Raw genomic sequence first — 937,500 nt, 5'->3', positions numbered from 1 at the left:
AGGGGAAAGCATCCTTTCTTATCCTTTCATGCAAGTATTAGTCTTACTGTAAAATGTATCAATTTAATGGTATCCTGGACTGAAAAACGTGGTTCCACCACAAATCCGCGAAGCCCTTATCCGTGGAGACATAAGACTAATTCACGTCGTTCGAAGCGCTAAGAAAAAACGCGACCCTACCGCGATGACATAATCGCGGAGGGCAAATCCGCGCATTCCCAAGCACTCAGTACCCTAAACCTAACCCTAAACCTAATCCTAACCCTTAACCTAACCCTTAACCTAACCCTAACCCTTAACCTAACCCTAAACCTAACCCTAAACCTAACCCTAAACCTAACCCTAAACCTAACCCTAAACCTAACCCTTAACCTAACCCTAAACCTAATCCTAACCCTTAACCTAATCCTAAACCTAACCCTAACCCTTAAACTAACCCTAACCCTAACCCTAAACCTAACGCTAACCCTTAACCTAACCCTAAACCTAACCCTAAACCTAACCCTTACCTTAAGTTGAATCGGCTTGCTTTCAAAGCGCTATTTAAAACGCCCTTCTTTCTCTGCGCTGGCTGTTGTCGCCCTGTTGATGACGTCAGCGACACGGTTTAATCGGGCGCAGCTTAGTCGGGCGCGGTTTTGACGGGTCACGATTGAAGAGTTTAGTTTAGTTTAGTTTTAGTTTTATTGCAAATTTATATGCCGCCCTTTTCCCTGAGGGGACTCAGGGCGGCTTACAACAGTAAAGGGAAGGGAGTGCAAGACAAGACTTAAAAAGAAAAGAATCGTGATTAAAAGGAAATTGATCATAAAAACACAACATTCACTCAACATTCGGGCGGGGTGAGAGTAATCCTATCCCCAGGCCTGACGGGATAGCCAGTTCTTGAGGGCTGTGCGGAAGGCCTGGACTGTGGTGAGGGTGCGGATCTCCACGGGGAGGTTGTTCCATAATGTCGGAGCTGCAACTGAGAAGGCTCTCCTCCGCGTAGTCGCCAGTCGGCACTGACTGGCGGATGGAATTCGGAGGAGGCCTACTCTGTGCGATCTGATGGGACGCAGGGAGGTAATTGGCAGGAGGCGGTCTCTCAAATAGTCAGATCCACTACCATGGAGCGCTTTATAGGTGGTAAGTAAGACCTTGAAGTGCACCCGACGATCAACAGGTAGCCAGCGCAGCTCACGGAGGATTGGTGTTATATGGGCGAACCGTGGTGCGCCCATGATCACTCGCGCGGCCGCGTTCTGGACTAGCTGAAGTCGCCGGATGCTCTTCAAGGGCAGCCCCATGTAGAGCACATTGCAGTATTCCAGCCTAGAGATCACAAGGGCTCGAGTGACTGTTGTGAGAGCCTCCCGGTTCAGGTAGGGCCGCAACTGGCGCACCAGGCGAACCTGGGCAAATGCCCCCCTGGTCACAGCCGACAAATGGTGGTCAAAACTCAGCTGTGGGTCCAGGAGGACTCCCAAGTTGCGGACCCTATCTGAGGGGGGCAAAATTTGCCCCCCCAGCCTGATTGATGGAACGTTAACCAAATTTTTGGGAGGAAAACACAACAGCCACTCGGTCTTTTCCGGGTTGAGTACCAGTTTGTTAGCTCTCATCCAGTCTTTAACAGCCTCAAGGCCCCGGTTCATCACGTCCACCGCTTCATTGAGTTGGCACGGGGCGGACAGATACAACTGCGTATCGTCCGCATATTGATGGTACTTAATCCCGTGCCTCCGAATGATCTCGCCCAGCGGTTTCATGTATATGTTAAATAGCAGGGGGGACAGAACCGAACCCTGCGGCACCCCATAAGTTAGGGGCCTCGGGGACGATCTCTCCCTCCCCACCAACACCGACTGCGACCTGTCCGAGAGGTAGGAGGAGAACCACTGTAAAACAGTGCCGCCCACCCCCACCTCCCGCAGTCGTCGCAGAAGGATACCATGGTCGATGGTATCGAAAGCCGCTGAGAGGTCAAGGAGAACCAGGATGGACGCATAGCCTCCATCTCTGGCTCTCCAGAGATCATCGGTCAATGCGACCAAAGCGGTTTCAGTGCTGTAACCGGGCCTGAAGCCAGACTGGAAGGGGTCAAGGTAGTTAGCTTCCTCCAAGGTACGCTGAAGCTGTAAGGCCACCAAAGAGATGGTGGGGTAGCAATTAAGGGCTCTGGAAAAAGTGGATTACCTTGACACTTGCCATTCAGGATGTAGATACAGGTATGGGACAGAAATCATACTGATTCTTTCCAACTATGAAAGGATCTTGACAGCACTTGGTTTACTCAAGCAAGAGATGTACAACTTGGTACGATCAGTATGTTCATGATACCACACATCTTGCCAGCGGAAGGAATTCAGAAAATACAGAATTCAAAAACTAAGGACGTAATAAGTAGGAATTCAGATGGGTATGGTTCTGTTTATTGTGGTACTACAATTGTTGCTTGTGAATAGATTATGGTTTAATTTACATTATACATTTATATTTGCTACTTATTATAGGCTTTGCTTTATTTATAAGCCTCTTGAATTCACTTAACTGAAGTAGCATAAAAGTACTTACAATACTAAATAAACAACTAAATAAATATTATAGAACAAACAAATAGTCATATTTTTGATGTTTTACTTCTGGGCATGTTGCATACCTCAAAGGAAACAAAGGGACTGATATTTGTATGTTTTATGTATGTATAAGTATATTCATCATGGGACAATATTTATGTTTGTGAAGACGCTGCAAGGCCTTCTAATATATTTGTCAAAGAGATGTTTGAACATAATAAATTCCCATTGTAATATTGTAATTATTTTATCATAATTCTCTATTTTATCCCTGCTTCATTTGTAACTAACATAATAATTACGTATCTAAAAAGTTATTTAATTATTCAGCATCCCAGACACGGGAATACAACCAGAGAGGATAATATTCCTCAAAGCAAGGTCTATTGCAGAAAAAGTCCATCTTCTAATCCCATCAGCTGATACTCTTTGGTTGATGGGATCTGCCTTCCCTTCTCACCCTTATGAGTGGTATGTTTTTTCCTCAATATTGGGTCCTTTACTAGAAGTTTGGGAGTTTGAGGGTTGAAGGTTCTATACAAAATCTTGGCAATTCCTAGCACAGAATTCTTCTGGATGGAGAGTTCTGATGTCCCTGGTATTTTGGGGGTTCCACCACAAAACCGCGTTCGACTAAACCGCGCTCGACTAAACCACATAGCTGACGTCATCAACAGGACAACAACAGCGCGGAGACAGAAGCACGCTATAAACGCTAAACCTAAAATTAACACCTAAACCTAAACCTAACCCCCCTAAACCTAATCCTAAACCTAACCCTAAACCTAACCCTAAACCTAACCCTTAACCTAACCCTAAACCTAACCCTTAACCTAACCCTAAACCTAATCCTAACCCTTAACCTAACCCTAAACCTAAACCTAACCCTAACCCTTAACCTAACCCTAAACCTAACCCTAACCAACCCTTAACCTAACCCTAAACCTAACCCTAACCCTTAACCTAACCCTAAAGCTAACCCTAAACCTAACCCTAAACCTAACCCTTACCTTAAGTTGAATTGGCTAGCTTTCAAAGCGCTATTTAAAGTGCCCTTTTTTCTCCACGCTCGCTGTTGTCGCCCTGTTGATGACGTCAGCGACGCGGTTTAATCGGGCTTAGTCGAGCGCGGTTTTGTCGTGCCACGATTTTTGGAGGTATTCTCCCAGTTTAGGATCAGAGGCCCGAATGTTCCTATGACCAATCCAGACCATTCTGGCATTTACTTTTCACATCCTCTCTAGTCCCTCCTTCAGGCCCTGGTACTTTTCCAATTTCTTCCTGCAGTGGTAGGTTCCTCCTGGTTCAGACTGGTTCAGCCGAACCAGTAGTGATATGGCAGCCTGGGTCTCTGGATCTGGTAGCAACCCAGGCCTGCCACATCCATGAACCGGTTCTCCAGGTGGCACCATAGGTGCCAATAGCTTGTTTTTTGCTTCTGGGCATGCAGAGAGCAATTTTTATTGCATTGTGCATGCATGCGTAGCACAGCCATGAATGAACCAGCAATAGTGACTGCCAGAACCATGACCCGTCAAAACCGCGGAGGACAAAATCTCGCTCGACGAAAGCGCGCATGTGACGTCATCACAGCGCGACGAAAAAAATTAAAAATTGAAATAAAATTAAAATTAAAGCAATCTGATTCACATAAAGGTAAGGGTTAGGTTTAGGGTTAGGGTTAGGGTTAGGTTAAGGGTTAGGGTTAGGTTTAGAGCGTTAGCGTTAGGTTTAGCGTTAGGTTAAGGGTTAGCGTTAGGTTTAGCGTTACATTAACGGTTAGGTTTAGGCTTAGATTTAGGGTTAGGTTTGGGGGGGGTTAGGGTAAGGTTTTAGCTTTATTTTTACATTTTTCAATCACAGCGCGATGTTTTCATCGTACTGTGATGACGTCAAATGCGCGCTTTCGTCGAGCACGATTTTGTCCTCCATGATTTTGTGGTGGAACCGCCAGAACCCACCCGTCTTCCTGATGTTGTTGGCAATGCTACATATATCACTGCTGTCTTCGGGTACTTGTCTACTACCGTGATGTCTGGTTGATTCCAACAAAAGGTCAAAAGTGGAATAAATTATGGGAATGGAAACTTCAGGCTTCTTCTTTGGTCTGTTTTTTTTTAAAGTCTTAAATTGTTTGATACATGGTCTATGATTCTTCATAAATTAGCATGTGGAAAAGAGGAAAGCTCCACTTTAGGTTAAAATGGTTGCGGCGAAATGAGCACATATTTGCCCTTTATAAAAGAATTCTGCTCTCTATTAAAAGCAAGTGCTGTTTCAGGTGAAATTGCTATTATTGTTGTACCTTTCTCCCATCTGAACGTGCATAATATATTAGACAGCCTGCTTTATCTAAAAAGTCTGGTTTCATCTGCCTCTTGGTTTTGCAAGGGATAGATTTGAGAGCTGGCTGTTTTTCTCTGCTCATTTAGATAGATAGATAGATAGATAGATAGATAGATAGATAGATAGATAGATAGATAGATAGATAGATAGATAGATAGATAGATAGATAGAAAGATAAATAGATAGATAGATAGATAGATTTATTTATAGGCCGCCCTTTTCCCTGAGGGGACTCAGGGCGGCTTACAACGTATAGGGAAGGGAGTACACACAATGACATATAAAAACAATACGTAATTAAAAATAGAAGCAACATTCATTCACCATTCGGGAGGGGACGGATTATAATCTTTAACCCCAGGCCTGACGGGATAGCCAGATCCTAAGGGCTGTGCGGAAGGTCTGGAGGGTGGTGAGGGTACAAATCTCCACGGGGAGATCGTTCCAAAGGGTCAGAGCTACTACTGAAAAGGCTCTCCTCCGCGTAGTTGCCAGTCGACACTGACTGGCGGATGGAACTCGGAGGAGGCCTAATCTGTGTGATCTAATAGGTCGTAAGGAGGTAATTGGCAGGAGGCGGTCTCTCAAGTATCCAGATCCACTACCATGGAGGGCTTTATGGGTGGTAAGTATTTAAAAACTAATTCTCACAAATATTTTATTTTAATAAAATAAACTTTCAATCCACGACATGTTCAACTCCGTATGATTGGGTGGGGTGGGGTTGCACACAGTGGCTGGGCTAATGGTCATATATCAATCATCCTGTTTCATTTCTCTTGTGTAATCTGTAATCTTATTTATTTTTAAGAATGATCATTCTGGCTGCGTTTCGCTGGCATAGGAATGCAAGAGGCAATATTAAAGGAAGTTCTACTTTTCTTATGCCACATCTCCTGCTGTGCTCTTTATTTCTGCCAGACACTCTTTTCTCTTAGTACTTTCTAGAAATAACATAAACGTAGAAGATTTATCTTCACTACAGCTGTTATCAAGGAATCGCCAATTGGGATTTTCTAGTCAAATATGATACGTTATTATTGACAGTATCTGACACTTAATGCCCTAATCAAGACTGAAGTTCAGCAGAACTGAATCTAGCTTGCAAGGTTTTCTAAACAATGAGGTTCATATAACTGCAATGAGATGGAGGTATTTAATATTTCTGAAATACTCAAGTGAACAACTAATGGAATCATCATCGTCAAAAATAGCAAATTATACTTTCCTGGAATTTAGGTTGGCTGTCATTTGTGAATTTTAAAAGCAGACTTTGGAAAGGAACTGGAAAGGGGCCCATCATGGTATTGGACCTGGGTACTTGAGAGACCGCCTGCTGCCAATCACCTCCAATAGACCAATTAGATCCCACAGATTAGGCCTCCTCCGAATTCCATCCGCCGGCCAATGCCGACTGGCGACCACCCGGAGGAGATCCTTCTCTGTGGCTGCTCCGACCCTCTGGAACGAGCTCCCCGTGGAGATTCGAACCCTCGCCACCCTCCAGGCCTTCCGCAAAGCCCTTAAAACCTGGCTGTTCCGACAGGCCTGGGGCTAAAGAGCTTTTGCCCCCCCCCCTCGAATGGTATGGTTGTTGTGTGCTTTTAAATTGTGTATTGTTTTGTTCGTCTTTTTTATCCCCATCTGTATCCCCTTCCCTGACTTGGATTGTGAGCCGCCCTAAGGGAAAGGGCAGCATATAAGTGCAATAAATTCAATTCAATTTTTTAGACCACTGAAACAAAACCTCTAGAGTATGTTCTGAAAATTATTAGCCATTGTTATTTTCTCTTTATTGATTTGGCCTGAATAGATACTTTTATTTGCCACTTTCAATTACTTTTTCCTCAGCATTTTTCTCTGAAATGAATGTTAAGTATTTTGGTCAGCTATCTCAATGCAATCTCTTGCAATCTCTTGTAGCTTCGTTGTGGTGTGTCTTTCTTCTAATGTGGTTTGGTGGCCTGGGTGACTAGAACCAACGGTGACCCAGGCCTGCCATGCCCCCGAACCGGTTCTCCGGGCGGTGCTGAAGGTGCCACCATCTTGATTTTTGCTTCCGAGAGTGGGCGGCATACAAGTTTTAATAATAAATAAATAAATAAATCACATTTTCCATGTTTTAGTATATGCATACAACATGATCTGAGTTGGGTAAAGGAAGTAGAGCTGTATTACACCTTATTACAGGTCATCCTCAACTTACAACCAGTTGCTTAGCATATGAAAATGAAAATGAAATGAAATGAAAATGAAATATTCAAAGTCATGACTGACATTCCCACCCCCACAAAGGTACTGACGATCTGATTCCAACAGTTGCATCAACCACCCTCCCCAGCCCTCCAAGCACAGGATCACCTTCTGGGTGCTTGATAACCTGTTCACCTTTATGGCGATAATTCTGGGTTCAGGAATAGTTGTAGCCCAAGGTCTAACAGGAGAATAAGATTTAAACTCTCATCAGATTCTCCAATTGACTTAAATTTTAAAACAACGTCTGAGGGTAAAATTGATATCCCACTCACCCCCCGCAAATTGTCCTGCTTGTTTTGCACTGCAGTCATTCTGGTTCACCTAGTGAAGCTGTTAGGACATGGGATTGTTCTTTAACTGGCTTGTTTCAGAGCCTTATACTATTTGGGGGTAAGAGCAATAGCAATAGCAATAGCAGTTAGACTTATATACCGCTTCATAAGGCTTTCAGCCCTCTCTAAGCGGTTTACAGAGTCAGCATATCGCCCCCAACAACAATCCGGGTCCTCATTTTACCCACCTCGGAAGGATGGAAGGCTGAGTCAACCTTGAGCCGGTGAGATTTGAACAGCCGAACTGCAGAACTGCAGTCAGCTGAAGTAGCCTGCAGTGCTGCATTTAACCACTGCGCCACCTCGGCTCAAGAGCAGTGGTGGGATTCAGCTTGCACCAGTTGGGGCGAGCTGCTTGTTAAATCACCCAGGCTGGTTGTTGTGGGAGGCATGGCTTGTTAAATTATCCCCCTGCTATCAAAGTGGATCCTATGCGCTGTGCTGAGCTGCAATGGAGAAATGGGCAATAGAGCAGCCGGCACAAGAGGAGGAGGAGGAGGAGGAGGAGGAGGAGGAGGAGGAGGAGGAGGAGGAGGAGGAGGAGGAGGAGGAGGAAGAGGAGGGAGAAGAGGGAATGCGGCCTTCTCCTTCACTTGTGCCGGCCACTCCATTGCCCATTGCACCACAGTGCCCAGGATCCACTTTGATAGCAGGGACATAATTTAACAAGCCATGCCTCCCACAACAACCAATCTTATCGTGGGAGAAACAGTTGTTAAATTCTTTGAATCCCACCATTGGGTGAGAGGCAGTGTCTGGCGTAAGATTACCCAACAGGCTTTCATGATGAAAGGGGGACTACAAACCTGAGTCTCTATGCACCTAGTTCAGCAGTTTTAACCATTATGCCATACTGACTGCCTGAAAGTAAACTAGTAAAAATGAAATAGACAAATACAATCACAGTAGTGAGAAATTCCCATTATAAGATAGTTCAGTTCTTGGGTGTTTTTATATTCTTGTAGGCCGCCTTGAGTTGCCATGTGCGAATAGGCGGCAATATAAACCTCCTAAATAAATAAATTTTAAAATATAATTTTTATGCCCTACGCACAAGTACACCCACACACATACATATATGTTCTGTCCCCCCCTCCTTCGCTCGTTCAAAGACGACAGGCAGAGAGGCTTAAAAGGAAATAACTTTATCAGCCTCGGCTCACGCTGGCTGCGAGTCCAAAAGTAAACATAAATAAAGTCTCTGGCAAGAAGATAACAGAATGCAGACAAAGATCTCTTACGGCAGAACCAGGTGTTCAGAAAGAAAGCAAATCACTTCTCCAAGTGTCTCTTTGAATCAGGGTTACAGAAAGCAAGCCACTTATCCAAGTGCCTCTCACAAACAAACCACGACCGATGAACAATGAACGTTGACTTCTGCAACCAGGGCGTGGCACCATCCATCCTTTTATCTCCAGAACCCCACTAACGAGCCCCAGCTGCATCGTTAATCTGGCATCCCGACTCAACTCACAGCAAACTTCTGCTGAGTCACAACACATATACATATACATATATACAAGTGTTAACTATGGATGTGATGTAATATTATATAGGTGCTTAGCCATGTAGCCAACAACCCTGCTTCAGGAATTTAAAAACAAATTGAAAACTTGAGTACAAGTTTCAAGGCTGTACCAATTTCTGTGCATCTGTATCTATTTCTCTGATATGATCATTGGTTTCAGAGCTTAGTGCTTATATGAATCAGGTTTGTTTTCTTAAGTTGTGAAGTGGTACTTAGAGCATGAGTTTTAAAAGCAACAAGGCAATGGCAGAAATGAGATACAACTTATGTAGGACTTATATAGGACTGTAATGAAAAGAATATCCATGAATAATACATTACTGAAAGCATTATTCAGTTTTGCATCAGACTCAGTTGAATTATTATCATTATTATTATACAATTGTATCACAGCAGCCAGTTGTTTCGCCGGATTTGGCATTGGTTACTAGTCGGGCCCCACCCAGGGGCCTAGGACGTCGTAACGTATTTTCGTAATATGCGTGCAGATCCAAGCAGTGCGGCTTTTTGCATTTGACTGATGGTGATTTTGTCAATTTTTAACTGTTTTAAATGTAATTCCAGTACTTTTGGAATAGCACCTAGTGTGCCAATTACCACTGGAATTACCACTGCTGGTTTGTGCCGTAGTCGTTGAATTTCGATTTTTAAGTCCTGGTATCTTGCGATTTTTTCATGTTCCTTCTCGGCGACCCTGCTATCACCTGGTATTGCGATGTCTATGATTGTGACCTTATTTTTCTCAACCAGTGTGATGTCTGGTGTATTATGCGCCAGTATTTTGTCCATTTGTATGCGAAAATCCCACAAAATCTTGACCATCTGATTTTCGGTGACTTTTTCAGGCTGATGTTCCCACCAGTTTGTTGCTGTTTTAATATTATAATTTTTGCACAAATTCCAATGGATCATTTGTGCTACTGAATTGTGCCACAATTTACAATCAGTCTGCGCGATTTTTTTTACAGCAGTTGAGTATGTGATCAACAGTTTCATCAGCTCCTTTGCAAAGTCTGCATTTGGCATCATCAGAGGATTTTTCGATTTTGGCCTTAATGGCATTTGTGCGGATAGCTTGTTCTTGCGCAGCCAGGATTAGTGACTCTGTTTCTTTCTTTAATGTACCTGTTGTTAACCATAACCAAGTTTGTTCACTGTCCACTTTATCTTTTATTTTTTCCAGAAATTGGCCATGCAGTGTTTTGTTCTGCCAACTCTCCAGTCTTGATTTTATCACATCTTTTCTGTATTCTTGTTTCGTCTGTTGGGCCTTCAGTAGATTTTTGTTCTTTACTTCGATTAATAGATGTTCTTGACTTTCTTTTAAATAATCAGCCAGATCATTATTATCATTATTATCACTATTATCATTACTATCATTACTATCATTATCCTCAAGGAAAACAATAGTTAACTCCAAAGTTAGGTTTAATAGTAAGAATAGAACCCTTATAACAGTTTGATCTGCCTTCTCTCTAGCTAGTTTTTAAAAGAATGAAAAACTTTCATAGTTCTTTCACAATGTTGAATCCGTCATCCATAATTACTAGTGACAGAGTTGTGTATTTAAGCACAACTATCTTATATCCAATGCACTAGGGAGCAATTCAACCTCTCTCAGATCACTATAGTATCTTTGACAATATAACAGTTGGGAGAGAGAATGAATGATGGCCTTTTTTATTATAACATCTGCCCTGGTTTGTCCCATTATCAGTAATCTGAAGCCTAATTTTATTTAGTTAGAAAGTATATGAATTATTCCTGCCTTGAGCAGCTTATAACCTTCGACCAGATAGATGGGGTGTCACCTCTCTTTATAAGTCAGACTCCTCTTAGTGTCAGCCTTCCAAGTAACGCATCCATAGAAAGCAGGTAGATTCCTCAAAGAACAAATTTATTGGATACATCATATTGGCACAACTGGTGAAAACCAACTCTGAAAGTTCCCACGGTTTTCACCGAATTAAAAGAGAAAGTTTTCCCCCTTTCCATCAGTCACATGTTGCAATTGAGGTGCTGGTCAGTTGCTTGCTCCTCCTCTCCCAGCCACCTGTTGGAATGACCTTGGTTTCCACAGGAAAACCTTTTGTTTTGACTGCAAAATCCCAGATAACTATTTTCCTCCCCCTCCCATCTAGTAGCAACCTTGAAGCCTCAAAGATGGCCCCAACCAGGTTTGCTTCCGGACTGACTTAATAACAGGCTCTGTTGTATCCGTGTAAGTAAGTTTCAGGATACTTTCACATTCTGTGTTGGATAATGGAGCTGAATACTTTCTCTGTGGAGATATGGTCTCGACATATACTGCTGAAAAAGGGATCCTTGCTTGTCTTATTGTTAGCTGCCAGCAAGCTAGTCCTCAGTACAGATCCCTGTTTGGGGGTTAGGTTTTTAGCCTCCAGCTCCATATCAGCATTAAAAAAGAAGTTTCAGGTGTTTTTTCCTCCCCAATATCCAATTGCACATTTTCTTCAAAAGATGCTTATGTTTCACTGTCTCTGTCAAGCATGGCATATTTATTGGAAGTTTAGGAACGTGGTTCACATGATATATCAATATGCTGCATGTACTCTTCTATCACAGCTTGTTAAAGCTCTTTAATGTCCTTCCGTGGCTCAGAGCTCTACCTGTGGAGTTTCTTTGAAATCCTATTGCTTTAACTCTTGCTTTTATTGGTCCTGACTCTGTTGTCCTTTTTCATGCTGTTATGTTTCCCATCTTCAGTCACAATCCCCTATTAGGTGGATATGACTATTCTCTTAGTAGCCAGTGGAAAATAAGAGATGCAAGGAGAATATTGTAGTGGATGGTCATTGGTCACTAGATGGTCATTCAATGAGTCTGGAGGGACCCCCTCTCCCCATTAATTCTAAAATACAATACAATACAATAGCAGAGTTGGAAGGGACCTTGGAGGTCTTCAAGACTAAACCCCTGCCTAGGCAGGAAATAATACCATTTCAGACAAATGCCTATCCAACATCTTCTTAAAAACTTCAAGTGTTGCAGCATTCACAACTTCTGGAAGAAAGCTGTTCCACTGATTAATTGTTCTAACTGTCAGGAAATTTCTCCTCAATTCTAAGTTGCTTCTCTCCTTGATTAGTTTCCACCCATTGCTTCTTGTCCTACCCTCAGGTGCTTTGGAAAATAGCTTGACTCCCTCTTCTTTGTAGCAACCCCTGAGATATTGGAACACTGCTATCATGTCTCCCCTAGTCCTTCTTTTCATTAAACTAGACATACCCAGTTCCTGCAACTGTTCTTCATATGTTTTAGTCTCCAGTCCCCTAATCATCTTTGTTGCTCTTCTCTGCACTCTTTCCAGAGTCTCCACATCTTTTCTACATTGTGGCGACCAAAACTGAATGCAGTATTCCAAGTGTGGCCTTACCAAGGCATTATAAAGTGGTATTAACACTTCACGTGATCTTGAGTCTATCCCTCTGTTTATGTAGCCTAGAACTGTGTTGGCTTTTTTGGCAGCTGCTGCACACTGCTGGCTCATATTTAAATGGTTGTCCACTAGGATTCCAAGATCCCTCTCACAGTTACTACTATTGAGCAAGGTACCACCTATACCGTACCTGTGCATTTTGTTTTTCTTGCCTAAATGTAGAACCTTACTTTTTTCATCATTGAATTTCATTTTGTTAGATAGGGCCCAATGTTCAAGTTTGTCAAGATCCTTCTGTATCTTTAGACTATCTTCTGGAGTGTTGGCTCTTCCTGCCAGCTTGGTGTCATCTGCAAATTTGATGAGTTCTCCATTTATCCCCTCATCCAAATCATTGATGAAGATGTTGAAAAGTACTGGGCTTGAATTCAGAGGCAACTTGCATCAAACATTGATGGATCTTTCTTTAAAAAGTTTTTTTTTTAAAAAGTTTTTTATTAGAAAAACATTAAAAACATTGGACATAGTGTGACATTTCTGGCATAAACGTTTCCATATAGTGTTTGGATCTTACAACAATTACATTTTATATCCATAGGTATATGTAGTCAGTCAGATTACCTGTCCATTGAGCCTTTCTTTTATATAATTACTAAACATGCAAATACATATCCAATTCCTACATATTACACATTCTTAATACCATATTTTCCAATTCTTAACCTGTCTGTGTTTTTCTTTCCTGGCCTCTTCCCCTCATTTCTAACCATCGGTACCATTTGCCCCAGATTTCGTGATATTCCGTCTCACCCTTATCTTTGAGCTCTAGACTCAGTCTGTCCATTTCTGCGCACATCAGTATCTTATTTATTATTTCTTGTTCCAAGAAGTCTCTTTATTTCTCCATTTTTGTGCAAAAAACCAGTCTTGCCACTGTTAAAATATACAGCATTAAATATAGTCCACCTTTCCCATATTTTTTTTTCTTTTGTAATCACTAATAAAAATAATTCTGGCCTCAACTCCACGTTGATGGATCTTTTGCCATGCAAGGACAATCATGAATTTAATGGGGTTTTTTAAGCAATTTTTAAAAAATCAAACCTATTCAAGCAGCCCCTTAACATCTGGCATCAAGTGACTTAACTATTCAAAAAAGATTTTAAAAAAAAAACTATTCAAAGAAGAGATAAACTTTCAAAGAAGATACAAAGGGGAAAAAAGGTGAATATCAGAATAGCAATAGCAGTTAGACATATACCGCTTCATACGGCTTTCAGCCCTCTCTAAGCAGTTTACAGAGTCAGCATATCGCCCCCACAGTCTGGGTCCTCATTTCACCCACCTCGGAAGGATGGAAGGCTGAGTCAACCTTCAGCCGGTGAGATTAGAACCGCTGAACTGCAGATAAGTGTCAGCTGAAGTGGCCTACAGTACTGCACCCTAACCACTGCGCCACCTTGGCTCTATAAGTCAATATGAAGTTGACTTTATTCTTGTTTAGCGATAAGTCTTGATGAGTGGGGATAGATGAGTTTGTCATCTGGATTTTAATGCTGATTTATAGCTTCTTTTTTTCATTTTTTTCTGCTAGTAGCTTTATGATATTTGTTATTGCTTGGTTTTTATTTCTCTTGATTATCACTTTAGTTAACTTCCAGGAAGCATGCAGCATACAAATTTAACAAACTATATATATTTTTTCTTTTACATTTTAGAAACTCTGAATGGACTACACTTGGGATAGGAGCAGATTTGTGTTCCATAAAATAATTCAGATGTTACTTTTGTTTAAAAAAATGTTTTTGCTCTTAAAAAGCTTTTTAATGTGTTTATAACATAATGTTATTTATGTAGAAAAGATCCAACGATTTCTTTGCTCACTCTGCTTGGATTTTCTGCACTATTCTGACATACTATTCCTGGATATTTACTACAGGTTGGAACACTTGTTCAATTAAGTACCTATAAATTTGCAATCCATAGTTTTGTTTTCTTTTTAAAAGGATATTCTTCTTCTTTTTCTTTTAAATAATTGACAGTTTCTAGCTTTGCAAAAAAAAAAAATAGATACATTTGTAAGGCACTTCTCATTCCTGCCAAAGATACTGAAAGAATAACTACATAATTCACATACAGAAAAATTGAAAATAGCTTTCCCACAAGAGTAAGTAAGGGGATGAACAGCCAGGCGAGAGAGATTTATCACCAGTCAATTGGTATAAAAGTTAAACAGCAGAAAAACCTGTCAAATTCCAAAGGACAGCAGGAGGGCAATGGGATCTGCACACCAGGTGGAACAGAGGTGAAAAGCCACTGTAAGTTACACGGTGTGAGTAAGAGATATTTTCTCTTCTGATTACAACCAGAACTGGGGAATAAAAAAAATCCGAGAACAAGTAATAGTCTGGTTTAGAATGCAGGCGTACCTTTCTTAAGATTTAATTCAGCAACGTTGATATGCATCAGAGAGGAGATTTAGCAATATTCCCCCCCACCCCATTTGATGTATTCATCATCAAAATGTAGATCTTAATATCTAATCTATGTAATTATGCAAGAACTACAGGACTATTTTCAAAAGTATATTTATTTATATATCACTATTTATATAATATATAAATACTGTAGGTACGTGTTATTTAAGGAGCCGAGGTGGCGCAGTGGTTAAATGCAGCATTGCAGGCTACTTCAGCTGACTGCTAGTTCTGCAGTTTGGTGGTTCAAATCTCACCGGCTCAAGGTTGACTCAGCCTTCCATCCTTCCGAGGTGGGTAAAATGAGGACCCGGATTGTTGTTGGGGGCAATATGCTGACTCTGTAAACCGCTTAGAGAGGGCTGAAAGCCCTATGAAACGGTATATAAGTCTAACTGCTATTGCTATTGCTATTATTATATAACAGTGACGGCTATCTTTTTATCGTTGCGTATGGAAAGCGATGCAATGCATGTGGCACACCCCTCTGCCCCCTCACCTCTGTGCATGTGCATGTGATCGCCCTTGTACTTCCTTTTGGTCTAGTAAGCCTCCCTGCAGGCTCTTGGGACCACACCCCCCATGCCCCGTTTTGGGCCTAGTAGGCCTCCCTGCAGCTTCCTGGAACAAAAGACAGGCCACGGGGGGGGGGGGAGCACAACACTCCTCATGCCCCCAGGCCCCACACACATGCACACGTGACCTTACGCCCCCTGCACATGCACACGCTCCCCCCACCACCCGCACATGCACACGTGCCCCAAAAATTAGCTGGGCAATGGGAGGCCCACGTCCATGTGTGGTGGAGCTGAGCTGGGGTGATAGCTCGTGTGCCCGCAGAGAGGACTCTGCGTGCCACCTGTAGCACGCATGCCATAGGTTATGTAACAGTGATATACATATATGTATAATATAAACATTTAACACAAATATTAAGCTCTGAAGGAGTATTACGTAGATCTTAAGCTACATTATTTATTTATTTATTTATTTATTTATTTATTTATTTATTTATTTATTTATTTATTTATTTATTTATTTATTTATTTATTTATTTATTAGACTTATATACCGCTTCATAGAGCTGTCAGCCCTCTCTAAGCGGTTTGCAGATTTTTAGCAAATTGAGTCAGCAAATTGCCCCCACAGTCTGGGTCCTCATTTCACCCACCTTGGAAGCGTGGAAGGCTGAGTCAACCTTGAGCCGGTGAGATTTGAACCGCTGAACTGCAGATAACAGTCAGCTGAAGTAGCCTGCAGTACTGCACCCTAACCACTGCGCCACCTCGGCTCCTGCATTAAGGAAGTGCCATGGAAGTTTCTTAGCTGCAGCCACATTTCAACCACCAGAAAGGTTATCTGAAACACCAGAGCCCTTCTGAAAAATGTGGGATAGGAGACAGAGAAAGGCAGCCCTTTATTAAGCTACTAAGGATTTCAGCATAGAGCTTCAGTAATAAGCAGCATTATGAACAAATACTTACAAGTTATGTTTTTAGATTATATATTTTCTGTCCTACCATGTTTTGGGGATATCAGACTTCAGCCCGTTGTACTCTGGACAACATCTCTAGTTATGAAGCAAAGCAAACTCAAAGCAAACTGATTCCCAGCAGTTCCCAAAGTCTAGTCATTGCGTATATATAAACAGTAATTAAGAAGTCATATTGTTTATTTAATTCACATATGCCAGAAGTCATGCAATCATTGATAAAGGAGCCATATTATTTTGGAAAATAAGACGATATTCTAGATACAACACATTAGTTTAAAAAAAAACACTGACATTATCTGTTCCCACATTTGCCAAGTTTTAAGTAAAGATATTTGATTTGATTTGATTATATTTATATGCCGCCCTTTTCCCCCGAAGGGGACTCAGGGCAGCTCACAATTCAAATCAGGGAAGGGGGGTACAAACAGAAAATAAAAAGACGAAAAATAACAATACATAATTTAAAAACACACAACAGTCATACCATTCGAGACGGGGGCAACAGCTCTTTAGCCCCAGGCCTGTCGGAACAGCCAGGTTTTAAGGGCTTTGCGGAAGGCCTGGAGGGTGGTGAGGGTTCGAATCTCCACGGGGATATGCATTGTTCAGGTTTTTTTGTAATATTTAGTTCAAGAAACTGATCTAAGAAATATCTGCAAACTAAGTTACAAAGTTGCCTGTCTTTTGTTGGTCTAAGATAAAGTACAGATTTCTCCCATGGTAAGAAAGTGTACTACTTTTATTCCTCTTGTAAGAAAGGGTGTGCAAAAAATGTGTGGCATGTATGTTCAACTAAAGATCTAGTTTAATGCTTCATGGGAAATGTCGTTTGTTTCAGTGTGATTTATTCATGAATAAATAGGTTTTGAATAAAAGCTCAGAGCCCACAAAATAAGTTTAATTCAGCGTCACTGGACACATCGGCTGTTCAAATTAAAGCTTTCAGCATTACATGTGCCATTAATTACTAAATGGATTGTTAATAAGGGAAAGACAGATGGGTTTGTTTAAGCCACATGTGGGTTTTTATCAATAAGCCATTGATAAAATTTATGAAAATCAATTTGGGAATAATCATGATCTCTATTTAGAAAGTGAAAGTAAAAAAAAAATCTTACTACATCTGTCTGTAACAGATCACTTACTATGCTTTGCCTAGTATAAAAAGCTAGAGTTGCATTTTAAAACAGCAGCTATGCACCCATTAATATTACATCACACTAACAGAAAATTCTTGATATATTAATTAAACAGGGCTTATTTTCACTAGGTGTAATAACTGCATAGCATTGAAGGTTGGTTCCACCACAAAACCGCGGTAGACAAAAGCGCGCTTGACGAAAGCGCGTACGTGACGTCATCACAGCGCGACGAAAGCATCGCGCTGTGAGCGGTAAATGTAAAATTAAAGCGAAAACCTTACCCTAACCCCCCCAAACCTAACCCTAACCCTAACCCTAACCCTAACCCTAACCCTTAACCTAACCCTAAACCTAACCCTAAACCTAACCCTTAACCTAACGCTAAACCTAACGCTAACCCTTAACCTAACACTAAACGTAACCCTAACGCTTAACGTAACCCTAAACCTAACCCTAACCCTTAACCTAACCCTAATCCTAACCCTAAACCTAACCCTTACCTTTATGTGAATCGGCTTGCTTTAATTTTATTTTTATTTCAATTTTTAATTTTTTGCGTCGCGCTGTGATGATGTCATGTACGCGCTTTCGTCGAGCGCGCTTTTGTCGACCACGGGTTTGACGGGTCACGTTGAAGGTTGACGTTCTAATTTTAACGTCAGAAGATAGTAAAATATTAAATAATGAGTCATGCTTTCAAACGGTGGACTGGGCTGTCATTTATATTGAGTAAGTTGCCTAGTGCAGCAGTCACCAAACTGGTAGTCCGTGAACTACTGGTGGTCCACAAGAAAATTTTGGTGGTCTGCAGAAAAAAATTATTTGCATTTTTTATATTGCACTAAATCAGGGTGTCAGGTGCTGCTTCATTTAATAATCAGGAAAGAAACCACTCAACTCCATTTGTTTGAAATTAAATGTACTTTTACTAATTACGAACGAATAGTAGCAAAGCTAAGCTGAGTCTGGTTAATTGGGCATGAAATCAATGAATATCATGTATAGGTCAATCCCCTCCCCTTGGCACCCCAGTCCATAGTCCAATTATAATTCACCCAACTGTCAGGTGGGAGATATCTTCAAAAAACATCATCAGGCTGGAATGCTGGACAGTTGGCCTTGGCGGGAAACTCCCTTCCTCCACATGCGCAATGAGATGGTCAGGACAGCTTTTAGAATATTCCTCCAGCACATAATGATTCCCCTCCCAAATACCATGCCCCCCCTCCCCGTTTCAATGGCAGCCGATGCAGTAGCAAGGCAGAGGATGACACAGGGGTCCTCAAACTATGGCCTCTGGGCCGGATATGTGCAATGAATGCTTGTGTTGCTGCAGAGAGTCTCCCCCTTCATGGCCTTTCTGTGCAGGTTGGAAGGGTAGAGAAATTCCAACTTGGGGTCTGCTTCAGCCTCCTGGTCTTTGGGTGAAGGCTGGAGGGAAGTGCCACTGGTGGCAAAGAGCTGGATGGGCCTTGTTCCAGTGGGACTGCATCATGGCCTGAAACTGGCTGACCATCTTAGCCAGTCTCCAGGCACCAGTACCTGGTCTTGCACTCCCACAGGTCTTCCCTCTGCTTGGAAAGCCTATGCTCAGAGTCCTCAGTCAGGTGCTTCTGCTGAGCCTCCTTCTCAGTCACATACAATTTGAACTGTCAGTTATTTTGCCAACTCTTCCTCATGGTGGCTGCTTAGCTCCAACAACTGCTTCCTGTTGGGGCCCTAAGGAGCTCAGGAGGGCAAGCGAGGAGTGGCTAGGAGGTGAGGGGTGAGTAGAGGCTGGCGTGGTGCCCCTCGATGTGAGTGACATCAAGTTGGCCAGTCACATGGACACCTAGCCACTCTCACCAAGCTGGTCATTAGGCATATTAGTGGTCCACGGGATTTAAAATTATGAATTTAGCGGTCCTTGAGGTCCGAAATGTTGGTGACCTACTGGATACCTTTAAAATGAGTTAAGTGTAGGAGTGGACTATTGAACAAGCTCCATTCTTGCTTGTAGAAGCACTAAACTCTTCCATGATCAGTTTGGGCTTCTCCAATGATTGCAATCTTCTAATGAGGTCATCTAGAATTGTAGAAAAGGTCCATGAGGAGCTGTCCCCTTCTCTAAACATTAAAGGCATTTGAGTGTTTTGTTTTTGTTTTAAATTTTTTAAAAGTCCATCTGGTTATCTCTTACTCTTAAGAAAGCATTATAAACTCCCTATTCTCTTTTTTAAAAAACCTTCTATTTCTTCTTTTTTTTAAAATTAAATTTTTTTAATTTTTAATTTGAAACAGGTACAACATCTTTCTTTACATGCTATAAAAAGTGTATTAGTCAGTCACAAATAAACTTTAAACTCCTCCACAGTCAACGAACATAACTCAAGCATTTTAACTCAGATATTCATACATATCACCATCATCATATATCCATTTTCATTTGACTGTAATTACTATTTAAAGATATTAATAATAATAATATTCTTAAACAATACATACCCACACAAACCTTCTATTTCAAAGTATGTATTTCTTTGTTATTCTTGCTTCCTTTTTCTCTGAACGGGTCACGGTTATGAAACAAACAAACAAACAAACAAACTTTATTGATTGGTTATTGTTCTTATTGATGTTTTGGGCTGCTTTGAAGTCCCATTAATAGAGATTAGGAAATGTTCTAATAAGAATTTAAAAAATACAACTTAAAGCATTTGTGTGTTTATGTTTCATTGCTTTTTATTGTTATAAAGATTGTTTGAAATTTATTTTCTTTCCTTTCTTTCTTTCCTTTCTTTCTTTCTTCTTTCTTTCTTCTTTTGGTTTCTGGAGAAAGATTTAAAAAATTACGTACTTACTGATAGGTTTTAATTTTTATGTTCTGATTTCCAGTTATCTTTTTACTCCTTATTTGTCTTTCACTGTCATTCACCACTGTCAAATCACAAACAGAGAGATAAATAAACAGATAGAGAAACTAGAACTAAGGATGTTCATGCATTCTGCAATGTGGATTTTTTCCCTTGCTAAGTTTTCCAAGGATATTGTTCTCAGTGAGAATGTTATAATTTTTAATGAGGCCAAAAAGGCTGACAGCTCAATCTAAACCAAGTAGATAAGTTATTTTAGAAATATGTCTCTTTTGATTGTATTCCAATTATTTCCATATAAGCATGGGTTGGACTGCGGACCAAGGCTCCATATTTGGTTGATACTAGATACTAGTAACAGATGCACCCAGCTCAACTTAAATTCCCATTTGTGCTCAGCAAACTAAGCTATTCTCTTGAATAATGGGAAAATGCCTGAGTTTTCTGACCCCTATTCTAAAATTTAGATCTCATCAAGATTCCAATAACCCGTCTCCTTTGTGTCCACAGACCAGTTTCTCCTGACATCAGACTTACATTCCTGCTTGACACAACAATTTTAATGTACATGAAAAGCTCTAACTGACCTTTATCAAATTTCAGCATATGCCTCCATTCTCATGCAGTAGAAAACTTCTCAAATTGCATGGAAATGGCAGATAGTTCATATATTCAAAATTCATAGGCACCGTGCAATAGTTAAAGCAGAAACGTCCTTCATTGGGAGATGGTTATGAAATATGGATTATTGTTATTTAGAAAAGAGATTTATTTTAATTCACCTTTAAGCACACACGCGTTGAAACACACACACACACACACACACAATACGATAATAAAATCTTAAACAGTCATCCATCACATTGACTTCTTTACATATATAGATTTTATTTATTTAACGATTTCATTTCATGTACAGATAGTCCTTGACTTGGGACGTGGTGGCTCAGTAGCAATAGCAATAGCAGTTAGACTTATATACCGCTTCATAGGGCTTTCAGCCCTCTCTAAGCGGTTCACAGAGTCAGCATATTGCCCCCACAGTCTGGGTCCTCATTTCACCCACCTCGGAAGGATGGAAGGCTGAGTCAACCTTGAGCCGGTGAGATTTGAACCGCTGAACTGCAGATAACAGTCAGCTGAAGTGGCCTGCAGTACTGAACCCTAACCACTGCGCCACTTCGGCTTTTGGTTGTCCCTCAGTGGCTAAGACACTGAGCTTGTCGATCAGAAATGTCAGCAGTTTAGCAGTTCGAATCCCTAGCGCCACATAATGGAGTGAGCTCCCGTTACTTGTCCCAGCTTCTGCTAATCTAGCCGTTCAAAAGCACATAAAAATGCCAGTAGAAAAATAGGAACCACTTTTGGTGGGAAGGTAACAGCTTTCTGTGCTCCTTTGGTATTTAGTCATGCCAGCCACATGACCACGGAGACGTCTTCGGACAGCGCTGGCTCTTTGGCTTTGAAATGAGCACTGCTTCCTAGAGTTTGCAACGACTAGCACATATGCGCGAGGCAGAGGTGGGTTCCTACCAGTTCGCACCTATTCGGTAGAACCGGTTCATCAAATCTACTGAACCGGTTAGAAGAGGTTCCACCAGTAGACCCGGAAAGCAGGCCACACCTACGGAAGAGGTTCCAAATTTTTTTGAAACCCACCACTGGTCCTTGGAAATGATTATTCTACACTATCATGCTCCTATGTATAAAACTCAGGGCCTCTGTGAAAGGTAAGGATGACTGCTGCGTTTGTGGCGCAATCAGAACATTGCGTGTGTTGAAGTTGTTTTAACGCAAACCAAAGATGCCTTTTAAAAAACAACTTTACATCCTATTCTTATGCATGCCAGTACTGTGTGTGAGGTAATTTAAGGTGGTTCTGACAAATGTCGTCGGTATCTTCATATCTGGTCACATGGGTGGCAAGCCACTCCCACAAAGGAGGCCACACCCACAGAGTAGGTTCGAACAATTTTTGAAACTCACCACTGGCGCGAGGGGAACTTTTACCTTTAGTCCAAAACTTACAACAGTTCATGTAGCGTCCTTTCGAAGTTACAGTGGCACTATGTAAAGTGACTTATGACCATTTTTCACACTTACGACCATTGCAGCATCCCCATGGTCACGTGAACAACATTCAGATGCTTGGCAACTGGTTCATATTTATATGGTTGCAGTGTCATTGCGGGGTCATTGCGACCTCTGACGAACATAGTCAACAGGAAAGCCAGATTAACTTAACAACCATGTTACTAACTTAACAACTGCAGTGATTCACTTAACAACGGTGGCAAGAAAGGTCATAAAATGGGGCATAAAGACTCACTTAGCAAATGTTTCACTAAGCAACATAGATTTGGGGTTCAATTGTGGTCATAGCTTGAGGACTACTTGTATTCACTTAACAAAGTAGAAGCCAGGAGATAAAATAAAGAAAATAAAGAATAATAGAGATGTTTCGATATGCATTTTAGAGAAACAGTCAGGGGCATGTCTTTGTAAATTAATACATTTTGACTAGAAAACTACCTCAAGATGAGAAGCTCGTTGTCTTTTAATGGGACAGATCATTCTAGGTATGTAATCATTCTGTTTCTTTCTTTCTAAGACTATTTTTCTTTCAAATTTATACCATTTTCTTCTTTTATGCAAAATTGCAGGGGGCCACACTCTAAAAAGACTTCATTATTTTTATGCAAATACCGTACTGATCCATTCCCAATGATACACAAAAGGAAACCGTTTGTAAATAATGTTTTTTTTTTAAGAAATCTACCAGGTTAAGTCTTAACTTTTGTTATATTACAGATGCAGAGTAGAACAGTGTCTCATTTATATTATTAAAAGCAGTCTATAAGGGACAGGACAGCATTTATATAAAGCTGACCAGAAATCACAAAAACATATTCCCATATTAATTAGAATTAGAATAACAGGTGTGGTCAACTTGCAATTTGCAACTTGCAATTTCCGTCCTTCTCTTTCTTTTTCTTTTTTTAATATGTAAATGTAAATGTGTTTTTATTTTCCATTTTCATTTTCGTACAGTCACATATATACTGTGCAGAACCGGGGCCATATAACATTAAACAATAAACACAGCCATTCCTCTTGTCAATAATACCCCCAAAAATAGAAACCCAATGTACCTCTTCAACCCTCCATACACCCTTTCTTTCGCCCCCCCTCCAACTTTCCATCTTCCCTCCATCATTCCCCTCTACCCTACTTCCCCTCCCCCTCTACCACACCTCTCTCCCAATACACTCCCTCCCTTCCTTCTCACCCTCCCTCCAATCCTCTCTCCCACCCTCTCTACCCCTCTTTCTTCTATCCCTCTACTCCTCCCTTCGGTGTATTTCTACTATCTATTAATATATTCAGCTTGTCCTATTTTTACACTGGAATTAAAGAGCAACAGTATACAAGTGCCATCACGTTACTTTAAAATCTAACGCATACTATATATCCCCCCTTCCCCCTGCCCCCTAAGACCCCCCCTCCCTTCCCCCCCGACTTCCCAGAGCCCGTACATGGTGTAGATTTTTAACAAACACAGTCTAAAATATATTAAGACAAAGGAAATTTTAAAAAAAGAAAGTCAATAACATCTCTGCGTTGAACTCAGCTTCTTCCTGTTGCACAAACTTTGAGCAGTTTAGATTATTCCTAATCTTAAGCATAGGCTATCTGGAATTTCTTAGTCCCGTATTTGTTTTGTGTATAGTCAATCCATTTTTTCCAGTTTCGTTTATATCTCTCATTTGAGTGGTCTTTAAGATATGCCGATATTTTAGCCATCTCGGCTAAGTTTGTAACTTTCAATGTCCATTCTTGGATTGTAGGCAAGTCTTCCTTCTTCCAGTATTGCGCCACCAACAGTCTTGCTGCCGTTATTAAGTGCAGAACCTTCTCTTTCTTATTCAGCCACATATTGTGTCTATTTCTTAGATAGAATGGCAAAAAGCCAAGCAATGGCATTTTATTACTGAAACATTGGATACATTTTTCATGACACTATTTTCGTTTTAAGTTACGTCAATTCAAAAAACTGAACCTCTGAAGCAAGCTCTGGTAACTTTTTCCTATGAGGCATATCAGTGCATGATGTACTAATTAATTAATTAAAGGATTATATATCATTTAATTGACTTTGTAAAATTGAAAAAGTGTTACATCAACTCTCATGCAAGAAGACATGGATCGTGCAAGTTTTGGCAAACTTTATTTTGTTTATTAAATTATTCAATTTTGGAAGTCCGTTTAGTAGCCTTGTGGGGTTCCACCACAAATCCGCGAAGCCCTTATCCGCGGAGACATAAGCACGAAGACTAATTCGCGCCGTTCGAAGCGCTAAGGAAAAACGTGACCCTACCGCGATGACATAATCGCAGAGGGCAAATCTGCGCATTCCCAAGCACTCAGTACCCTAAACCTAACCCTAAACCTAACCCTAAACCTAACCCTAACCCTAACCCTAACCCTAAACCTAACCCTAAACCTAACCCTAAACCTAACCCTAACCCTAACCCTAACCCTAAACCTAACCCTAAACCTAACCCTAAACCTAACCCTAACCTAACCCTAAAACAAACCCCTAAACCTAATCCTAATGCTTACCTTAATTGAAATCGGCTTTTTGCCGCGGCGCCGTTTTAAAGCGCCCTTCTGTTGCCACGCTGTTGTCGCAGCGGTGATGACGCGCGGTGATGACGTCATGGCTTTAGCGACGCGCTTATATCTCCGCGGATAAGGGCTTTGCGGTTTTGTCGTGCCACGGCATTGTGGACATCATGTTACTAAGAGTTGATGTAATACTAAGAGAGCTTTAATGATGAATTCTATATTTAAGGGTTAAGGAAGAGACATTAAAAGATAGGGATTGACTATCTTTATGAAAAGTTGATTGTAGCAAGGAAGTTGAATAGGCAATTATTTTGCTTCGATTCAGAAAAGAAACTATGCTGGACAATCCTTGAATAGGGTATCTCTGAAAAAGGAACTCAGTATCCTGGGGACTTAAAGATTAATTTTTCATCTTTACCTTTGCTGCTGAATTTTTAACAGAGTGGTTGTGCCTTTTCCTGCATAGTTCTCTACTTCTCCTGAGAGTCTGTCCCTTCTTCTCATCTACTTGCTATAAAATGGCAGAGTTAAACAGCAGTAGAGAATTTTAAGGTGACAATCTACAAAATCAAGACGGACAATCTGTTTGGGCGCTCAACTTTGTGTAATGAACACTGTTTGAAGAGATACAGCCAGAATTGGTTCCCAATCCTTCTATGGAAGCCAAATCTCACCCGAGTAAGATAGGAAATAGCAATAGCAATAGCAGTTAGACTTATATACTGCTTCATAGGGCTTTCAGCCCTCTCTAAGCGGTTTACAGAGTCAGCATATCGCCCCCACAGTCTGGGTCCTCATTTCACCCACCTCGGAAGGATGGAAGGCTGAGTCAACCTTGAGCCGGTGAGATTTGAACCGCCGAACTGCAGATAGCAGTCAGCTGAAGTGGCCTGCAGTGCTGCACTCTAAACACTGCGCCAAAATAGTTGATGGGTGAATTTCTTTCTGAGAATGTCAACAGGCTGCAGTTGAGATGACCCGTCAACATGCTTGGACTTTCAAAAAAGGCATCATTGAAGGATCTTGAATAAATGTAGTAATTTATCAGATGCAAGCAAATAGAACCTGTCATGAATAGATAAAGTCAGTAACATTGTTGTCTACCACCTATGTTACAAGACTCTTGCCAAACTGCTTTCCCCTCTTCTGGGATTGACTAGATAAGGTTTCGTGGATGTTGGGGAAAGTTAGGCTTATGTTGCTTGTGGCTGCACAATGACTTCAAGCTGGACCCTCACTTGACTCCTCCTTCCAGCCTAGCTGGCAGTTACGCAACACAACTATTGACTAAGGCAGTGTTTCTCAACCTTGGCAACTTGAAGATGTCCGGACTTCAACTCCCAGAATTCCCCAGCCAGCAAATGCTTGAAGTTGAAGTCCGGACATCTTCAAGTTGCCAAGGTTGAGAAACACTGGACCAAGGGAACGTGTCCTTTTATGCATGAGTAATGATTAAAAAGCAGAAAGGTGAGGAATAAATAGTCAATGGTGGGAAAGAGAATATCCTCGAGAATCATTTTGGGACAGTGGTCTTAAACATTCAAAAATACCTTGCCTAATGAATAAACAGGGATGGGTATTATTTGCCAGTCTGCGGATAATACCCAACTATTCAGAGTAGTAAAATTCAAAAGTGAATGTGAAGCACAGAACAATTTAATTAAATGGCCTGATTGGTCAACCAAATGGAAAATGCATTTCAATTAAACTAAACATAAACTGCTGTAATTGAGACATTCCATTTCACATATGCGCTGATGGAATCTAAGCTGTTCTGTATCTAACCAGGGGAAAAGATCTTGGTGTCATAGTACATGGCTCGATGCAGATGTGATCTTGGTGTGGCACCAGCTGTGGAAAAGGCCTGCTGCCAATCACCTCCACTAGACCGATTAGATCCCACAGATTAGGCCTCCTCCGAATTCCATCCGCTGGCCAGTGCCGTCTGGCGACTACCCGGAGGAGAGCCTTCTCTGTGGCTGCTCCGACCCTCTGGAACGAGCTCCCCGTGGAGATTCGAACCCTCACCACCCTCCAGGCCTTCCGCAAAGCCCTTAAAACCTGGCTGTTCCAACAGGCCTGGGGCTAAAGAGCTGTTGCCCCCGTCTCGAATGGTATGACTGTTGTGTGTTTTTAAATTATGTATTGTTATGTTTCATCTTTTTATTTTCTGTCTGCACCCCCCTTCCCTGATTTGAATTGTAAGTCGCCCTGAGTCCCCTTCGGGGGAAAAGGGAGGCATATAAATATAATCAAATCAAATCAATCACACTAAGAATCATTTGAAAAGGAGCTGAAAATAAACTTTCTACTGTAATGTCTTTATGCAAACCAGTGGCATGTTCTCATTTGGAACACTACTATGTTGCACGGCTTTAGAAGTGGCAGGAAAGATTGACAGCACAAATATCAATGCTGCTTGTTTTGTGAATTGGTTACTATCAGCTTGACGTCAATTCTGACTTTTTACAGCAGAATCAGGGGAGCGCAAAGGTGAGGGGGAAATCTGAATCAGAGGTGGGTTCCTACCTATTCGGACTGGTTCAGCTGAATGGGTAGTAACTCAGGCAGATACATGACTGTACCAGTTCTATCCTGGGCGCCGCCATCTTCATTTTCTGCTCTGCACATGCGCAGAACAATCTACATTGAATAAAATGTAACTTTTTTTCCTTGTTTAATGATGTACGAATGTGCAGACCTTTTTAAGTGCAAATGCGCACATGTTTGGAGTGTGTGTCAGGAGCGTGTGCAAGTGAAGCGAGTCCATGCAAAAAGTTTTGGGCACCGAACAGGTAGTAATGCCAGCAGGAACCCACCCCTGATCTGAATGGCTACTGAGAAAACAAAATAATGCTTCTAATCCACATTGCCTGAACCTTGTGTTATTATGGCTAGCTGATGAATTTAAGATTAGGGTACTTAAAGCCCAACTAGCATCAGTCATGCAGTAGATGGGTTCTTCATGTAGATGTTAGCAATAGCAGTTAGCAATAGCAGTTAGACTTATATACCGCTTCATAGGGCTTTCAGCCCTCTCTAAGCGGTTTACAGAGTCAGCATATTGCCCCCAACAACAACCCGGGTCCTCATTTTACCCTCCTCGGAAGGATGGAAGGCTGAGTCAACCCTGAGCCGGTGAGATTTGAACAGCCGAACTGCAGAACTGCAGTCAGCTGAAGTAGCCTGCGGTACTCCATTTAACCACTGCGCCACCTTGGCTCTTGTTCTGAGCTAGGCTTCACCAAAAAGCACAAAACAGATTCCTTGTCCCGACAAAACCCCTTTTATTAATTGAATGTGAATTCCTCTCATTCACATTCAGCAAAGGCCTGGCAAACAGTTTTTCAAAGGTGAATTTATGACCACAGACCTTATCTAGCTTGGAGACCTGCCATATAAATATTTTTCAAAGACAGTACTGTGCAAGGAAAGACTTGGCACAAAGTCGCTGAGATTCACAGACAGATCTTCACACTCTTGAAATGAATGAACAAACGAATTGTTTCCTGCAAAAGCCCACATGCCTTTCGCTCCTCTTTTATTTCCTATGGGAGGGGCCATTCACCGTCCACCTTTGGCTTTACTCCCAAGTCAATCCTGATTACTTAGCTGTTCTTTTCTTCTGGCAGCTCTGCGCATGCCTACACTGGGAACAGACTCCAGCTGTTCCTCTGCCTCACTGGTGTCTAGCTCTGAAGGCAGCTAAGAACTGCCAGATGGCCTTGGCCCCATCTCTGAGCCTTCCCCAGCCTCCAGGACTGGCCCATGTTCCTCCCCAACCTCCTCACTGTTCGACTCTGCTGCCAGCTCCGTTGGCGGGCCACAACAGTAGATATTGTGAATGATTTTATCTGCTTAGTGTCATGACAGTCATTTTTAATGTCGTTTCTTCTTTAATGTTTCATGCTGTACCACCCAGGGTTGTTGGCTATGAAATGGGCAGCAAATAAAATTTATAAATATATAAAAATATAGAAGATTCCAAAACTAGAATCTCCTCCTTTAGCTTTTGTTGGAGATATTGTAGTTTTTAAAACTACTGTACGTTAAGCTGAGTTAGACTTCAACCTTCAGTTTTTCCTATCTCAAGATGACAGACAACATTTGGGCAGGGCAATCAATGAGAGCTCAGAGGCTACACTTTGTCTAGGAATTATAGGTTGGTTGGACACAAGGCATAGAAAGAAGATTGTGCAAATTGCTGATTCGTGTAGATTCCCTGTATGATTTATGACGTTGATTTTCCAAGACTGTGTCACATAACTCTAAGGCACTTTTTCCAAGAGTCAAAGTCGCTAATCTGAAGGGTTACTTGGGCTGTCTGTTTGAGGACTGAGGAACTGCCCTTGCTGCACTTATCACATTTTAGAGCTCTGGTGTTGCAGCCTTTTAACCATTGTTTTGTCTTCTGCTTGTCATTGTGATGCTGAGACTTTGGAGGTGTGAACAGTGGCTGGATAGACTGGAGCAATGGTGGGGTTCAAATTTTTTTACTACTGGTTCTGCGGGCGTGGCTTTGTAGGCGTGGCAGGGGAAGGATACTGCAAAATCCACTTACTGCAAAATCCACATTCCCTTCCCCACCCCACTAACTTGCTTTCCAGCTCCATTCTCCTGTTCAAGGCCCTGTTGGGAGGCAGTGGGGACAGGGCCAACCTATTTGCCGGTTCTCCAAACTACTCAAAATTTCTGCTACTGGTTCTCCAGAACCTGTCAGAACTGGCTGAATACCACCAAGTGTTGTATCTTATGATTCTTGATGAATGTATTTGTTGAATAGCCTCGTAAGTCCTCACACTTACGAATAACAGCTCGGCAGCAGCCAGGCACATCTTAGCCAATCAGACGCGCCTGCCGGTTGCCGGGCTGTCATACGCGAGGCGATTGGTTAAACAGTTTGACAGCCAAGTATAAAAGGCTGCACAACTCCGGAGACTCTCCGATCTACTTGCAGTTACTGTTGCTATACGTTCTTGTTACAATAAATGGTTACTGTTACCTCAGACGCCTCCGTTTCTTCATACTGCCGATCTAACAGTATTTTTTTCCTTTTATGCACACTGAGAGCATTTGCACCAATGACAAATTCCTTCTGTGTCCAATCACATTTGGCCAATAAATTATTCTATTCTATTCTAAAATGTATTGAGGTGCTTGGTTTATTTCCATGTATGACTAGCATGGCTAGCATGTGCTATCTTGAATTGAGGGGCTGAGGTATGGTACCTGGCTGCTGTTGGCAGGATGGCTACAGGCCAAACTATATTAGTGGTGACGGGCAGAGAAGAACGTTGGAGGTCCTATCTGCCAAGGAATTACATCTGGTGGGTCCCAGGAGGCCGCTCTTTTCTTGGCTGTGCCTCCCACCATGTGGAATCTTCTCTTCTTGGAGTTCAGTTTAGGTCCATCCCTCTCAACATTCCACAAGTTCCTCAAGATCTGACAGTGCCTTTGGCTTTGCGATAGCTTCCTTACTTCATGGTATTGGATCTGGGTACTTGAGAGACCGCCTGCTGCCAATTACCTCCCACAGACCCATTAGATCTCACAGGGTTGGCCTCCTCCGGGTGCCATCTACCAGCCAATGCCACCTGGCTATTACCCGGGGGAGGGCCTTCTCTGTGGCAGCTCCGGCCCTCTGGAATGAACTCCCCGCAGAGATTCAGACCCTCACCTCTCTCCAGGCGTTCCGAAAAGCCGTCAAAACCTGGCTTTGTCAGCAGGCCTGGGGGTGATGAGTTCCCTCCCCTCTCGACATGTATGGTTGTGCGAGTGTTGCCTACTTTTATTATTTGTATTTTGTCTTTTATGTTCCCCCTTTTTTCCCCCCTTGAATTGTTCGCCGCCCTGAGTCCTCCCGGAGAAGGGCAGCATACAAATAATAAAATACCAATACCAATACCAATACTCTTCCTTAATATAATCCTTTCCTCTTTTGTGTGCCTTTTTATGGTTATTTTTAATTGTGACTGTTTTGATGCATTTATGGTTTTTAAAAATCAAGTGGTGCACTTCACCCTGTCACTTTCTTGTAAGATGGGTGGCTATAAAACATGATAAATAAATACAATAAATAAATATGCATTGTATCTGTTTAGGAGTCGATACATCCAGAAGTTATACTGAGGGTCATCTGCAATAAAGTAAGGGATGGGCATGGATGAAATGATAAATGTCAGAAAAAAGTAAGAAGGCATTAAATACCATGGAACTAATATAGGAGGACATCAGAGTAACTTTCGCTGGGTGAAATGTTAGGTCAGTTAATAGAGGAATGAAAACTAAAAACTACGGAACACTTTTCTTTGCAACTTGCAAAGATTGAGGAGTGCTACATAGAAAATCATTCAAATGAATTCCATTAAATGTTTCCTGTGTGTTTATTTCAGAGGTGGGTTGCTTCCAGTTTAGGCCAGTTCAGCCAAACCAGTAGTGGTATTTTGGCCTGGGTCACAGAACAGGCAGCAACCCAAGCTGGCCACGTCTCCAAACCAGTTGTCTGGTAACCACAGCCATTGCCGGCATGTTGTTTAGTAGTGCGCACGTAGTTCACTGTAAATTGTTCTGCGCATGCGCGAAGAACAATTTACATTGAACTGTGCATGCATGCGCAGCGAACCAGTAGTAAAACTGGGAGCAACCCATCTCTGGTTGGTTTGTTGGTTTGTTTGTTTGTGTGTTTGTACTCTCTATTTGATATCTATTGTGTAGTGGGCTTTAGTAGGCAAGAACAGACCAGTATAGCTACAACAGCATTTATTGATTCAAACTGGAACTGAGGAACAGCAGGCAGTTGCCTATAATTTATACTCTGGGCCCACAGGGCTTTAACCAATCATGATCCTTGAAAAAGCCCGCCCAAATATGAATGTTCAAAGTTTCCCTCCAAAACAGTTGGAGTGAACAGTTAGGGTCATTTAAAGGTTAGTTTCACTTTAGCAGGGCTTAACACCACTATATAGATTCAATACATAACAATATCCATAGTGATATTTATATAGAAAAGTGTTGTGACTCAGCAGACGTCTTCTGTGAGTCTTTTCGGGATGCAAGATTAATTATGCAGCTGGGGCTCGTTAGGGGCATATTCTGGGGATAAAAGGACGGATGGTGCCACATCCTGGTTGCAGGAGTCAACGTTCCTTGGTTTGTGCAACATTGATTCATCATCAGTCGTGGTTTATGTAAGATACACTTGGAAAAGTGCTTTGTTTTCTGTGACCCTGATTCAAGAAGATACACTTGGAGAAGTGCTTTGATTTCTGTAACCCTGATTCGTAGAGACTTTGGAAGAAGTGCTTTGCTTTCGTTTTGTTCAACTTGTGTTGCCGTAAGAGAGATTTGTTTTGTATTCTGTTATCTGGTCAGAGACTGTATTTATGTTATTTTGGGGCTCGAAGCCAGTCTGAGACGAGAACTGATAAAGAAGGTTCCTTTTAAGTTTGTCTGCCTGCCGTTTGTTAACGAGCGGAGAAGGGGGGACAGAACAGAAAAGCATGCCTACTTCAGGAAACCTTCTCTGCAATCTCACTATGTTCTCTCATTACTTCTTTATATCATATTATTATATATGAAAGCCATTGTCTTCTGGGCTGTTTTCTCTTACACTATTTCAAAACTGTAATCAGTGGCAAAGAAAAAAAGGGAACAGGAGGTTCATTAATGAAGGATTCAGTCAAGATCATGTAAGGTATACTAATACCACTTTATAAAGTCTTAGTTAGACCACACCTAGAACAATACATCCAGTTTTGGTCACCACACTACAAAAAAGATGTTGAGACTCTAGAAATAGTACAGAGAAGAGCAAGAAAGATGATTAGGGACCTGGAGGCTAACACATACTATGAATGGTTGCAGGAACTGGCCATGGCTAGTCTAGTGAAGAGAAGGACCAGGGGAAACATGATAGTGTTTTAATATTTGAGGGATTGTCACAGAGAGGAAGGAGTCAAGCTATTTTCCAAAGCATCTGAAGGCCAGACAGGGAATAATGGATGGAAACTGATCAAGGAGACATTCAACCTAGAGCCAAAGTGGCGCAGTGGTTAAATGCAGCACTGTAGGCTACTTCAGTTGACTGCAGTTCTGCAGTTCGGCTGTTCAAATCTCACCGGCTCAGGGTTGACTCAGCCTTCCATCCTTCCGAGGTGGGTAAAATGAGGACCCAGATTGTTGTTGGGGGCAATATGCTGACTCTGTAAACCGCTTAGAGAGGGCTGAAAGCCCTATGAAGCGGTATATAAGTCTAACTGAAAAAAAAAAAAAGAAATAAGGAGAAATCTTCTGACAACAACGTTGTTGTTCTTCTGAGAACAACGGAGCAGCTTGTCTTCAGAAGTCACCAGAAGCTTTGAAGAAGAGACTGGACTGCCATCTGTCAGAAATGGCATAGGGTCTCCTGCTTGAGCAGGGGGTTGGACTAGATGACCTACAAAGTCCCTTGCAACTCTGTTATTCCATTCTATTTTAATAGTGGCAGTTGGGCTGAAGAGCGGTTCCTTTTCCCCTTGGCTCAGCTCAGCCTCAACCTCTGTGCTTCAAGTCCATTACTGGCTAATTGAATATCACTTGGCTAAGAGACTAAAGTTAGATTCAAGAGTGCTGTCTTACAACGATAATATTAAGAGTTTGGTTTTTGACAGGAAATGGCAGAGAACAGACCTGAGGAGACAGATCACTAACTATTGAATCAACCCCTGGGCTCTTCTTTAATGGTAGTTTGATCTCAGCAAATTAAGTAAAGCTAATAACTTTCCTAATACCTTGAACAGCTTTACCTGCAGAATTGAATTTATTACAACTCTGCTTAAAAAACAGAGGCAAGTGGCTCCTCTCCCCCTCAAAAAATAAAACCCCTCTGGATTTTTAACAGCATTACCAAGCAAAAGCTCTTTAATGGCCTCTCTAGTAATTCTGGCAAAATATAATGGGCTCAGATATAGACATTTGCTTGAGGGGGTCAGTAAAGTTTACTTCCATAGGGAGCTAAACATTTTTTAAAAACCCTCAACAATCTTATTCTTTTCCGACTGGAATCTGAGCAGGAGAACTTTTATCTTATTTAAAGTTTACTGCTTTAAATAAATCTATTGGAGGAGGGAGAAGGAGCAGACATCTTAATGATGAGATTTTGCCTGAATATTTCCATTGCTTAGTTAGTTTAATTTGCTTTGAAGAATTATCCTCATGAAATGTAAGGATTGTTTTGAAAATTAAGAAAGCTTTTCTTGTATTTGGGGACATCAACAAGGCTTATAACTAAACCAGTATGATGAGTAAATCAGGATTCTCCTCAGTCTTTACTTTCCATGTATAGAGTAGAGTGGAATGGAATGGAATAGAATTCTTTATTGGCCAAGTGGATTGGATTGGATTGGATTTATTACATTGATATGCCGCTCTTTTCCCCAAAGGGGACTCAGGGCGGCTCACAATTCAGTCAGGGAAGGGGGTACAGACAGGGGATGAAAAGACTAACATAACAATACACAGTTAAAACACACAACAACCATACAAATTCGAGGAGGGGGGGGAAAGCTCTTTAGCCCTAGGCCTGTTGGAACAGCCAGGTTTTAAGGGCTTTGCTGAAGGCCTGGAGGGTGGTTAGGGTTCAAATCTCCACGGGGAGCTTGTTCCAGAGGGTCGGAGCAGCCACAGAGAAGGCTCTCCTCCAGGTAGTCGCCAGTCGGCATTGGCCGGTGGATGGAATTCGGAGGAGGCCTAATCTGTGGGATCTGATGGGTCTATTGGAGGTAATTGGCAGCAGGCGGTCTCTCAAGTACCCAGGTCCAATACCATGAAGGGCTTTATAAGTGACGACTAGCGCCTTGAAGCATATCCGAAGACCAATAGGCAGCCAGTGCAGCTCGCGGAGGATAGGTGTTACGTGGGTGAACCGAGGTGCACCCACGATCGCTCACATGGCTGCATTCTGGACAAGCTGAAGTCTCCGAATGCTCTTCAAGGGCTGCCCCATGTAGAGCACGTTGCAGTAGTCCAGTCTAGAGGTCACAAGGGCACGAGTGACTGTTGTGAGGGCCTCCCGGTTCAGGTAGGGACAAGTGTGATTGGACACACAAGGAATTTGTCTTTGGTGCATATGCTCTCATATATATAAAAAGACAAGATACATTCATCAAGAATTATAAGGTACAACACTTAATGATAGTCATAGGGTACAAATAAGTAATCAGGAAACAATCAATATCAATATAAATCATAAGGATACAAGCAACAAAGTTACAGTCCTGCAGTCATAAGTGGGAGGAGATGGGTGAAGGGAACGATGAGAAGACTAATAGTATTAGTAATGCAGCCTTAGTGAATAGTTTGACAGTGTTGAGGGAATATTTTGAGACAGCTGGAATTTATATTCTTGGGCCCTCCTCTGATCAAAATCGCCAAAACAGTTATCCCATAATTTCCCACCACTTTCAGTTTGAAAAGCTGTCAAAACACACTGTAAGCCTTTTCTACTTCTTGTGTTGTTTTCTACTCTTCTAAATACGGTATGTTTTAAAAATAAAAAGAATCTAAACCTAACCATTTTGGTCAAATCTCTAAAATATAAAGTTATAAAATATTTCTAATTCGAAACGTTCTAAACTCCAAATGTACCAAAGTGTTCCCATTTGCTGTTTCTCAGGAAAGGCACTCAGGTTCAAGGTCGATATGTTTAGGATTTAGGATTTTATTAATATTTATAGGCCACCCTTTTCCCTGAGGGGACTCAGGGCGGCTTACATAAAATAGGGAGGGGGGGGTACAAAACAATAAACATAAAACAATACATAAAAGTAAAATAGTACACAACATTCATTCATCATTCGGGTGGGGACAGATTGTGATCTTTATCCCCAGGCCTGACGGGATAGCCAGGTGTTAAGGGCTGTGCGGAAGGTCTGGACGGTGGTGAGGGTACGAATCTCCACGGGGAGATCGTTCCAAAGGGTCGGAGCTACTACTGAAAAGGCTCTCCTCCGTGTAGTTGCCAGTCGACACTGACTGGCAGATGGAACTCGGAGGAGGCCTAATCTATGCGATCTAATTGGTCGCAAGGAGGTAATTGGCAGGAGGCGGTCTCTCAAGTTTCCAAGTTCAGAACTATCCTGAAAAATCTTCCAACAAAGTTGGTTATTCAACATATTATGCATAATGTACTAGTTTGAAGTATATTACAATCTCTTATGGTCTCCAAATATTTCTTTTTTCTTTAAAAAAAAATGAACTGGTTGGAGCTTATGACACACATGGGAAAGAAAGAGACTCTTCTCCCCAAAGTGGCAATATAACTCTTAAAGATTTTAGCATCCTCTTACCAGATCAGGGAACTCCAGGGTCAAAAGGTTTCCAAATGTTCAGTCACTAGGAGCTGTGGGAATCAGGCTGTCCTGCTCCATTTTTCTCCTTTTTAATGGGATTAGCAAATTCCTTTGAACTAGATGAAAGATGGCAGATGGACAAAGTATCTTGGAGATGTCACCTACCCTACGAAATTAGTATTCACACAGCTTCTGCTAGCTGATCAAAGGTTTAATTTCCATTATGACCTACAGTATAGTTAAGCCTCAAGGGTATTTCCGACTTCATATGCCTTGAAGACAAAATTAAAAACACTGGAGATTTGGTGGCCTGATTTGTACTTGACTACAGACAGCTGCTTTACATTTTCCCTGCTCAACTTCAATAGAAATATAGGTCTTTAAATAGTTTCAACTGGAAATACCGGCATTGTCGAATATTATTTATGCATCTTTACTTTAAATAATTCTCATTAACATAATAACCTGTTTTCCCCAACTAAAAACTCAAATTCAATAAAAATTTATTCTATTCTCTAAAAATGTGTGAAGGGGGCATGATGGCTCAGTGGTTAAAGATGCTAAGCTTGTCAGTTGGAAAGGTTTGAGACCCAAGCGCTATGCAACAGGTGAGCTCCGGTTACTTGCTCCAGCTGCAAGCTGAAAGAGTTCCACCACAAAACCGCGGTCGACTAAAGTGCGCTCGACGAAACTGCGTACCTGACGTCATCACAGCGCGACGAAAAAAGCACGCTGTGAGCGCTAAAGCTAAAATTAACACCTAAACCTAACCCCCCGAAACCTAACCCTAAACCTAACCCTAAACCTAACCCTAAACCTAACCCTAAACCTAACCCTAAACCTAACCCTAAACCTAACGCTTAACCTAACCCTAAACCTAACCCTAACCCTTAACCTAACCCTAACCCTAACCCTAACCCTAAACCTAACCCTAACCCTAAACCTAACCCTAAACCTAACCCTAAACCTAACGCTAACCCTTAACCTAACCCTAACCCTAACCCTAACCCTAACCCTAACCCTAAACCTAAACCTAACCCTTACCTTAACGTGAATTGGCTTGCTTTCAAAGTGCTTTTTAAAGCGCCCTTTTTTCTCCACGGTCGCTGTTGTCGCGCTGCTGATGACATCAGCGACGCGCTTTAATCGGGCGCGCTTTAGTGGACCGCGGTTTTGTTGTGCCACGGTTTAAAAGCAGATAAGGAGAGCAGATAAACAGGTACTGTTTTGGTGAGAAGGTAACATTGTTCCATGTGCCTCGGCTTGTAGCCATGCTGGCCACATGACCACAGAAGCATCTTTGGACAACGCTGGCTTCCTCGGCTAGAAAATGGCGATGAGCATTGTCCCCTAGAGTCAGACATGACTGTACAAAAGAACCTTTACCGTTCTCTTTTAAAAAATGTCTCTTCAGTTCTGTTTTAGTTCAGAGGGAATAGCAGCAATCTAGTGCTATTGTCCATAAGCAAAAGACTAACTTTGACTACATTGCTTGTGATTAAACAGGCAGGATTGTGTGCATATATATTTCATCCAGTTTTCCTTGGAAAAAATACTATATCAGCAGTGGTGGAACAACAATAAAACTACACTTGAACCAAACATTAAACATGATACCATATGAAAATGTGAGTCATTTCAAATTTTGCTGTGTTCGTAGGCACAAAGTTTATATGTATGCATACATGATTTTTGGGTATATTATTTCAGGCTGGCATGATGCCCTATCAGTCAGATTATTGGCTAAAGGAATAAATAGCAATAGCAATAGCAGTTAGACTTATATACCGCTTCATAGGGCTTTCAGCCCTCTCTAAGCGGTTTACAGAGAGTCAGCATACTGCCCCCAACAACAATCCGGGTCCTCATTTTACCCACCTCGGAAGGATGGAAGGCTGAGTCAACCCTGAGCCAGTGAGATTTGAACCGCTGAACTGCTGATCTAGCAGTAGCCTGCAGTGCTGCATTTAACCACTGCGCCACCTCGGCTCATAAAGAAATAAGGAAGAAAGATTACTCAATTATTTATTTTTTTATATTTTTATTTATTTATTTGTCTTGTATGCCGCCCACTCCCGAAGGACTCCGGGCGGCTCACAATAGACAAGGGAAGGGGGAAAACTAGACAAGACAACACTTTAAAAACAAAAACCGCAACATTCACAATTTCCGTGGGGCTGGATGTTTCACAGGCCCCCCAGCCTGCTGGAGCAGCCAGGACTTGGTGGCTTTGCGGAAGGCCGGGAGGGTAGTAAGGGTCCGGATCTCGACAGGGAGATCATTGCAGAGGGATATTAGATTGAGAGATAGGCAAGATTAGTTTAAGTCTTGAGTCAGGGATAGTTTTGGTTTTTTTAAATGAAGCAGACTATGTTTAGACTTGATTGCAAACTTTTCTGGTGGAAAATAGTTGAGAAGTCCAATACTACAGATTAGGACGAAGATAATTAGATGGCGCTCAGATGGTGCTCAGTTCCAGTTTGGTGATACAGCCCAAAAATAAGCGATAGAGAAACGGATAAGTAAAATTTGTCTTTCCAAACGATGTCATAGAACTAATAGGATTTGCAAGCAATCACAAGACTAAGTTGCAGCTACAACTCTTCAGGGATAAAAGTGAAATTACAAGGTTTGTTTGCAAATTTAGGATAATTATATTGGATTATAACACTTCAGTCAGCAGGCCATGGTAGTCTTCTTAAATATTGTAGTAAGAGAGTGATAATAATTGCCTTTTAACCACACTGGTATTGACATGTTGCCATATTCTTTTAATAAAATAGTGAACTGTTAAACCCGAATTATTAATATCTCTTCCTTCAATTTATTCCTTTCAAAAGGGCTTTCAGCCATTTATAAAACTCTTCTAATTAATATCCTTAGTTTTTTTGAGCACAAAAAAACTGTCCCAAGGAACTGAGAATTGCATTTACATTAAGTTGATGGTACATATTCCTACTGTATTTTTTTTAATTTAATTTTAAAAAAACTTTTTGATAGTATTCTGATACATAATATTGGGGGAAAGACAGACAAGCATACAATTCTATAAAGATGGAAGGTTCAGAAGAGCAGCAGTTCTATATTATTTATATATTTATAAATAAAGGATGTAAACAAGGAACTGATTAGGAGAGATGTTATATTCCAAAAATGTGGTCCTTTCATACATAATACAAGACGTACTGCTGTTAAATAGCATCTGCAGTATTAAAGATTAGATGTGTCTTTTCAAACTTACACTTTGTGTTTCCATAATCTTATCAGAATTAATGGAATCTCACATTCCAGCAGTAGAGGTGGTGTTATTAGAGAGATATAGAGAATTAAGATTTGAATTCTGTATGTCTTTAGCTGGGGCTAAATCACATTGAGATCCATGGGCATGACGTAAAAAATTAATTTTATTAAAAGGAGAAAAGGGCACTGGACATTTCCAAAGATTATATTCCTTTCACTCACTAGGTAACACTAGACAGTGTGTGACTCTTTTTGTCTACGCATCATTTGCAAGAAATAATCCAAGACAGTTCAGGACATCAATCTAAATGCATTTAATGTTTGGGTTTTGAGAACTTAAGGATAAGGCTGTGATGGTGAACCTATGGCACGCATGGCAGAGGTGGCATGCGAAGCTCTCTGGGTAGGCATGTGCACCATCACCAGCTGCTCTTCTGGTTTCAGGTGCACACATGGGCACCGGACAGCTGGTCTTCATGGATGCCAGAGCACTGGAAAATGGCCTGAAAATGGCCAAAAAAATCAGGTTGTTTTCTGGCCATTTTTGGCCCCCAAAATGGCCCGAAAATGGCCCAAAAACAGACATGTATGCGCCAGCCGGCTGGTTTTCAGGTTTACAGCACTCTGGTGCGTGCGCATGCACATGTGTTTTGGTTTGGGCACTTGGTGCCGAAAAGGTTCGCCATCACTGGGATACAGTGATGTGCGGTCAGCTTTAGGGCTGGTGAGGCACTTTTTAGACTTGTGGACTTCAACTCCCAGAATTCCACAGCCAGGCATGCTCAGTTCCGATTTAAAGCGACAGCATTTTTCCCCCTTGCAAAATAAGTTTTCCCATTCTTTTTCTTCTCCCTCCCCCTCCTTCCTCCCTCCCCCCTCTCTCAAACAGACACACGCACACAGAGAACTTGGATCCCTCTCTCATTCACTTACTCTCAAACAAACACAAACACAGAAGTTAGATTGGATATATTTTCCAAAGGCTTGAAAGCAGCTCCTCTGCCATAACCCCCCCTTCCCCTGCTGCCTTCCGATCAAACTTTTTGAATTCCTCCCCCCTCCCCACACATTTTCCAGCTGTTTCAGAGACGATTTCAACTCTGCTTCTGCCTGCCCTGCCCTCCCCTCATGAAAGGCCAGAGCTCTGTCAGACTGAGCTAGTTGCTCCCAGAGAACTCTAAAAAGCCTCTAAAAATGCCCTCTACAGGAGGCGAGAGAATACGCGCCTCATTTGCATAAGGAATTTTTTGCTTGTTAACCCTTGCTTAACTCTTGAAAGGCGAAAACTTCCTTATGCAAAAGAGGCCCCTAGTTCTCTGGCCTCCTCCTATGGTTAACACCAAGCACTGTTCCAAGTCACTGTGAATCTGGCAGCAACTACCTTGGCTTTAATTATTTTTAAAAAATTCTTTAAAATTCTTTCCTTTTCCTCATGACTGGTGAGGCCACGCCTCCCTTGCCTCTAGTGACTGCACGTCCCTGCTGGGATAGGGGGTAGGGAGGACAGCCGTTTCATTTCTTTTTATCTCTGCATGTCAGATACAGGCTGATAAAAATTACTAATGCCTTTGCTCTAAAATCTCTGTCTTTGGTCTAATACTAGGATGTAGCTTACATGACCAAAAACGTGCAAGCTTTTCCAAATGTTTGGACTTTTCCATTTCTTCCCCACCCCCAATCGACTGTATTTTGGTCTTGTAATTCCTGTCAGCCTTTTATGACATTTTGGTTGGTACTAATAAAAGAATTGCTCAGCTCTGGCTTTTAGAAATTGATTAGACCATTCATCTGTCAACTTAAATATTGAGCTGGATTTAACTATGCTGCTTTGTAATCCTACAGTATTGGAGCTGCAAATCTCTAGACAACGGTTAGATGGGAACAAAGAGATAACAAAAAAAAATTAATTTATTTGCTGCTTTCTAGTGATTGCTAGGATTCTTGCAGCCCATGTATGATAAGTTCTTGCAAGGCTTATACCTTTCATATTGTGCCATATACTAGATTGGACTTGTGTGCAAACCCACCCCCACCCCACATGTTTATGAGAATAAACTTTAGGAACTGAAGGAAAAGTTAGAAGCAGTAGAAGATTGGTGAGCTCAAAATTGACCCTCATGAAAACTTGACACCAGGTTTCAAGCAAGCTCAAGCCATTTGGTCCTGATTTGAATAGAGATACATATACCATAGCAATAGCAATAGCAGTTAGACTTATATACCGCTTCATAGGGCTTTCAGCCCTCTCTAAGCGGTTTACAGAGTCAGCATATTGCCCCCACAGTCTGGGTCCTCATTTCACCCACCTCGGAAGGATGGAAGGCTGAGTCAACCTTGAGCCAGTGAGATTTGAACTGCTGAACTGCAGCTAACAGTCAGCTGAAGTGGCCTGCAGTACTGCACCCTAACCACTGCGCCACCTCGGCTCTTATCATATGGTTTAAAAACCATATCAGGGTTTTTAAAACTCTTTTTTCCCCTTATAAGTTACTCAAAGATAGATAGGTAGGAAGTTGAGGAAAGTACTTTGCAGAGGGAGAAAACAGGAGGAGTTAACATTCCATTTCCTTCGATAGAAAAGGCATGGTGAGAACAGTTTCCTATATTAATGATGGGACATTCGTTTCTATAATACAGTTAGTTTCTAAGTATACTTTCCAGGTTAAGAGAAAATGCAAGCTCCTTTGGTAGCACTTATCGTCATCTCGTTCTCTTCAAGATTTTGGCTTGCTTGTTTTAGGATTAAGAAAAAAGAAAGGTGGGAAGGGAAGGTGAAGTGGAGATTAGGGTAAGATTAGAATAGAATAGAATAGAATAGAATAGAATAGAATAGAATTTTATTATTTGTATGCCTCCCTTCTCCGGGAGGACTCAGGGCGGCGAACAATTCAAAAGGGGAAAAAGGGGAACATAGAACGAAATACAGATAATTAAAACAAGCAAGAGTCGCACAGCCATACATGTCGAGAGGGGAGGGAACTCATCAACCCCAGGCCTGCTGGCAAAGCCAGGTTTTGACTGCTTTTCGGAAGGCCTGGAGAGAGGTGAGGGTCCGAATCCCTGCGGGGAGTTCGTTCCAGAGGGCCGGAGCTGCCACAGCGAAGGCCCTCCCCTGGGTAGTAGCCAGATGGCATTGGCTAGTAGATGGAACCCGGAGGAGGCCAACCCTGTGTGATCTAATGGGTCTGTGGGAGGTAATTGGCAGCAGGCGGTCTCTCAAGTTTAGGGTTGCAATCTATTGGATTGGACTTTATGGAAGGTTATTTTAAAATACAACACCCCCCCTCCCCTTAAGGTTTATCTACCATTTTCAGGAATGTTATTCAGGATCATATATTACTAGACATATTTTCCACACTGGTACAGGACTGTGTGCCAATTCAAAGTAGCTTTAAACGAGTGTGATGCTACCAACTGCTAACACTCTCATAACCAGATGACAAAAATTTGGCCAAGAACTTGATGGCAGTCATGAGATGGATGTGAATCAAAGTCTCTGCTGTTATCATGCAGCCAAGACAGCTGTAATCAACTGTGTGGAAGTGGACCACTCACATATTTCTGGCTCACTTATAGTATACTAGCTCATAACCAGACGTTGCCCGGGTATTTATTTATAGAGGGAAAATGTCCGGACATAATTTGTAATGATTGATTTTCCCTCTTACCAGAGGAAGCCCCCTTGTGGAGTACTGAGAAGCCGTTACCATGGCAACTCAACTGCACTGTACAATAGAAGCCATTTTAAGGCACAACAGACTGTATCTTAACAGAACACACACCCCGAGGGGTATTAGGGGTGTCTTACCCCCACAGTGTTTTTTTTTCCAGAGAGTAAGTCATCTGTGTACCATGTTTGGTTGAAATTGCTCAAGGCATTCCAGAGTTATGCTGGAAAACACACACACACACACGCACACACACACAAACAGAGAGAGAGAGGGAGAGAGAGAGAGAGAGAGATTTGAAACTACAATAACAGTAGTCTCCCCCCATCTCTCTCTGTCTCCTTTTTGAAATGATGGATCTCTGTAAATTTTGCAGGTGGTCCATTTCATTATTTAGAAGAAAACCACCAGGCTATCTGGTTCCTGGGCTTCTGGGTCTTTTAAAGATAAAGACAGCTTGATGTCTTTTTTTTTTTACTTCCCCTCAGAGAAACCACATTCTTTTTGTTGCATGTAACAAATTGACACTTCATAAAATAAGCACAACCCTGACATGATTGAGACTCCCTGGTCTTAACTTCCACGAGGTACGCCATCCTAGCTTTCATATCTGGGCCTGTCAAAATGAGAGCTGATTTATGTTGAAAAGGTGCCAGTGGTTTCAGTCATAAAGAAGACAAAGTCAAAGGTTATCAGAAAGAGAGACAACCAATTCACTAGTATTATTCTTCAATCTGCTAAGGATAACTACAGCGAGTATGTCAGAAATCGGAATCTTGCAGAGGGCCAGGTTCTAAAGATGTAGTGCAAAAGAACGTCCTTGTTCTTTTGGCCATTCCTATATGAGCTGTTATGTCTTCAATATTTTAAGCTGTCTGATTTTGACATCTTTATTTTTGTTCTGACTTGCATGCAATCATAGGGGACTACTTTTATGTAAACATGGCTAGGAGTAAGATTAATCATATTTTTATATCCTTCTGTGCTATTTTTCCAAAAGATTCCCAATGGGGCTTACAAACAAAGTTTTTAGAAGGGGAAATTCTTTTCTGTTAGAAAGGAAAAATAAAAACAGAGAAGGTGCTCTTAAAATCTTATTCCGATGCTGCTTTTTAACTCCTATATTTGTTACTTATTTGATATCTGGCATGGAAGAAACTACTGGAATCAGGAATGGCTTTTTTTTTTTGTCCATTCCTTTCGCTAATTAAATCCACAATAGGTTTTTCAGTTAATACTGAATAAGTCATATGTTTCTACCACTGCAACAATGCGTGAATTTGATTTGCAAAGCCAGTAATTAATTCATAGATGCATAAACCACACATTTTTGGTACCAGGGCCTTAGTTAATCTGCAATATGACTAAAGTAAGAATTAGGTAAACACACCTGCCTCGTTAAAAAAAATATAATGACGATAAAAATTAGAGAGCCACACTAAAGCGTAATATAGGCGATTAAACTGCATTAATAGAACAAGCTTCAGCTAATCTTATCTCTCTTGGGAAGGAGTTTCAATAATTAGGGTGCTGCTGTGACACAAGGCTTCACTGAGTACTCACCAAAGTAGCCTCTTTAGCTGACTGGGCCAATTATTAAACATACTAATTTAGAATATTCTATACATGGCAGAGCTGCATTGGAAGACCCACTGAAAGGAACAGATTTGGTACAGGAACACGATGTTCTTGCTGGATTGTCCTTCTTGCAGTGAGACAGTAAAATTTGCACCACAGAACAGTGGCCTTAAATACCGAGGAGGAGAAATGGTTAAATATGTTATTTAAGAAACAGGAAGAGATCAATTAAATATTTGGGCCATTAGAATTTGCATGAATGCTAAACAGAACGCTTTCCCAAGGTTCTTGTTCATATTAAAATTCAGCAGAGCCAATTGATTTGTGGTTTTCCTGCTCAGTTTAGCAATCCTCACATGTTACACAAACACACAAGCAAAAACAGACACACTGACACACACACACATGGGGGGGGGAGAGAGTGTTTTGATATGATTACTGTTGCTAAGGAAACCTTTCATCCATACAAAGCTAGAAAAGAAAGAGAAAACTATTTTATTTGTAATATCCAAAGCGATGTTGAGAAACATATTTGAGGAGAACATTAAACATCATTGGCAGAACATTCATTTTTAATTTGTATCATATACAGTCTTGAGCCCCTGCTATTTTGACTAGGGCCACTTTGGTGCCAATTACAACATTTCAAAAAGGCAGTTTTCTTCCTGCATGGGATATTATCATCAGAAATAATTCTGACTATTGTGGCTTATTTTATGGACCTGGAATAAAGCAAACCATTGTTAAAGCGACTTGGGAATCTGGCTGCAGAGATACATCACATGCATATGACTTTACAAATGCATTATTAGTTGGTGCAGTCTTATTATAAAGCTGTTATTATATACCTCTTGGGAGAATTTGAAATTTGAAACTGTTCTTAGGGGCAGCTTATGCACCAATTCAACTGACATAAAAGTCTCCACAGCTTTTCTGTGGCTTGCATAAAAATTGTCTTGTATGGGAATCTCTGTTGCTCTTAAAATAAATATAGCCATGCATGTTCAATGTATTACTTAATTAACATATCGTTTAATTCAGCCCTAATTTGCAAGGAGAAAGAAAACCAAGGAAAAGAAATACAGTATTACAAGTGGTAAAGCCAAATTTTCATCCTGAAGGTTTTCTGCTGTAAAATACATATTCTAAGATGCTTTTAGAAATTTCTATTACTAGAAATTATTACATGGATTAAAAAAAAGATGTCAGCCTGGGCCACATGCTTGTGGTGGTGGTGAGAAATTTCTATTACTAGAAATTATTACATGGATTAAAAAAAAAGATGTCAGCCTGGGCCACATGCTTGAAGCTCCACCTTGTGTCACCAAAGAGTGGAGCTTCAATTGCAGAGCTTTGGCTGCTATCTTGAATTCTTCTCATCTCTTCTATGACCATCCCTGTTCTTTACCGTTGGGGATGCTCATATCTCGTAATTTCTTCTGCAGAATGGGCAGAGCCAATAACAGGTCTGTAGATTTACAAGCCACGTCGGTTCCACCACAAAACCGCGGACGACAAAATCGCGGTCGGCAAAAGCGCGTATGTGACGTCATCACAGCGCGACGAAAAAGATCGAAAAATGTAAAAATAAAGCGAAAACCTTACCCTAACCCCCCCAAACCTAACACTAAACCTAACCCTAAACCTAACCCTTAAGCTAACCCTAAACCTAACCCTAAACGTAACCCTTAACATAACGAAAAACCTAACGCTAACACTTAACCTAACGCTAAACGTAACGATAACGCTCTAAAGCTAACCCTAACCCTTAACCTAACCCTAACCCTAACCCTAAACCTAACCCTTACCTTTATGTGAATCGGCTTGCTGTAATTTAATTTTTGTTAATTTTTATTTCAATTTTTCAATCTTTTTCGTCGTGCTGTGATGACGTCAAATGCGCGAATTTGTCGATCGCGCTTTTGTGGTCCGCGGTTTTGACGGGTCATGAGCCACGTCCTGGAAAGCATTCTTAAAAATGAGCGGCTGGATTTATAAGTCTGCCTAACTCAAACAAGGTGATTCTGAGCAGTTTACAACGCCAACAAAGCAAGCAATAGCCCTCCCATAACTAGCAATATCCCCGTAGCATTACGACATAGCACTAGCAATAGCACTTAGACTTATATACCGCTTTGCAGTGATTTACATCCCTCTCTAAGCATTTTACAGGCAAGCTGTATTTCTCCCAACAACCTGAGTCCTCATTTTCCCCAGCTCGGAAGGATGGAAGGCTGATGGAATTTGAACTGCCAGATTGCATACCTCCCAACGTCCAATAAGAACTCACAGGTTAGGCCTCCTCCGGGTGCCGTCGGCCGGACAATGCCGATTGGCGACCACTCAGGGGAGAGCCTTTTCTGTAGCTGCTCTGGCTCTGTGGAACGAGCTACCTACAGAGATCCGGACCCTTCCCATGCTTGCGGCCTTCCAAAAAGCCACCAAGACTTGGCTGTTCCGGCAGGCCTGGGGTTGCTGATTCAAATCAGGTTCAACCCCCAATTAAACCGGATGTATGTTGTGTTTTTAATACTGTTTGTATTGTTTGTATTCTCCCCCTGTATGTTATTTTATTTCATTCGTATTTGTAAGCCGCCCTGAGTCCCCCGGGATTGAGCGGCATATAAACCCATTAAATTGTGAATTGCGAAATTGCAGGAAGCCGGCAATCAGCAAAAGTAGCTGCAGTACCGCACTCTGACCACTATGCCGCTGAGGCCCTTAATGTACAATATATAAATATAAAAATGGCAACCAAGCATCACAACAAAAGAACAAAAAGGGGATTCCACCCAACTGGCCCCTAATACTTGGGTGGAAAGTCAGGACCTGTCAGGTTTCATAAAGGACAAGGAGAGACAACACCTGTCATATATTGGTGAAAGGATCATCCCAGAAAATAGGGACCACAGAAAAGGCCTGTTTCCTAGGCCCAATAAAATGCCATGTTTTAAAAGAAGCAACCCAAACATACTTGTCGTATGGAAGTGTCTGGAGTGGGCAGATGTTCCTGAAGAAGGCTTCCTCAAATAACCATTCCTGTGCCACGTAGGGCTTTTAAGGTGATAACCGCTTTCCTGAATCTCATCCAGAAGCCTATTGGTAGTAAAGTTCACAGAATAGCAGCATTATGTGAGCATAACAAGAGGCACCCACAACTATTCTTGTTGCTGCATTCTGGACCAACAGAACCTGCCAGATGACCTGCTAGGGCAGCCCTGTGTAGCAAATGTTTCAGTCAGGGGTGGTATTCAGCAGGTTCTGACCAGTTCTGCAGAACCGGTAGTGGAAATTTTGACTAGTTTGGAGAACCGGTAAATACCACCTCTGACTGGCCCCGTCCCCATCTATTCTCTGCCTCTCGAGTCCCAGCTGATCAGGAGGAAATGGGGATTTTGCAATAAACTTCCTCTGGAATGGGGAGGGAATGGAGATTTTACAATATCCTTCCCCTGCCATGCCCACCAAGCCATGTCTACAGAACTGGTAGTAAAATTTTTTAATCCCACCACTGGTTTCAATAATCTAATTGGAGGGTAATTAAGGTGCGTGACCCGTCAAAACCATGCTCGACTAAGCCGCTCCCAATTAAACCGCGTCGCTGATGTCATCAACAGGGTGACAACAGCCAGCGCGGAGAAAGAAGGGCGCTTTAAATAGCGCTTTGACAGCAAGCCGATTCAACTTAAGGTAAGGGTTAGGTTTAGGGTTAGCTTTAGGGTTAGGTTAAGGGTTAGGTTTAGGTTTAGGGTTAGATTAAGGGTTAGGGTTAGGGTTAGGGTTAGGTTAAGGGTTAGGTTTAGGGTTAGGTTAAGGGTTAGGTTTAGGGTTAGGGTTAGGATTAGGATTAGGTTTAGGGGGGTTATGTTTAGGTTTAGGGGTTAATTTTAGGTTTAGGATTTACAGCATGCTTCTGTCTCCGCGCTGTTGTCGCCCTGTTGATGACGTCGGCGACGTGGTTTAGTCGGACGCGGTTTAGTCGAGCGCGGTTTTGTGGTGGAACCATTAAGGTGTGAGTGACCATGGTCCAGGAATGGACACAACTGTACACAAGACACAGTTGTGCAAAAGCACCAACATACTACAGCTGCCACTTGCTCATATCAAGTTTGAACAGAGAAAATTTCCTCCAGGGATTGGTCCAAATTCAATTTATGCTAATTATAATGTACTTTGTCACACTATAAATGTTGGTATGCAGGTTTAAATACCAAGTGCCCAAAAAAATCACATTGTGGATTATTGTTATGAGCATACCAACAGGCAATTCTCAGAAAAGGCTGGGTTTCTTTTTTGTAAAATTGCTGCAAGAATCACAAAAAACCAGAGCCTGACATGCACTCAACGAAGTGACAGCTCCAATCAAATTTGGAGGAAAAACTTTTTAAATTCTAAAAATGCTCAAAAAACATTTGGAATTGAAAACTTGTTGGGCATAACAGAGAAAACCAGTGACAAGTTCTTATAAATTCAAGATAGAGAAAGTGATCTATAGTTGTGTGCATGCACACCTGTGCAGAAGACACCTACAGTATGTACATTGCAAAGAACTACCATCCAATTTATTTTGTGCTTTGTTGTAATTTTAAATGGCTTGACCAGAGGTGGGTTCCTACCAGTTCACACCTATTCGGTAGAACCGGTTCGTCAAATCTACCGAACTGGTTAGAAGAGGTTCCACCAGTGGACCCAGAAAGCAGGCCACACCTACAGAAGAGGTTCCGAAATGTTTTGAAACCCACCACTGGTCCTTGGATATGATTATTCTACACTATCATGCTCATATTTATAAAACTCAGTGCCTCTGTGAAAGGCAAGGATGACTACTGCGTTTGTGGTGCAATCAAAACATTGCGTGTGTTGAAGTTGTTTTAACGCAAACCAAAGATGCCTTTTAAAAAACAAGTTTACATCATATTCTTATGCATGCCAGTGCTGTGTGTGAGGTAATTTAAGGTGGTTCTGACAAGTATCGTCGGCATCTTCATATCCGGTCACGTGGGCAGTAAGCCACTCCCATCCGGTCACATGGGCGGCAAGCCACTCCCACAAAGGAGGCCACACCCACAGAGTAGGTTCGAACAATTTTTGAAACCCACCACTGGGCTTGACGTTATCGTTATGTTTTCATTATTCTATTATTTACCTTTTCTTTTTAAGAGAAAGGAAGTTTTAAAAAGAATTATTATTCATGACAATTACTGTATTTAATTGAGATGTTCATTTGATTCATTAATCATCTGTGATAAAGCACAGGATTTCCTGAGTTTATTTTAGAACAAACATAGATATAATTGTGCTGATTATATGTCAGAGTATCCTTTAAGTCATATTTATACCTTTCAGGAACCTCAGTCTGTCTACATGAAGCACTATAATATGCACTTTGGAGTTGAAAATGATATGTTCTTTGGCGTAGTTCAGGCTTATATATTATTAATTGCTCTCTGTTTTGTTTTGTTTTAAAAAAAACTCTCAGTGGGGACCATTGAATTCTAAGGATTTGGGATTTCCCACCCCCATCTCACCATCCAAATTAAGACAAGAGAAGGAACGGTGTATTAGCAGTGCTAATACTTTTTATGCTGTCCCTGAAAGTGCTTGGGAAAAAAATCAAGTTTATTATTTTCACAGATGTTTTTTGCCGTGACCCGACAAAAGCGCGAACGTCATAAGCGCGCCGACAAAACCGCGGCGCTAAAACCGCGATGTCAAAAGTGTGTCGACAACAGCGCGCCGACAGAAGCGCGATTTAAGTTAAGGTAAGGTTTAGGGTAAGGTTTAGGGTTATGTTTAGGGTTAGGTTTAGGGTTATGTTTAGGGTTATGTTTAGGTTTAGGTTTAGGGTTAGGGTTAGAGTTAGGGTTAGGGTTAGGGTTAGGGTTAGGTTTAGGGTTAGGTTTTGGGTTAGGTTACAGCGCGCTTCTGTCGGCGCGCTGTTGTCGGTGCGCTTCAGGGCTCATTCGTCGTTCATTCGTCGTGCGGTTTTGTCGGCGCGGTTTTGTCACCGCGGTTTAGTGAGGCGCGCTTTTGTCGTTCGCGCATTTGTGGTGGAACCGGTTTTTGCTGCTCCTTTGAAAATAGCTTTTTTTATATAAGGAATAATTGTCTAGTTCAAAAGAGTAAGAGTTAAAAAGTAGTGTCTGGTAAGAAAAGCTGAAATCCTTGATCCTAACATTTTAAAATAAATACATAGACCAAATATTTTCGTTACTTCAACTTTTCTCGTGAACCCTTAACAACTTTATTTTATTTCTCGCTGGTATATAGAACTTCCCTATGGATTAACAGCATGAAAAAGAAATACATTTAGCCCAGAGAAAATATATATGGCTGATTTATATGGATGCACTGAATTTGTTTTTAACTAGTTGGCTCTAGATTATGCATTTTTATGAATTCAACTTCTTTTTGAGATTGCCTTTGGATCGAAACATTTAAATTTGGTAGAACTCATGCAGAGATACCATTATGGATTAACATTCTGTGCTTGTTTCTTTCACTCCAGGGATCTTGTGTTTCAAAATATCTCACAGGTGACATTCACCCGTTTCTAAAAATAATAATAAAACCATAAAAAAGTTCAGCTGACTCAGAGAATAGTCATATGGTTAAGCCTTTTGTTTTTCCTAACGTCCACAGAAAGGTCAAACTATTGTCTAACCTCATACATAAGTATATTGTGTCTGACCTAGTAGTAAGAAAAATTAAAAGTGAAGAGGAGAAGGATTAACAAGATCTAACATCTGTGTCTAACTTCCCCCTGTTTTTTCTATTAGGGAAACAGAGAAATATTTTATCTTAGGACATTTAATTGTATGCAGGCTTTTAACCTTCCACTTAGTCTGAATCTATTACCTTTTCCCACAGCCGTTAACAGTGGAAAGGAGTGTAACTTCTAAGTTTGACTTTGTGGTACTTGAAAGGCCAAGCCACGAGAAAATAATTATGAATGTTGTACCGCTGCTCAAAATAAAAACATAGCTAAAAATGAGAAACTATACTCTTTTGATTTAGAACATGGTTATGCAAACTTTTGGCTTGCCTGGGCCACATTGAGTGAAGAGGATTTGTCTTGGGCTGCATATAGATATATATGCTATACAGTAGGGGTGGGTTGCTATCAGCATTACTGCCAGTGTGGTACACAAAAAGTTTTGCACGCTCCGCGCATATGCACATTTGCAACTAATTCGCATGCGCACAACATTAGAAAGGGGAAAAAAATTACATTTTTCCAATGAAGATTGTTCTGCGCCTGCTCAGAACCAAAAAAACAAAATGGCGTTGCCGCCGATAGAACCGGTTCGGGGGCGTTAATACCTACTTGGTCCGAACTGGTAGGAACCCACCTCTTATATACAGTAGCTAATGTCCAGAGACACATTTAACTTTTGGGCAGTGGATTGGGCATGCCTGATCCAGAACATTTTGATTTCAATCAATGCAAAGGATCAGTCCAATTCTCACAGCTAAGAATTTAAAAACAAATTAGGTTCAAGCTGAGGATTAACTAATAGTCGGTCTATGTATGTACGGTATGTATGCATATACAGTTGGATTTGTGTGTATTCACTGAACTCTTATATATGAGAATATATGTTCATTGAAACTGTTCTGATCCAGCCTTTGTAAGGAGTGATCAGACATTTACTTGTGAGTAAAACAACCCCTTTTTTTATAACATGGATAAACAAGAAATCAAACATAATTAGTCCCAACAAACCTCGGTTTAGCCAGGAAATCCAAATTGCTTGCTGTATACTAGAAACAAACAGCTGTCTGCAACAACCGGCCACTCCTAAACCCCTCCTATTTAGTCCCAGCCAGGGAGGGACTGGCTATCATCTGCGTCTGCCTCTCCCTGAGAGCCGGCTTATTGTTTTCCTTTGCTCTCCTCTCCCTTCCTCTCTGCGCAAATGCATTCTGGGCATGTGTTGGAGAGTTGCTACAGAATGTCCCTATCTTGCTGCCTGATGGAGAATCTCCCTAGTTGGCAAGACACGTGGCATGGAGGACTTCTGGTCATCCTTCCCAGTGGAGTGGAGCATGTAGATTCCTGCCTGAGCTTCATAACACCTATCCATGACGGTTCCACCACAAAACCGCGGTCGTCTAAAGCGCGCTCGACGAAACCGCGTATCTGACGTCATCACAGCGCGACGAAAAAAGCACGCTGTGAGCGGTAAAGGTAAAATTAACGCGTAAAACTAAACCTAACCCCCCCAAACCTAACTCTAAACCTAACCCTAAACCTAACCCTTAACGTAACCCTAAATCTAACGTTAATCCTTAACCTAACCCTAACCCTAACGCTTAACGTAACCCTAACCCTTAACCTAACCCTAACCCTAACCCTTACCTTTACGTGAATCGGCTTGCTTTAAAAGCGCTTTTTAAAGCGCCCTTTTTTCTCCGCGATCCTTGTCGTCGCGCTGCTGATGACGTCAGCAATGCACTTTAATCGGGCGCGCTTTAGTGGACCGCGGTTTTGTCATGCCACGATCCATGACATCTGCCCATACTCCCTAGCATTCCCTGCTCATGTTCCTAACAACCACCCTTTGCACCCAATCCCAGCCTGTCATAAATCAGCCACTGATTCTGCCTTCTCCAAATGCTAAAGGAAATGGAGTCTGGCTTCCCAGTGTGCACTTGTTTTGAGAGTGCGGGCTGATGGGGAAATGGGTTGGGTTAGTTTCAAACAATATACTTGGTATTTGTCCCTCTGGCCACTAGAGGGGACTAGAGAGCAACAACAGTATATAAAAGTTATATGCTGGGGCATGACATCCCCACTCTGTCAAAGGAGTTGCTGCTGGAGTATGACATTTATTCCCAAGAACATTTGTTCTTGCCATAAAGTTGGTCCTAGATCTGAATCGGCAGGCTTGAAGCACATGTCAATTCCAAGGATGTCAAGGATCATTGCCTTGCTTAGTTCTCTCAGCATCTGCTGCTACTTATTTCCTGGTCTTAGGTGGTGCAATGCCTTCTTGGATATTTCCTCAGTTGGTGACAACCTGTCACTAAGTGTACTTCTTCACTGACAGTGATATCAACTTTTTTCACATGTGCAGATGCCCCCCCCCCCTGAAGCAGCATATTCTGCTGCAGAGATGCTCAAGGCAACGCTTGAAAGACTCTGAATATGAACTAGTAATGGTCAAGGCACATTGGTGGTAGATAAAGAGTCAACAGACTCAAGGTGAAGGTGAGCTGGACTTTGATGTCTTGTGGATGCAAAGGGACTAGAGGCTGATAATGCACTTAACTCTCCTCTTGGGCTCAGCCTGGTCATCTCCTACATAAAGTCCAGATTCAAAATGTATAGCTAGATTAAGTCAAGGCACATTTTGCAGAAGACAAGTTTACTATCCTAATATTTAAAAACGTATGTACCAGTAGTGAAATTCAAATTATTTTACTACCAGTTCTATGGGTTTCTCTTGGTGGACGTGGCAGGGGAAGAATACTGCAAAATCTCCATTCCCACCTAACTCCAGGGGAAGGATACTGCAAAATCCCGATTCCCTCCTGTTGTGACTCCGCAGAAGTTTGCTGTGAGTTGAGTCGGGATGCAGGAATAACAATGCAGCTGGGGCTCGTTAGTGTGGTCTTCTAGAGATAAAAGGACTGATGGTGCCACCCTGGTTGCAGAAGTCAACATTCATTCATTCGTTCGTGGTTCGTCGTTCATCGTTTGTGGTTTGTTTGTGAGAGGCACTTGGATAAGTGATTTGCTTTCTGTAACCCTGATTCAAAGAGACACTTGGAGAAGTGATTTGCTTTCTTTCTGTAAACCTGGTGTTGCTGTAATTAGCTCTTTGTTTTTGCATTCTGCTGCGTAATCTTTTTGCCAAAGACTTTATTTATGTTTATTTTGGGCTTGCAGTCAGAGTGAGCCAGGTCTGATAAAGTTATTTCCTTTTAAGTCTGTCTGACTGTCGTCTGTTAATGAGCGAAGAAGGGGGGTCAGAACACCTTCCCACTCCTGGGAGAAGGATATTGCAAAATCTCCATTTCCACCACTCTGGCGCCAGCCAGAGGTAACATTTGCCGGTTCTCTGAACTACTCAAAATTTCTGCTACCAGTTATCTAGAACCTGTCAGAACCTGCTGAATTTCACCTTTGCTATGTATATTTTACATTTCAAATGTTTTGCAATGAATTTCGCTCTCCAACTAGAATGGAAAAACAGTAACCATCTTTTGAAGACCTCAGAGGAAAGGAATATATGAGGTATTGTGAGAGGAGCCAACAATACATGCGTGAAATAAAACCTCAAATGAATCAGTCTTTCAAAAGGATGGCAGAGTAAGAAGATTTGCATGAAAAAGCTGCCAAATTCTGTTCCTGACATCTTTCTTCCCAGAAAATTCTCTGGCAGATTCTTTTGATAGTCATTTGAAGCCTGACCCTCTGGGACTGCAATTTCAGAAGTCCCAGCCAGAATTACCAAGGCATCTGAAGGCACCAATCTAAGGAAGGCTGGAAAAGAGAATTCTGAGCAAGTTATAGCACGGGAAAAGCTGCTTTACACACATCAGATGAATTTACTCCTTAAGTAACTTAATTGCAGCAGGAATAAGCTGTGCATTCCACAAGTTTGAACAGCTGAAGCAAATCTGTGTGCATTATGAAATGCATAACCCAGGGTGGGTTTACAGGTGAATTCAAGGTGGATGCCCCACCCCTTGTTAAATGAGTCTATGTGTTGGGTTGATTTGTCAAAAGCTGTCTTGTTTATTTATATTGTATGGTTTTTTTAAAAAAAAAAAGATTGATTTTTTTAAATACTTTGGATTTGGACAATGACTAAGTCTAAATAAATAAATAGACTTAAATTTTTAATTTTTATCTTATATCTTTTAGGCTATTGTTGCATATTAACTTTTACCAAACTTTTCAAAAATAAAGCTTTTCAGACACTTGCTGAATATTTTCTTAAATTCATTCAAAGATAATGTCTTTATTCCATATTTCTCTTATCCTTTGTAATCCAGTGTCAGAAAAAAGCTGTTTAAATATTCCTTCTGAAATGTTTGTACCTCGGAGGCTACAGTTTTACAATGTTTATTTCTGTGTATTCAACAGCCACTTTTTTTCTCCAGTAAATATGCACATTAACATAACCTGAATCAAAATTTAGATGTAGCAAATTGAGATGCAACAAATTCATTTTCCAATAATGTGTGTTGCTAGCAGAACTTGATTTTGAAGTACACAAATGTTTCTGAAATTTAATATATTTTCAAAGCATCACGCAGTACAATAAGTTTAATCAGTGCTTAGGAAAAACTCCTTCAATTCTTTCTTCATTGTTTCTTTTTTTAAAAAAAAATAGTTTTTATTAAACATTTTGACCTTTAAAAGCAGGAAAAAAACAACAATAAATACACAAAATACAAGACAAACTTAACAATATAAAATAGTTTTACAGTGTTCTGTATCAGCTTATATATTTAGCTTTATAGTTCTATATTCTACCTTGCCTTCCTATTGGTATTAACATATGTAATAGTGTAATAACAGTTGTACTCACAATTGTAATAATATTAATTGTTCATATCACCATTATATTTACATTATAGCAGGGGTGGGTTTCAGGCGGTTCGCGGCGGTCCCCGCGAACCGGTTGGTCGGCGAACCCGGAAGTAAGTAACTTCCGGGAACGCCGAAGGATCCACCCGCCCCCCCCCGCGTTTCTTACCCGGTTTTGACGAGTTCTGCGCTTCCACGCATGCGCAAAACGCATACAGTGCCTGCGCGATCCTCCAGGAGCAGCTGGAGCATCGCACAGGTGCTAGTACGCATGCGTGCACTGCGCGCGTGCACGAGGAAGCCGCCGGCCCCGTTCCAACCGAACCGGTTGGAACGGGGCGAGAAACCCACCCTTGCATTATAGTCATAGTAATGACTATAGCTTGATAGTAATTAGTAACTTTGGTTAATTTTTATTCAATACTCGTTTAGAAAGAATTAAAAAAAGACCTATTTTCTTTTTGGCTTCTGTTTTCTAGCCACTTATAAATTCTGGACAAAATGACCATGGAGTTAAAAGAAAGCAAAGAATCGGATTATTATAAAATATGGAATAGAATTTATAAGTCACTAACTCAGAGTTTCATTGCTTAGTAAATGTTATTACTTTTATGCAATAGTTGAATGGACTCTGATTATGTTTCTATAGTCTCGTAAAATATTCTTGAAGCCATGATTGATCTCTGGTTGAAAATGCAAGAAAGAATGTTCTTAAAACCTGCAGTCCTAATATATTTTGTGACACTTCTTAAATCAAGCACCAGTAAATGTAGGTTGGATTTCACAGGCTTATTAAGAAGTTAGTAGTGGAATGTCTGGTTTTAGGTTAACCAATATTTTTCGGGCCATGAAATAACTGCGTAAATCTGATGATCACCAAAAATCTCATGAGGATATAAGTATTGAAAATTGAACTGGAATTCCAGTTCAATTTTCAATACTTATATCCTCATGAGTGTGCTTACAGGTTTTTGTTTTTTGAAAAGTGAGGTATGAAAATAAATTTAGGGGTTTACAAACCTTCCCTTTTGTATTCAATGCAATCAACAACAAATTTTCCCTTCCTTGTACAGTATATTTAAAAAAAAACTGCTACAATGATGGACAGAAACTTTACTGGCCAATAAAACCACATTCAGTACATAAAAAAGCTAATGTAACCTATAACGTCAACGATTACTGGCAACCATTGTGGATGAAGCTTATAAATAATGTAACAAGCTTTTTGCCACTTTTGGAGGGATAGATTTCTCCTGATTATTTAACAAATAACGCAGATAAAAATTGTGGAAATTTAGTTAAAAATCGGGCTAATCAGCTAATGGCAAATGTCACTGTAAAACCAACACTACAAAGAATTTGGTTCCCACAGCACTTGGTCCCAGGAACAATGTCATGTGTTACAAGCGGTTTTCCTATATTTCCTTTCCAAACCAGCTACGGGGAAGAAGCATTTAATCGAACTAAAGATAAAAGTTTCCCGAATTTGGGGACTGTGACATGATATAAATAAGAGGCTGCGATATAAGAGCTAAATTTGGATTGTTTAACAAATGTGTTGTGAGTGAAAGCAGCCATTTCTGCTTGGCCTTTTTATGTCTTAAGATCCTTTGCTTTAATATTGATCTAGCTTTATCTAGCCTTAAAGTTGAGATGGCATCACTTGAAGATCCATACAGGAACTTTGTTTCTTTTGGATAGCTGTTCCCCAAGTTGATTTGTTGTATGCCAATATTTTATGAGTTGGTCCACTAAGACTATGATGTTGTTTTATTCAGTAAGTAAAGATGTTTATCCAGAGATTGCAATAGCAATAGCAATAGCAGTAGACTTATATACCGCTTCATAGGCCTTTCAGGCCTCTCTAAGCGGTTTACAGAGAGTCAGCATATTGCCCCCAACAATCTGGGTCCTCATTTTACCCACCTCGGAAGGATGGAAGGCTGAGTCAACCCTGAGCCGGTGAGATTTGAACCGCTGACCTGCTGATCTAGCAGTAGCCTGCAGTGCTGCTTTTAACCACTGCGCCACCTTGGCTCTTGGATTGGATTCAAGTTTACTGACTCCTGCTTCCTGTGAGTTATTGCAGTTGGAACATAGGAAGTAACCTGAAAGATGCTTCTTAGAAATTTTGTTTGAATTCTTTCTAAGTTAAACAGACTGTTATTGTTGTAGCCCACCAGTGACCAGCAGAGCTGGCAACAGTTATTGACAGTGAGGACGTTCGGGAGGAAGATGGGCCAGTCCTGGAGTCTTGGGAAGGCTCTGATGAGGGCTCTGTGTCAGAGGCAGAGAGGGGGCCAGAGCCGTATGCCAGTTATTAGCTGCCTTCAGAATCAGACATCAGTGAGTCAGATGAACAGCTGGAGCCTGTTCCCAGTACATGCACGCACAGAGTTGCCAGATGAAGGGAGCAGCTAAAGAACAAGGCCACAGGTGGACGATGAATGGCCTCTCCCAGAGGAAATAAAAGGGGAGGGGAGTTTGCAGGAGACAATTGATTAACTTAATTGGTTCATGACTCTCTGAGTCTCCTTGCCAAGTTTTGCAGATATCGGCTTGGCAGCTCTCCAAGCCAGATAAGGTCTGTGACTGTAAATCCTCCCTTGAAAGACTTTACTGTGTGAATGAGCAAAATTCACTTTAAATTAATAAAAGGGGTTTTTGTCGGGACATGGAGTTTGCTTCATGCTCTTGGGAAGCCTCGGTCAAAACAGTTATATGATCCTAAATGACCCTCCCCGCTTCCCCTATATATAACAGTACATTCTTTGCAAAGAATTTAATTGCAGACAGAAAAACTATCTTCCTCACCTAAAAAATAATAAATTTAAAATGAATAGCTGATGCAGATATCTGTGCATTGTGGGATACAGAACCCAAGTGGGTATTTTGCTTCCTGAAGCTTGAAAAACTATCTCTGATTAACTAAAGAACGTGGACTGCTTGCCTAAATCCCAGCTTCTTTGTTTTTAATATTAGGAAAAAAAAGTGAGAATCTTGGTCTTGAAATAGTTTATTATCGATTCCTCCTCAATACAATAATGCATGGCTGATCTTAAGGTAATTTTAAGACCAAAGAAAGTTAATGATATAATTACTAAGTCATCAGCATACAGTAGTAAATTGATATGTATATGGGCTAATTTGGGAAGATGAAAACTAAAATTACTTACCGTATATACTCGAGTATAGGCCGACCCGAATATAAGCCGAGGCACCTAATTTTACCACAAAAACCTGGAAAAGTTATTGACTCGAGTATAAGCCTAGGGTGGGAAATGCAGCAGCTACCGGTAAATTTCAAAAATAAAAATAGATACCAATAATGTTTTTGAATATTTATTTCAAAGAAAAACAGTAAACTAGCGGTGTATTCAATGAAATACTTCACTCACCTCATGATGCTGATGTCCCGCTGTGATGATGATGTCCCGCCTCCTATGACACACGGCACAGTGATTCCTATCATTGGATCACTGTACCAGAGGAGGTGGGACATCGCTATGTGGCTGCTTGCCATAACAAGGAGGAGGTGGGACATCGTTGCAGAGCGGCAGGAGGGGGAGGAAGGGGAATCATAAGACAGCCCTGCATTACATTAGAACGTGAGGAGGGGGGATGGTGCGGTGCGTGCTGCGTGGCAAACTGACACAGAGGGAGGGGAAACTCACAGGGGCGCTGGGCCATTCACAAGCCTCACCCAGCGGCATGGCCCCGCCCCTTTTTCTACTCCATTTCGGGCAAATTTTTCACTGACTCGAGTATAAGCCGAGTCGGCTTTTTTCAGCCCAAAAAGTGGGCTGAAAAACTAGGCTTATACTTGAGTATATACAGTAAGTGAAGAAACAATGAGTCTATGTAATAATTAAATAAAGCAGAAGCCAATACATATCCCTCTGTAACTCCCCTCCTTACTGGAATTTCCTTAGTGACATGTCCTTGGTAGCTGCACCTGACCTTCAGTCTTGTGTTCTCATGAATTTTAATGAGCAACAGAAGCTGACATTTGTCTATTGTGATGTATTTCAATTTACACCACAGTTTAGATCTAAATACTGTATTGAAAGCTGACATAAAGTCAATAAATGCTGCATAAAGGGGTTTGTCCAGATTTGTGGGTATATTTTTCTACTAGATGTTGCGGTACATCGCATGGTCTAACATTGATCAGCCTGTTCTAAACCCACCCTGTTCATTCATAAGAATGTTTTCAGGCTCAAGCCAGTCAAATAATTTATCCTCAGATCAGGGATTCTCAACCATGCCCACTTTAAGATATGTGCAGCATGCTGGCTGAGAAATTCTGGGAGTTGAAATCCACGCATCTTAAAGTGGGCAAGGTTGAGTAACCCAGCGGTAGATGTTTAGCATACATTTTGCTAATCTAATTCCACTAATTGAGTGGATGTTAGCTTCAACATCACTTTCGCTCTACTTATATGCAATTTTCGGTAAAGGTTCCTCTCGCACATATGTGCTACTCGTTCCCAATTGTAAAGGGTGGAGCTCATCTCCATTTCAAAGCCCAACAGCCAATACTACCTGAAAATGTCTCAGTGGTCATGTGGCTGGGATGACTAAATGCTAAAGGCACATGGAACACTGCTACCTTCCCACCAAAGGTGGTTCCTATTTTTCTACTTGCATTTTTACATGCTTTCAAACTGCTAGGTTGCAGAAACTGGGATAAGTAATGGGAGCTCACTCTGTTATGCGGTGCTAGGGATTCGAACCGCCGAACTACCAACCTTTCTGATCGATAAGCTAAGCGTCTTAGTCACTGTGCCATTGCATCCCTATATATAGTTATTACAATAGCCAAAACCCAATAGTCTGATATCACAATCAAACATCTATTGCTGTGAAAAGTGGAGCTAACATAGAGTTCACTATTCTAAATTATTATTTTTTATTACTTCACCAGTCTGTGCTGGGAGCTTTACCCAATTTGGACTTTTTAATTATAATTTCTGAACATGAGACAAGACCCTATGCAGAAGAGAAGTCACACACAGCTCCAAATCTGCCTGTGAGTTCTCCTCTGAAGAATATAGGGCATTATAATAAAATTTAAAAGAACAAGTAGGATAATGAAAAAAAAACTTAAAGAGAATAATCAGAACAAAACCTTTGGAATATATATATATATATATGCACGTGGTTATATATGTAATATAGAGGAGAAATATAAATTTTTTAAATGCCCAGTGTTCAAAATTTCCAACTTTAAAGAGATTTGTACCTATGAAAGTAATCTACTAAAGAAAAAATATACAGCTTAAAAATAACCAGTGAATAGAAATGATAGATTCATTAAATCTGAATTCATTTCTTAGATTTTATGTATTTCATGTTACCTTCCAGAAATACAATTCTAATGACCAGCTGGTTAATTAAATATTTTTTAAAAATAATTAGGGATCTTCTGTACTTTAATTATGACAATACCTATAGAGTCTTATATAACAATATGTATTGTTACATAAAGAAGAGACTTATTATATGAGACTGGGACTGGACAGTCACTTGTCTAAAATGATATAGGATTTCCTGCTTGAGTAGTGGGCTGGACTAGAAGATCTCCAAGGTCCCTTCCAGGTCTATTTCTGATTGAAATAACTGTAGATTTTGAAAAGGCATTCAAAATAAGAAACTGAATTTGAGGGTTTTTTTTATTGTAGCAAGCTAGCTATGGTGCACTCTGTCCATGGTGCTGAAAATGTATTTATTTAATCCTTAAACTCAGAACGATCTTCTATAATTTCCTGCTTTTTGGAGTGCAACATTCAATATCACTAATAACTAACAATAACCAATTGTTATGGCTTCATTTTGAAAATGGTCTTGATTTCTGCGTTCTCTTTCTTCGTTTCCCATACACAAACACTTAAATGTACCTACTTACATGTGTATTTTTTTAACTATTAAGAACTCTGAAAGAGCATTCACTTTAACCCATTTCAATGTTCTTCCACATTTATTTATTTATTTACTGTATTTTTGGGATTTAAGATGCACTCCCCCCCCCCCATAAGAGGTTCTTATACTTTGGAGCATCTTATACTCCCAAAATATGGTATTTGTTTGTTTGTTTATGTATTATTAAGCTTATATGCTACCATATAAGTTTAACAGTCAATGATTATTAGCAGACAGAGTGTACTGTGTCACCATTAGAAGCTATCCCTGTTCAAGTAGCTTGAAGAAATTTGAGTTCACATTTAAATGTGACCTTATATGGACAATTGAGAAGGACAGAATATCTTCTTGATGAATTGAGGAAAAACTAAAATAAAAGAGGTGAGTTTATTCTTATTAGATAAGATGGATAATGTAGTAAGGTATTGAACAGCAAAAATGAGATATAGGTTTTTTTTTCTTAATATAGGGTGTTACAAGCAATAGGGACAGTTTTGATTTCGTAGTTGCAAAGTCTATAAAATTTTTTTTTCTTTATTGGTATTTATAAGCTGGTTTCTAAGCTAAGCAAATACAAAACTCATATTTAACTGGTAACTGCTCCAAATAAGGTTAAGTCAGCAGCCAAACCATGATATGGTTTGTTTTATAGACAAGTGATGTAATAATTATAAACAACTTAAATATTGTTTTAGGTGCATTTGTCAAGGATAGTGAATCACTGCTCCTGATCATTTTTGATCGCTGTATTTTTGCCTCTGCGAGTAGCTATTTGTTCTACAATGTTATAATTTGTACAAACATCAAGGTCTTAAGTTCATTGTTTATAACAATTAAGTAATAATTGTTATAAACCTGGGTACTTGAGAGACCGCCTGCTGCCAATTACCTCCAATAGACTGATTAGATCGCACAGAGCAGGCCTCCTCTGAATTCCATCCGCCGGCCAATGCCGACTGGTGACTACCCGGAGGAGAGCCTTCTCTGTGGCTGCTCCGACCCTCTGGAACGAGCTCCCCGTAGAGATTTGAACCCTCACCACCCTCCAGGCCTTCCGCAAAGCCCTTAAAACCTGGCTGTTCCGACAGGCCTGGGGCTAAAGAGCTGTTGCCCCCCGCCTCGAATGGTATGACTGCTGTGTGTTTTTTAAATTAAGTATTGTTATGTTTTGTCTTTTTATTTCTTGTCTGTACCCCCCTCCCCTGATTTGAATTGTGAGCCGCCCTGAGTCCCCTTGGGGAAAAGGGCGGCATATAAATGTAATAAAATCAAATCAAATCAATCAAATATAAAATTCATACAAATATGACCAAAATCTAATCCAGTCATTTTGATGTGATCCTAACTAACGACTCAGATGCTTTAAGAATATAAGCAACTGTTACCAGCCTTCCCGGAAATAAGACCCTGTTTTATATTTTTTTGGCACCCAAAAAAGACACCAGGCCTTATTTTCAGGGGGATGTCGTCCACTGACTCATCTCACTTGTGTGCATTGCTTATATTGGGTGCATGTGTAAAAATCAAGGTAGGACTTACTTTCAGGGTAGGTCATATTTTGGGGGGGAGAAGTACATTCATCCCCTTATGATGCATATGTTTTGGAATCAACTACAAAGCAGTGCACAGTCTTAGTTACTAGTCAAATTGGTGCATACTTTTATTTGATTCCAAAAATATGCTTTGGTTTACTTTATTAATTAAATTTGTTATGGTTTACTTATAGGGCATTGCAATGGATCAATATCTAGCCATGTTCCATAATATAAAATGCCTAAATAATTTTAAATTTATACAAAATTTGTTTTTAATATCGGTGCGTAAAACAGCAATCCTTATTATATTATTAAAGTTCACACATGACTTCAATTTGGCTACATGTTATTCAGGCTTTGTTTCTCATGAAACAAAGATTGCCTTTAATAATAGATAAAATATCATTTGTTTAATAGCTGGTTTTATAGTTACAGCATTAGAGAACTTGCATCTTTGTCTCTATGATACAAAAAAGACTTTTGATTTATTCTGCTTGCTAAAAAGAATCCTTTACTATTGGAATCCAAATATTGTTATTATATTTTTATCCTACTTTTCTTATAAATAACTCTATCATCCTGCACCTTATTTTCAAGAATTGTGTGAATTGGGTTGGGTTGTCCCAGGGTCACCCAGTTGACCACCCAGTTCTTAGAATGAAACCGAGAACTCACAGTTTTTTTGGGCCACCATCAGAGGTGGGTTCCTACTGATTTGGGCCGGTACAGCCAAGTAGGTAGTAACTCAGCCAGCCATGTCCCCGAACCAGTTCCATCTTGCTTTTTGCTTCTGCACATGTGCAAAAGCATTTTTTTACCTACTGTGCATGTGCGTGAACCACATCCCTGAGCGAACTGGCAATAGAAGAAGCTGGAACCCACCCATGAAAGAATGTGAAAGAATGCACTATTGCAATTGAAACTTAAATAATATGGATTCTCATAAGTTTAGTAATATATTATTATTATTATTTTACTAAATTTATTTCTTTGTAAAATTTATTTGCTGTTTTTCTCTCTGTAGAGCTTACTCTAGGCATCTTACAACAATGAAAATGAAGAGATGAAAAGAAGTGTAAAGACAACATTAACAAAATAATGGAACAATAGAATAAACAATGAAAAAGAAAACTGAGAATAAAAGAATAAAAGATGGGTGGGTAGGGAAGCAGAGAACTGCAAACAGGTGGACTTGCCTAATTTATCTTTGTTTTCAAAATCCCTTTGCAATGCAATACCCAGTAAATGGATTGCAAATGGACTGTAATACAAGGCACTTTAAACAAAGAATTATTATTTTCAACAAAACACAGTTGAATGTTTTCATATGTACATGATCACAGAAGATCAGCTAAACAAAAAATAATCAGTATAAAGTGATACATACAGACTAGAATGCGAATAACATGAACAAACAAAAATCAGCAAAAGAACTCAATAGAGTTCTTTTTATTTTAAAAAAAAACCCATAATCTTTAGATTCAGAAGGTGCTTAATGTCAGGCTTCTTGGAAGCAGTGTAAAACCAAAAGTGCTTTTTTCCAAACAAGATCTTCAGAGTCCCTTTTAGCAAGATCAATTGAGATGAAAGGGATAGAGTTACAAGAATTTTAGCAATTTAGTATCACGATATCCTCTTCTAAATTGTGCTTGATACATTCCAAGTTTCTCCCACAGAAGTCTTTCTGTGATCTGACAACAAAATAGATTTCTCCACAGATAGCACGAAGTTTTCAGTTGCCTGCTTATATAACCTTTATTAGTCTGGCTCTTAGAGATTACACTTAGTAATCTTTAGAAATGTACTTTTACGTGATTTTTTTTTTAAAAGAAGGAGGTTGATAAAGTAGATTGAGCTTTTCCCACCAAAAAGAAGTATCAAAACATAAAGAACTGTTGGGAAATTGTGCTACTAATCAGAATTATTTGTTCCAGATGAACCTGCACTATAGTAATGGCTCATACAGTGTATGAGTTGTCTCAATTCAGCACATCATATCAATGACTTTTAAGTTAAAATAAGGAGCGTGGTGGCTTATGAAGTTTGGACACTGGACTGACAATCGGCAGGCAGGTGTTCGAGATCCAGTTGCTGCCATGGGATGGGGTGAGCTCCCATCGCATGCAATCCTGCCAACCCACCAATTCGAAATGGGTGACCACAAGTAGCAATATTTATTTATTTATTATTAAAATTTATATGCTGCCCAATCCCGAAGGACTCCGGGCAGCTTACAAAACAGGAAAGAGAAAGAAAAAAATAAGAAAAGAGAAAAGAGACAGTTAAAATCACAAAACATGCATGCATGCATTCTAACTGGGGCTGGACCTCAACAATGACGTCAACAGCCCCAGGCCTGCTGGAATAGCCAGGTTTTTACCGCTTTCCTGAAGGCCATGAGAGTGGGTATGGTCCGGATCTCTTGGGGTAGCTGATTCCAGAGGGTCGGAGCAGCCACAGAGAAGGCTCTCCTCCGGGGGCCTGCCAGCCGACACTGTGTGGCTGACGGCATCTGAAGGAGGCCCAATCTGTGGGATCTTACTGGCCGCTGGGAGGTATGTAGCAGTAGGCGGTCTCTAAGGTATGCTGGCCCTAAGCCATGTAGGGCTTTAAAGGTAATAACCAATACCATGAATTGCGTCCGGAGACCAATTGGTAGCCAAAAATAGCACTTAGACTTAGACTTATATACCGCTTCACAGTGCTTTACAGCCCTCTCTAAGCAGTTTACAGAGTCAGCATATTGCCCCCAACAATTTGGGACCTCATTTTACCAACCTCAGAAGGATGGAAGGCTGAGTCAACCTTGAGCCAGTCAAGATCGAACTCCTGTACTGAGCAGTTAGTTAGCCCTGCAGTACTGCCTTCTAACCACTGCGCCACCACAGGTAAGTAGATAGATGGGTAATGTTAGGAATGTAATTCTAACGGTTGGGTTGGCAATATATAAATCATATAACAATGCTATACCTGTTTCTTTAAATCATACTGTAAAATGTGATTGGTTGCTGTTTTCCTCAATCGGCCATAAGAGGGAGCCAGAATGACTGTTAGCTCTCTGTTCGTTAGATGCTGGGCTGATCTGATCTGAGTGTTTTGGAAGCTGGCTGTTAGAAAGTGCCGTGAGCTATTGTAAGTTTTGCAACTGCTAGCATACTTTGAGTTCTGAACTGATTATATGATACTGGATTATGTTATTTGGATTATCCCTTAACTGAAAGACATTGATGACTGACTGTCTTATCTGTGTATGACTTGGACTGTTTGATGGACTCTGATACCTCTATTTCCACGAAAGTAAAAGCCTAATTAAACTGCAGTGTCCCTGTATGCTGGTTTGTGTGTTCTCCAACACAACTCTCACAACGCTTCTCTGAACGTAGTCGCTCTCCCAACGGGAAGCTTACCTAACAGGTATCACTTCCGTGGACAACTTGATGGGAACATGAAAGGTGTTTCCAACAGGATGTCTCTCAGACAACAGTGATTGCACCATTCAATCTTTTCAACCTGGAAGCACTTCAGTGTTCCCAACACAACTGTAACAGCAGTAGTTAAAATAACACTTAATAAGAGTTTGGAACATGGCGCTTAACAATATATTTTAATATAGAAATACTATAAAGATCTAATGTCTATATAAGATAATCTGATTTATAATTCCAGTCATATCATTTATCCAGTGACGTATGGTGAGGTGGCACAGTGGTTAGAGTGCTGTACTGCAGCCACTTCAGCTGACTGTTATCTGCAGTTCGGCTGTTCAAATCTCACCGGCTCAGGGTTGATTCAGCCTTCCATCCTTCCGAGGTGGGTAAAATGAGGACCCAGACTGTGGGGGGCAATAGGCTGACTCTATAAACCGCTTAGAGAGGGCTGAAAGCCCTATGAAGCGGTATATAAGTCTAACTGCTATTGCTATTGCTATTATGGCTGGTGAGGCACTGACACAGTGGTGGATTTCAAAATTTTTTAGACTTGTGGACTTCAACTCCCAGAATTCCACAGCGAGGCATGCTTAGGTCTGATTTAAAGCGACAGCATTTATTTTTTTCCTTTGCAAAATAAGTTTCCTTCTTTCTTTTTCTTCTCCCTTCCCCTTCTTCCTCCCTCTCTCTCTCCCTCCCCCTTCTCTCAAACACACACACACACACACAAGTTGTATTGGACTATCTCTCCTACCCCTTCCCTCTCTCACTCAAACAAACTCTCTCAAACAAACACACACACACACACAAACACACACACAGATAGTTGGATTGGAGGGAGACCACAGGAGGAGGCAGAAAGCCAGTCAAAGAGCCATACTGGAGCACACACACTTTCCCCCAGCCCCGGAAGGATCCAGCCCAGCTTCACTGATTACAGGTTTGAAAAGGCAACGTGGCTCTGCCTGCAATGAAAGTACACTTGGGAAGAGAGAGCACAAGCGAGCCAGAGTCCTTCCTTCCAGCCTTTGCCCAAAGCCTCGCACCAGAAGGATGAAATTTGAATTCCTCCCCCTCCCTCCGATCCACATGTAACTTTTCCAGCTGTTTCAGAGAAGATTTCAACTCTGCTCTTGCCTCGTGTTTTCTGAAGAAGCCCCGCCCAAATGAGCACCCTCTACTATGAGGCAGGAGAGCTGTGTGCCTCACCTACATCAGGAATTTTTAGGCTTTTAACCCTTGCTTAACTCTGCTCGAGTGATCATAAAATGCCTAGTCAGACTAGATGAGGCATGCAGTTCTCCTGCCTCATAGTAGAGGGCGCATTTTAGAGGCCTTTTTAAACAGTTAAGCAGAGTCATCCACGGTGAGGCAGCAACTAGCTCAGCCTGACCTCAGCTCTCAACTTTTTCCTTTTACATTTTTTTTTCTTTTCATGATGACAGGGGTGAGGCTGTGCCTCCCCTGCCTGCACCATCACTGAATTTATCTCAGTTCATAATACTTATAAAGTGTCAGGTAACACAAATTATTAAATATTAATAAAGTTTTAAATAGAAGGGTTACGGCAAATCTGATGTATAGATCAGTCCTTGAATTACTTTAGTTAGATACAATCCTGATAAAAATATGAAAGTTGTCTAGTGAATTAGTCATTAGTAGAATGTTTACTTCAAATGAGAGAGATTTAATATAATAATATTGTCTAATAAAATAGGAGAACATTATTTTAAAAAGAAATTGTAATGATAAAATAGTTTGTATCTTGGAATGATTCTTGGCAGAGAAGGAAATTCATACTTGCATAAACCAACCCCAAGAATTTCAAAATTCCCTGAAATGCATGATAATCCTGGAAATAGAAAAATGGCATTTCAAAAATATTTCCTGGCATTTGCTAGCTCTACAAAATGTGGACTATCAAATTAATCTTGAAAGAGAATGTGGGTATAGTTAAAAAGTAAGAGAATTCTGCTACAAGGGAACAGAAGAAATTGGAGAAAAAAAGAGTGTGTAATAAAAAATGATGTACATTTTGTTATATTTTTAAATTATTTAGTTGAAATTGATTGCCACATATTGTAGAAAGCTACACTTTCACACCATGTAGAAATGTTGTGAATATGAATATTTTCTGTCAATATTTTAACTGCTAATTGGTTTTTTAATAAAAGTACTACTAATAGTTCATTTTTAATCTTTCATTTAGGTTGCTTCTAGCTCCTTACAAAGCTCTTTCTGAACCAAAATATGATATATAAAACAAATACATACAAAATTTCAAGCTTTGTATGTGAATGTGTCTGCATTTGTATAGCATCTGACATTTATCAGCTGAAAAAGGGATGATGACTCAGAATGTTTAGCTGCCCAGGGAATCAAACAGCTTAGAATTCATTTTTGTGAAGAAGGGAATATTGTCAATTTGGCTAAGATTATAACCTCACTTGGAGGTTGGTTGAGGACTAGTAAGAAATCTAACAGAGAAGGAGGCAAACCAAAGCATGCTAAAGGAGAGGTTCACTATGGGAAATGTTCACAGAGCACCATAATTTAGTCTACAGGGATTTCCAATGTCAATACCATTTAAATAATGTCCTTCTGTCTGTTTTTGCACAGATCTTTTTTCTTATTATGGTTCCATTCTATTCTGTTTTGTTCTGTCCTGCTTCTCTTACATGAGATTATCTTGTCTTTAAATCAGCAGTCTCCAAGCTTTCTGGCTTAGAGTGGTGGAGGCAGTGTTGTTGGTGAGGGTGGTTTTCATGTATGCATGCTGTTTTAACAAATGCACTTTTGCACATTCATGCACTTCTGCAGCTCAGTTCTGAATGGGCTGTGGCTCAGCACTAGGATGTGGCCTGGGAGTTGGGGACCCCAGCTGTAATTGACTTTAACAATGACACTACTATCCGTATCTCCGGATACGCTTCAAGGTGCTACTTGCCACCTATAAAGCCCTCCATGGTAGTGGATCTGGGTACTTGAGAGACCGCCTACTGCCGATTACCTCCACGCGACCTATCAGATCTCACCGATTAGGCCTCCTCCGAGTCCCATCTGCCGGCCAGTGCCGACTGGCGACCACGCGGAGGAGAGCCTTCTCGGTGGTAGCTCCGACCCAATGGAACGATCTCCCCGTGGAGATTCGTACCTTCACCACCCTCCAGACCTTCCGCATAGCACTTAAAACCTGGCTATCCCGTCAGGCCTGGGACTAAGATTGTAACCCGCCCGAATGGTATGAATGTTGTGTTCTTAAAATTGTATTGTTCTATATGTCTAAAGTTTGTTTCTCCCCCTTCCCTTTTTAAGTTGTAAGCCTCCCTGAGTCCCCCCAGGGAAAAGGGCGGCATATAAATTTAATAAAATACTAAATACTAAATACTACTGATTGTCCATAGACACTGTAGCAAAGTGCTTCTTTTTATTTATCCAATAAAGGTACCACTCATCTCACTCTCAGATTTATTTACCATCATTTAAATTCTGGAAGTTTAACCTTTTCAGGAACATATGGAGAGAGGGAGAGGGAGGTGGCTGTCATGTTAATTTTGCAATTCAACAAAATAAACCATCATTTCTTTTGAAGAGAGAATATTATTTTTAATCTAACAAGATGCATTTTGAAAACAAAAGATATGAGTTAAACTTTTGTTTTTAAATATAGCTTTGTCAACAAAGTGATTTAGGTTACTATTAGCCAGCTAAAGTATAATTTATTCATCCATTGATGAAGTGCCATTGAGTTGACATCAAGACTTATTGGAATTGGAATATTTCCCCCCTAATGATTCTAACCTGGTCCTTCAGGTTTCCCAACAATATACCCATTACAACCTTGCTGCTGGTTTTTCTATTTCCTTCCACTTTTCCCAACGTTGCAGCGTTCCCCAGAAGGGGAATTCCCATAAGGTTTCTGAAATGGGATAAATCGAGCTTGGCCATTAAAGCTTCAATGAGAATTCTGGAATGATTTATTTGACGAACCATTTTATCGTTTTCTTATCCAATCTTCTCCAACAACAAAGATCAAAAACATCAGTGCTATCCCGCTTCATTATGGTTCAACTTTTGCTTTCCTAGAGTGTAGCAGAGAATAGAAAGGCTTGCACTATTCTGAACTTTGTAGTTGCAGATATATCATGGCATCTGTTCATCTTTTCCAAGGCCTTCATGGATGCTCTGTGAAGTGCTATTCTGCAGTATATTTCTTGCCTGCTTGTTGCTTAACTGTTGGCAGTTGATCCTAAAAATCAGCTACCCACCATTTTTTATTCCTTCATTGTCAATTCTAAGGCTGGTTGATGTACATGTTGCCACTGGGTTGATCTACTTTATATTTAATTTTAGTCCTTTTTTCTCATTATATGCCTTGCCGAGGTGACGCAGTGGTTAAATGCAGCACTGCAGGCTACTTCAGCTGACTGTAGTTCAGCGGTTCAAATCTCACTGGCTCAGGGTTGACTCAGCCTTCCATCCTTCCGAGGTGGGTAAAATGAGGACCCGGATTGTTGTTGGGGACAATATGCTGACTCTGTAAACCGCTTAGAGAGGGCTGAAAGCCCTATGAAGCGGTATATAAGTCTAACTGCTATTGCTATTGCTATTTTAGTATTGAATCTTGCAGATCTTACTGGTCCTCAACATCTACTACGAAATAATTACAATAGTATTTAAGCAGTGGTGATAATTGATGTATTCAATCTATTTTCCTCTACTAACTGAACAAATCTTCCCCATAACATCTACAGTATATGTTACAAAAAACCAACTAAGACCCATTCTTTTCATGTAAATCAGAGAGCAGATACAAAGCAATTGCAGTATTGCTTTGTATCATTTAAAGATAATGCAGAAACTTACTACCAAATAGGCCAAATAGAGAATTCTCATTAGTACATAGTATTTGATACAAAGTAAAGAATATTCTCATTACCTTGACAGTGGCTTATGATATAGTTACTGTATTAAGGAGAAAATTGTGAATAATTCAACAAAGAGCAAGCGATTTATTTGCAAGCCATTTTTAAAAAAAATCCCCATTTTATAGAGCTTCTCCCCTAGGAAAATTTGCTTAATTTAATTGGCGTATGCGGCATTTGGCAAAAGAGAATATAGTCAGGCAGCTCAGAAATGTACAGAAGAAAATAGAAGAAATTGTAGCTCAGTGGTGAAGCATTTCATAAATATTCTTTCATATACAGTGAATCTGTAGATTAGATTCACGATCATAGAATGTATTTAACATGATTTTACTGGCATGTAGACACCTGGTTAAAAAAACTCTTACATAAAGGAAAAAATGAAGGTATATTTAAAATAAGATTGTTTCTTTTGTCAGACAGGGAGGGATTATGTATAAACCCACAGAGATAAGTGATTCTATCCTCAAGTAAGTGAAACTAGACTAAAGCCAAGAATTTGATTTCAATTTATTACTTGGGCAGCTTAATGCATACGTTTTCATGCAATGGGGATGCAAACTCTTTTCATGGAGGGAAATCCACACAATGCTTTTTCTTCACAATTACAGGTACATAAAAGCTACAAACACTGAATTTCTATCTACTGTGCACTTGTAAATGGGGGAAGGCAGGCTGCCAGGGGGAAAAAAGAATACTCATATGGGACATTAATCCTAAGGTAGTCTTGCAAGTGAATGACTGAAGGAATATACAATGCATTTTCTGAGCTTATTTGAAACAGTACTGAAGTTTAACTAAAAGACTTAGATATAATTTGGGGGCTTTTTGAAAGGAACAATTTGGTTAATGTCTTTTGGTAAGTTGGAAGCAGAGACTTTAGTTTTCAGTGCAAAGGGAAACCCACCTAAAAACAGGAGGGGGCATATTTTTTTTGCATTTGGCAACACACATTTCCATTTACAGAAATATATATAAATGAATAAATACTGCAACTGCAAGCAAAAGAAAATCAATATAAATTCTCTATCAAAGCGATTTTCAAAATTTGCAATTTAGCAAATCCTTTAAATAATAAACAAATGTATATAACTCCTCTCCATGAATACTGAATTCATTGGATGGGCAAGAATAAATATAACTTTTGGTATTATGCAATTTGCATTAGACGATCTCACCTGAGGCTTAATCTTACTAACATTAGCTGTATACTTATCACCTTTAGATGTTTTTTTGTTACCACTGAAAAAAACTTTTTTTTTTAATTTTTGAAAATACAAAATTTAAAATTAAGGATACAAATATTCAATTGCACTAATAGGAAACTTCCAATCTTATACCATGTGTCCCAAATCTGATAGTATTCCATTTCTCCTCTTTCTTTTATTTCCATTGTTAGCCTATCCATCTCCGCACATTCTTACATATGGTATAATTGGTTAGAAAATAGAAGTAAAGATCCAGAATGTTAAAGTAAATTAAGAGGTAATATATATATATATATATATATATATATATATATATATATATATATATATATATATATATATATATATATATATATATATATATATATATATATATATGTATATAGTGATGCAATTATAATAATAGCATACTGTATAAAATAGATATATTCATAAAGGAAAATGAAAAATAATGTAAATAATGTCTATGTACATATCAGATAAACCAATACCGGAGCGTTGTAAAGAATGCAAATGCGAAGAAGGAGGATCCACATTGCGATGTCACAACGTGCGGTCTCAATACTCCGAGACCGCCATTGACACTTTTGCCGCTGGACGGTCCATTGAGACCTAAACCATCCCATAGAGATGGTGATCAGGAAGACAAAGCCTTCGGGCAATCTAGTAAAAGAAATTTGGATATAAATTGCAAATTGTGACTTGGGAAAAAGACCTATAAAATTTTATTAACAAATTTTTATTTAGATCTTGTTATAAGGGTTTTTTTGGGGTGGTGGGGTATGACGAGAGGAGATGGGACATAAATAGTGAATGATTTTTAGCCAATTATAATAATAACAAGGAAATGCTAATGGTCATTGTTTAACAATATATACATGCTATGGTATTGGCAAAAGTAACTTGGATATAACAGTGAGTTGGGGGAAAAAAGGGGGAAGGTTTAGAAACTTTATTAATTGGTTTTTATTTAAAAGATGTTATAATGTTATTGGAAGATTTTTTGAAATAGCTAATGAATGCCATTATGTGGTTGTGTCTTTAAGTATGAATGACTTGAGGTAAAAGCATGTTCAAATAATTGTAGTCAAATGAGAATTGTGGTACATTAATAGTAAGATATACAAAGATTTTTGATTTAAAGTGTATAATCTAATATGAACTATAAGTAATAAGTTCCCCATTTCTTTCAATAATTGCTGAAAGCTCTCACTAAAAAGTTGCTTATGACTCCCTCATGAGGTCATATCAGAATCTTTTTCTGCCAGATCATTTTTATTTCACCTGTGTTTTTAAATTTTAGATGGAACCTTGAGCTATAAAATTCAGTGGAACTTGCTATAGAAGGTTAATTTAATTATAAGATAAAGGCTACAAGAATTGGGCAATTGCTGCAGATGGTTACATGGCCACCTTTTGTAATTATGTGTAAATTGATTGCATGTATGAAGGCATTTATTGGGTGGGGAAACATGGTTCCATAGATACAGAAATATATATGTATGTGTGTATAAAACCTTAACAAATTTAAGAACAAAAATGTCGTATGATGTATATTCAGTACTTTCACTTTTTGTAAAAGTGTATCTTAACACACACAAAAAACATTTCTTAAAAAGAATAAACTTAAGCACGTGTTAATTTGCCACCTATTTAATTGCTTCTTTTAGTAGCTTTAATACTTTTGTATTTTGGAACTACATTTTAAACATCTCTTACACCATTTTGTTGCAAATGATCCTAAGGCATCTTGTGGAAGAAAATTACTAATTAGACCCATAGAAACCAAGTCGTTGTCTTTTCAGTAACAATAAATGCCTATTTTAGCCTTAGAATCAAATTTAGAGCTTTACTACACTGGAACCTTCAAATTGCTAGACTTTCATATATAATCTGGGTAGAAATGAAATTGGCTTAATAGAGCCCTTTCCAGATTTTATAATTTGCCTCTGCTTTGGCCACAAGAACAGTTTAGGGTTTGATGCAAAGCAGATTTCCCTTCACCCCATCTTTTGCCCTTGGTATCGGTTAAAAAGAAAGTTTTTAATGAGGTATCACGGCTATTTAACCCCTGAGAACTTGTCAAAGATGTACAAGGGAATATCAAATAAGGACTGAAAATTTAATCAATGTGAAGGTAGGTAACTATTATCATCTTTGGTGGGCATGTAAGAACTGCCAAGAAGTATTGGGTTCAGATACATTTTTTTAAATTCAAAAATGGATGTTAAATTAATACTAGAAGTTGTTTTCAAGTATCATGGATAAGCAGATTGAAAGAAAACATGGGGTTTTGTTTCTCTATATGGCAAAGGTGCCAACTAATTTCCATAACTGAAGAGTGAATTGTTAAATTAACAAACTGGCAAGGATGACAAAATTGACTAGTTTGATGGAAGAATAAAAGCTTCATTTCTACTTGAAGTCCACATTTGGACTTCTTGCCAGAGAAAGATAAAAATGAAGTTTTGATTTTAGATTTTGATGACTAGATTTGCTATGATTAAAAGGGCAGCCTTTATTATTTTTCTCAGGTTAAATGAAATCAGGCAAACATTGTTCCTTTCATCAATGAAATAATAACAAAACAAAACAAAACGGTACTCCCACTGTTTCGCTGTCTACCCAGTTCAGTTACAAAATACAACTTTTCCATTGGAAACTTAAAAAAAAAAACCTCTAAGGAAAGCAATGATCAGAGGAGAAGAGGCCACCCTGCCACCCACCCAATAACAAATTGGGATGGAAATGTTTTCCTACCATCAAAGTGAAGTACAGCAGTTAAACTGAGCTGCACAGAGGCATCAGTAGCTAATAATAGAAAAGGGAAAACGGAGATTGCCTTCTTGGTGGGCTAAAAATGGGTAGAAGGTGATTTCATGGCTTTCGGATCAGTGGCCTGTACCTGTGCTTGTCAATCTGGTGATGCAAATCTTTGGTTGAAGGTTTAATGGGCAACTTGACATGGAGATACCCAGTTGTACTAATCCAGTGACTGTTGAAATTTCGGTTCCACCACAAAACCGCGGTAGACAAAAGCGCGCTCGACGAAAGCGCGTACGTGACATCATCACAGCGCGACGAAAACATCGCGCTGTGATCGATAAATGTAAAAATAAAGCGAAAACCTTACCCTAACCCCCCCAAACCTAACCCCAAACCTAACCCTAAACCTAACCCTTAACCTAACCCTAAATCTAACCCTTAACCTAACCCTAAATCTAACCCTTAACCTAACGCTAACCCTTAACCTAACACTAAATGTAACCCTAACGCTCTAAACCTAACCCTAACCCTTAACCTAACCCTAACCCTAAACCTAACCCTTACCTTTATGTGAATCGGCTTGCTTTAATTTTATTGTTATTTCAATTTTTAATTTTTTTCGTCGCGCTGTGATGATGTCAAATGCGCGCTTTTGTCGAGCGCGCTTTTGTGGACCGCGGTTTTGACGGGTCACGGAAATTTCAGGTCTTGGATTTGTTCCAGAAACTGGCGAGGTGTCTTTTTTTTTTTAGATCTGATTTTTGCTATGTTGCTATGTACAATTTTTTTTTCTTCTTAACTTCCTATTTTATCATTTTTAGGGTATTGAGGGAGACACAAAGTTCTGGTTCTTGCACTTCTGGCAGCCTCAACCATTGTTATTGGATGAGTTCTTTGATGTTGTCTCTGCTTCGTGTTCTTTGGTCTTCTCTCTTTTTTTTTTTTGTATGCCTTGCGTGGTGTAGAATCCCCAAGACATTCTCTCCAGGTGAGCAAACCACTTAACTTGCTGTCTTTGTATGTAATTTAAGATTGGTTCTATTCCAGTTCTTTTCTCTTATGATCTCATTTTTTTTTAAATTTTATTTTATGCCTTCTGGTCACTCTGGCAGCTTTCCTCAAACATCTCATTTCTGCAGTGATTAACTTTCACTTATGCTTTATTGCAAGTGCCCATATTTGGCACTTGTAACACAGGACGGGAATGAGTATGCTTTGTACGAGATGCTTCTTTGTGCTCATCAGTACTGCCTTGTGTTGTATGGGTGGGACTAGCTTTTCAGAGTCCAACCCCATGCCCATGTTGTGAGAGGTGGTAACAAGACAAAGTAAGGGATTGCTAAGATTGGGCGAGGTATGGTGTGGTCTTATGCCACAGGACTGCTATGGTATGAAGAGCATCGTGGGTCACCTGGAAACAGTCTTGCTAAAGAGGATCTGGTGAAGTTGTGACAGGCCCACCAAGCTGGCAATGAATAATATATTGCTACAGAAATTTCAAGGAGATACTATGTACAACTACACACCATAAAAACCATGTACATTTGCATATAGATGATAGATAGAAACACAGACAGATGATAGATGATAGATAGATAGATAGATAGATAGATAGATAGATAGATAGATAGATAGATAGATAGATAGCAATAGCAATAGCAATAGCAATAGCAGTTAGACTTATATACCGCTCCATAGGGCTTTCAGCCCTCTCTAAGCGGTTTACAGAGTCAGCATATTGCCCCCAATAACAATCTGGGTCCTCATTTTACCCATCGTGGGTCACCTGGAAACGGTCTTGCTAAAGAGGATCTGGTAAAGTTGTGACAGTCCCACCAAGCTGGCAATGAATAATATATTGCTACAGAAATTTCAATATATATATCAGTAGACTTATATACCGCTCCATAGGGCTTTCAGCCCTCTCTAAGCGGTTTACAGAGTCAGCATATTGCCCCCAACAACAATCCGGGTCCTCATTTTACCCACCTCGGAAGGATGGAAGGCTGAGTCAACCCTGAGCCGGTGAGATTTGAACCGCTGAACTGCTGATCTAGCAGTCAGCTGAAGTAGCCTGCAGTGCTGCATTTAACCACCGCGCCACCTCGGCATAGTATCTCAAGGAGATACTATGTACAACTACACGCCATAAAAACCATGTACATTTACATATAGATGATAGATAGAAAGACAGACAGATGATAGATAGATAGATAGATAGATAGATAGATAGATAGATAGATAGCAATAGCAATAGCAGTTAGACTTATATACCGCTTCATAGGGCTTTCAGCCCTCTCTAAGCGGTTTACAGAGTCAGCATATTGCCCCCAACAATCTGAGTCCTCATTTCACCCACCTCGGAAGGATGGAAGGCTGAGTCAACTCTGAAATATACAGACAGACAGATAGACAGACAGAATATAGAACACAAATAATATGGGGTAGAGGAAGAATAAGTAAATTTGGTAGCCATTATATAATTTCCAGGGTTACTTTCCAGTTGTTTAATGAACTACTTTCATCTGCTAGTTCTTATTTTGATCATTTGACAAACCATCTTTTGATGTGTTCTTGGAAATAAATTGTAATTGAAATGCAATCAAAGAATACCATCAAAAGCAATAGATTACCGTAGGTGAAACTCCAACTCTAATTTGAGAAGCTTTTTTCACAGTATTGTTAAAAAATATGCTGAATGGAAACAGGTCAACAAGTGACATGGAGCTGTCAGAGATACTGGGAACCCGCTGATAGAAATAAACAAACAAACAAGAGTGAATCAGGAGCATCAAAAGAATAGGAGACCTTGAGAGAAAATAAATCTAATCAACAGAGATGGTGAAGGGTTTCCCCCCTTCCCTTTCTCTCTTTCTCTCTTACTCTCAGAGGGGAAACACAGTGATCAATCACACTGACATGTGTGAAAGCTGACTTTAAGTGACTCAAATAATATATTTAAGGAGAACTAATATTTGTAAGCATTTGTACTGGGCAGGAATATTAATAGCATGCTTTCAAAACTGGGCTTTACGCTTGGCCTACATTCAGCAACTCTATCTTGAACAATGCTAATTTTTGATTAAGTTTGTAAGTAAAGGTAAAGGTAATATTTCTCCCTGTCCAGTTATGGTGCAGTACTCACCTCCATTTCTGAGCCAGCGTTGTCCAAGACATGTCCATGGTCATATATGACTACACATAGAAATAGAAATAGCACTTAGACTTATATACTGCTTCAGTGCTTTTACAGCCCTCTCTAAGCAGTTTACAGAGTCAGCATATTGCTCCCAACAATTTGGGTCTTCATTTCACCCACCTTGGAAGGATGGAAGGCTTGAGTCTGGTGAGATTCGATCTGCCAAATTGCAGACAGCTGGCAGTCAGCAGAAGAATCCTGCAATGCTGCATTCTAACCACTAAAGTATCCTGCAGTATTGCATTCTAACCAGTGAAGTATCGTGCAGTGCTGCATTCTAACCACTGCACTACTGCAGCTCTTACCTCCGCAGAAGGTAAATGCTGTTACTGTCAGGCCTGCAATTATATCCCTTTTAGAATTTTTGGCCTGCCACACTTTCTCTTATTTCATTATGCTGTTTCATTAGTATAGTTGATGGGAGGGGGGAATAGAAAGGAGTAGGATTGTGGAATGTGTTGTTGTCATTCTTTTCTAGAAGACCAAGGTCATCTTTTGTCTCCGCACTTTTACACCTGACCGGAAGCAGCTGGGTGGAGATGACAGCATGGAAGAAGAAGATTGGACCATGTGATGGATTTGTGGGTGTGGGGACAAGATCATTAACTTTTAACTGGGTGGAATCCTAGGAAGCTCTTTAGAATTGGGATTACACAGATGTGCTAAGATGCCTTATTTATTAAATTGGAACTTTAAGGATCGTTTTGCCTTGGACTCTGATTTAATTCTACATGATACTTGGAACGCTGACAGTTACCTTCTCACTGAAGTGGTACCTATTTATCTACTACCATTTGCATGCTATTGAAGGCTTGTGGTGGGTGCACCTCGGTTCACCCACATAACACCTATCCTCCGCGAGCTGCGCTGGCTACCTGTCGATCTCCGGGTGCGCTTCAAGGTGCTACTAGTCACCCATAAAGCCCTGCATGGTAGTGGATCTGCGTACTTGAGAGACCGCCTTCTGCCAATTACCTCCCTGTGACCAATTAGATCTCATAGATTGGGCCTCCTCCGAATTCCATCGGCCAGCCAGTGCCGGCTGGCAACTACAAGGAGGAGGGCCTTTTCAGTAGTAGCTCCGACCCTTTGGAACGAGGTCCCCGTGGAGATTCGTACTCTCACCACCGTCCAGGCCTTCAGCACAGCCCTTAAGATCTGGCTAGCCCGTCAGGCCTGGGGACAAAGATAGCCGCCCCTCCCGAATGATGAATGAATGTTGCTTATTATTTTTACTTATATGTGTCTACGTCATTGTTTGTATTCCCCTTCCTGATTTTATGTGAGCCGCCCTGAGTCCCCTCAGGGAAAAGGACGGCCTATAAATGTTAATAAACTATAAACTATAAACTATAACTGCTATTGAACTGTTAGAAGGGCAGGATTAATCCACACAATTTTCACCACAAGTCTATTTGTAATAGTGCCTTAATAGAAAGTTCCAATTGTTATATATATATATATATATATATATATATATATATATATATATATATATATATATATATATATATATATATATATATATATATATATATATATATATATATATATTATTATTATTATTAAGCACGACATTCATTGCCAGTATAGCTTACAATGTTGAATAAAATTGTGATTATATGATCAGGCTTAAAAGAAAAGACATCAGTTGCGGCATAGCATGTTATGTGAATTAGGCCCATGGATGTATTTTTTAAAGGCCATGTATTATTTTATAGGAGTTAATTCTTGTCACAGCTGGATAATGCCAGAGAAAAAAAGAGAGAATTTGCTAGGAAGATTAGAGCCCGAGGGAAAAAAATACTACAGTAGGCATGGCAGAAAGGCAAATGAATTTAGACTGAAATTCACCTTTCTTGCTAAATCATGTGTTTTGATTTTAGATTTAGATTTGATTTAGATTGTTTATTTGTATGCCGCCCTTTTCCCTGGGGGGACTCAGGGCGGCTCACAATCAAAAGGAAGGGGGGGGGGACAGACTTTTACATATAAAACAGTACATGATTAAAAACGCAACATTCATACCATTCGGGCGGGTCACAGTCTTTAGCCCCAGGCCTGACGGGATAGCCAGATTCTAAGGGCTGTGCGGAAGGTCTGGAGGGTGGTGAGGGTACGAAGCTCCACGGGGAGATCGTTCCATTGGGTCGGGGCTACCACCGAGAAGGCTCTCCTCCGCATGGTGGCCAGTCGGCATTGGCCAGCGGATGGAATTCGGAGGAGGCCTAAACGATGAGATCTAATGGGTCGTGTGGAGGTGATCGGCAGTAGGCGGTCTCTCAAGTGTGTGTTTGCTAGTGTATGTGTTTGTGTGTGTGTGTACTTTAAAGTCTGTCTTGATTCCTGGAAACTCTTTAGGCAAGTCTCTGTAGTTTCCTTGGCAAGATTTCAGAAATAGTTTGCTGTTGCCCTCTTCCCAGGACTGAGAGAAAGTGATTGGCCCAAGGTAACCCAACCTGTTTGGTGCCTATGGCAGAACTAGAGCTTCTGGTCTCCCAGTTTCTGATGCTTTAGTAATATTTGGGGGGTTGTTTTTAATTGGAAAAATGACACACAGAAGGAACTCTCTTGACAGAATATGCTAAATCGTGCTGAGATTTGTCTCAATTTCTTCAAAAATCTTGAAACCGTAAGCCTGATCACGGGAAAATCAGTAAATGAATGTTCTGGGTTCAGCTTTGCTGCATGGGTCATTTGTACCTCAATGAATAGAATAGAATAATTTATTGGCCAAGTGTGATTGAACACACAAGGAATTTGTCTTTGGTGCCTATGCTCTCAGTGTACATAAAAAGACAAGATTCCGAGGTGGCGCAGTGGTTAGGGTGCAGTACTGCAGGCCACTTCAGCTGACTGCTATCTGCAGTTCAGCGGTTCTAATCTCACCGGCTCAAGATTGACTCAGCCTTCCATCCTTCCGAGGTGGGTGAAATGAGGACCCAGACTGTGGGGGCCGATATGCGGACTCTGTAAACCGCTTAGAGAGGGCTGAAAGCCCTATGAAGCGGTATATAAGTCTAACTGCTATTGCTATACATAATGGCTGAATGTCAAGGCCAGTTGACTAAAGAGCAAAGTCAAGGAAGCAAGATTCACATGGACTTAAATGAGTTTTAATGCCACAAATTAGGGATTAGCGTGCCAAATTCTGGGAACTGAGATTAAGAACCCTCAAGCCTTCTCTTACTATTGAGTTCATTAAGGTGGGGGTCTCTCTGATATTTTTCAATTTCTTTTTTTTCCAGGCTGGTTACATGACGGGTCAAAAAATATTTTTCTACGAAGAGCTAGTAATGTTGTTGTTTGTTTGAGTAATGAACTCTTGTAGCTGCTAATGCTTATGCCTAGGGAAAACTCCTCCTCCTCTTCTTATTCTTCTGCTGCCATATCTGTCATATCCGATTCTGATTATTTGGATGGGTGAGCGAATACTTTTGGCAATATAGTGTATGTAAGATGGGAACCTTTACCTTTACCTGGAGAGCCATCCCTGGAATAACTTGATCACATGCAATGAAGGGCCATGAAGGGCTTTATAGGTGACAACCAGCGCATTGAATTGTACCCAGAAGCCCACCTGAAGCGCAGCTCATGGAGCAGTAGAAAAAGATGTGTGAATTGTGATGCCTAGTTTTTGTGACCTGACCAAAAGTGCTTTGTGACTGGCCATGTCTATCTATAGTAAATAGGAAATTGTTCCATGGAAGCTATTGATCTCAAAGGCTCTGTAAATTCTCCAATCCCCAAAGATTAGTTCTTCATGGGTTGAATGCATTTTTGACCCATGGAAGTCCTCTTTCAACTTCTCCAAAATAACAGTTAGTACTAGCAATAGCCCTTAACTTACAGAACACTTCACGGTGCTTTTACAGCCCTCTTTAAAAGAATATTGCCCCCAACGCTCCTTTGTCATCATCTTACCAACCTTGGAAGAATGGAAGGCTGAATCAACCTTGATTCGGTCTGCATCTATGAAGCAGGCACAGATAAATCCAAAGACCACAGAAAGGTTGGAGGAAGGTGTAGAAAGTTACCACCCACCTCCTGCCTAGAAAAATGAAATATTTTAGGAAATATTTGCAGAATATTTCCCTCTAAAAGGGAGGAAGAAACTCATCCTTCCCACCTTTGTCAATGAGCCACCAAGGCATGAGCCAGTCTATTCTACATAACTAAGATCTTCCCCCCTTCAGCTTCAGGGTGTTGGGGTTAAGGCATGGGCCTCAGGACATGATAATATTAGCCCTTTACCCATCTCACCACATGGCACCTGGGAAGATTACATCATCACCTAGCAAGTCAAGCAAGCCTGAGAAACTACAGAGTTGCCCCTGCATGGCCCCGTGGGAGTCTGACAACCAATCAGAATACAAGGTCAAGATCAAAGGCCAGAGGGGGCATAAACCGGGGACTTTCAGCATCTCTACCCATTTTTTGCTTCTGCAGCATCTTTGAGCCGAGGTGGCGCAGTGGTTAAATGCAGCACTGCAGGCTACTTCAGCTGACTGCAGTTCTGCAGTTCGGCGGTTCAAATCTCACCGGCTCAGGGTTGACTCAGCCTTCCATCCTTCCGAGGTGGGTAAAATGAGGACCCGGATTGTTGTTGGGGGCAATATGCTGACTCTGTAAACTGCTTAGAGAGGGCTGAAAGCCCTATGAAGCGGTATATAAGTCTAACTGCTATTGCTATTGAGGCATGTGATCCCCCTTTTTTCCCCCAGGATCTCAAACCACGTGGTCCTGTTAAACCATCAAACCATCTTTCCAAACAGCCTCCATGTTTCCAGTGTCTTTTTCCCCCACTTGGAACCGAACCCATTTCCAACAATGGAAATCCAGGAGTCGAATGTGCTCAAGATTAAAAAAAATAAAATAAAATCCTTTGATCTCGAAGAGGCCCGACAGTACAGCTTCCAACATATTGATTTATCCTAAGGATAATTCTAGGCCGATTTGCATATTATGGCATTTCCAAAGTGGAAAATCAGATTCAACTCCTGGGCATGACAAAAAAAGTCCTTCTTTATCTCAATGACGTCTCTCAAAGCATGGAGTGAACCCCAGGAGCCAATCAGAATTTTGCTACGGTCGGATTTCGGATTTTTTTTACCCTGCAGCTAAAAATCTCGCCCTGCCTTGATCTTTTTTGGTATTTTGAGGTATCAAATTTTCACTGTTTTGCCCTTCGTAGTTTTTGGGCTCACGATAAAGGGGGGGAGAAAGGACGAAGACATCACAATTGCTATTCCTCGTGAAGGACAGTATTTCAATCGGGCGCCTGTGCGTTTCTCTCAAACCAAGGAGCGGGCGCCCCCTATCGGGCAAGCCGAACCGCCGCTGTTCGCGTCAACTTACTCCGTGAACTTGGCCTTGAGCCCGTTCGATTCTCTCCGCGGCCTTAGGAAGGCAGGAATCCTTCGGCAAAAAAAAAAAGCTCCGCCAGCCTTTCCGTTGGCCGGGATAAAAACACAAACTACCTATATAAAGGAGCGAAGCCGAAAGTCTCAATGCCTGGATGGTCTCGAAAGGACGCTGCCCGCTTCCTCCACCAAAGGCTGCGAGCGTGAGAACGGACAAGAGCATCCTTGCCGAAGCTGGGCGCATCCTTCCGCGCTCCCCTCACAGGCGGGGGAAGAAGAGGGGCATTACTTTTCTACGCCGGTCCGGTCCACGGGGATGTGGGATGTAGGAGAAGGAGGAGCGGCGTCCCGAGGCTGAAAGGTTGACTCCGGGGCTTCAGGGAAAGCCGCGGGGAGACGTCCGTTTGGTTCCCCCTCGGCAAAGCGCCAAGGAGCCGGAGGAGAGAGAGAGAGGGAACGGCCAAGGAGCCGGAGGAGGAGAAGGAGGAGCGGCGTCCCGAGGCTGAAAGGTTGACTGAGGGAAAGCCGCGGGGAGACGTCCGTTTGGTCCCCCTCGAAGGAGGAGAGAGAGAGAGAGAACGGCGCGTCCGATGGAGCTCTCCGCAGCCGCCCCGGCACCTCGCCGCGCTTCTCTCTCCCAGCCCCGGCCGCCCCTCACGCGCGCTGCGCAGCCTGAATCATGAGGCGTCCCTTGTCTTTTGCCGGGCTGCGCCAGAGAGAGAAAGCCAGGCGGGCGAGAGGGGGAAACCTCCGGCTCCCTTGACCGAAAAAGCCTGCTCCTACTACGGCTACTACCTGCTGCCTCTCGTCGCGCTCTGCCAAACCGCCTGGGCGGTTATTCTAGCCGGCTGCGGCGCCTTCTCCCGCTTCCCCACAAACCCCCGCCCCTATTTCCCCATGCTGAGGGGCTCCCTCGCTCTCCCGCTCTCGCTTCGTAGCAGGCGCTGGGGTGGCTGAAGCTGACTGCAGTTCTGCAGTTCGGCTGTTCGAATCTCACCGGCTCAGGGTTGCCTCAGCCTTCCATCCTTCCGAGGTCGGTAAAATGAGGACCCAGACTGTGGGGGCGATATGCTGACTCTGTAAACAGCTTAGAGAGGGCTGAAAGCCCCGTGAAGCGGTAGATAAGTCGAACTGCGATTGCTTATCGCTATTGAAGCTGGGAGTTGATCCGACCGGGTCGAAGCCTCTTCGCCTTCCCGCGCCCAGACGCTCCGGGAGGCAGCCTCGCGGACGGGTGTATGTCGCGACAGGCGGGCTCGCCGCCTCGGAGTCCCTTCAAAAAAGCCTCAAAGTTTTGATTTATTTTTTACCTCAGCTTCTTCCCTTCGGCGGGGACTCTCCTCCTCTTCCTCCTCCTCCCCTTCCCACACAGACCCACGTTTCTGAGGCAGTCAATCCCGGACTTGGCGTCGGAGAGGGCGGACTCGTCGGTGGCCGAAGCGGCGCCACTTTTTTATTTTTCCCCCCTCGCTCCCCTTTTCCCTCTCCTCGGACTCTCGGGGAGGCTTTTGCTCGAAGCCGGGAAGCTACGAACCGAAGCGGGGGTGTGTGAAGATGAAGGGCGCCGGAGACGGCGTTTAGGTTCTCCTGGGAGCCGAAGCCGCCTGTGGAACGGAGGGAACCAGCAACCCGCTGCTTTGGGGCGACGGTTCTGAGGAGGCGGCTAAATTTGGAGAGGTAAGTCCACTTCGTCCCCCCCATCCGCACTCCTCCTTCCTCCTCCTCCGCCGTTTCTCTTTCGGATGGAGGGGCGAATGGCTCGCTAAGCTTTGGGCCGCTTCCTCTTTCGCTTCGTGCCTGGAATTTGGTGTTTTTCTAGCGTTTTGGGGTGAGGGGCGCCGCCTAAAAGTTGGTAGGGATGAGATTCGCCCGGGTCCCACTTCGGCTTTCTTGTTCTTTTGCTGGCATTGCCAAGGGCCACAATGCAAAATCGAGGAGGATTTTCTTTTTTTTTTTGTTGTTGCTCCCCAAGCGACTGAGGCGCCTGGCTGAGAAATGCGCCTGGCTGAGAAATGCACCTGAAGGTCATCTAGTCCAACCCCTGCCAAAGCCGAGCCCAGCCTACCAAGGCAGATTCTTTGATGTTGCCAAATGGTTCTGTAATAACCCTGGGTTTTGGGGGGAGAAGAGGTTGGAGTCACTTAAGAGAAAGTAAGGATCCCCCCCCACCCCGTTCCCCCCTTTCCCTGGTCTTTCGTGAGCCGCCCGGAGTCCTCCGGGAGTGGGCGGCATACAAGACAAATAAATAGATAGATAGATAGATAGATAGATAGATAGGATAGGATAGGATAGGATAGGATAGGATAGGATAGGATAGGATAAGATAGGATAAGATAAGATAAGATAAGATAAGATAAGATAGACAGAGACAGACAGACAGACAGACAGACAGACAGAGATAGATAGACAGACAGACAGACAGACAGATATAGATAGATAGATAGATAGACAGACATAGATAGATAGATAGATAGATAGATAGATAGATAGATAGATAGATAGATAGATAGATAGATAGATAGATAGATAGATAGATAGATAGATGATAGATAGATAGATGGATGAAAGGAAGGGTGCTGTTGGCAACCAGAATCCTGGCAAATCCTTTTGTTTTCTTCCAGCTGTTACTTTGCCCTGACAAAACTTTCTGTCCCCTTTTTCCGCCTTTGTAGGGATGGCTGTTCTGTAGTAAAATGACAGTTTTGCCTTTTTAAGTGCTGTCTGCTTTGATGACATGTTTCCCATCTCCAAGATATGTTTCCCCATCTCCCAGGCCGCTATTGAACATCTAATGCAGGCAGCGTAGACACATCGCCATGAGATAAAAGGATGGAATCATTTCCTTACTTTGCTCTCAAAGAGACTTACTTGTTTAGTGTTAATCCTATCTGTGGGTGGTTTTTGTTTTTTTGTTTTAAAAAAAGGAACAGGATGGTGATAGGAGATTTTGGAGAAAGCGAAGGGGTTGCAGGAAAGTACCCCACATTGCTACGAAAACAAATCACAGAGAGAGTATTACGCTGTATAAGTCAAATTCTGCTTCTGGAACAAAGGTGCTGTACGCCATGGCCTAATAGCAGAGAGAATATTAATATCTGCATAAGATAATTAGCCAGAGAAATGAACCGGCTAATGTTCTGTTCTTCTAGTACTTGAAGCAGTAGAGAGGCTGCTGTTACATTTTACTTCTGAAATTATATGTGGATGTAGGGTTAACGCTCACTGTATTTGCCCGTTGCCCCACAGGTGGCATTTCTTCTCAAATATCTGGGCACTATGAAAAAATAAGAGGGACTAGTTGATTTTGGCTCTACTCTTGTTTTAACTATGGGAGAGCGAGCAAGAAGTGGAAGCTTCTCAGGCAAAAAGCATTTATTATTCTGGAATGACAATACTACCAGCACATAACCTTATTTTTCTTGTTCTTGGGACCCCCTCACAGATGCTGTGACAGTTTCTGGGATTCGTCCGTGTTTTTCTTGTATTTTGGGTCTTTGAATTGTGAGCTTTTGGCTTTTGAGTTGATGAAGCTTATGGACAAAATACATAATTGGGGTTCTTCTCGGAGCAGCCTAAGTACATCATTAAAATATGGATGAGAAAAGCAGGGTTCTAGTTGATTCAAACCGTAGTAAAATAATAGGCAATTTTGCTCTGAAATAGGAAGTTGCTTCTCAAATAATTTAGAAGTTTTAATGACAGCTCTATGTTACCTGAACCAAAAGATTTTATACCTGAACATGTAGTTCAGGACATGTTTAATCAAAAATAAGCCCCAAGGATTTTAATGAGACTCATGTCCAAGTAGTCATTGTATCCTGTTTTGTTTGTTTTTTAATAGTGTGAATTTTTTTAACATTTGCATTCTATATCTTAGAACAGCCAGTCTATTGATGTTTATTTAGAAGGGAAATAAACAAAAATTGACACTTAAAAACCATTTAGTGTCATAAGAAGTAAATGGAGAACTTACTTTTATAGAAGCCCCATACTATTTTTTTCTTTTCCTAAAGGACCACCCCTCCCACATCTATTATAAATTATTAATTTTACTTTTGTATGGAAATGTGGAATATGGGAAAACAATTACAGTAAATCTGATGGAATGAATGGAACTTACATTTTATAAATACAAATATGAATTCATAGTATTATGCTCCAGTTCTATTAATTGGGTAATATGTTTATGATCAGGCAACTAGTCTAAAAACTTATTTCGCTTATATGTACTTAGAAGTATATTTGAGGTCAATAATACTTAGGTCATGTAAGAGAGTATGGCAGCTTTATTTGCATCCTATTTTATAGTTAACAAAAAGTAATGGTAAATAACTAGCCTATTGCTAATTAATCAATAACAACATACTAATTAGCTATAGTAACAGAAGTAGTAATATTCAGTAATATGGTAGTGAGAAGGCTAACTGATAACATCTAGTAATGGACTTATCCAAGTCTATAAATTACAACATTTTTATTTGGCATTGGTAATAGTCAGATATGTGTTGAATGTCATTAATACTGAATTTAGGTCTTAATACTATTTTACTTGACATTAAATGCACTTAATAGAGATTTGGAGGAAAACATGGCGCACACTGTGAAAAATCTAGAATAGAATGGAGCAAAAGAAAACATATATTGGGAAAATATTGTTTAAAAGATTGTAGTACATGTGGAAAATAAACATATCATTTTGGTTTGTATTGGAAATTCCACTTAAGCCACCCCCTTGAAAGTATGTGATTGATACATTAATTCAATTAAACACATAGATTCACAAGTGCTTAAAATGTCAACATGGCCTGATAGCTAAATTTCTTGTAACTATGATATCTTATATATCGTATAGTCTATTTCTTGTTTTCTTTCCAAAAAATAGTTCCTCTCTCAGTAAACTTTTCTCTACTTATTTTTAAAGTTTCAAAAGCTCATCTTTGTAAGTACAAATATTTGAAGGGAGGAACTTTTGAAAAGTAAAAGTTAATATTGTTATTTGTACAACTTTAGCACAGGTAGCCCTCGATTTTCAACAATTCATTTGAAGTTACAACTGCACTAAAAAAAGTGACTTATGACCATTTTTCATAATTATGACTGTTGCAGCATCCTCATGGTCATGTGATTGACATTCAGATACTTGACAGCTGGTTCATATTTATGATGGTTGCAATATCCTGGGGTCATGTGATCCCCTTTTGCGACCTTCTGACAAGCGAAGTCAACGGGGAAGCCAGATTCATTTAACTACGGTGTTACCAATTTAACAACTGCACTGATTCACTGAACAAATGTGGCAAGAAAAGTCGTAAAATGGGGTAAAACTCGCTTAACAAATCTCACACTTAGCAACATAAATCTTGGGCTCAATTGTGGTCGTAAGTTGAGGACTGCCTGCATTCAATTCATGCATTGGAAATGGCTGCTGAAAGAACTACATATTATTTCTCTTTCTATATATCAAAGTCATCTGGAGTTACGGAAATGGCAAATGCATCATTTGAAGCACTATCACATGTTAAGGAGCATATATATATAGCAATGCTATTCGGATTAACTTGGTACATCATTGCTCAGAACTATTGATAGTTGTGATGGGCTGTTGTGCAGATTCCCAAGAGGGAGGGAATACATACCAGAGGAGCGGTTTATAGAGTTGGGATGGTTTCTCTCCAATAGTTCCCAGAGTATATGTTTTTGGTGTAAGTAACCTGCTTTAGTTTGGCAAGATTGACGCCAGGCTCCAAAAACCAAGAAGGACACATTGATACTCTTCTAAGCACTTCCCTTTATTGTTTCTCACCCATAAAACGAAATCTTGCCAGAGTAAAGCAAACTGCTTACACCCAACATATACTCTGGGAACTGCTCAGGAGGAGCTGTCTTAACTCTCTTTCTCCCACACTGTCTTTTGCTCACTCACTCCTTGGAATCCAGACAATATTCCATCACAAAAGTATATTGTTGGACTATCTTCCAGTTGAAGCTACTATTTCAGAATGGACTTCAGTTCTACTTTTTGTCGTGTCTACAGCAGTTTTTCTGCAAGGAGGAAAAATACTCAGAGATTAAAGACAGTACTAGAGGATGACTAATGCCACCAGAGTCTATGCTCTTTATTCATTAACTCAATGCTAAGGTGTGTCTATTCCATAATTAATGTGTCATTACCTATATATGTGAGTTTGTGTGGTCTTCAAGGACTTTAGTGGTCTACTGAGATAGGGAGCTTGTGACTGCAGTAATTTTAGGATACAGCTTCTAATATCCTACAGCACTGGCCACACTGACTGGTTATTGGAAATTGCAGTTTAAATATTCTGCAGGACTACAGCTCCTCATAACTACTTTGAAGTTCACTCTCCTTCAGCATTTTAAACAGAAGTATATGATTACTAATATTGACTTAAGTGTTTAAGAAATTGTTTTAGGGTAATCTATTTTGAAGTGGCTTTTCCTCTTATAATAGTTTTCTGAGAGTCCCATAGGAAAGAACAATAAGCTAAATATAATGGGTTTCAAGCTCTGTCTATTTTGCAGGTTCTTAATAAGAATAAAATATTAGCAGGAATTGGAACATTCTGTATTTTTGGCACCTCGTTATAAGTATAATCTTTATTGTCATTGTACTTAAATACAATGAAGTTGGTTATTTAATAAACCTAAATCTGTTCCCAAGGTGTAAATTTATTTGCCCCTCTGTTGAGTAAGGAGTAAGGAGTTACCCATGTACAGATCCTCTGATAATTTTTTTTTGGGGGGGGGGGGAATAACATATTGTATATTTCTCAGTACATGCGTGTTTGCTAAAAGCGTGACCCGTCAAAAGCGCGTTCCACAAAAGCGCAGTCGACGAAATCGCGTATGTGACGTCATCACAATGCGACGAAAAAGATCGAAAAATTGAAATAAAAATTAAATTACAGCAAGCCGATTCACATAAAGGTAAGGGTTAGGTTAAGGGTTAGGGTTAGGGTTAGGTTAAGGGTTAGGGTTAGGGTTAGAGCGTTAGCGTTACGTTTAGCGTTAGGTTAAGGGTTAGCGTTAGGTTTTTCGTTACGTTAAGGGTTAGGTTTAGGGTTAGGTTTAGGGTTAGGTTAAGGGTTAGGTTTAGGGTTAGGTTTAGGGTTAGGTTTGGGGGGGTTAGGGGAAGGTTTTAGCTTTATTTTTACATTTTTTGATCTTTTTTGATCTTTTTCGTCGCGCTGTGATGACGTCACATACGCGCTTTCGTCAACCGCGATTTTGTCGTCCGTGGTTTTGTGGTAGAACCGCTAAAAGACTTGAGAAGTGTGGTGCTTGCTTTCATTTTCACAAAGTATGAAAAAAGAAGAAACAATTGATATAATTCCTACTGTATTATACATTCTTCTTATAGCAACACACAGAGGGTATTACTTCTCAACATAGATGATGACTCAATGAATTGGTGATAAAGATCCACAAATAACATCTGGCAAATAGTTAAAAAATATCTTATAAAATCGAACCTGAAAAATAAGGAAGACTGGAGGAAAAAGTTTACTAATATCTTTGCTCACAAGAGGGTCTTAACTTCTTCCAACAGCCAAAAACCGTAAGAGCAAAACAATCCAGCAAGATCTATAAGAGATAAATTAAAGTCTATGGATCTCCAAGGTCTCTTATTACATCTTTAGCTAGTTTCGAATTATTTTGCCTAAGGCCTGAGGTGATCCAGTGGTTCATTATCAAAATAACTGCATACTGAACACATAAGTCTATATGCTGTTATTCTTCCGTAGTAACTTCTATTGATTTTGTAGATACTTCTAAGTTCTATTTATGTGAAATGTTCCATGTAAAGTACTTATTTACCCAGAGTTAAGGTAATATTTGGCTTGCTTACTCTTTAAAAGTGTGTTATATAAAAGCTTGTGACAAAATAAATAAAAAAATCCAAGCAGGTGATCGAGAGTTAATTAAAAAGATTTATGAAAGGTATACATAGCTTGCTGTTTCATGTATGACATAATATTATAAATCTATTGGGGTGGGAGCTGTTTTGCCAAAGACTGCAACCAAAGTTTGAGCAAATTTTTTTCCTCAATTTCAGTTTTAGCTAAATAAGAAGAGAAAAACTTCCTTATTGTTACTTTATAGAAATACAGTTGGAGATGCAATGTTTCTTAAGCTCAGTATGCTAATTTCTGGATTTCAGATGAAGACTTCCTTCTACAAAGATTTTTAGGTGGTAACAAAGTATATACAGATTGCAAGAAGAAGGATAATCTTTTTGTTTTTGTTAAAAGTTCTCAAAGGTGTTTATTTTTTTTCTTCAAAAGCAACCGAACTCTTTTTTACTTGAGAAAGTCCGAGGTGGGTGAAATGAGGACCCAGACTGTGGGGGCGATATGCTGACTCTGTAAACCGCTTAGAGAGGGCTGAAAGCCCTATGAAGTGGTATATAAGTCTAACTGCTATTGCTATTGCTATTGCTAAATATAAATGTTGTGGTGAACATGGAAATGCCAGCTATCTGCTATTTTATCTTGTCTAGTATGGTAGTCCTGCTGCTAGTTCCTAACTCCTATTTTGCCTGCTAAGAGGACAAAAAAAAACTGATGTAGAAAGCCATTTTTGTGTGTATATATAACTATGATTTTTTTGAGCAGAACTGCCAATTAATAGGAGAGGTAATGGGATTGTGAGTGGAAGAATGCGGACTCTTCTTACATTATAAATTTAATATTCATAGTCTTGTCAGAGGTATGACAAATAGAAAGACTTTACCTGAATAGTTTGTATAGATTTTGGTGTAGTTTTAGTCCCAGTTGTTTTTTGGCCAGTAATATTGGAGCAGGTATGTATTTGATAAAATAAGAAAATACTTTGGAGGCCTGTTGAAGAAGAAAAAAAAAATCAGCTTTCTTAGTATTTATTAATCATTACGTTTCTTTGGTATTGAAGAAGGCTATGAAAAGTCATTAATAAAATATTAACAAAAATATTAATAATTTTGCATATAGGTATCTTCAATTAGAGCCGAGGTGGCGCAGTGGCTAAATGCAGCACTGCAGGCTACTTCAGCTGACTGCAGTTCTGCAGTTCGGCTGTTCAAATCTCACCAGCTCAGGGTTGACTCAGCCTTCCATCCTTCCGAGGTGGGTGAAATGAGGACCCGGATTGTTGTTGGGGGAAATATGCTGACTCTGTAAACCACTTAGAGAGGGCTGAAAGCCCTATGAAGCGGTATATAAGTCTAACTGCTATTGCTATTGCTATTGCTAATTAGAAATGTGTGTCTAGGGATAGAATATTTTTAAGTCTTTCTGAAAGTGTTAAAAATTTCCTCGGGACACTGTTACAGTGCATTGCATACCAAAACAACTAGATACAGAGACAGTCCCCCTCACCTCCAATACATCACTCTGTTGAACACCTAATCCCCATATATCTAAATATATTTATCCACACAGTATATCTGTATTAATATTATCCTTTTTATTTTCTCTACCATTTTCTCTTATTGGTATCATTATTAGTATTATTATTACTTTGTTGTTTCGCATGTATACTAAGAGCTTATGCATTGGAGACAAAACTTTTGTTTGTCCAATCACATTTGGCCAATAAAGAATTCTGTTCTGTTCTCTTATGTTCTGCTCTGTTCTGTTCTGTTCTGCTCTGCTCTGCTAAGATCTGTTCCATTCTTTTTTGTTCCCTTTCATTACTACAGCTTTTAGCCAACTATGCTGGGGGAAACTGTAGTACTAAATCGTAATGTAGAATAAAATAATACTAGGTCATGATGCAAAGTAAAACTTCTAATGCGGCTTCTATATATTGCTGCAGCGGGATCCTGAGAAATAGGAGAAATAAAATTATTTCTGTTTCTAAATAACGTTAAAAACTCTTTTGCGTATCCTACGTGAGTACAAGACTCATCTCATTAAAAATGTCTACACACAGTGTCCTACTTATATAACAGGTTACTTTCCAAGATGCTGCAAGTCTGTCTTGTGCCACAGGTTCCACCACAAAACCGCGGTAGACTAAAGCGCGTGTGACTAAAGCGTGGTGACAAAACCGCACCGTCAAAACCGCGCGACAACAGAGCGCCGACAACAGCGCGCCGACAGAAGCGCGCTGTAACATAACCCTAAAAATAACCCTAAACCTAACCCTAAACCTAACGCTAAACCTACCTTAAACCTACCCTAAACCTAACCCTAAACCTAACCCTAAACCTAACCCTAAACCTTACCTTAAGTTAAATCGCGCTTCTGTCGGCGCGCTGTTGTGGGTGGGCTTTTGACATCGTGGTTTTAGCGCCGTGGTGTTGTCGGCGCGCTTTAGTCTACCGCGGTTATGTTGTGCCACGTGTGCCACAAGCCTAAAAAACATGGACAATGCAGTTCTTGCTTTGCATGGGTTATGGCATCGTGGCTAATCTGATGAAGGTGGCATCGGGTTGTCCTCTCAAGTTGAAATGACATGTTTTCAGTGGCGTTTGCGTGGTGGTAGGAAGGAGTATGGCGAGGAGGTTGGAAGAGGGTTGGATGCATATGGGGGGACTGGAAGCTGGCCCTTTCCTGCTTTCTCCCAACTTTCTTTCCTGCTTTCTCTCCTTGCTGGCCAGGGTTTGATTGTAGCAAGCTAGCTATGGTGCACTCTGTCCATGGTGCTGAAAATGTATTTATTTAATCCTTAAACTCAGAACGATCTTCTATAATTTCCTGTTTTTTGGAGTGCAACATTCAATATCGCTAATAACTAACAATGACCAATTGTTATGGCTTCGTTTTGAAAATGGTCTTGATTTCTGCCTTCTCTTTCTTCGTTTCCCATACACAAACACTTAAATGTACCTACTTACATGTGTATTTTTTTTAACTATTAAGAACTCTGAAAGAGCATTCACTTTAACCCATTTCAATGTCCTTCCACATTTATTTATTTATTTATTTAATGTATTTTTGGAATTTAAGATGCACCCCCCCCCATAAGAGGTTCTTATACTTCGGAGCATCTTATACTCCAAAAATATGGTATTTGTTTGTTTGTTTATGTATTACCATGATGTTGCAATGTTGCAATGAAAACTGCCGCACCTGTCTGAAACTCCAGCCTATTGGGTCCTTGGGATCGGGAGAGGATGAGAGTAGATTAGATTCCAGTGTATCTTCTTTCCCCACCTTTCCTAACTTCTGGGGGTGGATAAAAGTTGTTGTGTATTGGCAAAAATTCACACATCAACAATTCATTAGTAGAGTAGTATTTGTACTTGGCGTTCTGTAATAATTCCCATTTATGACACATAATAGGTTCCAGCTTAAAATGGATTCTTGGAACTAGCTGATTGAGCATGAAAACATTTGGCACGCACATGCACACCGGCAGCTGACTTAAATACCAGCATTTGTTCTGTCTGATGTACAGAATAATTCATTAACTTTTTACTGCCAGAAACAAAAACATATTCTCCTTTTTTTTTTGGTGAAGATAATAAGGTAAAATCAATTATTTCACCAAAATGTGGACTTGCAAGTGTACTCCAGGTTTTAGAGTCCCTGTAGAAGAGAATGTATGTAGCTCAGGGCTGAACTGTTGAGTGTTTGGTGTTCCTTGAGCTTGGTTGTTTCCTTGCAGACATCTCATTACCCAACGAAGTGACATAATCAGTTTGAGAAAATATGCGACTTGCTTCTTCTTAATATATAGTAAGCTTGCTCTGATAGTTTTGGTGGGGGTGTGGTTTCCTCCTTGGACGTTTCTTGATTAAGCTGTTGTTTTCTATTTGATTGTTTGTTTGTGATCCCTACTTACCTGTCTGCTGGAGAGGATGTGTCCTTTTTGTCCTTTTTGCTTTTTTATTGTTTCATTTGAATGGTGTGTAAGTGTGCTTTATTTCTCTGTGTCTTTCGATGGCTCATTTGTCTGAATGCCAAGCTTCCAGGAATTCCTTAGCGCTTTTAGATTTTAGCTTGGTCTCAGATACTTACCGAATTGAAACTGGGTTGAATCTGTCCGTGTGTGGCGAGATTAAGGAATTTTCATTGAGTATTCTGACTACTAATTGCTATTCATGAATGTTCTTTGCTAGTCTTCTGCCTGTGTGTGCTACATAGTGGATGTTACAGTACTTATACTATATATTGCAGATAAATCCAGAAGTAGTTAGCATTTTCCTTACATATTTTTTAAATCTTTATTTTACATATACATTTAAATTGCTGATAACTTCTGTATGACTGTGACTTTTCTTGCCACAGTTGTTAAGTGAATCACTGCAGTTAAGTTAGTAACATAGTTGTTAAGCGAATCTGGCTTTCCCGTTGACCTTGCTTGTCATAAAGTTGCAAAAGGGGATCACCTGACCCAGGGACAGTGAAACCATCATAAATATGAGTTAGTTGCCAAGCATCTAAATTTTGGTCATATGACTGTGGGGATGCTGCATAAGTGTAAAAAACTTTTTCATGAGGTTTTCATGAAGTTTTAATTTTGAATGGTCACAAATGAACCTTTGAAATCTAGGATTTTCAGTAGTGTATCCAGATTATGAAATCTACTTTTATTAATATGTTATAGAGGAACAATATTGAAAAGGATAATTTAAACTACCGAGTCAATATATTGCCTTAAATTATGAATTCAAATTTGAAAATACCCAATAATTGGATATCTAATTTCCACTTCTTATTAGACCTGAAGGGAGTCCCCATCAAGTGAAGGGGAGTTTAACCATTTCTCTGGGTAATTGGTTTCACTGTTGAGCTATTTGGGTTCTGTATTGATCTTTTATCTGTTGGAATCAGTTTTCCTGTAACTTAAATCCATATAATACAGAGAGAGGTATTAAGAAAGTGCTTTGGTTTTCATCTGTATGATGTATTTTCAGGTATCTGGAAATATTACCACTTGTTGTCTGTTTTCTCTCTCCAAGGCTAAATACTTCTTATTCTTTCAATCTTTTTTCATTGGCCTGATCATAAACCATTTTCACACAAACCTCTGTAGAATGAGGTGAATTCTTACAGCCAATGATTTGGAAACTATAGTTGATACAGTTTATAATTCAGTTTGCCTTGCATCTATGTATGTATGCCTTGCATGTATTCCTGTACATACAATGTACTAGGACATACAAGTAGTACAAATGTACTACCATAGTACATTTGATTGTTGTTCACTAAATGAGGTTTGCATTAATTTTATTTTGTTACCCTATTCATAGTGCTTTGAATTTTATTTATTTCTTTTAAAGAATTATCAAAGGCATCTTGTTATTGAAAACCATTTTTTTCCAACATTGTCATTCACCTACTCATCAGTAACTGGCTCAGTAGTTAAGACGCTGGGCTTGTCATCTGGAAAGTTGGCAGTTTCAAGAGCTGAGCTGCACGCAACGAGGTGAGCTCCCATCCTTGCTAGAGCTTCTGCCAAACTAGCAGCTGAAAAGAATGCAAATGCAAGTAGATAAATAGGTACCCCTTCAATGGGAAGGTAACAGCACTCCATGACATCATGGTGGGCACATGGCTGCAGAAATGTCTTCAGACAGTGCTGGCTCAATAGGTTTGAATTGGAGATGAGCACTACCCCCCTATAATTGGCAATGACTAGCAGAATAAAATCTGCAGGGACTCCTTTACTTTTACTTTTATTCATCAGGACATTCATAAAAGCACTGGAGATTGCAGAGTCTAGGACTAAAACATATGGCATTCTGCTTCAATAAACCTCCCACCAGGAACAGTTCATGACTGTTCCTTGAATATGAACTTTGAGCTAGCTGCGCATCAACTTGATTGCCATGAACTCCAATCTATTTGTATTAACTTTCAGTTTTGAAAAGCAAGGTGTACTTGAAAGAAGTCTACTAATTAAACCACAAGTATATAAATAATATTGAACATGTCAGACTCAAGTTTATTCACAATGCTTCCATTAATGTACGTTAATACAATATCAAACCTATATTACGATAAGTATGATCTCGCCGACAAGACAAAATTTAATGCTACGTTATCATCATGAACACAGAGAAGGAAAATCATAGTATAAAGTAAACGTTTTTAAGACAATTACTATATTTTTACAAAAAGACACCAAGGGAGTTTCACAGAATGTATTCAAAGGATAAATTTCAGAGAATGTTTTGAAAATTATAGGCTTATTCCATTTGTTTAACATATATTCACAAAATCTCCATTGAAGAACCCATTCATGACTGCTGTCTCTACCTTCCCAGAGATTGAGCGTATCAGGTAAGCCAACACCCATTTCACAGCAGAATGTATTCACTGAAAAGGAAGCAAAAAAAAAATGGTGAACTCTACCATTCATGATGAGATGTTAAAAGTAATTTGCAAAACGTCTACATATGGTGTCATCCTGACATTTCTATGTGTCAGCTTTGATTTTATGCATAACACAATGGCCACTGGTTCTTTTACATAAATGAACAACTGTATGGTATTGAATATAATAATGTTAGATTATAATTATAACCATATAGTGTAGTAATATAAAATGAAACTGGAATTAATAAAAGTCATGTAGTTCTTGATCAATTCTAATTTTCATCCTACTTTTACTTCATGCCATTTACAGTACTATTGAAGTTTACTGCGCTAATGCATAGTTGTATGGCCTATTGCAACTAACATTCTGTCTTCCATTTTATATGAAATTGGAATTAACTATGTATACCCTCTAAGTATAAACATTTAGGTTTAGGTTTAGGTTTAGGTTTAGGTTTAATTTATTTGTATGCCGCCCTTTTCCCTGAAGGGACTCAGGGCGGCTCACAACTCAAAAAGGGAGGGGAAATACAAACAGAGTTACAAAATCATAGAAACCATACATAGTTAAAAGCACAACAATCATACCATTCGAAGTGGGGCAGCGAGTCTTTAGCCCCAGGCCTGTCGGAACAGCCAGGTTTTAAGGGCTATGCGGATCTATCCTCCGGGTAGTCGCCAGTCGACACTGGCCGGCTGATGGAATTCAGAGGAGGCCTAGTCTGTGGGATCTAATTGGTCTAGTGGAGGTGATTGGCAGTAGGCGGTCTCTCAAGTACCCAGGTCCAATACCATGAAGGGCTTTGTAGGTGACAACTAGCACCTTGAAGCGTACCCGGAGATCAACAGGCAGCCAGTGCAGCTCGCAGAGGATAGGTGTTACGTGGGTGAACCGAGGCGCACCCACGATCGCTCGCGCGGCTGCATTCTGGACAAGCTGAAGTCGCCGAATACTCTTCAAGGGCTGCCCCATGTAGAGCACATTGCAGTAATCCAGTCTGGAGGTCACAAGGGCATGAGTGACTGTTGTGAGAGCCTCCCGGTTCAGGTAGGGATGCAACTGGTGCACCAGGTGAACCTGGGCAAATGCTCCCCTGGTCACAGCTGACAAATGGTGACATTTGATGAATGTCTTTTTTAAAAATTGAAGTAAGTTGTGGATGGTTCCACTCATCCCCTTAAAAAGTTGTGAATACTGAAGATACATACTTGAGCAATGGCTAATTTAAATCAGAGCGTATGATGTAATGTAGTAAGGATTGGGAGGGTGTGCATGTGGGAGGGTGTGCATTTCAGAGAAGGAAGAGGAAACTCAGTCCAGATAATATGATTGAAAGAGGTGAACTCCCTAATAGTTCACAGAATATATTGTAGGTACAGATCAGTGGTGGGTTTCAAAATTTTTTCGAACCTACTCTGTGGGTGTGGCCTCCTTTGTGGGAGTGGCTTGCCGGCCATGTGACCTGGTGGGAGTGGCTTGCCGGCCATGTGTTTTCTTTCTTTCTTTCTTTCTTTCTTTCTTTCTTTCTTTCTTTCTTTCTTTCTTTCTCTCTTTCCTTCCTTTTGTCTCTCTGTCCCTTTTTCCATTTTTTCTTTCATCTCTCACTTTTTCTTTCTTTTTTATTTTTTTTTAATTTCTTCCTTTCTTTCTCTTTCTGTGTGTGTGTGTGTGTGTGTTGGGTTTCAAAAAATTTTGGAACCTCTTCTGTAGGTGTGGCCTGCTTTCTGGTGGAACCTCTTCTAACCGGTTCGGTAGATTTGACGAACCGGTTCTACCGAACTGGTGCGAACTGGTAGGAACCCACCTCTGGTACAGATTATAGAGTGCTAAATCTGGCAAGATTCTGCCTACTGGTGTGAAACCATAAAGATTTGAACCTACCAGTGCATATTATTTTTTACAAACATACTAATAGAAAACGTTGTTGGTTCTATATGTTATGTTTAAATGTGTGGATTTTCTACCAATTGTATATTCTCTAGATAATTATCCTGTGGAATATGCTGCATGAATGGAAAGAGCATGCTATATAGTCTTTCTGAAGATGATCAATAGATTCTTGATAGTGTTAGGATAGCAAACAGTCTATATGTGGTCTTTATACACACAATTATTATATACACCAAAATTTAAAATCACAGCTACCAATATTTTAGCTGGTGTTGGCCTTCATACTCATTGAGCTTGAGTCTTATTAAGAACCTAGGAAGCTTAGTTTAAGCATAGCATATGTGTGGATCCAAGAAGTATGGTCTTATTATATAATTGACAGAAATTTTTGTCAAAGCATGGATTTTATAAGTGCCATCTAGGATCTTTGAGTTTGGCACCCGTTTTACTGATAACTACTGAGAACACCAGTGTTTCCACAGTCCAATCGCATTAGACAACCCAGAAAGATACTTTGATCATTAGCGATTAAAAATATCTGGAATTAAAATGGTTCAAAAGAATTTGTATTGTTCTACTTGTCTCATGCAGTTTTTAGGATAGGTTATGCATTAAAATGTTCAAAGCAGTGTCCATTTTAAGCTATATTTGAAAGCCTGATTGTTCTTACATTTACTGTCATTCAAAAATAACTGAAGGAATAAACAACTTTAGCCAAAAATTGAATCTATTAGGCTGACCTATTATTACAAAGACTATTCCAGGTCAAAAGAGAACTTTTGTAGAGCTCTGCCTATTTTAAAGAGGGACAGTGTCCCATCAAGAAGGATGGATTTTCTAATCTATGGGATCAGTCCTGTACTAGCTGATCACCGACAAAGGAAAAGGAATAAAGAAGTTGTAATTCTGATTTCTCTGCTCTATTGACACTGAAACTTTGAAGGTTTAAAACAAAACCAAGATAATAGGAAAACTCACCAAAGTTACATTCCTGTAATTTCCCCAAACATTGAAGTTATACTTGGACTTTCAATCAACATTATCCAGAAAAAATGGTAAGTTATTAACATTTTGATTTCTTTTCTCCAATATATTGTGAAAGCAAACAGTAAAACATTAGCCCCTATATCTAATGGGGAACCTATAGCACATGTGCCACTAGTGGCACACAGATCTGCGGGCATGTGAGCCATCACCCCAGCTCGGCTTCAACGTCCATGTGTGCTGCCTCCCACTAGCCAACTAGTTTTCGGATCTCTGTTGCACCTATGTGGGGACTGGGACACCTGTGGGAGACACATGGACATACATGGGGTGGGTTGCATGTGGGTGGTCAGACATGCATGCACAGGGTTACATGTGCATGTACAGGGGGCAGGGGGCATGTGGGATGCTCACATGTGCATGCATGGGTGGTCATATGTGCATGTGTGGGGGCAGTGGGAGCCCAAAGAGTTATATGCATGCGCAGGGGTAGAGCGATGTGGGGGGTTGCGCACCCATGCTTGGAGGATAGGGCGCTCATGGTGGGTTAAACTTGCATTGCATTATGTTGGCATGCAACAACAACAAGGTTAGCCATCACTGGACTAGCCTATTTGGGGTGAATACAGTGAAGATGGAGAAATAGGCATGTTTGTTACTTTGAGATTTGATTTGAGTTGTCTTGAGATTTTTTTTACCACTTGTATTTAAGATTCAGTTGTTTCAACTTCATAGTAGACAACTATCCCCCTGAGAAAAAAGTGGTAATATCTGCCACTTGGATATTAACAGTGGACATCTATACAAAAGATGGGTACTCCCCCACAAACATTCATGTAGATCCAATTACGAACCTTTATCAGATAAAGTTAATTGTTTTTTTTTTAATTATTCTACCCATTTAGGGGTTTGTGTGGCTATAAATTTTAAGATTAATATAGAGAGAGATCTGATCAGGATAATTGAGTTATATAGAACAAATTTAGATGAACAGAGTATTTAATTAAGCATGTGCCACTCTGCATGCATAGGGCTTGATAAAATCTGGAATATATTCATAATTGGATTAGACAGGGAATCCTGTGTTGTTTCAGACTGACTGAACAGTTTTAGGATCAACATTCAACAATGACATTTCTCAGAACAAGAAGTTTTCCGGAACAGGATAGAATATTGAAGTATGGACAGAACATCCATAAAATCCAAAGTACAGTCCTCTCTTATTAGAGGAGCTAATAACAAATAAAACTTAATTCTCTGTGCATGAGTATTGATTTAGGCTTTCTTACGGTTTCATTATACTGTCCTTCACTTCTTGTTTAAATGGCGTATTTGCTGCTAATGCACAAAATGCAATAAAAAAAAGGATAAAACAAAAATCTAATGGGTTATCCACTCAAGTGCTATTCTGCAAGGCCGTGTTTTCCCTTTTGTACCGCTTCTCAGTGAGCATGGATCAATATAAAACAAAACCTTTTAATATCAGCAGGGGAAAAAAATGCTGGTTTTAAATCTTCAATTTAATTTAAACTTCCCATTGATCCTGTGTTATACATTACCATCTGAACAATAGTGCAAATTCAATTAATGCACCATTAGAACTATATGTGGGGCACACTAATATCTAATATGCATTAAGCTGTGTATATTCTGTGTATGCTTATTTGTAATCCAGAGGTTCTAAAACTTCGTAGATTCCTGGCAGTTTTGTGACTCAGTAACTTTTTTGTGGTGTTCTGGAGTTCCAAAACCAAGCATACAATTTTGGAACCAAAGACTTTACAGAAATGGCAAACTTACAATATTTTAAATTTTTGAGGGAAACATAGCGCTGATAGATTAGTAGTTCACATAGTATGTGTTATGACCTAGGCTTCCCAAGAACATGGAACAAACTCCTGGTCCTGACCAAAAAAACATTTATTAATTTATTGTGAATTCTACTCATTCACATCCAGCCAAGTCTTTCAAGGGGGAATTTACAGTCACAGACCTTATCTGGCGTAGAGAGCTGCCTGGCCAATATCTGCAAAACTTGGCATGGAGTCTTGGAGAGTCCAATTAAGCAAACTAATTGTCTCCTGCAAACTCCACTCCCCTTTCACTTCTCTTTTATTTCCTCTGGGAGGGGCCATTCATCGTCCACCTGTGGCCTTACTTCAAAGTTGACCCCTGTTCTTTAGCTTTCCTCTTCATCTGGCAGCTCTGTGCATGCGCACACTGGGAATGGGCTCCAGCTGTTCATCTACCTCACTGATGTCTGACTCCGAAGGCAGATGATAACTGTCAGACGGCCCTGACCCCATCTCTGTCTCTGATGTCATCAGAGCCTTCTCCAGACTCCAGGACTGGCCCATAGCAATAGCAATAGCAGTTAGACTTATATACCACTTCATAGGGCTTTCAGCCCTCTCTAAGCGGTTTACAGAGTCAGCATATCGCCCCCACAGTCTGGGTCCTCATTTCACCCACATCGGAAGGATGGAAGGCTGAGTCAACCTTGAGCCGGTGAGATTTGAACCGCCGAACTGCAGCTAACAGTCGGCTGAAGTGGCCTGCAGTACTGCACTCTAACCACTGCCCATGTTCCTCCCCAACCTCCTCACTGTCCGAATCTGCTCTGCTGGCTGCTGGTGGACCACAACAGTATGTGACAAACATCGGTGTGCATAACAGATTCACACAATACTCGGATCAACCAGAAGTAAGATTTATTGAAAGCATTTGCAAAGGCTGGTAGAACTTCAGCTTAGCACAACAACAGAAGTCCACACCCAGTTACAGATCTAAGCATATATTTTATACAATTGTATTACCCGCCACTTGTCCCTCCTTTCCAGGCCCAGTTGATAGGTCCAGGCCAGTCACATGCTAACAGTCTACCTATAATCTGCTATTCTGCCTAAATTTTAAAATTAGTTAGGCCTATGTGGCTAAGCACGCAGCCCTTCCATTTCTCATTGCTTTGTTATTCCCTTATCTTGCTTTTCTACGGAACCCAAAATCTGGTTCATATCTCAAGCAGGAAGCTGTGTATGTCCTGGGTTCACACATCAGGCAAACAAGACTGTGCCTTGGATGGTTCCACCACAAAACCGCGGTAGACAAAAGCGCGCTCGACGAAAGCGCGTACGTGACGTCATCACAGCGCGACGAAAACATCGCGCTGTGATCGATAAATGTAAAAATAAAGCGAAAACCTTACCCTAACCCCCCCAAACCTAACCCTAATCCTAACCCTAAAGCTAACCCTTCACCTAACCCTAAATCTAACCCTAAACCTAACCCTTAACCTAACGCTAAACCTAACGCTAACCCTTAACGCTAAACGTAACCCTAACGCTCTAAACCTAACCCTAACCCTTAACCTAACCCTTACCTTTATGTGAATCGGCTTGCTTTAATTTTATTTTTATTTCAATTTTTACTTTTTTTCATCGCGCTGTGATGACGTCAAATGCGCGCTTTCGTCGAGCGCGCTTTTGTGGACCGCGGTTTTGACGGGTCACGCCTTGGATACGTAATAGTGTGGCTATACTTTTAAAGTTCTAACTCTAGATAATTTGGACAAAGAATATGACATAGAAGCTAAATGCGAGTTTACCTTATGGAAAATTACAACTTATTATATTATATTCCACATTTACTTATTACCTCGTTCGGTCAAGCTTTTATTGACTCCTTATGTTGTCTTTATTCTGATAATAATAACTTTAAAACATCCCCTACATGGAGAATCACTGTTTTCCTTGGAAGTGTAAAACTCTGTTGTGCCTCTGTGAGTCATTTCATAATCTATAAAATTGTTGCCTATACAATATTCCCATATTTCTCATAAGCAGGAACCGTGCTGATTCACTAGGTGAAATATGGCAATAATAAGATCCACTGCTATGCTCAGTTTTTTATTCTCTTTGTTTTTCAAGTGGTGTGTCTTTCTATGAGACAGACCAGAAAGAAATAGAGTCCATGGAAGGCTCTTTACTCTTTCAGCTAGGCCCAGCCCCACCCTCATAAAAAGTAATACGTGTAGAATGAATGAGCTGGAAGGGACGTTGGAGGTCTTCTAATCCAGCCCCCTGCTCAAGCAGGAGAACCAGGGGTGGGTTTCAGGCGGTTCGCGGTGGTCCCCGCGAACCGGTTGGTCGGTGAACCCGGAAGTAAGTAACTTCCGGGAACGCCGAAGGGTCCACCCGCCCGCCCGCGTTTCTTACCCGGTTTTGACGAGTTCTGCGCTTCCACGCATGCGCAGGACGCATACAGCGCCTGCGCGATCCTCCAGGAGCAGCTGGAGCATCACACAGGCGCTAGTACGCATGCGTGCACTGCGCATGTGCACGAGGACGCCGCCGGCCCCATTCCAACCGAACCGGTTGGAACGGGGCGAGAAACCCACCCCTGAGGAGAATCTATACTATTTCAGATAAATGACTGCTTAGTTTCTTTTTAAAAACTTCCAGTGATGGAGCACCCACGCTTTCTGGAGGCAAGCAGTTCCACTGGTTAATTGTCCTCACAGTTAGCAAGTTTCTCCTTAATTCCAAGTTGCTTCTCTGTTTGATTAGTTTCCAACCATTGTTTCTTGTCCTGCCTTCCGGTGCTTTGGAGAATAATTTGACACACACCCCTCTTCTTTGTGGCAGCCCCTCAAGTACTGGAGTCCTGCTATCATGTCACCCCTAATTCTTCTTTTCCTTAGACTAGCCAAACCCAAATCCTGCAGCCGCTCTTCATACGTTTTTGTCTCCAGGTGTTTGATCATCTCAGTTGCTCTTCTCTGAACTTTTTCCAGAGTCTCTACATCTTTTTGTAGTATGGTGATCAAAATTGGTTGCAGTATTTCGGTACTTGAGGGGCTGCCACAAAGGATTTTATAAAGTGGTAGTAACATTTTACTTGATCTTAATTCTTTGTCTAAATTGATTAATTCTTTGTCTAAATTTTTATTTACAAGTGGGCATCATTTAATTACGAAGGTGATAGTTAATTACAAACTCCGCGAGCTGCACTGGCTGCCTATTGGTCTTCGGATACGCTTCAAGGCGCTAGTCGTCACTTATAAAGCCCTTCATGGTATTGGACCTGGGTACTTGAGAGACCGCCTGCTGCCAATTACCTCCAATAGATCGATCAGATCCCACAGATTAGGCCTCCTCCAAATTCCATCCACTGGCCAATGCCGATTGGCGACCACCCGGAGGAGGGCCTTCTCTGTGGCTGCTCCGGCCCTTTGGAATGAGCTCCCCATGGAGATTCGAACCCTCACCACCCTCCAGCCTTCCGCAAAGCCCTTAAAACCTGGCTGTTCCGACAGGCCTGGGGCTAAGAGCTTTTGCCCCCTCTTGAATGGTATGACTGTTGTGTGCTTTTAAATTGTGGTACTGTTTTGTTTCGTGCTTTTTTTATTTCTTTCCCTTATTTGTACCCCCCCCCCCCTTTGACTTGGATTGTGAGCCGCCCTGAGTCCCCTCCGGGGAAAAGGGCGGCATAGAAATATAATAAATCAAATCAATCAATCAAGTGATAGTTATGACCAGACCTTGTACTTGAACCTGCCAGAGAAGCCGTGCAGTCACATGATCACAATTTGTGACCTTCCATGCCAGCATCCCACAAGGAAAATCGATGGGGAAGCCAGCAGGAAGTCAGACATTTCAGTTATTTGAAGTCTTTGCTTAAAGCATAGAAAGCATTAAGGTATTATTAAGTTACTAAACCAAAGCAAAACAAAAAAACAAAACCATCCCACATAGTCCTTGCTTAATGATGGCAACCAGGATGGCCAGAACTACTGTTTTTAAGAGGTGCAGTCAGTGGCTTATGGCCGTATTGTTTAAGGAATAAGTTTCTTGTTTCTTGTCTCTGATACATGAGGAGTTTTGTACCTCTTATATCTGTATGCAATACTTTTAAAGAGTATTTTCCGTATTGTGCATGGTCTCTGGAAAACAACATATTTGGCTTAAGGATTTGTATAATGCAGTGCTTAAAAAAGCCTCTTTTTTTTTGCTTTGGTCAATGTTTTAAGTAACTTAATGCTTTATGTGCAATGCCTTCTATGATTATTTTTTTAATGCTTTTAGCATTATATTTTTTAAATAAGTAATTCCTTTTCGATTATTGAGATAGAAAGAAACTGGCATTCTCTAAGAGGAATTGTCAGATCAGGAAATACCAAATAGTGACAAAGAAATTAAGCACGTTTTACAGAAGTCAAATACCTTATTAGATCTGGGCTGCTAATCAATAAGGAGTTTTAAAAAATGGCATGACATACTGTTCTCTTTGAAGAAATATTCTACCTTGAAAATAAATTACTCTCACAGAGTGGAAATTAATTTTATACTGAGTGTTCAAGGTACACAACATAGAATTTGCCTTTTTAAAGTGACTCATTAATGCAATGCTGCTTGCTGGGGGGATTGGCCCTCAGAGAACATTTGCAGCTGAACATAGATTATAGTAGTTGCCAGTATAATTGATCTGCACTCAACTCACATTTGATAAGTGTTTGCTTCTGAAGTGTTAAATCAGGTAACTAGAGACTTTGGTGGGGTTAAAAAAATATTTTATAGAATAGGAGTATCAGCAAATACTGCTAACTAAATTTCACTAGCCTGCTGTTCTTATGATGAATTAGGTCTCCTATCCAGCAGCTTAAATATTCGCACTTTTAGATATATTAATGACTTTATCGTACATCTCCTTTCTGCCTTCCTTCGACTATAGGAATATTATGAGCTAATAATGTTCAGGAAGTCACTGAAAAAATGTATGAATGTAAGAAAGTCGCCGTTCAAAGTTACAAGGACACTGAAAAAAGGGACTTATGACCGTTTTTCACATTTACGACCTTTGCAGCATCTCCATGATCATGTGATCAAAATTCAGATGCTTGGCAACTCTCACATTTATGACTGTGTCCCGGAGTCATGTGATCCCCTTTTGTGACCTTCTGACAAGCAAAGTCAACAGGGGAGCCAGATTCACTTAACAACCATGTAACTAACTTATCAACTGCAGTGATTCACTTAACAACTGTGGCAGGGAAGGTTGTAAAATGGAGCAAAACTCACTTAACAAATGTCTCACTTTGGGCTCAGTTGTGGATATAAATCGAAGACTATATTGTTGATTCAGGAAAAATAAAGTGAATATATTTGAATCACAATTGTTTTGTTTTTTTTCAAGTAAGAAATTGAAGGTTGCTTGCTGAATACAACATATTGGAAGTAAAGTATGCATGAAAATAATGGATTACCTTGCTTGTAGAATCATCTGTTAATTGCAATACCAATGTGAGAAATCATGTGGTTTTTTTTTGTAATAAAAGTAAGTAGTTCTCTCCAGTCACCTTTCTTCTTTTTTGACTAATGGGACAGAAAAAAAATGCCCTTTTCAGTGTAGATTTAATTGTAGCTATATGATGGTCAACTCACAAAACTGGTTTAGGTTACCGGCAGAAATGACTGAATACATTGTTGTTTCCATGATAACTGAAGTGGTTTTTTTTTAAAATTAATATATTGTAAATGCTGATGGAGAGAAAAAAAAATAACTATTAAGTATAAATAACAGTTGTAATCTTAAAATCTCCTGGAATTTTTAAGTTTATCAGGTTTTTGTGAATTCATGCTGTTTCATGAAATGCCCTTGACTAAAGTCTGGAGAAGGATATATGGTGAACCTCTTCAAAGAGTGCAAAAAGGTCGCACAGAAATGGTGTGCATGCATGCGTGTGCTCATTGGGGCCATGCTCTGGAAAAGCCGAACTTCCAGGTTCTACCATGCATGTGTGCCCAGCGATTAGCTGGCTGGCACACATGCACAGGCCGATGTTCAGCACTGCCACTCATGCAGAGGGATCATGCTCCGGAGAAGCCGAACTTCTGGGTTCTGGCGCATATCCACACCTGACAATCAGCTGGCCAGTGCGCATGCATATACCAGTTTTCGGCACCACCCCACACATGAAGGACAGCTGATGCAATGTGCGCCAGAAACCCAGAAGACAAACAGGCAAGGTCGCCCGTGCCGGGCAACATGGCTTCGCATGCTACATTGGGTTTGTGTGCCATAGGTTCACCATCACGTTGTTAGTTCCTCCTTGTGCATTATAGCAAGGTTGACTCACCTTTCTTAGTTAGGAAGTTAGGAAAGCAAAATGTGAAATTTATTCAATGCATTCTCACAACCTTGAAACAATTGCCTCTGGCGAGGAATGCAGAGGATAAGAATACGGAGAAGAAATTTATTTAAGAATACCTGGTTTAGTCAAATTCAGCCTAAAGACTGAAGGTTCCCTAGTCCACTCCATTTGAAACTGAAAATATTTGCAGAGAAAATGACTGAAATAATTATATTAGATCAACCAAATAAGTGTCTCTGGATAAATATCATAGATAATACAGGATAATGCCATACTGCATGTAAAGTAAGTCAGAAGTAAGTCTTGCTGAATTCAAAGGAAGCAGTTCCTAGGAAACTTACATATACAGTTTCAACTCAAAGATATTAATTGACCTGTTGCATCATTACTTTGTTAATGAAGGGCATACAAATGAGATATTTCAGATAAATCTCTTATTTCTAAAGATCCATGGTATGATACCTTGTCTGACTAAAATTTGAATTTCTGTGAAAATTTAATAGCTTTTAATAGTTTAAAATTTTTAATTAATGGAGCAGAGATTACAAGAAAGTTTTCAGCGTTGTATTAATGACATGTATAAATATTTCTGAAATTAAAATGATTTATAGCATGGATTGTTGTCTTCAAAAGAATGGCCTGTATCTTTTAAATGACACAGGCCACTCTTCTGGAGACAACAAAAACCATATTTTGGGCAGAGTGGTTTGAAAGAGGGATTAAAGAGGCCATCTATGTCAAATAGCCCTCTCCAATGGTGAAATTCAAGTTTTTTTTTACTACCAATTCTGTGGGCGTGGCTTGGTGAGCGTTTGTAGGGGGAAAGATACTGCAAAATCTCCATTCCCACCACACTCTGGGGCCAGCCAGAGGTGGCATTTGTTGGTTCTCTGAACTACTCACAATTTTCCGCTACCGGTTCTCCAGAACCTGTCAGAACCTGCTGGATTTTACCCCTGGCCCTCTCTCAACAGTGGGAGAGGAATATGACATCATCTATGGGACATGACCTGGATGACTGAGAATCTCCATAGACATTTACAGAGACAGTTATAAAAACATATTCTTTGAATATGACTGGACAATGGGGAGATAACGGTGGAGTGAAATGGAGAAGGGAAAATTAACAAAGGAATCCTCACATGCAATAGCAGTTAGACTTATATACCGCTTCATAGGGCTTTCAGCCATCTCTAAGCGGTTTAGAGAGTCAGCATATTGCCCCCAACAACAATCCGGGTCCTCATTTTACTCACCTCGGAAGGATGGAAGGCTGAGTCAACCTTGAGCCGGTGAGATTTGAACAGCCGAACTGCAGAACTGCAGTCAGCTGAAGTAGCCTGCAGTGCTGCATTTAACCACTGTGCCACCTCTGCTCTTATGCAAATATGCAAATATTTAGATCCAGCTTTGCTTCTGTAACCACTTGGCTAGTTGTAAAAGTAACCTTTTCACCACAAATGGAGTTGAAGGTGTTTATTTCCTAGAAAACCAGGCTGGGCCACATATGACAATCCCCATAGCCATGTGATCAAAATTCAGGTGCTTAGCAACTGACTCATATTTATGATAGTTGCAGGGCACCAGGATCATATTATCCCCCTTTAAAGAGGCGCAGTGGTTAGAGTAGAGTACTGCAGGCTGATCACCTGCTGTCAGCAGTTTGGCAGATCAAATCTCACCAGGCTCAAGGTTGACTCAGCCTTCCATCCTTCCGAGGTTGGTAAGACGAGGACCCAGATTGTTGGGGGCAATATGGTGACTCTGTAAACCTCTTAGAGAGGGCTTTAAAAGCACTGTGAAGCAGTATATAAGTCTAAGTGCTATTGCTATTTTGTGACCTTCTGACAAACAAAGTCAATGGGGAAGCCAGGTTAACTTAATAATTGGGTTACTAACTTAAAAACTGCAATGATTCACTTAATTGTGGAAAGAAAAGTCATAATATGGGGTAAAACTCATTTAATAATAACAATAGCAAAAGCTCTTAGACTTATATACTACTTTACAGTGCTTTACAACCCTTTCTAAGCAGTTTACAGAGTCAGCCTAGCCTCCAACAATCTGGGTCCTCATTTTACCCATCTTGGAAAGATGGAAGGCTGAAACAACCTTGAGCCTGGTGAGATTTGAACTGCCAAATTATAGGCAGCCGGCAGTCAGTAGAAGTAGTCTACTGGTTGTGGTTGTGCCCCCATGGCTCTAAATGTCTCACTTAACAACATAAATTTTGGGCTCAATTGTGGTCATAAGTTGAGGACTTACCTGTATTCTCTATTACTTTTATAGCAGCATTTTCATATCAACACTTCTCCATTTTCCCAATTTTAGCAATCATTCTCCCATGTTACATAAATTAATTTACTTGCTGTAAATTTTTGCTTTCTTTCTACCTGTTTGTCTCATTTTCTATGTCATAAACAATGAGCTTGGCCTTTCATACTAACTTTCAGGCCATATTATGTTGTTGAAATCACTCAACATTTGCTTGAAAAAACTGTCTACATTCAAAAGTACATAAAGATTCAACTGACACACTTCTAAGCTTCCATCCACATCCCTTATGATTTCCAGATAATCATTTTCTCTCAGACCAATTTACCACAAGAACATTGTCATGGAAAGAAAAACTTTTGGAATGTGTGCTTTATATGCCAGCTTGACTCCTATAGGAAAAGACAGGATGTAAATCTAACAACTAAATAAAAGAAATAACTTTATACATTTATCTCTAAATCCGTGAAACCATCAGAGAGGCATCCCTCATCCTTCAATAGTGCTGAACCATATATTAAGCATTTAATTTATTTCCATTCATGCTTCACTTCCATTCTGATCACATTCAGCAAGTAGTCGTCAATTCCATATGCTCTAAATCAGCAAATGTACATTTTCTTTTTACATTTATGCATTTCTCAGTGGCCTACTAAAGAGCAAGAATCTGGTTTTTACATCCCCCACATGGCATGAAAACATACTGCTTAGTTTTTGTTCATTGTTACATCATGTAATTTTTCAAACGGAATCCTATCAAATATTTTTCCAGTTATACTTAAACTAAAATGCTCATGGTTTTTGCTAGAGATTTAAATTCACGAAAAACAAATTCTATTGTTGAGCAGGACATCATTGTGTTATGCTGAAATCCTAGTTAATACTTAAATAGGAATACATTACACGTGTACACAAATACGCATTTCCTCACAGAAAAACAAATGTTCAGAATATGATTATTTTAGATGCAGAATTCATTGTGGCGCCGTGGTTAAATGCAGCACTGCAGGCTACTGCTAGATCAGCAGGTCAGCGGTTCAAATCTCACCGGCTCAGGGTTGACTCAGCCTTCCATCCTTCCGAGGTGGGTAAAATGAGGACCCAGATTGTTGGGGGCAATATGCTGACTCTCTGTAAACCGCTTAGAGAGGCCTGAAAGGCCTATGAAGCGGTATATAAGTCTACTGCTATTGCTATTGCTATTGCTATTGTACTTGAAATAGAAGCTACTGTTTATTAAGAAATACCTGAAAATTGAATAAAGATAAAGGTTCCCCTCGCACATATGTGGTAGACATTCCCAACTCTAGGGGGCAGTGTTTATCTCCGTTTCAAAGCCAAAGAGCCAGCGCTGTCTCCTTGGTCATGTGGCCAGCAAGACGAAATGTCGAAGGCACACAGAATGCTGTTACCTTCCCACCAAGGATGGTACCTATTTTTCTACTTGCATTTTTACGTGCTTTTAAACTGCTAGGTTGGCAGAAGTAACAGGAGCTCACTCGGTTATGCGGTGCTAGGGATTCAAACTGCCGAACTGCCGACCTTTCTGATCTCCACTGGTAGATAGGATCACCATTGTCTATAAGGAGGTTTATCCCTCTCCAAGGGTTGACCCTTTAATTCAAATTCAGCATGCTAGAAAGCTTCTCTTTGCTTTCAACCAGTTCTGTAACTTACAGAGTTCATTATTTTTCAGTATGATCAGATAAAATAGAAAACATTCTAATTAGCCTATTTCTTCTCAGAGTTTAGAGTAGACATTTGTGTATTATTCAGAGATAGTATGTAAAAACTGGCTTAATTACTGCCAAACTCAAACAAGGCACATCAAGAGAGAGTGATGGCAAATCTCCACAATGTTGTTTATAATAATTTTCATTTTCATTTTCATACACTCACATGTATGCACCATACAGTATTAAACAATAATTGCATCAATTCCTCTTGTCGACAATGCCCCAGAAAATAAAAGCCCAATATACCTCTTCCATTCTCCATACATCTCTTTCTTCCACCACCCTCCAACTTTCTATCTTCCCTCCATCATCCCCCTCTACCCTACTTCCCCTCCCCCTCTACCACTCCTCTCTCCAGATCCGCTCCCCCCTTCCTTTTCACCTTCCCCCCCACCCTCTCTCCCATCCCTCTCTACCCATCTTTCTTCTTTCCTACTCCTCCTCCCCTCGGTGGATTTCCACTATATGTTAATGTATTTGGCTTATCTTATTTTTAAAGAAAAATTAGAGAAAGACAGTATACATGTGAAGTCACATTTGCATTGAGATCTAACACTTCGTGTCTAGCCTAATGTATATCCCTCCCTCCCTCCACCCAACCCCCCGACCCCCCTCCTCCCCCCCGACTTCCCAGAACCCGTACACGGTATGGATTTTTAACAAACACAGTCTAAGATCTATTGAGAAAAAAGAAATAAAGAAATTAATAACATCTCTACATTGATAAAATATACTTATAATAATTGAGCATCTCTTAATATTATTCCCTTAATTAATTTCATTCTCTTGGTTTTAATTTTGAACTATATATTTGCTTTTCTTTAAAGAGCTTAATAATTTCTTGGTTATGGTTTTTTTTTTCATTATTCTTTGCTTGCATTTCTTTTTCTTTGCCGTTTTCTGTTAGAAATTCCCTACCTCTGATTCTCTTCCTCTGTTAACTAACTCAAGGTATTATTAGCAAGAAATAATCAGCAGATAAATCTTATAGGTGTTATAATTTCCTGCCATCCCCCAAAAGGGCATTGAATATTAGCTCTCTTTTCTACTATAGCAAAAAAATAAATAAATTATAGGGTTATCTTTCTTCAAAAACAGAGCCAATCACAGATTCAACTACTAAGGGAATAAATGGGAGAAAAAGTGACTGGGAAAAAAATGGCAAAAACGGCAAAAATTATATGGCTGAAATACCCTGAACAAAAAAGTCTACATTTTACTACATACCTTCTTTTCTAAATTATTCCTTTGGAAATTCCTCTAATCCTGATATAATGTGTTTCTTAAAACTCTGGTTTTAGCAATTTAGTTCTTAAAACTCTAAAATTTGGTAATCATATACAAATGATCATTACTGTTGATTGGAGATTACGTTAGAAATAAGGAGGAATCTCAAAGGTCAAAGAAAGTGTTTGTGTTTTGCTTTAAAAAAAAAGTTACATTTAGCAGACTAAATCTTATCTTCCCACAGTTTTATTTCTTATTTTCCTATATTGATGAATAAAAATCTAATAAGATTCTAAAATGTGATGGAAAGATTCTTTAGTAAAATGAATTCTAGTTTGTTTACTTTTGAGACCTGGTTTTCCTATAAATTTTTTTCTCTTTGCTGGTTACAATCCATGGTTTCTGGACAAGTAATGCGTGTCAGCATGTTGTCAACTAGCAACAGCGAAATGAATTTCTGTAGACTTTTTTATGTATCACCTTCAAGTGTGATATTAAAGAGTAGAAATTAAAATCTCATTCCATCATTGTTACCTTTTGGCTTTTATTTATGAAATAATCCTCCAAGATCTTGTCCGACTGTGGTTATTCTATTAATCCAGATTCCATAACATTTGGCATTGATCCAGAAGTTCTTTGTTTTTGTTGTAGTGGTTGTGGAATAGAATGTTGCTGATAAGCACAAATATTAGGAATTTGATAGCACTTTTCAGGCTAACAAAACATAAAATAAGGGTATATTTTACTGTGCATAAGCATATTAGCAATATTAGATGAATTTTCAAAGGCTGACTAGATTATTTTTTTAACTATGGCTTCAACATTGTGAATCATTTCATCCAGTGACTACTTCATGTGAAAAAATATGGCAATGGTTCACACATTCATGGAAATTCAATATGCACTGGGAGATACCACATTACTCAATATGAATGATTTCTCCCAAGCTTGAATATGTTATTGGGGTTTTTTGGGGGGGGAATATATTTTTATTATTTTTACACTTAAAACAATGCAGTTGAAGTGACCATACATTCACATTATATACAACTAGTTTCAACCATTAACTATTAGCCTACTTAATACGTTGTCTATCCTTCTGTCCAATCACAATATATACAGTTTGTCCCAGTCTTGTCACCTTTTCTTAATACCAATCATAAAATCTGTTCCAGACTTCAAAATATTCTGATTCCCCTTTATTAAGTTCAAGAGTGAGCCTATCTGCTTCCGCACAGGCCAACACTTTTATGATTATATCTAGCTCTGATGGTGTATTTTCTTTTTTCCAATATTGTGCATAAGTTATGCGCGCTGCAGTTAGTGCATGTATAATTAGGTAAAGTGTATCTTTCTTAAACCCTTCCGGTATTATACCTAAGAGAAAAATGTCTGGTTTAAACAGAATTTGGCCTCCCACCGTTTGTTCTAACCATGATTGAATCATTTTCCAATATTTTTTTGCCTCATTGCATGTCCACCACATATGATAAAAAGTGCCTGGTGTTTTTTTACACTTCCAACAATTTGAGGCCAGTTTTTTAAACATTTTGGAGAGCGGTGCTGGGGGGAGATGCTATCTGTAGAACATCTTATAAAGATTTTCTTTATACGCCGTAGCCGTTGTTAGTTTCTGATTAAGTATCCAAAGTTTTTCCTGAGGCAGGAGGGGGTGCACAGGTAAACCCACCAGTAGCTGGCCAGGTTAGGTGGTCTTAATAGAATGGACCTTATAAATTTATATTAGCTTGACATTTCACTTTAGTGCACTTGACTTGACTTCTAACTTCTGACTTTCTGACTTCCTGACTTCTTGACTTCTGACTTCCTCATAAGTCTTACAAATATTATGGGAACATGTCGCAAGCTTCTGCACAAGGATGGCACATGGAAGTAATGTGGGTGTAGAGTAACTCAAATAGCCAAATGACAGCATAATGCGGGCATTATCTCAGCACTTTTTCTGTCTTGTTTTTATGACTATCAGGATTCACTTCTGTATTGTAACTTTGACTTCTCTATTGTATTTTTCCAAAATGTATTTCCCTGTCCTCAGCAGGGTGCTTGGACATCCAAAATGTATACGCCTATTGTAACGCCTACTGATTTACGAAGTTTGATTAAAAGGTATGAAATCACTGCCCAGGGTGTAGCCCGGCAGTTCAGTTTTGGTGTGCAACACTCTGAACTCTTGATGCGTCAAATAAAGCTGTTTCTCTTGCACCTTCGTGGTCTCGAGTCCTGGTCTTTCGTAAGTAGATTGCTAAACCAAACCTCAATCTGCTGCTACATTTCTGACGAGCCAGCCAGGAGTTGAGGGGTCTTGGGACCCTCTGGAGCGTCCACCCCGGTGTCGGATCTCATCCTGTCAGGGGGATCATTTTTGTATTTTCAGAGAAGCTGATAAATTACAAAATCGCTTATATTTGTTATGATGGGGAAGGAATTTATTTTTTTCTTTACTATGCTTTTTCATTTTCCATTTTATTTTTCCCTTTTATTTTGGTTTTTCAAAACTTTGTATTGATTCTTATATTTCAATAGTAATAGTAATGTTCAGTAAAATTCCTGTTTAATTACTGTACTAGCGATTATAGCATAGAGCTGGGCACAATAGGTTTAGTGAAATGTATTCTGTATAGTTGGTGCATTCGGTTTGAAGAATATATTCTTCATGCACTGTGAGCTTAAATATTTCTAGAATAATATAGTGTGCCATTAGCTAAAAAAATGCCTAATATGAAATGTGCTTTTATTTAACTGGCTTCTTTATGAATTGTATGACATTTATGAAATGTAGGATAGGAAATTTATACCGGATACAATGTTTGCTTTCAGTGCTATATATTTATTTTAATGTACTTCATTCAAAACTATTTAATATATTGTCATGTATAAGCTGCTACATTGTATTGTTTATGGACTATATGAATATTGCCTAATAGTTTGATTTGCCATGGTGGCACAGTGGTTAGAATGTAGTATTGTAGGCTACTTCTGCTGACTGCTAGTTGCTATCAATTCGATTCTCACCAGCTCAGGGTTGACTCAGCTTTCCATCCTTCTGAGGTCAGTAAAAGAAGGACATAGATTGTTGGAGGTGAAATGCTGATACTGTAAAACTGCTTAGAGATGGCTGTAAACCACTGTGAAGTCTAAGTGCTATTGCTATTTGAAACTACATGTATTTGAACATGAATGGGAATTGCTTCTGACTTTGCAAAGAAATGTGGTGTCAGCAGTTTAATAATAGAGCTATTTTTATCCCATATTAAGTCATTAATAATGAGGAGCAAAGGAGTCCTCACATTTGAATAATTAACTTTGAATGAAATTGTGTAATTAACTTTTACAATAACATTGTTGGACTTGGAGTATTAATCAGTTGATAGAATGAATCCCTCAATTAAAATTATATAATTGTCACCCATTAGTTTAACTACTAAAATTACTGGAAGAGTAGTGTTATTACACATTACTGTATTCTTTTTATACAATCTTATTCTTGTAATCTCTTTGTCAGGGTAGTGTAATTGTGTAACTGCTACATAACTAACAGTAGATGAATGCAAATTAAATTTATATAATTACACTGTTTATTCAATTAATAGTTTAAAGGTTACATGGTTATCATACATTTGAAATTATAATCCTCTGTAAGCAAATTTTATTTATATTATTAAGTCCTAAGTTAATTTTCTGACAAATTAGACGTTTCAAGATTAATTTAAAATATTATTCCACTTTCTTGTAAGCTGAAAATTGCAAAGATGAATAGAAGTTTGTTACCTTCAGTATGTAATGGTTAACTTAGTTAATGTGGGATTAATTCATTTTTCCCAATGTGTTTAATTTAAATCTAAAAGTTGGTATTGTTTCAAAGTTCAGTAGCATGCATTCTATTATATTTTTATGCTTGCTGAAAATAAGGTTCAATTTCAATGACATTTTTACTGCTTACTAGAATGATATTGTGACATTTTTAATATTCTGAGAATTGAGTCTAAGTCCAACATGAAATTATCTATCAACCTTATGCACAAAAGGTCTCTATGGGAACTTCTAGTATAAGATAAAATCAGAAACAACAATCAATTGTTCAAAACCAATAGAATAACTACTGGTTACCTTTGGCAAGGAAAATATTTTACAAACAGTATAAACTATATAAATAGCAGATCAAACATAATTGAAGAGACATAAAATATAAAATGTTTTGTGTTTTGTATTTAAAATGCTTTGTATGTCATCAAAGAGGCAATTGCATGGTGTTCTACGGAAATCTCATAATCAAAGATCACCTCTCGTTCTTCACTACATATCTTATCTGAGCACATGAATTAAGTTGAGTCAGTTTATTCTAAATAGCAATAGCAGTTAGACTTATATACCACTTCATAGGGCTTTCAGCCCACTCTAAGCGGTTTACAGAGTCAGCATATCACCCCCACAGTCTGGGTCCTCATTTCACCCACCTCGGAAGGATGGAAGGCTGAGTCAACCTTCAGCCGGTGAGATTAGAACCTGCTGAACTGCAGATAACAGTCACCTGAAGTGGCCTGCAGTACTGCACCCTAACCACTGTGCCACTTCGGCTCTCTAAATCTGAGCAAACCAACTGAGTTATATTCACAAGGGGCGTAAAAATGTGAGCTAATCCTGCAATGTTATCCATTGTCCAATGATAAAGCCAAATCAGATATGATCATATTCCTAATTACATTATAGTGGTTTCACGACATTCTGTTTCACCCACGAGCTGGTTGTGCACTATAGAATAGTATTTGTAAGTACTATGAACAGGTGCACCTTAGTATTTAAGCTACTGGTTGCTGATATTCTAAACCAAGGGTGTCAAACTCAAGGCCCAGGGGCCAAATCTGGCCCATGAGGTGCTTAGATCACATAGCAGGGCCATCCTGGAAACAGCGAAGGACTGGCCTATGGTACCTCTGCCAACAGAAATTGAGCTCGGGAGCCTGTTTTCACTGAAGAGTGCTCAGGCCACCACAGGCGCCCGACATGAGTGATGTCAAGCTGGCCATGCCCACCCAAGTCTCCCAAAGTCAAACAAACCCTGATCCTGCCCTCAATGAAATTAAGTTTAACACCCCTGTTCTAAACAATAGAACAGGGGCCGAGGTGGCCCAGTGGTTAGGGTGCAGTACTGCAGGCCCACTTTAGCTGACTGTGATCTGCAGTTCAGCGGTTCAAATCTCACCGGCTCAAGGTTGACTCAGCCTTCCATCCTTCTGAGGTGGGTGAAATGAGGACCCGGACTGTGGGGGCAAGTTGCTAACTCAATTTGCTAAAAAATTTGTAAACCGCTTAGAGAGGGCTGAAAGCCCTATGAAGCGGTATATAAGTCTAATAAATAAATAAATAAATAAATAAAATATAAGTAGGGCTTCTCTTTCTGCTATTAGAAAAATTATGCATTTTGAAAAGAAATTAATGTATGAGCCAGAAAATAATTTGCCACTTTTTTAAAAAGATGAAACAATGAATTAATGAGTTGGTTTCTGAAGCAAATTTTTCATTTACTTTGAATTTTGTATTTACTTCTGAAAGGATGAAACCTCTCTCAGTATTTTCGGTGGTCAGAAATCCATTAGTAATTTATTTCTTATTATGTATTGGTGAAAATTATGAGATAAGCAGTTGTATACCAATTCTTAGACTAATTAGCAAATTGTTAAAGAAAAACATAATTAAGGAAGCAAACGAAGAGAGAAAAATTATGCATGTTTTACAGAATGGGAAATCATGATTTAAGAGTAATTTAAAGCTGTCACCACTTGTGAAATAGGTTTCTTATTTTATATAACTTAATTTTGGCAATTAGGAAAAAAATTACATTTGGCTACTTTAGCAGTAAATCAATGTTTTATATGTTTATTCCACTCATTTAAATACATATATAATCCTCCTTCGAAGAAAATAAAGTTAAACCATAATCTTCCATTGGGATAATGCAGCCCCTTCGATCTCTTTTTCAGTTCTACACATATTATAGTCGTAAACTTCAGGGAAAGCAAGTTTGGTGAATTAAAGGCACCAGGCTAGAAACCAGGGACTGTAAGTTCTAGTTCTGCCTTAGGCAAGAAACAATCAGAATAACTTGGGGACAATCACTCTCAAGCAACCAAAAGGCAGTGGAAAAACACTTCTGAACATTTCATTAAGAAAACTACAAGGGTTTGTTGGGCCAATTGTCAGGCCTCAAGACTGACTTGAAGGGAAGGGGGTGAAAAGTGGCTTTGAGGAACAGGGGAACTTTAAGGAAATCTGTTTTTGCATCCTGAATGGTCATGAACAGATGTCCAACTGTTCTTGATAGTTGTCTGAAATATGTGGCAACTGTTGTGCGGATTTGAAGAGAATGCTTTATTAGAAGGGTTGTTTGTGTTGAATCACAGGGATTCATTTGTGTATTAGAAAACGTTTCTAAACTGTTTTTCCACTGTTTAAGATTATTGTCCGCAGCTATTAAAGCATATTAGAATTCAATGATCAGTGACTAGGGTTAAATAGAGAGCCGAGGTGGCGCAGTGGTTAGAGTGCAGTACTGCAGGCCACTTCAGCTGACTGTTATCTGCAGTTCAGCGGTTCTAATCTCACCGGCTCAAGGTTGACTCAGCCTTCCATCCTTCCGAGGTGGGTGAAATGAGGACCCAGACTGTGGGGGCAATATGCTGACTCTGTAAACCGCTTAGAGAGGGCTGAAGGCCCTATGAAGCGGTATATAAGTCTAACTGCTATTGCTATTAAATAATCCAGTCAACTTGGATAAATGGAGTAGCACATTCTTGAATTTTATATGCAACTTGGATAAATGCAGTAGTACATACTTGAATTTTATATGCCAGTTGCTAATTTTTCAATTAGAAATGATTTTTTTAAAAAATCTCCCGCTTTCAGTTTTGACGTACCTCAAACAAAAAAATACATTTTAAAATCTGTAATATGTCTTTTTTGGCTCGTTTTTGCTAATGGTATCACATAACGAATCAGTTACAAGATGATTTGCCACTGATGTATAATGAAGCCTCTTTTAACTGAGGACTACTGACAAATGAAGTAATTTTGATAGTTTCTGGAACCTACTTCATCTTAATTGGGGTAGAATAGAATCTTTACTGCGGTAAATGACCAGCCCCCAAAAACACTTGGATACATAAAAATGATGTTGATTAGGTAGTTAGGTAAACAGATTTGCCAGATGTACATCTTACATATTACATGGCAGAATTTGACACACTTAAGCAAATAAAGTCAATTTGATAGTAAAAGGTGTAAATAGAACTGATGAAAGTGACCTGGATATTTAATTAGATGGAATTAGCAGCTCTTGGTGACTGTTGGCATAAAATGGGCAAGGTGATTTCTATGGCACTTTCATCATAGAATCTGGATTTAAATGGAATACCTTTTTATCTTCTCTGTAAAACTGGCAATGGGAAGTGTGTTGAATTGTGCTAAGATTTGTGTAGGATATGAACAGGCCCCAGGGAAGACTCAAGCATGCCATAAGTTCGCACCCACAAGAAATCTAAGTCCATCCCCTTTGAATTGCATTGACTTGTCCTCGCCAATTTGCTTTGACTGTTAGTAGTTCAGATTCTTGTTTAGAGATAGCATGGAATACATTTGTACTCATTTGAACATTCCTGGATCCTGATTTCTTAGGCTGGACAGTTTGGATCCTCCTAGTTTCACAGAAATTGTGATTTGATTTAAATATCCAGCAGGTCTGTAGGGAGTACAAGTGTTGCTTAAACATATATCTTTAGGGAGGGACATTGAATCTGTGGGAATATCAGTATCTTCGATATGCTGCTTGACTTCCTCTATTGGACATTCTTATCCCAGCATATGTACTTGAATTAAGGAAAAAGTTCCATTTTAAAAAAAAATCACTATGGCCAAGGAGGATCATCTTGATTTGTTTTCTTCATATATAATTAACTTTTTTTAGGTTGGGACAAGGCTTAAGAAAGGAGTTCTATTCCCAATGATCATATCTTGAACCTGCTTTATTTCTGCAATGCCAATGAACACAGCTATACGGCAACATGCTAAGTATAATTTCTATATCATGGTTGAGTGTCTTTGGGTTCTTTCCTAAAATCATGACTGAAAATGTGGATTTTAAGAATGTGCTTTGCCTTGTATACTGTTGCTCTTTAATTCCAGTGTTAAAATAGGACAAGCTGAATATATTAATAGATAGTAGAAATACACCGAAGGGAGGAGTAGAGGGATAGAAGAAAGAGGGGTAGAGAGGGTGGGAGAGAGGATTGGAGGGAGGGTGAGAAGGAAGGGAGGGAGTGTATCAGGAGAGAGGAGTGGTAGAGGGGGAGGGGAAGTAGGGTAGAGGGGAATGATGGAGGGAAGAGGGAAAGTTGGAGGGGGGCGAAAGAAAGGGTGTATGGAGGGTCGAAGAGGTACATTGGGTTTCTATTTTGGGGGGTATTATTGACAAGAGGAATGGCTGTGTTTATTGTTTAATGTTACATGGGCCCGGTTCTGCACAGTATATATGTGACTGTACGAAAATGAAAATGGAAAATAAAAACACATTTACAACAAGAATGTGCTTTGCAAAGCAATGAACCTAATCCTAAATATTTCACAGAAAATAGATCTTTTGATACTTGGGGAGATTGTATTTTTCTACATCTTCCTCTAAACAATAGATGCAACAAGATAATTTCTGAGAATTTCAACAAATTCGGAGAAAATGTTGAGGGATCATAGAAATATAGATGTTTTAGTAATAATATGTGATCTAGCTTTTTTATGCCCAGTTAGTTTATGCTTAAAAACATCACTAGAAGAACTTCACTTGATTTTTAAGGTTTAGCAGCCCAATGATATTTATTCAGAGCAATGTTACATGTGGAGAAATAGAAGCTCTTAACTGATTCACAGGCTTGAAAGTACACCTTAAAACTTTTGGCCAATAGTATTATTTTTCACAGTGGGGATTATTCCTTACTTTACAGTCATTTAGTATTCCAGATGAGGTTCCATAAACTAAGATGGAAATTTCGTAACTCAGATACTGATTGCCAAAAAAGGAGATTTGAGTTTGGCAGCATCAATATATATAACACAGCTTTGCTAGCTGTGTTAAGACATTTGTGGCAGGAATTCCCTTCTTTCCACCTTCTTGGAAGGCAGATTCCTTCAGAGTTTGTGCCCATGCCAGAGAAGGAGGTGGTATGCATTCCTTCTACTCCCTTTTTAGTCAGTATATCTTTTTAGTTGTAACCTCCCTCAGTGATGTTTAGAAATCATCAACAAAATGCACTTAATGTGGCAAAATTTCACCCTAGGACCTACCTGTCAAATTTAGGAAATGATAGTTATTGCAATATTGTATTGTATTGTATTGTATTGTATTTGGTTTATTTGTATGCCGCCCTTCTCCAGGAGGGACTCAGGGCGGCAAACAACTCAGGGGGGAAAGGGAACATAAACACAATACACATAATTAAAGCACAAAAAAATCACACAGCCATACCAGTCGAGAGGGGAGGGGAACTCATCAACCCCAGGCCTGCCGGCACAGCCAGGTTTTGACGGCTTTCCGGAAGGCCTGGAGAGAGGTGAGGGTCCGGATCTCCACGGGGAGTTCATTCCAAAGGGCTGGAGCTGCTACAGAGAAGGCCCTCCCCCGGGTAGTAGCCAGGTGGCATTGGCTGGTGGACGGAACCCGGAGGAGGCCGACCCTGTGAGATCTGACGGGTCTTTGGGAGGTAATTGGCAGCAGGCGGTCTCTCAAGTACCCAGGTAATTATTATATAATATCAATATAATTATGATACACATTACGATCAAAAATAGTGTGCATTTTGATCAGTTACCATACAAGTAAATTTGATTTGATCTGAAAAACGCTGTAGGATGATGTCTTGGCTTGTATGTATGTACAGTATATTCCATTCAGATAACATAAGCCAATTACTCATCCTAGTATAACTCTCTTAGATGAGTCAGGGATCATCTCTGAGCATGGCCTACGTAAATCGATATCTGCAGGGCAGTGGTCATCTGTCATCATTGATCATGTTTAGGTGAAGGACAACCAACTATAGAGCTATTAATCTGAAATGTGAGGTTATGGACCAGACTTGATCTCTCACAGGGCAAGGCAGGAGAATTCGGCTGGTAGAATCGTGTCTCATGGAACATTAATTATTCAACATCTTTATGACGTTACAAATGCAAAGATACCTCAAAATAATCTACAAAATATAAAACACAATGGCAAGCTTTTTTTAGCAATAGCAATAGCAATAGCAGTTAGACTTATATACCGCTTCATAGGGCTTTCAGCCCTCTCTAAGCGGTTTACAGAGTCAGCATATTGCCCCCAACAACAATCCGGGTCCTCATTTTACCCACCTCGGAAGGATGGAAGGCTGAGTCAACCCTGAGCCGGTGAGATTTTAGCCATAACGTAGTTTGTATAGGAATTAAAGCTAGAAATAGGCACTCTGAACCATGATTTTTTTTGTTTTTGAATACACATTTATTTAATCCATAGACAAACCATTTCCCATCTTTAATTTAAAAAAAGTTAGTGACAACCTCAAACTCGAAATACAAATGAAGAAGAGAGAGAGAGAGACAGAGACAGAGAGAAATAGAGAAAAATATACCTTATAATTTATACTTACCAATAATTGCTGGCTTACTAATGAATTCATTGCTATAATATGAAGAGTATATAGACATTATTATATGGTACCAGCTTTCTGGGCCATGCCAAATACTTAGGGGGTCAAATGAAAACAATACATCTAGAAACTCTCCCAAACTACAAATCTGTTGTTTGTTTGTTTTTGCCTTAGTGCAATCTCAATTAGAATATGTAAACTTAATTCCCCAAAAGCCAATGGGATATACTGGTGGAGGTGCTGGACTAAAAGCAGAGAGACTCAGTTTCCTATCTTCTCTTGGGCACAGAAGTCGAGAAAGTGATCTTATGGCAACCACTTCTCCTTGGCATCTGGCAGGGGTGGGTTTCAGGCGGTTCGCGGCGGTCCCCGCGAACCGGTTGGTCGGCGAACCCGGAAGTAAGTAACTTCCAGGAACGCCGAAGGATCCACCCGCCCGCCCGCGTTTCTTACCCGGTTTTGATGAGTTCTGCGCTTCCACACATGCGCAGAACGCATACAGCGCCTGCGCGATCCTCCAGGAGCAGCTGGAGCATCACACAGGCACTAGTACGCATGGGTGCACTGCGCGCGTGCACGAGGACGCCACCAGCCCCGTTCCAACCGAACCGGTTGGAACGGGGCGAGAAACCCACCCCTGGCATCTGGGTATATTACAAGTCATACAGAAGAATAAGAACAAAATCTCTCCCCACATCATACAGCTTCACTCTAGAACCTGAAGATGCTTTTTCAAGAGGCAACTGGATTTTCTGGTTTTTCTTTGAAGATGTTTCCGTTCTCATCCAATGAACTTTTTCAGCTATGACTGGATGGTGGGGAATGGGAGGATTTCCACTCCTTGTGTCAGGGTTCCAAATAACATACAAAATTAAATCAGATTCCAAGGCAAAGTATTGCCCAATTTATTAAGAGAGTCATGTTGGCACATCTGGGAAAACCCGGATCTGGAAGCTTCCTGGTTTTCCCCACCCAGTTGAAAATTCAAGAACTTGCCCCCATACCCACAAGTCCATTACATAGCAGATCTCCCACTGCCATGCTGGCAGTTCCACCCATCCAGTTCCGGTCAAGTGCAGTGGTACGAAGACAAAGGATGACCTTGGCAATCTAAAAGGAATTTTATTTTGGCTACATAGCATCCTACTCCTTACTATCCCCCTCCCATTTCCCCACTATAGAAACAGCATAGTAGATAGAAGTGTGGCAGGCCAAAGATCCCAAAAGGAACCTGGCTGCAGGCCCTTACACCTTTCAGACAGCTGGTCATTTGCATTTGAGTTGTTAAGGCCACCTGGAGGTTTATATGTGTCATCAGGGTCACTTGAGTAGTGCAAAGTCACCTGAGTAGTGACCCTGTCTACACAGACAAACCTCCAGGTGGCCTTAGTGACTTGCTAAAAGAATGCAAATGACCAACTATCTGCAAGGAGTATCGATTCCCCACATCCAGTCAGAGCTGAAGAAGCTTCTTGGATAAGAAGCAAAATATCTTCAAAGAAAAAACAAGAAAGTCCAGTTGCCTCCTGAAAAAACACCTCTGGGATAACCATGACCTGGATGACTGGGTTCCACCACAAATCCGCGAAGCCCTTCTGCGCGGAGACATAAGCGCGAAGACTAAATCGCGCCGTTCTAAGCGCTAGGGAAAAACGCGACCCTACCGCGATGACATAATCGCGGAGGGCAAAATCGCGCATTCCCAAGCACTCAGTACCCTAAACCTAACCCTAAACCTAACCCTAAACTTAACCCTAACCCTAAACCTAACGCTAAACCTAACGCTAAACCTAACTCTAACCCTAAACCTAACCCTAAACCTAACCCTAAACCTAACCCTAAACCTAACCCTAAAACAAACCCCTAAACCTAACCCTAACACTTACCTTAATTGAAGTCGGCTTTCTGCCGCGGCGCCGTTTTAAAGTGCCCTTCTGTTGCCGCGCTGTTGTCGCGGCGGTGATGATGCATGGTGATGACATCGCGGCTTTAGCGCCGCAATTTTATCGCTGCGCTTTTGACCAGCGCGGTTTTGTCGTGCCACGGGATGACTGAGAATCTCCATAGGCACTTCACTCTAGAATCAGACAAGTGCAGTATAAAACAAGTGGACTCTATAGATATGGATAAAGACAGAGCAACAACAATTATATTTTTATGAGCCTGTTGCGGTAAGTAGGAATAGATTCACTACAACATAATATCCCCGAGAGAGAACCACTGAAATATAATGCATACTCCAAGACTGGATTTTTTTTTCATGCTTCCTTATGTGAACCCATTAATTGGGGTTATTATGACTAATTCTATCCCAGCACCTGCTCTAAACCTAGTTTGAAATGGATTAAGAAAATTGGGGGGGGGGGGAAGGGAGGTGGGGTCTTAGGGGGGAGGGGGGATATATAGTATGTGTTAGACTCTAAAGTAACATGATTGCACTTGTATACTGTGGCTCTTTAATTTTAGTGTAAAAATAGGACAAGCTGAATATATTGATAAACAGTAGAAATACACCGAAGGGAGGAGTAGAGGGAAAGAAGAAAGAGGGGTAGAGAGGGTGGGAGAGAGGATTGGAGGGAGGAGGAGAAGGAAGGGAGGGAATGTATTGGGAGAGAGGAGTGATAGAGGGGGAGGGGAAGTAGGAAGTAGAGGGGAATGTTGGAAGGAAGAACGAAAGTTGGAGGGGGGCGAAAGAGGATGTATGGTGGGTCAAGGTGGTATATTGGGTTTGTATCTTGGGGGGTATTGTTGACAAGAGGGAGGGCTGTGTTTATTGTTCAATGTTATATGCCCTGGTTATGCACAGTATACATGTGATTGTACGGAATGAAATGGAAATAAAACATATTTACATTTAAAAAGAAAAAAGAAAATTGGTTTTTCCAGGAACTTCTGTAGCTGTACAGACTTCACCCTCTTAACCACATTGTCCACCAAAAAATTATGCACTACTTAACTACCCTATGACTCCTTGAATGTTTCTTTTAGAAAAGGTAATTCAGTCTGAGGTAACCAAGGAATTGGTTAAATTTGAGCATGAGCTTTTCTACATCAATCCTGGATGTAGCCATTATCATCTATGAGGAGTATATGTCGTCAATACAAAAATAATTACAGTGGCAAACAAACTTCAATAATGTCAATATTTACCTATCTAAACATAAACAGAATGACCCAATCGTCAGGCAAAAAAGCAGTAGGAGCAGGAGTAGCTTCTAATTTACTACCAGCTTCCACATCATTTTTACTTGACCAGCGTATCAATAGCAATAGCAGTTAGACTTATATACCGCTTCATAGGAATACTGCAATGGGCTCTACATGGGGTTGCCCCTGAAGTGCATCCGGCGACTACAGCTAGTCCAGAATGCGGCCGCGCGAGTGATAGTGGGCGCACCTCGGTTCGCCCACGTTACACCTGTCCTCCGCGAGCTGCACTGGCTACCTGTTGGTCTCCGGGTACGCTTCAGGATACTAATGACCACCTTTAAAGCACTCCATGGTAGTGGATCTGGGTACTTGAGAGACCGCCTTCTGCCGATTACCTCCCTAAATCGACCAATTAGATCGCACAGACTAGGCCTCCTCCGAATTCCATCAGCCAGTCAATGCCGACTGGCGACCACACGGAGGAGAGCCTTCTCTGCTGCTGCCCCGGCCCTATGGAACGAGCTCCCCATGGAGATCCGCACCCTCACCACGATCCAGACCTTCCGCGCAGCCCTCAAGATCTGGCTCTCCCAGCAGGCCTGGGAATAGGTTTCCAATCACCCGCCCGAGTGTTTGATTGCTGAATGAAAGTTGTGTTTTATTATTTTTCTTTTGTTCACCAATTGTTTTGTTTTGACCTTGCACCTCCCCTCCCCTGTGGTTGTAAGCCGCCCTGAGTCCCCTCAGGGAAAAGGGCGGCATATAAATCCCAATAAACCTATTAAACCTATTAAACCTAAACCATAGGGCTTTCAGCCCTCTCTAAGCGGTTTACAGAGTCAGCATATCGCCCCCACAGTCTGGGTCCTCATTTCACCCACCTCGGAAGGATGGAAGGCTGAGTCAACCCTGAGCCGGTGAGATTTGAACAGCCAAACTGCAGATAACAGTCAGCTGAAGTGGCTGCAGTACAGCACTCTAACCACTGCGCCACCTCGGCTCTGTATACTCCCTCCATAGGGGCCCTGCAATTCCAACAACTTTGCAAATATATATGAACTTTGTGGAAGTTTCACTTCCACAGGCGTAACAGGATCTGGATATTTTTTTATACATTCTTTAAGTTAATGGAATTTAGGTATCTTGATTCAAAAAATGTTAAAGTATAATGCACTGTTTGGGTTAACTTGAGGAAACAAACAAACAGATAAACACAATGAGAGTTTTGGTACTATGTAGGTACGATTAGATGATAGTTGGCGAAATCCCTTGGTTTGAGGAAGGTGATGTACATGAAGATTTTGTCTAGACAGTTAAGCAAAAGAAGGTGACATTGGAAGCCAAAGCCATTATCTGTACAGTCTCGTTACGTCCAATTGGTTTAACAATTTTTCTGTTTGACTGCCAACAATGTTTACATTCATTGTCCAGGCATTTTGCTCTCTGCTTGAGAATAGGTACTTGTTGATAGACCTGACTTCATGTTACCTAATTGTGCCGGCAATAGCAAGAAAGGTTAAATGGACCCCAATCAGATGCTTAAATATCATTGGCAAAATAAAGCAGAGTGATCTTTCTCTTGCTAACCTACTGCTTGGAGTAAGTTCAAGAAGCATAACCTTGATCTTAAAACTCAAGTTTGAAATTCTCCGATAATTATGTTGACCTTCAGCCAAAAATCGCAAAATCTATGATAGTTGGCTAATTCTTCCTCTGGGCAACCATAGCTTCTAGCTAAGAGCTTTAAGACTTAATTTTTAGGCAAGATGGCACTTCCTTCTCCTGAAACTCAAAGTTGTCATTAAAATCAGTTAATTGATCAAAGACACAATCAGTTGGCTAAATTGATTCTGATTTTCTCTGAGTAATAACAAACATCACTTTTTCTTCATTATGATTTCCAATAATAGCATTAAATAGAGGATTGTAATGTCTTTTTATGACATTATAATAATATTATTATTGAAACTATGTAATCGGGCAATGCAGGAGAAATCCAGTTCATTTAGGTTCAATCCATTGTCTCAGTGGTGGTCGGTGTTTGAAACACATAAGGGAATATCAGTCCCACCATTCCATAGGTGGAAGGCGTAGACATTTTGGTGAGGTACTGACATTTAGTACTGTAAGGAGCCCCAGACCGCTCCTGAGTAAAGGAGTGAAATATTTGCCAATTTGAACTGAGGTAATGGAATGTGAGGCAACTGGCAGTTGGAACAGAGTTCTTTTCAGGTGGGGAGGGGGAGTAGAATGTATATTGCCTTAGCATAAGAGTGTGTTAATATAAGGCAATTGGCAGTTGGAACAGAGTTTTTTCAGGTGAGGAGAGTGAGTAGAACTCCTTAGCATCAGAGCGTGTTAATTACTGTATAAGACATACTAATGATTTGATGGTCATTTCAGATCCTTTCTTAGCGAGCACCTAGAAGCAAAGAAGAACATATATGCCAAGTTTCAAGTTTGTAGGCTTTACGATTCTGGAGATTTTGTGATGAGTGAGTGATATTTGGCATATATATATATATATATATATATATATATATATATATATATATATATATATGTATGTATGTATGTATGTATGTATGTATGTATGTATGTATGTATGTATGTATGTATAGATAGATAGATAGATAGATAGATAGATAGATAGATAGATAGATGTGAGCTAGTAAATAAAATGTTATGCTGTACAGATTTGCATTATTAAATAGTCATAAAGAGTACCCAACAACTTTAGTCTCATCAATTAAAATGTTATATGTCCACATAGCAGCCAAATAGGTGCATTTGACAAGCTGATAGATATGGAAAGGAAAGGAAATGCATTTGCATTTAGTAAATAATATCAGTTGAACTTATTTCTTTTTCTTTTCTTATGCAATTAATCCCTACTACTGCAAACAGCTATGAGTAAATAACAACCATTTCTGCTTCTATCTGCAAACTACTAGCTCATAGTAAGGAGATAACCTCATATAGGGAATTCTTGCTATATAGTCCCTTTATTTGAATGTGTAATAGAAATGTCATTTTTTAAAAATACTTAAGTTGTTAATTGTGTAAGAAGTGAATTAGATCTTCATTGGTTGTAGAAACTTCATCTAGATTTGACAGCTGAGAATTCCAAGGGTAGAGGGTTAGTCAGCCTTGAAGCAGTCTTCCTACATACAATATAGAACTGAAGATAGATGAATATGCCAACTGGATTTTTACTTTTCCAATATTTAGTATATTTTATTTGATTTCTACATCAATATGTAATTTCATAGAATGCATGGAAAATTTGTATGCATTTTTAAGCATTACTATATGCATAGAGTTCCCTCTCCCCAATTTTTATCCTTATTATAATCCAACCAAAATGACCTTCTATGCTTTCATACCTATAGTTTGAACTTGGGGCTGCCCTATACATCAGTACCCTAAATGATTGCATTGGATAATTATCTCATATATATTTATACATGGTTTGTTTAATGTTTCTTGCAGAGTTATTGGGAATAGCTTCCCAGGTTCAGGAGATGATGAGATTGAGACTGAGGGAGGGGGGTCAAATGTATCATCAGTAATGAGTCTCTTCATACCCACACAAGAGATCTAAAGCCACCCCACCATGAATTCCTGTGACTGATCTAACGCCAATTTTCTTGTACCGTTAGTAGTTCAGATTCTTGTAGAGAGCTTAAGCTTGTAATACATCTTTATACACCTTTGAACTACCTGAATTTCCCTGGTACTTGACAACAAAGTTGTCAATAGTATGATTGATACATAGACAGACAGACAAAACATTTTTGTAAGCAGTTTTCCATTTAAGCCTGATTTTTTATTACTGATTTTTCTCTTAATCTGAAAGCCATTATCCCCATTTGCTGGTAGAATATATAAACTTACTTCACATTAAGTCTGGTCATGATCTATTTGGCTTTGTATACAGTTACCCTGTTAGGAACTATGAATGCTTCTTGATGAATGTTTCCATTTCAGTTAGAAATAATTTTAGCTTTAATAGTAGAATGTATATTTCCAGAAGGTATTCCTTATCTTCAGATGTTATTAATTGACTAGGCATAATAACATGGGTTTTTTAAAAAAATACTTTCTATTATTTTAGATAGGAAAAGGTAGGAACAATCTATTATTTCATTTCAAATAATAGCCTTTTTTCTGTTTTTTTCTTGCTTTTGTCTAGTCTCTATTGTTTTGGAATATGTAAACATGGTCACCATTGTTTTGGAACTCAAGATATTGGGAATAAAATTTTTGAAGTAATTCTAATTTGGAAATCTCAGTGTTACTTTTAAATTTTAGCCTTTAAAGGAATTTGATTAGGTTCTGGGAATTTAGTATAGGTTTGGCCTAACTTTTTGCAGGTGTTGGCTTTAATTATTTTGGCCACAATGTACATGAACACAAGATTGAATGAAAAGAATAACAGAAAACAGTTTCACTAAGAAACACAATTAACAGTGCCAAGGAACATAGAAAACAGTGGAAAACAAAGAAGCAGTGTGTTTGATGAGCTAACTGGGCTTATTGCAGTTGTGAATCACAACAGCTACACGTGAAGACGCAAATCCTACTTTGGAGATGGTGCAGGAAATCTTAATACTTTTAGTAATCATGAAACTGATATTTAAGGGAATATGAATTTCTGGTACTGTTACCAGTTGTAAGAGATTATCAGTTTGAGCCAAAGGGAAGAGTCAAGCACATCATGAGTCTCAGGTCCTTTTGCAACCACAAGACATCTACGTCTAGACCATCTTGAATTCCTTTGATTCCTATCTACCGCCATAGTATAGATTCTTGTAGCGCGGGTTAGCATGCAGTAAGCCTGTATTCATTTGAACTGCCTTGCTTCCCGATTTCTTGTTCCTGACAGCTTTATTGTAATTGAATTGAATTTATTGAATTTCTATGCCGCCCTATTCCCAGAGGGATTCAGGGCGGCTCACAAATCAAGTCGGGGGGGGGGGGGGATACAAACAAAAAAAAAAGACACGAACAAAACAATACCACAATTTAAAAACAGTCAACAGCCACACCATTCGAGCAGGGACAAGAACTCATCAGCCCCAGGCCTGTCGGAACAGCCAGGTTTTAAGGGCTTTGCGGAAAGCCTGGAGGGTGGTGAGGGTCCAAATCTCCACGGGGAGCTCGTTCCAGAGGGCCGGAGCAGCCACAGAGAAGGCCCTCCTCCGTGTGGTAGCCAGTCGGCATTGGCCAGTGGATGGAATTCGGAGGAGGCCTAATCTGTGGGATCTAATCGGTCTGTTGGAGGTAATTGGCAGCAGGCGGTCTCTGAAGTAATGACAAAAGAAGAAGAAAGAAGCAAAGATTAGTAATGAGGTAAAAGATACCTAACCTTTGATGTTTATAATGATTTGATAGCATGGGAATATCTCGAAATGTAGTTGTATTGTTTGTTACAAGTTATGGATGTTGTATTTTCTTTTTACCAATAAAATCTTTAAAAAATTTAAAAAAAAAAAGAAAAAAAAGAAACAGTGTTTCTGCAAAATTAAGATGCAGAAAGAACTTAAAAACTTGACCCAAAAATCCCCACAAAGTCAGCACTCAACAAATTCAATAATACTGCTAAAAAAAACCATGTACAAGATGAAAAAAATTAGACAGAACTGAGTATTATATAAGCTCATGTTAGAAGGCAGATTTCTCATTATTATAGAGCATCACGTGATGTTTTGCAATGTTTCTCCCATTCATGGTGCTAGGTTGGGTGTGGCCTGCACATGATACACGTGGCCCTGCAGGCCGCCAGTTTGACACCCCTGCGATACAGTATATTAAATTTGCACACGTATAAATTATGGAAATTATGTGACCAAACTACATCTATAAGGACATCTGGCCCTTGCTAAACTAACTTTAAACAATTTAAATCATTCCTGATCTTAAGCATAGGCTATCTGGAATTTCTTAGTCCCGTATTTATTTTGTATATAATCAATCCATTTTTTCCAGTCTCGTTTACATCTCTCATTTGAGTGGTCTTTAAGATATGCAGATATTTTAGCCATCTCGACTAAATTTGTGATTTTCAATGTCCATTCTTGGATTGTAGGCTAAGCTCAATGTAAAGATGTTATTAATTTTGTAATCTTTTATTCTCAATATATCTTAGACTGTGTTTGTTAAAAATCTATACCGTGTACGGGTTCTGGGAAGCCGGTGGGGGGTAGGTTGTGGGAGGTCGGGGGGGAGGGATATATATCAGGTTAGATGAGATATGTTAGATCTCAATGTAATTTGACACCACATGTATACTGTTATTGTTTACTATTACTATTTTTTCTTTAAAAATAGGATAGGCTAAGTATATTGACATGTAGCGGAAATACACCAAGGAGAGGAGGAGTGGGAAAGAAGAAGGATGGGTAGAGAAGGATATGAGAGAGGGTAAGGGGGGAAGATGAGAAGGATAAGGAGGAGTGGGATGTAGAGAGAGGAGTAGTAGAAAGGAAGGGGAAGTAGAGTAGGAAAGGATGATGGAGGGAAGATAGAAAGTTGGAGGGTGGTAGAAGAAAGAGGTGTATGGAGAGCAGAAGAGCTATAATGGGTTCCTATTTTGGGGGGCATTGTTGACAAGAGGAACTGATGTAACTATTAATTAATACTATATGATATGGGTTATGTATAGTATACATGTGAGTGAGTGTTATGAAAAAGGAAATAAAAATATTTTAAACTTGAAACTTGAAGGACATCTGGCCACTGATAAGTGCCAACATGAAGAGTTCCTCACTTTATAATGATGTATGAAGTTGAAATATAGAACTTAAAAGCAGTAACCAAATAAAATATGGAATTGTCCAAGGGAAAAAGAAGCATAAGAATAGAATGAACTTGTTCTGACCTAATCTTCCCCAGCAGTGCGAAGCCGAGTCCTCATTCCAATAAAGTCGAGCCGAGGTGGCACAGTGGTTAAATGCAGCACTGCAGGCTACTTCAGCTGACTGCAGTTCTGCAGTTCGGCTGTTCAAATCTCACCGGCTCAAGGTTGACTCAGCCTTCCATCCTTCCAAGTGGGTAAAATGAGGACCCGGATTGTTGTTGGGGGCAATATGCTGACTCTGTAAACCGCTTAGAGAGGGCTGAAAGCCCTATGAAGCGGTATATAAGTCTAACTGCTATTGCTATTGCTAAACACCTTTTATTTAATTTACAGTGAATTCCTCTCCAGCAAAGTCCCGGCCCACAGTCTTTCAAGATAGTTCACAGTTACCGACCTTTCATCAGGCCTGGAGAGTGGCCAGACTGATATCTTCCAGACGCCGCAATACTTGGCAAGAATGCAGGAATGAACTAATTGTCTCCTGCAAACACACCTTCTCGTTCACTCCGCTTTTATTCCCTCTGGGAGGGGCTATTCACCATCCACCTGTGGCCTTACTCCTGAGTTGACCTTTTGTCATGCCTTAGCTGTTCTCTTTGTCTGGCAATTCTGCAAGTGCACACACTAGAAATAGGCTCCAGCTGTTCTTCTGTCCCACTGATATCCGACTCCGAAGGCAGCTGATAAGTGTCGGACAGCCCTGGCCCCATCTCTGCCTCCGATGCTGAGCCCTCATCACAGCCTTCCCCAGACTCCAGGACTGGCCCATGTTCCTCCCCAACCTCCTCACTGTCGGAATCTGCTGCCAGCTCCATTGGCTGCTGGCGGGTTACAACAGAACCTAAGTGCCATAATGCGTCACTTGAACTCATAGGTTAACCTGCTATTTTACACGCTTCCAATATTTTTATGAATGGCGGTGATATTGACTGCAACCCAAGAAATGACAGGATGGAGGAAGACATTAAGATATTTATGAAAAATTACTAGAGGTGTTAGCAGGTAAATAATAAACAGCACTGCCAATCGTATGACAGGATGCAAAATAGAAAACTGTGAGATTCTGTGATCGCAGGAAGATTTTGATTGCACAAAAAGAGTAATACACTGTCATTAGTGAGATGGGTGGTATTTAAATTTGATCCATCAATCAAGCAATAACGTACAAGAAACAGACTTTAGTGAATAATATTCTTTATTTTCAATGCTTGTTTCAAACAAGATAAATTTGGACTCTATTCCTGAACGTCCTTAGATGAACAAATTTGAAACAGACTATATTATAATATAGAAACTGGAGAAACGCAATCCAATTAGACAGAACACGTATGTGGGAGGTTTCCTATTATGGTACAGAGCATAGATCACGAAACTGAATGTTTTTACTTTTACATGCTATTTATACCTGCCCACCAAACTTGTTACATTGATATGTACACAATGTTGATTTATTATACAAGATATACAATTCTGATGTGCTGAAACTAAGATATACAACTAATCTATCTGGGCCTAAGAATATGTTGACAAGTGACAATGTTATAGCTAGAGATGAAAGGTAATAATACTTAAACTTACAAAATTTTCTTTTTTCCCTGCTTACCTTTTCTAGCAATAAGACAGTATTGCCATTTTTTCTTTTCTTTTTCTTCATCTTTAAGGACTCAGAATCCTATTCCTTTAACACTGTGCTTCATGCACTTTTACTTTATACCTAGCCTATATTATCCTCTACTTTTCAGCCCTTATACTTCAGTAGGTGCTGCTAAAGTTTGAAGAAGACTGGTAATTGCTCCCTTTTACAGAGTCACTTCTCTGTCTTTCGGTTCTTATCATAGGTGGGAGAAAACAATTATTTGTGGCTTTGTGTAATGGGTCTTCATCTTTGAAGGCTTATGAGGCTGTAAGGCTCTGGTACTTCTTTCTCTGCTTTTGAGCTTTTGAGTAGTAGCTTTTGAGTTTCTTTGCTTACTACACCAATTGAGGTAGTCTTGTCTTCTGCATAGATACCTGTTTTAGCTCTCCATCACACTGTCCTTTGTCACTTACACCCTGTTCCTTTAGCATTCCTCTTTCAGCTACCTAAAGTAAAGTTATAGTCCTTTGCTCTTTTAAACACCAGGGAACATGATCCACAAATAAGGAATACAATCTATAAGGAAGTAAAAAAAAATCAAGCCAGCAGCTATTAATTATGTGGAATATATTGAGAAAATTAATTCATTAAGCCTTTAAAGCTAACTCATCTTTTGACTATTTTTTTAGTTTCAATCATTGTGGTCTTAATTTATTAATTAAAATGATTAATGTTACAGTTTCTGTAATGTTAAGATAGTAATTACCATAAGTAAATAAAACATAATGTCCCAGTATTGAAACCAAAATGAGCATGATTCTGGTTTCTATAGATACATTATGCAAAAACTGAGTTTCACTTTGCAAGATTTTGCAGTTCATCATTTTCTCTCCAATACTGAAATAAATATGCATTCTCACTGTTAAGGACTTCATGGTTTTTGCAACTGGCTTGCTCCTTAGTTTAATCCACTTTTATCTCATTACAATACTGAATGGATACACATGTAGAATATGTTTTGTATAATGTGAATTATGCACAGAAAGCATAGCACATCATGTAGCTTATCTATAATGCTTCCCTTAGATTTCCCTGAAACTCCTAATACAAATAGGGGTTAGGTTACCCAGCCCTGATTGGAATAATAGACTTACTGCTGCACATTTTCTGTTACTAATAGATCCATGCCCGAAATCAAAGTTCAAGAGATTGAGCATTGTGTAACAGAAAGGACTCTGATATGGTTCCTTTCTCCATCCGACTTTAATTCAGAAGGATTATTAAGTTCAGTAGCATATTTATAATGGAGAAAAATACATTTGATGGTTCATTGTGTTAGTGTTAAATGGGATAAGGAGGAATGCCATATGTAGAAAATCAATTTTATGATTTGTTTTTAAATGGCAGTTTGAATCAACACTTTTGTTCCATTTCTTTTGTAAGCAATGAAAACTTGTTTTCAGAAAAAAAGTTCAAGAGGAAAAATAAATGTAAAATTGATAATTTGACAAGATTTTAACATGTCAAAACTCTCTTATCTGCACAAAAGATATTAGATAATTTGAAATAGAAAGTACAGGCAGAATATTTAAAATTACAGAGGTATTTCGCTGACATAAAATATACACATATAAATATGTTAACATTTCAGATATGATTTTTTTTACACACAAGGTAAATAATATTTTCATGTGGCTATCAGAAGAAAGGACTGTAATAGAAGGAGTGCTAGTCTTTTTATTGTCCTTGTGATAAAAATAGACAAAAAAATTCTATCGTACTAACTTTCCTAAAATTATGATCTGCAGATCCTTTCAAAATAAGGCTAAGGATGCTACTTCAGTAATGAGAAAAGATTGACTCTTGTGGACAGTATAAATTCTCTTTACTCTTGTTGAATATGACATATTTTAATTCTTCACTCCATAACATGCTCTCCTACACTTTAACAATTTAGATTATACAGCGAAATTCCAAGCAATATAGATCAATGTCTTAGCATATGATTTTTTTTTAGAAAAACGGAAGGTAGACATAATTATATTAAAAGCTATTATGCTGTTTGATGTAGGTATTTTGCAAATGTGCAAAACCAAAGTGTTGGTTTTGGAAGATCCTTTTAATGGGCAGATTTAAAGAATTTGGTGCATTAGCGGGTTTCAGGATTAATAAACAGAAGATGAAAATGTTAACAAAAATATGAAAATGGAAGATCAAACGGAATGAATGAATAAAATGGGTTTTTTAAAATTAAGAATGTAAAATTAAGAATATCTGGCTATTTCTCTGACAGATATAAATTGTACGTTACTTCAAAATAACTAAGTTAAGACATGCAATGAAGCTAAAAAAGAGCATGTTAAGATGAGAAACTACAGCTGTCATTGCTGGGGAGAATTTATGTGATAAAAATGAATGTTTTGCCTAGAAGGATGTCTTTGTTTCAGACAATACTTCTTCTGAGAACTGATGTATCATTTAAACAGTGGCAAAAGGATATGCCCATGTTTGTATGGCAAAGGAAAGAGCCACAAATTAAATATGAAGTGTTACAAGTTGCAAAACGAAGAGGAAGGGTTGGGTTTACTTGATTTGAAATTGTATTTTGCAACCTGCTGTTCGGCTTTGCTGAAAGAGTGGGTGTAGCTGAGAATAAGAAGGCTTCTGGAGTTAAAAGGACACATCTGAGATTTTGGTAGCATGGATATTCATGGTACAAAAAGTCAAGGTTAATATGGATTTTAAAAATAATTATGTTAGGTATGTCATACGGAGTGAGCTCCCATTACTTGTCCCTGCTAAAGACTGCTAGGTTACTGCCAGCCTAGCAGTTTGAACGCATGTAAAAATGCAAGTAGAAAAATAGCAACCGTCTTTGGTGTGAAGATAACAACGTTCCGTGCACCTTTGGTGTTTAGTCATCCTGGCCACATGACCACGGAGACATCTTCGGACAATGCTGGCTCTTCGGCTTTGAAATGGAGATGAGCGCTGCCCCCTACAGTCGGGAACGACTAGCACGTATGTGTGAGGGAAACTTTACCTTTATAGAATATGGGATAGATACAAACCCAGATTAAGCCCACAATTGACTTTATGATTTTCAACACAAGAAGCATTTTTAGAACAGAAATGAAAGTCAAACATTTGAGATACTAGAATACTAGAAAAAGAAGTTTTGAAAAAGGCATTTTTAAAGTGAGCTAATTTTTTTTTTTTTTTTTTGCTATCATGTATAGATGGAATGATGGGAAACATGTGGTTGAAAGGATTAAAATTTAAACTATGATGCCATGAGACAAATTGTGTAGACTTTATAAAGGCACTTCAGATTTATCCTGGAAATGGGAAGTAACATTTTACAATGTTTGGTAGACATGGAAAAAAGGCTATAAAATTCTGGATTGAAATAAATGCACTGATTCAGAGGATTTGAAAGATTAATGTGTCATTGAGATGAGGGAATTTCTTTGTGTGAATTAATGGGAAACAGTTGGAATAAAGTCAGGGAACTTTCTTTTTGTACATGGTCATTATGAATATTAAGAATGCAAAGGTTGAAAGATTCAGCACTACACTACTAGTAGTAGTATAGCCTTTATTGTCATTGTACATCATGTATACAGTGAAATTGGTTACACTAAAAGGAGGAATGGTTGGTGAAGATGATGGAACTTGCTGAAATGGCTAAATTGACTTCCCTGATTAGAGAAAAGATAATGCCTACATTTATTACTGACTGGAAACCTCTTATGGACTTTTTGCATAAATCAGGGGGGAAATGCACTTATGATTTATAGTTTTGATGATTATACAGTTAGAGAGTTCAAAAAAGAAGAGACTTATGGTGTAATCATAGAATAAGAGATATCTGTAACTGCTGTAAAGAAGATTGGAAGCTACCTTTTTGTACTTTTTTTCTTCCTTTTCTATTTTTTTTTACTTTTCCACCCGTTTCTTGACTTTTTAGATTTTTGTTGGTTTCTTTCTTTTTTCTCATTTTGTGTAAGATTGTACAGTATTCTTTTTATCTTCCCTTTAAAAAAATATTTAATGAATGAGTTCCTGTGTGTGTGTGTGTGTGTGTGTGTGTGTTTGTGTAGGTTTCATTCCTCCTTTTTAAAAAGAAACTTGTTTCAAGTGGGCATTTATTGGAAAGGTAATCATTCTGTCGATTATAACAATAGAATAAACATTACAATGACAGCATTTGAAGTTATTGGATATAAGGTGGGCATCAAATACATTTTTATAAATAAATAAATAAATAAATTTGGAGACCACAGCCTTAGGATATAATATTGAAAATAAAGAATGGTAAGTAATGTATAACACGGTTATATCAAATCATGCATCTTGAGGAAATTATGCATTTCTCTTTCGCTCACATATTACAATATTCCCTGAAGTACTAAAGTACAATGTAATTTAGGGCCAATAAATAAAATATTTATTTATTTTTAAGATTTATAACTCAAGAGTATGTCTCTAGGCAGCCTACAGCATAAATGCACAATCAAAAAGAAGAAAAAACTAAGTAAACTATACAACAATAAGGAGGCAGTATATAAATACAGATGCTAAAGTGGCAACTGAGAACATCACAAGACAGGCACAGTGGACTCACATTGAACTGGTACATAACCCCTGGAAAAAAAAATCAGGTCTTAATTACTTTCATAAAGGTGAGAAGAGTTGGAACTTGTTGTTGTTTATCGGAATTCTGTAACCCTTAGCACCAGTCGCCAACACCATGCAATCACCTCAGCTATTTGAGAGGTGTACTCAGATGTCTCATAACAACCTGAGAGAGTCCTTAACACAGGGATGTCAAACTCAAGGCCCAGGGGCCAGATCTGGCCTACAGGGTGCTTAGATCTGGCCCGCGGGGCTGCCCTGGAAACAGCAAAGGACCGGCCTGTGGTACCTCTGCCAGCAAAAATGGAATTAGCAATAGCAGTTAGACTTATATACCACTTCATAGGGATTTCAGCCCTCTCTAAGCGGTTTACAGAGTCAGCATATCGCCCCCAACAACAATCCGGGTCCTCATTTTACCCACCTCGGAAGGATGGAAGGCTGAGTCAACCCTGAGCCGGTGAGATTTGAACCGCCGAACTGCAGAAGTGCAGTCAGCTGAAGTAGCCTGCAGTGCTGCACTCTAACCACTGCACCACCTCGGGAGTTCGGGAGCCCATTTTCGCTGGCAGAGCATTCGGCCACCACAGGCACCACCAACGCAAGTGATGTTGAACTAGCCACACCCACCCTGGCCACGCCCACCCTGGACCACCAAGGTCATCACAATCCTGATGCAGCCCTCAATGAAATCAAGTTTGACACCCCTGGCTTAACAACTGCTTAACAACAAATGACCACTTCATCATTCAATAATTGATATAACAGTTCCAAAAGTTGAGGACTATCTGTAAACATTCAATATGAACTTCAGCACTACATCAACATCTTTAAACCTTATTTCTCTTTTAAACCATATTAATATAAAGTGACAATTAGCTCAAAATGGACCTAGTGGAATAGGAGCTCAAAACTTACTTAACAAAATTCCTTTAAATATAAAGAATAATTAATGTAAAATGACTGACATCCAAACTTTCTTAAATAGCTAGTGAGATGTCTAATGTACATGAAATGTTGAATTAATCTCAGCTTGAGACCATAAGAAATTTACTTAATCAAATTCATGACTGTGTATTTAATTTGTATTGTTTTGTGTTGGTTATCAGTTTTCATATTATGTCACCTACATTTTTTGAGTAGATGGTATATAAATACTGACGAGTAATAAATCCTTAACATTCTTTAAAACATAAAGCAATCAATTTGCTGCATATTCCAGCTCTTGTAAATTACCAGTAATTGGTAATTTATGCTTGGTTTTATAGGCTGAAACTATAACGAGATGGAGGAAGCTTAATCCCTGCAATATTATTCTGAATTTTAACTTTTTCAGGTCAATAATAAGACAAAACAGATATGTAGTCTTATTTGTTTTGGCCTCTGGTCTTTGACTGTAATAAACTTGGTTTGATTTGATTTGATGTAGTAGTCCAACAAAAATATCTGCTTTTTCTCACAATATAATTGTAAACAATCAAATTACCACAGTCCCAAAATTCAGGAGAGCCTAATTTAATATTCTCCATACAGCTGTTTTGAAAAGGAAATATAATAAAACAGCCTTTGATGTTAGGGGTTAACTTTAGTTTTTTTGTTTTATTTAATATATTTTTATTGGTCAATGATTGAAATAAAGTTTGTGTGTGTGTGTGTGTGAATCAGTCATTTTTATAAAGAACAAAGTTAAGGATTTTGTTTTCTTCAGAATTGCTGTGGCATAGGATAGCATAGGATGAAAATAAAATGGAAGTTTATTGATTGATAATATCTTTATTGATATCCATCCTGTCCAGTTTCAACTAGACAGCTTTGTCCAAAACAAATGTTTGAAGAATTTGAAACAGAAGTAGCAAAAATGGGGAAACAATAGCCTCAACATATTCTAGCAAAAAAAATACAGTGGGGCAGTAACTGAAGCAATGCAGAAAATCTCCAAATAAATAAAATTAAAAGTTAACATTCTGTTTAAAAAGAAACCAAGCTCTTGTGTTGCTCATTGGCATGATAATTGCTCTGGAAATCATGCATCACTTTTTAAAAAAAAACTAAAAGAATCTATGAAGCATGTTTTTATAAGTATTGCATGCTGTGTGAAATATTTTATAAAATTAGCAGGCTGCAGAATCTAGATCACTTTTTAATAGCAAGCCTGAGTCAAATTTATAGATCTGAGTCAGCTTTCTTTCCACCCCTTCCTTCCACGGATCCAAGTGAAAGAATGAGAGACAAACCAGAGGACAGAATATAAGATGTGATGGGCAGGATTTTTGGAGCTGATATAAATTCAGCTCAAGGATGAATTGACTTTCCTTCACTGAACCATCTCTTTGAAGCTTCACACAGTTCTCTACATATATTATGCCTGCATAGAACTTAAAGTATCTTTATTGGCTACCTAGTCCAAGTACCTGTTTAATATTAGAACCCTCGCTTGAAATATTTCTGCAAAGGATTGACAAAGACGCCTCTGTGATAATAGTGACTTTATTAGCACTATAAGAAAAAAATGGCTATTCTTAAGTATGGGATAGAAGAAATGGAATCGATAAAACTACATATCTAGGACAAAAACCAGGCTTGTGAATGAACAACTGTAAGAATATTAAGCTGTTGTCATAAAACCTTTTTGGCAGTAATTGAAAGTGATTCTTTCCCCAAGAAAATGTTCACAGAGTTCTTTAGCAAAATTTACTAAGAAGAATGTTTTAAAAATCCCACCAACTGAACTGTTAGTATGATTGTAGAATTTTGTTTGATTTGCATGATTATTTGTTTCCTTCTAACAGATCTGGTAAGGAGGCAGATTTCTTCATGAATAAAGGTTTCCTTTCAAAATATTTATCAGTCCAGAAATGTGGTGAAATGAGTTTTCAGCAGGGAGGGGGAGCATTCCAGAGGAGCAAGCCTCAGTGAAGTTTAGATAGTTTGAGAGGGATGATGTCAGAACAGCTCCTCCCTAGGAATCATCAAGGTATATTTTTAATGGTCCAAATAGTTTGCTTAGTTTAGCAAGATTTTTGTCTGTGGACTAGGAACAATGCAGGTAGCCCTTGATTTATGGAATTTTGTTAAGTGAGTTTTATTATCTTTCTCGCCACACTTGTTTAGTCAATCTCTGCAATTGTTACCTTAGTAAAAAATATATTACTGCATAGTAGTAGCTGCAGTAGTAGTAGTAACAACTACCATACTACATAATTGTTAAGTGAATCTGGTTTCCCCATTGACTCTGCTTGTTAGAAAGTTGCAAAAGATGATTAGCAATAGCAATAGCAGTTAGACTTATATACCGCTTCATAGGGCTTTCAGCCCTCTCTAAGCGGTTTACAGAGTCAGCATATTGTCCCCAACAATCCGGGTCCTCATTTTACCCACCTCGGAAGGATGGAAGGATGAGTCAACCCTGAGCCAGTGAGATTTGAACAGCCAAACTGCCGAACTAGCAATCAGTTGAAGTAGCCTGCAGTACTGCACTCTAACCACTGCGCCACCTTGGCTCTGATTTACATAATCCAGGGACACTACAATGGTCATAAATATGAGTCAATTGCCAAGTGTCCGAATTTTCATGGGGATGCTGCAATGGTCATAAGTATGAAAAACTGTTATCAGTCACTTTTTTCAATGCTGTTGTAACTCCGAGTGGTCACTAGATGAACTGTTATAAATTGAGGGTTACCTGTAAAGGAAAATGCTTGGAAGAACCTCAGCATGTTTTTCTTGGTTTTTGGACCCTGATAGGAAAACAGCCATTACAATCCCATTCAATTAAAGAATGGTTAAATGTGATCGATATTGAAAGACACAATACTGATCTATTATTAGGAATGGAATTTTGGTACTTCCTCATCTTACCTCCTCTTTGGAGTGTCTGAGACTCTGAGTCATATGGTTAGCAATAAAATGAGTTATGGTTGCTTGTTTATGAGCACATCTCCAATGTCCTGTGATATTTGTTGCCTGCACAAGAATGATCAATTATTTGGGCTGCAGTACACGTTTGTTTTTATTTTTCCTTCCAGATGACTAGTATTACAAAAATGTATACGAGACTTGGTTTAAACTTGAGTTTAGGAAATACATGTCTAGGAAAAGTATGTATGAGACAAACAGCAAAAATCTGTTGTTCATAATACTAGATGATTTATAAAAAGAACAAAAAAAGGAAAATCGGTAAAAAAAACCTTTCCAGTGTTTTGTAATCTACTATTCCACCATTGTGGAAATATATCTGAAATGTTTTTTTTTTAAATAAAAAAGAGGTAAAGATGTTCTTGAGTAGAAAACTTTGCAGTTTTGTAAACAGAGCACTATGGAAGTCGTGCCTGTGCTATGTCCTTGGGATGCTTAAGATTTATTATTTAAATTGAAAGGGACCTTATGCCCACTTACTGACCATATTGTTTATAAATATGAACAATATATAAAAGAACCTATGTGACAAACAACAATAAGTTAAAAGAAAATTGGTTATTGGGTACCTTCCAGCCATCCCCGGGGCTGCTGTTGCAGGTGGTGCTGTCAGCCAGCAGAACGAAGCCCGGGCACTGCCAGTTGCGGACATCCTGCGGAGTCGGGGACCGGCTGCCGTTCCCCAATGCCTGAGCTCGGTAGTCCTTCGCGCCTCGCGGGAAGAGCCTGCAGCGGCGCTGGAACCGAGCCACAAGTTGAGAGCCGAAGAGGCTGCCTATCAGGCCGGCCATCCTGTCTCCGGGTGGGAAGCAAAAGCCAGGCACGGCGGGATACTCCATAGACATAGCAGCGGGGCGGCCAAAAGCTGCTTTCTTTCTTTTTGCCTCACCAGCCATAAATCTCACCGCACGGCACTGATATATATTATTTAAATATTTTTATGTTGAAATGAAAAGAAAAAAAATATCACATACACATGAGCACACACACAAACACACACAAATCCCAACACCAGAAAACTTTGCATTTGTTTTCTGGATGGCTTGTGAAGTGTGAGGACAATTATTGCAAGTTGCAGATAAGTTTGCTTCTTGTCTTTCTAATCAATCATTCAATTAATTAATCATTGCTTCAGTTTTGATTGTTGCAACATAATAGTCTGAGCTGAAAGTGATGAAAGCTGAGAGTGAAGAAATATCAAAACATATATCCAGTTTTTGTGCTGTAGTCAAAGTTTTTTTTTAAAAAAAACCCCAACAATTCCTCCATAAATGAAATTTATGATGATATTCCATAGGCTCTCTGTTTCTGGGTTATAATGATGAGCCAATTTTTGTCCTCTCTCCCATTGTTAAAAGTGCACTGATGAGTATTCACTGGAGACTTACATTTCACAAATAATAGCAGCACAAACTTATCTCATAGTTAATTCCCATCATAAAATAACATGTCAGTAGAGCCATCTGTTGGAAATTTACAACACTGGAGAAATTGTTTTCCATTGGTATTTCTATTGGTATTATAAGTAAAAGCCCAATTTCTATAGTTCTGTATAGAAATGAAAAACCATATATGAAAATTAATCTCCACTGAATAACTGAGTAAAAGCCCCTGAACAATATCAAATATGTTTTTCTGTGAAGCATAATTCTCAGTATATTAATTGCATTAGAATAGAACAGAATAGAATTCTTTGATCAAGTGGGATTGGACACAGAAGGAATTTGTTTTCGGTTGCATAAGCTCTCAGTGTTCATAAAAGATATAAGTGATAAAACATGATCCATAGTCATCTGTTGTGACTCAGCACACGTCTCCTGTGAGTCTTTTCGGGATGCAAGTTTAACAATGCAGCTGGGGCTCGTTAGTGGGTCTTCTGGTGATAAAAGGACGGATGGTGCCACGCCCTGGTTGCAGGAGTCAACGTTCATTCATTCATTCAGCATTGATCGGTCCTGGTTGGTTTGTGAGAGACACTTGGAGAAGTGCTTTGCTTTCTTTTTGGACACCTGGATTTGCCGTAAGAGTTTTGTTTTGCATTCTGTTATCTCTTGTCAGAGACTTTGTTTATGTTTATTTTTGGGCTCGCAGCCAGTCTGAGCCGAGAACTGATAAAGTTCTTCCCTTTTACGTTTGTCTGCCTGTCGTCTGTTAACGAGCGGAGAAGGGGGGACAGAACAGTCATCATAAATACATTCATCCAGTAATAGGATTCACTTACCTTTGCTACCGGTTCACAAATGTGAGCAGGGTAAAAGGCAAAGTCAATGAGAGAAGCTGGATTCATTTATCAAATTCATTATTCATTTATCATTTATCCAGATAAATGATTATCAAATCATTTATCAAACACTGGATTCATGTAGTAAATAACTGCAGTGATATGCTTAACAACTGGGGCAAAAAAATGGTCCCCTATTACAGTTCATAAGTCAAGGACTATGGTACCTATATATTTCAATAGGTAAGCATTGTACTATAATAGTTCAATTGCAGTATAATATTTCAATAGATAAGCATTGCAGTATAAAATCGAGAAGCATAATTTTTGGACAATCACAATCATCGCCCCCATTTCTCTAAGGAGAAATAAATGTTTTAATATTGTCTAATATGTAGGAAAGGAAAGGAAAAACAGAACAGCATGAGACGCATTCTTGCTTGTCAATATGGTTTGTAGAAGTAACTGAATGTATATAGATTTTTGTGAATATTTCTTTGCAAAGATCACATGGAGTTAAATGTTCTCCTTTTTCTGCCTTACATCAAAAGTGAACCATAGATAGGCTACATTTTTGCATTAATAAAAACAAGGCAAAATCTATTATATTCTTGCCTAGGTACCATGACCAAGACACTCTCAAGGAGCGTTCAGTCAAAAGGAATTTGTTGGACAGGGAAAATCTGCATAACAACTGTGGTTACTCAACCATGCTCTTTGTTCATTAACACACCATCTATACTGATACCTTCTTTATTAAAGACTATTACAGTACTTCAGCCTTGTTTTTATCTAAAGTGGCTCTCCAGTCCTTCCTTAGCTAAATTGAGATTAGCTATCATGTATGTCTCTACTTCATTGCTTTGATGCGTACTTCATTGTTTGTAGATGTGGAGTTTAATTCTGTTTACTATGTTTGCTTTTATTGTAATTAACATGCTTCTATAAACTGTGGTTCATAGATAGTTGATTGTATATGTTTATGGAAAATCACATTTGTCAAGTAAAGAATGGAGAGGACATTTATGGTTATATAGCAAGGGTGGGTTTCAAAAATTGTTCGAACCTACTCTGTGGGTGTGGCCTCCTTTGTGGGAGTGGCTTCCCACCCATGTGACCGGATGGGAGTGGCTTGCTGCCCATGTGACCGGATATGAAGATGCCGACGACACTTGTCAGAACCACCTTAAATTACCTCACACACAGCACTGGCATGCATAAGAATAGGATGTAAACTTGTTTTTTAAAAGGTATCTTTGGTTTGCGTTAAAACAACTTCAACACACGCAATGTTCTGATTGCACCACAAACGCAGTAGTCATCCTTACCTTTCACAGAGGCACTGAGTTTTATAAATATGAGCATGATAGTGTAGAATAATCCTATCCAAGGACCAGTGGTGCGTTTCAAAAAAATTTGGAACCTCTTCTGTAGGTGTTGCCTGCTTTCCGGGTCCACTGGTGGAACCTCTTCTAAGCGGTTTGGTAGATTTGACGAACCGGTTCTACCAAATAGGTGCGAGCTGGCAGGAACCCACCTCTGTTATATAGCAATGACATTCTTTTTTGCTTGAGATCAGACTGCAATTTTGACTAGGACAAATAGTAATTTCTCTTGACCTGGACTTGATGTAGTCTCCTTATCACAAGACCCATCACAAGACCCTCATATTTTGACATATCTACACCTGAAGCTCTTATAAACAGGAAAACACGGATACCCCTAAACTCCACTGAAGATGTTACCTAGCAATGAAACATTTAGAAACCAACCCATAAGCCCAGAGAACAAACCTTTACCCTACACCTGAACTACAGATATTTGCCACTATTTCAAAGTAATTTCTCTTCCCCAGGTTTGATATTGAAAAAAAAGGAATAAAACGAAGGGGAAATAATTGTTAAAAATTGTGATGGCTAAAATTAAAGTTATCAATTCAACTCTGCTTAAAATATTTCGGTTCCACTGAATGTTTTGTGAAATGATAATTTGGATTTTTTTTACTGATTTATCCTTTGAATACTAAATCTGCTATATTAATAACATTTTGTTATGCTTTTTGCTTTGTATTTGGTTCTATTCATTGATTTTTAATATTACAAATGTAATATTTTTGAATACATTTTTAAATAGAGCAGTGGATAATTTTTTAAGGAATATAAATGGGTTATGTGCCATCAAGTTGTTATCAAGTCCTAAGCAACCACACAGAGCGATTTTATCCATGATGTTTTAGCAATAGCAGTTAGACTTATATACCGCTTTATAGGGCTTTCAGCCCTCTCTAAACCGTTTACAGAGTCAGCATATCGCCCCCACAGTCTGGGTCCTCATTTCACCCACCTCGGAAGGATGGAAGGCTGAGTCAACCTTGAGCCGGTGAGATTTGAACAGCCGAACTGTAGAACTGCAGTCAGCTGAAGTAGCCTGCAGTGCTGCATTTAACCACTGCGCCACCTCGGCTCTCTATTTATTCCTGACCTTTTCTTTCAAGTCCCCCCATAGTGCACTTATCACCAAAATAACTGTCCATCCACCTTGCTTTTGGATGTCCTCTTCTCTCCCCCCCCCCAGTTTTCCAAATATTAGAGCTTATTCAGACAACTGGATGTTCACATAAATATATTTGAAGTAGGGTAATTTGAGCCTGATCATTTGTGCCTCAACTCGCTTGATGGTCCATCAGTTTGTTTTCTTGGCTGATAATTTTTTAACATAATAAATAGGTTGCTATTGAAGAGCAATGCTTGAGTGCAAAGAGAGGGAAGGAAGGAAGAAACATAGAATATAAAAATTGAGCTGGGATCTTGGAGGTCTTCTAGACCAGCCCCCTGCTCGAGCAGAAGACCCTATACCACACAGACAAATGATTGTCTAGGCTAGTGATGGCGAACCTTTTTGGCACTGAATGCCCATACTGGAACATGCATGTGCGCACATGCACTGAAGCATCGGAAACCCGAAGACCAGCTGTCCGGTGCATGTGCGCGAGCTGGGCACCAGGTCTTTGGCTTTCTGGTGTGCACATGTGTGCCGACCAGCTGGTCTTCACATACACCGGAACATGCACACACTGGCCAGCTGGTCTTCGGGTTTCCGAAGCACAGGAAGACCTGCTGGTCGGAGCGTGTGCATGTGCCAGAAACCATAAGAGCAGCTGGCGATGGCGCGCATGTCCACAGAGAGGGCTCTGGATGCCACCGGTTCGCCATCATGGGTCTAGACTCTTTTTTGACAAGAGCCAGGACACTTGCCTTTTCTCTAGCAGCCCCTGCCATATGCAGCATGGTAATAAAAAATTAAAAGAAAAGAAGTGGACATGTTGTAATTAGAGTGTGCTGAGAAAGCTACTCTAATGATAGCATTCATAGCTCCATATGGTAAAACAAAATGAAATTTTTATGGGAAGTGAACATAATCTAGTTTTAGCAATAGCAATAGCAGTTAGACTTAGAAGAATGCTGCGAGAAGGGGCAATGAAAAATGAGAAGACATTCTAAGACAGTATTTAATGGAATTAAGGTTCAAAATTGTTCAAAGTAAATGGAAATAATACAAATTGGTCAAGATTTATAAAATGAAAAGAAGAAATCTAAAGTTGGTTTATTTGATCTAGGTTAAAATAGGTGTCTTCGTAACTCTGGTCACCCTAAATTGACTTTTCCTAATCAGAACTAAAAGAATGAGGCTTCAAAGATGTGTTAGCAATAGCAATAGCAGTTAGACTTATATACCGCTTCATAGGGCTTTCAGCCCTCTCTAAGCGGTTTACAGAGTCAGCATATTGCCCCCAACAATCCGGGTCCTCATTTTATCCACCTCGGAAGGATGGAAGGCTGAGTCAACCTTGAGCCGGTGAGATTTGAACCGCTGAACTGCAGAACTGCAGTCAGCTGAAGTAGCCTGCAGTGCTGCACTCTAACCACTGCGCCACCTCGGCTCTCTCTCGGTTTTAATATTGATTTAAATTTTTTATCTGAGTAAAAGGTGGTAGTTAATTCTGTAACCAATATCCACACTAGATATTATAGAATATCAAGTACTTAAATGAGAGTAATATTTGGTTATTTTATTTCTGCCTACACTGAACCTTTTCATCTTTCAGTTTTTGAACAATAATCCATGCTATTTTACAGAGTCATTTTCAAGATAACTAAATGAAGATTTTTTTTTAAAAAAAAATCATTTTTCAAATACCTGCTTATGAATTAATATACAGTGTGTAGAATGTCTTGAGTTAATGTAAGCCTCATGATAATGGTGAAGGTAGATAAAGAAGAGGGGAAAAATAGTATTGTGCAAGTACAGAATTGTTCCTATTTGTCTTCCTTTTAAAACAGAGGAAAACATAATCTTATAAGCCAAAAAGCTATTAAAAGTAAAAACATAGGAAAAGAGCTGTTATGACTGGATATTTCAGATTGTTATACTTGCGGATTGTGTGATAAATTCTGACTTAATTTCCCTTGGTCAGATTAGAATGTTATCTGTCAACTTTTTAACTGGAAGCACTTCTCTTATTGACTAATGATTAAAGATGCACATTGTGATTATCCGTGTCCTTAGGCTTTTCATCTTGGAACTGAGTAAACTTGGAACTGACTTAGCTTCCAAACTAACAAAGCCAAGTGGTTGTTAAGTGAGTCGTGTCCAACTTTACGACCTTTTTCTGTCATGGTTGTTAAGGAAATTACTGAAGTTGGTAAGTAGTGATGGTTAAAGTAAATCTGGTTTCCCCCATTGACTTGGCTTGTAGGAGCGGCTGGGAAGGTCACAAATGATAATCTATGATCTTGGAAGATAGAGCTGTTGTAAATACATTCTAGTTACCAATTGCCTAAATTTTGACATCATTTGGTTTTTATATATATATATCAGGGGTGGGTTTCAACCGGTTCGCGGTGGTCCCTGCGAACCGGTTGGTCGCCGAACCCGGAAGTAAGTAACTTCCGGGAACGGCGAAGGGCGCGCCCGCCTGCCCGCGGTCCTTACCCGTTTTTGACGAGTTCTGCACTTCCACGCATGCGCAGGACGCATACAGCGCCTGCGCGCTCGTCCAGGAGCAGCTGGAGCATTGCGCAGATGCTAGTACGCATGCGTGCACCGCGCACGTGCACGAGGACGCCGCCGGCCCCGTTCCAAATGGACCGGTTGGAACGGGGCGAGAAACCCACGCCTGATATATACATACATACATACATACATACATACATACATACATACATTATTTTTAATTTTCAAAACAGACACAACACAAAGAATCCTCCTTCTTTACATACTGTAGAAAGTGTATCAGTTGGTTACAAAAGACTTTCGTGCATCTCTTCCACAATCATCAACCATAATTCATATTAACTCAAGTATTTTAACTCAGATATATTTATACATATTACCGTCATCATACCTCCATTTTCAATTGACTATAATTGTTTAAACGTCCTTCATCATAAAATATATCAAGATTTAAAACATAACCACATACTGGCATTTCATTTGCTATTTCTAATATCCTCCAATAACACTGACTCCTTATGGCCTATTCCAGATAAACATCCATAATATTTAGTAACAAAAATTTCTAATCATCCTTTCGAAATCACTGTTTACAATTTACAACTACTTTCCTTATGTTGTACCAGGGGTGGGTTCCTGCAATTCTCACCTCTTCTATAGAAGAGGTTCCAGAAATCTACAGTGCTGTTTAGAACCGGTTCCAGCTCCTTCCCCCCGCCCGCCCGCATGTCATCAAGATGAAGAGTGAGAGGAGGAATTCTGGGAGTTGAAGTCCACAAGTCTTAAAGCTGTCAAGTTTGAACACTTATCAGTTATCAATTATTTATTTAACTATATCTATTGTCACTAAATTTCACTAAGTTTAACTAGTTTTAGATTATACACTTTCATCTATCAACCGGTATCTTTCCAGTAGCAAAACAATCTCATGACTTCTGCCATTTGTGGTATCAGTCCTCTAATCATTAAGTCTTTCATGTAGTTTTGATGCCCTTCTTCCGTTTCCTTAATCAGCTTATCTTTAATTGTAATTAACAAAATTTCTCTCTGCCAATTACCTCCCATAGACCAATTAGATCCCACAGACTAGGCCTCCTCTGAATCCCATCTGCCGGCCAGTGTCGGCTGGCAACTCCCTGGGGGAGAGCCTTCTCTGTGGCTGCTCCAGCCCTCTGGAACGATCTCCCTGTTGAGATCTGGACCCTCACCACCCTTCCGGCTTTCCACAAAGCCATTAAGACTTTGCTGTTCCGGCAGGCCTGGGGCTGCTGAATCTCTCAGCCCCACTCGAGGGTATGACTGTTGTTGTTTTTTAAAAAATGTGTTTGTCTTTTTATCTTCATTTTGTACCCCCTCCCCTCTTCGATTGCTAGCCGCCCTGAGTCTCTCGGGGATATGGCGGCATACAAATTGAATAAATACAATCCAACCCAGTCTCTTTAAATCCATAAATTCTTTTATTTCTTCTTCTTCTTGTAGATTGTAGGAAAGGGCCAAAACCGCTTACAATATAACAAAATGCTATCAAAGTGCATGTGAGGGAGTAGCTAATGGTAGAAAATTCAAAGGAGTTTAAGAAATTTTCCTTCAGCAATACATTTGTTTCTAAGATTGCAATTACAGATGGAGGACCAGAAGCTGAAACTGACAGCTTGAAAAGTGTGCTGCCCAAATCTTGTTTACCTCTGAGGAAGAATGAAATATAGCAGTGACTCCTGAAATTTGTGATCATATTAAAACATATACTGTTCTCCAGACTTGCTAGATAAAAATAGATGCATCCTGCTTCCTTCGTTTTTGGTTAGTGTGCTTATATTGGATCTAGAGTTCCGGTGTGTCACCTTTTTGAGTCATCTCAAACGGAAGAAGAAAGATTTATGTGACATTTGTCTCTACTGGCTGTTTGCAGCTATTTTCTTTTTAATTTGATTGGGTGTTTCTTTTAAAAATCTCCTTTTCTCTCTTAAAGGAGAATCAGCAATTTTACTGTCATTACTAAGCCGTGGTGGCACAGTGGTTAGAGTACTGGCTACAGTACTCTGTAGAGTACTGCAGGCTACTTCTGCTAATCACAGGCTGACAGCAGTTTGGCAGATCGAATCTCACTGGCCTCAAGATTGACTTAGCCTTCCATCCTCCCGAGGTGGGTAAAATGAGGACCCAGATTGTTGGGGGCAATAGGCTGACTCTGCAACCCACTTAGAGAAGGCCCTGCTCTATCCTACTGTAAATGGAAACTAAGTAGGTATTCTATCCATGTTTATGTACCCTGCTTAAAAGTGGCTCTTTGAGGTAGACGTACAAGAGATCTTAGTCTTAAATTACCCCAAATTTCTTTTTCAAAAGAATTTATCCCTGCAATTAAATTTAATAGTAGCCACCCAACATGTCAGTCTCACATCTCCCTTGTTGAAACATATGCCAAGATCATCAGATAAGCTTTATCTTGCTTTTCTCTTATCAAACCGTAAATCAGAAATAACATAGTTACATTTTGTCTGGCAGATATTAAAGCATGCAACAGATTACTATAGAATTAGATCTCATGTAAATAGAACGAATGTTATTTCCAGGCTGAGTTGTAGCCTTTAGAATATTATGCGGAGCTGAGTTATATATAAAGTCTTTAGAATTTTACATGCAGCTATTGTGGCATATATTTGTACCGCAATGTATTTATTTACCTTCTAAGACTAAGTCATTAATGTGATACTTTTATTTTTCTAATCACCAATCAAATAAACTTGTGATAATGAAGATGATTGAACACTTATACAATCAGATTATAAATGTCTATTTAAAAACAACAACAATTGATCTAATGAGCAGCAACTAAACATTCCAGTGTTTTATTTGTTGCATGGAAATCCTGTTTTTTCTTTTTGTGTAAATCCAAGACAGCAAATATGGGGATTTCCCCTAATTTTATTCATACAACAATTCTATGAAGTAGGTTGGCTTGAGAATGTTTGGTCCAAAGTCATCAACTGAGTTCTGTGGTAGTTTTTTACTTGGTTTTCCCTGAGTTCCTGGTCCAAATTCCATATCTTAATTATTGCATCTACCTTGATTCTGTACACATGATCCTCAGTCCTAATTTTCCATCTAAATTTAGAATGTCTTTTTCCATTCTAATCAGAATGTAGTACTGATAATAAATTGTATCTGGCTTAATGACCTGCTGCAAAGCTGAATTCAGAGTAGGTAGAAATAAGTAGATAAAGAACTGAGTACTAAATCTGAATGTGTTAGGGAGCCATGCAAAAGGGTAGCATTTTGTAAAAAAAAAATCTAGAAAAATCTCCAGAATATGAGCTAGCAGGTGAATCATCCCTTAACTGAGAAGGCAGAAACAAATTTAGTGATGGCCTTTTTAAAATTCAGATTATTTTGAAAGGCAGAGACTTCTCAATATCAATTATATTTGTCTGAAGAGGGAAGAGAAATCCACTGTTTCTGGTATTCGATTGTTCGCCCTGGTGGAAATATCTGAATAGAAATTTTCTGTCTAATTCTTCTATAAAGAAAATCATGATAGTAAGTAGTCCCCATTCTAATATATTTTAAGTGAGGGAACTGTTTTGGGAGGAATCAGTTTCATTTTTGTTTAATTAATGTCACTCAGTAGACTTGCTCATTGCTTTAAATTGCCACTTTCCTAGCTAATTCTTTGACCTATCTTTCTTAGCCTGTTTGGTCATCCTCTCCCTCCCTTTCTTCCATGTTTGAAATTAAATGTGTCACCAGGACAAAGATTTTAAGAAATATTTGGTGGAAGACCATTTTTATATGAAAATTGCATGTCTTTTCTCTGCCATTAAATTAGAGTAGGGGGTCAAAGTATAACTAACTTTAATTAGTAAAGTTGATAAGAAATATAGAAGTGAAGCAGATGCCTGAAATTGCACTTAGGGTCAAGTTTTGTTCAAATGAAAGTATGAAAAATATTTTTAGGCAAACCACCATCTGTTCATTCATGGTTTATTGGAAAAGAATGACTGTGGAATATGAAAAGTACAAAAAAAAATAAAACAGCTATTCACAGTGTTTCAAATTAAATTGTTAATGCATGTACCACTTTTATGCATCTTTTCATTAATACTTAAAAGGAACTATGAAACAGAGGGAGGAATTCAATAAACTATTTGGCTGCCTTTCCATAATAATGATTGGATATATGGAGAGACGGGTGTATGCAATTCCGGTATAAGAGCTCCACTGATTTTACTGCAGCTGCTATGCTCTCTGCGTAGTATACTATTAGTACCAACTAATTATCATTGTAACTTGCAGGGAAAATCTGGGCTTATTAATTACGGTATATAAATATAAAACTTAGATAGCTATTAAGTAATAACTGTGTGAAATACTAAACCAGAATGCAGAACCTATGTCTGTTTTGAAGAGAAATACCCACAGATAAAATATCCAGTAAAGGTTACATACATACCAGTGGTGGGTTGTAGGCGGTACACCCCGGTATGGGCGTACCAATGCCGGCCGGGAGCATCAGGTGCTCTGGAGGGCCCATCCACCCACCCACCCTCCTTACCTGTATTTGAGCTCTTCGGTGCTTCCACGCATGTGCATGGAACGTATGGTGCCTGTGCGATGCTCCTCCAAGCAGCTGAAGTGTCACGGAGGTGTCACAAGAGGTAAGGATGCATGCATGCCTGTATGCGCGTGTGCTGCGTGCATTCATGTGGACGCTGGGCCCTGTTGCACCGTACCAGTTGCACCGGGATCTGGAATCCACCAGTGATATATATATATACATACATACATACATACATACATACATACATACATACATACTTACATACATATACACATACATACACACAGAGACATACATACATACATACATACATACATACATACATACATACATATCAGTGGTGAGATTCAATTTTTTTTCTACCGATTCTGTGGGCATGGTTTGTGGGCATGGTGTGGCTTTGTGGGTGTGGCAGGGGAAGGGCACTGAAAAATCCCCATTCCCTCCCCGCTCCTGGGAGGCAGCGGGGGCAAGGCCAGCCTATTTTCTGCTTCTCCAAACCACTCAAAATTTCCTCTATTGATTCTCCAGAACCTGTCAGAACTAAACCACCTCCCTCCCTCCCTCCTGCCTCTCTCTCTCACACACACAATTGTGCGTGTAAAACCTTTCTTCATACTTTGGAGGAATTAGTTGATGCTGTGAGATGGATTTGATTATTCAGTGATTATTTGTTTTTGCTTATTTGTTTTTTGATTCTTCTGCCACTGTTGTTTTGTTGTAGTTATGCTCAGTTATGTGAACTGTCTAAAAAGTAAATATTTTGATTACAGATATTTAGTTCTGTTTCTACTGAGGTTTTTTTTTGGGGGGGGGGTCCCTTCATCTTTCTTGAGAGATTTGATAAAGAAGAGAAATATCAGATACATGCATTGGCTATAGAATTGCAATTTCATATACGAACACTGATTTGAGTTGTATGGACTTTTGATTTTATAACACTAAAAATTGGTTTGGTGGTAAAACATGCAATTTCAGCAATTTCTGGAATACTATTTCAGGCCCAGTTTAGTAAAATTACTAAAGGAACCGTAATTGATTTAATGATTCATTCATGATTTCATTGCGGTATGAATTTAACAAGACTCCATTTCCATAGGGCATACCGAGATGATCAGCCCTCACGTTACTTCCATCTCCTTGCTTTTCAGAAGTAAACAAACAATAAATTTAGCTGGAAGCTGGAAGAGAACTAGCCAGTGGTCTCAGGGACCCTAGGGTTTCAGATAGAGTGAGAATTGAATGATAGGTGTCATAATATCTGGCATTTATCATGATGTTTATCCAAAGGATAGATAGCTTACACAATTTTATCCTCCTCTAGAAGCTTCATTTCTGTTACAAACCCTGTGACATTTCAGAATGGATAGGTTTAAGTTTCTAGAGGAAAATATATTCTATAGATCGGTTAGGTTAGGCCTCTACGGATTCTTATTTCTTTCCCTTCTGAAGTTCAGTTTCTGATTTGGCAGGTGGGTGAATGAATAAACACAATATGTAAAGTGTAATACATAACTGTATTTGTAATAATGGAGCAATGTACTATAAGTTAGGTTTAAAATTCAAAGTTACTCTTGAGGACAGTGATGGCTAATGTTTTTCTGCTCGGGTCCCAAAGGGGCACATGCATGCGCGATAGTGCATGTGTGTCCACACCCATAATGCAATGCCCTGGCCCCATACATGTGCACACAGTCCCCCCATACTCCCCTCGCCCCGCACGTCCACGCAGACCTCACTGAAGCTCTGGAGCCTGGGGAGAGTGAAAAGCAGACCCAATAGGCCTAACGGAAGTTCAGAAATGAATTTCTGGTAGGCCCATTGGAATATGTTTCATCCTTCCCAGGCTCCGGAATAGCAATAGCAATAGCAGTTAGACTTATATACCGCTTCATAGGGCTTTCAGCCCTCTCTAAGCGGTTTACAGAGTCAGCATATCGCCCCCACAGTCTGGGTCCTCATTTCACCCACCTCGGAAGGATGGAAGGCTGAGTCAACCTTGAGCCGGTGAGATTTGAACCGCTGAACTGCAGATAGCAGTCAGCTGAAGTGGCCTGCAGTACTGCACTCTAACCACTGCGCCACCCGGAAGATTTCCTGAAGCCTGGGGAGGGCGAAAATGGCATCCCCCTGCCCTCCAGAAGGCTGAAAATCAGTGTGCACTGGAGCCGCCTTGCATGCCCTCAGATATGTTTCTGTGTGCAACCGTACCATAGGTTTGCTATCACGGCTTTAGGAGTAACACAAAATTTAAGGACAAGTGTTGTCATCTGTCTAATTCTTTCAGGACGTTTGGTGACTCCAGACTGTTATAATGCCTAAATGTATTTTTTTTAAAGAGTTTAATTAATTAATTAAAAAGAAGCGGGTGCATTGGCTTGATGAGTAATGCGTGCATACCTCATCAGAGGGAATATAGATGAGGATCACCACAAAGACAAGACAGCAGAATCATGGAAATTGTGATATCCTTTATGCTAATTTTAAGTTTTATGTTGAAACTTAGACTATTCATAAATTACTGCATTTTATTAAGATTCACTTTTTTTAGATTTATTACATGAAAATGTAATCTTGTAGTCCATTCAGCTTAGTTATTCTTTTTATCAATTCTTTTTATATTACTGGTCAGATTTATTCATTGCTGAGTGTCTCAACACCTCTTTTTTTTATATCAGGATGAAATAAATAAAATAGCCTAGTTTCTGAGAATCTTGGGTAGGAGGTCTGTTTCTGTAGCATAGTATTAATAACTACATTTTTTTTTGTTTCCCCCCCCCTGTGTGACCTACATTTGGATAAATGTTATTTAATATTAGGAAAAAAATAACTACATTTGATGGGAGTTTCAATTCTGGAATTCAGATTCCTGAAGTCAGGAATTCTGAAAGTCAGATTCCTTAGAAGACATAATTCAACAAATTCAGAACCTATCGAGCAAGTTACGGTAAATAGGATTAAGATTTAAGCAAAAATTAGTTATATATATATAGTCAGATATTAAATTCTAAATACAAAATGTGTAGAGACTATAATAAATAAGCAATTGCATAATGATCCTCTCTAGCAGACAGACCATATAATGCATTTTTTTTAAAAGGAAAAAAATTCAAATAATAATTATTGTGGATATTTGAGCATAAAACTTTACAAATACAGTTACTCAACTCTTAATTGTTAAATGTTGCTAATATTAAACATATATAACTAAGTAATTTGAATAAATGAAGCAAAACATATTGCTAAAAATGTTTCATTAACCTATGAGTGTGCAATAAAATATTTTAAAAATTAATGAATGTACTTGAGATATATGAATTTAAAGTTAAGGAAGTTGGGACAGGGACTAGACAATTTTAAGCCTGTAGCTGTGAAAGTGAAAGTCAAATTTAAATTCATAATATTCATATTTATTTTACTATGAGATTTTCTGAAGTCAAATGGAGTGCTGGAGTAAACAGAATATCATGTTTATTGTTGCAGAACAAAACTTTTAAGCTACAGACTCACATGATTGAGGTTTATTTTCTAATGTTTGATTGAACCAATTGATTTCTATTGAGTATGTTCACTCAGCTTACGCATCCTCTTTCTTCCCTCTCTCTCTCTCTCTCCATTCTCTGTTCACTGTTCAAAGTTAAGGATCTTAAGAGGTCTCACAAACCAAGAAAGACGTGTCAAGTTAATTCTGACTAGTTTCTCTATTTTTGTTCGTCTACGGACAGAATCATGCCCGACTAAAGTAACAAACTGCATAACTATAGATATACCATGTAAACTGTTAGGAAGTGTCTGGCCCTTTCTGCCTTCTAGAAATTCCATTCCTCTGGGAAAGAGTCCCCTTTTCCCAGGACTTCAGACATTTTCTCACTTCAAACATGTTTAAAGTGCAGTGGTTAAATGCAGCACTGCAGGCTACTTCAGCTGACTGCAGTTCTGCAGTTCAGCTGTTCAAATCTCACTGGCTCAGGGTTGACTCAGCCTTCCATCCTTCCGACGTGGGTAAAATGAGGACCTGGATTGTTGGGGGCGATATGCTGACGCTTAGAGAGGGCTGAAAGCCCTATGAAGCGATATATAAGTCTAACTGCTATCGCTATTGCTATCTATGCAATAGGTAAGGAATTGTTCCCAAAGACAGCTTTCCTGTACAACTTATTACAATTCTGAACTCCATCATAGATAACAATTATTTATATTTATTTCATTAGATATATGCCTCCTAAGTCTATAATTTATAGAAAATGAGAGGGCAAAGTTGGGAGCTGTAATGTCCTGTGGATAATTTCCTTAAATGGTTCTTTATAATTACAACAGTTCAGCTTCTTTTGAAGCATACAGCATTGAGTTTCTCATTAGCTATTTTTAGTTATTTCTGTTTCAAAGTCTTCAATCATGCTATACTGCCAAATTTTGCAGGCTAATTTTAATTATCTTATTGCCCAGTAGCTTTTATGGAGAGCAATCCATGCACATATTTTCAAATGGAGATGGAAGCATAGACTTAATTACATTCCATAAAAAAGAATTTTATTTTTGTGTTTTATATTTATATTGCAATAAACAATATTATAAATCTTTCCATTCCAATTTTCCTTCTAACCTGAACTGACATAAAGCTTTCAAGAATAAATTCATTTGCTATTTCACAATTTCCTGTGAGACCACTGTCTTTGATCCCATTTGAAATATAGATGTTTTGTATTACATGGCTGTGCTAAGGGCATTCTGTATTACAATGTGTTTGTAAATGAACTTGAACTAAAATAACTAAGAATCCATTTTTTTCCATCTAGTAAATATACACCTTTTTATTGAATGATATATACTAAAATAATTTTTCTCTGGCTCCAAACATTTTAAGCTTCAATTTTTTCAAAGACTTTTGGATCATACAATGCTTCAGCCTTTTGAAATACTAAAAATGTCCATCAATCGTCACAGCAATGGGATATATGGTTATGAAGGAAAATCTTAAGAAAGAGAAAAAAAAGAATTGAAAGATTTAAATGGAACAGGGCCAGAAGGTGATACTTCCACTTAAATTCATTTAAAAAGTAATTATAACGTACTGTAGATTTATAGGGTCACCCAACACAGACAGTGTTGGCAGTGTACTGATTAAAAACAAAACCTCAGTACGTTGAATTGATTAAAACAATAAAATATTTACATAGCTAGGGAGAACAAACATAATACAAGTATAGCAAACATGGTCCAGGCAGGTATATGCTTTAGTAGAATCCAGAATAAATCCAGATCCTGAAAAGCTCTTTTAATTGATAGTAGAATTAAGGTTGTTGGAATTTGAAGATTATTGGAATCTACTCAGTGTGATCTTATAAGAAAGGGAGAAAGGTAGTCCTTTAGTTAGTCAGGCCCTACACTACACCATAGTGACAGATTTTATTATTGTAGTGACAGATTTTATTTTCCTGGGCTCCAAGATCACCACAGATGGGGACTGCAGCCAAGAAATTAAAAGACACTTGCTCCTGGGGACGAAAGCTATGGCGAATCTAGACAGCATATTAAAAAGCAGAGACATCACCCTGCCAACAAAAGTGCGTATAGTCAAGGCTATGGTTTTCCCAGAAGCAATGTATGGCTGTGAAAGTTGGACCATAAGAAAGCGCCAAAAAATTGAGACCTTCGAACTATGGTGCTGGAGAAGACTCCTGTGAGTCTCTTAGCCTGCAAGGCGATCAAACCGGTCAGTCCTAGGAGAGACCAACCCTGACTGCTCTTTAGAAGGTCAGATCCTGAAGGTGAACTCAAATACTTTGGCCACCTAATGAGAAGGAAGGACTCACTTTGAGAAGAACCTAATGCTGGGAAAGATTGAGGGCAAAATAAGAAAGGGATGACAGAGAATGAGGTGGCTGGATGCAGTCACTGAATCAATCGACTCTGGAGGTTGGTAGAGGACAGGAAGGCCTGGAGGAACATTGTCCATGGGGTCACGATGGGTCAGACATGACTTCTCATGTCTGATGTCTAACAACATGGTTTATCTTCCCTTTTGGAGCCTATATTTCTTTGCTATTCCTATCTTCTTGACAGAGAAATTACAATCCATTATTTTCTTTTCCAAATTGGTGTGCTTCACCTAATAAATTCTTCTGACACATTTTTTTTCTTGTTAATTAAAAGATACATTTTTGAATTTTTGTTTTTTCAAATGCTGCCACTTTATTTTTCACATAGGGTTGATCTTACTCTTCTTTTAATATTTACTCTGATTTTAATAACTTTAATACTTATTTACCTCAATAAATTAGAGAAGGTAAAGGAGGTGGGAAATGAATGCTGCTAGCCAAGTGGCAAACTTTTATGCTGATTAAGTTGAATCAAATCAATGTCTTTGAAGAGATTAACCAGAGTATTTTGAATCTGGTGAAAAAGTTTGTCAATTTCTATCAGATTCTTTAGTACCTGAGAATAACAGGTGCCAAACCCTTATATTTTTTTCAATTTCATAAGCAATTATAGGAAGGTAATAATTTGAAGGATAAATAACAAACAGATGATTTTTAAAATAAGATATATATTTGAACATTAGTGCAGGTTTTTTATTTTTGGTATTTTGTAAGCAGATTTGAAACTTTGAGATGTATTAGAGACAATTCAACTGATGAAAACAAGAAAGTCCCCAGTTGGATAGTGTATAAATCGTGTATAGATTTGTTGGCCCTAATATTATTAGAAGTCATAATAAAGCATTTAAAGTATGCTTGTCTTTTTATCATGCTTACATAACATTGATTTTAAAAGAAGGTAAATTGTACCTAAATGGTAGAACCTAATTATTATTTAATGCATATGCTAAGATATTAATTGCTTTGCTGGCTAGTTATTGCAGAGAATATTAATGTACATAATTAATCAATTTCAATCCATATTTATTAAAAATAGATAAACATCAGATAAAACATTAATTATTTTGGACATAATTCAAGATGGAGTGTACTCTGCTGTATAAATTTCCTGGATGCTGAAAAAGAGTTGATAAGGTTCAGATAAATTTTCTAAAGTAAGCTATATTAGACATGGATTCTCAACTCCTTTAATTAATGGATTTCAATCTGTTAATTGCAATTTTGGACAATTAATTCATTGGCAACAAACTGGTGGTTCAACAATTTGCTCAATATTTAGATTATAAAATTGATAAAAATCTAGTTTCAGTCTAATGTCATGCACATCTGATATATTAATAGATATAAGAACTTGGGATTTGTAATTTATGGATTACACATAGGCATTGATGACTGTATATAGAAAAAATAAAAAATATGGAAATTAATATGTTAATTGCTATAAATAATACTGAGATGAATTTTAATAGGTGAATTAAACTTCCCTTAAGAAGCTGGGATAAGATTAATGTTATTGATGTCAAGCACAAAAGATTAGGATTGCAGGTGAAAGTCCTATTAAACTGATTTATTTGTTATTCATGCCTGTGAGTAGGAAACTTCTCAACTAATGGTTGGATAAGAGTCAATGGAATTGAAAGGAGATTGGACTTTAGTCAATGGAATTGAATGGCGATTGAACTTAGTTGGCTTGTAGCTGTGTAGGGATTTTAGGCTTATCCTTCTTTTATACTGCTTCTAGTTTTGATCACTACAATACAAAAAAGATGTTGAAGATCAACAAAGATGATTAAGGGGCTGGAGGCTAAAATACGACGAACGGTTGCAAGAGGTGAGTATGTCAACTCTAATGAAGAGAAGGGTTGACAGCAGTTTTCCAATATTTGAGGGCCTATCACAGAGAAGAGAGAGGTCAACCTATTCCCCAAGGCACCTGAGAGGAGGACAAGATGTAACAGATGGAAACTTATCAGACAGAAATCCAATCTAGAACCAAGGAGCAATTTCGTGACAATGAGAACAATTAAATCTGCCCCCAGATTCTGCCCTTCCTTCTCGTACACCTAGCCCAGGAATGCTACAGAACAATCCAGTCAAAGTGCAGTTCTTTACTTGCTTACATCATATGGAAAGAATTTTGTCAGATTAAACCTATACCATTCTAATCCTAAAACTGGGAGGTTCTAGGGCCATGATGGCGAACCTATGGCCCACCTCTCTGCGGGCACGCGCACTGTCACCAGCTGCTCTTCCTGATCTTCGCGTGTGCCGGAGCCCCAGGTTTCTGGCGCTCCAGCACGTGCAAAGGCCAGCTGACCAGTGCGCATGCGAGTGCTGGAAACCCGAAGACCAGCTGGCCAGCACGTGTATTAGCAGCTGATCTTGCAGCTTTCAAGACTGGCACGCGCACCCACTGTCAGCCTCTGCTTTGCTGCTTGTTTTCGGCTGCCATTGAAATGGGGAGGGAGGGCATGGTATTTGGGGAGGGTATCACTCTGTGCAGGAGGACTGTTAATTGGGGGTTGTTCTCACCATCTCGTTGCGCATGTGGAAGGAGGGGAGTTTCCCGCCAAGGCCAACTGTCCAGCATTCCAACCTGATGATGATTTTTGAAGATGTCTCCCACCTGACAGTTGGGTGACCTATGATTGGACTATGGACTGGGGTACCGAGGGGAGGGGGATGAACCATGCATTGATATCTAATGCTTTCGTGGGTTTTTATTCAGATTCAGCTTTGCTTTGCTTTGCTTTGCTTTGCTTTGCTTTGCTTTGCTTTGCTTTGCTTTGCTTTGCTTTGCTTTGCTTTGCTTTGCTTTGCTTTGCTTTGCTTTGCTTTGCTTTGCTTTGCTTTGCTTTGCTTCTCATCGTTTATAATCAGTAAAAGTACACTTAATTCTGAAACATGGAGTTTAGTGGTTTCTTTCTTGGTTATTAAATGAAGGGGCAGTGACACCCACATTCCAGTTTGGGCACTCGGTGCCAAAAAGGTTCATCATCACTGTTCTAGGGAATGACTATTTTATCTCTCTTCCTCTGTGATCCAGCTCTGGATTGTGTTGTCTCTTGTCTCAACCCATCCTTGGAGGATGCTCCCTGCTTCCTGGGAAGCTGACTCTTTACTATAGTCCATCACACCACCTCCCGCTTCATATACACAATCCATAACAATCAAAATAAATAATACCACCTATTAATATTTTAAAAAGCATTCCAAGGTTAATGGCAGATAAATATTTTATCCAGATAGATGAACTGTTGAGGGAATATATTTATGAAAAGATAAGCCACCAAAAGTTTCATTGGCTAAATTGAAAGTATATTTTGATGAAAGAGGTTTTAATTTACTAACTTTCAAAAACATCATTAAACATTTATTCTGTCATCTATATTTATGGGGAACGAGAATTTAACTGAATATCAACCTTTATGGGCTTTCTTAGAGTCTATTATTATTTCTCCTAAGTGTGAACAATTATTTGTATCAGCAGCTTCCTGGTCTGGGAACAGTTAGATATATTTAGGTCCTATTGGGATATAGATTTTATTTTGATGTTGAATATTTAACTTCATGTAAAAATTCGATTTTAAGAATATGGCAAGATCAGTGGTGGGATTCAGCCAGTTCACACCTATTTGGGAGAACCGGTTGTTAACTTTCTAAGCAGTTCGGAGAATTGGTTGTTGGAAGAAATCTCATTTTGTTTTTTCCACTTTACAGGGCTAATCCTGTAAGGAAAGCAGGAAGGAAACATTCTGGTGTTGTATCTAGCTTAAGTTTTATTGCCCTGCTTACAGAAACTGCCTCTCCGCTTAACCCTTATTACATTGTAGCAACTAAGGAGAAGCGCCAATCGACCTGAGTGATGTTGAGTTGGCCACGCCCACATGGTCACATGACCACCGAGCCCCGTGTACCCAGCTGGTCATAGTAACTTTGTACTCTAATGATTATATTAAAGAATGTCATCAATGAAAGCATGTTTTGATAGATCCAGATAGCACAGCTGAGACAAAAGCCATTCAGAGGCATAGGAAGCAAAATTTCTTACTTTGAGGCAAACCTTGAGTTTATGCTATGGTCCTTGACCCATCCTTCCAGGTCAATAGAACAGAGGTTCTTATGAGCTGCTCTTCTTCTAACAGCTAATAAAACAGAAAGAATTCAGTACATGGATATTTTCTGTAAATTAACATGTACCTAAAATCGTTATAAAATTCTGCAAGTGGCACTGCTTCTTTATATGCATGAATGCATAAAAAGCACTGACATGGTAAATTATAGATTTCCAGGTTCTTTTTCTTTTTAACTTCTTAGATTTATTTTGGTGTCTTAAGAGTACGTTGTCTTACACACTTATATAGTTTGAGCATCTTTGCATTTATTCATTTTTTTTTTCATTTTGGGTCTATAATGATCAAATTAAATTAAGGAGCCGAGGTGGCGCAGTGGTTAAATGCAGCACTGCAGGCTACTTCAGCTGACTGCTAGTTCGGCAGTTCGGCTATTCAAATCTCACCGGCTCAGGGTTGACTCAGCCTTCCATCCTTCCGAGGTGGGTAAAATGAGGACCCGGATTGTTGTTGGGGGCGATATGCTGACTCTGTAAACCGCTTAGAAAGGGCTGAAAGCCCTATGAAGCGGTATATAAGTCTAACTGCTATTGTTATTGCTAAATCAGAGATGAGAGCGATCTCTACTTTTATATTGCTGTTATATGCATGCCACAAATGACTTTGTGACTATATATGTTTGTGTGTCTGCATGTAAATTTGTGTTCCTGTCTGCATGAAGAAATATATAGACAAGGAGGATTACAACTGATTCTGAAGGTTCATGCTATTTAAGGCTTTATAAGTTAAAACCTGCACTTTGCATTGGATTTGGAAATTTACTAGGAACCATGTTAAATAAAGGTAAAGGTTCCACTCGCACATAGGTGCTAGTCATTCCTGATTCTAGGGGGTGGTGCTCATCTCCATTTCAAAGCCAAAGAGCCAGCGATGTCCGAAGACATCTCCGTGGTCATGTGGCCGGCATGTCTAAACGCTGAAGGCTCATGGAACACTGTTACCTTCCCACTAAAGGTGGTTCCTATTTTTCTACAACTAGAAAAAGTACCGACAAGTACTCAGTCCGTTACGTGGCATTAGGGATTTGAACTGCTGAACTGCCGGCCTTTCTGATTGACAAGCTCAGCAATTGAGCCACTGTGTCCCTTCCTCATGTTAAATACTGAAGTATTATACTCTTGGGCTTCCATATGTTACACCAACTGTAGTTCCAAAGAAGCCTTCAAAGGTGAACAGTGCATTGCAGTAATCCAAATGCAAGGTGATGAGAACAAAGGCATTGCTATATGGATTTATTGGTTCAAAAAAGGTGGACCAATAGCCCACCTGGACTGCATATTTACTTACTGCTTGGATATGATCTTTGAGTCCAAGAAGATTTCCCCAAGCTATTGACCTGCTCCTTTATGGATGCAGGCCCGAAATCAAGCATTAATATTAGCAGTAGAGCTAGAGTCTTCAAATTATTATAAGTTAATGAATATTGTTCCTACACTGCAGCTACCCCATTTCAGAAATTCCTCGAACAATCTGCTTTTTCACTTTATTTAAAATTCTGCAAGCATTAGTTGCATACATTTATTTTCCTGCATTGAAAGGAAATAATATATGTTTTGTAAGTATTAAATATTAACAACTAGGAAATGTGTACCGTGAATCAGGTAATTATGGGTTTGGATAGCATCACAGTTAAAAAACCCTCTTTGCTATTTTTATAGAAAAGATCCAGATTATACTATAGCTTTGTTCTGGCTGTGGATCTAATGTATTCAAAACATAACCTTCAATTATTTAGTAATAATTTGCTAAAATTATTCCAATGTATGCTGTATTTTCTAGGAAGTATGCAGGGTGTTGTCTAATATTTAAAACATACTTTTTCCTTGAAAATTAGTAGCAGAAGAGAAGAGCAGGCCAAGAACACAGTAATTCCAAAAGTATTATAGTTACAAAAACTTTCCAGACAAGAAACTTGTCCTTTCTTTGATCTTCAAAAACGATAGGTGTATTCAGATATTAAACTTAAGTAGCATTTTGAGAATTAAATAAAAGTTACTATAGTTATTTAAAAAACTTTGTAAAAATGAAGTCGGTTTTATATACCATGATTTGTAATTGTGAAGGAGAATTAAAATTAGTAATTATCCCCTTGGTTATCTAGATGTTACATAATGAATTCTTAATATTAATTTAATACTTAGTATAATTGATTTAATGGAGCAGATTGCCATATGGATATGATTTCACAATTTTATTCTGACCTTTGTATTTTTTTTCTTTCACCTTTTTTGACAAGAGCTAATATATAATAGAGATCTTAGAAACATCTGTTAGTGCAGGTTATTAATAAAAGCAATTTTAATTACTTTTTTCCAGACCACCTAAACAACAACCATATGAATGGTCAAAGTACATATTTTTGGGATTTTAGACCCATTTGTTGTTGCTTTTTTTCTGGTATATGCATTAAAATGACCGTAGATCAGGAATTATTTCCACTAAATCTGTAAACATAAATTAATGACAAAATTTGGAGAGTTGGTCCATCAGGGATATAGCAATAGCAATAGCAATAACAGTTAGACTTATATACCGCTTCATAGGGCTTTCAGCCCTCTCTAAGCGGTTTACAGAGTCAGCATATTGCCCCCAACAACAATCCGGGTCCTCATTTTACCCACCTCGGAAGGATGGAAGGCTGAGTCAACCCTGAGCTGGTGAGATTTGAACAGCCGAACTGCTGAACTAGCAATCAGCTGAAGTAGCCTGCAGTACTGCACTCTAACCACTGCGCCACCTCGGCTCTGTTCAAATGACCGTAGATCAGAAATTATTTCCACTAAATCTGTAAACATCTGATATCCATAATGTTATTGAATGAATAAACTGTCAATATTTTTCTGGTGGAGAAACTGATAATGAAACAGTAGTATCTTCAGAGGCAAAGAGTGCAAATAGCAATAGCAATAGCAGTAGACTTATATACCGCTTCATAGGCCTTTCAGGCCTCTCTAAGCGGTTTACAGAGAGTCAGCATATTGCCCCCAACAATCTGGGTCCTCATTTTACCCACCTTGGAAGGATGGAAGGCTGAGTCAACCCTGAGCCAGTGAGATTTGAACCGCTGACCTGCTGATCTAGCAGTAGCCTGCAGTGCTGCATTTAACCACTGCGCCACCTTGGCTCGTTTTGGCCTGGAGTGACAAAAGTAGGATTATGACACAACTCCTACCTTTTTGGTACACGTGGCCCTAAGAGAGTATGATGCGACATTGCAGTTTTACTTTAGTTATTCTAATAATGACTAAAGTCATACCGTGTTTTCCCAAAAATAAGACAGGGTCTTATTTTCTTTTTATCCCCAAAATAAGTGCTTGGCCTTATTTTGGGGGAGGTCTTATTATTTTTGAGGTGCAGGGGCTGGTGAGTGTGGTCACCTCATGGCTGCTGCTGTGTCGCAATATTTTCAGGGAGGGCTTATTTTGGCACATGCTCTCAAAAACCCAATTGGGCTTACTATTTGGAAAGGCCTTATTTTCAGGGAAACAGGGTACTGTTGTGGCCCAGCAGGAGCCGTTGGAGCTGCAAACGGACTCCGAGAGTGAGGGACCCTATGAGTTGGTTCTGGAAGATGTGGAGGACCCTGGACAGGGTTCAGGCTCCGAGCAGGGACCAGAGAGTTGGCCACCAGGAGGCGCCTGAGGCATGGAGCAGTGGTGAAAGCCAAAGGGACTGTGTCCCTGACGTCAGGATCCTGGAGCAGTGGTGAAGACGTCAGGCCCTTGAAGCAGTGTTGAGGTGCAGAGGGAATTGGTCCCGGACGCCCGGCAGAGGCAGGCGGATAAGCGCCGGCAGCAATTACGGAGACAAAGGAGATAATTGGACCCAGGTGGTTGTGATTAGGCTCCTCCCAAGAGAGTATATAAGAAGAGACTTTGGGAGGAGGCTGTTTGAAGGATTCAACTATTATACTAAAGCTGGAGAAGCTCTGGTGTGTATTTCTTATCAGTGGAAGTCTGGGTTGCAGCCAAAGTCTTGTTGGTGTGTTAATTTACTGTGAATAAATTGTCTAGCAGTAATCTTGTGTTGGCGTGACTCACCGTACGGAGGGAGGGTCAGAACAGGGTACTAACAGAAAGATTCTGCAGATGCTGCTGTAAAAAATGTAAGCCATATAGCTAGATCCCTCCTATCATTTCCATATGAAAAAAGAATGGAAAATTGTTTGCTTTAATGAATACAATTGTAGCAGTGCAGTTAGTTTTGATTGTAAGGTACCCTGAGGCACTTGGATGAGATGACCAATTATAGAAAAGTGATGAATAAATAAATAAATTAATTAAAAATCAATGGCTTATTGGAGAGGAGGAACCAATGCCGCAATGAGATGATGTGCGATCTCAATGCTCTGAGATCACCAGTGATACTTTTGCCTCTGGGTGGTCCAAATAGACCTAAACCGTCCCACCGAGATGGTGAATGGGAAGAATACATCCTGCTGATCTCAGGGACATCGCAAACTCCCTGATCGATCCAGGAGAAGTTCTTCTAGCTGGCAACAAAAGCACAGCCCTTAGGCTGATGAAGTTGGGGCGGCTCCAAAACGGAAGGATACGGAAAGAGAAAGTGTTTTCAGCTGGTGAGGAATTATTACCGTTTTAAAAGAGACTGCCTATAAAAAATGTAAAGTTAATTTAAATTTGAGAACAGAAGAAATATGCAGCGGAATTAAGCTTTGAATGGTTTTGGACAGTATGTTATCTTACTTTTTAAATGCTATTTTCAGAGATGGAATTTATGCAAGCCTTTTAAAATGAATGGATTAAGTTTTCTTCTATCTTTTTTATTATTGTTGCAACCTGTGGACTAAAATTCTCCTTCTTCATTACTGCGTGTGTTTTCCCCTTTTTCTTCTCTATTTCATTCAAGAATTTGACTTTTTTAAAACTTGGAATAAAAAAGATACAAAAGACAACAAAGAAAATTGTAACAACAGAGGGAAAGACGACATTGCTACTTGGAGGCTGGAGGTTTGTGTATTGGAAACAAAACACTTTTACTTTCCTCACTGATTATTCTGGTTGGCATTTCAAGATCTCACAGTTTTGTCTATAGAGAGTGATAAGAAGAAAAGCATACAGATGTTCCTTTGAAATATATCTTTAACCAGAGAAAAGTGAAAATAAGACCTTATTGTGAATTTATGCTTAATCTTGTAAAAACCTTCCAAGTCAGAACAGCAGTTTTTGTCAGCTGGAGATAATGGCACAATCTCAACAGCAGAAAGAAACTTTAAGTTTGCAAAAGATATTGTTGGAAATTCAAAAATTATCAAACACATTTGACGGGATGGAGAAGAAGTTGGAAATCTAGAGCACCTAACAGTAAAATATGATGAAGAAGTTGGAGATGTTTATCAAGTGGAAAAAGTGGAGGTTAGAGTCCTAAAAACCAAGGAGAGAAATGACTACAAAGAAATTAAATCCGCTGATATCTATGGTGATTGGTTTGTGTCTGGAAATGGAAAGAGTGGAACATGGAAAGAGGAATTAAATGGAGGGGAACTCTACCCCAGATGGCAACATACAGAAGAAGAAAAAAACAAAAGAATTTATGGATTTAAAGAGATAAATTTTATTAACAACATCATTGAAAACACCACTGACAATTAAAGATAAACTGATTAAGGAAACAGAAGAAGGGCATCAAAATTACGTGAGAGACTTAATAAGCAATGAGTTGCAAAGAGGAGTCCATACAAATTTGATTAAGGAGATGATTACCTGTGGACTGATACCACAAATGGCAGAAGACATGAGATTGTTTTGCTACTGGAAAGATACAGGTTGATAGATGAAAGGGTACAATCTAAAACTAGTTAAACTTAGTGAAATTTAGTGACAATAGATATAGTTAAATAAATAATTGATAATGATAATAATGTAGACATATTTAATGCTATGATAAGTAATAATTGGATATGAATATTGAATCGTATCTATGAAAGGAAGATTAGAATTTTTTTGGTTATATATAAAGGTTAATAAAAAAAGAACTAAGTTAAATTCATTAAGTTTTGATTATTAGGGGGGGGAATGTTATGATAAAGGATACAGTCAAACAAAGGAGGGATAATGATAGCAACGTATATATATGCATGGGTACAACATAAGGAAATTGGATGTAAATTGTAAACAGCGATTTGGAAAGGAGGATTAGAAATTTTTGTCACTAAATATTATAGATGTTTAGCCAGAATAGGCCATAAGGATTCAGTGTTATTGGAGGAAATTAGAAATAGCAAATGAAATGCCAGTATGTGGTTATGTTTTAAATTTTGATATATTTTATGATGAAGGACGTTTAAACAATTATAGTCAAATGAAAATGGAGGTATGATGATGGTAATATGTATAAATATATCTGAGTTAAAATACTTGAGTTAATATGAATTATGGTCGATGACTGTGGAAGAGATGCAAAAAAGTCTTTTGTAACCAACTAATACACTTTCTACAGTATGTAAAGAAGGCGGATTCTTTGTGATGTGTTTGTTTTGAATATATATATATATATATATATATATATATATATATATATATATATATATATATATATATATATGTGTGTGTGTGTGTGTGTGTGTGTGTGTGTGTGTGTGTGTGTATGTATATGTGTATATATATATATATATATATATATATATATATATATATATATATATATATATATCTATCAATGGCTTGTTCTTACATTCTTCTACTTCTTTCTAATAAAACTACAGAAAAGTATTGTCAAATTTAATTAATTAATTAATGTTACTCTAGGCAGCATGTAACTATAAAATAAATCCTAATAGTATAACAATAACAACAAAATGCTAGTAATAAGAACAAACTTATAGTCAAGTGTTCTGACCCCCCCCCCTCCGTCTGGTGATTAACGTTGACACAGACTTACTGTTAGCCATGCTTTATTCACAGCAATTACTCACAGGCAAAACATTGGCAGCAACCCAGACTCTCACAGACAAGAGATACAATACACACAAGAGCTTCTCCAGCTTGTAATGAACGGTTGGGTCCTGCAAAAGGTCTCCTCCCAAAGTCTCTTCTTATATACTCTCTTGGGAGGAGCCAAGCCACAACCACCTGGGCTTGATTATCTCTTATGAGTATGTCTCCGTAACTGCTGCCTCCGTTTCTCCATCCTTCTTTGCCTGGCGTCAGGGACAAACTCCCTTTGATCTTCTCCACTGCTCCATGCCTCAGGCACCTCCTGGTGGCCAACCAGGCTCTCTCGTCCCTGCTCTGAGTCTGAACCCTGCCCAGGGTCTTCTACATCTTCCATAGCTGACTCATAGGGTCCCTCGCTATCGGAGTCCATCGGCAGCTCCTGCTGGGCCAGAACAATTAAGGTACTGAAAAATACACTGAACTGAAATGTACATTTCCTATCATATAGAGTAATGACAGAATAACAGTAGTGGAGTTGGAAGTCTTCTAGTACAACCCCCTCCTCAAGCAGGAAACCCTATACCATTTCAGACAAATGGCTGCCCAATCTCTTCTTAAAAATCTCCATTGTTGGAGCATCCACATCTTCTGAAGGCAAGTCATTCCACTGATTAATTGTTCTAACTGTCAGGAAATTTCTCCTTCATTCTAAGTTGCTTCTCTCCTCAGTTTCCATCCATTGCTTCTTGTTCTACCTTCAGGTGCCTTGGAGAATAGCTTGACCCCCTGTTCCTTGTGACAGCCCCTCAAATATTGCAATGCTGTTATCTTATATTATCTTATAGGAATAACAAATATAATACATTTCCTTAATTGAAGAATCCATGTATGTACATGTGAGTGTGCCCATGCTCGTGTGACTGTATGTGTATGTAAGAAAGATAACAGCGCTACCATTTGACTTCCTTTATTGCAACCTGTTGAAAAACATACATATATTTCACCTCTGCTATAAAGAAGGAAGCAATTTTACAGTGGTAGAGACTAACTTGATTCTGCATCTAATAACGGCAGCAAGACTGTTGGTGGTGCAATACTGGAAGAAGGAAGACTTGCCTACAACTCAAGAATGGACATTGAAAGTTACAAACTTAGCCGAGATGGCTAAAATATCAGCATATCTTAAAGATCACTCAAATGAGAGATATAAACAAGACTGGAAAAAATGGATTGACTATATACAAAATAAATACGGGACCAAGAAATTCCAGTTAGCCTATGCTTAAGATCAGAAATGATTTAAATTGTTTAAAGTTAGTTCAGCAAGAAGAAGCTAAGGTCAATGTAGAATGTCATTAATTTCTTTATTTCTTTTTTTCTCAATAGATTTTAGACTGTGTTTGTTAGAAATCCATACCGTGTACGGGTTCTGGGAAGTCGGGGGGGGGGAAGGAGGAGGGGGGCTGGGGGGGAGGGTGGAGGGAGGGAGGGGTATATATTAGGCTAGACAAGAATTTGGTGGTAAACTAGAATTATTTTGACATACAAAAAATTGTACTTCGATGTCTTACTGATTGAGGAATGATGAAATGTTTGTCTTAAAAGAAATAAAACTTTTGAACTCGGAAAAAAAAAGAAGGAAGCAATTAACACAATATAATATGGTAGCTGTCTTGATTTCAAGGTATTTCATATGTTTCAGCATTTCATTTTAGGTAGAATTATTGTTACTGCTACTTATTTGTACTTGGTAAGATTCTATGCTATCTATGCAACGGACAGAAAGTACTGCCAAAGCAATAAAATTATTCTTTTCCCATATGGCTTGCATTCTTAAGACACAATCTGTTACAGTAGAGTACCAGGCATCTGTGGCTTTGAATAGTAATTACTGGTGCATCGGCTCCAGATATTAACAGCTCCTTCCTAGGCATGATTCCTCAACAGTGCATCCTTTTAAGTTGAGAGGCACATACTGTCACATATTGGGGGTGTAGGATTGTAGTCTGAGTAATTGTCTCTTATATCTAAGCAGTGTCTTTTTGTCAAATAGCAATTGGGATTGTTGTAAGGGGGGGATTGATAAGATTTACAGAAAAAAATATAGGGATGTCCTTGTTTTCACAAAAAAAATTAACAATGAATAAATTAGAAGAGAAGATAAGATTTGGAAGGGACCTTGGAGGTCTTCTAGTCCAACCCACTGCTTAAGCAGGAAACCCCACAGCATTTCAGACAAATGGATATCCAACATCATCTTAAAAACTTCCAGTGTTGGAGCATTCACAACTTCTGGAGGCAAGCTGTTCCACTGATTAATTGTTCTAACTGTCAGGAGATTTCTCCTTAGTTCTAAGTTGCTTCTCTCCTTGATTAGTTTCCACCTATTGCTTCTTGTTCTACACTCAGGTGCCTTGGAGAATAGCTTGACTCCCTCTTCTTTGTGGCAGCCCCTAAGATATTGGAACACTGCTATCATGTCATCCCTAGTCCTTTTTTTCATTAAACTAGACATACCCAAATCCAGCAACCGTTCTTTTAAAAAAAATTAACAATAAAACCAGTAATTTAAAGGACATAGTCACTTATAATTTATAAATTTTATATGGCCCCCCTTTTTTAAAGGTTGTTCCTTAAATTGTCTTATAATTAGGAATCAAATGCCTCCATTCAATTTGTGAAGAAATAAAACCTCAATTGCTCAGTTTTTAAATTATCACTTGGGCTATTTAATTCAACAAAGATATTTTCAGTACTTGTACTGTATGTATGAGGCTGATCATTAATTAATTTAATGTTTCTTGTTATGATTTGCAAAATGTACCTGTCCTAATGTAAAAAGATGGCTTCCAGGTCTGACGGTACTTTGCAAAATTGTATATTTACAAAATTATAATGATAAAGCCGTGGGTTGGCCAGGATGAGATGTTTTGGTCTCAGCAATATGACCTTGACATTCTCCTGGAGATTTGTGTTGCCCCCCACAAATTTACAACATTTAAGAAATTACAATCAATCCTTGATTAACTAAGCTATTGGGGACTGGAATTGCCATTGGAAAGCAATGCAGTTGTAAAACATGCCATCATATGACCATACCACTTAGTGATAACAATTCTAGGACTCCCAATTGTCATCATTAGCTTAATCACCACTGGTCTTTAAGTGAGAATGTCACCTGGTCATCATTTGTAACCTCCTGCCAGCATTTCTATTGAAGGTTGCAAATGGTAATTACATGCCTGTAGAACACTTTGAGGATATAATTGCAAACTGGTTGCCCAGCGTACAGATTGCAATCCCATAACATTAATTCAGCACAATGGCAATGGTTGTTGAAATTATGGTCATTAAGAAAGGACCAATCATACTAAAAACACGGTTCCACCACAAAACCGCGGTAGACTAAAGCGCGGTGACAAAACCGCACCGTCAAAACCGCGCGACAACAGCGCGCTGACAACAGCGCACTGACAGAAGTGCGCTGTAACATAACCCTAAAAATAACCCTAAACCTAACCCTAAACCTAACGCTAAACCTACCCTAAACGTAACCCTAAACCTAACCCTAAACCTTACCTTAAGTTAAATCGCGATTCTGTCGGCGCGCTGTTGTCGGCGCGCTGTTGTCGGCGCGCTTTTGACATCGCGGTTTTAGTGCCGCGGCGTTGTCGGCGCACTTTTGACGTTCGTGGTTATGTCGTGCCACGAAAAACACTTTAGTCCAGTGGGCTGGATGATGATCAGCTCAGAATAAGGCCACAGCGGCTTGACTAATCTTCCCGTTTTGTGCCCTTCCCATCTGTGGTACGGAGGCAAGCCTACCTGACTGGATCCTGGGTGGACTATTCTACCAATCCATGTCCTTTTCCTTTGCTTTCCAAATGGTATAAAGGTTGCTCTGGTGCTACAATAGTCAAAGCAATGGGGAATAGAATATTCTTTTGCTTCTATATTCCTCTGAAGGTCTAAGGAAGAAATGACAGTTGAGATCCATACAAACACAGCAGCAACAGATTTTTTTTCTTTGCAATTTAAAGTTGTTAAAACAAAATAAGGGAAGGTAAAGGTAAAGGTTCCCCTCGCACATACGTGCTAGTCGTTCCCGACTCTAGGGGGCGATGCTAATCTCTGTTTCAAAGCCGAAGAGACAGCCCTGTCTGAAAATATCTCTGTGATCATGTGGCTGGCAAGACTAGACACCGAAGGCACACAGAACGCTGTTACCTTCCCACCAAAGGTGGTCCCTATTTTTCTACTCGCATTTTTTACATGCTTTCAAACTGCTAGGTTGGCAGAAGCTGGGACAAGTAACGGGAGCTCACTCTGTTACACGGCGCTGGGGATTCGAGCCACCAAACTGCCAACCTTTCTGACTGACAAACTCAGCATCTTAATCACTGAGATTTAATAGCAATAGCAATAGCAGTTAGACTTATATACCGCTTCATAGGGCTTTCAGCCCTCTCTAAGTGGTTTACAGAGTCAGCATATCGCCCCCACAGTCTGGGTCCTCATTTTACCCACCTTGGAAGGATGGAAGGCTGAGTCAACCCTGAGCCGGTGAGATTTGAACAGCCGAACTGCAGATAACAGTCAGCTGAAGTGGCTGCAGTACAGCACTCTAACCACTGCGCCACCTCGGCTCTTAAAATAAGGGAAAGGAAGCTTTCAAATATTGTGGCCATGGGGTAGAAAGCAAAGAAGGCAAACTTCATCTAGTTAGGGGCAAAAACGGAAAGGGCAGACAGATACAAAGATAGGATTGTTCACTGACTTAATAAACCATTATAGGACCGAATTATAAGACATTATAAAAAAAATAAATCACAACACCTTCTGATCTGGAATGAACATAGAGACTTGGCAGCTCAGGATGCCATGCCAAATGTTGCAGTGGAGGGCAGGTGCCAGTTGTTGTAGCCAATTGGAGCTGCTGATAGAATGGAACGAAGCATTGGGGATTATCTGCTCTGAGGGATTTAAGATTGCTTGGGTTGGAAAGGAGTTTTGAATCAAAGCTGGAAAACCTGAGCGTGAGGCACATTTTCAGTGATATGGGTGAGGGATGAGGATGAAATTAACCGTTCCTGCATTTAGAAGTGGCGGACGGTCTGTACTGGCAAAAGGCCAAGCAAAAAATAGGTTAGGCTTGAAAGACTTCTGTTTACTCACTCATTCATTTGATCATTCTTTCTTCCTCCCTGCTAGCTGGGCTTGAAAAAGGTCTGTTAACAATTGAGTATTCATATCCACAACATGCACCTCGCTATCTTCCAAAAGGTTTGCATTTGCAGGAAGAGGAGAGAAAACCTGCAACAAGTTATTTCTCTCTCTAAAGAGACGGGGGGGGGGGGGAGAGAATGCAGTGGCTCAGTGGCTGAGACACTGAGCTTGTCAATCAGAAGGTTAGCAATAGCAATAGCAATAGCAGTTAGACTTATATACCTCTTCATAGGGCTTTCAGCCCTCTCTAAGCTTTTTACAGAGTCAGCACATTGCCCCCAACAACAATCTGGGTCCTCATTTTACCCACCTCGGAAGGATGGAAGGCTGAGTCAACCCTGAGCCGGTGAGATTTGAACAGCCGAACTGCAGAACTGCAGTCAGCTGAAGTAGCCTGCAGTGCTGCATTTAACCACTGTGCCACCTCGGCTCCTTTTGGCAGCTCAGCAGTTCGAATCCCTAGCGCTGGGTAAGGGAGTGAGCTCCTGTTACTTGTCCCAGCTTCTGCCAACCTAAGCAGTTCGAAAGCACGTAAAAAATGAGAGTAGAAAAATAGGAACCACTTTTTGGTGAGACGGTAACAGCGCTCCATGCGCCTTCGGCATTTAGTCATGCCGGCCACATGATCACAGAGACGTCTTCAGACAGCGCTGGCTCTTTGGCTTTGAAACAGAGATGAGCACCGCCCCTAGAGCCGGAAATGATTAGCATGTATGTGTGTGGAAACCTTTACCTATCTTCTAAAAGGTTTGGGTTTGCAGGAGAAAATACTGGTGAAAGAGGAAACCTCCAACAAGTTCTTTTATCTAGATAGGTAGGTAGGTAGGTAGGTAGGTAGGTAGGTAGGTAGGTAGGTAGGTAGATAGATAGGCAGGCAGGCAGGCAGGCAGGCAGGCAGGCAGGCAGGCAGGCAGGCAGGCAGGCAGGCAGGCAGGCAGATAGATAGATGATAGATAGACAGACAGACAGACAGACAGACAGATATAGATAGGTAGGTAGGTAGGTAGGTAGGTAGGTAGGTAGGTAGGTAGGTAGGTAGGTAGATAGATAGATAGATAGATAGATAGATAGATAGATAGATAGATAGATAGATAGATAGATAGACAGACAGATATAGGTAGGTAGGTAGGTAGGTAGGTAGGTAGGTAGGTAGGTAGGTAGGTAGGTAGGTAGATAGATAGATAGATAGATAGATAGATAGATAGATAGATAGATAGATAGATAGATAGATAGATAGATAGATAGATAGATAAAAGTGGCTCTGCATGCTGATATTCTATCCTCTGTTTATTTTCAGATGGGCTTCCCTTGTAAACAGCTTGCTGTATGCACAAGCACACATTCAATTTTTGCTTGCTGCATAGCCATTTGTAAGGGCTTATTACTGCATTGTGATTGATAGCAGGCTTTTTGAGAACCTGCCTGCCAAAGAGAAGAGGTTTTCTTTCATCAGATGTCAAGGGAAGAAATCAGCGGAAGGAGACTAGGGAGTTTTTCTGGACTGGTCAATTTTGGAACAAGATTCAAGATTTTCCGGGAATGCCAAGTAGTTCAAACAAAATATAATGAGGCACGGGTTATGATATGACAGATAGGTATGTTTTCATCAGAGACTTTAGAAATTCAAATATATATCTACTTAAATAGAGAAATAAAAGTACCCACGTTTTCATTAAGCATTTAAAGAAGCAAAATAACTAAATTTCACAGTCAACTTTACAATCAACTGCAATCCAGAGAGAAACTTCTCAATTTCTGGTGCTACAGTAAATCTGCTCAGCGATATAAATTTTTCCATCCATCAAAGGCCTCTTATTTACTCATCATCTCTCTTTATAGTAATGCTGCTAGAATTTTTGAAGAAGGACCGGGATTATTCTGATAAACTTGTCCTGTACAATCAAGAGCATACTAAATATTTCAGATATTCAAATAGGAATGTTTCCTTTTGTTTCCATGCTCTGGCCTTCTAAAAACTGGATTTTTTAAAAAAAAAAATATGTCTCAAAATGCCTACTTTGATTTTAGAAAGATGAGTCACGGTGGAAGGGAGAAATGTTTAAGCACTATGGTTTAGTCACAACACCTGCTGTTTTTATCTGTGTATTGTGGTGTTACATGCATGTACAACAGGGACGGATCTTTGACTGGAATGGCATGACGCTGCTTTCATCAGTTTGATGGAAATATCACATCCTATGATGTGATAAGCGCTGAGGTGGTGCAGTGGTTAAATGCAGCACTGCAGGCTACTTCAGCTGACTGCTGTTCTGCAGTTCGGCTGTTCAAATCTTACCGGCTCAGGGTTGACTCAGCCTTCCATCCTTCCGAGATGGGTAAATTGAGGACCTGGATTGTTGGGGGGCGATATGCTGACTCTGTAAATCGCTTAGAGAGGGCTGAAAGCCCTATGAAGCGGTATATAAGTCTAACTGCTACTGCTATTTTTCTGTAATCAAGGATGTTCTAATGCAGGGGTGTCAAACTCTATTTCATTGAAGACCGCATCAGAGTTGTGTTTGACCTCGGGGGGGGGGGAGAGGTTGGGGGGGGACATAGCTGATCCTTCGCTGTTTCGATGGTGGCCCCGCAGGCCAGATCTAAGCATCCCATGAGTCAAATCCGAGTTTAACACCCTGTTCTAATACGTCTTCTGGTATCTCTGCGCTTCTGTGAATTAATTTACTGCATATCAGTGGAGTCAGGACTTAGGTGATCGTATCAGTGGAATTGTTTGGCTAATTGTTTATCCTGGGTTTATTTTTTCCAATGAATATTTTACTTTTTTTTTTTCAGAATAGCTTTGCATAATATCTGAGAATAAGTTATATCCGTCTCTCAGGAATTGTGCACTGTGGAGAACTTATAAACTTCCTAAATTGCTGGTTTCCACTTGGAATTCTTCTGCATGTTGGTTTGTATACAGCTGTGTTCAGTAGCCAGCTGCTGGTTAGACAGTTTTCAGCTCACACACAGTAATAATTATTACTCGAGAAGAAAGTTCAGATGTAAATAGCCTAAACAGATTCTTTCTTTAAAAGAAATATTCAAAGTACCATGAACAAGACAACAAAGCAAACATTTTCAAGAATTCTAGAATGAGTTTTCTTTTGTTTATTTCATTTCATTTGTATGCCGCCCTTTTCCCCAAGGGGACTCAGGGCGGCTCACAACTCAAACAAGGGAAGGGGGATACAGACAATTTGACAACAACACAAAACAATACATAATTTAAAAGCGCAACAATCATACCATTCAAGATAGGGGCAACGATTCTTTAGCCCCAGGCCTGTCGGAACAGCCATGTTTTAAGGGCTATGCGGAAGGCCTGGAGGGTGGTGAGGGTTCGAATCTCCACGGGGAGTTCATTCCAGAGGGTCGGAGCAGCCACAGAGAAGGCTCTCCTCCGGGTAGTCGCCAGTCGACACTGGCCGGCGGATGGAATTCGGAGGAGGCCTAATCTGTGGGATCTAATCGGTCTGGTGGAGGTAATTGGCAGCAGGCGGTCTCTCAAGTACCCAGGTCCAATACCATGAAGGGCTTTATAAGTGACGACTAGCGCCTTGAAGCATATCCGGAGACCAATAGGCAGCCAGTGCAGCTCGCGGAGGATAGGTGTTACGTGGGTGAACCGAGGTGCACCCACGATCGCTCGCGCGGCTGCATTCTGGACAAGCTGAACTCGCCGAATACTATTCAAGGGCTGCCCCATGTAGAGCACGTTGCAGTAGTCCAGTCTGGAGGTCACAAGGGCACGAGTGACTGTTGTGAGAGCCTCCCGGTTCAGGTAGGGACGCAACTGGTGAACCAGGCGAATACCAGGCGAAAAATATGCCTAGATAATAATAGTAATAAAAACATAAATTGTTAAATTGGACATAGGCATCATTTCTTGTGCTCCCGCTTCCTTTGTTAATACTCTTTCATTTAATTGTGGTACTGTTCCAGCCATAATGTGTTCAAAACAAACCCTTTGAAAAGATAATAAATCATTGATGGTTCTCCATTAATTAATATATGGCGGGATATATTTGCCATATGGGACACATACTTTTAGGTGTTACTCTCTGAATGAATACCAGCTGAAGATGTGATTGTTGGGAAGCCATTGTGTCTTTATTTCACAAAAGTTAATTGTGCCTAAGAGAAAATGGTTAACAGGAAGGCCACCATTTTCTATCAAGTGTCAAGGATGCATAATAATTTGTTGATCATCATAAAATTATTTTACCTTTTCAATTAACTATATAAGATTCTTTTATAACTAGTGCTTTGTAGTTTATTCTGAGAGAACTTGTGAATGTTTTTGTATCTATAGAACCTCAACCAAGAACATGTAATTTAAACCAGAAATATAAGCTTAAAATTAGTCCTTTATTTCATGTGCTCCTTGACCCTGTTGTTTTCCCCTCATTGTACATGTTGTGTAATTGAATTGTATTAGTTTTATTTTTAAAAGATTATTAGTTGTGCAGCAGGAATCATACTATATTAAATAAATTTCATTAAATCTTTGTACTACACTATTAACAAACCAGCAAAATGAGCTTTATAATATCAGGGACTAATGAAATACACAACTGATTTAATTGTATGTCATCAATCAGACTATCAGAAAAACAACACAACCATCGTTTTGTTTTTTTAGAAAATCAGTCCATTTAAGTGAGGAAATTAATGATATGATTTTAAAAGATTTTTGCTGTAATGTTTCCATTGGATTTTTCACATTATGGTTTCTCTGAGGACTGCCCTTAACTTTGACATTTAATAAAGAGGGATACAACAGGAGGGTTTTTTAAAAAAAACTGAAATATATATACACACACACACACACACACACACACATACATACACACACACACATACACACACACACATTTATATATACATATACATACACACACACAAACATACCCAAGTATTTTTGTATTTGTATATGCATATATAAAATAAACATTAGCTTTTTGGTTTTTGTCTCATGATTACCTCCAATAGACCAATTAGATCCCACAGATTGGGCCTCCTCCGAATTCCATCCGCCAGCCAATGCTGGCTGGCGACTACCCGGAGGAGAGCCTTCTCTGTGGCTGCTCCGACCCTCTGGAACGAGCTCCCCGTGGAGATTCGAACCCTCACCACCCTCCAGGCCTTCCGCAAAGCCCTTAAAACCTGGCTGTTCTGACAGGCCTGGGGCTAAAGAGCTTTTGCCCCCCCCACCTCGAATGGTATGGTTGTTGTGTGTTTTTAAATTATGTATTGTTATGTTTTGTCTTTTTATCCCTTATCTGTATCCCCTTCCCTGACTTGGATTGTGAGCCGCCATGAGTCGCCTTCGGGGAAAAGGGCGGCATATAAGTGCAATAAATTCAATTCATTTCAATTCAATTGGAAGAAACAAACCAATGATGTGTTCCCTTTTTGCTCTCACCTGCTCATTATTTCATTAAGCCATTCTACAGTATCGAAAATGAACTGGACAGGAATTGAAACTGTCTCTTCCTCCCATCATTGTGTTTATTGTTTATAAACATGATGCAGCAAACATACTCTCTTTTATTTTCACTGTATGCTAAGCATAGGTCAGAGACTAGCAATTTTAGCCCTTAGCTAAAATTAAAATTAATGTGTCCTTGAGAAACAATTATTCTCTTGAAAAGCAGACTTCCAGGTTAAATAAAATTAAATATGCCAATACATAATTCACTTACTCTCCAAAATAAATAGGGAGAGTAACTCTTGCATCTTCTTATCACTGCTGGATTTTATTTAATTTCCTTCTTTAGATTCTTTCCTTCTTTAGGGTGTTTTTTTTTTTAGTACAGTCAGTGAAATTGCTTGCCTTCAGAAGTTGTACAGTAGGTGCTCAATCACTGGAGGTTTTTAAGAAGATACTAGACAACCATTTGTCTGAAATGGTATAGGGGGTCTCCTGCTTGTTATTCTTCATTTTTCTTTTAGTTTCTACCCCACTCTAGGTTGACAAGTTGGGAAATCTGGTAGTATGGTATCGACTTCAGTGGTGGGATTCAAAAATTTTACTACCGGTTCTGTGGGCATGGCTTTGTGGACGTGGTAGAGGAAGGATACTACAAAATTTCATTCCCGCTCTCAAAATTTCTGCTACCGGTTCTCCAGAACCTGTCAGAACTGGCTGAATATCACCTCTGATCTACTTCTGTGCTGTGATGCCGAACTGAATTGTAACAACTAAATAGCAAACAGCATGAAATAAAATCACTAGGAAACTCTCTGGGTTTATACAAATACAGTTGTTTATAATTTAATTTCTCAGTATAGTAGGACAACAAGATATTTTTCTTCCTTTAATATATAATCATAATATGGTGATGGGTATGATTTCAGATAATATTATGCATGATGAAATGATTGGTTTTTCAATTAAGGCAGAGAAACAATCCTCTTGGCCTGTTGGAAACAATCCATGTTCCAGTCCTACGAGTAGGTAAAGAAGCTAAAATTAATAAATAACGGTTGCCATTCTGTACTGAGTGACTGATAAAGCCAGTCACTTTCCATGTACAGTGTTATCAAATCCTGAAGGGTACCAAGCTGAACTGAACTGAATTGAATGTTTTATTTGGCCAAGTGTGATTTGATACACAAAGAATTTGTCTCTGGTAGAAAAGCACTCAGGGTACCTGCAAAGATACATATAACATGAACTATTTATTGCTTTTCCAATTTCTCATTCAATTGATAATCTGTGTGTAGATTTGTAGAGTGATTCAATATGACAGAATGTCTCACCTATATTCACATATATGCAAAAATCCCAACATACTGAAGAGCAAGACCGAAACAAATCCTGTATTGTAATAGAAATTGGATTTAATTTAATTCATACAGGGGATTTAATTATGAACCCTACGCATTCCTAGATGAATTGAGAATTAGCTCTAATGGCTTTAATGAAGAACAATCCTTTTTATTAGAGATCATATATTGCCCCGAAAGATAGGAAAGGTGTATTAAGATAATGCTGCTACCTTTAAAATACAGTAAAATGTACGCTAATGAACATCTTATGAACTGGAAACTTGTCAGTGAACTATTCTAGGGGACTGCCATAGCCTTTTTATCCTTATCCAATTATGCTGTTAATGCTGCAACTTTTAATGGTAATTAAATTTATAAGTAAAGGCACTAATTGTGAGGAATAATTGCAGTTCTTAAGCCATGGCTGGTAAATCAGCAACGATAAAAATAGACAGTCTAGATACCAGATTATATAAACCTTGGACACAATTGTGGCTGTTCTCTCTCCACCCCCTCTCTTCCTCTCCCTCCCTCCCCCCTCTCTCTTTCCCTCCCTCCCTCCCTCTCCTCCCCCTAGTCCTCTCATGCACATATACGTTATGTATAAGTAAGAAAAGATACCTTGATGTAATCGATAACATTTGAAACATGATATCAGATTCCCAGCAAGAATTCAGAATTCTTGATTCTAGACTGAACGTTTCTGTTTCTTGCTGTGGCTTTCTAGGTGAACTCAAGAAATTCCTTCAGTTTAAGAAATATACTGTACTACAAGAATGACTTAAAGAGCCAAAGTACATGCAAAATGTAGTTTGGTCCTCTAGTAACAGTGTTGAAGAAAAATCAGAAAACAAAAGAATAATTATTGTAATTAGTGGCTTGATAGTGAAGCGCGAGTAAAGCTCTTCTATGACAAAACATGTTCCATATTTTCCAAAAGAAAGTAGACCGCGATTTCTATTCATTTAATATATCTGAAAATTTTGTATGAATGACCACTAGCGACAGCACATTTACCAAAATAGGAACTAGTCAATCTTATGTGGAATACTACACATATACTGCAGGTTTTCTGCTAAGTTTTCTGACATTGATTATCTTTTCCCCCTCAATTGTGTCCAATTCTCAGGGACAGCCTCAACAGGTCCCTGTAGAGTTCTTGGTTTTCAAAAGTGATTTATTTTTGCCCGCTTCAGGTAGCTGAGAGAAAGTGACTGGTCCAAGGTCATCCAACTGGTTGTGTGCCCAAGGTGGGACTAGAACCCAGAGTTTCCCCATTTTTAGCCTGATGCCTTAACTAAACTGGCTCTAGGTTAAACATCTATAGAAATTCTCAGTCATCCAGATCATAATTGTCTCAAAGGTATTCTTTCCCCAAAAGACAGCTGGACTGGTTTTTCTTTGAGGAGAAAGAAGAAGAAAACTGGTTCTAGTTTAGTGTAAATCCATTGACATATTTCTCTGTTATTGTTGCCGAGATGGCGCAGTGGTTAGGGTGCAGCACTGCAGGCCACTTCAGCTGACTGTTATCTGCAGTTCAGCGGTTCTAATCTCATTGGCTCAAGGTTGACTCAGCCTTCCATCCTTCCGAGGTGGGTGAAATGAGGACCCAGACTGTGGGGGCAATATATGCTGACTCTGTAAACCGCTTAGAGAGGGCTGAAAGCCCTATGAAGTGGTATATAAGTCTAACTGCTATTGCTATTGCTATTGTTTTATTTAATGGAAGTATTGAATTGCCTTCTGTTTTCACATTAGGAGTGAAATACCTTTGCTGAAGACATCTTAGTTTTAATACAGCCAGTTAACTAATTATAACCGGGGACTAGGGAAATTGTAGAGAACTAGTTTAGCGTAGCATAATGATTAAGGCATCAGTTCAAAACACGGAGGCTGTAAATTCTAATCCTGCGTTGGACTAGAGGATCTGGATGATCTTTAGCCAGTCACTTTCTCTCAGCCCTAGGATGGAAGCAATGGCAAACCATTTCTGAAAAATTTTCCCTAGAAGAATCTAGCGTCTTGTTCAGATGTTAGTCAATGGTAATGTGAAAGCACTGAAAAATTAGGAATATTTCTTTAGATTCACAAATACTCTTTTGTCAAAAGTTTTCAGATTGTTTTAAAAGAATTTTACAAGATGTTATCACTTTTTTCATGCTAATTTACACATAAGCCCTGAAAACATGGGAAATTGGAGGTGTTTTGTTTTATCCATGTGGAATGACATCCAATCTATTGTGCAAGTTCTCTGATTTTACCCTTTGCTTTTAATTAGGAAGTAAAATGTATTTTTATTTTTTTTCCTTAATAGACCTCTTAACTGCCTGAATTTTTTTCAGACATCCTTTTAATAGCAATAGCAATAATACTTAGACTTATATACTGCTTCATAGTGCTTTACAGCTCTCTCTAACTGGTTTACAGAGTCAGCATCTTGCCCCCAAACAATCTGGGTCCTCATTTTACCAATCTTGGAAGGATGGAAGGTGGAGTCAACCTTGAGCAGGTTAGGATCGAACTGCTAGCAGTCAGCAGAATTAGTCCACAATACTGCATTTTAACCACTGTAACCATTCTAGCCATTTTGTATAATTTTTATAAATTGCTTATGCAAAAAATGATGCTTTGTTTCCTATACATAAAAAGTATTGGTGGCTGTGATAGCATCAGTATGTAAATTAATCCTATAATAGTATTACAGTAAGAATTGAATTGATATGATCTCTTTCATTGCAGTAAAGCTCCTGCATAAGATAGTTTTTTGAGATTCCTATGGCTTTCTTTCAGATAATATAGCTTATTCTCATCTTATCTGGTTACTCATACCAGATACGGTAACGCTCCTTTGTTTTTGTGATGGCAGAATTGCAATCTAGGTAGCATTATTCCTATTTAGTGGCCATAGCATTCTGCCTCTTAATCTCTGAATTCCATGTAGATATTCAATCAGGAGATTTTATACCATTTTGGGCAAATGACTCCAAATCTCTTCTTAAAAATCTCCAGTGAGGAGCACCCGTATTATTATTTTGCTTACAAACTTCATATTAATTCAGCTTTGGTAATGCACTGGATCAGGGGTATCAAACTCAATTTCATTGAGGCCACATCAGGATTGTGTTTGACCTGGGGGGCAGGGGGCGTGGCCAGCCCAATGTCTTTGCGTTGAGGGCAACTGTGGAGGCCTGAGCGCTCTGCCAGTGAAAACAGTCCCAAGCTCTATTTTCGGCTACAACAGCCTCCTCCAACCCTCTGCCAGTGAAAATGGAACTTGGGCAGTCCTGCTGAGCTCCAATTTTGCTGGCAGAGGCACTGTGGGCCAGGATCTAAGCATCCCGCGAGCTGGATCCAGCCCCCGAACCTTGAGTTTGACACCCTTCACTGGATACATTTCTTTCTATAGAAGCTTTGATTTTGTTTGTGTGTCACAAAATTGTGATGGCTTGAGAGACATGTAAGCATTCATTTTGAATCATGATTATTTGATGAAATATATATATATTTTCTACCTGTGTTTATTCATGTTGGTCTGGTGAATATTACATGTTTAAGATTACCTTCATTATACATGTCTTTCTCTCCGTGTTTTTTGTGAAAATGGAATATGCATTGTTAATATCCTTTTTCATGTTTTTGCTCTGCTTGCTATGGGAATACATAATTAAGTCTGATAAATGTACATTCAGGAAAGATGGATGAGGTAATGCGAAAAGGATATAAGATTGCCAAAATTCTGTAAAGAATTTATCATCATTATTTTTATCTAACAGTATAGCTGTTGTATGTCACCCTCTGATTCCATGTATAAATTGTACTACATACATAAAAAGAGACATACCATACTCAAAAAGAGCCAGTTGCTGTACTCACTAACAATTAATTAGATAGTACAGACGTATAACACAACAATCGTGGAAAAATCCTTGCTGAAAATATTTTTCTTCTATGTTTCTATTGAAGATTGTTCACACTTTTTAATTAATTAGATTTATAATCCTATTCTTTCCCACTTACATGCATTGACATTACATTTCATACCAGGCTACTGTATTGTATTCTTTACAGCTTCAGTATATTCAAAACTGCGGCTACTAGAAAGCACTTGAGCACTAAGTATTTGGAAGCTTAGTAAAATCTATGATGACTTTGGAGGTAACATCTATCCCTTTGAAATGTACTTGAGGCATCCCCCATATTGATAGGGGTGCAATTTATTTTTGGTAGACCTAATACTTTCTTTTTGGCCTGTTGCACAGGGAGTACTCAGTTTGTGAATAATTAAGACACTCTATAACAAAAAGAATTTCACACATATAGTTATTATTCCATTATGATATTTTTTTTCGCATTCTTGTAAAGGTACATGAAAAGCAAAGACAGCCTTGAATTTAATTGGGTGACTGCATTCTACATGTGAATGTGTCTTGAAGACCACCTGAGTGGATTATTATAACATCCTCTATGGGTAGCAGGCATTGGATACAATGCAGAAGCTATAGCTGATCGAGAATTCAATAGCAAGGCTAGTGGTGAGTCAGCTCTGCCATTGCAAGTTAACATTTCTGGGCCCAATTCAACCTGTAAAATTATATACAGTGTAGGATTAGGATATTTCTGCATGTCATTGAATCTGCATATTTAGCAAGACTATTTCAAGAAGTGGTTGAGAATTTCTACTTCCATCAATGAATGTGGGACAAGGCCCACGTAAAACTCCCTATTTTAGTTGTCTCCATAATAGTAATAGTATAGCCTTGATTGTCATTGTACATCATGTATACAACGAAATAGCCCCCTCATTGAAAGATTTGCATGTTGGAGGGAGGGGTGTTTTGAATCCATACATTATTTTGCATTTTTACTTGAGGTCTTTTGATTGAATCAGGCTAAAATAATGCAAATGAATGAATGATACGGTTTTTTTCAGTTGGGTTCAGAATTGAAACTTCTTTCCTACTTTCCAATCAAACATATCACCCTAGAATTTTCTAGTGATATCCCATCCAGCTACTAGGCAGACTTAATTAGCTTAGTTACCAAGATATAGACAACCTACATTTCATTGTTTTATGCATATTATATTTGTAATTCAACTGAGGATTAACACCCAATTAATAATAAAATTCAGATTAAAAAGTCAGTAAGATCTGTGGTCCTAGGTCAATATGTAGAAGCACCATGGCTTTGAATTTGCTCAGAAATCAAATCACTCCAGCCTTTTGACCCAAGATTTGGGTGATATGGGTATTTGTGATCTCATAGAGTCAAGCTTAATGTGGATTTTAAAAATCTTTGTGTTAGACGTTTTTTGTTGAGAATATAGAATAGATGCAAATCCATGTTGTGCTCAAAACGCCTTTTCTGGTTCTTAACACAAGAAACATTTTATAGATGGAAAATAATAGGTTACTTTATTTTGAGATACTAGAATTTTGTCAACAGGGATGTAAAATAGAATCAAGAATTTTGTCAACAGGGATGTAAAATAGAATCAAGAGAAGAACTGATGGCAGAGGGATGTAGTTCTCAGTAGGTTTTATTTATAATTACTAAAAAGATTTAAATTGGCACAAGAATTTATTGTTTTGAATGCTAAGACTGAGTTTGAAATGGAATTATGCCCAAGTGATGAACATGTAATTGCTAAAATGTATAAACATCTATTGAGTTTCGAAACAAAAGAACAAGTGGAATAATGGTTGATAGAAATTTTGATAATAATATACAGATAGAACAATGGGAAACTATGTGGTTGAAAGGGCTAAAATGAACATTTATGTAATAAACGTACAGAGAAATTTTACAAAATGATTTTTACCAATGCAGGGAAATTGTCTATAATGTATAAAGACATTTCAAACACATGCTAGAAATGTGAACAAGAAGGGAGATTTTATCATGCTTGGTAGACATGTTTTAAAAAGCTTAAAAATTAGATTTCAATACACACACTGATTCAGAGGATTTTAAGGCTTAATACACAATTTGAGACCAAAGGTCTTTTGTATGAGACTGGTGGACAAACAATTGGAAAATAAGTTATGGAATTTTGTTATTCTATATGATAACTGAGGGAGATTGTTGCGTGTACAAAGATGGAAAGATTCAGCACAAGCTACAATGGAAGCATGGTTGGTAAAATTGATGGGCCTTGCTGAGTTTTTAAATTATTTGATTAGAGAAGTTATGAGAGGCACTCAATCTCATCAAGATAAATGTCTCATTGTCCTGTGGATTAACAAGATTTTTTTTTATGAATTGCTTTTGTGTTATTATTATTTTTTTTTGTAATGGTGTATTATTGATGCATATCTTGAGTTGCTGGTTGATAATGACCAGCCCCTGTTCTAAGACCTTATAAAGTGTGGGGTCCTTGGTGCTCTTTGAATTTGGCTTTCTTACAGACGTTTCATTACCAAACTAGGTAGCACCATCTGTGCTAGTAGGGAGTGGTGTTTGCTCTCATTTTATCTACCAGTGGCTTGACCTGTCAGTGTTGGTTGGAGTGATCTTGGTGTTTCCTAATTTGATCAGTTGATGGCTGATTTCTCTGAGTGCCAATTTTCTTGATGGTGAAGAGGAAGAGAATGTTCCAGCACAGAGATACAAATATTTTCTTCTATTGATACTTTATAAACCACAATTTGATACTGTTCTACATGTCCTTAAGCTTAAAGCTTGAACTAACATGGGAATGAAAGCATAGGAAAGCATTTATAGAAAGCAGAATTAGATTGAATGGATAGTTTGAAGAAAAAAAAATAGACAGGCATTTGTCTGGGATCCAGTAAGTTCTTCTAACGTGGGCAGGGGATGGACTAGAAGACCTCCAAGGTTCCTTCCCAACTGTATGATTTTATTATTACAAGAACCACACCTTTCAAGTATTTGCTACCATTGTAGAAAATCTATTTGCAAGTGCTCATTATTGGGCCAGCCAAGTAGATCATGTGGTGGTGATTTGACATGATTAAAACATAATTCTCTGGAAATTGGGGATAATTATATCTAGTGTCTGCTAGGATTTAAATCCTAGATCTGAATAAGGTCAGTGTTCCTCAATGCATAATCCCACGTGTAATTATGTTCTCTTCAAGGCTATGAATTGCATATTACTGCATTGTAATTAAACGCAGCAACCAACTGGTGAAAAATAGAAACATACTTATTCCTTTAATTGGAGGTACGGAATAATATATTGCATTCACACACTCTGTAAATGATACCCTAATGTTCTACGTGCTAGAACCCTTCACATGATTCTGACTAGCCATGGGCAATGGGTCACTGAGCTAATATTATATACATAAGAACTATTTCTATCACATTAGGTCAATGCATTTATCTAGCAAATTTATCTAGCAAATTCAAAAACCATAGTATAAAAGGTATAAAATCCTTGTTTGCAAATACTTTCCCCAAGCAAGGTGGTAACTAAAACAAGGCTAGTAGAAGGCTAGTGTTCAATCACTATTTAGTCACATTCACAAAGTTTTCAGGCATTAACTTTGGATTTTTAAAGCTAAAATTCTTGTTGCATTTAGAATTTTTTCAAATATTTCTGAGATAAATTTTTTTGTAAGTCACCCAGTGTCACCGAGAGTGTGTGAATGGCCATATAAATTTTCTTTCTTTCTTTCTTTCTTTCTTTCTTTCTTTCTTTCTTTCTTTCTTTCTTTCTTTCTTTCTTTCATAAATAAATAAATAAATAAATAAATAAATAAATAAGGAAGTTTCTATTTTTGAAATGTAAAAACAATGTTTCTCTTCAGAACAGTCGCAGGTGGCGCAGTGGTTAGAGTGCAGTTCTGCAGGCCACTTCAGCTGACTGCTATCTGCAGTTCGGCAGTTCAAATCCCACCAGGCTCAAGGTTGACTCAGCCTTCCATCCTTCCAAGGTGGGTAAAATGAGGACCCAAATTGTTGGGGGCAATAGGCTGACTCTGTAAACCACTTAGAGAGGGCTGTAAAAGAACTGTGAATCGGTATATAAGTCTACATTCTATAGCTAATTTGGACTTTTGCAGAAGGACAAACTGCTTAAACGTGGATCCAATGCAGGGGTGGGTTCTGGCAGTCAGTACTGCCCGTTCTCTCATGAATGCACCCTGCATGTGTGCATTTGATGTTCACTGTGCGTGCATGCGCAGTACAATAAAAATTGCTCTGCACATGTGCAGAAGCAAAAAGAAAGATGGTGGTGCCTATGGCGCCACCTGGAGAACCGGTTCGTGCCATGGCAGGCCTGGGTCATTGTCGGTTCCAGAGACCCAGGCCACCAAACCACTACCAGTTCGGCTGAACCGGTCCAAACTGGTAGGAACCCACCACTTATCCAATGTCTATGACAGATTGAAGAGACCAACAAGGAGATCAGTTCTTTGATAATTCCTCTCTGAATGAGGAGAGAACTTGAGATCACCCACAAGTGCTCCATACTGTGTCTATGAGAATTTATAGCTATAGAGATGGGGAGTTCTTGTCTTGCTTTAGGCAAAAAGCCAGCTGGGTGATCTTGGACCAGTCAATCCCACTAACTCTCAGCTCTTAGGCAATGGCAAGCTACTTCTGAAGAACCTTTCCAAGGAATCTGTGGGGACTTCTCCAAATAGTCATCAGGAGTCAGCACTGACTCAAAGACAGTAAAAAAAAAAAAGTACTTGGTATGTATTCTTCAAAAACTTTGCAAAGAATCCAAGGCTGCAGTATTATTCAGAGGCCTTATATGAGCTCCACAAAGCAGCTATTTTTGAGCTTCAGCTATAAATTATCCAACTGTCACTAATAACCAGTCCAGAATTTTTGAGCAATTTCCTCCCCTGTGCATTCTTCTCTGTTCCTTTGCTATCAGAGAGGGAAAAACTTGATATTTTTAGCAAGAGGTTTGTGGCCTTCGGTAAATTCAGAATTGGTAATCACATTCATAATCAGTGCCACATTTTGGACAATGTGTGCAGTGCCACGGATGTTCAAAACACACAATAATGTTCTTGAATATCAATTTATCCAATGCTAATTCATATATTTTTTTCTTGTTGACTCTGTAAAGTTTTTACATTCCCAACATGTCAGCATCCTGGCTGATGCTTTTTCAGATGAACCCAGGATATTTCTTACTTGATAAGCTTCATATTATTCTGTTTACAGTAGAACTTTCTTAAAAGATTTTTTTAACTTGGGAAATATTTTTTTTAAAAAAAACATTTTATTTTGTTTCTGTGCAAGAAATACATAAAAAGTCAGAAACACAGTTACAGGGAATAATTGACCTGTGGCTTTTTCCTCTTCAGTCTGCTATGAGATGATAGAAAATATAGAATGCTATAAATGAAGGAAAATGTAGCAGAAGCTGAAGATCTTCATCTTGCAGCTTTTGTAATGGCGAACGTCAAGATAGCCTTCTCTTTGTAAGCCATCAAACATGTTTTAATCTACCTGTTCCTGAAAAGGAGAATGAATGAAAACACAGGAGAATCCTTAATGGTTGTATAATATATTATTTCATCAGCCTTCCACAAATGCCAAGATTGAAAACCCCGGCAAAAACTGTTTCAGCCATTATTCTTGCCACTCCATCACACCATCCTAGTGTATTCCCCCCCCCCAAAACAGCTTGAGGGAAACTGTATCAAATTTTATATAAATGTGCTACATCTTTCTGACTCTCCTGACTCCTGATATAGTCTGCTGTGGAGAGGCCATATTTTGATTTAAGTATCTTCCAAATTTTACTGCATCTGTCCAGTTCTGTTCGGAATCATATAAATCGAGGGCATGCCTTGACTGAAATAAAACTAATTAGTATGTGTTTATTTATAAAACATGAATAATCTGATCTTTTGGTCCTATGTATGCGACACCAGGCGTTTATCACAACAAAAGTGATTTGGCTAAGAAATCATCAGTTTATTTGTGTTCTACTTTTCCCTGGTAAATCATTTCCAAAAAAGCTGAGCACAACGCCAGGATAGATACAATAAAATATGAACATTCATGACAAGATAATTTAAAAAAAAAAAAACTTCAATAGTCACAAAAATAGAGATGTTCAGCTTCTATTTTGGAGAGGATCAATCCATTTCATATTTTCCAAAGTCATTTGTGAATGAGAACATAGATTTCTAATGTATATGAACTTTTAGAAATATTTGTCATTATACTGCGTTTTGCTTTTTTTTTTAAAAAAAGGGAATATATTGAATATATTATATTGAAATGATTGCAAATTAATTTCAACCAAGAACTCATGAGATATATTCAAGACTGGCACCCGAATGGCAGCCTTGGGAATGATTAATATTTCATGTGTGGTTTTTCAATAAAAGGGCCAATAAGTAGTTGCTTTAAGAATTAATGGAACCATAGATTCTTAAACACTTTCCCAAATTTTCCTTGATTGCTGTAATCATCCCCCATAGCTACATATTCATACATGCTGAGGTCAATCATGTTCCATTAAAGGAACTTGGTTAATGAAAACAGATCCATAACAAAAAAAGAGGGGCGGGAACCATAAGAAACCCAGCAATATAGGATCAGCACTTAAGCTGTATAAGTGCTTCCCCCCCCCAGAAATCATTTAGCAAAGGTATCATATCTAATTATTAATCCTTATATACATCTCTCCGAATTCAGTGGAAAAAGACTCCACTTGATATTTGTGTGAGGTAAAATGGAAGATAATACAATACAATAGCAGAGGTCCCTAACATTTCCATAACATTTCCTTGAGTGAGATAAAATGTCCTTTGCTCCCTAATTATCATAGTGCATATACAATAATACAATAGCAGAGTTGGAAGGGACCTTGGAGGTCTTCTAGTCCAACCCCCTGCCCAGGCAGGAACCCCTATACCGTTCCAGACAAATGGCTATCCAACATCTTCTTAAAGACTTCCAGTGTTGGGGCATTCACAACTTCTGGAGGCAACTTCTGTTCCACTGATTAATTGTTCTAACTGTCAGGAAATTTCTCCTCAGTTCTATGTTGCTTCTCTCCTTGATTAGTTTCCACCCATTGCTTCTTGTCCTGCCCTCAGGTGCTTTGGAAAATAGTTTGACTCCCTCTTCTGTGTGGCAGCTCCTGAGATATTAGAACACTGCTATCATGTCTCCCTGAGTCCTTCTTTTCATTAAACTAGACATACCCAGTTCCTGCAATCGTTCTTCAAATGTTTTAGTATCCAGTCCCCTAATCATCCTTGTTGCTCTTCTCTGCACTCTTTCTAGAGTCTCCACATCTTTTCTACATTGTGGCAACCAAAACTGAATGCAGTATTCCAAGTGTGGCCTTATCAAGGCCTTATAAAGTGGTATTAACACTTCACGTGATCTTGATTATATCCCTCTGTTTATGTAGCCCAAAACTGTGTTGGCTTTTTTGGCAGCTGCTGCACACTGCTGGCTCATATTTAAATGGTTGTCCAATAGGATTCCAAGATCCCTCTCACAGTTACTACTATTGAGCAAGGTACCACCTATACTGTACCTATGCATTTCGTTTTTCTTGCCTAAATGTAGAACCTTACTCTTTTCACTATTGAATTTCATTTTATTAGATAGTGCCCAATGTTCAAGTTTGTCAAGAGCCTTCTATATCTTAAGCCTGTCTTCTGGAGTGTTGGCTATTCCTGCCAGCTCTGTGTCATCTGCAAATTTGATGAGTTCCCCATTTATTCCCTCATCCAAATCATTGAAGATGATGTTGAAGAGTACTGGGCCTGATATTGTAGTGCATTCACAAACTGAGACCATCCCCCCTATTCTTCCTGTTCTCCTCTTCTTTCCCCAGCATCAGAATTTTCTCCAGAGAGTTAGATCTTTGACTATGTGGCCAAAGTAGAATAATTTGAACCTGATCATTTCTGCCTTGAGTGAGAACACTGGGTTGATTTGCTGGATTATCCATCTGTTTGTTTTCTTTGCTGCCCTTAATATTCTCAGGAGTTATCTCCCATACTATTTATTTATTTATTTTATTTTATTTATTTATTAGACTTATATATTGCTTCATAGGGCTTTCAGCCCTCTCTAAGCGGTTTACAGATTTTTAGCAAATTGAGTCAGCAAATTGTCCCCACAGTCTGGGTCCTCATTTCACCCACCTCGGAAGGATGGAAGGCTGAGTCAACCTTGAGCCGATGAGATTTGAACCGCTGAACTGCAGATAACAGTCAGCTGAAGTGGCCTGCAGTACTGCACCCTAACCACTGCGCCACCTCGGCTCAAATCAGTCAATACTCCTCCTACCCTGTTTTTTTTTTAAGTCCAAGTTGAATACATTTCCACATTTCAGTGGAATAAAACATTAACCGATAGAGTGTTATTTTCTAGCATGCTAGAACTCTCAATTTCCCAAATTAAATGTAGTGATCAGTCTGGACCATAAAGTGTAGCAATATTACTGTAGGCATTTTTTTCCTAATTAACCAGTCAAGAAAATGTCTTTGTTAACTGAAGATGTTACAAAGCGATACGAAACATTTTTCAAACAATGCAACATGAAATAATGCAGTACAGAGAGTCTAAATTAAAATAGGCAACACAATGTAACTACAGTTGGCTGTTTAACAAGTATGCAGACAAATGTTCATTTATATAGTCGCGGAATTGACTGCACACATTACCAAACTATAAGCGTGCTAATGGTTTAGAATCAGTCTTCCGTTTCCTATTCATTTTGGTATCTTCATATTTGGAATTTCGTGAAGCTAATGTACAACAGAAACCATACCTCTTCATTAAATTATAAAATGGACAGATAATTCTGAGGTTGACAAAGTGAACTATTTATCTTTGGATTTAATAAGAAACTAATGCAGAAAAAAATATTCAGCGTTAAAAAAAGACAAATTAATGCATACACTATGGAATCATAGACAGGAAATTAAAAGATTCCTTGTAGAGAGATACGATATCCCTGTTACCTGTCCTTATATTTTTATGAAGAAAAGATACATGAATGATGAAAGAAACTGATGTAAAATGTAATTATCTCAGGCCAAACTATGTATATAGTCAATTCGTGGCTGAATAAAGGCTCTAAACCAAATTATAATTTTAATAAAAGATACAGTTTTCCTTTCAAATTCCTCTTCAAACAATATGAATGTATCATTTCCTTATATCGCCCTCTAATGGTACTTTACTGTATTTTTGTTTACTTTTGGGTCAGCAGGTGGCAGCATCTTAAAAGAAAAAGTAAAGTACAATTAGTTTTTATTATTTTATTTTATTTACGTGTATCCCACCTTGATTATTTTTACCAATAATTCAAGGTGACGAACATATCCAACACAACTTTTTCCTCCTATTTTCCCCGCAAGAACCCTGTGAGGTGGGCTGGGCTCAGAGAGAGAGAGTTTTCTGGACAAGAAAACTTAAATTGTTTAGTTGATAATAATTTAAGGGAATGCATACATGTACACACATACACACTTCCCTAATAACTGTAATTAATCTTGTTCTTAGTATTGCCATATCCTTTCCAAGTGTTTATTATGTTGTGTTTTGACAACATTGGCATTTTGTGGGAAGGCTGCTTAAAAGTGAGTCTTAAGAACCAAAGACATCCATGGCAAATGTATAACATTTAACCTCACAGTTTTATTATAGCTAGTGTGAGTATCTTAGAACATAATCTGGGGAAGGATAAGGGAAAGAGATATTGGAGTTAGGAAACGAGAATAAAGAGACTGCAACAATTAATATATATTAAAGATATATCAAAATATTTAATGTACAGTATATTTCTAAAAAATGAGATGGCATTTTGCAAAAGATAACCCTGCAAGCTTAATGAATATAAAAGAAATGAAGCACCCATTTTAACTTTTAATTTATTTTTAAATATACACATCTATCTGTATTGCTACTGTACCATGAGCAAGCACACACACACATTTTTCTCCTCTTTTTTTTTATTATTATTTTTTATTTTGTTACTTAAACAACACATGCCCACACCAGTGGGAAAAGAAAAAATCAAAAAGTCAAAAACACAGAGAAGACAAAAAGAACAAAAAACAAGGCAGGGGAAAAAAAGGGAAAACAAAAGAAGAAAAAGGAAAAAAAACACAGGTATATATTATAAAAAAGTATATCAGCTGGTTACAACATGTTTTGGTGCATCTCTTCCATTAATTCATATTAATTCAAATATCTTAACTCAAATGTTTACCATATTGACATCATTATACCTCCACTTTTAGTTGACTACAGTTATTTAAACATCCTTCATCCTTAACTACGCCAAAGATTTAATCCATAACCACATGCTAGCATTTCATTTACTTGTTTGTAAAATCCTCTATTAACATCAAATCCTCATATCCTGCTTTAGCTGAACATCCATAATATTTAGTACCCAAAATTCCATCTTCCATGCATATAGTTTATTATCATTCTCCCTTCTTTATGTAATTATTCTCCTCTTGTTGAGTTCACATATATTGTTCTGAACCTTGGATGCTTTTCTGTGAAGAGTAAATTCCAGCATATGTTCTGGAGTGCAAGTTATATTCAGATTGGTATTTCTGATTTCTAAATGAAAGTAGTTTGGGATTATTTTCACCGATGGATTAATAAATGAACAAGTGTAATGTTTTTGAGTCATTGCTTAGTTGGGCTCTCTATCTAATTTTATGGCTTGGGTACAGAATAGATCATATTTTAGTTCAGGGGTCCCCAACTCCAGTTCCGTGGGTTGTGTGGGCCATGGCATGGCAGCAACTGGGTTGCACAAACAAGCAAAGTCCCATCCACACTACTTTGGATCATATCTATGCAGAAAGCTGACTGTGATCTGCAGTTCAGCGGTTCAAATCTCACTGGCTCAAGGTCGACTCAACCTTCCATCCTTCCCTCAGGTGGGTGAAATGAGGACCCGGACTGTGGGGGCAAGTTGCAAGTTGCTGACTCAATTTGCTAAAAAAAATTGTAAACCGCTTAGAGAGGGCTGAAAGCCCTATGAAGCGGAATGTAAGTCTAATAAATAAATAAACAAACAAACAAACAAATAAATAAATAATTGCAAATTCAAAAGAGCTCAGAAAAATTTAAGTACCAAAGTCTGTACCTGTGGGAAGATTTTCAAACCTTGTCTTTGTATACTGAATCATGACATTCTTCACAATATAAAGAAAAAGCAGAAGATTGGAAGAATGAAGTGCATAGTTACCAGTCTCCAGAAATGAAAAAAAAAAAAATTTCATGGTGAACCTCCACTCATACATTTGCAACTGGCTGCTGTTCTCTCTATCCAAGATTTATTACATCTCATTGAGTGCCTCATTCTGTTGAAGGACATTTCTGGCAATAAAGTATTGATGTGTTGCTCCTACCAGGATATGTCAGAGAGCTGTCAGGTTGATAACTTTTTGAACTGTCCTATATATATATATATATATATATATATATATATATATATATATATATATATATATATATATATATATATATATATATATATATATATATATATATATATATATATATATATATATATATATATATATATATATATATATATATATATATATATATATATATATATATATATATATATATATATATATATATATATATATATATATATATATATATATATATATTTAAAAAAAACCTTTTTGACTATTAAAAGCAAAAAAAGATATGTCCAAGGGGGTAGCGGGGGAATCAATCCTTCTAACATGATATTACGGAATCCAGATTTTATAGTGATAGAGAGAGAGGGAGAAAGAGAGAAATTTCAGAAAGGGTGAAATTAGAACACCTAAATAACTGTACTCTTCAGTTTTCAACTTTGGTTATTAAGGTGTATTGCTGCCATTACCATAAGTGCCTTTTATGTTTTCTGTTCTCATAAATTACTGTCAATTAATTAGGAGTGTACAAAAGAAGAAAGAAAAAAAAATATTTCCCAACCATTTGAAAGAACATGAATAGAAAGCTGTGAGTGCACCCTATCAAAACCACCCCCTATTTCCGTGCCGGTGAACCTATGGCACGCGGAGCCCTCTCGGCAGGCACGCCAAGCATTGCCCCAGCCCAGTTTCATCGTGAATGTGTGCGCGCCTCCTGCCAGCCAGCGGGATTTTGGGTCTCTGCTGTGCATGCGTGGGGAGTGGGGCAGATGTGGGGGACGATGCACTCCACACCCCCTTCTAGAGCAGAGAGATTGGAGGTGAAGGGATTATAAGAGAGTAAGCAAGTTGCTGTGTCCGCTTACTTTCTTGTAAACCCCTTCCTCTCCATTGAATGTAAATATAGACATTAATTCCCTTCTTGCTAATTATCCCAGGGTTGTTGTGATCATTCCAGAGGTGGGTTCCTATCAGTTCGCACCTATTCGGTAGAACCGGTTCGTCAAATCTACCGAACCGGTTAGAAGAGGTTCCACCAGTGGACCCGGAAAGCAGGCCACACCTACAGAAGAGGTTCCAAAAATTTTTGAAACCCACCACTGGTCCTTGGATATGATTATTCTACACTATCATGCTCATATTTATAAAACTCAGTGCCTCTGTGAAAGGCAAGGATGACTACTGCGTTTGTGGTGCAATCAGAACATTGTGTGTGTTGAAGTTGTTTTAACGCAAACCAAAGATGCCTTTTAAAAAACAAGTTTACATCATATTCCTATGCATGCCAGTGCTGTGTGCGAGGTCATTTAAGGTGGTTCTGACAAGTGTCGTCGGCATCTTCATATCCGGTCAGATGGGCGGCAAGCCACTCCCATCCGGTCACATGGGTGGCAAGCCACTCCCACAAAGGAGGCCACACCCACAGAGTAGGTTCGAACAATTTTTGAAACCCACCACTGGATCATTCCAAAGGGTGAGGTAGTGGGGGGAAATAAAAACACAGTTGTGGTCATGTGATTTCCCACTTAGTGACTGCACTAAATTGGTGGTGCCAGTTGTGTTCACCAAAGGAAGACTTCTACTCTTTCTCAAGTTCCTTTAATTTCAAGCGATATTCTTTTTTATTTTTGAATCTGGGAATGTATATGCAAGAGGGAGAGAGAGAGGGAGAGAAAGAGAGAGAGAGACAGAGAGAGAAATGGAGAGAGAGAATTTTAATGAAGTAAATGTTTTAGATTTTCAGTAGTGAACAGTATTTGCTGAGTGTGTCTCTTTCCCCATATTATTCACATTGTGATTGCCTGACTTGAAACAGAGATAAGTTTATGTAAAAACAATCTATTTCTACATTTAGTGTTTCTAGTACTTGTCTCAGCATGGTGTGTTATTATTAATGACTGGCGATACAATGAGGCATCCGAAGTGAGCAAGAACAGAGGTTTAAGGAAAAAATGAGCTTGCTTAAAGAGCAGAGCTTCCTGCACAATTGGACAAACAAAATTAAGATGAACGATAGTCTCTCTTGGCCTTAGAAATACTATTTTCAAACACAAATCATATTAGAATTCTTTCCAGTTTCCCAGCACGGTTTTTAAAAACAAACAGTTGCTTTAGAATGTTTCAGTGACAATGCTTAATGGGCTGAACACAAAATATATTAATAGAGTGTACCTTGAAATTGATTTCTTGATTGAGATGTATTCAGCATGCAAAGGCTAGAGAGTATTTATTTAAATGTGTTTTATTTTAGCAAAAGAATCCTGTAACTTGTTCCACATAGGTGCAAATAAGACAAACTTTAGCACAACAGAATATATTTATGTTTATATTTATATTTTGCTGATAGGAGAGCTTTAAACGAGATAATATTTTATTGATTATAATACAGACTGCTAATGTTTCATGGTAGCTGACAATCAAAACATGAACCTAGAATTAATTCTGAAATTTTCAATGTATTGATTGCAAAAGCATTCAGTCAGTAGCCTTTAAAGCTAATTTAGAGAAGCGTAAGGAACTTAATGAAAAATCAGGAGTCAGACAAAAATACATATAGGTGTGCCGAAAGTTATGACCACAGGAAGTTAAAAAAAAAAGTATTCCATCTTCTTCCTCAACACCTTACACAGATTTCTAGTATAGCAGTGCCATCTAGTGGTCTTCCTGGTTAATGAATATTTTACCATATCCGTTGCATATTCTAAAAAAATAAAAATAAACAAACCCCGACTGAACAATTAAAACTATAAACAATATGTAGAAGTGCATATAACTTTTAGATGTTAACGACTTCATGAAATAAAAAAAAAATGGAACCACTATAAAGCACTGTTTCCTGTTCTCAAACTACCAAAAGTTTAAATGGTAGATGATACTAAAAGTTGCTGAAAGATTGAAGAGAACCAACAGAGCAATGCGTGCTGATCCCCAGATGTACTTGATTATTTAGCCAAAAAAGCCCCATAGCTTGTCCCGAAATCAATTTGAAATTACTATTTTTCAGTCTTTCACCATTCAGAGAGCCGAGGTGGCGCAGTGGTTAGGGTGCAGCACTGCAGGCCACTTCAGCTGACTGTTATCTGCAGTTCGGCTGTTCAAATCTCACCGGCTCAGGGTTGACTCAGCCTTCCATCCTTCCGAGGTGGGTGAAATGAGGACCCAGACTGCGGGGGGCGATATGCTGACTCTGTAAACCGCTTAGAGAGGGCTGAAAGCCCTATGAAGCGATATATAAGTCTAACTGCTATTGCTATTGCCATTCAACCCTCAATCCTCTTACCCAATCATGGAAGTTTAGGTACCAGTCATGGAAGTTTAGGAATACTTGACGGCTCCAAAGCAGAGTTTCTCTTAAAGGGCTTCTTTAAAGAATGTACAGGTTGCTCAGTAATGAAAAGACACTGATGTCAGTTGGAAGGCTGATAGTTTGAGTTCTAGACCCAACTGCAGCACAAAGGGTTGAGTTCCCATTACTTGCTCCTACCATTGTACCAGTTCAAAAGCATGCAAATCAGTGGTCAAAAAAATCAAATTTTTTTATTACCAGTTCTGTGGGGCGTGGCTTGGGAGGCGTGGTGTGGTTTGGTCGGCATGGCGGGCGTGGCAGGGGAAGGATACTGTAAAGTCTCCATTCCCTCCCCACTCCAGGGGAAGGTTACTGCAAAAATCCCCATTTCCTCCTGATCAGCTGGGACTCGGGAGGAAGAGAATAGATGGGGGCGGGGTCTGTCAGAGGTAGTATTTACTGGTTCTCTGAACTACTCAAAATTTCTGCTACCGGCTCTCCAGAACTGGTCAGAACCTGCTGAATACCACCTGTCAGCCTCTGTTTTGCTGCTTGCTTGTCGGCTGCCATTGAAACGGGGAGGGAGGGCATGGTAATTGGGTGGGGGAAATAATCTGTACAGGAGGACTGTTATTTGGGAGTTGTTCTCACCATTCCTTTGCGCATGTGAAAGGAGGGGAGTTTCCCGCCAAGGCCAATTGTCCGGCATTCCAACCTGATGATGATTTTTGAAGATGTCTCCAACCTGACAGCTGGGGTGATATATGATTGGACTATGGACTGGGGTACCAAGGGGAGGGGAATGAATCATGCATTGATATCTAATGCTTTCACGCTCTTTTGCTCAGATCCAGCTTTGCTTAGCTTCTCATCGCTTATAATCAGTAAAAGTACACTTAATTCTGAAAACTGGAGTCGCGTGGTTTCTTTCTTGATTATTAAGCGAAGGAGCCGTGACACCACCTCTGATGCAAATGTGAGTAGATAAATAGGTACCCCGTGTGGTAATAGCGTTCCTCAACATACAATCAAGCTGGCCACATGATCATTTGAAATGTCTTTGAGCAACACTGGCTCCCTTGCTAAGAACTGGATATGAACACTACCCCTAAAGTCAGAGTTAGTTTACTTTTAAAAAAAGACTATATCCTTCTCAACCTTATAGAATCCTGGTATCCAATGTCGGACCTAATTAATATTTGGCTAGATTGCCATTCTAGTGAACAGGACTGGGAAATAATTATTTTTAAAAGCAATGGTAACTTCTATATTATTGTGACTTCCGGTGAGGACTCGGAGAGCTGAATTTCTGCAGTGGGGCAAAAATTGGTGACCAGAATCAAAATTTTGGCCACATTCAATCTTTCCAAATAAAAAGAAAGATTGTGAAATTTTGCTCACACAGTCCAGACAATTGCTCTGTGCAAGTACACTGAAGTCTTTCGTGTTGGCTCGTGACGGGAATAACTGGGAGTCAAGGGAGAACGACCAAGTTCACATCAACGTAGCTTATATGGCTGAGCCTCATTTCTTAATCACTTTTGGAATTGCTTTTTCATTACTTTTTAACTATTAAAAACCTTCGGATAAAATGGGATTTTGAAGGTTGGATGGATACTAGAGGGGACCAGAATAAACTAAATTATAATTAAAGGAGAAGGACACTTAAATTCAATTACAAACATAGGATGGAGCAAAATATTTTAACATAGGATTAATTCAAGGACATTTGGAGACTATGGGCTAAGAGGTTAATTTTAAGATTATCTGCTATCATAGATAAATTGGATTTAAAAGAGGTTTATAGACGTTTTACTGGATAAGATTGAGACTGAAGCTGACTTGAATGTGGATTTTAAAATGACAAGTGATAAGACTGATATGGAAAAAGATGTTACATTAAATATACGAATGAAACCTCCTGTTTTAATAATTAAAAGGGGTATGCAAATAACAAACCAGAAGAATGTCTTGGGTATTTTTCTTACTTTGGATTTGTAAAAGAGACTTGCAAAATTTTGAGGGATTTTCTGAGAAGTGATGAAGAGAAAATGGAAAGAAATGCTGGGCCATTATTTAAAGTGTTTAAAGATCCAGATTGTTAAATCAAAGGAAAGGAATGTAAAGTTGGTTTATTTGGCTGAGGTTAAAATATATATTTTGTGGGGTCATTTATATTTCTTCCGATGTCTAGGCATTCAGTGACTCATTTGGCTTTGGGTCGCTGAATTCCCAGTCATAAGAAGACATATAAATGATCCCACACAAAAAAATGCCAAGCTTTGAATGACCACATCAGCAATGGGCAATCCTGAATAGGATTCGCACCTCACATGGTGTCTGCCGAGACTCTCTGTATAAATATGCCATAGTATTCTTCCTTCGATGTGATTGTGGGTGTCACGTCAAATTGTAGATCACATTGTGACAGGCTGTAAGCTGAGGGTATATACTAGTCCAGTATCTGTTATTTTGATGCTGTTCTTCAATGGTTAGATGGCTTAGACATCAGGGATGGGATTCAGCCGGTTCGGGTGAACTGGATGCTAATTTTACATCTGGTTCACTGAACCGGAAGTTACAAGGACTGGCTGCCCCCTCCCACCCTGCCCCCCTCCCAGGGGTCAGAAAACAAAATATTTTAACACTTATATTTTATTGGGTTCTACAAATCTAGATGAGACATTATTTTTTTTAATTTTTAGTCCATGATATGCCACACACTAAATAAATAAAATAAGTACATTTTGTTTTCTGATAATTTTTACTGGACTTTTGCTAATAACTAGGACTGAATGACAAGAATTTAAGAATTTCTTTACAGATAAGAGATATGAAGAGATCTATTTTGCTGTATTCTTGGTGAAGGTAGTAAGTTATTGAAGTTGTTTGTACTTGTGGTGAACGAGAAATTCATTTCTTTATATATTTGATTTCTTTCTCTATAATATATTCTTATTTCTTCTTTTCTATTTTTCTTTATATTTTCTTTTCTGTACTTTCTATCCCTTTGTGTGTATATATATTTCTTTCTTTCTATCTATCTATCTATCTATCTATCTATCTATCTATCTATCTATCTATCTATCTATCTTATCTATCTCTTATCTATCTATCTTATCTATCTATCTTATCTATCTATCTATCTATCTATCTATCTATCTATCTATCTATCTATCTATCTATCTATCTATCTATCTATCTAGTATTCTTTTATTCTAGCAGCCTTAATCTATCTTTGTAACTGCAAACAATATTTGTTTCCTAAAGAACCTTGTATTATTTTGAATATAACAATGGTTGTTAAGTTCAACGTGAGCCAATTTTACCTTTAAGGCATTTTTAATATCCTCCTCGTTACAATAGAAAAGCAAAGCTGTAAAGGGGTCAAGTGAACACAATCAAATAGCATGTACACATCTTTTCAGTATTAGAAATTGAAAACGTTTCTCCCCAACATATTTTATTTTGTGTGAGCGCTGTAATTTAGTCTGCAAAAGGTAGAACTTCTGCAAAGCAAACTGGAAAAACCAACAATTATCCCAGAATCGTTCAGAACTGTAGCTGGGGTTGGAAGATGATTCCTTGTCCAATAAGTCTTAACTGAGTTCATAAAAATATCCAGAGCTTTATGGCTTTTAAAAAAATGTGCAAAATATTAAACCTTGTGTTTTCTGCACCTGAGGCATATTTATACTCCCCTTGACCTGTATTTTATGAACCACAGGCTGTACTGTTTCTAGGAGGAGAATTTTCAAAGACAATTTTAAAACACGAAAGTTCTGTTGGTAGCTATGGCGAGTATTTCAGATTCTCTAGACTGGTTTCCTTTATTAAAACAGTTTAAAACTTCTTTTCATCCTGATGGCTTCGCTAACAATACATAGGTAATATAGGAATGTCCGAGATAGGAAAAAAATATTACGTTATCATGAAAACAGAGAGGAAAGGAATGCAGTAGATGAAGCAAAAGAAAGTTATAATAGCTGGATATATTTTTTTTTAAGTTGACCCTGAACAATACTTTTATGTAGAAAGTACAAATAATGTTCCTTGAGTTGCTTTAAGAAAGTAACAGAAGGAATGGAAACTGGAGATTGTTGGGAGATAACTAGGTCACAGTTCTAGTTTCAAAATACAAGGGTGCCACCACCATAGTGGGATTCAAAATTTTTTTACTACCAGTTCTGTGGGTGTGGCTTGGTGGGCATGACTTGGTGGGCGCGGTAGGGGAAAGATACTGTAAAATCTCCATTCCCTTCCCACTTCAGGGAAATGCCTATTCCCTCCCGATCAGCTGGGACTCGGGTGGCAGAGAATAGATGGGGAGGGGCCAGTCAGAAGTAGTATTTACCGGTTCTCCGAACTACTCAAAATTTCTGCTACCGGTTCTCCAGAACTGGTCAGAACCTGCTGAATACCACCTCTGCACCACCACCATCAATTTAGGGGTAGTACCAAATCTTGACATTAAGTGGTGGACAATTTGGTCCAAGGAGCTTTGATGACAAATAATGTACTGATGTACTTAGAAAACAGCCATTTAAAAAATAAAATGTCCCAGGCAAATTTCTGTAGGGAGAAATGTTCCTGTAATGTTTCAGACCTCAAAGTTAAGTATTGGAATCTTGAACTGGCTTTTGAAATGAATAAGCAGCTTCTTTAGTCTTGGTAAAGTGATTGTGGTCGAATATACTGGTTACTTTTTTAGCCATTGTATAGGTAGTCCTTAACTTACAACCATTCATTTATATGAAGAACGGTTGCACAACTGAGTATGTCTATTTTAATGAAAAGAAGGGCTAGGGAGACATGATAGCAGTGTTCCAATTTCTCAGGGGTTGCCACAAAGAAGAGGGAGTCAAGCTATTTTCCAAGGCACCTGAGAGTAGAACAAGAAGCAATGGGTGGAAATTAATCAAGGAGAGAAGCAACTTAGAAATAAGGAGAAATTTCCTGACAGAACAATTAATCAATGGAACAACTTGCCTTCAGAAGTTGTGGGTGCTCCCTCATTGGAGGCTTTTAAGAAGAGACTGGACAGCCACTTGTCTGGAATGGCATAGAGAGGGTCTCCAGCTTGAGCAAACTAGAAGACCTCCAAGGTCCCTTTCCAAGTCTTTGATTCTGTTATTCTATTAAATGTTTCTAATATTATATTTGTACACCTCACAGAGTCCCTCTACACATAAGGCTGTGAGTTTTAAAAACGCCTGAGTGAATTCAGGAAGAGGGAAGAGGCAGAGGGGCTGGAAGTGTGTGTGCTGTGCACAGGCTATGGGTTTTAAAAATGTCTTGTGTGTGCATAGGCTGTGAGTTTTAAAAATGTCTGAGTGAATCCAGGAAGAGGGAAGAGGTAGAGGGGCTGGGAATGTGTGTGCTGTGCACAGGCTGTGAGTTTTAAAAATGTCTGAGTGAATCCAGGAAGAGGGAAGAGGCAGAGGGGCTGGAAGTGTGTGTGCTGTGCACAGGCTATGGGTTTTAAAAATGTCTTGTGTGTGCATAGGCTGTGAGTTTTAAAAATGTCTGAGTGAATCCGAGAAGAGGGAAGAGGTAGAGGGGCTGGGAATGTGTGTGCTGTGCGCAAGCTGTGAGTTTTAAAAATGTCTGAGTGAATCCAGGAAGAGGGAAGAGGCAGAGGGGTTGGAAGTGTGTGTGTAAGGTGGTCAGTAATGTTGAAATCTGGCAAGGACAGCCATATTTCCTCTGTAAGTAGCTGTTTTATTGTTTTGTGTACTTATTTTATTGTTATTTAAGTAGTAAGTGCACAAAATAATAAATTTCCTTTTTTATATCTTCTTTTTGTAGGTCATTCTTTGGGGCAAAGAATTCAGTAATATCGACTTGGTCACTCCCACTCAGTCACCTGACTGCCAAACTACTCCCACCTGATCACATGATCACCAAGCCACTCCCACCTGTCACATGATCACCAAGCCACTCACAAACCTACAGAATAGGTTCTAAAAATTTTTGAAACCCACCACTGGCTAGCATGTATTTATGACAGATGCAGTGTTTCAGGGTCATGTGATCACCTTTTGGGACCTTCAGACAAGCAAAGTCCATGGGGAAGCCAGATTCACTTAACAACCATGTTACTAGAGCCGAGGTGGCGCAGTGGTTAGAGTGCAGTACTGCAGCCACTTCAGCTGACTGTTAGCTGCAGTTCGGTGGTTCAAATCTCACCGGCTCAGGGTTGACTCAGCCTTCCATCCTTCCGAGGTGGGTAAAATGGGGACCCAGACTGTGGGGGCGATATGCTAACTCTGTAAACCGCTTAGAGAGGGCTGAAAGCCCTATGAAGCGGTATATAAGTCTAACTGCTATTGCTATTGCTATTACTATTACTAACTGAACAACTGCAATGATTTACTCAATAGCTGTGGCAAGAAAGTTTGTAAAATGGGGCAAAGCTCACTTAACAACTGCCTTGTTTAGCAATGGAAATTTTGTGGCCCTAAGTTGCTGACTATCTATATTTAGCATCTGCTGAAACATCTGCATCACATCACCCAGTGATAGGCAACTTCCTTGTCCTGAAGCTCCATGGAATGCTGGTTATTGTGTTGGGATCACCACCTGTGTAGTGATATATATATCACATATATCTGGATTTATGCTTACAAAGCCTCTTTCCCCCAGGAATTTTGAGCTGCATTTAGATTGCTGCAGAATATCTCTTCCTAACAAATTCAGTATAGCTCAGATTGCTGGGAAGGGTATATTAAAGTCATCTTTGGTGCCCTTTCTCCCAGAATAATGTTTCCATTTGCCAATTCCTTTTGATTTAACGCTGCTGAAGCCATCGGCACCCCCACTGTCATTTTCTAAAAGACTGACCTGTTTCTGCTTTGAAGGTTTTTTTTTGCAGTCTTGGAAATTGGTAACATTAATGACTTTAAAAGCATTTTAGTCAGAAAGAAACGTAATGCTGTCTCCCATGGAAATCAGAAATCAGATAATAGTAATCGGACTAACCCAGGTAAAAAGTGTAATTATGGATAAACTATCCCTCCCAAAAAATCCTAATTATCAAAGGTAGTTGGGGTTCATTCTAATGTTGGATCAAGATATACTTGCAAAACCCCTTATCTGTTCTTTCAGGTGCAATTCCATACAAATCAGTATATACTTGAATTAGCCACAGGAATTTGTTTTGTTGGGATTCATCTTCAGTTATCGGCCCTCATTTTAAGTCGAAACAGCATCAAATAGCTGTAGACAGTTTGACACGATCATACTCTGTAAAAGACAATTGGACTAGAATCATTTTGTTCCATTTCAATTCATTAATTGCATTCCTTTTCATCTTGTTTGTGCTCTGAATAATTTTTAAGTTGAAGAGTCATAAAAAATGAAATATCCTATACACTCTTCATCAGTACTCAAATTGCTTGTGTTATAATTAGCAAATTTATCCAGATGTCCCCATTAAAATGGAAAATGTGTTTACTTGCAGAGAAGTTAATGCATAAATCCCATGTCACAGCTTCCTCCCCCCCCCCCTCTTTCATTTGTTAAAGGCATGGCTGAGTTTGATGTTAAGAATTGATTTAATTTCACATATAATTTTATTCCACTATGCTTTGCGTTATGGAAAGTGGTTTGCGGAGTATTTGTGTGGGTTTCAGAATGTAGGATTTCTAATGTATCAAATTAGTTCAGTTTCTTTTCCTGAATTCTGTAAACATGACCTTCATAGAAATTTGAAAGAATAAAGATTTTCTTGAGTCAAGTTCAACACTGACAAAATAGTTTGCCATAGCCTTGTTCTGGATTTTTTTTAGATGTCCTATGGTTTTTTTTAAGTGTTTTTTTTTTCAGATTTTCAAAAAAAAAAAATATTTCCAAACGTGCCTATTAAAGGAGGAGCAAAATAGGAAAATACATAGCATACACATTGAGAACTTCACTCTGTTGTTGTTTTTTTAAATAGGACACAGATGAATCTGTTTCCTTATTATAAAGTAAGCCTAATGAAGGAAGTCCCTTTGACCTCCTTTAATCTCCTTCAGAATAGCAAAGTACGTAGTATACACATTGAAAGCATTGCCTAAGTTGTAAAATATAAAAGTCCTTTTATGTTGTGATGTAGCAGCAAAATTAATATCTGCCCTTTACTTACGTCAAAATAGGAGCCAACACCACGAGTTTCCAAGAGAAGACAGGTTTTATTTGAACACATTCAAGAGCCCAGTCTGATTGGCATCAGACTGAACTGTCTTAGGTGTCCCTTGGCAGAGATTTTATACTTTTCTAATTGATCATTAGAAATCAGACAGATGTCACACAAGGCGTATACATTTTTAAGGTCATAAACTTCTTACTTAGGTCAGTAAAGGACATTTCGGGAAAGTTACAAATATTCTGGGAAAGTTACAAATACATGATTCTCATAAGATCCCCAAAACATAATAGGGAAGTGAATCTTGGTTACTCATGAAGCTGATGGGAAGATTGCTAAAGTATTGCTAGCATATTGGGTCACTATTGCTAAAATATCGCTGATTACAAGTTAAAATCCTACTGAGTCCTAAGTTGACATTTAGACTGTCATGAGGTCGCATGCGTCTATGATTAACATTTGTGGTTTACTGCCCACCCAGGTTTCCTGTTTGCCAGAAGCGTACATTCTAAGTTCCCCTATTTTGGAGAGCAAGGAGAAAATAAGGAACTGTCTTTTGTAAGGCAAAGGGTACTGTAATTTCTTTCTGACATTAAGCATTTTAGAATTAGAATATTTAGCCTGTTAGAAATACCTAACCTGATTAGGTATTGGGGGGGTTCACGTGTGTACCCCGTGCTGCATCAGTGAGCCAAGGTGGCACAATGATTAGAGGGCAGTACTGTAGGCTACTTCTGCTGCCTGCAATTTGGCAGCTCAAATCTCACCAGGCTCAAGGTTGACTCAGCCTTCCATCATCCCAAGTTCGGTAACATGAGGACCCAGATTGTTGGGGGGCAATATGCCTGTCAGAGTTTGTTGTAGAAATCAAATCCAGAAAGTACACACAGATAACTGATTCAGTAGGATTCATTAACTTCTTTATATACCGTATATTCTGCCGTATAAGGCGACTGGGTGTATAAGATGACCCCCCTACTTTTAGGTGCCCGCGAACTGGTTGAAGGTCTCTGCGCTGCCGGGCTTTCGTAGTTTGAGCTCAGTGCCTTCCTCCTCCAGACCTCCAGCCAGACCTTACTAAGCCATCCCAGTGCTCATCCATCCACGTACCCAGGTGAGGAGCGCCGAAATTATTGATTGAAAGGCCGGCATCTGTGCTGGTGGTATACCCGGCATATAAAATGACCCCTGATGGAAAATACAGTACATAATAACACATGACTAAGTGTACAATACCAATAGTGGATTCTCCAACATAGTAGTAGTTACGGGCGAAACACAGGCAGAGGAGAGATTGGTTTCAGTTCAGAGTTCAGGGCTTCATACAGACAAGACCAGACTAGTTTTGTTTTAGAGCTGAACACAGAACTAAGCCATATCCAGATTCCTTGCTTAAGTTTCTGTTTCCAAACGGCTCTCATTGGCTGACTTAGTTGCTATGCCTATTCATTGGCTGACCTTGTTACCATGTCACTGCCAGTTCATGAATATTCAGACAACGCTGATGTGGGAAGTTATCATCCAGCCCTCTCCCAGAAAAATGAAATATCCTAGGAAATATTGAAAAGGCAGAATGTTTCTCTGGATGTGAAAAGAAAGAAACATGTTTCAAAAGACAGAATAGTTGCCTGTAGCTTTCTGCCCATCCCCAGCTAATGGGCCATTAAGATGGCCAGGCTAGCCCACTTTACATAATAAAGACTTCTCCTCACTGCAGCTGTAGGGGGAAGGGATATTACTCAACTGACCACAAGGCAGTTGAGCAGACTGGATTATTGTAACACGCTCTACATGGGGCTGCCCTTGAAGAGTGTTCAAAGACTTCAGTTAGTCCAGAATGCAGCCGCGCGAGCGATTGTGGGTGCACCTAGGTACACCCACGTCACACCTATCCTCCATGAGCTGCACTGGCTACCCATTAGTCTCCGAATCCGCTTCAAGGTGCTGGTTGCTACCTATAAAGCCCTACATGGCATCGGACCTGGGTACCTGAGAGACCGCCTCCTGCCGATTACCTCCCTCAGACCGATAAGATCTCACAGGTTAGGTCTCCTCCAGATTCCATCTGCCAGCCAATGTCGGCTGGCGACCCCCCGGGGGAGAGCCTTCTCTGTTGCAGCTCCGGCCCTCTGGAATGACCTCCCCGTGGAGATCCGGACCCTTACTACCCTCCTGGCCTTCCGCAAAGCCACCAAGTCCTGGCTGCTCCAGCAGGCCGGGGGGCTTGTGAAACACCCAGCCCCATGGAAATTGTGAATGTTGCGCCTTTTTTTAAAGTGTTGTCTTGTCTATTTATCCCCTTTCCCTTGTCTGTTGTGAGCCGCCCGGAGTCCTCCGGGAGTGGGCGGTATACAAGACAAATAAAATGAAAATGAAATAAATGAAATGAAGGCAACTGAGAACTCATCACAGCCTAGAGAGTAGCCCCCTGCATGGCACCATGGGAGTCTGACAACCAGTCAGAATACATTTCTTACACAGGAACAGGAAACAGAGAGGTGGGACTGAACAGGGTATAAAAGCCTAGCAAGCCCCTTCCTCAGCCCTTCTCTCTTCTTCTTCACCAACATTGAACCATGTGACCACCTTTTCTGTACAGGGCTCAAGCCATGTGGCCCTGTCCAACAATAAACCATCTTTCCAAGCAGCCTCCATGTCTCCAGTGTCTTCTTCCCCACTTGGAGCTGAACCCAGAAGGACATTTCTTTCAACACTGACTCTGTAAGCCACTTAGAGAGGGCTGTAAAGCACTGTGAAGCGGTATACAAGTCTAAGGGCTACTGCTATTTTGCACGTGATTCTTCTTTCTCTGTATCTGCTTTCGGTTGGGGTTATCAGAAAGGACAGGCTCTCGCCCTCCCCGTGTTCTTGCCTGAAAGTATTCAATGACAATATTGCCTGATGTAATTATCAAATATTGATACTCAACTTTAGCAGACTCCACAGATTTATTTCTAGCCTCCGTACCTTTTAAATCCTGAGATGTATAGCCTTTAGAATATCATTTGGATGATACATATTGAACTTTGCCAGGTTTGTACTGATTAATCTATCAAGTTTAGTCAGACCGTTTAATTAAATCCATAAATTAAGCTAGCGGCAAGTCTACTCGGGTAAAAATGCATTTATGCTTGGCTCTAAAGGTAGCTTTCACAATTTTTAAGGAGTCTGTATAAGGAGTGGCATTAGTAGACAATATTTAACTCAATATTGATTAGTAGATTTATAGATAATGTATTCATGTCTAGTTATGTAAGATCTTGCTGATTTTTTTTGAAAGGGGGAAGAAAGAAAATAATACCATGAGTCCATCCTTAGCTACAGTTGGACCATGAATATGATTCTACTTGTTTTGTTTGTCCCTTTAATAATCATCTTTCTTATTGAATAGCAATAGCAATAGCAGTTAGACTTATATACCGCTTCATAGGGCTTTCAGCCCTCTCTAAGCAGTTTACGGAGTCAGCATATTGCCCCCAACAACAATCTGGGTCCTCATTTTACCCACCTCGGAAGATGAGTCAACCCTGAGCCGGTGAGATTTGAACAGCCGAACTGCAGAACTGCAGTCCGGCTGAAGTAGCCTGCAGTGCTGCATTTAACCACTGCGCCACCTTGGCTCCTAATAAATCTGAGTGCTCAGCCTAGATTAGGCAAGAAAAAAAACAAATCCACAGGGATAGAATAGGTGGTAACTTCAAGAGGGATCTTGGAATCCTATTGGACAAGCACTTAAATATGACTCACTGCCAAAAAGGCAACATAGTCCTGAGCTGCATTAACAGAGGGATAGAAACAAGATCACATGAAGTGTGAATAACCACTTTATAATGCCTTGGTAATACTGCATCCGATTTTGCTCACTATAATATAAAAAAAGATGTTGAGACTCTAGAAAGTCTGTAGACAAGAACAACAAGGATTATTAGGGGACTGGAAGCTAAAACACACGAAGAACGCTTGCAGGAATTACGTATGCCTAGTTTAATGAAAAGATATTTAGGGCTGACATGATAGCAGTGTTCCAATATCTAAGGCAGGAGTATCAAACTTGCGGCCCATGGGCCAGATGCATCGTGCTCTGGCCACACCAACCCCTGGTTTAACGAAGGTGAAAAAAGTTGTGATACATCATGTGACAATAACGTGTCATCCCAGGTTTGACACCCCTGATCTAAGGGGCTGCCACAAAGAAGAGGAGGATGGACTTATTCTTCAAAGCACCAGAAGGCAGCAAGAAGAAGCAATGGAAGGAACTAATCAAGGAGGAAACCAGGATAAATTTCCTGACAGTTAGAACAATTAATCAATGGAACAGCTGGCCTTGGAGCACCCAAGTTGTGGGTGCTCCAACAAGAGGGTTTTAAGAAGAGATTGGACAACCATTTCCTGCTTGAGCAGGGGGTTGGACTAGAAGACCTCCAAGGTCCTTTCCAACTTTGTTATTCTGATTTATTGACTGTCCTATAAACTGGTATTACACCACATTGGACGCTCTATTCTAGTCAGTATCATATGCGGTTAAAGTTTTCTGATAGGTTTGACTACATATCAGTATTTACGGTATATTCAGATTGTATGTTTTTATATTGATTTAAGATATAATTTATTACGATATATAATTTATTACAATGAATTACAATTTATTACTATATTAGCAAGGAAAACAGAAATCACAAAGGCTTTTGTAGTTATCAATTTATACAATTCGAGCCGGGGTGGCGCAGTGGTTAGGGTACAGTACTGCAGGCCACTTCAGCTGACTGTTATTTGCAGTTCAGCAGTTCTAATCTCACCGGCTCAAGGTTGACTCAGCCTTCCATCCTTCCGAGGTGGGTGAAATGAGGACCCAGACTGTGGGGGCGATATGCTGACTCTGTAAACCGCTTAGAGAGGGCTGAAAGCCCTATGAAGCGGTATACAAGTCTAACTGCTACTGCTATTGCTAATTAAGAGATTCTTAAACAAATTCCACAATATCTCTTTTAAATTGAGGTTTTCAATAATTAATACCTTCTGTTTGCAAGTTTTTTTTTGCTCCAACAATGCTCTTGTTCCTCAGTGATTCCACAGATGAAGCCTTCCAACTCTAAAAGTAGATTGGATACCCAGATTGCTCTGAAACACAAAAGGAAAGAAAAAGAAAAGAAAATCCTGGGTGTTTTTTTCTTTTTGAGTGAGAAACATGATCTTATTTGGTATTACTTGGCATAGATTTTCAGCAATTAAGCACTTGGAACAGGATTAATTGGAACTGACCGAGGGACACAAGAAAGCATTGATTAGAGGTCACAAACTGTTTACTTTAAATATCTTACAAATAGGAGACAAGCAAAAAATATTTGTTTACAGAATACGAGAGTATCAGAACTGTCACAACTCTAGGTTGCTAACCCCTCTCTCCGCTTCCCACCTCTTTAAAATGTGAAAGTGGGAAAGGTTTGTGAACCTAATAATTTCCTGGAAGATTATTATTATCTCCTTAACCAAGGTTAGGAGCTTGCTTGCTAGGTTGAATAATATTTGATACATAAGGCTTTTGATTATTTCATTTATCTGGAATTATCCTAAACAAGAAAATAGGATTTGCTTGAGAAACTCTTTAGGGCAGGTTGAGATTTTTGAGTCAGTTAGTATTGCTTCCTCATTTACTGAAAATTTACATTAATCAGAATTGTTCCTTTTTTGGTTTAAGGGGGCAAGTATTATTTGTTAGTAATAATATTAGTATTCGTTGCAATTACAGACCTGCCTCTTTGTTAAATATATCTATCCATATCTATATCTGTCTGTCTATATCTGTCTTTCTATCTATAAATTGTTCTGTCCTAGGCTTCCCAAGATCATGAAGCAGACTCCTTGTCCCAATAAAACCTCTTTTATTTAGGTTAAAGGGAATGCCTCTCCAGCAAAGTCCCAGCAAAGAGTCTTTCAAGAGATTTCACAACTACAGACCTTTATCAGGCTTGGAAAGCTGCCAGGCCGATATCTTCCAAATGCCACGCTGTAGCAGACAATACTTGGCAAGAAGTCACTCTAATGAATTGAACTAATTGTCTCCTGCAAACTCCACTCCCCTTTCGCTCCTCTTTATTTCCTATGGGCGTTCCCTATGGGGATTACCTATTCACCATCCACCTGTACCTTTACTCCCGAGTCGAGCCTTCTTCCTTAGCTGTTCCCTTCTCCTGGCAGCTTTGAATTGAATTGAATTGAATTTTATTATTTGTATGCCGCCCTTCTCCGGGAGGGGAATATTGAAAAGGGGAAAAGGGGAACATAGAACAGAATACAAGTAATTAAAATAACCAAGAATCACACAACCATACAAGTTGAGAAGGGAGGGGAACTCATCAACCCCAGGCCTGTCGGCAAAGCCAGGTTTTGACGGCTTTCCGGAAGGCCTGGAGAGAGGTGAGGGTCCGAATCTCCGCGGGGAGTTCATTCCAAAGGGCCGGAGCTGCTACAGAGAAGGCCCTCCCCCGGGTAGTAGCCAGGTGGCATTGGCTGGTAGACGGAACCCGGAGGAGGCCAACCCTGTGTGATCTAACAGGTCTATGGGAGGTAATTGGCAGCAGGCGGTCTCTCAAGTACCCAGATCCAATACCATGAAGGGCTTTATAAGTTACGACTAGCACTTTGAAGCGTATCCGGAGACTAATCGGTAACCTGTGCAGCTCGCGGAGGATAGCACATGCACCCACCAGGAACAGGCTCCAGCTGTTCTTCTGCCCCACTGATATCTGATTCCAAAGGCAGCTGGTAACTGTCAGATGACCCTGGCCCCATCCCTGTCTCCGATGCAGAGTTCTCATCAGAGCCTTTCCCAGCCTCCAGGTCTGGCCCCTGTTTCTCCCCAACGTCCTCACTGTCTGAGTCTGTCCCCATCTCTGATGGCTGCTGGCAGGCCACAACATAAATGTGGACATCTACCTTGGCTTGTCTGTACTTCCAACTATATTTGTACTGTATCAAGCGTTGGATAATACTACATGTTGAACTGAGGCAATGGCGTTAGCTCGAAACAAACAGAATCCAGCTACTTTTATTGTCAGTGGTCATTATCTGGTAAAAGTTGGGTCATGATACATCCGAAAGACAATCTCTTTCTCCTTTTATTTTTATTTTGACTTTAAAACATCTTGCTGTACTGTTAATCATTCTGAAAACATTAGACAGGATCTACTACGGGAGGCAGACTGTAAATTCTGCTATGTTTTATAGTTATGTCAGAGACTTCCACTCCAGCATCATTTTAATACATGAATTAGTACCTTGCCTCAATTTTTTTTTATATAAAGAGGGAAAATAGGAGTACATGCCATTGGACTTCATAGTAATTTTTACATATAGAGATTGATGTTTTTGGTTGTGTCCAGACTCCTATTAAAACTCTTATTATTAGGTTTCCTAAGACATTTTCTCAATTGGAAAATATGATTCCACCTCCCCCAACACCCAGTTTTGACACGGGTAAAATATATAGATGGAAGAGGAAACATTCATTTGGGTATTTTGGATAAAACTAAATGTGATGGAGCTGAATTTATTTGGAGTTTATTTTAAGTGATGTTCTTGCTTCTGTTCTACCTTAATGTATTAAGCAAATTATATTCCATATTTTCAATTTTATGTTTCAATTGAAGTTATTGATTGGTATAAGAAAACTTAAGAACTCTTTGAGCTCGGTTTGAAAGTTATTGTATGATCCCAGTAAAGCTTGGTATTTGGTTCCTTATTTGTTTGGATCAGCTTCAGTTCTGTCCTTCTTCCTTCCTTCCTTCCTTTTCTCCATCCCCTCTGTATAAATATACATACTTCATACATAGATGGCTGAACGCACAGTTGACCCTTTTATCATGAAAAACTTACTTTATGGATATAGGTAGTCCTTGACTTACAACTGCCGATTACCTCCCACAGACCCATTCGATCCCACAGATTAGGCCTCCTCCATATTCCATCTGCCGGCCAATGTCGGTTGGCGACTACTCGGAGGAGGGCCTTCTCTGTGGCTGCTCTGGCCCTTTGGAACGAGCTCTCCATGGAGATTCTGACCCTCTCCACCTTTCAGGCCTTCCGGATGGCCGTGAAGACCTGGCTGTCCCAGCAAGCCTGGGGTTGAGTCCCCCCCCCCTACTCAAATTTGCTGTGTCTGTTGTGCTTTTAAATTGTTCGTATTGTCTGATTGTTTTTGTCTTACTTTTGTAATTTCCCCTCCCTTGGCTTTTGTTCATCCGCCCTGAGTCCCTTTGGGGAATAGGGCGGCCTACAAATTGAATAAACTCCAAACTCCAACTCCAAACAACCATTCATTTCGTAATCATTCAAAGTTACAAGAGCTACTGAAGAAAATTGACATGACCAGTTTTCACCCCTGTGACTGTTGCAGCATCCTCACATCCTTGTGATCAAAATTCTGGCACTTGGCAACTGGCGTTTTTTTTATTCTGGGGTCATGTGATCACCATTTGTGACTTTCCCAGCCAGCTTCTGACAAGCAAAGTGAAGGGAGATTGACTTCAAAGCAGATTTGCTTTAATTTGACCATTTGGTTTTTGGGTTGTTTGGTACTGATTCCATTGTTGCCCCGATTTGAATTCTATTGAGATTCCTCTGGCGACTTCAGAGAAATGAAATAAGCTTCAAAGTCAGTTATTTATGTTTATAAGAAACTAGCTGTTAACCCGGTATTTGTTTATCCCAATCCTGTATTAGACATTCACAAATGTCCGGACCAAATGTAATTTCTAATGTTGGATATTCCCCCTTACCAGAGGGAGCTCCCTTGTGGAGTTACTGTGAAGCCGTTACCATGGCAACTCCAATGTGCTGTACAGGAGAAGCCATTTTAAGGCAGTACAGCAGAAGCCATTTTAAGGTACAACAGACTGTATCTTAACAGAACAGATACCCCAAGTGGTGTTAAGGGTATCTTACGCCCATATTATTTATTTCTAAGTCATCTGTGTACCAAGTTTGGTTGAAATTGTGTGAGGTGTTCCAGAGTTATGCTGGCACACAGACAGACAGACAGACAGACAGACATATATATTGATACAAAGGTACGTAATTAACTATTAGAGTTCCCTTCCCCTCTCGAATTGTGTGGCTGTTGGTTGTTTTAAATTCCTTGTACTTTTTGTTGTAGTTCTTGTGTTTCCCTTCCCCTCCTTTGGGTTTGTGCGCTGCCCTGAGTCCCACCGGGAATAGGGCGGCATATAAATAAAATGAACCTTGAACCTTCAATAATTAATGGAAGTTTGCTATCAAGCCCTTAGCAGGCACTTACAACCCAAAAGCAAGATTCTCAAGTGGAGAAGACGAGAGAAGAAAGATTGGCATATCACAAGAGTGCTAATTGTGTCAATCTCAATTTTGATCTCGATGTAGGCCTTGGCTTACAATCACACTTGAGAACAGAATTTCCATTGCAAAATGATGCGATCATAAAGTGCTTTTCTTAGTGGTGACAACTAAGGCACTCCAAGTTGCCGTCATTAAGTGAAAGTCTCAAGCATCAGGCTGGCTTCCTACATCAAGTGCTACTGAACAGAGGTGGTATTCAGCCGGTTCAGACCTGTTCACTCAAACCAGTAATAGAAATCACGGATGGGCCCCGCCCTGGCTTTATGCCATTCTAGTTAGGCACATTTTCAAGCCAAAGCACATGCACCAAAGGCCAAGCTCATGCATGCACATGGCATGTGCAAGCGAAGCAAGCGCTCATATTTGCGAAATGGTAGAGAAAGTAAGTGAATACCACCCCTGCTACTGAGTGAAGAAAGGCCACGAGGAAGACAGTGAGAGGGAGGGTGCTCGAGGACAAATTTCTCCATTCCGGGATTAAAAATCCTCTGTGGCTGAAAATCCATCTTGGATTTTGGCCCAGACCTTTTTCATCTAGGTCCCTGAGACAAAAGGCTGTCCACTCAGCAAGGGTTGCAAGTTGCAACTTTCCCTGCCAGCTTTCCCACTGACCTTTTAGTGAAGCCGGCATGAAAGCTCGCAAATGGTGATCACATGGCACTTTACAACCAGTCATAAGCGCGGTTCACCGACAAAACCGCGAATCCCTTATCCGTGCTGACATAAGTAATAGCAATAGCAATAGCAGTTAGACTTATATACCGCTTCATAGGGCTTTCAGCCCTCTCTAAGTGGTTTACAGAATCAGCATATTGCCCCCAACAACAATCCGGGTCCTCATTTTATGCACCTCGGAAGAATAGAAGGCTGAGTCAACCTTGAGCCTGGTGAGATTTGAACCGCCGAACTGCAGATAACAGTCAGCTGAAGTAGCCTGCAGTACTGCACTCTACCCATGCGCCACCTCGGCTCAAGTGTGGAGGGCAAATCCGTGCCTTCCGAAGCGCTAAGGAAAAAGGCGACCCTAGTGTGATAACATAACCGCGGAGGGCAAATCCGCGCCTTCCGAAGCACTCAGCACCCTAACCCTAAACCTAACCCTAACCCTAAACCTAACCCTAAACCTAACCCTAAACCTAACCCAAAACCTAACCCCTAAATGAGCCAAGGTGGCGCAGTGGTTAAATGCAGCACTGCAGGCTACTGCTAGATCAGCAGGTCAGCGGTTCAAATCTCACCGGCTCAGGGTTGACTCAGCCTTCCATCCTTCCGAGGTGGGTAAAATGAGGACCCAGATTGTTGGGGGCAATATGCTGACTCTCTGTAAACCACTTAGAGAGGCCTGAAAGGCCTACGAAGCGGTATATAAGTCTACTGCTATTGCTATTGCTATAAACCTAATCCTAACCCTTACCTTAATTTAAATCGGCTTTCTGCCGCCACACTGTTTTAAAGCGCCCTTCTGTTGCTGCGCTGTTGTTGCCGCGGTGATGACATTGTGGTGATGACGTCGCGGCTTTAGCGATGCGGTTTTGTCGCCGCTATTTTGACGAGCGCGGTTTTGTTGGGCCACGCACAAGTGCAAACAAGAAAGTTTAAATAAAACACAGAAGTTGAGTAGTGAGCAGTTGATGAACTCCAGATATAGGTAGATGTTATTGGTTAACTAACAAGGCTGGAAAAGGGAAAGGGAGAATCAAAGAGTTGAAATTAGCAGCAATAGCAATAGCAGTTAGACTTATATACTGCTTCATAGGGCTTTCAGCCCTCTCTAAGCGGTTTACAAAGTCAGCATATCGCCCCCACAGTCTGGGTCCTCATTTCACCCACCTCGGAAGGATGGAAGGCTGAGTCAACCTTGAGCCGGTGAGATTAGAACCGCTGAACTGCAGATAACAGTCAGCTGAAGTGGCCTGCAGTACTGCACCCTAACCACTGCGCCCCCTCGGCTCTTGAAATTGGCCCAGAATATAAGCAAAATAAGATCTGGGTATGAAACTTTGCCTTAAAAATATTAGACGTGAAACCTGTGAGACCTTAGCTGTTTGGCTATGGATTGGCCTCCCCAAATTGAAAAGGAAAATAAAGCTTTCAAACATATCAAAACAGAAATACCCCAAAGGTTACTGAAAATGAATATATGCCAGATGTGTAAGAACAATAAGCTATGAATAACAGGCTTATATGAACAAGAATGAAGGCACAATAATTGATAGCACTGAGGGGGGGGAAGAAAAATGGAACCCAGAGTAGATAGAAGCTTTGCAGTTAAGGAACAAAACAGAAAACGAGGTCACAGAGCTGTGTCAAATTATCCGGAAACGGGATTGCATGAAGAATGTGTGGGTAGTGCTCTGGCCAAAGGAAACAAATGAATCTAATCATGATATTCACAAGCAAGCTGATCATAATTGAGGGTTTTGGCAAAGGCCAAAAGGTTTCAAAATGGACATGGAAAAGTACAGATAGTCCTCATTCAGTAAGGGCCTCCGTCAAGTGGTTGTTTGCAGTTATAATAGTTATGAAAAAGTAAATGTGTGACCAATGCCTGCAAGTACATCTTTCTCTGCATCTCATGTTTGCCGTGACAGTAAGTGCACCTTGTCCTGGGTATGACCTAGGGATGAAATGCTACTGGTACAGACTGGTTTACCCGAACCTGTATTAAAAATTGCTACCAGTTCGCCCAAACCGATAGTAAAAAAAAATGCTACCGGTTCAGGCAAACCGGTATTCCTGACCATCAGCTGTGATGCACAATTTATGTTAGTTAGAATCAACGGATTTCCTGCTTTCTAGCTAATTTAAATTGCGCGTCACAGCTGATCGTCAGAAATCGAAAGTCCTGTGCATGAACGCGCGGGCACATCGCCCAAACCGGTAGCGAAGGTAAGTTGATTTCACCCCTGGTATGACCTGTTTTTTATTTCCGCTTTTTGCAGAGCAGTGTCTAAACAAGCAACCTCGCCTTGACTAACTTTTCAACACACTGTAGTGCAACATGTCCCTAAAAAGTGCTGACTGCAAGTTAACAAGCTTAGCTTGATGATCTTAATTAGATGCTTATAACCTTCTAGCCAGTTCTCATTGCTGCCTGATACTAACAAGAGCCGAGGTGGCGCAGTGGTTAAATGCAGCACTGCAGGCTACTTCAGCTGACATAGCATGAATTGTCGTACTCTCCTCATCAGAGGTGGGTTCCTACCAGTTCGCACCTATTTGGTAGAACCGATTCATCAAATGTACCGAACCAGTTAGAAGAGGTTCCACCAGTGGACCCGGAAAGCAGGCCACACCTACAGAAGAGGTTCCAAAATTTTTTGAAACCCACCACTGGTCCTTGGATATGATTATTCTACACTGTCATGCTCAGATTTATAAAACTCAGTGCCTCTGTGAAAGGTAAGGATGACTACTGTGTTTGTGGTGCAATCAGAACATTGCGTGTGTTGAAGTTGTTTTAACGCAAACCAAAGATGCCTTTAAAAAAACAACTTTACATCCTATTCTTATGCATGCCAGTGCTGTGTGTGAGGTAATTTAAGGTGGTTCTGACAAGTGTCGTCGGCATCTTCATATCCGGTCACATGGGCGGCAAGCCACTCCCATCCGGTCACATGGGCAGCAAGCCACTCCCACAAATGAGGCCACACCCACAGAGTACATTCGAACAATTTTTGAAACCCACCACTGCTCCTCATACTAAATAGCTCACACCTGGCATACCAGCTTTAGTAGAATATGATTGAAGAGTCAGTCTCATCTACACTGATGAGTCCATTCGCATAAAGGGAAAGGCTTGAGGGGTGGGAAGCCCTCTCTGGCAGCATGTATAAACTTTATGCATAAGGAACGAAAGGATCCTACTTTCTTCTGCATGGAGGGAGGCCTGGGGTCAGCGCAGCTCCTGCAACATTACAGTTGGGATGAAACAGTTGCTACTCTTCTTTGGGGTTGTTATCAGATATGCAGCATGAGCCATGACCATACAGAATTTAACTATTCCTATACCTGTCTGTCTTTTGATCCAAACCCTTAGACCATTTCTGACAAATGGTTGTCCAATATCTGCTTAAAAACCTCCAGTGATGGAGCATCCACAACTTCTGGAGGCAGGCCATTCCTCAGATTATTTTTTCTAACTTGGGAAATTTCTCCTTAGTTTTAGGTTGGCCAACCTAGTTTCATCCATTGTTTCTTGTTCATCAGGTGATTTGGAGAATAGATCGACCCTCTCTATTGAAGCACTGCTCTCATGCCATCCTTAGTCCTTCGTTAGTCCTTGAATTGAATTTTATTATTTGTATGCCGCCCTTCTCCGGGAAGGACTCAGGGCGGCGAACAATTCAAAAAGGGAAAAGGGGGAACATAAAACAGAATACAGATAATTAAAATAAGCAAGAATCACGCAATCACACAAGTCCAGAGGGGAGGGAACTCATCAACCCCAGGCCTGCCGGCAAAGCCAGGTTTTGACGGCTTTTCGGAAGGCCTGGAGAGAGGTGAGGCCGAATCCCTGCGGGGAGTTCATTCCAGAGGGCCGGAGCTGCCACAGAGAAGGCCCTCCCCCGGGTAGTAGCCAGGTGGCATTGGCTAGTAGACGGAACCCGGAGGAGGCCAACCCTGTGTGATCTAATGGGTCTTTGGGAGGTAATTGGCAGCAGGCGGTCTCTCAAGTACCCAGATCCAATACCATGAAGGACTTTATAAGTTACGACTAGCACTTTGAAGCATATCCGGAGACTGATTGGTAGCCAGTGCAGCTCGCGGAGGATAGGTGTAACGTGGGTGTACCGAGGTGCACCCACAATCTCTTGCACGGCTGCATTCTGGATGAGTTGGAGACTCCGAATACTCTTCAAGGGCTGCCCATGTAGAGCGCATTGCAGCAGTCTTCACAGGCTTTAGCCTCCAGTCCCCCTAATCATCTTTGCTGCTGTTTTCTGCACTCTTTCTAGAGTCTCAATATCAATTTGTATAAGTCTCTCTTGATTCATGCTTGACTCCTGGTAACTATACGGGCACAGCTTTCTTGGCATAGCTTTCAAAGTAATGTCTAATACTACAGAAAATAAAACAGTATATGGCTATAGTCCAATTTTTAGGTAGTAATAGATAAAGATGTTCAAACAACCAATGACAGGAATATCAGCTTCTGACACGAAACGGAGCATTAGGGACAATGTGTTACAATATGACTCTACATCCTGATTAGCAATGTCGAACTCTTTGCTCAAACGGAACACCCCCCCGTTTCTGCTATTAGTGACAGCAGTCAGAAGTCACAGTATGTAGCCAAAGAGAAAGCGGTCCTAAATTTATGACTCTTATTATATTGAGATATCATGCTGCTTATAATGCATGAGCGAGACCGCTCTAAAAGATGTATTTTGACAGGACTGGCTGATCCATCTGTTTCTCCAAATGCAAAATGTACTGTTTGAGAGGAGTCAGCCCATTGCCATAATAACAGCCACTCGTACATGTAAAGAATTTAGTTTCTCAGGGAACGTCTGACTCCAAGAAGAGTTCAAGCTATCGGTCAGAGGTGAGGGTATCTGCCAGCCAACTGGAAAAACCAACAGCTTGAAACAATATGAGACAATATTAGGACATGGCTGATATTTCTGTTGCAGATATCCAGCTTTTCAATGCATGAATATATTGGAGGCACAGCAGTGAACTTGGAAAAGAGTCCTCAGAATTGAAATTGAACTCATTATAGTGAAATAAATGATTTGTGTGGCCCCTGGTGGGCTACAAAAAGAAATTTTTAATCATAGCTGAATTGGGCTCCTTTTGTGAAACAGAATTTTGAAGAATTTTCAGATGCAGATTTTTGGGATATTAACTATTAACACTCAGCGTGTTCTTTGTGCTTGCCAATAGTATATGGAACAATGCCAAAGATGTTTGTTTAGTCACCATATAAGAGGATTTTTGATAAAGAACACAATCCAAGTACTTGATTTAGGTTAGCAATTACCTGAAATAGACACTATTTAAGAATTTATAAAACCATAACCAGAAAATAATGCACAGTGTTCCATGTGCTTTTGGCATTTAGTCATGCCGGCCACATGACCATGGAGATGTCTTCGGACAGCGCTGGCTCTTCGGCTTTGAAACAGAGATGAGCACCATCCCCTAGAGTTGGAAACAACTAGCACATATGTGTGAGGGGAACCTTTGCCTTTGCTTTTAACCAGAAAGTATATAAACTCAAATAAGAACCCCTCCCCTACTATATATTGAAGGTGATACTTGACTGTACTGTGAGTTGTAAAAGAATAATTATTCCAAAGTAATACTGAGCTAAAAATTGATGTACATAATTCACTTATACATTTTGAGTTTTGCTTTGCTTTGCTTTGCTTTTACATGTCTGTGAAATATCTGTCTATCCACCTTTCTATCTGAAAAAGCTGGAGACCATAAGCATAATTTGTGGATAAAAATACTACCATATATCTACAAAAAAAAAGTAAAGAACATATTTAATAGCTTCAGCTTGTCTATCACTAAAAATGGACATGTCTTCAGTAAATCATCCTGATAGTTTAAGAGGGAATAAAAGAAGATAACTTTTCTGGTGAAAGTTTCTTCAGTAAGGCTCATTTTCCTGAAATGTGATATTTATAAACTAGCATTACAATCCCCAATGCTGTTGGAAACAGGAAAAGTCTTAATTTGAAGCAAAGGGTGGACAACTGTATTATGGCCTCTGTCTCTGCCTCCAATTTCAAACTTTTAAGTAACGAGGCGAGAGACGTCGTTGTAACAGTAGTGGTTTCTAACAGTTTATTCGCAACAGGTCTAGCTAACAGAGAGGATTCAGAACGCGGACAGCTCCTGACCAACTGACAGCTCTTTATATACTCGAGCTGTCAGTTGGCCAGCCAATAGGTGACCGGCGCATCTCCCTCCAGCTGGCGGGTGCGCCGCAGCCAATCAGGTACCGGCTGCTCCAGCCCCGCCCGTCGGCTGGTACGGGAGGACGCAACACAAACCACCATTTGAGATACAGTGAGGTGTCTGGAATGTTAAAAATTTAGAATGAGCAATCTCCAGAGGGATAAAATCAGAGAAAGAACCCATCTAAGCTCCATAAATGTAAGTAAAAGCCTTCTCCGCCTTTTCACTTAGATCAAGTGCATCAATATGGAGCTTAAAGCATCGCTTTCTTTAAGAAAGGGTTTTCAACTTTTTTTTTTTTAGTATCAAGTCTATAATTTAGCTCTGGGATATCCTGATGATCTAGTTCAACTAGATAAAGCAATTTGCTGTAGCATATGCATGCCCACTTTGGGATCTTTTAGCAATGGTCAATAGTGCATCTCGGTAAATGAAAGGTACATGCAAACAGAATCTCTTTCAGTAAAAGGAAGTTTTATTGACATACGTATAATGTACACAGAACCAAAAGGTCAAGGAATTCCTTTAGGGAATAGTAAAAATACAATAAACTTCAATGATTGTAGCTGAGGACGTTAGTAAATTAATTCAAAATATAACATAATGAATACATTTGAATGAAGCCAAAAGTGAATACTAACTAGGCAAAGAAAAATAAATTATTTTTGAATTGACATTTGGCTATGTGTTTTTCTACGAATGATGTTTTAATATGATTTGAGAAATTAGATTAATAGTCTTGATGTCTAGGCCTTGACTAAGCCGTGCCCGATTAAACCGCATCACTGACATCATCAACAGGGCGACAACAGCCAGCGCGGAGAAAGAAGGGCGCTTTAAATAGCGCTTTGAAAGCAAGCCGATTCAACTTAAGGTAAGGGTTAGGTTTAGGGTTAGGTTTAGGGTTAGGTTAAGGGTTAGGGTTAGGGTTAGGGTTAGGGTTAGGGTTAGGGTTAGGTTTAGGGTTAGGTTAAGGGTTGGGGTTAGGTTTAGGGTTAGGTTAAGGATTAGGGTTAGCTTTAGGGTTAGGTTTAGGGTTAGGTTAAGGGTTAGGTTTAGGTTTAGGTTTAGGGTTAGGTTAAAGGTTAGGGTTAGGTTTAGGGTTAGGTTAAGGGTTAGGATTAGGTTTAGGGTTAGGTTAAGGGTTAGGTTAAGGGTTAGGTTTAGGGTTAGGTTTAGGATTACGTTTAGGGGGGTTAGGTTTAGGTTTAGGGGTTAATTTTAGGTTTAGGGTTTACAGCGTGCTTCTGTCTCCGCGCTGTTGTCGCCCTGTTGATGATGTCAGAGATGCGGTTTAGTCGGGCGCGGTTTAGTTGAGCACGGTTTTGTGGTGGAACCGTTCTGGTGTGCAGTGTTCTATAGTGTCATTTTGAGGATAGGAGTTGAAACAGTTTATGTCCAGGATGTGAGGGGTCTGTAAATATTTTCACGGCCTTCTTTTTGACTCATGAATTATACAGGTTCTCAATGGTAGGCAGGTTGGTAGAGATTGTTTTTTCTGCAGTTCTGATTATCCTCTGAAGTCTGTGTCTGCCTTGCTGGGTCGCAGAACCAAACCAGACAGTTATAGAGGTGCAGATAACAGACTCAATAATTCCTCTGTAGAACTGTATCAGCAGCTCCTAAGATGGTTTTTACTCCTCTCCAGCTCCCTGGGAGCTTGTTGTAGTTCCCCGGGATAAATTAACAACACTTTAAGTATGGACTGAGAGATGTGGTGGCTCAGACATTGGGCTTGACAGATGGAAAGCCGACAGCCGATGTTCAAGACCCAAACCCTATGTGACAGGTTAAGCTCCCGTCCCTGTGCCAGCTCTTGCCAGCCTAGCAGTTTGAAACTTTACAAATGCAAGTAGATAAATAGGTACCATTCTGGTGGTAAGGTAGCAGCGTTTCATGAGGTCATGCTGGCCATGTGACCATGGAAATGTCTTTGGACAGCAATGACTTGGTGGCCTTGAAATGGAGGTGAACACTGCACACTCTAGGCAGCAATGACTAGCAGAGTAAAAACTTCAGGGATTCCTTTACTTTAGTACTGTTAGACAATAGCAGTGAGTCAATTTGATGCAATTTGAAGATATTATTCTCCTTGCTTTTTATCTGAAGATAAAAGGCTACAAACCAAGACTCTGAGTTCTAATCTCAGACTCAATACAAAGCCAGTTGGGTGGGAAGTCAGCTATCTCAGAGAGGAAGACAAGAATGACAAGCCATTATTGAAAATAAATCTTTTTTTTTTTTTAAAAAAATGACTTGTCCAGAGAGTCTTCAGAAATCAAAACTGACTTGAAATCATAAAATTAATAGGGAAAGATAGACAATGCCAATTTTCAGAAGGCGGTACTTTACAGCAGCATCTCAAAAGTTTCCAGATGGATGCCAGTTTACTGAGTGGATGTCTCAGCTGAGTGAAGAAGTATTTTCAAACTGTGGATCTGATCTTGCATAAATGCTGACCCAGTTAAAATAGCTTGAATCCTTGGTTCTCCAATGAGAAAAAAAATCCATCTATATTATCTTCATTTTAGCAGGATTTAATCTGCATTTATTTACTCAAGGTCTAAGCAAATCTTATTTTCCCTTAGCTATCTAAAACAAATCTTATTTTCTGTTTAAAGTAGCCCCATGTAAAGTGAAGTAGTCAAAACTTTCCAAGCTTTATGTGAGACTTTTTATGCCTCCCAGAAGAATACAATGGTAAAACTATAGGCATACTTTTACCAAACAATTATCTGAATATACCCATGAAGTTACTGGATCTGAACTCAACTTGAAGAAGACATTACTTTTTTTTTTTAATTAAGGCAAGAACAGCTTAGACTCCAATTTAGTTATATCTCTGACCACTTCACACAGATGACAAAGACAAGTAAGAGATGGTTTTGTGAAAACACTGAAGATTTTTCCCAACTCCCTAGATTATATGTTCTATGACTTTTATAACATGATTAAAAAGCAAGGAGAATAGTATGCTTTGGATTGCAACCCACTCTTGATACTAATCATGCAAATGAATATAGAACAATTACATGAACATTCTGCAGATTTTCCAAGTCACAGCGTTAATTTGAAAAGTTTGTTAAAGAAAATACTATAAGCATAATATTTATTCGTAATTATTGTCTTAAAAAATGATGATCATATTATTGTATTCCATGTGTGCTGACATTTTAAAGCCTTGGGAACTTGCATCATTGTCAGTCTTTTGCATTCTTTTATCTTCAATTTTACCAAATGAAAATATAAAAATCTGCATAAGTATGATTATAAGCTTGATTGCTGTTCTTTTTCAAACTGTGAGCCGAGGTGGCACAGTAGTTAAATTCAGCACTGCAGGCTACTTCAGCTGTCTGCAGTTTTGCAGTTCGGCTGTTCAAATCTCACCGGCTCAGGGTTGACTCAGCTTTCCATCCTTCCGAGGTGGGTAAAATGAGGACCCGGATTGTTGTTGGGGGCAATATGCTGACTCTGTAAACCGCTTAGAGAGGGTTGAAAGCCCTATGAAGCGGTATATAAGTCTAACTGCTATTGCTATTGCTATTCATGCTTATATCCAAATGTCTGCAGCCAGCTCTTGAAAATTTGATTCTTAATATGTTCACAAGTTGAGAACTACGGTAGTTGTGCCGCTATAATATATAGTGTTTATAATACTAATAGTTGTTAATTAATGCACTCTATTACAATTTGTATTACAACAAAATATGAAATTAATATTTTTGCAGTACCTTCTTTTTTACCTTTAACCATTACAATCAGTAACGTTATTATTTATTTATTTAATAAATCAAATATGCCCACCACTAATTCTACTGAAATAGATTTAGAATATAAAACTTGCATGTGAAGTAGTATATGGAGGGCTCCTGAAAACAAAGGAGATTTTTCTCCACTTTCAAACAATGCCCTGTGGTTATAGCAACTAGAACAATTGGTAGATAGGCACAGTCTCATCATGCAGTTATATTCCCAGTGTGTTTTCACTATTGAAAATGTTGTAGCCCATTAGCCCAAATAAATATTATGTTAGGCCAAAGAAGTATTTTAATATGGGGAAAGACAGACAGACAATGACAGATAGATGATAGATAGATAGATGATATATATATATTTGTTATATTTGTGCTGATAAATAAATAAAGGGAGACTAGTATAGATCTATTTCAAGCTATTTAGCTCTCATCAGCTAGCCATACCCTTACTGGGAATCGAGCCTGTGCTGTATTGCCTCTAAGGCAGATGTGTTAACCATTGAGCCACAGAGCTTGACTCCTTATCAGCCAGCCAGGGTGAAAAGTATCTATTTAGATTTTACAACCCCCGGTATGCCCAAATATGGGAGGAAGATCACTACTTCCATTCTCTGTCCTTCGGCTCGTCACAAGAGACCATCCAGACAGAACCCAATATTTTTTTTATACTGTTGCCTTTTTGTTACATTTGTTATATTTGTGCTGATAAATAAATAAAGGGAGACTAGTATAGATCTATTTCAAGCTATTTAGCTCTCATCAGCTAGCCATACCCTTACTGGGAACCGAGCCTGTGCTGTATTGCCTCTAAGGTAGATGTGTTAACCACTGAGCTACAGAGCTCGACTCCTTATCAGCCAGCCAGGGTGAAAGGTATCTATTTAGATTTTACAACCCCCGGTATGCCCAAATATGGGAGGAAGATCACTTCACAAAAAATGATATATATATATATATATATATATATATATATATAGATAGATAGATAGATAGATAGATAGATAGATAGATAGATAGATAGATAGATAGAGATAGAGATAGAGATAGAGATAGAGATAGAGATAGAGATAGAGATAGAGATAGAGATAGAGATAGAGATAGAGATAGAGATAGAGATAGAGATAGAGATAGAGATAGAGATAGAGATAGAGATAGAGATAGAGATAGAGATAGAGATAGAGATAGAGATAGAGATATAGATATAGATGGATGGACGGATAGATTCTATTCACAATACAATTTGCATTTGTAGGATCTACTTATCCATCATTTTGCAAGTTGCAGGGTTCACTGATCTTTTTGCTTTGTGGAGAGCAATGTGAGAGGGGAAATAGCTCATATCTAACTCCATTATAGCAATGCCCTGAAATCTATCTTGGATCACTAATTTTTTTATTATTGATACTATTTGCATTGCTATTATTTTCAACTGAAATTTATTTCAAATAGCCACATATCCACTTCAAGAAATCACCTGCAGATGAGCAGCATGTTCTCCTTACAATGATACTGAGATGATTTTTTTTTAAATAAATTGTACCAGGGAAACATTCAATAACTGTGGCAAAATTCAGCAGGGAATTCAACAGGATTTGATTCATAGCGATTAGTAGCTAATGGATATGATTCCAATTCAAATTGTCAACCAGGAGCTCTAGCCATTTCATTTATTTAAAAACATATAAACAAAGCTTTATAAAATGGCAAATGTGTAGTTTTTGTTAAATTTAATTAGTTGTGATTTATTTCTACTTGAACAACTCTAATTGTGTTGTTACAGCAATTTTAAATCAATAAAACATCACTTCTGTTTATGTTGTTGATATGATTCTACTTACATTGAAACAGATTTATACCAATTTATAACTGTAACCCTGTTCATTTAATTTTCTTAGAAATTAGGTAACTAGTATGTAGTACAGCGTACAGTGGACCTCAAGTCACGAATGACTCAGATCACGAACAATTTGTGTGTCGTCCAAAAAATCTGCTAAATATTTCATTCAGGTCATGAACACATTCTCGGGTGCCGATCAAACACAGCTGTGGCGATTTTCCATTCCGCATCATTTTTTTTTTGTGTGTGAACACATGCGCAGTCAGTCTTTCTTCTGGTCACAACCAAATTGGGTGCTGACTGAAGTCCTGGAATGGATTACGGTCGGCACCCGAAGTGTCCACTGTATGTATTTATGGGGAATTCGGCTGTATTACTATGCTTTTCTGAAATTCTTGTGATGCATTTTTGAAATGTATCTAAAAATGTCATTTCTGCAGCACGTTTGTCTCTTTGCCTGAAGCTTATAACCAAAAAGTAAAGTCACTTAGATTCAGGGTAGACAGGTTTATTGCAATGAGCAAGGACGATGTTACAAAATCATGGAAATTATATCTATCTATTTTGGTCAATTTATCAGCAAGTATTTTTAAGGCTTAAAGTCCACATTGCCTTTGATCTTGTTTCTATTGCATTTATCTTTTATTTATTTATTTGCTATACAGTTATAGATCCAAAAGGACGATAAAGAAAAGGAATGAAAGGCTAACGTAAATCATGTTAAAAGCAATTGACAATGGGCTAAAAGCTAAAAGACAAAAAAAAAATGATAGGAAGATATGTATATATCTACAGTATATAGATTTGTCAGGTATTTTATGTGATATAATGAGAAAGGAGTTCTCAGTCAGAGTGAATTAGCTTAAATTGAGGGAACTGTAGCTGCATTTTGATTCAATACAAAGCATGCTAAATTGTTTATTTGATACCACAAAAATGTCCCTTTGCTGTTTTTTCTACACACTGTGCAAACAGTTTTATACCAAGGCCAAATAATTACATCACTGCCAGTAGTGGGATTCAAATTTTTTTTACTACTGGTTCTGTGGGGTGGCTTGGTATATGTGGGATGGCTTAGTGGGCGTGGATTGGTGGTCGTGGCAGGGGAAGGATACTGTAAAATCTCCATTCCTACCCAATTCCAGGGAAAGGATACTGTAAAATCTCCATTCCTGCCCGATTAGCTGGGACTCGGGAGGTAGAGAATAGATTGGGGCGGGACCAGTCAGAGGTGGTATTTACCAATTCTCCGAACGACTCAAAATCTTTGCTACCGGTTCTTCGGAACTAGTCAGAACCTGCTGAATACCACCTCTGATCACCTCCCCTGTCTGCTCCCACTTACTTGAAAAATACAGGAGCCCTTTCCTTTCCTTGCTCCCCAAGGACAGAAGAAGAAAGATCAGGAGAAGGGACTCCCATATCACCATTATTGTGGAGGAAAGCAACAAAGCAGAATCCAAGAGGAAGACTGAGACAAATATAACCTCTCTCCCTATGACTGGTACATGATGCTGTAGGAGAGAAAGATTTCCACATAAGAGCATCATCATCATCAGAAGAGCTGAAGTCCAATTCTTTGGCATTCAAAGTCAGAGTTCATCAAACTCTGAAGTCGGAAGCAGAATTGTGAGAGATAGGAGATTAGAAATGGTACTGTCAAAAAGCTATAAACAGCAGTCTTCCAGGAATTTTCTGCATTAGGATAGTCTTTCCAGTGAATAAAATATCCCAATCTGTCCATTTGTCATCTGGGATATAAAATAAATTCTTCCTCCCCTATCCCAGAGCAGGTAGTGAGGAGTTACAAATTCAAATTCAATTCAAAGCTTTGATTGTCATTGTACATCATGTATACAACGAAATTGGTTTAGCTTCTACTGGTTAAGCTGGTTTAGCCTCTACTGATTTAGCCTCTACAGAAAAGACTTTCAGGAGAACAATGAAATAATGTCGGACAGGGGTGTCAAACTCAGTTTCTTTGAGGGCCGCATAGCAATAGCAGTTAGACTTATATACCGCTTCATACGGCTTTCAGCCCTCTCTAAGCGGTTTACAGAGTCAGCATATTGCCCCCACAGTCTGGGTCCTCTTTTCACCAACCTCGGAAGGATGGAAGGCTGAGTCAACCTTGAGCCAGTGAGATTTGAACCGCTGAACTGCAGATAGCAGTCAGCTGAAGTGGCCTGCAGTACTGCACACTAACCACTGCGCCACCTCGGCTCCGAGTTGTGTTTGACTTTGGGGGGGTCAGGATCGCCCTTGCATGATGTCACTTGTGTTGGAGGGTGCCTGTAGTGGCCTGAATGCTCTGGCAGTGAAAACATGTTCCTGAGTTCTGTTTACGGCTGCAACAGCCACCTGCATCCTTCTGCCAGCGAAAATGGCTCTTGGGAAGAAGCACCGTGGGCTGGTCCTTCGCTATTTCCAGGGCAGCCCCACGGGCCAGCTCTAAGTACCCCATGGTCAGATCTGGCCCTCTGGCCTTGAGTTTGACACCCCTGATGTAAGGGTTTTCTAGAAATCCTGCCTCTGTAAACAAAAGGGCTTTGGACTAATTTCAGTTGCACCGATAGATCTAGAATCCAATTCCTTGAAAACATGTGAGGAAGGGGAAAGCGAAGAGCCGAGGTGGCGCAGTGGTTAAATGCAGCACTGCAGGCTACTTCAGCTGACGGCAGTTCTGCAGTTCGGCTGTTCAAATCTCACCGGCTCAAGGTTGACTCAGCCTTCCATCCTTCCGAGGTGGGTGAAATGAGGACCCGGATTGTTGTTGGGGGCGATATGCTGACTCTGTAAACCGCTTAGAGAGGGCTGAAAGCCCTGTGAAGCAGTATATAAGTCTAACTGCTATTGCTATTGCTATTTGACATAATCTCCCTTGCAATAGAAAGAATGATCCAGTACGTTTGAGCATTCTTATGAGCACATTTGGCAAGATCCAGCAGTTTCTTGAGGAGGATTTGTGTTGCTTGTAGATCTTGTGAGAAGTTCGTTTTCTGAAGAATATAAAGGGTCATAGGACTTAAGCCATAAGTAGCCTGGAATGGGGACTTGCCAATAGAATTCATGGACTTGTTATATGCAAGTTCAGCTGAAGGTCACAAGTGAGGCCAGTTGTCCCTTTGTAGTTGACTTAGAGGCTCATGTACTGCTCTGGAGTTGCAATGGTTCATTTTGTTTCACCAGCCTCCTGAGAAGGATGGGCAGAGATAAATGAATCTGATCCTCAAGAACAAAGCTTTTCAGGAACATTATATAAATTAAATGTCACAATCCATAATAATAATATTACTCATCCCTCTGTATCGGAAGACATGTTCAATGAACAGTTTTGCAGTTTCTGGTGCCGAGCAAAGGTCAGTAATAAAATCCAAAGAGACAGTTTCCCCAGCCCTGCAGGAGAAAGGAGGGGAGGAGAAGTAACACTCTGACTAGCTTAACTGTTAAAAGACTTGGCACGAAGACAAAAAGAAACATATGCTTTGGCATCTGCTCTTATGCAAGGCCATTCAAATCCTAAAATAAAAGCAAAAGTAAGCTCTTGAATATGTCAAAGTGCCCAGCAGTCTAATTGTCATGATGACTCTTTCAAATTTCCTTGACAAGAAGTGAAACAACATATATTTATCCTAGAATACTTCTCCCTCAGCCCAAGAAAAGTAAGAGAAAGAAAAATTTAAGAAACTTCTTGGAAAACCATTCATCTAAAGCTGAACGTGTGGATGTTGTTGTAAGGGCTTAGGATGATCCTTCTCTGTTTCAAAATCTTTGAAAGCGATGTTGTGGGTGTGAAACCATTTTTCTGGTTTCAAGATAGTGGGTGGAGAATCATAGGGAATACAACTAACAGGCTAACTAGCAGCATTTGGTTATGTGAAAGTTTAAAAACCCCAAAATGTGCTTACTTCAATTTGACATTGAATAAATAGGCATGCCGTCTGTACATGTTCTAAGTCCATGATGGCAAAACTATGCCACGTGTGCCAGAGGTGGCATGCAGAGCCCTCTCTGTGGGCACATGTACCGTCGCCAGCTGCTCTTCTGGTTTCCAGCGTGCACATGCACGCCAGTCACCAGAGCCCTGTAAAACAGCCTGAAAACGGCCAGGAAAATGGCCTGAAAACTGCCAGAAAAACGGCTTGAAATCACCTGCTGGAATACATGTGCCAGGCAGCTGGTCTTTGGGATTATGGTGCTCCACCATGTGCAAAGACCAGCTGGTTGGTGCACATATGAGTGCCATAAACCCAAAGACCAGCTGTGGCTGGCACACCACAGCTTCAGCCATTCTGGCGCACACACATGCGCATGTGTTCTGATTTGGGCACTCGTGGTGGAAAAGGTTCGCCATCATTGTTCTAAGTTCTTCTAATGAAGTCCCTGTTTGAGTGAGATTTGCTGAATCTTCCAGTAGTTTCCTCTAGTGTTGGAATGCATCTTTTATGGGCAATGGGTCTTTGTTGAGAATATCACAGCTACATTCACCTTGTTCAAGAATTTTGGAATTAAAGGCACAAAGCATCAGTTATGAGTTGGACAATGAAAGAACGGATGGCATCAGAATGATACAACAGCGTTGGGTTTGGGGGCAAATTATGTTGACTTTTGTATTTCCAAATTCATGTAGGATTTATCTGACTTTCCAGTGTTTCACTAAGGGAGAAAAGTAGGATGCAAATTGTCTGAGTTACTTTGGAGTGTGTTTAGCACTTTTCTTTGTGCCGTTTCATCCCTCTGCATAGACATTGTTTAACTGTTTAATAAATTTATATGCCGCCCAATCCCGGAGGACTCCGGGCGGCTTACAGAAATACATTTCAAAAGTAAAAATTAAAATAGAGAGAATAAAAACAGATTAAAAGATCACTACATATACTCAATCTAGGCGGGGCTGGACCTCGTACATGAGGTCAACAGCCCCAGGCCTGCCGGAATAGCCAGGTTTTAGTAGCCTTTCGGAAGGCCGTGAGAGTGGGAAGGGTCCGGATCTCTGGGGGTAGATTGTTCCATAGGGTTGGAGTGGCTACAGAGAAGGCCCTCCCCCAGGGGGGGTCGCCAGATGACATTGACTGGTCGACGGTACCCAGAGAAGGCCCACCCTGTGTGATCTTATCGGCCGTTGGGAGGTATGCGACAGAAGACGGTCTCACAGATATCCGGGTCCTAGGCCATGTAGGGCTTTAAAGGTAATAACCAGCACCTTGAAATGCGTTCGGAGACCGATAGGAAGCCAGTGCAGCTCGTGGAGGATAGGTGTGACATGGGTGTATCTTGGTACACCCAATATCGCTTGCGTGGCTGCATTCTGGACCAATTGTAGTCTCCAAACACTCTTCAGGGGCAGCCCCATGTAGAGCGCATTGTATACTGCACCTCCCTTTTTGGTCTTTTGCAGAGGTGGTATTCAGCCGGTTCGGACAGGTTCACACAAACCATTAGTGGAAATTGCGGGTGGGCGGATGCCCCCCCCCACTCTATGCCATCCTATTTAGGCACGTTTTCAAGCCACATGCATGTGTGCAAGCTGCACGCATGCTCACATTTGCGAACAGGTAGGAAAAGTAAGTGAATACCACCCATGGTTTTTTGGCCATTGCTTCCCATTTGGGGTTTCTCCATAACCTCATCTGTTGCCAACTCATTCCCCATTCAGTCTTGAGTTTGGGGTAAAGCATATTCTTCTGTCTTGGTTTTCATTTCTTCTCCCAGGAAAACCACCAGGCATTTTTTTCGTTTCTGAGGCCAGGAATTGACATCTGCCTTCTCCATTCGCCCAAGCACATAGACAATCGTGTCAATCTCCAACCACCAACTTCCCAAACAGTTTCTCCACAGGCACTTTCTGCCTCAGTTGTTGATCTCAATTTCTCTAAAAATTGTGCTCTTTAACATTGAAGATCTTAGGGCTAACTGCACTGTGTGATTGTGTTGTGCACTTCAGGTGCCTTTAACATGAAAAACCACCAAGGAGGTATTTAAAGACAGTTATTTGCTCTACATTGTGCTTTTCTATTTTCCAGGATTGCTTATTTGGCCCTCTTGGGAAAACTTAGATTTAAGTACTTATTGGTTTTGTCTACAATACCAAAACATTACCGCTATTGCTCTTTTTAGTCCGATAAAGGCTTGTGATATTATGATGACATTAGCAGTATGGTGTTATATACAGAGGCGGGTTGCAAATCCCGGCGCTATCTGTTCGTTCATGTGTGTGTGTGTGTGAAAATTCTGTGCCTGCACAGAAGCATCCAGGCAGGCGGGTGGAGCTTCACGACACTGCCCCCTACTGGTTTGCCCGATCTGAGCCCAACCAGGAACAAGCCCACCTCTGGCTATACGGGAATTTTACAACCTGCTAATTTCAAAGTAAAAATCTGGGTTATAAAGACTGTTCACTATAACATTGATATACAAGTTGAAGACAGATAAAGCAAGAATATTGTGATAATTGCACCAAGCTGTCTGAAGATGCAACAATTTTAACGCTTCCCTTCAAGAAGAGACATTTCACTTGCATCAAACACATCACAGTTTTTTAATGCTTTCGCCATTTAGAAGAGAATTAAATTATTAGTTGATATTTTAACCAATATCCAGTAATAAAGATTTTATTAAAATACTTCCATCTTTGATAACATAGGATGAAATATTAGCAGCCATTTAGATCTCCGGTATTGTTGCCCTGATTAGTGATATTTTATGGGAATGTCTAGGGAATGTTCTCTATGTGTATGACTGTAAATAGTAACCCTGATGCATTTACCCCTGTTGTTTTTCCTTTACTATTCTTGAAGCTAGATTTCTCTCTTACTTCAGTTTATGAAAGTTTTGTAAATGACAAAGTATCATTTATAATCGCTTTCAGGTAAATATGAGTTATCCTTTTTTTTTTTTTGCTCTTTTCAAGGAAAAATACTAACAGTAGATAGAATACAAAGAACCAAACAATGCAGTATTATGAACTACTGTACTCTTATCTATAATTGTCTAAATATTTATCCTTCTCCAATTAATTGTTGAGGCATGCGGTGGCTCAGTGGCTAAGAAAGATCGGCAGTTCGGTGGTTCAAATCCCTAGTACTGCGTAACGGAGTGAGCTCCCGTTACTTGTCACAGCTTCTGCCAACCTAGCAGTTCAAAAGCATGTAAAAATGCAAATAGAAAAATAGGAACCACCTTTAGTGGGAAGGTAACAGAGCTCCATGCACCTTTGGCGTTTAGTCATGCTGGCCACATGACCACGGAGTCATCTTCAGACAGCGCTGGCTCTTTGGCTTTGAAATGGAGGTAACCATTTCAACCATTTACAAACTTTGTGGGGTCCCAAAAATAATAAAAGGGTACATAGGCCCTAACCCTGAGTTGGTACTACAGATATGCAAAACAGCTCAAGTAGTCTCAAACCTGAGACTACTATTTAGAATTACTTATTCTTGCAACAAAATATATTTCAAGACTACATTTCAAAATTAATTTATTTTAATTCTTTATTTGGATCTTTACTTTAAAGTCCAGAAAAATATTATATTTTAGTTATTTTTTAAAGATCCATGCATACCATGGATCTGTGTTTTATTGATGTTGAGCTTAAGAAAAAGTAATGTAGTATATCATTGTTTGAGTAATGCACATAGAAAACATTGCTCTTATCTTTTGCTTATGAGCTTGAAATGGGTTTGAAGAGCTTGGAAAAAACAGTAACAAGAGTTATTAGTGCCGGGTTTTATGCCGTTGTAATACATAAACAAAACCTAATGTAGTTAAGCGGAAATAGCTCTTTCTATTTCTATGCAGCGAATTCAGTCACCGTATACAATATTTGGAAACTTTAGAAAATGAAAGGGTGTCACACAAGGTTTCCATTATTTTGCACGGATGGAACATTTGACACATTTTTTTAATTTTATTGCGACAGAACTTACAGGCTGTTCGGTGTTTTATTCTGTTGGAATATGGGGTTGATGCTGCAACTGTGAACTGTTCTCCGAGCATTTTAGAGAACCGAATTGGCAGGAAATCAGAACAGAAGCAACATCAGTGCAGAAATGTTGTCTCTTTCCTCTCATATCTCTGTCTCCAAACTTGCCTATTAGTGCCTGACAGCCTACTTATTTGCTTCTCGTCCCTTTCTGCGTTGCATTGCAGGCCACAAGCTGCTATCCTTCAGCTCAGCTACAATAGGCCATTGGAATTATTAAAAAAAAAAACACTCTAAGTGCACTGCTTCTAATTTTGACAACCCATCACAAGCATATTTCTTGTTCAAATTCTTGGTGACAAGCCAGCTTTGGAGATGGCTTGTGCTAGGGTTAACAATAGAAGCCGTGGTGCAATGTTGTTTAGTTTAGACATATGCTGCCTCTTAAAAAATAAATAAACCACTGTTTAGCATTTAGTGGTCTTCACTCTGAAAATAAAAGGGTGGTGGTGGTGAATCAGAATAAAGATGAAGCCAGTATGAAAACACAGTTATGTATCCAGGTGTTTCACTGTTTTCCTTTATGTTATATTACAATTATACTTTGATGGCAACTTCTGAAGGGGTTCTGGCTGTACCAAACTTTGAAGGGCTATGTTCAGATGTCACATAAAACATATGAAGAATGTTTACAGCAACTGGTTCTAACTAGTCAAATGAAAAGAAGGACTGGGGTGGAATAACGGTCTTCCATTAGCTAAGGGGCTGCCACAAAGAAGAGGCAGTCAACCTGTTCCTCAAAACAGCTGAAGGCAAGGAACAATGGATGGAAACTTACGAGGGAGACATCCAACCTAGAAATAAGGTGATATTTTCTGACAGTGAGAACAATTAATCAGTGGAAAGGCTTGCTTTCCCACTGATTAGTGATGGAGCACCAACAAGTTGTTGGTGCTCTATCACTGGAGGTTTTTAATAAGAGATTGGATAGCTATCTGTCTGAAATGGTATAAGGTCTCCTGCTTGAGCGGGGTTTGGGCTAGAAAGACCTCCAAGATCCTGATGGGCTGGCTGCTAAAACAAGGTCATGGCACACACTAAATCAGGAAGGCTGTAATTTGGGTGTGTGGGTCTGTCTGTCTCACAAGAACAAAGAATGCTTATCAACAGGAAATATGCATGTGTAAAATTTGTTGCAATTATAGGTTGTTAAAAAGTTGATAAAAATAACAAGGATTAGACAACTTGCAGACCTCAGCTAAAAGTTAGCAATGGAGATGATCTTCAGCGAATGAAATGTCTATTAGATAACTCCTGGAGCATTCGTTAGCCAAGGCTTAGGAATGGGACAGTTATAGACCAATAGAACAAATTGTAGAATTATTGCTAAAATGTTGATTAGAGGATATTTCTTACTATTTCACCTTATCCCACCTTCTCCTTTAGTGAAAATGTATAAAGCTTTCTTAATCCTTTGTTCTTGGTTCTTGGCCTTTTGACCAGGAACCCTTTTCCTTAGAGTACGCCAATAAAAAGCAATCAGAAAACCTGCACCTTGTGTTTGGCGTCTGTTGAGGACTCATAAAGTCCTCGAAGTTGCGACCGGAAGGCCAGCAACAGACCAGGCTGCGCCCTGATTGGCTGGGGCGCAGCATAGCCTGTTGCTAGCCGCCCGAGCCATCCTGATTGGTCGGGGCGCAGCGTCAGCAGTTGCCAGACGCTTGCTGAGCGCCCATTGGCCCGTCTGTTCTTCTTGCCTGTATAAATACAATGTTAACCGAAGGATACATTTGAATCGCTGTCAAACTAGCTACAATAAACCTGTTCTGTTCGAAGTCCTGGCTCTCGCATCTTCTCTACCCTCGATCCTCTAAACTGGCGATGAGGATGGGATCACCACCCGATCCCCCATCATTGGCTTCAGCACCAGGCTCAGACCCGAATTGGGGACAACAGTCCTTTTCAACTCTTCTTTCCTATCCTACTCTATTCTACCCTACCCTTCACTTCTTAGTCTAATTAATAGCTGTGTTTTCCAGCTGTATCTGGTGATATTGTAGACTGATTCTGTGTTCTTTTCCCTTTCCCCCCCCCACATACTTTGAGGAAGGTACTTTGGACCTTATATCTACCTTCCTTTGTGCTAATTTTAATTGATTATATATATATATATATATATATATATATATATATATATATATATATATATATATATATATATATATATATATATATATATATATATATATATATATATATATATATATATATATATATATATATATATATATATATATATATATATATATATATATATATATATATATATACACTTAAAGTCACAACCCCTGGTATGCCCAAGTGTGGGAGGAAGGTCACACTTCCACTCTCTGTCATTAGGCTCGTCACAAGAGTCCATCCAGACAGAAACCCAATATTGGTGAAGTTCCATCTGTGCATGCATGGAATCTAGGTAGTCATGAGCCAAGGTGGCGCAGTGGTTAAATGCAGCACTGCAGGCTACTGCTAGATCAGCAGGTCAGCGGTTCAAATCTCACCGGCTCAGGGTTGACTCAGCCTTCCATCCTTCCGAGGTGGGTAAAATGAGGACCCAGATTGTTGGGGGCAATATGCTGACTCTCTGTAAACCGCTTAGAGAGGCCTGAAAGGCCTATGAAGCGGTATATAAGTCTACTGCTATTGCTATTGCTATTGCTAGTGTGTCAAACCACACATACCCATGACGTGTGATTCTCACCTCCTCAGAACCGATGCCTGATACCCAAAAGGTTGGGGGGCACTGCCTTAAAGTGCTATATTTGATCCATCTCACTCATAAGGAGAAGTGAAAGGGGATAAGGTTTTCCACATTTAAGGCCCAGTTGGGGCCTTAGATAGTGGTTCCCCTATGCTGGAGATCTTTATGGCCACAATGCAATTGCAAGAAATGACTTTGTATACTGACTTTGTAGGAAAACCATTAATTTTTAAGTAGTATTTCCTTGGTTGAGATCTTTCCCACTAATTTAATCTTTAATATTTAAAGATAAATATTTAAAGTAAATGAAATAAATGTTTTCATTATTTTGCCAATAACTAAAACAAGTTCACACATGCAGACAAAACTTGTCAAATTTAAAAGATTGATTAACATTTTTTTAACTTTTTGTATTTTTCTGTGTATATATTTTAAGTTGACAAATAAATTATTTTTATTGCACTTGAATATGTGCTAGGAAAGTCAATGCCTGATGGATAATGAATACTTCGCTCTTAAGTTATTTTGTACTATAAATGCATAAATGATAGAAATAAACCCAAATAACTACATAGATGAAACGGTTTTGATAATTAAAGGTAATATATTTTAAAATAGAAAAAAATTAAGTCTCTAGAAGGCGATTATAAACTTGATTTTATAAACCACTTAGAAATCCTAGCAGATAATAGTTTAAACTATGATTCAGCTATTTTGGGACATGAGATTAAGCATTACAGAAATATTTACATTTGGAATTTTGAAAACATGTAAAGTAATGTGTTTTTTTTTTAAAAAAATCTGGTTTTAGGGAAGTAATTGTATTCACAAATAATTGCAAAGACTGGATATGGAATTCCTATTTAAGGAAGAAAAACTGGTGAGATTCCTTCAAACTATCACCGAATTTAGCTTCTTTCTTTACTTCTGGGCAGGGACCATGTTAAACTAAACAACGAGAGACCCAGTTTGATCTAGTGGTTAAATTCCCAGGCTAGAAAGTGGGAGCCAGTGAGTTCTAGTCTCACCCCTGCTATGAAAGCTAGCTGGTGAATTTGAACCAATCATGCTAGCTCAGCCCAACTCTCCACATAGGTTGTTGTTATGAGGAAAACAGGAGTAGGAAGATGTGTTAGATATGTTAATCATCTTGAATTATTTGTAAAAATAACAGAGAGAAAAATAAATAAACAAACAAATTTAGAATTAAGAAATAACTCTGAAATGTGTTTCTGAAATCTGCATGAAGGACATAGATAACTGAGAGTTGCTTACTCACCCTTAAAGGATTATATAAATAAATTTATAAAATTTATAGTAAAATAGATCATGGCATTCTGAATCTTGTAGCTTTTTAAAAAGCGGAATTGAAAATCTGCTTCGTTCAGGATCCACCATATCCAATTATAGGATGCTAAAAACAAGTCTATAATTGCCTAACTCCACAGGAATCAAAGCAGACTACTTTAGCTGCCAAAACATCTTATGGAGGTATTTATGAAAGTGAGATTCGAACAGCTTGACACAATGGTCAGTTATGGTAGATTCCATTCTGTACCCTATAATGAATGTCTCTGCATTTGTGGAGCGGCAGAGGTAGAAGACCTGGCTTACATCCTATTTGATTGTTGTCTGTATAAGAGGGTGAGAGACGGGTACCTTGGTCTATATACTAAACGAATGACCCATTGGGATCTCCATATCAAAACAACTTAACGTATTTTTCAGACTATAAGACGCACCAAAGTATAAGACGCAACATGATTTCGAAGAGGTAAATTTTTAAAACAAGTTTTTGCACTCTGCATGCCTCCCAAACCCTCTGCACGCCTTATTTTTCGGGGGGGGGGGAAGGGGGGCATGCAAAGCTTTGGGAGCCTTGTAGTGTGCTCATGGAGACTGGGGGGGGGGCAAAAACGAGCCATATTTTGCAAAAAAAAAAGAGCATGCAGAGGCTTTGCGAGGCTTGTAGAGTGCTCGGGGGAGGGGGCGCAAAAATAAGCAAAAACAGCTTGTTTTTTCTCATTTTTGCCTCCCTATCCCCCAGGAGCACTTTGCAGGCCTCCCAAACCCTCTGCATGTCCATTTTTGCAAAAAAGCAGGGTTATTATGGCAGGCCAAAAATGCTGTATTCAGTGTATAAGACCCACCCAGATTTTCGCCCTCTTTTTTGTGGGAAAAAGGTGTGTCTTATACTCCGAAAAATGCAGTACTTTATGTGTACCCATAGTATGAAAATCACATTTAACACAGCATAGTATTTGAGCAAAATGGTTTGGTTGAGATTGGCATATGTGGGACTGATTGGGATAGATTGTAGACATCAAAATATAATTTTATCATATTTTATTTATCTATATACTAGCTGATAACCCGGCGTTGCCCGGGTATTTATTTATAGGAAGAAAATGTTCCGACCAAACGTAAATTCTAATGTTGGATTTTCCCCCTTACCAGAGAGAGCCCCTTGTGGAGTATTATGAAACTGTTACTATGACAACTCCACTACGCTGTACAGTAGAATCCAGTACAGCAGTACAGCACAACAGGCTGTATCTTAACAGAACACATACCCCAAGGGGTGTTAGGGGTGTCTTACCACCAAAGTATTTTTCTCCAGAGGATAATAAGTCATCTGTTTACCAAGTTTGGTTGAAATTGCTCAAGGCGTTTGAGAGTTATGCTGGAACACACACACGCATGCACACATACACACACACACACACACACACACACACACACACTTTTATATAGAGAGATTAAATTATTGTACTTTATTCCAATTTCATTTTAAACTGTATTTTATTCCAATTTCATTTTAAACTGTATTTTATTCCACTTTCATTTTAAATTCTATTTTATCCAGTTCCACTTTAAATTGTTTTTATCAGATTTTAGTAATAATTTGTGTCTGGAACTGCACTCTGATATGGCCCAAGGGCTAATCAATAATCAATAACCCTAACCCTTAACCCTCATCAATAAAGTAAACATAACTTAACCTTTAGAAAACAGGGATACTGCTATCCCTAAGAGAAGCACTTATGATATGTACTAAGTCTTCATTAATAATTTATTTGGTAGACAGTGTAAACATTCGGGGCAAAGATTGAGAAAACAAATGGTAGAGCATCTGTTCTAAATAGCTGATCATCATGATTGGTACCAAAGTTAAAACTGACCTAATCGAGCATATAAGAAAAATTAATGAACTCCTCATTTATTGATTCTGTATCAGCGGTGGCATATAAACTAGCCTGAATGTGAGAGATTTATTAACTTTTTAAAAAAAAGAATGAGAAACTTCACAACAAGCCATGGATGTTTCTGTGATTGAGCTCAGGGAAGAAGTGGCACAACCACTTCACAATCTGAAAAAAAAAAACACTTGTTGAATGTTGATCCCTCTTCTAAACTCCAGCTGAGAACTTTAGCTATTATAGTTTATCTTTAAGACTATGATTAGGGGATTATGTTTTAAATTAGGATGAGCACTTAGAAGCAATTGGTATCAAATAACCCCAGATCCCAAACAAAACATCAACAGAATGAAATTCAATGGTGAAAAAGGTAAAGTTCTACAGTTAGGCAAGAAAAACAAAATGTATACATGGTACCTTGCTCAATATTAGTAACTGTGAGAGGGATCTTGGAGTCCTAGTGGACAACCATTTAAATAAGAGCCAAGGTGGCGCAGTGGTTAAATGCAGCACTGCAGGCTACTGCTAGATCAGCAGGTCAGCGGTTCAAATCTCACCGGCTCAGGGTTGACTCAGCCTTCCATCCTTCCGAGGTGGGTAAAATGAGGACCCAGATTGTTGGGGGCAATATGCTGACTCTCTGTAAAACCGCTTAGAGAGGCCTGAAAGGCCTATGAAGCGGTATATAAGTCTACTGCTATTGCTATTGCTATATGAGCCAGCAGTGTTCAGCAGCTGCCAAAAAAGCCAACACAGTTCTAGGCTGCGTAAACAGAGGGATAGAATCAAGATCATGTAAAGTGTTAATACCACTTTATATATTTATAAATAAATTTATAATGCCTTGGTAAGGCCATACTTGGAACATTGCATTCAGTTTTCATCACCATGATGTAAAAATATGTGGAGATTCTAGAAAGAGTGCAAAGAAGATTAACAAAGATGATTAGAGGACTGGAGACTAAAACATATGAGGAACGGTTGCAGGAACTGGATATGTCTAGTTTAATGAAAAGAAGGACTAGGGGAGACATGATAGTAGTGTCCCAATATCTCAGGGGCTGCCACAAGTCAAGCTATTCTCCAAGGCAGCTGAGGGCAGGACAAGAAGTAATGGGGTGGAAACTAATCAAGGAGAGAAGCAATTTATAACTAAGGAGAAATTTCCTGACATTTAGAACAATTAATCAGTGGAACAACTTGCCTCCAGAAGTTGTGAATGCTCCAACACTGGAAGTCTTTAAGAAGATGTTGGATAACCATTTGTCTGAAGTGGTATAGAGTTTCCTGCCTAAGCAGGGGGTTGGACTAGAAGACCTCCAAAGTCCCTTCCAACTTTGTTGTTATATTCCAGAATAACTGAAGACAACACCAGTTGTTCTCTTGTAATTCGAAAGTGTCCAGAATTGGCACTAGAATTCAGTTTAGCCACATTTCAACGTTAAATATATATATGAACCTTCTATGACTAGGCTGAAATGAGGTGTGCCTTTCCATAAGGTATTTTGTAGCCAAAACAAGAGGAAGAATCTTTTTCGTGTTTTGACTCCGTGTCTAAACTGAGTCACATTGATTCCATTGGATTTCAATCATTCAAAGCAGGAATATTTCTGGAACAAATTCAGCAAATGTTGAATAAATTACTGCAAATATTCGTACCTTGCCTATGTTTTTTCTGTCAAACATGCAAAGTAATTTAATTTAGTTCCAGATCAAAAAAATGTTTAATACGTTAGAACTGTTCAACTGACATTAAAAGAGTTGACATTTTCTTTCAGACATCATTTGTCATCTCGTATTAATCACTTGACTAAAGAGAAGTCATAAATGAAGTCTTTAACCACTTGATAAGTGCTGGTGGTGGGAGTTTCTACGCTGTACAATTAAACTTAACAAGGCAAGCCAATCTGTGATTAATTGAATATATATTTCTTTCATTTTTAAAAGAAAAAAAATCCAGCCTGAAGTGTATTCTTATTAATTAACAGGGGGACCTACTTTGAGATGTGTCTCATCTCCTAATAAAATATGATGCCAATTAGTGAGAAAATAGTAGCAAAAAATAACTAAATTTATTTTGGATTTAATAAATTTCATAGAAGCTCTTTCTTCAATACCATTTGAGTTAAAACAATCATAAGCTCACAATCTCTTTTACTGTTAAGAGGCTTTGTTATATTATTTTTACAATATTTTTAGCTTTGTTTTTTATTAAAATATTAGAAAGTCCCTTCAGCAATTAATTTAAAATCAAAGACTAAGTTTAGATCAATTGTTTTAAAGCACAAAAATGTTATATAAAATGTTACTTTACTTCATGTTTTAAAAATGTGTTCAAAGAATCTTTCTGGCTTTATCTAAAAAATTGCTGCTGTCACATTTAATTATATTTATCATAATTATGAAATATTACCAGAATTGTGATAAGGCTGTCCCAAAATCAAAGCTAATGTTTCCAAAGCTTGATGAGTCACTGAGGCAAGCTGTCTTTTTTATGGGAGTATATTTTTTATTATACATAGATTTAGATATAGTAGATATAGAAATACATTAGATATACATTTACATATAGATACACATTACATACACATACTGTACATATATAGTAGATTTATATGTTAAATAGGTAACATATAGTAGACAGTGATGTGCGATGAGGGTTACCGTTGGTGAGGCAAGAGCGCAGCAGCGGCGAGAAGCAACATCCCCGCCGCTGTGTCCGACAGGCATCTCATGTTTATGGCGGACATAAACGCGAGACGCCTGTCGGACACAGCGGCAGGGGTATTGCTTCTCACCACTGCTGTGCTCTGCCACCTTGCCCCCCCACCTCCTCCTCCGAACAATCCTGCTGCCCCAGCCTGCAGCCAGCCCAGCACCGAGCGGGGAGGATGAGGAGGAGGAGAAGAGCGGTGAGTCCTTGTGCTGGCTCCATCCAAGCTGCTTCTCGCCGCTGCCGCGCTCTGCCGTCTTGCTCCCCCGCCTCCTCCGACGAACAATCCTTTGCTTTCTTCAGCTCGGACGGTGCCGGGACACCCAAGCTGCTGTCAGCAGCGGTGGGGGCCATCTGAGCGGCCATGATCCCCCCTCCCCAGCCAGCCAGCCAGCCCACCCACCCCCCGCCCGACCTGCTCCCCACCTGGCAGGCTGGCCAGCACAAGGATTCACCGCTCTCCTCCTCCTCCTCCCCGCTCGGTGCTGGGCTGGCTGCAGGCCGGGACAGCGGGAATGCTGGTGGGGCACTTTGCATCGCGGGAGCTGCCAAGACCCGGGTCTGCAGCAAAGGCGCCAAGCCACCCAGTAGAAAATGCCGGGCAGAGAAGAAATTGCTGCTGAAGAAACGGCAGCTGGTGGCCCAGAGCAACCTCTCCAGAATCACCCTCAATGGAAACTGCTAGATTGCGCAGTCGCTCAAGTGCCCTTGCACAGGCATGATTTGCTGCTCCCAGATCAGGAGGCGGGATGCCTCCTTTGTATGCCTCCTTTGCATACAATTTTTTTTGCTTTTTAACCCTTTCTTAACTTTTAAAAGGCGAAAAATTCATTATGCAAAGGAGGCCCCGAGTTCTCTGGCCTCCTCCCATAGTTAACACTGAGCAGACACCAAGCCACTGTGACTTGGAATCTGGTAGCAACTACCCTGGCTTTAATTATTTAAAAAAAATTCTTTAAAATTCTTTCCTTTCTCTCAGGAAACTGGTGAGGCCCCGCCTCCCCTGCCTCTAGTGACTACACGTCCCTGATAGTAGATTATACCTGTGTTTTCCCAAAAATAAGAGAGGGTGTTATTTTCTTTTGATCCCCAAAATAAGCACTTGGCCCGATTGGGCTTATTATCCAGGCAGGTCTTATTTTCAGGGAAACAATATTTTACTTTAATACTCTGTGCATTGTAATAGAGCAAAACATGCATCTGTCTTCAAATGTGCCTTTAATATTTCCTAAAGATATATCAGTGTGATTCTGGTTCAGCATAGCTTACATTTCAAAATATTTTATAGTAATCTTGGAAAGAGAACATAATGCACTAGCTATAAACCAGATTTGATCCTTGCATATCATTATATGACAAATCTTGAATCTTTTGTTTCATGTTTTATTTTTCCTTTTCGTCCTCCTCTGATTCAATGCCTCCCTCCCTCCCTATGTTTATTTCTGGCTGATATTTCCCTCTGTTTGCCTTAGTTACACAGCAGTGTAACTAGTGATAGTAGCAGCTCTGAGATTATCCTGTTGTTCATAAGGAATCCATAGAGTATGACATGGCTTAGCAAGATGTGGACAGAACTCTTACAAATTTTGTCTTCAGTCTATCTCTTTCAGAGTCCACTACTGACAGTCAGTCAATCAAACAGTCAAGTTCTCTCTTATTAATGATCAGAAGGCCCACTACAGTGACACGATTCAGAAATAGGATTGACCTGGATTGCTGCTTCTTTACACTACGTAACAAAAAGCATTTGACTCCTCAACTTCAGGAGAACCAGAACTGAAATGATTGAACATTGACTTGATTATGATTTGAATCAGTGAAAGATTCAAAAGTGATTTACATATTGATTCACTGTTGCTTCAGATAACTAAAAAATAGCAATAGCAGTTAGACTTATATACCGCTTCATAGGGCTTTCAGCCCTCTCTAAGCGGTTTACAGAGTCAGCATATCACCCCCAACAGTCTGGGTCCTCATTTCACCCACCTCGGAAGGATGGAAGGCTGAGTCAACCTTGAGCCGGTGAGATTTGAACCGCTGAACTGCAGATAGCAGTCAGCTGAAGTGGCCTGCAGTACTGCACCTTAACCACTGCGCCACCTCGGCTGTTTGAAGTCACATGGAATAGAAAGTTACGTCCGTGTGAGGTAGATGAATTTTGTATTATTGAAAGATAAAGCTCAGGATCTCTATAATATACCTAACTCATTCCAAAATGCATAAGCCAGTGTTCTCAAAATTGTTGCCATTCAGATGTGTTACATTACAACTCCTTAAGTTTCAAACATCATGGTGATTGGCATCGGTTTGAGACAGGTAAAAATATGATAGGTGGATTGCAAGATAATAGAATAGATAAAAATAAATTGTAAATAAACTTGCAGTGCATCTACAGTTTTTAAAAATCTAAAGTATTTCATCCAAATTTGCCATTTTTAAAATGAAGATATATTCTTCATATATTCCTTGCGGAAAGCATGCCTTAAAATAAAAATCATGTAGGTAGTCTTACATGGTATGAGCAAAAGATATGAACAAAAGAATTGTACCTAATTAAATTTTACATAAATGGTACATTTTCAATTTAGAAGTAACACAATAATAGTAATTAATGAAGATTATATCTCTTCCTAACAGGATACATTTATTTCACTTATATAATCTTACATAATTTTACCCAGCAAAAAATCTAAATGTAAAATTTAAATAATAATGTAAAACCTTTCTTATTTAGGTCATCCTTTTTGAAGAAGTATATTTGCTACTTGTTTGCTATATTTAAAGCCTCTTGATGGAAATTAAATGGAGACACTTCTTATTACATGGCAAAGTTAAAAAATTCAATCCATTGTTATACGATTTCTAGACTTAGTGTAGAATAATGTATCCTTTCCAAACTTCTTTCCAATTTGAATTTTTCATGGTACCGTACCTGAGGATAGTATAGATTTCCACAATCTCTGTAAATCATGATGACATCAACTGAAAGCAGTAAATACTGATTGTGTATTTAGAGCCGAGGTGGCGCAGTGGTTAGGGTGCAGTACTGCAGGCCACTTCAGCTGACTGTTATCTGCAGTTCAGCGGTTCTAATCTCACCGGCTCAAGGTTGACTCAGCCTTCCATCCTTCCGAGGTGGGTAAAATGAGGACCCAGACTGTGGGGGCAATATGCTGACTCTGTAAACCGCTTAGAGAGGGCTGAAAGCCCTATGAAGCGGTATATAAGTCTAACTGCTATTGCTATTGCTATTGTTGTTGTGATGTTATAATTCAGCTCATTCTTTTCTGAATATCATGTATCCTATTTTATTTAAATAACTAAGAAAAATGATTGATTAATGTCCCAAAGATACAGGCAGTGGTCTCACTTCTAGTGTTCAAAAGCCATATATTTGCGGGATACCTGGTTTGGCTTGATTTTTTTTTATAATCCAGGCAAGTCCTTGATTTATGACCACAATTGAGTACAAAACTTCTATTGCTAAGCTAGACAGTTGTTAAGTGAGTTTTGCCCTATTTTATGCTTTTTCTTGCCACAGTTTTTAAATGGGTCACTGCAGTTGTTAAGTTAGTAACATGGTTGATAATTGAATGTGGCTTTCCCATTGACTTTGCTTGTCAGAAGATCACCATATTGACCCCAGGACACTGCAATTGACATAAATATGAACCAGTTGCCAAGCATCTGAATTTTGATCACATGATCGTGGGAATGCTGCAACAGTTGTAAGGGTGAAAAACAGTCAAAAGTCACTTTTTTTTTCCATAGTGTTGTGACTTTGGTCACTAAACAAACGGTTGTTAAGCCAAGGATTATCTCTTGTCTGAGGTTAGATTTTTTAAAATGATTTTAATGTTTTAGATTTATATTTGTAAGCCATGCAGAACTCTTGAACGAGAGGGAAACTATATTAAGTTTAAATAATAGTAATAATAATTATAACTGTCCAAAGGTCCTTGAGGAGGACTCAGTTGGTGGATAAAATGCTTAATTCAGTCTGAACATCTGGCTGACTGTGCAACAAGCCGACAAAAAAGTTAGCCATCACTGTCCTTATATACTGTATATTCAGCACTTCTGAGCAAATACAGAAATTATACGAGCTAGTTACTGTCTACCTTTGATATGCTGATTTTAACATATACTGTATGCTCTACATTGCCTATACACGTAGTGGGAGCTTTGAAATGTTTCATATCCCTGCAGACCAGACTTCCACAGGCAACTTGTAAAGACATCTGATGAATCTAAATATATAGCTCAGAGATAATTTAGATATAATTAGGAAGTGGCTGGAGATTCTTCTTGCTATAAATCAGGCTATTCCATGTAGAAATCAGAAGCCTCAGACAATCATTGCAGTGCAGGCAGCTGTATTGCCACACATTTTTGTTTGAAGAATTCAACATTTTCCAAGTCTGAGATAAAAATACTACTGATTGTTCTTTCTGTGGATTATTTTATTAGTGCTATTGAGTACTTTTAACACAGTCAGAAGAATGAAACAAAATTAGAATGAAATGTATTTTTAGTATTTTCCTAAGAGAATTATATAGAAGCTATATTACTATGAGTGATCATTTGTTACTTTAGGAAAAAAAAAACCTACATTGCAAAATAACTCACAGGGCTGTAGCTTTGGGGAAAATAGGATAATGAAGCAGGGCTGGGCTACTGTGGGTTCGCCCGGGTTCAGGAGAAGCCGTAGCTAATGTTATGGCTAGTTTGGAGAATCTCCAAATCCCATCACTGAGGTGGCACAGTGGTTAGGGTGCAGTACTGCAGGCCACTTCAGCTGACTGTTATCTGCAGTTCAGCGGTTCTAATCTCACCGGCTCAAGGTTGACTCAGCCTTCCATCCTTCCGAGGTGGGTGAAATGAGGACCCAGACTGTGGGGGACGATATGCTGACTCTGTAAACCGCTTAGAGAGGGCTGAAAGCCCTATGAAGCGGTATATAAGTCTAACTGCTATTGCTACTGCTATCCCTGACTGGCCCCGCCCCTCCCACCCTCCCAGGAGTCTCCACGTGGCCTGTTTTGGATGTGAGGTAAGTGCAGAGCCCACGTGGAAGCTTGGGGAGGGGGGGGAAATGGGCATCCCGGAAGGCCTCCGGAGCCCGAGGGATGCAGCTTTTTACCTCCCAGATGCTCAATGAAAGCCTCCGGAACCTTGGGAAGGTGAATACACACACACGGCCATGGTGCAGCAGGCCAACTAGGCCACGTCCAACATGGCCACACCCACCCAGCAATCGGACAATAGCAATAGCAGTTAGACTTATATACCGCTTCATAGGGCTTTCAGCCCTCTCTAAGCAGTTTACAGAGTCAGCATATATTGCCCCCACAGTCTGGGTCCTCATTTCACCCACCTCGGAAGGATGGAAGGCTGAGTCAACCCTGAGCCGGTGAGATTTGAACAGCCGAACTGCCGAACTAGCAGTCAGCTGAAGTAGCCTGCAGTACAGCACTCTAACCACTGCGCCACCTCGGCAGAGAATCTTTTGCTGAAAATTTTGAAGGTTGGAATGAAGGTGTGACGGATATGTTCACTGCCTTGAGTTATTTGTAAAAACAATAAAGGTGGGATACAAATAAAGAAATAAATAAAATAAACTTTAAAGGCTCTTAACACTATTCAGTGACTTCCTGAACTAGGAGAAGAGAGAGAAAGATGCTATGTTTCCACCTACTAAATATTTGTTGTCTGAAGATAATTAAAGTTGCCTTAATTTATTATTGCAAACAAAAACCAAGTACAAAAGTAAGTTGCAACTCTTGTGAAATTGTGACTTCATAAATGATTCTATTTCAAGCACTGGCCTTTCACATTTTTAATAATATTGCTTCTGCTTTTTCCCCCCATTAAATCTGATATAAAATAGGCTGGTAACTGCACTGCATTTGTTACCTCGAGTTGGCATGGTTTTTTATCACAGGGAAGCGCTTCGGATTTTTGTCAATATTTTTAAAAACGGCAAAAGAGAGCTTAGTAGTAGCTTCTCTTTTTCCTGTCATGAATATATAGAAGGGTATTGGATTTTCTAAAGAGGCCAGCTGGGCTCTGGAGACCACATGAATGAGAATCCACCTACATATATTTTCATATTCTGGACATGATTTTTCAAAGATATTCAAAATATTTTAGATAGCGACTTGCATCTAATATAGCATCTTCTTTATTTGTTTTTATGTTCAATGTTTATAGCTGCCCACGCAGTGACTCTGGGTGAACCACAACAATTAACAATCCACGACAATTAAAGCAATGCCAAAACAATAATAAAAAAACTGATTTAAACGTACAAACATACAAGCCATCAATAGATACCTGTTCTGTCCCCCCTTCACGGCTCTTAACGCACAGCAAGACAGGCAAACTTAAAAGGATTTTTTCTTTATCAGTTCACAGCCAGCTCCACTGTTGTCTCCGGTGATGTAGATATTTCTTTTGAAATTTTGGAAATTAAATATGGTTTCTGTCAGCATCACTCCATTACATAATTAGGAAAGAAAGACTAAGAGACTCCATGGGAAGGAAATCCAAAGTACTTTTACTAATTATAAATGGTAAGCAAGCAGTTGCGAAGCAAAGTCTACTTAATTAGGCGCGAAAGCAATTGATATATAGAATAGCCCATTCCCCACCCCTTAGGATCATAGCTCCAGTCCAATCATAAGTCCTTCAAGTGTCAGGTGTGAGATAACTTCAAAAGGCATCACGAAGATGGAATGTTGAGGCCGTTATTCTACGCGGGAAGGTCTCACGCATGCGCCATCCGAGCATCTCGAACATCCTAGAAGACTCCTCCAGCACATCAATTAACCCCTCCCAAATACCAGCCCTCCCTCCCCGTTTCATGGCAGCTGAAGCAACAGCAAGGCAGAAGCTGACAGTTTCATTATTTTTTGAGTTGTGGGCTGGAGTAGGTTACTGCTACTGTGAGAAAGGTTGCGTAGAATAAAACTTTTTTTTCTAATCCTTCTTCAATCAAGTTGATCTGGGCAACCTAAATTGAGGCATGTACTAATGATCACAAAACACATATAATCTTGTGAGGTTTTTTTCCCCCCAAGGTCATCTGTAAATGGCTCAGTATACAATCTATAATAATAGGTATGTTTCAAGGTACTTAAGAATGTAATTGTCATAGGTAGACCAAATGTGAAAAATGTTTCCTGGCTTCATAAAACAAAATCTGACACTAAAATTGCTATCTATACAAAATCAGGCATGCTAGAAGAGCAGAAACGAAATCAATCCATGCCTCCCCCCTCTCCAAAGTTCCAGAATTATAACTTTTTGGAAATGACTGTATCTGTGCCCTATTCTAGTAGAAGTCCAGGATCACCAAATGTCAAAGAAAATTGCTTCTTCTCCCCCATGATAATGATAATATTACAAGTCATGTCATGCCTTCCCAACTTGCCTCATGGGGTGATGCTGAATTTCAAGAGAGTAATGCTGACCAGTAGTATTGTTTGTTCACATTACATATTGCAACACTGTGCAGCCTAAACTATTGATCTGACACAGTGGTGAAATTCAATTTCTTTTACTGCCGGTTCTGTGGACGTGGCTTGGTGGGCGTGGCAAGGGAAGGATATTGCAAAATCCCCCATTCCCTCCCCATTCCTGAGGGAAGGATATTGCAAAATCTCCATTCCCACACCGCTCTGGGGCCAGCCAGAGGTGGCATTTTGCTACGGTCTCCATAACCTGTCAGAATCTGGTGAATTTCACCCCTGATCTGACAACTATCAAACTCCTCAACAAATTGGTGCAAAGCTTTGTAAGACGGTATATTAAAATAGCAATAGTTAGACTTATATACCGCTTCATAGGGCTTTCAGCCCTCTCTAAGCGGTTTACAGAGTCAGCCTATTGCCCCCAACAACAATCTGGGTCCTCATTTTACCCACCTCGGAAGGATGGAAGGCTGAGTCAACCTTGAGCCTAGTGGGATTTGAACAGCCGAACTGCTGAACTGCAGTCAGCTGAAGTAGCCTGCAGTGCTGCATTTAACCACTGTGCTACCTCGGCTCCTAAAATATATGCAAATGAGAGTGACAAGTCATTTCAATGTCTCTATATATTACCATGTTTCCCCGAAAATAAGGCAGGGTCTTATTTTCTTTTGCACTTGGCCTTATTTTTGGAGAGGTCTTATTATTTTTGAGGTGCAGAAGGTGGCGAGCGTGGTCCCCTCATGGCTGCTGCTGTGTTGCAATATTTTCGGGGAGGGCTTGTTTTAGTGCATGTGCTCAAAAGCCCGATTGAGCTTATTATCCAGGGCGGTCTTATTTTCAGGGAAACAGGATATATCCTGGAAATCTTTGCAATGACTAGGGATTACAAAAACATTATCACTCAGGGCTAGTATGTTGAGAGGTTTCAGAACTTGAGGACAATAAAAGTAATGATTTGAATTTGGCTATTTGGAATACATTCCAGGCATTTTTGTTTTGGTGTCATTTTTGGTACCATCCATGTGTTAGTCTTCCTGGATAAAATTAATTTTATACTTGGGAATATGTTTCAGTGTCTCCAGCCATAATAATTGTTCCGAATACGTGGCAGTATTTGTAAGATGAAAGCTATAAATGTGTAGTTTAACATGCTGGTCTGGGGAAACACAATGCACTAAATATTGATAGGCAGTTTATCTTCCTTCTTCTTTTGTTCTGCTTTAATACACTTCTGATGAGACTGGAGAAGGCCTGCCAAGCAACCTTCCTTCTCAGTTTTCATAAAAGACATACCTATAAGAAGAAGGTCCTATAAATAGCATCAGCCTTTGTCATAGAAAAGGGACTAGCCACGTTCTTGCACACCAGAGATGAGACTTCTTTGTCTTCTGTTTGTGGCACATAATTAAATTTGTGCCTTCGTTCACATGAAGCTCAATTCTAAAGCTGCCCAATGAAATAACTGACACAATATGCAGTCAAGCACATTAAATTAGTCAGACAACGAAGAGAGGGAATGAACAACTGTTTAACTGTTTATTAAATTTATAGGCCGCCCAATCCCAGAGGACTCCGGGCGGCTTACAGAAACAGAAAATTAAGAGAAGTTAAAAACAGATAAAACACGACAAATTTAAAAAGACACAACATGCACCCAATCTAAGCGGGGCTGGACCTCAATCCAGAGGTCAACGGCTGGAATAGCCAGGTCTTAATAGCTTTTCGGAAAGCCATGAGCATGGGTGGGGTCCGGATCTCTGGGGGTAGCTCATTCCATAGGGCCGGAGCAGCAACAGAGAAGGCCCTACTCCGAGGCATTGCCAGCTGGCATTGTCCAGCTGATGGCACCCGGAGAAGGCCCATCCTGTGTGATTTTATTGGTCTTAGGGAGGTGTGCGGCAGAAGACGGATATCGAAGATATCCGGGTCCTAAGCCATGTAGGGCTTTAAAAGTGATAACCAGCACCTTGAATCATGCTCAGAGACCAATGGGAAGCCAGTGCAGCTCGTGGAGGATAGGTGTAATGTGGCTGTACCTAGCTACACCCAGTATCGCTCACGCGGCTGCCTTCTGGACTAATTGTAGTCTCCGAACACTTTTCAGGAGCAGCCCCATGTAGAGTGCCAACAAGCCAACTACTTACGCCTCCATACCATCTCTTTGGGTGACAACTAACTATTTCTCTCTTGACCTCCTCTCTCTCAGTCCATTTCACCCTTCCTATTTGTTTTCTCTGTGGAAATTAGATTTCTTAAATGCCCCTTTGAGCTGTCTTAGGTCAAAAGAAAGCAACCTCATTATAGTCTTAGCATCTACATTAGATCTGTCATATTTCATAAATACAACGAAGGATCCAAAAGGCAACAGCAAATAATCTGTGTAAAAATGGGTTTTTAAAAAAATATTTTTTTTAAAAAAATACTCCACAGTGTTGGGTAATATTCACTGTTATATTCTCATTGCTGCTAGGCAGGATTTGGCCACATTATGGATGACAATGACTCCTCTCAGCTGATTAGCACAGCAAGGCAGATTGCTGCGCCTCAGCTGTGTTACTCCCAAGAAGTAACGTGGAAGGTAAGTTTTAGTAAAATTGTGCACGCATGTGCAGTGCGCATCCGGCGTGGTCACATGCAACACACAATCACCAAACTGGTTGTTAAACCGGCAGGATCCCACTACTGACACTATGATCTGCTTGGCAAAAACAGAGACTCCAATCCAATGTCTATGTGGTAATTTTTTTATAAATAGTTTAATTCAGTCATCACTGATAACAGATATCTGTAGTATATCATAAAGTAGTACAGGTGGCTTCCAAGCTAAAAGGGAGATGCCTCATGAACAAAGCAATAATTTTTATAGGGACTTATGCTCTATATTAATTATGTTCCTCACTGAATCGTACATGGCCAAATAAAGTTCAGTTCAGTTCACTTCAATTCAAAGATAGAGTAGGAAACTACTAGTAACTCATCAACCACACTTAAGAAACCGCACCTGCAGTTAGAAAATCAACCATCATTAGGATTTATATTCCCATGGATTGTCTACTATACTTATCCTATGGTAAGATGGACTGCCAATGAATGAATGAATGAATGAATGAATGAATGAATGAATGAATGAATGAATGAATGAATGAATGAACGAACGAAAACTTTCTTCTTTCAATGTTGTTTGAATTGAATTGTGTGAAAAAGTGATAGGAAAAAGAAGACTAGTGGAATCCTTGGTTCTTTCTTAACTTGGTTGTTTTCTTGCAGAAGTTTCATTACTCAATTAGATGGATAATGAAGCATCTGCAAGAAAACAGCCAAGCTCAGAGTCCACCATGAATCCCACAGTTTAATCCTGACCTACAACCATTCTCTTCTGTTAAAGAAAGAATAAATAGACTCATTCATATAACTGCTTCTTTCTCCACGCAGCTTTTATTGTTGCTTTTTTTGGGGGGGGAGAGGAAAAGAGCGTTTTTATGCATTTGCAATGTACATTTCTCTAGATTGAATTTAGGGACAAAGTTGGTATGCCTCTTTAGCTTCTCTTGTCTACTGTTTTATCCCACTCTCTACTTGAATTCCTTCAGAAGAACAGTAAAAACTTTCCATTCTGGAGACCATTTACAGAGGAAGCAACTTGTTTTGCATAATAACATATCGAATGCTGTTTGTATGTTTATATAATGAATTGTTTTAATAGCCTAAAATCTTGTTAGGCAACTTGCAATCTTTGTAATAAATAAGTATGTAATAAGCAAGCAAGCCACATTCTATAATTTCCTTTTAAAATACAACTTAAGGTGGGAAGAGTAGATAGATAGATGATAGATAGATAGATAGATAGATAGATAGATAGATAGATAGATAGATAGATAGATAGATAGATAGATAGATGGATGAGAGATGAGAGAGAGGGGGAGGGAGGGAGGGAGAGAGAGAGAGAGAGAGAAGAGAGAGAGAGAGAGAGAGAGAGAGGGAGGGAGGGAGGGAGGGAGGGAGAGAGAGAGAGATTTATATCAATATAAAGCAATCTTAAACATGTTCCATGATCGAGTTTCTTGATCTGGGCTGCAAGAATCCAAATATACATGAAATGATATAATCTCTTTTTTGTTACTAGAGATGAATGGATTTTTTTGCATTCCAGATCTGATACATACCAGGCCTGTTTGATATACATTAAGTGCAATAAATTAATCTGTAAGCCAATATATCACTCTCAACAGTATGCAAAATGGAGTGTCTCCATTCTTACTTTTCCTTCAGAGAAAAAATTCCTGATGGAGATATGGAAAGGCAATCAAAAACCACCTTGAAGCTTCAGAGCTGCAGACGGTGTGAACTTTCCTGCCCATTCCTGCACAAATAGGCTGTAGGCTTTTCATAGTTATGGATAGAAATCATGCAAAATTCACACACTTACATACAGAGAAATACACACATTTTGCAATGGTGTTAAAAACAAAGGAACTCTAAACCCAAAGAAATATGTTAAGAGCAAATTGTCCTGCTCTTCCTCTTTTGTGAACATCAATTAAAAATACCTCATCTACTTAAAAATAACCTTACTTCTCACTTTCAGTGCATTGCTGAATATTTCAAGAATAGTCTCAAAAATAAAGCTGCTGTGTCAGATTCTTCTTTGCAAATCTAATACTTGCATCTGTATTACTGTCCCAAACATTAACTTGCAAATAAGTAATAAATTAAATACATTTCATTTCAATATATCTATTAAGCCAATCTAGAAGTCTTATACAACTAGCTGGTATCTGTGACAGAAATACCATCTCAAATAAAGTTCTCTGAGCAAATATAGAATAAGTACTAATCAATTGGGTTAAGACAATGGCTCTCACATACGTATCTGGCTGGACATGATATTTTAGTTTTCATTTCATTTAATTTCATTTATTGAATTTCTAGGCCGCCCAATCCCGAAAGACTCTGGGTGGCTTACAGAAATGAAAAATATTTAAAAATAATTAAAACATTAAAACACAACAAAGTTAAGAAGAAGCACAACATACTCCCAATCAAAGGGGGGCCCTGGACCTCAATCAAGAGGTCAACAGCCCTAGGCCTGCCGGAAAAGCCAGGTTTTAATAGCTTTGCGGAAGGCCATGAGAGTGGGTACGGCCCGGATCTCTGGGGGCAGCTCATTCCTTTGTGCTGGAGCGGCAACAGAGAAGGCCCTACTCCTAGGCGTCGCCAGCCGGCATTGTCCCGCTGACGGCACCCGGAGAAGGCCCATCCTTTCAAATTCATGGCATGATATAAAAATGTACTTTGGGTTCAATCATCCAAAAGCTTCCAATTGTTCATGACCCAGTGGTCATAATTTTGCCTAATGGTAGGTGGGAATGAATTTAAGGGATGAGAGGAAGAGATGCTTCAGATAAAAAACACCTCCACAGCTTATTGTATGAAAGAAGAAACTTTAAAGGATCTACTTTAATGTATTGTTAAGAGTGATGCACAGAGTTTTATAGTTTCAGACTTGCAAGCTTTGGTTAATGTATACCCTTACAATAAAGTATAATTAATTCTTTCGGTCCTTTTTTTTGTTTTCTGGTTGACGTGAAAGGGCTGAAAGTATTATTTGAGTAATAGTTTCAAGCTCTTGTAAGGTCATGTTTATGCTGTTGGTGTTTTCCTTTGACATTATAAGTAGAAATTTTGCATGACTGGAAAAAGTACAGTAACCATCAGGCTGGCTTTCGGTTTTTCTCCATATTGTGTTAAATTGAACATTGTGCTTAGAAGAAAAAGGGAGAAAGTGTAGGAAAGAGGGCCTGCCTAAAAACACCCAAGAAAAAGAGAGAGATTATTGATTTCCAACTTTTTCAATTTTTTATTTGTTCAAGAATCCTGAGTATGCAGTGAAACAAAGACCTTTGAAAAGATGGAATTGATCAGATGTTTCTTTATTACTCAATACACTACATTCCTAGCTTGACAATTGGCTTCATTAAATGGTTAAGAAAGTTCTCATTAAAACCTTCCTCTCATGTAATTCTGCATAGCTATCCTTTATGTGACCAGGTGGTTTGTTATATTCTGTATTGCTATCACTCCAGGGGTGGGTTTCAACCGGTTCGCGGCGGTCCCCGCGAACCGGTTGGTCGGCGAACCCGGAAGTAAATAACTTCCGGGAACGGCAAAGGGCCCACCTGCCGGCCCGCGTTCCTTACCCGGTTTTGACAAGTTCTGCGCTTCCACACATGCGCAGGACGCATACAGCGCCTGCACGATCCTCCAGGAGCAGCTGGAGCATCGCACAGACGCTAGTACGCATGCGTGCGCTGCACACGTGCACGAGGACGCCGCCGGCCCTGTTCCAACCGAACCGGTTGGAACGGGGCGAGAAACCCACCCCTGTATCACTCTGACTTTTCTAGAACTTGGTTAAAATGTGAAGATCCACACATACATTCTTTCTAGCCTGTTTTTCATTGAAAAACTCTTAGACACAAGGATGTCCAGGGAAATTTAAAATTACTTACTTCCATTAAGATTCCTGTGGTTTCACAACCAGGAGAATGGTTCTATGTTCCACACTGGGAAAATGTAGTCACTGTATATGTGCTGTCACAGAAAAATTTAAATTTCTCTTTACAGTTTTCACAGTATTAAAGATGTATGTTCAAAATTTTATACTATGACCTTCTGTTTATAGATTTGATCTACTGCTTTTATTCAGTTTGACATATGCCTCAAGGGCTCTTTGTGGTAGATGTGTGTATTGAAACAATCAGGTTGAAATGCCTGACAAGATGTTGAAATGTTGTCAAGTTCTAAGCTCAAGTTATTTCAAGTCTTTTAGGGAAACACAAACTATCTGCCCTTGTGTTGTTATTGTTCTGGTTTTTTTCCCCCTTCTACTTACTCTTGATAAGAGGACCAACAAAATCAACTTCATGCACCTTTCTTTCGGTGAACTCAGGTGATTGTTCATCCTGATTTAATATGGTTTAATCAATTGGGTGTTTTTCAATTCATTTGCATTAAAATGATTTATTTGGATGTTTAATGAAGACATTCTGTGTTTGAAGCAAACTATTCAGAGTGTAATTAGTTGTATATTAAACTGATCTGTTGACTTGATTATATTATAACAAAACAATGAAAATAAACAGGCATTGTTAATTTATTTTTAAAAGTATTAATTTGAATTCTTTCTTTAAAAAGAATTGCATTTGAGTCAGTGTTGACTAGTGGATTACTCTCTGCAATCACCCAGCTGGCTTCATTAATTAAGGCAAGACTAGCTTTGTGGGCTGTCATGATCTTTAAAGTTAAACTTACTTCCACCCATTGATGTGCTACTATACTGTTCTTAGACTATTATCAAAATACTTCAAAGGAGAGCAAGGTAATGACAAAACAGTTCCTTATCATTGCCTGGGAAAATGCATGGAAATGTCAATTGGCTCCCCAAAGATCAACTTGAAGAATATAGCTTAACTAGTCACAATCATTTATAATTAGTCTTTTCGGCAATATTTATTTTGTATGATAATATACACTTCATTATTTTGTGCAAACATAGTTCATCTAGCAACCAACATTTCCTAGCATTCTAATTATTGTCTATTAAAAATTGCCCCCAGATGGTAATTCAATTCAATTCAATTTATTAAGTTTGTATGCCGCCCTATTCCCGAGAGACTCAGGGTGACTAACAATAAAAAGGGAGGGGATACAAAAAAATAAAATAAAACACAACCATTTAAAATTCTACAACAGCCATAACCTCGAATGGGGCTGGATAGTTCAGCAGCCCCAGGCCTGCCGGAACAGCCAGGTCTTAACTGCTTTGCGGAAGGCCAGAAGGGTAGTGAGGGTCCGGATCTCCACGGGGAGATCGTTCCATAGGGCCGGAGCAGCCACTGAGAAGGCCCTTCCCCGAGGAGTCGCCAGCCGACATTGGCCAGCAGATGGAATTTGGAGGAGGCCTAGTCTGTGGGATCTAATAGGTCTTTGGGAGGTGACTGGCAGGAGGCAGTCTCTCAAGTACCCAGGTCCGATACCATGTAGGGCTTTAAAAGTAACGACTAGCAGCTTGAAGTGCGTCCGGAGACCAATGGGCAGCCAGTGCAGCTCGCGGAGGATAGGTGTAACGTGGGTGTACCGAGGTGCACCCACAATCGCTTGCACAGCTGTGTTCTGGACAAGCTGAAGTCTTTGAACACTCTTCAAGAGACTGCCTGGAAAAATATTTTGTAAATTATTTCTCCTGTCCTAACAATCATTTCAGGAAGATATTTGACACTGTATTTAAACAGAAGAACACTTGCTTCATCACCTCTTGCTTGTTTATAATCATTTGCATTGGTTGAGGCTAAGTTGATTGAGGCATGAGGCTAAATATTCAAAATGTAAAAGTTGACCATTCCAGTTATTGTAATAATGAAAACCATTAAAACATTGCTTTGGAATAATCACATACTCAACATAATAGCTATTTGATGGAGCTGTAAACAGTGAAAACCCTATATTTATCAAGTGCTATCAAGCAAGGTAACTACATCCAAGTAGCTCCATGGAATTCAAGGAACTTTTTCAATAAATATGATAATTACATTTTTACAAGTGCTAATCCAATAAACTGAGAACGAGTCTTACCTAATTAATTCCAGAATCCTTTTATTCAGCTAAATTACCAATCTTTTAAAAAAAAACAAAACTTTGCATATTTCAGAAAAAAAAGTAAAGTTTTCTTAATGCAAAGCAGAGAATAAATTGTCTATTAGAATTCTAAAGCATATTTACTGTGAAATATGAAGAAAGCTTTTATTATTATGTGTAGAAATAAGGTTGAGAGTTTTAATACCTTATAGTAAATGTCACTTTTGGATAGGAAACATTTTTTTTTCTGTCTAAAAATATCACTTTAGTGCTCCTTTAGTGCTACATCATTATCATGAAGTCAAGAAACAATTTTTAACAAAAGGCTACATAAGGTGGTTTGTAAGTGTCTAATTTGTTCTACAGCAAGTAGCAATCAATAGTGAGATACCAAGTGTATTTCTGGAATCACTTTAAAGTAACTGTAGATATATTGAAAATTAATGACTGGAAGGTATAGTTTGTTACTAGAGATGTGCAATATATGCTTTGAAAATGGTTTGAAATAAATTATTTTGGCCTTGCACAAGTGCAATTGGTCTTTCATATTTATTAAAGCATTTACTTTAAGAGCCAAGGTGGTGCAGTGGTTAAATGCAGCACTGCAGGCTACTGCTAGATCAGCAGTTCAGCGGTTCAAATCTCACCGGCTCAGGGTTGACTCAGCCTTCCATCCTTCCGAGGTGGGTAAAATGAGGACCCAGATTGTTGGGGGCAATATGCTGACTCTCTGTAAACCGCTTAGAGAGGGCTGAAAGCCCTATGAAGCGGTATATAAGTCTACTGCTATTGCTATTGCTATTACTGAAGTTTATCTGAAGCTGAAAAAAAACACCTCATGCTGCTCACCAAAGGAATCAATTTAGTAAAGATAGTCACAGCTTTATTAAACTGGCTTCAACTTTTTTTCCAAGATTACATAGAAATTTGGAAAAAAAAACATGTTATAATGAATGGCATCTTCAAAGTTGATTGAAGTGAGACAGGCTTTTTGGCCACAAGAGAACTATATCAGGCCTGCAAGATCCATCTTTTCTTTTGGATCTTTGGCCTGCCACACTTTCTATTATTCTACTATGCATTTTCTATTGTGGGAAAATGGGAGGGGGGATTGTATGGCGTTAAATGCTCTGTAGCCAAAACAAAATTCCTTCTAGAAAGCCAAAGCCATCCTTTGTCTCTGCACCTCTGCACCTGGTGGTCCCACATGGTGGGGACTGGGTGGGTGGAACTGCCAGCGTGGCAGTGGGAGATTAGACCATGTGATGGACTTGTGGGTGTGAGGGCAAGAGCCGAGGTGGCGCAGTGGTTAAATGCAGCACTGCAGGCTACTTCAGCTGACTGCAGTTCTGCAGTTCGGCTGTTCAAATCTCACCGGCTCAGGTTGACTCAGCCTTCCATCCTTCCGAGGTGGGTAAAATGAGGACCCGGATTGTTGTTGGGGGCAATATGCTGACTCTGTAAACCGCTTAGAGAGGGCTGAAAGCCCTATGAAGCGGTATATAAGTCTAATTGCTATTACTATTGAACTTTCAACTAGGTGGAGAAAACCAGGAAAATTACAGATTCAGGTTTTCCCAGATTTTGCCAGCATGGCTCTCTTAATAAATTGCAACTTTGAGCAATACTGTGCCTTGGATTCTGATTTACTTTTGGATGCTATTTGGAATGCTATTTGGAATGCTGACATTATGACTCTGATTGGAAGGACAAGAGTGGAGAAGTGTCAAAGATTTGCAGCGCAGTCCTACCACTTTGTGGTTTCTGCCAGTTCCTTTATAGCTCTCCACTCCTGAAGCTATTTAAAGATTGATCACTTGGTAGAATTTCAACATGGCCACAGCGGTTTTTATTTTGCAACAACTCAAAGGGCTGAGATAAAGCTTTTGGTGATAGAGGTAACATGCAAGGCTCTGCAGGGGTAAATGTGAGACACTCAATGGGAGCAAGCCAATTTGGTGGATCTGGAATGATCTCTGAAGTAGGGAAAATCAGAAGGAGTTAGGGAAGTCACCAAAAGAAGCAAATCCTAACTAGGTTGATTGCGGAATAGTAATAGCAATAGCACTGAGACTTATATACTCTTCAAAGTGCTTTACAGCCATCTCTAAGCAGTTTATAGAGTCAGCATATTGCCCCCAACAATCTGGGTCCATTTTACCAATCTTGGAAGAATGGAAGGCTGAGTCAACCTTGAGCCTAGTGAGATTCAAAGTGCCAAATTGCAGGCAGCTGGCAGTCAGCAGAAGTGGCCTGCAGTACTGCATTCTAACCACTCACTTCTGCGCCACCACAGCTAACCACTGTGTCATGGCAGCACTTAGAATGGGACAACTTGCCACAGCCAAGTCTCCACTGCCATCCCCCTGCTGCCATCTTGCTTCATCCAACTCACTATAGGACAACTCGCTATGGGACAATTCCACATGGGATAACTCAATGGGTTAAATATTATCTACCAAAATATTATCTAGAAGAAACAGTGGTGGATAACATCACTTTAAGTTATCCCACGTGGATTGTCCCGTGCTGAGTTCTCCCACATGGTAGTGGCTATGGCAAATTGACCACAGTGGGATGGCACTGGCAATACCAAATAGCATTAGCACTTAGACTTATATACTGCTTCACAGTGCTTTACAGAAAGAGCCGAGGTGGCGCAGTGGTTAGGGTGCAGTACTGCAGGCCACTTCAGCTGACTGTTCAGAGGTTCAAATCTCACCGGCTCAAGGTTGACTCAGCCTTCCATCCTTCCGAGGTGGGTGAAATGAGGACCCAGACTGTGGGGGTGATATGCTGACTCTGTAAACCGCTTAGAGAGGGCTGAAAGCCCTATGAAGCGGTATATAAGTCTAACTGCTATTGCTATTGCTACAGCCCTCTCTAAGCAGTTTGAGCCAGCATATTGCCCCCAACAATCTGGGGCCTCATTTTACCAACCTCGGAAAGATGGAAGACTGAGTCAAACTTGATCCAGTGAGAATCGAACTGCCGAATTGCTGGTTGCTGGCAGTCAGCAGAAGCAGCCTTGCAGTGCTGCATTCTAACCACTGTATAGATCATGTGGTGAGCAAGTCCGGCCACAGCTGGTTGGCTGTGGCTACTGATCCTTAACCCAGTTGAATGGGACGAAAAACCCCAAGAAGAAAAAAAGAAGGAGAAGATATACTGTATAATATCAATGGTCTTTTAATACAATATAGTCATACAATTATTTAAATATTGAAAGATATTTCAACCATGTTAAAATAGTTATACTTTTATTTTCAGGTTTTATCTGCAGTTTTGTGATAATGGAACACAAATTACAGAAAGTCGTCTCGTTGTGAAGGTCAACCAGCATCATGCCTCCTAAACCCTGGTAAGGGGGGAAAAACTTTTTTCATATTGGTTTATAATAAAATTATTTTACGGTATCTTATTTATTAAATTATTTGCCACCCATCTTGTGGTTCAGGGGTCTCTCCTTTCAATGAAAAACTGAGAGAAGTCCTGGAATAAAACTCCCATGAACGATCGAATTTAAAAAAAGAAAAACATTCTTTTTTTTTGTAAGTTTTATGGGGACATTACCTAGTCAGCTTAGTTTAATCTAATAAAGAAGTCTAAGATGGATGAGAGATCTCCAGGACTTTAAAATAGAAGGGAAATATATATTTTTTAAAAGAATCACTAACATTCCTGGAAAAAATCCGAGATTTTAACTAGATTCATATTTGACTCAGAGGAGTCTTCCTTTGCAGACATACCAATAAATATATGCTAACAGCAAGCTATTTATTGAGGGTCAAATGGAATGAAAAAGAAACTGCATTAATCCACAGATAAATTAATTTCTTGATTACTACATTAATTAATTAAGTTAAAAGCAGACCTGGGAGGCTATTTGTGCAATGAAACTTTCATATAGGTGAATAGAAGCTATTTTTTGTTTTATTTCCTTAATATGCCCATCATATAAAACATCTCAGCAATTGATATCGGTACCAAATTGGTAATGACACATCTGAAGGGAACATATTAAAATATTTTGTGTTCAATTACCCACCAGCTCATGCTTCTTTGGATATTATATTCTGATAAATAATATCAAATCATATCCTGCTTCAGAAGTCAGTGGGTCAGGTACTTTAAAGAACTCCATACAGTTGGTTCCTAATCTGTTATTTATATAATCCACTATATTTTAAAATATTAATCATTTGTATTTATTTTAAAGAAATCTGTATAAGAGCATACCACAAGAAAGACAGCAATTAAATTGTGATGTGCTGTCAATGTTTAAAACAGAACAAATACTGTAATACATACATTACATACAAACATACATACATAAATATATACATAAATGCATGCATACATACATACATTACATACAAACATACATACCAAGAGAGAGAAGTGTAGAATTATTCCCCAGTATTACTATAAGTAGAAACCTTTGATTGTTCTACTTTCAATTAACAACATTTTGGCTGTAAGGATTATAGTGATGATTGTAATTCTTAATATAAACCTACCTACTTAATATATGTTGGTATATGCATAATTTTGTATTTATTTATTTGTAAGTTTGCAATGAAATTTCATTGCAAACTTACAGAGCCAAGGTGGCACAGTGGTTAAATGCAGCACTGCAGGCTACTGCTAGATCAGCAGGTCAGCGGTTCAAATCTCACTGGCTCAGGGTTGACTCAGCCTTCCATCCTTCCGAGGTGGGTAAAATGAGGACCCAGATTGTTGGGGGCGATATGCTGACTCTCTGTAAACCGCTTAGAGAGGCCTGAAAGGCCTATGAAGCGGTATATAAGTCTACTGCTATTGCTATTGCTATTGCTATTTTAACATATGCCAATCAATGTACATACAAAGTGACAAAGTTGTTCTAAGCCTGCTTTCAAAGAGCAAAAAGATGACAAGATTAGAAGAGACATGTGATGTATAACACAACAAATGGGCATGTTTTTAAGGGTAGCATTTTAATATTAATCATAATTAGTATTGTCCTGTATTGCTTGAGCAGAGTCCGCAGGATTGTGTGGGGTGCTACACATCCCCTTCACGGCCTATTTTCCTTTTTTACTTTCTATGTTGGTTCTCATTTGTTTCTAGATTAGCAATCCTAATCTATATAAAATAACATGAGCCTATTAGAAACAAATCTGGTCTTTGGTTGTTGCATTTGTAGCATGCTGGGAAGATGTGACAAATATGATTGATATGTTATTACTGCTAGAAAGTGAATGTATCATGAGAATGATTATGATTTATACCCTTGTCCAGGCTAATTCTTTGTTGCTTAAAACACTATATGCAGTGAACAATTTGAAAATCAGAAGCCAATATCTATGACTTCATATATATATATATATATATATATATATATATATATATATATATATATATATATATATATATATATATATATATATATATATATATATATATATATATATATATATATATATATATATATATATATTTATATATTTATATATATTTATATATATATATTTATATTTATATGTGTGTGTGTGTGTGTGTGTGTGTGTGTGTGTGTGTGTGTGTTGGAATATGAATCATCTACCTATATATTTCTTTCTGTAAATCCAATTTAAGATAAAAATAAAGAGAAATGATGTCAATCTTCCAATGCAACGGAAAGTTCAGTAAAGTAATGCAAAATTCGGAATGATATCTCTCAACAGAATACTGGAATGAATATAGGAATGTAGAAAGGAGAGGTACATGTCTCCCAAGACCCATTTATCCAAATTTTGAAGGTGCCAAACCTGTTAGCTTTTTGCAAGCATTGAAGACCAGGCTGTTCCCCGCCAGATATTTGGTTAGGAAGTAGAGGAGAGAGTGGGGTTAGCAGTTTATTGCACTGGGGATTCTATTTGGAGATTTTTTTTTAATCTTGCAAGATGTCCAGAGACAATTATATGAGACAGGTGGCGATCTATTGTCTGTCTATTTATCATCTGCCTGTCTGTCTAGTGTTCTGTTGAATTTTCAGCATCTTAATGTCAGGGAGAATGCTTTGAATGTTAGCAACTGAATGTAAACTCAAATCTTAGAAAGTTAAGATTTTGTTGCATCTTGGTTTAAAACATGTGAAGCAGATTAAGTGATTCTGCCCTACAGAGAAGTAAAGAAATTCCACTTCTGACAAACTGATTATGCTTAAATCTGAATCCACTTCTATGCGGTATTCTAAAAAACTATATCAAAACAATAGTCACATGGTTCGTTTGTGACAAATATGGAATTATCACCAAAGCTAGGGGGGAAAATCCTTTTAAAGTGAAAAAGAACTTACAAAGGGTGAAAGAAAGCTACATATAATAATAAATCGAATATTATTTCTCAACAAGAAGTTTTCAGTTGCTTTTCCCTCAGAGCAGATTTCCATGGTAATCCAAAACAGGGACATAAACAGAAACAGAAGTGCCTTATTCTTTTTTTTTTCTGATGCTTCTGTCTTCTAGATCAGGGGTGTCAAACTCAAGGCCTGGGGGACCAGATCTGGCCTACGTGGTACTTATAACTGGCCCATAGGGCCACCATGGAAACAGCAAAGGACTGGCCTCTGTGCGTCTGACAGAAAAAAATGGAGCTCAGTAGCCCATTTTTGCTGGTAGCGCACTTGGGCCACCATAGGCACCCCTAACATGAGTGATATCAACCTGGCCATACCCACCCCAGCTCCCAAGTTCAAATACGACCCTGATGCGGCCCTCAATGAAATTGAGTTTGACACCCCTGTTCTGGATGAAACATTTGTTTTAGGAGTTATTTGTTGGAATAAACTTTCGCCAGATCTGCTTTCTGTTGTGTGCTTGTAACTCACCTGCCCACACTGGTTGTTAGCTTCTGTCACTGGTTCACATTTTAGGGTTTGTCAATAGACATTATTAATGTGAAATCACTCATATGCCAGATACCCACTGCTATGGGATATAGTTAATTCATTTACAAACCAATTTTTAATGTCACGCTTGTGTAGCAAATTGTTTAAAATGGCACACTGGACACAAGAGAGAAAGAGACTGAAACTTGCTTTAGCTAATCTGTAATGCAAAGTTTAGGTCTACCTGAGTATATATTCAGATCAGTAAGGATTCATCGTCCTAGGGAAAGAAACAGAAGAATGAGTAAAGAGAATGAATATTAAAGATGTAGGTTAAATAGATCCTACTCATTTTAGACATACCAAGAATCAAACATTTTAATTTGTTGCAGCATTCAATTGGCCTGAATGTCTATTTCCACCATAAATATATTCCTCCTTCTATTATTCTGTTTTAACAGATTCACATTCTAATGAATTATACATGAGTATGACTTTTTTTGTTCATATGTTTTAAAGTTACCTTGTTTCTAATTCCAATTGCTACACTGGTTGTATTTTGCTGTATTAAAAGCTTATGTGAAAGCTTATATGAAAAATAATCATATTATGCTTGCTCATTTCAAAATTCCTTCAATTTTGTTATGCTGTCACGTAAATATTAATGAAAGTTAGTCACCATGGAAATGAGATATTTGAGGAAAGATGCCAGACTGACCAGAAGGGATAAAATCAAAAATGAGTTCATAAGAAAAAAGAATTGGAATAGAATCAATCTTAAACTACATACAAAGATGGCAAGTTAAGTGGTTTGCTCACTTGCAGAAAAAATGTTTTATTAAACGGAATTATATACCATACAAGACAAATACAAAAAAAAAGAAAAGAATAAGACCAAAGAACACAAGACATACCTAGAAGAAGGTGAAGATACAACATCAAAGACACACCACAACAGCATCAAATAATAATGAGTAAGGACAGAAGTACCAGAAACAGGGCTCTGTATCTCCCTTGACACCGAGGGGATAAAAGTGAAGTGGAAGTTAAGAAGAAAAAAGAAGACCACAGAAATATGTTTCAGAAAGTAGTTCCTTACATTTATTCAGAGAGTGAAAAAATTTCCTTTCCTTACAACTCTTACCTGTGGAAAACACCTTTGACATTTTAGACTTGCAAAAGTAGCTGTTCAAAATTCTAAAATGATATATTTCTATGGGATGATGTCTTCTGTCCAATGTACAGTGACAATCCCATATATTCAAAATCATTGTCTTGGTTCAGTTTTTCAAGGAGACAACATAATATCTTGACAAATTTCAAGTAGAAAGCTGAACAAGTTACTTCAGATTTATCATGTCAGTTACACCATTGATAACGTTGTATCATGTTACATATGGCATTCACTTGAAAAATACACACACAGCTGCAGGCAGACCTCCTCCTGACCTTCAAAAAATCTTTTTAAATATCATAAAATCCTAAATAAAGAACACAATTGTAGTTAGACCTTCCTAGTTGGGAGTAAATAATGGGCTATTGTCTATCAGATGCCATTTTTATCATCAGCTAGCCTAAATTCATTAAAAAAAATATTAATGTAACAATGCTGACAATATACCTAGATAGCCAAGGCCCAGGAACTATTTGCTTTGTTTTAACAATTGTGATTGTTTCATCCATTTTCCATTACTTGTTTAAAGAAGCCAGTTTTGATTTTCTTATTTCTTCAATATAAATTTTTGCTAATTGACACTTTCACAGATGTAGTATTCAAACTATAGTTCTTCATCTAATAATATACAGCACAAGCTGTATATTAATTCATAGTAGAGTACAAAAATAAAACTAATGGGAAGAATCTGGAACAAATTCTTACTATATGAATGGTAAAGGTTCCCCTTCCACATATGTGCTAGTTGTCCCCAACTCTAGGGAGTGGTGCTCATCTCCTTTTCAAAGCTGAAGAGTTAGTGCCGTCTGAAGACATCTCCGTGGTCATGTGTCCAGCATGACTAAATGCCGAAGGCACATGGAACACTGTTACCTTTCCACCGTTCCTATTTTTCTACTTGCATTTTTACATGCTTTCGAACTGCTCGGTTGGCAGAAGCAGGGACAAGTAACGGGAACTCACTCTGTTACGCAGCACTGGGGATTTGAACCGTCAAACTGCTGAACTTTCTGATTGACAAGCTCATCATCTTAGTCACTGAGCCACTGGGTCCCAAATAAAACTAACGGGAAAAATCTGGAACAAATCATTACTATATGGAAATTAGCCAATAATATGTCATTTTCTTTAAACAATTTTCCTCTTCTTTCTTTCAGTTCTGTATTGCTGCAGACTTTTTCTTATCTTTGTTTGTTTGTTTGTTTGTTTGTTTGTTTATTTATTTGTACGATTTATAGGCTGCCCAATCCCGGAGGACTCCGGGCGGCTTACAACGAAGGAAAAAAAAAGAAATAATAAAAGATAAAAATAAAAACAGGTTAAAGTCAACACACATACATTCGTTATGATCGGGGCTGGACCTCAACAATGAGGTCAACAGCCCCAGGCCCGCCGGAATAGCCAGGTTTTAACAGCTTTTCTGAAGGCCATGAGAGTGGGTAAGGTCCGGATTTCTGGGGGTAGCTCATTCCAAAGGGTTGGAGCAGCCACAGAGAAGGCTCTCCTCCGGGGAGGCGCCAGCCGACATTGTCTGGCTGACGGCATCTGAAGGAGGCCCACCCTGTGGGATCTCACCGGCCGTTGGGAGGAATGTGGCAGTAGGCGGTCTCGCAGGTATGCTGGCCCTAAGTCATGTAGGGCTTTAAAGGTAATAACCAACACCTTGAATTGCGTCTGGATACCAATAGGTAGCCAGTGCAGCTCGCGGAGGATAGGTGTAATGTGGGTGTACCTAGGTACACCCAATATCGCTCGCGCAGCTGCATTCTGGATTAGTTGCAGTCTCCGAACACTTTTCAAGGGTAGCTCCATGTGGAGCGCCTTGCAGTAATCCAGCCTTGAGGTGACTAGGGCGTGAGTGACCGTTTGGAGTGCTGAAGATCTAAAGATTTCTTTGGGGTGAGCTTGGATTTCTCTGTAATCCCTTCCCCCCAACACATAGAGCCGAGGTGGCGCAGTGGTTAGGGTGCAGTACTGCAGGCCACTTCAGCTGACTGTTATCTGCAGTTCAGTGGTTCTAATCTCACCGGCTCAAGGTTGACTCAGCCTTCCATCCTTCTGAGGTGGGTGAAACGAGGACCCGGATTGTTGGGGGCGATATTCTGACTCTGTAAACCGCTTAGAGAGTGCTGAAAGCCCTATGAAGCGGTATATAAGTCTAACTGCTATTGCTATTGCTATATTATTATTTTTTTAAACTGCATAATAATTTCTACGATAGATAGATAGATGGACGGACGGACGGACGGACGGACAGACAGACATACATACATACATAAAATACCATAGTGGAAAAACTGATTTATAATTGAACTTTAAGTGACCCAAAGCAATTCAGAAAGGTTTGCTTTGACTGAATAGAGGTTAAGTTTGGTCAGTGAAGTAAATAATCAAAATAGCAGCTTTACTGAAAAATAAGCTTCACAAGTTTTATTCAGCATTAGGGGAAGCATATATAAGAAGTACCTCATTTATGTTTCCAGATAAATCCTTCCTCAACCTTTGAAAAAATATATATATTTGGAATCATAGAGAAACGATTGGAAATGAAATGATGTTGCCATAGGTAGAAGGAAGTACATGGTACAATAAAAAAATAAATAAAATAAATAAATGTGCCATCCTTCATTTCCTCACAAAACCTACTTATATTTTCCATCTCAAATATGAAACCTTCTTGTTTTTGCTAATGTTGTGCAGAAGTCTCACAACGATGTTTGGATATTTCAGATGATAAAATTCCCCAGATGCCACTGTTTGCTTTTATCTGTCATGTGGAAAAGAGCCATTATTGTCCTGCACACTTTCTTTTCTTTTTCTTATCCTTTACTCTTATCCTTTACTGATACAGTATCTATATTCCTATTTTATAGTCCATCCACTCTCTAGATAACTAAACAGATTTGGAGAAATTACTTGCAATTACAGAAGTTCAATACTATCTTATTTCAATGTTTCTTAAATTTAGAAGATCAAATTTGTAAAGAAAAAGTTAAATAGTGTCTTAAACTTGATCAGAATTCCATCCACAAGTTTGTGTGTGTGAAAATGAAATCTGATACACTCTCTTTTCTTGGTTAATTGATTTTAAATTGTTGCAGTCCTGTCAGTCTTAGTAGTAAAGATTCTGTTGGAACATTCCCCTGAAATTTAGGTTCCACCACAAATCCGCGGTAGACTAAAGCGCGCTCGTCGAAAGCGCGTACGTGACGTCATCACAGCGCGACGAAAACGGCACGCTGTGAGCGGTAAACTTAAAATTAACACGTAAATCTAAACCTAACCCCCCCAAACCTAACCCTAACCCTAACCCTAAGCCTAACCCTTAACCTAACCCTAAACCTAACCCTAAACCTAACGCTAAACCTAACGCTAACCCTTAACCTAACCCTAAACCTAACCCTAACGGTTAATGTAACCCTAAACCTAACCCTAACCCTTAACCTAACCCTAAACCTAATCCTAACCCTAAACCTAACCCTTACCTTTATGTGAATCGGCTTGCTTTAATTTTATTTTAATTTTAATTTAATTTATTTTTAATTTTATTTGTCACACTGCTGATGACGTCACGTACGCGCTTTGATCGGGCGCGCTTTAGTGGACCGCGGTTTTGACGGGTCACGGAAATTTACTCATTTGATTTATTCATTAGATTTATGTTCTTTCTTTAATAGCATTTACTGCTAGGAAAATATGTTCGGGATTTCAAAATAGATATTTTATTGCTTATTTTACTCATTATTTATTTATTTGAATTTCACTTCTACATTACCTTTCTATTCAAGTGAATAGTCACTATTTTTCAGCTCTAATAGTCTTTATTGTTTATTCACATTCCACAATTTTCTTCTATTTCTAAACTTTTTAAATGTTAATCTCTGAGAAGAAAATAAAGTATTTACTCATAAGCTGCTTCATGTCAAAAAAGATGCAGATAGAACTATCAGTTTCAGGAGAGACATTATTTTGACCTTTAGGATTATGTTTACTTCAAAAATGTGTCATTCATCCGTCTTTCACTCATGCCAGAAACTTTCATCTAATATTTTATCAAAACTTAGTCAACTCACAATAATATGGGTTTTTATTCAGTCTTTTTCTCCAGTTTTAGAATTTTTGCATATCTTTAATCTTGGCAGTTTTATTTAATGCACAATTTTTACCTGAAACAAAATATCAAATGTTCAGAACCTAGAGTGATCTGTGGTTTAAATTTGGAAAATGTGCTTCATCTTCTACAATAAAAAATGTCCATTGCATAATTTTAATATATCATACCTTGATCTTTTTATTAAATAAAGGAAAGCATGAGTATTAAAGGAAATATAGGTCCTACATTTCATATTCTGGGGTGGGAGGTGAGGTGAATAACAATGGCACATGCCTGTTTCCTCCCCTTCAAAATGATCTCAAATGATTGTTTTTTCTGGTTATTTTAGGTAAGTAATGAGGCAATTATGAATTTCAGTGTTCTGGAACTGTGATGTTACAAATACTTATCAATTGGTGACAAGCAAGCCGAGGTGGCACAGTGGTTAAATGCAGCACTGCAGGCTACTATAGCTGACTGCAGTTCTGCAGTTCGGCTGTTCAAATCTCACCGGCTCAGGGTTGACTCAGCCTTCCATCCTTCCGAGGTGGGTAAAATGAGGACCTGGATTGTTGTTGGGGGCAATATGCTGACTCTGTAAACCGCTTAGAGAGGGCTGAAAGCCCTATGAAGCAGTATATAAGTCTAACTGCTATTGCTATTGCTAATATCTTGTCAGGCCTGTTGTCATCATGGTTGAACAGATAAAAGCAAAACGGTGGAATTTACTGCCGTAATTTTATAATTATTTGGTTTCTATACTTTGACATATTCTGGAATGAAACCTCTCTGATTCTGTTATTCCAAAGCTGAGGATCTTTTTTTTTCTGGGAATGCTCAAAAGTGTAAGTAATTTCAAGGGAGGAGTTGCATGATGAAAGTTTTCTAAGAATTGCTTGGGTCCAAGTGAACTGGAATTTATCCAATAAAGAGATGGGATAGACTCAACTGGAAAATAATGACATCTGAGCCGATAATTGATTCTTATCCGGTTTACTCTCTAGCCTCAGCATGACGTTACATACACATTTTGGAGTTTAAGAACTTTTCTGAACTTTTCTGATAAACTTACTCTGCATTATTTCCATCAGCCTATAATTTCACAAAGAGTGCCACTGAAATCCATACATCAATTGTACTTAGAATTTGACTGTCAATAGTTTTAGTACTGCAACCCCCCCCATTTGTATGAAATAGTGTTTAAACAACTGATGACCTTTTTTGACCCCCAAGCAACTACAGAATTAATGTGTGTATTCCATGACCCTGAAAACCACACCTATATATTTAAAATTCTTGATATGCTCAGTCTCACAGCTTTCTATTGTCCATTGAATCATGTTTTTGTCAGAGTCTTCTACTTTGGTTTTCTGGCAGTGTTTTACACAAAGGGATTATTCTTGTACAAATTTGAAGCCAATTGCAGTTTTTAAAATGATGGCTGCCTCATCCGCACACAGCAAAATATGAAATATTCATGGCTGATATTCTCGGAAGGTCTGGTTCTGAAATTTCCTTTATCAGTGAATTTGTGTTTAAGTTGAACAAGGAAAGAGCTAGGAAACATCCTTTTTCCCCCTAACTCCTCTATGAAACTGTGAATCAGTATCAAATCCCCTAAGTTTTTCTCCCCAGAAGAGATAACAGAATAGAATCAAGAGATAACAGAATAGAATCAAACGTTGATAAGAAATTGCAAAAGCAAGTAAAGAAAAGCTCCAGGTCTTCCACTACATTTCTCATGAGTGTTTTCTGTCATTCAAAGAAATTTGAAGTGTCAGGAACTTGTCAGACTACAATAGTATCTTGTGTCCCTATAAACTTTGTTTCCTAGGAGTACAGAAATAATGGTACCCTATTTATTTTATACAAATTTAGGCTTTCTTTTGTTGTAAGTTAGTTTAAATTTATATTACATTTGTAGTCTAAAAGGAAAGGAGGAGGAGGAGGCTTAAACATCAACTAACACACATGGTTTAAACAAAATTAAATTGGAGAATAATGTTTGGGATATATCTGAGTGATTTGTGCTTTTTCCAGCCTTGAATACTCAGTAAACTTCATAACTGGCTATGTTTAATCTTGGGTGTCCAAATGAACCAGAAAAGACAATTTAGTCAATTGCCATGCATGGAGCATAAGATTCCACAGTAGTACATTATCTTCATATGGACAAGAAAATGTTTTATACCCTATGGTGAAATTAAGTTTAGAATGTGCTAACCTTAATGTTGTTAAAACTTTTGAGTCAATGTCAGCTTCATTACAGATCCTAAAAAAAGGTCAGGTTGTTCTAACCTTTGATACTAGGTAACATTAATTCCCACGGAATAATTTGATGATCATCCTTGCCATGGAGAAAGCAAGAATTTCAATGAAACTTTAAATAGTAGTATAAAAATATTAGAAACTTGGAAAGTTTACGTGCTTCATTGTTTTGGTTTGGTTTCTTCCTGCTGCCTGCAAAATTATGCAATGTGTTATTTTTCAAGTTAACTGCAGTTATTCTTTTTGCTGTAATTGTTTGCCAAAGCATTGTGCATTGTATGATGAAACTCTATAGTAGCCGGCAGGTATATTCATGTGTCTGTTTAGTAATGAAAGACTTTTAGTTAATTTTTAAAAAGTTGCTAAATTGCCCAGGCATAAACCATGTCTTCAGAAGTTTCCTTCTTCCCTTGCTTTCTATTTGAAAGAGTTTGTATCCAATTATGTCTTGGTGTGCATATGTTTATAGGGCCTGGCAAAACCTGATATGTACCTGTTCTGCCCCGTGATTCTAATGAATATGCAGACTTGGCTGTCTGCCATGACTAATGACGGAGATAAAGCCACCCCTTGGCTAGGAGCCTAGAACACTATCTTCAAGAAACCAAGATTAGACTTACGGAATGCTTTCTCAACGGCTAATAAAATGGACTGTTGTTTCCTGCAAAGATTCCCCTCCCGTCGCTTCACCTATAAGCTCTTTGGGAGGGGCCACAACAGTAGCCACCTATCTCTATTTCCTTCTATGATTTCCTTCTTCTCCACAGCTGCTCCCTTCTCTTCTCAGCTCTACACACACGCATATCAGGAACAACCTCCCTCTGTTCTTCCACACTGCTCCCTGACTCAGATGCCACCTGGTGGCCCACAGGCCTCTCTAGTCCCTGCTCTGACTCCAAAGACTCTCCAGAGCCTTCTTCATCCTCCAGAGCAGTCCCATAATGGTCAGTGCTGTCAGAGTCCACCAACAGCTCAGCCAGCCACTGCTGGGCTACAACACGATCCCTCACTGCAGGGCCCTTCCCCCGGGTCTGACGCTCAGGGTGTAGCTTAGCTGGGAATTGTTCATGAAAGACCTGCACCAAAGCAGGTGCGTGCATGGAGGTTGCATCCTCCCAGGTAACATCCTCCATCTCTCGGCCTTTCCATTCCACCAGGTATTGGAACAGTCCTTTCAGCCATCGAGAATCTTGCATCCTGGCAACTTCGTACTCAGCACGGGGTTCTGGTTGGGGGTGATCAGGTTGGTGAAGAGGACAAGCCAGCTATTCAGGAACAAGAAGAGATCGATGAAAGACCGGATGGACTTGCATCAAACGTGGTAAAGTCAGGCGATAGGCGACTGGATTGATGACTGCTTCAACAGGAAACAGGCCAAGGTAACAGTGGTCTAACTTCTTGACTGGTCGGTTTGACAGAAGGTGCCACACTGGTCGGTTTGACAGAAGGTGCCACACTCGATCACCCACAGTCAACACCGTTGTCACGCGCCAAGACCTCTCCATGACTCTCTTGTCCTCCTTGGCTTTATCCAGATATTGCCGCAACAATTGATGGACTGCCTGTAGTTCCAACAGGAAGTCCTTAGCTGCGGGGACCGGTGAGAAGAAAGAACCAAGGATGATACCCCACATTGGCCAAGAAGGGCATCGTCTGCATGGATGTGTACTGTGAGTTATTGAACGCAAACTCTGCTACTGCCAGGTAGTCTGCCCAGTCTTTTTACTGCTGGTTCACAAAACAGCTCAGGTACTGCTCCAAAATCCTGATCACTTTCTCCGTCCCTCCGTTGGTTTTGGGATGGTGCGCTTAGGACAAGCAGATCTTGACATCCAAGGCTGTCATCAGCCCTTCCAAAAACTGGGCTGTGAATTGCATTCCTCTGTCTCATACAACTCTGTCAGGTAGGCCGTGCAGCCTGAAAACATGTTGGATAAACATGTGGGCGGTGGCTAAAGCTGTCAGTAATCTCCAACATGGGATAAAATGTGCCATCTTCATCAGCATGTCCACCACCATGAACACCGTGGTAAATCCAGAAGATGGAAGCACGTCCATCAGGAAGTCCATAGAAATGGCCCCCCAGGGTCTCTCCGGGGTCAGCAATGGCTGGAGCAGCCCTGGAGGGGATCCCATCACTGACTTGGCCTGCCAACACCGTACACAAGGCATGATGTAAGATTGTACATCATGTCGCAATCGGGGCCACCAGAAGGTACGGGAGACCAGGTTCAAGGTCTTGAAGAGGCCAAAGTGCCCCGCCACAGGATTATCATGGCACTGGGATAGAATAAGTCCCCGAAGGGGTCCTGCTGGCATATAGGGTCTGTCTCGGTACCGCAAGAGTTCATTGGTGAATGTCTATGGGGAGGCAGGCCCCATCTCTGCCTTCCGTTGTTCCACCCAATCGTCATGCCGCTGCGCTTCCTGTATCTGAGGCCATAAGTCCACAGGCTCGTGAATTGTGGAGATGGACTCTACAGGCAAAACTGTCCGGGGTGGAATCGTATCTTTGATACATGAATACTCGGGTTTCCTTGATAGGGCATCCGCCCTTTGGTTGTGCGCACTGGAAATGTACGCCATGCGGAAATTGAACCGTGCAAAGAAAAGGGACCACCGGATCTGACGCTGGTTCAATTTCCGTACGGTCTTCAGAAATTCCAAATTCCTATGGTCCATCCGGACTTCAATCTGATGCCTGTCCCCCACTAGATAATGCCTCCAGACCTCAAACACCACCTTAATGGCTAGTAACTCCTTCTCCCAAATGGTATACTTGCACTCGGAAGAATTGAGTTTCCGCGAGTAATAAGCGCAATGGAAGAGGGTAATCATTGGTAATCACTGTCAGAGTCCACCAACAACTCAGCCGGCCACTGCTGGGCCACAACAGTACCCATGGTTCTTAGATCAAAATAGCAATAGCAATAGCAGTTCGACTTATATACCGCTTCATAGGGCTTTCAGCCCTCTCTAAGTGGTTTACAGGGTCAGCATATTGCCCCCAACAACAATCCGGGTCCTCATTTTACCCACCTCGGAAGGATGGAAGGCTGAGTCAACCCTGAGCCGGTGAGATTTGAACAGCCGAACTGCAGAACTGCAGTCAGCTGAAGTAGCCTGCAGTGCTGCATTTAACCACTGCGCCACCTCGGCTCTTCAAAAAAATGAATCCCTGAGCATCTTGCAAGCCAAACAATTGTAATTTATATGTTGTTGCTAGCTGAGTTACTGAATCATAATCTTGAAAATAGCCTATGAATTTTTTTAAAAAAAAGGTTGTTATAGAAATGTTAACCTAAAAATGATAATTCTTTTGACTCTTATAAAACGAATCTAAATCTTTCCAAAAGTGTATTATATACAGTAGGTGAAGCCTATTTGGTAGATTTGAAATTATCTGACATATTGTTGTCTTAACATAATATTCCATTTATATGGTACCTGTTAATTTTAATATAAGTAATCATGCTTTAACTGTTTCTGAACAAGTGATAGCTTTGGAACTGCTCTGTAAGAAATCAATCTAGCCAGGTTATTCAAGCCAGATTCACTTAATGGACATGTGATTCACTTAATATCTGCAGTGATTCACTTTAACAACCATGGCAAAGAGTCATTAAATCAGCCATGACTCATTTAACAAATGCCTTGTTAAGCAATAGAAATTCTGATCCTAATTATAGTCCTAAATCAAGGACTACCTGTACAATGGAAGCTCATGCAATGCAGACTCTAAAACAGGAAACAGTTCTACTGTATTATCGATGCCATCATGAAAATATGAAATCATTAATGTAATTTAACATAGATTACGAATCCCAAAACAATAGCTAGGTTTGGCTTTTTAAGAAAATGATTATACGTTTTACAATGACCTGTTGAATTTGAATACTTGTTTGTTTTCTTGATTTCGTGTTTAGATTCTGGTTGAGCTATTGAACAATTTCAGCTGTGATGTTTCTTAACATCTATGTATTTTGGAGAGAATGTTTGCTTTATTATGATCTACCTATTTACTATTCTTATTGAATGTATAGTACCCTATGATTCTACTGGATTTTATTGGTTAAAGTACTTCACAGGTTAAAGAGGGTGAAAAAATAATAAATATTCCAAACATTAGATTTGCCAATTGTCTGATTTTTTTGAATAACTTTTCAAGGCTCTTATTAACCATAATTTACTTTTTGAAATGTAAAATCTGTACACTTGTACAGTACCTGATCAACAGCTTTGTGAATTTTATTTTAAAATCTTTAATTTTCTCCATAGAAATTATGATTCAATAAATAGCATATGATGCTCTTATGCATATACTCATGGCTATATGAGCTTATAACTCGTATTGGTACATGCATGTACAGCATGCAAACAGTTTCCATCTGCATAAATATTTTAAAATAACACTGACTTCATCTGCTTTTGATCTTTCAAATAATAAGCTCAGGGTATTTGGCTATAAATGGAAAAGCTATCTCCTAATTACACGTTATTGCTAACATCTTATCCTAAATCTTGATAATCTACATTGTTAACATTGTTAAGTAATAATCCCATCAATGAACATGGGAGACTAATTGCATCCAGTTGGTGGTAATAATGTCTATACTTAAGTATAAATACTCAGATATGAGAAACTCATTAGCATTGATTAAACAGTGCTGATGAAAATAATTGCTCAAAGCTCCCAAGGCAGCATTGTTGTTTTCAAATAGTGTTTAACATGAAAGACCTAACTTTAAAAAAAACCCTAATAAAAGGAGATTACATTTTGAGAGGAAGTCAAGAGCAAATTGTCTCATTCTGTTACCCATGAATATAGCTTCTAAAAGGTGACTGGTTTGCTATTGGTGATTAGATTGGTCCATTGGACAAATGCTGGTGGATAATCAAGGATCCAAACTGTTGCAGCAGATTGAGGTTTGTAATCTACTTACGAAAGACCAGGACTTGAGACCACGAAGGTGAGAGAAACAGGTTTATTTGATGCATCGAGTTCAGCGTGTTCACACACCAAAATCTGAACTGCCTGGGCTCTGCCCAGGATGCTACTTTTATGCCGAGTTCCACACTGTGCATTCTCAAGGCGTTTCCATACACGAGACAAGCATGACATTTCGAAAAGGAGAAGTTCATTTGGAATGTTACAGCGAAGTTCATAGGAGAAATACAAAAAAGAGAAGTTCCTATAATGTCTTAAGCTGTCAGCAGTTTTTACCTCTGTTCTATCTCTTACCCACGCCTGGCTTCCTGTGCCCCTCCTTTACAAGGTCTTGCCACACTGTTCAGCCCTATTTTTAATACTTATGAGGAAGTTGGAGAGAAAGTTCACTCCAGCTAAAAGTCAACTTTGGAACTCCAGAGCACTAGAATGAAAAGCCAAGCTAATATGAATTTATAAGGTCCATTCTATTAAGACCACCTAACCTGGCCAGCCACTGGTGGGTTTACCTGTGCACCCCCTCCTGCATCAAAACGAACAGAAATAAAGCCAATTGAATTGTTCAACCAATATTCAGACATCATGTAAAAAATATCACCATCATTTCTGTGGCAACACTGTGGCTTGGGATTTTAATTTGACTCTTGGCATTAAAAAAAAATTCCACAGACATTTTAACGAATACCAACCAGATACATAGGTATCAATTCAATATTTATGAATCTCATGGACCTTGCAAAGAGGTTACCACTGGCAATTATCATTCAGATTCATTCATTCTGTTTCCCAATCGCATCATGGCAGCACATTGACATTGGCAACAAAAATACCTGTAAGTTATACACTGTAGATATGACATCAGAGATGAGGGTAACCTTCGCACTGAAACTACATTCTGATACAGTCATGACCAGGTAGGCCTGTGCACAGCTTCGTGTTTTGTATCAGCTATATCTGTTCTTTTTATTTATTTTTTATTAGTTTATAATATACAACACAAAAATACAAAGTAAAATAGTAAGAAATAGTAAGGAAAAGGGGAAGGGGAAAGTGTAGGAAAAGGGGTGGGAAGAAAGAAAAAGCATTGATTTCCAACTCCCTTTGGCGCAGTACAATAAGATAATAACATCAAACCTCAACTTTGGACTTTTTACATAATAGTGTAAACTAGCCATTTCTATCACAATAAACCCATTTAATTGGTAAAACCCAAAATCATTTTTTCCACCTCAAGCACAAAGTCCAGATGTGGTTTCCATATAGGAAAAAAAAGTAATTGTGGTTTTTTTTTTCTTTAATCAAAGCAAGTCAGTTTAGCCATCTCTGCTAACTCCCATCAACTTTTGCAGCCATTCTGAGAATTAAAGTGCCTTTCCATTTTTGTGCATAAAATAATAATGCTGCCATCAATATATATAACACCAAAGTTCCAATTTTTCCCCAAGTTTTTTTCCCCATTAAACCCTATTCTTGATGGGGGAGTTCTATTCATAGCTATTAATGCCTTAGTAATATAATTGCTATCACCTTACACAGACCATCTATCTGGTGGTCCTTCTCTGCCATGGTGCCCACTATATGGGACATTCTCCACTGCTACTTATTTTTCAGAAGTTCTTGAAGATGTGGCTTTGTTATTAATTCTGGAGATGTCTGTCTGTCTGTCTGTCTGTCTGTCTGTCTTTATGCCTTGGTGTTTGGAGAAAATATATAGTAGATTATCTTTTCTCTGTGAAACATTAGGAAATCATTAAAAATGAAGTGTCTTTTTACAGTCTTCAAATAGTAACTATCTGATTCCCATTAGCAATTCATGATCCTATTGAAAATACTGAAAAACAGAAGGCAATGCACAACAAAAACATTCTCAGAGGATATCCTGGTTTAGCACCACAGACTCCAAAGCACAGGATCTATTATATGGTGCTCAAAATATTTTGGGTGATGATTAGCTTCTTAGAGTGAAGAAGCTAAGATCAATGTCACTGTTTTAAGGAAATTCAGTCCATTGTGAAAGAAAGCATAGTGTCAAATATTGGGACACATTGCAAATGTAATACTGTATGAGTCTTTCTAAGTATTTTGAGCATGTGCGCGCACACACACACACACACTTCAGTGTAGGGTAGTAAAATTAAACTTACTGTATATTATTATCATCATCTTTCAATTTCTACGGAACATCATTAATACTTGACATCTATGCCTGTTGGAATCAGAGTTAAACCTAATACTTGAAAGTGAAAATTAGATTACTTGCATGGATGTAATGAGTTCCAGAATATAAGTCAGTGGGGAAATCCTTCCTGATGTGGTATTTCAAATATTAGCATTGACTGCACCATGAATGTTGTATGTCTAAATGCTATCATTATTGAAATATAATCTTTATTTGAAGTTTCATATTATGCTGTGAAATGTTTTACAAGTTATTGAAAAAAATACTTCAGTTTCTCACTCAAAATTGTTTTTAGGCTGGACAAATGCAACATGTAAAAAAAAACCCAATACTATCTTGTTACTCTCCTTTTTCACTATCTTCTCTTTGATTGAATTCTTTATCTTTTATCATTCTAGGAATGATGCCTTCAGTGGAATAATAAGTATTTGGGATTTTTCAACTAAAATAGGCCAAAGTATTCTTCGCATCCTTACTAAATCATCTCTTTATCTTGACAACAAAGAAAAATAAGAATGAACTAAAGGTAATTCTGATTGTCATTGTTTTCTGTCTTTGTGGATTACAATTGTTGACAAACTGTTTGAACAAATGAAACATGATGTATGATAAGTTATAATTTTGATTCTCTTTAGCTTGGTCATACAACCCCCCAGAAGCTTTACTTTTTTTTTTTAAAAAAAAGGTTTTGTTTTAAAAGACTTTAAATAACCTGCTACCTGTTTAAAAAGATGAAGAGTACTTAATTGGAATTTATTTAATATACCTTTTATTTAGTATATTTATATATGTAATAATATGTAAAATATGATTATAAATATATAATATTGAGAATTCACAAGTGGCATTTAAACAAAATTATAACTGTCACATTAAAATTAATAGGATAGAAGTTTAATAAATACCAATTGTCATACTGATTTCAATCTGTCTTCTTACCAACTTACTTCATTCTTACCAAATTACTTCATTACAATTGAATAATGACTATTTTGAATCACAGTATAGGTAGTCCTCAAATTATGATTGTAATGGACATTACTCATTAAGTTGCAACTTGTAATGGTCACAAATTGGGTCATCACCTGACCAGTTCTATATATGACTTTTGGGTGGCAGTCAAATGTTGTGATTGTGAAGCAAACCCATAATTTGCAGTGTGTCATTTTTCCCCACAAAAGTAAATGCTGTTTTTTGGCAAAGGCATTGCAAAAATTATGTAACGCAGAATGCTGCCAATAGAGACCTAGTTACTGAGCACTAAAAGCTCTTTTGGGGATCATTGGAGTTTCAAATCTAGATTGTAAGTACCCTCAGTTAAGTCCAGGGTAACTTTGAAAGTTGCCAAGCAACTGGTCCTAAGCTGAGGAGCATCTGTATTAAATAAAACAGTGTAGCTATTATAAGAATCATGTCTCAGACAATTGAATCGGTTCGTCTTTTGTTTTTCCCTTACTATTGCTGGTGACTGAAGCATTGAGAAGAATCTTGTCAAGTGTGATCACCATGTAAACATTACAAATGAAAATACGTAACTCACATAAAGCTTCCTATTTTTCAGTTCTTTAGACTATCTATCTAGTCTCCCTAGACTATCTCTTCTAATTCCACTTGTTTTTCATCTGAAAAACACGTAACTCGTTGAAGCAGGTATGCATAAGGCAAATAAGCAACATGATAATAGCTACACCGGAGGCTTAAAATATTTTTCTCCACTTCTGAACCACACTTTTCATTTTACAGTTCTTAACATACCAAAATTGCTTTGAGTTTTCCCAACATATTATGCAGTAGAATAGAATAGAATAACAGAGTTGGAAGGGACCTTGGAGGTCTTCTAGTTCACCTCTTGCCTAGACAGGAAACCCTATACCACTTCAGATACATGGTTATCCAATCACTTCTTAAAAACTTCCAGTGTTGGAGCACCCATAACTTCTGAAGGCAAGTTGTTCTACTGATTCATTGTTCTGTCAGGAAATTTCTCCTTAGTTCTAAGTTACTTCCCTCCTTGATTAGTTTCCACCCATTGCTTCTTGTCCTGCCATTAGGTACTTTGGAGAATGTCTCTTCTTCCTTGACCCCTTCATTTCTGTGTCAGCCCCTCAAATATTGGAACACTCTATCATGTCAAACCTAGTCCTTCTTTTCATTAAACTAGGCATACCCAGTTCCTGTAACCGTTCCTCATATGTTTTAGCCTCCAGTCCCCTAATCATCTTTGTTGCTCTTCTCTGCACTCTTTCTAAAGTCTCAACATCTTTTTTATATCGTGGTGACCAAAACTGGATGCAGTATTCCAACTGTGGCCTTACCAAAGCATTATAAAGTGGTATTAACACTTCACATGATCTTGATTCTATCCCTCTGTTTATGCAGCCTAGCACTGTGTTGGGATATTGGCAGCTGGTGCACACTGCTGGCTCATATTTAAATGGCTGTCCACAGCAAGGCACCACATATACGGTACCTGTACATTTTGTTTTTTCTTGCCTAAATGTAGAACCTTACTCTTTTCACCACTGAATTTCATTTTGTTATATAGCGCCAAATGTTCAAGTTTGTCAAGAGCCTTCTTTATCTTAAGCCTAACTTCTGGAGTGTTGGCTATTTTCCAGCTTGGTGTCATCTGTAAATTTGATGAGTTCCCCATTTATCCCCTCATCGAAATCATTGATGAAGATGTTGAAGAGTACCGGGCCCAAAACAGAGCCTTGGGGTACTCCACTGCATACTCCCCTCCATGTAGATGCAGTTCCATTGAGGACTACATGTTGAGTGCGGTTGGTCAGCCAGTTACAAATCCATCTGGTGGTGATGCTGTCTAACCCACATTTTTTTTTACTTTATCTAGTAGTAGGTTATGGTCTACTTTATCAAATGCTTACTGAAATCCAAGTAAATTATATCAACTGCATTTCTCTGATCCACTAATTTTGTCAAAGAATGCAATAAGATTAGTCTGGCATGATCTGTTTTTGACAAACTCATGTTGTCTTTTGGTTATTACTTTGTTTACTTCTAGGTGTTCACTGATTCGTTGCTTGATTATCTTTTCCAGAATCTTCCCTGGTATTGACGTCAGGATGATAGGTCTGTAGTTTCCTGGATCTATTTCCCCCCCCCTTTTTTTAAAGATGGGAACCACATCAGCTCTTTTCCAGTCCTCAGTCCTCTGGTAGTTCCCCAGTGTTCCAGGATCTCTGAAAGATATAGTTCAGGGGTTCTGAGATCTCGTCTGCCAGTTCCTTCAGAACCCTGGGGTGTAATCCATCCGGTCCTGGTGATTTGAACTCGTCTATGGTAGACAGGTGCTGACTTACTATTTTCTTTCCCATCTGTTTTTTTGTGGTGCTGTTTTTGATAGGTTGGACTGTTTTTTTCCCCTTTTTCTAAAGATAGATGCAAAAAAATGAGTTAAATAGTTCTGCTTTTTCCCTGTTTGTTAATCACCTTTTTGCCACTTTCTCCCAGCAATGGACCAATTGTTTCCTTGACTTTTTTCTTGTTTTTAACATGTTGCAAGAAGCTTTTTTTGTTATTTTTTACTTTTGTGGCAAGCCTTTCTTCATTGTGAGCCTTAGCTTTCCTCACTTCATCTTTACAGGCTTGGGCTATTTGCTGATATTCTACCATAGCTATGTGCCCCTCTTTCCACTTTTTATATTTGTCCTTTTTGTCTTTCAATTTCAGTAGATCCATAGTTAACTGTCACATGCTCAATAGATAAAGCTTTTCTACAAAATTTCCCTTGTCTGAATAAAAGACCTTACTGGTACTTTCCAGCTTGGTGTCATCTGTAAATTTGATGAGTTCCCCATTTATCCCCTCATCGAAATCATTGATGAAAATGTTGAAGAGTACTGGGCCTAAAACAGAACCTTGGGGTACTCCATTGCATACTTCCTTCCGGAGCCAAGGTGGCGCAGTGGTTAAATGCAGCACTGCAGGCTACTGCTAGATCAGCAGGTCAGCGGTTCAAATCTCACCGGCTCAGGGTTGACTCAGCCTTCCATCCTTCCAAGGTGGGTAAAATGAGGACCCAGATTGTTGGGGGCAATATGCTGACTCTCTGTAAACCGCTTAGAGAGGCCTGAAAGGCCTATGAAGCGGTATATAAGTCTACTGCTATTGCTATTACTTTGAAATGACCAATTTTCCTTTCAATTTCTCTAGTAATGCTATTGTCCAGATTAGACATGCTTAAAAATCTCTGTTATTTTATCTAAAGAGAAGTCCTTTGTTTCATTTATTTTCATGAAAATCAAAGAGACAATGGTTATATATGGTCAGATGGATAAGGTTAATCAAACCCATCTCCCAGAGGGAGATCAAAAGTTCATAATAAAATAAATGAAATGATATAATCAATTCAGAATGAATTCTATTGACAATGAAGCCAATATAATAAATTGTCCTTGACGCTTGTAGTGTGGTTGATTTGCAGATTGTATGTCTTACAAGTCACATCTATCTTGACAAGCATCGTGTCAAAGAGATTTTTGTTAAACATTATGTATTTAGTAGTCTATTTTAAACAGCAAGAATCATGGCATTCCATATTTTTTATTGTTCTCATATATTACTGTAATAATATTTCTTTCTTGATCACAAAATCTGTCAGTGACAAAACATGTATTATAAATTTGACAAATGCTTTATATTTACACAGATACCTTAAAGCAATATCTAATCATGTGAAAACCCCAAATATGTCATATTTATCAAATATTTGGTTTAGGAAATTGATTATATCGATTTTCTTCAAAGCAATGATTTATGTTTTATTAATCTAACGACTCAGTGTTTTCCTAGCTTTAATACACTTGCTATTTAAAGAGAAATTGCTTTTTAAACCCTACAATTGGTCGTGTCCACTGAGTCCAATGCAAATACATACATACATACATACATACATACATACATATATACATACATACAAACACACACACACACAAAAACATATATATATATATATATATATATATATATATATATATATATATATATATATATATATATATATATATATATATATATATATATATATATAATATCTAGATCTATATCTATCTATATCTATCTATATCTATATATCTATATATTTCTCTCTGTCTGTCTGTCTGTCTGTCTGTCTGTCTCTCTCTCTCTCTCTCTCTCTCTCTCTCTCTCTCTCTATCTATCTATATATATAAAAGATTTTTTTTTACAACCCCCGGTATGCCCAAATATGGGAGGAAGATCACTACTTCCATTCTCTGTCCTTCGGCTCGTCACAAGAGACCATCCAGGCAGAAACCCAATATTTTTACTGTTGCCTTTTTGTTACATTTTGTTGTATTTGTGCTGATAAATAAATAAAGGGAGACTAGTATCGATCTATTTCAAGCTATTCAGCTCTCATCAGCTAGCCATACCCTTACTGGGATTTGAACCTGGGCTATATTACATACTAGGCAGGCATCTTAGCCATTAGGCCACAGGCTCTTATCCGTTATCAGTGAAGCCAGGGTGAAAGGTATCTATTAGATTTTATATATATATCTATTATTTTATTATTTTATATATATATAGCTTCACCCTAGGAGCCTTCCAGGCAGGAAACCATTTTTGTGTTGCATTTGTGCTGATAAATAAATAAAGGGAGACTAGTATAGATCTATTTCAAGCTATTTAGCTCTCATCAGCTAGCCATCAGCTAGAATTTGAACCTGGGCTGTTTTTATATGTTAGGCAGTTGTATTAGCCACTAAGCCACAAGCTCTCCTCCCTTAGCAATAGCAATAGCAGTTAGACTTATATACCGCTTCATAGGGCTTTCAGCCCTCTCTAAGCGGTTTACAGAGTCAGCATATCGCCCCCAACAACAATCCGGGTCCTCATTTTACTCACCTCGGAAGGATGGAAGGCTGAGTCAACCCTGAGCCGGTGAGATTTGAACAGCCGAACTGCAGAACTGCAGTCAGCTGAAGAAGCCTGCAGTGCTGCATTTAACCACTGCGCCACCTCCTTATCAGCTGAGGCAAAGAAATATGTAAGTGTTATGTCAAAGCACTTGGTATGCCCAAATATGGGAGGGAACATACTGCTCCTAGGGTGGAGCTGATGGCATGTAATTGCATATAATCAAGGAAGAGGTAGTTCAAGGTTCATACAATAGCAATAATAGCAATAGCAGTAGACTTATATACCGCTTCATAGGCCTTTCAGGCCTCTCTAAGCGGTTTACAGAGTCAGCATATTGCCCCCAACAACAATCTGGGTCCTCATTTTACCCACCTCGGAAGGATGGAAGGCTGAGTCAACCCTGAGCCGGTGAGATTTGAACCGCTGAACTGCTGATCTAGCAGTCAGCCTGCAGTGCTGCATTTAACCACTGCGCCACCTTGGCTCTTATACATGCTATAATTCTTTACTATCTTTCTCATGCAAACATTTGCCCTAGAGGATAACAACAATTTTTATAGTGCTTCTTCTGTAAAGATTCAACTAATGCAAGTGAATTATCTCCTCATTTCTGCAAAGTAGGACGAACAACACTAATGTGATTTTGGACAGCAAATTCATTTTCAGAACACTAAATTCTTATCGTTGAGAAATACCTTCTGAGCAAACCTGAGGCAAATATGAAAAGATGCAAGCTGCATTTCTGGTTTTAACTTTGACAGAGATTTTTTTTTGTTTTTTTTGTAATCTATACACATTTTAAGAAAATTGACATGGACATTTCATAAAATAATTTGGTGGTTCTTTTTGGCATGTGGTAAGGATTATACCTCTGCTTTGGAAATTACTTTTCTTGGAATCCCAGATCCATTTTCTAAACTAAAAATAACTACTATTGGAATATTATTAATCTTCTCTTTATAGCATGCAAAGATTTCTGACTTCTTTGAGTTAGTTTTCTACCTTTGCCATAGATCTTAAAAAGTCCACTGGAGAAATAAAACTTTTCTTTAGAATTTTTAATGCAGATGCCTTTTCTCATTTTTAAGGGAACATCTTTTTAAATTTTTAATACAATTTATGTATTCGTTGTTTCTGTGTCTTCACGTCATCTATGATATTCTGTGCTTGTACTTGAAAGCAGAAATAACCTGCTAGGGATCTCAAACATGACTGACATATAGATAATTTGTTTTGAATGTTCATTAAACATAATATTACTGAAAAATCAAAGGAATATTTAGAGCTGTGATGGACACATTTGCAGCGTTCTGGAATCTTGTCAATTGACCCAAATCAAAAAATCAAATACTTTTTGATGTTACTATATGTTCAAACATGAGGATCAGGACTGGGTATGTCAACAGTTCTATTTCTATGAAAAACATGATTCTTTTATTAAGATTGATGAATTTAAAGTGTGAAAGGAACACAAATAACCTGAATGCTCTCACCACTTCAAATAATTTGGTTCTGCAGGACTATTGATTGATTGATTGATTTCATTTATATGCCGCCCTTTTCCCTGAAGGGGACTCAGGGCAGCTCACAATTCAATCAGGGAAGGGGGTACAGACAGGGGGATAAGAAAGACAAGACATAACAATACAAAAATTTAAAAACACACAACAACCATACCATTCGAGAAGGGGGGCAAAAAAACTCTTTAGCCCCAGGCCTGTCGGAACAGCCAGGTTTTAAGGGCTTTGCGGAAGGCCTGGAGGGTGGTGAGGGTTCGAATCTCCACGGGGAGTTCGTTCCAGAGGGTCGGAGCAGCCACAGAGAAGGCTCTCCTCCGGGTGGTCGCCAGTCGACACTGGCCGGCGGATGGAATTCGGAGGAGGCCTAATCTGTGGGATCTAATCGGTCTATTGGAGGTAATTGGCAGCAGGCGGTCTCTCAAGTACCCAGGTCCAATACCATGAAGGGCTTTATAAGTGACGACTAGCGCCTTGAAGCGTATCTGGAGACCAATAGGCAGCCAGTGCAGCTCGCGGAGGATAGGTGTTACGTGGGTGAACCGAGGTGCACCCACAATCGCTCGCGCGGCTGCATTCTGGACAAGCTGAAGTCTCCGAATGCTCTTCAAGGGCTGCCCCATGTAGAGCACATTGCAGTAGTAAGTCATACATTTAAAAAAACATTAAAATACATACATACATAAATACAGCATGCATGTCTGAAGCACTTTAAATAAGCTGTTGCTTTTATCAACTATAGATCCTGGTAGCCAAGAAAGGAACTGCTTGGGTGTGGGGTTGGACTAAATGATCTTTAATGTCCCTTTTAACTCTTAATCTTTTAAGCCATATGAAGAGAACTGTCCTGGCTGGAAATGGTGGCCTATCCTTGAATTAGATAAATTTTAACTAATTTTAATAATGATTTTTTGCCGAGAATAAAATGAGTGGAAACATAATTGGAATCTTACTTGAAGCTTTTTAAAAAGAATATATAAAACATAATATAATTTTGATTAAGTATGTTTTTTTTCCCCTTTCAATACATTTAGGAAAGTCAATGTGAAACCTTGCCTGGCCCTTTGCAGTAGGGCTTATGGTGATCATGTGCATTGAACAGTTATGTACAAAAAGCAAATTTGCCTGACTCTGCCCAACATTACATGAAAATGTTTGATTACCGTTTCTTCACCAGCCTGTGGGGGGGGGGAAAATCCACAGAGGGAATTTCCAGATGTGTAGAAATAATGATACTATAGTATCTTACACAAATTGTCCTAAGCATAGTAGATATTTATTATCAGAGGAATTACACAACTCAAAATATATGATTACTACAAAAATAAAGTTTAGGCAGAGATTTATAATGGTGATCTTAGCAATTGATCAAGTTTCCCAGCTAACAGGATGATAACATATAGGAGTGTGCGAGGGGAACGAGGAAAGAGCACCCAAATGTTTTGTCCCAAATTGTTACTCAAGGTATTTATTACCATACACCTTATACAGAATGGATGGCTCCTAAAAGTGTAAAGCTATCTAAAAATAGACCAATTCTCGTAAATCGAGAATTGACAGGCTGGAAGTAAATCTCCTTAGCTGCCCTTGAACATCGAGAGTGACTCATAACGTGGTATCTAAAATTGATAAATGAAGTTTAATACACAATGTGTTTACAGAAATAATTATATACCTTTCTTAAAAGAATGAATTAGAATTTGCTTTGTTTTAAAACAAAACAAATTCTAATTCATTTGGAGAATATCTATAGACAACATCCTTGGCAAATATAGGTCCTTGACTTACTGACTTACTTTATTTATTTATTTATTTATTTATTTGTTTGTTTGTTTGTTTGTTTGTTTATTTACCTACCCACCATCTTCCATAGGGTAAATCTGGGCGGCCTACAGTTACTTCTACACTGAAACATAAACAGCTAAAAACAAACATTAAAACCAAAGACACATAAGGAGGGGAAGAGCAGAGTGGGGTGGGAAGGGGGAACATCCATTACATTGTTCCCCCACTGGAGCCCCAAAGGCAAATGGCAAAGCCACATCTTAAAGTCCTTATGAAAAGATAGGAGGATTGAAGCCAACCTCACATTAGGGGACAAGATGTTCCATAGGGCAGAAGCAACAGCTGAGAAGGCCCTCCACCTGAACCCTGCTGTTCTGACCTAGGCTCCCCCAGAAGCATGAAGCTGAGTCCTCGTCCTGATGAACCCCTTTTATTTAGTTTACAGTGAATTCCTCTCCAACAAAGTCTTTCCTCTCCCACAGTCTTTCAAGATAGTTCACAATTACAGACCTTTATCAGGCTTGGAGAGTGGCCAGGCTGATATCTTTCAGACATCACAATACTTGGCTAGAATGCAGGAATGAACTAATTGTCTCCTGCAAACACCCCTCCCCTTTTGCTCCTCTGTTATTTCCTCTGGGAGGGACCATTCAACGTTTGCCTGTGGCCTTACTCCCAATTCGACCCTTGTTCCTTAGTTGTTCCCTTCGCCTGGCAACTCTGCGCATGCACACACTGGGAACAGCCTCCAGCTGTTCGTCTGCCTCATTGATGTCTGACTCCGAAGGCAACTGATAAATTATCAGACGGCCTTGGCCCCATCTCTGCCTCCAACACAGAGCATACATCAGAGCATCCTCAGACTCCAGGACTAGCCCCTGTTCCTCCCCAACCTCCTCACTGTCCGAATCTGCTGCCAGCTCTGCTGGCCTCTAGCGGGCCACAACACCTGCCAGCCAGAATAATCAAGTTGATGGGACCTGCAGCCTGCTTCCTCTGCCAGCATGCTTCAAGGTGCTAGTCGTCACTTATAAAGCCCTTCATGGTATTGGACCTGGGTACTTGAGAGACCGCCTGCTGCCAATTACCTCCCAAAGACCCATTAGATCACACAGATTAGGCCTCCTCCGGGTTCCGTCTACTAGCCAATGTCATCTGGCCACTACCTGGGGGAGGGCCTTCTCTGTGGCGGCTCCGGCCCTTTGGAACGAGCTTCCCGCAGATATTCGGACCCTCACCTCTCTCCAGGCTTTCCAAAAAGCCGTTAAAACCTGGCTGTGTCGGCAGGCCTGGGTTCGATGAGTTCCCTTCCCCTCTCGAATCGTGTGGCTGTTGGTTGTTTTAAATGCCCTGTACTTTTTGTTGTAGTTTTTGTGTTTCCCTTCCCTTCCTTGGGTTTGTGCGCCGCCCTGAGTCCCGCTGGGAATAGGGCGGCATATAAATAAAATGAACCTGAACCTGAACCTGAACTTGAATGAGTGGCATGGACTAATCCAGTAGGGTAACATTATCCCTCAGGTAACCTGGACTCATGCCATGAAGGACTTTAAAAGACCTTGAATTACACCCAGAAGCAGACTGGTAATCAGTGAAGCTCGCAGAGCAATGGTGTTACAGGGGCCATTCTGATTAGGATTGAATGACTGAACGTCAGAGATTGATTACAACAGTTAGTTTGGTGACCATTTGAAGTTACAATGGCTCTGAAAAAAATTACTTATGACCATTTTTCACACATGACCATTGCAGCATTCACAAGGTCACATGATCAAAATTTGGATGCTTGGCAACTGACTCATATTTATGATGATTGCAGTGTCTTGAAGGTCATGTTTTGTTGACCTTCTGAAAAGCAAAGTCAATGGGTAAGTCATATTCATTTAACAACCATGTTACTAACTTAACAGCTGCAGTGATTCACTTAACAACTGTGGCAAGAAAGGTCATACAATGGGGCAAAACTCATTTAACAAATGTCTCATTTTACAGTTGAAATTTCGGGCTCGGTTGTGGGCATTAGTCTAACAGAAAACTAAATAATTCCCACAATTATAATTCTTTTCTTAACTTGGGCTATAATAGAAACTAACCAATATTACCATTACAGGATAGGAATTGCCAAATGGAGCAGCACAATTATGCTACTATACATTTACTTTGGCTCACATACAGGAATGTGTCACATTAACATGGCCATTAGAAAGAATACTTTCCAATTCATGTAGCTTCATCATTATCTTTATAAATGACAACATCTAACATACAGTAAATGTGTCAAGATAGAACTTAAATTCTGAGATAAATCCTAGTATCGCTGTAAAAATAAGTCATAACATTTACTTTGAATTCTGATATTTATATACATAAATACATATAAATTTATATGCATATAAATCTGCATATCTATCTATACCTATATTGTGAGCCGTGGCAGCTCAGTAGTTAAAATGCAACATTGCAAGCTAATTCTGCCCATTGCCAGGAGTTCGATCTTGACCGGCTCAAAGTTGTCTCAGACTTCCATCCTTCTGAGTTTGGTAAAATGGGGACCCAGATTCTTGGGGGCAATATACTGACTTTGTAAACTGTCCGGAGAGGGCTGTAAAGCATTGTAAAGCAATATATACCTGTAGGTCTAAGTACTGTATCTCTTCTCTATATCTATCTACATCTATATGTTGTGATACATGCACACGAACACACATATAGTGTGTGTGAGAGAGAGAGAGGGAGGGAGGGAGGGAGGGAGAGAGAGAGAGAGAGAGAGAGAGAGAGAGAGAGAGAGAGAGAGAGAGAGAGAGAGAGAGAGAGAACGCTTTGGGCAGAGAAGAAAAATATATTGGTATGTTATTCCATCATTTCTTTTTGTAGCACCCCAGAATAATAGCATTTTTTTTTTCATTACGGGACATGAAGTTGCATTCCAGGTCTAATTTCAACCTACCATGTAATTGTTTTACTGAGGTTATTTTAGAGTTCAGTTACTATTATAGTCATTTAGTTATTAATTAGCATTATAATAGAGCAGAATAGAATTAATACTGAAATAAAGGTTTTAAAGTGTTGCTACATTGAATAACTGCAAAATTTAATGGACTATTCAAAATAATGAGAAACAGCAGTAATGCAAATGATTTGAAAAATGGAAAAAAAAGTTAGGTTTAAATTAATTTTAAAAAAGCCTTGATAGTACTTTTTGTCCCCCCCTTTTTTTTTTGAAGAGACTGTAATGATATGTAGGAATGACCTTGGGAGACAGAAGAAAGATTGTGAAAAAGTTACCTCAGTCCACAGAAGGAAGGAAGGGGGTTTCAGAAGAGGCCCTCCCTAATTATCCAGAAAATAAAAGGAAGGGTAGGGAGGAATACAGAGGTGGGTTCCTACCGGTTTGGAACAGTTCGGCTGAATAGGTAGTAACTTGGCGGCCTGGATCACTGGAACCAGTAGCGACCCAGGCCAGCCATGCCCTAAACTGCTTCTTGTCTGGATTATTATGAAGGACTCAAAAAATGTATCACAAAATTCACAGACTGGGCTCGGATATTGTGTTAAACCAGGGCTGTCGAACTCCTGGCCCATAGGCTGAATGCGTCACATGCTGGCCACAGCCACGCCCAGTTTAGAGAAGGGGGAGAAAGTCCCTATACATCATGTGATGCTGCCGTGATGCCGCAAATTTGACGCCCCTGTGTTAAACTGCTGTTGGTTAATGACGGTTCATTGATTTCTTGGTCAAGAGTTGGGTTCAGACAATATGCTAATTGATAAGATTAAAAAACAAGTTCACATAGCATGTCATGCTGTAGGCTGTATGCCTTGGTGGGTATGTTAAAATTATCAATAATTTATTTATTTTTCGAATCCTTGATACGGTGTGTGATCAAACCATAAAAATAATCTGAAATGTTTAGTTTTATCAGAAAAATAGAAATATTTCAAGTGTGATTTTATATTTCCTTGCAATGCAATTTATCTGCAAAGTATGGCAGAATAACATTTTTTTTCCTATTTAGAACAAAGATATATTAAACATATCAAATTTATTTGAAAGATGCCTGCAGGAACCTATTGTAAATGTTATGTTGATTTTTATTTGGAGGGAGTTTCTGATTCTCTTCTACTTAAGTAAGTGATAAGTATTGCATCCATAAAAAGAGAATTAGTGGCTATATTGACTTACACATCAGAATCTGAGAATTCAGCAGAATCTAGTAAGCCAAGAATATTAACAGTGCCTTTGATTCCATCAATACATTTTAAAATCCAAGGTTTAGACAAAGGTTGTAAAAGACAAAGTGAAAAACTAGGCAGGTTGTCTGCCCTTTATGTCCTATTTAGCACCTGAAACTACAATCGGTGTTGAAAAAAATAAATTTGTGAATGATCCTTCAATATGTGATCCTTGCAGAATTCTCCCAATCACATGATTAAGATTTGGGTGCTTCCCAACTAGTAGGCATTTATGACTATCATTTTATCCCATGACTATGTGATCCAATGGTGGGATTCAAAAAAAAATACTACTGGTTCTGTGGGTGTGACTTGGTGGGTGTGGCTTGATGGGCATGGTAGGGAAAGGATACTAGTCGTCACTTATAAAGCCCTTCATGGTATTGGACCTGGGTACTTGAGAGACCGCCTGCTGCCAATTACCTCCACTAGACCGATTAGATCGCACAGACTAGGCCTCCTCCGAATTCCATCCGCCGGCCAGTGTCGACTGGCGACTACCCGGAGGAGAGCCTTCTCTGTGGCTGCTCCAACCCTCTGGAACGATCTCCCCGTGGAGATTCGCACCCTCACCACCCTCCAGGCCTTCCGCATAGCCCTTAAAACCTGGCTGTTCCGACAGGCCTGGGGCTAAAGAATCGTTGCCCCTATCTCGAATGGTATGATTGTTGCGTTTTTAAATTATGTATTGTTTTGTGTTGTTGTCAAATTGTCTGTACCCCCCTTCCCTTGTTTGAGTTGTGAGCCGCCCTGAGTCCCCTTTGGGGAAAAGGGCGGCATACAAATGAAATAAAACTCTAAACTCTAAACTATACTGTAAAATCCCCATTTCCTCCCCACTCCAGGGAAAGGATACTGTAAAATTCCCATTTCCTCCTGATCAGCTGGGACTCAGGAGGCAGAGAATAGATGGAGGCAGGGCCAGTCAGAGGTGGTATTTACCAGTTCTCCGAACTACTCAAAATGTCTGCTACCGGTTCTCCAGAACTGGTCAGAACCTGCTGAATACTAGCTCTGATGTAACCGCCATTTGTGCAGTTTCCCAGCTTCTAACAAGTAGAGTCCCTCGAGACGCCAGGAGTAAAACTGCAAGTTGTGTTGCTTAAGTTGCATGGAAGTGATTTCATTGTGGTCATGTGATGCTTCCAATGGAGTACCACAAGACTCTGTTTTAGGCCCAGTACTCTTCAATATCTTCATCAATGATTTGGATGAGGGGATAAATGGGGAACTCATCAAATTTGCAGATGACACCAAGCTGGAAAATGGTTCCACCACAAAACCGCGTTCGACTAAACCGCGTTCGACTAAACCGCGTAGGTGACGTCATCAACCCTAACCCTAACACTGTAAACGCTAAACCTAAAATTAACCCCTAAACATAAACCTAACCCCCCTAAACCTAATCCTAAACCTAACCCTTAACCTAACGCTAAACCTAACCCTAACCCTAACCCTTAACCTAACCCTAAACCTAATCCTAACCCTTAAACTACCCTAACCCTAACCCTAACCCTTAACCTAACCCTAACCCTAAAGCTAACCCTAAATCTAACCCTTACCTTAAGTTGAATCGGCTTGCTTTCAAAGCGCTATTTAAAGCGCCCTTCTTTCTCTGCGCTGGCTGTTGTCGCCCTGTTGATGATGTCAGCGACGCGGTTTAATTGGGCGCGGCTTAGTCGAGCGCGGTTTTGACAGGTCGTGCTGGAAAATAGCCAACACTCCAGAAGTTAGGCTTAAGATACAGAAGGCTCTTGACAAACTTGAACATTGGGTGCTATCTAACAAAATGAAATTCAATGGTGAAAAGGGTAAGGTTCTACATTTAGGCAAGAAAAACAAAATGCACAGGTACGGTATAGGTAGTACCTTGCTCAATAGTAGCAAATGTGAGAGGGATATTGGAATCCTAGTGGACACCATTTAAATATGAGCCAGCAGTGTGCAGCAGCTGCCAAAAAAGCCAACACAGTTCTAGGCCACATAAACAGAGGGATACTATCAAGATCATGTGAAGTGTTAATACCACTTTATAATGCCTTGGTCAAGCCACACTTGGAATACTGCATTCAATTTTGGTCACCACGATATAAAAAATATGTTGAGACTTTAGAAAGAGTGCAGAGAAGAGCAACAAAGATGATTAGGGGAGTGGAGGCTAAAACATATGAAGAACAGTTGCAGGAACTGGGTATATCTAGTTTAATGAAAAAAGGACTAGGGGAGACATGATAGCAGTGTTCCAATATCTCAGGGGTTGCCACAGAGAAGAGGGAGTCAAACTATTCTCCAAAGCATCTGAGTGTAGAACAAAAGCTATGAGTGGAAACTAATCAAGGAGAGAAGCAACTTAGAACTGAGGAGAAATTTCCTGACAGTTAGAACAATTAATCAGTGGAACAACTTGCCTCCAGAAGTGATTGCTTCAACACTGGAAGTCTTTAAAAAGATGTTGGATAACCAATTGTCTGAAGTGGTGTAGGGTTTCCTGCCTAGGCAGGGAGTTGGACTAGAAGACCTCCAAGGTCCCTTCCAACTCTGGGGTTCTGTTCTGTTCTATTCTTAATGACTGTGTCATTTAGCAACTCGATTACTTACATAGACACTTCCATGTGTTATTTACGCTGTTTAAAATACCTAAAGAAGTCTATATTATCTCATTCATTCAACTTTGAAATGCTATCAGGATTGATCTGGGCCACTCTGAGACATAACAGATCCCACCAGCTTTTACCCAGGTAGAAGGAAATTGAAAGGCATAAATTGACAACAAATGTGTTTGTTTTCCCTTTCCTGCTTTGAAGGGAACCAGCCATGCTCAGTGTGCTAAACTTCTGAGATTGGGGTGAGAAATTACTTGATCCTGATGAAAATCTCCTGCTCTTAAAAGTTTTAAAAGTGTTGTTTAAAGTCAAATGTGAAAATGCTGATTTCCTAGCAAGAATATTTAACATGCTTCAAATAAAACTTACCGCTAGAAAACTAAAAAAAAAAAAATTAAGGCGACGTCAGTTGTTTTTAAAATGAAAAATGAAAGGAATTGTAATGCTGTTGTACAAATTTACAGTTTATCCACACCCCAAATTTACTGTTTGATATCATAAAACTAGATATGGCAGCATACAAAATCAATACATGCCTAAATTTGAAACAGAATATGTTATGGAGAAAATGCTGAAGAGAGGAACTAAAGTGAAAAGAAGTCTCATAAACATATATATTTTTTTACAAGAAAAAGGCTCCAGCCTTTGCATATTTTTAGATTAGGATAAAAACAACTGGGAAGGGTCATGATCAAAACACATAAAATCAGGCATGATGTTAGGGAAAAAAAGTTTTTTCTAGGCTTCGATATATGAGGATTAGGAATTGTCCAATGATGCTTATGTGAAAGGAATAGAACATACAACAAGAAAGTAAAGATCCAGCTATCCCGGGGGAGTGGGGGAAGAAACAGAAGGCACTTACAACATACAATGTAAGAACTGCAGCAACCACTATGTAGGACAAACAAGCGGAAGACTGGCAGAATGCATCCTTGAACACCAACATGACTTCGTCAGAAGTCATGACGAATATTCTGTAATTTCACAGCTTGTAGACAGATTTAATCATAGTTTTAGGGGGACGCGATGGCTCAGTGGCTAAACCGCTGAGCTTGTCAATCAGAAAAGTCGGCAGTTCCGCGGTTCGAATCCCTAGTGCTGTGTAATGGAGTGAGCTCCCGTTATTTGTCCTACCTAGGAGTTCAAAAGCACACAGAAATGCAAGTAGAAAAATAGGGGCCACTTTGGTGGGAAGGTAACAACGTTACATGGGCCTTCTGCATTGAGTCATGCCAGCCACATGACCACAGAGACGTCTTCGGAGAGCGCTGGGTCTTCGGCTTTTGAAACGGAGATGAGCACCGCCCCCTAGAGTCGGGAATGACTAGTACATATATGCGAGGGGAAGCGAGGGGAACCTTTACCTTTAACCATATGCCAGGTTATTTCTAGAAGACTGGCACTCTGACAGAACAGCCATGGATAGACACATAGACATTAAGATTCAGATTTAGTTTATTTGTATGCCGCCCTTCTCCGGGAGGGACTCAGGGCGGCGAACAACTCAAAGGGGGAAAGGGGGACATAGAACACAATTACATGTGATTAAAATAAACAAGAATCATACAGCCACACAGGTCGAGAAGGGAGGGGAACTCATCAACCCCAGGCCTGCCGGCACAGCCAGGTTTTGACAGCTTTCCGGAAGGCCTGGAGAGAGGTGAGGGTCCGAATCTCCACGGGGAGTACGTTCCAAAGGGCCGGAGCTGCCACAGAGAAGGCCCTCCCCCGGGTGGTAGCCAGGTGGCATTGGCTGGTGGACGGAACCCGGAGGAGGCCGACCCTGTGTGATCTAACGGGTCTTTGAGAGGTAACATAGACATTAACAACATCTATAGACTATGCAAAAAAATAATAATCAACCAGCCCCAAAGAAAAAAAGAGTCCAGCACATCTCCAACAGTAATCGGCACTCAGATCAGCATAAATTAACCCTCAAGGTCAACTTCAGACCAACAATCAAGTAAGCAATACCCCAATCAAGAAACTGCCAAAGAGCCACCAGTAAACAGCCCAACCAAAGAATCTCCAAGACTGCCTCCACCCACCCAGACAAACAAGACACCAGAATATAAACTGACAGCAAACAGCACTCCTTACTAGCACTGATGATAGCCCGTAGCCATTAGACATATACTGCTTCACAGTGCTTACTGTAACGCGCTCTACATGGGGCTGCCCTTGAAGAGTGTTCGAAGACTTCAGTTAGTCCAGAATGCAGCCGCGCGAGCGATTGTGGGTGCACCCAGGTACACCCACATCACACCTATCCTCCGCGAGCTGCACTGGCTACCCATTAGTCTCCGGACCCGCTTCAAGGTGCTGGTCGTTACCTATAAAGCTCTACATGGCATCAGACCGGGGTACCTGAGAGACCACCTCCTGCCGATTACCTCCCATAGACCGATTAGATCTCACAGGTTAGGTCTCCTCCGGATTCCATCTGCCAGCCAATGCCGGCTGGCGACTCCCCGGGGGGGAGCCTTCTCTGTTGCACCTCCAGCCCTCTGGAATGACCTCCCCGTGGAGATCCGGACCCTTTCTACCCTCCCGGCCTTCCGCAAAGCCACTAAGTCCTGGCTGCTCCAGCAGGCCAGGGGGGCTGTGAAACATCCAGCCCCACGGAAATTGTGAATGTTGCGTCTTTTTTAAAATGTTGTCTTCATCTATTTATCCCCCCTTCCCTTGTCTGTTGTGAGCCGCCTGGAGTCCTTCGGGAGTGGGTGGCATACAAGACAAATAAAATGAAATGAAATGAAATTTACAGCCCTCTCTAAGCGGTTTACAGAGTCAGCCAATTGCCCCCAACAATCTGGGTCCTCATTTTACCGACCTTGGAGGGATGGAAAGGTTGAGCCAACCTTCAGTCTGGTGAGATTCAATTTGCCAAATTGCAGGCATCTAGCAGTCAACACAAATAGCCTGCAGAAATGCACCCTGTGCCACTGATGCTCTCAACACTGATGCTACCTAGTTAGAGTAATTAAATGTCTGCAAGAAAACAAGCAAGCTCAGAGAGCACCAAGGACCCCTCATTTCAACCCCAAGCTACAAATATTCTCCTTTACTGAAAAAAAAAAAGTTCTTCTCAACTCAGTTGTTGTTAATTGGCTTTTGGAATTCATTGCATAAGGGGTGAATAAATTGGATGGCTTTAAAGTGGGTTTCAGTAAATTCAGAGGGCAAGTCTATTAGGACCTGTAGCATTATTTATAAAGACTTAATTGCTGGGTTGAAGACAGAATATCAGTTGATGTTGTCATGTCTCCATTTCTGGCTGGCAAGGTATCTAGTTGGCCATGTTGTGAAACAAAATATTGGATGCGATGAGCTTTGGTTTCTTTCAGCAGTCTCCTTAAATCTTTTAGGAATATTTCTTAAGTTATCAGGGTACGCCTCTGTTAAAAACAGTAGTAGCAGCAATCAGTCACCCTTGTGTTGCAAAGTAGTTAATTTTCTGTTCTTTATATTTGATTGCAAAGAGTATTGCTTCTTTGAAACAGTTGGTCATTTTTTTAAAAATAGCAACAATTGAAATAAACTATCAATTTAACAAGCTGGAGTCTTACTATTTTAATCTAGTAAAATAAAGGAATGTAATTTTATTTCAACACTAGAGAATAAACTTCAGGGATGTCTTGAAAAAAATATAATTCATAATTGAATTGAATTGAATTTGAATTTTGAATTGAATTGTCCCCAAATAAATTTTCTTAAAAACCACAGCAAATGTATAATTTCTTATTGTTGAAATCAGATATACTTGAGCTAACTATGGCCAGACAGAGGAAGTTGCACATTGTTCAACAAATCCCATGATTATACCAAGTTCTAAATCATGTCCCTCAATAATACTCTCATTAAGTTTGGCAAATCTATATACGTTCCCACAGTTAGAAATTGTAATTCATAAGAATTATAATATATTTCTGTTTTTAGAGAATATGGTCAAACTGAAAAACTGAGATGTCAAGAACATGTTAAAAAAAAGTTTTGATCATGATCACGTGAGATATCTGATAGCAAAGTAGTAATAATTTGTCAAAAAATAAAATATGCAAATAAACAATCAGTTGTTCTATGTAAGCAATTTTCATTTTAACTAGATCTTAAATACTTCTTAGGAAAACATCAATAGGCAGATACTAATGGTAAGATACTATAGCAATAGCAATAGCAGTTAGACTTATATACCGCTTCATAGGGCTTTCAGCCCTCTCTAAGCGGTTTACAGAGTCAGCATATTGCCCCCAACAATCTGGGTCCTCATTTTACTCACCTCGGAAGGATGGAAGGCTGAGTCAACCTTGAGCCGGTGAGATTTGAACCGCTGAACTGCAGATAACAGTCAGCTGAAGTGGCCTGCAGTACTGCACCCTAACCACTGCGCCACCTCGGCTCTTCTACTTGCTTAATCTACTTGCCAGCTGTCATGATTAATTCAATATTTTAGCCTGCCTGCCTGCCTGCCTACCTACCTACCTATCTACCTATCTATCTATCTCTACCACAGATCTTAATGTTTGCGTAGATATATCTTGCGAGATATATTATTTGAAGTGGGAACATTTGCATTAAATGTCATAATTAAATCTTGATGTTTGACCAACAATATATTGATAGACAATGCAATCACCGTAGGCCTAGTATTATGTAAGCTTTTAAAGATCTTCCAAATATTTGCATTCTTGACAAGATGCAGTTTCTTGGTTTTCTTCAAGGGCATATTTATATGATGGGTGTTCAGTATTCTACCGCAGAGGTTGTATTGTGGCAAGATCACTCATATCCAAGAAAGGTTGTAATACACACCAGACAATTACAATCAACTGAATCTGGAGGAAGTTCATGTACAGCAGAAATATAGCTCTACTATGGGAGACATAATTCCTAGACTCATGACCTTTTAGTCTATAGTATCTCCATTTTATGAGGAATCACTTTCAGTTGATTAGCTCTCATCCATTCTACTTCATCAAACACTGGCCCAACACGTACACCATCATTGTCAGATTCCATAGGTCAAGGTTTACCTATACATCTTCAACCCTTAACTTCACATCCTAACTAGAACCTAGGCTCTTTTGGGTAATGTAGTCTCTTCCAGACTACACATAGGGATAAAGAGACAATGAGGGAAATAAGTCTCTTATGCCTCCTCGATCAGTACTCCTGTCTTCCACATTACCATATTCTTCTGTTCCTTAATTCCAACACCATTTTTTTCCAAGCTAGTAAGGATTATCCCTTGATGTCAAGAGACATTGGAAAATATAAATTTTCGTGAAGCCAAGCTCAAATGACTTCAAGTAATTGAATGTTTTAAAATCAAATCTTGCCAGACAGCAAAATGAAAAAATAAAATTATTCTACCCCTGGTTCTTTCGAGAAGATTTTTTTCCAAACTTCACAGGTTTTTCAACCAAAGCTGTGGCGGTATCCTATCTATAGCAATAGCAGTTAGACTTATATACCGCTTCATAGGGCTTTCAGCCCTCTCTAAGCGGTTTACAGAGTCAGCATATTGCCCCCAACAACAATCCGGGTCCTCATTTTACCCACCTCGGAAGGATGGAAGGCTGAGTCAACCCTGAGCCGGTGAGATTTGAACAGCCGAACTGCAGAACTGCAGTCAGCTGAAGTAGCCTGCAGTGCTGCATTTAACCACTGCGCCACCTCGGCTCTATATCTAAGTACTAATCAGGTTTGATATTGCTTATCTTCTGGGTATGGAAAACTTAACTTCAGACAGATGCTGACAACTTCTAAGAGACCAGTCATTAAACCATCCCATCAACCTCACTGTATTTGAGGTTGATACTTAAGATGGATAAAAATGGAATCAGTGGGTGATAGGCAAAAACAAATGCATTTTATTCACATAAGAAATAAAACAAGAAATAGAAACTAAAGCTATTTAATATAACATCATATTAAATATATTGAAAATATATGTGTGAGAATGACTTTTGGTTTCCTGCATGTAAGCTTCCAATTAAGAAAAGTGAAAATATAGCTAACTTCAAGACTCTTTGATATTTTACTTTTTTTTCTTGCTATTTCAGTTACTTTTGACTGTAAAACGTACTTTTTAAAGTTACTTTTGACTTTTGCCTAGCACAGGCATGGAAAATAAGCTTCTTTTATTTTGAAAAATTCTACATTCTCTCTATATGGAGAGAGGTGAGGAAAGAAAAAGAAAAAAAAACTTCTCTCCTTGCTACAAAAAAAAAGTCCTATCATGATTATCAATGTGCTTTAGATTTCCTTGTGATTGTTACTTGAAACATGGCTTGTGTCCTTTATATAAATAACCATTATTTTTTGTAGCTTGAGAACTTATATTTCAAGGTTATCACTTCCAATTCTGGAAAAAATCTCCGTGCTGAAATAGGCATGACTTTAGGGAAGATCATTTTTCCATACATTTTCTGTTAGATTCCATCCAAGATTCTGAAACTAATATTTTATTATTACTTCTATCACTAGTACTGATGTTATTGAAAACCTGAAAGGACCAACATCTTGCTCCTAAGATATAATGAACAGCTACTAAAACACATGGCAAGTAGCTTTATGATTCTTAAGTAATAATAATAATTTATTAATTTAATAATACTTTAAAAACCTGAACCATGTTATGTTTGACATTTGGAGAATAAAATCATTCGTGAGAATTGTCGCAAATGTTAATTTAACAGCATTATCACTCTACTTGTTTTTCGGAAACTTTTGCTTCAATGTTCTGTAAATAATATCATATTATAATTTTATCCAAGTTACTTTACCAAAGTAAGTTAGTTACGGTATATAGGTTATGTTTATAAATAATTGTACGTTACTTTAGACAAATCTGAAATTTTCCTATTTGGATTGATTTAATTTAATTTATCTGGTGTGTTTTTTTAAATCAGTGCAGAGTAAATAAATTAAACAAAGTCTAATTAAGATATATATTATGTTTATAGTTGGATTTTATCTATAGCTTGATTTTGCTGAATGGATTCAGTATCTCTATTATTTTAAATTTTGTGATTATTTTGATTTTATTTAGTATTTTACCAGTTCCGGCATGTTTTGCATAATAGGAAACGCACACTTTGCAAACTGCAATTCATTCATTCATTCATTCATTTATTCACTCAGTTATATTTTTAGAAAGAGAAGGGTTTAGGTGAAGGACAAGTTGAAAATGTTCAGTGTATATTTGTTTCAAACTCTGAAAGTGATACAAATATATTCAAAAGACAATATGCATTTAAAGAAGTCAGAATATAGTATTATAATATATTTTGATTTCTAGAATTGAATTAAATTTATGAAATCTACTTTTAATACCTTCTTCTCCCCTACACTCATCTTTGTCTTTTGCATGGATACTCTAAAGACTTGGAGGTCTAAGTCTTAACAATGTAGGATGGATTGATACCTGTTGTGACTCAACAGAAGTTTGCTGTGAGTTGAGTCGGGATGCAGGAATAACAATGCAGCTGGGGCTCGTTAGTGTGGTCTTCTGGAGATATAAGGACTGATGGTGCCACGCCCTGGTTGCAGAAGTCAACGTTCATTGTGGTTCGTGACTTGTCGTTCATCGGTCGTGGTTTGTTTGTGAGAGGCACTTGGATAAGTGATTTGCTTTCTGTAACCTTGATTCAAAGAGACACTTGAAGAAGTGATTTGCTTTCTTTCTGTAAAACCTTTTTGTCAGAGACTTTATTTATGTTTATTTTTGGGCTCGCAGCGAGCCTGAGCTGAGACTGATAAAGTTCTTTCCTTTTAAGTCTGTCTGACTGTTGTCTGTTAACAAGTGAAGAAGGGGGTCAGAACAGATACCTATGTATAGTAAGCTGATAGGGTGGTGGTTAGCTGGATTGGTGTCATCCCTCTTCTATGGCCAGTAATAGCAATAGCAATAGACTTATATACCGCTTCATAGGGCTTTCAGCCCTCTCTAAGCGGTTTACAGAGAGTCAGCATATTGCCCCCAACAATCTGGGTCCTCATTTTACCCACCTCGGAAGGATGGAAGGCTGAGTCAACCCTGAGCCGGTGGGATTTGAACCGCTGAACTGCTGATCTAGCAGTAGCCTGCAGTGCTGCATTTAACCACTGCGCCACCTTGGCTCTTAAGTCCATCTCTATTCTGCAATATGCTAATGATGTTGTAATCATGTTTTTTCAAGTACAGCTGTAATTCAGCATTCATGCATTAGCACCCCACTGCCAATCTGCAATGCTAGAAATCAATCATTTGATAACCACAGTGGTTGTAATCAACTTGTGGTGTGCTAAATATTCCCATGTCTGAAAAAGTCAAGTTTTTCAGATCTATTGGCATCTTCTTGGAAGAAACAAATAATGAATGTCCAGGCTTATGTATTGTGAACTCATTCACCAGTCTTCATCTTTCAAACCTTCAAGGTAGATCAGGTTAGGAAACCAAAGTTATGAATGTTAATACTTTTATTATAAGGTGACTGTGACAGAATCTTGAAAGTTTGAATAGATTTCCTCCCTCTCTTCTTTTAACTTTGTGAGAACTAAGGAGGATCATATCGGAATTTTTTTTCCCCCAAAATACATTTCTGCCTGAATTCAGATTTCTTTTATCTATCCATTGCCCTCACAGTTATTCTTTCTGCCCCTTACAGCTTGGATGAAGCCTGCAAAGCAAAAAAAAAAAAAAAGTGTGTGTGTGTGTGTGTGTGTGTGTGTGTGTATAAAGAGCCGAGGTGGCGCATTGGTTAGAGTGCAGTACTGCAGCCACTTCAGCTAACTGTTAGCTGCAGTTCAGCGGTTCAAATCTCACCGGCTCAGGGTTGACTCATCATGGCCAACTCATCATGGCCAACTCATCATGACCAACTCACCATGGGACAATTCACCATGGGACAAAAGTTATGCAATGTCAAAGAAATTGTGAAACAGAATCATTAAAGAAAGGATGCAAAAGAAGGGACAAAATGAAATGTGAATGACATTTTTAAAAAAATAAAATAAATTATTTTAAATAAATAAAATTGTTGAATTGGCCTGTGTCCAATTTTCCCATGGCAAATTGGCTGTGGCAAATTGTTGTGTGGTGAGTTGTTCCATTCTGTTGCCAGACCCAGACAGATTGGCATGACCTGGCCAATTAATCATGAGCCGAGGTGGTGCAGTGGTTAGGGTGCAGTACTGCAGCCACTTCAGCTGACTGCTAGCTGCAGTTTGGCGGTTCAAATCTCACCGGCTCAGGGTTGACTCAGCCTTCCATCCTTCCGAGGTGGGTAAAATGAGGACCCGGATTGTTGTTGGGGGCAATATGCTGACTCTGTAAACCGCTTAGAGAGGGCTGAAAGCCCTATGAAGCGGTATATAAGTCTAACTGATATATATATGTATGTATGTATGTATGTATGTATGTATGTATGTATGTATAGATAGATAGATAGATAGATAGATAGATAGATGATAGATAGATAGATAGATAGATAGATAGATAGATAGATAGATAGATAGAGATAGATAGATAGATTATAGATATAGATATAGATATAGATATAGATATAGATATAGATATAGATATAGATATAGATATAGATATAGATATAGATATAGATATAGATATAGATATAGATAGATATATAGATATATAGATATATAGATGATATATTGATATAGAGATATATAGATATAGATATAGATATATAGATATAGATAGATAGATATAGATATAGATATAGATATAGATATAGATAGATAGATAGATAGATAGATAGATAGATAGAGATAGATAGATAGAGATAGATAGATAGATAGATAGATAGATATAGATATAGATATAGATATAGATATAGATATAGATATAGATATAGATATAGATAGATAGATAGATAGATAGATAGATAGATAGATAGATAGATAGATAGATGATAGATAGATAGATAGATAGATATAGATATAGATATAGATATAGATATAGATATAGATATAGATATAGATATAGATATAGATAGATAGATAGATAGATAGATAGATGATAGATGATAGATAGATATAGATATAGATATAGATATAGATATAGATATAGATATAGATATAGATATAGATAGATAGATAGATAGATATAGATATAGATATAGATATAGATATAGATATAGATATAGATATAGATATAGATATAGATATAGATATAGATATAGATATAGATATAGATAGATAGATATAAAGATAGAGATAGAGATAGAGATAGAGATAGAGATAGATAGATAGATAGAGATAGATAGATAGATAGATAGATAGATAGATAGATAGATAGATAGATAGATAGAGATAGATAGATAGATAGATAGATAGATATAGATATAGATATAGATATAGATATAGATATAGATATAGATATAGATATAGATATAGATATAGATATAGATATAGATATAGATAGATAGATAGATAGATGATAGATAGATAGATAGATAGATAGATACATACATACACACACACATACATACATATACATACACATACATACATACATATATATATGGGGTGTGTGTGTGTGTGTGTGTGTGTGTGTGTGTATAAAGAGCCGAGGTGGCACAGTGGTTAGAGTGCAATACACACCTACATACATACACACTGTACATAGGTAGTCCTTGACTTACAACAGTTCATTTAATTATAGTCCAAAGTTAAAATGGCAACATACGACCATTTGTCATACTTACAATCATCACAGCATCCCCAGGTCCATGTGATCAAATGTTAGATGCTTGGCAACTGATTAATATTTATGATGGTCATGTGATCCCGGTTTGTGACTTTCTGACAAGCAAAATCAATGTGGAAGTCAGATTCATTTAAGAACTATGTTGCTAAATTAACAAGTACAGCGTTAACAGTTAATAACAAGAAAAGTCATAAAATGGGGCAAAACTCACTTAACAAGTGTCTTGATTAGCAACAGAAATTCTGGGCTCAATTGTGATTATTTGAGGACTACCTGTAGTTAGGGACTTTATTAAAACATTTAAATAAGAGAATAGAAATTAACACGAATTAATATAAAGAAAAGAAGAAAAAGAAGAAGAGAAATCAGGTCAACAGCAAAAGGGTACAACAGCAACAAAAATGTTGGAAGAAGAGAAAAGGTAGAACAAAAAAGCAACTTTTGATATTTTTCACTGCAGTTATAAGTACATTTTAACTTGTCTCACTAGAGTTATACCATATTGCTCTCACGTCTCTAATTTTGACAATCTAATCATCAAAATGATAAATCAGAAGATTATTTTTTCTTCATTTTTATGCAAATAGTCCACGAGAGGTTTCAGTCATCAATAAATATAGATAATGTATTTTTCTAATTAAAGAAGCCAATTTATTTCAAGCTACTCTGTCATCTTCAACCAATTTCTCCATAGTGAATATTGTTGAATCTTTCCATCTGTTGCTGCACTTAATATATATATTGAAATATATTTTCATGGCTTTTTTCCTAGCTGTTTATCCATTAATCCTAAAAGGAAAACTTCCGACATCAATTGAAAATTGATCTTTAAAATCCTGTGTATCAAATAAATTTTGATCTTGACTTACAAAGAAACAGCACCGATACTTCTAAGCTTTATTAAAAAGAACTTTATCCTTGTATCGTTTATTAATCCCATCTCACATTGGCAGGTTCTCCACTCACTTGTATCAACACTGAAGCACAGGCTCCTTAGATGCTCTTATCAATTTTGGAGATGGGAATTAATCTCAACTGTAACTACAAACTATTCAAACCACTTTCGCATGCAATTCTATACTACCCATTAAATGTCTAAGATTCAATAGTCTCCATAAATGTAGAACTTTTGCACCATTACTATGCCAATTAAAAGTTTGGGAACCTGATCATTTTTCTAGGTACGATATATGATGTGTATCGAACGTGTGTGTGTGTGTGTGTGTGTGTGTGTGTGTGTGTGTGTGTGTGTGTATGTATGTATGTGTGTATGTATGTATGTATGTATACAACCCCCGGTATGCCCAAATATGGGAGGAAGATCACTACTTCCACTCTCTGTCATTCGGCTCGTCACAAGAGACCATCCAGGCAGAAACCCAATATTTTTACTGTTGCCTTTTTGTTACAATTTGTTGTATTTGTGCTGATAAATAAATATACACACGCACACACGCACACACACACACACACACATATGTATATGTATGTATGTATGTATGTATGTGTATATATATATATGTGTGTGTGTGTGTGTGTGTGTGTGTGTGTGTGTTATATTTGTGCTGATAAATAAATAAAGGGAGACTAGTATAGATCTATTTCAAGCTATTTAACTCTCATCAGCTATCCATACTCTTGCTGGGAATCGAACCTGTGCTCTATTGCCTCTTAGGCAGATGTGTTATCCACTGAGCTACAGAGCTTGACTCCTAATCAGCCAGGCCAGGGTGAAAGGTATATATTTAAAGTCACACATATATATATATATTATTCTAAGCTGTGTAATGTATTTTTAAAACTTCTGTAGGTTGATCTACAAGTATATATTTTAATGAGCTAAACTAAACTTCCTAGGATGAAAATTACCCATATTAAGGGTCAGAATCTAAAAATTACTCACATTAGAATTAGAAGGTTTTTTTTGTACACTGGAGCTTAATACTTCTCACCAAATTTAAAAAAAAAACAAAAAACAAACCTTTCCTGCTTGGAAGGGCCTCTCCATCTTCAGGAATAGATTTTAAAGATATGAAAGGAGTTAAAAAGGGAATGACAATTACTCCCTTCTATTTTCACTAATACAGAAGTTCCATTAGTGAAAACAGAGCACTGAATTCCAACCAGAAACTAGATTGATACTGTTGTGTGTACACACACATTTTATTTAAATTTAAATTTCTATTTTATCAAAGTATCCATGACTTTGTAATGCAGTTTTCTTCTTGTTACTGGCAATATGAAATTGGGAGATGTAATATGTGCCCAGCAAAGCAGGCACAAATTCACAATTGATTTGCTAAAATATTACTTCAACCAATACACCAGTAACTATAGATATCCATTTGCAAAACATTCTTCATGGTGATCAGTCTGTACGCAAAAAATATATATAAAATCTTAACATTATTTTTCAGTACTTCAAAAGTAAAGTGTTTCGATTGTACCAAATTTGAGTGCAATCCAAAGATTATAACTCTGCACAAATATCAATGGATCACATTGGCTCCTTTGTCTTTACATTATTTTTTAATTTGTTGGAGCAATTTTGTTATATCCATCACTTTTGTATTTGTATTTGAGGTGGCGCAGTGGTTAAATGCAGCACTGCAGGCTACTTCAGCTGACCTCAGTTCTGCAGTTGGGCTGTTCAAATCTCACTGGCTCAGGGTTGACTCAGCCTTCCGAGGTGGGTAAAATGAGGACCCGGATTGTTGTTGGGGGCAATATGCTGACTCTGTAAACCGCTTAGAGAGGGCTGAAAGCCCTATAAAGCGGTATATAAGTCTAACTGCTATTGCTATTGCTATTGCTATCTATAATTACAAAAAAAAATAATGTTCATTTTTCCTTCTTGATGGTGTCAAACTATAAATATTTCCAATTCCTCATATTTCTTTTTTTTTTAATATTGGTCATGCATTTGGTTCATTTCTACAATTTTGAGAATGTTGAGAAAAAGTGTAAAGAAGAGCAATTAAAATGATTAAAGACCTGGAGACAAAAACTTATTAAGAACAGTTGCAAGAATTGGGTGTGGCTAGTCTAGAGAAAAGAAGGACTAGGGTGTCATGCTAGCAGTATTACAATATTTGAGGGGCTGCCACAAAGAAGAGGGGGGTCAACTTATTTTGAAAAGCACCAGAAGGCAAGACATGAAAACATGGATGGAAACTAATAAAGGAGAGAAGCAAACTGGAATGAAGAAGAAACTTCTTAACACTGTTAAGTAACCAGTGGAAAAGCTTTCTGTCAGAAGTTATAAGGTGCTTCATCACTGGAGATTTTTAAGAAAAGACTGGACAACCACTTATGTGAATTATGAAAAGGATATCTTGCTTGAGCAGGGAGTTGCACTACAAGATCTCCACTTCCAGTTCTAGTCTGTATCAACTTGGGAAGCATTCCTGACCTGCTCTCGAGTTGCCATAGGCAAGGGGATTGGGAATCGAGCAACGCATGAACTTGCACTTCAATCAAAACAAAGCACATTCTAGTCGGCCACGTCAAGGTCATACCCATGCAGACCCACAGTGACCAGAGGGAGGGACTTCTACAACCACAAAATTGCTTTATTAGAGAATGTGACTGATGACATACCTTGGAGGGAGGGGCAAACAGGGTCAGAGCCAGGGTGCAAATTAAGTGAGGTCAGAATTGGCTTCACTTGGTCCATGCCGACATGAAGGGCCTAATAAATAACTGGATTTCTCTTGAAGCTTGGCTTGAGGCTCATGATTTAATTAGGGCATCAGTTGGAACCCTGACATTCTGATTGAGATGGCACTTCCTTTCAGAGCTGAGGTGGCACAGTGGTTAGAGTGCAGTACTGCAGCCGACTGTTAGCTGCAGTTCAGCGGTTCTAATCTCACCGGCTCAAGGTTGACTCAGCCTTCCATCCTTCTGAGGTGGGTGAAATGAGGACCCAGACTGTGGGGGCGATATGCTGACTCTGTAAACCGCTTAGAGAGGGCTGAAAGCCCTATGAAGCGGTATATAAGTCTAACTGCTATTGCTATTGATCATTACTAGAACAACAGATTTGGTAGTGAGATTTTTCTTTTCCACCACTGATTAAAAATTAAAATGGGAGAAATTTTGGAATGTTGTTATTTTAACATTGTGATTATGGTTTATATATTTATTTTTATAATATTTATTTTACTATGGATTATTATTTTTGCATATTTATAATTGTTATATCTGTTGCAATATCCAATTTTTGTGCATCATCCAGAGTTGCCTTTGGTGAGATGGACAACTATAAAATTTGATTAGATAAATAAATAACGTTAGAATTTGAACTGCTAAGAATCCTGTTCTTAGCCCACTAGCTATGCAACTCAGTGATGTTTAATAACCTGACAATAATTGGATTTATATTAGCAATTAGAAGTCAGAACTTTGTAATATAATGCACAAGGAAGATAGACAAAGATAGACAAAGACGCTTTTAATTTGACTGAAAGGGAGTTGAGCTGAAGTTACACAAGAAACTTGACAAACCAGTCATAAACACTTTGGCCTATTTAAATAACTAAATGAGAGACAGAAAAGCCATCAAGATAAATGTCATAAGCACTGAATATTTGCTGTCTTCAAATATAATATTATAATTCCATGTCATCAACTAGCCTGAAAAGTTGAATCAGACTAGAATTCTACCAAAGTGGTTTTGTGGTTATTGCTATGGGTCAAAACAATATAGATATTTAGCATATATAAGTATTTGTTTATATAGAGATGGAGGAGGATATGGATCAGTGGTGGGTTTAATTTTTTTTTTTTATTACTGGTTCTGTGGGCATGGCATGGCTTGGCAGGGGTAGCTTGGTGGGTGTGTTAGGGGAAGGATACTGTAAAATCTCCATTCCCTCCCCACTCTAGGGGAAGGTTACTGCAAAATCCCCATTTCCACCCAATCAGCTGGGACTCAGGATGCAGAGAATAGATGGGGTTGGGACCATTCAGAGGTGGTTTTTACCGGTTCTCCAAAATACTCAATATTTCCACTACCGGTTCTCTAGAACTGGTCAGAACCTGCAGAATACCACCTCTGATATGGATCCTCCTTTGCAAATTTGCAATCTGAATTTTAATATAAAGAAACATCATTGGAGAAATATAAATGTATAAATTGAACCTATAAGCACATTTTTTTATTTTATGAGATTTATAGGAAAGTGAAAACCCTGGGGGGGAGGGGGGGCTGAAGGTTCTAAATTTACTCTTATCATGTACATCTACATTAATCTTGCATTAGTCTCTAGATACTTAATTGACAAATGTTTTCTTAGAATATGCAAGCTCTGTGAAAGAATGCCTCAAGCTTCATAATTACTTGTTTTATTAAAGCATCCAAGATAAGAGCATAATATATCTGCTAAGAAATGTTTTACAGCTAATTATGCCCTTAAGAAGTGACATAGAGGTTTGCTGTAGTACACTGCAAGCAGTGGATTGTAATAAGCAGATGCATTATTATTTTTTTAATTTGTACATAAAGATGTAAGCAAAAGACCCAAAAGAAGTAAATTTGTGGTTTCAAGGCAGCCACAAATAAATGCTGTGTAGGACTCTGAGGAAATAGAATTTACATTCAACAATATCACAAAACCCAGTTCCATTACATGGTTTCATTTCTTCCCGAGATATAAACAACAGTGCATTTTAAAGTTATAATTTAACATGAAAATTTATATAGATTTGTGTAGGAGGAAAGAGGCATGCCAAAGAAAATGCCTGTGCTTTCTCAGTCTCCAAATTTCTTTTCAGAGCCCTGTTATTGCCTTATTTGGGATGCCAGGCCTTTAAAAAGAATCTGGTTGAAAGGTGTAGCAAATACACTGTAGAGAATAATGGAAAATGTAGAGTGTTGAAGGAGATGCAGAAGAGGAACTGCGGTGATGGAGGAGGAAGAAGAAGATAGAAGTTAGTTTAGTTTAGTTTAGTTTTATTTATATGCCGCCCTATTCCCTGAAAGGGACTCAGGGCGGCGAACAACTTAAACGGGAAGGGGAAACATACAAGGACAAAATAAACATATTAAAATGACCAACAAAAAGTAGAGAAAAAGTAGAAGAGAGAGAGAGGGAGAGAGGGAGAAAGAGAAAATAACTTGTTAAAACCCTCTAGGAAACCGAAAGCCATTGGCTCTGGAGAAGGATGGGCCAGATTGCCCCATAGTAGCCATTCCATTGATAAATAGTTAAATAACCTAGAATTGAATCCTACGTAAGATCCTTCTCATTGAGAAAAAAAACATAGCTCCATTCATCATTCCAGTTCTTGGAAAGTATCCATGGAATGGCCCCCTTTTCTTTCATCATTCTTCAGCCAACAGCAAAGAATAAGACACTTCTTATTCTTTGATTCTTTGAAGTGAATCTTTGATTCAAAGTGGGGTCAGACTGCCATATTACACGTATACTCCCCACACAAAAACACCAACACCAATGTTGGCTGGCGGCTCCCCAGGGGAGGGCCTTCTCTGTAGCCACTCCGACCCTATGGAATGAACTACCCCCAGAGATCCGGACCCTACCCACTCTCATGTCCTTCCAAAAGGCTGTCAAAACCTGGCTATTCCGGCAGGCCTGGGGCTGTTGACCACATTACCGAGGAGCAGCCTCGATCAGATTGAGTGCACGATGTGGTTTTTAATCTGTTTTTCTCTGCTTTTTTAATTCTTTAATTCTCTTTTTAAAAATGTATTTTCTGTAAGCCGCCCGGAGTCCTTCGGGATTGGGCGGCCTATAAATTTATTAAATACTAAATACTAACTGAAGAACATTCATACACATCGGTACTTTTCTACCTCAATATACATCCATTTCATAAAAAGACAAGCTCCCCCCCTGGAAAAAGCCAGTCAATTTTTTTATCCAGCTTTATAAGGGGGAGGAAGAATCTGAATCTGAACAGTTTTCATCCCCAAAGATAACAGGCATATGGAAACAAAAAGGCAGGATGCTAAAGAAAATAGAAAAGGCTTTTGAAGCTGGTTATAGAATCATTTCCACCAGTCTTAGGAAACAGATAGAAAATAAGCCAAATTGATTAGAACCTCCTGTAGCTGATTAACTGAAATATGTAGACATATATGTATTTATGGTATGTATTCTCCATACTTTTCCTCCTAAACTACTGCAATTCCTAGAGTAACAGAAATCCCTTCTGCAATAGTCATTATGGCAAAAGGGGGGAAAAGTTTCTGAACCTAAATGCTGTAGAATGATATTTGTTGATTATATACACATATTTATATCCTACCACAACATAAATTATTGGATAACTTTCCATTGAATAATAATGGCTTGACAACATCATTTTGCATCCAGGTATTTTTTCCCCCCAACAGGTACATCCAAAGTTTAAGGTAATGACAGAGACTCTATTCATATGTATGTTTAAAGAAGGGAAAAAGAATAATGAGTCATCTGAATTCAACTGTGTCGTGTCACTTACATAAGCTGAGAAAATCAAATTGTGCATGGTTTTTATATATATATATATACCTTTAGGAGGGACTGAGAACTAACTTGAAGGAATAAGTTTAAAGCAGCTGTCTGTGTTTTTATTGCATTGAGAGTAATAGGGAGAGACATTTAGTCTCCACTATAGTGATCCAATGCAGACAAAATCTCATCTCAATTTTGCCTGCCTTTCTTAGGAAGGGAACTGCTGGCAAGAGGCATTCTCAACAACACTAAATTCAGGTGAAATCATTGAGGCTTGACTTGCATTCAAAGTGCTGGAAGACACTTGGTTATTTTACTTGTTTAGAGAGCACTGGGTGAAAATATTTTGCCCCATAGTTGTATTTGTGCTGATAAATAAATAAAGGGAGACTAGTATAGATCTATTTCAAGCTATTTAGCTCTCATCAGCTAGCCATACCTTTACTGGGATTTGAACCTGGGCTATATTACATGCTAGGCAGACATCTTAGCCATTAGTCCACAGGCTCTTATCCGTTATCATCCAGGCCAGGGTGAAAGGTATCTATTAGATTTTTACAACCCCCGGTATGCCCAAATATGGGAGGAAGATCACTACTTCCATTCTATATACATATACATATACATATACATACACATACACATACACATACACATACACATACACATACACATACACATATATATATATATTTTGTCAAGAGGACCAACCATATTAAAGCTATTTTACTGTTAAATATATTTAAAGAAAGGTTTTTGCTCCCGTTAGCATCACTGCTTATACCTTAAGTAGACTATTTAAAAAAATGTTATTGCAATTTTACAGATAATACTCCAAAGACAAGAAACATATAATAAGTGTTAAAATTAAGGGGGAAAAGTAAAATAATAAAAAAGAAGAATCACTACCGGTCTCAACAACTGTGAGATATGTGTTATTTTGGTTTCCAAAATAGTTATCTAACATTTTTGTGAGTAAGATAGATATTTCAGGGAGATGTGATCCTATTCTGTAAATAGAAGCCCAGAATGTAACTTAAGAAAAGCATGCAAAGGGATCTAGAAATGTATATGCACCAGTATATGATGCTGTATATGATGGTTAAGATGCTGGCCTAGAAACCAGGAGACTGTGAGTTCTAGTCCTGGTTTATCAATAAAAACCAGATGGATGACTTTGGACCAGAAGTGGTATTCAGCAGGTTCTGATCAGTTCTGGAGAATTGATAGTGGAACTTTTGAGTAGTTTGGAGAACTGGTAAATACCACCTCTGATTGGCCATGCTACCATCCATTCTCTGCCTCCTGAGTCACAGCTGATCGGAATGGAATGGGGATTTTGCAGTATCCTTCCCCTGGCGTGGGGTAAGAATGGAAATTTTATAGTATCCTTCCCCTGCCATGCCCACCAAGCCACACCACGCCCACCAAGCTATGGCCACAGAACTGGTAGTAAAAAATTTTTGAATCCCACCACTGCTTCGGACCCATCATTTTCTCTCACCTAACTCACCTCAGAGGCTCGTTCTTGTTGGGGAAATAGGGAGAAAGGAGTAGTATTTATGTTCTCTACCTTGAGCTATTTATAAAGCACTAAAGGTGGGAGAAAAATAAACTAAATAAAAGTACTGATGCTATTTTAAACACACTACATTTATTTGCCATTTAATGGAAAGTCTCGTTCAGAATCCATTACGCAATACTCCACTCATTATAAGCTCTGCAACTATTTTTAACTTCATATAGTTTTCGGACATTCTTGGGAATAGCTTGACTTCAAATTGACAATCCAAATACTTACAATCAGCCAAACATAAGCTTTGATTTTCCGGCATGCACAATATACCCATTGGTTACAACTCCACAGTAGGAGATTCTTGTATTTGGCCTACTAAGTATGCATATTATGCTGATGTCTTTGGAAAGGGAGAAGCACATATCCCACTTCTAACCCATCTGTGACAATTACAAATCTCATCCCTGAAGCTCAAGTTAAAAGTATTGAAGTTGGTGAGATGGGAATCTCTGATTCTCATTCAATTTTTTTTTGGTAAAATAAAGGAACAGATGGCAGAACCTTTAAAGCCAAACAACAACAATAACCCAGCTATATCAGTGACTAGAAAAATAGGAAGAGGAAGAAGAATGTTGTTTTTTTAAAATGTGGAAATTATTTCAAGTAAGAGGGTGGAATTCTTCTGTACATGAGTGAGCCGAGGTGGCGCAGTGGTTAGAGTGCAGTAGGTTTAGGTTTCAGGTTTCATTTTATTTATATGCCGCCCTATTCCCTGCGGGACTCAGGGCGGCGCACAAACCCAAGGAGGGAAAGGGAGTACTGCAGGCCACTTCAGCTGACTGCTATCTGCAGTTCAGCGGTTCAAATCTCACCGGCTCAAGGTTGACTCAGCCTTCCATCCTTCCGAGGTGGGTAAAATGAGGACCCAGACTGTGGGGGCGATATGCTGACTCTGTAAACCGCTTAGAGAGGGCTGAAAGCCCTATGAAGCGGTATATAAGTCTAACTGCTATTGCTATTGCTACATGAAAAAAGTCTCTGCTTCATAATTTTCTGAGGTAAATATGAAGCAATATCTATGATATGAATATTTTTCAAAAAAAAATAATCTCAAAAATTTTACTTGTATTATGTATATTTAATCAGAATTTGTGATACATCATTTCTAAGAAGTGGCATCTTTATCCCTTTTTCTCAGTCTAAGTTGACGCTATAGGATAAACTGGAAATGTTATAGATCAACATCATGAAACAAAATAATGCAGAACTTCTGTGTCCTGTGATTTTCAGTCAATGCTGAAATTTACAGATTGAATGAATCAGTAGTTTACTATGACGATGTCTGATTATTTTCCATGTTAAAGGTTAGATATTATTTGCCAACAATTGCAAGATGTCCAACCTCTGTTGAGACCTGCAATATTTTCCTCACTAGGAACATGCAAATTATTACAACCTTCAAAGTGTTCTTTACAAGGAGTCTCCAACCTTGGCAACTTTAAGACTTGTGGACTTCAACTCCCAGAATTCCTCAGCCAACTAGCTGAGGAATTCTGGGAATTGAAGTCCGCAAGTCTTAAAGTTGCCAAGGTTGGAGACCCTGTTCTTTACCATGACTTTTGCTATTTAGAATAATCCATACCATGCAATTAGCTATCTTGATCCCTTATTGTCAAGGCCAACACTGGCACAATTAGGAAGGAGGACAAAAGACACTGTCATTAGATCCTCAAAAATCCTCCCATCCACAGGAGCTTTCATGAATAGGAATGGGATCAAGCTGGACATTTGGTAAGAGACACAAACTTTGAGACTGAATTAATTCCATCAAAAATGACAACACTAGTAAATCCTAGAGCCGTCTTGCTTTATTTCACCAAACCTGTTATTGTATTTTTAAACCAAATGGTACAAAGTGTGCACCTTAATAGAGATAAGTTGTATGTAGAGTAATAGCATTTTATTTCTTGTGACAGAATATTCCCCCAGGTGCTATTACAACGCCATTATTCATTACCGCAGAGTTAGGAAATGGAACTTCTTACTTTTATTTTTTTCTTGGTTTGCTTATTATGGAGTGTGGATTACATGAGATTTATGTCTCAAAAGCAGGGAAATGCAATGAAATGTGATCGTAATCAATGAATGAAAGGAGGCAGAACCAATATCTGGTATGAAAAGAAAGAACTAAAATGGGAGGGTTAGCTGGGGAATGCAGTTTTGATTAGGAAAAAAAAGATAAAGCACTGCATGCAAGGTAATTATTGTGAATAAATTAAATAGCTCCCTTTTTTTTTCAGAAGGTATCAGCCCATTTTATAATTAACAAGTGTTTACCAATCTACAACTAAGGAGAAATTTCCTGTGAGTGAGAATGATTAATCGGTGGAACTCGTTGCCTTCAGAAGTTGTGGGTGCTCCAGCATCGGAGGTTTTGGGCAGTCATTGGTCTGAAATGGTATAGTGTCCTCTGCTTGAGCAGAAGGTTGAACTAGAAGACCTCCCAAGGTCCCTTCTGACTCTATTATTCTGTTGTTCTGCTTTATGTCCCCAACATTTTTTAATTCAAATACCTAGTTACTTAATTGTGCAATAGATTCCACCCTCCAAAGTAGAGAGTTCACTTAGTAAATAAGGTGTCAGGCCTGCATTTACCGTATATACTCAAGTATAAGCCGAGTTTTTCAGCCCACTTTTTGGGCTGAAAAAAGCCGCCTCGGCTTATACTCGAGTCAGTGAAAAATTTGCCCGAAATGGAGGAGAAAAAGGGGCGGGGCCATGCCGCTGGGTGACGCTCGTGAATGGCCCGGCGCCCCTGTGAGTTTCCCCTCCCTCTGTGTCAGTTTGCCACGCAGCGCGCACCGCACCATTCCCCCCTCCTCACGTTCTAATGTAATGCAGGGCTGTCTTACGATTCCTCTTCCTCCCCCTCCTGCCGCTCTGCAACGATGTCCCACCTCCTCCTTGTTATGGCAAGCAGCCACATAGCGATGTCCCACCTCCTCTGGTACAGTGATCCAATGATAGGAATCACTGTGCCGTGTGTCATAGGAGACGGGACATCGCTCCCGCGGCTGCACGGGACATCATTACCGGTACCTGCTGCATTTCCCACCCTAGGCTTATACTCGAGTCAATAACTTTTCCAGTTTTTTGTGGTAAAATTAGGTGCCTCGGCTTATATTCGGGTCGGCCTATACTCGAGTATACATGGTATATTCCTTTTAGAATGTTGGCCTGCCACACTTTCTCTTATTTCATTATGCTGTTTCTTTAAGTATAGTCAATGGGAGGGGGGAATAGACAGGAGTGAGATGTTGGAATGTATTGTTTTCATTCTTGCTAGAAGTCAAAGTCATCCTTTGTCTCCGCACTTTCACACCTGACCGGAAGAAGCTGGGCATGGACGCCAGCGTGGAAGAAGAAGATTGGACCATGTGATGGATTGTGGGGGTGGGGACAAGATCATGAACTTTTAACCGGGTGGGATTCTGATGTAACTTCCAGTATTGGGATTAACACAGATGTGCCTAAGATGTCTGTCTTATTAAATTGGAACAAAAAAAGGATCGTTTTGCCTTGGACTCTGATTTAATTCTGCATGATACTTGGAACGCTGACATAAGGCTTACTATATAGATTCTATATTTCACAGCCACATTTTGTGGAATAATCATAGATCAACATCATATGAAACAAAATAATTCAGAATTACTTTCCCCTGTTATTTTATACCAATGACCACTTTTACTTAGATGAAATAGTTAGAATAATACAATAGAATAACAATAAGCAGCATAGCTATTATGAAGAATAAGATTTTTTTTTCCAAACAAACCTCTTAATAGTGAGTGGGTTTCACACAGCATGTTTACCCAGGATTTTTTTCTTTTAACATGCACACCACTTCCTATCTTCATATATTAGGATCATATCACTTACGAATTAGAAGAATATTCATTCACAAGGTTAGTTGAATGAAGATGATTCTGGTATAATTCCAATGGTAACCTTCTAAGAAAAGAGGGAGGGGACAGCCAAGATTAAAGCTCTCATTTAGGGAAAGAGAACGAGTTAAAACCAGCAATCTTATGATTTTAGTCCTATTATCAAATTGTCCAAGTTGTTTTGCAGATACTTTCTTTGCAATGCTATATGCTATCAAGATAGCGCTATTGATTTTGTGTAACAGAGAGTGAACTACTGATACCATTAAATACTCTGAGGCTTTGCGAATTTACATCAAGAGAGGATAGCATCAGATTAGAAATCTGTTTTGATCATTTTCCTTTAAAATGAAGATAATGGAAAAGCAAGTCTTATTGCCCATTCCTGGAGTTAAATTGCAGTATCTGATTTAAGGAAAGGGGGAGACAGCACACAGTAGATGCTATTAGTCTGTTCTTGACAAACACCAAGTAGTAGTATTAATGAGAATAAAAAAATAATAATAGCAAGAACAGTGTATTATTTCAAGTCAGCATTTCCCCAGATATGCTTGCTTAAAATGAATATTCTCACTAACTTTCTGATGAACATCACCCTGTAAAAGCTGTCAGAGAGTAGTGGTTACATATCATTTAAAAAAACAACAACTGGTTATGCTGGTTCTCTATCGGCATGATCAAAATAAAAACAAAAATATAACAGCTAGGGCCCTTCCTCCTGATGTTGTTGTTATAGATGAGGAAATGTAATCCCCATTCTAGATTATGCTTTGTGGCTCTTATATTATTTCTTCTGGCTACAGCAATCCAGATTGTTTTTTTAGTATATTCACTTTCCAAGTGTTATATGGTTTCATTGAAGAAACCTAAACACGTGTCTCTGCCTACAGATATAATGAGTTTGTTCTCTATCTCAGAAACCATGGGAAATAATAAAATGATGTGATCTGATCTGAACACAGAATAAACTTTCTTATAATAGATTAACAGAGTTGGGAGGGTATGTTGGGGGTCTTCTGGTCTAAACTCCTGTTCAAGCAGCAAACCCAATACCTTTTCAGACAAATGGTTGTCCAATCTCTTCTTAAAAATCTCCAGTGTTGGAGCACCCACATTTTCTGGAGGCAGTACCAAAAATGCTTTTTCCAAAAGGTAACTGGACTTCCTTTGTTTTTCCTTGCACTTCTCATCCAAGAAGCTGCTTCTCATCCAAGAAGAGTCTTCAAGGAAAAACAAAGGAAGTCCAGTTGCCTTTTGAAAAAGTTTCTTTTGGATAACCATGACCTGGATGACTGAGAATCTCCATAGACATCTGAAGGCAGTTGTTCCATTAATTGTTCTATTGATACTTTGAACTTTTTTATTAATTTTAATCAATTAACTAATTTTGAATAATTGTATTTTGGTTATTAGTTATTTCCATCAACATAATCATTGCAGTGAAATCAAACTGACCCAAACACACAAATTCTGATGTGGTGGAGAAATCTTAGAACACTTAGTTGTATCAAAATTCTTAGAAGTAATATCTTTATTAGGGCATTTGAGTAAATATAATATCTATTTTTGTTTTTTAATTATTTTTGGGGAGAAGAAAATAATAACGAAGTAAATAATGACTGGACTTTAATTATTTATTCATTTTTATTTTTAATTAAACTTGTATGCCACCCATCTCATTGTTGAGTGACTGTAAGTGACATAAAAATATGACCAGAATTAGTGAGACAACTAAATACTTTGGGTCTTCCCAGATTCTGAGTACTGTTGGGATACACTGGGGCAAGAGTATATCATCTTCTTAAGCTTCAGTGTTTCTTGTGATATCCAGACCTCTTTTCTGCAGCTCCCAAAATCTTCTGTTGCTGTACGTGATGAATAAAAGTAGCATGGAATGTATTTAAGTGTAATGTAAGCCATAGAATGGCTTTGTCTCCAAAAGAGAGAGCTGGCTGCAGGAATTCTTCCCAGCTTTTTAATCATGGTACCATTCTGATCAGGAATCAAAATGGGAAGAGGGAGCCTGGAATGGAGAAATAAGCAATGTTGCAAGCCGTCTAGCTGCCTTTCCCATAGGACTGCATCGAGGTGTTTTTTTCTCACAGTGCCTGGCTTGATTCAGTCCATTTTTCATTTTAGTCTTCATTTGCCAGTCCACATCACCACCAGCAGTAAGAAATTTGATCCAGTTCTATTCAGTATTCAAATAGCTGGACTGATGTACAGTTTAAGTCCTATTTCATAATTCCTTTTCAACATTTCATTGAGTTGTGAAAAATAATAATAAAAAAAAGTATAACTCCTATCCAGGGGTGGGTTTCTCGCCCCGTTCCAACCGGTTCAGTTGGAACGGGGCCGGCGGCGTCCTCGTGCACACGCGCGGTGCACGCATGCGTACTAGTGTCTGCGCGATGCTCCAGCTGCTCCTGGACGATCGCGTAGGCGCTGTATGCGTCCTGCCCATGCGTGGAAGCGCAGAACTCGTCAAAACCGGGTAAGGACCACGGGCGGGTGGGCGCACCCTTTGCCATTCCCAGAAGTTACTTACTTCCGGGTTTGGCGACCAACCGGTTCGCAGGGACCGCCGCGAACCGGTTGAAACCCACCCTGCTCCTATCCACCAAATATTAAAAAGAATAAAAAATGCACATTTTCCTACATACCTAATACAAATTTGCCTATTTTGAAGAATTGCTTGATCCACTTTCCAAAGTGTTATGTCTATTGAGTTGCCCCTCCTTGCATTTAGGGTCTTTCAAAGTTGTTGAGAAGAAACTAGCAGATGCTTACTTAATCTCATGGGCTTTTCTCTAGTTTTCATCTTTGGCAAACTGCTGTACTGTAATCATTATGCCTTTTCCACATCTTTGGCCCAAAGCCTGCAGAACCTATCTGAAATTTCCCATGGATATTATTCACAATATGAGCTATTTTTAGTGCCAATTTCATTTCTGCCAGATATAGAAATTGGGGAAAAAAAACCGTCACTTAAAAACTAAGCACTGATTTTAATGCATTACATATTAAAAATTTCAAATATTCTGGTGAAAAGCCAAAATCTCTGCATTGACTTTTTAAATTTACATGGGGTATTTGTTACAAAATATGCTAAATAACCTGCAAGTTATATTCCTTTCTGATTGTAACAAGTTACATCATTTTAGCCTTTTCTGGTTTTTTTTCCCTAATAAAAGGGAAGAACTCAAATTTTCTGATTCATATCCAGGATAAGTAAACTTAAAAAAAAAAAAAAGGCAGACAGACCCATGGATGAATATTTTTGAAGCCTCAAGTACATTCCCAAAGTGGATTAAGTAATATCTACCTTAGCTCTTGGTAAAGGAACACAAATGATAAATTAGGCTTCAGCAAAAATGATGACAGAACAACAAGGACAACTTTAAAATATCCATTCTGGATGATGTAACATTTTTACATACATAAACTCATTGGCGGATAAGCCAGTCTCAAAATTTCAACCAAATAGCAATAGCAATAGCAGTTAGATTTATATACCGCTTCATACGGGCTTTCAGCCCTCTCTAAGCGGTTTACAGAGTCAGCATATTGCCCCCAACAACAATCCGGGTCTTCATTTTACCCACCTCGGAAGGATGGAAGGCTGAGTCAACTCTGAGCTGGTGAGATTTGAACAGCCAAACTGCAGAACTGCAATCAGCTGAAGTAGCCTGCAGTGCTGCATTTAACCACTGCACTTTTTGATATCATGAAACATGCATTACATGCAAATAAGTCAATTTTCAAGTTTTTAACTGCTGCAACAGATAGGAAACTGCAGACTGCTCCATTTAGGAAACTGCAGAATTTTAAGATCATGACAGGTTTTTAAAAATCTGTCCTGTGGTCACCAGACAAGCTGAACATAATTTTTGAGTATATTTTAAAACCACAAGTTATGTACAGATCCTTTTCTTTGGAAATAATTGTCATCTAGTAGATAAATGCTCCCCTCTTGGGAAGTTTCCAAACTCATTCCTGCATGTTGGACAGAGTAGCCTATGCCATCCTGAGCAATAATGGGAAAATGTGATATTGTAGAGTCTTCTTAATTTGAAAGAAGAGAGTCAGAGAATGCCACTAGGTTGATTCTCCTTGATATCAGGGTTCCAAGTGATACCCCCAACGAAATAAGACTCCAAGGCTACAGGTTCCTCAAAGTTCCATTTTATTAGAGATGTCATATTGGCACATCTGGGAAAACCCGAATCTGAAAGTTTCCAGGTTTTCCCCACCCAAAAGAAAATCCAAGCACCTAACCAGCACCCACAAGTCCATCACATGGTTCAATCAAAACACAGTCCAAACTGGAGATGCCTCCCAGTCCGTGGCACGACAAAACGTTAAGACAGCATATTTAATGCCCTCACTTATCTATCTTGGCTATCCTTTTTTTTTTAAATTTTTATGGTTAATGTATACGCCTCCCTCCCTCCACCCTCCCCCCAACCCCCCTCCTCCTTCCCCCCCCCCGACTTCCCAGAACCCGTACACGGTATGGATTTTTAACAAACACAGTCTAAAATCTATTGAGAAAAAAGAAATAAAGAAATTAATGACATCTCTACATTGATCTTAGCTTCTTCTTGCTGAGCTAACTTTAAACAATTTAAATCATTTCTGATCTTAAGCATAGGCTAACTGGAATTTCTTGGCCCCGTATTTATTTTGTATATAGTCAATCCATTTTTTCCAGTCTCATTTATATCTCTCATTTGAGTGATCTTTAAGATATGCCGATATTTTAGCCATCTTGGCTAAGTTTGTAACTTTCAATGTCCATTCTTGAGTTGTAGGCAAGTCTTCCTTCTTCCAGTATTGCGCCACCAACAGTCTTGCTGCCGTTATTAGGTGCAGAATCAAGTTAGTCTCTACCACTGTAAAGTCAGTACATATACCTAGTAAGAATAGCTGAGGGGTAAACTTTATCCTTCTTTTAAAGATATTTTGCATAATCCACCATATTTTTATCCAGAATGCCTTAACCTTTTGGCAGGTTCATATGAAAATATGTAGCATCGAGAGAGCCACATCTCCAACATTTAGGCTGTAAATTCGGATACATAGAAGCCAGCTTTTACATCATACAGCCTTTACTTCTACAAACACAAATGTCCAAAAGGCCCTTTTGTTAACTTTTGAAATATAGTCCCTGATATCTTATTTGTGCAGTATTTATGGAAATACTTTCAAAGAATTTCAAAGGTAATGTGTCATGTAGCAAGTAAGGCTCCTTTCTGGAAAAGCTAAATTCAAGGATTTTGCAGCAGGCTAGAAAGAGGAGATTAAGAACCAGTAGAGGGGTTTAAAATTAATCTCTATAATTGATATTGACTTCTATTACTAAAAAAAGCTGCATATCCTTAAAAGAAACCTTAATGAAGAATTGCATATAACTACATAATTGGCACTTTTAAAAAAGTAAGAAAAGTACAATCATATCTACTTTCCATAGAAACTTACAATGTACATCATAATGAGTGTAGCACAGAGAACAAATACAAAGGGTGTTTATTTAGCTGTTCTTAAGCTTTATTTTAAATTTGAGTATTTCTAATTTCTAAAGAAAATTAAATTATATACCATGAAGCACTGATTAAAAATCATAAAAAATGTCTCTTATTTAGAATTGAATTTTGCATTCCTAAGATGACAACAGAACATTTAAATGGGATAAGGAGAGAAATAAAATAAAAATAAATAAATATAGTATCCCATTGGGAATCCTACAATTAGTACAGCTCTACATATAAACAATACATGTTTCCTTTTGCATTTCCACTCAAAATTAATGACTTAAGAGATCTTGCTTCTTCTTTGTTCAGTTTTGTCTTTAAATGTTGCATTAGTTATAGAGTTAATTGTTACTCAGTGTGTACAATTACTCAAAAGGAAACAAATCTGCAGTTTTGGAATTCGAAAACAATTTCTTCCTTTTTTTGCTGAATAGTAAAAGTAAGATGGGCATCTTTGTGGTCAAAGTCTTTTCTGTGAAATGCTGCCCAATTCTATGCCTAATAATTAAACAGAGAAACTCCTAGATTTATACAGATTTAAATTCAGAATAGGGGAATCTAGAATCATATTGTATATATGTGGGAGTGGTCGTGGTTCTGTAGCTTAGAATGGCAAGTTTCAATCCTACATAATTCCCTTCCCCACTTCTTCATATAATCAATCAGAATATTTCATTCATTTGTAATACTCTGCATAAGCTATTAATTTTGCTGTTGAAGGATATCCATAAAGTAAGAAAAAACCCTGAGAGTGTTAGGGAGATGACAGAGTCTAGGAGATCACTCGTTCACAGAAGCAGACAATTTTATGTTCATGCTTAGATCTGACAAAATATTTTTTTCCTCATTCCACGTGGTAGTGGTTTTTTATTTACACTAAGAAGAGGTTTTATAATCATTAGAGGAAAAGATTGAACTGTGAGTAGCTTTAGAAGCCACTCTATATAAAATGCCAGAACCTGCTTTGGAGTTATGAGGAACTAGTCCTATAAGGATGATGTTTGCTAAATTTGAATCGTTTGCTTCAATAAGTATTCAAAACTCATAAATAAGGCCACAGCGGGAGACAGTTTATTAATTTCTGTTGAAACATTTTGATCTGTTGACATTGGAAGTGAAGTAAGGTAAGTAATTTGATTTTGAGGGTGCCCAACTTCCAAAAGACTCTAGGCAACTTACAATATTTAAATCACATAATTTAAGAAACATGATCGCTCAGACAGAACTTCATCAATAATATTTTTAAAAGAGCTGAAAAGAGCTCCACAAACACTGTAATCTCAAGCTTGGGAACAGAATCTTTGATGAATTATGTTTACTCAACTGAAGAATCTGTGTACCTTTACATTTTACATTTTTCCAAAATGTAAATTGTGATATTTTTCTCCTTTACACAATTCTATGAGATCCAAGTCAACAGCATATAGTTTCTTTCCCTTTCTACTGACTTGTTCAGTTGTTCCAACAATTTCTTACATTTTCTACATATAATATTAAAATTAAAATATAGAACTGTTCAATTTTCATTTCTGATTAAATAATGTTTGTATGCCATATAAGTAGATTTAAAAGTTGAAATATAAGCTCTATTCTTAAAGCACTGTAGAAGATAAACTAGTTCTTTAATATATTTGAGAAGCACTTGTCTAATCTTTGCAAAGGTCATTTCACTTTCTGTTAATCTAATTAGTCCTTTTCATAATTTCTTACAGAATGTCTCTAAAGGCAATGGAACAACAACATTTTCTGGGAAGTGGAGTAATCCTAAACAGTTCAGGTACATTTGTTTTCTTATCAGATAAGCGAAAGCAAAAATCAAATCTGTGTTGGCCCTCCAAACGTTATTATGCTAATAAAAATTAAAAGACAAAGGCAAAATAACAACCACTGCCTAAAATCATGTGTGTGTGTGTGTGTGTGTGTGTGTGTGAGAGAGATTTACGATTTACAGAAAATAAATCTGCTTGAACCTAAATCAGGATAAAAATATTTCAGTGAGACTTGCTTCAAGGGTATGTATGATAGCATATGAACAATAAGTTCAGCAAGTAAATTCTACATGCATAAATATATGTTCAAATGTTTTATGGTTATATAGATATATAATCATCTGATATCAAATCTTGACATCTATTTTTCCCTATGAAATTATTTCACTAACACATGACAAAAAAAAGAGGTGTATGTTGAATGTGACAATGAGTTTGTTCATCATACATTATTAAACAAGCATTTAAATAGTCTGAAGTATTTGTATCAATATATTATGTGATTAGTTTAAGAAGTTTTATATGAGTAAGAATATTATTGTTAAGTCCACGTTTGCTCCCTGACAGAATTAGTAACCTGCGATGCTTTTATTGATCAATCCTTTTCTTTCTTGGAGTTATGAAGAAGTTTTGTCAGTAGTAAAATCAGTACGGATTGTGATTATTATTACTTAACAAGGAAAGAGAGAGAAATATTGGTTATAGTAAACTTGATTTCAGGCTAATCTTCACTTCACATCAAATTTATCCCAGTTTGTTTGATGTACAGTTCTTTACCAGATGTTTTGTAACCTGAAGAAAAATAAGATTGCTTGTTACATATCAAAAACCAGTATCCATAGCATGGGGATAGATATTTTTGAGGTCATAATGGAGCTTATATTGTGTTATGCACAACATCTGCCCAACGACTTTAACATCAATTTCCAATGAAAAGCCACATGGTTTGCTGAATACCCAATTATAGGAAGACGTATAAATGACCCTTTAAAAAGTGACAATCCTGAATGGGACTCACACCTCACATGATTCTGCTGGTATAAATGGGGCGTAGTATCCTTCCCAAAGTGTGACTGTGGAATCCCACATCAAACTGTAGATCACATTGTAACTGGATGTAAATTGAGGGCACATACCAGTCTAGTATCTGATTTTTTAAAAATATAAATGATGCCCCACTTTAATCATTAGATAACCTAGAATTTGAACATAGATCTTTTTAACATTTACATTTTATTGGGTTCTACTAATCTAGATTATTTTTACATATATCTCCAGCCTACAAAGGCTTCTAGATGTTCGCTAAGAAAGTAAAAGGAAACATGAGTAGCTAAAAGAGGAGATACGAGATATCGTAAGAACCAAAGCATACAAAAATATTCTCAGCCTTTCCAAGAGGAAAAGCTCCAAGTGGTTTTCTGAACAATCATGTTAGTGAAAGCAAGAGGGAAGATGAAAGCCTTGAGCAATAAACAGTATACATAGTGAATGAAAGCAACTGCCAACATCAAGAAAATGACTCAACAATAATAGGAGAAAAAAATGACAAGAAAAGAGGAATAAGATATATATTTTAACGCCATCAGAGAAATCAAAACATTTTACAGTTATAGTAAGAAAACTCAAAACTAATCATGGGAAATTGCTTTAATTTTTCACATAAACAATGTTATGCTTTCTGAACTTAAAAAGGAAAGAAATCTGGAGAGACAAATGCCAAATGAATATGCAGGTTTTAGAAAAGGAAGCTATGGGATCAGATAGCAAATAGCAAATAGCAAACATAAGGGAAGATAATGGAAAGAGCCAAAGGCAAGATTTATCTTGGTTTTATTTACTATACTTGATTGCGTAGATTATGCACCATTGTGGAATATATTAAGATGAATGGATATGCCAGAACATTTAAATTCTTCTTTTACAGAAACAAAAAGCTACTGTGGGAATTGAGTTTGGAGAAATAGAAATAAAGTTTTCCAGGATGTGTGCTATAAAATTTTATATATCAAATGCAATACACACACACATATACATATATACATATATATACATATATATACATATATATACACATATATACACATATATACACACATATATACACACATATATACACACATATACATATACATACACACACACACACACACACACACACACACACACACACACACACACACACACACACACACACATATATATATATATATATATATATATATATATATATATATATATATATATAATTTGTGCTGATAAATAAATAAAGGGAGACTAGTATAGATCTATTTCAAGCTATTTAGCTCTCATCAGTTAGCCATACCCTTACTTTGAACCTGTGCTGTATTACATATTAGGTAGTTGTGTTAGCCACTAAGCCACAGGTTCTCCTCCTTTATCAGCTGAGTTAGGGAAGTAGATATGTATTTTGTGTCACAACCCCTGGTATGCCCAAATATAGAAATTAGAAATACTCAAAGCTAAAATATGGCTTTGTTTCACATTCAACTGTTTCACATTTAATATGTGATTGTAGCAAAATCACACAAACTGATTATGAAGCTAGACATGACCGAATTGCTAAATTAATCCACTGGTCATTATGTAAAAAATATGATTTACCTGTATCCAGAAAGTCATGGGAACATAAAGTGGGAAAAGTTATTATAGCAATAGCAATAGCAGTTAGACTTATATACCGCTTCATAGGGCTTTCAGCCCTCTCTAAGCGGTTTACAGAGTCAGCATATCGCCCCCAACAACAATCCGGGTCCTCATTTCACCCACCTCGGAGGGATGGAAGGCTGAGTCAACCTTGAGCCGGTGAGATTAGAACCGCCGAACTGCAGATAACAGTCAGCTGAAGTGGCCTGCAGTACTGCACCCTAACCACTGCACCACCTCGGCTTGAAAATGAGAAGGTGAAGATCTTGTGGGACTTTCGAATACAAATGGATCGTTATTTGGAGCACAACACGCCAGATATCACGGTTGTAGAGGGCTGAAGTGTACAGTTTATTGATACTGGTATTCCTGGAGATGCCAGAGTCAAAGAAAAAGAACTAGAAAAAATAATGAAATGTCGTGATCTGGCCATCGAACCTACACAGCTATGGATGAGTGATACCCATTGTCATTGGGGTATCACTCATGACACAGCATGTAACATTGATACCCATTGTCATTGGGGCACTTGGCACCATGTCCAAGAATTTTACAAGATACATCAACAAATTGCAGCTTCCTGCAATAACACCAGCGGAACTGCAAAAAACTGTGCTACTCGGAACATCTTATATTTTAAGAAGGTACTTGGTTGGTACCTAGGATGCTGGCAGCAAACCATATCAACCATTAGCACCAGTCACTGGTATTTGTAATGCATTTTTGAATGTTCAGTTGGCTGAGTTTCATGTTTAATAAATAAAGTTGATGATGATGATGATGATGATGATGATGATGATTAAGGAAGTAAAGAAAGAAGGCCTTTTGAAGAGAACTAAGTTAAAAACTGAATATACGAAAGAAGTAATTGAGAAGCGAGCTGAAAATTGGAAAAGCAAAACTATGTATGGCCAAGTATTGAAGGCAAGGCTGACCAAAAACTAACTTGGAACTAGTTAAGATCAGGAATACTGAAAAAAAGAAACAGAAGGCTTTATTTTGGCAGCTCAAGAACAAGCCTTAGCCACAAACTGCATGAAGGCAAAAATTCAACATGTTACCACCAACAGCAAATATTGCCTCTGTAATGAGAAAGACGAGACAGTCGGCCACTTGATCAGCGGGTGCAGCAAAATTTCACAAACTGACTACCTACAACGCCATGACCGTGTTGCTAAGATTATTCACTGGAAATTGTGGCAAAAGTTGGAGTACAGCAAAAACCACTGGGGCCATCAGGTTGAGAAGGTTTTAGAGAATGAGAAAGGCAAGATCTTGTTGGACTTCAGAATCCAGACTTACAGGCACTTGGCCCAAACACACCTGACATAACAATAGTTGAAAAGAAAAAAAGTATGGTTCATTGACATTGCAATACCTGGTGATGCACGAATTGAAGATAAACAGCAAGAAAAAAATCACAAAATACCAGGACTTGCAAATTGAAGTTGAGTGATTTTGGAAAAAGAAATCATGTGTTGTCCCAATTGTAATTGGAGCACTTGGAGCAATACCTAAAGGGCTACCTAGCTATTTGGAAATTCTAAATTTACCTGACTTGAACATTCTGACTCTACAAAAAACCACCCTATTTAGAACAACTTATATCCTCCGACCTTACCTTAACAGTTCCTAGGACCTTGGTTAGGACTCAAGCTGTTGAGCTACCAACCAGCCTCAAAAGTTGTGACTCTCACCAAAGATTAACCACATAATAAAAATAATAATAATAACAGCAGAGGGCTATTGCAAATCCATCAAACTATAGAAGAACAAAAATGAAGTTTGAATGATTATGTGAACCAAAGCACAAAATGTTTGCTGCAGGCTGTAAAAACAGAGAACATTATAAAAACAAGAGAAACAAAGGCAGAATATAAGGAAAAACAGTTGGATGACAGATTAAATGGATGGAAAACCAAAGCTTTGCAATGAAAAACATTGAAGGAAATTGTGATGACAACTTGACATGGACATGGCTTAAGATGGGAACTATTAAGAAAGAAACAGAAGGTTTAATACTGGCTGCTTAAGAACAAGCACTGTAAACTAATGCCATGAAAGCAAAGATACAAAAATCCATTTACAATCCAAACTGCCGAATTTGCGATGACAAAGTTGAAACTGTTTCACACTTCATAAGTGAGTGCAGCAAAATCACGCAAACTGATTATAAAGCTAGATATGATCAAGTTGCTAAATTAGTCCACTGGTCATTATGTAAAAAATACAACATACAACATTGTGGGACTTTCAAATACAGACAGATCGTCATTTGGAACACAATACACCAGATATCACGGTTGTCGAGGGCCGAAGCATACAGTTTATTGATATCCCTGTACCAAGAGATGCCAGAGTTGAAGAAAAAGAATTGGAAAAAAATTTATGAAATACCGCCACCTGGCCATCAAAACTACGTGGTTATGGATGAAACTTGTAACAGGGATACCCATTGTCATTGGGGCACTTAGTACCATGTCCAAAAATTTTATAAGATACATCAACAAATTGCAGCTTCCTGCAATAACACCAGCAGAACTGCAAAAAAATGTGCTATTTGGAAACATCATACATCTTAAGAAGATACCTGGTTGATATCTAGGATGCTGGCAGCAACCCGTGTCAACCATTAGCACCCGTCAATGGTATTTGTGATGCATTTTTGAATGTTCAGTTAACTGAGTTTCATGTTTGGTGAATAAAGTATATTATAATAATAGTAATAAAAGCCTTGTGCAGCCAATGTCTTCAGATGCAACCAACACTCTTTACAATTTCCTAAAAGATTAAGAAAGTTGGAGCTTTTAACTGGTGAATCTCAAGGAAAAGGCTCTTCCTCTGTACAAAGTCTGCCCTGGTGCACTTCTTAGGTCCCGTAGATAGCAACTTTTAAGGGAAAGGAGTTGTAGCCAGAACATAGCAATCAGTTTGAAAGTATTTTGCTCATGCACTGGAAATGTCACCACGCTAAGGTAATAAAATATTATGTGCAATCTACAAGTTTTTCCCCGTGACCCGTCAAAACCGCGGTCGACAAAAGCGCGCTCGACGAAAGCGCATACGTGACGTCATCACAGCGCGATGAAAAAAATTAAAAATTGAAATAAAAATAAAATTAAAGCAAGCCAATTCACATAAAGGTAAGGGTTAGGGTTAGGTTTAGGGTTAGGGTTAGGTTAAGGGTTAGGTTTAGGTTTAGGGTTACGTTAAGCGTTAGGGTTACGTTTAGCGTTAGGTTAAGGGTTAGCATTAGGTTTAGCGTTAGGTTAAGGGTTAGGTTTAGGGTTAGGTTTAGGGTTAGGTTTAGGGTTAGGTTTGGGGGGGGTTAGGGTAAGGTTTTCGCTTTAATTTTAAATTTACCGCTCACAGCGCAATGTTTTCGTCGCGCTGTGATGACGTCACGTACGCGCTTTCGTCGAGCGCGGTTTTGTCTACCGCGGTTTTGTGGTGGAACCGTTTTTCCCATATTGACTGTGAGGAAGAGAGTGTCCACTAGCGCAATGATAGGCAGCAAAATAGCATAAAGTTTGAGGGTTACGTTGTGTAGCGCACACAGCTGTCTTTTTCAACAGAAGGTAATACCTAGAAAGCAACTATTTTCCTTCAATGTCTTCCTTCTGAGGCAGCTGGTATAGCTTTTACATCATCTATAAGTGATCACACAAGTTGGCTTGTTATGTTTCTTGCAGAATAATTTTTGACAAATGCATAGATTCTGTTAACGGCACATGATTTTCCTTCCCCATTTTTCTTAACAGAAAAAAATATATGTGAAACATCAGTCAGCTCGGCAGTTCAATGCGTAAAACATAATCTTTTTGATAGCGGTATCTAACTAGTTTGGCTCAATTCATGCAGACTATTTTTGTTTTGTTTTCACTCTTCCTCGGATTCTTCATGAGATTACTTATGATTAGTGAGAGATTAGATTATGCTGGGCCATGGCACTGGATCTGCACATCCTCTGCATGCCATCAATGTGTTATGCCACTGTGTCTGTTCTACACTGTATTGTATTTGCGTCTGTTAGTGATCCCACCGTCACATGGCTAGTTAGCAGTCATGAGAAATTATCACCAGAATCACCTGCCTACTTTGTGTGACACTTCCTTTCAAGTAAAAGTAGAAATATGCCTTGTGATCTCTGCAGAAGATCTGTCTCTTTGTTTTCATATATTTATACTTGTCTCCTTGCATTGGCAACAAATGCATTTGGAATATGATTTTTCCATTTGCTGCTTATGGCTGCAAAACCAGGACTCTGAAAAAGGTAGATAGGAGAAAAGTGGAGACTTTTGAGCTGTGGTGCTGCAAAACTTTGGGACTGCAAAAATAAACAAAGTCCTAGACCTGTGGTGGTGAACCTATGGCATACAGAGCCCTCTCTGTGGGCATGCACGCCGTCACCAACTGCTCTTCTGGGTTCTGTCACGTGCATGTGTGCCGGATAGCGGTCCAGCGCACATATGCACCGTCTAGCTACTCTCTTCCGGGGTCTGATGCTCTGGTGCACATACACTCCAGTTTTGGCACTGTGCCGAAAAGGTTAACCATCACTGTCCTACACCGAACTTCACCAAAAATATCACTTGTATCTAAGATTGCCAAACAGAGGCTGTCAGCCAAGGTGGCGCAGTGGGTAGAGTGCAGCTCTGCAGGCCACTTCAGCTGACTGTTATCTGCAGTTCAGCGGTTCTAATCTCACCGGCTCAAGGTTGACTCAGCCTTCCATCCTTCCGAGGTGGGTGAAATGAGGACCCAGACCGTGGGGGCGATACGCTGACTCTGTAAACCGCTTAGAGAGGGCTGAAAGCCCTATGAAGCGGTATATAAGTCTGACTGCTATTGCTATACTTTGGTTATGTCATGTGGCTGACTCACTTGAAAAGTCAATCATGCTGGGAGTGTTCAGCAGAAAAAGGAGAAGGGGCCACTCTAGTATGCTCTGGCTGGGCACTATAAAAATGACACTGAGATGACCATGGAGGATTTGAAGGAGACAGTGTGAGACAAACAGGCATGGAGAATGCTGATTCATTCAGTTGCTGAGAGTTGGATATGACCGATGACTGACTGATGATGATTATGATGGCATTTGGAAGCACGTCTCACTTTAAATTACAACTCAGTTTATTTGCTGAAAGGCAGCAACATAAGTACATTAGGATCTCAAATAGGTTCAATGTTAAGATGACTCACTCATCAACATCGGCAACAGAGTGGTCAACACCTGGAATGCACTACCTGACTCTGTGGTTTCTTCCCCAAATCCCCATAACTTTAACCTTAGACTGTCTACTGTTTTTTTTTTTTTTTGTTTTTTTTGCGAATTGAAAAAGGTTTTTATTTTCAATTTTTCCATTTTCATACACTCACATATATACTGTACGTAGCCGGAGCCATACAACATTAAACAGTTGATTGCGCATGTGTGAGGAAGATGGCTGCTTGAGCTTTTCGCTCGGGTGTGAAGAACAAACAACCTAGCTGATAACCCGAGTTTTGTTGTAATTTGATGCCGGAGGAGTTAAGCCTGGAAAGAAGAACTTGAGAGGAGCAGGGAACGGTGATTATTAACGAGAAGCCTTCCCTGACAGCCCCAGACAGAGCAACTGTTTGGAGCAGCAGTGTGTGGCAGTGAGAGATTACGATCGGCTCTCCCCCCACGGAGGCACGGAGACAATACAGGCAGCTTGCAACCAAAAGAACTGCTGCGCTTTTTGTGCTTCGTTCTGAACCTGGGGAGGTGCTGGGGAAGAAGCATACGAACGGTTGGGGAAGAAGCATATGAACGGCTCCCCCCTCTCTTCCCCTCCACAGAGACTGCGAATGGACTTTCCCCCCCCCCACGGAGGCAATACGGGCGACTTGCAGATTAACCAGGTTTGAAAAATACGGAAGGCACCTGGAGTTCCTGAGCTGACTGAGGAGGGGTTGCCTCACTGAGAGACTGCTTTGCTGAAGGGCTGAGAGGGGAACATTGAGAGCACAGAGAGGAAGATGCTGGCTTTATTGGCACTTTAACAAGCACTTTACCATCATTTACTAAGCATTAAGCACTATAACATCACTTAAGTCAGAGTTGGAAGGCTTAAACTTAATGCTCATCTGCGAGACTAAGATGGCTGTTAGACTTTTTCATCCTGAATTCAGGTGCCCCCATAGCCCTTCCAGACGCCCTCCTCCCTCCCTCCTCCCCTCTCTGCAACTCAGCCCTTGTATTAACTTTATCATCATCTTCTTCAGAACCCTGTTTGGGTGGATTTCTCCCTTGGTGGACCTGAAGAGTTTTTTCTACTGCCTGTTATCGACAGTGGGGAGCCTCAGTTTATCTCCCCCATTGGCCATTTGGCCCTTTTCCAGCTGGGCCTCTAAACATCTGGGCGTAGGAGGACTCCCGGTTTCACATTACTCTCTTAGACATTTGGGACTTTTTTTCAGCTTTACTAGAGAGGGGAAACGTTATCCTCCCCCTCTGTATACCATCTAGTACGGATTTTGCGAACCTGCGCAACCTTTCTAATTTTATTTTAAATAGGTATGTTGAGTGCATGGGATTGCATGGGATGATATGAATGATCTCACTTTTATTACTATTACTGTTGTAACTTTGTGTTTTAATTATTTCGTGAGGATTGTTTGAGTGAGAGTTTGGGTATGACTGATTCGGAGGACCTGCCGGGGTATGCGGGGGTCATGGGGGTGGTTGGGGGGACCACAACCACGGGTGAGGGTCGGAGCATTGCGGTCATGACAGGGAGAGGCAGATATGGCGGGGACTTTAGGGCAGGCCATCATCGGGGAAGGAGGGCTCGCTGTGTCATAGAGATCCCTCCTTCCGGCCCTAGGAGTCCCACTCCAAGGTCAGATGGCGCGGGTGTTCAGGACCCTGGTCTCAGGCTGCTGTCGCTAAATGCCAGGTCTGTTGTTCATAAGGCCCCCCTCATCCGGGACTTGATAACTGATGAGGGCGCAGACCTGGCATGTATTACTGAAACATGGCTGGGCCCTGAGGGAGGAGTCCCCCTCGTCGAGATGTGCCCAGCCGGATTTCAGGTGCTACACCAGCCGAGAGCCCAGGGAAGGGGTGGCGGTGTGGCTATTGTAGTCCGGGAGTCTTTAGTACCTCGTAGGATCCCTGCTCCGGAGCTTGTCGGGTGTGAGTCCCTGCTAGTGAAGTTGGACCTCAAGGGTCAAGTGGGTTTGCTGCTTACGTACCTGCCTCCCAACTACGTTGCAGCAGCCCTCCCCTCGCTCCTCGAGTCAGTAGCCGAGCTAGCGGTTGAGTTCCCTAGACTTATAGTTCTGGGGGACTTTAACTTGCCTTCGCTCGGTGAACACTCTGATGGAGCGCAGGAGTTCATGGCTTCCATGACAGCCATGGGCTTGACTCAAGTAATTCGAGGCCCAACTCACTCAGCGGGTCACACGCTTGACCTCGTATTCCTCTCGGAGCAGTGGAGTTACGATCTTGGTCTGAGGGGTAATGAGATCATACCCCTGTCGTGGTCAGACCATTACCTACTGAGGCTAGACTTCCGGAGGCCAAACCCCCACCGTAGGGAGGAGGAACCGACCAGCTGGTTCCGCCCCAAGCGACTGATGGATCCTGTTAGGTTCCAGACGGAGCTTGGGGTTATTCCTGATACCCTCGCCCACAGTTCGGCGGAGACCCTCGTCGCTGCCTGGCACTCGGCAGCTTCGGAGTCTCTAGACCGGATTGCGCCGCTACGGCCCCTCCGGGTCAGCGGCCCCCGGAGGCCTCCTTGGTTTACTGAGGAGCTCCGGGAGGTAAAGCGCCGGAGGAGACGCCTAGAGCACTCGTGGAGGTCCGATAGGTCCGAGTCGAAACGGGCACTTTTGACAGCATGCACCAAGGAGTATATTCGGACCTTAAGAACAACAAAAAGAACATACATTGCCTCCTTGGTAGCGTCCGCCGAGTCCCGCCCAGCCGCCCTGTTTAGGATAACCCGCTCCCTCCTAAATAGGAGGGAGACGGGGGACTCCTTACAGGGTAAGGCTGAGGAGTATGTCCAGTTCTTGGCGGACAAAGTTGCCCGGTTTCGAGCGGACCTGGACTCCACCCCAGTAGATCCAGCCGAGACACAAGGAGAAAACTTGGCAAACCATCTCTGGGTTGAGTTTCAGGAAGTTGCCTCTGGGGATGTGGACAAGGCTATGCGAGCTGTGAGTACCTCCACCTGCATACTGGACCCGTGTCCCTCCTGGCTGGTTGCCAACAGCAGTGAGGTGACACGAGGCTGGATCCAGGCGGTTGTTACCGCTTCTCTTCGGGAGGGGTACTTTCCCACCGCGCTTAAGACAGCGGTGGTAAGACCCCTCCTGAAGAAGCCGTCTCTGGATCCAGCTGTTCTTAATAACTATCGTCCAGTCTCCAACCTCCCCTTTGTAGGGAAGGTTGTTGAGAAGGTGGTGGCTCTCCAGCTTCAGCGTACCTTGGAGGAAGCTAACTATCTTGACCCCTTCCAGTCTGGCTTCAGACCCGGTTACAGCACAGAAACCGCTTTGGTCGCATTGACTGATGATCTCTGGAGAGCTAGGGATGGAGGCCATGCTTCCATCCTAGTTCTCCTGGACCTCTCAGCGGCTTTCGATACCATCGACCATGGTATCCTTCTGCGACGACTGCGGGAGATAGGGGTGGGCGGCACTGTCTTGCAGTGGTTCTCCTCCTATCTCTCGGACAGGTCGCAGTCGGTGTTAGTGGGGGGGCAGAGATCGTCCCTGAGGCCCCTAACTTATGGGGTGCCGCAGGGGTCGGTCCTATCCCCCCTACTATTTAACATTTACATGAAACCGCTGGGCGAGATCATCCGAAGGCACGGGATAAAATATCACCAATATGCGGACGATACACAGTTGTATCTGTCCGCCCCGTGCCAACTCAATGAAGCGGTGGACGTGATGAACCGGGGACTGGAAGCCGTTAAAGACTGGATGAGAGCAAACAAGCTGATACTCAACCCAGACAAGACCGAGTGGCTGTTGTGTTTCCCTCCCAAAAATTTGACCACCATACCATCACTCAGGCTGGGGGGACAAAATTTAAACCCCTCAGAAAGGGCCCGCAACTTGGGAGTCCTCCTGGATTCACAGCTAACTTTTGACCACCATCTCTCAGCTGTGACCAGGGGGGCATTTGCCCAGGTTCGCCTGGTGCGCCAGTTGCGGCCCTACCTGAATCGGGAGGCCCTCACAACAGTCACTCGAGCCCTTGTGATCTCTAGGCTGGAATACTGTAATGTGCTCTACATGGGGCTGCCCTTGAAGAGCATCCGAAGACTACAGCTAGTCCAGAATGCGGCCGCGCGAGTGATCGTGGGCGCACCACGGTTCGCCCACATAACACCGATCCTCCGTGAGCTGCACTGGCTACCTGTTGGTCTCCGGGTGCACTTCAAGGTCCTACTCACCACCTATAAAGCGCTCCATGGTAGTGGATCTGGCTATTTGAGAGACCGCCTTCTGCCAATTACCTCCCTGCGTCCCATCAGATCGCATAGAGTTGGCCTCCTCCGTATTCCATCCGCCAGTCAGTGCCGACTGGCGACTACTCGGAGGAGAGCCTTCTCTGTTGCGGCTCCGACACTATGGAACAATCTCCCCGTGGAGATTCGTACCCTCAGCACCGTCCAGGCCTTCCGCACAGCCCTCAAGAACTGGCTAACCCGTCAGGCCTGGGGATAATCTTATTTCGCCCCTCCCGAATGCTGAGTGAATGTTGAGTTTTATTGTCTAATTTACTTTGTGCACATTTCTTTTTTCGTATTGTCCTACACTCCCCTTCCTTTTTGATTGTAAGCCGCCCTGAGTCCCCTCAGGGAAAAGGGCGGCCTATAAATAAATAAAACAAAAACAAACAAAAACAAACAAAACAAACAACAATAATTGCAGCAATTCCTCTTGTCAACAATACCCCAAAAGATAGAAACCCAATATACCTCTTCCACTCTCCATACACCTCTTTCTTTCACCCCCCTCCAACTTTCTATCTTCCCTCCATCTTCCCCCTCTACCCTACTTCCCCTCCCCCTCTACCACTCCTCTCTCCCGATCCACTCCCTCCCTTCTTTCTCACCCTCCCTCCCATCCTCCCTCCCGCCCTCTCTACCCATCTTTCTTCTATCCCACTCCTCCTCCCCTTGGTGTATTTCCACTATATGTCAATGTACTTAACTTATCCTATTTTTACAGAGAAATTAAAGAAAAAACAGTATACATGTGAAGTCGCATTACATTGAAATCTAACACATCAAGACTGTCTACTGTTGACCTCACCCCATTCCTAAGAGGTCGGAAAGGGGCGTGCATAAGCGCACCAGCGTGCTTACCGTCCCTGTCCTACTCTCCCCACTTATTTGTATCCATTTCCTGTATTCATAATCGTGTTTATACTTATATCTTTTATCTTATACATGCTTGACAAACAAACAAACAAACAAATAATCATTTCTTTAAGACAGGGGTCCCCAATCCTCAGGCCGCAGCTCACTATCAGTCTGTGGCCTATTCGCAACCAGCCAGCAGGCCAGCACACATTTCATGGTTGCAGTTGAGCTACGTGTGTGTGCCTGTGCCCGCCGTCCCAATGCCCACACAAGTCAAGTTCACACATGCATTGGGCCCGCCACTCATGAGTTCTAGTTCTCTTCTTTCCCCTCTGAGCCAGGTCACCAAGGCGCAAATGTTGGGGACCTCTGCTTTAAGAGATACACAAGGACTAAGTGAGCATAGATCTGAAATTCAGACCTTAGCTTTACAATACAGGGAACATATGAACAGCACCAGTTTTGCTGAATGTTGTGCTCAATATACTGTATGTCGCTACATTGATATAAAGATGTAGTGGTTAGAGGATGAGAGCCAAAGTTAAAACCTATTTGAATGAGAAATTAGACTTGTTTGTAACAGAGTGCACTCCTATTATCCAGACCAGTGGTGGGTTTCAAAAATTGTTCGAACCTATTCTGTGGGTGTGGCCTCCTTTGTGGGAGTGGCTTGCTGCCCATGTGACCTGATGGGAGTGGCTTGCCGCCCATGTGACCGGATATGAAGATGCTGATGACACTTGTCAGAACCACCTTAAATTACCTCACACACAGCACTGGCATGCATAAGAATAGGATGTAAACTTGTTTTTTAAAAGGCATCTTTGGTTTGCGTTAAAACAACTTCAACACACGCAATGTTCTGATTGTACCATAAACGCAGTAGTCATCCTTACCTTTCACAGAGGCACTGAGTTTTATAAATATGAGCAAGATAGTGTAGAATAATCATATCCAAGGACCAGTGGTGGGTTTCAAAAACTTTTGGAACCTCTTCTGTAGGTGTGGCCTGCTTTCCGGGTCCACTGGTGGAACCTCTTCTAACCGGTTCGGTAGATTTGACGAACCGGTTCTACCGAATAGGTGCGAACTGGTAGGAACCCACCTCTGATCCAGACAAACAAACAGGTTTAAACATAGTTTCTCTCCTTGGGCTGTGAGACTTTTAAATACAACCACAATCACTCCATGCACACGTTAGGTTTTTTTTTCCTTTTTTCATTTCTGTTATAATTTTGCACCAGTGAGGTTAAAACCAATTTCGTTGTATTTAAGTACAATGACAATAAAGATGATACTTATACTTATTAATACTGCATTATGTCTGTTGTGACTGCATTGGGTTCTTGCATACTATTTTCTTTTATTCGCTGCCCTCTAGAGGTAGAAATAATCAAAATTTCCAACAGCAATTTCTGCACTTGCTTTTAATATTACCTCAACAGTATGCATGTTTTCAAAATATGGACAAGAATAATAACCTGAAAGGTTTTTTTTTAAAAAAAGATTTCATCAATGAAAGCTTTTCAACTAAGATAAATCCTATTATTGTCAATATCTGACTGCACTCGAGTATTTTTGTCTGCCATAACAGACATTTCATTAAAAAAATATTGTTCTTGCTGAATAAATCCATTGTCCACCAGGCTGAAAAGTTATAAAAAGGTTGAAAATATCAGCCACATTCCCCACCCTCATCTGCAAATCAAAATTACAAATGCCAATCACAGTGGTTGAATCCAGTTGCCGAATGTAAGAAGAAAGATGACAGATTTCTAATGTTAGATTTTTAGAGCAGCTGAGCAAGAAGTATTAAGTATTTCTTTCCTCCAAACCTTTTCTTTTTTATAAATCCACTCCAGCTCATTCATCTTAAGTCTGCCAGATAACCACTGCTGTGGCTATTACACTATGATTCTCTCCTGCCCTTTCCTTTGACCTAAGACGTAGAAGCTACTGGTATCAAAGGTTATTCCTTCAGTGCTGTGTGAGCATTTTCCCTGCAGTTTTTTTGCAAGCTTTTTGTAAAGCGCTGTTTCTCCATTTCTTGACCGGACAAATAGCTGCAAAAACCTTTTCGATGGCTTATTCCCTGGGAATAAGCAGCCTCATCTTCAAATCACAAGATTTTGATGGATTCCATGAGATTCTATGCAGTATGGAACAGGTGTCACTCATGAGTTGAGGTAATTTGTTCATTTTCTTCTCTGTGGCTGCTCTGACCCTCTGGAACGAGCTCCCCGTGGAGATTCGAACCCTCACCACCCTCCAGGCCTTCCGCAAAGCCCTTAAAACCTGGCTATTCCGACAGGCCTGGGGCTAAAGAGCTTCTGCCCCCCTTCTCGAATGGTATGGTTGTTGTGTGTTTTTAAATTGTGTACTGTTTTGTTCGTCTTTTTTATCCCTTATCTGTATCCCCTTCCCTGACTGAATTGTGAGCCGCCCTGAGTCCCCTTCGGGGAAAAGGGCGGCATATAAATGAAATCAATCAATCAATCAATCAATTTTGAAACAAAAGAATACCATTTGCCTTTTTCTTTTTTAAAAAATATATGAAATAATGTGATTTGCCCTGTTCATATTTTCCTACCAAATGTAAACTACAATACTGCTACTTGAAAAAGTATACGTATTATCGGCAGAATTCATATCAGCATGTTTTATAAGAAAAAGCTTGAATTGCCTCTTGGTGAAGTCGAATGACACATTTTTTTTACCATTCATTCATTCATTTATTATATTTATATGCCGCCCTTTTCCCCCGAAGGGGACTCAGGGCGACTAACAAATCAAATCAGGGAAGGGCGGGGGGTACAGACAAAAAATAAAAAATAAGAACGATACATAACAATACATGATTTAAAAACACACAACAGTCATACCATTCAAGACGGGGGCAACAGCTCTTTAGCCCCAGGCCTGTCGGAACAGCCAGGTTTTAACGGCTTTGCGGAAGGCCTGGAGGGTGGTGAGGGTTCGAATCTCCATGGGGAGTTCGTTCCAAAGGGTCGGAGAAGCCACAGAGAAGGCTCTCCTCCGGGTAGTCACCAGTCGACACTGGGCGGCTGATGGAATTCGGAGGAGGCCTAATCTGTGGGATCTAATCGGTCTAGTGGAGGTGATTAGCAGCAGGCCAATCAACTGCAAGCAACCTAAAAAAAATCAATATGATTCTTTTCCCAATCAAAACAACAAAAACTAGATCAGTTTTTTTTAACATAATATTCTTCTTTTTTTCTGGTGTGGTTACAGATATGTTATCTTCATTATATCAGGTTGTGCACATATCATGGAACCACAGGGGAGTTTCCAATGCCAAATGTACAATATTCCATCTCCAGGCCCTACAAATATTATTTTTCTTGCAGGCCAGTTCAGTAACCTTTGTAAAAGCTTTCCCTTGGCTCAGGAACCCCAGAAAGGGAATATTATTACGGTATATGCCACCTTCCACCATCTTTTTTCTAATTTTGGAACCCCAGCTCTGCTATTGCCACTATATTATGGGAGAGATACATTATGCTTAAAACAAGTACCTATTTTTCAAATACAAAAACCGATTGCCATTCCCTGTCTCAACAATTTATTTTTTATTATAAATAGGGATAAAGAATAGGACAATCAGACATGATTGAAAAGAGTCAAAAATCATTGCAAACTTCTTCTGAATAGCTTAAAATAGCAGGTTTTCAGATTTCAAAATGTGTATGCAAAGGTGAATCCTTTCCGTTTCTTTTCTTATCTATCCTGGTTAACACAAGCATAAATCTCAAAACACTTGGTGGGTGTGGCCAACTGGATGGGCATGGCCAGCTTGATGCTACTCACTGGGTGTGGGCCGACTGGATGGGTGTGGCCAGCTTGATGCCACTCCCCAAACTGCTGGCATTTTTCCTCTTTGTAGTGGGTAGATTGAGCCGGAACAACTCGGGCCAGCCCCTTACATTTTCCAGGACAGCCCTGCAGGCTGGATCTGATCACATGCAGGCCGGATCCAGCTCACGGGCCTTCTATGTGACACACCTGTTCTAAAAGGTTAGCCCTCTTTTTGCAAATCTGTCAAGCTATCAAGATACCCAAGAGTGGCACTTCTGAAGCTGACTTTCTGAAGTTGTATTTGGTCTGTGAGTATTTAGAAAATGGTTGTAATGTATTGGGCTTTTACTTGTTCAGTGATACCACTATTATTGGTATATAAGAGCCGAGGTGGCAGAGTGGTTAGAGTGCAGTACTGCAGGCCACTTCAGCTGACTGTTATCTGCAGTTCAGCGGTTCAAATCTCACCGGCTCAAGGTTGACTCAGCCTTCCATTCTTCCGAGGTGGGTGAAATGAGGACCCAGACTGTGTGGGTGATATGCTGACTCTGTAAACCGCTTAGAGAGGGCTGAAAGCCCTATGAAGCGGTATATAAGTCTAACTGCTATTGCTATATCTATAGTTTGAATTTTTTTCAACTTTTTAAAATTTGTATCAGCTTCTTTAACTTTAAGGAGACATATGGGGCATATTACATTAAATAATCTAGGAAGGGTTAATAAAACAGGATGACAGGAAATTCATAGCACTGACCAGCCAGATAGGCAGGCAGGTAAGCTATAAAGAGGAATAATAAACAAAACCTGCCAATTGTAATTCTGCAAAGATATATTTCCTTGGTGACCTTGTTCTCTTTTGTAAAGATCATGCAGTCCAAAGGCTGCATAATCTTATTTTCCTGCTATCACAATTTTGACAGTGTTTATTTCTTCACCATGGCAGTTATGAAACAGACAGAAGGATTTCACAGAGTTCTTTGCGCCTAATGGTAATCTGGGCAAGCCAATATATGATATGTCATATGCTTTTATTGCTGACATCTGCATGCTTCCCTAGGATATGTCAAAAACTTTGGGTCAAGAAGTATCTTTTAAAAGCAGCTGAATTCATTAAACATCGCAGTGTGTTTTTTATCACTTGAGCAAGTCTGACTCAAATAAGTTATGTGACTTTTGGGATACTGATGAGAAATATTTATTTCTTTAAAAAAAATCAAGGAATTCTAATGAAAGCTTAGATGGTTCAAACTTAGCGACCTACATTTCCTATTGGAATAAATAATCCTCATAACCAGAGCCTCTTGAAGAGCCACAGGAGCACAGAGGTTAGAATGCAATAAGGGAGGCCAATTTTGCCAACTGCCAGCAGTTTGATTCTCACCAGGCTCAAGGTGGAGCCTTCCATCATTCCGAGACCAGTAAAATAAGGATCCAGATTATTGGGGCCAGTATGCTAACTCTCTAAACTGTTTAGAGAGGGCTGTAAAGCCCTGTGAAGAGATATAGAAGTCTAAGTGCTATTGCTATTGAAATCAATAAAATTAAATAACTGTAAATCAGGACCATGAAAGATTAATGGTCATGGCGATGGTAACAGTGGGTTGTGATATCTATTGTCCTTTCTCTCTCTGCAGCTGTCCATTGGAAACATCTTCTGTAGCTTAAGCTTTGACTGCATTCATTCTTATCTGTGATTGAACCTTACAACGCACCACATGCAATATATTATATTACCCATTAATAACATGGCCGAAACATTTTGGGGACACAGAATAACTTCATAGAATTATGTTTAGCTTGCAAGAAATTTAGGCCAAAGAGGAGATTCCTAAGAACCCAATGTCAACGCTAAGGCTGCCATCCAGGGGGAACCTGTCCATCACCATACCTGCTCAGCCATGCTTATATGCCACTAACGCTGCCACGTTGATGTTGCCTCTCTGATGTCGGTTGATCCTGTAGCTGCATGTGGCTCTTCTACTCGGGTGCAACTGCCTACTCTGATGTAACTCTTTAGCTCAGATGCGGCTAACCAGGAAAAAGGCTATGATGACACTGAGTGGGGGTGCAGCTGGGTGCAGTTGTGGGTGGAGTTGGAGTTGTGGATGGGGTAATGTTTTATATATATAGATAGATAGATAGATAGATAGATAGATAGATAGATAGATAGATAGATAGATAGATAGATAGATAGATAGATAGATAGATAGATAGATAGATAGATATGATATAGATATAGATAGATAGATATAGATATAGATATATATATATAGATATATAGATATATAGATATATAGATATATAGATATATAGATATATAGATATATAGATATATAGATATATAGATATATAGATATATAGATATATAGATATATATTTAAAGTCACAACCCCTGGTATGCCCAAATATAGCTGATTCAGGTTTTCTCCCGCGTAAAATTGGAGATGTCTTGGCAACGTTTCGACGAAGTCTCATTCGTCATCTTCAGGCTCGGTGCTTCCAGGAGCAATGTGAGATCTCGGCTGTTTCTTCCTTTTAACCTTCAAAGTTATTGAAGGTCTGAAGTACGAAAAGTGTGGTTTGGAAATCTCCAGTTGGTTCCTAAAACTTGTCAATGCTGATAGTGATAATAGTGACCAGAAACTAAATATTGTGGTGTAGTTTGGGGATTGATTTTTTCCCCCACATTCTGCTTAAAGATGATTTCTTCAGGATGAGGAAAACTTTCACGGCTGAAAGTCTGCCACAAAGGGTAGGAGACTTAGATGAAGGATAGGGCCTCTCCCTGAAGACACGTATCTTTATGTCATCTGCCCCACTAAGAAGATGGAAAAGTAGAAATCTAGCTTGTGAGGTTGATTTGATTCCTCAAACTTGCTTTAATCCTCTTCTGGGTAGAGAGAGGGAAATAACTGCATGAACACCTCAGCAGTTTCATTTATTAGTGCATAATCAAAATATGATAATAAAACTCAGTAGCATTCTGAAATGTATCCCCAAGAAGATTACATTTTATTTTTTATGAAATGCTTGATTTTTCTAATGGCAGTATTTTATATTTAAACTTATTGTGATGGCAACTGAATAATAAACTATTGTTAATTTATTAATGTAAGAAAAAAAAATATTATTTATAACCGATGCTTTGTGTACTTTCAGCCAGTTGCTAAGATTTAGCGACTGTAACTAAAAACCTTACATTCACTTATAGAATAAAAACTCTGTACATCCTTGGATATTCTATTGGCTCTCCTTGCTGACAACAGCACTAAAATATTAAAAAAGCCAAGGGATTCTGCATTCATTTCAAAGTTAAATTTATAATTCAGGCTTGTATAGAGATGTATTTTTATATGACTTACAGCATTTTTAAATGACAAAATTATTCAACTCACTGAACTAAATTTCTTCTTCCTTTCAAATGCCTATTAAAATAAATCATATAGCTTAACTAAAGATAAAGCACAAAGGAATATTTTTTTCTAATATACAGCTGTGTAAGATGTTTTAAGGAATTTGAAAAGATATAAAAATAAAAAAAAAACATAAGAAAAATAATACTGTACTTCTCAATGTTTTGATCAGTGCTTCTATGATGAAAGGTATTGTCATTAATGCTGTTATTATCATTTCTTTATCTTTGATAGTATATCTTAATGGAGAACTATATATACTTTTATTTATAAAAGTTACACATTTTTTTATTACCATTCTAAGTGCTGGTCATTTGTAATAGAAGACATTTCTGTCAATATCCAAATCAATTTGTTTATTTAGGTCATTGATGATAATTAAAATGAGACATTTCATTTCCCCCGGTGTATGAATCGAGATCATCTTACACCTATTGCTACATTAGAACATATTGTAACGTTAGAACCTGTTTTTATTTTATTGACTAAAAAGTTACGTCCAACTAATTGAAAAAACCCATAAATTTAAATGTTCTTAGTCTTTTTATGAGCATGGTTTGTTTGCTTAACCAATGAAAATAAATTAATAGCATGATGCATAAACAATTTGAGTCATTAAGCATAATACTCAGTGAATAGTGAACAGTTATTGTCACACTCTCTTTAAATAATAATGCACATATTTTGCCATAATAAAGATGTCATTTGGCATCCAGTGCCAATGCCTTGTTTTGAAAATAAATGGCAGTAGGCTGGCCTAGAATTTTGAGAACAATAACAATATTTATTGTTAGGCTTATTCATTAATAAATAAATAATGGGTTGGTATTTGTCACAGAATCGGTGTATTTTAAACCAACTTATTTCACTGCCAGGCTGTTAGCTGGCACGCTAATTTTGCCTATGCAACTTTTCTTGAAGATCACGAACCATATCATGCACAGCCAACAAAAGATTTTTTTGAGGGGGGGGGAGGTTACTGGTGTCTGATGATTCTCTGTGAAGTTTGTTTGCCCTCAGTGGGATTTTTGAATCTGAAGTTCAAAATGTGGCATTCAGCACATTTAGTAAACTTGTTTATCTTTGCCCTGCTTGATTGTAGATTTCCTGAGACAATAATTTTCTGAACATCCATTGCTTGTTAGATATGATTGTTTTGAGTACTGAAATAATATTCAAGGTTCAAGGTTTATTACACTTGTATGCCGCCCTATTCCCGTAGGAAATTAAAGTTGCTAGGATTCAGACAGATCTGGACTCTAATTGCACGGTACCAGCCGAGGTACCGTGGGAAGGTCTTGAGCGAATTTTATGGAGCGAGTTTCAACTTGTCTCTCCTGAGGAAGTGGACAAAGCCATGGGAGCGGTGAGTGCCTCCACCTGTATACTGGACCTGTGCCCCTCCTGGCTGGTCTCGACCAGCAGGGAGGTGACATGTGGCTGGATCCAGACGATAGTTAACACCTCTCTCCGGGACCTCCTAAAGGATGCGGTGGTGAGACCCCTCCTGAAGAAACCTTCTCTGGATCCAGCCATCTTGAGTAACTATCGTCCAGTCTCCAACCTCCCCTTTGTTGGGAAGATTGTTGAGAAAGTGGTGGCCTTTCAACTCCGACGGTCCTTGGATGAAACCGATTATCTGGATCCCTTTCAGTCCGGTTTCAGGCCTGGTTACAGCACGGAAACTGCTTTGGTCGTGCTGATTGATGATCTCTGGCGAGCCAGGGATAGGGGTCACTCCTCTATCCTTGTGCTTCTTGACCTCTCAGCGGCCTTCAATACCATCGACCATGGTATCCTTCTGCGACGGTTGCGGGAGGTGGGAGTGGGAGGTACCATTCTTCGGTGGTTCTCCTCCTACCTCTCAGACAGATCGCAGTCGGTGTTGGTCAGAGGGCAGAGATCGACCCCTAGGCCCCTCAATTAGGGTTCGGTCCTGTCCCCCCTCCTATTCAACATCTACATGAAGCCGCTGGGTGAGATCATACGCCGGCATGGGATTAAATATCATAAATATGCGGACGATACACAGTTGTATCTGTCCGCCCATGCCAACTCAGTGAAGCGGTAGAAGTGATGTCCCAGTGCCTGGAGGCTGTCAGGGTCTGGATGGGAGTGAACAAGCTGGCGCTCAATCCCGACAAGACCGAGTGGCTATTGATGCTCCCTCCCAAAGATGGTCCGGCTATTCCATCTCTCAGCCTGGGGAGTGAAATTATACGCCCCTCAGAGAGGGCCCACAATTTTGGAGTCCTCCTGGATCCGCAGCTGACTTTAGAACGTCATCTGTCGGCTGTGACCAAAGGGGACCTTTGCCCAGGTTCACCTGGTGCACCAATTGCAGCCCTACCTGGACCGGGAGGCCATTCGGATAGTCACTCATGCCCTCGTCACCTCAAGACTGGACTACTGTAACACGCTCTACATGGGGCTGCCCTTGAAGAGTGTTCAAAGACTTCAGCTTGTCCAGAACGCAGCCGCGCGAGCGATTGTGGGTGCACCTCGGTACACCCACGTTACGCCTATCCTCCGCGAGCTGCACTGGCTGCCCATTGGTCTCCGGACACACTTCAAAGTGCTAGTTGTTACTTTTAAAGCCCTACATGGTATTAGACCTGGGTACTTAAGAGACCGCCTTCTGCCAGTCACCTCCCAAAGACCTATTAGATCCCACAGATTAGGCCTCCTCCGAATTTCATCTGCCGGCCAATGTCGGCTGGCGACTCCTTGGGGGAGGGCCTTCTCTGTGGCTGCTCCGGCCCTCTGAAACGATCTCCCCATGGAGATCCGGACCCTGATTCCCCTTCCGGCCTTCCTCAAAGCAGTAAAAACCTGGCTGTTCCGGCAGGCCTGGGGCTGTTGAACTATCCAGCCCCATTCAAGGTTACGGCTGTTGTAGAATTTTAAATTGTTTTTTTATTTTATTTTTTTGTATTCCCTCCCTTTTTATTGTTAGCCGCCCTGGGTCTCTCGGGAACAGGGCGGCATACAAACTTAATAAAATCAAATAAATCAAAATAAAAAATCAAATCTCTACTATTTATTGTGTTTTGATAAAAAGACAATAAATGTATATGCCCATTAATGTATTTTGATAACTCATGAAGACATCTGGAACATTTATTACATATTTTTCTTTTGTTATATATTTCTAAATATTTTTTTCTGACACTTTAGGTCTCCCTTGTCAAATATTTGGCTTTAAGCACATTATGCTATTGGCTGCATTTTCCAGTGAAATAATAAGATTTTTCCATCATGCCACTTTTGACCTGGAAATAGTGAACAGAAACATCACAGTGTGGAAATTTCTTCAAAGCTTGAAAGTTGGTAAAAATGGTTAAGAAAACTGTTCCATCCACAGACACATTGTGTAGAACCTTTTTTAAAAAAAAAAAAAAAAAACTCTGGAAGTGTTATTAAAATCCTAAGTCTTCATAACTCACTATCTTTGCTGCAGAAGAACAATACAGCTAACAGTCTGGCAATATATGTTCAACGATGTTATAAGACTTCATTTTATTGCAATATAGCTTAAAATATATAATAAATATCATATTTAAAGCTTAAAAATCACATTACACAAAAGCGGGCAGCAATGACATTTGAAACTACTCAACCAATGAAAATTGAGGCCATAAAATAAAACATCAGACGAAATAGAAATGTTTTGCCACAGTAGTTTGCAAGCTTGTTAATTGGGAACCTTGCTACAGCGAATGAGACAAAATCTTTTTCAGCATTGATTGTACGTTTGCCTAACAATATTCTAATATGTAATTGATTTTGTATCATTCACTCTATGATAAAATGAAAATAAAACACTTGTCTTGACAATAAAGATATGAGAAACTTTTAGCTAAACCATGCAAGGACTATGAGAATTGTTGTAGTGCTAGGCAAGATTTTAGAGAGATTTTTGGTGTGTGTGTACTCTTCTTTTCTTCTTCTTCTTCTTCTTCTTCTTCTTCTTCTTCTTCTTCTTCTTCTTCTTCTTCTTCTTCTTTTCCTACTTCCGCTTCTCCTTCCTCTTTTTCTATCTCTTCTCCTTCCTCTTCTCCTTCTTCTCCATCCTCTTCTTTTCTTTCTGTTTCCACTAAATAACTCTAATCTTTTATTCTTACACTTCAGACATTAAGGTTTAGGTATCTCAAGAGTATGGAAATATGTTATCCAAAAGTTAATCATTATTAATTTTACATTTGTTAACATAACAAATGTTTACAAGCTAAAATTCAACACCAGGAAAAAGCAAAAGATAAACCAAATAGAGGGAGAACATCATTCTCTTCTCTCCCCCTACACACACAAAGTACAATTGACCCACCATATTGCTTTTTTGAAAAGCCACGAAGACATGGTTTGCAGTGAGGACAACAGAGGAACTGGAGCCAATTAATTGGTTGATTTGATAGAATTACAGCTGCAATAGATATGGGGGGGGTACATGTTGTGTGTGATGAATTTTTAATATAGTTAGCTGCCTGGAGTCACCTTTGTGAGTTGGCCAGCTATATAAATTTGTTTAATAAATAAAATTAAAAAAAAACTTGTTGCCTTAATTTGCAACTCACTGTGGCAGAACAGAAATAACACAAAAAATATTTCTGAGGTCTGCAGCTTTTCCCCTTATTGTAGTACACAACATTCGGTGAAAGTACAGCAACTACTTAATTTGTTTCTCTGTGTGCATACTGAATTTTAACAATATGCACAGATATTTCTTTAAAATATCTTAAAGTATCTTCATGAGTTCATGAAATTATCTCATTTGAATATTAGGAATCCTGATGGCGTAATTTGCAAATTTTTACTAATTATCCAAATGTTGATGTAACATAATCATATTTGATTATGTTGTTAGAATGATAGGTAAATTCCTCCTGCCATATAATCTCAATATTTATGGCATTGGGATAAATATTGAGATAAATCTGTTTTCCTGTATTTCCTACATTCCTAAACTCTTGTAGGGTTTCAGCCTTCTATTTAGAAAAGCATAGTACTGAGATCAAAGTCCTATCATAGTGCAGATGAATACATTATCACAAATACAAATCAATACTATTATGTGAGTGTTATTTTACTATGAGAACATTATCAACTATGACTAGTTCTCATGCTCATCTCCTTTTCAAAGCCATCAAAGTCATTTCCACGGTCACATGGCCAGCACAATATCATGGAACACTGTGACCCTCAAATCAAAGTGTTACCTATTTATCTACTCACATTTACATGCTTTCAAACTGCTAGATGGACAGAAGTTGGGGTGAAGATGGGAGGTCACCCCATAACGTGGTGCTTGGGTCTCAAACCTGGGCTGCCAACTTTCCAGCCAACAAACCCAGTATCTTAACTGTTAAGCCATCACACTGCCCTACAATGAGGAGCCGAGGTGGCGCAGTGGTTAGGGTGCAGTACTGCAGGCCACTTTAGCTGACTGTGATCTGCAGTTCAGCTGTTCAAATCTCACCGGCTCAAGGTCGACTCAGCCTTCCATCCTTCCGAGGTGGGTAAAATGAGGACCCGGACTGTGGGGGCAAGTTGCTGACTCAGTTTGCTAAAAAAATTGTAAACCGCTTAGAGAGGGCTGAAAGCCCTATGAAGCGGTATATAAGTCTAATAAATAAATAAATAAATAAATAAATAAATAAATAAATAAACAAATAAACAAATAAATAAATAAATAAATAAATAAATGAGAACTAGAACATCAAACTATAGAACATCAAACAGCGGCAACAACTATGGTTCTGAAACTCTGGTTGTCTAATTAAATAGCAGTTGTGGAACAGGAACAACTAAATGACAGCTAATCATTTGGCACATGAATGGCACTGTTACATTAGAAAACATATTTTAAAATTTGTGTGGAATATCTCAGTTCCTGCACATGTAGAAACAAGATTAAAAAAAAAAATTCAAAACAACTTAGTTGAAATGACTTTAATTATTTTGACCTTTAACAATTCTCAAACTGTTTAAAGCTTTGTCTTTAGAGCTGTGTTCAGTTGTTTTTAATTTAAAGCTCTGTGACTTTGTAATTCAAAAGAACTCTGGTTTTTTTTTAAAAAACAAAACAAAACCAGAAGTGTATTAACTCCATTGCATAAATTTTTACCTTTACTGAGTTTTAGTACCAAATAATTTATCCTAATAAAATATTGTAGCAGCATGAAATTTGTGAAGCAATGGGAGAAAAAAAATAGATGTTAATATTGAAAACCGAGCTGCTTTGCTAAATAAACAAACATGAATAAAATAGAAATTGCAGGATTTTTTTCTTTCTAAAATAGTCAGTTACTGCTGCCATTACTACTGTTGTGGACATAGGGTTTAGATTAAGCCCTGATGGCAGGCAGATGGATTGATTGCAATGTGCAATGGATTTCCGCTACTGCCTGCATTCTGAGTTATAATGAGATTTCCTTAGCCCGGCCTTTCAGCAACAATAATAGCTAAAGCCATTCAGCAGTATCCCTTCTGATTTGCACATTTCTTCAGTTTCTTAATGCAGATAGGGTTTCTTTATTCCTATGCTGTTCTTCAGGTTGTTCCGGGGTAACATCCTGCAAGACAAATTTTGCTGGTTTTAAAAAAAATACTAGTTCTTTAATAATTATAATATTAATGATTTATATTTGCTTGTTGAAAGTTATATCAGCCATGCCAATAAACAAGGCGGGGGGGACCACCACTCATCCCAAACTCAAGACTCGATGTGAAAAGATTGGTTTAAAAATTCCAGGCATCCTGCAATGGTTTCAGAATTGGGCAGTTTTTCCTCTCCCCAGTGGTAGGATTCAAAACTTTTTACTACTGGTTCTGTGGGTGTGGCTTGGTGGACATGGTTTGGTGGGCGTGGCAGGGGAAGGATACTGCAAAATCCCCATTTCCTCCCAATCAGCTGGGGCTAAGGAGGCAGAGAATTGAATTGAATTTGAATTGAATTTATTATATTTCTATGCCGCCCTTTTCCCCGAAGGGGACTCAGAATAGATGGGGACAGGACAAGTCAGAGGTGGTATTTACCGGTTCTTTAAACTACTCAAAATTTCCACTACCGATTCTCCAGAACTGGTCAGAACTTGCTGAATACCACTTCTGACTCTTCCTGTTTGCCAGATAAAATTATCAGATGAAAGACCTCAAGTCAAGTTTGACCCACGTAGACCCAGTGGCGGATCAAGGCTCACTGGTGTCCTAAGCACTGACAAATCTGGTGCCGCTCTCCTTTGTACATACTGTACAAATCCTCATTGGGTTTTTTTTCTTTCTTTCTCAACTTTGTGGTGCCCCCTTGGGCCTGAAGCCCTAAGCATGTGCTTAGTCTGCTTAATGGTTAATACACCACTGAGTACACCAACCATTGAGAGCTGTATTAACAAGAAATAAGATTGTCTTCGCTTTGGATTTTGAACAGTGGAAAACAGCTTTAAAGTGTTACAAATATATGCATGAATAATAATAATAATAGCACTTAGACTTATATACCATCCCATAGTGCTTTACAGCATACTGTGGGTGGTTTACAATGTTGGCATATTGACCCCAACAGTCTGGGTCCTCATTTTACAAACCTTGGAAGGATGGAAGTCCGAGTCAACCTTGACTTGGTCAGGATTGAACTTCAGGCTGTGAGCAGAGTTTGCCTGCAATCTAACCACTGCGCCATCAAGGCTCTTTTAATAACTGGTATCTAAAATTCTGCAACATAATTTGAATTTCATTTGTACAAAAGAGGCATCCTGATGTGAGGTCTTGGCTTCTGCTTTTCTCCCAAAGGTGGAGTAAACCTAAAAGGAGCTTGGTCTCTCGTGTAGCAAGGTAAAAACAGCTCTCCTATATCAGTCCAAATGTGTGCTAATGTGTGCTAAATTGGTTTGGTTTGGTTTTGGTTTTATTGGGATTTATATGCCGCCCTTTTCCCTGAGGGGACTCAGGGCGGCTTACAACCACAGGGGAGGGGAAGTGCAAGGTAAAAAACAAAACACTTTGTGAACAAAAGAAAAATAATAAAACGCAACTTTCATTCAGCAATCAAACACTCGGGCGGGGTAATTGGAAGCCTATCCCCAGGCCTGCTGGGAGAGCCAGATCTTGAGGGCTGCGCGGAAGGTCTGGATCGTGGTGAGGGTGCAGATCTCCATGGGGAGCTCGTTCCATAGGGTTGGGGCAGCAACAGAAAAGGCTCTCCTCCGTGTGGTCGCCAGTCGACATTGACTGGCAGATGGGATTCGGAGGAGGCCCAGTCTGTGCGATCTAATTGGTCGATTTAGGGAGGTAATCGGCAGAAGGCGGTCTCTCAAGTACCCAGATCCACTACCATGGAGTGCTTTAAAGATGGTCATCAGTATCCTGAAGCGCACCCGGAGACCAACAGGTAGCCAGTGCAGCTCGCGGAGGACAGGTGTAACGTGGGCGAACCGAGGTGCGCCCACAATCACTCGCGCGGCTGCATTTTGGACTAGCTGTAGTCGCCGGATGCACTTCAGGGGCAACCCCATGTAGAGCCCATTGCAGTATTCCAGTCTAGAGATCACAAGGGCTCGAGTGACTGTTGTGAGAGCCCCCCGATCTAGGTAGGGCCGCAACTGGCGGACCAGGCGAACCTGGGCAAATGCCCCCCTGGTCACAGCTGACAACTGGTGGTCAAAAGACAGCTGTGGATCCAGGAGGACTCCTAAGTTGCGGACCCTATCTGAGGGGTATAAAATTTGACCCCCCAGCCTAAGCGTTGGTGTATTAGCCAAATTATTGGGGGGGAAACACAACAGCCACTCGGTCTTATCCGGGTTGAGCACCAGTTTGTTAGCACTCATCCAGTTCTTAACGGCCTCCAGACCCTGGTTCATCACGTCCACCGCTTCATTGAGTTGGCACGGGGCGGACAGATACAATTGCGTATCGTCCGCATATTGATGGTATTTTATCCCGTGCCTCCGAATGATCTCGCCCAGCGGTTTCATGTATATGTTAAATAGTAGGGGGGATAGGACCGAACCCTGAGGTACTCCACATGTTAGGGGCCTCAGGGACGATCTCTGCCCCCCGACTAACACCGACTGCGACCTGTCCGAGAGGTAGGAGGAGAACCACCGCAGGACAGTGCCTCCCACTCCCACCTCCCGCAGTCGTCGCAGAAGGATACCATGGTCGATGGTATCGAAAGCCGCTGAGAGGTCAAGGAGAACCAGGATGGACGCATAGCCTCCATCTCTGGCCCTCCAGAGATCATCGGTCAATGCGACCAAAGCGGTTTCTGTGCTGTAACCAGGTCTGAAGCCGGACTGGAAGGGGTCAAGATAGCTAGCTTCCTCCAAGGCCCGTCGAAGCTGAAAGGCCACCACCTTCTCAACAACCTTCCCGATAAAGGGAAGGTTGGAGACAGGACGAAAGTTGTTTAAGATGGCTGGATCTAACGATGGTTTCTTTAGGAGGGGTCTCACCACCGCCGTTTTGAGTACGGCGGGGAAGTGCCCCTCCCGAAGGGAGGCGGTGACAACCGCCTGGATCCAGCCATGTGTCACCTCCCTGCTGTTAGCCACCAGCCAGGAGGGACACGGGTCCAGAATACAAGTGGAGGCACTTACAGCTCGGATGGCCTTGTCCACATCCCCAGAGGCAACTTCCTGGAACTCAACCCAGAACTGATGTGGCAAATGATCCTCCTGTGTCTCAGCTGGAACTACTGCGGTGGAGTCCAAGTCCGATCGAAACCGAGCTACTTTGTCCGCCAAGAATTGAGCATAATCCTCAGCCCAACCCTGCAAGGGGTCTCCCGCATCCCTCCTATTAAGGAGGGAGCGGGTTATCCTGAACAGGGCGGCTGGGCGTGACTCGGCGGACGCAACCAAGGAAGAAATATATGATCTTTTTGCAGTTCTTAATGCTCGGACATAGTCCCTGGTGCAGGTAGTTAAGAGTGCTCGGTTTGCCTCGGACCTATCGGACCTCCACTGGTGCTCTAGGCATCTCCTCCGGCGTTTCTTCTCCCGGAGTTCCTCGGTAAACCAGGGAGCTCTCCGGGATCCACTGACCCGGAGGGGCCGTAGTGGCGCAATCCGGTCGAGAGACTCCGACGCCGCCGAGTACCAGGCGGCAGCCAGAGTCTCCGCCGAACTGTGGGCGAGGGTATCAGGAATAACCCCAAGCTCCGTCTGGAACCTCAAAGGGTCCATAAGTCGCCTGGGGCGGAACCACCTGGTAGGTTCCTCCTCCTTACGGTGGGGGTTTGGCCTCCGGAAGTCAAGCCTCAGTAGGCAATGGTCTGACCACGACAGGGGTATGATCTCATTACCCCTCAGACCAAGATCACACATCCACTGCTCCGAGAGAAATACGAGGTCGAGCATGTGACCCGCTGCATGGGTTGGGCCCCGAATTACTTGGGTCAAGCCCATGGCTGTCATGGAAGCCATGAACTCCTGCGCCCCATCAGAGCGTTCACCGAGCGATGGCAAGTTGAAGTCCCCCAGAACTATAAGCCTGGGGAACTCAACTGCCAGCTCGGCTACTGACTCGAGGAGCGAGGGGAGGGATGCTGCAACGTAGTTGGGAGGCAGGTACGTTAGCAGCAAACCCACTTGACCCTTGAGGTCCAACTTTATCAGCAGGGACTCACACCCGACAAGCTCCGGAGCAGGGACCCTACGAGGTAACAGAGACTCCCGGATTACAATAGCCACACCGCCACCCCTTCCCTGGGCTCTCGGCTGATGAAGCACCTGAAATCCCTCTGGGCACATCTCTACAAGGGGGACTCCTCCTTCTGTGCCCAGCCAGGTCTCAGTAATACATGTTATAGTAAATATACTATAAAAACTCATTGTCATGAATTTTAACTTGGTGAAGTAGTGCATCACAGGACAATAACTTTCATAGACGAAGTACTTGAAATGGGCTAACTTCAGTGGTGGGGTTTAGCCAGTTCGCACCACTTCGGGAGAACCAATTGTTAAGTTTCTGAGCAGTTTGGTGGACTGGCTGTTGGAAGAAATCATTAGGGCAGAGAACCGGTTGTTAAATTATTTGACTCTCCCCATTGGCTAACTTATAGATGTGTCAAAAATCTAGGACAATTGATTTTTGACCATTGACCAAGACTTTGGCTGCTTTGGTGCTACTGATTGTTGATGGGCTGCTGATGCGGTAACATTATGTTCTTTTTCAAGGTTCCATCACTGTTTCCAAGCCAATTTCACAATCTCTTGCTCTCTCGCCAACCTAGCAGCAGCCTTTTACCTGCCTGCTCAGAAGGGAGGGGAAATAGGGAGGGAGGGAGGAAGATTTATAATGCTCTCTGCCAGATTCTGACAAGGGAACTCAATGGAGAAGTTGACAAAAAGTTGGAAGGCACTCCTAATCCCACTGCTTTTTTTTTTTTTTTTGCCCACTTGTGGCCATTCTGTTTCTCTGTTTAGGTAAAGAAATATTTCTGAAATGATGAAACCAATTAGGTCATGGGTCGCCTAGTAAAACCTTATATCCCAAATTCCAAATTTAGAATTCTATATACATGGATTTTAAAAGTAGGACATAAGCACAACAGTACTTTTGTGGCCCAGAGATTTATCGATAGACATATTATGCAGGTAATACCAAGCAGTCACAAGCATATTTATAGTTTAATTCTCCATGAAATTAACTTCTAAAACTTTTCAAGTGATAACCAGAAGTACATATAGAAAACAGAATTGTGCAGAAAAAAAGATCGGCCAAAATTTTGCAACCCCTCATTTCCCTTCTACTCCCTCAAAACTACAAATACCCTATCTGTTGAAATCACATTACTGAAAACTCTGTAAAATCTAAAATGGATACATGCATTTCGGTTGCTGTACATTTTCAGAAAGAAATATTATTCAGGAATATTGTTTTCAGGCTAAACAATTTGGAATTTGAGATAAACATACCTTTGCAGGTAAAAGGTAAAGGTTCCCTTCACACATATGTGCTAGTCGTTCCTGACTCTCGGGGGCGCTGCTCATCTCCGTTTCAAAGCCAAAGAACCAGCACTGTCCGAAGACGTCTCCATGGTCATGTGGCCAGCATGATTAAATGCCGAAGGTGCACAGAATGCTGTTACCTTCCCACCAGGGGTGGGTTTCAACCGGTTCGCGGCGGTCCCTGCAAACCAGTTGGTCGGCGAACCCAGAAGTAAGTAACTTCCGGAAACGGCGAAGGGTCCACCCGCCCGCCCGCGCTGCTTACCCAGTTTTGACGAGTTCTGCGCTTCCACGCATGCGCAGGATGCATACAGCGCCTGCGCGATCTTCCAGGACCAGCTGGAGCATCGCACAGATGCTAGTACGCATGTGTGCACCGCGCGCGCGCACGAGGACGCCGCCGGCCCCGTTTCAACCGAACCGGTTGGAACGGGGCGAGAAACCCACCCCTGCTTCCCACCAAAGGTGGTCCCTATTTTTGTACTTGCATTTTTACATGCTTTCGAACGGCTAGGTTGGCAGAAGCTGGGACAAGTAACGGGAGCTCACTCCATTACGCAGCATTAGGGATTCGAACCGTGGAATTACCGACCTTTCTGATCGACAAGCTCAGCGTCTTAGCCACTAAGCCACTGCATCCCTTACCTTGGCAGGAAGGAAGCTCTATTATTCTCTTTCACCTAAGAGATTTAGCATAAGGTAGAGTTAGCCTCCACCAACTGCTTCTTCTGAGAAGCTTTAGGGAGCTTATGCCTTTTGATCAAATTATGTGTTGTTAAATGCGTGTAAGCTGCTGTACTCCTTTGCAACCGATGAAGCAGAAAAAGCCAATGAAAAATCTCTGACAAAGGGATGATTGGACGCAGGACACTTGGAAGGAGCTGCCTCTTGATGATCAGTGGGATATCAATTTGTCTTTGGGCTAAAACACCTGCTACTAATTGCCAGCAAGAGCTCAGTGGCCACTGCACTGTTTAGCCCACTCAGCTCTCTGCCTCCGTCCCTTTTCAGTAACTGCTGAGAGCAGGAGAGATAATTGCTATTGCTTTAGTGTCAGTAAATCAACGTGCAGACCTAATAGCTACAGATAGAGGGCACAAAAATTCCTGCTTCCAGTGTGCAGCTAGTTATTAGTAATGACTAAAGGAGTTCGAGCACACAGCACAACGTGGAGACTAGGGATTTTGGGGGCTTTCTGATCTAATATGAAAAGGTATTTGTTCTTTATTTTTTACTTTTTTTGAAGGGGGGAAGGTTTTGATTGTGCTGAGTGTGAACCTTGGATCTGCTTTGGATCTGCTCTGCATCTTGTATACTTAATGCAAAAAGTGAAGTCTTGTTCTTTTGTGTGGGATGTACACTTTAACCAGGCATAAGCAGGAAAAACTTGATACCTTGCCTTGGCTAAGCATGAAAGTTTCATCTGGTTCCGTAAGTTATTTTTATTCACCTTAAGTGGAAGATGTTGGGAAACTTACCTGAAAAGTTGCGATTCTTTTAGAGCAAGTGGTTTGTTTACTATGCAAACCATCTGCTTTGAATTTATAGCTGGAAGTCGCAATAGTGAAGTGGTACTAATCATTTATTTGAAAGATTGCTAAATGTCTCCTTTTAGAAATAGTTTTCTTCTGCGTTTCAGCTTTGTTGCCTTCCCTGCTTTTTTTTACTTAGTGGTGATTTGCTTTTTAAAACGTCTGTGTTATTCAGTATATATTTAGTATGTTGTGATGTTAAGATACTTTAATTATAAATTTAACTGGTCTACCCTATTTTTTTGTTTTTGTCAGAAGCAAAGCGTTGACAAGGCTGTTATTCAGAAAGAAGGTTATATTTTATTTGGTGTGTAATGAGGCACCATTTCATCCATATATTAAGTTAATTGGAAAGCTGTGCAGCACAAACATCAGTTTTTTTAATCTGCTGCAGTAATAAGCACTTTAATACAAAGTAGGCAAAGTAATAAACTCAGGGTATTTTATTGTGGGATGTCAAAATGAATTTTCCTACGCATGTGTGCGAAATTTGCTTTTCAAACAGGTTAAATACACCTGTGGCATTGAACTTTGTGGGCTAAATTCATGCATATTAACACATGTCTGTGGATGGATTCCCCCCCCCTTATTTGTAAATCCTTATTAACAATTGTGCCATTGATTAAAAACAACGTTTATACATTTGCATCCCTTCTTTCTAGATTCTCACAGAGTGTCTTGTTAAATAAATGTGGCAAGTTGATGACAGGAGAATACTTAATTTTCATAGAAGTGTATATTTGAAGAGCGCTGACACTATCTTGATTCTCCCCAGAAAAGATGAGTCTATTTTCATATGCATGTACCTATATTTTCTTTCAGTTGTTTGGGTTTCACTGTTCCTTTCCCGTTTTACTTAAAATAATTGTCCTATGGCTGCCAAAGTGTTATGTGATGCTTCTGTCCTCTATCGGTGTTACTCAAGTTTCAACAACATAATACACCTGATCTGGTACAGCAGCTCTATGAAATGAGAGGGCAGTTAATAAGAGTCAGTTCTGCTTTATAAAGAGGTATTGCCCTTCCCAACGATCTAATGATGTGTTTCAGTCTGAATTTTAGCTTCAATCACATTGTCTCACAGGTTACCCTTGTGTGGTAAGTATGTACAGGCTGTAGCAAACTCTGAAATTTCTTGTCTGCTTTATAGTAATCTACTGGTCTTAAATCACTGATTGGAATAATTGCATTGTCATCTTAGCTCGGATATAATAGCTTTGCCAACAGAGCAGTCACCTGTAAAAGTAGCAGTGCTAAAAGTTTTTAATATACTTGGGGAAAGTATTTTTTTTTTTTAGTATAGGGGCTTATTTATTTGCTGACATGTCTATCTGGTTTCTTTGTTTTGAAATTAGTTGTGCTGAATTAAATTATCAAGATAAAGCAATAGTTTGTGAGCTGCACAAATGAGATTTCCTAGGAGCCGAGGTGGCGCAGTGGTTAGAGTACAGCACTGCAGGCTACTTCAGCTGACTGCTAGTTCTGCAGTTCGGCTGTTCAAATCTCACCAGCTCAGGGTTGACTCAACCTTCCATCCTTCCGAGGTGGGTGAAATGAGGATCCGGATTGTTGTTGGGGGCAATATGCTGACTCTGTAAACCGCTTAGAGGGGGCTGAAAGCCCTATGAAGTATATAAGTCTAACTGCTATTGCTATTGCTATTGCATAGGATTAGTTGATTTTAACAGTTTGTAAACCAGAGGTGCGTGGCACATAATGCAAACACCAGTTCACCCAGCACCGGAAATGTGAGCACATGTGCATGCATGCGACTTCAAAAACATTGCAATATATGGCCAAAATAGCGCCTGGGAAGGGGTGAGCGGGGTCCCACCGCCAGTCGGAACTGCCGATTTGCCCGAACCGGTGTGAATCAGCAGCAGCCCACCACTGTGTATAACACAGACTACCTCATGCATAAAAGTTAGAGATAACTTTTTAAAAGGTTCTTTAATTAAGAGTCCTGATAATGGATGCATCCTGATAGTGGCTCTCCTAACCCTCTCCCTCTGTCTCCTATCCAGCTGCGTGTTGTCTTCGCCCCCTCCTTGAATGTGTTCCTTCTTACCTGAGAAACTGCCACTTCATTATAATGCATCATAATATAGCAATAGCAATAAGCCCTTAGACTTATAAGTACAGGCCTTTACAGCCCTCTCTTAAGAGATTTTACAGAGTCAGCCTATTGCCCCCAACAATCTGGGTTCTCATTTTACCCACCTCGGAAGGATGGAAGGCTGAGTCAACCTTGAGCCTGGTGAGATTCGAACTGCCAAATTGCAGGTAGCCGGCAGTAAAGCAGAAAGAGCCTACAGTACTGCAGTCCAATCACTGCACCACCACAGCTCTAAATAATATGATTATTTTAGCAATACTATTGATGCAATTGGCCATTTTTCTGGGTAATTTTTCATCCTCCCGTTGTAGCTTTCAAACCCAGTATTTCACCCTGGCCTCTCATTCAAGAAATAATCAAGTCTGGCTGTCTTTAGCTTTGGGAGACCTTCCCATGTTTGCTAAGTTTGTCTCCTACTGGTGAAGGGCAAATAAAACTAGTTTTGTGAATATACTTACATATAGTCACAGATATATGGACATTGTATTAGACCAGAACAGTAAAGATGCTAGTTTGTTGCAGTTTTTTTAAAAATATCAAATACATCCATATTTTAGGAAGCTATACTTTTATTTTATTTTTTTTAATATTTTTTATTTCCCATATATACATTCACAATTATATGATCTCATAACTGTTATTAATAATATGTATTTGTAACAATTTTTCTCCCCTACAGTTGACAATATACTTGAAATTGCTTTCTTACCATCCCATAAACCCATCTTATCTTACAACAATCCTACTTCTTCTTCCTTCCTTCCCTCCTTCCTTCCCTCCTTTCTTCTCTCCTTCTCTCCTTCCTTCCCTCCTACCTTCCCTCCCTCCTTTCCCCTTCCCTCCCTCCTTTCTTCTCTCCTTCTCTCCTTCCCTCCTTCCTTCCCTCCTTCCTTCCCTCCTTTCTTCTCTCCTTCTCTCCTTCATTCCCTCCTTCCTTCCCTCCTTCCTTCCCCCTTTCCTTCTCTCCTTCATTCCCTCCTTCCTTCCCTCCTTCCTTCTCTCCTTCTCTCCTTCCTTCCCTCCTTGCTTCCCTCCCTCCTTGGAAGCTATACTTTTAATTAATATATTGGTCCAGCACTTTTAGTATCACCATTTTTAGCAACTTCAAACTATGTTATGCTTAATTTGGTCATTAAGTTCAGTTTCACTCCTCTCTATTGTGAGTTTTTTCTTGGGGGAAAACGTGGTTTGCCATTGCCTTGTTCTGGCATTTTTCAACTTCTTAATCTAGTTTACAAGCCTAGTATTCCCTTTTCATTTAGGTACAAACTATAACTAATAATCACTAAACCTGTTTACATTTTAATCTCAGACAAGATTGGCCAGGTGTTATTATTTATACTGAGACTTAGCATTTTTCAGCAGTTCCTGCTTGCCTTGGTACAAGGACCAGCCACCTTCATTTTGATAGACACATAAATGGGTGACATCATTTGTAGCTTATCTCCTGCCTGCTGGGAAGGCAACCCACTTTTTTTTTTTTGCTTCATAAGAACATTGTGTCAGGGTTCTGACAGATGCCCTAATTAAATCATGAGCCTCGAGCCAAGCTTCAAAAGAAATCCAGTTATTATGTACCCAAGTGAAGCCAACTCTGACCCCACATAATTTATGCCCCAATCATGACCCTGTTTTCCCCCAGAGTGTGTCATAAATCACATTAGTCAATGGAGTGGTTTCACGCGTTGTAGAGCTCACTCCTCTCCTGCTGGTATGGGTAGCCCTGGGAGACTGCCTTGAAAGAGATAAGGCTGGAATGTACTTCTGTGTTTGGCTGCTATGCTGCTCTGGCAGTTTCTCTTTCCCCTTACCTATTTCAACTCGAGAGCAGGACAGGGATACTTTGCAAGTTACACATTGTTTTTTATTTTTTCAATTTCCCCTGCCTTCTGCAGGATGTCCTGTCCACTTTACAGATAGTCCTTGACATAGGATCTCAATTAAGCCCAACATTTCTGTTGCTAAGTGCGACAGTTGTTAAGTGAATTTTGCCCTATTTTATGACTTTTCTTGGCACAGTTGTTGAGTGAATCATTACAGTGGTTGCTAGTAACATGGTTGTTAGGTGAATCTGGCTTCCCTATTGACTTTGCTTCTCAGAACATTGCAAACGGTGATCACCTGACCCTGGGACACAGCAACATTCATAAATATGAGTCAGTTGCCAAGCATCTGAGTTTTGATCATGTGACCATGAGGATTCTGCAGCAGGCCTAAGTGTGGTCATAAGTCACTTTTTTCAATGCTGTTGTAACTTTGAATGATCGCTAAATGAACTGTTGTAAGTTGAGGACTTACCTCTATTTCACATTTCACAAATGACTTAGTTCTAATCCATTGTGATAATATCTGGCAGTTATGTCTGTCTCCATGTCCACTCTCTGCTTTCTACAGTCATTCCATACTATGTGGACTGCCTGCATTGAAAAGCTTATTTCTTCGTTTTGCAACGCAGTAGGAGAAGAGTAAAATTCTTACCTTATGTTGCCTTATCTCTTCTTTCCTCTGTGAAACTGACAAGAGTTCAGCCAAGTTTTCCCTTCTAGCCTAAGAAACAGGAAGAACTTTTCCAGTGCTTTTCCAGCCTAAAAAACGATATATCTACCAAAAGGAAAGCAACTTGGTACACAGATGACTTACTCTCTGGAGAAAAATACTGTGGGGGTAAGACACCCCTAACACTTCTCAGGGTGTCTTAAGATGAAGCCTGTTGTGCCTTTAAATTATTTCTACTGTACTGCCGTAAAATGACTTCTACTGTACAGCACAGTGGATTTGTCCTGGTAATGGCTTCACGGTACTCCACAAGGGTGCTCCCTCTGGTAAGGGGGAAATCCAACTTTAGAAATTACGTTTGGTCCGGACATTTTCCCCCTATAAATAAATACCTGGGCAATGCCAGGTTATCAGCTAGTGGTTAATAAAAAACAAGATGGCAGCCACAATGGTGTGGTTGAAGTTGTACCTGCTTGTTATATGTGCTGTATATGACTTTCAGCATAGAAACTTAGTTAGCAATAGCAATTAGACTTATATACCGCTTCATAGGGCTTTCAGCCCTCTTTAAGCGGTTTACAGAGTCAGCATATCGCCCCCACAATCTGGCTCCTCATTTTACCCACCTCAGAAGGATGGAAAGCTGAGTCAACCCTGAGCCGCTGATAGCAGTCAGCTGAAGTGGCCTGCAGTATTGCACTCTACCCACTGCGCCACCTCAGCTCTCGAGGTCTAGTTGATTTGCTTACCTGCTCATATCCAAAGTATAAAATCGATACTAGGTTTTATAGCAAGAAAAGATGAAGAAAACAATAGGCTATATTCATAATAAGTCATCACCCCTACATTTAACCCCGGTCTAATGTACATAGTATGTTGCCTTCAAAATGACCTTCGATATAAAGAGTGCAGTCTTGCACAAGTTTGTTCCTTCAAAAAATAAGTTTCTCCTAGGTCCTCTAGCACATGGCTCAGAGACTTCTTTTTTCTGGTTGCCAGACTGAAGAGTCAGTTATCATCATGGCTAAAATGAAAAATGCTTACAAAAGAAAATAAGCTGTTTATTTCCAGGAGTTTTATGAGAACATCTGAAAGCTGCAGTGCGGAAAAAGCACTTAATCCCACCAAAGAGGCATTATAAATTGCAGAATTAGCTTCTCCTTATTCTCAAATTGTAGACACTAATTTTTAGTTCTCTGACCAGAGCCACTAACAAAGTCCATCATGTAGCTTACAATCGTTTATCAAAATTACATTGAAAATATTAGTTGCATTTAAATGCCTTCATATTGGCTACCTATTAATAATAATACAAATTCAAGCCTAGTTTAGAAATGTTCCCCTTTCAATAAATGCACATTAAAGGATCATTCTCTATAGTAGTATTTATTGCTTCAAGTAAATTGAAATATTTAATCATTTCATTATTCTACTTATATAGCCCTCTTTTCAAACAGCAGCCTTCTGCTAACAGCAATTAAAATAACCAAACCGTATTACAACTTTTCAAATTCAATTACATACTTCCCATGAGTAAAAGTGCTTTTTTATTGTTTTATCCTTGTGGATATGCAAAATTTATTTCTTTTTATCACATGCCTTTACTCAGATAGGGTCTTGCTTGTCTGAGCTATTTACCCATGGTGGCAATACATCATAAAGAAATGATATGAACATTACATTTGTGTCTGTGTAGTGCACTGTGTGTTCTGGCTTGTTTAAATCACAGAAAAATGTTGCTCAAAAGTCAGAATATGTTATGTTATGTCTGGCAATGAAAATTAATTTCACTAAGCAAAAGGAGAGGGAGAGGGAGGAAGGAAGGAGAAAAAGTGTGTGTGTATGTGTGTGTGTGTGTATGCTTTTGAGTGCATGCGCTAAAATAAGCCCTCCCCCCAAAATAAGCCATCCCCGAAAATATTGCAACAGAGTAGCAACCATGAGGTGATCACGCTCGTCGGCTCTCGAACCTCAAAAATAATAAGACCAAGCACTTATTTCAGGGGTCAAAAGAAAATAAGACCCTGTCTTGTTTTCATGAAAACACAGTGTGTGTCTGCCCTTATTTATTCATACTTTATACTTTATATTTTTTTATTTTCTTATATTTATAATAAGTATCTATCCTTATTTCAGCCAGTTTTTCAAAAAAATGGCATGCATAGCCTTTAGGAAGCTTATAGAGGGCTCCTGGGGGCTGGGGGGGGGGATTGGGCAAAAGTGGCTCGTTTTTTTGCTCATTTCTGCCCTCCCCAGCACTCAGGAGCACTCTGAAAGCCTCCTAAAGGCTATGCACAGCCATTTTGGTGAAGGGGGAAGGATTTCTGGAGGGAAAAAAATGCTGTATTCAGTGTATAAGATGCACCCAGATTTTCAGCCTCTTTTTTGAGGGAAAAAGGTGTGTCTTGTACTCCAAAAAATACGGTATGCATATCGTTTTTATTCAACATTTTTTAAACATTAAAATCACAACTACACTTTTACAGCTTTCCGTTATTGGTATTCTTTTTTCTAATTTCGGGCTTTCCATTCTACAACCTATTGTCTTATACATATTCTTCCTTGTTTCATAGTTACTCATTTTTACAATTCATACATACACACACACACACACACACACACACACACATACATATATACATACAGTTAAAAGGAAGAAACAGCCGAGATCTCACATTGCTCCTGGAAGCACGAAGCCTGAAGATGACGAATGAGACTTTGTTGAAACGTCGCCAAGGCACCTCCAATTTTACGCGGGAGAAAACCCGAATAACCAAAGACCTACATACTAACACCCGCGAAAACCTCAGAAAACACATACATACTTACATACATACATACATACATACATACATACATACATACATACACAATATTTACATCTCTATCACTTTCTAGATATATACCATCTCCTTTTATTATATTTTCTATGTGTTCATTATGCATTGGTTTTACACCTCTTTTCAAGTCAATTATACCATCTATTCCATGTCTTATAGTACTCTGTTTCCTCTCTATCTCTTAGTTCCATCATTAATTTGTCCATTTCCATGCATTCTAACACCTTTTGTTTAATAATCTAATGCATTTTGAGTGTTCAATATGAAAAATAGATATATTAGATGACAGGATGGGGCAGATCAGTGGCTCCCAACCTTTCTTTGGCCATGCCCCACCTAAGCATCTCTAAAATCCTGATGCCCCACCACCGTGACATATAATTCTTACTTTGTTCAAAAAGGGAACTCTGCTCACGTGGAGGAAGCCTAAAGGGCTATTAATTTGGTTAAAGCAAGGTTCAAATTGCCCCCTTTAAAAATTAAGTGTGCCCCACGTTGGGAACCACTGGGTTAGCTTAATGTTAAAGGCTCATTGAGAACTGACAATGCCACTTGACTTTGCAACTTAGTGATTTCCTAGATGTGTTCATCCATTTAAATCTCTTGGCAACAATACAGAAGTGGTTTTCCTACTTGCCTTCTGCCACGGTGACTTCTGAATTTTCTCTACGGCTTTTACAACTCTGGAATGCCCTGACAGTTTCCCATCCAAATACCAGCCAAGGCAGACCTTCCTTAACTTCTAAGCTCAAATAATATCAGGCAAGTTATGCTATCTAGGGTTACTTTAATTCTGAGAGGAAAAAGTATTATCCAATAACATTTTTTCCATGTTCTGGTAGAAAAGCTGCAGATTTCAACACTTGTGGAATTATTTACCAAGACTGATCTAATTCTTATACAGCACACTGTCAAAAAGATCAAGTTCTCTAATAACAGGCAGTAGTGAGTTGACAATATTTCCTCAGGCTTGCCTTTGCTTTCTATGTTAAACTTTTATTACAAATATCAGATCGTTTCACTTTCTCTAACCACAATTATATGGTTTTCCCCAGCCGAAAAGAAATGGAAATTTGATGTTTCTTTTTACCCAAAGAGTGTGCAAAAGTTAAAACCTGTCTCCTTTCAGTACATACAGCTTTTCATATAGGTCCATGATAACATGGGGGGGAGGGCACTCACATTGCATTTTTGGGCCTTGCGCAGTGCCTCCGTGTACACAGGTGACATGCAGAGCCCTCTCTGTGGGCATGCCACCCATTACACGAGCCCAGTTCCATTGTGCATGTGTGCATGCTTCCCACCGGCCAGCTGGTCTTCGGGTCTCTGCCATGCATTTGTGGGTGGTGGGACGCCAGAGGTGGGTTCCTACCAGTTCGCACCTATTCGGTAGAACCGGTTCGTCAAATCTACCGAACCGGTTAGAAGAGGTTCCACCAGTGGACCCGGAAAGCAGGCCACACCTACAGAAGAGGTTCCAAGGTGTTTTGAAACCCACCACTGGTCCTTGGATATGATTATTCTCCACTATCATGCTCATATTTATAAAACTCAGTGCCTCTGTGAAAGGTAAGGATGACTACTGCGTTTGTGGTGCAATCAGAACATTGTGTGTGTTGAAGTTGTTTTAACGCAAACCAAAGATGCCTTTTAAAAAACAAGTTTGCATCCTATTCTTATGCATGCCAGTGCTGTGTGTGAGGTAATTTAAGGTGGTTCTGACAAGTGTCGTCGGCATCCTCATATCCGGTCACATGGGTGGCAAGCCACTCCCATCCGGTCACATGGGTGGCAAGCCACTCCCACAAAGGAGGCCACACCCACAGAGTAGGTTCCAACAATTTTTGAAACCCACCACTGTGGGACGCATACACGGGGCAGGATGCATGCATGGGGGAGGCATTGCATTTTTGGGCCTTGCGCAGACCGCCCCGTGCCCTGTTTTGGCTTCCAGATTGGCTCAGGAAGCCTTCCAGGCCCAAAACAGTGCACGGGAGTGCCGTGCAAGCCCCCCCCCCCGCTCCCCATTTCGGCCTGGAAAGTTTCCTGCACCAACCTGGAAACCAAAAATTGACAAGGGGGGTGCATGTGTGAGAGGTGGAGAATTGTTGGGGGTCATGCATGGGGGGGTTGCACATGTAAGCGCAGAGGGTGGGGCATGGGGGGTGTCACGTGCATATTGCATTATGTGTGTGCATGCATGCTTTCAGCATAGCAATAGCAATAGCAGTTAGACTTATATACCGCTTCATAGGGCTTTCAGTCCTCTCTAAGCGGTTTACAGAGTAAGCATATTGCCCCCAACAACAATCCGGGTCCTCATTTTACCCACCTCGGAAGGATGGAAGGCTGAGTCAACCCTGAGCCGGTGAGATTAGAACCGCTGAACTGCAGATAACAGTCAGCTGAAGTGGCCTGCAGTACTGCACCCTAACCACTGCGCCACCTCGGCTCTTCTAAGGGCCAACTGCCACCAAGCACTATACAACATTTACATGAGTCAACAATGCTTTTCTATGCTGGTCTTGCCAGGATATCTGGGAATTCAGTTTTCAGTGCTTTAAATATGGAGTCGAAGCTGATCACTTGAACCAAACCAATATCTACTGTTGGGTTAAAACTTAAATTCCATCAGACTGCAGAAAGTTTAAGTAAATGAGTGTTAGGCTGATCAAACCAATATCTACTGCTGGGTTAAAACTTAAATTCCATCAGACTGCGGCAAGTTTAAGTAAATGAGTGTTAGGCTGATACTTCCTAGTGTATGACCTCTATCAGACAAAAAGTTGCACCCTTATTCTTTAATTTACTTTTGCTGATCAGGAGAATTTTAGTCTGCAAGAAGAGTACCTGGGTCATGCTTCCAAATAAGTCATAATGCCCAGATTCCCAACTTTTATTGAAAGAAAGAAGCAACAGTAGCAAAAACCTCAGGTTCCCTTGACCTGACTTGGTCTCAGCAGTAAATCACAGATCTCTAGAAAGTCCATGACTCAGCGTGAGTCCTTGCTTGACATGGCAAAAGACTCCACAGTTCAACTAATCCTCATTGCAGATGCAGCTATATAAAAATGAATGTTCACCTAGTAACAAAAGAGAAATATTTATATATTTTCAGGAATATAAATGTGAAGGGTTTTTTTTTTTTTTTTTTGTTCTTCTGAATTAAGAAAGTGTACTTGGTATGATACCTGTGGCTCCAAAACTGTGGTTGTTTTGCCCTATGAGTGAATAAGGAATTCTATGTGTTTTCCCCCCAAAATTAAGACATTATGTGAGTGGGGAAACCTTAATTTTGCACAGAACATTATGTGCACACTAGAACCCTAGAAAAATCTGGATGATGGCCAAAGGGTTATTTTGAGCACAGAAGGCAGTGCTAATTATAAGGGGAAAAAAATATCTGTGCCTAAATATCCAAAGTTAACTGTGCAAAAGTTACATTCTGGGTCAAACTTCAGATGGAGAACTGTTTGCCTCTCACGTTACAAAAAACCACCACAATGCAAATCAAATGGATAGTAAAATCATTAGATCAAAACAGGCTAAAGTTGTTAGAATTAAATTATGTTAATTTAAAGCCCATCGAAACCATGATGCATTTGTAACACTTAAGAGCAGAGGGAAATCAACATGTAAAACTAGATTTAATTCAAAGGCAGTAGCTTTCTCAATGTAATTCTATTAGATAATGAGTCTTTTAAAACTAATGATTCACACTTCATTTGATTTTAAGATTAAGGTTTAGGTTTCAATATATTTGATAGATTAAGAATTTCTATCAAATGCCATGCTGGGTGACACTGGACCTGACACACTCATAATTAGAGAAGGCAATAGGAAACACTTCTGAAAATGTTCCTACGAAACCTCTATAAAATTTCCAGTGTTGCTGCTGGGAGCCAAGACCGGCCATAATAAAATAAATTTGAGGTAGACCTCAAATTACCACCATAATGAAGCTTGTCCAATAAGGTTGTAACTTGTCATGGTCACATGCGGATATGATGTTCAGAATCAATCTTTATTAGGGTCACAGATCAGCACAAAAATTAAACTTCAAAATAAATACGTTCTCTAAAAGTTATTGGAAAATAACTAAGCAAAGCAGTAATACGAATAAGGATCTGAAGTTCTTTAGGTGTTTCTTCCTTATCAGCAGCCCAAAATTTTGCTACTGCACGAGTTGGTGGCTGGATCTGAGTCATGAAGGAGATGGTTTCTCTTGGAAATCATCTGATCTCTCTAGAAATCTCTCTAATAGAGGGACAATGTGCATTTATCAAATGTCCCTGTAGAACTTGCAGCAAAAGAAGACCTGTGAGATATCTTCAGCTTCCCCATTGCCGCATATACACATTCATTCAGCTATTGGGTTTTATCATACCTCAGGAATGCTGAGAGGCGGAAGTGGTATTCAGCAGGTTCTGACCAGTTCTGGAGAACCGGTAGCGAAAATTTTGAGTAAATACCACCTCTGACTGGCTCCCCATCGATTTTCTGCCTCCTGATTCCAGCTGATCGGGAGGGATGGGGAGTTTGCAATAAAAAAGTGGGGTGAGAATGGAGATTTTATAATATCCTTTCCCCACCATGCCCACCAAGCCATAGCCATAAAACCATGCCACGCCCGCAGAACCAGTAGTAAAAATATTTGAATCCCACTACTGCTGAGGGGAGGACATTAAGTTTGGCTCTAAAAAAATGCTATTCTACTCTTAGGTACTAATCTTTCAGACACCTTACTGGTTCCCAAACACTCCATTCAATTTGATTTCTGTTGAGGAGAGATGCCCAATGCTGATACGATTTTATAACTTTTTTTGTGGCCATCATTAAGGAAACCAGTGTAGTCATTAAGCAAATGCCATGGGCGTTAAACAAACCAAATGGTTTAGTATGGGCACAGTTTTTGCCAAAAACTGGAAGTAAAACCATTGTAAAACCATCATGTGCCTGTGGGACACTGCAAACCTCAAGACTGGACTACTGCAATGCGCTCTACATGGTGCAGCCCTTGAAGAGCATTCGGAGACTTCAGCTTGTCCAGAACGCAGCCGCGCGAGTGATTGTGGGTGCACCTCAGTACACCCATGTTACACCTATCCTCTGCGAGCTGCACTGGCTGCCTATTGGTCTCCGGATTCGCTTCAAGGTGCTAGTCGTCACTTATAAAGCCCTTCATGGTATTGGATCTGGGTACTTGAGAGACCGCCTACTGCCAATTACCTCCCAAAGACCCATCAGATCCCACAGATTAGGCCTCCTCTGGATTCCATCTACTGGCCAATGTCAATTGGTGACCACCCGGAGGAGGGCCTTCTCTGTGGCAGCTCCGGCCCTTTGGAACAAACTCCCCACGGAGATCCGGACCCTCACCTCCCTTCAGGCTTTCCGTAAAGCCCTTAAAACCTGGCTATTCCAGCAGGCCTGGGGTTGATGAGTTCCCTTCCCCGCTCGAATTGTGTGACTGTTGATTGTTTTTAAATTTTTCTCTGTATCCTGTTTGTTATTTTTGCCTTGTCTGTATTACCCCCCTCCCCTGGGTTTGTTAGCCACCCTGAGTCCCTCCGGGAATAGGGCGGCATATAAATGTAATAAACCTATAACCTAACCTTTCTTGCTGGCAAGTAGTATTTCCTTGCAGATATTCTAATACACTGTTGTTGTTACTTTGTCACAACATTGCTTGTAGTCTTCTATGTGCTTTTCTTGCAGCAACCAACCAGGTGGTCCACTGTTTCTTCAGCTTCTTTGTAGAGGCAGCACTTAACCATCTGTTGCTATTATCTCAATTCTGGCTTTTTACACATTTGCTCTTAAGGCTTATTTGTGTAAGGTCTTGTGCAGTTAGAATTGGCCCCTCTGTCTCTCTACAAGAAAGGAGTTGTTTTATTTAGACTTATTATATGTATGGGTAATCTACAATTAGAAGCCACTTTTTAAGACCGTGGAAATTTAATAAGTCAAATCATAATCAAGATGTTAAGAATTATTAAGGTAGCATCTAAGAATATAGGCAGTTGCCAATTAGACTGATATTTTGTAAAAAAATTAGGGTGTTCAGATCTCTATATATTGATAATCCTATAGGTATTGCTTTGAGGGTTCCAGTCAAAATTTGTATAAGAACATTTTTTGCCCATAAATGTTCAATTTCAATTTGTGAGTCCAGTATTTTGTAATGTTTTTACAATTGTTTTTCCTCAATGCTAAGTATCTCCTAAAATAACAACATCAGTGATCAACAGCAATTTTTTTTAAAAAATAACTGGTTCAATTCCCAAGTCAAGATTGAACCGCTTTTGAAACATTGAGGTCTTATTGCTATTCAACTTGCCAAAGAATTGGGGTGGGGTGGGGGAGGAAAGGGCCGAAAAAAAGAGCCGAGGTGGCGCAGTGGTTAGGGTGCAGTACTGCAGGCCACTTCAGCTGACTGCTATCTGCAGTTCAGCGGTTCTAATCTCACCGGGTCAAGGTTGACTCAGCCTTCCATCCTTCCGAGGTGGGTGGAATGAGGACCCAGACTGTGGGGAGCGATATGCTGACTCTGTAAACCGCTTAGAGAGGGCTGAAAGCCCTATGAAGTGGTATATAAGTCTAACTGCTATTGCTATTGCTAAAGGGAGAAGGAATGCATGTACACAGAGATGTGTGAGGGCAAGAATCGACCAAGGCCACTGCAGGGTGTCCGACACAAAAGTGAACAGTTCTCAAAACAAAAGGATGATTCATAATTGGACAATGTGACCAATCAAGAGTGGGAAGGAAAGAAGGAAATTGTTTAACTATACATGCATTGTGTGGGAAAAACCAGAGTGGTTTTTGATTCTTCAGTACTGAAATGGTGTCTCCAATAAAGTTTTGCTTTTGGGAGTTCAAAGTTCCTGAGAGTACCTACTTTTATTAGGTTCGTAAGTCAAACGCTTGACATTTCTGTTTGGATCTTAAAGTTCCATAACATTTTAAATCTTAAAGTCTCATTTTCCAAAATCTTCTCAACTTGATGGCACAGATGTCAAACTAACCATATCATGTTGTCACACATCACGTTGCTGTCATGCAATGTTTTGTGATGTTTTCCCCATTCGCAGAGGAATGGGATGGGTGTGGCCTGTGCACGACACATCCAGCCCTCAGGCTGCCAGTTTGACACCCATGATCTAGTGGTTCTTACATTTATGTTTAAACCTCTGGGAAAGTTTGCAATAAACTTTCTGCATGGCCCCAACTCGATCATGACACTGTTTGTAATCAAGCTTGTGAAATTTTGCTGCAATCCCTAACCAAACGGTCAATTATTCCATCTTACTACGAAGGAGATATTGGCTATTATTTGCTACATGTTGAATTTCTACCTTTATGCAATTAATTGATAAAGCTTTTTCTTGAGCTGGTAAAATAAACCTTTCAGTTTCTTTAACAGTCGTGATCTTACCCAACCCCAATGTTTGTTTTTTTTAAATTGGCTTTTCCTTCTGTATCCTTCAAGTATTGACCATGCATTGGCTTTTTCTTCCAGTTAACAAAATCAGTTTTCAACTGTTTTGTTTCTATATTCAGCCTTCACTTTTGTTGTTTTCAAGAGCTTCCCTTGATTGCCTGCCTTCAGCAAAGGCTCTTAGCTACTCTTAATGTTGTCATATAGGCCATGTTTTTCTTCCTCCATACTTTGTTTCACATGTTATCCTAGAATAAAAACACTATCCTTTGTGCAGTCTTTATTTTTGCACATTATAATGAATTACTATGTCAAGCTCATCAGCTAAGGTTAGAGTGGATAATGTTAGTCTCAGGTGAAGGAAACATACTTCATTTATCAATTAGCTTTTCATTTTGACTAGCATAAGAATGATCTTTTGCTGTGAGATGTAAAGGTTGTATTAGTTAAAAGTTTCTTCCATTCCCATAGTCAGTGGGGGAAAAAAAACCTTGAGCAATGTGAACAAAATTAACAACAGTTTTTTTTTTCTGTAAATGAAAGCAGCCATGATGAGAATCATCTAAGAACAAGTCCAACTTATGAAAGCTTTCCTCTTGTTTTCTTAAAAAAAATGAGTTAGAGTGACACTTTTCTGTAATTCTGGATTAATGAAGCCATATGGAGGTTCAATTTAGTGGTTTAGCAGCATAGTGCCGCGATGGCGAACGTATGGCATATTTGCTGGCACGGCGGCCCTTGTCAGCCCTCTGCTCCAATGTGCATGCGTGCGGGCCCGCTGATTTTCTGCCTTCCGGAGGGCTTGGGGAAGCTGTTTTCGCCCTCCCCAGACTTCAGGAAAGCATCTGGAGCCTAGAGAGCCTAATTAAAATCTATCCTGTGGATAGAAATCTATTATTCTATGCCCAAAATTTGGAATAGCAGAACAGATCTCTGTGTGACACCATTTCAGGTTCTTGAAGAGTTATCTTCAGTGTCCAGTTCTTAAATCTTATTCTTATGTTCTTTCAAGATTCATCTCTTGTTGTTATGTTCTTTCAAGATTCACCCACCACCCAGATACTCTTGACAGAGTCATGGGTTGGCAATTTCTTGGATTTTCCCCCACACCTGTTGTGACTCAGCAGTTCTGCTGTGAGTTTTTTCAGGATCAAGATTCATTATGCAGCTGGGGCTTGTGGGAGGCAGGTTTGGAGATAAAAGGACAGATGCTGCCACGCCCCAGTCGCTGGAGTCAACGTCGTTCCTTCGTGGGTTTCTTGGTTCGTACAACATTGCTTGTTACACTTGGATAAGTGCTTTCTGTTTCTTGTAACCCTGATTCAAGGCTACACTGGAGAAGTGCATTGCTTAATGTAAGATTCACTTGGATAAGTGCTCTGTATGTCTGTAACCCTGATTCATAGAGACTTTTGGAAGAAGTGTTTTGCTTTCATTTTCTTCAAATTGAGTTGCCGTAAGAAAGATTTGTTTTCATTACATTATCTGGTCAAAGACTTGTATTTATGTTATTTTTTGGGGGGGCCTCGAAGCCTGTTTGAACTGTGAACTGATAAAGAAAAGTTCCTTTTAAGTTGCCTGCCTGCGTTTGTTAACGAGCCGTGAAGGGGGGGACAGAACACACATCTATATATATATATATATATATTTTAAAAGAGATAGTAACTCTGTTTGAGTTGTATAGCTCTAAACTTATTCCCCGGGATTCAGCCAGACAATCACCAAAGGTTTTTTTTAATACCTTATGATAACATTATTAGAATTTTGAACACATTCAAAGTAAATAGTTATTCCCTAGACATGTTTCTGTAGCCTCCATTTTCATTTGTGCCCTTTCTTCCACTTATTACTAATTGTTTTTTTGGAACACATATCCTTTTGTTGACAAAACTGAGGCAAAACTGGAAAATTGAGTGCCCCTGTTTTTCTTTCTTAAATATCAATATATATTTTTTCTATGAGCAGCTGATAACTTCATTCTTTCCACTTTTTTGAACATATCTTGAAAGACATTTGTGTTATTCTTATAACAAAAGAATGCAGTACCCTGTACAGTATTATCAAGTTCATCCCCCTTGGATATCTGAACTGGTAAGGATATTTTAACCAAACATTTTCTTTTAAATAATTTTTATTTTATTTATTAATTAAATGTAGATGCCACCTCATTGTTGAACAAAATTATCTTCCTATATTCCAATTATAGAAGTCAAGCAACTAAGCTGGCTTCTACTATTCCTTTTAAACCATATTTGCCTTCTTGTTCTAAGATTTCAGATCCATCATGCTTGTAAGCAGCAGTGTAGAGATAAGGAAGTCTGTGAGCTTCATGACTCAATATTCTACTTTTTCTAAAATATATATAATAATTTTTGAATAGATATTTTCCAGTAATTAAGTAAGGTTTTTGAAAGCAACGTTTCCATTTCCTTTTTCAGTGCAGAGATATTTATCTGAGATTTTTGTCTTCAGCCCCTGTAGGTTTTAATTTAAAGCCCTTTGATCATACTTACCAAGCTATGACCAAACACATTTTTCAAGTAATTCTGAAATGCAAGCAATTTCACATTTCACACCAGGACTTCAACATCTAGATAATTTGGACCATGGTCTCAGAAATCAAATCTCTCCCATCAATGCTATTTTTGTAGCCAATATTCACTCATAACATGCTTTTCTTACTTTCCAGTTTTATTTCCACGACTGCAAGAATGGATACGAATTTCTTGAATTCACTCCCTAGATCTTGAAGGATATGGTCACACATTTATAGTCATTTGTCTCTACATGAATAATCTGGAAGAGTTAGTATTGAGTGATCTAACAGAACAGTCTGAGGTCAATCACATCACTGATTCTTGTTTCTAGTAGACAATATATTTCATATCCCATTGGGTCCATTTATTATGTATTTATTTTGGTTTTTCATAGCAGTGAGCCCCCAGCTGCCAAGACTTTTCCTTTTATGTGGAATGCAGCTGTGCTCCTTCTGCAGTTTAGGCAATCACCATTCAGTTTCCCCTTGTGCAGTTTGTCTTTCACTTCCAGATATATATATATATTTGTTTGAAAAAGCCTGTTTTTCAGTTGAAACGGTTGAAAACGGCGTGAGCAAAGTATAATTTTTGCCTCTGCTCATCCTTTCTTCCAGTTACTCATTTGTTTGTCTTCCTTATGGAAAGTGACTCCCATTGTCCATTTCTGCAGCATCTTCTATCTTTCATAAAATAAATCATAAAATAAAGAGCTGAGGTGGCGCAGTGGCTAAATGCAGCACTGCAGGCTACTTCAGCTGACTGCAGTTCGGCTGTTCAAATCTCACCGGCTCAGGGTTGACTCAGCCTTCCATCCTTCCGAGGTGGGTAAAATGAGGACCCGGATTGTTGTTGGGGGCAATATGCTGACTCTGTAAACCGCTTAGAGAGGGCTGAAAGCCCCATGAAGCGGTATATAAGTCTAACTGCTATTGCTAAATCTTCATTTTCATCTTCAGCTGAAGCCAGATCTCAAATGCATCTAATCCTCTGACTTTTTCTTCAGTCATTGCTGTGATGTTGCACTTTCTTCAAATATATATTCTCTATTGTTTTTTTTGTTGTTGTTGTTGTTTTGTTTTTAGGAAGGATCACAAACATGCAAGAGGGATTATGGGTTTTACTCTGTTGTTATGATTCTTCTCCTAAAGAGAAGTCCTGGTAGAATAGAGGAGGGTTAAAGCCTGAAAATATAGCTCACATCAGGACTGTAAAAATTTTAAGAATGGCTTTAGCCTTCATTACCTTCCTTCTCCACTTTGCATTATCTTCCTTCTTTGCTATTTCTTGTTTACTTTCCTCAACATGATTACACTGGCATCAACGGTTTACCAAGAAGGAGAAGATATGTATCTACATGTCAAAATGTAGAATTGTAATGTTTGGGGACATTACAAGAAATGATAAAAAATCATTTACCTGCCATTCCTTGGAATATAGACCTGGTTCAGCCTCTGCTTTGCTACTGCTTCAGCTGCTATTGAAACGGGGAGGGGGAGGTGGGCATGGTATTTTGGAAGGGAACCATTATGTGCTGGAGGAAGATTCTAGACGCTGGCCTGACCATCTCATTGCGCATGTGGAGGAAGGGAGTTTCCCGCCAAGGTTAACTGTCCAGCATTCCACCCTGATGATGTTTTTTGAAGATATCTCCCACCTGACAATTGGGTGAATTATAATTGGACTATGGACTGGGGTGCCAAGGGGAGGGGATTGAATTATACATGATATTATTCGCTTTCGCGCCTAATTAACCAGATTCAGCTTAGCTTTGCTACTATTCGTTTGTAATTAGTAAAAGTACACTTAATTTCAAACAAATGCAGTTGAGTGGTTTCTTTCCTGATTATTAAATGAAGCAGCACCTGACACCTGGTGAACTATCAGAGGGACAGAAAATCCATCTGCTATATAGTTCTTAGCAGCTCCCAAAGAATAGAACAGGTGGACCAGTTGAAACCAGGCCTTCTATCAATCAGTGATACAGTCATTAAGTGAATTGTGTGCAATTTTGTACCATTTTTCCACAGTCATTAAGGAAATCACTGTAGTTTTTTAACTAAATCTTCCCCCACACACACACACAATTTTCCTTATTGGAAATCAGCCAGGAAGTAGGCAAATAGCAGCAGTTAGACTTATATACCGCTTCATAGGGCTTTCAGCCCTCTCTAAGCGGTTTACAGAGTCAGCATATTGCCCCCAACAACAATCGGGGTTCTCATTTTACCCACCTCGGAAGGATGGAAGGCTGAGTCAACCCTGAGCCAGTGAGATTTGAACAGCCGAACTGCAGAACTGCAGTCAGCTGAAGTAGCCTGCAGTGCTGCATTTAACCACTGTGCCACCTCGGCTCCTCCTATAGTGATGACGTGACTCAAGGATGCTGTAATCATCATGAATACCTGTTACTATTACTAAACAGTCAAATTGTAATCATGTGACTGCTGTGACAGTTGTAAGTATGCTATTGTAACTTTGAAAGGTTGCTAAAAATGGCTGTAAGTTGAGGATTATCTGAAGGTGTTTCAACAGGATTGTGATTCCCATAAGCTTTCATTCTTGCCAGTGCAGTTTGTCCTCACCACAATAACTTATTACCTTAGTAGAAAACATATTGTAGCACATTATTCTTTCCAGTGGTGGGTTTCAAATTTTTTTCGAACCTACTCTGTGGGTGTGGCCTCCTTTGTGGGAGTGGCTTGCCAGCCATGTGACCTGGTAGGAGTGGCTTGCCGGCCATGTGTTCTCTCTCTCTCTCTCTCTCTCTCTCTCTCTCTCTCTCTCTCTCTCCTTCCTTTTGTCTCTCTGTCCCTTTTTCCTTTTTTTCTTTCATCTCTCTCACTTTTTCTTTCCTTTTTTCTTTCTTTCTTCCTTCTTTTCTCTTTTTCTTTCTCTGTGTGTGTGTGTGTGTGTGTGTGTGTGTCAGTGGTGGGTTTCAAAAAATTTTGGAACCTCTTCTGTAGGTGTGGCCTGCTTTCCGGGTCCACTGGTGGAACCTCTTCTAACCGGTTCGGTAGATTTGATGAACCGGTTCTACCGAACTGGTGCGAACTGGTAGGAACCCACCTCTGATTCTTTCCCACTTGACCACAAAGTTTTAGACACTGGGCTGCAAAATAACTGGGGGGGGGCATGCCTTTCTTTCTCTATACTAATTCAGCACTACTACAACAATTAATTTTATAGTAACAGCTGAAACCTCTTGTATCTTTGTAGTTACAGTAGCCACATCACAAAAGTTTAGCCATATAAAAGATTTAAATCTGGATAAAACGCAAAAAAGTTGTATGAAGAGTTACCAGGTTTTTTTTTTCAGGTCACTTAGAAACTATAGTGTGTAAAGTGAATTAGTTGTATGAAATATGAGTTTATGTTTAGAGGAATAAATAAGAGTACTTATTTCCTCTAAGAATACTTTACATGTTCTGTATTCAGCGAACATAAATAAATCCTTTTTTTTTTCAGTTTTGTTGCCTTTATATTAAGAGCTGGTCAGTCATTTTTTATTTCAATTGTAGATCATTATAAAATACATAAAATCACAACGATTCCAGGAATAAGAATATAAAGTATAGAATGGCATAATAATAACATCATTATGATGATTACTAACACAGAATGGCAAAACATACACCAAGAAATAACTATAAAAATGTGTTATGGTTGATATTGAAATTGAAATTGTAAAGAGTAAAATATGGTGATGCAGTGTAAACATTAAAATGAAGTGCCATAAAATGAATGAAATGAAACAAAAATAGATTTAATATAGTTGGCATATCAACGAATCTATATAATACTGAGACCTCATACATTTCATATTTAAAGGAACTTAACAGGTACCATAAGTAATCTATTTGAAATTACAGTAATTAGAATTTAAAGTATAAATAACAGACTAACACCAGTGTTTTAGGGGTTATTTATACAAAACTGTAAAACTTTCTCAATCTGGGATAGTCTAATGTATAATTTAAAGTTTCTGGAAATCTAGAACCACTGAAAGTCAAATTACTATTCACATGGAAAACTTACCTGGGTAGAAGAAACTTTTCGCTTATTCTTCATTCATGTTAGTGAATGCTTGAATAAGTAAAAATGTTCGGAACGTTGGTTGAATATCAAATAGTAGCATAAAGGTAATAAACTATCATACAAGTATTTGCTCTCTTCCCTTTAATTTCCAGCATAATTAAAATAATGTTTTGACATCCTTGTTCCTGGTGACTTACTAGAAATCTTATTAGTGTACTTTCCAGTGTAGTGATTGAAATTACATACACACAAACACACACATTCAACATATTCTCCAGTTTATCATTCAGACTCTGGTATATCTCTAGCTTTTCATATTCCCTCTTTCTGATGTTTCTGTCACAGGAGGCCACTACACCTATTACCGTTGCTGTCTTTTGATCCTTCTCTACTATCACAATGTCTGATTATAGCAATAGCAATAGCAGTTAGACTTATATACCGCTTCATAGGGCTTTCAGCACTCTCTAAGCAGTTTACAGAGTCAGCATCTTGCCCCCAACAATCCGGGTCCTCATTTTACCCACCTCGGAAGGATGGAAGGCTGAGTCAACCCTGAACCAGTGAGATTTGAACCGCCCAACTGCAGCTAGCAGTCAGCTGAAGTGGCTGCAGTATTGCACTCTAACCACTGTGCCACCTCGGCTCATGATTACCGTAATTGTCCAGGTCATGCCAATCTGTCTGGGTCTGGCAGCAGAATGGGACAACTCACCGCAGCCAACTCACCGCGACCAACTCACCATGGCCAACTCACCACACAACAATTTGCCACAGCCAATTTGCCATGGGAAAATTGTACACAGGCCAATTCAACAATTTTATTTATTTAAAATATTTTTTAAAAAAATTGTCATTCACATTTCATTTTGTCCCTTCTTTTGCATCCTTTCTTTAATGATTCTGTTTCACAATTTCTTTGACATTGCATAACTTTTGTCCCATGGTGAATTGTCCCATGGTGAGTTGGCCATGATGAGTTGGCCATGATGAGTTGGCTATGGTGAGTTGGCTATGGTGAGTTGGCCATGATGAGTTGGCCATGATGAGTTGGCCATGATGAGTTGGCTATGGTGAGTTGGCCATGATGAGTTGGTCATGATGAGTTGGCCATGATGAGTTGGCCATGGTAAGTTGGCCATGATGAGTTGGCCATGATGAGTTGGCTATGGTGAGTTGGCCATGGTGGCAAGTTGTCCTAGATTCATCTGGCAGTCCCACAGGATCTTAGCTCTCTTATTTTCCACAGATGTGCAGATGTTCCTGTACATAGTCTACTACTTTGTTGTTCCATACAGTCTATGCTCTTCCTGCTTGCATCTTACGCCATGCTATTATGTTGGATTGCCTGCAATTTTTCTGTGTAACCTACATCTCAGCCTCTGTTTAATGTGGTACACCCCTACTTCTGTGTATCTAGCATCTTCTGCTTCTAGTGTATTCAGTCCTATCCCAGGTCATATATTTGCAATCTCACGACCAGGGAAGCAAGGCCATAAAATCTTAGTGCCAAATTGTTTTATCAAAATGCAGCTTTTGCATAGGCTTGAGCCTTGAAGTATCTCTGTCACACGAAACAGGTTTCAAATTACTTGTCACAGTTGAATGTGTTTTGTTAAGTTGCTATGTTTATTTATTTTTTCCCATTTTACTGTTGTGACTCACCAAAATAGTCCGACAGTGAAATGGATGGCAAACAGTAAAGCTTAAATTCTGCTTATCTACCTACCAGTGGGATTGTTGTCTCAGCATTCTCAAAATAACCATTTGTTGTCTGGCAACTGGTCATTGCCTGACACTTGGCAAAGTGTTGGGCAATGGTATCCTTAATCCTTAAACACTCTTCTGTAGTTCCAGCATCCAATTTATCTTTGATTTGCCTTGATCTTAGCCTCTAATATTATTTTGCAGGGGAGATATGTAGCCTGTCCATGAAGCATATTCAATGGCTGTACCATAGACCAGTTCATTGCTTTGCATTTTGGTGGGAGTAGGGGTTGTGGTGAGGAGTCTTGGCAACTCCCAGCATACTTAGCCAATGATATTTTTTCCTTGGAGCTTTGGTATTTGATCCTGAGGGTTGACTTTAGCTCATGTATCCATGATTTTATGCCCCAGGTCAGCTGCTGTGGTGGCAGTGAAGTTCCAGTTTCAGGTGTTGACCACACATCTGGTTCATCAGGATCTTCTTGAGTATGGGATGTAATGTATAGTTGGTACATCTCAAATTGCGAGAGCAAATTCCTCTCCATTATGTAGGTCTTCTGTCCATTCATAGTTCCCTCATATGATTCATATCTCATTACCGTATATACTCGAGTATAGGCCGACCCGAATATAAGACGAGGCACCTAATTTTACCACAAAAAACTGGAAAATTTATTGACTCGAGTATAAGCCTAGGGTGGGAAATGCAGCAGCTACCGGTAATGATGTCCCATGCAGCCGCGGGAGCGATGTCCCGCCTCCTATGACACACGGCACAGTGATTCCTATCATTGGATCACTGTACCAGAGGAGGTGGGACATCGCTATGTGGCTGCATGCCATAACAAGGAGGAGGTGGGACATCGTTGCAGAGCGGCAGGAGGGGGAGGAAGGGGAATCGTAAGACAGCCCTGCATTACATTAGAACGTGAGGAGGGGGGATGGTGCGGTGCGCACTGCGCGGCAAACTGACACAGAGGGAGGGGAAACTCACAGGGGCGCCGGGCCATTCACGAGCGTCACCCAGCGGCATGGCTCCGCCCCTTTTTCTCCTCCATTTCGGGCAAATTTTTCACTGACTCGAGTATAAGCCGAGGCGGCTTTTTTCAGCCCAAAAAGTGGGCTGAAAAACTCGGCCTATACTTGAGTATATACGGTAAGTCTACTGATCTAGTAGCATTCCATCAGTTCCATCTTCTCTTGTCTTTTGCATCTATCCTTTCTTCTAATAGCCAACTACTAGATTATCAGATCATCCTGATTCTCAAACATATGGTATGGATTGGTATGTTAATCTGAGCAACGTCTGGGCCACAATGACTTTATATAGATTCTTTCTTAGTTCATGCCACCGTCATATCTGAGGTAGGCAGATGAAGTGGTAGAGAATCTTTGGCCAGGGATCTTTGCTGGTATTGAATACCAGTATTCCATGTCAAAGGGGCGGCACTCCAACCACTACACCAGGGGTGGGTTTCTCGCCACGTTCCAACCGGTTCGGTTGGAACGGGGCCGGAGGCGTCCTCATGCATGTGTACTAGCGTCTGCGCGATGCTCCAGCTGCTCCTGGACGATCGTGCAGGCGCTGTATGCATCCTGCGCATGCGTGGAAGCGCAGAACTCGTCAAAACCGGGTAAGGACTGCGGGCGGGTGGGCGTGCCCTTCGCCGTTCCCGGAAGTTACTTACTTCCGGGTTCGGCGACCAACTGGTTCGCAGGGACCGCCGCGAACCGGTTGAAACCCACCCCTGCACTACACCATACAGCTGCTTCTAACTCTCTCTCTCTGTCTCTCTCTGTCTCTCTCTGTCTCTCTCTGTCTCTCTTTCTGTCTGTCTCTGTCTCTGTCTCTCTCTGTCTCTCTCTGTCTCTCTGTCTCTGTCTCTGTCTCTGTCTCTGTCTCTGTCTCTGTCTCTGTCTCTCTCTCTCTCTCTCTCTCTCTCTCTCTCTCTGGGTAGATTTGTTGGTTGCTAAATTTATGTAACAATATTTGCTTAGAATAAGTAGCTAGCCATTGTGAAGTATTTTGCATTGCAGACTAATCATTATTTTTTTTTTAAAAAAATCAAATTTGTTAGCAGATAATTCAAATATAAATGTATGCAAAGACATTGCAAGTCAGACGTCATTTTAATACATTTTTTTAACCTTTCACTTTTTTCTATCCAAAATTTGAAATGCTTTTCTAAGTACTTTACCTGATTCTAGTCCAATTATACCAAGAATGTATCTATTCTTCATAATTAGCCTTTACAGTTGAACTGATGTGCTCTGTTTCCACTGAAATACAAAACCCCTGTGAAATCTTGTTTTGCTGATAGTTGAAGCCAGAGGGCTTACCGTGATAGAAAGTTTGAAACCCACAAACTATTTCAGGTTAGCTTTGAAAAGCTAATTTATGTTGAGTTTGTGGCATTCCAAAGATCATATATTTATTAATGCCAAGCACTTGCTGCTGAAATTCCCATGGGGAGGGTGTTCTTTGATCTTAGAATTCTTATGTTTATTTTACTTGTGGAGATTTTCTTAAAATAATTGACTGGGCAAAGTTGATTCTATTTTTGACTGTATATATACTTAATACTTTTAAATGTTAATAACAGTTTATAATAGTAGTTTGAAACAATCATACAAAAATTAGATGAAGTGCAACTATTTTCTTATTAATCTAACAGTGAGAAACCAAATATAATGCAACGATCACGTGAATACAGAATAGCAGACTTGGAAGGGATTTTGGAGGTCTTCTAGTCGAATCCCCTGCCAAAGCAGGAGATCCTATACCGTTCTGGACAAATGGCTGTCCAATCTTTTCTTGAAAACCTTCAGTGTTGGAGCCCACAGCATCTGGAGGCAAGCCGTTCCAGCAATTAATTGATCAAAGTAATTAATCAAACAAACACAGTATCATCCCAACAAGACATTAGAGGATATTAGTGTCACTATCACTGGACACATAAGAGGCAACCACTACAGAGTCACAGTTCACCATCTATCAGCCAAGTAAATTATATGCCCCCAACAGGGCATCTGTCAGCTTCTGCTTTGCTATCGCTTCAGCTGCCATGAAACGGGGAGGGAGGGCATGGTATTTGGGAGGGGTTACTCATTGTGCTGGTGGAAGGTTCTGGAGTTCGCCGACTGATCGGACTGCGCATGCGTGGGTGTTTCCCGCCAGGTCTAACGGCACTGACATTCCATCTTCGTGATGCCTTTTGAAGTTATCTTGCACCTGACATTTGGAAGACTTATGATTGGGCTGGGACTGTGATGCCAAGGGGTGGGGAATGGGCTATTCTATATATCAACTGCTTTCGCGCCTAATTAATCAGACTTCGCTATGCATTGCCTTTAACCATTTTTAATTAGTAAAAGTACATTTGATTTCTACACATGGAGTCTCATGGTCTTTCTTTCCTAATTAACTAATGGAGAGGAGCTGACAGCATCAGTCTTGTTGGGAGTAACATGAATTGGGCAGAATGCTGGGCAACAACACTAGGAGGAGAAGGAGAAGGAGAGGAGGAGGAGGAGGAGGAGGAGGAGGAGGAGGAGGAGGAGGAGGAGGAGGAGGAGGAGGATGTTAGCAAAACAGTACTAATGATTAATTAGCACCCAAGGTATGACCACAATTGAGGCCAACATTTCGGTTGCTAAGTGAGATAGTTAAGTGAATTTTGCTCTGTTTTACGACCTTTCTTGCCACAGTTGTTAAGTGCTTCACTGCAGTTAATAACACAATTCTTAAGTGAATCTGGCTTCCCCATGGACTTTGCTTGTCAGAAGGGCGCAAAAGGTGATCACAGGACCCCAGGACACTGCAACCGACATAAAATAGGAGTCAATAGCCAAGCATCTGAATTTCGATCACATGACCATGGGGATGCTGTAATAGTCATAAGTATGAAAAACGGTCAGAAGTAATTTTTTTCAATTCTGTTGAAAGTTTGAAAGTTCACTAAATGAACTATTGTAAGTCGAGGACTATCTGAATTTCCCTCTCTCCTGGACAATTGTATCAAGACTCCCTTAGTGTAAATAAGACAGCAGGATATATAGTTGTAGTTATCATATGGAGCAGTTTAATATTATAAAAATAGCTAAGGATTGTCTGAGATGGCAGCAATTGCATAATTAAAATGAAGAACTTTACTTTGTAAAGGTCTAAATTCCTGGTCATGTGTTTAAGTTTAATCAAGGCTTCATCTGGGCTTAAGGAGTAACATAGCCAGAGATTAATAGTAATAGCAATAGCAATAGCAGTTAGACTTATATACCGCTTCATAGGGCTTTCAGCCCTCTCTAAGCTGTTTACAGAGTCAGCATATTGCCCCCAACGACAATCCGGGTCCTCATTTTACCCACCTCGGAAGGATGGAAGGCTGAGTCAACTCTGAGCCGGTGAGATTTGAACAGCTGAACTGCAGAACTGCAGTCAGCTGAAGTAGCCTGCAATGCTGCATTTAACCACTGCGCCACCTCGGACGCAATATGTCAGGTTGTGGGTGAGGCAAACTTATCTAACAGAGTAAGATGAACCAGGAATGCTCCCTGGGAAAATTATTTCAATCAAAATCTCAGCAGTGCCAAGGAGTAAGCCCTAAAGGAGATGCATTCCAGCTTTAACTAAGCAAAAACATTTGAGATAGAATGAGTAGCACGGAGTATAATGCTTAGAAATGTAAATAAAGTTGCTTGCAAACTAGAGGCCATTCTTACCGACCCCATAACAAGGCACCATATAAAACAAGCTCAAAACAATTGCTTCGTATCATTTAATTGCTACAGGAAGGTAGTTCCTCCTTTGGTGACTTATGTACTTAAGGACTAAAGATTGCAAGCTTGAGAGACTCTTTTAGAAAGCTCGTCCAATTAATTATCAGCAGGTAGAGGATTGGAAATGGATGTCTAGATGCTTAAAGCCCTAAACCTGGTCAAATATTCTTATTTTGAATGTTCTATCTAATCAGGGATGTTTTAAACTTGTACTGTGACTACAGGTATGCTTATAACTATGGAGTTAAAACAACTTGCTCACAAAACAGAAAGTTATGTCTCTAACTTTCAGAAGCAAAGTAAACTAAATAAATATGAGCAGTGGTGGGATCCTCCTGGTTTAACAACCTTTTCGGTGATTGTGTGATTTGCTGCGCGCGTGCATGCAGTTTAAAGAAATCTTCACTTCCAGGTATCTTCAGAGGAGCAACACAGCTGATTCCGCGCGGCAATCCGCTCTGCTGGGCGTATCAGCTGAGAAGAAAGATAAAGGTAGGAAAATAGTGCAGGTGGGTGGGTGGTAGCTCCAATGATCAGCTGGAAGCGAACTGGTTCATTCCCAGCTGATCATCGGAGCTACCAGTTCACCTGAACAGGTTCGAACCGGTAGAATCCCACCCCTGAATATGAGTGTATATGTCAATTTTTTCCCTATTCATTCCGATTCAGTGATTATTTCAGACAAATATATATTCAGACAGATATATATTTGATCAAAGATTAGATGGATGGATGGATGGATGGATGGATGGATGGATAGATAGATAGATAGATAGATAGATAGATAGATAGATAGATAGATAGATAGATAGATAGATAGAGATAGATAGATATAGATATAGATATAGATATAGATATAGATATAGATATAGATATAGATATAGATATAGATATAGATTTTACAACCCCCGGTATGCCCAAATATGGGAGGAAGATCACTACTTCCATTCTCTGTCCTTCGGCTCATCACAAGAGACCATCCAGGCAGAAACCCATTTTTTTTTTTTTTTACTGTTGCCTTTTTGTTACGTTTGTTATATTTGTGCTGATAAATAAATACTAGTCTCCCTTTATTATACTAGTGTTAACCATTAAGCCACAGAGTTCGACTCCTTATCAGCTAAGCCAGGATGATAGGTATCTGTTTAGAGTTACAACCCCCGGTATGCCCAAATATGGGAGGAAGTTCAGTACTTCCATTCTCTGTCCATCGACTCGTCACAAGAGACCATCCAGACAGAAACCCAATATTTTTACTGTTGCCTTTTTGTTACATTTGTTGTATTTGTGCTGATATATATATATATGTATATGTATATGTGTATGTGTATGTGTATGTTTATGTTTATGTGTATGTGTATGTATACGTATACGTATATGTATGTATGTATGTATGTATGTATTTAGTGTCACAACCCCTGGTATGCCCAAATATCCCTTTATTTATTTATCAGCACAAATACAACACACACACACACACACACACACACACACACACACACACACACACACACACACACACACACACACACACACACACATATATATATATATATATATATATATATATATATATATATATATATATATATATATATATATATATTTGTGTGCATTCTTTTCATCACTTGTGTTTTTGAGCATATTTGTCAGAAGTATTGCAGAATGGACAAAAAGTATTGCAGAATGAACATTCTGGGTCGGTCACGGGAATGAAAGATTTGTTCTTCCAAGCTTTTGGACTCGTGCTGGAGCCCATCATCCGGGAACTTCTCCCTCGTGAATGAAGGCAAATAGTTTTGTCCCCGGATAACGTTGCAGGATCTAATCTGGGCCAATCACCAGGATCAGAGCTTTAGTCTTCTGAGGTTTTGGACTAGTTCTGGAGCCCATCCTGGGGGAACCTCTCTCTACCAGAATATGTGTTTTGTGTAGTATTATATGGTGATTGTGTATGGCTTTTTATTTGTTGGTTGGAGTGTTGATGGCTGGCTATTAAATAGTTGGCTGTAGTTTTCTTGTTCTGAATAGCTAAGTACCTGTAAGCTGGTGGTAAATCAGCACTCCTGTTGACTGACAAAGTGCCTTTTCCCCAGGCTTCAGTCATTTCTGCTTCCAACTAGGAGATGCTATCTTTTTACCTGCTCGATCAATTATCTCATTAGCAGCTTAATTGAATGTATCTTCTTGTTCATTGCAATGTGAGGCTACCAATGAGTTCTTGTCTGACCACTGGCTTTTATTCTTGCAATATGTTGGTTGCAGGGGTGGGTTCGGTTGGAACGGGGCCGGCGGTGTCCTCGTGCACGCGCGCAGTTCACGCATGCGTCTTAGCGCCTGCGCGATGCTCCAGCTGCTCGCGGAGACTCGTGCAGGCGCTGTATGTGCCATGCGCCTGCGTGGAAGCGTAGATGCCTTCAAAGACCGGTAAGGAGCGCGGGCAGCCGGGTGGGCCCTTCGCCGTTCCCGGAAGTTACTTACTTCTGGGTTCGCCGACCAACCGGTTCGCGGGGACCGCCGCGAACCGGTTGAAGCCCACCCCTGGTTGGTTGGCTTCCAGCACGAATCCAAAATATTTGAAAGCTTAAGCTCTGGTCCTGGTAACTGACCCAGATTATATCCTGGGATTTCTCTCTCTTCAGAAAGCACCAATAGAACAGCATTGGGCTGTTCTATTGGTGTTTCAACTCCATAATAGACGAAGTAAGTTAGCAATAATATGTGGTCTGAGAAAATTCATTGCTTTTGAGCCCCTGAAACTAAAGATGGAATTGAATAAGTGGATAATGTTACCATTTAATTTACTTTGTGATGTTGAATCTGAACATGAATTAAAATGGAGGCAATATAGAGTAACTTTCTGATAATTTTAATAGAGCAATTGTTTTGTACAAATATCATCACTTCTCTTTCCTGACATTCCTTTGCCATTTCACCACAATAAATGGGAATGCAACAACGTTTTTCCCCCCTACCTGGAAAATGTATGTCCATGTCAGGGAATTTATTAATGTCCTCATTCTGTGCAAAACCTTCATAAACATTTGCATCTCCTAGTTGGAAACAGTATTTTGGGATTTATGAAGGACAAACAAATAGAACAATCCAAACCTCTTTGTGGAAATAATATTCTTGTAGTATTTTTTTAAAAAAAATGTATTTATGCAGTGGCTCAGTGGCTAAGATGCTGAGCTTGTCGATTAGAGAGGCCGGCAGTTCGAATCCCTAGCGCTGGGTAACCGAGTGAGCTCCTGTTACTTGTCTCAGCTTTTGCCAACCTAGCAGTTCGAAAGCACGTAAAAATGCAAGTAGAAAAATAGGGACCATCTTTGGTGGGAAGGTAACAGTGTTCCGTGTGCCTTCGGCGTTGAGTCATGCCAGTCACATGATCCTGGAGAGATCTTCGGACAGCGCTGGCTCTTCGGCTTTGAAACAGAGATGAGCACTGCCCCCCAGAGTCAGGAACAACTAGCACATATGTGCAAGGGGAACCTTTACCTTTATTTATATAGAGAGTAGTTATATCTGCATATCAATGTTAAGAATGTTTGCTTGTCCCATCTCAGTTGAGTAATTGACCGAAGCTTATTATTAGTATTGTAACTTTTAAATGTTCCAGAATGCTGGCCAGTCTGAAATGTAATTTTTTTTTTTTACTTCATCCTTTTCTGGCCTATAGCTAGGACTAACATGACCACCTATTGATTTTCTTCCATTTCAAAATAGCATTGTGCAACTAAGTGGATATGGATCTTCCATCCTTCTTGTTGCTTCCTACTGGTTCTAAAATTGTGAATTTCCTTCCTTTGTTACTTCACAATCAGAATGAAAACCCAAGCATACACCATTATATATATTTGGTACTACTAATGGAATATTATTAGAAATGACATGCTTAAGACCCTAAAGAACTATAATCCTTATGTGAGCATGAATGTTCTTTCAACCATTAAAAATGTTGGCTTTCTTTCAGCGTTGGAGTTTGACTGGGTCCCGACTGAATGGGATTGTAGCTTTCAAGTTTGAATTAAATAGGAACACTGAATTGTGTTACAGAAGCTCTCTCTCCTGTTTAACTGCGCAGCTCAACCGCTTTAAGGATAGGACCACTAACAAGATTTATTAGTAAGACAGGCTAGAATATAGCCTTTAGACAGCTGGCATAATTTTCTTCTAGAGGATCAAATTAATACATATTAATACATAGTTTAGGGGAAGAATTCTATGTCCGGTAGATGCAGCTACAACCTTGGAAGAGTTCTGATTAACAATTTAATGTTCTACCTGTAAGTATTAGATTTTTGCAATGTGTCCTACAAGGGATTACCTTTGAAGACAATTTAGAAATCACAGTTGGCACAAAATGTAGCTGGGTAATCATAATCATGATCTTACACCTACTTTGCATCTCCTGCACTGGTTACCAGTAAATTTCTCAATACAGTTTGGAGCCTTGGTTTTGATTTATGAAGCCCTATATGTTTATTTCAATTTGGACGCCACCCAATGGGCAGGTCACAAAGAGTATATGCACAGCCGTAGAAACCCAAAACAAGATGACATCCAAGCACAAATAGCAAACAGCCAATGAGCCTCATCTGTCTGACTCCAGGGCAAGGAACCACAATGGCTACGTTCTCCAACCATGTTGAACCATTTGAGAAATTAGTCAAATGCAATCCATTTATGTGAGATGAGAAAGGTATAGTTTTCACTTATGGCACCTATTCTTTTGACCAGCTTTCTTTTAGATGTTCCATTCACTCACGTCTGATTCTCAAGGAGTCCCCTGCAGATTTCTTGGTAAAGTTTTTCAGAAATGGTTTACTGTTGCCTCCTTCCTAAGAATGAGCCCAGAACTGATGGTCTCCTAGTTTTTAGCCTTATGCCTTAATGATTGCACCAAAGTGGCTATGTTTCCAGAAGTTAGTGAAGCTTAAATTCTTATGGATGACCTTTTAGCATATGATGTTTCTCATGGCTATTCATTTTTTTATTATGTTTTTTTTATTGCTTGCTGTTGACTTTATGACTTTGAATTTCTTTTTCTTTCTTTCTTTTTTAGTTTTAAACGTTATAAGGATTGTAGATGAAATTAATTTCCATGTCTATTTTTCTTATTACTGTTTTTTTTTACTGCAATTGTTTTTACCCTGTAATAGTATAGCAAAATATACTATGAATCTGGTTTTATTTTATTGTTCTCAGGAGTTGAAGTTATTGTACAGCATCCAAATTTAATAATAAGTAGGATACAATTTCACAGTGTTAGCTTCCAACAAGCCCATTTCAAACCATATTTTATTCAACTGACTTTTTCTAATGTAATGGTATGCAACTAGCATTTATGGCTAAGGCAAAATAGGAAAAAAAAATGTTCCCAAACTTTTCCTAGTTGTACTGACATCTGAATAGAGCCTATTTATCCACGATTTTTTTACTTTGTCCTTTATTTTCTAAATGAAATCTTTATTTTAACAAGGATAGATAACCGATTTGCATGGTTCCACCACAAAAGCGCGGATGACCAAATTGCGCTCGACAAAAGCGCGTATGTGACGTCATCACAGCGCGACGAAAAAATCAAAAAATGTAAAAATAAAGCGAAAACCTTACCCTAACCCCCCCAAACCTAACCCTAAACCTAACCCTAAACCTAAACCTTAACCTAACCCTAAACCTAACCCTTAAGTAACGCTAAACCTAACGCTAACCCTTAACCTAACGCTAAACGTAACGCTAACGCTCTAAAGCTAACCCTAACCCTTAACCTAACCCTAACCCTAACCCTAACCCTTACCTTTATGTGAATCGGCTTGCTGTAATTTAATTTTTATTAATTTTTATTTCAATTTTTCGATCTTTTTCGTCGCGCTGTGATGACGTCACATACGCGATTTTGTCGATCGCGCTATTGTGGTCCGCGCTTTTGACGGGTCACGATTTGCATAACATCTAATCCCTTGTTAAAAATGTGCTTCTTTTTTCTGAAATGACTTCCCCTTGCAACATGTATCAACCAGAGGTGGATTGCTAATTTATTTACTACCGGTTCGGGCGTGCTCCCGCGTGTGCTTGCGCATACACAGAAGTGTCTGGGTGGGTGGGTGGGCGGAAGCTCCCGCTGCTGCTACTACTGGTTCGGCCAATCCAGGCCGAACTAGCAGCAACCCACTTCTGGTATCAAACCCATTCTCTCCCAAAACTATTCACTATGTTTTAGAAGCAGATTTTTATTGCTAACTGTGGTCTAACCTTGTCATAATGAATCAGATTATTAGCATTCTAGATAGATGCTATTTATGCTTCTAAATAGCTTTGTTCACCCTTATGCTGATTTTCCGAATAAATCCAATTGGATTATGGGGCAATATACCTCCTGAGCTAATATAAACTGTTTCACGTCATGCTGAAGAGTGAACAGTTTATAGGGTTACAGTTGCATGAAAAGTATTGATGCGTTGTTTTTATTAGGCGGTGGTGCCAACTGGACAGGAGGGAAATGACTTGCTGCATGTGGTAATACTTACTAATTCAGTATGAATGGAATGGAATGGAATGGAATAGAATAGAATAGAATAGAATAGATCTTCTATTGGCCAATTGTGATTGGACATACAAGAAATTTGCCTCATTTTTCACTTAAGTTCTCTGTGTATGCACAAAGTGATAATCATAATATACCAGTAGGAGAACGTAATAGGAAAGATGAGAAGGATATTAGTAATACAGCCCTACTACATGGGTAAATATTTTATGGACTAAGACAGTGTTGTGGGTGTTCAGCAGATGGCATTGGGGGGTGGGGGAAACTCTCTTTGTGTCTAGTTGTTTTGGCATGCCATGCCCTATAGTGGCACCCTGAAAGGAGGAGTTGAAACAGTTTATGTCCAGGATTTAAAAGGTCTGTAGATATTTTCTTAGCCCTCTTTCTGGCTCATGGACCATACAGGTCCTCCATGAAGGCAGACTGATTGCAATTGTTTTGTTGTTGTTGTTGTTATTCTGCAGTCCTAACTATCCATTGAAGTTGTGCCTGCCCTGTTTGTTTGCTGTACCAAACCAGAGAGTTGTAGAAGTACAAATGACAGTACAACAATATTCTATTGTTGAGATTGCTGAAAAGTAAAAAATTGGCAGCAGTAATTAATTAGTGCATATACATTAAGAATAGAGAGTAATGGACTTTACTAATTTTTCTTTTATGTCTTTCTTTATGCACAGAAGAAAAGTTCAGAGAAATGCATAAAGGGATTATATGAGCAATGGAAGTATTATTTTTCCTCCTTTCTTTAAATCACATTTTTTTTAAAAAAAGAAATAGCTTATTCACTTAAAAGAAATAGGTAGTTTAGAGACTAGAAGAGCAACATTTACTTATTCTATGCATAACACTGAACGGATACCTCTTTGTTGAGCCAAAAGTAATCACAACCTGTGCCTTTCACACATGTTCTGCCAGTACCAGATGGCATCTTAAACAGCAGCAGTAAATATATTTTCCATTTCACTAGTTGCACAAACAAGGCAAAGAACTTTTTTCTCAATGGTCTTAACAAAAGAAAGACAAACAAGTTTACAACTCCCACCTTCAACAGTGAGAATGGATTACTGAATTGGTTCCCAAGAGAGGTAATAGCAAAACAAACTTATAGCCTACGGCAGGGGTGTCAAACTTGCGGCCCGTGGACAGGATGCGCCACATGCTAGCTCCACCCCCACCCGGTTTAGCGAAGGCAGGAAAAGTTCCGATATGTCATGTGATGCCGCCATGATGACGCGGGTTTTACACCCCTGGGCTACAGAATCTGCCATTTATGTGTGTACTACTTAGGCACAGAAAGAGAGAGACTTTGCATCACATTTGAATGTAATCTTAATTTTAAAGCAAGGTGGAATAATTCAGGGTAGATTTTTTTTTACTTGCCTCAGACTAGATTAAAATATGTACACGAAACTCTAGCCCTGATTTACCTTTCTGCAACTCCTTCAAACATAAATAGTGGAACTGAATAATAAAACAGTGCTCTACATGGGGCAGCCCTTGAAGAGCATTCGGAGACTCCAGCTTGTCCAGAAAGCAGCCGCGCGAGCGATCGTGGGTGCACCTTGGTTCACCCACGTAACACCTATCCTCCGCGAGCTGCACTGGCTGCCTATTGGTCTTCGGATACGCTTCAAGGCGCTAGTTGTCACTTATAAAGCCCTTCATGGTATTGGACCTGGGTACTTGAGAGACCGCCTGCTGCCAATCACCTCCACTAGACCGATTAGATCCCACAGATTAGGCCTCCTCCGAATTCCATCCGCCGGCCAGTGTCAACTGGCGACTACCCGGAGGAGAGCCTTCTCTGTGGCTGCTCCGACCCTCTGGAATGAACTCCCCGTGGAGATTCGAACCCTCACCACCCTCCAGGCCTTCCGCAAAGCCCTCAAAACCTGGCTGTTCCGACAGGCCTGGGGCTAAAGAACTGTTGCCCCCGTCTCGAATGGTATGACTGTTGTGTGTTTTAAATTATGCATTGTTATGTGTCGTTTCTTTAATTTTTTGTCTGTATCCCCCTTCCCTGGTTTGAGTTGTGAGCCGCCCTGAGTCCCCTTTGGGGGAAAAGGGCGGCATATAAATATAATAAACAAACAAACAAACAAAGAAAACTTTGTTTTGCATTAAGCACAATAATGGAACACGACAAAGTAGGAAGATTATCTGCAGTGATTGACAGGCTTGTCCTCAATTGAAGAATCAGGCCAATATCATTCACCGCAAAGAAAGTAGCTCAGAAAATAGCAACTTGGGAGAGAGAGAGAGAGAATCTTAATTTTACAATTCATTCCATTCATATTATTAACATACCTTACATCTTTCAGGAATTGTGATTGTGATTTGTGAGCTGTTTTAGCTAATGGGTTGGTTTAAAGGCTGTTTTCATTTATAGCGGAACAACAGCAACAAGCTAATCTTTTCGCCTAGGCCTGGCATATGTGTGCTATTTTGGAAGCTGTGGTTTCATCCCTCAAAGTGGGTCAGGTAGCCTGCCCTCTGCATCACTCTGTAATCCCCTCATCAAGGAGGATTTAAAATAAGTAATTCTGATTTCTTTGTGGTCGTGTTTTCACAAGTCAGCAGATTTGGTCACAAAATAAATCAAGTGAAATACTGTGTACGAGGAGCATGTCATTGGATGAGAAGTGCCTGTGTTTGACAGTATCTTAGGCATTGCGGAATCTTCTGGTAGACTGTTGCATTTACCCTCAACACCCTCCCCCCTCCCAAATGAGTGACTTGCTGACATTAATATCCTCTGCCATGAAAATTGGGGTGCCATCGCTGCCTTTCTTTTATCGTGTAGTTCCAGCTTTGCAGGAGCATTGGAAGATTTAGCAGTTAGCAATAGCAGTTAGACTTATATACCGCTTCATAGGGCTTTCAGCCCTCTCTAAGCAGTTTACAGAGTCAGCATATCGCCCCCACAGTCTGGGTCCTCATTTCACCCACCTCGGAAGGATGGAAGGCTGAGTCAACATTGAGCCAGTGAGATTAGAACCGCTGAACTGCAGATAACAGTCAGCTGAAGTGGCCTGCAGTACTGCACCCTAACCACTGCGCCACCTCGGCTCTTAGAGATTTGATCTCAGGGTTCTCACCATGGCTAGATTTCTATTAATATCTCATCTGTGTCGGCATGACATGGCTGATTGGAAAGCTAATTTAGTGGAAATATACATTAGGTTGTTTTAAGAATAATCCTCTTCAGAACCAGGGCTGTTTGGGTTTAGAAGTTCAAATTCTAAACCCAAACCGAGAGCCGAGGTGGCGCAGTGGTTAGGGTGCAGTACTGCAGGCCACTTCAGCTGACTGTTATCTGCAGTTCAGCGGTTCTAATCTCACCGGCTCAAGGTTGACTCAGCCTTCCATCCTTCCGAGGTGGGTGAAATGAGGACCCAGACTGTGGGGGCGATATGCTGACTCTGTAAACCGCTTAGAGAGGGCTGAAAGCCCTATGAAGTGGTATATAAGTCTAACTGCTATTGCTATTGCTAAATAAAACCCCACTTTTTCTTCACGAGAGTTAGAAGTGGCATGCAAATGGGCCCTCTCAAAATGCTAGACATGACACGTATCATTAAACCAGGCAAACATAAAATCTATTGTAGCTATTCCCTCTTGAGGGTAAGCAATGGAATATACTTGAGGGTGTGTATGTGTATCCGAGTATACGTTTCAGATGCTTCAGTTTGCACTGTCAGGTTGCAATAGTCTGACTTAAGGGATTTTTCCACAATGCATCCTTAAAATACTTTAGTCCCTTTCATAAATATTCTGGATTTATGAATTTATTTTAAATCCCTTTCTAGATTTAGTCCCTTCCTCTGACTTGGCCCCGGTAGTGTCCTGAAGTACTTTCTGGATCATGATATTAGTTGATAATTAGTTCAGATTCTATAATATTGCTAGTAGTAGAAGGTAAAGATTTTAGATTCATAGCTGCATTTTATAATTTAAGGGCTACACACATACAAAAAAATACAGTACATTCTCACACATGCACCATCTGAATTTGACCAAGTGAATGCTCTATTCTGTTAAATGGAGCATCAAATGGATACAATTCAGCATTTATTCTTGAAGAGCACAGTATTCAGTATGATGCATTAATGGAAGTCTTTATAGATTATTTCCTGTGTGATGGAGATACAGATAAGTCCTTATCTGAATCGCATTTAAACTTCACAATTAAAGGTCCTTCAATTCCATGGAACACTATCTTGGCACAGCCTAGTAAAATTGATAACATGATCTTTGTAAGGACTGCTTTGTAGCAAATATTTATGATTATAAAACATTACAATCAAGATCCTGAATTCTTCAAATAACTATTCTCACAATCTTATTTTTTGGGGGGCAGGTCAAGCTTTAAGCAAAAGGAAATTGTATGTATTCTCAAATATATGAAGATAAGAATTTAATACGATGCTTATAAAAGCGAAAAAAGACAATATAAAATATTATGCATATAAGTGTTACATAATTGGCCTCACTAATATTCTCTTTAAAAAGTGGACATATTAAGTGTCATTTTTTCTAAAAAATTCAGGACATGAATATCATACCAGCTTTCTCTTGTTGAATATCATGCCAGTTTTGGAATTTGTAATAAAAAGTCACCTACCCAATGAAACAAGCAAACTAGGAATAGCATTTATAGCTGCTACACAGTTCAGAATAAAATGAATTTGTAAAGTTATATTTCTAACTCATTCAGATTCTTGATAGATAAGATTCTTGATGGTTAAAAACAAATGAATAAATATTTTAAACTTTTAAAGTTGTTGATGTTTAAAGTAGAAATGATTTAATCCATTTTATCAGTACTCCAGATTTATTAATAGTAACAGAGAAGCAAATTTATCGCTTTTAGTATTTTTCATAAATCAGTGCTTTTTACCATGTAATTAAACATTGCACCTGATTTCTTCTGAACATTAACATGAAATAAGAATTTTGTTTCAAAAATAGACAATTATATTGAATCAAAAATATGTTTTGCTCACTGTAAAAGTTTGTGTTTGCAAGTCCTGTTTTATGTCCATCTGAATAAAAAAAATACTTATACTTTTCTGCTATTTTTTAAAATAATCAAGTAATATTTAAATTCCTTAAAAAGATTTTCAGATTTTCTATGTGGGTATTTACAAAGGTGGTTGGTTTACAAAGAATAAAATGGCTTGGATAAAGACTCTGTGAGAATGGATTGAAAAATAAATTGATCAAGGTTTGAAATGAAATTATAGTCCTGAATTTAGAAGTAGTATGATCAGTAAATAGATTCTGAGTTCAGTTAGAGATAAAAAAATAAATAAGCAAAGAATGAACTGCTTTTGACTGCCACTCTAAATTAATAGCTTCAAATCCTATATTTTGTAATCACTGGAGATGTCTGACATAAATTTATATGGGAGAAAATAGATATCTCTTATTCCCTGCTCATTCTTTTCAACATAAATTACCTTGTTTTCTTCTCTGGCTCTGCTAAGAATCCATGTTGGTTTATTTGTGGCTTATATTTAGAAACTTCATTATATACTAAAAGAACTTTCCACATTCCAGCCTTACTCTTATGGATAACCAGCCAGCAGCGAAGCTAATTCAATAAATAAATCTGCAGCTTTAATTTTTCCCCCTTTTTTGGCCAATAGGATGATGATAAAAGTAGGACCTAAAGTGAAATTTGGATATTAAGAGTGAACATATAGGGTCAGGCTGGATAGCCTATCGGGGGCCCTTTCATCTTGTTATTATAAAGTAAAAGGAGTTTGAAGCTTGTGGAAGAATAGGAAGTGTGAATGCCAAAACCGCAGAGTTCAGCTAAAGTTCTCACAAAACCGCAGAGTTCAGCTAAAGTTCTCACAAAGCCACATAGTCATTATGAGACTAGAGTTCCATGCTCAAATACCTGTGGCCCAGACAAAAGGGCCACAGGTATTTGAGCATGGAACTCTAGTCTCATAATGACTATGTGGCTTTGTGAGAACTTTAGCTGAAGTAGCTAGACAAGACAGTAACCAATCAGAAATGGGTTAAGTATTTCCGTATTGTGCTGCTTTTGACAAAGTATAAGAATGCATGTTTCCTTCAGAACACTGTTCAGATTTTCAAATGGCTATCTTGGCTAAATTATTCTGAACCTTTGGCTGCCAAATAAAACTACTACTCCTTGATCCTGAAACGTCCAAATCCCGTTATTTTCTGCAACAGTGGTGTAATTTTCTTTCCAGACTGTGTTTATGATACATTTGATGTGTTTCCTTGCTTCTTTACCTGTCTTGAGCTGGTTAAAAAAACCAATAACAACAACCTCATTCCCTCATTGTTTTACCATTTTAATGAATCCTTTGCTTGGGGTACAGAGACAAAGTGACAGAACCCTTGTCAATTTTAACTTGTGGTCGAAGAAAGATCTATTTAATGATCTTGTAGAAAGAAAGCTCAGTTTTTCAGTATTCAGTTGGCGGAGCTGTTAAAATCAGTAGACATAAAGGGCAGTGATCAGAGGTAAAAGGTTCCTGCCACAGGGTATGGTTGGAGGGTTGTTACTATGAAATGAAGCATGGCAGGTGAACATGACAGCACCAGTAAAGCCGGCAGGTATCAGAAAAGATTAGTTTTGGCACATAACTCGGAAAAAATAGGCACAACTTCCCTCCCCAGAGGATGCAGACGAGTGGGTAAGGAATGGATTATTGACCCCACAATTGAATGCAAAATGTCTGTTGCTAAGTGAGACACTTGTTGAGTGAGTTTGGCCCCATTTACAACCTTTCTTGCCACAGTTGTTAAGTGAATCACTGCACTTGAGTTTCGAGTTTTGAGTTTATTGACATTTGTATGCCGCCCACCCCCTTGGGACTCTGGGTGGCTCACAACAAGACAAAAAACATATATAAAAATTAAAATAAGAATACAATTATTAAATTTCACATCATGCATACTGTTAGCGTGGGGCTGGATACTAATCAACAGCCCCAGGCCTGCCGGAACAGCCAGGTCTTGGTAGCTTTATGGAAGGCCAGAAGAGTAGTAAGGATCTGGATCTCTATGGGAAGATCGTTCCATACGGCCGGTGCAGCTACAGAGAAGGCCCTCCCCCGGGGAGCCGCCAACCGACATTGACCGGCCGACAGCACCCAGAGGAGGCCCAATCTGTGTGATCTTATTGGTCTTTGGGAGGTAAATGGCAGGAGGCGGTCTCTCAGGTAGTCAGGTCCTAAACCATGTAGGGCTTTAAAAGTAACAACTAGCACCTTGAAGAATGTCCGGAGACCAATGGGGAGCCAGTGCAGCTCGCGGAGGATAGGTGTAACGTGAGTGTATCTAGGTACATCCAGTATCACTCACGCGGCTGCATTCTGGACCAACTGCAGTCTTCGAACACTCTTCAAAGGGCAGCCCTGAAGATAACTTAGTAACCTGGTTGTTAAGTGAATCAGACTTCCCCATTGACTTTGCTTGCAAAAGGGATCACTTGACTTTGGGACACAGCAACGGTCATAAGTATGAACCAGTTGCCAAGCATCTGAATTTGATCACATGAGCCTGAGCATGCTGCAAAGGTTGTAACTATGAAAAATTGTCATAAGTTACTTTTTTCAGTGCCGCTGTAACTTTGAATGGTCACTAAATGAACTGTTGTAAGTCAAGGAATACCTTAACTTTGAGAAACAGTCAGTGGCCCATTTTAGTGGTGTGGCAACTTGGTCATGTAGATCATACTACTGGAATTCAGAGTAAAAATGAATAGAAGGGAGCCGCGGTGGTGCAGTGGTTAGAATGCAGTACTGCAGGCTATTTCTGCTGACTGCTGGCTGCCTGCAATTTGGCAGATCAAATCTCACCAGGCTCAGGGTTGACTCAGCCTTCCTTCCTTCCGAGGTGGGTAAAATGAGGACCCAGATTGTTGGGAGCAAGAGGCTGACTCTGTAAACTGCTTAGAGACAGGGTTGTAAAGCGGTATTTAAGTCTAAGAGCTATTGCTATTGAATATAATCCCTGAAGGATTATATAATCCTCTATTTGGTTTATTAATTAGCATAAACCACAGATAAAAAGTTGGGTCAGTCTCTGATACTAAAAAGAAAAAGAAAAACAAAAAATATCCCCAAACCAGGACTCTGGTAGCAGTTTCTCTAATGAATGCATTTTATTAAAATGCATAAATTTATAGGTTGTATCCTTCTGATTTGTTTCTCAGGATAGAGAAGCTATTACAAGTAAGGAGAAAAAAATGGTAGGAAGTAATGCAAATTGCGTTCAGAAACATCAAGCATGTACCATATTCGTATTAGAGGGCAGAAAAGTCTAGCACATTATATTAAAGAAAATGTATCACTCAGCTAAAATTCTCTGGGGAGAAAGGTGTAAAAAAACTTTTTAACAATGCTAATGATCAGCATTAGCAGTAACATAAATTCTGAATATAAGAAACACAGTGACATATTGCTGTTGAACTTTTGCTATTGTTTGAGTTTCAGAAAGGACTTACTGTATTGATTTACCAAGCATTTGTTTTTTTTAAGTGTTACTATTTTAGTTTGTGTTTTAATTTTTATGCCTTTAATAGTTTATTGATCTTTTCACTTTGACCAAACCATTAGATTTTTTTTAACAGAGATACATTTAAACAACTGAATAAAAACCACAAAGTTGGGAAACTGCACATTAGAAATATACAGAATTAACCAAAAGGGAAATCTTTTTTAAGTATTTGAGAGATAATACTGGATACCTCTGATCTGGCCCTTCTCCAATTAAAAGTCTCCCTTGAAACGCAGAGAGGCACCACACTGCCTCTCTGCACACAGCAAAGTGGAATTTCTGTGCTCAATGGACCAAACATGAAAATAAGTAAGCTGGGAATTGCTTCGCTCTCTGATAAGGAGAGAAGAGCCTCAACACGTTACTATGAAGATAACTATCCACATCACTGTCCTTAAAATCAAAATGACGGTGATGTTATGGTCACTTTCAGGAAGGGTGAAGGTCGACGAAAATGGGTGTGAGTCAAACCATGAATTACCAATAGCTTCTTTTTGAGTCCGTCCCCCGCTTTAACTAACTACAACTTCCTTCCTCAGAAAACAATAAAAGAAGCAGAAGAAAGCTAGGAAGAAATAAAAAAAAACATACAGAAGTTGTATTTACAGATATACTACAGTGCAGGGGTGGGTTTCTCACCCCGTTCCAACCGGTTCGGTTGGAACAGGGCCGGCGGTGTCCTCGTGTACACGCGCAGTGCACGCATGCGTACTAGTGCCTGTGCAATGCTCTAGCTGCTCCTGGAGGATCGCGCAGGCGCTGTATGCGTTCTGCACATGCGTGGAAGAGCAGAACTCGTCAAAAACGGGTAAGAAACGCGGGCGGGCGGGTGGATCCTTCGGTGTTCCCGGAAGTTACTTACTTCCGGGTTCGCCGACCAACCGGTTCGCGGGGACCGCCGCGAACCGCCTGAAACCCACCCCTGCTACAGTGGTGGGCTGCTACGTGGCCACACAGGTTTGGGTGAACCCTTAGCTTTGATTGCTGGCTGGGCCCGCCTACCCATCCTTGTGCTAAGCTATTCATTTATAACAAACTTTCTGGCTCTTTTCCTCCGCTCTCGCTGCCCAGATGAGTTTCATGCCATCCCTGCTTTACTCACTGGAGCTGCTTGAGTTGATTACCTGCTTCTTTGTTTCACTCCCAAAGGGTGTGTGTGTGTGCGAGTGAAGCTAGCAGAGCGTGCGTGCATGCACGCTCTCACAACCAGCAAACCACATATGAACCTAAGTGAAGCCCACCTCTGGCTATACATGCATGCATGCATAGGCCATGATTCACTACAGTCATTCACACCATGTTAAACTGTTCTAGAAACAACTAAATAATCCGATCCATGTATTTGTTGTTTGAGATGCTGAATCTTTGGTTATAAGTCCATTTTCTTTGTTCAGAGGCCAACTCACATGGGCAAATGGATAGAGAATATAAACATTTGAAAATACTAAATATCAACATTGAGCTAATGCATGTTAGTGCTTCTTAACAATATATTTAATTAAAAGGTTAATTTCAGTGCATCTCCAACAACATAAATGCAACAAGACATTTCTGCTGAAAAGGTTGAAATCTAAACATGTATTGTTTATGTTTCTTTTAAGGTGTCACTTTTATTGGCTTTAAGTAAACAAGTGAAAAGGGGAAAAAGAAGAAAAACATAATACACATTGTTAAATGATTTTCAAAACTTAAAACCAAAACAAAACAAAATAAAAAAAGATTAATAAGAAGCCATTATAAAAGGAACATTCTTAAGAATGTAGCAGTTTGATTCTCACTGGCTCAAGGTTGACTCCGCCATTCATCCTTCTGAGGTCGGAAAATGAGGACCCCAAAATATTTCAGAGTACACAGAGGTGTAAAGGTGCCACATGATTCCTGGAAAACATCATGGGTCCTTAGAAGAGCTATGTAATTTGTGACCCTATGGATCCCAAAGCATTTTTTTTAAATTTTGGATTCCTCTGATTCAAAAGAACCTTCTGAATCTGACTCAGCAGATAATCAACAGGAAGAGATTGGGAGAAATCAGGTGACAAGGCTGAAATATATGCTGAAACTTGGAATCAAATAGTGCGGTTATCCTATTGTTCCTCACAGAAGCATTAATCATCTCTAAGTTTTCAACATTATCTCAATAATTTCACTAATACATGAGAAGATATTATCTATTCAGTCCATGCTTAGAAGCTGACAACCTATTAAGTTTTCATAATGATGGCTGGATTATTTTATTGCATTACTAAATCGGAATGGATGCAGGTGACTATTTAAAAAATAAACAAAAAAATGATCATAGTGAATTTCAAATGTTCCAGCAATTGTGTTCTAGATAACCTAGGAAGGATTTTCACTGCATAAAAGTTCAAATAAATTGTGGTGACAATTATACAATTGTCTGTCATCACTCTAGAATTAGAAAGAGTATCCTCAATCATGCTTGGTCATTTTTCTTAAGAATATTTGTATTCTTAATTGGCAATTACTTCACAGTCCTCAAAAGAATAGAAAAAAATATGAAATTGAAATAACTTTTCAGTTGAAATAATTGGGGATGAACAACCTCTTCACAGAAAGCAGAAAAAAAGTTTTGACAAAGTAGATTTTAACTTAAGGTGTTAAAACCTTAATGTCGACATCAAAAAAGTGCTTTATGTTTTCCAAGCTCTATCATTTTTTAAAAAAATGTAACCCTTAGTGCTGAATTTGAAACTTATCACTCAAAATGGACTAGCAAAAGAAATTGGTATCAGAACACTTCTTAATAACAAGTACTTTTATATGTGTGGGAGATGTTGAAAATGCTGATTGTTAATTAAATCATAGAGACCATTAATTTTAATTTCTCTATTAATGCAGTACAGTTTTTTTATATTTTGCTTTTACATTTTTGACCGGTCTTTTACTTTTTTGTCTTTTTGCTTTAAAAATGTAGAATAAATTAAATCTCTTACGGGAAATGATTATCTGTAGCAAAAGAATTCATATCAGCCAAAGACAGTGATGTTCTGATATTAGTTATGCTATTTCTGGTAGAGGGGTGATAGGAAGAGAAAGAAAAAAGTAAGGTATATATGTTTGCCACTCCTATAAAGAATTATAGTATAGTTGTTGACATTTTTCAATCTGACATAAAGTATAGAAAACCTAGTCCATACCTATATGAATGCCATAATCCTACAGAAAATAAAATAATGATAATAAATTTTCTAGTATAGCAATAGCAATAGTTAGACTTATATACCGCTTCATAGGGATTTCAGCCCTCTCTAAGCGGTTTACAGAGTCAGCATATTGCCCCCAACAACAATCTGAGTCCTCATTTCACCCACCTCGGAAGGATGGAAGGCTGATTCAACCTTGAGCCTGGTGGGTTTTGAAGAGCCGAACTGCTGAACTGCAGTCAGCTGAAGTAGCCTGCAGTGCTGCATTTAACCACTGCGCCACCTTGGCTCTTGAGAGTATGAGAGGTCCGTGGTAGTGTCTGGGTTTTGTTGATTTCTTGAAGACATTTCATTACTCAAATTAATGTCACATACCTTTTCACACGCATAGACCCAGAATTAGTCAAATAATCTATGACAATATTGCTCTGCTCCATAGTATACCCAATTTAACCAAATACATGAAACATCCAGGTTCATGGGTCTTATCAACCTCTGCCTAACCATAATAGTAGAGGTCATAATGCAATATATGGAAGTGATAGCACTTCAACAAATACCACCCAAAGTGTGGATCAGATGTGTAGATTGATAGCTTCACCATAATAAAAAAATGATCAATTAGGAAACAATCACAAAAACATCAACAACACCTTCAAAGGAATGCAATTCACCAGGGAAGAAGAAAACAACAATTCACTACCCCTCTTGAATGTCCTGATCAGCAGAAACTACAATGGCAAACTAGAAACACAAGTGTACTGAAAAATCACCCACACCAATCAAGTACTCCACTATCAAAGTAATAACCCAACCTCTCACAAAAGTAGCTGTGAAAGAACTATGTTTAGATGAGCACAAACACACAGCAGCAGAAGAATAGATCATCCATGTAGCATCTTCCAACAAAGTGAATATCTATGCAACTTCATAAAAAGGTACCTACTTAACCCAATATAGCACAACCAACAGATGCCATAAAAAGGATGACACCAGGGGTGGGTTCCAACCGGTTCGGTTGGAACGGGGCCGGCGTCGTTGTCGTGCACGCGCGCAGTTCACACATGCGTCTTAACGCCTGTGCGATGCTGCTCGTGGAGACTCGCGCAGGCCCTGTATGTGCCATCCAGCTGCTCGCGGAGAATCGCGCAGGCACTGTATGTGACATGCGCCTGCGTGGAAGCGCAGAAGACTTCAAAGACCGGTAAGGAGCGCGGGCGGGCAGGTGGGCCCTTCGCCGTTCCCGGAAGTTACTTACTTCCGGGTTCGCCGACCAACCGGTTTGTGGGGACCACCACAAACCGGTTGAAACCCACCCCTGACACCAACATACATCAAAAACATCTCAGAAACCACCAACAGACTATTAAAATCACATGGAATCAACATAGCACATAAACCAACTAAAGTCTTCCAAAACATCCTAAGTAAAGCAAAAAGTTCAGCAACCCCAGAAGAAGAAGGGGAAAAAACCCCATGTCATTTGAAACATACATTGTAAAGATTGCAACAGTCATTACGTAGAACAGTAGTGGCGAACCTATGGCACACGTGCCAGAGGTAGCATGCAGAGCCCTCTCTGTTGGCACGCATGCCGTCGCCCCAGCTCTGTTTTGGGTCTCTGCTGCTGATGCGCGTGGCACCTCCTGCCGGCCAACTGGTCTTCGGGTCTCTGCCTCAGATGCAGTTTGGGCAGGGTGCATGCACATGTGTGGGGTGCGTGCGTACATGTACCAATGTCTTGGAGTTTGGGCATGTGTGCACTTTGGGTGTGTATGCACTTTGAGAACTTGGTGCCTAGAACAAACAGGCAGATTAGCAGAACACATCCCTGAATAGCAATAGCAATAGCAGGTAGACTTATATACCGCTTCATAGGGCTTTCAGACCTCTCTAAGCGGTTTACAGAGTCAGCATATCGCCCCCACAGTCTGGGTCCTCATTTCACCCACCTCGGAAGGATGGAAGGCTGAGTCAACCTTGAGCCGGTGAGATTAGAACCGCTGAACTGCAGATAACAGTCAGCTGAAGTGGCCTGCAGTACTGCACCCTAACCACTGCACCACCTCGGCTCTTTTTAGATAACAACTACCAGTCAGATATTCTCCGAAAAGGTGTTCATATGTGATCTTAACATATGGCATATTCATAACCTACAAATTCTGAATAAAAATACCTTCTAGGATATTACCAACTATATTTTATTTATAAAATCAGAAAATTGTTTTAAGAATGAAAGTAGAATGTTTCACAGAGAAAAGAGAAATAACTAGGTGACAGATGAAATTTCTACACATTAGACTGTTTTCCTTACATTTCTGCTCCATCTCACTGATATTATCCCTCTCTTCTCATCATAGCACTTCAAAACAAAATCTATCCCATAACACTACACACATTAGTGAAGGGGGGAAAGGGGAAAAATCCTATGCATTGTTTTGATGAGTTCCTTTTCTAGCACTAATCTTGTGATGGCTCTTATATTAAGAAATAATGGATCTACTGCATCATCTGACAAATGTTTGCATAAAGTCTACTTTTCCTTTGGAGGTATCTATGCTTAAGAAAGTATTTTGGAAAGCTGTTCTGACCCCCCTCGTCCTACATCAAAGCACGCCGAGACAAAGATACTTCCAGGATTTATTGATATACAGGGCGGGGCATAACCTTTTCCTAGGGGGTCACAGCAAGATCGACAGCAGTTTACAACTTCCGCGACACCTCATTTTAAAGCCCATAAAAAACTGAATTGAATGAGCTATTAAATGTTAAATTTGCTTTAAGAATGGCTGGAAAATTCGATTCGGAAGAACAAAGGATCATTGACAGAATAAAATGCGACTCAGCAATTGTTAAAGGAAAACAATGTCGAATTTTGGGGCAATGACGTCTGGCCGGGAAATTCGCCAGATCTCAATCCGGCAGAGAACATTGGGGCCATAATTAAGGATGAAGTGGAAGCTCTGATGATTCAGGAGCAAGGTCAAAATCGATATTCGGTTGAAACTTTGAGAATGAATTTGGAAACTGTGTTGAAAAATCTGGAAAATCGAACGGAACTGTTTGAAGATTTGTTGTGTTCTTATCCACCTCGTTTGAATGCTGTTCGAAGGGCTAATGGTGGTCATACTGACTATTAAATCATGTCAATAAACTTAGTTTTTGATGGGCTTTCGAATGGTGTATGAATTATTTGTGTTGTTATTACAAGTGTTGCTGTGACCCCCTAGGAAAAGGTTATGCCCCGCCCTGTACAGACAGGCCCTTGGCAGCAATCCAGCACAGTCCAGGCCTTGGCAGCAATCCAGCACAGACATGGCGGTGGCAGCAATCCAGCACAGACTAACCTTGGCAGCAATCCAGCCTGCCAAGCTAGCCACGAAACGTTCTCCAGCTCTAGTGAATACGTTGACTCCTGCAAAGGTCATGTGCACAATCAATCATTCCTTTTATAGTCTTGAGAGGAGGCTAATCACCACCGGCTGAGTGCAATTACCTCCTGTAACCGCATAACTGTTCCTTATGCCTATTAGCTCTCTGGTGTGGTGCATCCAAGATCAACTCCCTTGTCTCCTGCCCACTGCTCCAATGCATGACATCAGGACCACACTCCCTTGTCTCCTCCCCACTGGTCCAAGGCTCAGGTGCCTCCTGGTGGCCAACCAGCCTCTCTGCGCCCTGCTCGGAGTCGGAACCCTGTCCAGGGTCCTCCACATCCTCCAGAGCCGACTCAGAGGGCCCCTCGCTGTCGTAGTCTGGTGGCAACTCCAACGGCTCCTGCTGGGCCAGAACAGAAAGCAATCTTACAGAGGTATCTGCCCACTAAAAAAAACATCTGAAATGCAAAGATATATACTTACTGTAGATCTTAGAACTATTTTGCTCACACTTTCAGAAAAGGTCATATAATATTATTGTGGAATTTTCCACAATACTAATCACCTTTTGAGAGGTTGAGATTGCAGTGGTCCAAACAAAATAAGTAATCTATTCTGCCCTTGAAATGGTGTTGGGGAATGATGCCAACATTTCACCCTTATTTACTCAATGGAATTGGTAATCTTACAGCTGAGAAAGGTTTCCAAACCTTGGAGTAGGAAATCAGAAAAAGTTTTATTGCAAAATGTAGTTTTTTTTTTGCCACACTTAGAAATCCAAAAACTTTCAGTTCTGACTGAAGCTTCTTGGATGAGAAGTGAAACATCTTCAAAGTCCACTTGTCTCTTGAAAAAGCACTTTTGGAACAATCTTGACCTGGATGACTGGGAATTTCCATAGACCTTATGAATGAGGATGTTGTTGTGTCTCCTCTGGCGCAGTGGTTAAATGCAGCACTGCAGGCTACTGCTAGATCAGCAGGTCAGCGGTTCAAATCTCACCGGCTCAGGGTTGACTCAGCCTTCCATCCTTCCGAGGTGGGTAAAATGAGGACCCAGATTGTTGGGGGCAATATGCTGACTCTCTGTAAACCGCTTAGAGAGGCCTGAAAGGCCTATGAAGCGGTATATAAGTCTACTGCTATCCTCACTTTGCTTCAAAAGACCTGGAACAGTTTCTTGCTCTTTCTTCATTATAGACTCACCTAACCCTCTGAATTAGCCCAAGATCATATTTTCCTATGTATAGATCCCTAATCTGGTGTTCCTCAGAAATAGAGCCGAGGTGGCGCAGGGGTTAGGGTGCAGTACTGCAGGCCACTTCAGCTGACTGTTATCTGCAGTTCAGCGGTTCTAATCTCACCGGCTCAAGGTTGACTCAGCCTTCCATCCTTCCGAGGTGGGTGAAATGAGGACCCAGACTGTGGGGGTGATATGCTGACTCTGTAAACCACTTAGAGAGGGCTGAAAGCCCTATGAAGCGGTATATAAGTCTAACTGCTATTGCTATTGCTATTCTTCACAACTCCCAGAATTTCTAATATTTATGTATTGTGGATCTTCAATGTACGACAAGGCACTGAGTTGGAAAGGCTTCCTAATCACATAAAGTGTATGCCACAATAAACTATATACAACAAATTAAGAATGTTGGTATATTTATTCTTTGTTTTGGGTTTTTTTTGCCAGAAAAAAATTACTTTGTTATCCCCAATCAATTAAGGAAAGAAGGTGGCAGCTATTTCTGTATTTGTTATATACATTGTTACCCTTCTAGTGTAATAATTTTGCAGCTGTTGAAAATAGTTTTTTTTGCCTCAAAAAGAGAACAAATGAATATTAACAATTCAGTTCTATCTATTTGAAGATTGAGATGTGTTTGCTCAGACGCAGATTGCACAGAATTCAGTGAGACTTACTCATAAACAAGATTCAAATTCAAGTAACTTTACTGTGGCCATTAACCAGCAGAATTGCTCATAGACAAAAAAGGACAAGATTGCAGCCTAAATAACCGAGTTATTTTTTTTTTTTTAAAAAAATCTCTTTTAATGTTACTTAATATTGGGTGAATGTGGCAGCTGTCTCATTTTAAAACCATTTCTGAATGTTTATTGATTGCTTAAAACGTACATCCTGGAGATGCTGCCATGCAAAATAGAATATAATTCCAGAATCATTCATCTTGCTGCTAACATCATTAAAACAAATGTTGTTTGTTCAAATTCATAATGAATATAATATTTTCAGTTTCATCTGGATCAGGGTAAAAACTACCAAATTCAGATTGTTTCATAATTATGATTAATCAGGACATTATGTTACTGCTTGAAGATAATTCACAGTGTTACTAAGTTAGCTTTATTGATCAATTTACACTCACTTTTAAGAGGCAAAGGAAATAGTTCCTTGTCTGTGCAAATGGCATTGTCAGGGTGGCTTAATCTGGATTGGAAGCTAAACCGGGCCATATGTCATGAGGAATTGCATGGGAGACCATCAGAAAACACCAGGAGAATATATATATATATATATATATATATATATATATATATATATATGTATGTATGTGTGTGTGTGTGTGTGTGTGTGTGTGTGTGTGTGTGTGTGTGTGTGTGTGTGTGTGTGTGTGTGTGTGTGTGTGTGTGTGTGTGTGTTCTATACTAGTCTCCCTTTATTTATTTATCAGCACAAATACAACAAATGTAACAAAAAGGCAACAGTAAAAATATTGGGTTTCTGTCTGGATGGTCTCTTGTGACGAGCCGAAAGACAGAGAATGGAAGTAGTGATGTTCCTCCCATATTTGGGCATACCGGGGGTTGTAAATCTAAATAGATACCTTTCACCCTGGCTTGGCTGATAAGGAGTTGAGCTCTGTGGTTGAGTGGTTAACATATCTGCCTAAGATGCAATACAGCACAGGTTCGATTCCCAGTAAGGGTATGGCTAGCTGATGAGAGCTAAATAGCTTGAAATAGATCTATAATAGTCTCCCTTTACCCCCAGAGTCAGGAATGACTAGCACATATGTGCGAGGGGAACCTTTACCTTTTAATTATGACTTGAATAGGATTGTATTTGTTTGTCTGTTTGTTTGTATCCCACCTTTATTATTTTTATAAATGAGTCAGGCAGCAATTGTATCCAACATACTTTCTGCCTATTGGTCTCCGAACGCACTTCAAGGTGCTGGTCATCACCTTTAAAGCCCTACATGGCCTAGGACCTGGATATCTGAGAGACCGCCTCCTGCCACATACCTCCCAACGGCCGATAAGATCTCACAGGCTGGGCCTCCTCCGGGTGCCGTCGACCGAACAATGCTGGCTGGCAGCCCCTCGGGGGAGGGCCTTCTCTGTAGCTGCTCCAGCCCTGTGGAACGATCTACCCATAGAGATCCGGACCCTTCCCACTCTCTCGGCCTTCCGAAAAGCTACTAAAACCTGGCTATTCCGGCAGGCCTGGGGCTGTTGACTTCATGAACGAGGTCCAGCCCCACCTAGACGGAATGTATGGTGTGTTGTTTTTAAATTTGTTTTTCTTTTCTATTTTTAACCTTTTATCCTTTATCTTGTTTTTGTAAGCCGCCCAGAGTCCTATGGGATTGGGCGGCATATAAATTTATTAAATTACTAATTATTAATTACTTCATCTTCCTGTTTTTCCCACAAAAGCCCTGTTAGGTCAGTTGGGCTGAGAGAGATGACTGGCCCAAAGCTGCCTTTCGCGGCTGAGGCAAGATGAGAATTCACGGTTTCCTGCATTTTAGCCTGGAGCCTTAACCACCAGACCAAACTGACTGCTATTCTTATCTGGGAGTAGCTAGTGCCATTTAAATCACCATAAACTGACTATTGGACAAAAATGTTATGTGTTAGCATTGATCTTCGAAGCCCATAGTCCCTAATGCTCAATTGATCAGCCTGCCTGATTTCTAGATCAAAACAGGGCCTTTCAATGTTGCTTCCCTACTAAAAAACCTTATTACCTGTTTTGTTGATTTATGAATGATGCTATACTTGGAAAAATGGCAAAGATGCATATTGTTTGTCAACCTTTCAATTGCTAATTTATAGTCAAGATATTTGACTCTATGTATGTATTTACAGCCAAGGTGGCGCAGTGGTTAGGGTGCAGTACTGCAGCCACTTCAGCTGACTGCTAGTTCTGCAGCTCGGCGGTTCAAATCTCACCGGCTCAGGGTTGACTCAGCCTTCCATCCTTCCGAGGTGGGTGAAATGAGGACCCAGATTATGGGGGCAATATGCCGACTCTGTAAACCGCTTAGAGAGGGCTGAAAGCCCTATGAAGCGGTATATAAGTCTAACTGCTATTGCTATTGCTATTATGTATATATCATGTTTTAGATTCTGTATATTTTGAGTACTTTTGTTAGCAGAAAAGCAGAGTATACATTTCATAACAATTACAAGTGGAAAAGTTGTATCTACTTTTTATTTTGTTAACTTCATCCATCTATGTTTTATCAGAAAAAAACATCTGATTTAAAAAATTAATATTAGTGAAAGATGATTTGTGAACTAGGAAGAAATTGGTACAATTTGGATTAAATTAAAATTCACACTTGTAGCTATACTTTCTTTCAAAGCTCAACCTTTTCTAGAGTTAACCATTAATAAATTATTATCAGGCAGTTCTGTGTTGCTCTACTATCTAAAATGTAAATTTACCTGCTATATCCAATTTTCCATATTTTGAATCTGTGAACAACTGCACATAAATAATAACTTTGCATGCAGATCTGCAAAAAGGTTTTGTGTTTAACTTGGTACCATGTAGAGGTCATGTCATCTTCTATTTACATAGGAATTCATTGAAGCATATGGTTTTACAGGAATGCCTATATTTTTTTCTGGTATTTCATCTGAAGATGTCAACTTGTCACAGTGCTATAGAAGAATGTTCTATGAGGATACCACCTTCTCTGAATAGTATTTCTTATTCATTTTTTCTCAATTTTCCACTTTCTTCTCTTGCAAAAAATATATCCTGCAGAATTGCAGGGAAGAGCAACAAAGATGGTTAGTGGGCTGGAGGCTGAAGCATAAGCAGGAATTGGGTATGTCTAGTCCAGGGGAGGAGTGAAATTTCTAGAAAAAAATGTCTAGTCTAGGGGTGACATGATAGCAATGTCACAATATTTGAGGGGCTGACACACAAAAAAGAGGGCTAACCTATTTTCCAAAGCAGCTGAAAGAACGACGGGAAATAATCAGGGCCGGTTCTGACAGGTTCTGGAGAACCAGTAGCAGAAATTTTGAGGAGTTCGGAGAACTGGCAAATACCACCTCTGGCTGCCCCCAAGTGGGGTGGGAATGGGGATTTTGCAGTATCCTTCCCCTGGAGTGGGGAGGGAATGAAGATTTTGCAGTATCCTTCCCCTATCATGCCCACCAAGCCATGCCCATAGAACTGGTAGTAAAAAAAATGAATTTCACTACTGAATATAATAGATGGATATTAATCAAGGAAAAAAACCATCTAAAACACAGGAAAAATTTCCTGACAGAACAATTAATCAGTAGAATGGCTTGTCTCTAGAACTTGTTGTAGCCCCAACACTAAAGTGACCCAATTTTTTGCACGGCCGCACACGTGGCAAGAAAACACCGCACAGCAGTTTGCAGTAATTTCTACTGTCATAGGCTCTGGAAGCTGGGGAGGTCCTTTGCACGCGGCTAAACTGGCCACCCGCAAAGGATCTCCCCAGACTTGTTTTGATGAGCGCGGGGAGACTGATGGTAGTTTGTGCCACCCGCGCCCGCTCAAACTATCGTCAGTCGCTCCGTGTTCAGCAAAGCAAGCCCGGGGAGGTCCTTTGTGGGCGGCCAGTCCTAGGCGCTTGCACCTGGCGCTGCAGCTGAAGTGAACCCCCAAAGCCCCCGCCGCCGCTAGAATAACTGCTGCTGCCTCCTCCTCCAACAGAACCACCACATTTGCTACCCGACGCTGCGACTGAGGTGAAGCCGCCAAGCTCCCGCCGGCGCCCCCACTTGTGGCAGCGGCGCCTCCCCCTCCACTCTGAGCACCTGATCTGGGCACCGTATTACCCCTGCCTCCTCCTCCTCCGCCGTGCTTTTGATGAGCCATGAGGCCGTGGGAGCCAGTAGGAAGGCGGCGGAGGGGGCAGGAGCAGGAAAAAAAAGGCCCCATGGCTTATCAATAGCACGGCGGAGGAAAAGGCGGCGGTGGCAGGGGTAACGCAGTGCCCAGCTCAGTTGCTCCGAGCGGCGGAGGGGGAGGCGGCGCCGCTGCTGCCAATGGGTCTGGGTGCCAGCAGGAGCTTTGGTGACTTCACCTCAGCCACAGCGCCGGGCGGCAAAATTTTTAATCAAGAACACACCGCCCCCCCCCCTTCCCGGTCAATGGTGTCCCGCTTTACCAATTTTAAAATCTGGTCACTTTACCCAACACTAATGGTTTCTAAGAAAAGATTGGACAGGAATTTGTATGAAATATTATAGGATCTCCTGCTTGAGTAAGGGGTTAGAATAGAAGATCTCCAAGGTCTCTTCTAAGTCTGTTATTCTGTTATTCCAAATTGATGGAATTACATCTTCAATCTGTTTCTGTCTCTGCCTCTCTGTTACACACACACACACACATATATGGGGAGGGAGAGATTTAGAAAGAGATTAGTGTTCTTGGGATTCTTGTAGGTAATATACAATATTCCACCTACAATTAAATGGCAAATACTAGGAAGTGGGGAGTTGGTATGATGACCTCTTGGGTATTTTCAGTCACTGAATGAGGAGTGGAGTTTGGAAGCTAATTTGTAGAAAGTTAATTCCACAAATTTTCAACAACTCTGACCAATGTTCATAAATTTGTCTACAATTCATTGAACTTAGATCAACTTACAGTAGTTGTCAACAGTGAAAGTCTTTCAAACCACACATCTTATAGGAAACATCTGGTGTGCTGAGCAATTGTGTAACTGTTTGCAATGTAAGCTATTGGTTTTAAAATATCCTAGAAAAAATGCTGTTATATATGCAAAGTATTAAAAGGTGTTAACTTATTTATCACAAGGGCACTTACAGATTTAAGAAGAAAGACTGTTAAGGACTCTACAGTTCTGAGATTGAATTAATTATGGAACAGAGCAAATAGACCAAGAATTTAGAATTATCCAACTAAACTAAAGTCAATTATCTTAAACATTACAAAACTCTAGTTTAATAGAACATGGAGCAGAAAGACACTTTTGGGATTAAAAAAAAAAGCTTCAGGGCTTTTTAGCAGTGGTTGATTGTTGTGGAGCAAGCTAAAGTTGTATTAAATTGTTTCCTCAAATGTTTATAATCATGTATTGTTATACAAGTATAAGTGAAACATTTTAGTCAGTAAAAATTAACAAGTCGTTTGAGAATTGTCTGTGTGTGTGTATATATATATATACGTACATACACACACACATACTGTATATGTATAATATATACAGTTTTGTAATACATACAGTTTTTTACATGCATACACACACACACACACACACACACACACACACACACACACACGTTGTCCCCAAAACTGGTCTCTTGCTTGGTGTCGAAGCTGATAATTCACCGGACACAAGGTGTGATACAGAATGATACTTTTATTTTGGTACCAAGATATAAGGACCCTGGTTTGAAAAGCCAACCACGGGCCAAGATTAGGATCTTACAGCAATTTTTATAGTCAAGAGATGGTTGCATTCAACCCTTTGTCCTTCCCCTAATAATACATGCATAACAGATAATATTGATTGGTTATTTGGATTCCGCTTGTAAAGCTTAAGCTTAAACCCTTACGCTTGTTATGTTAAATAGCTAAATGTCACGTCCCCTATTTTTCACCCCAGGTCATGGATATCTTGCAATGTCTGCCAGCTATGTGGTTTTTGGAGTTTTTTCTTCTAAGCGAGCTATTCTTGTTCCTAATATCCTTGCTAGTGGTTTTAAGGTGCTAATTTCTGTCTTGCTGTTAATACACAAACCTACTCCTTCCTACTGCAGAGCAGAATAAAAGAACAAATAGTTTTTTTTTTCTGAGGCAGTCCCCCCCCCCCCGTGACCCCCTCTCCTTCCTCAGTGAGAGAGACAGGAAAGGAGCAAAGCTGTTAATTTGCCAAGGCAAAGAAATGAAGACAAAATAAAATGTTTTATCAGAATTCATATTCCTCACTCTCACGTCCATTCCATCCACACCTGGGACCTAACAACAAATATGACCCTTCCTCCCTATCCCCAGTGCCTCATCTGTACATACTAATGACCCGATCCCTTGTGGGGTGGAGTAAGGACAACTGAATGGAACTGAGTATTTACTGGCCGGACACCCTTCCTGTCGCCAATGCAGAGTTTTGTTCAGCAGATATATTCTTATTGTGACCAGAGAGAGGTCACAGCCTCCTGATTGTGAGGCGAGAGCTCCACCTCTAGGCCATCACACTACTTTGAATGGGACATATACATGTATGTGTGATGTTATTGTGCCATTAGCCGAGGTGGCGCAGTGGTTAAATGCAGCACTGCAGGCTACTTCAGCTGACTGCAGTTCAGCAGTTCGGCTGTTCAAATCCCACCAGGCTCAAGGTTGACTCAGCCTTCCATCCTTCCGAGGTGGATAAAATGAGGACCCAGATTGTTGTTGGGGGCAATATGCTGACTCTGTAAACCGCTTAGAGAGGGCTGAAAGCCCTATGAAGCGGTATATAAGCCCAACTATTGCTATTGCTATTGCTATGTAAAATATGCTGGGCGCTGTTAGACATTTCACTTTTCATTTATTTTAGCCCAGCAGCAAGTTAGGTACTGAAACACTAATGATATTAAAATGTATCATGAAACAACCCCACAGCTTGTGGAAGAAGAATTCTTTCTCTGCTGCTTTTATACTTTTTAATAAAGAAAAAATAATATTTTACTCTTAAGTTAAAACTGAAAATTAAGGCTCTAATTAGGCCCACTTTCATTGGTTTTTTCCATGAAATATCCAGTGCTAGTAATGTAACAGATGTTAAATTTTAATGTTTTTTTTCTTTGAAAATTAAAATAGCAAGGTTATACAAAGAGATAGCATAAAAGCAATTGACCAGAAATTGAAAAGTCATGGTAAAAACCTTTAGAGCAACTAAGGATTTATTATCAAAGTCTGTAGCCATGGCATTATCTTTCATTGGCTTTATAGCTTTCTAGTTATGCACTGTGAGACTTAATGTGCAGGTGCCATTCTGTTTAAAATACCATCACAATCACCCCCAATTTACATGCATCTATAAATGACGTAGGGACATGATGACTTTAGTGGCTAAGACACTGAGCTTGTCAATCAGAAGGTTGGCAGTTCAGCGGTTCGAATCCCTATAAGGGAGTGAGCTCCCGTTACTTGTCCCAGCTTCTGCCAACCTAGCAGTTCGAAAGCACGTTAAAAATGCAAGTAGAAAAATAGGGACCACCTTGATGGGAAGGTAACAACACTCTGCGCACCTTCGGCGTTGAGTCATGCTGGTCACAGGACCATGGAGACGTCTTCAGATAGCGCTGGCTCTTCGGCTTCCAAATTGAGATGAGCGTAGCCCCCTAGAGTCTGGAATGACTAGCACATATGTGCAAGGGGAACCTTTAACTTTTATAAGTGCCATGCCAAGATACAGAAGAAGAAGAAGAGAAGAATGGCATAATTTTAAGTGTTACAGACTACTGGCGATAAGAGTTTTTTATAAGGGAGGGAAAACACCCAACAATCATGAAGATTTTGTAACACCTATAACACCTTAAAAAAAACACCTTTCATAGGGCATAAGTTCTTTTAGAAGATAAAAAATATGGATTGTCTTTAAGTTGCTTTCTAAACACCATCAGTATTCTCTCTCTTTTTTTCCCCTGTTTACTGTGACACAGTATCTGAACATTGCAGCATATTCATAATGATCCCTTAATGTAAAATGTTTACTGTGAAAATATGCAAATCAGCAATCAATGGAAGAATTTTCCATTGTAGTGTATCTACGGTAAAACCAATTCTTGATTCAAGGAGGTTTAAAGATGCTTCCATACATTGGGAAATCTTGGCTGGATATATTGGCCATCAGTTGTGTGAATGAAATGTGCTATACCAGGCAGAGAGATCCATTATAGTTTTATTTTTTTAATTTTTTTTAAAGCCATACAGCTCACTGCTGCTGTGAAAATTATTTTGCTGCAAAACAGCAAAAACGAAGTTGTCTGCAGGAAAAAATCTCTGCGCTATAACAGTGCGACTACTTCCATCTACCAAAATTATTTATCTGGGAATTTCTGACCACATTAAAGATATTTCAGAATAAGAGCCATCTTAGTCTTGGATAGCAAAAAAACGGAATACATTTTATAGCATCTTTCTCCGAGTAGCAATTTTTATTCTAAGTAGTTCATTTAATACCCCTTCTTCAGTGTAGCAATTCAGTGCAACTGATGAAGTGAACTGTGGCTCACAAAGGCTTATGCCATTTAGTAAAACTTGTTAGAAGTGGAGCCACCAGACACCTGATTTTTTATTTTTATTTTTTGGCTATATTAAAGCTTCTTTATAAACATCCTGTGTTAACTGGGTCACTGTCTACCTGCTCTGAATGGGCTTTAAATTTATTTTCTCTGCCTCTTCTTTCTCTCTTTGTTTCTCTGTCTTGGTTGGTGCCACTCACATATTTCAGGGACAAATAAGCTGCATTCTTATGTATTTCCTCAGCCAATAGTAAATTGGAATTGGAATTGGAATTGATTTTATTTGTAGGCCGCCCTTTTCCCTGAGGGGACTCAGGGCGGCTCACAGAAACCAGGGAGAGGGGAATACAATACAATACAGTACTAAGACGACAACACATAATAAAATAATACGCAACATGCATACAACATTCGGGCGGGGTAATGGTCCTTATCCCCAGGCCTGACGGGCGAGCCAGTTCTTCAAGGCTGTGCGGAAGGCCTGGACGGTGGTGAGGGTACGGATCTCTACGGGGAGTTCGTTCCAAAGGGTCGGGGCCGCTACTGAGAAGGCCCTCCTCCTTGTGGTTGCCAGCCGACATTGGCTGGCCGATGGGATGCGGAGGAGGCCCAACCTATGAGATCTTATAGGCCGTAGGGAGGTAATTGGCAGAAGGCGGTCTCTCAAGTATCCAGATCCACTGCCATGTAGGGCTTTATGGGTGGTCAATAGCACCTAGTAAAGGTGCTATTGACCAATAGCAATAGTAAAGTCTGTGTCCTTCTCTGAGTTGCCAGGATAAGAACATGTTTCTTTTAAATAAAAGTTGATGTAGTAGAACCAGTGGTGAGTTTCAAAAATTGTTTGAACCTACTCTGTGGGTGTGGCCTCCTTTGTGGGAGTGGCTTGCCACCCATGTGACCGGATGGGAGTGGCTTGCCGCCCATGTGACCGGATATGAAGATGCCGACGACACTTGTCAGAACCACCTTAAATTACCTCACACACAGCACTGGCAAGCATAAGAATAGGATGTAAACTTGTTTTTTAAAAGGCATCTTTGGTTTGCGTTAAAACAACTTCAACACACGCAATGTTCTGATTGCCCCACAAACGCAGTAGTCATCCTTACCTTTCACAGAGGCACTGAGTTTTATAAATAGGAGCATGATGGTGTATAATAGTGAATAGTGAATAATCATATCCAAGGACCAGTGGTGGGTTTCAAAATTTTTTGGAACCTCTTCTGTAGGTGTGGCCTGCTTTCCGGGTCCACTGGTGGAACCTCTTCTAACCGGTCCGGTAGATTTGACGAACCGGTTCTACCGAATAGGTGCGAACTGATAGGAACCCATCTCTGAGTAGAACTCTATGTTGACATTGGGCAAAATCCAAACGATATTTCTAATATTAAGGTGATATTACATCTGGAAGGAGCTTGTTTCCCTCCATATCAGCTCAGAATTTTTCTGGAAAATGGAAAAAACCCTAAAACAGGGATGGGTAACCTTTTTGTTATTGGGCGCCACAAATGCAAACGCATGCGCGCGATAATGCATGTGTGTGCTGGCACCTGTACGTGCATGCATGCACAACCCCCATGCCCCCCATGCACGCCGCACTGCCCACCTCCAAACTGAGCTTGGTATTTCCTCTGTGGGGCTGGGGGAGGCCATTTTTGCCATTTCCAGGGTCCAGGAAAGCATCCGAAGCCTGGGGAGGGTGAAAAACAGGCCCAATGAGCCTACCAGATGTTTGGGAAGCGCAAAAACGCCTTTCTCTGCCCCTCTGAAAAGCCAAAAATCAGGCCCTCCAGGGGAGGGCCTTCTCTGTAGCTGCTCTGGCCCTATGGAACGATCTTCCCGTGGAGATCCGGACCCTTACTACCCTTCCGGCCTTCCGCAAAGCAACCAAGACCTGGCTGTTCCGGCAGGCCTGGGGCTGTTGAATTTGTCCAGCCCCATCCTAAGTTGTGAATGTTGTGATCTTTTAATGTTGTTTTTTTAATTTTTGTATCCCCCTTCCCTTTTTATGTGTAAGCCGCCCTGAGTCTCTTGAGAGTGGGCGGCATACAAACCCAATAAATGATGATTGAATGATGAGCTGCCCAACACGCACATGTGCACTGGAGCTGACAGCTTGTGTGCCAGCAGATATGGCCCCAGTATACCACCTGTGACATGTGTGCCATAGGTTCACCATCAGAGCCCTATAGGATGCCAAGAAAACTATCCGGAAGGCAAATTTATGCATCTTGAGACCCTCTGACATTAATATTTTTTTGTAGAAGGCTTTCATGGATTTCCTTCTGGTATATTTTGAGTTATTTAAACAACCATGTGAGCCTAGCAGGTGGTGGAATAAGTAAATTAGCACATTAGCTTCCTCAGAAGTAGATGTGGATCTAATTTAACACGTGAAACTGAAGGATGCACTTTTGCATCCACAGGCTGCATTCCATAAATATTGGAAGTTAGCCACATTGAACATAAGAGAAATTTATTTCTGAGTAAGCATGTTTATGATTCGGGATGTTAACCTGCTACGGAATTCGCCTATCTCAGCTTTTAAAAAGACTGCAGGGATATTAGGCAGAAGGTGAACAATTATTCAGAGAAACTTCAAAAAGCAAAGTAAGTCTTGCTGGCCAAAAAGGAGAGAAATATAATCTCTCTCTCTCTCTCTCTGTGTGTGTGTGTGTGTGTGTGTCTGTCTGTCTGTCTGTCTGTCTGTCTGTCTGTCGATCTAGATCTAGATCTATATCTATATCATCTATATCTATATCTATATCTATATCATCTATATCTATATATCTATATCTATATCTATATCATCTATATCTATCTATCTATCTATCTATCTATCTATCTATCTATCTATCTATCTATCTATCTATCTATCTATATATATATATATATATATATATATATATATAAAAATTTCTAGCTGAAGTGAAGATTCAGCTAGCTGTAGCTTTCAGCTACATATCTGGATGTAATTTAAGATTCAATTAAAAGAAGTTTCGAGTTTCAAGTTTCGAGTTTCATTTTATTTATATGCCGCCCTATTCCCTGCGGGACTCAGGGCGGCTCACAAACCCAAGGAGGGGAAGGGAAAAACACAAAAACTACAAAAATACAGGGCATTTAAAAACAACCAACAGCCACACGATTCGAGAGGGGAAGGGAACTCATCGACCCCAGGCCTGCCGACACAGCCAGGTTTTAACGGCTTTTCGGAAGGCCTGGAGAGAGGTGAGGGTCCGAATCTCTGCGGGGAGTTCGTTCCAAAGGGCCGGAGCCGCGGCTGCATTCTGGACGAGCTGAAGTCTCCGAATGCTCTTCAAGGGCTGCCCCATGTAGAGCGCATTGCAGTAGTCCAGTCTTGAGGTCACGAGGGCATGAGAGAAGCAATGACAGTCCCTGTGTCAGAGGTGCTATTCAGCCAGTTCTGACAGGTTCTGGAGAACCAGTACGGACTGCATCTCCAGGACTGTTCTTTCAACTCAATTTTGATCTGCCTAAATCAGAGCGTCCAGGAAAAACTGCTAATGGCAAGCTAGCAAAACCAAGGAAGCAAGAACAACATGGTTTTCAGGAAGGTATCTAATCTTTTTTTAAAAAAAAATAAGAGCAATTTCTCACCCTCAGCTACAGTGAGTAATGAAAATGAAAACACTTAGAATATTTCTAAGCTGATTTTCTATTATGCTTCTTCTGAGACAAACATTCAAGTATCCTATTCGTTCCAGTCATACATAGCAATAGCAGTTAGACTTGTATACCGCTTCATAGGGCTTTCAGCCCTCTCTAAGCAGTTTATAGAGTCAGCATATTGCCCCCAACAACAATCCGGGTCCTCATTTTACCCACCTCGGAAGGATGGAAGGCTGAGTCAACCTTGAGCCGGTGAGATTTGAACAGCCGAACTGCAGTCAGCTGAAGTAGCCTGCAGTGCTGCATTTAACCCCTGTGCCACCTCGGCTCTAGTAGACCAGACTAAGAAACCAATGACATGTAGGGCAGGAACTACTTTGTTAGTGTTTGCAGCAATCCAACCAGCACACAAGTAAATAATTCAGCAGGATTCATTTATATGAGAAGCTTCTTTATATACAATGCCATGCAGCAGAAGCCAGAACAAGAACTCAGAATCCAGAAGTACAGAAGAATATTCACAGAAGCAATATAATACAGAGGCAATATTGCAACGCAAAGCAACACTTATATCTAAATCAGTCAAGCTAAGCCACACCCAGGCTCTGAGCTGCCAAACTGTTCCCATTGGCTGAACTGTTATCATGTCTATTCCAATTCATGAACCCTTATATACTGACACACTTCAATGGTAACAGCTATAGAAACCGAACCCTGTACATCTGAATGTCTTTCCCTCTCTTTTTCTTCAAGGAGCTAGGAAGGAACTCAGCTAAGACATTCACACAACTTAGGTTCTTGGCTCAGGACCTAGTAGCAGTTCTTTCTCCTGTCCTTCAAGGTGATCCTCTCTTCAGTCTAAAGTTCCTCATCTTCTACAATCTCTTACAGCTAATAGTTGTTTGCTATTATTAGTAAAAGAACAAACTCATTTTCTGTTGCTGCATTGGTTCCTGAAATTCAATCATCTCTCCAACTTTTAGGATTTAATAATTATTAAAAATGAAGCTATTAAAGCAGGTCTTTGAATGATAAATGCTCCCATTTCCTTATTTATTGTATTATTTGCAGGTAATGATTTTAATTGCTTTTCTGGATTGTTTATTCAGAATGCATAATAGTATAGTGAATATTAAGATTTCTATATTTACTTATTCAATTTTTATGACTTACTGAATGGGTTTACAACCATTAGAATTATATTTGTCATCTATTGCTAATATTTGAACTGCAGCTGAAAGGAGGGAGGGGGAGGGAAGGGAAGAAGAAAGGAAGGAAGGAAGGAAGGAAGGAAGGAAGGAAGGAAGGAAGGAAGGAAGGGAAAATACTTTGAAGCTGTTTTTTTCCTATACACAGGAATGATACATTCTAATTTCCAACTTAGTACCAGGACAAATGAAAAATTAGCCAAAGAAGAGGTGTAAAATTACCATACAAATATGTTTAATGAGTTATCTTTTGTAAATATTTGCAAAAGTTCTCAAGTGATTCACACACTATTTGAGGGGGGGGGCTTGTGGGGGCATTGTTTTCCTACTCTTTAGAACTTTCTGAATTATCCAGTGTAGTGGATTTCTTTTGTATGTTATATACAAAAATGCAAACAACAAATACTATTCTATAGCATATCTTAATTTAATAAACCCACAAAATGGATATTTTTTTGACAACCTTGTCTGGATCTTATCAATGAATGGCATATAATTTGCTTATGTCCTGTCATATCTGTTAGTAAAGGATATCATATGTGGGTATTTTTTGCTCTTTGCTTCCCTAAAATAAATCAAGCCTAGAATGAAGTTAGTACAATGCCCACAGGAAATTAATATGACCCCTGATCTTCTTTATGCACTTCTTTTTATCATATAAATATATATAATATGATTACTCTATGCATATCTTTGCTTTGTTTCCATTGAATGCATTGCTTAGTGACAATCAAATGTTTCTATAAAGGTTTTTGTTATTTCTTGATAAAATCTTCATACAGTCATATCCCTGAAAACCATGTATTTCATTACTACTGATCTCATTAATTTAGAACTAAACTTCATTCCCATCACTGAAGATTTGTGTTTCTTTTTAACTGTAATTCCTAATATATAGAACTTTCGTTCACAAAAATGCCACAAGGCATTTTTACTGGCAGTAGATAAACAAGCACATAATCCACTAAAAATATTTTTTAAAGATTTGTTAAATAATATTCAAAGGCTTCTCACCTTTTATTTCTAAAAGATTATTTTAAGCAAATGTAGATACATTCTGTATTCTTGCATAAAAGATGGGCTAAATGGTAGATAGGCAATAGACGTGGGGTGCAGAGGACAAATTAAGAATATATGTATGTGGGAAGCAGTCTCAAAACGTCTTGAAAAATTAAATGAAATGAAGGATGCTATGGAGACAAGGAGAATCAGAAATTAGAAGGAAAACAAGATGTAACCCTGTGAGACCTTTGGGGTCTTGTGGCAGATTAATATGTGTTTGGTGCTTTTGCAGTCTGCCAATTTCCTATTTTCCAACTCTAATTAAAAGCATCCTGAAAAAAGACAGGAAATGCAGTGGATCGAATGGTCACCAAGGGACTGAATGGGAGAATTATTATACTTGTGTTATATAGTTTACACTTGTCTAAAATCAATTTTGTCATCCTTCATTCTTTACATAATAATTAGAATAGAATAGAATACAATACAATACAATAGAATACAATAGAATACAATAGAATACAATATAATTCTTTATTGGCCCAAGTGTGATTGAACACACAAGGAATTTGTCTTTGGTGCATATGCTCTCAGTGCAGTGGTGGGTTTCAAAAATTGTTTGAACCTACTCTGTGGGTGTGGCCTCCTTTCAGGGAGTGGCTTGCCACCCATGTAACCGGATGGGAGTGGCTTGACGCACATGTGACCAGATATGAAGATTCCGATGACACTTGTCAGAACCACCTTAAATGACCTCACACACAGCACTGGCATGCATAAGAATAGGATGTAAACTTGTTTTTTAAAAGGCATCTTTGGTTTGCGTTAAAACAACTTCAACACACGCAATGTTCTGATTGCACCACAAACGCAGTCGTCATCCTTACCTTTCACAGAGGCACTGAGTTTAATAAATATGTAGAAATAGTGTAGAATAATCATATCCAAGGACCAGTGGTGGGTTTCAAAAAATTGTGGAACCTCTTCTGTAGGTGTGGCCTGCTTTCCGGGTCCACTGGTGGAACCTCTTCTAAACGGTTCGGTAGATTTGATGAACCGGTTCTACCGAATAGGTGCGAACAGGTAGGAACCCACCTCTGTCTCAGTGTACATAAAAAGACAAGATACATTTGTCAAGAATCATAAGATACAACACTTAATGATAGTCATAGGGTACAAATAAGCAACCAGAAAACAATATTAACATAAATACAAGCAACAAGTTACAGTCATGCAGTCATAAGTGGGAGGAGATGGGTGATAGGTACGATGAGAAGACTAATAGTCATAGTAATGCAGCATTAGTGAATAGTTTGACAGTGTTGAGGGAATTATTTGTTTAGCAGAGTGATGGCGTTCAGGTAAAAACTGTCCTTGTGTCTAGTTGTCCTGGTGTGCAGTGCTCTATAATGTCGATTTGAGGGTAGGGGTTGAAACAGTTTTTGTCCAGGATGTGAGGGGTCTGTAAATATTTTCACGGCCCTCTTTTTGACTCGTGCAGTATACAGGTCCTCAATGGAAGGCAGGTTGGTAGAGATTGTTTTTTTCTGCAGTTTTGATTATCCTCAGAAGTCTGTGTCTGTCTTGTTGGGTTGCAGAACCCAACCAGACAGCTGTAGAGGTGCAGATGACAGACTCAATGATTCCTCTGTAGAACTGTATCAGCATCTCCTTGGGCAGTTTGAGCTTCTTGAGTTGGCGTAGAAAGAACATTCTTTGTTATGCTTTTTCTGATGACGTTTTTGATGTTAGGTGTCCATTTTAGGTCTTGAGGTATAATAGATAGAAATTTGAAGGTTGGAATAAGAGTTGGAAGGAAACTTTGAGGTCTTCTACTCCAATCCCCTGTTCATGTAGGAAACCCTTTACCATTTCAGACAAATCTACTTTATCCATTTACGTTGTTCTTTGTGCTACATCCATGTTTTAAAATAATTCTACCTGCACTTCAAATATATCAATATTTATTTCCTAAATGTTCCCAAATATTTAGTTAATTTAGTTAATTGATATTTAGTTAATTGAAACAACTGGTGCTGGATTCCCCCCCCCCCCCACCGGTCTACCAGGGAAGAAAAAGGGTTGAAATATCAGGGGTATTCAGTCATGCTCTCTCATCAACTCCCAAGACAGCTCTGATAGAAAAGAGGGAAAAAAAGACTTCTGGGAGAGAAAGGGTAGCAGTGATTGAAATGATTTTAGTCTGAAAGTAGAATAGTTTTGATGTTAGCAATTGTTAAACAATAAGAAAGAAAATAGAAAGAAACAGTAAGGAACAATAGAAAGAAAATAGACTCAAAAAAGAAGCTGGGCTCACAAAACTAAGATATAGTCCCACAATTATGGAACAACAGAAAAAAATATATTAAATTACATGGTTAATCCTGTACTGTTCTACTGTATTGCTATAAAAACTACACTGTGATTATTGTAATATAACCCTTGATTCCTTCCCTTTATTATTTAGTTTTCTTGTTTATGTTGCTTTATCTGGGAATGTTTAATGTTAGAAAAACTTAGGTAAGTATTTGTGATAAAGTAACTATGATTTTAAAATTGGGCAATGCTATTTTAAGATGGAGATGGGAATATTGTAACCATCAAAATGTTGCCTAGGTTCCATCATTTCTATGTGGCATAGCCAGGTTATTAATTTACATGTAGTCCTTAACTAATGACCACATTAACCCCAAAATTTCTGTTGCTAAGTGAGGCATTTGTTAAGTGAATTTTAATCCACCTTTCTTGCAAGAGTTGTTAAGTGAATCACTGCATGTGTTAGATTAGTAACATGGTTGTTAAGTGAATCTGGCTTCCCCATTGATTTTGCTTGTGAGAAGGTTGCAAAAAGTGATCACATGACCCCAGGACACTGCAACCATCCTAAATATGTACCAGTTACCAAACTCCTGAATTTTGATCACATGACCACGGGGATGCCATAGCTGTTGCAAGTGTGAAAAAATGGTCATAAGTCACTTCTTTGGTGATCATGTCACTTTGAACAGTCACTAAATGAACTGTTTTAAATCGAGGAGTACCTGTATATCCAAAAGCAGCTTGTAACAACAGTCTGCTTGAGTGGGACTAATGTATTATGCATTGCAATTTTGATACTGTACGCTTTCAGGGTTCAAAATTTGCCGCATGCATTAGCTCAATAATTTCCCAAGTCTAATTTTCACAACGCTGTTGATATATCTGAAATTGCAGTGGTCAAATCAGTGCCCTCCTGTATCATTTTAGTAACACAAATGGAAACCCTCTCAGTCAATATGGTTGAGGGGCTAATGGTAAAAGCTGGCATTGTGATTGTGTCCTCTAATGGACAACGAGAGGACAAGTTCAAACCACTCATTTTTTCCATAAGTAGACACACTAAAAAACGGGGTGGGGGGGGGAGAACTGAATGGTTTTGGCTTGTTAAAAGCATTACAAGAAATGAAGGGACAAGTTACAAAGGAGGGAATATCTTTCCCCAAAATGTGGATAATTGGGGAGTTTTCCATCGCAGAGTTTTAACCTATGGGTAATTCAGAACAAGGATAATTTAAGGCTATGTTAATGGATTGAGGTTTTTTTAAATGCTGTTTTTTCCCCCCATAGCCTTGTTTTCTCAAACTGCAAAAACAGGTCATTTTGGAATCATTTCCTGGATGAAAAAGTGCTCTTGTTAATTTAGGCACAGTTTTATTATTAATAATAATAATATATTAATCATAAACCCTCTCTTTTTTTCTAGCTTTCTCTTGATTGAAGCGTGACATAAAATGCTACAGCAGCCTGGCTTTTCAAAATGGTTAGCGATAAGCATTGCAGTTTCCGTTGCCTTCATAGATTGCTTGGCCCAGAATGATGATGGTAAGTGTTTGCTTGTATTTTTTTTCCCCTGTTACTACATAGTTTTATATAAAGTCCCAAGAGGGAAAACAAAAGAAAGAAAGAAAGAAAGAAAGAAAGAAAGAAAGAAAGAAAGAAAGAAAGAAAGAAAGAAAGAAAGAAATGATTGGAACAAGCATAATAAATACATTGCAAGTTTCTTTTCCATATCCTAAGAGGATTTCAATTTATGTTTGCTATGCAAATTGCTCTGTGAGAACATTCTAAACCTCCAATGGCCATAGACCCAATAAAAAGAATATTGGTTCTTTACCACAGTGGTCCCTAACCTTTCCGGTTTTGTGGACTGGTGTGTGTGTGGGTAGGAGGAAATGGTTCCGTGCAAACATTTGCACGGGAAGCGGGCACTTGCACAAGAGCATGAAACTCCATTTGTGTGAGTGGCGGGCGCGCCCGCCACTCAGACAAATGGAGTTTCATGCATGCGCACGAGTGCCCCCTGCTTGTGCAAATTGAGGAGTGCAAGTGTGTGTATCTGCTGCTTGTGTGGTCCAGTTCTGAATGGGCCGTGTCCTGGGGGTTGAGTACCCCTGCTTCACAGTGCATAAGTCCATAGCTTTTATCTGGAATGTAATAGGGATAATCTGTTATTGTCTGTTTCTTTGTCTTTATTTTTGCCACTGTTGACAGAATTGTCAATTAAGATTCCATGTGATGGCATTTGGTGAACATCGGGAGGCATTGATTTTCTGTACAATTGGGATTTATTTACAAGCCAATACAATTGTTCTAAAATATCTAAAAAGAGTTAGAGGAAATAGTACAGCATACTGCTCAAACCTTACATGCTACTTAGCTGTGGTCAAGGAAATAAAATCAGATTGATCCCGTAATAACCAGATTAAACAAGTAAGGATTTCCAAGATATTTACTAAAAATAGAGATGATAATTCCCGTTGAGCACCTGTGTAGAGGGGGGCAATTCAGAATAACATGTTCCAACATTTTAACTATTCCTCCACTGCATGGACACAGTCTCTGTGCAAAGGGAATCTTTTGGTATCTCCTTGTAACCCCTTTTGGAAGGACTGAATCTAGCTAAACAAGGTAAAGCCCTTTTGAATTTAGGTATTTTTAGGCAGCTATGATATCTAGGTGGTTGTTGAAGATGTGCAGAATGGTTGAAGAAGGTGTTTCTCGGTAGAGTGGAAAAATCCGATTGCAACTCCAAGTCAGTGGTTCTGCTGTTTGGAATGACCTAGTTCACATTCCTGCCCATCACACCATAAAGTTGCATTTAAGCATATACTGCCTGACCCCAGGAAGACTGAAAGCTGTTGATAATAATTAAAAGGAATCAAGTTGGCTGGAAAAAGGGGAAATGGGAAAAGATTAAAATATGGAAGTTTTGATTTTAAGTAGCCCCGCTGTGTAACAAAGAAACATGTTCCAGATGCTTGGAAAAAAAATGTTTTCTCAAAAACTTGGATTGAAATCTTTCCAAAGGAAGCAATAATCTTTGAACACATACCCCCACCTTGTCATCACCCAAGTATTATTTCGAATATTCCTATTGCTAAGAATAATGATTTTCCAAATGGCAGTCAGCTTCTTCAAAACCACACAGCATGAAACAATACATGTTGCCTTGATTGTCTAACCTCTATGAAATGTGAACAGAATGAATTTGGTCTAGAACAGTGGTTCCCAAACTTGGCAACTTTAAGACTTGTGGACTTCAACTCCCAGAATTAAAGTTGGCAACTTTAAGACTTGTGGACTTCAACTCCCAGAATTAAACTTGGCAACTTTAAGACTTGTGGACTTCAACTCCCAGAATTAAAGTTGGCAACTTTAAGACTTGTGGACTTCAACTCCCAGAATTAAAGTTGGCAACTTTAAGACTTGTGGACTTCAACTCCCAGAATTAAAGTTGGCAACTTTAAGACTTGTGGACTTCAACTCCCAGAATTAAAGTTGGCAACTTTAAGACTTGTGGACTTCAACTCCCAGAATTAAACTTGGCAACTTTAAGACTTGTGGACTTCAACTCCCAGAATTAAACTTGGCAACTTTAAGACTTGTGGACTTCAACTCCCAGAATTAAAGTTGGCAACTTTAAGACTTGTGGACTGCAACTCCCAGAATTAAAGTTGACAACTTTAAGACTTGTGGACTTCAACTCCCAGAATTCTCCAGCCAGCTCTGGGAACTTTAATTCTGGGAGTTGAAGTCCACAAGTCTTAAAGTTGCCAACTTTAATTCTGGGAGTTGAAGTCCACAAGTCTTAAAGTTGCCAAGTTTAATTCTGGGAGTTGAAGTCCACAAGTCTTAAAGTTGCCAAGTTTGGGAACCACTGGTCTAGAATGATCTCTTGCTAGAACTCTTATATGCAGGGATTGCACTGCACTCTTAATAATTGACAATAGACAGCAGCATCCATTTTTGAATCGGCATATCATAAGACGTGGCCCCCGCACTGTTTCTCTCCCATCTGTCATAAGATTTCAAGGCCCAGGCATTTTTATTTTCTCATCTTCCAGATACCTGAAGCAAAATGCATCAGGTTGGCTTACTGGCTTACGCCACCAGGTATAAACATGTCGTCTAGAGGGCCATGATTTGTTCAGTGTGGGGAGCGAATGTCATAGCCTTCCTAAATCAATGGTTCTCTGGTACTTATCTGTAAGGTAAGGGGAAACTCTAGCCAATCTGTATTCATAAGAAACTTTGCTTCCTTAGATTACTTCCTTTTCTTCAGATTGATAGCTGCATTTACCAGTGTTTTACCTGCTCATCAATTGATGGAAGTAAAAGTCTGTCTTGAAATGGGGTATTCAGGTGTTCGTGTCTCAAGTGCTTGTACAGCACTTCAGGGCTAATGTCCACTCTAATTGTGCATAGCCACTACCATGCTTCAATGTTGATTTTATAGTGACATTAATGGTAGCAAGAGGTATTTGATTTTTTTTAATGCAAGTGAAAGTAATTCTCCTTACTGACGGAATTTTCTCTCAGGGGACAGGAAGAAATATATATATATATATTGGTCCTGACTTCTGCAGAAAGAGTGAACTCTTTCCCTCCCATACACAGTGATATTTCACAGTAATATCCAACAACATTTTGGTGGGTTTTTGTATGGTTCTCACTTTAGTACCCATTGAAGAATGTGGAATATTGAGATTGAAGGAAATATTTATAGAGGCGTTTTTCAGTGTCACTGGGGAACTAGATTAATTTGAAATGTATAAATTCTCTTTTTTAAATATATCTATATCTATATCTATATCTATATCTATATCTATATCTATATCTATATCTATATCTATCTATATCTATATCTATATCTATATCTATATCTATATCTATATCTATATCTATATCTATATCTATATCTATATCTATATCTATCTATATGTATCTGTATCTGTATCTGTATCTATATCTATATCTATATCTATATCTATCTATATGTATCTGTATCTGTATCTGTATCTGTATCTATATCTATATCTATCTATCTATCTTTCTTTCTTTCTTTCTTTCTTTCTTTCTTTCTTTCTTTCTTTCTTTCTTTCTTTCTTTCTTTCTTTCTTCACATTCAGGAACTCACATTTACTGTTCCGGTAGTTCAAAACTGATCAAAAAAGAAAATTTGCTATAAAGAAACTTGATTATAACCAATTGTTTTGCTTTTTCATCTACTTGACTGATATGTTTCCTTCTGGTTTTTTTTTAAAATCAGAAACGGATCTCCATGCAGTGAAATATAATTCTTTTTACTAATAATATATGCTGGAAGATTACTTCTTCGTTTGTAATTTTTTGCATGGAAAGTATAGAAGATTTGAAATAATTCTGTGTATTTTGTTTCCTTTTTTTTAACTTGGAGCAGATATTTTTATTTATTTATTTATTTATTTATTTATCTATTTATTTATTTATTTATATCCTGCTTTTGTTGTTTTTGTAAAAAAACTCAAGGCAGCAAATATGCATCATATTTTTCCTTTCTCCTATTTTCCTCACAACAACCCTGTGATGAAAGAGAATAACTGGCCCAAAGTTACCCAGTTGCCTTTCTTCCCTCAGGCAGACTAGAACTCACAATCTTCTGACTTCTACTTTAGGCCCTTAAGCACTAGACCAAACTTGCTCGCTCTTTCATATATCTTAATAAATCATTCAGTTTTAATTATCTTCTAATATTTTACGGCTTTCCTTTTGTGGCTTGCTGTATTTACCATTACAATTTCATGTTATTGACAGTTATTTTAATCGAAACAACTCTTGATAGAAGCTTGCAAGCTTTAGGAATTATGGTTGCAGACTGTGATTATTATAGCATAGTTCAGAAACCTAAAATTGCAGTAGTAATGTTCCCACTTATTTTTTCTTTCAAGGACCGTAACAATCATTTTCGACAAGAAAAAAATTAGTATCTGAATTCTTTCTCAATTTACAATAGCCAGTGCATTCACAAATCAATAAACTGACTGGCCAAATATATTTTAATGTGGTGTGTTAAAACAACATAGATGTTGATGTTAAGATCTTTCTCCTAAAACGTATTGTAGAGAATAGTTTCAGGAGGGAAAAAAGAATCTAAAATAAGTAAAGAGATTTTAAAATTATAAGAAAATAAAGAAAATACATCCTTAATTTTGGGGTTTGTTACACATATCTGAGGAAATAAGGCTAAGCTGATTAATGAAGAATGTATTACATTCTTAGTTGCCAAATCAAATCATAAGTCAACCCTGGCTATTTAGACAATTTAACAATCGAAAATGGCTTATAGTTATAGTTGAAAGAAATCACAGCTACAATTCTAATTATAAATTCAGAAAGGGTGAATCACAGTTTCATCAAATCTGCTATGACTATATACTATAGCAGTGTTTCTCAACCTTGGCAACTTGAAGATGTCTGGACTTCAACTCCTAGAATTCCCCAGCCAGCGGCTGGGGAATTCTGGGAGTTGAAGTCCAGACATCTTCAAGTTGCCAAGGTTGAGAAACACTGTGGTGAACCTATGGCACACGTGCCAGAGATGGCACGCAGAGCCCTCTCTGTGGGCATGCGCACTATCGCCAGCAGCTCTTCTGGTTTCCGATGCGCACATGTGCACCGGCCAGCTGGCCTTCACGAGTTCCAGAATGCTGGGAAATGGCCTGAACATGGTCTGATAATGGCAAAAAAAAACCAGCCCAAAATGGCCAAAACACAGGCATGCACATGCGGGCCAGTTATTCTTTGGGTTTCCGGCACTCTGGCGCATGCACACGGACATATGCCCCTGAGTTCTGGTTTGTGCACTCAATGCCGTAAAGGTTCACCATCATGTACTATAGAATAACAAGGTGTACTAATGTTGTGCTCTCCAAATATTTTGAATGTTGTGAAATGCATGCTATTGGAATAAAATAAAATAGTATTTTATCCAATATCCGATAATATGTGTAACACTTCAAGTTTGCAAGTTTGTTTGCAAGTTTAATAACATTTATATGCCGCCCAATCCCGTAGGACTCCGGGTGGCTTACAGTACAGAAATAAGTCAAAAATAAAATACAGGAAAAGAAAAGATAGATTTAAAAACAGCACACCGTACACTCCGTTCTAAATGGGGCTGGACCGTATTTTGGGGTCAAAACAGCCCCAGGCCTGCCGGAACAGCCAGGTTTTAGTGGCTTTCCGGAAGGCCGAGAAAGTGGGAAGGGTCCGGATCAGTGGTGGGTTGCAAAAAATTTTCGAACCTACTCTGTGGGTGTGGCCTCCTTTGTGGGAGTGGCTTGCTGGCCATGTGACTTGGTGGGAGTGGCTTGCCGGCCATGTGTTCTCTCTCTCTCTCCTTCCTTCCTTCCTTCCTTTTGCCTCCTTTTCCCTTTTTTCCTTTCATCTCTCTCTCAGTTTTTCTTTCTCTTTCTTTCTTACTTTCTTTCTCTTTCTCTCTCTGTGTGAGTCTGTGTGTGTGTGTGTGTGTGTGTGTGTCAGTGGTGGGTTTCAAAAAAAATTGGAACCTCTTCTGTAGGTGTGGCCTGCTTTCCGGGTCCACTGGTGGAACCTCTTCTCACCGGTTTGGTAGATTTGACGAACCGGTTCTACCGAACTGGTGCGAACTGGTAGGAACCCACCTCTGGTCCGGATCTCTGCAGGTAGATCATTCCACAGGGCCGGGGCAGCTACAGAGAAAGACCTCCCCCAAGTAGTCGCCAACCGGCATTGCCCGGTCGACGATACCCGAAGGAGGCCCAGCCTGTGAGATCTTAAGATTAAACCCTGCAATTGGAATCTCCAGAATTTCTGAGACTTCAGGAGTTGGTATTCCTCTTTGGAATTCACAGTTGGGAGGAAATACTTGAATTCTTTTTCTGTTCTTTTGTACTAGCCTAAAATGGGAAAAGAGTGAGAGTTGACTGGGGAATTATGGGACGTGAAGTCCACACATTTTAAAAGTTGTTAAGGTTGAGAAACACTGTTCTACACAATGGTTGTCCTAAGTTTTAGTTCACATTACTTCTGTGTCATGAATTTTATTAAGAACAGACTGGATTCTTAATGTGGGACATTCTGTGCATCTTGGATTTTTAAACTGTTCTCTTTTCCTTTCCTTGGAATCCAATGGAATTTTGCTGACCCTGATTAAACTGAAAGGAGCTTTTGTCCATTTGCTTTTAAAAAAGGGCTGATATGAGACCAACAAATCTCTCATTCCATTTAATGAGGTTGTTTGTAAAGTTTATTTGTGGCACCAGAATTAATACATACCCTACCTTACGTTGGCAAAAGTACAATCTGGGGAGTTCTTTCTGATTTAATTTAGCAATTTATTTACCATCCTCTTTTCCCTTGCTGCAACAATTCATACTCACGCAATTTAGCTGGGCCAGTTTACTTTATTTCCTGTTTCTCAGACAATTAGTTTGCAAATAATCCTAAACTGTTGCAACGGAGGCCCCACTTGTTTTTGTGTTGGATTTTGCAAGCCAAATCTTCTGTAATTCTTTCTTTCTCAGAGCTTCTCAAATTAAAGTTTTGCAGGTGATTAGTTTTAAACAAAGTTCTGCCTGTCTCTCCTTTCCAGTAGACAACCTGAAATGTCCTGATTTTGAAGTAGAAAATTTAAGAACAGAGCAAATAAGTTGTTTTCTGCTTTTCATTGATATTTGATTTTGATTTTTGATTTTATATAGCATTTATAGGCCGCCCTTTTCCCTGAGGGGACTCAGGTCCTCTCATTATCTTGGGCATTTTCATAGAACCTCCACTTTTTAAATTGTGGATAATTTATCACCGAGATCTCAAACAGTTTTCTAAATATATTTGGCTTGATCTGGGTCTTGTGGATGCAAATGAATAGAATCTTTAATTAGCAGATAATTCTGGTTCTGCTATGATTTAAGCAGCATTTCTCAAACTCGGCCACTTTAAAGTTTAAAGTTTAAGTTTAAAGTTTAATAACATTTATATATGCCGCCCAATCCCGTAGGACTAAATTGTGTGGCCATCAACTTGCAGAATTCCCTAGCTTCCAGCATACTGTTGGGAATTCTGGGACTTGAGGTCCACACACATTTTAAAGTTGTTGAAGCTGAGAAATAACTGATTTTGAGAATTCAATTTCCTTTGTCTTCCCTGGTTCTTAGCTCTTACATCAGTTCTTAAACCAAAAGTTCTGAAGCATTTTGATCTTGAAAGAACAAAGAGAAAACTGTAATCTTTCCAACATTCCTGTGTCAACAGGAAACTTTTCTGTTTCCATTTTGAATATGCTGTCTGTCAAGTCCTATGAATCGTGTGTGTGTGTGTGTGTGTGTGTGTGTGTGTGTGTGTGTGTGTATGTGTATGTCAGTGGTGGGCTTCAAAAATTGTTCGAACCTACTCTGTGGGTGTGGCCTCCTTTGTGGGAGTGGCTTGCCGCCCATGTGACCGGATATGAAGATGCCGACGATACTTGTCAGAACCAACTTAAATTACCTCACACACAGCACTGGCATTCATAAGAATATGATGTAAACTTGTTTTTTAAAAGGCGTCTTTGGTTTGCGTTAAAACAACTTCAACACACGCAATGTTCTGATTGCACCACAAACGCAGTAGTCATCCTTACCTTTCACAGAGGCACTGAGTTTTATAAATATGAGCATGATAGTGTAGAATAATCATATCCAAGGACCAGTGGTGGGTTTCAAAAAAGTTTGGAGCCTCTTCTGTAGGTGTGGCCTGCTTTCCGGGTCCACTGGTGGAACCTCTTCTAACCGGTTCAGTAGATTTGACGAACCGGTTTTACCGAATAGGTGCGAACTGGTAGGAACCCAACTCTGGTGTATGTGTATGTATATGTATATGTATATAGAGCCGAGGTGGTGCAGTGGTTAAATGCAGCACTGCAGGCTACTTCAGCTGACTGCAGTTCTGCAGTTCGGCTGTTCAAATCTCACCGCCTCAAGGTTGACTCAGCCTTCCATCCTTCCGAGGTGGGTAAAATGAGGACCCAGATTGTTGGGGGCAATATGTTGACTCTATAAACCGCTTAGAGAGGGCTGAAAGCCCTCTGAAGCTGTATATAAGTCTAGCTGCTATTGCTATAGGATACTGGGAACTAGATCAAGACTTGATGAAGCAACCCTTTATAATTTTAACAGCTTTTAAATTGTGTATTGTTCTGTTCGTCTTTTTTATCCCTTATCTGTACCCCCTTCCCTGACTTGGATTGTGAGCCGCCCTGAGTCCCCTTCTGGGAAAAGGGCGGCATATAAATGCAATAAATTCAATTCAATTCAATTCAATAACACATAGAGTATAATATGGGAAGTAAAGCTTCTGCTTTTCAATACAATTTGTTGGTCAGAAAAGGTGCTACCAGACTCCTGATCTTTGCTAGCGTACACCAACACAATTTACAATGCAGATAGGCAAAAAAAAACCTGAGCTCCTGTCCAACAACATTAGAGGTGACTCCAAAGAGCAAAAACTCTTGTGAAAACAAAGCAAGTAGGAAGCACCCATAGCACTGGTTCATTCCGGCTCCCGTTGCAGCTGGTATGCTGCAACAGGACCTGGCAACCACCATGTGCACGTGCACAGCACACGCATGTGTATACCCACCTCCCACGATGCTCCAGCTACTCATCAGAACATCACACAGGTGCTGTACGCCCCGTGCCTGGGCGCAAATGCCCCGGCCAGCTAAAATAGAGGTAAGGAGAGCAGGCGGGCGGGTGGGCCTTCCAGAGCACCGTACCAGAACGGTACCTGATGCTCCCAGAAGGCACCGGTATGCCCGTTTTGGGGCGTACCAGTTGTATCCCACCACTGACCCACAGGCAAAGTGAATCTTGGATAATCCAGCCACTTGCGTGATTTACTAGAACCACCTTCCACCCCACCCACACTTTTCCCACTGTTTGCCTGCCTTCTGACTATGTAGAAATCATGGCAAGAAAACAGACATATCATTCTGCAGATTGCCATAGGAGGGCAAATGAAAGAAACCAAATGTTAAAAAGTTGTGATATTTGGTCGCTACTTACCAAGCACATCTAAGTTATATTAACGTAAGCAACTAAATTATATTGAAGTAAAGTAAATTATGTTAAAGTAAAGTATTTACAATCCCCAATGCATGTCACAGCTTTTGAGCAGCCCTAATGTTGGGAAATTGAAAATTGAAAAAAAATTGACATCCCTAAGAGGCAGCAAAAAGATCCAGAAAAACCTATGCTATTGTTGCTATCCAAAGGACGTGTAGATTTTTGCGTGGCACGACAAAACCGCGGTCCACTAAAGCACGCCCGATTAAAGCACGTCACTGACGTCAGCAGCAGCGCAAAAACAATGACCGCGGAGAAAAAAGGGCGCTTTAAAAAGCACTTTTAAAGCAAGCTGATTCACGTAAAGGTAAGGGTTAGGTTTAGGGTTAGGGTTAGGGTTAGGTTAAGGGTTAGGGTTAGGGTTAGGTTTAGGGTTAGGTTAAGCGTTAGGGTTAGGTTTAGGGTTAGGTTAAGGGTTAGCGTTAGGTTTAGCGTTAGGTTAAGGGTTAGGTTTAGGGTTAGGTTTAGGGTTAGGTTAAGGGTTAGGTTAAGGGTTAGGTTTGGGGGGGTTAGGTTTAGGTTTACACGTTAATTTTAGCTTTACCGCTCACAGCATGCTGTTTTCGTCGCGCTGTGATGACGTCAGGTACGCAGTTTCGTCGAGCACGCTTTAGTCGACCGCGGTTTTGTGATGGAACCGATTTTTGCAGGCTATGTGAAACATTTGCCTTGAAGTCCAGCAGCTCTGTTTTGCCCCTGCCCTAATTATAGACTAGATTTGGAAAATAATTGCAAAAGAGAACAACTTGTTATCTTCTTACCAAAACTTGTTGGTAAGAAAATTAGAGTTTTAGCTTCACATTGTATCCCTGAATACCACAAGAATCAAAATGGCTGTACTTTTATAGCCTCTAAAATCGATTTATTCACTCTTCTTTGTATTGGTACAATCTAAAATGTTCCAATCTGTGGTGACAGCAGTAACAAAACATAATCTGAAAAAAATTGCCTGCCTTTCATAGGAATATTCACAACAACCAGACCAATACACAGGGTTGTTGTAGAGAAAATAGGAGAAGGAAGGTGTGTTGGATATGTTCTCTGCCTTGAATTGTTCATAGAAATAATAAAGGCACGATGCAAATTAATGAGATAAACACAATCCCTGCATTATTACAGTGTGGGGATAAAGCGAGTGGCTAGATCTTGCTTTTCATCTTATTTTTTTGTAAAATATTTTGATGAATAAGGTAAAGCACAAAAGACTAGAGACAAAACAAGATCAATTTCAATTTAATAAAATTTGTATGCCACCCACTCCCTTTGGACTCTGGGCGGCTTACAGACAAGATAAAAAAGCATTTAAAAATTTAAAGGTAAAAAATGCAATTGTTAAAATTACACATCATGCATTCTGTCTAAGTGGGGCTGGACATTGATCAACAGCCCCAGGCCTGCCGGAACAGCCAGGTCTTAGTGGCTTTACGGAAGGCCGGGAGAGTGGTAAGGGTCCGGATCTCAACGGGTAGATTGTTCCACAGGGCCGGTGCAGCTACAGAGAAGGCCCTCCCCCCCGGGGGGGGGGGGGGCACCAGCCGGCATTGTCCGGCCGATGGCACCCGGAGGAGGCCCAACCTGTGAGATCTTGTTGGTCGTTGGGAGGTATGTGGCAGGAGGCGGTCTCTCAGGTAGCCAGGTCCTAACCCATGTAAATTGAAAACAAGATCATATCACCACAAATATATACATTTATAAATTTGCTAGAGGCATAAAGACAGGATAAGCTCCATACAAAATAACAGATGACCTGCAATATTCAATGCATCATAGTCAGGCACCGGCACATTGCAAGCAACCAACCAAAATAGAAACATCATTCCAAGTAACCAATTAAACAACATCTCTCAGGAAACCCCCAGGTGCCAACCAGCCTGCCAAATCCAAATTTTGCAGAAACCACAAGTGCTGAAAAGCAACTCACAGATCGGCATTGCTGAGGAAGGCTTGCTGGGTCATGGTATGAAATGACTGCAAAAAACCTGATAGATACATCAGAAAATCTGACTTATAAATATGAAGGTGCATTCAGCAATTATTTCATTCTGTTTCCATCCCTAATCCTTCGTAGGCCAGTTTGAAGCATTCAAATGATCATCTGTGTTTCTTCTGAGAGCATTAAGAAACAAGTGGGGTACACTGTGACTTCTTTTTTCAGCTAACTAGTAGAATAGATTAAAAATGGGCAAACAATATCTTATTCCCAGAGTTCCTATATCTGCTGTCTTAAAATAAAAATATCCTTATCCTTGCCCTACACAACAATGAACAAAATGAATTGCTTGCTTCCCTCCCTCCCTCCCTCTCACTCTCCCTCCCTCTCTCTTTCTCGCTCTCCCTCCCTCCTCCTCTCCATCTCTCCATCCCTATCTTTATTGCATGCTGCATGCATTCATCTGGCCATTTGCAAATTAATAGTATTATTATGCCGTACTTTGGTTTTGAAGGGGAAAAAAAGGTACTTTGGAATTTGCATAGGCACACACGTAGCACCTGCCAGCAGTTCTTTAAATCAAAAGGGCCTTTTTCCAGGAATTTGTTACTACAGTGTTCCCACAAATTCTGAAACTCTGCTTTTCCTTCAATTGTGAAACACCGAAAAGCAATAGCAACTCAATAAACAAAGAACTTGTTGTTTTGTAGCAGAGAAAGTCAATTTGCCGCAAACTTCCATTGGTTTATGTTAAAAAGCAAGAAAGACATTTTTTCCCAATAAGGTACTTTCTACAATAGACCTGTGCCTTTAACAACTCTTGTAATCTAGCCTACTGTTTCACCCCCCAAAATAATGTCAAAATAAGGGAGGATAGGTTAGGCAGAGTACCTCTGTTGAGCGCCTGAGTAAATTAAATAAATGTTGAGTTGACAATGCACAGTGTTACTTTTACAGTATGTACAAGTCATTTTTATAACAATAAGCCTATCTAGTTAACAAAAACAAAAACAAAGTTTTATCTTTTTTTCCCCCATTGCAAGCACAAAATCCGGAAGCAATTTCAGAATAGAGGCAAGGTTTGATATATCCTCTTCTTTGGATAAAAGAATCAATTAACCATCTCTGCTTCTCTTTGCTGTGGGGAATAATATATCGTTGTTTTCTTTTTTTTTTAACCCTAAAGTGGTGTGTGTGTATGTATGTATGTGTATATATATATATATATATATATATATATATATATATATATATATATATATATATGTGTGTGTGTGTGTGTGTGTGTGTGTGTGTGTGTGTGTGTGTGTGTGTGTGTGTGTCTGTGTGTGTCTGTGTGTGTGTGTGTGTGTTTATTTGTGCTGATAAATAAATAAAGGGAGACTAGTATATATATATATATATATATACATATATATATATATATATATACATATATATATATATATATACATACATATATATATATATATATATATATATATATATATATATATATATATATATATATATATATATATATATATATATATATATATATATATATATTTTAGAGTCACAACCTCTGGTAAGCCCCAATTATGGGAGGAAGCTAACTGCTTCCATCATCTGTCAATCGGCTCGTCACAAGAGTCCATCACAACAGAAACCCAATATTTTTACTGTTGCCTTTGTTATATTTGTGTGTTTTTTTTATTTGTGCTGATAAATAAATAAAGGGAGACTAGTATAGATCTATTTCAAGCTATTTAGCTCTCATCAGCTAGCCATACCCTTACTGGGATTCGAACCTGTGCTGTATTGCATCTTAGGCAAACGGCTTAATGGCTAAGAAGTTTGCCTAAGATGTAATATAGCACAGGTTCAAATCCCAATAAGGGTATGGCTAGCTGATGAGAGCTAAATAGCTTGAAATAGATCTATACTAGTCTCCCTTTATTTATTTATCAGCACAAATAGATAGATAGATAGATAGATAGATAGATAGGTAGGTAGGTAGGTAGGTAGGTAGGTAGGTAGGTAGGTAGATAGATAGATAGATAGATAGATAGATAGATAGATAGATAGATAGATAGATAGATAGATAGATAGATAGATAGATAGATAGTTTGGAATACATGTATATAGTTTGGAACACATGTTAAGAATTTTTGACCTTCTCACACATTGGTCCCCAGAAAGGGAGAGCACTTCTGGAGCAACTTAATCTTAATCATTTAAGACACTGTTCCTCAGTCTCACACTGGCTGTGGAATTCTGGAAATCCACAAAACTTTGATCTAGAATAAAGACTGCTGCATTCGTTCTGGCCACACTTTGGTGTTAATTGTTGAGCAGCTATTTGAAAAATGAAAAGGTAAAGATTCCAAAACCAGTTCCAGTGAACTGGTATATTGCCAGATAAAAGGAGAACTCCATTATAACTTACAAATGTATTTAATCAAATGTTTTCATTTGTTTCCCAATTAATAGGTCTCCAACCTAATGCAAAATCAATACCATACCATTAAAAAAAAAAATAACCCAACAGCATGCAGATGTAAATACAGCTAAGAGGCTTCACTCGAATGTGATCTTCTGAGCCTTCATTATTAATGTATTAATTCATATTTGTTTACTACGTTTAGCCAGTAATATCATATAACAAAAGATTTGCAAATACTTATCTGTTATATCTAAATGACTATGTTTTCCCCAGGAATGATTAATCAGTCAAATCTGGAATATTTTATATTTTAACAGCTCTTGTTGATAGATTGAGGCTATTTACCAATTATTCTTCCCTGAAATGGCAAAGTTAACAAGTACATTATTTTGAAGAAGCTTTGAAAAAAAAATTAATTATGCCACTAGGGCATTTAAGTGCCCAGTATTGATAGTGGCATGAAAGATCATTTTTGTTCTTTCTCTCTCTCTCTGCTACCCACAATCTTTCCCCTGCGCTGGAGTTTATAATTATACTGCCTGATGAAGGGTTCTAAGAAACTCAAAAGTGTTACAATAATTAAAGAATTTTGGCTGGCTTATTAAAACATATTTCCTCCATGGATTCTACATTCTTTCCCTCTGATTGCCTACATGCTTTCTATGGTTCTTAATTTTGGGGGCTTTTGTTTCACATTGGCAAAGAGTACTGATGTTAAATATGCACATCCACCCATATAACAAAAGTTTCAAGTAAGGAAAGTATGGAAAGAAATTGAAAGGCAGAAGGTAAACATTACAGTTCTGTCTTGCCTTGGTTTCAATTATTTAAACTTTTGGCTACTCAACAAGTGCAAATACAGTTCTATAACTCAAACAAATGTGCTTGCCCCTGACTTCTGATTGGTTCAAAAGAGATTGTTATGCTGCTCCTTTTTTTTTTTTTTTACTGATTAGATATTCACAAATTTTCTGTATATTATTTCATTTTGCACTTGTGTTAGTAACATTTGCTCCAGGCTTCATAAATAGGTTTCATTATCCGTTTTAAGACTGCTATAAATTGATCAGGGTTATCTCAAAATCCTCGACTCAATTCAAGTTCCCTAAGCACACAGGCAAAATCTTAGAGTAGACCGAATTCAAAAAAGCAATAAGAATGAGAAAATTTCGAAGATAACCCATGTCAAATTCCAATGAAAGTTCCTTGCAGTTACAAGTTTGGTGAGATTCCATGGAAGTCGTCACAAACTTTCATTGTTCCCATATGAGTAATATCTTTGTTCCCATATGAGTAATATCTGACCATAACCAAGAAAATTGGGTTTATGGATTCCTTTCACATATTTTTTTCCAGTCCACCTCTTTTCCCCATTTTTTTTCTTTTGCATAGAAAGCCCTTTTCCATTCTCTGGCCCTTTGGAACGAGCTCCCCGCAGAGATTCGGACCCTCACCTCTCTCCAGGCCTTCCGAAAAGCCGTTAAAACCTGGCTGTGTCGGCAGGCCTGGGGTTGATGAGCTCCCTTCCCCTCTCGACCTGTGTGGCTGTTGGCTATTTTAAATACTTGTATTGTACTTTTGTGTTCCCTTTCCCCCTTTGAGTTGTTCGCCGCCCTGAGTCCCGCTGGGAATAGGGCGGCATATAAATAAAACAAATCTCAATCTCAATCTCAAGGATTAATTCCTTGTGTTCTTTCTCCTTATCTAAATAGGCCATTGTTGACCTGGGTGCAACACTTATCCTTTGTACCCAATCACTCTCAATTTTCTTTTCTAAAACAGGTAAGAACAGGAGATATAAAACACTCCAAAAATATAAGGAAAATTCATTCTTTTCTATTTTCATTTCCTATTGTGAAAATAATAGGACCTCTGAAGGTTCAGATCAGTGGTGGGTTTCAAAAAAAATTTCGAACCTACGCTGTGGGTGTGGCCTCCTTTGTGGGAGTGGCTTGCCGGCCCTGTGACCTGGTGGGAGTGGCTTGCCAGCCATGTTTTTTTGTTTCTCTCTCTCTCTCTCTCTCTCTCTCTCTCTCTCTCTCTCTCTCTTTCCTTCCTTTTGTCTCTCTGTCCCTTTTTCCTTTTTTCTTTCATCTCTCACTTTTTCTTTCTTTTTTTTCTTTTCTCTTTATTTCTTTCTTTCTCTTTCTCTTTCTCTTTCTCTTTCTCTCTCTCTCTCTCTCTCTCTCTCTCTCTCTGTGTGTGTGTGTGTGTGTGTATGTCTGTGTGTCAGTGGTGGGTTTCAAAAATTTTTGGAACCTCTTCTGTAGGTGTGGCCTGCTTTCTGGTGGAACCTCTTCTAACCGGTTGGGTTGATTTGACAAACCGGTTCTACCGAACTGGTGCGAACTGGTAGGAACCCACCTCTGGTTTAGATTGATATCAATTATGTTTGCATATGTTTTGGGATACGCTACTGAATGGGCCCTCCGTTCTTGCTTGCCTTTAGATATGTACCGTAGTGACCCCTGATTTATCAGTTGCTGGTATCCTTGAGACTACATATTTTTCAAGTCACAAAAACTATATTTTAAGTACCAAGTCCTAGAGAACATTAGTGAAAGAAGGAATTCACCTTCACGAGCATGTTTTATGAGCTTCTTGATTGTATTTAATGGTCTATAGCTTTGCACTACTTTATTTTAAACTAAATTTAATTTTTACCTTTGTAGATACAGCTCATTTATTACCTTTAGGTCTATGTAATTAGACCACTTGCAACTGTCAAATTTTTGCTTGATGGAAATTATTATTGAGTGCAAAAAGTGCACTCTAATTTCACTTCAGGTCATATAAACTTCATCTTCTGCATAGGGGTAAAATTGTATTGGCTGAAGTAAAGATAAATCAGGTTTTCTGGGTATGTTTTCTCAGAAGTATGATGATACGTTGATTTTTAGATATAAGGCTAGAAAATTATATTTCCTCTGGTCAAACTTTTATTTACGTGATGTTCTCTCCTGTTCTCTCTATGGATAGAAAGTTTAACCTATTTTTTTCAGTTAGGACTGTTTTTAACCATGACATATAAACTGTATTAGATAACATAGGAAATTCATCTTCCATCTTTATATAAAAATGTATGTATGTACCTATGAATAGGTATTAACTTCAATTCAATGGAAGAACATTTGCAATATTTTTTTCCGATACTTTAGCTGATCTGAGATGAACTGACAATCTATTCAGGGGTGGGATCCGGCTTCTGTTCGTTCAAGGACGTGCTTCGCACGCACTTGCACTTGATGCGTACAATGCGCACATACACAATAATTAAAAAATTGCTTCTGTGCATGTGCAGAAGGAAAAAAAACAAGATGGCAAAAAACAACATGAACCGACAGTACCGGTTTAGCAATAGCAGTAATAGCAATAGCAGTTAGACTTATATACCATTTCATAGGGCTTTCAGCCATCTCTAAGCGGTTTACAGAGTCAGCATATTGCCCCCAACAACAATCCGGGTCCTCATTTTACCCACCTCGGAAGGATGGAAGGCTGAGTCAACCCTGAGCCAGTGAGATTTGAACAGCCGAACTGCAGAACTGCAGTCAGCTGAAGTAGCCTGCAGTGCTGCATTTAACCACTGCGCCACCTCGGCTTTGTGGGGGGTGGCCCACCAAGTTACTACCTATCCAGCTGGACCGAACTGTTAGGAACCCACCTCTGAATCTGTTGTTGAATCATAATCAAAGCATCCTTAAATCTAGGAATGTCTTCACATTTCAGAGCAAATACGATTTGTCCTCAACTATATCTAATGAACATTTCCCACCATCTCTGCTTGAATGCCTTTTCCCAAATACATTACTTATTACTTTTATATCCTGCCTTCTTTCCTTCAGATGTTTTGCGTGCAGATGTTTTGCATGCGCAGAGGCATCTGGATGGGTGGGCGGAGCCTCCCACTGCCGCTACTACTGGTCCACCCGAACCGGGAGAAACCCACCTCTGCTCTCTAGTTTATATCTTAATTCTCACTCCACCAGTGACATGCAGTCAGGGGAGGCAGAGCCTCACCACTGTCATCATGAAAAGAAAAAAAATGTAAAAGGAAAAAGGCAAGAGCTAAGGTCAGGCTGAGCTAGTTGCTGCCAGAGTCACAGTGGATGACTCTGCTTAGTGCTTAACTATGTAAAAAAGCCTCTAAAAAGTGCCCTCTACTGGAGGAGGCAGGAGAACCACGTGCCTCATCTAGTCTGACTTTGTGATCGCTCGAGCAGAGTTAAGCAAGGGTTAAAAGCCAAAAAATTCCTTATGTAGATGAGGCACGTGGTTCTCTTGCCTCCTCCTGTAGAGGGCGTGTTTTTAGCGGCTTTTTTAAAACAGTTAAGCAGAGTCATCCATTGGGGATTCTGGCAGCAACTAGCCCAGCCTGCCCTCAGCAGCTCTTGCCTCTTTCCTTTTACATTTTTACATTTTCATGATGGGAGGCAACAGCAGAGTTGAAATCCTCTGTGAAACAGCTGGAAAAGATATGTGGGTCAGAGGGAGGGGGAAGAATTCAAAATTAATTCTCCCGGTGCAACTTTGTGTGTGTGTGTGCATGTGTGTGTGTGTTTCTTCATTCAAACAAACTCTGTCTCAATTTGAGAGAGAGTTTGTTTGAGTGAAGAGAGGGAAGGGGATAGGAGAGGCATGGAGGGCAGCCCGCCAGCTCAGGCGGGCGAAAGTCACTTTCTTTCGCCTGCCTCTGTGTCCGCGGCAGCCCGCCTCTGTTGGCGGGCTGCCACTTTCTTTTGCCTGCCTGTCAGAGCTCAGGCGGGCGAAAGAAAGAAAGCGCTTTAGACAGTGGGATGTTGGGGGAGAGGATTACCTCACTAGCCAAGGTGGCACAGTGGTTAAATGCAGCACTGCAGGCTACTTCAGCTGTCTGCAGTTCTGCAGTTCGGCTGTTCAAATCTCACCGGCTCAGGGTTGACTCAGCCTTCCATCCTTCCGAGGTGGGTAAAATGAGGACCCGGATTGTTGTTGGGGGCAATATGCTGACTCTGTAAACCGCTTAGAGAGGGCTGAAAGCCCTATGAAGCGGTATATAAGTCTAACTGCTATTGCTATTGCTATAGCCATAAACCTCACTGCACGTCACTGCACTCCACAATGTATAAACTTTACTATTTTGAAACGCTGAAATACTTTAGGATGGTTTGGTTCTTGGATAAACTACAACATGAGTAAAACTTATTATTTGGAACCTGCATCCTTGTTATCAGGGCTGTTAAAACAATTCATGAAATTGGTTGTGGAATTAAGACTTAGCCAACCTTTCATATTTAGCAAGCAAAATATATTCATCACTTAAATGATAAAAGCTACATTAGTATATATATGCTACTGGCATTTGACCTTGTTCGGTGATGCCATTTGGAAAGTATACATGGCATTGATAAATTATATTAATATTAGCCTATAACATCTATTTTAATAGTGTCTGAAATAAAAAAAAGTTAGTAAATTATAAAAATGAATGTTTTTGTGTCCATGTAATTTTTTTCCTCCACATTATTTTTGCGTTATTCAGGGTATGTTATTGTTTTTTTAATCTAGGACATGCTTAAATATCTGTCTAATTTATCTGCCTATATAATAATTAAATGCATATTTACTCTTAAAATAATGGACTTTGAGAACAAATGCTTTAAACGTGTTTAAAAATATTAAATTGCTGAGAGCTACGTTGCCACATTTTTTGCAATGCACAATGGCTGGGACTGTAAAGTTGGAATGCAAAAATTAGTTTGACAAATGTCAGCATAAGTCATTCTGTAAAGGCATCATGATTGATTTCCTCCAAGATCCTAGAATAACAGGCTATACTTTCATTGCCAATTCTGAGAGCAAATCTGATGTTTTTTTATATAATGAGCTCTAGCTCCAGCACACAAACAATTATGCAAACATAGCTGAATAGCTAATCAGTCAGTTTGGCAATTTATTTATTTATTTAGTGTATGGCCAATCATACACGGACTAGCAATATAAATTCAACTAGATTAGTGGAACCCAATAAAATATAAATGCAAAAAAAAAGGTCTACTTTCAAGTATCAATGTTTGGGCCATCTATCCATTGAAGTGCAGCCTTGTTTATAGTTTTAAAAAATCAAATACTGGATTGGTATATGCCTTCCACTTACAGCTGGTCACAGTGTGATCTACTGTTTGATGTGAAACCCTGCAATCAAAATGAGATGAGGATACTATGTCCCAATTACACACAGAGTCCACGTGTACGCTGTGTGAGATGCAAATCCTATTCGGGATTGTTCGTTGCTGATAGTTCGAAGCCTGGCACCATTTTTGTGAGATCATTTAATGTATTCTTTGGATTATAAGACTCACCGGACTATAAGACACACCTAAATTTACAGGAGGAAAACAAGAAAAAAATAGTTTTTGGCCTCTATGCATTGCATTTTCACCCTCATCGACCCCCAGAAGCATTTTTGCCTGCAGAGTGCTTCTGGGAGCCTGGGGGGTGGGGGCAAAAAGTTGACGGGCGGAGGGTTTGAGAGGCTAAAAACACCTGTATTCGGTCTATAAGACGCAGTTAAATTTTCACCTACTTTAAGGGGGCAGAGAGGTGCATCTTATAAATATGGTATATGTCTCCCTATAATTGGGCATTCAGTGATCTATTTGGCTTTCCATTAGGAATTGATGTTAAAGTTGTTGAGCAGACATTGTGCAAGTGGCAGGGGTGGGGGGGGGCTTCCTGGAATTGAGTCCTCCTGCTGATAAATGAGGAAGGTCGGCATATACAGGTAGGAACAAATTCATATATTTTTTTCTGTATTCTCTCACTAATGCACCTTGCCTTGATAAAGCTGGCAGTGCTATATGGCTCAGAACAAGAAGCCAGCAAGGTGAAGTTGTTTTAATACATCCACTTATAAATCCTCATGGTGTCATTAAGTCTAGCATCTAGTATGGCTGCTGTTAAGCCTTACAAGGGCATCCTATTCTGCTGCAGAGTAGACCAATTCTAGGACTGATGACTGCTGAAGCTCCCCATTTAGTTCCACATAATTTCTGGAGTACGTTGTTCCTGGTATTGATTTTTGCCACTGTATTGTCTAGGTGCTTCTTGTAGGAGACTGTCCGATCCAATGTTACTCCAAGATACTTAGGTGCCTAGGAAAAAGTTATTGTTTAAGTAGACCTTTCAGTCTTTTTTTTTCATTCTTATACATTTATTATTTCATTTAATAGGTTTTAATATAGAGTTTGGGTTGCTTTGTTTACCATCCCTTCCTCCTGTTATAACACCACCTTATTTTCCCTTTCTTTTCTCCCTCCCTCCCTTCTCTACTTTCTTCCTTCCTCCTCTCCTTTCCCTTCCTTCTTCCTGTACCTTTCTTCTACTCCTGCTCTTCCTCTTCCCCTTCCTACCCTCTCCTCTGGGACTCAGGGCGGCTCACAATTCAAGTCAGGGAAGGGGGTACAGACAGGGGATAAAAAAGACGAACATAACAATACACAATTTAAAAGCACACAACAGCCATACCATTCGAGGAGGGGGGCAAAAGCTCTTTAGCCCCACAGCATCACATTTAATGTGATGCTGTTTAAATAACGTCAAGTATGAAAACATACTTTTAAATGTACTTTTTAAAGGAATGGCTGGGTGTTTTTTTTTTAACGCTCTGCATAATGTGAAAGTTGTCCTTCATTTCCTCAGCCTATTCATATTTTCAATAGAAGAGAACATGTGTAGCTTAGGATTCAACTGCCGAGTCCTTGATTCCCTCTGAACGTGGCCGTTTGCCTGCAGATGTTTCATTATCCAGCTATATAACGTCATCAGCAACAGCGAAGCTCAGAGAGCACCAAGGACTCCACTGTTCATATACAGTATTAATCATCATGAATTAAATATTTACGGTAAAGGTTCTTTTTTAATAAAGGAAGAATGTTTCTTTAGAGTACAAAATATTTCATTCAAAAAATTCCCAGAGAGTGAGATTCAGTTTAAAGGCTAGTAGGTTAAAGATGATGGTGTTTTGTTTTTTTCCTTATTCATTTAGAGTTTATTCTTTCCAGCATTAAAGACAAAAATAAAAATTGTCAGCATTTTGCATCTGGTTAACTTTTTGTAAGGTCCTTCTCTTTCTGCCATCTCATTTTTTGAATCTTTGAACTGCAGATTTCTAAGTGCTGCTTCATACAGCGCCTAATTTACAGTCTGAACCACAGCCCAGAAATTGAGTGTAGATGCATGTACAGTATGCTACAGTTTGCTAAATGAATACAGTTTAAAGCTCACTGTCGCTCCTTTCAGGGACTTTAGAATTGGATCTCTCGGCAGGAAGACCCAGGAGGAGTCTGAAAGCGTTGCTTATACTGTTTTCAATACAGACGAATTGTACCACAATTTGGCTAATGTAAAGGGATAGGGCAGGCTTATCCTAATCTTCACAGCTGTCCCTTCTGAATTGAACTCCCACAGGAAATGAATAAGGCAATGCCCCCCCCACCCCCTTAACATTACGTTACTTATAAAGTCAACTGATTTGGATGTACAGTATGGATCTTTATAATGCTGCATATGTTCTATAGCTTGTTGCTGTTTTTTTTTTTAAAGAAAAACCATTGATGGGGGGAAATACATAATGCACGTTGTTCTGTATTTTTTTTTCCGTTTTAGTATATTTTATTTTCATTTTCATACACTCACATGTATACCCCATACAGTATTAAACAGTAATTGCATCAATTCCTCTTGTCGACAATGCCCCAGAAAATAAAAGCCTCTTCCGTTCTCCATACACCTCTTTCTTCCACCACCCTCCAACTTTCTATCTTCCCTCCATCATCCCCCTCTACCCTACTTCCCCTCGTCCTCTACCACTCCTCTCTCCAGATCCACCCCCCTTTCTTTTCACCTCCCCCCCCTCTCTCCCATCCCTCTCTACCCATCTTTCGTCTTTCCTACTCCTCCTCCCCTCGGTGTATTTCCACTATATGTTAATGTATTTGGCTTATCCTATTTTTAAAGAGAAAAATTAGAGAAAAACAGTATACATGTGAAGTCACATTGCATTGAGATCTAACACATCGTGTCTAGCCTAATGTATATCCCTCCCCCCGACCCCCCTCCTCCTTCCCCCCCGACTTCCCAGAACCCGTACACCGTATAGATTTTTAACAAACACAGTCTAAAATCTATTGAGAAAAAAGAAATAAAGAAATTAATAACATCTCTACCTTGATCTTAGCTTCTTCTTGCTAAGCTAACTTTAAACAATTTAAATCATTCCTGATTTTAAGCATAGGCTAACTGGAATTTCTTGGTCCCGTATTTATTTTGTGTATGTATGTATGTATGTATGTATGTATGTATGTATGTATGTGTATGTGTATGTATATGTATATGTATATGTATATGTATATGTATATGTATATGTATATGTATATGTATATGTATATGTATATGTATGTATTTTTGTTTATTTTGTGTGTGTTTTGTAAAATAAAAAAAAACCCAAGAAATTTGAACATTTAGTAAAATAATGTGGACGAGATATGCCCCCCCCTTTCCATTTTTCCAGATTTGTCCTAGTCAATGAAAATGACGCTACATGAAATCATGATCTGTGATACTATGGCAAATCTAATCATGGTTTGTCAAATGCAGTCACATCCTCTCTTCAGAGCTTCTCCAGCAGCCTAAGAAATTTTAGGGTTGGTCGTAAAAGACACAGACTGAAGGACACATCCTATACCTTCTACAATTCTGATGGTTTGTGATGGGTATTTATGAGTCAGTAAGGCAGAGGTTGCCAAACTTGGCAACTTTAAGACTTGTGGACTTCAACTCCCAGAATTCTGGCTGGCTGGAGAATTCTGGGAGTTGAAGTCCACAAGTCTTAAAGTTGCCAAGTTTGGGAACCACTGCAGTAAGGGAACAGTCTTGAGAATAGGCTAGTTATCTTTCTTTTTTGAAAAAAATATATATAATGCAAATATTGTATCTGTTCTGATTACAGGCATATGTAGTGATGATAATTATGATGGGGAAGAGTTGGAATTTTCTGATGCCTTCCAAGCCCTTCCAAGAGAAACACATACACATGCTGGTATATCACAGAAGTGAGCACACTCCCTCATATTTTCTAAATATTTAAGTATAACTTTTGCCAGCAGTTTAGACTTTAATCACAAATATTTATTTTATTTCTTTTAAAAAACACAAATATTTCATCATTCGTCAATCATTAAGACATTGAAGTACAATTTTTTTTGTGTGCCCCTCCCTCCCTCCACCCCCCAACCCCCCTCCTCCTCCCCCCCCTGACTTCCCAGAACCCGTACATGGTATGAATTTTTAACAAACACAGTCTAAAATCTATTGAGAAAAAAAGAAATAAAGAAATTAATAACATCTCTACCTTGATCTTAGCTTCTTCTTGCTAAGCTAACTTTAAACAATTTAAATCATTCCTGATCTTAAGCATAGGCTAACTGGAATTTCTTAGTCCCATATTTGTTTTGTATATAGTCAATCCATTTTTTCCAGTCTCGTTTATATCTCTCATTTGAGTGATCTTTAAGATATGCCGATATTTTAGCCATCTCGGCTAAGTTTGTGACTTTCAATGTCCATTCTTGGATTGTAGGCAAGTCTTCCTACTTCCAGTATTGCGCCACCAACAGTCTTGCTGCCATTATTAGGTGCAGAATCAAGTTAGTCTCTACCACTGTAAAGTCAGTACATATACCTAGTAAAAATAACTGAGGAGTAAACTTTATCCTTCTTTTAAAAAATATTTTGCATGACCCACCATATTTTTATCCAGAATGCCTTAACCTTTTGGCAGGTCCACCATATATGATAATATGTAGCATCGAGAGAACCACACCTCCAATATTTAGGCTGTACATTCGGATACATAGAAGCCAGTTTTTTAGGATCTAAATGCCATCTATAGAACATCTTATAAAAAAGTTTAGACTTTAATGGCTGTGTGCTGCGTTATTTTGAGGGGACAGCACATTTACACTGTTATACAAGCTGTATACTCACTACTTTACATTGTAGACAAGTGTCATTTCTTCACTTTCGTCTGTAGTTCCTTCCTTTGACCAAGTTTTGAAAGAAACGTTAACTCTTCTTTTAGATACATATTTTTCTGCATTATAACTGATAGCATAGAGAATTAGTGGACTGTTAGAAAGTGGACTGTTAATTTAAAGCAAACAACGTATGCTGCCTTTTATATTGACGACACTTTGCAGACACAAGATAATATGCAGAAAATGGTCATCTAAGGATACAGGATAAGAGAATTGCAACCTGCAGTGGATTAAGAAATGGAGCTTAGGAAAAACCACTAGCTGTGTTGTATTAGCTGGTAACCAGACAGAACCTGATTCTGAATTTTCCGTAGACCACCAGTATCTGCCTTACCAAGAAATTAAGAGAGTTGGAAGAGAACCTGTCATCTAGTCCAACCCCCTGCCCAAGCAGGACCCCACTACACCATTTCTGACAGATGGCAGACCAGTCTCTTCTTGAAAGCCTCCAGTGATGAAACCCCCACAGCTTCCGAAGGCAAGACATTCCACTGGTTGATAGTGAGATTGTTCTTGGTCTATTCATTGGCATATTTCTATTTACCTTTCTCTTAATTTGGAGAAGGATATAGGCACCATATTGCCTAGTCCAATTTCTAGGATTTTTTTAAAAAAGAACTTAGGTATTGTACAGGAGTAAAAATCTTGATGGAAAGAAAGGAAATCTGTTAGCGTGACAATAAGCAGGTAAACATCACAGATGCACAGATGATGGGGAAGAGATCTAAAAGCATCTCAGGTACCTCCCCAGATTCACATAAAGGTAGAGGAGAAAAATCATGCTTTAATTTGAGAGATTCTGTTACTATATACATTATTAAAGTAGTTGTAGGGATGCTTGGTCACTTCTACCTTGTAAGGCTGGTGGGGTATACAGTTTGCTTTGGCACTTGTGTCAGACGCATGAAGGGGCTTCCGGATTGAACAGATTAGCTGGTGACATCACTGTTGCCCTAGGGACTCTTAGTTGGTGGCTCCTTTCACATCCCTCTGGCAGGAGGAGGAGTGAAGGACAAAAACTCAACCTCACCCCACTGCTAACCTCCTGCCCAGTGGTCCTATCACTTGAGCCATCATGCTCCCAGGATATGCAGCAGGGGTGGGTTTCAGGCGGTTCGCGGCGGTCCCCGCGAACCGGTTGGTCGGCAAACCCAGAAGTAAGTAACTTCCGGGAATGCCGAAGGATCCACCCGCCTGCCCGCGTTTCTTACCCAGTTTTGACGAGTTCTGCGCTTCCATGCATGCGCAGAACGCATACAGCACCTGCGCGATCCTCCAGGAGCAGCTGGAGCATCACACAGGCGCTAGTACACATGCGTGCACTGCGCGCGTGCACGAGGACGCCGCCGGCCCCGTTCCAACCAAACCGGTTGGAACGGGGTGAGAAACCCACCCCTGATATGCAGTTTAAGGAGTGGAAACCATTAGTACTTTATAATCCTATAGAAATATTGTTAAATAACAATTTCTTAATGTAAAATGTTGTGTCCAAGTTGGCTCTAGATGATTTCTTGGAATAAGTATGTGACATTACCTCAGTGGTGGGATTCAAATAATTTAACAACCGGTTCTCTGCCCTAATGACCAGCTGGGTAGGTGGGGCTTGGTGGTCATGTGACTGGGTAGGTGTGGCCAACTCAACATCACTCATGTCGATGGGCGCTTCGCCTTAGCTGTTACAATGTAATCAGGGTTAACCGGAGAGGTGGTTCTGTAAGCAGGGAAATAAAGATTAGGCTAGAAAGAAGCGGACTGGCTGAATCCCACCACTGCATTACCTTGATGAATGGCTGATTTAGGAAGATGATTCTGAAGAGATTTGGAGGTCATTCACTCATATGAAGTATAACTAGTTTCAGATGTAAGGTTTTGCATCTAATATTGAAGAAAGGAATAGCAGAAAACTATGTATGTATGTATGTATGTATGTATGTATGTATGTATGTATGTATGTATGTATGTATGTATTTATTTATTTATTTATTTATTTATTTATTTATTTATTTATTTATTTATTTATTTATTTATTTAGTGTCACAACCCCTGGTGTGCCCAATTATGGGAGGAGGCATACTGCTTCCTTTCTCTGTCTATCGGCTCATCACAAGAGACCATCCAGACAGAAAGCCAATATTTTTACTGTTGCCTTTGTTACATTTGTGTTGTATTTGAGCTGACACATAAATAAAGGGAGACTAGTATAGATCTATTTCAAGCTATTTAGCTCTCATCAGCTAGCCATACCCTTACTGGGATTTGAACCTGTGCTGTATTACATATTAAGCAGTTGTGTTAGCCACTAAGCCACAAGGTTCTCCTCCTTTATCAGCTGAGCCAGGGAAATAAGTATGTATTTAGTGTCACAACCCCTGGTATGCCCAAATATGGGAGGAGGCATACTGCTTCCTTTCTCTGTCTATCAGCTCATCACAAGAGACCATCCAGACAGAAAGCCAATATTTTTACTGTTGCCTTTGTTACATTTGTGTTGTATTTGAGCTGATAAATAAATAAATATGTAATGTAATACAGCACAGGTTCAAATCCCAGTAAGGGTATGGCTAGCTAATGAGAGCTAAATAGCTTGAAATAGATCTATACTAGTCTCCCTTTATTTATTTATCAGCTCAAATACAACAATGGTTCCTGCAACCATTCTTCATATGTTTTAGTCTTTAGTCCCCTAATCATCTTTGTTGCTCTTCTCTGCACACTTTCTAGAGTTTCCACATCTGTTTTACATCGTGGTGACCAAAACTGGATGCAGTATTTCAAGTGTGGCCTTACCAAGGCATTATAAGCATGTATCATTTTAAGAATATCATTTTAATGCTTCTTACCCTATTGTTAAAGAGCAAAATTAGAAACTTTGATCTGCTTTCCTTGTTTGTACTGATCATGGAGTTATCATTGTTTTGTAAATCCAGCAAGAATTTAAAATGAACAACTTGATCATCTCCTTTCTTCCTTTCTTTTGCCATAATTAAATCACAGCATGTACAGGTCGCAAAAAAATACATTCCCATTTCCCTAGTTCCTTTTTACTTCCTGGAGAGAGGGTGACTATGTGCTACAATTAGCACCATTCTTGTGCCCTATTTTTCTTCCATCTTTTGTTTAAATTAATGGAAAGCTGCAGTCAGTTTTAATGATGATGGTAATTTTGATTCATATTGAAGTAGAAATGTCCTTACGATTGGAAGAATTTGAATATTCCAGATGAAGAGCCTCTTCAAAATATGAGGAACAAGTTAACAGGAAATTAATGCAATTCATTTTGATAGCTATTGTACAGCTATGAAGAAATGGCTGCGATGAACCAAAGCCTATTTGAATTCATATGTAATACTATATTAACAAATTTAAGTATATTCTCATGTTTTCATCAAAATATATGGTACTATATGCACTGTATGTTTTGTTTTATTTATTTATTTAATTTGTTTTTATTAATTCTGGTCTGTGACTATAATATAAGATTGATAGCTGTTTAATGTTGGAGGAAGGTAACAATTCATTTTCAATTTTGGATTGTTTCATAGGACACAAATGAATATTTTTAAAATGGCACAGAACAGAAAAAATGTCTCACATGCTTCTGATCTTTTCTCTAAATATTTACTTGACAACCCCCTCAAAAAAAAATCTGAAATACATATCCATAAAACTATGATATCTATGATGTAATCGTTGTATGTCAATACTATAACTGAAATAGCAGGCTGGTAAATGTATTTTTGGTCACCAATATTAGACCTGCCCAAGTCATTTGTTTAAAGTGAATAATTATGTATATGGCTATGATAATCTATTTTAATTCAAAAGCTATAACATTGAGAAACGTCATTGCTTAAAAATTAGTTGGACTCATCTCCAAAGTCTATCAAAATCCTTTGGGGTTCAGTTTTGCTTCAGAGTTCCCCTTACACCAGAAACAAAGCAAAACATATATCTGGAATTATAATCTCCCTGTGCATAGATGTTGACAAATTTCTGTAATAAAAACAGCATATTGTTACAAGAAGATGTTGTTATATAAACTTATCCTCTCTGTGATCTATGAACAGAATTCCTTAAATGACTTGCCTGTTTATCTTGCCTGTTATATGCCTTTATAAAATCTTAAACATGGCTGAGAAATCATGGCATGATTGTCTATAGTGCAAGGAGGAGATAATAAGGCTACGGACATAGGATACCAGAAAGTTAAGCCTCTTGATGGTTATTATTTCGTGGCACGACAAAACCGCGCTCGTCAAAATCGTGGTGATAAAATCGCGGCGCTAAAGCCGCGATGTCATCACCACACGTCATCACCGCCGCGACAACAGCGCGGCAACAGAAGGGCGCTTTAAAATGGCGCCGCGGCAGAAAGCCGATTTCAATTAAGGTAAGGGTTAGGATTAGGTTTAGGGGTTTGTTTTAGGGTTAGGTTTAGGGTTAGGTTTAGGGTTAGGTTTAGCGTTAGGTTTAGCGTTAGGTTTAGCGTTAGGTTTAGCGTTAGGTTTAGCGTTAGGTTTAGGGTACTGAGTGCTTGGGAATGCGCGGATTTGCCCTCCGCGATTATGTCATCGCGGTAGGGTCACATTTTTCCTTAGCGCTTCGAACAGCGCGAATTAGTCTTCGTGCTTATGTCTCCGCGGATAAGGGTTTCGCGGATTTGTGGTGGAACCTATTATTTAACAATCATGGAAAAGGAAGTCACACAACCAATAGCATCAGAGGTGGTATTCAGCTGGTTCGGACCGGTTCGCCCAAACCGGTTGCGGCGAACTGCAGGTGGGCCTGGTCACCTGCCCTGGCTCCAAAATGTCCTATGTAGCCTCATTTTCGATGGTGCGCACATGCATGCATGCAGGCAAAGCGCATGTGTGGAAGGCTCACACAATGTGAGTATGCGGGCATGCTCACATTTGCAAATCGGTAATAAACTGATGTGAATCCCACCTCTGAATAGCATCCAATAGAACAGTCTCACTTTACAAACCAAGCCATTATATTTAGACTTTGGTGTAATGTAGAAACAAATAATTCTGGCTTTTTTAAGTAATCAAGGTTAAAATAACCCATTGCTTAACGAAGTGTATTGACTCAGTTCATTGTTTAGTATCATTAAAATTCCCTTTGTAACTTTTGTACAGCTAGGACAAATAGTATGACCCAATCACATAAGGAGATTTACAGGTAGTCCATGATTTACGACCTCAATTGAACCCCAAATTTCTGTTGCTAAGTGAGACAGTTGTTAAGTGAATTTTGCCCCATTTTACAACCTTTCTTGCCACAGTCGTTAAATGAACTGCTGCAGTTTTTAAGTTAGTAACACAGTTATTAAGTGAATCTGGACTCTGACTTTGCTTGTCAGAGCTTGCAAAAGGTGATAACATGACCCTGGGACACTGCAAATATGAATCAGTTGCCAGGTGTCTGAATTTTGATCATGTGACCATGGGGATGATGCAATGGTCGTAAGTGTGAAAAATGGTCTTAAGTCACTTTTTTTCAGGGCCATTGTAACTTTGAACAGTTACTAAGTGAACTAACTAAATGAATTATTGTAATTCGAGGACTACCTAAGCTTCTCTACAGAACTGTTGTTTTACCCCTAATTGGGCACTGAATCTAGAATAACAGCCATTGATATTAAGCCAGTTAACTCTCTCAGGCTGGGGGGTCAAATAATACGCCCCTCAGACAGGGTCCGCAACTTGGGAGTCCTCCTGGACCCACAGCTGACTTTTGAACACCATTTGTCAGCTGTGACCAGGGGGGCATTTGCCCAGGTTCGCCTGGTGCACCAGTTGCGTCCCTACCTGAACCGGGAGGCTCTCACAACAGTCACTCGTGCCCTTGTGACCTCTAGGCTGGAATACTGCAATGTGCTCTACATGGGGCTGCCCTTGAAGAGTATTCGGCGACTTCAGCTAGTCCAGAATGCGGCCGCGCGAGCGATTGTGGGTGCACCTCGTTTCACCCACATAACACCTATCCTCCGCGAGCTGCACTGGCTACCTGTTGATCTCCGGGTACGTTTCAAGGTGCTAGTTGTCACCTACAAAGCCCTTCATGGTATTGGATCTGGGTACTTGAGAGACCGCCTACTGCCAATCACCTCCACTCGACCAATTAGATCCCACAGATTAGGCCTCCTCCGAGTTCCATCAGCCAGTCAATGTCGACTGGCAACCACGCAGAGGAGAGCCTTCTCTGTGTCAGCTCCGACCCTATGGAATGAACTCCCCATGGAGATTCATACCCTCACCACCCTCCAGACCTTCCGCATAGCCCTTAAAACCTGGCTGTCCCGACAGGCCTGGGGCTAAAGACCTTAACCCTGCCCGAATAGTATGAATGCTGTGCTTTTAATGATGTATTGTCTTATATGTAACTTGGTTTGTCCTCCCCTCCCCCTGAACTGTGAGCCGCCCTGAGTCCCCCCAGGGAAAAGGGCGGCATACAAATAAAGTATCTTCTCTTCTCTTCTCTTATCTTCAAGCCATTGGCGAAGAACCACACCTGTTTCTTAGAGACAATGTGTAAAATGCATTTCAGATCCACATATTTATACACTTTTCCAATTGAACAAGGAGGCACACCTAAGTTACCCCCAGCTAATCTAAACCAACACAAGCAGACGGCTCATACATTAATATGCAGCTAATAAAAAAAAAGTAATTGTATGATCTGTACTTGTGACTTAGTTGCTACAAACTCCACTAAATCTGTCAAGGTGATATATAATTGAAAAAAATAATATCTTATAAACTAAGGACAATTCCACCCAAGGACCCAGTTTAAAAGCAACTCTGAACCTCCCTGACCTCGTGACATTGGCTTGCTCAGCTGCTGAACTGATATATTGCTAGCTTAGCCAAGGTATAACCCAAATCTCCCCAAAAAAAACCTTAGCTATTTTTCTTTTTGAAAGCCTGAAGCTCTGCAGAGTATTCGCTTTGCTTCGTGTTTTCTCCCGGCACCAATCACCCCAAGGTCGTTTAAAAGAAATGTTGAATTTTTTCACATAAGTACAATTAATAGGAGTTCTTGGCTATCTATGACTATTCTTTGTAAGGGAACAAAGAGATGTGCAGGCATTTTAAAGCTATTTTTTTCCTACATGCCAGAGTGGAAAGGGGGACTAATATAGTTGCAGTATAGACATGCCCTTACAGTGAAGTTCAGATCTTGTTGCCTAAAAGTATTTAGTTCCTTTCCTTTCTTCTTTCTCCCTTGTTCTTTTCATTTCTGTTAATACAGCAGCCTATAAATGTAGTTAAGATCTTGAGAAGGCAGCCTGCTTACAAACTCATTCAGTGGTGAGATTCAATTTTTTCACTACCAGTTCAGTGGGCTTGGTGGGTGTGGCTTGATGGGCGTGGCAAGAGAAGGATACCACAAAATGTCCATTCCCTCCCCACTCCTGGGGGAAGGATACTGTAAAATCTCCATTTCCACCCCACTCCAGGGCAAGGATACTGTAAAATCCCCATTCCTTCCCCACCCCACTAATCTGCTTTCCAGCTCCATTCTCCTGTGCAACAGAAGAGCCGAGGTGGCGCAGTGGTTAGGGTGCAGTACTGCAGGCCACTTCAGCTGACTGCTATCTGCAGTTCAGCGGTTCAAATCTCACCGGCTCAAGGTTGACTCAGCCTTCCATCCTTCCGAGGTGGGTGAAATGAGGACCCAGACTGTGGGGGCGATATGCTGACTCTGTAAACCGCTTAGAGAGGGCTGAAAGCCCTATGAAGCGGTATATAAGTCTAACTGCTATTGCTATTGCTAACAGAAGAAGACCCAGCCGATCAGCTGGAACTCGGGAGGCAGCAAATAGATGGGGGTGGAGCCAGCCAGAGATGGTATTTACCGGTTCCACGAACTACTCAAAATTTCCGATACCAGTTCGCCAGAGCTGTTCAGAACTGGCTGAATACCACCTCTGAACAGAATCCATGATAACATGCTACGTTTAGCACTTTCAGTGGATTTTGTTATTGCTGGTTGCTTTCTTTGAGGACGTTCCTATTTAGACAGCCAATTTGGGGTTGTTGTTGATTCACCAGGAAAATTGTGAGTTCTAGTTTCTACCTTAGGTACAAAGCCAAGAAAATTGCAGGAACATTTTGAGAAAATTGCCAGCAGTCAAGACTGAGTCTAGGGCAAAAAAAAAAGACATCTTTTTAATAGCAATAGCAGTTAGACTTATATACCGCTTCATAGGGCTTTCAGCCCTCTCTAAGTGGTTTACAGAGTCAGCATATTGCCCCCAACAACAATCTGGGTCCTCATTTTACCCACCTCGGAAGGATGGAAGGCTGAGTCAACCCTGAGCCGGTGAGATTAGAACCGCTGAACTGCAGATAACAGTCAGCTGAAGTGGCCTGCAGTACTGCACCCTAACCACTGTGCCACCTCGGCTCTCTGGAATAGAGGGAGAGAACTAGCTTCCCGTTACAAATACACAGAAGTTTGTATTTGTTCGTTTGTGTTCTGACCCAGCCTTCACAAGCAATGAAAAACCACTTACTCATTTAAAACAGGACAGGAACAGTGTTTGTTCAAATGAGAACTCAAGATAAAAAGGTCCTTCAATGATTAAGCCAAGCAAAACCAGTCCCTGTTGAGGTCCTGCTGAAGCAAATTCACTGCCTATTATTTCCCAGCAGGAAGACTCAGTTGGCACCTCAAATACAGAGCAATTAGTTCAAACAAACCTGGTTCTGGCAAAGGGATTCAACTTGATTGATGTAGGCAAAGGGATTCAACTTGATTGATGTAGGCAAAGGGATTCAACTTGATTGATGCACACTAGAAAATAAAGGGTTTTCTGCGACAACAGACTACTCCGAAACCCTTACTATTTATTTCCCAGTCAGGGAGGAGCTGGCTAGTATCTATGTCTTCTTTTCCCTGAGAGCCAGCTTATTGCTTTCTGTTGCTCTCCTCTCCTCTACACATATGTACATCTGGGATGGGCCCCATCTGTTTCTCCCTCTTACTCAGCTCAGTTCCCAAAGACGGCTGCCTGTCCACCTGGGGTCCATCTCTGCATCTGCCTCTGATTCTGATTCTTCTTCGGAGCCTTCCAAAGACCCCAATGCTGGCCCAGACTCCCACACCCACTCCTCCTCATCTGGCTCTGCTGGCAGCTGATGGCCCACAACAGTCTGTTTTAAATTCAACGGATGCACTAGATAACAGTTTGATTCATTTTCTCTTTCGGAGGAGTGGCCTGAATATTTTTTCTTTCTTTCTAGCTAAACTAAATCTAGAATTGCCAGCAATTTGAGCAGGGTGCTGACTGAATTACTATGTTTTTGGCAAAGCCCTTTTGATCAACTGAAGGAAAAGCACTGATTGGTTAATGATGGTGATTCTCAACCTGCTGAGAGGGAACATAGTTACTGGCTTCAAAGTGACCTAAAGGGACTGGGGAGCAGAGGTAGTGCTATATATGAAAGTACCCTGAGATATGCAGCATGGAAGGAAAAGGAATTGTCAGAATTGTGAGCAAAAGGCAATAATCCAATGGAGTTGCTTAATTTTGTACTAGGATTTGTCGAAGTCACCTAATGACCAAGTTGAGCAGGTGTCAACTCTGAAGCTAGCTTGACTGAGGCCATCTTGGAGGCTTCATTGTTGCCACATGGTGATGAGGGATAGGGAGTGGGGAATAGAGATAGCTGGGGTTTTGTAGCCAAAACAGAATAGTTTCCCCTGAGAACCAAGGACATTCCCACAGATAGCGGAAGAGAGGAGGAGTGAAGTTTCCAAGCAACCAGACAGCACCTTGATTGGACCATGTGACTGATTGTTTGGGAAAACCACGGGAACCTTTAGAGTCTGTTTTCACCAGTCTGTGCCCATATGATATATCCAATAAATTTGTTATTTGAGGAAACTGTTTGCCTCGGAGTTCTGTTTGCTATGGGTGAATTACTTGGAACCCTGATAGCTGGTACTGCAGGACACAGTTTGGGAACAGGAGTAGATGAATGTTAATGATCAGTACTTTAGTCCTTCTAAGGAAGTCAGATGGGAAGCAGCTGGAGACAATCCAACTCTACAAGGCAGCTTTTTACAGTGTATTAAATCAAGCAAACCCCAAAGATAGCAGAAAAACTGAACCGTTTTTCTTTTCTTTTTTCTTTTTCATATCCACTTGCACGTTCCTTTTCAGTTTACCAATATTTTATCTGTGGCCTCCAATTTCCTTGAAAGGTATGTACATCAGCCACTACTCTGCATCCGTTAAAAAACAAGGTGATAATCATACAAACAAGAATTACCTTTGCAGTTTTCTACTACATTTAAAAAAAACCTGAACCATTCTTCCAAAGATTGCAAATAAATGATGCACGATTGAATCCTCTTAGTTAACCAAAAGAACCTTCCTTGGACATTCTGATTCATATTTAATTCACCATTTAAAGGGTTTTCAAAAAACCCTGAGATGTGACGCTGAACAAGCCTCTTGACTTTGCGTGGCTTGATAATGTACGTTTGGGTCTTTGCATATTAAACATTTCAGAAAAGTTAGAAATCTGTTCTTAAATGAATGTGGATCTTTCAAGAGTGGAGCATCGAGATTTCTACGAAGAATTTCAAACACGACTATTCTAGCCCATTCCTTATATCAACATATTCTTCAGGATATCTATATAGCTATACACAAAGAGAGGCTTTCTTTTTAAAGGAGCATGCATTGAAGTTGGAGGTATCGGGTGAGGACATGGGCGGAACGCATATAAATGCTGGCTAGAATCTTATAATTCAATCTCTTTTCCTGACAAAAGATTCTGATATGAATCCTTAAGGCAAAAAAAAAAAATCCAGACAAATAAATAAAAATAATTGCTTTACTATTATACTTTCTTCAGTCTAATTTAAACGTTTAAAATTGCAGATTCCTTCTTTTTTCCTGCCAAAAGATTATCAGTTCCCACACATGATTTTTCACTTTTCTTCTATGGGATTGGGGGGGGGGGGGGGGAGAAGAAAACATGCCATCTGTAAGATGGTACACTTTCAATCCACTGACAAATAGTTGGGAATATTGAAAGAAGCTATAATAGTTTTCGAACAAAGACCTTCACAGGTATTCTACAGAGGCACTTCTTTCCCTTCCAGTTATGAAAAAGAAAAATAATATCACTCAAATGGAGTAAGCTTTGACCTATGAGATCTGTAGTACATAATGTTTGGTAGGAGAGTCTCTGTGCATCCATATTGCCTCTGGCCATCCTAACCCTTCACCTTAGATTCATTCATCAGCTATGATTCTAACTCCTGGCTATATGAGCAAACATTACTCAAGACCAAACTAGAATTGATTCACCTATCATTTCTTGTCCCATCTTATGTTGTTTGGGTACCCATGATTTTGTAGTCCATTAATATGTGCATAGATTAAGTTGTGCTGATTTATAAAACCTACTTCTTCATAAGAACATACAATCATTAGCAATGCTCCCTTAGATCTGATCCCTGGCACATCTGGGCTATCTGTCTATTCTGACAATGGCCAATCAACTGTACGAAGAAGGCTAAGTCAACAGTTGACTTTCAAAGGCTGGTCTCCATTGTTCCCATAACTTCCATAATATTGTCCCTGTGTTAGAATATAATAATAAATTAAAAGCAAGATTATTTCCTCACAAGTCAAAAGAATAAATTTTAGGAACTCTTTTTTACTTAACTGTCAGGGGTGAAATGCTACCGGTTCGGACTGGTTTGCCCAAACTGGTAGTAAAAATGCTACTGATTCGCCTGAATGAGTAGTAACAAAAATGCTTTTCTGACAATCAGCTGTGACATGCAATTTATATTAGCTAGAAAGCAGGATTTCCTGGGCTCCGCTCACCCACCCAGATGTCATCTGGTCCATTTTTGACATGCACGAATGTGCACACACGCTAGTAGCAATAGCAGTTAGACTTATATACTGCTTCATAGGGCTTTCAGCCCTCTCTAAGTGGTTTACAGAGTCAGCATATTGCCCCCAACAACAATCTGGGTCCTCATTTTACCCACCTCGGAAGGATGGAAGGCTGAGTCAACCCTGAGCCGGTGAGATTTGAACCGCTGAACTGCTGAACTAGCAGTCATCTGAAGTGGCCTGCAGTACTGCACTCTACCCACTGCACCACCTCGACTTCCAAGGTCACTTGCAGTCTATTCTGTTTGAACTTGTCGCTCTCTGATATTCTTTACCATACAGGCGAGGAAAGGACAGGCATAGTCAGAGTTGCGTTATAACATTTTAAAATAGTTTTAGGTAGTTGTTTTTTTTTTAATATTCAAGACTTTTGGTATTCAACTCTCATGCACCTCAAAGGCTGGCAGTATATATATCAAATGAAAGTTGCAGCTTTATTTAATTTTTGTTAAGTTATTATGATTATTGTGTGCTTCTTTCTTTGAAGGCATACTTATTTTAATTCACTGAATTTCCAAATAAACATTATGATTTATTGTTTTTACACTTGTGTTGCAGATAATTTAAAGTGTTGAAAATACTCATAATACATTCATGGGTTAGCTCATTGAATTAACACTTTCCTTAAGTATGTGAGACTTAGAATTTTGTAAAAAGAATGTGGCAAAGTTGTGTTTTTCAAATGTGTTGTGAGTTTCCTTTAAATAATCAGCAAGCTCAAAGAACTGTTATTTATTTACTCATAATTTTCAAGGATTTCATTTTCTTTATGCTATAGGGCAACTTATCACTGCATTTAGATTTATGGAAGAAGCTTGATTTGCAAAGAAACTTGTTTAAAACTAAGAACGGATGAAATGAAGGTTAGACGTGATGACAAAGTTCAAAGCTTCTAGGATGATGAAATCCTAAATCTATTGTTGAGATTTAAAGCATACACTTACACTACTGCGATTTCTTTATAGATGGTAGTTTCAAACATTCCAAGATACTGTAAATATATTAGGCCGAGACAGGGATGGGCTTCAAAAATTTTGGCAATAGGTTCTCTGTCCAGTTGCTGGGTGGGTGTGGCCATGGTGGGCATTGCCTAGTCCACCTTCTGCACCATGGGGGTGGTGTTTTCACCCTCCCCATGCTCTGGAGGCTTTTCTTGAGCCTCCTGATGCCGGAAACATGCCCATTTCTGGACTTCTGGAAGACCCATTTTTCGCCCTCCCCAGGCTCCAGAGGCTTTCTTCGAGCCTCCAGGAGGGCGAAAAGAGCATCCCGTGGGCCCCAAAGGCCCCCTGGAGGTGGAAATGAGCTTGTTTCCAGATTTCCAAAACTTTCAGGAAGCCCGTTTTTGCCTCCATGTGGGCCCTTCACTTACCTGGTATCCAAAATGGGCCGCGTGGAGACTCCTGGGAGTGGCAGGGCAGAGTGGGTGGGGTGGGCGGGGCCAGCCAGGGGTGGGATTTGCAAGTTCACCTAACAGGGCACATCCTTAGCTAGAGGATCGCCCGAATCTATGCGAACCCGCAGCAACCCATCCCGGGCCTGGACACAAAAAACAATTGACAATTATTTCCATTTTGTGACCTACAGAAAAGGTTGAACAGGTGGGCCCCATGGATATCTGACTTGTTGTTATCAAAAGAAACACTTATGTAATAGAGGAAATCTGGCATAAAATAGCTGTGGATTGCCAACCAGGTCTTCAATTTTTATATAATAAAATATATAAAAATTATATATTATATAAAAAATATATAATAAAAATATATAATTTTTTTTTATAATTTTTATAAGAGCCGAGGTGGCGCAGTGGTTAGGGTGCAGTACTGCAGGCCACTTCAGCTGACTGTTATCTGCAGTTCAGCGGTTCAAATCTCACCGGCTCAAGGTTGACTCAGCCTTCCATCCTTCCGAGGTGGGTGAAATGAGGACCCAGACTGTGGGGGCAATTTGCTGACTCAATTTGCTAAAAATTTGTAAACCGCTTAGAGAGGGCTGAAAGCCCTATGAAGTGGTATATAAGTCTAATAAATAAATAAAATAAATAAATAAATAAATAAATAAATAGATATACTATAGCAGAGTTGAAAGGGACCTTGAAGGTCTTCTAGTCCAACCCCCTGCCTAGGCAGGAAACCCTATACCGTTCCAGACAAATGGCTATCCAACATCTTCTTAAAGACTTCCAGTGTTGGGGCTTTCACAACTTCATATATTTACTTATTTACTTATTTATAATTGAATTTATATTGCCGCCTATTTGCCCGTGGCAGCTCAAGACGGCTTACAAAATATAAAACCCCATTTAAAACAGTAAAACTACTAAAAAGACTCCAATAAATGAATATAATAATAATATATTTTTAGTTCCTGCACCCTTTTAATTAGTTTTTAGTTCCTGCATTCCTTTTATTTTATAAAATAAAGCCAGACAAGCAGCAAACTGAGATAACAAAATAGACTTTCTTTAGAGAAAATGCAAATGATGCAAATGATTTGAGATATGAATGAGAAATGACATATTTGCATCAGCCTTTTGAAGATTAGGATTAAGATCTAGAAACCGGCAAGACATGGATTCCAGAAATGATCTTTATTATAGTAAGGTAGAAGAAAACAATCTTGAAAACCCATACAAGATTATTTGTGCCTCATTTTATAATAATGAAAATCAAAGCAGGGTTATTTTGATCTTCTTTCTCATGTTTTCTTTCTCAGGATTGAATAACTCATAAAATTTCCCCATAACAGCTTTCTCATTCTACATCCAGTTTTGGTCACCATATTACAAAACGGACTCTGGAAAGAGTGCAAAAAAGAGCAACAAAAATGATTAGGGGGCGGGAGGCTAAAACATATGATTGCAGGAATTGAATTTGTCTAGTCTAGGCAAGAAGAACTGGGGTGATATTACAGTAGTGTTCCAATATGTGAAGGGCTACCACAAAGAAGAGAGGGAGTCAAGCTATTCTCCAGAGCACCAGAAGACAAGACGAGAAACAATGTATGGAACCTAATTAAGGAGAGAAGCAACCTAGAATTAAGGAGAAATTTCCTAACAGTGAGAACAATTAACCAGTGGAACAACTTGCCTCCAGAAGTTGTGAATAGCAGCAATAGTAATAGCAGTAGACTTATATACCCCTTCATAGGGCTTTCAGCCCTCTCTAAGCGGTTTACAGAGTCAGCATATTGCCCCCAACAACAATCTGGGTCCTCATTTTACCCACCTCGTAAGGATGGAAGGCTGAGTCAACCCTGAGCCGGTGAGATTTGAACCGCTGAACTGCTGATCTAGCAGTCAGTTGAAGTAGCCTGCAGTGCTGCATTTAACCACCGCGCCACCTCGGCTGAATGCTGCAACACTGGACATTTTTAAGAAGAGACTGTCTGAAATGGTGTAGGGTCTCCTGCATGAGCAAGGGGTTGGACCTCCAATGTCCCTTCCAACTATGTTATTCTGTTATTCATTCATTCCCTATTTCCTTCATGATGTATATGATATTCTTCTGTGAAAAAAGTATAGTTTTAATTCTTCTTTGAGAATGCCTGTAGGGGAAATAATCTAACCTGTGCATGTTTTTAAGCTTCTGTATTACTTCCATTTCTAATGTGTAGTGATATAAAGATTCTGAGATATATTTTCAAGGGTTTTGAAGCTGTATTCAGCACTGTTTTATATATAGCTACTTGTGGGGGGGGGAAATAGGGGGATATTTAACACAATAATGATCTGGATTTAAGTGAAATGATATGAACAAATTGAGTTTTTCTTTATTACTAATTTGGAAGAGATATAAGTAGGTTCCGAACAAGAAATATTTTTGAATACATTTTTCCTTATCTTTCAAAGTTAAGTTACCTAAATCATCATAGCCTTAATGTTTAATTAATACTGGACAAATACCACCATAATCAAAATATAAGGTATTATTATTCATATGCATTAATACAATTATTGTGTTATTTGCACTCATAAAAGTATAAGAAAACATTTAAAAAAATACCTGAATGTCCAGTTTTGGGAGAGATCATCATGGAGAAAATCTATCTAAGTGTCCATAGACCTTGTGACACTTAAATTAATTGAAACATTGAATGTTTACTCCAGTCACATTGTTGATAAATGTAAGATAAACGAATGGCATGGTGGAGACTTCATGTAGCCTTGGAGTTTAAATCACACTGACCTAGGTCAAATGTTCTTTATCTACAATCTATTCCAAAATCTGAAAGTAAGCTCATTGGAAACGAGAGAGTTTATTAGCAACAAAAGATGGGTAATAGGTTAGATGTACTATTTATTGAATTTTCATTCAACATGCAGTGGACATAGTACTCCTTCCTCCATTTTTTTTTCATCTATCTTACCAGTTACTAAAATGGATTGTACTTAGGAGCTATATAAATTTACCTGATTTTTTTGGTGGCAACGGCAGTCCTCTATAATATCCCCCTCTCCCCCCATGGACATTAAGTTAGGTTCTTGTGTTAGCTTCCTTCTGAATTTATTTATTTATTTATTTATTTATTTATTTATTTATTTATTTATTCATTCATTCATTCATTCATTCATTCATTCATTCATTCATTCATTCATTTATTTATTTATTTATTTATTTATTTATTTATTTATTTATTTATTTAATTGGTTTGTATGCCGCCCACTCTCGAGAGACTCAGGGCGGCTTACAGGTAAAAAAGGAAGGGGGGACATACAAAAAATAAAAAAAACAACATTAAAAATTCCACAACATTCATAACTTAGAATGGGGCTGGATGAATCAACAGCCCCAGGCCTGCCGGAACAGCCAGGTCTTGGTTGCTTTGCGGAAGGCCGGAAGGGTAGTAAGGATCCGGATCTCCACGGGGAGATCGTTCCATAGGGCCGGAGCAGCTACAGAGAAGGCCCTCCCCTGGGGAGTCGCCAGCCAACATTGACCGGCAGATGGAATCCGGAGAAGGCCTAGTCTGTGCGATCTAATAGGTCTCTGGGAGGTAACTGGCAGGAGGCGGTGTCTCAAGTAACCAGGTCCGATACCATGTAGGGCTTTAAAAGTAACGACTAGCACCTTGAAGCGTGTCCGGAGACCAATGGGAAGCCAGTGCAGCTCGCGGAGGATAGGTAGCAGAATGTAGGAGAAAATTGAATTTTTGATTTTGGATGTGACATTTTCTGGAATGAGGCATATAAACTCACAGCTGATACTTTATGCTTTATCATATATATTGGAGATTCATTGTGATCGATACGTCATGGTTATGTTAACTGCTATTGTAACTTCTGTGAACCACCAAGATTGCAGTGCAATAGAAATATTCATTTTTCTTCTCTTCAATCATGTTTGTTTCTCGGAAACTGTCTGGAACAATGTTTTCCAGAAATGGTTTGCCACTGCTTCTTCCAAGAACTGAGAGAAAGTGACTGGCCCAAGGTCACCCAGATGGCTTTGTGCGTAAGGTGGAACTAGAACTCACAATCGCCCAGTTTTCTATCCTGATGCCTTAACCACCAATAGCAATAGCAATAGCAGTAGACTTATATACCGCTTCATAGGCCTTTCAGGCCTCTCTAAGCGGTTTACAGAGAGTCAGCATATTGCCCCCAACAATCTGGGTCCTCATTTTACCCACCTCGGAAGGATGGAAGGCTGAGTCAACCCTGAGCCGGTGAGATTTGAACCGCTGACCTGCTGATCTAGCAGTAGCCTGCAGTGCTGCTTTTTAACCACTGCGCCACCTTGGCTCTTATACCACACCAAACTGGTTCTCTAGTTTCTAGTAATACAAATATACATAAATAATAAAGTTGGCATGACTCATAGCTATATAAAGAGTCCTGATATCCATTAAGACACGTAGGCATATAATAACTATTTCCCACTTGTCCATGAAGATCACTATGGTTATTCCTGATCAATTTACTTTTGACAATGAGAGCAGGGCTGCAATAAAACAGCCATCTAAACACTATCGTTAAAGAACAGATGGGATATACGGAAGAAATATCGTTAATTTAAAACATGAATGATGGAGTAAAAAGAAAGAAAGTACGAATCTTTTCCATAAAAATATTACAGGTGTAGAAAGTGATAGCTTTATATCTTTTCAACCCAAGCAATATACAGGTATGTATTTCAATGGTCACTGACTTGTAAAGTTTAATTCAAAAGCTCAAGGTTCTTTTGAACCTTAAATATATCTTGTATGGAATTTAGGCAACCCAGGTTTATCCGTTGGAATAAAGGCTGCAGTAATATTTCTTGAGTTTAGAGTTTTTTTAGAGTTTTATTTCATTTGTATGCTGCCCTTTTCCCTAAAGGGACTCAGGGCGGCTCACAACTCAAACAAGGGAAGGGGGATACAGACCATTGACAACAACACAAAACAATACATAATTAAAAGCGCAACAATCATACCATTCGAGATAGGGGCAACGATTCTTTAGCCCCAGGCCTGTCGGAACAGCCAGGTTTTAAGGGCTATGCGGAAGGCCTGGAGGGTGGTGAGGGTACGAATCTCCACGGGGAGTTCGTTCCAGAGGGTCGGAGCAGCAACAGAGAAGGCTCTCCTCCGGGTAGTCGCCAGTCGACACTGGCCGGCGGATGGAATTCGGAGGAGGCCTAGTCTGTGCGATCTAATCGGTCTGGTGGAGGTAATTGAAACTTATTTTGTAAACAGAATCCTGCAAGGGATGAAAATAAAACCTTCTACATGTTAACAAATATGTATGCAGGCATAAAGTCGGAACGGAATTGGTTCAAGTACAGTGAATGGATAAATGTGGGAATAATTCAATATACATCATTATAGCAATAAATCATTAACAAAGATAGGGTTTATACAACATTATAATGCATTATGAAATCACCATCAAATGCCTTTTCAGTTATGAAGCTGAGTATTTTTGTATGTCTAAAATTAGTTCAGAGAGTTGGGTGTCCCCAGGGATAATAAGGGATGTTTCTCACAAAATTGCAATGCAGAAAAATCACCAACTTTCCTTCATTAACATAAACCCTTTCTCTTAACTTGATAATTCCAAATTGTTTTCAAAGTGTGAAAACTCTCTAAAGCAGCTCAAGACAAACAAAACTTTTAATTTGAAACCATTCTGTCTTTGAAAATTAACCCCATTTTGCATATTGAAATACAATTACTAGGCTCAGTTCATGAAGTAATATTTATGATTAAGTCACTTTGGAGAAACCTGACTAATTATGTGTTGTATCCTTCATTAACTTGAAAGATGTTGGTAAATTCTCTTGATATTTTAATGAGCAATTTCTATTTCATTTCCTCAAAGCATTGTTGACTTGAAGCTGAGTTCAATGTAGAGAGAAGCTGAGTTCAATGTAGAGATATTTTAGACTGTGATTGTCCAAAAGTTATACCACGTATGGGCTCTGGGAAGTCGGGGGGAGGGAAGGGAGGTGGGGACCTAGGGGGAGGGGGGAGGGGGGAAATACAATATGTGTTAAATTCCATGATTGCATTTGTATACTGTGGCTTTTCAATGTTAGTGCGAAAATAGAACAAACCGAATATACTGGAAGGTAATAGAAATATACCGAAGGAAAGAGTCGAGTGAAAGAAGAAGGAGGGTGGAGAGGGTGAGAGAGAGGAGGAGGAGAAGGGAGGGAGGAAATGGATTAGAGGGAGTGATAGGGTTAGGGTTAGAAAGAAGGGGAGGGGAAGTAGGCATAGAGGGGTGTGTGAGAAGGAAGAATGAAAGTTGGAGGGGGTTGAAAGAGGGTGTATGGTGGGCCAAGGTGGTATATTGGGTTTGTATTGTAGAGGGCATTTTCTATATAAGTGAGGGCCGTGTTTATTACTCAATGTTATATGCCCTGATTAAGCACAGTAAATATGTGATTGTATAGAATGAAAACATATATATATATATATATATATATATATATATATATATATATATATATATATATATATATATATATATATATATATATATATATATATATATATATATATAAAAGCATTGTTGACTTAATTTTTCTTTCCGTTGTTAGATGTCAGCTTGTTTTCTTCTGTTTTCAGATTTTTTTAAAAGACAACTGGTGGTTTATTTTAAACCTATTTAGTTATGGATAACTTTCCCCCCTTTTCCATTTGAGAATACTTCATTTCTACTAGTGTAGTGTAAAGATCTTCCCTACGGGTACAATTGGTTTACTGTTACACTTTTACCTCGGTTCTCTGCTTTTACTGCTTTATATATGTTATTGTTAAAAATGTCAATAAACCATAACAAAATCTTACTTATTTTCTTTCATTATTCTGCTTTGCTTCCACTGATGATTCTTAACTTCCTTGCAGACTGGCAGTATGAGGGTAAGAAGGCCAACTGTGAAACTTCCTGAAAATTGCTTGTCTGTTTTTTCACTGTGGCTCTGTTTAAAACTTTGTTGAAATTCCATTCAGTCTAATTAGAGACTTGTGCTGCAATTAAATTTCAATTATGTGTCTTTCTCCTGTGAAGCTTTAATTATGATTTATTTCTGTAATCGTTTCTTCTGTTTTTATTGTGGTTTAAATTACCATCGCATCATCTATGTCTAGAAAAACCCTCTGTTCCAAACTAGTTTCTGTTTAGCACAAGACGTGATTAAAAACAAAACAATGTTGTTTATTGTGTTGTGTTATGGTAAAGGCCTTGTATTTGTAGATATGATCCAAACATATGAAATTTTAGAAGCAAATTATAGTAAAACAATGTACGTTGGGTTTAAAGAAAAATATATTCCTGGATAAAGTTTTCTAAAGAAAAACCTTGTGTTACATGTAGTCGTAATTAAGAGTCAGGTAAAATCTGGCTGAACATTATGGAAGTTGATAGCACCGAACACAGATTGTTTTACAACTTATATTCACCGTACTTTGTTAAAATGATTACCAACAAATTCTGTCTTGCATGCCAAAATTTATAGCCTGTAGAATAACTCTTATTTTTATATTTATAGACTGCAAGTTGGCCAGGGCAGGACCTCCAGCAACAATAGTTCCAATTGATGAAGAAAGTCGGAATGGTGAGTATGTATCTAAATTGTGAGACTATTTCTTATGCCACCGTAAATAATATATACGTTTATTAACAGCAACAAAATGGTTTTGTATTCTGTTTTCTGGTATGTTGAGTTGGGAAGTTTACATGTGTCATGTCCCCATTGGAGTCTGACTCTGAAATGGTTTTGTATTCTGTTTTCTGGTATGTTGAGTTGGGAAGTTTACATGTCTCATGTCCCCATTGGAGTCTGACTCTGAGATGGAAGACGAACAGCTGACAGAGAGCAGGAGAATGGTTCCGTTGGCTGTGGAGGAAACTAGGGAATGGCAAAGTCAGGCTGGGCAGAGCAGGGTAGAGTTAGAACAAGGGAGAGGGGTTTGGATGAAGACCAAGGCCCACCCCCTTCTCATCCTAGAGAGCGCAGGGAAGAACACAGAAAATAGCAACGGGTTGCGTGACTTACGAGGAATCCCGATTCCCTTCACAAGGCACACCTGGGGATGGAATTTAAAGGAGAGGCAATTGGAAGGGCCGTTTGTCAGGAATGAAGGCTGAGTTCACCTTGTGTAGAGTGGTGGCCATGCGTTCCTGGCATTCCTCCCGACGGCTTGAAGTATTGACGACCTTTGGTGTGCTTATCTCATCCTGCTGGAATTATCCTTCACTCCTGAGACTCACTGTCATGTTCTGCTGGAGTGGTGAACTCTGTTTACTGCATTTTGGCTGGAGTATTTGCATGTTTGTGGAAGACATTTTCTCCAGGCCAGAGAATGAAAGGGATGTTGAGGGCACAGTTGGTGTTAATAAAGGGACTCATACTGGTTCATTGGCTGTTTTACCTTTGTGCTACAACTTGGGTCATCGCAACATGCTTTTCAGTGATAAATTATTTGCCTAATGTGATTTCAAGTATTAATCTGATGTTTTGCTCTTTAGCCGTTATTGAGAACTGAAGGAAAGACATAACATCACAGGTTCAGGAGCAAATGGACATCAACTAACATGTTTTTCAGAGTATAAGACGCACCTTTCCCCCCCATAAAAGAGCGTGGAAATATTGGTGCATGTTATACACCAAATACAGCCATTTTGGGGCTCCCGAAGCCCCATCCCCACATCCTATTTTTGTGAAAACGGGCCGTTTTTCACAAAAACTGAGATCTTTTGGTTTTCCCCCAGTCCCCAGCAGCACTCTGCAAGCTTCAGCAGGGCTGGGGGAAAGCAAAAGTGCCTCCTTTTTTGCTAAACGGGGGTGTTTTTGCCTGCCCCCAGCCCTGCTGAAGTCTGCAGAGTGCTTCTGGGGGCCGGGGAGGACAAAAACTTTTTTTCCTTACTTATCTCTTTGAAATCTTGGTGTGTCTTATACACCGGTGCGCCTTATAGTCCAAAAAAGTATGGTAATTGATTGATTTTAGAACTATTGTTATTTGCTTTCAGCCTTATTCGTGTGGTTTTCAGGCTTCGAACCAAGGCATTCTGCTTGACATTGTCCTATGCATTTAAAATCTGAATTTTAGGAGACGTTGCCATTTTAATTAAAGCATTTGTACAGGGAATCCTCAACTTACAACCATTCATGTAACAATGATTCAAAGTTGCAATGGTTTCAGAGAGAGTGATTTGCGACTTGTCTTTGCACCATCCTGGCAGATCTCAATTGGGTACTGGCTCACATTTTCAAACATTTTCAGGAGCATGTGATCACTTGATCATGATTTTTGACCTTACCAGCCAGTTTCCAACAAGTAGCATCAATCAGGGAAGCTGGATTTGCTTAATCATGTTGATTCGCTTAACAATTGTAGTGATTCACTTAATGACCTTGCTGAAAATGGTTGGAAACTAGGGTCAAGCCACGTGATGTCTCACTTAATGATCCTATCGAGTCTTAATTGTGGTTGTAAATCAGGGATTAGTTATATACTAAATCTGGATAAAAGCATTTCAAAAGGAATGAAGGAACGGAGGTGTTATCGGAAGCTATCAGGCTGTGGCTGTGGCTGTGGCTGTGTGATATGTTTGTGTATGTGAGGAGGAGGGGTGAGGAGGATTATTTATAAAAGCTTCTGAAGTATTTTTCCCTTATTCATCTTTTGGAAAATAACCAAAATTGTTAATTCTCCCAAATAAGAAAATGAAATAAGGGAAGGGAAGGCCATAATATTTCGAAATTATTTCCTTACAATGGATATGAAATGCAATAGCAATAGCAATAGCAGTAGACTTATATACCGCTTCATAGGCCTTTCAGGCCTCTCTAAGCGGTTTACAGAGTCAGCATATTGCCCCCAACAATCTGGGTCCTCATTTTACCCACCTCGGAAGGATGGAAGGCTGAGTCAACCCTGAGCCGGTGGGATTTGAACCGCTGAACTGCTGATCTAGCAGTAGCCTGCAGTGCTGCATTTAACCACTGCGCCACCTTGGCTCTCATGCTTCTATCATGTGCTTCTATTATGACATTTGGAAATTTGTAGATTTTGAAAACTATCATTAGGGAAGGCATCCAGGAAGTAACTCAGCACACTACTGTTTGGAAAAGTTATTGTTCAGATTGAGATTTCCTGGGAAAATTATAAGGAGACGAATAAAAGAAGTAAAAAAATAATAATAATCTTGTTTTATTCTGAGGATTTCAAGATCCAATAAACTGTGGTGCTTCTGTTTGGTGTAAACTATGAACAAAGTTTCTGACCATCTATGTTTTTTTTAACACATACTGCATGTTCCTTTTGTCCTGTTTCCTGTGATCTTGTTCAGTGTTGATCTTAAAAAGCAGGATAAGAAGTTGTATTATTGTATTGGTGACTAGCCTTGGAAAAAAAATCTTCATTTTTAAGCCAAAGGAATGTATCAAAAATTCACCCCAGAGACATATTTTAACTAAGTTGTACTGCATATGAGTAGTGGAATACAGACATGGTCGCTCAGTGGCTAAGACCCTGAGCTTATCAATCAGAAGGTCGGCAGTTCAGCGGTTCGAATCCCCAGTGCTACATAATGGAGTGAGCTCCCGTTACTTGTCCCAGCTTCTGCCAACCTAGCAGTTCAAAAGCACGTAAAAAATGCAAGTAGAAAAACAGGGACCACCTTTGGTAACAGCGTTCCATGCACCTTTGGCATTTAGTCATGCCGGCCACATGACCACCGAGACGTCTTCGGAAAGCGCTACCTCTTCAGCTTTGAAACAGAGATGAGTGAAGAGACTGCGCCTGCAGGGTGCAGGGGTCTCCCCAACCGGTGGTCCACTTCACGGTTCCAATTCCTGAAACTGCTTCCCAATAAAACACGAAGGCTGCAGTTTGGGTGAAATGGCAATCTCTGTCTCTTCAGAGTGCTTTTTTTATTAGAAAAAGTTAGTTACAGTGTCATCAAAAAGGAGCGTATCAAAAGGCATATATAATCACACATGGCACAAGTAAACTAATGAAAAGTTCACAGCATTCTACAAATAAACCAATAGAAAATCACATCATGGCAAAAAGCGGGCAAAGGGGGAACAGAAGATTACAAGCTGCATGGTATTGGGAGGGGGAGAGAGGGAATAGAAAGTTATAGCACAGCATGGGGGGGGGAGAAAGGGCATGTGTGGGAGTAGCTGGCTCACATAGTTCTTGTTACATGAGGCTGCATAGTGAGTTATGACCGTTAGGCCAGAAAGATGTTTCTGGTGCGATCTTTTTCATCCCTGTGTATGTGTGTTTCAGACAGCAGAAGCTGCCCTGCACGCAAACACCCGGAATGAATCCCAACACTTTCTTATCTTGTTTTTCTCAGAATTGTTTCCTTGGCACGTCAGCCAACTGGCCTTGGTAAATGTCCACTAGGTTCTTAATTCAGATAGCTTTGTTCTTTGTTTCCTAGCTATTTTACCTAGCCTGTTATGGCGACAGTTTGGTTCCCACAGATGAGCACCGCCCCCTAGAGTCGGGAATGACTAGCACATATGTGCGAGAGGAACCTTTACCTTCTTTTACCTTTTTATGAGTAGTGAAATTATAAATAAACAATTTCAACTTTTCATATTCAGTAATGATCTGTAAAAGATGAACACGATGTGTCATAAGTATTTTCCCCTAATATTCACCTTGCCCACATATAGGGGATATTGCACGCTATAGGAACCATCTTCTCCTATGGTAACTGACCAGATTATTCAATCTTGCAGGGTTGATGTGCTCAGGGTTCCTTCAGTTAAACAATGCAATCTATCAGGACCCCAAAAATGTTTCTTGTCTTTTGCAGCACCTGCTCTCTGGAATGAGGTCTCCCCACCCAAAATTCTCCCAAAGGTGCTTTTTTCAAAAGGCAACCCAGATTTTGTTTTTCCTTGGAGACTGACTGGTGGAGGACGGGAGGATTCATATTCCTCCATATTCCTATGTCATCTGGTCATTAGCACTCTTTCTGAGAGTCGTTGAGGCCACTTGGAGGTTTATTTGTGTCCTCAGCAGGGGTGGGTTTCAGGCGGTTCGCGGCGGTCCCTGTAAGTAACTTCCGGGAACACCGAAGGATCCACCCGCCCGCCCACGTTTCTTACCCGGTTTTGACGAGTTCTGCGCTTCCACGCATGCGCAGAACGCATACAGCGCCTGCGCGATCCTCCAGGAGCAGCTGGAGCATCGCACAGGGGCTAGTACGCATGCGTGCACTGCGTGTGTGCACAAGGACGCCGCCGGCCCCGTTCCAACCAAACCGGTTGGAACGGGGCGAGAAACCCACCTCCTCAGGCACATCGGAATCGTGAAAATAGGTATGGAACTTCACCGGAATAGCTAAAAGGACTGATATTGTGGGTGATATTGTATCACTCCCTAAAAATGATAGGGGGCTGTTCAACCTTACCATTTGACCTCTCATTCAAGCCAGCAGTCCTCTGTGTCCAGAATGTGGATTTGCTGTCTTCAACATAGTGGCTTTTGTCTTTTAATTTCAGATGGACTGCTGAATCTTGTCCTGATAGGTTTGTTCTCCTATGGTATGCTGTGTGTTTGTGAAGTGGTTGTTTTGTTTTTTCAATGTACATGTCTCATATACAATGTACAACTGCATTGTACTGCATATCCCATTGCCCAGTTTGTATTTTATCCTTGGGGTGCACAAGGTTCTCCCTTGGGTATTTTTGGGTTTAAAGTGTCCATGTTTACAAGAGCCGAGGTGGCGCAGTGGTTAAATGCAGCACTGCAGGCTACTTTTAGCTGACTGCAGTCCTGCAGTTCGGCTGTTCAAATCTCACCGGCTCAAGGTTGACTCAGCCTTCCATCCTTCCGAGGTGGGTAAAATGAGGACCCGGATTGTTGTTGGGGGCAATATGCTGACTCTGTAAACTGCTTAGAGAGGGCTGAAAGCCCTATGAAGCGGTATATAAGTCTAACTGATATTGCTATGTTTAAAATCTAGATATCCCCCCCAAGATCTAGATTACACCTCCCCCCCCAGGTAAAAAGACTAATAGGCATGGCTCTTCAGCTAGTGCCAGCCCTTGAAGGTAGACCAGACTAGGAGACCACAGCCACAAATTTCAAAACTAATTTTATTATAAGGTTACATTACATTAATATATTTTTTTTCAAGTCTGAATGTGTTGCCGCTCCCTCTCTTTAGCTTTATAAAAACTAGGGAGGGTCCTGTCTGAGTTGCTTTCTGAAATTACCTTTCTCCCCTGGACTCCAATTTCTTTTATATGACTGTTGCCTTGGTTTCAGCTCTTCCTCTTGTTCTCCAAGGTTATTCTAACACCTCACATTATATCCATGCCTTTGGTGAAGCGGAGGAACTTCCTCTTGTTTCATTCCCATCTGTTGTTCACATCATCTTTTATCTTTCTAATTGGTTTTATTGTTTCTCCTTGTTTGAGTTGTCATGAGACACCCAGAGCTGTTGGGAAGTCAGACAGCATAAAATCCGATAAATAAAAACAAAATAGAGGGAATCCAACTGAGTACAAGTATTCCTTAAGGACTAGCAGAAGGAAAATGGCTCCCTACAGAAGGTGTGATGGAATCACAGGGGAACAGCCCAAGAGGCATATATGGAGGGGACTTTAGTTCAGTGTATTGGAAATATATATATAATTGTTTTGGTCTTTGGGGGATTTTTTTTCTGACTACTTTTGATTTCAGGACAGAGTTTCTTTAAATTCAGGGTCTGCTACCTTATAATTGTTCTGTGCATTTCCAGTGATAAACTCTTTTCATGGTATTGGATCTGGGTACTTGAGAGACCGCCTACTGCCAATTACCTCCACTCGACCAATTAGATCCCATAGATTAAGCCTCCTCCGAGTTCCATCTGCCGGTCAATGTCGACTGGCCACCACGCGGAGGAGAGCCTTCTCGGTGGCAGCTCCGACCCTATGGAACGATCTTCCCGTGGAGATTCGTACCCTCACCACCCTCCAGACCTTCTGCACAGCCCTTAAAATCTGGCTATCCCGTCAGGCCTGGGGTTAAAGACCGTAACCCACCCGAATTGTATGAATATTGTGCTTTTAATGATGTACTGTCTTATGTGTTAATTTGTTTGTTTTCCCCTCCTTTCGAATTGTAAGCCGCCCTGAGTCCCCCCAGGGAAAAGGGCGGCATATAAATAAACTACTCATACTCATACTCTTTCTCTTTTTAAGTTCTAAATTAATAAGGCCTATGCTGAACACTTATCAAACAGTATATTTTTTAAATATTCTTTCTTGTTGGACAACTCCCTGAATTATTTTCGCTCAGTCCTGCTTCAGCAACAGTGCTTCAATCTACGCAGGGCATTCTGGTAATAAATGGAATGATAATCAAATACACTCTGTGCAGATATTTAATTATTTAAAATAGATTTCATCCTAAGTTAGATGGAAGTGACATGCATCACCGCATAAGATTCTTTTGATTTCAATGAAAAGGAAACACTGCAATTAGTCTGCAAGGTTCTTAGAATACTAATCCACCTGTGGTTTTAAACACTTTTAAAATTTAGGGCAATACAATGAATAGGTTTTCAGACACACTTTTAAAATAATGAAAGAAAATCGCAACTGTTTAAAGCATTTTTAAACTCTTACAAGCTACTAAGTACTTTCCATTAGAAACCGTTTATGCTACCAATTCTGGATTGATAGTTATAGACAGAAATCCATTATTCATAAATCAGTCAGTTAAAATGACAGGTATTCTGTACTTAGCAGTAAAAATATAAGAACTTCTGAACACAAATAAATGTTTTTATGGAAGGGTATAATAGGATTTTTTTTAAAGTTAGATATTTAAGGAGTGTGATATTTCAAGAAGGGGGAAATAACTGAAAACAAAAGTCACTCAGAAAGAAAACATAAAATGAGACTTTCTTTACACATTTTCTGACTTAAAAAAGATTCAGGCTTTAAGCAGAATATATTCTTGCTTTTAAAATTAAAGTAGAATGAAATTCTCTTTTATAATAAACGTTCCAGCTCTTCCAACTTTGGAGTAGACATTGACAGAAACTCGAGTGAAATTTTTCTCCAGAAAAACTGTGTTAAAAGGAAGACACCATTTTGATTAGGAAATCAATAACCAGTAAGCCAATCAGCAGCTTTGTCCAGTCTTAGCTACTATATCGATCAATAGCAATAGACTTATATATCACTTCATAGTGATTTACAGCCTTCTCTAAGCAGTTTATATAGAACCCAACAATTTGCCTCCGGATTTTACTGGCCTTGGAAGGATGGAAGGCTGAGTCAACTTGCCGTTGGTCAGGATCAAACTCATGGTAGTAAAATGCAGAGTTAGAATGCAATACTGCACCACCATAGCTCTTCTAACCATGATAATGCAAACATTAAAAAGATATGTCATGGTGTCACAGTGCAAGTGCCTTTCTTCATCACTTGTTTTTCTTCGCCACAACTTCCTGATGCCTTCTGCCCACTTATCTGCTTACTTGAAAATTTACAACTTTGCTTGTTACAATATAACTGATTTAGTTAAATCAATAGGAGTTACCAGTTCTGACAACAAATTTAATATTGCTCTAGAACTCTGCCAAGAAAATAAGGAGACTTTTAGTGTACAGAAAACAAAACAAAAAAATAACAAAATAAATTTTGACCTGAACTAATTTATTCAGTGAGACATCTTCATAATCACATAGCACTACGTTACTTTAAACACATACACGCTGAAGAAATCTGACGAAAAGATAAATATTCAGAGATCCCCTACTACTTAGTCAGAGATAAAGGTGAGTCCAGAGAAAATGAAGAGATGAATAATTTAGAGATGAACTTTCTCTATAAAAATGCTAATATCCTCCACATTTATAGGTACTTGCCATGATGGCATAGATGTAGGATCCATTTGTATGCTCTCTGTAGAGATCCAGTAATCCAAGTAACCCATCTAAGGATAATCAAATGAACATTTCTCCAATTTGAAAAAAAGAATTGTCTTGGTAGTCACTCCAAAATGCTATAAACACGAGTCTAATGCAAAGACAGAACCAACAAAACAAAACAAAAACCAGGATATCATCCAATAAACCACTATATATTTGTCCAAAATATAAAAAAAAAAATTTGATTCATGAATCTGAAGAAGGGTATAGGACAGTTAGCTAATCTATAGAACTTTATGTATAGTGTATATACTATCTATCTATCTATCTATCTATCTATCTATCTATCTATCTATCTATCTATCTATCCATCCATCCATCCATCCATCCATCCATCCATCCATCCATCCATCCAATTACATGATAGAAAGGGTTACCACTCACAATCAAGCTTGTGTGCTAAAGGGTTAAAGTACTAGAACAGAATATAGTAGAATATTTTTCAGTGTGTTTCAGATTTAAAACCACTTATGTATTCATAAAAATAATGATTTGAGTGCTGCTTCATTGTAAATAACTATTCTTTTCAAAATAAACATGTTCCTATTCTAGTTGCTTCATTAATGCATCATATTTATTTATCCATTTTTTTTTTCAAATGTATTGTATATAGGCACCCATCTCACAAAGCAAATGATTCTGGGTGGTGTGTAAGAAATTTAAAAAACCCAATAATAAATTAAGTTACTATTATACATTAAGCTACTATTATAAAGTAAAAAACATTAAAATATGCAAAATTCAGTTAAAAATAAAATAATGGTGAAGGGCTATGAATAATAATGGAGTCATCTTACTAATTTACCAATTCCTTGGGGTTCCCAGACATGATCAAACATCTACATTTTCAAGGCCATTCAGAAAGTCAGGACTCATCTTAGACCAGCGGTTCCCAAGACCCCAGAGGGAGCCAATTTGATTTTTAATGGGTACAATTTGAACCTTGTTTAAACCAAGTCAATGGCCTTTTAGGCTTCCTCCACGTGAGTAAAGTTCACTTTTTCAGTAATGTAAGAATTATATGTCACTGGGAGTGGGGGTGGGACATCAGGATTTTAGAGATGCTTAGGCGTGGCGTGGCCAAAAAAAGGTTGGGAACCATTGTCTTAGATGGGGGGCTACCTCAGTGCCACAGCTGAGAAGACTCACCATCTATGGCGATAGTAGGAACACTAGATTTGGCCTGACACGTAAAAAAGGTACACAATTCAATTTTTCTGAATCACATATTAATTCATATCTGGACAAAGGTGGGTCCTATCATAAACCTAGAAGGAACCCCAAATGATTTATTCAGCTTGTCTTTATACTTTATTTGGTTACAAAAGCAGGAAATGCTTTATATAAAATAGATAAAAAGCAAAAAAAAAACAACTACAATGTCGTTGCTCACAAAGTACATTTAGAAGCATATTTGGAAAGCAACAAATTTAGAAAAACCATTGGGCCAATCTGCGGTTTCTTATCATGCCTCTCCTGAACTATGGACAGGTACTGTTCTGAACCCCCCGCCCCTGGCCTATGTATAACCAGAACACAGGCTTGGCTGTCTGCCACTATTTAATGAATGTGATAACCAGTCCTTTGGCTGAAGGCCCAGACAAACTCACGTCCAAAACAATCGGTTGGCAGCAACCCAGAAGCTCCAAGAAAGCAATGCAGATAATTCCACAAGACACGACTAGAACACAGATTTCTTCAATAATAGTTCGAACGGTTGTTTCCTGCAAATGTCCCCTCCCAACGCCTCACTTATAAACCCTCTTGGAAGGGGCCCAGGCACAAACACCCGTGCGTAATTATCGTCTATGAGACTGCCTACGGAGTTGCTGCTTCCATTTCTCAGCCCTACACAATCTCGCATCAGGGACAAACTGCCTCTGATCTTCGCCACTGCTCCATGCATCAGGTACCTCCTTGTGGCCAACCAGCCTCTCTGGTCCCTGCTCCGAGTCTGAATCCTGCCCAATCCTCCTGTCGCTGACCTGGCCTACTGACACTGTACACAAGAAGTAACATATGTCTGTACGTTGTGTCATTAGCGGGGCCACCAGAAGTTACGGGAGATCAGGTTCAAAGTCTTGAAAAGGCCAAAATGTCCCGCCGCCGGATTGTCATGGCACTGCGAGAGAATAAGTCCCCGGAGGGGCACCGTGGTTACATAGAGTCTGTCCCGGTACCTCAAGAGGTCATAGTCAAAAGTCCATGGGGAAGCCGGCTCTAACCCTGCGTTCCGTTGCTCCACCCACTTTCGTGCCACTGCATGTCCTGTATCCGAGGCCGTAACTGCAGTGAAGGATTCGACGGGCAAAACTGTCTGGGATAGAAGCGGGATGGAAGCCACACAAGTCCAGTTTTGTGAACACCGTTGCCTTCCGGAGCCGCTCCAGCAACTCAGGAATCAGGGGCAGAGGGTAACAGTTGTGTACTGTGATCACATTCAAGCGACGGTAATCACAGCAGAGTCTCAGATCCCTGGTCGTCTTCTTGATGAACAAGATTGGGGCAGGCAGTGGTGAAGACGAGAGCCGGATAAAACCCTGGGCAAGGTTCTTGTCTAGAAAGTCCAACAATGCGGCCAACTCCGGCTTGGACATGGAGTACAGGTGACCCACAGGGAGCTTCGCGTCGGGTCAATGGGGCAGTTATAAGGCCAGTGCGGTGGCAGTTGGTCTGCCTCCTGCTCACTGAAGACGTCCGCGAACTTCGCTAAGTCCGGTGCCAATGACACCCTGGGCGAACTCAGCACCTGGCCTGCACATACGTGACGGGTGTGGGCCGACACATTGTGGCAACGGGAAGCCTAGGCGCAAGGGCTGCGTTGCAGCCTTGATAGGCCCAGACCGAAGTTCCCGGCCATCAATGGTCTCGACCAGCATCGGTGGGTCCACCGGGCACAAAGGGATGACATACTGGTCACAAATGCCTCTTCCATGAAATTCGTGGTAGCCCCGGAATAGACCAGGGTATGGGCTGGAATCCCCGGTAGACTACCAGACAGGAGAATGTGTGCTGCCAAGATCAAGTGCCGGGAGGGCTGTCAATCAGTCCTCTTCTCTCAGACTGATAAAAAGCTGGCCTTGTCCCAAGAAAACTGGAAACATGGCTTGGTTGCCGTCAAACTTATCCGGCATAGCAACCGGACATTTCCTCCGAGGCTGGGGGGGTTGAATGCCCTTGAAGCTGAGCAGCCAGCAAGGCCAACTGCTGTGCAAGTTGGGTGTTTTCGGCATGTAGCTGCTCCATGGTGCTGATATTTACAGCTTTTGTTTTAGGGCAGGAAACAAACTGTTCTGACCCCGCTTGGCCTGTGAATAAACCAGAACACAGGCTTGGCTGTTTGCCACTATTTAATGAGTGTGATAACCAGTTCTTTGGCTGAAGGCCCAGACAAACTCACGTCCAAAACAATCGATTTGGCAGCAACCCAGAAGCTCCAAGAAAGCAACGCAGATAATTCCACAAGACACGACTAGAACACAGATTTCTTCAATAATAGTTTGAACGGTTGTTTCCTGCAAATGTCCCCTCCCAACGCCTCACTTATAAACTCTCTTGGGAGGGGCCCAGGCACAAACACCTGTGCGTAATTATCGTCTATGAGACTGCCTACGGAGTTGCTGCTTCGGTTTCTCAGCCCTACGCAATCTCGCATCAGGGACAAACTGCTTCTGATCTTCTCCACTGCTCCATGCATCAGGTGCCTCCTGGTGGCCAACCAACCTCTCTGGTCCCTGCTCTGATTCTGAACCCTGGCCAGGATCCTCCACATCTTCCATGGCAGACTCATATGGTTCCTCACTATCCAAGTCCATCAGCAGCTCAACCGGATCCTGCTGGGCCACAACAGGTACATGTTATTACAATTCTTTTAGTCTCTTTAATTCAGCCATTTCAATGCCAAAATGTTGATTATTATAATCCTGATCAATGTAGCATGCCCTTTCTACCAGAACTGGAGGAGTGGGAAGAATTTTTTTTTTCTAAATTTCCATAGTACATATTTCTATATTTTAAGGCATACAAATATGTGAGTTAAACAGTTCATTTTAAGTACTATATTATATGAATGGGACCAAGACTAGTTTTTAATCCTAAATTGCCTTTACTAGCAATCAGTGAAATGTCAGTGCAGATCTAATACAAAACACAAAATCATTGCCCGTATTTGTAATAATAATCATTTTAATAATTTATTTTTCGCTTAAATAAGTTTTCAAGGAAGGACACAACCTCAGAAAATCTTTTTGGTTCTAACTTAAGTTCACAGACAAATTTCTGAATTGTTCTGTAGCAGCAGCAGCAAGGCATATTTTCAGACATTTAACACAAGAATTGAATGTTTTGAGAAATATTTTTTTTTAAAAAAACCCTTGATCTGAGGATAAGCAATACTTATTTTACCAGGATAAGGAAATGAATATATTTCTTAGTAATTTATCACAGCAGGGAGCTAGCTATGGCTATATGTATAAATTGCCCAAGCCTTATGCTGAATAAAAGGACATAATTTTGCATCACATATGTGCCTGCAAATCTATTTATTATAACAGAGAAATCCTTACAAGAATTTGGAACATAGGTTTTTTTTTTGTTCCTTTTTGCATTGTGAAATAATCTGTTGCTTGTGGGAAACCCTACTTTTCCTGGAATATGCTATAGGGAATAGCATAAATTATTAATATTTGCCCTTGCTTTTCCGTGCACAAAGCCACCTGCTAGCCATTTAGTTACAGCTAGTGTAAAATTCTAGGTCCTGGCAGGCTTTCTTGAGTTCCTTTAAATATGAAAAAAGTGAGCTATCTGTTGGCCGAGAAGAACAACCCTTTGATTTCAGTAGAGGCACTAACTTGCACAGCTGCCCTTAAGTCTACAACTTGAATAGAAAGTAGGCAAATGACTGCCAATTACCAATTAACATGTGACTTCTCCCTAATTTTGTTTCTCTTAAAATAAAACCTCTGTTTGTGGTAGTAATTCAACAGTTCACGTTAATTTGCACCCTTTATTTAACAGTTTCTAAACAATTCCCCCTTTTGTAATTGCTGACTTTTTCCCCCCTTGGTATATTCCCTCAAACATTTGGGGTTTATTAATATGCCACACTTAGTAACACTTTCAGGCATTATCTGTTTATCATTGATTCTTTCAGTTTCTGACTCTTATCTTAATGCATCATTTAAAGGGCTCTTATTGAAGACATACATATATAGAAAAAGAGAATTTATGTTGCGCTCGAAACAGATGGCAACTTTTGAGTGGTTTGCTCAATGACAAAATTAAAAAAAGAAAAAGACAATACAGCACAATACATTAATGCACAACGTAGTATGACACAGTGTAGTCAACATTTACCTACCGTATAAGGTAGAGCAGAAATCAAATTCATAGGAAAGTTCAAATGCTGGCTATAATAGCAGAATCTTGAAATGTAGCTCATTCTGTTTCTTTATCCTCTTTTGCCTCTCTTCCTTGCCATTATTGTAATGGGTTGTGGTACTAGATTAATGTTTTAATTGGCTCTTTTGGTTATACTTTGGAATAAGCTAACGGTGGAAAGTTATTATACAGTTTCAGTTTCAGTTTCAGTTTCACTTTATTTGTATGCCGCCCTTTTCCCTGGGGGGACTCAGGGCGGCTCACAGTTCAAGGGGGGGGGGAGGACAAACAATTTACAACATAAAGGCACTACATCATTTAAGAACTCAACAGTCATACAATTCAAGTAGGGGTTAGAGTCTTTAACCCCAGGCCAGCCGGGACAGCCAGATTTTAAGGGCCGCGCGGAAGGTCTGGAGGGTGGTGAGGGTCCGGATCTCCACGGGGAGTTCATTCCAAAGGGTCAGAGCAGCCACAGAGAAGGCTCTCCTCCGGGTAGTTGCCAGTCTACACTGGCTGGCTGATGGAATTTGGAGGAGGCCTAATCTATGCGATCTTATCGGTCTAGTGGAGGTAATTGGCAGTAGGCGGTCTCTCAAGTACCCAGATCCAATACCATGAAGGGCTTTGTAGTTGACAAGTAGCACCTTGAAGCGCACCCGGAGATCAACAGCCAGCCAGTGCAGCTCGCGGAGGATAGGTGTTATGTGGGTGAAGCGAGGTGCACCCACAATCGCTCGCGCGGCCGCATTCTGGACCAGCTGAAGTCGCCGAATACTCTTCAAGGGCAGCCCCATGTAGAGCACATTGCAGTACTCCAGCCTAGAGGTCACAAGGGCATGGAGGTCACAAGGGCACGAGTGACTGGATGACAGAATGGAATAATAAATATGATGGGTATTGACATGACTACTGCATTGGAGAATACCTCTAATTTCTTCTAAGCTAAATCCTCTCTGCTATATATCCCAGTACTTCAGAGCAGTCATGCAGAATTGTTGGTGTGTTAAAGCAGAAGATTTCTAGAAGAGGCATTCATTTTTTTAGAAACCAGTACTGATGTGCTACTAAATTAATTCCTAGAAGTAGCTAGCACATAAATGAGCATAATTCAAAGGCAAATCAGTGTTTTAAGTTGAAATTCAATTCATGAATATCTCAATGTGTAAATAAAAAAAAATGTAACAGAGTCAAAAAGTCAGTGCATTAATGCCCCATACTATTTTAGTTGAGTTTCTCATAATGAAACCATTGTATTAATTTTCATGGCTTTAGAGCTTTTCTCAAGCTTGTGATTCATGTTAAGTTTGACAGCATCCATTACAATTTTATAGGTTTATAATTTCTATGTGCAATTTCCATGCATAGGATTCCATTCTTAGCATCATGAAGCTTTTGCTATGTTTAGACATAAGGCAAATTAACTGAAAGAGAGATGAGCACGCATTTTCTTTTTTTAAAAAAATATATCTTATATTTAAGAGCCGAGGTGGCACAGTGGTTAGAGTGCAGCACTGCAGGCTACTTCAGCAGTTCAGCAGTTCGGCTATTCAAATCTCACCGGCTCAAGGTTGACTCAGCCTTCCATCCTTCCGAGGTGGGTAAAATGAGGACCCAGATTGTTGTTGGGGGCAATATATTGACTCTGTAAACCGCTTAGAGAGGGCTGAAAGCCCTATGAAGCGGTATATAAGTCTAACTGCTATTGCTATATTATCTATTTTCTATCCTATAGAAATCGTCACTCCGAAAGTGTGAAGTCACACTGATTCTATTTGGGATTCTGCATTTATCAGTTTTATGTTTAAATTATTTTCCCACTAGCAGATCTGAGTTATCGAACCATGTCCTAAAATAACAATAATCTTATTTGCTCTAGGAAGATAAGGCATAGAGCTCTTTTCATTCTCATTAACTTAATTCAGTTATTTAACTTTCGAAAATTAGTATACCTACTATGAAAAGAAAATGAGGTGGTTGGATGGAGTCACTGAAGCAGTCGGCGTGAGCTTAAATGGACTCCAGAGGATGGTAGAGGACAGGAAGGCCTGGAGGAACGTTGTCCATGGGGTTACAATGGGTCAGACACTGTGGTGGGTTTCAAAAATTGTTCGAACCTACTCTATGGGTGTGGCCTCCTTTGTGGGAGTGGCTTGCCACCCATATGACCTGATGGGAGTGGCTTGCCGCCCATGTGACCGGATATGAAGATGCCAACGACACTTGTCAGAACCACCTTAAATTACCTCACACACAGCACTGGCATGCATAAGAATAGGATGTAAACTTGTTTTTTAAAAGGCATCTTTGGTTTGTATTAAAACAACTTCAACACATGCAATGTTCCGATTGCACCACAAACGCAGTAGTCATCCTTACCTTTCACAGAGGCACTGAGTTTTATCAATATGAGCATGATAGTGTAGAATAATCATATCCAAGGAGCAGTGGTGGGTTTCAAAAATTTTTGGAACCTCTTCTGTAGGTGTGGCCTGCTTTCCGGGTCCACTGGTGGAACCTCTTCTAACCGGTTCGGTAGATTTGACGAACCGGTTCTACCGAATAGGTGCGAACTGGTAGGAACCCACCTCTGGTCGGACACGACTTTGCAACTAACAACAACTATTAAAACACCACAAACCACATATTTTTCAAGAACAAGCAATTGGGTTTAGTTACAACCAATAATAAATGACTGTTTTTGGTTAAGTCATTTTTACAAAAGCAATATATGTATAATTTTACAATTATATGGAATATATGTATAATTTTACAAACAAATATTTAAACAAATTCAATAAGGCCTGTGTAAGATTGGTGATATTTTTTCTAAATTGCCAATACAAATCATGTGCCTTGGAGGAACATGGGAAGGGAGACTGTATTTTGATAAGTTATTTAGAAAAATTACTTGGGAAATGTTATATGCTTTCCATAACAATTCACAATTCCAATTTTATATAAATTTATATTACATATTTAAAAATTATATCAGTAAAACAGAATTTAATTTGCTTTTGTAAAAATGACTCAACCAAAAACAGTAGTTTATTATTGGTTTGTACTAAACCCAATTGCTTGTTCCAGAAAAAATATTTGTCAGAAAAAACCTTCATTTCGTTTTTCAGAGTATACAACAATTACTCCTAACACAGACACACTCAAAAAGCATGTAAGGAACAAAATTAGAAGTGTAACAAAATGTTTGAAGTGGTTAATTGACTACATGAAGACTGCACTTGATGACAGAATGACTTACTATAGAATATTTGATTATTAAATATAACCCAGAATTAAAAGTAAACATATAGAACAAAGGTTACAGACTTTTAAGGCATGCTATATTTTTCTCGAAAGGCTCCTGATAGGAACTAGTATTCTAAAATCCCAAAATTTCATTTTTCTTACTATACTTTGGTCAAGTTAGTTCTAGTTATTTGAATTGGATTTTACTCTTTGTAGTTCAGCACCTAACTCACCCGATTTAATCACTGGCCTTTGGTTTTACTGAATTCTATTGAGTTAAGTGCTTTTACTCAATGTAAGTTTTATTTATTTGTTTTGTCAAGCGTGTATAGGATAATAGATGTAAGTATATACAAGATTATGAGTACATGGAATGGATAAATGGGGTAGTTATGGCAGGGACGGTAGGCATGTTGGTGCACTTATGCACGCCTCTTACAAACCTCTTAGGAATGGGGTGAGGTCAACAATAGACAGTCTAAGGTTAAAGTTGTGGAGGTTTGGGGAAGAAACCACAGAGTCAGGTAACATATTCTAGGCATTGATCACTCTGTTGCTGAAGTCGTATGTTCTGCAATCAAGTTTGGTATGGTTTACCTTAAGTTTGTATCTATTGTGTCCTTGTGTATTGTTGTGGTTGACATAGTCATTAACAGGTAGGACATTGTAGTAGATAATTTCCGTGGCACGACAAAACCACACTCCACTAAAGCGCGCCCGATTAAACCGCGTCGCTGACATCATCACCAGGGCGACAACAGCGACCGCAGTGAAAAAAGGGCGCTTTAAATAGCACTTTGAAAGCAAACCAATTCAAGTTAAGGTAAGGGTTAGGTTTAGGATTAGGTTTAGGGTTAGGTTAAGGGTTAGGGTTAGGGTTAGGGTTAGGGTTAGGTTAAGGGTTAGGGTTAGGTTTAGGGTTAGGTTAAGGGTTAGGATTAGGTTTAGCGTTAGGTTAAGGGTTAGGGTTAGGTTTAGGGGTTAATTTTAGCTTTAGCGTTTACAGCGTGCTTTTTTCGTCGCGCTGTGATGACGTCAGCTACGCGGTTTCGTCGAGCGCGCTTTAGTCGAACGCTGTTTTGTGGTGGAACCGATAATTTCATGTACTACTTTGTTTGTAATATAGCAATGCCTTATCTTCTGAAACCTCATGTGATGTCCAGAATGCTTCAATTTTCTGCCCAAATATGTCCCATCCACAGGATTTACTATGAAAGGAGAGATCAGAATTTCGAAAGCCTGGATTCTCTCTTGATCTCTGAGTTGGAGAGATTACTTAAAGCTCTCCTGGAACTGACCTGAAGGTTACAGTTTTTCAGTAAAGGCTTTTCCTTACCTTCGACCTAACTCCATTTACCCTATGTAACTATTTGATCTTTTTTACACCAGTAGGCATTTCAACCATTCTCTCTTCCTTCTTTTTTCTTCATATAATATAGGCTTGTAACATTTTTCCTTACCTCATGACTGTCAGGAGAGCTCTGAAAAAAAAAACCTATTTTTCCTCTTCTTCTTCCTTGGCTGACCAGTACAACTGTCTGCTTGGTGGGGAGAGGGAATAGCAATAGCAATAGCAGTTAGACTTATATACCGCTTCCTAGGGCTTTCAGCCCTCTCTAAGCAGTTTACAGAGTCAGCATATCGCCCCCCACAGTCTGGGTCCTCATTTCACCCACCTCGGAAGGATGGAAGGCTGAGTCAACCTTGAGCCGGTGAGATTAGAACCGCTGAACTGCAGATAACAGTCAGCTGAAGTGGCCTGCAGTACTGCACCCTAACCACTGCGCCACCTCGGAATGAAGGGAGCCATAGGAAAACAGCATCCCCAGTCCCCAATCGATTGATAACTGGTACCCTCCCAGTCACTCCTACCTAGCCAGCAGCCATCTGAATTGCTTCCTCATGTTTCCCTCCTCAGCCGCCATTGTCAAGAGATTTCAAATGTAGGCCATTGTTCCAAAGTAGCCAATGCTGGTTGGGCTTTGCCATCAGGTGATTGGGCACAGGATGGGCATCCCATTTAATTTACTAATTTAATCCTTTTATCAGTATTAGTATGTTGCAATTATAATTTCAGAATAGTTTAGAATATCTATTGGCTTCTCCAATACCGGATGCTGTCAAATACAGTTTTAAATGGGATTCTATGTCTATGAGAGCCGAGGTGGCGCAGTGGGTTAGAGTGCAGTACTGCAGGCCACTTCAGCTGTCTGCTATCTGCAGTTCGGCGGTTCAAATCTCACCGGCTCAAGGTTGACTCAGCCTTCCATCCTTCCGAGGTGGGTAAAATGAGGACCCGGATTGTTGTTGGGGGCGATATGCTGACTCTGTAAACCGCTTAGAGAGGGCTGAAAGCCCTATGAAGCGGTATATAAGTCTAACTGCTATTGCTATTGCTATAGGATACTGGGAACTAGATCAAGACTTGATGAAGCAACCCTTTATAATTTTAACAGATAGAGTATAATATGGAAAGTAAAGCTTCTGCTTTTCAATACAATTTGTTGGTCAGAAAAGGTGCTACCAGACTCCTGATCTTTGCTAGCATACACCAACACAATTTACAATGCAGATAGGCAAAAAAAACCTCAGCTCCTGCCCAACAACATTAGAGGTGACTCCAAAGAGCAAAGACTCTTGTGAAAACAAAGCAAGTAGGAAGCACCCATAGCATTGGTGCATTCCGGCTCCCGTTGCAACTGGTACGCTGCAACAGGACCAGGCAACCACCATGTGCACGTGCACAGCACACGAATATGTACCCACCTCCCACGATGCTCCAGCTACTCAGCAGAGCGTCACACAGGTGCTGTATGCCCCGTGCCTGTGCGCAAATGCCCCGGCCAGCTCAAATAGAGGTAAGGAGAGCAGGCGGCCTTCTGGAGCACCATATCGGAACGGTACCTGGGGCTCCCAGAAGCCACCGGTATGCCCATTCTGGGGCGGGTGGGTAAAATGAGGACCCAGATTGTGGGGGCGATATGCTGACTCTGTAAACCGCTTAGAGAGGGCTGAAAGCCCTATGAAGCGGTATATAAGTCTAACTGCTATTGCTATTGCTATTCTGATATCTACAGTGAGACCATTTTACCTGACCTCCAGCAGCCAAAGAGGGGAGTGGTCTACAATCAATTCTAGAGTAGGAAGCAGTTGAAAAATAAAACAGAGTGGTGAAGGACTAAGGTTTTAAAGCTAATCTATTTAACTGCCACCACAGAAATCAGGTTTCTACTCATCTGCAGCCACAGCAAATCACTAGGTGGTTTTCAGTCCAATCTACCTTGCAAGGTTGTTGTGAAGAAAAATAGGAGGATGGAGCATGTTCCTTGATTTCTTGAACAAAGATAGAATATGGATATGCATGCATGTTTGAATGCTGGAAAAGGGACACATAAACCAATGAAATATCCAGGCCTTTTTCATGCACCTTAAGTTGTTGTTTCTTTAAAAGAGTCATCTGATAAGTTGATTCTTTGTTGTTGGGTGTGGAGGGAGGGAGGGATTGTGAGAGTGGCTGGGAAACTGTTATGGAACATTGAAAATGAAGATTACAACAACAGCCACTAGCACTGAAGCAGCCACAAGTTCCCCCAAATTTATATCCACAGGTGTCATAGGTTTGGGATTTTGGACGCATTTGAGATACCTTGTTCAAAAATTATTATGCTATGATGCATAGTTTCATCTAGGTAATGAACGACAAGATTTTTAGTAATATATAATTGTTTTCAATCTTTTAGTATAATTTTAATATTGTTTTATTGCTAATGCTGTTTCAATTCTTGATCGGAAGCAGTCCAGAGTTTGGTATGAGATGGGAGATTATATAAATGTTTTAAATAAATGAAATAAGTATCAAATAATCTCCTTAAAGATTATATACAAATCCCTAGTTCACACATGCGCACTTGATAGCATAGCAGTTGTAAGAGGGAATTAGAAAAGGTGCTTTGGGAATGGCCTCTATTGCCATTGAATCTGTTATCAGCTATATGTCATGAATGGGACAGGGCATATATGTGATTGTGCATATATGTTTGTGCTGTTAGAGACAGATTTTCTATACCATGTACAGGCTCTGGGAAATCGGGGGGGGAGGAGGTGGGGGGTTGGGGGAGAGGGTGGTGGGAGGGAGGGATATATACTAGGTTAGATACGATGTGTTAGATTTCAATGTAACTTCATATGTATACTATTTTTCTTTAATTTCTCTGTAAAAATAGGATAAGTGAAGTACATTGACATATAGTGGAAATACACCAAGGGAAGGAGGAGTGGGATAGAAGAAAGATGGATAGAGAGGGATGGGAGAGAGGGTGGGAGGGAAGGTGAGAAGGAAGGGAGGGAGTGGATCGGGAGAGAGGAGTGGTAGAGGGGGAGGGGAAGTAGGCTAGAGGGGGATGATGGAGGGAAGATAGAAAGTTGGAGGGGGATGGAAGAAAGAGGTCTATGGAGAGTGGAAGAGGTATATTGGGTTTCTATTTTTTGGGGTATTCTTGACAAGAGGAATTGCTGCGATTATTGTTTAATGTTGTATGGCCTTGGCTATGCACAGTATATATGTGAGTGCATGAAAATGAAAAAATGGAAAATACAAAACATTATCTAGAAAAAATAAAAAAGAGACAGATTTTGTCTTTCTTCCAGCGTCTTGCCTATATTTTTGTCAGTACAGTTCCTATCAATATTTGTACCCTCTGCTATTTGATATCTGTTCTTTAAAGGAACCTTGTTTTAGTCTTAATTTACATTTCGCCAGGATTATTTTTAATTCTTCTAGTTTAATATAATTGTACATATATAGAAAAGCTGTGTATATGGTGCCAGCAAACAATGCTTTGCTTCCAAGTTTATATCAAGCTCAGTACAGGATATTTGCTGTAGATCCACATGCCAATCAAACATAGAAAAATTGGGTTATTCATGGAATGATTAAAATTTACCTCACTCAGTGAGTCATTTGCTGATGATTTGCTACACGCTGATGCAGTGTGTGTTGTTTTCTCTTTCCTCTTTGTGCCTTTTTTTGCCAGTGTTTCTTCTAATTTTGAGTGTCTATTCCCAAGAAAAGGGACACAGATGCTGAGCTTGTCGATCAGAAGGGTTGGCAGTTCGGTGGTTTGAATCCCCAGTGCCACGTAACAGAGTGAGCTCCCGTTAGTTGTCCCAGCTTCTGCCAAACTAGCAGTTCAAAAACATGTAAAAAATGCAAGTAGAAAAATAGGAACCACCTTTGGTGGGAAGGTAACAGCGTTCCGTGAGCCTTTGGTGTTTAGTCATGCCAGCCACATGACCATGGAGACGCCCTCGGATAGCGCTGGCTCTTCAGTTTTGAAACGGAGATGAGCAATGCCCCCCTAGAATTTGGAACAACTGGCACATACGTGCGAGGGGAACTTTTACCTTTACTTTTACTCCCATGAATCTTATATATTAGAGCCGAGGTGGTGCAGTGGTTAAACGCAGCACTGCAGGCTACTTCAGCTGACTGCAGTTCTGCAGTTCGGCTGTTCAAATCTCGCCGGCTCAGGGTTGACTCAGCCTTCCATCCTTCCGAGGTGGTTAAAATGAGGACCCGGATTGTTGTTGGGGGCGACATGCTGACTCTGTAAACCGCTTAGATAGGGCTGAAAGCCCTATGAAGCGGTATATAAGTCTAACTGCTATTGCTGTTGCTATATTTTAAAGAGATTTGTTCTTAATGACATTTCTCATCTTGTAACCAATAAAATTATTCAAAATTAAAGGATCAAAATAAGATCATAAAGCTACTTAGAAAAAGGTGCAGCAGAGTGTTACACTTATGTTCCTTAATGATTTTTTCGTAAACAATCAGAGTCATATCTCAGTTGCAGTTACAATTAGCTAAATTTCAAATGTGGTTACCATAAACCAGTTTCTTAACACAGAAACAATGAAGATTGTAATAAAAGACTGCCTATAAAAACAGTGCACTATGAAATACGTAATACCCAATTACATTATACATAACATTAAGGGCTATAAATCCAATAATCACAATGCTAGAGAGTTATTTTCCATAACGTTAACTTTGCAATTTTAAAAATATCAGAAGTGCAATTTAAATAAAGGGTAAAATGTCAAGCCACTAATACCAAAGCAAATAACTTTACAAAAGCAGCAATATTAAAGATATATTCTTTAATCTATTGGTTTTTATTCATCATATGTTCTTAATTAACTTTATACACTGCAACATCAAAGTAGGCCCCTCTGCATATTTATTGAGAAATTAATGGTACCATGTAAAGAAAGGGTGATTCATATGATCTTTGAAGTAGCATAGGAGAAGTTAAAGCATATTGTGTGTGTGTGTATGTGTGTGTGTGTGTGTGTTTTATTAGTGCTGATAAATAAAGGGAGACTAGTATAGATCTATTTCAAGCTATTTATCTCTCATCAGCTAGCCATACCCTTACTGGGATTCGAACCTGGGCTATATTACATATTAGGCAGACGTCTTAGCAATTAAGCCACAGGCTCTGATCTGTTATCAGCTGAGCCAGGGAGAAAGGTATATATTTAAAGTCACAACCCCTGGTATGCCCCAATTATGGGAGGAAGCTAACTGCTTCCATTCTCTGTCAATCGGCTCGTCACAAGAGTCCATCATGACAGAAACCCAATATTTTTACTGTTGCCTTTGTTATATTTGTCTTTTTTATTTGTGCTGATAAATAAATAAAGGGAGACTAGTATAGATCTATTTCAAGCTATTTAGCTCTCATCAGCTAGCCATACCCTTACTGGGATTCGAACCTAGGCTATATTACATATTAGGCAGACATATATATATATAGATAGATAGATAGATAGATAGATAGATAGAGAGAGAGAGAGAGAGAGAGAGAGAGAGAGAGAGAGAGAGAGAGAGAGAGAGAGAGAGAGAGAGAGAGAGAGAGAGAGAGAGAGAGAGAGAGAGAGATAGGATACTGTTAAAATGGCTCAATTTGCTAGTCCCATACAATTTTTCCAGTTCTGAGGTGGTCTTCTAAACAGTCAGTGAGAGAATTAACAGTTTAGGTTACCTGCGAGACCACCTACTGCCACCGGTAGCCTCCCATCATCCAGTGCGATCCCACAGAGTTGGCCTCCTCAGGGTGCCGTCGGCCAGACAGTGTCGGCTAGCGACCCCCAGGGGCAGAGCCTTCTCTGTGGGAGCGCCTTCCCTCTGGAATGAGCTGCCCCCCCCGGAGCTTCGCATAATCCCCGACCTCCGGTCCTTCCGACGCTCCCTAAAAAGTTGGTTTTTCCAGCAAGCGGCCTGGCCTGAACAAAATAAAATAAATGATTGATTATTGTTAATTTTAATCGATTTTTTAAATGTTATTGTTAATATTAGTTGGGTTTGTTTTTGGATACTCTATCTAATTTTCTTTTTAACTTTTGTAATATGTGGGTGTTGTTTTTTTTTATGTTGTACGCCGCCCTGAGTCCTTTGGGATAAGGGCGACATATAAATCCAATAAACAAACAAGCAAATGAACAATTTATTTGTCAAATTTGTACAGCCCCTAATATCACAAAAAGCATTTCTGCGCAGCATATAATGAGCTGTAAAACAACAACTATTAAAAACAACAGATATAAAGATATTAAACGCATTAAAAGGTAAATATTCTAGAAACAAATATGCATTAATGTAAAGAACTTTTTGTGGTTTGGGTGATTGAGTGTGTGAGCTTACATTACTACAGGGGTGTCAAACTTGCAATGTCCCATGACATCACAACTTTTCCCCCTTCACTAAAACAGGATGGGTGTGGCCATCACGTCACACATCCGGACCACAAGCCACAAGTTTGACACTCCTACATTACTACATATCTCTAGTTACAGGAAGTTCCGTACCTTTTCTAGGTCAACCTGTCACTTTGTAGAGTTTGATGTTTAAATATGTTCCAAGCCTGACGCTATCCCAAGGAATTAGTTGAGAGAGAGAAAAAAGAAAGAGAGAGAGAGAGAGAGAGAGAGAGAGAGAGAGAGAGAGAGAGAGAGAGAATGTGTCAGTCCTCAATATGCTAATTTTGTCATCAGAGTCATCAGCAGGAGCAGATTTAAAAATTAACTTTGATCATTCAATTGCTGTGTTAATTAACACAGATAATGACTGAAACAGCTTCAAGAAGTCAGGTGGCTTTAAGTATCTATTAGTAATTATTACAACGCATTGACAGCAATTAAATATCACGATTATGACCCTCTTCTGTGCAAGACTGAAACAGAACTTAGATTGCGGCAACCATTTTGCTTTGCCTTCCCTGGCAAAACAACTGCAATTAAAATAACTTGCTTTGCAGAACAAAACTTGAAACAGCTTGAGTGTTCTGTCAGAATAGCCCTCGAAACATTTTAAATATTCTGCCTACAAGAAACAACAGGGACTTGGAAGCAACTACGGGTCTCAATTTCCCTCTTTCCCTCTCATCCTTCACTCCAAGGCTACAATAGTAGGAAACCGGAATAGGTAAGGAGATGCTGAGTGGTACATATCATCCGGATTGCAGTATACTTGGGCAGATGATAATTATAAAGCAATTTGCGAGAATTATACCAGTGTAGAATAGCTTACAAATTGTTTCCGTGGTCTTTCATTGCAATCTCCTAATGCCTGTGAAAGCATAGAATTAGTTGCATCTCTTTGACCCAAAGCTTACAAGAGTGAAATTCAAAATTAAAATTTATGTACTCCCGCCAGCCCTTGAAGCAGGTCTCTGCCAATGGTGCAATAGCAAACAGGGAGGGAGAGTTGGGAGAAATATCCATCCGGTTCGGTCCAAGCGGGGGAGAAAGACACTGTAAATATGGAGGCTCTTTGTTTTAAGATATTTTAGACTGTGTTTGTTAAAAAGCTATACCGTGTACGGGCTCTGGGAAGTAGGGGGGAGGGAAGGGAGGTGGGGTTTTAGGGGGAGGGGGGAGGGGGGAAATATAATATGTGTTAGATCTTAAAGCACATGATTGCACTTGTATACTGTGGCTCTTTAATGTTAGGGTAAAAATAGGACAAGCTGAACATATTGATAGACAATAGAAATACACCGAAGGGAGGAGTACAGCGAAAGAAGAAAGAGGGGTAGAGAGGGTGGGAGAGAGGATTGGAGGCAGGAGGAGAAGGAAGGGAGGGAAAGTAGTGGGAGAGAGGAGTGATAGAGGGGGAGGGGAAGTAGGAAGTAGAGGGGAATGTTGGAAGGAAGAATGAAAGTTGGAGGGGGGTGAAAGAGGGTGTATGGTGGGTCAAGGTGGTATATTGGGTTTGTATCTTGGGGGGTATTGTCTATAAAAGGGAGGGCTATGTTTATTATTCAATGTTATATGCCCCGGTTATGCACAGTATACACGTGATTGTATGGAATGAAATGGAAATAAACATATTTTAAAAAAAAAATATGGAGGCTGTTTGGAAAGAGGGTTTAATGGTGAACAGAACCGCCAAGCACATGTTCCTTATGCAGCTGATCACATGGAGTGGAGAGTGAGCGTTGTTTATACCCTCTCTTGAGCCTTGCCCTTGAGCTTCCTGTTCCTGTGCAAGAAACATATTATATTGGCTGTAGTCAGACTCCCTTGGGGCCATGTGGGGTCATGTTTGTCTGAACCAAGTTTGGTTGAAGCCTGGAGGGTGATGCAATGTCCCCAGGTGATTTTGCAATGCAGTGCGCCCTGCTGCTAGGTAATCCTACTATGTCCTGAAGGGTCATGTCTTAATCCCATCACCCTGGATCTGAAGGTCTTTTATTTTGTTGATGGGCTGGCCCGGTCCTTCTCAATGAGCACCAAATATCTGCTGAAGGCAGGGAGCTGAAGTTCTGAATTTCCGTGACCCGACAAATGCGCGAACGTCAAAAGCGTGCCGACGAAACCGTGGCGCTAAAACCGCGTCAAAAGCGCGCAGACAACAGCGCGCCGACAGAAGCGCGATTTAAGGTAAGGTTTAGGGTTAGGTTTAGGGTTTGGTTTAGGGTTAGGGTTACAGCGCGCTTCTGTCGGCACGCTGTTGTCGGCGCGCTTCAGCGCTCATTCGTCAGTGCGGTTTTGTCGGTGCGGTTTTGTCACCGCGGTTTAGTCAGGCGCGCTTTTGTCGTTCGCGCATTTGTGGTGGAACCCTGAATTTCTGTCTTTAGGAACATGTTTCTCCTTTAGGAAAAATATAATATTTAGCCTTTTTAAATATTTCTCAAAATATTTCATTCTTCTGGGAAGGGAAGGGAGGAAGGAAGGAAGGAAGGAAGGAAGGAAGGAAGGAAGGAAGGAAGGAAGGAAGGGTTAAACAAGGCATACTACAACCCAATTTGACAGCACTTGGACGACTTTGTGAGACTTCATAGCCTCTCAAGAGAAACTCTTGTTCTCCTGAGCTAAACTGAATGCTAGAATCTATTTTTAAAAATCAGTTGTATGTGATGATCTCTAAAGCTCTTCAGAGTGTATCATGCAGATGCCTTTGGTGTGCAAACTAGTGTCAATTTGCCACAGTCTGTGCTGCCACAATCTGTTGCTTAACAAGGTGAAGAGAGCATCATCTCGCCGTCCCTGAGGGGCACAGCAGGCTTCCTACTGAAAAGATGTATATCATGCTATCTGCAGATGGGCTGGGGGGAAATGTTGCCAATGAAAACAACTTCTGTGTTTGTGGACATATTTTTTTTTCTTTTTTGGTGGTAAAATAAGAGTTTTGAAACGAAACTAGATTTTTTTTCCCCCTAAGGAAGGACCGAAAAGACTTCGCTGAAAGCCAAAAAAATACAAATTTGTTCTCAGAAAGATAGAGAACAAAATCCTTCTTGATCCCTGCCTTTGAGACAAATTTAATTCCCACATATTTCTGGCTTCCAGCATTGTCAGGAAGAGAGATTAATCTTACACAAGTTCATAGTTCTGTGATTTTTTTCCCCACATTTCATAACCCTTATGGATAAAGTTATGTGCATACCTTATTTATGCAGTTGACTATATTCTTTTCTTACTCTTTGAAAACCTGTGGCTGAAATTTAAAAAAAAAACACCACAAAGAAACCAAATATTGCCCTTGTTCTGCCAGGGTTGATGGACTACCTTCTATATAAAGTAGCAATAGCAATAGCAGTTAGACTTATATACCGCTTCATAGGGCTTTCAGCCCTCTCTAAGCGGTTTACAGAGTCAGCATATTGCCCCCAACAACAATCCGGGTCCTCATTTTACCCACCTCGGAAGGATGGAAGGCTGAGTCAACCTTGAGCCGGTGAGATTTGAACAGCCGAACTGCAGAACTGCAGTCAGCTGAAGTAGCCTGCAGTACTGCACTCTAACCACTGCGCCACCTCAGCTCTTATCTTTGCAGGTTCTCCCACACAGGTTAAGGAGTGAGCTATTTATGAAGTGGGTAGCAAACCTGTTTCCTTTCCTTTTGTCTTCTCTGCAGGAACAATTTAATGTTGCTGTTTCCAAACCATCCATGGGGATATCAAGGAGCCTCTGATATTTTCTTTCTCTTTCATCACTGAACACTGGGGGGAAAAAGAGAGAGATTCAGGGCATAGTTGGCTTTGCATCCTAATGAGACTTTTGCAAGATAGCTGACTTCTCCTAATATCCATTGCAATTTGACATTCCCTGCACCAGCACCATCCTAGCTATGTTTTGGTTTATTAAACTGCAAGATAAATGAACTCTGTGCTGCTACATAAAGCTTGCTCATTCCCATTTACTTTCCCTATTCAGATGAATGGTACCTTCCCCTCCCTCCAACCCTCCACCCCCCAAAAAAAGTCAACTGACAGATCTAAGCTTAAGTTTTATTCTCTCAAAATACATTAGGATTGGTAAGCTATAACTGAAACACTGTTAAAATACAGCCATCATGGCATAGTGTCAGGGTAGTTAGTTGTAGTTTATTCGATTTGTATGCCGCCCTATTCCCGAGGGACTCAGGGTGGCTAACAACCAGAGGGGGAAGGGAATACAAATAGAAAAATAAGACAAACAGCTTAAAATACCACAAGAGTCGCAACATTCAAATGGGGCTGGAAATTCGTCAGCCCCAGGCCTGCCGGAACAACCAGGTCTTAGTGGCTTTGCGGAAAGCCGAAAGGGTGGTGAGGGGCCGGATCTCAATGGGGAGATTGTTCCAGAGGGTCGGAGCAGCCACAGAGAAGGACCTCCCCTGAGGAGTTGCCAGTCAACACTGGCTAGTAGATGGAAGTTGGAGGAGGCCTAATCTGTGGGATCTGATAGGCCATAGGGAGGTAATTGGCAGCAGGCGGTCTCTCAAGTACCCAGGTCCAATACCATGAAGGGCTTTAAAAGTAATAACTAGCACCTTGAAGCGCATCTGGAGCCCAATAGGTAGCCAGTGCAGCTCGCGGAGGATAGGTGTAACATGGGTGTACTGAGGTGCAACCACTATCGCTCGCGCAGCTGCATTCTGGACAAGCTGAAGTCTCCGAATACTCTTCAAGGGCAGCCCCATGTAGAGCTGCCATGGGGCTGCCCCTATGTAGAGGGTTCCAAATAGCATCCAAAATTAAATCAGAGTCCAAGGCAAAGTGTTGTTCAAAGTTCCAATTTATTAAGAGAGCCATTTGGCACATCTGGGAAAACCCTAATCTGAAAACTTCCTGATTTTCCTCACCCAGATGAAAGTTCAAGATCTTGCAACAAAAATACTCACAAGTCCATCACATGATCCAATCTTCCACTGCCATGCTGGCAGTTCCACCCACCCAGTTCTGGTCAGGTGCAGAACTGCAGAGACAAAGGATGACCTTGGCTTTCTAGAAAGAATTTTGTTATGGCTACGTTGCATTTAACTCCAGACAATCCCCCCTCCCATTTTCCCACAATAGAAAAGGCATAATAGAATAATAGAAAGTTTGGCAGGCTAAAGATCCAAAAGGAATATGGCTGCAGGCCTGATATATAGTTTGGCAGAAGAAGTCTTTAAATTAGTTCAGATGCAGTAGGGAACTTTGTCTTTCCTGATTTCTTCATTCATTTATAAAGAGGTGGAGAGTGATAGCCTACATGGAACAACATGCTCACATTACATTTTTGTTGTGACTCAGCAGAAGTCTCCTGTGAGTCTTTTCGGGATGCAAGATTAACAATGCAGCTGGGGCTCGTTAGTGGCATCTTCTAGTGATAAAAGGATGGATGGTGCCACGCCCTGGTTGCAGGAGTCAACGTTCAATGTTCATTGATCATCGGTCGTGGTTTGTTTGTGAGAGACACTTGGAGAAGTGATTTGCTTTCTGTAACCCTGATTCAAGGAGACACTTGGAGAAGTGAATTGCTTTGTAAGAGTTTTGTTTTGCATTCTGTTATCTTGTCGGAGACTTTGTTTATGTTTATTTTTGGGCTCGCAGCCAGTCAGAGCCGAGGACTGATAAAGTTCTTTCCTTTTAAGTTTGTCTGCCTGTCGCCTGTTAACGAGTGAAGAAGCGGGGACAGAACACATTTTTATAATAGAATTCTTTTTTGGCCAAGTGTGATTGGACAGTCAAGGAAATGATCAGAGAGAACCTGCTGAATACTACCTCTGCTTTAGGCCTAAGAGGGTGCTTTAGGAATTAGATGTTCCAACAGAGTGATGGTATTGGGAACTATCTTTGAGTCTAATTGTTTTGACATGTAATGCTCTGTAACTGTGTACAGAGGGAAGAAGCTGGAACATTTTATGTCCAGAATGTGAAAATCCATATAGCTTTTCTGGTTTGGCCTTTTTTCTAGCTTGTGCAATGGAAGACAGGCTGGTTGCAATTGTTTGTTGTTGTTGTTGTTGTTGTTGTTGTTTGTTGTTGTTGTTTTTTAGTTATATATATCCGTTGAAGTCTGTACCTGTCCTATTTGGTTGCTGTGCCAAACCAGACAGCAATTAAGATACAGGTAGTCCTCGATTTACAACAATTCATTTAGTGACCATTCAAAGTTACAACGGCATTGAAAAAGTGACTTATGACCAGTTTTCACTCTTACATGGGTACGTAATCAAAATTCAGATGCTTGGCAAGTAACTCATATTTATGACAGTTGCAGTATCGCGGGGTCATGTAAATCATCTCTTGAGCCGAGGTGGCGCAGTGGTTAGGGTGCAGTTCTGCAGGCCACTTCAGCTGACTGTTATCTGCAGTTCAGCGGTTCTAATCTCACCGGCTCAAGGTTGACTCAGCCTTCCATCCTTCCGAGGTGGGTGAAATGAGGACCCAGAGTGTGGGGGCGATATGCTGACTCTGTAAACCGCTTAGAGAGGGCTGAAAGCCCTATGAAGCAGCATATAAGTCTAACTGCTATTGCTATTGCTATCTTGCACCTTTCTGATAAACAGGGGAAGTCAGATTCAGTTAGATTTTCCCTTTTGCGGAGCTGGGGTGGGAGTGGCCTGAGCATGATACTGCTGACCTAGAAACTTGAAGCTTTCTACTGTTCATACTGTGTTCCTAAGGAAGGATTTTTGGCTGAAAGCAGTATATAAACATAGCTATTAGTTAGAGATTTCTGATGTGGTTCTAGTTCAGTGTTTCTCAACCTTGTCAACTTGAAGATGTCTGGACTTCAACTCCCAGAATCCCCCAGCCAGCATTTGCTGGCTGGGGGATTCTGGGAGTTGAAGTCCAGACACATCTTCAAGTTGACAAGGTTGAGAAACACTGTTCTAGTTAATTTGCCAGTGTTATTGTATACTTTTTTTAAAATAAAAGGGGGAAAAAGTGTACTGTTCAATTTTTTTTAATAAAGTAAAATTAAAAGAGCTAGCCTACCAATCAATTTTATTGCACAGATTCCTTTTGTTGCTTTCTGGATCTTTTATAATAAAATTTTGCACAGAAGGGTGATGATGTTGTACCTACAGGTGAAACTCGAAAAATTAGAATATCGTGCAAAACTTCATTTATTTCAGTAACGCAACTTAGAAGGTGAAACTAATATATGAGATAGACTCATTACGTGCAAATCAAGATGGTTCAAGCCGTGATTTGTCATAATTGTTATGATTGACTCAGCAGTCAAGGGTTTTAGGATTCGGTGCTTCTATTTGATACTGGTTGCTGTCAGAGCATCTGTGTTGCATGGGGGGAAAAAGCATTTGTTCTTTCGTTACCGCCTTCATGACTTGTCTGACGACTCTGAACTAAATCTTGATAGATTAATGTCTGAACAACCCGAGGAGAAATATGCTTGTCACATGCCTGTTCAATACACTTATGGAAAAAAACAAAACATGTGTATCAACGTGTCCTGGCACTTGGGGACTTGTTTATGACTGGCAAAACAATAAAGTTTAATTTCACTCGGAGAGATGTAACACAGTGAACTAGGGATATTCTTCTCTATCTCAAATTAAGGCTTTCAGTTGCTTTTCCATCCCACTGGTTTAGTAGTTTAATTGAAGCTTCTAGCTTTGCTATCGATTTTTGTTCTGCTGTTCAATTTTTTAAAATGGTTTCACATTTTATATTATTGAATTTTTACTGGTTGAAGTTGCTTTCTTTTGGAGTGTTGGATGAAAACAAATCTTTAAAAAGATAGTGTAAGTGTATGTATGTGTTTGTATGTGTGTATGTATATGTATACACACATATATGTGTGTATATATATATGTGTATATGTATGTGTATATATGTGTGTGTGTGTGTGTGTGCTTTTGTGTGTTTATGGATGTATGTATGGATGTGTGGATGTATATATGTATGTATTGTGTCATGTATGCTCCCTCCCATATTTGGGCATACCAGGGGGTGTGACACAATACATACCTATTTCCCTGGCTCAGCTGATAAGGTAGGAGAGCCTGTGGCTTAGTGGCTAATATAACTGCCTAATATGTAATACAGCCCAGGTTCGAATCCCAGTAAGGGTATAGCTAGCTGAGGAGAGCTAAATAGCTTGAAATAGATCTATACTAGTCTCCCTTTATTTATTTATCAGCACAAATGCAACACACAAACACACACACAGAGGTGTGTGTGTGTGTGTGTGTGTGTGTGTGTGTGTGTGTGTGTGTGTGTATGTATGTATATATACTTACCTGGCTTACCAGGGGTTGTAAAAATCTAATAGATACCTTTCACTCTGGCTTCGCTGATAACGGATAAGAGCCTGTGGCCTAATGGCTAAGATGTCTGCCTAGTATGTAATATAGCCCAGGTTCAAATCCCAGTAAGGATATGGCTAGCTGATGAGAGCTAAATAGCTTGAAATAGATCTATACTAGTCTCCCTTTATTTATTTATCAGCACAAATGCAACACACAAACACACACAGAGAGTTGTGTGTGTGTGTGTGTGTGTGTGTGTGTATGTATGTATATATACTTACCTGGCTTACCAGGGGTTGTAAAAATCTAATAGATACCTTTCACTCTGGCTTCGCTGATAACGGATAAGAGCCTGTGGTTTAATGGCTAAGATGTCTGCCTAGTATGTAATATAGCCCTCGTTCAAATCCCAGTAAGGGTATGGCTAGTTGATGAGAGCTAAATAGCTTGAAATAGATCTATACTAGTCTCCCTTTATTTATTTATCAGCACAAATAAAAAAACCATATATATATATATATATATATATATATATATATATATATATATATATATATATATATATATATATATATATATATATATATATATATATATATATATATATATATATATATATATGTTATATTTATGCTGATAAATAAATAAAGGAAGACTAGTATAGATCTATTTCAAGCTATTTAGCTCTCATCAGCTAGCCATACCCAAGTTTGGGAATCGAACCTGTGCTCCATTGCCTCCCAGGCAGGGCATACCAGGGGTTGTGACTTTAAGTATATATATATATAAGTATATATATATATATATATATATATATATATATATATATATATATATAAGTATATATATATATATATATATATATATATATATATATATATATATATATATATATATATATATATATATATATATATATATATATATATATATATATATATGTGTGTTTTTTATTTGTGCTGATAAGCAGTTAGCTTCCTCCCAAAATTGGGGCTTACCAGGGGTTGTAAAATATCTAATATATATATATATACATACATACATACATACATACATACATACATACATACATACATACACACATACACATATACATACACATACACATACACATACACATACACATACATATACACATACATACATACATACATACATACATACATACATACATATATGTATGCATGCTGGTCTTGTTGTATTCAGGTCTTTTCCCGTGTAAGATTGAGATTGTCTTGGCAACGTTTCGTCGAGGTCCCACTCACCATCTTCAGGCTGGTGTTTTCTTTTGTGTTGTAATGGCCTGGGTGATGGGTGGGGTTCGTTTGTTGACTATGGCTGGTTTCCAGATGTCTGGTAGGCAGGAGGTATTGTCACGTTTATTCATGTTGTGGGGGTGTTTCTCTATTTCGATGGCTTCCATAGTTATTCTCTTGTTGAAGTGTCCTGTTTTGGAGATATATATGAATTTCCTTTTGTTTCTGCTGGCCTTTCTTACAAACTTGACTATTTCCCCCTAATTTTCTTCAACTCTGACGCTACACTTTTCTGTCCCTTTATTACACAGAATTTAAATTACATTATTAACCATTGGAAGTATCCATTAACATTCTGCTGTTTGACACAGCCTCTCTAAGGCGTGACATTCATATCTTCAACAGTTTTTATATAGTCACAGATATTGCCGCTTATTTATTTTTATCTTGTGACCAAGGAAAACACTTTATATGGAAAGAACCAAAACATTTTGTCAGGCATAGAAGCCATTGTAGTATAGAGCCTCAAGCCTGCCACATATTCAAACATAGTCTACTATGGGAAACTGGGAGGGGGAATTGTATGGAGCTTGGGAGATGTGTAGCCAAAATAATATACCTACTCAGAAAGTCAAGGTCGCCTCATCCCTGAACCTGGACAGATGTGGATGGAAGGAATCTTCCTTCGTGACAATGATTGATTGGACTATATGATGGACATGTAGGTGTTGGGGCAGGGTCTTGAACTTCCAATTGGGTGGGACAAACCTGGAGGCTTTCAGATTTGGGTTTCTCAGATGTACCAACAAAACTCTTCTAATAAATTGGAGTTTTAAGGAACCTCTTGCCTCAGATTCTGATTTTATTGAGGATGCTATTTGGAACCCTGACACATTTATGAGTAGACATCTTTATTGGATTTAGTTTTACCTACCCAGATGGAGACTTATTCTTTAGTTTCTGCAAAACTGTTCACACTGATATAGTGTATGTAATGTTAAAAACAGAATAGTTCTGATTTCTATTCCTTGGGGACAGGGGCGGGTTCCGGCTTCTGCTACTGCCGGTTTGCTCAGGGATGCACTTCAGGTGTGTTTGCCCTTGATGTGTGCTACATGCGCATAGGCAGTAGTAAAAAATTGCTTCTGCAGATGCGCAGAAGCAAAAAACAAGATGGTGCCACCTACAGTGGCACCAATAGAACCAGCAATAGCAGTTAGACTTATATACCGCTTCCTAGGGCTTTCAGCCCTCTCTAAACGGTTTACAGAGTCAGCATATCGCCCCCACAGTCTGGGTCCTCATTTCACCCACCTCGGAAGGATGGAAGGCTGAGTCAACCTTGAGCCAATGAGATTTGAACCACCAAACTGCAGATAGCAGTCAGCTGAAGTGGCCTGCAGTACTGCACTCTAACCACTGCGCCACCTCGGCTCGTGGCCAGCCGAGTTACTACCTACTCAGCCAGATTGGTCCAAACCAGTAGGAACCCACCTCTGCTTGGGAATAAATCAAAGAGATTTTTTTTAAAAAAATAATAATCAACAGTGTGTAAATATATGCTACTCCGGGGTAAATTCTACTGATTTTGTTAGAAAAGATATCTTAGGCTGTACAAAATTACAGCAGCATTTTTTAATGAAAATGTGGAAGGGTTGAACAAAACACAAAAAGGCACCTCTGCCATTAGAGCCCAGTAATCAATTTGTTCTGTGACTGTAGCTCAATTCAAACAAGATTTATGGCTCTCAGCCTTGGGCCTGATTAATGTGAGTTATTCTGATGCATATTAATGTTAGATTTGAATAGTTGGTTAAATTTTTAATTTCCTTACTTGGCCAGAGGCACTGACTCAGTATAATCTAAGTTCCAAACCTAATATTATTTGACAATTCTAAAATATGGATCAGTCCTTAATAAAAGCATTAGGTGCATTTCTACATTATTTTAACAAATGGAGGACATTTGGACTCCCTTCCCTCCAAGGCGGATCAAAACAAAGCCTGTGTTCCCCCGCGAATAGTAATATAGGTAGTCCTTGATTTGCAATCACAAATGAGTCCAAACTTTCCATGGCTAAGCAAAACAGTTGTTAAATGATTATATGGTTTTAGACCCATTTTAGATTCAAAGAGCCACGGAGGTGCAGTGGTTAGAGTGCAGTACTGCAGGCTACTTCTGCTGATCACCAGCTGCCAGCAGTTTGGCAGATCGAATCTCACCAGGCTCAAGGTTGGCTCAGCCTTCCATCCTGCTGAGGTCGGTAAAATGAGGACCCAGATTGTGGGGGGGCGCAAGAAGCTGACTCTGTAAACCGCTTAGAGAGGGCTGTAAAAGTGCTATGAAGCGGTATATAAGTGCTATTGCTATTTTTGCAGATTTTATTACCTTTCTTGCCACAATTGTTAAATGAATCACAATTGTTAAGTTACTAACACAGTTGACTCTGGCTTTTATTTATTATTTATTTATTAATTAGACTTATATACCGCTTCATACGGCTTTCAACCCTCTCCTAAGCAGTTTACAGATTTTTTTTTAGCAAATTGAGTCAGCAACTTGCCCCCACAGTCTGGGTCCTCATTTCACCCACTTCGGAAGGATGGAAGGCTGAGTCGACCTTGAGCTGGTGAGATTTGAACTGCTGAACTGCAGATCACAGTCGGCTGAAGTGGCCTGCAGTACTGCACCCTAACCACTGCGCCACCTCGGCTCATTTTGTTTGTTAAAAGATTACAAAAGGGGATCACATAACCCAGGACACTGCAATTGTCATAAATACTTGCCAGTTGCCAAGTGTCCAAATTTTGATGATGTGACCATGGGGATGCTGCAATGGTCATAAGTGTGGATAATGGTCATAAATCACTTTTTAATGCCATTGTAATGTCAAACAGTCATTAAATAAATGGTTGTCAGTCAAGGATTATCTGTAGAGAGACTGACTAAGTTAAGCATATTTTCTCCTGCATTCTGAGTTTCTATATATTTATCAAATTTCTTAGTTCCTCTTAGCATTAAAACTAAGTAATTAAGAACTAATGGGTGTTCTTTTGCTTCTGAGAATTGTGCACATTAGCTATCAAAGAGCCAAGGTGGCGCAGTGGTTAAAAAGCAGCACTGCAGGCTACTGCTAGATCAGCAGGTCAGCGGTTCAAATCTCACCGGCTCAGGGTTGACTCAGCCTTCCATCCTTCCGAGGTGGGTAAAATGAGGACCCAGATTGTTGGGGGCAATATGCTGACTCTCTGTAAACCGCTTAGAGAGGCCTGAAAGGCCTATGAAGCGGTATATAAGTCTACTGCTATTGCTATTGCTATTGCTATTGTCCTATATCTGCCACATTATTTAAACTATAGTTCTGCCAGCAGCCAAAAGGAAAGAACTCAATCATTTGAAACCAATATATTTATTTTGAACATAGGTTGTTCCTTCCAGAAAACCTAGTTCTGTCCCTCACCCTCAATACTGATTGAATGCCTGTTCTATCAACAGAAAAAAATGATCCCTCTCCTATTAACGGAAGCATATTTTTTTATGCCAGTGGAGAGTAAATTATTAAACTTAGAAAACTGCCCATCATCTCTGCTCTTTTATTTGTGTTCAGGATCTCAGGACTTTGTGATGTATTTGAGCTATAACAAAGAACATAGGGCTGTGTGCCAGAGGTGGCCTGCAGCGCCCTCTCTGATGGGGTTCCACCACAAAACCGCGCTCGACTAAACCGCGCTCGACTAAACCGCGCTCGACTAAACCGCGCTCAACTAAACCGCGTCGCTGACGTCATCAACAGGGCGACAACAGCGCGGAGACAGAAGCACGCTGTAAACCCTAAACCTAAAATTAACACCTAAACCTAAACCTAACCCCCCTAAACCTAATCCTAAACCTAACCCTAAACCTAACCCTTAACCTAACCCTAAACCTAATCCTAACCCTTAACCTAACCCTAAACCTAACCCAAACCCTTAACCTAACCCTAAACCTAACCCTAAACCTAACCCTAAACCTAACCCTTACCTTAAGTTGAATCGGCTTGCTTTCAAAGCGCTATTTAAAGCGCCCTTCTTTCTCCGCGCTGGCTGTTGTCGCCCTGTTGATGACGTCAGCAACGCGGTTTAATCGGGCGCGGTTTAGTCGAGCGCGGTTTTGACGGGTCACGCTCTGATGGCGCATGAGCTGTCACCTCAGTTCAGCTCCGCCGCGCATGTGCACATGACTCCCGCTGGCCAACTGGTCTTCGGGTCTCTGCTTCTCATGCATGGGAGGCGGGAGGCGTGCGGGGGAATTGCATGTGTGGAGGAGTGGGGTGCATGCAGAGGGGTTCTGTGCATGCGCGGGGACATGGGGCGTGCAGAGGGTCATATGTGCATGTGTGGGGGTGGAGGGCATGCAAAGGAGCAGCACGCACATGCGAAGGATGTATGCATGGGTGGGTGTGCGCACATTGCATTTTGGGGGTTCAGGCATACACACACGCTTTGGGCATTCTGACTGTAAAAGGTTAGCCATCACTGACATAGGCCGTTTCCACGCAGCAATTTAAATTGCTTGTCTTCCAGGCTATTAAGCCCACTTCAGAGCATGGATTATTGTGTTTTGAAAATGGGATCCAGTTGTTTGTTCATCTGGATTAAGACCAATGCAGAACAGTGATTGGTCAATGCTCTCCTTTCCCCCCCTTTCTAACCACTGCACCACCGCAGCCCAACAAGTGTCCATATTTACCACTGATGCAGCATTTTGCCTCTTCTCAGTCACCTGTTTGCCACAACAGCACATTAACAGGCATTATTCTGCGCCTGACCCAGTTTTTAATTTTCCCCTCCAGCTTCGCAGAACAGAAAGGTTGCCTAAAGAAGTCTTTTTCCTAGCTGCTTCTTTCAGCCTTGCAACACTTCCCTAAAAAAGTGCTAAAGGGACCTTAACAAGCTCAGGTCTGTAACCTTAATTAGTTGATTAGAAGGCTATGAAGCTGCTGCCGGAAACTGACCAGACCGTAATCAATTTCACACTAAAGGCTTTTTGCCTCCTAAGCTGCTCATGGCTCATAACAACTTTGCTAGGCAAGCAGCTTTGCTATTGCATTGTTTTTTTGTGTGTGCGTGGCTGGTTACTCTCTTGTAATCCCTTCCTCTCCAATGAATATAAATACAAACTTTAATTCCTTTCCAGCTGATTATCTCAGCTCCAGAATGAAACATTCCCAAGGCTGGGGGGGAGGGAGTGGAGGGGGGGGGAATGGACTATTAGATTTGTCCTTTTTTCACCCTCCTCGTGAGTCCTGGAATTCTCTCCTGCTATTTAGGCTCACTCATCTGCTTAGCATCACATCTTATTGATGCTATAAAGCAAATGAAAGCTGAAGTAAAATTGGAGACATTATCATAATCCTGACTTTCATTTAGCAACAGTTTTACTAAAAAACAGAACCTAAGTTGCTTGTCTCACTTGCATTGGCTAAACAAGAACTACCTGTTATTTTGCATTTTAAATTTTAAAAGAATAAAGAAAAGGAGAAGGAATGTAAACAATTTGGCATCCCAGGGGGGAATACTGTAGCTATGCAGGATAGTGGTTAGCCAAGGCAACAGGACACTCCAAGCAATGCAGCTAATCATAAAGGTAAAGGTTTCCCTTGTACATATGTGCTAGTCGTTCCCGACTCTAGGGGGCAGTGCTCATCTCCGTTTCAAAGCCGAAGAGCCAGCGCTGTCCGAAGACATCTCCATGGTCATGTGGCTGGCATGACTAAACACCAAAGGCTCACGGAATGCTGTTACCTCATCACCAAAAGTGGTTCCTATTTTTACATGCTTTCGAACTGCTAGGTTGGCAGAAGCTGGGACAAGTAGCAGGAGCTCATTCCATTACGTGGCATTAGGGATTCGATCCGACCTTTCTGATCAACAAGCTCAGCATCTTAGCCACTGAGCCACCGCATCCCTGCAGCTAATCATAGCTGGGGCTATATTGGAATGGAATTCTTGAAAGGATTCACTCTGAAGATCTCAAAGCAGCTTGACCAGAAAGTACTACTTTTGAATCATAGCTAGAAGAAGAAAAAACAGGGACTACTTTTTCTGCAAGCTAGGAAGTATATGGAGGAATATAATGTTATTCATCTCTGCTCTTCAGAAGAGAGCGGGAACCTGGAGATTAGCTAAGCAAGATACATAAGTAAAGCCATATCAGAAATCTATGGGTGAACCTATCTCAAACACTTGTGGGAAATGCAACATAGGGTCCAGATTAAAAATGTGCCTTTCCTGATTAAAATTTAATTATATAGCTAATGTTTACAAATGAGAGGAAGATTTCATTTCAGGAAATACTGCCAAGTTCTAAATGTAAATACCGTGTTCCCCTGAAAATAAGATCTATCTTGATTTTTGCATGTGTACCCAAACAGAGCCGAGGTGGCGCAGTGGTTAGAGTGCTGTACTGCAGCCACTTCAGCTGACTGTTATCTGCAGTTCGGCGGTTCAAATCTCACTGGCTCAGGGTTGACTCAGCCTTCCATCCTTCTGAGGTGGGTAAAATGAGGACCCAGACTGTGGGGGCGATATGCTGACTCTGTAAACCGCTTTAGAGAGGGCTGAAAGCCCTATGAAGCGGTATATAAGTCTAACTGCTATTGCTATAACTTCTATAAGCCCTAGTCCCCCAAATAAGCCCTAGTTAAGACCTTGTCCACTCCATTGCACCTAGTTGCACAAGGTTGGGGCAAGGTGCACATGTAAAAACAAACTAGGGTAGGGATGGGGGTACAGCTGTCCCTTGTGCCCCACATCCACTGACCTTAGGACAGTTGCAGCAAGGCCTCCCCCACCCCAACACCTGCCTCACCTGGCCGGCCCATTTCTTCTGCAGCTGCTATCCACTGCTTGTGTGCATCACTCCCACCCTCCCTTTCATTGTTAGAGGCCTTCAGGAAAGGCCTCTACAGTTGAGAAATGAGCTACGGATGGACATGTGCAGCTTCCCCCATCCCCTCTCCCCGACCTCCATTTCACCATCAGAAGCCTTTCCTTGCTACAAAGGCTCTTGCTGGGCTGGGTTGTCGCATGGTGGGACAGTGGAAGACATACCCCAAAAATAAGATCTAATGCCTCTTTTGGAGGGAAAAATATAAGACCGGCTCTTATTTTTGGGGAAACACGGGTAGTGATTTCTCATTTTGCTTCTATAATTTAATTTTTGTTTTTGTTTTTGTTTTTTTTTAAAAAAGAAAAGATAAAGACTGCAATCCTGCTTCTTCTTACGGAGTATAAAGGGGGCAGCTCAGAGGTGGGTTCCTACCAGTTCGCACCTGTTTGGTAGAACCGGTTCATCAAATCTACCGAACCGGTTAGAAGAGGTTCCACCAGTGGACCCGGAAAGCAGGCCACACCTACAGAAGAGGTTCCAAGGTGTTTTGAAACCCACCACTGACAGACAGACACACAGACAGACAGTCAGTCAGACACACAGACAGACAGACTCACACAGAGAGAGAAAGAGAAAGAAAGGAAACAATAAATAAAGAAAAAAAAGAAAAAAAGAAAAAAAGAAAGAAAAAGTGAGAGAGATGAAAGAAAAAAAGGAAAAAGGGACAGAGAGACAAAAGGAAGGAAAGAGAGAGAGAAAGAAAGAAAAGCCACTCCCACCAGGTCACATGGCCGGCAAGCCACTCCCACAAAGGAGGACACACCCACAGAGTAGGTTCGAACAATTTTTGAAACCCACCACTGGGGCAGCTGTGCCAACAGTAAAACTGTAAGGTTTCAGATTAAGTTCAGAAGCCTTCAGAGTGCAGGAGTGCAAAGAAGCATATATTTACCATTCATTTAAAAGCCCAAGAATGCCTGCATTGTCATCCCAGAAATTCTCTTCCAAAGTGATTCGCAACCATTTCACAGTCCTACCAAACAACAATCTATTGTGTTGCTTTTCTAAGTGATGTATCCATGTATGGCACGTTTGAGCTTAGAAACTAAGCAGGATCTTGTCAGATAAGCATTTGTCAGATAAGGTTGAACACCTTCGGAGAAGATTTAAACTGTAGACTAAGCAAAGAAGAAGAGGCAGAGCGATGGCAAACTACCGCCATGCTTGTCAAGAAAAAATTGTGGAGGCAATGGGATTGGATTCTATAGTTTCTGTATGGGATATAGAAACAAAAAAAATGTGTCGCCAAAGACTGGGTGTATTCAGTAACTATAAACTGCTGATGTCATATTAATAAAACAGCCCAGTGCACATATCCTAGAGAGAGAGACAGCTAAATGAAGTTCCCTGACAATGGGCTCTAGCACAGGCCCAAAAATTTGGAAGAATAAACCTTTGGTCCTGAATAATATTGGATCCTGTGCAATGATACTTTAGAGGTGAAATGCCGGAGATGAGAAGCAGCAGGGTAATTCAGGAAGTGCCATGCGTTTATCAGTCCTATATCTCCAAAAGAAGACATTGTTCTACAATCATGGGCATTGGTGTGTGTGTGTTTGTGTGTCTGTGTCTGTGTGTGTGTGTCTGTGTGTGTATCTCAAAAACTGCAAGTCAGCAGAGACAGCATCACAACTGAACTCCTGCCCCTTTTGTATGTAAATGTCAACACATGTGTTTATGACATAGGACTTCAGTTATGCCATATGCACCAGGCTGTAGATTTTGATGCCAAGAGGTCTTTGGGTTGTCTCTGAGCTTGATTGCTTTCTTGCAGACATTTCATTACCAAACCAGGTAACATCATCACGGCTAGTCAAGTGTTCTTTGTTGATTTTTGACACCCCTTCCCTCCTGCAGACATCGCTGTGCCGGATGAGAAATAATATATAACAGTAAGATAAGTAAATGTAATAATGATCACCGTATTGTCGGTATCCAAGCAAAGAACCCTGTACTCTTTTTGTAAATGTTAAAAAGAAGTGACAGGGACAGAACTGTTTGTTTCTTCTTTAATTCCCTCTGTTTTGTCTGGTGAATCTCAGCTGTTTGTTCTCCTTAACCTCTGCCCGAACTCTTTTCATGGTCTTGAACAACCACTCCAGATGATCTTTCTGTCCAGGCAGGAATAGATGATAGGTGTTAGAAAGACCTGAGTTTCTTCTTTGGCTATGCCAAAGGAAGCCAGTAGGCGAAACTAATATTCTTCTCCTTTCTGCACTTGTGCGGTTCAGATTATAACTCCAATGAGAAATTAGTTGTCAACCTGGGGTTCACATCACAGCTGTTTGCTTTGTGTTTGCCTGGTAGGATGAAATATATGTATGCCACATCAAAATCTTATCTCCAGCTTTCATATGTAGAAGGAATAGGTTATCAAACTGGCATTTTAGCTGAAGGACAAAGCTGGCTCTCTGCAGCTAAAAGAAATGTTCAAAATATAAAAGGAATGAAAGGAAGGCATTTCTTTCCCCAAAAGCTGACACATGAACTTGAAGTTCAGAAGTGTAATAACAAGGTGGTTAGCTAAAGGACAGCCTTAAAAGTGTTTTAAGTAAGTGACAGGAGAATTATGTGCATTTGTGATTAATACCACAGGAATAAGGAACTGAAACCAACTCTTGTGATAAATAAATGCTCTCTGAATGTGTGGTTAAGGGCATGATCCAACATGGTAAAAGTAAATCAGAACCCAATTAGTTGCTGAATACTGGAAATTCATTTGAAATTATAGATCACCTCCATCCTAGGGATGAAATTCTGACAGGTTCTGGAGAACCGGTAGCAGAAGTTTTGAGTAGTTCAGAGAACCGGCAAATACCACCTCTGGCTGGCTCCAGAGTGGGGTGGGAATGGAGATTTTGCAATATCCTTCCCCCGGGAATGGGGTGGGAATGGGGATTTTGCAGTATACTTCCCTTGGAGTGGAGTGGGAAAGACGATTTTGCAGTATCCTTCTCCTGCCACGCCCACCAAGCCACTCCCACAGAACTGGTAGTAAAAAAAATGAATTTCACCACTGCTCCATCCCCAATTTTCTTGAAGGCTGCAGTCAGTGACAAGATTATTCTTAACCTTTTTCCCAGCTATGTTTCAAGTTTTATATCCAAAAATTACTTTAAAACAATAAAACAAAGATGCAAAAATGTTGTTTCTTTTAATTGAAATGTCACATTTCAGCTGAAGAGAATACGTCTTTGGGCAAAGTTTAATAAGGGTATTTGCAGTTTGCAATATTTTGTGCATCAAATAACTAGAAAGAATAAGCATGCACCAATCTAAATGAATTATAACGTAGGGAAGGGAGCAATTTTTGATGCTGCAGTTCCCTCCCTATGTTTGATCTCAAACATCAGGGATCAGGGATCAGACACTGGGCTGCGGCATGCCAGAAACTGGGCCACGCAAATAAGCAAAGACGATTTGCAGGAGGCAGGTAGCATGTGAAACCACTCCCTCTCTGGTCCGCGGAAAAACCTCTCTCCACGGAAGCAGTCTCTGGTGCCCAAAACGTTGGGGTCCACTATCCTACTTTATACTTCGGTGAATAAGGTTCTCTTGCTGGGTATATTGAATAAATGCTAAATGCGAGCGATATTGGGTGTACCTAGATACACCCATGTTACACCCATCCTCCACGAGCTGCATTGGCTCCCCATTGGTCTCCGGACGCGCTTCAAGGTGCTAAAAGTCGTTACTTTTAAAGCCCTACATGGTTTAGGACCTGGCTACCTGAGAGACTGCCTCCTGCCACTTACCTCCCAACGACCAACAAGATCGCACAGGTTGGGCCTCCTCCAGGTGCCGTCGACTGGACAATGCCAGCTGGCGACCCCCCCAGGGAGGGCCTTCTCTGTAGCTGCGCCAGCCCTGTGGAACGATCTACCCATAGAAATCCGGACCCTTACCACTCTCCCGGCCTTCCGCAAAGCCACCAAGACCTGGCTGTTCTGGCAGGCCTGGGGCTGTTGATTAATATCCAGCCCCACTTAGACGGAATGCATGATGTGAAATTTTAATAATTGTATTTTTTATTTAAGTTTTAAATGTTTTGTTTTTTTACCCTGCCTGTAAGCCGCCCAGAGTCCCAAGGGGCGGCATACCAATCTTATTAAACTAAACTAAACTAAACTTTGTTTTCTGTCTTTAATATATATTGCTTTGATGTGGCCGTTTCTTGGGGGGGGGAGGGTATGTTAAGTTATTGATGATAGTTGATTATATTTTAAGCAGCTAAAGTCATCGCAGGTTAGTGTAGCGCATGGCAATTAAAGATTTGATGTTGTATCTTCTCAAAATTGTATTTCACTTACAGATGTGCCTTCCCTGTTTTCTGTTTCAGGCACAATCTTGGTAGACAGCATGTTGATCAAAGGAACAGCAGGAGGATCTGATCCCACTATTGAACTCACATTAAAGGATAACACCGACTACTGGGTCATTTTAGATCCTATCAACCAGAGGCTTTATCTTAACAGCACTGGACGAGTCCTGGACAGAGATGTAAGTTGGCTTCACTCACGAACTCGATTCTTCTTTTATATTAAACTTCTAGTTCAGGGATTTATTTATTTTTAAAGTGAGTAGTGAAAATGGGACATTTGCACATTTCTTCTCGTAAGCTTTTTTTTTTTTTACTCTGAAAGAAATTCCATTGAGCTCTTCTAAATATGTGAAATTGAAGCCATAGTAGGTGTCCCAAGTGGTGGATGTATGGAAGCATTCTATCAAGCAGATTTATATTTTTGGTCATATTGAAATTGGTATGTTTTTTTATCAAACAGCATAGCAATAGCAATAGCAATAGCAGTTAGACTTATATACCGCTTCATAGGGCTTTCAGCCCCCTCTAAGCGGTTTACAGAGTCAGCATATCGCCCCCAACAATCTGGGTCCTCATTTCACCCACCTCGGAAGGATGGAAGGCTGAGTCAACCTATCTATTTATCTATCTATCTATCATCTATCTATCTATCTATCTATCTATCTATCTATCTATCTATCTATCTATCTATCATCTATTTATCATCTATCTATCATCTATCTATCTATCTATCTATCTATCTATCTATCTATCTATAATCTATCTATCACATATCTATTGATCGATCTATCGATCTATCAATCTATGATCTATCTATGTATCTCTACCTACCTACCTACATCTCTCTCTCTCTCTTTTTCTACCTATCATCTATCTAGCAATAGCAATAGTTAGACTTATATACCGCTTCATGGGGCTTTCAGCCCTCTCTAAGCGGTTTACAGAGTCAGCGTATTGCCCCCAACAACAATCCGGGTCCTCATTTTACCCACCTCAGAAGGATGGAAGGCTGAGTCAACCCTGAGCCGGTGAGAATTGAACAGCCGAACTGCAGAACTGCAGTCAGCTGAAGTAGCCTGCAGTCCTGCATTTAACCACTGCGCCACCTCGGCTCAAGCATAAACGACTTGAGTCATGCAATGGACTAGACCTTAAACTTTCATCACAAATGACAGTGTCGGAACTCATTTCAAGTCACATATAAGCAAACTGACTCTTACTTGTGGACTTAATTACTAAATATACTATGGATTGAATTATTTGATTTCCTACTTGCATTTGTGACTATAAATGCAAGTAGTAAGTATATTGTGAGTTCTGTGTAGCTGTAATAATATCATTCATGTCATAAATTCATCAAATACAAAGCAAGATCAATTTTACTAAGGGGGAAGAAAAAAATGTGTATATTATGTCCACTGTCTATTCAAGCTTATTATTTTTAAATAATTTTCATTTCATTAGGTAGTCAGGATTAATCCTGAAAGAAATTGTAGAGCCCTGGACCTTGAATCTATTGTACAGCAAATAAAGACTTTACCAAGAATACAAGGTTAACCAACATTACATGTTTGTTTCTATGATACAAGGAAACTCATTTAGAAATTGAGTTGAAATGTAAAAACATAAATCTTCCCATAAGCTTGAAAGCAAGCATTATTTATATTAAACAATTTTAATAGCATCCAACTCATTAGCTATTAACATTCTGAACATTTAATAAAATTTAGTAAAAATAGCAGTAGTCATGGAGTTAAGAGGGACGCAGTGGTTTAATGGCTAAGTTGCTGAGATTGTTGATCAGAAAGGCCGGCAGTTTGGCAGTTCGAATCCCTAGCGCCACATAACGGAGTGAGCTCCCGTTACTTGTCCCAGCTTCTGCCAACCTAGCAGTTCGAAAGCATGTAAAAATGCAAATAGAAAAATAGGGACCACCTTTGGTGGGAAGGTAACAACATTCCATGTGCTTTCAGTGCTTAGTCATTGCTTAAGAGCCGAGGTGGCGCGGTAAGAGCCGAGGTGGCGCGGTGGTTAAATGCAGCACTGCAGGCTACTTCAGCTGACTGCTAGATCAGCAGTTCAGCGGTTCAAATCTCACCGGCTCAGGGTTGACTCAGCCTTCCATCCTTCCGAGGTGGGTAAAATGAGGACCCGGATTGTTGTTGGGGGCAATATGCTGACTCTCTGTAAACCGCTTAGAGAGGGCTTAAAGCCCTATGAAGCGGTCTATAAGTCTACTGCTATTGCTATTAGTCATGCCGGCTACATACCATGGAGACGTCTTCAGTCAGCGCTGTCTCTTCAGCTTTGAAACGGAGATGAGCACTGCCCCCTAGAGTCAGGAATGACTAGCACATAAATGTGAGGGGAACCTTTACCTAGTGGAGTTAAGAAGGTTATGGTACATATTAAGAAGGGTGGGAAGACTCAAACAACATAGCAGAAAAATAAGAATAGATGTTGCTGTATCCCAGAAGCTCAAAGAAAAAGAACAGCTGTTGATTTCTCATTTGCCTTACAAATGAAATAATAATTTTGTTTTTGTTTACCATACCTTGATTGCTATTTGGTTGAGCTGCTGATGGCCAAATAAATTTGCTTGGATGAGGGTAATCTTGCCACAGATGGCTAATTAGCTGTACCTCTTGTAAGAGATATGTTTGCAAATCATAAACTCATAGTGTGCACAGAATAAATTGTACTGAAGGTGATTCGGTGAAATGTTTGTAAAAATTGCTTGTAGTGCAAATGTTCACTTCTTCAGCCTCATCAGTGCCTTTTACTCACACTTTTTTAATGAGTTTCCATGGGAAATGTTCATATACATGCCTGGTATGCAGGCTGCACTATTGCAATGACATCTCTTTAGCTGTTTCTGGACTTTACAAAACATAATTAGTCGGTACTAGTTTAATACAAGTCCTTGAGTTACGACAATTTGTTCAGCAACTAGATAAGTTTAAGTTTAATAAATTTATATGCCGCCCAATCCCGAAGGACTCTGGGCAGCTTACATAAAAGACAATTTAAGAAGTACTAAAAAGTTTAAAAAGTAGAAGACAAAGCAGGTTAAAACACATCACACACTCAACCTTAGTGGGGCTGGACCTCATTCAAGAGGTCAACAGCCCCAGGCCTGCCGGAAAAGCCAGGTCTTAATAGACTTTTTGAAGGCCGCAAGAGTGGGGAGGGTCCGGATCTCTGGGGGTAGATCGTTCCGTAGGGCCGGAGCAGCTACAGAGAAGGCCCTCCCCCGAGGAGCCGCCAAACGACATTGTCTAGTTGACGGCACCCGGAGAAGGCCCATCCTGTGAGATCTTATCGGACGCTGGGAGGTATGTGGCAGCAGACGGTCCCGTAGGTATCCAGGCCCTAAGCCATGTACAAGTTACATTAGTCCTGAATGAATGTATTTATGTCCAGTCCCAGGAGTTAACAGCCATTGCAGTCATGTGATCAAAATGTGAGGACTTGGAAAGTTCCCTACACTTACAACCACAGGGGCACTTCAAATCTCCCTACCACTATAATGGTATGTGGGAAAGATGTTTGGAGGCTGGTGACGACAAGAGTTTGGCATCCCTGTACTAGATGCATTTTATGAACTGCTGGTGGAGGAGGCTTCCTTTCGCTCTTCCTACATACCAGGAAATTCCACGCTCCACTGTCTCTTTGCTTTCTGGGAACGAGTCCATCATTCCTGCAACTCTAGATTACATTTCACTACAGAACCCTTATATAAACTCTGAGCAGGTGTTTTGCAACCTCAAGGCAGTGATGAGAATAACCAAATTTCCATTGATTCAAAAAAGACAGGAAGAAAAAAAAGCCTGGAATTTACACTCTGGGGCGGACAATTTTTTTGTTCCTGGGTAGGAAGAATTTTCTGGATGCAGAATTGTAGATGACTCAATTCTCATTGGCAGGAAAGCAACTGCTTTGGTCTTGCCATGTCTTTGAATTCCTGCTGTAAGCCAGTTTCACAATGTGATAAAGTATCTATCTAATTGAGATTTTATTATGTGCCTGGCAAAAAAACACACTCTGATGACAATACCCATATGTTTTCAGATCGTGTTTCTTCCCTTTCTGCCAACTTCACAAACAGTGTTATCTTCTCCCTGTGTAATACTGTGGTGATACTTCAACTCATAAATGCTTGTTCTTTTGTTTTTTGGCTGGGAAAAAAAACCCTCTAAGACATTTCAAAATACTTTTTTTAAAAAAACTAGTATTTTATTACATTTAGGGAATGAACAGATATATTCAAGAGTTTCTCCATCTGACAGCGTAATCTGTACAATTCTATTCTCTCCAGAAAAGCAGCCACGTTGTATACTTGTATACCACAACCGAAAGAATTACTAAGTAATTCAAAAGAGTTTTTGCCCTCTGGCTACGCCTGCAGCTTCTGTCTGCTGTTCAATAATTTCCCTTATTTCATTATCTTTCTTTTGGCTTAGGGGCCCCGGGACATATATTGTATTTTTCAGTGATCTGATGAAGCCCTGAAGCACCTCGGTTTTGAAACAAAGCTCCATCCCGCTGATTTTTTTAAAAAAAAATAATCTATTTTTAAAAGAACTTTATTGAATGTTTTTAGAAGACAAGCTTTTAAAATCTTCACTATTCATCTTTATTTCAAGATCAAACTTGCGCATTTCAATTTGATTTGAACATTTTGTTCAGGGGCAGAGAGAAATTAAAATCAAATGCACTATAAGAGAATGCGCTTTCTTATGGAATAGTTATTTAATCAAGAATGGGAAAGCAAGAATGAAATAAATTTAAAATTTTTAAGGAAGAGATTCAAAATAATCAGGGTCAGTCTGATTAAGCCAATAAATCCCAGTTTCACTCTTTAAAAACTTAGTCAGCCTAAACATCTAAGAATGAGATATTTGGATCCAAGAATTATCTCCAATGTAGTGTATCATGTGGAAGCAACAAACAGATTATCATTTTATTCATTCATTCATTCATTCATTCATTCATTCATTCATTCATTCATTCATTCAACAAATGCATGGCTGCTCATTTATCACTAGAATTCTCGACAGTAAACAGAATAATAAAAACAGCAATAATAAAAGTCAACTAAGAGAATCACATTGAAGCAGTATAGGAAATAACTTACCAATATATCTCATACACTCAACACTGGGCTCCTTTAAAAGTACTTGGGTGAAACGTCACATCTACAACAGCCTTCTTGAAGGCCAACAAGGTTGGAGGTATTTCAATCTTGGGGGAGAAGGGGGAGGGAGAGTGCCACAAGTGCCACAACATGAAAGGCACACTTTCAAGGTCCCACTAAGTGGCATGTTTCACCAAGGAGACTTGAGTATGCTCTCTCTGGTAGGTCTAATGAGATGGGCAGAAAACATAGATGCTCCCACAGCTAATCTGACCCAATCCTATGTAGGGCTTTAAAAGTGAGAACAAATAGAATAGTAGAGAATAGAATAGAATAGAACAGAACAGAATTATTTATCGTCCAATTTTGATTGGACACACAAGGATTTTGACTTTGACGCATATGATCTCAGTGTACATAAAGAAAAATAAAATAGAATAGATTCATCAGGAATCATAAGGTACACTTAGTGATAGTCATAGGTTACTAATAAGCCAACAAATCATAGTAGGGAAAAACAAAACAAAATAAATGGTAAAGATACAAGCAACATGGTTATAGTCATAAGTGGGAAGAGATAGGTACTAGGAAGGATGAGAATAATTATAGTAAGACAGTCTTAGTAAATTATTTGACAGTGTTGTGGGAATCAGTTGTTTAGCAGAGTGATGGCATTTGGGAAAAAGCTGTCCTTGTGTCTTCTTGTTCTGGTGTGCAGTGCCCTACAGTGTCATTTGGAGGGTAGAAGTTGAAACAATTTATGTCCAGGATGTGAGGGTTCTGTAGTACCTTCAAGTGCATTTGGAAGTCTTCTTGAAACTATGTAAAAGTGTAGCTTTTATGACTGAAACTGGGGCTATTTCACTTGCTATTTTTTACATACCACAACAACCTTCAAAAAAATTGTAATGACCATTTTTGTGACCTTAGAAACACTCCCTTCAGAAACTGGGAAAATGTTCACATTAAGTACCATAAGTGCTCTTCCACCAACCTACCATAATGCTTTCTGGAAAACTGTGTTCAGTGCCATAGTTGGGATGCAATTTCATATAGCTGTGTTCCAGAATAAATACCAACGCTCTGGAAAGGAATTGTTGTTGTTGTTAGTTGCAAAGTCATGTCCATTCCATTGTGACCCCATGGACAACATTCCTCCAGGCCTTCCTATCCTCTACCATCCTCTGGAGTCCATTGAAGCTCATGCCTACTGCTTCGGTGACTCCATCCATCACCTCATTCTCTATCATCTTTTGCCCTCAATCGTTCCCAGCATTAGGCTCTTCTCCAGTGAGTCCTTCCTACTTATTAGGTGGCCAAAGTATTTGAGTTTCATCTTCAGGATCTGGCCTTCTAAAGGGCAGTCAGGGTTGATCTCCTCTAGGACCGACCGATTTGATCGCCTTGCAGTCCAAGGGACTCGCAGGAGTCTTCTCCAGCACCATAGTTCAAGCAAAAGAACAAACTAAAGGATTGGAGACAGAAAGATCTACGTTGAAGATTTAGGGATTTATTTATTTTTTAAATGAAGTTGAGATGGGATATGATGAAGCTTTGTAAAATAATGGGCATTGTAGAAAGAATAGAGAGAAAATGTTTCATTCTGGTATTGAATAAAAAATTGAGGTGTGATAAGTCAGGGTTGTTTAAATGATGTTTCTTTTCATGCAAATCAATGCATTCTATAATACATTCGTAATATTGTGGTGGAAAGTGGTACAAATGAAGGAACTTGATGAATCTATAAAGAAGGGATACATGTAAGAAACTTTACATTAAAAGTTAATATCAGTTGTTGTTGAGCAATTAGCATATTTGTTTTTCTACTTTCCTGATAGTATTTCCATATGTTTCAGCACTACTTCCAACCGAACCAGTTGGAACGGGATTAGCAATCCACCCCTGATATATTGTATATGTTGAATGTTGCGGTATATGACCTGGGGATGGATTTTTCTTTCAAAGGGTTATTATATGTTTGAATGTTGTATACTTCCTCAAGTAATAGTTTGAGTTGTGTGACCTAATGTCAATAAATAAATTACAAGCCTGTGCCAATGTTGTAGAGCAATTTTGCTAACCAGCTGCAGTATTGGAATTTTGACTAGTTTCCAAACTGTAGCAAAAATGGAAATGGATGGCTTTAATTTATAGATTCTAAAGTTTTTAAGGCCATCTTACATCACTTTTCTTAACAGATTTGTCCTCAAACACAACCAAAATTCACCTTTTCAAAAAAAAATTATGAACCCTTTTATTTGATAGAATGGTTCATGGTCCAGATGACTATACTACATTTTTGGGCAAAACCACACATTTTTCTTCTCCAAATAATAAGCCGAAGTCGTTCAGAGTTAGAAAAGTCCTGGTATTTCAGTTGATATTTTGAGCATCTCATTTAGAAATCTTCTGATTTCTGGAACAAAGTGATTTTGAAGAACTGTTCCTGAAAAAAGTGTTGACGTAGACCATATAGTTTGTGAATCCATGCTGGCAGTTGATGCATAATGCCTTTTAACACTTCTGAATAATGTGACTTTCCAACAGTGACTGACATTAATCTATGCAGTGGGATGGCATTTGCACAAAGTAACAATGTGATCCATCTCATGCCTATCTACATCCTGTTGGTTTTTTTTACATCTAAATGCCGAAATGTTCTTGAGAACCTAATGTTCGAAGAAACCAAGTCTCTTTTGCATTGTAAATTTTGACAGTATGATGCCTTCATCATTGATGAGTTTGTTTAAGCTTTTCCTGTAAGGCAGTATCTCTTCTCTTGCTCCTTCATATTCAAAGGTTTATTGACAAAGTGTTTGTTAATGATTATACTCCAGTTATAAAATTACCAAAGCCATCCATCATTAGCTTTAAAACTTATTTTCACATGGTCAGTCTATTTTTTGTGCATTTTAACACTTTAATGCTTAACATTTCTGCACTTATCATAGAGTGTTTCGCCTGGACCCATTTTTCTTTTCCTTCTGATAATTTCAGGCTTTTATCTGGTAGCATTTCTGTCATAAAGAAACCTACTTTTTGTTAAGTTTAACCAAAAAAAACTGTTTGTCCCTTAGCACAGCGGTCCCCAATCTTTGTGGCTTGGCGGTCCAGCTGGGAGGGAGGTGAAGGGGGAACCAGACCATATGAGTGGTGGGCTGATGTGTGCATATGCCTCTCCACTCACCCAAAAGAGAACAAAAAGCTTTTGCAAAGGGATGGAAGGCCTGAAGCAGTGCAAGATATCTGCCCCATTTCATCCGTTTGCAAAAGCTTTTGGCGTGGAGAAGAGAAGCCTTTAAGGGCACGATTTCATGCTCCTTCAGACTCATCGAGGCTGCCCAATGCATCAAAAGCAGATCAGATGTGCTACGCAGGCAGCCTCACACTTGTCCTACACAACTGCTCTCACCACTCCACTTTTGGAACATCAGGAGCAAGAGAACCTGGTGACCCAGTGGGGAGGAGAGGGGAACTTGGCCATATGATTGGCAGGCTGGTTGTAAGTCAAGCCGAGGTGGCGCAGTGGTTAAATGCAGCACTGCAGGCTACTTCAGCTGACTGCAGTTCTGCAGTTCGGCTGTTCAAATCTCACCGGCTCAGGGTTGACTCAGCCTTCCATCCTTCCGAGGTGGGTAAAATGAGGACCCGGATTGTTGTTGGGGGCAATATGCTGACTCTGTAAACCGCTTAGAGAAGGCTGAAAGCCCTATGAAGCGGTATATAAGTCTAACTGCTATTGCTATTGCTACTTGTACGTATTCTGATCTGGGAACAAGCCCAATGAACTAAATTAGCTTTATTCCTCATGATGGAATTAGAGAATTGCATCCTACAATATGAAGACATACTTGGAAAATACTTAAATGTGCTTATAGTTTTGTTTTTTTCTCTTTTGCAGCCACCAATGTCCATTCAATCTATTGTAGTCCAAGTCCAATGCATTAATCGAAAAGTAGGAACTATCATCAACCATGAAGTTCGGATCGTGGTGAGGGATAGAAATGATAACTCTCCCCAATTCCAGCAAGAACAGTACTATGTCACTGTGAATGAGGTGAGGTTTTTTTAAAAATTCCTATTATTACTACTATTTATTTTCATATTTCTGATAAGGTAGAGCTTAGCACATAATGCATTTCCACATAGCAACTTTATTTCCTTAAGTAACAAGCTGCAGTTAAGTTCCATTTGAGTTTGAAAAACTTGCTCCAAGCAGAACCCCCAAATTAAATAAATCCAAACCTACCACCCAGAGCATATTGCAATAATTATATAAAACAGTACAACAAAAAAGAACTCTGAACAATCTAAGAGCAAGATGAAAATGAAATGTGATGAAATCTTGATTTAACAGACCATTTGGGAAGAAAGAGGTATCAAACACGAATATTGGTTAAATCCGAATTTACATAATTGCATAACGTATCATTTGCATCGTTATTTGATTTACATCATTGGTAGCAATGTATGCCATTTGCTTAACAAATGATGTAATTAAGCAAATGATGTAAATAGATATAAAGTTAGATTTATAAGCAGCCCATGATGGCATGGATTAATGTACAAGGAAAAACACCTTCTGACTGCAAACATTATTGCTAACTGGAACAACTTTTTATGTGATACATCTTTGGAACAGGCAAAATTAATATATTTGCCAAAGTAAGTAATTATTGATCTCTATAAAATGTTAAACCCATATTTTTTTTAGGAAACATAGAACATGAATGAGTGATTGTTGGTCATTAGATTATGTAAAATGCAAATTATGCACATTAGGGCTTAAGTATGGTATTTACAATACAAACAAATTCCTAATGTAATTTAATATTCTGCTCCCTCTGATCAATTCATAGTCATAGGTTACTAATAAGCAATCAAATCATACTAGGAAACAAATAAAACAATATAAATTGTAAATATACAAACAACAGAGAGCCGAGGTGGCACAGTGGTTAAATGCAGCACTGCAGGCTACTTCAGCTGACTGCAGTTCAGCAGTTCGGCTGTTCAAATCTCACCGGCTCAGGGTTGACTCAGCCTTCCATCCTTCCGAGGTGGGTGAAATGAAGACCCAGACTGTGGGGGCGATATGCTGACTCTGTAAACCGCTTAGAGAGGGCTGAAAGCCCTATGAAGCGGTATATAAGTCTAACTGCTATTGCTATTGCTAACATGGTTATAGTCATAAGTGGGAAGAGATAGGTACTAGGAAGGATGAGAAGAATAACAGTAATACAGTTTTAGTAAATTATTGACAGTGTTGTGGGAATCAGTTGTTTAGCAGAGTGATGGCATTTGGGGGAAAAGCTGTCCTTGTGTCTTCTTGTTCTGGTGGGCAGTGCCCTATAGCATGGTTTTGAGGGTAGAAGTTGAAACTATTTATGTCCAGGATGTGAGAGAAAGGCAATCCCATTAGAATTAAAGACATACCGTTTCTGGACCCAGGGGTTAAAAATTCACAGGATTTTTCTCCTTCTAAGGTGAGGCTAAAGTTTATTGGATTCCCTTGTTCCCATTACAGCATTCAAATATTGATCCAACTCCACTGTCACACCTGGCTCTGGTGACAGGCAGAAAAAGAGCTGAATGTCACCAGCATACTGGTGGCATTTAATCCCCAATTCCCAGGGATTTCACCCAGAAGCTTTATATAGACACCAAAGAACTGTATTTAAAAGACCTATCTTTAAGCTAAAAAGCAGTTATCCAAGAAGATAAAGAGCATAGTGGGTGGGGGGCCGGGAGTTCCACACAACCTTTAAAAGAGCAAATAGCCAAAGCTTGAGACAACTAGATGGGTGTTATGGTAGCTCTGCCTGCCAATTGATAGTAAGATGATTTCCCCCACCCCTAGCTTTTATTGCCCAATCTCACAAGAACCAGGAAGTTTTGGACAGTATGAGATACAACTGTTCTAATCTAATCATTGCAAGGCTTCTTCCTTGTTTATGCTGACAGGAAAGTCCAAACTTCCTTTTGGCAGTCTCTCATCACCTTCAAGAAAGAAGAACAGATGAAGCTCTGTCTCCCATGTACTTTTTGTCGGTTCACCGACAAAACCGCGAAACCCTTATCCGCACCGACATAAGTGCGGAGGGCAAATCCGTGCCGTCCGAAGCGCTAAGGAAAAAGGCGACCCTAGCGCAACGACATAACCGCAGAGGGCAAATCCGCGCCTTCCGAAGCACTCAGCACCCTAACCCTAAACCTAACCCTAACCCTAAACCTAACCCTAAACCTAAACCTAAACCTAACCTAACCGTAAACCTAACCTAACCGTAAACCTAACCCAAACCTAACCCTAACCCTAACCCTAAACCTAAACCTAACCCTAAACCAAACCCCTAAACCTAATCCTAACCCTTACCTTAATTTAAATCGGCTTTCTGCCGCCGCGCTGTTTTAAAGCGCCCTTCTGTTGCCGCGCTGTTGTCGTCGCGGTGATGACGTCGCGGTGATGACGTCGTGGTGATGACGTTGCGGCTTTAGCGACGCAGTTTTGTCACCGCTATTTTGACTAGCGCGGTTTTGTCGGGCCCGCTTTTTGTCAGAGTATGTTCATAGACTGGAATAGACATGGTAATAGGTCAGCAATCGGGAGTGTTTGAATAAACATGGCAACAGGACAGCTAGTCTGGACTGTTGGAATAGTCATGGCAACAGGTCAACCAATGGGGACTGTTGAAATAGACATGGCAACAGGTCAGCCAATGGGGACTGTTTGAAAACTGAAATATAGTATTTGTTTGTATGGGGCCATAAGAGATGTTTGGAGTCTGGGCATGGTTTAGATTTCTGAACTGTATTTAAGAGTTGGTTTGGCCTCTGTAACTTTCGTCAGCTTCTGTACAATATAGGCCTCTGTATATCTCTGCTCTGTAGTGTCTTGCTTTTATGAATATTGCTTCTTTGTTCCTGATTTTGTATGCTGACTTCTGTTGTATGCCATTGTATATAGGTTTCTTATGTAGATGAAACCTGCCGAGTTCACTTAATTGTGTGCCGGTCGGATGTGCTGTAAACTCTGATACTTTTCCCCTAAGGTGGATAAATAAATGAAGACACACCTACATGCAGGCACATATGTATATGTTCTGACCCCACTCCTCCGTCCAGGAACGAACACCGAAACCAATGTAAATGAGAATGTTTTTTAATCAGTCCAGACTCTCGTTGGCTGCAAGCCACATAAACAAAGAGATAAGCACTCTGGCAGCAAGTCCTACAAAACTTGGCATTAAAGCAAACAAACTGTGGCAGCAATCCAGCCTGCCAAGTTTGTTTCTTGTTAGTCCTTAAAGTTGACTTCTGCAGAAGGGCGTGGCACAAGCAGTCTCTTTTATAATCAGGAGAGGATCTTAATGAGCATCAGCTGAGCGTAATCATCTCCTGTAAATACGCCGTTGTTCTTGACGCCGAGTAGCCCTTCGACGGCATGCATCCCGGAATAACTCACAGGTGTTTTCTGGATCACTCACTCTTGTCTCCTCCCCTCTGATCCAAGGCTCAGGTGCCACCTGGTGGCTAACAGTCTCTCTGTGCCCTGCTCGGAGTCGGAACCCTGTCCAGGGTCCTCCACCTCCTCCAGGGCTGACTCATAAGACCCCTCGCTGTCGGAGTCTGGTGGCAGCTCCAACAGCTCTTGCCAAGCCACAACATGTATATATACATACATGCAGTATATGAACATATATGCAATATTTGCAGGGGGGTTGAGTCAAATTGGTCACTAACAAGAGCCCCATCTGTTTTATAGGTGGTTTGTCAAGTTATACATATATCCCAAAGGAGCAGAGCTTATGGGACATCTGTCATTGATTGTTGAAATGGACGTGCACAGCTGGATCAGTGCATGGCCATATATGTGTATTTCTAAAATTATACGAAGTGCAACATTCCCAAATCTGAAGATTTACCATGTATGGATCATCAATATAAAGTTTGTTGTGATAGTAAATCCCATCAAAGGGCTTAATATATGATCCCCGAGGAGGCACAGTGGTTAAATGCAGCACTGCAGGCTACTTCAGCTGACTGCAGTTCTGCAGTTCGGCTGTTCAAATCTCACCAGCTCAGGGTTGACTCAGCCTTCCATCCTTCCGAGGTGGGTAAAATGAGGACCCGGATTGTTGTTGGGGGCAATATGCTGACTCTGTAAACCGCTTAGAGAGGGCTGAAAGCCCTATGAAGCGGTATATAAGTCTAACTGCTATTGCTACAACTGCTATTTTCCCCCGATGAATGTTGTTCACGATCCTGAGTATTTTTCAAAAGTGTGTTTCTTTATAATTCAAAACCAACTAATTCTGATATCAGGCAGTGTGAATTTCAAGGCAGTTTAGCCTGACTGACTATTTGTGCTAAATTGATAATCTATGCGCAAAACTGTTCTGGCGAAATATTGTCCCTGCAGCATCCATGGAAGAACTGGTGCTCTGCCTGTTAGTTTACATTTGGGATCCTTATCTGAGATGGATTGCAGCAACTGTGATGCAGAAATAGAAGCGGAAGTGAAAAAAATATCATGAATAGCAGTAGACTTATATACCGCTTCATAGGCCTTCCAGGCCTCTCTAAGCGGTTTACAGAGAGTCAGCATATTGTCCCCAACAATCTGGGTCCTCATTTTACCCACCTCGGAAGGATGGAAGGCTGAGTCAACCCTGAGCCGGTGAGATTTGAACCGCTGACCTGCTGATCTAGCAGTAGCCTGCAGTGCTGTATTTAACCACTGCGCCACCTTGGCTCATGAACTAAATGAGTAATCTTAACAATTAAGATTAATCTTGATTCCTTCAGCTTTCATTATTTTTCCCCCATTGATAGTGAGGGTAACCCATTTGTTCTAGTCCAAACTCCATGGCTGTATATAGAGGCAGTGATGTGCAGTGCATCTATTTCAAATGGTGTTTTTCAATAGAGTTTCGGATTGTCCATATAAAGAAGGTGGGATACTCTGGCACAGGGGTGGGTTTCAACCAGTTCGCGGCGTTCCCTGCGAACCGGTTGGTCGGCGAACCCGGAAGTAAGTAACTTCCGGGAACGGCGAAGGGCCCACCCGCACGCCCACGGTCCTTACCCGGTTTTGACGAGTTCTGCGCTTCCACGCATGCGCAGGACGCATACAGCGCCTGCGCGATCCTCCAGGAGCAGCTGGAGCATCGCACAGATGCTAGTACGCATGCGTGCATCGCGCGTGCATGAGGACGTCGCCGGCCCCGTTCCAACCGAACCGGTTGGAACGGGGCGAGAAACCCACCCCTGCTCTGGCAGATGTTTTTATACTTGATAGCTTTGGCCTGACTTGTTCAATATTGTTCACAGAAGAATCGGTGCAATAACAAAGGGTGAGAACGAGTCACCTTAAAAGATTCAATTTTTTATATCAACGATCTCCCAGTCTATCACCATTGACCAACCATGTCTTCCATTGTGCCATCGATCTTTGCACAAAACTTCTGATGTTTCCAGGCACTTATTATCTAATTACATTGCAGGGAGATGAATGCCTTCCTGTAATCAATCCAAGCTACAGTCAAGTTGATGGTTTTTTTTTTCTCTTGCAGTTTTCCAAAACCATTGTGTCAATTAGGAGTGGATCTTTTGTTCCGCTAAACTGTGGGCAGTTTTCTTTCTGCTAAGGTAGAAAAATCTTGTATTCAATTAGATGCTGTCAGACTGCATCAGCTATCACACCGATTAGACTTTTGAAAGTTGTTGGTAAGCAGGTCATTAGCCAGTAATTGCCTAGTGCTGCCCCCTTTTGTTGGCTCTTTCATGGTAGGTAGGTTTTGCCAGATGTTAACCAGTCTTAAAGTTCACCTCCTTCCATAATGTTAAATTGCTTGCGAATGAATGTTTTCAGACCAGTCAGATATTTAAACTGAAAACTTTGCAGTTCATCTTTCTCTGGTGTTGGCCAACTCTTGAGCTTCCTTGCTCACTTCCTCCCCATTTCTGATGTTATTACAAGTTATTTCAGTTCAGCATTTTTTTTATTTTTACCACCTCTATTATGCAAGCTGCATTATTGTTGTATTTGTGTTGGATTGCCCCAAAGTTGGTCCCAGAGTTGGGTTCCACCACAAATCCGCGAAGCCCTTATCCGCGGAGACATAAGCGCGAAGACTAATTCGCGCCGTTCTAAGCACTAAGGAAAAACGCGACCCTACCGCGATGACATAATCGCGGAGGGCAAATTCGCACATTCCCAAGCACTCAGTACCCTAAACCTAACCCTAAACCTAACCCTAAACCTAACCCTAAACCTAACCCTAAACCTAACCCTAACGCTAAACCTAACACTAAACCTAAACCTAAACCTAACCCTAAACCTAACCCTAATCCTAACCCTAAACCTAACCCTAAACCTAACCCTAACCCTAAACCTAAACCTAACCCTAAAACAAACCCCTAAACCTAATCCTAACGCTTACCTTAATTGAAGTCGGCTTTCTGCCGCGGCGCCGTTTTAAAGCGCCCTTCTGTTGCCGCGCTGTTGTCGCGGCAGTGATGACGCACGGTGATGATGTTGCGGCTTTAGCGCCGCAATTTTATCGCCGCAATTTTGACCAGCACGGTTTTGTCGTGCCACACCAGAGTTGCACTATTTTTTTCTTTGACTGGTTCATTGCATTTTCTCCATTAATGGATTTGGTAAAAATGTTTCTCATTCAGTTGAAATTGAAGATTCTGCCTATAGTATACAATTTGAGCTTCAGATTTCCTCATCTTCTTGGCTTATAGCTCTTGTTTGCTTCTTTAATCTTCCTTGTTTCTTGATCAATTATTCTTTGGTCTTCTTATTCTTCAGCTTCTTTTCTTTCTTTCTTTCTGTTCTAGCTTGGTTGCATCTGATCTTAGCATGTTGGTCTTATTTTCCAGCCTGATCTTCTATTTTGGTGATATTTGTCTTTTTTTTTTCTTATTTGTTGATATTATAGCATCTGAGGCATTCAGTTATAGCTAGAGCTATGCTGTACATTAGTTGGTAAGTTTCTTATGGTGACTTGCTACCAGGGGTGGGTTTCAACCGGTTCGTGGTGGTCCCTGCGAACCAGTTGGTCGGCGAACCCGGAAGTACCGTATTTTCACCCATATAACCCGCCCACGCAAATAACCCGCCCACGCAAATAACCCGCGGGTTTTCCGGATCGTGTAAAATATCTTCCGTATACCCCGCCCACGCATATAACCCGCGACGAGTAAGAGAGAAGGGAAACAGCTGAGATGGGGGGGGGGAAGAAACGGAGAAACAAGCCTGCGCAAGCTGGGGAAGAGGAAAGGAACGGAGGAGAAGGAAACAGCTGAGATCGGGGTGGGGGAAGAAACGGAGAAACAAGCCTGCGCAAGCTGGGGAAGAGGAAAGGAACGGAGGAGAAGGAAACAGCTGAGATCGGGGTGGGGGAAGAAACGGAGAAACAAGCCTGCGCAAGCTGGGGAAGAGGAAAGGAACGGAGGAGAAGGAAACAGCTGAGATCGGGGTGGGGGAAGAAACGGAGAAAGAAGCCTGTGCAAGCCTCCGATCGTGTAAAATATCTTCCGTATACCCCGCCCACGCATATAACCCGCAGGGGGCGCTGTGCATGTAAAAACCGCATATAACCCGCGGGTTATATGGGTGAAAATACGGTAAGTAACTTCCGGGAACGGCGAAGGGCCCACCCGCCTGTCCGCGCTCCTTACCCGGTTTTGACGAGTTCTGCGCTTCCACGCATGCACAGGACGCATACAGCGCCTGCGCGATCCTCCAGGAGCAGCTGGAGCATCGCACAGATGCTAGTACGCATTCGTACACCATGCCCGTGCACGAGGACGCCGCCAGCCCCGTTCCAACCGAACCGGTTGGAACGGGGCGAGAAACCCACCCCTGCCTGCTACTTATATTTGATATTACAATTTCTTTGCCGAGATAGATCTTTTCAGTTCTTCCAATTCTGCTTCTATGGATATTTTATTTTGTATTAAAATGGATGTTGATCTGCTAGCTTCTGATCTGATATTTCTAATTGTGGGTGTTGTTATTTCTAGAATTGGTGTATAGTCTTCAAATGTTCTATTCTGTGGTTGCCTGGTTCTTCATTGGACTTCACTTGTAATGTTATTATTTGTTTTCAATCTTTGTATATTTACAGTGGGTAAATTAATGGGTCTTCTACCATTCCTGCAGCTGCTGGCCCTGGTTGTTCAGCAAACAGTCCTAATCCTGTAGCCCATTTGTCACCACAAGTCCAGGAACTCCAACACCTAGCATGGTTCTTGTTGACCTGACTAATCCAGTATGGGTTTCTGTAAAATATGTCTCCCTATATTATTGATGGGAGGTATATTCTTTGTAATCAAATAGAATAGAATAACAGAGTTGGAAGGGACCTTGTAGGTCTTCTAGTCCAACCCCCTGCTTAGGCAGGAAACCCTACACCACTTCAGACAAATGGTTATCCAACATTTTCTTAAAAAACTCACAGTGTTGGAGCATTCATAACTTCTGAACGCAAGCTGTTCCATTGATTAATTGCTCTGTCAGGAGATTTCTCCTTAGTTCTAAGTTGCTTCTCTCCTTGATTACTTTCCACCCATTGCTTCTTGTTCTACCCTCAGGTGCCTCGGAGAATAGTTTGACACCCTCTTCTTTGTGGCAGGCCCTGAGATACTGGAACTCTGCTATCATCTCTCCCCTAGTCCTTCTTTTCATTAAACTAGACATACCCAATTCCTGCAACTGTTCTTCATATGTTTTAGCCTCCAGTCCCCTAATCCTCTTTGTTGTTCTTCTCTGCACTCTGGCTCCTTTGACTGGAACTGTCCAGTATGGTTGAATTTCTGCCAGAGCTCTCTTGCCAAGCACACAAGCTCCACAACCACATCAAGATAGTGCCTCACTGGCCGTTCTTATTCTTATTATCATAATGTATTCACAACAATGGGAAGTCATAACTGCCAGTTGTTTAACTGATGCTTGCGTTTATAGACATCAATTTCTTCCCAAGAGCCTACTATACATCACTGTAATATATGTGCAAATCCAAGCAGTGTGGCCTTTTTGCAATTGACAGATAGAAATTTTGTCAATTTGTAGATTTTCCAAATGCTATCCAAGGTTTTTTGTATGGCATCCAGTTTACCAATAACTATGGGGAAAGAAGAGGGAGATCCTAGGTGGCAGAGTTAAGCAAGTGATCAGTCTGGAGTTGTTACTTTCCCATAAGGAATCTGTTCTGAACCACCACCACCACCCGGCCTGTGAGTAACACAGACACAGGCTTGGCTATTTGCCACTCTTTAATCACAGGAATTACAACTCAGTTGGCCGAAAGCCCAGACAACACTCTCATGCAAGAAGGGTTGCTAGCAACCCACACCAAACAGAACGGAAATACAAAACAGACCAGACAAGAGTTCCTCAAGACTGTTATGAACGGTTGTGTCCTGCAAAAAGGACCCTCCCAATTTCTCACTTATATTGAATTGAATTGAATTGAATAAGTTTATTTATAGACCGCTCTTTTCCCTGAGGGGACTCAGGGCGGCTAACAACTTATATGGGAGGGGGAACATACAATGACATATAACACAATGTATAATTAAAATCGAGCAACATTCATTCAACATTCGGGTGGGGGCGGATTATACTCTTTACCCCCAGGCCTGACGGGATAGCCAGATCTTGAGGGCTGTGCGGAAGGTCTGAAGGGTGGTGAGGGTACGAATCTCCATGGGGAGATTGTTCCAGAGGGTCGGAGCTGCTACTGAAAAGGCTCTCCTCCGCGTAGTTGCCAGCCGGCACTGGCTGGCAGATGGCACTCGGAGGAGGCCTAATCTTATATACTCTCTTGGGAGGGGCCAAGCCACAATCACCTGGGCTTGATTATCTCTTATGAGTCTGCCTCCGCAGCTGCTGCTTCCGTTTCTCCGCCCTCCTTTGCCTGGCATCAGGAACAAACTGCCTTGTGTCCTCCCCACTGCTCCATGCCTTAGGTGCCTCCTGGTGGCCAACCAGCCTCTCTGGTCCCTGCTCTGAGTCTGAACCCTTCCCAGGGTCCTCCACATTTTCATCGCAGATTCATAGGGTTCCTCGCTATCCGAGTCCATCAGCACTCAAACGGCTCCTGCTGGGCCACAACAGGAATCCAAATCCAGCCACTCTCCAATTCCTTTAACTCTATCTAGTGCTTAATATTAGTTATTTACTGCTGACAATTAGTTGACTACATACTTGTGTATAGACATGGACAATAAAGCTTCTGAACTGGACCTTCACACTTTGTGCCTGACATTGGGATCTCCATGGGCAGCTTATGACATAATCTTCCAATTTTGATTTTCAAACTTATTGTCAGCCTCTGCTTCACTGCTGCTTTTCGGCTGCCATTGAAACGGGGAGGGGGGCATGGTATCTGGGAGGGGAATCATTATGTACTGGAGGATTGTTATTAGGAGTTGTTCTGACCATCTATCTGCGCATGTGGAAGAAGGGAGTTTCCCGCCAAGGTCAACCGTCCAGCATTCCACCCTGATGATGCTTTTTGAAGATATCTCCCACCTGACGGTTGGGTGAATTATTATTGGACTATGAAATGGGGTGCCAAGGGGAGGGGATTGAATCATACATGATATCTATTGCTTTCGCGCCAATTTACTCAGACTCAGCTTTGCTTTGCTACTCATCGTTTGTAATTACTAAAAGTACACTTAATTCTAAACATGGAGTTGAGTGGTTTCTTTCTTGATTATTAAACGAAGGAGCACCTGACACTTATTCTTTGTGATCTCCAATTATTTGTCTTCTATTCTATTATCCTTTAGTATTGTCACATCAATTATCCAGACTTTCTCCTTTTCGACCAGGTTAAATCTGGTGTGTTATGGTCCAAAGGTTTATCAGTTTGTAATCAGAAATTTCACAATATTTTAAACGACTCATTTTCAACTACTTTTTCAACTCTACGTTCCTACATCATTTTTTCATTGCTGGAACATGATAGTTTTTACAGATGAATCCATAACATCGCCCACCAGCGAGCGATTGTGGGTGTACCTCGGTTCACCCACGTTACACCTATCCTCCGCGAGCTGCACTGGTTACCGATCAGTCTCCGGATACGCTTCAAGGTGCTAGTCGTAACTTATAAAGCCCTTCATGGTATTGGACCTGGGTACTTGAGAGACCGCCTGCTGCCAATTACCTCCCACAGACCCATTAGATCACACAGGGCAGGCCTCCTCCGGGTTCCATCTACTAGCCAATGCCATCTGGCTACTACCCGGGGGAGGGCCTTCTCTGTGGTAGCTCCGGCCCTCTGGAATGAACTCCCCATAGGGATTCGGACCCTCACCTCTCTCCAGGCCTTCCAAAAAGCCGTCAAAACTTGGCTTTGCCGGCAGGCCTGGAGGTGATGAGTTCCCTCCCCCTCTCGACTTGTATGGTTGTGCGACTGTTGCCTATTTTTATTATTTGTATTTTGTTTTTATGTTCCCCTTTTTTCCCCCTTTTGAATTGTTTGCCGCCCTGAGTCCTCCCGGAGAAGGGCGGCATACAAATAATAAAATTCAATTCAATTCAATATTGTTGTTTATAATCGAATTGTGTGGTCTCCTTGCATTACCTGAGCATATGATCTACTGTTTCTTCTACCTCTTTGCAAAATCTGCAGTTTGAATCATTTGATGATTTTTTTCAGTAGTGGCCTTGAATGCCTTCCTTTGAATAGCTTGCTCTTGCACAGCCAAAATCAGGGTTTAAATTTCTTTCTTTTTTTATGTCCCAGTTGTAGGCCATTGCCAGGTTTTATTTTTATCTGCTTTCCCCTCAATCTGTTCCAGAAATCGACCATGTAATTCTTTTCCTTGCCAGCACTCTGTTCGTATTTTTATTACGTTATTTTAATATTCACTTTCTGTTTCCTGTATATTTAGTGTGTTCCATTTTTTAACTTGCATCACTGCTTGTTCTTGGCTGTCTTTTACATAATCGGCCAATGCACACTTTTCTTCTTCAGTAATTTGTTTGACCTGAGGTAAACTTTTGCCTCCATTTCTGATGGGCAGGTATAATCTATCAATAACTTGTCCAGTCAGCTTGTCTTCATTTAATAATTCCAGCAGTGTATCATAACACATCACAGGTATAGCCCAGCAATTGATGGTTTTGATTGTGTTCCCATCCTTAGCCGTTTTTTTTAACTCTTTGGATATATTCTTTACTAATCACATTTTTAACTTGTCCATGCTTGATATTATCTGAATGTAAAATGCCCAGATTCTTGTAGATTTTATCCTAATGGTTCCTGCTGATTTCACCTTTCAGCATTTGAATTCCCTTCTTGTTTGTGATATTACCCAGATTACGGCTATGATAGCAGATTTCTGTAGGCCAAATTCCACTGCTATATCTGTGCTAAAAATTCAGATTTTTGTCAATAACTGGATTTTAATTTCTGATTTTCTGCAAAGCTTCAGATCATCTATATTAGTGGTTCCCAAACTTGGCAACTTTAAGACTTGTGGACTTCAACTCTGGGAGAATTCTGGGAGTTGAAGTCCACAAGTCTTAAAGTTGCCAAGTTTGGGAACCACTGATCTATATAAAGCAAATGTGAGATTTTAGTATTTTAGTAGCAATAGCAGTTAGACTTATATACCGCTTCATAGGGCTTTCAGCCCTCTCTAAGTGGTTTACAGAGTCAGCATATCGCCCCCAACAACAATCCGGGTCCTCATTTCACCCACCTCGGAAGGAAGGAAGGCTGAGTCAACCCTGAGCCGGTGAGATTTGAAAAGCCGAACTGCTGAACTGCAGTCAGCTGAAGTAGCCTGCAGTGCTGCATTTAACCACTGCGCCACCTCGGCTCCTTTTTTGCAGCTTTCTAGCCAAGATTTACCGTCCGTTCTCCAATATTATTATGGCAATGACAAATGTTAAGGGTGAAAATGAGTCACTCTGAAAGATGCCTATAGTAATGTTGACAAAGCCATATATTTTTTTTCATTCCCAACCACCAATCCTGTCTTCCACTGCTTCATTTTTTCCATAAAGTCTAGTGTTTTTACTGACAGTAATTTCCAAAAATTTCATGATACAGCTCTGTAGTAATGAATCAAACACATTTTTAATCAATCCAGGTGATATGCAAATTGGTTTATCAGCTTTTGTAATTCCCCAGAACTATTTTATCATTAGATCTTCATTACCGTTATTTTCCCCTTTATTTTATTTTTTTGTTCTACTGAGATGGTGCTATTTCTTTTAAATAATTTTTAGATGTTGTCTGTTATTATGCCTATATATGTGCCTATCTTAAATATAGTAATCAAGCATATGATTGGCCTATAATTTCCTGGTGTTACTCCTTTCTCTTTTTGAATCAGATACATTTTTCTAGTTATTAACTACCAACTAATATCTCACTTATGCAATATTTCATCAAGCTGTTTAGCTATAGTTGGAGGTAAGCTGGTCAGATATTTGAGCCCAAAAGCATGCAATCAATCATTTCCAGGAAGTGTCCAGTTTTTTTTAATTCTTTTTACTTCATATTTAACCATTTCTGCCGTTATTAGGTCTTCAATTTGATTTTTTTACTAAATTCACTTTGAATTCATCTTTTATTCATCTGGTATTTTTATTTATAGTCCATACACATTTCTCATAGATCTTTCCAATACTGGATTGTTTCCTTTTTGTTTAGTTTTGTATTTTCAGAATTCCAATTGCCATTTATAATTTGATAGAATCATCTCTGATCTGATTGAAGTAGCTGATTTTGCTTAAATTGGATGATTTGTGCCTCATAGTGTTCAATTTTCCCAGCTATTGCTGTCGTTCGTTGCTGTTAGGCTTTTCCAAAGCTGCTTCAAATTTTCTGGTGCTAAGCCAATATTTTTTTTTTTTAATTAGGCTCATCCTGATCCTTACATTTTTCAATTTTTGTTCTTTCGTGTTTTTAAAATTACTTGCATCTGATATTAATTTCTTCATCGTGGCCTCTAGTAGGATCTTCCACTTTGTAAATGAATATGATTTTGCTGTTGGTTTTCTAATTTTTTAAAAAACCCAGTTCTTTCGTAACCCTCACCGCTGCTCTGTAGACAAGCTGTTCAGTATGTTCAATAGATGCTATTTTTATTATATACACAACAATGTGAAATCACTGCTGGTGGTTCATTAGCTGGAACGAAGGCATTGGCATTCACAGTGAGTTCTTTCCAAGAAACTAGGGTGTTATAATGTATTGGTATAATATATGTGTGGATCCAAGCTGTTGGGCCTTTTCTATTGACATCTATTATTCATTGCTTTAATTAAAAAAAATAACAAGCACAGGAGTGGTGGGTGAATTAAATCAAGCTTGATGTATGAGAGCCGAGGTGGCGCAGTGGTTAGGGTGCAGTACTGCAGGCCACTTCAGCTGACTGTTATCTGCAGTTCAGCAGTTCAAATCTCACCGGCTCAGGGTTGACTCAGCCTTCCATCCTTCCAAGGTGGGTGAAATGAGGACCCAGACTGTGGGGGCGATATGCTGACTCTGTAAACCACTTAGAGAGGGCTGAAAGCCCTATGACGCGGTATACAAGTCTAACTGCTATTGCTATTGCTATGTATATATTTAGCCAGTTTATAATTACTATACAAAATATTAGCTAGAAGGTGTCTGTGATATTGGGAGATTATCTAATTTTTAAAATATAATATAATATTGTTCTTCCTCTTGATATTATTTGTTGTTGCAAAATACACAGGTCGATACCTTAGCTCAGTGGCTAAGACACTGAATTTGTCGATCAGAAAGATCGGCAGTTTGGCGGTTCTAATCCCTAGCTCCGTGTAACAGAGTTACTTGTCCCAGCTTCTGCCATCCTAGCAGTTTGAAAGCATGTAATAATGCAAGTAGCAAAATAGGAACTACCTTTGGTGACAGTCTTCCATGCATCTTCAGCATTTAGTGATGCTGGCCAAATGATCATGGAGACGTCTTCGGATAGTGCTGGCTCTTTGGCTTTGAAACGGAGAAGAGCACTGCCACCTAGTGTCAGGAACAACTAGTACATATGTATGAGGGGAACATGTTATGCTTAATATTTGACATCTTTGTACAACCTAGAATCTTCAAAGTACAAATAAATGCATGGGCCCTGAGAAGTGATTGAACAGAAGTTTGAAGACATTCATTCTAGCTGTCTAGAATGGACTTCCGCTGATGGTTAGAATTTAGGTGAAAAAAATTAGATTAGCTTTAGCAAACTACAAGTTGGACAGGCTTGGGATACATGAAAATGTACCTATTTTTTCCCTTTAAAAATGATTGGGTTGATTCCCCATTGTTTCTGATAAAGGTTTATCAGTAATAATTTATCAAAGAAATAATGTGCCACCGTCTAGGAATCAAAAGCTTAAGAATCATGCATAAAAGCAATAATAATAGCAATAGTGTAAAGATATGTCATGTGAGGGAAAGTTAAAGCAATTTATTTTATTCAGCTAGGTGAATATAATACCTTTTATTGACATGTTTTTAATAGTCTATTGGATCATTGATTCTTTTGGTTTTTAAAAGAATTGTATTAGGATTAGAAAAAAATTCATTCACTACTGATTATACTGATCCGTTTATAAATCATAATACAGTATGTCTAAAAGCTAACTTTAATAGTCTTTGATATGTTTTGAATAACAGAAACTGTTGGGGAAAGTATTCAACATTTTAGGCAAAAAAATTGCTGATTATTATTTAGCTCTTGCTCTCTCTGTAAAGGGATGCGGTGGCTCAGTGGCTAAGATGCTGAGCTTGTCAATCAGAAAGGTCGGCAGTTTGGAGGTTTGAATCCCCAGCGCTGTGTAATGGAGTGAGCTCCTGTTACTTGTCCCAGCTTCTGCCAACCTAGCAGTTCAAAAGCACGTAAAAAATGCAAGTAGAAAAAATAGGAACCACCTTTGGTGGGAAGGTTAGAAGTGTTCCATGCACCTTCAGTATTTAGTCATGCTGGCCACCTGACCATGGAGACATCTTTAGACAACACTGGCTCTTCGGCTTTGAAATGGAGATGAGCACTGCCTCCTAGAGTCGGGAACGACTAGCACATATGTGCAAGAGGAACTTATCTCCCTGTAAAAATTAAACTATTATATGCAAGCAGAGATCTCTTCTACTATTATGGGAAATGTATGTATTTCTTCCTTACTTTGAAACCATCTTAACTAATAAAATAAGTATAATTTCTGTAAAGTTTTTTTTTTTGTTGTGGTGCCATTTCCTGTTCTGTCAGAAATAGCACTTATATTTAGCTTATGCATCAATTCTGGTGATAATTATAGATTAAGTAATCTATAATTTATTTTTCTTTATTTTCAAGAAGTTTTTACCTTCATGATAGCTCAATAACTGATTGCAACATGCAAAGTAGCGGCATATTAGTGTGTGATAGTAACAAATAATATGCACTCAATGGCTGCCCATTGGTCTCCGGACTCGCTTCAAGGTGCTAGTCGGTACTTATAAAGCCCTGCATGGCATCGGACCTGGGTACCTGAGAGACCGCCTCCTGCCAATTACCTCCCAAAGACCAATTCGATCGCACAGGTTTGGCCTTCTCCGGGTTCCATATGCCAGCCAATGCCAGCTGGCGACCCCCCCAGGGGAGAGCCTTCTCTGTTGCTGCTCCGGCCCTCTGGAACGATCTCCCCGTGGAGATCCGGACCCTTACTACCCTCCCGGCCTTCCGTAAAACTACTAAGTCCTGGCTGTTCCAGCAGCCTGGGGGCTGTTGAAGTATCCAGCCCCGTTTCAACTGTGACTGTTGTGGATTTTTAATATTGTTTGTATTGTCTTATTTATTCCCCCCCCCCCTGTTTATTGTGAGCCGCCCGGAGTCCTTCGGGAGTGGGCGGCATACAAAACCAATAAACCTAACCTAACCTTATTAAGCCATATCTAAATAACTAATGTATGTTCATATTATGAAAAGCATGAGACCCTCCAGAGCAAGCTAGATAAATAACATTCTAAATATGACTTGTGAAGTCCCAGTATTTCATATGTGGATGTTTATTTGTTTTGTTTTTATTTTTTAAACATATTTTATTTATTTTTATTGTTTTACAAACATATCAGTGAGTGAACAGTGTGGCATCTGGGTGTCATGCATTCTAATACAAATAAAACTAATAGCATTAGTCATAGTTATTACTTTCAACCAATTTATATATTTCTAATGGTAATACATATTTATATAAAGTCGCAATCTGTTGTTATTCGACTGTTCCATGTTTTCTCTTATTATTACTCTTATTCTAAGTTTTAATCATGTCATCCTTTGTTAAAAAAACACATTTTCTTTCTATCCTGAAGTGTTCTATCCCGAGTGTTCGAAGACTGCAGTTGGTCCAGAATGCAGCCGCGTGAGCGATATTGGGTGTACCTAGATACACCCATGTTACACCCATCCTCCGTGAGCTGCACTGGCTCCCCATTGGTCTCCGGACGCGCTTCAAGGTGCTAAAAGTCGTTACTTTTAAAGCCCTACATGGTTTAGGACCTGGCTACCTGAGAGACCACCTCCTGCCACTTACCACCCAATGACCAACAAGATTGGGCCTCCTCCGGGTGCCGTCGACCGGACAATGCCGGTTGGCGGCTTCCCGGGGGAGGGCCTTCTCTGTAGCTGTGCCGGCCCTATGGAACGAGATCCGGACCCTTACCATTCTTCCGGCCTTCCGTAAAGCCACTAAGACCTGGCTGTTCCGGCAGGCCTGGGGCTGTTGATCAATATCCAGCCTCACTCTAACAGAATGGATGGTGTGGAATTTTAATAATTGTATCTTTATTTTAATTTTTTACATATTTTTTTTATTTTGCCTGTAAGCCGCCCAGAGTCCCAAGGGAGTGGGCGGCATACAAATGTTAAGAAATTGAAATTGAAATTGAAATCCTACCTAGCTTCTAGTCATGTCACCTACTTACAAAAAAAAAAAAAGCAAAGAGAAAGGAAAAGAGAAGCAAATCAAAACAACACCAAAAAATGAAAAATCATCTATGATTTGATATTATTTTTATTTGCTGGATTTAAATCCTTCCTTTCCTCCTTCTTCAGGCTCCTTCTTTCATCCTTGCCCCAAATCAACACTCCTAAATTTTTTCATTGGCTGATTTGGCTCAAAGTCATCAAATGGTTGCTGTGGCGCAGAATGGACTTCAACCTGGGGTTCCAGGATATTAATTTGACACTTTAGCCACTATTTTAAACTACCCCTTTTTAATTTTAGATTTATCCGGGTTCTCTGTGAAAAAGCTGGAATTGTTCGTTTCGCTATGAATGTATGGGAACATTAATGCCTTTGGACAGCTGTCTTGTAGAGTAGCTACGTATTCAGCTGCTGCACTATTTTCCTCGGTTACATCTCCAAGGCACTTTGTAAAATTGATAGGTTGCTTTTTCATCTATAGGAAGGTAATAGACTGAAAAAAAATACCTGAGGCGACATTTTCTATGAAAAATAACCCCCTAATGTTAGCCGAATTTGTATTATTCCATTATAAACAGAATAGACACAAATGCATTCATGTTTCAGTTATAAGGAATTGTTTACTTGATATCTCAAATAATTGCACAAATAATGTAAGACTATTTTTCATTACTGAAGAACTTGGATGTAACTTTTTTTTTAAAAAAAAACTGTTTTGCATAAGTAGGATGAACTTCAGTCTTACTTTAACAAACATAATATTGTTAAACAGGAGCCGAGGTGGCGCAGTGGTTAGGGTGCAGTACTGCAGGCCACTTCAGCTGACTGTTATCTGCAGTTCAGCGGTTCTAATCTCACCGGCTCAAGGTTGACTCAGCCTTCCATCCTTCTGAGGTGGGTGAAATGAGGACCCAGACTGTGGGGGCGATATGCTGACTCTGTAAACCGCTTAGAGAGGGCTGAAAGCCCTATGAAGCGATATATAAGTCTAACTGCTATTGCTATTGCTATTGCTAGATATTGAGCCAGAAAATAAGCAGGAGGTCTTAATGACAATAACTCAGATCATATGAATTTGACTTAATGATTGTTATAAAACTCACTTAACAATCACAATCATTGAAAAATTGGATCCATTCGTGACTGCCTGAACTTATGACCATAATGATTTACAACCAAAATTCCTGTCCCTATTATATTTCTAAGTTGAGGACTCCCTATACTGACCTATAATAAAATCATAACGGCCTCAAAATACTTCAGGGCAATTTTCTCTATGTAGAATCTGCCTATTCTTTTTGTATAACTGAATCCACATGTTATGGATTCCTTCATCCTGGGAAGTTGTTCTTGGGGTGTAGGGGTATGAGTGCAGCAGCCCAGAATTGAACTTTTGGATGTTTTTCTTCCTTGGAGACAATCAATAAATACATGTCTTCAACAAGTTTTTGAGCTGGATTATTATCTATGACTATGGGATTGTTAAAGGTTGAATTTTGAATATTGTGTTTGACTTGGTTTGATTTTATGTTTACTTTCTGATTTGTACTTAATACAAACTTACTGTCATAACTATGAAACTCTTAGAGTTTGGCAGAGAGCTAATATTAATTTTGAGAGAGAGAAAAAAAGAATTAAGAAGGTTTGATCACTGAGGCTTCGGAGATTAGCAGATGACAGTCTGTAAAGCAATTATACATCTCACCTCCACTGACATCTCCCAAATGGCAAAAGGGTAAGAATTTGTTTCTCAGGCTGAATACATAGCACCTTCTGACATTTTTATTGGCCTTCATTACAGAAAACCACTTTGGTAGAGACAAGTCTTGGTCTGTGGTTTTAATTTATTTTCTTTGTTCATTCAAAAGTAACTGCAAATTGATTTCTGTGATGCCGTAGATTAACTAAAATCTAGAACACGTCCATTATTATATTTGTCACCCTAAAGACCAATCCGTTCAATTAGTTGATAAGAACTTGGATATTTTTACTTATTCCTTTTTTAGTGGCTGACTCGCTATGATATGGAATTATGCAAATAGATGTGGAAAAGGAAAGGAATAGAATCTTTTGGAGCTCAGGAAATATCAGAAAAATTTTATGGATGCAAGTTAGCTGGAATATTGAGAGAGGATTGCAACAGACATTTAATTTACTGTATATGTTCTAATTTTTCTGTACTTGTCTAAGTTGCTTTCTGCTAAAGTGGTTGACTTAACAGATGGATAGTTAAGAAATCGCAATTACTTCAATGAAACTATCATTCATTTATACATTGTGTACACTTTATATGATGTGTCAGTAGATTGGCTGAAATGCAGTAATAACTATGAACTTATCATCAATTACTTTTTAAAATTAATACATGTTGGGTGATGGAAGATATCTTTAAAATTGGATGAGAGTTTAAGGAACATATTTTTAAAAAGCACTCAAATGATTTATAACAATACTTTCCTTATGCATTTACTTATTTTAAAGTATTCAGAAAGGACTATCTCTAGGGTCTTTATAGTGCGAGTGGCAGTGGTGGGTTTCAAAAATTGTTTGAACCTACTCTGTGGGTGTGGCCTCGTTTGTGGGAGTGGCTTGCCACCCATGTGACTGGATGGGAGTGGCTTGCCGCCCATGTGACCGGATATGAAGATGCTGACGACACTTGTCAGAACCACCTTAAATTACCTCACACACAGCACTGGCATGCATAAGAATAGGATGTAAACTTGTTTTTTAAAAGGCATCTTTGGTTTGCGTTAAAGCAACTTCAACACACGCAATGTTCTGATTGCACCGCAAACGCAGTAGTCATCCTTACCTTTCACAGAGGCACTGAGTTTTATAAATAGGAGCATGATAGTGTAGAATAATCATATCCAAGGACCAGTGGTGGGTTTCAAAAAATTTTGGAACCTCTTCTGTAGGTGTGGCCTGCTTTCCGGGTCCACTGGTGGAACCTCTTCTAACCGGTTCAGTAGATTTGACGAACCGGTTCTACTGAATAGGTGCGAACTGGTAGGAACCCACCTCTGGCGAGTGGGTATGTCCAATATTCTCTTCTATTCAAAGGGAAACAGATTCTGTAAACTGCTTAGAGAGTGCTTGTAAAGCACTATGAAGGAGTATGTAAGTCTAAGTGCTATTGCTAGTGCTACTATGACACAGAATTACCCTTTAGAATGAAATCCCACAATACCTCATTGTTTTCATGAAAAAAATACTGAATACATGGTATTGACAGAACATAATTAATCGGACTTGTTCTAAGTTGACAAAGGAGTAGACTAAGGCTGTATACTCTCCTCTTATTTATTCAACCTATGTTCTGAATATATATAAAAGGGGTTTGAAAGCGGTTTTAAAATTGGAGGAATAAACATGGGTTCTATTGACTATCTGAGTAGCCCTGGGTTCCTATACATACAATTTCTTCTTTCAGTACAGTAGTGATTTTTGTACATTCTTCTTAACAAAAACTTTTCCAGATATTTGCAGCAGTGGATATGACAATTACTTCCCGAAGCGTAAATATGTGTTTTTCACACATTCAAACTATTTGTTTCAGATAACGAACCTTGGAAGCATTAGAAGGCCTTCTGCTTTATCCACAGATAGGCAGTGCTGATGCAAAAAGCTTTTTCTGGGTTCCTAATGCCTTGCCTGGTGGCTTTATATCAGTTTCCTTTCCACAGATAATTTTTGTGTGTGTATCAGGTAAAAGAGATCCATCTGCAGAAATCTGCTTCTGGGCAAAAGTTGTATTTGCTAAATAAGACAATTTTTTTTTTGAAAATCAGCACGGAGGAAGGTCTGAATAATGGAAAGTAAAACTAGGCATACATAGAGCAAGCAACGACAAATAGCCAAGGTAAGTTATATATTTCAACTTAGGCAGCTTCTGTTGAGAGAATAGGTAGATGCACTTATGTGCAACTATAGTATCACTTTTCTTTCTGAGTGAAATATTTTTCTGAATACATTTATATTTTCTCACCCAGAAACATGGCAACCATTTTGCAATGCAATCAGTTCCAAAAGTCATTAGTGGACTAATGCAGAGAGAGGGGGTTTAGGGAGAGAAGGGGGGGGGTGTTTGGAACCTTACTCCCTTTCCCTTTAATGGTATTTGTATGCCGCCCACTCCCTATTTGTATGCTGCCCACTTTCCTAATCCCCAATAGGACTGATCTGTCCAGTGCATTTACAATTATAAGAGCTGTTTTGAAACCTCTATGGTGTGGGAAGGAAGGCAGGGGAGAGGAGAAGAGCAATCTAGGTGAGAAAAGACAACACAACTCAGATGTGAGAATTGTGGGAAGAGAAATTTCAGAGATTTCACCTTAATTATCTCACTATCAATCTAAGTGAGGATTTACTCTTATAGTTTTCGATTTTCTCTTCTCACCCCAGAACCAGCATTACAGATACTCCCCTGAAATCTGTCTAGTTGCGGTTCCTTCCTACATATATATATGTAGGTCTTCAGTTATTCGGGTTTTCTCCCGCGTAAAATTGGAGGTGTCTTGGCGACGTTTCGACAAAGTCTCATTCGTCATCTTCAGGCTTCGTGCTTCCAGTAGCAATGTGAGATCTCGGCTGTTTCTTCCTTTTAACTGCCAGTGGGGATTTGAGCTGATTGGGTGGGAGCTTGGCTGTGTTCTGAGCTCCCATATACATACATACATACATACATACATACATACATACATACATACATACATACATACACACACACACACACACACACACATACATACACACAATCCACAAAACACAACAACTATTAGAAATATACTCGATGCATTTAAATTGCTATAATTCTTGGAAGTGTGAAAGCAGGGTTTTGAATCACCATATGTGAATACACCAACTATTTATTTTGCTGGAAATTTTCCAAGTAAGAAAAGGGAATTCAGGGCTGCTACTATTACCCTTGTAATACAGATATTCATTCACAACCTTTATAAGCAAACATTCTTTCTAATAGTAGTTACATCTTTTTTCCTGCTAGGAATGAAAAATAGCCAGCAAAGGTGGTGCAGGTTGTGTCTTTGCTGTATTAGCACTCTGAACTGGGGCCAAAGACTGGAAATTAAATATTGAGTGTTGAGGAAAATAGTTGTGAAATAGGGAATCCTTTACACTCCTTTCAGACAGACCTAACAGCTGTTTGACTGAACTGCTGTTTGCAGTTCACTTGCTCACCATGCAGATAGCTAAGTGCCTTTCCTGACATTTTACTGAAAGGCAGTAAATTTCTTTTTTTAGCACACACGGCAACGAGCAGCCGTTCTTACAGAATAAAAGCAAAAGTTTATTTTATTTTTAATGTGTCAAGTTCCACATAGATGGGAAGACCAAGGAACTGTAACTAGACAGATTTCAGGGGACTATCTGTAATGCTGGTTCTGGGGTGAGAAGAGAAAATCGAAAACTATAAGAGTAAATCCTCACTTAGATTGATAGTGAGATAATTAAGGTGAAATCTCTGAAATTTCTCTTCCCACAATTCTCACATCGGAGTTGTGTTGTCTTTTCTCACCTAGATTGCTCTTCTCCTCTCCCCTGCCTTCCTTCCCACACCATAGAGGTTTCAAAACAGCTCTTATAATTGTAAATGCACTGGACATATCAGTCCTATTGGGGATTAGGAAAACCATTAAAATCTCACTGCTCCAGAAAGCCTTCAGGGGCTGACCTGATTTAATTCTGTCCTATAGCACAGTTATGACTTTCTGTATATAAACTTCAAATTTGAGAAGCAGGGCAGATATGCCTTCTATATATATACGTACGTATGTACGTACGTATGTATGTATGTATTTAGTGTCACAACCCCTGGTATGCCCAAATATGGGAGGAAGTCTGCTTCTTCCATTCTCTGTCTATCGGCTCGTCACAAGAGACCATCCAGACAGAAACCCAATATTTTTACTGTTGCCTTTGTTACATTTGTGTTGTATTTGTGCTGATAAATAAATAAAGGGAGACTAGTATAGATCTATTTCAAGCTATTTAGCTCTCATCAGCTAGCCATACCCTTACTGGGATTTGAACCTGGACTGTATTACATATTAGGCAGATGTGTTAACCACTAAGCCACAAGGTTCTGGACAGTTTGGGGGACTTGTTTTGGACTGCGTGTCATTATTGCCACCCTTGAAGTGGGGGTATATAATTTTAAATGTAATATTAGCTACTGACTAGTTTCATTCTAGGGCACACAGTAGCGTGGCTCAGTAGCTAAGACGCTGAGCTTGTTGATCAGAAAGATCAGCAGTTCAGCAGTTTGAATTCCTAGCGCCGTATAACTGTGTGAGCTCCCGTTACTTGTCCCAGCTTCTGCCAACCTAGCAGTTTGACAGCATGTAAAAATGCAAGTAGAAAAATAGGAACCACCTTTGGTGGGAAGGTAACAGCATTCTGTGCATCTTTGGCATTTAGTCATGCCAGCTACATGACCATGGAAACGTCGTCGGACAACGCTGGTTCTTCAGCTTTGAAACGGAGATGAGCACCGCCCCCTGGAGTCGGGAACGACTAGCACATATGTGCGAGAGGAACCTTTACCTTTAGTTTCATTCTTATTGGGACTTTTCCGTATCCATCTGATTGTTGGAGGAAGAAGAGCTGAAAGTGTTCCTTGCGTCCCGTTGCATGGGAATTGCAACTGTCCAGCATAGCAGGAAACTATGAGAGTTTTTATCTGGGAATTGTAGGAAGAGAACTATGGTGACTATAGCCTTAGTTTTGAGACCTAATGTACAACTTGTGTCCTTGATATATTGCACAATGTGTGACATAGAATTCAGAGGAGTATTGCTGGATAATGATAGCATTGTTCATGTTAGAGAAAGACTATGTGAAGGTGTCTCTCATCGTGTGTGTATATGATGGTGCTGTTCAGGTAGATACAGGAGATGGGGAATAGATGTTGTTGCAGAGTCTGGTTCCCTTGATGAAATCATTGTCCTGCTGTTTCTTGTTACTTATAAGACTCTGATTTAGGCAGAGTGGTTAACTGTTTGGAGCTGCTACCAACGCTTGAGAAAGTGCGGTGTCATTGTTCCATACGGGCAGTAGCATATTAGTAAGGGCTTTGAGTAGTTGGAGCTCCGAGTTGTAGGTGGCAATCAGTGTTGTTCTGTTTCAGCATACTGTCTTTTAATAAGGTCCTCCTGGGAGTTGATCTAGCTATATTGATTTGTCTGATCCTTCTGTGTGACTAGTTCAGTCTCCTGAATGCCTGGCTTAATTCCATCAGTGGAGTATCTCTGTCAAATGAGTCAGAAGAGATCCATTTGTAGCACAGTCTGGCTACAAGTGATGGTTTTGGTGATGTGTTCTGTATGGGGCTGTATGGAAACACACTGATACACATGGTGATCTATAAATATCCAAAATGATGTGTATGTATATGTGTAGTTTTACTAACGCATCAAGAAAATTGATCTTTTCTAAATATAGGACGCAGTGGCTAAGACGCTGAGCTTGTTCATCAGAAAGGTCAGCTGTTCAGTGGTTCTAATCCCTAGCGCCACATATCGGAGTGAGTTCCCGTTACTTGTCCCAGCTTCTGCCAACCTAGCCGTTCAAAAGCATGTAAAAATGCAAGTAGAAAAATAGGAAATACCTTTGGTGGAAAGGTAACAATGTTCTGTGCACCTTCTGTGTTTAGTCATGCTGGCCACATGACTACGGAGACATCTTTGGACAGCGCTGGCTCTTCAGCTTTGAAATGGAGATGAGCACCAGCCCCTAAAGTCGGGAATGACTAGCATATATGTGTGAGGGGAACCTTTACCTTTACCTTATTTTAAGCCACCCATTATGACATTGGCATTTCTCCCCTCCAAGATAGTGTTGGAAGTACAATCTCATCAGTAAGCTCTACTGAAGTACTTGTTTATCTTGATTTTTAGTCATTATTTCCTGAACCCTTTACAGTTGAACCCCCGGTCACGACCATAATCCGTTCCAGAACTTCAGTCGGCACCCAATTTGGTCATGATTTGGAATGAGCTACCCCCAGAGATCCGGACCTTACCCACTCTCATGGCCTTCAGAAAAGCCGTTAAAACCTGGCTATTCTGGCAGGCCTGGGGCTGTTGACCTCATTGTTGAGGTCCAGCCTCGATCAGAACGAATGCATGTCGTTGTGATTTTAAATCTGTCTATTTTTATTTTTATTACTTCTTTCCTTCTTTTTGTAAGCCGCCCGGAGTCCTCCGGGATTGGGCGGCCTATAAATTTTATTAATAAATAAATAAATAAATAATAAATGACTGGAAGCAAGACTGACTGCACATGCGTGCACAAAAAATAAAGGTGCAGAAGGGAAAATCGCTGCAGCTGTGATTGATCACGGTTCCACCACAAATCCGTGCTCGACTAAACCGCGCCCGACTAAACCGCGTAGCTGATGTCATCAACAGGGCGACAACAGCGCGGAGAGAGAAGCACGCTGTAAACCCTAAACCTAAAATTAACCCCTAAACCTAAACCTAACCCCCCTAAACCTAATCCTAATCCTAAACCTAACCCTAAACCTAACCCTAAACCTAACCCTTAACCTAACCCTAAACCTAATCCTAACCCTTAACGTAACCCTAAACCTAACCCTAAACCTAACCCTAACCCTTAACCTAACCCTAAACCTAACCCTTAACCTAAACCTAAACCTAAACCTAACCCCCCTAAACCTAATCCTAAACCTAATCCTAAACCTAATCCTAAACCTAACCCTAAACCTAAACCTAACCCTTAACCTAACCCTAACCCTTAATCTAACCCTTAACCTAATCCTAAACCTAATCCTAACCCTTAACCTAACCCTAACCCTAAACCTAAACCTAAACCTAAACCTAACCCTTACCTTAAGTTGAATCGGCTTGCTTTCAAAGTGCTATTTAAAGCGCCCTTCTTTCTCCACACTGGCTGTTGTCACCCTGTTGATGACGTCAGCGACGCGGTTTAATCGGCTCAGCTTAGTCAAGTGCGGTTTTAATCGGTCACGATTGATCACCACCCAAGGATGTGTTCGTGAACAGAGTGAAACATTTAGCGGATTTTTGGGCCGGCACCTGGTTTGGTCATAGGCAGAAGCGTTCGTGACCCGAGGTTCCACTTATTCCCTATTTATTTTATATCATCCTACTTCAATACTTCACCCATCATACAACCCCAAAATTCTGTCCTTGAACTCAAAAGTTCCTGGTGTGATGAAGAAAAAAAAGATATATATAACCAACTCTCTGGACTCTGAAACTAGCCAAGGTAGCCAAATAATTGAAGATAAACAAGCTTCTCACTATACTCCTATGCAAGACTTTATCTCCTGGGAAACCTGTGAATTTAAGAATAGAGTCGAGGTGTTTTTTTTTTCCTCATGGAACTAATGAAGACCTGCCCTTCTCTCTCCTAAAGAAAGACAATGGATTCCTCTATAGCAGTGGTTCCCAAACTTGGCAACTTTAAGACTTGTGGACTTCAGCTCCCAGAGTTCTCCAGCCAGAAGAGCTAGCTGGAGAATTCTGGGAGTTGAAGTCCACAAGTCTTAAAGTTGCCAAGTTTGGGAACCACTGCTCTATAGAGATGACTTTTAAGAATAAGTGTGCTACCCACCAGTGACGTGCACTCAGCTTTAGCCCCGGTGAGGCTGTTTTTAGACTTGTGGACTTCAACTCCCAGAATTCCACAGCCAGGCATGCTCAGTTCCGATTTAAAGCGACAGCATTTTCCCCCCCTTGCAAAATAAGTTTTCCCGTTCTTTTTCTTCTCCCTCCCCCTCCTTCCTCCCTCTCTCCCTCCCTCCCCCCTCTCTCAAACAGACACATGCACACAGAGAACTTTGATCCTTCTCTCACTCACTCACTCTCAAACACAAACACAGAAGTTGGATTGGATATATTTTCCAAAGGCTTGAAAGCAGCTCCTCTGCCATACCCCCCCTTCCCCTGCGGCCTTCCGATCAAACTTTTGGAATTCCTCCCCCCTCCCCACACACGCACCTTTTCCAGCTGTTTCAGAGACAATTTCAACTCTGCTTTTCCCTGCCCTGCCCTCCCCTCTTGAAAAGCCAGAGCTCTGAAGTCAGACTGAGCTAGTCGCTCCCAGAAAACTCTAAAAAGCCTTTAAAAATGCCCTCTACAGGAGGCGAGAGAATACTTGCCTCATTTGCATAATAAATTCTTCGCTTGTTAACCCTTGCTTAACTCTTAAAAGGTGAAAAATTCCTTATGCAAAAGAGGCTCCTAGTCCTCTGGCCTCCTCCTAGTTAATACTGAGAGCAGACACCAAGCCACTGTGACTTGAAATCTGGTAGCAACTACCGTGGCTTTAATTATTTTAAGAAAATTATTTAAAATCCTTTCCTTTCCCTGAGGAGACTGGTGAGGCCCAGCCTCCCTTGCCTCTAGTGACTGCACGTCCCTGCTACCCACCATAGAGGTGGTATCCGAATCTATTTCCCCAGTTAGTTTCTGGCTGAGGAGCTAAATAAAACTCTCCTCATATGTTTTAGTTAAACATTGTCTCCTTTTCTTGCCAGCTATTATAGCTCTGTCTGAGCATTTATCAGCTATTTCTGTTTAAACTGACAACCTGAGAAAATATTTGATGCTCATATAGACTCTATCCAAGGCATAAAGATAAGGGAAGCAGATTATTTTTATTGAGCTCCTATGCTAGGAAGATGGTGTGAAAGCAACAAAAGGCTTAGGCAAGCCCAAATCATAAACAGAAAGTTTTTCCTCACTTATCAACAGATAAGTTTTTATCCATTCTTAATAACAGCATTAATGCCGGAAGATAGGGTACTATCTTCTCTGTTCATTTTTCTCTAAGCGAGTTGCTTTCCTGCCACCTCTATACCATTGATCTTGTCCAGATCAATGCATTTTCTAATATGAATGATAGAAAAAGGCTCGGTTGTTCTTCACAAATTCATTTGTTCCATCAATGCTATTAAAAATGAGCTCCTTTCTGTAAGTTTTTTGAAATTTCTCCATTCAAGTGTTTATTGATCTACATGTGAGATCTCTTTTAGACAATATTGTAACAGTGTATTAACTCAATTATGTGTTCAATTTGGACAGCTACCACATTTCCTCTGTCGTATCTCCATTCTTGACAGCAAAAGAGTGTATTCAAACATTCCAACAGTGTTAGAGCTGAGGTGGCAGAGTGGTTAGGGTGCAGTACTGCGGGCCACTTCAGCTGACTGTTATCTGCAGTTCAGCGGTTCTAATCTCACCGGCTCAAGGTTGACTCAGCCTTCCATCCTTCCGAGGTGGTTGAAATGAGGACCCAGACTGTGCGGGCGATATGCTGACTCTGTAAACCACTTAGAGAAGGCTGAAAGCCCTATGAAGCGGTATATAAGTCTAACTGCTATTGCTATTGCTATTAGAGAAACGTTGCTAGGCCTGGTCAAAACTGATGAACTGATGAACTCAAACAATACAATGGGCAAAGATGGCTAGGCAGAATTTTCTTCTAAAATTGAACCTTACACAAACTATGGAATTCATTCTTAAGAATGTAGAGTCTTTTATCTCTTTACAACATGTAAACCAAAATTGTAACGTTGTCTATACTAATATCATAAATCAGTTTGCTGTTTAACTAAAAACTAATTTGGAGATAACATATTATTTCATATTCACTTACAAAAGTTTCTAAGGCAGTCACAGATAGTAAAATAATTTCTCTTCCAGGTTTTTGTTTTAAAAAGTGATAGGGAGGAATATATATGATATTAGAGAAACTATATATATATATATATATATATTTAATCTAATAAATACATTATCATTTTAAGACTATGAAGTACAGTTTTTATGAAGCAAGAATTTTACCTACTGGATTATTTATTCTTAAAGTCCATTTCTAAGGATTTCCTGTAAGAATTGTATATCAAAACCCCTGAGGTTCATTTTTTTAAAAAAATTAAATAAATAAACCAGTTTTCTCTATTTTTCAGTATCTTGGCAAACAACTCTTGTATTATTTTGGAGCTGTAGGGCTTGTTTTGGAACTTTTTAAATTCTAAGCAGGGAAATTGCTTTCCTATTTGCCCTAGTGAATTCACCACTTTTCTTCTCTAAATAACTGTTTCATAAAAGCTGTCGCCCTTTATCAAAATCAAGCTAAGGCAAGATGGTTCTACTAACAGCCATGTACCTCAATCCTATTCTGCTTCTTTTCATCCACCACTGACCTTGTTAAACTAAAAAAAAAAGACCTCTATTATTTTATAATTTCTCAAATAACTCTGTTTTCAAGTTCTTCATCTGTTTATGAAACCAAAGAGTCTTGTATGATGACATAATAATAATAATAATAATAATAATAATAACAACAACAATAATAATAATACGTTACGTCGTCCTAGGCCCCTGGGTGGGGCCCGACTAGTAACCAATGCCAAATCCGGCGAAACAACTGGCCGCTGTGATACAATTGTATAATAATAATAATAATAATAATAATAATAATAATAATAATAATAATAATAATAATAATAATCTCCATAGGGTATAGTTACTAAATCCAATAGTTTTGTGGTTATTTGGACATTCTGTCTGAATGAGGAAAAAAATGAAATTTTGACTTTGGGTTTTGACAATTAAGTAGGTTATTGTTGTAGGAATGGCTAGTGATTGTTATCTGGCATAACTGAAAAGTAATAACTTTATTATGTATATTATTGCCAATAAGTTGGAAGTTACTGCTTTTTGTTTCTTTTTTATTTCTTTTTCTCCTTTCCATCACTTATATCCTCTGTTCCCTTTCCTGTTTTTCTATTGCTTTTATTTCTATTTGTATTTTATATTAATTTAGAATTTTTTAATAAAACATATATGTACGGTATTTTCACGACCATAAGGCGCACCGAATTATAAGGCACAGTATCAGTTAACGGTAAATTTTCAAACTTTTTTCATATATAAGGCGCACCGGATTATAAGGCGCACTGCCGGTTTTTGATCAAATTTTAGGATTTTCAGTGCGGCTTATGGTTGTGAAAATAGAGTAGGCTAAATTCATTAAGTAATTAATTACAAAGACACAGTAAAGACAGAGGGAAGAAATGTCAGAGGTTTGTCTACATATAGTTTACCTTAAATGTGAAAATAGTATTTCCTTTATCTATTATCAAGGGCCAGTGGTAAAGAAACAATTCTTCCCCAGTACAGAGAGTAACAAGTAGTTTTTTGAAAAATAACCGATGTACTTTATTTTAATGCTTTTTCCAAAGGGCTATCAGCAAACACACTTCACACTTCACTCTGTTCTTAAAATCTATTTTGTTGATTTGAAAATAACAATGCCATAACTTGCCAAGGAACAAGGATAAAATCAAAACACATCACTATCCTCTATGTGTTCCCTTGAACTTGTTATAGTATTGAATTTATTTGGGAACTTTTTATATAATCATAGAAAAAGATATCTAACAGATTTTGATGACAGAAAAATGGAAAATGTATATATATATTAATATATATTATGTATATATATATATATATATATATATATATATATATATATATATATATATATATATATATATATATATATATATATATATATATATACACATACATACATACATACATACATACATACATACATACATACATACATATATATATATATATATATATATATATATATATATATATATATATATGATCTGAAGGAGTTCTGTCAAGTGCAGGAAATGAAGACTCCAGGCAGTTAAAATGAACATATAGGTTTATTGCATGCTAAAGTTCTCCACAAGAATCTGAACTACTAACAGTCAAAGCAAATTGGCAATAGATAAGGATCAACATAATTCAATTGATCTGGACTTATATCTCTTGTGAGTGCTCAAGTCTCAAGACTAGTAACATGTCTGGAACGGAAGGCACTTCAGATAGTCACTCACGCCCTCATCACCTCAAGACTGGATTACTGTAATGCGCTCTACATGGGGCTGCCCTTGAAAAGTGTTCGAAGACTTCAGCTAGTCCAGAATGCAGCCGCGCGAGCGATTGTGGGTGCACCCAGGTACACCCACGTTACACCTATCCTCTGCGAGCTGCACTGGCTGCCCATCAGTCTCCGGACTCGCTTCAAGGTGCTAGTCGTTACTTATAAAGCCCTGCATGGCATCGGACCTGGGTACCTGAGAGACCGCCTCCTGCCAATCACCTCCCAAAGATCGATTCGATTGCACAGGCTTGGCCTTCTCTGGGTTCCATCTGCCAGCCAATGTCGGCTGGCGACCCCCGGGGGAGAGCCTTCTCTGTTGCTGCTCCGGCCCTCTGGAATGAGTTCCCTGTGGAGATCCGGACCCTTACTACCCTCCTGGCCTTCCGTAAAGCTACTAAGTCCTGGCTGTTCCAGCAGGCTGGGGGCTGCTGAAGTATCCATCCCCACTTCGATTGTGATTGTTGGGTATTTTAATATTGTTTGTATCGTCTTATTTATCCCCTTTCCCTGTTTTATTGTGAGCCGCCCGGAGTCTTTCGAGAGTGGGTGGCATACAAAACTAAGATATTAGTTTCAACTACCATTCAGGTTTTAATTTGAGTGCCTTTTTTCTTCCTGAAACCTTATTGGTGAGGAGCTTGGATGGGACCATGAAAATCTGTGGTAATTAACTTGCCATTTTATTTTTAAGCTAAGCAATTCAGTTGAGTAATTTCCATAAAGTGTGCTCCTATTTTTCTCGCTTTTGCTTTTTTGTTTCTTTCCCCTTCAAATACTCTACTGCAGGGGTGTCAAACTCGATTTCATTGAGGTCTGCATCAGGGTTATGTTTGACCTCAGGGGTCAGGGTGGGCGTGGCCAGCTTGATGTCATTTGTGTCAGGGGCTTCTGTGGTGGCCCAATTGCTCCCAAGCTCTGCTTTCAGCCGCCATGCTACCCTCTGCCTTCGTGGCTGAAAAAGGAGCCTGGCAGAGGGCGGAAAATGAGCTCTATTTTTGCTGGCAGAAGCACCGCAGTGCAAGTTTCTTTGGTGTTTCTAGGACAGCCCCATAGGCCACATCTAAGCACCACATGGGCTGGATCTGGCCCCCAGGCCTTGAGTTTGACACCCCTGCTCTACTATATATCAAGGGTCTCCAACCTTCAATAGGACTGGCACCAATCCATGGCATGCCAGCAATTGGTCTTCCCAAACAAGCGAATCCCCTCCATGGGATGCAGGAAGCACGTGAAACCTTGGTCCCTCTGGTCCACGGAAAACCAGTCTCCCCAGAACTGGTCACTGGTGCCCCAAAGGTTGGGGGCCGCTGCTGTATATTAAAGTTATAAATGATTACTGACCATCTTGTTTCAGCTGGGAGAGTTGCCAGCATACTTCTAACCATCTGGATACAGAACTTGGGTTTCCTTCAAGAATTTTTAAGCCTGAACCTTATGTTGTTCTTTCAGTTAACACCAGTTGGAACCACGATCTTCACCGGATTCTCTGGAAACAGAGGCGCCACAGATATAGATGATGGACCCAATGGCCAGATAGAGTACGTCATCCAATACAATCCCAGCGATCCAGTATGTGAAATTTTATTTTCAGTAAATGTTGTTGGAATATTTTTTTTAATTTAAAAAATGTAAAATAGAATACATTAGATATGCTTAATTTATTCTTTTATTAATTTAAATATATATTGAAAGGTTTGAGTACCATTTTTTGTAATGTGTTTTCGACTCAGGTTTTGTCAAAGTGTTATCCATGGAACAAGGCGATGTTCTTAAAAGAGGTGGTGTATAGTGATGGCCATTCAGTTCTGGTTATCTACAGGAATATCTACAGGAATAAATCCCTTTAGTTTTCTTAGCAACATTTTACAGAAGTGGCTTGCAAGTATCTTCTTCCTAGTCATGTAAAGAATGTTAGGCCCAAAGCCACCCAGCTGATCTCCTTGCTCAAACTGGACTCAAGATTAAGGTGACCAGACGTCCCGCTTTTGGTGGGACAGTCCCACTTTTGAACAATTTGTCCCGCGTCCCACGGCGTTTTAAAAAAGTCCCAATTTTTTTAAAAAATTTAATCAAGTAACCCCCCACCCCCCCGGTCAATGGTGTCCCTCTTTACCAATGTTAAAATCTGGTCACCTTACTTAAGATAGTACTCATGGTTTCCTTTTTCCAGTCCAGTTCTTTTAATCATTTTACTAGGCTGGCTCTTAAAGGAGATAATGGATCAAAAATGGCATAGTACTTTCATTTTTGAATACACAAAACCATAAAGTTTGAGGCTAAATGTTTTAATTATACATTAGGATGAATGAATTAAATTTAGTCACTCTTGGAGACTGTCAATGATCTATCTGTTAAAATAATAAGGATACGACCATATCACGAGGAAATTACTAAGTCTTTGTGTCAAACTGAGTGGAAGGTATAGCGAGGAAGAATATGGGCAAGTAAAGTCAGAGACCTTCTTATAAAAGAATAGAGTTGAACTCCTTTCTTTATAATCGTGAAGGCAGCATATCGAATCTAGCAAATATAAAAAGTCCAATTTGCACTTGGCAAAGAATATTGGCAAAATGATAAGCTGTTAATAACAGTTTTCTCAATAAGATTGAGCTATATAATTTTGCGATTAAACTATGGCTCTTTCTGCCTATAATCTGTACTTTCAATTCTAATGGGTTCTTTTAAAGTCAAATGAACATAGATGGTGAGTATAACACCGTAGGAATTGGAGTTATTATTCCAGTTATGCAAGAAGATGTAAATCTATCCCATAGGATCCTTGAAGCCAGAGGGCTCTCAAAATAGGTTAATATTTTTCTACCTGTCCAGTTAGGTCCAGCAGGAGATGTGTATCTGGGCCCCAGCCAAAAGAGACTTTTTCCTCTTGAGATCCAGAAGGACAACTTTCTCTGCCATGGGCAGCCTTCAAATTTGACACAAATGAAATAAAATAAATAATAAACCCGGGACCTTGGCAGTTAATGATGAGTCCATTTTATGGTTAGCTTGGATATTTATGAGTGCACCTGGCTGCTATTTTAATGCTATTCCTGTTTTTAATTTTTTTTTTCTATTCTGCTCACTTCATATAAAGTATATGACAGAGGGGGTAACAAACTCAAGGCCCAGGGGCCGGATCCGGTCCACGGAGTGATTAAAACTTGCCCATGGGGCTGCCCTGGAAACAGCAAAGGACTGGCCCATGGTGCCTCTGCCAGCGAAAATGGAGCACTCCCAAACTCCATTTTCTCTGGCAGAAGGTTGCAGGAGGCCGTTGCAGCTGAAAACAGAGCTCTGGGGGCCGTTTTTGCTGACAGAGCACTCAGGCCACCATAGGGCCCTGTTCTGACCCCCCTTCTCTGCTCGTTCAAAGACGACAGTCAGACAGACTTAAAAGGAAAGAACTTTATCAGCCTCAACTCATGCTGGCTGCAAGCCCAAAAATAAACATAAATAAAGTCTCTGGCAAGAAGATAACGGAATGCAAAAACAAAGATCTCTTACAAAGCAATTTACTTCTCCAAGTGTCTCTTTGAATCAGGGTTACAGAAAGCAAATCACTTATCCAAGTGTCTCTCACAAACAAACCACGACCAATGAACGATGAACGTTGACTCCTGCAACCAGGGTGTGGCACCATCAGTCCTTTTATCTCCAGAAGACCACACTAACGAGCCCCAGCTGCATTGTTATTCCTTCATCCCGACTCAACTCACAGCAAACTTCTGCTGAGTCACAACAGGGCCCCTAACACGAGTGATGTCAAGCTGACCATGCCTATCCCGGGCCCCCAAGGTCAAACACAACCTGATGTGGTCCTCAATGAAATTGAGTTTGACTCCCCTGAGATATGAAATGAGTGGCAATAAACAAACAAACAAATGATTCTACTGTAGTCGAAGCAGAATGAGGTTTTAATGAAGAGTTAGATCAGTGTTTCTCAACCTTGGCGACTTGAAGATGTCCGGACTTCAACTCCCAGAATTCCCCAGCCAGCAAATGCTGGCTGGGGAATTCTGGGAGTTGAAGTCCGGACATCTTCAAGTTGCCAAGGTTGAGAAACACTGAGTTAGATGCATATCTGGATAGACCGGTCAGATCCAATACAAAGTATGAATGCCTTTGAAGGAAAGCACATTATGATGCCCTCTCTCCTTATTTAATGACCATAATAGGTTCCTGCAAAATGGTCAATAAGTGAAAACAATGCCAGCATTACTCTCACTCCACTGGGCACTGTTGTCAGGTGCGACTATCTGGATATGCACATCCAAATGTTCATGCAGTGCGCACTTTGGTTGAAAAAGTGATTTTTTTTCCCTGTTTATTACATTCGTATTTGCAAACAGTTGCTAACTGAGGTCGTTAAACAAGGAGTGGATGCATTTGGTAACCTGTGAGCTCTAGAAAGCTCATATCCTTTGCACTATAAATCTTGATGACTTCCAGAAAAGGCCATAATTATTGGCAAATGAAAGAAACATCCATGGAAGAATCTACAGCTAATTTAGTAAAACATACACACCCATCAAGATCACTTACGTAAGGCCAAAAATATCTGTATGTGCAATATCTGAAGTGTTCAAGAGCTTACTGTTCCTGACTTAATATATGTATGTTTCCACTCACAGTTATGTCACTGCATAACTAAAGATCCTTGTAATTTTTCAAGTTACATTAATTTAATTTAAATTAAATTAAATATATTGAATGGAAGAATGATGCAATTTTGCAGGACTCACTTTTAACACATCAGCAGTACAGCATACAATAATCGTAATGATATTAGAGTTTGGTTGTGTGAGCAGACTTTATATCTCCAACAGTTAGCTATTATTATCAATTTGCATTAAGTCACTGTAGCCCCCCTTCTTTGATTTAATTCTCTTTGTATTGAAAAGGGAGTGTTTTTTTTATACTCTTTCGTTGTTGAAAGGTAAAGTTTGATTATATTTTGTCTTGTGATCTTTGAGAATGAAGTTTAATTTTACCAGAACGAAATTAAGCATGATCATTGTTCCTCCTTTTAAAAATTTGCTAAGTACAGTTCTAACACCAAACGTGTTTTAGATGTAATCGAAGTTCCGGTTTTTCTTTTTTGTAAAATCCACCAGTTCATGTGGGTGAAAACTAGCTAGTTAAAAGTAGAATGTGTGCAATAATCTACATTTTTCTGTAGTTAGAGGCATTGTCATTAATTACCACTGGTCACTGGTCTTAAACTGTTAACTCATCATTTCCTACAATTCTTTATCCATCCTTTCCCTCCTCCTTTTTTTTTTCTTTTGCAGACATCAAATAGGACTTTTGACATCCCTCTGACATTGTCGGGAGCAATAGTTTTGCGTGAGAGATTAAATTATGAAGAAAAGTCACGTTATTTTCTCATTGTCCAAGCAAATGTGAGCATGATGTTTTTGGGGGGGTGTTTATTATGTATATGATTGCTTTGGAAAGAAACCTTGTAAATATTTAGATGTTTTATCTTGTCCTTATCAAGCAAGCCTACATGGTTTCTCAAATTCCCCACTGAATTTTTGCATGGGTCGAAGATTAGTTTAGACATCCAAATGAATAGCTGTACATAAAATGCCTCACAGAGCTTTCTCCAAATTAGGAAGACATTAATAGGTAATAAATATGCTGATGATGTTCAATTGTGTATCTCTGCCCCTAGATGACTACATGATATGCTCTATGTTCTGTCCCACTATCTGGAGACTGTGGAGATTTGAATGGGGAAAAATAGGATTCAGCAAAATCCCAGCAAGACTGAATGGCTATGTGTTTGGGGCCCTCTAGATGAAGTTTTTCCATCTTTGGTTTGGAGGAGGGTTGCACTCCCCAACTCAAAATCAGTGCACCATTCTAGAGTCACACAACCTGCTTGAAGAATAGGTGGCAACTGAGGCCAGGAAGACTTCTGCATAACTTTGTTTTGTATTCCAGTTGTGCCATTCCTGCATCAAGTTTAGCTTGTTGTCACTTACGTCCAGAGGTGGTATTCAGCAGGTTCTGACCAGTTCTAGAAAACCAGTAGTGAAAATTTTAAGTAATTCAGAGAACCTGTAAATACCACTTCTGACCGCCCCCGCCCCCATCTATTCTCTGCCTCCCAAGACCCAGCTGATCGGGAGGGAATGGGGATTTTGCAGTATCTTTCCCCTGGAGTGGGGAGGGAATGGAGATTTTACAATATTCTTCCCTTGCCACACCAACCCAACCACGCCCACCAAGCCATGCCATGCCTATCAAGCCAAGCCCATAGAACCGGTAGTAAAAAAAAAAAATGAATCTCACCACTTCTTATGTCAATCATCTTTGTGCAGCAACACACTGGACCTGGGGCTGCCTGTGAAAATCAAATCATGGAAGCTATAATAGGTAGCTAAGGGTATAGTATATAACAGTGTTTCCCAACCTTGGTGACTTTAAGTCCTGTGGACTTAAACTCCCAGAATCCCCCAGCCAGCATAGCTGGCTGGGGAATTCTGGGAGTTGAAGTCCACAGGACTTAAAGTCACCAAGGTTGGGAAACACTGGTATATAACATCATTATTTGCCGACTGAATTAATTCCCAATAGACTTCCAAATCCAGTTCAAGATGTTGATTGTCACCTATTAAGCCCTGCATGGAATAGGAGAAACTTATTTTCAGGACCACTTTACTCCTATTTCATCTGTTAGTCCTTCCTTGAAGCAATGTCATCTGGAAGCCTCTAGAAAGTGTGCCTTTTCCACTACAGCAACCAATCCCTGGAATGACTCCTTTAATATATGGGTTGGCTGTCACCCTGTTGACCTAGAGAAAAACCATAAAAACTTGTATCTTTCCTGGAGCACGATGATTGAGGCTCCCACCAGGATGGTGTAAAGCAAATTTGAGTTGATGATTGCCTGTTAATTGCTGTTTGTGACTTTAACCACAATTGGTTTGTTGTTTGCTTACTTCGTTCTTTGCTTATTGCATGCTTTTCAAAGTTTGAGTTGGGTGGCCGTACCATGTTTTTAAAGACATATTTCAGGCCTCCAAATGATGAGATGGCATGTACGTGCTTGAAAAATCAGCCAAATGCTTTTGTTGCAACACTGCCCTGCATATATTATTTCACTGGCGCAGCAATGTTTTGATTCCATAAAAGTTTATACATAATCTCCATACATACCTATCCTTTTTCGGTAAACATTATAGAAAGCACAAAAAGAAAATAATAAACAGTAAGCCAAATATATGAGGCACATGAAATGAGGAAGATAAGTTAATGTATAGTCAAAAGTATTCTATATCAATACTATCCCTATTCTTCTCCATAATTTTCTACCATTGCAAACTATCTTTGCTTGGACCAAGTCAATACAATTTTTAAATCACCTTCTCAATGTATTGTTTGTGAGGATTTCATCAATTTCATGCAATTGTTTTTACTTTGTCACACACCCCATAAATAACCCAAGTGACATCTATTCATAGATTTGACAATATATTCTCATCCTCTCGTTCATAATAAAAACCTCCTTCACATCACTGCATGCATTCCTGAACTGCACAGAAAGTAAGAACCACTCATTACATCTACCACTTTTCTTATTGATATACAATATTTGTTTTATTTATTTAATTTGTGGTCTTTACCATTTATTCATTTTACATTCCAATGTGTAATCGTCTATAGGACATGGCACCATAGATATTGAATTCTGCCCATCATGGCTTTAGTCAGTCGAGGCTTTTATATAACGCATTTTAGTAGATAGAGATGGCACAGAATAGAGGATAAATGAAATACCATGTTTTTCAGAGTATAAGACGCACCAAGGTTTTGAAGAGGCAAATTTTTAAAATAAGTTTTTGCACTCTGCAGACCTCTGAAAATGGCCAATTTTTTTGCAAAAACGAGCCTGTTTTTTTTTCCAAAAAAAAAAAGAAAAAAAAGGCATGAATAGCCTTTAGCCTGCATAGTTTTTAGGAGCCTTGTAGAGTGCTCCTGGGGGCTGGGGAAGGCAGAAATGAGTGAAAAATGGTCCATTTTTTGCTCAATTTTGCACCGCAGGCCCCGAGGAGCACTCTATAAGCTTCCTAAAGGCTATGCATGCCTTTTTTTTTGGGACAAAAAATGAGCTGTTTTTTGCTCATTTTTGCCCCTCCTAACCCCCAGGAGCACTCTACAAGCCTCCTAAAAACTATGCATGGCAATTTTGGTGAAGGGGACAGAGTTTTGGGAGGCAAAAAATGCTGTATTTAGTGTATAAGATGCGCTCAGATTTTCAGCCTCTTTTTTGAAGGAAAAAAGTACGTCTTATATTCCTTACATGTGCAAGCTAAGACCTTTTATCTCGTTTTTAATCATAGTTATCTGCACCACACTAGAAAGTTTTGGAAGTATATTGAGACATATTCAGGATACCAGGAAAATACATACATACATACATACATACATACATACATACATACACACACACACACACACACACACACAAACACACACACACACATATGATAGCATGCACATTATTCTCATATAAATGGTAATAATAATTTTGTGTGGTGCTAATTTAATGTCAAGCTTAATGTATTAAGCTTTGATGTAGAAACGTTGAGAGACATTTTATCTAATTAGGTTGCATATCTTGTTTATAAAAAAAAAACAATTTATAGACATTATATAATAAAATAAATTACTTTATTATTGATCCAGACCAGCAACACAAGTACATGAAGTGCAGGTTTAGAATAAGTAACTGTAGATGATAGGCAAATCCACAATAATCATTACACAGTATAGCAAAACTATGGAATCAATTAATAATTGTATTATATCAAGTCTTAAACTCGTCTTAGTTCCAGATTTTCCCCAAAATCAAATGTTTAGTCCTGAATATTCAAGCAGAGCTAATATATATTCCCTTGGTCTCTGAATTGCACAGATTTCCTACAAGGTACTTAAACTGCAGAAAAAGTTGATCCAACTTTGCAGAATTCCTACTCTCACATTTGTTAATAGATATGAATTACCAAAAGATAGATTTTTGGCTGAATATTCTAGAGACATAAGGAGCAATTCAACAGTGAAACATATGATGAGTAACAACTGGACAACATCTATGAAGCATACCTTAATTAAAATACCTGCATTGACAGCGGTTAGAATTGATGGTCTAAATCAGAAGTGGGGAACAATGCCCCCTTTATTACTTGTGGACTTCAACTCCCAGAATTCCTGAGCCAGCTTTTGTAAATGGCGTACCGAGGCTCAGATTCTCTGCTGCCAAATTTCTGCTGTAGAAATGAGAATGATCTCAATAGTTCCTTCTAAGATTATAATTAGAATTCACATACCTCAAACTCAGCCCTTCCTCTTCTCCCCTTCACTAGATATGACACAGGAAGGGAAGGGAATGAGATGGGAAAAGAGTGGGTGTTAACGGAGGATGAGGTGTGATCAGAATATTACTGATTGGAATCATGATTGGCTCCTGCCAGACCTGAATATGTACTCCTATTTCTAGTTCTGTCCATACTTTCAAATTAATTTGCAATGGTAATCTCATTTCCTGCTTTTAACCTATCTAAGCTTGTGTGTTGCTGCTGCTTAATTGCTTTCCATCTAGCTTCTTATTGCTTGTCAGATTCTTGTGTCCCTGGGGAATTTCATTTATCAAATACCCGATCCCACTTGGAGTCAGCCATTCCATCTGAATATAGCGGAATTGGAAATTTTAGACTCTAAAGTAGAATATTTGTAGCTCAGGGCTGAAATGAGGAGTCATTGGTGCCCTCTGAGCTTGTTTGGTTTCTATTATCCTAACTAGGTAACATCATCAAACTAAACATTTGTTTTTAATTTTCAACTGATTCAAGAGAAACTGACAGAATGTAGGAATGGTACATGTGGATGTCTTCCATTAATCTGATCACCCCTCTTCAATTGTTCAATTACCAAGGATGAAGCTGTAACTGTCCTTCCAAAATACTTTATAACTGTTTATATAACAATACATGTAATAATATTTCGCTACAGTTCTTTATCATAAGACTAAAAACAGAAACAGCACTCAAATTTCAAATTAAGAAACTGTGCAATCTGACAATCTTTCTACAATCTTGAGTAAGGTTGGCGTACCATATGTGTTGGTCTGAGTTCATTTTTCCTGCAGAGCACGTAATCTTTTCTGTTTGAAAAGCAACAGAATTGACTAATGTTTCTTCCAGAAAGCAGAATAGATGGAGTGTGTTTATCAGGGCTGACTGATAAATGATTCAATAATTAAAACTATAGAAAGTTTTGTAGAAAGAAAGCGGATTGACCTTCCCTGTAGTTCTGTGAAGAAAACAATACTTATTTTCCCCAAATTTACATAAAGAAAGTTTAATCACAAAAGTCTTTTTTTTTATTCTTTCCTATCCTCAAATATTTCAGGGGAGAGGGAAAACCCCTTTTTATTTTGCAAGTTGTGTTTTGCACATGGTAAATTTCTTTGCTGTTGGATAATTAGCTTTATTTCTCAGAGTTATTACAGAATCACTAAAAGCTAGATTCTGCATTCAACATTCTCCGAGACACATTTGTATATTTTTGCTTGATGTCAGCTAACATCTCACATAAACTGATTCAAGGAGTTGAATAACTTGAAATACCAGGAAAGGAGAAAGAGGCTTAATGGGAAAATATAGAGAAGACATCAATAAATATATAATGAGAGAGGTAGAAACAAACATACTGTACACCTAAAATAATGGGGAAAGGATATCTGTGATATCGTAGAGAAGAAAATTAGTGACATGAAAAAATAAAAACAAATCGAACTTTCCACCTGATTTTAAAAAAGAAAGTAAACCTCCCAGCACCAGGGTACCTGCGAGACCACCTACTGCCACCGGTAGCCTCCCACCGTCCAGTGCGATCCCACAGAGTTGGCCTCCTCAGGATGCCGTCGGCCAGACAGTGTCGGCTAGCGACCCCCAGGGGGAGAGCCTTCTCTGTGGGAGCGCCTTCCCTCTGGAATGAGTTGCCCCTGGAGCTTCATATAATCCCCGATCTCCGGTCCTTCCGACACGCCCTAAAAAGTTGGCTTTTCCAGCAAGCCAGCCTGGCCTGAACAAAACAAAATTAATTATTGATCACTGTTAATTTTAATTCTAATTTTTTTAAAAAAATGTTATTGTCAATTCTAATTGGGTTTGTTTGGGATATTCTATTTAATTTTTTTTAACTTTTGTATCGTGTGTTTCTTTTAATGTTATACGCCGCCCTGAGTCCTTGGGAGAAAGGCGGCATATAAATCTAATAAACCAAACTAAACCAAACCAAGATCCTATTGCTATCTGGAGTCTGGCAGTTCATTACTTCTATCCACACAATTTTTCAAGAACATCATAGGATTCAGATTGAAATTGCATGTTATGAAATGATAAATATTTTTTACAGGTTGTCCTCAACTTATGACCACAATTGAGTCTCAAATTCCTATTTATCCAATCAATTGTTAAGTGAATTTTGCCTCCTTTTATGACCTGTCTTGCCACAGTTGTTAGATGAATCATTGCAGTTGTTAAGCGGATCATGAAGTCATTAAGTGAATCTGACTTCCCTCCTTGAATTTGCTTTTTGGAAGCAGGCTGGGAAGGCTACAAATTGTGATCTCATGACTCCAAGGCAGTGCAACTGTCATAATTACATGCCAGTTGCCCAGCCCTTGAATTTTGATCATGTGACCACGGGGATGCAGAAACAGTCCTAAGGGTGAAAAGCAGTCATGAGCCGCAGTGGCACAGTGGTTAGAGTGCCGTACTGCAGGCTACTTCTGCTGACTGCCAGCTCCCTGCAATTTGGTAGTTCAAATATCACTAGGCTCAAGGTTGACTCAGCCTTCCATCCTTCCGAGGTGGGCAAAATAAGGACCCAAATTGTTGGGGGCTGATTCTGTAAACCACTTAAAGAGAGCTGGAAAGCACATTAAGTGCTATTGCTATAAGTCACTTTTTTTAGTGGCATTGTAACTTTGAATGCTCAGTAAACGAATGGTTGTAAGCCAAGGACTACCTGTAATGAAAGACATCATTCTTCTTTCTGGAGGAATTGCAAGAATGGTCTTTAAACATTCTCTTTTCTACACAGGATCGAGCTCAAAATCTTGTGGAACGAAGAACAAGCACGACGACTCTCACTGTTGATGTCCTTGATGGGGATGACCTTGGACCAATGTTCCTTCCATGTATATTAGTTTTTAACACTCGGGACTGCCGGCCACTCACTTATCAAGCTAGTTTGCCAGAACTCACTGACCCTGTAAGTACGAGGCCGTTAATTGAATTCATTCATTCTGCATCTGTATTTAGTCACCACTAATTGTGCAGCACAAGCTTACAATCAGCAGACTCAACAGAGGCCAGCCGTATATCCTGCTATGTCAGAGACAGTCTCGGTTTTTGCAGCTACATGCAAATTGCAAAGCCTGATTTATCAGACCCTTGAGTGGATTCTTGTCAGGCTTCACACCCAGACTGGCAGTAAATCATATGCCTCCAGACACTTAACCCTTCATCCAACTCTTAGCTAGACTTGGCAGAAATCTCCAAGGTATGACTTGGCTAAATTGATATCTTTATTGCTCCAAAGAATGGAACCTCAATCATAACACTTGATTATTCACCTTACTACAAAAAAATATCTCTGAAACTTTATAAATCCATACTCTAGGTCATGGGTGTCAAACTCGCCGTTTCCCGTTGCCATCACATATAGTTTTTCCCATTTGTGGAACTAGGGTGCGTGTGCCTTCTTCTGACACGTCCAGCCCATGGGTCACCAGTTTGACACCCCTGCTCTAGATTATAACACTCCTGCTTTTCTAAATTGATTGGTTACTTGATGGCTTGGGAGGTGATGCAATGGTATGTGAAAAAGACCTTGGGAGATGGATAAAGAGATGCTAACTGATGATCAGATAGGAGAGAGTGTAGCCCACAGCTGAATAATGGGCAGAGCAAGAAGGTCAGAAGATGCCTTCCCTCGTTTCTCAGGCTGTAAAGGAAACAGAGAGATAAATGTACTTTCAGACTTGTGAGATTAAGTCAATGTAAATTTAAATGAAATAGAATTAGATATTTAATCATGTTACCTATCTGGTTTGCCTATAAGACTGACAGGTGATTGAAATATATTCAATAACAGCTTTCACTAGGCTGGGTGTTCCTGATTTCTGCCTCTCAATCTTTAGTAGTGATTTCTTAAGCCCATATAGCTAACATGTTTATTATGTAAATATTACATAGCTATAAAATCCTAAGTATTTATTGGTCAGATAATTCCCTATAACCCATCATTCTACTCAACTCCTGCTCAGCCTTTGTCTTAACTTTATAGGTTTTTAGTATTTACTGAATTATCAAAATATTCATTAGCTAACAACCTCAGATTTTGTTTACGTGTTTAAGGAAAATGAGATTAATTAAAATATATATCATGAACATAAATTAATCTTCATAGACATGGGAAAAATATAATAATTTATAAGCATCCTCATGTCATATTTTTATTTGCTTAATTTCTCTTTTACAATGTACATTGACCTTTCCATTTATAAGATTTTGTTGTATAAATATTCTTTCCAATTAAGAAATAATATCACTCTGAATTGATCAAAAACATTTCTTAAATTTCAGAGTATTTAGAGTATTTTTGTAGTGTAATACTACAAAAGTGTAATACTACAGTTGATTTTTTAACATCAAATTTAAAAGGAAAACTACATGGAGGATGTAATCATTTCTTTTCAGAAACATTAAAGTAGCAATAGATTTGCAACATGATAAAAAGAATCAGACAGAGTGTATTATTTAGGTCAATTAAGAGAGTTGGTGCATATGGAAAGCACTCATCACCATTACCAAATTCACTGCCTGCTGGTCAACTGATTGAGTACCTTGCAGGATTTTGTTTGTGTTATAGCCCTAGAAATAATTTATTGAATCTGTTGTTGCTATAATATAAATCATCCCCAAAGTACCCATCCTAATAAGCCCAATCGGGCTTTTGAGCGTATGTGCTAAAATAAGCCCTCCCCAAAAAATAAGCCCTCCCCGAAAATTCTAAATAAATACCATAGTAAGACATAATTGCATAGTTTAAAATCACAAAGACATATGGAGTTTCATTTGTTTAAGAAATAAAGTATACACACATTCCAGATGTGATGGAATGCCAACAGATCTTGCCAGTTTCAAAGTGGGTAGCAAGACAATTAAAAGAAGGGGACAAAACTGTAAGAGAGTCTGGAATCCAGGGAACAAATAAACATGAGAACCGAATTTCACCTTAATTACATCAGGTATAAGTTGTATGGAGGATTGCTTTGTTAGCTTTTGAAGCTTGTTACATTACCCTTACTAGCAATAAAAATATCTCCAGGAATCTAAGTAGTTCTTGTTCTCCAAGTTTTTCAGCCTTGGAAGTGTTGGCATTATGGAAAGGTCAAAGGCTAACTATAATAAATTGTTTCTGATATTATTTCCAATTTCATAATTGCTCTTTATTATGGAGAGTAAGCAAATCTATTTCTTATTTTGTTAGCTCTTGTTGTCTACTCTGCTGATTACCCTAGGGCTCTGCTTAAAGTAATCCTTTCCCAAATAGAGAGAGGACGACAGTCACAAGATTACAAGTCAACAGTAAGAAATGTTGATAATCATGCTTTCTAGCGTACAAAGTTGTTAAATAAGCTTGAAATTAGACTCTGATTAGCCAGGTCTAAGCAAATCGCCTGGGGCACAGTCTTGTGGTCTTATTTGGCCTAGGTTTAATTCTGTTACTGCTGATAAAATGAACAAGTTCCTCCAAACTATACTTTCACCAACCCATCTGCTAAAGGCTGCCTACTGCCTAGGAGATGACTTCTGGATTGGTCTATATAAGGGGTGCCAAACTCAAAGCCCAGGGGGCGGTTCCGGCCTGCGGGGTGCTTAGATCTGGCCCGTGGGGCTGCCATAGAAACAGCAAAGTAGTAGTGGATCTGCGTACTTGAGAGACCGCCTTCTGCCAATTACCTCCCTGCGACCAATTAGATCTCATAGATTGGGCCTCCTCCGAATTCCATCTGCCAGCCAGTGCCGGCTGGCAACTACAAGGAGGAGATCCTTTTCGGTAGTAGCTCCGACCCTTTGGAACGAGCTCCCTGTGGAGATTCGTACCCTCACCACCGTCCAGGCCTTCCGCATAGCCCTTAAGACCTGGCTAGCCCGTCAGGCCTGGGGACAAAGATAATCGCCCCTCCCGAATGATGAATGAATGTTGCTCATTATTTTACTCTATGTTTGTCTACGTCACTGTTTGTATTTCCCTCCCCTGATCCTATGTAAGCCACCCTGAGTCCCCTCAGGGAAAAGGGCGGCCTATAAATGTTAATAAACCTCAAACCTCACATAAACCTCAAAGGACCAACCTCTAGTCCCTCTGCCAGCAAAAATGGCCCTTTCAGGCTCTGTTTTCAGCCACGACGGCCTCCTACCACCCTCTGCCAGCAAAAACGGAGCTTGGAGGGGAGGCATGTGCGGCTGAAAATGGAGCTTGGGAGCCCAATTTCTCTAGAAGAGCGCTCAGACCATCACAGACGCCCCCGACATGAGTGACGTCAAGCAGGCCACGCCTACTCTGGCCATGCCCAACTCGGTCCCCAAGGACAAACACAACCCTGATGCGGTCCTCAATTGTTGAAGCCCGAGTAAGTCCTCGGACTTACGAATGACAGCTCGGCAACAGCCAGGCGCGCCTTAACCAATCAGGCGCGACCTGCAAGTTGCCGGGCTGTCATACGCGCGTCTATTGGTCCTTCCGTCTGACAGCTCTATATAAAAAGCTGTCAGACGGAGGAAGGGTGCCGGTCTACTTCTGTTCTTCGTTCGTTCTTGCCTTACGGTTACCTCAGACGCCTCCGACTGGTTCTTTCCGCGGATCTAACATCAATGAAATCGAATTTGACACCGCTGGTCTATAGGATAGTGTTTGTGGAGATTTTCAGTCATCCAGGTCATGTTTTTCTCAAAGGTGGTTTTTCAAATGACTATGGTTTTTTTTTCCCCTCTTGAGGAAGAAGTAATTTTGTTTCTTATCCAAGAAGCTTCATCAGCTTCTTGGCTGTAAGTGTTTTACCACACACAAACTGTATCTTCTTTGAGATGGATGACAATAACATAGTCATCATTGTCACCCAGTGTACAAAACCTGGATTTGGAATATCTAAAATGAAGGTTCAAGGTTTTGATTGTCAGCCCGAGTTACATCTTTTTCATGTATAATTATAGAATGCCCAAATTCTTTGTGTTCCTTTACGAATATTGAAATGGTGGCTGCCTCTGCTAGCAGATCTTACAACCGATACCTTTAATCTTCTCCGGATTTATAGGGCTTGGCGCTTAAAGCTTGACAAGATGTGCAATAGGGATTTTACTGATATAGCTGTTCTCATCTGCAAGAGTAATTCTTGCAGATCCTTTCAGTGCAATGTTCTACACGCAGCGAGTATAATAGGAAATTGTGCATAGGATTGTAGTGTTGGTTATGTGCAGATTGTCCATTGGCACCTGTTTCAGGATATGTACATTTAAAAGAAATTATGGATATACCAATTCCTACTCTTATGAAATATGTGTTCTGTAAACAGTTAATGTTATGCAACTAGTGCAATTTGTAATTGTCATGCTGTAGTTTACTCTGGTTTTGTAATTTTTTAAGCATGAGTATGCTCGGTCAATTTTATGTGCACATATACCCACACTCAAAAGAACTGAGCAAACCAACTATTTACTCCAAACTTTTTAGATTGAAAAGGTACAATAAATAGTTGGATCACTCTTCCATTAATTCCATGCTGATACATTTGCTGTACATTTATTTTATTTAGCGTATGGCATCTACAGAATTCATGCAGTCACTGATATACAACACTAAGAAAACACGTTATACATACAAACACAAATATCAGAGGGTGTGGATAATACAGTAAACAAGATAAAATATTATATCGGGGCTAAACCATGATAAAATGGCCACAATATAGCACCATGGAATCACAATAAGATAGATGTTATAGTTCAAGATCTAAGGAAGTTACCCATCTAACTGCTTCTGGGGACATCTGCTGTACAGTCAACATGTTAGTACAAAATTTACGGCACATGGGCATAGAGTAACACATTATGAAGGTTGAACAAAAAGTAACATCTCTAACATTGCAAACCATTAGCACCAAATGCTCAGATATGTTCCTTACTATCTGTTATTTCTTCTCAGTTGGTAGGAAGAAAAGGTTATGTTGCTATTTTTCATGAAATGGGAGCTGCTACTCATCGCCGCACTTTAAGCAACATGCTATGGTTGAAATTTGAATGCGAAGGGAATCCTTCCAATTGAAATCGACTGTCAAATGCAGGGCATTTCTGGTGATGACTGTGTTGCTTTGACTACTGTGTGTATCAATTGGGAGCCCGCACGTGTGTGTGTGTGTGTGTGTGTGTGTGTGTGTGTGTAAGTAAGTAAGTAAGTAAGTAAGTAAGTAAGTAAGTAAGTAAGTAAGTAAAGATGGTGAAGTGCTGATCTGTGTGGATGTCCTTTGACAGGAATTTAAGAGCTTCACACAAGAAAGAGACCGCCTGCTGCCAATCACCTCCACTAGACCGATCAGATCCCACAGATTAGGCCTCCTCCGAATTCCATCCGCCGGCCAATGCCGACTGGCAACTACTCGGAGGAGAGCCTTCTCGGTTGTAGCTCCGGCCCTTTGGAAGGATCTCCCCGTGGAGATTCGAACCCTCACCACCCTCCAGGCCTTCCGCAAAGCCCTTAAAACCTGGCTATTCCGACAGGCCTGAGGCTAAAGAGCTTCTGCCCCCCTTCTCGAATGGTATGATTGTTGTGTGGTTTTAAATTGTGCATTGTTTGTTTGTCTTTTTATCCCCTGTTTGTACCTCCTTTCCCTGATTGAGTTGTGAGCCGCCCTGAGTCCCCTTCGGGGAAAAGGGCGGCATATAAATGAAATAAATCCTAATCCTAATCCTAAAGATTAACGAACTTGATTAAGGACAATTGGTGGATCACTCAAAGGAAATTGACATCAAGCATGGCAAAAACCTGTCACTCAAAACATGAAGGTGTTTGCAAGATAGGTTTTCTCACATGTTGATGGCGGACATGAAAGCATCAAAAATTGGCATTTGCCAGCAACTGTTGTCACATTGCCACAGCCAATGACACATGGCTCATTAGTCTAACCCAGAAAAGAATCCTTGTCTATGGAAAGTCATCACAAAGCTTTGCCAGTTTAAAAAAGAATGAAAACCCAGGCTTTGACAGGAAATACAAAAGAGGCTTTTTACATGGAATTCTTCAAATCTGGCGCTACTGTCAACTCAGAGCATTTTATTGCACCATTCAAACAACAGTAGAGCAGGGTTCAGAACAGGGGTGGGTTTCTCGCCCCGTTCTAACCGGTTCGGTTGGAACAAGGCCGGCGGCGTTCCTTGTGCACGCGCGCAGCGCACGCATGTGTACTAGCGTCTGTGTGATGCTCCAGCTGCTCCTGGAGGATCGCGCAGGCGCTGTATGCGTCCTGCGCATGCGTGGAAGCGCAGAACTCATCAAAACCGGGTAAGGAACGCGGGCGGGCGGGTGGGCCCTTCGCCGTTCCCGGAAGTTACTTACTTCTGGGTTCGCCGACCAACCAGTTTGCAGGGGCCGCCGCAAACCGTTTGAAACCCACCCCTGGGTCAGAAGCAGAACATGACAACACTCAATCCCACAGCATACAAGCGCCCAAGGTGCAAATGGCAAAATGGAAGCCCCAGTCTTACTCCATACCATCAAACCTTGATTCCATGCAACTCCTACCTTTTCCCCAAATTCAGGGAATACCCTGTGGGCATAGATGTGTTAGATTCAAATGAAGAGGTGGCTGTCAGCATCTGGTTAAAGAGCCAGTTTGCAGAGTTGTTTTTGTGACAGCTTTGAGAATATGTTATCAAGACTAGGATCAAATTTTAAAGAAAATCTGGATCCAGGGCAGAAGTGTGAATTGAGGAAGCATCTAAGACACCAGTCTTTCTAGGTCTCGTGAAAATAAATGGAAGGGGGGGAGAACCACATTCAAACAGGAAGGATTTGGATACTGTAACTTTATAATAAAAGTAGTATTAGCATTCATAACTCTGGTTTCCTAAAGTAATGTACTTTAAAGGGCCGATAAGGGTTGTTTCCTATTCGATCCTAGTAGATACTCTAAATCAAAACTGTGAACTCGCGGCCCATAGGCCAGATGCGTCACGCACTGGCCACGCCCACACCCAATTTAGCAAAGGAGGGAAAGTCATGATACATCATGTGACTCCGCCATGACGTGGCCCGACAAAACCGCGCTAGTCAAAATAGCGGCGATAAAACCGTGTCGCTAAAGCTGCGACGTCATCACCGCGACGTCATCACCGCTGCGACAACAGCGCGGCGACAGAAGGGCTCTTTAAAACAGCGCGGCAGCAGAAAGCCGATTTAAATTAAGGTAAGGGTTAGGATTAGGTTTAGGGTTAGGTTTAGGGTTAGGTTTAGGGTTAGGTTTAGGGTTAGGTTTAGGGTTAGGGTTAGGTTTAGGGTTAGGGTTAGGGTGCTGAGTGCTTCGGAAGGCGCGGATTTGCCCTCCGTGGTTATGTCGGCGCGCTAGGGTCCCCTTTTTCCTTAGCGCTTCGGACAGCGCGGATTTGCCCTCCGCATTTATGTCAGCGCGGATAAGGGCTTCGCGGTTTTGTCGGTGAACCCGCCATGATGACGCGAGTTTGACACGCCTGTTCTAAGTAAACACAATGTATCCATGGTAAGAAATTCTAACGGAAATTCCCAGGACTTTGAGACATTATCTCTGTGTTACTCTAGACTATTTCTGCTGCTGTTTTTGTAAACTGAAATGCAATAAGCCACATTGTACTCAGGTCAATTGACCCTGTAAATGTCTCTGTGTGTCTCACAACTCTGAAACACTTAAGGTTTGAAAGAATCCTTTTGCACTTAAGGTTTGTGGCTACTTACCTCCTGCTGAATCCTGTGATAATCCTTTAATGACAGCCTTAGAACAGCAATAGACACACGGCGAGGCAAAGGGATTTCACTTTTTCTAACCTCCCCATAGTTTCAAAACATGGTTTTTGATTGTGGCAATGAAGAGACTCTTCAGTTAATGCAGATTTGGAGATGAGAACAAAGAGTGCATTGCCATGAAGAATAGCTACTTCGATAAGCTTTAAAAATTGCACTTCTGAAATGATTGTTTTTACTTATTAGTCCCAAATGGAAAACACCATCTCAAATATTTTCATATAGGCAGGCTCCTGTATCCCTCTGCCCAGAGGTGGGTTCCTACCAGTTCGCACCTATTCGGTAGAACCGGTTCTTCAAATCTACCGAACCGGTTAGAAGAGGTTCCACCAGTGGACCCGAAAAGCAGGCCACACCTACAGAAGAGGTTCCAAAAATTTTTGAAACCCACCACTGGCAAGGATCTTGTAACTTGACAGCTTTAAGACTTGCATGCTTCAATGCCAGAGTTTCTGAATAGCTACTTGGACCGACCTAAGTAATAATTCATAATTTCATATCCGGTCACATGGGTGGCGAGCCACGCCCACAAAGGAGGCCACACCCACAGAGTAGGTTCCAACAATTTTTGAAACCCACCACTGATGCACATTAACAAGTAACTGTATATGAGGTTATCAGGACCACACGGTGATATAGTTGGGACATACCTGAAGTATATTTTGGCTTCTTAATAAAAAAAGCTGCATTGTTACTGCCCTGCATGCATCTAATATCCTTTTCCCCTTGAAATATACTGTATGTTTGAAACTAGAAAAGCTTCACTGAAACCAAAATAAATCTCAAGACAATAACTTTTACTCTAATCATCTTTAACTGTTTCAAAAGGACAAGATCAAGTAAAGCAACGTGTGTGTGTGTGTGTGTGTGAGAGAGAGAGAGAGAGAGAGAGAGAGAGAGAGAGAGTGAGTGAGTGAGAGAGAGAGAGAGAGAGAGAGAGAGAAAGAGAGAGAGAGAGAGATGGTAAAACATAGGTATTTGTTTTTAGACACAACTGCTGAGTTGTGCAGTTACATGTTAATCAATCTTTTCACTGCATGGAAAATCATTATGAAGTTGCAAACTGCAAAGTCTTCTCTGATCTCTGTGGTTACAGATCGAGATTTTATTAGAGCTTCACTTTTCATAAAAGTCTTCGCTTTTTGTAAAGGGTTTCATAGATCCTTTACAGCAGCGGTTCAAATGTTTGGCAGTCCTTTCTGCCCTGTAAAAGTCTTTTTGGCTCTCCTTCCCTGAGAGATAATCAAATTTTAATCTCAGTAACATGTTACAAACATGATAGTGTCCAAATACCTCTGGCACCAAACCTTCAGTCTTTCTACCCGAAGATTATAAACTGCATTTGCTACATAGGACATAGTCCTTCCCTTGTATTTTGCATTTGTGCAGTTGTGTGCATTCTATCTTCTGGTAGGACATATCAAGCCATCATATTCCTACTCAGACTTGTGCAATATTTAGCATTGCTGGCTGTGACTGACATCTAATAGGGCTTTTATACCTTTGGAACTTCTAGGTCCAAAGCCTTGTATGTTGGAGCACCAATGAGATGATTTGTTTGGATTGATATTTTATTTTTTGCCAGTTTGACATTTGGGCTTTCTTTTATTGTTGTTGTTGTTGTTGATTAGATTTTGTTTAATTTTCTGTAAGTTCCCAAGAGTCAGTTTAGTTTAGTTGGGCAGCCATACAAATGTTTAAAATAAATAAATTGGCCTTTCTATTTCTTATCACTGCTGTCCATAGTCTTTGATTATACTTTGAAAAATATATTATCAATGAGGAACAATCTTGATTGGACACAAATGGGGATTTCAGGTCAAAGGCTGATATGAAATTGGCAAGATGTTAACGGATCCATTGCGGTATAACGCTTGTATCTGGCACCAAGATTTCCTTATCCTTTCTGTCTTATGTTAGATATCGATTTGTGTGTTTGCATTGCTGTCTCCACTCCCTTCTGAATCCACCTTTTATTTGGTGCCAGTTCCTTTTGTTTAATTCTAAGAAATAGGAAGCTCATTATCCCTTTCTTGTCATTTTAAGATTTTGCTATGCTCTCCATAGCAACAAAGGATTGGGGCAGATGATAATGATGTAGAAAGACAAGATTATGTCTCAGATATAGAAGATAAAGATAACACTCTGGGTCAATTTATCTATACCTTTTTAATGATTTCTTTTGAACCCAAAGTTTAAGTTATTCAAGTACAGTATTTAGAAGTGCACAGCAATCCGATCCTTTCAGAGTGTTTCTTCAAAATGGAGCCTAGAGGTACAACATTTCATCAGACATTATTCAGGAGAATGCTAAATTTAAGAACTTGAAAGAGATATTACTTATTTTTTTATTACATTTGTAAGGTTGATCGATTCTGCGGTGACCCCCAAGTAGAATACAGTAGAAAAAAACTAATTAAATTAAAATCCAGTTATTTGGAATGGTATTTCTCAATCTTGGCAACTCCGTGGACTTCAACTTCAACACTACGGTCTGGGGAATTCTGGAAGTTGAAGTTCACGTACAGCTTACATTTGCCAAAATTATGAAAAGAAGAATATGTATTGAAGGACAATAAGAAATATTGCACCTGCAAGATGAGGACAAAGAGTCCTGTTTAATGGTTCTCTTAAATATGACCAAGGCAGGAACCACTCATATATCAGGAGGAATGGTGATAGCAATAGCAGTTAGACTTCTATACCGCTTCATAGGGCTTTCAGCCCTCTCTAAGCGGTTTACAGAGTCAGCATATTGCCCCCAACAACAATCCGGGTCCTCATTTTACCCACCTCGGAAGGATGGAAGGCTGAGTCAACCCTGAGCCGGTGAGATTTGAACAGCCGAACTGCAGAACTGCAGTCAGCTGAAGTAGCCTGCGGTGCTGCATTTAACCACTGCGCCACCTCGGCTCTTGATCCAGACAGCAGGTGCTGCAACAGAGAAGGGACCATCAGATGACACTGCTTAAAGATGGGACTTGAAATATGCCAAGTCTACATGCTCAGACATGCCAGAAGAAACCATAGAAGATTGAGTCATTGTGCAATTATAAACAGTCCTTTAATTACCAGGTTTTAGATAACTAGACTTAAGGGCTGGGTGTCATATTCATGCCCCACTAAATATTTGTTGACGACTAGACTTTATAACATAGGCCATCTTGTTGCCATGCTGCCAGAAAGCTAGCCCCAGGACATTATTTGTTTTTAGCACAAAGGTAGTGTTTATTCCTCTTACTGTGATACAATACCTCTTGCGCATGGAGGAAAATGTCAGTGATCTGCTAGCTTACAATTGTGAGTGTCTAGTCATTGTTTTCTATGTTTCTACGGCTGTCTCATCTCCAGAAATGAGAAAGTCCAGATATTATAATCAGACCAATATGTCTCATGAGAATAAAAAACAGTCTTCAGCCCGAACTGCCCGTGGCACGACAAAACCGCAGTCCACTAAAGCGCGCCCGATTAAAGCGCGTACCTGACGTCATCAGCAGCGCGACAAATACGCCCACGGAGAAAAAAGGGCGCTTTAAAAAGCGCTTTTAAAGCAAGCCGATTCACGTAAAGGTAAGGGTTAGGGTTAGGGTTAGGGTTACGTTAAGCGTTAGGGTTAGGGTTAGGGTTAGGTTAAGGGTTAGCGTTAGGTTTAGCGTTAGGTTAAGGGTTAGGTTTAGGGTTAGGTTTAGGGTTAGGTTAAGGGTTACGTTTAGGGTTAGGTTTAGGGTTAGGTTTGGGGGGTTAGGGTAAGGTTTTCGCGTTAATTTTAACTTTACCGCTCACAGCGTGATGTTTTCGTCGCACTGTGATGACGTCAGGTACGCGCTTTCGTCGAGCGCCCTTTAGTCTACCGCGGTTTTGTGGTGGAACCGAACTGCCTATCCACTGTTTTCAAACAGTTTTGCAGTCAGAATCTCCACAGCACGTTTGCCATCTCGTGCAGCGACTAAGACATGAGGGGATTGAACTCTACAAATGTTCCTCAGTGTTCTGGAAGACTGCTGAATCCCTGTCAAGAATGCCTCCTGCAGATTTGGTTGTACTGCGCTCTACGCGGTATTCCTACTTACTCCTTACTGCAACACGGAGAGCCTGTTTTCTGGAACGTAGCAGAACAAATCTAAATTGGACAGCAGGAACAAAATGACAATCTGCCATTCCCAAGGCCTAGTTCCAGTTTAAGCACTTTGCAATTATAATCACTTCAGTAGGGGAAATAACAAGGTGAAACAAATCTATCACTTCCCCATTTTTCTCCTTGCCCCTCATTTTTTTTTATTGAGGGTACCCTAATTTCCCACAAAAAAAACTTTGATAATTCAGAGGTCTTCAGAGAGAATAGCAATAGCAGTTAGACTTATATACCGCTTCATAGGGCTCTCAGCCCTTTCTAAGCTGTTTACAGAGTCAGCATATCGCCCCCACAGTCTGGGTCCTCATTTCACCCACCTCGGAAGGATGGAAGGCTGAGTCAACCTTGAGCCGGTGAGATTAGAACCGCTGAACTGCAGATAACAGTCAGCTGAAGTGGCCTGCAGTACTGCACCCTAACCACTGCGCCACCTCGGCTCCATCTTCCTGCTCTATTGACTAAAGCAAGACCTGATTGTTATGTTTGCTTGTAGGTCTTGCATGGGCTTCTAATGGTGAATTCAGTCCTTGTATGCTAGTAACATTGTAGTCAACCAGATCATCAGAACCAAAGGCAACCCAAGCAACCCAAATAAGGAACATATCGTTCCAGTGGTGGGCTGCTGCATTGTTGTGCTGGTTCAGACAAACCCTTAACTTTGATCGCTGGCTAGGCTTGCTCACGTGGCCTTGGGTTAAGCTATCCGTTTATAACTAACTTTCTGGCTCGTTCCCTCCACCATTGCTTCCCAGCTGAGTTTCGTGCCACCTCTGCTTTACTCAGCGGAGCTGCCTGAGTTGATTACCTGCTTCTGTGAAGTTCTGTTTCACTCTCAAAGGGGCAAGTGTGAGCGAAGCTAGCACGTGTGTGTTCACAACCAGCAAACCGCTTGTGAATGTAAGTGCAGCTCACCTCTGCCTAGTTCACAAATAATTTTTGTTCCTTTTCAATGTGTCCCACTGTTGGTTTATCAATGGGAAGTAAATCATACTGGTTCTAAATTGCTGTACGTGATATTCTTAATCCTGACATTTCTCAACACCATAACTCTCCAAAATGCACCCAAGAATGTTGACCATGTGAAAACATGCAACTATAGATTTCTTTTTCTTTTCTTTTTCAGCCAGTGCATAATAAGCTCTGGGAAGATTTCTATCTAATCAGCAGAGGGTTTTTTTGCATCAAGGATTCCTTCACCATATGTTCAATTGATTTTAATTTCTCTTTGAATGGATTCTAGAATGCTCTTTTACTCCAATATCTCAGGGACTCCCACAAAAAGAGGGGTGCAACCTATTCTCAACAGCATCTGAAGACAGGTCAAGGAGCAATGGATGGAAACTAGTCAGGGTGATAAACAATCTACACCTATAGAGAGATTTCCTGACAGTTAGAATAATTAAGATAAGATAAGATAAGATAAGATACTTTATTTATATGCCGCCCTTTTCCCTGGGGGGACTCAGGGCGGCTCATAGTTCAGGGGGAGGGGAGGACAAACCAAGTTACATATAAGACAATACATCGTTAAAAGCACAACATTCATATTATTCGGGGAGGGTTAGGGTCTTTAGCCCCAGGGCTGTCGGGACAGCCAGGTTTTAAGGGCTATGCGGAAGGTCTGGAGGGTGGTGAGGGTACGAATCTCCACGGGGAGTTCGTTCCATAGGGTCGGAGCTGCCACAGAGAAGGCTCTCCTCCGCGTGGTTGCCAGTCGACATTGACTGGCTGATGGAACTCGGAGGAGGCCTAATCTGTGGGATCTAATTGGTCGAGTGGAGGTAATTGGCAGTAGGCGGTCTCTCAAATTAATCATTGGAATGGCTTGCCTGCAAAAGTTGTGAATGCTTTTTAAGAAAGGTTTTAAGAAGAGATTAGACAATCATTTGTTGAAAATGGTATAGGGTTTCCTGCTTGAGCAGGGAGTTGGACCAAAAAACCTCCAATGTCCCTCTCAACTCTAATTGTTCTGTTACGCCTACTGAATCCCACAAAAATTGTTGCTCAATATTTATCATGGACTCTGAAGCAAAAACCTATAAAACTGTTTTCTTAAATAAAGGATTCCTTCCCCCTAATATGTTGGTTCTTTATAATTAGAACCAAAAAAAATGCTCAGGAAAAAATATATGGTATAAATGCAAAATGAAGGGGAATGTTCAATCTTTTAACAAATTTGCAGAGAGATTTGCCAAGTAGTAGATCTTTTAATTTAACAAAAATGGAATGCACATATTAAAGGTTCTTTAATGTTTAATTCTGAAATCTCAGAGCAAAAATCCTCCATCGTGTGGTAGCTGAAGTTTGAAGTTTTATATGCTATTTATGTGTTGATATTTTTGTTTAAGTCTCACCCACCCCGCTTCTCTCATTATTTTTTTTAACCTTTTGATACATTGTGTGTTCTCCGTGTGCAATCTCCTGATAACTGTGTTCCTTAAGAAAATGTCACCGAGAACAACTGGAGTGAAAGCTAGAAATTATGAAGATGTGAATTTACACATAATTAAATTTTTTATATGCAGGGGGCTGCATAAAGAATGACAAGGCTAATTAAATGAAATTGGCACTAATGTTGATGTGGAAAGGCATGAAGCTTAGAGGAATTGGAAATTGGAATTGGAAAAGTTTATTTATAGGCCGCCCTTTTCCCTGGGGGGACTCAGGGCGGCTTACAACTCATAGGGAAAGGGGATACAAACAATGACACATAAGCATAATACATAATTAAAAAGAACACAACATTCATACCATTCGGGTGGGGATGAATTACAATCTTTAGCCCCAGGCCTGACGGGATAGCCAGATTTTAAGGGCTGCGCGGAAGGTCTGGAGGGTGGTGAGGGTACGAATCTCCACGGGGAGATCATTCCAAAGGGTCGGAGCTACAACCGAGAAGGCTCTCCTCCGCGTGGTTGCCAGTCGACACTGACTGGCAGATGGAATCCGGAGGAGGCCTAATCTATGTGATCTAATTGGTCGCGAGGAGGTAATTGGCAGGAGGCGGTCTCTCAAGTATCCAGAGGATGGGTTGATTGTCTCTTCCTCTTGGAAGATGGACAGATATTTCCATAATATAAATTGATTTCAGGTGAAGAGCCTACACTATATAGTTCGGCCTCATCCATGATTTCCCCCTCCCCCCCCCAAATCAGGGTGGGTTTACATCAGCATTTCTATAGAAGCATATTTATAAATAGAAGCAAAAAATAGAAGCCTCATGAGAATACGCACTTTGCAATTATAATCATTTCAGTAGGGGAAATAACAAGGTGAAACAAATCTATCGCTTCCCCATTTTTCTCCTTGCCCCTCATTTTTTTTTATTTTTTGTTCAAAAGTTTTATTTCTTTTAAAACAAACATTTCATCATTCCTCAATCAGTAAGACATCGAAGTACAATTTTTTGTATGTCAAAATAATTCTAGTTTACCACCAAATTCTTGTCTAGCCTAATGCATACCCCTCCCTCCCTCCCCCCTCCCCCCTCCCCCCCAACCCCCCTCCTCCTCCGCCCCCCCGACTTCCCAGAACCCGTACATGGTATGGATTTTTAACAAACACAGTCTAAAATCTATTGAAAAAAAGAAATAAAGAAATTAATGACATTCTACATTGACCTTAGCTTCTTCTTGCTGAACTAACTTTAAACAATTTAAATCATTTCTGATCTTAAGCATAGGCTAACTGGAATTTCTTGGTCCCGTATTTATTTTGTATATAGTCAATCAAATGAGAGATATAAACGAGACTGGAAAAAATGGATTGACTATATACATTTTTTTTATTGAGGGTACCCTAATTTCCAACAAAAAAAACTTTGATAATTCAGAGGTCTTCCGAGAGAATAGCAATGGCAATAGCAGTTAGACTTATATACCGCTTCATAGGGCTTTCAGCCCTCTCTAAGCGGTTTACAGAGTCAGCATATCGCCCCCACAGTCTGGGTCCTCATTTCACCCACCTTGGAAGGATGGAAGGCTGAGTCAACCTTGAGCCGGTGAGATTAGAACCGCTGAACTGCAGATAACAGTCAGCTGAAGCGGCCTGCAGTACTGCACCCTAACCACTGCGCCACTTCGGCTCCATCTTCCTGCTCTATTGACTAAAGCAAGACCTGATTGCTATGTTTGCTTGTAGGTCTTGCATGTGCTTCTAATGCTGAATTCAGTCCTTGTATGCTAGTAACATTGTAGTCAACCAGATCATCAATAGCAATAGCAGTTAGACTTATATACCGCTTCATAGGGCTTTCAGCCCTCTCTAAGCGGTTTACAGAGTCAGCATATCGCCCCCACAGTCTGGGTCCTCATTTCACCCACCTCGGAAGGATGGAAGGCTGAGTCAACCTTGAGCCGGTGAGATTAGAACCGCTGAACTGGCAGATAACAGTCAGCTGAAGTGGCCTGCAGTACTGCACCCTAACCACTGCACCACCTCGGCTCAGAACCAAAGGCAAACCAAGCAACCCAAATAAGGAACATATAACTTGTGTATACCTGTAGCAGAGGTGAGAGTGATTGGGGAGGACATTGCTTTTCACATCCTTAGTAAAGAGAAGTAAAGCCATGATGTGACGACCCGAGGCGTGGCACAAAGGCAACACAGCCAGAGAACCGGTCGGAGTCCCTTGATTAACCCCAACTGTGCCACCAATGTCCCCTTCAACTCTCCAGCCTGGAGAAAAGCTCTCCCACAAACCTGCAACAGCCTTTGGCTGAAAATACTCCAGTCCAAGCATTGTAAGCAGCAAACTTCCAACTATAAACCCGACAAGGCAAGATAAGGTAATTAATCCGGGAGGGAAAAGCAAGATAAGGAGTTCCGGAAGTGAAGTAGCAGTAAATAAAACCAGTTGGGAGGATGCCAGGAACTCAGATAAACAGTTAAATTCAGCGTTTGTTCCCGAGAAGCACCCATCCCATTTGCCTCTCCTTTAAACTCCATCCCCAGGTGTGCCTTGTGAAGGGAATCGGGGCCGTTTCCTCCTTCGTAAGCCACACAACCCACATTTCTCTCTTCTCCATTCTTCCCTGCATGCCCTAGGATGAGGAGGGGGTGGGCCTTTATCTGAACCCCTTCTCCCTTGTCCTACCCAGCCTGACTTTGCCCTTCTGCTCCAGCCCTCCAGAATGAGCTCCCCGTGGAGATTCGGACCCTCAGGGCTTTCCGCAAAGCCCTTAAAACCTGGCTGTTCTGACAGGCCTGGGGCTGATGAGTTCCTGGCCCCGCTCGAATGGTGTGCCTGTTGAGTTGTTTTTAAATTGTGGTATTGTTTGTCTATGTCTCTTTTTCCCTATTTGTATCCCCTACCCCCCCCCCCTGATTTGGGTTGTGAGCCGCCCTGAGTCCCTTCTGGGAAAAGGGCGGCATAGAAATATAATAAATTCAATTCAATTCCCCAGTTTCTTCCACAGCCAATGGAGCCACTCTTCCCACTCTCTGTCAGCTGTTCATCTTACCCCACTGATTCAGACTCCGACGGTGGCATGGCACAGGATTCATAGGTGTAAACAGAGGAGCTGAGTATATGGACTTGGGCTGTGGGAACAAGGCCTGACGCTGAAGGGAATGGATGTGGGAGTTTTTTGTAGACTTTGAACATTTATGTTCTATGTAATCCAAATGATGAAAGAAGACTGAAACCCTTCTTTAACTCCAGCATTTATGCATTGCAGATTATTGAAGTTCCCATATATATTAATTCTATCATTCCTCTTTTTTTTCCCCTACCTTCCATGTATCAGTGATAACCAAATGCTACTGGTAGAATATAGTTCTTCATATTCTCAATGAATTGAGAACCAATTGTGGACTAAGTTATAAGAAGCAATTAGTCATCTTAGACAAAAGAAAAACAATATTTTTAGATTATGATCCTATATGCTTATATAACATTATATACATTCTGTGTATAGGATTTATTTCCAGAGAAGTCTTTTTATTGCAGCTGTAACAATGAGTGATAGGTAAAATAGTAAAAATAGAAAATAAATAATGCATTTAAAATATATTTTCAAAAGTTGATACATTGCATTTTGGACTAGAAAGAGTTACCGTATTTTTCAGAGTATAAGACGCACATTTTTCCCTCAAAAAAGAGGCTGAAAATCTGGGTGCATCTTATACACTGAATACAGCAGGTTTTGCCTCCCGAAACCCCGCCCCCTTCACCAAAATGGTCGTGCATAGCTTTTAGGAGGCTTTCAGTGCTCTTGGAGGGTGGGGAGGGCAGAAATTAGCGAAAAATGGCACATTTTTTGCTCAATTTTGCCACCCCAGCCCCCAGGAGCAACCTACAAGCCTCTTAAAGGCTATTCATGCCCTTTTTTGGGGGAAAAAAATTGGCCCATTTTTGTGAAAAATGGGCCATTTTGGGGAGGTTTGCAAAGTGCAAAAACCTTTTTTTTTAAATTTGCCTCTTGAAAACCTTGGTGCCTCTTATACTCCACTGCCTCTTATATGCCAAAAAATATGGTATATTCCATAACCTTTAGAATATCTTCATGTAATAAGGACTCCTCCTTACTTTATGTTATCACTCTAGAATCAAAGTTCTTCATCATTAGAAGTTTGGGTATACAGTATCTATATATACATAATTTATTTCTTAAGAGTTATCTCCCATGAAACTAGCATATCCATTACACTCCTGCCTCTAGATTTTCCAAGAACAACAGCCATGTAATATTCCCAGGATCTATCAGATATCAGTATCTATTTGCAATTTTTCACTTTTTAAAATTTTGAATTATTCCACAGGATATTTTTTTATATAATGAAATGTCTCAAAAGTCTTTTCTGCAGAAACAACACTAATGGGGAATTAGGAGGGAGGAACAGAAGGGAAAATGAGTATGTTGTTATTTTTATTTAATTTTACACACACACATATGGAGAGAGAGAGAGAGACAGACAGACAGACAGACAGACAGAGAATGAGAAAGAAGATAGAAAGATGGACATAGAACATGTCTCTGTATGTGCCTGTGTGTGATTTCTGAACCATTTAAAAGTTTTGAAATATAAATTATTATTATGAATCTATCCTACTGCTGATGTTCATCAAGAAGATTTTTCAACTTTGTCAAATTGCCAATTTTCACAGCAATAATTATAATTTTAATTGCCATGCTATCCTACAAATTGTCCATTAATGGTTTTGAAAAGATTTTGTGTTCTTGTATTATTGTCAGAGCGTTTAGAACGAGTGGTTTGCTATAGGTATAATTAATTTCAAAATCCATGAAGTTTAAATTGTGTTTGCAATAATTGCTAAATACACATTTGTGAATCACGTTAAAGGAAATTGTCCCTATATAACTATGAAACATTAACCACAGAAAAATAATTATAGATTTCCCTTCCATTGTTCTAAACCTAGATAGATTAGCAGAGCTCTGCTAATGTAACACCTTTCCTACCTCTATTTGATTTTTTATTTGTTCAGTCTTAATATGACTGGACAAAATCACTTGTATCTTTAATCTACCATAAAAGTAATAATGTGAACAGATCAGATGGAATGTCTAAAGATTTTCAGTCAATAGCAAGACAGTAGAGACAAGGATGGGTGAATTAGTTCCTTCCCAGCCCACACTCCACTGTTTTTAATTTATTATTTTCATGACTTTGAGAGTCTTTTGGTTGTTGGAAGGAGGGAGGGAGGGAGGAAGGAAGTAAAGAAGGAGCATTGCAGCATGTATATGTATATTCTTATTGTAATACATGTTTGTGCTTGGAGGGCAGAACTGTATATGGTCCCACAAAGTTATGAAAAGGGCAGAATAGAGTAAGCATGTAAATTTCAAGTCATCTATAGCTTTTAGATGGAATGTATCAGTGGTGGGATTAAAAAATTTTTACTACCGGTTCTGTGGGCATGGCTTGGTAGGCGTGGTATGGCTTCATGGGCATAACAGGGGAAGGATTTTACAGGATACTGTAAAATCTCCATCCCCACCCCACTCCAGGGAAAGGTTACTGCAAAATCCCCATTCCCTCCCACTCCAGGGAAAGGTTACTGCAAAATCCCCATTCCCTCCCACTCCAGGGAAAGGTTACTGCAAAATCCCCATTCCCTCCCACTCCAGGGAAAGGTTACTGCAAAATTCCCATTCCCTCCCCCACCCCAGGGAAAGGTTACTGCAAAATCCCCATTCCCTTCCCCACCCCAGGGAAAGGTTACTGCAAAATCCCCATTCCCTTCCCCACCCCAGGGAAAGGTTACTGCAAAATCCCCATTCCCTCCCACTCCAGGGAAAGGTTACTGCAAAATCCCCATTCCCTCCCACTCCAGGGAAAGGTTACTGCAAAATCCCCATTCCCTCCCACTCCAGGGAAAGGTTACTGCAAAATCCCCATTCCCTCCCACTCCAGGGAAAGGTTACTGCAAAATCCCCATTCCCTCCCACTCCAGGGAAAGGTTACTGCAAAATCCCCATTCCCTCCCCCACCCCAGGGAAAGGTTACTGCAAAATCCCCATTCCCTCCCACTCCAGGGAAAGGTTACTGCAAAATCCCCATTCCCTCCCAATCAGCTGGGACTCGGGAGGAAGAGAATAGATGGGGGCCGGGCCAGTTAGAGGTCATATTTATTGGTTCTCTGAACTACTCAAAATTTCTGCTACCGGTTCTCCAGAACTAGTCAGAACCAGCAGAATCCCACCTCTGGAACATATGGTAAAAACATGGAATGTGGACATTCTGTTAGAAAGATAGGAACATAAAGACCATTTCCTTATAATATATTTATTTATTTATTTATTAGACTTATATACCGCTTCATAGGGCTTTCAGCCCTCTCTAAGCGGTTTACAATTTTTTTAGCAAATTGAGTCAGCATATCGCCCCCGCAGTCCAGGTCCTCATTTCACCCACCTCGGAAGGATGGAAGGCTGAGTCGACCTTGAACCGGTGAGATTTGAACCGCTGAGCTGCAGATCACAGTCAGCTAAAGTGGCCTGCAGTACTGCACCCTAACCACTGCGCCACCTCGGCTCATAATATATCCTATCTCAGTCCCTAATCCCTTGGGACAACCATCCATTGGTTTCCATGAACTAATATGCACCACACACTGCTTTGGAATAGTACAAATTTTGTAACAGAAAATGTATTCATGGTCCCAACACATCCTTCAGAAAAGGCTCTTTTCCTTGGTCTTACCACACAACATTTCTGGCTAACAAGCCCTGAAACATCCTACAACGTGCCCCTATCGCCAGACCTGATGATACAAGTGGGTGTAATTTGGTAGAGGCAGTTCCCCAAGGAACCTGTTTCCATGCTATTAGGGCTTTACCATTTTTGTTAATTTCTTATGGTTGTTGTAAGTCAGTGTTTCTCAACCTTGGCAACTTGAAGATGTCCGGACTTCAACTCCCAGAATTCCCCAGCCAGCATTCGCTGGCTGGGGAATTCTAGGAGTTGAAGTCCGGACATCTTCAAGTTGCCAAGGTTGAGAAACACTGTTGTAAGTTGTCCAGAGTTATAGATAGCCAAATAAGTCTCAGGAATTAATAAACTTTTTTTTCCAGATTTTATATTTAAAGATTTAAGATTTTTCAGAGGAGAAGGAGCTTGCCTTTGTAGCTCACTATGGCCAGGTATTCAAGGTATATTTTGTAATAATAGATGGAGTTAGGATGGGCAACAGCAAATGGGTGTAAGCTATATGGCTTGACTATTTTATCTGTCCTAAACACTTACAACTTCTGACACAAGCTTCTGAAACCGAAATAGGAAATATGCAAAGCTTCCCTTTTCTCTGCTTGACTTTTACAACAGACTTGTAAATATACATTTAAAGTTTTAATAATTTGCATACATGCTTGAAATAAATCACTTTCTGTAGCCTACTTTATAATACCAGTGACTGTTTAGATGGTGAATATTGAATGTAGAATGTGAGTTTTCTGTCTGCGTTATTTATTGTTAGTTGAAGAACTAGACTGGAAAATGCTAAAAGCATTATCAAGTATGTGTGTGAAGATTATCAGTCATCCAGGTCCTAGTTGTCTCAAAGGTGCTTTTTCAAAAGGTAGCTGGACTGTTTTTTTCTTGAGGAAAAAGAAGACAGTTCCCTTCTCATCCAAGAAGCTTCATTGGTTCTGACAGGATGATGGGGGCTATGGGGGGATTATTTTGACAGGATTGGGGTGGGTGTGGGTTGGAAAGGTCATATTTCATTGCAGTCACCTGGTCTTAGCATTTTTCCCTGAGAATTTTTGAGCCACTTAGGGGTTTATTTGTGCCCTCGTGGTCACCTGTATCAGAGTGCAATTGGTTGTAGAATCTTCTTGGAACTGCTAAAAAGGCTGTGCTGTACACAGATATTATTTCAGATTAATAAAGTTGGGACCTTGTAGGTCATCTAGTCCAACACCCCCCCACCCGAGCAGGAGACCTTAACACCATTTCTGACAAATGGCAGTCCAATCTTTTCTTGAAAGCCTCCTGTGAAAAAGCTCCCACAACTTTTGAAGGCCATCGGTTGATTGTTCTCGCTGTCAGAAAATTTCTCCTTATTTCTAGGTTGAATCTCTCCTTGATCGGCTTCCATCCATTATTCCTTGTCTGGCCTTTGGCTGCCTTGGAAAATAGTTTGACCCCTTCCTCTCTGTAGCAACTCCTCTCTGGACAGGAAATAGGTGGGGTTTTAACTGTCTTATCCTTTCCCCCTCTGATGAGAAAGGGTTACTCAATGTTAGTCTACAGTAAATGGCCTCTTTTACCCATCTTTCAAACCAATGATCCTCTCTATCTAGAATGTCCATTACTATCCAGAGTATCCATTACTAGATATGGGAATTCTTCCAGAATCTACAACTGCTGAGTACAGTTCAACTCTCTCTAATATTAAGCAGGTGAACTACATTATTATTATTGTTTGCTCTTTATAATAACTGGGACATCTTATGACCTCTTGCAATTGATCATTTTGTACTTAACTCAGATGATCCTCCCCCCCCCCCCAAACAACCTTAATAATGGATTTACAGAGACAGATCAAGACAAAAGCAACTTTTCAAATAGTGGGAAGCATTTAATGGAAGAAATATGATTATCTCCTTTGCGGCCAAGCAGTAAGTGGATGCTTATTGGTTCAAAAACTTCCCATGCTAATGAAGAGACAATCTTATCTTTAACATGTAAATGTTCACAAGGGAAATATTTTGGAACTGAATCTAGCCTGAGAGAAGCGTTACCAAAAACCCTTGGATGTAGCAGAATAATTAAACTCTTGCTTAAATTGTCCCCCAAAGTCCTGCTGCAATCAAGAACATTGTTAAAGTAACTTTGGCTGACTGCTCCCTGTACATTTTGTCGTTAGGGTACAGAATTGTTAAATCTTAACATTTTTTTTTCTGTGAAAATTGCAGCAGCATGCCAGCACATAACATCTTAGATCATTGATTTTCACTTTTTTGCCTGTTTTTTTTTTTAACTTCTAGTTGCCTTTTCATGAAACCCATGAGCATCTTCTCAGAACCACCTTTTTTTATTTTCCAGAGAGCTTTAAAGTTCTATCAGACTAGGAGTAGGAAGTAGACATACAGGTAGCCCTCGTATAATTTATTTATTATTTATTTATTTGGGGTTTTTTTATATGCCGCCCAATCCCAAAGGACTCCGGGCGGCTTACAAGAAATATATAAAAAAACAACATAATGACAAAACAATTTAAAACAACAAACACCCTCATACATTCATTCTAGTCGAGGCCGGACCTCAACAGTGAGGTCTGGCTACTACCCGGGGGAGGGCCTTCTCTGTAGCAGCTCCGGCCATTTGGAATGAACTCCCCGCGGAGATTCGGACCCTCACCTCTCTCCAGGCCTTCAGGAAAGCCGTCAAAACCTGGCTGTGCCGGCAGGCCTGGGGTTGATGAGTTCCCCTCCCCTCTCGACTGGTATGGCTGTGTGATTTTCGTGTATTTTAATTATTTGTATTGTTATTTATGTTCCCTTTCCCCTCTGAGTTGTTCGCTGCCCTGAGTCCCTCCTGGAGAAGGGCGGCATACAAATAAACCAAATATAAATACAAATACAAATAATAGGTCAACAGCCCCAGGCCTGCCGGAACAGCCAAGTTTTTACGGCTTTCCTGAAGGCCATGAAAGTGGGTATGGTCCGGATTTCCGGGGGGAGCTGGTTCCAGAGAGTCGGAGCAGCCACCGAGAAGGCTCTCCTCCGAGGGCCCGCCAGCCGACATTGTTTGGCTGACGGCATCTGAAGGAGGCCCAATCTGTGGGATCTTGCTGGCCGCTGGGAGGTATGTGTCAGCAGGCGGTCTCGAAGGTATCCTGGCCCTAAGCCATGTAGGGCTTTAAAGGTAATAACCAACACCTTGAATTGAGTCCGGAGACCAATTGGTAGCCAGTGCAGCTCACGGAGGATAGGTGTAACGTGGTTGTACCTCGGCACACCCAATATCGCCCGCGCGGCCGCATTCTGAACTAACTGCAGTCTCCGAACGCTTTTCAAGGGTAGCCCCATGTAGAGCATGCTACAATCCATAATTATTACAATTGGTACAGCAACTCAGTTGTTAAATAAAGTAGTCACTAAGTAAAACTACAACTGCGCTTACAATCTCACCTCAGCTTTCTTTGCTTTACAGACTTTGGAAAGTTGTAATCGCAAAGATTTATTGCAAAATTACTCTTTTATCACCACCATACTGTAAATGGTCGCTAAACAAGGCAGTCGCAAAACAAGGGCTACTTTTACACAGACTACTTAAAACACAAAACTTTGTAATGTATTCATCATTCATCAGACGTTCTCCTATGGTACTGTGACTTTATCACAGGATCCCAAGCTCATAAAAAAAAAAAAAAACAGCTTCCAATTTGAAATATTTTGTACATCTTTATTAGAAAAAGCCAATTTCAGACCTCCATCACTATTGAATGACTATGTTCCAAATGGCCTAATAGTTTCACATGGTTCTTGTAAGAATAAAATTAAAAGCACTGGTCTGAAGGCCTGAGAACCTTAGAAGAACAGTGGCAAAAATAGCATAAGAATAAGTAAAGCTGATGCAATTTTATACCATCCTGTTGTGACTCAGCAGATGTCTGTTGTGAGTCTTTTCGGGATCAAGATTCATTATGCAGCTGGGGCAAGGTTAGAGGCAAGTTTGGAGATAAAAGGACGGATGCTGCCACGCCCTGGTGGCTGGAGTCAATGTTCCTTCGTGTGTTCCTTGTTTGGTACAACATTGCTTGATTATTAATCGGGATTTATGCTTGTTACACTTGGATAAGTGCTTTGGTGTTTCATGTAAACCTGATTCGTGGAGACTTTGGAAGAAGTGCATTGCTTGTAAGAGTTTTGTTTTGCATTCTTGTCGGAGACTTGTATCTATGTTATTTTTGGGCTCGAAGCCAGTTTGAACTGAGAACTGATAAAGAAAGACTTCCTTCTAAGTTGCCTGCCTGCGTTTGTTAAGAGCCGTGAAGGGGGGGACAGAACACCATCCTATTTGCTACCTTGTTCATTCCAATACAGGTAGTCCTCGACTTACAACAGTTCATTAAGTGATCGTTCAAAGTTACAACGGCAGTGGAAAAAGTGACTAATAGCCGTTTTTCATACTTATGACCATTGCAGCATCCCCATGGACACATGATCAAGGTTCAGGGGCTTGGTAACTGGTTCATATTTATGACCGTCACTGTCAATGGAGAATCTAGATTCACTTGACAACAATGTTTCTAATTTAATAAATGCAATTACTCACTTAACAACTGTGGCAAAAAAGCCGTATAAGGGGACAAACTCACTTAACAAATGTTTCACTTAGCAACATAAATTTGAGGCTCAATTGTGGTCGTAACTCGAGGACTACCTATATACAGATGTGTTGTGACTCAGCAGTTCTGCTGTGAGTTTTTTCGGAATCAAGATTCAGTATGCAGCTGGGGCTTTTGGGAGGCAGGTTTGGAGATAAAAGGCCCCAGTTGCTGGAGTCAACATCGTTCCTTCGTGGGTTTCTTGGTTCGTACAACATTGCTTGTTACACTTGGATAAGTGCTTTCTGTTTCTTGTAACCCTGATTCAAGGCTACACTGGAGAAGTGCATTGCTTAATGTAAGATTCACTTGGATAAGTGCTCTGTATGTCTGTAACCCTGATTCATAGAGACTTTTGGAAGAAGTGTTTTGCTTTCGTTTTCTTCAAATTGAGCTGCCGTAAGAAAGATTTGTTTTCATTACGTTATCTGGTCAAAGACTTGTATTTATGTTATTTTTTGGGCTCGAAGCCAGTTTGAACTGTGAACTGATAAAGAAAAGTCCTTTTAAGTTTGCCTGCCTGCGTTTGTTAACGAGTCGTGAAGGGGGGGGACAGAACACAGATGTATGTTTATGTTAAAGATTTTGCTTTTGATGCCAAAGGCAATGTGGAATCTAAGATATGTGAACTAATCTCAGTATTACATATCTAAAGGCTCATTAATATTTTCAGGAAAGGCTCTATGGCATATGCTAAGAAATTTGGTCCACTCCACCATGCCCCAAGGAACTGTTTGAGAAGTACCCACTTATTTGAGTATTTGAATATTTGAGGGGCTGCCACAGAGAGGAGGGGGTCAAGCTACTTTCCAGAATACCCTAAGGCCAGACAAGGTATAATGGATGGAAACTGAACAAGGAGAGATTCAACCTAGAAATAAGGAAAAAAAATTCTGAAAGTGAGAGCAATCATCCCATGGAACAGATGTTGCCTTCAGACGTTGTGGGAGCTTCATCACCAGAAACTTTCAAGAAGAGACTGGATGCCATTTGTCATAAATGATGTATAGTCTGTTGCTTGAATGGGAGGTTGGACTAGATGACCTACAAGCGGTTCACCCACAAATGCGCGAACGACAAAAGCGCGCCTGACTAAACCGTGGTAACAAAACCGCGAGTTCTAAAGTGCGCCGCCGAATGAGCACTGAAGCGCGCCGACAACAGCGCGCCGACAGAAGCACGCTGTAACCCTAACCCTAAACCTAAACCTAAACCTAACCCTTACCTTAACTTAAATCGCGCTTCTGTTGGCGCGCTGTTGTCGGCGCGTTGATGACATCGCGGTTTTAGCACCGTGGTTTTGTCGGCGCGCTTTTGTCATGCGCGCATTTGTCGGGTCACGCTTACAAGCTCCCTTCCAATTCTGTTAATTTGTTAAATTTCTTCACTGTAACCCCAACCTTCTCGGAATATGGCATGAATGGATTTTGTGTTTTTCCTTCCCCCACCCCTTTTCCCTTTTTAAAGTGTATTTATTAATGGTTTTCTTAATTTACTACGTTATTGTATTTTAATTGTTCCATTGTAAATAGCAGTAGCAGTTAGACTTATATACCGCTTCATAGGGCTCTCCGCCCTCTCTAAGCGGTTTACAGAGTCAGCATATCGCCCCCACAGTCTGGGTCCTCATTTCACCCACCTCGGAAGGATGGAAGGCTGAGTCAACCTTTGAGCCGGTGAGATTAGAACCGCTGAACTGCAGATAACAGTCAGCTGAAGTGGCCTGCAGTACTGCGCCCTAACCACTGCGCCACCTCGCATTTCAAAATTTACTATAATAGATAGTGGCAAGCAGTTTCTGAAATAATAGAACCTCTAGTAATGCGAAAATCTCCTCTTCAAATAATAAAAGTCAAGTGAGAAGTGCTGACAGCAGGAAAACCAAAATGAGGCCATTGAGAGACAAGAAGAGAAATATTAGTTTCAAGGGAACGCTGAAAGTTGCAGAAACACACATATTAAGGAGTTGTTGTTCCCTACCCTCACCCCACAGATTCCCCACTAATGAGAAATGATCATAATCACTGTAGAATGTATATTCTCAAATAGAAAAAAAAACACAACATTTGTAGGGCAAGTATTATTTTGGAAAGAAAGGATAACTAGGGTGCTGAACATAAACCCCTGAAGTTGCAGTCTAAATTTACATAAAATAATCATTCTGAAACACCTCGGTGTATTTAAATCTACTCTTGAGTAAAGAGCATGCCTTTTTAATGGCACAAGCTATGAGAGGCTGCAAATGCGATGTGCAAACACTTCAATATTGTCCTTAAACATAAAGATTGGGGTGTGTGGTGCTTGTTAAAATAGTATTCCTTGAGTTGGTTTAAGAAGTCAGAATTCTCTTGTTTGCAAAATGGTTTTGATGATGATGATTTGAAAATGAGTAACATTGTCCAGGACATCATTTCTAAGCATGTAAGCCAGAGGTGGGTTGCTAATCCCGTTCCAACCGGTTCGGTTGGAACGGGGCCGGCGGCGTCCTCATGCACGTGTGCAGTTCACGCATGCGTCTTAGAACCTGTGTGATGCTCCAGCTACTCGCGGAGACTCGCGCAGGCGCTGTATGTGCCATCCAGCTGCTCATGGAGAATAATCGCACAGGCGCTGTATGTGCCATGCGCCTGCGTGGAAGCGCAGAAGCCTTCAAAGACCGGTAAGGAGCGCGGGCGGGCGGGTGGGCACTTTGCCGTTCCCGGAAGTTACTTACTTCCAGGTTCGCTGACCAACCGGTTCACGGGGACCACCACGAACCGGTTGAAACCCACCCCTGATGTAGGCTACATAGTTCAACAAGTCTCAGGTAAGCCCTATTGTCAATGGACATTGATGCCTTCAAACTACTGCTTAATTTGGTGCACAGCAAGAAAATGACCTCTCTGACCTTAACTTGAATTATGTTACGGTTTTTGGTTGACTAGAAATGCAATGGCCAGTTTTAAAATCTTACCATATGCTCATTACCATATTATGGGATAAGCATATCAAATTTATCTGCTCATGGCTACAAGTTCTTAGTTTCTAAATTTTTTATGAATGCATATTGAAAAACAAGACAGAGTAATAAGTAAAATGTAATTGATCAGAATATTCCTGACCAAAGCATTACCTGAGTAGCAATAACAATAGCACTTTGACTTACATACCACTTCACAGTGGTTTACAGCCTTCTCTAAGTGGTTTACAGAGTCGCCATATTACCCCAACAATCTGGGTCCTCATTTTATCGACCTCGTAAGGGTGGAAGGCTGAGTCAACCTTGAGCTGGTCGGGATCGAACTGCTGGCAGTTGGCAGAATTAGCCTGCAATACTGCATTCTAACCACTGTGCCACCACGGCTCTTAAAGCGAGCACCATAGACTGAAATAATCTTTAAAGAACCTGTAATTTAGGCAATGGTATATGGGAATTAATCTGATTCATGCATGCAATAATGATAATTTTGAAAGACAGCATAGCAGCAGAATCCAATCCAATATCACAGTGTCAAGGCTCAAGTTTGTAAAACTGGGTTTTGTTCCCAAGATAAATATAGAACAAAAGCCAACTAAATAGAAGAATTCACAATTTTCCACAGTTTTCATATTCTGATATTTCAAGCTCAGGACCTATACATACATACATACATACATACATACATACATACATACATACATACATACATACATACATGTTCTGACCCCCCTTCCTCGCTCGATCACAGACGACAGTCAGACAGACTTAAAAGGAAATAACTTTATCAGTCCTGGTTCACGCTGGCTGCAAGCTCAAAATAAACATAGATAAAGTCTCTATCAACAGGGGTTATGCAGCAGAATGCAGAAACAAAACTCTTACAGCACCAGGTTTTCAAGAAGCAAAATCACTTATCCAAGTGTCTCACAAACTCAAACAGGAACGGAACTGAATTCTCCATAAACAAACCACGAACCACGAACGAACGATGAACGTTGACTTCTGCAACCAGGGCGTGGCACCATCAGTCCTTTTATCTCCAGAAGACGACGCTAACGAGCCCCAGCTGCATTGTTATTCCTACATCCCGACTCAACTCACAGCAAACTTCTGCTGAGTCACAACACATACATATATATATCTTTTTATCTTGTTAGCTGAATTTATGACCAAGTCTTGTATCTTCAGCAATAGATGAGAGGAATTGAGACAGAGATTCAGTCAGGAGTTCCAGAACAGCTATCAAAAAAATCAGCCAACTTGATGGATTATCTATCATGTAAACTATTGGGGCACAAAGGAAAGTCTGTGCATTTTGCACCAGTCTGAATCACAACCTGCTTACCACATGCTGTCTCTTCTGCAGCACATATATGCCCCACTAACTATTTGTAGAGGGCATGGCCTCAAGACAACATCTTCACCTTATCACCTGCCACTTGCTGATCAGCCAGAAGTCAGCAATGAAATAATTGTTTCTAGTATTTTGCTCTTATCCCAGATCAAGACTCTTCTCCTTCCATCTGGTTACTAGCCTCTCTGCCTATTATGCAGTGCTATTTTGCCTGTAAGAAAACCAAAACCTTAACTTCTATAGCCACTTAGTATGCTGCATTTAAAAGTAAGTATTGACTTATCAAATTATTAATCGGCTGCTGCAAAAAAAATTGAGCAGTGATAACAACAAAAGTCACTCATACCCTTTCTCAAACTCCTTCATTTCAACAATATCTATCTAATCTCTATATCTGAGTTGAACAAATCTGAACAACTAATAGAGAGCAGCCAAGAAAGAAAGAAAAATCTCAAATCTTTACTACCGTCTATAAATATTCAATTTATATTCAATATAAATATAAGTAAGTGGCAAATACATTAATGGCATAAATTAGGACATGCAAGAGTTGTTAAGCTTGTGCTGGCGGACTGGTTAGAATGTACAATTACATGCTAATTCTGCCGACTGCCAGCAGTTTGATTCTAACCAGCTGAAGGTTGAATCAGCCTTCGATCCTTCCAGGGTTGGTAAAATGAGATTGTGGGGGCAATATGCTGATTTTGTAAACCACTTAGAGAGTGCTATAAAACAGGGATGGGCTGCTGGTTGTTCTCAGAGGTTTGGGAGAACCTCTAGCTAAGGGTTCCACCACAAAACCGCGCTCGACTAAACCCCGTCCGACTAAACCGCGTAGCTGACGTCATCAACAGGGCGACAACAGCGCGGAGACAGAAGCACGCTGTAAACCCTAAACCTAAAATTAACCCCTAAACTTAAACCTAACCCCCCTAAACTTAATCTTAAACCTAACCCTTAACCTAACCCTAAACCTAACCCTAAATCTAATAGCAATAGCAATAGCAGTAGACTTATATACCGCTTCATAGGGCTTTCAGCCCTCTCTAAGCGGTTTACAGAGAGTCAGCATATTGCCCCCAACAATCTGGGTCCTCATTTTACCCACCTCGGAAGGATGGAAGGCTGAGTCAACCCTGAGCCGGTGAGATTTGAACCGCTGAACTGCTGATCTAGCAGTAGCCTGCAGTGCTGCATTTAACCACTGCGCCACCTTGGCTCATCTAACCCTTAACCTAACCCTAAACCTAATCCTAACCCTTAACCTAACCCTAAACCTAACCCTAACTCTTAACCTAACCCTAAAGCTAACCCTAAACCTAAACCCCTTACCTTAAGTTGAATCGGCTTGCTTTCAAAGCACTATTTAAAGCGCTTTTCTTTCTCTGCGCTGGCTGTTGTCGCCCTGTTGATGACATCAGCGACGCGGTTTAATCGGGCGGCTTAGTCGAGTGCGGTTTTGACGAGTCATGTAGCTAAGATTCTGTGCAGTTCAGAGAACCCCCAAATCCCACTCCCGGCTGGTCCCTCCCACCCTGCCCTCCCCTCCCAGGAGTCCCTATGCGGCCCATTTTGGATGCAGGTAAATGCATGGCATGCATGGAGGCTCAGGGAGGGCAAAAAACAGAAATTCGGGAAGGTCAGAAATGAGCCAGTTTCTGGCCTCTGGAGCCTGGGTAGGCTGTTTTCATCCTCCCACAGGCTCTGGGAAAGCCTCTGGAACCCGGGGAGGGCAAACCCCCCCCCACACACACACCATGGTGCAGGAGGCTGATTAGGTCATGGCCACCAAGGCCATGGCCACCCAGCAACTGGGCAGAGAACCACTTGCCAAAAAATTTGAAGCCCACCCCTGCATATAAAGCCCTATGAAGCAGAATACAAGTGCTATTGCTATTCTAATAGGCATTCTGTAGGGCTTTTGATAGTGGCCTCTCCCACAATTGGCAGGACTGGAATTTCAAGAAAGGTTTACCTGTTGTTATTCTTATAGGATAGACCTGGGCATTTTAAATTCTGCAGACCACATGGAGCCCATGGGTGGTTCCTATCTGGCCCGCAGTGTCAGCGTTGTAGATAGTGGGGTGTTCTGAACCCCCTTCTCCGTTCCTTCAAAGACGATAGTCAGACAGACTTAAAAAGAAATAACTTTATCAGTCCTCGGCTCAGACTGGCTGCGAGCCCAAAATAAACATAAATAAAGTCTCTGGCAAGAAGATAACAGAATGCAAAAACAAAGTTCTCTTACAAGGCAAATCACTTCTCCAAGTGTCTCCTTGAATCAGGGTTACAGAAAGCAAATCACTTATCCAAGTGTCTCTCACAAACAAACCACGACCGATGAATGAACGTTGAACGTTGACTTCTGCAACCAGGGCGTGGCACCATCCGTCCTTTTATCTCCAGAAGACAACACTAACGAGCCCCAGCTGCATTGTTAATCCTGCATCCCGACTCAACTCACAGCAAACTTCTGCTGAGTCACAACAGTGGGGGATATGGTGGGAGCAGTGGCAGAGAAGGAGTGATGGTGGCAGTCATCCCCAACAGTCCCAGTTAGTCATGTGAACTCTTGAGAAAATTGTCCACTCCTGTTTTGGATCACACAATAGAGCTGTAAAAACAACCACTCAGAAAGCTCTTTTCCAGCTGATATTAAGGCCTTGCTGTGAGGCCATGCTGACATGCTTTCTCCAAGTTCTGAGAAGAGATGGAGAGACAGAGAAAGTGGCTGTATCCCTAAGAGCTACTCAGATGTCTCCTCATCCGTGTTAGCACTTAATTAGAGCTACACTGTTGCTGAAGTAACAGACTCTAGAAGTATCCTATTTGAGGTCCAATAGAGCCGAGGTGGTGCAGTGGTTAGAGTGCTGTACTGCAGCCACTTCAGCTGACTGTTATCTGCAGTTCGGCTGTTCAAATCTCACCGGCTCAGGGTTGACTAAGCCTTCCATCCTTCTGAGGTGGGTGAAATGAGGACCCAGACTGTGGGGGTGATATGCTGACTCTGTAAAGCGCTTATAGAGGGCTGAAAGCCTATGAAACAGTATATAAGTCTAACTGCTATTGCTATTGCTAACCTGTTGATCATTCCAGAACAAACAAAAATGTAATCTGGGACTAAGTCATAAATAATAGCAACGTTGAGTGATAAGATTAATTCTATATCTCTTAATAGTATATAAAGTACAATGCTTCTCAAAATTTTAAGTTGGCATGTTGGCTTTGGATCAAATGCACTACTGGCCTATAAAGTAATCATTGCATCCATGACAGTATTAGGTAAGTGCCCACTAACCACTTGTTTAATATTAATAGACATCTTTCAATTTGTTCTTGTTTCTGAATTACATAATGCAAGTTTTCAGCTACTTTAATGTGTTTAATTCAGTGGTGAAATTCAAAAAAATTGTACTACCGGTTCAGTGGGCATGGCTTGGTGGGCATGGCAGGGGAAGGATACTGTAAAATCTCCATTCCCTCCCCACTCCAGGGGAAGGTTACTGCAAAATCCCCATTCCCACCCCACTCTGGGGCCAGCCAGAGTTCTCCGAATGACTCAAACTTTCCGCTACCGGTTCTCCAGAACCTGTCAGAACCTGCTGAATTTCATCCCTGGTTGAATATTTTTTTAAAAAAAATTAGCATCTGCAACACAGAGCAAACTCAAAGGTTGATGTTTGCCATTTGGGAATGTGTTGTCCTAGAGTTTCTAGAGTAATAGTGTATGTTGTACTATGTAAGACTATAAAATCCACTTTCATAGTATTGCCCAATAAACTAAATGGACCTGCCAAGGTCAACTAGAGGAAGATGTTCCTCCTTTTCATTCAAGGGATGGTTAATATGTAAATTTGTCCTTTAGTTCCTTAACTAATGAAACTATTTGGGTCTGAAATGGTGCTTTCAAAAAGCTGAATCTCAATCCTTCTCTGTGTCAATATGCATACCCATTGCTATATTTGGATATTTGTTTATGTGTACTGAGAAAACTAGGCTTGCATATCAGAAGCAAAAAGTGCTAAATTAGAATTTGCTCTTTCATGGTCTTATTCTTTGTAGCATATTGTCATTTATTGAATAATTTCAGGGTAATCTATAAAATGCAGAGAGTTGTATAAAGTTCTAATTATTTAACTGGATGCATGACAATGACAGAATGAAATGGTAGGATTTTTTAATGTCTTTTTTTTTTCCAAAAGGTAATGTTCAGATTCTTTTCATATTATCCTCACCATTAGTTTTACCAATCAATATGCAAAAAATATTCTTTGTTTGGCACCAATAAACAGTTGAACAAACCAACCCTCTCTTTTAAGAAAGAAAAAAATAAATGAAATGCAATTTATTTGTAAATCAGAGGAAAATGTGGAGTAATGGTGGTTGTTCACAAAATTCTGTGAATTCCTCCACCCTTTACTTTTATGTTTATTTAAACTATCCAGATTTACTACACACACAAACTGCTTTTTTTAAAAAAAGTAATAAGTTGCGCTTTGGGGTCAGCATATTCTCTAAAAATAGTTAACAAAAAAAAATCAGATCAGTAATATTGATTTTAATCTTCTCTGGCTACACTGTGTTAGAATTTTGCTGAATACTTATGTCAAGGCAAATCATTAACTTTTTTAAAAAGTTCCAAGTTGCTAATAAGATAATGTTGTTGTGATAGAAGTTTAAAATTATAGCATACGTATTCCAATGTTATTACCGCTAAATAAACATTTCACAGTTTATCTTTCTGTCACATTATGTGACAAGTTTATAATGCCAAATTCAAGAGAAGCCTGCTATGGATAATTACTTGTTTTTGCTCTACTTTTTTTTAAATTTATAGCTCATTTTGCATACCTGCTTTGAAATACAGCAATAGATTTCCAAGAGGAAAAAATGCAGATAAAGCTCAAGTTTGATATTTTTTTTTCCTTGAGAGTATTTCTTCTTCTACAGCAGTATTTTGATTGCAGCTTATATCAAATCAAATCACATCTATTACAACATTGGGATCACAGTTAAATTACTTTTGGATTTAGAGCCTGTATATATATTTTTAAAAAAATCTGTGTTCCATATGTAAAATACTACAGTAGGCAATACCAATCTTAGCGAGAAGAGTTTCACAATGAGTGTGTGTGGGTGGGTGTATGTGGGTGTGTGAAGCACCTTTCTTTGAATTATCCATTAGGAAAATAGTAGATAATTAATAGTGAAGCATAATAGCTGTTCTCATATACATGTTCAAGATTTCCAGCAATAATTTATAAGCAAGCAAGCAGGTTATGGCTACTTTAATGATTCCAGAGGTCACTGCATCGCCAAGTGGTTCTTTCCCAGCATGTACTGTGAACATAATGTTCTTTATTATAAAGGACAGTCCTTCATTTTAGAAACCTGTCATTTAGATTTATTCATTTTGCAAAAAGTCACTTTTCTCCTTTATTTTGTCCATTTAACTTTTACCATACAAATGGTATCACTTAATGCACAATCTGATTGCAGAAATCCTTTCTATTATTTGCTTCTTAGCTTTTTATGGTTTTTAGATTTTTTTATTAGAATATATGTTCTCGTAGAGTTTTCCTTGGCTTTGCTTTTGAACTTTCCTTTGTAAAGCAGTTCCATACCCTTTTTTTTAACCCTTAAAAAACCTCTTTCAGATTTGATCTTTTTCAGGATTATCCTTTATTTTTCCAAGAAAACAGAGTCACTGTACCAATCAGTCAGTTGCATAGCTAAAAGACAGTCTATATTTCCATTAATGATCTTAACCTTTGATTGTTTGAAGAATTGTCTTTGCGCACATGTGAGAATTAGGGTGGCTTTGAGGGCATATGCAGCCCCTGACGTCTTTATTGGCCAGTAAAATATATCAGTGAAATATATCACTGAGTTGAAAACATATTATCTCAATTTATTTAGTGAGGGGAAGAGAATAATTTAAACAATTACCATGAAATCTATTTTCTATAATACTTGAGTAATTTTTTTTACAGCATTTAGCTTATAGCTAAATAAAGTTCTATCTCCTTCCCAAAAGAAATACAGTGTACCTAAATAATGCCCTATTATAATGCACTAACACCTTTTTGTGGTTAGAAAAACGCATAACATTATGATGGAAATACCTTACACTATGTACTTTTTTTTAAAGTTAAATGTTTTTATTTTTCATTTTCATACAGTCACATATATACTGTGCATAGCCGGGGCCATACAACATTAAACAATAATCACAGCAATTCCTCTTGTCAACAATACCCCCCAAAATAGAAACCCAATATACCTCTTCCACTCTCCATACACCTCTTTCTTCCGCCCCCCTCCAACTTTCTATCTTCCCTCCATCATTCCCCTCTACCCTACTTCCCCTCCTCCTCTACCACTCCTCTCTCCAGATCCACTCCCTCCCTTCCTTCTCACCCTCCCTCCCATCCTCTCTCCCGCCCTCTCTACCCTTCTTTCTTCTATCCCACTGCTCCTCCCCTTGGTGTATTTCTACTATATGTCAATGTATTCAGCTTGTCCTATTTTTACAGCGAAATTAAAGAGAAGCCGTATACATGTGAAATCGCATTACATTGAAATCTAACACATAGTATATATCCCCCCTCCCCCCTAACACCCCACCTCCCTCCCCCCTGACTTCCCAGAGCCCGTACACGGTATAGATTTTTAACAAACACAGTCTAACCTTACATTATGTACTTAAAGGATATGTGGACAATCTATATAGGTTTGTAGTCCTAAAATTGCACTAATAATGTTAGTTCATGTTCAGTTTTTCAAGCCGATATGTTTATACAACTGTACTACTTGTGTTTATAATTGTTACCTGTTAATGTACTCAGCATCGTGGCTTACTATTAAATAAAATCATCTGTGTAAGAATACCACTGTAACACATCTAATTTTCATTCCAGGCACGGGTAAACCCAATCAATGTTACACCACCAATACAAGCTATAGATCAGGATCGCAACATCCAGCCTGCATCTGATCGCCCAGGAATACTCTATTCCATCTTAGTTGGTTAGTATTTGATCATTTGACTGTCTCTCACAAAGACTGCAGTAGGAGGAGGCAGGCAAAGATTATGTGGGGGCGGTAGAAAACAAATGATGGATTCATACTGAGTGTGTTGTATATTGGGTGTTGTTCTAGGCAAATACTTTTTTTTTTTTTGCATGGTTCCTAAGTGGTTTATTGTGAATGGTGGAAATTTAGCCCCTTCCTTCCTTTGTTTATAATAAAGGAAGTAGATAGAAGAATCCAATCAATTTCTTATTGATATATTGTGTCGTTGATTCTGTTGTGTTGCACTAACGAAAGAAAAATGGTAGATTTAACATATAAAACATATAGACAGCAATAAACCAGTGTATTTTTTCACTGAGACGTGGCAATATGCATGAAAAAAAGTGATATTTTTGTGTGAAAGACTCACTCTATCTTGTCTTCTAATTATCATAGCTTACGTTCAACTGTTGAGTTGCCACTTTTTTTCTGAATAAGTATCATCTTAGGCTATCATAGCACAGCAAGCTATTGCAACAGATTCCGGGATTAATGATGATATCTCCAGTAAAATGAAGGAGATTCAAAGTGATGAAAAAACTTAAGAGAACATTTAGCAATCCGAGTTCTGGGTTGTAGATACTAACAGTATTGGGTGATAGAAAGCTGTTACTTCTATTCCTTATTGTGGGTTAAATATCTCCTTAGTTACATTTTGTTGCATTTAGTGGTAATCTCTCCCCAATTTCTTGGGCAGCCAAGCACATATTTGTCTTACATTTGTTTCTCATTGCACCATTCTGTTACAATTCCATTGTAAGGAATCACTGCAATTAGCAGTGCTTAGATAATCAACAGTGGCACTTGTTCAAAATTAGCTGCTTAATTCAAAATAACGCTCAAGATTGGCACCACCAAGATCCTGCTAAAGGGTAGACCTTTGAAGGTGTAAACTTACTGTATGTTTTGCAGGATTCAACAACTAAATAAATAAACAAGGAACACTGTTTTAAGTTAGAAGTTGCTGTGATACATGCTTCTTTTACCAAAGAAGCACTGGATTAAACCTAAATAATAAACCACTAAATGGAATAAAATGGATTCCTCATTCAATTATTCAATATGTAAGATATAATCCACCTTTTTTTAAAAAAAAATAAGACTTGAGATGGTCAAATCTCCAATAATTTAACCAGGACTTAGTTTCTGTTTGAATTTTTAAGCTGGGTCATTTAGTGATGCTGTATCTTAGTCTGAATTGTCTCATTGTGGAAAAAGTAGAAGGAATTGGGGATCAGGTATGCTTTGCAATAATTGCACAACCATCTCCAACATACAATATAGACAGAAGATACTCAATAAAGCTGTAACAACATATAACAAAAGTAGCTTGCTGCAAGGAATCAAAATTAAGCATTTGATTTAAATTGTATTTAGATAGGATTTAAACAGATCTTGTGGGATGCCATTACAAATATTATGCCAGGGATTTCATAGTATAAATCCAAAGTTCCTTAACCCAAGAACAAAATAAAATATACCACCCTTAGTAACATGGTGCTATATATATTTTAAAACAGCAAAGAATCTCATGAAATTTTATAAAACGTATTTGTTGTGCCACCATACTTCTGTGAATCACAATGTAGTTTATCAGAAAGGATTGTCTCCTACATTGTCTCCAGTGAACTAAACAATGATCCACAAAACCCGATGTTCTAATGCTTGGATGAATTCTTAAAATTGCTGCAAAATTCTCTGATCTGCTTTTTAATCATAAGATGATTTCTTTGCTAATGTGGACTTGGGTATCCTAAACCAAGGTTCGCAGTGGCTCAGTGGCTAAGACACTGAGCTTGTCAATCAAAAGATCGGCAGTTCAAATCCCTAGCACCGCATAACGGAGTGATGTCCCAGCTTCTGCCAACCTAGCAGTTCGAAAGCATGTAAAAATGCAAGTAGAAAAATAGGGACAACTTTGGTGGGAAGGTTAACAGTGTTCCGTGCACCTTCGGTGTTTAGTCATGCTGGCCACGTGACCACAGAGACGTCTTCGGACAGCGCTGGCTCTTCAGCTTTGAAATGGAGTTGAGCACCACCCCCTAGAGTCAGAAACGACTAGCACACGTGTGCGAGGGGAACTTTTATCTATCCTGAACCACCAAATGTTATGCCCAATACATTGGGGGCAATATGCTGACTCTGTAAACCGCTTAGAGAGGGCTGAAAGCCCTATGAAGCGGTATATAACTGCTATTGCTATTGATATTGCTATGCCCCCAATATTCAGGAAATATGAAATATGATGCCAAGAACTATCCACAACCCCTTTGCTGCCCTGTACTCGGATCCAGCACCCAAGTCTAATATTTACAGAAATCTGTTTCGGTCACTTTGATGATGTGTTGCTAATTTTAAGCTTCCCAAGGTGTAGCATCAACAGATAGAAGCCCCAGCTACTGATTTTCATAGGGCTATTTTATCAGCTGAAGTGCTACTTCTTCTTAGCAGATTTCAGTTAAATCAGTTTCTAACATAGTTTTCTAAAATAGGTTTCTCTGACCTCCACCCCAAATTTGATAGAAGAACACAGCCTCTCTTTTACCCATTGAACAATTCATATAATTATATGCCTAAGTAATTCAGATGCAATTTGGCAAATTGTATTACTTTTCCTGAACATCCATTTGACCTGTGAAATGTGTTTCTTTTTTCTGTTTAAACACCTTCAGAATCTACGTCCGTTTTCTTCCACTAGTTTAATTCCTCTTGCTGCTCAGCTGTCATTGATTGCTACAAAAATTGTCATGTTTTGGTAAGAGTAACAGATAGTAAAGTAGAGAAGACTAGATTATATTACAGCTGGATTTATAGAGCAGGGAGGTTTCAGACTTCTCAGCCCATTTGATGAACTAATTATAAGTTGGTTTACTATGGGAAACATCTGTGTTCACATTTCATTTAACATATGGTTAGTTCAGCAGTCACACAACCCTCCATTGAGAGCAACGTGCGGAAGAAAATAAATCTGTTAAGATGTAGCCATTGTGACAAGTACCAGGGCTCCAAATGGCAGCCATATTCAATCATCAAAGCTACGTAGAATTGCTATACAGAAGTGCTACCCAGGGGTTGTAGCTTAAAGTGAAATAGTGAAAGTTTTTAAAAAGTTTGTTTCAATGTTTAGTAAAAACTGTGAAACAGAGAGTGAGGGTCAAAAAAAACCCATAGAAAATATCAAACATTACAATAAAGAGAGAAGATAGATAGATAGATAGATAGATAGATAGATAGATAGATAGATAGATAGATGATAGATAGACAGACAGACAGACAGACAGACAGACAGACAGACAGATGATAGGTAGGTAGGTAGGTAGGTAGGTAGGTAGGTAGGTAGATAGATAGATAGATAGATAGATAGATAGATAGATAGATAGATAGATAGATATAAATATAGTTATGTGTTATATTTGTGCTGATAAATAAATAAATAAAGGGAGACTAGTATAGATCTATTTCAAGCTATTTAGCTCTCATCAGCTAGCCATACCCTTACTGGGATTCGAAACTGTGCTATATTACATCTTAGGCAAACGTCTTAGCCATTAAGCCACAAGTTCTCCTCCTTATCAGCTGAAGCCAGGGAAGAAGGTATATATTTAGTGTCACAACCCCTGGTAAGCCCCAATTATGGGAGGAAGCTAACAGCTTCCATTATCTGTCAATCGGCTCGTCACAAGAGTCCATCACGACAGAAACCCAATATTTTTACTGTTGCCTTTGTTACACATTTTGTGTTATATTTGTGCTGATAAATAAATAAAGGGAGACTAGTATAGATCTATTTCAAGCTATTTAGCTCTCATCAGCTAGCCATACCCTTACTGGGATTAGAACCTGTGCTATATTATATCTTAGACAAACGTCTTAGCCATTAAGCTTAGCCAATATAGTTATATCTATATTTATATCTATCTATCTATCTATCTATCTATCTATCTATCTATCTATCTATCTATCTATCTATCATCTATCTATCTATCTATCTATCTATCTATCTATCTATCTATAAATATAGTTATAGATATATGTAAAGGTTCCCCTCACACATATGTGCTAGTCGTTCCCGACTCTAGGAGGTGGTGTTCCTCTCCATTTCAAAGCCAAAGAGCCAGCACTGTCTGAAGGCATCTCCGTTTAGGCATGGCCGGCATGACTAAACTCCAAAGGCACACTGTTACCTTTCCACCAAAGGTGGTTCCTATTTTTCTACTAGCATTTTTACGTGCTTTCAAACTACTAGGTTGGCAGAAGCTGGGACAAGTAACAGGAGCTCACTCTATTACTCAGCACTAGGGATTCGAACCACCAAACTGCCAACCTTCCTGATCGACAAGCTCAGCATCTTAGCCCCTGATCCATCCATATATATATATATAAATAACTCAAGATTAAAAATATGCTTAATATTCCTTCCTTCTATTTTCCGCACAATAACAACCCTGTGAATTGGATCAGGCTGAAAGACAGGGACTGGCCCAAAGTCACACAATTAGCTTTCATGCCTAAAATGGGACTTTAATTCAGGGATCCCCAACCTCCGGTCCATGGACCAGCACAGGGCCACAACATGCCCCTTCTGCAGGATGCAGGTAGCACCGAAACCAAACCCCTTCAGTCTACAGAAAAATCTCTCTCCACGGAACCAGTCCCTTATGCAACCATGAAGGCTAGGAACCACTGCTTTAATTCACCATCTCCTGGTGTGTCAACGGATGTTTTCACCACTATCATAATTAACTTGAAAGATTAAAATGAACATATGAACTGTAATTAATAGAAACTAAACAGGGACCCAGTCTTAGTTCCCTGATCGTGCAACCTATAACTCCAGTGATAAGACTCTGTAATGCTCTACATAAAAAGTTTAATCTTTCTCTTTTTGTGTGTATCCAGTATCAATTGCTAGGTTCTGATACTTCATAGGACTATTTTGATACGTTCTGAACTTGCTCATCCTTTCTCAGTCTCAAGAGCTTTGAGGTCTGGACCCAACCCGCCATTAACAACTCCACTTGCGTGGTTGATAACTGGGTTTAACTCTGGCATGCAAATGAGTTCTAAAAAGCAAGAAGCAAATGCAGTCAGGATGTAGCATCTGCCTCCCAGCATAGTTATGTAGGTGGGCCACGCCCACCACCAGCGCAGGCCTTACCCAGAAGGCAGCTGTGCTTCGGAACAGCCATTTGGGCCCAGATGCTCCGTGAAGCCTCACAGCTTGATCGTCGGCCCGATGCCTTCGCCTCCTTGCCCAGCTGATCATCAGATATCTTAGTTGCCTTGCGCTGCCCCAGCTACCCGCTATGCAGTTGATCTGCGGCTTCAACGGTGGTTCCTCGGCACGCTGTTGCAACTGCCAGCTTCACAACCCTCCCGCAACACCAAGAGCTTCCCTCCCCCCCCCCCCGGCAAGGCAAACCCTGAGGGGGAAACTGGCATTTGACACTTAGCTTGTGTCATTTTTTTACAGAATTATTTTGGAAATGTTTCAAATAATACTATTTGCTGATTATTTTTCCTTCAAATTTCTATACATAGCTCTTTCTTTCAAAATCCTTATTTATCTCTTCTGGAGGTCGGGAGATTAGAATTTCCTTTTTGTCCATCAGCCAAACCCTAGATATATTTCTTGGGAAGGCAGGTTTTTGGAGGAGTGCTATTTATTACTGTGGCTCTAAGTCTATGTAAAATGAAAGGAAATCCATTCCTACATTGGTGCTTTCTTTCCCCTGATTTCCAAGATAACTTTTCTCTCTGTGACTCCAGGAAATAACCCCAATAAGTCTAGGATGTGTCTCTGTAATCTTCTTTCAATATTCCACGTGCATGCATAGGGTTTCTTTTTTTGCAAGTTTAATTATCAGTTTGATATGGGCATCATGATTTATGTGGGCTTTCTTGCGCCCACCTTCATGGGGCGTAGAAGGCCTTCAAAATTGTTAGTGAATGGCTAGTAAATCTTGTAATCAATTAATGAAAAGATGTGTTATTTATTAATTAAAAACAAGCACGGGGTTATAATTTCCCACACTATCCCATGAACTATGCATAATGTCAAATAGTTGTTTGTCAATGTTATTGCAACCCTCTCCGCTTATCGTTTTTCAATCCGGGAAGAGAAAACGGCGTCTTGCAATAATTACCATTCTGAATTTAGGATCCCAGTTTCCAAATGCAACCATGAAAATAGCTTTACAAGAAAGAAGCATTTATCTGCTTTGTGCATGAATGCTCTCTACGCACATATTGTCAGCACAGCAAGACATATAATTGTTAACACTAGTAAGTGCTATTTTGTTGTGAGAAATAGGCTGTGCAATTGAAAAGCAGCGCTGGTAAGAAAATCAAAACGTGTTTCCCAAAGGAACATTGCAAGTAGTTATATATTTTTATTTTTCAAAATTACGCACACAGACCAATAAAACCTTTTATGTTGTTCTGCCAACTTCCAGATATAGAAAATGTTATTGCCATCCTTGGTTATGGAGAATTGACAGGGAAAGAATTCCAGGGAAAAAAAATTTTTTTTAATAAATATTTTTATTAGTAAAAGAAAAATACAACAACCAATAACTGATAAAAAACAATACAACATTCACTGTTTCGCTTTACATTTGACTGCGTTTCAAGACGTTCCCATAATATCAAAATCCTTATAGACATCAGAGGTTAGATATCTTCTCCCCTCCCTCCCTCTTTCCTTCCCTTGTTTCTTCTTTCCCACTCCCCTTCCTTCCCTCCCTCCTTCTCTCCTTCCCTCCTTCCTTCCCTCCTTTCTTTTCCTATCCTACCTTTCCTTCCCTCTCTCTTTCCTCTCTTCTTCCCCCCCTCCTTCTCTCATATCTTCCCTCCCTCCTTTCCTCCTTCCCTCCTTCCTTTCTCTTCTCTTAAGTTCCCTCCTTTCTTCCCTCCTTCCCTCCTTCCTATCTACTCTCCTTCTCTCCTTCCTTCCCTCCATCTTGCCCTCCTTGCTTCCCTGCCTTCTTTCCTCTCTCCTTCCTATCCCACTTTCTTCTCTTTCTTCTCACCTTTCCACCTCTCCCTTCCCTTCTCTCCTTTCTCTTCCTCCTTTTTTAACCTTCCCCCCCTTCTTCTACCCTTCCCTTTTTCCTATTCCTCTCCTTTCCAGGAAAAAATGTATAAATGTCACATCAGATGTTTAGCAATCTCCCAACAGTCAGAAATTATCCATTCTTGATCTTAGTAGATTTCCTTGCAGGGCATCTTATGAGATTAAAGCAATACAATATAAATTTATAAATAAAATATGAATTTATATAACCATATTAAAAGTAGCTAGCAGATGAATTAATTAGTGGAGTGGAATGAGTAATTATTTGATCATAAACTCGATCGTAAAACATGTATCATGATGTATCACAACGTTTTTTTCCCTTTGTGGAGCCAGAGTGGGCGTGGCCTATGCATGATGTATCCGGTCCATGGGCCGCCAGTTTGACACCCCTACTCTAGAGGGACACAATGCAAAATAATAATAATAGTTATTATTATTCAATTAGCTTTCTCTAAATCTGCTTTATATAGCTCAGTACAGAAACTAATGATCAGATATTTTGACATATATAGCCATTCTATATTTATTCAAGGTACATTATTATTGTCCAACATACATATTTTATTCTTTAAAAAAAAACCAGCAGAATTAATCTGATTGCTTTGTAAACAAATAATATGAACATCATTTAAGTGAAGTTATGGTTTTGCAGATTTTTTTTTTGTAAAAAAATTTATTTTTACAACATAGAATCATATGTATACTATCACATAACCAACCTCATTTTGTATTATTGTGTTTACATCAATTCATCTTACCATCAGCTCCCAAAACACAATTGTTTAGCTCTTCTGCTCTCCATACACCATATTTATCCTTATCCATCACTTTCTTCTCCCTCTCTCTCCTCCCCCTCCCTACGTCCTTTCTTCCCTCTGTCATCTTTCCCTATTCTACTTCCCCTTCTTCTCTCCTTCTCTTCTCCCCCCTCTCCACTTCTCGTTTCTCTCCTCCTCTTCCCCCCTCCTTGCCCTCTCTCCTATTCCTTTCTCCTTTCCCTGCCTCCCCTCTTTTCTTCCCACTTCCCACCGAGGTGGCACAGTGGTTAGGGTGCAGTACTGCAGGCCACTTCAGCTGACTGTTATCTGCAGTTCAGCGGTTCTAATCTCACCAGCTCAAGGTTGACTCAGCCTTCCATCCTTCCGAGGTGGGTGAAATGAGGACCCAGACTGTGGGGGCGATATGCTGACTCTGTAAACTGCTTAGAGAGGGCTGAAAGCCCTAGGAAGCGGTATATAAGTCTAACTGCTATTGCTATTGCTATTTACTTGCTTCTGAGCAATCTCCGTTTTATGTTGATGGCATTTATAGTTCCTTTGCAATATACATATTTCATTTTAACATCCTTTCTTGAAAAAAAAATAAAACAAAAAAGTATACATATATAGTCACTGTACTTTTAAGCCCCTCCCCCCAGCCTAATTTTGGTCGAGATGTAGACCCGGTTGCAATTCCTAGCTATTCTCATCACTTTTATATAATTATATATCCTTACGCGCCCCCAACTTGTGATTTTATCTTAAAATCATAATAATTTCCCATTGTAGATATATTCCATGTTCCCTCTCTATTTTTCTACAACTTGGATCAAATTATCCTTAAATTGTCTATAAATGACACAGCACGCTGTTCAATGTTTATTACGATTCCCTTGATCTATTATGTAAAGGAGAACAAGCAGTAAACATCTTGCTTTATTCATCATCTTAAAATTTAGCCAATGTTTAGTTATCCTACTGTTGTCATTTTCAGTCAATTCATAACTCAGTTTAATTATCATATGTAAAAGTTAAACAGAAACCTCTGCTTTACAACGTCCCCATATCAGTTTCATATTTATCCATATTCAATGTTTTTTGGTCTCTTTAGTTATCTTTCCATTATTATGTTCAACCAGTTAGCAACTCCATTTTATTTTCATATTTTAAAAATAAAACCCTTATCTTACTTTATATTTTCACCTATCTAGGTATCTGATTTTTTTCCTAGTAAGTCTTTTGTCCCATTTCTCTGTTCCTGTCTTCCCCCTTTTCTTTTCTTTTAACATCTCCACTCCCAACAGTTTTCCCCAAACCACCCTCACTCAAGTATTTTATACTTCACTTTATTGGGGTGTAGCCTCCTACTTCAATTTTCTTTATACCACTAACAACCTCCCAAAGACCGATAATATCACACAGATTGGGCCTCCTCTGGGTACCATCGGCCGGTCAATGTCGGCTGGCGACCCCCCGGGGGAGGGCCTTCTCTGTTGCTGCCCCAGCCCTATGGAATGATCTCCCCGTTGAGATCCGGACCCTCACTACTCTTCCGGCCTTCCGTAAAGCCACTAAGACCTGGCTGTTCCGGCAGGCCTGGGGCTGTAGATTTGCATCCAGCCCCACTTTAAGTAGTATGTATGTTGTGGAATTTTAAACAATTGTATTTCTATTTTAATTTTTATATATTCCCTTGTTTGTCTGTAAACCGCCCAGAGTCCCTAGGGAGTGGGCGGCATACAAATGTCAATAAACTTCCAAACTTCCAAACCTTCAAGAGCACTTTTATCTGCCCCCCCATGTTTGTTCAGCTATCTCCTCTCTTTACCATTTTCCCTATACCAATACCAAAACTGATGGGGTTTATTGTCTGCTTTTTATTTCCCTCTGTTTCTCCCCCCCTTCATTCTCTTGCCCCACTTTCTTCTTCTTTGAATCCTTCTTCTTTGAATTCTTCCTTAGATCTCTGCTTCACTTGGTTCAGAACTCTATTTAAGCTTAATTTTATTGATTTATGTATATTTTTTATAATTTCACGTAGTTCTTCTAATTCCCAGTTTTCCATGATGTCCAGTTTCAAAGTTATAGTTATACAATCCTTGTTTCAGATTTTTGTGTGTTTTTTTTTCCTAGGGACTCCTGAGGATTATTCCCAGTATTTCAGTATGAATGGTACCACTGCTAAACTCCGCCTTCTAAAGCCGATAAACAGGGATTTTCATCAGAAATTTGATTTGGTTATTAAGGTAAATTCACTGATTTCTCATTTCTATATAGATATTGGGATCTTATGGAAAAGTATAAGCTTACAATGAAATATTTTCAAAGAAGTGTGGTCCCTCAAATATATTGACTTATAATTCATCAGTTTAATGTCAAAATGGAGGTAATCAACCCACATCATTATTACAACTATTTTGATTAAAATGCTCAATGAGAGAAGAGTTATCTATTTCATACTTCAGACGAAGATTCTACAAACTCAGTTCCAGATTGTTAACATGCAGTGAATATTATGGTTAATAGTTCTACACATTATATTCAGTCGGGATGAAATCTACTGACTTTTGCTCCCAGGTTCAGAATTTTAACCTAAGCCATATTTTTTTAAGCTGTGTTTCAACTGCATCTTGTGAAATGTAGTGACATTTAAAATATCTTACGTGCCACCTTGAGGCTTCCTGATTTAATTTTAATTTAATATTTCACTTTCAAGGCCTCCTGATTCCGCAACTATCTTGGGCAGCTTACAATGATGTAAAATAACACATAGGTTTTTGAACTATTTGAATGAAGAGAATGATATAAGTTGGCCAAATTCTGCAGTGTAATATATAAGATGGAGAGCAATTTGAGTGACAAATTTGTTTTCCTATCTGCTGATCAATGTCAACGTTATTTATCCAAGTGTTTGTTATGGTCTGGTTGTTCACTACAATAAAGATTCTAGTCTAGTCTTGTCTAGTCCAATCCAGTCCAGTCCAAAGATAAAGTTTTTATCTTCAAAGTGTTATTTAATCTTTTGTTAGTATCAGTGGTGGGTTTCAAAAATTGTTTGAACCTACTCTGTGGGTGTGGCCTCCTTTGTGGGAGTGGCTTGCCACTCATGTGACCTGATGGGAGTGGCTTGCCGCCCATGTGACCGGATATGAAGATGCCGACGACACTTGTCAGAACCACTTTAAATTACCTCACGCACAGCACTGGCCTGCATAAGAATATGATGTAAACTTGTTTTTTAAAAGGCATCTTTGGTTTGCGTTAAAACAACTTCAACACACGGAATGTTCTGATTGCACCACAAATGCAATAGTCATCCTTACCTTTCACAGAGGCATTGAGTTTTATAAATAGGAGCATAATAGTGTAGAATAATCATATCCAAGGACCAGTGGTGGGTTTCAAAAAATGTTGGAACCTCTTCTGTAGGTGTGGCCTGCTTTCCGGGTCCACTGGTGGAACCTCTTCTAACCGCTTCGGTAGATTTGATGAACTGGTTCTACCGTATAGGTGCGAACTGGTAGGAACACACCTCTGGTTAGTATGCCTGCCTGCAAATGTCTGGTAATAAAATACCAGTATTTGATGTCAATTATTCAGGTTTTTAAAATTATTCTACATTTTAAATTTTTCATTGCATATAGTTCTTTGGATGTTCAAAATACAAAATTGGAATTAACACAAATGGTTTTTACATAGTTACATGTTCAAATTCAATGGGGCAAAGGCCTATTCATTTATGCTGAGACAATTGGTGCTGTTATAAGCAGTAATATAGCCATATACATTTTTTTTAAAAAAAAAATGCATTATAGTTCTCTGTGGTCATATTCTAGTGGCTTTATAACTGGCTATATTATTAATAGATTTTTTTTACCAGCATTATTAGATTCAAATTACTGTGATTAGTGTGCAGCTGGGTGGATAATAAGCAAGGGTATCAATCTGTAAGGCTAATAATTGCCACATGCTTTAGGCACATCAATGCTTCATTTAGCAGAAGAGTGTTAAAAGATACTAGAAAGATATGGCATATCATCCTGTACAGATATAGATGTTTTACAATATGAATCTCAGCAGAATAATGTACCGTAGTTTAGACTTCAAAATTTACTTTATTATTATTTTTTCAAAATTCAGCTAAGGCCAACCTTTAAGGTGTATTTTTTTTTAAAGAATAGTTGGGTTCACACTTCATCAGAGCCAAAATCAGAACCAACAAGCAACGTTATGGCTTAGCACGTATGAATCTAGCACAGGTTATCAACACTTTCCCATTATTATCCTTCGTGCAGTTATCATTAGAAAGCCTCTCCTCTCCCATTTGTAATGTGTTTGCTCTTTATCTTTTCACCCAAGAGAGTTTAAGACATAGCAATAGCAGTTAGACTTATATACCGCTTCATAGGGCTTTCAGCCCTCTCTAAGCGGTTTACAGAGTCAGCATATCGCCCCCACAGTCTGGGTCCTCATTTCACCCACCTCGGAAGGATGGAAGGCTGAGTCAACCTTGAGCCGGTGGGATTAGAACCGCCGAACTGCAGATAACAGTCAGCTGAAGTGGCCTGCAGTACTGCACCCTAACCACTGCACCACCTCGGCTCTTGCTGTCAAAATATCTAAAATGTCACTTTTTTGCACATTCAGTTCAGAGACGCTAACAAGAATAAGAAAGCAGATTTACTAAGCAGGAACTGCGTCACATTCCCTTGGGGATAATGCAGGATTAGACTGCTTTCCTTTCAGAGTCACTAATCAAGTATTTTTCACCTTCTCTATGTCTCCGGGAAAAAAAATCAAGGTAAGGTTCTCAGGAAATCCTTAAGGCCAGAGAAAGATAAAGTATGTTTATTTAGACCAGTGTTTCTCAACCTTGGCGACTTTAAGTCCTGTGGACTTCAACTCCCAGAATCCCCCAGCAAGGGGATTCTGGGAGTTGAAGTCCACAGGACTTAAAGTCGCCAAGGTTGAGAAACACTGATTTAGACTGTCCCTCGACTAGCTACCTCAGCACTAGCCTGGAAGAAGCAGAGGCTTTATGACATTTGACGCATTAATAACTATTCTGAACATTTGTAACCCAGGGGTGGGTTATAAAAATTTTAACAAGGGGTTCTCTGCCTGTTTGCTGGGTGTGCGTGACTATGGTGGGCATGGCCTAGTCAACCTCCTGCAGCATGGCGGGGGGGTTCCCTCCTTGGGCTCTGGAGGCTTTCCTTGAGCCTCCAGGAGGGCGAAAATGGCCTCCCCAGGCTACAGAGGCCACCTGGAGGCTGGAAATGGGCCCAAACTTCCAGTAGGCCTGTTTTTCTGCCTCCCCAAGCCTCCACATGCGCCCTGCACTTACCTGCATCCAAAACGGGCCACCTGGGGACTCCCGGGAGAGGAGGGGCAGGCCAGCCAGAAGTGGGATTTGGGGGTTCTCTGAACTGCACAGAATCTGAGCTAGAGGTTCTCCCTAACCCCTGTGAACCCCAAGCAGCCCACTCCTCTTTGCTTTTATTGAAGTCAAAATAGACAATCTGAACTCTCTTGAGTTCATTTCAGCTTCTGGTGATGGATGAACACTAGATTGGACTAGATGGACCAACTGTCTAGTTTTTAATGTCAATATTATGTCAATAATCTGAAGTAATTTGCCATTATCTTGTTCCAGGACTCTTTTTCCCCCAGCGTCTCCATTTCACCTGCCATCTTGGAATTTCTTTTGATCTCTCAAGCATGAGCCAGGTTTACCACACAGGATTAACTAGGAATTGCTAGTTAATTACTAGGTTTGTTATATATTTAGCAATAGCAATAGTAGTTAGACTTATATACCGCTTCATAGGGCTTTCAGCCCTCTCTAAGCGGCTTACAGAGTCAGCATATCGCCCCCACAGTCTGGGTCCTCATTTTACCCACCTCGGAAGGATGGAAGGCTGAGTCAACCTTGAGCCGGTGAGATTAGAACCGCCGAACTGCAGCAGTGGCCTGAAGTACTGCACCCTAACCACTGCGCCACCTCGGCTCTTCAGCCAGCCTTAGTTGCATTAGCTCAACCAGCCTGCAACATTAATTTACAGTGAAGGAAACTAACAAATATATTACTGAACTCCTTGATTTTTCTCTGTGAACAATTTTTTACCCAATTATGTAACTTAGCATTAGTGATTATACAGTTCCCTGTTTCTAAACAGTAGCTTTCCCAGCCAGTGTTGGTGGGGGGTGAGATTGTTCCTTGATTAGGGTACTGCTTTCTGCTTTAATGTTTTTCTGGTGTAAACCCTGCTTATCTTGGTGTTCGCTGCTGGAGAGACTGCTGTTCTTTTTGTTTCTTTCATAGTGTCCCTGTCTCTTTTGAATACAGTTTATCTCTATGTGTATATTGGTCAGTGATTTGTCTGAATGCCAGATTTCCTGGAATTTCATAGCATTCTTGGATTTAAAGTTGTCTAGAATGTTCACAGTATTCAACATATCCAGCCACCCATTATTCACAAAAGAACAGAATAGTCTCTCAAAACACTAATCTGTCAGAATTCCTTGCAACATTAGAATCATCATTGTCTCACTGCTATTCTGTATAGCAATAGCAATAGCAGTTAGACTTATATATCGCTTCATAGGGCTTTCAGCCCTCTCTAAGCGGTTTACAGAGTCAGCATATCGACTTACTTGAGAGACCGCCTTCTGCCGATTACCTCCCACAGACCCATTCGATCCCACAGATTAGGCCTCCTCCGTATTCCATCTGCCAGCCAATGTCGGCTGGCGACTACTCAGAGGAGGGCCTTCTCTGTGGCTGCCCCAGCCCTTTGGAACGAGCTCCCCGTGGAGATTTGGACCCTATCCACCCTTCAGGCCTTCCGGACAGCCGTGAAGACCTGGCTGTCCCAGCAAGCCTGGGGTTGAGTTTCCCCCCCCCCTACTCGAATTTGCTGTGTCTGTTGTGCTTTTGAACTGTTTGTATTGTCTGATTGTCTTTGTCTTACTTTTTGTAATTTCCCCACCCTTGGCTTTGTTCAGCCGCCCTGAGTCCATTCGGGGAATAGGGTGGCCTACAAATTGAATAAAATCCAAAATCCAAATCCCACAGTCTGGGTTCTCATTTCACCCACCTCGGAAGGATGGAAGGCTGAGTCAACCTTGAGCCGGTGAGATTTGAACCGCTGAACTGCAGATAGCAGTCAGCTGAAGTGGCCTGCAGTGCTGCATTTAACCACTGCGCCACTCCTGCAATGGTAGCCAAACTAACCTTGAGCTGCCTAGATACTAGAATCTAGTAGAATCTTTTCATCAGTTTTCCACATGGCTTGACATTTTACTAACCCAAGATTATTATTTTTTTAACCTTTTCTTAATCTAGTAAAAAAAAAAAAAAAACCCACCAAATCAAATAGGGAAGGTGGTAATTTTATTTAGGAAACAAATGTGAACAAGTCCAGTACATAATTGGTCTGGCAGTTCCTTTGCAGAGATGTTTCAAGAGTTTCTACCGGTTCAGTCTTTGGCTGAGTAGGTAGTAACTCCGCCTCCTTTGAACTGGTTCTATCGGTGGTGGCACCATTTTAATTTTCGGTTCTGTGTATGCGCAGAACAATCTTCATTGCAAAAATGTAATTTTTTTCCCCTTTTCTAATGTTGTGCACACGCACAGACCTTGTTAGGTGCAAATGCACATAGGCGCAGAGTGCACGTTGGGAGTGCGTGCAAGTGAAGCGCGTGCGCATACGCCAAAAAATTGCGCTCTGAACTGGGAGTAATACTGGCAGCAACCTACTCCTGGATGCTTCCCCCTGTTCTCTAGCAGTCCCAAAAATTGCCAAGTGACTTTAAACAGCTCCAGAATATTTATATTATTTGTGGAACAGGGTTTTGCTGGCTGCAATTAATGCTTACATTGTAATTCACCCAGAGAATGATGGTTCCACCACAAAACCGCGGACGACAAAAGCGCGGTCGACAAAAGCGCGTATGTGACGTCATCACAGCGTGACGAAAAAGATCGAAAAATGTAAAAATAAAGTGAAAACCTTCCCCTAACCCCCCCAAACCTAACCCTAAACCTAACCCTAAACCTAACCCTTAACCTAACCCTAAACCTAACCCTTAACCTAATGAAAAACCTAACGCTAACCCTTAACCTAACGCTAAACGTAACGCTAACGCTCTAAACCTAACCCTAACCCTTAACCTAACCCTAACCCTAACCCTAACCCTTAACCTAATGCTTACCTTTATGTGAATCGGCTTGCTGTAATTTAATTTTTATTTCAATTTTTCGATCTTTTTCGTCGCGCTGTGATGACGTCACATACGCGATTTCGTCAACCGCGCTTTTGTGGAACGCGGTTTTGACGGGTCACGGAGAATGATGTGCAGTGTTATAGGGTGATTTATAAGCCGAAATGCTATTGCTACCTGTGCTCTATTGAGTAGTTTCAAAATTGAGGAGAAGTTTCCAATTCCAAAGCCCCTCAATAATATACTGTATATTTTATTAATACCTCATTTATAGAACTGAGACGTATGTTACCTTGAAAAAATGCAGGAGGACCAACTATTCATATTCAGAATCTTCTTTGTAAATTCTAATTTTTACACTGATCCCTTCTGAATAGATTTATTCATTCACTTTGAAGCAAAAAGCAGAATAATAGGTCATCTAAAGCTCTGGACTTTTGCTGTAATTGCATCTTTTATATCTGTACTTGTATTATCAAAGGGAATGGTGTTCCTTTTCTGCCAGGAAAAAAAAATTGCTGGCTTAAAAGAACAAAGCCACTGGCTTTTATTGCTTTTTGAAAACTCTTTTCCAGGAAAAAAAATATCAGTTTGTTTACTAAAAGCTGAACACATGCATAATTCCCTTGTTTAGAAATGCTTAGTTTTGTCTGACTTCTGATAAGCTTTATTCCCAAATTGTTTGTTTTTAAAAAAATACACTTGTAATTAATGGAATGAGAACTTTTAAATTACAACAGCTTTAAAAAGTTTAAATATTCGTATTCATCCACACAAATCTATCCAATTGATTGATGAAGTATATGTGCCATCAAATTACACTGCATAACAAATATCAATTACCTGTATTTTTCGGAGTATAAGACGCACCGGAGTATAAAACGCACTAAGGTTTTGAAGAGGCAAATTAAAAAAAAATGTTTTTTGCACTCTGCAAACAGCCCGTGGTTTTTTTTTGTTTTTGTTTTTTTGAGAAAATGGGCCCATTTCGCCCCCCTGCACAAGCCCTGAATAGCTTTAAGGGGGCTTGCAGAATGCTCCTGGGGGGGGATGAGCAAAAAATGGCCTGTTTTTCACAAAAACGGGCCCCTTTTTCATTAAAAAAGGGCATGGATAGCCTTTAGGAAGCTTATAGAGTGCTCCTAGGGGCTGGGGAGGGATAAAATTGAGTAAAAACGTGCTGCTTTTTGCTCATTTCTGCCCTCCCCAGCTCCCAAGAGCTCTCTGAAAGCCTCCATAAAGGTATGCATGGCCATTTTGGTGAAGGGAGCGGGGTTTCGGGAGGCAAAAAATGTTACATTCAGTGTATAAGATGCACCCAGATTTTCAGCCTCTTTTTTGAGGGAAAAAGGTGTGTCTTATACTCTGAAAAATACGGTAGTTTTTGTTCCTGGGTAAAAGGTATGTTTTCCTAATTCCTTAAGCCTACATTAAATAGAAAATAGCTGTTTTCTCTAAGTGCTTAAAAAGATTTTTAAACATCTTTTGAAATTTTGTAACTTGTCAAAAAAATCAGAATTTGTAATGAATATAGTGATTTTTGCATAAGTTTTGGATATAAGCATATAACACTTAAAACAAAAAATGTGTAACCTAATGTGGTTGATTATTGGTGACCACACAGATTTTTTTCCTGAAAGATCTCTTTCCAATGTTGTCCTCACGGCCGCCAAGAGTATTGTTAAGTGCTAAAACAAGATTAGTATGGGCCCCCTCACCTAGACATGGAGGAAAAAATGATTCTTTTTGAGACGTCATTTCATAACCATTCATAAACTGAAATGAAATATAAAATATATTCATAAATGAAATGAAGCTAAACTTGAAAACTTAAATTAATAAGTAATGAAATTAAAATTCAATAAATTACATAAATAATAGCAATAGCAGTTAGACTTATATACTGCTTCATGGGGTTTTCAGCCCTCTCTAAGCGGTTTACAGAGTCAGCATATCGCCCCCACAGTCTGGGTCCTCATTTTACCCACCTCGGAAGGATGGAAGGCTGAGTCAACCTTGAGCCGGTGAGATTTGAACCGCCGAACTGCAGCTTAGCAGTCAGCTGAAGTGGCCTGCAGTACAGTTTAATAAAGGTTATGTCAAACAAGGCTGCAAGGCAGCTTTGCTATACACACAAAGTATGAAGTATATATCCAATGTTGTTTTTCTTTTTAAAAATTTGGTTTTGAAAATGTTTTTTAAAAAAATTCCCCTTCATGGGGCCCCTTTGTAGATTTAGATTGTAGATTTATTTATTTATAGGCCGCCCTTTTCCCTGAGGGGACTCAGGGCGGCTTACAATCAAAAAAGGAAGGGGAGTGTAGGACAATACCAAAAAGAAATGTGCACAAAGTAAATTAGACAGTAAAACTCAACATTCACTCAGCATTCGGGAGGGGGAAAAATAAGATTATCCCCAGGCCTGACAGGCTAGCCAGTTCTTGAGGGCTGTGCGGAAGGCCTGGACGGTGGTGAGGGTACGAATCTCCACGGGGAGATTGTTCCATAGTGTCGGAGCCGCAACAGAGAAGGCTCTCCTCCGAGTAGTCGCCAGTCGGCACTGACTGGCGGATGGAATACGGAGGAGGCCAACTCTATGCGATCTGATGGGACACAGGGAGGTAATTGGCAGAAGGCGGTCTCTCGAATAGCCAGATCCACTACCATGGAGCTCCATGGGCCCCAGAACAATGTACCAGCTACACCTTTCTCTCCTCGGGCCTGGTTGCCCTTCAGGTCTTCCAATGGTGCATGCATAATCACTGTAACTGAAACATCCTCTTCTTTCTGGTTCATTTTTCCCAGTCTTATAGATTTCTAAAGCGAGACAATTCTTTGCGTAATCTGTCCAAAATAGGACATTTTGAGCCTGATCACTCATGCATTAAGTCATAACTCCGAACTGATTCGTCCTATGATCTGTTTTGTTTTATTCGCTATTGATTGTATTCTCTGCAGTTTTTTTCAATGCCGAAGTTCAAAAGAGTTAGTAGACTTTTTATCTTATCTTTTTTAAAAAATTGTCAATTCCTCAGACTACCCCAGAGAAAACCTTCACCTGTGTACCGAATTACCTACCTATTTCCTAATGAACCATGTAGTTTTGTGATACATCCGTAGTGTAGTTTTAATAAGACTGTCCTGGGTGTAATGTTTATTTTTATGAGTTAATGAGAGACTTTCAAAAGTCTATATAATTTGTGACTTGATTTTGGTTTCTCATCACATCAACATGTGATGAATGACCGGCATCTAGCTTTGCTACATAATCCAGCTGCAGTTAGAAAGAAACACCAACAAGTCAGTAAAATATATCTCTGCTGTAAAATACAAAATTAAAACCAATTAATGTTTAAAAAAATGACAGCAGGAATTTATAGCATATTAACCTTTTGCTTTTGCAGGCTGAACAAGACAATGGCCATCCTCTCCCAGCCTTTGCTAACCTGCATATTGAAGTTTTAGATGAAAACAATCAGAAACCTTTCTTCACCAAATCCACATATGAAGGCTTTATTTCAGAGTCTTCCCCTGTCGGTACAACTATTTCTGATAACCAGAATTTGACGTCTCCACTGCAGATCGTAGCTTTAGATAATGATGTTGAAGAGGTTTGTATTTGATGATACCAATTTGTGCTTTTGGGGATATGCAACAGATATTACAAATGTTAGATTCTATTTGGTCTCTATGCTGCATGTAACATGAAGAAAAAGTAACATCTGAATATTTCACAAGTTTGAGAACCAGTTATTAACTATTTATCCTTCTATTAAATGTTTCATGTTAATCATTTGTGTCTAGGATGTTTTCCAAACACAATACATTGTATTCCAAACATTTTAAATTTTCCCTAGAGGTTTCAGCAATTAAAGTAGCTTTCGCTTACTGTGGAATCAAAATAATATGGATTATGGGCCCCAATTAGTTATAATTTGGCCTCATTCAGTGGCCTCACTCAAGCCACTAAACAAACTCATGCAGAATGAAAGGCCTAACGGAAAGAAGAAAGACCTAAGACATTTTTTTGGTAACTCCATCCAATGTTATCTTTTTAATATTCAAAGGAAAAAAAAATGAAATGTTTCCACTCTGAGGAAATAAAGTTCAAATTCTGCTTGAATTAAAAATAGAACATGACTTCACACATGCGTATATTCTGAGGATAATAACTTTCTATACTTTTAAAAGTTATGAAATAGACATATTTACCCTCCCAAAAGATAAACCTTTATTTACGATTATTCTTTCCTAAATGGGAGATAGGATAAAATATAGCTAATTACAAGTTTTTTATCGCGTCAAGATTGCGAAAATATTTTTTTTTCCCCCAGCAATAAATATGTCCATGTCACACAGACTCACATACCTGCCTGTCAGGAAGCCACAAGTCACATAAGATACTCTGTTGATCCCGTTTATAGAATTGTTTACCCAGTCTGTACTCTAACCATTCTGACTCACACGTGAGAACCACTTTCACACCAAAAACCACAGAAATATATCATCGCACACGGCTGCGTTCCCTTTCTTTCTTTCGTCAGAAACAGCAAAAAAAGATGGGGGGGAACAATAAAAGAGGTAAGAAGAGGAGTAATTACACTAGAAGAAGAAGGGGGGGAAGGGGAAGAAGAGATAACAGAGGAGAGAAGGGGGAAAAAAAATTAAGGGAAACCAAGTTTAGGAGTTAAGGAAAAAAAATGTTAAAATTCAGCATGCACAGCTAATCTTCAAAAATGCTGATGCCTTTCAACAGACCACAGTGTATTTTATTCTCCTTAGCTACGCAGGATTACCTCTTTAAGTCTCAGGTAATTATCGGGGTGGGGAGAGAACTCCTCTTCCCATTGGTAAATATGATACATCTTATCTTTCAGTAATGAGAAAAGCTACCCTTCTCGTGTTTTAATCCTTAACTGATCTGCAGATCGTCCTGGTTGCGCTTTTTGCTTTGCGCATATCTTTTTAGATTAACATGTATCTCCGCATTAAATGTATTTATTGATTCTATTCTACTTAGGCACTGCCCAAGTCCAATAAACTCTGGGAAGCTCGTAGTGTCAGAATAAAGCAACAATGAACAAGCAAAAATAAGTGTATAACCCAGACAGCAGATCCATTCAGCAATACAAATGCATCAAAATTTCCCCGTGGGTTCTCAGCAATATAACCTAGAGATTTTTATATCCCTTACCTCTGTCAAAACACACACACATAGACCAGTGGTGGGTTTCAAAAATTGTTCGAACCTACTCTGTGGGTGTGGCCTCCTTTGTGGGAGTGGCTTACCACCCATGTGACCGGATGGGAGTGGCTTGCCGCCCATGTGACCGGATATGAAGATGCCGACGACACTTGTCAGAACCACCTTAAATTACCTCACACACAGCACTGGCATGCATAAGAATAGGATGTAAACTTGTTTTTCAAAAGGCATCTTTGGTTTGCGTTAAAACAACTTCAACTTCAACGCAATGTTCTGATTGCACCACAAACGCAGTAGTCATCCTTACCTTTCACAGAGGCACTGAGTTTTATAAATAGGAGCATGATAGTGTAGAGTAATCATATCCAAGGACCAGTGGTGGGTTTCAAATTTTTTTGACCCTCTTCTGTAGGTGTGGCCTGCTTTCCGGGTCCACTGGTGGAACCTCTTCTAACCGGTTCGGTAGATTTGACGAACCGGTTCTACCGAATAGGTGCAAACTGGTAGGAACCCACCTCTTACATAGACCCTTTGTTCCTTCAATCGTATGTTAAATTGGTCCCTCTTTTTTTAAAGAATGTGCATGCTTATGGCAATGCAGAGCTTCTCCAATCCACATAACTCATTAATCCTATTTGAATAATCAATCTTATGCAACATCACAATTCATGTTTATTCAGAAAATCAATTCAGAATTTCCAGTTTCCTTTGGGGAATCAATTCAATTTGCAAATTCAATACTATTGACATTGGATTCCAGTGCTGAAATTTAACAATGACAAAGGAATCACAGTCTGGGCTTGAGAAAAGTGGATTATTTGTAAATCTTACCTTGCTCAAAAATCTGAATTGGTGTGTGCTAAATGCTATATAGCCTCTTCAAGCACATTAACTAATCCAGCAAGTCTCTGTTATACAGCACATGCTGATTTCTTTACAAAGTGTATGAGATCTAACTCATTAAAAACAAGTACCACTCACAAGCTAGGAAGGAAGATCATGTGTGAGACTTATGCAATGAATATCAGCCCACATTCATAATGGAAAGTCCACAGTCATCTTTAACTCATCTCAGTTGGCTTCAGAATAAAGGCCCAATATAATGAAAAACAATGAAATGCCTGATACATAATATAAGGGGAAATGATGTAATACACCACTATTTTTTTAAAAGAGTTTTTTTTCCTTTCTTTCAGCCATCTGCAAAGTAGCATTTGGTTGTAAATTAAAATTCAGACAAATAATCCAATGGGCAAGCAGCACTTTTAGCAGAAAAACAAAATCATATAGGTCCCTGTCCTTCATTCATATAATGGAAAGCTATAAAGAATAAAGAATTAATATTTTAATAATATAATATTAGAATAATATTGTTAGATTTTATATATATATAAAATCTATATATTAGATTTTTTTACAACCCCTGGTAAGCCCCAATTATGGGAGGAAGCTAACTGCTTCCATCATCTGTCAATCGGCTCATCACAAGAGTCCATCACGACAGAAACCCAATATTTTTACTGTTGCCTTTGTTATATTTGTGTTTTTTTATTTGTGCTGATAAATAAATAAAGGGAGACTAGTATAGATCTATTTCAAGCTATTTAGCTCTCATCAGCTAGCCATACCCTTACTGGGATTTGAACCTGGGCTATATTACATACTAGGCAGAAATCTTAGCCATTAGGCCACAGGCTCTTATCCGTTATCAGCGAAGCCAGGGTGAAAGGTATCTATTAGATTTTTTACAACCCCTGGTAAGCCCCAATTATGGGAGGAAGCTAACTGCTTCCATCATCTGTCAATCGGCTCGTCACAAGAGTCCATCACGACAGAAACCCAACATTTTTACTGTTGCCTTTGTTATATTTGTGTTTTTTTATTTGTGCTGAACACAAACACACACACACACACAAACACACACACACACACACACACACATATATATAATTGTATATAATATTATTAATAATTCTAATAATGGATTCTATTAAGAGAAATTTAGCATTTGATATAATAGCTCATTTCTAGCTAGTTATAATCTTTTTACCCTGATGTCTAAAAGTTATCATAATGAATGTTGATCACCCAGCTTTTTTTTCCTTATTTCAATAGATTATTTTGCTAGCTAGTATGTATTACATAGAGGCAAGTGCTTCTGCTTATTCTATTTATTTGTTTATTTTTGCTTTTTAGATTCCATCAGGTGCCATTCCTGTAGGTATCTTAAGTGTGCCTTCTTTTTGCTGTGTTAATTTTACCTTTTACCTCTTGAAGTTTTTTTTAAAAAATCATTTTCTTTTACATTTTATACAATAGTGTTTGAAACTATCACAATTCTTTGTGCTTCCTTTGAAAACTACTCATTGTTAGAGCAAATTTCATCATTTGGTTTCAAAGCTAAGACTAGATTTGATACTCTACTCATTTGCTACCTTTCTACTACTATCTTCAAGGTTCGAAACAATAATTTGTTCTCTACTTTCAAAAATGAAAAGTGAAAGCTTTCATTTTCCTATACGAATACAAACTAGCTGATTACAACTTGCCATATTAATGCTTATTTATTATTTTACTAAATACATTTCTATGGCTATCCATCCATCAAGAAAAATTAAGCAGAAATTAAAAATTTAAACAAAAAAAATGTATTCTTTCTTTAAATATACGGTACCTAATATGCTTATGAGCAAGAACCACTTAATGCAGTAAAATCTACCTCTATAACTAATGGTAGAAGAATAAGTGAATATTTTTCTTGATTATTCTTTGTGTCTGTGTTTCTAAGCTACAGGCAAACATATATTTGGCCAAAATGCAGGAATCACCACACCTTTTTTTCAACTGAAACTATATTTTAATTAGGTGGTTTTTTTTAAATACTGTACTCTTTTTAGCGTCTCTTCTACTTTCAGTTTATATATAGCAGTCTTTTCTGTAATACTGCTTGAGCTCAAGATTAATGTGTAAGAGAGAGCCAATGGAGGGGGGAGGGAGTTCAATATATATAGAATGTAGTTCTTTCTTTGATTGCTGGTTCCTTCCACATGATTGCAGTGGTGTGGTTACACCCCTGAAGTATACTGTACGCCTGTCCTTACTAGGGCTACTAATCCTGCCCTGTAAAAACACAGATTACTACTATGCAACAAAGAAAGTGTTATATATGTATTTGCTGCCTTTATGGTGATAGTAAAAGGTTTTCACAGCTCAGATCTAATAGCAGTCACTATCACAGGTGGTCCTTGACTTATGACCCACAATTGGGACCACAATTTCTATTGCTAAGCAAGGCAGTTGTTAAGCGAGTTGCACCTAATTTTGCTACCTTTCCTGCCAGGCAAATCACTGGAGTTGTTCAGAAAATCATGCAGTCGTTACGTACATCCAGCTCTGTTGGCTTTGCTTGTTGGAAGCTTGCTGGGTCGATCACAAATGGCAATCACGTTTGTGATCTAGGATGCTGCAACCATCCTAAATACATGTCACTTGCCACACCACCTCAATTTTGATCACATGACCTCATTGGAAGCTTCGATAGTTCTAAGTGTGAGGACTGGTTATAAGTCACTCTCTTCAGTGCCATTGTGACTTCGAATGGTTGCTAAATGGATGTTTGTAAGTCAAGGATTAGCTGTATTTCCTTTTAGATCGTTCAAAAACCTCGAGTTTCCAATTAATCAACAGATGAGCTGACATGCTAAACAGCTTCACAATAATATTGTAAAAAATATTCCATTATTAAGTATGCTTACATGGAGAGAGAGAGAAATAAAATCATTGCAATAGCAATAGCAATAGCAGTTAGACTTATATACCGCTTCATAGGGCTTTCAGCCCTCTCTAAGCAGTTTACAGAGTCAGCATATTGCCCCCAACAACAATCAGGGTTCTCATTTTACCCACCTCGGAAGGATGGAAGGCTGAGTCAACCCTGAGCTGGTGAGATTTGAACAGCCGAACTGCAGAACTGCAGTCAGCTGAAGTAGCCTGCAGTGCTGCATTTAACCACAGCGCCATCTCGGCAATATTTTTGAGAAGGGGAAGTCTCAATATTATGGCTCTTAGTCTGAAAATTGATGGTATTAAATCAGTCCTTTATTTCTCTGTACTGCCTTGAAGCCCAGTGTTTTTCTCTTAGCACAGTATCCTTTATCTGGGAAAATACTATTTCAGGAGTACTGTCCCTTGCTATTTCTGTGGCGCACAGGGTCTTTCTTACTTATTCAGAGGTGCAGAGTTAACTATTCTGTACAAAATTGGAACAAATCAGGTCAAGAATGAAATTCAGGAATGTAGAGAGAAAAAAATGTACTATTTCTGCAGGGTGTCTGACTTGCTTATTTTTAATTGTTTTGAGTTTCATCATCTTTGATTATAATGTTAAAGTATGGATTGTCAAGCTATGCTCTACTGGAGGCAATTTGTCAGGCTGATTTTTTCCCAATATTTTTAACAATTCCGTAGCGATTGTTCACATGCAAGAAAATCATATGAATTAAACTGGAGGGATCCATCACTGTCATTCATGTACTCTGTATCTCCAGATGATATGGTCCCTTTTCTGTTTTTTTTTTAAAGATCATTCATAGCCATAAAAATTAACATCCCGATCTTTTGTTCTATATTGCAAAATCCACAGCTCCAATCTAATTGCCAAAATTTCAAAGCTACTGAGCTTTCCAACTGCATTAACCATGCTGGCAGGTTTCTCAAGACCTTCAATAAAGGCTGGTGGTTTTGAAACAAAAATTATCCTTTTTTTCCATTGTTGTATTTAAATTCAGGTTCTTCACAATTGGCTTTTGTAGTGAATATATTGTCAATAAATCAAATAGGCCTGGTCTGATGTTTTTGCTCCTCTAGAAGATGGCTACGCTTCTCAACCTCCCCTTGCTTTTTAAGTTTGTTGTAGAGATAATTGTTACTTACCAAATTGTCCTAAACCTGCTATGATCAGAGTCTTAGTTACCAAGGAAAATAATAAAGGTTTGTTGCTCATATTTTGGTTAAAAGCAGTGAACTGGGAATGGGGTATTGTTTTCCAATATCTCCCTCCAATTCAAGAGAGAAATTGCTATTCCAGCAATTTATGTTGATTACAATTTTCTCCTGAATGTCATTGTTAGTCCAGCTAGTCTTGATGTATGTGTGTGTGTCTGTGTCTGTGTGCGTACTGTTATTATCCCTTTGAGAATGTAATTATCATCTTGTTTTTACTTTGAAGACAAAGGACCCACTGCTCCACCTGTTTCTAAATGATTACAATACGTTTTTCACTGTGACTCAGACTGGAATAGCCCGTTACCTCACCTTACTTCAGCCAGTTGACAGAGAATTTCAGCAGCTATACACATTTTTGGTAAGTGAAGGGGATTTTAAGAGTTTTGTCGGAATGGCACTGGTAATCTTTTCAACTATTGCAAAAGCTAGGCAATTGAAATTTAACTTGGCAGAGATCTTTAGAAAACTGTTAGAATTTCGTTTCATCTCGTTTCGTTTATTATATTTATATGCCGCCCTTTTCCCCCGAAGGGGACTCATGGCGGCTCACAACTCAAACCAGGGAAGGGGGATACAGACAAAAATTTTAAAAAAACACACATAACAATGCATAATTTAAAGAAACACAACAGTCATACCATTCGAGACGGGGGCAACAGCTCTTAGTCCCAGGCTTGTTGGAACAGACAGATTTTAAGGGCTTTGCGGAAGGCCTGGAGGGTGGTGAGGGTTCGAATCTCCATGGGGAGTTCGTTCCAGAGGGTCGGAGCAGCCACAGAGAAGGCTTTCCTCCGGGTAGTCGCCAGTCGACACTGGCCGGCGGATGGAATTCGGAGGAGGCCTAATCTGTGGGATCTAATCAGTCTGGTGGAGGTAATTGGCAGCAGGTGGTCTCTCAAGTTCAATTCATTTCATAGAATTGAACAAGCTGTGGAACATAAAACAATAAAATGATCAGACCTTGCACCACATATTAAATAGCAACACTCTTAAGTAAAGTTAAAACAAACAAAACTCTCTGGTTAAGCTAAAGAACCATAATTACCAGGCTTCCTAGCCCCATTAATTAAGGTTTGTAAAGCTAAGGTTACACCTATGCTCTTGTATGGAGCAGAAGTTTGGGGTCTATACTCAACCACAGTCCTAGAACAAACACAGACAGAACACTTGAGATGAATTTTGGGTGTAGAGCCAAGAACAGCCAATGCCATCTGGCTACCACCCGGGGGAGGGCCTTCTCTGTAGCAGCTCCGGCCCTTTGGAATGAACTCCCCGCGGAGATCCGGACCCTCACCTCTCTCCAGGCCTTCCGGAAAGCCGACAAAACCTGGCTGTGCCGGCAGGCCTGGGGTTGATGAGTTCCCCTCCCCTCTCAACTTGTATGGCTGTATGACTCTTGTGTATTTTAATTACATGTATTGTGTTTGTATCCCCTTTCCCTTTCTGAGTTGTTCGCCGCCCTGAGTCCCTCCCGGAGAAGGGCGGCATACAAATAAACTAAATCTTAAATCTTAATCTCAGTCCTAGAACAAACACAGTCAGGACACTTGAGTTGAATTTTGGGTGTAGAGCCAAGAACATCTGCTGCAGCAGTTAGAGATGAATTTGGAATTCATACAATTCATGCATTATCCAAAATTAGAGCGTACTGGTGCAAAGTCAATGAAATGGAGACGGATAGGCTCTCCAAGTTATGTCTACCAGAGCGAATAAAATTACAATCACAAATCTCCCGGATCGCCAAACTAACAAATTTTGAAAGAAGCTGTGGCCTTCCAGTCTCTTGCATAACAGGAGAACAACTCAAAAAAAGAGCTGCCCAAAGAATTAAGGTTATAGAAGCACAAAATGATATAGCTATCCTTACTAAGGTGGGTAACTTGAAATGGCTGAGTAAATACAAGCATACTTTTCAAGTAGAAAGCTATTTGTATTTGTATTTTGTATTTTATTATTTGTATGCTGCCCTTCTCCGGGAGGACTCGGGGCGGCGAACAATTCAAGGGGGAAAAAAAGGGGAACATAAAAGACAAAATACAAATAATAAAAGTAGACAACAGTCGCACAGCCATACATGTCGAGAGGGGAGGGAACTCATCACCCCCAGGCCTGCCGGCAAAGCCAGGTTTTGACGGCTTTTCGGAAGGCCTGGAGAGAAGTGAGGCTCCGAATCCCTGCGGGGAGTTCATTCCAGAGGGCTGGAGCTGCCACAGAGAAGGCCCTCCCCCGGGTAATAGCCAGGTGGCATTGGCTGGTAGATGGCACCCGGAGGAGGCCAACCCTGTGAGATCTAATGGGTCTGTGGGAGGTAATTGGCAGCAGGCGGTCTCTCAAAATTACAACTGCCAAAACATCTTAGGGAGATATTTACGCAAGTGAGATTCAAACAGCTTGACACAATGGTCAGATATGAGAGATTCCATTCTATACCCTTCAATGAGCGTCTCTGCATTTGCAGAGCAGCATAGGTAAAAGACCTGGCTCACATCCTATTTGATTGTTGCTTGTATAAGTGGGTGAGAGACAGGTACCTTGGTCTATATGACCCATCGGGATCCCCATATCAAAACAACTTACCTTATGTGTGGCCAGAACGGAAAGTAACATTTAACACAGCACAGTACTTAAACAAAACGGTTCAGTTGAGATCTGCATATGTGGGTAGATTGCAGGGGTGATACCAAAATATAATTTTATCATATTTTATCTATATCTTAATTCATTTTAGACTGTATTTTATTCCAATTCCATTTTAAATCGTATTTTATTCCAAATACATTTTAAATTGTATTTTATCAAATTCCATTTTGTTTCCCTTTTTTCCCATTTAAGGTTTTTTTATTTTTTAATGCAAATTATACATATTATAGGAACAAAGAGTTGTCCGGGTCTTGTCTTTTACATCCTCTCACTTACATGGTCCTTTTTACATCGTAGTAAAATTTACTCCCTGGTAAACAGCTCTCTCCAGACCACAATGCAATCCCACAACTAGCTGTCAATAGCCATCAAAAATGTTTCTTATCCACAAAGAATAGAATAAGATAAGGAGAATAGAGACTTCCCCCTGGGCTCCTCCTTATAGTTGTTAATTTTTTCCATTTCCAAATTGCAGAAGACAAAATCCTCTGAGGTGCTGGATGACTATTGCTGGACACTGCAGTAAGATGCATTCAACACTGAATGCAAGTGAAAATCAGCAGCAAAACACTTTTAACCCCGTTGAACTCATGCAGTGTGTCAGAACTTTATGCTGCATTATAATCATTATCAGTTAATTTCATATTTCTCAAGATTCCTACATGATACAGTCATTCTGAAATTATATTTGTGTTCCGTTTGAAGCGATCTATCATAATCACCAAATATTTTGCAGGAAACAAAACCTTTTGATTACAAATGGTTGGCGACTAGGATTAAGGGCAAAGAAAAAGTTCACTCAACTGCAGTCAGTTTTTTCTAATACGAGAGCTTTGCCTCTTGAATAAGGTACAACAACTCACCAGTAAAGGTAGTCCTCCCTTAGTGACCACAATTGGGATCTGAAAATCATGTGACCACAATGGATTTATGTCAACACGTTCCTCTTAGTCATTTTCACTGCTGTTGTTAAGAGAAGCATCGCATAATCGCGACTTGTACGTTTTTGTTTCTGCATTCTCCATTAATTCTTCTTGTCACAAGCTGATTGGGAAGTTTACGGTTTACGGTTTATTAGGATTTGTATGCCGCCCACTCTCGAGAGACTCAAGGCGGCTTACACATAAAAACGGGGAGGGGGGACATATAAAAATTAAAAAAGAACAGACATTAAAATTGCACAACATTCATATAGCTTAGAATGGGGCTGGATAAATCAACAGCCCCAGGCCTGCCGGAACAGCCAGGTCTTAATCGCTTTGCGGAAGGCCGGAAGGGTAGTAAGGGTCCGGATCTCCACGGGGAGATCATTCCATAGGGCCGGAGCAGCTACAGAGAAGGCCCTCCCCCGGGGAGTCGCCAGCCTACACAAATAGCAATCACATTTACTTCAGTTGCAACGTGCCCAAATGATAATTGCATGACCACAAAAATTGCATCATTTATAATTGATTTATAAACAAGGCTTCTTCAAATCTCCCTGATCCATTGAACTCATTGAAATGACCTTTCCTGATAACTACCAGTCTATCACATAAGTGAGTACACCCCCCCCCTCACACTTTGTAAACATTTAAGGATACCTTTTCATGTGTCAACACTGGAGAAATGACACTTGGCTACAATGTAAAGTTGTGAGTATACAGTTTGTATAACAGTGTAAATGTGCTGTTCCCTCAAAATAACACACAGCCATTAATGTCCAAACTGCTGGGAAGATATACTGTACTTAAATATTTATGTGAGGGGTTTGTACTTACTTATGTGATATACTTTATGTTTAAAGTTGTTTTACTTTAATTATCAGCATTTTATTTTAAATTGTCAATGTTGGAAAGAATTGTTAATTGTTATTAAAACCTCTTATGTAGGTTTTGTTCCTGCCAGTTTGATCTAGAAAACAAGAAAGCGGGAGATTGTGAGTTCAAGTCCTGCCTTAGACGTGAATATCAGCTAGGTCACTTTTAAGTTACTCTCAGCCCAACCCACCTCATAGGGGATTTGGTTGTAGGAGAAGATAGATGGATATGTTCGTGTCCTTGAGTTATGTATAAACAATAAAGGTGGGATACAAACAAGCGAATAAATAAATAAATATATATGTGCCCTTTTATCAATGTCTTGAAAAGATTCTAGACTTTTGGTACCTGGCTGTTATTTCCAGATAATGTTTGTGTTTTCTAATGTTGTAACTTGCTATGATCTTTGTTTTATTTTTTTAGGAAAAATCTATTTAATTTGCTGGTTAATGACAGTAATAAAAAGTATATACAAATCTGTTACTGCAGTCTTTGGAGGGGAAAAATATAATGGAAGTATTTTCCTTGGATTAAAAAAGTAACAAAATGTTGATCCTCACTTTAGAATATTTTATCTACAAGATAATTAATCATTCGAAATTTGTTAGAATTATTTTTTCTGCAAAGATACTTTTTTTACACATTAGACGGGAAAAATTATGCTAATCTAAAACTACCCATGGATCCCTATAGATGATAATTTTGTAAATTCAATTGAATATGAACCAAAAATATATATTTTAATTCCAGGCTAAATGAGAACAACCTTAATGCTATTAAAATCAATAAGATCTAAAATGAGTCATTGGAAATGGGAATTAAGCATACACCATCCATAATGGGATCTATAAAGAACATCATAAAATAATTTTAGTTTCAAATAAGTTTGTTAAATGCCAATGATTTTTTTTTTAGATGCAATTATGTGTGAAATGTATTCTACGCATTTGAAATATATGCTTAGAGCTAGCTTCAAAGGAATTGGTTTCTTAAGTGTTCAAACTAGTGAGTTAGCAATTTAGTAATAACAAGAAACAGAACTTCTTATATGCATTATAACACAACTATTTCTTCGTGTCTCCTTATTCTGAAGATTACAGCTTCCGATGGGGTACAAGAAAGTTTTCCAGTCACAGTCAATATTTTTGTACTTGATGCAAATGATAATTCTCCAACCTTCTCAAACATATCATATAATGTGAAGATCTATACAGACATGAGGCCTGGAGAAAGCGTTATCAAGGTAATAGAACAGTTTCTTTTGTCTTTTGTGTTTTCAGCCAATATTTTTTCTAAAAATAAAATTTGAAAATAAATTTATGTAATGGAACAAAGGGAGTTATGATATAACCTTAGAGAGAGAGAGCATAAAATTCAAATGTATTTATTATTGCTGTAAAGATTGGAGGTCATTTCTTTATATTTTTCATGTCTTGTCTCATTTTTTCTCATTTTTTTTTATTTCTTTGTTCTTTTCTCAGCACTTTTCTTTTTTTTCTTTACATGTTTTGTTCTGCAAAAGTACTTTCATTAAAAATAATTTTAAAAAGGAAAATAAGTTTGCATAGGAGGAATTAAACTGCTCTTAGGATCTTAATCTCTTCTACTTGCTAGAATCTTCTAAAAAGCTGACACTTACAAATACACTTAAAATAGGACATGGTTGCTAACCAAATAGTCTCATGTTTAATGACAAACTAATTGCTCCTTTGTTGTTAAGCTGGTGCTTTCTCCAACAAGTTGAAAAAAATATTCCATTGCAATTATTAGGGTTGTTTAGGTAACTGACCAATATTTTTTAAAAAAGGTTATTTTTGGCCCCGAATGGAAAAGAAATATAATATTGTCTGTGGATGAAAAATAAAGGCTGTTATGTAAGTACAAAGGGCAAGCGTAGGATGCAATGTGAGAAAAGCTGTGTGTTTCTTGCTTGTTCCTAAAAGGAATAATAATTTACAGAGAAATTTCATTTGGCATGGAATATCAGCTGCTTCAGACCACAGTTGTAATATTATCAAAATAATTGCCACGTTCCCTGTATAGTTCTGAATGTTAAACAAGGTTATACAAGAAGGGAAAAAAAATAAGAAATAGCAAAAGAAATTAAAAGTAGGAAAGAAAAAGGAAAAGTAGGTTTAGATTACAACAATATCATTCATAGTACCTCTAAATATCTTTTTAAGTCACCATTGCTTCACTAGATGCATATACCAATTTTTCTTCTTCAAATTACCATGTTTTGTTGAGTTTCTCAACTACATCCAACCATTAAACTTAACGTTTCCTCTCAATCTATTCACTTTCCTCCTTAATTTTTTTTAAAACAATAATCATTTCTTTCATTCTTTCCTTTGAAAAGACCAATTATTGTCTACTTTTTCTACCAGCATTTACAGTCTTAAAGTATATCCATCAAGTTCCAACTCTTCCCTAAACTTTCTATCAATCTCTACCAATTTATCTATTTGCTTTGTCTTTTGTCTTTTTTATATAACTTGCATCTATTCACTGCATTTACTTTGTCTAAAAGGCTGTTGCTATCCGAATGCAACTAAAACAAGATTATTGTTGAATCTTCCTTGATAAAATTTATTAAAAGGGTAAGAGACAAGATTAGTGAATTCTAAGTAACTGTAGTACCTTTACTTCAGAATCCATTATTTTCAGTTCATTTTAAAAAATCAAATAATATTGGAAACTTCATTGGTTTCTTCCTAACAGCATTCTTGAGAACTGGTGAAAATGACAGCTATCCACAATTAATGTTTCTCTAATAGCAATAGCAATAGCAGTTAGACTTATATACCGCTTCACAGGACTTTCAGCCCTCTCTAAGCGGTTTACAGAGTCAGCATATCGCCCCCACAGTCTGGGTCCTCATTTCACCCACCTCGGAAGGATGGAAGGCTGAGTCAACCTTGAGTCAATGTTTCCTATTACTTTGATGTCTAATACCCATCACAACTCAGTCAATCATTATATTAAGTTACAAAAGTAATAAATTGACTGTCCTTAGTTGCATCCATGCCATATGAAGCATTCTTGCTGGTGGTAAGAATATAATATTGGTAAGTTATGGCACATTTTGTTTAAAATTCCACAAGGATAACCAGAGCCCATTTTGACCTTGAGCATGTGGAATTCTATTTTGTGCAACTAAGGCGACATGTGGAATTCTATTTTGTGCAACTAAGGTGACTAGTTGGAAAGACTACTTTGCATATTAACTAACTGTTTCCTATGTCTCTCCAGATAGGAAGATCAGGCAGTGTCTTGACACTTCCAGGGTGCAGTATTAATAAGTTATAACACTCAAGAAAATTATATTAAAGCCATCATCTATTCAAGATATAGTGCTAATAAGTTTTATAATCAAGGAATGGAGAAGCTGAGACTTAACTAGATTATAAATTGGTTGAAAATTAAACCTTGCACATCTATTTTTGAATGACCTCTACCTTCATATTTTGTGTTTTAAGATTTTTTTTGTAAGAAAACACTATTCTGATTCATTTTCTTTTAGTATTTTTCATAGGGAAAGAAGGATTCTTCCAATGATGAAACAGCCTTAAGTATCAGATACAAGAGAAAATAGGAAGGATGTCCATATTAGAGAGCAAGTTTGATGTAATATTTTGAAATGTTGTTAACAAAAGCCAAATTACTAAAAACTGAGGGCATTAAGATAGCAATAGCAATAGTTAGACTTATATACCGCTTCATAGGGCTTTCAGCCCTCTCTAAGCGGTTTACAGAGTCAGCATATCGCCCCCAACAACAATCCGGGTCCTCATTTTACCCACTTCGGAAGGATGGAAGGCTGAATCAACCTTGAGCCTGGTGGGATTTGAACAGCCGAACTGCTGAACTGCAGTCAGCTGAAGTAGCCTGCAGTGCTGCATTTAACCACTGTGCCACCTCGGAGAGATAAAGATGTTACCAATTTAGAATTGCCTTGAATGAGAAAAAAATCTGTAAGGAAAAACAGAAATAGTAACCTATAGCTGTCTTGATGAGCCACCATAATCCAAATCTTTAATGTAGTATTTAAATTTATCCCTCCGTATTGAATTGATATTCAATAAATCAATCGACTGAATTGGTTTTTCATATTGAAAAGCTGTTCTCTGGATTACAGAAAATCACTGGTTTGTTTTGAGAGCAACAATATGCAACTATAAGGTACCTGAAGGAGAAAAATAAAAACAAATATGAATTCAAAATTATTTCAAAGATTTTTCTGATATATGGAAAAAGAGACATTGAAGGATTAGGGGACATATGTCCCTTTTAAATCTCTTGTGGATACATGTCTTGGGATTGACACTTGACCAAATAGTTTTCTCCTGATAACCTTCCTATATTCACCCATCCCTTCTATATTAAAAAAAAAGTTTATAATTGTTATTGGCTGACTGATCATGATAAATTTGCAGATCATTTAATAATAAACACACAAGTCATCCCAACATTGCCAACTATTCATAGTGTGTGTACTATTTATGTTGACTTTTAAGTAGATTTAAAGATATTATCCAAGCACTTTCAAGGCTGATTCTCTAGATAGTTACTGCTTTTCCCTAATTCAGACCTGACTGCCCTTAAAATCCTTCCTTTGTGTAATTAAAATAGAACATATTTGGATTTCGAGACTGATGAAAACTGTTAGCTACTTATTTCTATGAATGAAAGAATGACCATGAAAGGATCTATTTTATGGGTTTGATTTCTTCATTAATTGACTGGCTAAGAGCTTAAATGCAGTGGTTAAATGCAGCACTGCAGGCTACTGCTAGATCAGCAGGTCAGCGGTTCAAATCTCACCGGCTCAGGGTTGACTCAGCCTTCCATCCTTCCGAGGTGGGTAAAATGAGGACCCAGATTGTTGGGGGCAATATGCTGACTCTCTGTAAACCGCTTAGAGAGGCCTGAAAGGCCTATGAAGCGGTATATAAGTCCACTGCTATTGCTATTGCTATTGCTATTGCTACAGCCAATTGAACTCTAGGTTTCTGCCTTTCTCAATGATATCTTAACCATAATTTTCAGAACTCCTCTAATAATGAATTTTATAGTTCATTAAATAGTTTCTCTTTTTAGGGTTTTTTTTAAAGTCTTCTGTTCTGTGGATTATTTTGTCTTTAGCATCTTTTGTATAGTACAGCTTCTTTAGGAATAGAAGCTGAAATAAATTCATGGTTTTGAAAATGAACAATAAAAATAAATGCTATGGTTAATTTGCCAATTATGGGAAATGCCTTGCCTTTTGAAATAATCAAATGTGGGAGTATCTAAGAAATAGATGCTTTTTAATACCTCACAGGGTAAGCAGGAAATTTTCCACTCTTGCCTTTCAGCATATGTACAGTTATACTAATCAGTTGGGGAATACCATTCAATCATCTTCACTTCTATTTAGACATGTGTAAGGAATATATGTGACATTAATTCATAGCTCTAGCTGGATGACCTTAAAGGAGTTTAGCACAGAATAGTTTCTCATAGATAGCACAACTGTGAAAGTGAACTTCATAAAAAATATATTTTGATATATAGATAACCATGGCATGGAAGAAGGAAGAAAGCATCTGTACATGTCAGGAAAGGGAATATTTTTGTATAGATAAAAAGTATTTCGTTAATTATGTCCATTAAAGATGACATGCTATTACAGCCTAAATAAATTCTAGCTATGTTTTAATTAAAAAAAAAATGCTATGGTCTACCCACAACTCTGTATTTTATTCCTATCTTTTTTTTTTGCCTGCTATTTCTTAGTACATATTTGGTCCTTTCCAACTTACCTCCTCTTTGCCTTCATCTCTCTTTTTCAATAAAATGAACAACAGCACAGTCTTAATTAGAAAGATAAATATTTTAAATCTGGGTCATGGTTCCTTCTATTATAGAGGAATTGTCTAACCCTGCCAATGGAAAATAGAGATTAAGTTTGAGAAGATTGGTATAACTGCACTACAATAGTCAGCACTCATTATTAATTGGTTCTGGGAGGTGCAAGGACTACTACCGTGTTTCCCCGAAAATAAGACAGGGTCTTATTTTCTTTTGGCACCCCTCCCCCCCCAAAATAAGCACTTGGCCTTATTTTTGGGGAGGTCTTATTATTTTTGCTGGGCAGTAGGCTGCGAGCGTGGTCACCTCATGGCTGCTGCTGTGTTGCAATATTTTTGGGGAGGGCTTATTTTCAGGGGAGGGCTTATTTTAGTGCATGCACTCCAAAGCCCAATTGGGCTTATTATCTGGGGAGGTCTTGTTTTCAGTGAAACGGGGTAAAAACAATGAGGACCAAACAAATTATGAGGAATAATATAACAAGTAACAAAGCAGCCAACACCAACAAGTTCTAACTTATGTTTTGAGCATGAAACAAATGATAAGAACTGGAAACAAAATTTTCATGCCAAAATGTGTTGGATACCAAATTCAATGAGTTTCAAAGCCGTTGAGATACCACCGTATTAAATGATAACCTGTATTTTCTCTGTATGTGTCCTTGTGTTATTTTTCTTCCTTAAGAGTCTTTATTTTTATAACTGTGTTCTAATGAAAATGAAATGAAATGCATGTTTTAGGATGGAAGAATCAGCAAAAGGTAATAAATGGAAATTAAGATTGAAGTCCTAGATGCCAAAATGGATAATGGGGTTAATTTTATTGATATTAAGCTGGTCACAACTGCATTGCATCCTAGCCTCATATGTTTTAGAACATTCGATTCAAAAGGAATTAGATTATTGTGTTTGTTCTTGCTGTTTTGGTTTAGCTTGAAAGTTAGCTAGACCTAGTCTAACACTATGTCACATTGTTTGAGCCATCTTGAATAATTGCTACAGTAGAAATGTGAGCTATAAATCAAATGAATATATTAAAAAAAAACACTTGGGATTTCTCTCACTAGATTTTGACAAAGGTTGTCAGCTGTCACAAATAATATATATCCAAGTGGTTTCAGAATGCTACATAGCAATGGCCTGGATTTCAAACAGTCTTCATATACTTCAGACAGCCATAAAATATGCATAGTGTTCTCTTCATTTTTTTTAAAAAAAAAATGAGCAAAATTCAGTTGATCTGACACAAAGTTTTCAAAGTCGAAAAGTCAATGGAGATTCTCAGTCATTCAGGTCATGGTTGTCCCAAAGGTACTTTTTTTTCCCTAAGAGGCAACTGGACTTTCTTGTTTTTCTTTGAAGAGTTATCCAAAAAGCTTCTTCAGCTCTGACTGGATGGTAGGGAATGGAAGGATTTCTATTACTTGCACAGCTGGAACTGCTGTCCACAGTTTGGATAGGGAGGACAGCTGGTTTGAAAGAGGTCATCTATTGAATAGCCTTCTCTCAACACGGGGAAGTTTGAAGTCTTGAAGTTTTATTTTATTTATATGCCGCCCTATTCTCTATAGGGACTCAGGGCGGCGAACAACTCAAACGGGAAAGGGAACATACAAATACAAAACAGGCATTTAAAATAACCAACAACCACACCTGTCGAGAGGGGAAGGGAGCTCATCAACCCCAGGCCTGCCGACACAGCCAGGTTTTATCAGCTTTTCGGAAGGCCAGGAGAGAGGTGAGGGTCCGGATCTCCGCGGGGAGTTCGTTCCAAAGGGCCGGAGCTGCAACAGAGAAGGCCCTCCCCCGGGTCGTAGCCAGATGGCATTGGCTGGTGGATGGAACCCGGAGGAGGCCAACCCTATGCGATCTAATGGGTCTTTGGGAGATAATTGGCAGCAGGCGGTCTCTCAAGTACCCAGGTCCAATACCATGAAGGGCTTTATAAGTAATAACTAGGGAGGGATATGACATCATCATAATATCATATGATATTATCGTATTGTCTATGGAGATTCTCAGTCATCCATGTCATGGTTGTCCCAAAGGTGCTTTTTCAAGAGGCAACTGGATTTTCTTGGTTTTTTTTTGAAGACACTTCCCATTCAAGAAGCTTCTTCAGCTGTGACTGGATGGTGAAAAATGGAGGGATTTATATTCCTTGCAGATAGAACTGGAACTGCTGTCCACATTTTGGACAAAGAGGACCACTGGTTTAAAAGAGGGGTCAGAGAGGCCATCTATGTCAAAATTGAACAGCCCTCTCTCAACAGAGGTGGAGGGACATGGCATCATCTATCTCCAGTCTACAACACAGTCCCTTTAACAATTCCAAAGTCTCCACACCCATTTGCACTACTCAGATGACCCTGAGGATAGAGACAAACCTCAATAAATGGCCTCAATAACTCTCTAAAAGAATTCAAATGACCAGCTGTCTGCAAGGAGTATAAATCCTTCCATTCCCCACCATCCAGCCAGAGCTGAAGAAGCTTCTCAGATGAGAAGCAAAACATCTTCAAAGAAAAACAAGGAAGTGCAGTTGCCTCTTGAAAAAAAACACCTTTGCGTTTTCAAAGTCTAATTGGTATGTAAAATTTTTTAGTGAGAAACAGAATGCACAACATTGAGTTTTACAACTTCTGGTTGTATTTATTTTATCTTCAGTCTTGTGGCCTTCTCAAGTGAGTAAAGACTGGCTGTACCGTTCAGGGAAGACCAATTTTAATACCATGTGGGCACAAATGCTAATTGTACAATGGACAATTTCACAGAAAGAATGCTTCTTACATACATAACCTTGCTAGAGAAATGTGCTTTGACCTTATAAAAAACTCTTCTTCCTAAATTCTCCAATTCTCATGTTGTTGTTTTTGTCTAAAATTCTATGATTGTTTTAGATTCAACAGGATATTTATTGGGAGGGTCTTCTATTTTATGAGGCACCTAAAAAGCTATAGTAGGTTGCAGGCGGTACGCCCCGGTACGCGCGTCCCTGTGCCTGCTGGAACCAGCAGCTACCGTACCGGAATGGGGCTTTGGAGGACCCGCCACCCATCCTCATTCTTTACCTGTATTTGAAGGAAACGGGTTATTTGTGCATGCACACGCAGCGTTCGGCACCTGTGTTATGCTCCGCCGAGCAGCTGGAGCATTGCAGGCAGAGGGTGCCCATGTGTGTGCAGCACCCGTGCCCATGGTGCACATCTGGCTCCCATTGCAATAGGAGCTGAAACCCACCACTGCTAGAAAACCTTGCCTCTTGATAACAATGGGAAAGTACTTAATAAAATAGTCACATACTTCATCTTTTGATCATAAAAATATGTTTTCACCTTCATAGAGCCGAGGTGGCGCAGTGGTTAGGGTGCAGTACTGCAGGCCACTTCAGCTGACTGTTATCTGCAGTTCAGCGGTTCTAATCTCACCGGCTCAAGGTTGACTCAGCCTTCCATCCTTCCGAGGTGGGTGAAATGAGGACCCAGACTGTGGGGGCGATATGCTGACTCTGTAAACCACATAGAGAGGGCTGAAAACCCTATGAAGCGGTATATAAGTCTAACTGCTATTGCTATTGCTATTCATTCTTTTAACACTGTATTCATTCTGTTCTCCCCTTTAAGTATATAACAGAATCCAGATGTGATATCACAGATTTCTCATAGATTTCTTTCATGGCTTTTTATTTTATTTTATTTATTTTTATTTATCAAATTTAGAAACTACGCATCTCCGTCACAGAGGGACTCTGGATGGTGTACAAGCAAATTTCTGTCCCTATTTTTTTCCTCCATCCTTAATGGTGGTGGCCAAGAGAAAATAGTCATCCCACATCAAATTGAGCCTGAATGAATAATTGAGGCATTTTATAAATATTGCAGATCAATAAATAATCTCTTGCTCCATATTAAGTGTAAGGCTGAGACCACAAAACAAATGAAGAACCTATCTGCAGGAGCTGTGTACATTTTGTGACATTACTGCAGACCCCAATAATTTATTAATCCAAAGGTGTCAGCCACGCTGTTCCATGGCAATTTTCACAACACGATTCAAATAGCTAAAATAAATATATGCTAATAGCGAATGACTCTGAGAAATGGTCTTATTGAAGTGTAGTAGCTGGAAAGCAAACTGCAAGTTTCAATTTATATCAGCAGGAAATAATCAAGTTAGGCATTTGGGAATGAGTCCAATTTGCCCAAACTTTTTAGCTCATGACAGATATTGAACTACAAGAGTCAAGATATCTTATTAGCTTTTCCATGTTTTGGTCAAAAATATCTCTGATAATGAGAGCTCTGTCCAGCTGAACTAACCTTTGTTTTAAAATGACAGTAACAAATGAAATGTGGCATGACTCTAAAAGACACAGTATTGTTAAAGACAGGATGCAATGTAAGTTTCCTAGAGCTTGCTTTTTGCACAAAGCAAATCGGGCTTTCCTTGAGCGGTAAGCAAACAGATCCATCACTGTCAAGTTTTGAGTACTGCTTATTTTTAGGGAAGAAAATTACCGCTCCTGTATGAGATACACAGAGAGAGAAGAAAGGATCCTTGTTTTAACTGCTTTTAGGGATTCGGGAATGTCCAGGATCATATAAACCGGCGCCTATCTACCAAAGACACCTGCAATTCGTACACTGGAAACCATAGGGCAGTATGACAGTTCTGTGATTGTAACGCTCCCTTTCAGACACATTTTTGCCCCCTCCAAATGTTATTCAGATAACTTCGCTTTTCAAAGCATGCCCGTTTGTAAATTTAATTAACTTTGTTAATTTAGGTATTTGTGATTCTACCAGTTCTCCTTTTCATGTTGTCACAATAAAACTTGGCCTGGTTCCTAGCGTGTAATTAAATGGTTGGGACTGGTATTTTTTGTGAAAGGCGTTGATTTATCTTCTTCTCCCATCCCCTGAACTGGAGAAGGCCTATTATAACACTTTTCAAAGAAGCCTTCAATCTTTATTAATAGCGTTAATTTAGGAGATCAGCAACTACATGCAGTTCCACAAAGGAATGTTTACATGATTAAAATAATAGTTTCACAGTTTTAGCAGGGAAAAGGCACCTCGTTGAGTTGAGTACTTTAAGACCACAGCGGATGCTGTCAGCCATTCAAAAGATGAGCTTTCATTTTGAAGGAAGTCCTACTGTGCTTAATTGGTTTTACTCCTTAGTAAATGAGTTTACAGCTACATCTTTAAAGTAATTATTCTCAATAGAAACCACAGCAGGCCTGTGGCTGTTAATCATCCAGGCATAACTTATATACAGAAGCCATGGGGGGGTGGGGGGAAATCCCACCCATCATTGTCCTCTCAAACAAGAAAAGATGGGCGCATGTGAACATATTTGATGAACAGGTCGGTGCATATTAATTTAACCACTGAGATGTTTCAGTTCTGAATGACTGGCCCTGGCTGGATTGTGTTCCTGTGAGACAAATATTACTGTTGGTGGCATTATTGATTAGTCACTAGTGAACAGTATATTTCTTGCAGCTGTATCCATGTTTTTTTAATAATCGTCTCCATCCTTTCAACTCATTCCACTCCAATGTTTATAAGGATAATGGCACACTTCAGAGCAAAATGGGATGTGGTACAGTAAGCTTTTCAACCTAATTAATGTTTAATCATGTATCTTTTATTTTAATATTTAGCTGCCTTAAATACCTCCAGATTTTTTAAAAAATAGTATTGTAAAATGGTAATCAATGCTGATATCTTAGGACAAAAATATCCCTAAATATAACTCAGTAATCACACTCCTGGGTTAACTAATGCTTTTCTTTTCTTATAACAGTGTCCCTTAACCTTGGCTAGTTGAAGAAAGGTGGACTTCAACTCCCAGAATTTGTGGTTCCACCACAAAACCGCGGTAGACAAAAGCGCGCTCGCCGAAAGCGCATACGTGACGTCATCACAGCGCGACGAAAACATCGCGCTGTGATCGATAAATGTAAAAATAAAGCGAAAACCTTACCCTAACCCCCCCAAACCTAACCCTAAACCTAACCCTTAACCTAACCCTTAACCTAAGCCTAAATCTAACCCTAAACCTAACCCTTAACCTAACGCTAAATGTAACCCTAACGCTCTAAACCTAACCCTTAACCTAACCCTAACCCTAAACCTAACCCTTACCTTTATGTGAATCGGCTTGCTTTAATTTTAATTTTATTTCAATTTTTAATTTTTTTCGTCGCGCTGTGATGACGTCAAATGCAACGCTTTCGTCGAGCGCGCTTTTGTGGACCGCGGTTTTGATGGGTCACGGAATTTGTCAGCCAGCATAGCTGACTGAGGAATTCTGGGAGTTAAAGTCTACCCATCATCAAGTGGCCAAGATTGAGAAACACTGCTTTATATTATTTGTTTACATTCTAGGCTGCAGGTTTTTATATCCTGTAGTAACGTCTGATTGTTTAGGTCTGATATCATAGGATATGCCATAACCCCCCCTCTGATGTACTTTAACTCTTCTTGTGGTACAGCAATAAACCTAGAATGTTGATTCTTTTAAACTGCAGCTTACTGCCATGGATGCAGATGAAGGTCCAAATGGACAGATTAGATATGAAATCTTGGCTGGTGACCAGGGAGACTTCATAATCAATGATAAGACAGGCCTTATCACCATTGCACCAGGAATTACACTGGTAGTAGGTCGGTCCTACGCCCTCACAGTCAAAGCATCTGACAGCGCTCCACTGGCACAGAAAAGGTAGGTCATATCTGACTTTATTTGTTTAGCTATCCAAGGTGAGAAATTAACTTTTCAACTCTATGAAGAAGTATGAAGTCAAGGCCAGGAATTTTATATATCTGAACTATCCATCTCCCTCAAAGAGGGACTTTGTGTGGTGTTTAATTAAATGTTACACTTAACATTTTAGAATTAACATTTGTAAAACGATAAAAATTTAAGGAGGCAAACGTAATTAAACCCTGTTTTTTTAAAAAATAGATTACAATGGCAAAAGAAGGCCTCTCATGACACCAACCAATCCCACAACTACACCTATCCTCCGCGAGCTGCACTGGTTACCGATCAGTCTCCGGATACGCTTCAAGGTGCTAGTCGTCACTTATAAAGCCCTTCATGGTATTGGATCTGGGTACTTGAGAGACCGCCTGCTGCCAATTACCTCCCACAGACCCATTAGATCACATAGGGTTGGCCTCCTCCGGGTGCCATCTACCAGCCAATGCCACCTGGCTACTACCCGGGGGAGGGCCTTCTCTGTGGCAGCTCCGGCCCTCTGGAACGAACTCCCCGCAGGGATTCGGACCCTCACCTCCCTCCAGGCCTTCCGAAAAGCCGTCAAAACCTGGCTTTGCTGGCAGGCCTGGGGTTGATGAGTTCTCTCCCCTCTCGACTTGTATGGTTGTGTGACTCTTGCTTATTTTAATTATTTGTATTTCGTTTTATGTTCCCCTTTTTCCCCTTTTGAATTGTTCGCCGCCCTGAGTCCTTCCCGGAGAAGGGCGGCATACAAATAATAAAATTCAATTCAATTCAATGTTCTTTTGGGTTCCCCATGCTAGGCTCTCTATACTGCTCTACAGAGTAGAGAGTTGGTCTCTGACCGAAAACCACTTGAAGAAACTAGAAGCATTTGAAATGTGGATTTACAGGTGGCGGTTACATATAAGTTGGGTTGACAAGATCAGAAATGAGGAGGTGATAAGCCACCTGGGAAAGCCAAGGGAAATAATCAAAACCATAAAAAAGCGAAAGAATGTTTTGGACATGTGATGCGACACCCAGAAAAATAAGGAATACTTCACTTAGTCCTCCAAGGAAAGATTGAAGACAAACGAGGTCCAGGCAAAAGAAGAACATCATGGCTTCAAAATCTAAGGGACTGATTTGGACAAAACTCAACAGCACTTTTTCGTGCAGCTGTTGATAAAAATAAGATCGCCAACATCATCGCCACGTCCAATATTGGATATGGCACAAGAAGAAGAAGTTGCAAGGCTGCAGAATCATGTTTTAACTCTTTCTCAAAAGGCCAGGAGAGCAGATGCACACCTCACCTCTGGGGGCAGAATATTCCAAAGTGTGGGGGCAAAAACAGAGATGGCTCTCTTTCTAGACCCTACCAGTCAGAATTCTTTAACTGGCGGGGTCTATAACATACCTTCTTTGCCTGACCAAGTGGATGTGGTGCAATAAAACTGATTTATTGTGCATGAAAAGCTGTATGTAGAGACCATTTATTGAAATAGATAAAGATACACCACATATGGAGTGGGATGGAATTTTCTATTCTATCTAGGTTATGATTGGGTTTTCATTTTTAAATTTAACTTTATGTTGTATTTCATACTACAGCTTTTTATTTTTCCATCTCAAGATGATAAGAAATTTTGCTGCTCTTTTTTTGGCAACCACATTATTGAAAACTTGAGAACACAATCAGAATAAGTTGTGGAGGCTGAGACCTGTTGTAAAAGAATAGTAATCCCAAGTAGTCCTGACGGAGTAGTAGATGGCTTCTTTGAAAGAAGCACATCTACTACTCCTTTACCAATTTATTTATTGGTTTGTTTGTTTGTTTATTTATTTATTTGCATTCCACCTTTATTATTTCTACAAGTCACACATGGCAGTGAACATATCCCCCACATGTTCCTCCTCCTCCTATTTTCTCCCCAATAACTCTGGGAGGTGAGTTGGCTGAAAGAGAATGACCGGCCCAAATCCTCCAGCTGGGTTTCATGGCTAAGGTGGGATTGGAACTCATGGTCTCCCGCTTTTTAGTTGCTTACAGCACAATGTCATACTTCTGTCTACTTGAAAATAAACCTATTGAATTTACTGGCTCTTACTCTCGGGTAAGGATATTTGGGACTGCAGCCTTTCTTTTTGCACATTTCAACCTGGATCACAAAGGAAATGAAATTGTACCCAGTGCATACCTATCGCTATCCAATAAGTTCAGTGGATCAAAAATGGTTTGACGTTTCTAAAAAAAAAGGCAACTCTTGTTTGTTTAGCCTGCTAAGTGTCAGCCTAAAGGTCAACGAATCAAGTGTGTTAATTTAGCGTCACCCATATCAATGACTGTCAGCTTAAAGGGCTGAGAAGGAGAGAAAGGAAGAGAGAAGCTTAAAGCAATGGAAGCACAAATAGCAACTGCTTCTGTAAATTGCCATATATCATTTAACGGTAATATCTCCAACTATCCTGGAACTGAAAGGATCACTGAGCTGAAGATAATTTTTTTTTCTCCCCAGGCAATGCATTCTTATAGTGTCCCTTAACTCAATTTGGAACACAAAATTGCAAGCTAGGCAAATATTCGAGAAAGAATCAAATATGCCCCAATGAAATCCGCACTGGAACCAGCCACCTCATTCAGTTCCTAATTTTTGACATGTTAGAGCTGGGAACCATAGAGTAGAAAAGCAATATTTTTTTTCTTAAACCAAGTATGGAGAAGAAACATAATGAGTGATTCAAAAATATACAGCACACAGTTGAACAGAAAAGGTTTAGTTTTGCATACAGATTATAGCTTGGAGGGAAGTCCTCAAGTGTGAATATATTTCACAGAACAAAACTTTAAAATATACCATGGTTATATACCTAATTACAAATGCACACTATTCTAACATTTAACATGACTCACACATTCCTGCTGCGCTATCCAAATGGAATGCGTATGACATATTTTCTATATACAGTGGCAATGTGATGGCTCTTCTAGAAGCCGATAGGCCTTCTGGAAGCATGTCATGAAGGGTGACATCTGTCGGCAGCTCTTAAAAGCAGCCGTACCTTTTCTTGGAATCCTGTGTTTTTCTACTCTTCAAACCTTCTCTTTTTTGGCAAAAAATATTTAAAAAAAGAATTGGTCATATTTCCAAAAACATGGAAAGGCACCTATAGCAGTTAGACTTATATACCGCTTCATAGGGCTTTCAGCCCTCTCTAAGCGGTTTACAGAGTCAGCATATTGCCCCCAACAACAATCCGGGTCCTCATTTTACCCACCTCGGAAGGATGGAAGGCTGAGTCAACCTTGAGCCGGTGAGATTAGAACCGCTGAACTGCAGATAGCAGTCAGCTGAAGTGGCCTGCAGTACTGCACCCTAACCACTGCGCCATCTCGGCTCACCTATATATTAAGGAAAGAATTTAGAGGTCTTCAGTTCTGAACATTCTCAGTTTCTTTATCCTATGAAATAGCCGAGAAAAGGAAAAGGAAAATGCAACAAAATAAAAGAAATGTAAGCAAAGTCCAAAACATATATTTTAATTGTGGGCTTAGCTAGTGCTCTGGTGATCCCGTTATCTTTACCTCTTTCATCCACTTTTTCTTTCATCTGTCTCTCTCTCTCTCCAGTATATGGAAGCAACAAAACATTTCCACCTTAGTAGAAATACTTCCATTGGCTTTTGATATGCGATGTAGTCCATAAATCCACCACTGATTGCAGTGGTGAAATTCAAAATATTTTACTACTGGTTCTGTAGGCATGGCTTGGTGGATGTGGCAGGGGAAGGATACTGCAAAATCTCCATTCCCACCCCACTTTGGGGCCAGCCAGAAGTGGTATTTGCCAGTTCTCCGAACTACCTAAAATTTCTGCTACCGGTTCTCCAGAACCTGCTGAATTTCATCCCCGCCTGACTAGAAAATTGAATTTGTAGGATCACATTTAAGTAGAAAGACACTTTCTCTCTTCCCCCTGCATAATTTTGTCACAATCGCTTCCACAATGTTTTGGCAACAACATTTCATTCCCTCCCACAAAAAGATGGAGGCTGCAGCTGTGCTGTTCCTCTCCTTATGGTGGTGAACTTTTCCTTAAGTGGAGCTATTCCCCCAATTTCTCTTCCTCAAAATAAATAGATCAAGAATGTGATGGAGCTTTTCATGCACAGTTCTTTAATTATTTAGCTTCTTTTTTATTCAGTTTTGGGATTTTGGATGTGGATGGAGGTAGAGATTAGATCCAACATATATGATCTCATTTTGCTACTGACTGCATTCTGAATAACATAGAACTAAAACAGAATTACTGACATAATGAACCTATGTGGAAATCTATAAAGTGGACAGTCCAAATGTAATACTTAAATGTCAGTGACTTTAAATGATTCTTATAATAATATTAAGCAATTTGGATGCATATTTACATTTTGGCTTGTCACCAGCCATGTAGCATTGTAAACACTTAAATTCAAATATATCTTCATACCTATAAGGATTAGATACTTTAAATGTACATTCTCCTTAAAGTGACAGAATAAACCCAGACTGTACAAATTCTATTGAGCTGTAGAATGTGCAATCCTTAGGGGGTTTTTTTTCCTGGTGCCTAAATTAGAAAGCTGATTTTTTAAAAATCTATTTTTTTCCTGATGCAATTTTTAATAGCAGTTTTCAAAAATCAAATCAGTGTAATATTTGGTATCTTGTTTTGATTTTTAAAAATAAAAGTAAATATATTTCCATCAATAACAATAGCAGGAAGGGAGGGAGTGGACTGGGAGAGAGGAGTGGTAGAGGGGGAGGGGAAGTAGGGTAGAGGGGAATGATGGAGGGAAGATAGCAAGTTGGAGGTGGGTGGAAGAAAGAGGTGTATGGAGAGCGGAAGAGGTATATTGGGTTTTTATTTGAGTTTGAGTCTTATTTTATTTATATTTCTGGGGGTATTGTTGACAAGAGGAACTGCTGTGATTATTATTTAATGTTGTATGGCCCCGGTTATGCACAGTATATATGTGACTGTATGAAAATGAAAAATGGAAAATAAAAACATTAATTTTCAAAAAACAATAGGTTTTCTTAGAAGAGAAATGAAGTCCCTGAGAGACTAAGAGAAAATGGTTGAAAGGAGGAAAGAAAGAAAAGGATTTTCTAGTAGAGTAGAATGAAACTTAGTAAATATAATCAACGGTATATATTCAATAAAATGTGTGAAGATATAGATTAAAACTACTACTTGTGGATAACTAATTAAATGAAATGTTTACTGTATAAAATATGTATTATTAAGAGTAAAACAGAAGAATAGATGGAAATGATATGTTAAGCTTGATCAACTTTGAGAGGCAAAAGGGGTATTGTTTATATATTAAAGAAAAAAATTAAATTAAGCAGGAGAAAACGGAATAAAAATAAGATGACTGAAATGTAAAATGGAAATTTGATGTAAAATGTTATATGCATAATAGAAGATGTAAAGGGGGGGGGAACCAGGACAACACTTTGTTCATAAAAGAAATATGTAACAAGAAATAAATAAATAACTTTGTACAAAAAAAAAAGAATAGCAATAGCAGTTAGACTTATATACCGCTTCATAGGGCTTTCAGCCCTCTCTAAGCGGTTTACAGAGTCATCATATTGCCCCCAACAACAATCCGGGTCCTCATTTCACCCACCTCGGAAGGATGGAAGGCTGAGTCAACCCTGAGCTGGTGAGATTTGAACAGCCTAACTGCAGAACTGCAGTCAGCTGAAGTAGCCTGCAGTGCTGCATTTAACCACTGCGCCACCTCGGCTCTAAGTAATCTAATCAAAGGACTGAGTTCATAAATATGTTTATTTGAGCACCCCTTCCCCCCTCCAAAAAAGGCTTATTTTGGAGAAAGTGTTACGGTCATTAAAAGCATACTGCACATTATTTTAATCCCCATTGAGATAGCTTTCATATTACTACTTAGAGCTTAAAACTTGGTAGGAAATTTAAATTTTCTTAAGGCCCTTGCAGTCTCTTCAGTCCAGATAGGGCTCTTCTCTGTTTTAATGGGAATGGAAACAGCTTTACTTATTTATCAGGACTACAACACAAATTAGAAGCTGCTGGATTGGGGGCCCTTCCCTTTGTTTAGACACCCTGAATGCTTAATGCGATATAACATTTAGAGTTTGATAGAGGGAAAAGTGTTATAATTCGATTTTGACTGAATTCTGTTTGTCATTTCAGGAGTTCCATCACTACTGTTTACATCGAGGTGCTTCCTCCTAACAATCAAAGTCCACCTCGCTTCCCTCAACAGATGTACAGTCTTGAGCTCAGTGAGGCCATGCGAATTGGTGCCATTTTGCTGAATTTGCAGGTACAGAATGCTTCAATGTAAGCATTTACGAAGCTCTTTCTGTTTATGCGTACGAGTTGAATTATTTGTAAATGACTCCCGATTTTGCTCGGGCAACTTTTGCATGATAGATTGTCGAAATCTCAGCTAACATTCAACACTTTCCCCCCAATTGGTTTATAGAATAATCCATGCATATTGTTACGTAGCCTGTCTGACGCTGATGAGATGAATAAGCACCTAAGAGTTTAATTTTGCTCCGATGAAATAGCAAGCACTCCATAACTCCATAACGCAGGCATCCAGTATTCTCTTATCTTGGATTTCATGTGATAGAATTCTATGGATCAGTTACCTTCTCGGGGAAAAACACTCTCATCACTGTAAATCTTATTGAGGGACCCTTGCAAGATTTCTGGAGTCCAAAACTGCTGTTTTGCAGTATCTGTAATAACACCCATCCATCATATCATAGAGATCTTTTGGATCATTATGGAAAACTACTGAAACCAGTGAGATATCTCTGTAGATAATGGGTCATGTTCTGCATTTTTTCATCTCTTTATATGCTGTAGTAGGAAGTGTGCTTTGCATGTAAGCTTCAAGGTTACATTTCTGGTATTTCCAACAAGGGCAGAAGAAATTGTATTTGGTAACATAATAAAGCTGCACTAGCTCGTACTGATCAATGACTTGACCCAGCATAGGAGAACTTGTGTTATTTCATTTTAAGTTCTTAGAACAGCAAATACGACAGTTTTTCTCATGCTGTTCCCAACACTAACTTGAACATTTCATAATTAAAGGGGGAGGGAACATTCTGCTTTTAACAATTATTACAGAAAAGAACACTAACTATACTGAAAAGAAAGGAAAATATATCAGGAAAATTAACATTTCATTCATTAGGGTACCTGTGGGCCATGGCTTACTAGTGGGCCGTGAGGGGTTTTCAACCAGGACACAGAAATGGTCAGCGAACCCATGTGTACATTCTCACTTGTGCCAGCAGCGGTGATCCACATCCACATGCCCAATTTAAGTGAGCGGGCAGGGATGTGTGCATGTTGATGTGTGTATATTGCTCACACAATGTTAGCAATAGCAATAGCAGTTAGACTTATATACCGCTTCATAGGGCTTTCAGCCCTCTCTAAGCGGTTTACAAAGTCAGCATATTGCGCCCAACAATCTGGGTCCTCATTTCACCCACCTCGGAAGGATGGAAGGCTGAGTCAAGCTTGAGCCGGTGAGATTTGAACAGCCGAACTGCAGAACTGCAGTCAGCTGAAGTAGCCTGCAGTGCTGCATTTAACCACTGAGACACCTCGGCTCTTTTTGTTGTGGCCCACCGGCAGCCAGCAGAGCTGACAGCAGAGTCGGACAGTGAAGATGTTGGGGAGGAACTTGGGCCAGTCCTAGGGGCTGAAGAAAGCTCAGACGAGGGCTCTGCGTTGGAGGCAGAGAGGGAGCTAGACAGCAGTGAGGCAGAGGAACAGCTGGAGCCTATTCCCAGTGTGCACATGCGCAGAGCTGCCAGAAGACAGGAACAACTAAGAAAGCAGGGTCGACTTAGGAGTAAATCCTTGGAGATGATTGGCCCCTCCCATAGGAAACAAAAGAGGAGCGAACGGGGAGTGGGCTTTTTGCAGGAAGCAATTCATTCATTTGGTCGTTTCAAGAGTGGAAAGTTCTGTTTGTGACTATAAGAGACTCTGTGCCAAGTTTTGCCTTGTCCTGCATTTGGAAACTAGTCATCTGGCAGTTCTCCAAATGAGATAAGGTTCGTGTTGATAAATATTCCTCGGAAACACTGTTTGCTAAGCCTTGCTGACTGTGAATGAAAGGAATTCACAGTCATGTAAATAAAAGGGGTTTTGCCGGGACCAAGGTGGCGCTGTGGGTAGAGTGCAGTACTGCAGGCCACTTCAGCTGACTGCTAGTTCAGCAGCTCGGCGGTTCAAATCTCACCGGCTCAAGGTTGACTCAGCCTTCCATCCTTCCGAGGTGGGTGAAATGAGGACCCGGACTGTGGGGGCGATATGCTGACTCTGTAAACCGCTTAGAGAGGTCTGAAAGCCCTATTAAGCAGTATAGAAGTCTAATTGCTATTGCTATTCTTGCTTTTTAAGGGAGCCTGGGTCAGAACACACAAGTAGAGCTGCACATGTGTTCATTTACCGGCTGCTCACAAAGAACCATCCCGCCTTCTCCACCCCCTCACCAGCTCATACAGTTGGAAACATTGGGGAACTCTGCATTAGGCATTCTAGCTCAGGAGGCCCAACATTTCCAATGCAGTGTGTGTGTGTGTGTGTGTGTGTGTGTGTGTGTGTGTGTGTGTGTGTGTTTATTTGTGCTGATAAATAAATAAAGGGAGACTAGTATAGATCTATTTCAAGCTATTTAGCTCTCATCAGCTAGCCATACCCTTACTGGGATTTGAACCTGGGCTATATTACATACTAGGCAGACATCTTAGTCATTAGGCCACAGGTCTCCTCCTTATCAGCTGAAGCCAGGGAAGAAGGTATATATATTTAGTGTCACAACCCCTGGTAAGCCCCAATTATGGGAGGAAGCTAACTGCTTCCATCATCTGTCAATCGGCTCGTCACAAGAGTCCATCACGACAGAAACCCAGTATTTTTACTGTTGCCTTTGTTATATTTGTGGTTATATGTTATATTGTTATATTGTTATATTTATTTATCAGCACAAATATATATATATATATATATATATATATATATATATATATGTATGTATGTATGTATGTATGTATGTATGTATGTATGTATGTATGTATGTATGTATGTATGTATGTATGAATGAATGAATGAATGAATGAATGAATGAATGAATGAATGAATGATAATTTTAGCCCATGCCACCATTTTCATGTCCAGAGGTCTGGTGCTTTTAACCAAATCACGCTTTTTCATTACGGCCTTGTCATGCCTAAAAGCAGAAAGTTGGGGCAGTTGAAATTTTACCTCAGAAAAGCACAGAATCCCAACCAATGTTGTGCTTATATTGCAGCAGGCAACCTGTAGGGGCCAATTCTATCCACTTGGTTTGGTTTCGGTAATAGATTTCCTGACAGAAAAAGAACCTCCATCTCCTCAGGGTTTCAAGCCATTTATGGCCTTTTACTGCATCTGTACCTTTTGAAGCAGCATTCTGGAAATAATTTCCAATGCTGGAAGTATTTTAACATGAAAATAAATGGATTGGAAGGGGTTCACCTGTGTCACTTCTGTTTCTCTGGGTTTGTTAGCTCTGTCGGAGACTATGTAGCTTGATCAGGACAACCGGTGGCAATCATGCTTAGGAGGCAGGAGATAATGATATAGCCCCAAAAGATAGAATCAGTAAGCTCAGCCTGATAATTTTTCTTCCTTCCTATTTTTTTAACTTTATGGATCCCTTCAATCAAGCAACGTTCACATTTTAACTGCATAACTGGGGGCAGGGGACGTCCAGAGACCACTCATGATGAAACTTGAAGGTCTTGCGTCCTGCAGTTCGACCACGCAGATTCATATGCTGAAGCTTCCCTAACATAATAATAATCCCCGATATTTGCCATTAATAGGCAACATTTACTACGAGCAAGTAACTTATTTCAAGTAATCCAGATACAGCCAAGCAAAAATAGGGATAGAAGACAGAATTCAGGCTTATCTGTCAAACATCAACTCAAAGGACTGACTGATTAATAATAGATTAGTTATGGGTGAGGGATTCAGAAACTTCAGTAAGTTTTTTTTTTCTATTCTTTAGCATAATAAAAAGAAGTCAACGTTCCATGCCAACCAATCTGTTTGTTGTCCCATTAAATTGAGGCTTCTATTCATTCTATCTATCTATCTATAATCTATCTATCTATCTATCTATCTATCTATCTATCTATCTATCTATCTATCTATCTATCTATCTATCTAATCTTATGAGCCGCAGTGGCGCAGTGGTTAGAGTGCAGTACTGCAGGCTACTTCTGCTGACTGCCCGCTGACTGCAATTTGGCAGGTTGTATCTCACCAGGCTCAAGGTTGACTTAGCCTTCCATCCTTCCAATGTTGGTAAAATGAAGACCCAGATTGTTGGGGGCATTATGCTGACTCTGTAAACCGCTTAGAGAAGGCTGTAAAGCACTGTGAAGCGGTATATAAGTTTAAGTTCTATCATCAATCTATTTGAAAAACAGATTTGGAAGGGACCTTGGAGGTCTTCTCATCCAACCCCTTGCTTGAGCAGGACACCCTGTACCATATCAGACAAATGTTTGTCCAGTATTCTGAACTGCCCATCTCTTTCAAAGAGTCCTTCTCTGGACAGTGTAAAGTAAAGTATCAAAATATATGAGTATATTAAAAAATGTTAGAGTTAAAATGTTTTTAAAATGTAAATAAATTAAGGAGGCAAGAATATTTAAATCCTGTTAGAATTTGCTTGACAAAGGCAGAGGGAAGGCTCTCATAGCGCTAACCAACCGAATGACTGTGGTCATACAGAGTCGTGTTTAACTTCTTTTGGAAGGTGTGGAGATTGGAGGCTACCTTACCCTCCCAGGGAAGAATATTCTGTAGACTCATTTCATTATACTCTAGATCTAGATTGTCCTCCCTAAAACAGTTGAAGTTCTTTAACTGATGGGGTCAGCAACATACCTTACCATTCTGACTGGATGGGACAGGCCACAGGAATAGTATTCACTTACCTTCTCTACCAGTTCCCAAATGTGATCCCGTCCGAGCATGTGCTCAGCCTTTTGCGCATGTGCTTTGACTTGAAAATGTGCCTAAATGGGACGGTATAGAGCCGGGGTGGGCAGGTGGGCCTGGCGAACTGGTCTGAACCCCGGCAGAATACCACCTCTGACAGGCCAGTGTGATGGGATCAAGAATAATGTTCAAGAAATATTTGAATCCAGTGGTTCAATGATGATACATTTGGAACTTTGGAATAAAAGTGTTCTTTGCTTAGATTATTTGTTTGTATGACTGATGTTACACCAAACGACATTTAGATTATGTTTACAAACACTGCAAGGAGGATCTGGCTAAAATCCATAATTTCAAAGCTGTGTTCCTCTATTTGTCACATTGAACTCAGAGGATTTTATTTAAGAGTAGACACTTATTAGATTTCTATGCCAATGGTACTTTAATGTGCTTAATTTTCACTGGAATGTGTTTTCTATTATTAAACAGATACAGTTTGTTATTATCCTGCTTAATTTATGGTATTATCTGATCACTTTTTTTTTCAAACCATCTGTTGCTCTGTAGGATTTTTGTGCTGCATATTTTAAGAAGCATACAAATAAGGGCATGATTTAAATAAACATTTTTATGACTTATTTTACTAGTGTCTTAAAAAAAATCAGTCATAAATAGTCCCTTCTGCATCATTCTGAGAATAATGTGAAGAATATACTGCCTGTATAAAAGGACCCTTTTTTAAATAAACTCATTGTTGACTAAATCTTAAGTATGCAAATATTTTAATTTTGTGAAATTCCAAGAGGCAATTATCATTCTTATCACAGCATATTCTCATGCAGCCAAAATGCAGCCATTCTCCAGAGGGGATAAACAATATAATGATCAGGCTGTTGAGAGTTAAAGCTGTCAAATATTAAACTGTTATGAGCTGATTAGCATTTCAAATGTGTTGTCCATCACTATTCGGGAATTTTTTAAAAAAACAAAACTAAAAAAAGAAATCAAGTCTCTTATGCTACTTCTTTGTCTTGTTGTTGTTTTTGTTTTTAAGGCAATTGATCGAGAAGGTGATCCTATAAAATACCTCATACAAAATGGAGACCCCCAACATGTATTTAATCTTTCTGAAACGTAAGTCAATTTTTTTTCCTTTGAATGGCAGTCAATGAACAAATTGATTTTAGTTAAGTTGCTTTTCTCTCTCTCTCCCCCCCATTCAGTCATGTCTGATTCTTGGAGACCTCCTGGATGAGTCCCTGCAGTTCTCTTCCAAGGTTTTTTTTTCAGAGGTGGTTTGCCCTTGCGTGCTTCCAAGGGCTGAGAGAAAGTGATTGGCCCAAGGTCACCCAGATGGCTTTGTGCTCAAGACAGCACTAGAATTCATAGTCTTCCGCTTTCTAGCCTAATGCCTTAACCCAGGGTTGTCAAACTTTCAGGCCATGGGCCAAATGCGTCACGCACTGGTCACTCCCATGCCTGATTTAGTGTAGAGGGGGAAAGTTCCAATACGTCACATGACTATGCCACAGGGGTGGGTTTCAACTGGTTCGCGGCGGTCCCTGCAAACCGGTTGGTCGCTGAACCCGGAAGTAAGTAACTTCCGGGAACGGCAAAGGGCGCGCCCACCTGCCCACGGTCCTTACCCGGTTTTGACGAGTTCTGCGCTTCCACGCATGTGCAGGACGCATACAGCACCTGCGCGATCATCCAGGAGCAGCTGGAGCGTCACGCAGATACTAGTACGCATGCGTGCACCGCGCGCGTGCACGAGGACGCCGCCGGCCCTGTTCCAACCGAAGCGGTTGGAACAGGGCGAGAAACCCACCCCTGCTATGCCATGATGACGCGAGTTTGACACCCCTAACTTAACCATTACACCAAACTGGCTCTCTAATCAGCTATACAAATTGTACAAATATATATCAGTTTACTGATGAAAATGTGTGTAGTGATAATAACCTCTATGAATTTGAAGCAATTTTCATGGTCATGACTAAGTTAGGCCTACCCACCCAGACAATTAATTCAGAGCTACAAATCAGAATAAACTACATTACAATAATTTTACTTTGCCTTATAATAAGTGTGATGTAGTAATATACGGATAGACGATTGACAGACTTGCAAACCCTTTGAATCAATGACATATCTTTATGATAGGCTTCCAAACACATCTACTTTCAACTCTGTTTTCCATGAAAGCTTATTCAGATTCACAAAAGAAAGTACCATTGGAACTTCCTTCCTTCTATGTAATGGTAGGATTACAGCACATACTTCTAACTTCTCAGCCCAATTTAAATAGCAGATTGTGTGCAAATAAGTTTCCAGTCATGACTATTCAACTGTTCGAAGCTGAGCTCTCTCATATTTAATAGCAGCCTTGTAAATGTGCTAAACTTTAAAATCGTACATCTGAGACCATTTATTTATTATAAATGTTTGATTGGGTAAAAACCCACTGAGATGGAAACTTCCATTATGAGAACAACCTGGGATTAATTAGAAGCCTTTAGATTTGCCAGGTTTTCCGCTAATGACAGTGACTTTTTTTTAAAAAAAAAGTGTTAATTCTAGTCTTAAAAATGAAATGTGCTTTAATAAGAAAGACCTTTTGGGACTATTGTTTTAATTCAACCCCAGATATTCCAGACATTACTACCGAGAAAGCTTTTAGCTTTCTTCCTAAATTAATGCCACATTAATGAAAAGCCATAGCAAACTGAAAGGTACATGTACTAGAAACAGTGAAAAATCCTTTTTTTTTTTAGAATCTGCCATTTGCGAAGCTATTACTTGTCTGAATATTAATTATAAAAAGGAAAGAAGGAAGCTGTATTTTTTTATTTTAAAAAAGTAAATTTGAAGCTTTATGAATGTGTTTCCCGAACTCAACAGTTGTATTAAAACAAAAGAAATGACTAGTTCTTCACCAGTTGAGTACTGCATAAGCAGGATAAAGACTAAATCTGTGGATGATGTGGTACTTTCTTTTAAAGCTCATATTGTAATTTTGTTAATGCAGAACCAGCTTTATTTCGGTGATTTACTTTCTGCGTAGGGAACAACATATCAAAGACTGAAAATATTAATTCTTGTGGAATGTAATTGGACATTTAAGAACTGTCATGGTTATCATTTTGGAACTCATATCCAACATCTAATTTTGCATTAGATTGAAATGCGTTATTATGGAATGGGATGTATGTTTAGAACCAAATCTCATTGAAAGTAAGGATTACAAGAAGTGATGAATATTACAGCTGTGGCTTGAAGTTTGTTGAAATGAAGCTGACCTACTCAACTTTGGCTAAAATTCATAGTTCTACACATTAGCCAGGCTGCTTATGGAAAGATTCAGCACTGATTCATGCTTCCATTTTAGAAAGGGCAAACCTGATGGAAGTTTAGGATGACACTTAGAAAATCAAATGTAGCTACTCAATTTGTGTAATTTTTTTAAGGTTTCCTACAGACAGGATTTAGTAAAATGGGAAACCACAACTCCATGTCATATGTAGTGCAAAAAATTGAAACCTCATTTTGTGTGTGTGTGTGTGTGTGTGTGTGTGTGTGTGTGTGTGTGCGTGTGTGTGTGTGTAGCAATTCTATGTCCTGAATTTATATCCAGTATGTCTGGTTTTGCAGATTTATAGGCTACATGGGACAATTGCTGTTTTAAAAAAAGTGTTTAGCTTACTCACAATGCAACAAAGCTGCCTGTAACCATTCTGATTCCCCAAATCAGCAGAAGTTAACAAAGAAATTTACTTCCTTTTCGGTTCAAAAGTTTCATTTTCTTTTCAAAACCAACATTTCATCATTCCTCAATCAGTAAGACATCGGAGTACAATTTTTTTGTGTGTCAAAATAGTTCTAGTTTACCGCCAAATTCTTGTCTAGCCTAATGTATACCCCTCCCTCCCTCCACCCTCCCCCCCAACCCTCCTCCTCCTTCCCCCCCCCCGACTTCCCAGAACCCGTCCACGGTATGGATTTTTAACAAACACAGTCTAAAATCTATTGAGAAAAAAGAAATAAAGAAATTAATGACATCTCTACATTGACCTTAGCTTCTTCTTGCTGAGCTAACTTTAAACCATTTAAATCATTTCTGATCTTAAGCATAGGCTAACTGGAATTTCTTGGTCCCGTATTTATTTTGTATATAGTCAATCCATTTTTTCCAGTCTCGTTTATATCTCTCATTTGAGTGATCTTTAAGATATGCCGATATTTTAGCCATCTTGGCTAAGTTTGTAACTTTCAATGTCCATTCTTGAGTTGTAGGCAAGTCTTCCTTCTTCCAGTATTGCGCCACCAACAGTCTTGCTGCCGTTATTAGGTGCAGAATCAAGTTAGTCTCTACCACTGTAAAGTCAGTACATATACCTAGCAAGAATAACTGAGGAGTAAACTTTATCCTTCTTTTAAAGATATTTTGCATAATCCACCATATTTTTATCCAAAATGCCTTAACCTTTTGGCAGGTCCACCATATATGAAAATATGTAGCATCGAGAGAACCACACCTCCAACATTTAGGCTGTACATTCGGATACATAGAAGCCAGCTTTTTAGGTTCTAAATGCTATCTATAGAACATCTTGTAAAAATTTTCTCTCAGGTTTTGAGCTTGTGTGAATTTCACATTTGTTACCCATATTCTTTCCCATGTATCCAACATTATTGGTTCTTCAATATTTTGAGCCCACTTTATCATACAATCTTTAACTAATTCTGTTTCCGAATCCATCTGTATTAATACATTGTATATCCTCTTTATATGCATTAAGCTTTGATCTCTTATTTGTTTAAACAAATTATCTTCAACTTGGATAAAACCAATTTTTTTGATCTATTTTCCACCTGGCCTGTAATTGCCCATACTGGAACCAGGAAATTTACTTCCTTAAAACACTGTGTTGCTGTATTCCCAGTACAGCATTTGTTTTACCTACCGGTCTCTGTCTGTCTGTCTGTCTCTCTCTCTCTGTATATCTCTTTCTCTCTCTTTTCCTTCCTCCCACTGCCCCCCTCTTCCCCCCTTCTCTCTTTAAAAGTTAGACAAAACAAAAAGTAGGAAAATAATCTGAGAATGCAGCATAGGGACCACTCTGTTTGCAAAGACAAACCATGCTGGCAGGGTGACTGGTTTTCAAAATTTCTCAAGAACATCAGCAGAACCTTATATTGAAGCAGATACTCTGTCAATAGAAAAGAGGACAATTCATGCCTTGGGAGGTCAGGAACCCAGCAAGACAGTGACTGAATTTATAATGCAGTGAACCACAGGTTATCCCAACACCAATTCAGAGCCATCATCCCATTATCTCAAAGTTCACACCTTTCACACCTCTTTTGTAGTGCACACAGTTTTCCAACCACATAAGAGTCTCGGATTTCAGTCAGAGCCAGGAGGTTTTTAAGAAATAGCAGGAAAAACTTGGTTTTTCTTTGCTCATATCTCGGTTAAAGTGCAATCCCACCATCCAACGAATGATAGAAAATATACTAACAGAAAAAAAAGTGGTCCTTCTTGCCAATCCCTTTCTTCTTTGTGGGTTCCATTCTTCCTTATCGATGAAAAGCAGTGCCTTATTTCTTGTGTGTTGTGCTCTTTTTTTCATACAGTTGGATGACTGCTCTGACTTTCCTGACCTCCCCACTTCTAATAGTTACTAGCTTGCAGAAATAATCCACCAACATAGAAAGTATCGTAGGGAGAGGCTTGAAATGCAACCATGACATCTGACATTTATTTTGTGCTAGGAAGAAAAGAGTATAGTAGAGATTTACAGTATGGCTTCCAGATTTTGAGTGCTAACAAGTAACTCATTACATCATCATCATCATCATCATCATCATCATCATCATCATCATCATCATCATCATCTTTTAATGACACCATAATCCCTTGCAGGGTGGAGTCTGGGCAACTGAATAGCAATAGCAATGGCAGTTAGACTTATATACCGCTTCATAGGGCTTTCAGCCCCCTCTAAGCGGTTTACAGAGTCAGCATATTGCCCCCAACAATCCGGGTCCTCATTTTACCCACCTCGGAAGGATGGAAGGCTGAGTCAACCTTGAGCCGGTGAGATTTGAACAGCCGAACTGCAGAACTGCAGTCAGCTGAAATAGCCTGCAGTGCTGCACTCTAACCACTGCGCCACCTCGGCTCTTGGAGCTAGCAGAGTATTTAAATGGCCTGATGCCCTTCCTGTCACCAGTGCAGAGCTTTGTTCAGCAGATATATTATCATTGTGCCCAAAGAGAGAAATATCTGCCTCTACCTAGGATCGAACTCACAATCGCCTGCTGATTGTGAAGCGAGAGCTCCACTTCTAGGCCACTGCACCACCTTAAGTAACTCATTACATGGATATAGAGAATTCAAACTCTTTGCTACTATCCAAGTAGACATCCATATGTAGCAGGGGGGAGGAGGAAAAAAAAGGAGAGTTTGGGAGGAAGGGAAGGAGGCAGAGGGACTGCAGGAGAAGGAAGGAGGGGCTTGGCTGGGGAGAGGGAAAGGAAGAGGAAGAAAAGAGCGGGAAAAGAGCAAGGGAAAAGGAGGTGAAACCAAGAGGAAAAGGGGAGACAAGGCTTCTGTGGACCAAGCCTGAGGGAGATAAGGGAATAGGATAGAGGCTTCTATGGGCCAAGCCTGAGGGAGATAAGAGAATAGGATAGCAGAGGCTTCTGTGGACCAAGCCTGAGGGAAACAAGAGAATAGGATAGCAGAGGCTTCTGTGGACCAAGCCTGAGGGAGACAAGAGAATAGGATAGCAGAGGCTTGTGTGGACCAAGCCTGAGGGAGACAAGAGAATAGGATAGCAGAGACTTGTGTGGACCAAGCCTGAGGGAGACAAGAGAATAGGATGGCAGAGGCTTCTGTGGACCAAGCCTGAGGGAAACAAGAGAATAGGATAGCAGAGGCTTCTGTGGACCAAGCCTGAGGGAGACAAGAGAATAGGATAGCAGAGGCTTCTGTGGGCCAAGGCTGAGGGAGACAAGAGAATAGGATAGCAGAGGCTTCTGTGGGCCAAGCCTGAGGGAGACAAGAGAATAGGATAGCAGAGGCTTCCGTGGGCCAGGCCTGAGGGAGACAAGAGAATAGGATAGCAGAGGCTTCTGTGGACCAAGCCTGAGGGAGACAAGAGAATAGGATAGCAGACGCTTCTGTGGGCCAAGCCTGAGGGAGACAAGAGAATAGGATAGCAGAGGCCTGTATGGACCAAGCCTGAGGGAGACAAGAGAATAGGATAGCAGAGGCTTCTGTGGGCCAAGGCTGAGGGAGACAAGAGAATAGGATAGCAGAGGCTTGTGTGGACCAAGCCTGAGGAAGACAAGAGAATAGGATAGCAGAGGCTTCTGTGGACCAAGCCTGAGGGAGACAAGAGAATAGGATAGCAGACGCTTCTGTGGACCAAGCCTGAGGGAGACAAGAGAATAGGATAGCAGAGGCTTCTGTGGACCAAGCCTGAGGGAGACAAGAGAATAGCATAGCAGAGGCTTCTGTGGACCAAGCCTGAGGGAGACAAGAATAAGAAAGCAGAGGCTTCTGTGGACCAAGCCTGAGGGAGACAAGAGAATAGGATAGCAGAGGCTTCTGTGGACCAAGCCTGAGGGAGACAAGAGAATAGCATAGCAGAGGCTTGTGTGGACCAAGCCTGAGGGAGACAAGAATAAGAAAGCAGAGGCTTCTGTGGACCAAGCCTGAGGGAGACAAGAGAATAGGATAGCAGAGGCTTCTGTGGACCAAGCCTGAGGGAGACAAGAGAATAGCATAGCAGAGGCTTGTGTGGACCAAGCCTGAGGGAGACAAGAATAAGAAAGCAGAGGCTTCTGTGGACCAAGCCTGAGGGAGACAAGAGAATGGGATAGCAGAGGCTTCTGCGGGCCAAGCCTGAGGGAGACAAGAGAATAGGATAGCAGAGGCTTCTGTGGACCAAGCCTGAGGGAGACAAGAGAATAGGATAGCAGAGGCTTCTGTGGGCCAAGGCTGAGGGAGACAAGAGAATAGGATAGCAGAGGCTTCTGTGGGCCAAGCAGAGGGAACAACAAAGGAGCAGGGGCCGTGAAAGGAGAGCCCAGCACCCAGTTCAAGAAAGAGGAAGAAGCTCCAACCAGCCACCTGAATACCACCATATCTGTGACTTGCCTGCTGAGAGGAGGCTGACCACCACCCCATCACATGACCCTGGCAAGTAGCGATGAATCAGAGAAGGAACAGGGTGGACTGGCAGCCATACGAAGAGGGCCAGGAGAACCTAGACTCCAGCAGCCCTTACAAGGGTTAGCGCTACACATATTTTTACAGCATGGTCTTGATAGTCCTAATTTTCTATTGCACTGGAACCAATATTTAGAGTTCCAAATAACATTTGTGAATTGCAAGGGTAACGAAGGTGTCTGCTTGATATAACTAGAACTCTTGCATATTTTTTTTAATTTGTGCAAGCTCTATATTATCCTATCCAGGCTACTGAAAAATTCCATCCCTTTTCTGAATTTCTACACGACTTTCAAGTGATAGTCAGAAATTAACTTTCTGGCCAAGATGACTGGTTATAGGACAGTCCTGTCTCTTTCTCTACCACATATTCTTAACTCTTTCCAAGAACTCCAAGCCTGCTTCCTTGCTCTTAGTGAGGATTGTAGATTGTAGATTGTAGATTGTAGAAGTTTATTTATATGCCGCCCTTTTCCCTGGGGGGACTCAGGGCGGCTCACAACCCAAGGGGGAGGGACAAACTTTTAACATATAAGACAATACATAATTAAAAACACAACATTCATACCATTCGGGCGGGTTACAGTCTTAGCCCCAGGCCTGACGGGATAGCCAGATTCTGAGGGCTGTGCGGAAGGTCTGGAGGGTGGTGAGGGTACGAATCTCCATGGGGAGATAGTTCCATAGGATTCGGAGCTGCCACCGAGAAGGCTCTCCTCCGCGTACTTGCCAGTCAGCATTGACCAGCAGATGGAACTCGGAGGAGGCCTAATCGATGAGATCTAATAGGTCGCGTGGAGGTAATTGGCAGTAGGCGGTCTCTCAAGTACCCAGATCCACTACCATGTAGGGCTTTATGGGTGACAAGTAGCACCTTGAAGCGCACCCGGAGATCGACAGGTAGCCAGTGCAGCTCGCGGAGGATAGGATGAAGAAATAGAGAATGGTAGAAGTGAAAAATCTTCAGGGGTCCGAGAGTAAAGAGCATATCTCCCCTAGGTTGAAATATCATCCATCGCTTTCTATCAGTAGGTCCTCTGACTACCACTACCAGCAAGGTTAGAAAATGCTACAAATCTCGGAAGGCTGAACATTATTATTTTTTTATTATGGGCAAAATGCTATGTTAACAGCAATGCAGCCAACTTATGGAAACCTCACTCAAAAGGTTGGGAACAAGATGAAAGCAACGTAATGGGACATATCAGAGGATCTTTGAAGATTGTTAACATGCAAGTGGAGAAAGGCCCTTACATAAAGGCCCTGGGTACTTGAGTGACCGCCTACTGCCAATTACCTCCACTAGACTGATCCGATCGCATCAATTAGGCCTCCTCCGAATTCCATCTTCCAGCCAGTGCAGACTGGCAACTACCCGGAGGAGAGCCTTCTCGGTGGCTGCTCCGACCCTCTGGAACGAACTCCCCGTGGAGATTCGGACCCTCACCACCCTTCAGTCCTTCCGCGCCGCTTTAAAGATCTGGCTGTCCCGGCTGGCCTGGGGTTAAGATTCTAACCCCGCCCGAATTGTGTGATTGTATGACTGTTGTGCTCTCTTTTTAATATGTTGTATTGTCTCCATGTGGAATATTGTTTGTCTTCCCCCCCCCCCCTTTTTGATCTGTGAGCCGCCCTGAGTCCTCCCAGGGAAAAGGGCGGCATACAAATAAAGGGAAACTAAACTAAACTAAACTAAACTAAACATTCTCAGTTGTGGCTCAAGTATTCAGTCTATAGTCCTATAATGTTAACGTAGCCTATTATTTCCTACATTTTGCTTTTCAATGACTTGAGCTCCTTTGTTCTGCCAAAGCACATACATATTTCATTCACCCAGTTATTCGTGAGTACCGTTTTTTTAGCTTGGCAAGGATCAGGAAAAAGTCGAACATTTGAACAAGGGACATAAAAATATCCCCATGTCATTCTTCTCTATAACATCCTCACAAATACAAGAACTTCATTATGAACAAATACTCAATTTACCCTATTCTAATTCTCCACCGGCTCAGTTGAATTATACTCCTATGCTATAACAAGAGACATAAAGAAATTCTTCTCAGCCGTTTCATTTCAACAGCAGGGAACTAAATGTAATATTTGGTCTGCCAAAAATCTTCTCAGCTAGTTCTTTTACAAATTAAGTAGTAGTATTGCGATTCAATCGAGTGCATTATTATTCAGAAGTTCCATTGAGTTTGCTAGAGTTTATTCTCATGTATGTGGCCAAATGTATGGTGCCTCAAGTATACAACTGAATATTAGATTTCTGGTTGATTTCAATGTGAGAGACTTAATTCACACTACTTTACACGAATGGCAGTTCATCAAATATTGTGAATTTATAAATAAGGTAGTATGGGAGATGTAGTAGCAACTTGCATATAAATATTTTATCATCTTTAGAATTCTTGGGTCAAATAAGTTTCCTTTAAATTATTCAAAACATTTATTTTCTTACGCTTTGATTGTCTGACTGCTCCACATCACACAAACACACATCTATTTATCCCTTAGACAATCTTAATTTTCTTTTTATTAAGGCTGTCTAGAAGTCTGAATGGAAGTCAATTTCCAACTATCCCATCCACCTTTTACATGATACATTGTCCCTCCATTCAATTTCTTCTTAATGATGAATTTTGATTTCAATCATATTAATTTGGGGCAGGGACTCTCTTTTATTGTATTGAGGAAAAAGTTATAAATTTAATAATGAAATTCAGCATTTTTATTGCATTCTATTTCTGTTTTATTTTCTTACTCTGTTTATTTGATGCTTCTGTAAATATGTTTTATTTTCATTTTCATTTCATACAGTCACATATATACTGTGCATAACCGGGGCCATATAACATTGAACAATAAACACAGCCATTCTTGTCAACAATACCCCCCAAAATACAAACCCAATATACCACTTCAACCCTCCATACACCCTTTCTTTCACCCCCCTCCAACTTTCCTTTCTTCCCTCCAACATTCCCCTCTACCCTACTTCCCCTCCCCCTCTATCACTCCTCTCTCCCAACACACTCCCTCCCTTCCATCTCACCCTCCCTCCAATCCTCTCTCCCACCCTCTCTACCCCTCTTTCTTCTTTCCCTCTGCTCCTCCCTTCGGTGTATTTCTACTATCTATCAATATATTCAGCTTCCTATTTTTACACTAGAATTAAAAAAGCAACAGTATACAAGTGCAATCATGTTACTTTAAAATCTAGCACATACTATACTCTGTTTATTTGATGCTTATTTACTAGATTTTGTTCGCTACTTCTCTTTACCTTCAATTGATGTCAGACAGGTAAATTCTGTCTATGAAGAAAGTAGCAACTACATTTTCGGATAAACACCTGCCTCCCCTGGCACCCACTATTATGTTTACTTGAAATATCCCAGATGTTTTGTGAATGCTTATAACTTCTGTTTTGTTTTGTTTTATTGGGTAACTGGAACAATATAATGTCCTGGTCATTTTGCATAAAGAAATGTAGAAGTAGTTCTGGGACCGCACAACAGTTGTTGTTGATTTTTCCAGTCTCTTGGGTATTTATCTGTCAGCACCACCATGTATACCAAACCAAGAAATCAACTCCACAGAACTATGCTTTATCCCCACTCCCTCCCACTCGCCTTCTTATACTCAGGTGAATTGCAGAGGTCTGTTGTGCATGCCTTCATCTTGTTTTGATATTAAACCAGATTTTCCTCTCGCCATTTTGTGGGCATATCTCTGTTAAGAGCTTCTTTTCTACCATCTACCTCATCTCAATTTTTAATTCAGTACAACATTAACCATTTTTTTCTTTATTAATGTTCCATTGCATACTTCAAATAAGGGGCAGCGAATATCAGGCTTCCAGGCATTATCAAACAAAGCTTTTGGCAACTCTTTCCCTCGAAGTGGTACCTTGGTGCTCTCAACTGCTTTGAAACTCATCAAATTTGGTACTCAATCCATTTTGATGTGAAAACCTTGTCACGATACTCGTCGTTTGTTTGATACTCAGTGCACAAACTAAAACTTGTTGGTGTTGGTTGCCCGTGACCCGACAAATGCGTGAACGTCAAAAGCGCGCCGACAAAACCACGGTGCTAAAACCGCGATGTCAAAAGCGCGCCGACAACAGCGCGCCAACAAAAGCGCGCCAACAAAAGCGCGATTAAAGTTAAGGTAAGGTTGAGGGTTAGGGTTAGGGTTAGGTATAGGGTTAGGTTTAGCGTTAGGTTTAGGGTTTGGTTTAGGGTTAGGGTTACAGCGCGCTTCTGTCAGCGCGCTGTTGTCGGCGTGCTTCAGCGCTCATTCGTCGGCGCGGTTTTGTCACCGCGGTTTAGTCAGGCGCGCTTTTGTCGTTCGCGCATTTGTGGTGGAACCTTGGTTGCCTTGTGACTCACTACATTATTCCTTATGAGAAACGTGTATTTGGTACTCATAGTATTCATTGTGCCAATGAGACCAATTATTGATAAGTACCAAAATACTACTGTATCTACACTGGCTGGAAATATTGGAAATTGTATTTCAGCAAGACCTAGAGATATACAAGTTTCTTGCACCTGTTTTAAACAAACCTAGTAGGAGTAATTCAGTTTCTAACAAAGTGATATACATACATTCTTAACTCTAGTTGAACTTATTTATTTATTTCTGTTTGTTTATTTATTCTTATGGGGTAAAAGTTTTTGGTGAGAAAAGGAGAAGTCTGGGAGAACAGAAGAGAACTAGAGCATATAATATTATTTATTTAAGATATGCCACTTCTCATCCAGGTCTTCCACTGCAGTTCACAAAAATAAGCCGTAGAACCATGATTGCCATTATTTATAGGCAAGACTCCCAACAAGAGCACCTTTCAAAGATCTCCAGGTCCAGGCTGGTGCACAGCAGCAGAGTTCTTTAAATCTGGATCGGTCATTTTTATCGCAGTTGCATTGAAATAATCTGATTTTAAGGGCATTTCATTATTGTTTGTGTTTTAAGACACATATCCTGTCAGTTCAGTGCTGGGACCACTAGTATAACCATATATTACAAAATCTTCAATTTTTAAACTCATTCTCTCTCTCTCTCTCTCTCTCTCTCTCTCTCTCTCTCTCTCTCCCTCCCTCCCTCCCTCCCTCCCCCTCCCTCCCTCCCTCCCTCTCTCTCTCACACACACATTTCTTCTTCTTCTTCCTCCTCCTCCTCCAACCCCATAATCCCTCACAGGATGGACTCTGTGCAGCTGGAGGTAGCGGAGTGTTTTAATGGCCAGATGCCCTTCATCTTACCAATGTGGAGTTTTATTCAGCAGATATATTCTCAGTGTTCCTAGAGAGAGAAATATCTATCTATCTATCTATCTATCTATCTATCTATCTATCTATCTATCTATCTATCTATCTATCTATCTATCTATCTATCTACCTACCTACCTACCTACCTACCTACCTACCTACCTACCCATCCATCTACCCATCTACCCATCTACCCATCTCTCTCTCTCTAACGTATCTATCGATCTTTCTGACGATGTATCGAACTTTCTATCTGTCTATCTATCTATATCTATCTATCTATCTATCTATCTATCTATATCTATCTATCTATCTATCTATCTATCTATCTACCTACCTACCTACCTACCTACCTACCCACACACATACACACACACACACATGCACACACACACACACACACACATTATGTTTAGATCTATCTATCTCGTCATCTGCATCTACATCTATCATCCATCCATCCATCTATCTATCTATCATATGCAGTTATTAAATCTCAAAAACCAACCTTATGCCACAGAAAAATCATCCCCCAAAGTCCATTCTAAAATAGAAATGTTTGCTAATACAAATCAAAGCCCTTTGCATATCAATAAGCTTGTCACCCTTTAAGAGCCATACTTTGTTGTAACGTGCATATTTGTTTTATTGCTAGATCCGGGCTGCTAGCCTTAGGAAAGCCTTTAGACCGAGAAAGCACCGATCGCTACATTTTGATTGTTACAGCTTCAGATGGCCGACCAGATGGGGTAAGTTCCTTGCAGAAATATAAAAAATGTGTCTGCAGCTGTGAGCAAAGAAGCAGGAAACTAAAAAAAAACAGCGAGCCACAACCTTTGGTTACTTTCCCCCCCCCCCTAACGTTTCTAATATAAAGCAATTCCCTCTTATGTCCAAAACATTTCTACCGATGCTTGTAATGCTGCTACTCCAGTGGTTTGTGCCATATCCTCTGACATTTCATTGTTCTGTTTTGGCCAATTCAAACATCACACGTTGTCAGGGGAATCCCCAAGGATTGATCCAACACAAAACTGGAATCCATAGCCTGAGCTACTTGCTTTGACCTATACAAACCTTTTATAAGATTCTGTCCTGGGAACTTCCCTATGGGTAATAGGACATGGGCACAATTTCTTTTCATTTTTTCCCCCCCAGACACTTGGGAAAGAATTTTGAAACGATGTGTGACAAAGTTATAATGAAAATCACAATGAAGGTTTTCTACTATTACTCAGGGTGGAAGTTCACAAGTTAGAGTAGCTGCTAGCTAGAGAATTGGGATACTTGTTGTACTTATGAATCAATATTGATTGATTGATTGATTTTATTATATTTATATGCCGCCCTTTCCCCCCGAAGGGGACTCAGGGCGGCTCACAATTCAAATCGAGGAAGGGGGGTACAGACAAAAAATAAAAGACGAAACATAACAATACATAGTTTAAAAACACACCACAGTCATACCATTCGAGACGGGGGCAACAGCTCTTTAGCCCCAGGCCTGTCGGAACAGCCAGGTTTTAAGGGCTTTGCGGAAGGCCTGGTGGGTGGTGAGGGTTCGAATCTCCACGGGGAGTTCGTTCCAGAGGGTTGGAGCAGCCACAGAGAAGGCTCTCCTCCGGGTAGTCGCCAGTCGACACTGGCCGGCGGATGGAATTCGGAGGAGGCCTAATCTGTGGGATCTAATCGGTCTAGCGGAGGTGATTGGCAGCAGGCAGTCTCTCAAGTACCCAGGTCCAATACCATGAAGGGCTTTATAAGTGACGACTAGCGCCTTGAAGCCAATAGGCAGCCAGTGCAGCTCGCGGAGGATAGGTGTTACGTGGGTGAACCGATCGCTCACGCGGCTGCATTCAATAGCAATCAAGCACATTCAGATCTCTTGTTACAAGATGGCACTCTTCCATCACTGGAGGTTTCGAAGAAGAGATTGGACAGCCATTTGTCTGAAATGGTATAGGATCTCCTGGTTGAGCAGGAGGCTGGACTAGAAGACCTCCAAGGTCCCTTCCAGCTCCATTCTGATTCATGCAAAATAAGCTGTTTATTAGCTAGTTCAAAGAATGCATACAATTTACACGCTAGAGACCATGATATTATTTTTCTTTGAAGTATGGGCAATTCTACTCTATATAGTGCTTTAGCACTTCACAGCCCTGAAATATATATTAATTTGGTGAACTGGGATTACTTTTAATGTCAGCATTTAATAACCTTCTGCTAAGGTAAACAATGGCAGTGCGTTTACAATAAAAACAGGTTGAAAATGGTTCTGGGATCAGTGTGTTTGATAAATTGTGTGTTCTCATACCAGCATAGACCATGTGGCCGAGGTGGCGCAGTGGTTAAATGCAGCACTGCAGGCTACTTCAGCTGACTGCAGTTCTGCAGTTCGGCTGTTCAAATCTCACCGGCTCAGGGGTTGACTGGAGGGGGCATGGTTTAAGCAATAGTAATAGCATTTAGACTTATATACCTCTTCACAGTGCTTTGCAGCCCTCTCTAAGCGGTTTACAAAGTCAGCATATTGCCCCACACAGTCTGAGTCCTCATTTTACCCACCTCGGAAGGATGGAAGGCTGAGTCAACTTTGAGCCTGGTGAGATTGAAACTCCCAAATTGCAGGCAGCCATCAGTCAGCAGAAGTAGCCATCAATACTGCATTCTAACCACTACACTGTTGCAGCAGATTGATGTTTGTAATCTACTTACGAAAGACCAGGACTTGAGACCACGAAGGTGAGAGAAACAGGTTTATTTGATGCATCGAGTTCAGCGTGTTCACACACCAAAATCTGAACTGCCTGGGCTCTGCCCAGGATGCTACTTTTATGCCGTGTTCCACACTGTGCATTCTCAAGACGTTTCCATACACGAGACAAGCATGACATTTCGAAAAACAGAAGTTCATTTGGAATGTTACAGAGAAGTACATAGGAGAAATACAAAAAAGAGAAGTTCCTATAATGTCTTAAGCTGTCAGCAGTTTTTACCTCTGTTCTATCTCTCACCCACGTCTGGCTTCCTGTGCCCCTCCTTTACAGGGTCTTGCCACACTGTTCAGCCCTATTTTTAATACTTATGAGGAAGTTGGAGAGAAAGTTCACTCCAGCTAAAAGTCAACTTTGGAACTCCAGGGCACTAGGATGAAAAGCCAAGCTAATATGAATTTATAAGGTCCATTCTATTAAGACCACCTAACCTGGCCAGCCACTGGTGGGTTTACCTGTGCACCCTCTCCTGCATCAACACCACCGTGGCTCTTGCATGCTGCCTGAATCCTGTAGATGGGGCTCCACTTCTCTGTGCAGCCCAGTTGCTGGCATGCTACAGCCCAGTGCTGATCTACAGCCCAGCGATTGGTGACCCCCTACTCTAGCCCAGTGATGTCCAATTTATTGATTCTCAAAGGCGCTAAATGAAAATGGGAAGACCATGAAAATTCTAATCAGAAAGCTAAGGATAAAAAGTCCTGCATGTACAGGGCGGGGCATAACCTTTTCCTAAGGGGTCACAGCAACACTTGTAATAACAACACAAATAATTCATACACCATTCGAAAGCCCATCAAAAACTGAGTTTATTGACACGATTTAATAGTCAGTATGACCACCATTAGCCCTTCGAACAGCATTCAAACGAGGTGGATAAGAACACAACAAATCTTCAAACAGTTCCGTTCGATTTTCCAGATTTTCCAGGGTGGGGCATAACCTTTTCCTAGGGGGTCACAGCAAGATCGACAGCAGTTTACAACTTCCGCGACACCTCATTTTAAAGCCCATAAAAAACTGAATTGAATGAGCTATTAAATGTTAAATTTGTTTCAGTTGAAACTTTGAGAATGAATTTGGAAACTGTGTTGAAAAATCTGGAAAATCGAACGGAACTGTTTGAAGATTTGTTGTGTTCTTATCCACCTCGTTTGAATGCTGTTCGAAGGGCTAATGGTGGTCATACTGACTATTAAATCGTGTCAATAAACTCAGTTTTTGATGGGCTTTCGAATGGTGTATGAATTATTTGTGTTGTTATTACAAGTGTTGCTGTGACCCCCTAGGAAAAGGTTATGCCCCGCCCTGTATAGCACCGGTCTGGAGATTTTGAGAGCATCACCTGTCTGCTTCATAGTGCAGGTTTTCTAATGAATATATCATTACTGAAGGAGAAAATCTCCATGCAATGCAGGCTGCACTTATTAGCTCTTCAGGTATTAGTTCATTTTCATTTATTTCGTTCTAAATGGAAAGCTTTGGGTGGGGGGTGGGAATCCATACTTCATAACATTTGAAGTTGCATTTTTCTGCCTCAGCAAGAATATAATAAGGAACGGAATGGAATTCCTGCTTCACTTGTTTCAGACTGGTTAGTTAACTATCACTGTGGCTACACCTTTTTGGCAGAAAAGTCACATTTGCATCTTTTTATTTCCCCCTCCTAATTACTGCAAACTCCGTTGTATAAGGCGAGAAAGGATGAATCTACTGTGGTTTTTCATTAAGAAGATGTATAACCCAACTGTGCATCACACAGTAGCCGAACTTCAATTTTGGCATGGACTCTAATGAATGTCTTACTCTTGTTTGATGAGTCCTCTTCACCGGTCAATACATTAATGAGTTATCAGCAACAAATAGACATTTTTAAAGCACATGCAAAGTATCTTGTTTCGCATAACAAGTTACATGGAATTGCTAATATGGTTACCAGGTTGCCCCCACCCTCTTATATTAGAATTTATTATTAAAGATTGTTAAAGGGCCAGGAAAAGTGATAGAACAGTTCGTGGCACGACAAAACCACGCTCGACTAAGCCGCGCCCGATTAAACCGCGTCGCTGACATCATCAGCAGGGCGACAACAGCGAGCGCGGAGAAAGAAGGGCGCTTTAAATAGCGCTTTCAAAGCAAGCCGATTCAACTTAAGGTAAGGGTTAGGTTTAGGGTTAGCTTTAGGGTTAGGGTTAGGTTTAGGGTTAGGTTAAGGGTTAGGATTAGGTTTAGGTTTAGGGTTAGGTTAAGGGTTAGGTTTAGGGTTAGGTTTAGGGTTAGTTTAAGGGTTAGGTTTAGAATTAGGTTTAGGTTTAGTGGGGTTAGGTTTAGGTTTAGTGGGGTTAGGTTTAGGTTTAGGGGTTAATTTTAGGTTTAGCGTTTACAGCGTGCTTCTGTCTCCACGCTGTTGTCGCGCTGTTGATGACGTCAGCTAGGCGGTTTCGTCGAGCGCGGTTTAGTCAAACGCGGTTTTGTGGTGGAACCAGAACAGTTAGGGAGGCACAGCAATTTTAACTGAGTTTCTGGCATGTTCATGTGTGATTCTCAATAAATCTTGTTTGTTTCATCATATTCCTATGAGGATTCATTGGCAGGGGAGAGAGAGAATAATTTGGGATCCGTATTAATTTCGGAACGAAAAGATGGTTAGGTATTTTCATCTGAGAGTTTTTCTTCCTTTTTCACATTTTCTGCAAGATGTGAGTTGGCTGGAGCAGCCAGCATGCATATTTCATGTGGCTGCACATCTTGAAATATGTTGAAGCTGCTTTGGGACTAATGGGACTTCATGATGTGTCATTACTCTCAGAGAGATTAGGAACATTGTACTTTGAAGTATTTTCCCCATAGATTTCAGGAAGAAAACATTTCTTCCCACGCAGTCTACTTGAAATGGTCAAGTTGTTCTCAGCAGAAACTGCAGCCATATTTTCAACAGAATACTTAGAAATCAAATGTTGTGATTCCTGTGGGTTTCTGGAGGTTGTAAAGAGCAGAGAAAATTGAGTCATCCTTTCTGTAGCATCCAGTAGAAGTGTGAATTCAGCATAAATGAACAAATGAATCCAGTTGTTCAGCTTTCAGTGGGAGTAGGTCAATATCGGGATTCACCAGTTAGACAGATTGGATACAGGTAGTCCTCGATTTACCACCACAATTGAGCCTAACATTTCTGTTGCTAAGTGAGATGGTTGTTAAGTGAATCACTGTTTTACCTTTCTTGCTACAGTTGTTAAGTGAATCACTGCAGTTGTTAAGTTAGTAACAGGGTTATTAAGTGAATTGGCTTTCCCATTGATTTCGTTTGTCAGACGTTCTCAAAAGTTGATCACACGACCCCGGGACACTGCAACCATCATAAATACGAGTCAGTTTCCAAGTGTCTATATTTTGATCACATGACCATGGGGATGCTGCAATGGTCATGTGTGAAAGTGTGAAAAATGGTCAGAAGTCACATTTTTCAGTGTCCCTGTAACAGTCACTAATGAACTAATGAACCGGATACGCTTCAAAGTGCTAGTCGTAACTTATAAAGCCCTTCATGGTATTGGACCTGGGTACTTGAGAGACCGCCTGCTGCCTATTACCTCCCAAAGACCCATTAGATCACACAGGGCTGGCCTCCTCCAGGTTCCGTCTACCAGCCAATGCCATCTGGCTATTACCCGGGGGAGGGCCTTCTCTGTGGCAGCTCCGGCCCTCTGGAACGAACTCCCCGCAGAGATTCAGACCCTCACCTCTCTCCAGGCCTTCCGAAAAGCTGTCAAAACCTGGCTGTGCCGGCAGGCCTGGGGATGATGAGTTCCTTCCCCCCCCCTCGACTTGTGTGGCTGTGTGATTCTTGGTTGTTTTAATTACTTGTATTGTACTTTGTGTTCCCTTTCCCCCTTGAGTTGTTCGCCGCCCTGAGTCCCTCCCGGAATAGGGCGGCATATAAATAAAACAAACCTAACCTAACCTCACTGTTGTAACTTGAGGACTATTTGTACTTTTTAGAGTAATGTCAAGGTTTAGCTTTTGCTGGATACAGGTAGAAAATAATCCAAATCTTCCTCTCGGGGCTATTGTAAAGGTAAAAGTTCCCCTCGCACATATGTGCTAGTCATTCCTGACTCTAGGGGGTGCTCATCTCCGTTTCAAAGCCGAAGAGCCAGCGGTGTCCGAAAATGTTTCCGTGGTCATGTGGCCAGCATGACTAAATGCCGAAGGCGCATGGAACGCTGTCATCTTCCCACCAAAGGTGGTCCCTATTTTTCTACTTGCATTTTTATGGGCTTTCGAACTGCTAGGTTGGCAGAAGCTGGGACAAGTAATTGGATCTTACTCCGTTACGCAGCGCTAAGGAGTCGAACCGCCGAACTGCCGTTCTTTCTGATCTACAAACTCAGTGTCTTAGCCACTGAGCCACCGTGTCCCTTCAGGACTATCATAAGGGAGGTCAAAACTATCAAGACGGAAGCTCTGCCCTTTGTTATATACATCATGGCCCATTTAGAAAAAGGGATGGAGCAGCCACGCCATGGATGATGTCTTGGCTATATTGAAACACACACATTGCAGACAGCTCTACTTCATCTCGTGCGGTATCATGTTGGCCTGAGAGAGGGGAAATGGAGAGATGCTTGTCCCAGTATTTTTGTTTCTTTGTTTGTTAAATTGCCCTCATTTCAGGCAATGGGAGATAAATGGTTCAAAAAAAGTTCAATCTCTGTTCTAAATTTCCCCCACTTGGGACACATGACAGAGGGTGGAAGAGAAAGACCCTCTACCTCTTCTAGTGGGTTCCACCACAAAACCGCGGTAGACTAAAGCGCGCTCGACAAAAGCGCGTACGTGACGTCATCACAGCGCGACGAAAACAGCATGCTGTGAGCGGTAAACTTAAAATTAACGCGAAAACCTTACCCTAACCCCCCCAAACCTAACCCTAAGCCTAACCCTAAGCCTAACCCTTAACCTAACCCTAAACCTAACCCTATACCTAACCCTTAACCTAACGCTAAACCTAACGCTAACCCTTAACCTAACCCTAAACCTAACCCTTACCTTTATGTGAATCGGCTTGCTTTAAAAGTGCTTTTTAAAGCGCCCTTTTTTCTCCGTGGTCGTATTTGTCGCGCTGATGATGATGTCACGTACGCGCTTTAATCGGGCGCGCTTTAGTGGACCTCGGTTTTGACGGGTCACGCTTCTAGTGTCCATCTTATTCCCTCTTCCCAATACCAAATTCCAGCATCAGAGATAAAAAATAACTTCAAAGATTGCCAGAGAAGATTTTCCAATATCAGACTTTCTTAGGAGATCAAATTTAATTTTCTAAACCTATAGAGCAGGTGTCCCCAAACCCTGGGCTGCAGCTCTCTACTGATTGTTGGGCCATTCAGAACTGGCCTGTGATAGTGGCAAGTGAGCGTGTGCAAACCCCTATATGAGAAGTGAGTGAGCATGTGCTCCCATTTACACAACTGGCAGGTGCGGGCACCCGCCTCCTGTACAAATGGAGCAGCATGTGTGCCGGCTTGCCTACCAATTGCGTGGAACCATCCCCTCTCCCTCCACCGCCAGTCTGCAAACTCGGAAAGATTGAGGAACTCTGCTGTCGTGGAAAACTCAGTTTCAGATTAAAGCTTTCAAATTTATGAATAAGAGTGGCAGTGAACTTCAATCAGTTATATGTTTGCAGGGCCTGAATCTGTTTCTTTTCTTCGTGACCCGACAAATGCGCGAACGACAAAAGCGCGCCGACAAAACCGCGGTGCTAAAACCGCGATGTCAAAAGCGCGCCAACAACAGCGCGCCAACAACAGCGCGCCAACAGAAGCGCGATTTAAGTTAAGGTAAGGTTTAGGGTTAGGGTTAGGTTTAGGGTTAGGTTACAGCGTGCTTCTATCGGCGCGCTGTTGTCGGCGCGCTTCAGCGCTCATTCGGCGGCGCGATTTTGTCGGCGTGGTTTTGTCACCGCGCTTTTGTCGTTCGCGCATTTGTGGTGGAACCTCTTTTCTTGCCCTATTTAGATATGTTGCCATCCTTCCAAGAATGCAGGGTCCTTGATGCTCTCTGGGCTTGGTTGTTTTCTTGCAGACATCTCATTACCCAAACTAGGTAACATCTTCAACATGATAATGTTACTAGTTGGGGTAAGGAAACATCCACAAGAAAACAACCAATTCCAGAGAGCACCAGGGACCACTCATTTCAACCCTGCGCTACAAACACTCTCCCTCTTTAGTTACAAGAATGCTTCATTAAAAAAAACCCAAGAAATCATCCCTGTATAGTTCATTGTCAGGCACCTAATAAGATGTCATTTATCTGTCAAGCTCTTTTATTTATATTTTTTGCAGTCTAGTAGAAAACACATCAATTTAGGGGTAGAAAAATAGTAGAAACTATATATTCAGGAGTGATCTCTTCAGAGGAGACCACAGAGAAGGCTTGATAGTGGGGTTTCTAGAAAGGACACTCTGTCAATAAAGGAAGGAAGGAGAGAAGGTGAGAAGAAAGGAGGGAAAGGAAGGAGGAAAGAAAGGGGGGAAGGAAGAAGGGAGGGGAGGAAGAAGGGAGGGAAGGACGGAGGGAAGGAAGGAGAGAAGAAAGGAGGGAAGGAAGGAGAGAAGAAAGGAGGGAAGGAAGGAGGAAAGGAAGGAGAGAAGAAAGGAGGGAAGGAAGGAGAGAAGGAGAGAAGAAAGGAGGGAAGGGAGGGAAGGGAGAGAAGAAAGGAGGGAAAGGAAGGAGGAAAGAAAGAGGGGAAGGAAGAAGGGAGGGAAGGAAGAAGGGAGAGAAGGAAGAAGGGAGGGAAGGAATGAGAGAAGAAAGGAGGGAAGGAAGGAGAGAAGGAGAGAAGAAAGGGAAGGAAGGAGAGAAGAAAGGAGGGAAGGAAGGAGGGAAGGAAGAAGAGAAGAAAGGGAATGAAGGAGGAAAGGAAGGAGAGAAGGAGAGAAGAAAGGAGGGAAGGAAGGAGGGAAGGAAGGAGAGAAGAAGAGAAGAAAGGAGGGAAGGAAGGAGAGAAGAAAGGAGGGAAGGAGGGAAGGAAGGAAGAAGAAGTAGGATTGTTGTAAAATAATGGGTGTATGGGATGGTAAGAAAGCAATTTCAATTATATTGTCAACTGTAGGGGAGAAAAATTGTTATAAATACATTTTATTAACAACAGTTATGAGATTATATAATTGTGAATGTATATATGAGAAATAAAAATTAATAAAAATAAATAAATAAATAAATAAAAAGATGTCATTTATCTGTCAAGCTCTTTTATTTATATTTTTTGCAGTCTAGTAGAAAACACATCAATTTAGGAGTAGAAAAAGAAGTAGAAACTATATATTCAGGAGTGATCTCTTCAGAGGGGACCACAGAGAAGGCTCGATAGTGGGGTTTCTAGAGAGGACACACTGTCAATAAAGGCTTTCAACAGCGAAATTGGTTCAAAATACTTTGAATATTTTTTTCTTGTTTTTTCCACCTTCACTATTGAGAAGGGATACAGTAGTCTGCAAATACGGGAAAATAGGCATAGAAAGTGCTCAGTATATACTTCTCATGTGACTTTTTTATTTTTTGAGAACTCCTTGTCTAATCTTGTGGTCTCTGCTGAGTATGACAGCTTAGTTCAGATTAACAATTGCCTACTTACCCAATACAAGAATATATAATTCTTGTGTAAAATGTCATAAGTCATTTTTTTTCCATGCCTTTGCAACTTTGAACGGTCACTTAATGAATGGTCAAGGACTACCTGTACTTGTCAGAGTATAACATTGAACTTTACCAGCAAGATAAAACTATGTGGATCATCACCTTATTTATTTATTTATGTTTTTATATAGACTTCAACTGCTACGGTGAATGTGGTTGTAACAGATGTAAACGATAATGGGCCAGTCTTTGATCCTTTTCTTCCCAAAAATTTTACAGTTCAAGAAGAAGAAACCAATGCATTTGTGGGTCAAGTGAGGGTAAGAAACTCATAGTATTTGTACTATTGCTTTTAAATATTTTCTGTTGTTAAATGGGTAGGGTCATTGTCTGGTTTTATTTTATTTTATTTTCTCCGAGCATCAAAGTAAACACGCAAATAAATCCCATTCATCTCTGCCTTCCCAACTTCCTTCTGACAAAACTGGACGACAGGAACAATTGGAAAAGAAGGCTTAGTAGAGAAGTGCTTGGAGTAAACTATGTGGATAGTTTATGTTGGCTAGCATTCAGCTGTTAACTTTGCCTTTTGCTGCCATTGGGAGAAACCATTCCACGTCTCTTTGTAAACAGTTTTCAGTAGGCATAGTTGATCGTGGTGATATTATAAGACATTGTCTGGCTTTCTAATCTTTGGAAACGCATTGCTCTTCATTGATCAAAGTTTTGTAGAAGCATTCCACTAATCATAGCTGAATAACCTTATTCTCTTCCACTTTAAAATTCCATGCAGAGGCACCATATCTGATGAATGGTGGAAAAGGTAAAATGGAAGGGTAAATGCAACTTTGCAAAAAGATTAGCTGCATGCCTTTTTTCCATGCGTTACACAGTGCAATAAGCTTGTTTTTTTCCCCTCTGTCCTGCCACCCCAGTATTTGCAAGTAAAATTAACGTGCAGTTAATTTGCATTCTATTTTATGTCAATTTTCTGTTGCTGTACTTCAGCTTATTGGCACATTCCTCTTTCCACTACTTTGTGCTAAGTCAGTGGTTCCCAAACTTGGCAACTTTAAGACTTGTGGACTTCAACTCCCAGAATTCTTTGAAGTCCACAAGTCTTAAAGTTGCCAAGTTTGGGAACCACTGTGCTAAGTGAATGGAGAAAGGAGTGTTGTTGTTGTTTGTGTGTTGCTTTTCTTGAGCCATTAAATGTGCTCTTTCACACTTGCTTGTGGAAAGAAGAAGTCGAGAGGAGGCTGTAGCTTGCCTCTTCATCTTCCTTTATTGCTTCATTATAATGTTTGTAATTACAGCAAGAATTGAGCTGGGTTGATGTAAGCAGTTGGATGATTGACAGGCTGACTGAGTGATTGACGGACTGATTGTTTGTTGACTGATTGATTACATGAAGTGGAGCCAAGGTGGCGCAGTGGTTATATGCAGCACTGCAGGCTACTGCTAGATCAGCAGGTCAGCGGTTCAAATCTCACCGGCTCAGGGTTGACTCAGCCTTCCATCCTTCCGAGGTGGGTAAAATGAGGACCCAGATTGTTGGGGGCAATATGCTGACTCTCTGTAAACCGCTTAGAGAGGCCTGTAAGGCCTATGAAGTGGTATATAAGTCTACTGCTATTGCTATTGCTCCAAAGGCCAATGTAAGCTTTTTCTCCTTTCTGGGGAAACAGGTCAAGGAAACCCAACCCAATTTGATCAAGAAAGGGGACACTAAAAACCATGTTTCCACAAAGCAGGCCAAATAGAATAGAATAGAATGGAATTCTTTATTGGCGGAGTGTGATTGGACACACAAGGAATTTGTCTTTGAGTGTACATAAAGAAAAATGAAATAGAATACATTCATCAAGAATCATAAGACACAACACTTAGGGATAGTCATAGTTACTAATACACAATCAAATTATACTAGGAAACAAATAAAACAATATAAATTTTAAAGATACAAGCAACATGGTTATAGTCATAAGTGGCAAGAGATAGGTACTAGTAAGGAAGAGAAGAATAATAGTAATACAGTCTTAGTAGATAATTTGACGGTGTAATGGGGATTAGTTGTTTAGCAGAGTGATGGCATTCGGGGAAAAACTTTCCTTGTATCTAGTTGTTCTGGTTTGTGGTGCCCTATAGCATCATTTTGAGGGTAGAAGTTGAAGCAATTTATGTCCAGGATGTATACATCCTAATCAGGGGTGGGTTTCAACCGGTTCGCGGCGGTCCCCGCGAAACGGTTGGTCGGCGAACCCGGAAGTAAGCAACTTCCGGGAACGGCGAAGGGCCCACCCACCCGCCCGCGCTTCTTACCCGGTTTTGACGAGTTCTGTGCTTCCACGCATGCGCAGGACGCATACAGCGCCTGCGCGATCCTCCAGGGACAGCTGGAGCATCGCACAGACGCTAGTACGCATGCGTGCACTGCGCGCGTGCACGAGGACGCTGCCGGCCCCATTCCAACCGAACCGGTTGGAACGGGGCGAGAAACCCACCCCTGATCCTAATGTATAATTAAATAATTGAGGCAGACAAGGATGATGGGACAATAAGATTGGCCCAACTGAAATGATTTAGTGGCAACCTGCATGTTTTTGGTAGGCAGGCAGATGAAAGTTCAGGACAGCATTAAGCATCTCACTGAAAAAAAAGAATGAGCATTTAAGGGAACACGTTCTCTGAACTAGGTAAAATTGGATTAAAACTGAAGCTGATAATCTCTTGACTTTCCCGAGGACACCATTACGTTACTTTAGAGTAGCAGTAAACATTTTAATCCATTTTTTGTTCTTTCCATACACTGACAGTGTATCATCTCAAACAGCTTTGAGATGCATCCCATTTCTCTGCTTAAATAATGGAACAGAATCTGTCAGCTTTCCAACATATTCAATATCGTTGTAACCTTTAAATGCTTTGAAGTGCTGCAGTTGGATTTGTAATAAACATTTGTTTTCATTTTGTATTTAAAGGATAAATTAAATTTCAGCAGAAATTTCTTCAGCAGACAATTTCCTTGAGTCACATAGTGTACATGTACATACATTGAGCGGTACTTTATTCCATTTAAACAGCATTATGCAGAGTACACACACACACACACACACACACACACACACACACACACACACAAAACAGCAAGCCAGAGAATATGAAAGAATGAGATAGGAAGAACAATAGCTAAAACTATTTACACCAAGTCTTGCAAAACACCCTCACTTCCATCACATCCATAGACCAATTTATTTGCTAATGCAATATCGGGTTTTCAATTCAATTGTATAGAATGTGAAGGATGTCTATTTGTGTTTTATTTTTATAGTTGTAATGTACCCTGAAAGTGGCATTTAATTTCGTTGTACAAGGTGCAATAACCAGAGCCGAGGTGGCGCAGTGGTTAAATGCAGCACTGCAGGCTACTTCAGTTGACTGCAGTTCAGCAGTTCGGCTGTTCAAATCTCACCGGCTCAGGGTTGACTCAGCCTTCCATCCTTCCGAGGTGGGTAAAATGAGGACCCGGATTGTTGTTGGGGGCAATATGCTGACTCTGTAAACCGCTTAGAGAGGGCTGAAAGCCCTATGAAGCAGTATATAAGTCTAATTGCTATTGCTAATAACAATAAAGTAAACTTAACAACTTAACTTATGCATTGCTTTTTTTTTCTTTAATTTTCTCACTTTTGGGGAAAGTGATTCATCTGATTCATTCCCTTTTTTTGCCTTTCTCCTTTCCTTCATAAATCCATTTTGAGATTTGTTTTTTATTCATTATCTCTAAATGGCCATTTTCTGTCCTTTTGGCATTCATTCCTCGAAATACTGTAATAGGCATCATCTTCTCCCTTTCTATTAACATTTCCACATCTTAAAATTTCTCCATTCATTCTCCCTTCTTTAATAAACAAGGCAGAAAAATTAATCTACTTACTCTAGATTTTTATTATATTAATTTTCAGATCCATACTTCTCATGAGACCATATAATCTATGTAACATTTGCTACAAATTATTTGATTCTTGGCCAAGAAACATGGCATCACCTGTTTATAAAAAAATACCCATATATTCACATCCCCAGCCAACACATCTAACACATCAGCACAAATATATATATCCCCAGCCAACACATCTAACACACCAGCATGAACATTCATTATATATTTACCCACAAATATATTAAACAACCAAAGAAACATCACGCATCCTTTTTTCACTCCCTAGTCTATATGCATTCCATTTATTCTCACTTCCATCATACATTAGAACATAGATATAGAATAACAGAATTGGAAGGGACCTTGGAGATCAACTAGTCCAACCCCTGCTCGAGAAGGAGACTCTGTATCATTTCAGACAGATTTCTGTGCAATCTCTTCTTAAAATTCTCCAGTGTTGAAGGACCCACAACTTCTGAAAGGAAACGGTTCCGCTAATTAATTGTTCTCATTATTAGGAAGTTTCTCCTTAATTCTGTTTCTCTCTGATTACTTTCCATCTATTTTTTCTTGTCTTGCCTTCAGATGCTATCAAAAATAGTTTGTCCCTCTTTTCTTTGTGGTCGGCCCTTAGATATTTGAACACTGCTATCATGTCTCTCCAGGTCCTTTTTTCAATAGGCTCGACATAACCAATTCCTGTAACTGTTCTTCATATATTTTAGCCTTCAGCCCCCTAATCATCTTTGTTGCTCTTCTCTGAGCTCTTCCCAGAATCTCAACATCTTTTTTATATTGTGGTGACCAAAACCAGATGCAGTATTCCAAGCGTGGTCATACTAAGGCTTTGTATAGCAGTATTACTAATAATAATCTTATCACATTCAAAAGCGTCCTTCAAATCCATTACCATGCAAAAGTTCACCATTAATACTATTCACTTTACCATACACTTTCTCTAAATCAACCATCGCACGATCATCTCTTTGATTCAGTGACTTGCTGAAAAGCAGAAATGTGGTAGCTTAACATCGTACTTCGACATTTTCATGCAAATGCTGCGTTGTTGTAGTCCTACAGGGACTTTACTTCACCTTAAAATGACTTAATGAAGAACTAAAATTGTTTTTATTGGCCTTCTCCGAAATCTCCTGATAATCTAATACCCTGTTTCTTCAAACCAAGTTTCATATGCTAATCTTTTCCCATCCCCTTCACAGGGTAGGATGTTTGCCTATATGACAATTTGGTCCACGGCTACTTAATTGGTCTTCTGTTGCTATGGTTTAGGAGACACTAATCACAGTTAAGTTGTTTTATTTAACAGCAACCAATAATAAAATCCCTCTAATAGGAAATAGAAACTGACTAATAAAAAATCAATTAAAGGCTAATTCAGCATTCATCTCACGCTTGCAATGGAGGCAACTGGCAAGGAAGAAACGTTTAATTAAAGATGCAGTTTTCCTTAAAAGCCTCCTTGGAGTCTCGGGAAAATGTTTTATTGTCAAACAAACAAACAAACCCTCCCACAAATCTGAGTTACAAAGCAACAAAGGATAACACCATGAACACCAGGCTGCAATATGGATTTCTAGATGAGGTTATGAGTGGGAGAGAAAGAGAAGCTAGTTTTGTAGTGATGCTAATACATACAATTCAGAATCAAGTCAACTCTCAAGCAATATCTCTAATCTTATTTCAGTATCGGAATGTTTATTTAAAAGAATTATTCCTCCCAGAAGTGGCGCAGTGGTTAAATGCAGCACTGCAGGCTACTGCTAGATCAGCAGTTCAGCGGTTCAAATCTCACCGGCTCAGGGTTGACTCAGCCTTCCATCCTTCCGAGGTGGGTAAAATGAGGACCCGGATTGTTGGGGGCAATATGCTGACTCTCTGTAAACCGCTTAGAGAGGGCTGAAAGCCCTATGAAGCGGTATATAAGTCTACTGCTATTGCTATATTGTATTTGAGTAGATTTTTTTTTTTTTTTGGCAAAACACTGAAAATATCCTTCCATTCAGAATAGGGGAACTCTTATTCGACTTTGCTCTTTTTCTTCGGGCAAAACAAAAGAATATTTGCTTATTTCCCTTTAGAAATGCCAAACCCCATCAATATAGTTTGTATGTACTAAGAGCTGGTGAAAAAAAAACAACGCTAATAATATGTGAGATGAAAGCATTTTACAGCTGAATGCTTGTAATCACTGACATCCATTGGCCTTGTCTTCGGGGGGAAAAGCAGAATGCAAAGCAAATAAAAAGGGCTGAAACTTGAAAAGGACAAATCTCAAAGTATTGTGAATGTATTGCAGACTTTTTAAAAAAAACTCCATCTAATGGTTATTGTTATTATAAGAAACTCCTCGTTTAATTTTCTCGTTGGGATCTCCCTCGTGCCCAGTTGAGTTTTTCGGTACCCTTTCTTTTCTGTGAAGCAAAACAAGCCGAGAAATCAAATGCATTTTAACAACAAGCTAATACTGAAGATGTAGTTCTGATGCTGTCCTTAGACTTGTAAATCTGGGGAAAGCAGGAGAGACACCACTAACTTTCATGCAAGAAAGAGTTTGGACTATGGAGCCAGTTACACTTCTATCCTCATCAGTGGTGGGTTTCAAATATTGTTCGAACCTACTCTGTGGGTGTGGCCTCCTTTGTGGGAGTGGCTTGCCGCCCATGTGACCGGATGGGAGTGGCTTGCCGCCCATGTGACCGGATATGAAGATGCCGACGACACTTGTCAGAACCACCTTAAATTACCTCACACACAGCACTGGCCTGCATAAGAATAGGATGTCAACTTGTTTTTTAAAAGGCGTCTTTGGTTTGCGTTAAAACAACTTCAACACACGCAAAGTTCTGATTGCACCACAAACGCAGTAGTCATCCTTACCTTTCACAGAGGCACTGAGTTTTATAAATAGGAGCATGATAGTGTAGAATAATCATATCCAAGGACCAGTGGTGGGTTTCAAAAGTTTTTGGAACCTCTTCTGTAGGTGTGGCCTGCTTTCCGGGTCCACTGGTGGAACCTCCTCTAACCGGTTTGGTAGATTTGACGAACCGGTTTTACCGAATAGGTGTGAACTGGCAGGAACCCACCTCTGATCCTCATGCACCTTTAAGAAGATTTGGGCAATACCCAAAGCCCTAATTGGTAAACTAGACCGCAAGACAGGGATGTGTCCAAAGCTAATTGGGAAATTAACAAAGGATTTTAGTTGCTTTCCAAAAGATGCTACCCTCAGCACTCTAGCCAATGTGTTAATGAAACCGACATTGAGGTTGAGACATACGAAACCATTTTGATTTAATTGGTTAATATTTCATGCCCAGAACATAAAAATATTATGATCCTATAGTTATTACCTGAAATTTCATGAAAGATCTCCTGAACAGCTATAAAGTAGCACATTTTCAGGGTAGCTTTTCTGTCTGAGGCAGCCAAAATGGATGGCATGTTAACAGAGAAGAGAATCTATGAATCACAAAACTGTTGAGTTTTGAATACTAATTATTTTATTACAGTGTACAGGTTTTTTTCCTGTCAAACCATGTAATGTTTTTAAAGGAAGCCAATGTAAAATGTAGAGAGGCTGTTTGCTGAAGAGAGAGGGAGACGGGGGATTTAGGAAAAGATGGCTGTTTGGAGCCAGTAGGAGTCAGATTTTACCCTCAGTGTCAAGAATACAGAACGAACATCCCGTGATAGACAAAAGGAACCTGGAAACAGAATGCAGAGGCAAAACTGGAAGTTTCCTTTTTTTAATTTTAATCCACCCTTTCCAATATTGTCGCCTCATCTCTTCCCTCCCACCCACCCCGCCATTGCGTCTTAGTTCCTGCTCTGAAATCCTTCCTCTATCAATCATTTCTAGATTCCCAGGATCAAGATCATGTGGCCTATTGCCTTCCTACATTCATGAAACTTCCTGCTTGAGAACAAGGCATCTTCAAATCTAGACCCTTGATAGCTTAAGTGGAGAGGCCATCATGAGAATTACCCATTTCTGGTTGCCTGGTTTGAATGCTACTACTCAAATCCCTTGCTATATTAAATGTAAATACTTTAAAATGGCTTTATCTGGTTCTGATAGAAGTCTTAATTTGTTTCCAGATTTTCCCTTTTCTGCCCTTGATTTTGATGCTATCCCCCGATTTTGACGGCAAACACCAAGAACAGAATTGTTAGGACAAATATATTTTACAAAGTAATGCAAGAAAAATGTCTTAATGTACTATAGGCCAATATGTTTATGGCTTATATTTTTTTAGAGACACTTTTTTTTCTTTATAGGAGCTTTTGAGGGCACATTATTTCAAATGTTAAGTGTTTTTCCAGTGAGACTGGTCTTATCAGGGCAAACTGGTCTACCCAAACAGAGCATATTGCTTCGCTTAATCTCTCCCCTGGTATAGGTGACAAAGCAAGGAGAGCCCATGGCTTAGAGGTTAGTACATCTACCTAATATGTAAGTAGCCCGGGTTCCCAGAAAGGTATACTATCCTCCCTTTATTTATTTGTCGGTAAATATACATTCAACACAAAAGTATTTCAAATGTTGTTTTCTTGTTGCACAACTGCATAATTACCACATAGCTCCTATATAGAAGAAAAGAATAGTCCTTTCTTTTATCTAAGTTTTTTTTTACATCGTTTAACTCACTTCCATAATCTTCTTTTTTTAATCCTATCATCCGGAAAAAATTAGCCAATCAAAAATTGTGTAAATGTGTGTACTGAAGGTGACCTCCTTATTTAATTCCATCATTCTATGACCACCTTTGGAGGAGAAAAGCCCTTAATTCTGAACAGGAAATCAAACTCACTTAGGGATTAGTAGAAAAACTGATATTGACGCGGTGCAAATACAATAAAACAGCAGTGTAGTGAATAATATACAACACACTCCAATTTGAAATATTGACCAAACAAATTCAGTTTATAGGAAAATTACAATCTATTCTCTAATATTATATGAAACTAAGCTGTTACCTCCTAGGCAGAGATCGTCCTGTTCCTTAGTTATTTTTCTTAATGTCACAGTAGGAGTCCTTGCTCAAAGCAGGAAAGATAATAGATTATGTTGGAATTAAGCTTTTGCATTATTCACAATTGCAGAGTTTGAATATTTTCTGTTTTGGCAAAGCCAGCTTCATACAGTATTTCCTGGGCTAATGCACAGAATGTACATCTGTGCATTAGCCCAGGAAAATAGTAAATATTCATAGTAAATATTCATTTACTATGAATATTTTCCTCTTTTAGGGGCTCAATGACAGATTTAATATTTGGGAAATATTATAGCAAATATTATAGAAATAGAAATAGCAAATGAATTAACTACTCCTTTTTACATGTGTAAAACACCTGATTCTAGCCAATATATCACCTTAAGGATGGCATTCTGTCTTGGATATTGATAAAGGAACATGGAAACTGTCCTAAATAGATGAAGCACAATTAAATCCTATTAAAATGTTGATACTTAAAACCATCATTAAATTCTTGTTCATCATTAATTTCACCTGCCACATTCTTACCAAGGACTTGAAATAAGTCAAATGTCCATTGGGTCTTCTCGACAATAGTGATGTGGGAATAATGGCAGAGACCTGCTCCCACAGGATGTGCCATAGTGTACATGAAACAATGAAAGCGCATAGGAATGTGGAAAACAGGATGAATGAATCCTAAAAATAACTGGCCATAGCCAGCTTTGGCCGCCTAAGTGATAACATTGTATGCTAATGAGTGCAATAAGAATGAAAGGGGCTTTCAGAGTCTGTTCTGAGCTCTCATCCCGAGACATCTTGCCTGAGTGTCTTATTCCTCAAGAGAGACCACCACATAGTGATGGATTTAGAAATGTTCTATATGGAAGATTGGAGTAAGAAATGGAAAGTTCACAGCATTTATCCCATTTTGCTGGTTTATCTATTAAACTTTCCTGGAAAAACTGTTCATGCTAATCTATGCAGATAACTATTATCCCGTTGTCATAAATTAGCTATATAAAAGGAAAATACATGCTTACAAACATTATACATACACGAGTCCTCTACTTGTCTGGCATTTTCACTCTGGTTATGTGTGGTGAGACTATAAAGAAGAACAGTATGAAAGTCCACCATCTGTGTCATTTCATTTCACATTGAGAAGCAACTTCAGAGACCAGTGAGATATCTAAATTTCCACTAGGGCAAAGGTAGAAATTTAAAAGTCATATTTTGTTCCCAGCTACGAGCTTATAAAGATACCATGAAATATTTGAAATTCAATACCCCTTACTCCTCTAGTGTGTCACGTTAGCACAGCATCAAAACAGATGATCCTTAAAAATGAAAAGGAGCAACTTGAAAATTAACTAAAAGTGCCAGGCTACTTGAGAAAATTAATAAATAAAATTAAGTACATAAGTAAGAACTAGGACAATTGTTCTTAACAAGATTTAATCTCACTATTTTTATCCTTGCATTTGTATGCTTATGTCTGCTTCCATCCAACAAGAGTTGTATCAATGCCCTTCTTTCAGATACCTTAATTATAGATGATAACTTTGGGGGGAAAAAACTGTCTGGCTAGCTCATCTGCTTATTTTATTACTTTTTCATGTTGCATGGAAGATTAACCTACAGAAATAAGAAGAGAACATTTTGATGGTTAAGAAAGTCCAACATCTGTTATACAGATGTTTTTTTTTAAAAAAAACCCTTTGCATAGAATATTTTTTTAAAGTTTTTTTTTTTTACACTTCAGTATTTAAACAATAGTCTTGAAAGATACTTGCTACTTTATTCTGCTAGCTGGAAGCCCTTATTAAATGTTTAATTTACCATCACTAATAGCTAAACAAATTCTACATTGTTGGAAAAAAAAATACTGTTAGAAACAAATGCTGATCAAAAAGAACTGTGACTTAAATATCTGGTTCCTGGTCTATTGCTATTGATACAGGTATTTCTTCAATGAAAGACCACATATATCAGAATATCCTGGTATAGGGTTCATGCTGCTTTTTCTGGTGTATGTACTTACACATACCCTTAGGCAGGGGTGTCATACACAATTTCATCAGGGTTGTGTTTTACTTTAGGGGGGGAGATGGGCATGGCCACCGTAGGCATGGCCAGGTCAACATCACTCATGTTAGCAATAGCAATAGCAGTTAGACTTATATACCGCTTCATAGGGCTTTCAGCCCTCTCTAAGCGGTTTACAGAGTCAGCATATCCCCCCCACAGTCTGGGTCCTCATTTTACCCACCTCGGAAGGATGGAAGGCTGAGTCAACCTTGAGCCAGTGAGATTTGAACAGCCGAACTGCAGAACTGCAGTCAGCTGAAATAGCCTGCAGTGCTGCACTCTAACCACTGCGCCACCTCGGCTCCTGTTGGGGGCGCCTGTGGTGGCCCTGGCACTCTGCCAGTGAAAATGGACTCCTGAGCTCTGTTTTCGCCTGCGATGGCCTCCAGCCAAAACAGAGCTCAGGAGGGCCGTCTGTGATTCTCTTAAGCTGTTTTCAGCTGTGATGACCTCCTGTAACACTCTGCCAGCAAAAACAGAGCTGGTCCTTCCCTGTTTTCAGAGTGGCCCTGGGGGCCAGATCTACGCAACCTGTGGACTGAATCCTGTTCCCGGGCCTTGAGTTTGACACCCTACCCTTAGGCAAATATGCCAACTGAATGACTTTGAGCCAATTTGATGGGTTTACCATTTTTAACAAAATAAAGAACAGAAATGAAAACTGTCTTCTATAAAGACATTTATAAAGAGCCGAGGTGGCACAGTGGTTAGGGTGCAGTACTGCAGGCCACTTCAGCTGACTGTTATCTGCAGTTCAGCGGTTCTAATCTCACCGGCTCAAGGTTGACTCAGCCTTCCATCCTTCCGAGGTGGGTGAAATGAGGACCCAGACTGTGGGGGCGATATGCTGACTCTGTAAACCGCTTAGAGAGGGCTGAAAGCCCTATGAAGCGGTATATAAGTCTAACTGCTATTGCTATTGCTGCATTTACCTGTGATACAGATACAACTAGAGTTGCTTCTTTAAAGATGATTGTAAGTAGCTCTGGTGGTATTAGTTGCTCACTCTTGTTGCATCTCCTGTTCTTTGTATGTTTTGAAGTGAAATATACAGACATATTTCATTTTACAGTACTGAGCTCTGATACAGAACTGATTTTTAAATTCCAACCCATGAAAATAAGATTTAAAGTCCTTGATTAAGTTAAAAAGTGCAAAATAATATATACCGTATATACTCAAGTATAAGCCGAGTTTTTCAGCCCACTTTTTGGGCTGAAAAAAGCCGCCTCGGCTTATACTCGAGTCAGTGAAAAATTTGCCTGAAATGGAGGAGAAAAAGGGGCGGGGCCATGCCGCTGGGTGACGCTCGTGAATGGCCCGGCTCCCCTGTGAGTTTCCCCTCCCTCTGTGTCAGTTTGCCATGCAGCGCGCACCACACCATCCCCCCTCCTCACGTTCTAATGTAATGCAGGGCTGTCTTACGATTCCCCTTCCTCCCCCTCCTGCCGCTCTGCAACGATGTCCCACCTCCTCCTTGTTATGGCAAGCAGCCACATAGCGATGTCCCACCTCCTCTGGTACAGTGATCCAATGATAGGAATCACTGTGCCGTGTGTCATAGGAGGCGGGACATCGCTCCCGCGGCTGCACGGGACATCATTACCGGTAGCTGCTGCATTTCCCACCCTAGGCTTATACTCGAGTCAATAACTTTTCCAGTTTTTTGTGGTAAAATTAGGTGCCTCGGCTTATATTCGGGTCGGCCTATACTCGAGTATATACGGTATGTATTTCCAATTTTCATCATGCCACTATGAACTGTGACAAGATATGATAGTGTTAAATGCAAACTCAGCTTCTACAATCTCTCTTCCTGGAACCTAGTTTTTAATACCCAGATCATCTCTCGTGATCCTTACTGAACTTATGTTTTTCAACTGTGATGCTGAGAATCAAACACAACAGTTACATAAACAATAAATAATAAATAACTAGTTTTGAGGTATGCACTCTCATTTCCATGATAACTGAGGAACAGCATATTAACATGCAATTTAATTTGGCAGCAACATTTCAGTTGGCAATTAATCTTTTAAAAATTTACTCTTGTCTAATGGGTATTATAATCCAGCTACCAGCTGTTCAGTTGCTTTTGTGTGCAAAAGTATCTGTGAACACACATTGCTTTTGCTTATATACATCTGTCATGTATTAAACTAGTAAAAAGATAGTGTGCTGGTATTATCTCAGCTGAAATCCTCGGAACACACTATGCCCAGTTCTCCAGCATCAAGGTCTTACCTCTTTTTAAATGAGATTCTAAAAAAAATCTTATTTTAATTATGTAAATAACTCCCTTTTTACAATCCTGTAATCCTTTAATTCGGGGTAGAATTGAGGCAACTGGATAGAGTTGAGCGTTTACTGGCCGGATGCCCTTACTGACACCACGTGGAGTTAGCAGCAGATATATTTTTTCTTTGTGACCTAGGAGGGAAACATCTGCCGCTACCTAGAATTGAACTCTGAACCTTCGGGGTGGGAGGCAACAGTGTTTTACCACTAGGCCACCATGCCGCTTTCCAGTATAACCAGTCTTGGCAAACTTGAACTAAAATACTATCTTGAATGAAGACAAACGTGTTATTTATTGGTTCAGTCAAGTTTTCCAGCTTTTCAAAGGTGAAGGTTAGATAATTCTGAAATATATCCTTATCTCCAAGTTTTGGAGCTCACCTCTTATTTAGACATGCTGCTGGATATCAGTCATTTCTAACAACTGATGCCATGGAAGATCTACAGCAAGCTTTCCTAAGCTGAAATTCTTCATCATACCCATGAATCAATCACGGGTGCATTTGTGTCTCTATAGGCTAAGGAAAGCAGTGATAGGCTTTTCAGCCTAATTTGATTTTCAGCTGCTGATTGGCGAAGCAGCTGCCAAGGAAGTCGAGGTATATAGTCATCCATATTAAGAAATTGTTTGTAAAGATGTATTAACAGCGAAGTAGAAATAGCGGCAAAACTGTTAACATCTATTGTATTGATGGAGTGCAGAAAGGAGACGACTGTATGATTTTTATTAACTGTTTTAATTAAGTTTTAATGGATTTCCATGAGGATAAATGGTTTCATTATCTGTTCACACTGAGCATCCTGGCAGGATATTAAATGCCTTTGAAAACTTCCTGACAGCAGTTTGGATAATTAGGGACTTTCTATTGCTTATCTTCTGAAATCACCTGGAAGCTCTTTTATAAGTACATGCAGGTAGAATTGTCTTGTAGAAGCCTGCCCTTCATAAGAGCTACCTGGGTAAATGAAAATGCCTTCATTTGAGTAAGAAGGGAAGGGAGGGGAGGAAAGGAGAGGGCAGAGAAGGGGGAAGAGATGGAAGAAGAGAGAGAGGAAGACAAGAGAAGAGGAGAAAAGGAAGAGAAGATAAAATTTATTTTTATGTATTTAGCCTAAGGTGATGTTACATTACCTGTCCTATTGCTGTCAGTCCATGACTGATAGCAAGCACAGTTTTAGTATAGATAGTTGTCAACTTACAACAGTTCATTTAGCATTCGAAGTTTTTAGGATGGCAGCGAGGGTTGTTTCTCGGCACGTCTTCGAGATCTTCGTTAAATCAATTTCGTTGTATTAAAGTACATCGACAATAAAGATTATACTTACTTACAGTGGCACTAAAGAAAGTGATTTGTGACCCTTTTTCATAAAATATGGATGCTCTGCAACTTGTTCACATTTATGACGGTTGTAGTGTTCCCATGGTCATATAATCACCTTTTCTGACAAGCAACGTCAATGAAGAAGCCGGAGTCGCTGAAAAATTGTCTTGCCAATTTAACAGCTGCACTGGTTCACTTAACAACTGTGACATGAAAGGTTATAAAACAGGGCAAAACTCAGTTAACAAATATAAATATAGCAATATAAATGTTGAGCTCAATTGTGGTCGTACATCAAGGACTACCTCAGAGGTGGGTTCCTACCAGTTCGCACCTATTCGGTAGAACCGGTTCGTCAAATCTACGGAACCGGTTAGAAAAGGTTCCACCAGTGGACCCGGAAAGCAGGCCACACCTACAGAAGAGGTTCTAAAATTTTTTGAAACCCACCACTGGTCCTTGGATATGATTATTCTACACTATCATGCTCATATTTATAAAACTCAGTGCCTCTGTGAAAGGTAAGGATGACTACTGTGTTTGTGGTGCAATCAGAACATTGCGTGTGTTGGAGTTGTTTTAACGCAAACCAAAGATGCCTTTTAAAAAACAAGTTGACATCCTATTCTTATGCATGCCAGTGCTGTGTGTGAGGTAATTTAAGGTGGTTCTGACAAGTGTCGTCAGCATCTTCATATCCGGTCACATGGGCAGCAAGCCACTCCCATCCGGTCACATGGGCGGCACGCCACTCCCACAAAGGAGGCCACACCCACAGAGTAGGTTCGAACAATTTTTGAAACCCACCACTGGACTACCTGTACTTGGACAAATTTCTCTGATCTCTGCCACTGAGGATTTTAATCAGAGGTAGAAAAATAGTATTTAAAGCTCATCTTTACTAACTTGATAAGTGTGGATAAGCCAAATATACCAATTTATCATCACTGGGCTACTACAGTGATAGATCTGCTGCATCAAATGGTCAGCTACCAGAGCTATCAGAAAAGGCTAACCTCTTTTTTTGTATTAAATATGTTTGAAGAAATACATATCCCATTCGAGAGATAAACGTGAAGTTCCAAAAGCATTTATGCAGTATGAAAGTCAATAATATTTAAGCAGTATTATGAGCATTCCATCATTAACAATTTATTAGACCTTTGCAGTCATAGCTATCATAATAGATCACTAACAAAGACAGGTTTTATATCACCATGGATGACATAAATTGCAAGTGTAAAAATCTCTACCAGCTGATGAAAAAATGGAAATGAAAAAATGGACTGACCAACTTCAGACTGTGCTGAACTCTTGTGCATATTTCCATCCTACTTCAAAAGATATTCAGTGATGTTACTTTTTAGGGAACATTCTTGTAGTTTTTCAAGATAAAAGGGGATACAGTTCAATGACCAAGTGGCTAGACTTTAATCCCTGGCTACTGTAGAGAGAGCAGTGAAAGACTCTAGTCTAAAAGCTGGAGAACTTCAATTCAGAGTAGATATTGTGACTCTGGATGAACCAAAGATCTGAGTTACACAAGACAACTTTCTATGTTCTTTTCACGTGGCATTTCTCCCCTCCCCCTTACAAGTCATGTGAAGTTGCCAAAAAGATTCTTAAATATTAATTACCCTACTGTGATTTTTCTTCCTGTCCTACATGTTCCAACAAAGTGACTATGGTACCTTCTAACGAGCTTTAGGAGATGCATCTTTTCAATTGTGAAAAGAGAATAATCTATGGTCCAAAATTCTATTGACCCAAATACTGTGAGCCTTCAAGAAAGCTCTTAAGCTTGCATGTTCCAGAAAGAGTTGTTCCCTTGATGATAGATGGACATATCCTAGTTGAATATATATGATTATGACCCAATTATGTGATTTGTTTCATTCCCAGGGGTTTTTGTTGGTGATGTTCTTAGGATATTGTGATTTTTTTTCAAATATACCGAATTTCTGTGCTACCTAGAGTTTCAATCTGGCGAGTTGGGTGACAATAAATCAATGCACCTCTTTCTAAGCTGGCCTTTAGAGAAGGCGTGGTATTTTCTAATAGGACATCATTCCATCGTTTTATCCATGAAAATAGCCCAATTCTATTCCGTTGTAGTTGCCACCAGGAAGCATTGGGTTTAAACTTGACAATATGGTTCCTTGGTTTTTTTTTAGCCTTTTCTTTACATGATTTGTTTTTCTTTTTAAAAAAGTATGTTGTTACTTGACTTTCTTTCTTTGGTGCTTGCCTGTAAATAAATAATAATGATAATAATAATGCCTGTAAATAAATAATAATGATATAAATAATAATGATAATAATAATGCCTGTAAATAAATAATAATGATACATTTTGTTCTCTGGGGAAACACATGGATCACCTGATCACTAGTTTTGATTTTTGTTTTTAGAGTTTTTTATTAGGCAGCAAACACTTCCCCCTATAGAGATAAAAATAAAAATAAACAGTTTTGGATAATTTCCAGAAGTATCTAATATTCAATTATTGCCCTTAATTCATTCATTCTTTGACCAAGAGCAATGAATTAATTGTTTCTTATAAAACAAAGAGGGAAGAAAACAGCTAGAGATTTAAAACAACATTTTAAAAAATTAGAAATAGCTGTCCTGAAAAGCAAAACTAGCTAACTGATAATCTATGGTTTGGAATATACTGGTAATTTGCCTTCTGACATCTATGCTTGTTGGATGTCCATCCTTATAGTTGGTTACTATCAGACATACTTTCATTGGTCCATCCTTATAGTTGGTTACTATCAGACATACTTTCATTGGTTTTCATTGGAAAACTTACAGAAAGTTTTCTGATGGTAAAAACTACTTTCATCCACACATTGTCAGGTGTGAAAGACCAGGTCTATATATTCAAATCCAATTAAACTTAGGTATTGCTAAACAGCTTATGCCAGGGGTGTCAAACTCACATCGTCACAGCAGTGTCATGTGACATATCGGGACTTTTTCCCCCTTCGCTGAACTAGGCGTGGCCAATGCATGTTGCATCCATCCCATGGGTCCTGAGTTTGACAGCCCTGGCCTATGCTATCTTCTTAATTAACAGTTAGCACCTTCCTGGAGTTAGATAAGAGCCCGGGGTGGGTTTCAACCGGTTCGTGGCAGTCCCTGAGAACCAGTTGGTCGGCGAACCCGGAAGTAGGTAACTTCCGGGAACGGCGAAGGGCCCACCAACCCGCCCTCCTTACCCAATTTTGACGAGTTCTGCGCTTCCACGTATGCTCAGGATGCATACAGCGCCTGCACGATCCTCCAGGAGCAGCTGGAGCATCGCACAGACGCTAGTACGCATGTGTGCACCGCGCGCATGCACAAGGACGCCGCCGGCCCCGTTCCAACCGAACCGGTTGGAAAGCGGCGAGAAACCCACCCCTGATAAGAGCCCATAGATTTCAAGGGAAGTTGGACTTAATCCTCTTGTGGCTACTTAGGGATTCTAGATTGATCCCTCTTTTAACTCCACACCCAGGTTCTGAACACTCCTTCTTTTACACATAAATCTTTTAAGCCAATGATCCTGATGTATGCATAATGAGTTATAATTTTTCAACTTTAATATGTTTGTGTGTTTTTTTATATATATTTTAGGCTACCGACCCAGATGCTGGAGTAAACGGCCAAGTCCATTATAGTTTAGCAAACTTTAATAATGTTTTTCGCATCACATCCAACGGTAGCATTTACACTTCGGTGAAGCTAAACAGAGAGAAAAAAGATTATTATGAACTCGTTGCTGAAGCCACAGATGGAGCCGTGGATGCACGTCGTACAACATTAACTCTGGGAATCAGAGTCCTGGATATTGATGACAACAGTCCTGTGTTTACAAACGCCTCCTATACGGTTTCAATTCCCGAAAACCTGGCTCCGGGCACAGTATTCCTTCGTTTAGAGGTAAAGGAGCCATGAGTTTCAAAAGACGTTGATGGCTAAGAAAAAGTGCTATAAAGTATGAACGTGTTTTCTTTGAAACGTTTTCAGAAGTGGCTTTGCCCTTGCCCTAGAACAGACAGAGAGTAGTTGGTCCAAAGTCACCTGCCTCATTTCCGTGCCTAAGGCAGAATTAAAACTTATTGCCTACTAGTTCAGCACTTTTATTTATTTATTTATTTATTTATTTATTTATTTATTTATTTATTTATTTATTTATTTATTTTTATTTTATGCACATAAGCACATCAACAGAACACATAAACCCATTAACAAAAATAACCACATAACTTAAAAACAACATAGGAACAATAAGTTCCATCGTATATCATACAGCAGTTCCGAATCGGTTTCTTTGCAGTTATGTGTTTTCCCTCCTATACATTTCTATCTTGCATTCGTAATCTCGTATTCATGATCCATTTTTATATACATTCTTTATTTATTTATACTTAGCTAATTATGATCAAGTATTATTTACCTATATTGTCCTTTTTATTTTTACTGTCGTTTATCTCTTACATACAGTTCTAGGTATACATTCACATAGTTATTCTTTTTCTTTGCCATTCTTATATCATTATTATTATTATTCCATCTAAAAGGTTATAAGGTTATAATTTGGAATGTATTGTTTACATCCTTCACACTTGCTATGACACCACCTTATTTTCTCTTTCTTTTCTTTTCTCCCTCCCTCTCCTACCCTTCCTTCCTCCTCTCCTTCCCCTTCTTCCCTCCCTTACTTCTGCCCTACTCCTACCCTCTGTCTTCTCCTTCCTACCCTCTTTCCTTCTCTTTTTCTCTTCTTCCTCCCTCCTCTCCTTCTCTTTCTCTCCCTCCCACCCACCTCTCCTTACCTCTTTCTTCTTCCCCTACCTCTCCGCCACATCTCACGTTATTTTCTTTCTTTCTTTTCTCCCTCCCTTCCTTCTCTACTTTCTTCCTTCCTCCTCTCCTTCCCCTTCTTCCTTCCCTTACTTCTCCCCTACTCCTACCCTCTGTCTTCTCCTTCCTACCCTCTTTCCTTCTCTTTTTCTCTCTTCCTCCCTCCTCTCCTTCTCTTTCTCTCCCTCCCACCCACCTCTCCTTACCTCTTTCTTCTTCCCTTACCTCTCTGCCACATCTCACTTTATTTTCTTCTTTCTTTTCTTTTCTCCCTCCCTTCCTTCTCTACTTCCTTCCTTCCTCCTCTCCCTTCCCCTTCTTCCTTCCCTTACTTCTGCCCTACTCCTACCCTCTGTCTTCTCCTTCCTACCCTCTTCCTTCACTTTTTCTCTCTTCCTCCCTCCTCTCCTTCTCTTTCTCTCCCTCCCACCCACCTCTCCTTACCTCTTTCTTCTTCCCCTACCTCTCCGCCACATCTCACGTTATTTTCTTTCTTTTCTTTTCTCCCTCCCTTCCTTCTCTACTTTCTTCCTTCCTCCTCTCCTTCCCCTTCTTCCTTCCCTTACTTCTCCCCTACTCCTACCCTCTGTCTTCTCCTTCCTACCCTCTTTCCTTCTCTTTTCTCTCTTCCTCCCTCCTCTCCTTCTCTTTCTCTCCCTCCCACCCACCTCTCCTTACCTCTTTCTTCTTCCCTTACCTCTCTGCCACATCTCACTTTATTTTCTCTTTCTTTTCCTTTTCTCCCTCCCTTCCTTCTCTACTTCCTTCCTTCCTCCTCTCCTTCCCCTTCTTCCTTCCCTTACTTCTGCCCTACTCCTACCCTCTGTCTTCTCCTTCCTACCCTCTTTCCTTCACTTTTTCTCTCTTCCTCCCTCCTCTCCTTCTCTTTCTCTCCATCCCACCCACCTCTCCTTACCTCTTTCTTCTTCCCCTACCTCTCCGCCACATCTCACGTTATTTTCTTTCTTTTCTTTTCTCCCTCCCTTCCTTCTCTACTTTCTTCCTTCCTCCTCTCCTTCCCCTTCTTCCTTCCCTTACTTCTCCCCTACTCCTACCCTCTGTCTTCTCCTTCCTACCCTCTTTCCTTCTCTTTTTCTCTCTTTCCTCCCCTCCTCTCCTTCTCTTTCCTCCCCTCCCACCCACCTCTCCTTACCTCTTTCTTCTTCCCTTACCTCTCTGCCACATCTCACTTTATTTTCTCTTTCTTTTCTTTTCTCCCTCCCTTCCTTCTCTACTTCCTTCCTTCTCCTCTCCTTCCCCCTCTTCCTTCCTTACTCTTTCTTCACTTTTTCTCTCTTCCTCCCTCCTCTCCTTCTCTTTCTCTCCCTCCCACCCACCTCTCCTTACCTCTTTCTTCTTCCCCTACCTCTCCGCCACATCTCACGTTATTTTCTCTTTCTTTTTCTTTTCTCCCTCCCTTCCTTCTCTACTTCCTTCCTTCCTCCTCTCCTTCCCCCTCTTCCTTCCCTTACTTCTGCCCTACTCCTACCCTCTGTCTTCTCCTTCCTACCCTCTTTCCTTCACTTTTTCTCTCTTCCTCCCTCCTCTCCTTCTCTTTCTCTCCCTCCCACCCACCTCTCCTTACCTCTTTCTTCTTCCCCTACCTCTCCGCCACATCTCACGTTATTTTCTCTTTCTTTTCTTTTCTCCCTCCCTTCCTTCTCTACTTCCTTCCTTCCTCCTCTCCTTCCCCCTCTTCCTTCCCTTACTTCTGCCCTACTCCTACCCTCTGTCTTCTCCTTCCTACCCTCTTTCCTTCACTTTTTCTCTCTTCCTCCCTCCTCTCCTTCTCTTTCTCTCCCTCCCACCCACCTCTCCTTACCTCTTTCTTCTTCCCCTACCTCTCCGCCACATCTCACGTTATTTTCTCTTTCTTTTCTTTTCTCCCTCCCTTCCTTCTCTACTTCCTTCCTTCCTCCTCTCCTTCCCCCTCTTCCTTCCCTTACTTCTGCCCTACTCCTACCCTCTGTCTTCTCCTTCCTACCCTCTTTCCTTCACTTTTTCTCTCTTCCTCCCTCCTCTCCTTCTCTTTCTCTCCCTCCCACCCACCTCTCCTTACCTCTTTCTTCTTCCCCTACCTCTCCGCCACATCTCACGTTATTTTCTCTTTCTTTTCTTTTCTCCCTCCCTTCCTTCTCTACTTCCTTCCTTCCTCCTCTCCTTCCCCTTCTTTCTTCCCTTCATCACTTTTAATCACTGAAGCAAACAGTCTCATCATGTAACTTTCATATATATATATATATATATATATATATATATATATATATATATATATATATATATATATATATATATATATATATATATATATATATATATATATATATATATATATATATATATATATATATATATATATATAACACAAATATAACAAAGGCAACAGTAAAAATATTGGGTTTCTGTCGTGATGGACTCTTGTGACGAGCCGATAGACAGATGATGGAAGCAGTTAGCTTCCTCCCATAATTGGGGCTTACCAGGGGTTGTAAAAAATCTAATATAGGATGATATTACTTATTATTATTATTTTTTGCAATTAAATGATTCATATATAAAAGAATCATTTAATTGCAAAAAATAATAATAAGTAATATCATTATCACGTGTCTCCAGATTATATTTGTAATCTGTAGAACAATTCAGAATAACACAGTTGGGAGGGACCTTGGAGATCTTCTAGTTCAACCCCCTGCTCAAGCCCGAGTTGTCAAGAGGCTGTCCAGCTTTTTCTTAAAAGCCTCCAGTGTTGGAGCACCTAACAACTTCTGAAGGCAGACTGTTTCATTGGTTGAGTGTATTAAAAAATTTCTCCTTAGTTCTAAGTTGCTTCTCTCCTTGATTAGTTTCCATCCGTTGTTTCTTGCTTTGCCTTCTGGTGCTCTGGAAAATAGGTTAATCCTCTCTTCTTTTGTGGCAGCCCCTCAAATATTGGAACACTGCCATCACGTCACTCCAAACAAAAAAAATATTACTAAATATTAAGAGATTTTATATTAATTTAATTAATCATCAGGACATTCAGTGCTTTAAATCAGAAAAAACTACTAACATTCCTTGAGTTATCATTAGAAATATTTCCAGTCCAACATTGAATTGCATTGAATTTTTATAGCTTTGTGCTATTACATCAGTCTTGACTTCTGGCAACAAAGCAAGTCATAGGTTCTCCATAGGTATATAGGAATCCTCCATAGGTTTCCTGATTTCTAACCTGTTGGTTTAACCACCACATCAAACTGTCTCTCAGCTATATTATTATCCTTTGCAAATTTTAACAATCTGTAGAGGCTATTTAAATTCCTATTTTGACACCATTGTAATACAATTTGATAATATAATATATTATAATATAATATAATAACAGAGTTGGAAGGGACCTTGGAGGTCTTCTAGTTCCTGCTTAGGCAGGAAATCCTATACCACTTCAGACAAATAGTTATGCAACCTCTTCTTAAAAACTTCCAGTATTGGAGCATTCATAACTTCTGGAGACAAGTTATTCCACTGATTAATTGTTCTAGCTGTCAGGAAATTTGCTCTTAGTTCTAAGTTGCATCTCTCCTTCATTAGTTTCCACCCATTGCTTTTTGTCCTGCCCTCAGGTGCTTTGGAGAATAAGTTCACTCCCTCTTCTTTGTGAGAGCCCCTGTGATATGGCTTCAATACAATTCTTAAAAAATGAAAGGAAAACATTAATTATAGTTAGAGCTTGTATTATCAGTGCAGCGTATGTGACTGCCGTCTTGTTATATTTACCAAAATATCCCTCAATTTCTTAAAAGTACTCAGTCTCTTGAAACTACCAAATTTCATGGGATGTGATAATTGTATGAGAATCCAGATGTTTTTATACAATTGGTATTTTACTTATCAGCAATTCTGCCATCACACAACACCATGTGATAATATCCAGCTCCTAAAGATATTCCTCATTCTTGATACTTTTAGGTTTGATGCCCTCATAGAGATAAATGGTTTTGAGGGAGATTATTTTTTTTGGAGGGTTGCTTTTGTTTATGTGGGCACATCTGCGCATGTGTGTATCATGCACAGACATGAAATCAATGTTGCAAAAACTGTTTTGAGGGGGGGGTTCCACCACAAATGCGCGAACGACAAAAGCGCGCCTGACTAAACCGCGCCGACAAAACCGCGCCGACAAAACCGCGCCGACGAATGAGCGCTGAAGCGCGCCGACAACAGCGCGCCGACAGAAGCGCGCTGTAAGCCTAACCCTAAACCAAACCCTAAACCTAACCCTAAACCTAACCCTAAACCTAACCCTAAACCTTACCTTAACTTAAATCGCGCTTCTGTCAGCGCGCTTTTGTCGTCGCGCTGTTGTCGTCGCGCTTTTGACATCGCAGTTTTAGCACCGCGGTTTTGTCGCCGCGCTTTTGACGTTCGCGCATATGTCGGGTCACGTTTGAGGGGATGGATTGTCATGTTTTAGTGATGAAATTTGTAAATCCTAAAATCCTGTTCTTCATTTCCTCAAGGCTAAGGACGTTGACCTCGGTTCCAATATTACCTATGGAATACGAAGTCAGGGAGCACTGCAGTTTTTTGCATTGAACAAATTTACAGGTGAACTGTCACTTCGAAAGTCCTTGGATTTTGAGTCCTTTTCTGGCACAGAAGCAACATTCACTTTTTTAGTGGAAGCCTTTGATGTCGGAGGAGCGATGCCCCCAGGCCTTGCAACTGTGACTGTGAGAATAAAGGTAAGAATTATGTTCCGTTCTCCTCTTCTCTGTTCCTATAATCTACGCTCGATGCTTTAAAACAAGACCCAGGCGCGTTTTTAAAAGGATAAAAAAATATTCCGAAAAAGACTTCTTTTTTTCTTTTGTAATCTTGACTCCATTTCATTCATATAGGCTGACTTTAGAAGAATAACTTGTTCAAATTTATAATGCATTTCATCACATAATTAAAGAACTATTTCTTGGTTCATGGATCTGTGAGCTACAAAATTGAACGGGTGAATCTTTTAAAATCCCCCATAGATGGAAAGAAACACTTGACTGAAGTGGCAATATCTATATTGACTGAAGTGGCAGTATCTATATTACAGTTTAAGTCCTCAGAAATCCACAGTTTTATGATCTTTACTTAGGGACCAGCTGCTTGTACGAAGTGAACTTCTATTTTCTGTTATCATGAAGTTCTAACTTTTAATCCACAACATGACTAATTTGCTCTTAAAAATAGAAATGTTTCTGTTTTCATGACCCAAGCAATCTGCTCGGATTGGGAGCTTTAAGTGGTTCTTCACTTGAATGTTTAGATATATATTCCAAATATATAAAAGGTGATAGTGAAAAGCATGACTGGTCCAAACTCATATTTGCAAATGTATATCAAGTTAGTATACAATTGACCAGAGGAATACAGTGACTCAGTGGCTAAGACACTGAGCTTCTCAATCAGAAAGGTCGCAGTTTGGCGGTTCGAATCCCTAATACCGCATAATGGGGTGAGCTCCCATTACTTATCCCAGCTTCTACCAAACTAGCAGTAACACGTAAAAAAGACAAGTAAAAAAATAGGAACCACCTTTGGTAGGAAGGTAACAGTGTTCTGTGCGCCTTCAAGATTTAGTCATACCAGCCACATGACCATGGAGATGTCTTCGGACAGCCCTGGCTCTTTGGCTTTGAAACAGAGATGAGCACCGCCCCCTAGAGTTGGAACGACTAGCACATATGTGCAAGGGGAAACTTTACCTTTATACAATTGATTACTTACCAATTGCAGAATCATATGTATGTATTTATTTACGTAGGATGTGAAACAGCTGTTAATACCCATTTGTGAAATACTGAAAATTGTATCCATGTTGTCAATGGGCTTACATTTAGATATGTTTTCTGAATCACCTGTGAAATTAGTGTTCTAGGATCTTTCTTATGTCTGGAAGATACAATCTTTTATTGTTTTTTTCCCCTTTAGTGCCCAAATATGTTGCAGGAGAGGTAATATATCATTCATCAGTCTCATACAGGACTATTTTTAATGACATAATCAATGGAGAAATCTAATAGTTTCAACACATGCAAAATTTGTAATATCGAGACAGTTTCCTGTGTAACTGGAAATTATTCTCCAATCATTTTCTCAATTCTATTATCCAAGGTCCAATTTTATGGAAGATAGAATTGATTGGAATTTCTTAATGCTGCGTTTTGTTCAACGTAAAAAAAAAATAACCAATAGAAATTCTGTTTAGATCCATTCTTGCTACTTCTTACTCCAGACGTTAAGAAATCGTTATCCATAATAATTGGCATTGTTCGTTTTTCCTAAATTTCAATGCTCTTAAATTTTTCTTTCAAATGTTAACATGAACAGTGAGCTTATTTCTTTATTCATAGCAAGAAAGGTGGGTGACTTTTTATTGTTCTGTCATATCCTACCTGTCAGAGTGTGCACAGTGTGAATACTATTTTGAGACAATCCAGGAGCAAAATGTAGTACCCAGAGGCAGGGGTGCGTTCTTACCGGCTGTATAACACTTGGCAACTGGCAAGTATTTATGACGGTTGCAGTATCCCAGGTCATGTGATCACCATTTTTGACCTTCTGACAAGCAAAGTCAATGGGGCAGCCAGATTCATTTAACTACCGTCTTACTAACTTAACTACTGAAGTGATTCACTTAACTGTGGCAAGATAGGTTGTGAAATGGGGCAAAATTCACTTAACTATCTTGCTTGGCAACAGAACTTTTGGGTTCAATTGTGGTTGTAAGTCAAGTACTACTACCTGTACTGTATTTCTTACCTTGATACCTGGCTTGTATTTTAAATGTGGTTTTGACTCTGCTCTTGGCTTTCAATCATCATCATCATCATCTTCATTTAGCAACCCCACAATCCCTTGCGGGGTGGAATCTGGGCAACTGAATGGAGCTAGAAGAGAGTTTTAGTGGCTGGATGCCCTTCCTGTCGCCAATGTGGAGTTTTGTTCAGCAGATATATTCTCAGTGTGCCCAGAGAGAGAAATATCTGCCTTTACCGAGGATTGAACTCACAGTCTCCTGATTGTGAGGCGAGAGCTCCACCTCTAGGCCACCACATCACTCTGCTGTTGGTTTTCAATGTATCTCACTAAATGCCTTTTAGGAAGTAGGTAGGATGCTGTATCTAATCTGTCTCTTTGTTGAGCTGCAGCTCACGAGAGTAAACTTTCATCTCTTTATGCTTTTTACTCTGGATAATAATATTTTTACATCAATCACTACATTCTTTTACAACCCAGGAAATTATGATACTGATTCTATCATCCTGTAATCAATGAAAAAAAAATTAATTATATAATAGGTTGCTTTTCTGCTTTTGTGAGTTTTGATCTTTGTATTAGATTGCTAAAAAAAATGAATGCATCCAAGACACAAAAGTCAATATTTTTGATTTGTGATATTTGGATTGAAAAATCCTCCATTTAAAGTACAGTACTCACATTTCCTTATCAGCCACTTATTTCATGTCAATGTATAGATAATAAATTTTCCCTGAAGATTTGAATAGGAGCCATGTTATAACCACTACTATTCTGCTGAAAGATTTCCCCCCCCCCCTAACAGTATCATCTGCGGTTTTATTGGTTCATGTGCAAGACCTTCACCTTAGATGCTATGCTCTCCCATTCATTTTTAATAATGTGTCATCTCTGTGCCTACATAACAAATAAAGATATTGCCTGGAGGAAAAAAAATCTAAAACTATCCATCTGTTTCTTGATAGTATTGATTTTCTGTCTGAACTCTTCAGACAGTTATATTATAGAAAAAGCTTAAAAGTATGTTGGGGAGTATTTGAACTGAATGTTGAGTGATGTCCAGTAAAGGATATCCTAGTTCATAGAACCAGATTTCTTATGAAGAAAACAACATAGGAAAGAATGTATACCAAAAGTTATGGAGACCGGAAATAACATATACCGTATATACTCAAGTATAAGCCAAGTTTTTCAGCCCACTTTTTGGGCTGAAAAAAGCCGCCTCGGCTTATACTCGAGTCAGTGAAAAATTTGCCCGAAATGGAGGAGAAAAAGGGGCGGGGCCATGCCACTGGGTGACGCTCGTGAATGGCCCGGCGCCCCTGTGAGTTTCCCCTCCCTCTGTGTCAGTTTGCCGTGCAGCGCGCACTGCACCATCCCCCCTCCTCACGTTCTAATGTAATGCAGGGCTGTCTTATGATTCCCCTTCCTCCCCCTCCTGCCGCTCTGCAACGATGTCCCACCTCCTCCTTGTTATGGCAAGCAGCCACATAGCGATGTCCCACCTCCTCTGGTACAGTGATCCAATGATAGGAATCACTGTGCCGTGTGTCATAGGAGGCGGGACATCGCTCCCGCGGCTGCACGGGACATCATCATCACAGCGGGACATCAGCATCATGAGGTGAGTGAAGTATTTCATTGAATACACCGCTAGTTTACTGTTTTTCTTTGAAATAAATATTCAAAAACATTATTGGTATCTATTTTTATTTTTGAAATTTACCGGTAGCTGCTGCATTTCCCACCCTAGGCTTATACTCGAGTCAATAACTTTTCCAGTTTTTTGTGGTAAAATTAGGTGCCTCGGCTTATATTTGGGTCAGCCTATACTCGAGTATATATGGTAAGTGGTTTTTTAATGCCATAACCACAGCAGCAGGCACATCCACAGCTAATTTTGGTTATCCCAATGTCTTGGAAACTGACAAAGGAAGCTTTGATTTTTAGTCTTTACTTGGAGGCAAATTAACTCAGATGATAGAGCTGTACACTAGAAACTGGGGGAAAGGCCCAAGAAAATTGCATGAAAACACTTGGGATGAAACCTAAGGGAGTTTTTTTTTCCCCCAAAAAATCTTGGTTGAGAAGCAGGTAGTGTTTCATCTCATATTGTCTCTCGATTGAAAACTAGATCTATACTATGATATATAGATAACATTTTTTTCAGGAAATTACTAACAGTACAAATGTAGGTTTGTCTACTCAAAAATAGGTCACATTGAAAGCATTTGGACTCCCTGTTAGGATAGTGGCAGGGGTGAAATTCAGCAGTTTCTGACATGTTGTGGAGAACCAGTAGTGGAAATTTTGAATAGTTCGGAAAACCGGCAAATACCACCTCTGACTGGTCCCACTCCCATCTAGTCTCTGCCTCCTGAGTCCCAGCTGATCAGGAGGGAATGGAGATTTTCCAGTAAACTTCCCCTGCCATATCCACCAAGCCATACCCATCAAGCCATGCCCACAGAACCGGTAGTAAAAAAAAAATTGAATTTCACCACTAGATAGTGGGTGTAGAAATTCAGCTTAAATGTGGGTTTATGCCTGAGCAAAATGAAGGAAATTTGCTTTTAAAGGCACTGAGCATGGAGTTCAGGCTCCCCCCTCCCTCTTTTTAATAAAGCTTAGATACATTGTTCAGGGGTTTTATTAATCCTGTTATGGCATTCAGTGATGTAAAAACAAGAAGAGCAATTGTCTGTGTAATATCATACAAAGGCTGTGCCTACATATGATTATAGAATCATCAAAGCCTTGACATGCTCTTCCATTTTGCAATAAATATTTATTAGGTTTTATGTCCTAGAGTCTATGAATCCTTGTGTCTCTTAAAAATTCATTTATTTTCTTGTGGCTAGCGTGCAGCAACATTATATCATATCATGTCAGAGGTTAAGTCATTCCCAATATTATTAACTATTAATATTAACCAAATTTATTCCACAATTATGGCCACCAAAGATACCATATTTATGCTATATTTAGTTACAAATTTATGGAACCTCTATAATGGAGCTATACATGGACACCACATCTAAATCAAGCAGCTGATTGTCCCTCACCTCTGAGAAGTCAGAAGCAAAATTGGGAAATGTTGATGAAAATTCTCAACCATCCAGATAAAGTTGTCTGGAAGTTGAGTCATGGAAATTGGAATTCTTTTCTTGATTTGAAATGTTTGCTTATCTAAACACCTTCTTCAGTCTGAAGAAGGTTAGGGGGACTCCATGTATATATCCTCAGCTCAGCTAATAGCAATAGCAGTAGACTTATATACCGCTTCATAGGGCTTTCAGCCCTCTCTAAGCGGTTTACAGAGAGTCAGCATATTGCCCCCAACAATCTGGGTCCTCATTTTACCCACCTCGGAAGGATGGAAGGCTGAGTCAACCCTGAGCCGGTGAGATTTGAACCGCTGAACTGCTGATCTAGCAGTAGCCTGCAGTGCTGCATTTAACCACTGCGCCACCTCGGCTAATCTGGATAGGCTCATTGGGTGAATAGGCTGAGAGTGAAATGTTCCAACTCCTAAATCCTTTGGTTCCACCACAAAACCGCGGTCGACTAAAGCACGCTCGATGAAACCGCGTACCTGACGTCATCACAGTGCGACGAAAAAAGCATGCTGTGAGCGCTAAAGCTAAAATTAACCCCTAAACCTAAACCTAACCCCCCGAAACCTAACCCTAAACCTAACCCTAAACCTAACCCTAAACCTAACCCTAAACCTAACCCTTAACCTAACGCTAAACCTAACGCTAACCCTTAACCTAACCCTAAACCTAACCCTAACGCTTAACCTAACCCTAAACCTAACCCTAACCCTTACTTTAACGTGAATTGGCTTGCTTTCAAAGTGCTTTTTAAAGCGCCCTTTTTTCTCCGTGGTCGCTGTTGTCGCGCTGCTGATGACATCAGCGATGCGCTTTAATCGGGCGCGCTTTAGTGGACCGCAGTTTTGTCGTGCCACGAAATCCTTTACCCTAGGCATATTGTGAAGTGTGGCCTCCATGGTGAACCTGTGTAGTAGTCTTAATCTTCCTGGGGAACTGAAGAAACCATGGTTTGAGGGAGAAATGAATGAATCCATTTATGCTAAAGTGGTAAATGCTTCCCTGAATAGCTGTGGAAGGCCTCAGCTACAACTTGTCCACCATTATTTTATGCTGATCTTTTTTCAGTCCTCAGGAAGATTAAGACCACATCACAGGAATTGGAACATTCACATCCCAATGACTTTCTGCCTATTACCTACTGAATCTATCCACATTAGGTGGAAAATGAAATCACCTTGGAGGACATAACCCCATAACCAACTTGCTCAGACTGAAACAGCGACTTGACTAAACAGTGAAATGCTTCAAGGCCAACAATAAAAGAAGTCCAGTTGCCATTACGCTTGGAAGTATTTTTCGGTGATGCGGTGTTCCCACTGGAATGATATCCTATTGGAAATTCATCTGCCTCTAACATTGTTCGCCTTCTAAAAACAAGCTGAACAGAAGAGCTTTTCCTGAGGAATTCTGAGCCATTTAGTTTAGGTTTTATTTGTCTTTATGTTTCTATATTTAACGTATTTCCTTATTTTGTGAGTTGGTCAGACTCCTGGGATTATAGTGAGTTGCAAACCTGATTAATAGAAAGACTATATTCTCCCGCTGTTGCATTAAAAACGTTATAAAAAATATAGGTAATCCAATCCCTTGAAACCTACTAAAATTATACTGAAGTTGCATTTGAGTAAGCATTCATAAAGCTGCAATATTTTGAAAGGGGTTTAGCAAGTTATAAACTTCATGTTATCAATAACGCCTAGATTCAAATGGGTTTCCTACAGCACTCAAAATGGTGGACAGCCAACTGGCAACAAAATCCAACTCAGGGAGGTACATATTAGCAAGGAAACCTCTTTGAAAACTTTGAAAGCACGGTCAAAAAGATAAATCTTTCTGAACCCATGTTAAACTACAAAGTGGCAATGAGGTCATTTCATTTACAAATGCAGACCAAATTAAATTCACTAATATCCCAATCTAATCAGCCTAATATACAGCATGTGATGAATTTACAGGATATATTAACATTAATGGACAATTTTTGGCCTCATGTTACTATAATGCAGGAAGGTTAATCTGTGTCTAACATTGATATGTAAGCCTTTTTTCCTTAGTACACACGTTTTGGGAGATTCAACTTGTAATAGAATGTGAGAATGGCCTTGGGAGTTGGGAAGAAGAAATGATCCCCAGGGAATGATCATATGAAGAATAATGGCACACAACTGAGTAGGAAGGGATCAGTCCTAATTTATCAGATGATAAAAAAGGTTCCACCACAAAACCGCGCTCGACTAAACTGCGGCTGACTAAACCGCGTAGCTGACATCATCAACAGGGCGACAACAGCATGGAGACAGAAGCACGCTGTAAACCTTAAACCAAAAATTAACCCCTAAACCTAACCCCCCTAAACCTAACCCTTAACCTAACCCTAAAGCTAACCCTAAACCTAACCCTAAACCTAACCCTAAACCTAACCCTTAACCTAACCCTAAACCTAATCCTAACCCTTAACCTAATCCTAAACCTAACCCTAAACCTAACCCTAAACCTAACCCTAAACCTAACCCTAAATCTAACCCTTAACCTAACCCTAAACCTAATCCTAACCCTTAACCTAATCCTAAACCTAACCCTAACCCTAAACCTAACCCTAAACCTAAACCTAACCCTTAACCTAACCCTAAACCTAACCCTAACCCTAACCCTTAACCTAACCCTAAAGCTAACCCTAAACCTAACCCTTACCTTAAGTTGAATCGGCTTGCTTTCAAAGCGCTATTTAAAGCGCCCTTCTTTCTCTGCGCTGGCTGTTGTCGCCCTGTTGATGACATCAGCGACACGGTTTAATCGGGCGCGGTTAAGTCGAGCATGGTTTTGACGGGTCACAGATAAAAAAGGAAGTGTCATTCTTGGGACTCTCTGTGCTTGATTGTTTTCTTGCGAATGTTTTATTACTAAACTAGGTAGTCCCAAAGGTGAAGTTTCTTGGATGAGAAATGAAACGTCTTCAAAGAAAAAACAGAAAGTCCAGTTATCTCTTGAAAAAAAGCATCTTTGGGACAACCATGACCTGGATGACTGAGAATCTCCATAGACCAGGGGTGTCAAACTTGTGGCTCGCAGGCCAGATGTGTCATGTGCTGGCCCTGCCTGCTTAAGCATCAGGGGGAAAGTCCTGATACGTCACATGATGCCACTGTGACAATGTGAGTTTGACACCCCTGCCATAGACACTGAACTAGGTAACATCATCACTGCAAAAAAAAAAAGGGGGGTAAAAAAAGACATTAGGAGTCTTGTACTTTTAGACATTCAAGATGCTGTTCATGTAATCCTAGAATATAGTAGTATTAACTCCTGTCTGGTCTACTTGGGAGGCTGATATTACTAGAAAATTTAAATTGGATTTAAATTTAAAATGTATTTGTTTATTGTTTACCTGTAGTTTAATATAGTTTTAGGGACAGCTTTCAAAAATGCAATTTTACCAAGGTAGCTATAGCAATAGCAGTTAGACTTATATACCGCTTCATAGGGCTTTCAGCCCTCTCTAAGCGGTTTACAGAGTCAGCATATTGCCCCCAACAACAATCCGGGTCCTCATTTTACCCACCTCGGAAGGATGGAAGGCTGAGTCAACCCTGAGCCGGTGAGATTTGAACAGCCGAACTGCTGAACTGCAGTCAGTTGAAGTAGCCTGCAGTGCTGCATTTAACCACCTCGGCTCTTCAAATAAGGTAGCTGAAAAGATTGTTTCAGGTTACTCATATACACATGTTGTACAGATTTGTGTGACATTACTGTACAGTTTTAGTGTTTTCAACACCTCAGCAATATTGTTTTACATTTGCAATAGATTTGAACGTCGTATACATGACAAGGCTGTTTTCTTCCTTTTATCTGTTCACGCCAATATTTAATGCCTTGGACCTAATACTGTTAAACATTTTTCTTGGACCAAGTAACTACATTTCTTTATTTTTCTCCATTCTAACTAACTTTTATCAAGTGTATTCCATTTCTGTAAACTATACTGTGTTCTATCCTCTGATATTTTCATACTCCAAAAAGAAAAAGTAAACAATACTTTTACTAAATTGGAACTTCTGTCCAAAGTCATATTCATTTTTTTTACACTTTTATTATACTATTTTAGTAGCACTACTGTATATCATTATTATATAATTATCCCATTCATTGCCATGTAGTTGCACGTTTATAATTTCTCTCCTGGTTTCTAAAAGCCTAAAATCTCATTTGTGAATTTTTAATGATATTTTATGAGCCCACAGTGGTTAGAGTGCAGTACTGTAACCTATTTCTGCTGCCTGCCGGCTGCCTGCAATTTGGCAATTCACATCTCACCAGGCTCAAGGTTGACTCAGACTTCCATCCTTCCAAGATGGGTAAAATGAGGACCCAGATTGTTGGGGGCAATATGCTGACTCTGTAAACCACTTAGAGAGGGCTGTAAAAGCCCTGTGAAGCGGTATATAAGTCTAACTGCTATTGCTATTGCTATTGCTATTTTTTCCAGAGTTTTTTTTTCTTTTGCTTGCAATTTAGAAACTTCAGTGCCAGCCAATCTGTTGCTCTCTCCAGTAGCTGTGCTTGATTACCAGTGCCATCTTATTTCAATATATTTGAGAGCCATATGTTGGATAAAGCTGCTTCAGCAGATCTGATCTCTGATCTTCCCTCTGATGTTTAATTGTCTGCACAAGACTTTTATTGCCTCATATACTTCCTTATGAACATTCTCTGTTAATCTAAATAATTACCTTCTTTAGGCTTGCAGAATATTAAATATGAAAACAGGGCCATTGTGCAGCATTAACAACACGGCAGCAATTAATTGGAGATCTATTTAGTTAGAGAGAAAAACCGTGATGTTTATTTATTTATTTGTCTTGTATGCCGCACACTCCCGGAGGACTCCGGGTGGCTCACAAAAGACAAGGGAAAGGGGGAAACTAGACAAAGACAACATATTAAAAACAAAGTCAACATTCACAATTTCCGTGGAAGTAGATGTTTCTCAGACCCTCCGGCCTGCTGGAACAGCCAGGACTTGGTGGCTTTGCGGAAGGCCGGGAGGGGGTAGTAAGGGTCCGGATCTCGACAGGGAGCTCGTTCCAGAGGGCCGGAGCTGCAACAGAGAAGGCTCTCCCCCGGGGAGTCGCCAGCCGACATTGGCTGGCAGATGGAATCCGGAGTATGTTCACTTTATCATGAGAAGTAGCGAGTTGAAAATTGTTGTAAGAAGATTCTCATCATAAAGCAGCTAGACCAGCAACATTCTCATCTGGTGTGTTATTTGCCCATTGTTCATTGTATAAATTCAAATGTTGCTTCTACAGTGGACTCATTCAAATAAGCAATTGTGACCCAAAGGAAAAAAAGCTCATCAAACAGTGTGCAGCAAAGAAAATGGTATGGAGGGTTGTAGAATAGAGAGAGGTGAAAGTGACTAATCCTTTCTCTGTGAAAGAGGAGTTCCGTGGTTGTTCACACAGGGAAGGAGAGAATGGATTTGGTTTTGAGCTATTAAATATCAATGCAAACAGTTGTCAAGGAGGGGAGAATGACAATGAGTAAGGATGGAGGTATTACTTGAAGTTTTGCAGGTATGCTATCATCAGTTATGCCTTTTGAACAAGCAAAAAACCCAAAGCTATATTTTCTTTAAAGGTGTTACCAGGTGTATCAGTTAGTGATGTATTTCTCCCAACAATTTTTGTAATGTCATTTTACACAGCATTTGTCAACCCCCAATAATTAATTATTGCTAACTTAAAATAAATTTCTTGTTTCCTTTTAAAGCTCTGTTGCTACACATCACATTTCCAGAACAGAAAGATCATTAATTAATAAAAACAGGAAGTAAACCAAGTGCTGAGTTATAATTATCTATAACTTTTATTATATAAGCTAATAATTCCTATGACAAATAGAAATAACTGTACCATTACATTCTAAACCAAGTGCTGAGTTATAATTATCTATAACTTTTATTACATAAGCTAATAATTCCTATGACAAATAGAAATAACTGTACCAATTACATTGAATTTATATATAAATAAACTGTTAATGAGCAATTTTCAAAGGCGATTAATAAAGTATTGAAAGAAGAGACTATTTCACAACACATGAACACATTCAACAAATATATGTCGTTTCAATCGGAAAACTGAGCATCATAGATCAGTCCCAAGTCCAAAAGTGTCGGAGTTTCTGGAGAGCAATCAGGCATTCAAACAATCGGCCCTCAACAGACACATAGAGATAAACAACATCTACATATTACTCCAAAGTGACAATCAAAGGAAACAAAAAGAACAAACAAATTTCACAAATAAAAGTAGCTCATATGGTAGTAGCAAATTTTATGTGCAAATCACAAGGCAAAGGCACAAAAAATTGCATGCACTGAAAAACATAGATGCTATTAATTTCTGAGGGTGAAGATATTCCTGTTTTTAGTTTAGTTTAGAGTTTTATTAGTTTTGTATGCCGCCCACTCCCGAAGGACTCCGGGCGGCTCACAATAAAACAGGGAAAGGGGGATAAATAGGACAATGCAACAATTTAAAAATACACAACATTCACAATTGAAGCGGGGCTGGATACTTCAACAGCCCCCAGCCTGCCAGAACAGCCAGGACTTGGTAGCTTTACGGAAGGCCGGGAGGGTAGTAAGGGTCCGGATCTCCACGGGGAGCTCGTTCCAGAGGGCCGGAGCAGCAACAGAGAAGGCTCTCCCCCGGGGAATCGCCAGCCAACATTGGCTGGCGGATGGAACCCGGAGAAGGCCCAGTCTGTGTGATCGAATCGGTCTTTGGGAGGTAATTGGCAGGAGGCGGTCTCTCAGGTACCCAGGTCCGATGCCATGTAGGGCTTTATAAGTAACGACTAGCACCTTGAAGCGTGTCTGGAGACCGATGGGCAGCCAGTGCAGCTCGCGGAGGATAGGTGTAACGTCGGTGTACCTAGGTGCACCCACAATCATTAATCCATTTTTGTTAACAGTTCAGGGGATTATTATGATGTTCTTTATGCTTATCTATTGGTCAATTGAGACGCAGTTTGATCTACTGATTAAGGCACCACGCTGGACACTGGGAGTCCATGACTTCTAATCCTGCCTTAGGTGTAAAGCCAACCAGGTTACCGTAGGCTGGTCAATTTCTCTCCGTTGTAGGAAGGAGGCAACGGCAAGCCATTTCTGAAATCTCACCAAGAAAACTGCAGGGATTAATTCAGTCAGTTATCAAGAAACAACAGTGACTCAAAGGCAGAAGGATAAAAGCTCACCTGTGAAAGGTTTCACCATCATCATATTGTCTTTACATGTCCTCTGCATTTTGAGGCTAGAAAAATTGAAGAGTATCTTTTATCTTAGATAAAAGAGCGTAACTCCTGGTGTCTTGGAAATTCCCAATGTTTCACTGCGTTAAAAACGAATAAGACTATTCATTTCTGTTCAGCTGGTTCCATTTATTTATACATGTATTTCATTTTTTCATTCATTTCTTAAATGAAAATATTTCTATAGAAAATGCCGTAGATGCAATACGTTAGGATATCATAATTTAGCCAAAAATTAATAGAAATCCTGTCAGTTATTTGTGTTATGGTAATGATTTCAAAGCTACTAGGAAAACTGAGCTCATAATGTACTGTTCTGTATTCAGAATAGTACATTATGTATCCTTCACTATGGCACTCCATATATTTAGCTGGATATTTGAAATGATTTAATCTACTGCTTTCAGCTTTTACAGAAATGAGTCTAATTCTCTCACTCTCCCCTAGTCCCTCCCTCATTATTAATACACAGATAATATTCAAATATTGAGCACTAAAATATTTGAATGTCGTGGAGATAAAGCATTCAAATAGTTAATTGTTCTGACCCCCCTCTTCGCTCGTTCACAAATGACAGTCAAGACAGAACTTCAAAGGAAATATCTTTATCAGTCCTGGCTCAAGTTGGCTGCAAGCCAAAAAATAAATGTAGATAAAGTCTCTGGCAAAAAGTTACACAGCAAAAGCAAAAACAAAAAGCTCTTACCGCAAACCAGGTTTACAGAAAGCAAATCACTTATCCAAGTGCCTCTTTGAATCAAGTTTACAGAAAGCAAATCACTTATCCAAGTGCCTCTTTGAATCAGGCTTACAGAAAGCAAATCACTTATCCAAGTGCCTATTTGAATCTCGAAATGATGAACGACGAACCACGAACGTTGACTTCTGCCACTAAGGCGTGGCACCATCCGTCTTTTATCTGCAGAAGACAACCCTAACGAGCAACAGCTGCTCATTATTCCTGCATCCCGATGCAACTCACAGCAAGCTGCTGCTGAGTCACAACAGTTAATATTCAGAAAAAGTAAACCCCAAGAGATTTCCAACACAGAGAGGAGAAATGAAGTCAAATGACAAGGTGTGCATCATGACATCACAACGATGAGATATTTGTGTCATGCTATATGATAGAAATACATAATTGCATACTTTTCAGTATGACATCATGATGCTAGTGTCAACTTGACTTATTTTGGAAATTACTAGGAGAATGTTAAAATGAATCTGAACCTTTTATAAATTTCAATACTATCAGCTATAACTTCCTATTATTTCTGGAGTGTATATTGCTATAATTCTGTTTCTACTTGACAAGCAGATTATAGAATAGGTTGCTTGATGGCTACCATTGGTATACTCAGTGGAAACTGTCAATATTGTTCAAGATATAGTAGAAGTTAATGATATATTGTAAGTTTCAAATCTCAGTGTAAAATGTGTTTTTCTTTTCCATTTTTCATTTTCATACAGTCACATATATACTGTGCATAACCGGGGCCATACAACATTAAACAATAAACACAGCAATTCTTCTTGTCAACAATACCCCCCAAAATAGAAACCCAATATACCTCTTCAACCCTCCATACACCTCTTTCTTTCGCCCCCCTCCAACTTTCCATCTTCCCTCCATCATTCCCCTCTACCCTACTTCCCCTCCCCCTCTACCACTCCTCTCTCCCAGTCCACTTTCAAATCTCAATATCAATTATCCCAACCAAAAATGTAGATTTTTTTAAAAGATACAACATCAAGCTATCATTTCATCTTAGCTATAGTATAATTACATATATAAAAATGCAAGAGGTAGTCAAACTGAAAAAAAGTTATCATTCCTAACGTTGGCAATATAAACAGATCTACAGGTAGCATTTTTATAAATGAGTTCAGTGAGAAAAAAAATCTTAGTACATTAAAAAATAATCTGAAATATTTGAACCAGTTATTTTTGTTTTCAGCATTTGTTTGGTGAAATGAATGAGCTTAGCCCATTCATCATGGGTGTAGAAATATTTGTCATCATTGGTTGAGAACCCAAATTAATTGACTGTACTTGTCCAGCATTTCTAGTGTGATAATTATTTTGTAGATATAAAGCATTCTTTTCCATGCCTTTATAGATGATGAGTAATTTTACTTGAACATATAAAGTTGGATAACTAACTGCGTGAAGAATTTTAGAGTTTAATTTTCTACAATGAATTTATCTCCTATAAATAATCCATAGTAATAACTCCTTCGATGGGGTTTTTAGAGAGAGATCGAGCAAGGTAATAGTTCCTTCCTTTCTATCTTCCTTCCTTTGAAATTAAAAACCCTGTATAAATAAATTGTCATTGAAATAAAATAGCTGTAATTCTAAACCCATAATTTTATCTAATTTTGATAAGAACTGTCTTTTCCGAATTACATCATATTCAGTATTCAGTATTTCCAGCCTCTGTGTGGGATTTTTCAAAGGTCATTTAACTTTTTTTTTTTAGAAATGTTAGGTGGAAATAAATTAAAAACAAAGTTTCATCTCACTAAAATTATGGGTTCTTGTAAACGTTTCTATTTCAGAGAAGTGTATTTAAATGTTTTCTTTCCTGGCCTCCTCAATGACTTAATTTTCTAGATACTGTGCTGCTTTTATAAGTACATCTTAGCAGGATTAATCCATGTGATTAAAACTAAACTAAACTAAAAGTAAAGAAAAATATAATCTATGGCAACAAGCACAATGGTCACAATTAACCTTCAACCTAATTTCATGTGAATTTTTGTTTAATTTTAAAGCCGTAAGTAAGAATTCAGTTTAAAGCCTTAAGTAATAGTTCAGTTTATACTTCTGACAAAAATTAATTATTTCTAATTGTATAAATGTCTGACTTAATACCTAGGAGATGTAAATAATTCCATCCAAGTCAAGATAAGTGATCCCAGATGATCTCAAGGGTATTAAGGCCATAATCAGCTGGGACTTTATATAATTGGCACCTGTTTAAAAGAATGTTATTCTGGGAGAAGTGCAAGAGAAAATTGTGGAAAAGAGTGGTAAAGTCTTGCAAGTTGGCAACACATTATGCAGAGCAATCAATGGTGGTTTTTCCAATGACTAGAGAAGGCAAGGCAAGGAGGTCATGATATAGCAATAGCAATAGCAGTTAGACTTATATACCGCTTCCTAGGGCTTTCAGCCCTCTCTAAGTGGTTCACAGAGTCAGCATATCGCCCCCACAGTCTGGGTCCTCATTTCACCCACCTCGGAAGGATGGAAGGCTGAGTCAACCTTGAGCCGGTGAGATTAGAGCCGCTGAACTGCAGATAACAGTCAGCTGAAGTGGCCTGCAGTACTGCACCCCAACCACTGCGCCACCTCGGCTCTTCTTATCTACCACTCATTGACTTGAATGGACCTCTCATTAACATTTTACAAGAATGAAGTAAGGGTATAAGAAAGTAACCAGGGTGCAGTTTTGGGTGAAGATTTTGAGTTCTACAGACATAATAAATTTAAAATTGCAGCTCTGAAGACTGCACTCCTAAAAGTATGTCATGACCTTTCATGTCTCAAGGTTCCAATTTGAAATGAATCAGGCCTATTTTCGGGTAAACAAGGAAGATTGCTAAGAGATTGTTCCTTGATTAATCAGGCCTGGTTTAACCTTTTAATTTGTCCTGATTTCTAACTTGTTTCTTAGCCCTGCTTCCTAATTTATCCTTTGATGTGACTTGTTACTCAGTCTTAACAACTGATTGCAGAACTCTTGTTTGGGGCCTGTCAATTGTGAGTATAGGAGAAAGAGAGAAAAACAAGGCTGTAAAGCTTTGGGGAGAGGGGCAAACTTAAAAGTTTTCTAAAAATGCTTTTGGTACACAATTTCTTCCACCAAGGGAATTATATGCAGCATAATGGCTCTTCTGCACTCTGGGAATGCTTTAATTTATGCTTTGCTTGTATGTTTTTAAACAAAGTAATAAAAGCATGTTAAATCTCCAGCCTGTCTTATGTAAATCTCTAATAGTATTGTACCTGCAACTTTCTACCACTCAGCAAATGGAGAAGGTGCTATAATCTATTGCTGTCAAGTTTTACAAAAAATGCTGAGAAAAAGCAGTAGGCTAATGCTAATGCATTGCATATAGCTAATTAAAAAACGGGTGGGAAGGGGAAACCATTCTTCCATCCCACCGTCTTCTAAAATTTAATCTTCTGAAAACCCCATAAACCAAAGCATTTGTATTCATGTGACCAGCCTTGGAATTAGTTCAGCCGTTTTTTTTCAAAAAGTCTTTGTTTGAAGATTATGGCTAGAAAAACGAACGAAGGCAACTCCTTAGCTTACTTCAACAATTCCAAACTTAAGTAACTCAATTACCAATTCACACTTAATATATTAATCCTCAAACTAAGCAGTTTTCTGAACTCTCACAACATGCTAAGCTGTCAAAAAAAAAATAAGTTGTGACTTGGTGGATTCTCCCGATTTATTGAATTAAAATATGGCAAAGAAAAGTAAAAAAAAAAAAGAGCAATAAAGCAGCAGCAATCGAATGTGTAGAAAGGTTTCTCATATGTGTATATAACTTCATAGAATTGCAAACTTTCAGTAAATAAGCATGCTTCATTGTACTCATGTATACATAGTTGACCTCTATAAGAAATTCCTTTGAAATCACAGGTAATGTCAAGTCTTTAATCTATTAGGACCATACAATCCAAAACAATACAAGATTAACACTAACCAAACTTGTTGCATTGTCTGGAATGCAACTGTTGGGTCTTTAACTGACTTGCAATACATAAATACAAACTCGTGGTGTGAAAAATATGCTCGGAGACACTGACACTGAAACACTATTGTTCACACCAAACTACAAGCCAATAGGATTTATTTTCAAGTTGGATTCTTTAGAATTCCAGACAAAATACATTTTCAGCCGAATCTTGCTGAAAATATGTGTTATGTTTAGTTGCTATTTCAAAGACTTCAAAATGGATGAGAAAAGTTAGCAATTTTATGTTACTCATTTTACAATTTGCTCCTATGCCATATTTTTGAATTAAGATTTGTCTCAGCTGCAAAATGTGCCTTCCATACAACATTATTTAACTTTTGGTCTTTCTGAGTGAGTTTGTATATATATTTATCTTGTTGCTATTGTTTTGTTTGTCATAAAGAAGTAAGCATTAACCATTCTAGTCATTTCCTATGGACAAGGCTATTCTGTATCATCTTAATCAGGAAATGTTTTCTGTCATTGCTCTTTTTGGCATTTTAATTTAAAATTCTTTTCAGAACCATAAGGACTTGTGGAACAAATGTGTTCTGAATTTGTCATCTTTGCTTTGAAAACAATTAAGACAAAAGAAAGAAACATACCAATATTTGATAGCCCCCCCCCAAGCATTTTTCCTTCCAAAATATTTTCTCATATGTGTTAAATACATACTTACTCAAAACAAATTTTTGATGCTATTAGTGTCTCTAAAAATGGGCTCAAAAGATAGAAAAAGTGTTTTATTCTTCAGAAACTTCCTCTTAAAATAAGGTATTCATTGGGCATCTTTACATTATTTTTTTAAATTCCTAGATTGTGTCTAGGAATAGAATTTTGTTTTTTTTCCAAGCTGTGCTGTATCCTGTATTTTGTATGCAGAGAGTGGAAATCTGATATTACGACTTAACAGGTATCCAGGTACCTTGGAGAGTCTAATACAGACTCTAATAAGAGCCAAGGTGGCACAGTGGTTAGAGTGCAGTACTGCAGGCCACTTCAGCTGACTGCTAACTGCAATTCGGCGGTTCAAATCTTACCGGCTCACGGTTGACTCAGCCTTCCATCCTTCCGAGGTGGGTGAAATGAGGACCCAGACTGTGGGGGCAATAATGCTGACTTTGTAAACCGCTTAGAGAGGGCTGAAAGCCCTATGAAGCGGTATATAAGTCGAACTGCTATTGCTATTGCTAATACAGGGATGTCAAACTGAAGGTCTGGGGGCCATATCCTGCCCGTGAGGTACTTAGATCTGGCCTGTGGGGCCGCCCTGGAAGCAGCCCTCAGTACTGACCCTCAGTGCTTCTCCCAGCAAAAACGAAGTTAGGGGGGGTGGGCAACCCTCCCAAACTCCATTTTCACTGGCAGAGGGTTGCAGCCAGAAATGGAGCTCAGGAGCCCAGTTTTCGCTGGGAGAGCACTCGGTCCAACACAGGTGCCCCCAACACGAGTGATGTCAAATTTGCCACGCCCACCCTGGCCATGCCCGCCTCCCAGGATCAATCACAATCCCGATGCAGCTCTCAATGAAATCGAGTTTGACACCCCTGGTTTAATAAATCCTTTTCTTCTGTTGCCACTGTCCTCTTGGTGAGCCATCTGCATTTCTTAAGCAGCCTGAATCTTGCGCCATTAAAGTGGCTGAACAGCCACCATTCCAGAGGTGGGTTCCTACGAGTTCGGACCGGTTCAGCTGAGTAGGTAGTAACTTGGCCTACCGCACCCCTGAACCAGTTCTCTCGGCAGCACCATAGGCGCTGTTTTTTGGCTTCTGCGCATGCGCAGAAGCATTTTTAGTACATATATGTGCATGGCACGTCCTTGAGCGAACCAGCAGTAGCAGCAGCCAGAATCCACACCTCCACCATTCTATACTTCTTGTGCACATTCTCTGCAGAGATTAGCAGTGCTCTGAATCTCTATTGAAAGCTAATACCATTGCTAGCCATTGTTGCCACTTTAATGTCATTTTTATTACCCCTTCTGCTTTCTTTTATCTTTACGGCTTCAAATCTCACTCTTTTTTTTTTCATTCAGCCCTCTTTCCTCCCATATGTCATGATATTCCTCTATAGCTGAACACTTTTAAAGGATCAGTTTATCTGGTTCATGAATGGGGGAACCTTGAAGGATCAAGGCAAGAAGAAAAATAGAAACATTTCTACTGTCTGATATCTCTCCACATAGGGAGAAACCATCTGGACTTTTTTTTAGAAAAACAAACTAAAAGTTTGGTACAAACACAAAGAAAAAAACCCCCAATTAATTTAAAAAGTTTTTGTTATTTGTTACGGATCGTTCTGAACCTAAAGAGCTTGAGTAGAATGAGCATCAGCCTGCATTACAAGAATTAATTGAAAAGTCTATACCTAAGGAGACACAGTTTCACACTGGGTCAAGCTGACTGAGACCATCAGTTCAGCAAAGCCATGAGGCTAGCAACACATCATAAATTATGAAAGAAAGAAATGTGATTTGGCAAAAGTATCAAGCTGATAGCTAAGCTCTGTAAAAGAAATGATGGCTTGATTGGCTTCTTAATGGCAATATTCTGATTCTGTAACTGTGACTAACAATACATTGTATTAAGTTACCTCCCAAATGCAGACTTTTTCTTTTTGCAAAACTAAGTTCTTGTTCCTGGTTTCCATGCAAGATGCTTTAACATTGTAATGTGCATTGTGCTACTTCAGTGAAGTATTTATGACTGCAATAAATTCCTTGCCTTTGTAGCAGAAATTGGCTCTGTGAGTGAGTGAGTGAGTGAGTGTGTGTGTGTGTGTGTGTGTATGCAATTGGCAGCAAAGAACTCTGGGTTTCAAGTGACATCATTCTACATGTGAAGCAAGCGTTACAGCCTATGTGCTATTACAGTGCTTGTGGTAATGTTAGATGTAAAAGACATTAGAAATATACAGGGCAATATGCTTGTCCTATCTGCTTGTCAGTACATTTGTATGTTTTAACTTATACATATAAATTCAATTCACTTTGCATGTCTATGAAGACTGCCCACAGGCCTTACCTCATTTTCCATAGAATGTGGGGATAGCAATAGCAATAGCAGTTAGACTTATATACCGCTTCATAGGGCTTTCAGCCCCCTCTAAGTGGTTTACAGAGTCGGCATATTGCCCCCACAATCTGGGTCCTCATTTTACCCACTTCGGAAGGATGGAAGGCTGAGTCAACCCTGAGCCGTTGAGATTTGAACTGCCGAGCTGCAGAACTAGCAGTCAGCTGAAGTGGCCTGCAGTACTGCACCCTAACCACTGCGCCACCTCGGGATGAATTGGTGCATGGATAGTGCAGTCTTCAGATGATAATCAAACAGAGTACATTGAGAGTTATTCCTAGTAAAAAGGATAGTAGCACCGCATCCCTGCCCACAATGGGAAACTGACAGTTTGAAAGGGTCTGCCACAATGATATAAGTTTTCTGAGTAATTAACTAAAAAACACTTAAGACTTAGAGAGTTCAAATCTGCCTTGTAACATGAATTATAGTAGATTTCTATCAGGGAAAGTTACAGCTCCAGCTTCTAGAAAATCTGGAATCTGAGTTGTTTTCCACAGAGGACAAATAATGCTGCCATCTTCTCCACTCACGGATACACAATAGTTTCCCTTTGTAGTTACTGGCATGTTATCGCCATCATCAATAGCAATAGCAATAGCAGTTAGACTTATATACCGCTTCCTCTCTAAGCAGTTTACAGAGTCAGCATATTGCCCCCACAGTCTGGGTTCTCATTTCACCCACCTCGGAAGGATGGAAGGCTGAGTCAACCTTGAGCCGGTGAGATTAGAACCGCTGAACTGCAGATAACAGTCAGCTGAATTGGCCTGCAGTGCTGCACCCTAACCACTGCGCCACATCAGCTCTATCACCTACCCTATGGATCAGCACTCCCCATGCCCGTCTGTCTCACACTGTCCTTCAGATCCACTATGATCATCCCAGTGTAATATTTCATCATGTCCAGCCAGCGGGTATCAGGGTGATCCCTTATTCTTTTTCCGTGGACCATTCCCAGCATATTTGACTTTTTGAGTAAATCGGCTCTCATGGCATGGCCAACGTATGACAGTCTCTGTTTGGTTGGCTTCAAGTGATATCTTTGGTGAGGTTTGGTCTGGGACTTTGTTTATTTTTGCAGTCCGAGCGGTGAGTAATAGTCACCTCCAGCACCACAGTTCAAAGGTGTGATCTTGGACTAAATGCTATGCTAGATTCTGGTCCATCATTGGCTGAATTGGATAACACTTGCTACAGGGTAATGTCTCTTGAAGCTGCTATAGATGTCTGTTGTGACTCAGCAGAAGTTTGCTGTGAGTTGAGTTGGGATGCAAGATTAACAATGCAGCTGAGGCTCGTTAGTGTTGTCTTCTGGAGATAAAAGGACGGATGGTGCCATGCCCTGGTTGCAGAAGTCAATGTTCATCGTTCATCGGTCGTGGTTTGTTTGTGAGAGACACTTGGATAAGTGATTTGCTTTCTGTAACCCTGATTCAAAGAGACACTTGGAGAAGTGAATTGCTTTGTAAGACATCTTTGTTTTTGCATTCTGTTATCTTCTTGCCAGAGACTTTATTTATGTTTATTTTTGGGCTCGCAGCCAGCGTGAGTCGAGGCTGATAAAGTTCTTTCCTTTTAAGTCTGTCTGACTGTCGTCTTTGAACGAGCGGAGAAGGCGGTTCAGAACAGATGTCTGTCTGTAGGCTTTAAAGGTAGACAGTCTGTTTGGTTTCCTTCAATTTTTGACTCATAAGCTTCGAGTGAAATTGAAACCAACTGTGTGTTCTTCTAATCTAAAGCAAAATTGAGTAACTCAGTAGCACTTGTACTCATAATTTATAATAGTTTTTGAAAAAGTTTTTCCCCTAGTTCTCACGAACCTTTGATCTTTGCCTTATAATGTATAAACAAAATATCAAAGGAAAAACAAATTTGTAATTAGACTTATTATATCTAGCTGAGTTTTATCAAAGAAAGTTAAACGTATTCACAAATCTCTCTGCTTTGTCTCTACTCACTGCTCAAGTGAACAAATTCATGAAATCCTGGATGCAATGCTTAATCTTATGCTACAGATGGAAGGCAATTAGCTAAGGTTATTAATTTACCATTATCAGGTTGCTTCTGCTCTTAATTGGCTGTAAAAAGATTGATAAAGGGGGCACTGAATGTCTACACCCAAAGGAAGACTATTAGAGAACAAGGGAAGAAAAGACAAAAACAAATGGAATCAGTGGGGAAGCACAAGGAAAGAGTTTTTATAAAGCATACTGATTTAGGCGATGTAGAGCCTAATATTTTTTTTCCTAGGCAAAGTTTTCCTGTGGGGTCTGGGAAATGTGTGACTGTTGTTAAGAAATATGTTAGAGAATACATATTAAGGCTGTGTGCCCGTTTCCTTAATCTCTTGTCCACCAAGGCACTACAGGTGTGTTTCTTTATTCATTCCACTAACTGAATACCCATGCTCCGCTACGAAACTATGTGATCGGGCTTGATAAATTGACACTTGAAAATAAAGTAATTACAATCCCCAAGGAGGCCTCTCCTATCTTATCCCCTTCTCTCTCTCAGGCTTGTCCCACAGATGCTTCTCCTATCTTATTCCCTTCTCTCTCTCAGGCTTGCCCCACAGATGCCTCTCCTATCTTATCCCCTTCTCTCCCTCAGTCTAACTCCTTAGCATCAGAGAGTTTTTTAGGTGCAGAGAGGGAATAGAATGACCATCAGATCATTAGTATTTTTATAGTATTATTAACACACTCTGATGCTAAGGAGTTCTACTTCCCCTCCCCACCTGAAAACAACTCTGTTCCAACTGCCACATGGGCATGGGCAGCACGTGACTCATCCGGCCTGTGGGCTGAGTGTTTAGACATTGAAAAATTCTTTCTTAGCGAGCACCTAGTAGCCAAGAGGCATATGCATGCCAAATTTCAAATTTTTAGGCTTTACGGTTCTGGAGATTTCGTGATGATGCGTAAGTGGTATTTCACAGATTCTGTTGTTCAGAAGATCTCCCAAATAACGAACCATAATTGAACATGTGCATTAAACAGCATTGTGGTTCACCTTGCTGTAGCTGAATCTTTACATAGAACCAAAGTTCATAGACTTGGAAGTTACCTATTTGCTTGCTTCTGGTTAATTCATGCCATTCATATCTGACAAGATGGACGTGCTCTACATCCCATCTGTTAAACAATGCCATCTGCTGCGACTCAGGAAATGTGCCTCATCTATTACAAAAATCTACCCTTTTGAACACTATATCCTCTGAGATTTGCCTTTGCTAGTATTTTAGAAATCCTTGAAGATTTTGATGTTCCCTTGATCATGGGATCTGTTTGGTGAGGTGAACCTGTCACTGTTTCTCTTTTTTATTATTGTTAGAGTTGAGTTCATCTCAAGCGACAATTGCATTCATTATTTTTACGGATTTAATCCTATGTCCATGTCCTAAAGTTGCGATGACTGATTATATAAATTAAGGCAATCAAGTTCATCATGGTCATAGATAAATATCACTCACATGGTTTGTGTAATTAATTAAAGCTGTAATCTTAGATGCTGCTTGATGAATTGAAACATCTGCAAAAAAAATTGATGCAGTCCTAGAAATCTGTTTGATCAGCCATAATGTTTTTGATAGAAGAGACTTGTCAGTGTATATTCATGAACTGGAATAGGGCCTAGTAACAAGGTCAACTAATGGGAGCTGAAACAGTTTTGGAGCCTCGGTGTGGCTTAGCTCTGCAGATCTGAGTCTGTGCTGAGCTCTAAGCTAGTCTGTCTGCTGCTCTGAACTGAAACTGAAACTGTTCTCTCCTCTGCCTGTGTTTTGCTTGTATTTACTAACACATTGGAAAAACCTCCTTTTGTGTTATATTATATAAAATATATATTATATATGAATCCTGCTGAATCAGTTACCTTTGTATGCTTTCTGGATGTGATTGCTGCAACAAACTCTGATAAGAGACCAAGTGGTTTTCTGGCAATTCTGTACAGGTTAGTCACATTGGCCTGCAAATTCGTGACCCGTCAAAACCGCGGTCCACTAAAGCGCGCCCGATCAAAGTGCGTACGTGACGTCATCAGCAGCGGGACAAATAAAATTAAAAATAAATTAAATTAAAATTAAAATAAAATTAAAGCAAGCCGATTCACATAAAGGTAAGGGTTAGGGTTAGGGTTAGGTTAAGGGTTAGGGTTAGGGTTACGTTAAGCGTTAGGGTTAGGGTTAGGTTAAGGGTTAGCGTTAGGTTTAGCGTTAGGTTAAGGGTTAGGTTAAGGGTTAGGTTTAGGGTTAGGTTAAGGGTTAGGCTTAGGGTTAGGTTTAGGGTTAGGTTTGGGGGGGTTAGGGTAAGGTTTTCACGTTAATTTTAAATTTACCGCTCACAGCGTGCCGTTTTCGTCGCGCTGTGATGACGTCACGTACGCCCTTTTGTCGAGCGCGCTTTAATCTACCGCGGATTTGTGGTGGAACCTGCAGATTACCCCTTGAGCACCAAACTGGAGCAGCAAAGCGAATTAAATTAATAATCAGGCAATGAATACTGGAAAACAGGCTGCTTGGGGAGCGGGGGAAACAAATGTCCCCAAGTTTTTTTTAAAGAAGGTTGTATGTTCATTTATTCTGGATTTGAGAATCTTTTTTTTAATGTTTTGCAGGATATGAATGATTACTCCCCAGTATTTAGCAAAACTCTGTACAGGGGCATGGTGGCGCCAGATGCGATCAAGGGCACAGTTATCACAATGGTGGAAGCAGACGATCAGGACCCACCGGTAAGCAAAGAAAGGATTACTTAATATATATATATTTTTAATGCAAGAAGAATTTCTTTTAAAACCACATAAATGGATTTAATCCTCTGAACAATGGAAGTGATTACTGCATATCGATTTCACAGCAGTCGCTGTAATACTAGCCTATCCTGAAGCTGCACTTCAATTACTGTTTCCAAGATGGATAAGCTACAATGCAAATCTCTCCCCCCCCCCCCCCCCACAACCTGCATTTCCCCACTCTGTGGCCCAGGTTCCTTTTTGATGGAATAATTGCTGTTAGAAATCTTTAGTGTGCCTCAGCATGCAGATGGAACAAGGGATAAGCAAGAAATGCATTTCAAATAGCTAATCAGCTAGTTCGAATAACTCTGTAGTTCCAACAGGAAATAAATATTTTGAAGGGTTATTATTCCTATGTTTTGTCATTTCTTCAAATCTTCCGGCAAGAAATGTACCTGTCGAAAAAGCCTAATTAAACTCTTAAAAAAGGAGTGTAGGTTTTGACAACTGCATGTGATTAAATATTTTCTTCCCAACCATGTTCGCTCATTGAATCGAAAGTGCTCTTAATGCAGCCAGGATTCTCCAAGTTTTTTTTTGGAAGAACGGCCACATTTGTAATTTTGAAAACATGTTGTAGGCACTGTCGGTCTCCGGGTGCGCTTCAGGGTACTGATGACCACCTTTAAAGCACTCCATGGTAGTGGATCTGGGTACTTGAGAGACCGCCTTCTGCCGATTACCTCCCTTCGACCAATTAGATCGCACAGACTGGGCCTCCTCCGAATTCCATCTGCCAGTCAATGCCGACTGGCGACTACACGGAGGAGAGCCTTTTCTGTTGCAGCTCCGACCCTGTGGAACGATCTCCCCGTTGAGATCCGTACCCTCACCACCATCCAGACCTTCCGCGCAGCCCCCAAGATCTGGCTCTCCCAGCAGGCCTGGGGATAGGTTCCCAATTCACCCGCCCGAGTGTTGATTGCTGAATGAAAGTTGTGTTTTATTATTTTTCTTTGTTCACATTTTGTTTTGTTTTTTGATACTGCACCCCCCTCCCTTGTGATTGTAAGCCGCCCTGAGTCCCCTCAGGGAAAAGGGCGGCCTATAAATCTTAATAAATGACTTTAAAAAAATGACTTTCACAAAATGGCTGCCAAGCTAGGTGTAACATTAACTACTGATGTTATTGTTGTCATTAACCAGCACAGCAACATTAACTGGAGAGCCAGTTTGATATAGCACTGGGTTGGAAACCAGGAGACTGTGAGTTCTAGTCCTCTTTTAGGCATGAAAGCCATTTGAGTGACTTTGGGCCAGGCACTCTTTGTCAGCCCAGCTCACCTCACAGGATTGTTGTTGTGGGGAAAATAGAAGGAGGAAGGAGTATTAGGCATGTTTGCCACCTTGAGTTACTTATAAAGTACCAGTAAGTAGTAAAGGTGGGATTAAAATGGATTAGGAAAGGTGTTGATATGTAGTCATAATATAGAAGGATACCAAAGAATTGTCTTTCTTAGTTTACTATGTTCATATCAAATATTGGAAGCCAACAATTGTTAATTTTCTAATTTAGAAAACTTCAGGTAGACCTCGATTTACAACTGTTCGTTTAATGACCATTTAAAGTTACAACAGCACTGAAAAAAGTGACTTATGACCAGTTTTCACACTTAAGAGCCGAGGTGGCGCAGTGGGTAGAGTGCAGCACTGCAGGGCCACTTCAGCTGACTGTTATCTGCAGTTCAGTGGTTCTAATCTCACCGGCTCAGGGTTGACTCAGCCTTCCATCCTTCCGAGGTGGGTAAAATGAGGACCCAGATTGTTGTTGGGGGCAATATGCTGACTCTGTAAACCGCTTAGAGAGGGCTGAAAGCCCTATGAAGCGGTATATAAGTCTAACTGCTATTGCTATTGCTATTATGACCATTGCAGTATTCCCATGATCATGTGGTCAAATATCATGTCCTTGGCTATTAACTCATATTTATGACAGTTTTAGTGTCCTACATGACACCCTTTTGTGACTTACTGACAAGCAAAGTCAGAGGGAAAGCTAGATTCACTTAACAAGAGCTTGTCTAATTTAACAACCATTGTGATACACTTAACAATTATGGTAACAAAGGTCGTAAATTTGAGGTAAACTCACTTTACAAGTGTTTCACTTAGCAACAGAAATTTTGGAATCAATTGTGGTCGTAAATCAAGGACTACCTCTGTACATATATCACACCTTTGATTGCACGGACAGTATCAGACCTCTAATATCTCTGGAAATGTTTATTTAATTAGAAGGTTATGAAATGGAATGTCCAATGAAAGAAGATTTGAACCCCTTTCCCATGCTAATTTAACTTCATGGGGAAACCCAACAATAACAATTGGGGGAAATTGGTGATACGGAAAAGAATTTTGACTTTGGACCATCTGATAGATGATGAAGTTTTAACATCCGCTATGTTGAAAGATAAATGTCATCTGAGATATAATCCAATGACAATATTTACGCCTACAATACTGGTTAACTATATTTTTTGGACCAACGACATTGGTCCTGGTAGTATCTGAGAGACTAGAACAACTTGCCAAATCCTTTAAACCCCACCCCCCCAAACCCTAATATTAGTTTTTCTATGTGTTAACAGAAAATCAATTTGATATGCGGCTATTAAGAAATGATTGGAATAAAGAATCAGAATGTTTTAGATTTCCTAGGCAATGACTTAACTTCTATACCAAGAATGTCAATGAATCTTAAATATTCTAACAAGTGGGCAACATAAATTCATAGAAGCAGAAAAAATTATGGGCATCAAGGAAAGTATTAATGTTAAAGGGTGGATGTTATGGTATTATGATTTCTCAAGATAGATTTCACTAGTTGAAACAAGGGATAACATACTTTTTATCTCTCTCTAAAATATAGTTGTTGGAAGGATTGGCTTTAAACTATTTCCTGAACTGTAACCTATAGAATTATTCCACAAAGTGATCTGTTTATAGAATTGCTCAGTATGATCATATCTACTCCTTGCATATATTAATATCTGTCTCCTCTGATAAAAGATTAGGGATAAAAACAGAGGTGATATTCTGGGGGTTCGGACCGGTTCACCCGAACCAGTAGCGGAAATCGCAGATGGGCTCACCCCCATCCACCCGCCCCAACTCTATGACATCCCTTTTAGGGACCTTTTAAAGCCAACGCTCATGCACTGAGCTTTGCGTGCGCGGACTGACATTTGTGAACCGGTAGGGAAGGTAAGTTTACCCCTGGCCAAACTCAACAATCTCTTGACACTTTGTGTCTTAAGTATTGATGTGTGGTTTTTAGATGAAATCTAGTGATTGAGAGGCACCATAATTGTGCTACCAAGTAGCACAATTGATCCAGTCAGTTTTGAGCATAAGCAGACTGGCCCATTCTGTTTTCTTCTCCCGTCTCATCTCAACTTCCTCCACATTAGATTTCATTTGACTTTGATTGATCTCACTAAAATGTCTACGGAGATTCTCAATCATCCCGGTCATGGTTGTCTCAAAGGTGCTTTTTTTCAAGACTCAACTGGACTTTCTGTTTTTTCTTTGAACACGTTTCATTCCTCATCCGAGAAACTTCTTCAGAGTTGAAGAAGCTTCTTGGATGAGAAGCAAAACATCTGCAAAGGAAAAAAAAAACAGAAAGTCCAGTTGCCTCTTGAAAAAAAGCACCTTTGGGACATATTGTTTATTGAAGCAATACAATGTTATTGAAAGATACCATTTAACTCTATCTAATACTATCAAGAAGTTTAAACTTCAGAATAGTAATTCCAAGCACTCTATTAGCAGGTGGTAAAATTGAGCCATTAGGACAATCAACAAGAGCGTGCATAATGTTCTTGCTTTATTTAAAATTAAATAAGCCTGGGGCTAAGAATGCTATTTTACTTATGCATCCTTATTTCCACCCTAGTCACAATAATATTTCTCTTTTTGGCTTTTTAATATTTATGCATCCTGTTTTCACCATAGTGTTTTTTTTCTTTTGGCTTTTTAATATTGACTGATTAGTGCAATTTCAGAGACTCACAGCAAGTTAAAGAAAGTGATGATTAGCATAATCCTTGAATTATATAGAACCTTTAACTCTTCACTTCCTTCCTTGCTCCCCACTCAACACAATTGTTTAAAAACAGCTTTTTCATAAATTTTATCTGCCCTCTGGCTTTTTGGTCTCTGTTGAGTGGTTCTATTTATTATTATGCCAGTATTGCTTTTTTTCTTGTTTACTTTTTACTTAAATAGGAATTTTTTACAATCATTAAGTAGCTTGGAACCCACTGAGGAAGGATTTCGAGCATTTAGAGCAAGGCTGTACAGGAGGCCTGGGGTTGATGAGTTCCCCTCCCCTCTCGACTTGTATGGCTGTATGACTCTTGTGTATTTTAATTACGTGTATTGTGTTTGTATCCCCTTTTCCCCTTTCGAGTTGTTCGCCGCCCTGAGTCCCTCCCAGAGAAGGGCGGCATACAAATAAACTAAATCTAATCTAATCTAATCTAACCCTTTTCAGACTGGACTCTGAATTATAACTTCCCGTTCTTCTTGGGAATTTAAGGCAGTGTAGGTAGCAATAAGGTAATATTAGGTAAGTAAAACTTTTGGAACTCCATGGTAGCAGGGCAGCATTGAGGAATTAATGTAATAAATTGTCCCTGTTCGACTCTCTACTTCCCAGTAGTAAAATTATATCAGTCTGTAAGGTTCATTGCTTTAAAAAGATTTGTGGACCCTCCATCCCCAAGATGACAAATAAAACTTTCCAGTTTGTGTGTGTGCACACACACGCGCGTGCGCACACACAGAGCATTGTTCACATCACAGGTGCAACAGCTATTCTATCCCTAGCTACCCTAAAGTCTTGGTTGAGCAAAATTTGAAACCCAAAGTGGGCAGAGTTCCAAGAGGAGAACACTCCCCTCTTGATCCACCCACTTCTTGGTTATGCTACCAGATTTTCCCCCTCATTCACAATCGAATCATGGATGAAATATGACTTATGTTAGGCCAGTCTGACATTTACAAGCAACAGCTGAAAGTCAGAGCTGCCCAATGGGGTCTTCGACAACTTACCACGGCCAATGTGGCCAGGGGACAAGTCACCATGGCCAACTCGCCACAGGACAATTCACTGCAGGACAAAAGATTCATATTGAGGAAATAGTGGGATGGAATCATTAAAGAAAGGATACCAAAGGAAGAACAAAATGAAATGAGAATAACACAAATTAAAATAATTGTTTGCACTCTACATGGGGCTACCCCTGAAAAGCATTCGGAAACTACAGCTAATCCAGAATGTGGCCGCGCAAGCGATATTGGGTGTACCGAGATACACCCATATTATACCTATCCTCCGCGAGCTGCACTGGCTGCCAATTGGTCTCCGAACACAATTCAAGATGTTGGTCATTACCTTTAAAGCCCTACATGGCTCAGGACCAGCGTATTTGCGAGACCGCCTACTGCCACGTACCTCGCAACGGCCGATAAGATCCCACAGGGTGGGCCTCCTTAGGACAGTGTCGGCTGGCGGGGCCTCGGAGGAGAGCCTTCTCTGTGGTTGCTCCGACCCTGTGGAATCGGCTACCCCCAGAGGTCCGGACCTCACCCACCCTCATGGCCTTCAGAAAAGCTGTTAAGACCTGGCTGTTCCAGCAGGCCTGGGGCTGTTGACCTTACTATGTAGGGTCCAGCCCCAATCAGAACGTATGCGTGTTGGAAAAAATTTTAAATTTTTTTTAAAATTTTGTTTGTTTTCTTTTCTTGTTCTGTGTAAGCCGCCCGGAGTCCTCCAGGATTGGGCGGCCTATAAATCTAATAAATTGAATTGAATTGAATTGAATTATTTTAAATAATTAAATTGAATTGTCCCACAGCAAGTTGTCCCATGATGAGTTGGCCTTGGCGAGTTGGCCATGGTAAGTTGGCTGGAGTGAGTTGACCATGGTGAGTTGGCTGGAGCAAATTGTCTCATTCCAAACTTAAGGTACCTGAGGGTTTCTTGTCCCTGTTTGTCACAATCTCAATATCCCTGTTCTACCTTCTCATCATCCCAAACCTCTCCCATATCTTGTTCCCCCGCTCCAGGCTAAGGTATTCATTCCTTCATCCTTCTCACCCATTTAGAGCCGAGGTGGCGCAGTGGTTAGGGTGCAGTACAGCAGGCCACTTCAGCTGACCGTTATCTGCAGTTCAGTGGTTCTAATCTCACCGGCTCAAGGTTGACTCAGCCTTCCATCCTTCCGAGGTGGGTGAAATGAGGACCCAGACTGTGGGGGCGATATGCTGACTCTGTAAACCGCTTAGAGAGGGCTGAAAGCCCTATGAAGCGGTATATAAGTCTAACTGCTATATATCACACTTATCACACACAATAGCAATAGCACTTAGACTTACATACAGCTTCATAGTGCTTTTACAGCCCTCTCTAAGCAGTTTACAGAGTCAGCATATTGCTCCCAACAGTCTTACCCACTTTGGAAGGATGGAAGGCTGAGTCAACCTTGAGCCGGTGAGATTTGAACTGCTGGACAGCAGCTAGCAATCAGCTGAAGTAGCCTGCAGTTCTGCACTCTAACCACTGCACCACCTCGACTCATATAACACATCAACAGCCACCCCCTCTGACCACTCCTGCCTTCAGCAATAAATAGCTCAGAAACAACCCTTTGAAATGGAGATAGAAATGAATGGCAACTGGAGAGGTAAGGGAAGAAGAAAGAGGTAAGGAAAGGTGGGTGGAAGGGAGAGAAAAAGAAGAAGAGGAGGGAGGAAGAGAAAAAAAGAGAAGGAGAGAAGGTAGGAAGGAGAAGAAAAAGGGTAGGAGTAGGGAAGAGGTAAGGGAAGGAAGAAGGGGATGGAGAGGAGGAAGGAAGGAAGTAGAGAAGGAAGGGAGGGAGAAAAGAAAGAGAAAACAAGGTGGTGTCTTAGCAGGTGCGAAGGATGGTAAACAAAGCATTTCAAACTATACCTTATAACCTTTCAAATGGAATAATAATAATATAAGAATGGCAAAGAAAAAGAATAATTATGTGAATGTATAACTGTATGTAAGAGAATAAATGACAGTAAAAATATAAAGCATAATATAGGTTAAAAAAAAGAAATGAATGGCAACTAAATCAAAAGGCTACAGCACAGAATATAATCAGTTGCCTAGAATAAATAGTTTCATATTTCCTGAACGTCTTTCAAATAGGCTCATTTTTAGCCCATCACAGCAGTCTAACCTGCAGGATAAAAGGCCTGGATGGATGTTGCCAAATCAGCTCCATCGGGTGGGCTTGCTGTTGACAAACCAAGTTAAGCTAATACAAAAAGCACACTGTGCTTTTTATGTGACTAAAGAAACATATGCTTCTTGCTGGATTAAAAATCACACTAGTAATGAGCTTGTTCCTATATGGAAATTGCACCCCTGCTAGTGCAGGATGAATGCTTCTTCGTCTTATCTGAATCTGAATTTCAGTTTATTGGCCGTCCATTTACTATCACAGCCAGACACTAATCTTGTATTTCTAAGACTTCACTTGAATGTTATGAAAATATTGATGGTCCTTTGTTATCAGGGTTAGGTGGCATTAAAAGGGGATTTAATATGTAGGTAATGAGTTTCATTGGATAAAATTAGACCCCTTTTGGATGTACAGCATAAATTTAAAAAATTTGAGAGACGTTCTGCAAAGTATGACCTTGGGCTTCTAAACAGTGGTTGACTGTAACCTTATTTCTTCTGTTTCCACTATGCAAACTGATCTAGAAGAATACCATAATCCAGGGTTTCTCAACCTTGGATACTTTATGATTTTTTTTTCAGTTAGACTTATATACCACTTCATAGGGCTTTCAGCCCTCTCTAAGTGGTTTACAGAGTCAGCATATTGCCCCCAACAACAATCCGGGTCCTCATTTTACCCACCTCGGAAGGATGGAAGGCTGAGTCAACCCTGAGCCGGTGAGATTTGAACAGCCGAACTGCAGAACTGCAGTCAGCTGAAGTAGCCTGCAGTGCTGCATTTAACCACTGCGCCACCTCGGCTCATGATAACTCCCAGAACTCCCCAACCAGCATTACCAAGTTGCCAAGGTTGAGAAACTCTTCCATAATTAATGAAGAAAGAAGATAAGAGAATTGCATTGTTCCTGACTTATTTTTAGGGTGATTTTTATCCCAGCTTCACTATTTTTATAAAAAAAAACTCAAGGGAGTGAATGTTTTTCACACTTGTTCCTCCTCCTATTTTCCTAACAATCCTGTGAGATGAGTTGGGCTGAGAAAATGTGACCGGCCCAAAGTCACACAGCCAGCTTTCATGCCTAAGGCAGAACTACAACTCAGTTTCCTAATTTTTTAGCTTGGTGCCTTCACAACTAGATCAAATGGGCTCTATGACTTCTTGATGTCATTCCTCAATCAACCAATGTTTTTCTTAGTGCGAAAAACCACACATGCCATGCCATGCCATGCCATGTCATGCTATATCACTGTCAACTGTCCAACTAGTCAAACATTCTCGGGAACTTTGAATTCCCAAAATAAAACTTTATTGGATACACCACTTTGGTACTGAAAAATCAAAACCAGCTCTGGTTTTTCCATGCAAATGCTTGCTTGGTAAAACAATAGCTTCTCTTCCTCGCTAACCCCGAGTAATCACATTCTCCAATTATGGTTTATGGTTTATTATTTATAGGCTGCCCTTTTCCCTAAGGGGACTCAGGGCGGCTTACAATTTATGGGGAGGGGAATACAAGACAGTAAGACATAAAACAATACATAAGTAAAAATAGAACACAACATTCATTCATCATTCGGGTGGGGACGGATTACAATCTTTATCCCCAGGCCTGACGGGATAGCCAGATCTTGAGGGCTGTGCGGAAGGTCTGGAGGGTGGTGAGGGTACGAATCTCCACGGGGAGATCGTTCCAAAGGATCGGAGCTACTACTGAAAAGGCTCTCCTCCGCGTAGTTGCCAGTCGACACTGACTGGCGGATGGAACTCGGAGGAGGCCTAATCTGTGTGATCTAATAGGTCGTAAGGAGGTAATTGGCAGGAGGCGGTCTCTCAAGTACTCAATTATGAAATGTCCTTTTGTTATGGGAAAAATCCACCTCCTTTTCAAGCACCTGCAGTGGTGACTTTGATGATAGGCTCTCACAGTCCACACATACATTCTCAGTATTCTGTTTTCCCCCTCCCTCCCCCGCCAGTTCATTGGCAAGTTGGAAAGCATTAAGGTTTGAAAGAATCAAAGCAGTTCCATCCTGACGACAACACAACATAAATATGTCGTTTTTTGCTTAAGCATCTTGCCCAGGAAGGAATGGTAGAAACTAGTGAACATTATCAAGCTGTTCCAAATCTAGAGAAGGTTGCCTTATAAGTAACTGATTCACTGCCTCTTTTGAAACCCATGAGATCTTTCCATTACAGCAAACATCTTCATTATTCTCTGGAGTAAACTTACAAGTCTTTCACTGCTTGATGTAATGACTCTAGAGCAGTAAGTGTTGATTTGGCACAAAGAAAACTGTCCTTGTTGGCAAACATTCTCCCAATCTCAGAACCTCAAAATTCATTAGATATAGAAAACCAGATAGCTCTGTATACTCCAGTATACTGACTTGAAGTAATTAGTGGCTTGAAGTCACAATTGACACATGCAATTTTATCTTCCATGCTTTCGAAACATTTTACAATAGGCCCCTTGAGCATTCTTTAAATCTCCTCTCCAGTGGCTGCATTCACTTCAGAAATATTTGCTGCATGGAAACATAAAGATGCTGTAATAACCAACAGCCCTCCCCCAAACCAATATCATAATTGCCAAGTGAGTACTAAATACTGGTTCAATTAAACTCACTCTGGATTCCAACCTGATATAGTGTAACTATCCTTCTAGTTGTTTCATTCTCTCAGTTCCACAAAACATAGAGAAATGTATTAACTACTGTTTGGCAGAAGGTGTTTCATAATAATTATATGAAATCATGGTCACTTCTGAATACCATATTTTGGCATATATCAGCAGGAGCATCAGAAGTATCTAACAAAAATGTTCTAATGGCTCTTTAGAACTCTACAACTTACTGGGGTAAATTCATCATAATAAATCTATGGTACACGTACTAGAATAATTTATGTTATTAATTGAAATTTGAAAATCAATGTGACTATAACACACATCAGAAATAATAGCCTCTATTTGTGAATACATGTGTACATTGCCATAAACGTTTTGGAACAATGCTGCAAGAGCTATGATAGCTTTAAAACCATTCAGAGTGTTGGGTGATCTTCAATATCTCCCTGATATTCCTATCAGGGAGACAGCTAAGTAACAGATAGATCTGGACAATGGAAGAACTCTAATTGTTCACCAGAAACTTGGAGAAAGAGGTGGAATCGTTTCACGTAGCGTGAAACATTATTTAGGCGAAATGCTGTTGAAAAATAATCATCCAATTTATCCCTTGTGTTTTCATCAACCTGAATCAAATAATGCAGCAGGAACGCCCTTTCTCCATTATCCTCCATGACCCTTTAATTTTACGCTGCTCTATGTTTTTGTGTGTGTGTCTTTATGTTTGCGTGTGTGCGTGCAGGGTGAAGATATTCTTGTTTTTAGTTTAGTTTAGAGTTTTATTAGTTTTGTATGCCGCCCACTCCCGAAGGACTCCGGGCGGCTCACAATAAAACAGGGGAAGGGGAATAAATAGGACAATACCACAATTTAAAAATATACAACATTCACAATTGAAGCGGGGCTGGATACTTCAACAGCCCCCAGCCTGTCTGAACAGCCAGGACTTAGTAGCTGTACGGAAGGCCGGGAGGGTAGTAAGGGTCCGGATCTCCACGAGGAGCTCGTTCCAGAGGGCCGGAGCAGCAACAGAGAAGGCTCTCCCCCGGGGGATCGCCAGCTGACATTGGCTGGCGGATGGAACCCAGAGAAGGCCCAGCCTGTGCGATCGAATCGGTCTTTGGGAGGTAATTGACAGGAGGCGGTCTCTCAGGTACCCAGGTCCGATGCCATGTAGGGCTTTATAAGTAACGACTAGCACCTTGAAGCGTGTCCGGAGACCGATGGGCAGCCAGTGCAGCTCGCGGAGGATAGGTGTAACGTGGGTGTACCTAGGCGCACCCACCATCGCTCGCGCGGCTGCATTCTGGACTAGCTGAAGTCTTCGAACACTTTTCAAGGGCAGCCCCAAGATGACCAAACTTCACTGCAATATATTGACTGTATTTATGGACAGTGTTGAGCAGTGATTCTATTTCAGATGGTGTTTTTCTATATATCTTCAGATCATCCACGTAAAGGAAGGGGGGGGGACCCTGGAAGGTGTTTTTGATGTTTGATAGCCTGACTTGTTCAGTATTGTTGACAGGGGAATCAGTGCAATGACAAATACTAAAGGTGAGAGTGAGTCTCCTTCAAAGATTCCTCTCTTGATATTAACCTCTCCCAGTCTATCGTCATTGTCTACCAACTGTGGCTTCCATTGAACCATTGAGATTTGCACAAAGCTTCTGATGTTTCTATCACCGTTATTTTTAGGCATTTGATTATCCAAGCATATGACAGAGTCAAAGTAATCTTATAAGCAATCCAAGATACTTTCAAATTGGTCTTCCTTCACTTGCAGTTTTCCAAACTCATCAATTAGGGGCTGATTTTTATTTTTCAGCTGTTTGAGCAGTGTCCTTTCTGGTAGAAAGAACTTGTTTTCAACTAAATGCTTTTGAATTGCATCAGCTCCCATGCTAATCTTCAGTTTCATATCCTTGTAGTATGTTATTAAACTGCTAGGCAGTGAGTGGATCTAGACGAGCCAAATGTTTCAAAGTAAAACATGCAATTCATTTTCAGTGTGATGAGTTCCTAGAAAAGGACAGATTGTAAATCTAACAAATAACGCTTTTGAAGATACCATTTTCTGCATCAGATCCCATTCACATCAACATGGAAATATGACAATAAATTAATGACTTCAGTAAAATACTGTTATTTAAAAGTGCCAAAGGTCCCATTTTTTATTATACTTATTTTTCATAGCAATTATTTTGGTATATGATTTGCAGTCTGATGAGCCAATTATTGCTTATCCTAAGTGTTCTTTGCCATAGGGGTATAAGTCTTCTTACTGAATTAATGTGCTAAATTGGTTAGTGTTTACAACAAAAATGATGATTTTAAAAAAAATCACTTAAGGCAACATAAAGTAATAATGATGACAGTAAAATCCAGTTTATTAGGAAAATTGCACTGTTGCATTCTTTTATAAATTACATATTGAATATAATTTTAAACATATCTTCTGCCCAGGAAATACAGTTGGTGATCAGATTAACAGAGTTGGAAGGGACCTTGCAAGCTCCCTCCCCCCCCAGCAGATAGAATCAAGATCAATTGAAGTGTTAAGACCACTTTATAATGCTTTGGTAAGGCCACACTTGGAATCCTGCATTCAGTTTTGGTCACCACGATGTAAAAAAGATGTGGAGACTCTAGAAAGAGTGCAGAGAAGAGCAACAAATATGACTGTAGGCTAAAACATGAAGAATAGTTGCAGGAACTGGGTATGTCTAGTTTAATGAAAAGAAGGACTAGGGGAGACATGATAATAGCGTTCCAATATCTCAGGGATGGTCACAAACAAGAGGGAGTGAATCAATTCTCCAAAGCATCTGAGGGTAGGACAAGAAGCAATGGGTGGAAACTAATCAAGGAAGGAAGCAACTTAGAACTAAGGAGAAATTTCCTGACAGTTAGAACAATCAATCAGTGGAACAACTTGCCTCCAGAAATTGTGAATGCTCCAACACTGGAAGTTTTTAAGAAGATGTTGGATAATCATTTGTCTGAAGTGGTGTAGGGTTTCCTGCCTAAGCAGGGGGTTGGACTAAAAGATCTCCAAGATCCCTTCCAGTTCTGTTATTACTGTATGTTATATTTTCATCATTGCTTGAGGTCATTGGCCTAAATTTTCAGTATAACTGAATCCAATTCAGTTTTACATGCATGTGAAGGCAATCAACCATGTGTTGTTTTTTTTAATGTACTTGGGATTTGTTCTGATCCATAGCTGTTCCTCTCAGGAATCATGAGGACATGACTTCTTCGCAATGTACACCATTCCAGGAACAGCATCACTCTATTGATAATGATTGTTGCTGTTCCAGTGAGCAATCAAGGCTTAATTCTTTCAGGGATCTTTTGTGGTGTCTCTCCTGAGGAAGTGGCAACAGTTGATCATTGTACATTATGAATATAGCTGAATAATGGGCTATGAACATAGTTTAATTGAATTTATATTAATGGTTTAACTATTTATTTGATTTTCAATTGTTATACTAGAGCAGGGGGTGTCAAACTCAATTTCACTGAGGGCCGCGTCAGGGTTGTGTTTGACCTTGGGGGGGGCTAGGGGTGTGTGGCAAGCTCGATGTCATTCGTGTCAGGGTGCCTATAGTGCAAGCACTCTGCCAGCCAAAATGGGCTCTTGACCTTCTCTCCTTCCTTCCCTCCTTCCTTCCCTCCTTTCTTCTCTCCTTCTCTCCTTCCTTCCCTCCTTGCTTCCCTCCCTCCTTCCTTCCCTCCCTCCTTCCTTCCCTCCTTCCTTTCCCTCCTTTCTTCTCTCCTGAGAGAGAAGAAAGGAGGGAAGGAAGGAGGGAATCAAGGAGAGAAGAAAGGAGGGAAGGAAGGAAGGGAGGAAGGAGGAAAGGAAGGAGAGAAGAAAGGAGGGAAGGAGGGAAGGAGAGAAGGAGAGAAGAAAGGAGGGAAGGAAGGGGGAAGGAAGGAGGGAAGGAAGGAGAGAAGGAAGGAAGAAGAAGTAGGATTGTTGTAAAATAAGATGGGTGTATGGGATGGTAAGAAAGCAATCTCAATTATATTGTCAATTGTAGGGGAGAAAAATTGTTATAAATACATATTATTAACAACAGTTATGAGATTATATAATTGTGAATGTATATATGAGAAATAAAATATTAATTAATAGAAAAAAAAGACAAAATGGGCTCTTGATGGCTTCCTGCAACCCTCTGCCAACATAAACGGAGCTCAAGAGGGCCGCAGGTGCCCCTCCCAGTCTCCATTTTCTCTGGCAGAGGCACCATGGACCGGTTCTTTGCTATTTCCAGGGTAGCCCTCAGGGCCAGAGTTAAGCACCCTTGGGCCTTGAGTTTGACACCCCTGTACTAGATGAAAAGTATAAGCAACTTGGAGTCATTTTCTAGCTGTAGTGGCCTGTTCTGACCCCCCCCTTCTCTGTCCATTAACGAAAGCCGAGTCAAGCAAAAATGAGAATGTCCTTTAATAGCAAGACCAGACTCTCGGTGGCTGAAAGCCAAATAAACAAACAGATAAGGACTTTGGCAGCAAGTCCGACAAACTTTGGCAGCAATGCAAACAAACTCTGGCAGCAATCCAGCCTGCCAAGTTCATTTCTCTCTAGTCCCAAACGTTGACTTCTGCAAGAAGGGCGTGGCACAATCAGTCTCTTTTATAGTCTGGGAGAGGAGCTTAATGACCATCAGCTGAGCGTAATTACCTCCTATAATTACGTAGTTGTTCTTGACGCTGAGTAGCCCTTCGACGGCGTGCATCCTGGAATAACTCACAGTTGGATTCTGGATCACTCTCTCTTGTCTCCTCCCCACTGATCCAAGGCTCAGGTGCCACCTGGTGGCCAACCACTCTCTCTGCACCCTGCTCAGAGTCGGAACCCTGTCCAGGATCCTCCAGGGCCGACTCATAGGGTGCCTCGCTGTCGGAGTCTGGTGGCAGTTCCATCGGCTCCTGCTGGGCCACAACAGTGGCCTATTAGCCGGGTGGGAGGGTGTATACAAGGTTGTTTAAATTCTGCTCAATTTCAATATTGCATAGATTTTTTTCTTCTATCTATATACTTGTAACCCTTCTATGCCCCCACTCATTTTTAGTACATTCCTTCATCTCTTATGTACTATGTTACAATGTACTATGACTTTCAAACCAGCAAACAGGAACTTTGGAGAGTATAGAAATCACTCCCAGAGCTTTGCTTTTTTCTTTTAGAGATGAGGGCTATTCTTTACTTTATTTCATTTTTTCCCATGTATTTCCTTTCAAGTGGTTCCACTAACTGGGTTATTTGAGGGACCAACTTGACCCAGTTTGGTCTACCCATCCTAGTAGGTTTGGCAGAAGAGGCAGGTCCAGGATCTTTCTGTTAGGATATGTCATTTGGTGGATTCCAGGAAGAGACACTATTCTGTCATGTCATGCCCTCAAGAATTTGCTTGGGTCCAATCCAGTGGCTTACAGAAGTGGCTCCATTTCTAGGAGTTCTGGATGTCTGGTAGAGTGGTTATGTTGATTGTTGTAAGTGGTTTCTTATATGTCAGCTTCTAGTTGTGTAATATGGTTAATTCTTTTATAGTTTTTGCAGTTGTTGTAAACCACCCCAAATTATGTATTTGAGAGAGGTACCCATATAAATTGAAATTACATCTAGGTGTATTTATAGTCATACATAATGTACATATATAGCATTTGTCCCAATAAAATGCAATAACATTTATGATGCAGTTTCTAATTAATGCAAAAACAGCTTGTGTTCATACCTGCAGAATCTGAAATTGGTCTTAAGAAAAGGTTTTGGTTAGAATCAGCGTGTGTGTATATAATAATAATAATTGTGTGTGTGTATATATGTAAAATATTAAAGAGTTACCTTGAGGTAAGATGGGTAGCCAATAAATTTAACAAATACTGTACATCTATCAATTTTAAATGTTTTACAGAAGTGAATGCCTAGTATATTTAAAACACAATAACAATATGTTTTGTTTTAAAAAAACAATGACGCAGAATGTAATGTGAGGGTGTATTTGAGTTTTTTTCATTCTTACTGCATAAACCATGCCATCTACAATTTAAAATATATATATATTTTTCATAGGGTACACCAGCAAGTCATGTACGATATAAAGTGGATGTTGTCCAGTTCCCATACAGTGCAAGTATCTTTGATGTTGAAGAAGAATCTGGACGCGTAATAACCAGAGTGAATCTTAACGAAGAACCTAGTACATTGTTTAAGGTAACACTACGCCTTTACATTCCAATATGTTTAAGACAGTGTTCCTGAAGTTTTCCTGCTATGTTTGGAATTATAATTTCTTTATTTCATAGGTAGCATGAACAATCTACCTACCGGATGGCAGATTTAGATTTTTTTTTTTAGATTTTATTTGTGATTTATAGGCCGCCCTTTTCCCTGAGGGGACTCAGGGCGGCTTACAATTCATGGGAGGGGGAGTGCAAGACAAAACATAAGACAATACGTGAATAAGAAAAAGTAAAGCAATAAAACACAACTTTCATTCAACATTTGGGTTGGGGCGAATTAGAATCTTATCCCCAGGCCTGACGGGATAGCCAGATCTTAAGGGCTGCGCGGAAGGTCTGGACGGTGGTGAGGGTGCGAATCTCCACTGGGAGATCGTTCCAAAGGGTCGAGGCTGCTACTGAGAAGGCTCTCCTCCGCGTAGTCGCCAGTCGGCACTGACTGGCGGATGGAACTCGGAGGAGGCCTAATCTGTGCGATCTAATAGGTCGAAGGGAGGTAATCGGCAGGAGGCGGTCTCTCAAGTACTCAAGTACAGATGCCATTTTAATATGTTGCATAAAAATACCACTCGAATGTTCTACACAGAGTTTGCTCTGTGCAATAATATTCATATCCACTCTTTAATACAAGCCAAGTGCAGGAACTTAACCAGAAATTCAATTAACATTTAAATAAGAATGCTTTGAATACTTTTCCGTGTTTCATTGAAGTTTTGTTCTATTTTATTGTTAATGTAAACAATACTTTAAAAATACAGGCAGCCCTCAAGTCCCAACAATAATTTGGAGTAGATTTGATGTTACTAAGTGCAGGTTGCCCTCAACCTCCAACCACAATGAGCCCAAAATGTATGTCGTTAAGTGGAGATAGCATCAGTAAATAAAAGCCCTTTCCTTTTCCATACTTTTTTGTTAGAACTCTAGTATAACTGGGATTCTTTTCAAGGGATATTTCTGCCAGAAAATTGAAATTAGCCTTAGAAATGTGCCTAACCAGGAGCTTTTTAATCAGAGAATTAATCTTCACCAAAATGTTTATATTGCATGTAAAAACTAACAGTGTAGAATAAGCCCTCTGGTAAGTTAAGTTAAGTTAAGTTTAATAAACTTATATGCCGCCCAATCCCGAAGGACTCCGGGCGGCTTACATAAAAGAACAATTTAAAAAGTACTAAAAAAATTTTAAAAAGTAAAGAAAAACAAGCAGGTTAAAAACACAACCCACTCAACCGTAGTGGGGCTGGACCTCATTCAAGAGGTCAACAGCCCCAGGCCTGCCGGAAAAGCCAGGTCTTAATAGACTTTTTGAAGGCCGCGAGAGTGGGGAGGGTCCGGATCTCTGGGGGTAGATCGTTCCATAGGGACGGAGCAGCTACAGAGAAGGCTCTCCCCCGAGGAGCCGCCAAACGTCATTGTCTGGTTGACGGCACCTGGAGAAGGCCCACCCTGTGAGATCTTATTGGTCGCTGGGAGGTGTGTGGCAGAAGACGGTCCCGTAGGTATCCAGGCCCTAAGCCATGCAGTATTATTAAGAACTGTGGTGGCGTAGTGGTTAGAGTGCAGTATTGCAGGCTAACTCTGCTCTCTGGCTGGAATTTGATTCCTTCGATCCTGATCAGCTCAAAATTGACTCAACCTTCCATCCTTCTGATGTCAGTAAAAAGATTGTTGGGGGCAATATGCTGACTCTGTAAACACTTTAGAGAGCTCTGTAAAGCACTATGAAGCAGCATATAAGTCTAAGTGCTATTGCTATTATACATGCAGCAAAATTTTATTGAGGTTCATGTTGAGACTGGTTATATGTCATCAAGTTGTTTCCAGTTCATAGCAACCTCTTAGATACACGTTCTCTGTGACAATCTAATCCTAACCTGATCTTTCAGATCTTCAAATTATGCTGAAATGAAATATCTAAACAATTTTGAGAGAACCAAAAAGAAAAATCCAATGGGAGTAAGGAAACATCTCAAGAGACACCTAATCTCTAGCAGTGGTTTTTTTTTTTTCCTATTTATTATCCCTAAGAAAATACACTGTTAAAATGTGCTGGTTGAAAATATTTATAGAACTGAGTTTTATAGTTAGAATTGCATTTTTGAGTAGAACAAAAAACGAAGCTTAGTGGATTTTTTTTTTTAATGCATTGGCTTTTGGGATGTATGCTGCACATAAGGGAGCCAAGGTGGCGCAGTGGTTAGGGTGCAGTACTGCAGGCCACTTCAGCTGACTGTTATCTGCAGTTCAGCGGTTCTAATCTCACCAGCTCAAGGTTGACTCAGCCTTCCATCCTTCCGAGGTGGGTGAAATGAGGACCCAGACTGTGGGGGCGATATGCTGACTCTGTAAACCGCTTAGAGAGGGCTGAAAGCCCTATGAAGCGGTATATAAGTCTAACTGCTATTGCTATTTTATTTATTTTTATTTATGTTTTTTTAATGGTATGATTAATAAAACAAACCTCCAATCTCTAAAATTATTGAATTGAGGATCGTATGTCCAATCACTGTGTTTGTGTGCTTAACAGCTTGTGGTCATTGCCTACGATGATGGGGATCCGGTGAAGTTTAATACAACTACTGTAGAAATTTCCGTATTGCAACCCTCAGTAATTCCACGGTTTACCCAGGATGAGTACAGGTATAATATCTTCTCTTGTTAATATTATTTTTGAAAAATTGGAGGGCAGACATTGGCTTTCTTAAGTCTTATATTCAAGATATTAACCTTAACTTTTAAAAGGCTAATTGGGCCAAGACCTTCAATACGCTTGTATCTAGGAGCGCTATAACAATATTGCAGGTGTACAAAATAGTCTTTTTGGAGGAAAGGGTCTACACCTTCAGTACAGATATTTAGGAAAGCAACATATATCATTAAAAAATGTTTTCGATGGAATGTATAAATGATTTATGCATTTTGCATGATATGTACTATTGTGTCTTCTGATATCTAATTAGAACACTACATTTTATTTTTATTTATTTATTTGATTTGTCAACAGTTTACAAGATGATAGGGATAAGAATGAACATGAGTATGAATGAAATGAGGATGAATAAATGGGGACAGTCGGACAGGAACGATAGGCACAATGTTTCAAAGTTTCAAAGTTTAATAGCATTTGTATGCCGCCCAATCCTGTGGGACTCCGGGCAGCTAACAATACAAATCAAAAAGAATAGAGGAAAGAGAAAATAGATTTAAAAACACACCATGCACTCTGTTCCAAGTGGGGATGGACCATATTTTGGGGTGATGATGATGTACTTGGTTCCGCCACAAAACCGCGGAGGACAAAATCGCGCTCGACGAAAGCGCGCATTTGACGTCATCACAGCGCGACGAAAACATCACGCTGTGATCGAAAAATGTAAAAATAAAGCAAAAACCTTACCCTAACCCCCCCAAACCTAACCCTAAACCTAACCCTAAACCTAACCCTTAACCTAACCCTAAATCTAACCCTAAACGTAACCCTTAACCTAACGCTAAACCTAACGCTAACCCTTAACCTAACGCTAAACGTAACCCTAATGCTCTAAACCTAACCCTAACCCTTAACCTAACCCTAACCCTAACCCTAACCCTAAACCTAACCCTAAACCTAACCCTTACCTTTATGTGAATCGGCTTGCTTTAATTTTATTTTTATTTCAATTTTTAATTTTTTCCGTCGCGCTGTGATGACGTCAAATGCGCGCTTTCGTCGAGCGCAATTTTGTCCTCCGCGGTTTTGATGGGTCATGGATGTACTTATGCATGCCCCTTATAGACCTCTTAGGAATGGGGTGAGGTCAGTAGTAAACAGTTTAAGGTTAAAGTTATGGGGGTTTGAAGATGTAACAACAGAGTCAGTAGTGCATCCCTAACCCTACCCCCCTACCCTGTTCTAGAATACTTAGCAAGTAATGATTCCTAATGTAATTTTGTTATTATATTAAGTTATCTTACTTTTCAATTAACGCAGCTTTATGTATTTGTATCAATCAATCAATCTTTATTACAGTCACACGCCAGCAAATGAAAGCATTAAAACAATAACACTAGTAGTACAACAATAATAACAATAAATGTTTTTAAAGAAAAAATAATATTTTAAAATTTAGAAAAAGTACTTCCTGTATACTATCGTATAAAAGTAAAAAGTTTTAAGTTGTAATTTTATTATCTTCAAAGTACCCAAGAGACTTTGAAGTCAATGCCCCTTTTTTCCCCCTTCCTACCCCACATTTTCCGTTTTTCCTTTTTTCCTTCCCCTACTTTTCCATTACTTTTTGTTTTCCTTTGTATTTTGCATTTTGATAAAAATCATTTTTTTAAAAATCCTTAAAAGGAAATTTAAAAATAAAATAAACAACAACAATAATAATAGTAAAAATAATAATAAAAGGCAGACAGAATAATATAATGCCATTGGGGGTGGATTTACAGTGGGCAGTTAAAGTTTGCCTCATTTTATATACAACACAGCAGAATTTGGTCACATTCAGAGAAACGTTACAGCAGTGAGATATTTATATCACATAAGCATCCCAAATATCTGAAGGGCATTAACTGCTGAAAGAGCCAAGGTGGCGCAGTGGTTAAATGCAGCACTGCAGGCTACTTCAGCTGACTGCAGTTCTGCAGTTCGGCTGTTCAAATCTCACCGGCTCAGGGTTGACTCAGCCTTCCATCCTTCCGAGGTGGGTAAAATGAGGACCCGGATTGTTGTTGGGGGCAATATGCTGACTCTGTAAACCGCTTAGAGAGGGCTGAAAGCCCTATGAAGCAGTATATAAGTCTAACTGCTATTGCTATTGCTCCAAACTAGATAGCAGAAAATATGACTTCAGCAACAGAGTGGTCAACACTTAGAATGCTCTAGTTGACTCCGTTGTTACATCCTGAAACAGCTTCAACCTTAAACTGTCTACTGTGGACTTCACCCAATTCCTAAGAGGTCCGTAAAGGGGCTGTGCATAAGGGCACCATTGTGCCTTCCGTCCCTGTTCTACTGTCCCCATTTATTTGTACTCATTTCCCTTGTTCATGTCCATGTTTATACTTATACCTGTTATCTTGTACATGTTAAATAAAATAAAATAAACAAAACTTTGGAACGCTGCAATGCATTTCCTGCAGCAGATTTGGAGGGCCAGTACAAAAAAAAAACACCATATAAATTGAGATTATTCCCACTGTGGATAATGGGAAATTTAAACTGTAGCTCATGTCCTGCTGTACTGTATCTTCTATAAGGACTCACAAACTCCATTTATAATACCTTACCTATTAAAATATCCAGGAAATACTGATTTTTTTTTTACGTGCAAGTACTGTTATCAATATTTGTACTTGGAACAGAGATTTTTCAGGTCAGCAGAATCGCATACATATAAATAAGAACAGAATGCTCACAAGAATGAATAGATACATAAAGGTGTGGTAAGCTGTGAATGTTTATGTTCTGGAATTGTACGGAAGTGATTTACTAAAAAAAAAATTAAAATATTTCTGCAGAAAAATAATAGAAAGCCTCCTTTGTCACTTTAGCCCATTTAAAAATTGTGAGACCAGATGGAAAATTAGACCTTAAGGACAAAATGTTTTCATTGTTGTTATTTTACCTTCAGAATAAACTCTCTTGTGATAAATTCTCTTTTTAATAACTTCAAAGTTCCAAAGTATGCTATTTTTTTTTATTAATTAATGCATAACTTCTCTTGTTCTCTTCCGCAGTTAGAAAGTCATAGTTAACAGCCTTGAATTACTATTCTAGGCAATAAATTGCTAACTAAATGTGCAATCAATAATAATATGCATTGCCTGTGGACACATTTAACAGGTGTTCAGACATTTTATTTTCAAGCACTAAATACAGTAACATATTTCATTTTTTTCCAAGGAGTGTAATCAGTCCTAGGCTGCACTTGGAGAGAGAGGCAAATTCTTACGAAACTTTTAAAAAGTTTTTTTAAAATAAGAAAGTTAATGATCTCAGCAACTGATTCTGTACTTTGTTTATTATTTTATTATTTTAATTTATATAGCTGCCCATTTCATATAGATTATTCTGGAAGATAGATAGATAGATAGATAGATAGATAGATAGATAGATAGATGGATAGATGGATAGATGGATAGATGGATAGATGGATAGATGGATAGATGGATAGATGGATAGATGGATAGATGGATAGATGGATAGATGGATAGATGGATAGATGGATAGATGGATAGATGGATAGATGGATAGATGGATAGATGGATAGATGGATAGATGGATAGATGGATAGATGGATAGATGGATAGATGGATAGATGGATAGATGGATAGATAGATGATGGATGACAGATAGATAGATAGATGATAGATAGATAGATAGATAGATAGATAGATAGATAGATAGATAGATAGATAGATAGATAGATAGATAGATAGATAGATAGATAGATAGATAGATAGATTACTCTGGGAGATAGATAGATAGATAGATAGATAGATAGATAGATAGATAGATAGATAGATAGATAGATAGATAGATAGATAGATAGATAGATGATAGATAGATAGATAGATAGATAGATAGATAGATGATTGATAGATAGATAGAGATAGATAGAGATAGATAGAGATAGATAGATAGATTGGTTGATTGATTGATAGATTACTTGATTATATATTATAATTATATTATTATATTGATTATATATATCTCTCCCAGAGTAAAAAAACCCTACAACAATTCAATAACAAAAACCTATCATAATCCTATTCATCTAGACCAAAGGTGTCAAACTCACGTCATTATGGTAGCATCACGTGACATATCGGGACTTCCCTCCTTTGCTAAATCAGGTGTGGGCGGGGCCAACATGTGATGCATCTGACCCATGGGCAGCAAGTTTGACAGCCTTGATCCTGACAATCCAAACAGGCATTGCATTTGTTCTGCTTTTGTGTTCCTGTAGCAAAACTATGTTTTCAGGGCTTTAGAAAAAGCCAGCAGGGTTGTGGTCAACTCAGTCTATACAGCCAGATGACTCTCCTCAGTGATGGTTCCTGCAGTACAACTCTCCTGCTAAATGGGATGGGATGGGTTAAATATAATTGGGGAGAGCCAGTTTGTTAAAGAGGAGAAATCAGCTTTTATGTAGGGAACAGAATAAATTGATTACATGCATTCAGTCTGTGATGGGTATATCAGAAAGAAACAAGTCACTAATCTGTATATATAAAAATGGTGCTGTGTGTGTGTGTGTGTGCACGTGTGCGCGCGTGTTTTCTAGCATAACTCTGGAACACTTTGAGCAATTTCAACCAAACTTAGTTCACAGATAATTTACTGTCTGGAAACAAATACTGTCGGCATATGACACCCCTAACACCCCTCGGAGTATGTATTCTTTTATGATACAACCTGTTGTGCCTTCAAATGGCTTCTACTGTACTGCCATAAAATGGCTTCTGTACAACGCAGTGGAGTTGCCATTGTAATGGTTTCACAGTATTCCACAAGGGGGCTCCCTCTGGTAAGGGGGAAAATCCAACATTAGAAATTACGTTTGGTCCCCCTATAAATAAATACCCAGGCAACACCCGATTATCAGCTAGTATACAATAAAAGCTTTGTTTATTTTTGTTAGCTACAGACATCCTTAGATATAGTGCCTATAATTTCTGTTTCTTGTGATAGCTAATGGTCACAGAAACCCTTTTGTCTTTTGTAAAATATGTTGCATCTCCTCCTATCTCACCCAGGTTTGTTTCTTTCAAGCACTTCAGAATACAGTCCTATTGTTTGGTTGCCCTCACTATTGTTTCTGAAAAGGCTAGTTTTCGTACATTAGAGGAAGTGACTTAGGTTCAAACGAGAAAATAAAATTCTTGAAATTAAATCGCAAAAGTTTTACATAATGCCGTGAGTCCAGAAGAAACCCCAGATTGCACATAGGCTTTGGTAGAGGGCAATATTTTTTTCTATAACTAAGGGATGGTTATTATTAATAATAATTAATTAGTATGATAATATATTTATTTATTTATTTATAATTGAATTCATATTGCGGTCTATTTGCCCATGGCAGCTCAAGGGGACTTGCAAAGTATAAAACCCTATTTAAAACAGTAAAACTAAGAAAAAGAATCAAATAAATTAATATAGTACTATATAACCAAATCACCTCCCACTCCCCAGCCCGGTGACAGCAGATCACATAGCAATAGCAATAGCAGTTAGACTTATATACCGCTTCATAGGGCTTTCAGCCCTCTCTAAGCGGTTTACAGAGTCAGCATATCGCCCCCAACAACAATCCGGGTCCTCATTTTACCCACCTTGGAAGGATGGAAGGCTGAGTCAACCCTGAGCCGGTGAGATTTGAACAGCCGAACTGCAGAACTGCAGTCAGCTGAAGTAGCCTGCAGTGCTGCATTTAACCACGGGGCCACCTCGGCTCATAGTTTAATGGCTCCATCCCACTCTGGGTTCCCCATGCCCGCTGGCAGAACCAGGTCTTCAATGCCTTCTGGAAAAGAATTAGAGTGGGGGGCATTCTAATCTCAGGGAGAATGCTCTTAAAGGCAAAGTAATTTAATGTATTTTTTTTTTAAAAAAAAATCTACGTGTTAATTATTTATTCCCTGTCTGTGAATTAATTTAGTAATTGAATTTGAAAGAACAGTAATTTAATTTTTGTAAAAGAGATGATAGACATTGCGCACACATATGTAAAATAGAACTACAGAAACACATATAGATTTTTTAGATTTTAGATTTTATTTGTGATTTATAGGCCGCCCTTTTCCCTGAGGGGACTCAGGGCGGCTTACAATTCATGGGAGGGGGAGTGCAAGACAAAACATAAGACAGTACGTGAATGAGAAAAAAAAATATAGAGACTTATAACCTCCAAATAAGAGGTGGTGCTTAAGAACTGCAAGCAATTGGTAATCCAGTATTCATTTTGTTGGTTTTTTATGTAATATAAATTTTGGAATCGAGTTATACCATACTGAAAATTTGTCTTACAATAGGCTTAAAATATAACAAAATGTTGTCATTCTTTCATCATATAATTTCTTCATTTCTTCTTTCTTTTCTTCTTTCTTTTCTTCCTTCCTTCTCCTCCCTCCCCTCTTCTCTTCTTTCTTTTTCTTAATTTTTTTCTTTCTTTTTTTTTCTCTCAAAACATCTCCTTTTAATTACTAGAAACTTTTACGGCAGACAATCATCAATAAAGAATTTAGGAGCAGGATTCAAAGTCCTTGCCTCAAACAATGCAAATTATAAAATTACCTATGTTTTGCATTTCTAGCAATCCTCCATATTCTGGCCTGTACTAGTTGCAATAACTTTGGACTACAATAGTATTCTACATTATCTTTTATTTATCTAAATTTTCCTCCAAAAGCCAAAAATGGCTGAAGTCACATTCTTGCTTTTTTCCCCCCATCTATTTTTGTTTATTTTGTATGCAGACTTTTACTAGATCATTGTCCTAACATCCTTTGTTCTTAATAACAGTAACATAAACATAAAATAGAAAAGCTTCCTCTTCTGAGATGTTCAGAAAGGGAGAACAAAATATTCTTTCTCAGAAGATTCAGTATGAGAGGGTTTGTTTTTTCTTGCCTTCTTTCAAAGTCTAATAAATGAAGCTCAGAAAATATCCTTAAGGGAATTTAGTACAGAAGACATGAGACATATAATCAAAACAAAGTTTTGCATCAGCAGCCACATTAACTAAAGACTTTCTTCACATTATTACTATGAAGCAAAAAGAAAAGTAGCTCCTGCCTTTATCAAAATAAAACAATTAGGAAATGGCAACATCACTTAACAGAATTGTTTTAAACAAATCAAATAAATGTAGCAACTGAATCTGGTAATCCATCTCATTTATCTAGGAAGGTTTGCCCTTCATTCCAGCCTAGAGAATAACCTTCCCATAGTTTATGTACCTTTCAATTATCTCACAATAGAGGGACGCAGTGACTCGGGGGCTAAGACGCTGAGCTTGTCGATCAGAAAGGTTGGCAGTTCAGCGGTTCGAATCCCTAGCACAGCGTAACAGAGTGAGCTCCCGTTACTTGTCCCAGCTTCTGCCAACCTAGCAGTTCGAAAGCATGTAAAAATGCAAGTAAAAAAAATAGGAACCACCTTTGGTGGGAGGTAACGGCATTCCGTGCGCCTTTGGCATTTAGTCATGCCGATCACATGACCATGGAGACGTTTTCGTACAGCGCTGGCTCTTCGGCTTTGAAATGGAGATGAGCACCGCCCCCTAGAGTCGGGAATGATTAGCACATATGTGCGAGGGGAACTTTTACCTTTACTATCTCACAATATTTAACTACTCAAGTTGTTTAAAGAGGATGGTATGCGTTCCCATTTTTATGATTCTGCTGAATCTGTGATAAATATATTTAAACGTGTGGCTTTCACCAAATTATTGCAAAGATTACACAAAGTTGCGTTGCACCTGATGTTATTAAGTCCCTCAGACTGATGTTTGACATTTAAAGATAATAGGCCATGTCAGTGGTTCATTGTAATAATACCCAAACTCCCTTGTCATGGCTTTTTAGAGGTAAATACCATTGGAAAGGTCAAAACTTTGTGAACTAATATGAGAAGTTTGAAGAGGGTGCGCAGTGAAAAATTTCACAGCCCTGTGGAACATTCTTTGCAAATAATGTCACTCACACTGGGAAAAATATGGTTTATTGCAGTGGTGTGCAGAGACAAAAGCGTGCAAAAATGGAATAGTCTGTCTGGAAATATATAGAACTTCAAAATAAAATGCAATTCTCCTTTGGTGAACATCGAAACTTTCTTTTAATTATGGGATATCTTTCATAACATGGAACTGCCACCATTACAGGAAAGTATATCCCAGATCATTTTCAGGGTTGCTTCAGTTTCCAGGCATTACACTGAGAAATGAAATGTATGTATATCCACAGCGGTTGTTTGCTGTCACACAGACAATTGAATTTTAACAATATGTCTTCACAAGCTGGGGGCTAAAAGGTTTCTCTGTAGATGTGCTAGAAGCTGGGGTTTTGTTCATGACTGACAGGCTTCACTCACAATTGGGGGCTCTCAATCCTAGGACAACTGATTTTCTTTTATCTTTATTTAAAAGAAAATGCTAAAATCAGAACCAGTGATTCCAGGCACTGTTTTATAGACATAAAACCTATATAGAGTAGTAATGTACGTTAGGGGAGGGCGTCAAAAATTTCAGCAACGGGTTCTCTGCCTGGTTGATGGGGGTGGGCGTGGCCATACTGGGCGTGGCCTAGTTAGCCTCCTGCACCACGGGGGGGGGGGAGCATTTTCACCTTCCCCAGGCTCCGGAGGCTTTCCTCAAGCCTCTGGGAGGGCAAAAGCTGCCTCTCCCAGGCTCCGGAGGCCCATTTCCGGCCTTCCAGAACTTCCACGAGGCTACTTTTCCTCCTCCCTAAACCTCTGTGTGGGCCCTGCACTTACCTTACATCCAAAATGAGCCATGTGGAGACTCCTGGGAGGAGCAGAGCAGGGTGGGAGGGGAGGGGTGAGCGGGGCCAGCCAGGTGTGGGATTTGGAACCTGGGAGAACCCGTAGCAGTCCACCCCTGACAGGGATGTGCAGGCAGGGGAGGCAGGGCCTCACCACTGTCATCACGAAAAGAAAAAAAAATGTAAAAGGAAAAAGGCTGAGGTAGTTGCTGCCAGAGTCACGGTGGATGACTCTGCTTAGTGCTTAACTGTGTAAAAAAGCCTCTTAAAAAGTGCTCTCTACAGGGTGCAGCAGGAGAACGAGGTGCCTCATTTAGTCTGACTTTATGATCACTCGAGCAGAGCTAAGCAAGGGTTAAAAGGCGAAAAATTCCTTATGTAGATGAGGCACGTGGTTCTCTCGCCTCCTGTAGAGGATGTTTTTTAGAGGCTTTTTGGAGGCTCTGGGAGCAACTAGCTCAGCCTGGCCTTTTACATTTTTTTTTTCTTTTCATGAGGGCAGGCAAGAGCAGAGTTGAAATCCTCTCTGAAACAGCTGGAAAAGGTGCGTGGGTCGGAGGGAGGGGGAGGAATTCAAAAAGTTTGATTGCATGCAGAGCCACGTTGCCTTTTCAAACACACACACACACACACACACACACACACACACACACACAGCTGGATAAAAGTATATAAGCCCAGCTTCACTGATTACAAGTTTGAAAAGGCAACGTGGCTCCACCTGCAATCAAAGGCTCGGATCGGAAGGCAGCAGGGGAATGAGGGGGGAGGGTATGGCAGAGGAGCTGCTTTCAAGCCATTGGAAAATATATCCAATCCAACTTCTGTGTTTGTGTTTGTTTGAGAGTGAGTGAGTGAGAGAGGGATCCAACTTCTCTCTGTGCGTGTGTCTGAGAGAGGGGCGAGGGAGGGAGAGAGGGAGGAAGGTGGGGGATGGAGAAGAAAAAAAATGGAGTAAAACTTATTTCGCAAAGGAGAAAAAATGCTGTCGCTTTAAATCGGAACTGAGCATGCCTGGCTGTGGAATTCTGGGAGTTGAAGTCCGCAAGTCTAAAAAAATTTGAAACTCCTGTGTCAGTGCCTCACCAGCTATAAACCTCACCGCACGTCACTGACCCCTGATGTACATCGTATTTATTTCTGCCTGACTCCTTCCTCTTTTGCGTAACAGTTTTGTGTGGGAGAGCTGATTTCTTTGCTTATTGTTCAGATTAGTTATAGTATTGTTTCACTGAGAATTGTTGCGCCGAGGGTACAAAAAGGTGAAGCCTACAGCATTTTAAAGTTTTTCAGCATTTTTTCTTAGACCTGCATTATTCAGTTTGACACCCACCCAGTACTTGTTTTACAGTACAATATAATTATCTTGGTTGGCAAAAGAAAAATCTTGCAAGGAAAGGGGATGGTATTGCTGCTTTATTTCAGAATCAATGATTCGAACACACTTACAAAAGCAAAACTTATGCAATCCTGTTAAAAATAAATAAGTCGAAATAAATAAAAGCAAGTACTTTATTTGTTCCCCCGCCCCAAAAGGGGCTTCATTCTAGTTCTGCTTTATGTAAGAAGCCCTCTTGTAGAACCCAAAAGTTGTTAATGTTTTAAAAGGGTTTCTAAATCAATTTGGAATGCAACAGACAGCTTCCTAATTAAAGATACCTACTTAAATTGCTTGAAATATAAAACAAGAACTAATAACAACATACCGATTTTAAGACTCTAGTCCTGTGTCGAAATGCTAGTTTGCTTATTATTTAATAGTATTCTATATGTTTTGTGCACTGTTGTGGCCCGCCAGCGACCAGCGGAGCTGGCAGCAGATTCAGACAGTGAGGAGGTTGGGGAGAAACATGGGCCAGTCCTGGAGTCTGGGGAAGGCTCTGATAAGGACTCTGTGTCGGAAGCAGAGAGGGGGCCAGAGCTGTATGCCAGTTATCAGCTGCCTTCAGAGTGAGACATCAGTGAGGCAGACAAACAGCTGGAGCCTGTTCCCAGTGTGTGCATGCACAGAGTTGCCAGACGAAGGGAACCGCTAAAGAACAGGGGTCGACGTGGGAGCAAGGCCACAAGTTCCTTCCCATAGGGAATAAAAGAGGAGCGAAAGGGAGTGGAGTTTTGCGGAGACAATGACTCTCCGAGACTCTTTGCCCCGATTTGCAGATATCAGCCTGGCAGCTTTCCAAGACAGATAAGGTCTGTGACTGTAAATCCTCCCTTGAAAATCTTTGCTGTATGTGAATGAGCAGAATTCACAGTAAATTAATAAAAGGGTTTTTTGTCGGGACAAGGAGTTGCTTCATGCCCTTGGGAAGCCTAGGTCAGAAAACATACACCAAAGTTTTGCATCACAAACAAAGCTATCAAAACTGGGAAAATTTCTGAATCAGTGACAAGGTTATTTTTTTTTTTTTAGCATAGAACAAGATGGTTAACCATGCTGAACCTCATTCTCACTCTTTCTTCTTTTTTTTTTAATAAATGTTTTTTAATTTTAGTTTAAAACAGGTACACATCTTTCTTTACATCTGTAGAAAATGTATCAATCAATTACCGATAAGTTTTGGTACATCTCCTCCACAGTCAATCAACATAACTCATATTAACTAAAGCATTATTATATATCCATTTTCATTTAACTGTAATTATTATTTAGGAATATTGATGAAAGTAATAATCTTGAACAATCCCTGCCCACACCAGTGGGAGAGAAAGAAATAAAAAATAAGAAAGAAAAAGGACCGATAAAAAATAAAAAATAAAATAAAAAATAAAAATAATACAAAAAAAGACAAAGACGACAAGAGACAAGGCAGGAAAACAAAACAGAACACAGGTGTCTATCATAAGAAAAAAAAAGAAGTATATCAACTGGTTACAACATGCTTTGGTGCTTCTCTTCCATTAACCTCATTCTCACTCTTTCAATGTAAGGCTCTGGTTTGTATACGACCCTACATGTAGCAAAGCACACATCTGTATCCTCCTTCTTTGCAGTTGTTCTGCCTCAATCCTCAGATATTAAAGGCTGGAACCAAAAAACTAAATCTATAGGTAGCAATAAACTTCTGTTGCACCTTTATATGTGGAGAGCTGTTCTCCTAAATCAGAAGTATCAAACTCAATCCCGTTTCAGGCCATATCAGGAATTTGTTTGCCCTTGGGGACCTGGGTGGGTGTGGCCTGGTCATCGTGGCTGACTGGGTGGGCGTTAGCCAGGGTGGCACAGGCCAATCCCTTGATGTCTCCAAAACTGAGCCTATTGCAGGCCAGATTTGGCCCCTGGGCCACAAGTTTGACATGTCTGTCCTAAATAAATTGAAGATACAAAGAAAGAAAAGCTGCTTACAACCGCAATTGAGCTCAAAATTTCAGTTGCTAAGTGAGACAGCTGTTAAGTGAATTTGGCCGCATTTTACGATCTTTCTTGCCACAGTTATTAAGCAAATCGCTGCAGTTGTTAACGTAGTCACGCAGTTGTTAAGTGAATCTGTTTTCCCAATTGACTTTGCTTGTCAGAAGGTCACAAAAGCTCATCCTTTGACCCCGGGACACTGCAACTGTCATAAAAATGAGTTAATTGCCAAGGAACTGAATTTATATGACCGTGGGGATTCTGCGACAGTCCTAAGAGCCAAGGTGGCGCAGTGGTTAAATGCAGCACTGCAGGCTACTGCTAGATCAGCAGCGGTTCAAATCTCACCGGCTCAGGGTTGACTCATCCTTCCATCCTTCCGAGGTGGGTAAAATGAGGACCCAGATTGTTGGGGGCAATATGCTGACTCTCTGTAAACCGCTTAGAGAGGCCTGAAAGGCCTATGAAGCGGTATATAAGTCTACTGCTATTGCTATTGCTGCTATTGCTAAGTGTGGAAAACAGTCATAAGTCACATTTTCCATTGCTGTTGTAACTTCGAACTGTCACTAAATGAACTTCTGTAACTTAAGGACTACCTGTAAACAGAGAGCCAGTGAATTTAAAGTAACAGCAAATTTTTAATAGTTGCAATGTATATGCGTTCTTTCTCACATGCACACATACACTTACCTGTTCTGTCCCCCCTTCTCCGCTCCTTAACAGACGACAGGCAGACAAACTTAAAAGGAACTCACTTTATCAGTTCTCGGCTCAGACTGGCTGCGAGCCCAAAAATAAACATAAAGTCTCTGACAAGATAACAGAATACAAAACAAAAAGTCTTACAAAGCAATGCACTTCTCCAAGTGTATCCTTGAATCAGGGTTACAGAAAGCAAATCACTTCTCCAAGTGTCTCTCCAATAAACCACAACCAATGATCAATGAATGCATGAATGAATGAACGTTGACTCCTGCAACCGGGGCGTGGCACCATCCATCCTTTTATCACCGGAAGACCCACTAACGAGCCCCAGCTGCATTGTTAAACTTGCATCCTGAAAAGACTCACAGGAGACTGCTGCTGAGTCACAACACTTACCCATATCTTCTCAACTAGGTTGCTAGAGCAGAGGTGTCAAACTCAAGGCCAATGGATCAGATGTGTCCCACAATGTTGGACGCAGGGCCTTTCTGTAATAATGTAAGGGGCCGGGCCGGTCTACCAATATGAAGAGGAAACATGCCAGTAGTTTGGGGAGTGGCGTCAAGCTGGTCATGCCCACCCAGTTGGACATACTCACCCAGTCAGCCACGCTCGCATGCCCTCCCAAGGTCAACCATAGCCCTGATGCGGCCCTCCTCAATGAAATTGAGTTTGACACCCCTGAGCTAGAGGGACAGAAGCCACCAGGTCTGGATCCAATGCCAACTTAAAGAGTGGTCGAGTTTCAGGACCATTTTATTTCCCAGAGTCCTTTTTTGATTCACAAGACTTGCCTTATTGATTTTCAAGTCTGACAGCTATTGATGTGACCCAGAGAAGGGAGGTCCTTGGTCCTCTCTGAGCTTGCTTGTTTTCTTGCAGATGTTTCATTATACAAACTAGGTAACATCATCAGTGATGATGATGAGGGATCACTCTTGAGGAATCTTTTAAGTTTCCTGGATTTTATCCACGCTGCTTGTGTGCCTGCTTCATATTAAGGTGTGGTAGCTTCAACCTAGTCTCACATATGCTCAAGGAAATAAAATCAGCAAAATCCAGTTACATTTGAGTTACAAATAATATTGAATTGAATTGAATTTTATTATTTGTATGCCGCCCTTCTCCGGGAAGGACTCAGGGCGGCGAACAATTCAAAAAGGGGAAAAGGGGAACATAGAACAGAATACAGATAGTTAAAATAAGCAAGAATCACACAATCATACAAGTCGAGAGGGGAGGGGAACTCATCAATCCCAGGCCTGCCAGCAAAGCCAGGTTTTGACGGCCTTTTGGAAGGCCTGGAGAGAGGTGAGGGTCCGAATCCCTGTGGGGAGTTCATTCCAGAGGGCCAGAGCTGCCACAGAGAAGGCCCTCCCCCGGGTAGTAGCCAAGTGGCATTGGCTAGTGGACGGAACCCGGAGGAGGCCAACCCTGTGCGATCTAACGGGTCTATGGGAGGTAATTGGCAGCAGGCGGTCTCTCAAGTACCCAGATCCAATACCATGAAGGGCTTTATAAGTTACGACTAGCACTTTCAAGCGTATCCGGAGACTGATCGATAGCCAGTGCAGCTCGCGGAAGATAGGCGTAACGTGGGTGTACCAAGGTGCACCCACAATCGCTCGCACGGCTGCATTCTGGACGAGTTGAAGCATTTGGATGTTTCTCTGGGCACTTACTGTACTTCAAACTGTTGTGTGATAAATGCAAAAGAATCTCCTAATCAATGGATGCTGCTGGATTCTCAATGCATAGAATTTAGAAATGTCAGAATCAGAGTTATAGGGACATTACAATACTTGTGCCAAAAGCCAACACAGATCAAAAGAATGGTTTAAAAGTTTTTTACATTTTTCAAACACTTCATTTAGAAGTACAGACTTGGAAAGAGTAAACCGGCCAGGTTTTGAAAATAACAAAGCAGGAGGAGGGGAAAAATTTTTTTTTAAAGATTTGCAAATATAACTTGCTCACAGTTAAGAAATTCATCTACCATCCCAGCTTGAATCCAGTTGGTATTATTAAGCATATAGCACACATCAAAAAATAGTGGGGGAGGGGCTTTCAACTAAATTCAATAGACTTTAGTTGGCTATATTGTGTTAATTTCCCTGACCATGCTGGTAGATGTAGTCTCAGATGGTTGGAAAATTCAATTTTTGTGTCATGGGACACAAGTCATCATTTATATTGGAAGATGCTAGCTTCATTTAGGACCCCAGTGTTATATCTCCATGCAGCATTGTGTTTACAGAAGCTGTCATCAAATATTCAGGTAGGGTGGTGATCAATTTACTTTTCCCCCCAGCATGATCACACAATTACCAGGTGAAGTTTGATCTCATAGCGTAAATCCCCCTGCAAGAATGAGAGGGTTTGTAACATAATATACCTCTGAGATTGAGTCTTAATAGCTAGCAAGCACAGCTGTTCAGGGTGATTAAGGACTTATGATGATGATGTTGAAGCCTCAAGTATCCATTTCAGAAATATGAAAGGAACTTGCCAGAGGGGGAGTTCATCTTCATATTGACTTTTGACCCAGATGACACTGAGATGTTTGGAGCTTCATCTTGTACAATTTAATGAGATTCCCTTTTTTCAGCCAACAGCACTTTTATTCCTGACCATCTCAGCTTATTTGAGTGAAGTGGTTTGGTGAGCATCTTTTGGAATAAATGTACAGTTGGACTTAAAAGAAACAGTAGTTCCCACCTTTTGAATTCTTCCATAGATCCTTTGGAGAGCAACTATTTAAAGTCACACACAAAAAAACTTTTCAAGGCCAGATTTTTGAGAAAATAAAATATTTGCAACTATTGTCATTTCCTAACAATCTTACTAGCTAATTTGGGCTTAGTTTGGGGAAAGAACCTGACTGAAGATGGGTTTTGCTATATTGTCAAACACAATATACAGGTGAAACTCGAAAAATTAGAATATCGTGCAAAAGCGTGACCCGTCAAAACCGCGGTAGAATAAAGCGCGCCCAACGAAAGCACGTATGTGACGTCATCAGCAGTGCAACAAATAAAATTAAAAATAAATTAAATTAAAATAAAAATAAAATTAAAGCAAGCCGATTCACATAAAGGTAAGGGTTAGGGTTAGGGTTAGGGTTAGGGTTAGGGTTAGGTTAAGCGTTAGGGTTAGGTTTAGGGTTAGGTTAAGGGTTAGCGTTAGGTTAAGGGTTAGGTTAAGGGTTAGGTTTAGGGTTAGGTTTAGGGTTAGGTTAAGGGTTAGGCTTAGGGTTAGGTTTAGGGTTAGGTTTGGGGGGGGTTAAGTTTAGATTTACGTGTTAATTTTAAGTTTACCGCTCACAGCGTGCTGTTTTCATCGCGCTGTGATGACGTCACGTACGTGCTTTCGTCGAGCGTGCTTTATTCTACCGCGGTTTTGTGGTGGAACCTGCAAAAGTTCATTTATTTCAGTAATGCAACTGAAAAGGTGAAATTAATATATGAGATAGACTCATTGCATGCAAAGCAAGATAGTTCAAGCTGTGATTTGTCATAATTGTGATGATTATGGCTTACAGCTCATGAAAACCCCAAAGCCACAATCTCAGAAAATTAGAATATTGTGAAAAGGTGCAATATTCTAGGCTCAAAGTGTCCCACTCTAATCAGCTAATTAAGCCATAACACCTGCAAAGGGTTCCTGAGCCTTTAAATGGTCTCTCAGTCTGGTTCCGTAGGAATCACAATCATGGGAAAGACTGCTGACCTGACAGTTGTGCAGAAAACCATCATTGACGCCCTCCATAAGGAGGGAAAGCCTCCAAAGGTAATTGCAAAAGAAGTTGGATGTTGCCAAAGTGCTGTATCAAAGCACGTTAATAGAAAGTTATGTGGAAGGGAAAAGTGTGGAAGAAAAAGGTGCACAAGCAGCAGGGATGACCGCAGCCTGGAGAGGATGGTCAGGAAAAGGCCATTCAAAAGTGTTGAGGACTTTCACAAGGAGTGGCCTGAGGCTGGAGTCAGTGCATCAAGAGCCACCACACAGAGATGGATCCTGGACATGGGCTTAAAATGTCGTATTCCTTTTGTCAAGCCGCTCCTGAACAACAAACAACGTCAGAAGCGTCTTACATGGGCTAAAGAAAAACAGACCTGGTCTGTTGCTCAGTGGTCCAAAGTCCTCTTTTCCGATGAGCACAACTTTTGCATCTCATTTGGAAACCAAGGACCCAGAGTATGGAGGAAGAATGGAGAGGCACACACTGCAAGATGCTTGAAGTCCAGTGTGAAGTTTCTACAGTCTGTGTTGATTTGGGGAGCCATGTAATCTGCTGGTGTTGGTCCACTGTGCTTCATTAAGTCCAGGGTCAATGCAGCCATCTACCAGGAGATTTTGGAGCACTTCATGCTTCCTTCCACAGACAAGCTTTATAGGGATGCTGACTTCATTTTCCAGCAGGACTTGGCACCTGCCCACACTGCCAAAAGCACCAAAACCTGGTTAAATGACCGTGGGATTACTGTGCTTGATTGGCCAGCAAACTCGCCTGACTTGAACCCCATAGACAATCTATGGGGCATTGCCAAGAGAAAGATGAGAGACATGAGACCGAACAATGCAGAAGAGCAGAAGGCCGCTATTGAAGCATCCTGGACTTCCATAACACCTCAGCAGTGCCACAGGCTGATAACTTCCATGCCATCCCACATTGAGGCAGTAATTGCTGCAAAAGAGGTCCAAACCAAGTACTGAGTACATATGCATGCTTATACTTTTCAGAGGTCCGATATTGTTCTATGTACAATCCTTGTTTTATTGATTGCATGTAATATTCCAATTTTCTGAGATTGTGGATTTGGGGTTTTCATGAGCTGTAAGCCATAATCATCACAATTATGAGAAATCACGGCTTGAACTACCTTACTTTGCATGTAATGAGTCTATCTCATATATTAATTTCACCTTTTAAGTTGCATTACTGAAATAAATGAACTTTTGCACGATATTCAAATTTTTCGAGTTTCACCTGCACTTCTAAACTATTAGCTGCAGGTTTCACTTTTACTTGCAGGGATAGATACAGAAAATAGCAATTGTTCTTCTGCACAATGGTGGCTATGCTATGAGTTGCCTTATTCATCAACTATCTGATCCTCCTGGAGTTGATCGTGAGAAGTTTTGGTGTCATCAGTAAATTGATGCTCAGCTCTATTCCAGTGGAGAATAAAGAAGATGACACTGATGGGGACAAGGAAGATCTGTTACCAAGGCAACAAACAGATAAGCATTGCAGAAGTCCTGATGAGGAAGGGATCAGATTCAGTCCCTGAATTCAACTTCAACTGAAGCTATAGAAGAAGAGGAGAAGCACATTGAAATATGCAAGATCTTAATACAAGTAGTAGATACACCTAGCATCTGTTTCTGGGTCTGGATTACTTTATATTCTTGACAATGTCTAATCTCAGTGTAAGCAAGTCTCCAAGTGCAATTAAAGAATCTGCATTGAATCTAATTAGGTTCTGTGGTCTGCTTATGACATCAAAGCCCTAAACAACTTGAGATCGAAAAAAGACGGTAGAGAAGGGAGGTTTGAGAAGATGGAAGAAGTAAGGTTCTTGCCAAATAAGATGTAGGCACAGGGTGGCAAGGAAGTGACTCAAACTGTATTATATATGTGTGTAAATGGTAAATAGCAAATGTTAAATAGCAAATATAAGAATGTTTCTTTGGTTCCACCACAAAACCGTGGTAGACTAAAGCGCGCTCGCCGAAAGCGCGTGCGTGACATCATCACAGTGCGACAAAAACATCGCGCTGTGAGCGGTAAATTTAAAATTAAAGTGAAAACCTTACCCTAACCCCCCCATACCTAACCCTAAACCTAACCCTTAACCTAACGCTAAACCTAACCCTAAACCTAACCCTTAACCTAACGCTAAACCTAACCCTAACGCTTAACGTAACCCTAAACCTAACCCTAACCCTTAACCTAACCCTAACCCTAAACCTAACCCTTACCTTTATGTGAATCGGCTTGCTTTAATTTAATTTTAATTTTAATTTAATTTATTTTTAATTTTTTTCATCGCGCTGCTGATGACGTCAGGTACGCGCTTTCGTCGAGCGCGCTTTAGTGGGCCGCGGTTTTGACGGGTCACATGTTTATTTATGAATGAATTTGAAAGGGAAAAATAAAAAAAAACTTTAAAAACAAAAACTTGATATCAGGATGCTTTCAGACTACCTTCTCTCTTACAAAGCTGATTGGTCATCTTGCATTTATGGATGCAATTTCTCTATGGCAGCACCCTTGATTGGCAGTGCTCTCTCTCCCCCATGAAATTTGAGAGACCCTTACCTTCTTTATGTGCCATGGAACTAGACTTGATTGCTATTATTTGATGTTTCCAGAATCAGAGGTATAATGACCTTAAAAAAATAGCAAGAACAATTCATTATATCTTCCTATTTGTGTACTTTCAGAGTCAAAAGACTGGATGGTGGGAAACAGCCTGCTAGATCAGGTGGATTTTGACTGTTAAAGTTGAATAGGACTAAACTACTTACTAAACTATTGAAATTGCATTCCACTCATTTGCCAGTGTTAATTTCTGCAAATGTTAACACTTTATTCTTGTTCCTTCGATTGGTTTACATGTAGCTTTCCGTTTCCGCGCCAGTTCCATAGATACACTGAATATACAGGAGAGTATTTACAATGTGACCAAAATAAACAATAATCTATTTCAACTAATTCTGTAGGCCCCCACCTGTGCGGGAAGGCGCCCCCAAAGGAACCCAAGTGGTTGTGGTAACCGCTGCTGCTTTGAACCAAACAATTGTCTATTCCATTGTTTCAGGAAATGAAGACGGTAAGTTAACGCGGCCTTGCATCTGGTTTCAGTAAAGTATATTTTTAGAGGAGGAGGAGGAGGAGGAGGAGGGAGGAAGTAAAACATCCCAAATGGAAAAAAGTAAATTTAACATATTCCGTTTCAAGATACATAGCACAATTGTAAAGAAGCCATTTTATCTATTCCTAAAATGTTTATAAAACCTTTTTTTTTGCATTCCAGGAGTGTTTGCCATTAACAATAGAACAGGAGTTATCTTCATTCAAAAATCTCTGGATTATGAAACTGCAAGAAAATATTTGCTTCGGGTACAAGCTGATTCCTTAATAGTAGTCCGTTCTAATTTGCCAGTGCCATCCAAAAGTAAGTTAATCCTTCTTTCCTTCCTTCCTTCCTTCCTTCCTTCCTTCCTTCCTTCCTTCCTTCCTTCCTTCCTTCCTTCCTTCCCTCCCTCCCTCCCTCCCTCCCTCCCTCCTTCCTTCCTTCCTTCCTTCCTTCCTTCCTTCTATCCTTCTTTCTTTCCTTCCTTCCCCAAATTTGATGTTATAGCTGTTGCTCTTTTCCTGATCTCCCATTACTTTGAAAATTAACCTTTTATTTGCTTATATCTTATATCAAGCCTTGACTCAATAAGGTAGGAATAAGGTCCACCCTCTTCAAATCACAGGATATCTGTCCTATAATTAAACTGGAATATCATGAGCAAAATTAATATATTTATTTTGTAGTTATTATATATTTTTTTCATTAAAGATATGAGCAATCCAGAAAATGGAGATGTATGTTCAATGTTAAACCAGGAATAGCAATAGCAATAGCAGTAGACTTATATACCGCTTCATAGGGCTTTCAGCATATTGCCCCCAACAATCCGGGTCCTCATTTTACCCACCTCGGAAGGATGGAAGGCTGAGTCAACCCTGAGCCGGTGAGATTTGAACCGCTGAACTGCTGATCTAGCAGTAGCCTGCAGTGCTGCATTTAACCACTGCGCCACCTTGGCTCTTAATGAATGAATGTTTCTTAGGATTATTTCCAGAAAAAAAGTCATTATTTAAATGAAAAGCAAGAATGAAACCTTGCAGTTCTTAACAATGTCACAGAAAACTATGGAAAAACACCATAATTTCTGAAAATTGGTTGTTCCAGCAATTTCCACAGGGAAGAGTGACTTTGTTTTTCCTGCTTCTTAACAGTTCAATGTTTATGTTTTTATTTATATTTTTTTTCCTTCTAAAGAATTGAATGGGGCCAAGCTATCTATGTCAGCACCAAGCTTATATGGATTAGTTGTGAATTTCAACAACTAATAAGCAAAGCCAGAAGGATCTGGGATTGAATAGAACTAAGGCTTAATAACATATACCAACAGAATTTTCAATTTCTATCAACATTGAAAATCAAAGTTATATAGCCTTACATTTTTCAATGATCTCCTTCAAGACTTCTGAGGCATATCTTCCCAATTGTGGAGCTTTTGTGTTGTTTTTTTAAGGGATTAGTGTTTAATATCTACTGGGGAAAGTCAAAACAGGACAGCAGTTAGACACAGCATTGCTACCCAAGCTCTAACCTCTGTCAATATTTCATACACATACAAAAGGTTTGAGGCTTGGATCACAATGTCATGTCCACTGTTGTATCTTTTTGCTTTACAATGACATGTGGCATGTTTTTAGAAAAAACATAAGGCAGTGGTTCTCAACCTGTAGTCTGCAGACACCTGGGGACCCATGCTGGAGGCCCATGATGTTATAGGCAGTCCGTGAAGACTTGAAAAAATGTCATGATTTAAATCTTAAGTGTTGGGGGTCTGTGGCCATGGTCCATTGTATTAGTTGTTGACATTCACCAAAGTATTTAAAGGGGGTTCGTGGTGAAGAAGAGGTTGAAAATCAGACACACGTTCCATATTTGGAACGTTTTGGTAATCTTAAATAAACATTCTTAGAATTAAATAATAGGGCAATACATTCTGAATTGTAACCTGAAATGATAAGAATGTGTGTGACACTCTAATTTATGAAGATCTATTTGCTTCAATCCAATTACCAAACTCAATGAGCTAAAGAAATAGAACAAGGAATGGCGTTTTATAGATGATTCTATTTTTGCACAAAGATAGAAAGACTGCATAAATATTTTTTTTTTCCTTTTTAATTTACTTTCTCTACAGAAAAGAAACCATTTTTGGTTCTTTTCCTTTTGGCTATATAACTTTTAGACCAAACTAATTTGCAAATTTCTATTTACCTTCCAGTTATAGCAGAAGTGAAATGTAATAAAAACTTGGGTTTGTTTTTATATATTCATTACAAAAGAATTGGATTGTCTCCATTATTGACTGTTGCCCATTATAAACACATTATGCAGTTAATGGGGAATACTTTTTAATGGGCAAGGCCTTGATTTCAGTGTGACATTGTTTGTATGCCAGAGGTTTTAGGTCCAATATATGAAAACCTGGAGAATAGTAATTGTAAGTTCCTATTGAATTACTAAATAGATCATTCATGTAATTTTGTGTAAAGGAGGTTCTACTGTTACGGTTTTCTACTATAAAATGTGCAATTAGGATAAAGAGTAAAATTCAAAGAAATAATGAGACAGAGGATGTATTGTAAACAATTATTTGCATTAATCCAGTGTCTGACTTTAAATCATAATAATCACGAACCAAAAGATTACACAATACATCTTGGAGGAAGATCAAACACTTGGCTAAATACAATGAACTTCAGAGCAATTAAGATAATTTTTTTTTAACAAGGACAACAAAAACATCTTGCATTTCATTTTATGCTTTTGTTTCAGGATGTATCCTCGTAATTTTTTTAGCTCCTAAATGATATGCTACAAATTATATCTAAGATAAAGTGATTGAGTGAAATTCTTTTCAAAAAAAATAAAATTAACAAATAATACCTTCCATCCCTGTAGAATTTGCTAGTTCTTCTAGAGGAAATAAATGTATACAGGATTTGTATTCAGTGAGTATCTTCTTATATGTTAAGTTTCCCGTGACCCGTCAAAAGCGCGTTCCACAAAAGCGCGGTCGACGAAATCGCGTATGTGACGTCATCACAACGCGACGAAAAAGATCGAAAAATTGAAATAAAAATTAAATTACAGCAAGCCGATTCACATAAAGGTAAGGGTTAGGTTAAGGGTTAGGGTTAGGGTTAGGTTAAGGGTTAGGGTTAGGGTTAGAGCATTAGCGTTACGTTTAGCGTTAGGTTAAGGGTTAGCGTTAGGTTTTTCGTTACGTTAAGGGTTAGGTTTAGGGTTAGGTTTAGGGTTAGGTTAAGGGTTAGGTTTAGGGTTAGGTTTAGGGTTAGGTTTGGGGGGGTTAGGGGAAGGTTTTAGCTTTATTTTTACATTTTTCGATCTTTTTCGATCTTTTTTGTCGCGCTGTGATGACGTCACATACTCGCTTTCGTCGACCGCGATTTTGTCGTCCGCGGTTTTGTGGTAGAACCAAGTTTCCTACCTTCCACTATAGAAGATAAGAAAATTCACATAATTAATATACCAGGAGATGGGGCATTTTAGAAAGTGGGATACTTGAAAAAAATCTTTATTTGCATTAAATAATATAAAACAGTATTCTGAAGCTTCTTTTTGTCTTTATTAGCCAATTTTATACGTTGACTTTTTTTATATACTTTATATGCATGCCCTTCTGTTACTCTTAGTCCTTGAACAATTGGCAGGGGAAATCTTTCAACATTACATTTCTTTCAATTCTTTGATATAATTTTATCTGTAAGGTCATATTCCTTCATGTTTTCCATGGGTTTTTGAACAGCAGCCATCAGTTATGCAAAAGTGTAGGACAATCTAACTCAATTAGTTTTATTTATATTAGAAAAATGGAAACACTGCATTCTCTTCCACCTTCACAAGACCTTCACGAGTATTGAAAGTATACTTGAGAGTTATACACATTCTAAATGAATTCAAACATCACCTCCCTTGTGAGTCTGCATTCCTCAACTTTTATTTCGATAGAACTCCGTTTTTCTCTTTTACCACTTTCATGGTTTGTAACGATACAAAACTTGAAAAAATCTTTATTTGCTAAAACAGCATAGGTTGGTCTCAACACTCTAAACTAAAATGAAATATGTACAGGTTTATAGTTTTGTGGGCCCAGAGTTAATTCTCAGTTTAATACAGAAGATAAAACCTTTTCACCTCTGTTGGTGAAACTCTGTTCTGTTTCTGACTCTGTTAGACTACTGTACAATTTGCAAGGGGAAAAAAAGCATATTTTATTGCAGGTACTTTCTGAATCCTCAGGAAATCTAAGCTGTCATTCTTCAGCCAGTCAGTTCTCCTGTTTTCCTGGCATATCCTCAAATGTATGGAGATGGTAGGGGAAAATCAATACTGAAGCTGACTGGAAAACTTGTGAATCCTTCCTAGACTTCTAATTCTCTGCAAAGAAAGTTTATAAGTATGGTAGAATCTTCACTGTCAATAGGGACTCTGGGAAATATAGGCAAGCTATCAGTGGGCTGCAGCATCTGAAATACTCACCAAAGAATCTAAATGTGTGTATCCATATACTTGAGAGACCGCCTGCTGCCAATTACCTCCCAAAGACCCATTAGATCACACAGGGTTGGCCTCCTCCAGGTTCCGTCTACTAGCCAATGCCACCTGGCTACTACCCAGGGGAGGGCCTTCTCTGTGGCAGCTCCGGCCCTCTGGAACAAACTCCCCGCAGGGATTCGGACCCTTACCTCTCTCCAGGCCTTCCGAAAAGCCGTCAAAACCTGGCTTTGCCGGCAGGCCTGGGGTTCATGAGTTCCCCTCCCCTCTCGACTTGTGTGGTTGTGTGATTCTTGTTTATTTTAATTATCTGTATTCTGTTCTATGTTCCCCTTTTCCCCTTTTGAGTTGTTCGCCGCCCTGAGTCCCTCCCGGAGAAGGGTGGCATACAAATAATAAAATTCAATTCAATTAATTGCACAGTGGGAAAAAACTATCCCCTTGTAAATAAAAAATATGCATAATCTTCTCCCCCTTCAAATACAGCATGCATGGTTTGTGCCAGCTACTCTAGTGACCGGCTTAGAGTGATACTTGAATGAAATTAATCATTTCCAAGGAACCAGCTCACTGACCGTTGCAGTACAGGTAGTTCTCAACTTATAACCATTCATTTAGTGACCGTTTGAAGTTACAACGGCACTGAAAAGAAAATGAGACTTGTGATCATTTTTTGACACATTCTCATGGTCACGAGATTCAGCCACTTGGCAATTGATTCATGGTTACGATAGCTGCAGTATCCTAATCACCTTTTGCTGCCTTCCGACAGGCAAAATCAATGGGGAAGCCAGTTTTGCTCTACAATCATGTTACTAACTTAACAAGTGTAGTCATTCACTTCACAACTGTGGGGGAAAAAGGCCATAAAATGGGGCAAATAACTCACTTAACAACTGTCTCGCTTGACCACAGAAATGTTGGGCTCAATCGTGATCGTAAATCGAGGACTGTCTGTAGAGGCTATGCCAGAAGGAACCATCACTGTGGCCATATTCCTTTCTTATCAGAGATATCAAAGCATCTTAGCTGATGAATATGATCTGACATTTTGAAATGGAATAGCTGAAATTTTGTCCATAGCTAACCATGTAATAACAATTTATTGAAACATGGGATCGTTCCCCATCACCTTCATGAATTTATCAGGATACTCTCTAATTTATCTTTGATAGGAGGGGGGGCAGAGGGGACAAATAGATAGTCTACAACTATCTCTGTTTTTGTATGTATTTAGATAGATAGATTAACAGAGTTGGAAGGGACCTTGTAAGTCATCTAGTCCAACTCCCCTCCCAAGCAGTAGACTCTACGCCATCCCCAACAAATGGCAGTCCAATCTTCCCTTGAAAGCCTCTAGTGATGAAACTCCCACAAGTTCTGAAGGCAAGCTGTTCCATTGGTTGATTGAGAGACCGCCTGCTGCCAATTACCTCCCAAAGACCCGTTAGATCACACAGGGTCAGCCTCCTCTGGGTTCCGTCCACCAGCCAATGCCATCTGGCTACCACCCGGGGGAGGGCCTTCTCTGTGGCAGCTCCGGCCCTTTGGAACGAACTCCCCGCAGAGATTCAGGCCCTCACCTCTCTCCAGGCCTTCCGGAAAGCCGTCAAAACCTGGCTGTGCCGGCAGGCCTGGGGTTGATGAGTTCCCCTCCCCTCTCGACCTGTGTGGCTGTTGTGCCTCTTGGTTATTTTAATTACTTGTATTGTGTTCTATGTTCCCTTTTCCCCCTTGAGTTGTTCGCTGCCCTGAGTCCCTCCCGGAAAAGGGCGGCATACAAATAAAATAAATCTGAAATCTGATTATTCTCACTGTCAGAAAGTTTCTCCTTGTTTCTAGGTTGAATCTCTCCTTGTTCAGTTTCCATCCATTATTCCTTGTCTGGCCTTCAGGTGCTTTGGAAAATAGCTTGACCCCTTCCTCTCTGTGGCAATCCCTCAAATATTAGAACACTAACATGTCTCCCCTGGTCCTTCTCTTCACTAGACTAGCCATGCCCAGTTCCAGGTACATTCTTGGAAATAAGGAACTTGACAGGTACCAAAGAAGGTGTCTTTGCACCATAATTGGGATGGGTTCTATAGAAAAGTATGTTCTTTTTTTAAAAAAAAAATAGTTTTTATTAAACATTATTACCTTTAAAAACAGAAAGAAAAACACAACAACATAAGAAAAAACAAAACATACATAACAATATAAAGTAATTATACAGCCTTTTGTATCGACATTCATTACTTATACATTTTTTTAAGCGTAAAACATACAAATACAATTTTAAACATACAACCCCCCTCCCCCCCCCGCGGTGACAGTCATTCACAGCCCAACTTTTTTCTTTCCTTCCTCATTGTTAGGTCTCTAAGCCACATCTTCTCATTACAAAGTTCAGGGATCCATTACAATACCCATGATCACTTTTAACTTTCCCCATTTTAAGTCCCTGCTGTTCTCCTTGTCCACATATACCTTAAGTTCCAGCTAAGATAATGTTCTGTTTCTCCTTTGTCCCTCAGCCAACCCGTCATTCTGTCCATTTCTGCACATTCATAGATCTTTTTAATTATAGCATCTTCTAATTATAGCATCTGGTAGTGGATTTCCAAAATTGTGCATAAGTTATTCTTGCGGCCACAATTATATGTAGGCTCAAATGCCATATTGAACTGCTCATATTTTCTGGTTTAATGCTTAGTAGAAGGTTCTCGGGTCTCCATTCCATGTTTGCCCCGGTAACCTCTTTTAGCCATTTTTTAATCCTTTTCCAATATTTCGTGGCCTCAGTACAGGACCACCAAATATGGTAGAATGTGCCATCCTTTCTTCCACATTTCCAACACAATGGAGATAACCCAGGAAACATCTTGGCTAACCTCGTTGGGGGGAAGTGCCACCTATAAACATAAAAGTATGTTCTTGTAAACCAGGTCTCAGCTGATGTACTGATAATTAACAAAGACAAGAAAATAACATAATATTTTTCAGGTAATCCTTTTTCTGCATGGTGCCAGAACTTTCATAAAAGAGCATTTTCCTTTTGGCGTACAATGTTCATGCTGTATTCATGCTGGCTCTTTTGCTTTGATTGTCTCTTTTTCTGATCTGTGAACAAAGTGATATTTTGGTGGATCAAAGCTCCTTTCCTATGCAAAAATTGTTATTTTTCTTCTTCCTGGCTTCGAAGCTTTTTGGCCAATTTGTAAAACATTCAAAACACACCTCTGCTTGCCTTGAAGCTAAGTAAAGAAAGCATCGCGTGAAATGGCAGGAAGATCACAGGAGAGGCCAGATGTGCTTAGCAAACCAGGCCAATTGTTGGTGACATTCTGACTCCATTCTTGTGGAGTAATATGCAATGATATGTATACTTAGTTTTTGTGGTGTCTAAAATGGGTGCCGTTGCTTTGAATTGGAATGACCTATTTCGTTCAGTAAAATGTAGTGACCCGTTCTTTTAACAAATGCTTTAAATGTTGGGTGACAGTTGCATTGTGTCTGCGATGAGCTGTCTCTCATTTTATTCTGTCTCACCTGTTCAACAAATTCACGTTGCAAGCTGGACAATGTAGGCGGTTTATTGCGATATGAGGCATGTCATTCATTCATTCTGCAAACTGTCAAGCATATGTGGCACAAGAGAGTTTTTAAGAAATATAGCTAGTCCACAGCTTACGGCTCCAATTGAGCCCAAAATTTCTTTTGCAAAGCGAGACTAAGTGAATTTTGCCCCATTTTATGACCTTTCTTGTCACGGTGGTTAACTAAATCACTGCATTTGTTAAGTTAGTAACACACTTGTTAGTCTTGTCCACTAAATTGTGGACAAGATCTTATGACAAATTTAGACACGGTTATAATTTTGAGATGCTAACAGAAAGAAGATTCTTTAAATCTGACTGTCTAAGGAGTTTGCACAAACATTGTAACCTCTTTAAAAATATTAGACATGAATCATGAATATCATTTTTAAACAGAAGAATTTAGAATTGTATTGCACTTGAAATATCTATGATGATCTTTCTTTTAAATCTGGTTTCTTATGATTTTCCATGATTTAATGGAACATATGCATAGTTTATGTATCTAAAGAACTGACACTTGTTCAGGGAAGAAATATTTTACACTTATGCAGGCTGACTCACTTAAATGTGTGCATACAAAAGGCTCTAAAGCCTTTAAAACATGAATTCGATTGTTGATAATCCATAATAATGTTTTTTACATTGTATTTTCTGCTATTAATTAGTGTGAAAAGTCTGTTTTAAAAGCAAGCCTCAGATTTTTTTAAAAAAAAATTGGCTTTTTGGTGAAGAAGTGTACATACGAAGTGTGAACCAATATATACAAATCTACTGGCATAAAAACGAAGCAATGGGTGCACCCTTGTACAGTACTGTAATCAATATGACAGATAGTATCCAGTATTTGAATTTGAATTTTAATAAATTTATATGCCGCCCTATCCCGTAGGACTCCGGGCGGCTTACAAAAAAAGATAAAAAATAAACGTTAAAAATAGAAAAGAGAAACCAGTTTAAAATAACATACCATACATTCAATCTAGGTGGGGCTGGACCTCAATCATGAAGTCAACAGCCCCAGGCCTGCCGGAATAGCCCAGTTTTAGTGGCTTTTCAGAAGGCCGAGAGAGTAGGAAGGGTCCGGATCTTTACGGGTAGGTCATTCCACAGGGTCGGAGCAGCTACAGAGAAGGACCTCCCCCGGGGAGCCGCCAGCCGGCATTGTCCGGTCGACGGTACCCGGAGAAGGCCCAACCTGTGAGATCTTATCGGTCATTGGGAGGTATGTGGCAGGAGGCGGTCTCTCAAATATCCAGGTCCTAGGCCATGTAGGGCTTTAAAGGTGATGACCAGCACCTTGAAACACGTTCGGAGACCAATAGGAAGCCAGTGCAGCTCGCGGAGGATGGGTGTAACATGGGTGTATCTAGGTACACCCGATATCGCTCGCGCGGCTGCATTCTGGACCAACTGTAGTCTCCGAACACTTTTCAGGGGCAGCCCCATGTAGAGCGCATTACAGTAATCGAGCCTTGAGGTGACGAGGGCATGAGTGACCATTCAAAATGACTCCCAGTCCAGGTAGAGCCACAACTGGTTCACCAGGCGAACCTGGGCAAAAAAAACCCTGGTCACAGCCAACAAATGATGTTCTAATGTCAGCTGCGAATTCAGGAGGACACCCAAGTTGCGGGCCCTCTCTGAGGGGTGTAAGATTTCACCCCTCAGGCTAAGGGATGGAATATCTGGACTATCCTTGGGAGGCAACATCAATAGCCACTCGGTCTTGTCTGGGTTGAGTGCAAGCTATGTCTCTCTTTTTGATTTAATGCACTTGAGGCAGTTGGCATTCTGAAACAATGCTTGAGCAGGGTAATGGACTAAATAATCTGAGACTCACACCAGACAAGAGAAAAATATTGTTTGTGAGTGGCATATCTGTCCATTTGATGGTCCCTGCCAGTCCTAGAAAGGCATGTAGTTGTCCCAAAGAGTCCCCATGGTTCTTTTTCAAAAGGCAACTGGATTTCTTTTGTTTGTTTTCTCCTTGAAGACGTTTTGCTTCTCATCCAAGAAGCCTCCTCAGTTCTGACTGGATGCTGGAGAATGGAAGGATTTATATTCCTTGCAGTCATCCGGTTATTAGCATTTTGAAAGTAATGAAGCTAATGACTCACCTTCAGAGTGCAACCAGATGACTGCAGTCCAGTTGCCTTTGAAAAAGTACCTTTGGAACACCATGACCTGGATGACTGAGAATCTCCATAGACATTTTGCCCTAAAGAGCAAGTTATGTCACCAATGAGTTAGACCAGACCAGGAAATCAACTCTACAGGAAGACCAGAAACGAATGTCCTTGAGATGGGTCCAGTGCATTTTTATTATTCACTAATAATTTCTCAATGTTGTAAACCTGCTTATTCTTTACCTGTCCTCCTCTTTCTACCCAAGTTAATCAGGAAAACCCTGTCTAAGGCTGTTTCAACCTCTTTTGCTTAGAGAAGAACTTTTTGCATATTATTGTCAAGTTCAACTTCTTTAATCTCAGCAAGTAGATCCATCACTATGTCAGCCCTTAGAATAGAATAGAATAGAATAGAATAGAAATAATAGGAATGGAATAGAATAGAATAGAATAGAATAACAGAGTTGGAAGGGACCTTGCATATTATTGTCAAGTTCAACTTCTTTAATCTCAGCAAGTAGATCCATCACTATGTCAGCCCTTAGAATAGAATAGAATAGAAATAATAGGAATGGAATAGAATAGAATAGAAATAATAGGAATGGAATAGAATAGAAGAAATAATAGGAATAAGAATAGAATAGAATAGAATAGAATAGAATAGAATAGAATAACAGAGTTGGAAGGGACCTTGGAGATCTTTTAGTCCAACCCCCTCCTTAGACAGGAAACCCTACACCACTTCAGACAAATGGTAATCCAACTTCTTCTTTAAAACTTCCAGTGTTGGAGCATTCACAACTTCTGGAGGCAAGTTGTTCCACTGATTAATTGTTCTCACTGTCAGGAAATTTCTCCTTAGCTCTAAGTTGCTTCTCTCCTTGATTTGTTTGAGGTGGACCAGAATAGAAAACTCAAGTTATGAATACTAATCCTGCTTTTATTAAATGGTTACAGTAACTGAATCTTACAAGCCTGAAAGCGTCTCACATTTCTCCTTTGGACATTGATTTTTTTTTTTAAATCTGAACATTATCTTGGTTGGGGTTCTTCCTCCTGCTTCCTCAAGGTTATTTTCACAGTCCATTGCACGGTGTCACCAGAGACCTAGTTGGCCTTGCTGGTACAGAGTGTCTTTCATTAACTTCAGTTCATTTATCAACTCTACCCTTTCCTGGACAGAGACAGCCTCACAACCGTTTTTCACATTCCAGTAACTTCCCCACTGGATTATTGCAATGGATTGCTTGTACGGCTTTGGACTAGTGGAATCTTCACTTGCTTCAAAATAAAGCTTACTGGGATCAGCTCATATGATACTATAGCAATAGTAACAACACTTAGGCTTATATACCGCCCTGTTGTGACTCAGCAGCAGTCTTCTGTGAGTCTTTTCGGGATGCAAGATTCACAATGCAGCTGGGGCTCCTTAGTGGGTCTTTGGGTGATAAAAGGACGGATGGTGCCATGCCCTGGTTGCAGGAGTCAACGTTCCTTGGTTCGTTCAACATTGATTGATCATCAGTCGTGGTTTATGTAAGATACACTTGGAAAAGTGCTTGGTTTTCTGTAACCCTGATTCAAGGATTGGAGAAGTGCATTGCCGTAAGAGAGATTTGTTTTGTATTCTGTTATCGAGTCAGAGACTTTATTTATGTTTATTTTGGGGCTCGCAGCCATTCTGAGCCGAGAACTGATACAGAGAGTTCCTTTTAAGTTGTTTGCCTGTTGTCTGTTTAACGAGCGGAGAAGGGGGGACAGAACACCACCCCTTAGTGGTTTACAGCACTCTCTGAGTGGTTTACAATGGCTGCATAACTGGGTCCTCATTTTACTGACCTCAGAAGGATGGAAGACTGACTCAGCCTTAAGGCTGTGGGCCATTATAGAGTTTGCTAGCAATACTGCATTCTGTGGGCCATTATAGAGTTTGCTAGCAATACTGCATTCTAACCACTGCACCATTAGGACTTCTTATATTATGCTGATAAATTGCCATCCAGTCTAGCTGCTGGTCTGTTGGCTTCAGAGCAGATTACTTAAAGGAGCATCTTCTCCTGTATGCTCCTACCTAGACCTTAAGATCTTAAAATGAGATCCTTCCCAAGGTCCTTCCACCAAAGTAAATGAGGTGGTTTTGAGCAAGAGAGGGAAAGATTTACTGTAGTGACAGTAAATATTTTCCCCAAAAAATACTCCCTAATGAGATCTGATCTACTGCAGAGGTGGTATTCAGCAGGTTCTGATCAATTCTGAAGAAACAGTAGCAGAAATTTTGAGTAGTTCGGAGAACCGGTAAATGCCACCTCTGACTGGCCCCCAACTGCCTCCTGAGTCCCAGCTGATCGGGAGGAAATGGGGATTTTGCAATAACCTTCCCCTGGAGTGAGGTGGGAATGCAGATTTTACAATATCCTTCCCCTGTCAGCCTTTGCTTCGCTACTTTGAGCCGAGGTGGCGCAGTGGTTAGAGTGCAGTACTGTAGGCCACTTCAGCTGACTGTTATCTGCAGTTCAGCGGTTCAAATCTCACCGGCTCAGGGTTGACTCAGCCTTCCATCCTTCCGAGGTGGGTAAAATGAGGACCCAGATTGTTGTTGGGGGCAATATGCTGACTCTGTAAACCGCTTAGAGAGGGCTGAAAGCCCTATGAAGCGGTATGTAAGTCTAACAGCTATTGCTATTGCTACTTGCTTTCGGCTGCCATTGAAATGGGGAGGGGGAGGCGTGGTATTTGGGAGGGGAAGTTTTCAGTACAGGAATGATTGTAAAAAGGGAGTTTGTTCTCACCATCTACTGCGCATGCTGCAGATAGTGGATTTGCCGCCAAGGCCAACTGTCCAGCATACCAACCTGATGATGCTTTTTGAAGATGAAACCCACATGACACCTGAGGAGTGTGTGGATTGGACCATGGGATGGGGTGGATTGGACCATGGGATGGGGTTACCAGGGGGAGGGAGTTGGGTCACATATTGATATCTATGATTACGCGTGCTTTTGCCTCAGATCTTGCTTTGCTTAGCTGCTATCTACTCATAACCAGTAAAAGTACTCTTAATTCTGCAAAATGGAGTTGAGTGGTTTCTTTCTTGGTTACTGAGGGAGGCTGCCTTGACATCCCCTGTCACACCCACCAAGCCATGCCACACCCACTAAGCCACATCCAGAGAACCGGTAGTAAACAATTTTTGAATCCCACCACTGACTCGTACCCATATGTTGGCCCTAGATGAAGACCTCCCAGGCTTTTAAATAATATTTAAATACATTCCAATCCTGTATTAGTTCATATTGTTTTAGGTTTGGACAACAGGCTTATTCCTGCCTAGTTTTAGATTTGATTTGATTACACACGTTTAACTAGAATTATATTTCTTCTTTAGAAAGTTTTGGTTTAGGGTTAGGGTGACTGGACAAAAATTAATTAAAATAAAATAGAGTAAATAGTCTCAAAGAAATGTTGCAAGTCAAGGAGAAGGTCACAAAGCTGAGGGAGATAAAATACATTTTAAAAAGAGGAGATTATGACAAGAGGCCAATGGAATATCCAAAGCTATATTTGTTAGGCAATTTTTAAAGGCAACCAACATGTAGCAAAGCAAGGTCAAACCAGATGTAGCATTGTGATTTTATTTTATTTTTTAAGTTGGGAAATCCGCTCACGTTTAAATATCATAGCTTTAAAAAATTGTTCCTCTGTTTCACTGCAACATAATATGATAATTATAGTGTGCCTAGCTTGAGTTTTAGGAGGGGAGAATATATGCATGTATAATACATGTGCTAAAAGCATGGTGTAAAATGAAAATTATTATCATTAATAATACATTGCTTGAATACCAAACATTTCAAAGTGAACCATATATTTTTCTGTTGGGCACTGTAGAAAATCTCTCAGATTGTAGAATCATAGAGTTGGAAGGGGACCTAAGAGATCATCAGTGCAATCTTCTGCACATTGCATGCAAGATTCACTATATCCCACCCAAAAGATGATTCTCCAGCCTCTGTTTGAAAATATCGAGTGGAGGGGAAGAAGCCACTCAATAAGTAAACTGTTTCACTGATTGGCATGTTTTTCCTAATGTCTGAACTATATCTTTGAAGTTTAAATCCATTAGTTCTAATTTCACTATCTGGAACAAAGGAGAATAAATCTGAATCACACACAACGTGAGTGTTTTGGGGAAATTGAAAACAGCTCTCGTGTTGCCCCTCATCCTTCTCTACTGGATACAAAACCTACTTAAATTTAACTGTTTCTAGAACTTGGTTTCTAGTTCTTTCATCATCTTGGTAACCTTTTTCTGGACTTATCAATGTTTTGTTTTAAATTGAGGTGTGCAGAACTGAATGCAATTTGAATTTGAATTGAATTTTAATGGATTTATATGCTGCCCAATCCCGGAAGACTCTGGGCGGCTCACAAAAAAACAGTTAAAAATACTAGAAAATTTAAAATACAAACAAAGAGGCACTTTTCCCTATGTACCCAAAAGAACAAGATATTGGATTTTACCATGCACTGGAGAGCAAATCTATATATAAATGGCATGCAGATGTTTTATTATAGTCAGTTACTCTTTAGAACATTGTTAGAAGGCAGAATTAAATACAGAATAACATGGATATGAAAAAACCCAGTAGAATTATACATAAATGAAAATAGTGATATATAAATATAAGCAGTTGGTAAATTCTTTTATACTGTAAAAATGTTCAGAATGGGATAAGTGATTATATAAAGGTATATTGTTATTAAATAGACAATCAAGAATGTAAGGGAATTAGGTTTATTGAAAAGAAAGAAATATTAATTGTAATTGAATATATGTTGCACAATGAAAGTGAGGTATCTAGTTATATTAAACGGAAAATCTGTGATTGTATATGTAGTAGTAGTTGTAGTTGTAGTTAAGTTTATTTATAGGCCGCCCTTTTCCCTGAGGGGACTCAGGGCGGCTAACAACTTGTATGGGAGGGGAAACATACAATGACATATAACACAATGTATAATTAAAATCGAGCAACATTCATTCAACATTCGGGTGGGGGCGGATTATACTCTTTACCCCCAGGCCTGACGGGATAGCCAGATCTTGAGGGCTGTGCAGAAGGTTTGAAGGGTGGTGAGGGTACGAATCTCCACGGGGAGATCGTTCCAGAGGGTCGGAGCTGCTACTGAAAAGGGTCTCCTCCGCGTAGTTGCCAGCCGGCACTGGCTGGCAGATGGCACTCGGAGGAGGCCTAATCTGTGAGATCTAATGGGTCGAGAGGAGGTGATTGGCAGGAGGCAGTCTCTCAAGTAATATGTAATTGAGAATATGGATGCAAAAACAATTGTAACCAAACAACATGCTGTATGTAATGGATGAGAATTTTTTAAAGTTGTTTTTTATGTTTAAAAATTAAAAAAAAATTGCAAAAAAAAAACCCAGTAAAATATATGCCATATACAGGTGAAACTTGAAAAATTAGAATATTGTTCAAAAGCTCATTTATTTCAGTAATGCAACTTAAAAGGTGAAACTAATATATGAGATAGACTCATTACATGGAAAGCAAGATAGTTCAAGCCGTGATTTGTCATAATTGTGATGATTATGGCTTACAGCTTATGAAAACCCCAAAGCCACAATCTCAGAAAATTAGAATATTGTGAAAAAGTGCAATATTCTAGGCTCAAAGTAGCAATAGCAATAGCAGTTAGACTTATATACCGCTTCATAGAGCTTTCAGCCCTCTCTAAGCGGTTTACAGAGTCAGCCTATTGCCCCCAACAACAATCCGGGTCCTCATTTTACCCACCTCGGAAGGATGGAAGGCTGAGTCAACCCTGAGCCGGTGAGATTTGAACAGCTGAACTGCAGAACTGCAGTCAGCTGAAGTAGCCTGCAGTGCTGCATTTAACCACTGTGCTACCTCGGCTCCTTATGCTAATCAGCTAATTAAGTTCCTGAGCCTTTAAATGGTTTCTCAGTCTGGTTCAGTAGGAATCACAATCATGGGAAAGACTGCTGACCTGACAGTTGTGCAGAAAACCATCATTTACATCCTCCATAAGGAGGGAAAGCCTCAAAAGGTAATTGCAAAAGAAGTTGGATGTTCCCAAAGTGCTGTATCAAAGCATATTAATAGAAAGTTACATGGAAGGGAAAAGTATGGAAGAAAAGGGTGCACAAGCAGCAGGATGACCGCAGCCTGGAGAGGATGGTCAGGAGAAGTCCATTCAAAAGTGTTTGGGATTTTCACAGGGAGTGGACTGAGGCTGGAGTCAGTGCATCAAGAGCCGCCACATACATGTCATATTCCTCTTGTCAAGCCGTTCCTGAACAACAAATGTCAGAAGCGTCTTACCTGGGCTAAAGAAAAACAGACCTGATCTGTTGCTCAGTGGTCCAAAGTCCTCTTTTCCGATGAGAGCAACTTTTGCATCTCATTTGGAAACCAAGGACCCAGAGTATGGAGGAAGAATGGAGAGGCACACACTGCAAGATGCTTGAAGTCCAGTGTGAAGTTTCCACAGTCTGTGTTGATTTGGGGAGCCATGTCATCTGTTGGTATTGATCCACTGTGCTTCATTAAGTCCAGGGTCAACGCAGCCATCTACCAGAAGATTTTGGACCACTTCATGCTTCCTTCCGCAGACGAGCTTTATGGGGATGCTGACTTCATTTTCCAGCAGGACTTGGCACCTGCCCACACTGCCAAAAGCACCAAAACCTGGTTCAATGACCGTGGGATTACTGTGCTTGATTGGCCAGCAAACTCGCCTGAACTGAACCCCATAGAGAATCTATGGGGCATTGCCAAGAGAAAGATGAGAGACATGAGACCGAACAATGCAGAAGAGCAGAAGGCCGCTATTGAAGCATCCTGGTCTTCCATAACACCTCAGCAGTGCCACAGGCTGATACCTTCCATGCCACGCCGCATTGATGCAATAATTGCTGCAAAAGGGGCCCAAACCAAGTATACGTTTACACTTTCAGAGGTCCGATATTGTTCTATGTACAATCCTTGTTTTATTGATTGCATGTAATATTTCAATTTTCTGAGATTGTGGATTTGGGGTTTTCATAAGATGTAATCATCACAATTATGAGAAATCACGGCTTGAACTATCTTGCTTTGCATGTAATGAGTCTATCGCATATATTAGTTTCACTTTTTAAGTTGCATTACTGAAATAAATGAACTTTTGCACGATATTCTAATTTTTCGAGTTTCACCTGTATAGGAATGAAGTGATGAGGCAAAATGAAGATTGTTAATTAAATGTCAGTGAAGTTTAATTTGATAGATATTTGAATGTATCCATACAATCCATATCCAAGAGGAAGAAATATTTTAAGTGTTTGATATCAGAAATCAGAGCTATTTTCATTACTGTGGTTTATATGATCCAATATTCAAAATTCTTGAACTGCTCTTCACAATATAGTTGCCAAGTAACAGCAACATATCACTTATTCCTTTGTTTCTAGCAGCTGTGGAAATAACACCCCATTGTGTTTGCTTATAACTATATTGATGTCAAACAAGACTGATGACAAGTCTAATAACAGGGAAAAATTACATTGAAGCAATCATTTTATATGGCACATCAGTATACACAAAAGCTCATCGCACGTTACTGAATTGTGAAAATCTAGTTTTATGAAATTTATGGTAACACCGAAAATATTAATTATTTTCAGTCGTCTTTGTCATAACTTCTTTGACAATAGAACTCTAATATTTCAAGAAAACATAAAATAATATTTCAAGAATTGGATTGAGTCAGAAGACGTGGGAAAGGATCCCAGTCATGGATTCAATGATTCAAAAGGGTAGAATAGTATTTGCCAGTTAATAGTCTCAAGGTGCTTTTTCAAAAGGCAACTGGACTTTGTTTTTCCTTGAAGAGGTTTCGCTTCTCATCCAAGAAGCTTTTTCAGTTCTGAGTCAGAACGTCAATCACAATTGAAGAAGCTTCTTGGATGAGAAGCAAAAAAGAATTTGTAATTTGAATGTTCCAACACTGGAAGTTTTTAAGATGTTGGATAACCATTTGTCTGAAGTGGTGTAGGGTTTCCTGCCTTTTGTAATCAATCATTAATTATAAGTTACAAACAACAATTGATAAATTCTAAGAAATCAATGGGAGAAGATGTAGGAAAGGTGAGAAGATGAGAAACGATGAGAAGTGAGAGGGTGTTATAGGAATTAAGTGTTCAGCAGAATGATGGCACCGGCGAGGGGCGGGGGGAGGAGACTAACTCTATGTCTTGCTTTGGCATCCAATCCTCTAAGCTCTTTTTCTGTGTTGCTACTATTAAAATAACTCTTGCTGATTCACAAATTTTCAGTTGTTCATATAACATGACTATGCTATGACTCTGTGCACAGTCAGTCAAACTGCATGATCCATAAGGTGGTGTGGCAGTCCTTTTTCCTGTGACCATATTTATCTATAAGGCAGTGATTCTAGACAATATATAACTTATACCTTATGTCAGCCTCTGCTTTGCTGTTGCTGCCATGAAACGGGGAGGGAGGGCATGGTATTTGGGAGGGGTTACTCATTGTGCTGGAGGAAGGTTCTGGAGTTCAGCTGCCTGTCGGACTACGCGTGCGTAGGAGATTCCCGCCAGGACTAACGGCACCGACATTCCATCTTCGTGATGCCTTTTGAAGTTATCTCACACCTGACACTTGGGAGACTTATGATTGGACTGTAACTGTGATGCCCAGGGGTGGGGAATGGGCTATTCTATATATCAATCGCTTTCGCGCCTAAATAATCAGACTTCGCTTCGCTATGCCTTTAATCATTTATAATTAGTAAAAGTACACTTGATTTCTACTCATGGAGTCTCGTGGTCTTCTTTCCTAATTATCTGATGGAGAGGATCTGACACCTTACTTGTATGCCATTCAAAACGTATATAACCAATATCCCAGGATAACGTAATAGAATTGGAGGTGACAAGCAAAGCTTGTCAAACAAATCTTGCACAGAATACCTATTAATAATGGTGAAAAGCAACCCTGAAATATGCTAAAAAATAGCATCTCTTTAAGCTTTTAGGACCAAGAATTTAATGCTATGAACTATTTTCTGGGACCTGTATTTCGAATTACCTGAAGAATGAAAAAGAAAAAATAACTGAAAACAAAGAAACATTTTAAGTCTTAAGGAAAAAAATAAAACTCTTGTCATATTCATATTCAATATTTCTATATTATCAAGGACAGTCAAGTTTGACTTTGTCCTTCATTGTAGAGTTTTCAAACTCTTTCTTCTGTTGATTTTTTTTTTTTTTGAGAAAGCAATTCTGTTTAATTTCCACTGAGACAGAAAAATATAAACTTAGTTTCTTCTGAAACTTTAGAACAAAAGCATGAAGTAATAATTTATGGTTCCTAAAAATGTAAATATGCAGCAAAATGTAAACTTAGTTTCTTCAGGAACTTTAGAACAAAAGCGTGAACTAATTATTTATGGTTCCTAAAAATGTAAATATGCAGCAAAATGTAAACTTAGTTTCTTCAGGAACTTTAGAACAAAAGCGTGAACTAATTATTTATGGTTCCTAAAAATGTAAATATGCAGCAATTTCCTTTACGGCTTTTCTAACAGAATGTAGAAGAGACATGCTTATTATGACTTAAGGCATTCAGTGTATTTTAATTTTGCTAACCCCTTGTTTTTACTTTTAGGCAATACTGCAAAGATATTCATTGAGGTTCAGGATGAAAACGATCATGCTCCCATCTTCACGAAAAAAATTTATATAGGAGGTGTCTCGGAAGACGCTAGAATGTTTTCTTCCGTGATCAAAGTGAAGGTAGGAATTATGCTGAACAACCCATTTTGTTTTCAATATTTTTAGAAGGTACACTTATAAAGCCTACTATCCATTCAAACATGTACCCTAGAGTCTTATCTGCATGCAGAAAGATCACTTAGTATGCAATGCATACAGATTTTCAGCTATCTGAGAATGGAAGCTTTGCTTATTGCTTATTATTTAACAGAAATTTCCAAAACTGCAGAAGAAGCGTTAGAAGGAATTTGAAAATGAGAGCTGGGCTCAAAATTGCTACACTCCCTTAAATACAGAAGCAGCTTCTATAATAATTCTTTAAGTTTTTGTAAATGAAGGGATTTTTTAATTACTGCTTTTTTAATCCCAATGTATCCTATTAATACTTCCAGTTAGATCCAATATTTTTAACTTATTGTATGTATTGATATAATAAATTATTTCTACTACATGCTGCCCACTCTTTGAAGTATAATTATTCATAGAATAACACAGTTGGAAGGTATTTGGTATTTGGTATTTATTGATGCTTATAGGCCGCCCTTTTCCCTGAGGGGACTCAGGGCGGCTTACATAAAATAAAGGGGGGGGGGTATACAGACAATAGACACAACAATACATAGAAGTAAAATAGTAAGCAACATTCATTCATCATTCGGGTGGGGACAGTTATCTTTGTCCCCAGGCCTGACGGGCTAGCCAGGTCTTAAGGGCTGTGCGGAAGGTCTGGACGGTGGTGAGGGTACGAATCTCCACGGGGAGATCGTTCCAAAGGGTCGGAGCTACTACTGAAAAGGCTCTCCTCCGTGTAGTTGCCAGTCGGCATTGACTGGCAGATGGAACTCGGAGGAGGCCTAATCTATGTGATCTTATTGGTCGCAGGGAGGTAATTGGCAGGAGGCGGTCTCTCAAGTACGCAGACCCACTAGCATGAAGGGCTTTATGAGTGATAAGTAGCACCTTGAAGCGCACCCGGAGATCAACAGGTAGCCAGCGCAGCTCGCGGAGGATAGGTGTTATGTGGGTGAACCGAGGTGCACCCACAATCACTCGCGCGGCTGCGTTCTGGACTAGCTGGAGTCGCCGGATGCTCTTCAAGGGCAGCCCCATGTAGGTGAAGGGACCTTAGAAGTCATCTAGTCCAACCATTTGCATGAGCAGGAGAACTTATACCATTTCAAACAAATGGCTGTCCAGTCCCTTCTTGAAAGCCTCCAATGATGGGGCACCCAGTACTTCTGAAGCAAGCCATTCTACTGGTAATTGTTCTCACCATTAGAAAATTTCTCCCTAGTGTTAGGTTACTTCTCTCCTTGATTAGTTTCCATCCATTGTTTCCTGTCTTTCCTTCAGGTGCTTTGGAAAATAGTTTGACACCCTGTTCTTTGTGGCCGCCCCTCAGTTATCAGAACATTGTTATCATGTTTCCCCTAGTTCTTCATACCCAATTCCTGCAACTGTTCTTCGTATGTTTTATTTTCACTTAAATATAGAGTCAGCTTCTGTTCTTTGAGTTTTGATAAATAAAGGGCTTTTTAATTACTGCTTTCTTTTTTAATCCCAAAGTATGCTGTTAATACTTCTAGTCAGATCCAGTATTTTTTAACTTGTTGTACTTATTGATATAATAAATTTTTTCTAAAATATGATGCCTACGCTTTAAGGTATAATTATTCTTGCTTACCCATTCAAAATCTGAACTCCTGTATCTTACCCAGAAGATGCTACTTAATGTTGCTACCAGTTGAAAGGTTGGAAAAGATGATTGATGAGAAGTGTGTTTTTGTAGCTCAATCTAGCTCTTACCCTAGTTGCAATATCTCTGAATTAACATAATTAAGAACTGCCTGAAATAAAATATGGAAGAAACACCTGCTGTTGTTGTTCCATTAGGGTCAATGAAGACAGAATTCCTTATAAATTAGGGGTTTGGAACTACTTTTCTATTTTAAAAAAGTTTATACACTTTTCCAGATCCATTATTGTACATAATAAATACAAAATGAGGTAGATAACAAGCTAAATCTAAACAAATATAATGAATTATTTGGTGTACTGAAAACAGAATCACTTCTGAATGTAGAGATAAGCTACATACAGAGCATTGGATATTGCCTGAAAAATAACTTTGTACCTTTTCATAGAACAATTTTATCATTATATATCTTACTTATTTACTTTATTCTCATTGTACGTATATGCAAATTATATACATACAACAAAATTCACACAACATCCATAGACCAGACCCAACACACATAACAATCCCCAAATACACCCCCACCCACCAAAAAAATTCCCCACCCCTAAACCACCCAAGCATCCACACAACAGACCCAGTAGTGGTGTCCAATAGCTCACTGATGGTGGCCCTTTATCTATGACTATAAAGACATTTTATTTGTTGGACAAATAGTAGTATGATTATAAGGTGAATATTCAGTGCAGTATCTGATTTCTTTATATCATGCACATATATATTGGTTTCTGTTATGATGGACTCTTGTGACGAGCCGATTGACAGATGATGGAAGCAGTTAGCTTCCTCCCATAATTTACCAGGGGTTGTAAAAATCTAATAGATACCTTTCACCCTGGCTTCGCTGATAACAGATAAGAGCCTGTGGCCTAATGGCTAAGATGTTTGCCTAATATGTAATATAGCCCAGGTTCAAATCCCAGTAAGGGTATGGCTTGCTGATGAGAGCTAAATAGTTTGATATAGATCTATACTAGTCTCCCTTTATTTATTTATCAGCACAAATAAAAAACATATGTTTTGTTGTATTTGTGCTGATAAATAAATAAAGGGAGACTAGTATAGATCGATTTCAAGCTATTTGGCTCTTATCAGCTAGCCATACCCTTACTGGGATTTGAACCTGGGCTATATTACATATTTAATATTATAATATATATATATATATATATATATATATATATATATATATATATATATATATATATATATATATATATATATATATATATATATATATATATATATATATATATATATATATATATACACACACACACACACACATATATACATATATACATACACACACACACACACACACACACACACACACACCCCATCTGTATACCTTTTTACCATGCTGTATGTTAAGTTCCCTTTAAGATTTTAAGGCCATGTATGTAATACTCCTCCCAGGTTTTCCCGCATTAACTACAGCAACAATTTTCATTTGGTTGTATGATAATTTAATATAATTTGAGCTCCTAATGCAGTATGTGGAGCATAAGAAAAATGAATAAATCATATTTATTCATCAAATTTCTTACACCTCCATCACAGAAAATCTAACGGGCATTATTTTTTAAACATTGTTTGGGATATACAGTAGACTGAGAACATTTTCAGGCTGATTAATGTTGTTTTAAATCATAAGAAATGCTTCTTTAACTTTTATTGATTTTCCAAAACTGGATATTTATTGTAAAAATCTTGTTATACAGATAATAAATAACTAGTAATATTAATGTTGATCATATATTTAAATTTCTGATCAAAAATAAATTGTTGGTTTTGCTTTAAATATAGTTCCTTTTTAAAAATCCAAGCATTTTAGGTGTTTCTGAAGCTCCCAAATCATATGGGCCAGATTTCGATCAACTAAAATGTTTTGATAATTTTTCTGATTCTATCATTTCTACCTCTTATGTGGAGCCATTATAAAAATGGGGAAACAACCGATAAATAACAAAATACTGTACAACTAAATATTTTCTGCTTTACATCTTTTTAAAAACTATGTATTGAATTTTAGGATTCCAAATTCACAGTAACTCTTCTTATACCGGAGAAAGCCTGAAGTAATGAATAAAGCAAAGGATATAGAAAAATGCCAGTTTGGTTTTGAAGTTCAACCTTACACTAAAAACAGAATCAAAAGGATATTTCTGATTACTTAGCTCAGTTGCTGCATTTTAATGGAAAGGGAAGTTCTATCGGTGCAAATTTAATAGGAGGGATCATTAAAATTCACACTTAAAATAAGATGTAAGAAAAGAAATAGTTGATCTCCTGAGTAAAAAAAAAAAAAAGGGCTCTAAATTTTTGCTGAGGTAGAAATGTTCCGTTATTATTGCTATTCCTATGAGTTTCTCTGCAGGTCATTGACAATGATAAATGTATGTGAAAACTTGAAAATAGGAAATATCAGAAAATTTCGATGTCAGATTTTTAACTCTTCAGGAGCACTGTATGTTTTATATGAGAGCCGAGGTGGCGCAGTGGTTAAATGCAGCACTACAGGCTACTTCAGCTGGCTGCAGTTCAGCAGTTCGGCTGTTCAAATCTCACCGGCTCAGGGTTGACTCAGCCTTCCATCCTTCCGAGGTGGGTAAAATGAGGACCCGGATTGTTGTTGGGGGCAATATGCTGACTCTGTAAACCACTTAGAGAGGGCTGAAAGCCCTGTGAAGCGGTATATAAGTCTAACTGCTATTGCTATTGCTATATTCTGAGCCAGATTCTAGTACATTAGTTGATCCTATTAGATAAACAGCCTTTTCCAAATAATGTGTTTTAATTGAATCTTAAAAGGAAGAGTTGTCATGGTGCTGTTGAGTTTTTATTCTGAATGAGAGAACATTGGACATTTGTGGTTTATAGTGCTGCCAAATTACTAGTGGAGAATCAATGGAGAACCACAGCTAGATTTTTATTTTATTTTTTTGCTTTCCAGCCATATAAATTCGAGAAATGTAAGCTGCTGTTTACATATGTTCAGATTAAAATGCAAACCAACCTAATTACTCCCTACTGCTATTAAGACAGGTGTGAGGCTTTGCTCTCACAACTATTTCTTCTAATTTTGGCATGTTCTCAGTAAAAACTAAGCCAAATAAATGATTCTTCAGATGTGTTCTGTTTTTTCCAGACTGGGAGAAGGATGGGAAGCTGCCAGAGGCATCAGTAGCAATGTTATTCCCTGGGAGAAATTGAAACTTAAGGAGTAAAATACAGTTTTAAAATATTCTTTCCATATGCCAGAATACTGATCAAGCTATCATGTGGCTGTTAAAACCAGTTGCATTAAATGTAAACACACATTTAACATATCGTACCATTTGCCTCTTGATTTTTCTTTAACAAAAGAGAAACCAAACCCTCAGTTGTACCAATAAAAAAGAAAAAGAGGAATAAAGAACACTATTGTCCATACTGAGCTAGCAAAGAGTGATGGGAAATCTTTGTAATGTAAAAGAGAATCCACAAAGAAGAAAAGATATGTCAAAGTGAAGCTAATTATGGATCTTATGAAGCTTTGAATCTTCATTATTTATGTGTTTATACGTTTCGGTTCATACAGAATAGAATAACAAAATAACAGAATGACAGAGTTGGAAGGGACCTTGGCGGTCTTCTAATCTAACCACTTGCTGAAGCAGGAAACCCTATACCATTTCAGACAAATGGTTGTCTAAAAACCTCTAGTGTTAGACAGCACACAACTTTTAGCGGCAAGTCATTCCACAAATTAATAGTTCTGTCAGGAAATTTCTCCTTATTTCTACGTTGGATCTCTCCTTGATTAGTTTCCGTCCATTGTTTCTTGTTCTACCCTCAGGTGCTTTGGAGAATAGCTTGACTCCCTCTTCTTTGTGGCAACCCCTGAGATATTGGGACACTGCTATTATGTCACCCCTCGTCTTTCTTTTCATTAAACTAGACATACCCAATTCCAGCAACCGTTCTTCATATGTTTTAGCCTTCAATGCCTTAATCACCTTCGTTGCTCCTATCCTATTTTTGCTCACATAAATAATCATGTGAGGGTTTATTTGTTCTGGGAGACACTTCACAGAACAATCATGCGTTGAAGTGGATCAGGATTTAGGCATCCCTACTTCTAGTCCAACATCATAACTACTATACCACACTGGCTTTTCAGATTTCAAATTTGACACAAATATAGACAGGACTGCAGGCCATAAGCATAACCATGTCTTGCCAAAAAGATATATTCGTTAGAACATTTCTTTAAATGCCATTCACATAAATGTTATTCTTTTAGCAAGCAGTATTATGATGAATGACTGTTGAGATTTGCTCTGCTGAGGAAGAAAGGTAATAGCAATAGCAATAGCAGTAGACTTATATACCGCTTCATAGGGCTTTCAGCCCTCTCTAAGCGGTTTACAGAGTCAGCATATTGCCCCCAACAACAATCCGGGTCCTCATTTTACCCACCTTGGAATGATGGAAGGCTGAGTCAACCTTGAGCCGGTGAGATTTGAACAGCTGAACTGCTGATCTAGCAGTCATCTGAAGTAGCCTGCAATGCTGCATTTAACCACCGCGCCACCTCAGCTCTGAAAGAAAGGTGCCATTTTTACATTTTCAATTTTCTACTAGATTAAGATTTGTACTTTGGAGGGGAGGGGGCTGAACCTAAATAATATAAATAATCTAATATAAATATCAGAAATAAAACAAAATCTTGCAACTCATAATGTGAGAAAATAAAGATAGATGAGCAGAGTGTCAAAATATGGTCAAAAAAAATAAAATAAAGTAAAAGCCATTTGTAAGGGCGAAACAGAAAAATGTTATCCACAATGTTTTGTCAAAGAAAATTTTGTCCCTTCCCCTTAGCCAAAAGAATCAGAGTAGTTATGGGCAGTTGCTGGAGAAGAATTGACTTATTAAGACCTGTGGGAGAAGCCACTGGTAAGGACTAACAGATGAACCAGAAATGTAGATTATTTAGCATCAAGATACTTGAAGGATTATCTATTCCAGTTAGCGTCAACTTGTCCAAGGACTCCCTATAGAAGATGATATTGGAAATGCCCCATTTTCATAAGACAAGGAGGAACTAAGGCAAGTAGGTTTTATATTGTCACTTTTGGATCTCTTCTTTGAAATAGCCTGCATCTAAAAGTTAGACTGCACCTTTTCCATAGGAGAGCAAAACTAAACTAAGGAGTTTTAAGGTGTAATTCTTCAGCACCATGATGTTCTTATTCTACACATTACTATTATTGCCGTTTTTTTATACTCTCTTGAAACCTGCTGAGAATCCGAATGGTTTGGTAGCTCAGTCCAGAAGACAGGATAGAGGTACAAAGCAGAAATCAACCAATACCCAAATACTCTGTGATTCAGGAACATATCGAAATTATTTCTTGCTTAGGAATGCTCAAAGCTTCTTTTAACCTTTCCTGCCCAAGAAGAAGAGCCACTAGGCGCATTGTATGGTACAGAACATCTAAGCTCATGATTCAAGACAAAACATAATTTTTTTTTTTTAACCAGGATTTTATAAACAAAGTTTCATAGTCAGCATCACATTAAGTGAAGGGCAAACCAAGTAGTATGATACAGGTATTCCTTGACTTACAACCGTTCGCTTAGGGACTATTCAAAGTTACAATGGTGCTGAAAAAAAGTGACTTATGACCATTTCTCACACTTACAACTGTTACAGCATCCCCCATTGATCATCGTGTGATCAAAATTCAGATGCTTGGCAACTGTCTCATATTTATGACAGTTGCAATGTCCCAGGGTCACGTGATCCCCTTTTGCAATCTTGCAATGTCAGTGGGGAAGCCAGATTCACTTAACAACTGTTTTCCTAACTTAACACCTGCAGTGATTCATTTAACAACTGTGGCAAGAAGATTGTAAAATGGGGCAAAATTCACTTACTCAATTTTCACTTAGCGATAGAAGTTTTGGCTCAATTGTGGTTGTAAGTCAAGAACTTCCTATATGGAAGTGTTAAGAGCCGTGAAGCCCCCTTCACGGCTCTTAACACACGGCAGACAATTAAACTTAAAAGGAACTTTTCTCTATCAGTTCACAGTTCAAACTGGCTTCGAGCCCAAAAATAACATAAATACAAGTCTTTGACCAGATAACGTAATGAAAACAAATCTTTCTTACGGCAACTCAATTTGAAGAAAATGAAAGCAAAACACTTCTTCCCAAAGTCTCTATGAATCAGGGTTACAGACATACAGAGCACTTATCCAAGTGAATCTTACAGAAACCACGACTGATGATCAAACAATGTTGTACAAACCAAGGCACGCACGGAGGAACGTTGACTCCAGCGACTAGGGCATGGCAGCATCCGTCCTTTTATCTCCAAACTTGCTTCTAACCAGCCCCAGCTGCATAATGAATCTTGTATCCCGAAAAGACTCACAGCAGACATCTGCTGAGTCACAACAGAACCCCATCAACCAGTCCTTTATGAGAAGGTACTTTACTAAGAAAGCTACTACTTCAGTTCAGTGATTCATTACTTGAGACAACTGCAGAGATTTTGCTCCTCCTAAGTTGTTCTTTCTTAAGAATGCCTCTGGGAACAGGTTGCCAAGGTGGCTAGACTATTTTCTTATTCAATTATCTGTGTCTTATACATCTCAAAATTAATGACTGCATTCCTATGGCTACGTATCTAGAGTTCTGATTTAATAAGATGGGTAACCATGCTTGGACATTCTGCCTAAAAAAATTGATCATTTTTAACTGAAGAACAGTCCAAATAAATTTCTTCAATCTCCATTCATTTTTAGTCATCCATCTATCGTTATTCAACATGGAAAAATGTTTTAAAGTTGAATCTTCAAAAGCCATAATTTCTGGGAATTCTGAATGCCTTAGTTTCCACATAACTGCAGATTGGAGAAGACAGTTCTACATTATTTCATATATTTGGAGCTAAATAACAAGTTATTTTGGCTTGTGTACTCTTGTAGTTACCATATACATTTCTCTCCATGGTGGTGTAATTTTAACTATCCTGGATGATTAGTTTTTATAACTATTAATTTTTACTGTAGGAAATTTATGTGCATTGGAATAAAATAAAGCAAAGCAGTTACATGCTTCTAAAGTGATCTCCGTTTATTTATCTGAGAGCCATGAAAAAAGGCTTCAGTCTGATGGATGCTTATGTAGTAATTTAAGTTGAAATTAATTCCTAGTATTTTGACTATAAGACATTGCTGTAGCTTAAATGTCCAAAGAGTAATTATGTACTTCTATTTCCTGTACTGAAATACAATATGAATCAGAAATATAGTCTCTTGTATAGCATTATTGGCAGTCTCTTATTAAATTGAATTAAATGTTTTGGACCAAATCAAAAAAGAACACCTTTCTGAAAGACTAATTAATTTAACATGAATAACAACAGACAGGCAAGGAGTTATATCAGTTCATATATATTTCATGAAAAATTTAAAAAGGTGCAGTAAATGTATCTTTTAACTTTACAAATGTAATCCTATTTACAACAGGAAACTAATAAAAAAATTAAATCTATCTTTCTATTTATTGTGGGGTTCTTAATAAAATACCTATTTTGATAAAGTTTAAATGTAAAGCATTTTTTAAATATATGACCTCAATACCTTCCCCCGCCCCCATCCATCCACACACACACACACACACACACCCATCCATCCATCCATCCATCCATCCATCCATCCATCCATCCATCCATCCATCCATCCATCTATCTATCTATCTATCTATCTATCTATCTGTAGATATAGATATCTATATAGAGATATAGGGAAGCATTATGCTTCCTCCCATATTTGGGCTTTGACAAAAGAAAAAACACTTAATCATTCTCTTGACTCAGCTAATAAGGAAAGAGAGCTTGTGGCTTACATGTTAATATAACTGCCTAATATGTAAAAACAGCCCAAGTTCGAATCCCAGTAAGGGTATGGCTAGCTGATGAGAGCTAAATAGCTTGAAATAGATCTGTACTAGTCTTCTTTCATTTATTTATCAGCAAAAATGCAACACACACACACATATATAGATCTGTGCACTCTCAATGACATGCCTATAACATATATTAAAGCATCTTATTTTTTTATCTAAACCAATTATGTTTTAAAAACTAAAAATAAATTCAGAGGAATTTATTACTTAACTAAATTTATTACTTAACTAAAATTTGAGCATTTTAATAATTAATAAATTATTAATGAATTAATTAAAATTAATAGACATACATATGCAAATACTTATAAGGTGAGTTTTGCTACAATTCTAGTATTTCATTTTTTCTCTTTTCAACCTTTTCTCCATTTTCCTCAGGAATAACATTTTTGCCATCACCGAAAAATGATCTGTCCCACATTCTGAATCTTCCATCAGCCTTGTTTTCTTTATTAATTCTACACAGCTTTTTATCACAAACACAATCTAATCAGCATGCTTTTCAAAGTGGATGCCTCCCTTGGCCACATGCACATTTAAATGGGATTAAGTTTAAAAAACATAATCAAAATAGGCCTACGAACAGATATTTATAACCCTCGTTCTTATTTATTTACTTAAGCATTTCTGTAGTTGCCCAATGTCATGCTATGTGACTTTGAGCCGTATACAAAAAGAACTGAAAACTCTAATCAATACAAAAATAACGTATTTCATTCAAATGTACTAAAATAATAAAATGGCAGTCAAAACTGAAATCTTCATCAATGGTGGACTCAATTCATAATAACATCAAGGCCTGGAGGGGCAGAGGGCTCTCCCCATGACTCAGGACTTTTTCTCTCATCAATTCACAACAAGAACAACATTTTAACATATTCATTCAGAATACTTTACATTTTTTTCTTAAACTCATCTCTAGGTCTTTCACTATCACCATTCACTGAAATATCACATGTAAATTATTACTCATCTATCAATTCCTACTTTCATAGGTGCACTAAATAGGATAGATGGCATGAATTCATATTTCTGATGTGCATTTCAGCTTTTTAAATTTAGAATTAAATGTATACCTTCCATGTTTGCACTCTTCAAGTCCAAAGATTCAGACCACCATCAATCAGATCAATGTCTTCTATCCTTGCTGCTAGCTTGAGAGTAAATATTATCTCATTGCGTACACATCCTTTTCATAATAAATAAGTATTTTAAAAAAATAGTTGCATCTATTTGTCTATGAAATTTGTTGCGGTTCTTAGCATGAATTTGTTTAAATATTTTGCATCTCAGTTGTTCTGCAGACATTTTTCCTCTCTGCATTATCTAGTGTTATTTCTTTATTCAGTCTGCAAGGTTCAATTAACACATTAGCCGGTAATTGATTAATTAAAAGACTGAGGTTCTCTGTTTAATAGTGTTGACATATTCCCTCAGTGTTTTACAGTTCATTAACATCTGGTTATAACATAGAATGCCTTAAGTGGTGTTTGGGGTTTTTTTGCTCACCTTTTCTCCAGACTTCCTGACAAGGAGTAATGAGAGGTCAAAAAATGCCCTTTGCATTATTCAGTTTTTAATTAGTTAAGTACTGTAGTAATTTTGTCAAAATACTTTCTAAACTCTGAATTCTCCTAGTTTCATCTTAAGTAATGACACAATATTTCTCACAAACAGTTAATGTTTCATGCCATTACTAATCACTTCCCCATCTCCCTTTGTGCCGCAGAATCCTTGAATTGCAAATTCAGGTTATAAAAGAGAATGGTGGGATATAGATCCCCAGAAGCGGCACCAAAATCTTCAGTATTCAAAAGATAAATCAGATTTCATGAGTACATAAATCTCTAAAGAAAATTATATATATATATATATATATATATATATATATATATATATATATATATATATATATATATATATATATATATATATATATATATATATATATATATATTTTATATATATTAGATTTTTACAACCCCTGGTAAGCCCCAATTATGGGAAGAAGCTAACTGCTTCCATCATCTGTCAATCGGCTCGTCACAAGAGTCCATCACGACAGAAACCCAATATTTTTACTGTTGCTTTTGTTATATTTGTGTTTTTTTATTATTATTATTATTTGTGCTGATAAATAAATAAAGGGAGACTAGTATAGATCTATTTCAAGCTATTTAGCTCTCATCAGCTAGCCATACCCTTACTGGGATTTGAACCTGGGCTATATTACATACTAATGGCTAAGATCTCTGCCTAGTATACTAGTCTTCCTTTATTTATTTATCAGCACAAATAAAACACACACACACACACACACACACACACACACACACACACATATATATTAGGAACAGAGGTGGCATTCAGCAGGTTCTGATGAGTTCTGGATAATAGGTAGTGGAAATTTTGAGTAGTTTGGAGAACCGGTAAATACCACCTCTCATTGGCCACGCCCCCATCTATTCTCTGCATCCTGAGTCCCAGCTGATCAGGAGGAAATGGAGATTTTATAGTACCCTGCCCCTGCCACGCCCACCAAGCCATGCTCACCAAGCCATGCCATACCCACCAAGCCCACCGAATCGGTAGTAAAAAAAAATTTGAATCCCACCACTGATTAGGAAGGAAGCAAAGTCTAAAGCTGACTGAGCTTTGAATGTTTATTTATAAGAGCCACGGTGGTGCAGTGGTTAGAATGCAATATTGCAGGCTAATTCATTGCTCACTGCCAGCAGTTTATTTCTGACTCAGGATTGACTCAACCTTTCATCCTTCTGAGGTCAATAAAATGAGGATCTAGATTGTTGGGGGCAAAATGCTGACTCTGTAAACCACTTAGAAAGGACTGTAAAACACTATGAAGTGTTATATAAGTCTAAGGGCTATTGGTATAATTGATATAACAACACATAATAACAACAACAACAACAACAACAACAACAATGTCCTAGGCCCCTGGGTGGGGCCCGACTAGTAATCAATGCAAAATCTGGCTAAACAACTGGCCGCTGTGATACAATTCTGTTGTTGTGAACAACAATAACAACCCACTTGATCAGTGGGTGCAGCAAAATTTCACAAACTGACTACTTACAACGCCATGACCGCATTGCTAAGATCATTCATTGGAAATTGTGCCAAAAGTTTGGATTTGAGTACAGCAAAAACCACTGGGAACATGAGGTTCAGAAGGTTTTAGAGAATGAGAAAATCAAGATCTTGTGGGACTTCAGAATCCAGACTGACAGGCACTTGGCCCACAACACACCTGACATAACAAGAGTTGAAAAGAAAGAAGTATGGTTCATTGACATTGCAATACCTGGAGATGCACGAATTGAAGATAAACAGCAAGAAAAAATCACAAAGTACCGGGACTTGCAAATTGAAGTTGAGCAACTGTGGAAAAAGAAATTGTTGTCCCAATTGTAATTGGAGCCATTGGAGCAATACCTAAAGAGCTACCTCGCTATTTGGAAATTTTAAATTTATCAGACTTGAACATTCTGATTCTACAAAAAACGACTCTACTTGGAACAGCTTATATCCTCCGACGTTACCATAACAGTTCCTAGGTCCTTGGTTAGGGCTCGAGCTGTTGAGCTACCAACCAGTCTCAAAGGCTGTGAACCTCACCAAAAATTAACCACATAATAATAATAATAATAATAATAATTGTACCATCCTTAGACCTACTGAAAACAAGCTGCAACACGGGTCCTGCATTTCTGAAAGCTCAAATATTAGCAATTTCATATCCATTTGTGCATTTTATGAAGATTGCTTTCACTGAAGATTGCTTGTGACAAACTGCAAAGGATTTGTGAATTTGAAATGAGTTTCAAATGCAGGGTAATAATCCTTTCTAGTGTTGGACTGCAAACCGATCCTGTTTGAACAGAGTGTTCAATCTTTGCTGCTCAAGATTTCCACTACTGTGGTAATGGTCTGGCCTAGTAACCATATTTTTTTTGGCAAAGGAGTGTGTCAATTAAATTCCTGATAGAATGCTCATTATTTATCAACCTGTGTTTAAAAGTTATTCTCCATTAACGTACCACCCTGACTTCTACTCCACCGATGTATTCCAAATGTATTATATGTATTATATCTTCGGCTTCCGACGTACATTTCATTTTCTGTGCACGTGCCAAGCTCTGAGTTGATTCTTTCATTCCATCTCCCTGTTTAGGTGTTTCACAATCTTATTACTATCATCTTTTTTTCTGAAAGCGTATCGTCAAAACATTTACATAAATCAGAATGAAGGTGCTTGATAGTTCCTACCTGAATCTTTCTGGACTATTTCCTCCAAAAGATGGGTAAGACAAGACCTCTGTATTCTAGCCCCATTTCTTTCTAACTGGCATCCAATACAACCATGAGGTCTCTCTCATCTTCTAATCATCACTCTCCAACGTTAGCAGATGGTACAATTTGTGCCTTGCTATTGTGCAGACACTATAGTAATTTTATCAGTCTCCCAGGCGTGGCACGACAAAACCGCGGTCCACTAAAGCGCGCCCGATTAAAGCGCGTCGCTGACGTCATCAGCAGCGCGACAACAGCGACCGTGGAGAAAAAAGAGTGCCTTAAAAAGCGCTTTGAAAGCAAGCCGATTCACGTTAAGGTAAGGGTTAGGTTTAGGGTTAGAGTTAGGTTAAGGGTTAGGGTTAGGTTTAGGGTTAGGTTAAGCGTTAGCGTTAGGTTTAGCGTTATGTTAAGGGTTAGGTTTAGGTTTAGGTTTAGGGTTAGGTTAAGGGTTAGGTTAAGGGTTAGGTTTAGGGTTAGGTTTCGGGGGGTTAGGTTTAGGTTTAGGGGTTATTTTTAGCTTTAGCGCTCACAGTGTGACCCAGGTGGGAATGAACAGGACTTTGAGGTGTTGGCTTCCTTTATCTAAAAGAACAACTTATAACAAAAAACAAACAAACCAAAAACCCTAAGGCTCTAGTGTTTGCACAATAGAACAAATGGAAAATTAACGGGACCCCAGCAGAGCAGGTACATACTTTTAAATATCTTGAGGTGCAGTTCCAGGTTTTCTTATCTTGGAACTCACATTCTCTTATCAGGAAAGTGTGGCCCGAGGTAGCTCCACGGCTGCCTTAAGATTCTTCTATTCAAAGAGGGAACATTTTATTCCCGCAGCTTGCAAGGTTTTTCTTGCTAAGGTAATCTCTCTGCTCCTTTATGGCATTCCAATTTTTACAAAGTTTAATATCTTGGGAGCCCTGTACTCCAAAAGTATAAGAGCTGTCCTTGCAGTTCCAAGATGCATCAAGAATGCTGTTTTATGGTTAAAGACAACTTTGGCTTGTGTGTGTCTAAACATGATTCTCTCTCCTAAATTTCTAGTAGCATCACACATGTGTTGGGGGCACAGAGGTGCTTCTCCCCGTGCCAACTCAGTGAAGCGGTTGACGTGATGTGCCAGTGCCTGGAGGCTGTCAGGATCTGGATGGGGGTCAACAAGCTTGCACTCAATCCAGACAAGACCGAGTGGCTGTTGTGTTTCCCTCCCAAAAATTTGGTTAGTAGTCCATCACCCAGGCTGGGGGGTGAAATTTTACGCCCCTCAGAGAGGGTTCGCAATTTGGGAGTCCTCCTGGACCCACAGCTGACCTTAGAATATCATTTGTCGGCAGGCACTCGCAACAGTCACTCATGCCCTCATGACCTCAAGACTGGACTACTGCAATGCACTCTACGTGAGGCAGCCCTTGAAGAGCATTCGGAGACTTCAGCTCGTCCAGAATGCAGCCGCGCGAGCGATTGTGGGTGCACCTCGGTACACCCATGTTACACCTATCCTCCGCGAGCTGCACTGGTTACCGATTGGTCTCCGGATACGCTTCAAGGTGCTAGTCGTCACTTATAAAGCCCTTCATGGTATTGGACCTGGGTACTTGAGAGACCGCCTGCTGCCAATTACCTCCCAAAGACCCATTAGATCACACAGGGTTGGCCTCCTCCAGGTTCCGTCTACCAGCCAATGCCATCTGGCTACTACCCGGGGGAGGGCCTTCTCTGTGGCAATGCCGGCCCTTTGGAACGAACTCCCCGCCGAAATTCAGACCCTCACCTCTCTCCAGGCCTTCCAAAAAGCCGTTAAAACCTGGCTGTGTCAGCAGGCCTGGGGTTGATGAGTTCCCTTCCCCTCTCGATTGTGTGTCTGTTGGTTATTTTAAATGCTTGTATTTGTAGTTCTTGTGTTTCCCTTCCCCTCTTGGGTTTGTGAGCCGCCCTGAGTCCTGCTGGGAATAGGGCGGCATATAAATAAAACGAAACCTGAAACCTTCCAGGTAGAAAGGATAAGCCGGTGGCATCACTGTTGCTCAGGGGACACCCCATTGGGACTACTTTCATGTCCCCAGCAGGAGCTGGAGCGAAGGACAGGATTCACCCTGCCCCATGGCAACACTCAGGTCTCAAACACAGGCTTGCTGCTTATCAAGTCAGTGTCCTAACCATGCAAGCCACCATACTCCTCAATTTCTGGTTGAAATTTTCTCCATTAGGTCTGATTTTACAAATAGCGAAGCAATTATAGCAAACTTTGATTTTTAGGACTCTCTTTGGAAAGCCTCTTTGTATCAGGGCTGGAAAATGCGAAGAGTTATCCTAAAACAACATATATGAGATGGATTTTCAAACCAGTTTAAAACTAGTATTCAGCTTTATGGTTTATGGATTCTATTTATTTGTCAACTTTATATAGCTTCTTCTCAAATGGGCATGGGCCATCATTTTATCTCTCATTAAGCTCTAATTCTGAAATTCTGTCTGGCTTTCATTATAGCTAGGTTGATGACTATCATCTGCATTCCTGTGGGGGTGGTATAGAAGAATCCCTTTTCAGCCGTGCTTCTGTCCATGTGGAGATCGCTCTGTGGAATCTCCAAGCCATTAGCTTCTTTCGTGGTCTCTCTATACGGAATTCCAGAAGTTAATGGATATTTGTCCGTTAAATCCTGTTAGAGAATCCAAGGTTCATCTGTCACTGAGTCTAATTGACCAAATAACTGACTTTATTTTTCCAGATTGTCTGATTTGGTGCTTCTGTTTGTTATATCTGCCCCATCTTTAGTTGAAGTTTAGCACAATTTTTGATGATTGCCACTGCTATCTGTACTATAGTTACAATTATCATTTTATTGCATCTCTTGTCTTTTTTCAAGAGTTATTATTAATAATAACAGGTTTATATATTTTATTATCCTTTCTAGCCTGAAAGTCATAATAAAATTTTGGTTTGGTTTGGTTTGGTTTGGTTTGATAGATAATTCCTGGGTTTGAGTACAAGTTTAACTTCCCTTGTTTAAAGCACTCTATTAGAGGCGTTTTCTATATGTTGCAATACTTAAAAAGTTTCCTTTTTGGGAGATTAACAATTGAGATTAACAATTTGTGTTCCCTACTGGTACAAGTGTGATGTCATAATTCTTTTTGGGAATATTTCTTAGCTGTTGATCTGAGCTTTTAATGTAGAATGGTCTTTTCTATACCAGGGGTGATTATAAAGGGTTCCACCACAAAACCGCGGTAGACTAAAGCGCACTCGACGAAAGCGTGTATGTGATGTCATCGCAGCGCGACGAAAACAGCACGCTGTGAGCGGTAAACTTAAAATTAACGTGTAAATCTAAACCTAACCCCCCCAAACCTAACCCTAAACCTAACCCTAAGCCTAACCCTTAACCTAACCCTAAACCTAACCCTTAACCTAACGCTAAATCTAACGCTAACCCTTAACCTAACCCTAAACCTAACCCTAACGCTTAACGTAACCCTAAACCTAACCCTAACCCTTAACCTAACCCTAACCCTAACCCTAACCCTTACCTTTATGTGAATCGGCTTGCTTTAATTTTATTTTAATTTTAATTTAATTTATTTTTAATTTTATTTGTCACGCTGCTGATGACGTCAGGTACGCGCTTTAATCGGGCGCGCTTTAGTGGACCGCGGTTTTGTCGTGCCACGATTATAAAGACCCATTTACATTCTACAGCTTTTCTTCATGCAGATCATTCTGTGGACATGTGATTTTTCTATTGAAAATTAATTTCTTACCTTAGAATATAACTTCAGAATAGAGCCAAGAGGAGTCGCTTGTCTTCTTTGCTTTCACAATGAATCTCTCTCCCCCTCCCTCTCTCTCTCTCTTCCCTCCCTCTCTCTTTCCCCCCTCCCTCCCTATCTCTCTCTATATATATACACCCACACACTGTATGTATGTATATGTATTTATGTATACGCACACATACACACTCTATGTATGTACTGTATGTATGTATATGTATAGATCTCCAAAGTTCCAGCACTATTATTCTGTGCTCAACGTTCTATATTCAGAAATATCAATAAATGTCAGGAGACAGCTGTTTTCCTCTGGAGTTTTGTTCTTCATGGATACCACTGTGAAATCATCTCTAAAGAGCTCCGAATGACTCTTTCCTTTCACTGGAGAGAAAGGGCTAGATTTCATTTGCCTTTAGACAGTACAAACACCTATATTTCCCTTTGAAAGCTCTGCTTTTAAGCCTCTGATTAAATACCCCTTTTCACTTAGGTTGAGATATTTGAAACCCCACGAGTGACCTAATCCCCTGGGCTATACATTCAAGCATACTTTACATGCACATTGTTTCACATTTTAGATGTTTTTTTCATTTACATACAGTAATCTCTTTCAAACAGACCACTCTCCCTGACAGTCTCTCTCATCAGCAATTCAAATCCTTCCCTGGCAAATTGTATAATGTGTGTATATTACAAAATGCATAATGTTATCGTGGTCTCTTTTCACTGGTAGTTTTCACTTACTGTATATACTCAAGTATAAGCCTAGTTTTTCAGCCCACTTTTTGGGCTGAAAAAAGCCGCCTCGGCTTATACTCGAGTCAGTGAAAAATTTGCCCAAAATGGAGGAGAAAAAGGGGCGGGGCCATGCCGCTGGGTGACGCTCGTGAATGGCCCAGCGCCCCTGAGTTTCCACTCCCTCTGTGTCAGTTTGCCGCGCAGCGTGCACCGCACCATACCCCCTCCTCATGTTCTAATGTAATGCAGGGCTATCTTACGATTCCCCTTCCTCCCCCTCCTGCCGCTCTGCAACGATGTCCCACCTCCTCCTTGTTATGGCAAGCAGCCACATAGCGATGTCCCACCTCCTCTGCCACAGTGATCCAATGATAGGAATCACTGTGCCGTGTGTCATAGGAGGCGGGACATCATCATCACAGCGGGACATCAGCATCATGAGGTGAGTGAAGTATTTCATTGAATACACCGGTATTATGTGATAATAATTTGTTATGCAGAGCAAATTTTTACAATGGCTACTGTATATTTAATGGGCACAGGCAGGCTGTATATGTTATTCAATGGGCAATGGCATTATTGGTATCTATTTTTATTTTTGAAATTTATCGGTAGCTGCTGCATTTCCCACCCTAGGCTTATACTCGAGTCAATAACTTTTCCAGTTTTTTGTGGTAAAATTAGGTGCCTCGGCTTATATTCGGGTCGGCCTATACTCGAGTATATACGGTATATCAAATGAGTATATCTAAACTGGAATAGGCAAAAGCATCAATCCTCTCTGGTTTTTTTTTAATGATGTGGTTTTTCTGTTTGTTTCTTTCTGCTTAACAGCGCAGTCTTGCCTTCAGCAAAAGCTCATTTTCCATCGGATAGGTAAATGGGGAGCCTTGTAGTTAATGTCCAATTTAGTAAATCTCTAACTTTCTTTAATTAAATTACAGGTTATAACAGAGTCAACCCATGTATATTAAAATGCTTTTTAGAGCTAGTTTAAGAAACTTCTCTGTTTCTTAACAGAGTTAAAAAAAACTCTGTTCCCTAGTTTCTTCCTATCATTTTACTGTCTTTGAATGTATTGTGCCTTAATGAGTCACCCTCTCTGAAACATGGCTTGACTTATTTCACATCAGAAAATAATTACTCTGGGGCATTTAATCTGTGTATGGGTATATTTCCTGCAGAAGTAGCATCTTCTATTTCTAGCCTTAATTTTAAATATGGCTTTTCTCTTCTTTGCTAATTTCTTCCAGCACCTTTGAGTATATTTAAATCAGAATACTATAAATTGAAAGCTTGAAGCTTCCCTGATTCTTAGAGCATTTGTAAAAGTTTCAAAACATCCAGAGTCTGCTTAATATTCCATAAGTCAGCTAAAATTTATTAAGAAAACTACATGCTTAGCTAAAAAGCCTGCACTTACAGTTCTTATGGATGAGGGTGAGGAAGGAAGGAAGGAAGGAAGGAAGGAAGGAAGGAAGGAAGGAAGGAAGGAAGGAAGGAAGGAAGGAAGGAAGGAAGGAAATAACTATGCATCAGTTCTAAGTGGGGAGAAAGAACTGCAAACATGGAGGCTGATTGGAAAGATGGTTTATTGATGGACAGGACCAAATGGGTTTGAAGTCCTGGTGCAGCTGAACACATGGAGTGGAGACTGGATGTTATTTATACCCTCTCTTGGGCTTTGAACTTGAGCTTCCTATTCCTGTGCCAAGGGCATGTATTCTATTGGCTGTCAGACTCCCAGGAGGCTATGTAGGGGGTCACAGATGAGGTTGCCTGAATTAAGGTTGGTTGAACCTTGGGCTGATGCAATGAAGGGACTTGTTTGTGCCCTGTGGTGAGCTCTGCTGATAGATAATCCTATTATGTCCTGGAGGCTCATATCTTAATCCCTTACCCTGGAGTGGAGTTCTTTTGTTCTGTAGATATCTGGCCCAGTCCTCAATGGGCACCAAATATCTGCTGGCGGGGGAGCTGTGTTTCTATTTCCTTTAAGTTTTTATTTCTCTTTTAAGTGAAATATTGTGTTTTTACTATTTCCTAAAATATTTCATTCTTCTAGGACGGGTGGGTACTAACTTTCTTAGGAAGGAAGGAAGGAAGGAAGGAAGGAAGGAAGGAAGGAAGGAAGGAAGGAAGGAAGGAAGGAAGGGTTCCATTCAGACGAAAAAGAGTAAGAAGAAAAAAGAAATTTTCTTGCTATTTCTACGTGTTGAAATCAATAGGAGAACAAGTACAAAGGGTCAGCTTTGCTGCGAATCTACACCTCCAGCACTAAACTGCCTGTAATGATTCATTTGATGATATAAATTCAGACACTTACTTTCAATATAAAATGTTTATAAAATATATTATATTATATTACATTCAGTTTCAATATAAAATGAGAATATCATTATTTTATAGTGTTTGGCATGGAATTAATCACGTTGATGGACTAAAAAATATCAATCAAGTTACATACAGATATCTGTCCATGGCAGTTATTACCCCCAGAAAATGGAAAAGTAACAGACTGATAATTCTGTTAAAACAAGGAGATATATATATATACACACCGTGAGATTCAACTTAGTAAAGACATGAGTGGCGAAGAACTCTTAAAAAGAAATTCAGATTTTTGTGCGCTCCATACATTAATCAAGTTGGAAGGGGCCATTACATTATGAAGTCTAATCCTACTCAGTGAAAGGAATTAAATAAAATTATCTCTGACAGATGGCTCGGTTATTATTTTGGGGGGGACTGAATTGAGACTGAAGACTGGGAGAAAAGCTTCACCAAAATGTTTTAAAATGAAAAAGGACGAAGGAGGATATAATTAAAAAAAAAATCATATTTCAAGCTGGATTACAGTGATTTTGCCAGTAATCTGTCTCTGTGAAACTTCTTATGTCCCAAAGGTGCTTTTTCAAGAGGCAACTGAACTTTCTTGTTTTTCTTTGAAGATGTTTCACTTTTCATCCAAGAAACTTCTTCAGTTCTGACTGGATGGTGGGCAATGGAAGGATTTATATTCTTTGCAGTCAGTTGATCATTTCCATTCATTTAGAGCAGTGTTTCTCAACCTTGGCAACTTGAAGATGTCCGGACATCAACTCCCAGAATTCCCCAGCCAGCATTCGCTGGCTGGGGAATTTTGGGAATTGAAGTCCAGACATCTTCAAGTTGCTAAGGTTGAGAAACACTGATTTAGAGAGTCATTGAAGCCACTCTGAGGTTTATCTGTGTCATCAGGGTCAACTGAGTGGTGCAAATGGGTATGGAGCCTTCTTGGAATTGCTCAAAGGACTATGTTGTCGACTGGAGATAGATGATATCATATCCCTCCACCTCTGTTAAGGGAGGGCTGTTCAATTTTGACACAGATGGCTTCTTTGAGCCCTCTTTCAAACCAGCGGTCCTCTTTGTCCAAAATGCGGATAACAGTTCCAGCTGTCTGAAACGAATACAAATCCTTCCATTCCCCAACATCCAGTCAAAGGAGCTTCTTCAATGAGAAGCAATAGCAATAGCAATAGCAATAGCAATAGCAGTAGACTTATATACCGCTTCATAGGGCTTTCAGCCCTCTCTAAGCGGTTTACAGAGAGTCAGCATATTGCCCCCAACAATCTGGGTCCTCATTTTACCCACCTCGGAAGGATGGAAGGCTGAGTCAACCCTGAGCCGGTGAGATTTGAACCGCTGAACTGCTGATCTAGCAGTAGCCTGCAGTGCTGCATTTAACCACTGCGCCACCTTGGCAAAATGTTTTCAAAGAAAAACCAGAAAGTCCAGTTGCCTCTTGAAAAAGCACCTTTGGGACAACAATGAGCTGGATGATTGAGAATCTCCATGGACATTATAAACCTTATGATATTTCAATGGCAGGAAAATGTTCAAGGACGTCACATTGGAAATATTTTACACAATTCCTTCACTTCTAGGCTCCCTAATAGTTATTGCGTGTCCCATTCCTCTGCATTTTTCTTGAACTCAGGAAAATGTTCCTCAGGAAAACTTGCTGGAAAATGGGAACGATAACCCGGCGTTGCCCAGTTATTTATTTATCATAATCCTGTCTAATACAGGATTATTTCTAACGTTGAATTTTCCCCCTTACCAGAGGGAGTCTCCTTGTGGAGTATTGTGAAGCCGTTATCATGGCAAATCCACTGCGCTGTACAATAGAAGTCATTTTACGGCAGTATGGTAGAAGCCATTTGAAGGCACAACAGACTGTATCTTAACGGAACACACACACCAAGTGGTGTGAGGGGTGTCTTACTCCCACAGTAGAAGAAGGAGAAGAAGAAGGAGAAGGAGAAGGAGAAGAAGAATAGCAATAGCAATAGCAATAGCAGTTAGACTTATATACCGCTTCATAGGGCGTTCAGCCCTCTCTAAGCGGTTTACAGAGTCAGCATATTACCCCCAACAACAATCCAGGTCCTCATTTTACCGACCTCGGAAGGATGGAAGGCTGAGTCAACCCTGAGCCGGTGAGATTTGAACAGCCGAACTGCAGAACTGCAGTCAGCTGAAGTAGCCTGCAGTGCTGCATTTAACCACTGCGCCACCTTGGCTAGAAGAAGAAGAAGAAGAAGAAGAAGAAGAAGAAGAAGAAGAAGAAGAAGAAGAAGAAGAAGAACAACAACAACAACAACAACAACAACAACAACAACAACAACAGAAACAACAGAAACAACAGAAACAACAACAGAAACAACAACAGAAACAACAACAGAAACAACAGACTTAACTATTCTTTGCCCTTAAAAAAAAGAATCCTACATCAAATCAGCTGCTGAAATTTGTGGATTAGGAGAGAAATACAAATACTTTTGGGCATTCTAATCTACTCTTATCAGGTCATTCTTATTTTTTTTTAAATCTGATACATTAAATGGGAATCATAAATCGAATGATCTTTTTCTACTAAACTTCAGCAGCACTAAAACAGATGGCAAATTCAGATGTTTCCAGTCACAGTTCCCAGCAAAATATAATAGCTTTTTAAAACACAAGTACTTTTCTCCCCGCAGGAATTGACAGCCTGATGTATATTTTTAGTCTTAAAAGCTACACCTGCTAACTCAGTGTGGCATCATGTCTTAAGCTCCTGAATTGTTCCTGCATTTTGCTATTCTTTCTTCTTTCAAACTTTTTAACACCACGAAACAATGTCATTTTATTGTCACTACCTCCATAACTAGCCGTAGCTTTGCATTGTTCTAATGAAAGCTATCTTGTACTATAAATGCCCAAGGAGGTTTTTTGATTTGTTTTGAGTCTAATCTAATGCATATTTTGCGCATACAATAAGTGCTCAGTTCTATGGCACCCTCGGGCAGGAAAACAAGCAGATCATTCTAAATTGCCATTCTGATAAATTATTATGACATTTTTCTATAGATTTTTTTAAAAAAAATAAAAGACATGACAGTGAGCAAGAAATTACAGGGATTTTTCATCTGTTTTTTCAGGCTTTGGAAGCCTTTTGAAAAAGGGGGTCAAGTTTACAACCAAACATCAAGTTTACAATCAAACACTTTAACCTATTGCTTTTGTCTGCATGCCTTTTTTTGTAATATTTAAAGAGCTATTTAACTCTTAAGTAACTCTTAAGCAGTGGTGGGATTCAAATTTCTTTACTACCGGTTCTGTGGCTGTGGCTTGGTGGGTGTGGCATAAGAAGGATACTATTATTTATTATTATTATTTATTTGTCTTGTATGCCGCCCACTTCCGGAGGACTCCAGGCAGCTCACAAAAGACAAGGGAGAAGGGGGAACGAGACAAAGACAACATATTAAAAAAAAAACCAACATTCACAATTTCTGTGGAGGTAGATGTTTCTCAGCTCCCCCCAGCCTGCTGGAACAGCCAGGACTTGGTGGCTTTGCGGAAGGCCGGGAGGGTAGTAAGGATCCGGATCTCAACAGGGAGCTCGTTCCAGAGGGCTGGAGCTGCAACAGAGAAGGCTCTCCCCCGGGGAGTCGCCAGCCGACATTGGCTGGCAGATGGAATCCGGAGGAGACCCAACCTGTGCGATCTAATTGGTCTGAGAGAGGTAATCGGCAGGAGGCGGTCTACTGTAAAATCTTCATTCCCATCCCAATCCAGGGGAAGGATACTGCAAAATCCCCATTTTCTCCCAGTCAGCTGGGACTCAACATTTCTGCTACTGGTTCTCCAGAACTGGTCAGAACCTGCTGAATGCCATCTATGTGTATACAGATGTTTATATAATAAAAATTTTGAACAGATTATCCTCAACTGCTGGCTGAGCTATGGTTTTCCTTCTCTGTGATTCAATATAATCTGTGGGTAATTTTATTCATCACATTTCTAGTTCTGGGCTAATAGCAATAGCAATAGCAGTTAGACTTATATACCGCTTCATAGGGCTTTCAGCCCTCTCTAATTCTGGGCTAATAGCAATTGCAATAGCAGTTAGACTTATATACCGCTTCATAGGGCTTTCAGCCCTCTCTAAGCAGTTTACAGAGTCAGCATATTGCCCCCACAGTCTGGGTCCTCATTTCACCCACCTCAGAAGGATGGAAGTCAACCTTGAGCCGGTGAGATTTGAACCGCTGAACTGCAGATAACAGTCAGCTGAAGTGGCCTGCAGTGCTGCACCCTAACCACTGCGCCACCTCACAGTGGAGTTAGAAGCCGAGGTGGCACAGTGGTTAAATGCAGGCTACTTCAGCTGACTGCAATTCTGCAGTTCGGCTGTTCAAATCTCACTGGCTCAGGGTTGACTCAGCCTTCCATCCTTCCGAGGTGGGTAAAATGAGGACCCGGAATGTTGTTGGGAGCAATATGCTGACTCTGTAAACCGCTTAGAGAGGGCTGAAAGCCCTATGAAGCGGTATATAAGTCTAACTGCTATTGCTATTGCTAAGTTCCCCAATTGGTTTCTTGTCAGCCAGAAACCTCCTCTTTCCCATTTATGGTCTACTTGAGGTGTGACGTGAACGTGTTGTGTAGATTGCTTGTCTATTCTTTCATAATTACAAATAGAAGCTTGCTTTCCCAATTTTAAACAAAGCCAAATTATGCATTTGTTAATTCAAAACTTTTACCAGCCATTATTGTTCATGTACAACGGCTTTCTCTTGCTGCTGAATGTAAGAAACAGCTCCTTTTTGATATGTGAATCAAAAGCATATAATGAGGATTCTTGTGCCAAGGGGCTTCAATCCATGCTTCATTTGGAAAACAAAAATTTCAACCATACTTCAATCTGAGCGTAAACGTGCAGCCAATGATATACAGTCACATCTAATTAATGGATTAAAATTGTGCTTGTTACAAAGCAGATCCATTCCTCCTCATCTGTTCATAGAGAGTTGTCAAAACATCTGCCTATTTATATATGCCACGTAAACAAAAGAAAAGATATGCAGCCATTTAGATTAAGTGTAGTTCTTTTCTCTTCTATCTGACAGGCCTATCAGAACCCTTGAGGCATTATATATACATACCGTATATACTCAAGTATAAGCCGAGTTTTTCAGCCCACTTTTTGGGCTGAAAAAAGCCGCCTCGGCTTATACTCGAGTCAGTGAAAAATTTGCCCGAAATGGAGGAGAAAAAGGGGCGGGGCCATGCCGCTGGGTGACGTTCGTGAATGGCCCGGCGCCCCTGTGAGTTTCCCCTCCCTCTGTGTCAGTTTGCCGCGCAGCGCGCACCGCACCATCCCCCCTCCTCACGTTCTAATGTAATGCAGGGCTGTCTTACGATTCCCCTTCCTCCCCCTCCTGCCGCTCTGCAACGATGTCCCACCTCCTCCTTGTTATGGCAAGCAGCCACATAGCGATGTCCCACCTCCTCTGGTACAGTGATCCAATGATAGGAATCACTGTGCCGTGTGTCATAGGAGGCGGGACATCGCTGCCGCGGCTGCACGTGTTTTAGCTTGGTTGCTGAATGTGCTAAGGTTTTTGTACTTTTAAAGTTATTGTTGATACCATATTGTTTTTATTGACCCTCTTTTCCACTTACAGAGCTAGTTTACTGTTTTTCTTTGAAATAAATATTCAAAAACATTATTGGTATCTATTTTTATTTTTGAAATTCACCGGTAGCTGCTGCATTTCCCACCCTAGGCTTATACTCGAGTCAATAACTTTTCCAGTTTTTTGTGGTAAAATTAGGTGCCTCCGCTTATATTCGGGTTGGCCTATACTCGAGTATATACGGTATATCTTTCCTTAATGAAGTGGAAATGCCATCTTTCTCTTTGGGTAAAAAGGCACACTCTGATACTGGCCTCTTTTTGATGGTTCTTGAACACTTGAAACATTTTTTTAAAAAAATCTTCAGTTCAGTTCAAAGATCTTTGAATAAATAACAATGGCATATGAATACAGTTGATAAAAAAAGCACTGCTACCTACATTAAGATGTTGAAATCTTGATATTTTAATCAAGTGCTAATTAGAAACAGTTCTGTCGGTCTATTTCTGATCTATGTCACCTTTATATGCATTTATGTGCATTCATTAAGCTGTCCCCATTCCTACTTGATTTCTAATTTTTTTAGAAATTATGCATCAAATACACAGCCAAATATATGCTCTGCCTTAACAGGGATTTAAAACAGAATCTCTTTTCCCCACTACACAAATACACACACATACATCCGCAAACACAAACTGATTTCTTTTGTATTTTGTTGCAAATATAAAGTTGATGGAGTGCTTTCATGTTTTTAAACTGAAAACTTTAATATTTGTGGGGAAAGGGCGGAATGCGAAAAGTAATTTAATTCCATTCTATGCAACAGTTTCAAGGTCAATCTTTATTTTTTAGAAAATATTCATTCTTTCACTATTCTTAGTTTCTAGCTTGTGTTTTAAAATTGCCTTCTAATTGAGGGGGCAATGCAGAACTAGTCCATGTTCAAATCCTGATTAAAGTCTCCACGTCAGTCATCAGGCATAGTGATGGTTATATAGCTTACAATAATAACCAAGCCTGCTTACCTTGTAAAGTATCAGGCTCTTTCTCAAAAGGTAAGTGATCACCCACTTACCTTGGCAAAATCATGATCTGTGTCTTAAATAAACTATTAAATATTGCTTAACCTTTTCTCTTCACCAGTGGCACTCTAAAACTTAATTTTGGGTGAACTTTTCCATGGATGTCTATCAATATGGAAGAAGTGTTTTTCACCAATAACATATGTGCTTTAGTACTATTTTAGACAATTCTATGAGCTCCTACAGTTCTGTGAGTTCCCCTTTTTGAATTCCCCATTTTGGATGACCTAATTCCTTTGTAAATCTTGATAATGCTAAAACATGTACGGCACAATAAATGTTTGTATTTCAGAATTTGTGCTGTCATTGATAAGCTGCACAATACCTTTTAGTTTAGTTTATTTAATATGGATACATTATATTTATGAATTAAAATGAATATATTAATGGATCTAAACCAGTGTTTCTCAACCTTGGCAACTTGAAGATGCCCGGATTTCAACTCCCAGAATTCTGGGAGTTGAAGTCCGGACATCTTTAAGTTGCCAAGGTTGAGAAACACTGATCTAAACAGAGAAAAAAGCCCAGTCTCTTCTAGTACTGAAGATGTTACTTAGTTGGGTAATGAAATGTCTGCAAGGAAGAAACAACAACAACGAAGGTCAGGGAGCACCAAGGACCCCACATAGATTATTCTTCTCATGTTATCTCTCATTGTTACCCATCAGGCTCATGATAAAGACACCGGCAACTATAGTGCCATGCAGTATAGACTCATCATCCCTCCAATCAAAGATGGCAAGGAAGGCTTTGTGATTGAACCGTACACAGGGCTGATCAAAACAGCAATGCTGTTCAAAAACATGCGGCGATCCTATTTCAAGTTTCAGGCCATCGCAACGGACAATTATGGAAAAGGGTTGAGCAACAAATCAGATGTACTTGTAAGTATGATTGAATAGATCCTTTCCGAAGATTATTCTCGTACGTTTTATTTACGATAACTCCCCTGTTTTTGCACACGTTTGTCTTGACAATTTCTTGATCTGATTGCATTGTATTGAGATTCTGTTGTAGTTAGTGTAGTTATTTATTGATTGATTTAAAAAAATTATATAGCTGCTTGCTCGCTCAATAGGCAGCTTTACAAGCAATAAAAACAATATAGATAAAAATAAAAAAACAATCTCTCCCGGCGACACCACACAGTCAAATGATCATTTGATGGGCTCCATCCCACTCTGGGTTACTAGCAAAACCAAATATTCAGGTCTTTAGTAAAGAATATCAAAATTGAGGCCAGCTAATCTAATTTCTGAAGGGATGATATTCCAAAGGGAGGGAGCCACCACAGAGAAGGCCCTTCTTTGGTTCCTGCCAGATATACCTCCTTAGGGGACGGGACCTGCAACATTCCTTTCCCCCCTCCTCTCTAATGGGTCGTGTGGATGTGACTGGCAAGAGACAGTCCCACAGATAACTTGGTCCCAAATCATGAAGGGCTTTAAAGCAGCACCTTGCCAACCAGGTAGCTGCAAATCTTTTGTTGCTGATATGTAGTATGACAGAAACAAATCTTATCTACCACTGGAAGATATTGATATTTATTTGGCTTATAATAAATATATTTATTTACAGTCTCCTAATACTTTATTTTATCTGGAATTGTGTCTGTGTGACTGGTTTTTTGTTTTAATTTCCCTTCTTTTGTTCTTCTGCATATACCTTGCACCAATAATTTATATTTTTTTGCATCTAGAGACTTCATTTATTTAATAAAATAATTTCTTCTCAAAAATCCGTTACGTTTCCTTTGAAATCATGCCTATGTGTAATCGTCTCCATTGTCCTTTCAGGAATGGGCAAAGTTAACATTTGGCCTCTTTTTAATTTTTACTAGGATTGGTTGAAGAGAGAAATTATGGGAATTTTGTAACTTTCTCTAAAAGAATGGATGCACTGTATATTGTGGTGTGAGTGTGCGTGAATCAGTGGTGGGCTCCGGATCCCGTTGCAACCGGTACCCGGTGTCCACCACGTGAATGCATGCAGCACACACACAGCATGCGCATGTGTACTTACCACCCGTGACGCTCCAGGTGCTCGGTGGAGCATTGCACAGGCGCTGTATGCTCCATGCGCATGCGCGAAAGCCCCAATCAGCCTAAATACAGGTAAGGCAGGTGGGACCTCTGCAGCACTGTACCAGAACGTTACATGGTACTCCCAGCAGGCACCAAGTACGCCCGTACCGGGGTGTACCAGTGGTATCCCACCACTGGCGTGAATGTGCATGCACATTTGTACTTGCGGGCTATGCGTAGCCTTATTTACAGTTAGACAAAAATGTTAGAATTTTAAAATATAGTATATTTTGTATCCTATTGGGCAACTGTTCTTAGCAGAGACATCAGTATGGTGGTAATGCATCTGGGAAGGCAGATATCCCTTGTGATACTTTGCCCCTTGAGTCCCCTTCAGGGGGAAAGGGCGGCATACAAATTTAATAAATTGAATTGAATTGAATAGGAATTGCCCACTACAAGGCAATGAAATGGTTTTAACTCCACAGTGACATTTCCTTTACAGCAAAACTGGAATTAGCTTTCCTTAGTACCATGATTGCAAGTACTTGGTAGTTAGGAAGAGGCAATTTCACGGTGTGTGTGTGTGTGTGTGTGTGTGTGTGTGTGTAAAAGTTTGAAATACAAAGAAAGTAGGGGGGGAAATCCCAAGATAATAGTTACCCTCCCCACACACCCCAAAAAGTGTCTGCCACATTTGAACTTTTTAAGTTTAAGACTGGAGACGCATCTCTGCTTGGAAAAGTCCCAGGATTTTCCCCTCGAGGTTTTGTGTGAATTTATTTATTTATCTAAAAGACTTAGATCATGAAATGCTGATACTTTTCAGAGCCTAGCACAGTATCAAATTATGCTGCCAACCTCCCGATGATTAAATAGTTTTAAAAGCCATTAAGTAAGCAAGCTACTTATGCAATTCAAGTACTCAAGAAAGTAAAATGAAATGTGACCTTCTTACGAGACTTAGTTTTGTCAAGTGCACATACATCAGGAAACGTGTTATGATTTGCATGCCTATCAACCGCTTGGTTTAATTGTACACTGATGTGTGGTTGGTACGATTATAGAATTTGTATGCTAGCTTGCCAGTGGTTTAACTTAAGTTACTTGACTAATGTGTGGGCTGTAGAGGTCATAGTATCAATTATTCTCAGCAAATCAATTCCTTCTGTTTCCTACCTAGATAAGTATAAAAAAAACATGGTCTTACATGGCCAAGGAAATTATGAATTTTTTTTCCTGTTATGCAGCCTTGGTTGCATATAGATTATGCTATTCATTCAATAATTTCCTAATGACACTCCATTCTTGCAACCAAGATTAAACTGCTTTTGAGGTGAAGGGCAAGTAGAAACACAGATTGATCAGCTCTTTCAATGTTCAAGTGGATAAATTCTCCTTGTGCTTTCCCTCCTTGTGTGTACTCCATATATAGGTAGTCCTCAATCTATGACCACAACTGAGTTTGAAATTACTGTTCTAAACGACATAGTTATTAAGTGAATTTTCCTCCATTTTATGACCATTCCTGTCACAGTTCTTGAGTGTATCACTGCAATTAGTAACATTACACAACAACTATTTAAAAATCACAATTGCCAAAATATCTCAGGGAAACCTATACTCGAGCAAGTTTCGAACAGCTTGATAACAATGGTTAGGTTTGGAAGATTCCATTCTATCACGTACAATGAACGTACATATATCTGTGGAGCTGAAGAGGTAGAAGATCTGACTCATATATTTGATTGCTGGTTATATAAGGGGGTGAGTGATAAGTACCTTGATCCTCATATGAAGCGGATGGCCCATTTGGAGGCCAATATTAAAACAACATACTTCATGCGTGGCCAGAATCTGACGACATTCAATAGACCACAATTTCTGATTAAAATGATCCATCTGAAATCGGCATATGTGGGACTGATTGGGGTAGATTGCAGGGGTGATAAAGAAATATAATTTTATCTCATTGTATTCTATTTTATATATTTATGTATTAAGAACCGAGGTGGCACAGTGGTTAGGGTGCAGTACTGCAGGCCACTTCAGCTGACTGTTATCTGCAGTTCAGCGGTTCAAATCTCACCGGCTCAAGGTTGACTCAGCCTTCCATCCTTCCGAGGTGGGTGATATGAGGACCCAGACTGTGGAGGTGATATGCTGACTCTGTAAACCGCTTAGAGAGGGCTGAAAGCCCTATGAAGCGGTATATAAGTCTAACTGCTAACTGCTAATTATTGTATTATATCCTAGAATTGTTATATTTTACCGTACCCTCATTTTAAATTGTTTGTTTACAATTTTATTCCTAATATCTGTTTGAACCCGTATGTTGATAGGGCCTATAGCCGGGATGGTGAACTGCACTCCCCCCACCCGCTTATGGCACGTGAGCCAAAAAAGGTTCGCCATCACTGGCCTAGAGGCTAAACAATCAATAAAGATGATCACATGACTCTGGGACTCTGCAATGGTCATAAGCATGAGTCAGTTGCCAAGTATCTGAATTTTGATCACGTGATTAAAGAGATGCTGCCAAGGTTGTAAGTCTGAAAAATGGTCATAAGGCACTTTACTCAGTGCTGTTGTAACTTTGAACGGTCACTAAACAAATTGTTGCAAGTCAGGGACTACCTGTACAGAAGTCAATTATGACTTGACATTTTCCAGCTGTTTCTTAGGCTATTATAGATTGATAGAGACCAATGGGAAATGGTCCGAGGTGGCGCAGTGGTTAGATTGCAGTACTGCAGGCCACTTCAGCTGACTGCTAGTTGCAGTTCAGCGGTTCAAATCTCACCGGCTCAAGGTTGACTCAGCCTTCCATCCTTCCGAGGTGGGTAAAATGAGGACCCAGACTGGGGGGGCGATATGCTGACTCTGTAAACCGCTTAGAGAGGGCTGAAAGCCCTATGAAGCGGTATATAAGTCTAACTGCTATTGCTATTTTAAATATAGATAATGTCGCTGAGGATCAATTTGATGTCACAAAAACTATACCCAGTTATATTCAATTAGTACAGTTTGGAGTATGAATCTCCAGATAAAAAGACACAAAATTGTAGGGAGATTTTGTGCAGGTGAAATACAAAAGGCAACACAAATGATGGTCTCTTGTATATTATGTAACGGTAATAATAAAATGTGGCTTATTTAAATGAAAGCATATTTTTTTCTTTTTTTTAAAAAAAAAGTTGTATTGCAGCCATATCTGTGCTTATTAAATCCCACCAAGGAAATTGTTGTGTTATTTTATTATAATAAGTTTCTCCATTCAAACTCCACACTGCTGGCCATCAAAGGAAATTTCTTAAATGAGATACACTTTCTATTTGGAGTATATTACATGTTTTGCAGACTCCACTATATTTTTTGTTTTTCTGTTTCAGGTCTCAGTAGTCAACCAGCTGGATATGCAAGTCATTGTGTCAAATGTTCCTCCTACTCTTGTAGAACAAAGCAAAGATCAGCTTATAGGGTAATGAATATCTTCATTCCGTAACCATGAAAAAAATCACTTGTGATTAAAAATGTACTGACCCAAAAACATACAAAAACCCTGGTGACTTTTGGAATTTACTGATTTATTTAAAAGTGTTCTATGGCTTCCTAACTTAAAAACATAACCTTGAGCAGATCATAACAACAATGGAACCCAGAAATATAAAGCATGAAACCAAAACAGAACATGGTGCCTTAATCAACCCCACAAACAAATTCAGACATCTTCATTCTACCCCGGTTCAAAAGCCATATCTTGATAGTTTTCTGAAAGATTAAAAGTCTGCGTGGAGAGTGTTCTACAACAGGGGTCCCCAACCTCTGGAGTTGTTTGCAACCGGGCGGTGGAGATGGAGGGCAAGTGCGCATGCAAGCACACGCATCCCCATTTGAATGATCGGCAAGCAAGCATGTGCATGCATGCTCTATTTGTGTGTGTGGTGACACACATGAATGCTGTATAGTGCAAATGGAACTGCATGTACCTACTTGCCAACACCTCACCCGGAACCATCCTCTCTACCTCCCTCCCCGCCCCCCTAGTCCTCAAAGCCGGAAAGGTTGGGGAACTCTATTCTATAGGATAGCCACAGAAAAGGTACACTTCCAAGGTCCCACAAGGTGACAAGATTTCAATCTGCCTACTCTGCCCAATCTGGTGAGATGCACAGATATTTTCTTGGGTTCCATCACAAAACCGCGGTAGACTAAAGCGCGCTCGACGAAAGCGCGTACGTGACGTCATCACAGCGCGACGAAAACAGCACGCTGTGAGTGGTAAACTTAAAATTAACGCATAAATCTAAACCTAACCCCCCCAAACCTAACCCTAAACCTAACCCTTAACCTAACCCTAAACCTAACCCTATACCTAACCCTTAACCTAATGCTAACCCTTAACCTAACCCTAAAACTAATCCTAATGCTTAACGTAACCCTAAACCTAACCCTTAACCTAACCCTAACCCTAAACCTAACCCTTACCTTTATGTGAATCAGCTTGCTTTAAAGCGCTTTTTAAAGCGCCCTTTTTTCTCTCCGCGGTTGTATTTGTCGCGCTGCTGATGACGTCAGGTACGCGCTTTAATTGGGCGTGCTTTAGTGGACCGTGGTTTTGACGGGTCACGTTTTCTTGGAGTGGTGTTTCCATATGCAACTTGGTCCTATGGGGTTCTAAATGTGGGAACAATACCTTGAATTCCACCACGAAGGAAACGGAGAGCTAGTACAGCTTGTGTAACAGTTTGACACCCTTACGAACAACCAAGACTGGTGTCTACCACTGTGTTCTAGGTCTATGGATTTGTAGTTCCTGACTGGTCTTGAAGAGCACTCCATGTAAAGCACATTGCAGATATCCAAAGGGGAAGTGAGACTGTAACATCAGTGGTAAATCATACAACCATACTTTTTTTTAAAAAAAACTAGTCAAACCAAGTGAGTCCCTAAACAACTCCACTAAACATGGTTCAGGCAATCCTATTAAGCTTTGGTACAAGGGATCTATGCAGTCCCTGATTGTTTAACTTGGCTCAGGAAACATTATGATTTTATGAGCCAAAACGTAGATCCTTTTCATGTATTCTGTGAATCAATCTCCAAACTGGTTCCACCACAAAACCGCGGAGGACAAAATTGCGCTTGATGAAAGCGCGCATTTGACGTCATCACAGCGCGACGAAAACATCGCACTGTGATCGAAAAATGTAAAAATAAAGCGAAAACCTTACCCTAACCCTTAACCTAACCCTAAATCTAACCCTAAATGTAACCATTAACCTAACGCTAAACCTAACGCTAACCCTTAACCTAACGCTAAACGTAACCCTAACGCTCTAAACCTAAACCTAACCCTAACCCTTAACCTAACCCTAAACCTAAACCTAACCCTTACCTTTATGTGAATCGGCTTGCTTTAATTTTAATTTTATTTCAATTTTTATTTTTTTTCGTCGCGCTGTGATGACGTCAAATGCGCGCTTTCGTCGAGCGCGATTTTGTCCTCCGCGGTTTTGACGGGTCACGCTCCAAACTCACGTGACTGGAATCATCTGTGCTACACGTCATGTGTCTATTGACTGATCAGCCCAGCTTAGAGTTTATATAAAAGTATAAATTAACCGAAGTGTTTGCTGAAGGGGCTTCTCTAAGTTTAATTAGCTTGGCACAGCTTTCTTTTGAATTAGTATGCAGAGCTTGGAAGGAATCAAAGAATGCAGCAACTGCAGCAGGAAAATTCAGGCTGGCCGTTGCAAGATAAATCCCACAGTTTCTGTTTTCAAAATGTTTTTTAAAAAAACTCTACTCTAGTTGCCTTTTTAGTAAAACAAAACAAAGAAAAACCTGTCTAACCTGTCACCTATTAAAAACTATGTTTTTTCCCTATTTCCTATTTTAAAAAAGACATCAATTTAAAAAGTACAATTAAAAAAAGACATGGGGACCTCCATCAGTACAATTACATTGTTAAAATGTATTATTTGTAACATTAATGAAAGCTTGCTGTCCTCTGCATGATACTACCTTTTAAGGTAAATATACTTGGTTTTCAGAAAAGCAATAATAATTACTTCACAGTTATCAAAAAAAAAAGTTTGTGAGATTGAGGATTTTGTTAGATTTCCCTTTTTAAAGGCTGAATTATAATATAATATGCAATATATACTATATTGTCCTGCTTTAACCATGAAAGACAGCTAGGTGACCTTGGGGCAGTTACACAATCTCACAGAATTGTGGGGAAAATAGGAGGAGGAAGATGTGTTGGATATGTTTGCTGTCTTGAATTATTTGTAAAAATAGTAAGTAAATAAAATAAGTAAGTAAGCAAGTAGGTAAATGAATAAATAAACATTAAAAATTATTCATTCATGTTGCCCAACTCACTGTCTAATAAAATAAAAAATATTCATATTCAGAACTGAGCAAAGCTATATGGACCATAGCATACATCAAGGATGTCAAACGTGGAGCGTCCTGTTACTGTCACATGACATTTCATGTTTTTCCCATTCGTAGAGCTAGGGTGGGCGTGGCCTGCATGTGATGCATCTCGCTTGTGGGGCACCCCCTGGCATACATCATAACTCTTAAGTGAAGAACTCAGAAAATAGTTTGGGGCTGCTGTTGCTGATACTAAATGGGCATGCCCTGAATTGGTCCTATGGAAGATGAGTAGTCACTGGGACTTTATCTAAAACAGTGTCAATCTAAACTTCCAAGGGTCAATGAGATTATCCAAGACATCAATGTTTTTGTTGTTTATAGTGCTCTAAGCAAAAGTAGTACAGATAGTCCTTGACAATTGGGACCAGAAATTCCCTTGCTAAGCCAGGTGGTTGTTAAGGAAATCACACCCCATAATGCTACTGATATTTAAATCGCTATTGCTGTGCCCCATAGACTACTTTTAAAGAGTCAAACGCATGAGACAATATTTATGGAAGTCTATTTTTGTTGATAGAGGAAACTGGCTGGATCTTCAATAATTGTCAGCCGTGTTTTCTAGGTTGCTAACATGCTGCAGCTCTGCACTGGCATTGTTTAAACAATCTGTTAACAACTTTTTTCCATTTCTGAAAATACCTGTGGCTTAACTGTCAGTCTTACTTATTCTGTTCTGGTATGCCTGACAATCTGGCACTCCAATTTTTCTCAGAGGCATAAATCTTACGCGTGTGAGATGTTATGGCCACTTCTGTGTTATATACTTAATGCATTTCACTGTGAGCGTAGTTTGTGGAATTTAATAGCTTCTGTAAAAAAGATAAAACCCATTCCTTTATCATGCCTACCAGTTCCCTCTGTAAAATATATTTACAATTTCCCTTCAAACCATTTAAAATTCAAGTCCCAATATAATACTAAGAGGTAGAATTAATTACCCCACGCTTGAAACTAGTTTTTCTGGATTCCTTTTCTTCCTTCCTTTTCTTCTTTCCTTCCTTCCATCCATCCATCTTTCCTGCCTTCCTGACATGCTATTAATCAATTTTCTTTACAATATAAGATTTTTTTTTGTCTAACTATAAATAAGTCAAAGAATACAGCTAATAAATTACCAATTTCCATTATCAGGATTTTGGAACGCTATGTCCAAGACCAGATTCCTGGTGCAAAAGTGGTAGTGGAATCCATTGGTGCTCGCAGATATGGTGATGGATATTCAGAAGAAGATTATTCCAAATCTGACCTCATGATCTATGCAATCGACCCTCAGACAAACCGTGCTATAATGAGGAATGAACTTTTCAAGTAAGTAGTTAAGTGTATTGCAGCAGTGAATATCAGTTGAGGAAATCAACCTTAGTATTGAGGCATTGACTGAATTTGACTTCAAAATTAGCACTTTTTCTTCTTTTACATGCCTGATGTTTAAAGGTGCAAGAAATATCATACAGGGCCATATGTAAACATTGAGTGGCACACAACTGCAGCTATTTAAGAGATCACCTTTGGACCTGAAAATAGCATTGTTATGATCTATTGCTTTGTGTCCTGATGAAAACAGAAACTCTGATAGGGTTAATCCTAGAAAGAATTTTGTAGTCTGTGTTATCTTTTCTGCCTTTAAGCAAACATGCGATCACATATGCTCAATTTCACACAAAAATTATTGTGAAAAGCAGCAGTTGAACACACAGACCCTCGATTTATGACACATTTGCGGTAATGCATTTGTGTTGTGTTATTCATAAGGTTCTTCTTCACTGTAGTTTTTATGATTCAAAGATACGGAGTTTTATACCTGCACAGTTCAAAGGTCTCAGAAGTTCAGTTTTTTGGGGGGAAAGTCCTGGTTTACTATAAATCAGATATAAGACTGCAACTCAAGAGATCAGTGGTCCCAAATTTTCTATCCAGAGATTTAACCCATGAGGTGACTTTCAACAGTTGTTATTTCCATCATTAGAATCTTAATAGGAGAGGCCAAGACAGTAGTGCAGAAGAAGAGGTGCTAACACTGTTGTGGAACAAAGTTTCTGAGCTAGGATTCAAAGGTAGAATTGATGCCATACCCCTTTTTTTCCTTGGATTTGATAATTGCTTATTTTTATAGTGCATTCTGGAACCTGGAAATTAGGACCAACCTGATCCCTCAAGATCAAAGGTTTATTATTATACAACCTCAAAGAGTTAATGATACCAGTGGTCCTTTTGGGTCAAAGACTACCAAAAGTACAGGCATCTCACTAGGAGGCAGGGAGAAAGTGTAGAGGGTGTCGAACTCATGGACCACAGGCTGGCCATGCCCATGCCTGGTTTAGCAAAGGGGGGAAAGTTGTGATACATCACGTGACGACACCGTGACGATGTGAGTTTGACACCCCTGGTGTAGAGTTACTAGATTTCTCTGAGATTAGATTTCTTCTGACTCAGAAGCCTGCACAGATGTTGATGTAGTCTCCAGTCTTGAGGCACTTCATTTATATTTTATCTTTGCTGCACTAAGGAGAATACTGTCAGAATGCCTGGTGAGCAATGTGATAGTTTGCTAGCTGTATGCTTAAGAAACAAATGTTTCTGAACTAACAAATGAACTGTGATTTGTTTATTTAGAGTTTCATACCTTATGTGGTTAAATTAATAGTGACATACAAAATATATTGATGTTGCGAAGAAAATTGGCATATTTTCAGTTGATGGATGGAGAGAGAGAGGTTACAAATAGCTATTGTGTTAACTATATATATATATAAAAAGAACTATATATAATATACAAACAGCAAATATATAAACTGACAGTGACAAATGTTTGAATATAGAACTAAAAAAAAGAAAACATTTGTGGTTTTTTTTTGTTGGTGATAAATATTTGCAACATTGGTTTACTTTTCTTCCATGTCCAATTTTGAAATAAATATATGGTGGACCGCGTTTTAACTACATTTTAAAAATGTAATATAAACCGTCATGTATGTCATCCAGCACAACTTTTACTTAAGATAGGAATGATTTTATATTCTGCATTATACCTGTGCAATATTTTTATGCAGGATGTTTCTGTTCATAAAAATTGCCCAAAGTTATACATAATTCCTCTTGTTGTTTTTTTTCAAATCAGTTTTTTTTTTCCCCCAGCGAAAGAGAAAATTTGTAGCTCACAGTTGAACTGTAGTGTTCTCTGAGCTTGGTTGTTTTCTTGCAGACATTTCATTACCAAACGAGATCATCAGGAGTAGGGTTTGGTCTCATTTATATACTAGTCGCTTGCCCTAATATTTGGTTTCACTTAACATACATAAAACAAGAAATAAAATAAAGGATGAAGGCAGTCTAGTCTTTCATGTTGACGAGGACGTTGGAATTTCTAGCATTCTAAGCCATCTTCTGCTGAAATAACACTAGTAGAAAAATGGCATATTTATGTACAGAAACATTTAAAAATTGTTCCCTTACTATTCCCTAGAAAGCAATATTGTAGTAATATAATATTGAGTAAAATGAGTAAAATTTTGAAATTCCAACCTGTGTGCATTTTATTATGAATTTTAGAGTGGAGGACCTCTAACATCTGGAAAGAAATAATCAAATCTGATTCTAAGAAGTGAAGGAAAAAATAGATAAACAGTTTGATATGATTTTAATGTGTGTGTGGAATGAAATACTTGTGTTACTGTGGTATATTTCAAACCTTGACATTATTTAAATAAATAAGAATTCATGGGACAGCCAAAGAGCAAAAATAAGCTACTGTATATAGTTATTTGTTGTGGTTACAATCTGTTTCTCCAGTGTAATAATAATATGAGACAATATCTGTCTTTAGCCTCATTGTCTCAAAAAAGAGTGATGCAAATAAATAAATAAAAGGCTGAGTAGAAAAAGGAGAATTAAAGTAATGAGGAACTAATTCTTATAACAACGAACCATTATGGCCTTCATTCATTTAACACTACTATAATGGATATTTTTGAGATATGGTATGTTAGAAAATAGGCTGAATTTTCTCCTCTGTACTGGACTAAAATATAGAAAATTAGAGTAGAGTAGAGTAGAGTAGAGTAGAGTAGAGTAGAGTAGAGTAGAGTAGAGTAGAGTAGAGTAGAGTAGAGTATTCAAATATTCAATATCCAAATATCAATTTAAATATTCAAATATCAACTTAAATATTCAAATATCAATTTGAATATTCAAATATTTTGAATTACTGAATCTTTATCTAATCTATATTCTTGGTACTAAAGAAGATGAAAATGTAAAAAACAAAGAAAAGTCTTTTTTTTAAAAAAAAATGCATCTCTACTAATTAACATAGGCTTAGAGGCAACCTAATTACATATTTCTTTAGCTTGCACAACCAGCTTTATTTTTCCTCTTCCAACATTTTTTAAAAATATATAACATCAAAAGGCTAGGGAATACTTTCTTGGCCTTGGGGCAGAGGTGAAGAAATGTCAGTTTAGCAAAATGAAGAGAAAGTTTTAGTCTGGAACATTAGCATATTTTAGGCTTGGCAGGGAATCTCCAGTGGTTTGATTCCTATAAACTTGGATGTATTTCCAGATTTCAAAAGTTAACTTCCAGCTGGGATTTTCCTTTATTTAATCCTGCAATGAGATGCCTTGAAAGAGTCTCCTTCAGCCTTTTGCCTCATCATACAATTACAGGATAATTTCCAAAGAATAGCATGATATTCTGGAAAAAACAAAGAGATTTCTCAGCTGGTTTTTAGGCCAGGTCCCTCAGGATGTTCTGCCTCCTAGACTTGTTTTCAAGGAATGGTGTCTTGACAGAAAGGAGAATATGGGAATAATAAAATGTCTCTCGGGATACAACTATTCCTAGACTTTAAACAAATATGAAAATCTTTCTTCAAAATAAGACAAAGCATATGGTGTAAGATATATTTTCTCAGCGTCTATGGAGTCTTTCAGTCAATCTGGTCATGGTTGTCCCAAATGTGTTTTTTCAAAAGGTAACTGGACTCTATTTTTTCTTGAAGATGTTTCCTCATCCAAGAATCTTCTTGAGTTCTCTATATTTTCTCTGATTATTTAAAAACTTCCTCGCACAGTAATTATTAATATCAAAGCCATTTGACAGTGACGTTCATTCCCTCTATTACCACATCATATGGTTTTAAGGGGTGGGATGGGGGGAATTCACCATGAAGTTTCACATGAATATATACTGTAGGTAGTCCTTGACTTATGACCAGCCTCTTCATGACCATTTGAAGTTACAATGGAAACCCCGCCCCCAAAAAACTATTTATAAACCACTTTTAATATCAGCCTCCCTCCGGTCACATGACTGCATTTGGGGCATTTAACAACCGGCCCAATTTTATAGGCCTTTGCAGTACCCCATGGTCATGTGACAATTTATAATGGTTTTGCCAGAAAGTGGCATTTATTTCCAGTTTTCCACAAAAAAATAACCATAATGAACAATGGGGTCACAATTGCTGTAATTTTTACTTTATTTATTTATAACATATATATATATATATATATATATATATATATATATATATATATATATATGTATGTATGTATGTATGTATGTATGTATGTATGTATGTATGTATGTATGTATGTATGTACGTACGTACGTATGTATGTATTTTTTATTTTTTTTTATTTGTGCTGATAAATAAATAAAGGGAGACTAGTATAGATCTATTTCAAGCTATTTAGCTCTCATCAGCTAGCCATACCCTTACTGGGATTTGAACCTGGGCTATATTACATACTAGGCAGACTTCTTAGCCATAAGGCCACAGGCTCTTATCCGTTATCAGCGAAGCCAGGGTGAAAGGTATCTATTAGATTTTTATAACCCCTGGTAAGCCCCAATCATGGGAGGAAGCCAACTGCTTCCATCATCTGTCAATCGGCTATTTATCAGCACAAATTTAAAAAAAATACAAATATAACAAAGGCAACAGTAAAAATATTGGGTTTCTGTCGTGATGGACTCTTGTGACGAGCCGATTGACAGATGATGGAAGCAGTTGGCTTCCTCCCATGATTGGGGCTTACCAGGGGTTGTAAAAATCTTATATATATATATATATATATATATATATATATATATATGTATATGTATATGTATATGTATATGTATATGTATATGTATATGTATATGTATATGTATATGTATATGTATATGTATATGTATATGTATATGTATATGTATATGTATATGTATATGTATATGTATATGTATATGTATATGTATATGTATATGTATATATGTATATATGTATATATGTATATATGTATATATGTATGTGTGTGTGTGTGTGTGTGTATGTATATATGTATATATGTATATATGTATATATGTATATATATGTTGTATTTGTGCTGATAAATAAATAAAGGGAGACTAGTATAGATCTATTTCAAGCTATTTAGCTCTCATCAGCTAGCCATACCCTTACTGGGAATCGAGCCTGTGCTGTACTGCATCTTAGGCAGATGTGTTAACCATTAAGCCACAATGTTCTTATATATGCACACACACAGAGTATACACATGCATACACACACATACAAATAAACACACGTGTGTCTGTGTCTGTGTGTGTTTGTGTGTATGCAGATATTCAGAATATCTGTGTCAAGTGAAATTCATTTGCCAATGTCATGATGTCTTTTTTTTTTCATTCTTGGTACTAGAACAAAGGTACTATCAGAATTTTTTCTAAAAAAATACTTACACTATCTATTATCCTTCATGAGTACAAAAAAGAGGGACAGATTCTGAGACATTGTGACTTCCTAAAATAAATTTAAAAGGCCCTCATCTCATTTTGTACTTTATGTCACGTTTCATCTGAATTACAATAAGCACAGATAAGCTATAAAAAAATGTAGAAACACAGATTTGTAGATAAATTGCTTATAAAATTTTAAAAAGAGTGTATTACAACTCCCTGAAGGACATTTCACTTTCTTAATTAGCATAAATGGCATTCAATACATGCAAGCATTATGTAAGAGAAGGTTTTCCTCTTTTCATTACACCTGAATTGTTCAGTTTAATCGGCATTACTTACTTGGACTCATGTAACACAGAGCCTAATTGCAACGGTACACCAGTTTAGCTCTTTTTATTGTATTCGTGGTTGCTAACCCGAACAGTTGGAGCAATTTTGCTCTGAAGCAATATAATCACATTTTCAACATCATAATTCCAATAGATTTGTTCCAGAACTATTTTATACTCTTTTGCTCTATTGTTCCTGGTTTTTAAAAATTACCCATCGTCTCCACTGAGATGATCAGCGTGCTTTTGTTATGAAGCTGTTATGTTATGAAGTCTATCATCACAGATGGTACACTGTAAACAACTCGACTGCCGTTGGTCAATTAGAATGAAAATCAGATGAAAGAAACCACAGAGAAGGCAGAGAGGGGATGAAATGTTCAAAAGGAACCACGGTGGGGAAATAAAAGCTGGAGGGGAGAGGAGAAGACTATTAATACCTTTTAATATTGATTCCACCTTTAAAAAAGGATAGAGATTAGCTTGATCTTGCTTTCTTCCCTTGCTTTTCTTCCCTTGAACACTGAAGATTTCTGGATGGCAAGCTTCTGGATATCAATAAAGAATTTCAACCATACCTTGGGCAAGGAGGACGTATTTTGGAGATACGAACACCAGATGTGGTGGCCAATGTCAAAAAGCAGGCACAAGCTGTGGGCTACACAGAAGGAGCTTTGTTGGCCCTGGCTGTCATCATCATCCTTTGCTGCATGCCTGCTATTTTAATAGTTATGGTCAGTTACAAACAGTAAGTATACAAGAGCCCTTTACTCTGGTTTGCATAGCACTTGTTACGTAGCAAAAATGGAAGTAGAAGGAGTCAACAAAAGGTACGCATTGCTGAAACCCACAAAACTTACGGTATAGAGTTGTTTTAAAAGAATGACAGTCTTCTCTGAGATGTTGGTTATCCTTGCACCGAAACACTTATGACTCTAGTATTATCACGTGAGATCTCTTACAGTCTTGAGTATAAAATTAGCAACCCTCATGAGATCTTGAGGGGTTTGATGTAATTAAAAAAAGTAATTGCCAACCCAAGTCATGTATGAGATAGAACTCTTGTTTTCAGTTGTGGCTCTTTTCAGAGAGCATCAATTATTCATATTCAATATAAACAGATCTTAATGGGGGGGAGTCTTCCCTCCATTCCTTATACAGGTTGCCTGCAGTTTTTGAAGGTAATTGGGACTGGAATTTCTGTCACTAAATGATGGGGTGCAACATCATGTGAATTTGCTGCCTAGCAGTGGCAGTTCTCAGAAGTCACAGTTGCTGTCAGCACTCCTCTATTGAATAATTAGGAAAGAAGACCACGAGACTCCATGTGTAGAAATCAAGTGTACTTTTACTAATTATAAATGATTAAAGGCATAGCGAAGCGAAGTCTGATTATTTAGGCGCGAAAGCAATTGATATATAGAATAACCCATTCCCCACCCCTTGGCATCCCAGTTACAGTCCAATCATAATTCTCCCAAGTGTCAGGTGTGAGATAACTTCGAAAGGCATCACCCTGATGGAATGTTGGTGCCGTTAGCCTTGGCGGGAAACCTCCTCCGCATGCGAAGTAAGACAGGCAGCAGAAACTCCAGATTCTTCCTCCAGCACAATCAGTATTCCCCTCCCAAATACCATGCCCCCCTCCCCATTTCAATGGCAGCCAAAGCAGCAGCAAAGCAGAGGCTGAAAGTTGCTATCATTAAGTGAGAACTTCCAACTTCCTGCCAGATTCCCTGTTGACTTTGCTTGTGGGAAGCCAGCAGGAAACATCAAAATTCATGGAACTGCAGCTAAGTGTCACGTGTCCAAATCACAATCATATAACTGCAGGGACTCTTCAATGGTGAGAACTTTGAGGTTTCCTTGTTCATCACTGTCACTGTTTGAATAGTCATGGAACAAATGGATGTTAGATGAGGACGAGGGCTCTTGGATTATTTTTGTTCAGTATGATATGCAATCATGATTGTCATTACTGAATTCACTTATTTCAATGGGTTGTGATTATTTGGTCAATTCAAGCCATATTTAAGGCAAATTTCCTTCCAGTTTCGCTTCTTCCTTATTATACCTCTTTGCATAGTTGTTCGTAAGAAGTAAAAGGAGAACAATTCCATGTGACAAGCACTGCAAAGGATTTGAAATATTTAGTTTAGTTTAGTTTTGGTTTATTTGTATGCCACCCTTCTCCAGGAGGGACTCAGGGCAGCGAATAACTCAAAGGGGAAAGGGAACATAAACAACAGTACACATAATTAAAATACACGAAAATCACACAGCCATACCAGTCGAGAGGGGAGGGGAACTCATCAACCCCAGGCCTGCCGGCACAGCCAGGTTTTGACGGCTTTCCGGAAGGCCTGGAGAGAGGTGAGGGTCCGGATCTCTGCGGGGAGTTCATTCCAAAGGGCCGGAGCTGCTACAGAGAAGGCCCTCCCCCGGGTAGTAGACAGATGGCATTGGCTGGTGGACGGAACCCGGAGGAGGCCGACCCTGTGAGATCTGACGGGTCTTTGGGAGGTAATTGGCAGCAGGCAGTCTCTCAAGTACCCAGGTCCAATACCATGAAGGGCTTTATAAGTTACAACTAACACTTTGAAGCGTATCCGGAGACCGATCGGTAGCCAGTGCAGCTCGCGGAGGATAGGTGTAACGTGGGTGTACCAAGGTGCACCCACAATCGCTCGCGCGGCTGCATTCTGGACGAGTTGAAGTCTCCGAATACTCTTCAAAGGCTGCCCCATGTAGAGCGCATTGCAGTAGAAATATGGCACTGAACCATCTCTCCACCTTACCTACCACCACAAATGGGACCAAAATCCAAGTCATTGGGTAAAGAAATCATCATATGTTCACTTCACTCAATAACCGCATTCCCAGCACTCCTGGTTCCCATTGTTAAGCTCTCTCACAGATCATTGAGTAGACAATATGCTAGATAAGAGCACAGGATGCTTCAATTAGGTGGAGGAGGCTCTGGAAGGTCTTGGGGCAGGCTAAGCACAAATGTGGGAGTGGCATGCTGTGGGCAAGTCTTGGGTACTTGAGAGACCGCCTGCTGCCAATTACCTCCCAAAGACCTATCAGATCCCACAGACTAGGCCTCCTCCGAATTCCATCCGCCGGCCAATGTCGATTGTTGACCACCCGGAGGAGGGCCTTCTCTGTGGCTACTCCGGCCCTCTGGAACGATCTCCCCATGGAGATTTGGACCCTCTCCACCCTTTAGGCTTTCCGCAAAGCTGTCAAAACCTGGCTGTTCCAACAGGCCTGGGGCTGATGAGTTCCCATCCCCACTCGAATTGTGTGGCTGTTGGCTGTTTTTAAATTCTTTCTGTATTTTGTTTTTCTGTTTTTATTGTTTTTGTCTGTATTATTCCCTTTCCCCTTCGGTTTGTTAGCCGCCCTGAGTCCCTCCGGGAATAGGGCGGCATACAAGTGTAATAAACCTCTAAACCTCTAAACCTCCTCTTTCCATTCAGGATTTGAAAATCTTTTGCTTTGATTTCTCCGGGAGGATTTTCAGCTATAGAGTAGAGAGATTTGTCTACAGCACCCCCAACTCACTCACAGTTTATGCTGATTCTCCCAGGGCCTCCTCCATCCTACTAAGCACATACCACCCTTAACATACTCCACTGTTTCTCCGCTCTGATGGGATTTCAGCAGGGAGGATTTCAGCTCCCGAGTTCTCGGCAGCACCCAACCCCAACTCGTGCTGCACTCCCAGAGCCTCCCACATTCCCAGAGACATGCTGCACTCCTTACCATACTTCATCTCTGCTCTGCTTGGATTTTGGCAGGGAGGATTTTCAGACCCTCTATGCTCCAGAGCTGAAAATTCTCTCTGCTGAAATCCAACCAGGAGGGGGAGGCAGCCCTGTAAGGTAAGGAGTTCAGGGTGACTCAACAGGATGGGAGAGGTCCTGGGTGACGTGGTGCATGAGTTTATTTGTTTATTACATATGATTTTGTGGGGGGGGGAGTATCTGTGGACAAGTCCCGGAGGACCCGGACTGTGGGGGCAAGTTGCTGACTCAATTTGCTAAAAAAAATTGTAAACCGTTTAGAGAGGGCTGAAAGCCCTATGAAGCGGCATATAAGTCTAATTAATAAATAATTAATAAATAAATAAGTCTCTCCACTCCGTGACTCACAATCCTGTTTGGTTTTCATCAGTGACCTTTTTCAGCCAGCCCTCAGAAACTAAAGGGTATCCTTTTGATGGATGGCAACAGTTTGTGATTTTTCCTGCAGGTTTCCCCATTGACTTTCTGGTGAAGCCAGCAGGGAAGTTTTCAAATGCTAATCACATGATCGCAGGGCAATTGGCAGTCAGTCATGAGTGCAAATGGATTGCCAAGTATCCAGATGGCTATCATATGACTGCGAAGAAACTGCAAGGGCTGTGACTTCAGGCACAAGTCCTAAGACCCTTTGTTCAGTTCCATTTTAATTTTCAATATTCACTGAATTAAGGATCATAAGTGAAGGACTATGTAGAGCGGGGTGTCCAACTAGCAGCCTGCAGGCCAAATGCGTCACGTGCAGGCCATGCCCAACTCAACTCCGCAAAGGGGAAAAAATGTTGCAATACATCACATGACAGCAATGTGACCCAACAAATTTGAAGCCCATGGTGTAGAGACTATTTATCTCTTATGACTGATGTTCTGATGTCACAGTAAAGATTCAGTTCCTAGCCAAGTACATCTATGTTTGGAATGTTTATTATTAACATTTGTAGGCCGCCCTTTTCCCTGAGGGGACTCAGGGCGGCTCACATAAAATCAGGAAGGGGGGAATACAAACAATGACGTAAACACATATAATAAAAGTAATAAGCAGCCGTCAGGTGGTGGTCAAACGTTAGCTGTGGATCCAGGAGGACTCCCAAGTTGCGAACCCTCTCTGAGGGGTATAAAATTTGACCCCCCAGCCTGAGTGATGGAATATTGGTCGAATCTTTGGGAGGGAAGCACAACAGCCACTCGGTCTTTTCTGGGTTGAGTACAAGCTTGTTAACCCTCATCCAGTCCATAATGGCCTCAAGGCCTCGGTTCATCACGTCTGCCGCTTCATTGAGTTGGCACGGGGCGGACAGATCTATGTGTCTATGGAACTGTTGCTTAAGAGAACATCTGTGTTAGAAAGCCTAACAATTAAGAGGCCCACTAGAACATGAAACTAGCTTTGACTTCACATAACCTACTTGCTAGCTATAGTTGCAAACTAGCATGTAATCAGTTGACCTACAGAGAACTGTTTTCATCCCATGCTGACTTTCTTATATGGGATAAAGGTTTTGACAAACCCTGTTCTGACTCAGTTCATTATATGTTATTTTTGAAGCATTGCCATTATAACTAGTAGTACTTCTGCACAATTTTTCTTTAATTCAAATAAGTAATTCATAATGACCACCTGAAGAAGAAAAAAACAACTGATGGCAGATTTTTTTTTCAAAGGAATGTCAAAACCCTGAAAATACTATTATTCTTCTACGGTCTGACTTAAATAATTTAGGAAATATCTCTATTTTTCTTTTTCTGTAGCTTTTCTTATGCCTTAATTGGCAGCCATAAATGCTAGCAAAATAACAGATGAAGTCTGCTACATAGTGGAAAAATTATACTTAAATGAACATAACCATCATTACTGATGCCCATAAAATGGAAGCATTCCCTTTGTAATAAAACATTTCGCAATACAATTTGTTTAACATTCCAATTTGTTTAACATTCAATGAATTTTTTCCAGATTATTAAAAAAAAAGAGCTTTAAAGTTAAATGAATTTTCAATTGCTTGTTTGCTTATGGGAATGAGTATTGTTGTAGCATTGTAGGAAAATAATAAAAAGAAAACATTGTTATTTCCTATGGAGCAATAATTTTTGAAGTTTCAATAGTCTACACACAAAGAAAATAATAATTATGGGCCAAAGATAAATGAATTAATAATGGGCATATTTACTATATATTTACTACTTAATGTTTTGATTTATTTGTCCAATGTTTTTATTTATTTGTCCAATGTTTTTATTTATTTGTCCACTATTTGCTAATGTCAATATTGTATTTGTCCACTACCCATAATCCCTCTAGGAGGGAAATGGATGATTTTATAATTTAATAAATGAATATTCATCATGGATATATACAAACAAAATTCAGAGATATACCATTATTCTAAAATTGTCTAAAATTGTGTGATTTAAAATCTGGATGAAAAATGCAAGTACAGGTTTGTGTATAGCTTGTGAGCGCCAAAATAGCAATAGCAATAGCAATAGCAGTAGACTTATATACCGCTTCATAGGCCTTTCAGGCCTCTCTAAGCGGTTTACAGAGAGTCAGCATATTGCCCCCAACAATCTGGGTCCTCATTTTACCCACCTCGGAAGGATGGAAGGCTGAGTCAACCCTGAGCCAGTGAGATTTGAACCGCTGACCTGCTGATCTAGCAGTAGCCTGCAGTGCTGCATTTAACCACTGCGCCACCTTGGCTCCTACATGGTAAAATGTACATGGAGATGAATGAAAAACTAATATGGCCAAACGCCAGAAACACAACGTATAACCTAAAAGAATTTAATTTAATTTAATTTAATAAGAAAAAGAATAATACAAGTAATTGTAATAGTTGATATAGAAATATGTTGTAACTGTAGGAGTCCTTCCTCTATTCGATGTTCAATTTTCACTCCTGCTGCAGAGTCTTACAAATTGGAAAGAAGCCTAAATGTATATCTAGGTGTGGACATTTTAATAAAACTATACTAGATTACAACCAAGAATATGTATTCAGGTAGATTCTGCTCATTCTGCCTCCAGGCCTTGTCCACAGACAATAACTTCCAATGCAGGATTTTCGGATAAAGAATTGAACTGAATAGCTATTATCAAACGGTAAAATACTACGCTGGCAGACAGACTTATAGAAAGAAGTGAACTACTATTCTATTTGGTCCCTGAGACCAGATTATTTGGTTTATTTATTTATTTATTAAAATTATTAAAATTTCACAAGAAATTATCATGTGGGCGACGCTGGGCCCGTTCCAATCATACCAGTTGGAACGGGATCCGGAACCCACCGCTGTTTAGGAACCACTGTTCTAGAGCGACGGGCCCTGTAGCATGCCTCTTTTGCCAGATCTGATTGGACGAGCCATGCCATGGAAAGTTTTAAAAATCAAAACCAGCACCTGGGAAGGAAAGGAAAGGAGCCCTATGGATTGTACTCTGCTTGTCGTTGTTGTCTATAGGGGGCAGTGCTCCTCCCCATTTCAAGCACCATTTGAAGATGTTTCCATGGTCATGTGGCCAGCATGATGTCACAAAGTGCCTTTTCCTCCCCACCAAAGTGGTACCTATTTATCTACTTCCATTTGCATGTTTTTGCCAGGCAGGAACTAGGCAAAGATGGGCACTTGTCCGCTTTCCAGCCAATAAGCTCCGTGTCTTTAACTGCTAAGGCATCGCACCTTCCTGGCGATAATGTTAATAGAACAAATCTGGCTTATTCCATCTTTTTCTCCAATAATGTAATATATATTTTTAGTTTACAATAACCTACCAGGTTACTCATAGATGGGTTGCTCCCAGTTTGGCCCAGTTTGGCCCACATCGAGCGGTGGCGGGAGGCTCTGGCCACCCGCCCGGACACTTCTGCACATGCGCAGAAGTGCCGCACGCATGAGCAAACTGCTAATAAAAAAATGGAAACCCACCACTGAGGTTACTCCTTTATTAAGAGTTAGCCTGTGTTAGTTTTAATCTACTAAACCTGCATAAATCCATGTTTTAATAAAATACTAGCTTTCCCATAGAAGGTATATTATTCTATGGCTCTTTCAAAGGAGGGAGGGATTTTTGTAAGATGGTAGTTTAATGGCAGTTATCACAGCATTAATTGCAACTAAATAGCTATTTTTTTATTAAAGGTCACCTAATTAAAGATATCCTATTAATTTATTAAACTATCTCTAATGGATTAGTCAAAATAATTAAGGATTGGGAATGGAGACCTAAAAATATGTACCCTATAAAGTGTTAAGAATTTTCTGAATTATTTTTCTATGTGAATCTCACTGTTTATTCTCTTATTTCTGTTTTACCATTCTGCATTACAAAACAGATTTAAAGAGTAAGTATTTTATTTTTAAACTTTATTTGCCTTGTGTATGAATATGCAAAAGTTTAGCTTTTGGGTACAATGGTTTCAAAAAGAAGGATATATATATGTATCAGTAGGACAGTAGTACAAAATGTCAAACAACCTAATAAGGTAAATCTATTAATTCAGTGGTACTTGAGATATTTATCTCCTCTATAATCCCAGCCCCTTTTCTTTTTTCAGCTTAGATTGTAAGAAAATAGGAGCTATATTTATAGTTTTAAATATCCCAGTTATTCATTTTAGAGAACTTGAGTTCATTGTTCGGCTTTTCAAGAACTTTCTAGTCAATCGTGCACAAAAACACCAGTACAATATTCCATTGTAACAGAACTGAGTCTATCTGTAGCAAGAAGCTACGATTTTATCCTGTTTGCAGTATTTTCAAATGGTTAGCATTAGCACCAATTAACAGATGAAAACCTCTAATGAATTCTCCACATGACTGTTTCTACCAGTGTGGGCTTATTAGAAGCATTCTTTGATTCCCTTCAAATCTCTTCGCTTCTTCCCCATATGATTTCACCAAAGGAGACAAGCTGAATGTGCAAAGACAGCTCGCATCCAGATGGCCTTACCAGCTGGCAAATCAGCAAGCATCCCTGCCAATAATCTCTACGAAGAACTGGGTGACAGCACCATGTAAGTTTTCAATGAAATTTAAAATGCTAATAACGCAGGGTATAATTTTGAGACTTTAGAAATTACAGTCATCATGGCTAAGCAAATTAATATATAATCTTCTAAATATCAACCACATGTTGGTGAACATCATGGGGGAATAGTGCATTTATCAAAGGAGGATAAAGAAATGGTAACTGTGTAAGCAGAAGCATGTAGGAAAAATTTGGACACGTAAGAGAATTGTGACAAGCGTTACTGTCAATTTGGTATACCAAGTGGGAGATCATCTGTGTACGTACTAAGCATATTTCAGAAACTTTTTGTAGATTTTTTTAAACATATTTTAAAGTATGCAAATTTATTTTTGATATCACAGGATTAGGTAATTTGTCAAGTCCAGCGTGTACCTTCCTGTACAAGTGAATTCTGTTTAGTGCATTGGGAAGAACTAATGAAAGCAAATGTATGCAAAATGTCAAAAGGCTGACAGAATCAATGCATTTCTACCAATTTCTACCAAAATTGAAACAGGGATAGGAGAGAAAAGTGAATAGGCTATACTGGTTTTAACATTTCTTCCTACACGCTCCAGAGGAGACTGGATTTCATCAATCTATGAAAATAGCATACAGTAGGCCTTATTAAGATTGGACTTTGAATGATGTATCTCTAGACCACAGGTGTCAAACTCGAGGCATCACATTGCCGTCACATGACATTTGATTATGGTTTTTCCTTTCACGGAGCTGGGTTGGGTGTGGCCTGTGCACCCAGCCCGCAGGCCACCAGTTTGACACCCCTGAGATTCTAGACCAAAGAGAGTTCAGTGAATAAGAAAAGGGATACAGGCAGGATGACAGCAAATTTGGGGAAAGGAAGAGGAGGATTCAAAGGATCATTGGCAAGAATGTAGTCAGAATTAAGTAAAAAAAATCCAAAGTATATAGAAAGCCAATATTCTGTATTATTGCTCTTCCCGCAAAGCTGCTTGGAATATAGCAATAGCAGTTAGACTTATATACCGCTTCATAGGGCTTTCAGCCCTCTCTAAGCGGTTTACAGAGTCAGCATATTGCCCCCAACAACAATCCGGGTCTTCATTTTACCCACCTCGGAAGTATGAAAGGCTGAGTCAACCCTGAGCCGGTGAGATTTGAACAGCCGAACTGCAGAACTAGCAGTCAGCTGAAGTAGCCTGCAGTGCTGCATTTAACCACTGCGCCACCTCGGCTCTATATAGAACCGAGTGAACCTCTAAGGGTTTAGATCAATCTAAACAAACCAATGGCTTCAGCTGACAATAGTCATAGTAAGAGTGGGGCTTGCTTCAATTTATATTGTAGTGGCTTGCCTTGTCGTTGCTGATGAGAATGGCCTTGGTTGATCTTTAGTGGGCCGTTTACTGTTTAACGTATTTGGCTAACATTCCCAAAGATGCTTTCAAAAGACAACTGGACTTCCTTGGTTTTTTTCCTTTGAAAACATTTCGTTCTCATCCAAGAAACTTCCAAGTTTAAAAAAAAAAAAGAAAGTCCAGTTGCCCTTTGAAAGCACCTTTGGGACAATCATGAGCAGAGGTGGGTTCCTACCAATTTGCACCTATTCGGTAGAACCGGTTCGTCAAATCTACCGAACCGGTTAGAAGAGGTTCCACCAGTGGACCCGGAAAGCAGGACACACCTACAGAAGAGGTTCCAACATTTTTTGAAACCCACCACTGGTCCTTGGATATGATTATTCTACACTATCATGCTCATATTTATAAAACTCGGGGCCTCTGTGAAAGGTAAGGATGACTCCTGCGTTTGTGGTGCAATCAGAACATTGCGTGTGTTGAAGTTGTTTTAACGCAAACCAAAGATGCCTTTCAAAAAACAAGTTTACATCCTATTCTTATGCATGCCAGTGCTGTGTGTGAGGTAATTTAAGGTGGTTCTGACAAGTGTCGTCGGCATCTTCATATCCGGTCACATGGGCAACAAGCCACTCCCACAAAGGAGGCCACACCCACAGAGTAGGTTCGAACAATTTTTGAAACCCACCACTGATCATGAGGATCAGGGCTGTGAAACCCACGTCATCACAGCAGAGTCATGTGACATATCGGGACTTTCTTCCCCTTCACTAAACCGGCCATGGGTGTGGCCAGCACATGATGCATCCAGCCCACGGGCCACTAGTTTAACAGCCCTGACCTAGATGATTAAGAATTCCCATAGACATTTGTTTGGCTAATCATCACCATCATATAGCCATTTGAGACTTGTCCAAAACTAGTGTTATTCAAATTCTGACAAAATGTCTTGAATGCAAAGTGTTTTTTTTTTGGGTAGTTGGAAAATTATGTCAAGATGTTCAAATGCCACATATAAATAGGAAGGAGTACGTAAAGTAAAATTCAAACTTTTGCATGTAACGTGAGCCAAAAAAAGCTGAATATTCCATGGGTGGAAACTTGAATAGTATTTTCAATATCTACAAAAACTTTATACTCAAAGCGTAGATTCAAGCTGAGCATTAATCAAGCTCTATTGGGTCAGGCTGCCTCGGGAAATGGATAGAGCTGCCTTTAGTAATTGGACTTTTTAAAAAATCCATTGAAGGGATGGATACAGAAGATATACAGAAACTCCCTTGATTAAAACATGTTTGCTTAAATGCACCATAGCAAAACAATCTTTAACAATCCCGTTGCAAAATAAGTATGTATTTCACGATGCACTTGAACTGTTTAATGCCAATACTTAATAATTCCTGAAAATTTAAGCAATAAGTACTCCAAAGACAATATCTCTTTTCTTTTACTTTTCTAATTTCTTTGGGGATCTCATTCTGTTTTCAGTTGAAATCTGTGTTGTGAATTGCACAAAGCATCTACAGATAGCATTTTGAAATTAAATTCATTTTTCATTTTCTTTTTTTTTATTTGTCTTTGGACGTGTAGGCATCAGTAAGTAAACTCTCCTAGTAGTGGCAAATATAGTAGAAAATGGAAACAATTGTGTTTTTTTAAAAAATAATAAAAAATAATAAATACAATTATTTTATTTTTCTAGTATGCAGTTCCTAGATTCTATGCACTAGTCTCCAAAGGAAGCTAGATATAAAAGATTAAAAGCAGTGTTCCAATAAATTACAGCAAATAGATTCAAGGCCCTTCAAGTTATTGGTGTTAATGACATTTCTCCGCAGTCAAAAACAAGTCACAATCCTAATACCTTTCATTTATTAGAGGTCACATTAACATTAACATCAGAATAATCTCAGTTAAACAACTGAGGTTTTGTAATTATAGCTTGATTTTGTTTCTCCTACCTGCAACTAAGCTATGCTAAACTGAGGCTGATCAGAACAAGTAGAGGAGATGGAGAAAAAAAGACAGACATGGTAGATCAATCACTGTTCCTAAAAGTATTTTCTTGGAAAACTGCTTAATGGACTAACTATGATTTCTATTTTTAAAAGGCTTTATGTCCTCACAGATGATCCAAAACTAGAAAGAACAATTAGAAAATAAGAAGATTTTTTTTTTGAAAAGGATTAGGCAGGCTTGAAGAATGGAATTAAACAAATAAAATTTACAGAGTTACAACTGGTGATAAAAAATGAAAAGTTTTGTGTATTGTGTATTAGTTGAGGGAAAGACGCAGGAGCCATGGATTCAGAGAGCAAGATGTTTATTAGAAGATGACAGCGATTCAGATTCTGTTTCAACTGACACGGTATTTATACTCTCAGGCACAAGCAACTGTCACTAACTGTCACCTTGTTATCCAATCACAGGCTGTGCTTCGTCCCAACCAATCAGGGCGCAGCACAGGCTGTTGCTGGGTAGACAATACTCCTTCCCCCCAGTTATTTCAATAAAAAGCACATGTATAGGATTGGGGACAACTAACCTGGCAGGCAGTAGCGTGACCCGACAAATGCGCACACAACAAAAGCGTGCTGACAAAACCACGCCACAAAAACCACGCCGTCATCAATGCGCCAACAACAGCGCACCGACAGAAGCACGATTTAAGTTAAGGTAAGGGTTAGGCTTAGGTTTAGGGTTAGGTTTAGAGCGCGCTTCTGTTGGCACGCTGTTGTTGGCGCGCTTCAGCGCTCATTCGTCAGCGCGGTTTAGAACTCGCGGTTTTGTCACCGCGGTTTTGTCGGGCGCCCTTTTGTCGGTGAACCGGCAGTAGTAGATTTGAAAAGGATTGGAGTATTCTAATGGATCACAAGTTGACAACATGAGTTGACAGGATGATGCAACTGCTAAAACGGCAAATGCCTGTTTAGACAATTCAGCAGTTCAGTTAGTGAGCATTCAAAGTTACAGCGGCACTGAAAAAAAGTGACTTATTAACATTTTTCACACTTATGACCATTTCAGCCTCCCCATGGTCACGTGATTAAACGTTTGGCTGCTTGGCAACTGACTCACACTTATGACGGTTGCAGTGTCCCCGGAGTCATGGGATCCCCTTTTGTGAATCTTCTGACAAGCAAAAGTCAATGGGGGAACCAGATTCACTTAACAACCGTGTTACTAATTTAAAAACTGCAGTGATTCACTTAACAAACGTGGGCAAGAAAATTCATAAACAGAGCAAACTCATTTAATAAATTTCTAACGTAACAAAATCAAAATTTGGGTTCAGTTGTAGTTCGTAAGTTGAGGCCTACCTGTATTAACAAGAACAAGGGATCCATATCATTTGGAATACTGACCGTAGTTTGGGGTAGTGCACACAGTGGTGCGATTCAGCTGGATCATTTGAACCGGTTGTTTAATTACCCGACTCCCGCTATCCAAGTGGATCCTGGGCGCTGCGCTGCAATGGAGAAATGGGCAACGGAGCGGCCAGCATGAGGGGAGGATGCTTTCTCTCTTTCTTCTCCTTGCTCCTCCTCCTTCCCTTGTGCCTGCCACTCCAGCACGAGGGAAGATGATGAGGGGACTAGAAATGAAATCATATAAGGGACAGTTAAAACAATTAGATATATTTAACCACCAGAACAGAAGCTTGAGGGGAGGTTTCCCCCCCCCCAGTCTTCACATGTCTAATAGTTGTCATATTTCCCTTCACTGGAGGTCATCAAAGAGATGGTTAGCCATCTGTCTGAAATGCTTTAGCAAATCTTAGCCGTTACCACGGGGATGGATCAGGTGACCAGAGGTCCCTTCCATCTCTATAATTCTATTAAAATCACAAGTGCAATTTGATATGACCCAAAATATGCTTTCTGTAACATTTTGTCCCTCCAGCAATATTAGCTATAAATAAATAATTAGACAGAGAAATTTGATCCTGTTTCAAATGTGGATTGCAGACTACATCCTGTAATATTTTAATTTACTTATTATACCCTTTCCCCCAGTGAAGTAGTAAATAGCTTTCTGTGATTTAGTAGATTAATTACATGTAGATTAATTATGCTAGATCTAGATTCTTAGATAACCTAGAAGAACGTGGTTCCACGACAAAACGGCGGACAACAAAATCGCGGTAGACGAAAGCGCGTATGTGACGTCATCACAGCGCGACGAAAAAGATCGAAAAATATAAAAATAAAGCGAAAACCTTACCCTAACCCCCCCAAACCTAACCCTAAACCTAACCCTTAACCTAACCCTAAACCTAACCCTAAACCTAACCCTTAACCTAACGAAAAACCTAACGCTAACCCTTAACCTAACGCTAAACGTAACGCTAACGCTCTAAACCTAACCCTAACCCTTAACCTAACCCTAACCCTAACCCTTAACCTAACGCTTACCTTTATGTGAATCGGCTTGCTGTAATTTAATTTTTATTTCAATTTTTCGATCTTTTTCGTCACGCTGTGATGACGTCACATACGCGATTTCGTCGACCGCGCTTTTGTGGAACGCGGTTTTGACGGGTCACAGAAGAACGTAGACTTTTTAATCATTTTCTGTTTCATATTCACTGCATTCATATTGTTTTTCCCATGCATGCTTTCTCATTTGTGGTTTTCTTTCCTTTCAAGTCTTTTCCTTCTCTACCGTTTTCAACAAAGCAGGAGAAAAAATGTATTATTAGAGGGAGGAGACCGTCAGAGAGTTATTAGCAGCTTCGCTTCTCGCGCAATCGAGGCCCACAAGCAGTCTAATATCAAAGGAACGTTGAAAAACAATTTCCCCAAATCTGCAAGCAATATTACATTATTATCTGACGAGACTCCCTTAACTATCCAAAACCCTCTGTACGCTGAGAGTGCATTGCATAGTTCTACTTCTGAGTTGTTACACGAAAGCCAATACGCAGTGCCCCATTTCTTTCGTTCAAAGCCAGCTTTGAAAAACGTTCTGTTGAGCGGCACTTTGAAAGACATCGAGCGTGCCTGGACTTTACCAAGCCAGCTTACCAAGAAAAATATTTTGCTCATTATGGACCCGATTCACTGGGACCAGGAGAAAAACAGAGTGAAGAAGGACAGGGTTAGGACGCACCAAAGAAGACCTAATAGAAGCAGCCTAGTCCTGAAGACCAACAATGGCACAAGGACATCGGTTAGAGAGAAAGCAAGGCAGTTTGAGCAGCAGGCTCTGCAAGAAATGCAACCAATGAAATGCCAAGAAAAGAAATGTGGGCTTTCTCTGGCAAGTGGCACCTGGGCCCAAGAGGAAGAGAGAACAGTAGAACCAACTTCTGAATGTTTTCTTCCCTCTTCAGGATCTCCTGCACTTTCTTTTTCTTCTTTCCAAGCATGTTCTGAGGGGGCTGAACTCAGAACATCAACAGCACCATCCATTGCCATCACTGATCATGACAATCCTGAACAGTTATCCCCTCTGCCAAGCCGTATGTCAACGCCTTCCCCTTTTAAGATCCAAATGTCTGAGGATGAAACACAAAGCATTCAAGACCTACCCAAACCCCCTCTGCCACTCCCACCTCCTTCTCCATCCCCTCCACTTCTGCCTCCTCCCTCATTAGCGCTCCCCTTCCCTCCCCTTCAAAGGCTTTCCTCGCCCATTCAAAGCACCCAACTTCTACATGTGACAAAATGTACCAGGTCGAGCTCCAAGCAAGCCACGGGGTCATCGCAGGCTTGTGTGTCAGAGCCTGGCGATTCTTCTCGCAAGCAACTGAAGGGGATTCTTAAAAATATCCACAACTTAGCAGACATTGAAAAATCGGTGGCCAATATGTACGGCCAGATAAATAAAAATTACATTCTGCCTCCTAAGGAGGTAGGCAAGCCAAAGCCGATAACAGATATTGAAGTTGTAGCTGAAGCCGAGGAGTGTAACCAACAGAATGGTAATTTGAACAGTTTAGTAGAAGAACATGAAAAGCAGTTCTCACCTCAGGCAATTGCACTAGGAGAGTCCTGAGTGATTTTATGCGTGATGTATGCCGAGTGTATCATCATCATCCAACCCATACATCATAGACCCAATCAGAATGTTTCTTTTTCTCCCTCCTTTCACTTCACAGTCTGCTAAATCTCTAATGCTACTGATTCTTGAGCTGATCCACGATCTCATCTTGGAATAGCAATAGCAATAGCAGTAGACTTATATACCGCTTCATAGGCCTTTCAGGCCTCTCTAAGCGGTTTACAGAGAGTCAGCATATTGCCCCCAACAATCTGGGTCCTCATTTTACCCACCTCGGAAGGATGGAAGGCTGAGTCAACCCTGAGCCGGTGAGATTTGAACCGCTGACCTGCTGATCTAGCAGTAGCCTGCAGTGCTGCATTTAACCACTGCGCCACCTTGGCTCTTAAAATGTGGTTAATTGTTCATTCCTTAAGTTTGCCGGGTCCATGTCAAAGGGGGGAAACGAGACATTACAATTCTAAGAGCCGTGAGTGCATTTTAGCACATTTAGGATAGCTAGATAGCAAAGGGGTATTTTATTTGGTTGAAATAGATTGTCTCCCGAGACCAACTATCATGAATAAAGGAGAATATTTGTAGCTCGGGGTTGAAATGTGGGGTCCTAGTTGCTCTCTGAGCCTGGTTGTTTTCTTGCAGAGCCAAGGTGGCGCAGTGGTTAAATGCAGCACTGCAGGCTACTGCTAGATCAGCAGTTCAGCGGTTCAAATCTCACCGGCTCAGGGTTGACTCAGCCTTCCATCCTTCCGAGGTGGGTAAAATGAGGACCCGGATTGTTGGGGGCAATATGCTGACTCTCTGTAAACCGCTTAGAGAGGCCTGAAAGGCCTATGAAGCGGTATATAAGTCTACTGCTATTGCTATATTGCTATTGCTATTCATTACGCAAACGAAGTAACATCATCAATGCTACTTGCACTGATGATGTTACCTAGTTTGAGTAATGAAATGTCTGCAAGAAAACAGCCAAGTTTGGAGATCAACTGTTATGGTCTGTAGGAAGGGAATATAAGGGTTAAGTTCTCTGGTTAACCTTAACTTTTCACTGAAAAGCATGGTTTGATGTCATTGGAAAACAAATGATAACCACAACAAACAGATTTGGCGAAAAGAAAAAAATATGCAATTATTGCAATAATATAATCATCTTTTTCTGTAAACTGGAGTGCTTTGTGCCATGGCAACAGGTTTCTAGCTTTGATGATTTTTCTATTTATAATTCTCCCTGTTCTCCCTTCTGTTATCCCAGCATGCCTTTTATTACCTCTTTATATACTGACACTGCATATTCTAAGTCTTAACTTTTGTAATATATTTTCTGCAAAAATCGTTTTTGCTTTTTTAAAAAAACAACCTATTAAAAATACTTTTCTCTCTACTGCATGCTACCTGGCTAAGCATATTTCTTTTATCGTTTTTTTTTCAGCTTGTCAAAACTAATAAATGATCTGAATAATTACTACGAAAAAAGAGGAAATTATAAGCGCATGAATTTCCCAAAAGCCCACACTTTGCAAGATTGTGGCTTTTAAGCCCTCTAAACAAAAACTACTTGCAGGATTAACATTCTATTTTTATTAAATTAACTGCTGGTTCTAGTGGAAGTAGATTTGTTCACAGTAGAAGTGGGTTAAAGAGGGGGGAAAGATTATTTGAAGCCAAGGGCCAAGCAAAATTAATATATATATATATATATATATATATAGGTAATCCTAAACTTACAACCACAACTGAGTCCAAAATTTTTGTTACTAAGAGAAACGTTAAATGAGTTTTGCCCATTTTTATTACCTTTCTTGTCACAATTGTTAAGTGGATCGTTGTAGTTGTTAAGTTAATAACACAATTGCTAAGTGAATCTGGATTTCCCTTTGATTTTGCTTGTCAGAAGGTTGCAAAAGGTGATTACATGACCTGGGACATAGCAATGGTTATATATATTCCCTCCAATTCTTAATATAGAAACATCCTAGGTCTATTTCAGAAATATGTATAATTAATGTTTGCAAACCCAGGCATTTGAGGTAGACATTAAAAGCTTAAAATCAGTTTTCTCGACTAACATTATCCATCACCAACAGGTAAGAAATCATAAACATCCTGTAGTTAAAGGTCTCAAAATAGATGGTTTTCCTTTGCCCGTTGACTTTTTCATTAGTGACACAAGAATGAAAAACTTGCTAAAAAAATTAGTCCTCCAAAAGCCACGTTCTGTGAACTTCACCACCTGAGTTCTCCTGTTACACTAGAAATCGTATGTGCCTGAGAAAATTCATCTTCATTCCTATATAGTTTTGCCTGTTCCACATACAACCACTGCATGTTGTTTGGCTTTCTTTTGTAAAGATACATATGTACATATTCATTCATTCATTCATTCATTCATTCATTCATTCATTCACTCATTCATTCATTCAACATACCAATTTATATGGCTGCCATCATAAGTAACTCTTTTTTGGGGGGGTGGACTAGCAATTATAAAAAGAGAAATCTTTTTTTAAAAAAATTAAAAACAACAAAAGATGCCTAATTAAAAATAAAATCTGCCATCAGCACAAGGATAACATTTAAACATTTAGATCGTATTAAATTGGGTCTTTTGAAAAGGCCAATAGGGTTGAAGGCCATCCAATCTCCAGGAGATAGGCTATTCCACCTGGCAGGTGCTGTGACAAATATAGTAGGTCTCCCAGATCCCATAAGGTGTTTCACAGACAGGACCTGGAACATGCTTACCCTTAGAGACTGGTGGACAGGCAGGAGTACAGGTGAATGCTTTGAGTATTCTAACCCTGGGCAACGTAAGGTTTTATAGGTGATCATCAGCAGCCTGTATTGTACCTGGAAACCTACTGAAACCTCCTATATGCAATTCACAATGCATACTTTTTATATGGATATATCATGGTAAAACACAGTGTGCCAATTAGAAGTAATATATGAGTGATAATAAGCAGAGTATCCCATTCTAGGGGCTTTTTAGTTCAGTTCAGTTCAGTTTATTAAATTTCTATGCCGCCCTTTTCCCCCCGAAGGGGACTCAGGGCGGCTCACAACTCGAACCGGGGAAGGGGGGATACAGACAAAAGATTTAAAAACAACAACATAACAATATATAATTTAAAACTCACAACAGTCATACCATTCGAGACGGGGGCAACAGCTCTTTAGCCCCAGGCCTGTCGGAACAACCAGGTTTTGAGGGCTTTGCGGAAGGCCTGGAGGGTGGTGAGGGTTCGAATCTCCACGGGGAGTTCGTTCCAGAGGGTCGGAGCAGCCACAGAGAAGGCTCTCCTCCGGGTAGTCGCCAGTCGACACTGGCCGGCGGATGGGATTTGGAGGAGGCCTAATCTGTGGGATCTAATCGGTCTAGTGGAGGTAATTGGTAATTTCTTTTCAACAGTGGCACTTATTCTGACTGTGTTTGTTTGTTTGTTTGTTTGTTTGTTTAGTATTTTTATATGGCTGCCCAATTCACACTTGGTTGATGGTGAACTCCTGGGCATTAGGTGAATTCTGGATTTGCAAGTCCCAGAGAATTGATTAAGCATAATCTTGCTAATTTATTTGGGGAGAGCTGGAGTCTGCTAATCCTGAGGAAGTGGACTAGGTTATTTAGGCAGTAGTGAATAGAAGGGGATGGTAACAGCTGCTTTGAAAGAAGTGGTGGTTCTTCCTCTTTCAATAGCCATTGAAAGATCCAGCAGTAATGGACAATTTCCCTCCAGTTTCTCCAACCTGTTTAAGGAAGGAGGTAGTTGTTGAGAAGCTGATAGGCTTAAAGTTCTAAGGGGTCTTAAAAAAAACAGCTGGGTCCTTTTCATACTAGTTTCAATCTCAGATATCGTGAGCTATTAGTGAATTAGATATTTTTATGGCAATTACTGGTAACCATGGACAGAATATTCTGGACCCCTTGATCTGATTTTTTTAGAAACAGCTGTGATCTCCAGGCTGGAATACTGTAATGTGCTCTACATGGGGCTGCCCTTGAAGAGCATCCGGAGACTTCAGCTAGTCCAGAATGCGGCCGCGCGAGTGATTGTGAGCGCACCACGGTTCGCCCACATAACACCGATCCTCCGTGAGCTGCACTGGCTACCTGTCGATCTCCGGGTGCACTTCAAGGTTTTTACTAACCACCTATAAAGCGCTCCATGGTAGTGGATCTGGCTATTTGAGAGACCGCCTTCTGCCAATTACCTCCCTGCGTCCCATCAGATCGCATAGAGTTGGCCTCCTCCGTATTCCATCCGCCAGTCAGTGCCGACTGGCGACTACTTGGAGGAGAGCCTTCTCTGTGGCGGCTCCGACACTATGGAACAATCTCCCCGTGGAGATTCGTACCCTCACCACCGTCCAGGCCTTCCGCACAGCCCTCAAGAACTGGCTAGCCCATCAGGCCTGGGGATAAGTTTACTTTGCCCCTCCCGAATGTTGAGTGAATGTTGAGTTTTACTATTTAATTTACTTTTGTGCACATTTCTTTTTGTATTGTCCTACACTCCCTTTCCTTTTTGACTGTAAGCCGCCCTGAGTCCCCTCAGGGAAAAGGGCGGCCTATAAATGTCTAATAAATAAAAAAATAAAATAAATAAAGGGATTTGGGGTGTGAGGTGGGGGCTTTTCTTTGATGATCCTCTTCCTTGGTGGAGAGAAAAACCCTTGATTTATTTCTTAACTATATTTATTTATTAAATCCATTTGCTACATACCTCGCTGTAGCGCTACTCAAGGGGTCTTCCAATAATAAAAAAGGAAGAAAATGAGGAGTAAAACAATGGAACAACAAAATAAACAATGAAAAAGAACACAACGAGAATGCAACAATAGGATGACGAAACGGATGGGTGAAGAGCAGAGAGCAAGCAGTGGGAGGTGGAGTCTGCCATCAATCCAGCAACATGGAATTCACCCACTTGGTTCCCAGACCAACCAGCAGAGCCATGTCTTCAGGGACCTACAGAAAGATAGGAGAATGGGAGCAGATCTTATCTTACAGGGTAGCATGTCCCAAAAGGGCAGGGACTGCAACAGAGGAGGCTCTTCTGGATCTTGATAGTCAAGAGTTCTTTGATCGACAGGATCCAAAGTAGGCATTCTCTGCTGGCAGAGAATGTAGGATAGGTTCATGAGGTCTTTAAAGGTCATAATCAACGCCTGAACTGTACTGCAAAAGGTTGGTTGGGTTTTCTTTAGCTCTTGAGATAATTGTATTACTCTGAAAAATGATAAATTATTATTAAATGTGTATGCCACTCAACTCTCAATGATTCTGGGCAGCTCATAACAAACAAAGAAGTTACAGTCAAATCAATAAAACATTACAAATAAGGATAGGAACTGGAAGCTGAAACATATGAAGGGTGGTTGCTGAAATTGGGTATGTCTAGTTTGATGAAAAGAAGGACTAGGAACGACATGATAGCAGTGTTCCAATATCTCAGGGGCTGCCACAATAACAAGGAATCAACCTATTCGCCAAAGCACTTGAGGGCAGGACAAGAAGCAATGGGTGGAAACAAATCAAGGAAAGAAGCAACTAAGAACTAAGGAGAAATTTCCTGACAGTTAGAACAATTAACCAGTGGAACAATTTGCCTCCAGAAGTTGTGAATACTTCAACACTGGAAGTTTTTAAGAAGAGATTGGACAACCATTTGTCTGAAGTGGTGTAGGGTTTCCTGCCTAAGCAGGGGGTTGGACTAGAAGACCTCCAAGGTCCCTTCCAACTCTGTTGTTCTATTCTATAAAAGATGGCAACCATGATGAAGCAAGGAGCCTTCCTCTTCCTCTCAAACAGTCCGGTTTTCATGGATTTTTCTAAACAGCAGAGAAAGAGACATAAAAGTGCAGCTTTAACTTACTGTATTATTTAGTTTATAATTTGACTTTCTCTGTTTGTAAATATTGAGGACAGCTTATTATTACAGTATCTGGCCTAAGTGAGCCATTCTCCTTTTTCCTCTTTCAACTTAAGACATTTCCCCAAGAGGGGTGTTTTTTTAAAAAAACAAATGTTTATAATTTATGTTTAATTTCAGCATTAAATACAAAATCATTTTTTTCATGTACCAGTATACCCTGATCACACTTTCTGTTACTTTTGGGTTTGTATTTTTACAATATTTTAAATTACTGGGTTTGGATACATACATACACACTGCCTTTTCTTTAGTCAAGGATGCTTTCCCTATCTTACATGGAGCGACTTCTGTCTAAATGTTGAATCCTATGCAATGAAAATGTAACATTTGAATGTCACTTCCTGTGTTAGTGTATCTAAAGGGGAAAAATACACTATGCAAAGGGAAAAAGTATTAACACCACTTTATACAATCCTAGTAAGACCACACCTGGAGCGCTGTGATGACGTCAGGTACGCGGTTTCGTCAAGCGCGCTTTAGTCTACCGCGGTTTTGTGGTGGAACCATATTACGTGGCACGACAAAACCGTGGTCCACTAAAGCGCGCCCGATTAAAGCGGGTACCTGACGTCATCAGCAGCGCGACAAATACGACCACGGAGAAAAATGGATGCTTTAACAAGCGCTTTTAAAGCAAGCCGATTCACGTTAAGGTAAGGGTTAGGGTTAGGGTTAGGGTTAGGGTTAGGGTGAGGTTAAGGGTTAGGGTTAGGTTTAGGGTTAGGTTAAGCGTTAGGGTTAGGGTTAGGGTTAGGGTTAGGTTAAGGGTTAGGGTTAGGTTAAGGGTTAGGGTTAGGTTAAGGGTTAGGGTTAGGGTTAGGGTTAGGGTTAGGTTTCGGGGGGTTAGGTTTAGGTTTACGCGTTAATTTTAGCTTTACCGCTCACAGCGTGCTTTTTTCGTCGTGCTGTGATGACGTCAGGTACGCAGTTTCGTCGAGCGCGCTTTAGTCTACCGCGGTTTTGTGGTGGAACCGAATATTGCAACTAATTGTGGTCACCATACTACTTAAAAGATGTTGAGACTTTGGAAAAAGTTCAGAGAAGAGCAGCTTAGATGATCAAAGGCTCAGAGACTAAAACATATGAAGAACGGCTGCAAGACTTGGTTTTGGCTAATCTAAACAAAAGAAGAATTAGGGTGACATGATAGCAATATTCCAGTATTTAAGGAGCTGCCACAAAGAAGAGGGGATGTAATTATTCTCCAAAGCACCAGAGGGCAGGACAAGAAACAATGGTTGGAAACTAATCAAAGAGAGATGCAACCTGGAATTAAGGAGAAACTTCCCAACAGTGAGGACAATTAACCAGTGGAACAGAAATTGTGGGTGCTCCATCACTTTTTAAGAAGATTCTAGACAGTCACTTATATGAAATAGTATATGTTCTCTTTGCTCGAGCAAGGGGTTGGACTAGAAGACCTCCAAGGTCCCTTCCAGCTCATTCATTCTAAATCTAAAATTTAAAATGTGTGAATGTTCATGCATCATGGGATTTTGCACACAGCATAAGACTAACTAAGAATGCATCTCTTTCTACATGCTTCTGTAATGTAAAGTATGAATTTAGCCAATCTTACGCCTTCTGAAACCACTTAGAAAACAAGTCCATTGAATAGGTTTGTTTTTTTTAAAGTCGGTTGTTATTAACCTTGAAGACCAATTCATACGCAGTCAGAGGTACAGTTGCTATTAACCTCAAGGACCCTTTCATGCATACATTCAGAGACATGGAAGCTTTGAAAAATATAGTCCTGTTAAGGCAGCTCCCAGAACAAGGATTTCTGCAGCTTTGCTTAATCAGAGGCCCAAAACAACAGGCGGGTAATATCTCTACCACATTGTACTTAGAGCCTCTGGAAAACATTATTCCACACCTAGAAAACCTGAAAGGATGTGATTTGAAAGAAAAATGATCCTTCCACAGGATACTGAGAAACAAGGGTTAGGTATCAAAAATTGAGATAGATGATGTCTTTCAGGCATTTTAAATAATCCAATCTTTATGTCCAAGCTACAAGGTAAACATAGACTTAACTCTTCATTCTCTTCCTCGCTTTGAGTTAGATCTATGTTTTAAGATATTTTCAGTGGCATTTGTCAGAAACAGGAATCCATTTAAGTCTCCATGTAAGCAAAACAGGGCAGACATGGAGAATTGAGCAACTGGTTTTATATATGCCTTCAAGAAGTACAAATATTTTCCCATCTGTTAGAAAACCAGGACATAATTGTGACGTAACATACATGCATCGATACATAAATATGTATGTACTTACATGCATACTTACAAAGATAAGGAAAGGTTCCCCTCGCACATATGTGCTAGTCATTCCTGATTCTAGAGGGCAGTGCTCAACTCCGTTTCAAAGCTGAATAGCAATAGCAATAGCAGTTAGACTTATATACCGCTTCATAGGGCTTTCAGCCCTCTCTAAGCGGTTTACAGAGTCAGCATATTGCCCCCAACAACAATCCGGGTCCTCATTTTACCCACCTCAGAAGGATGGAAGGCTGAGTCAACCTTGAGCCGGTGAGATTTGAACCGCCGAACTGCCGAACTAGCAGTCAGCTGAAATAGCCTGCAGTGCTGCATTTAACCACTGCGCCACCTCGGCTCTATGAAGAGCAAGCGCTGTCCGAAGATGTCTCCATGGCCATGTGGCCGGCATGACTAAATGCCAAAAGGGACCACCTATTTTTCTACTTGCATTTTTACATGTTTTCAAACTGCTAGGTTGGCAGAAGCTGGGACAAGTAACAGGAGCTCACTCGGTTACGCGGCACTAGGGATTCGAACTGCTGGCCTTTCTGATCGACAAGCTCAGCATCTTAGCCCCTGAGCCACCACATCCACATACATACTGAGCACACATACATACATGTATCCACACACATACTGAGCCACGTCATATATACCAGCGGTGGGTTGCTAACCAGTTTACTACCGATTTGCTCATGCATAGAAACATCCAGGTGGGTGGGAGGAGTCTCCCGCCACTGCCACTACCGGTTTAGATGAATTGGGAGCAACCCACTCCTGATACATACATACATACATGCATGCGTATAGGCATACATGCATGCATACATCTGGTTTCTCCCCAGTCACTAGAAAAGAGACTCACAAATCATAATGTCTTTGATTTTTCTTTCATTCAATCCTCTAAATCAACTTTGGCCTAAGCAAAAAATATGTCCCCAGATATGTACACAGAACTAGAGTAATATAAGATTCATAAAAACCACAACGCCCCAAATCTCTCCAAGTCTAAATATTCTAGCTTCTTCCACCCCACCACTCCACTGTGGCTTAAGCACCTCCAAACTATTACACATTGGAACTGCGCATTTGACAGAAAACGTCCATTCGCATTTCCATCATAGTAATCGATGTGGTTACATTTTTTTTTGTTTAAAGTCAGTTGTTCAAAAGCTTTCTTGATTTTTCAAATTTCTAGCAATAGCACTTAAACTTATACACCACTTCTGTAATGGTACAGTGGTGAGAATGCAGTATTGCATTAATGTTGCAGGCTAACTGCTCACTGCCAGAAGTTTGATCTTCACTGGCTCAAGGTTGACTCATCCTTCCATCCTTCCGAGGTCAGTAAAATGAGGACCCAGATTATTGGGGGCAACATGTTGACTCTGTAAACTACTTAGAGAGGACTGTAAAGGCACTATGAAGTGGTATATAAGTCTAAGTGTTATTGCTAGTGCTTTAGAGCACTCGAAGCAGTTTACAAAGTCAGCATATTGCCCTCAACAATCTGGGTCCTCATTTTACTGACTTCACACAGTTGGAAGGGTGAGTTAACCTTGAGCCAGGCAATGGGCAGAGTCAGCCTGCAATACTTATAGAGCCGAGGTGGCACAGTGGTTAAATGCAGCACTGCAGGCTACTTCAGCTGACTGCAGTTCTGCAGTTCGGCTGTTCAAATCTCACCGGCTCAGGGTTGACTCAGCCTTCCATCCTTCCGAGGTGGGTAAAATGAGGACCCGGATTGTTGTTGGGGGTGATATGCTGACTCTGTAAACCGCTTAGAGAGGGCTGAAAGCCCTATGAAGTGGTATATAAGTCTAACTGCTATTGCTATAATACAGCATTATATCCACTACATTGCTATGGCTACCCATGTAGCTACCCATCTCATATATATGACTTTGGGGCACCCTACAAGCAAATGTAAAAACAACAAAAAAGAACAATACAAAATTCATATAGAGACATATTTTAAAAATAATTAAATACATAACCCCATTCATCTTGAGTCTATTAGTTAAACTAGGCCTGCAGAGCCTAGAAAATCCAGAACATTTTGGAACTAATCTGATTTCTGGGGGACAATGCTCAAATGCAGACGCCACAGTGGAAAAAAATCTCTAGGATCCTGGATGACATCCCCTGGTTGATGGGAAGCTGTCTTCTAGGATCCTACATGATCATGCTTACCGAGCAGTTTGAAAGCATGCAAATGAAAGTAGATAAATAAGTACCACTTTGGTTGGAAGGTAACAGCGTTCTGTGTGCCTCAATGTATAGTCATGCTGGTCACATGACCCCAGAAACCTCTTCAGACGACACAGGCTCCCTCAACTAAGAAACAGAGATGAGCACTCCCCGCTAGAGTCAGAAATGACTGGGCAGGAAACTTTTGCCTTTTCCTTATTCCAATCAAGGTATCAGATTCAAGTAGGAGAAAAACCACTTTGGTGGGCGATGAACACAGCAAAAATTAAGCTCACTCTGCAAAGCTTGTCTCATTCTGCAGATTGCCTTCTCCCAATACAACTTTCTTAAAGAGGGTTGGGGACTTAAGTTTTCAAAAAAGATGGGGAGCATTGGAAGATGTCACCCGGGGGCAGGGGGAGGAAGCTGTGAGTTTCGCTATGGCTGTGGTAGACTTTGAAATGTCATTGATCATCTTCATTTTAAACGTTCGTTATTTATCTATCAAATGGCCTACAGCAACAATTCACCTCTAATAATCCTCCACATAGGGGGAATGCTAATTGAAAAGTTTTCCAGATGGCAATATTAAAAATTAAATGTGCTCCTCCAGATTGTTCTTTATTTTTCCCTTAGGTATGACTAAATGGTTTCTCTCATCTGCCGTCTCTCCCCTAGCTTGAACTTAGCATGGTTTTAAGTGTTTATTCTTCTCAAACAAATCTACTGTATAGCTCTATAAAGCAAAAGATCCAAATTAAGTAGAAAAGGCCCTATCTGTAGGAGGTTCGTATCTCATCAAAATTACTAGTCTGCAAATGGATAATGGGAAGCCTTAACTGGCAGTCCTGTACATACTAAACAGGAACCAGATTTCATGCATGATTCCGCTGATTTTAGTAGCATTTGAAATCAGTTTTGAGACTTCAGCTCAATAAACTCCCAAGAGACATTGGTTTGCCTTTTCTTTACAACAATCAATTTGGCTCGAGGAGTATTTATAGTGTACATGGATCCTACACTGTCCTGCGAACCTACAAGTCTAATTTATTTTATTTTATTAATTAGACTTATATACCGCTTCATAGGGCTTTTAGCCCTCTCTAAGCGGTTTACAAATTTTTTAGCAAATTGAGTCAGCAACTTGCCCCCACAGTCTGGGTCCTCATTTAACCCACCTCGGAAGGATGGAAGGCTGAGTCAACCATGAGCCGGTGAGATTTGAACCGCTGAACTGCAGATCACAGTCAGCTAAAGTGGCCTGCAGTACTGCACCCTAACCACTGCGCCACCTCGGCTCTTAATTTAATGAGAAAAGGGACTAAGAGTGACATGATAGCAGTGTTCCGATATCTAAAGCAGGGGTCCTCAAACTACAGCCCGCGGGCCGGATATGGCCCACTGAAGCCATTAACCTGACCCATGTGGGACCACGAGGCTGCCCCAACCACAACACCCTACCTACCCACCAACCCCACCACCACCACTTTCTGGAGCCCAAAAACAGGACTGTTTGGGGGCAGCAGAATGCTATTGGAGGCTGGAGAGCCAACAATGGGACATACAGAGGCCTTGGGAGGCCAGAAACGGGCCCGTTTTGGGTCGGCAAAGTGGTACTAGATAGCAATAGCAGTAGCAGTTAGACTTATATACCGCTTCATAGGGCTTTCAGCCCTCTCTAAGCGGTTTACAGAGTCAGCATATCGCCCCCACAGTCTGGGTCCTCATTTCACCCACCTCGGAAGGATGGAAGGCTGAGTCAACCTTGAGCCGGTGAGATTAGAACCGCTGAACTGCAGATAACAGTCAGCTGAAGTGGCCTGCAGTACTGCACCCTAACCACTGCACCACCTTGGCTCTTAAGATGCTGGGAAGGCCAAAAATGGGATACATGGACACCTCAGGAGGCCAAAAATGGGGCTGTTTTTGGCCTCCAGAGAGAGAGCGAGGGAGGGAGACACACACACACAAACAGAAGTTCCTCATACACACCCCAAGGCAGCCACATCCCTTCACTAACCTGCTTTCTACTTCCAAGAACATAACAAATTAAAGTTTAATTTTGTTTGTATTGTTTGGACTGCTAAATTGGACATGCCCACCCAGTTACATGACCACCTAACCATGGCCACCCAGCTGGTCTGCTCCCCCCAATAGTCTGAGGGAATTAGCCCCTTGTTTAAAAAGTTTGAGGACCCCTGATCTAAAGGGCTGCCACAAAGTACAGGAGCTCAACCCATTCACCAAAGAGAGGCAGTATAAGAAGCAGTCAAGAGGACAAGCAACCTAGAACTAAGGAGAAATTTCCTGATCAGTTAGAACAATTAGTGGAATGGCTTTCCTTCAGAAGGGTACTCCATCACTGGATGTTTTTTAAGAGGAGATTGGACAGCCATTTGTCTGAAATGGTACAGGGTCTCCTGCTTGATGAGACCTCCAAGCTCCCTTCCAACTCTGTTATTCTGTTTAACACAGCAGTCATGATTGAAACATGTCCTTTAACATACTTAAATATAAGTGGTTATCATTGCTCAATTGCAAATTAAATGTGCACCCGAGAACTTTCAGATATACAGTATAAACTGAACTGGTCACAATTGTGCACCCCTCTCAATCCTTTCCAGATATGAGACAAGTCCTCAATGTAACAGAAGTTCACTCGTTTTCTGAAGTGATTTCTGGATAGCAGAAGCAAGGAGATGAGAATGAGATATAAATTATGGAGAGAAGATCTAAATAGAAACTCCATTTTTCCTGCAGTAAATTTCAGAAAGAAGGATGAAGGGGAGTTGAAGAAAAGAATTTCTTTCAAGGCACCAAGATTAAGATATCCTCATATAGTCAATATCAGATGAAACTTGTTCTCTTTAGCAATTAAAATTCAATGTACTTTTATGCCATTATTCAAGTTCATAGTACTCCTATGCTAGATATATTTATGGTCTATGCATTTATTGTTGCCATAACAACCAATTCCCTTCCTTCTCATTATTTCCAATGGATTTATCCGCAAGGTTCCCACATATTATTTTTAACCATTTTTGGAACATATATTTGCATTCATAAATGTAATGCAAGTAATTGAATTAATGTCATGTTTTTCTTTCCTTTTTTCATTTGTAATTCAGACGTGGATATGCACAGCAAGAGGTAAGATGCACATTCCCTACATTTATTTTAGCAAAAAAGTTATAATTTATAGCTGTTTCCTTCAGCATAGCCTGGAGGATTTAATCCACTGACTTAAACGTTATCAGTGAGAATTATGGATGTGTAAAAGTCTCCCCGAGCTTTTAGATGTAACACTTCTATTCTTTTTTTCTGTTTGCTGCGTACATTCCAAACTTTTAAAGTGATTAAAAGACATTCTTTACTATAATAAATGAATAATTATGACTTAAATGCTTTCAGAAGGGCTGCACTAGAAAAAAAAATATTTTTGCTATCCAAAAATAGAGATATTATTTCTAAAAATGTGCCTTTTCTGGATTCCTCATACGCCTCTGCCTATTCTTATATTGTAAGTTGTATAATTTATTGGCCAACCTTGACAGCCACGCTATGTTATTCCATAACATACAATTTTGTATGTTATGTACAAAATTGGGTCATACAATTTTGTACTTAGACCCATAAACAGTACTAAGACATACACAGAGTTTGCTTCACTTATTAATTGAAGCCTGCACCTGCTGCATTCATTCGGAAATCAAAAGTCCAATTAACAATACTGCTCTGTAAAATTGTAAGATGTATGTTTTATAAATAGGAATCACTTTCAGAATGAATACAGAACTTGACATTACGAACAGGAGGGGGGGGGAGATGCAAGATGCCTTGAAAGACCAATAGAATTATCACACAATATTTTCTGTACTGAATATAAAATATAGCGGAATATTGAAAACTGTGAAGATAGGTGCAAATGATATAATGACCTTATTAATAGGAGAGCTTCTAAAATAATTGTTGGGTGACAGAACTGAGACAGTTTATACGGCAAACTGTTTGCAACTTACAGGAGCCTTGCTAATGGAATTTACAACGGAACCCCAAAGGAAAGTTTAACACTCAAGCGTGTTCATTTTATGAATCTGAGGTGTTTTAAGCCCTTTAGTCTTGAAAGAAAATCACTTTGGCTCTGAAACCAAATGTTAGCTGTGTTGTAACCCTATGAAAAGTGTGTAATTGTTGTAAAAGTGTACTATTGTTATAATGATATAAAAATTACTTTGCTTTATTTGCCTTTTTCCATTAAATCAAATTTATATCTTTTTCCCCCCCTTGTCAGCAACAGCAATTGCTGAGGCCTTCTCTTCTCAGACCAGAGGTACCATTTTCTTCCTTGTTCTAGAATTTTCCAAGCACTTGTCTTAAGTTCTAGATTCTGACAAACATTGTGGAACATATTTCCTTGGTCAGAACAGGAAACAAATATTTGATATAATTGTTAAGAATGCACTGATGTCTGATGCCTTGGAGTTCAGCCAACTTATTTCAGGTCTTTTCAAGTTGATATATTTTCTGTAACCTCTGTGGAAGAGTCTTGGTCCTTAGTTCATTTTAAGTCCAACGTAAGTTTCAAACAACTTACATCTTTGCAAAAGAGATAATTATAGGTCCATGACCTATAATCTTCACAGATCATATTTGATATTTCTAATCCAGCAGGAGGGAAAGGAAAATGACCATACTGAAACCCAGCCCAATGTATCAAAGCCAATATGTGCCAGCAGGCAAGTTCAAAGGGTAGGGTTTTGAAGAAAGTCAAAATCGTGGCCATGATTAGCGCTTCGACTGCATCATCGCAGCTGCCATCTTGATCTTTTTGACCATAAACATTTTGAGCCCTGGGTTCCACTTGTTTTAGAATCCTGTAATTAGGTGCAGCATTAAAGTCTTGAATTATAATCACTGCTAAGTGCAGGCTGAAGATGAGGAAGATAATCTTAAATTAAATCTTAATTAATTTTGAAGGAACCAGGTTAATCTCCAAAACTGAAAACTTCAACAAGAGAATAATTATGGAAGCTATCGAAATAGAAAAACACCACCACAACATGAATAAATGTGATGATACCTCCTGACTACCAGATATCTGGAAACCAGCCCTAGTCAACAAATGAGCCCCACCCACCACCCAGGCAGTTACAACACAAAACAACAACGGACACACAGCCAGCACTAATCAGCACCAATCCACCAATCATGATACAACCACACAACCAATCATTCCACTTACTGAAACAAAGCCAGCACTCCACACACCCCCACCAAGATTTCTAGAAATACGGCAGCTCTGACCAAGCTTTAAGCCCAAAACCCAGCCTGAAGATGGCGAGTGAGACCTCGCCGAAACGTTGCCAAGACAATCTCAATCTTACATGGGAAAAGACCCGAATACAACAAGATCAGCATATATACAAATTTCATGGATCCATGATATTTGGTACATTTTTTGTGTATTTCATGTGTGCACATGGATTGTTTCACATGTGTAAAGTATCTTTTTAGCATGTTATTATATGCAGTCTCGTTATCTGCAGTTGTTAAACCAGAACCAAGTTTTCACCAGGAATGAGAGGCACTCTTACAGAATTATCAATAGGTTAGAAGGGAATAGATCATATCATGAACTTAGAGTTGAAATTATAACAATTCTACTATAATTATTTAATGTTTCTTACAACTAGTTTGTTCAATAGCTGTCCCATTCTGTGAATAAGTTGAATTCTTATTAGATTTTGAACAATATTTTTAAAGAAATGTTTAAATAAATATATAGCAGTAAAATAAAAGCAGTTGGCATAAGAAAGCAACATGCTAAAGAGAATTGTGCATAAAGCACAATAGTAAAAGCACTGCTTTTTCAGCTTTAACATAAATGTGCGCCATCTGTCAACTAGATCTTTTTTGGAATTCTAAATAGAATTGAACACAATCTCAACAAGAATTTAAAGGTGGTGTTTGCATAGAATTACTACAATGCCAAATGTTGATTCTGAACGAAACCACAGAACCACAGAACTTTCAATTCTAGGTCTTGCCAAGACCACACTTAGAATATCACATATAAATTTGGTTGCCACTATATAAAAAAGATGATGTGATTCTAGAAGGAATGCAGAGAAGAGCAACCAAGATGATTAGGGGACTGGAGGCTAAAACATATGAAGAATGGTTGCTGGAATTGGGTACATCAAGTTTAATGAAAACAAGGACCAAGGGTGACATGATAGCAATGTTTCAAGGGGCTGCCACAAAGAAAAAGGAGTTAAAAAAAACCTTGAAGGCAGAACAAGAAGTAATTGATGGAAACAGATCAAGAAGAGCACCAACCTTAAGGAGAAATTTACTAATAGTTGGAACTATTAATCACAGGAACAGTTTGCCTTGAGAAATTGTGGGTGCTCCAACACTGGAGGTTTTTAAGAAGAGACTGGACAGTCATTTGTCTGAAATGGTATAGGATAACTTGCTTGAACAGGAGGTTGGACTAGAAGATCTCCAAGATCTGTCCCGATTCTGTTGTTCTGTTATATGAAGAAAATCACCCAGAATTATTATTTTTATTTAATGACTACAGTGTCTAAGACTAAACAACTGTTCTGCTACCATTGTGGCTTATTGTGCTCAAGGCTGTTTACATTTAGTAACATATGGATTGGTGTATCCCTCTGTATTGCAGGAACTTTCAATGGAATCGGGTATCGATCCCGGCCAAGAGTATTACGGGCAAGATTACTACAGTTATGAACATGGGTATGATTCATTTCTTATTATTTTTAGTATGACTTCATAGGTTATAAATCTCCACTGCTATTATTTATTTAAAGCACATCGTAGCTGGAATCTGAAGACTGTGCTCAGGTATTAAGCATTAGTTAATTTAAACAACAAACCTCTTTAGTAGGCTTTCTCAATCATGAGATGCTATTGAAATACCATCCCCATAGTATGCAGTGTATCTGTGAGACCTCAGGCTGGGAGAGATTTACCTATTATTAATATCAATTGCTTGTCAAAATCCATTATGTTAAAAAGCACTTGACTCTGATTATATTCACTTTTCAACAGTGTTCAAGAATGAACCCAGATAGATAAGTCGTTAAAGTTTATTACAGTCATCGGCTACCATCAATGAGTGGGTAGGCAACTAGATTTAAAAGTTTGCAGATAATTGTTGCATTTTTTTGGATTTAATTGCATAAGAGGTCTTCAGCTGGTACCGTAAATCAAATAAGCAACAAAGGAATTCTTGATTGGATACAGTGTGACGTGATGCATATACATTTTATCTTAGGATAACAATAGCACCTTGAATGTTTGAATGTTTATTGCATTTGTATGCCGCCCTATCCCGAGAGACTCAGGGCGGCTAACAAGTAAGGGGGAAGGGAAATACAAACAAAAGACAAAACAGGCAAGTTAAAAACAGAACAACAGTCACAACAGTTTAAATGGGGCCAGGAACTCATCAGCCCCAGGCCTGCCGGAACAGCCAGGTCTTAGTGGCTTTGCAGAAAGCCGGAAGGGTGGTGAGGGTACGGATCTCCACGGGGAGATCATTCCAGAGGGCCGGAGCAGCTACAGAGAAGGCCCTCCCCTGAGGAGTCGACAGTCAACATTGGCTAGTTGATGGTATTCGGAGGAGGCCTAATCTCTGGGATCTAATTGGTTGTAGGGAGGTGATTGGCAGGAGGCGGTCTCTCAAGTACCCAGGTCTAATACCATGTAGGGCTTTAAAAGTAACGACTAGCACCTTGAAGTGTGTCCGGAGACCAACAGGCCTTGAGACCTTGAGTCTCTGAGTGATTTACAGTATCGGCATATTGCCCCCCACCATCTGGGCCCTCATTTTACTGACCTCAGAAGTATAGAAGGCTGAGTCAACCTTGAGCAGGTCAGGATTGAACTCCTGACTTTCGGCGGAGTTAGTCTGCAATTCTAGATTCTAACCAGTGCTCTACTACAGCTCCTAAGGATGGTAGTGGGACTATTTTTAACTCTACATCATGGAACCTAAAGCAAAGTAGGGTTATCTGAAAAATAACTTAAAATTATGTAGAATCTGTTCCAACAGGAATATATAGTTTTTGTGTGTTGATATGTTATCTAGGAACTATTCCTATCCCATTGCAGCAGAAGTAAAGTTATAGACACAAATATGAGCCAAGGTGGTGCAGTGGTTAAATGCAGCACTGCAGGCTACTTCAGCTGACTGCAGTTCTGCAGTTCGGCTGTTCAAATCTCACCGGCTCAGGGTTGACTCAGCCTTCCATTCTTCCGAGGTGGGTAAAATGAGGACCCGGATTGTTGTTGGGGCGATATGCTGACTCTGTAAACCGCTTAGAGAGGGCTGAAAGCCCTATGAAGCGGTATATACGTCTAACTGCTATTGCTATTGCTATTGCTATATGACCATCTTTTAATAAAATAGCAATAGCACTTAGACTTATATACTGCTTTACAGAGCTTCACAGCCCTCTCTAAGTGGTTTACAGAATCAGCATTTTGCCACCAACAATCTGGGTCCTCATTTTACCCACCTCAGAAGGATGGAAAGCTGAGTCAACCTTGAGCCTGGTGGGATTTGAAGTGCCAAATTGCAAGCAGCTGGAAGTCAGCAGAAGTAGCCTGCAGTACTGCATTCTAACCACTGCGCCACCAAGGCTCGATTGAACTATCTAGTGCATTTTGGTCAAATAGCTGTGTCATAAACTGGTATTAATAGCAATAGCAATAGCAGTTAGACCTATATACCGCTTCATAGGGCTTTCAGCCCTCTCTAAGCGGTTTACAGAGTCAGCATATCACCCCCAACAACAGTCCGGGTCCTCATTTTACCCACCTCGGAAGGATGGAAGGCTGAGTCAACCCTGAGCCGGTGAGATTTGAACCGCCGAACTGCAGAACTGCAGTCAGCTGAAGTAGCCTGCAGTGCTGCATTTAACCACTGCGCCACCTCGGCTCTTAATGATATTCTGTTTCTCAGGAAACGGAATGTTATAGTATTTCTTATTAATCACGCCTTTTTTTTGCGCTTACAATTATGACTGTTCCTCAGGAAACAGGGTGTTATCATAATTTCTTACTAATCACGCCTCTTTTTGCACTTTACAATTATTACTTTTGATTACTTTTGAGGGGTTTTGTTTATATCTGGGAAGGTAGAATGCGGACACATCTCTGAAGGGTAAGTCTAGAAGCAATTAGGTTTTTCATTGGGCAAGGGATGGAGAAACTGAAAGTGATGGAATAAGTAAAATATACAGATGGTATATGTGCTATATAGTAACCGAACGGTATAAAAACATGGAAGGTGTCTGTACCTGGTTTTTCCACCAGGTACGAATTGCCTCAATACGGAAGTCGGCGGCGCCTGTTGTCACCTTCTGGAATGTATGATGAATACGGAGAAGTGGTTGTGGAGAGTGACGGCGGATATTATTATAGTCCACAGGGGACCTCTACGGAAGCAGAGGTAGGCTTTGATGCTATTGCAAAATTCACCTGAATTCACTGTTCTGGTATGCGGAAGCTCTCACATTCTGTATGTTCCAAAAGTCTTGGTAGCAGGCAGAGCAAGTTCGCTGATTACTGTCAGCTATGCCTCTGGATAAAAAGAAAAAACTTCCCTCTTCTCTGTTTCCACCAACCTAGGCCGCCTTCAGCGACTCTTTATGATGTAAATCCGTCTTCAATTGTTAGTTCATTTGCTCCTGTTTGTCTTAATTGCCGCTAAAAGTCCCATCAAAGAGGAGGAAAAAAAAAAGATTGCCAGAGATGCAGTAACCAAATAGTAAATCCAACTTACTCTTCAAAAAAAATTTAGGGCGTCCAGATTCACTCCAAAAATCCTACGCCAGACGAAAGTGCTGTATCATGGCTGGGACAGCTCACGCGTCCCTCTCCAGAAGTCTGGGATCAGTGCTAAGCCTCTGTCTTGCTGAGGAGATCGCACTTCCCCCCGCCTGCAGAGAAGCACCTCTGTTCTTCGCTGAGTCTCTCCAAGGCCAGCGAACGACTGCTCTCTATGCCGCCAGACCCCTGGTTGTCAGCTAGGCTTCAGAGCTATCTCCAAGCCTGCCGCCATAGCCAATGACGTCACCGGACTCCACGTTCTGTATGTTCAATACAGTGGTGGGTTTCAAAAATTTTTGGAACCTCTTCTGTAGGTGTGGCCTGCTTTCCGGGTCCACTGGTGGAACCTCTTCTAACCGGTTCGGTAGATTTGACGAACCGGTTCTACCGAATAGGTGCGAACTGGTAGGAACCCACCTCTGGTTCAACAGGTTATCTGTTTTGGTATTCAAAAACCTTCTAAAAGAATTCTAGAAGAAGCAAAGGGCAAGAAATTGAGAGAAGAGAGAATCAGTGTTTCTTTCTTGCATATCTCTAGAAAGAGACCATCGTGCCGGTAGAGCTGTCTTAAACCAGACAGACACCTGCCTAATTTAATTTGATTTTGATTTTGCTTGATTTTGACTTTTCCAAAGCAGCTCGCAGGCTACCCTCCCATACTGACCTCATCCCATCTTCATAAACTAAAGTTCTCGTCTTCTTCCTCTTCGTCCAGAGAATCTTTTCTGGAACAAGATAAGGTCATGCTAGAAGTGTACAATTGACAAAATGTACAACTGAAGGGAGAGTCTGCTCCAAAAAACTCCTGCTTCCATTCATTTATCTTAGGATCCATATCACTACCAGTGTTTGGATTTTTGCCAATTTTTAAAAAATAATGTGAGAAAAAAATAGAAATTCACAGTCAATATATATTTATAAATAAAGGCTGCAAACTACTACATTCCTGAAGTCAGAATTAAAGTGCAGCATAAATAGCAGTTAGACTTATATACCGCTTCATAGGGCTTTCAGCCCTCTCTAAGCGGTTTACAGAGTCAGCATATCGCCCCCAACAACAATCCGGGTCCTCATTTTACCCACCTCGGAAGGATGGAAGGCTGAGTCAACCCTGAGCCGGTGAGATTTGAACAGCCGAACTGCAGAACTGCAGTCAGCTGAAGTAGCCTGCAGTGCTGCATTTAACCACTGCGCCACCTCGGCTCCAATAAATATTTGATAAGTTCAAATATATACAGGTGGATTATTTAGGGCAGTGTTTCTCAACCTTGGCAACTTGAAGATGTCCGGACTTCAACTCCCAGAATTCCCCAGCCAGCATTCGCTGGCTGGGGAATTCTGAGAGTTGAAGTCCGGACATCTTCAAGTTGCCAAGGTTGAGAAACACTGATTTAGGGCTTAAAAGACTACGAAGGTACTGCAGGAATTTTAATTAGCAAATCCTTGAAACCATCAGTTCATTTGATATTTCTGAAGTGGATAATCTATCATTAGATCTGCCTTTGGAATAATAACCAACTGATGTTATCTTTAAGCTAAGAATTAAATTCATTATTTCTGTAGCAGCATTCATAGAATATAGAGTAACAGGGTTGGAAAGGACCGTGGAGGAGATCTAGATTCTTCCCCTCTGAGTATTGCGGAGTCTTAGTTACAGATGTAGTATGACTGAAGTGCATCTTAATAAATGTGATGGCTACTTGTAAATAAATAAATACGTCTTCTCTGTCCCTGAACTTCGTGCCATATTAACAACTTCTGGTGCCCTTCAATCTTCAAGATGTTTAGTATTGGTACGGTTAATATACAACAGCCAATAACTCATGAAAAGTAGCCTATAATTACATTTTTGTTCGGCTAAACAATTACACCACATTCATAGTTATATATAGGCCTGTAAGATCAGACTTTTTTTTTTAATGGTTTTGACATCTTGTATTCTTGTTCAGATCTGTAGTACCCTCTAGTGGTCCAAGTTAATAATAAAATATATGTATATAATTTAAAAAAACACACAATTCAATTTTTCCAGCTAACGAATGGATATCTAAAATCTTTTGCAAAATATCCAGTTGAGATTATAAAATTAAAAGGGAATGACCTTTGCTAATCCCCAACATTTTGTGTCACATGTAAAATTTAACACAGGATGCCTCAAAGCTAGAGTTTCTTTTAGGAAAATAATTATTGCCCATATTCCTTGAATACACAGATATTCAGTACTTTTTAAAAGAAAAATGATCACGTTCATTGAGACAAATATTAATTATCACTCAGGATTTTAAAAAGTGCTACAGACATTCAGGTTTCCTAGGATGCTACAAAAATTAGGATTCACCTGTTGGTTTTGATTCTAGATCACTTCTAGATATTAGTTGCTCCATTTTTTTTTTGGTTCCACCACAAAACCGCGTTCGACTAAAGGGCGCTCGACGAAACCGCGTAGCTGACGTCATCACAGGGCGACAACAGCGCGGAGACAGAAGCACGCTGTAAACGCTAAACCTAAAATTAACCCCTAAACCTAAACCTAACCCCCCTAAACCTAATCCTAAACCTAATCCTAAACCTAACCCTTAACCTAACCCTAAACCTAATCCTAACCCTAACCCTTAACCTAACCCTAAACCTAATCCTAACCCTTAACCTAACCCTAAACCTAACCCTAACCCTTATCCTAACCCTAAACCTAACCCTAACCCTTAACCTAACCCTAAACCTAACCCTAAACCTAACCCTAACCCTTAACCTAACCCTAAACCTAACCCTAAACCTAACCCTTACCTTAACTGGAATCGGCTTGCTTTTAAAGCGCTATTTAAAGCGCCCTTCTTTCTCCACGCTCGCTGTTGTCGCCCTGTTGATGACATCAGCGACGCGGTTTAATCGGGCGCGCTTTAGTCGAGCGCGGTTTTGCCGTGCCACGTTTTTTTCACATCTGTGCATTCTATGGTACCAAGTTTCATTCCCAATTTTTTTTTTACAAAACTGTGCTAAAGTGATATATAAATTTCATTTATGTAATTAACAGGGAACACGTCAAGTTGGAAGAGCTATAATCCAGAAACCACGTTCTCGATTAGCTCTTAGTGGTATAGGTAAACACAAGACCGTAAGTCCAATCCAGAGAAAAAGGAAGCTAAAAGCAGTGATGCAGCTGGGCCGAATAGCGGTCAGTGCTCACAGGCCAGCCACAACTGAAGCAGCACCATCCCCATGGAAAAAAGCCAAGATCTTCCCAATGATGTTACAAAAAGGAGGAGATAAAGATTCAGATTATGTCAAGCTGACGGCAGCACAGCAAGCAGATGGAGAAGACGGTAAGGTTATTAAGGGAAGCCCTTTCCAGAAATCAGCAGGTGAAGGACCATCTTCAAAGAAGCTTGGCCGTAAATTTAAACGTGCTAGTGTTTTGAAGAAAGATCAGGAGCGTGGTACCTCTGAGGAAGTAAGTGAATCCGAATCCAAATCGGGAATCTCAATTAGTGTCACAGCAGAAAGTGAATCTGAAGTTAGCGATTATGGAAAAAAGAAAGAATTAACATCCTCGACTAAGACAACATCGTCTTCTAAGACAACATCATCTTCTAAGACAACATCATCTTCTAAGACAACATCTTCTTCTAAGACAACCTCATCTTCTATGACAACCTCATCTACTAAGTCGACATCCTCATCCTCATCGTCAACATCATCAGAAAGCAGTTCTTCAGCATTTCAATCCGATAAAGATTATTTGAAAGTCACCTTAGACCAAGATGAAGCTACCGAAAGCACGGTGGACTCCGATGAAGAACATTCCGATTCAGCTGGCTCCACCTCAAGCAGCGACTCAGAAGATGGAACAACAATCAATTCCCAGAGCAAAGTTTCTGACACTGTAGAAGAAGACGATACAGAATCAAACATCTCATCGTTGATGCAGAGTTCCATCAGCAGTCAAGTTACTCCAAGGTCGAGGAAGGACAAGACCTCTGGGTCCACTTTCAAAAAACATTCTGCAGCTGGAAGTGACTTAGATGATGAGATAGCTGAAATATCTGAAGAGACAGAAGAACCACCTTCCATTGAAGAAGAGGAGCAAGAAAAAGGAGAAGAAGAAGAAGGAGGAGGAGGAGGAGAGGAAGAGGGAGAAGGAGGAGAGGGAAAGAAAGAGGAAGAAGAGGAGGAAGAAGAGGAGGAAGAAAGGGAAGAGGGAGAAGAAGAAGAAGAAGAAGAAGAAGAAGAAGAAGAAGAAGAAGAAGAAGAAGAAGAAGAAGAAGAAGAAGAAGAAGAAGAAGAAGAAGAGGAGCAGAAGGAATCAAGTGACCATAAAGCCACATCCAACAGTGAAAACATTACCTCCAGCCAGCAAACAGGGAGCAGTGAGGAAGACACTGATGGAGATACTACTGAAAAGGAGGAAATTATGAAGAAACCAACATCAGCAAGAGTTTCTAAAGAAGGCATGAAAAGTGAAAATATAAAGAAAAAAGGCTCTGAAGAGTATTTAGGCGAGTCAGACCATGACACCGAAGATGTCCCTGACACTACTGAATCAGACATGCCTAGTGATTCCACATCCTTTTAAAAGAAACGTGAGACTATAGTTAGAAAGTTTGCAGTGGTGTTTTTTCTTTTTAATTTGTTTGCTGTGCACTCTGCGTTCCTCTTTGCCCATGAGAAAGCGTTATTATGAAAATCTCATAGAACAAACTAGATGGACAAAATATGGGAGATAATCATACTTGGCAGAAGTACCACATGTTCTAATCGGAAAGGGTCCAGAAGCCTAAATAATTATTAAATCTCTCGGTGCTATTTCAAAGCATTCTAGAATAAGGATATTAAAAGCAGTTCCATTCAGTATAAATCACCATGTAACACTTTCTGGTGCACTGGTTTGTTCAGAAGTAGAGATGCTTGAAGTGGTGTGAACTGCTCTGACCCTTCTTACTAGTGATGGTTAATTCACATGAGCAAGTTTTCCCTTGACACTGCAATCGTCAAGAAAACCCACGTGAATTAGTTATGCACTGAAACATACGTACATTACTATAATGCATGGTTTGTATTTTCTTAAAAGTGCCTGCATATCTTTAAAAAGCAATTATGTTTATATTTACATATGTTAAATATAAACAATGTTAAAGTGAGAAAATATATATATTTTCTCACTTTAACATTGTTTGCAGATAATCTATCTCTTTATTCCAGTGGTGGGTTTCAAAAAAATTTGGAACCTACTCTGTGGGTGTGGCCTCCTGGCCATGTGACCTGGTGGGAGTGGCTTGCCGGCCATGTGTTTTCTTTCTTTCTTTCTCTCTCTCTTTCTTTCCTTCCTTTTGTCTCTTTGTCCCTTTTTTCTTTTTTCTTTCATCTCTCACTCTTTTTCTTTCTTTTTTCTTTCTTTCTTTCTTTCTTTCTTTCTTTCTTTCTTCCTTTCTTTCTCTTTCTCTCTCTGTGTCAGTCTTTCTCTTTCTCTCTCTGTGTCTGTGTGTGTGTGTATCAGTGGTGGGTTTCAAAAAAAATTTGGAACTTCTTCTGCAGGTGTGGCCTGCTTGCCGGGTCCACTGGTGGAACCTCTTTTAACCGGTTCGGTAGATTTGACGAACCGGTTCTACCGAATAGGTGCGAACTGGTAGGAACCCGCCACTGCTTTATTCCTTAAGTTGATAGTTTTGTTCTTTTGCGTGGAAATTCATCTTGAAGTAGATTGGTCCTTTTGTTCCCTTGGCTGGTGCCAATTATAAGGATACTATAGATCCCCGTTGCACTTTTTTAGCTGCTTGTTTATGAATTTCATATTTAGATAAAATAATTTAAATGATGAGATACATGTTCATTTTAGATCCTTGGTGGTTTTTTTTTCTAATCATGTCCATACCTTTTACTTCCTTGAAGAATAAAAATTATTCTTTCATTTGATACAATGAGCCACGATAAGAAGAAATATCAAGCACTGTTCAGAAGCCCTTGTTAAATGTATTTTGAATGACTTTTGAATGGAAGAAAGCGATTATTTTTAACATACGAACCTTATTATTAGAATGGATACCACCTCTGTTGCTAAGTCTTATACATTTGTCAGTTTTTTTTTATTTTATATTGATAGTTGAATTATTTCATGATAAGGCTTTCATGTATGTATGAACTTTGAATAATTCATTATCTGTTGACGGAGGGATGTGCATCAAAGTATGGTTATACCCAGTGACGCGCGGTCAGCTTTAGGGCTGGTGAGGCATTTTTTAGACTTGTGGACTTCGACTCCCAGAATTCCACAGCCAGGCATGCTCAGTTCCGATTTAAAGCGACAGCATTTTTCCCCCTTGCAAAATAAGTTTTCCCATTTTTTTTCTTCTCCCTCCCCCTCCTTCCTCCCTCTCTCCTCCCTCACTCACTCTCAAACAAACACAGAAGTTGGATTGGATATATTTTCCAAAGGCTTGAAAGCAGCTCCTCTGCCATAACCCCCCCTTCCCCTGCTGCCTTCCGATCAAACTTTTTGAATTCCTCCCCCCTCCCCACACACGAATCTTTTTCCAGCTGTTTCAGAGACGATTTCAACTCTGCTTCTGCCTGCCCTGCCCTGCCCTCCCCTCATGAAAAGCCAGAGCTCTGTCAGACTGAGCTAGTTGCTCCCAGAGAACTCTAAAAAGCCTCTAAAAATGCCCTCTACAGGAGGCGAGAGAATACGTGCCTCATTTGCATAAGGAATTTTTTGCTTGTTAACCCTTGCTTAACTCTTAAAAGGCGAAAAATTCCTTATGCACAGGAGGCCCCTATTTCTCTGGCCTCCTCCTATGGTTAACACAAAGCACTGTTCCAAGTCACTGTGAATCTGGCAGCAACTGCCTTGGCTTTAATTATTTTTGAAGAATTATTTAAAATTCCTTTTCCTCATGACTGGTGAGGCCACGCCTCCCCTGCCTCTAGTGACTGCACGTCCCTGGTTATACCTATCTTAATATCACTATAGATCTTCATGGTTTTTTAGCTACTGGTTCACCTAAACAAATTTCAGGAACTGAATTAATGCTATTGGAGAAATTCCTCCATAGGGTAATAATGTGTAGAATTACCTGCAGCTGTTTTACCTTGTGCAGGAAGTATCTGGAGATACTTACAAATATAGGTCATCTGTTCCCCAGGCATTATTCATATGATTGAAACAGAAATGTAGGCCCAGACAGAAATACAGAACCTTTTGAATGTTCAAATATCCATAAATATGGCCTCAAACATGATTTGTTCTCCACACAAGTCCTAAAAGTAAACTCACTTAAACAATTGAGGCAAAAATATTCTGAAATATTGCAGAATTATTGAAAATTCAAACAGTTTTGCAAACCTTTAAGCACTGCTTTGCATATATATAGTTTAATATCACTTTTCTATCCATAGGTGGTACCAACAATATTTCTTCCCAAGTTAGAATATTTTAGCCAATATAGATTCAAGACTAACCTTAAGTGTATTAATTTAAGATCATTTTCAGTATGTTACTTAAATGTCAGGATTGGGTGAATATCTTTTACTCTCCACCGTCCAAATTGCACAACAGATTTTCACTGTTCCTCATAATTGAAAAATAAATTTCCTCCATGCTACAAACCAGAGAGGAGGAGATGGAGAAAGGGATGATTGTTTCATACGTATTTTCTCAATATTGTTACAAGTTATTCAGTGGTGGGATTCAAACATTTTTACTACCGGTTCTGAGGGCGTGACTTGGTGGGCATTGCAGGGGAAGGATACTGTAAAATCTCCATTCCCTCCCCACTCCAGGGGAAAGGTTACTGCAAAATCCCCATTTCCTCCCGATCAGCTGGGACAGAGAATAGAAGGGGGCATGTCCAGTCAGAGGTTGTATTTACCGGTTCTCCGAACTACTCAAAATTTCCACTACCATTTCTCCAGAACTGGTCAGAAGAACATGCTGAATTCCATCTCTGAAGTTATTGTTTTAAATGAGGTTACCTTCCATTTCAAAGGACGTGGTATGAGAAACTAGTGTAAACAGATGCATTAATCAGAGAGAATCTTATAAATCTTATTTCTTGGCTTTTTTTAAAAAAAAATAGAGGCAGAAAAGCAGCCACGTTCTGCGTTAAAAATAAACTAGGAGATACTTAAATGTTTTCCTCTCTTTTTGTTGTCCTCCAGTGGGCCAAAAAGAAAAGGATCAAGTTGGTTCTGGATCCTGAATATGAGAGCAGCTCCACTGGAGAGGACAGTGCTCCAGAAAGCCAGAGGAATCGTCTCAGCAACCCCAATATTCCAACCAACGTCAACAGCAATATCTACATAGCCCAAAATGGGTCAGTGATCAGGACACGTCGAAGTTGCCTTTCGAACAATTTGAAAGTCGCCTCTCCCGCCAGACTGGGAAAACAATTCAAGAAGCTCGATAAGTTGGGAGTAACGCACGAGGAAAACATCCCACTGAACACATTTACCGCCGGGGCAACATCTAACGATAAACTGAACCCCAGGCCCTGTAGCGTTTCCTTTGCTGCCTCCTTGGCTTTAGACCCTGACAGCATAGCAACCAAAGCGGTGGGGAGCAGATTGAAAAGCACAGACCAGCAAGAGTCCATCGCCGATAACGAAGGCGTCAAAGAGACTTTGGACTTGCCGAGCGACCACGCACAGTCGGAAGACGAGGAACTCTGGATGGGCCCTTGGAACAACCTTCACATACCAATGACAAAACTGTGACCTATCTTTTCCGTTTTGATTTTTATCCCCCCCAAATTTATAATAATTATAATGATAACAATAAAACCACTTTTTATCGTCACCAAGGAGAACCGTACAAACTTTGTATTGTGCCCCTGAGTTGTGTATACTTCAAACAAAATGCTTTAAAGTAAAAGGAAAAAAAAAACAGAAGTCAAAAAACAAAGGAAAACAAAAAATCCAGAAAAATTTGCACTCACGTTTGTACTAATTATTTTATTCTTCCCACACGCCTTTTTTTTTTTTTGGATGGGCTCCAAATTCACTGAACAAACTCTCATTAAAATGGACTCCTTTGTTGGTTTCAGAGTTATTGCATAATAATAACAACCATAAAACTTTTACTGGAATGCTCAAACAGTGATTGTTCAGTGTTTTTAACTGAAAAAAGCAACCATCACATATTTGAATGATTTATCTTTAAAACCCAGAAGAAGTTTGGTTTCACAACATAAACACGCATCACTTTGGTCTAGTAATAGTCCCATATTGTCTATAATATTCTAAGTTGTTTCCAGATAGTTCTGTGGTTCTTTCTTTGGTTATATCTTGTAACCAGCTAGACTCACATTGATCATTCCAAGGTCAGTTTTGGCCTTGCGGTGGTTTATTCTTTCTCTGAACGATTCTTGATAACAAATTACAGCTGCCTTTGAAATTCATTATCTTCCTTTCAATGTGCCTTATACCTAATCAGAATGTATTCAAGAATGTAGCCATCTCCGCTAATGCCATACCTTTTTCTTGAGCCATTTAGTCTACAAGCAATATTCCAGATCCTCTAGGTGATTTTGTCCAAATTCAGGTTGAATCAAGTTTCGTCACATGTGACGGATAGTTATGATAGTTCACCTCAAGGTCCTTTCCAATTTAGAACATTGTTTTGTTTTTTTTAAATACTCTGCAAAGGGAAATCAGAAGGTATGTGCATCTACCATTCAGTAGTTCCATTCAGCTGGGGGAGGGAATTGATTTTTTGATTCTGTCCATTCTTAGAGTTAATACTTCGCACAAAAAGTTTCCATTGTTGCTATCGCTATCAATTTAGGACCATTTTCGGTGTGTGTGTGTGTGTGGAGGGAATCAATATAATGAGAATCAGCCTTGGGTGGATTCTTGTAAAGTTACGCATATACCGATGCAGTTGTGAGAATCTGCGTCATCATGCTTTCAGCACATAGCCTGTAGGTCCATTATAGATTTAAAGGATGTCTAAAATTAGAAGGACCCAGTGATAGCAAGCTAATAAGCCATAAAGAAATTTGAAAAGCCATGAATAGCTATGAAACTCCATGCTATTGAAATAGACTGTCTTGACTTGTAAGCCAAACCATTGTATGCTGATATCAGTGCATTAAAAAAAAAATCTGCACCATTTGACCCACTGTACCTTCTCAACAGGGATTTCCTGTGTCATGTCCTGTTAGAAGTTTCCACTTCCTGCAGCACAACTTCCTTATTCTATAGGAATACTATCATTGTTCCTAAAATAACCTTTTTTTGTCTTTTAAAGACCCCGTAATCCCTTGCATTGGGATGGAGTCGGGGCAACTTTTACTGGCCCGATGCCTTTCCTGTTGCCAATGTGGAGTTTGCAGCAGGTGTTAGCTCTTTGTGCCCAGAGAGAGAAATATCTGCCTCTACCTAGGATCGAACTCACAGCCTCCTGATTGTGAGGTGAGAGCTCCACCTCTAGGCCACCACACTACTCAGTGTCTAGCCTTGCAGATGAGCGCATGGAAATACCGCAGAGTAAATTCAGCTTGATCACTCTAACTGCACTTATGATTATTTAACTGTGTGAGAACTCAGTACATTTGCACCCTAATCTGCTGCTCGATCCATTTACTATACATGTTTAAAACCACACATTTATAAAGGTTTTAAGTATTGACGGAGGGACAACGCACAGCCAGGGTTTCAAACAAGAAGAACTCTTTATTCGGTTGAAGGCGATTCAAGGGACGGAAAACTCCCGCCAAGGTATTTATATTCTTGTTTAACCAATCACTGGCCGGGGACGCGACAGCAACTGCTGACGTCAGTCCCTCGGCCAATCAACAATAACAGTGCGTCGGCAACACCCTCTGGAGCTCTCAGCCAATCAGAGAGCTCAGAGGATGTTACTGACAGTCAGAACAATTAACCAATATTTAACACCCCTTTCCCCCAGTTCTGCGCATGCCCGAAACGGAGCATGCGTAGTCCTTAAGATATGCTGGGCGGCGCCGGACCCGCCCAGATCTTCTCATTGCAGGAGAAGTCGTCGGCGGAGGAGGACCTCCTCGTGGTAGCTCCTCCCCGAAGGGAGTGTAGCTCCGAGGCACGCCCTTTCGGGAAGGCCCAGAAGGCGGGCTCAACTGCAACGGTAGGTGTAGCCGTGGGGGCGCGTCACTTGTCGTGGGGGGAATTCTCTGTGCGTCCTCGGATTGAGTTGTTGGATTGGCGTCCCCTTGGGCGGCGCTTGGGTAAGCAGGGCCTGGTGTGGCGAAGGCCCTCGGTTGCGGACTGCCGGATTGAGGACGCTGTTGTTGAAACAGGAGGGGGCCTGGTGTGGCAAAGGCCCCTGGATGTGGTCTCTCGGATTGAGGGGTTTGTGCTTGGTGCAGGTTGAGGCCTGGAGTGGCGAAGGCTTCACATTGCAACCCCGGGGCTGCGGTGTTGTCGCTCAGGGGTTCGCGGCCACCAGCCTGCGACGGGAGACGCCTCCTCAATTGATCCAGGTGGCGTCTCCATTGGGTTCCATCAGCCAATTGGACCCTGAAAGAACATGGGCCAGTCAGGGCAACGATAGCACCCGGCACCCATTTTGGTTCCCCCGTAAACGACCGAGCCCACACTGGATCTCCTAGCTTAAAGGACCGGGGAGGGAGGACCCCCAGATTGCTCGGCTGATCCCCTGAATAGAGCGGGTGAAGCCTATCCAGGGGAGTCCGCAGGCGCCTGCCCATCAAGAGCTCCGCGGGGCTTTTGTTGGTAGTTGGGCAGGGGGTGGAATGTTGGCTTAGCAGGTAAGCCGCCACCCTCGCCTGCCAGTCGCCCCGGTCCATGCGGCTCAGTGCCTCCTTAGCTGAGCGGACCGCCCGTTCCGCCCGGCCATTGCTGGCCGGGTGGTACGGGGCTATGGGCGCATGCCGGATCCCCTGCTCGGCCAAGAACTCCTGGAAGGTGGTGGACGTGAACTGTGGCCCATTGTCCGAGACCACCACGTCCGGCAACCCGTGGGTTGCGAACATCCTCCGCAGGGCCCTGACCGTACTCTCGGCTGTGGTGGAGCCCATGAGGACTAGCTCCACCCATCGAGAGTAGGCGTCCACCACTACCAGGAAGTTTTGGCCGTGGAAGGGACCGGCGAAATCGATGTGGAGGCGAGACCATGGGCCTCTCGGAGCCTCCCACTCACGAGCAGGCCCGGCTGGGGGGTTGGGCCTGGATAATTGACAGGTCGTGCAGCGGCCCACATGGGCCGCTATTTCTGTGTCCAGCAAGGGCCACCAGACATAGCTACGGGCCAATGCCTTCATTCGTGCTATGCCCGGGTGGTCCTTGTGGAGCAGATCCAGAACCAGTGGCCGGAGTGCGGTGGGGATCAGCACCCGATCCCCCCAGATGAGACAACCCCCGTGGAGGGAGATCTCAGCCTGGCGATTTTTAAAGGGCTGGAAGCCCTCTGCCACTTTGTCTGCTGGCCATCCCCTTAGAACCCAGGAAGAGACCTGGGACAAGATCGGATCGGCCTTCGTGTGGGCCGCCACGTCCGCGGCGGAGAGTGGGAACCCGGAGGCGGCAATGGAGAGGACTGAGAGAGAGGGCACGGGGGCGGTGTCCGTCTCCGGGAGTGGGCAACGGCTGAGGGCATCTGCATGCCCTAGCTGTTTGCCTGGACGGTACAGCAACGTATAAGAATACGCTGCGAGGAACTCCGTCCAGCGAGTCATGCGGGGGATAAAATGGAGGGGGTCGGCTTGTCCCCCGCCAAAAGCCCAAGGAGTGGCTTATGGTCGGTGACAAGGGTAAAGTGCCGACCGTAGAGGTAATCGTGGAACCTCTTAATCCCGGACACTGCAGCCAGAGCCTCCTTGTCGATCTGGCTGTAATTGCGCTCCGCCGAGGAGAGTGTCCGAGAATAAAAGGCCACAGGGGCTTCTGAGCCATTAGGGAGGATATGGCTCAGGACAGCCCCTACTCCAAATGGGGAGGCGTCACACGCCAACGTCAGAGGCAACCCATCATGATATTGAATGAGGACTGCCGATGACGTCAGCGTCTCTTTGACAGCCGCGAACGCATGCGCTTCGCGGCTTCCCCAGTGCCAGGCCGCGGATCGGTCGAGCAACCGATGCAGCGGCTCGGCTAGTGACGCCTTGTGAGGAATAAAGGGGGCGTAAAAATTGAGCAGCCCTAGGAACGCCTGTAGCTCCGCCCTGGAGGTGGGAGCAGGGGCGTTCCTAATGGCGGCAATCTTAGAGGGTGTAGGGTGAATGCCTTGGGCATCTATTAAGAAGCCCAAGAATTCTACCCTAGGGACAGCAAATGAGCATTTGCTGCTTTTTAATTTTAATCCCGCGCCCCTGAAACGACAGAGGACCTTCCTTAATACTTCGATGAGTTCTGAGCGGCTTGTAGCAGCGATCAGAACGTCATCGAAATATGGCACTACCCCCGGAAGTCCATGGAGCAGGCGCTCCATGAGACTTTGGAAGATCCCCGGGGCCACGGATACGCCGAATTGTAGGCGGCGACAACGAAAAGCCCCACGATGAGTGACGATGGTCTGGGCAGCCGCCGCATCGTCATCCACCGGGAGCTGTTGATAGGCTTGCGCCATATCCAGTTTAGCAAATATGCAACCCTGCCCCAGGGAATGGAGCAGGTGTTGCACAACAGGGACTGGATAGGGGTTTGCCTGAAGGGCCAAGTTGATCGTCGACTTGTAGTCGGCGCAGATTCTCACCGAGCCATCCGGCTTGACCGGAAGAACTATGGGAGTCTCCCATGGAGCATGATCGACTGGCTCGATGACACCCTGCGCCAATAATTTGTCAAGTTCGGCGTCAACCTTGGCCCTTAAGGCAAAAGGCACCCTGCGGGCTTTCAGCCTAATAGGAGCAATCTGAGGATCTAAGCTAAGGGAGATGGGGGTTCCCTTATAACACCCCAGCTGTCCATCAAACACATCAGAGAACTCCTGCAGGACGTCCTCAATTGTCGCAGTTTTCACTTGGTGGACCCCCCCAATGGACAGTCCCAGTGTCTTAAACCAATCAAGGCCAAGAAGAGCCGGCAAATTGTGTTTTACAATTATGATTGGCAGCTCTCCCTTGAAATTGCCATATCTAACAGGGATAGGGAAGGATCCCAGAACAGGGATCAACTTCCCTTGGTAGTCCCTTAAGAGTACCCGGGATGGGGCTAACTTATTTTGGGAAACTGTAGGGCAGAGGTTTGAGAACATGTCCCAAGATAATAATGATCGGGAGGAGCCGGAGTCCACCTCCATCTGGCAAGGCTGACCTGCCAGGTGGACATTGGCCTTGATCTTGCGGTTGCCTGAGGAGGCCTGGTTGATGGAAGTCTCCACTTCCTGCGGCTCGGAAACAGTGTGGCAGTCATCTCCTCTGCGAGCTGGTCTCTGCTGGCGGCGCTGTTGCTGTTGCTGCTTGGTCCTCTCAGAAGATTGGAAGAAGGCAGGGGCCGGCAAGGAGGCTCGGCACACTTGGGCGATGTGCCCCTGCCTCTGACAGCGGTGGCAGATTGCATTTTTGAATTGGCACGTTTGGCGGTCGTGGCGGCCTCCGCAGCTAAGGCAAGGCACCCTGGCGTTTTGCGGTGCGGCTGTGGATTTGGCAGGTGGCTTCCGCCGTGGTTGTGCGCGGACTTGATCGATGTTGTCTGGCTCCCGGTCCTCACAAGGGATTATATCATCATAGTCAATGTCATGCACTTGTGAGGCCGGTGCCGGGTTAGTTGACAGCTGTAGCCGTTCCAAATCGGCGGTCGATTGCTCCGAGAGCTCAGCTGCTCTGGCGATCTCGACTGCTTGGAGCAGCGTAATGTCATGGTGGCGGAACATGCGGCTTCTTAAGTGTACATCCCGCACACCGCACACAAACTGCTCGACTAGGTTTTCTTCTAGGTTCGAAAAATCGCACTGGGCCGCCACAGTGCGCAGGGCTTCCAAAAATTGACTGATAGTCTCCCCCGGCTTCTGTACCCGCCTCCTGAATGCGAAACTGCGGGCAATTTTGGATGGCGTTGGGGCATAGTGCCCCTTTAATTTGGCCATCAAGTTGTCCCAGCCCAATTTGTATGCGGGTCTGGGAGCAGCCATGGCTCTGGCTGAGGCAAACATTGAGGGTTCGCAGCATGATAAGAAAAAGCTGCACTTCTCCTCATCCGTTTGAGCCTGATTTTTAGTTGCGATTAAATATGTTTCAAAGCGCTCCATGAATCCTTCCCAGGATTCGCCGGCGGAGCCGAAAGGAGCGAAAGGCGGCAATGAATTCATACTGGCTAAACTGACTTGTGAGGAGCGGATGGACTGAAGTCGTGACAGGAAAAATTTTCCTCAGCGTTCGGTGCTGGCGCGGACAGCGACTTACAGCAGCTAGCTGGAATAAACTCTCTGTCTTTAAACCTAGGCTTGCGTGGAATCGCCGAATCCCACCCTCGTCGCCAGTTTTAAGTATTGACGGAGGGACAACGCACAGCCAGGGTTTCAAACAAGAAGAACTCTTTATTCGGTTGAAGGCGATTCAAGGGACGGAAAACTCCCGCCAAGGTATTTATATTCTTGTTTAACCAATCACTGGCCGGGGACGCGACAGCAACTGCTGACGTCAGTCCCTCGGCCAATCAACAATAACAGTGCGTCGGCAACACCCTCTGGAGCTCTCAGCCAATCAGAGAGCTCAGAGGATGTTACTGACAGTCAGAACAATTAACCAATATTTAACAAAAGGGCTGTTTAATAAACAAAGGGAGCAATGCAGACCTCTCCGCATTATAAATTATGAATATTTTTCTTGGATTGGATACTCCACGGAGGTAAATCAGCATAACTTTACGGAAGCCGATGAGGCTTTGTAAATTTACAGCTGCTGAGAAGATTCATAATGGAAGTCTGAAGCTATAAAGCTGCTCTAAGTAAAAGCAGGAATAAGGCCCTTGATATCAGCAATATGCTCATTATGTAACACAATAACCTCGATGTAGATCCATTGAGCAGGAGATTAAAGATGATGCTAAATCATTTATAGCAGGGGTTTTGTGATAATTAATCTTTTTTATATTTTTTATCATCTTCACTGGTAAAGCTCTACCCACCTGCCTTTGCATTAATTTGTTTGTTTTAATGGCATTGTCTGAAGCTTCTATAATTAATCTTTAAAACACACACAGACACACACACAGAGAGAGAGAGAGAGAGAGAGAGAGAGAGAGAGAGAGAGAGAGAGAGAGAGAGAGAGAGAGAGAGAGAGAAGCACCCAGAATTAAAATGGGAATGATTCAGATATATAAACTATATCAAAAAATGATAACGAATGATAACTCTGCAAGAAGATCTATATATCTCAGCTACTGTTGAATTTCAAAAATGCAAAATAAATCTCTTGGGGAAAGAAAGAGCTATTAAGCTGCAAATAATGAAGATCTCCAAAAACAGTTAATGAGATTAATTGGTTTAAAAGAGGCCAGGAATAACAAAGTTGTACCTGTAGACCAGGGGTGGGTTTCAACCGGTTCGCGGCGGTCCCTGCGAACCAGTTGGTCGCCGAACCCAGAAGTAAGTAATTTCTGGGAACGGCGAAGGGCCCACCCATGCCCACGCGCGCCCACGCGCGCACGCCGCTCCTTACCCGGTTTTGACGAATTCTGCACTTCCACGCATGCGCAGGATGCATACAGCGCCTGCGCGATCCTCCAGGTGCAGCTGGAGCTTCGCACAGATGCTAGTACGCATGCGTGCGCCGCGTGCACGCACGCACGCGCCGCACACATGCACAAGGACGCCGCCGGCCTCGTTCCAACCGAACCAATTGGAACGGGGCGAGAAACCCACCTCTGCTGTAGACCTTGACGGACAACAGTGCTTTAAGTGACCATTCCTTTAAAATGAAATTGGAATCCAATACAATAATGTAATATATAGATAAATAAAACATGGCAAAAAATTATATGTCGGGGACACCCCTACAATCTACCTGTTCTGACCCACCTCCCCAAACACCACAATCCTCTGAAGTTAACTCAAAGATTCTTTTATCAGGAGCGTCAGCAGCACCAGCAAAAAGTTTCTCTCTCACCGCAGGGTAACAAATCTGTCCAGCAGGGAGATGAGTAATTATTTGCCACATCTCCGTCCCTTGCCTTTTATCCCCAGAGTTAGGGTGAGGCTTCGCTAGCAGTGGTGGCTCTTCCATCCTGAGGATTGGCCCATAGATTTCCACTGCTCTCCCCTCCTCTGCCTTTTGTGCATCCGCTCTTCCATCCCGAGGATCGGCCCATAGATTTCCACTGCTCTCCTCTCCTCTGCCTTTTGTGCATCCGTGCATCAGGCACTGGACCCAGCTGTTCCACCTCTTCCTCATCAGCCATCTCCAGACCCAGAAGCTGTTCGATTCTCCATCTGAGGGCTGACGGATGACCCAGGGTCCATCCCCCCCCCTCTCTCTCAAAGCTCCATTCCCTCTTCCCCCTCGGAGCTCTCAGGTTGCTGCCATGCCTCCTCCTCATCTGATTCAGCTGCTGGAGGGACCGGAAGCTGAGAAGCCACAACACTACCCCAATCAGTCCCACATTTGTCGATCTGAACCGAACCATTTTGCTCAAGTACTGTGCTGTGTTAAATGTTGTTTTCTGATTCTGGCCACACATAAGGTAGGTTGTTTTGATATGGGGATCCCAATGGGTCATTCATTTAGTGTGTGTATATATGCCACTGAATTATATGCCACTGAAAATGGATGGAACAGGATTTCTGAAAATGAACAGCGTGTTGTGAGCCGAGATGGCGCAGTGGTTAAGGTGCAGTACTGCAGGCCCCTTCAGCTGACTGTTATCTGCAGTTCAGCGGTTCTAATCTCACCGGCTCAAGGTTGACTCAGCGTTCCATCCTTCCGAGGTGGGTGAAATGAGGACCCAGACTGTGGGGGCGATATGCTGACTCTGTAAACCGCTTAGAGAGGGCTGAAAGCCCTATGAAGCGGTATATAAGTCTAACTGCTATTGCTATTGCTAACTGCAGTGATTTAACAACTGTGGCAAGAAAAATCATAAAATGTGGCGAAACTGACTTAACAAATTAGCAACAGAAATTCTGGGCTCAATTGTGGTTGTAAGTCAAGGATTACCTGCATTAGATTAGCTATCACATCTATATTATAGTAAAACCTCTATTTAATGGGCTATTGCTTAGGCAGGAAAGTTTGTTAATTTAGGTCCTGTATACAAGTTTACATCATTTGTATATTAATGGATATAAATAGCATTATTTGCACTAAAATCTCAACAAGTGGCAGAACCACTTTTTTCATAATCAAACTGCTTGATTTAATGGACAAAACCTGATTTAACACATGAGTCCATTATATCTGAAGTCCTTTAAGCCATAATCCACAGAGCACCAAGTGCCCCGCAACTACAAATTTTCTCTTCCATCAGCTAGGTCCATTAAAATGAGGAATTACTGTATAACCAAATAAAATCATGTGACATCATGACATTTCTCTTGAAAATGAACTCTCTTTGATTAGAGAGGCGCTTAATGGTAGAGAATATATTATATTCATCCACAATTAATGCCATAGTTCACAATTCAAACAGACTGGGTCTTGCTATAATAAAGTGGTAGAATAGATCAACATTGCCCAAAGTATTCTAACTAATCCTTATTGAGACCAATCTTCCAACCGGCCTATCGTAACTCAGCAATTAAAAGTTGTGTCAATGAATTGCAATGCCCTTTTCAAATTAGCCTCTCCGGGTTTAATTCGAACCTGTATCAATTGTCAAAGAAAAAATTGGTAGCTGATCAATCCTGTGTCCATTTATGCTTATTTGAAGTCTAAGGAATTATTTAAAGTCTTAAACCGCCCCACAATTCAACTTTAGAATCTTAAGAAGTTAAAAGTAAAAATGAAGAGTCTTTGAATATTTAGAAAGTTTCTTTCATGTGCCATTGCATAATTAAGAATTGAAGGCAGAAGATTACAATATGGAGAATGACTTATTTATGCCAATTTTGCATTTTCGTGCAACCTTCCAAAAAATGAAAATAAATCACTTCTCCTATTAAATCAATGCCTCTTAAATTCATCTTCTGTTAAAGGACGCCTTAACAATTTGTGTTGCTACATGTTGAGTGCAGTTCTCCCTCGGGCTGAGAACTCCATCAAGGATACGTCCTCTACATCTTCTCCTACCACCAGTCACAATATAGTATGTTGAATGTTGAATGTTGATTTTATTTATATGCCGCCCTTTTCCCCCGAAGGGGACTCAGGGCGGCTCACAACTCAAACCAGGGAAGGGGGGATACAAACAAAATTAACAACAACACAAAACAATACATGGTTTAAAACACACAGCAGTCATACCATTCGAGACGGGGGCAACGGTTCTTTAGCCCCAGGCCTGTCGGAACAGCCAGGTTTTAAGGGCTTTGCGGAAGGCCTGGAGGGTGATGAGGGTTCGAATCTCCATGGGGAGCTCCTTCCAGAGGGTCGGAGCAGCCACAGAGAAGGCTCTCCTCCGGGTAGTCGCCAGTCGACACTGGCCGGCGGATGGAATTCGGAGGAGGCCTAATCTGTGGGATCTAATCGGTCTAGTGGAGGTGATTGGCAGCAGGCGGTCTCTCAAGTACATAGTATCAATGTCTATCACAGCTCTTCATGGGACATCAAAAAAAAAGACACTGTCACAATTGGTGGTGACCAAATTGTGACAGAAAATGCCTATAAACTTACAAGCGACCTGGGACATTTCTTTTCTGCAACTTCACATGAGGCAAGTACAATTTACTGCTGTATCTGATCAATCTACACAATCCTCTTCCTCCTCTGGTCTTTTAAAAATATAAACATTTTTATCTGAATTTCAGTTTTCAGCTCAAATCAACTTGAATCAGGTAAGAAGGATTATAAAACTTTATTTTCCTGTGACAACTAAAATCTTGGTTCCACCACAAAACCGCGGACGACAAAATCGCGGTCGACGAAAGCGCGCCTTTGACGTCATCACAGCGCGACGAAAACATCGCGCTGTGATCGAAAAATGTAAAAATAAAGCGAAAACCTTACCCTAACCCCCCCCAAACCTAACCCTAAACCTAACCCTAAACCTAACCCTTAACCAAACCCTAAATCTAACCCTAAACCTAACCGTTAACGTAATGCTAAACCTAACGCTAACCTTTAACCTAACGCTAAACGTAACCCTAACGCTCTAAATCTAACCCTAACCCTTAACCTAACTCTAACCCTAACCCTAACCTTTATGTGAATCGGCTTGCTTTAATTTAATTTTTATTTCAATTTTTAATTTTTTTCGTCGCGCTGTGATGACGTCAAATGCGCGCTTTCATCGATCGCGCTTTTGTGGACCGCGGTTTTTACGTGTCACGAAAACCTTTGATTGTTTTTCCATCGTTGTCAACCTTTCTGCTGATCCTTGTGATGACAAGGTAAGTGATGATTCTTCATTTTTTTTTTTAGTCCTCTTATCCCAGGTCAGGCATTCAGATGGACTTTGGGCCACACATAAACTATCAGGTCTTTAGAAATAGGCCCCTGCCTAAATCATTTTAGAATCATTATCCCTCTGTCAGCCTCTGCTTTGCTGCTGCTTCGGCTGCCATAGAAATGGGGAGGGAGGGCATGGTATTTGGGAGGGGTTACTAATTGTGCTGGAGGAAGATTCTGGAGTTCTGCTGCCTGTCGGACTACGCATGCGGAGGAGTTTCCCGCCAAGGCTAACGGCACCGACATTCCATCTTGGTGATGCCTTTTGAAGTTATCTCACACCTGACACTTGGGAGAATTATGATTGGACTGTAACTGGGATGCCAAGGGGTGGGGAATGGGTTATTTTATATATCAATCGCTTTCGCACCTAAATAATCAGTCTTCGCTTTGCTACGCTTCTAATCATTTATAATTAGTAAAAGTACACTTGATTTCTACCTATGGAGTCTCATGGTCTTCTTTTCTAATTACTCAATGAAGAGGTGCTGACACCCTCCTTTCTTTGGTTTGAATCCAGCACTATCTTCAATTAGCGCTATCTAAATCCATGATTGCTTTTTTTAGCTGCTGGACGTTACCTCCATATCTCCTTATTTTCCCCCATAGAAGTTTTAAGGCTTCCCTATTATCATTTTACAAGGGATGTGGTGGCTCAGTGGCTTGTATGATGAGCTTGTCGATCAGAAAGGTCGGCAGTGCGACGGTTCGAATCCCCAGCGCCACGTAACAGAGTGAGCTCCCGTTACTTATCTCAGCTTCTGCCAACCTAGCAGTTCAAAAGCATGTAAAAATGCAAGTAGAAAAATAGGAACCACCTTTGGTTATAGCATTCCGTGTGCCTTTGGTGTTTAGTCATGCCGGCCACATGACCATGGAGACATCTTCGGACAGTGCTGGCTCTTTGGCTTTGAAAAGGAGCTGAGCACTGCCCCCTAGAGTTGGGAACAACTAGCACATATGTTCGAAAGGAACCTTTACCTTTACCTGTTGTCATTTCATATGTGCCATGCTATCTTCTTTGAAAATTTGTACTAGCTTCCATTTTCAACATCTCATTGCCCAAGCAATACCAAACTAATTTGCTTGCAGTTTTGTACCAATGAATGGATTCATGAAGAACCAGCAAGAAGCTAGGACTGACAGCAGGCCTGTCCCACAATCACTATAGCTTTCCTATAATACTTGGATTATATGAGAGCTCCTGCTGAGATAGCTCTCCATCTCCATATTATTCATGTCAGAAACAGGGCTGCAAATTGTGTAAGATTGAATTGAATGGAGGGTTTATTTAACACTGTCCCTGAATGTCTAGGTATGCTGGTGCGTAACAAGTCACACTGCGGTGTGCTTCTCATTCCACGAGCAAAAATAGCAGAGAAGATAGAGGCTTATTCACGACCGTGCAGCTGCCTTTTACCGTATAAAATATATTTTTGAAATGACAAAAGAGAATTTCCATTGCCGTTTTTCCCAGTTGCTCCCACCCACCAAAAATGAAGTTCTGCTGCCAATGCCAGTTAAGGTGAGAGGACTAGCCAGGTGCCTGCATGCGATACATCCAAGACAGCTGGACTTTTACCTACCTAATTGTGTTGTGTTGAGTGATGGTTGAACCTTGAGGCTTATTGCACAGGAGCAGCTGGTTCCACCACAAAACCGCGGAGGACAAAATCGCGCTCGACGAAAGCGGGCATTTGACGTCATCACAGTGCGATGAAAACATCGCGCTGTGATCGAAAAATGTAAAAATAAAGCAAAAACCTTACTCTAACCCCCCCAAACCTAACCCTAAACCTAACCCTAAACCTAACCCTTAACCTAACCCTAAATCTAACCCTAAACGTAACCCTTAACCTAACGCTAAACCTAACGCTAACCCTTAACCTAACGCTAAACGTAACCCTAACGCTCTAAACCTAACCCTAACCCTTAACCTAACCCTAATCCTAACCCTAAACCTAACCCTTACCTTTATGTGAATCGGCTTGCTTTAATTTTAATTTTATTGCAATTTTTAATTTTTTTCGTCGCGCTGTGATGACGTCAAATGCGTGCTTTCGTTGAGCGCGATTTTGTCCTCCGTGGTTTTGACGGGTCACGGGAGCAGCTAATGCGTTGGCACAGTTCTGTGGCACAGGGCTGCCGAGTTTGTAAATAAATTGGGGCTTTTGTCATGGAGATGTGCCATGGCGTACCAGGGCCTTCTCCAATAGAATGCATCTCTTTTTCACTGTATGGCACATTTCAATCTGGTAGTTTCCTTTGTATCACAGATATTCTCTAATACAATTTATTTTTTGAGGTTCTTATTGGTCTTGGGTAGGAGTGGTATGGTGGCCTAGAGGCGAAGCTCTCACAATCAGGAGGCTGTGAGTTCGATCCTAGGTAGAGGCAGATATTTCTCTCTCTGGGCACACTGAGATTATATCTGCTGAACAAAACTCCGCATTGGCAATGGGAAGGACATCCGGCCATTAAAACACTCTTGCTATCTCCATTTAGTTGGCCAGACTCCACCCTGCAAGGGATTATGGGATTGTTAAAAGATGATTATGATTGGTCTTATGTGTTCAACCAATGCAAACACAACAGCATCCAAAATTACCAATAGAGTAATTTTCATTTTATGCGGATAAAATATGATATAAGGCAAGGATGGATAACTTGCAGTTCTCAGGTCATATGCAACACCTGGGTCCTCCTTATGCTGAAAATGGATGAAACAGGATTTCTGAAAACGAACAGCGTGTTGTGAGCCGAGGTGGCGCATTGGTTAGGGTGCAGTACTGCAGGCCACTTCAGCTGACTGTTATCTGCAGTTCAGCGGTTCTAACCTCACCGGCTCAAGGTTGACTCAGCCTTCCATCCTTCCAAGGTGGGTGAAATGAGGACCCAGACTGTGGGGGCGATATGCTGACTCTGTAAACCGCTTAGAGAGGGCTGAAAGCCCTATGAAGCGGTTTATAAGTCTAACTGCTATTGCTATTGTCCTGCAAGGTTGAGGCAGAACATCATCATAAAGCAGGGGTGTCAAACTGGATTTCTTCGAGGGAGAGATCAGTAGGAGTCCCCCAGGCCCATGCTATCCAGGCATGGAAACACAGCATCTTCCCAGCCCAAGACAAAAATGTGCATTATTTACTGTATTTTTGGAGTATAAGACGCACCTTTTCCCCTCAAAAAAGAGGCTAAAAATCTGGGTGCATCTTATACACTGAATACAGCATTTTTTGCCTCCTGAAACTCCACCCCTTCACCAAAATGGCCATGCATAGCTTTTAGAAATCTTTCAGAAAGCTCCTGGGGGGCTGGGAAGGGCAGAAATGAGTGAAAAATGGCCCGTTCCCCCCCCCAGCCCCCAGCAGCACTCTATTGGCTTCCTAAAGGCTATCCATGCCCTTTTTTCTGACAAAAACGGGCCATTTTTTGCTTATTTTTGTCTCCACTCCCCCACCCAGGAACACTCCACAAGCCTCCTAAAGGCTATTCATGCCCTCTTTTTTGGGGGGAAAAATGGGTCCATTTTCATGAAAAATGGGCAATTTTTGGGAGGTTTGCTGAGTGCCAAAACTTTTTTTAAAAAATTTCCTCTTCAAAAGAGCCGAGGTGGCGCAGTGGTTAGGGTGCAGTACTGCAGGCCACTTCAGCTGACTGTTATCTGCAGTTCAGCGGTTCAAATCTCACCAGCTCAAGGTTGACTCAGCCTTCCATCCTTCCAAGGTGGGTAAAATGAGGACCCAGACTGTGGGGGTGATATGCTGACTCTGTAAACCACTTAGAGAGGGCTGAAGGCCCTATGAAGCGGTATATAAGTCTAACTGCTATTGCTATTGCTATTGCTATTGCTAAAACCTTGCTGTGTCTTATACTCCAATGCGTCTTATACTCCGAAAAACATGGTAGCCTAAATCTGCACGACACTATTCTGCTGTCGACAGTTTTGCTACCATAGTGAGGCAAAAAAAGCCAGCCCCCTTTCACTGCTCTGCCCCACACGATCCTAAAAGCTGTTGTGGGCCCCTGAGAAAGAGTTCCAGCATTGCAAATCCTGAAATGGATTTTGTTCTTTGGAGAATTCTATGATGCATGCTGTGCATGTTTTGTCCACCTGAGTGCAGCATCAGACTAAAAAAAGAACCCCAACTTCCTACCTAAGGAATTGTTGGCTCTTGTCAAGGACAATGCTTCATCTGTTTCCAATTCAATATTCTCTGTTCACACACCCACGCACGAAGCTCCATTGTCCCTGCAGTCTGAAATTTTATGATCATAGTTGAGAATGGCAGCTGCAGTGCCTGATTTCATAGGGTGTTTTATAATGATGAACCAGCCTCTGAAACAGATTTCATAACTGATCAATCCAAAACACACACACACACACACACACACACACACACACCAAGAAGCACTTGATAGTCATGAGAAAAACATCCCTTTTGGCCATATAAGGCCTCGCCAGCTGGTGGGCTTTATTAAAAAGAATTTCCTAAGTATGCAGGAAGTATCTTCCTCGCCTTAGAACATCCTCTTCTCCAGGTTACATGGCCCGTTCCCCCCCCCAGCCCCCAGCAGTACTCTATTGGCTTCCTAAAGGCTATCCATGCCCTTTAACCAATTATTCACATGTAGGAAAAGTTGGTTTCATGTCTACGCAGGACATTCTGATTTTGAAACTTATCCTCCCAGGAGATGAACTGTTGCTTTTCTCATTGGTTGATCGGGTGGTAAGTAAGTAAGTAAGATCTTTATTACGGTCAAAGACCAGCAATATACATTTGTCTTTTACACTATATTAAAGATACTAACATTAAAATATAATTAAAAGTATTTACATTAAAAGTGGATAATAACTGTCAGAACCTCTCCATTAGATAATTAGGAAAGAAGACCACGAGACTCTATGAGTAGAAATCAAGTGTACTTTTACTAATTATAAATGATTAAAGGCATAGCGAAGCGAAGTCTGATTATTTAGGCGCGAAAGCGATTGATATATAGAATAGCCCATTCCCCACCCCTTGGCATCACAGCTACAGTCCAATCATAATTCTCCCAAGTGTCAGGTGTGAGATAACTTCAAAAGGCATCACGAAGATGGAATGTCAGTGCCGTTAGTCCTGGCGGGAATCTCCTACGCATGCGTAGTCCGACAGGCAGCTGAGCTCCAGAATCTTCCTCCAGCACAATGAGTAACCCCTCCCAAATACCATGCCCTCCCTTCCCGTTTCATGGCAGTCGAAGCAACAGCAAGGCAGAGGCTGACAATAACATTGTGGTCCAAAGATTGTTAAAGGTATGTCCAGATAATTGGTACAAGATGGTACTATACTGTAGCCAATTTTTTTCTTATGGACATTGCAGCAGCACAGAATTTTGCCACTGCATACGTGGTAACTGGGTTAGTGTCCTGGAGGAGAAAGCCTAGATAAAAATTTTCTGCCCTCCCTGGCAATCTCTCTAATAAGGGGAGAATATATGCAGACCTACAAGCTCTGTATAGCTCGCAGTGTAGTTGAAATCATGGTGCTTCGCAGATGTTGGAGAAATCACCCCAATTCAGGTGGGGCCAGGTAGATAAATACCCATTTACCATTGGTGTTAACACAATTGGTGGGTAACTGTGTATTATTAGCTTCCAACTTTGTGAAGTTCTGATTCTTTTATATAGTGCCACCAAATATTATTGCTAAGACGTATAATGCCTATTCAGAAGAAGGTACATTTGCATCAGGAGATTCTTGCTTTTGCAGTCAGTGGTGCTGATGTTGTTACCTAGTTGGGTAATGAAACATCTGCAAGCAAGCAACCAAACTCCAAGAGCACCAACAACTCAATGGTTCATTCCTGAGCTAAATATAGTCTCCACTACTCAAGCCTGTTTTTTCTAGTTTTCTAGCTGCATATTCTCCAGCAAATATGAGATGTGGAGTTTTGTTAGGGAAAAGATCTGTTAAAAAATACTGCTCTCAAAGGAACTGCCAGCATTTTGTTTCTGTAGGTGATAGAAAATATTATCTTGAAAGGACAGCATTGCAACAGCTGGTTTTCCTAACCTTGGGTTAGGGCTGGGCCACCATGAATTCAGAAAGAAAAATGGACATTGCCAATGAATTCAGGGCACATGGGTATGATTAGGACAGGGCCCCCCCAAACTTGGCTGCTTGAAGGCTTGTGGACTTCAACTCACAGAATTCCTCAGCCAGCCATGGAATTCCGGGAGTCGAAGTCCAGAAGTCTTCATGTTGCCAGGTCTGGAGACATCTGATCTACATCATCCTCTTCTTGCATTTCATGTAGGATTTATTACAACTAACATCTGAGACCGGTGGAAAAATACAAATGAAGGAAATATGAAGAGATATCTCACATTTTAAAAAAAAAAATTACCAAGGAATCAACAGCACCACATTTTCTCTCCCAAAAGACTGCTTTAGTTGCAATTTGGTATTTACACCGATAACTTATATCGCATGTGAACAGCCCAATATCAGTATGCCGTTAAACAGTCATCAGCTTTCCTGACAATACTAGAAGCACAGCTTTAATGTTCCTGCAACCCATATTGAATACATGGTGCACACATACTAATGGATTAGAACTCATTGGAAAATAATTTATTTTATCAAAATAAATTCACGCGCAGGTCGTGCCCACCCCAGCTCTGTGAATGGGAAAAATGTCGTGAAATGTTGTATGACGGCAACAGTGACGCTGTGAGTTTGACACCTGTGGTCCAGACTCTTCTTAATAACAACAACAATTTATTACAGTCTTGGACCAGCAACCAGAACAAAAACATTAAGTGATGGAGCGACCACGATTTCTGGAGGCAACTTCTGTTCCACTGGTTAATTGTCCTCACTGTTAGGAACTTTCTCCTTAATTCCAGATTGCTTCTCTCTTTGGTTCAAAAGTTTTATTTTCTTTTAAAACAAACATTTCATCATTCCTCAATCAGTAAGACATCAGAGTACATTTTTTGTGTGTGTGTCAAAATAGTTCTAGTTTACCACCAAATTCTTGTCTAGCCTAATGCATACCCCTCCCTCCCTCCACCCTCCACCCCAACCCCCCTCCTCCTTCCCCCCCCCAACTTCCCAGAACCCGTACACGGTATGGATTTTTAACAAACACAGTCTAAAATCTATTGAGAAAAAAGAAATAAAGAAATTAATGACATCTCTACATTGATCTTAGCTTCTTCTTGCTGAGCTAACTTTAAACAATTAGAGCCAAGGTGGCGCAGTGGTTAAATGCAGCACTGCAGGCTACTTCAGCTGACTGTAGTTCTGCAGTTCGGCTGTTCAAATCTCACCGGCTCAGGGTTGACTCAGCCTTCCATCCTTCCGAGGTGGGTAAAATGAGGACCCGGATTATTGTTGGGGGCAATATGCTGACTCTGTAAACCGCTTAGAGAGGGCTGAAAGCCCTATGAAGCGGTATATAAATCTAACTGCTAACTGCTAATTTAAATCATTTCTGATCTTAAGCATAGGCTAACTGGAATTTCTTGGTCCCGTATTTATTTTGTATATAGTCAATCCATTTTTTCCAGTCTCGTTTATAGGTTGCTTCTCTCTTTGATTAGTTTCCAACCATGGTTCCTTGTTTTGCCCTCCGGTGCTTTGGGGAATAATTTGGCCCCCTCTTCTTTGTGGCAGCCCCTCAAGTACCGGAATACTGCTATCATGTCACCCCTAATTCTTCTTTTCTTTAGACTAGCCAAACCCAAATCCTGCAGCCGTTCTCCCTATGTTTTAGTCTCCAGTCTCCTTTGATCATCTTAGTTGCTTAGTTAAAAGATCACGGTGCCAATCGCACTGTCCTTTAAAAGCATTTTTCTCCACTTTTGTAGAAAGCCAGGCCTTTACTCTCTGATCCCATTTCAGTCTTGAACTGTTTCCCCTTCTTGAAACTGACAGATCGTAACTCCTTTTATTCTGAAATGGGAAGAAGAAACTCTTAAAAATCGTATTGGTATTGATGGATAGATTCTGAAGACTGTTGGAAAGCATTTCGTGTACTGTGAAAATCTTTGAAATGAGCCTATCTATCACAGCTGAGAGCTTCCAAACTCTGCAATGCATCTCCCCAGCCCCAGGACAGCGAGTCCCTTCCAGCTCCAAGTACCGTAGTTATCTTTTTAGGATCAATACTCATAAGATTTTTCTGGCTTAAAATTACAGCATAATTCAAAGAATTGGCTCTACGCGAGAAATGAAGCTATTCCTTCGCTCAATTTGACCTGAACGTTATCAGGGCTTTACTTAAACAGAAGCAAATTAACTAAAAAACAAGGAAATGGGAGAGCTGGAAGCACACAATGAGCCTCGTCTGAGCTGCCATCACAAATCAGCAACGTGTGTGTTTGTGTGTTTGTGTGTGTATTATATTATAATCATTGCCACACACTAGGAATGGCATTAGAAAAAGCAATACCCCAAAAGACAGACATTTGCACATATACACAATGCATCTATAAAAGCTATTCTACATAAACAGGAAGCAAAACCTATACTAACTCATACTGATGATGTTACCAAGTTGGGTAATGAGATGTCTCCAAGCCACCAAGCTCAGAGAGTACCAAGGACTCCATATTTATAAATACTGATTGTAATTTAAATTGAAAGTCATTTCTCCAAATGTAAAAAAAAAATATAGCCATGTGGTTTGTCACATTCTTTATGATCTGTCGTATTCAAGTGATGGGGTGTCTCCTAGTTATTTGACAGAGACAGTTTGGCTTAGTGGTTAAGGAACCAGACCAGAAACCAAGAGGCTGAGTTCTAATCCTGCCTTAGTTGTGAAAGCCACCTGAGTGGCTTTAAGCAAGTCCCTTTCTCAGCCCAACTCACCTCACAGGTTGTTGTTATGGGGGAAATAGGAGGAGGAAGGAGGGTGAGACATGTGATTTGTTAATAAAAAGATCTTGTCCACCATTAAACTATCTTTCCAAGCAGCCTCCATGTTTCCACTGTCTTTTCCCCCACTTGGAACTGAACCCAGGAGGACATTTCTCCCAACAATATTACAATTGAACTTCATCAGCTTTTTTTTGTTCTGGTTTTATTTGCTTTTCATTCAGGGTTTTTTAAAGGGAGGAGGGAGGGAGATGAAAGTTATTGCAGTGAAGTCACCATCTGACCCTCAGCTATCAAAAATCAATCAGTCAAAAATAATACTGTGCAGTTATCATGTATTCCTAAAATAACACAAATGCATCCTGACTGGCTGGCTCAACCACGTCTCTGTGAATAGTTGCAAGATCCATTTCAAAACGCAGCAGCTCTAATGTGAATCAGTATACTTTCAAAACTTCTACACAAAAATTCCCAGATGGATATCAACCAGGGAAGCAATTATCTACCCCAATAGATAGATTTGAATAGGATATTGACATATAAGGAGTTATTGGATGGGCAAGAAAAACCTAAAATAAATCAGGAGTTAAAATTACAGGGAATTGAATTAGGCCGGTGGCCGTACCTACAAATTCAAACAAGATACAGAAAAGACTTAGAACAGTACAGTTTTCAAAATGAACAACAAGAATTGGACAAAATAATGACGGGAACAGAAGAAAAAATGATTACAAAAACATACAATTGCCTCTTAAAATTCAGGAAGGAAACAATGATAATTTGGGCTAAAAACTTCGAGTATAATATTGAATTGGAGCACTGGGAAAAAGTATGGGGGGGAATTATAAATTGACAATGTCGGCATCCTATAAGGAAAACATTTACAAAATGTTTTATAGGTGGCATTTACCCCCGGCGAGATTGGCCAAAATGTTCCCAAATAGATCACCAAACTGTTGGAAATGTAACCACCAACAGGGGACATTTTATCATATGTGGTGGTCATGTCCGAAAGCCAAAGAATTCTGGACCAAAATTCAAAAATGGTTAGAAGAAATAATAGAACAAGAAATGGACATGAACCCTGAGCTGTTTCTTCTAGGAATAATTTTTTTTTTTTTAGTAAGGATAGCCAATATTTAATGCTTTAAATAATCACTGCTGCCAGAATTTCATATGCCCAAAGCAGTGGTGGGTTTCAAAAATTGTTCGAACCTACCGTGTGGGTGTGGCCTCCTTTGTGGGAGTGGCTTGCAGCCCATGTGACTGGATATGAAGATGCTGACGACACTTGTCAGAACCACCTTAAATTACCCCACACACAGCACTGGCATGCATAAGAATAGGATGTAAACTTGTTTTTTAAAAGGCATCTTTGGTTTGTGTTAAAACAACTTCAACACACGCAATGTTCTGATTGCACCACAAATGCAGTAGTCATCCTTACCTTTCACAGAGGCACGGAGTTTTATAAATAGGAGCACGATAGTGTAGAATAATCATATCCAAGGACCAGTGGTGGGTTTCAAAAATGTTTGGAACCTCTTCTGTAGGTGTGGCCTGCTTTCCGGGTCCACTGGTGGAACCTCTTCTAACCGGTTCGGTAGATTTGACGAACCGGTTCTACTGAATAGGTGCGAACTGGCAGGAACCCACCTCTGGCCCAAAGTTGGAAACTAAGAATCATTCCATCAAATGCAGAAATCATAAAAAAAAGGTGTTAGAATGCTCAGAAATGGATAAATTAATGATGGAACTAAGAGCTAGAGAGGAATCAGAGTACTACAAAATATGGAGCAGGTGGTATAACTGGCTCGAAAAGCGATGTAAAATCAATGCAGAAGGAACACATAGCAAACACAATGAAAAGATATGGCAAATATTTAGAAAGAGATGGAAATATTGTATATAGATGTATATATTGTAAAAATGAGAAAGTAAACAAAGAATATGTATAAAACAATAGAATGGAAAATGGAAAACCCGAAATCAGGAAAAAATAAATACAGATAACAGAAAGCTGTAAAAGTGTAATTGCGATTTTAATGTTTGGAAAATGCCAAATAATTTTTTTAAAGTAAACATGTTTACCTTTAGTCAGTAGGGGGCAGCACCTCCCTTTCCAATAGAATTTCTCCTAATTATTCTTTCGACATACAGTAGATGCCCTGTCATAAACATGATGTGGGAGAGTTGTATTTATTTTTTTAATGTTCTGTTTAATCATTTGTGTCCTTCCTCAACCTGACTTTGTCAAATGCAAATCTAATAACACAGGTGATTTCTCCAACAATTTAGTTGAAATTGGAAGGTAAGTGTCAACATCTATGAAAGAGAAGTCTGTGTGTGTGGGGGGTGGGAAACCTTCTTAAGAAAATCACAGCTGCTCTTTTATTCTATTTTATAGAAGCTGGAATGAAACAGCCCACTCAGAGTGATGCTGATGGACCTTTAGAAACATTTTAAAAGCCAATCTGTATGGAATTGACAAGACCTGGGCAGCTACGCATAGCTGTGGTTTTATTGCACCAACAAAACCACCTGCAAAGTGAAAATTCACCAGCTAGTCTCATCTCCCTAGTCAAGGATAGACAGTCTGATAGGCTGTGCTATATCGCAGGGGCTCAGTGGCTAAGACGCTGAGCTTGTCGAGCAGAAAGGTCAGCAGTTTGGTGGTTCGAATCCCCAACGCCGTGTAACGGAGTGAGCTCCCATTACTTGTCCCAGCTTCTGCCAACATAGCACTTCGAAAGGACATAAAAATGCGAGTAGAAGAATAGGGATCACTTTGGTGGGAAGGTAACAGCATTCCCTGCGCATTAGGCATTGAGTCATGAAGTTTGAAGTTTGAAGTTTCATTTTATTTATATGCCGCCCTATTCCCTGAAAGGGACTCAGTTGGGAACGTCTAGCACATACATGCAAGGGGGGGGGGGGGGGGAACCTATGTTGTATCTTAGGGAAGGCACCCAAAATGTATGGTTTGCGAAAAGACAGCCAGGACTATCAATATACAAGCCTTGTATGCAATCTCCAGAGGCAAGTAATCTGGATTTGCATGCATAATCTGATCTATAATATTAGTACAGCTTCTCTAAAACTATGGATCGATTTCAAATACTTGTCCATTCGTGTCAATGCAATGCATGTTGTTCCAATCCAGAGTTAATGTTGATGAAAAAAGAGACCCAGATTGGTCTAATCATGGTTAAAGCACCAGTAGGAGATTCTGGATTGTAATCCTGCTTTAGCAGGTGTTCTGACCCAGGCTTCCCCAAAAAGCACGAAGCAGATTCCTGGTCCTGACAAAACCCCTTTTATTAAACGACTATGAATTTATCTCATTCACACTCAACAAACGCCTGGTAAACAGTCTTTCAAAGGTGCATTTATGACCACAGACCTTATCTAGCTTGGAAAGCTTCCATGTAAATATTTTCCAAAAGCAGTGCTGTGCAAGGAAAAACTTGAGTCTTGCAAGGCACAGAGTCTCTGAGGTTCACCGACAGATCTTCACACTCCTGAAACGAACGAACGAATTGTTTCCTGCAAAAGCCCACTCCCCTTTCGCTCTTTTATTTCCTATGGGAGGGGCCATTCACCGTCCACCTGTGGCTTTACTCTCAAGTCAACCCTGATTTCTTAGCTGTTCTTTTCTTGTGGCAGCTTTGCACATGCGCACACTGGGAACAGGCTCCAGCTGTTCTTCTGCCCCACTGATGTCCAATTCCGAAGGCAGCTGAGAACTGCCAGATGGCCTTGGCCCCATCTCTGCCTCTGATGCAGAGCCCTCGTCCGAGCCTTCCCCAGCCTCCAGGAGTGGCCCATGTTCCTCCCCAACCTCCTCACTGTTCGACTCTGCTGCCAGCTGTGCTGGCCACTGGCAGGCCACAACCGCAGGATGAAAGCCAGCTGAGTGATCTTGGGCCAGTCACTCTCAGCCCAACCCAACCCACTTCGCAGGGTTAGCAATAGCAATAGCAGTTAGACTTATATACCGCTTCATAGGGCTTTCAGCCCTCTCTAAGCGGTTTACAGAGTCAGCATATCGCCCCCAACAATCTGGGTCCTCATTTTACCCACCTCGGAAGGATGGAAGGATGAGTCAACCCTGAGCCGGTGAGATTTGAACAGCCGAACTGCAGCTAACAGTCAGCTGAAGTAGCCTGCAGTGCTGCACTTTAACCACTGGGTTGTTGTTGTTATTGGGGGAATAAGAGTAGGAGGGTGTGTTGGATATGTTTGCCACCTCGAGTTATTTAAAAATAATAATAAATTCGGGATACAAATAAATAAAATAATAAAATACAATAACAAAATAAAATGTCAAATTGAATTAAAAGAAAATAATAAAATAAAAATGTATTAAAAGCTTACAAGATTAAAGCTTAAAAGATTAAGGCCCATCAAAGTTATGTTTCTTATTAATCCCGTTAGGGATGTATATAGTTTCAAGCCTTTGTCCCATTATCGTGGTCTTGAATTAGGTCTGACTCTGCATACCTCCTCCGGGAGTCCTCCGGGAGTGGGCGGCATACAAGACAAATAAATAATAAATAAATACCTTCCCTTTGACCTAATCTAGCAGGAAGGGACCAATTCAGATCAAGACTTCAAGGAAAAGAAAGGGTTAGGATACTGGTCTGTATTCTAGGAATAAGCATTAGTGCCTAGACACATAAGAGATAGTGTGTGATTCTGAGAACACACATCAATGATCAGACAAGGTTATAGAAGTCTCTGTATAAAAACAGTTTCCTGTTAAACATCTTACTTTAGCAGAAATGTGATTGTGGGTAAGCTAAATCAACTACAAAAGCATATACAGAATTGAATTAGGTTACGATTCTCTTTGAGTGTGATGAAACTACATCTATTCAAGGACTTCTAACCTTCACCTCACATTTTATGAACCCTTAAGCTTGTTTGCCCCAAATGGCAAAACTGAAAACATTGAAATTTGCAAGCCTTTTCTTGGAGTTGATTCTTTCAATGATTTCCAGCAAATGTTTTATGACTCCTTCATCCCCATCTAAAACCGCATTCCCCGATAAGGTTGCTTTACAAAGAGCTGGATTTCCAGAACTTTGTCGCAATTAATCAACTAATGCTAAAACAAGTTCTGGAAAAACACAACCCCATCAAATACAGTGCAAATTAGTTGTCTCCTCCACACACACACACCCCCTACAAGCTCAAGGTGGTATCTGAAGGGGCCTTGAAAGCTGAGGTGTTAACCCCAGGTAACATCCTAATATCACTGAAATGTTTCCCTGCAGACCTCAGAGAAAGTTGCTAAATGTTCAGCGGGAAAACTTAACAACTTAAAACTTAAACTTAAAACTGTGATCTCTAGGCTGGAATACTGCAATGTGCTCTACATGGGGCTGCCCCTGAAGTGCATCCGGCGACTGCAGTTAGTTCAGAATGCGGCCGCGCGAGTGATAGTGGGCGCAGCTCGGTTCGCCCACATAACACCCATACTCCGCGAGCTGCACTGGCTACCTGTTGATCTCCGGGTGCGCTTCAGGGTGCTGTTGACCATCTTTAAAGCCCTTCATGGTAGTGGATCTGAGTACTTGAGAGACCGCCTTCTGCCGATCACCTCCCTCCGACCGATAAGATCGCACAGACTGGGCCTCCTCCGAATCCCATCCGCCAGTCAATGTCGACTGGCGACTACACGGAGGAGAGCCTTTTCTGTTGCAGCTCCGACCCTGTGGAACGATCTCCCCGTCGAGATACGCACCCTCACCACCGTCCAGGCCTTCCGCGCAGCCCTCAAGACCTGGCTATCCCAACAGGCCTGGGGATAAGTCCTTAATTTGCCCCACCCGAGTGTTGAATGTTGAATGCAAGTTGTGTTTTTATTATTTTATTTTGCTCACATATTGTTTATTTTGAATTGCACCCCCTCCCTAATGATTGTAAGCCGCCCTGAGTCCCCTCAGGGAAAAGGGCGGCCTATAAATACTAATAAAATACTAAAAATACTAAAAATACTTAAACTCTTGCCTCAAGCTAAATAAAGTGGCCCATCTCTGCTTAAATTTCCTTCTGCAGGGCAGAAATAAACATGGTATTATCTGAGATGCGATAATGTCTGTAGACATTATTGATGGCACTGCCACGGATATTTCCCCAAATGGTTGGCACACTTGCATCAATATTTCAATGCAACTTTACATTTTACTGAATACAATTTAATGGAATAATGCACAGACGTTAGTAAAAATCTATCTCAGGGATGCAAAATGTAACTTAAAGAACCAGAATTAAAAAAAAGAGAGAGAGGGAAGCACAGAAGTGGTGTTACTTAAGGCCAAGTAGCTTTAGGAATATATTATGATGCTGTTCCTTAGGCAGCTTCCTTCAAAAGGTTTAAACGTACAAAAGTGAATGCGTGTAATAACTAAACTGATTGATTAAGAGATGAAAAGGGTTGCTTTAACAGAATCCCAAAAGAAAACAGCTTGTAATACCTTTGGAGTCTATGCATTACTGGGATTCTCTGAAAGCTTCTCTTATCATCCTCCTCTTAGTCCATGACTCACAAGGAAAGGCATCTGTTTTGTTTAAAAATATAGCTTCTTGATAAGTGTTTTGTTGGTTTTCTTCTTCCCCCCTTTGGTGTCTTGAAGTAAGGCCTGCGTGAATTACTCCCTGCAGTTTTTGTAATTCCCTGCAGTTAAAGTTTACCCCAATTCTTGCATTCTTCTTAGGGATAAGAAAAAGTGACTTGGCCAGGGTTACCTAGTTTCATACTTCGGATAGGACTATAATTCACAGCCTCCTGGTTTCTGGTCTGAAGTCTTAAGTCACAGTGCCAAATTGGGTCTCTGATTAAAACAACCTGTACTTAAATTACAGTTTAAAAACAACTGATGGCAAATACAGGGAAAGATCTATTTATGAATAGATAGTAAGAGCCAAGGTGGCGCAGTGGTTAAATGCAGCACTGCAGGCTACTGCTAGATCAGCAGGTCAGCGGTTCAAATCTCACCGGCTCAGGGTTGACTCAGCCTTCCATCCTTCCGAGGTGGGTAAAATGAGGACCCAGATTGTTGGGGGCAATATGCTGACTCTCTGTAAACCGCTTAGAGAGGCCTGAAAGGCCTATGAAGCGGTATATAAGTCTACTGCTATTGCTATTGCTATTGCTATTATGAATGGACTGTATTTAGTTTGGTGAGTCAAGTATTTTCAGGGTTGAATGGGGATTGTAGATAGCACTATTGTATTAGCCCTTAGACTTACATATTGCTTCACAAGTGCTTCACAGCCCTCTCCATAAAGCCCTCCATGGTAGTGGGTCTGAGTACTTGAGAGACCGCCTTCTGCCGATTACCTCCCTTCGACCCATCAGATCGCACAGATTGGGCCTCCTCCGAGTTCCATTCCGCCAGTCAGTGCTGACTGGCGACTACGCGGAGGAGAGCCTTCTCAGTAGCAGCTCCGACCCTTTGGAACGATCTCCCCATAGAGATTTGCACCCTCACCACCGTCCAGACCTTCCGCGCAGCCCTTAAGATCTGGCTATCCCGTCAGGCCTGGGGATAAGATTTTCATCCACCCCACCCGAATGTTGAATGAATGTTGTGTTTTATTGTTTTATTTTATTCACATATTATTTCATGTTTTGTCGTGCACTCCTTTCCCACGAATTGTAAGCCGCCCTGAGTCCCTTCAGGGAAAAGGGCGGCCTATAAACGACAATAAAATCTCAAAATCTCAAATCTCTAAGCGGTTTACAGAGTCAGTGTATTGCCCCCAACAATCTGGGTTCTCATTTTACTGACCTTGGAAGGCTGGAAAGCTGAGTCAACCTCAACCTAGATATTGGAGTTTGAATATTCTTTGGATAATATAATTAAGTTAGAGTTATCATATCCAACATTTCTATTCCTATATGGAACGATGTACTTCTTCTATGTGATTATGTTGTATTGCCAGTGCAAGTGATCAGTGTATAGACAAAAAAATGATTTTTCCAGACGATTGAACCAGGGGTGGGATTCAAATAATTTAACAACCGGTTCTCTGCCCTAACCGTCTCCTGCCACATATCTCCCAGGATGGGCCTTCTCCGGGTGCCATCAACTAGTCAATGTCGTCTGGCGGCTCCTCGGGGGAGGGCCTTCTCTGTAGCTGCTCCGGCCCTATGGAACGATCTACCCCCTGAGATCCGGACCCTCCTCACTCTCTCGGCCTTCCGAAAGTCTACTAAGACCTGGCTTTTCCGGCAGGCCTGGGGCTGTTGACCCTTGACTGAGTTCCAGCCCCACTAAGGTTGAGTGCATGTTGTATTCTTTTAACTTGCTCTGTCTTTGTACTTTAATTTTTTTTTAGTATTTTTAAAATTGTTTTTATGTAAGCCGCCCGGAGTCCTTCGGGATTGGGCAGCATACAAATTCATTAAATCTTGAATCTTGAATCTAATGACCAGCTGGATAGGGCGGGGCTCAGTGTCCATGTGACTGGGTGGGCGTGGCCAACTCAACATCACTCACATCGATGGGCGCTTCGCTTTAGCTGTTACAATGTAATCAGGATTAACCGGAGAGGCAGTTTCTGTAAGGAGGGCAATAAAGGTTAGGCTAGAAACAACGCCAGAATGTTTCCTTCCTGCCTTCCTTACAGGATTAGCCCTGTAAAGTGGTGAAAAACGAAAGGAGGTTTCTTCCAAAAACCGGTTCTCTGAACTGCATAGAAAGTTAAAAAACGGTTCTCCCGAATAGTTGCGAACTGGCTGAATCCCACCACTGGATTGAACCCAACTACTAAAAGACCACATCACAGTGGCTCTTTGATTAAAATAGTCTAGGTTAAAACTACAGTTTTCAGTGGTCACTCCTTGATTGAGTCTGGCACTGCGAATTGAGCAATACAATTCATGATACTTGGCCAAGAGCCAAGGTGGCGCAGTGGTTAAAAGCAGCACTGCAGGCTACTGCTAGATCAGCAGGTCAGCGGTTCAAATCTCACCGGCTCAGGGTTGACTCAGCCTTCCATCCTTCCGAGGTGGGTAAAATGAGGACCCAGATTGTTGGGGGCAATATGCTGACTCTCTGTAAACCGCTTAGAGAGGCCGGAAAGGCCTATAAAGCGGTATATAAGTCTACTGCTATTGCTATTATACTAAAAATATAACAGCCAGGGTGGTGTACAGTAGGATTTGGAAGAAGGGAGACCCATGCTCCAATCTACCCTCAGCCATGGAAATCCTGGCGCTATGGAGAGGATAGGTTAGAACACGGGTGTCAAACTGGATTTCTTCTAGGACTGGATCAGCATTGCAGTTCTCCTCTGCGGGCTGGCCAAGGGGGAGGGGGAGATGGGACGGCTGCCTCCTGCACCACCCTGCCATCCAAAATGGGGCACAGAGGGCCTCATGTGGCCCCCCGCTCCCCATTTTGGGCCTGGGCGGCCTCCTGTATCACCCTGCCATCCAACATAAGACACAGGTGGCCTCATATGGCCCCCCGCTCCCCATTTTGAGCCTGAATGGCCTCCTGTACCACCCTGCCATCCAAAATAAGGCACAAAGGGCTTCATGTGGCCCCCATGCCTCATTTTGGGCCTGGGCGGCCTCCTGCAGCACCCTGCCAGCCAAAACGTGGGGTGGGGGATGTGTGAAGGCCCACAGTGCCCTTTTTGGCTGCCAGGGGCACCACAGGTCAGTCATTTGCTATTTCCAGGCTGGCTCTGTGGCTTCCAGGTTTAAGCACCCCACGGGCTGTTTAAGACCATTTTCCACACTTATGACTGTTGCAGCATCCCCATGTCCACGTGATTTACATTCAGACACTTGGCAACTGACTCACATTTATGATGGTTGCAATGCCCTGCCGTCATGGGTTCCTCTGTTGCGACCTTCTGGCAAGCAAAGTCATGGGGAAGCCAGATTCACTCTACAATTGGACCTGGGTACTTGAGAGACCGCCTGCTGCCAATTACCTCCCAAAGACCCGTCAGATCCCACAGGGTCGGCCTCCTCCGGGTTCCGTCCACCAGCCAATGCCATCTGGCTACCACCCGGGGGAGGGCCTTCTCTGTGGAAGCTCCGGCCCTTTGGAATGAACTCCCCGTGGAGATTCGGACCCTCACCTCTCTCCAGGCCTTCCGGAAAGCCGTCAAAACCTGGCTGTGCCGGCAGGCCTGGGGTTGATGAGTTCCCCTCCCCTCTTGACTTGTATGGCTATGTGATTCTCGTGTATTTTAATTATGTGTATTGTGTTTATGTCCCCTTTCCCCCCCTGAGTTGTTCGCCGCCCTGAGTCCCTCCCGGAGAAGGGTGGCATACAAATAAACTAAATCCTAAAAAAGAAAAATCCTAAAAAAAAAAATTGGTTAACCAACTTAATGATTGCAGTGATTCACTTAACAAATGTGGCAAGAAAAGTTTTAAATTTGGCAAAACTCATTTAACAAAAGTCTCACATAGCAACATAAATTTTGGGCTCAACTGTGGTCGTAAGGTGAGGACTACCTACAACTTTGAGGGTTGCAGAAAAGAACTACGATGACAGAAATTCCATGGGTGTTTTTACAGAAATCTCTCCAGGGCTGTTTGGGACAGAAATCACAACGGTGCCTCTCACAAATATTATTTTTCTCATATCCCAGGTTCACAGCGAGTCTGGAGCACACTATAACACTGAAAATTGAATACACATCTCATTCTTCATTCATGCTCACAAATTGCTCGTTGATTGTCAATTTTGTTTAGGAATGTTTGCACATATTAATTGGAAGTTATCTAATAATTACAGATTATCTTCTAGTGAGCTTAATGTGGGAAAGAGAGTTTGCGGCAAAATTCAGAAATCAAGACTAAAAAAGCCTTATTGGAGAAACAATAGACTTGGGTAATAAGAATTAAGAGAACGTTCTATTGATATAAAAAGGCAATTTCAGTTTAGGAATGCAGAAGTTCAGCTAAAATTTCCATGATGAAAATTGCAAATAGGAGCTTTAAAGGACTAAGGCAATCAAAGTAGGATTTGCTAGGGAATTTGCTAGTATTGCAGAAGATTTTTCACAGGAAATACTATTGCTGGTAGACCTTCAAAAGAAAGGCCGGATACATCAAATAGATCTAAATCTGTGTGAGTCACTCAACATGGCTATGGTACTTCAAAGTTCACACCCATAAATATATAGAAACATCAAAATTAACTTGATATCACAACAGCCTAATTCAAGGGATATCTGGCTTTAGAAAAATACTGTATGCTTTAGCTCTTTCGATGGAATGAATAGATTCATTAATGCATTTTTTTGGTGGAGTTGAGATGCCTTCAATCCTTAAAGGTAAAGGTTCCCCTTGCACATATGTGCTAGTCGTTCCCGATCCTAGGGGGCGGTGCTCATCTCTGTTTCAAAGCCAAAGAGCCAGCGCTGTCCGAAGACGTCTCCGTGGTCATGTGGCCGGCATGACTAAATGCTGAAGGCACCCAGAACACTGTTATCTTCCCACCAATGGTAGTTCCTATTTTTTCTACTTGCATTTTTACATGCTTTCGAACTGCTAGGTTTGCAGAAGCTGGAACAAGTAATGGGAGGTCACTCCATTACGCGGCGCTAGGGATTCAAACCGCTGAACTGTCAACCTTTCTGATCGACAAGCTCAGTGTCATAGCCACTGAGCCACCGTGCCCTTCTACGTCAAGGCTGTTGTGATATCAAGTTAATTATCAGGCTTTAGAAAAATACTGTATGCTTTAGCTATATTGGCAGAATGAATAGATTCACTAAGAGCCAAGGTGGCGCAGTGGTTAGAGTGCAGTACTGCAGGCTACTTCAGCTGACTGCAGTTCTGCAGTTCGGCTGTTCAAATCTCACCGGCTCAGGGTTGACTCAGCTTTCCATCCTTCCGAGGTGGGTGAAATGAGGACCCGGATTGTTGGGGGCAATATGCTGACTCTGTAAACCGCTTAGAGAGGGCTGAAAGCCCTATGAAGCGGTATATAAGTCTAACTGCTATTGCTATGTATTTTTTGGGTGGAGTTGAGATGCCTTCGATCCTTACAACTCCATGAACAATTCCCTGCATTTTTCTTCTCAATGGTTTCCCTTTCCCTTCTTTCTAGGGCTGACGGAGAGTGACTGGCCCAAACTCACCCAGTTGATTTTTTAGGCTTTTCAGACAGGACTTGAACTTGTGGTTTTCTGATTCTTAACCCGGTGCTTTGGGCCACTATACCAAACTGACCCTCTCTCTAAGAAGTCTAGTACTTTTAATTAAGGAGAACTTGCTTTAAACTTATGGAAAATAAAAAACTTCTGTTCGTGCACTGATCACTCACTTATATAACCACTGTCAGCTTCTGCTTTGCTGTTGCTTCAGCTGCCATGAAACGGGGAGGGAGGGCATGGTATTTGGGTGGGGTTACTCGATGTGCTGGAGGAATGTTCTGGAGTTCACTGGATGGTCAGACTACGCATGCGTGGGTGTTTCCCGCCTGGACTAACGGCACCGACATTCCATCTTCGTGATGCCTTTTGAAGTTATCTCACACCTGACACTTGAAGGACTTATGATTGGCCTAGGCCTATGATGCCAGGGGGTGTGGAATGGGCTATTCTATATATCAACTGCTTTCGCGCCTAATTAATCAGACTTCGCTATGCAACTGCTCTTTAACCATTTTTAATTAGTAAAAGTACATTTGATTTTCCACGTATGGAGTCTCATGGTCTTTCTTTCCTAATTATTAAATGGAGAGGTGCTGCGTGACCCGTCAAAAGCGTGGAGGACAAAATCGCGCTCGACACAAGCGCGCATGTGACGTCATCACAGCGCGACAAAAAAAAAAAATCGAAATAAAATTAAAACTAAAGCAAGCCGATTCACATAAAGGTAAGGGTTAGGTTTAGGGTTAGGGTTAGGTTAAGGGTTAGGGTTAGGTTTAGAGCGTTAGCGTTAGGTTTAGCGTTAGGTTAAGGGTTAGCGTTAGGTTTAGCGTTACGTTAACGGTTAGGTTTAGGGTTAGATTTAGGGTTAGGTTAAGGGTTAGGTTTAGGGTTAGGGTTAGGGTTAGGGTTAGGGTTAGGTTTGGGGGGGTTAGGGTAAGGTTTTAGCTTTATTTTTACATTTTTCGATCACAGCGCGATGTTTTCGTCGCGCTGTGATGACGTCAAATTTTAGGTTTTTAGGTTTTGGTTTTATTAGCTTTTGTAGGCCGCCCTTTTCCCTGAGGGGACTCAGGGCGGCTCACAGAAAACCAGGGAGAGGGGAATACAACATTAAGACAACAACATATAATAAAATAATAGGCAACATCCATTCATCATTCGGGAGGGGGTAACGATTCTTATCCCCAGGCCTGACGGGCGAGCCAGTTCTTCAAGGCAGTGCGGAAGGCCTGGACGGTGGAGAGGGTACGAATCTCCACGGGGAGCTCGTTCCAAAGGGTCGGGGCTACTGCTGAGAAGGCCCTCCTCCTTGTGGTTGCCAGCCGACACTGGCTGGCCGATGGAATGCGGAGGAGGCCTAATCTATGGGATCTTATAGGTCGTAGGGAGGTAATTGGCAGAAGGCGGTCTCTCAAGTATCCAGATCCACTGCCATGTAGGGCTTTATGGGTGATTAATAGCACCTTGAAGCGCATCCGGAGATCGACAGGTAGCCAGCGCAGCTCGCGGAGGATAGGTGTTATGCGGGTGAATCGGGGTGCACCCGCTATCACTCGCGCGGCTGCGTTCTGCACTAGCTGAAGTCGCCGGATGCTCCTCAAGGGCAGCCCCATGTAGAGCACATTGCAGTATTCCAGCCTAGAGATCACAAGGGCCCGAGTGACTGTTGTGAGGGCCTCCCGGTTCAGGTAGGGTCGCAACTGGCGCACCAGGCGTACCTGGGCGAATGCCCCCCTGGTCACAGCCGTTAAATGGTGGTCGAATGACAGCTGTGGATCCAGGAGGACTCCCAAGTTGCGGACCCTCTCTGAGGGGTGTAGAATTTGACCCCCCAGCCTGAGTGTTGGTATATTGGCCAAATCTTTGGGAGGGAAACACAACAGCCACTCGGTCTTTTCTGGGTTGAGCACAAGCTTGTTAACCCTCATCCAGTCCATAACGGCTTCAAGACCCCGGCCCATCACGTCAACCGCTTCATTGATTTGGCACGGGGCGGACAGATACAGTTGAGTATCGTCCGCATATTGATGGTATCTGATCCCGTGCCTGCGGATGATCTCTCCCAGCGGTTTCATGTAGATGTTAAATAGTAGGGGGGATAAGACCGAGCCCTGCGGCACCCCATAATTTAGGGGCCTTGGGGACGATCTCTCCCCACCCACTAACACCGACTGCGACCTGTCCGAGAGGTAGGAGGAGAACCACCGTAGCACGGTGCCTCCCACTCCCACCTCCCGCAGTCGTCGCAGAAGGATACCATGGTCGATGGTATCGAAAGCCGCTGAGAGGTCAAGGAGGACCAGGATGGAGGAGTGTCCTTCATCTCTGGCTCTCCAAAGATCATCCATCAATGTGACCAAAGCGGTTTCTGTGCTGTAACCGGGTCTGAAGCCTGACTGGAAGGGGTCTAGATAGTTTGCTTCCTCCAAGGACCGTTGGAGCTGGAAGGCCACCACCTTCTCAACAACCTTCCCCAAGAAGGGAAGGTTGGAGACCGGATGATAACTGTTGAGGACAGCTGGATCCAAGGATGGTTTCTTCAGGAGGGGTCTCACCACCGCCGCTTTCAGTGCGGCGGGGAAGTTCCCCTCCCGAAGGGAGGCGGTTACAACCGCCTGGATCCAGCCTCGTGTCACCTCACTGCAGTTAACCACCAGCCATGAGGGACACGGATCCAGAACACAGGTGGAGGAACTTACAGCTCTCATGGCCTTGTCCACATCCCCGGGGGTAACGTCCTGAAACTCAACCCAGAGTTGTTCTCCTTCATCCCCCTGTGCCTCGGCTGGAACTGCAAGTGTGGAGTCCAAGTCCGACCGAAACCGAGCAATTTTGTCCGCTAAGAATTGGGCATATTCTTCAGCTCTGCCCTGCAGGGGTTCCCCCGTCTCCCTTTTGTTCAGTAGGGAGCGGGTTATCCTGAACAGGGCGGCTGGGCGGGACTCAGCGGATGCGACCAGGGTGGCTATGTGCGATCTTTTTGCTGCCCTGAGTGCCCTAGTATATTCCCTGGTGCAGGTGGTTACCATTGCTCGGTTCGATGCGCGCTTTCGTCGAGCGCGATTTTGTCCTCTGCGATTTTGTGGTGGAACCGAGGTGCTGACAACCACAGTACACAGTACACTGTTAACAACATGCTTTTACATGGAGGAAGCAGAGTCCTCCATATGATGAGAAAAAGTATTGTTGGACAACTGAGGAAAATCTACTGGCTGTAAGAGAAGGCGGGTGTGTTTCCTTTTTGACAGGAAAAAATCTTCGTAATGTATATCTTTTTCACACTGCAGAGCCTGAATTATAATTACCCCATTTGTAGTTTAACAACCAAGTGCCATAACAAAAACTAACAAACAAAAAACAACTACTGCTTTATAAACCTTAGTAAGACCACTCCTGGAATTCTACATCTAGTTTTTGTCACCACAGTACAAAAAATATGTTTGGGAAAAGTGCAGAGAACAACAACTAAGATATTTACAGGGCTGGATTTGAGACATTTTTTTGAGACATTTTATTAAGACTTATAGGCCGCCCTTCTCCCTGAGGGGACTCAGGGCGGCTTACAATCACAAGGGAAGGGTGTGCAGTAACAAGAGACAAACAATAAGTGACCAAAAATAAAATGGTAAACCACAACATGCATTCAACAGTCAACACTCGGGCGGGTAAATTGGAAACCTATCCCCAGGCCTGCTGGGAGAGCCAGGTCTTGAGGGCTGTGCAGAAGGTCTGGATGGTGGTGAGGGTACGAATCTCAATGGGGAGATCGTTCCACAGGGTCGGAGCTGCAACAGAAAAGGCTCTCCTCCGTGTAGTCGCCAGTCGACATTGACTGGCGGATGGGATCCGGAGGAGGCCCAGCCTGTGCGATCTAATCGGTCGGAGGGAGGTAATCGGCAGAAGGCGGTCTCTCATAATAAATGATATGAAGAACGGTTGTATAGCTATTCTAGAGAAAAGAAGGGCTGGAGTGACATGATAGCAATATTCCAGTATTTAAGGGGCTGCCACAAAGAAGAGGGGGTCAACTTATTTTCCAAAGCACCAGAGGGCAGGACAAGAAACAATGGTTGGAAACTAATCTAGGAGAGAAGCATCCTGGAATTGAGGATAAACTTCCTAACAGCGAGAACAATTAATCAGTGGAACAGCTTGCCTTCAGAAGGTGTGGGTGGTCCATCACTGGAGGTTTTAAAGAAGAGACTGGACAGCCCTTTGTCTGAAATGGTATAGAGTCTTATGCATGAACAGGAGGGTTAGATTAGAAGACCTCCAAAGTTATAGTTATAGTTTATTAAACTTTGTATGCCACCCTATTCCCGGAGCGACTCAGGGCGGCTAACAAACCAAATAGGGAAGGGGGCAATAAACAGAAAACAAACAAGACAAAACAAAATACAAAAAACAGATTAAAAAACTCCTCAACAGCCGCACCAATTCGAGTGGGGCTGGGAACTCATCAGCCCCAGGCCTGCCGGAACAGCCAGGTCTTAACGGCTTTGCGGAAAGCCGGAAGGGTGGTGAGGGTCCGAATCTCCACGGGGAGATCGTTCCAGAGGGCCGGAGCAGCCACAGAGAAGGCCCTCCCCCGGGGGGGTCGACAGTCGACACTGGCTAGCTGATGGAATCCGGAGGAGGCCTAATCTGTGGGATCTAATTGGTCATAGGGAGGTAATTGGCAGGAGGCAGTCTCTCAAGTACCCAGGTCCGATACCATGTAGGGCTTTAAAAGTAACGACTAGCACCTAGTCCCTTCCAACTCTATTCTGAATTGAAATTGAAATCATCTGTGGCTCAACAATCTTACCTAGGCAGTATCTGAGAGCAAATCTCCTTGGTCCAGAAAGAAAATGACAATAGAGTCGACAAATGTGGTAGGAAAGGCATATTGCAATTTAAAACTAAAATCTTGAATTGCTTCACTGTATATCTCAGAAAAATCCAAATCCCGTGAGGTTAAATTTAGCTGAGAAATAATGACCAGATCAGCCTCCTTGCTCATTCAATGCCTCCAAATTGCATCGTTTTCTTGAAGATGGCCTCATATTTTTTTTCCTAATCCTACGGCTAGAATAAAGATCCAGAGGAGCATAACTGTGTGAGGCTTGAGGAATTTATATGTAAGAAGTATATAGCACCTTCCTTTCTAGCTCTTTTTATTGAGATTGTTGTAAGAAGGAGAGAAGAAAGGAGGGAAGGAAGGAGGGAATGTAGGAGAGAAGGAAGGAGGAAAGGAAGGGGGAAAGGAAGGAGAGAAGGAGAAAAGAAAGGAGGGAAGGAAGGAAGGAAGGAGGGAAGGAAGGAGGGAAGGAGAGAAGGAGGGAAGGGGAAGGAGGGAGGGAAGGAAGGAGGGAATGTAGGAGAGAAGGAAGGAGGAAAGGAAGGGGGAAAGGAAGGAGAGAAGGAGAAAAGAAAGGAGGGAAGGAAGGAAGGAGGGAAGGAGGGAAGGAGGGAAGGAGAGAAGGAGGGAAGGGGAAGGAGGGAGGGAAGGAAGGAGGGAAGGAAGGAGGGAATGTAGGAGAGAAGGAAGGAGGAAAGGAAGGGGGAAAGGAAGGAGAGAAGGAGAAAAGAAAGGAGGGAAGGAAGGAAGGAGGGAAGGAGGGAAGGAGGGAAGGAGAGAAGGAGGGAAGGGGAAGGAGGGAGGGAAGGAAGGAGGGAAGGAAGGAGGGAATGTAGGAGAGAAGGAAGGAGGAAAGGAAGGGGGAAAGGAAGGAGAGAAGGAGAAAAGAAAGGAGGGAAGGAAGGAAGGAGGGAAGGAGGGAAGGAGGGAAGGAGAGAAGGAGGGAAGGGGAAGGAGGGAGGGAAGGAAGGAGGGAAGGAAGGAGGGAATGTAGGAGAGAAGGAAGGAGGAAAGGAAGGGGGAAAGGAAGGAGAGAAGGAGAAAAGAAAGGAGGGAAGGAAGGAAGGAGGGAAGGAGGGAAGGAGGGAAGGAGAGAAGGAGGGAAGGAAGGAGGGAATGTAGGAGAGAAGGAAGGAGGAAAGGAAGGGGGAAAGGAAGGAGAGGAGAAAAGAAAGGAGGGAAGGAAGGAAGGAGGGAGGGAAGGAAGGAGGGAAGGAGAGAAGGAGGGAAGGGGAAGGAGGGAGGGAAGGAAGGAGGGAAGGAAGGAGGGAATGTAGGAGAGAAGGAAGGAGGAAAGGAAGGGGGAAAGGAAGGAGAGAAGGAGAAAAGAAAGGAGGGAAGGAAGGAAGGAAGGAAGGAGAGAAGGAGGGAAGGGGAAGGAGGGAGGGAAGGAAGGAGGGAAGGAAGGAGGGAATGTAGGAGAGAAGGAAGGAGGAAAGGAAGGGGGAAAGGAAGGAGAGAAGGAGAAAAGAAAGGAGGGAAGGAGGGAAGGAGGGAAGGAGGGAAGGAGGGAAGGAGAGAAGGAGGGAAGGGGAAGGAGGGAGGGAAGGAAGGAGGGAAGGAAGGGGAGTAGGAGAGAAGAAACGAGGGAAGGAAAGAAGGAGGGAGGGAAGAAGAAGTAGGACGGTTGTAAGATAAGATGGATCTATGGGATGTTAAAAAAGCAATCTTCAAGTATATTGTCAACAGTAGGGAAAAATTGTTATAAATACATATTATTAATAACAGTTATGAGATCATATAATTGTGAATGTATATATGAAATTGATTTTAAAAAAAAGAATATCAAATGACTGTTTAATTTTGTCATACTGTTTCCCCCCCTCCTTCCTTCATGTCAATATCTTATCTGGAATCTCTCCAAAAGAAGTTCTATGATGGACTACTGTAATATCACTAAGGATTGCTAAATGTTACTAATCAGGAAAGTGATGATAGAAAAGGTCTTTTTTTTTAAAATTATTACATGGAGGAGGGTTTGCTAAGGCTTGTAACATCTAGACCGGAGATCAGGCTTGGGGACTCTATAGAAAAGCATTTGAGTGCCCTGAATTGCTTCCTATAGACATTCACTTCCTAAGTTTATGTAAAAAAATTCAACGCTGATATTCACGCTGCTTTCAGCTCATCTCTGCCCAAGACATGGTTTAGATCTTTGAACCATAAATGTTGTCTTTGTGCTTAGAAGGCAGAGAGAGAGACAGAGAAGTGATGCTTCCTTCAAACATTATTAAGCCAAGAATAAAGAAATGAAGCTTGTGGTGATAGATGTGGTTTATGACATAAGCAGGCTGTTGTCTCCATGGGTATTAGAATAGACAAACAGCCTCGAGCAGAGACATGCTAGCCTTGTGTGGCTAGATGTTGACAAGGAAGCAGAAAGTGCAAGCGTCTGTGTGTGTTTTTCATTAGCGTGAAAGATGCTTGGCGACAATTTCACTGTAGATAAGAGACTGGTGGCCATCTATCACCTTAGAAACTGTCACTCTTCCTCTACATTTATATGGCAGTGAAAGGACTGATAGCAGCAATAGCAATAGCAGTTAGACTTATATACCGCTTCATAGGGCTTTCAGCCCTCTCTAAGCGGTTTACAGAGTCAGCATATCGCCCCCAACAACAATCCGGGTCCTCATTTCACCCACCTCGGAAGGATGGAAGGCTGAGTCAACCCTGAGCCGGTGAGATTTGAACAGCCGAACTGCAGAACTGCAGTCAGCTGAAGTAGCCTGCAGTGCTGCATTTAACCACTGCGCCACCTCAGCTCATGCTCGTGCAGTGGTCTAGAATACAAGTTACACCCACGTCACAGACCTATCCTCCGCGAGCTGCACTGGCTACCCATTAGTCTCCGAATCCGCTTCAAGGTGCTGGTCGCTACCTATAAAGCCCTACATGGCATCGGACCTGGGTACCTGAGAGACCGCCTCCTGCCGATTACCTCTCTCAGACCAATTAGATCACACAGGTTGGGTCTCCTCCGGATTCCATCTGCCAGCCAATGTCGGCTGGCGACTCCCCGGAGGAGAGCCTTCTCTGTTGCACCTCCGGCCCTCTGGAACAAGCTCCCTGTTGAGATCCGGACCCTTACTACCCTCCCGGCCTTCCGCAAAGCCACCAAGTCTTGGCTGCTCCAGCAGGCTGGGAGGAGCTGAGAAGCATCTACCTCCACTGAAATTGTGAATGTTGGTTTTTGTTTTTAATATGTTGTCTTTGTCTCGTCCCCCCCTTTCCCTTGTCTTTTGTGAGCCACCCAGAGTCCTCC

At 40.0% G+C, this 937,500-nt stretch overlaps 2 protein-coding genes and 1 pseudogene across 2 annotated transcripts; all 3 read left to right on the top strand.

Annotated features, from left to right (window-relative positions):
* Window positions 1-86,003: 86,003 nt before the first annotated feature.
* PCDH15 (protocadherin related 15) lies at window positions 86,004-896,757 on the top strand. The gene is made up of 40 exons (XM_087701782.1): window positions 86,004-86,396; window positions 271,409-271,499; window positions 290,052-290,179; window positions 336,579-336,643; window positions 440,031-440,149; window positions 485,427-485,441; window positions 486,071-486,136; window positions 531,665-531,825; window positions 540,685-540,840; window positions 574,177-574,296; window positions 578,019-578,129; window positions 584,845-585,015; window positions 622,024-622,132; window positions 632,147-632,259; window positions 641,644-641,850; window positions 648,673-648,807; window positions 653,982-654,131; window positions 665,279-665,472; window positions 671,700-671,832; window positions 677,593-677,672; window positions 690,715-690,808; window positions 700,666-700,794; window positions 718,753-719,058; window positions 724,485-724,709; window positions 749,659-749,775; window positions 765,779-765,919; window positions 768,476-768,588; window positions 788,228-788,337; window positions 788,542-788,682; window positions 808,291-808,418; window positions 836,656-836,871; window positions 841,404-841,492; window positions 845,593-845,769; window positions 852,043-852,261; window positions 860,227-860,337; window positions 881,190-881,211; window positions 882,353-882,391; window positions 884,750-884,823; window positions 887,410-887,545; window positions 896,074-896,757. The coding sequence occupies exons 5-40, from the start codon at window positions 440,059-440,061 to the stop codon at window positions 896,626-896,628; spliced, it is 5,154 nt and encodes a 1,717-aa protein (XP_087557908.1). The 5' UTR covers window positions 86,004-86,396; window positions 271,409-271,499; window positions 290,052-290,179; window positions 336,579-336,643; window positions 440,031-440,058; the 3' UTR covers window positions 896,629-896,757.
* LOC106537756 (protocadherin-15 pseudogene) lies at window positions 865,922-867,828 on the top strand (annotated as a pseudogene).
* LOC106537757 (uncharacterized) lies at window positions 888,163-892,495 on the top strand. Its single transcript, XM_087702374.1, has 4 exons — window positions 888,163-888,204; window positions 890,957-891,507; window positions 891,586-891,966; window positions 892,120-892,495. The coding sequence occupies exons 1-4, from the start codon at window positions 888,163-888,165 to the stop codon at window positions 892,493-892,495; spliced, it is 1,350 nt and encodes a 449-aa protein (XP_087558500.1).
* Window positions 896,758-937,500: the final 40,743 nt, after the last annotated feature.

Source organism: Thamnophis sirtalis, unplaced genomic scaffold (genome assembly GCF_051295495.1).
Source record: "Thamnophis sirtalis isolate CommonGarterSnake01/CBP01778 unplaced genomic scaffold, rThaSir2_p1.2 scaffold_15, whole genome shotgun sequence".
NCBI lineage: Eukaryota > Metazoa > Chordata > Lepidosauria > Squamata > Natricidae > Thamnophis > Thamnophis sirtalis.
The sequence above is the reverse complement of the archived record's forward strand: the minus strand, read 5'-3'. Positions and strand labels throughout refer to the sequence as shown.

Excerpts from the sequence above, each read along its gene's own strand:
- PCDH15 (XM_087701782.1), top strand. The coding sequence starts at position 440,059 with ATGCTACAGCAGCCTGGCTTTTCAAAATGGTTAGCGATAAGCATTGCA. Across the intron at positions 632,260-641,643 it reads AATTTGATTTGGTTATTAAG|GCTGAACAAGACAATGGCCA; the intron begins GTAAATTCACTG and ends TTGCTTTTGCAG. Across the intron at positions 841,493-845,592 it reads AGCAAAGATCAGCTTATAGG|GATTTTGGAACGCTATGTCC; the intron begins GTAATGAATATC and ends TTCCATTATCAG.
- LOC106537757 (XM_087702374.1), top strand. The coding sequence starts at position 888,163 with ATGACGTCACCGGACTCCACGTTCTGTATGTTCAATACAGTG. Across the intron at positions 891,508-891,585 it reads TCGTCTTCTAAGACAACATC|TAAGTCGACATCCTCATCCT; the intron begins ATCTTCTAAGAC and ends AACCTCATCTAC. Across the intron at positions 891,967-892,119 it reads GATGAGATAGCTGAAATATC|GGGAGAAGAAGAAGAAGAAG; the intron begins TGAAGAGACAGA and ends AGAAAGGGAAGA.